General features: G+C 43.5%; 5 protein-coding genes and 1 pseudogene across 11 annotated transcripts; 3 read left to right on the forward strand and 3 right to left on the reverse strand.

Moving 5' to 3' along the window:
- Positions 1-607: 607 nt before the first annotated feature.
- On the reverse strand, positions 608-235,969 carry RTN1 (reticulon 1). Of its 2 annotated transcripts, none has more exons than XM_033952062.1 (9): positions 235,708-235,969; positions 149,110-149,880; positions 137,032-137,823; positions 41,105-41,312; positions 31,519-31,657; positions 28,144-28,213; positions 14,601-14,647; positions 14,407-14,465; positions 608-1,620 (listed from the first exon to the last, which is right to left on the reverse strand). In XM_033952062.1, the coding sequence occupies exons 2-9, from the start codon at positions 149,834-149,836 to the stop codon at positions 1,578-1,580; spliced, it is 2,085 nt and encodes a 694-aa protein (XP_033807953.1). In that variant the 5' UTR covers positions 149,837-149,880; positions 235,708-235,969; the 3' UTR covers positions 608-1,577. The 2 variants fall into 2 exon arrangements, with proteins under 2 accessions (XP_033807953.1, XP_033807952.1); XM_033952061.1 differs by lacking the exon at positions 235,708-235,969 and adding an exon at positions 234,781-235,161.
- A 185-nt stretch (positions 235,970-236,154) lies between these two features.
- LRRC9 (leucine rich repeat containing 9) lies at positions 236,155-820,452 on the forward strand. Of its 3 annotated transcripts, XM_033952892.1 has the most exons (36): positions 236,155-236,396; positions 238,336-238,529; positions 253,124-253,192; positions 283,048-283,266; positions 326,626-326,766; positions 332,567-332,630; positions 342,503-342,573; positions 348,310-348,492; positions 364,666-364,821; positions 376,724-376,941; positions 380,101-380,232; positions 385,129-385,305; positions 387,322-387,354; positions 469,366-469,483; positions 469,586-469,718; positions 478,672-478,812; positions 505,662-505,783; positions 545,721-545,930; positions 558,072-558,191; positions 574,407-574,595; positions 574,922-575,047; positions 575,719-575,859; positions 616,896-617,073; positions 640,255-640,475; positions 648,575-648,697; positions 672,145-672,272; positions 679,181-679,289; positions 695,890-696,029; positions 697,931-698,067; positions 711,295-711,512; positions 734,742-734,810; positions 741,595-741,720; positions 753,639-753,819; positions 771,932-772,127; positions 793,164-793,309; positions 819,096-820,452. In XM_033952892.1, the coding sequence occupies exons 3-35, from the start codon at positions 253,145-253,147 to the stop codon at positions 793,306-793,308; spliced, it is 4,713 nt and encodes a 1,570-aa protein (XP_033808783.1). In that variant the 5' UTR covers positions 236,155-236,396; positions 238,336-238,529; positions 253,124-253,144; the 3' UTR covers position 793,309; positions 819,096-820,452. The 3 variants fall into 3 exon arrangements, with proteins under 3 accessions (XP_033808783.1, XP_033808784.1, XP_033808785.1); XM_033952893.1 differs by lacking the exon at positions 793,164-793,309; XM_033952894.1 differs by lacking the exon at positions 741,595-741,720.
- Positions 820,453-845,063: 24,611 nt separating this feature from the next.
- Positions 845,064-863,983, forward strand: LOC117364247 (annotated as a pseudogene).
- Positions 863,984-878,245: 14,262 nt separating this feature from the next.
- DHRS7 (dehydrogenase/reductase 7) lies at positions 878,246-918,402 on the reverse strand. 2 transcript variants are annotated; one of them, XM_033950791.1, is made up of 7 exons: positions 918,291-918,402; positions 912,611-912,763; positions 911,161-911,267; positions 907,477-907,716; positions 905,046-905,168; positions 898,467-898,679; positions 878,246-878,557 (listed from the first exon to the last, which is right to left on the reverse strand). In XM_033950791.1, the coding sequence occupies exons 2-7, from the start codon at positions 912,678-912,680 to the stop codon at positions 878,504-878,506; spliced, it is 807 nt and encodes a 268-aa protein (XP_033806682.1). In that variant the 5' UTR covers positions 912,681-912,763; positions 918,291-918,402; the 3' UTR covers positions 878,246-878,503. The 2 variants fall into 2 exon arrangements, with proteins under 2 accessions (XP_033806682.1, XP_033806680.1); XM_033950789.1 differs by lacking the exon at positions 918,291-918,402 and adding an exon at positions 917,291-917,792.
- A 7,537-nt stretch (positions 918,403-925,939) lies between these two features.
- On the forward strand, positions 925,940-1,015,590 carry PCNX4 (pecanex 4). Of its 3 annotated transcripts, none has more exons than XM_033952491.1 (12): positions 925,940-926,066; positions 932,385-932,503; positions 948,812-949,555; positions 951,370-951,546; positions 951,645-952,153; positions 953,206-953,312; positions 953,456-953,578; positions 958,475-958,838; positions 974,831-974,934; positions 990,852-991,900; positions 998,146-998,332; positions 1,014,828-1,015,590. In XM_033952491.1, exons 3-12 carry the CDS (start codon positions 948,861-948,863, stop codon positions 1,015,077-1,015,079), a joined length of 3,567 nt encoding a protein of 1,188 aa, XP_033808382.1. In that variant the 5' UTR covers positions 925,940-926,066; positions 932,385-932,503; positions 948,812-948,860; the 3' UTR covers positions 1,015,080-1,015,590. The 3 variants fall into 3 exon arrangements, with proteins under 3 accessions (XP_033808382.1, XP_033808384.1, XP_033808383.1); XM_033952492.1 differs by lacking the exon at positions 925,940-926,066 and adding an exon at positions 926,351-926,537; XM_033952493.1 differs by lacking the exon at positions 932,385-932,503 and having other exon boundaries at positions 925,970-926,066.
- Positions 1,015,591-1,017,304: 1,714 nt separating this feature from the next.
- On the reverse strand, positions 1,017,305-1,019,014 carry LOC117363921 (ligand of Numb protein X 2-like). The gene has a single exon (XM_033952499.1). The coding sequence runs from the start codon at positions 1,018,665-1,018,667 to the stop codon at positions 1,017,552-1,017,554; it is 1,116 nt and encodes a 371-aa protein (XP_033808390.1). The 5' UTR covers positions 1,018,668-1,019,014; the 3' UTR covers positions 1,017,305-1,017,551.
- Positions 1,019,015-1,035,029: the final 16,015 nt, after the last annotated feature.

Genomic DNA, 1,035,029 nt, shown 5'->3' on the forward strand with positions numbered 1-1,035,029 from the left:
TACAGCTTTGAGCACGTGTGCAAGTAACTGGTTTGTTTAGGTTTTCTCTTTCCTTCAGCTGTGGAGGCGTTAATATTTTTTTTGTTTGGACCTCCTTTTTTCTTCTTTCTCCTCTTTGGATTTTTCATACTTGTCCTCCTTTCACTGTTTCTTCCACCTAAAAACATAAGCCATATGGTCTTTATCTGCCTTAATTTTTCTGTCCAGTCTGCTCAACTATGCCATCCACTATCCCCTCCTCTCCCTTAGAGATCCAACAGACTTTTCTCAAGCTGACTTGAATTCAGGTACATTCTAAATAAAGTTGGACCAGTTTTCAAGCAGGAGCCTCTCCTACTTGCTTAAATCGCTTTGACTATGAGGTCCATTATTCCTGTTTCACAAAGTTAGTAAATTTTTGCCTTTACGCATACATTTACTGCAATCATGAAAGTACATCTTCAGTTTAGAATCAGGCTTCAATAAACAGTCCAGTTATATCGGGTCTGAAAGCAGCCCCTTGGTTTATAATATTTAGTTTTATTTCAATAGGTATACAATTTTTTATCCCTCAACTGACCATTACATATGCTTGAAATGTTAATGCAAAAATAACAACACAGTGTGGCACTAAGAAGTTTCATTTATTTCCATTGTTTTATACTCATTGAGCTATACAGCCACTCAGCTAAAAGATAAGTACAATCTTTCTGTTTGTGCCAATTTATGCTGCAGAAATTGTACAGGGAAAGAAACAAGAATACAGATTCTGAAAGGCCACCTGACAAGTCCTCCATGCATACTGTTAGATGCAGTAAGCAATTATAGCAGCGTAGGTTGTTTTGGTGGGAGCAGCTACATTATCATTTGTTGATGCAAACAAAAAAAAAGAACATTTTATATTTAGTAACATTAATTTTGCATTCAGTATCAAGTACATAAGTGCAAATATTTAGAGTTCATAATTGTTAGGAACTACACAGCATATTATATAAATTGTAATAAATTTAATAAGCTGGAAGCCTCCAGTGACCGTGTATGTGTATATCATCCTTATCAATCCCTTCCAACAAGAGTACTGCAATATTAGTTATACAAAACTGCTTACTAGAAGTACTTGACACTGTTTTTACTTGTGTTGAAAAACACTAAAACATTATTAATCTACAGTTCTACATAGTTAATAAAGATAAACCCAATCACCTAGTGACATAGAAGCAATTTGTAACTATTGCGTCAGTGCACCAAGCATGAAAGCCCTAAACACATTAAAAAGTTATAGGACTATTACCAAGATTAGTAAGAAAAACATTGAAAAAAGGAGAAATATTACTTAGGCTCCCAACATCATGCACTTTATAAGTAACACAAAAAACCACATCTAGTACACTTTTTTCTGTTCACCATACTTTAGTGCTTGACACAAGTGATTGCAAATATTTATAAGAGGATGAAAACGGCACAAAAATAGCTGCTTCAGTGTTTCACTGTCTGCTTCTAATATTTGAAAATAATGGTGCTGTGATGTTGCTACAACATGTAAGTACAGAGCTGATTCTACTCCAGGGTTCCCAGAATTTGCCAGTTGTTTTTCTTGTTTACTCTGTCCTTCGTTTTGCACCAGGGATTTTCGCCTGAATCCTAGAGATAAAACAAGAATTGTGAGTTCTGCATCACATTAACATGTGGAGGGGAATTTTTGATATGATATTTTAAGGCCCCCTTTTATGAAACTGTGTTAGGCTTTTTTATTGACGGCCGCAGTTGTATTAACTCTGACGCTCATAGGAAGACTATGAGCGTGGGAGATTTTACAGCAGCGGCCAGCAATAAAAAAAGTCTAACAGGGCTTAATAAAAGGGGGGGGGGTGTAAGTTTGAATTGAGACATTTTGCTGAAAATGTCTGAAATCAAGCTCTAGCACACAGCCATAATCAAAAACATCTAAATTTCTGGTTTGATTATAGTTTTGAGCTAGATGGTTTCAGGCTTAACACCTTTGGAAAAAATAAAGCATCCAGGAAAAAAGTAGAAAAACAATCCAAAGGGAGCCAAGTCTAGCAGTATTTCTAGTGAACTGGCCACAAAGACATCCCAACAGTGCAGCAGGGCAGCCTAGTGCTCACTACAGTGGACTTCACAGAGAGGGACCCAGGTAAAAATCCCAACACCTATTTATTAAGGGCTAGATTCACTAAGCAAACCGATCGTGTAACAATCGGTTTGCGACCCCTTTGCGACCTGATTTTACTCCGGCCTGATTCTCTTACCTCTCTGCCAATCCGATTCCAATCCGCGCATGCAAATGAGGGGAACGGTATGCAAAGTAGGCAGGGACGTGATTCACAAAACAAATTTTGTGATCCGACTGGGCTGGCCAATCTAAGAAGCTTTCAACTAGTTTACCTATGGATAGTTTCAACATTTTGATACCCACCAGACAGGACTTAACAAACTGCTAGATGCACTAAAGTCAGCAATCGTCGCTAAACCTGTTTTGACAGCTTTAGCGAAGATTGCTTTTACTGACCTGATTCACAAAATGACTCACTGGGTGTTTTCCCCTCCATTGCCCATATTCCAATCCGGCCATGCAAATTAGCCAAGCGATTGATGCACTAACATTGCTTGGCTATACAAAAAAAACCCTCCAGGGGTTTTAGCAATCAGAAAAAAACAACAGGTCTGCCTGGTTTTGTTTTTTTTTTTCTTTTTCAATGGCACAGATATTTTGCATGTGTTACACGTGCAAAATATCTGTCCCATAAAAAAAAAAGGTCCGCTACCGCTTATAACAGCTCTTCCTGATGACCCCTGATGAACGCAGCACTGGGTTCCTCCCCCCATGAAAGAAAATTGGCAGAAGGGATGCCCATTCCCTCCTACCATGCTGACCCCCCATGAGAGAAAATTGGCAGGAAGGATGCCCACTCCCTCCTGCCAACGGAGGCCCCCCTGAACCATCCCCTACCCTCCCCCCTTACCCCTCCAAAAAAAAGGCAGGAGGGATGCCCACTCCCTCCTGTCACCGGATGCTCCTACGAACCCAACTCCCACTCCTCAAGCCCCCCATTTACCTTTTGTAGACATTGGAAGCTGGAGGCCCTCCAGTCGAAAATAATGGGCCTTCCCCTCCCAAGTGCACCATGTGATGCATGGGTAAAAGCCTAAGGCCCTAATTGGCCTAGATGCCTAAGGCGTCTGAGCCAATCAGGGCCTTAGGCTCCTCCCTCTATATCCCATGTGATGCACATGGAGGGGCCTAAGATCTGATGTCTGAGCAAATCAGGACCTTAGGCCTCTCCCCATGCATCACATGAGATACAGAGTGAAGAGCCTAAGGCCCTGATTGGCTCAGGCATCTGAGTCAATCTGGGCTTTAGGCTCTCCCCATGCATCACATGGTGCACCGGGGAGGGTTATGCCCGCACCAACAGATCATGTTCATGCAATGACTGCACAAGCCTTCCCCCCCCCCCCATCAATTCTGACATCGGAGAGGAAGTTCCGGGACAGCCAATCACTGCCTGGTTGGCCCGGCCAGTCATGGCTGGCCTGGAACTTCCTCTCCGTCAGAATTGACATGGGGGGGGGGGGGGGGGGGAAGGCTTGTGCAGTCACTGCACGAAGATGATCTGTTAGTGCTGCGGTGGCTTGGGCATAGCTTCAGGACGCTCTTTCTGAAAATGGGACATTTCAGCGTCCCAAAGCTGTATGTGGGGACAACGGGACAGGCGAGCTAAAAACGGGACGGACCCGTTCAAAATGGGATGTATGGTCACATTATATATGCAGGAATCTAAGTCTGAATTGAAGTGTCTTCAGATACTTCAAAACGTGGCAGCTGAGGTGCTATGTCAAACCAAATGCAGTGACCATATTACACCACTGCTCATGAAGTTACACTGATTACCTTTTGAATTCCAAATACAATTTAAGTTTCTTTGTGGACTCACAAAGCACTCACTACTGGTATATTCTAGCTTCTATGGCAATCCCTAGACCAGTGGTCTTCATTAATTTTTAAGTTCGGCCGATTTGGATTCTAATAGGGAGTGTGTGATGCAGTGGTTAGAGCCACAGCCTCAGCATCATGAGGGTTCAAATCCTACACTGCTCCTTGTGACTCTGGGCAAGTCACTTAATCCCCCATTGCCCCAGGTACATAAGATAGAGTGTGGATAGGGAAAAATACTTGAGTACCTGAATGTAAACCACTTAGGCTATTGGTGGCATATAAATACTTTAATAAATAAATAATGAGCTAAAGGAGAGCAGACAAATATCTTACCTATGGAACCACGTCAATACTGACCAGTGTCATAGTAAGGGGGGATGGGGGATGGACCACCCCAGGTGCTGTCTTGGTGGGGGGGGGAGGTGCTGGCACCTCTCTCCCCCTTGTACCTCTTTAACTCCTCACCAACACGACAGTATCTCCAACCTGCTGCCCATGCCGGCTTCGGCTCTCCCTCTGAAGCTGCTTCCTGATTGCAGGACCAGGAAGTAGCATCAGAGGGAGAGTCGAGACTGGTGTGGGCAGCAGGTTGAAGATGCTGCTCATGCAGAGGTACAAGGTGAAGGAAAGGAGCAGGGGGGCGCCACCGCCTCAGACACCTCCTACCCTCACTACACCATTGCTACTGACCAGTGTGTGTGTCAATGACATCCATCCCCACAGCCCACCTTTAAACTTCTTTAGGGTGTACCCCCAATGATTGTAAGCATTTCCAAATGCATTGTCTTTTGAGTATTCAGAAATGCCACATCTTTCAAGCATGCAGTCCTGCCCTCCATCTGTTTTTCTCTTTCTGTCCTGAGTCTTGGTAGAGAGGCAGAGTAGTAGAAAAAAAACCCAGAAAGACGGGCCACCATACAGGTCTCTGGGGGGCCACTATTGGCCCCCAGGCCTTGCATTGAAGAACACTGCCCTAGACTATCAAGGGCATATTGGAAATCTACCAGAAAGAGCACTTTTTATTTCTTAGCTCCTTTTTTATGCAATGCCCTTCCTTTGGCCCTTCAATCTGAGTCATCCTTTAATAAATTTAAGGCTAACATAAAAACACATTTTTAAAATCCTTACTTTTGGGAATTTACTGGGACAGGAGAAATGGTGAGAGGAGTCGTTTGCTCTAGCGCAGGGCCGCCATCAGAAATTTCTGGGCCCCTTACTGAGCAATCCTAATGGGCCCCCCATGCACCCCTTCCCCCCCCTGACCCCCCCTTCTTCCATGGGCCGAATACACACATACTTTTCTCTGTCGCCTCACTTTTTGACCAAAAGATTTGTAAGCCTGCAACCACGTCAAGGTAGACTCTTTCAGCAGCTCCCCTCCCTCCCCCTTACCTTTGTGTCCAAGTCAAAATGATCTACCAACAATAAAATTTTAAAAACACAAAGCACGCTGTACGCAGAGAAAATGTTAATTATCATTTATATTCCGCGGGTTTTCATAGAGGTCAAGGCAGATGACTTTATGCAATGTCACCTCAGTAACAACTATATAAAAATAGACAAATATTCCCCCTCCCTTTTTACTAAACCGCGATAGCGGTTTTTAGCGCAGGGACCTGTGCTGAATGCCCCACGCTGCTCTTGAAGCTCATAGGCTCCCTGCGCTAAAAAACGCTATTGCGGTTTAGTAAAAGGGGGCCATAGTGCAAAATATAGACAGCATATATAAATTCTCAAAACGGACACATTTTGATCACTAAATTGAAAATAAAATCATTTTCCTACCTTTGGTAATTTCATCAGTCTCTGGTTGCATTTTATTCTTCTGACTGTGCATCCAATATTTCTTCTCTTCTTTCAGCCTCCTGTATGCTTCCTCTCCTCCAGACCTCATTCCCTCCCCAAACTTTTTCTTTGTTTCACCCTGCCCCCCCTTCTTTCTTTTTCTCTCTCTCCATACCCCCTTTCATTCTGTATGTCTGTCTTTCTCTCTCTCTCCATGCCCCATTTTTCTTTGTTTCACCCAGCCCCCTTTCTTTTCTTTTTTTTTTCTGGCTCCCTGTCCCCCCCCTTTCTTTCTTTCTCCTTGCCCTCCCCTATGCCACCACCATTGGGAAAATGCTGCCACCGCCACTGGGGAATAGGCTGCCACTGCCGCTATCGGGAACAGGCTGGCGCCGAGTTTGCCCTGCTTCTCTTCCCTGCGGGGTCGACCAACTCTCGCCACTCGACGTCAATTCTAACGTCGGAGAGGACGTTCTGGGCCAGCCAGGCAGCGATTGGCTGGCCCAGAACGTCCTCTCCGACGTCAGAATTGACACGGGTGGCGAGAGTTGGTCGGCCCCACAGGGAAAAGTAGGGAGAACTTGGCACCGGCCTGTTCCCAATGGCGGCGGTGGCACTCAAGTGGCTAAAGAGATGCAATTTGCCAGCCTAGGGAGAACACTGGAGGGTACCCAGCTGTGCACCCCCTTGGGGCGTAAACCCGGGGCAGACCGCCTCCACCCCCACCTTGGTATGCCACTGTCTGTACCTCACTCCCTCCCTATGACCAAAAATTCTCCTTTCTTCTATTCCCCATGTACACAACCATCTCTTTCCCTCCCTTCCTCTCTCCCAAGTTCATGCGTTCTGTGTCCAAAAACCCATTCCCTCCCCCACCTCAGCATCTATTTCCCTCCCTTCCTCTCTCCCAAGTCCATGCCTTCTGTGTCCAAAAACCCATTCCCTCCCCCACCTCAGCATCTCTTTCCCTCTCTTTCTCTCCCAAGTCCATGCCTTCTGTGTCCAAAAACCCATTTCATCTCCCACCTCAGCATCTCTTTCCCTCCCTTCCTCTCTCCCAAGTCCATGCCTTCTGTGTCCAAAAACCCATTCCCTCCCCCACCTTAGCATCTCTTTCCCTCCCTTCCTCTCTCCCAAGTTCATGCCTTGTGTCCAAAATGCACTCCCTCCCCCTTTTGCCTCCCAGCCCATCTTAGCAACTTTCTCAGCAAAATGTAGCTCGAGCCGCGTAGGCTTGTCTTCTATTTCCTGCCTGTCCCGCCGCGCACACATAGCCGACCAGAAGTCTTCCCCGACTTCAGCGCTGATGTCGGGGAAGACTTCCGATCGGCTGTGTGAGCTGCAGGGCAGTCGGAGTAGAAGACGAGCCTCGCGGCTCTAGTTATATTTAACCCCGCGGGTCCCCCATCGTCCCCGTTCAGCTCTCTCTCCTGTGCACCCCCTTGGGGCGTGCACCCGGGGAGCACCTCCCCCCTTAGGTACGCTACTGGCCCAAGCCCCCTGTCAGCTCCGGGCCCCTGAATGCAGGACTGGTAGTACTGCCCTGATGGCGGCCCTGCTCTAGCGTACCAAGGATGGGGTGGTGGGGATGGTGTGCAAAGGGTGCAGGTGTGTGGGTACATGAAGTGGTTGCAGGGCCATGGTTCACATGCATGTGGCTGTTGGCTCTGCCAGCCCCCACCCCCTGTGATGTCAGTTTCATTTTCTGGGGCAGGGGATCTGCAAAGCCAGTGGCCATATGCATGTGGATTGCGGCTCCGTAATTGCTCCACGCAGCCTCCCCCCACTGCTCGGAGGAGGGGGTGTTCAAGCCAGAGGAGGGGGTGCTCCACCTTGATGGCTGCCAAACCAAGTACACCACTGTTTACACTTAAGTATGCTACAATGTTACTTGAGTGTTTGTATGTTTCTCTGGAATGATTGATATCTGTCCTTTATTTTACAGAGTTCTTTTCTGACCAATTAATTTTTTTTCTTGTAAATTATGCTAATTGGCTTTGTAAATATGGGCAAGCTCAACAAATGTAGTTTATAACTTTGTAAACTAAATTAAGGGTTCTTTCCATTAAAGGGCAATTAGCACTTAGGGCCATATTCTATAAGAACATAAGAACATAAGAAGTGCCATCTCCGGAACAGACCCTGGGTCCATCAAGTCCGGCGATCCGCACACGCGGAGGCCCCGCCAGGTGAACCCTGGCATAGTATTAGTCCCCATACTCTAAGCTTCTCATAAGAGATGCGCATCTAGTTTAACCTTACCTATGTTCTATGTTACCTTAGGCCACTTATAAGGAGATGTACATTAGAGAATGACACGGGGAGCGATCCCCGCAGGGAGCCGCAGCGTGGCTGCGGCTTGGCTGCGGGTTATGGAGACTCCATAGCCAAATCGCCACAGACACGGGGACAAAAGTTTTCACCGCCCGCAAAAACGGTAAAAAGATTTGTTCCCGCAGGCAAATGTACCCCCTTCTATGTACCGCTATTTACCTTGTCTTCACCGTGTGTCTTTGGTTCGGGACCGGGTGTCAGATTTTTTCCGGCGGCCATGTTTATCTCCGCCATGTGGTCTGTCTCCTCCAACTCTCTACCCGACTTGCACGTTGCCACATTGACTCCGCCCCCTAATATACAGGCTCTTCATTGGTCAGTTCTTTTTGCTCGATTGGATTCACTTTTCACTCATTTCACTGGGAGGAGCTGAAAGCCTGAAAACTTCGTCAGGTACAAGTAAGTGTTCTCCCCGGCTGATTTAGATGACCGCCCAGCTAATCCTGCTCCTTCCCGGCTGACTCGCCGCCGAAAATTTTTTTTGACGCCTGCCTTTTTTTTTTTTTTTGCCAGCATGCTTTTACTTGCTTCGGGCCTTTCTTGTTGTCGGATCCTGCCTACTTTCTGTTTCCGCGAAGGCAGGACCCGGCAGCGAGGAAGGCCCGAAGCAAGTAAAAGCAGCAAGTTGTAAACTTCCCTCCGGGGCTCTATCGTGTGCGTGCCGGCTTCCCTTCTCTCTCCCCCCCCCCCCCCCCGCCCGGGACGCTACTTCTGGTTTCGGAGGGAAGAGAAGGGAAACCAGCACGCACACAATAGAGCCCCGGAGGGAAGCTTACAACTTGCTGCTTTTACTTGCTTCGGGCCTTCCTCGCTGCCAGGTCCTGCCTTCGCGGAAACAGAAAGTAGGCAGGATCCGGCAACGAGGAAGGCCCGAAGCAAGTAAAAGCAGCAAGTGTAGTGGTATACCATTTGAGAAAAAAAAAACGCACGGACATCGGACCTGATTCTGCTTGCTCTTTTTAAAGCTCCGATCCAAGCAACCTTGGTGCTTATTGTGGTCAGCCAGGAAGAATGAAATCAAAAAAGTTCAAGTTTAGTCAAGCTGTGATTTGAACTTTATAGGCTTTTTTTTTTTTCATCCTTTAACTGGCAGGCAGAAGAATGCTCCATTTATTAATCTTGCAAAGTCTGATACAGGAAAAGCTAGAAGTGCATCAGGATTTAAGGAGCTTGGGGTGTGCAAATCTACTTAATGCAGAGATTACAGTAAAACAAAATCACTTTTCTATTTCACTGCAGCTCTATGAGGTTCTTTTGCCCTTAGCTATAGTCAAATGATGGATAGGAATATGTTTATTTCATTTAAGTTAAGGGAAAACAATATTTTTTCTGAGTATCCTTTAAATAATAGTTCACAAATTAATTCAGCCTGTTTTAAGGCTGAGTTTTGTTTTTCACATTATTGCTTCTGTTTTTATAATCCTTAAAAAAAATAAGGGGCAATTCTCCAAGTGGGTTCTTCCTCGTAGGCACCCTGAGACTGTACAGGGAACGCCTATTCTATAGCAGTGAATGGGCTCCCAGGTTCCATTACAGAATGGTAGCATATAGCCTTAGATTCAGGCACCTTACAGTTAAAGCAGCCATAGAGCTGACGTAACTAAGCATGTCCACTTGTGGGAGAAATTATTTTATTTTCAGTTTAGTGATCAAAATGTGTCTGTTTTGAGAATTTATATCTGCTGTCTATATTCTGCACAATGGCCCCCTTTTACTAAATCGCAATAGCGGTTTTTAGCACAGGGAGCCTATGAGCATCGAAAGCAGTGCAGGGCATTCAGCGCATCTTCCTGCGCTAAAAACCGCTATTGCGATTTAGTAAAAGGGGAGGGGGTATATTTGTCTATTTTTGTATAGTTGTTCCTGAGGTGACATTTCATAAAATCATCTGCCTTGACCTCTTTGAAAACCTGCGGAATATATATGGGGTGGGGGAAGATTAGTGATAGAAAAATTGTATGAAAAATGACTATTTTCAATTTAGTGATCAAAATGTGTCAGTTTTGAGAATTTATATCAGTTATCTATATTTTGCATTATATTTGTCTATTTTTCTATAGTTGTTTCTGAAGTGACATTGCATATTTTAGTCATCTGTCTTGACCTCTTTGAAAAATGAAACAAATATTAATTAATATTTTCTCTGCATACAGTGTGCTTTGTGTTTCTTTTAATTTTGTGGTTACCATAATGAATTAATATTATATACAGTAGTGTACATGAAAAATGAATGGAAGAAATTGCATTACAATTAGTACTATTTACTATTATGATGGGGATGGGGGTCAGGGGTGTGCATTCCAGCTACCAGCACATCTTCAGAGAGGGCATTCTCTATTGCAGGAAGGACTGTGGAAGAAAGGAGAACTAGACTGAATCCAGAGATTGTGGATGATTTGTTGTTCATCCACGGGTTAAAAAATAAGGACAATTAAAAGTACAGGTTGTGTTTTGTTTTTGTATAGTTAACTAACTTGTAAAGTTGTAAAGAATGTTTCCTTTATACGTTAATAAAGTATATAAAATCATACCTGTTTGAGGCTTTTATGCATGCTGCGGTGACGGTGACGGGGCGGTGAATGGGATGGAAGTGGCGGTGACGGGGTGGTGAAAGGGATGGCGGTGACGGTGACGGGGCGGTGCAGAGGATAGTCGGCCGGGGACGGGGCGGTGACGGGGCCAAATTTTTTCCCCGTGTCATTCTCTAATGTATATCTAACTTACCTTTAAACCCTGAAACGGTGGATTCCGCAATTATCTCCTCCGGGAGATAATTGCGGAATCCACCACAAATGGTGCTGTAAGTTAGGTGGGGTAGATGCCCTGCGGCTGCCTAACTTAATTGTTTTAATTGGCACAGTAATTGACCATGTCATTTAAAACTGATTAAAAACTCATTTAAAAAAAAGTAGGCACCGAGAGGCGTCTACATAGACTCTGAAATTGCGTCTATAGAGATGCTTAACTGTGCCTTATGACTAAGTGGGCATGGTTGGGGGCATCTGTACGATTCACTAAAGAACTTTGGTGTCTGCAATGTAGGCTGTTTTCTGGTAGATGCCATTAGCCACAATTATACATGATTGACAGCCATTTTTGTACATTAAAATTTTATAAACTAAGCCCTATCGAATCGCTATTTACTTATGTGGATGTTATTTTTATTTTGCTTGAAGTTGACCATAATTGGATTAATTTTACAGCCAACATAAATTCTTGCTTATCCAAATTACAGTTGTGGTCATCTCTGGTTCAAATGAAATTAAATACAACAAAAACAAAATCGCTTTGGTTTGGTCCAGAAATCGCAAGCCTTCCTTCATCTAGAGTAGGGATGTCAAAGTCCCTCCTTGAGGGCCGCAATCCAGTCGGGTTTTCAGGATTTCCTCAATGAATATGCATGAGATCTATTTGCATGCACTGCTTTCATTGTATGCTAATAGATCTCATGCATATTCATTGGGAAAATCCTGAAAACCCGACTGGATTGCGGCCCTTGAGGAGGGACTTTGACACCCCTGATCTAGAGCGTTGGGAATCTTTTTAGACTCCTCCCTCTCTTTCCACTGTTAGGTAAACCATCTGATTAAGAAATGTTTCTTCAGTTTGCGTACACTGAAAAGTGTCCGTCACCTGTTTTATCAACATCATTTTGCAATTTTGGTCCAATCCATCATTTTAGCACAACTGGACTATTGTAACTCCATTTATGTGGGTTTGAGCAAAGGAAATTAAAAAAAGACTCCAGTTAATTCAAAATACTGATGCAAGATTGATATTTGTAAAACAAAGTATGACCATGTGTCACCTATGTTAAGGAATTACACTGGCTTGCTTTTTAATTGAGAGTTAAGTTTAAATGTGCCTGAATAGTTTTAAAAATCTTACCTGGCATCTTTGATTCATTGGTCTTCAAGTTGCAGAACTATCCATGTATTTAAACTTTCTTTCCCCACCGTAAAATGTGCCAGATCTATCAGTAAAATTGTTCATTCCTTTCCCTATTTGCTGAGGCAGCATGGGTGGATACTTGGGTAGTGGATCCCTGCCAACAAAGCTACATTGTAAATGAAGTGGGGATATGGGGTAGAGTTGAGAGGAAATATGTGGCCTCCTCAGTACACCCCAGGTCCCCTAAAATGGACTTCTGGCTACACTCCTACAACTTCCTAACATTTTTCCCCCACCCTTAATCCACTCCTGTTGCCATCCATGTTTTAGGGTCCTCATTTTAAGCATTTAGTTAGGGTTGGTCCTACCTCTAGCAGACCAAATGTTCACCTAGTGTACACAATTTGGGAAGTGACAGCATTGCAGGCCAAGGTTTGCTTCCTCCCCTCCTCTGTTGCTACTGACACTACCATAGCCCTACCTCAGCATGGGTGCCTATGTAGATGCCTCTGGTGGCCTGTGAGTCTCTTACTTTATGGCCATTTGGCAGATATCCAAGGGTAGAGTTATGGCAGGAAATGAGATACTGGTAAAAAAAAATAGAAGCTGAGCAGCAACAAGAGTAGTCACCTGGATCTATTGTCTATAATTTATGGATCTATAATCAACAGGCTCCAAGAAAGAAGGAGATTTTTTTGACAAGACAAAAAAGAGTGCAGCAAAGGGCATTCACTTTTTTTGAGAAAGGAAAAAAGTAACTTGAACGGTGTCAGTGATATGATGCAATAACAGAACAGTAGGTGAGGTTCTCAGTATCCACACCTGCACGAGATTGTGGGACTCCTGTAATCTGTTAATCTCCTATTCATTTCCTCTTTATGATATTTTTGCAGTGAACTCAGTCTCATTGTCTTCCTTCCCATACAAGACTCTTCCCTTTCACCTATTTCTTCTTCTTTTTTCTTTTTTTTTTGTAATTCTGGTCTGTGGTAACATGACTCAATGGCCAGGGCTGATGCTTTCAGGAACACACAGTCACATACAATGGTTGTAAGTAATAGCTTTATTACATTCAAAATAAGGACTTTGCACATCTGCTTTCTCCACAGGCTGGACACTTTGAACAACAATCCAGCTAAGGCAAGTGTACTTGGAATGCGCTGACCTCAATGTAAAAACTCTGTACAATTTTCCAGGGACTCCAGCTTGTCAAATATTATCTGGAATATTTTTTTTATCAAGCAACTTGAATAAATTCATGTAAACCATTTTGAGCTCCTCTGGGAGAACGGTATATGAAATTGAATAAATGAATTAATAAATAAACTTCTACATGACTTCGTGTGTGATCTCTGTGGCCAAAGCAGAGCCTACTACTGAAAAGGCTGCATACAACATTTCAGACTTGCTAATCGTGACTTCTCATCTCACTGTCCCTCTTCGGAAGTTTGCATACCAGATACAAAAGCAGGGGCTGCTCCAAAGGCATTGCTATTACTGCTACACACCTTCCAAAATTGAAAGATGCATTTATCAAGGCCATTTATAGACTAGGTAATGGGGCATCAGGACCTAGGAGCTAGTGGCTTCAACATCCATTAATCCCCACAGCATCACGTGACCTTATTTCAATCTTACTAAATTTTAAAATAGTTCAATGTAGCTGACAAACTCTCACAGTTAGGAGCATAAACCCTTTGGCTATCATTCTCAATATTTTTATCCAACAAGAGTAGGTCAATTAAGGCATCAGAGCTCATCCTTGGTTTGAAAAATCACCATATATTGCTCTGTATATCTGTTGCAGCCACTTGGCAAAGGTGCACATTAAGATACAGGTTAAAGAACATTCTATTTGTTTAGAGTCTGCTTTACAGAATACTAACTCAAATGGCTGAAAATGTACATATATGAAAATGTCAACACTTATATCAACCCTATAGCTGGTGCAGATGCCGATACCTAAATGTTAGCAGTTACACGTGTAAATGAAAGACTTCTATAATTTATGCATGTACCTGTGTGTTCCGCCCAAGCTCCACTCAAATTCTGTCCAAGCACATGCATACCAGCAAATCTTATGCCACAAAATCACAGTACATACTTTTCTGCTAGTTGATATTTTATAAGGCTATTTATGTCCATATGTATATGACTAGAATACCACCATTTCTTCCATTCATTCCATTCTTCCATTCACTGTTCCCTCTAAAATGAGCAGCAGTCCTTCTCCTATAGTCCTGTCAGTGGAGGGCACTGTTTTACTATCACATTTTCAATAGTGAGAGACAGGCAAGCTCTGTTGAAATCCAAACAACCTCTCGGTCCCTAGTGATAGAAGACACAATATTGAAGTACCACCCCTTACAGGTAGTAATAGTTGAAGAATTGGCACCCTGCTTAGAGGGAACTGTGCTCCCCCATTGTATACTGAAAATATATTTTACTGCTGTACTCACTTTGCCATAACAGTATTCATATGGGTCCTCACAAGTCCCAAATATTGGTCAATCTGTGTCTGAAAGAAAGACATAAAGAAAGGCAATATAGTAAGAATTTAATTACTTATAATAAGGTTCTGTCAATTTAAAGGAAAGAAGATCATATTTGATAGTACATTTTAATTCCTGGTAATGGATTTCATATGACCCACCTGATATTTGTCATAAACAGCAGGCAGAGAAAACATGGAGACGACAACTGAAGGGGGGGAAAAAAAAATCATATAATTACTTTTTCGAATAGTAAAATGCTATGCAGGTACAAGGTCAATTTCCCCAAATTTCATAAATGGTGTCTAAAGTGAAGTGCATAATTGCACTACTTACAGAATAGGGTCAGGTACATCCATAAAATAAGTAGGTAGCTGGCACTTAATTGAAGATACTCATAACAAGCACAAATTGGAATTACAGTAAAACAGATGATGTACTTACCCTGGTAAGTTCTTTTCCAGTATATAGGTGAGACATTCTAGACAGTAGGGTTATTTCCCCATAGCTGTGTGCTGCTGCAGAAGGAATCCACTCCAGATTTTTTCACTCTGCCTCTGTTGTACTTCACTGGACTCTCTAACTCCACCTTCAGTTAGTACCCAAGCACGTAGAGCCACCCAATACTTGTGAAGCAGAGGCACCTTTAGCAACAGGTTTAAACAAATTGTTCTGCTCAAACAGTAACTAAACAGTATCATTAACCGCCAACACAAGCTTCAAAGGAGCTCAGAAAAAACTCCCCAATAAATTGAAATATATATACAAATTCTTCCCAGCCCTCAAAGGCTGACAGGCATCCAAGAAACAGCCTGAAGAAGCATAAACAGACTGAAAACTGTAAGCAGGCGCAGGAAGGACAGGACGAGAGTCTAGAATGTCTCACCTATCTACTGGAATAGAGATTACCAGGGTAAGAACATAATCTCTTTTTCCAGTGCAATATCGTGTTTTCCCAAAAATAAGTCAGTCTTATATTTAGTTTTGATCCAAAAAAATGCATAGGGCTTATTTTCGGGGGATGTCTTATTTTTTCATGTACAATGATTATCTCTCCCTACCTCTCCTCCACCCCAATTCTTCCTCTTTCCTTTCTCTCCCCCATATATGCAGCATATTTCCTCCACGCTCACCCATCCCCTTGAGCCTTCCCTCTGCAGTATCTTTCTATCCCTCCCTCCTATCTCCCCATGCAGCACAATCCTTGAGCAGCATTTTTCTAGCCCTCCCTCCCATCCCCCATGCAACAGAACCCTTGCACAGCATCTTTCCATCCCTCCCTCCCATGCCCCATGCAGCAGAACCCTTGAGCAGCATCTTTCTATCCCTCCCTCCCTCACATTCCCACCACACAGCAGAAGCCCGCCAACCCTCCCACCGCCAGACCAACATACCTCCCTCCAAACAGCAGCATTGGCAGCACTCTAAGCAGGTTGCTTCAGGGTCTTCTCCCACCGGGGTCTTCCTTGTACCATGTCGCTGATGACATCATCAGTGATACAGCAGCAGGAAGGACCTAGTGAGAGAAGACCATGAAGCAGCCTGTTTAGAGTGCTGCCAACCTGTTAGGTATGTTAGCTAGATTGTGAGCCCACCGGGACAGATAGGGAAAATGCTTGAGTACCTGATTGTAAAACCGCTTAGATAACCTTGATAGGCGGTATATAAAATCCTAATAAACCATGAAGCAGCCTGTTTAGAGTGCTGCCAACCTGCTGTTTGGAGGGAGGTACATGTCAGTTTAACAGTGGGAGGGTTGGCGGGGTTTGGATAGGAGGGAGAGAAGGAAAGATGCTGCATAGGGGAGTGGGCGGGTCAGCGGGGTTCAGCATTGCTGCCGGTGAATCCAGGGATGGAGTAGGGGAGTGTCGGGGACATTCATGAGGGGCTTCAGGGGTCGATGTAACTAGGGCTTATTTTGGGGGGTTGGGCTTATATTAAGTCCTACCCCAAAAATCATGCTAGGGCTTATTTTTGGGATAGGTCTTATTTTCGGGGAAACATGGTAGGTACGCCACTAGCTGACACTGCTGTGCCACAGGATAGAAGCAGGACATAGCTCTAGCAATTTTCTGATAACCCTCCAGAGAGTGAAACTGCTCCGAGACCAGAACTCTCATATCAGGGTGCCAGGGAAAGGTAGTTGATTGCGAGCACACCCCACATAGTGTGACAGGGATTTGGCTAGCCCTACTAGAAACAGGGAGAAAGTCCCTGTAAGCCCCATTAAAAACCCTCTTACCAGGTACAGGAAACATCCTGAACAGTGTAAAAATCCTGAGCACAACTTTAGAAAGGAGTCAGTCCCTTTAAGAGTGTCCAGAGTTCAGGCTGACATTGAGAAGGCAGGGCCCTTTAAGAGTTTGTCTATCCCTGCTAGGAGGGGGCGTGGCTGGTTACCAAGGCTCCCATTTACTGAGCTTTCCTCCTCAGAGAAAGGGGAGAAACAGCTGGAACAAGCAGCTGAACGTAAGCTGGGAAGGAAGCCAGTCCTTCTAGCTGAACCAGGGCCAGCACAAGGCAGTTTCTCTGAGGACTGGGAGATGGAGGAACTGGAAGCCAGCCATACCAAACCAGTCTCAGAAGCCCAGCCTGAGGACTATGATATGGAGTGCCAAGAGGACTATGTTTTGCCTGACTGAGAAAAACAGTTGATGGACTGAGAGTAGGCTGTTAAGCCAAGCAGTTTTTCCTCACTGGAGTTTTGCATTTTTGGCCTTTTGTTTTAAAACCTGTCAGAGTATTATGCTGGGGCATTGCAGGGTTCTAGCTACCCCAGGAACTGTAGAAACCAGAAGCTGAAAGTTGAGTTTTGAGTTTTATTTTTTGAGCAGTTTGTGCACTGCTCTGAGTTGTGCTTGGGAGTGAAGAAGTAAAACCTGAGCCTGTCTTTTGGGAGGTCAGCAACACCTGTGGTGTACAGGCCTATCTCCTCCCAGCCTGTTAGGGATTTGGCTCTACCCAACAGGGCCAGAGCCAGAGCCAGGGAGAGTGTTTTTCAAAGGAGAAGTGTTTGGCTAATGCACTGTTTTGATAGGCCCAAGAGTGAGGCCAGAAGGAAAAGTTTTGGACTTTTGTTTGTGGACTGGACTGAGTCTAAAGCACGGCTTGTGCTAAGGTGGAACTTGCTTGTTTCCTACTAAGAATGAACTGAATTCATAGAAGCCTTTTTCTTTTTGTTCGTGCCATTTCTGCAATTGTGTTTGAAGTTTGTTTACCATTAAAGTGTTTTGCCTTATTCAACCAGGGAAATCTCAGTGTGCAATTCTTGGGAGGCACTGAATGCTGTGTTCCACCACCTTTATTCAAACTCTGGGACTGGGATTCCGAGGGGCAACTAGGCCTAGCCAGGATCTTGTCCCACAATAGCTAGGAGGAAGAAGTGAACAAAGCCAGCTGAGAGACTAAATTAAATTCCTGCAAAGACTCAGAAATAAGGTCCAGAAGAGCTGCAAACTTAAATAAGTGCAGGACAGTAGGATTATCCACAGGATCCAAGACACCAGAGGGATCTGGAGATCCAGCACACAGCCTCTGATCTTCCCACTCTGGGAAGCGCTGTACCTGCAAACAAGGAATCAGTAAGGAAAACATCAGCATCTGGGTACCCCAGATTAGGATTTGTTAGCACAAAAGCCACAGCAGGCTGAGGTGATGATGTGCCCAAAGGTACCATGCCACTAAGAGATGCCATGGAGACAGATTGACTGCTCAGGGGGAGAAAACTTGTTCTGAAACTCTAACCAAAAAAATTAATAAATTAAAAAAAGTGTCCAGCTTCTGGGGGGTATTGTCACCTTTAGATGACTTGCATTTGCATTTTTTAGGCTATGGAGGGTCCACAGCCTGGCTGATAGAAGTACCAGCCGTGCCAAACCCAGAAAACAATGAGGGCCATCCCGCTGGGCTAGCTGATTATTTAGTCACCTGCTTCAGCAGGAGAGAAACTAAGCTGGACGCTGTAGCCTCCCCCCCCTAGCTGCGCCACAAGGCACATGGTGCAAGGATGCTCTAAAAGCACTAAATTTGCACAATCCTGGCAAGCATCCACATGAGGAGAGCCTAAGGACTCCATCCCGGTAGGTTTCCAGGTAAAATTTGCAGTTTTTAAGAAGCAGAGAACTTTAGAAAAAAAGATCGCTAAAAATCCAAGATGGCTGCCATAAAAAAATTCACACCAAAATTGCAATATTTATCACACTTCCCAAATGGATGCGCACTAGGACGGGCGGAGGCACGACGACACAGTTGGCACCCTGTGAGATACTGCTGAGTCTCCTAAGTATGCCTAACAGCCTGCTCTCAACCCTTGATTAAAATTAGGTGAGATCACCTCAGGGACGGCCCTGCGCTCCAGAGAAAACTATGCAGGCTGGCTAACAGGTACCCAGAGGGATCGGCCTGTCAGCTACAGACCGAAGTCTGTGAATTCTCAAGCAGGCAGAGCTTCAGAATCGCTCTAAGCACTAAATTACCCAAAAAAGGGACAAAATTACATTGAGTTAAAAATAATAAAATGGGGAGAGCAGAACAAACACTCTTGCAGGCACGCATGCAGAAGGAAAGAACTGAAGGTGGAACTAGAGAGCCCAGTGAAGTACAACAGAGGCAGTGAGAAAAATCCAGAGTAAATTCCTTCTACAGCAGCACGTGGCTATAAGGAAATAACCCTACTGTCTAGAACAGGGGTGTCCAACCTGCGGTCCAAGGGCTGCATGAGGCCCTGTGAAGTATTTTGTTCGGTCCCGGTCGAGGGTGATGCAGTGTTTTCCTCTGCTGCCCTTGGGTGTTTACGGTCTTGCTGGCTCTCTCCTCTGTCTTGCTGCAGTGTCTGCGCAATTGTGCGGCCCCAGAAACATTTTTTTTTTTGCCAATGCGGCCCACGGAAGCCATAAGGTTGGACACCCCTGGTCTAGAATGTCTGGCCTATTGCACTGGAAATTATATTTATGTTGATTAAATTTGATATACTGCTTAGTTTATTCAGAATAGAGCAGTTTACAAAGTAATAGGAAAGCCTGACTCATCCACGGAAGATATACACATACATACCAGTCTTTCAGGTTATCATTTCATTAAGAGCTCCTTTTACAAAGCCGCATTAGCGATTTAACATGCGTAATAGCGCATGCTAATTTGCCAGCCGCGCTAGCCGCTACCACCTCCTCTTGAGCAGGCAGTAGTTTTTCAGCTAGCGCAGGGGTTAGCTTGCGCTAAAAATGTGCGTGCGATAAAGCCGCTAATGTGGCTTCATAAAAGGAGCCCTAAATGTGTCTCGTAGATTCACTAAAAATTAATTTTAATATAATTATTTGTTGTCAAATGCCTCAGTAAACAGAAACAAGCTGTTGCACATGACTTACATCCCTATTCTGTAAACTGAATGCCTATCTGCAAGGAGCATTAACATGGGAGGGGAAAGCATTGTTACTCACCTGTAGCGGATGTTCTCCAAGGACATCAGATAGATACTCTGACATGTGGGTGACATCATCCATGGAGCCCGGCATGGACATGTACCAAAGTGTACAGTCACTTTAAGAAAACTTTAGCACCATCCATACTATCCATGCGTCTGTGCATTCCAGCCTGTCGGTGCACAGGACCCTCAGTTTTGTTCAAAAACTAGGTCATCTTGGGGAGGTGGGAGGGTTATGGAGGGTTATGAGCGTATCTGCCTTCTGTCATTGGAGAACACCTACTACAGGTGAGTAACTATGCTTTCTCCAAGGACAAGCGGGCATTATAGTCTCACAGGTGGGACTTCTAAGCTACCAGCCTCATGGATCTAAAAAGAGGATTACATATTACTATCGTGAGGCTGATGAAAGTCCTGAGGTTGGAGGGAAGACAACTTCTAAGATGAAAATAAATTTTTAAGAACAGCCTAACCAAATTGAGTGTCTCTTCTAGAATGAGAAGTAAAAGTATGAATTGAGGACCAAGTAGCTGTTTTTAATTATAAAGTTATAAGTATTTATGAGCATGGAGCACTAAGTAAAACACTAAAATATGTTGACAATTTCTGGAATTTACAGGTGTGACTGTTGTTACCAATGATATGAAAACTGAGATTGTGAATGAATCAAACTTAAGTGTATACATTAAAAAAATACAGTTATCTGCACATTGCATTGGAAACTCAGCCATGAGGCCTTGTAATACATAGATTTAGCTAGTTCACAGATTGGCATTCCCTGTCTAAATTGCTGATTCTACATTTCAGCTAATGCTAGGAAGTTCAGAAGGTTGATTTGGTTGATTTTGTGACTCTTAAGAGACATAAATTTATGTACCATTGTTCACATACATCTATGGGATAAGGTTCTCAGAGGAACAGGGAATTTGGGTGTTTTACAGAGAATCTGTTTCTTATAGATTAGAAAATACAATACTACTTTGAGGAAGTAGGGCTTTGTAATTGACATGATTGATACTTGGAAAGGTCAAAGATCAAACTGATTTAAGAAGAAAAGTGAAACACTGCCACCTGCTGGGTTTAAAAAACTTAACAAAATGGACTTTAATGTTAATATGACGTAAAGCATTTTTGGAAAGGAAGTCATGTGATCAACTGTGCCATTGTATTCTAAAGCATGATAATTATTAGAAATTATGTCACTTAGGGTATAAATCTGTTTGCCTTATTTTCTCTCTTTGAAGAGCACTGAAATTTTGAGGGCTTGCTTTTCCCAGACTGTGGAAGCTCTGTCAATAAACCATTTGTTTTTACATGGCTTTTCCTCGTCTGTTATTTAAATTCACAGAACAGAGTCTCTAGCCCAATGATGTGGGAAAGAGAATCCTTCTGACAATTCTTTTGGCCTCGATGATCAAGTCTCCAGCCACTAGAAGACGAATTGTGGAGGAAGTGACTTGATGAGCTAGACTGGGTGAAGAGACTTTGATGAACCAGTCATCCAAGAATGGGAGCACATGAAATCTATGAGTTTGTAAGGTCACAGCTACCACTACGAGACATTTGGTAAAGACTCTTGGGGCAGAGGTTAGGCCAAAAGGAAGTACCTGACATTGATAATTCCCACTCAGAAATGAAAATACTTGCGATGGGCTGGTAGTATGGGTGTAAGCTTCTTTGAGGTCTAGAGAGCAAAGTCAATCATGCTGTTCCAGAAGGGGTAACAAAGTTCCCAGAGAGACCATGCAAAACTTCTCCTTCACCAAGTATTTGTTGAGAGTTCGGAGATTTCAAATGGGTTGGAGACCTCCAGTTCTTTCAGTATCAGGAAATATCTGGCATAAAAACTCCTGCTTCTCTGCTTGGGAGGTACTAACTGGATCACATGCAGATAAAAGGAAGAATGAAAGCTCTTGTTGAAGAAGAGATTTCTATGGAAGTTGAAAGAAGAATCTCTCCTGCTGACACCCCCGAACCCCTGAAAGTGTGCCAGTAGGAACAATGTCTAATCTCTCCTGCCAGACACCCCTCTCCCCGAACCTCCATAAGTTCACCGGCAGGAGAAATGCCAAATCTCTCCTGCCGGACACCCCCCCTGAACCCCCAAAGGTTCGCCAGCAGGAGTCATAGCCTGAAAAGAACAGTTTTAATTTCTTTGTTAATTTGTGGCTCAAAAGTAAGGTTAATATTTAAAATAAATATTAAAACTGAAGAGGATTTCTCAACTTGTAAAGATAGACCTGAAGTTAACATTAAAGACTGAGGAATTGATCTAAATCAGGGGTGCCCATCGATCGCAATCTACCGGTCGATCGCAAAGGCAACACGAGTCGACCGTCGCTAAGCTAATTAAGGCAGCCTGCACAGCAAACTTAGCAGGCTTCCGTTGGCCTCCATAGCACATTTCCTCTGCCACGGTCCTTCCCCTCCTCTGACGTCAGGGGCAAGACCGCGGCAGAGGCAACGTGCTTTGGAGGCCAATGGCAGCCTGCTTCGGAGGCCAACGGCAGCCTGCTAGGTTTGCTCAGCAGGCTGCCGTAATTATCTCAGCGGTGGTCACAGCGCGGAAGACAATCTCTCACTGAGTGCAGCAAGTGGCTTGGAGGTAAGGCCCCACCCTTCACGAGGGCCCTGGCGGGCCGCTGGATCTGGACATCATGGGGAAGAGAGAGAGGACCTTGAGACAGCTGGGCGCTCACCGACGCTAGGGAGAGCCATATTGGGCATGGTCATTTAAAAAGGTATGACGGGGTGGGGGTGGGCTGTTTAAAAAAAAAAAGTATCTTCGCTGCATAAGATGCACCAACATTTCCACCCACTTTTGGGTAGAAAAAAAGTGCATCTTATGGAGCAAAAAAATACGGTACCTGGAAATTCAATCCAGAACCCGAACATGGCCTAGCATTGAGTTTACGGATATAATACAGGCAGAACTGATTGATGCTGGCTGAATATCAGGCCTATTTTTGTGCTGATATTTCAGGAGATTTACTACTTGATTGTATTTTCTTGGGATCTACTCTTGGTATCCCATTAAGAACTGGGCCTCAAGATTTTGTGACAAGATGTTTTGTTCTGAAATATAAGTGGAAATTAATCATGCATATTCTATATTAGTTAATACCTTGAATTTGAAATGGAGAACTTCTGACCTAGTATGGTGTTTCCCTGAAAATAAGAACTAACCCAAAAATAAGTCCTAGCATGATTTTCGGGGTAAGTCTTAATATAAGCCCTACCCCAAAAATAAGCCCTAATCCCTGAATTCACTGGCATCAGCACTTCCCCTGCCCCCCCTGCCGCGCAGCCCAACTGCCGAACCCCTGCTGACCCTCCATCATTCCCTCCCATCCGAACCCCGCCGACAGCGAGCCATAAATATCTTCCTCCAGAGCAGCGCCAGGCCAGCAGCACTCTAAACAGGTTGTTTCGCGGCCTTCTCCCTGGGGAATTCCCTCTGCCGCATCACTGATGATGTCATCAGTAACGCGGCACATGGAAGGTGCCAGCGAGAAGGCTGCGAAGCAGCTTTTTTAGAGTGCTGCTGGCCCGACACTGCTCTGGAGGAAGATATTTATGGCTCGCGGTCGGCGGTGTTCAGAAGGGAGGAAAGGATGGAGGATCAGCGGGGGTTCAGCTGCGCAGCGGAGGCAGGGGGCAGAGGCTCAAGGGTTCTGCTGCACAAGGGATGGGAGAGAGGAAGGGAAGGACTTAGTCAACCTGCAGGGATAATCGAAGGTTTTACGAGACTTCCTGAATAGAACTTATACGTTGTGACTTAGACAATATAAAAATGTTCATGTTTATTAAGATTTGATATATCGCTCCAGCATGTCACTGACCTAAGCGGTTTACAATTGATAAGGTTAACAAATTTAAAATAATAGACACATTAAAACTTCCCTCTCTGTCCCAGTTGGGCTCAAAATCTAAACTAACCCCCTCTTCTATTAAACTGCGCTAGCAGTTTGTAGCGCAGAGAGCTGCGCTGAATGGCCCGTGCTGTTCCCAACACTCATAGGAACTCTCTAAGCTAAAAACTGCTATCGCAGTTTCGTAGAAGAGGGGGTAAGTGCCTTGGAAAATAGATTAGGAAAAAAAAAAAGAGAAAGAAAAAGAATCCCCAGAAAAAGTATAGGATATAATTATAAGGAACCCAGTATATAAAGAAAAAAAATGTCATAAGAATAGAATAACAAAATAAAGCATCTGAGAAAGTGACCCAATTGTTACAAAATGAAAAGTAAAAGGTAAAAGAAAAAAACAATTTCAGTAAGAATCAAATCAAACAAAGCAGTCCGAAGCAAGACAGTTGAGGTGGAGAAAAGGCAGGATTCAAAGAGTCCTGCCAGCAGCATCAGGATTTCCAAATACAGGGGAGTAGCACACCATACCAGACACTGGCAAGAAGGACTCCGGTCAGGGCCAACTGAAGGCAGCAGAGAGCGGGACACAGACTCCCAGAGCTAATCTTCACCCAAACATCTTCCAGCTCCTCCAAGATATGCTAGACATCATCATCGGGTCGCTCCACAGCACCCCACCAGGCACCAACAGCTGGGGAGTCGAAGGAGGCAACGAAGGGTGCACCCACCCCAAAACATCCGGCCATTCAACATCCAGGCAGGCCCTGCCAACCAAAAGCGATCCATCGATGTCACCAGTGGGCTGCAGCACTTCAACCAGGCCCTGGTAGACAGGAGTGCAATCCCACAAAAACGAGACAGCAGCAGGGGAAAAGTGGCCAAAATCAAGAGCCGCTCCTGGCACACCGCACAGGTCCACAACCATCAAAGCCCGAAAGCATCAAAGCAGGCCGGTAAGTAAGTAAGTAAGTAAGATCGAACTATTCTGCCATTAAAAAGATAAAATAAGGATCGATCAAAATCAAAATCAAAACTAGAAGAATAAAACAAAATCAAATAATAAAAATAGAGCAAAAAATAGAGCAAAAATGGGACATCCCCCCCCCCCAATAAAAGAAAGCAAAACAAAACAAAAATGATAAAAGGATGGCAGGAGGCACCACAACGGACAACCTAGCCTGCCGCCATCTTGGATAATTAGGCAAAACCAGGTATAAGTACCCAAAAGGTATCCAAAGTGACCAGATAACTACTGCAGAGACAAAGTAAAGACCCCCACACACTCCCCCAGTGTTCACTGACCCCCTCACCCCCCTCCGCAAAAATCAGAATAAAAACATACATACCTATCTCTAGAACATCAACACCTAGTATAGGAAAGTCTAGTAGAGTTGCACACAGCTCTCTTAAATAGCCTGGGGGTGGGCTAGTGAACCATAGAGGGGGTGGGCTAGTGAACCATAGAGAGGATGACCCAGGCTCATAAGCTACTCTAACCACTACATTCATGGTGAAAAATGTGAGCCCACCAAACCCCCCCATCCCTACTGTACTGTCATATAGGTGCCACAAGGGCTATTGGGGTTGTAGACAGGTGGGTATAGTGGGTTTTGGGGGGCTCACCATATCCTATAAGGGAGTTCTGGTGAGATGTTTATGTGGCACACTTTTTGTAAAGTTCACAGCTGTGCCCTGTAAAGTGCCCCACTACTCTGTTGCCATGTCTGGGTGGCCAGTCCATCACAATTATGCCCACTTCCATGTCCAAATGATCTTGTTCTGGGCGTTTGGGACTTAAGACGAAATTTTGGTCATAAATGTGGTATAAAGATAGACGTACTTGGCAGTATGGATGATCAATGTCCTGGAAGTTCAGATAAATCATTTCCGAAAAAAAAAAAAAATTCTAGATGTATTTTTCGAGAATGGACATTTTACCATTGCCGACTTTGGGCGTCTAGCACCATATGTCCGAATCAGACTTAGATGTGTCTTTTTATTATGCTCCTCCATGTGTCTATATTTCAGACAATTAGGTTCTTTGGAAGGGTAAGAAAAATTTAGTTTATCAATGCTGCTTTTACATCGTGAAATGAAATTCTAGGTACAGTGTTAAGTGAGTTCAATTTTGAAATGCATGGGGGTCAATTTGATTTATTTTTTCTGTATACCACTTGAGTGATAATATAGGGCTATGGACCTGTGTTTTTCTTTATGCTTTCAGTAAATTTCTTCAAAAAGGTGGTAAATACCACTAAATAAATACAATTTTCAGTGAATTAACCAGAAAGGAGAAGCTTCTGCCTCATTAAATTGCATTGGGTAGTCCAGGAGCTGATAATCAACTGCCCTTAACCAGATGATGCTACTGAATATTAGCTCTACCACCAGTGACACTTGTTGGTGGAGAGTTATGTGGGCACAAGTGATATTCAGTGCCAGTTTCTGCACAGCTAAGTGGGCATATAGGATCACACAAAACACAATATAGTAGTTCATGGTAACTATGATCAAAAGTTCACTGCATACACGTTGCCAAACAGCTCATTAACATGTAAAGTTCAAAAAAATGGAGAAACAGAGGAGTAGGAGCTTGTTATTTTGGGATCACACAAAAGCCATGAATACTAGCCATCCTCTATAATAAAACTCTAAACGCTCATGCGCGCTTAGGGTTTTGTGATCCCTGCCACCGTGCTGTGTGCCTCCGTGCTGAATTTGATTTGTGGTGCGTGGGGTAGCTTGCGGCGCTTGGGGTGGCTTGCAACGGCTTGCGGCGCATGGAGAGATTTGAGCGGCGGTATGACTCCTGTGCTGCCACTGCCGACGCCTCTTCTCACCCCTGGACCAGCAAACTCTGCTGCCGCGGGGCATTTGCTAGGCCGGCCCACTTTGATAATGCAAGGTGGGCTGGCCTAGCAAAAGCCCCGAGGCTGCCCAGGCTAGTGGATGCTGGGCAGGGGGAGCAGGAAAAGGAAAAGGGGTACTACTGGACAGGCAGATCAGGGAAGAGGTGCTGCTAGACAGTGGGGAGGTGAAACGAAGGGAGAAGGGCTGCTGCTAGACAGGGGGAGCAGGGAAGGGTAGGGAGGTAAAAGGAAGGGAGAAGGCCTACTGCTGGACAGGGGGATCAGGTAAGAGGTGATGCTGGACATGGGGAGGTAAAAGGAAGGGAGAAGGCTTACTGCTGTACAGGGGAAGCAGTGAAAGGGTGCTGCTGGACAGGGGGGAGGTAAAACGAAGGGAGAAGGGCTGCTGCTGGACAGGGGGAGCAGGGAAGGGGTGCTGCTGTACACAGGGGAGGTAAAGGAAGGGAGAAGGGCTACTGCTGAACAGGGGGAGCAGGCAAGGGGTGGTGGTGGACAGCTGAGGAAAGAGAAAGAAAGAAAGAGGCCAAGGGGCGAGAGACAGAAAGAAAGACAGACAGACAGAAAGCGGCCAAGGAGAGAGAAAGAAAGAAAGACAGACAGAAAGCAGTGAAGGAGAGAGAGAGAAAGAAAGAAAGACACACATCTATTCTAGCATCCGTTAATGTAACGGGCTTAAAGACTAGTACCTATATAACTTCCAGGTGCTATCAAAGATCCAGATATTCAATGCTAATGCAAATTTCCAAGTTTATTTGTTATTTATATACTGCCTATCAATAGAGGTTGTCTAAGCAGTTTTTACATTCAGGTATTCAAGCATTTTCCACTATCTTTCCTGGTGGGCTCACAATCTACCTATTTGGGACAATGGATGGTTGAATGATTTGCCCAGGGACACAAGGAGCAGCACTGGGCTTGAACCTACAACCTCAGGGTGCTGAGGCTACAGTTATAACCACTAAGCCATGCCTCCCTCCAGTGCTTGGATGAGGCCTGACACTATATATCTAAGTCTAAGTTAGTTGATGGCAGTCAGAATTTGTAGAAATTTTGACCGCCACTGGCTCAGTATTGACTGGACGCTTTCTTTTTTTCCAAAGGAAAGGATCCTGACAATTAGTGTTAGCTTAGGTGCAGGGCACACATCCCTCTTTCCTTGCCGATTGTTTCTGCCTATAATCTAATCTAATCTTTCATTTGTGAGTTGCACAAATTTATAATGTGTTATTTTAGCAGCTGGATGATGCCATGGGATCCCAACGAAAAAGGACAGTTTTCAGGGATTTTTGCTTATAGACTAAAACCCAAATCTTCCTATAAGGGTGGTTTTATCTGGTTTTTCTGATTATATATAGCTATATAGGTTTTAAGTATGTAGTTCTCAACTAAGGATATAATTCTAAGCCAGCTATTCTGAAGCTCTGCTTTAAAATAGATAAATAGTGCAGTGTATAAGTATTTGGCTTGTATGTTTTTCTAAATAGATTTCACAATACTGAATCTTTTTTTAGTGCTACTTAGAGGAAGCATAAAAAGTAAATATTCTTACCCATTATGAGCAGCGTCAAACCATTGAAGAGTGCTCCTACATAAGTCAGTAGCCACATTAGTACTGCAAACTAAAAGAAAGAAAGAATACCATTGAAGCAATCATGTATATTTTTTTCATTTGGAACAACTCTTAAAGCCAAGGTTCAGATCCAATACCATGAGCATTCATTCATAGCTATTCTTGGATTTCCCCTAATATATACCCTTCTCATCTCACTAAGCCCAGTCACTGTAGTAATCATCCATGATCATAAGGCACCCATTAGGACTCCTTTCAGAACCCTGCAATTTTGGGTTTTAAATCAAAGATTAGGTGTCATCATGCTGCAATGACCAAGACACCCTCCTCTCTCTGTAGTATCCTTATGCCTGGCTGACCAAGCTCATCCAGACCAAAACATCAACAGGTCACCTAGATAAGATCACCTAAATAAGATTTTAGACAGTACTGTGGAGGAACCTGCTGTCTTTCTTATGGGTGTCAGTCTCTTTCAGTCGGCGTCTCTTCGCCATCGCGAGCAGATGAGTGGAATTTTCTACTTAAAACTTTTTGAGCTCTAAAGAGACTTACACCCATAAGAAAGACTTGTGTCTTTTGAAATTTCTGTTTGGCTTCCTGAAGAAATAATGAAACGTGGCATGTCAAGTCCAAAGAACATTATTTAATAGATAAGTGATGTTCATTTTTTTGATGCTTAGCACAATAGTAACCTACTGTTCATCTGAAGGTACAGCAATGATTGGGTGGTGAGGTTTTTTGGGGAAATCTTTACCCTTTTTCCTCCATGTCTCCGAGCACAACCTTCTGATTAGAAAAACTATATGAAAATAAGTTTAACTAACTTTTTGACTTAAATATAAAAATCTTTATATGAAAACGTGTTGTGTAGTATATTCTATGTGATTTTTTTCACGTTTTCCTTTTGGATTGTTTTTCCTCCGTATTTTGTTTTTGAGTTAAAGATGGATGTATGGCAGAAAGTGAAGGAGAGAAAAACAGCAAATGGATAAGGTGGCCCTGAATACACTGTTAAGAGCACAGATAGAAGGAAGTGTAGCCAGAGACTGGGGAAAGAAGGCTTGAAACCCAAAATCACCAGACAACAAAGGTAGAGGGAATGATTTTATTTTCAATTTAGTGATTGAATTGGGTCAGTTTTAAGAAATTACATCTGCTGTCTATATTTTGCACTGTTCAGGAAGAAATGCATTTGTTTCTTTTTCTCTGGGGGTTGTATTGCATGCACAATCTTGCATCTTAGGGTTTTGTTTGTATATACTGTATTAGTTCTTTTAGTTTGTGGTCCTGTATAGGGGTTATTTGTGTTCATCATGTGTGACCAAAGCCAGGCGTTCTGGTAGGAAGAATGTTGAGAAGCATACAGTGTACTTTGTGTAGTTTAGTTTTGTGGTTAACCATTATGTATTGTTAATAAGATTATATTGTGTATACCATATATACTCGAATATAAACTGGGATTTTTGGGACAAAAAATTGGCCTAAAAAGTGGGGTCCCGGTTTGTATTTGGGCCAATGCCCTCTCCCAGAATTTTTTAGGCCGCCACCAGGCTCTGCCCCACTCCTCCTCCCTGCCCTATCATACCTCTGCCGATCCCTGGTGGAGGTGCAGTGGGCAGGAGCAAGCTTTCCAAACTCCTGCTCTCCTGCTAACCGGCTGCACGGATCCAGTTTCTTCAGCTGAGCAACACGAGCAGTTTCCTTACTGGCTCCTGTGAATTCAATTTGCGGGAGCCAGTAAGGAAGCTGTTCAGTGCCGAGAAGCAGCGCCAAATCGCACTGCTGCTCATGCTGCTCAGCTGAAGAAACTGGATCTGCGCAGCTGGTTAGGAGCGGGGCAGGAGTTTGGAAAGCTTGCTCCTGCCCGCTGCACCTCCACCAGGGATTGGCAGAGGTATGAAGATACAGCAGTGAGGGGGGACAGAGGGCAGAGCCTGGGAGGGAGAGTGCAGAGTCTGACACGGGAAGGAAGGAAGGGTGCTGGGTGCAGAGCCTGACAGTGGAGGGAAGGAAGGAAGGGGGATGGGTGCAGTGCCTGACAGGGGAGGGATGGAGGGAAGGGGGCTATGTGCAGAGCTTGGCAGGGAGGGGGCTGGGAGAGCCTGACAGGGCAGGACACTTGAATATTAAGTCGCCCGACTTATATTCGAGTCAACCATTTTTCCTCCTTTTGGGGGGAAAAGGGAGTCTCGACTTATATTCAGATTGACTTACATTCGAGTATATATGAAAAATGAATGGAAAAAATGGTATTACAATTAGTACTATTATAGGGGGCGGGGTCTGGGGCGGAGCTTGGGTGGGGTCAGGGGCAGAGCTTGCGGGCACCCCTAAACAAAAAAGCGTTTCACTACCTATGAGTGTATGCATAGAATAAAAGTCTCCAGAATCCCCTTTTAGGGTCTGAGAAGAATGTGACCCCCATCTTACATTATCTATACTCATGGTTTACTGTTAATGATTTTTAATTGAAATATAGCCCTGATGCTGCATAAGACCAAAACAGGGCCATGTTACTTTTTTTCTGTTTGTGATCAGTTTATTGTTTACTTAAGGCTCCTTTTACAAAACCACAGCAGAGGTTTCTACCATGGGCTGGAGAGAAAATGCTCCAATGTTCATAGGAATTCTATGAGAGTCGGAGCATTTATCTCACCAGCCCATGGGAAAAGCCTTTACTGTGGATTTGTAAAAGCCATCATAAATAAATTGCTATTATTATTATTATTATTATCCATATAACAGTTTTGGGTTTGTCTTTGTTTTGTGATACCATCTCTTCATTCGTTTGTTAGTTCACTGGTACCTCATGCCTCTATTTTGTCTTTGGTTTATGGGATAATGACTTCCTATAATCTGTATTTTTGTCAAAGGTGGAGTTTATCAGCCCACAATTTATAAATCACAGAATACTTTACAAGATTATTTTCTTCATTTAAACTCAGATTCTGGATAGGAGGTTTTATTACTACGATCACAGATTGACTGATTTATTTGGATTTATATCCCGTCTTCCCAGAGGAGCTCAGAACAGGTTACAAGTTCACATACATAATAAAACATAACAGAGTATAGTGATGTAGAGCATGACAATACATTTTAGATCATGACATGATAATGATTTCAGCCTACTCTATAGGAATTGCCTAGGTGATACACAGTTTCCCTAAAGTTAGATAATACTACCATGTCTTATCCAGATGTAAAGTTAAGTTATACTAAACTATCATACAATAATATATTTTATAAAACTAGTAGAAAAGAAGCATTTGATTTGGGCCATTTGGACTTCATACTTTTGATAAGGAAAAAAAATTAAATACTGAGCATTGTGAAATTTTAAAACAACCATACTTTCAATGAATCCACCAGGTCTTGGACAAGGAAGAGTCTCCTCAACTCTCTGACAGTGCTGTTCACATACTGCTGGATGCACTCTGTATATTTCTGAATTTGGTCTTGGGAAAAAGAAACTTCCATTTCAAGGTAAGCTCTGTAAAAATAAACATTTTTATAAGCTCACAGAAGATAGGCATGCTTGCACTTAGTTGTATTCATCTACTAATATAAATCACCCCAGTTTTATGCTTTAATTTTCTGCTGATTAGCATTCCATGGATGGGAAGGGATCAGGCACGATTCTCTAACTGGCACGTATGGCATGGGCACCGGTTAGAGAATCGAGTCGGTTAGGCGGGGTTGGGCGTCTGTCCCTTTGGGCAGACGCGATTCTGTATAGGAGCCAGTGTGTGATTCTTAGGCGGCTGCAGAAACAGGAATCCTAAACAGAATTTCCCCCTATATGTATACAAGTGGAGGAGGCCTTACCTACTCCAGTTCTATTCAGGCTCCTATTTACTAATGCTTGCTGCACAATCCCCCTGATTCTGTAAAGGTCACCCAAATTAGTCAATTAGGTGCTAACAATCTATTTTTCTTTCAAACTATACAGTTCTTTCTTAAATGGTCCAAATCATTATTTATACTTAGAGCATTGAATCCACAAATTATATATCTTCACTCTAAGTTAAAACACATTTTCATATACAGTAATTCAATTCTCTGTGCTTTTATATAAATCTTCATATACCAGAGACCTCAGAAACACCACTCCACCGCCTAACATGATTTTTCTAAGCGGAGAGATTTAGGTGTTAAATCCTCATAGGTCTAGGTAATTATATTTTTCTTATTTTTTCATCAATTATATTTTATAAATAGTTTTAAAATATGTTTTTTTTACTTATCTCAATACTTGTAGATCTTTTAATGCTTATGAACAGTTTAAGCGGCTGGACCCAGTTAGAGAATTGAGCTGGTTAGGCAGGGATGAGCATCTGTCCCTTTGGGCAGATGCGATTCTTAGGCGGCTGCCAATCTATTTTTGGCATTAACATGCATTTAATTGGCAGTTATTAGGAGCCTTCCACCAGTGGTGTAACAAGGGTAGGAGGTACCCGGGGCAGTGGCACCCCCTGCACCCTCCTCTCTACCCCCTGCTCCTTCTGCACCAACCCCCACCCCCACCCCATTCTTTCTGTGCCAACCTTCATCCCCTGCTCCTTCTGTGTCCCCATGCCACACTCGTGCCTTCTCACCCCTGTACCTTTTAAAATCTTCACCAGTGCAAGCAGATCCTCCGGCCTGCTGCTCATGCTGGCTTTCCCTCTGACGTGGAAGTGATTTCAGAGGGAGCCAAGCTGGCTCGAGCAACAGGCTAGAGTAGTTGCTCGCACTGACAAAGATTTTAAAGAGGTATGGGGGGGAAGGGAGGGTGCGAGCATGGCATGGGGGGAGAGCTGCTGGCACCTCCACCGGTCCACCTCCCCGCCCCCCCACTTACTATGCCGCTGCACTCCGCTCTGTTCTATAACAGGTGCACCTAAATTTCATGGTGTGCAGCTTCAAAGCAGGCCTGATTATAGGAGGAATAATACAACCAGCAAATCAATGAAAATGTTTTTGATTGATCTGCTTGTTGTTTTATTTCTGCTGGTTGGTAGATCTTTCCATCTTGTTGCTGACTAAATGTGACTATGGGAAGGACATGAGTGGGTCAGAGGTGTTCCCAGAATTTAGGTATAATGTTATAGAATAATTTATTTGCTTGCCTAGCTACCATCAGTTAGGCACCAGCATTTACACCAGCCTTTGGCAGGCGTAAGTGCTTACACCCAAAGTTAGGTACAACATGTGAGATAAGCTAACATTCTATAAAGGACGCTCCATGAAGAGCACCCTTTATAGAATATTAGCTTAGTACGGATCATCCCAGCATCTAACTTAGGGTACCATTGTCTGAATCTAGCTCTATCTGGCATTTGCAGCAGAAATGCTATTATTACATATTAAAGGGGAAAGCTATCAACATGGGGTTCAGCTTGGAGAAGAGATGGCTCAGGGGAGACACGATACTGAGTGGACTGGAAAGGGCAGATGTGAATCGCTTGTTTACGCTTTCCAAAAATACTAGGATAAAGGGACATGCAATGAAGTTAGTTTATTTTTATTTGATATACCGCATTTCTTAACAACTGTAGTCAAATCAAGGCGGTTAACAAAAATATATGTATATGGAAGTGGGAAGGGGTGGGGATTATATCTTTTTGTTATATGATATGGTAGATTTTCAAGTGATATTGTATTCTAATTGTTTGATATTTACTGTACACTTGTTGTGAATTATAAAATGAATAAAGAATTAAAAAAAAAAAAGGCGGTTAAAGTTAAAAACTAAGTAGCAGATTTAAAACAAACTGAAGAAAATATTTATTCACACAACATGTAATTAAACTCTGGAATTCATTGCTGGAGAATGTGGTGAAAGCTATTAGCTTAGCAGGGTTTACAAAAGGTTTGGATTACTTTCCTAAAACAAAAGTCCATAGATCATTATTAAGATAGCTTGGGGAAATCTACTGCTTTTTCCTAGGATAAGCATTATAAAAATCTGTTTTGCTACTTGGCATCTTGCCAAGTACTTGGGACCTGGGTTGACCAATGTTAGAAAGAGGATACTGGACTTGATGGACCTTTGGTCTGTCCTAGTATGGCAATACTTTGTTCTTATGTAAGATGTGTTATTTTACTAATATTAACTACATCAAAAAATTAATTGAATGTACTGTTGGTAAGTATTGTTGGAAACACCATTCATACTAACAAAACGGAGATGTGTAAATTATAAGAAACATGTAGAGCAAAACAGACCTCAATACTGTGGCTCTTGGGTCCATAAGGCACCCGTTGGAGCCTGTATCATCATGGGTCTGTAAAAAAAAACTCCATAAAACGTAAATAGTAATCATTCACACTAATTATTTTAATCTTTTTCTTTTCAGTATATGTTGGTTAATTTCAAGGATCCACAACAATGGACTTGGAAATTCTGATAGCTACAAAAGTGCACAAGGCATGTAAATGAATGCCATAAAATAGAATGGAAACACTAAATTAATTATTAAGCACCATCCCAGAGCAGAACAAATCACATCACTTATTTCATAAAGTTTAAAAAAATGGAACAGGCTCCAACGACCATTTCTCAATCTTCTCCCAACAGGGGTCCTGCCTGTTTCACTGCCTTAATGTGGAGTCAAATGAGGAAAGGAGAGAGAGACTCAGGGATGGTGTAAGGGAGGGAGAGATGTCAGATTTGGGAGATGGATGAGAAGGACAGAGGGGCTACAAGGGGGACAGGGAGAGATAGACTAGGGAGGATGGAGGGATCAGGAGAGAGAGAGATGGCCTTGGGGAACGACGGAGGGGACAGGAAAGGGAAAGATGGCAAAAGGGGTACAACAGGGTCAGAGAGAGATGGTAGAGGGTGTGAAAGAGGGAAAGGGAGAGATGGAAATGGTAGGACCGCTGCTGCTTTGGGGCACTGAGGGAGGAGGGGTTGATACGTCAGGACCGCTGCTACCGCCTCAGGTAATTAATGGGGGTCCAGGAGGCCAGATGGAGGGCCATGGATGGGTTCAGGGTCAAGGTATAGGTGGGGCTATTCTAGCACCCGTAACTATAACAAATGTAATGGGCGGGGGGGCGCTAGCGTGCCGCGTCGGTGATGGCTGCCTGAACGCGCGGCTCCGACACGAGGCTTCCTGAAAGTCTCAAAACGGCTTGTCTAATCACAGCAATTAAATAAAATTATTCACCTGCAGCTGCAACAAAGGTATGGCGTCTACCAAGGGGGGAAAACGCAAAAGTTTGGAGCCGGTTTCTCCTTCAAAACCGCCGCTCAAGCTCGACGATGTCACTGCGGCCTCACTGCTTGAAGAACTGCGTGCACTCCGCTCCCTAATGGCCGACAACAAAACAGTGACGGACGAGATTCTCGCCGAAATCTCCACTTTCAAGTCCGAAATCGCTGATCTTAATTCGAGACTTGACACAGCTGAATCGAAAATAGCAGTGAATGCTGAAAACATTAAAACTATCCAGCGTCAGAATAAACGTATCACACAACTGGAGACTGATCTGGAAGATTATGGTAATCGCTCCAGATGGAGTAATTTCCGTATCCTTGGCCTTCCAGAGGCACGGGAGGGGAGAAATATGATTCAATTCCTGGAAGAAACTTTGCCTAAATTGCTAACTTTGAATTTCAAGCAGGCATTTGAGATAGAAAGAGCACATCGTGTACCTACTCAGCAGCCTGCTCACCCAGACAAATATCCAAGACCAGTGATTGTGTAGTTACTTCGATATAACCAAGTGATTGAAATCATGCAACAAGCAAGATTACAGGCTCCTATCAAATTTGAAAGCCATACACTGCTATTCGTCCCAGATCTTTGCAAGCAAACTGCGAAAGCGAGGAAAAAACTCCTGGAATACCGGCCTAAACTTAAACAACTCGGGGCGAAATTCGGAATGATGTACCCTGCAAAAATGAGAGTAACATTGAATAACTGCACCAAGGACTTCACCAGACCGGATGAGCTTGCTGACTACCTTGAAAAATTGTCTCCAAGTCCTATTGACAATACTTGATAAGTATACTAACTCAGGTGTAATGGTTTCATATGCAGCTGATATGACCTGAACTGAACCATAAGTTCTAGATTTGGTTCTGTTTTATAACTGTGGTAGACTTGTTGTTAATATTCTCAATATGTTTCTTTCGTGTTTGGGGTTGCGTGAGCTTTCGCCACGTGCTCACTAACCCATGTTTAACTGCCATTCATGTTTAATGAGTTACCATTTTACTGCATCTTTTGTATTTTTTCTTCACTCTTTTCAGATGACAATCTTCATGCTTTTTGTCGCATGTTTGAAATGTGTGCTTACCTATATGAAACTGCTTTTTTCATGCCAATTCAATTTATATTGTACTTATGCCTTTACACTGTTTAACACTTAATGCTAAGGGACTTAATAATCCTATAAAGAAAAAAAAGATCTTCAACTACGTCTCAAAATTTCAAGCGGATATAGTCTGTATTCAGGAATCTCACTTAAATGAATTAGAAGCTAAAAAATGCCATCTTGCTTGGGCTTTTCCAGTTCTATATTCTCCGGCCCTGGGAAAAAAGAACGGGGTTCTGATGTTCATCAGGAAAAGGCAGGACATTACTATTCAGTCACATATTACAGATTCGCAAGGAAGATGGATACAGGTATGCTTAGATGTTGCTGGCATAAAATTGATGATATTAAATGTTTATGGTCCTAATTTAGACGATCCCACTTTTTTCACTGACATAGCAGAATTAATAAATGACAATAGAGATAGACATTGTATTATTGGAGGAGACTTTAATGTCATACAGGACCCACTGAAAGACAGAAAGTCCTCAATTTCTTACAAGAAATCCAAAAATTGGTTTGCACTACAAGATATTATTACTCAGTTTAAATTAGTGGATGCTTGGAGAATTACCCATCTGGATGATCGTGACTTTACTTTTTATTCAGCACCACACAACTCATATTCTAGATTGGATTTCTACTTAGTCAGTCAATCTTTAGTTCAATATATCAGGTCCTCAACAATAAAGGAAATTAGTGTGTCAGACCATGCCCTGGTTCAGCTCCAATTTAACTCATTTGGTAAATATTCATTGTCAGGACAATGGAGACTTAATAATTCTCTTTTGCAAGAGGAAGATTTTCAATTATATATCAAATCAGCTATTGACGAATACTTCATCAATAACTCTCCTAGCGATTCCAGATGGCCTATAGTTTGGGATGCTTTTAAAGCATACATCAGAGGCATGATTATATCATATGCCGCCTCAAAAAAGAAGAAGGAGATGCATGAACTGATGGATCTTGAGACTGAAATTAAAATATTAGAAAGAGAACACTGTGCTGACCCTTCTAACATGACTAAATTGGTGCATTTAAGGGCCAAGCGTTTCTCCTACAATATCATATTGAGCAAGACGGCGGCCAATCAAATATTTTCACAACATGCTAATTATTATACTGATTCCAACAAATGTGGTCATAGCTTAGCCAATTATTTAAAGGGCAGAGGGGATAAAACGAATATAGCTGCACTTAGACTGGATGATGATAGTTTAACAACAGATCCTAAGGATATCCTGCCAACCTTTCAGAGTTATTATAGTAGCCTTTACGCATCAGAATTGGACCATTCGGGGAATCTAGAGGGCTTCCTTACTGACTTGCCACATGCCACCTTAGATGACTCAGAGAATACCAAATTGAGTGAGCCTGTCACACCCACTGAATTGTGCGAAGTAATTAAGTCCATGGCGAAATCTAAAACCCCCGGTCCTGATGGTCTAACAAATGAGTTTTACTCAGTTTTTCATGAACAATTGGTACCTCACTTGATTGAATACTTTAACTATTTGGTTACAACTAAAGATGTGGCTGGTACCTTTACTGAGGCTACAATAATCGTTTTACCTAAGCCTAATAGGGATCCTTTGAAAGTAACTAATTACAGACCACTCTCAAAGATTAACTCTGATGCAAAAATATATGCTAAACTGTTGGCTACTAGATTACAATTTGTGTTGCCTAAGCTTATTGCGATGGATCAAAATGGATTTATGATTAATAGATTCTCAAATGATAACACACGAACTTTCCTAAATGTTATTCTCAAAGCTAAGGAAATAGAAGAGCCCCTGGTCGCTATGAGTTTGGATGCGGAAAAGGCCTTTGATAGGATTGAATGGTCTTATCTATTTCGAATACTTGAATGGTTTGGCTTCTCATCACATTTCATCGCCATGCTTCGTGTATTATATACCTCTCCTCACACACGGATTTATATTAATGGCCTATTCTCGTCTTCGTTTAAACCAGAAAGGGGTACTAGACAGGGATGTCCTTTATCCCCTCTGCTGTTTAATTTGGCTTTGGAGCCTTTACTTATAGCCTTGAGATCTGATACTAACATCAAAGGTATCTGCATTGGTGAAAAAGAAATCAAACTATCTGCTTATGCAGACGATGTTTTACTGTACATTTCTGTGGATTCTATCTCACCTGCTCTGCAAATTATTGATTGCTACTCCTCAATATCAGGTTACAAACTGAACCTTACAAAAACAGAGGTGATGGCATTGAACGCTCCTCAGGCGCTCACAAAGATTCAACAGTTGGGTCTACATTGGGCTGGAAGAAAACTAAAATACTTAGGTGTTCTATTTGCACCATCTATAGAAGAAATACTTCAACTCAACACAGAACATTTGATGGAAGTAGTATCCAAAATGACGACTAGATGGTCGCCACTTCGGTTATCTTGGTGGGGGAGGTTAGAGACCATCAAGATGATGATCTCACCTGTGATCAACTATACATTGAGTATGATACCAATATATCTTAACAAGTCTACCTACAAAATGATTGAGTCCGTACTCACTAAGTTTTTGTGGAACAACTCTTCTCCGCGTATCAGTCTTCAGAAGTTAAAAAGGGATAAATTAGATGGAGGCGTCCGTTTTCCTAGCTTCTATGAGTATCATTCAGCCATGATGTTGAGACATTGCACTAATTGGATTCGTGAATCTACAGATGATGATCTTCCTGCATGGGTTATTCTAGAATCTGAAACAGTTGATTCAACAGACCTACTCCACTCTACATTCACACGTCCTGACCTTGGTAAGCAAAACAATCCAGTTTCTTCTTCAACTTTGGCACGTAAAGAGACGGACAAACTGCTGAAAACAAAATGTAAAGACACTACCTACATTTACCTTTGGAACAACCCCAAAATAGTCATTCAGAACAAAACAATTAATTGGATCTCTTGGAAAAGAGCGGGAATTGCTTTTATTGCACATCTATATTGTGATACTTCTTGGATTCCATTTGAGTCTTTAAGTAAAACTTATAACTTACCTTCTACACATTACTACAGATGGTTGCAAATTCGACATGCTATTGCAGCGGGTTATGAATTGAAATCACTCAAACAAATCACACCCTCTATTTGGAAGCTTTATGATTTGATGAAACTTAAGCAGAAGGGTCATGCAGCTGCTTGGTACACATTACTTATTAATCTCAAATTTAATAATGATTTGGCATTATGCGATACATGGGCAAATGATACTGGTGTCACTATTGCGAGGAAAAACTGGCCACAGTTGTGGAGGGACACATACACTACGTTACATTCTGCAGCTATTACTCAATCTATGTTTTTTATGATGCACAGGGCATTTTGGACTCCCCATAAGCTTTCTAAGTTGCCCAATTCTGAGATCAATTGCTGCTGGTCCTGCAAATCAGAAGTTGGTAAATTAGATCATATGATCTTTCATTGTCCCCCAGTTCATATTTTTTGGTTACGAGTCTGGAAATCCATAACTGAGATTATTGATATTCAAGAACAATTAACCCTAGCTGTAGTGATTTATGGTGCATATGGGTTAACAAAGATTATTCCAGGCCCAAAAGCTAAATTGCTTAGATGTTTAATTATGATTGCGTTGAAACTAATATTCACTAATTGGAAAAATCCAGATAACTTATCGCATGCTCTATGGTGGCATAACATTTGTTTAACTATGAGATACGAACGTAGTTTTGCTATTAAACATGACAGTGTTTCTAAGCATGACAATATCTGGCAACCTCTGTTGGATTACTGTGATAGAATACTTAAGAGCACATGATTTCGGATGTGTTTGTACTCTATGCTTTTATTTTTTGGATAATTGTTAGACTACACACTGTAGATTGATTGTCATCTAGTGTTCAATTTTTCTCTTTTCTTTTCTCTCTTATGGCTCATTACATTTTTACAGTCTCTGCAAATATTTGTATTACTGTTTATTCATAAAACCAATAAAAAACATTGAACTTAAAAAAACAAAACAAATGTAATGGGCTAAAATACTAGTCTATATATAATAGACATCATAATAGTGAAAAGCTGCTTTTCTGAATTACTCAAATCTAGAGATTCAGATTTCTCATATTATGCCATTATATGAAAGGTACTCGGGGCCAGATTCTGCAACTGGTGGCAGTATTGGCCAGCGCCTCCAAAACTGGTGCCAATCACCGGTGCCGGTTGCAGAATTGTGGCCAGGTGAAATATAAGCACCAGAAATGTAGGCCAGGGTTTTGAAGACCTACATATCTGGCACCTATGTTTGACATGAATCACGTCTACAGAGGCCTACTGGCGCCTAAGGTCATTTTCAGTATTAACCACATCTCTTTCAACCTTAGGTGTCAGCAGGTGCCTCTGTAAATGAGAGTCCGGTACCGCCTATCTTTTTTTTTTCAAGGTGATTTTAATTGCTTTTAAACAATGTGGTCAATTACCGCATTGCTTAAAGGCAATTAAAACAATTAAGTTAGTTAGCGGTAGAGTGCCACCACCGCTTATCTTCTGGCACCGCTTCCAGAATCAGGGCCTCAGAACCTCCTATTTAGTGTCTTGTACACACTTGGTAGTGCTATAAAAATTATAATAATAATAATAACTACTTACTTAAATGGATGCCCTTCATCTGTTTTCTGCACAGCCTGTAGAACTGACTTGTAGATTCTGAAACTGATGGTGGCTGAGAGAGCAGCAAGAGCAAGATAGGCAATGACACTGACGACGCTAAACTGCGTCAATGAGAAGAGGAGCAAGAGAACACTTCCAAAAACAATCCCTGTCTGCTTTATGTCACGCCAGTATAACAGGTCAACAGCTGTGGGCAGAGAAAAAGAAACAAAATTAATACAGCTCAAAGCTTCAGACAAAAAAAATAGCTATATAGAAAAATGAAAGCATAGGGATTGATATTTGGCACAAGTTAACTAGGTAGGATTGGTTAACTCACACTGAAGTCCTGCCCAGAATTTAGAAGCACTTAACCAGCAAAAAGGCCGTCCTATCTTTATCTGGGCATTGCTAAGAATGCTGACTGCTTGGATGTCCAAAAATGTTGTTTTTGTGCATTGTCATGTGGATGTCTTTATATTTGAGAATGGCCAAAAAAATAGACTTACTATGAACCAAAACGTCTACATAGGTCATTCTTAAAAAAAAAAAAAAAAAAAAAGACAGCTGTCTTGTTTTGAGAATGGCCATTTTCTCTACTGGATTTCTGGGCGTCTTTCTCAAAACGTCCAAACTCAGACTTAGACATCCTATCAAAAATTTCCCTCCTTTTCAAATTGTGGTGCAGAGTTTGTTGTTGTCAAAGTTAGATTATTGCAACACTTTGCATGCTAACCTGTGAGAGAGCCAGAGGAGATCCTCTAGTTATAGGGCTAAAGGAAAAGGCCTAGTAAGCAAAAAGGCCAAGCAAAAATGGATTCTATGCACACAAGATGGATTTTGTGAAACTTTAGCTCTGTCAGCTATACCACTGAACTACCGATAGCATCAAAGCAGCAGATGAGGAAATTTCCAAGCAAATGCTGGGGACATTTCTACAGAGAGACGCTGGCCATCAGATAAAGACCAAGAGCAGCACTTAAAGTAATGTTGTGCCATGGACAATGGAAAGTCAGTGAAACAGGGCGGTGACTGATAAAATAACTGATGTCCTGAATACATGATGTCTTGCATGTACTCACTGACCACAGCCCCAGGAAGAGGAGGAAGGGGGCTTCTGAGAAAGGTGGAGTTCTTGTCCAAAGGGCCTTATGGTCATCCCCAAGGACAAGCTCATCCCCAAGCTGTTAAGGCAGATAAGACTTAACGTATGGGGAGGGTGTCGGGGGTGGGGTCGTGGGGACGGTGAGTGGGGGAGGGTTCGGGGGGGGGCTGCGTGCTGGGATCCCTCCTGCCCTAATCATGTCTGGGGGGGGGGGAGAGTTAGAATATATAGCACTGAATGATGAGATAGATATAATAGGCATCTCGGAGACCTGGTGGAAGGAGGACAATCAATGGGACACTGTGTTACCTGGGTACAAATTATATTGCAAGGATAGAGTAGATCAAATTGGAAGGGAGTTGCACTATATGTTAAAGAGAGAATTGAATCAAATCAAAATAAACATTTTGCATGGCATAGATAGCAGTGTGAAATAATTATGGATAGAAATTCCATATGTGAAGGGAAGGTATATAAAGGTTGGGTTATACTACTGTCCTCTGGGACAAAATGAATAGACAGATGAAGAAATGTTTTCAGAGATTAGGAAAGCTGGAGAAATGGGCAACACTATAATAATGGGTGATTTCAATTACCAAAGAAAAAGCAAAAATTATGCTTGACACAGTAATGATCACTCCACTGACCACCATGTAGTACCATGTAGGGTGAGAAAGAAACGTAGTATTTTGCAATAAGCTAAACACAGCATATAAATTTGTGGAGAAAAAAACCTCAGTTAATGCTTCATGGGCTTAAAAAAACTCCACAACAGTGTTTACTACAGTTCTATCACAATGTCCATATAGTATTTCATTCACAGGATTAGTCAGCATCAAAATCAAAAAGCAAACGTTATAGTGTATTAACACTAAGCACTGTTGAAACTAAGCAGGAAAAACTTATCCGTATTTTCATTCAGGCACAACGCTATTGCTTGTTTCTTCCACACACCAATACCCCAGATTTCAATTACCCTGACATTGACTGGTTAAATGTTACATTGGGGAGTGCTAGGGAGGTAAAATTCCTAGATGCTATTTTAGATTTGGTCCTTAGTGGAATTCAAGACATAGTATTAACTGTGTTGGGTCCTCTGGGAAACAGTGATCATAACATGATCAAATTTGAGCTGATACCAGGAGTAAAGTCGCAAAAGAAATCTACTGTAGGGGCATTTAATTTTCAAAAGGGCAACTATGATAAAATGAGGTAAATGGTTAAAAATAAGTTAAAAGAATCTGTAGCAAAGGTTAGGACTGTAAACCAGGCATGGATGTTATTTAAAAATACCGTCGTGGAAGTCCAGACCAGATGTATTCCACGTATCAGCAAAGGTGGAAAAAAGAGGAAACGAGAGCCGGCGTGGTTAAAAGGTGAAGTGAAACAGGCTATTAGAGCCAAAAAAACATCCTTTAAAGAATGAAAAAAAAGATCCAAATGAAGAAAATAAAAAGAAACACAAGTACTGGCAAGTTAGATGCAAAGCATTGATAAAGGCAGGTAAGAAAGAATATGAAGAGAAACTTGCAAAAGAGGCAAAAGTAATAGAAATTTTTTTAGGTACATCAGAAACAGAAAACCTGTGAGAGAATATGTGGGACCTTTGGATGATCAAGGAGTGAAAGGGACGCTCAAGGAGGATAAGGCCATAGCGGAAAGACTGAATGAATTATTTGCTTCAGTCTTTATGGAAGAAAATGTAAGAGATCTACCTGAACCGGAAATGGTTTTCAAAGGTGGTGATGCGGAGGAACTGAAAAAAATCTCGGTGAATCTGGAAGATGTACTGATCCATATCATAAGAATATAAGAATTGCCACTGTTGGGTCAGATCAGTGGTCCATCATACCCAGCAGTCCGCTCACGCGGCGGCCCTTGGTCAAAGACCAGTGTTCTAACTGAGACTAGCCCTATATGCGTACGTTCTGGTTCAGCAGGAACTTGTCTAACTTTGTCTTGAATCCCTGGAGGGTGTTTTCCCATACAACAGACTCCGGGAGAGCGTTCCAGTTTTCTACCACTCTCTGAGTGAAGAAGAACTTTTTTACATTCGTACGGAATCCATCCCCTTTCAATTTTAGAGAGTGCCCTCTCGTTCTCCCTACCCTGTCCTTATCTACTAAGTCTATTCCCTTCAGTACCTTGAATGTTTCAATCATGTCCCCTCTCAATCTCCTCTGCTGGAGGGAGAAGAGGCCCAGTTTCTCTAATCTTTTGCTGTATGGCAAGTCCTCCCGCCCCTTAACCATCTTAGTCGCTCTTTTCTGCACCCTTTCGAGTAGTACCATGTCCTTCTTCATGTTCGGCGACCAGTGCTGGACGCAGTACTTCAGGTGAGGGCGCACCATGGCCTGGTACAGCGGTATGATAACCTTCTCCGATCTGTTCATGATCCCCTTCTTTATCATTCCTAGCATTCTGTTTGCCCTTTTTGCTGCCGCCGCACATTGCGTGGACGGCTTCATCGACTTGTCTATCATAACTCCCAAATCTCTTTCCTGGGAGGTCTCTCCAAGTACCGCCCCGGACTTCCTGTATTTGTGCATGAGATTTTTGTTACCTACATGCATCACTTTATACTTATCCACGTTGAACCTCATCTGCCATGTTGATGCCCATTCCTCGAGCCTGAATATGTCATGTTGCAGATCTTCGCAATCCCCCTGTGTCTTCACTACTCTGAATAACTTTGTTTCATCCGCAAATTTAATCACATCACTCATCATACCAATGTCTAGATCATTTATAAAGATGTTGAAGAGCACGGGTCTAAGCACCGAGCCCTGCCGCACCCCACTGGTGACCATTTACCCCCACTCTCTGTTTTTAATCCACGTGAGTATTTCACCCTCGATTCCATATATCACGGGCCGTATCGAGGTGGAACATGATATCTTTTTTCTTAAAGGACCCACGGCCACAAGAGGGCATCCGCTGAAAATCAGGGGCGGGAAATTTCATGGCGACACCAGGAAGTATTTCTTCACCGAAAGGGTGGTTGATCATTGCCTTCCACTGCAGGCAATTGAGGCCAGCAGCGTGCCAAATTTTAAGAAAATATGGGATAGGCATGTGGGATCTCTTAGGTGAAGAAGTTAGGGAGGTGGGTCATTAGAGTGGGCAGACTTGATGTGCCGTGGCCCTTTTCTGCCATCATTTTCTATGTTTCTATGTAACCTTGTCAAACGCCTTCTGAAAATCCAGATATACAATGTCGACCGGGTCGCTCTTATCTATCTGTTTACTCCCTCAAAGAAGTGCAGCAAGTTCGTCAAACACGATCTGCCTTTGCTAAAACCGTGCTGACTGGTCCTCATCAGTCCATGTCCATCAAGGTGATCAATGATGCGGTCCTTTATCAGCGACTCTACCATCTTTCCCAGTACCGAGGTCAGACTCATCGGTCTGTAGTTTCCCGGATCTCCCCTCAAACCTTTCTTGAAGATCGGCGTAACATTTGCCACCTTCCAGTCTTCTGGAATCTTTCCCGATTTGATCGACAGATTGGCTATTAGCTGAAGCAGTTCAGCTAAGGTCCCTTTCAGTTCCTTGATGACCTTCACCATGACTGGATGGTATACATCCAAGGGTATTAAAAGAACTCAAAAATGAAATTGCTGACTTGCTGTTAGTAATCTGTAACCTGTCGCTAAAATCATCTGTAGTACCTGAAGATTGGAGGGTGGCCAATTTTACACCGATATTTAAAAAGGGCTCCAGGGAAGATCTGGGAAATTACAGACTGGTAAGCCTCACTTTGGTGCCAGGCAAAATGGCAGAAGCAATTATAAAAAATAAAATTGTGGAACACGTAGACAAGCATGATTTAATGAGATGGAGTTAACATGGGTTCAGCCGAGGGAGATCTTGCCTCACATATTTGCTTGACTTCATTGAAGGTGTGAATAAACATGTGGATAAAGGTGAGCCGGTTGATATAGTATATCTAGATTTTCAGAAAGCTTTTGATAAAGCTCCTCATGAGAGGCTCCTGAGAAAATTAAAGTGTCATGGGATAGGTGGCAAAATTCAGTTGTGGATTAGGAATTGGTTATCGGTTAGAAAACAGAGGGTAGGGTTAAATGGTCATTTTTATCAATGGAGGAGAGTAAACAGTGGAGTGCCGCAGGGGACTGTACTGGGATGGTGCTATTTAACTTATTTATAAATGATCTGGAAATTGGAATGATGAGTGAGGTGATTAAATTTACAGATGACACTAAACTGTTTAAAGTTGTTAAAACACAAGCAGATTGTGAAAAATTGCAGGCGGACCTTAGGAAATTGGAAGACTGGGCATCCAAATGGCAGATGAAAATTGATGTTGACATATGCAAAGTGATGCACATTGGGAAGAATAACCTGAATCACAGTTACCGGATGCTAGGGTCCACCTTGAGGATTAGCGCCCAAGAAAAGGATCTGGGTGTCATCGTAGACAATACGATGAAATCTTCTGCCCAATGTGCGGCAGCGGCCAAAAAAGCAAATAGGATGCTAGGAATTATTATAAAAAGGATGGTTAACAAGACTAAGAATGTTATAATGCCCCTGTATCGCTCCATGGTGCGACCATATTACATTTTCGCTCAGCAAATTGTATTTCTATACTATTGCCTCCTGAGGTCTCTGATCTCTGTATTTCCTCTGAATATCTACTTATTGTATTTCGCTGAATGTCCAGCACTCTTGATTGTAAACCGCCTAGAAGTTGCAAGATTGTGGCGGTATAGAAGAATAAAGTTATTATTATTATTATTATTATCTGGAGTACTGCGTTCAATTCTGGTCTCCTTATCTCAAGAAAGATATAGTGGTGCTAGAAAAGGTTCAAAGAAGAGCAACCAAGATGGTAAAGGGGATGGAACTCCTCTCGTATGAGGAAAGACTAAAATGTTTAGGGCTCTTCAGCTGGAAAAGAGACGGCTGAGGGGAGATATGATTGAAGTATACAAAATCCTGAGTGGAGTAGAAAGGGTACAAGTGGATAGATTTTTCACTCCGTCAAAAATTACGAAGACTGGGGGACACTCAATGAAATTACAGGGAAATACATCTAAAACCAATTGGAGGAAATTTTTTTTTCACTCATAGAATAGTTAAGGTCTGGAATGCGTTGCCAGAGGATGTGGTAAGAGCGGTTAGTGTAGCTGGTTTTAAGAAAGGTGGCGAGGGACCACATCCGCCTTTCTCTAGTCCTCTGGAACCACTCCCACAAATCAGCAGATGTTTCATAATTTAAAACTAGCTTGTGGTGATGCAACCAATCCTTAAATAAAGATAATTGTTTAGGTTTTTAATAGCTCTAGTCTGGTTTTTGGATATATACATCAGAGAAAGAAATTCAATTGGGTAGACTGAATGGGCCGACTTGCTTTACCTTTCATTATTTGCAATACTAAAAAATTAGAAAAGTTTATATTCATCAGTTAATTTATCCACCAATAAAAAATGAATAACAACTATCAGCCTGATTTAATAAGGGTATTTCCCAAAAGCAAATAATGGGAAGAAGCTTTTGACAGGATTCATGGAGGGGAATAATCAAAAGAAATGTCTAAGTCCGTTTTGGCCTAAGTTGCAAGTCATTCAAAGTCAGACACAGGAAAAGGTCCATTTTCGAAAAATACGTCCAGCATATTTTTTTTTCAAAAATAGTCCAACTGTACGTCCAGTCATCTGATCGCCCAGACCGCTAAGTCGTCCATATTTATACTCAATTTTCGACCAAAAATTCATCCAACTCACAAACGCCTAGACAAAGATCTTTTGGGTGTGGGAGGGGCCAGAAAAGTGATGGACTGAACACCCAGACATGGCACCAGAGTAGTGGGGTACCTTACAGGGCACTGATGTGAACTTCACAAAAAGGGTCCCACATATATCTCACTACAGCTCCCTTATAGGTCATGGTGAGCCCTCCAAACACTCCCAGAATCTACTAGACCCACCTATCTACCACCCCAATAGCCCATATGGCTACAGGAGCTACTTATATGGCAGTACAAAAGGGTTTTGGGGGTGGACATTTTTCACCATGAATGCAGTGATTAGAGTGGCTTATAGGCCTGGGTCCTCCTCTCCATGGTTCACTAACCCACCCCCAAGACCACGTAAGCCACCTCTGTGCAGCTCTACTAGGCTTTCCTATGCCAGGCTGCCAGGTGCTGATGTTCTGGAGGCAGATATGTAAAGTTGTTATCACAGTTTTTATGGGGGTGTGGGGGGGGGGCAGTGATAACTGGAGCAGTGTGTGGGGGTCTGTACTTTGTGTCTACAGTGCTTATCTGGCCACTTTGGATACCTTTTGTGGACTCAGACCTGTTTTAGATGGCCTAAGTCACCATGTCAAAGTTCTGTCTTGGCAGAGTTGTAACACTTTCGGTTATACATGCAGTACAACTAAGTCTAGGACGGCCTATGTCCAGCCCTAATCCCACCCTCGACACTCCTACTAACACGCCCCTTTTAGCTCTGGTCGTTCAGCAGCACTGTGAAGGCCTAGGTCGTTATTAAACATGTCTAAAACCCAGTTCGATTATCGGCACTTGCACGACTTGTCTTTTAGATCGTCCCAGTGCCGATTTAGGCCGGTTTTTAGATGTTTTTCTGGATCGATTATGAGCCTCATATTATATTTACCCTAGTACACAAAATTCTTTAAATGATGAGGCATAGTGGCTCGTGGCCAGCAGGGGGTGCTTTTTATGGGACGATAATGGAATGGATGTCGGAGCATGATAGTGCAGTATTTTTGTGGAGTTTTTCTACAAAAGCGCCAGTTTTTCGTATGATTCTGGGTAATTCTAGTTAGACAAACATCTGTGTCAGCTAGGGACACGCCCAGTGGAAACGTATGAAAAACGGGTGAATGATTACATGGAATCCAGTTTGGGTTCTCTGGGTGTACTATATCTGTCCTGTCTTCGGACACCATCTTGGGCCAGTGACTGGTTTTCTGTCTTCTTTGTCCTCTCTGAGTTTTTCCCGCTCCCAGCAGCGTGGGGTTAATTAACACCAGATGTGCTTGCTTTAGACTGGTAGAGAAGGATAGCGTGTCCCCAAACTGAATTGGATGTAGTTTTGAATGAAAATTATGATTTATTGAATGTATGGAGGCTTGGCCAAGCAAAGTATAAATGATTATGTGTGACTGTGTTGAACCTCATAGGGTTTGAAAAACATAAAATATATTTGTCTAGGAAAATCCTAAGGCAGCATCTGGAAGTAATTAGAGTCAGTCTCAAGAATAGGAAGGGGGGGCATTGGAAGCCCACGCTTCAGGGAGAGGAGAGGGGGACTTGCCCCTCCTCCTCCTCCAGAGTAAGGTTTCTGTGTAAGGCTATGCAGTTTGAACCTGTCAGCTTAGGAAGAGAGTTTTTCCTTTAGGGCTGAGAATTTTTCAGCACCATGTTAATAATTATAGATTCTCTTGCATAATGTTATAATGTTACTTTAGAAATCAAAAGTAAGTTTCTAAAACTGCCTAACTTGGAAACATGGAGGAATGTTTCCTTTGTCTAAACTTTTAAGACCACCTCTTTGGTGAATTGTCATTCGTTGTTATACTGATGATGTCACTGAGCTAAAAGTTATATAATAGAATGAAATGAGATATGAAAACGAGACCGTTGTGAGAAGGCCAGCCTTTGGCCACAATAACGATCTCCCATTAGCGCAACGTTAAGCAATGATGCTGGATTCTTTTGATCTAATAATGGAAAAATAGAAACAATAATTCAATAAATCTTGGTTATAATTTTTAAAACCTTGCGCTGGTGTCATTTTGCATGTATAATTATTTTCAAACCTGAAGCTTTCACAAAGGCGTCAATGACCCTTGCTCAATGAATAACTCTGTTGTGATAAAGTTGAAGCGAACGGAGTCCGTTTCTTGGTCCCAAAACCGCCCTGCCCACCCTGTCGCCTGGGTGCAGATATCCGGATGCATTCCCCTTAGAAAGAAAGGATACGCAGACAGTGTCCTAAAGAGATTGCCTAATCTTTTATTAGTTTACATCCAATTTTTATACTTTTTTGAGCATGGGTCAGTGGTATTAGCAGATGACATAAGTACAAACCATATCTGGTGACAGGATACATAGGCTTCAAAGAAGTAATCAACACAAGAAAACGGGGGTGGGGGTGGGTGAGTGAGCAGGATATGTGCTTTATTGTCTAAAAAAGTGTTAAAGCTTTCCTTAGCTCTCTCAATCGGTACATGGCAGTGGGGGGTTGAACCTCCATTGTCTCAAACAGCTAACTTCGTTAACAAGATTAAATGGCCTTTTCCCAGAACATCAAGAGAACAAACACACACACTGTCTGTGTTTAAGCACCTCCAGCACAGACAGAGACAGAAGACTTATCCTTTCAAATGTGTCCTTTCAAAAGTGAGATCAGCATTATTTTAAACACATTGCATTTTAAAGAGCTCATTTCAGCTGTTTTACTCTTTAAACATTTCATTAAATATATATGAACTTAGAAGCTCTGCGGTGCTGACCCATGAATACTTGATTTATATTTATTAAAAGGGCAGTGTTATTAGTGAAACATAAATACACTAATTAGAACCAGCTCTGCACTGGTACTACTTCATATTTCTTTGACAGAGACATGATTTAAAAGCAAAAATGACAAATTACAGTCAGACGTACATTTGAATATTATTTATGCCATTGAACTCACATGCTAAAACTGTCTTATTCTTCTTGTAATAATTTTAATGAACAGTTTAAAAGTGATTTTTGCTTAAGAGAAACCCAAAATTTGTATTGGAAGAGGACCCCAGGTAACCCACTTTAGGATCCTACGGAGCTGAGAAAAGACTATATTTCCTAGGCTGTTGTCCTTAGCCATACTTCCAATCAATGATGCAAGCACCGTGGCCACATATGCTCAGTTCTCATGCGTGAACTGAGAATGTATGGAGGGTGTCAGCATTGGCAGCTAGGGATCTCTACCAGCTATAAAGATGGGGTGGCCTCAGCCCAAAGAGTGTAGGGCCCTGTCACCCGGGCCTACTTGTTATATGTTACTGCCTGCAAGGAGAATAAGTGTTTTATCTAATGCCAGACTGATAGAGAACTTTTGAGCCTGAACTGGTAGGTCTGCTACAGACCAGACCTGTATTGTGTTTGCACTAAAATCATCTTTATGTTGAACCTCAACTGCCAGTCTAAGAAGAAAAACAGAGTTACTATATGTAGAGTTACCAGATTTTTGGGAACGAGTAAATTAAACTGCCTAAATATTTAACTTGGACACTGTTTGGCTAAGCTTACTAAATGCCTTTTGTTGTGTAACCCTGAAGAAGGTGTGGTGCTTGGGGGCACCTACAAGAACTTTAAAGAACTGTTTTTGGATTTTGTGGGGGGTTTCTTCCCTCTGGGACTGCTCTGTGTCTTCTGTGGTGGGTTTGAGAGCATATTATTCACAAATTGTGATCACACAGAGCACACTCCCTGGCCAGCAAGTCGGATGCTGGGGCCTAGTGCCATAGCACTAGCACAGGCTGAGGTAGTGATATCAGCCCAAAAGACTGTTTTTAAAATATTGAAAGTTTTGAATCATTAATCTGCTGGAGAACCAGCAGTAGCTTTGAAAAGCCTGAATTATAAGTTTTTGAACTTGATTATGTTTCCAATTCTGAGGGACCCAAGGAAAAGGGTTTCCAAGAACTTTATTGGCTGGCACTAATCAAGAGACTGTTTAGAACTACAGTTTGTTTGCTTTGGACTATACTTTATATTTTTGAACATCCTGACAAGATTGATTTTCTTTCCTCCAATGTGGAACTTTTGAACTTTAGGCAAGCAGGCTGGTTTGAATGTATTTCTTTTGTTTGGTGAATAAACTCAGACCTTGCTTGATGTAATATACTTACCTGGTATTGTGGTGTTCTCTTTTGGTGGCCTTTTTTCTTTCCTTGTGCAGCCCGTAGCGGCTCGCAAGAGTTTTCCTTTTGTTGCTGGTGCCCTAGGACCCATTGCCCTGAGGCTGCAAGTGACAGGACATGTCCTCGAAAAGGAGCACAAGTTCAAGGAAATCTGGACATCTGGTAACCCTAACTGTATGTCTGTGTTGACCCTAACTACATGAATAAAGGATTTGTTTTACTACCTTTAAACTATGATTTGACTGTGTTTAAAGCCCCGAACTCCTAACATTTGTTCACACTATCACATGCCACCTAGATCAAAAAGTGGCAGAATTGAAAAATCAAGTTTTCAATGTAGCCCTGAAATTTTTATAGTTAGATTCTGTTCTTAAATCTGAATGAAGGTTTTTCCACAGCAATGATACAAAAATGATGATTGTCAAGTTTCTTTCAGTTTACCTTCATCGAGATTAGATATGCAAAATAGACCTAGTTGAAAAGCTCTAATTGGATGAATGAAAATATGAGCGATTAAAAGTGACACTAAATAATAAAGAAGACCAGTGTAAAATATTTGATGCATTAGAATGAGAATTTTAAATTGAATTCTAGATGAAAGTGGAAGCCAAGATTATGTCTTAAATAGGGGAGTTACATGATCATATTAAAAAAACATTGAATAGCATTGTTCTGCCAAATTTTGAATAACCTGTAGTTGTTTTATTAAGGAGATATTAATGCCACAGAAAAAAAAGATTTGCTATAATTGATTCTATTTAATATTAAAGAATGAATCAGATTAGTTTTCCCATCCTATTTCCTGCTTCTTTCCCCTCTTTCTCTTCTTCCTCTTTGCTTTTTCTTCCTGTTCCAGTTTTCTCTCTTTTCACTGTTTCTCCTTCTTTCTCTCCTTTACTTCCCTTCTCTCTTCCATTTTTCCCCTTCCCTCTACATTGATTCTCTGGGTTTATCCACTCTTCTCCAATCAAGAGTCCTTTCATCCCTTATCCCCCACCATCCTTGGTCCTCTCACATAAACTCCTGCCTGGATCTTTTCTCCCTATTCATCTATCTTGTGTGTCCTCTTCTTCCTCCCTTACCCTCATCCATATGCCCAGTCCAGAACCAGTGTTAACTATCACAGGGGCCCTCAAGTCTGCCTCAAGCTGAAGGAGGCACAGCTTGCAAGGGGGCGTTGGGGCCCCCCCACCTCCAGTTTCTGCCCTGGGCCTCTGCTTATCTAACACCAGTCCTCTTCTTCTATTCATAGTGCTCTCTGTCTCACTCATTGTGCATTCTACCTTCCCCTCCATTCAATAAATGCCCAGTCCTATCTCCCTCCATCCTGGTCCTCTTTATTCTGTCATCCTAATTTCTCTTTCTAGTTCCTTCTAGTCCCATGCTACTTTCTCTCCTTCTGTCTCGCAAGTCTAGTCAATAGACAGTAGAGGCATATAGATATCTTCCATATATTAAACGCAGCTATCCAGATAGTTAGCAGCACTGAATATATGTTGACTATGGTGATCACCACTGGTTCTATGGATAACAGCAATATTCAGCCACTATCTACATAATTTTATAAATTTGCATGAACAATTACATTCTTAGAGTACAAATTTGTGCCAGTAAATTATAGAATACTGTTGGTTACGTACATAACAATTGTGTAATTAGCTCGTAATTAGTATCACTATAATTGTTAAGTGGTACTAATTGGTACTAATTTTCAGTTACACATGTAACTGTCTTTGGTTGATATTCTACAAACTGTGCACTCAAAACCATAGTGCACAACTGCAACTACAAGGGGTGTGGACCTGGGAGTGGCATGGGCATGTCAGAGACATGCCAAACTTTTATGCATGCAGGTTAGAGCAGTGGTTCCCAATCCTGTCCTGGAGGACCACCAGGCAATTCAGGTTTTCAGGCTAGCCCTAATGAGTATGCATGAGAGAGATTTGCATATAATGGAAGTGACAGGCATGCATATCTGCTCCATGCATATTCATTAGGGCTAGCCAGAAAACCCAATTGGCCTGGTGGTCCTCCAGGACAGGGTTGGGTTAGAGAATACTATCAGTTATATCAGACACTGAGCTAGCGTAAGAACTTGTGTCTAAGTTAGGCTTATAACTGTGGGCTTATGCTAGTATTCTATAACAGTAATTATACACATAATTGCTGATAAAGAATTAATGCTTAGTGTGCAGAATCCTGGCATCCTACCTTTAGGCAGTAGTGTGGAGTAACATTTATAGCAGGGGATTCAGTAGATGAGCTAAACCAGAGGTGACCAATCTCAGCCTTCACCAAGTCAGGTTTTTAGGATTTCTACAATTAATATGCACTAAATCTATTTATATACAATGGAAACAGTGTATGCTAATTTCATGCATACTCATTGGGGAAACCTGACTAGATTGAGGCTCTCGAGGGCTAAGGTTGGACATTCTTGTGCTAAATATATCCTCAAATCTCCGGACTTGATGGCTTCTAGATTTCTAAAAAGGACAAATCTGCGCACATAAAGGCCGCAAAAGATAAGATGGCACCTAACTTTCCTCAAAAACTGGATGGTTCTTCGTCTACTTTAAAAGATGAAATTACTGTAGCTGTGGTGGGAGATTTGGACTCTCGTTTTCAATTACTCATGGAACAACTCACCTCTCTCTATGGAGTATGTTTTGATATTGCTAAACGTACCAGTGAGCTGGAGGTGCGAGTCTTGGATCTGGAGGACTTATCTCAAACTTCTCAATCTGAGATTGCACAACTGCAGAAACAGGTGCGAAATGCCATGGAAAAGATTGATGATCTGGATAATAAATTACGGTGAGACAATCTTCGCTTCGTGATATTTCTGGAAACTCTTTCAGATGCCCAGCTCCTGTTGGTCTTGGAGGACTGGTTAACTGAACATTTTCCTCCATCCGTGGATGGTAGACCATACCGGATTGAACGTGCTCACTGCTTGGGTCGGAGGCGTGAAGGGGGAGTTAGGCCTCGACCAGTCATCGCGAAGTTCACAGCTACAAGCAGAAAGCGGAGATTTTACATCGCTCTAAGAAGAAATGTGCAGATCTTCATTATGAAAATTTGTCCATTCAGATCTTCCAGGACTACTCCCAGGCACTGTCTGATCATTGCTGGGCTTATCATGAAGTTTGTACCAATCTGGTGGAATGCAAGATGTGCTTCATGCTTCTCTATCCATTGCTTTGGCTGTCTTGTTATTGCGGGATTGGTTTCTCATGCGTTGCACTTTCTGGCCACACTATTTGTGTGGTTTGAGTGCCCGCTTAGAGGCAGCCAATTTGACTTAGGATCTTTACCTTGGACTTCCATTAGTGCTTATTTTGTATTACTGTTCTGTACACTTATTGTGAGGGAGATCTGGGGGGGGGGTCCTCTCTTTGGCTACTCACGTGGTTTCTCCATTTTTTTCTTACAGTGCTTCGGGGCCGCTGGAAAAGATTCGGGGTTTGGTAGAGAGAGGTTTGGAGGGTGGGGGGTAGAATCTTTCGGGTTTGGGGATGGGTGGGTATGGTGGGAATGTAGGGGATGGTATGGTTCTGCATCTGTGGGGCTATATCCTGTGTCACACTTATTAGGTTTGGTTGCTGAACTGATGGATACTCGTGGTAAAGGCTGGGCACCCGGGTATTCTTTAGATTCATTGTACTTTGATCTTTTCTGTATCTGGGATGATTGGGGCTAAATCTCCTTCGTCGCTGAGAGTGGTGACCTGGAATGTGTTGGGTGTGAATTCTCCCATTAAACGGGCTAAATTACTATCTTACTTGAGTCGACAGGAGGTGGACATAGATTGTATACGAGAGACCAAATTGTCTGATGTGGAACATATGAATCTAAAAACTGGATGAATGGAAGAGGTTACTTGCATGAAAGATGGGGTGGCAGTACTTATTAGCAAACGTCTACAGTCCCAAACTAAACTGCTTGGCAAAGATACTTATGGCCGCTTTGTGCTCCTGCAGGTGAATCTGAGTGCATTCAATTTTAATCTACTAGTAGTGTATGCACCCTACCTATGAGCATGCCTTCTTTCAATACCTGGTTAAGACTGCTTTGGGATCAAATGCAGGCCCCTGATCTTGGCAGGGGATTTGAATCAAGTGCTTGATCCTTCCATAGACAGGTCTTCCCCAGGTCATCAGCCTTCAAATTATCATAAGGTGGAACCATATGATAGAGGCACGAGTACTAGTGCTGCCTGATTCAGGAAAAAAATTTCGATTCGATTCAGCCTATTGAATCAGTTTTTCGATTCAATTTTCCTGCCCAATTGGGTGGTTTTTTCCAAACATCCTGGTGGGTTTATTTTATAGCCTCTTCACCCCCTTTGCCCTCTCCTACCCACACTGATCCTGTGGTGTAAACAAAATAAAAAAACAAAAAAGACTTTTCCACTCTCTATTAAATCCTAGCTCACATTTGCGGTCCAACATCATCTCTGGAAGGATACACATTTCAAATCTGACATATTGTAATCACAAAACAGAAAATAAATTATTTTTCCTACCTTTTGTTGTCTGGTCATTTTTCAAATCTTGTTGGTCCCATGTTGGTCTGGTTGTCTTCTGATCAGGCTCTCCTTCTTTCTTTTTCTCTGTGCTAACCATCCATCTTCCATCACTGTCCTCCCCTTCTCTTTCCTCCCTCGGAGGTCTGGCATCTTTCCTTTTTTTCATTTCCATCCCCCCGCAGCTGCAGCGATGGACCCCACCATCCATAGATCCACCATCTCTCCTTTTCTCATCTACCCTTTTATCTAGCATCTCTCTTCTGTGTCCCTGTTCCTATGCTCCCTCCATGCCCAGCATCTTATCTCTCCCCATATCCAGCTTCTTCTTTTTCTCTTCCTTACCTCCTGTATCCCCTTCCCCAGGTACAGGCTTTCTCCTACTATCGCTCCTGTCATCCTGCACCTTGCCCATCTACTTTGGAGCAGTATCTGTCCCTCTTGTACCCCTCCCCTTGTGGTCTTGCATTTCTCTCTCACTCTCTCCATTAGTCCAGCACCTCTCCTCTGCTTTCCTTCCCCTCTTTTGGTTTGGTCTCTCTCTTCCCTTCACACCCCAGGTCTGGCATCTCCCCTCCCCTCTCTTACTCCTTCCTCCTCATCTCTCTGCACAGGCCTGCTTCCCCACCACCAAAGGAACTCTTCCTCCTCCTCCCTCAGCACAGGCCTGCCTTCCTGCCCTGAAGGCCTGCTCCCCGCCACGAAGACCTGTTCCCCACCACGAAGGCTTGCTCCCCTCACGAAGGCACTTTCTCTCTTCCTCCCCGTGCGAAGGCCTGCTCCCTCCACGAAGGCCTGCTCCCCCCTCCCCCACTGCAAAGGCACATTTCTCCTCCTCCCGGCCGCGAAGGCCTGCTCTCCCCCGCCGTGAATCAACGCCTGCTCCCCCCGCAAGCCTGCACCTTCCCCACTCTTACCTCCTTAACGCTAATAGGGCAGCTTGCAGGCTCGCTGGTGTTATAGCGATCCCTGCAGCTGCCCGTGGTCCTCAGCGGCACGTTCTCTCTGCTGCGATCCTGCCCCTGGCTCCTTTCTACCAGGTATGACAGCTGCTGGATTTCTGGTGGATATGAGGGGAAACATTTCCTATTTGTATCAGATCCTTACTGATGGAGTACTCTACCTACGCTTTTCCAGTTGCGCACCGCTCATGGTTGGAGTAGACTGGAGTGGATGTATTTTCTTATCTCCAACTTAGACACTATGTGAATTCTTTGCCTTCCTCAGCGCTGCTTGCTACCACATATGAAACTCTGTCCGATGTTTATTGGTTAGATGCCTAGTTGATGGTACCCCTTAAATATTTTCACCATTCCATGTTGGACATTTCTCCTTCTTTAGATTATGCTAAGGTAGCTCAGGCTTGGAATACTGAATTGAAGATTAAGTTGCAGGGACATCATATACATCGTTTCCTGAAATTACTTCATGGCCTTTTGCCTGACATTTCAGATTTTTGAAATGGGCTATAAATTTCTTTGTAGGTTGTACATAGCTCCTTGGTGCGCTTATAGAGCAACACTCATCTCTGTGGGCTCTTGCCTGAAGTGTGGTTACCCTAAAGCTACCCTATCACACATGTTTTGGGACTGTCCCCTGGTGCGAATTTTCTGGTCTATCTTCTCCAGGGTTGGCTGTATGTGGCAAACCAGATGGCACTGTAACAGTTATAGTCTGTTTTGGCTTTTTGACCTTCAATTTCTTATACCTAGAGGCCTTAAGGGTTTTCTTTGGGCGATTCTCTCAGCCTTGAAGATTCTTCTTTTTCTTTGGGTAGGTCCCCTGGCGCTCACATATGCTACACCTCCTAACTATGGAAACCATGCATCTGTCTGAATGGGATACTAAACAGGGACGAGTGATGCTTACTATTTGGCAGCCCTTTTTGGATACCTTAACTCCACATGCACGCAGCTGTATCTTACTTGGTTGCCCCTGACTTGAGCTTTTGTTGGTTTTTTCCCTCACATTTCTGGGATGGGGGAGAGAGGATGGGTGTAGGGATGGATAGTTACTTAACTTGTTGACCTTTGTGACACTGTCTTTGCTGTTTGTTTTGTTGTATATAGCAGCTTTGTTTCTGTGCTGCATTATTGTACTTGATTGTATTTTCTTGAAAATTTTAATAAATATGATTGGAAAAAAACCCCCATTACAATACATACCCTTAACCAAGGTTAATGTGCTCACTGTTTGTACTGAACAATATCACATCTTAGTCTCCTTTAGAGAGTCATCTAAAACATTTGCTACTTCTCTTTCTGACTTCTACCGTGTTTCCCCCAAAATAAGAGTGTCTTATATTAATTTTAGGCCCAAAAAATGCAGTAGGTCATATTTTTGGGGTAAGTACATGATCATCTCTCCCTTCCTCTTCTTCCTCTTTCCTTTTTCTCCCCCACATGTGCAAGATCTTTTCTTCCCTCCCTCCCATCCCTCGTGCAGCAGGACCCTTGCCCAGCCTTCCCTTTCCTCCCTCCCATCCCTTATGCAGCAGGATCCTTACCCAGCTTCTATCCTTCCCTCCCTCCCATCCCTCGTGCAGCAGGACCCTTACCCAGCTTATATCCTTCCTTCCTTCCCTCCCATCCCTCATGCAGCAGGACCCTTGCCCAGCTTTCCTTCCCTCCCATCCCTTGTGCAGCAGAACCTTTCAGCAAGCACTCCCCAAGCACCTGCCCCCGCAGCTGAACCCCCATCCTTCCCTCCTTTCCATCCGAACCACGCCAACCGCAAGCGAGCGCTACATACCTCCCTAAGCAGCATTGGGCCGGCAGCACTCTAAACAGGCTGCTTTGGCTTTGTCCGTCCGTGAATTCATTCTGCCTTGTTACTGATGATGTCATCAATAACGTGGCAGAAAATCCTACTAGGGCTTATTTTTGGGCTTATATTGATGTGAAGAAAACTTCTATATCACTACCACCTTTCCAAAATCTGTCAGCAGAATCTCACACCTCAGTCACATGCAAAACACAGACCAACCCTCACCTACTACAAAATAATGGACCAAAAATTAGAAATTGTCCTATAGAGTGGCATCAGCTCTTTCTTTCCCTACCCCATCCCCCCCCCCATAACCTGGCATCAATGATTAGTATTATAAATCACACAGATCTAGGGTGCTGTATCAAACATTAAAAAAAAAATAAGAATAAGGAATCAGGAGATGAAGCTGCTGGTGCTTTCCAAAGAAATCTGAGTGTGTCCTTCAAAAGCACAAAAACTTGAGGAAAGCCCTTACCACAGTTTAACATATGGTGCTGGGGATGAGAATTCTAAATAATACTGTTTAAGCTGAAAGAGCTTTAGAAAACTCCTAAAATAGAAACCAGAATTTGGAAAGTAAGAGGAGGATTCTGAGCTCCTTTTGTCAAATGAGATTGCAGGTCAGTTTTGCCTAGCTAATAGCCTCTCTCCAAGTATGTTCCGGTACCTATAGTGCTGAGTTTGAACTTGGGAGAAGCAGCACCAGGGACATCATAATACACTGGCAAGAAAATTAAAAAGAAATTCAGACTACTTGCAGTGCCCCAGTGCCCTGTGCACCAGAGCTGAGAAAGCACACAGGAGTTAATCCATCTGCTGCTGCAGGAGTCTACCTTGGACCTGCTGGGAGGCAGGGAGGACCCTCCCCTGGTGCCCAATTATGCTGCTGCATTCGGTACATTGCAAGCTTAAAACATGGTACTGATGTCCTTCTATTGCTGACAGAGGTGAAACCAATAGCATGTTTATGAGTTAAGTCATTGTTGCTAAGGAAAAGTACTAACGAAGTAAAATTAATAGAAAACCATGTGACTTGAATAGAACCAGTAGGATATTGTTGAAATTTGCAATTTGTAAATGGATTGAAATTGGAAGATGTATGTTTAATAATGAATTAATTGATATCATTATCCCAATAAAATGGCCAGTTACCTGTATTTGAGAAGTATTTCTGACATCCCATTATTCAGAGGAGGTCAGAAATTCTTCTCAAGGCCTTGAATGTTAATTACACTTTTGTGTTGGAATTCTTTGATCTCTTCTAACATTGAACTAGTGTCTTGCTATAAATCACATCTCTTCTCTCTGAAATATATTTAAGATTAGAAATATGTCACATCTCTTACATACATGCAACGGAAGAAAATATCATATAATCACTATAGTACAGCGGTCTCAAACACGTGGCCTGCGGGCCTCATGTGGCTCTACAGGTTTTATTTGCGGCCCGCGGTCTGGAGGCTATCATTCTCTTCCTTTTGGAGCAGCAGCCGGCTTGTTCGCTCAAAGCCGCAGGTTGGCAGCTCCTTGCGCTATCCACTCCTGCATCGGAAGCCTCTCTGATGTCACAACATCAGAGAGGCTTCAGACGCAGGCGCGGATCTCGCAAGGAGCCGCCACCCGCGGCTTTGAAAGAACGAGCCGGCCAGACACACTGCTGCTCCAGTGGCATACCTGGGGGGGGCGGTCCACTGTTCTCTTCCCTGCAGGGCCGACCAACTCTGGCGGCCCGACATCAATTCTGACATTGAGAGGACGTTCTGGCTAGCCAATCGCTGCCTGGCTGCCCGGAACGTCCTTTCCGACTTTAGAATTGACATCGGGCAGCGAGAGTTGGTCGGCCCCGTGCAGAAGAGAAGCAGGGAAATGGCCTGTTCCCGATAGCGGCAGCAGCAGCAGCCTATTCTGCGGCGGCGGTGGCATGGGGGAGGGCAGGAAAGAAGGAAGAAAGAAAGAAAGAAGGTGGGGTGGGGACAGGGAGCCAGAAAAAAAAGCAAAAAATGGGGCACGGAGGAAGGAAGAAAGAAGGAGGGGGGACAGGGAACCAGAAACAAAGCAAAAAATGGGGCACGGAATCAGAGAAAGACAGACAGAGAAAGAAAGTAAAAGTTGGGGGAGGGAATGAGGTCTGGAGGAGAGGAAGCATACAGGAGGCTGAAAGAAGGGAAGAAGTATTGGATGCACAGTCAGAAGAATAAAGTGCAACCAGAGACTGATGAAATTACCAAACAAAGGTAGGAAAATGATTTTATTTTCAATTTAGTGATTGAAATGTGCCAGTTTTGAGAAAGAAAAGATATTGAACTTTAAATGTGAGTGCTGCAGAAAAAAATAGAGTACTTGGAGGGCCGCAGAAAAAATAGTTAATGTCTTATTAAAGAAATGACAATTTTGCATGAGGTAAAACTCTTTATAGTATATATATCTTTCCTTTTAACTGTTAAAGGAAAGTTTTATAAACTATAAAGAGTTTTACCTCATGCAGAATTGTCATTTCTTTAATAAGGCATTAACTATTTTTTCTGCGGCCCTCCAGGTACCTACAAATCCAAAATGTGGCCCCGCAAAGGGTTTGAGTTTGAGACCACTGCTATAGTACAATCACAAATTATAGGGTGAGAGATACTTATACAAGTCTCAGAAAGCAGAGAAAAAAAAGTCTGACAGATTGCCTGTATCCTAAACACTGCAGAACAGATAGAAAAGACAGAACAAGGAAGAAAAAGTATATCACACACTCACAATAGAGGGATAATCTAAAAACATTTGAAAGACTTGTAAGAATAGAGCAGACTGGGAAAATAAATATTCAAATCAGTATATAAAGTAGGAATAAGCAAGGATAGGAAAGAGAGATCTCCTTCAATGTTTCAGGCCCAAGGACATACACAGGCATAAAGAAATAAGGCCCTCACAGTGAAGATGAGAGAGATAGAAAATACAGGACTGGGAAAAATTATATGAAGGTAGATGCACATTACTTACAACATAGTTCTATCATGACAGTTGTTGGGCAAAATAAACTCAACCAAATACCCATCATTTTGGCAAATCTAGGCCACATGCCCAGGAAATAGCTATCTGATGGGACAAAAATATAACTAAGGATCTTGGGTCTATTCATACCAGAACCCAATTTAAAAAATGGGCTATGCTAAGAAACCAGGATGAGTAAAGACAGTCAGATTAAACAGGCATCAAAAAAAATAAAACAGGACAGAACCAAACCATAGGCACTAACTACTTAGATGGGATAGATATAGAGCATAGGAAAACTTTGATGTGATATTCAGTACTCTGTATCCAAAGGCTTTGTCCTTTCTTATCTAAAAGCTTCTAAAGGCCTCTAATTCTAAAGGCACATCTTAATTCCCTGTCTCTTTCTACACTGCTTAATAACTAATAACCTTTATTCTCTTTAACCTCTGCAAATGCCCAAACAATGTATTTCAAAAACAGTTCTGTACTTTTACACAATCACGGATGTACTTTTCTGGGGTGAGGCCCTCTGCACTTAGTCTCTATTGGCCGTTCCCTCCTCTGATCAACTCCACACCCAGGAGATCACACTCAGTGCTTAATACAGTGAGGATATCAAGCACTATGGTGGAAAAAGCAAAAGGAACAAAAAAAAACAACAACTCCAAAACAAAACCAGAACAAAAACAGGCGCAAGGAAAATAGAACAGTTCAAAAAGAATAAGGTCTGCAAGTCTAGTTAGCAGACATCGTAGTAGACAATTACTATGAATATTTCCATACACTTCCTTTGGTGCCTCAGCCTGCCAGGCTTAATGTATATGTGAAAAATATCAAAGTAAAAATTAAAAATTATGATTGCTTATACTATGTTTCCCCAAAAATAAGACCTACCGTATTTTTCGCTCCATAAGATGCACATGACCATAAGATGCACCCTAAATTTACAGGAGGAAAACAAGAAAAAAAACCCATTCTGAACCAAATTCTCCCTGCCAGGCTCTGTACCCAACCCCACACTCCTTGCCAAGCTCTGAACCCTGTCCCCCCTCCCTGCCAGGCTCTGTACCTTGTCCTACCTCTGGTGGTGTAGTGGTAGGCCGGGACAGGGGACAGGGAACAGGGCAAGCAGGGACAGGGCAGGCATGCCTAGTGGCTGGCAGGCATGTAGGAACAGGGCACAGGACAGCCAGGCCACAGGACAGCCAGGCCTAGTGGCTGGCAGGCAGGTAGGGACAAAGCAGAGGGTATAGATCCAAGATGGCCTCGAGTGGCTGAAGTTGGGAAGCGTCTCTCAAGTGTTCGGTAGAAATTAGAATTTTATCTTACTTGCTCAGTTTCGATTGAGAGTTTCCTCATGCCTAAGAGGAGAGGGAGAAGTGCCGCTGGAGCCTTGCGGCGCTCTGAAAATCCTTCTCCTCTCACTATCGAGCAGCTCTTTCTTCAGAGGGAGTCAATAACTTCAGGGAATCGCCAGCAGGACTCAGCGGCACAGAGTGACGCCGCAAGAATTCCTGGGCTAGAAGTCACGCTGAGCCCTGAAGCAAGAGACACTCCCCCCCCCAACTGCAGCGTATCTGCTCGCCGCGGGAACCAGGTGCATCCAGCGAGGCAGTCCCTGTAACCTAGGAGGCTTGTTCATCTGCGAGCTATGGTACGGATTTACCAAAAGACTTTTTGAGTCTGGAGAGTGAAACTACGGCTGGAACATCGAAGAAGAGGGAGGCACAACAGGACAAAAAAACTACAAACCTGGGAGGTGAGATTTCCTTTTTTTACGGTTGAAAAACCCACTGAAATCACAATGGAGTCTCTCTGGGACTTAGTTGTTAAATTAGGAAACTCATTGAATCCACAAATTAAAGTGCTGGAAATGAAAATTGACAAACAGGAACAAGAACTGAATGTATTACAATTAGAAATGACCTCAGTTAAAACTATGTCTCAAAAAAATGAATCCAAAATAACAGGGGTCAAACGAGTACAAGAAATGTGATCAAAGATAGTATGAATATTAGGCGGAAACTGGAAATGGTTGAAAATGGCCATCGTGACAACAATTTGCGGTTCCTAAATTTCCCTAGGGTTCCTTCTATGTCCCCCAGGGAAATGTTAAAGAAATATTTCCTGGAGATTTTTTCAGTTTCAGAAGAATTAATTCCACTCTTTACACAAGTATTCTATTTGCCTGTTAGAAAATTGGACCAGCAATTGACTAATGAGGGACAACAGGAACCACAATTGGATGTTACTACACTATTGGAAACTTCAATAAGTGAATTGGTTATACTGGCAATATTGTTGGTGACTGTTGCGTTGGCACCAGATAAGAACTGGATAAAGAAGATGTTCTTTAAAAATGGAACCAAAGAGTTTCAGGGTCAGAAAGTACAGATCTTTCCAGATGTTACCAAAGAGACTCAAAAACGGAGAAAGCAGTTCTTGTTATTAAAATCTGGAGTAATTTCAGTGGGGGGAAAATTTTTTTCTTAGATTTCCTTGTAAATGTATTGTTCATTATGGTTCAGATAAATATATTTTCTTTGATTCGATACACCTAACAAAGTTTGTAGCTTTGAAACGTCTTGAGAAAGGTGAAATAATGGAAGTAACAACTGAGATACATAGTTAATTTCTCCCTGCAACTTTAGTCACTTAGATTTTCTTAAGATCATATTGATTTTCCTAGATTGCTATTGTCAATCTTGAAGTCTTGGATCATAACAATAATAATTGTGGACTATAGATTGCTTCTTTAAGGAGAATATGTTAATATTTCTCATACTGTATTTTTTCTTTCATTTCCTTTTAGTTCTTAATTACAATCTTACTGTACAAGACGCTTGGGAATATTGTAAAAATTTATAAATACATTTTTTAAAAAAGGGACAAAGCAGGCAGGGACAGGGAACAAGGCAGGCAGGCCTAGTGGCTGGCATGAAGGTAGGAACAGGGCAGGCCGGCCTAGTGGCAAGCAGGCAGTGGCAGCCCCCCGTATCTTTTTACTTTTTAAAATCCCAGCAGGGTCCTCCGTACCTTTTTGTACTCTCCTCCATACCCCCCCTCCCATGTACTATTTTTACTTTTTTACGATCCCGGCAGGGTCCCCCATGCCTTTTTGTACTCCTCCCCCGTATTCCCCCTTTACTATTTTTACTTTTTTAAATCCTGTCAGGGCCCACCATACCTTTTTGTACTCCCCCCTTTACCATTTTTACTTTTTTAAAATCCCAGCATGACCCCCCGGTACCTTTTTGTACTCCCCCCGGTACCTTTTTGTACTCCTGTTGCTTCCCTTAATGGACGGCTGTGGCAGCAAGAGGCAGAGTGGTGAACAAGGCAGGTGTGAGTTTTTCACATGCCTGCCTGGTTCCGTGCCGTTAGCAACCATTCAGGCAGTGGCGCAGGACCAGGCAGGCACGCGTAAAGCTTGTGCCTGCCATGTTTGCTACTCTGCCTCTCGCTGCCACAGCCGTCCAGCGGGGGAAGTGCTGGGAATTTTGTAAACCATTTTGATATAAAACGGTATAGAAATTTTTAAAATAAATTAAAATAAGTTAATCTTGTATGCCATGTCTAATACATTGTCTGAAGAATTATTTGTAAAGGATACCAAGCATGTTATAGCAACAGTGACACTTGAACTAAAGATAATAATGTAAAAGGAAATAACCTTTACTAATCTAAGCTGTTTCATAATACGTAGGTGTCTTTCTACAAAATTTATTCAATTTTCTATACTGTTCTCCCAAAGGAGCTCAGTACAAATTACATTAATTTATTCAGGTTCTTAAACATTTCCTTGTCTGTCCCAGTAGGTTCACAATCTGTCTAATGTACCTGGGGCAACGGGGCAAACCTTGCCAAATCAAAAACTTCACCTCACTATATAAGAAGAGGAAATCAAAAAATTTTATCAGCTAAATCTCAAAACTGAGATAAGCCAAAACATTCACATCTGATATGCTGTATGCCTTTAACACTTGCTGTGCTCTGTCATCTTCTAATCTTTTCAGAAGTAAGACAAACTAGTGGCATCTGATAGTCCATTCATTTATTTTCCTTTAATAATGCAGAATTACTAGCATGCCCCGACGGGACCCGTTTCGCCCAAATAGGGCTTCCTCAAGGGTTCACAGTAGGTGCTCTGCATAATACAAAAGAATTTTTTAAAATACAACATATCTTGATTTTTGATTTTTTACAAAATATCAATTTATATAGTGAGGTGAAGTTTTTGATTTGTCAAGGTTTGGATAACCTCACTTTCATCTTCATACAACACTGAGTGATTACTGCTTTTAGGAAGATGACCACTGCAACGGGGCAAACCCAGACCAAAGGAAGAGTAGTGAAAACAAGTCGTAACTTTCTTCAACTGAGGATACAAGTTCTAATTACATATTACATCAAATTACATCAAAACCATACTATTCAAAAAATTCATCCCAATTTCCTAACCCCACTCTTCTCCCCCCTCTCCCCCTCTTAGGATCCTCCCTTCAAAATGTGATTTAGACCTAACGCCTTTAACTGTATTCCTCTTCCTGAAAACGTCCAGCTATCGTTTTGATGTATTAGGCCCAATGTCTTTAATTGTATTCCTCTTCCTGGAAATGTCCAGTTATCTTTTTGTTGTAATCCGCTTAGAACTGCAAGGTACAGGCGGAATAGAAGTCATTAATGTAATGTAATGTAATATTACCTATCATCTGCCTTTTTGCAAATGCCCGTTAAACAGGATGCCCTAATTAGAAAGTGGGGGTGTCACAATGGCAAAAGGAGAGAATATACAAAAGAAATAAGGGTGTCAGTAGAAGCGATTGTTTTTAGAGGGCTTTCCAGATTATTTTATAACAGAATCTCTCCCTTATTGAAGGAAGACAGATTAGATAGAGCCTGTTGATTAAAATAGGCTGGTGCAGACAGCTTTTGATAAGAAACTGCCAGCATACTATGGCAGCAGTATGGGAATTTAGTATTGTATATCAGAAAATATGCATTGTTTCATCTTACACTCATCTATTCCATACAGCTATGGTATTCCAAAATACAGGTGGTGTTACATTTTAACCCTTTATTTTGTATTGTTGCTCATAAACACCATGGGGCTCATAATCGAAACAGAAAAACATCTAAAAACCTGTCTAAATCGGCACTTGGACGATCAGTAACAAAAAACGTCCAAGTGCCGATAATCGAACGGGGTTTTAGACGTATTTAAAAACGACTTAGGCCTTCACCGTGCTGCTGAACGACCAGAGCTAAAAGGGGCATTTTAGGAGGACTGGTGAGGGCAGGATTTGGGCGGGAAGTGAGCCATCCTAGACTTAGGGGTCCTTTTATCAAGGCATGGTAGGGGTTTAACGTGTGGAATACCGCGCGCTAAACCGCCTGCCAAGCTAGTCGCTAATGCCTCCATTGATGAGGCGTATTTTGGCTTGCCGCGGAGGTTAGCACGTGATGAAATGTCTGATGCGCTAACCCCCGTAGCGCACCTTGATAAAAGGAGCCCTTAGTCATACTGCATGTATAACCGAAGGTTTTACAACACTGCCTAGACGGAACTTGGACGTTGTGACTTAGGCCTTCTAAAACCAGGTCTAAGTCCACAAAAGGTATCCAAAGTGACTAGATAAGCACTGCAGACACAAAGAACAGACCCCCACATACAGCCCATGACCACTGACCCCCCCATAAAAAAACGTAATAACAATTTTACATATCTGCCTCCAGAACATCAGCACCTGGCAGTCTGGCATAGGAAAGCCTAGTAGAGCTGCACAGAGGTGGCTTAAGTGGTCTTGGGGGTGGGTTAGTGAACCATGGAGAGGAGGACCCAGGCCCATAAGTCACTCTAATAACTGCATTCATGGAGAAACATGTGCACCCCCCAAAACTCCCCCAAACCCTTTTGTACTGCCATATAAGTGGCTCCTGCAGCCATAAGGGCTATTGGGGTGGGTCTAGTAGGTTCTGGGGGTGTTTTGGGGGCCTCACCATGACCTATAAGGGAGCTGTTGTGAGATGTTTGTGGCACCCTTTTTGTGAAGTCCACAGCAGTGCCCTGTAAGGTGCCCCACTACTCTGTTGTCATGTCTGGTTGTTCAGTCCATCACTTTTCTGGCCCCTCCCAAGTCCAAAAGGTCTTTTTCTAGGTGTTTTTGACTTGGATGAATTTTTGGACGAAAATGGGGTATAAAGATAGACGACTTAGCGGTCTGGATGATCAGACGGCTGGACGTACACTTGGACGATTTAAAAAAAAAAAAAAAATATGCTGGATGTATTTTTTGAAAATGGTCATTTTCCCATGTCAGACTTTGGATGACTTGTGAGTTAGGCCAAAATGGACTTAGATGTTTCTTTTGATTATGCCCCTCCATGTGTTTTCTATGGCTCTTATGGGAAATCTGCCCAGGGTCAGAAAGAGCAGTGTGCTGAGGTGCAACAGAGTCCAGGAACCTGAAGCACTACTGATGTACTGGGTGGATAAGTTACATTTTCAGCGACCAAAATATTTCTGTGGCCCTTGGAAAATTAAAATACCCCTGCTCTCCTTACAGTGACTTTCATGGGAGCAAATTAACAGAACTAACCCAACTTGGTGTAGTTCATTGCTTAGAAAGGGAAAAGGAAAACTCAAATCCTGATTTATTGTGGCTCAGATGCAGGGTAATATATTTACTGAAAGATATTTTCTTCTACGTATCTCAACATCATAAAATCACAAAAGATCATAAGGATAGTAGCAAAGATGTTATACACTCTTCATTAAATGAACACACATTCTTATGAAGAGCCCACAAAAAATCTCTGAGGTATTTAAAAGAAACCCCCAGCTCATTGGAAAACTGTTCTTACTCAAATCTACTAAAAATTCTGTAAACCACTTGAGGGTTACTCCTTCTATTACATTCAGGAAAACACTGGAAATAAAAATTAGAATATATTAGATAACACAGGGGTTAATCACTGAAAAAGTTAACAAGTTCCTAAAAGACCTAGTCAGTGAGGTAATGCTGTTATCTTCCATTTCAATTAGGTTTGTTAATACTAACTGTGTCAGGAAGGGAAGAGGAAGTAAAAATAAATTAAAAGTTATTTCCCATTTGCACCTAACACATTAAATGAAAAAGACAGCATCAAACCTAAGCCAGCTTGACTACATTTACAGATTATTTCATTAAGACTTAATAATGAGAGAAAAAGAGTGCATCTTCAAGTACGTTAAAATATGGAACTACATTTCCCAGAATTCTCAAGCACTAACATACATAGATGCTCACTTCCTCTCTAACAGATTAATGAGAAAGATACACAGTTTAGAACTAAAAATATCTTATACACAGTTATACATAGATACAATTCTAAATTCTGACATATAATCCTGTTGAATTACAGTTCACCAAAGCCTAGCATTAGTTTAGACTTTAATGCCTGTCAGCAGGGAAACTTTGTTTTTCTAACTTTCAGTGGTGATAAGAAAGAAAAATGTAACAATTAAAGATGAGTATTCAAAAATATTGTCATTACCATGGAATTTTAACCCTGGACACGTCCATTAGCATTCACTATAGTGCACTAATCAGCCACATTCCTTTATATGTTTTCTTCGGTTGCACCATGTCATACACAAAAAGAACCTCCTAGTACTGACAACGGTATAAGTGAAGAGAGCCTTAGTATGTACCTTCTTTTTTTTTTTCTAATCATAGTGCGCATGCTCAAGGCCTTCTGGTCTCGCTCTATCCGAGATTCTGAATCTGAGAATCTCGGATAGAGCGAGACCAGAAGGCTTTGAGCATGCGCAAATGCTCAAAGCCCAGTCCAGCCCAGCACAGGCAACAGGGAGGATCTCCGTCACACCGCCCAGCCCAGAAGAGGGAGGATCTTCGGGCACCGGCACCAGCATGTCCTATGCGTTCGTGCTGGTGCCGGTGCCCAATCGGGGTAAGGGATTTTGTTTCGGTGCTCAGGGGGGATGTAGAATCGTGGGGTGGGAGGAACACGACGTGAGCGGGGGGGATGCCGGATCGCTGGAGGGGGGGATGCCGGATCGCGGGGGATGGTGCTCATAAATAGAGTCAAAACTTGGTTTCCAAGGCGCCGATTTTGCGAATGTTTTGCTCGTCTTGCAAAACACTCGCAAACTGGTGCACTTGTAAACCGAGGTTTGACTGTACAGGGAACTGTCCATTTTATTGGGATAATGACATCAATTAATTCATTATTAAACATACATAATTGGTACATCTTCCAATTACAATCAACTTACAAATTGCATACTTCAACAATATTCTATTGGTTCTATTCAAGTCACATGGTTTCCTGTTAATTTTACTTCAGTAGTACTTTTCCTTAGCAACAATGATGTAACTCATAAACATGCTATTGGTTTCACCTCTATCAGCAATAGGAGGACATAGAAACATAGAAAGATGACGGCAGAAAAGGGCTATAGCCCATCAAGTCTGCCCACTCTACTGACCCACCCCGATAAGTCTAGATGCTAGTGATTCGTGCTATGTAGGGATCCCACGTACATGTCCCATTTACTTTTAAAGTCAAGCACGCCGGTGGCCTCGACCACCTGCACCGGAAGCTTATTCCAGTGATCTACCACCCTTTCCGTGAAAAAATACTTCCTGGTGTCACTATTAAACTTTCCTCCTCTGAGTTTAAGCGGATGCCCTCTTGTGGTCGAGGGTCCCCTGGGCAAGAGGAAGACATCTTCCACCTCGACCCGTCCTGTGATGTATTTAAATGTCTCAATCATGTCCCCTCTCTCCCTGCGTTCCTCTAGAGTGTAGAGCCGCAGTCTGCTCAGTCTCTCTTCGTATGAGAGACCCTTGAACCCCAAGATCATCCTAGTGGCCATCCGCTGAACCGATTCGATTCTAATCACGTCTTTACGGTAATGTGGCCTCCAGAACTGCACACAGTACTCCAGATGAGGTCTCACCATGGTCCTGTACAGCGGCATTATGACTTCTGGTTTCCGACTGACGAAACTTCTTTTGATACATCCCATCATTTGCCTTGCCTTGGATGTGGCCTTCTCTACCTGCTTGGCAGCCTTCATGTCTGCACTGATGATTACTCCCAAATCTCGTTCTGCTGAGGTCGTGGCTAATGTTTCTCCATTTAGGGTGTAAGTTCTGCACGGATTTCTGCTACCGAGGTGCATGACCTTACATTTCATAGCATTGAAGCCTAGCTGCCATGTCGAGGACCAGTTTTCCAATGTACAAAGGTCCTGTGTCATACTATCCTGTAAAAAGCTTTCACTTACTATGTTGCACAGTTTTGCATCGTCGGCGAATAACGTTGCTTTACCCTGTAGCCCTCGTGTCAAGTCCCTTATGAATATGTTAAAAAGGAGAGGACCCAGGACCGAGCCCTGCGGCACTCCGCTGGTCACCTCTGATGTTTCAGAAAGGGTACCATTGACCATCACCCTCTGAAGTCTACCACTCAGCCAATCATTGACCCATGCAGTTATCGTCTCGCCCAACCCCATTGATTTCATCTTATTTAGTAGCCTGCGGTGTGGGACGCTGTCAAAAGCTTTGCTGAAATCCAAGTATACTATGTCCAGAGACTCTCCTGAGTCCAACTTTTCTGTTACCCAATCAAAGAAGCTGATGAGGTTGGATTGACACGACCTACCCTTAGTGAATCCATGTTGATTAGGATCCCTAAGATTTCCCTCATCCAAGATCGTGTCCAACTTACGTTTAATTAGTGTTTCCATGATTTTACATACTATCGATGTGAGACTCACTGGTCGGTAATTCGCAGCCTCTGCCCTGCAACCCTTTTTATGCAGAGGAACAACATTCGCTGTTTTCCAATCCTGGGGGACCCTCCCCTTCTTTAGGGAGAGATTGAAGAGCATGGCTAATGGTTCCGCCAGGACCTCGCACAGCTCTCTGAGCACTCTTGGGTGCAATTCGTCTGGACCCATAGCTTTGCTCACCTGGAGTCTTGACAATTCGCTGTAGACATCAGCTGGTGTGAACTCAAAATTCTGAAATCGGTCTTCCGCGCTTGACATTGCTTCCAGATGTGGCCCTTGCCCTGGTGCCTCGCAGGTAAAAACCGAGCAGAAGTATTCATTTAGTAGTTTGGCTTTATCGGAATCTGTTTCCGCGTAATTCCCGTCTGGTGTTTTGAGGCGTGTTATTCCATTTGTGTTTTTTTTCCTGTCGCTAATGTACCTGAAGAAGGATTTGTCCCCTTTCTTAATGTTCTTTGCTAGAGTTTCTTCCACCGCAAGCTTGGCCTCCCTGACTGCTGTTTTGACTGCTGCAGACCTGGCCTTATATTCAATGTTAGCTTCACTTGTTCCCGTACGTTTGTATGAAAGAAATGCTCTTTTTTTCTCCTTGACGAGGTGCGAGACCTCTTCAGTGAACCATCGGGGTTTTTTGTTTCTTTGTTGTTTATGTACCAATTTTATGTAGCGGATAGTTGCCTCGTGTAGGATCAATTTCAGGTTTGACTACATGGCTTCCACATTATCAGTTGCCTTTTGATCCTGCAGCGTCTGCTGGACGAAATCTCCCATACGTGCGAAATCAGTGCCCCGGAAATTGAGTACCCTCGTTTTGGTTTGTGATTTAGGGAAACCTTTCCTGAGGTTGAACCATACCATGTTGTGGTCACTGGTAGCTAGCGTTTCTCCCACTGAGACCTCCGAGACACTCTCGCCGTTTGTAAGTATGAGGTCTAGGATGGCCTCGGCCCTAGTGGGCTCTAGTACCATTTGTTTGAGCTGTACTCCCATCATGGACGTCAAAATCCTCCTGCTACCACAAGTTGTTGCTGAGAGTGTGTTCCAGTCTACATCGGGCATGTTGAAGTCCCCTAGCAGAACAGTGTCCCCCCGTAGAGTAATATTTTCAATGTCTTCAATCAATTCATTATCCTTGTCCTCTGTTTGTCTTGGAGGTCTGTATACCACACCAAGGTACAAGCACTTTTCTCCACCTCTGGCTAGGTTGACCCAGATGGATTCCCCGGTGTACTTAACATCTGTGATCCTGGTTATCCTGATGTTCTCTTTGATGTAAATTGCTACCCCTCCTCCTAGCTTACCCTTCCTGTCTTGTCGAAGCAGGTTGTATCCTGGTATAGTTGTATCCCACCCATGGGAGTCCGTGAACCATGTTTCTGATATTGCCACCACATCTAGGTTGGCATTCACAATTTCTGTTTCCAGTTCTAGAAATTTATTCCCTAAACTATGTGCGTTGACATACATAGCTCTCCACTCTGTGTGTTTATTACACCTTTGTACAGAGATTCCTATCTGACTCAGAGTGTTTCCTAGTGAACCTTTAGCAGTGAGGGTACTTACCTCGGACTTAGAAGCGCAGTTTTGGTTCACCACATCAGGATTGTTTCTTACTGCACTGGTATATAAGTGGGTACCCTCCCCCGACTTACCTAGTTTAAAGCCCTCCGAAGTAGGACTGAAAAAGCTGGGGCTGTTCTCCCTGGAAAAGCGGAGACTTAGAGGAGACATGATAGAAACCTTCAAGATCCTGAAGGGTATAGAAAAAGTAGACAGGGACAGATTTTTCAGATTACGGGGGACCACAAGTACAAGGGGGCACTCGGAAAAATTAAAAGGAGACAGGTTTAAAACAAATGCCAGAAAGTTCTTTTTCACCCAGAGGGTGGTGGACACATGGAACGCGCTTCCGGAGGCTGTGAAAGGCCGGAGCACGTTACAAGGCTTCAAAGAAGGTTTGGATAGGTTCCTAGAGGATAAAGGAATTGAAGGGTACAGATAAGAGTAGCGGTAGGTTATAGGGATAGTCTGGGACCATTGCTCAGGCAATGGGCCTGATGGGCCGCCGCGGGAGCGGAACGCTGGGCGAGATGGACCTCTGGTCTGCCTCAGCGGAGGCAACTTCTTATGTTCTTATGTTCTTACCTCTGCTGGTCAGGTGAAGTCCGTCTGGTCCCTGGAGTCCCTGTAGTGCCTCTCCATGATGTAGGAATCCGAAGTTCATTTCTCGGCACCATCGTTGTAGCCATTCGTTTGTCTTCAGGATGCGTTCGTCTCTGTCCCTTCCCTTGCCCCTAACAGGAAGAATAGAGGAGAATACTACCTGTGATCCTGTCTGCTTCAGCTTTTCTCCCAGAGCTCCGAAGTCTCTAGCTATGTCCTCCGGCACATTCCTGGCAGTGTCATTAGTTCCGACGTGGATGAGCAGCATGGGAAAGTGGTCCCGGGGGCTGAGAAGTCTATCAAGTCTGGCGGTCACGTCCCGTATTCTGGCTGGCCTTGTAGACATGCTCTATTCTATTGCAGAATAGTTTACAGAAACTTTCTCATTTGCTAGTCACATGATTTCCCCTCTCTTCAAGCAACAAATATGTTAGTGTGACTTTTAGCCTATTATGGCTCTAGCATCTTGTTCCAGACATTAAACCAAAATATTTTGTTCTATTAAGGAAAAATATGTACTCTGCGTGCTGTGCTGTCTTTGCTGTGTCACAAGTTTCTGAGGGATTTCTATTATACATCTTTTATATAATATTAGTGTCTTTTAAGGTCTTAACAAAAATTGTATCTAATACATATTAGTTATGGGGCCCCCTTATATGCTACATAATACAATTATCACCATCAGCTCAAGCAAGGAGTGATCAAAAAGCAGCCTGAGTACTTATAGCCAGTCACTAGTTTGAGTAAAGAAGGCAGACAGGATTAACATGAACAGAGAGCTGAGGAAATATTCCAGGCTCATCCTGCTGTGCTGTACCAGGACCGATCCTCCACAATGCTAGGGATCTGGAGAGATCCCAGGTGTCAGAGATCTGTGCAACTAGAAGCAAGTTATCTACAGTTCCTGCCAAAGAGATCCCCAGTGCCCCCGGGTTTGAGCAACACAAACCCTGCAACTCCACAGAGTCCTCCTGGCGGGAGATCCTTGGTACCAGGGTGCTTTATTCCCCCAATATTTCCACTAAAAATCATCTCTTGCTGGAGTGATGCTGAGTGCCATGAGACTCTTTCATGTTGCAAAGATCCTTAGTGGCACTCTGGGGGCTCAGTTAGTCCCCACTTAAAATGCCTGCCTATATTTTCAGAGGTTTTTGGAAGCACTTTATCTCTGGGTAAAGAAGATGTATGATAGGGGCTTTTAGTCACCACTGGTTGTACTGCATTCAAACTTCAGTGCTTACCAGATACCTGTAGCATTCTTTCATGCTTCTTATTTTTAAGGGCAGACAACCCATGGGGACTGTAACTGACCTCAGACTAACTAAGGATAGGGACACAAACAATCACCATTTACCTCAAAATGCGCCCTAAATTGGACATTCAAGGGTCTTATGGGACACTGCAAGGCCACCCACACATCATACATACATCCACAGTCTGAAAAAAAGAAGACACAGAAAAAAAGTGGAGAAAAAGCCTCAGTTAAGCTTCATATAGCTAAAAAAAACTCCACTTATGTGTCTTCACTATATCAAAAACAATAGTGAAAAAATGAGGCACAATAGCAGCCCCCCAAAAAACACCTCACATCCAGCATACCAAAATCTCACTTACAAACATTGTGGGAAAAAGATTGCAGTCCAGAGGCACAGTCAGAAATATTGCAACTTGAGCAAGGAAAAAGGAAAAACTTAGCTGTCCACGAAGTCCCAGCTATCTCCAATCAGGCTTACTCCCAAGCCTCACTAACCGGGCCTCTGTTTTAAATATACTACTTAGTAGCTTCATCTCATTCCCCCTGGTCTTAGTATTTCTGGAAAGAGTAAACAAGCAATTCAGATCTACCTTTTCCATTCCACTCAGTATTTTATAGACCTTTATCATATCACCCCTGAGTCGTCTCTTCTCCATGTAAAGAGCTCTGATTGCTTTAGCCTTCCCTCATAGGGAAGTTGTCCTATCCCTTTTATCATTTTCATCACCCTTCTTGAGGATGTAGCACTGTCGCTCAAATAGCAGGAAATGGCTAACCTTTAAGTCTGGAGAGTGTGCAGGGAGCATTTGTTGGTATGTGCAAACACAAAAGAAATATATGTAGCAAACAGATAGGGGGGACTGTTTCCTGATGAATTGGGTTAAATTTAGGTTTCTCCCATTCTTAAAGATCAGAAGGTATCAATTGCCACTAAATCTAATTATAGACCCATAGCAAGCATTCCTTTGTTTACTAAATTACTGGAAGGTTTAGTTAATTTAGAATTAGTAAGTTATTTGGATAAATTTAATATCCTTAATGACCATCAGTCGGGATTTAGAAGAGGATATAGTATGGAGACCGTCTTAACTTCAATGCTTGATTATCTTCATGGTCTATTTAGCAAAGGCACTAGTGCCTTAATTCTTCAGCTAGATTTTAGTAGTACCTTTGATCTAGTAGATCATGAAATATTGTTGAGTTGATTAGACACAATAGGACTATCAGGAAGGGTCCGGAACTGGTTTCAAGGTTTGTTTGTGTTTTAAGAAAAGATCTTATCAAGTGATTTGTGACTGTAACTATTCTCATTAAAGAGCAACCCATCTGGTGTGCCCCAAGGTTCTCCGCTATCGCCTACCTTATTCAACATCTACATTTCCCCTTTAAAATTTTATATATACGCAGATAACATTTCTATTTTAATCCCTCTAAATAATTTTACCACTGAAATTTTAAACCAGATATCTTCTATTATGACTCAGATAGAACAGTGGACAATTAATTTCAAACTGAAACTCAATACGGAAAAGACCAAACTTTTCTTGGCTAGTCCCAACGACAAAATAACAAACTCATTGCTTCATCTTAATGGTCATGACTCCCCGATTATTAAATCTATCAAAATTCTGGGAGTTACACTAGACCGACATTTAACCCTAGCAGAATACACAAACTTAGCGGTACAAAAATGCTTTTTTACATTGTAGAAATTAAGAACCATAAAAAAATATTTTGATCCTTTATCGTTCAGACTATTGGTGCAGGCATTAGTTTTATCTATTTTAGACTATTGTAACATCATCTATTTTGGAGTACCCGAAAAATTCTAAGGAAATTAAGGATAATTCAGATTACAGCTGTTCGATTAATTTTTGATTTAAAAAGAACAGCCATATTAGTCCATATTATTGTTTACTTCATTGGCTGCCTTTGGAGGCAAGAGTATTATTCAAATTTTCCTGTATCTGCTTTAAGCTGATAGCGGAATTGTCTCCAGCTTACCTTTTTCCTCATTTTGTGTTGCATAGACCATCAAGAGAAACTAGAAACTTCTATTTATTTGCTTATCCAAAAATTAATGGGTGTAGATATAAGACCTTCGTAGATAGGACCCTAGCATTTCAAGCTGGTAGGCAACAATCTTGGTTAGGTAAATGTATTCAGCAAGCTATGTTATCCTATTGCTGTTTTTGGAAATTTATTAAGACTACTTTGTTCGATAAGTTTATTACTTAGTGAGTGTTATTATTGAAATTCTATTTTATAAATATTTGTATTTTTTTACTGTATTATTGTATTTCGCTGATTGTCCAGCTCTTTTTAGTGTAAACCGCCCAGAACTTTTGGTTATGGCGGTATAAAAGAATAAAGTTATTATTATTATGAAAGAAAAATTAGGAAAAAGAGAAAAAATATGAGTCTTCATTGGACCATTAATGGAATGCAGGTTACAAAAGTTGAATTAAAAATATAATTAAAATCTACAGTTAGAGAAACTTAAAATTTTGCCTTTCAACCAAACTACTTCTTGCCACCTCCCTTTATTTCCTGGGAATGTTGGCTGAGCCCAAGCTTTCTATCTTTGTTCTTTGTTGTTTCCCCTTTGCTATCATAACATTTTATTTTTATATAGTAATTGAGGGAGTCTTTCCAAAATTTACAGTAAGATGGGCTTTGAAATGGAAAGGCATGGATATGAGTGTTATGAAAAATTTTAGACCAATTTCGATAGTACCATATATAGGTAAAAGTTTGGAGAAAATTGTTTTGCCTCAGATGATTTTGTGCAGGAAACTGGTTGCTTAACCAATTTGGTTTTCGGAAAGCTCATAGTGCAGAGCTATTACTGACATCACTATTGCACACCTTACGTTTGGGATTGGATCAACATGTAACTTTTTGCTTAATATTTTTAGATATATCAGGAGCTTTTGACTCAGTGGATTTCCAGAAATTGCTGTTGAGACTGAAAGATCTAGGGGCTGGTAGTACTGTCCTTATATGGCTTAATTTGTATTTGATAAGATCTTGAGTAAATTTCAGGTGAGGAGTGGAGTTCCTCAGGGATCGGCGCTTTCAGCGTTATTATTCAATATTTATATGGCCACAATTGGTCAGTTGTTCTAATCTTTAGGGGTTGAATACCACATATATGTGGATATCATCTTCTTCCCAATGTGTGTATGGGGATATGGATTGGAGAAATTGATGAGTAATTATATGAGTGAAATTACTGGATGGATGGAAAGGCAAGGTTTGCTATTGAAAAGACAGAGGTAGAAAAGGTAGAGGTAATGTTTGTGGGGAAATCTGACCTGGTGAATTGGCCAAAAACATTAAAAGCGTTAGACGAGGTATTGCCAGTGAGGGAGTCAATGACAGTCCTGGGAGTAAAACTGGACCCAAGACTTACAGTGAGCTGTCAAGTATGTTTTGCGCAGATACATTTATGGTATCGCTTAAAACCAATGCTGTCACCAGTTGACTTTCGTGCTGTTGTACAAGCAATGATTTTGTCGCAGCTGGACTACTGCAATAATACTAATGCACTGACAGCACAAGCCTGAGTAAACAGCTTTAAGCTAATTAGTTGGTGTTTTCTACTATGAATTTCATATATTAATTACTATAGCTAACCGAAGAGCTAAGAGTTAATTAAAAGCCAGTAATAAAAATGAAATAATATTTAATAAAAAATTTTTAAATGTGAAAAAACAAATCAGATGATGAATTTATGCCGTGAATGATACACACAGCCGATGGAAATATCATAAGGCTGGTGGTGGCATACTGACAAAACTGCTTTTAGACTGAACAATAAGATATTTGATATTATTTTGAGGGGCTGCCTTAGAGGATATTCATATTTATCACTGCAGCACAGAAGTGATCATTTGGGCTAGTTATTTATACATCAATTTCTATATGGCACGGTCCCTGAATTTTTTTAAGAGTTTGATGTCTGGTCATTGATACAAGATCATTGCGTTCCGAAAGTTCAGCACTGTTGAAAACAAAGGCCAATCCTAAATATGTGGAAAAGAATGCTATGACCTTTTCATGTACAGGAGTAAAGTTGTGGAATAGCCTTGTTGGCCAAATTCGAAAATGTAGTGACAGGAGTTCATTCAGGAAATTGTTGATGCATTTCTTTGAGCATTGACCTTTTGTAAGCATTGAATCTTTCTGCTTTTGCTCCTAATTGTTCTGATCTGTTTTAATATCTTATGTATGTAATCTTTTTGTAAACTGTTTTGGAATAAAACGGTATAGAAATTTAAAAAATAAATAAAATAAATTTAGTTAGAGTTTAGAGTTAAAAGCCTTGTTTATTTGCTATTTTCTTCTTAATAATTATATACAATTGTATTATTTGACGTGTGCATACTTTGGGGCCCCAGCATGTGTGTGAGTTTAGAAATATTATGAGCAACTTTTAAACAGGGTTGTGTAATAAAGAAAAGGGGGCTCATACTCGAAACGGAAATACATCTAAAATCTGGCCTAAATCCGAACTTGGACGATCATTAAGACAAGTCGTCCAAGTGCCAACAATCGAAATGGGTTTTAGATATATTTAAAGATGACTTAGGCCTTTTCAGTGCTGCTGTACGCCCAGAGCTAAAAGGGGTGTGTTAAGTGGAGTGGTAAGGGAGGGATTTGGGCAGGATGTGGGCTGAGCTACATTTAGTTGTACTGCAAGTATAACCGAAAGTTTAACAATAAACTGTAAGAAATGCCTTTTTTAGAATGGAAGTGTTTTTGACCAATTCTGTGAAGTTTGAGAAATGACATCACATAGTCATTTAACAGTATATAAGAAGATGAAAAGCCAGAATAAACTGAGAACTCTGGACAGAGAGTTACATGATTTGAAACTCTGTGAGATTTCTCCTCTATACAACTATATTATTATGGGATTTTTATTAAAACTCTGCATTTGTAATTAATTGGCTTTTGATAGATATTGAATAAATATTTTTGATTGGAAATACATAAATTTGTTTAAATTCTTGATTTTAGATACCTTTGCTGGGCAGGGTTGCAGCCTCCCCAGGTCATTCTCTGTACCTTTTCTAATTCTGCTACATCTTTTTTGAGATACGGCGACCAGAATTGCATACAGTATTCAAGGTGTAGCTGTACCATAGAGCAGTGTTCTTCAACCTTTTTACACCCGTGGACCGGCAGAAAAAAAATAATTATTTTGTGGACCGGCAAACTACTAGGACTAAAATTTAAAAACCCCGTTTCTGCCCCATCTCCGCGAGCTCGGTCCCCACAAATCATCTGATCCCATCCACACAAGCCTCAGTTATGATTTTATATTGAATGTATTTTATTAAAGTATAAAAAGAAACAATATTCTGTAGAATTGTCATTTTATAAATACAAATAATTCAGAGCAAGGATCAACAAAACCCCTGTCTCCCCTCCCCTTCACATATATCCCCTCTACTATCAAGAAACCTGAACAAGCCAAATTATTACAGAATGCTACACAGAAATATCATGCTAACAGAATACTGAAGTCACACATGACAGGAATAGTTTTAGGGGAGTGCAACTAGGGCAACTGCCCCCTGGTCAGAGAGCGCCCTAAGCCAGCTGGAAGCTAAAGAAGCACTGCCTGGGTTTTGCAGTCCCCAGTTATGTCTAACACCAGCTCTAGCAGGATATATAATTCAAATCTGATATATTCTAATCTCAAAATAGAAATAAAATTATTTTTTTCTACTTTTTGTCGTCTCTGGTTTCTGCTTTCAATCTTCTTTTCACTCTCTTCCTTCCAGCGTCTGCCCTCTCTGTCTCTTCAATCCAGCATCTGCCCCTTCTATCCACTGTCTGTCCTCTCCCCCTTCCATATGGTATCTGTCTTCTTTCTATGCCCCTCTCCCCTTTCCATCCAGCTTGTGCCCCCTCTCTCCTTTTTACATGATTTATTCCAGCTTCACTGCTCTCTTCATTTTTATCTCTCCTACACCAGAGCTATCATCGTTGTCCCTCTCTGCTTATTTTTCTGCTGACTCCTTCCTATTATCAATCTCTCTACTTTCTCATGCCTTTGTCTCCCCTTCCCCTCCTCTAATCTCTCTGCCAGCTGTTTCCTTCCTTTTTTCATTCTCCCTTCCCTCCTCCTCCTATCCAGCAGTAACTCTCTTCCCTTCCTCCCCTACCAGCAGCATCTCTCCTTCTCCCTCTCCAGTAGCAGCTGTCCCTTTTTTTCCTTGCCCAGCAGCTTCCCAGATTCCTTTCCCTCATCCCCTCCCAGAAGCATCTCTCCTTCTCCTTCTCCCTCTCCCTCTCCAGTAGCAGCTGTCCCTTTTTTTTCCCTTGCCCAGCAGCTTCTGATAGTGGCTTTCTCCCCTGCCAGCAGCTCTTCTTACTTCCCAGCGCAGCGATTCACGAAAGCAGCCTCGGGTCCTTTGTTGGGTCGCGCCTCTGAGGAAAGAGGAAGTTGCATCATCAGAGGCAGCCGCGACTCAGCAAAAGCCCCGAGGCTGCCTTCATGAATCGCTGCGCTGGGAAGTAAAGAAGAGCTGCAGAGAGGGGAGAAAGCCACTGTCGGAGGCTCCCCAAGATCTCTCCGGCCCAGCGCATGCTTCAGATGTTGATCTTGCCGGCCCTGCGCGGACCGGCAGGAAGTTGAAGTGAGTCAATCTTGCCGGCCCTGCACGGACCGGCAAAAATTTCCTGCGGACCGACACCGGTCCATGGACCGGCGGTTGAAGAACTGTAACATAGAGCAATACAAAGCAGTGGCGTACCTAGCATATGTGAAACCCGGGGCCCATAATTTTTTGGCACCCCCCCTCCCATCTGTATGGAAAACATGATTTTTAGTAACAAGCCACCCGTCACACATGAGTACCTAGGAAAAGGCAGCATCTTACATACTGCAGTGAGCAGTACAACATCAATACACCCATTGTAAAACTAAACAAGCCAGACTAGTACAGATCAATCTTGCACCATCAATCCTAACAGAAAAACATGTCTTTCAAACACACAGAACACAGAAAACACCTTTGCCTAGTATGGAATATGTCATCACAAACTAACCCCTCCCCCTTTTACAAAACTGTAGTGTGGATTTTAGCCACTGTGGTAACAGCTCTGACGTTCATAGAATTCTGAGCATCAGAGTTGCTACCACCACGGCTGGCGCTAAAAAACGCTCCACAGTTTTGTAAAAGGGGGGATAAAATAGAAATACATAGACAAAGGTTAAATTGAACCAGCAAGAAGCTGGACTCTGCATACAATGCAACACCACAGAAACAGTGACACATGTCTCCTAAAGCAATAAATAAATAGAAAATTTTTGTTCTACCTTTGTCTTCTCTGGTTTCTGCTTTCCTCATCTTCTTGTTACTCTCTTCCTTCCATCCACTGTCTGCCATCTCTCTGCCCCTATATGGCATCTTCTCTCCTTCTATGCCCCTTCCAGAAACTGTATGCCTCCCCCTTCCATCTCTCCTTTCACCCCCATTGGTCTGGCATCTCTTTCCTCTTCTTCCCTCTCCCACACCTCTCTTCTGCAATCCTTTTCTTCCCTCATTTTCCTTTTCAATTTATTTTCTGCATCCATCTAGATTACGTTTTTACTACCCTCTCATCAATTTCCTTTTTTACTGTCTACCTACAGCTCGCCACCTCTTTTCCTCACCCCCTCCAGTATTTCCCTAACTCAATCCTTTTCCCCCCATCATGTGCCCTCCTTTTATTTATCCCCTTCTTCCATCAAACCTCCCTGCCCTGTGACCGGCGATGTCTAAACTGCCTTCTTACAGCAGCCGGAGCATTGTAGTTGCATATAGATGCCATAAAGGTCGTCTCTGATGCAACTTCCGGTTGCGTCAGAGATGACCTTTACGGCAGTCACACGCAGCTTAAAGGCGCCAGCTGCTCTAAGAAGGCAATTTAGACTCGCGGCCTCGAAGGTAAGAGGCAGGGAGGGAGAAAGAGAGCTGTTTCAAGACTATTTACCGCTAAATTGTCCGGACCTGGCCGGCTGTGCACCCCTCCTAAGGCTGCATCTGGGGCAGACTGCCCCCCCCCTTGGTACGCCACTGATACAAAGGCATTATAACATTTTCATCTTTGTTTTCCATTCCTTTCCTAATAATTCCTAGCATTCTATTTGCTTTCTTAGCTGCCACTACACATTGAGCTGAGGGTTTCAACACATCCTCAACAATGACACCTAGATCCTTTTCCTGGGCAATGACTCCTAATGTGGAACCCTGCATCATGTAGCTATAGTTCAGGTTCCTGTTTCCCATATGCATCACTTTGTACTTCCTCAAATTAAACGGGCCAATCAGGGCCTTAGGCCCCTCCCACTGCATCCCAAGATGCAATGGGAGGGGGTAGGCCTGTCACTCTCAGCACACGGCCCTGTAGGCAGGAGGGAGTAGGCTTCCCTTCTGCTGATTCTGCATCGGAAGGTACAGGGGTGTTGGGTGATGTGGGAGGGTGTTGTCTCATGTTAGGTGATGTAGGGGGGATGTTGCCTCAGGTCAGTGGTGTTGGATGATGTGGAGGGGTGTTGCCTCATGTCGGGGTGTTGGGTGATGGGGGTCCGGGGATGTTAGGGAGGTCAGGGGAGGGGTATAGGGCTCCAGCTGATCCTGGCAGAGGGAATCCCCTTCAGCTGAGCCAGCAGGAATCCCTGAAACCAGCTAAGCTGATGGGGATTTCCCTGCCACGATCAGACAAGGTAGTTGGGTATGTCTACAAAACTTGGTTTTGTGCGTTTTTTACATGGACATTTTTATTTTTGAAAATGGCCAAAAAAGGCAGACGTCCTAAGGACCAAAACTTATACCTAGGTCATTTTCAAAAATAAGAGATAGACATCTGGCAGCTTTGAAAATGGACATCTTTTCTCCTGGGTTTTTGGACATCCTGCCCAAAACATCCAAATTCAGACCTATACGTCCTATCAAAAATGCTCCTTCAAGTCCAATGATTTTCTACTTTTTCCAATCTCTATTTTTCTGTCGGAACAAAAACAATGGAAAATCACTGGAGTAAATGTATAGCACTCCATGGAGAGTGCCCCAACTTTGTTGGTTGGGCTGAAACTTTTCAGTGGCCCCCTATATATATATATATATATATATATTTTTTTTTATTATTATTTTTTTTCACACCCATTATGTTTACAGCTCATGCCTGTTAAAATATGCTCAATTCAGCATTTAAAAATTTCTCATAATGATAACTAAACAGTCCCTGCTCGAAAGAGCTTACAATCTAAAACAGCCAAGACAAACAGGATGTCATGGATACAGTTAAGGGGAATAGTTAATCAGCTGGCTGGGTTGGAGGGCAGAGGAGTAGGGTTAAGGATTGAAAGCTTTATCAAAATATGGGTTTTCAATCTGCTTTTAAACAAGGGAAGGGAAGAAGCTTGACGAACAACCTCAGTAATTTATTCCAGGCATAGGGGGCAGCTAGATAAAAGGAATGAAGTCTGGAATTGGCAGTGAAGGAGAAGGGTAATGCTAAGAGCGACTTATCTGAGGAATGGAGTTCTCTGGGAGGTGTATAAGGAGAGAGAAGCGAGGAGAGTTATTGAGGGGCAACAGAATGAACACACTTGTAGGTCAGCAATAAGATCTTGAACTATATGTGATAGCAGATAGGGAGCCAGTGAAGAGACTTAAGGAGAGGAGTGACATGAGCGTAGTGAGGTTGGTAGAAGAGGAGTTTCAAGTTTATTTAAAATTTATTATACTGCCCACTCGAGCCTTTTAGGCGGTGTACAAAAATGCCATAACAATATACCAGAGTTTTGCAAAGATTGCAAGGGGGAGAGGCAACACTGCGGGATACCAGTTAGAAGTAGATTGCAATAATCTAAGCATGAGGTTACAAGAGCTTGGACAAGGATCTAGGTAGTGTGCTCAGAGAGGAAGGGGTGAATTTTGGTGATATTGAAGAGATAGAAGTGACAGGTCTTAGCAGCTTGTTGGATGTGCACAGAAAATGAGGTCAGAATCGAAGATCACTCCTAGGTTGCGAGCTTAGGAGACTGGAACAATGACAGTATTATTTACAGAGATGGAGAAAGGAGGAGGAGGAGACAAGGGTTTAGGAGGAAAGAGGAGCAGCTCAGAATTGGACATATTTAGTTTCAGATGACAGCAGGACATCCAGGCAGCAATGTCAGCCAAACAAGCAGAGACTTTTTCTTGGACTTTAGGTTAAATTTTTTCTGCATGGGAGATCAGGGCACCGAGGGAAGAGATGTAGAGAGAGAGAAGAGAGAAGAGAAAAGGTCCTAAGAAAGAACCCTGGGGTACACCAACTGCTAGTGGGGTAGCAGCAGAAGAGGACCCAACACATACACTAAAGATGCATTGGGAAAGGTAGGAAGCAAACCAGGAGAGGACAGATTCACGGAATCTAAACGAGAACAGCGTATCAAGGAGTAAGCTGTGATTAGCAGTATCAAAGGCAGCAGACAGGTCAAAAAGGATAAGGATAGAGTAAAGGCCCTTAGATCAGGCCATGAACAAGTCAATGCAGACCTTAGTGAAGGCACTCTGTGGAGTGTTGGGGTGAAAACCAGATTGTAGAGGATCAAGAATCTGTCGAGTTGAAGGGAAGTCCAAGCAGCAACAGAGAATAGCACGTTGGAGTATCTTGGATAGGAATGGAAGAAAGGATAGTTGGACAGGCAAGGGGTCCAGTGAGGGTTTTTTGAGAAGCAGCTTAATCATCGCATGTTTGAAGGCAGCAGGGACAGTTGTAGTAGAAACAGATAGACAATATGGCATATGGGAGGGATAACAATATGTGAGATGGGGTCGAGGGGTGGGAATAGCGTCTGAGGGGCATGTAGTAGGCTTGGCTGAAGACAGAAGTAGTGCAGTTTCTTCCTCTCTGATTTCAAAGAAGGGAGAAAAGTCAGCAGTAGTTGATGGAAGGATAAGAGGGCGAGACCAGACAGGAGAAGCTTCTTGAGCTGTTTGAGTGAAGGATGAAGGAGAGGTGCGAGATTGAAGTTCAAGAGAGTGGATGGGGGATAGGGGAGAAGGATGTGAATTTGTAGTGAATTCAAGGGCCATCTTGTCATGAAAATAATCAACCTTAATCTGAGGAGAGAAGGAGGGGTCGGAAGTGGGGGAGCTTTGAGGAGGGAGTTAAGCGTGGCAAAGAGACAACTGAAATGAATCTCTATGTAGTATTAAGTTATAAAATATATTCTAGATTCCATCCATTTAAAGCTAAGCTTATGCCATGTTAATTTTTAGGAGCTTGGCTCTAATTAAATATACAGTACATATATTTAGCAGAAATTATGCAGCAAATCTATTTGTTTACTTTTATAAAATGACTTTTTTTTCTGACAAACACATTGGCCCGAATTCTCGAACTGGCACTAATATTGGCGGCCACCTTAAAAGCAGCTGCTGATTGTGTGTCAATCATGCATCTGCGCCAGTTTTGGAATTGCATCGAAACAAAAGGCACCAGAAATGTAGGCCAGGGTTTTCTGGGCCTACATTTCTGGTGCTTATCTTCTTGAGAATTGCGCCTACATAGGTGCTTTAAACCGCCTAATGCCACTTCCGACATTGGCCTCGACTACTTTGGCATTCAGCAGCCTAAAGTGTCTACGTAGGCGCAATTCCATTGCCGATTTTCTAGGTGCCATTTGGGTGGCATTTTTAATGGAGGTATGGGCGCCTACCGACGCCTAGAAAATTGGAATTGGTTTGAGAATCCAAGCCATTACATATAAAGCTTAATTACTACGACTGACAAAAGGTTTTCAAAATAACAACAAGCAATAGCTTTGAAAAGGAGAATGGATTAAAAATATCTCTCTATGTAGGTTTTGCTCACCAGGAACTCAAAAGATTTTCCTGAAATTTTTTCCAGAAGAAGAATTGTTAGTAAATTAGTGATGGGATGCAACAGCTAAGATGCCCAGGTCTTTTAATCAGATTATTTCAGATGCCATGCAGATCTTAAAAAGAGATGTATCATATGCACCTTACCAAAAATATGACTATACCAAAAATATGACTCTGTAACATATAACTTTAAGATGTCAACCAACTTACCTCCCAATATTTTTTAAAGCTATTAAGAAAAGACCTAGTACCAGATAAAAATCAAGACTGAATAGTCCAGATCCAAAGCTATTTATTTTGTGCATAACTGCTCACAAGCCACAAATGACTGTCAGTCTTACAACAAGACAAAGGATGAAAGGTATTAGGAAAAATAAAAATGGCCGAAAAGCCATGTAAGACAAACGGAAAGGCAGCCACACCCAGAGCTAATATGGACCACTTCAAAACAAATTTGTTATTAAGAAAGGCAATGGTTCTATTAAGCAGTTACTCTGGTGATCAAAGAATCATCACTTTTATTTCACCTCTTACACAATGGTTTTTGGTTTTTTTTAACAGTAAAGGAATCTTTTTTTTTTTTTTAATTAAAAGACATTACATAAAACAGGCAACATGTAAAGGTACAGTCAGTGACAGTGTTGCAGAATCCTCCCAGCTATTGCCTCGTCTGGGATTTTTCTTTGTGCTGTCAGCAAAGATCTTGCAATGGGTGTGTCTGTCTTCTAAAAGGATGCGTGTTGACTTTCCAAAATAATAGACTGGTGCTTCATTTCAGAACCACCAAATAGAAGGAAAGCTTTAATCTGCTCGTGATCTTTCATTAGTAGGGGTAAAAAGAGAACTGGGGAACAGCAACGGCAGCTATTGAAAAGATTAAACAAAGACTTTGCAACGATCTTTTGGAATGATGTTCAGTATCATTGCCAAAAAAATAAACAAACAGAAAAACATGTTAAGAGCTGAGACTAAAGAACGCTAAGCAAAATAAAGATACTTCCAAAGAAAAGCTTCAGACAAAAACACATGCAGAGGCCCCACAGGTGAATACACAAAATGGATGGATGGATCCTGTTTTGACACAGCGCCTGTCTCCGTTTTTGCTTGCATGCAGGACTAAAATATATAGAATACCCTGACACTTCCAGCTGCTCCACAGGCAGTCCATCTTGGTAGAATCAGCACTGTCCTGCATCGTGGAGGGACAGAGTTTGGAATCACTGGTGCTTTCTTCTGAGGCAGTGTGTGATCACTCAGGCATTCCCAAGTATGAATAGGTTAGTGGGTATCACTGCTGCTTACTTGCACTGGCAACAGACTGATGTTGTAAGCAGAACAAGAGGGAGAGGTGGGGGGAGAAGGGAGGAAGCGCTGCAGTCTACATTGCAGCAAATCAGCACAGTGATGAGTGCGTAGGGAGTAGGCTCCTGTGGAAAGGGATGCACTGGTACCTTTCAAATTAAAAGTTGTAACCTGGCAGCTTATTACACTAAAGCCTCTGGAATGGTGAATTAATAATGAAAGATAAAACAGCAGCAACTCCCACCCCTTTCTGCAGCCTCCTCCCAAAAAAGTAGAAAGCTTTTGCATGAGCTTATGTGGCTTTGCCTCCTTTAACGTTCTGGAAATTTCTTTAATTGTTAAGAAATTCAGTGTTTTCATTTGGCACATCATTTCTGCATTAAAGATGCAATATTATTTTCAGATGGAATATGATATATGTGTGCAACTTTCTGGGGCATCCTATTGACTTCTCTGATTCTCAAATTACTGTTTTGATTCTAGCTACTTTATTACTGCAAATTAAGGCTAGTATATTTTATTTTTTTATCCCATTCTTTTATTTTAACAAATCATGCTGTATTTATTAATGCACTTCTATGTGTTTGTACATTTCTATACATTGCTTTGACCAACAAATTAAATAAAGTCATAAAAACCTGCATTTAATTGCAAAATTGTCTCTAGCAGAAGTATACTAAGTTATAAAGTACTTATGGCCAATTAAGAACAATCTTCACAATGGAGCTGTAAATAATCCCTTCCATGGCACAATATTTTACAAGTGCACTGAGGTAACAAACACAAGAGGCCTGACTGACACAGCTGACATCACAAGTAATACCAACCAATCAAATGCAACCGTGTATGAGGTCATTTCTGTCCTCTTTCATACAAATATTTTAAAGGATTTGCAATGTTATATTATTTGTATTTTTATTTTATTTATGAGAACTTCCTTGACTACATTTTGAGCTCAAAATATTTTTAAAAATGCACATGATAATTTAAACAAATAAACTGATGTAGAGCCAATAAGGTTGTTTGTCACTTCTAAGTCTGACATACTAGTCATAGTATGGAAGGCATAGCCCTCTTGGAAATACAGGTGATTGCACTGTGACATGAGTATCTTATCTTATCTCTGATCCACTTACAAAGTGGCTACACATTTCTATAACAAAGCAATGAATCCACAAGCTGAGACATGTGCTGATGTTTGTTTGCTAAGTGCAAATGAGTTTTGCAATGTCTTTTATTGAAAGGCACATAGGTAACATACATACAAACACCGTACGTAACACAAGCAAAATTCTCAAAGCATTTGCCTAGAATTTTATGACACCTGTTCTTTCAATACTCTGCTCAGTATTTGGTTTGCAAGTGGCAAACAGTCTTACATATTCCTCCAATTAGACAGTTGTATCTCCTTATCTATTTTTTAAATCAAACTGTACACTGCACTTTACTACATTCATCTATAAAAAGTAATGATGGGTTTGTAGATGGATATGAGTATTGGTTGGAGAGTAATTTCAGAAGCATGCACTGTACGTTTATTTCATGTTGTTATGCTTTACACGATTAACAAAATTTTGGATGAAAAATAAAACAAAAAAATCCAAACTATCTTTTCCTCAAACGCTGTTCCAGTTTTATGAGTCTTTGCACATTTGGCTCTAAAATAACAGGTGACTAGAGGCCCACAAATCACGAACCCATGAGGATTTTCAATATATAAACATTTTGTAACCTTTTATTTTTGACTTGCCAGATTCTTTCAGTTAGAAGCAGGACTGGGTCTAGCACCATGAACCTTCATTCACTGGGGGTTCCCCCCACCTTTCTTCTTTAACACTTCTGCTGGGGTCTGTGAACTGGGACATAATTTGGAGCCACGCATAGAGCTCTAACTCTAGCCACTAGGTGCCACCACTGCATGCCAATTATGACTCCCCTCCCATCACAGGTCAGGTTTATTTATAAAATGTACTGTATATACTGCTTTTACAGACCAATGGACCTGTGCAGTATGCGCAGCACTGGAGGACCTGACTACTGCAAAGCGTTGTCACAGAGCCACAAGGCCAGCCTATGAACTGCTTTTTAAATTTTATGACTGACCCCAGGTCTGTGATTCCAGCTGTATATTTAGATTCCTTCATCCCAGAATGCTGGCAGATCAAGTGTTCCAAAGTGAAAAGAAGTGCCAGCCAAAGCCAGACGTAAATGAAATACAAAAACTTCAGGGATGCTAAAAGGCCTCTAATAGTAGGAAAATAGCCACCATGGATTTAACTAACAGTATATGAAACACAATAGAAGGAAAACACAAGAAAGTGGAGGGATGGATCTCTTCCTGAGTTAATGATTAAGGATATACAGTATTTGGGGTGTATGCTTAATGTAGTAGTCTCCAACATATAGCTCCAGGGCCTCATGTGGCCCCTAAGGTCCTCCATGTTGGCCCTCAAACAGTTGGCTGAAATGTTTTTCAAATCTTGGAAATGCATTAATTTCAATCTTGCCCATTTAATATAGTAATTGCAAACAATCTCTTAAATGTGTTATTCAAGCATTCCATTTATGGAATTTGTTAATGTTGACAATCCAAAATAAAGTGAGTTTTTAAAATACATCCTTGAAGTGTTGTAGAATCAATATGAGACAAGCAGTCTGAACAAGCAGGTTAAGGCAGTTTACAAAATGAGTAGTATGTGTAAGCTTGAAATCTTCTGTTGGCCCTAAGAGGTTTTCCATATTTACACTGCGGCCCTTTACATGAAAAAGTTGGAGGCCACTGGTTTAATGGGTTCATTTTAATTGAATGTAATATCATTTATGTGCTTTATAGTATAAAACGTGGTGCGCAGCCTGATTGCTGGAAGGGTGCTATAGAATCAGACAGAAAACAGATATGGGGTAGGCTATCTTAGATAAATCCATCAGGATCCATTAGGGGGTACTGGCATGAAGAATAAAGCACAGAGACCCTTTAAGAGCTAAGTATCCATGTAAGAGTAGGCAAAGTTGCAGTCAATGGCTCCTTCCCCCTTTGGATTAATTTAATTGCTGTATTTGGCTCTTTAATTGAGCATACTAAAATAAGATTTCAGGTAGAGCAGCCAGAAGCATTTCTTGAGATGAATTCATGCATGTCTCTATCATTCTGTCTTTGTCTAGTTCAAATGACAAAAGTCATACATTAAAGCCAACCTTGTGGAAGAACTTCAGAGTCACAAAATGCATCACAATATAAAGAAGGGGGGTTCTATCACTTTTAAACTGGGTCTTCACATACTCTGATACAGCAGAATCTGGAATAGTCTGTACTGTTACCATGGCAACAAAATCAGGGCAGCACAATGGCTCATCGCGCCCAACTCTGACTGCTGCCCACAGCTTTCGTTTGCAAAATAATTTCTTCTGCCATAATTCCTATACATCTGTTATTAGTAAAACGAGAAACGGAAGGCAAGGAGGTGACATCAGCTGCATACCACCAATCCAATTCCTATAAATTGTGTAAATCTTGTATTGTATAAGAATGCCATTCTATAGCAGATTTAGGAGAAGCCTGGAGAAAATATGCCCCCAGATTCTATAAAGGTCGCCCCTAAGTTGGGCATGCAAATTTGGATGTGGATCACAGATCCGAGTGAAAACTAGTTAATGAGCCGTTAACAATCAGCAATTGAAAAGCTTATTTCCAAAACCTGGACCTACAGGGTTTTGGAAATAAGCCCTTCAGTTAGTGTTAATTACAGTGGCATAGCTAAGGGTGCATCTGGGTGGGCTCAGGCCCACTCATTCTTGATTGAAGCCCACCCAAGGTATGTGAGCAGTGGCCGCTTTTCTTCCCTCTCTCTCACATCTGGATCCAGCATTTGTCCTGCTTGCCAGCCCATCACCCAATAACTTCCCCCTCTCTCTAAATTTCCCCATTCCCAGTGTACCTAATCACCCCTGCAGGTGGAAGCAGCTACATACATCCGCTGCCTGCACCAGCTCCGCAGAATTCTCTCTGCCATGCCACACCCTCACTGATATCACTTCCTGTTTTCTCTCTGGCAAGACGTAGCAGAGGGAAGCCTGCAGAGCCAGCATAAGTAGCAGATGCACATCACTGCTGCCGCCCAGGAGCTGAGGAACACTTCGAGGGAGAGTTGCCTTTGCTAGAAAATTATTCTTCAGATTAAAACAATTAAAAGCAATTAGATGAGCTCTGAGTCAGGTTAGTTTCAGAACAGTAGCACAAGTGGTCCTGCTCCCTTTCTTAGGCTATTGCAATTCCTTGTATAGCGTTAGGTATTACTGAAAAAGAATATGGCTGTCAGACTAATCTAACAGTGTAGCAAATTCGAGAGAGTTACCCCACTCCTGAGGGAATTACATGTATGGTCCATAAAGCCATTTATGGGGAGAATTCAAAGGGACTAATTTTGGACATCACTGTTACAACCTCCTTCTTCAACTCGAGATCGACACAACACTTTAAACTAGCTTTCCCTTCACCTTTGTTTGTACACTGAAAGAAGCTATATGAATCTACTTTCGCATTCCAAGGCCCCAAAATATGGAATGGCCTCTCAAAACACCTGTGTGAACCAGACACATATTACAACTTCAGGAGAATACTAAAGACTCACCTCTTCTCTTCAGACATACAACACAGGCCAATAAATAAAAAAAATTATTTCTTTGTGTCTTGGGTTTTTGAATTGTTCCTGGGGTTATTTGGGGAGCTGATTCAGAAAATTATATTGGATAGACCACCTCAGCTCTAGTTTCTTAGATATAGTTATGGAATAGTAGATATGCTTTTGGGATAGTAGAGCCAAACATGAACACTGAACAAAAAAGATTGGACTCCAAGGGAATATATGGTGGTTGGAGGACTAAATTGTAATCAATGAACTTTTGGTAGCACGAGATACAATCATACTGCCACCACTATATGTAAAGTTTCAAGTTTAGTTTCAAGTTTATTAAAAGATTTTTTAAACCACTTAATCAGGTTTCTAAGCGGTGTACAATAAAATTACATAAAAACATATTAAAACTGGGGATACTGGATAAAATCCAAGTGTCATAATAAAGCACAGATAAGATGTATGGACCTACTTCAAACAATGGCAGAGGCATAAAAAGTCTCACAGCATATCCAGAAAATTGGTTTGATTATCAGCACTTGGACGACCTGTCTTTTAGGTCTGTGCAGACAGAAAATGTTACCCAAGCAGAGGGAGCAGTGCCATGTACAAGCTGTCTTCAACTTGAATCCCTCATGAAGGTAGTAAATGAACTGAGAGAAGAGGTGGCAAGACTGAGAAGCATCCATGAGAATGAGAGGTACATCGATGAAATACTTCATGGAGGCATCAAAGATTTCCAGGAGTGTGGAAGAAGAGGCTGTGTTACATGATGTATCAAAGATTTCAAGCAGTGGGGAAGAAGAGGCCGTACTGAGAGAGGAAAGTTAGACTCAGATTACAGGACCCTGCAGAATTGATACTGTGACTCCTACTGTCCTTGAACTGAAGAATCAATATGCAGCCCTGGAAGTGGAGGAGATGAGAGCATGCCAGGGAGAGACAGGACCAAAGCTCAAAATCCCCAAAATTGCTAGATCAGAGACCACTAGGAGGCATAAGGTAGTGGTAGTTGGTGATTCCCTTCTGAAGGGTACAGAGGTAACCATCTGCAGACAAGAAATGATGGCCCAGGAGGTATGCTTTCTGCCTGAAGCCAAAATCCAAGATGTTACGGAGAGTTTGCCGAGACTCATCAAGCCTAATGACTATTATCCAATGCTGCTCATCCATGTTGGCACTAATGATGCTGTTAGGTACCTCTCTGAACATATCAAACGTAGCTCTTGGAGAGAAAGTGAAACAGTCAGGTGTGCAGGTGGTATTCTCTTCAATCCTCCCTGTTGAGGCCCAGGCAGAGAAGCTCGCATCCTGGAGATAAATGCGTGGCTCTGTGGATGGTGTTGTCAAGAATGTTTTGGCTTCCTGAACCATGGGATGATTTTCCAAGGGCTGCTGAGCAGGGATGGTGTGCATCTATCAAAGAAGGGAAGAAGTGTCTTCAGCAGCAGTCTGGCTAACCTGCTGAAGAGGGCTTTAAACTAGAATTATTGGGGCAGGGTGATCAAAGCATCCAGGTAAGTATAAGCCTTTAGGTAAGTGAATCATTGAATACCTCTACACAAAAGGGAAAAAAGGACAACGTCTGGAAAGCTGAATATAATAATGCTCAAAGTATGGCAAACAAGGTTCTGGGGGATCTAGAGGATGAGTTGGATTTAGTGTGTATCTCATACATGTGGTTCATGGTGAATCATGACTAGGATATAGTTATACCGGGCTACAATCTGCTCAGGAAAGGCAAGGTAGGAAGAAAAGGCGTTATATATTAAATATCATATTAAAGCAAGATTTGCAAGGTAAGGAAGAGGAATTATGGGTCAATCTGGAAAGAGAGAATGGAAAATGTATTTACTTTGGTGTGATATATGAGGGGCGTTCTATAATTTATCTACCTCAGTAGGAAAAAAAAAAGTTTTGCTTATTTTTCAATATAGTCCCCTGATAGCTCCACACACTTCATTCACTTTTTCTGCAATAACTTTAATTTCTTTGAAAAGTTCTTCTGTTTGACCTTCAAACTATGACATCCAGCTTCCTTGATATCTTCATCATTTGAAAACTGCTGTCCATGGAGAGATTTCTTCAAAACTCGAAACAGCACAGTTACTTCCTGTAACAGGTGTTATCCAGGGACAGCAGGCAGATATTCTCTACATGTGGGTGACATCACCGACGGAGCCCCCTAGCGGACGTTTTCGCAAGCAGACTTGCTTGAAGAGCTTCAAGCTTGCAATTGGCCCACACATGTACACGTGTCCCTCCCGCCCGATCTAGGGCATGCGTCTCCTCAGTGTGGCCTCAGTTCAGATAGCAAGCAAAGAAGCCAACCACGGGGAGGTGGATGGGTTGCGAGAATATCTGCCTGCTGTCCCTGGATAACACCTGTTACGGTAAGTAATTGTGCTTTATCCCAGGACAAGCAGGCAGCATATTCTCTACAGTGGGAGACCTCCAAGCTAACCAGAATGGGATGGAGGGAAAGTTGGCAATTTAGGAGAACAGATTTTGCAAAACGGACTGGCCAAAATGGCCATCACGCCTGGAGAAAGCATCCAGACAGTAGTGCGAGGTAAACATATAAACTGAGGACCAAGTGGCAGCTTTACAGATTTCCTCAATGGGAGTGGAGCGGAGGAAAGCAACAGACGCCGCCATCGCTCTGACCTTGTGGCCTGTGACTCAACTCGGCAGGGAGAGACCAGCATGAGTGTAACAGAAAGAAATACAAACCAACCAGTTAGAAATGGTCTGCTTAGAAACAGAGCGACCCAAGCGATTAGGATCGAAAGAGAGGAACAGCTGGGGAGCAGAACGATGAGGAGCGGTGCGCTTCAAGTAGAAGGCCAGCGCACGCTTACAATCAAGAGAATGCAGAGCCACTTCTCCAGGGTGAGAATAGGGCTTCGATAAAAACACAGGAAGAACGATGGATTGGTTGATATGAAACTCAGAAACAACCTTAGGCAAGAACTTAGGATGGGTACGGAGAACCACCTTATCATGATGGAAGACAGTGAAAGGTGGATCCGCAACCAAGGCTTGAAGCTCACTGACCCGACAGGCAGAAGTAAGAGCAATAAGAAACACAACCTTCCAAGTAAGAAACTTCAAGTGAGCCCGCATAAGCGGATCGAATGGGGGTTTCATCAAATGAGCAAGGACCACGTTAAGATCCCAAACCTCAGGAGGAGGTTTAAGGGGCGGATGAAAGTGGAAAAGGCCTTTCATGAAGCGGGAAACCACAGGATGAACAGAGATAGGCTTCCCATCAATTGGCTGATGAAAAGCAGCAATGGCATTGAGGTGGACTCGAACCGAAGAGGACTTGAGTCCAGCGCCAGACAAGTGTAAAAGATAATCCAGGACAGCAGATAATGGGGCAGACAGCGGCTCCTGCTGTCGAGTAGCACACCAGGAAGCATAGCGAGTCCACTTCTGATGGTAACATTGGCGAGTGGACTCCTTCCAAGATGCCTCCAGGACGTCCAGCACAGGTCGTGAGAACTGGAATGAGGGCATTAAGTCTCGAGGAACCAAGCCGTCAAGTGCAGAGACAGTAGGTTGGGATGAAGAAGAGAACCTCGACTCTGGGTAAGCAGAGAAGGAAAAACAAGCAGAAGAAGAGGCTCCCTGGAACTGAGTTGCAAAAGAAGGGAGAACCACGGCTGCCGGGGCCACCAAGGAGCTATCAGAATCATGGTGGCATGCGAGGACTTGAGTCTGATGAGAGTTTTCAGAATCGGAGGGAACGCATACAGAAACAGGTTTCTTCAATCCAACAGGAAAGCATCTGCCTCGAGTCTGTGAGGGGTGTAAACCCTGGAGCAGAAGCGGGGCAACTTGTGATTGAGGGGGGACGCGAACAGATCGACGTCCGGAGTCCCCCAACGAGCAAACACCTGACGCAGGGTCAAGGAATGGATGGACCACTCGTGAGGTTGCAGAAGACGACTCAACTTGTCCGCCAGACAATTGTGCTGGCTCTGAATGTAGACCGCTCAAAGGAATATGTTGCGGTGGATGGCCCAATCCCAGAGCTGCATTGCCTCCTGGAACAGGGACTGGGACCTCGTTCCCCCTTGTTTGTTGATATAATACATAGCGACCTGGTTGTCCGTGTGGACCAGCACCACCCGGTCGCGAAGCAGGTGACAAAAAGCTTTCAGGGCGAGGAAAATCGCTCGAAGCTCCAGCAGGTTAATGTGACAAAGGCGGTCAGCACTTGACCAAAGACCCTGAGTGCGAAGACCGTCCAGATAAGCCCCCCAAGCATAGGTTGATGAATCTGTCGTGAAGACCTTCTGCGGAGGAGAAGCATGAAACAGAAAACCTCTGGAAAGATTGGAAGAGAGCATCCACCAATGGAGAGACTGCTTCAACAAAGGAGTCACAATGAGTCGAGAGACAGGATCCCGATCCTGGTTCCATTGGGACGCTAGAGTCCATTGAGGAATACGGAGGTGAAGTCTGGCAAAAGGAATCACGTGAACCGTGGAGGCCATGTGACCTAGGAGGACCATCATGAGCCGAGCCGGGGCTGAGGACAGATGGGCAACCCTCCGGCATAAGTGAACAAGGGCCTCCTGCCAAGGCCAAGGCAAGAAGGAGCGGAGACGAGCCGTGTCCAGGACCGCTCCAATAAATTCCAGACTGGGATGGGCAGAGCAGAGACTTGGGAAAGTTTACCTCGAAGCCGAGGCTCTGAAGAAGCAAGATGGTTTGATTCGTCGCTCGCAGCATTTCCCGGATGATAGAAAGCACCCAACTATTGGTGGTAAGACTTTCCCAGTGGGCATAGAAATGATGGAAACAACCCCTGATGGGAAGGGGGAAGGCTCCAGGAGGAAGGGAGTCCGAAGGCTCAGACCGGAATTATCAAAAAGACGGCCCAGTCTTTGCCGGAGCTGGCGGCTGGGCCTTAGTTTGACGCTGCTGCTGTTGCTGTGGCTGTTTCATAGGAGGCTGAGAGAAGGCAGGAGTAGATTTCTGTGGGTACCTCCGGAGCGGAATTTTGTATTGCCGAGCCGGAGGGGTTTTCGGTTTAAGTTTCACCAGGGAGGCGAAGGACCATTCGTGGTCCGAGAGGCGCTTGGTGGCTGCTTCGATGGAATCATCGAAGAGCTCATGACCCGCACACGGGAGATTGGCAAGACGATCCTATAGATTCGGATCCATATCCACAATCCGGAGCCAAGCGAGGCGACGCGACGCATGGTGATCGCAAAGGCCGTGACCCTCAATGACAACTAGAAGGCGTCGTAGGTCGCCTGAAACATATAAAGGCGGAGCTGGGAGAAGGTCTCCTCGAGGAGACTAAACTCCTGATGCCGAGAATCCGGCACAGCTTCCTGGAATTAGTGGAGGGCATCCACACAGAACCGGAGGTAGGATGTGAAGATAAAATTATAGTTGAGGACACAATTCGCCATCATTGAGTTTTGATAAAGACGGTAACCAAATTTGTCCATTGTACGGCCCTCCCGGCCCGACTCAACCACCAAGGATTGGTGAGAAAGCTGAGAACTTTCAAACCCCTTAACCGGGATCGTCCAGTAATGGGACTCCAACTTGGAAGGAATGGCTGGGACCAGTGTTCCCGCTAAGGTGCGCTGGCCTGCGCTCGCGCACAAAATATTACATCGCAGCGCAAAGTTTCTCTTCACAGCGCACACACGCGTCGCAAAGGTAAGGGGAGGTAAGGTAAGGGGACGCATTGGGGGGATTGCACTTCCCCACAATTGCCATGCTTCGGTTCCTCTTCTTCCTTCCTTCCTCCCCCCCCCCCGCGGGACCCTGCGGCACCATCAACTCTTACTCCCTCTAATGTCGGCCCTGCAGCTCCAGACTTCCTCGCACCTTCTCCCCTCCCCCTTTGGATCGCTATTATTTTAAATGTTATAGCCGCGGAGCTGTATCCATCAGTGGAGATGTCTAACCTCGGCCTGCCCCGGAACTCTTACTGCAACAGTGACTTCCTGTTCCTGCCTAGACGGGTGGCTGCTGCAGTAAGAGTTCCGGGGCAGGCCGAGGTTAGACATCTCCACTGATGGATACAGCTCCGCGGCTATAACATTTAAAATAATAGCGATCCAAAGGGGGAGGGGAGAAGGTGCGAGGAAGTCTGGAGCTGCAGGGCCGACATTAGAGGGAGTAAGAGTTGATGGTGCCGCAGGGTCCCGCGGGGGGAGGGGGGAGGAAGGAAGGAAGAAGAGGAACCGAAGCATGGCAATTGTGGGGAAGTGCAGAGCTGCAGGGAAGAGTGTTGCGGTACCCAGCTGGAGGGAGAAGGAAGATGAGGGAGGGAATTAAAGGAGATGCCAGGGCTTGGAGCATAGGAGGAAGGTATGCCAGTCTAAGGGAAAAGGAAGGGGGAGATGTGAGAGCATGGAGGGGGAGCGAAAGATGGAAGAAAAGGAAAGGAGAGAGATGCCAGAGAATCAGGGAAGGGGAGATACCAGACTATGAGGAGAGGTGTGGGAGAGGGAAGGCGAGGAGAGAGATGCCAGACCAATGGGGTGAAAGGAGAGATGGAAGGGGGAGGCATACAGTTTCTGGAAGGGGCATAGAAGGAGAGAAGATGCCATATAGGGGAAGAGAGACGGCAGACAGTGAATGGAAGGAAGAGAGTTACAAGAAGATGAGGAAAGGAGAAACCACAGAAGACAAAGGTAGAAAAAAATTTCTATTTATTTATTGCTTTAGGAGACATGTGTCACTGTTTCTGTGAAGCATTGTATGCAGAGTCCAGCTTTTTGCTGGTTCAATTTAACCTTTGTCTATGTATTTTTATTTTATCCCCCCTTTTACAAAACTGTGAAGCGTTTTTAGCACCAGCCTTGGTGGTAGCAGCTCTGATGCTCAGAATTTTATGAGCATCAGAGCTGTTACCTCCGTAGCTAAAATCCACACTACAGTTTTGTAAAAGAGGGAGGGGTTAGTTTGTGATTACATATTCCTTACTAGGCGAAGGTGTTTTCTGTGTTCTGTGTGTTCGAAAGACATGGTTTTCTGTTAGGATTGACGGTGTAGGATTGATCTGTGCTGGTCTGGCTTGTTTAGTTTTACAATGGGTGTATTGATGTACTGCTCACTGCAATATGTAAGATGCTGCCTTTTCCTAGGTACTCATGTGTGACGTGTGGTTTGTTACTAAAAATCATGTTTTTCTTACAGATGGGGGGGGGGTGCCAAAAAATGATGGGCCCCGGATGTTACATATGCTAGGTACGCCACTGTATGTAAAGATACCAGAAAGCTGGCGTAGCAAAAACTTCTAAGTTTTGAGTATTTAACCCTCCCACAATCTCACGGGCACTCGTTTCAAGTTTATTGAGATTTTGATTTAAACGCAATATCAAATATTTTCAATGCGTATAACAAAAATAAATTTGGGGAAATAAATAAAACCATTTGAACCAGTGTTCCCGCTAAGCTGCGCTGGCGTGCGCTGGCGCACAAAATATTACATCGCAGCGCACACGTTTCTCGTCACAGCGCACGATCGGAAGAGGCGTACGGCAGATGGCAGGGCGGCGAGAGGAGAATCGGGCGAGTTGGCTCATAACTTGCTGGCGCCCGATATTTTTGGCTCACGGTGAAAAAAGTTTGCTCACAACACCCGCCCGCTTAGAGGGAACACTGGCTGGGACCACATATGGGGTCTCCAGGTTCCGGAGAAAAGTCTGCCGGAGAACCTGGTGCAAAGGCAATCGTAGCGCCTCACGGGGCGGATGATCAACACCCATTTTGGCCAGGTATTCCTGAGTATAACGGGACTCAGACTGGAGATCCATGTTCAAAGCCCTACCCATGTCATAGATGAAACGAGTAAAGTAGGAGTTTCGAGAAGAAGACACATCCTCCTGAGGAGACCCCGAGCGAGATCTGGGGGCAGCTGAGAAAGAGGGAGAAATTTCCTTCGAATAGTAAGCCGGTGCCTCGGAAAGTGTTTGGGGGGCGTCGAGGAACAACCCCGTGCACGATGGACCGGGGAAGACCCCGTGGTCCGAGGAAATAGCTGGCAAAGCCTCGGAGAAGATGGGGCAAAGGAAAATTCCTCCACCGGTTTCGAAGAAGACCCCTTAGAGGCTGGCAGCCGCCTCGATGGGGAACACACACTAGTCCAACTCGAGGACAAGCGTGTGGCTGGAAGGTTTCGCAGTTGGGGACCTGCCCCAAAGGGGCGGGGAAGACCGGGACTTTTTAGGAGGGGCATGTCACAACATAGCAGCGGGGGAAAAACAGGCCCCTGGCCTGGACCCCAGAAAAGTCACAGGTGACTCGGGGGATGAAGAATCACTCAAGGGAACCCAGCGAGTCTTGCGGGCATGGCCTCGAGATACGAGGGGACGCTTAGGCTGGTCAGACCGAGAATGGGTCGAGACCGAGGTCAGAGGCGTCGAAGTCGGGACCAGTTGGCTCACCACCGAGGAAAGCTGCATGGTAAGTATAGCCTTAAGCATGTCCTTGAACATAGGCACTGAGATCAAAGGTGGTTGGGTATTAGGTGCAGCAGTGCATTCCTTCGGGGGCGACCTTGAGGAAGAGTATTCTCTACATGAGGAGGCATGCTTAGAGTGATGTCTCGAAGACACCGACGAGGCGGCACTGACATGAGACTCGGAGGTAGGCTTCTTTGCTGGCACACCTGAGGAGGAAAGAGGAGACTTACCCGAGGCCAGAGTAGCAGGAGGAGCCAAGGCCGGAGCCTTCGAGGCCGAGGACTTTGAGGCTGAGGCAGCCAACGAGGGAGCCAAGGCCGAGCTCGATGCCTATCCTGCAGGGTACATGAGGCCAAAGAGTTGGAGAATCTTGGCCACCCTCCTACGAAGAGCCCGCGGTTGGAAAGTTGCACAACGGGAACACGACTCAGCACGGTGCTCTGCACCCAGGCACTCCACACACCAATGATGAGGGTCGGTGATGGAGATAACCCAGTTGCACTTAGTACAGTTTTTTTTTTTGAAAAGTATATTTTATTGATTTTTCAAAATAAAACACAAACTTCCTGAATGTAAGTGTACAATTGAAAGAAATGAGCACCAGAACACTGCTCTTCTTCACCTGACATTCAGTGAATTCTCCCCCCACCGCCCCGCCCTCCCCTCCCCCCCAACCTACCCAAACTTCAGCAAAACATAAAATCCATTCCAGTATGGTCTCCTCTATAAGCTCAAACATTCAACAATTTACTACGAGCTCTAGGCATCAGTGTATCACAGAATGGTGTCCAACGAGAACAAAATAATCTGCCTTGTTCAGAATCCAAAGAAGAAAAGCACAATCTCTCCATAGAAGCTTGATGAATCATCAAGGTTCTCCACCGGGATAGTGTCGGAGATTCCACAGAGATCCAGCAATGTAAGACTGCCTTCTTCCCAAGCAACACCGCTCTGGCCAAAAAGCTGCGGAAGCCCTTCGGAGCAGACAAAGGAATATAAGTCAAAGTAAACAACATCACCGGGTTCAGTGCAAATTTGTAATTCCACATTGCTTGAATATGAGTACCAAGCCGCTGCCAAAAGGTAAAAATCCTAGGGCAAGTCCAAAACTGGTGACCCAAGGTAGATGGAGAGTGTGCACATTTAAGGCATTGGTCAGAAGTGCACATTTTTGCCCTAAATTGATATGAAGTAGATCTGTAGAGCAGATGGTGAAATTTGTATTCCATTTCAAACAGAGTCACACTATGAGTCACTCGAGCCGCCCGAAACGTGCCCCTATGGATCATGAAGGAGGTCTCCTCACAGGAAAGTGCAATAGACTCATAAGAGGGCTCACCTAATTGTTCCTGAAGGTGACGATGATGAAATCACAATGGGATCTGAACTTGTGCTGTTAAACTCAACGCTTCTGAGAGGGACTCCATACAGCTGTCAGTGATGGCGTTGCGGGGCAAAGAAGTCACATATGAAGACAGTTGAAGGTAAGACAACCAGTCAGTGGGCTGCCTGCCGTTATCACGTCGCAGCTCCTCGAACGTCTTCAGAGCCCCCGAGGAATGCACTAATTGAAACACATATTGATTAGGTTGTAATGTCCACACAGCAGAGGACACCGAATCCAGGCCCGCTGTAAAGGCGCCATTACCTCGGAGAGGCAGATAAGGAGTCGCCGTGAAGGAGATATGAAGTTGTTTACATAGTATCTTCCATAAACGTCGTAAAGGCATCAAAAATAGGTCCCTTGCAGAAGAAGTTTTCCGTGGTAAATGAGGAACATGGAGTAGGTAGCTAAAATGATATGGAGAACAAAGTAATAGTTCCTGAGAAGTTGCCGAGAAATGTTCAGTGCCCCTGAACCAGTCATTGAGATGACACATTTGACACGCCCAAGATAACATGCCGAGGCTACGAAGACCAAAACCACCACGGTCTCTAGGGCGTGCCAGTCCAGACAAAGATATTCGTGCTCTCTTTCCATTCCACAGGAAGCGTTGTAGGCTTCTACCAAGTTGCTTTTCATGTCGTGCACTTAATAAAACAGGAATCATTTGAAATATATAAAGCCATTGAGGCACCAAAACCATATTATACAATGCTATTTTACCCAGTAATGAGAGTGGATAAACCCTCCAGTTCTCTAACCTTTGAACAGAAGTAAGAACCAGAGGGTCTATGTTAAGTTTGTACAGTTCAGCAGGATCAGGTGTTATAATGATACCCAAATATGTAAGGTGACCCGAAGCCCAGACCAGGGGAAAAACACCCTGCCGTTGCGTCTGGACCTCCACAGTCAAAGGCAATACCATAGATTTTGATTTGTTCAACTGCATGCCCGAATACATACTAAATTCATCCAACAGTTCCAGGGCCCTAGGGAGTGATGTTGCAGGAGATCCCAATGTTAATAAAAGGTCATCGGCATAAGCCAGTACTCGTAAATGGGAGTCCCCCTCTGGTAACCCTATCAGGATGTCATCCCGTAGTATAGTGCGCAGAAAGGGGTCTAGGTATAGTAAGAAAAGAAGTGGAGAAAGCGGACTTCCTTGCCTCGTCCCACTTGCTATCTGAAAGACAGTGGAACGCGTACCATTAACCAAAATACAAGCCGTGGGATCTTTATATAGCAAGTGTAGCATGTCTAGGAACCACCCATCGAAGCCCATATATGTTAGTACATTAAAAAGGTACTCCCAATTAACTTGGTCAAAAGCCTTAGCTGCGTCCAAGCCCACCAATATCCCCTGATATGCAGAGTCTTTGGAACGTTGTAATGAGGTAAGTAGTCTGCGAACATTGAGAACTGAGTGACGATGTTGTACGAAGCCTACTTGTTCCGGAACTATCAAGCGGGGCAATAAAGTTGCAAGTCTATTAGCCAATATTTTGTCCAATATTTTAATATCCACATTAATTAGGGATATCGGTCGGTAAGATTCAATGTCCATCTCCAGTTTACCCGGTTTAGGTATTAAAGTTATGAAGGCCTGATTTGCCCCCTGGGGAAAGGAGCCACCCTCTAAAGCAGCGTTATAGTAGGCCTCCAGAGGTCCACAGAGAGATGGAAAAAGAAGTTTGTAGAACTCTGGGGAAAAACCATCTGGGCCCGGTGATGTACCCCCTTTAAGCTGTTTAACCGCTCCCTGTAACTCCTTGCCCTGGATGGGACGATTCAGCATGAAACGATCAGGTGAGGTTAGTCTGGGTACCCCTGCATCCGACAGATAATCCTCCACCTCTGGACCCCCCCGGCCATCTCTGGATGCGTAAAAATCTTTATAGTACTGGAGAAATCTATCCACTATGTCCGGCGTTGTAGTAAGTTCTCTACCTGAACTAAGAAGAATGCGAGAAATGTGACGATTGGGACGTTTAGGTTTAGTCAAGTTAGCCAGTAGACGCCCTGCTCTGTTCCCAAATCTGTAAAATTTAAACCTGCAATAATGAAAATAGTGTTGAGTGCGTTCATGCAATAAAGTATTTAGGGCATGCTGGGATGCCGCCAATGCCTCCTGCGACTGTTGGGATGGATGTGCAATATGAGCCCTCTTTAGACGTTTATACTCGTCCTCCAAATGTAGAATTCGCCGAGAAAGCCGAAGTCTGTGTGCACTAACATAAGAAATAATGTCTCCCCGAAGCACGGATTTAGCCGCTTCACAAAATAATAACGGTTGAACCTGATGCTGAGAATTGAAGGTAACATAATTGTCCCATTTCTGAGTTAGATATTTCTGAAAATGCAAGTTTCTAAATAAATAGGACGGGAACCTCCAAGTTCCCCCATGTACTGGATCGGTACCAGTCAGTATGTCAAGCCAAATGGGGCAATGATCAGACACAGAAAGAGGACCCACTTCTGAAGCCTGTATGTTAGGTAAATATGCTGACGATGTCAATATGTAATCTATGCGGGAAAAGGTATGATGTGCACGAGATTGATGTGTAAAATCCCGGTCGGTAGGGTGTAACAGACGCCATGGATCAATAAGGTCTAATGTATCACATAGATATGGTATACCCTTAGTAAGACCGAATGACTGAGAAGAACCCGGGCCCATTCTATCCATGCTAGGGTCCAGTACCTGATTAAAATCACCCAAAAGTATCAAAGGGTTATTAGGGTCCCGGACGCCAAGCCCTGCAAATGCGGTAAAAAATGTATGATCATATTGGTTAGGTGCATAAATCATAAGCAAGTTAAGTGTAGAGCCTGACATTTTAACCTTACATAATAAAGTCCTCCCCAAAGTATCGTGATAGATTTGTTCTACTGTTCCCGGAAATCCCTTTCTCACCAACAAAACCACACCTGCCTTCCCATTAGTGGAGGAAGAATAACAAACCTGTCCCACCCAGCCTCGCAGAAGTTTAGCATGTTCAGCATCTGAGAGCCTGGTCTCCTGAAGACAGGCCAAGTCAGCTTTATGGTGCTGGAGACGCTGTAAGATTTTACTGCGCTTTATTGGAGAGGTAATCCCACATACATTCCAGGACAAAATGCGAACTGTTTTAGTATTCACAAGAAATCAAGCAGAATGTACATTTCACAATACCTCTTCCCATATCCCCCGGTTCCCAGCCATACCAGAGGGACAATGCAGGCAACCAAAGCAGTAAAGCTAAACAGAAGATTGTATATGGAACACTCTCAGAGACCACACTGGAAGGAAAAACATGAAAGAAAACAGATAATACCAAATTCACATCTACAAATCCCCCTTGCCCTCCATCCCTACCCACCCCATCCCGTTCCCCCATACTCCCCCTTATCCCATCTATTCCCCAACCTTCTGGAATCTGTACTGACCCAAAACCCTCCAGGTTTTAGGAAAGCAGATCACATCTTAGAGGCTATCAGAGCCCTGCCTTCTGTAATCATTGTATAATATATGCACAATAAAACTTATAACTCTCAATCTAAAATGTAGAGACCCCCAATACCAGGCATACAAGAACTGATAATCATGTTAGTCAAGTAGCTCCAGAAGTGAAATCCGGACGGTTAATAAATTCTCCAGCTGAGTCCGCAGAATCAAATGTATGCCACTTTCCATTATGATGTATTTTGAGGATTGCAGGGTAGAGAAACATAAACCTCCGCTTTTGGTCCACAAGTTTAGAGCAGAGAGGATGGAAAATCTTGCGTTTTTCAGTCAGTGCTGCAGAGTAATCTTGACCTATGCGTACAGGTAATGTTTCATATGTCAGAGGCTCCCTTTTAGTGTGAAATGCCCGCAGCAGTTCTACTTTGTGTCTATAATTGTGGAGTTTACCAATTACAACTCTGGGTCTCTGATCTGTTCCCGAGCGAGGCCCCACTCTGTGTACACGCTCAAATCGCGCAGGGCCCAGGGAGGACGGCATAGGAAGCTCACTTGCCAGCCACGATTCCACCACTGAAAGAAGCACCGAATCAGATATTGTCTCAGGTAAGCCGATGAAACGCAGGTTTCCCCAACGAGACCTGTTTTCCAAATCTTCAATTTTTTCTTGGCAAAAACGGAGCTGTGTAGATAAGGTGGACACCGTGGTATCCCGCGCTGTGGCCCCGTCCTCCACTGCTGAAACCCGACCCTCTAGCTCAGTCACTCGCTTCGCGTTGTCCTCTAAGAGGGATTCGAGTTTAGTTAGTTGTGAGGAAATCATTTCCATTCGCGGCCCCAACGCTTGCAAAATTACCTGTTGCAGCTCCATAATCATTTCAGGGGTAAAAGCAGGTGCCGGTGTGTCTACTCGAGGTGCGGCCGCCATTTTGTCTTCGCTGGGCCGCACCTTCTCCCGATCTTTTTTCCCCAATTTAGTAGCCATTTGAGACGCCGAAGGTGAAAGGAACCTGTCCATACAAGGAGCACGTTTTTCGCAGTTGCGGGTGTCAAGAATTTTTCATGCCGATTAGCAAATTTATGCCGGATGAAGCGCAGGGCTCCAGAGCCGAACGGAAACACAGCCGCTCAGCTCACAGCATCACGTGATCCCCTTAATACAGTTTTTAAACCCGGAACGAGGCCGGGACATAAGAAGAAAATACGGCTGCGGCCCCGCAAGGCCAGGCGGCCAGAGTAAGACCGGGAACCCGGTCAAAAATATATGAACTGAAAAAAAAAGAAAGGAAAACAAAGACGCGGGCACAGCGACTCAACTGAAACTAACCAAACAAGCCGCGGTGCAAGAGGAACAACGATATCGCGCGAAGCAAGGGAGCAGTGTTTCTGGCTCCGCAGAAAACAGGGAACTGAGGCCACGCACGCATGCGTGGGCCAATCACAAGCTTGAAGGTCTTCAAGCAAGATTGCTTGCGAAAACGTCCGCTAGGGGGCTCCGTCGGTCACGTCACACACATGTAGAGAATATGCTGCCTGCTTGTTCTGGGATAAAGGAAATAATCCAAGGGAGCCAGGTCAGGACTTTAAGATAGATGGTTCAGATGCTGAAACCCACATTCTCAGATTGCAGCCTGTGATTGTCATGACATGTGCACCAGCGCATTGTCATGAAAAAGCAGCACATCTCCTATGATTTTTCTTCGTCTTTTCTCCCTGGTTGGTGCCTAGGCAATCAGTTATAGGCCCCTCCCAGGGCATATCAGGGTAAACCGGGAAGGGGAAGGCTCGACATTTTGATGAGGCAGGCCTGCCAGCAGGAGGGAATAGGCATTCCTCCTGCTGATGTTCCATAAAAAATACAACGGAGGTGTATGGGGATATCAGGTTTGGGGGAGAGGTCTCTCCTTGGAGAAGTAGTGGGGAGGATCGGTCAGTGGGTTAGTGGGAGAGAGAGAGATCTCCCTGCACTAAATGCTCTTATGAGCGTCAGAGTAGCATCGCAGCATTTAGCACTACAAGCTGCAAGAGAAACCTCTAAAGTGGCTTAATAAAAGGGGGTTATATTTGCTAGGGGGCCTTGTTGCTTCTAATATTAAATGCTTCTACTTACTAATAATTTGAGACATTAATACGGGCATGTGAAATTTATATTTGTTGTGCTAGTTTTTCATAATTTTATTCTACAATAATTGAAATGGGTCAGTATTTATTTTTTTAAGCAAATGTAAATGTAAAAGATTCAGAAAGCTACAGTATTGGTGGAAAACAATACTTTTACAGTAAATATTTGGTGTTAGCATTTTTCATGTTTTTGTTTTGAGAAATAATTGCACTGATTGGGGAAAAAGCAGAATCTCTGTAGGAAAGCACAGTGCATGAAATAAGCCATCTAGAAATGTTTGCCTATGTGGGAGCTGGTACAGGGAAAAGAATTAATTGAACCAGCCTTTAGAGAAGCCTACAAGGTACATTTTTAACAAAACAATTTTAGCATTTCTGATTGTGTTTGTATGAGTTCAGGTTGTCTGGCTATTTGCCCAATCCAACTCAATTTCTACATATGTAGACACAGACAAAATACAGAAACACAGATGTACTAGGATTGCAAACAATTCCATGAGGCAAGCTTTCTTCACCCTCTCCACCTGCTACCATATAGCCCCGCTGAATCGCCTCTTAGTAATTTAGTTTGCATTTGTTTCTTTCTTATGTACTTCTTTTTTTCTATTAGAGTCCCATAATTTGACATTTAATGGTATTATATTCATCTTATTTTTCTTTCAAAAAACAATGGAATGCATGAGAATATCTCCATTTTAACTGCTCTTCCCCCTCCCCTCCACATCAGAGATGTATACAGAGACATGCATGCACCCCCAACCCCTGCTGCCACACCTCTTTCTCTGCTGAACTTGGTTTTAGTGGTTTAGATGTGCATTTCTTTTTTTTTTTTTTTTGCTATAAATTAGAGAATGACATGGGGACAAATTTTTTCCCCATCTCCGCAAGAACTCTTTTTCCCATCCCAGCAAGTTCTTTTCTTGTCCCTACCCCACTCCTGCAAGTTCCGTTCTTATCTGCACAAGCCTCAAACACTTTAAAATCATAAGTGTTTGTGGCTTGTGTGGTTAAGGTAGAGCTTACAGGAATGGGGCAGGGACAGGGATAGCGACAAAACTCGCAGGGATGGGATGGGATTGAGTTAGTTCCTGCGAGGACAGGGACAAATTTGTTCCCATGTCATTCTCTACTATAAATTATACAGTCAAACCTGACTGAAACATTTAACTTTCTTAATTGTGACCGTCTATGGGAAAATCTAGTGACTGAACCACAGAATTTACTACTGGTTGCTTTGTGTTAGTCTCCTAGTGGAAGAGAAACACATCAACCCTGTTGCCTTGGGACATTGGTACCCTGTGGTTAAAACTGTAAAACCAGTCCTTTTAAAACTTTTGACAATAACATCAGGGAGGGTATTTACCGGAGGTGTGTTAAAGCAACTAAAGCATGTTATGAGGAGTATTCATTAATTTATCTACCTCTGTAGGAAAGAAGAGTTAAAAAAAAAAAAAATTTGTTTAATTTTTCAAAATAGTAGCCGGATAGCTCCATACACTTCATCCATTTTTCCTGCAATTAATTTAATCCCTTTGAAAATAATTATTCTGTCTGACCTTCAAACCAGGATGTCACAGCTTCCTTGACATCTTCATTATTTGAAAACTGCTATCCATGGAGAGATTTATTCAAAACTCAGAATAGGAAATAATCCGAGGAAGCCAAGTTAGGACTGCAGGGTGCATGATTCAGCTCGATAAATCTGGAAGATATACTAAGCCAAATCGACATGTTAAAAAGGGATATATCACCTGGACCGGATGGTATACATCCCAGGGTACTAAAAGAACTCAAACACAAAATTGCTGACCTGCTGTTAGTTATCTATAACCTATGTGATATACAGGCCTCCTTCACAGATGGAAGAAGTGGACAGAAATTTAATAGTAGACATTCATAATATATCTAAAAAAGGGAAAGTTTTCCTAATAGGTAATTTTAACATGCCGGATGTTGATTGGGGTATCCCAATTGCAGAGTCTCTAGAAGTAGGGAGATCCTGGATTTTTTACAAGGAAAACTGTTCCAGCAGTTGGTAATGAAACCCAGGCAGGATGGGGTCATACTGGACTATATATATATATATATATATATATATATATATATATCAGTGGGTAGTGCATGCTCTGGTTGTGGGTACCTGACCCAAAGAGCTAGTGGTGCCCAGAGACTGTGTGTGAGTGAGACCTGGGTTACATATGGACAAAATGGGAAGCCTCTACTCTAGCAATATTGCAATATTACCACTAGAGGTTTCTGCAGCCATTTTGATGACCCAGATTTGAAATGAGAGTGAGTGGACACAGCCCACTAGACACCAGGGTCTACTGGTAAGCTCAGGGATTAGTTTGGGGAGCTGCAGGGTGAGTGGACGTTAGCCCAAGGTCTACTTTGAAAGCTTTTCCTCCTTCCTTTATCAGAAGATTAGGTAGGAAGAAAGCCCATAAATTGGAAGATGAGATTTCTTAATATGGTGAGAATCTTCATTATGTAACAGGACATTCAAATTTATGAGGTTTTACTTCATTCTGGGATTAAGGTCCCATGGAGCCAGAGCTTCAGTTACAACAGATTCTCTATGGGATGAGAGTCTAAGGAATAGGAAGGAGCACATGAGGAAAGAACATAAGAACATAAGAAGTTGCCTCCGCTGGGTCAGACCAGGGGTCCATTGCGCCCAGCAGTCCGCTCCCGCGGCGGCCCATCAGGTCCGTGACCTGTAAGTGATCCTTTGGCTAAAACCTTACAATCCTCATTATTCTTCTATCTATACCCTTTTATGAACCAATCTCTACCTCTATCTATATCCCTCAATCACCATATCCTTCAGGAACTTGTCCAATCTCACTTTGAATCCCCTTAATGTACTCTGTCCTATCACAGCTTCCAGAAGCACATTCCAGGTGTCCACCACCCTCGGAGTGAAGAAACATTTCCTAGCATTGGTTCTAAACCTGTCCCCTTTCAATTTCTCCAAGTGCCCCCTTGTTCTTGTAGTTCCCAATAGGCTGAAGAATCTGTCCCTTTCCACCTTCTCTATGCCCTTCATGATCTTGTAAGTCTCTATCATGTCTCCTCTGAGTCTCCGCTTTTCCAGGGTGATGAGCCCCAGCCTTTCTAGCCTCTCAGCGTATGAAAGGTTTTCCATACCTTTTATCATTCTTGTCGCTCTTCTCTGAACCCTCTCAAGTATCTCCATGTCCTTCTTTAGGTACGGTGACCAATATTGGACATAGTATTCCAGATGCGGTCGCACCATCGCGCGATACAGTGGCGTGATGACTTCCTTCGTTCTGGTTGCAATACCCTTCTTAATAATACCCAACATTCTGTTTGCCTTCTTTGAGGCTGCTGCGCATTGTGCCGTTGACTTCATTGTTGTGTCCACCAGCACACCCAAGTCTTTTTCAAGGTTACTTCCGTCTAGTACTAATCCCCCCCATTTGGTAGCTGAACATCGGGTTCTTTTTCCCTATGTGCATGACCTTGCATTTCCCTACATTGAAGCTCATCTGCCATTTATTCGCCCACTCCTCCAGTTTGTTCAGGTCCCTTTGTAGGTCCTCACATTCTTCCACAGTTCTAACCCTGCTACAGAGTTTAGTGTCATCCACAAATTTTATAACTTCACATTTCGTCCCCGTTTCTAGGTCATTAATAAATACATTGAACAGCAGCGGTCTGAGTACTGACCCCTGCGGAACTCCGCTCATGACCCTCCTCCAATATGAGTAGTGGCCCTTCACTCCAACCCTTTGCTTCCTGCCTGCCAACCATGTTTAACCCATCTGTGTATGTCCCCTTCCACCCCGTGGTTCCACAGCTTCCTAAGTAGCCGCTCATGGGGTACCTTGTCAAAGGCCTTTTGGAAGTCGAGATAAATGATGTCTATGGGTTCCCCTTTGTCCATCTGGCTTGAGAAGAGGAGACTGCGTGGGGATATGATCGAGACCTTCAAAATACTGAAAGGAATCGACAAAATAGAGCAGAGATTATTTACATTGTCCAATTTGACACGGACAAGAGGACATGAAATGAAGCTAAGGGGGGACAAGTTCAGGACTAATATCAGGAAGTTCTGCTTCACACAGAGAGTGGTTGACATCTGGAATACTCTCCCAGGAGAGATTATTGCAGAATCGACAGTCCTAGGCTTCAAAAGCAAACTAGATGCATATCTCCTTGAGAGAGGCATATAAAGATATGGTTGGCTATAAAATAAGCCAGGTGTATACCTGGCAGGGCCTCCGCGTGTGCGGATCGCCGGACTTGATGGACCGAAGGTCTGATCCGGAGATGGCGCTTCTTATGTTCTTATGTTCTTAACCCCACAAAGAAGTGCAGTAAGTTTGTTAGGCACGATCTTCCTTTGCAGAAGCCATGTTGGCTCTCTTTCATTAGTCCATTTCTTTCAATGTGCTCACAGATACTGTCCTTTATCAGTGCTTCTACCATCTTGCCCGGAACCGATGTCAAACTTACCAGCCTGTAGTTTCCCGGGTCATTAAAAACAATCTGAGTTACTAATATATAGGAAAATATACCAGCTGGCCAATATTGAACCCTTGGCAGTCAGAGAATTTAAAGGCACTGACAGATATTTAACACTGGGCCTAATCTGGGCACTGCCATTTTATATCTGGGTCATAGGCAGCCATTGGAAGTTATCTGTGTTCCTGCCCCTATTCAAACTGGTGTCTGGATAACTGGCCAGATACAGTTAAGACAGCCTTTTTGTTGTCTTAACTTTACCTGGGCACTTCCTGGTTAGTGGACTGAAAATCATCATTAAACTGGTGAGGCCTGCTCTGCCTCACTCTACCCTCATAATTTATTATATATTTATTATTATTTTAAAAATTTCTATACCATTTTATTCCAAAATGGTTTACAATAAAATTATAGACATATAATATTGAAACAGGTCAGAACAGATAAAAACAAAAGCATAACATAAAAACATAACATAAGAATTGCCATCAAGCCCAGTGTCCTGTTTCCAACAGTGGCCAACCCAGGTGTCAAGTACCTAGCTAGATCCTAAGTAGTAAAACAGATTTTATGCTGCTTATCCTAAGAATAAGCAGTAGATTTCTCTAACCTATCTCAATAATAATAATAATAATAATTTTATTTCTTATATATCGCCCAACCAGAAGATCCAGGCGGTTCACAGCAAGAGAACCGAGGCATATCAGTGAAGATACAAGATACAGTAGAAATCGGTAGGATTCAATGCTATACAATACAATAAAATACAACATGATACAATGTAGAGTGAAGGAAAGCGAAGTCATCGCATAAATTCACCAAACAGATAGGTTTTCAGTGATTTTCTTAACTCAAAGTAGGATTGGGAGTGGGCAATCAGAGAACACATCCAAGAGTTCATTATCCCCGCTTGAAAGGCTAGAGTTTTGTCTAAAAAACTTTTATAATGGCAGGCTTTCGGAGTAGGGTACATGAACATGCCCGAGTTTCTTGTGTTCTTGCTTGATGTGAAAGGATTTAATTGGAAAGATAAGTATGATGGTAGTAATCCAAAAATAGCTTTATAACAGAAGCAGCTGAATTGAAAAATGACTATCTTCAAAAGGGGTTATATGGTCAAACTTTTTCAGTCCAAAGATCAAACGTACAGCAGCGTTTTGAACCAGGTGAAGTCTTTGTAGTGTTTTCTTGGTTGACCCTAGATATGTGATATTACAATAATCTAAGGTGGATAGGATGGTGGATTGAACTAGTATCCTAAAAGACACCATGTCAAAATATTTTTTTACAGTTCTTAGTTTCCATAAAATAGTGAAGCATTTTTTATTCAGTTGGTCTGTGTGTTTCTTGAATGTTAGGTGTCGGTCTATAGTTACTCCCAGGATTTTGATATAACTTGCTATTTCAAATTTTTGGCCATTAAGTTTGATGGAAGTTTCTCTGAATTTATCATTAGGACTAGCTCGGAAGATCTTAGTTTTCTCAGGGTTGAGTTTCAGTTTTGACTGCAACATCCATGGTTCTATTTTTTCCAGGATATTTAAGATTAGGTTGTTTAGTTCTGTTGAGAATGATTAGAGTAGTATTAGTATAGTGATATCATCAGTGTATATGTAGAATGCCACATTTAGACTTTGTAGTAAATTAGCCAAAGGGACTAAGTATATGTTGAATAGTGTTGGTGAGAGTGGAGAGCCTTGCAGGACTCTGCAGGAGTTTGTCCATAGAGAAGAGTATTTAGCTGCACTATCTAATATAATAAAATGCTAGGCCGCGCATGCGCACTCAAAAGTCGTGTTCCCTGATCTTTCGCGAAAATACGACTGCGCATGCGCGGCCCCGGCTGCGGCGGCGGCTTTCAAATTAAAAAAAAAAGTTACACAGCTGTGGTGGCCTTCCTCACCCCCGGCTCTCACTGTGCATGGTACCGGCTCCTCTCTCGAACTGCACCAGGATCATAGAAACATAGAAACATAGAAAGGTGACGGCAGAAAAGGGCTACAGTCCATCAAGTCTGCCCACTCTACTGACCCACCCCATTAAGTCTGAGTGCTGCTCGACCCACGTAGGGATCCCACGTGGATGTCCCATTTATTCTTAAAGTCGAGCACGCTTGTGGCCGTGATTACCTGCACTGGAAGTTTGTTCCAGTGATCTACCACTCTTTCTGTGAAGAAATACTTCCTGATGTCACCACTAAATTTCCCTCCTCTGAGTTTGAGTGGGTGCCCCCTTGTGACTGAGGGTCCCTTGGGAAGGAATATATCGTTTTCCACCTCGGCACGACCTGTGACGTACTTAAAAGTCTCAATCATGTCACCCCTTTCCCTGCGCTCCTCTAGAGAGTAGAGCTGCAATTTGCCCAGTCTTTCCTCGTATGAGAGACCCTTGAGTCCAGAGACCTTCCTAGTGGCCATTCGCTTGACCGACTCAGCTCGAAGCACATCTTTACAGTAATGTGGCCTCCAGAATTGCACACAGTACTCCAGATGAGGTCTCACCATGGTTCTATACAGTGGCATTATGACTTCAGGTTTGCGGCTGACGAAGCTTCTATTGATACATCCCATCATTTGCTTTGCCTTGGATGAGGCCTTCTCCACTTGTTTGGCAGCCTTCATGTCTGCACTGATGATCACTCCCAAGTCCTGTTTTTCTGAAGTCCTAGCTAGTGTTTCTCCATTCAAGGTGTATGTTCTGCATGGATTTCTGCTGCCGAGATGCATGACCTTACACTTCTTAGCGTTGAAGCCCAGCTGCCATGTCGTGGACCAGTTTTCCAACTTGATCAGATCCTGCGTCATACCATCCGTGGGATTGCTTCCACCCACTATATTACACAGTTTGGCGTCGTCGGCGAACAGCGCTACTATACCCTGAAGCCCTCGGGTCAAGTCCCTTATGAATATGTTAAAAAGGGATGGTCCCAGGGCTGAGCCCTGCGGCACTCCACTAGTCACCTCCGATGTCTCAGAGAGGGTGCCATTGACCACCACTTTCTGAAGTCTTCCACTCAGCCAATCGTTGACCCACGACGTTAGTTTCTCACCTAACCCCATCGATTTCATCTTGTTTAATAGTCTACGGTGTGGGACACTATCAAAAGCTTTACTGAAATCCAAGTATACTATGTCCAGAGACTCTCCCGAGTCCAGCTTTCCTGTCACCCAATCAAAGAAGCTGATGAGATTGGACTGGCATGACCTGCCCCTAGTGAATCCATGTTGACAGGGATCCCTCAGATTCCCCTCATCCAATATCGTGTTTAATTTCCCTTTAAGTAGAGTTTCCATGAGTTTACACACTATTGATGTGAGACTTACTGGTCTGTAATTCGCGGCCTCCCTCTGCAACCCTTTTTGTGCAGAGGAACCACGTTGGCAGTTTTCCAGTCCAGGGGGACTCTCCCCGTATTTAGCGAGAGATTGAAGAGTATTGCTAACGGTTCCGCCAAAACATCGTATAGCTCTCTGAGCACTCTTGGGTGCAGATTATCCGGTCCCATGGCTTTGTTCACCTTGAGTCTTGACAGTTCTTTGTAAACATCAGCTGGTGTGAACTCAAACTTCTGAAATGGATCTTCCATGCTCTGCTCTGCTGCTAGCCGAGGCCCGTGCCCTGGTGCCTCGCAGGTAAAGACTGAACAGAAGTAATCATTCAGTAGTTTGGCTTTATCGGAATCTGTTTCTACATAATTCCCGTCTGGTGTTCTAAGGTGTACTATCCCGTTTGCATTCTTTTTCCTGTCGCTAATGTATCTGAAGAAGGATTTGTCCCCTTTCTTAATGTTCTTCGCTAGAGTTTCTTCCATACGAATTTTGGCCTCCCTGACTGCTGTTTTGACCACTGCAGACTTTTTCCTGTATTCAATATTTGCTTCTTTTCCCCCCTTGCGTTTGTATGAGAGAAATGCTCTTTTCTTCTCCTTGACGAGGCACGATACCTCATCTGTGAACCATTGGGGTTTCTTTTTTCTTTGTTGTTTGGTTACCGATTTTATGTAGCGGATAGTTGCCTCATGAATGATCGATTTCAAGGTTGACCACATAGCCTCCACATTAGTAGTTACTTCTTGAACCTCCAGCGTCTGATAGATGAAATCTCCCATGCGTGCGAAGTCAGTGCCCCAGAAATTGAGTACCCTTGTTTTTGTTTGTGATCTAGGGAAGCCTTTCTTAAGGTTAAACCATACCATGTTATGGTCACTGGTGGCTAGCGTCTCTCCCACCGAGACCTCTGAGACGCTTTCCCCATTCGTAAGTACCAGGTCCAGGATGGCCTGGGCCCTAGTGGGCTCTAGTACCATTTGTTTGAGCCGTACTCCCTTCATGGACATTAATATCCTCCTGCTAAAATAAGTTGTCGCTGATAGTGTGTTCCAGTTTACATCAGGCATGTTGAAATCTCCTAATAGTACAGCCTCCCCCCGTAAGGTGATATTCTCAATGTCTTCAATTAATTCTGCGTCCTTGTCCTCTGATTGTCTTGGAGGTCTGTATATCACACCAAGGTACAGGCATTTTTCTCCGCCTCTGGCCAGGTTTACCCAGATAGATTCCCCAGTATACTTGACATCCGTGATCCTGGTTGTCTTAATGTTCTCTTTGATGTATAGTGCTACCCCACCTCCTAACTTACCCTCTCTGTCTTGTCGAATCAGGTTGTACCCTGGTATAGTTATATCCCACCCATGAGAGTCTGTGAACCATGTTTCGGATATTGCTACTATGTCTAAATCTGCATTAACTATTTCTGTTTCTAGTTGTAGAAATTTATTCCCTAGGCTGTGTGCGTTAACATACATAGCTCTCCACTCTTTCTGTTTACTAACCTCCTGTAGTGAGCCCCCCATTTGAGTCAAGGTGTCTTCTAGCGATTCTTTTGCAATAAGGGTACTTACCTCAGACTTAGAAGCGTAGTGTTGGTTCTCCACATCAGGATTGTTACTTACTGCTCCGGTGTAAAAGTGGCTACCCACCCCCGACTTACCTAGATTTGCTCTGCCGCGTCTCTGATGATGTCATCAGGGAACGTGCCAGAGTAAATCAGGGCAGTAGAAGAACCCGAAGCAGCGTGTGAAGACTGCTGCACAGGCTGCTTGAATCGCCGAGTTCCTAATCGGGTACGCAGGAAGGGAAGGGGGGCGGCAAGGACTCTATCCGAGTAAATAAAAAACTCTGGGGAGAACGGCAGAGACCGGCCCTGTACTAACTCCCGTGGACAGGGGGAGCAGGAAGAAGTGATGATGGACAGGGGGGGGAAAGGAAGGGAGGCCTATTGTTGGACAGGGGGAGCAGGAAGAGGTGCTGATGGACAGGGGGGGGAAATGAAGGGAGGCCTACTGCTGGACAGAGGGAGCAGGAAGAGGTGCTGTGGACAGGGGGGAGGTAAAACAAAGGGAGAAGGGCTGCTGCTGGATAAGGGGAGCAGTGAAGGGGAGCTGGTGGACAGGGGGAAAAAATGAAGGGAGGCCTAATGCTGGACAGGGGGAGCAGGAAGAGATGCTGATGGACCGGGGCGGGGTGAAATGAAGGGAGACCTACTGCTGGACAGAGGGAGCAGGGAGAGGTGATGATGGACAGGGGGGGAAAGGAAGGGATGCCTATTGTTGGACAGGGGGAGCAGGAAGAGGTACTGATGGACAGGGGGGAGGTAAAACAAAGGGAAAAGGGCTGTTGCTGGATAAGGGGAGCAGTGAAGGGGTGGTGGTGGACACAGGGGAGGTAAAAAGAAGGGAGAATGGACAGGAAAAAGTGGCTAAGGAGACAGAAAGAGAAAGAAATAAAGACAGACACACACATATATTCTAGCACCCGAGGGAGGAAAATGCTGCACAGGGAAGTAGGGAGGGGGGAAATGCTGATGCACAAGGAAATGAAGGGGGAGGGAATGCTGATATGGCTACTGTACAGGAAAGTGGACAAGGGGAGATAAATGCTGCATAGGGGGCAGAAAGAGAGAAAAATAGAAAGAAAGACAAATAATAGGAGGGAGGGAGACAGAAAGAAAAGACACAAAGGCAGGGAGTGAGACAGAAAGAAAGACAGACATAACATATATTCTAGCACCCGTTAATGTAACGGGCTTAAAGACTAGTATGTTTGATAAGATCTGTTTCTCAGGAAACCTTGGAACCATTTGTGTACATTACCTGTAATTCCAATTGAATTCAAGCAGCCCATCATTAGATCATGATCTACCAGATCGAAGGCGCTGCTCAGGTCCAGTTGGAGGATCAGGGCACTGGTACCTAAGCAAAGTTGATTAATTAGTGAAGCTAGTACAGTTTCTGTACTGTAACTGAACGGAATCCGGATTGGGAATTGTGCAGGATATTAAATTTTTGTAAGTATTTGACCAGTTCGTCATTTGCTAATCCTTCAAATATTTTAGTGAATAACAGAATACAGTACTGGTCTGTAATTATTAGCGCATGTAATGGAGTCCTTAGGTGTGACTATGATTTGTCCTAGTTCCTGCCCAAATCGTCCTTCATGCAGTTTGGAAAGTTACCCATTTGAAGGGGCCTATGGACTTCTCTTTTAGGAAATTATCCAAGCCTGTTTTAAACCCCGCTAAGCTAATTGATTTCACCACATTCTCCGGCAATGAATTCCAGAGTTTAATTACACATTATGTTAAAGAAATGTTTTCTCCGGTTTGTTTGCAATCTATTTTGATATTGCACAGCGGACAGAGAATCTAGAAGATTAAGGCCTAAATTCTGTAACCAGCGCCTAACGATAGGCACCTATTTTGGAGGCGCCCACCTAGATAGGCACCTATCTGAATTGAACAAGCTCAATTAAGCTTTTTAATCAGCACTAATTGACACTTAGGCACCTATCTATATAAAGCGATTCTGCAATAAGGCACCTATAAAAATTTAGGCAGCCTTCAAAAAAATTAGGTGCTATGCACCTTAGGCATGGGCATGGCTACATGTTAGGCGCATTATTGCAGAATCGCTTTATATAGATAAGTGCCTAACTTTTAGTTGTGCCTAAAACTGGCCTATTTGTTGGGTGCCTCCAAAATAGGTGCCGCTCGGCGTGATTTATTAAACAGCACCCAATTTTACTTGAATTGTACTGAACAGTGCCTAACTTTTGGGTGCTTCTTATAGAATTTGCCCCTAAGTGCTGATAAATATGTCATCTGGTGAGGCCAGTGGGATCTAACTGGGTTGGAGAAAACTGTGATAACACAATTAGAGTCACACATAAATGATAGCTGATTTTTAAACCAGGAGTACACAAACTTGTTCACAAATGCTGCAAATAGGCCTGCTTTTAAGAGGAACTAAATATGCAAATTAAGATAGTGCTTTACAAAAAATATATGCAAAATGTCTAAAGAATATTAAAGAAACCTGAGAAGTTCCAAATGCAGCCCTTGCAGACTGATTTCATGCAGACGTTTTAAATTTTTCTGGTTATTCACAGTAAAAAGATAGGTGCACATTTTGATAATTACCACTAGATGGCAACATCAACAGCATTAAATGGACAGGCATATCACAGAAACAGATATCGGGGAAAATAAAGTCTTGAGATAGAGACACACAGGCAAACTCACCTGGTAAGAATAGGGTTATCAGTTGTTCTGGAAAACCCAGACATGTCCTCTTTTAAAGGACTGTCCGGAGCCTGAACAGACTTTCCAAAACCTGACAGTTTGTCTGGGTTTTGGAAAGCCTTGACAAGCTCCGCTGCATCTGGAGGGTCTCTGAGCATGTGCAGATGATGTCACACACATCCACGCATCCTCAAGGCCCTCTAGACATAGCCCAGAGGTCAGTGAAGAAGAGACAAAGCTTTCTGGGAGAAGGGGTGGGGGTGGGGGTGAGGGCTGGGGTGGAACAGGGCAGGGCCATGTGTCTGTATTTTTGCATCTCAAAATGTAGTAACCCTAGGTAAGAAGCTATCTGGCATAAGGATGAAGCCCAGTTATGAGCATAAGAGAAAGAACACCTTACTATCATAAAACTCAGGGCCAACCAATTGGCTCAATGGCAGTACGGTGTGCTGTCAGGTAAAATTTTAGCTCCTGAGCCAGACCTGAGTCCTTGGCCCAGCTAAGGGTACTGTAGAGCAGGCTTGTCCAACCTTTTTCTATCAGGGATCACATTTTATATTTGTAACATTTAGAGGGCCAAAACATGTCCCATTATATTTTGCCATATGCTTTGTCAAATAGTGGCAAAAAACAGTAATGTGTCATGCCCTCCCACGCAGTGTTCCCTCTAAGCGGGCGGGTGTTGTGAGCAAACTTTTTTCACCGTGAGCCAAAAATATCGGGCGCCAGCAAGTTATGAGCCAACTCGCCCGATTCTCCTCTCGCCGCCCTGCCATCTGCCGTACGCCTCTTCCGATCGTGCGCTGTGACGAGAAACGTGTGCGCTGCGATGTAATATTTTGTGCGCCAGCGCACGCCAGCGCAGCTTAGCGGGAACACTGGTTCAAATGGTTTTATTTATTTCCCCAAATTTATTTTTGTTATACGCATTGAAAATATTTGATATTGCGTTTAAATCAAAATCTCAATAAACTTGAAACGAGTGCCCGTGAGATTGTGGGAGGGTTAAATACTCAAAACTTAGAAGTTTTTGCTACGCCAGCTTTCTGGTATCTTTACATACAGTGGCGTACCTAGCATATGTAACATCCGGGGCCCATCATTTTTTGGCACCCCCCCCCCATCTGTAAGAAAAACATGATTTTTAGTAACAAACCACACGTCACACATGAGTACCTAGGAAAAGGCAGCATCTTACATATTGCAGTGAGCAGTACATCAATACACCCATTGTAAAACTAAACAAGCCAGACCAGCACAGATCAATCCTACACCGTCAATCCTAACAGAAAACCATGTCTTTCGAACACACAGAACACAGAAAACACCTTCGCCTAGTAAGGAATATGTAATCACAAACTAACCCCTCCCTCTTTTACAAAACTGTAGTGTGGATTTTAGCTACGGAGGTAACAGCTCTGATGCTCATAAAATTCTGAGCATCAGAGCTGCTACCACCAAGGCTGGTGCTAAAAACGCTTCACAGTTTTGTAAAAGGGGGGATAAAATAAAAATACATAGACAAAGGTTAAATTGAACCAGCTGGACTCTGCATACAATGCTTCACAGAAACAGTGACACATGTCTCCTAAAGCAATAAATAAATAGAAATTTTTTTCTACCTTTGTCTTCTGTGGTTTCTCCTTTCCTCATCTTCTTGTAACTCTCTTCCTTCCATCCACTGTCTGCCGTCTCTCTTCCCCTATATGGCATCTTCTCTCCTTCTATGCCCCTTCCAGAAACTGTATGCCTCCCCCTTCCATCTCTCCTTTCACCCCATTGGTCTGGCATCTCTCTCCTCGCCTTCCCTCTCCCACACCTCTCCTCATAGTCTGGTATCTCCCCTTCCCTGATTCTCTGGCATCTCTCTCCTTTCCTTTTCTTCCATCTTTCGCTCCCCCTCCATGCTCTCACATCTCCCCCTTCCTTTTCCCTTAGACTGGCATACCTTCCTCCTACGCTCCAAGCCCTGGCATCTCCTTTAATTCCCTCCCTCATCTTCCTTCTCCCTCCAGCTGGGTACCGCAACACTCTTCCCTGCAGCTCTGCACTTCCCCACAATTGCCATGCTTCGGTTCCTCTTCTTCCTTCCTTCCTCCCCCCCCCCCGCGGGACCCTGCGGCACCATCAACTCTTACTCCCTCTAATGTCGGCCCTGCAGCTCCAGACTTCCTCGCACCTTCTCCCCTCCCCCTTTGGATCGCTATTATTTAAAATGTTATAGCCGCGGAGCTGTATCCATCAGTGGAGATGTCTAACCTCGGCCTGCCCCGGAACTCTTACTGCAACAGTGACTTCCTGTTCCTGCCTAGACGGGCGGCTGCTGCAGTAAGAGTTCCGGGGCAGGCCGAGGTTAGACATCTCCACTGATGGATACAGCTCCGCGGCTATAACATTTAAAATAATAGCGATACAAAGGGGGAGGGGAGAAGGTGCGAGGAAGTCTGGAGCTGCAGGGCCGACATTAGAGGGAGTAAGAGTTGATGGTGCCGCAGGGTCCCGCGGGGGGGGGGGGGAGGAAGGAAGGAAGAAGAGGAACCGAAGCATGGCAATTGTGGGGAAGTGCAATCCCCCCAATGCGTCCCCTTACCTTACCGACGCGTGTGTGCGCTGTGAAGAGAAACTTTGCGCTGCGATGTAATATTTTGTGCGTGAGCGCAGGCCAACGCAGCTTAGCGGGAACACTGCTCCCACGTAGTCTCTTTCATCCTGTTTACTTGCTCTCCCTCATATACCTGGAGGGGTACCTGGGCTTTACCAAGTCTCTTTCCCCTCACCTGGCTTCAGTTGCAGAACAATGGGCTTCCTGCTTTCCCAACATGACTTGGCTTTCTGCAAGTCTGAGCTGTATGGTGCTGGAAGTTACATTACATTACATTACATTAGTGATTTTTATTCCGCTTGTACCTTGCGGTTCAAAGCGGATTACATAAGAAGAAAGCTGGACATTTCCAGGAGGGTACATGACATTGGAGAAACAGATTGAGGGTAAGACTTAATAACAGAATGAGTGTAGACTTAGTAATATTGGAAGTTCAGGTTGGTCTCTTAGTTTGAAGTTTCAAGAGACATGAAACCATGAGACCATCCAAACTTATGGCACTGCTCAGCTCAAACTTACAGAGATCTAAGTCAAAGTTCAAAACGTCCTAATCCAGACCATTTGGACATGAGAAGACTGGCCACATGTAATGGACATAGACATGTCAATACGGCAGTGGGGCACCTTAGAGGGAACTGCTGTGAACTTCACATAAAGGGTGTCAGAAGTACATCTCACCGTAACTCCCTTCTAATGTATAGTGAGCCCTCCCAAACTCCCCCAAAACATACTATACCCACCTGTCTAAACCCTCCAGTGGTCATCTCGTTGGTTTGGGTACCTTTTTGGCACTGAGACGCTTTTAAAACAGGTCTAGCTCAAAGGGCCAAATTCTGTAAAGGATGTCTAAAAGTCAGGCATCTTTTAAACATCCAGAAGCACAATGCTGAGCGCGATTCTATAATGCACAAATGCACCTAGTTGGCAGATTATCACTAAAAAAATAGGAACATGTGCTGGGGTTCCTGACCATACTAGGGATTTAAACCCATCACCTTGGGAAGATGGAAGAAGTGCCTTTAACCATTGAGCCACAGGAGGTTTCTTTTAAGTAGGGGTTCCTGCCATGTGAGATGATACCTTAGGTCGGAGATCATAGCCATCTCTGGGAAAAAATAAGTTTCCCTCTGTATCCTGGAAATGACAGTGTGCAAATGTAAATGGCAAAGTCCACAACCCATGAGACCAAAAAAAAAGCTATTAAGGTACCGGAGGAGGGGGGATGTTTGTGGGGATTTGAACACATGACCTATGGAAGATGGAAGAAGTTCCTTTAATCACTGAGCTATAGGAGCTTTTGTTTAGGCTGGGATTCCTATTATTTTTTAGTAACATTCTGCCATCTAGGTGCATATTGATGATGCCATAATGTCGTCAAGATTGTGCATCACACATGTCCACTTACTCTGAATCACAGCTATTGTGAGTAGGGATTCTCTTCTTATTTTCTTAGCCTTTTGGGAATGAGGTTTAGTATGCTATATATATTTCATGTGCTTTGCAAGGCCACGGACCTACATCTCACAGATCAGGGAAAACAGAAGCACGCAGTTGAGTGCGCATGCGCGGCTAGCGTTTTATTATATAGGATGGAAAGAGTAATTGCTATGCAAAAAGGGATTTATAATAATTTTATAAAGATCTGGGGGCCATTGGAAAAATATTTTAATGAGTAGACATCATTTTCCTTGGATAATATATGTACACACTGGGGGGAGGGGGGTTGTTTTAGAAGTATACACTCATTAAGTATTCATAACATGTTTATGATAAGTTGCAAAATTTAAGGAAGGGTGGGAGGGAAGAGATATATGTTTTTCTGATGATATTAGAAAGAATTTCAAGTGTTATATAGGAGTTATAAATGATGTATTGTGTGATTTAAAATGAATAAAGAAATTAAAAAAAAGAAAATGTTTAGTGTGTTGTGAGCAGTTGGTGCATTGAGTATCAACTTCCCCTGATGCAGCCAGGATTGCTGGCGAAATAAGATTCTTGTTGGGAGATTTTGAAAAACGTGAGCTGAAGAGTTTAATGGTTGTAAAGAACGCTCTGAGAAGCGTGCCAATGGCAACATTGATCTTCGGGGAACATTTGAAGATTTCAACGGACAGCTAAGTTTTGGTTTTGGATTTTTGATAGTGTGCACACTAGTGGGATGTTCCCTTGTGAGATTTGATGGGTATTTTATCAGCGGAGGCTTTTTATGCCTGTGATAGTATTTTAGCAGCTTGTCACAATGTTAGTTTTTGAGGCTTTTTCTCCACTATTGTTGTAAAAATATATCACATACTCCATAGTGATTTCCCACTTGTTGGCATAGTAACTTTTAATAATATTGGTGTAGCACCTGAACATGCCCATGGTAAAGCATTTTTAGCTGTGGTAAGCATGCATTAGTGCTCACCACAGCTTAATAAAAGAACCCCTATGTTAAGCATGTAATTGTCAGCCCCGCCTATGATCTGCCCATGTGAACACTCATTTGACAATTACGTGCTCTAGCATTTCAGTGCATAATTTCAGAAGAGCCATTAACCCCCAAATTCTGTATATAGTGCCATATGTTGCACGTACAAATTGGTGTGCACAGCTAATTTGTGCAGACAACAGCAGACAACATAATTGTTTAACAAGACCAACAGGCATCAATAATTGGCAATTAATACCTCATAACTGATGCTAATTGGCACTAATTAGAAATTATGTGCACAACTTGGAAGGCAAATTCTATAAAGTGTGCGAGTCAGTTCTAGTTTACAAATCTCAAAAAGGGGCCCTGGTCAAGGGAGGAGCATGGTTAGATCGTGGGCATTCCTAAAAGTTAATTTCCTGTAGAGAACTCAGGGATATTAATTATAAGAACAAAAGTCAGAAAGAAGTTTGGATACAACAAAACAAACTGACCTCTATGGAGTAGCCTGTCTATAAAGGGTGATCAAAAATATGTAGAATGCTCAGAGACATGAAACTCCGAAGGGAAGGCTAGAAAACCTCCCTGTTGTAAGAGTTCACCTTCCAGTCATTGCAACTTCATAAAACATTGATCACAATTCAAGACTTGGTGAATAACTTAAAATTATTTCAAAGTCCTTTTAGTAGTTCAAAAAATGATAGGAATAATATCTTCTCTTCTTATAACAACATGCAATCATCACTGCGTGTATAGAGTAGTAATACTTCCACTTAGCTTATAAATAGGGTTTATGGGGTCCCAACATGGCCCCGTTTCGATCCCTACTTCAGGAGACCCGATTGTACCTATTCAAAAAAGTTCCTAAGTGCTGTTAATTGTAATACTTGGTAACTTCGTGACGTGCAATCACCTCGCTGCTGGATAACTAAGTTGATTCTAAATGTTCCAACTGGAACATTTAACTAAGTTGATTCTAAATGTTCCAACTTAGTTATCCAGCAGCAAGGTGATTGCACGTCACGAAGTTACCAAGTATTACAATCAACAGCACTTAGGAACTTTTTGTTGTATTCCTAAAAGTTAAGCACACTAGTATAGTGTTTATCCCATGTTTATCCTGATCTGCAAACAACTCAGGCTCACATATATTAGACCTGATTTTTATTGGCCTAAATGGGTGTACCTAAATGTTAGTGTTGCATACGGATGCTAAGCGCGATTCTATATATGGCGTGTGCCTTTAACAGAATCAAAATAAGCGCCATTCCCTGTTAAGATCTTTTCCAGTAGATAGACCATATGGTTATTTCCCTTTACCCGCATGGACTGCAGAAGAGAACCATTCCAGGTTTCCACTCCGCCTCTAGAGTACTTCATAGGCTAGCTTAGCTCCTCCCATCAGTCAGTATCCAATCATGAAAGGACACTTACATCCATGAAGTAGAGGCACCTTAACAACAGGCTAAACATTGTTCTGCTTAAAACAACTAAATAGCACCCGTAACTGCCAACATAGGCTTTAAAAGAGCTCAGGAACTATTCCCAGAATAAGGTGACCTGACAGGCTATACGCTGGCGGCGAAGACGGGAAACTGACAAGGTTAACGGTCAGTCTAGAAGAAGTATGCAGGCAGATTGATAGCCTTAAGAGTGACAAATCCCCGGGACCGGATGGCATCCATCTGAGGGTCATTAAGGAACTGAAAGGGACTATAGCTGAACTGCTTCAACTAATAGCCAATCTGTCGATCAGATCGGTAGGGATTCCGAAGACTGGAAGGTGGCGAATGTTACACCGATTTTCATAAAAGGTTCGAGGGGAGATCCAGGAAACTACAGACTGGTGAGTCTGACCTCAGTACCGGGAAAGATGGTAGAGGCGCTGAAAAAGGACCGCATCATTTATCACCTTGACGGACAAAATCTGATGAGGACCAGTCAGCACGGCTTCAGCAAAGGACGATCTTGCTTGATGAATTTGCTGCACTTCTTCGAGGGGGTAAATAGACAGATAGACAAGGGTGACCCGGTCGACATTGTATATCTGGATTTTCAGAAGATGTTCGACAAGGTTCCGCATGAACAATTACTTCGGAAAATTGCGAGCCATGGAATTGAGGGTGAAATACTCATGTGGATTAAAAACTGGCTAGCGGATAGAAAACAGAGAGTGGGGGTAAATGGACAATACTCAGACTGGAAGAACGTCACCAGTGGGGTTCTTCAGGGCTCGGTACTTGGACCCGTGCTTTTCAATATATTCATAAACGATCTGGAAATGGGTACGAGTGAGGTGATTAAATTTGCAGACAATACGAAGTTCTTCAGGGTAGTGAAAACGCAGGGGGATTGTGAAGATCTACAACGCGACATAACCACGCTTGAGAAATGGGCAGTGACATGGCAAATGAGATTCAACATGGTAAGTGTAAGGTAATGCATGTCAGTATCAAAAATCCCATACACGAATACAAGATGTCCGGGGCGGTACTTGGAGAGACCCCCCAGGAAAGAGACCTGGGAGTACTGATCGACAAGTCAATGAAGCCATCTGCGCAATGCGCAGCAGCGGCGAAAAGGGCGAACAGAATGCTAGGAATGATTAAGAAGGGGATCATGAACAGATCGGAGAAGGTTATCATGCCGCTATACCGGGCTATGGTACGCCCTCACCTGGAATACTGGGTCTAGCACTGGTCGCCGTACATGAAGAAGGACATGGTACTACTTGAAGTGTCCAGAGAAGAGCGACTAAAATGGTTAGGGGTTAGAGGAGTTGCCATATAGCGAGAGATTAGGGAAGCTGGGCCTGTTCTCCCTTGAAGCGAGGAGACTAAGAGGAGACATGATCGAAACATTCAAGATAACGAAGGGGATAGACTTAGTAGATAAAGACAGGTTGTTCACCCTCTCCAAGGTAGAGAGAACGAGAGGGCACTCTCTGAAGTTAAAAGGGGATAGATTCCATACGAACGTAAGGAAGTTCTTCTTTACCCAGAGAGTGGTGGAGAACTGGAATGCTCTCCCGGAACCTGTTATAAGGGAAAACGCGCTCCAGGGATTCAAGACAAGGTTGGACAAGTTCCTGCTGAACCGGAACGAACGCAAGTGGGGCTGGTCTCGGTTAGGGCACAGGTCATTGACCTGGGGGCTGCTGCGTGAGCGGACTGCTGGGCGTGATGGACCACTGGTCTGACCCAGCAGCGGCAATTCTTATGTTCTTATGTACAACTACCTCCCAGCCCCTAAGGGCTGACCGGTCTCCACAAAACAAGATGGTAACAGTGAAAGAGACTGAAATGTGACAATGAAGTCTGAAATCTGAATCTGAAAACTGATAGCAGGCATAGCAAGGACAGGGCAGGGAGTCTAGAATGTCTCACTAATCTACTGGAAAAGATCTTACCAGGGTTAAGTATATAATCTCCTTTTCCAGTGCAATAGGTGAGACATTATAGACCAGTGGTCTCAAACTCGCGGCCCGGGAGCCACATGCGGCCCACCAGGCACTATTTTGAGGCCCTCGGTATATTTATCATAATCACAAAAGTAAAATAAAATAGTTTCTTGATCATATGTCTCTTCAGCTATAAATTACAATATTATTATTAAGATTTATAAACTATAAAGAGTTTTACCTCATGCAAAATTTTAATTTCTTTAATAAGACATTAACTATTTTTTTCTGAGGCCCTCCAAATACCTACAAATTCAAAATGTGGCCCTGCAAAGGGTTTGAGTTTGAGACCACTGTTATAGACCATAAGGATGTACAAAAACAGTTCCCCAGAGAGTCAGGGTTGGATTGCTGCGCTGGCCTTCAAGACCGAGGACCCAAAAGCCGAGTCCCGTCTGGCAGCAACATCCACTCTGTAAAATTTGGCAAACGTGTGAAGAGATGAGCATGTTGCCATCCTGCAAATCTACTCAGGAGAAACAGATTACACTTCTGCTCACGAAGAAGCCACACCCCTAGTAGAATGCATCTTAACAGACACTTGAGATCCCAAAATGTAAGTGGAGGAAATGGCCCTATGGATCCACTGGGAGATTGTGGCCTTAGAAGCGGGAGTACTTCGCTTAATTGATTGCATCAGCACAAAGAGATGGTAAGAAAGAGGAAAATCATTAGTGACCTCCAGGTAACGCAGCAGAACTCTGCGCACGTCCAACCTTTTCAGGAGACGATCTTGATGTTTGGAACCTGTTGGCTGAAAAACAGGTAAACACACCTCCTGATTGACATGGAACGCTGATACCACCTTAGGCAAAAAAGAAGGAACGGTCCGAAGCAAAACTTCCGTCTCTGAAATTCGAAGGAAAGGGTCTCTACAAGACAACACCTGCAGCTCGAAAACCCTACAGGCATAAGTATGGTGACCAGAAAAATAGTCTTGATCATAAGATCCAGAAGCAAGGCATCATGAAGAGGCTCAAAAAGAGCTTTGGCAAGGCCTAACAAAACCTCATTAAGGTCCCAGGCCAGGAACAGATTCTAACGACAGCTGGACCCGAAGAGCCCCTTTCAAAAAATGAGCAACATCTAGATGCGATGCCAACGAGGCCCAGCTATCCCAAGATCAGAAACAAGATAGATCGGCCACCTGGAGTCCTAAGAACGTCACAGTGAAGCCCTTATCCAGACCAGCCTGGAGAAAGGCAAGGACCTGCGACACAGGAGCCAAAAAAGATCTACTTGATCCTGGATACATTAATGTTTGAAGGTGCTTCACTCCTTAGCTTAGGCGGACACTGTGGAAGAAGTCTTAGATTTGAGAAGCCTAGCAATCACAAACTCCAAATAGCCTTTACGTTCTAAGGCTGCAAGCTCAAGAGCCAAGCCATAAGAGCAAAGCAACCTGAATCTTCTATGGCCACTGGGCCCTGCATAAGAAGGTACATGGAGGCACTCAGGCGCAGACTGCATCCTAATCACAATCGCACCAGGGTCTGCACGGCCAGTTGGGAGCCACTAGAATGAAGAACCCTGCCTATCATTGGTCAGGGTGGGAAGACGTAGAGAAGAACATCTAGAGGCCACGGCTGTAGGAGGGCATCAATCCCTGCACTTCCGGGCTCGAATCTTCAGTTGAAGAAGCGTGGTGCTTTCTTGTTTTATGCCGTGGCCATGAAATTGAGGCGGAGTTGACCCCCAACATTGCACAATCTTCTGAACGCCTGAGGCAACAGGGTCCACTTGCCGGGATCCAGACTCTGACGACTTAGGAGGGCCACTTGAACATTGTCCACTCCGGCCACATGGGACGCCGTCAATACCAGGAGATGACGTTCAGCCCAAAGGAACAGAAGCCGAGCCTCCTGAGCCAAAGTAGAGCCCTTGGTCCCTCCCTGTCGATTAACATAGGACACTGCTGTCACACTGTTGTAAAAAACTCGAACAGCTTGCCCCTCCAGATGAGTCTGCAATGCTCTTAGAGCCAGCTGAATGGCTCTTAGTTCCAGCCTGTTGATAGACCACTTCCTCTGCAACGGGGTCCAACAACCCTGAAGTGGACGATGATCACAGTGAACCCCGCAGGCTGGCATCCGTGGTTACCACAATCCAGAAGGCAATCTGCAACGGGATGCCCATGAAGAGCGACTGCGGGTGAAGCCACCAGGCAATGCATGTGGCATGTGGTTCAGCTAGTATTAGGATCCAATTTTGATACTCCGATTTTTGTCTATAAAAGGGCTAAAAATTTGGGAGAGCTTATAAAACCTTATAGGTACCAGAATGATCACATGCAAAGAGGCCACTTTATCTGTGGCCAGTGTCAATGGTGTGAATTCGCCCTGATAGGGGAAAGTTGGGTACACCCTCAATCAGGTAAAACTTACCAGGCTAAGACTAGAACTGATTGCAAATCCACCCATGTTATATACATGATTATATGCCCCTGTCCCAAAATATATGTAGGGCGGACCACCAGGTCCATGAATATTAGATTGAATGAGCACAAATCCCGGGTGAATACGGGATCTGAAACTGCCCCTTCGGTTCGCCACTGGTCTTTGTTCAAGCATAAAATCACTGACCTTAGATGATGTATAATTGATACAGTTCATGTCGGGTGGGAGGGAGGTAACATTGAGCACAATTTAAATATTAAAGAACTTCGCTGGATGTTCAAACTGAACACTGTGAGTCCTCATGGGCTTAATCTAACGAGTGACTGGATGATTTCAGCAATTTGATATAGTATACGCTCCGGTTTTAATTTCATTCATTTGTCTATTTCTTACATTTGATTGGTTGTTTCTTTGACACGTCATGGGGTAGTTGCTTCATTAATTCTGCCCAGAACGCCGCGGCCATATTGCAGTCCCGGCGAACACTTTATGGATTTAGCTAATGCTAAGTTTCTGAACTACTCTGGTAAGCCAGTAAATTTAATTTCTGCTTCACTTTCTTAGACCTATGGGGAGAATTAATATATTTTGTTTATTTTCAGCATTCTCTTTCCCCGAACCTGATGAAAGAGTGAAACGCGTCTTCTCCTTCCCCGACCCTGATGAAAGAGTGAAATGCCTCGGTGGGGACTGAGGCAGAGCTTTTCTAAGCTAAGTGACATTTTTACATTACATTTGGTAGTTAAGATTATTTATCTTAATATGAGCACTGGCACTTTATAAAATGACTATAAACAGAGACGACTAGAGATTTTAGCACATCCAAATGAAAGTATTGGTTTATTTATTGGAAAAGTCACACCGTATAAGGTTCACATGAGGACGGCTACCACACTATTAATTTGTGTGGCATTCTGAGGAACATGGTGTGAAAGGTTATAACATCGGTGGTGGTAACTAAGTGTTGATGAGTTAATCCATTTGAAGTTTTTGTGCATTATTGGAGATTGTGAGATGCATTTCCAAAGCATCTCAGCTACCAAGGAGCCCAACACCTGCAAGTAGTCCCCACGCTGAAGGAGCAGACTTCTTCAACAGAGCTGAAATCTGCGCACACTGTCTGTGAGGTTCGGGCAGGTAAATGTGACCCTCTACCGTACTGAACAGATTTCCCAGGTATTCTAGGGATTGCGTGGACATCAGGTAGTCCAGAAGTCGACGATCCAGCCCATGGATTCCCCGGAGCACCCTTTCCACCGTAGAATGCCCCTCTTCCAAAGAGGGCGATCTGATCAACCAGTCATCCAGATACGGTTGAACTTGCAATCCCATCTTCCTCAGATGAGCTGCTACCACCACCATCACTTTGGTGAACGCCTGGGGTGCCATAGCCAGGCCAAAAGGCACAGCTGAAAACTAATAATGCTGACCCAGCACATGAAACCTTAGAAATATGCGGTGAGCTGGAAAAATGGAGATGCGCAGGTATGCTTCTGTAAGATCTAAGGAGGCTAGAAACCCCCCCCCCCGACACTGCCGCAATGACCGACTTCATGGTCTCCATCCGGAACTGAGGAATCTTGAGGGCTGCATTCATATGTTTCAAATCTAGAACAGGTCTCCAAGCTTCTGACCCTTTTTTTGGCACGATAAAGTAAACCGAGTATCTGCCTGAGCCCGAAAAATTGCTGGGCACTGGCTCTATTGCTCGAATATCCAGCAAGCACTGAACTATAGCTTGGACTCTGCATGCTTTTTCCTGACCCCCTGCAGGAGAAGTCACGAACCAATCGGACAGGGGTTGGTCGAATTTCAGCTTGTAGCCTAATCAAATAATTTCCAAGACCCACTGATCTGTTGTAATGCGCATCCAGACAGACAGAAAAACTCAGATAGCCGACCCCTTATCTTTAGAGGGTCACCCGGCTTTCTGGCATCATTGTGTCTTGCTGGCAGGTCGCACAGGATGGGCAGCAGCAGGCTGGGAATGTCCATAGCCTGCATATTGACCTCTGAAGCTCCGTAAAGATCTCTGCGACGAGGAGGGAGAAAACAGTTTGTAGTCCCGAAAGGTTCTTCTGGAGCTACGAAAAGTAGAACACCCAGGCTCCTTAGGTCTGGCCCGACTATCCGGCAGAGACTTAGGTCCATCACAGCGTCCATGAGATCATCCAACCATTTGCCAAACAATAACTGCCCCTTAAAAAGCAGACGAGCCAGGGTTGCCCTGGAGGTGGAATCTCCAGCCCACTGCTGAACCCAGAGCATTCGGCGGGCCGGTATCGAATAGGCTGAGACCTTTGCCATTACTCTCATAAGGTCATAAGCCATCCGTCAAGTAGTCCGTCACAGCCATAAGAAGCTGAAGAGGAGGATCTACTGCCTCAGTCTCGAGCGAATGCGGCTGAGCCATACAGGCACAAGCCACAAATGGCATAGCTAATTTAGGTGTCAAAGCTGCTGTGGCTGTCTCAAAAATTTTCCTGAGGAGCACATCCACCCGGCGATCCTGCATATCTTTTAACACAACGCCCCTATCACTAGGTAGCAAAGTGCGCCAGGTCACCAAGGAATCCACCATGGGTTGTCCCAGCAGCCGCTGACACCCCGACCAGAGCATTCTGCAAGGAACCTTCCGGAGAATCAAACTGTTCTGTGCCTAAAAAACTCAAATCCAGATGCCAGGGAAAAATGGCATATTCGGTGCACGTACTGCGGAGCCATGGAGAAGAAGTGGAAGGAGGGGGCTTGTCATCCAAGCCCAATTCCTGTAAAGATTCAGCAATCAAGTCAGGGAGTGCCGCAATGTTAAACAAGCGCACCACAGCCGGGTCTTCTCCCTAAGGGATCCACAGATCCAGTGTCCTAATCCAGATCCTCCATTCCGAGGAATAAATGATCAGCGAGGTCTGGATCCGCCACTGTTGTCTCCTGAACAGACTTTGAAACAGCCGGGGTGGTCTGAGAAACTGATGTCTCCGAAGAAGAAATACCGTGTTGTGCGACAGTGCAGGGGCAACAGATGTACATTCAGCAGCTGGACCACTTGATTGAAACTCGGATCATAAAAATTTCAAGAACTCCAAGAAGGCATCTGGACCCTGGGGCATAGAGGCACCCTTAAATGACTCCCACTGGTGCTTCTTAGGCTGCGGAGAATCCGTCTCGTGGCGGACAGACAAAGCTGCAGGACCAAGCCCCAAAAATAAATGCGACCACCCCAATGGGCTAGCTGAGCGTATAATCACATGCTTCTGTGAAGGGGAGGCTGAACCAGTAGTTACTGCCCCCCCCCCAACTGTGCCACGTGCTACATGGCGCAAAATGCTCTAAATGTGGCAATTTTTTTCCCCAAATATGGCATGAATCCACACAAGGAGACCCTAAGGACTTCTCCATTCCAGCAGTTTTCCTGTCAAAATTTTGAATTTTACAGAAGTAGGGAAAAATTGAAAATGGCCGAATTTACTTCAAAACCGTGCCAAAAATGACATTTCTGAAACTTTATAAATTAAAAAAAATAATAAATTTCAGGTGGGGGAACATAGAGGAACACTAGGAAACCTTCAAAATCCCTCAAAATTAACTTTAAAAAGATCAGTTTTGGAGCTTATCAACTCCTGTACTCAGTTACCAGAGAGACACAGACAGCCTGCTGCAGCTTCCAGCCTTTTCAATGGCTGGTTTAGAATTCATTGCCACACTGCTGGAAATTCATCTTTCAAGCTGATCTTTGAGCTGCTAGTCAAACACCCCTGTTTGACTATGCCTCCACCCCTGTGGACTACCGGATCCGCATCTGTGAGTGGAGGCGTGAAAAATGCAGCCAGCACGCTCGAGAACACCGCTGAGCCCCCTAAGCATGTTACACAGTCTGTGCTTGACACCCCTTTCCCCCCCCTCCCCCCCCCGCTGAACATGGAATGAGACTAAGTCAGGGACGGCCCTGAACTCCAAGGAAGACTAAGCAGACTGGCTATCAGGTACCCCCAAAGGGATCAGGCTATCAGCTACAGACCAAAGTCTGTGAATTCTCAAGCAGGCAGCCTGTTAAAATTGCTTTAAAATGCAAAAGAACCATGAAAGTAAATGAAACTTCACCGAATTAAAAATAATAGATGTGGGAGAGCAGAATTCTAACACCCACAGCCATGCATGCAGAAGAGAAATATTGATGGGAGGAGCTAAGCTAGCCTGTGAAGTACTCTAGAGGCGGAGTGGAAAACCTGGAATGTTTCTCTTCTGCAGTCCATGTGGGTAAAGGGAAATAACCCGATTGTCTAAGCTATTGCACTGGAAATAGCATATGGCCCTATTCATAAATGCTAGTATTTTATACATCTAAGCACGCAAAGGCCTTTATAAAATGAGAGGGATAGAATGTAATTTTCAAAGAAAGCTTGTATGTGTAAGGTCTACAGACTTTATCAATTTTCAAAGAAAAAATTATCTTTGAAAAATTACTTAGAGGTACACCAAAATCTGCACCTATTAAAATTACACTCATACTTTTGGAAATCCAAGTAACTGCACCTTATCCCAAACCCACCACTGGGAACATCTCCTCAATATGCACACATGAATATATACGTAGTTATGTGTGCTATTTCTATGGATTACAACCCTATACCTAGAGATCTCTTTGAAAATTGCCCCATATTTCTACAATATAATGCAGACATCAAGCAAATGTGGAAACACCCCATATGCTGCCTTCAAGAAATTAAACTGTTCCCCAATACCAGCACTGTTTATAGATCCTGTTAAAAAAAATACCGTATTTTTTGCTCCATAAGATGCACTTTTTTTCCACTCAAAAGTGGGTGGAAATCTCAGTGTGTCTTATGAAACAAAGGTACAAATTTTGTTATCCCGCCACACCACCTTTTTAGACCTACCCGCCCGCTGCCGGTGCCACCGTACCACATTTAAAAAAACAAAACAAAAAAAACAACCCCCCCCTGCCTTCTGCCACCGCACCAAATTTTTAAAAAATGTACCCCCCCCCCCCCGTTCGTTGTCCCCCCTCATCGTTGTCCCCCCTTTTTAACCTGGTGGTCCAGCGTGTATCCTTCGCTGGCTTGGGGCTTCCTACCATTAGACATGCCCACCACTAGATGTGCCCTGTACCCTGTCCCAGCCTACCACCAGAGGGGGGATAGGGTACACAATTTGGTTCAGAATTTTTTTTCTTGGCTTTTCCTTCTCTAGAGGTGGGTGCGTCTTATGGAGCGAAAAATATGGTACTTTACTAGTAAGCAACCAGAAATATTTGACCTTACCTTTTTTCTTATTTAAAAATGGCAGTAAAGGTGACGTGACAGGAATTTGTCTCCCAAAGCTTTTTGCATTTTGTATATTTTGATTACAAACTGTTGCATCTATTGGTTGCTTCTGAGTCTCTGCTTTCTTTACTTCTTGAGGACTTTCTTCTGGCTTAAGTGCAAAACTTAGTCCCGGTGTAGCAAAAGAACATTTCAGATATGCAGCTGAATCTGCAAGATTTTCCTTGTTCATCTTGCTTTCTATTAGGTTGCTTACTTCAATTTCTGAGGCATTGACATGTTCACACCTCGAACCATTCTCTTCCTCTATTATGTCCATAATCATTGGCTTCATTACAGGAGAATCCTGCTCTCTCTTTGGACTTTCCTCTGAGGCTGATGAGCCATCACATGACTCTATGATGAGTTCGCTGTCAAGTTCGGCTTCACGCTCTTCCCGTAAGATGCTGTACTGTATAGAGGGGGATGCAGGAGAAGGAGGAGGTCCTCCAATATGACTAAAAGTCATGTAGGTAGAATGCATTGCCTCTTCTGCAGCAAATTGATCCTCTGACACCAGTTCTATCTCAGAATCTCCAGATTCTGCACTGCTGACTTCATTGTCTAAGACTGACGGTACTGATGGAGGCCCGGGCACACTTTTCAGCTCTTGCTTCTCTGCATAAAGACCAGGCAATTGCTGGTTCTCAGAAGTTTCAAAGGAAAAACCTTTTGCTACCTCCTTTGCTTTAATGGCACTGAGAAGTTCATCTTCGGAGATACTGTATTTATTTTCAGAGCCAGATGGTTCTGTAATCCCACAGTAAGGCAGACACAAAAAGAGAAAGAGAGCATGTTTAAAATAAAGTTAAAAGTGTTTTTAAAATTTATACATGATACATCTTTAATATGGGCACTCCCTGTGGCTTTATGCAAGTCACTTGCCCTCCATTGCCTCAAAGTATAAACTTTTACCAAACTGCAGTAAAAAGGGCCTTAGCACATCCTTATGCAGGTCTTTCCATTTTTACTGCATGGATAAAATCACCACTTTCTATTTTTTTAAATTAATTTCCATGCGCTAATTTTCCCATTATCATGTGGCCATTAGTGCATGGGCCCCTACTGTCATCTATTGCCCAGCCTTGGATTAGAGGATTGGGGGATATAGAGCAAAATGTATACGAGCATTTCGTATACTCGAATATAAACTAATCTGACTATAAACCAAGGTATCTTCCCCCCCCCCCAAAAGGGATGAAGGAAGGTTGACTCAAATATAAACTGAGGTTAGAAATTTGGGTTATCATAGTGAGCCACTCTATAAAGACTGCTCACCCTCCCTCCCCATCAACAACCTCATAAATCACTAAACATAATAAAAATATCTGTGTATACCAAAGTTAACATATTCACAACAAGGCCCCTACACAGGAAAACACAACTACAAGCAACCACAAACTTAAATGTAGACAAAAATCAAACTTAAACCTCAAGAAGTCATACACTGTATGCAATTAAACACCAGAGAAAGAGAATCAATTCACTTTGGAAAATAAAAAGAAAGCAGTGTAAATTTATTGTAAAACTGCATTTTCTGTTCATGAAATTAAAAATAAAATTCTTTTTTTTCTACCTTTGTTGTCTGGCCATTTTATTTATATTTATCCCAGTTTCTGCTTTTTTCTATCTTTTCTTAATTTTCTTTCCGAGGTCTTCAATATATCTGCCTCTTCTCTCCTTCCTGTCTTCTTCACTTCCTCTCCTACATCCATCTCAGACTTTAACCTTTTCCTTTCAGTTTTCCTCCATTTATTTTTCTGCAACTTTGCTTCTTACAGCTTTCCATCTCCCTCATCCTATTATTCTCCAGTTTTTTGTTTGTTGGCTAACTCTCCCCTCTCTCCCCTTCCAGCATCTTCTTTCTCTCTCTTTCCCCCCTCTAATTTCACTCTTCTAAACAGTATCTCCTCTTTTGTCCCCTTCATCCAGCATATCCTCTTCCCTCCACCTCATCTCTCTCTCCACCTTCATCCAAGATCTATCACCCTTTGCCTCTTCCAACACTACCTACCTGGGGGTGGGGGGTCTATCTGTGGGGAATGAAGCCATGGATCAGAGGCAGGCCTGACATTTAAGGCAGGCAGCTGATTCCTCCCAGCAGGGGCCCTAGCGGTTGCCCATGCTGTTTGCCGGCTGCTAGGAGAAGGGGGGAGTGAGGATTCAGTGGCACATCCTGATTGCAATCAGCCCAGACTCGTTAAACAAGCTGGCAATAATGAAACCAGAAGCTGCGGAGGCCTTCCCTCTTGCAAGTTGCTGTAGGCTCTGCCCCCTTCAGAGGGAGGTGGGATCAAGACCGGCAGAGCCTATAGCAACTTGGCAAGAGGGAAGGCCCCATGGCTACTGGCTTCATTATTGCCAGCCGGTTTAGCAGGACTGGAATTGGGACCTAAGACAGAGCTGATAGCAATCAGGATGTGCCACTGACTCCTCACTTCCCCCTCCTCCCAGTGGCTGACAAACAGCATGGATGACTGCTGTGACCACCACTGGGACGAATCAGCTGTATGCCTCACATTTTGGGCCTGCCCCTGACTCATGATTCCATTCTCCATAGCTAGATCTCCAGGTAGGTTTAAATTTTAATAATTTTTAAACCAGTTACAGAAGAGCTCATGCAAAGACTTGACTAAAACCGAGACCCATTTTTGGGCCATTTTTTGGCCCCCAAATCTCAGTTTATATTAGAGCAGTGGTTCCCAAACCTGTCCTGGGGGCTCCCCAGCCAATCAGGTTTTCAGGATATCCAGAATAAATATTCATGAGAGAGATTTGCAAGCAGTGGAGGCAGTGCATGCAAATCTCTCATTAATATTTATTGTGGATATCCTGAAAACCTGACTGACTGGGGAGCCCCCAGGACAAGTTTGGGAACCACAGTATTAGAGTATATACGGTAGATGGGACTTGGGGACTTTGGGGGGCAAGTATAAAAGGGATGGTGCTCAGGGAAAGAGGGGAGTGGAAAGAGCAGAAAAAGGTTTAGACTGGGGAGACAGAACAGCAGAATGGGACTCAGGGAAAAAACAGGGACTTAGTGATTAAGTGGGGTGGGGGTGGGGGGATCAGAGCAAGGAACTGGAGATGGGAGAAACTGAATGGGAATATGGATCTAGCAACTGGTAGCTATGAGTGGAGGTGAGTTGGATATATTGGCAGTAAGGGTATGAGATGGGGCTGAGATTATCTAATATAATCTGGCATTTCTGTCACGCTATGACCAAATGGATTCAAGGTGACTTACAATTTGAGATTATAGTTTGCCAAAATAGTATATTACAATAAGTAAAATAGGATTCAATTCTATAGAGAGATGGTGACTTACTGTTTGAAATTATGAGTGTTTAAGACAATACATTCCAATAAATAAAGGGGAATGCAGTTCTATAGAGGGTTAGGAATTGTCTTTAATTTCATATGAAATGTGAGGTAGTTTAATTCATGTCTGATGGATGAAGTGTGGAAAGAGGTTGAGATACGGTGTGAATGAAATAGAGGATTGGAAAGAGGCAGTGAAAAACGGAAGAGGTTACTGTGGAGGCATATGAGAGAGGAAAAGGAAGGTGAAGGGTGGAAAGGGAGAATTGGCAGCCACCATGGAAGAAGGCAGCAGCTGCAGTGGAGTCCTCAAGGCAAATCCATGTTTCAGTTAGAGCAAGAAGATAGAGGGACTGGAAGATACCAAGTAATAAAGCATGCACCGCTAGCCTTAAAGACCACCACATTCTTAATTTGTGAAACTATATTTTAAAATGATTCCGGCTGCATACCACCACAGCTCAGTGAATGGCTATGTCCATCCATATGCATTTGTGGAAACGGAGGGTCACTCCTCTGGCTGCCTGGCTGGGCTCTTCAGTTATCCAGCTACCTGACTAGAAAAACAATGAAAATGTTATGAAGTTAAATTACAGGTGATATGCCCCTGTTTCAGTTAACAATAACACAATAAGGCAGACCTAGTCACATCAAGGTTCATTCGGAGGAAGCTCAGGGACATAAACTTTACTCACGGCCCACATACAAAATCGTGTAAATGAAATCAATGTAAAGGGTGCTCTCAGTGTGAACCATCAGCGATAGGAGTCCAGCTCCGACACTTCACTTCTAGGTCGAGGCGGTAAGCCCCCACCCGCACACCATCATAGAGCACCCAGGGTGTGCTAGAAATCAAAACAAACTTCCACCAATTAAACCAATAAATAAACCAGTGAATAAATCAATATAAATCAAACAATGTAACCTGAGCGACCCCCAAACGAACCCTGCCAGCCAGACCCCCCAAAAAATGCAACCAAAAATAAAAAAATCACCATACAAAAAATAAATAATGAATGAAATACTTATCTGAGAAAGAATATCACAAGCTACAACGCAAAAAAACTGCGCCAGGAGAGGACAGTCATAAGCCGTGTGGTCACTGCGACATGTGTGCTCTATCCCTGTCTATTTCCTGCTGGCAACATCCCCGGACCCAGCGCACTTATCAACTCAGATCTCAAACTTCATGTGATTCTGAATGGGTAGTTTATGTCATCATCTGCCCTTGTGCTTTGTGTTACGTTGGGTGGACCAGCAGAAGGATCAGAACCAGATTGCAGGAACACAGGAGTCGGATCCGTACTGAAACCCATTCTGCTCCCCTTGTACCTCATTGTGTGGAACTCGGGCATCGGTTCACTGACCTATCTTGGTTTGTGCTTGAGCAAGACCCTTGGGATTTCAGGGGGGATAGACAGTTTCATTTGAACCTCCGGGAACAATATTGGATTTTCCAATTACAATCTGTTCATCCCAACGGTCTCAATGAAAGTGTAGAATGGAATACCATTATCTAAATGGTTGTCTGTGGTTTTAGGTTTTAAGCGGTTGCTTTCTGTAGTTTGGGCTTTATGGCTTGGTTCCAGGCACGGGTTTTAGGCTTCTCTGGGCTGCTGTGTGAAAGTGGGTTGTATCTTTGTATCTTTGTGTGATTGGTTGGTATATGCATGACGTTGCTCTCTGATCTGCTTTTAGGCATGAGTGCCGTACCGCCCGGGCACCCCGCCCTCCAGCCGAACTCAGCGTTTTTGTTTCCGTCAGGGGACAGGTTCCTGAAGAAGGGCTCCTCCCCGAAACCAGCGCGGTTGAACCTCCTCTCCTGGCGCGGTTTTTTTTTTTTTTTTTTGTGTTGTAGCTTGTGATATTCTTTCTCATATAAGTATTTCATTCATTATTTATTTTTTGTATGGTGATTTTTTTATTTTTGGTTGCATTTTTTGGGGGGTCTGGCTGGCAGGGTTCATTTGGGGGTCGCTCAGGTTACATTGTTTGATTTATATTGATTTATTCACTGGTTTATTTATTGGTTTAATTGGTAGAAGTTTGTTTTGATTTCTAGCACACCCTGGGTGCTCTATGATGGTGTGCGGGTGGGGGCTTACCGCCTCGACCTAGAAGTGAAGTGTCGGAGCTGGACTCCTATTGCTGATGGTTCACACTGAGAGCACCCTTTACATTGATTTCATTTACACGATTTTGTATGTGGGCCGCGAGTAAAGTTTATGTCCCTGAGCATCCTCCAAATGAATCTTGATGTGACTAGGTCTGCCTTATTGTGTTATTGCTAATTTAGGGTTTTTGGCAGTATTGGAGTGTAGTTTTTGTGTTTAAGTTGTCCTGTTTCAGTTAAAACAGAATTAGCATCTATAAAATTCAATTGTTCTCTGTCTGTCTGTCTCTCTCTCTGGGCAACCTTTCATCCATTTATGGGTGTTCTTTGTATCAAAGCAGCCCTGGCATATTGCCTAGCACTTGAAAATGCTCTGCTTGCTACAAATATAATTGAAATATTGTATTCTTTTGCAGAGTTTAACAGCTTTCTATACCCATACTGCAATTTTAGTAAATATTCTAATATCTATTGGTGCAAGATAAACTTGGTAATGATTGTTAATAACTAATGAAGTTAAGTGGTTCAGTCTTGCAAAATGTACATTGAAATATGCAACAATATAAATCAGAGCCACACAATCCTAGTCCTCTGGCTTGAATTTCAAAATATTCACAACGAGCATTTGTTATACATATGATCTAAAAGCCAGGTTCATTTAGATAGCTTGGTGTGTGTAAAATCAGACTCATATGAAACACTCAAGAATTAGGGCTGGGCATCTGTGAATACACAAAATGTGAAAAATTTTATGCACTCAGCAGCAGTGTTGACTACACGAATGCTTTTTATTAAAAAAAAATTATGGCGGCTTTATATGGACCATTTGATTTGCAAGATGGCCAAATTTGTATATCCAGAAAGGGGGCCTAATTTGGAACAGAGGTGGCCTAGGCAGTAGAATAGAGTGAGCCAATAGGGTCATGGCACCAATATCTTTCCCAAACAGAGCATTACCAACTAGAGATCTTGCAAGCAGAGCCAGAGATTGGTCTGTTTGGGCCCTCCAACCAAAAAGGCATTCTGCTCCCCTGCTGTAGAATGGATAAGAGTGAACTGATTTTTCATCCTTTCAAAAAGTACAAAAACCAGGGGACACTCAATGAAATTACATAGAAATACTTTTAAAACAAATAGGAGGAAATATCTTTTCACTGAAAGAATAGTTAAGCTCTGGAACTTATTGCCAGAGGATGTGGTTACAGCAGTTAGCATAGCTGAATTTAAAAAAAAAAAAAGGTTTGGACAAGTTTCTGACAGAAAAATCAATAGTCTGCTATTGAGACAGACCGGGGGAAGCCATTGCTTGCCCTGGGATCAGTAGCATGGAATGTTGCTATTATTTGGGTTTCTGCAAGGTACTGTGACTTGGATTGGTAACTATTGGAAATAGGAAACTGGACTAGATGGACCCACTGGTCTGACCCAGTATGGCTATTCTTATGTTCTTATGCCCCTAGGTGGGCCAAAGGTTCAGCAACAATATTCAATCTCTGAATGTACATTTATATATCCAAGTGCCAATAGGCAACTAGAAGGTTTAATTTTTAATATACGACTTCTGGTTTAAATGCAACATTGAAACAGCACCACTGAAAAGGCATATAAACTAAGCATCCAAGCTATATGCTTACAGCAAGATAGCTAGGAGTCAGTAACTTTTCCAAGCCTTTTTTTAACCATTTTGCAATACAAGCAGTAAGCAATAACAAAGTAGCATGGACAACATTTAAAGCACAGTTACTGTACTGTAGTCCAGTAAAGCCATCACCTGATTGAGGTTATTAAATGTTATCCAGGGACAGCAGGCAGATATTCTCACAGATGGGTGTCATCATCCACAGAGCCTGGTACAGATAGTGCTAAAGTGTACTGTCGCTAAGCTTTTAGCAAAGCTTCAAGACTGCCTGACACTCGCAAGGTCATCATTTCTATATCCAAGTGAAGAAGCCAAATAGGGGAGGTGGGCAGGCTGTGAGAATATCTATCTGCTGTCCCTGGATAACACCTGTTACAGGTAAGTAACTGTGCTTTATCCCAGGACAAGCAGGCAGCATATTTTCACAGATGGGACTCCCTAACTTAACTGAAAGGGATGGAGAGTTGGCCTCTAAATACAGAATAAATGGTGCAGTACCACTGAATAAACTCAAGATATACCATCTGATGGAAGGAGAAAGAAATTGGTGAACTAGTACAAAAAAGTATTCAATAAGAGTAAAAGACAAATACTGTAGTCCAGTAAAGTCATCACCTGATTGAGGTTATTAAATGTTACCCGACCTTATAGTAGTAGCCGAATATAGAGAATGACATGGGGACAAATTTTTCCCCGTCCCCACGGGAACTAATTTGCCCATTCAGTCCCAGTGAGTTCTTTTCCTGTCCCTGCCCCATTCCTACAAGCTCTATCCTCATCTGCACTTGAAAATCATAAGTGTTTGAGGCTTGTGCAGTTAAGGCAGTGCTTACAGGAATGGGGCAAGGACAGGGATAGCGACAAAACAGAGAAATTTAGTTCCTGCGGGGACAGGAACAAATTTGACCCTGTGTCATTCTCTAGCCGAATACAAACAAAGGAGGGTTAAATGTTATGAAGACCCAGGTAAAAGCCCAGATTCTGTATAGGACGCCCGGGAGGGGCATGCTATACAGAATCGGGCCTACACTAACCCCGATTCTGTAACCGGTGTCCATGTTACAGACGCCGGTTACAGAATTGGGTTAGAGTAGACATGACCGCTCCACTTATCGCGGCAAGGGATCTCCCTGCCGCGATAAGTATAGCGGCTGCCTGTCCGATTGCCGGCAGGTGGGTGCCCAACCCCTTCTGCCGGAAGACGCCCCCCCCCCCGACACTACTGATCGCCGACAGGAGGGTGCCCAACCCCTTGTGCCAGAGGACACCCCCCTTTGGACCCCCCCACGCTAACATCCCTACCCCCGCGCTAACACCCATCGATGGCCATCCCTAACCTCCCCCACAACTACCCTCTAATTGTTGGCCAGACGAACGGTCTTGCTACCATCCAGCCAGCAGGCCCGCCTCGTCGAAATGAGGTGGGCTCGCTCCTTTCCGGCCAAACCCCGCTAAACCTAAGGCCTGATTGGCCCAAGCTTTAGGCGCCTGGACCAATGAGGATATAGACTTAGTGGGGTTGGGCGGACCTGCTATGCCTAAGGCTTAATTGGTCCAGGCTTCTAGAGCCGGGACCAATCTCCGCCCATCTCCGCCCAATAAGGCCAATAAGACCAATCAGGCCTTAGGCTTAGCGGGGATGGGCCGGGAAGAGGTGGACCTGCCTCATTTCGACGAGGCAGGCCTGCCAGCTGGACAGTAGCAAAACCCAGCCGGCCAACAATTAGAGGTTAGTTGTGGGGGAGGTTAGTTAGGGGAAGGTTAGGGGTGGCCATCGATGGGTGTTAGTGTGGGGGGAGGGGCATTAGCATGGGGGGGTCCGAATGGGGGGAGTCCTCTGGCAGGAAAGGTTGGGCACCCTTCTGCCAGCGATCGGTAGTGTCGGGGGGGGGGGTTGGCGTTCTGGCAGGAGGGGTTGGGCACCCTCCTGCCGGTGATCGGAAGTGTCGGGGGAGGGCGGCGTTCTGGCAGGAGGGGTTGGGCACCCTCCTGCCGGTGATCGGGAGTGTTGGGGGGGTGGCGTTCCAGCCCTCCTTCCAGCAATCGGACAGGTGGCCGCGGCCGCTATACTTATGCGGCAGAGAGATCCCTTGCTGCGATAAGTATAGCGGCCGCATCTACTTACAATGTAGGCCAGCATTTTGCTTGCCTACATTGTAAGCTTCTCTTCCTCTACTAGGGAGACACATAGGGCCGCCTAGATTCGCCTAAGCCCCTTAGGCGAGCTTAGGCAGTCTTGCGGGCTTCCCTAGGCTCCCAGAGGCAGTTTCAATACAGGCAGCCTGCCTGGGGAACATTTTTTTTTTAAAACAAGCAGCCCAATTGGCTGATTAGACAGCTGTAGGACGCCTACAGCTGCCTAAAATCGGGACGCACTTTGCAGAATCAGGGCCAAAATGTCTAGTTTGGGTTCTAGAATGTGGGATGTTTAAGGATGAAAAGGAAACAACAGGATATGAGAAGCCCTGCTTGGCTTAGGTCAGGGGTGCCCAAAATGTCGATCACGATCTACTGGTCGATCGCAAAGCAACGCCAGTAGATTGCAGAGCCATTGTTCTCCCTAGCATTCTCCCCTGGTCACTGTCTCACCTTTAAAGTAATTACGGCAGCCTGCAGAGCAAACCTAGCAGGCTGCCATCAGCCTCTGTAGCATGTTCCCTCTGCAGCGGTCCCGCTCCTGACGTCAGAGCAAGTGTGGGACCATGGCAGAGGGAACGTGCTACAGATGCCGACGGCAGCCTGCTACATTCGCTCTGCAGGCTGCCGTAATTATTTTCAACTGCGGTAGTTAACAGCTGGAATAGGGTACCCGAGGTACAGGCCTATTAGAGATAGTAGTCATTTGTTACTAGTTTAATTTCATTTTTTTAAGCCCTGGAATATCAGGAGTATTTCCAGGCAGAAAAAAAATACAGTGGAGAAAAACTACCACAGACAGGAAGAAGTCTTGAAGACCAGGAGGAAACTGAGGGTCAAGTAAAAGTTCTGCTGAAAACCTGTCGATGCCCTCGGTAAGGCTGAAGGCAGAAAAATGTCAATAGGCCCGAAATTAGAAACAGGTAAAAAGTTTTGATATGAAGTAACATCGTATAGACAATAACTTAAAAAAAGGAAACAGCAGTAAAAATAAGGAAAAAATTGAAGCGGGAAGGCAAACTTGACTGGACGAAGTCCAGATATGTCTTCTTTACTCTGCGGAAAACAAAAAACTGACGACCTCGTGAGCAGACATTGGATGGGAAGGCATTTGCGCAGGCATAGTGCGGGCATTCTTGAAGCTTTGCTAAAAGCTTAAAGTGATAGTTTACTTTAGTACTCTCCGTACCGGGCTCTGTGGATGACATCACCCTTCAGTGAGAATATACTGCCGCTTGACCTGAGATAATGAAGAATTTTTCCTGCTTGTGTGCCTTGAAAGAATCTCTTAGCGACAGAGCTATATAGAGCTAATATTCCATGGGATATGTCCTTCCATATGCAAAAATGAAATGCATGTTTTACATAACTGTGAAATATTGCAAAGTGAGGCAAAAGAAACAATTTATACTCTAGATCAGTGTTTTTCAACCTTTTTTGGGCAAAGGCACACTTGTTTCATGAAAAAAATCACGAGGCACACCACCATTAGAAAATGTTAAAAAATTTAACTCTCTGCCTATATTGACTATATATAAAGTAATTCTCTTGAATAGGAATCAAATAAACACAAAGAAAGTATTTTATAATTACTTTATTACGAAATAAAAATTATAAAATACTTTATTCAGTGCGAAACCTGGGCCTGTTTGGCTGAACACAAAGCTGATATTCTGGCTGGAATCGAAGAAAGACACACACGTAGCTCTTCGTCAACAGCTCTCAGTTTCTCTCTGTATTTGGATTTTATAGCATACAAAAATAGACAAATATACCCTCCATCCTTTTTATTAAACCACAATAGCAGTTTTTAGCGCAGGGAGCTGCGCTGAATGCCCAGCGCTGCTCTTGACGCTCATAGGCTCCCTGCGCTAAAAACCACTATTGCGGTTTAGTAAAAGGTGACCATATTGTAAAATATAGACAGCAGATATAAATTCAGAACTGTGCATAGTAAGTGAAGGGAAGTTTTCATCTCTGGGAATTTACCCAGTTAACTATTAAGTTATTTGGGCAAATTCCTTTGAAAACTGTGGTAATACTGCCTCCACTTTGCTAAATTTAAAATAAAATCATTTTTCCTACCTTGTCTGGTGATTTCTGGTTGCACTTTCTTCTTCTGACTGTGCATCCAATCTTTCTTCCCTTCTATCAGCCTGTATGCTTTCTCTCCTCCACACCTCATTCCCTCCCCCAACTTTTTCTTCCTCTCTCCCTGACCTTTCTTTCTTTTTTTCTGTTTCTCTTCTTTCCTTCTGTTTCCCTGCCTGCCCCCTTTCTTTCTTTCTCCCTGCCGTTCCCCAAGCCACTGCCACTGCCGCTGCCATCGGGGAACAGGCCCCACCAATGGATAACAGGCCCCAAAGCCGACGCCGACGCATGCTCTCCCTGACGTCAATTCTACAATCGGAAAGGAAGTTCCGCCCAGCCAGGCAGCGATTGGCTGGCCCGAACTTCCTCTCCGACTGTAGAATTGACGTCGGGGAGAAGAAGACTTATCGGCGAGCTACTGGCGCCCCTGCCTCGGGCCCCCTGTCAGCTCCGGGCCCGGCGGCCCTGCGGCACACCAGGCAACATCTCGCGGCACACTAGTGTGCCGCGGAACAGCGGTTGAAAAACACTGCTCTAGATACAGAATTTAAATCAAAATATTCTACTTAGGGAAGGGGAAAGTGGGTATGGGTAAAAATTTGGGGGGAGAGATAAGTTGTAGAAAAACAATGTTATCTGATAACGTCTTATTTGGAATTATTAATGGATAACACTTGTCAATAAACATAAGAATATAAAAAAGCAAAAGCAAGAATATTATAGTTAACAATTTTACCTGTGCCACTTGATGGAGGTGTCAAAGATTCTGGGCTGTCATCCTCTGGCTCTGATACTGTAACTGTCGGAACTACATCAGGGCCTGGTTTTAAGCCTTGAGTATTCATAGATTTCTCCTGGAAATAAGGTTCTTTTGAGGTTTCGGACTCAGTAAGAGAAATCTTTACTGGTGCTTCTTTGCTTTCTCTCATTGATGAGGTGGTATATAGTCCTGCTTCATTAAATGGCTCTTCCACGTAGGGTACAGAAGATAGATCTGTAGAAAATTTGTGATCTCTGACTTCCCCAGATTCCTTATCAAAGGGAATTTCTATATTTGATGGTTCTGGGTATTTATCCATAAAGCTCGTTCTCTTATCTTCTTGGTTTACGCCTGAAGTATCATGATGTGTTATCGCTTCTGGCCTGCTTATGTCAATGTATTTATAGGTTTCTACTCTCTCTTGTTCTGGAGGGCAGGCTAATGTTTTATTCACTTCAGTGGACTCTGCAGGTGTCATCTCTATTCCAGAATCCGAGCTAAACAAGCTATGAGATTCAAACACTGAGACATCTTGAGGCAAGCACACTGCTATGTTGAATTCTTCCACATTGCCTGTGCTATTTACATTGTTAGTTTCTTCCTTCAGAATTCCTGTGAAATATGTAGAATCCCGTGGAGGTGGATAATGGTCATCTGAAATCAATGAGGTATAAAATGTTCCTTCTCCTCCTCCTACTGGCATTCGAGTAGAATTTTGATCAGTGATATAAGAGGCAGCTGCATAATCTAAAAATATATGAAGACAAACAAAAAATAGATAAGTATTTCTAATTTTATTATGCATACAAGAAGCTGCAGATGGCTTTGGTAAGATAAGGTGAATGAGTTAAGCTGCTGGTCATTCTTTGCTGGTGACAAAGACAACCTTATTATTACAGGTTTAAAGGAAAGCTTTTTGAGGGCAATTTTATAACATGATGCATAGGTTAATAAGGTAGGAAGTGTCTGTTTTTAGCCCATGTTATAATAACACGGAGGGGCATTTTAGAAAGGATGCCCAACTCTGAATGTGGACATCCAAGTCAGTACATCACAAATGGAAGTCCATCTCGCATATATTTTAAAATAGGAAATAGCTTGTTCTAAACTAAATGCAAGATGGACATCCATATGCAAGAAACATCCAGCAGGCCCAAAAAAAGGGGACATGGCTATTTGTGGCAGCAGAGAAACATCTATATTATAAAATGGTCACATAGATACCCATGCTGAGGAATAGTCTAATAGTTAAAGCAACTAGCTGAGAGCCAGAGCAAAGATCCAGAGGTTGCCAGCTCAAGTGCCACAGCAGCTTTTTGTACTTTCTGACTCTTCTTTTTTTTTAATTGTGAACACTCCAGGGACAGAAAAACACCTACTGTGCCTTCCTTTATATTCAATATAGAACTGCTTAATCAGAGCATCTTTCTGTAACCCAGACATGCCAAGTACCAGGTCTAAATACAGACATCCATCTTTTTAGATTTGAATGTTCCTTCCCTTCTGTAATTTGAATTTGATGTCCATATTTTGGGCCTTCTCTAGTCCTGCCCAGACCACGTCCCCTTGCCATATTGATGTACTGGAGTGTTAGACTTCCATAACCTACCTTTGTAAAATTTGGATTTGGACATCCATGCAATATGGACATTATCAAAAAAGGCATCACTACCAGAACGAAGGAAGTTATCCTGCCGCTGTATCGGGCGATGGTGCACCCGCATCTGGAGTACTGTGTTCAATACTGGTCGCCGTACCTTACGAAGGATATGGCGATACTCGAGAGGGACCAGAGAAGAGCAATAAAAATGATCAAGGACATGGAAAACCTTTCATATGATGAGAGGCTAAAGAAGCTGGGGCTCTTTTCCCTGGAAAAGCGGAGGCTTAGAGGGGACATGGTAGAAACTTACAAGATCATGAAGGGTATAGAGAAAGTAGAGAGGGACAGATTCTTCAGACTTGCAGGGGCAACAAAAACAAGAGGGCACTCAAAAAAATTGAAGGGAGACAGATTCAGAACAAATGCTAGGAAGTTCTTCTTCACTCAGAGAGTGGTGGACACCTGGAATGCGCTTCCAGAGGAGGTGGTAGAGCAGAGTATGATTTTGGGTTTCAAAAAGGGATTGGACGAGTTCCTGAAGGAAAAGGGGATTGAAGGGTACAATTAGAGGGATACTATATAGGACAATGTTAAGTAAAAGATCACTTACAGATCATTGACCTGGGGGGCCGCCACGGGAGCGGACTGCTGGGCACGATGGACCTACGATCTGACTCAGCAGAGGCAATGCTTATGTGCTTATTGGAGGAGTAGTGTAATGGTTAGTATTACTATTTATTATTTCTATAGCGTTGAAAAGGCGTACGCAGTGCTGTATATATTAACATACAATAAATAGACAATCCCTGCTCAGAAGAGCTTACAATCTAATTTAGACAGGACATTACAGGGTTGGGGAGATTATGGTAGAGGAAATGATGCAGTAGGTATAGGTATCTGACAGCAGTGAGTAGGAGTTAAGAGTTGAAAGCAGTTTCAAAAAAGTGGGCCTTTAGCTTGGATTTGAAAACTGCCAGGGATGGAACATGATGAATTGATTCAGGCAGCCTGTTCCAGGCATACAGTGCTGCAACAGTGAGCTACTATCTTGCAGAACTGGTTTTGATTCCCACTATAGCTCATTTCTGATACTGCCCTAGGTACAATGGGACAGACAGGGAAAAATACTCGAGTACCTGAATAAATTCATATAAACCATTCTGAGCTCCCCTGGTAGAATGGTATAGAAAACTGAATAAATAAATAAAAACACCTTAGATTATGAGTCCCACTAGTGACAGAGAAAGTGCCTTGCATAGCAATGCATAAATCTAGTAGTGTTATGAGTAGAAACAATCTTTAGTACAGTTTATAAAACAGGATCCTAGCAAAAATTGGCCTAGATTGAAGGCATGGACATTATACCTGCTCAAGATTTTATTTTTATTGGAAGCTTCTATACTGCTACTAATGACAGGGGAGTCAATTCAGAGTGGTTTGCATGAGCTTCAGTAATGGTGTTACAGCGCATGAGTTATTATTCATGAGTTCACCCTTTCATGTTCCACATGGGCAGTAGCCTGCTATTCCCCCTAATCGTTTCTTTATTTGTTAAAGTGTTTTGTGAAGAGTATCGTCTTTATTCTTTTCTTGAACTTTTTGGTGTCCTTTTCTAGTTTTAATTCTCTCTGAAGGGAGTTCCACCACATTGGGGCCATCACCAAGAACATTCTTTTCCTGATGCTTTTGTATTTGATGTCTCTGAAAGAGGGTATTTCCAGGAAGTATTCTAGGCTCAAGCTTAGGGCACGAGTTGGTTTATGGTTGTTGATTCTGTTTGCTAGGTATTGCGGTTCTGAAATATGAATAATTTTGTGTGTCAGCAACATGATCTTGAATTTCACCCTGCTTTCAATCGGGAGCCAGTTAACTCTTTCAGTAATGGGGTAGCTTATATTTCATTAGATATGTTCCTAAATTGCATTCTGCTCAAACTCCACTCCTAAGCACAAGTACATCCTGGCTTGCAGTGTGCATATTTTATGCATGACTTGATTTTATGGGAGCCAATTTATGTACATACATCAGTGTTTTGTGCATCTAAAAGGGGAAGTTATCAGGACTTGGCACCCCGGCTTTATGATAAGCTATACTGTAGAAAAGCACTTTGGGAAGGCGGTGTTGGTGGAGAATGAGTTTTGGGCTTGGGTTGAGTGCATACAAGGAGAGGCCGCAGAGTGGGGGGAGCGGGTGAGTAAATACAAATCACGTATTGTTGTACTTTTGGTTTTTTTTACGACCTTGTTGTGCTTTTGATCTGTTATGTTTGTTTGCTGGTTGTACAACAATAAAAAACGATTTACACTACTGTAGAAAAGCATTAGCGTCTTATCTATGTTATTTGAATGTTCTGATGTATGCTTATTAGGTGTCTCACAAGTATTATGCTAACATTGTATTACATATCTCTCTTATCTGAATTTCAGTGCCAAGTATATTTGTTTCATTATAGTCCTATTGTTTGATTTTGAATTTGCCTCATTCATTGTATTTGTTTATATATGGTCTTTTTACTATTATTATGCTGTTAACAAAATTGTAAATCTTATGTTGAATTTTACTGCTGTATACTCCCTTGGGTGAATCTCTTCATAAAGGCGGTTAATAAATAAATAAAATGGTCTACTGTTAAGTCAGGTTATTTTAGAACAGGGTCTTTTTGTATATATAGAGCCCGATCTCCATGCATGGCCAGGAGAAGCAATTTTATGCAGCAATGTGGTAGGAAGAAAAAAAAATATCAGGGGTACAAAATTCCAGAAGCCAGAATGAAAGTCGGTGCCATGACAACCTGGCACCTGGGAATTGTTGAGCCCTACTGTTAGGTCCTGCTAGGGGTGGAGGACCCTTTGGGAGTTGGGTGATTGGATTGAGGGTGGGGATGTGATTAAGAGGGGTGAGTGGGGAAAAGGTCTGACAGCCAGTCTCTAGCCCAGAAACAATGAAAGAAGAGAAGGCTGGGACATCAAGTAAGGCCAAAGCAGAGAAGCTCGCATCCTGGAGATGAATGCCTGGCTCTGTGGATGGTGTAGTTGAGAGCGTTTTGGCTTCCTGGACCATGGAATGATTTTCCAAGGGCTACTAAGAAGGGATGGTGTGCCTCTATCAAAGAAAGGAAGACTTGTCTTCAGAAGTAGACTGGCTATCCTACTGAAGAGGGCTTTGAACTAGAATCGTTGGGGTAGGGTGATCAAAGCCCTCAGGTGAATATAAGCCCTCAGGTAAGTGAATCACTAAATAACTCTAAACAAATAGGAAAAGGGGGCAATGTATGGAAAGCAGTATATACTAATGCTCGAAGTATGGGGAAAAAGGTTCTGAATCTAGAGGCTGTGATAGTAGAATAGGCTGAGTTGGATTTAGTGGCACTCACAGAGACATGGTTCATGGAGAATCATGATTGGGATATAGTTATACCGGGCTATAATCTAGTTAGGAAAGAGTGTGGGAAGAAAAGAAGGGGGGAAGTAGCATTATATGTTAAAGATCATATTAAAGCCACACAATTACAAGATTTGCAGGGTAAGGAAGAAACAGTTTGGGTCAGTCTGGAAAGAGGGAATGGAAAATGTATTTACATTGATGTGATATACAGGCCAACTTCACATACACAAGAAGTGGACAGAGATTTAATAGTAGACATTCAGAATATAGTTGTAAAGGAGGAAGTATTACTAATAAATGATTTTAGCGTGCCAGATATTGATTGGGGTATCCACATTACAGGGTTTTCTTGAAATGGGGAGATCCTGGATTTTCTACAAGAACTGTTCCAGCAGCTGGTAATGGAACCTATATGGGATGGGGTCATACTGGTCTTAATGCTTACAAACGGGAAAAGTGTTTCTGATCATTTGGCATCCAGTGATCACTGTATGGTATGGTTTAATATTAAGATAGGTGTAGAGAGGGCTCATTCAAAAATAAAGGTTCTAGACGTTTAAAAAAACACTAACTTTGTTTTCAAACTGACAGCATTGCTAGAAGTTATTACGGATTCCCTGCGGGAGTTAAATCTGAAAGCTCCACAGACCTCAGTCACACAGTGCTCTTTTATGAGCAGCTCTAATACTCAGTCTGCATTTTTTCCAGTGTATCCTAACATTACTTTGCTAGTCAGGGGGCAATGGGAGACCCTGGAGGGTTTCTTGCAGGTTGCTAGGATGATGTCAACCTGCTGTATCCCATGGCTCAAATTTTGGCAGCTGTTTATTCAGCATAAAGTAGATTTCTTGGTAGCACAGGTTACCAAGTGTTCTTCCCTGCCTAGTGAGGGAGGTTTCATTTTAAAGGATGAACAGGAACGCAAGGTAGATGTCCTCAAAATACAGTTCAAGTCCTTGGCCTTGGGAATCAAGGTGGCTGCAGCGGCCTTGTTCATGGCACATGCTTGCCATACCAGAATGCGTCGGACTCCTTCGTTGGATGATGATGTTTATCCCCATCTGGTATGGCAGGGGTTGACTATGTAGCAGATGCTCTATATGATATAATTAGCATCACGAGCAAGGTTTCTGCTTATGCCATCTCCACTCTAGAATGCTCTGGATCAGGCACTGGGTGGGAGATTCAGCTTCTGAAGCAACACTCCCTTTCAAGCAAGGCTCCCTTTCAAGGGGCAAATGCTGTTTGATAAGGAATTAGACAACCTTATGGTTAGTGTGGCAGATTGTTGCCCTAAGCTTTGCCAGACAGCAGACCATGAGTCTTTAGATGGTCAGGTCGAGCTAATTTTCTAGGCTCTCAGCGATAGTCATTCTAGGCTCTTAGTAGTCATTCTCAGCAAACGACCCTGTAGGCAGGAGGGAGTGGGCTTCCCTCCTGCCGATTTGTCTTTGGAAGGTATGGGGGGTCTGGGGATGTGGGAGGGGGGGTACAGAAATGTTGGGGGATGTGGGGGAAGGTCCGGAGATGTTGAGGGAGGTCCAAGGATGTTGGAGGTCCAGAAATGTTGGGGGATATGGGGGATGTCAGGGAGATGTTGGGGGAGGTCAGGGTGATGTCAGTTGATCCTGGCGGGGGAATTCCCATCAGCTGAGCAGGCAGGAATCCCCACAACTGGCTCAACTGATGGGGATTCCTCTACCACGATCAGCTAATGAAAAGTCCTCAATGTACTGTTTCCTCCTCCCCCCCTCATCTCTGGGTGATGGGAGGGGGTCGTGACCACTGCAGGAGTAAGGGGGAGTCATGTGTTAAACTCTCCAGTGGTCATCTTGTCAGTTTGATCACCTTTGGGGCATTTAAACCTATTTTACTTTGGTTTAAGCACAAGCATTTAAGTTCCACCTAGGATGTCCTGGAAAAGCTTTGATTATTGCTTCAGGACATCCAGGTGGAAGCCCGCCCGATTTCCACCCATAACACACCTCTCAACATGCCCCTTTGAGCTCTGGATGCACAGCAGCTTAGAAGTGCTGCTGAACTTCCAGAAAGTTTCTTTTGATTACTGGCACTTGGACGTCCCTGCTATTGGGACATCCAAGTGTGACTTAGGCAGATTTTTGGACATTTTATAGTTTTGATTATGCCCCTCTAAGCTAGTATTCTGTAAAGAGCACTCAGTGCATAACACCCTTTACAAAATGCTAGCTTAGCGTGGATCTTAACACCACCTAATTTTGGCTACCATTTACTGAATCTGGTCCACACTGAACATAAGAACATAAGAATTGCCGCTGCTGGGTCAGACCAGTGGTCCATCATGCCCAGCAGTCCACTCACACGGCGGCCCTCTGGTCAAAGACCAGTGCCCTAACTGAGACTAGCCCTACCAGCGAATGTTCTTGTTCAGCAGGAACTGTCTAACTTTGTCTTGAATCCCTGGAGGGTGTTTTCCCCTATGACAGATTCCGGAAGAGCGTTCCAGTTTTCTACCACTCTCTGGGTAAAGAAGAACTTCCTTACGTTTGTACGGAATCCATCCCCTTTCAATTTTAGAGAGTGTCCTCTTGTTCTCCCTACCTTGGAGAGAGTGAAAAAAACCTGTCTTTATATGCTATCCCCTTCAGTATCTTGAATATTTCGATCATGTCCCCTCTCAATCTCCTCTGTTTGAGGGAGAAGAGGCCAAGTAGCTCTAATCTTTCGCTGTACTGCAGCTCCTCCAACCCCTTAACCTTCTTAGTCGCTCTTCTCTGGACCCTTTCGAGCAGTACTGTGTCCTTCTTCATGTATGGCAACCAGTGCTGTATGCAGTACTCCAGGTGAGGTCACACCATGGCCCGGTACAGCGGCATGATAACCTTTTCCGATCTGTTCGTGATCCCCTTCTTTATCATTCCTAGCATTCTGTTCGCCTTTTTCGCTGCCGCCACACATTGCATGAATGGCTTCATCGACTTGTCAATCAGAACTCCCAAGTCCCTTTCCTGGGAGGTCTCTCCAAGTACCGCCCCAGACATTCTATATTCTTGCATGAGATTTGTGTTACCAACATGCATCACTTTACACTTATCCACGTTGAACCTCATCAGCCATGGCGATACCCATTTCTCAAGTCTGATTATGTCACATTGCAGATCTTCGCAATCTCCCTGCATCTTCACTACTCTGAATAACTTTGTATCATCCGCAAATTTAATCACCTCGCTCGTCGTACCTATGTCCAGATTGTTTATAAAGATATTGAAGAGCATGGGTCCATGCACTGAGCCCTGCGGCACCCCACTGGTGACACTCTTCCAGTCCGAGTATTGTCCATTTACCTCCCACTCTGTTTCCTAAGCTCCATCCAGTTTTTAATCCACGTGAGTATTTCACCCTCGATTCCATGGCTCGCAATTTTCCGAAGTAGTCGTTCGTGCAGAACCTTGTCAAACGCCTTCTAAAAGTCCAGATATACAATGTCGACCAGGTCGCCCTTGTCTAAATGCCTGTTTACTCCCTCGAAGAAGTGCAGCAAGTTTGTCAAACAAGACCTGCCTTTGCTGAAACCGTGCTGGCTAGTCCTCATCAGACCGTGCCTGTCAAGGTAATCAATGATGCGGTCCTTTATCAGCGCCTTTACCATCTTTCCCGGTACCGAGGTCAGCCTCACCAGTCTGTAGTTTCCCGGGTCTCCCCTCAAATCTTGTTTGAAGATCGGCGTAAACATTTGCCACCTTCCAGTCCTCCAGAATCTTTCCCGATTCGATTGACAGATTGGCTATTAGTTGAAACAGTTCAGCTATGGTCCCTTTCAGTTCCTTGATGACCCTCGGATGGATGCCATCCGGTCCTGGGGATTTATCGCTCTTAAGCCTATGAATCTGCATGCATACCTCTTCTAGGCTGACTGTTAACCCTGTCAATTTCCCTTTTCACTCCCAGCCTGATGATTCCGGTATGCTGTGTATATCCTATTCAGTAAATACAGACGCAAAAAACGTGTTCAGTTTGTCGGCGATTGCTTTGTCCTCCTTTAGTGCTCCCTTTATTCCTTGGTCATCCAACGGTCCCACCGCTTCCTTCGTGGGTCGTTTCCCTTTAATATATCGAAAGAACGGCTTGAAGTTTTTTGCCTCCTTGGCTATTTTTTCCTCTGCTTACTAGTTGGCATTATTTTTTCCACTGCTTACTAGTTGGCATTATCAGGTCAATTTTCATTAAAACATCTGGGAGAAAGTCTAATTCAGATGTTTCAAATTATTCCTATGTTCAGTTGATTTATATGTATAAGCCCAAACAATTTTATGAGAGCCTACATGACAGTGTGAAATACTGTTCTACATAGTCAAATTCCTTATAGGCACATACATTTCTATGCATATACTTTTGTCAAATTCCTTCATATTTCATAGGGCAGAGAAAAACATATTTTATATGATGCATTTTTTCCACCCCCAAAAAGGGTGGTGGTCCAGTGCGGTCTCCTGCCTTTCTGTTGCAGAGTGGCACACAATGCAGGAGCGTGATCTTTGCGCTTTCTGCCTGGTCCTGCACCACTCCGTGATTGGCTGAGGTCAGTTCTCACGACCTCAGCCAATCACAGAGAGGCGCAAAACCAGACAGGAACTTCAAAGGTCACGCTCCTGTGTTGTGCGCCACTCTGCAACAGAAAGGCAGCCATCCATCAGGAGGCCGTGCCCGTTAATAAAGGTACCAGGGGACTGCGGGCTTCCCAGCACCAGACACACCTACGTGTAGAAGAGGAAAAACTGTCTTATGGCCAGATGCATCTTATAGACCAAAAAATACGGTACTTGTCTCCTTTTGCGCAACTTATGAAATAATGATACATATTTATACAGAACTCAGCGAACCAAAAGAATTCATTGGAGGTTAAAAAAGTATATCACTCTCGAACAACCTGCTTCAAGTCTCCTAATCAACACAAAAAAGCGCTTATATAAAACTTTCAAAAAAACAATATAAATATATTGAAATGTTTATTTGCACAGGGTGGTCAAATCAGTTATGGGGAGGAGACTCGAAAAAATTATAAGAATCCATCAGGGTTTTTCCCACAGAATTGTGCACCCTAAAAAGCACACTGTAGGTTTTACCCCTTCACATCATTCATGTCCACCCTGCAAATGCATTTTAACTACATCAAAAAACGCTTTTCTGTGGGGAAATTTCAAATATATATATATATATATATATATATATATATATATATATATATTGTGACAGGGAAGCTCCTGTCACCAGTTTAAACCCGGCTTTAAACCCTGCCATGCAAAGGGCTGCCCCTATTCCTAAGCCCAGGAAGCTGCCCAGTAACCCTGTTCATATTACAAAGAGCCAACAGGCAGGGCAAGGCAGAGAGAGAAGGGCAGAAATCACAATATCTGGTTTAGGGCACTATAATCCCTTTTATAACTCCTTGGGCAGTTCTCCAGTAAAGCCTCTGGTAAAGAAAACTAGCCCAGGAAGGGTTAAGGAAAGGGGCGGAGCTGACAGGCAAGACGAACCCAGAGGGAGAGTGGGAACGAGCCTGCAGCATAAAATCAACACAGCTGGGAACACTCAGAGGAACTCAGGAACTGCTAGAGAGAGACGTGCCGTGCAGAGCAGGAAGGGGCCAGCTAGGAGTTCTCTTTCCCAGTACAGGGCTAAGGAACCGGCTGTCCTACAGCCCTCCCGAACTAACAAACTTCTGGCTCCTAGGCAGAAGCTCAAGGGAGGAGAAAGGCTTACAGAGCAGGGCTGGCCAGTAGCTGCCCCTGAAGGGAATTCCTATCCAGCCTCAGAGAGCGGAGAGTCCCTAATGGAGATAGAGGGAGAGGTCTCTGAAGGCAGCGAAATGGATTGCAGTCTAGCAGCCTGGGATCTCCTATCTAATCACAGTCAATGAAGTATGAATGGGGGAGGGGAATGAAAGTTAACGTCTTTCTGTGCAGCGTTCTTTCTCCCTTAGGCAGGACTGTAAGAAAGTGTGAATGAGTCAATTAGAGCCCGAGAGAGAGGCCTTGCAGAGAGAGTGAAGGAGGTGGGAACCCTAATTAACTTCCCCGAAGAGCCTGAACGGGAATTCAGTGACCTGACATTAGATAACCCTGAATAGGGGACCTTTTGGGAGGGGACTTACACCAGTCAGAAAAGGGTGGATGGTTCCCCAGCCCCTACCCGGGAGCATAAGGGTAGTGGGGGCATTGTACTTCAGGGGTGTCAGGTGGGAAAAGCTTCCTGAAGTATCCACAGGCACAATTAGTAAAACTGAAGAGAAAAACGTTTTTGTTTATTTTGGCTTATCTGCCTGAGCAACAGGCTGGACTGTATTATAGAAAAGAAGCATTGCTGATGTAGTGTTTGTTTTAAGTCCACTCAGCCAAGAGGGACTTCTGGAGCCCCAGTGCCTTGAACTGGGGATCATAAAGAGGAAAATTTGAACTTTACCAAAAGGGCAGTGTATGCTGATTATTCTACTGAAATTATCCAGCGGGAGTCCTCCAGGGAGCGCTCCGTCCTACGCCTGGGGCGGGAGCCGGGTTGCTAGCGCTAGGCTTATCCCTGGTCCCGCCACAATATATATATATCACAATAAAACACCCATTTGGTGATCTTAAAATCCTTATTGGTTCTTAAATCAAGTAAGAGAGAAAGTTATGCTTATCTTTAAAATCACACATTTCAATTGCAGCAGGAAGTGCGCAGTAATCACAGAGTTCAGCAACTGGCTACCATCCCCGGAAGAAGGCCTATTCAGGCTGAAATGCCCTTGATAAAAGAGGGTGTCGGGTGTTCAATTAAAACACGTACCAATGTTGGACTGGGCAAATTTTGCCATCTAGATAAATGTTGCTGTTTCTCTCTACCTCAGATAGTTTTTAGCTAATTTATAGATAAACTAGTCTTTAAGCCTGTTACATTAGCGGGTGCTAGAACATGTGTGTGTGTCTGTCTTTTTTTCTTTCTCTCTCCTTGGCTGCTTTCTGTCTTTCTTTCTGTCTCTCTTTCTCCTTGGCTGCTATGTCTTTTTCTTTCTGTTTCTCTCTTTCCGCCGCTGTCCACCCCCCCCCCCCTTGCCTATTCCCCCTGTCCAGCAGTGGCACTTCTCCCTTCCTTTTACCTCCCCAGTGTCCAGTAGCAACCCTTTCCTGCTCCCCCTGTCCAGCAGTAGGCCTTCTACCTTCCTTTTACCTCCCTCCCTGTCCAGCAGCACCCCTCCCTGCTCCCCCTGTCCTATAGCACCTCTTGCCTGCTCCCCCTGTCCAGCAGTAGGCCTTCTCCCTTCCTTTTACCTCCCCCCTGTCCAGCAGTACCTCTTACTTGATCCCTCAGTCCAGCAGTAGGCCTTCTCCTTTCCCTGCTCCCCTTGTCCAGCATCCACTAGCTCGAGCAGCTTCGGGGCTTTTGCTAGAACGACCCACTTTGCATTATTGAAGTGGGCTGGCCTGGCAAATGTCCCACGGCTGCTGCGTTTGCTGGTCCGGGGGTGAGAAGAGGTGTCCCAACAGTGGCAGTGCAGGAGTCAAACCACCACCACCGTTCAAGCTGCCCCACACACCTCCAAGCGAATTCAGCACAGAGAAAAACATCACGGCAGAAGGGATCACAACCTCCTAAGTGCGCATGTGCGCTTAGGGTTTTATTATAGAGGATAAACAAAAGCTTAAATTAAATTAATTATTTAAGGATGGGAAGGAGGTTTGATGTAGATGATTATTTGGGATTTACCATTCAGGATGAGGACCTGAAATAACATATATGTTATAAGAGGTTCCATGCTCTAAGGCTTTTTGCCCAGTTATGATACTTCAACCTCATAGTTGATATAGTACTTAGAAGAGCTTTTTTGAGTATTGGGCTGCTGTCTTAACAGCTTGATCAGGATGTTATATATTTGTGTGATGATATACATGCAGGCTATAGACATTGATTTGTTTTGAAAACTCCAAATGTATCTTTATTATCCACAAAGACCCCCTCCTTTTTGATACAGAAATACTATATTGTGGGTTGGATATAGTTAAAAGTGATCCGTTCTACCATCTCTATCTTTAAAAGCTTGACAGGAACCATTTATCCTTCCTGTAAATGGGGTGCCAAAACTGATTGCTCTATAGAGTATCCCATTTTGTGTCCTTCATCGGGGCAAACTCAGGCGCAAAGTCCGCTTCTGCTGTGAAAAACCCTTGTGGATTCTTATAATTTTTTCATGAGTCTCCCCATAACTGATTTGACCACCCTATGCAAATAAGCATTTCAACATATTTATATTGTTTGTTTGTTTTTTAAACAGTTTGACCAAGATGATAAAGGGGATAGAACTCTCTTATGAAGAAAGACTAATGAGGTTAGGGCTCTTCAGCATGGAAAAGAGATGGATGAGCAGAGATATGATCGACATCTACAAAATTCTGAGTGGTATATAATGGGTACAAGTGGATCGATTTTTTACTCCATCAAAAATTACAAAGGCTAGGGGACACTCAATGAAGTTACAGGGAAAGACATTAATTACTTTTAAAACCAATAGGAGAAATTATTTTTTTCACTCAGAGAGAATAGTTAAGTTCTGGAACGTGTTGCTAGAGATTGTGGTAAGACCAGTTAATGTAGCTGGTTTTAAGAAAGATTTGGACAATTTCCTGAATATTCTCCTATTGAGACAGGGATGGGGAAAAACCACTGCTTGCCCTGGATTGGTAGTATGAAATGTTGCTACTATTTGGGTTTTTGCTATGTACTAGTGACTTGGATTGGCCACTATGAAGATGGGCTACTGGGCTAGATGGACTATTGGTCTGACCCAGTAAGACTATTCTTATGTTCATTGGCTGATCAGCTAAACTGAGTGGCTAGATAGATGCGTATAAATAGCAGGCCTATCTTTGGCCACTATGACTTAGCCAGCCAATGAATATCAGCTTAACTTGCTATGTTGAAAGCAGCTAAAAATAGACCAGAAATTCAATGATAGTTGCCAGATATGGCCTGCCATGAAATTTCTGGGCTCAATGCTGACCGCGGGAGTCAGTCCGGCTAACTCTCAGAGTCTGAATATCAGCCCCTGAGGGTTTAACTCAGCCAAATTTGTGACAGAAAACTGTATTTTACTTTAAAGCAATTAATAGCTCTATAATGTTTTGGTCAGAGGCCAATAAATTAGCATTATTAGCATGTTTGCACATTTATGTATAAACATATTAATCCAAGTTTTATTTAAAATTTGATAAAACGCTTATAAAAAAATTTCTAAGCGATTTACAATTAAAAGAACCAGGGTAAAAACACTTAAGTCATACAAGACCAAAACAAGACAGTCACTGACAGGAACAAAAGGAAGGAGGGTAGAACTACAGTTGTAATAGAAAAGTAACATTAAGTGGGTAAACACATAAGGGAGGGTAGAATGGTAGCCTAAAAAAGCTAGGTTATCACTGTGGAAATATTATTTTAATTTTATGGATCTGATGTTTGCCAATCTTGCAGCATAAGGCTAAAAATGGGGGGAAATGTTGCTGATATTGAGATGACCATCGGCAGTGGTTCAAATGGTCCAATATTGCAGAGTTTGGACTATATAGGTGAAACTATTGGACTTGTATAATACCATCTTAATTTAAATAAGAGTATCTTTTGATAATTCATGGCAGATGAGATTACAGTAGAGCAGATGAAAACAAGCTACTGAAGGGTTAATGGACTTTTCTGTTAGTTAAGAAAAGAGGAAAATAAGATCAATACAGATCTCAAAAGAGGTGTCTGAAAAGACAAAAACTAAAGGATTAGTATTTATAAAGTTACAAGGAGTTACAAAGGAAGGCGGACAAGAGCAAGGAATCAGGGACAATAGTTCAGGAGAACAAAGGCATAAAGGAGAAAAAAGCTACAACATGAGAGAAAGGGGAAGACCTTTTTAGAACAGCAGTGAAAGGAGATAATGTAGGTGTGGGGCTCTGAGGGAAGAATGTGTGCAGAAAAACAGAGAAGCATGAGATATATGGAGTATATAAGTAAAAAAATAGACTGAGCAAAGTAATAACTTTTAGCTAATAGCTTGAGGTATTTGAACAAGCACTATAGGTATTTTCAATCACTATATTGAAAATAAAATCATTTTACCTACCGGCGATCCTCTGCAGGCTGCTGTAATTAGCTTTAAAGATGAGACCGGGAGGTCAGGGGGGAAGCCAAAGGATGCTAGAGAGAAGGGGGAAACATGCAGGCCTTTGGCGAATCGGGAAGATCTGGCGCTGTACTGCGTAGGGAAATCAGCTGGCAGGCGCCTCTCTTCTCCTCAGTATGCCGCGGCACACTTGGAATCTCAGGAGGCACACAGACCCTCGGGCTACTTCTGCTGAGTCCCCTATCCCCTGTACTTCTAGTGAGTCTTTAGCATCCTTGCCAGATTTTAAAACTCTATTTCTTTCTAGGAATTGGTATAGTTGTAGCACAGGCTGTGGATGGGAAGACTGGATGGGCCATTTGTCCTTTATCTGCCCTCATGTTTCTCAGTTTCCTTGTGATCCTGGGCAAGTCACTAAAAACCCTCATTTGTCCAGGTACTATAGTTAGATTGTAAACCCGCTGGGACAGATTGAAAAATAATCAGGTACTTTAAATAATTTCCCTGTGTATTGTAAACCACCTTGATATCTGCAGAGGAAAGGTGGTATATCAAATAAACATAACATACCATGGAGACAGTGCAGACTCTTATCTATTTCTTATTCATTGTGGATATCCTGAAAACCTAATGGGACTATCTAGTCCTCTTGGATTGGGCTGAGAAGCACTGCATAAATTTAGGGAAGGAAATCTTTAGTGTGGGCAGACTAGATGGGCTATGGCCCTTTTCTGCCGTCATTTTTTATGTTTCTAGAGAACAGAATAAAATTCCAATACACATGTTGCATTTTACTGTACTATTGGAGGGTCTGAGAAGGCAATTGAAGACATGGGGGATCAATTTCGAAGCACTTAGACACACAAAGTACCGTAGGTTTCTATGGTATTTTGTGTGTCTAAGTACTTTGAAAATAAGCCTCATGGCTTCTCAAAAAGGTTTATGGAATGAATGAGGTTTGAGGAATGAATGAGAGCCGGGGAAAGGGATTGGGATTGGATGGGAATGATTGTTGGGGAAAACTGTTTGTGATTTACAAGGAGAAACACTCTTTTTCATGGCCAGTTAAGTACTGAACATCAGCATTTAACCAGTCAAGTGTTGACTCACCCCTCCCCAATAGCTTTAAATACTAACCTGTCATTTTCAGCGGCCCTAACCAATTAAGTGCCACTGAAAATAATCAGTTAACTCATAAAAAGCGCTTTAATTTAACAGGAGCCATTTCTGGCCAGTTGAATCATTTTGAATGTTGACCTAAGAGTTACAGAATACTTGTATTTTTGTGTGTAACTCCCCTTATGTGAGTACCAGTATTTACACAAGGTTTTGGCTGACATACTTGAGTACCTGAATGTAAACCGCTTAGGTTATAAGCAATGTATAAATTTAAATAAATGCATGCACCTAAAATTAGGTGTGAAGTGCATGCTAAACTAATTTTTTGTAAAGGTTGTTCCGCACAGAGCGCCCTTTGCAGAATACTGTCAGCACGTTTCATCCTGGTGCCTAACTTTGCCAGTTCAGTACTCCACTTTGCCGGTTGTTTTTTGTTTTTCCTTGTATTCATTGGAGTTTGAGGTTTTTGTTTGCTTTGGCCTAACTTTGAATGCCATTTATTGAATCCCCCCTTCATCATGCTTCCAATCTGCTCTCTGATTTTCTTTATGAGCAGTAGAGAATATTTGCCTTTCCTCTAATTTTTCCCTTCACAGAACATCACCAAATGATCATGGGTCCTGTATAGCTGGTTAAGTGCTGGAAGGGAAGACTTTCCCAAAACTACCAGCTTTCTTGGGTGCATATAGTGATTATCACATTCTTTATGCACAAAACAAATTTGGCTGTGAAATCTATAAAAATCAATACAAAATTGTAGTGAATTTGACAGGTGATTAACCTAGAGCCCATGTTGTTATATTTAAATCATTTTTATTGATTTACAAAGAGTAACAATGCAAAATACACAACACAGATGCAAATAACTCCAAGGAAACAGCAATCACCAACCCACCCAGTCCTGCCCCCCCCCACCCTCCCTCCCCCGGGAACAGCAGTAACTATAAGTATCACAAATAACAGCTCTATTAAGTAGTGTAGGGAAAAAACAAAATCAAATCAGTACCAAATTTTTCCTCTAATATAAGACGTCAATGTAACACTAAAAGGAGTCCAACATTGTGCAAAAAGGTGACCTGCACGAGTGTCTAAATCAGGAATATCTTGGCATTCCAGCAATACTTGTTGTATCATAAGAGCTCTCCATTGAGATATGGTAGGTGGGTGTGGAGAAAGCCAACAAGCCAAAATACTCTTTCTGACAAACAGAATGGCCTTTCGAAGAAAAGCCTTACAGCCCAGCTTTATGGGATGCAAGCGGGTGGTCATTGTAAAGAGAAAACTGGGATGTAAGCACCAAGTACAGTCCCATAGGCTTGCCACATGAGCAAAAGGTTGTGTCCAGAACTGAGAAATATGAGAGCAGGTGCAAAACATGTGACCTATACCAAGTTTTGCTTGTCAGTTTTGAGAATTTATAACTGCTGTGTATATTGTGTGTATATGAAAAATGAATGGAAAAAATTGCATTACAATTAGTAAAGGGGATGGGATCTGGGGCAGAGCTTAGGTGGGCCTAGGGAGGTCTGTGCTTGGGATACTCAGTTGATATTTGTTAGACTTAGGGGATACTTAGCTTGAAGTAGTTGAGAAACACTGCTGTAGGCAATTAGCTGGCACCAGTGCCTCTCCTTCTCTCCAGCCCTCTTCCCTGCTGGAACCACCTCCTGGCATCTCAGGGCCCATCTGGAGGGCCTCTGCACATGCGCGGACATCAACACAACGCAACTTCTGGGTGCGTCAAGCCATGGCCATTACCTTTAGTGTGCCCCGTCTCGAGAAAGTTTGAGAGACACTGATCTATTGTATTACCCTATGATTCCTTTTATAAACTCCCTGTAGAAGTCCACTCTTTTCCACCAGCAGTGTTTCATGACAGGCAAAGGGTTAGAGAAAGTGGTGGAACCAGCAGAACTGGTGAGCTCCAGGCACAACAGCCAGGGGTGGGGAATAAGTATACAGAGAGGAAGGTCATATAGAAGTAGAAGAATATGTGTCTGATTTAAGTGACCAAGAATATGCTATGGAATGGAGTGCTGAACAAGAACAGAGCATTTGACTGAGTTAGTTTTATAAGAAGCATAACTGTTTTTTATTTTAAAAAGATGATCCTGAGGATTAAGGAATTGCAATAAAAATGTGAGTGAATGGAAAAGAAGTGGGTAAAGCACTTGAATGTGGCAGTCAGGTTCTGTTTTTAAAAGACTAAGATGTAATCAGAGCCTTTAAAAGCCCAAAGTTTTCCTTTACTTGAGATAGTGGACACTAGGGAACCCTGGGTGGGATCAGGATCACTAGATCATTGCATGGGTGGTTCAGTTCCCACACATACTGGCCCCAGATTGAGAGATAGGACAGTATTGTGAAGATTGTTTAGGAATTCAGGGCAAGTAATATTGGAGAAGTATGTGACCAGTGCTTTATAGTTCCTGCCTAGCCCTGCCTGCTAGCAAAATAGCTGGGACAAAGGTTCCTGTTTTAAGGGCTGCCAGAACTATAATAAGATAGCAGACAGAGTGTGTCCAGCTCACAAGTACATTTGAATTGCTGTGGAATACAATAGTGAACTTTTAAGGGGATTTATTTATTTAAAAAATTTATATACTGCCTATGATCTAAGCGATTTTGAAAAAATAAACATACATAATTATAAACACAAAACTTAAAATTAACAAACTTCCATTCACTCCTACCTAAAATTACAAACTTCATTCACTCTCAAAAACCAATTCACAGCCTAGAAAATCATACAGTCTATTTATAACACAGATGATCAAAAACACTCTGCTCGTGGACTCCAAAGATTAAAATTACATTACATTACATTACATTACTGGCTTATATTCCGCCTGTACCTTGCAGTTCTAAGCGGTCAATACAGAAACTACTTTTTCCATAAGGAAAAATCCACCGTGAGCTAGATTGAGCTTTGTTGAGTCCTTGCTGATATTTCCATAATAAAGAGCTTTCGTTATTGTTGTCTTATGCGTCTGCTTGGCGTTTCCTACTCCTTTTTGCTGTCTTGGTGGTTTTCCGTGGGATTCCTTCGGTTTTCTATATTTGCTTATGAGCAAATTTAAAACAACTTCAGACTAGATAACTATTAGATTTCATAATAGCTGCCAATAAAATGTCAAGAATACATGGTTACTTAAAAATTGATAATGAATAATTTGGTCAGCAAAGTCAAGCTGCTATTTACACAAACTGAACATGAAATATCAAAATGCAACAAAAAGTATTATAGATGGCAAACTCCCCTCTCCAGAAAAGCCTTTGATACAAATGTTCTATCTATTTAGGGGCTATCACCAAAGATTTTCTCCTATTTCATCTCTGGGAGGAAAAACCTGAATAGAGAGGGCTCTTTGTATCAAGATAGATTTAGCAAAAATTGGCATCTCATCTATCATCTAAGACAAGGAGTATGCCAGAGGATCAAAATCTGTCATACTTAATTTCTGCTTATAAAAGAAAAGCTGACAAAAGAAAACAAAGAATGCAAGATTGATGTTTCTTCCCAACAAGATTATAGAATTGATATTTGAGTACCATGGTAGTGAGATACCTTTACTGGCAGAGAAACTGGAGTTGTTGTTTTTTTTTAAATCTTAGGGTTTGTGGACTCCTTCAGTTTTCTATATTTACTTAATCCAATGCTTTAGTTCACTAATCTAATGCTTTAGTTTAGCTATATAAAACAACCAAGATATGTGTTCATGTTAATATGACAAGATTAACACAAAACCCCAAATATGATATCATGAGAGTTAATTCCTTTACTAAAAAAAGAAAACTGGACTTAAAATGCTAAAACACTGCACAACAATTTTTTGGTTAAGTCTTGATTCCTGAAAAGTTTTTGGTGATTATGACAGGTACCAACTTGGTATGCTCAAATATGGTTTTGGTTTTACTGCATCACGTAAGAACTATGAGAAATAGACATTTTTATGTTTACTGACAATAAAATATATAGTCAAGTTTACGTTTCGCACAAGCGACTAAATGAAACAGAATTAAAAGTGTTTTGCTCCCGAGTTTCTTTTATATTCAGTGTCTGGTGCATCACGTTGTAGCATCCAACAATAGTCGGCAAGCATTGACGGATTCCAATTGCCCTGGTATCGTTTCTCCATCGTAGCTATGTCTTGATGAAACCTTTCACCGTGCTCGTCACTCACAGCACCGAGATTTGCGGGGAAGAAGTCCAAGTGTGAATGGAGGAAATGAATCTTGAGTGACATATTGCACTTCATTCTCTTGTATGCTTTGAGAAGTTTGTCTACCAGCTGAATGTAGTTTGGGGCTCTGTAATTGCCCAGAAAATTGTCAACAACGTCTTTCAAGGCTTTCCAGCCAATTTTTTCCGGCCCAACTAACAGATCTTCAAATCGCTTGTCACTCATAACATGTCTGATCTGGGGGCCAACAAAAATACCCTCTTTGATCTTGGCATCAGTTATTCTTGGGAACATCTGTCTTAAATAACGAAAACCTTCCCCTTCCTTGTTCATTGCTTTCACAAAATTCTTCATGAGTCCCAGTTTAATGTGAAGAGGAGGCAAAAATATCTTTGTCGGGTCAACAAGCGATTCATGTGCTACATTTTTCTGTCCTGGAACTAACTTTTTACGGAGTGGCCAGTTCTTTCTAGAATAGTGCGACTCTCTGTCTCGGCTGTCCCATTCGCAGATGAAACAGCAGTACTTTGTATAGCCAAGCTGCAGTCCTAGTAACAGAGCAACGACTTTGAGGTCTCCACAGATATTCCAGTTATACCTGGTATACTGGACATACTTTAGTAACATTTCCATATTCTCATATGTTTCTTTCATATGTGCTGCATAGCCAACAGGTACTGAAGGATAAACGTTGCCATTGTGCAACAGAACAGCTTTCAGGCTTAACATTGACGAATCAATGAAAAGACGCCACTCTTCCGGGTTGTGATCACAACCAAAGACCGAGAACAATCCTTCAATGTCACAACAGAAACAGAGACTGTCGACTTGTGCAAAAAATTTGGTTATATCATGATGCCGGTCTCGAAACACAGAAATTTTCGTACCTGGTGATAGCAAACACCATTCCTGCAGTCTCGAACCTAGCAGCTCAGCTTTTGCTTTTGACAGACCCAAATCTCTGACCAAATCGTTCAATTCGGACTGTGTTATCAGATGTGGATCGCCTGATGAGGATGGTTCAAAATCCGGGTCAATGTCACTGTTAGAACCCTGCACTGCAGTTTCTTCATCTGGTTCGTCTAAGGTCCAATCCTCTGGTGGTTTCGGAACTGGAAGACTGTCATCATGTGGCATGGGTCTCATTGCTGAAGGCAGATTAGGATATTCAATTGACTTCTTGTTTTTGGCAGAGAAACCAGACACATTAGTCAAACAGAAATAACAGTCCGTCACATGGTCTTTCTGTTCTCGCCATATCATCGGAACAGCAAATGGCATCGTCTTTCGAGTACCTCTGAGCCAGGCTCTCAGACTAACAGCACATGTCGCACAGCAAATGTGAGGCGCCCATTGCTTGTCTTGATCACCTATTTTGCAGCCAAAATACAGATGATAGGCTTTCTTTACAAGGGCAGTCATCGAACGTCTCTGAGGCGTAAGTGTATATTCCCCACAGATATAGCAGAATGTGTCGCGGCTGTTACGACACCGACGAGACATATTGCCCGACACCAAAACGTCTATAGCATCAAGCTTACTTACTGTTATATTGCTACAGCTACTATACTACTATACTTTACTATACTGATACTATATACACACACGGACTATCTATATTAACCAAATGAGCAGGATCGGTGTATGGAAGCCACCATTATAGCATGGTGAGACAGCGCAAGCTCGTTCAGACCTGCCCAGACATGCCCAGGATGTCATCTTCCATAAAACAGCTTCCAACCTGGCTAGATTTTATGCATGGACATACCCAGGCGGCACAAACCGTTGTTGATAAGACACTTATGGGAGAAAAAATTGTTTGCATCCAAATATAAGAAAAAATCACGACAAAATTGAAGATTTCTCTGAAATGGTACGTGATGGGTAATTTTTGATGTAATATTCATGATCAGCACCCAAAATTCTATAAGAAACACCCAGCAGTGTTCAGGAAGCAAAAACTTTGTTGTGCAGTGAAATCCACAGCGTCAGTATTACAAAACAAAATTATCTGCATCACAGTTCAGCACGTGCATTCATTTTCTGAGCTACTCGAACAGCAAGTGAATCCAGACAGTGTTGTTGAAGCAGGAGGACCAAATTAATATGCTGGTGTTTGGAAATAATGATTCCAGTGTCTGAAAGCTGTTATGTTTGCAAAGATTACATAGAAGATCTGTTTTTGCAAGTAAAACCCAAAGCAAATAGGAGGAACTATGCCCAGTGATTAAGAAAGCCAGTATTATGGTATCTATAATTGATTAATCAGATATACAATACCCATTTATTTCAAACTGCAAGGAAGCAATTAGACTACACAGCAGTCTCCAGTACATTACTTGGCTTAGATGCTACCATTAGTTCATTTAGGCAATTCTAACTTTAGACCACTGAGTCAACAAATAACTGATAACTTTCCCTCTAAGCAATTTTATTTTTCCATTTATCTCTTCAAATATGAGGTGTATATAATATTATATATGAAATATATGGTTGAGGAAAACTCACTTAAGAAGTTAAGTGACTTATTTCCTTGATATCAAATGTCTGTATGCAAGTGCCAGAAGCCTAAGAAAAGATGGGAGAGTCAGATATAGAAACATAGAACATAGAAACATAGAAGATGACGGCAGAAAAGGGCTTCAGCCCATCAAGTCTGCCCACTCTGCTTACCCACCTCCTGTCTAAGCCCTAATGATCCAGTTTCCTTATCTTGACCCTCGTAGGGATCCCATATAGGTATCCCATTTATTCTTAAAGTCTGGCACGCTGTTTGCCTCGATCACCTGTTCTGGAAGCTTGTTCCAATGATCAACCACTCTCTCTGTGAAGAAATACTTTCTGGTGTCGCCATGAAATTTTCCGCCCCTGAGTTTGAGCGGGTGCCCTCTTGTGGCCGAGGGTCCTCTGAGAAAGAAAATATCATCTTCTACTTTGACACGTCCCGTGAGGTACTTAAATGTTTCGATCATGTCTCCCCTCTCCCTTCGTTCCTCGAGTGTAGAGCTGCAATTTGTTCATTCTCTCTTCGTACGAGAGACCCTTGAGCCCTGAGATCATCCTGGTGGCCATCCGCTGAACCGTTTCAATTCTGCGCACATCTTTACTGTAATGTGGCCTCCAGAATTGCACACAGTATTCCAGATGAGGTCTCACCATGGCCCTGTACAACGGCATTATAACATCAGGCTTTAGGCTGATGTAACTTCTATTGATACAACCCAATATCTGCCTTGCCTTAGATGAAGTCTTCTCCACTTGATTGGCAGTTTTCATGTCTGCACTGATGATTATTCCTAAATCTCGTTCTGCTGAAGTCCTAGTTAAAGTTTCTCCGTTCAAGAAGTACGTACTGCATGGATTTCCGCTTCCGAGGTGCATGACCTTATATTTCTTAGCATTGAAGCCTAGCTGCCATGTTGAGGAACAACTTTCCAATGTAAGCAGGTCCTGCGCCATATAATTCTGTAAACTGCATTCACTTACTATATTACATAGTTTGGCGTCATTGGCAAATAGTGTTATTTTACCTTGAAGCCCTTGAGTCAGATCCCCTATGAATATGTTGAAAAGGAGTGGACCCAGGACTGAGCCCTGCGGTACTCCACTGGTCACCTCTGATGTTTTAGAGAGGGTACCATTAACCACCATCCTCTGAAGTCTGCCACTCAGCCAATCTTTGACCCATGCAGTTAGTGTCTCTCCTAACCCCATCGATTTCATCTTGCTTAGCAGCCTGCTGTGTGGGATGCTGTCAAAAGCTTTACTGAAGTCCAGGTACACGACGTCCATAGACTCTCCCAAGTCCAACTTTCTTGTTACCCAGTCAAAGAAGCTGATGAGATTGGATTGGCAGGACCTGCCCTTGTTGAATCCATGCTGACTGGGATCCCGAAGATTCCCTTCATTCAAGATCGTGACCAATTTGCTTTTAATTAGTGTTTCCATGAGTTTGCACACTATTGATGTGAGACTCACCGGTCTATAATTTGTAGCCTCTGCCCTGCAACCCTTTTTATGCAGAGGAACGACATTAGCTAATTTCCAGTCCAGGGGAACTTTCCCCTTACTTAGGGAGAGATTGAATAGCACAGCCAACGGTTTTGCCAGGACCTTGCTCAATTCTCTGAGCACTCTTGGGTGCAAATTGTCTGGTCTTATGGCTTTGTTCACCTTGAGTCTTGCCAGTTCATTGTAAACTTCACCTGGTGTGAACTCAAAATTCTGAAACGGGTCTTCTGTGCTTTGTGCTGCCTTCAACTGCGGCCCGTGTCCCTGAGCAGAAGTATTCATTCAGTAGTTCGGCTTTATCGGAATCTGCTTCTACGTAACGTCCGTCCAGTCTTCTAAGGCGTACTATCCCTTACCCTGATTTCAATTACCCTGATATTGACTGGGTAAATGTAACATCATGGCATGCTAGGGAGATAAAATTCCTTGATGAAATCAAGGACTTCTTTATGGAGCAGCTGGCTCAGGAATTGACAACAGGCGAAGCAATTCTAGACCTAGTTCTTAGTAGAGCGCATGAATTGGTGAGGGAGGTAAAGGTGCTGGGGCTGCTTGATAACAGTGATCATAACAGAAAGTAGAAGAATCTGACTGAAAATAATTGTAAACAGCACAAAGAATGACAAGTCAAATGCAAGGCGCTAATAAGGAAGGCAAAGAGAGACCTTGAAAAGAAGTTTGTGCTGGAAGCAAAAACACACAGTAAAATTTTTTTTAAGGTATATTAAAGCAAGAAGCCGGGAACAGAATCAGTTGGATCACTTGATAACCAAGGGATAAAAGGGGCTTTCATGTAAGATAAGGATATAGCAGTGAAATTAAATTAATTATTTGCTTTGGTCTTCACCAAGGAAGATGGGACAGATGGGAGAGTTACCAGTGCCAGAAATGGTATTCAATTCTAATGAAACAGAGAAACTAAAATAAATCTCAGCAACACTGGATGATGTAATGGGTCAATTTGATAAATTGAACAGTAGCAAATCACCTGGACTAAATGGTATACATCCAAGAGTGCTGATAGAATTGAAAAGTGATCTTGCGGAGTTATTGTTAGTAATTTGTAATTTTTCTTTAAAATCCAGCATAGCATTGGAAGACTGGAGGGTGGCCAACATGATGCCAATTTTTAAAGAGAATTCAGACATAATCTGGGAAATTATAGACCAGTAAGTCTGATGTTGGTGCCAGGCAAAATAGTAGAGACTATTATAAAGAATAAATGATAGAACATTCTGTGGCCACCAGGCCCTCGCCTAGGCTGAGAGTGCCTGAGTGACCCATCAAGAAGGAGACAGTCCCCACAGGCAAATTATCAAACAGAAAAGTCCAAAAGAAAGCCAGGCAATTAGTGATAAACACAAATGCAGTGCATTCAACCTTTGTCAGAATATTGTCCAGGGTTCTTTATTCCACAATAGTAAAACAAAATAAAAAACAAAACAGAATGGCAAACAAGAAACAATAAGAAAACTCCAGGTGAAAATTCTGGACAGCAAATCAGGATGTGGAGTGACGATGTTCCTAAATGGACTTTATTTGAAAGTATCAAAGTTCCAAAGGTACACTAAAATCATCCACATAAATTAATTCCATCCACATAAAAGCCTTAAAGGACCTAGTCCGCTTTAAATCTAGTGCATTAATGTACATTGATGTTTTCCCAAAACATCAATTGTAACAGAAAATGTTCAGGAGGCCCTCTCTCTCTCTCTCAGCTCTCTCTCAGTTCTCCTGCCCCAGCTTCTGAGCTGGGGCAGGAGAACTGCCAAGTTTGTCACCAAGTTTCACATAACATTCAAATATTCCCATCCGAGATCTTGACAAACTTCTCCCACAATAGTACAGTTCTCAGTTCCTGGGCTTTACTGCACTCAAACAGAAACAATGAAGTTCAAACAAAAAACAAAACATTCCTTCAGCAAACAAACTGAGAAAGCATCAGCAATAGTCCTTTATGAAATTACAGCTAAAGGGCCCTGCCAGGGGCCTACCATTGGACCTCAGCAAATGTGAGCATAGGTAGCAAAAAGACAAAAAAAAAAAAAAAAATCAAAAACCTCTTGCAAAATAAGTCACATGCTGTACATAAGAACATAAGAAGTTGCCTCCGCTGATGCAGACCAGAGGTCCATCTTGCCCAGTGATCCGCACCCGCGGCAGCCCATCAGGCCTAATTGCCTGAACAGTGTCCTTGACTGATTATGTAACTGCCTCTAATCCTATCCCTATAACCTACCTCTACTCCTATCTGTACCCCTCAATCCCTTTGTCCTCCAGGTACCTATCCAAACCTTCTTTGAAGCCCTGTAGCGTGCTCCTGCTTATCACATCCTCCGGTAGCGCGTTCCATGTATCCACCACCCTCTGGGTGAAAAAGAACTTCCTGGCGTTTGTTCTAAAACTTCCCCCTTTCAATTTGTGGTTCTCCATAATTTAAAAAATCTGTCCCTGTCTTCATGATCTTGAAGGTTTCTATCATGTCCCCTCTAAGTCTCCGCTTTTCCAGGGAGAAAAGCCCCAGCTTTTTCAGTCTGTCAGTGTATGAGAGGTCCTCCATACCCTTTATTAGCTTAGTTGCTCTTCTCTGGACTCTCTCAAGTACCGCCATGTCCTTCTTGAGGTACGGCGACCAGTACTGGACACACCACCAAAAATACAAAGAAGCATTAAAAAATAGTTCAGTTCAGAGCAGTAGTTAGCTATGAAAACTCCCCACAAACAAACACAGTTTTAGAGCTCAGTGGGCCTTACAGGCACCATCTATTCCCATTGCTTCAGGTCCTAGAAATACCTGTTCACAAACCTCCATTTCTTCCACTTGAGGTATGGCCTCAGCTTCCTGGTCTGGAGCTAAATTAACCACTTCCATAAGCTCTAGATCAGTGGTCTCAAACTCAAACCCTTTGCGGGGCCACATTTTGGATTTGTAGGTACTTGGAGGGCCGCAGAAAAAAATAGTTTATGCCTTATTAAAGAAATGACAATTTTGCATGAGGTAAAACTCTTTATAGTTTATAAAACTTTCCTTTAACAGTTAAAAGGAAAGATATATAAACTATAAAGAGTTTTACCTCATGCAAAATTATCATTTCTTTAATAAGACATTAACTATTTTTTCCAAGTACTCTATTTTTTTCTGCAGCACTCACATTTAAAGTTCAATATCTTTTCTTTCTCAAAACTGGCACATTTCAATCACTAAATTGAAAATAAAATCATTTTCCTACCTTTGTTTGGTAATTTCATCAGTCTCTGGTTGCACTTTATTCTTCTGACTGTGCATCCAATACTTCTTCCCTTCTTTCAGGCTCCTGTATGCTTCCTCTCCTCCAGACCTCATTCCCTCCCCCAACTTTTTCTTTCTTTCTCCGTCTGTCTTTCTCTGATTCCGTGCGCCATTTTTTGCTTTTTTTCTGGGTCCCTGTCCCCATCCCACCTTCTTTCTTTCTTCCTTCCTTCCTTCCTGCCCTCCCCCATGCCACCGCCGCCGGGGAATAGGCTGCTGCTGCTGCTATCGGGAACAGGCCATCTCCCTGCTTCTCTTCTGCACAGGGCCGACCAACTCTCGCTGCCCGATGTCAATTCTAATGTCGGAAAGGATGTTCCGGGCAGCCAGGCAGCGATTGGCTAGCCAGAACGTCCTCTCGACGTCAGAATTGACATCGGGCCGCCAGAGTTGGTCGGCCCTGCAGGGAAGAGAACAGTGGACCGCCCCCCCCCCCCTTGGTACGCCACTGGAGCAGCAGCGTGTCTGGCCGGCTCGTTCGTTCAAAGCTGCGGGTGGTGGCTCAATGCGAGATCCGCGCCTGCGTCTGAAGCCTCTCTGATGTTGTGACATCAGAGAGGCTTCCGATGCAGGAGTGGATAGCGCAAGGAGCCGCCAACCCGCGGCTTTGAGCGAACGAGCCGGCTGCTGCTCCAAAAGGATGAGAATGATGGCCTCTAGACCATGGGCCGCAAATAAAACCTGGAGAGCCACATGCGGCCCATGGGCCGCGTGTTTGAGACCGCTGCTCTAGATTATTAAGTTGCTCTGGTCTGGCTGGCTTCTCAGCACTGGAGAGAGGACCCTTTCCCTCTCTAACTCTGGAGAGAAAGCTGCTGGCTTTTCATTGTGAGAGCCCAGCCCTGCTCTCAGTGTGCCTGCACTGCTCTGAGGCTCTCTTGGGCTCCCCCTGTGGATGGTCGGGTAAATGCAGGGTTTTCTCATAGGGGCATTTTGCCTAAACCTAATATTCACAGGTTTGGAGACAAACCTTGCAGAGCTGGGCTGAGTTTCCATCTCTTCAGCTTCTGAATAGTCAGAAAGAAACAGGGAACCTAGGCTGCTGGGCTTTACGTGGCTTGGGAATAGCTTTTCTAGCCTTAGTCCTGCCTCTCCTGGGGTTTTTCCCTGTGAACATGTCAGGCACGAAGCCTGGCTGGTCACATTATACATAAGCACTGACTAATGAGAGAAAGCCAACCTCACCAATCTACTGCATTTATTTGAAGGGTGAATGAACATATGGATAAAGGTGAGCCAGTTGATATTGTGTATTTGTATTTTCAAAAGGCATTTGACAAAGTATCTCATGAAAGACTTCGGAGGAAAATAAAATGTCATAACTGGTTGAAGCAAACCAAAAAAGGAGTGTGGAAGGGACACAGTCAACTAACTTCAAGGACAATCAATTTATTTTAAATATATAAATAGCTAAAACATATACAAGAAATGATGAAAGCCTAACAGAGAATCTTTTAATCCTTTTTGTACTGGACCCCAACAAGGTCCGTGTTTCAGTTTGAAAAGCCTTCCTCAGGGGTATATGAATGAAGCCCAGTAGATGACATCAAAGTACAGGTTATAAAACCATAAAGTAATGCTCTCGATACTACACAGTCAGAAGCCTGCTACTCAACATAGTTCCAATAAAAAAAACGCTGCAAGATTCTGCATGAGCTGAATAGGATACAATAATTGGTTAAAAGACAGAAAACAGAGAGTAGGTTTAAATGGTCAATATTCTCAAAGGAGAAAGGTAAATAGTGGGGTTCTCCAGGGGTCTATGCTGGGATCACTGCTTTTTAACATATTTATCAGTGATCTACAGATGAGAATAACTAGTGAGATAATTAAATTTGCTGATGACACAAAGTTGTTCAAAGTTGTTAAATTGCAAGAGGATTGTGAAAAATAGTAAGAGAACCCTGTGAGACTGGGTGTCAAAATGGCAGATGACTTTTTATGTGAGCAAGTGCAAAATGATGCACATGGGAAAGAGGAACATGAACTATAGCTATGTGATGCAGGGTTCCACGTTAGTAGTCACTACCCAGAAAAAGGATCTAGAAGTCATCACTGAGGATACACTGAAACCCTCAGTTCAATGTGTGGCAGTGGCTAAGAAAGCAAATAGAATATTAGGAATGATCAGGAAAAGAATAAAAAACAAAGATAAAAATGTTATGCCCTTGTATCACTCTATGGTACGGCCACACCTCGAATCCTATGTGCAATTCCGGTTGCTATATCTCAAGATATAGTGGAATTAGAAAAGGTAAAGAGAAGGATGATGAAAATGATAAAGGATGGGACGATTTCCCTATGAGGAAAGGCTAAAGCGGCTAGGGCTATTCAGTTTGGAAAAGAGACGGTTCAAGAGTGATATGACAGAGGTCTATGGAAAGGGTAGATGTGAATCTATTGTTTATTCTTTCCAAAACTACTAGGACTAGTGGGCATGCGATGAAGCTACTAAGTAGTAGATTTAAAACAAACTGGAGAAAATATTTCTTCACATCTGGAAATTGTTGCCAGAGAATGTGGTAAAATCAGTTAACTTAACAGGATTTTAAAAAGGTTTGGATAATTTAAGTCCATAGGCTATTATTGAGATGGTTTGGGAAAATCCACTGCTTATTCCTAGGATAAGCAGTACAAAATCTGTTTTACTACTTGGGATCTAGCTAGGTTCTTAGGACCTGGGTTGGCCACTGTTGGAAACAGGACACTGGGCTTTATGGACCTTCACTCTGTCCCAGTATGGCAATTCATTTGGTCTTATGTTAAACCAATCCTAGACCGGTGTGGGAGAGAACACATGCTGGGTTGTGAGGAGAGAGGGACTGGCACGGGAGGGAAGACATGTTGGGCTGTGAAGAGAGTGGGATCAGCGCGGGAGGGAAGACATGCTGGGCTGTGAGGAGAGAGAGAGAGAATGAAGGGAGAGAGGTTGGACCGGGAATGGTGTGGAGGAAGAGGGGAACAGATACTTAAAGGGAGAACTGTTGGAAAGAGAAAGGGAGAAATGGTGGACCTGGGGCGAGGGAGGGAGGCAGGCAGACAGGGGGAAAGATGGGATGGGGCAGTTGGGAAGAGAAAGGGAGATAAGTTGGATATGGGGATGGGAGAGAGAAATGTTAGGTCTTGGGTGGAAGGGATAGAGAGATGAAGCATCTCTTTTTTTTCCTTCCATCTCATTGTTCAGCATCAAGGGGGGAGGGGAAAAGAACAACAGAAAAGAGAGGGAGCAAAATGTTGGACTAAGGGGAGAGAAGAGGAGAGGTGTGATAATGGGGAGTAGATTGAAGGAAATAGGAGGCTGGGAAAGGAGTGAGATGGGAAATGGTAGAGCTAGGGACTGAGAGGAGATGGAGAATTGAGAGGTAGCTGATATTTTAAAAAGAAGGGTGAGAAAGAGGGCAAGATTTGAGTGGCCAGAGGTGAAAAAAGAAAAAAAAAAAAGTTAAGAAAGTTGAATGGGAAAAATCAATATGTTGGAGACAGGCATAAGGAGAGAATGGAACGAGAAGAGAAAAATTGGACAGCAGACACTGGAAAGAAAACTAGAAGACAGACAAAAAGCAGAAAGAGAAACTGAGACCAAGATGATGGAAAAGCAAAATGACCAGACAACAAAAGATAGAAAAAATAATTTTATTTTCAATCTTGTGATTACAATATGTCAGATTTGAAATATGTATCCTGTCAGAGCTGGTGTTAGACAGCAAGTGTGAACTAGGACCTAAAAGAGAGAGGAAAGACAATTTTGCATCAATAAATACACTGATGTACCTTATTGCTTACTGATATGACAGTGTTTCCTACTGACATATTATGTGCGGGTAATGGAGCTCAATTCCATGAATGAGCATAAGCTGAGCTTTTTGTTTGTTTTGTTCAAATTTATGGCTAGCTCATGAGACAAAATCCATTAAGCAATCACTTGATTGGTGTCCACAATCTGTTTGTTACCCTCCCCCTTGAATGGAAGGAACAACATCAAATCAATCTGCATACATCCTAAGTTTCAAGATCAGCTTATGTGATCAATTAGCAGCTGTTAAGTATAGGTTAACAAGAACTATAGACAAGATAGATCCCTGTGGTGCCCCTATGCGTCCCAAACCAATTGGATACACTACTGACTCCTATCCAACAAACAGGAGCAGAACCATTTCCATACCTTCCCACAATCCCAATCACCTTCAACTAAAACAATAAGATTGAATGTACAATACTATCAAAGTGATAGATAGATAGAGAGAGAGAGAGAGAGAGATCCAAAGCCATCAACCACTCATCAAATATAGAAACCAACAATGTATCAGTATTAAATTCTTTATGAAACCCACATTAATACTGATGAAGCACAGCACTATCATCAAGCAAAATTATAAATTGGTCTATAATTCCCAGGATCCTTCATAGTTAAAGTATTATAAAAATAAAATAGAGTGACTACCTATAACACAGTAGAAGACTCCCCTCTTTTAAAGAGACATAAACAATCATTACCAACGGTTCTAATAATACTTATTTTACAGTTTTAATAGCCCAAATGGAACAAGGGTCAAGAATGCAGGTAGAACTTAACACCCTTTGCAAAAAAAAAACCAAACTATTTCTTGCTGCTGCTCAACTGAGGAGAATTATTCCCATAGATTTCCAACTGACTCACCAACACCAGCCAGGTCACAATGTTCTTGATTCATTGTTATTACAGACTCTGCTTGCCCTGCCTAGACCAAATCACCAGGGTTTCATATGCTATTGGTAGAATACTCCCTCCATCAGGTTCCTGAAATAACTCCCTTAGCTGACTACTGTCCATCTCAGTCCTCAATGAAATTGCTAGTTTCCATTCATCTTCTGTTAAACTTTGATCACATAATAAAAGTAGCTTTAAACAAATGCTCATCCACTTGGGACCAAGTCTCTGCTATATTCTTTCCAGTTTACTATGATCAAACTTTGCATTGATATACTGCTGTAGATGGTAGCCCCTTTCCTTGAGCACTCCTTAAAAGTGCCACCTCTCCTATAACTGTCTCAGAAGCACTATTCCAGTTCTCAAACATTCCACAGATCAAATCACTTCTTGCAATGGCTTATTACAAATCATGTCTAAATGAGAAATGTATATGTATTTTAGGTGAACCCCACCAGAGGCCCCAGAACAAGACCAATTGCCTTGCCCAGTCTAAGAATATCCATCAAGTAAAGCACAGTTACTTATGCAATACAGGTGTTATCCTGGGACAGCAGGCAGATATTTTCACATGTGGGTGACGTCATCCACGGAGCCCTGATACGGACAGTGAAAAGTGAAGTATCACTTTAAGCTTTAGCAAGTTTTTAGACTGACCACACCGTACATGCGCAAGTGCTTTCCCGCCCGAAGCCAGCTCACGTGGTCATCAGTTTATGCCCAAGTGAAGAAGCTAACTTGGGGAGGTAGGCGGGTTGTGAGAATATCTGCCTGCTGTCCCAGGATAACATCTGTTACAGTACAAGTAACTGTGCTTTATCCTTAGACAAGCAGGTAGCATATTCTCACGTGGCAATTCCTAGCTTCAATAAAAGGGATGTAGGGAGAGTTGGGTTCCAAGAAACTCAGAAAGATTCAAGTTGCCGTGCAAAAAACTAGACCTAATAGCCGATATGAGAGCGTGGAGGCAAGGGAAGGAACCTAATGGAAAAAAGAATAGAACTCCATGCCCTATTAGAGGTAAACAGAAGATTCCGAGAAAATCTATATGCACGGAGGTTGGAAAATAATAAACAACCTCCTAGAGTCAGTTGAATCTAAATGTAGGCGATGGAGATGCCAAAAAGATTCAAAAACCAAATAAGAGAGGACTACTGACTAATGTACCTATATGGAATTGCCGACTCAACGAACAGTTGAAACCAATCCTATCCCTGAGTAGATACAAATGAAAAGGGAAAGGAATTTCGTAATCAAACAAAGCATGATTTTCATGAAAAGAATTGATTTAGAGAATAAAAAGTAGAAACTATTATAGAAAAGCCGATACTATGGAGTATAAAACTAAAATGACATAGTGACTTACTGTGTAGAAAAACAACCTCTCAATAAAAATATTTGTATTATTAATCTGTTACATCTCACGAAGGCTGAAAAAGTACTTTAATAAGCCTTAAAATGAGAAAATCAGTACAAACAGCTAGAGGATGCATATTATCAAAATAATATGCCAGTAAGCATGAAATACCCACAAAGATTAAACAAGGAAAGTGTGAAGGGATTTGTTTAATATTCTTGTAACAACCAAAAGTTAGTTTAATGTTCTTGATTGTGATTTGTTATTTCTTTTTTTTTAAGTATCCTGAAAAGGAGCTCAGTAAGGATAGAATATCACTAAAAATGGGATCTGAACCCATGAAAATATATTTCTAGTAGGAAAGTACCATAGTTGAACTTTTAAAAACTACTATCCTCTGATAATGGCTCGTTAGAAACTTGGGAATAAAAATATATAAAATTGTTTCAAAGTAAAATAAGAAACTAGCCATGATAGATGTAGCCCCTAGTATAAGCGCCATATGCAACAGGAGCACTTAAGGTGACAGGAAAACCAAAGTAACGAACCTATGTCATTGAACCCCTGTACACAATTACTTCAATATATAAGAAGAAACACGGGTAACCTGAATTTAGCCACACGTGTTATCCCAAAATATCAAATAAATTACTCCTGAGCCAGTGGCATCAACTGAAAATAGGGAGATACCTTACAGTTAAGTATGACCCAACTAATGAAAAAAGGCAAAGTGTCTGCTGAGTTAAGGTGCTGAATAGAATCCTCTTAGGAAGCAATAGAGAAAGTTCTAGAAAAATGGTCACCAACATCAGAAAATATGAGAGGAAATGGTAACTTCAATGATTTCTCGTGAGGAGAAAACCTCAATGTTATCTCGTGAGGAAAACCTTAAAGTTTTCTCTTTTTTTTTTTCATGAGGAGAAAACCAAAATAAGGAGAAATAAAACTGCTGGACAGAAGCATAATGCCAAAGGACCAGCAAAAACCAACATAAACTCAGAATAAAATCTTGTTTGTGGATGAAAAGAACACCACGATATTGCTACAGAAATATAGAAGCACAAAGGCAGGAAAAGTCAAACAGACCAACTACTCTCCTCCATAGCAGCCCCTAACTCCTTCTCTCTTAATAAAAACAAGAAGTAAAATAACTCTGCTAGACCATTAAGAAATGGTTGTAACAGAAGATGTGAGGTCATCAATAAATAAAAGTTTTTTGGTTTTCTTTTTAAAGGCCTCTGAATCACTGAAAATGATTCCAATGGTGAATCAAGATTACAGACTTTCGGTAACACCATGGAGGAGTTCTGACACATGGAGGAATTCTGAGTCTTAAGTGACTGTTTTATGTTAGCGGGAATGCCGGTAAAAAGGAGGTGACCTAGAAACAGTCTAGAGGTCACAACATACAACATGTTAGACAAAATCCCAGCATACTGCAGAGAAATGTAACAAATAGAATAGTAATACAATGAAAAAAAGATCAATGTAAAACCAAAGGACCTGTGACAAAGGTGCGGTTTGATTTCAGCATTGGAACAATACTCAATGGTACTATGATATACTATTAAAACTTGCATACGCTAAATTGCACCCAAGTATATTCAGTTTCTCTGGCTAAAAAGCAATTGCTTACCATAACAGTGTGCAGTCAGGGTCTTCAGGGGATTTGCCCAACCTCCAAAAGGCCCTGGGGACACTGCTCTGAATTTGATTGGTTGAACAGGCAACAGGCAGATGCTGCTCAGCCAGTCAAATTCAGATTAGTACTGTCAGGGCCTTCAGGGGGTTCAGAGAATCTCCAGCTCAAGGCCAATGGCATAGTAAGGGGGGCAGTGCAGATCGCCAAGGGTGTTGTCTTGGTGGGGGGCGCAGGCACCTCTCCACCCCCCTATGCCACGCTTGCAGCCTCCCTTCCCCACCCCTGTACCTCTTTAAAATCTTCGCCAGCGTGAGCAACTACTCTAGCCTATAGCACCGGCCTGGTTCCCTCTGAAATCTCTTCCGGGTCTCGGGGCCAGGAAGTGACATCAGAGGGAAAGCCAGCACAAGCAGCAGGCTGCAGAAGCTGCTCGCACTGGTGAAGATTTAAAAAGGTATGGGGTTGGGAAAGGAGGGCGCAAATATGGCAGGGAAGGAGCGGGGGGGGGGGGTTGACACAGAAGGAGGGGACCAGAGAAGAGGGTGCAGGAGGGCACCACCGCCCCAGGCACCTTCTACCCTTGCTAAGCCGCTGCTCAAGAGCCCTCCTTTTTTATGCAATTTGACTGGTTCAGCAGGCTGCGTATTCAACAAATCAAACTGCATCAAGCAAAAAGTAAACAAAAATTAAAAAAGCAGAGCTTTAGATTTGGGGTTTCACTGAATCCCATGAAAGCCTTCACTGCACGCAACTGATTGTCTATATGCAAAGAGTGAATGCACAAATTTACACCATTTTTGGAGCAGATTTATAATGCATGTGTGAATTTGTCCACTATTAGGGCTAGTTTTGAGAGCCTATTTCAGAAAGGTACATAGGAACCTGTATTTCCTCTAGAAAATAGTTTTAAAGTAGATTCCATTTGCACTTTTCCTGTATATCTCCTACTATAACATTGCCCCTAATATGACTTATACAGTATTTCTGGCAAAACTATTCCCTTCCTTGACTAGATGCAGCTGATCCTCTGGAGCAGCAGGGCATCAATAATGCTTATAAATAATTGATTGAATTTCTGAGTCTGGACTTGCCTTTATGTACTGTATGCAAAAAGCTATTCTCAAGTAAGCAAGCTTAAGATACAAAGCAAAACTGCTGTGAAGAAACTCAGGTAGATTCTATAAATAGCTGCATTTAAAAACTGCATCTTCTCAAACACTTTACTGCTCCAAGAAGACTGGCACTGTAGTATTTACAAGAGATGCATGATGAATGTATTCACAGTAATACAAAGAATAGTTACAGATGATTCACTGATATAACTACTTAGCAAAAAAAAGTATACCAATCAGATTTGGTTTTTAGGTTATATCATATATTATGGAGAGTTAATCTGTCTGTCCTTCCAGCCAGCTGAGAAAGTAGGAGATACAAATGGAGGAAGGGAGTGAGGGAAGGAGCTGACTGAAATCCATCCCCCCCTCCAAATTTTAAACCCCAGTGATCTAAGTTCACTTCTCTCCCTGCCTCCCACAGATGCATTCACATTTTCCCTCAGTGCTTATTCACTTTTCCCTGCACTCAGTGAGTTCTCTAACACTCATAATACTCATCTACTTTCTCACTGCTCTACCACTTATAACCTCATCTATGCACTCAATCACTCAGCACTTCTAACAGTTGTAACCCTTCCCCATTTACTCATCAAACCATCTTTTATTTATAACACACAATTCATTTACTGTCTTATTCAACTCACTTTATCACTTATATCCCCCGTATACACCTACCTACTCATCCACTCACTTAGGAACAAAACTCTCCCACCACACCACCCATAACTCCTTACATAGTCACTTGGCCTCACTGCCATAAAGACCAGTGGTTCCTGGGGAACCGCCGGTCAGTCAGGTTTTCAGGATATCACTTGTAAATATGCAAGAGTCAGATTTGCATGCTTGTCACTTGCCTCATGCATATTCTAACTGGCTGGTGGTTACCCAGAACAGGTTTGAGAACCACTGACAGACTCCTCTCCCCCCTTTTCCTTATCTACTTAGACTTTCCTGCACACTTGTAAGCCCAATATCCACTCAGCCCCCTCAGACTAAATCATAATCCCTGACGGGCAAATTCTCAAATTGGCGCTGTTAGTTAGGTGGCAGTAGGCTTAATCATTTTAATTGGTTCAATCGGCACAGTAATTGATTGTGCCAATTAAAATGTTGTTTTAAAAAAGTGGAGGCCCCCATAGGTGCCTCCAAAATTGGCAACTTTGTCCCAACTAAAGAGATACCTAAGGGTGCCCACAGCCACTGTAGGTGTGGTTAACGCCAGAAGTGGCCTTAGGCGCCTCTGTAGACATGATTCTCATGGAAGATAGAAACCGTAAATGAATGCCTTTAAAATACTAGCCTACATTTCCGGCACCTACCTTTCATGTAGCCACAATTCTCCACTGGTGCTGTTGTGTGATTGACATGTAATCATGGCCTTTTTGTAGGCGACTATCGATAATAGCACCATTTGCAGAATCCGGCCGTGTTCAGTCAGCCCTACTCATTTATCATTTCTTCTACTCACCCATACAGTCTTTTCATGTACTTACTCAATCAGTCCCACTAACCAATAATACCCCATTCATTCAATCACCACTGCTACTCATAATCACCTCAGTCACTCACTCATTTAGTGTTCCTACCTATCTTAAATGCTCAGTCCACTCAATGAATGGACACACATGCATATACACTAACCCAGGGGTGGGCAACCCGCGGCCTGATGATGAATTTTATGCAGCCCACAAGCAGATCCCCCCTCTTCCTTCCACTCTCACGAGACCAAAGAAAAGTATTTGGCCCACTTCAGTACCACCAATCAACATGGAGGAGCCTTGGCACCACAAGCATGAAAGCCCTGCTGGTTTTGCCCTCTCTAAAGCATTCCATACACATTGCATATGCATTAGTGGGGGCAGGACTAGCAGGGCTTTCATGAAGGTGACGCCAAGGCTGCTCCCTGCTGACATTAATTGCTGGCACTGAGCTGAGCCAGGTACTTTTCTTCAATCCCATGGGCCCAGAAAGGAGAGGGAGATACACTGTGCACTGTTGCTTCAAATCATGGTAAAGCCTGGGCTTTCATATTTCCTTGGTTTTAGGCAAGTGGTTAGTGATGGTTAGTGCAATGCTCTATGAACTTAGTGGAACAGTGTTTGATTCTCACTGCAGCTCCTTAAGACTCTTAGGCAAGTCACTTAACCCTCCATTATCACAAGTAGAAAATAAGTACCTGTATATAATATGCAAACCACTTTGTTTCTAATTACAGAAAGGTGATATATCAAATCCCATCCCCCTTTCCTCTTTTATCACTGGATGTTCATTCAAAGCAAAGGTGTGGAATGCAGGCTCACAGTTACAAGTTTCTGGTGCTATTATTCTTTGGAACACTTTGTCATTTTGAATTTAATGCAGGGATGACCCAAAATATGCTTTAATTTTTGCTGATGATTTTATGTTGAAGAAGAAAGATTTTGGAAACCATGGGGGTGGGTAAAGGAGATAGGGAAAAAGAGAAATTAGGGAGATGATACATAGGTGAAATAATTTTGTGTGTATGTATTTTAGGTTGCCCACTCCTACCCTACCCACAAACTCCATTAGCAAAATAAGCCCTTGTGCAATGCTTGGCGCATGTACTTTTAAACTTGTTTGTGAATCAATCTAATACATTTTTAGTTATATTTTACTTATGCGGTCTTTACATGTCTTGTGAATTAACAAAAATTGCCCTTAGATAATTAACTGGCAGGGTTTATGCAAATGTATTTCAGCCAGTTTAATCTTCTTCCTCTGCATGGTTTCTTTCTACTCAAAGCAGACCCATTGCTTTAGAGTCACTCACTTGTCTCCCTATGCTGTAGGTTCACTTTCTATGCTGTATGTGCTACTGCTGGAAAGAAAAGGTGAAAAGATCAACAGCTATGCCAAAGTGTCCCGCAACTAAAGCCTGAATGATTGCTGATTCCTCAACACATCTGCAATAAGGATGTCTGCAATGGTTTCAGGTGGGTACCAGCCAAGATAGCCGCATGAGAGAAAGCTCCTGGCTACTCTCACCGAAAAGCTTGTTTACAATGGTCACCGATGCAACTTTCTTTAATTGAATAGTGTCTACTTATTGGTGATGAAGTTACCATCTCGCCTTGATTAGCAGAGGAGCCCAAAATTTGGGTCTCTCGGGCTTTGCCCATACACCAGAAGTATGGCCTCCTGCACGAGATGCCATGGATGAGCCTACCGAGGTGCAGCCCACGTTGCCGTTGCCTTGTGCCTCGAAGTCTGTGGCCCCCCTCCACTGCTGAAGCCTCTACAAGAGACATGTCAAACTCTGGCCCGCAGGCCAAATCTGGCCCACAGTGTAGTAAAATTTGGCCCGCCAGACAATTTCAACTTTCCACTTAAGCTGATTCACCAGTACAAGCGCTGCATCAGAACTTTCCACTTAAGCTAGCCCACCGGTACAAGCGCCTGCAGAAGATCGCTGGTAAGCTGTGGCAATTCTTGCAGGCTGTCGTAGCCTCAGCAGAACATTCAATCTGCCGCGGTCCTGTACGTCAAAGGAGGGGCGGGTCCGTGGCAGAGGGAACATGCTGTGGAGGCCGACTCTAAAGCCTTTGCTGGGAGTATTGGATTCTGCACTCACTTTTCTCATAGTGCCTGCAGCAGAGGACCTATGCTAGATCCACTTCATTTTCTTTAAGAGGCAGATTTCAAGCTGCTCATGAAGCCTCATGGTACAATCGGTAGGTCACTTGCCTACTGCACCTAGCATAGGTTAAATACCACACTGAGATTTCTGTCAGATAGCTGGTCTTTGGCCAACTCAGCCATCCATCCACTTTCAGTTGGTGGGTGGGTGGATAAAGATGGCCAAGAAAGACAATGGCAAACCACCCACTAACAGTCTGCTAAGAAACCAGTGGAATTATATTGAGAGGTCCGGCATGGAGGGAGGGAAGGAAAAGAGGGCCAAATCTCGGGCCAAAAGGAAAGATGCCAGACCTCCTGGGCAGGGAAGGGAAATGGAAGGGAAGAAGAAAGAAGGAGACCCTGACAAGCAAGTTATCAGAAGACAACCAGAGTCTGGGACCACAACATGATTTGAATAATGACCAGACAACAAAAGGTAGAAAAATAATTTTATTTTCTGTTTTGTGATTACAATATGTCAGATTTGAAATGTGTATCCTGCCAGAGCTGGTGTTGACAGCAAGCGTGAACTAGGACCTAAAAGAGAGAGGAAAAGTCTTTTTTATTTATTTTGTTTATATCACTGAGCCGGCGAGGGGTTGGAGAGGTTGTAACCCTATTTTTCTACTAAGACTAAGGGATCTTTTTATTAAGGTGCGCATTTAGCACGTGCTAAATCAGTTAGCGTGCCTTAATAAAAGGACCCCTAAGTATCTTAATAACAAATTTGGCCCGCGACTTAGCCTATGTTTTAGATTTCGGCCCCTTATGTGATTGAGTTTGACACCCCTGCCATAGGAGCCAACTTTTCAAAATGATTGGGGGTGCTCAAAGGCTCTGCCCCAGACCCCGCCCCCCATAATGTAGTTTAATTTTGTGGTTAACCATTATGTATTGTTAATAAGATTATATTGTGTGTATATATGAAAAATGAATGGAAAAAATGGCATTAATTGTAATGCCTTTTTTTCCATTCATTTTTCATATAGAGTGGAACCTTGGTTTACGAGCATAATTCATTCCAGAAGCATGCTCGTAAACCAATTTACTTGTATATCAAAGCGAGTTTCCCCATAGGAAGTAAGGGAAACTCGCTTGATACGTTCCCACTCACCCCCACCCCCCAAGGCCAGCGTCGCTGCTCCACCCCCCCACCCCCTGAGAACCGGCATTGCTTCCCCCCCCCTCCCCGCTCGAACCGACACTGCCTGCCCGAACAGCATTCAGTTTTACCCCATCTGGCACCGGCACGCAGCCCACAGGACGTGCTGGTGAAAGAAATTCCTGCCTCTTGCCTGGGCCTTGAGCATCTGCACATGCTCAAGGCCTTCTGGTTCTCGCTCTCTCCGAGACACCAGAGACATGGAGCGAAAATAATTTCTTCCTTAACAGTACAAAATATAGACAGCAGATATAAATTCTTAAATCTGACACATTTCAATCACTAAATTGAGAATAACATCATTTTCCCTACCTTTGTTGTCTGGTGATTTTATTTTTCTAATCATTTTTTTCCCAGGCTCTGCTTGTACTTCCTTCTGTCTGTGCTCTTAACTGTGTTTCCAGGGCCTTCTTCACTTTCTGCCCTAGCATTCATCGGCATTAACTTTCAACATTCAACATTCTTCTATTTTTCTGCTTTCTTCTCAAAATCTATCTACTTTTCCATGTCTTAACTTCCATTCCCATCTATTCATGTGTACCATCTCCTCCCTCTTTCTTCTCCCCTATTCCCATCTATCCATAAGAAGCATTTCTTCTCTCTCTCTTTCCTTCCACACCCATCGCTGTGCACCATCTCCTCCCTCTCTCTCCCCTTCCACACCCATCGCTGTGCATCATCTCCTCCCTCTCTCTCCCCTTCCACACCCATTGCTGTGCACTATCTCCTCCCTCTCTCTCCCCTTCCCCTCCATCACTGTGCACCATCTCCTCCCTCTCTCTCCTTCTCCTGTGGTCTGACATCTGTCTTCCCCCTCCCCCCAACTCCTATGGTCTGGCATCTCTCTCTCCTTCCCTCACCATTCCTGTGGTCAACATCTCTCTCCATCCCTTCCCCCCTTCCTGTGGTCTGGCATCTCTCTCCTTCCCACAGTCTGGCATCTCTCTCTCCCTCCTTCCATCACCCTTCTCTGGAATATGACACCTCTCACTTTCTTGAGTCATCTCTCTGAGTCATCTCTTCTCCCTCTTAGTGTAACATTTTCCCTCCCTCCCTTCCTCCTTTCTGCCCCTTGAAGTCCAACATCTTCCCTCCCTGCCAATCTGCATTTCCCTCTGCTCTCATCTCTCTCTGCCCCCACTCCCACCCATGGGCTTTCTTAAAACAGCTCTAGGGGGCCCCGCGGTCCAGGCATCTCTTCCCTTTCTGTCTGTCCATCTCCCTCCCTTCCCTTCCCTTTCCAAGTCTCCTTTCAAAGTTGAAATCATCTTTTCCAGAGGGCCCCAGTGCAGCAGCCACTCTCACAGGCTGCTGGTGCTGTCCCGAAGCTTTCCCTCTGCCATGATCTGGTCAGGTAGAAAACAAGTTGTGTCTGGCATCTCTGTCTCCTTCCCTACCCTCCAAGCCCTGGCATCTCTCCTTCCCCTCCATAGTCTGGCATCTCCTTTCCTTTCTTCCTTCCCTCTCCCTTCCCTGATCTTCCTTCTTCCTCCCTCTCCCTAGTCAGGTAAGCAATGCTCCCCTTGCTCCCTCTCTATGTCACCCCCTCTCCGGTCAGCAGCACAGAATTCAGAACTCACTGCTCTTGCTGGTATCTTGCCTTCCTCTCTGCCGGGTCCTGCCTACTTCCTGTTTCTGTGAAGGCAGAACCTGGCAGAGAGGAAAGCCCAAAGCTGACAAGAGCAGCAAATTATGAATGCTCCCCCCCCCCCCACGCCTTGGTATGCCACTGGCAGCACACAGAAAGCTTCAAGGCAGTGCCGGCAGTCTGTTAGAATGGCTGCTGTGCTGGAGCTGTCTGAAAAAGAAGATTTTGATTTTGAAAGCAGACCAGAAAGGTGAGAGGGAGGGAGGGTGCAAGAAGGACAGAAGAGGAAGAGATGCCCGGATCGCACACCCTGGTCACATGAATGTCAGCCCAGGTTTACATTGCTAGCTGTCGCATTTTCTGTTGGCTTAACCAAAGTCAGCTGAGGCCTATGGGAGATTATATCATTCATATCTGATCTTGGGTGATGTCAGTGCAGATAGACCATCAGCCTCAGAATGTCTAAATTACATCTAAAGCAGTGGTCTGAAACTCAAACCCTTTGCAGGGCCACATTTTGGATTTGTAGGTACGTGGAGGGCAGCAGAAAAAAATAGTTAATTTCTTATTAAAGAAATGACAATTTTGCATGAAGTAAAACTCTTTATAGTTTATAAATCTTTCCTTTAACAGTTAAAGGAAAGATTTATAAACTATAAAGTTTTACCTCAGAATACGCGAAGGCAGGAGTCCCAGCATATGTGACAGCTGCAGGAAGTTGCAAGTCAGTTGACGCCAACACTGGAGCCTCTCTGCCTGCGAGATCACGCTGGCGTAGGCTGACTTACAACTGCCTACTGCCGTCCTGTATGCCGGGACTCCTGCCTTCGCGTATTCTACATGAAGGCAGGAGTCCCGGCATACGCGATGGTAGCAGGAAGTTGCAAGTCAGCTGACGCCGGCGCCTCTCTTCCTGCCCAGAGTGCGAGATCAGGTACAAGACCGGGGGCTGCAAAATAGCACCCAGGGGTGCCGCAAGTTTCAGACTGCTGATCTAAAGTATCACTGATTAAAAATAACAAAAGACCTTGGCACAGTTCTGAGGTTCAAAAGATGTGTTAAGATGTGTTAATGTCTGTGCTTACAGTAGCCCCAGCTGCATGGTCTGGCACAGATAGTTATAGTTAATCAGAAACCACTGTCAGACTGATACTGGAAATTAACAGCAACTCCAGTCTCTCTGCCCCACACACCTTATTTACCATTATTTCAAACAGTTTACAAAAGATAGGGGTACTTAACATCAATGGATTCTATTTTTAGAATGAGTCTCAAACTCATAAATATGGTAGGTTAAAATCCTTACTCTCTCTATGAACTCTTGCTCATCTCCGTCTTCTCACAGACACAGCCTCTCACCTATCCAGACACACCTTAATGCAGGTAAACTGTCCTCTCTCTCACACACACACAGAAAATCCACTCTATATTTGTAAAGCTTATTTCTATTTCTATCTGTATATATTGTAACACTGCCGGTGCCGCTTTATACAATGGCCCCGGTCAGCGCCCAGAATAACCGGCGTCTCATGTGCTTCCAGTAGAAGTTGGAAGTCCTGCTGGTTTCTCAGTCACTCAAGAAATATAAAAGAGTCAGGAACAAAGAAGTTCAAAAGCAAAAAAATAAAGTCTTAATTTATTGACTTCACAAAATCCTGCACAGGTTTTAATCCATTTACTCCATGGACAAAAGCAAACAGGAACAAAAAAACTGGGTTGTTAAAACAAACACCCCCACACCTTCTTTCCAAGTATCACAGGTGAGTAGTTCCTTATACTGTAATAGATCAGTCTTAATGAGTCTGCCTTAGCAAGCAGGCAAGAATAAAGTTATAACACTTCCTTTCAGGAATGAAAGTGTTGCGCCCAGGCCTGGATTGAGGCAGGCCTGGCCCCCAACCAACTCAGCAGTAGTTGGTGGGGGAGGGGAGTAGCAGAATCCACTAATTTAAATCTGTGTTTAAACAGAATGCCACAAATGGCCCCACAATCCCTCCCAAGGATCTTGTGTGGATTCTCCCCAAACTATCACCCCTGACTAAAGTCTCAAATTGCAGTTTCCCTTAAGGTTCAAAGGCAAACACAAAACCAAAATTGTTCAGCAAAATAAACTGGGTTAAAGTTTTCCACTTCAGGCACCATGCAGTGAGCCCAGCACTGCTCACTGGATTCACACAGGTGCAAACGAGTTCCAATAAACAAACTCAAACAGTTCACAAACTAAAGCACAACCAAGCAAAACCATTGTACTTAGCTTTCCTCCATAGCACAAGGTTCTGTATCCATGCTATAGTCCCCAAATTCCATGGACTCTGGTTCAGCTAACTGGTTGGCTTCAGAGACAGGGGCTGCATCAAGCATTTCAACATCTAGGCAAGGCTGAGGTTCAGTAGAGCTATCCTGACAACCTCCTTCCTGGGCTGACCCAGAGCAGACTGCCTGCTTCCTCCTTAGTGCTGCCTCCAGAGCACTGAGGCGACCACGCCCCGTTCTCTGAGGGGGCAGGGCAACCTGAAGCTTCTGCTTAGGTTTCACAGTGCTTCTCATTAAGCCCTGCAGCTGTGTGTTAGCTGAGCTAGTGTCATTGTGTTGGGGCTGTTCCAGGCTGTTCCCCTCAGAATCCTCACCTCCCCAGGGTTTTGTAGACTGGGTTTTAAATGGGAATGCAGAGCTTTCCTTCTTACTGGAGTCAAGCCTGTCACACTGGCCCTCTTTAAGGCTAGGGTAGGTTTAGACAAAGCCTTACCTGGCACAAGCCGAGCTTTAGGGCTGGGGTTGTGTCAATATGTATGCTTGATGTATCTTTCTAAACATTGCCTTCCTGTAATATTAAGCTTATATATATTCTTTATGCAACCACTCTTGGCTGTCCTTGTCATTAATTTCACTTCCTACTGAACCTTCTATGAGGGCATTGAACCCAGGACCTGGCAGATTGTAAGGCTGCCACCTTATATCATTGGGGGCTTGTCTGCTGCAACATCACCCCTCCAAAACCTTACATTTTGGGGGCTAATCCTTACAGTGAAGTCCTAAAAATACTGGGGGTGTTTGGGCAGCCATAGAACTGGCGCATATGGGGATACCAATTTTCAAGAGCCATTTATGCAATTTGTTTGGGTGAAAGCATTCTTCAGAATGTTCTAACCTCAGCCATTGTCAGGTCAGATTTTCGGAATTTCTCCATTGAATATTTATTTATAAAATTTATATGCTGCTTTAGATCAAAGCGGTGTACAAAATAAACATGCAAATAGCATAACAGATTATACACATGTCAAAACAGAATACAGCCAGCACTGCAGGATTATCTAGATTGAAAGCACAGTTACTTACCGTAACAGGTGTTATCCAGGGACAGCAGGCAGATATTCCCACACATGGGTGACGTCACCGACGGAGCCCCGCAGCGGACAGCCTCGAAAGCATCTTGCTTGAAGATCTCGAGCTTTCGATTGCTGCATCGCGCATGCGCGCGTGCCTTCCCGCCCAAACTAGGGGGCGCATCTCCTGAGAGGATCCTCAGTTCAGATACCAAGCTAAGAAGCCAACCAGGGGAGGTGGGAGGGTTGTGGGAATATCTGCCTGCTGTCCCTGGATAACACCTGTTACGGTAAGTAACTGTGCTTTATCCCAGGACAAGCAGGCAGCATATTCCCACACATGGGTGACCTCCAAGCTAAATCAAAAGGGAGGAGGGAAGTTGGCAATTTAAGAAAAAAGATTCTGTAACACAGATTGGCCAAAATGGCCATCCCTCCTGGATAAAGTATCCAGACAATAATGAGAAGTAAAAGTATGAACCGAGGACCAAGTGGCAGCTTTACAAATTTCCTCAATAGGAGTTGATCTGAGGAAAGCAACCGAAGCCGCCATAGCCCTGACTTTATGGCCCGTTACTCGACTCTGTAGAGGAAGACCAGCCTGAGCATAACAGAAAGAAATACACGCAGCCAACCAGTTGGAGATAGTACGCTTCGAAACGGGATGACCCAATCTATTTGGATCAAAAGAAATAAAAAGTTGAGGAGAACTTCTGTGAGGTTGAGTACGTTGAAGATAGAAAGCCAACGTACGTTTACAATCCAAAGTATGCAAAGCCGCCTCACCAGGGTGAGAATGTGGCTTAGGAAAAAATACGGGTAGAACAATAGACTGATTGATATGAAAATCAGAAACTACCTTAGGTAAGAATTTGGGATGTGTACGGAGTACCACCTTGTCATGGTGAAAAACAGTAAAAGGTGGATCCGAAACCAAAGCTTGTAACTCACTAACTCGACGAGCTGAAGTGAGAGCAATCAAGAAAACAGTTTTCCAAGTAAGATATCGAAAATGAGCCAAGTCAATAGGTTCAAAAGGAGGTTTCATCAGTTGAGCCAAGACCACATTAAGATCCCATACCACAGGGGGAGGTTTGATCGGTGGATGGAGATTAAAAAGACCTTTCATAAAACGAGAAACTAGAGGATGTGCCGAGAGTGATTTCCCCTCTAAAGGCTGATGAAAAGCAGCAATTGCACTAAGATGAACTCTAATAGATGTGGATTGGAGACCCGACTGGGATAGATGAAGTAAATAATCCAAAACAGAAGCCAAAGAAGAAGAAGTTGGCTGAAGATTATGAGTGGAACACCAAGAAGAAAATCTGGTCCACTTTTGACTATAACATTGACGAGTTGACGGTTTTCTGGAAGCCAGAAAAACATCCTGAACAGACTGAGAAAATTCAGCAGAATCCATCAGGTGGAAAGGAACCATGCTGTCAAATGAAGAGACTGCAGGTTTGGATGAAGTAAGGATCCCTGACTCTGAGTGAGCAGAGAAGGAAAAACTGGCAGAAGAAGAGGTTCCTTGATGCTGAGTTGCAGAAGAAGAGAGAACCAATGTTGTCGGGGCCACCGAGGAGCTATGAGAATCATTGTGGCATGATCCGACTTCAATTTGACAAGAGTTTTGAGAATCAGAGGAAAAGGAGGAAAGGCGTAAAGGAACTGATTCCTCCAGTCTAGTAGAAACGCATCCGCCTCGAGACGAAGAGGGGAGAAGATGCGGGAACAAAACAGAGGAAGTTTGAAGTTGTTGGGTGACGCAAAAAGATCCACCCGAGGAGTCCCCCATCGGTTGAATACTTGACGAAGTGTGGGGGAGTTGATCGTCCATTCGTGAGGTTGAAGCAGACGACTCAATTTGTCTGCAAGGCAATTCTGAATACCCTGAATATAAACGGCTCGAAGAAAGATGTTGTGTGAAATCGCCCAATGCCACAACTTCAGAGCTTCCTGACACAGAGGATGGGAACCCGTTCCCCCCTGTTTGTTGACATAATACATTGCTACTTGATTGTCCGTCCGAACAAGGACTACTTGGTCGTGAAGGATGTGAAGAAAAGCTTTGAGAGCCAGAAATATCGCTCTGAGTTCCAACAGATTGATATGACATCGACGATCTGTGGCCGTCCATAATCCTTGCGTACGGAGACCATCTACGTGGGCTCCCCATGCGTACTCGGACGAATCTGTTGTGAGAACTTTCTGATGAGGAAGATGGTGAAACAGCAAACCTCTGGAAAGATTTGAAGAGAGCATCCACCAGCGGAGAGACTTCTTTAAAGAAGGCGTCACCGTTATATGGCGAGAAGGAGGATCTAGAGCTTGCTGCCATTGGGATGCCAGAGTCCACTGAGGGATGCGAAGATGTAGTCTTGCTAAAGGAGTCACATGTACTGTAGATGCCATGTGACCGAGAAGGACCATCATTTGACGCGCTCTGATAGTTGATAGGGAAGTTACATGATGACAAAGGTTTAAGAGAGTATTCTGTCGATTGAGAGGAAGAAAAGCTCTCATGCGGATGGAATCCAACACCGCCCCAATAAATTGAATCGATTGAGTTGGAACTAAGTGAGATTTTGGGAAGTTGATATGAAACCCCAGACTTTGAAGAAAAGAAATAGTCTGAAGGGTCGCTTGCGTAACCCCTGAACGAGAAGGGGCTTTTATAAGCCAATCGTCGAGGTAAGGAAAAACTTGCAATCCCTGGGCTCGAAGAGCCGCGGCTACCACAACCAGACACTTGGTGAAGACCCGAGGAGAGGTTGCTAGGCCAAATGGAAGAACCTTGTATTGAAGGTGAAGGTTCCCCACCTTGAACCTGAGATATTTGCGAAAATTTGGATGAATAGGAATGTGAGTATAAGCCTCTTTGAGATCCAGTGAGCACATCCAATCCCCTTGATCCATGAGGGAGTACAGGATCGGGAGAGAAAGCATGCAAAATTTTTCTTTGACTAGAAATTTGTTGAGAGCTCGTAGATCCAGAATGGGTCGCAAATCCCCCGTCTTCTTTGGAACCAGGAAATATCTGGAATAAAACCCCTGGTTGCGTTCGGGAGGAGGAATTTCCTCCACTGCTCGAAGGTGAAGAAGAGCTCGAGCCTCCCGAAGAAGAAGAGGGAGTTGCGAGGAACTGGAAAGACACTCTCTTGGAGGGTGATCTGGAGGCACCTGAAGCAGGCGCAGAGAGTATCCCTCTCGGATGATCGTAAGGACCCAAAGGTCCGATGTAATGGTTTCCCAGACAGATGAAAAAAGGGAAAGACGACCTCCGATTGGTAGGGAGGAATTTGGATGCAAAGAGGTTGGAATGCTCATCACTGGACCGTCAAAAAGACGGAGCTGTTTTGGTTGGAGCAGGTGTCTGAGGCTTTTGAGGACGTTGTTGTTGTGGCCGTCTAGGTGGAGGCCTAGAAAAAGCCGGTGTGGACTTCATGGGGTAACGACGAGCTGGAGGTCTGTAAGCTCTAGTCAGAGAAGGTTTTGGTTTCGGACGAATCAAAGAGGCGAAGGAACGCTCATGCTCAGAAAGCCTTTTAGTAGCTGCTTCAATAGAGTCATCAAAGAGCTCAGAACCTTGACACGGCAGGTTTGCTAAACGATCTTGTAAGTTGGGATCCATATCTACAATCCTGAGCCATGCAAGACGTCTCATAGCCACTGCAAATGCCGAGACTCTGGAGGATAGCTCAAAAGCATCATAAGATGCTTGCAACATGAATAGACGTAACTGAGACAGAGATTGAATAATGTTTTTATATTCAGAAAGGCGTTCTTTGGGCCAGTCTGGGCAAAAAGATGACAACTGCTTCAAAAAATGATTAAAATATGAAGTAAAGACATAGTTATAATTCAAAATTCTATTTGTCATCATAGAATTTTGATAAAGTCTGCGCCCAAACTTGTCCATAGTACGCCCTTCGCGTCCTGGTGGAACTGTTGCAGACACCTTAGATGGGTGAGCCTTCTTCAGGGAAGATTCCACCACTAGGGATTGATGAGAAAGTTGGGATTTCTCAAACCCTTTACATGGAACAGTACGATACCTAGACTCCAGCTTCGATGGAATAGCTGTCACAGAATAAGGAGTCTCCATGTTACGTAGAAACGTCTGCTTCAGCACCGGTGTCATGGGTAGACGTAAAGTCTCCTTAGGAGGATGAGAAAGTTCCATATCCGCAAGGTATTCAGGCGTGTATTTTGAATCAGAATGTAAATCAATATTAAGAGCCTGTCCCATGTCGAAGACAAATTTAGCAAAAGAAGCAGACTTCGAGGTCGAGGCTTCCTCAGGAGAAAGAGAACGAGAACGATGTGTCACTGAAAAAGATGGAGAAGCCTCGCGTGAATACTGAGATAGAGGCTCAGATTCAAGATGTAAAGTGATGGAAGATGTTCCACTGCCTGTCAGAGGAGGAGTGGCTGAATGTTTCCGCTTAAGGCTCCGAGTCGGAGAAGTGCGCGGAGTACGAGGTTTAGTAAGAGGAGATTTTTCTCGAGACAAATGCCTCGAAGGTGGTGTCCTCGACCTCGAATGCCTCGACGATATTGAAGAGGCAATGGTAGTATGAGCTTTAGAAGTAATATCAGAATGCTTCGAGCTCTTTGTAGAGGTAAGCTTCGAAGATCGAGACCTGTGCTTCGATCGAGGTAATGCTTGTTTAGCTCCATGTTCAGACGAGGAGTCTGACGAGGAAACCCTGGATCGAGACCTGCGACGAGGAGATCGCCGAGAGGGTGCCGATTTATGCTCAGGCTGGTGTTGCGCAGACAGAGTCGAGACCGGTACCAACTGAGCCACTATTGAGGAAATTTGCGTAGTCAGAATTGACTTCAGCATATCCTCAAACATGGGGACGGAGACCAAAGGACTCGGAGTCACAGGAGGTCTCGTGCGTTCCAAGGAGGGCGACCTCGATCGAGAGTATTCCCTGGACTTGGAAGCACGTTTTGAAGGTCTGGAAGACGGAGTCAAACCTGGGGCCCCAGGCTGAATGGAGGTAGACTCTGTCGGCTTCTTAGAGATGGTACCTGAAAAGGAAGCAGGAGACTTACCCCCCAATCCAGGCTTCGAGGACATCGTCGAGGCCTTCGAGGCCGAGGACCCGGAGGTCTTCGAGGCCGAGGCCTGTCGAGGAGGCGAGGTCGAGGTTTTAGTACTCGAGGTTGGTCCCGGAGTCGAGGATTTAACAGATGCCTCGACCGAGGCCACAGCTTTTTCAGGCTCCATACGAGGAAAAAGCTCCAAAAATCTGTCGCAGCGACGTTTAAAAGCACGAGGTTGAAGAGTGAGGCAGCGAATACAATCTTCGGGGCGATGAGTCGACCCAAGACAGATCATACACCGACTATGTGGATCAGTGATGGAAATAGTTCTACCACACTGATAACACCTTTTAAACCCGGTAACAGGCCGGGACATAGATAGGACAAAGTCCGTGTCGAGAACGGAGAAGAGAGGCCTAGGCCTCAATCTTCTAACCCGACGCTAAAGAAAAACCAAAAGATGTATCTTTTTTTTTTTTTTTTTTAAATAAAATATAAGTAGAAATAGAATTACGAACACAGCGACCGAAAACAATAAAGAGTACTCAGCCGCGGTGAAGAGAAGGCACAACGCTACGGGAACCAAGTCGACAAGTCTTCTCGGCTCCGCGGAAAACGTTGAACTGAGGATCCTCTCAGGAGATGCGCCCCCTAGTTTGGGCGGGAAGGCACGCGCGCATGCGCGATGCAGCAATCGAAAGCTCGAGATCTTCAAGCAAGATGCTTTCGAGGCTGTCCGCTGCGGGGCTCCGTCGGTGACGTCACCCATGTGTGGGAATATGCTGCCTGCTTGTCCTGGGATAATACCTATTTAGTCTTACAAGTCCCATTCAAATAACACATAAATTAACTGAAATCAGATTACAATAGGGTAAAATAAAAAAGCAGTCTTATATAAGAACTAGCTGAAATCAAGCCAATCCCAACATGTTATAGAAATGCATCTACAAACAGCTTAGTTTTCAGGATTTCCCCAAAGAATATGTATGAGATCTGTTTGCATTTAATGGAGGCAGTGCATGTAAATAAATCTCATGCATATTCATTGGGGAAATCCTGAAACTCTGACTGGATTATGGCCCTCAAGGATCAAGGCTGGATGCCGCTATTACAAATGCACTTAAAATATGAATGTATTTACTTTTGGAGATCTATTGCAAAGCCTGTGGAAATAAGTACCTGAGGACGCTGAACAAAAATTAATGGTTTTGAAATCCTCCTCTCTTCAATAATTTGTTTCACAGAACATCCCTTGCTTTGGGCATTGCTGAGTCCTGAAAATACTTAACTTGTTGCAGCCCCAAGAAAAAGAGGGGTGGGGAGAGCATGTGTTTCTAGATCTCAGGAGATCAAGCACACAGTCTCTTAAAAAAAATAGTCCTCACACAACAGATTGTTCCAAATCAAAATTAATTTTACTGAAGACAAATATTGGTAAACTGCTATACGAACAGCCAGCGAGCAACACAAGGAAAGAAGCATTTAATATTTATTTATCATGTTCCATTTAAAATAGCTTGCTCTACAAAAGAAAAGGTGGTATACAAAAGCTAAAAGTTAGAGAGTCAAAAGAAATTCAGGAGTTGTTACTGCATTCATAAGCTGGTCACTTCCCTTTGGACCCATTCCCCCCCTAAGTCCCCCTTCCCCCTGCTTCCTTTTTTTTTTTTTTTAACTTTACTTTTCCAAAGAATGTTGTTATCTTTATTACTAGTGTGTTCTCTTATGACTATTTTGTTTTGCATCCTTTGTAAGCAGCAGTGTTTTCTTGGAAAGGATCCACAGGCACAGCCCAAAATTTCCTGTAGTTCTGTAACCCTTGTAAAGGCTGCAAAATACAGTCCTTATGGAATCACTGGCTCCTTGCAGAACTGTCTGCTTGAGGTAGTAAGGGCATTTAAAATATACATAGAATCCCAGAAAGGAAAACACGCATAAAATTAAGATTAAAGAGGCAGGGAAAACAATTAGGTTGGCAAAATAAACAAAAGAATAGATAGCTACAAGTAGCAATACTTTTTTCAACCATGTCAGTGAAAAGAGAAGGGCAAAACTGGGACTGTTAGTTAGGATGGCATGTTTGAGATTTGAGGGTAGGTCAGCTAATTATGTTTGGGGACATGTATGTATAGGGGATGCATGGTATCTGTGGGGGAGCTGAGTGGTGGGGGTAGCTGCACATGGGGTCCTAAATGATGGCTATACTTTAAAGGTGCAGAAGATATGTAGACATAGGTGGGGGTTCTCAGGGCAGGGAGGTAGGGAGAGAGAAAGTATGCTGGGTTTTGTGAGGCCCTGTGCTGTGGATATTTTGTGGGCCCCGGGTTTATGCCTATTAGACGTTTCCCATGGCAGTATCCTAGCCTGTGCTGTTGACAGTGGTCTATCCAATGAGTGTGGGTAAGGGGGTATGAGTGGGTATTTGTTTGAGGGGTCAGGGATGCTGTGAGAGCCCTCTGTGTACTTCATCACTCTTTTCTTTGTAAAATGCTTGCGTGGTATAGGGGTTAGGTCTGAGGTACAGCACTACATGGGTAGGGGGAGTTCAATACCCACTGTTAATGTTTGTGGGAATGGCTTTTGTCTTTTCCCCCAGCTGCTGCAAGGAGCTATGAGTGCATGGCAGCCCTAGCTTTTTGGATGGCTGGCTGCTGGTGGGTAAATGCCTTCCTCCCCTCTCCCAAGCCAAACCATTTCATTTCATTGTTTGGGTTCTGAGAATTGGGGGCACACTAAAGGGAGGGTCGCTGTGCACTGAGGACCTGATGGGGGACAGGAAGAGAGAGAGAGAGAGAGCAGAATTAGAAAAGGTACAGAGAAGGGTGACAAAAATGATAAAGGGGATAAGAAAATTCCTATGAGGAAAGGCTAAAGTGGCTAGAGCTCTTCAGCCTAAAGAGAGGGCTCAGGGGAGCTGATAGAGGTCTATAAAATACTGAGTGGAGTGGAATAGGTAGATGTGAATTGCTTGTTTACATAAGCCATTATTAAAATGGTCTTGGGGAAATCCACTGCTTATTTATAGGATAAGCAGCATAAAATCTGTTTTACTCTTTGGAATTTTGCCTGGTACTTGGGACCTGGGTTGCCTACTACTGGAAACAGGATATTGGGCTTGATGGACCTTCGGTCTGCCTCCTTTTTATTGCTGCTGTAAAGAATCCCCATAACATAATGCTCCCACCACCATGCTTTACTGTAGGAACAGTGTTACAAGGGAGACTGAGTTGCTGTGTTTCTTTTATGCCACAGATATTGTTTAGAGTCAAGACCAAGAAGTTCTAGTTTGGTCCCAACACCATCACAAAATTTCTCCTGTATATATGCAATATCCCCAAAGTGTTTCTTTGTAAATGCTAATTAACACATCATTTGACTTGTTGCCACTTTTCCATACAGGCCAGGCTTTGGAGTAACCCTGAAACTCTGAGGGCCAGGTTCTCAAAACTTAAGGTTCCAGACTGTTCAGCCTGCATGCATTTTAGCGGCGGATTATCAAAATGGCTTATTGCAGTCTTTAGTAAGCTTTCTACAAGTTTCTGACACTGCCATGCAAATGGGCTCTTGAATATTGAGACAAGCACTCCGGTGGATTGTTAAGTCATTTTCCAAGAGCAGCATCTGCTTTTGGTGACAAAAATCTGTGACTGGTCCAGGGTTTCTGATAGTGCCAGCACTGATAAAAGTGCATCTTGTGGCGTGTGTTTTGACTGTAGCTAATGAAAAAAAAAAAAAAAAGTTACATGATTTTCATAAATTATAGTCTTTTTTTGTGTGTGGGGGAGTGGTAAAAGCATGTATTATAGCTCCTCTCAGCAGCAGGAGAGATGCCCACTCTTTCCCACCACAAGCACCCCCTCCCTGGCAGCAGGAAAGATACCCTCCTCCCCCCACAGGCCTGCTGGCACCAGAGAGGGGCTTAAGGCCCCTCCAGGCTTACAGGGAATAAGGCCAACATTCCCATTCTTATTCCTAAGGGTCACCCAACTCCCAAAGGAACTTCTTGTCTTCTGAGCTCTAAGTGCTGGGAGCTGTTCTTTTCAGCACCAAAAACCACTCAGGATGAGTGGACAGCTCCCAGCAGCACTTGCAGTTTTATGCACATTAGCTCTCCTCTCAGGCTCAATGAGCTCCACTGCTCAGGCTCCCTCTACTGGCCAGTGGCAGGTACTCTACCCTGTCACAGCAACTCGAACACGTGTATAAAGGCAGCTTTCAACAAGTGCGTATAAGACATGCATTTATTACACACCTTTAGTGCACTGCTCGAGACGTGTGCTTGTGAGATTTTTTTTCCCATCACTATATTGCACCTCCCCTCCCTTCCACTCCATTTAATAGCACTGGCACATCTATGATTGATATAATATTTACTGGTGGTTCTCCACCCCACCTATCCACCCATGCCTCTTTCCATGGACTATTCTGCGCATGTGCCAATTGCTATCACCAGCAACTGATCTCATTTAAATTTATCGAATCTCTGCGAACCTCGCATGGTTCTTTGAGAATGGCTCATCTTTTTTGAATTGTTAGATTTGCAGCGACTCATTAGATTTTACCAGCGATAATATAGAATCCAATCCTATGTCTGTAGCTACTGCTCCCACCTCCCCTGCAGCCCATTGGTCAGACATTCCTAAAGAAGCTTAACCAGCCAATAGGCTGCAGGGAAAAGCAGCTGCAGAAAAAAGCAGGATTAACAGCAGACAAAACAGCAGAGCTCAGTGTAGATAAGGAGTTGAGGAGCCAAGGGAAAACATATTGGAAATCTATATATATAAAATCGGAGGTATGTATGTGTGTGTGTATGTGCCGCGATCACGCAAAAACGGCTTCACCGATTTGAACGAAACTTGGTATGCAGATCCCTCACTACCTGGGGTGATATGTTCTGGGGGTCTCGCGGCCCACCTGCACACGTGGGCGGAGCTACAAACAGAAAATCAGATTTCACCCATTCATGTCAATGGAAAAAATGTAAAAAGCTGCCATTCTCACAGTAATTCAAAAACAGCTTCACCGATTTGAACGAAACTTGGTATGCAGATCCCTCACTACCTGGGGTGATATGTTCTGGGGGTCTCGCGGCCCACCTGCACACGTGGGCGGAGCTACAAACAGAAAATCAGATTTCACCCATTCATGTCAATGGAAAAAAATGTAAAAAGCTGCCATTCTCACAGTAATTCAAAAACGGCTTCACCGATTTGAACGAAACTTGGTATGCAGATCCCTCACTACCTGAGGTGATATGTTCTGGGGGTCTCTCGGCCCACAACTCTATGTTGCTTGCTCAAGGGTGGGTTCACCCAAGAATTTATATGTTCTTGCTCCTGGAGGTGAAACTAAAAATGTTGTTTATAATCACGTTTTGCGTTAGTTGTATTGTATTCATTTTGTCAAATATTTCACATTATAATTTGAATATTGTACTTTTTATTAAGCTGTAAAAAAATAATTTCATTCACCACTATAAAGTATCTTTATTTGAATCCATTTACAGTGTTATTGCTATAATTAAATACCCGTGCAACGCCGGGACATCAGCTAGTGTAAAATAAAGAACAGAGTTGAAGTAAAAGCAAGATTGTGTCTGTAGTTCTGTTGATACTGCTCCCACCTTCCCTTGCAGGCCGTTGGTCAACTATAAACAACCCATTCCTGTTACCACAACAACATAAAAACTACAACACTGCAGTTGAATAGCTACACAAGAGAACCCGAACAACAACTCCATTATAATCACTCACCCCACTTTCCCAAGCAAAGCTTGGTCTTCCAGGTACTTTTAAATTACAATACGCTTCTCCCTCCGTATTCGCTGTTTCAGCATTCACGGTTTTGATTATTCACGTTTTTTAGCATGCTGGCTCCCCCCCCCCCCCCAAATTATATCAGCTTGCATAGAGAAATCGTTGCTTCCAAGCATTTACAGAGAAAATCGCCGATTTCTAGCACTTTATTCACCGTGTTTTGCCTCTCCTTCAGAACAGGCCAGGTCTCCCACCATGTTATTCGCGGTTTCACCATATTTAATAGAAAACAGTGAATAACATATGAAAAAGTTATTTACAGTTTTTCTGTATTTGCAGTTCTGTTAATCCCCTATCACAGCGAATACGGAGGGAGAAGTGTAGTTGGGAATTGATGTGACATGTGCCTAAAGGAAGAATGTATTATATCAATTTGTGTTTGCTACAATCAGAAGCATATTTACAGTAAGTTGCTTCTACAGAACTTTAGCTAGCTGGCTGGCATATCAAACGGTTCAATCAGAGAGACTCCTTTAATTAAATGTTTGTCTCCAAGATCCTTTCAGCTGTTGCAAGTCTCTCTGGAGACGTCAAGGAATCCTGTGAAGAAGGCACTACAGAATAGGAGAGTTCCTGTGCTCGTCTTGTTAGTGCATGCCTGCAGAAGTCATCATGGGCACTGCATTGTAAAACAAATCCCCATTTTGAGGGGGATGTCTGCAGAGACAGCTTTGTTGGTAGGCACTGAATGAAATGTATTGGACAGTTATAGAACAGTTTACTTTAGTCTTGTCCTTATCAGGCTGTGATTACAGGCTCCTTCCAGCCACCAAAAGTGTTTTTCTTGGATGTTGTTGTCAGCAATCAGCTCAGTCATGGGTATGAAATACAGACAAGTCTGTGAACCTTATCTGGAATGCCTGGACTGCCTTCTGCTCATGAAAATCTTATACAAAACATGTGCTCTAACATCTCTTGCTGGGCTGGATTTACCATTAATCAAAGTAAGCATGTGCCTAGGAACACCTGTTCCTCATGGAGGGGCCAATTTTCAAAGCTGGATGATAAAGACCACAATGCAGAAGCCCACATTGCAACAACACTACAAAAAAATAGTTCAGGGGTGTGTTGAAGGAATCAGTGTGCAAATGATATGCAAGTTTAATTTGCAGTAGTAAACCAAAAGCAGGGGGAGGAACTTGGTAGGCACATACATACAAAGATTTTGCAGTAAGCACGGTCCTGGTGCACACGCCCAGACAAAACCAGAAGTACAAGCACATATCAGCACTGTTCTTCTGTGCCTTTACATATGAGCCTTTCAAAAATTGTTTGCACTTAAAATTTTGAAAGGCTCATATTTTTAAGTGCAAAACAACAGGCACTAATGTGTGCATTCACATTGGGTTTTGCTCAGACACACACACTTGCTTGTTTCTCACTTTCAAGCGCTTAAAACCTGCATAAGCTTCCTTCCACTTGCAAAAGAGGACAAAATCCACAGTTTAATGTGACAAACTGACAAGAATTCTTCTTCTGAAAATCTTCAATGCTACCCCTGAGCTGGCAGTATGTTTTAGGTGTTACAGGTCATCATTTATTTCTGCACATTGCTTTCAATGGAAGTAAAATTTAGATGTCTCATTCTAGGGTTACCATATTTGTGAAGTCAAAAAAGGGGACACATGATCTGTCCCGTCCCACCCCTCCCCATCCAACCCTGGCTCCTTCCCATCCTGCCCCCATCCAAGCCCCATCCCTGGGTGTTTTCTTTTTCTAATAGTAGTACATCAAATGCTGAATAAATAAATACAACAGAAAGATAGGTTAGGTGCAGGCCTGCCTATTTCATCCCATTATAGCAACTGTTCAATTACTTCACTAGCTGCTGGTTGTGTCAGTTCTTAAAGGGCCAGAGACAGGAAAAGCCATTATGATGGATCACAAGAAAAATACCCAAGAAACCAAATATGCACAGAAGGAATTGAAACCCCCCCCCCCAAACCTGCTCCCACAAGTAATCTGAAGTGCAAACAAAAAAAGATAGCGTCTCAGAGCTACCTAAAAACCTAGCAGTTTCTTCTTAACCCCATCAGGATATTCCAATCCTGCAAAAGGAACAGGTTCCATTTCTTTCATTGCCTCAATGAACTGCAAAATCCTTTTGAATATGAGCTTTTACATCCCCCTGCATATATGAGGTGGGAATCACCAGAATCTTACCCTATGCTCATATACTAGTTCTTCTCTGTGAAGTTGAAGAAGAACCATCAGCCCCTTAGAACCATAGGGAATTGTGTGGAAACAGAAAATCCCCTAGCATATGAGGGGGAATTAGCATGCTCTTCAGCACAAGAAAGTTTCCCATCCAAACTTTCTCAGGAAAAGTAAATAAATAAGTCCCCAAGCACGTGGGTGCCTTCACTCCCCCCCCCCCCCCCCCCACTGTACCTCTATCTCTTCACTGGCACAAGCAGCAACTCCAACCTTATGCTCGTACCAGTGTCAGCTCTCCCTCTGATGTTACTTCCAGGCCCAGGAAGTGACATCAGATGGAGAGTCGACACCGATGTGTGCAGCGAGTTGATGATGTTGCTCGCACCGGGAAAGTTAAAAGAGGTACGCCCCAAGTGCCTCTGACCCTTGCTACACTACTGGGCAGAATTCAACATAAAACTTACAATTTTATTAACAGCATATCAGTAGTAAAAACAACAACAACAAATATAAACAAAAATCTCACTTCCTTCTAGACAGGCTCTGAATTTGCAAGGGGTCCTTCCTTCAACTGTATCAAACTGCAACATTCAGACAGACCTTGGGAAGCAGCAATTACAGGATTTTATGTGAACACTGGGTCTGTAAGCCCAGCATCCATAATGTGACCATTTATTTTTTTCATCAAAACGGGACATCTATTAATATTCAGTCCCGCCCCCAATCCCGTCCTAGCCCCACCCCCAGCCCCGCCCCCAATTTCTTCCATTCATTTTCTTGTACACACAATATCTTATTAATTCATAATGGTAAACATAAAATATTTTTAAAAAACCCACAATGCACACTGTACGCAGAGAAAATATTAATTATCATTTACGAGTTTCAGGGTTTTTTCAAAGATGTCAAGGCAGATTACTTTAAAATATGCAATGTCACCTCAGTAACTATAGAAAAATAGACAAATATAGTGCAAAATATAGACAGCAGATATAAATTCTCAAAACAGACACATTTTGATCACTAAATTGATAATAAAATCATTTTTCCTACCTTTGTTATCTGGTGATTTCATGAGTCTCTGGTTGCACTTCCTTCTGACTGTGCATTTTTCTTTCTTTCTTTTGCATTCAACATTTCTTTCAGAATCCAGTCCCATCCCCTTTGGGTCCAGGTCTCTCTCTCTTTTCCCTCTGTTACCCTCCCCAGATTCAGTGTCAGTTCTCCTTTCTACCTTTGTTCCAGGTTTCCCTCTCTCTCCCCCTCTGTTTGAACCTCCCAAAGTCCTGCAACTGCCTCCTGTCTTTCCACTTTCGTCAAAGCCTTTTTCTCTGTAGTCTTTCTAATGTGCTTACAACCCCCCTTTCTCTCCTTCTTTCCTTCCTCCCTCCCAGCAGATTTTATCATATCTCTCTCCTCCTTTTTTCCCCTCGGATCTAGTATCTGTCTCCTTCCTCTTTTCCTCCTCCCAGGTCTGGTATCTGTCTCCTCTCCTTCCCCCCTGCTCTGGCAACTCTCTCTCCACTCCCTTCCTCCTGTTCTTCCTTCTCAATTTATTTTCTGCCTCTCTCTAAATTCTTTTTTACTATTCAGTCCTCAATTTCCCTCTTTCACTGTGTCTACCTATAGCTTGCCACCTCTTTCCCTCACCCCTTCCAGTAACTAACTCTATCCTCTTCCCTCAATCCTGCATGTGCCCTTTTTTCTTTTTCCTCCCCACTTCCTTCCAGTGTCTGCTCCCCCTGTCCCTCACACTTCCATTCAGTGGCTGTCCCTCCTCTCCTCCACACTTCCATTCAGTGTCTGTTTCCCTCTCTCTATCCCTTCCATCTACTGTTCACTCTCTATCTCGCCCCGTCCATTCACTGCCCTCTGTGCTCTTTCCATCCAGTGTCCGCCCTCTCTCTTCCATATGGCATCTTCCCTCTTTCTATGCTCCTTCCATAAACTATCTATACCATGCCCCTTCTCTCCTTTGTACATGATTGATTTCAACTCTGTCACCTTATCTCTGTCACCACCCCCTCCCCTATGCTCTGGCATCACTCTCTTCTCCTTTCTTTCCTTCCCCCATGGTCTGGCATCATCCCTTCCCTGATTCCCGGCATCTCTCTCCTTTCCTTTTCTTCCATCTCTCCTTCCCCCTCCATGCTCTGACATCTCCTCCTTCCTTTTCCCTTGGTCTGGCATACCTTCCTCCTTCCCTCCAAGCCCAGGCATTTCCTTTCATTCCCTCCCTCATCTTCCTTCAACACTCTCCCCAATTCTCTCCCCCTCTGCTACCTTTCCTCCTTGTCATCCAAGGCCTGGTGTCCTGAACTTCATCGGGCAGCAGCAGCATTCACAATTCACTGCTGTTGCCAGCTTCAGGCCTTTCTCTCTGTCGGGTCCTGTCTTCATGAAAACAGGAAGTAGGCAGGACCCGGCAGAGAGGAAGGCCTGAAGCCGGCAACAGCAGCGAATTGTAAATGCTGCCCGAAGAAGGTAATGGAGCACCGAGGCAGACCGCTTCTCCCCCCTCCCAGCCAAACCTCCGCTGACCCTCCTATCTCTCCCTCCCGACCCTCCCAGCAAGTTGACAACCTCCCTCCAGTAGCATCGGCAGCCGTAGCAAGCTAAATAGGCTGCTTCGCGGCTTTCTCCTGCCCGCGAATCCCTCTGCTGCGTCACCAATGACATCATCAGTGATGCTTCGCCGGCAGGAGAAAGCCGCGAAACAGCCTGTTTAGCTTGCTGCGGCTGCCGACGCTACTGGAAGGAGGTTGTCAACTCGCTGGGAGGGTCGGGAGGGAGAGATAGGAGGGTCAGCGGGGCCTGAATCCAGGCTGCGATCCCCTGTCCTGTTATCCCCACTCACAGCTTTGGACGTCCTCTCTGAAAAGGTGACATTTCGGGCGTCCCGAAGTGTGAGTGGGGACAACGGGACAGGGGATGTGAAAAAGGGACTGTCCCATTCAAAACGGGACGTATGGTCACCTTAAGCATCCAGTAACACAGGGGTAGGGAACTTCGGTCCTCGAGAGCCGTATTCCAGTCAGGTTTTCAGGATTTCCCCAATGAATATGCATGAGATCTATTTGCATGATCTGCTTTCAATGCATATTCAATGAGGAAATCCTGAACACCCGACTGGAATACAGCTCTCGAGGACCGGTGTTCCCTACCCCTGCATTAACAGATCTTACAGTGGTTCCACCCCCATTTCAGAGTTTCCTTTTCAATCAAGAAACCCAAATGGTAGGAGGGGGGAAAAGGCAAAGTGAAGCCTCTAAATGTAAGCTAGATTCATTGTCCCCAAGTTTACTTTCAACCTGCTGCCACTGTTGCCCTCTTCCAAGTCGCAATACTAAGGAGAGCTGATGTGTGCAGGAGAATGGAGAAGACAAAATATGGGAAAAAGATGGCAAATCTAACCTCCTATGCCATACAAAGTTTGGAGCTTCTGAGAAGAACTTCTACCACTATCGCCCTAAAGGTGCATGCGCTACAAATCCATCCGTGCTCAATCTACCTATATTTTCGTTAATTCAACTTCCTATATGTCACTACAATGCTGTTTACAGTGGTATGAATTTAACTCTAAGGGCTAGATTCACTAAGCCCACCGATCAAGTCCCGACCACTTAGCGACCTGATTTTCCTCTGTCCCAATTCACTAACCTCTGTCCCGATCATCCTCCGATCCGCGCATGCAAATGAGGGGGAACGGCATTCAAATGTAGGCAGGCAGCGATTCACAAAAAAAATGAGGGACACCGACTGGGCTGAACGATCAAAAATAAGCGACTGTTGAGGACCAGTCACTCAGGTCCTTTCCGACTGCCCTGCCTTCTGCCCCGTGGTTTTAACCCGCAGGTTTAAAGTGGGTTAAAACCACAGGCTCAAAAGTGAAGTTAAAAGAAAAAAAATTGCTGCTTTTGTAAGCACAGACCATCTACAGCCAAAGAAGATGGTCTGCGCATGCTTCAGGATAGCTCGCTAACGATCCGTGTGTTCGGAGGGGGGCATTCCTCTGATCGCCCCCATTTAAATACTGACCTGTTGTGGATCAGTCAGCCTGCCGCTGATCGGCCACGGATTGGGCACGGATCGGCAGGTTAGTGAATCTCGCCCTAAGTCTCCTGTTTGATGGTAGGGTCAGTGATGTAAGCATGCTCCACCAAGTACTGTGAGAAACAAGTATCACTGTTTCTATAAAGAGTTCACTTTATTGGGATGAGAGGAGGACCTTTCCCTCTTTCTTATGTTTGGCAAGTTGATAACCAATAGTGTTTGAAAACTCTTGGTTCCTAGAGTTTTGGGGGGCTGAATGTGGTCCTGACAATTGATAGCAATGGATCATACTTGAGAGAATGAGATCTTTGCAGCCTGCTTAGTCACCATGGAGCATTCATTTCTTCTGTTCTTTGCATAATGCAAACTGAGATGTGTAGTGTAGCACTCATTCTGTCTTTCTTTAAATGTTACTTATTAACTACATCCCCAACTGAACTAGCTGTCCAAAGAGATATATAACAATTGAAATAAAACCATCTTAAAGAGTTGTATATATTTATTATCTCTTGTGATACAAGTAATGTGGTGCTAACTTTAACACTGCCATTGAGGTATTAGTGACTGCATGTTACCTCTTCTGATTCCCCAGGTAGTGTGATGACAGTCAGTAGTGTGGAATGGGTTTGGCTTCCTGCTTATGGATATGCTGTTATGACAGTCCAAGTATGCTTACTGTGGTTTCCTGCATCTATGAGGGTCTGATATGGAGTGGAATATGTAGAAGCTTATAAAGATAAGGGTGAAATGCTTAATAAATATTTCTATTCACATAGCTGTAGTGCCAGGAGCGGGACCACTGAAGACAAACACAAATAGGGCTAGAGGCATAAGAGCCAACTTTTCAAAATGATTGGGAGTGCTTAAAAGCCCCACCCCAGACCCTGCTTAAGCTTCACCCTCGAACCCGCTCCCGTAATAATAGTACTAATAGTAATGCCATTTTTCCATTAATTTTTCATATATACACACACAATATAATCTTATTAAAAATACATAATGGTTAGCCACAAAATAAAACTACACGGTATGCTTCTCAACATTCATTCCTACCAGAACACATGGTCACACATGCAGAACACAGATAAGCACTATGCAAATACAGGACCACAAAACTAAAAGTCCTAATATACGCAAATGAAACCCTAATATGTGTGCATGCAGTAAACACCAGAGAAATAGAAACAAAATATAGACAGTGCAAAATATAGACACCAGACATAAATTCTCAAAACCAACATATTTCAATAATTAAATTGGAAAAAAAAATCATTTTCCTTCCTTTGTTGTCTGGTGATTTTATTTTTCTACACATCTTTTCCCAGACTCTAGTTGTACTTCCTTCTGTCTGTGCCCTTAACTCTGTTTCTAGGACCTTATCATCGATTTGCTGTTTTTTTCTCCTTCACTTTCTGCAAATCCATCTTTGGCATTAACTTTTAATATTCAGCTTTCTTCAATTTTTCTTCTTTCTTCTCAAGTTTATCTACTATTTCATGTCTTCCCATCTATCCACATGCATCATCTCCTCCTTCTCTCTGCCCTTCTCCTCCTCTTCCCTCCATCCATGTGTACCATCTTCCCTCTCTTTCTTCTCCCCTATTCCCATCTTTTCTTAAATAGCATTTTTCCAACTCTGTTGTGGCAGAGGGAAAACTTTGGAGCACTGCTGGTAGCTTGTGAGAATGACTGCTGTGCCCAGGGCCCCTCTGAAAAAGAAGATTCCTAGAACCCCCCCCCCCCTTCTCCCTTAAGAAGCAATGACATCTTTAATGCTTAGATAAGCACATTTTAGAAAATTACTATGGGCAAGTTTTCCATATACAAAAGGAGTTGAAGTCAAAGGTCTAGTGTACCAACTCCACAGCATTGTTGGCAGCCCCAACATATCACTTTTCAACCCCAGATTAATAACAAGAAGAACTCAACAGCTCAATCATTTTCATATTTTAGTGAAAAGTGGTATGTTGGTACAACTGAGCCTATCTTGCTCTTTCTCTGAGGACAGGATTCCCATCCTCACCCTTTAGAGACACATCAAGATGAACTCAAGGGCCAGATAACAACTACCATCCTCAAAAAAACAAGAAGAGCTGCAGTTCCATCCACAAAATTATACCTGCCTACTTCACACTCCTTTCTCTCTGCCCATCAATTTTTCTCTGTGTTTTCCTGTTTCCCACATTTATCTCTATTCTCCTGTCCTTTTTTACAAATGTAGATTCATCAAAATATAACCCAAAAAGAAAGATGTAACAATATATCAAAAAAGAAAAATCCTTCTTGGATAACAGTGAAAATAGCAGAAGCCAATATCGAGAATCTGTACAACCAAATTAATAATGAAGTGAGGGAAGAGTCCTCAGTTAACACAACTATGCACTAGTAACACAAAGTGCAAGTTGTCACTGTTAATACCCACATGGGGTTAGATAGTTAACATCCCCGGACTCACTCCCTGTAATACAATTTACCAGGGCCGCCATCAGAAATTTCTGGGCCCCTTACTGAGCAATCCTATTGGGCCCCCCACGTACCCCTTCCCCCCCCCCCCCCGACGCCCCCCCTTCTTCCATGGGCCGAATACACACATACTTTTCTGCTAATGCTCCACCTAAGCCAGTCCCGTAAAATCTTCTCCCGTCCATTGGGTGATTTGGCATAGAGGAGATATTCATAAAAAGAACGTCCGTCAAGATCTTTACTCATAGACTGTGCCATTTGCTTTAAATCATCTTCCATCATTAATCCAAATTGCACAATTCTTAATCTTTCTTTGTCCTGAATGGCATCTGGCCACATTGCTGGATCCTTCCAGTCAACAAATTTATGAGCAGGCGCGGAGAACGCATTTTTAAACAAATGTAGTTTATCCTTGTACTCCTTATGTAATTTTAATCATCTATGGATATGTTTGTATGTTTATTGTTCAAATGGTTTTATTTATTTCCCCAAATTTATTTTTGTTATACGCATTGAAAATATTTGATATTGCGTTTAAATCAAAATCTCAATAAACTTGAAACTTGAAAAGAGTGCCCGTGAGATTGTGGGAGGGTTAAATACTCAAAACTTAGAAGAATAACAATTTACTTAAAGTTATTGCTACACCAGCTTTCTGGTATCTTTACATACAGTGGCGTACGTAGCATATGTAACACCCGGGGCCCATCATTTTTTGGCACCCCCCCCCCCCATCTGTAAGAAAAACATGATTTTTAGTAACAAACCACACGTCACACATGAGTACCTAGGAAAAGGCAGCATCTTGCATATTGCAGTGAGCAGTACAACATCAATACACCCATTGTAAAACTAAACAAGCCAGACCAGCACAGATCAATCCTACACCGTCAATCCTAAAAGAAAACCATGTCTTTCGAACACAGAAAACACCTTCGCCTAGTATGGAATATGTCATCACAAACTAAACCCTCACTCTTTTACAAAACTGTAGTGTGGATTTTAGCCACAGTGGTAACAGCCCTGACGCTCATAAAATTCTGAGCATCAGAGCTGCTACCACCACGGCTGGCGCTAAAAAACGCTTCACAGTTTTGTAAAAGGGGGGATAAAATAGAAATACACAGTTTCAACGCTCTAGCTCAGAGGTGCCCAAACTTTTTGAGCTTGTGAGCTACTTTAAAATGACCAAGTCAAAATGATCTACCAACAATAAAATTAAAAAACACAAAGCACACTATACGCTGAGAAAATGTTAATTATCATTCCTATTCTGGGTTTTTTTCAAAGAGGTCAAGGCAGATGACTCTATGCATTGTCACCTCAGTAACAACCATACAAAAATAGACAAATATACCCTCCATCCTTTTTATTAAACCACAATAGCAGTTTTTAGCGCAGGGAGCTGCGCTGAATGCCCAGCGCTGCTCTTGATGCTCATAGGCTCCCTGCGCTAAAAACCACTATTGCGGTTTAGTAAAAGGGGACCATATTGTAAAATATAGACAGCAGATATAAATTCAGAACTGTGCATAGTAAGTTAAGGGAAGTTTTCATCTCTGGGAATTTACCCAGTTAACTATTAAGTTATTTGGGCAAATTCCTTTGAAAACTGTGGTAATACTGCCTCCACTTTGCTAAATTTAAAATAAAATCATTTTTCCTACCTTGTCTGGTGATTTCATGAGTCTCTGGTTGCACTTTCTTCTTCTGACTGTGCATCCAATCTTTCTTCCCTTCTATCAGCCTGTATGCTTTCTCTCCTCCACACCTCATTCCCTCCCCCAACTTTTTCTTCCTCTCTCCCTGACCTTTCTTTCTTTTTTTTCTGTTTCTCTTCTTTCCTTCTGTTTCCCTGCCTGCCCCCTTTCTTTCTTTCTCCCTGCCGTTCCCCAAGCCACTGCCATTGCCGCTGCCATCGGGGAACAGGACCCACCAATGGATAACAGGCCCCAAAGCCGACGCAGACGCATGCTCTCCCTGCTTCGGGCTGATCAGTCTTCCTCTCCCCGACGTCAATTCTGCTGTCGGAGAGGAAGTTCCGCCCAGCCAGGCAGCGATTGGCTGGCCCAAACTTCCTCTCCAAGTGCAGAATTGACGTCGGGGAGAGGAAGACTGATCGGCCCGATAGATTAGATCGCCAAGACAAAGTGAGTCCTGGGTGATCGACTCACTTTGCCTTGGCGAGCTACTGGCGCCCCTGCCTTAGAACACTGCCTAGGACCCTGGGGGAGCCCGGGCCCCCTGTCAGCTCCGGGCCCCTGAATGCAGGACTGGTAGTACTGCCCTGATGGCGGCCCTGCAATTTACAGTGCACAAACGTGACTCAGTGAAAAAGAATGTGAAAAAATCTGGAAAAAAACACACTCGAGCTTGGCTAATGCTATTCAGCACTATTCAGCGTGCATAGTTCATATCAAGCCTGAAGTGAAGGAGATCAACAAGATTTTAAGCTGGACATCATAAACACAATGTAACGTGGTACATCTGTTCTCTCCCTTTTCCCATACTTTCCTCTCCAATTTTGCTATCCCCAAAAGCTCCCTTCTTTATCCCACCTCTTCCTCTCCCTACCACCATCACTTCTCTCTTTTACCCACTTATCTCAACCCCAGAGCAATTTTTTTGTTGCTAACCCAGCGCTGAGGTAGAGTGAAAAACTGGAATATGGCTGCAGTCCAGATAGAACTGAATCTCCTGACTTGACTGTATAGCCCAGGGTTTGGAAGAGGCAGAAGACAGCTTTTTAATTGTGGGGGGATAGCACAGAGCTATAATCCTGAGGAAGCCAGATGAATGGAAGATTAGATTATCACCTTCTATAATCTTCTTTCTGTTAGTTCCTGAAGGATTTATTAGCTAGGTGTTCAATCCCTTCCTGCAATTCAGGAGTTGCAGAAATCCAAACACTTTTCTGAGCACATGCTCCTCCCACCTTAGAGAGTTAGAGCCCCCAGGAGTTCAGTCTCAAAGCCAAGCAGCATACCTGAACAAATCCATGACAGGGAAGGGGATACTGGGGAAGCTCCCCAGCAAATAAACAATTTGTGAATTGGTCTGCTCTGCAAAACATGAAAATAAGTAATAAACAGGCACAAAAGCAACAGAGAAAGACATTGAAGAACAATGTAGAACTAACCTGCTGTGTGCAACGAGCACCCACATAAGACAGCCTTTAGTAATTCATACTCACAGAAGTGGAAAACTACCCACAGGACCCGTCAACTGGCTGGAAGATCCTGAAGCCTAGAAGGAGAATAAGCAAGGCAGAAAGCAGGCGATTCAGAACAAGTGAGAGGGTGGCCGTATTGAGTCTTCCAGGGACTAACAAAGAAGATTATTGAAGGTGAAAACCTAATCTTCCATTCTATTATGTCCCTTCCAGTTTCAGTATGCTAGGTGACATACCAAAGCAAAGGCAGCGTCTAGGGAGGGATAGAAGAGCCTGCCCACAAAACTGAAGTCCCAAGAGTGGCATCAGAGTGAGCTACCATATCCACCTAGAAAAAAACGGGTAAAGGTAAGAAAAGAGGACCAAGGAACCTTCCTGCAAATTTCATCTGGAGAAAATGCACATGAAGCATCAAAAGTTCTAGTGGAGTGACCTGAAAGGAAACCGGTGGCATCATGCTGTGGGTGACATAAGCCGCAGAAATGGCCATATGAATCCATCGGGCGGTCGAGGCCATAGATACCAGCCAACTACACTGAGGCAGACCAATCAAGACAAAGAGGATATCACATAGCCGAAAATCATTAGTCCTCTCCAAAAGTGAAACAAGATTCTCTTGATGTCCAGCTTGCATAAGATTTCATCCTTTCGCTCTGAGCCTGTGGAATGAAACGCAGGCAAACGAACCTCCTGAAAAGCAGAAATTACCATGGAAGAAAGGAAGGTACAGTACAGAGAACAACTGTAGGTTATTGAACAAGATGAGTTAGTTGGGACTAGGCGAGACATTGACTGCATGGGTTGGAGACTGGCTCAGTGGCAGACTTCAGAGGGTAGTGGTAAATGGTACACACTCCGAAACGTCAGAAGTGATAAGTGGAGTGCCGCAGGGCTCCGTCTTGGGCCCAATCCTATTTAATATCTTTGTACAGGACCTGCCTCAGGGACTTCGAGGTAAAATTGCATTATTTGCCGATGACGCTAAACTGTGCACCGTGCCCGACACTATGACACAGGACCTACTTTTACTGGAACAATGGTCTACAATTTGGCAACTGAGTTTTAATGCCAAAAAGTGTAAGGTTATGCACCTTGGCAGTAGGAACCCATGCAGAACTTACACCCTGAATGGTGAGACCTTAACTAGAACTATGGCAGAACGGGACCTAGGAGTAATCATTAGTGAAGATATGAATGAAGACTGCCAATCAAGTGGAGAAAGCTTCATCCAAGGCTAGACAAATGCTGGGTTGCATTCGAAGAAGTTTTGTCAGCCGAAAGCTTGAAGTTGTAATGCTGTTGTACAGGTTCATGGTGAGACCTCATCTGGAATATTGTGTTCAATTCTGGAGTAGAGAATTGCGCGGGGACAGAAATCCCACCCATCCCTGCCTGTCCCCGTCAGGATCCTCTCCATCCCCACCAGGATCCTCTCCGTCCCCACCCATCCCTGTCAGGATCCTCTCCGTCCCTACCCATCCCCGCAAGGAATTACCTCCATCCCCGCCCATCCCCATAAAAAGCAGCAATTACTTCTGACAGGATCATCAATTTCACAGTTTCTTTTGTGTTTGGGCTGCTGTTTTCCTTGTGGAATCTCTTTGGTGGAACCCTTTTTTGTTTTCTGTTCAGGTAATTAACTTATAACCCCCCCCCCCTTTTACTAAGGCTGATGTGTCCATTATATTATATTGACGAACCCTGCTTCCAAAGCCTTCCATCCCCGTGGGAGTCCCATTGGCTAGAAGGGTGTCCCCGTGGGAGTCCCGTGGGCCAGAGGGGGGTCCCCGTGGGAGTCCCATGGGTTAGGGGGGATTCCTGCAGGACCCCCGTGGGACCCACAGGATTCTCACGATCCCCGTTCCCGTGCAGACCTCTATTCTGGAGGCCACATTATCAAAAGGATGTGCTTAGAATGGAGTCGGTTCAGCGAATGGCCACCAGGATGGTCTCAGGACTCAAGGATCTCTCATATGAAGAACATCTAGGTAAGTTGCAGCTATACTCTCTTGAAGAATGCAGAGAGAAGGGAGACATGATAGAGACGTTCAAATATGTTACTGGCCGTATTGAGGTGGAAGAAGACATCATTTTCCTTACAGGACCTAGGGCAACAAGAGGGCATCCGTTAAAAATCAAGGGTAGGAGATTCCATGGAGACATTAGGAAGTATTTCTTCACTGAAAGGGTGGTTGATCATTGGAATGATCTTCCACTTCAGGTAACTGAGGCCAGCAACATGCTCGATTTTAAGAAAAAATTGGATAAATATATGGGTTCACTTCGAGGAAGTGCTTAGAGGGGAGGGTTCTTCGAGTGGGCAGACTTGTTGGGCCGATGGCCCTTTTCTGCCATCATATTCTATGTTTCTATGTAACTCTGGCATCTGTAATATGGAGAAAGGTTCTCTGCACAAAAGATTTCGAAGCACTGAAATACGCCTTGCCGAGACAAAGATGACCAGAAAGACAGTTTGAGCATAAGATCTAGAAGAGTAGCAGCCTTCAGTGGCTCAAACGGGGCTTCTACAAGGCCTTGTAGGGAAAGGATGACACAAAGGAGGCCGCAAACAAAGTGCCCCTCTCAGAAACCTGGTCACATCAAGATGAACAGGAAGCAAACTAGAACCCCTGTGTGCCCTGAAGCATGAAAAGCCTGCTACCGGAACTTTAAAGGAAGCCACCGCTAAACCCTTATCTAAGCCTTCCTCAAGAAAAACCAGAACTACCAAAATGGGAGCCAGCTCAGGCTCCACCTGGTCCTTAGCACACCACTGTTGGGAAACCTTCCAGGCTGAGGCATAAGAAGTCATAGTTTAGGGTTTCTTGGACTTCAAGAGTGTCGAGAAGACGTCCTCTGAATAATTGTGCCTCATCAACACTGAGAACTCAAGAGCCATGCTGGAAGACCAAAGCACTGTGAGTCTCCATGGGAACTGAACCCTGACCGAGAAGGTTGCGAGGAAGAAGGAATTTGAGCTTCCTGTCCCACTGAAGACTAGCAAGATGCACAAACCACAGATGATGAGGCCAGTCTAGAGCAACTAGAATCACAAAGATGGGATGCATCGCTATCCAGTGGATGACCCAACCTGTGGAGAAAAGCTGCTACAAGTACCATAACCTTGGTGAAAGTGCGGAGAGCTGTTGCAACTCCAAATGGAAGAGCCACAAACTGGAAATGCTGCTGCAGAACATTGAAAATGCAGAAACCTGAATGCTCCGGAAATATGGAGGTAAGCATCCGTGAGATCTAAGGATGCTAGAAACTGCCAAGGGGAGACAGCAACAATGACTGTGCGCACTGTTTCCATTAGGAAATGAGGAATCCGCAGAAAGCGATTGACCAACTAGAGATCCAGAACGGGCCTCCAGTCCTCTGAGCCATTCTTTGGCACAATGAAGTATAAAGAGTATCTGCTATAGGCCAATTCATGTTCTGGAATGGGTTCTAATGCTCAGATGTCCAAGAGATGATGCAAAGTAGTGTGGATCTTTGACTCCTTTTCCAGCCGACTTGCCAGCGAGTCCAGAAACAAATCCGGAGACAGGTAAAAGAAATGTATCTTGTGCCCCTCCCGAATGATGTCCAGCACCCATTTATCCGAGAACATGCGAGTCCACTCCTGAGAAAACTGAGAAAGGTAGCCCTCTGGAGGGCTGTTTAGGAGCAGTAGCTGCTAGGGATCTGGATACCCAAGGATGTCTAGAATTGTAAGTGTTGTAACAGGAATTGTATCCCTGGGAGTAACTCTGGGAGGAAGAGCCCAAGGATCCCTGATGAAAATGGCGAGAGGGATGAAAATTATTACCGTCCCCTCCCAAAGTTTAGCAAGACATGTTAACAGGGAGAAACCTAGGGCGGCAATTAGCAACACCAGTCAAAAGGTCATCCAGACCATTCCCAAAAGGAAGCTGACCCTTGAAAGGAAGCCTGTTTAAAGTAGCCTTGGAGGCAGCATTCCCAGCCCAAGCACAGAGATCCAAAGAGGCCAGCACACAGTGGTAAGAACTCAAATGACATCATAAAGGGTGTCCGTCATATAATCCACACTGGCCATCACGAGCTGGGGACAGGCATCCATTTCCGCAGAGGGCACTCTGCACAATCTTGTGTGACAGGCACATGCTGCAAAGGAGGCTGCCGCCACTTCGATGCATGAAGAAGCCACTTCAAAAAGGTCTTTTTAAAAAAAATATAATATCCACTCTGCGATCCTGGGAGTCCTTAAACAGGTACCCTATGCCATGGCAGAATCCACCTTAAGTTGCTCAAAAATCTGCTGAAAATCACAGTGGTGTACCTAGGGTATGTGGCACCTGGGGCCCATAATTTTTTGACACCCCCCCCATGTAAAAAAATATTTTTTGTAATAACCATGAAACTGAATAAATGGTCATAATAGAAACAGGCAGTGAAAATTTTCATTTATTGAACCTCATATATGTAACCATTATTCCAAACATATCATAACATAACATAAATTATGTCTGAATTGTCATGACATCAGAAGTACATATGGAGTAGTTGCAGGTGATGCTTGGGACAGTTCTGATTGTGTTAGTTCGGTTTTATGTGTTTTTGAATAGAAGGGTTTTTATTTCTTTTTTGAAGATTTTGTAGTTTGTGGTCGAGGTCAATAGGTTGTAAAGTTGGGGGTCGAGTGTTGCAGCTCAAATGGCTAGGAGGTTGTCGAACTGTTTTTTTTCTTTTGACGTTTTTGGTTGGAGGGTGTGTGAATGGTGCGTGAGTTCTCCTATGTCTGGTTGAGGTGGACTGAATTATTTAGCTGAAGAAATTAGTTACCCCCCCCCCCCATTCCACACACATTAATTCTCTTCCATTTTTGTTCCCATTATAAAAAACACTGATAAGTTCTCAGAAAAAAATACATTAAAATAAGAAGTGAAAACAAAGGCCCCTACAGATGAGAACATAACATAAGAATAGCCTAACTGGGTCAGACCAATGGTCCATCATGCCCAATAACTCATTCTCATGGAAGCCAATCCAGGTCACTAGTACCTGGTCAAAACCCAAAGAGTAGCAACATTCCATGCTACCGATCCAGGGCAAGCAGACACTTCCCCCATGTCTTAATAACAGACCATGGACTTTTCCTACAGGAATTTGTCCAAACCTTTCTTAAAACCAGCTACGCTATCTGCTTTTACCATAACTTCTGGCCACTTCATTTTTAAGCTGAGATCTTTCCTTCTAAACAGAGACTTTGCTAGATGTCAAATACAGCACAAGGTAACTTCACACGGACTTAGCTGTGCAGGAAATGTGAATCTCCTCATACATCCACCATATAGTGCAAAAATGTGCAAAGGTCTGGTTTTTTATTTCGATCACTACATAGACTAATGCCACACAAGCAGCGCTGTTACAAACATATTCTGTAGGTCAGTGCTAAGGTTAACAAAGTTTCCTTCCTTGGACCAGGAGATACTGACAAACCACTGGAAGAGATCCCAAAACAACTACCCAGGAACAACACCCAAAGACCCACTCAGTGTGTGAACCAGTTGAGTGGAGTGGACTAACTGGGGGGTTGAAATGGGCCCGGAGTTTGCTCAGCAGAATTTCCCAGATCATCTCTTCCTCTCAACACATTGACATGCTGCCGCCACCACCACTAGGAACACCTCACTGGGTAGGCCAGCAATGCTATAAACTTTATAAAACACATTATTATATTTTCTTATAAAGCACATATTTTAACTGAACTCTCTGACATCCTCAGCCTTTCCATTCACAAAAATAGAAGGAAGAAAAGTTCCCATTTCCTGCAGTCTCATGTCCCCGGCCTATACAATATTTTCTTCTGCAGAGTGCAGACCCTTCAAAACTCTGACCAAATCTTAATTTCACTTGCATTATAAAGTACTGAGGATGCCATCTCTCCCCAATCCCAGGTCCTAAAGTCTAAGACAGTAGCGCAAATTAGTGCTGCCAGATTCAGGAAAAAAAATTTCGATTCGATTCAGCCTATTGAATTGGTTTATCGATTCGATTTTCCTGCCCAATTGGGTGTTTTTTTTCAAACATCCTGGTGGGTTTATTTTATAGCTTTTTCACCCCCCCCCCCTTTGGCTTCTCCTAACCACACTGGCGCTGTGGTGTAAATAAAATAAAGAAACAAAAGGACTTTTCCTCTCTCTGTTAAATCCTAGCTCACGTTTGCGGTCTAACACCAGCTCTGGCAGGATACACATTTCAAATCTGACATATTGTAATCACAAAACAGAAAATAAAATTAGTTTTTCTACCTTTTTGTTGTCTGGTTATTTTTCAAATCTTGTTGGTCCAAGGCTCTGGTTGTCTTCTGATAACTTGCTTGCCAGGGTCTCCTTCTTTCTTCTTTCTCTGTGCTAACCATCCATCTGCCATCTCTGTCCTCCCCTTCCGTTTCCCTTCCCTCCCCCGGATGTCTGGCATCTTTCCTTTTTTTTGTCTCCCTCCACAGATCCACCTTTTCTTAACTACCCTTTCATCCAGCAGCTTTCCCTCCTTCCCCACCACCCCAGGGTCCACCATCTCTCCCTTTCTTTTCCCAACTACCCTCCTAACCAGTATCTCTATCCCCCCCCTCCACACCATCCCTTGTGTCCAACTTCTCTCCCTTTCTGTTCCTTCCCTCCCTAAAACCCATGTCCATCATCTCTCTCTCTCTCTCTCCTCTATTTTCAGACCCATTATTTCTTCCCACCCAAAGTCCGGCATATGCACGTCTCTTTGAACCCCTCCCTCTTCCCTCCGTGTACTTCTACACCAAGGCCCCCCCCTCCCCTGAAGGCCTGTCCCCCCCTTAAAGGTCTGCATCCCACCCCTGAAGGCCTGTCCCCCCCTTGAAGGCCTGCCTGCCTGCTCCCCTTGAAGGCCTGCCCCCCTGAAGGCCTGTCCCCCCCCTCGAAGGCCTACACCCCCCTCGAAGGCCTGACCCCCTTGAAGGCCTGCACCCCCCTCGAAGGCCTGTCCCCCCTTTGAAGGCCTGCCTGCCTGTCCCCCTCTTGAAGGCCCATCCCCCCCTTGAAGACCTGTGCCCTCTCTGGAAGGCCTGTCCCCCCCTAAGGCCTGCAACCCCCCCCCCGACGGCCTGTCACCCCCCCCCGAAGGCCTGCCTGTCCCCCTTGAAGGCCTGTCCCCCCCAAAGGCCTGCACCCCCGAAGGACTGTCCTCACCCCTTGAAGGCCTGCCTGCCTGTCTCCCCCTGAAGGCCTGTCCCCTCCCTTGAAGGCCTGCACCCCCCTGAAGACCTGCTTCCCCCCGAAGGCCTACACCCCCCTCGAAGGCCTGTCCCCCCTTGAAGGCCTGCCTGCCTGTTCCCCTTGAAGGCCTGCCCCCCCTGAAGGCCTGTCCCCCCCTTGAAGGCTTGCACCCCCCCAAAGGCCTGCCCCCCTTGAAGGCCTGCACCCCCCCAAAGGCCTACACCCCCCTCGAAGGCCTGTCCCCCCCCTTGAAGGCCTGCCTGCCTGTCCCCCCCTTGAAGGCCCTTCCCCCCCTTGAAGGCCTGTGCCCTTCCTGGAAGGCCTGTCCCTCCCCTAAGGCCTGCACCCCCCCCCCCCAAAGGCCTGTTGCACCCCCCCGAAGGCCTGTCTGTCCCCCCCCGAAGGTCTGTACCCCCCCTTGAAGGCCTGCCTGCCTGTCCCCCCCTTGAAGGCCTGTCCCCCCCCCTAAAGCCTGCACCCCCCCAACAGCCTGTCACCCCCCCCGAAGGCCTGCCTGTCCCCCTGAAGGCCTGTCCCCCTGAAGGCCTGTCTCCCCCCCCTCCACAAGGTTTTGCCCCACCCTGAAGGCCTGCTACCCCCCCATGCCCACTACCTCGAAGGACCGCTCGGCCCCACCACCACCACGAAGCACTGCTTATTCCCCCGGCCTCCCCGCTTCATTTCCCTGGGGAAACAGCCTGCAGCAAGATCGCGCGATGCCAGCGATCTTTGCTTGCTTTGGCTGTTTCCTCCGCCGCGGTCCCGCCCCTCCTCTGACGTCAGAGGAGGGGCAGGACCATGGCGGAGGAAACAGCCGAAGCAGGCAAAGATCGCTGGCATCACGATCTTGCTGCAGGCTGTTTCCAGACGCAACACCCGGCGCAGGGGGGGGGGGAACCGGACCGGGAGCACCCCCTCAGGGCTTGGCACCCGGGGCGGACCGCCCCCCACGCCCCCCCCCCCTTGGTACGCCCTGGAAAATCAGGAACCAGTGAATAAAGCTTAAATTGTATCCCATGTACTGACTAAATGTATCTTTATTGTAAACCGCTTTGAACTTCATGGTATAGCGATATATAAGAAATAAATAATAATAATAATATAGTTTGAGAGGGCGAGAAAGAGCAACCTGGGCGTCCTATTGTTCTACAACAAAACCAGCACAGTGAAGTACACCAGAGGCAGACTGAAAAATCTGGAGTGGATTCCTTCTGCAGCATGAGGGTATAGGGAAATAACCCAGCTGTCTAGAATGTCTCACCTATTACACTGGAAATATTTTTGAGCATGTGAGTAGTGTGCACACATTTGTAACTTGCCATGGGACATTTCAGCAAGCCCCACGGTGTGCACTCATTAGTGCTTACCATGGCTTGGTAAAAGGGCCCCTTTGTCTTCTTCCACTTCTGTTTCTCATCTTTTCTGTCTTATGTTACCATACAACAAGGAATATCAACTTATCAATCACCCTTAAAAACTAATAGAAAAGCCCAGTCAGTCAATAAAGGAAAGCCTGGTATCTCTGCTATCTGCACAGTTACTCTGAGCTAAGGTCTCCTCTGCTGACAGTTCTGACCTCCCCAAAAGCAGTGCAGGCCGATTTCTCTCTGTAAAGCTCATGTACCACAATACCGTAGTTTCCTCTGCAGCATGGTTGCTTTGTGCTGTTGACACACATAAAGATAAAGGCAGTTTGTATAGTTAGGTAATGTTTCTCAGCTCTTTGCATCTGGGTCACTTTGTACCATGAACAGTAGGCATATTAATGTGTCTGCCTGTGCATATATATATTTAGACAACATTACCTCATGACACAAACTGCTACAGTATAGATAAATAGGTGTTATACAGCCAAAACCAGAAATTATTTCTTCATATCCTATTTGCTCCCCATGCAGTAGCTGTTTTCTGTATGTCACATAACATCAACATATACATATACATATATTCATATTTGAAAAGAGGCAGAAAAATGTAATGAGTTGAAAGCTGAAATAGAATAAGTACTGTATATCTTAAAATATTAATATAAAATCTTAAGGCGCATTTATGGCAAATCAAGATTGCATACTTAATAAATGATTTATCAGTTTTAATAATCAGCATAATATTCAAATGCAAATAATAATTTTTCAGTATGTCCCTTGAGCACTGACTCAGATTCTTCTACCAAGTTGAATGATACTCTTTCACTGTGCATAAGCACTACAAAATTACATTTCCATTGTCAGCAAATAAACTTCCTAGGATTCTATAAAATCCATATATTTATTTGTTTATAAATTATGGGTTCTTTTACTAAGATGCACTTAAGAAATGGGCTTGGTGTACTTTAACGTGGGACTTTCTGTGGGCTAACCCCATTTCTAATGTATCCTTAAAATAAGGCTTTTTTTTTTTTTTTACCTTTTTGCAGGTCCTGTGTTAAGTCTGCATTATCGAATCAGGACTCAATTCTGTATGAAAACTGCTACTGATAAAAAGTGCTAAACACTATTCTATAAATAATGTTCAGAATATTTGGCACCAGGAAACACATTCAAATTTGGGGGCGAGGATTTATACCATCTAAAACCTAGTGTAAATTCTCATGCCTAAATTAGGCGCAGATCTTCCTTATTCTGTAAAACTGCATGCAAATTCCAGGAATGCCCCTGATCCACCCATGTGCCTCCCATGACTGCACCCCCTTTTTAGATCTGTGCATAAAATTTATGCTCGTATCCCAATGACTAAAGATGCATGAGCAAATTTAAGTTAATGCCAATTATTACCAATAACTGAACTTTAGTGCCCAATTATCAGGGGTAATTGGCTTGTTTATCAATGGAAGATTAGGTTTCTACATTCGATAATCTTTTTCTGTTAATCCATGTAGGATTCCATACACTAGGGAGCTAATAATCAAAAGAAAAATATGTCTAAAAACCCGCTCAAGTCGACACTTGGATTAGATTGTAAGCTCTTCTGAGCAGGGACTATCTATTGCATGTAAAAATGTACACTGCTGTGTATGCCTTTTCAGTGCTATAGAAATAATAAATAGTAGTAGACATAAAAAAACAGGTCATCCAAGTGCCGATAATCAAAGACTTTTTAGGCCTCTGAATGCCGCTGTGCGCCCAGAGCTGAAAGGGGTGTTTTTGAAGGAGTGGTGAGGGCGGGACATGGGCTTACCTAGACATAGGGCCTGTTTTACAAAGCTGCGCTAGCAGCTGCCGTGTGGCAACAGCCCCAAAGCCCATAGAGATTTAAAGGGCTTCAAGGCTGTTGCTGCGCAGCTTTGTAAAACAGGCCCTTAGTTGTATTGCAGGGATAATCAAAAGTTTTATGAGGCTGCATGGACGGAACTTATACGTTGTGACTTAGAAAATATAAAACCAGATCTAAGGGCCAGATTCTGTACTGTATAGGTTGGGTTGCCACTGAACTGATTGATGGTTAGATTCCACGAAGGGAAAGGAAGACACAAGGGAAATCGTAAACAAAGTGCCCCTTTTATAGCAACTCTCCCTTTAAGAAAATGTCCGAATACAATATTGATTTGTGGAGTGGTGTGGGCCTCAGCCCCACCACTCCACCGCCAATTAGAAACTTATAGTGGGAAGCATTACGTGGACCTTCATCATTGGCCAATAAATACACTTTTATCTATATAAATATTTACTTTTCTTCTCACTTCTTTTGTCTTAATTTAAATTTTACATAAGAATATTAATAGTTCAAACTTTCGCTTTAAAGCTATTTATATTTTATAACTGAAATGACCCGGAAGAGGATGACCCGACATGTTTCACACACCCGTGCTTTTTCAAGGGTCTCTCTATAAATAGAGGGAAAAAAACATTCAAATAACTCATAGTACTTATCCCCCCTCTATAATTCACCTAACAGTTCTTTTGTATTGAAATCTTAAATTACAGCCTTACCACAGCCGCTTCCGTCATCCGACTCAGTGCTGACTTAAAGAGTTAGATGGTGGCGGCGTTTCTCTATACCCTTTAAATAACTCTTCATGATATAGTTACCTCCCCCTGCCTCCTACTGGATCCCCATTCAACCAATCAATGACACCCATTCTATCTCCCCATTCAAACCCTTTGGTTCCATAGTATCGAGTTGGTAAATATAACGCCGTTCCCTTTCATTCAAAATATTTTCAATATTCCCACCTTCCCTCCCTTGTTTCACACTATCAATGATATGCCATTGTATATCATCCACTTTATGACCTTTAGAAACCCAGTGTGAACCAAAGGGGCTTGCAGATGTAAATTAACCAAACGGGACTTGTGTTCTGTCAACCTGATTTTAACTGGTCTATTTGTGTGCCCGATATAAAGTAAATTGCACAGGCATACAATCGCATATACCATATGACTGGTATTACAGTCAGTGGAATCCCTAGATTTTAAAACAACACTTCTGGAACCCTCCATTGGGCCCCCTCAACGGTTTTACTGCACCATTGGCACCTACCACATTTTACATGATGCCCCCAACCATCCGCTCCCTCACTCCAAATTTTTGGAAATTAAATTTTTGACCCAGAGTAATCCCCCTAGAGAATGCTATCCTCGGGAACTCCTACAATTCTTTCATAACTGCTACCATCTGGTTGGTCGCTTGGGAGTAGGGGAGCACACGTTAAACGTTCCCCCTCCACCCTTGGAACTGTTTTATTTAATAAAAGATCTCTTTGGGCATACTTTGTCCATAAAAAAGCTTGTTTGATAGCTTTACTAGGGTAACCCCTAACTGCAAAATGTTGTGTTAAAGCTTGCGCCTGGATTTTAAATTCACCCATAGCTGAGCAGACCTGGCACACTCTTAGGAACTGGATGATAGGCAAATTAAAACATAATTTATAGGGATGGAAGCTACTAAAATGAAGCAGGGTATTGCGTGCTACTGGTTTCCTAAATAAGGAAGTAAAAATTCCCCCATTCATCAACGATATCCTGGTGTCCATCAGTCAAGAAGTGTTTCCTCATATCTGGAGACATAAGCCTCCTCAAGTACGGCGGGCAATTTTATTTCAAGCAAATCAGAAGGGAGGGATGGGAGCAGGGCCGGATTAATGAATAGGCCCAATAGGCACGTGCCTAGGGCCTGAAACTGTGAAGCAGGACCGCTGAAGGAGGACTACTCACCTTGCCATTTTTTTTTTTAAAACAGCAACGGCCCCCCCAGCAATAATGGCAATGGCCTCCCCCCCCACATCAATGGCAACGGGCCCCCCCCATCGATGGCAACGCGGACGGATCTGTTACAGGAAGGTCCCGCAATGACTGCGTCTGCCGGTCCATCCCCCTCCAACGTCACTTACTTGCTCCGGAAGAAGTGAACTCGGAGGGGGATGGACTGGCAGACACAGTCATCACGGAACCTTCTTGTAACAGATCCAGCCGCGTTGCCATTTCGATTATGTACATCTAATGTGCAAACTGATAGCACTAAGGTGCCAAAGGTTGGTCCTGTATCATAAAATCTGGAATAGTTATGTTTTTTCCTCAACATCGCAGCTGTAAAACTGTGGGCTGTTGTATTGCTGATGTGGGCGGGGCTGGGGTGGTGAAGGGTGGGGAGCATTGTGTTTGTGGTGGGGGAGGAGGGGGGTACAAGCTCAAGGTTCTCTCATTGGCGTTCTAGTTTTTCTGTATGTTTTGTATTAAGAGGGAAGAAGTGAGGGCTTTAGGGAGGATCTGGGTGGGTTGTTGGGAATGTTTGGTTCGTAATTTGAAAAATTTAAATAAAAAAGATTTTACAAAAAAAAGAGCCATTCGATAAGACCAACGCGCCATGGGTTCTCCATGAGCACCGGTCCCTGACTGAGAAGAGATTGATGAAGAGGGAGCCAAAGTATCCCGTCCCACTGAAGACGGACAAGATCCACATACCATGGGTGATGAGGTCAGACCAGAGCTACTAGAAACACCATGCCAGGATGCATTGATATCCAGAGGCCATGGAGGGAACACATACAGGAGCTCATAAGCTGGCCAGGGCTGAACCAAGGTGTCCAGCTCTATGCTTCCACACTGTTTGTCAACTGAAAAAGCACCTGGCCTTCAAGTTCTATGCTGAAAACATCAAGTCCATCTGGGGCCAACCCCAGCGCTGTACAATCAGAAGGAACGCCTTCTGCAAGAGGAATTATTCTCCCGGGTCCAGGAGCTGTTGGCTGAGAAGTCCGCCTGAACGCTGTCGACTCCGGTCACATGGGCCACTGAGAGAGACAGTGGATGTGCTTCAAGTTTTATTTAAGGGAGCGCTTCTTGTGCCCCCATGATGACTTAAGTACGCCACCACCGTGGCGTTGTCGGAGAATACTCGCACCGATTTCCTTTCAGAAGGGGCTGGAGAGTGAGTACCACCAGCCGAAGAACCCAGATCTCCCGATGATTGATTGACCAGTTTTTCTGATGAGGAGTCCCCTGCTCATGAATAGAGTAGTCCCTGTAGTGAGCACCCCAACCCGACAGGTAGCATCTGTCATAAGAGTCATCCACTCTGAAATCTGAAGAAGCTTGCCCTGGCAGAGAGCACCCCCCCTGAAGCCACCAGATCAAGCTGCTGTTTGCTGGCTCCATCCAGGGGAGTGGCATCTGAAGGGGATGATGCTGCAGAGACTACTGAGCGAGGAGTGTGTGGCGCAGTGGTTAAAGCTACAGCCTCAGCACCCTGGGGTAGTGGGCTCAAACCCATGATGCTCCTTGTGATCCTGGGAAAGTCACTTAATTCAATAAAAAGTCACTTAATCCCCCACAGCTCCAGGTACATTAGATAGATTGTGAGTCCACCAGGACAGACAGGGAAAAATGCTTGAGTACCTGAATAAACTCATGTAAACCATTCTGAGCTCTCCTGGGAGAATGGTATAGAAACTTGAATGAATAAATAAAGGGCACATGTGCGCTCTGGCCCAGGGGACCACCTCCAAGGGAGATGCCATTGACCCCAGAACCTGCAGATAATGCCAGGCCATGGAAGCCGGATGGTCCAAGACATCTCTGATCTATTGTTGAAGTTTCTGTCAGTGTACCTCAGAAAGAAATACACGACCCTGTCTGTCAAAGAGAAGGCCCATATACTCCAGGGACTGGGAGGGTGTCAAGTGGCTCTTCCTGAAGTTGCCAATGCCTGCAGCAGAGACACCACCGTCTCTACCACACTGATGAGACAGAGCCCTGGAGCAACCAGTTGTCCACGAAAGGATGAACGTGGACCCTCTGCCGGAGGAGAAAGCCGCCACAACTACCATCACTTTGGTGAAATGCGGGGCGCTGGCGCAAGGCCAAAGGGAAGAGCTGCGAACTGAAAATGCTGATGTAGAACATGGAAAACACAGAAACCTGCGATGTTCCAGGTAGATTGAAATATGGAGGTAAGCCTTTGTGAGATCCAAGGACGCCAGAAACTCTCCTGGAAAGACAGCAGCTATCACTGTGTGCACTGTTTCCAAACCTCCGAACCTTTCTGTGGCACAATGAAGTATAAAGAGTATCTGCCGATTCATGTTCTGGAATGGGTTTCATCATTCCAATGTCTAAGAGACGTTGCAGAGTATTGCGGACCCTGGACTCCTTTTCCTGCTGACGTGCCAGAGTCCAGAAACAAATCCAGAGGCAGGCAAAAGAGTTGTGCCCCTCCCGAATGACGGCCAGCACCCATCGGCTAGTGTGCCTTAGTAAAAGACCCCCATAATTAAAATCATTACAAAAACAGACTATGACACACATGAATTATCACAGATTGCTCAGTCATCATAATGTTCTTCCTAAACCCAGCATACCCACAATTAAGAGTTTGCATTAAGGCCTACAACTGTAACTTCAAGCTTCCAAAAGTAATAGATAAGTGGGGACCTGATTTATTGTATGAGGAAAGACTAAAAAGGTTAGGGCTCTTCAGCTTGGAAAAGAGACAGCTGAGGGGAGATTTGATTGAAATCTACAAAATCCTGAGTGAAGTAGAATGGGTACAAGTGAATCGATTTTTCACTCCGTCAAAGATTACAAAGACTAGGGGATACTCAATGAATTTACAGGGAAATACTTATAAAACCAATAGGAGGAAAATTAAGCTCTGGAATGCTTTGCCAGAGGATGTGGTAAGAGCGGATAGCGTAGCTGGTTTTAAGAAAGGTTTGGACAATTTCCTGGAGGAAAAGTCCATATGTCTGTTATTGAGAAAGACATGGAGGAAGCCATTACTTGCCCTGGATTGGTAGCATGGAATGTTGCTACTCTTTGGGTTTTGGCCAGGTACTAGTGACCTGGAATGGCCACTATGAGAACGGGCTACTGGGCTTGATGGACCATTGGTCTGACCCAGTAAGGCTATTCTTATCTGATATGCAGCCTGGAACACAACGTTAAAGAGATATGTACTGCAGTGATTAGAGCTACAGCCTCAGCACCCTGAGCTTGTGGGTTCAAATCCCATGCTGCTCCTTGTGACCTTGGGCAAGTCACATAATCCCCCATTGCCCCAGGTATATTAGATAGAGTGTGGGCCCACCAGGACAGATAGGGAAAATACTTGAGTACCTGAATGCAAATCACTTAGGCTATAAGTGGTATATAAATAAATAAATAAAAAGCAATAAACATGAGGTTGTGGGTTCAGTCTCAGTTCTGTTCCCTGTGACCCTGGGAAAGCATTTACCCCTCCATTGCTCCAAGTACCACAGTTAGATTGTGAGCCTTTGGGAACATATAGGGGAAAATGCTCAGTACTATATTACTATTCAATGTAAACTGCTTAAAATATAAGCAGTATATAAAATTAAAAAAAATTATTTGTCTTCACTTGTCTTTTCATAATGAATGTATTAAGATTAACATCAATATGGTACATTTTTTTTTTTGGGGGGGGAGGCAAACCATATAGAGGCAATCTAAAAACACATATGTTTTACTGCACACAGTGGATCTTCCACAAACAATTTTTCTTGCGGATAGAAATGACCCAGCTGCATGAAGTCAATCTTGTTAAGGGTTAAATATCCCAGCCTTGGTGTTGGGACAATTGAATAGGGTAAGGCTGCACAATAACTGCGGATGCCGTGTCGGACAACGGGTGATGTTAAGAAAGGCAGCCCCTTCCAAACAGCAACTTCTTATTCAGGCTGGAGATTGAACGGGAAGAAGCTGTTTCCATGACCAGGAAACGAGGAATGAGACGCAGGACGTCAGGAAAAAAAAGAAACGAGTTCCAATAAGTGGCAGAACTTCAGTCATCTGCATAAGATTATAGGACTGCTAACTACTGTAAATTATAGTCCTAACTTCTTAAACAAAGAAATTCCTTGGAAACGCCAACCAGGCAACTTGGCCGTAAGGAGAGGGCGGGTTCCCTCCTAATGGTTTTCGATGGAACAAGGATGATTTATGCCTTGAGCTCTTCAGAAAGAAACGAATAAGCATTTCTAAACTCTTTTAATACAGCAGACAGTACTTGAGCGCCTTCCGCTTCCCTGTCTTTCTCTTTACCTGAAGATGTAGTCTCCATGGTAACGGGCGGGTGCTGGGGCTGCTGGTCCTTGCTCGGCTGGAACGCGAGCAGCTGCGCCCCGTCTCCCCAGCTACGGTCTGCGGAGCTCGAGCCACCAGCTGCTGCCGCTATTGAGTGTAAGCCAGCCTCCTCTTCGCTGGCCCCAGACGCACCGCTGCTCACAAAGCGCTCTGCTAACGACTCTGCTCCCAAGCTAGACTGATTCTCGGAATTAGCAGACATGCTGAGAGGTTTGCAAATATTTTAGGCGAGGCTCCTGGCAGCTAAACCGAGCGGATGCTGCAGTATCTGCGAAAGCTTTACTCCACTAGAGCATTACGCAGGTGAAAATGGCTTGTTTAGTTTCGGTATTTCAACCCTGACGTCATCCGATAGCTGGCTTATCACAGTCAGGGATTTAGGATGGAGAGTTCACGCCGTTTAACTGTTTGGGATCCTCCAGTGTCTGGGGGAACCAAATCAATGTAAAGAGAAAAATAGTTTAAGCTGTAGCATATTTGCATGGTAAACTTGTTACTTGCTTATGTTAATATGCTACAGTAAGTAACACGTTTAAATGGTTAATCTTCCAGCTAAAGCACGCATTGGTTTTTCTGTGAACAAAGGGGTCGGTATAAAGTATTGCATTTATTAGTCAAGACTTTTCTAAATGTCTCCCTTTTCCTAATTATATTAGCATGATTTTTAAGCTTTAGACTTAGAGTATCGTTAGCAAGTGTTGTAGTCTGAAGAAGAAATGAGTTGAAGGGCTACTGCAGATGTCATAGTAATGTACTTTAGAAATGACCTGACTTCCAGATCTTTATAGAAAATGAAATACATTAACAACATTCAAAATAAAAATTAGGAATTGTATTGCAATCTATAAATAATTCTCATTTTTTCCAGTTCTTTCTTTAATTTACCTTATAAGCATCTGTTCAGTCAGAATCGATCATCTCGTGCTAGCCTTTGAAGTTCGTTGACAGCAAAGCAGGTTTATAAAACATTTTATTAGCTCATCTTGTTTTTGTTACAGAAAATCTGAGTCCTCCACAGAGAGCTCCATCGGATTAGCTGACAGAATGTAGCAGCTTTCTGAGAAATCGTTTACTCTTCCAAAGTTACTCTGTAGAGTGGCGAATGTTTGTGTAACAAAAATTATACCTGCCCAATCAAATGTCACGCAGCTCACTGTGCTTGACCTGATCTTAATGTCGAGAAGTCAACATGAAGTAATGAAAGGCCTCGGCTGGGGTTTACCAATAACAATCCTCTCTATGTTAGAGGAAAGCTCTATTATTGGCTGTAGAGACAACACGGGACAGGTAACCAGGCAACCAACCAGGCAACTAACTTAGTGGGCAACCGTTGCCTTGCAGTTCGGTCGCATCTGAACGTGGGTCTGGAAGCTGCAGCGCTGGCGCCGATTCTTTCGTTTGCAGTACGAGGAAATCCTGGAGAGTAACAACTGCTGCTGATGGTTCCGACCCAGAGGACACCATTTCTTCCCACACACAAACGCATGCACATATACACACAATACCCTGCTCCGCACCAGCTCCATCTTTCCCCCTTAGGCTTTGCGGTTCCCAGCGGCCGAAGCTAATGCAAGGTAAGTATTGAGGCCAGGGCCGGTGCAAAAGGTATTGGGCGCCCTAGGCGAACTTTCAGCCCTACTTGTCCCCTTCCAAAATTTACGTTCAGACCACTAATCTACATCCCCTCTCCCACACCCAGACATCATGCTTTTAGTTTAAAATATTTATGTGTATAACATACACACATATGAAAAGGGAATTTTCCCCAAAATAATTGCCCATCCTTCCTGCAAGTAAAGGTATGCATTGCTGGTGAGTGTCAAGCTTCTTGTTTTGCTTTGACTGGTGCTGCCCTAGGTGACCAGGGAGCGTTGCCTGATGGTTGGATTGGGGTGGTCTTGTTTTGCATGTGCGTTTTGCTTCCTCTTCCATAATACTACAGAGATGGAAAAAGAGACTGTTGTCTGGCCTATGGGGCATGGATAAGGGGCTGCTTTCTCCAGCAGTGGACACTTGAACTTTGACCTTATCCCCTATGTATGTGGGGTTGTTTTTTGGGGCTGAAATGTGTAATAGAAGAAAATTGTTTTGCTACTCATTAGTGCTGCCTGATTCAGGAAAATTTTCAATTTGATTTGATTCAGCCTATTGAATCAATTATTTGATTCGATTTTCCTGCCCAATTGGGTGTTGTTGTTTTTTGGTTTTGTTTTTTTCAAACATCCTGGTGGGTTTATTTTATAAAGAAAAATGGGGAGACCCAATGATCCACAGTGAAAACAATCCACCGATAAAAACAAAAACTGTGGATACAGATGTTCTAGAGATAATTTATTAAACACTGACATATAAAACCATGAAAATTCAATTAAAAAAGTACAATGATAAAAAATACTGTGATAAAAATCCAACTGGACCCTACACGGTCCGTGTTTCGGCGAACACGCCTTCCTCAGGGGTCCATTTTATAGCCTCTTAACCCTCTTTGCCCTATCCTACCCACACTGGCGCTGGAAATTATGTCCTAGCAAATATCCTTGGAAGTTCAAGCTACTCTTTGAGGAGGGACCAAACCCTAGAGTTATCTTGAGTTGACACGAAGGGCAATATTCAAAGATTGTGATATGATTGTTCTATGTGAATTTTTCATTTTGCCCATGTGCTTTTTCTTCTCAAAGAGCACATATTTTTGGAGAGGTGTTATTTTGGGGTTTTGATGAAAAGATTGGAATATACAGTACGTATCTTCTATAAATATTTCAAGCGAGATTAAGAACACAGGAGCAAGATTTCAACTTTCTTCACCATTTTAAAGAAGCAGAAAAAGGGGGATTAAGTAAAAACTGATTACTATACTAAATTGGGATCTAATCTACTGCTGCAGCTCCTTTCATTTTGTCCTTATTAGCAGGACGCAAAATCCCAATCAAATGGGAAGATTTTTCCAAGAACAGTGGAAACACACGTACCATTGCTTAGATACTCCCACAATGCGCATAGCTGCAGATTATCAAGCAACTGTGTAGCTGCCTCTCCTCCGACCATTTTTCCCCCAAGCACTTGCAGGTGCCGTTAGAATCCACGTGCCCAAAACATGCCGGCCCAAACCAACCAATCCAATCCTAGTGGGGCGGGGCACGCTTCCAGAAAGGTCATAGCCTCCTTCAAACTTGCCAATCCGAGTCCTGTTGGGTGGGGTATGAGGCCGAAAATGACGAGACCCCTTGAAACTAGCCAATCCGAGTCTGGCGTTCAGACGTGCATCTGGAAATGCTGACGTTCTTCCCTTCCAAAAGCCTCAGGCTTTGATTAAACTGGGTGGCTAGGGGGGAAGCCGGAGGACACTGCAGCACTTCCTGACTGATCCTTCCTCCTCACTAGTGCTGCCCGATTCACGATTCGAATTGGTTCACCGATTCGAATCAGGTGAATCGATTTGAATTGGTTCGTTTTTGTAAAAAAACGGACTTACCGATTCATCCCGATTAAAGTTCATTCTTTTTTCACTGCCAGCTGCCAGACTCGTTCCCATCTAAAGTAACTTCCAGTTTTGCAAAACCAGAAGTTACATCAGAAGAAACAAAAGGACGTGGGAGCGTCGAGGGGGAGCGAGCAGACCTTGTACAGCAGACCAGTCGGAAGCAAAGGGTATTTTTTGGCTGTCTCCGCATTTCTCCTCTCTTCCCTGCGATTCCACATCCAGTCGAGTAAGTAACTGAACCGACAGGGAGGGCTGAGAATTGGCAGGTGGTGCTCAGAATCAGCAGCGTGGGCTGAGAATCGGCATGGGGTGCTCAGAATCAGCAGGGGGTGCTCAGAATCGGCAGGGGGGGGCAGAGAATCGGCAGGGAGTGCTCAGAATCAGCAGGGGGGGGCTGAGAATCAGCAGGGAGTGCTCAGAATCCGCAGGGGGGCTGAGAATCGGCAGGTGGGCTGAGAATGGCAGGGGGGCTGAGAATCAGCAGGGAGTGATCAGAATCGGCAGGGGGGCTGGTGGGGGCTGGGGATGGAAGCTGAAATCGGCAGGGGCTGGGGATGGAAGCTGAGATTCAGCAGGGGGACTGCTGAGTCTTGGGGGCTGGAAGCTGAAATCGGCAGGGGGGCTAGTGAGTCTTGGGGACTGGGGGTAGAAGCTGAAATCGGCAGAGGGGCTGGGGATGGAAGCTGGGAATTGGAAGGGGGGCTGGTGAGTCTGGGGGGCTGGGGATGGAAGCCAGCAAGAGGTAGCGCTGCTGCTCCTGCTTTAGGAGACCTGAAGGCACGGGGAGGAGGAAGTCAGACAGCCCTACTATTCATCTCCCTCCTTGCTGTATCTATCAGTACCTTGCCGATGTTGGTTTCTGTATTGTATTTGAAAGGTTGTGTATTAAATAACTCAAAATAAAATACAATTCACCAGTGCTACTCTTTATTTCACCCTAAAATCGGTGGTAATTTATTTGAGGATTTTTTATTATCATTGTTTCTTGATTTTATTTGTTTTAGTATTTATAGACCACTTATAGCCTAAGTGGTTTACATTCATCATGTACTCCAGTATTTCTCCCTATCTGTCCTGGTGGGCTCACAATCTAATGTATCTGGGGTAATGGAGTGTTAGTGACTTTGCCAAGGGTCACAAGGAGCAGTGCTGGGCTTGAACCTGCAACATCAAGGTGTTGAGGCTGCATCCCTAACCACAAGGTCACTCCACTCCACTGCTGTGCTTCTTATTTTTCTTTGTAGGACTGTATGAGGGTTAATGGAAAAGTAATGCCTCCACCTCCATAACTTTTGTTTAAATGAAGATATTTTCATTAATTAAAAAAAGCCAAAAATAATGATTGAAACTTGCTTTTTATTATATATACTAGCTGATGCCCCGGCGTTGCACGGGTATTTAATTATAGCAATAACACTGTAAATGGATTCAAATAAAGATACTTTATAGTGGTGAATGAAATTATTTTTTTACAGCTTAATAAAAAGTACAATATTCAAATTATAATGTGAAATATTTGACAAAATGAATACAATACAACTAATGCAAAACGTGATTATAAACAACATTTTTAGTTTCACCTCCAGGAGCAAGAACATATAAATTCTTGGGTGAACCCACCCTTGAGCAAGCAACATAGAGTTGTGGGCCGAGAGACCCCCAGAACATATCACCCCAGGTAGTGAGGGATCTGCATACCAAGTTTCGTTCAAATCGGTCAAGCCGTTTTTGAATTACTGTGAGAATGGCAGCTTTTTACATTTTTTCCATTGACATGAATGGGTGAAATCTGATTTTCTGTTTGTAGCTCCGCCCACGTGTGTAGGTGGGCCGCGAGACCCCCAGAACATATCATCCCAGGTAGTGAGGGATCTGCATACCAAGTTTCGTTCAAATCGGTCAAGCCGTTTTTGCGTGATCGTGGCACATACACATACACATACATACCTCCGATTTTATATATATAGATTTACATTTCTATATAGTTGCCACATATTTCTGCCACTGATGGACATGTTTTTGAAAGCTGTCATGAAAGAACGACAAATCTTATCTCTCCAAGTCTTTTCCGTCTCTCAAAGTTTTAGTGTAACATTTTGAGTGATCCTCTGATTGAGTCCTTTTATGAATTCTCAACCTTTCATGTATGAGTCTCATCCATTGCTGTCATGTGTCTTCCGCTTCATTTTTGATCACACAAAATCAGTGCTTCCTGGTCCACAATCTATACTTTTTTTTGTCAAGTGACACACAGTATTCACATGGTTTGTGGTTTATTATGCATACTACTACTACTACTATTATTGTTTCCAGATGTACGCAGCATATACTATACCACTTATTCTGACAGGCAGGTCCAAGTGGCTTACATAGTCATCACCATAAACAATCTGTTTGCAGCAGTGAATTTCAATGGGAAGGACTCCTTCAACAGTCAGAAATTCTATCATGGCACATTGCTCACTGCATGCTTCCATTTCACAAGCAATAGCAAAAATAGTCTCTTCACACACACACTTCTCGCCAACTGAGGTGAAGGAAGAGATTTCATAGAACATGTGTAGTGTATCTGTGTTCCATCTGTTGATGAATTATTGAGGTGGAGGGATTACTTTTCATTTAACCCTTGTATTTTATTGATTATAATTGTATACTCTTTTGAAAGATTGTGTGCAGCTGTTACCATTCCACCATCTTCAAAAAAAATTTCCGATTCCACTGGTGGATCATGCAATGTGTTAATAATTTGCATCAGGGATCCTTAACCTCTTTTGCCCTCTGCACCCCTTTCACTGATCAATGAAGTCCTTGAATCCCCTTCCTAAACCATGTGTCTACTAGTGACTACTGACAGCAGTGCTAACTGGTAACATGTTGAAAAAAATTACAGTAGTACACAGTTACACTATCAATAATCAATAATCCTATATAACAGTGGTTCCCAACCCTGTCCTGGAGGACTCCCAGGCCAGTCAGGTTTTCAGGATAGTCCTAATGAATATGCATGGAGCAGATATGCCTGCCTGGCACCTCTATTATATGCAGATCTCTCTCATGCATATTCATTAGTGCCATCCTGAAAACCTGAGTGGCCTGGGGGTCATCCAGGACAGGGTTGGGAACCACTGCTATATAATAAAACCCTAGCTGCGCATGCGCACTCTTCCCTTCGTGTTCCGTGATCGCTGATCTGTGATCAGTCTGTGGCGACAGGAGTGCGCATGCGCGCATATATCGCTCCCTCTCTCTGTGGCCGCCAGGACTGGCCTGCAGCGCTGGACTCCCTGCTCTCCACCTCCTCAAGCAAAAATTAAAAGCTGCGGTGTCGGCTTCTCTCACGAGCCGCATCAGCGTCGGAGAAGGTTTCCGACGCTGGTGGGGATCGTGAGAGGAGCCGCGGCGGCACTTTTAAACTTTAAAAAAAAACTTTGGCCGCAGCAGGCCAGCCCGTGGGAAGGGAAGGGGGGCCGACAAAGAAAAGGACTCCAGCCACAGGAACGCAATAAGGGAAGGGAGGGGCATGGATCAGGCTAGACCGCGGGAAGGGAAGGGGGAGGCCAGATCGCGGTAAGAGAAGGAAAGGGAGGTTGGGGGAAAATGCTGCTACTGCTGCACAGGGACCTGGAGGGGAAGGGAAATACCGCTGCTGCTTCAGCACAGGTAAGTGGAGGGGGGGGGGGAAGGAGGGAAATGCTGTTGCTGCTGCACAGGGAAGTGAGGTGGAAATGCTGCTGCACAGGAAAAAGGAGGGAAAGAATGACAGACAGACAGTGGGAGTGAGGGAGACAAAGAAAGGAAGAAAGACACAGGGGCAGGGAGAGGCACAGAGAGACAGACAGAGAGAGAGAGAGAGAGACAGCGGGAGGGAGAGAGACAGAAAGACAGACAGAGATATATTCTAGCACCCATTAATGTAACGGGCTTAATGACTAGTTGTCCTAATAACTGCCTTCACTCTATCTAGAAAGTTTCTGTAAATTGCTTCAGGTTTCAGGATCATTCTCTGCACTCTGTTTGACCTTGTTGGGTGCAGGTACCACTGTTAAAAAAAGACCTGGTTTAGATGTATCAAAGACAGTGAGGATGGACCACTGAAGCCATGGCCTGACCATGTTTAACCCTGCATTTTATTCACTGCTAGGGAGATTGGTTGGAGAAGCAGGGTTAGAATTTTACTCCTGGTAGAGTTCTGTGCATCACCTGCGCACCATCTTAAAACAACTAATGTTAGTTTTTAAATGCTTCCACGGCATGACCCCCGACTACATAGTGAGGAAGCTTGCAATCTACCACCCTCGGCGACCTCTCCGATCTCAACTTGAACTCAGGTTATGTAACCTTCTTGCAAATTGCCTTCACCTGGAAACGGCCCGGAAGTGATCATACTCCTACAGCATACCTAAACTAGGGAACCAACTCCCCCCCTGCCATCAGGGCAATTGACAACCTACTCCCTTTCCGAAAGGCATTGAAGATACTACTATTCACGAACCAGCATGCTCTTGGTCTGAAACTTTAACACCTGTAACACGGGACACCTGAGACTTCTGTCAACTAATACTTATTCTCTTATCTACTGTAGCTATGCTAGTATCATCTTAGATTCTATATAGCTTGTGTGCTTTTAAATTTACCGTAGCATATGTGTTTGTTATTGATACCTGTCTTAAATTATCTTAGTATGTGTGTTATTCATCCTGAAGACTTTTGTGTATGTATCTTTGTAACCCATTCTGGGCTCCTGGGAGGACAGTCTCTAAAACTAACTAACCCCCTCCTTTGCAAAGCTGCGCTAGCGTTTTTAGCGCCAGCCATGGCGGTAAGAACTCAGATGCTCATAGAATTCCTGTGAGCATCGGAGATCTTACTGCCGTGGCCAGCACTAAAAACTGCAATATGGGTTTGTAAAAGGGGGGTTAAATAAATAAACAAAAAATTCAAAATTCTGCTCAAAACAAAAATCCAAATTCTGCAAGTTTATTTGACAACATTTAAATAATATTTTTGCTCATTATTATCCAGAATTTCAGTACAATTCAGTATTTTCATTAAATTATACTAGAAAGAATAAACAGCCTTCAAGTTTTTCTCATTCTGACTTTCTTCTAGCAGCACACCTTTGTGAAAGCCCACTTTAGTTTTGGTTGATTTGTTTTCATAGTACTTCACTTTGCCTTTATGTTGTTGAAAAATGTTTCTGAAAGCTGACATATTTCAATAAATTCAGAATAAAAAATATTTTCTATCTTTTGTAGTCTGAGCAGTTTATTTTTCCATTCATTTAGGTTTCAGAGTCCCTTTTTTTGCTTTTCTTTGTTTTTTCTTAACTGTCTTCCCAGGATCACCTATTAATTTTACATTTTGTCCCTATCTGTCCTATCCAGCATCTCTCCTCCCTATCTCTATTCTGAACTTCTCCTCTCTGTGACCCTCTCCATTCCCCTGCATCCATCATCTCTCTGCCACAGTGGCGTACCTAGGGTATGTGGCACCCGGGGGCCCATCATTTTTTGACACCCCCCCCATGTAAAAAAATATTTTTTGTAATGACCATGAAACGGAATAAATGGTCAGAATAGAAACAGGCAGTGAAAATTTTCTTATATTCCAAACATAACATAACATAAATTATGTCTGAATTGTCATGACATCAGAAGTACATATGGAGTAGTTGCAGGTGATGCTTGGGACAGTTCTGATTGTGTTAGTTCGGTTTTATGTGTTTTTTGAATACAAGGATTTTTATTTCTTTTTGATGGTTTTGCAGTCTGTGGTCGATGTCAATTGGTTGTAGAGTTGGGGGTCGAGTGTTGCAGCTCGAATGGCTAGGAGGTTGTCGAACAGTTTTTTTCTTTTGACGTTTTTGGTTGGAGGGTGTGTGAATGGTGCGTGAGTTCTCCTATGTCTGTTTGAAGTGGATTGAATTATTTAGCTGAAGAAATTAGTTACCCCCTCATCCCACACACATTAATTCTCTTCCATTTTTGTTCCCATTATAAAAAACACTGATAAGTTCCCAGAAAAAAAATACATTAAAATAAGAAGTGAAAACAAAGGCCCCTACAGATGAGAACATAACATAAGAATAGCCTAACTGGGTCAGATCAATGGTCCATCATGCCCAGTAGCCCATTCTCATGGTAGCCAATCCAGGACACTAATACCTGATCAAAACCCAAAGAGTAGCAACATTCCATGCTACCGATCCAGGGCAAGCAGACACTTCCCCCATGTCTTAATAATAGATTATGGACTTTTCCTCCAGGAATTTGTCCAAATCTTTCTTAAAACCAGCTACACTATCTGCTTTTACCATAACTTCTGGCCACTTCATTTTTAAGTTTAGATCTTTCCTTTCAAACAGAGACCTTGCTAGATGTCAAATACAGCACAAGGTAACTTCACATGGACTTAGCTGTGCAGGAAATGTGAATCTCCTCATACACCCACCATATAGTGCAAAAATGTGCAAAGGTCTGTTTTTTTCCTTCGATCACTACATAGCCTAATGCCACACAAGCAGCGCTGTTACAAACATATTCTGTAGGTCAATGCTAAGGATAACAAAGTTTCCTTCCTTGGACCAGAAGGAGATACTGATAAACCACTGGAAGAGATCCCAAAACAACACCCAAAGACCCACTCAGTGTGGAGTGGACTAACTGGGGGGTGGAAATGGGCCCAGAGTTTGCTCAGCAGAATTTCCCAGACCACCTCTTCCTCTCAACACATTGACTCGCTGCCACCACCACCACTAGGAACACCTCACTGGATAGGCCAGCTATGCTATAAACTTTATAAAACACATTATTATATTTTCTTATAAAGCACATATTTTAACTGAACTCTCTGACATCCTCAGCCTTTCCATTCACAAAAATAGAAGGAAGAAAAGTTCCCATTTCCTGCTGTCTCATGTCCCCAGCCTATACAATATTTTTTTTCTGCAGACCCTTCAAAAGTCTGACCAAATCCTCGTTTCACTTGCATTATAAAGTACTGAGGATGCCATCTCTCCCCAATCCCAGGTCCTAAAGTCTAAGACAGTAGCGCAAACTAATGCTGCCAGATTCAGGAAAAAAATTTTTGATTCGATTCAGCCTATTGAATTGGTTTTTCAATTCGATTTTCCTGCCCAGTTGGGTGATTTGTTTTCAAAACTCCTGGTGGGTTTTATAGCTTTTTCACCCCCTTTGGCTTCTCCTAACCACACTGGCGCTGTGGTGTAAATAAAATAAAGAAACAAAAAGGACTTTTCCTCTCTCTGTTAAATCCTAGCTCACGTTTGCAGTCCAACACCAGCTCTGGCAGGATACACATTTCAAATCTGACATATTATAATCACAAAACAGAAAATAAAATTAATTTTTCTACCTTTTGTTGTCTGGTTATATTTCAAATCTTGTTGGTCCAAGGCTCTGGTTTTCTTCTGATAACTTGCTTGCCAGGGTCTCCTTCTTTCTGCATGCTAACCATCCATCTGCCAACTCTGCCCTCCCTTTCCATTTCCCTTCCCTCCCCAGGAAGTCTGGTATCTTTCCTTTTTTTCATCTCCCTCCACAGATCCACCTTTTCTTAACTACCCTTTCATCCGGCATCTCTCCCTCCTTCCCCACCACCCCAGAGTCCACCATCTCTCCCTTTCTTTTCCCAATTACCCTCCTATCCAGTATCTCTATCCCTCCTCCACACCATCCCTTGTGTCCAATTTCTCTCCCTTTCTGTTCCTTCTCTCCCTAAATCCCATGGTCCATCATCTCTCTCCCTCTCCTCTATTTTCAGACCCATTATTTCTTCCTCCCCCCCCCCACAAAGTTTGGCATATGCACGTCTCTTTGAACACCCCCTTCCCTCTGTGTACTTCTAAACCAGGGTCCCCCCAAAGGCCTGACCCCCCTTAAAGGTCTGCCTGTCCCCCCTTGAAGGCCTGCACCTCCCTTGTAGGCCTGTCCCCCCTTGAAGGCCTGTCCCCCCACTTGTAGGCCTGTCCCCCCCCTTGAAGGCCTGCCTGTCCCCCCCTTGAAGGTCTGCACCCCCCCTGAAGGCCTGTCACCACCCCCTTGTAGGCCTGTCTCCCCCTTGTAGGCCTGCACCCCCCGAAAGCCTGTCCCCCCCTTGAAGACCTGCACCCCCTTGAAGGTCTGCACCCCCCTCCCAAAGGCCTGCACCCCCCCGAAGGCCTGCACCCCCTTTGAAGGCCTGTCCCACCCCCTTGTAGGCCTGTCCCCCCCTGAAGGCCTGCCTGCCTGTCCCCCCTTGAAGGCCTGCACCCCCTTGAAGGTCTGCAACCCCCCCCGAAGGCCTGCACCCCCACGAAGGCCTGTCCCCCCCTTGAAAGCCTGCACCCCCTTGAAGGTCTGTACCCCCCCGAAGGCCTGCACCCCCCTTGAAGGCCTGTCCCACCCCCTTGTAGGCCTGTCCCCCCCCCTTGAAGGCCTGCCTACCTGTCCCCCCTTGAAAGTCTGTCCCCCCCTTGAAGGCCTGTCCCCCCCTTGAAGGCCTGCACCCCCCCCCGAAGGCCTGCACCCCCCCGAAGGCCTGTCCCCCCCTTGAAGGCCTGTCCCACCCCCTTGTAGGCCTGCCCCATCCCCTTGTAGACCTGTCCCCCCCCCTTGAAGGCCTGCCTGCTTCCCCTTGAAGGCCTGCCTGCCCCCCCTTGAAGGCCTGTCCCTCCCCCTTGAAGGTCTGCACACCCCCCCGAAGGCCTGTCCCCCCCCTTGAAGGCCTGCCTCCCCCCTTGAAGGCCTGCCTGTCCCTCCCCTTGAAGGCCTGTCCCCCCTTGAAGGCCTGCTTGCCTGCCTGTCACCCCCCTTCCCCTTGAAAGCCTGCCTGCCTGCCCGCCCGCCCCACCCCGAAGGACCGCTCGCCCCCCTGGCCTCCCCGCACCACCTATGAAGCAGCACTACCTATGCTTCCGGCCTTGCCGTTCAGTCCCCCCACCACCACCCCCGAAGGACCGCTCGTCCCACTGACCTTCCTGCACTACCTATGAAGCAGCCACAGCAGGATCGCAACGTCAGCGATCCCTGCGCTGCTTAGGCGCTGCTTCCTGCGCCGCGGTCCCGCCCCTCCTCTGACATCAGAGGAGGGGCGGGACCGCGGCGCAGGAAGCAGCACCCAAGCAGTTCAGGGATCGCTGACATCGCGATCCTGCTGCGGGCTGCTTCACAGGTGGTGCAGGAAGGTCAGTGGGGCGAGCGGTCCTTCGGGGGTGGGGGGGGACTGAACGGCAAGGCAAGGAGCACCCACTCAGGGCTGGCACCTGGGGCGGACCGCCCCTCCCGCCCCCCTCTTGGTACGCCACTGCTCTGCCATCACCCCTTTTCAAGCAATGTCCCTGTGTGTAGCAGTCCTTATATGCCCCTGTCTCAGTGCACTCTCCCCATTAAGTATTCTCCATGTCTGCCCATCTTCATGTCCAGCATTGCTTCAAAGTCTCCATCTAGGAACTCTTCTCTCTGTTTCTGTGCCTCTCACTATGCAGGATCTTCCACCCATGAGCCAGCCTCTCTCCCCTCATCTGCATCTCTCACTCATCCCCCTTCCAAGCCAGAATCTCTATCTCCCCCCCAGCACTCCCAGCCAACATCTCATGTTATCTCCCTGAGCCATTACCTCTGTTCCCAGCCAGCATCTCTCATTGTCTCTCCCCAGCCAGCATTTATAACATAACATAACATCGTACTTATAAACCGCGCAACGCGATTAACAAAAGATTAATAATAAAATGACATAAGAAACATATAAATTAATTCACCAGGTACTTTGAAAAAAGGTAAGTTTTCAATTGAGTTCTAAAATGTTTGTAAGAACAAGTGCTACTCAACAAAGGTTGAAATTCCTTATCGTAGGAAGCAGACTGGGATGCTAATGTATGATCCAAAGATGCAACCCTCAACAGATGCAAAAAGAAACAAAGCATGTGATCCTCTTCTATGTTTATAAGAAGCTATAAGGAATCTGTCAGTTATATAAACCAGAGCAATACCATACATGACTTTATAACAAAGACAACCCAACTTAAACAAAACGCGATCCTCCACCGGAAGCCAGTGCAACTCGCAACAGAAACATGGTCATATTTCTTCAAACCATAAATCAATTTCACTGCCATATTCTGAATTAATCTAAGTTTAGCCATTTCTTTCTTGGTGCATGTTAAATAGACTATATTACAATAGTCAAGAAGACTCAACAACAATGATTGAACTAGAAGTTTGAAAGCAGAAAACTCATAATGTATAATAACCCTTTTGTACCACAGCATCTATTTGCTTTTTCATGGTCAGATGTTGATCAATAACAACTCCCAGTATTTTAATCGTCGGACAATACAAAGTTATTCAGAGTAGTGAAGACACAGTGAGATTGCGAAGATCTGCAACGTGACATAATCAAGCTCGAGAAATGGGCATCAACATGGCAAATGAGGTTCAACGTGGATAAGTGTAAAGTAATGCATGTCAGTAACAAAAATCTCATATACGAATACAGGATGTCTGGGGCGGTACTTGGAGAAACCTCCCAGGAAAGAGACTTGGGAGTTCTGATCGACAAGTCAATTAAGCCGTCCATGCAGTGTGTGGTGGCGGCGGCGAAAAGGGCGAACAGAATGCTAAGAATGATTAAGAAAGGGATCATGAACAGATCGGAGAAAGTTATCATGCCGCTGTACTGGGCCATGGTGCACCCTCACCTGGAGTACTGCGTCCAGCACTGTCGTCATACATGAAGAAGGACACGGTACTGCTCGAAAGGGTCCAGGGAAGAGCAACTAAAATGGTTAAGGGGCTGGAGGAGTTGCCGTACAGTGAGAGATTGGAGAAACTGGGCCTCTTCTCACTTGAAAAGAGGAGACTGAGAGGGGACATGATCGAAACATTCAAAATATTGAAGGGAATAGATTTAGCATATAAAGACAGATTGTTCACCCTCTCCAAGGTAGGGAGAACAAGAGGGCACTCTCTAAAGTTGAAAGGGGATAGATTCCGTACAAACCCAGAGAGTGGTAGAAAACTGGAACGCTCTTCCGGAGTCTGTTACAGGGGAAAACACCCTCTAGGGATTCAGAATAAAGTTGGACAAGTTTCTGCTAAACTGGAACGTACGCAGGTGAGGCTGGACTCATTTAGAGCACTGGTCTTTGACCTGGGAGCCGCCGTGTGAGTGGACAGGTGGGCTCGATGGACTGGGATTGTGGTAGAGGGAAGCCATGCAGAGCCAACGCAGGCTGCTCAAAGTTGTTGGTAGCGATTTGGAGAGGGAGTACACCCTAATACCAAATTCTGTGCAGACCTCAGGCAATTATGTGTCCCTGGGGAATTCTGCAAAAATTCTGCATTGCGCAGTAGCACAGAATTACTCCAGGAGTAGAATTTGATTTGTTTGTATTAAGCTGCTTTTGTGTAGGTGCCTGCATGGGTTTCCAGTAACGTAGCACAGCTTCCTCTTGTTTAACTAGAGTCATAATAGTGGAAATGATGATAAAGAAGGTTTCAAAAAAGCATTTTCTCAAGGATAAATACAATTTGGAACATAAAGAGAGATGATGGTAATGTTGTTTATCTGTCAACCCAGTTTCCTAAACATTTTCAGGGAACAAAATATCTGGTTGCTAGGTCCCTTATGGAAACCAAAAAATGATGGTTAATACTGAAAAAGAGTATTACCTTTTTTGATCAAGAAGAGAGCATTCTAATAAGCAGGAAGCTAGAGCTAGAGGAAGAGAGGTAAAATGTTGGCCCTATGGAAACTCTTCTATGATTTAAGAAAAGGAGGAGAAGCAACAGAACCCCCAGGAAATTCCTTTCATGTAGCATAAGAAGTGCTGGTACAGGAATCATTTACCTTGCTCCTATCTCCATACCTTGACAGAGAGAGAAGAAGTCTAAGGGGTTGATGCATTAAGTTTTGCATTATAGTCATGCATTAATGCCTACTACATGGTTTTCTAATGCCAACATAGAAACATGATGACAGATAAAGGCCAAATGGCCCATCCAGTCTGCCCATCCACAGTAAACATAATATCTTCCTCTCTCTAAGAGATTCCACTTACCTATCCCAGGCTTTCTTGAAATCAGACACAGTCTCTGTCTCCATCACCTCTACCGGGAGACTGTTCCACGCATCTACCACCCTTTCTGTAAAAACTATTTCCTTAGATTATTCCTGAACCTATCACCTCTTAATTTCATCCTATGCCATCTCATTCCAGAGCTTCCTTTCAAATAAGAGACTCAACTCATGCGCATCTATATCATGTAGGTATTTAAACATCTCTATCATACTGTATATGATTTAATCTTCAGTCATCTAGACTTTCATTTCAGTTCTGTTCTACCCTCCATAGTACGGAGGGTAGAACAGAACCCTCTATATTTTTGTTCCCAGTTTCATCTTTCAATATTAGTCTATTCAATGGGAGCCACCCTTTCATTTTGTTTTTCCCTTTCACTTCCTATCTTCTCAAGCTGGGAAACAAATGGCTTTGTGGGACTCTTCATATGCCATTCCTATATGTGCCACTTTCTGTTCCCCTTTCTACTTTTTCTCCTTGAGTCCTTGTAGTGTCTCCTTCACTTATACTCAAAACTCACCTGCCGTTCTGAGGTGGTCTCCTTCTTTAGAGCCTCCCTGCATTTTAGAGCCTCCCTGCATTTGTTGCCGTTTCCACTTTCTGAGGACAGTTGCATGCCTCTTATTCTCATTTATTTTCCTTCTCTTGCTCTGCCTGCTCGAATTGGACAATATATCTACTTTTTGGGCGGAGACCTACATATTTGTGTTTTATTTAGAGGCCAGCTCTCCCTCTATCATAAAGTAGAGCATGTTACATGTGAGAATATGCTGCCTGCTTGTCCTGGAATAAAGCACAGTTACTTACCCTAACAGGTGTTATCCAGGGAGAGCAGGCAGATATTCTCACATCCCACCCACAATCCCTGGTTGGCTTCTTTACTTGGGCATAGAACTGACAACCTTGTGAGCCGGTGTCCAGCGGGAAGGCACTTGCGCATGCGTGTTGTGAGCAGTCTTAAAGCTTTCTAAAGCTTAAAGTGACAGTACATTTTGATACTGTCTGTACCGGGCTCCATGGATGATGCCACCCACATGTAAGAATATCTGCCTTCTATCCCCAGATAATACCTGTTACGTTAAGTAACTATGGGGTCCTTTTACTAAGGTGCGCAAATCAATTTAGCACGCACTAAATGCTAAGGCGCCCATTATATTCTGTGGGGGTCTTAGCATATGCTAAGCTTTAGCACACGCTAAATCGGTTTGCATGCCTTAGTAAAAGGACTCCTATGCTATTTCAATTGCCTCAAACAGACTGTTACATATGGCAGAAGCAGAGCCCATCTTGATGAGTAAAGAAGGTGGAAAAGAAAGCTTGGTGACACTTCCTCTGATCTATGACTTGCACACTTTCATCGAACAAGTTCCACTGCTTAGCCTACACGTCAAAAGCTCAGAATTGGGCTTGGTGAGACCAAGATGTCTGATCAAGTTATTGAGGTCTTTTTGGTTTGGATAGTATGAATTTTTCTCTTCAGCTTCACCACTCATATTGTAAACTGGATCTACAACATCTCCCTCACTCTGAAGAAAGCTGCTCTCTCTCTCTCTCTCTCTGGGGATCTGGGTGTGGGGATCTCAGGACAATGTGGCAAAGGGGCACTGGAATAGCAAAATTCATGGCTTTTCCCTTCTATACCATCCAATTGAACAGAATGAAATTTGTCGTAATAAAAACAATACATTTATTTCACATATAACTAATATATACAAGTTATCACAACATATTTCATTTCATATATGATATATTTTCAAATAACAATGCATTTTTAAAAATTTAATAATAATAATAATAACAACAGCTTATATACCGCAGGACCGTGAAGTTCTATGCAGTTTACAAAGATTAAAAGAAAGGTACAAATAGATTGAACTTAACAGGGTGGAAATTAGAGATTAACAGCTCAAGGGATCAGTTATTGAGGAGAAAGAGTTGTACGGGTCAACTGCCTAGATATTTCAGGAACAGATATGTTTTTAGGCGTTTCCTGAATTCCCCATAAGTAGTAGGCATAAGCAATTGTTCTAGATCTTTATTTAAATATTTTTAAAAATGAAACAGTCTAAGAAATTGTATAGCAGAAAATTCCACCATCCTAGTTTCCAAGTTTATTAATATATTTGATAAATCGCTTATTTGAATTACTAAGCGATGTACATAGTCAAAATATAATATAGTAAAAAGAAACAAAGAATTTAACAATACATTTTCATATAAAACAGACATGAATCAGGAGGGAAGGAGTAAAAATTACAATTTTCAGTTTATGGTAGAAAGTGGAAAAAAACAATAGGGTAGGGGTAGTGAGAAACAATATTGTCTTACCTTCCAGAGTTTTTTGGCAATGCTTGCATATGAAGTGAGGTGCCTAAAGTTTGTCTTGACCCCCAACAAGCATGCCAAAAAATGCCTTGTAGATGCTTCTATGGAGTACTTTTTCCCTATTGTCTTGCTAAATTAGCCACATACATAGCAAAGTGCATCTTCCTGATGTTTGCGCCTTAGTAAAAGGGCTCCCAAGTTTACTCAGCTTGGAATCAATCTGCAATGTTCTGCAAAAAAGGTAAATTTTAAATGATCAATGTCTTGTTCACAAAAGCAAAGTTTGAGGGGAATGGGCCATTTTCTATGCTTTTGTAGCATAGGCAATTAAGAAAGAACTTGTACTTACAAATATTTATATTTCTTATTGGCAATATGCAGTATAAAATATCAACTTCTGTCATTGTTCTTATCAGATTTTGTAGCATGTTTAGAAGATGACGCGAAGTGAAAACCAGAATACAGAAGAAATAATTAAAGAACTGGTAAGTTTCACTTCTAGAAATTATGATATTGGGCCTGATTTACTAAACTCAATATTCAAAAGATTTGTCTGGGAATCTTTAGGACAAACTGAATTTTCCTTCCTCCCCTCTGTCACTGCATAGATGTACTTGGTTTGAGCATCATTTGGGGCATTTCAGGGGCCTGGCTTTACATTTGTCAGATAGAGCTGAATATCAGCCCTATCTGACTTGATCAAGTAAGATAGGCTACACAATTTGTCTAAAGTTAACTAGAAAAACTGATTTGATTAACTTTTGATAAGTTTATTCACAGCTCAACTTAAGTAAATTTCCAGTGCAATAGATGAGTCATTCTAGACATGTGGGTTATTTCCCCATGGCCGCGAGCCATCTGCAGAAGGAATCCACTCTGGATTTTTTTATCTGACCCTCCACTACTTGACTGGGAACTCTACTGCCACTTGTAGTTTTTCCGTTTTGCATGCAAGCCTGAAGGAGTGTTTCTTTTCTGCTCTCCTTTCTTATTTTCTTCGGTGTTTTTCAATCTTTTTCGGGGATTTCTTTGTGCTCAGAGTATTTTCTTGTGCTCTGCCTGCTTAGAGAAGAAGCAGACTGACCGGCCGATCTCTTGTAGTAACTGTTGGCCAGCCTGCATTTGTTTCTTTGGAGCTTGGGGCTGTCCTCACTTTTTCCTCACCTACTGTTTATCAGAGGTTTGAGCGCAGGCTGTTAGGCACCTTTAGGAGGCTCAGCGGTGTCTCACAGGGTGCCAGCTGTGTTTTTTGCCTCCATCCTTCCCTTAACGCATCCGTTGGTCCGCAAGAGTGGAAGTATGGTCATACACCATATCTGACTGGCAGCCCGAAGATCAGTGTCAAAGAGGTATTCCCAGCATAAGACAGTGATTCTCTGATTCCAGCTACTCTAAGTGAGTAAGGCTGGCACAGCCTGGGAGGTGAATCAGGGGAGGTCTAAATTTCAAGGTTTTAGAGGTTTTTACATGTCCCCCTGTGTTCCCCCACCTAAAAAATCCTACAATTACAGTTTTGAACTTTGCTAACTTAAAATATTGAGATTTTAGCATGAATTTCTTTCTTTTTTTTGTGTGTGAATTTCTTAGCAGTGGCCATCTTGGATTTGAGGGTTCTTTATGTTCAAAAGAATTCCTGCACTTCCAGAACTGCAATTTTTGCCACAAAACATACTGTGATGGAGTCCTTGGGCTCTTCTGCTTTAAATCGTTGCCAGGATTGCGCAAATTTAGCACTTCCAGAGTGACCTTGCGCCATGTGCCACGTGGCGCGGCTGGGAGAAGCAACAGCATCATGCTTAACTTCTCCTCTGCCTAAGCAGGTGACAAATAAGGCGGCTAGCCTGTTGGGACAGCCATTTATTTTTTTAGGGCTCGGTAAGGCTGAATGTTCCACACGAAAGAACATGGATGCCCCACAGCCCAAGAAACGCAAGGCCAAGTCATCTAAGGGTGACTCTACTCCTCAGGGACAGGAGGCTTTCTCAGTGAGTTTAATAAATATTTATGGAATGTCTTTCAAGATAGCCATGCTTCTCCTGCACAATCCTGCTCCACCTCGGACTTGTCTCTCAGCGTTTTTGCCTCTTTAGGCATGTCCTCTTCTCAGTCTGTTCTGAGTTAGCTGACCCTGATTTGGACAATACTGATGATGGTGATCAGTTTGCGGACCCCTTGTTTTCAGGGGACGCTCTTCCCATGGTGGGGGACTTGGGACAGTATGCCAGATCTTTGTATCCTTCTGTGTCTTTCGAACCTAGGGACGATCTCATGGTTCTGCGTTTATTTAAGTGTATTGCTTTGCCTGATCTCATCTCGGGCACTCTACATGAGTTAAATTTAGTCACTTAATCGCCTTCTACCTCCTCTTCTCCCCTTTGTGGAATACGAGTTCAATCTTCGCTTTTCCCTGGCATCTAGATATGAGCATTTTGATCTCAGAGCAATGGGACTATCCAGAATGCGCTCTCAAGGTGACGAGAGCTATGTCTCATCTCGACCCTATGCAGCAGGAGTGCCAGCAGCTTTTTAAGTCAGCCTAAAGTGGACTCTTTGGTTGTGCAGGTGACTTAAGTGCACCTCCCTTCCCAGTGCGGGTGGTGTGGTGCTCAAAGACATGTAGGACCGCCATGTGAATGTGGTTCTCAGGAAATTCTTTGAGGCAGTGGCTTTGGGAGTCAAAGCTTCCTCAGCAGCATCCTTTTTCATGCGCACTTGCTTGTCCCGGCTGCATACTCTGGAAGGTAAGGTTGTGGAGCCTCCTCCTCAGCGTCTTTTAGCTGGAGTAGATTATGTTTCTGATGCTCTGTATGACATAGAAACATGTGGGCAGATAAACTAAACTAAGCTAAACTAAAACTTCAGTTTATATACCGCATCCTCTCCACGTAAGTGGAGCTTGGCACGGTTTACAAGAACATTTAATTCTATTTTCCCCCCTTACTCTTCCATTCTATATATAAGCTCATGTAAACCTTTTCCTTTCTCTTCTTATATATTATAAGAAGAGAAAGGAAAAGGTTTACATGAGCTTATATATAGAATGGAAGAGTAAGGGGGGAAAATAGAATTACATGTTAGAGAAGAGCCAAGTTTTCAGTTGCTTGCAGAATAGTTGGAGAGAGCCCAGGTTCCGCAACGGGATAGTAAGGTCATTCCAGAGACCTGTGATTTTGAAGACAAGAGATTTTCCCAGTTTACCTGCATAGAGAATACCGCGTAGAGAAGGAAAGGATAGTTTATATCTTTGGGCGGGTCTGGTGGAGTCAGGACTCGAGGAGTTAAAGGATAGTGGGATTAGGGGAGGAAGGATGCCATGAATGATCTTAAAAGCCAGGCAGGAGCATTTGAAATGGATTCTGGAAATCACTGGGAGCCAGTGAAGATTGGACAGGAGTGGGGAGACATGGTCAGATTTGCGTTTTGCAAAGATTAACTTGGCTGCAGTATTCTGGATAAGCTGGAGTCTTTGAAGACTTTTTTTGTTAGACATAAGTAAATGGCATTGTAGTAGTCAAGTTTGGAGAGGATGATGGATTGGACGAGGACGAAATGGCCCATTTAGTCTGCCCATCCTCAGTAACCATTATCTCTTTCCCTCTCTGACAGATCCCACGTGCCTATCCCAAGCCTTCTAGAATTCAGACACAGTCTCTGTCTCCACCATCTATAACAGGAGACTGTTCCACACATCTACCACCCTTTCTGTAAAAAAGTATTTCCTTAGATTACTTCCTTAGATTACCTTTTAACTTCATTCTATGCCCTCTTATTCCAGAGCTTCCTTTCAATTGAAAGAGACTTGACTCATGCACAGGTATTTAAACGTCTCTATCATATCTCACCTCTCCTTCCTTTCTTCTAAAGTATACATATTGAGATCTTTAAGTCTGTCCCTATACGCCTTATGACGAAGATCACACACCATCCTTCCTCTGGACCGACTCCATCCTTTTTATATCTTTATGAAGATGCGGTCTCCAGAATTGTACACGATATTCTAAATGAGGTCTCACCAGAGTCTTATACAGGGGCATCAATACCTCCTTTTTCCTACTGGCCATACCTCTTTCTATGCACCCTAGCATTCTAGCTCAATGCCTAGCACAGATGCTCAAGGCCCAGCCCAGGCAAGAGGCAGGATCTTCGGGTACCGACACCAGCATGTCCTGTGGGTTGGTGGTACATGCCAGGGCCAGATCGGGATAAGGGCTTCTCTTTGGGTGGGCGGGGGATGGTGGTTTACGCCGGGGGGGAGTGATGCCGGTTTGCGGGCAGGGGGGGAGGTGATGCCAGTTCTCTGGGGGGGGGGGGCTCACAAATCGAGTCAATGCTCGATTTGCGAGGCATGATTTGCTCAAGTGTTTTGCTCGTCTTGCAAAACACTCGCAAACCGAAGTTTGACTGTATGTCCAAGACTAAGCTGCTCCTCTTTCCTCCTAAACCCTCTGTTTCTCCTCCTCCTTTCTCCATCTCTGTAAATAATACTGTCATTGTTCAAGTCTCCTCTGCTCGCAACCTTGGAGTCATCCTCGATTCTGACCTCTCATTTTACATTACATTACATTAGTGATTTCTATTCCTCCTTTAATTGTTATGATCTTAATACATAAGGTTATAAAAGAGCATTTTCTAATTATCTAAGGAGAGGATTGGTAAAGCCGGTAGAGATTGGGACTTTATTGGTAAAGTTATATTGGTTTTATGTATTTTTTGAAGAGTAAGGTTTTTGTTTCTTTTTTGAAAGTTTTGTAGTCTGTGGTTGAAGTCAGCAGATTGGTGACTTCATTTTCTATGTATATCTAACAAGCCGCTAAGACCTGTCGCTTCTATCTCTTCAGTATCACCAAACTTCGCCCCTTCCTCTCTGAGCACACTACCCAGACCCTTGTCCAAGCTCTCGTAACCTCACGCTTGGATTACTGCAATCTACTTCTAACTGGTATCCCTCAGTTTTGCCTCTCCCCCTTGCAATCTGTGCAAAACTCTGCTGCACGACTCATCTTCTACCAACCTCGCTGCGCTCATGTCACCCCTCTCCTTCACTGGCTCCCTATCTGTCATCGCATACAGTTCAAGATCTTATTGCTGACCTACAAGTGTGTTCAATCTGCTGCCCCCTCAATATATCTCCTTGCTTCTCTTTCCTTATATACCTCCCAGAGAACTCTGTTCCTCAGATAAGTCACTCTTAACGTTACCCTTCTCCTCCACTGCCAATTCCAGACTTCATTCCTTTCATCTAGCTGCCTCCTATGCCTGGAATAAATTACCCGAGTTTGTCAGTCAAGCCCCTTCCCTTCCTTTGTTTAAAAGCAGACTGAAAATCCACCTTTTTTATATAGCTTTCAATCCTTAACCCTACTCCTCTGCCCTCCAACCCAGCCAGCTGATTAACTGTTTGCCTTAACTGTATCCATGACATCTTGTTTGTCTGTCTTGCCTGTTCAGATTATAAGCTCTTTTGAGCAGAGACTGTTTTCTTACTCTTTGTGACTCTGTACAGCTCTGCGTGCATCTAGAAATAATTAATAGTAGTAGTAGTAGTTTCTTCGGGTTTTTGCAGCCCAAATGCATGACCTTGCATTTCTTAGCATTAAATTTTAGCTGCTAAATTTCAGACCATTCTTCAAGCTTCGCTAGATCTTTCTTCATGTTATTTACTCCATCTCGGGTGTCTATTGCAGATTTTGGTATTATCCGCAAAGAGGCAAATGTTACCTGACAGCCTTTCAGCAAGAACAGAACTTTGAGGTAGAGAATGACACGGTGGCGGTTTACCCGCGGCCACCGCATTTTAGCCGCGGGTCACCGCCGAAAACGGGGAAGAAAACTAGCAGTCGCTGTGGCGACAGGGACAAGGCCATTCACCGCCCGCGGGGCGGTGAATGGGTCTTGTCCCCGCAGTGAGGCATGAAGGATCGCGCGGTCCCCGCAGCTCACACCCGCCTGCCCAATCGATTCTAGTGTTTAGCCAGCTCTCTCCCTTCTCCTCACCTTAGTTTGTAGATTTTCTTTTTCGGCGACCCGCACGCTATCAAAGAGCCGCTGCTGCTCAGTTTCGATCTTCTGCTCTGACGCAACCGGAAACAGGAAGTTGCAGCAGAGCAGAAGATTGAACACTGAGCAGCCGCGCATGTGCGGCTCTTTGGGAAAGCGTGCAGGTCGCTGAAAAAGAAAGCCTGCAAATTAAGGTGAGGAGAAGGGAGAGAGCTGGCTAAACACTAGGATCGATTGGGCAGGCGGGTGGGGGCTGCGAGGACCGTGCGATCACCCGTGTTCCCGGCTCAGACTGTAAGGAGGGAGTGAAAGGGAAAAGGATTCTGGGCCAAGGTGATGAAAACGGAAAGAAAAACCCACAGCAGGAAAGAAAGGGAAGGACAGGCAGGTGAGCCAGATGCTAGAAGCAGGGGGGGGGGGAAGAAAGAGGGAAAAAAGCTAGATGGGGTTGAAAAGAAGAGACACACTGGTATGGAAGAGGAAGATAGGGGAAATCTGGACACAGGAAGGTAACAGAAAGAGGGGAAATTATGTGCATGGGGCATAGGGACAGAGACAAAAAGGGGACATGCCATGGGGATGGTATATGGACACAGGGGGGGGCAATGGCAGATACATAGGGGAGATATTAGAAAAGTATATAAAATCGTACCCGTTTGAGGCTTTTATGTATGCAGCGGTGACGGGGCGGTGAATGGGGTTGCAGTGGCGGTGACGGGGCAGTGAATGGGGTGGCAGTGGCGGTGACGGGGCGGTGAAGGGAATGGCGGTGACGGGGCGGTGCAGAGGATGGTGAGACGGGGACGGGGCGGTGACGGGGACCAATTTTTTCACCGTGTCATTCTCTACTTTGAGGCACACCACTAGTAATATCCCTTTCCTCCGAGAGATTTCTATTGACCACTACCCTCTGTCGTCTTCCACTTAACTAGTTCCTGACCCAGCCTGTCACTTTGGGACCCATCCCAAGAACACTCCGTTTATTTATTAGATGTCTGTGTGGTACATTGTCAAAGGCTTTGCTAAAATCAAAATACAACACATGGGAATCCTTTACATTTGTCTTGGTGGGGGAGAGTGCAAACTGTTAAAATGATGATCTTGCCTGTGGTTTGTTACCAAATGGGTATGGTACCAATTTTTTTTCAGGGATCCATTTATAAAAGAATAAATAGTATTCTTACAAAATTTATTTGGCTGGGGAAAATTGCTAGAATTGCTTTAGTGTCTTTGCAAAAGCCAATTGTGAAGGGAGGGGTGAATTGTCCCAATTTTTATAGGTATCATCAATCCTATATTATGCGCCAAGGTATGTATTGGGTCCTCCCAGAGCTCATTGAAAATATTCCAGATTGGATATGGTTAGAATGGCGACTCATGTTTCCTCTGTGACTAAACCATGTTCTTAATATCAAGATGCCTAGAATATATAAAGAAAACAAAATATTAGTAGATACATGGAATCCCTTAAGATTTGTGAATAATTTAACTCCTATTCCAATACATAAATCAACAAATCAAACTTTATGGCTTAACTTCAAGATTCAAATTGGCGGATATAAGATCATCTGGAAGCATTTGGTGATAGCAGATATACATGTTCTAGAACAGTGGTTCCCAACCCTGTCCTGGAGGACCACCAGGCCAATCGGGTTTTCAGGATAGCCCTAATGAATATGCATGGAGTAGATTTGCATGCCTGGTACTTCCATTATATGCAAATCTCTCTCATGCAAATTCATTAGGGCTAGCCTGAAAACCCGATTGGCCTCCTGGTCCTCCAGGACATGATTGGGAACCACTGTTCTAGAAGATGTTATATCTAGTGGTAAGCTGCTTGAGTTTTCACAGTTGCAACATAAATTTGGTCTTGCTAAATCACAAAGTTTTAGATGATTGCAACTGAAGCAAGCCATTCAGGCGGGGTTCCCTGAATGGAAAAAAATCTTAATAATCAATATAGTTTGGAGTTCTTATGCTTTCAGATGGACTTCCTGGGACATCAGGCCGCACAGTGGTATAAATTGATATCTGGATTTATGAATAAAAAACCAAAGACTGGTCTTCAGGACATTTGGAGCATTGAGATCAAGCATCAAATTACTGCGTCTCAATGGCCACAAATTTGGACTTGGAGGATGAGATGTACAGTGTCTGCATCTATGAGACAAACTTGGATTTTTCTGTTATATAGACAATTTTGGACCCCTGTTCGATTACAAAAATTAGATAGCTCTAAGTCTAATAGATGTTGGCACTGTAATCTCGAAGCTGGGACTTTATTTATTTACTAGCTTTATAGCCCGTTACATTAATGGGTGCTAGAATATATGTGTGTGTCTGTCTTTATTTCTTTCTCTCTCTATCTCCTTAGCCGCTTTTTCCTGACCATTCTCCCTTCTTTTTACCTCCCCTGTGTTTACCACCACCCCTTATCCCCTTATCCAGCAGCAGCCCTTCTCTCTTTGTTTTACCTCCCCCCTGTCCATCAGCACCTCTTCCTGCTCCCCCTGTCCAGCAGTAAGCCTCCCTTCATTTCCCCCCCCTGTGTCCATCATCACCTCTTCCTGTTCCCCTGTCCAGCAATAAGCCTCCCTTCCTTTTTTCCCCCCTGTCCATCATCACCTCTTCCTGCTCGCATTTCCCTCCCCCTCCAGGTCCCTGTGCAGCAGTAGCAGCATTGCCTGCTCCTTTTGGCCCCTCCGCCTTCCATTCCCGCGGTCTAGCCTGCTCCAAGGGCCCTCCCCCCTTCCCTTATTGTGTTCCCCGCAGGCAGGCCCAGCTTCTCCCTGCACATTACCTTTTTTAATTCTGTTGCTCTTCCTCACATGGCTGCCTGCCTGGTCCCATTGAGTGGCGAGCGGCTGAAATCTTTTTTGTTGGCGCTTCCCTGCCCTGTGTTTGTTTTGGTGTTTGTCTCTTGGGCTGATGTATGTGGATTTTTTTTTTTCTGTGTCTCTCTCTCCTTTTATTTTTTTTTCTTTCAATCTTTCTCTATTGCTCCTTGTCTTTAAGGGTTTTTTTTTCCTGTGTGTGTCTCTCTCTGTTTGTATATGGAGGTGTCATATGTCACCTATTTTTTTTTTTTTTGTAATAACTGAAGTTTCACAGAGTAAGTTTTTTTTTATTTTTAATGTATATTACCAGCATTTCTTCCCTCTCCATTTCCCTCCCCCCACACTACTTTCCTGTGCTGCAGTAGCATTCCCCCTACCCCCCCCCCCTTTCCCTTCCTGCGGTCTGGTTGGCTCCCTTAGTCCCTTTCCGGCCCCACCCTTCCCTTCCTGCGGTCCCGACAAACCTGCTACACCAGCAGCGTCTGCAGCATTGTACACATGCTGCTTCGGGGCCTTCTACTGCCCTGATTCGCTCTGCTTCTGTGCCAGAGTAAATCAGGGCAGTAGAAGGCCCCAAAGCAGCGTGTGTACAGTGCTGCTGGAGTCGGGACCGCGGGAAGGGTTCGAGAGAGTAGCTGAACAGATCACCGGCAGTCAATGAAGGGCTGCTGTCCTCGGGGGCAGAGCACGCTAAACAGGCTGGTTCGCGGCTTTCTTCAGCCGTTGAGTCTCTATGTCGCGTCATTGATGACATCATTAGTGACGTGGCAGAGGGACTCAACTGCAGGAGAAAGTCGCGAAGCAGCCTGTTTAACGTGCAGCGACTGGCAACGCTGGAAGGAGGTTTGTACTGGTATGTGCAGAAGCGATATGTCTTTCCCCCTCCAGTATCTGTGCAGCACTTTGCGGCGCATCCTCCCATCCTGAGTCGGCCACAGCGCTCGAGTCTGTTTCTTGCTTTGTCTAGCCGCCGCATACGCACTCTGGCCACGGACCTACAGATCACGGATCAGGGATTACAGATCACGCAGGTCTGAGTGCGCATGTGCGGCTAGCGTTTTATTATATAGGATTTTTTAAAATCTTTATTCATTTTACATCTTACAACAAGTGTAACAATAGATGAGTCATTCTAGACATGTGGCCGGGTTAGGCCCAAGTGCCTAAGGCCCCGCCCACAGGAGGGGCCTAAGGCTCCCGGGCCTATTCTGATTGGCCCAGGCACCTCAGGGCCCAACTGTGGGTGGGGTTTCTGCCGCCTGGGCCAATCCGGCCCCATTCTGGACCCGCTGGCCTGCCAGACGGGCGGGCTTGGCACCGTTAAAGGAAGGGGTGGGGGTGGGGGGTCATGGGGTCGGCCTGGGGAGTTGCGGGTCAGCGAGGGGGTCCGATTGGGGGTTCTGGGGGGCGGTTGTTGGGGGAGAGGGGTTGTGTCGAGGGCAGGAGGGCCTGGGATCCCTCCTGCCCATATTGTAGTGGTGGATGGGGGATAGGGGGTCGCCGGGGCCAGGAGAGCTTGGGCTCCCTCATGGCCCAATCCAGTCGGGGGGGGGGGGTCGCCGGGGCCAGGAGAGCTTGGGCTCTCTCCTGGCCCGTTGTGTCGGAGGGAGGGTCGCCGGGGCCAGGAGGGCTTGGGCTCCCTCTTGGCCATATCGAGTCAGGGGGGGTGGCACGATCACCGGGGCAAGAGGGCTTGGGTTCCCTCTTGCCCCGATATCGTCGGGGGTGCCGCGGCTGCCTGATGTCATTGGGGGGGTCGCGGTTCGATGGGGCAAGAGGGCTTGAGCTCCCTCTTGCCCCGATGTCATTGGGGGGGGGGGGGGTCGCGGTTCGACAGGGCAGGAGGGCTTGGGCAGCCTCCTGCCTGGATCGTTGTGGGGGGTGGGGATTCTGTAACCAGAATTGTGTTGTTTTTAACAGACACCGGTTACAGAATCCAGCTTTTAGACGAAGGACTGGCTCCTCCTTCGCCTAAAAGCCCTTATGTTGGACATTTGGGGCTTAGGCGTTTTTTTGGTTCATTATGGGCAAAAAGTGTAGACGTCGTGGGATGTACTTGTAGACATAGTGGTGATCTGGGTGTTTAGTAGAGGCAGGCCATAATCAAAACAAGGACGTTTATTTTGGTTATGGATACTTTCCCTGCTTCTGCTTTGAACGTTTAAGGACTTAGGTCAAAAGGGGACTTAGACGATTTTTTTGATTATGCCCCTCCACGTGTTCACAAAGCTCGTATACAATATTCTTTATTATTGATCTAAATATTTAATAAAATTATAAAATCCCTCTTCCCATCCCTTCCTTCTTATTACATTTACAATGGAAAAATGGTATTTACTCATTACAATATCTTGTCAATGGACCCCAGATTTTATTAAAATTATTATAGTTCCCTCTTTGTATAGCAATTGCTCTTTCCATTTGATAGATGTGACTTAATGAATTCCACCAGAAGCAATAATTGAGTCTATCAAACTGGAGTCCAAAAAGCTCTATGTAAGAGAAAAAACCAAGTTTGTCTCATAGATGTGGAGACTGTAGATTAGAGAATGACACGGGGAAAAAATCTGTCCCCGTCACCGGCCCACCATCCTCTGCACCGCCCCGTCACCGCCGATCCCTTCACCGCCCCGTCACCGTCACCGCCATCCCTTTCACCGCCCCGTCACCGCCACTGCCATCCCATTCACCACCCCGTCACCGTCCACGCTGCATCCATATAAGCCTTAGTACTGTAATATTTAGCTTATTCCTTTCTTATAAATCAAAGTTCCTGCTGTTGAACTAGAGAAAGAGATGTTCAGCTGGCAGGGCTTTGTTTATAAATTTTTATCAACACAACTAATATACTATTTTATCCTAAAGCAAAAAATAAATAAATAAATATAATTTTTTTTTCTATCTTTGTTGTCTGGTTTCTGCTTTCCACATCTTCTCATTGAATTCCTTCCATCCACTGTGTGTCTTCTCTCTGCGTCTTCCATTTGCTGTTATTGTGCCTCTCCCTTAACCCCCCACCCATCTTCTTCCCTCCGCTCCCGCATAGTCTGGCATCTGTCTTCTTCCCACTCTGTCTTCCACATTTCCCTTGGGGGTCTGTTCCTCTCCACCCTCCTTCAATGTATGTTCTATTCCTTTCCACCACCACCCTTCCCTCCCTCCTTTACCATCTGTTCCTTTCTACTACCCTTCAGCTCCTCTCGCGTGGCCTATCTACCTTCCTTCCTCTTATTTTCATGGCACGTTACAATGTAATTTGTGCAAGCCACTGGAGCCTGCAAGCTCGGTCCCTGTCCCATCCCCACAAACCATCTCGCTTCTGTGCTCCTATTTTCTCCATTTCTAATATCTCCCCTATGTATCTGTCATTGCCCCCTCCCCCCTGTGTCCATATACCATCCCCATGGCATGTCCCCTTTATGTCTCTGTCCCTATGCCCCATGCACATAATTTCCCCTCTTTCTGTTACCTTCCTGTGTCCAGATTTCCCCTATCTTCCTCTTCCATACCAGTGTGTCTCTTCTTTTCAACCCCATGTAGCTTTTTTCCCTCTTTCTTCCCCCCCCCCCCCTGCTTCTAGCATCTGGCTCACCTGCCAGTCCTTCCCTTTCTTTCCTGCTGTGGGTTTTTCTTTCCGACTTCATCCCCTTGGCCCAGAATCCTTTTTCCTTTCACTCCCTCCTTCCAATTTGAGCCGGGAACACTAGCGATCGCACGGTCCCCGCGGCCACTACCTGCCTGCCCGGTCGATCCTGGTGTTTGGCCGGCTCTCTCCCTTCTCCTCACCTTGGTTTGTGGGTTTTCTTTTTCGGCAACCTGCGCGCTTTCCCAGGGAGCCGCACACGCGCGGCTGCTCAGTGTTCGATCTTCTGCTCTGCTGCAACTTCCTGTTTCCGGTTGCGTCAGAGCAGAAGATCGAGGCTGAGCAGCAGCGGGTGTGCGCGGCTCTCTGGTAGCGTGCGGGTCGCCGAGGAGGAGGATCTGCGGACTGGGGTGAGGAGAGGGGAGAGAGCTGGCTGGACACTGGAATCGATTGGGCGGGCGGGTGTGAGCTGCGGGGACCGCGCGATCCTTCATGCCTCACTGCGGGGGACAAGACCATTCACCGCCCCGCGGGCGGTGAATGGCCTTGTCCCCGTCGCCGCAGCGACTGCTAGTTTTCTTCCCCGTTTTCGGCGGGTGACCCGCGGCTAAAATGCGGTGGCCGCGGGTAAACCGCCACCGTGTCATTCTCTACTGTAGATCTCATTCTCCAAGACCAAATCCATGGCCATTGAGATGCAGTAATCTGATGCTTAATCTCAGTGCTCCAAATATCTCTAAGACTATTTTTAGGCTTCTTTTTAACTAATCCACTTATCAATTTATACCACTGTGCGGCCTGGTGACCCAGAACGTCCACCTGAAAGCATAAGAACTCCAAACTATAATGATTGTTAAGGGTTTTCCATTCAGGGAACCCTGCCTGAATGGCCTGCTTCAATTGCAACCGTCTAAAACTTTGCGATTTATTAAGGCCATATTTATATTGCAATTCTGAAAATTCAAGCAGTTTACCATTTGAAATAACATTTTCCAAAATACGTATCCCTGCTGTCATCCAATGCTTCCAGATGACCTTAAATCCGCCAATTTGAATCCTGGAGTTTAGCCATATAATCTGATTTGTTGACTTTTGTATTGGATCAGATGTTAAATTATTAATATATCGTAATGTTTCCCATGTTTCCATTAATATTCTGTTTTCTTTATACAATCTAGGCATTTTAATACTAAGAACATGACATAATCGTAGAGGAAACATGAGTCGCCATTCCAACCATAACCAGTCTGGGATATTATCTAGGAGTTCTAGGAGGACCCAATACCTACCCTGGCGCAAAATATAGGCTTGATGATACCTATAAAAATTTGGAAAATTTACCCCACCCTCTTTAATTTATTTTTGTAAAGATACTTGGGCGATTCTAGGAGTTTTACCTAGCCAAACAAATTTGGTAAGAATACTGTTTAACTTTTTATAAAAGGACCCTCTAAAAAATACTGGTAACATACTCATTTGATAACAAACCACAGGCAATATCATCATCTTAATCATTTGAACTTTCCCCCACCAAGAAAGATGTAAAGGGTTCCATTGCTCGCACATTTCTGTTACCTTCTGCAACAAAGATTTTTCATTTTCTTTCATTGTGTCTTCCAGCGTATTTTTAATCCAAATTCCTAAATATTTTAATCCATCTTCCTTCCATATAAAAGAAAATGAATCAAACAAGCCTTTTGTGCAATGCACATTTAGTGGAAGAACTTCTGATTTACTCCAATTTATTTTATAACCTGAGAATTTTCCAAATTTTTCTGTCAATTCAAGTATGCATGGAATGGTCTTTTCAGGATTTCTCAAATGTATTTCCTTTACTTGTTGGATAGCTAATAACAAGGGTTCTAATACAATATCAAACAACAAAGGAGACAGGGGACAGCCTTGTCTAACTCCCCTCTGCAAACTAAAACGTTCAGAAAAAAATTATTATTTATATATAATCTAGCTGTAGAGGAGCTATACAATGTTTGAATTATTCATATAAATACTGACCCCATTCCAAACCATTCCATAGATTGATACATGAAGGTCCATTCCATCCGATCAAAGGCCTTTTCTGCATCCAAGGACACAGAAAAAGCCAGATCATTCATGGCTTTTGTTAAGTTCAACATATGAAGAGCCAATCTGGTGTTATTAGATGAATGTCTCTTAGCAACAAACCCAGTTTGGTGCTTATCAATAATGAAAGGGAGAGCCTTGGCTAAGCGTAAAGCTAATATTTTAGCTAAAAGTTTTCCATCTATATTAATTAATGAAATAGGCCTGTAGTTTGAAACCAATGTGGGATCTTTATTTGGCTTTGGCAAAACTATAGTTAATGACTCTGCCATAGTACCCATAATACAACTTTTAGTTAGTTGAGTCTGATATAAATTTAATAAATGTGGTTACAGAGTATTTTGAAATGCTTTATAAAACTCTACTGTGAAACCATCACCACCTGGAGCGGATCCAACTCTAAGAGACTTCAATGCTGTTTTTAATTCATTTAATGATATAGGCTCTTCTAAACTTCTTTTAATATGATCAGGAATCTTCGGTCCAGTAATTAATCTCAAAAATTCTAATCCATCCCTTTCTCTATTATCATAAGGCTCGGAAGAATATAAGTCTTTATAAAAATTTAGAAATTGATTTAAAATATTACCAATTTGAGTATGTGTATTCCCTTTTTCATTCTTAATTGCAATAATTTTTGTTCTCTTCTTTGCTTTAAGATAATTTGCCAATAATCTTCCCGCCTTATTTGAATTTCCATAATACAGAGTTTGTTGGGAAAACAAATCCTTCTTTACCAATTTTGAGAATAATTCATTATATTTACCTTTTGCTTTTAATAGAGCCTGTAGAGTACCATGCTCCCATTTATTAATCAATTTAGATTCTAAAAGTTTAATTTCTTTTTCCAAATTAGAAAATTGCTTTTTAAATTGTTTTCTAATATAAGCAGAATATGAAATAATATTACCTCTTATGGTAACCTTAAAGGCATCCCATAAATTTTCCATGGAGACTTCTTCTGATATATTAAAGTGAAAAAATTCATTCATTTTTAATTGAAATTCTTCAAGGAACTTTGTATCCGCAAGCAATGTATTATCAAATCTCCATACAGATCTGCTATTTTCTTGTTCATCTAATTGAAGTTCAATCCATATACCAGACAAAATAATTGGATCTATGGATGCTTTTATCACCTGCTGAACTATTTGAGTTGAGACAAAAAAGCTGGGACTTTAGAACATCTATTATTATTCTATTGTCCATTCATTTTGGCTTTCTGGAAATCAATATGGGGCCAAATAAATTGTCTATTAGAGAATCCGGTGGCACTATCATATGATACTATTTTATTTGGCATGTCAATGAAGGTAAAGAGTCAAATATCCTCAAATAATAATAAGCTCTTACTAATTATGACTGGAGTCGCCATTCAACAAATTACATTTAATTGGAAGAATTGGAGCAGATTGAATTACAATTTCTGGTGAAATTCTTTGTGTCATATATATAAAATGGAAAGAACGATAGCCACACAGGACATTTTAATAAATTTCAGGATGTTTGGGGGTCATTGGCAGAATATTGTAATGAGTAGATATCATTTTTCCCTCAATAATACAATTGAAAATGAGGAGTTAGGGATGGGGGGATTCTTATTCTTCATTAAATATTTGGATAAATAGAAAAGAATATATTGTATAATATAAGTGAATGCATATGAAATGGTAGGGATGGGAGGGTGGATAAATTTTATTTATTTAAGAGGACTGTAATAGAAAATCAAGTGATGTTTTTAAGTTCAAATGTTATTTCCTGATACACTTGTTATAAGTTGTAAAAATGAATAAAGATTAAAAAAAAAAAAAAGAAATACAACACATTTAGTGCACTCCCTCTATTCAGTTCTCTGGTCACCCATTCAAAAAAATGTATTAGATTTGTCTGACAAGACCTACCTCTAGTGAATCCATGTTGCCTCTGGTCTTGTAATCCACCAGATTCCAGAAACTTCACCATTCTCTGTTTTAAAAGCTTACCACAGAAGTCAGATTTACTGGCCTTTAATTCTCTACTTCTTGCTTACTTCAACTTTTGTGTAGAGGGACCAATCTGCCTTTCTTCAGTCCTCCGGTACCACTTCCAACTCTAGGGAATCATTGAAAAGGTCAGTCAACGGAGTCACTAGAACTTCCCTAAGTTCCTTCAATACCCTCGGATGTATACCATCTGGCACCATCGCTTTGTTTACCTTTAATTTAGCTAGCTCCTCATGAACACAACCCTCTGAAAATCAATCAGGGTCTACTACTCCACCATCCCTATTCACATTTGTCTTCTGCAGTCCCACTCCCGGATCTTCAGCTGTGAACAAAGAACAGAAATATTTGTTAAGCAATTCAGCCTTTTTTTTATCAGCTTCTACATATTCCTCCCCTTCACTTTTGAGTCTCACAATGCCACTTTTGTACTTCTTCCTATCACTGATATATCTAAAAAATGTTTTGTCTCGAACAAAGTGGTCTTAATTAATTTCCAAAAACTGCAATAGGATAACATAGCTTGTTGAATACATTTACCTAACCAAGATTATTGCCTACCAGTTTGAAATGCTAGAGTCTTATCTAAGAAGGTCTTATATCAACACCCATTAATTTTTGGATAAGCAAATAAGTAGAAGTTTCTAGTTTCTCTTGATGGTCTATACAACACAAAATGAGGAAAAAGGTAAGCTGGAGACAATCCCACTATCAGCTTAAAGCAGATACAGGAAAATTTGAATAATACTCTTGCCTCCAAAGGCAGCCAAAGAAGTAAACGATAATAAGGACTATTATGGTCGTTCTTTCTTAAACCAAAAATGAATTGAACAGCTGTATTCTGAATTTCCTTAGAATTTTTTTTGGGTGCTCCTAAATAGATGATGTTCCTAAATATATGGAGGAGCATAATCGAAAGGGACGTCTAAGTCGCAAGTTGTCTAAGTCGCAAGTCGTCCAAAGTAAAAAAACAGCCTAGGACACATTTTCGAAAAATACGTCCAAAATTTTTTTTGTTTTGTAAATTGTCTAACTAAAGAAAGTCCTGCTGATCTGATCGTCCAAGTCACTAAATCGTCCATCTTTTATACCACATTTCAAGACTCAGACACAGGAGGGAATGACCGCACAGCAAACAAGGGAGACAACATTGGAGCAGTTAAGGATAACGTGAAAGAAACAGTAGGGACAGCAAAGAGTAGAAAGTCCAAAAAGGTAACACGAAGAGAACTCAAATGTATGTATACGAATGCTAGAAGTCTAGGAAACAAAATGGGGGAACTAGAGACAATAGCAAGACATGATAAGTTGGAAATCATTGCCATAACAGAAACATGGTGGAATGAAGAAAACAAATGGGACACCGTACTACAGGGATACAAACTATATAGAAGAGATCGAGTAGGGCAGAAAGGTGGAGGTATTGCCCTATATGTTCAGGAAGGAATAGAATCTGTTGAAGTGGCTACGACGGAAACGAAAGAGAAGCTAGAGTCCCTCTGGGTCAAGATTCCTGGCCAAAACAGCGCAGACACGAAAATTGGCCTTTACTATCGTCCCCCAGGACAGGCGGAGGAAACTGACTCAGAAATGATAGAGGAAATCAAACAAGAATGCAAGACGGGCAATGTAATAATATTGGGAGACTTCAATTTTCCGAGGATAGACTGGAAACTAGGAACCTCCAACTGCGGCAAGGAGGCCAAGTTCCTGGAGGTGCTAGGGGATTGCTTCCTGGAACAAATGGTAAAAGAGCCGACAAGAGGCAACGCCACCCTGGACTTGGTACTAAATGGCCTCACGGGACCGACAAAAGAAGTAGAAGTTACGGTACCGCTGGGGACGAGCGATCACAATGTGATCAACTTTAAGCTTGACATCGGGAATAGAAAACGTGCCAAAACCTTAACCAAAACCTTTAACTTTAAAAAGGGCAAATACGATCGCATGAGAGCCATGGTGAAACAACGACTCAAGAAAAAGGTGGACAAACTTGAAACGGTAGACCAGGCATGGTCCCTACTGAAAAATACTATCACAGAAGCACAAAATCTCCACATTCCAAGGATCTCCAAAGAGGGGAGAACAAAAGGTAAGGGAGAACCGGCATGGCTTACCAGACAGGTGAGGGTAGCCATAAAAGAAAAGAAGGACTCTTTCAAAAAATGGAAACACATGAAAACAATCGAAGCATGGAAAATACATAAAGATGATCAAAAGAAATGTCACAAGGCGGTGAGGGATGCCAAAAAGGACTATGAGGAAAAAATAGCGCAAGAAGCCAAAAACTTCAAACCCTTCTTTAGATACGTGAAAGGGAAAAAACCCGCAAAAGAGGCGGTGGGACCCCTGGACGACCAGGGAAGAAAAGGGTACATCAAGGAAGATAAACAAATTGCTGACAAACTAAATTCCTTCTTTGCGTCCGTCTTTACGGAGGAGGATACCGCTAAAATACCAGAAGCAGTGAAAGTGTTTAGTGGAGTAATAGAAGACAGCCTCACCACAGTTGAAGTGGAGTTGGACCAGATATACTACCAGATCGACAAACTTAAAAGTGACAAATCCCCTGGACCGGATGGAATTCACCCGAGAGTTTTAAAGGAATTGAAGGTTGAAATCGGAGAGCTATTGCAAAAACTTGCCAATCTGACAATCAGAACTGGACAGATACCAGAGGACTGGAAGATAGCGAATGTCACGCCAATTTTCAAAAAAGGATCGAGAGGGGAACCGGGCAACTACAGACCTGTGAGTCTTACGTCTGTCCCTGGAAAGATGATTGAAGCACTGATCAAGGATAGCATAGTCCGGCACCTAGATACACACGACTTGATGAAACCCAGTCAACATGGGTTCAGGAAAGGGAAATCATGTTTAACGAATTTACTTCAATTTTTCGAGACCGTGAACAAGCAAATTGATAGTGGAATGCCGGTGGACATAATATATTTGGACTTCCAGAAAGCATTCGACAAAGTTCCACATGAAAGGCTTCTCAGGAAACTACAAAGCCATGGAATAGAGGGAGATATACAAAGGTGGATAGGCAAATGGTTGGAAAACAGAAAGCAGAGAGTGGGCATAAATGGGAAGTTCTCAGACTGGGAGAAAGTGACTAGTGGTGTGCCCCAGGGCTCAGTGCTTGGGCCAATCCTATTTAATATTTATATCAATGACCTGGAAGACGGAATATCCAGTGAGATCATTAAGTTTGCAGACGACACAAAGCTATGCCGGGCAATCAGATCGCAGGAGGATAGCGAGGAACTCCAAAGCGACTTGTATCAGTTAGAGAAATGGGCAGAGCAATGGCAGATGAAGTTCAACGTGGAGAAATGCAAAGTAATGCATTTAGGTAGTAAGAATAAGGAATACGAGTATAGAATGTCAGGCGCAACTCTGGGTAAGAGCGAACAAGAAAAGGACCTGGGTGTACTGATAGATAGGACCCTGAAGCCATCGGCACAATGCGCGGCAGCGGCAAAGAAAGCAAACAGAATGTTAGGCATGATAAAGAAAGGAATCACGAGTAGATCGGAGAAAGTCATAATGCCGCTTTATAGAGCAATGGTCAGACCACACTTGGAATACTGTGTCCAACATTGGTCTCCCAACCTAAAGAAGGATATAAAACTGTTGGAGAGGGTGCAGAGACGAGCAACGAAGTTAATAAGAGGTATGGAGAACTTGGAATATGAGGAACGACTCAAGAAACTGGGACTGTTCTCCCTTGAGAAGAGGAGGCTGCGAGGGGACATGATCGAGACGTTCAAAATGCTGAAAGGCATCGATAAAATAGAGCAGGAAAATAAATTATTTACATTGTCCAACGCGACACGGACAAGAGGACATGGTTTGAAGCTAAGGGGGGACAAGTCCAGGACAAATGTCAGGAAGTACTGTTTTACGCAGCGAGTGGTAGACGCCTGGAATGCTCTCCCAAAGGAGGTTATTAAGGAATCCACTGTGCTGGGATTCAAAGGCAAATTAGATACACATCTCCTTATGAGAGGCATAGAGGGATATGGGTGACTAAAACTACATCAGGTGTATACCTGACTGGGCCTCCGCGTGTGCGGATCGCCGGACTCGATGGACCATGGGTCTGATCCGGAGATGGCAGTTCTTATGTTCTTATGTTCTTATGTTCATCCACCTTTTCATCCAAGTCAAAAACGCCTAGAAAAGCCCTGTTGGATGTGGGAGGGGTCTGCAAAGTTATGGCCTGAACACCCAGACATGGCACCTAAATAGTGGGGTACCTTACAGGGCACTGCTATGAACTTCACAAAAAGGGTGCCATGTCATCATCTCACTACAGCTTCCCAAACCACCTCCAGAATCCCCTAGACCGTTGGTTCCCAACCCTGTCCTGGAGAACCACCAGGCCAATCGGGTTTTCAGGATAGCCCTAATGAATATGCATGGAGGAGATTTGCATGCCTGTCACTTCCATTATATGCAAATCTCTCTCATGCATATTCATTAGGGATATCTTGAAAACTCGACTGGCCTGATGGTCCTCCAGGACAGGGTTGGGAACCACTGCCCTAGACCCACTTATCTATCACCCCAATAGCCCTTAAGGCTGCAGGAGCCACTTATATGGCAGTAAAAAAGGGTTTTGAAGGTGTATAAGGGAGTGCACATGTTTAAGTATCAATGCAGTGATTACAGGGGCTTATGGGCATGGGTCCTCCTCTCCTTGGGTCCCTAACCCACCCCCAAGATGGCTTAAGCCGCCTCTGTGCTGGATGACTAGGCTTTCCTATGCCTGGTTGCCAGGTGATGATGGTCTGGAGGCTGAAATTTAAAGGTGTGATTATGATTTTTATGGGGTTGGGGGGGGTCGGTGATCACTGGGTAGTGTGTGTGGGGTCTGTATTATGTGTTTGCAGTACTTATCTGGTGACTTTAGGTGGGTTTTTGTGACTTAAACCATGTTTTAAATGGTCTAAGTCAGTGGTTCCCAACCCTGTCCTGGAGAACCACCAGGCCAATCGGGTTTTCAGGATAGCCCTAATGAATATGCATGGAGGAGATTTGTATGCCTGTCACTTCCATTATATGCAAATCTCTCTCATGCATATTCATTAAGGCTAGCCTGAAAATACAATTGGCCTGGTAGTCCTCCAGGACAGGGTTGGAAACCACTGGTCTAAGTCACAATATCCAAGTTTCGTCTATGCTGGGCTGTATGTTATACATGCTGTACGACTAAGTCTAAGCCGACCCACGTCCTGCCGAACTCCTGCCCTCGACACTCCTCCTGAAACACCCCGTTTAGCTTTGGTCGTTCAGCGGCACTATGAAGTCCTAGGTCATTTAGAAATATGTCCAAAACCCGTTTTCATTATCGGCACTTGGATGCATTTTGACAATGTTCATCCAAGTGCTGACTTAGGCCAGTTTTTGGACGTTTTTCTCTTTCGATTATGAGCCCCATGGCATTTTGGTTGAGGATGGGCTGAGGAGGTCTTCAGTGGCTGGAGGCTGTAAAGGGCTTAAGTGAGCTTTAACAGAGACTTCAGTAGTTGGAACCCAAGCACAGTACCGGGTAAAGCTTTGGATTTTTGCCCAGAAATAGCTAAGAAGAAAAAAAAATTAAATTGAATCAGGTTGGGCAGACTGGATGGCCCATTCAGGTCTTTATCTACTGTTATCTACTATGTTACTATGTGAGGCAAGATCAGGGCCGCCATCAGAAATTTCTGGGCCCCTTACTGAGCAATCCTATTGGGTCCCCCATGCACCCCTTCCCCCTCCCCCCTCCCTCCTCTTCTTCCATGGGCCGAATACACACATACTTTTCTCTGTCGCCGCTCTCTTTGACCAAAAGATTTGTAAGCCTGCAACCACGTCAAGGTAGACTCTTTCAGCAGGGCCCTAACCTAACCTAAACTAATCTATACCTTTCTATTCTAAACTAACATATGTCTAATACTGAACTAATAACAAACTAACAAACATCTGCATAATAAATAACTAATAAATAATAGTGCTAGTAGCTATAATTCACTTTTGAATGTAAAATCTCAGTTAAGGATTTCTTTTGACCTTTGTAGGCCAGAAGTAGATCACAATTGCACAATATTTTTTGTAACAAGTATTAAATGTGTTTTTATAAATACTGTAAGCTTAATAAATATATCAGAAAAAACTACACATCTGAGCGCATATCTAAACATACACATCTGAGCGCATATCTGAACATACAGATCTGACTGTATAAGTGAGCGCATATCTAAACATACACATCTGAGCGCATATCTGAACATAAACATCTATATGATCCCATCCTCCTCAGCTTGCCTATAGCTGCATCATGCATGTTAAAAATGTACGATATGTTGATATGTGCACCTTCCTTCCTTCCCATCCATCCTCCTCAGCCTGTCCTTACACATCCACAGCTGCATGTTAATGATGATGTATATGTTATGATGATAAATAAGTGCATATGAGCACATCATTAACATGCAGCTCTGGATGAATATATAATGATGTTATGAGTGTGTACCTCTTCCTTCCCATCCTCCTCAGCATGTCACATACAGCATGTTACATTACACAGACTTTGGTGTATGTGACATGCTAAGGAGGATGGTAAGGAAGAGGTGCACACTCATAACATCATTATATATTCATGAATCAATCTGATAATCATCACCACCAGGCTGTGTGTGTTATGGGATGGAGGAAGAAAGGTGCATGGGATGGAGGAAGAAAGGTGCATGTTTAAATTCATCACTGCCTTACTAGTTCTGCAGCTCCTCGTGCTGCTTCTCTCGTCCTGTCCTCCTAGAGACGTGGTGACGTCATCCGGCCAATCCGCTCTCGCAGATTCAGTGGCAGGCAAGCGATGTGTCTCCTGATTGGCTAGGCACCCTAAGCCCAAGCCAATCGGAGTGGAGACAGGGCGGGCCTTGGTGAAGGAGTCAGGAGACAAGAGGCACGCACCTAGTATATCGCCGGCTGCGGTCGCGGGCAAGGTAGACGGATCCACTTTTGTCCGGAAGGGTGCTATCAGGGGACAAAAAAAGTATGACAGCAGTGTTTATTGTTTATTGTTGTGCACAGCAGAAGCATAATACAGGAATTTGTGCTATGGTGGCCTAGGACCCTGGGGTAGAGAGTTGCGCGGGGACAGAAATCCCACCCGTCCCTGCCAAAGTCCCACCCGTCCCCATCCGTCCCCGTGAGGACTCCCACCCATCCCCACCCGTCCCCGCGAGGAATCCCTCCGTCCCCACCCGTCCCCATGAGGAATCCCCTCCATCCCCGCCCATCCCCGTGAGGAATCCCCTCCATCCCCGCCCGTCCCTATAAACTACAGAAATAGTTATTTCATTTAATTATGCTACTGAATTAAAGGCTCTGGTAGAAACCCATTTAAAAATAAGCAAAAAGACTTTATTAATTTGGAAATATTAATTGGGAAGAATACATACTTTGTAAACGGGTTTCTACCAGAGCCTCTAATGTTTATAAATTTTTATCAACACAACTAATATACTACTTTATCCTGAAGCAAAAAAAAAAAAAATAATAATTTTTTTTCTACCTTTGTTGCCTGGTTTCTGCTTTCCTCATGTTCTCATTTAATTCCTTCCATCCACTGTCTCTCTTCTTTCTGCTTCTTCCATTTGCTCTGTTACTGTGCCTTTCCCTTTCTCCCCCCTCCCAAATTGGTCTGGCACCCATCTTCTTCCCTCCGCTCCCCCCATAATCTGGCATCTCTGTCTTCTTCCCTGCCACTGTCTTCTCCCCACTCTCTCTTCCCCATTTCCTTTCAGCATCCTTCTCCCCCCTCTGTCTTCCCCATGTGCTTTCAGCGTCCTTCTCCACCCCTTTGTCTTCCCCATATCCTTTCAGGGTCCTTCTCCCCCCTCTGTCTTCCCCATGTGCTTTCAGCGTCCTTCTCCCCCCCTGTCTTCCCCATGCCCTTTCAGCGTCCTTCTCCCCCCATCTTCCCATGTCCTTTCAACGTCCTTCTCCACCCCTTTGTCTTCCCCATGTCCTTTCAGGGTCCTTCTCCCCCCTCTGTCTTCTCCATGTGCTTTCAGCATCCTTCTCCCCCCCTCCCGTCTTCCCCATGTCCTATCAGCATCCTTCTCCACCCCTTTGTCTTCCCCATGTCCTTTCAGCGTCCTTCTCCACCCCTCTGTCTTCCCCATGTGCTTTCAGCGTCCTTCTCCCCCCTCCCGTCTTCCCATGTCCTTTCAGCGTCCTTCTCCACCCCTCTGTCTTCCCATGTCCTTTCAGCGTCCTTCTCCACCCTTTTGTCTTCCCCAGTGCTTTCAGCGGCCTTCTCCCCCCTCAGTTTTACCCATTTCCCTTAAGCGTCTTTTCTTCTCCACTCCACCTTTCCTCCCTTTCTCCCTCCCTGCCCCTTACCTTTGTGGCGCTTCTCCACCCGACCGACAACAGAACAGGCCCGGTCGGACAAACCTCACTGCCCTGTAGCCGCGAATCTAAATTACCTTCTTACAGCAACTGGAGTATTGAAGCTGCTGTAAGAAGGTAATTTAGATTCACTGCTACAGGGCAGGGAGGTTTGTCGGCCGGGCCTGTTGTCGGTCAGTCGGGGGAAGCGCCACAAGGCTAAGGGGACCTGACCGGCTGTGCACACTCCCCCCCATGGCTGCACCCGGGGCGGACCGCCCCCCCCCCCCCCCCCCTTCGGTACACGACTGCCTTTTCCCTATCTGCCCTGCCGCAAGCAGCCGACCGGAAGTCTTCCCGATGTCAGCGCTGACATCGGAGGAAGGGAGGGCTTTGCTTAAGCCCTCCCTCCGACGTCAGCGCTGACATCGGGAAGACTTCCGTTCGGCTGTGTGCTGCGGCAGGGCAGGTAAGGAGAAGGAGAAGAGACTATGCTTGCGACCCTGGGGGAGCCCGGGCCCCCTGTCAGCTCCGGGCCCCTGAATGCAGGACTGGTAGTACTGCCCTGATGGCGGCCCTGGGCAAGATCTCCCTCGACTGAACCCATGCTGACTCTATCTCATTAAATCATGTTTATCTATGTGTTCCACAATTTTATTTTTTATAATTGTTTCCACCATTTTGCCCGATACTGAAGTCAGGCTTACCAGATCTCTCCTGGAATCTTTTTAAAAAATCGGAGTAATATTGGCCACCCTCCAATCTTCAGGTTCTACAGATTATTTTAGCAACAGGTTACAGATCACTAACAGCAGGTCAGCAAGTTCATGTTTGAGTTCCTTTAGTATAAGATCATAAGAATCAGTTCAGATGATTTATCACTTTTTAACTTGTCGATTTGGCATAGTACAACTTCCAGATTCACAGAGATTTCTTTCAGTTCCTCCCTTGAATACCATTTCCAGTTCTGGTAGATCTCTTACATCTTCTTTCTTAAAGATCGAAGCAAAAAATTCATTCAGTCTCTCTGCTATGGCATTATCCTTCCTGAGTGCCCCTTTTGCTCCTTGATCAGCCAATGGTTCCACGGATTCCCTCACTAGTTTTCTATTTCTGATGTACCTAAAGAAATTGTTATGAGTTTTTTGCACATTGGCACGTTGCTTTTCATATTTCTTAGCTTAGCTTAGCTTTTGGATCATTTGTTCGTGTTGGCAGGGGCTGCCCCTAAAGACCAACAATCCTCAAAAGCATCCATTTCCAGATGGATCTCTATGGCCATTTCTTCAGTCAGTATCAGAAATTAAAACCACCTATATCTGTGAAGGCACAGTCCACTTGAAGCATTGTTTCCATATGGGCGGAATCTTCGGCTGAAGAAATCTGTAGAGAGGCCACTTGGTCCTCTCTCCATAGGTTCATGAAGTTTTACAGGTTGGATGTGGTGGCCAAACAGGACTCCGCATTCAGATCATCCATTCTGTTAGCAGGTTAATTTTTCCTGCCCTAAACTCGAGGGAATACTTTGATATATCCCGTAGGTTTAGGAATAGAATGTCACACTAGAAGGAAAAATTAGGTTATAGTATTACTTTGCTAATCTTCTTTCTTGTAGACAGGCACTATATTACTGAAGCCTGCTCTGTCAGATGTTCATTTGCCTTCTTACTGCCTTGAATGTGCTGGAGCATCTGGACATTTTGTTTCTTTCCTTTATCCAGTTTTAACAAGGGTAGAGGATGCAACTGCCATGTTGATGAATCTATGGGGCATCTGTACAATCTCCCACACTCAGGTTGGTGGTGACTTGTTTGTTTTCACCTTATTATGTATTGCAAATGGTTAAGTTTTGTTTTATCAGTTATATGTTACGGATATGAGCAAAACTGATATGTTTCTCAGGGTGAGTCCCTGTAATCTTCCCTATTATATTTCCTCTCCAGGGCTGACCATCTGCTTTTGTACAAACTGAGGAAATGACAGGGAGATGGGAGTCAGAGCAAAAGAGGGTAATGCTAATGAGGCTCTCTATAAGAATAATCGCAAGAAGGGATTGACTACTCACAGGTTCAGGAATAGAGTGTCTGTCTATTAGAAAGATTAGCGAGGTATTAAAGTATGGTTTTGGGAATTAAAGTATGATTTTTATTTAACCCACATTAATATGTACACAGATTGATTAACAATTTTAATTCTGATTAAATAAATATTACAAACTTACAATCTCTGTGTTTCAGTAAGATGTTATATTTAATGTTTCCAACACAGTCATTACCACATATTTGCCTAGCTCACCCCTTTTGTTTGAATGGACTTAGATTTTGCTAGCTGTTGTCAGGCGACAGAAAGTCTGATTTACTATTACTATTACTATTGTGTTTCCCCGAAAATAAGACACTGTCTTATATTAATTTTGGGCCCAAAAAGGCATTAGGTCTTATTTTCGGGGTAGGTCTTATTTTTTTTCATGTACAATGATGATCTCTCCTTTCCTCTCCACCACTCTAATTCTTCCTATTTCCATTCCCCCATATAACATCTTTCCTTCCCTCTCACCCATCCCTTTGTGCAGTATCTTTCTATCCCTCCCTCCCATCTCCCTGTGCAGCAGAACCTTTGCAACTTCTATTCCTCCCCTTGTGCAGCAGATCCCTTGCAGCTTCTATCCCTCCCTCCCATCCCTTGTGCAGCAGAACTCTTGAAGCTCTTATCCCTCCCTTCCTCCCATCCTCCGTGCAGCATCTTTCTATCCCTCCCATCCCCCCTGCTCCCTCTGGACCCTGACCCTTTCATCTCTCCCTCCCATGTTAACCTCGAACGCGAGACCGAAATACCTGGGAACAAACAGCAGTGTCGGCAGCACAGGCTACATCTCGGCCTTCTCACACCCGGGCATTCCTCTGTTGCATCACTGATGATGTCATCAGTAACGTGGCATGAAAAGGCCGCGATGTAGCCTGAGCTGCCAATGCTGCCATTTGTTCCCAGTTATTTCGGTCTCGCGGTTGGGGTTCAGATGGGAGAGAGAGATGGAAGGGTCAGCGGGGGGCGGGGAAGGGGCGCATAGGGGGGAAGTGCTGCTGCTGGCAACTAGGGCTTATTTTTGGTAGTAGGGCTTATATTAAGACCTACCCCCAAAATCATGCAAGGGCTTATTTTGGGGTAAGTATTATTTTTGGGGAAACACGTACTACTACTCATCATTTCTATAGCACTAATTTAAAAACATTAAAAAAAAAAATTTCACATTTCTGATGTTAGCTCACTTTGAATAGAAATCTCTCACCTTTTCCCAGGGAGAGATCCTTGCTCCCCTCTCACCCCACCCCCCTTTGGTGAGAGATCTTTCTCCATGGCACATCTTTCAAGTCCTTTTGCTGGGCTGATGACCACCTTCATTAACATATTCAAATTCACTCATTTACTCAACATACTCATTCACTTTCACTCTCTCTCTCTAGCTAATGTCCAGGAAATCCCATATTTATACAGGATTTATTTTTATTTATTCAATTTTCTATACCGTTCTCCCAGGAGAGCTCAGAACAGTTTTACATGGGTTTATTCAGGTACTCAAGCATTTTTCCCTGTCTGTCCCAGTGGGCTCACAATCTATCTAATGTATCTGGGGCAATGGGGGGATTAAGTGATTTGTCCAGGGTCACAAGGAGCAGCGTGGGTTTGAACCCACAACCCCAGGGTGTTGAGGCTGCAGCTTTAACCACTGCGCCACACTCTCCTCAGGGGACACTTGTATGTAGTACAAACACTGTAGTGCAGTGACAATCACTGCACTACAGCGTTTGTTTATACTACATACAAGTGTCCCCTGAGGAAGGCGCTATTTAGTAGCGCCAAAACAGGGATCCTTGTTGGGACTCTTTTAACATTTGTACAATTTAATAAAGACCCATTTTTGGTTGATCGAGACAGCTACCTTGTCTTTGTGTACCTTCATTGGTGGGCATAATTGAGCTGGGTTGTCATGTCCTTGGGCTGTACCCTGGTCACCTAATGCATTATGATTCTTCTGTTCCATTATCTCACCGAGAGTAAACCATCAAGCTCCATCTTGCAGTGATCTTTGGTACACCAGCTTAAATCAGTAATGCTGACAGCTTAAATTCTGTAAAATACAAAGCTATTAAGTAAACTGGGGGGGATCCCCCCTCACACACCCTGTTGGAGCTCTTTAAAATATACTTTTACAGCGGCGCGCTTGAGTCTTGTGCTCAATTGTCTGCTCTCAAATGTCAGCGTGGCTTTGTCCCGCGCGCTTATGACTGTGAACCAGTCTGAACAGCTGGGAAACAAAGCCTAATTTAAACTAACCTAACTTCCCTTATAGTTACAGGCCCAAAGCCACCTCAAAACTAATCATAAGAAGACTACCAGTAGTTATTTTACATTTAACCCCAGTTATTAGTATCTAGGTCTCATTACATAAAATGGGACTTGGGCTAAACTAACATGAACTAGTGGTAAAATAATGTCTTAATACTAGCCTACATTCATAGCTATGTACCCAAATGTCAAACATGTTAATTATAAAACAAACACTCAAGCTAAAAGTTTGCCCCTGCTTCACAGTCTCCCTAAAATATCCTACCTAGACTCACACTCCTTATCATCAAAATGCTTCCATGTTGGTCCATGTTTTGGTAGGTGGTGAAAAATATGCATGCATTTCAAATTTTATATTGGCAATACCTAATTACTTTAAAAACTATGAATGTTGACATTTAAGCCTATACTAAGGCAGGCAAAAGTGTCAGCTGACTGCTTGTTTGGAGCATTAGTACTACTACCACTTATCACTTAAATAGCACTGAAAGGCATATTAAGCATTGCACATTTTAACATTTATAGACTCGGAAGAGCTTACAATCTATCTTAGACAGACAGACATGATATATAAGGTTGGGGATGCATGATTTTTCCTTATTTTTCAGCATGTGTATATTTTATATGTTTTCATAAAATAACAAAAATATATTTTAATATATTTTATCGGACTCTGAGTTCTCATTGCTGTACCAAATAGTATAGTATCATATGAGAGTCCTACATGATTTTCTAGTAATTCATTAATTTTATATTTAGAAACATGATAGCAGATAAAGGCTAAATAGCCCATCTAGTCTGCCCATCAGCAGTAACCATTATCTCTTTCTATCTCTGAGACATCCCACATGCCTGTCCCAGGCCCTCTTGTATTCAGACACAGTCTCTGTTTCCACCACCTCTTCTGGGAGACTGTTCCACGCATCTACCACTCTTTCTGTAAAAAAGTATTTCCTTAGAATAGAAACATTGACAGTGGTTGGTTGGTTTGTTTGTTTGTTTTTTGGTGGAGGGGGTATATTTGATTCAGTTTTTATTTATAACTCAGAAATAGGGCTTAGATTATTTAAAATTCTGACAAGACACAGGTGGTGATCAGAATATAATTCTTATGTATTTACTTCTAGTGTTTGTGCAATGGTTTGTCTTATGAGAAAATTGATGAAGATGGAGAAGAAACAGTGGTACTGGAAATGTTTTTCTCAGGGTATCCCAGAATGGAAGGACTGTCATACTTCCCAAATCTAACTGTTCTCACTCTGGTTGGACAAAGCATTCAGAAGATTAGTGGCTTAGAATCTTGTCCGCTACTCAAAGAGCTTTGGATTGCTGAATGCCAGTTAACAGTAAGTCTTCAATAATGTATTTTGACTAACTTATTAGTTAATGATGTTATTCCGCCACTTATTTCTGTCAAATGGTATGATCAGTGACACTCAGAAAAGCACACAGACAATATAAAAGCATAAACAATAACCCTTTAATATTTATATGAATATAAGAATAAAATAGCATCACCGTAATCCCAAGCAATGACCAGCAACGACCAGCCTTCACAATTGGAAATCCCTGCAATTGATAGGTGGGTGGACACGGGAGACTATCCCTTTAGACGTCTTGGATTCTAATGTTAGGGGCAGAATTCCGTTCTTATATAGGATGAAAACTGCTGAGTTCATAGTAAAAACAGCTGGTCCTGCAGTAACCAGCGTTCTTTATTTACGATTCAGGCACACCCGGTCCTGGTCTTTTGTTCTTTGTTTTGGCAATACCCAGGTCAAGGAGGTCAAGATAGCAGATACTTGTTGCGGAAACCAGCTTCCCATCTGGTTTTACTGTCCTTTTGATGTTGTTTGGGCAACCCCCAGGTCAGGTCAAGGAGGTCAAGATAGCAGATAAGCAGACTTGTGGATACATGTCAGTAGTATGCTGAGTTTCAGTTACCCCCCTGGCCATAGGCATAACAGTCCACCCCTGGTCCTCAAGTCTGCACCTCCGAATAAGAAGTCATCCGAATAGAGGGAGAGAGTGTTCGTTTGTATACACAATAGGTAAACCCACAATTAAGAAATGTTAACCTAAGGATAGTTAAACAAAAATATAGAGTAAGGGATGAAGAGTAAAAGCCTCCCACCAATGGTGTGCAGTGGTAGCTTCAATGTGATCTGCCACAGAATGCAAGTTAGCATTGCAAAATTCAGTATCTATAGGATTGCTATATTTTGCATGGCTTTCTTTATAGATGGCAATAAAATAATTGGAGTAAGTACATCGGCAAAAGAAAAATTAATATTCACATTTGATACTGAAAAGGGAGCTTGAATAGCATGAATCACAAGTTTAACAGTACTGCTAGCAACACAAACATTTTTATGTGATATTTCTTGTATAAAGGTATAACCTTGCGGTGGAATGATCCATTGGCACAAATTGTAGATATGTTGTAAAGAACATGGTTAAAAGGACACATTGTTTCATTTCAAAATTACACCATTTTCTATCTAAGGGTACAGAATGTGATGTGGTTTTAAATCAATGAGGTAAAGTTAATTCTTTGTGGTAAAAAAACAAAATACAGTTATCATTGACGACATGTAACATTAACTGATCATATCGTAGTGTTAGTTCATGATTATGTACAGTATTTGGCACCTATTCACCTTCCCATCTAAATACATCTGCTACTCTGGAGCCAAAATATGTTTGTTTGCCAGCCAGTATTTCAGAAACAATAGTATTTACTATACCTCAGGTTCTACATTTAGGTAAAATGGGAAAATTAATTTTCCATTCATAAATTATTTCCTTATGTTCTAAACCTGGTATTCTTGCATTCCCTAATATGTCTTGCTAATTAGGCATTTTACTTGAAAGTATCACGTATAGGGAATCATGGAAATTAATAATATTATTAATATTATATTTGTGCTCTTACTCATGGCTTACATACATTTTATTAATGCTTCATATTCATCATCGATCACTGCAGTTATCTGGTATCCCGTTTTTCTTAGCAGCTTTGGTTAGGGTCTGGCTATGCTCCAGTTTCAATAGGCTTGCTATGCCACTCACATGCCTTCACTCACGTAAGAGTCAAGTGCACCACCCCCAGAGACCAGCCCTAATGTGAAGTGGCAGGATATAGGCTCACTTCTATTCCCAAATCAGTGCCACATAATAGCGTCATGGCACGGCACTTTATGTCTGGTTGCATGTCATCATCTTCTCGATCTGGTGAAATTTTCTCTTAACCCAGCATGTTAGCCAAATCATAAGAATAAGAGAGCAGAGCTGACCAATTCTATCACAAAGGGATGAAAGTCTATATGGAATAACATTTCCCAGTACGTGATTTTCCAAGGAAAATATTTCATCATGACTGTTTAGCTTCAATGCTTTAGTTACAATAAACACCCCTAGAGATAAAAGAGAAGATAAGAAAAAGAAAAAGAAGAAAAACCACTTTATGTACAGAATGTGATAACATGTGACACCATATTGGTGTGTAAGGTAGTATTTGTTTGAGATAAGAGAAACAACACTAATGCACTTAAAGGTATTCTGTAGGACATTCAGAAAATACACCTTTTTATATTCTGGACATAATTATTATGTCACTTAAGAGAGACCATAAACACGTACTGATGGTAATACCAAAATAACTTATGTTAGAGATGTGCACTGCACTGTTTATACCTGGTAAGTTAAATAAAGAGAGACCATTTTTTTATTTTATTTAGCAAATATCAAATACCAATGAGCACCATTTTACCAGGTATAAAGCTTTCTAATTTTTTCTCTTCAGATATCCTCTTATAATATAACCCCTAACTAAATTATAATTGGGCTGTATGAGCCATAGCATAAAATCATTGTGAGCATGGTTTTCATAAGAAACTTTCTTGTATGTGGGGGAATCTTTTTTGAAAAGGGATATGGTACCATTTGGACTAATAGAAGGGGTGGAAAAACTCTGGAAATGGCCAATGTGCGATGTTTATTGGGGTACCCCATAAGCTAAAACACACAACACATAACAGAAACAGAGAAACACAGAGCTCCGGCATGCTTTCTTCCATCGGCAATGATTCAGGGTTGAATTTAATCTGTAAATAAGCACACTATTTAATCAAAAGAGTCATAAACAAATTTGGTATCCATTGGATTCCCACTATCAGGTCACAGTGCTGGAAGTATTTTAAATATGGCACAGTGAAATTGGTTCTAATGACCATGTCTGGATGCTAAGCTTCTAAAAGAAAGAGAGATAGAAACTTAAGTTAATTGCTCTATAGTTTTGCTGGTCTCTTCTTTCATTTCCAAGCTCTGTCACACAATCATAAGAGAATGCAAGCAGGGACGTTTTAATCTATAAAACATACAAGAGAGGTTTACGTGCAGGTACAGTGGTTCACAATGTTAGAGTTTGAGGTAAAAGACACATTTGCAAAATCACTTGGAGTACAACTTCCTTATACTATCTAACAAAACTTTATACATTATAAAGGTCACTTAGCAATATTTCTACTCTTTTATTGTCCAACCTACCCCATATGTCACCCCAGATGTGAAATATGTTGCCTCCAGAATCCGAAAAGGCCCAAGTTTGTTTGTTTTTTTCCTTTGGGGAGAAGGGAAGTTTACAATCTTCTGTTTAACTTTCTCTATCACCTCTCGGTATCCTTTTGCCCACTTAGTCAATATAGTGTGATAGTTCTACTCCTGCATGTAAGGTATAATTCTGATATAATCTTGTATAGAAGGTGGGACTATGTAAGTATTTTTGTGTAGTCTGGTAGATGTATATTGCCTCCCTTGCCAAGTGAATGCAAATTGTTCTGGACATTGCTCCACTATAGGAATAGTAAAAATGCATTGGTTCATGTTTACAATTTTAGTGGAGATCGGTACTATTATTGGTTTGGATAATTTCCCCACCACTACTGATCTCATAGGAATGTCTGGCAATTTACCAAAACTATAGATTCCATCGGAAAGCTGTAATGTTAACCCTTTTAGGATATCTAGCCCTATTATATTTTAAGGAATCTCATTGATCAATACAGTATATTCCCAAATTGGTAATTGTCCAATTTTAAAATCTGTAATTTTTTTTTTTTCTTCCCGCTTGTATAATTTTCCCCCCAATCCTGATATTTATATTCCTCCACCCCAGTGTCCACTACAGCTTGTACCTTTTGCTCCCCAGATTTCCACTAAATATTTATCTCTACATGCGGACGCTGTTCTAATTTGGTCCAGGCAAACACTGAAGCTTGGCATTCACATCATTGATCCTCCCAACAATTCCACCCTTTTAAATCAGGATAAAGAATGGAAGCAGTTTCCTCAGGGGGAGCCGTTGGCACCAAAATATCCTCCCTCTCTCCTTTGTTCACTTGTGCTTGAGACATAGATTTCTTTCCCAGTCCTCTACTTTTGTACATTTCCCATAATGTCCCTATATCTTTCCCATCTATTTCTTCCCTCTTTACACCATCTTTTATTAATGCCAAAAAACATATTCCTTCCGAGACACCCGATTAGCCCTGTTTGAATTGGATTGCCCTTTACTCTTTTTATCAAAAGTATTTTGAGGTCCCCATCCCCCCGATCTCCTAACTGTCGGACCGCTTCTAAGGCTTCCAAAATAGTCCTGTCTATTTGATTGATCAACAAAGTTATCATTACCTGTTTGTATGCCGGTGCAGCATACTTGATATTTTATTTCTCATGGACACTGTAAAAGGTAATGACATATATGTGTCAGCGTGACCTATTACTAAGGCTACCTTCATAGCCTCCTCCTTAATTCTCATTTGAGCATCTTTTAATGTATACCAAATTTTATCATTTGAGGGCCAATCAGATTCAAGTGGATATCGCCTCGTGACACCCCTACTAATTATCTCTAATAAAGACCATTGGGCATATTTTGCAGGATAAGGATCCTCCCGCAACGCATTTTGTACTGCTACTTCTTGACTAATTTGAACAAATTTAGGGGCATCTGTGGCATCCAACATAATCCCTGCTGCGCCCAGCTCCTGCACCCGAATTACCCATTGTATTAGTGGTTCCCCAGGCTGCTGTGTAAAGCGTGCCATCGTATCCATGACTTCCTGTGGAGTAACATCCTCCATAACATTATTTATCCCAGGACAAGCAGGCAGGTATTCTCACTAGTGGGTGATGTCATCAGACAGAGCCCCGGTACGGACGTCTCACAAGCACGTGTTGCTTGTAGAAACTTAAAAGTTTCTAGATGCCCGCACCGCGCATGCGCCGGTGCCTTCCCGCCCGGAGATCCGGGCGTGTCTCCTCAGTTCTTTTCTTTCCGCGGAGCTGAGAAGTTCAACTTCATCATGCGCTAGCTGAATTCAGTTAAATTTGCCTTCCTTGTCCGCGTTTTCGCTTTCTTTTAATTACAGTTAACAGTAACATTTCTTTTTCAGTTAAAAAAAAAAAAAAAAAAAGGATTATTTCCTCCGGCGGGTCGAACGGGCCGGCCACGTGGCTCAGGCCCACAGGCTTCGACCTCGCGGCGGAGATTTTCCGGCCTATGCCCCGGCCAATCACCGGGTTTAAAAAGTGCAGCAAGTGCCAACGCGCGATTTCACTCACGGACCCTCACCGGCGCTGTTTGCAGTGTTTGGGTCCTGACCACATTCCGAAATCGTGCAGGCCTTGCTCTACCCTTACGGCACGCTCATTCAAACGGCGTTGCCTATTGTGGGAATCGATGTTCAAGATGGACGCAGCTAAGGATCCTTCAGCCTCCACTTCATCTGATACCTCCCCGGTTCGGGCGAAACCGGTATCGACCCCTCCTGCATCGAGTGTGGTGAAACCGGCATCGTTCATCCCGACAACATCCACGAGCTCGACGTCGGTGCCTGCCCCGGTCTCCTCGGTTCAGGTACCTCTTCCTTCCACCAGTACCACCAGTGGTCATCAAAGTGCCGAATAGCTACTAAGCAGAAGCACTCGACCTCGAAGGAGCGCGATGACCGTGCAGGAGGACCCCCTTTCGGTGCGGATCCCTCCTTATCGGCTTCGCTACGGTCCATGCTGGAAGCTCAATTCGTTGAGCTCATGCAGACCATCGGACCCGGGCTCATCGCTGCCATACAGGGTGACCTCCCCGGTACCGGTCCAAAGGGGTGGTCCGCCCCCTCCCCCTCCTCCACGCCGTTCGACCCTCGAAAACCGACGAGGACGAACGGGGAGGGCGGCGATGCCATGCGGCAAGCCTCGCTTACCGATATGCCGCCATTAGAGCCCATTACGCCTCCGCGCCAACATGGGACCAGACCTCCGATCGATACTCAAAGCCCTGGGCATAGTCAGGAAGAGTTCTTCCGTACTCCTTACCAGACTTGGGTAGCATCGCAAGAATCCGCATCGCAACCCCAGTTGCGATCCACCGCTTCCAGCCCTATCCACCACTTGGGGGCCTCGGGAGACCATGCGATGCACAGACGATCCCGATCCCCGTCCCGCCACCGAGACGGGCACCGATCAAGACACTCATCCTGGCACTCTTCACGCCATTCGGAGGTGTCACCGCAGAAAAAACTGCAACCTATAGGGATACTCCTCATCAGAGGGTGTCCCCTCCGGAGGGACCGGAGTACGAGGAGACACCCGTACCCGATTCTCCTTGCCACTCCCCGATGTCCATGGATCCGGAGGCCTCTTCCTCCTCCAGCCCGTCCCACAGACCGACGCTGGCGGATCAATTGTCTTTCTCATCATTCCTCCGACAAATGGCGGATGATCTGGATGTGACCCTTGACACGGGCTCCCGATACTCCAAAGAGTATCTGGACACCATGCATTTACCTAACCCTCCAACGGAGTCGCTTCGGCTCCCCCTGCATAAATTGCTGGATCAGACCTTCATGCAGTGTTTCGAAACACCGTACTCCATACCGGCGATTCCCCGCAAACTCGATGCTCGATACCGCATCGTGCACCATAAAGGGTTTGAGGGCCCTCAACTCTCCCACCAATCCCTACTGGTCGAGTCCTCTCTTAAACGCTCTCATCCCTCTCAGGTCTACGCCTCTGTACCGCCGGGCCGAGAGGGAGAACGATGGACAAATTTGGTAGAAAATTCTATCAAAACTCCATGATGGCTTCACGGTGCTGAACTACAATTTCTTTTTCTCTTCCTATCTGGAGTTCTTCTTGCCGGTGCTCCGCAAGTTCACTCCGTTCATAGACTACCCAAGCTCGATTCGAGTTCGAGGAAGTGGTAGCCTCCCTCTCCCAATTACGCCTCAGCTGATGCAATCCTCATTCGATGCATTCGAACTCTCGGCACGTGCTGCCGCAAGCGCGGTAGCCATGCGTCGCCTGGCATGGCTCCGTACAATCGATATGGATCCCAACCTCCAAGACAGACTCGCCAACGTACCATGTGCGGGAGCTGACCTGTTCGATGAGTCTATCGAAACTGTTACCAAGAAGCTGTCGGATCACGAAAAATCTTTTCAATCCATCCTGCGGCCCAAACCCAAACCTCAACAGTCTCGACCCTTCCAGGCCACCCCTGATTTACCAGCGGCGTTACATGCCCAGACAAACGCCTGCTGCGAGACAACCTGCGAAGAGACAACCTCCCCAGAAGTCTCAGCAAAAACCTCAGCCACCGGCTGCACCTAAGGCTCCCCAGCCCTTTTGACTCCCCTCCTGGGAGCATAACCGACACCGTTCTGCACCCCTCAGCCTCTCCCATAGGGGCCGCCTCCATCTTTTTTACCATCGATGGGAGGCCATAACCACGGACCTATGGGTCCTTACCATCATAAGAGAAGGATACTCTCTTCACTTCCATCGGGTCCCCCGGACCATCCTCCAAGAGAGTATCCTTCAAGCTCGATACAGACCGCCCTTCTTCTTCAGGAAGTCCAAACCTTACTTCAGCTTCGGGCTGTCGAGCCGGTCCCGTCAGACCAATTGAACCGAGGGTTTTACTCCCGTACTTCCTCGTCCCGAATAAAACGGGCGACCTGCGACCCCATTTTAGACCTTTGGGGCCCTCAACAAGTTTACTGGTCAAAGAGAAGTTTCGCATGTTGACTTTGGCTTCTCTATAACCCCCTCCTCGAGCAGAACGACTGGTTATGCTCCCTGGAATCTCAAGGAGGCCTACACTCACATCCCCATTCACCCGGCCATCCCGAAAGTTCCTCAGATTTCGGGTGGGAAATCTGCACACCTACAGTATCGAGTGCTACCATTTGGCCTCTCTTCGTCCCCCAGAGTCTTCACAAAGTGCCTGGTGGTAGTGCCGCGGCACTCCGAGACAGGGGTCTACAGGTGTTCCCATACCTCGACGACTGGCTCATCAAGGCCCCGTCAGCCCCAGAGGTCACTTCGGCGGCGGTCCTTGGCTACAACCTACTTCCTCCAGAATTTGGGCTTCGAGATCAACTTTTCCAAAGTCTCATCTACAACCCACCCAGTCCCTCCCCTTCATCGGAGCGGTCCTGGACACCACTCGACTCCGAGCATTCCTGCCTCTGCAACGCATGGAGTCTCTTCTTCATCTCTGCCAGTCGGTGTCTACTCGCCAAACCCTACCGGCGAGACAACTGATGGTGCTCCTGGGCCATATGGCCTCCACAGTACATGTGACACCCTTTGCCAGACTCCATCTCAGGATCCCCCAGTGGGACCCTGGCATCACAGTGGGAATCAGACGTCCGATCCACTAACCAAACACATCTTAGTCACACCTGCTCTTCGGCAGTCTCTACTTTGGTGGATGACCTCTTCGAATCTATCCAGAGGTTTGCTGTTGCACTCTCCCCCCCATCAGAAAGTTCTCACAACCGATTCGTCGAACTATGCATGGGGGGCCCACCTGGATGGTCTCCGCACCCAAGGATTCTGGACCAGTGCGGAAAGACTACATCAAATCAATCTACTGGAGCTCAGAGCCATCTTCAATGCGCTCCAAGCTTTCCAACACCTACTTCACGACATGGTGATCCTCATTCGCACAGACAATCAGGGCCGCCATGTATTATATCAACAAGCAAGGAGGCACGGGCTCGGCCCTCCTTTGCCAGGAAGCTCTACGAGTCTGGGACTGGGCGGTGCGCCACAACGCCTTCCTCAGAGCTGTATACATGCAGGGGGAGAACAACGTCTTAGCAGACAAACTAAGTCGTCTGCTACAACCGCACGAATGGACTCTCCATTCCAGCCCCCTTCACCAAATCTTCACACAATGGGGGACGCCTCAGATAGACCTCTTTGCGGCTCCCCACAACTCCAAACTGCCTCAGTTTTGCTCCAGGATCTACACTCCTCATCGCCTCGAGGCAGATGCTTTTCTACTGAACTGGGGGAAACGATTTCTATATGCGTTCCCACCATTCCCGCTGATTCAGAAGACTCTGGTCAAGCTGAAACTCGAACAGGCCACCATGATTCTAATAGCTCCTCGGTGGCCCAGACAACCTTGGTTCTCCCTCCTACTTCAACTCAGCAGCAGGGAAACCAGTACCACTTCCAGTGTTTCCTTCACTACTTACTCAACATCAAGGATCACTGCTTTCATCCCAACCTGCAGTCTCTCCACCTGACAGCTTTGTTCCTCTCAACGTAACCCCTCACCAATTCTCACAAGAAGTGAGGGAGGTCTTGGAAGCTTCAGGAAGCCCGCCACTCGACAATGCTACTCCCAGAAATGGACTAGATTCTCCTCATGGTGTGTTTCTAAATCAAAGGAACCTCAGCGAGCTTCCTTATCCTCCGTGCTGGACTATCTCCTACACCTATCTCAATCTGGGCTCAAGTCTACATCCATACGAGTCCACCTGAGCGCTATTGCGGCGTTCCCACCAGCCCCTACAAGGGAAACCCCTCTCGGCCCATCCGGTTGTCGCCAGATTTATGAAAGGACTCTTCCATGTTAACCCTCCTCTCAAACCACCCCCAGTAGTTTGGGACCTCAATGTAGTCCTTTCCCGTCTCATGAAGCCCCCGTTTGAACCACTCAACAGGGCCCCTCTTAAGTATCTCACCTGGAAAGTGCTTTTTCTTGTACGCCCTTACGTCCTCTCGCAGAGTCAGCGAACTCCTAGGCATTGATGGCGGACCCACCATTCACAGTATTCCATCATGACAAGGTGGTCCTCCGCACTCACCCGAAATTCCTGCCTAAGGTGGTCTCCGAATTTCATCTCAACCAATCCATTGTACTTCCAGTATTCTTCCCTAAGCCCCATTCTCACCACTGGAGAATCGGCCCTTCACACTCTAGACTGTAAACGTGCTTTGGCTTTCTACCTGGATCGCACCAAGCCACACAGAACCACTCCTCAACTTTTTGTCTCCTTCGATCCTAATAAGTTGGGAAGACCCGTATCAAAGCGCACCATCTCTAATTGGATTGGCGGCTTGCATCTCTTTCTGCTATGCCCAGGCTGGATTATCACTTCCTTGTAAGGTCAACAGCCCATAAGGTCAGAGCAATGGCAGCCTCAGTAGCATTCCTCAGATCAACACCAATCGAGGAAATTTGTAAGGCTGCCACCTGGTCCTCGGTTCACACATTCACCTCACATTATTGTCTGGATACTCTCTCCAGACGGGATGGACAGTTTGGCCAAACAGTATTGAAAAATTTATTCTCTTAAGTCGCCAACTCCCCCTCCATCCCACTGAGGTTAGCTTGGAGGTCACCCACTAGTGAGAATACCTGCCTGCTTGTCCTGGGATAAAGCAATGTTACTTACCGTAACAGTTGTTATCCAGGGACAGCAGGCAGCTATTCTCACGTCCCACCCACCTCCCCTGGTGTGGCTTCTCAGGCTAGCTACCTGAACTGAGGAGACACGCCCGGATCTCCGGGCGGGAAGGCACCGGCGCATGCGCGGTGCGGGCATCTAGAAACTTTTAAGTTTCTACAAGCAACACGTGCTTGTGAGACGTCCGTACCGGGGCTCTGTCTGATGACATCACCCACTATTGAGAATAGCTGCCTGCTGTCCCTGGATAACAACTGTTACGGTAAGTAACATTGCTTTATCCCAGGACAAGCAGGCATGATATTCTCACATGTCACATGTGGGTGACATCATCTACGGAGCCCCCAGCGCGGACAGCTTTTCAAGCAAACTTGATTGAAGTTTCAAGTTTGCTACACTGCACCCACGCATGTGCATGCCTTCTTGCCCACTAGAGGGCGCATCCTCACCTCGTGGTCCTCAGTTCAGTTTTTTTCCGCGGAGCCAGAAGCCCTGTGGAAATTGAGCTCCTATTTTTCTGCCTTCTGACACCGCGTCTGGGTTATTTAGCTCGGTCGCTGTGCTTTATTTGTTGTTTTTCCTTCTTAGTCCGTCGTTTATCGTCGGAAAAAAAAAAAAAAAGTTTTATTTCTCCGTTCGGCTCCGGGGGCTCCCGGGAGCCACGGCTGCGGGACGTCGTTCGTTCCCGGCCCCTTTTCATTTTCATGTCCCGTCCCTTGACGGGCTTTAAAAAATGCACCCGGTGTGATCGGTTGCTGTCAATTACCGATCCGCACCGGTGGTGCTTGATTTGCTTAGGTCTGGAGCACCCTACTGACTCCTGTGAGAGGTGCTCCACTTTTCAATCCAGAGCGCTCCGCCGACGCCGTGCCCGGATGGCGGAGCTCTTCTCTGTGGACCCCGCGGCGGGTAAGGCCTCGACGTCGGCTTCGGCCCCGGCCTCGACCTCGGCCTCGGGTCCCTCGACCTCGCCGCGACCCTCGACTTCCTCGAAGCCTGCCGCCTCGACCAAGCCTGCCTCGGGTAAGTCCTTGCTTCCGTCTTCGACTCCAGGGTCAGCGAAGAAGCCATCCTCGGGCTCCTCAACAACGGGGGGGTCGTCTTCGGCCCCGCCCCGAGTGTCAAAGTCTGGTGCCCTGAGGGAATACTCGAGACCGAGGTCGCCCTCCAGGGAGCACCCCCCGGCCCCAGACCTACCGGCCATGATGGGGATTCCGGCCTTCCAGGACTTGCTCCGAGCCCTCATTACCTCGGAGCTGTCCGGGGCCCTTGAACACCTGCATCAGGCCTCGGCCTCGACTGCTCCGGCCTCGACTGCCCCGGCGTCGGCGGCCTCAGTCTTGGTGCCCTCGGCTTCGGCCCCCAGGTTGCTTCCAACCTCGACCCCGACCTTGCCCTCGACCTCGGTTGACCAGCCTGAGAGAAGTGTACGGCCTCGGGACAAGGTGCGTCGGGTTAGGAGGATCTCTTCCACGTCCTCTTCCTCGAGATCCTCCTGGGGATCCTCGCCCTCGGGTCGGCCTCGGGTGAGGCGTCGGCCGAGGAAGCCCAAGCGTTCTCGGGGTTCTCCTCGGAGACGCGGTCGCTCCTCGCCGAGCGGAGGTGAGACGTTGCGTGTCTCGGAGCTCCGCCTTGACAATCCGAGGCTTTTCCGGTCCTCCGTTGGACGGGGTTCGAGAGACTCCTCACCGAGACGGAGGGGGCGTGCCTCGGTGCCTCGTACCCCGGGGACTTCCCCCAAGGGCTCCTCGGGGCATAGGCGGTCCCCAACCCCTTCGAGGTCGCTGGGTGTGGCCTCTTGGGGATCGGGATCTGGTAGGGAGCCTCGGTATTCCCGCGAGGCTTCCCCCTTCTGCTCGGCGGGAAGGACTTTCCGTACTCCTTCCCCGCCTTCCAGGCCCTCTTCCTTCTCGAACTTCGTGCAGGATATGGCACGTGCTTTGGACCTGGACTTACTTGCTGGGTCTCAGTATACGAAGGAGTTTTTGGAGGAGCAAGACTTGCCCAATCCTCCGAGAGAAACTCCTCGTCTGCCTCTCAATAAGGTCCTTCACCAGACCTTCCTGAGAAATCTGGACTCCCCTCTTACAGTCACAGCGGTGCCGTCTAAGATGGAGTCCAAGTACCGGACCATCCCATGTAAGGGCTTCGAGAAAGCACAACTGTCTCACCAGTCGTTGCTCGTGGAGTCGGCGCTCAAGAAGTCGCAGCCCTCCAAGGTCTCGGCGGCAGTCCCGCCCGGACGGGAAGGGCGGACCCTGGACAAGTTTGGTCGTCGCCTCTATTCCAATTCGTTGATGGCTACCAGGTTTTCTCAATTATGCCTTTACGTTTTCCTCCTATCTTCGAAGCATGGTCAGAAGACTTGCCTCGCTATCAAGGGGTCATGCCGGATTCCCATAAGGAGGGTTTTGCCACGTTCATGTCCAACCTCTCTCAGTTGCGTCTGTACCTGTTCCACACAGTTTACGACGCATTTGAATTGGACTCGAGGGTATCCGCCTTTGCAGTGGCAATGCGCCGGCTGGCATGGCTCCGTACACTTGATATGGACCCTAACTTGCAGGAACGTCTGGCCAATCTACCCTGTGTTGGCTCAGAATTATTTGATGAGTCCCTGGAGGCGGTAACCAAACGTTTGTCGGAACAGGAGCGCTCCCTTGCCTCCTTGGTCCGTCCTAAACCTCGGGCCCCGCCGCAGAAACCATTCAGGCCTCCCCCGAGAAGATACCCGCAGAAGTCCACACCGGTCTTCTCTAGGCCCCCGCCGAGGCGCCCGCCGCAACAGGGGAGAGGAGCCCAACAAAAACCTCAGGCGCCGGGGGCGTCCAAGCCGGCGCCGTCTTTTTGACGTGATGTGCAGATGGGGGCGGGCCCCCTCCGCACTCTCGCCGGACCCCCTTCCTATCGGGGGTCGGCTCCGGGCCTTTTATCCGGCCTGGACCGGGATCACATCAGATGCTTGGGTGCTCCGGATTATCTCCGAGGGCTACTCTCTAAAATTTCTCAGCTACGCCGCCGGATCATCCGCCGGGAGCTTGCCCATGCGACCGGACCCAGCTTCCTCTTCTCCTCGCGGAAGCCAGGGCCTTGATGAGCCTTCGGGCGGTGGAACCTGTACCCCCCGACCAGCGGGGGCGGGGGTTTTACTCCCGTTACTTTTTGGTCCCAAAGAAGACCGGGGACTTACGCCCCATTTTAGACCTCAGAAAGCTCAACAAATTCCTGTCCGGGGAGAAGTTCCGTATGTTATCGCTTCCGGTTTTGTACCCTCTGTTGGAGGAAGGGGACTGGATGTGCTCCCTAGACTTGAAGGAAGCATATACTCATGTTCCGGTGCATCCCGCCTTCCGCAAATTCCTACGGTTTCAGGTGGGGGAGTTGCACCTCCAATATCGGGTCCTCCCCTTCAGACTGGCTTCGTTCCCCTCGAGTCATTCACGAAGTGTATGGTGGTAGTCGCTGCAGGCCCTGCGATCTCGGGGGCTACAGGTCTTTCCCTACCTGACGATTGGCTGATCAAGGCCCTGACCATGGAGGGGGTTATCTCAGCGACCCGACAGACTATCATCTTCCTTCAACGTCTGGGGTATCGAAGTGAACTTCCCCAAGTCTCAGTTGTGCCCGGCTCAATCCCTTCATTTATCGGAGCCGTGCTGGACACGGTATCGCCTCCGTTCGTTCCTCCCTCCTCCTCGGTTGGAGGCTCTGCTTCGGTTGAGTCGCCAGGTTTCTCTGCTGCCCGCAGTAACGGCTCAGCGCATGATGATGCTTCTGGGCCACATGGCATCGACGGTCCACGTACCACTCCTCCGTTTCGCCCGGTTGCATCTGAGGCTTCCTCAGTGGACTTGGCCTCTCAGTGGCGACAGGATTGCGATCCAGTCTCTTGTCCGATAACGGTGACTCCTTCTTTGAGACGCTCGCATCCGTTGGTGGACAAACTCTTCCAATCTTTCAGGGGGTTTGCTCTTTCTCGTTCCTCCGCAAGGTCCTGACCACGGACTCCTCGGAGTATGCGTGGGGGGCTCATCTCGACGGTCTGCGGACCCAGGGGTCTATGGTCGGCAGAGGACCGCCTTTGTGCACATCAATGTGTTGGAGCTTCGTGCCATTTTTCTGGCGGCTCGGGCGTTCTGCCACCTGCTCCACGATCAGGTAGTCCTCGTGCGAACGGACAACCAGGTGGCAATGTATTATGTGAACAAATAAGGGGGAACGGGTTCTTGGCCCCTGTGCCGGGAAGCCCTGCGCCTTTGGGAATGGGCGGTTTCCCAGAACATCTTCCTACGTGCGGTTTACATCCAGGGAGAGAAGAATTGCCTAGCGGACAAACTCAGTCGTCTTCTCCAGCCGCACGAGTGGTCGTTGAACTCCCGAGTTCTGCGCGAGGTCTTTGACCGCTGGGGGACGCCTCAGGTGGATCTGTTTGCCTCACCAGAGACCCGCAAACTGCCTCTTTATTGTTCACGGGATGTACTCCCCAGACCGTCTCGAGGCCGATGCCTTTTCTTCTCGACTGGGGAGGGAGGTTCCTTTATGCGTTTCCTCTCCTTTTCCTCTGATCTTGAGGACGCTGGTGCATCATCAAATCGACCAGAGCCACTATGATTCTCATTGCGCCTCGTTGGCCTCGTCAACATTGGTTCTCCCTACTCCTTCAACTCAGTGTCAGGGAGCCTCTGCTTCTGCCTGTTTTTCCCTCTCTGCCTGTTTTTCTGTCTCAGAGTCGGGGTTCGCTGTTGCATCCCAATCTTCAGTCTTTACATCTGACCGCTTGGTTCCTTTCCCTTTGACTTCGATTCCTATTTCTCAGTCTGTGAGGGAGGTTCTGGAAGCCTCGCGTAAGGTCTCGACTAGGCTTTGCTATTCCCAGAAGTGGACCAGATTTTCATCTTGGTGTTCCTCGAACCGTTTGGACCCGAGTTCGGTCCCAGTGTCTTCGGTGCTGGAATATTTGTTGCATCTGTCTAAGTCTGGACTGAAGATGACTTCCATTCGGGTGCATCTCAGTGCCATTGCGGCCTTTCATCGCCCTCTAGAGGGTCGATCTCTTTCTCTTCATCCTCTGGTTGCGCGTTTCATGAAGGGTCTCGTGAATGTTCATCCTCCTCTGAAACCTCCTCCTGTTGTTTGGGATCTTAATGTAGTCCTAGCTCAACTGATGAAGCCTCCTTTTGAGCCTATCGACAAATCTCTCTTAAGTTTCTCACTTGGAAGGTGGTCTTTTTGATTGCGCTCACGTCCGCTCGTCGGATTAGTGAGCTGCAGGCTTTGGTTGCGGATCCACCTTTTACGGTGTTTCATCATGACAAGGTGGTTCTTCGCACTCCATCCTAAATTTTTGCCTAAGGTTGTGTCTGATTTCCACCTCAATCAGTCCATTGTTCTTCCGGTGTTCTTCCTGAAGCCCCACTCCCATCCTGGTGAGGCGGCACTTCACACGCTTGACTGTAAGAGGGCGTTGGCATATTTATCTCCAACGTACCAAGGTCTCATTGGAAGGTTCCTCAATTGTTTTTGTCCTTTGATCCTAATCGATTGGGACATCCTGTTTCCAAGCGCACCTTGTCCAACTGGTTGGCTGCTTGTATTTCTTTTTGCTACGCTCAGGTTGGTCTTCCGCTCCATGGTCAAGTCACGGGGCATAAGGTCCGGGCTATGGCAGCTTCTGTTGCTTTCCTCCGGTCTACTCCTGTGGAGGACATATGCAAGGCTGCCACTTGGTCTTCGGTTCATACATTCACCTCCCACTACTGTCTGGACACGTTGTCCAGAAGTGACGGCCGGTTTGGCCAGTCGGTGTTACGTAACCTGTTTTCCTAAATTGCCATCCTCCCATCTGCCCTTTTTTGGTTGGCTTGGAGGTCACCCACATGTGAGAATATCATGCCTGCTTGTACTGGGATAAAGCACAGTTACTTACCGTAACAGGTGTTATCCAGGGACAGCAGGCATATATTCTCACAACCCGCCCACCCTCTCCCGGGGATGGCTTCTTTGCTGGTTATGGAACTGAGGACCACGAGGTGGGGATGCGCCCTCTAGTGGGCAAGAAGGCATGCACATGCGTGGTGCAGTGTAGCAAACTTGAAACTTCAATCAAGTTTGCTTGGAAAGCTGTCCACGCTGGGGCTCCGTAGATGACGTCACCCACATGTGAGAATATATGCCTGCTGTCCCTGGATAACACCTGTTACGGTATGTAACTGTGCCTTTCTAGTCAGATTTTCTCCTGTCTTGCTAGATTTCCCTGTAATCTTTGTCTCCTCACAGGCTTTGCTTCTAAACCTTTCTGCCTGTTCTCCTTCAACACATATATCCTCCTCACTGTTATTAGAATTTGAATTCCCAAATATCCCCATCCCGTTTGTTTGAGTTCCAATCATCCGGCAGATGATAAATTAAGATTTTAACTTTTCTGTAACTCACTTTCCGCCTCCGTTTCTTGTATTTATATCGTGCACATCGCACAGCTGCCTTTTCTGTTACATTTTGATAGGTGTCTACCTTATCCATTAACTACTTATTCTGACATTGTAGCATTTTTAATGGCATGCTGTTGATTACACCTATTTCTTTTCCAGCTCTACCTAATTTCAATTGTAATTCATGTTTAGCTTCATGCAAATTCCTCCAGTCTGACAAAATCATCCTTCCTTGTCTAGAAATTCCTTCTTGCTCTTCTCCTTTTGAGATTTTCACCTTTTGTAAGGAGGCACATAAATTCATGTGGATCCCCACTTCCAAAAGTACAGGATTCACATAATCCTGCTTCTACAGACCACTCAGTGGCCATTAAATTTACCTATACTGTCATTCCAATCCGGAATGGAGAGATTGGGGAGCCTGCTTCCTCAACCCCTTGTTTTCTAGTTAGCTTTTCTGACCACATTGATCACCCCACTTCTGGTACCAATATGTTCCGCCACTTATTTCTGTCAAATGGGATGATCAGTGACACTCAGAAAAGCACACAGACAATATAAAAGCATAAACAATAACCCTTTAATATATATATTTATATGAATATAAGAATAAATAGCATCACCGTAATCCCAGGCAACGACCAGCAACGACCAGCCTTAACAATTGGGAATCCCTGCAATTGATAGGTGGGTGGACACGGGAGACTATCCCTTTAGACGTCTTGGATTCTAATGTTAGGGGCAGAATTCCGTTCTTATATAGGATGAAAACTGCTGAGTTCATAGTAAAAACAGCTGGTCCTGCAGTAACCAGCGTTCTTTATTTACGATTCAGGCACCCCCGGTCCTGGTCTTTTGTTCTTTGTTTTGGCAACACCCAGGTCAAGGAGATCAAGATAGCAGATACTTGTTGCAGAAACCAGCTTCCCATCTGGTTTTTCTGTCTTTTTGATGTTGTTTGGGCAACCCCCAGGTCAAGGAGGTCAAGATAGCAGATACTTGTTGCGGAAACCAGCTTCCCATCTGGTTTTACTGTTCTTTTGATGTTGTTTGGGCAACCCCCAGGTCAGGTCAAGGAGGTCAAGATAGCAGATAAGCAGACTTGTGGATTACATGTCAGTAGGTATGCTGAGTTTCAGTTACCCCCCCCTGGCCATAGGCATAACAGATGTTTTGTTTAAATTTTAAATAATCTAGTGATTTACTTAAAATAATTTGGTTTTCGCAATCAGATGTAAATGGATCAGTCTAGCAGTCTAATATATTATGTACATGTCTATCAAGCTATTTAGCTTATATCTGAACAGCAGTTGTGATCACCAGAGTTAGGATTACCAGATTTCCTGATAGGAAAATCCAGACCCATGGCTTCGCCCCCCAGGCCTGCCCAGTTCTGCCCACATCACGCTCATCCCTGCCCCCAGCCCCACCCCCCTTAACCTGTGCATGCATGGATCCACGCATGCATGGATGCAACATCCACGCATGCATGGATGCAACACGATGACGTTGTGCACATGTGATGACGTGTGTGTGCGTTTGATATCACCATGTTCCATCTGCAAGTTCATGGATGCCGTCCTGATGTCGGAAGCTTTTCAAAACTTAGACAAAGTGCCGGGTTTTGAAAAGTCATCTGGACATGTCTGGGGAAATCTGGACATCTTTTAACCCTAACCAGAGTAAAACTGTGATTATCCTTCTATTGTGACTAGACGCTTCTCAGTTTCTCTGATATAGTAAATAAAATTGTTAACAGAACTAGGAATGAAATTTAGTGGATTGATATTCAAGATTCAAGGTTGCATTTATTTGATTAAGTGCTTAGGAACAAATCATCAAAACGGGTACTTTCAAACCATAAAGTAGGAAAAAGGAAAAATTACAATTCAAAAAGAAAGAAATATAAGTAGAGAACATTCTGTTACGTCCCTTCCGGATTCCATATGCTAGGTGTTCAGTCCCAACCCGCAGTCTGGGAGTTGCAGAAATGTACAACTTTTCTGAGCACATGATCCATTCCCTTAGCTTGAGAATCAGTAAACATATCCAGTTACAATTTCTGCAAGCAATCCGTGTAGAAGTCTTTTTCAGTTGCTCTGCTTCTTTTAATTTTTTCACTTTAAAGTTCGTTTCTCGTGGCTTCAGTGCCTTGAGACCCCTTCCTGGTGGTCCCCTGTCAAAGGACTGCTGCTTCACAGAGAAACTCTGGTGGATCTGTGGAGCCAGCCTTCTGTGTGCCACCATTTCTAGACTTGGGGTCCCTTCCTCTGGGAGTCTGCTTACCGGTGACCTTGTCACGGGTTTCAAGTTCAGGCTATATGTGTCTGGAGTGAAACCCATCTGAGTTTCAAGGCTCAGGCCCTGACCGCGTGGACGAGGATCCATGGGGGCGGAGATCGTAATCATTTTCTGGATGGTTGGCATAAGAACATAAGAACATAAGCAGTGCCTCCGCTGGGTCAGACCATAGGTCCATCCTGCCCAGCAGTCCGCTCCCGCGGCGGCCCAAACAGGTCACGACCTGTCTAAATCACCAGAAGGGGCCCCCATGCCTCCTTGGTTTCCTAATTGAGTCCTATCTTCCTATCAAAGTCCTAGCCCTCCGGTCTTGCACCTGCACGACCTGGTTGGGTTTCTACATTTATTTTCTGGTTAGCTTTCTCAGTATCCCACGATCCAAAGATTTCAAGTCTCGATCCATTTGGAACTGTTGCTGAGGCAAAAAATCCTTTTCCTCCATTCAAATGCTGTTTACAGCTTCTAACAGTCCGGCACTGCAGACTGTGAATAAATCTCCATTATATCCTTGGGAACTTCAGGGTGGCTTATAAAACTATTTTAAAATCATTTTTCGCAGTTTCTGAGAGAAGGGTTCAGGTCCCCTACCTCCCCAGATTCCAAATCGCTCTTTTATTTTCGGATTTTGTTTATTTTTGCTGTTTTTGGCACAAATTCGTGACGGCAGCCATCTTGGACTTTAAAATCAATCTTTTTTTCTAACTTTTATTTTTGCCTCAAAAACCCCTCGATTTCACACAAAATCATTTGGGATGCTCTCCCAACCTCCTAATCTGTTGAATGTGGACATTGATTGTGCCGGATCGGCGCCGGATCAGTGATTGTGTACCATGTGCTGTAGCCCTGGGGGAGGGGGCAGGCGCTTCGGACTTTGCCTCCTCTGACTAATCTTGGGCTGGGGAGCCGGCCTGGATCTATGCCTTCTGAAGAAAATCTCGCTCAGAGGCCATTCTGGAGTCTGGTGCAAAACGCCTGCATTCTGAGTCTAGGGACTCTTTTGGTGCAGCGCTTGTACCTCATCTGAGCCTTGTCATGGTTGTGGATTGTTCCTTTTCACCAGTTTTTATTTGGCTCCTCTGAAAGGCGTATTCCTCAGACTTGTTTGACACAGCCAGCGGATGCGGCTGGGGTTTTTTCGGTCTGTTGCGCATGTGGCGAAGCTTCCTGTTTGGGAGCCCTCTTGTCTGACTGCCAGATTGCAGTAGTTGTCATGCAGATATTATGATTCTTCTGTCTCCTGCCACTGTCTTTATTTGGGATCGGGCTGATGCTTTTGCTGAGATTGGTCTCCTTAGCCACCCTGAGCATCCGGATTTGGGGTGCTGACCCTTCTTCGCAGATTTTTAAGCAGGCTTCTGTCTGCCTCTTTATGGATGATGTTCTGAAAGATCTCCATTTGGATTCGCCACCTTTCATTTCTCAAGCTTCGGTCCTGGACTGGTCTATGCCCTTTTTTCCACAGGTTTGAAAAGCTTGAGGTCGATTCCGCTGTGGTGCAGGTTATCCAACGCACATCTCTCCTTAGTGATGGAGGAGTGAGGCTTAAGGACTCTCAGTATTGCAGGTAGTTGTTGTGTTACAAAACATTTTCTAGCGGCATCTTCAGGTAGCAGATTGGTGATGGCCACTTCCTTTATGGCGCGTGCCTGTCATTCCAGCCTGTGCAATGCATCCTCTGTGGAGGCGCATGCCTGTCCTCCGCTGGTGATGATTGGTGTGATTAGGTGCCGGGCACCCTTTATGATCTCTTTGGAGTTCTTAGTACATTCTCTGCTGGTGCAGTGTCTGCGCACTAGACTCTTTGGATCCATCTTTGGACTGAGGATGAAACATAGAAACATAGAAAGATGACGGCAGAAAAGGGCTATAACCCATCAAGTCTGCCCATTCTACTGTCCCATCCCATTAAGTCAGAGTGCTGCTCGACTCACGTAGAGATCCCACTGGATGTCCCATATATTCTTAAAGTCGAGCACGCTAGTGGCCTTGATCACCTGCACCGGTAGTTTGTTCCAGTGATCCACCACCCTTTCTGTAAAGAAATACTTCCTGGTGTCACCACCAAATCTCCCTCCTCTGAGTTTGAGCGGGTGCCCCCTTGTGACTTAAGATCCCCTTAGGAAAGAATATGTCGTTTTCCACCTCGACACGACCCGTGACGTACTTAAATGTCTCAATCATGTCACCCCTCTCCCTGCGCTCCTCTAGAGAGTAGAGCTGCAACTTGCCCAGTCTTTCCTCGTATGAGAGACCCTTGAGTCCGGAGACCATCCTAGTGGCCATTCGCTGGACTGACTCAACTCGAAGTACATCTTTACGGTAATGTGGCCTCCAGAATTGCACACAGTACTCCAGATGAGGTCTCACCATGGTTCTGTACAGTGGCATTATGACTTCAGGTTTACGGCTGATGAAGCTTCTATTGATACATCCCATCATCCGCCTTGCCTTGGATGAGGCCTTCTCTACCTGTTTGGCAGCCTTCATGTCTGCACTGATGATTACTCCCAAGTCCGAGCTAGTGTTTCTCCATTCAAGGTGTATGTTCTGCATGGATTTCTGCTGCCGAGATGCATCACCTTACACTTCTTTGCGTTGAAGCCCAGCTGCCATGTTGAGGACCAGTTTTCCAACTTGATCAGATCCTGCGCCATACCATCCGTGAGATCACTTTCACCTACTATATTACACAGTTTGGCGTCGTAGGCAAACAGCGCTATTTTTCCCTGAAGCCCTCGGGTCAAGTCCCTTATGAATATGTTAAAAAGGGATGGTCCCAGGACTAAGCCCTGCGGCACTCCGCTAGTCACCTCCGATGTCTCAGAGAGGGTGCCATTGACCACCACTTTCTGAAGTCTTCCACTTAGCCAATCGTTGACCCATGCAGTTAGTTTCTCACCTAACCCCATCGATTTCATCTTGTTTAATAGTCTACGGTGTGGGACACTGTCAAAAGCTTTACTGAAATCCAAGTATACTATGTCCAGAGACTCTCCCGAGTCTAGCTTTCCTGTCACCCAATCAAAGAAGCTGATGAGATTGGACTGGCATGATCTGCCCCTAGTGAATCCATGTTGACAGGGATCCCTCAGATTCCCCTCATCCAATATCGTGTCTAATTTCCCTTTAAGTAGAGTTTCCATTAGTTTACACACTATTGATGTGAGACTTACTGGTCTGTAATTCGCAGCCTCCGCTCTGCAACCCTTTTTGTGCAGAGGAACAACATTGGCAGTTTTCCAGTCCAGGGGGACCCTCCCCATACTTAGGGAGAGATTGAAGAGCATGGCTAACGGTTCCGCCAAAATATCGCATAGCTCTCTGAGCACTCTTGGGTGCAGATTGTCCAGTCCCATGGCTTTGTTCACCTTGAGTCTTGACAGTTCTCTGTAAACATCAGCTGGTGTGAACTCAAACTCCTGAAATGGGTCATCCATGCTTTGCTTTGCATCCAGCCGAGGCCCGTGCCCTGGTGCCTCGCAGGTAAAGACTGAATAGAAGTAATCATTCAGTAGTTTGGCTTTATCGGAGTCAGTTTCCACATAATTCCCGTCTGGCGTTCTAAGGCGTACTATCCCGTTTGTGTTCTTTTTTCCTGTCGCTAACGTATCTGAAGAAGGATTTGTCCCCTTTCTTGATGTTCTTCGCTAGAGTTTCTTCCATACGAAGTTTGGCCTCCCTGACTGCTGTTTTGACCGCTGCAGACTTTGTCCTGTATTCAATGTTTGCTTCTTTTTCCCCCATGCGTTTGTATGATAGAAATGCTCTTTTCTTCTCCTTGACGAGGTATGATACCTCATCTGTGAACCATTGGGGTTTCCTTTTTCTTTGTTGTTTGGTTACCGAATGTAGCTGATAGTTGCCTCATGAAGGATCGATTTCAAGGTTGTCCACATAGCTTCCACATTATCAGTTACTTCTTGAACCTGCAGCGTCTGGTAGACGAAATCTCCCATGCGTGCAAAGTCCGTGCCCCTGAAATTGAGTACCCTTGTTTTTGTTTGTGATCTAGGGAAGCCTTTCTTAAGGTTAAACCATACCATGTTATGGTCACTGGTGGCTAGCGTCTCTCCCACCGAGACGTCCGAGACGCTTTCCCCATTCGTAAGTACCAGGTCCAGGATGGCCTGGGCCCTAGTGGGCTCTAGTACCATTTGTTTGAGCCGTACTCCCTTCATGGACGTTAATATCCTCCTGCTATCACAAGCTGTCGCTGATAGTGTGTTCCAGTCTACATCAGGCATGTTGAAGTCTCCTAATAGAACAGCCTCCCCCGGTAAGGTGATATTCTCAATGTCTTCAATTAATTCTGTGTCCTTTTCCTCCGATTGTCTCGGAGGTCTATATACCACACCAAGGTACAGGCATTTTTCTCCACCTCTGGCCAAGTTTACCCAGATGGATTCCCCAGTATACTTGACATCTGTGATCCTGGTTGTCTTAATGTTCTCTTTGATATAAAGTGCTACCCCACCACCTAACTTACCCTCTCTATCTTGTCTAATCTTTTATCCTGGTATGGTTATATCCCACCCATGAGAGTCTGTGAACCATGTTTCGGATATTGCTGCTATGTCTATGTCTGCATTAACTATTTCTGTTTCTAGTTCTAGAAATTTATTCCCTAGGCTGTGTGCGTTAACATACATAGCTCTCCACTCTTTCTGTTTGCTAAGCTCCTGTTGTGAGCCACCCATTTGAGTAAAATTGTCTCCTAGCGATTCGTTCGCAGTAAGGGTACTTACCTCAGACCTAGAAGCGTAATGTTGGTTCGCTACATCAGGATGCTGCCTCAAGGGCCAGTTTCTTATTGATATAAACTTAAGGTTTAGATTAGATTAGATTAGATATAGGTCTGGATGACCTCTAAACAGGTGTTGTCGAGCGCCGCCCTAAGTCACTCCCAGTGCACAAGTTTCACTGGACGTTGGGAAGGGGTCATAGTACTCTTCGTTCCCCCTGCAGGTGTCGTCAGAGATGTCGTCCCAGAAACATTCCCAGGGCATTTACAACAGTTCCCATTCCAGGCATCCTCAGGTTCCTGTGCAGTTTTGTCAGGAGTGGCCTCAACTTTTATCGGACACTTGTTAGTCCTCCTTTTCCCATCTCCGGCTTGGTTTCTAGACTCTGGCAAGTCGACCGGAACAGAGTCCAGGGTCCACGATACTCTGCAATGCCTGCTAGACATCGGGATGCTGGAACATGTTCCAGAACACGAATAAGGGCTTAGGCAGATACTCTTTATAATTCATCGTGCCAGAAAAGCTCGGAGAATTGGAGACCCATTCTGGGTCTAAAATCGGTCACCCGTTTCTTGTGAATTCCCTTTTTCTGAATGGACAACGGAGTACACAGTAATAGCTGCTGTTTCTCCAAGAAGTTTCTAATATCCTTGGATCTCACAGAGGCTTACCTCGATATTACAATCTGCCCAGAGCATCGCAGATTTCTTCATTTCCATGTTCTGCAACAGCATTTCCAATTCGCAGCTCTGCCCCTTGGTCTCATGATGGTTCCCACACTTTTGTCGAAGTGATGGTATCTGTGGCAGTTTTCTGCCAGTAGGAGGTCCAAGTCCATGCTTCCTGGGACATCTGGTGATCTGGGCTCCATCTCTGGTATACAGAAGTGCGGTGGAGATGATAGTGTTTCTGCTGCAGGCGTTGGAAAGTTCAGGAAGAGACACTTGGCATCCTACCAATCCCTGGAGTTTCTGGGGCTTGTCTTCATCAACAGATCAGAATTCTCCTGGACTGTTGGCTCACTCGGCCTGGTTTTATCTGCATGTTCTGGGGTCTCGGGCAGCCTCCTTGGAAGTGAACCCCTTGGCCAGAGTGCCCATGCACCCTTAACAGGAGTCCCTCCTATCATGGTGGTCTCCACAGAGTTTTCCCTTTCAGATCCAGCTCCCCTGGATGGTGCCAGCTAGCAGCAACTTGAGATGGTGGCTTCAGGGAAAGATTCTTGGCCAGATCTGGCTTCTTCAGATTTCTAAGTAGATGGCTCTTAGGACAGATGGCAGTCTGTTGGATTGCGGGCTCACTGTGGGGCCCGCTTCATTTACGGGCAGTGGGCTCCTGGTCCGAAACTTTGGTTGATCAATTGTTTTGAGCTTCAGGCAATTTGACTGGTGCTACTCTCTCTCCAGCCTCTTCTGAAAGGACCAGAAATGCAAGTTTTTTCAATGCCACAGTGGTGGCGTACATGCATCACAACGGAGCTTTAGTGCTCTCTATCGTGGGCCAGAAAGATTATCGGCATTCCACTGGGCGGAAGCACATCTTCTGTTTTTCTTGGTGGCCCATGGGGCTGGAGTTGACAATGTTCAGGCAGACTTACTCGGCCGAAGGTTCATGGTCCCTCTTGCAGGAGGCATCCATCTGATCTTACAGAGCTGGGATTAGCTTCAGAGAGAACTCAAAGGCCATGTCCTTTCTCGGTCAACAAACAGCAAGGAAGCTAAGTCCGGATTTCTTTGTTTGGCCCTGGCTAGCTCATGAGTTCCTGTATGATGTTCCCTCTGGTTATTCGGGTCATCCACCAGATAGCGACGCATCCCGGCCTGGTGGTTCTAGTGGCTCTGGATTGGCCTTGCCGCCCATGGTATGGAGATTTTGTACGTCTTCAGGACAAGCAGGCAGCTTATTCTCATGAATGGGTGATGTCACCGATGGAGCCCCGGTACAGACCATTTTAAAAGTGCATTGCCACTTTAAATTCTTAGAAAGTTTGTGATAGCCTGAACCGCGCATGCGTTAGTGCCTTCCTGCCCGACGTAGGACACGCGGTCCCTCAGTTTCCGTGGAGCTAAGAAGACATGTTTTATCCCAGGACAAGCAGGCAGCATATTCTCACATGTGGGTGATGTCATCCACGGAGCCCCGATGCAGACAGCTTTTCAAGCAAACTTGATTGAAGATTTCAAGTTTGCTAGTGCTGCACCACGCATGTGTGTGCCTTCCTGATCCACTAGAGGGCGCATCCCCTCCTCATGATCTTCAGTTCTTAGTTTTCCGCGGAGCCAGAAAGCCCTGTCTCTCTTCTCTGCGTTCTTATAAGTGCCTTTCTAGCACCGCGGCTTCTTTATTTTGTTAGGGAGTCGCTGTGCGTTTGTTGATTGATCGTGTATTTCTTTGTTTCAAAAAAAAAAGGACTTTTTATTGTGTTTCTGCTGGTTCCACCGGCAGGCCCTTCTTGGGCCTCAGCCATGCGGCTAGGCCTCATTTGGCTGCAGCTGTATTTTCTTCTTCCCTGGCCTCTCTCTGGGCTCACCTCGTGTGAGCAGGATGGCCAGGACCAGTTTTCCTTCGTTGGAATCGGACTGAGTAGCTTCGATCCCCGGTAAGTCTTCTTTCTTTCTTTCTGTTCTTCTAGCTGTGTTATCTCGGTAATGCCACTGGCTGAGTCTCAGGCATTCCAGGCATCGAGTGCAGTCGTGCCTGCCTCTATGAGACCTTTGAAGCATGCCTCCTTTCATGGGAATACTCATCTCGAGGTTGCCCTTTATGGAGCGCACTGCTGCACCTTTCTTACCAGTTTCATTGGTACGGTGCCGACTTCTGCCTCGACGTCGACTGGGGCTTCGTGCCTCGACGTCGACTGGGGCTTCGTGCCTCGACGTCGACTGAGGCTTCGTACGTCGACTGAGGCTTCGTGCCTCGCCGTCGACTGGGGCTTCGTGCCTCGCCGTCGACTGGGGCTTCGTGCCTCGCCGTCGACTGGGGCTTCGTGCCTCGCCGTCCACTGGGGCTTCGTGCCTCGCCGTCCACTGAGGCTTCGTGCCTCGACGTCGACTGAGGCTTCGTGCCTCGATGTCCACTGAGGCTTCGTGCCTCGACGTCCACTGAGGCTTGGTGCCTCGACGTCCACTGAGGCTTGGTGCCTCGACGTCCACTGAGGCTTGGTGCCTCGTCGACTGAGGCTTGGTGCCTCTACGTCGACTGGGCTTGGTGCCTCGATGTTGACTGGGGCTTCGTGCCTCGATGTCGACTGGGGCTTCGTACCTCGACTGAGGCTTTGTGCCTCGACCTCGATTGGGGTTTTGTGCCTCGACGTCGACTCCGGCTTTGTGCCTCGATGTCATTTGAGGCTTTGTGCCTCGACGTCGTTTGAGGCTTTGTGCCTCGACGTCGACTGGGGCTTTGTGCCTCGACGTCGACTGGGGCTTTGTGCCTCGACGTCGACTGTGGCTTTGGGCCTCGACGTCGACTGTGGCTTGGTGCCTCGACGTCGACTGTGGCTTGGTGCCTCATCGCCGCCTGAGGCCCTGTGCCTCGACGTAGGAGGCGGCTGGGTGCCTTGACGTCGTCTAAGGCTTTGTGCTTCGACTTTCTGCCTCGATGTCGACTGGGGCTTGGTGTCTCGATGTTGACTGAGGCTGGGTGTCTTGATGTCGACGGATGCTTTGTACCTTCGACGTCGGCTGTGGCCGTGTGCTCCGCGTCACTTGACGCTTGTGCTTCGACGGCGCCTGAGGCTTGTGCCTCAACGTCGACTGAGGCTGGGGGCCTCATTGTCGGCTGGAGATCTGTGCCTTGTCGTTGCCGAGGCTTCGTGTCTCGCCGTCGACTGGAGCTTTGTGACTTGACGTCGCTTGGGGCTTTGCCCTTTGGTTGGCGGTGGCCTTGTGTCTCGATGTCGACTGTGGCTTGGTGCCGCAACGTCGCTGGGGGCTTTATATCTCGGCAGCGGCTGAGGCTTTGGGCCTCGGCGTTGACTACGGGTTTGAGCCCCGTTATCGACGGGGGCTTAGTGTCTCGACGTCGTCTGGGGCTCTGTGCCTCGGCGTCTCCGGCTCCTGTTCGAAAGGGTTCCCCGCTTTCTCTTCGGTTCATTCCGGGCAGCCGTGACGGAATCTTGTAGTATGGAGTTTGGTTGCCTGGAGGAGACTCTCTCCCTGCTCCGGCTCTATTGCTCCTGCCATGTGTTATCTCGCTTGGCGCAGAGTGTGGCTGAGGATCCGAACCTCCAGGATCGTCTCGCCACTTTTACTTGTGTGAGTTCTGCGCTTCTTGAGGCCTCTCTTGCGGTGGCCACTAGCCGCCTCTCAGAACGCGACCGGTCCTTTGCCTATCGGGACGCCTTCAGCTGAATCCCGTCTGCCTTGGTGGTTTGGACTCCTTCTCCGGAGGGGCCCTCCGGATACCTTTCTTGTGTTCTCGGCCTCCTTCGCAGCAGCCGCAATAGCTGCAGCAGCGCCGGGTTATAGTCCAGTCGCCGGCTTCGGCGACTCCTGGCCGTCTTTTTGACTATTCTCGCATAGCCTCTGGGCTGCTCTCCTTCTGGGATTCCTCCCCTCCCTTCGGGAGGGGTGTCTCCATGTCTACGCACCGGGAGTATAGCCTCGCTTCTGTCGGTTGGGCATTCCCATCCTCCCATCTGCGTATGGTCCAGGCCCTTCGTGACCTGCACTAGTTCTAGTCCGGGAGTGGTTCAGACTCTGCCCGCCCCAGTCTCGGGAGTCCGTCGGGGCGGACCTGGACCCAGTTTGTCTGCGCTCCTTCTTGTCTCGGCCTCAGGGAGTGGCCCTTGTTTGTTTATGCCGGAAGGTGGCCCCTCTGTCCTCGGTCCGCCTCCGGTCTTTTCTGCCTCGGCAGGCCGCCTGTCTGCGCTTGAGTCAGCTGGTGTCTCCGCAGTCTTCGGCCTCGGCCGAGCTGATGTTGATCCTTTTAGGATCATGGGTCTCCAAGGTTCATGTCCCGATGTTCGCCTGGTTTCATCTTCGTGTTCCCCGCTGGACCCGAGCATCTCAGTGGTGGCAGGATCGGGATCCCGCTTCCAAGCACATTGTGGTGCCTCCCTCCTTGACACGCTTGTTTCGTTGGTGTGCCACCTCTTCGGATCCCCGCATCAGAAGGTTCTGCCGATGGACTCCTCGGCATAGGCTTAGGGGTGCACCTCGACGGCCTTCGGACTCAGGGTCTTTGGTCGGGTGCGGGCCGTCGCAGCCGCATCAATCTGCTGGAGCTCCGGGCCATTTATAATGCCGGGGTGGATTTTCGTTATTGGTTGCAAGATTGCGGGGTCCTGGTCACTGTTCCCTCTAAGCTGAGCAGGAGTCCTCCACCCACAGTCTCACCAATAGAGGGTGCTGTTTTACTGTCACATTTTTCAATTGTGAGGGACAGGCAAGTTCTGCAGGACTCCAGGGAACATACCTGTCCTTAGCGACTGAAAATATTCCACCCCCTAGTGGTAGCAATGCAGCTGGAGGGACGGGATGTCGGGACGCCCTGGTGCGTCCCGACATCCCGGTGGCGATGTATTCTGTGACCAAGCCAGGGTGTACAGGTTCCCTGTTACTTTGCAGGGGAGCCCTTCGTCATTGGCAGGGGGCGTTACACCACTCCTTATTTCTTTGGGCGGTGTATTTCCGGGGCGAGCAGCATTGTCTGGTGGACACGTTGAGTCGCTCTTCTCAGCCGCATGAATGGTCGCTCCATTCTCAGACTCTGCGGCATGTGGTTGTTTGGTGGGGAACCCCACAGGTAGTTCTGTTCGCTTCGCCCCTCACTCACTGGTTGCCTCGATATTGCTCGAGGATGTTCTCCCGGGTTCGCATCGAGGTGGATGCTTTCCTTCTCGATTGGATGGGCAGGTTCCTCTATGCGTTCCCTCCCTTTACTCTGATTCTCAGATCTTTGATGCACCTCCTGTCGGGCTGCGTCACCATGATCTTGCTGGCTTCTCTGTGGCCCTGACAGCTGTGGTTCTCCCTGCTCCTTCAGCGTGTCAGGGAGCCTCTGCTTCTACCTATGTTCCCTTCTCTGCTGTCTCAGTGTTGAGGTTTCTGTTGCCTCCCAATCTGCAGTCTCTACACTTATCAGCTTGGTTCCTCGCAACGTGCCTCCCTCCTTCTGTTTCTCTCAGTCGGTGGGGATATTCTCGAGGCTTCTCGTATGGGCTCCACTCGGCAATGCTTTTCCCAGAAATGCTCCTGATTTGCTGCGTGGTGTGCTGAGCACTGCATGGATCCACTCTCTGCCTCCTTCCCTTCAGTGCTGGATTTTCTGTTCCACTTGTCTCGGTCTGGTCTCAAATCGACATCTATCCGAGTCCACCTCTGTGCAATTGCTGCCTTTCCTTGGCCGCTGGATGGGAAGCTGCTCTCCGTCCATCCGACGGTTTCCCGCTTTCTGAAGGGTCTCTTCAATGTTCATCCTCCGCTCAAGCCCCCTCCGGTGGTTTGGGATCTTAGGGTGGTCCTGGCTCAATTGGTGAAACCTCCGTTTGAACCCATTGATAACGCTCTTTTGATCTGTTTCACCTGGCGGGTGGTATTCCTGGTTGGTCTCACGTCTGTTCGTAGAGTCCGTGAGCTGCAACCTCTGGTTGCGGACCCGTCTTCTGCTGTATTTTATCAGGACGCAGTGGTCCTGCGTACTCATTACAAGTTCTTGCCCAAGAAGGTTTCGGACTTTCATCTCAATCGTTCCATTGTTCTTCCGGTCTTTTTTCCGAAGCCCCACTCTCATCCTGGCGTGGTGGCGCTTCATACGATTGACTGTAAGAGGGTGTTGGCTTTTTATCTTCAACGCACTCAGTCTCATCGGACGGTTCCTCAATTGTTTTTGTCCTTCGACCCTACTTGGGTGGGATGCCCTGTTTCCCAGCGCACCTCGTCCAACTGGTTGGCTGCTGGTTTGCTACGCTCAGGCTGGTCTCGCGCTGCATGGTCGAGTCCCGGGACATAGAGTCCGAGCGATGGCGGCTTCTGTAGCTTTCCTCAGGTCAACGCCTATTGAGGAGATTTGCAAGGCTGCCACTTGGTCTTCGGTTCATTCTTTCACCTCCCACTACTGTCTGGATACTCTGTCCAGGAGCGACGGCCGGTTTGGCCAGTCGGTTTTGCGTAATCTGTTTTCTTGAATTGCCAACTTCCCTCCGTCCCTTTTTGGTTAGCTTGGAGGTCACCCACATGTGAGAATATGCTGCCTGCTTGTCCTGGGATAAAGCACAGTTACTTACCGTAACAGGTGTTATCCAGGGACAGCAGGCAGATATTCTCACAACCCGCCCGCCTCCCCAAGGTTGGCTTCTTTGCTAGCTATCTAAACTGAAGACCATGAGGAGGGGATGTGCCCTCTAGTGGATCAGGAAGGCACACACATGCGTGGTGCAGCACTAGTAAACTTGAAATCTTCAATCAAGTTTGCTTGAAAAGCTGTCCGCATCGGGGCTCCGTGGATGACGTCACCCACATGTGAGAATATCTGCCTGCTGTCCCTGGATAACACCTGTTACGGTAAGTAACTGTGCTTTTTCAACGGCCGTTGAAATCTTTTTTTCCGCTGCCTTCCCGCTCACGCGGCTTTCTGACTTTTCACTCAGTTTTTGTTTTATTTTGTTTCTTTATTCTTTTTTCTAAAAAATAAATTTTTTTTAACTTTTTCTCTTTCATGGGTTCGGCCCGGCGGGGCCTGTTCCAACTCCACAGCCTTGGACTTTGATTTATTTTTTTAAATTAAATCTTTATTCATTTTCAAACTTTCATCAAGTGTACAGGCATTAAATAAACAACATTGAAGTACAGCACTTGCAACTCTTATTACAGTATCTAATAATATGTATAATTATAATAAACCCTCATCCCACCCCCCCTACCCATTATTCTTTTCTGAGACAAACAATAAAATGTGACCCTCCCCCCTCCCAGCATTAGATGGTGTATCTTTCAATAGATTAAAAAAATGGCATTTAATCATTACAATAATTTGTTAATGGCTCCCAAATTGGACTTTGATTTAGCTGAGGCTATGTTCCCTTCAATATCCCATCCGCAAACGGGTTTTAAAAAGTACAGACGCTGTGCTCGCCCCATTTCTATAACTGATCCGCACCGCTGGTGTCTCCAATGCTTGGAGCCTGAGCACCGCCCTGAAACCTGTTCCCGTTGTTCGTCCCTCCAGAAGCGGACTCTCAAAAACCGTCTGATACAACAGCGCCTCCTCTTCGGTGTCGCGATGGAAGGTGATTCGACACCGATGCCAAAGTCAGCGGCATCGACAAAATCGATACTGCCCTAAGCGACATCGGTGGAGCCATCTTCGGTGTCGCATGTTCCAGTGGGTAAGCCGGCTAAGAAGCCTTCCCCTCACCCCTTCAGGTCCTCAGGTCAAAGCGACAGTGAGCCAAATCCTGCCGTCCTTGAGAAGACCCAAGAAACGCTCTGCTCCAATATCGGTGAGTGCCTTGACATCGGTCTCCTCATCGCCGGAGCGTAGAGCTGCACTGAAGGTACCGGCAAAAAACTCAGCGGTACCAGTGCTTTCTCTTAAGCAGAAGATTAAAGAATTGCTGCAGGAGGAATTAAGAGAGCAGTTGCAACTGCTGCTACCAACCATGTCGACACCGACTCCTCCGGTGCCAGTCAGGTCTGAGCCCTCGATACTGGCAGTACCTTTACAGGAGTCTCCATCGGTACTGCCTCATCTCACTAAGGAACCGGTACCTGTCAGTAGCCGATGCTGATCATCTTCACAGACATCTCCTGAGACGGTGTCAGTAAGATCAGGAAAGGCTCTGAAGAAAATGAAACATCTCGAACCAGCATTCATAGACAGACTTCTGATTCCATATGATCCCCCGAGAGCCCTTAGATCAACTTCTCAACATATCCTTAATGTTCCTTCGTTGAGGATAATTGGTACTCGTCGTACCTTTATATTTTCAGTGACTGCACCAATGATCTGGAATTCTCTTCCTATATATCTAAGATCTGAACAAAACCTGTAGAAGTTTAAAAGCAGTTTAAAATGTTTTCTTTTTAAAGACGCCTTTAATTGAATATTTGTTATAAGACCAGCAACTTTTACGTGCCCCCCTCCCTATTGTGTTCCCCTTTTATGTACCTTCTCTATATAAAAATTGTAGTTCTACCCCCCTTCCTATTGTTTCTTAACGACTTAAGAAGTCATGTACGTCAAGTTAGTCAACATTGTTTGTCCTCCTGTAACTTCTTAGATTTTTAATCTTATTGTAAAATGCTTTGTACCTTAGGATAAGCGTTTAATCAAATATTCAAATAAACTTAAACTTAAAACTTCGACACCCAGTGCTCAGCACCGGCGCTGAACAATTCAAGATTCAGATCTCTGGGGGGATTCTGAGGAGGAACACTTTCTATCTGAAGAAGACAGTTCTTCAGAAAATGAATCTCATCTCCCATCTTCTCAAGAGCTTGCTGTCATATCTGAGAAATCATCTTTTTTCCAGATTTCTAAGGGAGATGTCTATCTATTCACTTAGAAGCTGACTCTAAGAAATCTAAGGAGTTTTTAGATGCCTTAGATTATGACCAACCACTTAAGGTGCTTCTTAAACTTCCCCTCCATGACATCTTACGGGAGACTTTTTACAAAAACTTAGAAACTTCTCTCACCATCCCTGTGGCTCCTCGCAAGCTGGATTCACTGTATAGGGTTTTTCCCATTCCAGGGTTTGACAAGCGTCATCTCCCCCATGAATCCCTCCTGGTAGAGTCAACCCTGAAGAAATCTGTAGGGGCTAGCATGTATGCCTCTGTACCCCCTGGCAGAGAGGGTAAGGCAATGGACTGCTTTAGCAAAAGACTGTTCCAGAAAGCTATGTTGGCCAACCGGTTTGGCAACTATGCTTTTCATTTTTCTTTTTATCTAAAGTATTTAGTCAACTAAGTTGCCACATTTCAAAAATATTTGCCTGACCGTAAACTACCTGCTTTTCAGCATTTCATCTCTGACTTACTTCAGCTTCATAAGCACATGGTCCGCTCTGTTTATGATACTTTTGAACTCACCTCACGTTCTGCAGCTATGTCAGTGGTTATGTGGTGTCTGGCCTGGCTTAGAGTGTCGGAGCTAGACGTCAACCGTCAGGATAGGTTGGCTAATGCACCTTGTCTGGGGGAAGAACTTTTTGGTGCATCTATGGATAAACTACCCAGAAGTTATTGGCCCATGAGACTAGGTGGGACACTCTGGTAAAGCCCAAAAAGAAGCCTCCACCTTCTTGTCCTTTCAAACAACAATTCTCCTATCAGAGACGGTTTGCTGCAAAACCTATGGTCCCAGCTCAGTCTCAACCCAGGAGACAATGCCAACCACAACAACAACCATGTCAACAACAGAAACAACAGGCCATGCCTCAAAAATCTACACAGCCTTTTTGACGTGTTTCTTTGGAGCATAGTCAATGTCACCATTCTACAGACTTTGCCTCAACCATCTTCAATTTTTCATAGCTCACTGGGAGCTCATAGCATCAGACCTCTGGGTGCTTACCATCATTCGTCAGGGTTACATTTTCAATTTTCACACCCTGCCTCCAGACAATCTTCCAAGAGAGTCTGTTTTGGACCCTGCACAGTCCTCCCTTTTTCTTCAGGAGGTACAATCCCTTCTTCTGCTGAATGTCATCAAGGAAGTTCCCCTCAACCAGCAGAATCAGGGTTTTTACTCCCATTACTTCTTAGTTCCCAAGAAGACGGGAGGACTGAGACCCATCCTGGATCTCAGAGCTCTCAACAAATTTCTTGTCAAGGAGAAATTCTGGATGCTTTCCCACTCCCTGCTTTATCCTCTCCTCAATCAGAACGACTGGCTATGCTCCCTAGATCTCAAGGAAGCCTAGACACATATCCCAATTCATCTGGCTTACAGAAAGTATCTTTGTTTCCAAATCAATCACTGTCATTACCAATACAAGGTACTTCCCTTCGGCCTGGCATCTTCTCCCAGAGTCTTCACGAAGTGCCTGATTGTAGTGGCCGCATCTCTCCGATCACACGGCCTTCAAGTCTTTCCCTACCTGGACGACTGGTTGATCAAGGCTATATCTTCTCAGGAAGTGGTTCAAGCAACATCTCAGACCATTTCTTGTTTTCAGGTTCTAGGATTCTAAGTCAACTTCCCCAAATCACATCTCATTCCAACTCAATGTCTGCATTTCATTAGGGCAGTCCTAGACACCACTCTCATGAGAGCGTTTTTTCTTCCAGATCGCCTTCAGGCTCTCATCTGCCTTTAATAGCAATTGCTTCCTCTGCAATCCATTTTTGCCAGACACATGATGGTTCTACTGGGCCACATGGCTTCCACTGTCCATGTCACACCGCTGGCAAGGCTTCATCTTCGCACTCCTCAGTGGATCCATGCCTCTCAATGGTCTCAAGCGACGGATCGTCTCTCACAACATACTGGATATCTGTGACATCATCTCTTCTGCAGTCGCTTCGATGGTGGATGACCTCTTCCAATCTATGCAGAGGTTTCCTTTTTCATTTGCCCCCTCATCACAAGGTCATCACAACAGGCACTTCCCCTTATGCCTGGGGATCACATATGGACTGCGGAGACTTAGAGGGGACATGATAGAAACTTATAAGATCATGAAGGGTATGGAGAAGGTAGAGAGGGACAGATTCTTCAGACTAGCGGGGGCAACAAAGACAAGAGGGCATTCGCAAAAATTGAAAGGAGACAGATTCAAAACAAATGCTAGGAAGTTCCCAAGAGCTTGATGTAGATATCATGTTAAAATTTTGGCATGATGAATCAGAAAAAAATTTTAATACTATGACACCTTTTAAAAGCAAAATAATCTCTTATAAGTAGGATGCCCCTTGGTATAGTTCTTATCATTGCTAACTTAAACACTTTTGTAAAAGTTGGAGAAAAAATAGAAAAAAGTGATTCAGAAACAGATAAGATTACTTGGAGACGAAAGTTAAAAGAATACAATCAGGAAATAAATAAATCTAGAAAACTTTATTGTGGTAACAAAATTAATACCGCAAAAGATCAGAACAACAAAGTTTTGTTTTCCCTCTGGAAATCTGTTACTAATGAAGCTGAATGATGCAACAGTGCCCAAAAAACCATCAGCAGACACTTTGGCAGTTTTTTCAAAGATAAAATCATGACTATAATCTCTACTTTTTCTAATTCGCTTGAATCATTTTCTTTTGACTTCGAACAACTTTCTGACAGTATTCCAGCAAACAGGCATTGGTCCCAATTCAGTTCAGTTACAGAAAATCAAATAACTGACCTTTGTATCAAACTTAGAAAGAAAAAAAATGTCTGCTTGATCCTTTTCCTACCTATCTTTTCTGCAATATTCCTGCTTCTGTAGTCTCATGGTTAACTGCTTTAATTAACCTTTTACTTTTCAAGGCTCACTTTTCCACAGATATGGGACACATTGTGCTTTCACCTTTATTTAAAACCTCAAAGTTGGATCCTACTGTTTCAGCTCATTATCGCCCAATAGCAAACATACCAATATTAACCAAAATGATTGAGCTTATTGTCTCTCGCCAACTTTCAGAATATTTGGATGAATTTTCAATATTACTTCCTTGTAAGCATGGGCTTCGTTCAAATTTTTGCACCGAAACACTGCGCTGGTTTCATTGTTGGCGAAAGTTCAGGGTTTATTATCTCAGGGATATTATGCCATCTTTCTTCAATTTGATTTATCGGCAGCTTTTGATATGGTTAACCATGGTCTTCTTATTCAGCTGTTAGCTGGTATTGGTTTAGATAAAAAAGTGCTGCACTGATTCATAGATTTTTTTAACATTAAGATCGTATGAGGTATACAACGAGGGCAAATTTTATTCTCCTTGGACCTCTAGTTGTGGGGTTCCACAGGGTTCACCATTATCTCCTATTTTGTTCAATATATATATATATATATGACTACATTATAGTACCTAAAATTACTTCCAACAGAGTCAATTTATACATACACAGATGATATTTTAATCTTGCTTGAAACTGATCCTTCTTTGAATGATCTTACAACTAATGTTAACTCCTGCATCTTAAGGATTCAGGATTGGGCATCGTTAGTCTGCATGAAATTAAACACCATAAAAACAAAACTTTTATGGTTTGGTCCTAAATTGGAACTGCTGCCCTCTACAGTATTGTTATCCTCAGGTATTCCATTTCAAATTGAGTTTACATCTAAAATCCCGGGTTTTTTTCTGGACTCTACACTTTCTTTTTCATCCCAAGTAAGTAATGTAACAAAATAATGTTTCTTTAATCTTAAGATGTTTAGATGGGTTCACAATTTGTTTTTCCAGCATCATTTTGCAGTGTTGGTTCAGGCAATTATTTTGTCACAACTGGATTATGCCAATTCACTTTTTGTCTGAATAAATGCAACCTGAAAAGACCGCAACTCATTCAAAACATCCAAATATCAATCAGCCCTAACGATCTTACAAAACTAGATAAAGCTTTAGACAACTGAATAGCAGCAGACGTAACCGATGCTGAACGATCAAATTAGGGTTGAATGGTGGCATTAAAGTCTCCCCCAAGAATCAACTTTCCCCAGATGAAGCTCTGCACAATAGGAAGCAAAGAGACATAAAATTTATCTTGACGATCATTGGGAGCATAAATCGAAGCAACTGTAACTTCCTCCTGATCAATTAACATATGCAATAATAAATATCTACCCTCACGATCACATTTAATATGGAAAAGTTGCACTTGTAAAGAAGAATGAAATAAATTGCTACACCACTTTTCTTAACATCCAAAGAGTTAGAGGCAAAATACTGCACTGAAACCCGGGGATAAGCTAAAAGTCGCCTATATCGTTTAAGCAAGTGGGTCTCCTGTAACAATACTATGTGAGGTTGAACCCTCTGCAACTCCTGAAAAAGGGAGTGATGTTTATATGGGGAGTTCAAGCCCTTGACATTGTAAGATAAACTTTTAAATCAGCACTCATAACAACAGAAATAAAAAAATAGATCACCTAAAATAAATTCCCAAAAATTGGTGCACTCATCCAAGCCATTACCCCACATTATCCAACCCTTCCACCGATCCATCCAAAGAAACCTATCATACACACACAACACACAATCATACCAAATATACCCAACCCAGTCACTATCAAAAAACATATCGCCCCTGCCCCCCCCCCCCCCCACCTCTCTGGGAAGAGGAGTACAAAACGGGACCTTACGAGGTCCTGAGTCAACATGCCAAACACAGTCACTGAATTACTCCCCCAAACATCTCCATCGGAAAAGCAAAAAGGAAACAGCTAATGCAGTCTAATCCCAACACTATGCATGAAATAACACACATAGAAAATTAGTGCTGCACAAAAAGCCCAAATACTACAGCTGGATTGAACAATACAGGCAACAAGCTCACACTAGTCATTCAGCACCAGTTGATAATACAGTGGCCCATTGTTTATGGTGATTGCCATGCTGTAATTTAGGCCTCGTTATAGGGCCACTGTAGAAGGAGGATGTGCCGCCATCACAAGTCTCAGTTCATGTAGAATTAGCCAGGCCTTATTCAAGACTCTCACATGATGCAGTTTACTGCCTGCCAGGAAGCATAAGGCAAATGGAAAAGCCCAACAATATTTAATGTTGGCTTTAAGCAAAATTTCCAATGCCAGTTTCAAAGCTTTGCGCTGTTGAAGAGTATAAGCTGAGAGATCTTGATAAATAGAAATCTTAGCATCCTGGAAATGCAGATCAGATGTAATATGCGATTTTCCCAATATTTGCTCCTTCTCAACAAAAGACGAGAAGCAGGCAATAATGTCTTGAGGCTTATTATCAGGTGAACGACCCAAGGAGCGATGTGCCCTTTCCAACGCCAATGTAAGAGAGTTTCCATCGGGCCCGAGGAGAGTTCGGCAAATAGTATGCACAATGGTAAGCACATCTTCAGTGGAAGTTCCCTCTGGGACACCGCGGAATCCTCCAATTATTCCGAAAGCATCTGAAAACTTGACTATTCTCAAAAATGTAAATCTCCCTACTCTCTTTATAATCACTAATTCTTATTATGTTTTTCCTTCCTTATATTAAAGTTCTGGTAAACCGTGCTGAGCTCTATCTTTATGGAGAGGATGCGGTATATAAACTTAAGGTATAATTTAGTTTAGGAATCACAAATTATTGCGACATCTGCAGTTCTCAAGATCGTCTAACTTATAGAATAGATTCTCTTATTTCCACGAAAGTTTAGTAGTGCATTCAGTAGTCACAAAAAGCTTGTCATGTTCCTCCAACTTAGCCTCTGCATCCGCCACGCGGCCACCAAGCTCTCTCAAGTCTGCATCCAGGGTCTCCATACACTCCAAAATTTCAGCATGAGAAGATTTAATCTCCTCCTGAATCTCCTGCAAAAGAATCGTCAAGGCTGGAGGCAAAGTCCAATCAACTGAGCCCGTTAGAAAAAGCACATTAACTGAGTGCTTGGAGTCCAAATCCAACTCAGAATCATGGGCCTGAGAAGCATGGCATCTCCGAGTTTTCATTGTCGGCCAGGGCACCAATTTTTCCACCTCCTTACGCACTGAATTCCAGCCTTGCTCATGCTAGCCTGTAAGAGCTATCCAATAGTACCAAAAATTATATGAAAAAGACACTGGATAGTATGGGATTAGACAGTTTTCGATGAAGGGAAACGGGAGCTAAGAGTTAAGCTGCCATTCAGCACCCTGACGTCCTCGGCCAAGCAGTTTTACAGAATTAATTTTCTTCCTAATGGCCAACTCTCCCTCCATCCCATTATATTCAGCTAGGGAGTCCCACATGTGAGAATATGCTGCCTGCTTGTCTGAGGATAAAGCATAGTTATTTACCGTAACAGGTGTTATCCAGAGACAGCAGGCAGATATTCTCACATCCCTCTCACCTCCCCTAGTTGGCTTCTTAGCTTATTTACGGAACTGAGCTCACATTGGAATAGAAAGTACTTGCATATCTGCGGTAGCGGGCAGTTTAGAAGCTTTGGATTTCATAAAATGCCAGTGCACTATTTATTTTACATGCCACGGATGTACACGTGGATGACATCACCCACATGTGAGAATATCTGCCTGCTGTCTCCAGATAACACCTGTTACAGTAAATAATTGTGCTTTCCAATAGATAGGTGTGTCATACTCTTCAGGTTTCTTGTGCTGGTTCTTTTTCTGCTCTTTTGCATTAGCTGTGTTCTGAGATTTGCAATGTATACTGCTTTCCTACCTTGCCGTGTATTTTATCCTTGGATATTGTTTGGCTGTTTTTGCACTGTTTGTGTGTTTGCTTCACAATAAAAATGTTGAAATGAAAAAAAAAAAAAGATAGGTGTGTCATTCTGAACTCCTGCCCTATCCTTCCTATGCCTGCCTACTGTCTCTGTTTCTTCTTCTCCAGGTATGTATCTTGGATGCCAGTCAGCCCTTTGGGTCTTGAAGAATACTGTATATGTTTTTAACAACTAAAGGGGTACTACCTGAGCTCCTTTGATGCTTCTGATGGCTTTTAGTTGTTCATTGATTGTTCATACATTATTATGTTCGAGCAGAACAGTTTCTTGGTTTGGGAAGTTTCCCATTTTCCCTTCACATAATTTTGATGGAGCTCTTGCAGGCTTGGATATTAACTGCAGGTGGCAGTAGAGCTCCCTGTGAAGTAGGAGGGTGACAGAAAAAAATGGAGTGGATTCCTTCTGCATATGGCTTGCGGCCACGGAGAGATAGATAACCCATTTGTCCAGAATGACACACCTATCTACTGGAAAAAGATATTATCAAGGTAAGAATATAATCTCTTTTTATCTGGTAGGCACCTAACTCAGTAGGCACCTACCACTTTGAAATAGGTATCTACCAGAAAGTAGGCATGGTTAGAGGCAGATTCTGTGTGGAATTTAGACATGGTTTGATTTAGGCTTGCTGGTAGGCACCTATGTTAGGCACACTCATTTAGGGCAAGAAAACTCTGGCATAAATGGGAGTGTACCTGCTTAGATGCTGCTAGGTGCCATTCTATAAATGCCACTTAGCAGATGATTGGTCATTGCGCTCAATGGTGCCTATAAGTTAGGTGCTGTTTATAGAATCAAGGTCTTACCACCTATTACTGCGAATCCCTATTTCCACATCTATTGCAGCTCTTTCTCCTGCCCCCATTCACCTTTTTAAAAGTTATTTCTCCTTCCACAGGTCTCTGGCAGCGAGCAGCAATTCCTTAACTGCTTGTGCTGACCCAACAGCCTTCTATCTGATGCAACTTCCTGTTTCTATTCTGGTGGAAAGCATAAGACAGAAGGCTGTGAATTTGGTGCAAGCAGCATGCACAAATAGCTGCTGACTTCCAGAGACTTGTGGAAGGAAAAATGACTTTTAAAAGGTACATGATGGGGGGATGGGGAGAATTGAGAGGAAACAGAAGATTGCTGGGGGTGGGGGCTATGAGAGCTTGTGGAAACCGAGAGGGTTTGTCCCTATGTCATTCTCTAGTTTCAAAGTGTATTAAATGCTGAACTAAAAGTTAAAAGGACTAAGAAATGGGGAAAAATAGAGAAACGTTGAATACACCCCCTCTTTTACTAACCCGCAATAGTGGTTATTAGTGCAGGGAGCCACACTGCTCCCGATGCTCATAGAGTTCCTATGAGCGTCGGAAGCAGTGCAGAGCATTCAGCGTGGTTCCCTGCGCTAATAACCGCTATCATGGGGGATAAATGTTAAAATGTATCACTTTTATTTAGAAATAGAAAGGAGCCCTTATTTGGTAGTGCTGCAATAAAAAAGCCATAATTTTAAAATCATCTTTAAGAAGGGCAAAGCTATATTTTGAAGATGCTAGAATTCTTATGCAAATCTGAATATTGTCCAACCAAAATACCAACAGCAGTGTGAAAACTATTTTGTGGGAGAGGATTTCATGATAAAGCTCAAAAACCAAACCAAAAAATATTTACTGTATACTTCTCTGAACAAAATCTACTTTAAGATACCTAACAATCAATGTTAAAAACATAATCCCATAGCTCTATAGCACTGTTCCAGAATTATCCCCCTTTTACAAAACCGTGATAGTGGTTTTTAGCACAGGCTAGCACACTGGGATGTATCAATAGAAGCTTCGTTAGCCGCAAATCTGAAGTCATAATGCCACTGTACAGAACCATGGTGAGACCTCATCTGGAGTACTGTGTGCAATTCTGGAGGCCACATTACCGTAAAGACGTGCTTAGAGTTGAGTCGGTTCAGTGGATGGCCACTAGGATGATCTCGGGGCTCAAGGGTCTCTCGTACGAAGAAAGACTAAACACATTGCAGCTCTACACTCTAGAGGAACGCAGGGAGAGGGGGGACATGATTGAGACATTTAAATACATCACGGGACGTGCCGAGGTGGAAGAAGACATCTTCTTTCTCAAGGGACCCTCGGTCACAAAACTCAGAGGAGGGAAATTCGATAGTGACGTAAGGAAGTATTTCTTCACAGAAAGGGTTGTAGATCACTGGAACAAGCTTCCAGAGCAGGTGATCAAGGCCACCAGCGTGCTTGACTTTAAGAATAAATGGGATGCCCTAGTAGGATCCTTACGAGGGTCGAGTTAAGGAACTAGGTCTTAATGGGGTGGGTCAGTAGAGTGGGCAGACTTGATGGGCTATAGCCCTTTTCTGCCGTCATCTTTCTATGTTTCTATGTTTCTAAATACTCTGCGCTGCTCCCGACACTCAGAGAGTTCCTATGAGCATCGGGATCAGCGCAGAGCATTCAATGCACTGGCCTATACTAAAAACCACTATCGCAGTTTTATAAAAGGAGATGTATATAAGCCCTGCGGTATGCAATTTTTTACTGTGGTAAGCATGTGTTAGTGCTTACTGAAGCTTTATAAAAGGGTCTTACTGAGTTTTAAATTCAAAGTTTCCCTTAAAACAAAGTGAAAGTAAAACATAAAACTGATGGCAAAATAATTTTTTTAAAAGCATTTTTACTTGAAAAAAAAACCTTTTCCAACATGCAGCAGTACGCGAAACTGAATTGTGCAGCACATTACTTGAGAAGCACTGACTTAAGGATAGCAAAAAATCTGTCCTGTGGTATCTGAACAATTTTCCAAGTAATGCCGCTAAATATTGCCATGATCTGGTTCCTTATCCAAATATTCAGTGCAGATATCCAAATATCAGCCAGTGCTGAATATTTGGATATATGTTTAAAAGTCAACCTGCTTTGCTTAAATATCAATGCAGAGGACTCCAGTTTGGTATAACATCTACTGCAAGACCTAAAAATCAAAAAAGGAAATGCCTTATTAGTTGGAATGGTATTTCATGAATTTATTTTGGGAAATACTTTAATATTAACTTTACTAAAATAAAATTTGTGTTAGATGTTGTGAGGTATGGTAAACTTAAATGAAAATTCTCTTTTTTTATGCAGCAAATTGAAAACATACATTATTGTAGTAATTTGGAAAAACTTTACCTGTATCACAATAAAATTGCTGTGATTGAAAATTTGGAAAGACTAACAAAGTTGGAGGTTATATGGTTAAACAACAACCAAATAGAAGTTATACAGGTGAGCCATTTGTTTTAGAAGTATCAACTAATGCCAAATTATATTTTTTTAATTTATTTATTTAGATTCCTATCCCATTCTCCCGGGAGCTCAGAACGGGTTACAAATGACATTCACCGTAAAATTATAGGACAAAGTTTAAAGGCAGTCGTAGAGAGACAAGAAACTATTGATATTGTGTTCCATATGGATAGAGTTAATTAGCACATCTTGATGTTAATGTAATATTGTGATGGGAGGGATGGGAAGGGAGGATTTTCTATTTAATAAGAATAGTTTAAATATTAGGTTTATTACATAATATTCAAAATATTATAGAATATTAATTTGTAATGAAATGTTATACTTAAAGTGTTATATGAGAATTATTCAAGTGTGTATTTATAAGTTCATATGAGTTTATCTGCTACACTGAATGAATGAAATAAATGAATAAAGAATTTAAAACTGATGTTGAAAACAATCTGACCTTCTCAAGTTTATTTAAAGGAAGGCATTTTAAAGCTATTTCCATGTTTAAATTAGTGCTATTTACATGTGTAGACTGACATACACATGTAAATAAGATTTCAGAAATTCTCTATTTACCAATGAAGATCTATACCATGCAGAGGATTCAAGGGGGCATGGTGAGGATGTGACTTGGGCAAGTCTCCAGAATGGGATTGTATTTCCTATTTCTTGTACAATCCCACTTTATTCCTAGACAATTAAGTTAATTCTGCCTACCCATCAGGACTTTGTAGGAAGCCTCAAATTCCAGAAGCTTCAGCTCCACCCCTCTCACCTCAGTACAGGCCCCTCCTAGATCAATTTTCCTTCCTACAAGCCAGGCTGTAGGAGCTTGTCTTTTCTGCTCGTGTTTTATTTTGTGTAATTTCAGTCTTTGCATTTGCAGTTTTGGTCCTTGTGTTGTGGAGGTTCCTTTCGGGGACAGCTCTGACTGTGGGAGTCCGCAGACCTTTGGAAAGTGTGGGGGGGGGGGTTCACTGCCTGTCAGTACACCCTCAGGACAGCCTGCACATCACATCGGGACTCAGGGACGATTCCCTTGATAGCTTGATCACCCCAGGTTTGTCTGCTAGTGTATAGAATGCAGGCTGCATTCTACACCCTTGGAGGTGCGCCCGGGATCATGGCCAGACTGCGTTCCACTGCCAGGTATCTTTGCGGCATGCCCGAGGGTGGCATGCTGTGGCTGTACAGTCGGTGGGGCAGTCAAAAAAATCAAAGTCCAGCTTGTTGGCTTCCTAAGGCAGATTATCTCTCTGTAAGCTGTTTCAGCTCTCTTTGCAGTGTTTTCCTATTCAGCACATGTCACACTGCGCACAGGCTGACAGCCTCAACCAGCGATGTTTTTTTCGGGGGGGTTTTTTTTGTTTTTTTTTAAGTAGGTTTTGGGTGGTTTCCCTGCATGCCCTCCACTCCTAAAATCCTAAAATTGCTGCTTCAATTGTCAGACCAAAGCCAAAGCCAGCTCCTGCAAAACCTTCTCGACCTCTTCCATCCTTCCAGAGGCGTTATCCTCCAAGGGCGGCTCCTTACAATCAAGCACCCCCCAAGAAACAGCAGCAGCAGAAGCAATAGAAACCTCAGCCTTCTGCTGCACCTAAGGCTGCTCAGCCTTTTTGACTGTCTCAAACAGAGCATAACCTCCATCGTTCTGCCTCTGTCCTCCCTTCCCCCATAGGAGGTCGTCTCCATCATTTATACCACCGATGGAAGACCATTACATCCAACCTCTGGGTGCTGTCAATAATCAGGGAAGGATACTCTTAATTTCTCTCAGATTCCACCAGAGCTTCCTCCAAGAGAGTATCTTTCCAATCCATCCCAGACCGCCCTTCTTCAGGAAGCTCAAGCTCTGCTTCATCTCCGTGCCATCGAGGAAGTTCCTTTGGAACAGCGGTGCAGGGGTTTTTACTCCCATTACTTCCTTGTTCCGAAGAAGATGGGCGATCTGCGACCCATTCTGGATATCAGGGCTGTCAACAAATTTTTGGTCAAAGAAAAATTAAATATGCTGTCCCTGGCGTCCCTTTATCCCCTTCTAGATTAGAACGATTGGTTATGTTCTCTAGATCTCAAGGAGGCTTACACTCATATCCCCATTCATCCGGCCTCCCGTCAGTACCTCAGATTTCGGGTGGGGAATCTGCATTTTCAATACAGAGTGCTACCCTTTGGCCTGGCATCATCTCCCAGAGTGTTCATCAAGTGCCTCGTAGTGGTAGCAGCAACTCTAAGGAACCATGGTTTTCAGGTGTTTACCTACCTAGATGACTGGCTCATCAAAGATTCAACATCTCAGGGGGTTATTCTAGCGACCCAACGGACTACGTGGTTCCTACAAAATTGGGATTTGAAATCAATTTCCACAAATCCCAACTTCAGCCCTCTCAGAATCTACAGTTCATCGGAGCTGTTCTGGACACTATCCAGCTCAGAGCATTCCTTCCTCAACAAAGTCTGGATGCTCTTCTTCAGCTCTCTCTTACAAAGTGTCTTCTCGCTCATCACTCTCAGCGCTTCCTACTTAAAAAAGCTCTCCTCTTCAGGGCAGCTCCGCTTGACTTGGGAGCTGCCCCAACGCGACTGGACGTCAGCAGACACAAGGGAAAGAGTTGGTCGGGTGTGGAAGACCAACTCCACCCCCAATGGCCCTTGCGACGCTTCATACTTAAAAAACTCTCCTCTTCAAGGCAGCTCTGCTTTACTCAGGAGCTGCCCCAACGCGAATGGACATCAGCAGCCGCAAAGGAAGGAGTTAGTCGGGTGTGGAAGACCAACTCCTCCTCCAACGGCCCTTGCGTGGCCTCTTTACCTAAAAGTTTCTCCTCTTCAGGGCAGCTCCGCTTGACTCGGGAGCTGTCCCAACCCGACCAGATTTCAGCAGTTACAAGGGAAGGAGTTGGTCGGGTGTGGGAGACCAGCTCCACCCCCAACGACTCTTGTGACGCTCCTATTCTTTTTTAAAAAAAAACAAAAACAAAACCCTCTCCAACCCAAAGGACCACCTATAACTGCACGCCCAACAACTCCTACCTCCTTTCTTGCACAATGAAACCTAGAACACAAAAACAAACACAAACTATCCTACTGATCATCCTACTCATAACCAACTGGAAAGCAGCAGCAAACAACATCTCCCCAATTCCAATTATTTCAACTACTAACAGAATTCACCACCCAGCCAGGAGAACCACAGTGGACAGGCACATAAATTACCAGACCTATACACACCATCCCAACCTGCAGTCTCTGCACCTGACACCTTTGTACCTCTCAACATAACTCCTCTTCAGTTTTCTCAACCTGTAAGAGACATTTTAGAGGCTTCCAGAAAGCCTACCACTAGACAATGCTACCACCAAAAATGGACTAGATAAGGAGCCTCAGTATTCCTTCTTATCTTCTGTTCTGAATTATCTTTTGCACTTATCCACCTCTGGTCTCAAGTCTACATCTATCCGAGTCCATCTCAGTGCAATTGCTGCTTTCTATCAGCCTATTGAAGGGAAACCCCTCTCTGCTCATCCGGCGGTTTCCAAATTTTTGAAAGGACTTTTCAATATCAAACCTCTCAAACCACCTTCAGTGGTTTGGGATCTCAATGTGGTTCTTATTCAAATGATGAAGCCTCCATTTGAACCAATGTCTACAGCTCATCTGAAATATCTCACTTGGAAAGTGGTGTTTCTCATTGCCCTCACATCTGCTGAAAGAGTCAGTGAGCTGCAAGCTTTAGTTGCTGATCCACCTTTCACTGTGTTCCATCATGACAAGGTGGTCCTTCAAACTCCTCCTAAATTCTTACCTAAAGTGGTTTCAAAATTTCATCTCAACCAATCTATTATTCTTTCCAAAGCCTCATTCTCATCCTGGAAAATCAGCTCTTCATACTCTGGACTGTAAATGTGCTTTGGCCTTCTACTTGGAACACACCAAACCACACAGAACTGCTCCTCAACGTTTTGTCTCCTTCGATCCAAACAAGTTGGGACCTTCAATTTCTATGCATACCATCTCCAACTGGATGGCTGCTTGTATATCTTTCTGCTATGCCCAGGCTGGACAGCATCTACAGAGTCGAGTCACAGCCCACAAAGTCAGAGCAATGGCGGCTTCAGTAGCTTTCCTCAGATCCACTCCTATTGAGGACATTTGTAAAGCTGCCACTTGGTCCTCGGTTCATACATTCACTTCTCATTATTGTCTGGATGTTTTCTCCAGACGGGATGGCCATTTTGGCCAGAGAGTATTACAAAATTCATTCTCCTAAGTTGCCAATGCTTCCACCATCCCATTCTGGTTAGCTTGGAGATCATCCATATCTGAGAATAGGCTGCCCACTTGTCCTGGGATAAAGCACAGATATTTACCTTAACAGTTGTTATCCAGGGACAGCAGGCAGTTATTCTCACAACCCACCCACCTCCCCTGGTTGGCTTCTCTGCTAGCAATCTGAACTGAAGAGACTCGCCCTGTGCTGGCGGGAAGGCACTCGCGCTTGCGTGGTGTGGCAGACTCAAAACTTCTACTTTAATCCAAGCAAGTCTGCTTGCAAGGCTGTCCACATCCGGGCTCTGTGGATGATGTCATCCATATGAGAATAGCTGCCTGCTGTCCCTGGATAACAACTGTTACGGTAAGTAACTGTGCTTTACTTACTGTAACAGGTGTTATCCAGGGACAGCAGGCAACTATTCTCACAACCCACCTACCTCCTCTGGTTGGCTTCTCTGCTAGCTATCTGAACTGAGGAGACACATGCCCTGCGTCGGGCAGGAAGGCACTCGCGCAAGCGCAGTGTGGCAGTCGCAAACTTTCTAAAGTTCTTCAAGCAAGTCTGCTTGCAAAGCTGTCCCCATCCGGGCTCCATGGATGACGTCACCCACATGTTGAGAATAGCTGCCTGCTGTCCCTGGATAACACCTGTTACGGTAAGTAACTGTGCTTTATGATAAGTAACTATGCTTTTCTGACCATCCTTTATAAATGTGCTATCAGAATGGATTTAGCACTTAGGGGGGTTCTTTTATTAAGGTGTGCTAACCAATTTAGGCATGCTAAATGCTATGGGCATCTTAGCATTTAGCGTGCACTAATCTTTAGCACCTGCTAAACTGGTTAGCGCACATTCATAAAAGAACCCCTTAGTTTGGGGGGTCCATAGTTCAGGAAGCTCCTTCTTTTTTTCTTGAAATAATTTTTATTGATAGTGCAGCCAACATTACAAAGAGTTGTATGCTCACAGGCCTTATGCAGAGGAGCCCCTTCTGAAATTGCAGGCAGTGTCCTTATAGCACTGTTTTGTTGTTCAGGTGTCTACTGTTTCATGACCTGTTCCTCTTGTTTTTCATTGTTGTTATTTTGCATTTGTTGATATGAGTAGAATTAACCTACTTGCCAGGGAGTTTCCCCATTCCCCTGTCTTGTTTTTATCCTCTACAGATGTTTCTGGCTGCTTTAAGACTAACTGATGCTTAAAGGGACAGTGTTGAGGTAAGAGGGGAAGGGGTTTAGGTCTCTGAGGTTTGAGGCTCCTACAAAGTTCTGGTGGGTAGATGGAAATAACCCACTGGTCCTGTAATAAAGTGTGGATTTACAAGAAAGAAATTAGCAACTAATGTAATATTTCATTTAACATTTTTGATTGAACAACAGCTATAATAACTTGTGATTTTTCATTCATTCATGGTTGCCTATAAGTGTGAAGGTTAAAAGCAGATTTTCTAATGCAATGGCATAATACATTATGAAGAAAACTATTTAATTCCTTTCTCTGTTAATTTAACAGGGATTGCATACACTGCAAAATATAAAAGATCTGAATCTTGCTGGAAACTTGATAAGCAAAATTGGTAAGTAATGTCTGACCTAAAAGTTTTGCATAATTGTTATCTAAAAGCAAAAGCAAGGAATTTTTTGAAAATTATATCAAATTTGCTAAATGTTTATACCAGACACATGGAGGGGCACAATCAAAAGAAATGTCTAAGTCCATTTTGGGCCTAAGTCGCTAGTCGTCCAAAATCAGCAATGTCTAAAGTCCATTCTTGAAAAATACATCCAAAATATATATTTTTTGAGAATCGTCTAATTATATGTCCATCCATTGATCGTCCAGACCACTAAGTCATCTATCTTTATACCCCATTCTCATCCAAAAATTTGGCCATGTGAAAAACACCTAGAACAAGACCTTTTGGGCATGGGAGGGGCCAGCAAAGTGACGAACTGGACACCCAGACAACATGGCAGCACAGTAGTGGAGCACCTTATTTGGCACTCCTGCGACCTTCACAAAAAGGGTGCCACATAAACATGTCACCACAACTCCCTTATAGGTCATGGGCCCCCCCAAAACACCCCCAAAATCTACCATACCCACCTGTCTACATCCTCAATAGCCCTTATGGCTGCAGGTGGCACCTATATGGCAGTATAGTAGGGTTTGGGGGGTGCACATGTTTCACCATGAATGCAGTGGCTAGAGTGGCTTATGGGCCTGGTCCTCCTCTCTATGGTTCACTAGCCCACCCCCCAGACTACTTGGGCCACCTCTGTGCTGCTCTATTAGGCTTTCCTATGCCAGGTGCTGATGTTCTGGAGGCAGATATGTAAAGTTTTTATTCTGATTTTTATGGTGGTGGGGGGGGGGGGTCCTTGATCACTGGGGGAATGTGTGGGGGGTCTATACTTTGTCTCTACAGTGGATATCTGGTCACTTTGAATACCTTCTGGGCACTTAGACCTGTTTTTACATCGCCTAAGTTGCTACGTATAAGTTCTGTCTAGGCAGCCTCGTTAAACTTTCGGTTATACTTGCAGTACGACTAAGTCAAGATCGGCCCACATCCTGCCCTCACCACTCCTCCTAAATCACCCCTCTTAGCTCTGGGCGTACTGCAGCACCGAAGCAGCCTAAGTCGTTTATAGATACATATAAAACCTGGTTCGATTATCGGCACTTGGATGACTTGTCTTTTAGATTGTCCAAGTGCCAATTTAGGCGGGATTTTAGACGTATTATCATTTCGATTATGAACCCCTTATTATATATCCCTACTGGTCAACAGACTTGCTAAAATATACATTTATCCATAAACTTAAAATAATAACATTACTAGGAAAGAAATGTATATTTTTTTGCCTTCATTCGTTTCTCTAAAGTTAGCAATCACATTGCACCTCAGTTGTAGAAAATCATTTGCTTTCTGTTGTGTTTAGGACAAAGTGTTAAATTCCTAACCTAAATTTTAAGGTTCTTTCCTCTGCTAAATGATATATTTATCAAATCTTCTATAAAAGGAGCCTTTAAACGTTCATTGCCTTAGGTATAAAACTTAAAAACTGTTAAGCCCTTGAACCTTTACTGAAAAAGGTGTGATCTAAATCCTTGCCTTGAGCCCTTGAGAAAGGTGTAGTCTAAATATAAATCCAATACCAGGCAGGCATAATGAAATAATACAAAACATTACAAATTTCAGTCAGGACCTACTGAGCAATTCCAGCATACCATAATAGCAGTAACTTCCACAAGTCACACAACAAGCATCTACTTACCTAGGAAAAGACTATACCACAAACACTGCCATGAGCTCTAGAACATCACTAAACCTGTTGGAAAACTACTTTAAATATGTACCCGGAGTTGTGAAAGAGCAACAGCGGTGCCATCCTGTATTCAGATAAGTTATCTATCTTTTCCTTGTATGTTATTAGCAGGTGGCAGAGACAGTGAACTTATTGTGATGGTCTCTATTATAACTGACTCTGTGATTTTTCACTAGCGTTTGGTTATGGGTCTGAGCGTTCACTTAGAAATCTAGAGTCACTGTGTGACTCTGAAAGTATTTGTTTGTTTATTTATGTGGAAATAAGGTGATTATTTTTTGAATTGGAAAACTAAACAAACCATATTAGAATAAAGCAATCATACAGATCATTCATGCAGACAATGCTAACAGAAAACCAAATTTCTTTGACACATGCAGAACACAGACCTTTATCCAGTATAGAATAAGAATAGAAAAAATTAAATTGAACACTCAAGAAACCAGACTCTTGATTCATTGTAACACCAGAAAAAGAGAAAGCAATGCATGTCCCCCCTGTACTGTGCAAAATACCATCCTGCCTCTACCCCCTCTTTCCTCCCTGCTTCTATAAAGCGTCTGCCCCCTCTCTCCTCCCTACTTCCATAAAGTATCTGCCCCCCTCTCCTCCCTGCTTCCATAAAGCGCCAGCCTGCCCCATCTCTCCTCCCTGCTTCCATCCAGCAACTGCTGCCCCCTCTCTCTCACTCCTGCTTTCATCCATCATTTGCCTGACTTCAGTCCCAGGCAAGATGAATGAGGCACTGATAAAGGACACCATCTGTGAACACATAGAAAAAAATGGACAACTGAAAGCGAGCCAGCATAGCTTCTGCAAGGGAAGATCGTGCCAAACGAACCTACTGCACTTCTTTGAAGGGATAAACAGCCAGATGGTCAAAGGAGAACCCGTAGACATCATCTATCTCGACTTCCAAGAAGCCTTTGACACAGTACCCCATGAGCGGCTTCTTAGGAAGCTGTGGAACCACGGGGTGGAAAGGGGACGTACACAGGTGGATTAAATATTGGTTGGCAGGCAGAAAGCAATGGGTTGGAGTGAAGGGCCACTACTTGGACTGGCGGAAGGTCACGAGCAGTGTTCCCCAGGGGTCAGTGCTCGGACTGCTGCTGTTCAATGTATTTATAAACGACCTAGAAGCGGGGACGAAGTGTGAAGTTATAAAATTTGCGGATGACGCTAAACTCTGCAGCAGGGTTAGAACCATGGAAGAATGTGAAGACCTACAAAGGGACCTAAACAAACTGGAAGAGTGGGCAAGTAAATGGCAAATGCGCTTTAATATAGAGAAATGCAAGGTCATGCATTTAGGAAAAAAAACCCCGATGTTCAGCTACAAAATGGGGGGATCAGTGCTAGGGGATAGTAACCTTGAAAAAGACTTGGGTGTGCTGGTAGATACTACAATAAAATCAACGGCACAATGTGCAGCAGCCTCAAAGAAAGCAAACAGAATGTTGGGTATTATTAGGAAGGGCATTACAACCAGGACGAAGGAAGTCATCATGCCGCTGTATCGTGCGATGGTGCGCCCGCATCTGGAATACTGTGTCCAGTATTGGTCACCGTACCTCAAGAAGGACATGGCGATACTTAAAAGGGTCCAGAGAAGAGCGACGAAAATGATAAAAGGTATGGAAAACCTTTCATACGCAGACAGGTTGGGAAGGCTGGGGCTCTTCTACCTTGAAAAGAGGAGACTCAGAGGAGACATGATAGAGACTTTCAAGATCATGAAAGGCATAGAGAAGGTAGAAAGGGACAGATTCTTAAGATTATTGGGAACCACAAGCACAAGGGGGCACTTTCAGAGAAGCTGAAAGGGGACAATTTTAGAACCAATGCTAGGAAGTTCTTTTTTACACAGAGGGTGGTGGACACCTGGAATGCGCTTCCGGAGGTTGTGATAGGACAGAGTACACTACGGGGGTTCAAAGAAGGATTGGATAAATTCCTGAACGATAGGGGGATTGAGGGATACAGATAAAGGTAAAGATAGGTTTTAGACAGAGTATGGATAGAAGGATAAAAGGGATCAAAGGGCTTAGAGAAGGATCACATTACAGGTCATGGGCCTGATGGGCCGCCGCGGGTGTGGAATGCTGGGCACGATGGACCTCTGGTCTGACCCAGCGGAGGCAACTTCTTATGTTCTTTCCTCCCCACTTCCGTCCAACATCTGCCTCCTCTCTCGCCCCTGCTTTCATCCATCATTTGTCCCTCTCGCTTCCCAACTTCCATTCAGCATGTGTCCTCTCTTTCCTCGAAGGATGCAGAAGATGAAAACGTGAGGCAAACTGGAAACAACCACAACAATCATAACCCTCACTTATTTGGGTCAATTATAGGAAGGCAAGAGAACTTACAAAGCCATTCATCCAGCTTTGGCTCATCTAATTGCCTCCTCTTTAAATGCAGTTTGCTTGACTGTTGCTGTATTTCTTACTATTACTTTTCAAAAATAAATACTAAACAACAGCAATTCTTTTTTTACTTATCCTTTTAATGCAGTGTCTCTAGCATGCCCCGATGGGACCCATTTCGCCCACAAGGGCTTTTTCAAGGGTTCATAAAGGAGCTCTGCATAATACAAAAACATTATTATCAAAAACCAGTTATAATATGCAATGTCTGGGGTCCGGACGGCTTTTCATAACCTGGAACTTTGTCCGGATTTTGAAAAGCTGTGTCGAGCAAGAAGGAAGTCCGCACATGTGCAGTGCAGTGCGATGATGTCATGCGCACGCGAGTGACGTTATCATGTAGCGTCTGTGCGAACTTCCTCCCTGCCAGACAAGAGCAGGCAGCGGGTGACAGGGCTAGGGCAGGCTTCCATCTAGTATGTTTCCCTCTTTCTTCCTACTTCCTCAATATGCCCCTCTATCTTACCTACTTATTTCCAACATGTGCTCCTCTGTCCACCCCATTTCAATCCAGTAAGTGCCTTTGGTCTCTCCACTTCCTTTCAGTGTGCCCTTCTGCCCTTCCCACTTCCTTCTAGTATGTGCACCTATCTTCCCCACTTCCATCCAATTTGCCCCTCTGTCCTCCCCACTTCCTTAAAGCATCTGGCTCCTTCTTCAAACCATGCCGGTTTTAACACAGCTAGTCTACAATAAGACCATTAAAAATGATGAGAAAATCAATAAATACAAAACCTCATGCTCAGCAGATAGCAACAGTATTTACTTTTCTAAAGATAAAGTCCAAAAATGAGCAGTGAAAAACTGCAGCGTTTCAGACTCTAAAGAAAGTTCAAGCAGGAAAAGAAACAAACCAAGATGCTCACTGTGCAAGTCAATCAACTTAGAATATGCCTCAGTGTCTCAGGTCACAGTGAGTACAAGGAGCTGACAGCTTGTGAGAGACGTTGGGAAAAGTTTAAAAAGTGGGGTTTTCTGAGTTTCTGCAATGTTCACCCCTCCTGAAAAATCCTAAAATTGCCATTTTTGGACTTTGGGAAGTGTGAAAAATATCGCATTTTTGGTGCGAATTTGGTGCCAGTGGCCATCTTGGATTTATAGCGATCTTTTGTTCTTCTTCTCCCTGCTTCTTCAAAACTTTGAATTTAGCCTGTAAAATTGCTAGGATGGAGCCCTTAGGGTCTCCTCATGTGAATTTATAACAGGATTGTGCAAATTTAGCGCTTTTAGAGCATTATTGCACCACATGCCACGTGATGCAGCTGGGGGGGGGGTGCTGTAGCAACTGGCTTAGTTTCCCCCCCCCCCCAGCAAGTGATCAGGCACTCAGCTAGTGGGGTGGGGCGGCCTCTATTGCTTTTGGGGCTTGGCATGGCTGGCTCTTCTGTCAGCCTGGCTCCAGACTCTCCGCAGCCTAAGACATGCATATTTAAATCATCTAAGGGTGACTCTATGCCCCAGGAGCATACCTTCTCTAAAATCCTATGGTTTTATACTTTGACAAACCCACAGCGGGCTCTGACCTTGTCCCAGGGATTAGTGAAAGTAAAGCACGGTCCCTGGTCAGAAGAGCTGACCAAGTTAAAAGTAAGGAATTAGAGTGGGCTGACTATCCCTCAAAACCTGAATCAGGTAATGAAAGGCAGAAGTATAATGTTCCACAGCAGTATGTGCCTCCCAGGTTTAAAAGCAGTAGAAAACCTCGTAGGGTTTATTATGACAGGAATTGGAGACATGTTCCTTTAAGGAAATCTCTACACTGGTTACCCAAGCCTCTTTCCCAGGAGAGAAGGGTGAGGGTTGGGTCCATTTAACCTGAGAGCTCTGAGAGCAAAGTTGAGGGAGAACTGGCAAGACAGACTGCAGGAGTACAGACCTGAGGTAAGGTTAGAACCAAACAGGAAGTGGAAGGGAGGAGTCATTCCCTTCACACAGGCAGCAAACAGGATGTGGAAATAACTGAGGAACTGCCAGGCTTGAGCTCAGACTCTGTGCCTATTTCAATAGAGGATTTGATGGATATTTCTAACTCTTTTGGGGGAATACATGCTGGTTCAGAAGGTATGGATATCAGTCCTTAATTCAGTAGTGTCGGCAAGCTATCAAATGAAGCTTTGCCTTGCTAGCAATATGTTTGTTTTCCTGTATGAAGTGAACTAATCCCACTCCTGACACCACTTGTCACACCCCCACCAGCTCCTGCCTAGGTTGCAGGCAGCCTTAATGGTGACTTTCTGATGCCTTGGAATGGCTTCCCTAGGAAGAGGGAAGACTCTCTTCAGGAACATATGACTTAGGCAGTGTTTCAACTAGTCAGAATGCCACTCGTGGAAAAATAGAAACTCAGGCCAGTGTAATGATTTCAAACAAAAATCAGACTTTATTGTTGGTCTCTTAATAAGCTGGTATGAATCTTTCCAAACAGAAACAGATATCCAGTGACAACAGGCAATTGTTGCAGGTTCAAAATGAAAGCGAAATTATTCTTTTTAAAATCCAAATACAAACACTTGCCCTCCTGGTTGTCCATCCTCCCTGCCTCGAACCTTAGAATTGTGCTGTCTAGCTTTATCTAGGCTCCCTTCTGGCCTTCTTTCAGATGCTTCTTGGTTGGATTTGATGCTCTAGGCCAGTGTTCTTCAACCACCGGTCCACAGAAATTTTCTGCCGGTCCACAGGGCCAGCATGTGCATCAGGCCCAAAACAGTGTTCTTCAACCGCCGGTCCACGGTGCGATCAATGCGGCGTTATCTTCGAGCCAGTTCCCTCTTCCTAACTGATTCAGTGCAAAAAGCCATGGGCAGCGGCTCCTACGAGCATCCTGCGCTTGAACCGGAAGCCTTCTCTTTGACGTTGCAATGTCAGAGGGAAGGCTTCCAGATGAGGCACGGGACGCGCAAGGTGCAATTAGTACTATTATGGGGGCGGGGTCTGGGGTGGAGGTTGGGTAGAGATGGGCGGGGTCTGACCCACAACTTAGCCCAGTGTTCTTCAACCGCCGGTCCACAGACCGATGCCGGTCCACAGAATAATTATTTTATTTCTGCCGGTCCATAGGTGTAAAAAGGTTGAAAAACACTGCTCTAGGCCATTGTTTTGGCTTTTCATGTTGTGCGGACAGTGCGTTTGCCTGTCTTTCTGCCAACAGGTTCCTTGACTCAGGACCACCTGTTGTAGCCTCTGGATGTGCGCAGGGTTCTCCTGCATGGATGGGAGGTCACTCATGAATTTTGCTTCTCTGGGCATCTGTTTGTGCTGACTCATTCGATTTAGCAGGGTGCTCCCGCTTCTAGGGCCATGATATCCAGATGGATCCATATGGTCATTTTGTCAGCCTACCTTCTTTCTGAGAAGCAGTTCCCTTTTTCCGGCAAGGCGCTTTCTACCAGGAGTGTGGCTTCTTCATGGTCCGAAGCTGGGCATGTTCCTCCTGAGGAGATTTGCAGGGCAACAACATGTTCTTTTCTCCCTACATTTCCAAATTTTGCAGAGTGGATGTTGCTGCAAGGCAGGACTCAGCAAGCCCACCCTGGCTGTTTGGGGGGACTGCTTTTTTACATCCCTATTGTCTAGAACAGTGGTTCCCAACCCTATCCTGGAGGACCACCAGCCAGTTGGGTTTTCGGAACAGCCCTAATGAATATGCATGAGAGAGATTTGCATATAATGGAGGTGTCAGGCATGCAAATCTGCCCCATACATATTCATTAGGGTTTTCCTGAAAACCTGACTGGCTGATGGTCCTCCAAGACAGGGTTGGGAACCACTGTTCTAGAATGTCTCACATATTGCACTGGAAAAAGAGATTATCAAGTTTCAAGTTTATTTAAAAATTTGATTTGATCACAGTATCATAATCCAATGCAATTATCAAATAATAATATAGTCACAATAAAAATTTTAAAACATAAAAGCCACACAATTGTGAAAACTATGACACTATGGTAAGCTCTTTTTCAGTAGCTAGGTGAGACATTCTAGACTCCCTGCCCTGACTTTTCTGCACCTGTTTACAGTTTCAGTCTGTTTATGCTTCTCCAAGCTGCTCCTTGGAGGCCTCTCAGCCCTTATATGTTCATTTTCTTGGGGAGTTGTGCTGCGCTCCTTTGGAGCCTGTGTTGACAATTAATGGTACTGTTTCCTTACTTTCAGCAGAACACTTGGTTTAGCCTGTTATTACAAGTGCCTCTACTTCACTTAGGGAGGCCAGTCGGTGCTTGGGTACTGACTGTAGAGGGTGTTAAACCGATCAATGAAGTACTACATTACATTGTATTACATTACATTAGTGATTTTTATTCCGCCATTACCTTGCAGTTCAAGGCAGATTACATAAGAAGTTATCTGGACATTTCCAGACATGTTATAGAGCAGAGTGGGTTGCTTCAGGGGATTAAAATGCTTCCTGTGGTGTTAGTTTGTCTTAATTGATTTCTTGAATAGTAGGGTTTTTATTTCTTTTCTGAAAGTTTTGTAGTCTGGGGTCGTGATCAGTAGGTTGGAGAGTTGGTGGTCTAGTTTTGCTGCCTGTGTGGCCAATAGGCCATTGTACAGTTTTTTGTGTTTGACACCTCTGATTGGAGGGTGCGTGAATGGTGTCTGGATTCTCCTATGTCTGGTTGTGGAGTGAAAAATGAGGAGTGGATTCCTTCTCAGAGCATGTGAGTATGAGGAAATAACTATTGTTTAGAATGTTGCATTACATTACATTAGTGATTTTTATTCGGCCATTACCTTGCGGTTCAAGGCGGATTACAGAAAAGGATTTCTGGACATGTCCAGAGGTGTTACAGAGTAGAGCGGGTTGCTTCAGAGGATTGAAATGTTTCATACAGTGTTAGTCTTCATGGATTTCTTGAATAGCAGGGTTTTTATTTATTTTCTGAAAGTTTTGTAGTCTGGGGTCGCAATTAGTAGATTAGAGAGTTGGTGGTCTAGTTTTGCTGCCTGTGTGGCTAGAAGGCCATACAGTTTTTTCCGTTTGATGATTCTGATTGGAGGGTATTTGAATGGTGTCTGGGTTCTCCTGTGTCTGGTTGTGGTGGTTTGGATTAGGCGGTTGTTCAAGTAGGCTGGGCTGTCACCATTTATGGATTTAAATAGTAGACAGTAGAATTTAAATAGTATTCTTGCTTGAATTGGGAGCCAGTGTGAGTCAAGGTATGCCTTGCTATTTGGCAGACTGTTAGTTAATGGGAGGGACAGCTATTAAGTACTATAACCAAAAGATTTGTCTAAGTCTCCAGCTGCTGGCCATGGTGAGCTATTACCCATCAGTGAAGGCTGTATCGGTCTGGAGAGTCTAAAAGAAAGAAAATTAGCTGGTAAGAACCCAATTACTCCATTTTGAATTAGTTGTAATTGCCTAGTTCTATTTTATGCTTTGGGCAAATTGTTTTTTTTCATTATGCCTTAAGTAAACTGCAAGGCCTACTTCTTATTAAGAACATAACATAAGAAGTTGCCTCCGCTGAGGCAGACCAGAGGTCCATCTTGCCCGCGGCGGCCCATCAGGCCCACTGCCTGAACAGTGGTCCCTGACTATTTCTATAATTACCTCTTGCTCCTATCCCTATAACCTACCTCTACTCCTATTAGAGATGTGTGCTTATGTTCAGTGCACATCCCTAATGCATAGCTTATTACATTTGTTTGTCTCTTATTATGTTTTGTCTTCTCTTTTCTTATAGGGAATTGCTTAGATCCTAATGAACAAATTGAAAGATTAAACCTCTCTGGCAATAGATTGTGTTCCTTCAAGGTATGTATGAATATGATTTTCCTTCATTTTTTAAAATAAAATAGATTCTACATATGTTATTCAATTTGTGATATTAGTGGAGCTTATAGCTAAGCATCTACCAAAATAGCAGTTAATATTAGCAGAAAATTTCTTGGCTGAGAATTTTGCTGAGATGGCATTATAATACTGTGAATGAAAACAGGAATACATTTTCTATTAAATTGTATTTGCCTTCTTTGTTACATCAGGAGTAGCTTCATTGTGTTTAGGATGAAATGATATTTGAGAAAAAGAGAAATTTAGCAATGTATCTACTAAATTGCAGATGCTTAACGTGAATTTGAAATCATGTTAACAGTATGACAGCATAACAGTTAATGCAGCATGTTTATTGCTAATGTGTGCTGACAAACACCTAATGCAGAAATTTTTATTGGAGGCACTTAATAGACTGGGAATGGGTAAGGAGTGTGCTTTGAAGTTTACTTGAGGATCAGTATTAATTGCTATGCATGCCACGCATTAATTGCTAATGCAACAGATAACAGAGAGTAGGTAACACCTACAGAGATGTAGTTAATGCTCAATCACCATCGTTGCAATTGATGACTCCTCTGAGGTGTTCATCGACATCAAGGTCCCCAATGCCTTGACACCCAACGCAGCCAGCACCTAATGTACCCTTGCCAACATTGGTACCGGTGCTATCACTGCAAGAACAGTTTCAAGCGCTGTTACAGCAAGAGCTAGCTGGGATACTGCAGTCACATCCCGTGCAAACTATTGCATCAATTCTCCCAGCCTCAGCCCAGTCCGAGCACTGCCCACGCAGTCCATTCTGGCATCGTCCTCGTATTCCACAATGTCGAGGATCTGCATCGAAGAGACACACAGCATATGCATCACCTTCTAGGGAGCAGAGCACATCAACTTCACCTCGATGCTCTTCATCCCACTTTCGGTGCTCTCCTCAATGTTCCACTTCCAGAAGAATTGACATTGAGGAATATGACTCAGATCTGTTTGTCTGTCTTGATTGTTTAGATTGTAAGCTCATTCAAGCAGGGACTGTCCCCTTTGTTACTCTGTACAGTTCTGCGTACGTCTGGTAGTACTCTAGAAATAATAATAGTAGTAGTAGTAGATCTGTTACCATGCTCTTCCAGTGACTATCCAGACCTCTGCTGATGCATCTTTTGAGATACCATTGGAATCCTTCCCCACCTCCTCCTCGATGCAGGTCTCCTCCTGAAAGTCTATCTTTTACAAACTATATCAGATAGATAGGAAAGTATTTCCTATAAAGCATGGAGTCAGAAGCAGAGCCTCAAGCAGAACTCATGGAGGCCTCAGACTACAAGAAGTGGTATAAAAGTACCACTTCATAACCTCATGAAGGAAGCCTTGACAGTATGGATAACATGAGGAAGGACCTAGCGAAGCTTGAAGAATAGTCTGAAATTTGGCAGCTAACATTTAATGCTAAGAAATGCAAGGTCATGCATTTGGGCTGCAAAACCTGAGGGAACAGTAGAGTTTGGGGGGGGGGGGGTGAAGAAATTTTGTGCACAAAAGAGGAGCAGGACTTGGGCATGATAGTACAGTGGTGCCTCACACAACGAACTTAATTCGTTCCAGGAGCAAGTTTGTTATGCGAAAAGTTCGTTATGTGAAACGCGTTTTCCCATAACAATACATGTTAAAAAAAATAATTCGTTCTGTAGCATAAAATATGCTAAGGTGACATAAAAAAAGATAAATTTTTGGTTACTATTTTTATTTAGATACATCTAAAAACATAATTGTTTTTTAAAACAACACACATTTTTTAAATTTAAAGACAGACTAAGTAGAGTCTAATTTTACAGTGAGAGAGGGCAGAGTCTCAGCGGCAAAAACTGGGACTTAACTGTTCATTTTTTTTTTTTTCTACCGTGTTTCCCCGATGATAAGGCAGGGCCATCAAATAAGACAGCCCCCCCCCCTTTTTAGAAAAAAATGTAAAATAAGGCACCCCCCCCGCAAATAAGCCACCCACCGATACCTGCGCTTACCCGAATCGGGTGGTACGGTGGGTGACTCCGTGTGGTCCCTGGCACCCCCGACACGATTGGGGCAAGAGGGAGCTCAAGCCCTCTTGCCCCCCCGACTCCCCGACACGATCGGGGCAAGAGGGAGCTCAAGCCCTCTTGCCCCCCCGACTCCCCGACACGATCGGGGCAAAAGGGAGCTCAAGCCCTCTTGCCCCCCCGACTCCCCGACACGATCGGGGCAAAAGGGAGCCCAAGCCCTCTTGCCCCGCCGATTCCCCAACTCCCCGACAATATCGGGCCAGGAGGGAGCCCAAGTCCTCCTGGCCACGGCGACCCCCTAACCCCACCCTGCACTACATTACGGGCAGGAGGGATCCCAGGCCCTCCTGCCCTCGACGCAAACCCCCCCTCCCCCCAACGACCGCCCCCCCCAAGAACCTCCGACCGCCCCCCCAGCTGACCCGCGACCCCCCTGGCCGACCCCCACGACACCCCCAACCCCCTTCCCCGTACCCATTTATGATCATCCAAGTGCCGACTTAGGCCAGTTTTCGGATGTTTTCTCTTTCAATTATAAGCCCCATAGGGTTTTACCTCCATCAGTGCCTTTTAATAGCACCAAGCGACCCACTTCTCTTTCTCAGACCTCCATTCTCTTTTCCTTGCTCTGCCTTTTTTGTTTTCTTTGGGCTGCTTCATGGTATCCCCTCTCCTCCCTTCCCCCACTCCTGGGACAAGGTATCAGCTTTAGTGTGACTGTCGCTATGTGAAGGAGTTTCCAGTTGGGGGGTGGCAATGTCCTATATACTCCTTCACAATGTGATGACCTTAAGATGGCCAAACAGGCTGAAACAACAGGAAAAGCTAGAAGGGTGCTTGGGTACATAGGGAGAGGAATGGCCAGTAGGAAAAATGCAGTATTGATGCCCCTCTATAAGACTCTTGTGAAACCTCATTTATTTATTTAAAAATTCTTTTAACCCACTCAGGGCAGGATTAATTTTTCGAGGGCCTCTAGGCACCCAAGTACGCTGGGCCCTCCTGGCTCAACATCTCTCCCTCCCTCTTTTTCACCACCCAGAACTCAAATCTCTCTCCCTTCCTTTTGCCTCTGAACCCAACATCTCTCCCTTCCTCAATATCTTCCTTCTACCACCCCAGCCTAACATCTCTACCTCCCTTTTGCCCCAAGTCCAACATATCTCCCTCCCTTCCACTTCCCTTTAGTTCAACATCTCTCTATCCTTTCACATCTCTATCCAATATATCTTCCCTTCTTCTGCCCAAGCCCAATATTTTTCCCTCATTCTTTCTTCTGCCCCCCTGAGCTCCACATCTCTCCCTTCCAGAAAAAGGACAGTAAAACCTGGATGTCTCAATCCATCCTTCTTTTCTGGAGCTATATGGTAACTGTATCCCTCCTTCCCTTTCATCTCTCCAGGGTCCAACATATCTCCCTCCCTTACATACTACATCACTCTCTTCCTCTAGACAACATGAGAAGTGAAGGTAAACTGGGAAGGCAAGAAGGGGAAGGGAAATAATGCTGCACTGGGTCAGGGAGTGAGGGGGATGGAAGAAGAGATGCTACAAGCGGTTAGGTATGCTGTGAGCCACAGTAGAGTAGGCAACAAGCTATTATGAAAACATGTTGTTTGGCTGTAGGAAATTCAGATTGGTTTTCTTTTATTTGCTGACTGCCTTTGCTTGGCCTAATATATAGAGCTGCCTTTGATCCACTGTTCCCTCTAAGTTGGGCAGGAGTCCTCCAGGTGCATTGCTGCCAGTAGATGGTGGTATTCAATATTGTGTACCAGAGACAGACAGATTACCTGGAGTCCTGCACAGCTTGCCTGTCCCTTACTTTTGAAAATGTAATAGTGAAACAGCACCTCTCATTGGCAGGACTATAAGTGGCAGGGAGGAGAAGAGAAGAGAGGAAACCTGTGATCAGGGCACTGTTCCCTTAAGTCCATGTCTCTGGCTTGCATAATGTGGAGGCTATGTGAATGTTGGTGTTCTGAATACCAGTGAAATTTCCCCTTTGCTAGGCATTTTTTCCATAAGATATCTGCATGGTTTTTCCTGTTGCATATAGCATTCTGGACCCCTGTTCGTTTACAAAAATTGGATTGCTCTAGGTCTAATAGATGTTGGCATTGTAACCTTGATGCTGGAACTTTAGACCACTTGTTGTTTTATTGTCCATTCATTACAAATTTTGGGATCTCTATTTGGGATCAAATAAATCATTTAATGGAAAATTATGTAACATTATACGACACAATTTTATTTGACATGCTGATGAGAGCTAAGCCTCAAATATCTGCTATTAATAATAAGCTTTTGATGATATTGACAGGAGTTGCCATTCAACAAATAACGTATAATTGGAAAGATTGTACAAGGTTGAATTATTGTTTCTGGTGGAATTCAGTATGTCATGTGTTTAAAATGGAAAGAGCGTTGGCAGTTCAAAAAGGTTACTATAATAATTTTAAGGATGTGTGGGGGCCATTTTTAAATTATTCTAATGAATAATTTACACTTTTCCCAATTTTAATTCTTACATGTGGATCGGGGGGGGGGGGGGGTTGGATTTCTATTAATAATATATATGAATGATAAGATATATTCATGTGGTATATTTTGTATGTATATGGAAGTGGGAGGGGGTGGGGGTTATATCTTTATGTTGTATGATATGGTAGATTTTCAAGTGATATTGTATTCTAATTGTTTGATATTTACTGTACACTTGTGAATTATAAAATGAATAAAGAATTTAAAAAAAAAAAGATATCTGCAGGATAATGATTTTTTTGCTGCAGTTTAATAAAGCACTGCACAATTTATGACTTGGCTAAGCAATGCAGCCCTTGTCACATTGGTTATTTAGGGGACCTTGTCTTCCTCTACTCTATAGGAAATTCCTTATGTACATCCCATTTGTCTGGACTGGTCTAGCAGGATGAAAAGAAAGAAATAAGAAACTTACTCACTGCCCTGGAAGACTGCAACTTAGGGCTCCTTTTACAAAGGTGCGCTAGCGGTTTTAGCGCGTGCTAAAATGCCACATACGCTAGCCACTACCACTTCCTTTTAAGCAGTTTTTTGGCTAGCGCACGCTAATCGTGTGCTTGCGCTAAAAACGCTAGCGTTCCTTCGTAAAAGGAGCCCTTAGTGATTTCCTGGGACTTGGTCTGCTTTCTGACTACACTAGGAGTTTTAAAGATATATCTGTATAAGTCTTGTTTAGTTTTGCTAAGATACCCAAAGGAGTTTAGACAAAACAAAACAACAACCCCACACACAGAGAAGAATAGTTCCTTTTCTACTTTGACATTAACATATTAAAGGATTCCAGCCTGTATCAGCCTTTATACAGATGATGTCGCAGGAACAGTTCAGCTTCTTTTTCTCCATCTGCTGGTAGGAGTACATAACCTGTTTGTCTGGACTGGTCTAGCAAGACTCAAAGAAAAGGATTTTTAACAGGTAAGAATAAACTTCTAGTGGTAAGCTGGGATAGGATTTTGTATCCCTAATTAAGGGAATATATGTGTACAATATTGTAATTATGTTAGATGTACAACCAGGTTTTATTATTGATGCAAAATATTTTACTGTGTTATGGTTATTAATAGGATTTTTTTCATCAGAAGCTTATTTTGAAAAGGTTTTGGAGTAACATTTTGATTCACTGCATCCATTATTTTAGGAACTGACAAATTTAGCTCGGCTACCTCATTTAAAGGATTTGGGTCTCGGGGATCCTCAATATAGTCCTAATCCTGTCTGTCTTCTCTGTAATTATGCCATACATGTGCTGTTTCATATGCCTGAGCTGCAAAGACTTGATACATATGATGTGACTCATAGACAGGTCAAGGATCTAGCAGAAGTAAGTAAAGTTTTATCCATAATTCTTTTTTGTATATGTGAATAGCCTTCTCCCATGCCTGAATAAGAAGTTCTTCAACTGTACGTCTGATGTTTCTGACTAATTCAAATCAAAGCTGAGGCACCATAGACCTCCTGTGACAGCTCTGATTTTTTTTTCAATTTTAATTTATTCACCACTGTAAGCTTTTATACTGCAGTGACAACCATTCAGCTGAAAATCTTACCGTCTCTTTTACAAAGCTGCACTAGTGGCTGCGCTGCGCTAACTGCCCTGAAGCCCATAGAGATTTAAAGGGCTTCGGGGCTGTTGCCATGCAGCAGCCGCTAGCGCGGCTTTGTAAAAGAGGTCGTTAGTCTATAGTTCCCTTTTGGAGTCTGAATCATGTATGTTTATGTTTATTAAAAACTTTCTATACCACATAACAGCCTAAGAAAGAATCCGAGCGGTGTACAATATAATACATATTCAATAAGAAAGGAACTCCATTTAAAAATAGGATAGAAAAGAGTAAAAGCAAAAATTATTTTTTCCTTTTTTTTTTCTATTTTTCCAAATCTTTATTCATTTTCATTTCTTACATCCTTTTAAAAATCGCAATCAACATCTCCATCATAATAACAATGCAAATAAAAACAGTAAATCTTAATAAACTATAATTAATACATACAGTTAAAAATGTATCCACATCAAAAATTAATCATTATATTAGTACAAAGTGCATATTACAGATTACAGTCCCAAACTCAATTTATACACCCTTGAACCATCTATAAGATGATGTCATTAAAAAATTTAAGATTGACTCTTGGGGATTTAAACTATATCTGCAATGAACTAGCAAGATGGCAAAGTTTATTGTTTGTAACAGCTTTTCTCAAAGGACAGCTGGATATCAGTGCTGACATGAATGGATACAGAGAAAAATGAAGGCAGGTAAAGATCATATGGCCAATCCATCTGCCCATCTTTGCCCTTTCTCTCCCTTAGAGATTGGACAGTGGATAGTATCTGGATCATAACAATGACTAAAGTTTCCAGAGTTTTTCTTAAAAGCTCCATTAAGCAATGCCGAATGACTCACAACATGATGGTCACATGGGGACACCTCTTTTTCAGTTCAACGTACTGGCCAGGTCCTATACAGACATGTGAAAAAATTAGGTCACCCCATTAAATATTCAGTTCTTTCTTAATAAATGTTCACATATCAATGTCAAATCTTTTTTTTATTTATCTCTGGAAAAGAAAGTGATGTAATTGCAGGTAAACAACAAAATTTTCCTTGATTTATTCATGAAACAAAAGATATCCACAAAAATGGGTATTCTATTTGAGGAATAAATTAGGACACTCTATACCCTAATAGCTAGTGTTACCTCCTTTGGCTGAAATAACTGCAATGAGACACTTCTTGTAGCCATCTACCAGTCTCTGACATCAGTCTGAGGAAAGTTTGGCAGGTAAAACAACAAAATTTTCCCTGATTTACTCATAAAACAAAAGAAATCCACAAAAATGTGTATTCTAACTGAGGAATAAATTAGGACATTCTACACCCTAATAGCTAGTGTTATCCCCTTTGGCTGAAATAACTGCAATGAGACGCTTCTTGTAGCCATGTACCAGTCTCTGACATCGGTTTCAGGAACATTTGGTCCACCCCTCAATACAGAATTCTTTCAGCTGTGAGATATTTGAGGGGTTTCTTGCATGTACAGCCCATTTCAATCACCTCACAGCATCTCAATGTGATTAAGATCAGGGCTTTGACTCTGCCACTCCAGGACTCTCCACTTCTTAGTTTTCAGCCAGTCCTTGGTAGATTTACTGGTATATTTTGGTTCATTGGCGTGTTGCAGGGTCCAGTTCCACTTCAGCTTGAATTTTCTTACAGATGGTCTCACATGTTCCTCAAGCACCCTCTGATACACGGTAGAATTCATGGTGGATTCTATGATGGTGAGCTGGCCAGTTCCTGCTGCAGCAAAGCATCCCCAAACCATGACACTTCTACCTCTATGCTTCACAGTTGGTATGAGGTTCTTTTCCTGGAATGCTGTATTTGGTGTATGCCAAGCATATCCTCTTTTCTGGTGTCCAAATAATTCAATTTTAGACTCATTTGTCCATAGAACACGATTCCAGAAGTCCTGGTGTTTGTCTAGGTTCTCTCTGGCAAACTTCAGTCTGGCCTTGATGTTTCTCTTAGAGAGCAAAGGTTTCCTCCTTGCACACCTCTCATGCAAATTAAATTTGTGCAGTCTCTTTCTGATTGTAGAAGCTTGCACTTTCACATCAACAGTAGCAAGAGCCGGCTATAGGTCCCATGATGACATTTTAGGGGTTTTGGAGATTTCTTTTAGCATCTTGCGGTCTGCGCTGGAGATCAACTCCCGCTATACTTAAGAGAGGAGAAGAACTTGGAAAAGTTTAAGAGCAAACTTAAGAGTTTTCTTTTTAAAGATGCATTCAATATTTAATTGAAATGTTAACTGCTCTTTTGTTTGTTTGTTTTTTAAACTTACCTATTTAGTAGTCTTTCCATTCTTCTTGTGCTTAACCTTTAATTGTTGACTCTTTCCTTTCTAAGATTGTATTTCTTTCCTGCCTTCCCTACTGTGTCATGTATTGCGTTAATTAGTTTTTTTAAAATTATTTTTTGAAAACTTATCCCTTTATTAATTTTGTATGTCTACTCAATGTATATTTTAAATATGTATTTTGTTGATTTGTATATCGCTTAGAATTTGGAATAGGCGATTAATCAAATAATAAATAAACTTGAAACTTGGACGGCCAGACCTGGGCGTGTTGGCAGTTGTTTGGAAAGTCCTCCACTTGTATATATACTATTTTCCATACCGTGGAATGGTTAATGTCAAATTCTTTTGAGATCTTTTTTAAATTCCCTTCCAAACTTATAAGCTGCTACAATCTTCTTTCTGAAAGCCTCAGACAGCTCTTTTGAGATCACCATGGTGTTCACTCTCACCACAGCAGTAAGTAATGAGCACACCAAACTAAATGTCTGATGTTTAAGTAGGGCAAACTTCCTTCAAAATGCTGAGTAGCTGTGTTCTAATTATGTGCACATGATGTGATAAACCTGTGTGTGATTTGAGCCACTTTAAGTGGGAGGATATGTGGGGGTGTCCTAATTTATTCCTCAGTTATAATACACATTTTTGTGGATATCTTTTGTTTCATGAGTAAATTAAGGAAAATGTTTGTTGTTTACCTGCAATTACATCACTTTTCCATCACACCAAAAAGCCTGAATTATCTTTCTAGAAACCAGAGGAATGTGAGACAATTGAAGGCCCATTTTACATAGAACATTGAGGTGGGAATTGAGATGTCCTGGTCAGGACATTCACAATTCTCCTAGTATTTTTCAAAAGGCTTTTCCAACTGCAGAGCCATTTGTAAAATACAATAATATGATGTCAGAGTGGAGGGAGAGAAGAAGGGAGAGGGTTCTATTAGCCTGTGTTCATGTTTCTGCATGACTCAGGACAGGTGTAAAAGCCAACACTGAAATTTTTCAGTCTATACTTATATTCCCCTTATAAAATAGGGAATACGGTATTGATTTTTGGCCTGTCCAAGCCATGCTCCCTTGAAATTTTTAACCTCCAAATGTAAAAGCTGCTTTTTGAAATCACAATTTACATGTGATCTACAGTTGTAGATGCCACTATTTAAACATGGAGATGCATTGAAAATAAGGACGTTCTCTAACATGTTGAGGGAACCAAATGCTACTCCTCAAGATCTAGGCAGTGTGAGTTAATGATGATGGTGAGATGGAGTATTCTTCAGCCTGGTGCACTAGATAGATTTCTTCCTTCTCTCAATGAAAATATTTTTTTTTTTAAAAAGTGTGCTTGGGCAGGCAAAGTATATAGGTAAATCTGTTGAGAGGCAAATATGCACATGTTCCCAAGTAACATTGTCTACTTGGGAATACCTAAAAAAATGTGAGAAACCTGAGAATAGTTCAAAATACGGCCATCCGTCTAATATATTCGGACTAAAGAAGAGCGATCATGTTAGTCCATTCTACAAACTCCTTCATTGGTTACCAATTGAAGCACGAATTCTATTCAAATTCTCCTGCCTCTGCTATAAACTAATCTGGGGACTGGCCCCCAGCTACCTACTACCTCACTTCGAATTCCACTCCTCTATTAGGCCTACCAGAAACCGTAACCTCTTTACCTACCGTAACCTCTTTAGGTAGCAGGAGGCTCTTAACCTCCATAAAGGGAGCACGTCTCAAACAAATGGTAACGGAGCCCACTTAGGCCCAGGCGATCCTCGACCTGGTACTCACCAACGGGGAAAGCGTTTCAGAGGTCTCAGTAGGAGATACGCTAGCCTCCAGCGACCACAATATAGTATGGTTCAACCTTAGGAAAGGCTTCCCTAGATCAAACACGAAAACAAAGGTACTCAATTTCCGGGGCACAGACTTCGCACGCATGGGAGTTTTCGTCCATCAGACGCTGCAGGACCAAGCGGAGACCGATGATGTAGAAGCTAAGTGGTTAACACTGAAATCAACCATACATGAAGCAACTAGCCGCTTCATAAAATCAGTAAATAAACGACAAAGAAACAATAAACCCCAATGGTTCACCGCGGAGATCTCGCACCTCATTAAGGAGAAGAAAAAAGCATTTCTCTCCTACAAGCGCACGGAGAAAAGAGAGGCAAAAGTAGAATATAGGACCAGGTCTACAGCGGTCAAAATGGCAGTTAGGGAGGCAAAACTTCGAGTGGAAGAAATTCTGGCAAAAAACATTAAAAAGGGGGACAAATCCTTCCACAGGCGGGATAGTACGCCTTAGAAGACCGGACGGAAGTTACGTGGAAGCAGATTCCGATAAAGCCGAACTACTGAATGAATACTTCTGCTCAGTCTTCACCTGTGAGGCACCGGGACACGGTCCCCAGTTGAAGGCAACACAAAGCACAGAAGACCCGTTTCAGAATTTTGAGTTCACACCAGGTGAAGTTTACAATGAACTGGCAAGACTCAAGGTGAACAAAGCCATGGGACCAGACAATTTGCACCCAAGAATGCTCAGAGAATTGAGCGATGTCCTGGCGAAACCGTTGGCTGAGCTATTCAATCTCTCCCTAAGTAAGGGGAAAGTTCCCCTGGACTGGAAATTAGCTAATGTCGTTCCTCTGCATAAAAAGGGTTGCAGGGCAGAGGCTGCGAATTATAGACCGGTGAGTCTCACATCAATAGTGTGCAAACTCATGGAAACACTAATTAAAAGCAAATTGGACATGATCTTGAATGAAGGGAATCTTCGGGATCCCAGTCAGCATGGATTCACCAAGGGTAAGTCCTGCCAATCCAATCTCATCAGCTTCTTTGACTGGGTAACAAGAAAGTTGGACTTGGGAGAGTCTTTGGACGTCGTGTACCTGGACTTCAGGAAAGCTTTTGACAGTGTCCCACACCGCAGGCTGCTAAGCAAGATGGAATCGATGGGGTTAGGAGAGACACTAACTGCATGGGTCAATGATTGGCTGAGTGGCAGACTTCAGAGGGTGGTGGTTAATGGTACCCTCTCTAAAACATCGGAGGTGACCAGTGGAGTGCCACAGGGCTCGGTCCTGGGTCCACTCCTTTTCAACATATTCATAGGGGATCTGACTCAAGGGCTTCAAGGTAAAATAACACTATTCGCCGATGACGCCAAACTATGTAATATAGTAAGTGAATGCAGTTTACAGAATTATATGGCGCAGGACCTGCTTACATTGTAAAGTTGGTCCTCAACCTGGCAGCTAGGCTTCAATGCTAAGAAATGTAAGGTCATGCACCTCGGAAGCGGAAATCCATGCATGACGTACTTCTTGAACGGAGAAACTTTAACTAGGACTTCAGCAGAACGAGATTTAGGAGTAATCATCAGTGCAGACATGAAAACTGCCAATCAAGTGGAGAAGGCTTCATCTTTTTTTTTCTTTTTTTTTATTATTTTTTATTTATAATTATACAGTCTTCTTTTACAAGAATTAATTCTTGTTACATTGAATACAGGGAAGAAAATTTTAACACAATATTACTTTTACAACAATCATCATAATGATAAACCCCTTCTTAGACCACAATAAACAAGGGGTGACCAAAACTAAAATTTGAGAGAAATTTAGAGGAATAGTACAAAGAAGAAAGGCATAATGTATCATGCGCCCATTACTGTTGTTATCCCTTAATCTTTAATGATCTGCTTAACATCTAGAAATTCCTTCAGATGGTTAGGAGAGAAAAAAACATATTTAACACCTAAGTACCTAACCAGACATTTGCAGGGATACACCAATAAGAATGTTGCTCCAATATTTATAGTCTGTTGTCGCATTGCAAGAAATTCTTTCCTCCTTTCTTGTGTAGTCTTAGCTACATCAGGATATATCCAAATTTTCCGACCCCCAAACAATTTTTGGGAATTTTTGAAAAACAATTTCATAATCATATTCACATCCTGTTCAAAAACAAATGATACTAATAATGTTGCTCTGTCCATTTCAGATGTTATCGTTTGTTCCAATAAAGCCGTCACATTTGCAAAATCTATCACATTCGTCTCTCCTTCTCTTACTTTCCCAATCTCATTTCCATTTGCCTTTCCATTTCCATCAGTCATCTTTTTATTTGGTAGGTAATAAATTTTATTAATTGGAGGAATACAGTTAGAAGAAATTTCCAAATTCTCAATGAAGTATCTTTTCAACAAATCTATAGGTAACATTCCTGAAGTTTGAGGAAAATTTAGAAAGCGGAGGTTCAAACGCCTATTAAAATTTTCAAATTGTTCTAGTTTCTTATGAATGGTGGAGCTATCTGTAATTGAAGCCAATTTGAATTGTTGCAATTGTTGTATATCCACCTGCATTTGCTTGGCTTGGCCTGTATATTCTAACTTCATAGATTCAACTGACCCAGTCAATAATTCCAATTTTTAGAAGGCTTCATCTAAGGCAAGGCAGATATTGGGTTGTATCAATAGAAGTTTCGTCAGCCGAAAGCCTGAAGTCATAATGCCGTTGTACAGGGCCATGGTGAGAGCTCATCTGGAGTACTGTGTGCGATTCTGGAGGCCACATTACAGTAAAGATGTGCGCAGAATTGAATCGGTTCAGCAGACGGCCACCAGGATGATCTCGGGGCTCAAGGGTCTCTCGTACGAAGAGAGACTGAACAAATTGCAGCTCTACACTCTTGAGGAACGTAGGAAGAGGGGAGACATGATCGAAATATTTAAGTACCTCACGGGACGTGTCGAAGTGGAAGATGATATTTTCTTTCTCAAGGGACCCTCGGCCACAAGAGGGCACCCGCTCAAACTCAGGGGCGGAAATTTCATGGTGACACCAGAAAGTATTTCTTCACAGAGAGAGTGGTTGATCATTGGAACAAGCTTCCAGTGCAGGTGATCGAGGCAGACAGCGTGCCAGACTTTAAGAATAAATGTGGGATCCCTACGAGGGTCAAGATAAGGAAATTGGGTCATTAGGGCATAGACAGGGGGTGGGTAAGCAGAGTGAGCAGACTTGATGGGCTGTAGCCCTTTTCTGCCGTCATCTTCTATGTTTCTATGTTTCTACCTACCCAAATATCATAGGCTGTAGATATCGCACCTTCTTTGATAGAACTTTCAAATTCCAAGCAGGTAGACTGCAAACTTGGACAGGCTACTTCACTGATGCCGCCAGAGAATCATATAGTATCTTTAGGAAAGAACTAAAAACCACCTTGTTTAAGAAATTTACAGCCTAACCAGACTTCTCCCCTAAAATCGGAGCCTCCTCCCATCCCAAGGAGTCCGTCTACCCTCTTCTGCCAAAATTTCTATCTTTAATTGTTACCAGTTTTTCCCACTGGTGCCCGTCCTTCGTTCAAATGTAACAAGTTAACAACTTACTTCTCATCAACATCTTATGTTATCTTTTTCACCTTCGCAGTCTTGCACCTTTGTAACTCAAAGCGCAATCTCCTTTCTCTTCTCCTACTTATGCTCTGAATATCGTCGACTGTATAATGCTACTCATTGTGAAACCGTGTAATACACAGACCCTGTAACTCTCCTGTTACTATCACTAGATGTTCAATGCTATACTCTGTAATTCGCTGTCTGTACAGTTTCTCTTCATTGTAAACCGCCTAGAAGTCGCAAGATTGTGGCGGTATATAAGAATAAAGTTATTATTATTATTATTATTAAAATAGCCTTTCCAAAAGCTCCCACACAGAGTTACACTTTCTCCAAGACAGTAGCTGGTATACTGTATATGCAAGTATTTTTTTTAGTACAGTACAATCTCGATTATCTGACCTTTGCTAATCTGACTATTTGGCATATATGACAGACCCCCTCAGTGATATCATCATGTTGCCATTAAGAAGTGTGCAGTGTATGTTTCCATTTCTGGCGTAGTACAGAGGGAAGTTTTGCACCTGAATTTGTTTTGGACTCGGGACCCTACTTTTACTGCAAAACAGCACCTTTGTGACCCTGGAACACTGTAATTTGACTGGCAGATGCTGTCTCTTTGGTTTCCGAGTCATCTGTGTATGCTCTGAGGGTCCCATGATAGATCCTGAGCTCCCTGCCACAAACACTGCTTTTATTGATAAGATTCTGGAGCACAGTTTTCTTCTGGAACATTTTTAATATGTAATACACTACAGTACTATATTTTCAGTTCAAATGTTTTTATTAAGGGTTATAATGAAAACAACAAGGAAAAGCAGAAAGAATGCATCTTTGACAGGATGTTCATGGTAATAACAATACATACATGATACAACTACAACAAATGTATGAATTTTGGTTAACAGTTACATGGATAGGGGTATGCAGCACCTAGAATCCAAAAAGTAATGAATGATACTCCAGTAATTAAGACTTATTATCAGACTCATTGCAATATTTAAGTAAAGGAGACCAAATGTTATTGTATTTGCAAAGGGAAGCAGATCGTTCAGCCAACGCTTTTTCATATTTGCTAATCAGACATAGATTATTCCACCAGGTATGATAGTAAATCTTCGACAGATCTTTCCAGCAATATAGGACGTTTTGAATAGCTAGAGACAACATAATGGTTAATAATTTACCTTCATAGAGGTCGAGAGAGGTGTGAACACCATGTGATTTCAAAATGATAACCTTATATGTGAGTGGCTCATGCAGGTCTAACACTGAACTTATTATGTCCCAGACTGTCTCCCAATATAGTGTCAGATGCTTACATGTAAATAAGAGATGATTTAGAGTACCAGGGTGAGCTGAGCAAGATCAGCAACATGTGGAATTTGTCGAGTCTATCTTATTAGCTAGTATGGGAGTCCATATTGCTCTGTGTAATACATAATACATAGATTGCAATAAATATGCCGATCTGATGGACTTAAACATTTGTAGCCATATAGCAGACCAATCAATGGCGTCCGATGGTAAATTCAGATCTTCGTTCCATTTGAAGACTGTGCTCGTGGGGATGCGAAAATATGCTTTTTGCAGCCATTTGTACCAGAGAGATGCTTTATTATTCCATATAGAGAACTTACTCAATAGTGACTCTAAGCTTGGCCGAGGGGTCAAGGTGAGAGCATCAGGAATAGTTTTCTTGATACAGTGTGTTAACTGGATCCAGTGAAATTGTTGACTGTTAGGAAGTTTCCATTTCCGAGTCAGGTCCTGAAATGTCATCCAGTGGTCACCCTGCATCAGATTTTGTATCGTGTGTATGCCACTTTGTTGCCATACTCGCCAGGTGACAGGAGAGCCTTGAATTTTGAATCTAGCATTGTTCCAAATGGGAATAAGTTTAGATTTGTCCCAGCTGACTTCTAGTTGAGAATCAACCCTCTTCAAGGCAGACATGTAAGAAGCAATTATGGGATCTGCTTTGTCGGCCTGGGATAATTGCGCGACTCCCCATATTTAAGTTGTTCCAGGGTATGTCAAGATGGTGTTTCACCAAGCTGTGGTATCGAGTAGCATTGGGCCCACTGCCGGACTAAAAAAGCGCTATGATATTGAGAGAAATCTGGGAAGTTGACACCCCCACAAGATCTGTCTGCCTTCAGTTTAAGTAGTGCTATTCGTGGATGCTTTTTGTTCCATAGAAAGTTTGAAAGGGTGGAGTTGATACTTTTGTAAAAAGATGCTGGAAGATAAAATGGAAGCATACAGTACTGTATTTTAATTCTTCCCCTTCAGATTTGTAGAAGATCACTTCTGAAGTGACCAGTCAAAAGTGGAAAAAGATTGTGTGTCTATACAGCATAAACTTGGTGCTTTAAAAAGAATTGACAAAGTGAATCCATCCAAGAAATTGCAACAGAACTAGGAGTAGGGAAAGTAACAGTCATTCATTGGAAAAGGCAACATAGTGAGCTGGAAAAATGGGTTTCCCCTTTTTCATTTTTGGTCTGCATATTTCTAGTCTCCTATTCTTGGTCTTCCTGTGTATTTGAAGTGAGGGATTCTGTTAATATGTAGATTTGAGTAGAAAATTCTAGCAGTCTGATGTGACCTTTTTTCCCATCCAGGGGTATATTAGTATTCTAGAACATTAAAGAACTTTATAATTGCCATATTCAGACAGGCGCCTGGTTGAACTCGGCACATAAAGTTAGGACAGCTTTTTTCTGGACACTAGCATTGAATATCTGGGTCTCTCAAACTGAGGAATACTATAACTTTCGATAGCCTACTTGGCATCAACCTCCATAGAAGAAGTTTACAGAGCTGCAGCATGGTCTTCAGGCCACAAATTTGCATCCCACTACTGTTTGAAACAGGACTCATGACATGACAGTTGGTTTGGTCAGACATTCCTTCAGAATGTGACTCCACCCAGTGGTATAGTGAGGGAGGTAGTGGTGCCTAGCATCGCTGTGCCTTGCGTCCCTCTACTCTTTACTACTGCACTGTGCGCCCCGCCCCCTCATACCTCTTGAAATGTTTGCTGGCGCACGCAGCATTTTCCACCTGCTGTTTGTGCTGGCCTCGGCTTCCTTAAGACATCATGTCCTGGTCCTAAAACCAGGAAGTGATGTCAGAATGGAGCCGAGACTGGTACAAGCAGCAGATGGAAAATGCTGCTCATACCAGCAAACATTTCAAGAGGTATGCGGGGGCGGAAAGGAGGAGAGACGCCAGTGCCCCCCTTACAACGCTACTGACTCCACCCTGCTAGGCCAATTTCTTTCAGTTCCAGAATGCCTTAAAATAGTCAAATAAATAGTTAATTGTAACTAATTTCAGGCTTATGTTGAACCAGCCTGCTAAGGGCCATATTATTGTTCCCTCTTTTTAGTTAAAGCCAGCCTGATAGCTAGAGATTCCCAAATGTAAGAATCTTATCCTTGTCCGTGGAGAAAATAAGACTACTTACCTTTAGCAAGTGTTTTCCGAGTACAGCAGGATAAATATTCCTACATACTTGCCCTCCTCCCCTTGGAGCTGAATTCTTTACACTAGAAACTAGACTGACTAGACCAGGGGTAGGCAATTCCATGATAGATCCTTGAGAGCCGGAGCCAGGTCAGGTTTTCAGGTAGAGAATGACATGGTGGCGGTTTACCCGCGGCTACTGCGTTTAGCCGCGGGTAACCCGCCAAAAATGGGGAATGAAAATTAGCAGCCTCTGCGGGGACGGAGACAAGGCCATCACCGTCCCGTGGAGCGGTGAATGGTCTTGTCACCGCAGTGAGACATAAAGGATTGTGCGGTCCCCGCAGCCCCCACCCGCTCACCCGCACGCTGGCTCGATCGTTTAACCAGCTTCCTCTCTCCACCTCACCTTAGTTTGCCGGCTTTTTTTTTTCGGCGACCGGAACGCTTTCAAAAGAGCCGCGCACGCGCAGCTGCTCAGTATTCAATCTTCTGCTCTGACCCAACCGGAAACAGGAAGTTGCAGCAGAGCAGAAGATTGAACTTTGAGCAGCCGTGCATGCGCGGCTCTTTGAAAGCGTGCCGGTCGCCGAAAAAGAAAACTGGCAAACTAAGGAGAGCTGGAGAGCAGTAGCATACCAAGGGGGGGGGGGCGGGAGGGGCAAAAAAGGTAATGGCGCCAGGCCTTGGAGCACCGAGGCAGACCGCTTCTCCCCCCTCCTAGCCGAACCCCCGCTGACCCTCCTATCTCTCCCCCCCCAAGTGAACCTTTCCGACCCTCCCAGCGAAAGCAGCAAACCTCCCTCCAGTAGCGTCGGCTTTCTCCTCCCTCTGCCGCATCACTGATGATGTCATCAGTGACGCGGCAGAGGGAGGAGAAAGCCGCGAAGGAGGTTTGCTGCTCTCGCTGGGAGGGTCGGAAAGGTTCACGGGGGGAGATAGGAGGGTCAGCGGGGGTTCGGCAGGGAGGGGGGAGAAGCGGTCTGCCTCGGTGCTCCATTACCTTCTTCGGGCAGCAGCAGCGTTTACAATTCACTGCTGTTGCCGGCTTCAGGCCTTGTTCTCTGCCGGGTCCTGCCTACTTCCTGTTTTCATGAAGACAGGACCCGACAGAGAGGAAGGCCTGAAGCGGGCAACAGCAGTGAATTGTGAATGCTGCTGCTGCCTGATGAAGTTCAGGACATCAGGACATCGGGGAAGGAGCAGGGAGAAATCGGCTGCTGGCTTGGGGGTGAGGGTAGGGAAAGAATCGTGGAAGTGGAGAAACTGGCACGATGGCTTTGTGGGGGCTAGGGGGAGAGAGAAAGAAAGGAAAAAATAAAGAAGGGGCCAGAGGGAGAGAGAAAGAAAGGCAGAAAGAAAGAGGGGGACCAAGGGGAGAGAGAAAGAAAGGCAGAAATAAAGAGGGGGTCAAGAGGGAGAGAAAGAAAGGCAGAAAGAAAGAGGAGGGCCAGGGAGAGAGAGAAATAAAGAGGGAGGCCAGGGGAAGAGAGAAAGAAAAACAGAAATAAAGAGGGGGGACAGAGGGAGAGATAAAGAAAGGCAGGAATAAAGAGGGGGTCAAGGGGTAGAGAAAGAAAGGCAGAAAGAAAGAGGAGGGCCAGGGGGAGAGAGAAATAAAGAGGGAGGCCAGGGGGAGAGAGAAAAAGGCAGAAATAAAGAGGGGGGCCAGGGGGAGAGAGAAAGAAAGGCAGAAATAAAGAGGGGAGCCAGGGGGAGAGAGAAAGAAAGAGGGGGGAGGGCAGGAGAAGAAAGAAAGAAGAACCAGAAGAAGGACCAGAGACTCATGAAATCACCAGACAAAAAGGTAGGAAAAATGATTTTATTTTCAACTTAGTGATCAAAATGTGTCCTTTTTGAGAATTTATATCTGCTGTCTATATTTTGCACTATGGCCCCCTTTTACTAAAACGCAATAGCGGTTTTTAGCGCAGGGAGCCTATGAGCGTCGAGAGCAGCGTGGGGCATTCAGCGCAGCTCCCTGCGCTAAAAACCGCTATCGCAGTTTAGTAAAAAGGGAGGGGGAATATTTGTCTATTTTTGTATAGTTTTTACTGAGGTGACATTGCATAAAGTCATCTGCCTTGACCTCTTTGAAAACCCGCGGAATATAAATGATAATTAACATTTTCTCTGCGTACAGCGTGCTTTGTGTTTTTAAAATTTTATTGTTGGTAGATCATTTTGACTTGGCCACAAAGGTAAGGGGGAGGGAGGGAGGGAGGGGAGCTGCTGAAAGACATCTAGTAATCCTTGCAGGCTTGACTGTGCAGGGAATTATTTTTGTAAAATCATGTTTTGTTATATGACTGGCATTATCTAGACTTTAATTTCTATGAATGAATAGAATGAAAATGATATAAAATTACTTGCTTGCGGGGACCGCGTGTTCCAGCTCACACAAGGAGGGAGGGGGTGAAAGGGAAAAAGTTTCTTTTCCTTGGAAATAGATTCTGAAGTGACCTCATCAAAGAAGACCAGCACCAAATGTACAAGAAATCCCTTAAACAATGTCAAAAGAGCCCAAAATAGAAAACTGCTACTGCCTTGAGACTCCATTATTGAAGGAATCAACTTGAAATCACAGAAGAGACAGGAAAAGGTTAAATGCCTCATGGAATCCTCAGGTACAAAACACAAACCATATTGTGAATGAAATCAGAGCAGACAGTAAGAATTATAAAATTGATGTCATTATCCATCTGGAAATAAAGGCGTACTAGAAATAATGCCTCAGCAATACAATTTTCAGAAGTTCTATTTGCTCATGGTAAGGAAGAAGAGAGACTGCTAGTGATGGTGGGGGGACTGATAGAAGATATGAAAGAAGGGTGGTAGAAAGGAACAGATGGTAAAGGAGGGAGGGAAGGGTGATGGTGGAAAGGAATAGAACAGACATTGAAAGAGGGTAGAGAGGAACAGACCCTGAAAGGAAATGTGGAAGGCAGAGTGGGGAGAAGACGCTGGAAGGGAAGAAGACAGATGCCAGACTATGGGGGAGCGGAGGGAAGAAGATGGGTGCTAGACGGGGACGGTGACGGGGCGGTGAATGGGATGGTAGTGGCGGTGACGGGGCGGTGAAAGGGATGGCGGTGATGGTGACGGGGCGGTGAAGGGAACGGCGGTGACGGGGCGGTGCAGAGGATGGTAGGCCGGGGACGGTGCAGTGACGGGGACAGATTTTTTCCCCGTCATTCTCTATTTTCAGGATATCCACAATGAATATGTATGAGATGGATTTGCATGCACTGCCTCCTTGAGATGCAAATCTATCTCATGCATATTTATTGTGGATATCCTGAAAACCTGACCTGGCTCCGGCTCTCAAGGACTGGAATTGCCTACCCCTGGACTAGACCATTCAGGTCTTTATCTGCCATCTTCAGCAGCAGAGAGGAAGGCAAATGCATGTGTGGAGCAATGTCCCAAAACATTATAGTCTAAGAGCTGGTGAGCGTTCATGCTTGGGCTCCATCAGATGCCACCCAAATATAAGAATACTAGTCTTTAAGCCTGTTACATTTACGGGTGCTAGAATAGATGTGAACATAAGAATTGCCATCTCCGGATCAGACCCTGGGTCCATCAAGTCCGGTGATCCGCACACGCGGAGGCCCCACCAGGTGTACCCTGGCCTAGTTTTAGTCCCCATATCACCGTATGCTTCTCAAGGGAGATGTGCATTTAACTTACCCTTACCCGTATCACTCTATGCCACTCTTAAGGAGATGTGCATCTAGTTTATCCTTAAATCCTAGAACAGTGGATTCTGCAATTACTTCCTTTGGGAAGTATGTCTGTCTTTCTTTCTTTCTCTCTCTCTCCTTGGCCGCTTTCTGTCTGTCTGTCTCTCTTTCTGTCTGTCTCTCTCTCTCCTTGGCCGCTGTCTGTCTGTCTTTCTATTTTTGCTGTCTCTCTCCTTAGTCACTGTCTGTCTGTCTTTTTTTCTGTGTGTCTCTCCTTGTCCACTGTCTGGTTTGTTTTTTTTCTTTCAATCTCTCTCCCTGGCCCCCTGTCCTGTGTGTGTCTTTCACTCCCACCTAGCCGTCTTTCAATGTGTGTGTCTCTATTTCTGTCAGTCTGTCAATGTCCCGTCTGTTTATTTTTCTTTCAATCTTTCTCCCTGGCCCCCTGTCCTTCTGTGTGTGTTTTTTACTCCCACCTACCTGTCTTTCAGTGTTTCAGTCTGTCAATGTCCCGTCTGTTTTTGTTTTTTTTTTCTTTCAATCTCTCCCCCTGTCAATTATCGTGCCCCATCCTACCTTTTTTTTATCACGTGTTGTGTTGGGAAGGGCAGCCAGCTGCTGGATTAGGTTAAACCACCACTCAAAGCAAATCGTCATGCGCGCACGCGCCGAATGTGCACATGCACCTCATGCTTTACAATTTCTCTGCCGGCCATGGAGCTACAGATGCACGGAGCCACGAAGAAGTGCGCATGCGTGCTAAGGGTATTATTATATAGGATTTATTCTGCTCTCCATGGAGAACCCCTGCTATAGGTAAATAGCCTTCTTTTTATAATTTAAAATAGTATAGTTGTGTATTGACATAAGTATTTTCAATACTGCCACAAAAATTTAATCCACAAAGTATAACTGTAGTAGATTTAATAGTTTGATATATAACATTTAAATATTTCTTATTGTTGATAATAATATGAAAATAATGCATTATTAGCATTGTACATTATATTTAAAATTACTCACCTAATGGGTTCCTCTTATATTATTGCCAGTCTACAGTAATGAAAAAAATAATGTATTACAACATGCGTGTGAAGACAGTTTATAGACAGCTAAATGAGATGCTTGAAAAACTCAAAGAAGAAAAGTGCAAATTACTAAAAGTGCCAGAAAAGTGTATAAAAATCCTCACTTTTACTGCAAAACATGTGAGTGCCAATATTTTCAAGAATTTGATATGTTTGCGGTTAATTTTTCAGACATGAAATGGGAATTATTCTTGTTGAGATATTTTGCCAGATGTATGATTTGATGTATAACTACTAACTTAGGAGCCTTTTTTCAAATCTGTGGTAGCGATGCTGCTGCAGTAAATGTGCCAAAGCCCATTCAACTCCTATGGGTTCCAGTGCATTTACCACAGCAGCATCATTACCATGGCTTTGTAAAAGGGGCCCTTAAAGTACAATAAATTAGCTTTAAAACTTTTTAAAAATTTTATCTGTTTTGTATTTGTCTTCATTTTTTAGCCAAGGATTCTCCTTATTTATTTTGTTTTATATCCCATTCTCCCCAACGAGCTCAGAATGGGTTACAGGTTAACATACATAATTTGTAGACAAATGGGTTAAAGGTTAACATACATAATATATAGACAAAATAGATTACAATTTGCCATATTTACAATACAGTATATTTATCCTAAATTTGACATACACAGATGATCTATGTTATCTTATGTTTTCTTGAATTTTGTTACTGTTTTTGCCTCCACCATTCCATCTGAAGATCTTTGTATGCATATATTGTGTTTAATATGAAGAAGTATCTGCTGATGTTGTTCCTGAGTTATCATTTCTTTAGTAATACAGTATGATCTCCTGGAACTTCTTTTCCACTAGAATTTCTCCTTTCTCCGTAAAACATTTTACTCTGTTTCAGCTCAGAATGCTACAGATCCCACTGAAATTAAAACATTTATCTTTTGGCTATTTAAAGGACAACTGTATAGAATCTAGGTATGAGCATCCAGGTATTCCAGATCCTGCATCGGTTCGAGATGACTCTTTCTGAAATTGATCACCCATCTCACTTGCTGCAGCAACTTTACCAACTGATGAACAGCTTGACGCCCCCTTGGACAGCGAGGGAGCCCTGATCAACCAGTTGTCGGATACGGATGAACCAGGACCCACAGAGTGCAAAGATGCCGTCGCCAATCCAAAGGGCATTGCCGCAAACTGAAAATGTTGCCTCAAGACATGGAACCATAGATACTTCCGGTGTTCAGGGAAAATGGGAATATGAAGATAAGCCTCCATCCAGGGAGGCTAGGAACTCCCTTGGCGCCACTGATGCTATCACTAAACGCACTGTCTCCATGCAGAAGCGAGGCACTTTCAGCATCACATTGACCGTCTTGAGGTCCAGAATCAATCTCCTGTCTTGGTGTATTTAGATTTTAGCAAAGCCTTTGACAGTGTTCCACACAGACTTCTAATAAATAAACTTAGTGCCCTTGGGATGGGTCCCAAAATGACAGGCTGGGTCAAGAACTGGTTGAGTGGAAGGCGACAGAGGGTAGTGATCAATGGAGATCACTCTGAGGAAAGGGATGTTACCAGTGGTGTGCCTCAAGGTTCTGTTCTTAAGCCTGTTCTTTTTAACATTTTTATAAATTATATTGCCGAAGGGTTGTCGGGTAAGATTTGCCTCTTTGCAGATGATACCAAAATCTTCACTAGAGTAGACACGCTGGATGGTGTGAATAACATGAAGAAAGACCTGGTGAAGCTTGAAGAATAGTCTAAAATTTGGTAACTAAAATTTAATTCTAAGAAATGCAAGGTCATACATTTGGGCTGCAAAAACCCGAAGGAACTGTACAGTTTAGTGGGTGAAGAACTTATGTGCATAACAGAAGAGTGGGACTTGGGTGTGATTGTATGTGATGATCTTAAGGTGGCCAAACAGGTTGAAAAGGTGATGGCAAAAGCTAGAAGGATGCTAGGTTGCATAGGGAGAGATATGGCCAGTAGGAAAAAGGAGGTATTGATGCCTCTGTATAAGACTCTGGTGAGACCTCATTTAGAATATTGTGTACAATTCTGGAGGCCACACCTTCAAAAATATATAAAAAGGATGGAGTCGGTCCAGAGGAAGGCTACTAAAATGCTATGTGGTCTTCATCATAAGGCTTATGGGGACAAACTTAAAGATCTAAACATAAGAACAAAAGCAGTGCCTCCGCCGGGTCAGACCATAGGTCCATCCTGCCCGGCAGTCCGCTCCCGCGGCGGCCCAAACAGGTCATGACCTGTCTGAATCACCAGAAGGGGCTCCCTTGCCACCTTGGTTTCTCATTGAAGTCCTATCTTCCCATCGAAGTCCTAACCCTCCGGTCTTGCACATGCACGACCTGGTTGGGTTTCTATACTTATTACCTGGTTAGCTTTCTATACTTGTGTTACATCCCAGCTCCTCCCTCAGTATCCCACGATCCCTTTATCCCTCAGGAATCCGTCCAATCCCTGTTTGAATCCCTGTACCGTACTCTGCCTGATCACTTCCTCCGGTAGCGCATTCCAAATGTCCACGACCCTTTGGGTGAAAAAAAACTTCCTTGCATTTGTTTTGAACCTATCTCCCTTCAGTTTCTCCGAATGCCCCCTCGTACTTGTTGTCCCCTTCAATCTGAAGAATCTGTCCCTATCCACCCTCTCTATGCCCCTCATGATCTTGAAGGTCTCTATCATATCTCCCCTGAGCCTCCTTTTTTCCAGAGAGAAGAGCCCCAGCCTATACAACCTCTCGGCGTATGGGCAGTGTTCCAGCCCTTTTACCAGTTTCGTTGCTCTCCTTTGGACTCTCTCAAGTACCGCCATGTCCCTCTTGAGGTGCGGCGACCAATACTGAACGCAGTATTCCAGATGTGGACGCACCATCGCTCGATACAATGGCATGATGACTTCCCGCGTCCTGGTTGTTATGCCCCTCTTTATGATGCCCAGCATCCTGTTGGCTTTTTTCGAGGCTGCTGCGCACTGTGCAGATGGCTTCAGTGATGCATCCACCAGCACACCCAAGTCTCTCTCAAGTCTGCTGTCTCCCAACAATGCCCCCCCCCCCAATTTGTAGTTGAACAACGGGTTCTTTTTCCCTATATGCATGACTTTGCATTTTTCCATTTAAAGCACATTTGCCATTTGTTTGCCCATTCTTCCAGCTTGTCCAGGTCCCTTTGCAGGTCCTCACACTCCTCCCTGGACCTAACTCTGCCGCACAGTTTGGTATCGTCTGCAAATTTTATAACCTCGCACGTTGCCTCTTTTTCCAGGTCATTGATAAATATGTTGAAGAGTAACAGCCCCAGCACCGATCCCTGTGGCACACCGCTTGTGACTCCCCGCCAGTCAGAATATTGGCCCTTCACTCCGACCCTCTGCAGTCTACCCGACAACCAGTGCTTGATCCATCTGTGCACATCCCCTCCCACCCCGTGGTTCCACAGCTTCCTAAGCAGCCTTTCATGTGGCACCTTGTCGAAAGCCTTTTGAAAATCGAGGTAAATGATGTCTATGGGTTCCCCATTGTCCACCCGACTGCTTATTCCCTCAAAGAAGTACAGAAGGTTCGTTAGGCACGACCTTCCCTTACAGAATCCGTGCTGGCATGTTCTCAGTAGGCCATTCCTCTCGATTTGCTCGCAAATGCCGTCCTTGATCATCTCAATCTGTTTACTTTGGAGGAAAGGCGGGAGAGGGGAGATATGATAGAGACGTTTAAATACCTATGTAATGTAAATGCGCATGAGTCGTGTCTCTTTCATTTGAAAGAAAACTCTACAATTAGAGGGCATTGGATGAAATTAAGAGGTGATAAGCTCCGGAGTAATCTAAGGAAATATTTTTTTACAGAAAGGGTGGTAGATGCATGGAACAGTCTCACAGAAGAGATGGGGGGACAGAGACTATGTCTGAATTCAAAAGGGCCTGGGATAGGCACGTGGGATCTCTCGGAGAGAGAGAGAGATAGATAATGGTTACTGCGGATGGGCAGACTAGATGGACCATTTGGCCTTTATCTGCCATAATGTTTCTAAGTTTACGTATCATGGTTGCTCCGAGAACACTGGACTCATTCTTATCCAGGGTCTGATGGTCCACATCACTTGTTACTGCTGGAATCAACCCTTAACAAATATTCTAGTTCGTCAGTTTTTTCCTCAGTGCCTCTAGGACATCAAGGCTGTGCTTTGGTCAAATTTGGACATTGCTTTTATCTAAATTCTTTGCTGGTGACCAGAATCTTTTCTTACACTATTTGTCTAAAGCAAATGATAAGGAAATTGCCTGACTTTGATCAGTATATTCCTTCAGAGCACCTTCTAGAAGGCAGATATATATCAAGTTCAGCCTATGATGCTTTCAAGAGGTCATCTAGACCTTCTGCAGTGTCGGGGACTATGAGATGCCTAGTATAGCTAACAATCTCTCGTACCATTGTGGCAACCATGCACATCTTATCACAATATGAAAGGCCTTGGAATGCTTTGAATAGCACAAAGTTTACTTCCTGTTCATATCAGGGGTGATATACTTTTACATCCTGGCTGCTGCCACAAAATTAGCAAAACCAACAGCCTTTTTTCATGTGCCTCTGAAAAGCAAAACTCTTTTCTCTGACTTTTCCTCAATCAGTCTGAGGTGTCTACAACTTTAATTTCTGATGACACCTGTGGATTCTTAAAGTTATCAACGACATATACTGCTTTATTTCATCACTATACCTCATTTTAAAATGAGACCTCGTCAACCCTCTGCAGATGCCCTTCTCCTTTCACAAATGCTGGCTGTGTTTCGTTCCACAGGGGTCCCCATTGCTTTTCAATGTTTACATGTCATCACTAGGTGCGCAATTGTCCCAAGTAGGGATAACATTTTTCAGTTACACAGACGACTTCACGATCATTATCCCATTCACTACCTCTCTCTCTGAAGTCACTCCTATGGCAACAGAAGTACTAAATGTGATGGAACAATGGATGACTGAATTTAGACTGAAGCTTAACTCAGAAAAAACAAAATTCTTCGTAGCCTTTCCACACCCACTTGACACTAAAACGTCGCTGCGCATCAACAAACTTAGTTACCCTATCCAATCTGCTATGAAGGTATTGGGAGTAATACTAGACCAGGGCCTAACCATGAAAGACCAGGTGGACTCTGGTCAGAAAGGGTTTTTTTTACTCTCTGGAAGCTTCGGTCCATTAGAGCATATTTTGATGCTTCATCATTCAGAATTATGGTACAATCCCTTATACTAAGCCAATTTGACTATTGTAATATCGCCTATCTGGCAATTACCCAGAAGAACTTGCAGCAACTACACCTGGTGCAAAATGAGGCGGTCAGGCTGATTTTGGGGCTGAAGAAGTTCGATCATGTAGCTCCTTCCTACCGACTCCTGCATTGGCTGCCCGTGGAGGCATGTGTGAAGTTTAAGTTTGGATGTTTCTACTTTAAGGTACTTTTCGGCCTAGCCCCCAGATATATAACTGACCTTTTCTCTTTCTCAACCAATCAACACATGAGAAGCTCAAACTTGAATTTTGTTTCCCCACCAATCAGAGGATGTAAATTTAAAAGACATCTTCAACATCTCTTCTCATATCAGGCAGCATTATGGGATAAAGATCTGAAACAATTACTCATGCTTGTGAATACTTATGGGGAATTTAGGAAACACCTAAAAACATATCTGTTCCTAAAGTAAGTAGGCAGCTGCACTACACAATCTCTCCCCACAATAACTGACCGCTAAACTTTAACTCTGTTAGTTCTACTTAATCTGTAACATTTCTTAATCATTGTAAACCGCATAGAACTTCACGGTCCTGTGGTATATAAACTGTTGTTATTATTATTATTATTACATGCCATAGGGGCAGTATTCCCTTCTCAGAATCATCAGGGATTCTAGATGAACGGTCTGCATCCACCTTACCTCTTAGATCTTTAACTGCAGTTACAGATAAACCTTCCACATTTTCAATGCAGAGTTTTGCCCTTCAGCCTGGTCTCTTTCCCAAGGGAGTTTATTAATTGCCGGGTAGTATTGCCAGGAACTTTAACAACTCACAGCACTACAGTCAACATTTAGAGTTTGAAGTCAGCTTTTCGAAATCCCTCTCAACCACTGTACTTCATAGGGACCCTGCTTGACACGATTCGACTCAGGACGTTCCTATCTCAGCAAAGACTCAGCAAAGTTCCCTTTTGCAAGTCTATCATCTATAATCCATATCAGTCAGTCCAGTGATGATCTTATTAGGTCACCTGGCATCTACAGTGCATATTACCCCCTTCATGATCATCTCAGAACAGTTCAGTGGTCCCTGGTGTCTCAATGGTCTCAAGTTCTTGATCCATTCTTTCAGAAGATTGCAGTCACATCCTCAGTCTCTTCAATGGTGGATAAATTCATCAAATCTTTCCAAATGGCTGCTATTTCAAATACCTCCACATCAGAAAGTTTTGACCACAGACTCATCCATATATGCTTGGGGAGCTTTCCTGGCTGGTCTCAGAACACAGGTCACTAGTCTGCTCAACTCACTTGGAACTTGGAGCGATTCAGAATGCTCTAAAGACTTTTCAGCAGTATATCCAGTCCTGTCCCCCTTGTTCGCACCGACAATCAAGTTGCAAGGTATTACATAGAGAATCAAGGAGGGATGGAATCTCTGGCTCTCTGTCATGAAGCTGAGGAGATTTGAAAATTGGGCAATTGCACGAAACATTTTCTTCAAAGCTGTCTATGTTCAAGGAGCACAAAATATACTTGCCGATAAGCTCGGCAGATAGCTTCGGCTCCACGAGTGGACACTCCACTCTAAGGTCTTACATCAGGTATTTTCTCAATGGGGAACTTCTTGGTTAGACCTATTTATGTCCCCCCACAATCACAAACTGCCTCAATTCTGTTCCATCATTGTCTAGAGGCAGATGCTTTTCTTCTGAATGATATTGAGGGACAAGTTCCTATATCCATTTCCTCCAGTTCCTCTTGTACTTAAAATGCTGATCCCGCTCACTCAAGATTCAGCCACCATGATCCTCGTAGCTCCTTGGTGGCCTAGACAACCGTGGTTCTCCTTTCTACTTTAGCTTACAGTCAAAGATCCAATAATCCTGCAGATCAGATCTTTCGGTCTCTTATCCCTCAGATTGCTACCTTTCAGCTTGACCTCAACAGATGCTGATCTCTCTGATCCTGGCATTTTAGCTGCATCCAGAAAACCTTCCACGCGGCAGTGCTACCAACAGAGGTGGACATGGTTTTCAACATGGTGTGATCTTCAGCATCTTGATGTTTCATCCTCCTCCATATCTTCAGTGTTGGAATATCTTCTTCACTTATCCAGCTCAGGTTTTAACACCACTTCAGTCAGATTCCACCTGAGTACTATCAGTGCTTTCCAAGTTCAGGTCAACAATAAATCTCTGGCTGCGCATCCTCTTGTTTCCAGATTTTATGGCAGGCCTTTTCAATATCAAACCAACTTTTAAACTGCCTTCGGTGGTTTGAGATCTTACTATTGTTTTCACTAGCTGGATGTAGCCTCCATTTGAACCAATGTCTTCTGCTCATTTTAAATATCTCACTTTGACAATGATATTCTTAATTTCCAGCACTTCTGCATGTCGCATGAGTGAGCTTCAGATATTGGTGTGAGACCCACTTTTTACGGTATTCAACCATGTTAAGGTAGTCCTATGCACCCATCCTAAATTCTTGAGCTGAAATTAAAAACTAGACAAAAAATGAGATTGTTGAGGAATAGTAGCTGGAAAGCAATGACCACAAATGCCTGAGGTTTAAGTAACAAAAAACAGGATCTGCAAGCCCTGATGTTAGAGGCAGACTTGGATATTGTTGCTATCACTGAGACATGGTTCAGTGAACCCCATGGATACGATGCCAACATACCAGGCTATATTCTCTTCAGGAAGGGCAGAGTTGGTAGAAAAGGTGGAGGAGTAGTTCTTTATGTAAAGACAGATATCCAAGTGACTGAAATGCAGGGCACCTGGGGAAAGGAAGAAGCGTTATGGATTGTTTTGAAAAGAGAAGATGGAACTTCTATCCACTTGGGTGGTGTCTACAGACCTCCAACTCAATTGCAGCAAATTGACAAGGATCTGATTACAGATATACAAAAGTTGGGAAAGAAAGGGGAGGTGCTATTACTGGGTGATTTCAACCTGCCAGATGTGGACTGGAAAGTTCTGTCTGTGGAATCGGAAAGAAGTAGGGAGATAGATCATGGATGCCTTTCAAGGAGCTCTGCTCAGACAAATGGTAATGGAACCCACGAGGGACAAAGTGATACTGGATCTGGTGCTCACAAATTGTGAAAGTGTCTCTAATGTATGAGTGAGGGCCCACCTAGGAAGTAGCAATCATCATATGGTTTGGTTCGATATAGCAGCTAAAGTGGAAGATAGCCACACAAAACTCAAAGACCTGGATTTCAAACATGCAGACTTTAGCAGCATGGGGGAGTACCTGAAGAAAGAGATGATTGGATGGGAAAACATTAGGGAAGTAGAAAAACAGTGGTCCAAGTTGGAAGGTGCAATAAAAAGAGCTACTGACCTTTATGTGAAGAAAATAAATAAAAATAAGAGAAAAAGGAAACCAATATGGCGAAAAAAATAAAGGTAAAAGAATTGGCATTTGTGAAATATAAAAAAAACTCAAGAAGAGGAGTACAGAAAAGAATATCAAATGAAACTGAAAGAAGTCCAGAGAGAGATATATCTGGCAAAAAAATTTCAGGTATATTAGTGAAAGGAGGAAAACAAAATATGGAATTACGAGACTGAAAGAAGGTACAAACTGCTATGTGGAGAGTGATGAGGAAAAAGCAAATGTGCTAAACAAATACTTCTGTTTGGTGTTCACAGAAGAAAAACATGGAGAAGGTCTGCGATTGGTCAGCAAAGTTACACCTGAGAATGGAATGGATACTGCACCGTTCACAGAAGAAAGCGTTTGTGAACAACTTGAAAAATTGAAGGTGGATAAAGCTATGGAACCGTACGGGATCCATCCCAGGATATTGAGGGAGCTCCGAGAGGTTCTGGCGCGTCCTCTTAAAGATTTGTTCAATATATCTTCAGAGACGGGAGAGATTCCGCGGGACTGGAGAAGAGCGGATGTGGTCTCTCTTCTCAAAAGTGATTGCAGAGATGAAGTGGGAAATTACAGACCGGTAAACCTCACTTCGGTTATTGGAAAAATAATGGAAACTTTGCTGAAGGAAAGGATAGTGTAATTCTTAAAATATAATGGATTACAAGATCCATGGCAACATGGATTTACTAAAGATAAATTATGCCAAACAAATCTGATTGAATTCTTTGACTTGGTAGCCAGAGAATTGGATCAAGGATGTGCGCTAGATGTAATTTACTTAGATTTCAGCAAAGCCTTTGACACGGTTCCTCATAGGAGGCTCTTAAACAAACTCCATGGGCTGAAGTTAGGGCCCAAAGTCTTGAACTGGATTAGAAGCTGGTTGATGAACAGATACCAGAGGGTGGTGGTTAATGGAATTCACTCGGAGGAGGGAAAGGTGAGTAGTGGAGTGCCTCGGAGATCGGTGCTGGGACCGATTCTGTTTAATATGTTTGTGAGCGACATTGCTGAAGGGATAGAAGGTAAGGTTGGCCTTTTTGCGGATGATACAAAGATTTGTACCAGAGTGGACACCCCGGAGGGAGTGGAAAACATGAAAAAGGATCAGCAAAAGTTAGAAGAATGGTGTAACGTCTGGTATCTAAAATTCAATGGTGGCAACTAAAATTCAATGTGAAGAAGTGCAGAGTGATGCATTTAGGGGGTAGAAATCCAAGGGAACCATATGTGAGGCTGATAAGCACTGACGGAGAGAGGGACCTTGGGGTGGTTGTATCTGAGGATCTAAACACATCTAAACAGTGTGTTAAGGTGGTGGCTGTAGCCAGAAGGATGCTAGGCTGTATAGAAAGAGGAATAACCAGCAGATGAAGGGAGGTGTTGATGCCCTTATATAGGTCATTGGTGAGGCCACACTTGGAGTATTGTGTTCAGTTTTGAAGGTCATATCTGGTGAAGGATATAAAAAGACTTAAAGCAGTCCAGAAGAGGGCCACAAAAATGGTAAGGGGTTTGAACCAAAAGAAGTATGAGAAGATACTTGAAAACCTAAATATGTATACTCTGGAGGAGAGGAGAGATAGGGAACATAAGATACAGACTTTTAAATACTTGAAAGGTATTAATATAGAGCCAGATCTTTTCCAGAGAAGAGAAAATGGTAGAACTAGAGGACATAATTTGTGTTTGCAGGGAGGAAGACTCAGGAATAATGTTAGGAAATTATTTTTCATGTAGAGGGTGGTAGATGCCTAGAATGCCCACCTGAGGTAAGTGATGGAGAGGAAAACGGTGATGGAATCAAAAAAAGAGTGGGATAAACATAGAGGATCTCTAATTAGAAAATGAAGGATGTAAATTAAAGAACTAAGGCCGGTATTGGACAGACTTACATAGTCTGTGTCCCATATGTGGTGATTTAGTGTAGGATGGGCTGGGAGGGGGCATCAATGGGAACTCCACTAACTTGAAACATGAGGATGTTACTGGACAGACTTTATGGTAGATATCCTGCAAACAGGATGGTTGAATAGGCTGGAGTGAGCTTGGCAGCTTCAGCAATTGCAACGTAGTACAATACTTTACAGTCTATGACCCAGAAATCTTGCACTGAAGCTTGACTTTTGAAGATCACACTAACTCTCAGGTTAAAAAAATGTTTTTTTCACTTTATGGAAACTTCGTACCATTAAACACTATTTTGATTTCTTCTCTTTTCGACTGCTGGTTCAATTTTTGATCTTGAGTATTTTAGACTATTGCAATATCATATACTTTGGATCCTTTAAGAAAACCATCAAACGATTGAGAATCGTTTCAGAATACTGCAGTCCGTCTCATCTACGGTCTGAAGAAATCGGACTATGTAAGCCCATATTACAAAAACTACACTGGCTGCCCATGGAAGCAAGGGTTATTTTTAAGTTTGCTTGCCTTTGCTTCAAAACCATAACAGGTTAATCCCCAATCTATCTATCCCATCATTTCGAATTTCCAGGCACAACTTGTACACGTAGTGCCTACTTGTTCACCTTTCCATCCTTAAAGGGCTGTATTTACAAGAGATTCCTTGATAGAACCTCCCGTAGTTGGCTTCTTCACTTGGGCATAGAACTGACAACCTCACGAGCCTACATTGGGTGGGAAGACACTCGCGCATACATGGTGTGGGCAGTCTCAAAGCTTTGTTAAATGCTTAAAGAGACAGTACACTTTAACATGGTTTGTACCGGGCTCCATGAATTATGTCACTCAGTGGCGTAGCGAGGGTGAGAAGTGCCTGGGGTGGTGGTGCCCCTCCCCCACCCTCTTCTCTGCCCCTCTCCCCACCTCCACACACTCCTTACCCTTGTCCTTTCCTGTTGCGCACGTGCCGCTTCCCTTCCCCTATACTTCTGTAACATTCCTGGTGCAAGCAGAAACCACAAAGCTGCTGTCATGCCAGCATCGGCTCTTTCTCTGACATCACTTCTTAGGCGTGGGTCCAGGAAGTGGAGTCAGAGGAAGAAACGACACTGGTGTGACAGCAGGTTTGGGGTAGCTGCTCTTGCTAAGAATGTTACAAAGGTATGGGGGAAGGGAGCAGTGTGTGTGTGGCAGGAGAGAGTGGGGGGGGGAGGCAGAGAGGTGGATGGGTGCCTGCACCCTCACCAAGACAGTGCCCGGGGTGAACTGCCCTCTTCCCCCCTTACTATGCCACTGCTGTCACACATCTGTGAGAATATCTGCTTGCTGTCTGTGGATAACACCTGTTACAGGTAAGTAATTGTGCTTTACTGCAATTTCCATTTCATATAGTGGGGCCTGTTTACTAATAATATGTGTTAACAGTATAGTGTGAACTAATGAAGTAGTGCACCTTAATAAGGTTTCAGTGCTGCCATTTCAATTAATCTTTTTCAACAGATAGAACGTGAGTTGACAAAATTACAGGTATCAGACAAGATTCGGAGAAAGATATGTAATGCCAATGGATGTCATCAGCGTACCACTGAAATAGGATCATCTGAAATCAGCAAAAAGCTTGAAGATGCAACTGAAGATTTAAGTATTGGGCAACAGTTTTGCCATAAGCTTCAAACCCTGAAGGAAAGAATAACTTTCTGGACCAAGCAGCTAGATGGGTAGGTTAAGTAAACTGTCAAAATATCATCATGCCAAACTGTATACAGTGGAATTGTCTCTAATGGAATCCAGTAATGATTTGTTTGATGAGGCTCTCTTTGTAACACTATTACTGAATAGTTACTACATCAAAAAGTATAGGAACAAATAAGGAAATAATGTATAGATCATTCTTTCTTTATTGGATTATCTCAAAGAATCTTTTAGTCAAGCTACATCAGACAAATGGAAGGTAATTCTACAATTGGCCAACTATTTCAGGTGCAAAGAACCTGCCTACTTTGAGCCTATTCTATAACACTTGATGATTGGTGCTTACATACGTGACACTGCACATTAGGGTGTGTCAATTTTGAAGATGTCATAATTTTAAAAAGCACTAGTGAAAAAATGGTACAATTTCATGTGGAAAATCAAATAACTAGGTTTAAATTTTGTATAATATATTATTTATCTAACTGCAATTTCTAGGAAATTATTCAACAATACACAAATTACTAAAATATGCTTAAGGGCTCCTTTTATCAAGCCATGCTAGCGGGGTGAGCGCGTGCGACTTTTAATCACGCGCTAACCCCCGCGCTGGCCAAAAAACTACCGCCTGCTCAAGGCAGGCGTTAGCGGCTAGCGCGGCCGGTGGTTTAATGCACGATATTATGCATGTTAAACCGCTTGCACGGCTTGATAAAAGGAGCCCTAAGTGTTTTGATAATAGTTCTTATGTTTGCATTGCATACTAATGCCTTTTGTGCCTCATTTATCAATTTATCTTACTTATTTATCGATATTGACACTAATACATTAGTTTCATTTTCTCATTTATAGGTTTTCAATATAGCATTGTCATAACAATAATCTAATATTGAAAATGTCCAAAAGAAAAACAAAACTGTAAGTTTGGACTCATTTACATCAGTGTTCTTCAACCGCCGGTCCGCAGACCGGTGTCAGACTGCAGAAATTTTCTGCCAGTCCATGCAAGGCCGGTGAGATTGGTGCGCAGAAATTTCCTGCCAATCCATGCCTCAATTATCAATTTATCTTACTTATTTACCGATATTGACTAATACATTAGTTTCATTTTTCTCATTTATAGGTTTTCAATATAGCATTGTAATAGCAATAATCTAATATTGACAATGTCCAAAAGAAAAACAAAACTGTAAGTCAGTGTTCTTCAACTGCCGGTCCGCAGAAATTTCCTGCTGGTCTGTGCAGGGCCGGCGAGATCGGTGTGGAGAAATTTCCTGTCGATCCATTAAGGGCTGATGAGATCAGTGTGCAGAAATTTATTGCCGGTCCATGCTGGGCCGATGAGATCAGTGTGCAGAAATTTCCTGCCTGTCTGTGCAGGGCCAGCGAGATCATGGGGGGCCCAATGAGCTCCAACGTTTTCCAGCCTCTGACAGTGGCTTCTTCCCAGCAGCTCTCAGTACTTGCCTGCAGCAGTGATTCACTTAGGCAGCCTTGGGCCTTTTGCTGAGTCATAGCCCGCTTTTGATGATGCAACTTCCTCTTTCCTCAGAGGCAGATGTGACCCATCAAAGGACCCAAAGCTGCCTGTACTAGTCTGGCTTGTTTAGTTTTACAGTGGGTGTATTGATGTTGTACTGCTCACTGCAGTATGTAAGATGCTGCCTTTTCCTAGGTACTCGTGTGAAGTGTGGCTTGTTACTAAAAATCATGTTTTTCATACAGATGGGGGGGTGCCAAAAAATGATGGGCCCCGGGTGTCACATATGCTAGGTTCGCCACTGTAAAATACATATCTTAAAACATCTTCATGACATTAAGAATGTATACAACAAAATATCCCTGTAAATGTATTTTGCATCTTCAAGATAAAGATTATGTGTTTTGGGAACCTTCCCAATTAGAACTTTTTCTTAAAGGAAGGAAACAAGACTAATTACTAGCTTTCTTTAGTGGGGGGTTTATATAAATACCTAAGAGGTATATAGGTTACTGAAGGGGGGTAAGTCTGTTCTTTTTCTTCCTCCCTCCATACCTATTTTGTATTTCCTGTTAAGTTTATATGAATAATGAGATGTCTTCTTCCATTCGTGGGCTAGATGGATATGTGCCTAAGGGCGTAAAATTTGGTTTTTGGACAGTGTATAATTTCTTTATAATCCATATCTTATTATGTTTTGAATGAATGTAATAATGTTGAAAATACTCAAGAAAAAAAAAAGAATGTATACAACATATTAATAATGCACTGTAAAATATGAGTGTACTGTGTACATAAGAGATAACATATAAGGTATAAAAGACCATGTTTCTAATAATATATTATGTCTGGGCAAAAGAAACGCCACATTTAGATAAATGGAATACAGTATAGTCAACATCTCTTCCTCTTCTTTTTCATCATGTGCCTTATTTGCAGTTTAATAAGTTTCCTGAAGTAGTTATCTAATGGCATACAAATTATTGCTGTGTTATAAAGTGTGTGCTGTCAGAAAACACAGTGCACACTGCTGTGGTATTATACATGAGCGGGGACTGGTTCACACACTGAAAGGTTAAAAACCTAACAAAACAATGAGAAACAATGAAACAAGTCAAGGGATCCTTTTACTAATCTGCAATAAGTACTAATGCATGCTTGCTGCAGTAAAAAAAAAAAAAAAAAGGCCTAACCACAGAGTATGCTTAGACATCTCATAGTAATTTTGTAATTGATGCTGGGGGCAGCTCAGCAGTAATTAGGCAGGTTCTGTGCTAATTGGTTAGTGCAGCTACATTGCTGGAAGCTAACCAATTAGCACATGATCATTGTGTGAGCCCTTACCACTTACAAAATAGATGGCAATAAGGGCTCTTAGGCCAATGGCCACACACTAATGGGAAAATTAACGTGTCTATTAATTTAAAAAAAAAAATAATAATAAAAATAGAAAAAGCAACTATTTTACTATTTCATGAAAAATGGCCTTAGTATGCAGGATTGACCTGTGTAAGAATGCACTAATGCTACTTTTTATTGCAATTTGGTAAAATGGCTCCCAAATATTTTTTCATACGTTTAACTACTGTATGTGTATGTCTCCAGGTTTTAACAGAGATGTCAAAATATTTATATGGTTATATATATATATATATATATATAATTTAAATAATTTAACTTTTTCCTTTGCATATTCTTTTAACAGAATTGACATATTATACCAGGAAGAAGTTAAAAGAAAGCTGGAAAGTAAAGATCTGATAGTCCAGTTTCTTTTGACTGAGTTGGAAACAGTGGGAAACATTCGTTTTGAAGAAGGTTGTCCATCAGATACTTGGTAAAACTATTCCTTTTTTATATTTTTAAGTTAGCAAGATAAAGAAGTTAACAAAAATGAGATAAAATGGTATTTTAAACTTAAGTCACCTCAAGGCTATAATACTCTTAGAACATTCAGTTATGTAAATATATAAAACCTGTTTTTAAATTATTGGAGTTTCCCTGACTTACAAAATATGATGTCCTCATCTGTATCACATTCTGTTATGTTATCATGATAATTCTTTAAGCACCATTTTAAGCTAATTTGATTTGAGTCTTGTTTAAATGACTGTGATGCCATTGAACCCAGATAAACCTTATGCAAATACAGGACCACAAACTAAAAGATCTAATATACACAAATGAAACCCTAAGATGCCAGACTCTGCATGCAGAACAACACTGGAGAAATAGAAAGAAATGTATTTCTTTCTGAGCAGTGCAAAATATAGACAGATGTAAATTCTGAAAACTGACACATTTCAATCACTAAATTGAAAATAAAATCACTTTTCCTATCTTTGTTGTGTGGTGAATTAATTTTTCTAATCATCATTTCCTAATCTCTGGTTGCGCTTCTTTCTGTCTGTGTTCTTAACTCTGTTTCCAGGGTTGTCTTATCCATTTGCTGTTTTTCTCTCCTTCACTTTCTGCCCTACATCCATCTTTCAAAATAGAACAAAACACAAAAGACTCCCCTCTCCCCTCAAGTGAACTGTAGTTTAAAATCCCCGGTCTGTTTGGATCAAACCTACATCCATCTTTGGCATTAATTTTTAACATTCAACTTTCTTTCATTTTTCTGCTTCCTCCTCAAATCTATCCACTTTTCCATGTCTTCCTTTCTAGCCATACACACTATCTGCTCCCTCTCTCTGCCCTTCCTTACCATCCATATGTGCCATCTCTAGGTCTAGGTGTCATCATAGACAATACGCTGAAACCTTTTGCCCAGTGTGTAGCAGCAAACAAAATGATAGGAATTTTTAGAAAAGAAATGGTAAATAAGACTAAAAATATTATAATACCTATGTATTACTCCATGGTTTGACCTTGCTTTCAGTTCTGGTTGTCATATCTCAAAAAGATATAGCAGAATTAGAAAAGGTTCAAAGAACAGCCAAGATGATAAAGGGGATAGAACCTATCTCGTATGAGAAAAGACTATGGTTGGGGCTCTTCAACTTGATAAAGAGACAGCTATGATTGAAGTCTACAAAATCCTGAGTGGTGTAGAACGGTTACAAGTGAATTGATTTTTACTCCATCAAAAATTACGAAAACTAGGGGAAATTTGATGAAATTACAGAGAAATACTTTTAAAACCAATAGGAGGAAATATTTTTTCAATCACAGAATAGTTAAGATTTGCGTCGTGATGCCAGAGGATATGTTAACAGTTAATGTAGATGAGTTTAAAACAGGTTTGGACAAGTTTCTGGAGACTACTATTGAGATAGACATGGGGGAAACCAGTGCTTGCCCTGGGATCGGTAGCATGGACTGTTGCTTCTAAACTAAACTAAAGCTTAATTTTATAGACCGAGTCATCAACCAAGAGGAGCTCGACTCGGTTTACAATAATGTAAAACATAATGCATAAATTTGACAAGAAAAAGTAGTATTTTGTTTTTTTACCAGGTACTTGTGACAAGGATTGGCAACTGTGGAAACAAGATACTGGGCTAGATGGACCATTGGTTTGACCCAGTATGGCCATTCTAATGTTCTAAGAGAGATCTTTTTACAAAGCTGTGGTAAAAAAGTGGTATTAGCAAGTCCTTATGTGGATCTATCCCACATGCTAAGACCATAAAATGGATGATTTTAATTGCTATTGTTGTCACTAGTATGTAGCCATTTTGAATAACTGCGTAAGTAAAGTACTTGCTGCCATCCATTGTGTAAGGGCTCATGTGGTATTCCCGCACTAACCATTTGGGGGCAAATTCAATAAACGGTGTCCTCATTGTAGGTGGTGATAAGCGTCCTACTGCTGTGTAACCAGCCAGTCGGGATGCACATTTAAAAAAACACCCCGAGGCAGGCTGCCTACATTGAAAGTATCTTTGCGAGCCTAGGAAGGCATGTAGGGCCACCTAAGCTTGCCCAAGGCTAGGTGTGGGCATGGTTTCGCCCAGAAGTGCTCTTAGGTGAGCTTAGCCAGCCCTAGGCATCTCCCTAGGGCTACAATAGGCGTCTCAAATGTAGGCCAGCAAAATGCTGGTCTACATTTCAAATAGACACGGCCTTTGAACTGATCGCAGCGAGGGAATCTCCTGGCTGCGATCGGTTTAGCAACCACAGCAGGGAACCCATCCCACCATGAAGCCCAATCCCTCCTGCCGCAAACCCCGAAATAATCCCTGGCAGGAGAGATGCCCAGACCCTCCTACCGGAACCCCTCCATGCCCAAATGTCCACAGCAGGAGGAGTGCCCAGGACCAGGAAGCCAGAAGGATTCTTAGATGTATAGAAGCTGGATGGAGAATGACTCTGCTAAAATTGGAGCTGATATGCCAGGTGAGAAGGAACACTGAAAGTAAATGGGAGAGTGGGGAAATGGATATAAGTTTTAAGTAGGGCAGTGTTAGGGGATGGCAACCAGGGCCGCCCAAAACTAAAGGAGGCATAACCCATACATTCACTATTCATTACCCTATCCCCCCCCAGATCAGGCCAATCGCCACCAACACGTTCAGGAACTTCAGGCTATTGACCTCAGAGCCCTCTCCACTACTGTCTCATCCCTCTCCTCAACTACTATATCACACAAGACTGTTAACGAAGCCATCCTCTCTTATACAATTCTCTCTTCTCTTAATAATACCATTCTCTCCTCTATTATAATACCATTCTCTCCTCTACTTCTGCATGGGATCTGGCTAATCGGAGTCCTAGGCCACTCCCAGTGCATCCCACAATGCACTGGGAGAGGCTTAAAATTCCGGTTGGTCCTAGTGCCTAAGGCCCTTCCCATAGGAGGGTCCTTAAAACCAGGGCCAATCAGGGCCTTAGGCCACTCCCCGGTGCATTCCATGATGCACCGGGAAGGGGAAGGCCCTCCATTCAGTGAGTGCGGGCCTGCCGGCCGTAGGAGTAAGCATTTCTCCAGCAAGCCAACTAAAAAAGGTACTTTTGGGATCCGGTTGGGCGGGTTTCCGGCAGGAGGGACTGAGCATCTCTCCTGCCAGTGGATGTCTTGGGGGGAGGGGGTTCCTGCTGGAGGATGTCTCGGGTGGGTGGGTGGAGTTTCTGGCAGGAAGGTCTGGGCATCCCTCCTGCTGGTGGATGTCTCGAGTGGGTGAGTGGGTTTCCGGCAGGAGGGACTAGGCATCCCTCCTGCCGGTAGATGTCTTGGGGGGGGCGGCGGCAGGAGGAATTGGGCACTGCTACTGCCGTAGACATTTGGGGGTGGAGGGGGGCAGCTTCAGAGATTCCAGCAGGAGGGACTGGGCATCTCTCCTGCTGGTAGTCTTCGCGTGGAGGACGGGTTCTCTGCCACAGCCGCTAAACTCATCGTGGCATGGAGATTCCCTTGCCGCGATCAGCTCAACAGGACAGATGTGATTCTATATGGGACGCCCTGTGTGATTCTCAAAAGCCGCTTAGGTAGCTTCTGAGACCGGGTGTCCTATACAGAATCCGGCCCTTAGTGCACAATAATGCAGCTGCACTAAGTAGGAATGCCCGCTTTTGATCCCAGACAAGTCACCTCCCAAAAAATGTATACAGGATGAGGCAAAAAAGCAACACCCTAGATCGGTGGTCCTCAAACCCCACACCTCTAGGAAATGTTTGATTGTTTGCTCCCCCTACAAAAGTGATACTGCATTTGAAGATGAAGTCTAATTTCTAATTTTTGAACCACAGATAGAACCAGATACAGTACTGCAGGTGAACAAATTGAACTAAAAACAAAAAAGCAAGCTTTTAACTCAGTGCATAAAATGCAAATTTAAATTGAGCAATTAGATTCTAATTGTAAAAGGTAAAATCAATCTCATCATCTATAATAAAACCCTAAATGCGCATGCGATGGTGGTGGCGGTTTATGCATCCCAGCAAGCGCAGCAGCCGCGGAGCATTTGCTAGGCTGGCCCACTTCGATAATGCAAGGTGGGCCGGCCTAGCAAAAGCCCCGAGGCTGCCCAGGCTAGCAGACGCTGGACAGGAGGAGCAGGGAAAGGAGAAGGCCTACTGCTGGGCAGGGGGATCAGGTAAGAAGTGTTGCTGGACAGGGGAGAGGTAAAAGGAAGGGCGAAGGGCTGCTGCTGGACAGGGGGAGCAGTGAAGGGGTGCCGCTGGACTGGGGGAGGTAAAACGAAGGAAGAAGGGCTGCTGCTGGACATGAGGAGCAGGGAAGGGGTTATGCTGGACATGGGGGAAGTAAAAGGAAGGGAGATGGGCTACTGCTGGACAGGGGGAGCAGGCAAGGGGTGGTGGTGGACAGCCGAGGAAAAAAAGACAGACAGAAAGCGGCCAAGGAGAGAGAGAGAAAGAAAGACAGACACACACATCTATTCTAGCACGCGTTAATGTAACGGGCTTAAAGACTAGTTTGTGAGCATAAAATTCAATGACTTCTTTGCTCCTGCTTCTCATTCATGATTCTGTCAAAAGCATGGAACAGTCTTGCTGACCACAATCTGCAGATCTGCCTGTGGATTTAAGTGATTCTCAAATTTTCTCTTATTTTGTAAAAGAACTGAATTCATAGTCACACAAGTGACAAGCAGTTACTTACTTTAGTTATTCATTTTTCAACACATATTCAAATAAAAGACCATTGTGCCCACAGAAATGGCTTTCATACTTGCCCCCTTAAGAAAAAGTATTACCTTGTAGAATTATGTATTTGAACAGTACATTGCAGTTTCTTCAGTTTTCCTTATTTGCCATTTCCTCACAGGTATAATTCCTGTTATGACTTAATTCTGTCACGTTTTTGTGCCTGGGATTTCAAAATGTATGGTGTCACAGGTGTCAAAATAAAACGCATATCCAAAGTAAATAATCGAATTCTGAGACAGAAGTTTGAGGAAGCATTTCAAGCATTTTTTGATCAAGAAGAAATAAATATGCCAGAGTAAGTAATAATAATAATAACCGTTTATTTATATACCGCAAAGCCATGAAGTTCTTATTTATCTTGAAAGTAATATTGATAGTTTTCAATATCATTCTTTTAAGTTTAGGGCTTCTCTTATCAGGATGGGGTAATTTATAAAAATAAAATGCTCAACACCTGAATTAAAACCCCTTTTACTAAATTGCACTAAGAGATGGGCTTACTTAGCATGTTCTTACCTGGGATTTTTCCGTGTGCTAAGCCCATTTCAAGCACAGCTGTAAATCTGGCATTTTTCTATTGTATCTTGTTCAGGCTACGTGCTAATGTTAGTATTAACACATAACCATTTAAAAACATAATGTGGGAGCCCTTACTGCCTCCTGTTTAGGAGACTCTAAAGGCTCCTGCTTTATTGATGCGTTAAATCAGTTTGCATGGTAGTAATGTCAGTGTGCTAGCTGACTAGTGCCCCTGAAAAGCCCTTTCCCCCCAAAATACAAAAAAGTAAAATACCATATGCATAGCATACACAGAGAGCAAAACTAATGCAAAATGCTTTTGCATATCCTACATTAGGCCAATTTGCTGCATTAGGCATATGCTAGCACTTAATTCAGCTTAGTAAAAGGGTCCCAAAGGCCTAGATTCACTAACCTTCCTTTCTGTGTCCTATCCGTGGGCAATTGCAGGCAGGCCGACGAATTCACTAAAGGCCAGCATGCAAATGGGGGTGATTGTTAGCACGCCCCCCACCGACCACACGGATCGCTGGAGAGCGATCCTTGAGCATGCGCAGACTTACTTTACTTTTTTTTAATTTTGCGAGCCCGTGGTTTTAACTCGCTTTAAACCCGCGGGTTAAAACCACGTGCTCGCACTGCAGGGAAGGGCAGGCGAGTCGGGGCTGAGCAGGGCAAAAGAGTCAGAGCTGAGCAGGGCAGGAGATTTGGAGCTGAGCAGGACTGGAGAGTCGGGGCTGAGCAGGGCAAGAGAGTCGGGGCTGAGCAGGGCAGGAGAGTCGGGGCTCAGCAGGGCAAGAGAGTCAAGGCTGAGCAGGGCAGGAGAGTCGGGGCTGAGCAGGGCAGGAGAGTCGGGGCTGAACAGGGCAGGAGAGTCGGGGCTGAACAGGGCAGGAAAGTCGGGGCTGAGCGGGGCAAGAGAATTGGGACTGAACAGGGCAGGAGAGTTGGGGCTGAGCAGGGCAGGCGTGTTGTGTTCTGAAACACGCCGTAGTGCAGCCCCGCTTTAAACCCGTGAGCTCGCACTACAGGGAAGGTGGCAGAGATCCAGAGTTGGGGCAGCAGAGATCAGTCTTGGCGGCAGAGAGCAGGGGGAAGTTTGGATTTCAGGGCTGCGGGGTGAGAGTAGGGTGGAGATTCGGGGCAGAGCACAGGGCAGCAAAGCAGGAGAAGTCGGGGCTGAAAGGCAGGAGAAATCGACAGAGAGCAGGAAAGGTCGTGAGCGACTGGTCCCCACCAGTCGCTTCTTTTTTGATCGGCCAGCCCAGTCGGTGTTGCTGAAAAAGTTTAGTGAATCGCGTCCTTCCTGCTTTGCATGCCGCTTACCCTCATTTGCGTGCATGGATTGGAATCAGATCGGCCGCGAGGTTAGTGATCGGTACACGATTGGTTTGCTTAGTGAATCTAGCCCTTAGTCTCTAAATTTGAACTTAGCATTTAAATTATCATCTAAAAATGTTTTTAAAATGCAGTTCCTTACATTTAGGGCTGCTATTTCTTTTTCTAAATTTAGAACCCAGAGGTTAATTCTATAAAATATCTGCTAATATTTACATGCTGATTATGTGAATAATGATTATAATAATAATACATAAAGGCATATGTATGCACATAACTGTGTAAATGCCAGAAACCTATCTACCTGTATGTGCACATTTACAAAATAGCACTTATCTTAGCTCATATTTTTCAGGTAGGTGTACACATAGCTAGTCTGGGTGGGTTGTAAGCAGGACTCACAATTATGCATGTGACTTATAGAACACTATCTATGTATTTTTTTTCTTTTCAGAGGGAGTTCAGAGAAAAGAGGAAACTTCACTGGGTAAGTGAGTAATACTTTTCTGGAAGATTTGGTGACTTCAAGCTTGAGATAGAAAATAATTTGTAGGATTATTGATAAAATTCTATTTTAATTTCATTAAACAAAGCAAATAGTAGCTTGCTTAAATAGTTTACATATCCCTGCAGTATGACTAAGTCTAGGTCAGCCCATATCCTACCCACCTCCCACCCTAACCACTCGTCCAAAAATGCCCCTTTGAGCGCTGGGTGCACAGCAAGATTTAGAGGCCTAAAAAGTCTCTGGATACTTCTAAAAACTAATTTTGATTATTGGCGTTTGCACGAACTGTCTTTTAGGTCTTTTATAGGATTGATGTGGCGGCCAAGCAGGATCCTTCTTTTGGTTTCTCTGTTTTGGCAGTAGGCTCATCAATCCCACCCTAACTCTCCAGGATTGCTCTATTACGTCCCACTAGTCCAGGAATAGAGTGGGATTGTACAAGAACAAAAGATTAGGTTCTTACCTTTGCTAATTAATCTTCTTTCTTGTAAATCTACACTCTGTTCCTGGAACCTGCCCTGAGATTTCCTGATTTGCCGATTGTCTGCCTTTACAAGTACTAGTAAGTTGGATTTCTGTTTTCTGACCAGCCTCTATAAGAGTGCCATTAAATTGGGTTAGCAGTTAGTTTGAGGGATCACTAGTTCAGGCACCCCCTTCTGACAGTGCAGGCTATTTCTCCTTATAACACTGTTTTTTTGTCGTTCGGGTTCCTAATGTTTAATGATCTGTTTCAATTGTTGCAGTTTGTTCTAAATTTCTTGTTATGAGCAGATTAGACTTATTTGTCAGGGAGTGTCCCCGTACCCCTCTTTTTTGCCTTTGTCCTCTGTAGATGTTGCTGGCTGGTTTGTCACAGACTGGATTCCTGGGGGGCAGTCCTGAGGCAAGAGAGGAGGGGATCAAGACTCTGTGTAATGAGGCTTCCTAAAAGCTCTGGCGAGTATGGGAAAATAACCCACTAGTAATGGAATAGAATGTGGAAATCTCTGTGAAACCTACCGGCCTTCATGAGCTTAACACTGTCGTATCTGTCACTGTTGTGTCTGTCGAATGGATCATCACTGCCACTGGATAAATAATTGTGCTGGAGAAATAAACCAAAAATATTTCATAAAGTTCCTTTTCTATACAAGAGTTAAGGTCAAATGGAAGAAGCATGAACTATATATCCCAGGGTGCAATGAGAATGAAAAACTAGGTCACTTGACAGCTCCAAAGGTTAGACAGCTGAATAGCTGGCGTTTATTTGCTCAAGTTAAAGGCTCGATGAGAAGCTGCAAGGCTTGACTGAATCTCCAGCAACTTTGAGAAACTATAGAAAAAGAAAATAATACCATTTTTCAAGAACGAAATATGATTAAGAATATGAGTCTGGATTCAGATGAAATGAAAATTAGTTCAAAGACGGTGTGAACTTAAGAATTCAAAATGATATCTGACTGGAAAATAAGAATAATTCTTTTTTTTTAATATTCTTTATTCATTTTTAAAACATATACAATAAGTGAAATACAGAGTAAATTATTCACTTTACAATATAGACATCACTTAAAATGTTTCAAATATTCATGCTTATTAAATACCCTCCCCTCCCCCCATCAAAACCTTTCCAACAATTTTTCCAACCTTATTTACCTCCCATCTCTCCCCCCTCCCTGGATGTGCATATTATCTAATAACAAACCATAACTATAGAGATTCTACAAAGGACGTCAATGGGCCCCAAATTAATTTAAAATTTTCATTATTCCCTAATATAGCAGCATTCATTTTCTCATATTTATACATTAGATATAAACTTGTCCACCAAAATGTCAAGTTGAGACAATCCCAGTTTTTCTAGTTTTGTGTAATAGCTGTACTTGTCATAATTAAAAAGAGACGTCTTTTATGTTTATCTAGGGGATCTTTAATATGCAAAATAGTACCACAAATTATTATTTCATAAGTTAAAGGAATCTCAGAATTTAAAATATTATTAATTTTTTCTCAAATTGATTTCCAAAAAAATCAGAATTCTAGGGTAGTAAAACAATAGATGGTCTAATGTTCCTATGTCTAGGTGACAGTGCCAGCATCTATTAGATCTAGAATTATCTAATTTATTCAACCTAACTGGGGTCCAAAAAGAACGATGTAACAGAAAGAACCAAGCTTGTTTCATAGATGCTGACGCTGTACACCTCATCCTCCAAGACCAAATATGTGGCCATCGAGATGCAGAAATATACTGCTTAATCTCAATGCTCCAAATAAGCGTTTTTGGGTTTCTTATTCATAAGTTCAGATATTAATTTATGCCACTTGGCGGCTTGATGCCCTAGCATATCTGCTTGAAAACAGAGGAATTGCAAGCTATAAAAACTTTTAAAATTACGCCATTCAGGGAACCCTTTATGTTTCAGTTGCAACCATTTATAAAATTGAAATTTTGAGATACCAAAAGATTGTTGCAACCGTGAAAAATCAAGCAGTTTTCCATTTCAAATAACATCCTCTAATTTTCTTATGCCTGCTTGCATCCAATCTTTCCATGCAATTTTTGAACCGCCTATTTGTATCTTGGAGTTGAGCCATAGTGATTGACACAAAGATTTCTCTATAGGAATTTCAGTTAATTTATTTATGCATCTCAGGGTCTTCTAGATATCCAAAATAATGTTATTATCTTTAGCATAACTGGGTAGTTTAATGTCAAATATATGAGATAAACACATTGAGGACATAATTTTCCACTCCAAGATTCCACTCTGGATAATGTTCCATGAGATCAGGTAGGATCCAGTACATACCCTGACGCAGAATATAGGCCTGATGATACCTATAAAAATTTGGAAAATTTACCCCTCCCTCCTCAATTGATTTTTGTAAAGATAAAGCTATTCTAGCAGTTATGCCTCTCCAAATAAATTTAATAAGAATACTGTTCAATTTTTTATAAAAATAACTTTGAAAATAAATTGGTAGCATTCCCATTTGATAACATACCACAGGCAAAATCATCATTTTCACTGTTTTAACTCTCCCCCACCAAGATATATGTAATGGATTCCATTGCTCACACATTTCTGTCACCTTTAATAATATTTTTAATTTATTTTTATTGTTTCTTCCAGTGACTTGTAAATCCATATTCCTAAATATTTTATACCCTCTTCTTTCCAAAGAAAAGGGAACTGATCAAACAATCCTTTTTGAGAATGTATATTAAGCGGGAGGACTTCTGATTTATTCCAATTTATTTTATATCCTGAAAACTTTCCAAATCTTTCGATCAAATCCAATAAATGTGGAATAGTAGATTCTGGATTTCTCAAATGAAGCCAACCAGCATAAGGAATACCCTGAATCTCATCTGCTTGTTGAATAGCCAATAATAAAGGTTCCAATACAATATCAAACAACAGATGAGATAAGGGACATCCCTGTCTGACTCCCCTCTCCAGACGAAAACCATCCGAAAAGGAATTATTTATATACAATCTGGCCATAGGGGAGTTATACAAAGCTTTGATCATTTGTATAAATCCAAAGCCCACTCCAAACCAATCCATTGCTTGGTACATAAAAGTCCATTCTACACGATCAAATGCCTTTTCTGCATCCAAAGATACAGAAAAGGCAGGATCTTCCATGGATTTTGTTAATGTCAACACATGAAGAGCCAATCTAGTGTTATGTGAAGAATGTCTATGAGCAACGAATCCTGTTTGATGCATATCTATAATGTAAGGGAGAGCCTTAGCCAAACGCAGGGCCAATAACTTAGCAAACTGTTTTCCATCAAAATTTATCAAAGATATTGGCCTGTTGTTTGAAACCAATACAGGATCTTTATTTGGCTTCAACAAAACTATAGTCAAAGATTCTGCCATAGTACCTGAAATGCAGCCTTTACTCAGTTGAACCTGATATAAATTTAACAAATAAGGCAGTAATATATTTTGAAATGATTTATAAAACTCCACAGTGTATCCTTCCCCTCCTGGAGCGGATCCAAATCTAAGGGACTTCAATGCTGTCTGAATCTCCTTTAATGTATTAGGTGCATCAAGAGATCCTTTTATATGCTCGGGAACTTTAGGACCCTTAATTAAATTCAAAAATTCTAAACCATCAAGTTCTTTATTTGAATAAAGCTCAGAAGAATACAAAGTCTTATAATATATCAAAAAATTGTTTTAAAATATTATCAATTTTAGAATGAGTAACCCCATTTTTGTCTGTAATAGCCACAATCTTTACTTTTCATTTTTTTGCTTTTAAATAATTAGCCAGTAATCTTCCTGCTTTATTCGAGTTTACATAATACAAAGCCTGTTGATTGAATAATTCCTTCCTGGCCCATTTAGAAGAAATCTCATTATATTTGTATTTAACTTTTAAGAGGGACTGAAATGTATCTTGTTCCCATATTACTGTTAATTTTGCTTCTAATTCTTTAATCTTTTCCTCCAATTCAGAAAAATCTTTTTTAGATTGAGTATTAACATGAGCCAAATATGAAATTATATACCCTCTCATGGTAGCTTTAAAAGCATCCCATAAAGTTCCCAATGAGATCTCATCTGAGGAGTTTAATTGAAAATATTCCTCCATTTTTATATTAAATTCTTCTATAAATTTTGTATCTTCAAGCAATGTATTATTAACCCTCCAAACAGGTCTTTTTCCATCTTGTTCCTCCAATTCAAGTTCAATCCATACTCCACTATGATCTGATAAAATAATTGGATCTATGGTAGCTGTTTTGACCTGTTGTACTAGATTATCTGAAACAAAAATATAATCAATCCTAGAAAATGATTTTATGAACATGTGAACAAAAAGAAAATTCCCGAGCATTAAAGTGTAAAATTCTCCAGATGTCTTTCAGTCCACAAACTTGAATCAAATTATCCAATCCTAATGATTTTATCTACTTGTTTTTTTATCCAATAAAGGGTCCACAACAGCATTAAAATCTCCCGCCACTACTAAATTAGCTGTAGCCAGAGGTAGAAGAATATGTTGGAGTATTTGAAGAATTCAATTTGATTCGAATTAGGACCATAAACTTTAAAAAGCGTCAGAGTATCCTTGCCTGAATTCATTTTCACATGTACCCACCTACCCATAGGATCAGCTGAAATCAAGTTAAATGATGCATTACATTTTTTATTTACTAATATAACAACCCCCCCCTTCTTCCCTATAGCAGGAGCATAAAAACATTCTTTTACCCAACCTCCTTCTAACTTTTTAGATTCTATATCCGACAAATGGGTCTCTTGAATATAATAAATATCCACATTTTATTTTTTAAGAAAATTAAGAGAGGCATAATAAAAAAATACGTCTAAGTCCCCTTTTGGCCTAAGGCCTTAAACTTTGAAAATAGAAGCAGGGAAAATGTCCATTATAAAAAAAACGTCCAAAAGGAGTTTTTTTTTTATAATGGCCTGCCTCTACGTACAGCTGTTTAAACACCCAGAACACCACTATGTCTAAACGTATAACATATAATCAACCTAAAAAAAGCCTAAGTCCCAAACGTCCAAAACAAGGGCTTTTAGGCGAAGGAGGAGCCAGTCCTTCGCCTAAAAGCTGGATTCTGTAACCGGTGTCTGTCAAACACAACACCGGTTACAGAATCCACCCCTCCCCCCCCCCCCCCCGACGACATCGGGCCAAGAGGGAGCCCAAGCCCTCTTGCCCCGCAATCCCCAAAACACCCCCAATGACATCGGGGCAAGAGGGCTTGGGCTCCCTCTTGCCCCGTGATCCCCAACCCCCCCAACGACATCGGGGCAAGAGGGAGCCCAAGCCCTCTTGCCCCAGAGGCACCCCGACTACATTTGGGGCAAGAGGGAGCCCAAGCCCTCCTGACCCGTGATCCCCAACCCCCCCCCCCCCAACATCGGGGCAAGAGGGAGGGGGGTCACAGGTCAGCAGGGGGCCGATTGGGTATTCGGGGGTGGTCGTTGTGGGGGTTGCATCGAGGGCAGGAGGGCCTGGGATCCTCCTGCCCATATTGTAGTGGGGGGTGGGAGAGGGGGAGAGATTGCCGAGCCAGGAGGGCTTGAACTACCTCCTGGCCCCAACGGATTCGGCCCAGGGGGGTTTGGGGATCGCAGGGCAGGAGGGCTTGGGCTCCCTCCTGCCCCGATAGTGTCGGGGAGGTCGGAGGTTCTGCGGGGCAAGAGGACTTGGGCTCTCTCGTGCCCCGATGTCTTCAGAGGGTTTGGGGATCGTGGAGCAGGAGGGCTTGGGCTCTCTCTTGCCCCGAACGTAGTCGGGGTGCCGCTGGGGCAAGAGGGTTTGGGCTCCCTCTTGCCCTGAACATAGTCGGGGTGCTGCTGGCCAGGAGGGCTTGGGCTCCCTCCTGCCCTGATCGTTGGGGGGGGAAAGGGTGGATCGTGGCAGGGGAGATGAGCCATCTCTCCTGCCGCGATCATTGCTGTAGGGGGTAGGCAGGTTGCTGGGGCCGCTGATCTGATCGCAGCAGCCACGATCAGCTCAGCGGCCCCTTTTCGGCACTTGTACCTGCTTTGACTTGGTCTAAGTCAAAACGTATAAGTGCCGACTAGGCAACCTGCCTAAAGTTTTGGTTATACCTGTTGTTCACTTAGGTGTAGGTCGGCCCACCTCCCGCCCACCGCCCGCCCTTTCCCCACCTCTAAAAACGCCTCTTTTCTCTCTGTGCATTTAGAGGCAGGGGAAAGGCCTAAGCTGGTTTTAGATACGTCTAAAACCAGCTTTGATTATGGGTACTTGGATGATCAGGCTTTTTGATCGTCCAAGTAGCCATTTACCAAGTACCCATTTAGGCCACTTTTTAGACTTTTTTTTAATTTTTATTATGAACCCCTAAGTGTTTTTTTCCTTTTTATGGGGTGATTAAGGCCATTGACGTTTAATGTAAATATTTTCATATACATTTTAAAATTATAATTAAAAGTTCTCTTTTCATGTTACAATTTATAAAATAACCCATGCACATCCAGGGCCCCCCTCCCTACATCCCTCCCTTTATCCTCCCCCCACCCCCTTAAATAATACGAATACAGTGGTGCCTCACACAACGAACTTAATCCGTTCCAGGAGCAAGTTTGTTATGTGAAACGTTCGTTGTGTGAAACGCGTTTTCCCATAAGAATACATTTAAAACACAATAATTCGTTCTGCAGCCCTGTTTTCCCATAAGAATACATTTAAAACACAATAATTCGTTCTGCAGCCCTACATTTCCCTCCCTCCACCTCACCTTGTATGCGGAGTCTGCCGGCCCTCTCCCTCACCCAGCCGCACGCTTCCAGAAAGCTGTGCACGCGCAGCTGCTGGAGTTGGTCAATGTTCTACTCTCCTGCAACTTCCGGTTTCCGGTTGCGTCAGAGGAGAAGATTGAGCAACAGAGCATGCGCGCGTGCGCTGCTCCCTGAAAGCGTGCGGCTGGCCGAGAAAGAGGGCCGGAGAACTCGGCATCCAGGGTAAGGTGGAGGGAGATGATGGAACAGTATTTCATGGTACAGTATTACTATTTGTTAAAAAGGAAATAATCTTTTGATGTTTTCTGGATTTTTTTTCGTTAGCTTAAACATGGCTTAACTTGCTGTAAATGGGTCAGGTCTCGTAAGATAGGACCAGAGAATCGGGTCTGGGTAAAACCAGGATTTGCAGGATCTCCAGGATCCTCATGGACTTGTATTGAGATCCTGGTAATATTGCAGGATTTCACGAATTTTCCAGGACCCTGGTCCACCTTAACAGCAGACCTCCTCTTTTTTTGATTGCCACAGCTGCTGCTCTGCATTTACTGGAGTCCCCTACACGCCGTCTTCTCCTTCTCTGCATGGGTGCTGCTGTTCCCGGCTTCGGCGAGAGTAGTTCCGCCCCCCCCCCCGGGCCCCTCGGGCGACTTCGTTGTGTGAAACGAAGTTCGTTGTGGGGAGCACGACAAAAAGTTCGTTGTGCGCAGCGTTCGCTGTGCGAGGCGTCCGTTATGCGAGGCACCACTGTACTTGAAAGTGCTTATCAAGAATAGCAATTAACCTCCCCAGGCATATAAAATAAGCATATTAGAAAATTGTAGATTTTCTCCACATTATTACCATATATATTTAAAACAAAACAACTTAACAGTATCCTATATAATAAAACCTTATCTTTTCATGCGCTTTTAAAACTGCGTGATCCCTGCCGCTGTGATTTCTGATCCGTGGCCGTGTTCCATTTTAGAATGCAGCGGCAGGGATCACTAGCCACTCCTCTCCTCCCGCTCTTACTCACCAATCACTGGAGGAAGCGCAGGCAAGCTCTCTCCCTGCCCGCGTCCTCGCCGACCTGATTGGTGCTGGCAGCGGCTGCCAGGAGAAAGGTTTCGTGGAGCGCCGCCGCCCGCCAACACCTTCACAGTCTCCTGAGCCGCGTCCTCACCACCCCGATTGCCGGCGCTCAGGGTGAAACTGTTTCCGACGTCTTCACGCTTCCGGCGCATGCAGGCATGTTGGTGGTGGCGAAGGAGGGTGTCGTGCAACGCAGGCGGGGATCAGAAAGGGTAAGGGAGCCGGCAAGAAACGAGTTAGCGGGGATTGGGCTGGGAGGGGAGAGAAGTGGTCTGCCTCAGGTGCTTCAAGGCCTGGCTTCTTCGGGCAGCAGCAGCGTTTATAATTCACTGCTGTTGCCGGCTTCAGGCCTTCCTCTGGCGGGTCCTGCCTACTTTCTGTTTTCATGAAGACCCGACCCGACAGAGAGGAAGACCTGAAGCCAGCAACAGCAATGAATTGTGAATGTGCTGCTGCCCGATGAAGTTCACAGAGGAAAGGGAGCAGAGGGGGAGAGAATGGCTTGGAGGGAAGAAGAGATGGTAGGGCATGGAGGGAAGGAGAAATGTATGCCAGACCAAGGGAAAAGAAAGGGGGAAAGGAAGGAGGAGATGCCATATGGAACAGAGAGAGAGAGGGTGAACACTGGATGGAAAGAGAAGAGAGGGCAGTGAATGGAAGGGGCAAGACAGAGGGTGAACAGTAGATAGAAGGGGTAGAGAGAGGGAGACAGACACTGAATGGAAGTGTGGGGGAGAGGAGGGACAGCCGCTGAATGGAAGTCTGAGGGACAGGGAGAGCAGATGTTGGAAGGAAGTGGAGAGGAGAAAGAAAAAAGGGCACATGCAGGAATGAGGGAAGAGGATAGAATTAGAAATAAAGATAGACAGACAGGGGGCCAGGGAGAGACAGATAGAAAGAATGACAGACAGACAGCATCCAAGGAGAGAGAGACAAATTTAAAAAAACCCAGACAGACAGACATGTACTCTAGCACCCGTTAATGTAACGGGCTTAAACACTAGTTGTTAAATAAATTGAAATGAAAAGATCTTAGTCTAGTACATCTATATAAGATCTAAGATCTAAACAAGGAAGAATATCATATCTAATATAATAAAATGGTAAGCCGCGCATGCACACTTCCTATGCGTTCGTCCGTTTTCCGTGAGCTGTAGCTAGGAAGTGCGCATGCATGGCTTACGGTCTGACCTCATGCGAGGCAAGACAAGTGCGCGCATGCGTGACCTTCCCTGCTCTCCACCTGCGGAGCGGCGGCTGCCGGCCACTAGCACCCCCTGCCTTCTCCGTCGCCTCCTGGCTCCAGCAGCGTAGACAGCAGTAGAAACACGCTGCTTCGCGCCCTTCTCTGACATCATCGGAGACAGACGCGGCAGAGGAAATCACCACTAGAAGGCCGTGAAGTAGCGTGTTTAAAGTGCTGCCTACGCGGCTGGAGCCCCCAGGTTTGTCGGCGGTGGGAGGGTCAGGTGGGAAGGCCTGAGAGTGAGCGTGCGCGCACAGGGAGGAGACGGGGAGAGACGCGCTGGACTGGCAGGGGGTTGGAGAAGCGGAAGAGGAGAGACCAGTCTCCGAATGCATGTGAAGAGAGGGGGGCTCTTGGAGTGTGAGGCCAGCGAAAGACATGTGACACTCCCCCTGTGCTTCCCTCCCCCTTCTCCCCCGCAGAACAACTTCCGAGGGAAAACACAGTGCGATTCATTCAGTTCAGTAGATGTAACCTGCTGGACTTGGCTGATGCAGCATAAACACCAACCTCACCTTCTCCTCAAATTGACAGGGCTCATTCCCTACCCAATTACCTCCCTTCACACTCATCTAGTATGCTTCCGACCCAGACTCCTCCCCTCCTCCCACTACACATTTATTACTCGCCAATGTCTTAGCAAACTCACTAATCATTCCTTACTGCCTCTCCCACTAATTAATGTTCCCACTAACCCAATTCCATTCCTCTCTCCATCTGATTCACACTCTCCCAATCCCTCCATCCACACTTATTTTCCAACCACTACTCCTGATCAGACACTCTCTCTCAGTCTGACCCAGATTCTCTACTGCCCTGGCTCCATGTGACACACACACTTCAAAACTGTTTCCCATCCTCGACTGCTGTGACATTCACTCAATTGCTCTTTCCTTCCACTGCTCTGACAGACATAAGAACATAAGAACATAAGCAGTGCCTCCGCCGGGTCAGACCATAGGTCCATCCTGCCCAGCAGTCCGCTCCCGCGGCGGCCCAAACAGGTCACGACCTGTCCAAATCACCAGAAGGGGCCCCCATGCCACCTTGGTTTCCTATTGCGTCCTATCTTCCCATCAAAGTCCTAGCCCTCCGGTCTTGCACATGCACGACCTGGTCGGGTTTCTATACTTATTTTCTGGTTAGCTTTCTCAGTATCCCACGATCCCTTTATCCCTCAGGAATCCGTCCAGTCTCTGTTTGAATCCTTGTACCGTACTCTGCCCAATCACGTCCTCCGGTAGCGCATTCCAAGTGTCCACGACCCTTTGGGTGAAAAAAAACTTCCTTGCATTCGTTTTGAACCTATCTCCCTTCAGTTTCTCCGAATGCCCCCTCGTACCTGTTGTCCCCTTCAGCCTGAAGAATCTGTCCCTATCCACCCTCTCTATGCCCCTCATGATCTTGAAGGTCTCTATCATATCACCCCTGAGCCTCCTTTTTTCCAGAGAGAAGAGCCCCAGCCTATCCAACCTCTCGGCATATGGGCAGTGTTCCAGCCCTCTTACCAGTTTCGTTGCTCTCCTTTGGACTCTCTCGAGTACCGCCATGTCCTTCTTGAGGTACGGCGACCAATATTGAACGCAATATTCCAGATGCGGACGCACCATCGCTCGATACAGTGGCAAGATGACTTCCCTCGTCCTGGTTGTTATGCCCCTTTTTATGATGCCCAGCATCCTGTTGGCACCAAAACTATTTTCCTCCTCCCATCCAATTCATTTGTTTCCCAACTTCTCCCTCAGTGACCACTTTCAAAACTCTACCCTCACCCATAAGCATCCTTTTTTTTACTGTATCTCCCCAACTGCCCTGCTCCCATTCCACCCCCAATCTGGCACACTTACTCACCCGACTGCCACCTTTCCTAGGATTCAGCACACTCAATTCCAAGCCACTTCATTCCTCCTCACGGATCTGACACAACTGCACAGGGAAATGAAGGGGGAGGGAATGCTGATGTGGCTACTGCACAGGGAAGTGGAGGGGGGAGAGAAATGCTGCTGCATAGGGGGCAGGGAGAGAGACAGATAGAAAGAAAGGCAGATAGTGAGAGGGAGGGAGACAGAAAGAAAAGAAGAAAGGGGCAGGGGCAGGGTAATGGGTAAATGGGTCTAAGTAATTAAATTTAGTGTATAAGGTTCATCTATTTGAATTGATAAATATGGTATATTGCAATTTTGTAAAAGTTTATGATAATAATATTTGTTATTTAGGGGGTATTAAGTTAAATTTGAGTTCGCAGACTTATATAGGATTTGACATTAACTTAAGTGATATGGGGTGTTATATTATTGAAAACATATTCTTACTTAAAATTATATTCTTTATTAGTTGTAATTAATTATTCATAAGTAAACAGAAAGTTTAACTAATTATTCAATATTCAGAGATAACAACTTTTATATTTTTATTTTTAAAACTAGTCTTATAGCCCGTTACATTAATGGGTGCTAGAATGTGTGTCTGTCTTTATTTCTTTCTTTCTCTCTCTCTCCTTAGCCGCTTTCTTTCTTTCTGTCTTTCTTTTCCTTGGCTATCCACCACAATGCCTTGCCTGCTCCCCCTGTCCATTCTGCCTTCTTTTTACCTCCCCTGTGTCCACCACCACCCCTTCACTGCTCCCCTTATCCAGCAGCAGCCCTTCTCCCTTTGTTTTATCTCCCCCCTGCTAGAATATATATCTGTCTGTCTTTCTTTCTGTCTCTCTCTCCCACTGTCTTTCTTTCTTTCTGTGCAGCACCTGTCTATCATTACTCCCAGAATTTTGAGCGAGGGCTGTATTGGGTATTTGATTGCATTTGCCACCAATCCAGTTAAGGTTGGTTCTTTGTCTTTTTTTAGCAGTAGGAATTTGGTTTTATTCGTGTTCAGCTTCAGTTTGTGGTTAGTCATCCATGTTTCTACAGTTTCCAATGTTGTTTTCAGGCATCCTGATGAGTTGGGGTCTTGAATGTTGAAGGGGAGAAGGATTGTTATGTCATCTGCGTAGCTGAATGATACTATATTTAGGGTGTCTAGGGTTGTGCCCAAGGAGGATACGAAGAGGTTGAATAGTATGGGCGATAATGGAGATCCTTGCGGTACTCCGCTGGGGTTTGACCAAGGGTCCGATATGAGATCTTTTGACTTTACTCTATAAGTTCTAGTTTTAAGGAATCCTTGGAACCAGTTGAGCACCCTACCCGAGATCCCTATGGTGTCTAGTATCTGGAGTAGTATGGAGTGGTCTACTAGGTTGAAAGCTGCTGAAAGATCTAGTTGGATGATTAGTATCCTGTTTCCTTTACTGAGGTGCTATCGGGCTATATCCATTAGAGATACGAGTAGTGTCTCTGTGCTGTGGTTTTTTCTGAATCCTGATTGTGATGGATGTAGTATGTTGTGGTCTTCTAGGTAGTTGGAGAGATATTGTGCTACAAGACCTTCTATTAGTTTGACGTATAACGGGATTGAGGCGATGGGTCTGTAGTTGGCTGGGTTATTAATTGTGGCTTTGAGGTCTTTCGGTATGGGGGTGATTATTATCTCGCCTAGTTCTGATGGGAACTGACCATCAGTGAGCATGGATTGTAACCATTTCATGAGGCTGGCTTTGAACTTGATGGATGCAGTTGTTAGCAGGTATGATGGGCAGTTATTCAGATCACATGATGTTTGACTGTATTTGTTGCAGAGTCGGTTCATGTCAGTCCATTGTACTTTAGTCCAAGTTCTGTCTGCTAATATGGCTTCATCCATTGTTGGATTTAATATAATCTCATCGAGGATGGTTAATGATTTGTTGAAGGTGGTTCTGATAGTGGTGATTTTGTGCTTGAAGTAGTCTGCTAATTGGTGGGCTGAGGGAGATTGGTTTCCTTGGGTGGCTAGGAAAGGTTTAGTGTCAGTGAGTTTTCTTACAAGATTGAAAAGTACTTTTGAGTCTGGTGTTTCAGTGCCAATTAGTTTGGAGTAGTAGGCTTTCCGTTTTTCCTTTAATTTGATTTTATACTGTTTGATTTGGTTTCTCCATGCTGTTTTAGTTTGGTCTTGTTTCTGTTTTTTCCATATTCTTTCAAGGTGTCTACAATGCCTTTTTAAATGGAGTAGTTCGGAGTCGAACCATTTGTTTGAGGGTCTACAGATTTTGTTTTTAGTTTTTATTGGGGCTAGCTCGTTCATTGTAGATTCATTTAGTTTACGCCAGTGAGTTACGAATTCTTTGGGGTTGATGTGGTCGATTGCGAGGTCTGTAGTGTCCCAAAAGGTAGTGTGATTGATTTTCTGTCGTGTATTGAAGAGTGTTTTTTGGGGTGCGGGTTTGTGGTTGTTTTGAGCCCAGTTTAAAGTGAAGGTGTATTTGTAGTGGTCTGACCAGAGAGAGGGGTGCCAGGCACCGTTGGATATGTGGATGTTTTGTGTGTCGAGGTTAGGGGACGCGAATGCTGCAATGTCAAGTTGGTGGCCTTTTTCGTGTGTGGGTTCGGAGTTAAGGATCTGGTAAGATAGTGTATTGAGATATGAAAGTATTCCCTCTACTTGGTTGGAGGAGTGGTCTTCTAGATGGAGATTTATGTCTCCGAGGAGTAAGTTATGTGTGGAAGTTAGTGAGTTCTGGAAAATGAATTCCTCGAGTTCTTGTTTTGAGGAGTTCCATTTTCCTGGCGTGACATAGCAGAGAAGACAAGTCAGGTTTCCTGTGAGTGTGTTATCGGAGAGTTGACAGGCTAGAAGGTCCAGATGAGGGGATGAGTGCTTGGCTAGGACTTTTAGGTTGAGGTTGTTTTTTACTAGGATGGCTAGCCCTCCCCCTCGTTTGTTTTCTCGACAGACTAGCTCTAGTTTATATCCTTTTGGGCAGAATTCTATTATGCTTGGGTCAGAGTCCGATGTGAGCCAAGTTTCAGCTAAGAATAGGCAGCCTAGTTGTTCTTTAGTCAGCCAATCTTTGATTAGTTCCACCTTCGGACTGATTGATCTTATGTTCATGTATGCGCATTCTATTGGTGCGAATTTTGTGAGGGAGATGGGGTACTGATTGAGTTGAGGAAGATTCTTGGAGGTGTCTGGTGTTTTTGAGTGTTTGTCTTGGGCTTTGGCGGAGGTCGTTTACCCCAGATAGTAGGAATGCTTTCTTGGCTGGAGAATGGACATGGTATCAGAGTTCTAGGGGTGTGGAGTTTCCTAGCTGGTTGGGTTTGTCTGTAGGATGTTATCAGGATTGGGATAGAGTATGTATGGTATCCTGCTGTTTTCCAGTTGGATATGAGAAGGGAGAGCAACAGGAGGACAAGCATGATTTTAGGTGGGCGTGTTGCCATTGTTGATGAGTAAAGGTGCTGGGGAGTTGGTTGCTGGGTAAGCGATTTGTTTGATCTGACAGTGTTTTTTATCTCTTGGCTGTGACCTTTGCCGTTACGGGAGAACCGGTGAGCTGTCTGTTTCCTGTTTGCTTCACTGCCGACGCTTCACGAAGGCGCACAATAAGGCGCATGCGCCTTTGTCGCGCGCCTTCGTCAGCGCGCCAAACGGCTGCGCGCCGTGGGCGATTCAAATTTAAAGATCTGTCCCCCGCTGGTCAAGGGAGAGGGGCGGAGCAGAGCTCCCACGCAGTCCTCATTTTCAAGCTTAAATATTATAATATATAGAAAATCATAAATTATTCAACATTTGCTATAAATTTATAAGATTAGGATTTACTATTAAGCATAAACAATTAATTATTTGAGAAATCCTATATAATAAAAGGTTAGCCGCGCATGCGCACTCCTATTTGGATGCTTCCGTGATCAGTAGGTCTGTGGTCGCAGGAGTGCGCATGTGCGCTTATACGTCACCAGCCCCGATCGTCTCCACAAGTCGGGACCGCAGCTATCCGCCGATCTCCGGTCCTCCAGTGGGGGGGGGGGGGGTCTGGGAGGAGAGGGATCGCGGCTGCTCAGCGCCCCCACTGAGGAGACCAGCAACTTTCCGCTACCCGGGACCCGAGTCCTTTGCTGCCCCCCTTCCCTTCCCATGGGCCCGACTGGCGATTTAAGCAGCTTGTGCAGCAGTCTTCACACGCTGCTTCGGGCCCTTCTACTGCCCTGATTTGCTCTGCAGCGTCTCTGATGATGTCATCAGGGACGTGCCAGAGTAAATCAGGGCAGTAGAAGGACCCGAAGCAGCGTGTGAAGACTGCTGCACACGCTGCTGCAATCGCCTTGTGTAGTCGGGCCCGCGGAAAGGGAAGGGGGGCGGCAAAGGACTCGGGACCGCGTTTGTAGTCGGGACCGCGGGAAGGGAAAGGGGGGTAGAGGAAACGCTAATGCTGCTGCACAGGGAACTGGTGTGGGGGGAGGAAAATGGAGGAGGAGGGAATGCTGCTTTGGACAGAGACAGACAGAGGGAGGAAGGGAGACAGAAAGAAAAAAAGAAAGACACAGGGGCAGGTGCACAGGGAATTGGTGTGGGGGGAGGGAAATGGAAGGGGAGGGAATGCTACTTTGGACAGACAGACAGAGGGTGGAAGGGAGACAGAAAGAAAAGAAGACACACACAGGGGCAGGGAGATACACAGAAAGACAGACAGACAAAGGGGGCCAGGGACAGAGACAGACAGAAAGAAAGACAGCAGGAGTTGCGTCAGGAAGGGTGCAGGATGCAGCAGAAGGAACTTTTCCAATGAATGCAACTGGGCGGCTGTCGGGAACCTCTGATCAGGGGCAGAGCAAGGTAAGTGTATCATAGGGATAAGAAGGAGGAGGGGGGGGAGAAAAAGGAAAGGATCCCTACTGCTGGACAGGGGGAGAAGGAAAGAGGTGCTGATGGACAGGGGGGTGAAGAAAAAGGAATGGAGGCCTAATGTTGGACAGGGGGAGAAGGAAAGAGGTGCTGCTGGACAGGGGGGAGGTAAAACAAAGGGAGAAGGGCTGCTGCTGCATAAGGAGAGCAGTGAAGGAGTGGTGGTGAACACAGGGGAGGTAAAAGGAAGGGAGAATGGACAGGGGGAGCAGGCAAGGGGTGGTGATGGACAGCCAAGGAAAAAGAAAGACAGAAAGAAAGAAAGCGGCTAAGGAGAGAGAGAGAAAGAAATAAAGACATACACACACACATATATTCTAGCACCCGTTAATGTAACGGGCTATAAGACTAGTGAAGAAATGAAGAAACCTAAACAGCGAAGAAAAAATTGTAGATATAAACGTTGTAAATAGTTATAGTAGGGATTCATTCACACCAAAAAAATAATAACAAGTACCGGACAGTTGACAAAATCATAAATAAACGGAGAAAAATAAACCTCAATTGTGGGTCGCCGGGACTACACAAGTACCCTAAGCTCCCCACCTCATCACGGGTTTATAAAAAAACTCCGTACAATTATAAGTTACTTTCACACTTCAACATCTCTTTAGAGGAATAATATTCAAAAATTCTCAAAGGATTTGAATTTCAACGTCCATAAGTTTTCTATAATTAGGTGAAACAGTCCCAAACTCACTATATTTATGGCAATTAGCTTCAGCTGTAGACAAATTCAAAACCGGATTTAATAGCGTGGCTGTAAAACCTGCATGATAGCATATATAAGAGAGTTAAACACTCATCTGAAGGTAGAATCTTCGTCCCGATAGAAAAGATCTTCTATTTCGCCTGAAAGCAGGCTACTTCAGGGGATCCATTTAAACAAGGTTATCTCCACGCTCTCAGCTGCATAGCGGGAGGCTCCGTTTTCTCCGTTTATTTATGATTTTGTCAACTGTCCGGTACTTGTTATTATTTTTTTGGTGTGAATGAATCCCTACTATAACTATTTACAACGTTTATATCTACAATTTTTTCTTCACGGAATACGATTGTACCTTTATTATATTTAGTTGAAACCTAAACAGCACCATCTATTTTCCTCTAACCATTTTATACAATTGGATCTTCCTTTTTAAATGCATTAAGCTCAATAAAAATGAAATTGAATAGTATAACATATGGCCCTAGTTTTCTTTGTTTAAGTAAAATAATTCATGCTAATGACTAGCAGCTAAACTACTACAGCCGCTGCCTTTCTTGATAGTCCACACCCTCACCAGCTTCTATTTTGTGTCTTTCTAAATTCTACTAAACAATTATAACATCTCAATGTTATAAATACACCGTCATCAATTTCAGTAGTAGATAACTCTCCATCAGCTGCGGAACCTGAGCTCCCTTCAGTTATTCCGCAAAAAGCTGAAAACCTGGCTTTTCAGCAAATTGTAGCTCTATCCTTCCCCCCTTTCTCTCCCCCCTTCTACACATAAGTTCATGTAATCCTTTTTCTTCTTCTCTACCCACTATTTTAAGTTCTTGTAAACCGTGTCGAGCTCCATTCTCATGGAGATGATGCGGTATATAAACTTAAGGTTTAGATTAGATTAGATTAGATCCTCATCTATATTATGATAAAGCAAGAAATATAAGCAAGTCAAAAAACGGAACTTCTTTGTCAGTGAGTCTAACTCCACCTCCGTACCAATCACGCATCAGCTTACAGTTAGTGCAAATCCAATTGGTGCAGAACTAACTTAGTTTCATTATATTAACTTGTCTTACTTTTGTTTGTATCTTATTTTAATAATCCAATGTTTTTATTGAATACATACTTTAAATCCCAATTATATAGATTATATAGATAAGGGGAAATGCTTAATCTAGCCGAATATTATGTGGCTATAGATTATTTGTACTCCTAAGCATAGTAACAACATAATGTTATTGCTGGAAGTATAAAATAAGGCGGGATCAAATAGAACTATCCAATCAGAATACCACACATGAAAGATCCAATTTCCATTCTGATGTTCTAATGTTCAGCTGTTAAATTGTAAAACATTTAACCCTTTCATATCTAGATGACACTGTTTAAAAGATACCCTTCTCCACTTTTTTTTTAAAAAGTCCATTCTGCAATTCTCAATGTCCGACGATCCCCGAGTCTTTATGTTTCAATCCAGTATTAATAAAACTTTTAAAATGAGAGGAAGCCAAACAATCCAGCTTATCACGACTTCTCGTTTGAATTGAATAAATGATTCTTATTCCATTGGTGTACCTTCTTGTGCGATATAATCTTTTAACTTGGTTGGATCATCAAAATATAGAGTTTTATTTTGATAAGTTACCTGCATGACAGCTGGGAAAAAAAGACCGTACTGGGCACCTAGCTGTTTTAATTGGGGCCGTAGTTGGAGAAATAGTTTCCTGGTGTCAGCAGTTCTTTTTGCGAAATCCAGGACCATTAAAATCTTCACATCTTTATAATTTAAGTTATTATTCTGTTTTGCAAATTGGAGGATCTCAAATGCTTTTTGGAATCGTAAGACAGAAAATATCAAGGGCCTCGGACCAGTGAATCCGTTATTCTGTTTTGTTGGGATAAGAATAATTCAATGTGAATTTTACTGGCCGATAGAAGTTAACAAACCTCTTATAGAAAGATTCAGAAAGACGTATGAACATCATCCGCATTATCTGAATGACTTGGTAAAAGCTCAGAAGAAATATTCTGTACAGTGTTTTCAGTACAGGCCTGATTTCTAGAAAGAGTTTGAAAGAACTCCTTCTAACTTCCTGTTGAAGATAACTAGTTTCTGTATTCTTTACAAAAAGTTTTAACCCTTTTTGTTTCTGTGACTTAAATATTGTCTACTGCAGTAGGATTAGTAGTGATTTCAGAATCTTGTATACTGGGAGCTTCTAGTGGAAATAGGAAGGCCAAAGTCCAATGTCTCTATGATGCTGCAAACAGTTTATTGCTTCTAACAGATGAAATGATAGCAGTGTACAGTGTCTTTAGAACTGATTCAGATTGGCTGATAAAAGAAAAGGAAAATCAGAACGGCAAAGTGCAGATTACATTTTTAATATTGCTAGATAGGTTTCAAGATGCTTGGTATAATCTGATTTATGGTATATATAATAGATGTATTAAAAGAGTTATAGAGTACAGAATAAGAAGATTTTAATAAGATTGAAAAGATCTTGGAAATTATAATTAATCTCTCAATTGAGCATGAGTCTCTGCAGGAACGTATATTGGATGCACCTCGAGGCACAGAGGATTTCTATTGTACTGTTATAAGATTAAACAGTAACTAGACACAGGAATATATATAAAGGGAAAGGTTAAAGATTTTGATTTTATTTTGATAAGTATACCGGTTGATGGTTATAATGATATACTGAATTGAAAAGTAAAACATTAAATAGAGATAAGTTCAAAAAGATATTATAAGGTTAATTAGTTATGTAATTGAGATATTTTAAATTGAATTACATATTCAAGGGGCGCTGGTAAATATATAATATGTTTAACAACACAAGGGAATTAAGTTCATATGATAATTTATATGTTTGAGATTATATTGGAAATTTGCAAAATTTTATTTTAAATATGAGTATTGTATTATACTCAGAATTATCTAATATAATAAAATGGTAGGACGCACATGCGCACTAAAAAAATCGTGTTCCCTGAGCTGTCGCGGTTTTTTTAGTGCGCATGCACGGGTTGTACATCACCAGTCAATCGCCTCCACAGACCGGACCGCAGCCAGACGGACCGCGGGAAGGGAAAGGGGGAGGGGAGGAGGGCTTCGAGGGAGCCGGCTGTCGGAGGAGGGCAGACGCGGGCCCAGGAGCAAGTCCAGCTGTACAATCCTGTCCCTTAAGCCGCGGCGGCGGCTTTGAAAACGGCTCCCTTAGTTACCGCGGGAAGGGAAAGGGGGGGGAGGAGGGCTTCGAGGGAGCCGGCTGTCAGAGGAGGGCAGACGCGGGCCCAGGAGCAAGTCCAGCTGTACAATCCTGTCCCTTAAGCCGCGGCGGCGGCTTTGAAAACGGCTCCCTTAGTTACCGCGGGAAGGGAAAGGGGGGGGGGAGGGCTTCGAGGGAGCCGGCTGTCGGAGGAGGGCAGACACGGGCCCAGGAGCAAGTCTAGCTGTACAATCCTGTCCCTTAAGCCGCGGCGGCGGCTTTGAAAACGGCTACCTTAGTTCTTTGTTCGATGTTTTTTTAAAGTTTAACGCTGCCGCCGTGGCTCCTCTCACGATCCCGGCCTGTGTCAGAGAAGGCTTCCGACACAGGCGGGATCGTGAGAGGAGCCGCGTCGGCATCTTTAAACTTAAAAAAAAAAAAAAAATCCAGCAAATAACTAAGGGAGCCGTTTTATCTGCATGCTGCTACGAAGGAACAGGTGAAGGGGAGGGAAATGCTGATGCTGATGCACAGGGAGCAGGCAGGCATGGCAGGCAAACAGGGGGAGAGGGAAAGGGGCTGCTTTGGGGGTAGGGGTGTGCTGGGGGCACACAGCAATCATGGGCAGGGGATCACAGAGCAGGCAGGCATGGCTCAAGAAGGGGAGAGGGAAAGGGGGCTGCTTTGAGGTGAGGGGTTTGCTGGGCCAGCAGCAATCATAGGGGGGAAACAGAAGGGGGCCACGGAGCAGGCAGGCATGGCACAAAAGGGGGCAGGGGCATTGGAAAACGGGGCTGTTTTGGGGGGAAGGGTGTGCTGGGGGCACACACCAAGAGATAGGCAGGCATGGCGCAATGGAGAAATACAGGCAGGCAGGGCACAAGGCAGAGACACAGAAAGAATGACAGACAGACAGCATCCAAGCACAGAGAGAGAAAGGAAAAAAAAAACAGTCTACTCTAGCACCCGTTGGACAGGGGGAGAAGGAAACAGGTGCTGCTGGACAGGGGGGAGGTAAAACAAAGGGAGAAGGGCTGCTGCTGCATAAGGAGAGCAGTGAAGGGGTGGTGGTGGACACAGGGGAGGTAAAAGGAAGGGAAAATGGACAGGGGGAGCAGGCAAGGGGTGGTGATGGACAGCCAAGGAAAAAGAAAGGCAGAAAGAAAAAAAGCGACTAAGGAGAGAGAGAGAAAGAAATAAAGACAGACACACACACATATGTTCTAGCACCCGTTAATGTAACGGGCTTAAAGACTAGTAATATTATAATATCTATTGTGATTTTATAGTATGAATAGCATTTTAAAGATGTAATGTTTTGTGTAGATGCTTAAACTAGTATCTTGAAAGAATTATATATAATTTATGATTAATTTTGAAATAATTGGATAGCTTATGATAATTAATATTAAGATTAATTAATTTTGCCTGTAAGGAGTTTCTCGTCACCTGGTCTCACATGTGCATTTCCAAGTTCTTACAATTAATTGGTGAGAGATGGGGAGGTGTGGGAGGGAGATATGGGGAAATGGGATTAAGAGAGCTGAAGGATTTTATTTCAGGTGATAATTTTGGGGAAAATGAATATTTATTGAACAGTCATTATAATTTGAATTATTGGATGATATGGATTTTAAAATATTTTCATTAAATGTTAATGGCCTCAACCATCCGATTAAGAGAAAAAAAAACACTATTATTTTTAAAACAACAGAATGCGGATATTTGCTATATCCAAGAGACTCATTTGTCTGCTATAGAGTCTAAAAAATTAGAGAAAGATTGGGTAAAGCATTGTTTTTTGCCCCTACTGTTGGAAAGAAGGCTGGAGTAGCTATTTTAGTAAATAAGAAATGTACTGCATTATTTAAATTGGCTGCTTCAGACCCTTTAGGAAGATGGGTACATGTAGACATGAGCATGGGAAATACTACGATGGCGCTCTTCAATGTATATGCCCCTAATTTGAACCAAAATGAATTTTTCAAGACTCTACAACAACTGGTATTACCACTGGCTGCTTCTAATTTAATATTGGCTGGGGACTTTAATGCTATTATGGATCCTTTGATGGATAAAAAAACCTATTAGAATTATGAAATCATTAGGACTAGATAATTTTGCACAGTCTTGTGATTTGAAGGATATATGGCAATTTTTATGGCAAATACTTCATTTTGATGGTCGGGAATTTTCTTTTTGCTCTCATGTTCATAAATCCTTTTCAAGAATAGATTACATTTTTGTTTCAAATCAATTAATACAACAAATAATGCAAGCCTCCATAGATCCAATTATTTTATCTAATCATGTGGGTTGAACAAAAAATTGTTGTTGTTGTTTTTTTTAATTCTTTATTCATTTTTAAGCTTTCATCAAGTGTACAAAATTCATATTAACAATATTAAATAGACCACTTGAACATCTTATCAGTATACTTTATAAACATAAAAGCAACCCTCCCCCCACCCTCCCTCTAAGCCCATTATTAATAGAAACCCTCCCCCTCCCAACATTAAGTGGTGTATAATTAATAGAAAAATGGCTCTTTTAAAAGCTAATTGTAAATATAATGAGATTTCTTCTAAACTGGTAAAGATTTATTTTCTCAATAAGCTTTGTATTATGGAAAATCAAATAAGGCGGGAAGATTATTGGCAAATTATCTTAAAGCAAAAAAAGGAAGACAAAAATAATTGCCATTAAAGATGAAAAAGGTGATACTTACACTCAAGTTGAACCTATTTTAAATCAATTTTTAAAATTTTATAAAGCTCTTTATTCTTCTGAGCCTTATTTAGATAAAGAAAAAGATGGTATACAGTTTTTAAAAATATTAGAGGGACCTAAAGTTCCTGAGCATATAAAAGGAAGTTTAAAGAGCCTATATCACTAAAAGAATTGCAAACAGCGTTGAAGTCCCTTAGAGTTGGATCCACTCCAGGTGGTGATGGTTTCACTGTAGAGTTTTATAAATCGTTTCAAAATACTTTATTGCCTTATTTGCTAAATTTATATCAGACTCAACTAAATAAAGGTTGTATTACAGGCATTATTGCTGAATCTTTAACTATAGTTTTGCCAAAGCCAAATAAAGATCCCACATTGGAAGGTCACGTGATGCTGTGAGCTGAACGGCTGTGTTTCCGTTCGGCTCCGGAGCCCTGCGCTTCATACCGCCTAAATTTTGACCGTCGGCACGAACGATTCTGACCCCCCTTGACAACGGACGGAGCGCTCCTTGTATGGACAAGTTTCTCACCCATTCGGCGTCTCCAATGGCTTCAAAATCGACAAAGAAAGACCGGGAGAAGGTGCGGCCCAGCGAAGAAAAAATGGCGGCAGCACCTCGAGGGGACGCTCCGGTGGCGGCGTTCACGCCCGATATGATAGCGGAGTTGCAGCAGGTCATATTACAAGCTTTGGGGCCACAAATGGAATCAATCTCCACTAAGCTTACCAAACTGGAATCTTTAATGGAGGACAATGCCAAGCGCGTGACAGAGCTGGAGGGGCGGGTTTCAGCAGTGGAGGACGGGGCAACGGCGAGGGACGCTGCGGTGTCCACCCTGACCACACAGCTTCGAGTTTGCCATGACAAAATTGAAGATTTGGAAAACAGGTCTCGTCGGGGGAACCTGCGTTTCATAGGTTTGCCGGAGACCATAGCAGATGCGGTGCTTTTGTCGGTGGTGGAATCATGGCTGGCAAGCGAGCTTCCTATGCCGTCCTCCCTGGGCCCAGCTCGTTTTGAGCGTGTACACAGAGTGGGGCCTCGTCCAGGAAAAGATCAGAGACCCAGAGTTGTAATTGGTAAACTTCACAATTACAGACATAAAGTAGAGCTGCTGCGGGCATTTCGCTCCAAAAAAGAGCCTCTGACATATGAAACTTTACCAGTACGTATAGGTCAGGATTACTCTGCAGCACTGACCGAAAAGCGTAAGATCTTCCATCCTCTCTGCTCTAAACTTGTGGAACAAAAACAGAGGTTTATGTTTCTTTATCCAGCAGTCCTCAAAATATTTCATAATGGAAAGTGGCATGTATTTGATTCTGCAGATTTGGCGGGAGAGTTTATTAACTGTTCTGACTTCCCTTCGGGAGCCACTTGACTAACATGACTAGCTGTTGCTGTACAACTGGTATTGGGGGTCTCTCCTTTATGTTATGAGTTGACGGTTATGAAGTGCATTTATTTTACCAAGAATATAGAAGGCAGGGTTCTGATAGCCTCTTAGATGTGATCTGCTTTCCTGGAACCTGGAGGGTTTTAGGTCAGTGCAGTTTCTAGACGGTTGGGGATTGGGGGGGGGGTAAGGGAAGACAAAGGGGAGGGGGGTGGGTTAGGTAGGGACGGAAGGATTGGGGGATTTGCAGAGGTGATATTGGGATCATCTATATTCTTTTATGTTTTTCCTTCCAGTGTATTCTCTAAGAGTGTTACAAATACATCCTTCTGTTTGGCATTACTACCTAGTTTACAGACTAATTCTCTCCGGTGTGGCTGGGAGCCGGGGGGAATGGGTAGAAGGAATTGTGCAATGTATAATCTGAATGTTTTCACGCGAGTTCTAACTCTTTTCGCATTATATCCTGGAATGTTTGTGGGATTACCTCTCCTGTAAAGCGCAGTAAAATTCTGCAGCGTCTCCGGCATCACAAAGCTGATTTGGCCTGTCTTCAGGAGACCAGACTTTCGGATGCTGAACACGCCAAGCTCCTGCGCAGTTGGGTGGGACAGGTTTGTTATTCCTCCTCCTCTTTTGGGAAGGCGGGTGTGGTTCTGTTAGTTAGAAGGGGATTTCCGGGGAAAGTAGAACAAATTTACCAGGATACTGTGGGGAGGATACTACTATGTAAGGTTACCATGTCAGGTTCTACATTTAACTTGCTCATGATTTATGCTCCCAATCAATATGATCACACATTTTTTACCACAGTGGCGGGGCTCGGTATTCGGGACCCTAATAACCCTTTGATACTTTTGGGTGATTTTAATCAGGTACTAGACCCTAGCGTTGATAGAACGGGTCCGGGTCCATCTCAATCCATTGGACCTACTAAGGGTATACCCTATTTATGTGATACTTTAGATCTTATTGATCCTTGGCGTACGTTGCACCCAACAGACCGGGATTATACACATCAATCTCGCGCACACCACACATTCTCTCGCATAGATTACATATTGACATCGTCTGGTTATCTACCAAAAATACAGGCTTCGGAGGTGGGTCCTCTTTCTGTGTCTGACCACTGTCCTATTTGGCTTGACATATTGACTGGGGTTGACTCAGTGCCTGGGGGAACTTGGAGGTTTCCGTCCTATTTATTCAAAAATATACATTTTCAGAAATATCTTACACAGAAATGGGACGACTACCTGGCCTTCAATTCTCAACATCAGGAACAACCGTTATTATTTTGGGAGGCGGCTAAATCCGTGCTTAGGGGGGATATTATTTCTTACGTTAGTGCACACAGGAAACGACTCTCTCAGGGAATCTTACATTTGGAGAGTGAATACAAACGTCTAAAGAGGGCTCATATAGCATATCCGTCTCAGCGGTCGCAGGAGGCTTTGGCGGCGTCACAGCATGCTTTAAATACTTTATTACATGAACGCACTCAACATTATTTTCATTATTGCAGGTTTAAATTTTACAGATTCGGGAATAGAGCAGGGCGTTTGTTATCAACTCTGACCAAACCCAGTCGTCCAAATCGTCACATTTCACGTATTCTACTTAGTTCGGGTAGGGAACTTACTACCACACCCGATATTGTGGATAGCTTTTTCCAGCACTACAAAGATTTTTATGCCTCTGGAGAAGGTCGGGGGGGGCCAGCAGTGGAGGACTATTTGATGGATGCAGGGGTGCCCAGATTAACATCTCCAGAACGTTTACAACTGAATCGTCCCATTCAGGGTAAGGAGTTACAGAGAGCGGTGAAACAGCTTAAGGGGGGCACGTCACCGGGTCCTGATGGTTTTTCCCCAGAGTTCTATAAACTTCTCTTTCCCTCTCTTTGCGGACCTCTGGAGGCATACTATATCACTGCTTTGGAAGGTGGCTCTTTCCCACAGGGGTCCAATCAAGCCTTTATAACTTTAATACCTAAGCCGGGCAAACCTGAGACGGATGTTGAATCATACAGACCAATATCTTTAATCAATGTGGATATCAAGATATTAGACAAAATATTAGCTAATAGACTGGCCCCATTGTTGTCTAGACTGATAGTTCCGGAACAAGTTGGTTTCGTACAACATCGTCACTCAGTTCTTAACGTTCGCAGATTACTCACAGCAATACAGTGTTCCAAAGACTCGGCTGCTCCGGGTATATTGGTGGGATTGGATGCAGCCAAGGCCTTTGATCAGGTTGATTGGGAGTACCTTTTTAATGTGTTAACATACATGGGCTTTGACGGGTGGTTCCTAGATATGATTCATTTGTTATATAAGGATCCCACGGCTTGTGTTTTGGTTAATGGTACACGTTCCCCAATATTCCCAATAGCACGTGGGACGAGACAGGGTAGCCCGCTATCCCCACTCCTTTTCTTATTGTATTTAGACCCCTTCCTGCGTACTATAATGCAGGATGACATATTAATAGGTCTACCGGAAGGGGATTCCCATCTACGAGTCCTAGCTTATGCTGATGACCTTTTACTAACATTGGGATCTCCTGAGACTTCTCTCCCTAGGGCCCTAGAGTTGTTGGATGAATTCAGTATGTACTCGGGAATGATGTTAAACAAATCAAAATCCATGGTACTGCCTTTGACCTTGGAGGTGCGGATGCAGTGGCAGGGTACATTTCCCCTTGTTTGGGCGTCGGATCACCACATATTTGGGCATTCTTATCTCACCTGATCCTGCAGAATTGTATACACTTAACATAAACCCTCTGGTTACTACCACGGTTCAAAAACTTGAGAACTGGAGGGTTTATCCACTCTCTTTAACGGGTAAAATAGCATTGTATAATATGGTTCTGGTGCCTCAATGGCTCTATGTATTTCAAATGATCCCTGTTTTATTGACTGCTCGGCATGAAAAACAACTTGGGAGAAGCTTACAACGCTTTCTGTGGAATGGGAAGAGAGCACGAATTACATTATCTGGATTGGCACGTCCAAGAGACCGTGGTGGTTTTGGTCTCCGTAGTCTCCGCCTGCTGTCATGGGCGTGTCAGATGAGACACCTGAATGACTGGTTTAGGGGTACAAGCTATTTTTCGGCAACCTCTCAGGAACTATTACTTTGTTCCCCATATCATTTTAGTTATCTACTTCATGTATCTCATTTGCCACGGAAATCTAATTCTGCAAGAGACTTGTTTTTAATGCCTCTACGACGCCTATGGAAAATACTATGCCAGCAACTACATATTTCTTTCAAGGTGACTCCTTACTTGCTTCTGCGTGGCAATGGTGCTTTTACGGCGGGATTGAACCCGGTGTCCTCCACGGTATGGAACTCCCAACCTAATCAATATGTGTTTCAACTGGTCCATTCTTCAGGTGCCCTGAGGACGTTTGAGGAATTGCAGCGTGATAATGGTTGGCGATCCGCTGATTGGCTTTCTTACCTTCAACTATCCTCATATGTGACTTCGTTGCCACGTGAGGCTATCACCGACCGCTGTATGGAGTCCCTTTCAGAAGCGTTGAGTTTAACGGCTCAAGTACAGATTCCATTACGATTTCATCATCGTCACCTTCAGGAACAATTGGGCGAGCCCCCTTATGATACCATTGCTCTTAAATGGACACAGGAACTCTCCTGCGAGGTGACTTCCTGCATGATACGTAGGGGCACCCTTCGGGCGGCTCGGGTGACACATAGCATGACACTGTTTGAAATGGATTACAAATTTCTACATCGGCTCTACAGATCTACCTCCTACCAGTTTCGTGCAAAAATTTGTACGTCTGACAACTGCCTTAAATGTTCTCACTCTCCATCTACATTGGGACATCAGTTCTGGACATGTCCTAGGATTTTTACCTTTTGGCAACAGCTTTGTGCTCATATTCAAGCCATATGGAATTACAAATTTACATGGACTCCGGTGATGTTGTTTACATTGAATCAACTTCCTTTGTCTGCACCGAAGGGATTTCGTAGTTTCCTGTCTAGAGCGGTGTTATTGGGGAAGAAGGCAATATTGCTCTACTGGATCTCTGCAGCGCCTCCGACCCTGTCTCAATGGAGAACATTGATGATTCATCAAGCCTCTATGGAGAGACTTTGCTTTACTTCATTGGACTCTATGCAGGGCAAATTATTTTGCACGCGCTGGACACACTTTTGCGACACCTTAACACATAGAGCTCGCAGCAAATTATTGAACATCTGAGTTTATTGTGGGGAATACACTGGAATGGATTTTGAGTTTTTCTTATGGTTTGGTTCAGGTTGTGGGAAGGGGGGTGGGGGGGGTTTCAGATGACAGGTGAAGTTGTGAAGTGTACTGGTACTCATTCTTTCCCATGTACACCTTGTATTCTGACTGTTTGTACATTATGCTGAAAATGCAATAAAATATAATATGGAAAAAAAAAAAAAAAGATCCCACATTGGTTTCAAATTACAGGCCTATTTCTTTAATTAATGTAGATGGAAAACTTCTGGCTAAACTTTTGGCTTTATGCTTAGCTAAGGCTCTCCCTTATATTATTGGTATGCACCAAGCAGGATTCGTTGCTCAAAGACATTCTTCTAATAATACCAGAATGGCCTTTCATATGATATATCTAACAAAAGCCATGAAAGATACGGCCTTTTCTGTATCTTTAGATGCAGAGAAAGCCTTTGATCGAGTAGAATGGACCTTCATGTATCAGGCTATCAAATGGTTTGGAATAGGTTTGGGATTTATACAAATGATTCAAACCTTGTATATTTCCCCTGCTGCTAGATTATATATTAATAATAACTTTTCAGAACGCTTTAATTTACAGAGGGGGGTTAGACAGGGTTGTCCCTTGTCTCCTTTGCTTTTTGATATTGTATTGGAACCCTTGTTGCTAGCTATTCAACAAGTGAAAGAGATCCAGGGTATTCCTTATTCAGAACGTGAATATTGTCACCAATACTCCTCAGCGCAGAGCTATCGTGTGACAAACACTGGGATTCTGGCGTGCCCCTCTAACCAGGGGTATCTTCAGGACTTTTCAGTTGGCCTTAGGCGACTGCCTAGGCCTGGGAGAGACAAGGTAAGTATGGGTTTTCAAAACACCACCAGTCAAACCACGTTCTTCAAGCAAGAATAAGATGTTTATTCTGACTTCAGCGGTCCAAACAGTGTAATACAAAGCACAGACACTGTAGTATTTCATCCAAACATAAAGTCATTTGCAAAAAAAGAAAATAAGAAAATACAAAAAGTAAAAAATCCCTATATGGGTTTGTTTTGTCAAGGATCTTGTACTTTGTTTCAATCCTGTATTTTCAATGATATCCTAAACATGCTTTACATTTCTTCTCAGCAATATTTGTCAGAGGCATGAAACAGATACTTTCAGCAGTCAGGCAAAGTACAGAACAAAACCTTGCTACAGGCAATATCATATATCTTATCAGGCAGTAAGCCTCAGCACAGCCTTGCAAAAACCCAAGCGTTTCTTCAGCTATCTCATGGCAGGCAAAAACAGCTGTGAAAGATTAGCTAATTAGCTTCCAAGGAACGGTAGCCACAGCAGGATTTCCACAATTCAGAAATAAACTCATTCATTACACTCTCAGGCTCTCTAGCCCAAACTTTACTTTAAGTAAATCCAGTGGCAGCATTCAGGTAAGTATTATACTTAAACCAAAAATAATATAGCCTAAAACACATAGAAATTCTTCAGGCTTTTTCTCACACAGAAAGAAAGCATGAGAGGAAAAAAAAAACCCACCAACTGTTTCCCAGGTACTCACTCTCTCTCTTTCTTATTCAATGTCCATGGATTCTGCCTGGCTTTCTCTCACAGGACCAGCGGTTTGTACCTCCATGCTTTCCACACCATTAGGAAACTGGAAGTTTGAGGTGGGGAGGATTTCTTCCACCTCCTGCATAGGCCAATCTGGAACTTCTGGCTCTGCTGCCTGGCTCCACGGCTCCTGTATTGCCTTGGGCTGTGGGAGTGACTCACCCTGGTCACTCGCTCCTCTCCCTGCTGCTTGCATCAGTCTGCTCTTAAGCATCTCAGAGCCAATCCCCTTCAGCCTGTAGCGGGGGATGGGCTTTGGTTCCAAAGCAGCCTTTCTCTGCCTGGGTTTACTTGGTGCAGCTAAATTCCTTGTAGCTTCTCTATCTGCCCTATAGCCTGACGGCTGCTGTTGACAGTCTGCCTGTCTCTATCCAATACCACTATTATTCTGAATATAGGGGCAAGAGGGGTCCAGCCCTCAAGTTGTCCGCCAGAATCAACCTGGTCAGCTCTTCTGCACCGGATCTTACCAGGGGCAAAACTAGAGCTGGTGCTGGGTTTGTCACAATATAAAGTCTCTGCTTATGCAGATGATATACTGCTTCATTTGAGAAATCCTGAAACAACCATTCTATGTTTACTTGAATTGCTAGAGAAATTTGGAAAATTTTCAGGATAAATTGGAGCAAATCAAAAATTAATGTGCATTGTGCAAAAGGTTTATTTGACTTGTTTCCCTTTATGTGGAAAGAAGATGGAATAAAGTATTTAGGCATTTGGATAAAAAAATACGCTGGAAGAAACAATGAAGGTGAATGAAAAATCTTTATTACTGAAGGTAACAGAAATGTGTGAGCAATGGAATCCTTTACATTTATCTTGGTGGCGAAGAGTGGAAACAGTTAAAATGATGATCTTGCCTGTGGTTTGTTACCAAATGGGTATGATACCAGTTTTTTTCAGGGGTCTTTCTACAAAAAGTTGAATAGTATTCTTACAAAATTTATTTGGCTGGGTAAAATTGCTAGAATTGCTTTAGTGTCTTTACAACGACCAATTGTGGAGGGAGGGGTAAATTTTCCCAATTTTTATAGGTATCACTAATCCTATATTATGCGCCAAGGTATGTATTGGGTCCTCCCAGAGCCCATTGAAAATATTCCAGATTGGATATGGTTGGAATGGCTACTCATGTTTCCTCTGCGACTAAATCATGTTCTTAGTATCAAAATGCCTAGGATATATAAAGAAAACAGAATATTAGTAGATACATGGAAAACCTTAATATATATGAATAACCTAACATCTATTCCAATACATAAATCAGCAAATCAGACTATATGGCTTAACTCCAAGATTCAAATTGGCAGATTTAAGATCATCTGGAAGCATTGGGTAATGGCAATTATACGTACTTTAGAGGATGTTATATCTAATGGTAAGCTGCTTGACTTTTCACAGTTGCAACATAAATTTGGTCTTAATAAATCACAGAGTTTTAGATGGTTGCAACTGAAGCAGGCCATTCAGGCGGGGTTCCCTGAATGGAAAAATCATAATAATCAATATAGTTTGGAGTTCTTATGCTTTCAAGCGGACTTCTTGGGACACCAGGCTGCACAGTGGTATAAATTGATATCTGGATTTATGAATAAAAAACCAAAAACTGGTCTTCTGGACATTTGGAGTATTGAGATTAAGCATCAAATTACTGCATCTCAATGGCCACGAATTTGGTCTTGGAGGATGAGATGTACAGTATCTGCATCTATGAGACAAACTTGGTTTTTTTCTGTTACATAGAGCATTTTGGACCCCTGTTCGTTTACAAAAATTAGATCGCTCTAAGTCTAATAGATGTTGGCATTGTCATCTTGAAACTGGGACTTTAGATCATCTATTATTCTATTGTCCATTTATTTTGGCTTTTTGGAAATCAATATAGGGCCAAATAAATAGGTTATTAGAAAATCCGGTGGCTTTAACATATTTTATTTGGCATGTCAATGAGAGTGAAGAGTCAGATTTCTTTTAAAAAAAAAATAAGCTTTTACTTATTATGACAGGAGTTGCCATTCAACAGATTACATTTAATTGGAAAAATTGGAGCAGATTAAATTACAGTTTTTGGTGGAATTCTTTATGTCATCTATATAAAATGGAAAGAATATTAGCCACACAGAAAGGATATTTTAGTAAATTTTGAGATGTTTGGGGACCATTATTAGATTATTGTAATGAGTAGTTAACATTTTCCCTTAATAATACAATTGAAATGATGGGATAAGGAGGGGGGGGTTTCTGATTCTTTATTAAATGTCTGGATTAATAGGAAAGATTATATTGTATAATATATGTGAATGCATATGATATGGGAGGGATAGGAGGGAGGGGGTTATAATTTCATTATTTTAAGTTGATTGTAATAGAATATCAAGTGATGTTTTTAAGTTGAAATGTTATTTCTTGATACACTTGTTGTAAGATGAAAATATGAATAAAGATTAAAAAAAAAAAAAAAGAATGTGGATACAAGAAAGATAAGCAAAGGTAGGAACCTAATCTTTCTTTCCCTAGCACTCTCTGATGTAAAATTTATCCACTCAATATTGGGGCAACTGAAATCATCAAAGTCCAAAACCATCAACTCTCTTCTAACCTCAGAGAAAAGAAAGCCCACCTAACAGAATAATGGAGAAAAAAGACTTCTTGCTGTTTGGGAGATCTGACTGTGTTTGTACCTACCACATGAGAAGAAAGTCCTGCCTTGTTGGTTCATGATAGTGGAGTTTTTTTTCTTGACATATAATGATTGAGCTTATTAAATTACAGCTGTTAGTTGTTTTGTTATACTCCTTTGTTTTGTTATACTCCTTTTTCTCCCATATTCTGTTAGGTGGCCTTTCTTTTCTTTGTGGTTAAAAGAGAGTTGACAGTTTTGGACTGTGATAGTTTCTTCAATTCTACCTTGTGTTCCTAAGTGCCTATTGGTAACTGAAATCACCCATTATTATACTATTGTCCAATTTGCCAACTTTCCTAATCTTTGTAAACATTTCATCTGTCTGCTCATTCTGTTCTGGGGATGGTAATACAGCCCTACTTGGTTATTCCTTCCCTTCACACATGGAATTTCTATTCATATGGATTCCGTGCTGCTGTCTATGTCATGCAGAATGTTTATTTTGTTTGATTCAGTTCCCTCTTTGACATATAGCTCAAACATCCTCCAATTTGATCTATTATATCATTGGAATATAATTTGTGCCCTGATAACACAGTGTCCCATTGATTGTCCTCCTTTTACCAGGTCTCTGAGATTTCTATTATATATACCTCTTCGTTTAGTGCTATATAGCACACTGGAGTGTATGTTTTGATGTGTGTTTGTTTTTTCTGTGCATTTTGTTATGTATGTATGTTTGTTCTCCGCTATGGATAAAGGCGGAATATAAACAATAAACTCTATACTCTAACTCCCCCATCTTATTTTTTAGGCTTCTAGCATTTGTATAAAGATACTTCAAATTGTATTGTGGTTTGTTTGTTTTTTTTGCATTTACAGGCTACTTAGAATTTGAATCTGCTTTCCTCTTAAACACTCCTGGCTTTCTTTCATCGCTCTATTTGGATTCCCTAAATGTCCTGTTTTAATAGTATCCTTTAAGGATACTCCATACTGAACCATCAGCTCCTGAGTGACTGTCGGCTTTTCCACCCATCTTAGTACCAGCATCTTGGTTCCATCCTGGTTAAGGTGGAGTCCATCCTTTCAGAATAGGCTCCCCCTTTCCCAGAATGTTGCCCAGTTCCTAAGAAATCTAAATCCCTCATCCCTGCACCATCATCTCAACCATGCATTGAGAGTTCAGAGCTCTGCCTCCTCTAAGGCAGCATAAGAGCTGCCAGACTGAAGGTGGATCTTTCTACAATGTCCCTGTTCATCTTCTCTATGTACTTTTCTGTCTCTCTCATCACTTCCAAGTTTGTTACTCTATTCTCAAGAGAACAGACTCGTTCTCTGAGAGCTAGGAGCTCTTTACATTTACACATATAATCTCTTGCTAACTAGGAGATAATCATACATGTGACACTTAGTGCAAAAGACTGGATAGCACTCCTCTCACTGATGGACTACTGACTGCATCTTAATATTATTGAGCTGTTTAACTAAACCTTGTTAAGGTGCTAGGAATATTAGACTAGTAATGTCAGGAAATTCTTTTTCACGGAGAGGGTGGTGGATGCCTTGAATGCTCTCCCGAGGGAGATGGTGAAGAGGAAAACTATGATGGAATTTAAAAAAGCGTGGATTGAACACAGAGGATCGCTAATTAGAATATGAATGAGCAAACTTTCACAGTCTGAATCCAGAAAGGAGATGGTTTGGATAGGCTGGAGTGAGCTTCACTGGCAACTCCAGTACTGGTAGACTTCTAAGGTCTATGGCCCAAAATTAACAAAGAAAAAATGCATTTTAATTTAATCATGAAGTTGTAATCCACAGGGCAGACTGGATGGATCATTCAAATCTTTATCAGTTGTCATTTACTATGTTACTTTATAAAGAGCCTTAGAATTATATTGTGTGCTTGATTCTTAGCAAGTAATGAAATGTAATAAGAGTCTGTAATGAATATTCTGTTATCCTATTTAGAATAATTGACTATAAGTGAAGAAATATGCTAGGGGTGGGCGGGAATGAAAACTCTGCTTTCCCTTTCATTTGCTCTGGCAACCTGTAGGTACTAAGTTACTGTTCGGAGATGAAAATCCCTTTTAGCTAAGGTTAGGAGAATTTTCTTGGGGAGGAAGCCAATCTCAGTGGTGGAACCATTTAGGGTAGAGGTTGGGACTTGATATATTGCCTCTCTTCGGTTACAATCAAAGTGGTTTACATATTATATACAAATTCTTATTTTGTACCTGGGGCAATGGAGGGTTAAGTGACTTGCCCAGAGTCACAAGGAGCTGCAGCAGGAATTGAACACAGTTCTCCAAGTTCTCAGGCTGCTGAACTAGCCACTAGGCTACTCCTTTATTTTTGTTTTCCCCTAGATAGGATTATATAACTCTTAGTAGGTGGGAGGCATATGGTATAACTGGAGTGGGCAATTCTTTTCCAGTGGGATTTTGCACACTTTCCAGCAGTTGAGGGAGAGATATTTACATACACCTACATATGTGTCTTATGCTGCAGAACAAACTAAGAGCACCCCACCTGTGTGGTCCTCTTACCCCCTTTGAAGAAAGTGTAGAAGTAGGTGTTGCATGGAGAAAGTTGTTCTCCAGACTGTAAGGGGGAGAATCTTTGAAATTTAAATATCAGTTGCAGTGGGAGTGGGATATAGGGATACAACTGTCTGAGCAAGAATGGTCTTATGTACATCAAAACACATATACAATATTTATTTCAGCTAACTTAATAGAGAAAGGAATTATGTTTTTGTACCTTGGTACCTGCCTACTAATGACAGGATGTCTAAATTTGAAAAAGGACTCTAATTTATGTTAGAGGGAGTGTGGTGTGGTGGGAATGCCCAAAGATTTAAGTTTTTTGGATGGAGTGGCCATGTTTGGAATTTCTTAGATCCCTTAGTTCTATTATTACAGGCAAAGCTTTTGGGATCCACACTCTGTCAGGCAAAAGCTATTTTTAGTGCAATAAGTGTGTCATTCTGGATGAGCGGATAATATCTCAGTGCTTGCAAGCCTTGCAGAAGGCTCCAGTTTTTTAATCCCTCCTCCTTCACCAGAGGGCTCTGCTGCCCCCTTCAAATTTTCCTTCTGAATGTGAGCCAGAAGGAGTCTTTGTGATCTGCTTTGCTTATTTCTTTATTTTTGTCAGTCTTTTCAATCTCTTTTGTGGTTTTTCACTTGATTTTGGTGCTAAGAGCTCCCCTAGTTGAGGGTCCAGCTCTACCTGCATAGAGGAGAAGCAGACTGAGGTCTGCAGCTGACAAATTGATTCCTTGTTGTACCTGTTGGCCAGCCTACAGAAACCTTTAGGAGCTCGGGGTTCATTCCCCTTGAAGCACTGCTTGCCTACTGCATTGCAGGAGCTTGAGCGCAGGCTGTTAGGCATTCATAGGTTGCTAAAGAGGTTTTGCAGAGTTCCGGCTACATTTCGCCTCCCTCCCCCTTTTTTTTCATGTCTGCGGATCCATGGGGATTGGAGGCTCAGTCAGACACCGGTCAGACAGGCAGCCTGATGATTCAGTGCTGGAAAGACATTCCATTTGAGGCAGTGATTTATTTTCCCAGATCCAGCTACCTTTGAAGCTGAGGCAGGTTTCAGCACATTGCCCACACCGGTCACAGTGAGTAAGGCTATACAGCCTATGAGGAAGATTGAGGGGGGGGGGGAAGGTTTGTAAATCTTATTTTAAAGGTTTCTGTCTGTTCCTTTAGGTTCCCCCGCTTCTAAAGTCCTAAAATATCTAGGTTTTTTCCTTTTGTTTAAGCATTTTGGAGCCATTTTTTGGCATCAAAATACTGTCACGATGGCCATCTCTCTTTTTTTTTAAAGTTCTCTAGAAGCTTCAAGTCACCTCATTTTGCCTCAAAACTGGCAGGGATAAAATCCTCAGGTTCTTTTAATCCTAATTAATGCCAGGTTTGCACTGGATGAGTGCACCTACTCCTTCACCCCCATTTACTCCTGTTTGTCCACCTGAGACTGTTTCCATTAAAGGAACAATCCAGGTGGACAAAATGTCTGCTAACTCTCAGGCATCTTATCAGGTATAACCTAATGTTGCCAGTATGGGTTTGGTAGCAGTAGTTTGTCCAAATTTGTCTAAATATTTGGACGAACCTGAAAATATTACTTTGAAAATCATTTGTCTTCAGTTTTGGATTACCTGTTCTATTTGTCTCAATCAGGCCTCAAATCCACATCCATTCGAATCCACCTCAGTGCAATTGCTACTTTTCATCAGCCTATCGAAGGGAAACCTCTTTCTGCTCATCCTGTGGTTTCCAGATTTATGAAAGGTCTTTTCAATATCAAACCACCTCTCAAACCTCCTCCAGGGTTTGGGATCTCAATGTTGTTTTTGCTCAATTGATGAAGCCTCCTTTTAAACCAATGGCTTCGGCTCATCTTAAATATCTCACTTGGGAAGTGGTTTTTCTCATTGCTCTCAAGTCTGCACACAGGGTCAGTGAGCTACAAGCTTTAGTTGCAGACCCACCTTTCACAGTATTCCATCATGACAAGGTGGCCCTCCGTTCTCATCCTAAATTCTTACCTACAGTGATTTCAGAATTTCATCTTAACCAATCCATTGTACTTCCAGTGTTTTTTCCAAAGCCTCATTCTTATCCTGGAGAAACAGCTCTTCATACTCTGGAATGTAAGCGTGCTTTGGCTTTCTACTTGCAACGCACTCAACCATACAGATCTGCTCCTCAACTTTTTGTCTCCTTTGATCCAAACAAGTTGAGACATCTGATTTCCAAGCGCACCATCTCCAACTGTTCTTTCTGCTATGCTCAGACTGGACTGCATCTACAGAGTCGAGTCACAGCCCACAAAGTCAGAACCATGGCGGCATCAGTGGCTTTCCTCAGATCTACTCCTATTGAGGAAATCTGCAAAGCTGCCACTTGGTCCTCGGTTCATACATTCACTTCTCATTATTGTCTGGATACTTTTTCCAGATAGGATGGCCATTTCAGCCAGGCAATATTACAAAATTTATTCTCCTAAGTTGCCAACACTGCCACCATCCCTTGCTGGTTAGCTTGGAGGTCACCCATATGAGAATAGGCTACCTGCTTGTCCTGGGATAAAGCACAGTTACTTACCGTAACAGGTGTTATCCAAGGACAGCAGGCAGCTATTCTCACAACCCACCCACCTCCCCTGGTTGGCTTCTCTGCTAGCTATCTGAATTGAGGAGACATGCGCCCTGCACTGGACGAGAAGGCACTCGCGTATGCGCGGTGCAGCAGTCGTGAACTTTCTAAAGTTCTACAAGCAAGTCTACTTGCGAGGCTGTCTTCATCCAGGCTTCGTGGATGACATCACCCATATTTGAGAATAGCTGCCTGCTGTCCCTGAATAACACCTGTTACGGTAAGTAACTGTGCTTTCATGGCTGTTCCGGATCCAGAAGGGAAGCATTTGCATGGGATATAATAGCTTGGGTAGAAAAACCAAATTAATGCTATTCTCCCAAAAAGCAACAGGGGCAGATCCCCCCAGCGGCTGCAGAAGTCTTGAAAACTCTATCTTTTCAACTATATTTCTCTGGTACACTCGCCCCCAATCAGCATGTAATAACACACCCAGGTATTTTAGATCTGAAGTGGCCCAGCGGAGAGGGAAAGCCGGAAAAACACTGGGGGCACAAGGACAAGTAACCAGGATCGCCTCTGATTTCCCAAAGTTGATCGTGAGGCCCGAAAAGGCTCCCAAGGTATGAATCAGAGAGATAATCTGCGGTAGATGGGTGGTGGCGTCTCTGATGAATAAGAGCATATCTAGCGAACATTGCTATGCATCACTTCCTTTCCCCCCACCACTATACCAGCGAGATCTGGAGAACTATGAATTTTTCGGCGAGAGCCTCCACCAACAAAATAAACAGCAAGGGGGGCAAGGGACAGCCCTGCTGTGTGCCCTGATAAAGCGAGAAGGACTGCATCCTATCCCTGTTAAATAATATTTATGCTGTTGATTTCATGTATAGGAAGGTGACCCACTGATGGAAAGGGTCCACTATTCCAAATTGTTGCAATACCCAAAATAGATAGTCCCAAGTGACTTTGTTGAAAGCCTTTTCGGCATCGAGGCTTGCCAATAGATCATCTCCCCCTCACCCCCCTGCCTTCCCTCAATGCCACCAAAGCCATCAAAATGTTGGCTAATTTAAATCGTCCCGGTACAAAACCCACCTGGTCACCATGGATTAGTGATGGAATCACCCGACTCAGCCGCTGAGCCAGAATAGATGTTAAGATTTTCATATCTTGGTTGAGAAGGGAGATATGTGCCAACCAGCTCCAAATCTTTGTCAGGTTTGGGTAGAACCACCACGGATGCATGACATTGTTCCGGTAAATGCCATCGCTGCCAATGCGGGCCCCACCTGAAATTTCAAGATCTTGTAAAATTCTGGCCTCATGCTATCAGGTCCTGGAGCTTTGGCCAATTTGAACTTCCCAATAGCCCACTACACTTCCTCAACCTTAATACAGGCATTTAGGGCTTCCAACCCCTCTGGTGTTATCTGAGGTAGTGTTACGTCCTGAAAAAAGGCATCCTGGCACCGTACAACGTAAGGGCCTTTGCTATACAATTCTGTATAATACTGTATGAATTGGTCATTGATACGCTGCGCCTGTGTGAGTGGGGTTCTATCTGCTGCACGTAGTTTACCAATACGAGAGAATTTTCTGCTCGGCCGCACCATATTGGCTAGGAGTTTTCCAGCTTTATTTCCCCAATAATGCAAATTATATTTGTAGACTTGGATATGGGAGAGGACTCCGTATGATAAAAGGGTATCAATTTGTATGCGGAGCACTAAGTAGATAGTCCTATCGCCCCCATGAGACCCAGTCTGAAAGGTCGGCCTGCTCGCTTGTAGCTTGGAGGTCAAATCCACAAGCTCTGCCTCATGTTTCTTGTGTTTACGAGTAGTATACGCAATGATTTTGCCCTGCAGAAAAGCCTTTGTGGCCTCCCAGTAGATCGTGAGAGAAACTCCTCCCCCCCTCCACCATTGTTAAATGTATCATATTCCATCCAGGCTTCAGCTAGATAAGATTTAAACTCCCCATCCATATAGAGAGTGGGGTTAAGACGTCAAGAACAATGGGAGGGATCCGCAAGCCAGTGCATCCTGACTGCAATGGCAGAATGATCCGTAAAGACTGTATCTAGGATGGATGACCTTTCAACCTGCCCCACCATAGAAGCTGGTGTTAAAATGTAATCAATAGAAGAGAAGCTAGTTTGAACCTGCGAGTGAAGTTTAGTCTCCATCCCCTGGGTGACAAGTGCACCAGGCATCTACAAGATCCAATTCGCACATGAGAAAATTGACCCCTTTATAATCATGCCCCACTTGGCGGTTTACAGTCAATGCTAGGGTTACTAACCATGTTAAAGTTTCCCGCCAAATAATCTGGTAATTGGGGAAAATCAAAATATTCCCCAATAGCTTTGAGAAAAAGGAATGAGAATATACATCGGGGGCATAAATGTTGCACAAGAAAGTATTGCGGCCTTGCAATACCCCAGCAAGGAGCACATACCTGTCCTCTGGGTCTGATATTATTTTGTGGGCTTCGAAAGCCATGGCTTTATGAATCAGGATGTCTACACCCCGTTGGCGTGAGTTGTATGAAGCGTAGGCTAGCTCTTCCACCCAATCCCTCTGGAGTTTCCTATGCTCCGCTGCTATGAGATTCCTGCAGAAAAGCAACCTGAGCACGTTCCCTTTTTAAGTAGGAGAGGACCTTAGTCCTTTTGACTGGGGAGTTTATGCCTGCAACATCCAGAGTGAGGAATACAAGATCAGCCAGGGTCTAGTTGTATGTAAGCACCAAATGACGAGAAATAAACATCAGAAAGAAAGTCCCATGAGACCCCCCAGCTAGGCCCCACCAGGCAGCAACACTGCAGAGGGAGAAAAACCCACCATAGAGGAGGCCCACCCTTAAACACCCTGCACAACATGCATGCACTCCATCCGCCAGCCATAACCTGATTCCAAACAACATGCACTCCTCCCAACCTCAACTTCTCACCCCCAACCAGACCCAAAGGCACACCAGCCCCCCATTTCCCCACCCACCCCAAATACCACCCTGCCATTGATATGCGCCAATTAAACACGCATTGTCGCTGCAGAAACACTGAAGAAGCACTGGGCACTAAAGAAAATCACAGATTCACCACTACATAGTGGCAAAAAAAAGAGGTTTAAAGCAGGGGAGGTACGTAGCTCAGGCAGTAAGCCACTGTTCTGCTATGCCTCACCACGTGACTCCTAACTTAGAACAGACTGAAAAATGAATATTCCTATCAGTGAGCAGGGATAGGAAGGAGAGATTTCCCTTAGTATCTCAGGCCCAAGAACATACACAAGCATAAAGAGATAAGGCCCTCACAGTGAACAAGAGAGAGATAGAAAATACAGGGCTAGAAAAAATTAGATGAAGGCAGATGCACATTACCGAAAGGAAGTTTTGTGAGATCTAGCATGACATTTGTTGGGCAAAATAAACTCAACCAAATACCCATCATTTTGGAAATCTAGTCCACATGCCCAGGAAACAGTTATATGATGGAACAAAAATCTAACTAAGGACCTTGGGCCTATCTATACCAGGACCCAATTAAAAGAATGGCCTATATGCCAAGAAACATGATGAATAAAGAAAGTCAGGCACAAAAAGATAATATAGGACGGAACCAAAACATAGGCACCATTTAGATGGGAAAACTTAGATGTTATATTCAGTACGCTGCATCCAAAAGCTGTGTCCTTTCTTAGTTTTCTGTACCCGCAAGTTTCTAAAGGCCTCTATTTCTAAAGGCACATCTTAATTCTCTGTCTCTTTCTACATTGCTTAATAACTAATAACCTTTATTCTCCTTAGCCTCAAGGTTCCTGGAAATGCCCAAGCAATGTATTTCCTAAACAGTTCTGTACTTTTCTTAAGACACAATCAAGGATGTACTTTTCTAGTGTGAGGTCCTCTACACTTAGGCCCTGATTCTGTAAAACACATCTATAGTTAGGCGTCCTTTGTAGAATTGTGCTCAGCGGCATTCAGCATTATTTAGACCCTAACTTTTTTTTAGACGCCTAACTTTTCAGGTTTAGGTGAGATTTAGATGTCCAATGTCCTTAATGTTATAATATTTTATTATGTTATTAGAATGGTAATTTTATACTGTTTTCATTATAATTGTAATACAGTCAGTTGGATCTGTTTAATACTTTTATTTATTTCTCTTCCATCAGACAGAGTTACTGGGATTCAAACCAGCAACATTAGGGCAGAAGGCTGTAGGTTTAACCAGTGTACTACAGAGTGAGTTACAAAACTAGGTCTTATAGGCATTGTAAGGAAGTCTACTTTTGAGCATAGATTAAGCTTCATATAGACCTGAGTTCTAAGGACAGAACTTAGACACAATTTGGACATGCTTAATGCGATCTGCTAAATAGCTCTCTGGGTTTTTATTTTTGCTTTATTAAGCTCAAAATACATTTAATATTTCACCAAATGAACAGGGTACATCAATACAAAGTTATTGCTTGCAAGACCTATTTTTCTAGGCACAGTAATGGTATTTGCTAATCCAAAATACAGCGGTCTGTTTAATTTTCAGATTAAAAAAACAGGAACATGTCAGCTCTTACTACCTGTCAGCTGCACTGGTTGCCAATGGAAGCAAGAGTACTTTTCAAATTTGCTTGTATTTGCTATAAGATGTTATTTGAATTAGCTCCGCTATTTCTCCTCTCTCATTTTGAATGGTATTGTTCAACTAGGCCTACTTGGCGTACTGTTTATATACTTTTCCTAATCCCCAAAATTGCCGCTATAAAAATATTTTGATCGATCTTTGGCTTATCAAACAGGTAAAGTTCAAGTATGGTTAGTTGATCTGATTCAACAATCTGCATCTTATTACACCTTTAGAAAATTGGTTAAGACCTATTTGTTAAAAAAATTTGTTACTTGATTGATGACTATGTCATAGTTTCTTATTGTATTTTTCACTATTGAAATATTGTACTGCTTTTCTGTGTGCTTTGTATTATCACTGGAATGTCCAGTCCTCTTTATTCTGTGAACCGCCTAGAACTTTTGGGGTATTGGCAGTATAGAAAAATAAAGTTATTATTATTATTAATTAGAGAAAAGATCCATTAACTGAAGCACAGCACATTAAAAAAAACAGCTTTATGTTTTTTGCTAAAAAAGCTACCCTTTTTTTCTTATTAAAGATTGCTCCAATGAGGTCATTCTTGAAACAGGTGGATTCAGCAAATAAAGCACATGACAAAAATATATAGATTGCATACATACGGTAACTTCATTTGGAAAAAGTTAAAAACAGAAAAAAACAGATACAGCATGGCTTCTACTTCATTGCAAATGGAGGTTTGCAGCTGCACAATGGTGGCCTCACTGTGAGATCATCAAGGTGCACCTGCAAGGTAGAATGCCACAATTAAAATATGTGTTGGGGGAGCTGGTTGGGATTTGAACCCATGATCTCTGGAAGAGGAGCACAGGGCTTTTACTTATTGAGCTAGAGCTACTTGCAGGCAGGTGTCTCTGACTGCCCTGTAATATGATAGCTTAGCAGATCCATATCAGTGGTGATAAGAAAGAAAAATGTAACAATTTAAGATGAGTACTCAAAAATATTGTCATTGCCATGGAATTTTTATCCATTAGCATTCCTTATGTTTACTTTGGTTACACAGTGTCAGACTGGGCTGTGAGTACTGATGACAGAAACCTCAATCTCTTTTTTTTTGTTTTTCTAATTACAATGGTTTTGCAAAACTGTCCAGCACGTAAAGCTTAAATCTCTCTAGCCATGTCTTGTTAGCATTCAGACTGTAGAAAACAAACAACGAAGGTGACTTATAGATGTTCAATTTCCTTTATATGCAATGACACGACATGATTGTGTTTCGGCCCCAATGGGCCTGTTTCAGGAATCTAAAAACATGTACAATAATTATATACACGAATATTAAAAAAATGCTCATACACATCTATAAAACAATACAAACAAAGTCATAAAAACAATAAATGTACCATATACAGTATATACTCTTTAACCTCAATCGTAAAAAACTTTTAGGCACATAAAGTAGATATAAATATCTCTAGGTCAGTGTCTCTCAAACTTTCCAAAGCCGGGGCACACTAAAGATAGTGGCCACGGTTTGAGGCACCCAGAAGTGTGCAGACGTCGCCGTGATGACATCACGCATATGCATGACATCATGACGTCAACGTTCACGCGTGTGCAGAGGCCCTTCAGATGGGCCCTGAGACGCCAGTTGGGGGTGTCAGTAGAGAAGAGGGCCGGAAAGAAGGAGAGGCACTGGCGCCAGCTGATTGCCTGCAGCAATGTTTCTCAACTACTTCAGGCTAAGTACACCCTAAGTCTAACAAATATCAACTGAGTACCCCAATCACAGACCTCCCTAGGCCCACCGAAGCTCTGCCCCAGATCACATCCCCTTTACTAATTGTAATTCAATTTTTTCCATTCATTTTTCATATACACCCAATATACACAGCAGATATAAATTCTCAAAACTGACACATTTCAATCACTACATTGAAAATAAAATCATTTTACCTACCGGCAATCCTCTGCAGGCTGCTGTAATTAGCTTTAAAGGTGAGACCGGGAAGCCAGGGGAAAAGCCAGAGGATGCTAGAGAGAAGGGGGAAAGATGCAGGCCTTCGGTGAATCGGGCAGCACTGGTGCTGTACTGCATAGGGAAGTCAGCTGGCAGGCGCCTCTCTTCCTCCTCAGTGTACCGTGGCACACTTGGAATCTTAGGAGGCACACAGTTTGAGATACACTGACTTAAACCATTGAAGAGCGAGACCAGTGCCATCAAGAGATGGGCATGAGACTCTAACATCACCCCGATCGGTCAAAGCCATACTAACCCCGTGGCTTTTCTTAATATATCCTTAAACTTCAGTTGCTCATAATATATCCTGCAGCCGTTCCTTATCATGCTGCTTCACAAAAAAACCTACAGGCCCGTGGTCTTACCTGAATTTGTTGACGTTCTCAGAGATAGATCCGAATCACGACACCAAACTGTTTTGTCTAAATAACTATGTGGACAGGCTATATACCTCTCAGCTCTTATTTCTCTCAGCAGAGATCAGAGAAAATAAATCTAACACAAGAATGTGATTAAAATAGTCATGCAGCTCAATTCTTCATTCAAAGGTCCAAGCTCAGAAGCGATGGTTTTGATACTCTGGTGCAACTAGCCTCATGTATGTCTTTCCTCCCTGGCCCATTCTAAGCCAAGACTTTCAGCAGATCGAGGTCCATCTGGGCCGTTGTATACAGCTCTGCTGTGTCTTCACTAGAGTAGCGGCTTCGGTTGTGTGTCCATCCTGGCCTACTCAAGCAGGGTCTGGTCTTTGTTTTGTCTTCTGGCTTGGCTCTTGAGCATGCAGCCTTGGTCTGCAAGGGCTCTTCTGCTGTGGTCTTTGGTGCGCTCAGGATCACGCAGAGCTATATTCCAATCCACTTTTGATGGTGCTGACTTTTCTCCAGGCTGGTCTTGATCAAGGCCTCTCTGCGGCATCCATTCAGGTTCAAGTGGCTGGGCTCTCTTCTTTTCATGCCCAGGGTCATTCTTCATTTTTAGCATCTCACCCTGATGTCAGATTTCTGACATGGGCTTTTTGCATTGGACCACCGATTTATCTACTGTTCCCTTTCTGGGACCTCACCCTGAAGCTGTTTAGTCTATCCAAGACTTCCTTTGAGCCCTTTCAGGATGCTTCCCTCTTGGCTTTGATGCTCCAGACTGTTGTTCTGATTGCTGTTCCGTTAGCAAACCGTGTCTCCGGACTCCAGGCTCTTTCTTGAAATGAACCATTCCTCTGAATCTCAGAGACTGGGTTTTCCTTGTGCATAGTTCCTTTCTTCCTGGCGAAGATGGTTTCGGCTTTCCATGTTGATCATGAAGTGCATGTGCCTGTTTCTCAGCCTTCTGGTTCAAAGACACAGGATTGTGTTTTGAGGATCCTGGATATGCACAGAGTGCTTCTTCGCAATTTGTGTTTGTCTTTCTGATCATTTGTTTCTGTGGACTTCTTCTGTCCAGTGGGGGTGCTCCAGCTGCTAAGGTCTTGATTTCCAGATGGATCCGTGAGGCCCTTTCATCAGCCGCCATACTTTCTGGGAAAGTCTCTTGTTTCCATCCAGATGCATTCTTCTAGATTTGTGTGGTTTTTTCATGGGCCGAAGCTAGAACTATCTCCCCTGAGATTTGCATGATGGCAATGTGGTCCTTTGTATACCCTTTGCCCTGTTTTGCAAAGTGCATGTAGAGGCGAGACAGGACTCTGCCTTTGGGGTCCTCAGTCTTGAAGGTTGGCGCAGTCAGCCACCCTGTCTTTTTGGAGACTGCTTTTGTATGTCCCACTTGTCTAGAATATCTTACCTATTGCACTGGAAAAAAAGAGATTATGTACTTACCCTAGTAAGCTCTTTTCTAGTAGATAGGTGAGACATTCTAGACTTCCTGCATCTGATTATTATCTCAGCTTGTTTCATGCATCTCCAAGTTGTACCTTGGATAGCAGTCAGCACTTGAAGGTTGGGGAGTATACTGTATTTATGTTCCTCTTTTCAGCGGGAGTAATTTTTGAGCTCCCTTGAGGTTTTGCTGCCTGTTTGCAGCTGATATTCTCATGTTACTCTTTTGAGAAGAACAGTTATTGATGACCTTGATTGGTATGAGTGTCTCTTCTTCACATTGGTTTGTTGGGCCTTGGTGCTTGGGTACTAACTTTAGGTAGAGCTAAGGAGCTCAGTGACGTACAGAAGAGGCACAGAGAAAAATCTGAACTTCTCTAGAATGTCTTACCTATCTACTTGAAAAGAGCTTACCAGGGTAAGTAAATAATCTATTTATCTTCAGGATCTCTCAGTAGCACATGTAGCGGGAATGGACAATCTCCAAGCCATTTTCCTCAGCAGACAAACACTGAATTTGAGTGAGTGGACATTGTTTACAACAGTTTTCCAAGTCATTGTTCGTCACTGGGGTCAACCAGTGTGCGTTCTGATAATGACAGCAAGACATAAGAAGGTGTCCAGATTCTTTGAGGTTCAACGTGGATAAGTGTAAGGTGATGCATGTCGGTAACAAAAATCTCACACACGAATACAAGATGTCCGGGATGGTACTTGGAGAGACCCCCCAGGAAAGAGACTTGGGAGTACTAGTTGAGAAGTCAATGAAGCTGTCTGCACAATGCGCGGTAGCGGTGAAAAGGGCGAACAGAATGCTAGGAATGATTAAGAAGGGGATCACGAACAGATCGGAGAAGGTTATCATGCCTCTGTACCAGGCCATGGTATGCCCTCACCTGGAATACTGCGTCCAGCACTGGTCGCCGTACATGAAGAAACATACAGTACTACTCAAAAGGGTCCAGAGAAGAGTGACTAAAATGGTTAAGGGGCTGGAGGAGTTGCCGTACAATGAGAGATTAGAGAAACTGGGCCTCTTCTCCCTTGAAAAGAGGAGACTGAGAGGGGACATGATTGAGACATTCAAGATAGTGAAGGAAATAGACTTAGTAAATAAGGACAGGTTGTTCACCCTCTCCAAGGTGGGGAGAACGAGAGGGTACTCTCTAAAGTTAAAAGGGGATAGATTTCGTACAAACGTAAGGAAGTTCTTCTTCACCCAGAGAGTGGTGGAGAACTGGAATGCTCTTCCGGAGTCTGTTATAGGGGAAAACACCCTCCAGGGATTCAAGACAAGGCTAGCCAAGTTTCAGCTGAACTGGAATGTACGCAGGTGAGGCTGGTCTCAGTTAGGGCACTGGTCTTTGACCTGGGGGCCGCCGTGTGAGCAGACTGTTGGGCGCGATGGACCACTGGTCTGACCCAGCAGCGGCAATTGTTTGCAGGAGAAATAGAAGATAGCCTCACCACAGTTGAAGTGGACTTAGACCAGATATACTATCAGATCGACAAACTTAAAAGTGACAAATCCCCTGGACCGGATGGAATTCACCCGAGAGTCTTAAAGGAATTGAAGGTTGAAATCGGAGAGTTATTGCAAAAACTTGCAAACCTGACAATCAGAACTGGACAGATACCGGACGACTGGAGGATAGCGAACGTCACGCCAATTTTTAAAAAAGGATCGAGAGGGGAACCGGGCAACTATAGGCCTGTGAGTCTTACGTCTGTCCCCGGCAAGATGGTTGAAGCACTGATCAAAGATAGCATAGTCCGGCACTTGGACGCACACGACTTGATGAAACCCAGTCAACATGGATTCAGGAAAGGGAAATCATGTTTGACGAATTTACTCCAATTTTTTGAGACCGTGAACGAGCAAATTGATAGTGGGAAGCCAGTGGACATAATATACTTGGACTTCCAGAAAGCGTTCGACAAAGTTCCACACGAAAGACTTCTCAGGAAACTACAAAGCCATGGCATAGAGGGAGATATACAAAGATGGATAGGAAAATGGCTGGAAAACCGAAAGCAGAGAGTGGGCATAAATGGGAAGTTTCAAGTTTCAAGTTCTCCGACTGGGAGAAAGTGACTAGTGGTGTACCCCAGGGCTCGGTACTTGGGCCGATCCTTTTTAATGTTTATATCAATGACCTGGAGGAAGGAACATCCAGTGAGATCATCAAGTTTGCAGACGATACAAAACTGTGCCGGGCAATAAGATCGCAGGAGGATAGAGAGGAACTCCAGAGCGACTTGTGTCGGTTAGAAACATGGGCGGAGAAATGGCAGATGAAGTTCAATGTGGAGAAATGCAAGGTAATGCATTTAGGCAATAAGAATAAGGAATACGAGTATACAATGTCAGGTGCAACTCTGGGGAAGAGTGAACAAGAAAAGGACCTGGGTGTACTGATAGATAGGACCCTGAAGCCGTCGGCACAATGCGCGGCAGCGGCAAAGAAGGCAAATAGAATGTTGGGCATGATAAAGAAAGGAATCTCGAGTAGATCGGAGAAAGTTATAATGCCGCTTTATAGGGCAATGGTCAGACCGCACTTGGAATACTGCGTTCAACATTGGTCTCCCTACCTAAAGAAGGATATAAAACTGCTGGAGAGGGTGCAGAGACGAGCAACAAAACTGGTGAAGGGTATGGAGAAACTGGAATACGAGGATAGACTTATAACACTAGGATTGTTCTCACTTGAGAAAAGGAGACTGCGTGGGGATATGATCGAGACCTTCAAAATACTGAAAGGAATCGACAAAATAGAGCAGAGAAGATTATTTACATTGTCCAATTTGACACGGACTAGAGGACATGAAATGAAGCTAAGGGGGGACAGATTCAGGACTAATGTCAGGAAGTTCTGCTTCACTCAGAGAGTGGTTGACACCTGGAATGCCCTCCCAGAGGAGATTATTGCGGAATCGACCGTCCTAGGCTTCAAGAGCAAACTAGATGCATATCTCCTTAAGAGAGGCATATAAAGATATGGTGGACTATAAATTACGCCAGGTGTACACCTGGCAGGGCCTCCGCGTGTGCGGATCGCCGGACTTGATGGACCGAAGGTCTGATCCGGAGATGGCAGTTCTTATGTTCTTATGTTAATTCTTATGTTCTTATGTTCCTCCAGGCTGGCCTTGACAAGGGACTTATAGTGCCATCCCTTAGAGGCAAAGTAGCTAGACTCTCTTGTTTTAGGGCTCTTGACCGTAGAGCTACATTGGCTTCTCATCCAGACATAGCTAGATTCCAAAAGAAAGTACTGCGTCTCAGGCCCCTTGTTAATCTCCATTCCTCTCATGGGACCTTAACGTGGTTTTGCAGAGTCTCAGCTAAGTTCCATATGAGCCGCTGAAGGAAGCATCTTTGAAGGACCTCACACTCAAGATGTTTTTTTTTTGTGGCCATTTACCTCATCAAGGATTTTGGAGCTACAGGCCCTTTCTTGCAGAGAACCTTTCCTTAAATTCACTGATGCTGTAGTTTCTTTGCTCACCATCCCATTTTTTTTTTTTAACCAAAGGTTGTTTCGGCATTCCATATCAATCAGGAAGTCAGATTGCTGGTGTTCCTGTTCACAGGTTCCAAGAAGAAGGACCGGATTTTGAAGAAGTTGGTTGTTAAAAGAGTGCTTCTCTGATATCTTGAGGTCACCAACGAGTTCCAATTCTCTGAACAACTCATTGTGCTTACAAATTCAGCTAGGTGCAGTGCACTGACTTCCAAAGCCACAATTTCCAGATGGGTCCGTAGGGCCATTTCATCTGCATATACTGCTAGTGGGAAACATGCGCTAGTTTCTGTAATGGTGCATTCGACTAGAAGCATGGCTGCTTCATAGACAAAACTCGGGTGGTCTCCCCCAAGGAGGTTTGTAGGGCAGCAACTTGGTCCACTCTACACACATTTTCCAAGTTTTACAGGATGGATGTAGCAGCAAGATTGGACACCATCTTTGGGTCCTCAGTGTTACGGGCCAGTCTACAGCCTATACTATTGCTATAACACTTTGGTGGTTAGATTTGTGCCACATAAATGTTTCTGATTAGATTGTTTGATGACAATGTTTAATCTGTTTATGGTGACTTCAGAGCAGAACGAAGTTGTTATTTGGGGAGTTTCCACATATCCCTCCTTCACATGTCTTTCTCTACGGGGTTATTGCCTGCTTTGGGGCAAACTGAAGGAGGCAGCAGAGCCCTCTGATAAAGAAGGAAGGATTCAAAAACTGAAGTGGATTCCTTCTGCACAGCTTGTAAGCACTGGGATATTGCCCACTCTTTCAGAATGACACACCTATCCACTAGAAAAGATATTAGCAAGGTAAGAACCTAATCTATTTATTTCATTTCGTTGCAATATTAGCAAGGTAAGACCCTAATCTATTTATTTCACTGCATTGCAATACTGCATAGAAAATTGTCTAGGTGCTAGAAAACTGCATGTATCCTTTAGCTGGAGGAGTTAAAACACAACTTGGAGCAGATATTTTACCTTCGTAAATTTATTACACAAAACAGGAGAGGGTGGAGTGCTTTGAAAAAAATCTGGAAACCTTTTGTTGATTTGTACTCTCGGGGGTAGCTATGAGGGTGTACCTGTATACTCCTATTGCATAAGATCATGGCTGTATTGTAGCGGGGTGCCCAGATTTTGCTATTTATATTTGGCATTTAGAGTATTAACCGTTTAATTGTGCCAGATTTATATATCTTTCTCTGCCTCAAGATTGGGTTTGGTTTTTTTGGTATACCTGAGGATGGGGGGAGGAGGGATTTAGGGGGATCAGGAGTTTTTTTCTTCAACTAAAAAATATTTTCTGAGTTCTATATGTATTGTTGGACAGTTGCATTGAACTTGTATGCTCAGAATTTAAAATTTTCAATAAAAAAAGTACAGTTTAAAGAAAGTTTTACACCTGTTCATGCATACTTGAAGGTGTGGGCATTTATACCAGCTATAGGGCTGGTAAAAATGGTCCCATCTAGTTATACATATGGGCTTTTATCCTGTTGATTGTGCCATCTTTTACATATAGCACCATTATTTCACTGTTTAATTCCCCTTTCATTTCAATATAATTTGTACCCTGGTGTCACAGTCTCCCATTGATTGTCCTCCTTCTACCAGAGATGCCTATTATATCTATGTTGTCATTTGAGTGATAATTCTATAAAGAGTTGCTTATTTTTAGGTGGAAAAAAAGCATGATCTAACTTTCTTTATAAAAGAGGCTTAAAATAGGTACTAACGTCAGTGCCTATTGTTGATGCCCTGTTATATAATTACTCCCATTAAAGGCAATTCTATAACTGGGCATCCCCATATAAACGGCCCTTTTACGCATAATTGTACAGCAGTGGTCCTCAATCATGTCCTGGAGGACCACCAGCCAGTCAGATTTTCAGGATAGCCCTAATGAATATGCATGAGAGAGATTTGCATAAAATGGAGGTGACAGACATACAAATCTGCTCCATGTATATTCATTAGGGCTATCCTGAAAATCTGACTGGCTGGTGGTCCTCCAAGACAGGGTTGGGGACCACTGTTGTATAGAATGCACACTTAAGTACATACCCAAAGTGTCAGCAGGGCATCTAAGCGCTAATCTGTACCATCATGCATCAGTGGCATAGCACATAAATGCAATGGGGCGTAAACATGGGCTTGATCAAGGTTCCTACTTATACACATAACTTACAGAATACTTTAAGTTATCCATGGCCATGTCATATTTATGTGGCTGCAGTTATTCCACATCTATGGCTAATGTAATTGGCACTTAAATCTAAGGTGCACTGATACTGGGTTATGTTAGCATTCTATAACAGAATCATTTACCCAGATACCGTTATAGAAAAGGCTCTCTCCATGTGGCATCAGGGCACAACTCCCTCAATCTCCTTTTGTAAATCATATTTCATTTCTGCAGTGTAGAAGCCTGATTCCTGGTCTGGTGCTTACTACTAGGCACTCATACAGAGCCTAGATCTTCCAATCTGACTATTGTATTTCAATCTGCAGTGTTTCCTGCTGATTTATTCTCAACTTGGGCCTTTCAAGTGATGTAGATCTGCCCGATCTATCAGCCCCTCAACATGAGGATCTCCTACTAGAGGCAGCAAGTGTTAATTCTGATCTTGCACCTTTATTCTTATGATTCATGATACAGCATTAAGAAAAGGGCCATCTAAAAGGTAGGCCTCTGTTGTAGTTATAATATCTCCCCAACTTGCGTCCAAAACACAATGTTTAGCCGTTTGAAAAAGAAAAAAAATCAAGGAGAGAAAAGGAGATTGGTGTTTTGAACTTTCAAAAGTTTTTTAACTGATTCAGACTCTTATCGTGTTTTATAGGTTTTCTAAGTGATTATACCTTTTTGGACTCTTCATTATTTTTGGACAAAGGTGCTGGTTGATGTGTATGTTGGGAGGAGGGTGAAGGTTGAACTGCTTTGATATTTCCTGATGATATGACAATATAACAATCAAAGAAATAAAGTGAGATGAGGTGATCCTGAATTTGGGGTAAGAAGAGATGAGGTGATGCTGGTAGGATAAGGGGAAGAAAGATGAGGCAATGCTGAGTATTGGGTGAGTTAGAGCACAGTTCTTCAACCGCCGGTCCGCGGACCGGTGTCGGTCCGCAGGAAATTTTTGCCGGTCCGCGCAGGGCCGGCAAGATTGACTCACTTCAACTTCCTGCCGGTCCGCGCAGGGCCGGCAAGATCAACATGTGAAGCGTGCGCTGGGCCGGAGAGATCTTGGGGAGCCTCCGACAGTGGCTTTCTCCCCTCTCTGCAGCTCTCCTTTACTTCCCAGCGCAGCAATTCACGAAGGCAGCCTCGGGGCTTTTGCTGAGTCGCGGCTGCCTCTGATGATGCAACTTCCTCTTTCCTCAGAGGCGGCGCGACCCAACAAAGGACCCGAGGCTGCCTTCGTGAATCGCTGCGCTGGGAAGTAAGAAGAGCTGCTGGGAGGGGAGAAAAGTGTTCCCTCTAAGGTGAGCGCATGAGCGATCGCTCACTATTTTCAGTGGCGTCGCTCATGCTTCTTCTGGTGTCGCTCACTCGAGCGGAGGTGAGAGGAAGCGGCGGCGGTGGCGGTCTGCCCTGATCGCCTAAGATGCAGCAGCGGCGGCTCCTTTCATGATCCCCGTAATCAGTGGCGTATTAAGTGGGGGGCGGTCCGCCCCTTGTTCTCCCCCCCTTCGGATCGCTATTATTTTAAATGTTATAGCGGCGGCGCTGTATCCATCAGTGGAGACGTCTAACGCCCCGGAACTCTTACTGCAACAGTGACTTCCTGTTCCTGCCTAGACGGGCGGCTGCTGCAGTAAGAGTTCCGGGGCAGGCCGAGGTTAGACGTCTCCACTGATGGATACAGCGCCGCCGCTATAACATTTAAAATAATAGCGATCGGGGGGGGGGGGTGGAGTCCGGAGCTGCAGGGCCGGCGTTAGAGGGAGTAAGAGCTGATGGTGCCGCAGGGTCCCGTGGGGGGAGGGAGAAAGGAAGAAGAGGAACCGAAGCATGGCAATTTTGGGAGAGCAGGTGTGGGGAAGTCCAGAGCTGCAGGGGAGAGTGTTGCGGTACCCAGCTGGAGGGAGAAGGAAGATGAGGGAGGGAATGAAAGGAGATGCCAGGGCTTGGAGGGAAGGAGGAAGGTATGCCAGACTAAGGGAAAAGGAAGGGGGAGATGTGAGAGCATGGAGGGGGAGCGAAAGATGGAAGAAAAGGAAAGGCCAGAGAATCAGGGAAGAGAAGATACCAGACTATGGGGTGCAAAGGAAAGAAAGGAGAAGAGAGAGATGCCAGAGCATAGGGGATGGGGTGGTGACAGAGAAAAAAATGGAGAGGTGGCAGAGCTGGCTGGCTTTGGGGGTGGGCAAAATCTGGAAGACAGTGGGGGGACATAAGAAAGAGACAGAGAGGGCAGACGCTGGAAGGAAGAGAGTGAAAAGAAGATTGAAAGCAGAAACTAGAGACGACAAAAGGTAGAAAAAAATAATTTTATTTCTATTTTGTGATTAGAATATATCAGATTTGAAATATATATCCTGCTAGAGCTGGTGTTAGACATAACTGGGGACTGCAAAGCCCAGGCAGTGCTTCTTTAGCTTCCAACTGGCTTATGGCGCTCTCTGACCAGGGGGCAGTTGCCCTAGTTGCACTCCCCTAAAACTATTCCTGTCATGTGTTACTTCAGTATTCTGTTAGCATGATATTTCTGTGTAGCATTCTGTAATAATTTGGCTTGTTCAGTTTTCTTGATAGTAGAGGGCATATATGTGAAGGGGAGGGGAGACAGGGGTTTTGTTGATCCTGCTCTGAATTATTTGTAAAATGACAATTGTACAGAATATTGCTTCTTTTTATACTTTAATAAAATACATTCAATATAAAATCATAACTGAGGCTTGTGTGGATGGGATCAGATGATTTGTGGGGACCGACTCGTGGAGATGGGGCGGAAACGGGGTTTTTAAATTTTAGTCCTAGTAGTTTGCCGGTCCACAAAATAATTCTTTTTTTTCTGCCGGTCCACGGGTGTAAAAAGGTTGAAGAACACTGAGTTAGAGGATATAGAAAGACAGGAAAATGGCGAGGGGGGAGGGAGAATGCCAGATAATTGGGGAGAAAGAACAAGAGGCACAAAACAAAAGGAAATGACCACAAATTATCAACAGAGAAGAAAATCCAGAGAAAACAAACAAAAAAAAAATTCTGTGGAGAAAGAGCAAGACAATACCAGATAGTGGCAGAAGAGAGACAAAGGGGCAATATTGGATAGGAAGAGAGAGAGAAAAGAGGTTTGGATGGGTTGATGAGAGAGGAGAGGAGATGCATATCTGGGGGCAGAGAGAGAGAGAGGAGATTCTGCATGGCTGGGAGAGAGACACAGAGAGGAGATGCTGCATAGCTGGGAGGCAAGAGACATGGAAAAAAGATGACTAGATGATGCATGTCTGTGTTTGTGGGTGGGGGGGGGAGGAATGAGAGACACACATACAGAGGAGATGTGCATGGCTGGGGAGAGAAATGCACACACACAGGAGATGCTGCATGGTTGGGGGAGAGAGACACACAGTGCATGACTTGGGAAGAAACACACACATATACAGGAGATACTGCATGGCTGAACTAGAGAGAAACACACACACATGAGATGCTGTAAGGCTTGGGGAGAGACACATGCATAGAGAAGATGCATGGATGGGGGAGAAAGAGAGAGAGGCTAGATGGTTGGGGAAGGAGAAGCAGACAGACAGAGAGAGAGAGAGAGGAGAAATGCCATATAGAAGATCCTGGCAAGAGAATGAAGAAACACCAGAGACTTGAGCCAGTCCAATTAAAGAAATAAAATAGGTAGAAAAAATAATTTTAGAATATATATTTACCAGAGATGATCAAAGCTTAGGAGTACTCCGTTCAAATTTGTTCAACTTAGGGGTTGAATTGAAGAAGTTGGGAAACGCTGATATAAGACATCAAAACAGCCACAACAAGCAAGCAAAATGATTTATAATCCCCGTTATATTTTATCATCCGTTGACAAAAAAAACTCATACTGAATGCTCTAACAGAAGTTTTTCTCAGTGTGTAAAGTGAAGAAAAACATAATTGTTTTTTCCAAGTATTATAAAATATTTACAAGGGAATTACAAAAAAAAAATAAAGGGTAGTTCCTAAAGCTAGTGACTCCTGGTTTCATGACAATAAAGATTTTCCATGTAAGAAATATGTTAAGCCTCTGAATACAAAACAGTGCAGTGGTCTGAGAAGCAGAAGAACTGGGTTCAATTCCTACTGCAGATCCTTGTGACTCTGGACAAGCCAATTAACCTTCAGTTGCCCCAGATACAAACAAGTACTTGTATATAATATGTAAATCACTTTGATTGTAACAAAGAAAGGTGATATATGAAATCCCATCCTTTTTAAAAGGACACAACCAGTGTAGCTCACTTAACTATTTTATCAACAGAAGATTCAAGAAATTGTATCAATGGCATTCTGTTTGTCTTGTTTGTTTAGATTGTAAGCTCTTTCAATCAGGGACTGTCTTCTTTGTAATTCTGTACAGTGCTGCATAAGTCTGGTAGCACTATAGAAATAATTAATAGTAGTAGTAGTGCTAGTAGAAACTCAATTAAATATAATGTACTATCTGCTATTATTCAATCAAAATCATCCTCCTTTGCCTCAATCTTGGCAACATAGTCAAATCTGAAATTAAGGGCTCCTTTTACAAAGGTACGCTAGGGCCTTAATGCGTGGAATAGTGCGCACTAGCCACTACCGCCTCCTCTTGAGCGGGCAGTAGTTTTTCAGCTAGCACACACTATAGCACACGCTAATCCGGTGTGTGCCCTAAAAACGCTGGCGCAACTTTGTAAAAGGAGCCCTAAATCTCCCTGAGGATAAAACAGAACATCCTTCAAATATTTCTTAAAGAGGTGATATGTCACCTCTAATTATAGCCCTCCTTTATTAAGCTGCAGTAGAGGTATCTACCAAGGCCAGGGTTGCTAAATGCTCTAATGCTGCTCCGATGTTCATAGGAATTCTATGAGTGTCAAAGCAGCATCGGAACCACAGTAGAAACCTCTATCTCAGCTTAGTGTTATTTGTTGAAAATAGAAAACTGATTCTTTCCTTTCTCATTTATGGTATTATTTTCCTTTTTCTGAACTTTTAAAATATAAACCACTTAGATTTGTATTTAAAGTAAAGTGGTATATCAAAAGGTAATAAAGGATATATATAGTGAGTGCTAGAAAAATTCCCTGAATGGAAAAATCTTAATAATTATCATAGCCTGGAATTCTTATGCTTTCAGATGGATTCTATGGGTCATAGGGCCGCACAGTGGTATAAATTAATATCTGGATTTGTAAATAAAAAACCAAAAAGCGGTCTTAGAGACATTTGGAGCATTGAGATTAAGCATCAAATTAATGCATCTCAATGACCACGACTTTGGTCTTGGAGGTTAAGATGTACAGTGTCAGCATCTATGAGACAAACATGGTTTTTTCTTTTGCATAGAGCTTTTTGGACCCCTGTTCGTTTACAAAAAATAGATAGCTCTAAGTCTAATAGATGTTGGCACTGTCATCTTGAAGCTGGGACATTAGATCATCTTTTATTCTATTGTCCATATTATTATTTTGGAAATCAATTTGGCCTCAAATAAATAGGATGTCGGAAAATCCGGTAGCCTTGACATATGATACTATTTTATTTGGAACGGCAATGAGAGCAAAGAGTCAAATCTCGTCAAATAACAACAAACTTTTATTTATTTTGACTGGAGTAGCAATTCAGCAAATAACATACAATTGGAAAATTTATGACAGATTAAATTATAACTTTTGGTAGAATTCTGTGTGCCATATATATAAAATGGAACGTACAATAGCAACACAAAAAGGATATTTTGGTAAATTTCAGAAGATCTGGGGACCATTAACAGATTTTTGTAATGAATGATAACTTTTTCCCAAGGTAAGATATTTGATTGGAGGGGAATGGGTAGGTATTATTTTTATTTATCTCATAATTATATGAATATATCAGTAATTTCATTGTACTTGTATGTAATTCTGTGACGGGAGGGGATGGGATAGGAGGGTTTTCTATTCAATAATAATAGTTTAAATATTAGGTGTATTACATAATATTCAAAATATTATAGAATATTAATTTGTAATGAAATGTATTTAACGTGTTATATGAGAGTTAATCAAGTGTGTATTTATAAGTTCATATGATTTTATCTACTACACTTGTTGTAATATGCAAAAATGAATAAAGAATTCAAAAACGAAAAAAAGAGAAAAACTTATATCTATATACAGTACAATTTTTTTTGTGCCTGTGTGTGTATGTATATACTAGTGCTACCCGTTTTACGATTTGAATCAATTCACCGATTCACTTTGGATGAATTGATTTGAATCGATTTAAAAACAAACAAAAAAAAAATCGGCCTCCCGATTCGGTGACTGACCTTCCCCCTTGCCCCCTAAAGCAGGAGCAGAGTCAGTGTCTCTTCTCTGATACTGGAATGAATGAAAAGTATTCCTCTGACCTGAAAATACCTAGGGGAGTTAATCCTGAGCCCAGAGATAGAACCAGTTAAGAGAGTGGAGTTCTATTTCCCAAACTAACTAAGGCCACTATCAGAAAACTTCTCACAGTCATGATGCTATCTGCAGAGCTCAGATGAAGACTCACATGTTGGTCTATATGTGCCTCTTAGGCATGTCTCCCACATAAGGTTACTAGATATCTGGGAAAACTCAGACATGTCCTCTTTTTAGAGGAATGTCTGGGTGCCCAGAGAGAATTCCAAAACCCAGCTTTTGGAAGCTCCTGAGCTTGGGGCTGCATCTATAGGGCATCTGTACATGCGCGGATGATATCACATGTAAGCATGGATGATTGTGATGTCATCACATCGACACATGCGCAGACACCCTCCAGACAGGGCCATGAGCTCGGGGAAGGAGATGCAAGGTTTATTTGGGGGCAGGACTGGGAGTGGAATGCGGCGGGGCCATGTGTCCTCTGTTTTTTAAAGAGGAAATCTGGTAACCCTACTCCCACAGCAGCATCCTGGCGTATGAAGCTGATACCGTGTTTCCCCGATGATAAGGCAGGGCCATCAAATAAGACAGCCCCCCCTTTTTAGAACAAATTGTAAAATAAGGCACCCCCCCCCCCGCAAATAAGCCACCCACCGATACCTGCGCTTACCCGAATCGGGTGGTACGGTGGGTGACTCCGTGTGGTCCCTCCGTCTACCGTGGGGGTCGGCAACCCGCGGCTCCAGAGCCGCATGCAGCTCTTTTCCACCTTTGCCGTGGCTCCGGTAGTGTGTCACGCAGGTATGCAACTTACAAGTCCGGCGTCGCGGCGGGAAATAGCCATGCTGAGCAGTGAGCTCAGCACGAACACAGATGAAAGCCTTGCTTGCTGATTGGTCCGGCGGCCGTGCCGCCGGACCAATCAGCAAGCAAGGCTCATCTGTGTAGTGCTGAGCTCACTGCTCAGCATGGCTATTTCCCGCCGCGACGCTGGACTTGTAAGGTGCACGCCTGAAAAAGAAATCATCCTGGCCGGGGTCGGTGTCATGCTCCGGAGATCTACAGCCTTCCTATCTCCCTCTCCCTTCTACCTGCTTCCGGCCACATCCCCTGCTCCGCGGCTCTCTTCGGCAACTCAGCAGCAGCGATCGACACAAGCTTCTGACGTCGGGGCCTACCCTCTGCGAGTCCCGCTTGTTTCAACTTCCTTTTTCCACAAAGGCGGGACTCGTAGAGGGAAGGCCTCGATGTCGGTAGCTTGTCTTGATCACCGCTGCTGACAAGTTGCTGAAGAGAGCCGCGGAGCAGGGGGGTGTTGCCAGGTGCAGGTAGAAGGGAGAGGGCCAGATGCAGGACTCGTGGGTGAGGGAGCAGAAGAGAGAGGGGAGGGAAACAAAAGGAAATATTTCATACTGGGCTGGGCCGGAGTGGAGGGAGGGTGGAAAGATTCTAGCTACAGGGTGCAGTAACAAAGGAAAAGGGGGGGAAAGCTGAAAATGGAGATAGTGACACAAAGAAGAGAAAGGGTAAGCAGGACCTACTGAATAAGGATAGAGATACAGAGGGGACATGAAGAGGAGGTGAAATAGAGACATAGAAGTAATGCTGAAAAAGTGGGGGGGGGGGATAAAGACATTGAAAGGGTAAATAAGGCATCCCCCCGAAAATAACTGGTAACTTGGAGTCGGATGACAGCGGCACCCTTGGGAGACCCTTGAAAAAAACACTTGGTTGTGAAACATGTCGGGTCTGACTCCCTGGGTTTTTGGCTGAGATAAGTACCGGTATTATCTACCATTTTAAAACATATATTATGACACTCAAGAAGTGAAGAGTTTTTGAAATATTTATTTATTCAAAGATTTTTTGATACATAGAAAAAATAAATAAAAAAGAGTTAAAATTAGGGGAAAAACATCATGCAAAATTGACTGCCAATGATGAAGCACCACAATCAGCTTCCCGCTTTTTGAATTATTACAAGCGGTGGAGTGGTGGGGCTGAGGCGTCTGTTTTTGAATACAACATATTAAATTGATGAAATTAAACACAATCCAGACAACGTTGATATTTATTCATGCTACTCGACTGGATTTAACCATTTTTGTTGAATTTTTGCCATAAGGTTTGTCAGCTTTAGAATGGGACATTAAATGGCACAGTATATGATGAATTACAATGGGACATTTAATGGTACGGTATATTATTGATTACAGTAGAAGGGGACAATGAATGGATCAGATTAATCAGAAGGGGACAATGATTGTCACAGAGTGATCAGAACTGGACATGAATGGCACATGATTGATCTGAAGGGGACAGGAATGGCACATGAGGATCAGAAGGGGTTACTAAAATGGTCCCCCCCCTGAAGTTTTAAGTCCTCCCCCCACTCGGATACCTCAATGCCATATCTTTTTTTTACCCTTAGACATGAGCACAAAAAGGAAAAGCTACACGATGGAGTACAAGATGGGAATTGTGGAAGAATCTTGGGGCCAAACTCTTCCTGCTTTCTGCAAGGAAAAGATGTTGAATATCCGAATGGTCCGCAAGTGGCGAGCAGAGTATGGTAAACTCATGGAACAAGTGGAAAATGGAAGAGGTACCCAACGCAAGAGTGGATCAGGTCGCCAAGCAACATTTCCAGAGCTGGAAGATCTGATCTGTGAATGGGTTGTTGACAGGAGAGCAAAGGCCTTGGTTGTGAATAGGGCTCAGATTCAAGAATATGCGCTTGCAATAGCACCACAGTTTGACATCCCGGAAAACTTCAAAGCATCAAAACAATGGTTGGATAATTTCCTTCAGCGAAACGAACTGTCTTTAAGAAGATCCACAACATTGTTTAGGCTGGAAGATGCTCAAGTTATTAAGAGAGCACTTGCATTCAAGTCCTTTATTGATGATATTGATTTCTCAAAATACAATCTTTCCAACATGATTGCTATGGATGAAACTGCAGTGTTTATGGGCCAATCATCTCAAACAACAATTGAACAGCGGGGTGCCTCCTCAGTGTACATTCCCTCCACTGCTTATGAAAGTGCACGTGTTACCTGTATTTTGGCAATTCGTCTGGATGGCACCAAAGTCACACCTCTAATCATTTCTAAGGGCAAGAAGGAAAAGATTGAACGTGTTTCAGGAATGTTTGTTCTTGAAACTGAAAAAGCCTGGGCCACACAAGCAGTCATAAGAAAATGGGTCAATTTAATGCTGCCACTTGTTATGCGAGGGAGCCAAAGAGGTCTGCTAGTCTGGGATGCAGCCAGCACTCATCGTGCTAAAGATATGAAGTCATTTCTTCATGAAAGAAAAATAGATCAAGTAATGATTCCCGCAGGAATGACGGCCTATCTCCAGACTTTGGATATTGCAATCAACAAGCCATTCAAGGACAATCTGCGCATGGAAATTAACGACTACATTGAAAATAGAATGGAGAGAAATCTGCGTGGAAACTTTGTGAAGCCTAAACTGCAAGAGGTTGTGACTTGGGTGAAGAATTCATGGGAGAAAATCACTGACAGTTGCATTGAACATGCGCTACGAGCAGGCTACCTTGATAAGAAGTACTCCTTTAAGGACAGTGCTGTTGCTAAACATGAGAGATTTGGTCACCAGATTCTAAAAGAAATCGAGTCAGAAGTAATTAACCTGGAAATTCAGAGTGGGGTTTGTTACGATGATGTTCCAGAAGATGATGACTTGGTTGTCATTGAATAAATGTGTAAATGTACCGTACTATATAAACTTTTATCTGGAGGAATAAATGACTATACTCTGTGATGAAAATCTATAGTAATTTAAATAATCACAGCTTTTATATAAGAATAAATCATACATAGATAGTATCCTTATTAAGAATGTGAAGTGCTCAGACCTTATAACCTGTGTTATTAGTGTTATCACCAAAACGAGGTTAACAAGGGGACCATCATTGCCTTCACTGTCCCCTGACCACCTGTAGTATATAGACAAAAAACTCTTAGCGTACTTTGTTGTTAATGTATGACCTAGGTTTCGTCTCTTCGTCAGGGAGGGACATTAGTGCGATTACTGGCTCACTAGGACTGGACCAGACCAAAGTAATGGAAGAATTCTTCCATTACTTTGGTCCGGTCCAGTCCTAGTGAGCCAGTAATCGCACTAATGTCCCTCCCTGACGAAGAGACGAAACCTAGGTCATACATTAACAACAAAGTACGCTAAGAGATTTTTGTCTATATACTACAGGTGGTCAGGGGACAGTGAAGGCAATGATGGTCCCCTTGTTAACCTCGTTTTGGTGATAACACTAATAACACAGGTTATAAGGTCTGAGCACTTCACATTCTTAATAAGGATACTATCTATGTATGATTTATTCTTATATAAAAGCTGTGATTATTTAAATTACTAATGTACCGTACTATGCCATAGATTGTTGTATGGAAACAATAACACCGTTACAAGTTATGGATGCTCAATTTGTCTGGTTATGCTGGTTTGTAATGACAACTACCGTTATTACCATTATACTGTACCATATACAGGTAATAAAATTCTGTTTTTTTTTCAACAATAACTGTTTACTGTAGTCTTCTTCATGGGTAAATAAGGCATCCCCCGAAAATAAGCCCTAGAGCATATTTTGGCCTTCCGAAAAAAATAAGACAGTGTCTTACCATCGGGGAAACAGGGTAGTGGTCTATCCAATGAGTATGGGTTAGAGGGTGTGAACAGGTGTCTGTTGGAGGGGCAAGGGATGCTGTGAGGGCCCTCTGTGGCCATTGTGCTATCCTTCAGTGCTCTCCTGTTTGTCAGATGTGTGTATGTTGTAGGAGTTAGGGCTGTGGTACAGCAATGCAAGGGTGGGGGGTTCAAGACCCACTGCTGGTGTCTGTGGGGACTGCTTTTGTTTTCCCCCCCAGCTGCTACATGGTGGTAGATATGAGTGTGTGGCATACTGTGCGCTTTTGGATTGCTGGCTGCTGGTGGGAAATGGACGGGGAGCCAATGAAGTGACTTGAGGAAAGGGGTAATCTCTTCTTTCTCCTCTCACCCTCTTTCCTTCTCTCTTCTCTCACCCTCTCCTCTCTATCTCTTGTTGCTTTCTGTCTCTCCTTTACCTCCATTAGCTCTCTCCCTCTATAACACCTAACTCCCACAAAGAAATATTTCTCAATGTGTAGTGTTACATATTCAGCACATCACAGGAACATTGTATTGCTACCATGGTATCGTCTTAACTTTATTGCTGATGTAATCCCTACCCAGTCATACAGTGGACATTTTTCATGGGGTATTTTTGACGCCTGGTGACTTTTATCAGCAAACAGTGATTTCCTAGACATCTTGGTGATTTTCAAAACATGTCATTCATTTTAAGCCTATTTTTGATTATTACTGTTCGATTTTTTATGTCTTCTGGACAAAGTCTAATTTTGGATTTGGACATCATATCGAAAATGCTCCAATATATCTTTTTTTGAGATGCGGTGATCAGATTTGCACACAGTATTTGAGGTGCGGTCACACCATGGAGTTATATAAAAGCATTATAACATTCTCATTTTTGTTTTCCATTCCTTTCCTGAAACTTCCTAACATTCTGTTTGCTTTCTTAGCTGTCGCTGCACACTGAGCAGAGGTTTTCAACATCTCATCAATGATGACACCTTTATCCTTTTCTTGGGCAGTGATTCCTAATATGGAGCCTTGCATTGCATAGCCTTTGTTCCGGTTCCTCTTTCCCACATATATCACTTTGTACTTGCTCACATTAAATCTCATCTGCCATTTTGATGCCCAGTCTCACAATGTCTTTGGAATGTTTCACAATCCTTTTGCAATTTTAATGACTTTGAACAACTTAATGTCATCAGCAAATTTAATTACCTCACTAGTAATTCTCATCTCTAGATCATTGATAAATATGCTAAAAAGTAGCAGTCCCAGCACAAAGCCCTGGGGAACCCACTATCTACCCTTCTCCATTGAGAATACTGATTGTTTATCTCTACTTTCTGTTTTCTGTCTTTTTTAACCAGTTCTTAATCCAGGCTCAGGAGTAATCTAAGGAGATACTTTTTTACAGAAAGGGTAATAGATGTGTGGGTCAGTCTTCCGGTAGAGATGGTGGAGATAGCGACTGTGTCAGATTTCCAGGGATAGGCACCTGGGATCTCTTAGAGAGAGGAAGAGATGATGGTTACTGCGGATTTGCAGACTGGATGAGTCATTTGACCTTTATCTGCCATCATATTTATGTTTCTATGTTTCTAATTTCCTCAGGAGTCATTTATAAGGTACTTTGTCAAATGCTTTTTGAATTTTAATCTTTATAATTGATAATTGTCCCTACCAGTTTGCTGGCATCAACATCAGGCTCACCAGTCTATAATCTCCTGGATCATCTATGAAACCCTTTAAAAAAATTGTCCTATATTGGCCACCCTCCAATATTCTGGTACCATATTTGATTTAAAAAATAAATTACATACAATAGCTCTGCAAGTACTCTGGGATATGTATAAGGTGACCATACATCCCATTTTCAATGGGACAGTCCCGTTTTTAGACCGACCGTCCCGTTGTCCCGACCCACCGCTTCGGGACACCGAAATGTCCCATTTTCAGGAACAGCGTCCCGAAGCTGTGTGCGGGGACACCAGGACAGGCGATCACTTTCCCTCCCTGCCGTGTCGATTCAAACCCTGAGTCGCCGCCGCTGCTTCTTGCCTTCTTCCCGATATCAATTTTGACGTTGGAGAGGGTTTGGGCCAGCCAGGCAGCGATTGGCTGGCCCGGAATTTCTTCTCCGATGTCAAAATTGACGTCAGGAAGAAGGCAAGAAGCAGAGGCAGCGGCCCAGGATTTGAATCGGCGTGGCAGAGAGGCAGACTGGCAGGCAGCGGCGGTACACGGATGGACGGTGGGAGGGAGGGGTTGAATCAGGCACTGGAGGGAGGGAAGGAGGTAGGCAGGCAGGCTGGCTTCGGGGGAGGGACAAAGGTAAGGGAAGACATAGGAAGGAGGCACTGGGGGCACCAAGGACACAGGACAGGCACTGGGGGGGCACTATGGACAAGGGAAGGAGGCTCTGGGGGAACTAGGGACACAGGACAGGCACTGGGGACATTATGGACATGGGAAGGAGGCACTGGGGGCACTAAGGACACAGGACAGGCACTGGGGGCACAAGGACATGGGAAGGAGGCATTGGGGGCACTAGGGACACAGGACAGAGGCACTGAGGGCACAAGGAGGCATTGGGGGCACTATGGACAAGGGAAGGAGGCACTGGGGCACTATGGACATGGGAAGGAGGCACTGGGGGCACTAAGGACACAGGACAGGCACTGGGGGCACTATGGACAAGGGAAGGAGGCACTGGGGTCACTAAGGACACAGGACAGAGGCACTATGGACATGGGAAGGAGGTACTGGAGGCACTAAGGACACAGGAAAGGCACTGGGGGCACTATGGACATGGGAAGGAGGCACTGGGGGCACTAAAGACATAGGACAGGCACTGGGGGCACTCTGGACAAGGAAAGGAGGCACTGGGGACACCAGGGACACAGGACAGAGGCACTGGGGGCACTATGGACATGGGAAGGAGGCACTGAGGGGCACTAAGGACACAGGACAGAGACACTGGGGGCACTAAGGACACAGGACAGAGACACTGGGGGCACTAAGGACACAGGACAGAGGCACTGGGGGGCACTATGGACATGGGAAGGAGGCACTGGGGGCACTAAGGACATAGGAAGGAAGCAGGGAGGGAATAGAAAGGGACAATTGTTGGGCCTGGATGCAGAAAGAAAGAAATGAAAGAAAGGATACACAGTCAGAAGGAAACACAACCAGAAACTCATGAAATCACCAGACAGCAAAGGTAGGAAAAATTATTTTATTTTCAATTTAGTGATCAAAACGTGTCAGTTTCAAGAATTTATATCTGGTGTCTATATTTTGCACTATATTTGTCTATTTTTCTATAGTTACTGAGGTGACATTGCATATTTTAAAGTCATTTGCCTTGACATCTTTGAAAACCCTCCAAATATAAATGATAATTAACATTTTCTCTGCGTATAGTGTGCTTTGTAGTTTTTTTTAATTTTAAGGTTACCATTATGAATTAATATGAAGATATTATGTGAACATGAAAAATGAATGGAAGAAATTGGGGGCAGGGCTAGGATGGGATTGGGGCGGGGCGGGACTGACAATTAATAGACATCTCCTTTTGATGAAAAAAATAAATGGTCACGTTAGATATGTACCAACTCTTTATTTTACACTATTACATCTTCCAGGTTTACAGAGATTTGTTTCATTTCTTCTGACTCATCAGCATTGAATACTATTTCTAGCACTGGTGAATCTCATTAATAATCACTGTACAGTAACTGTAATTCTGTTACAAAATTATTCTGCTTGGATTTCATCCACTCTTCTAGCAGTGATAACAGGTACAAAAAAAGCACTTTTATGATGGATGTTAGGGGATCTGATGTGGGCAGATGAGGTTCGGGGCCCAAGAGCTCAGCAAAGACGTATTTTGCCTCGCTCAGCACATCACATGACTCCCTCACTGGTGTTTCTTAATGCAGAGCTTGCTATGAAAAAATACTTACACTGGCGAAACAAGATTCTTGTTGGGAGATTATAAAATACTTATGCTGATAATTTGAGCTGAAAGAGTGAAGTTAAACACTGAGAAGCATAGTGGTGTCAGCATTGATCTGATGTTCTTTTGTGAGTTATGAAAGGTATTTTATGAGTGGAGTTTTTTATGCCTGTAATAGTATTAAAGCAGCTTGTCACAATGTTAGTGAAATGTGCTGCATATTGTTTGAGGCTTTTTCTCCACTGTTCTTGAAAATACCATATACTCCTCAGTGTTCTCCCACTGTAAAAAGTAAAAAGAATTGAGATGGAACTAGAACCAGTGAAGGTAACTCATGAAAAAAGGCACCCCAAAGCACAAATAAAAAAGCTTAAACCAGAAAATTATTGCTTCTAGGGGCGTCCATCATCAGAGGGATTAAACTGGGAACACAGGACAAGGAGCCCAAAATAGTGAAATGCCTTCTAGGATCCTCGACTACCAGGAACACCAGGCAAATATTAATTATAATTATGGAAGAAAAAAAGGATTCAAACCCTGATGATGTTATCCACCTCGGATCAAATGACCTAGCCAACAATACCCCACTTGGAGTGCAGAAATCTTTTTGGGAACTGGGGGAGGGGATAAAACCTTTTGTAAAGTCTAGTTTTTTTTGGAAGTTTAGCCTACTTATGAAAAGGGAGAGGAAAGATTACAAAATACAGAGAACTTCAATAGGTGGCTCAAAGCCTGGTGTCATCAAGAAGGCTTTAGGTACATAGGAGGAGGATGGGGGTAATACAAAGAAAAACAAGAGACTATATTATATAATGGGCTGCACCTTACTATGGCAAGAAAAGAATCGTATCTGACAAATTCAGGCAATATGTTTCTAGGCATTTAAACTAGAAGGTATGCAGGTAATTTCTGGTGGCTAACCTCAGCAAAAGACAAGATATGATTGTACTAAAGACAGCAATGAAAACATTTATTACCAATTAATTTCATAGCAATGCAACAGGAAACAAGATGAAACTAAAAACTATACTTAAAATGAGATTGCCACAGAATGGTATCTGGAAAGCAATGACTACAAACACTCACAATGTAAGCAACAAAAATCAGGATCTGCAAGCCCTGATGTTATAAGCAGACTTGGATATTGTTGCATGGTTCAGTGATTGCCATGAATGGAACAAAAACATACTGAGCTAGAATCTTTTTAGAAAGGATAGAGATGGTCAAAAAGGTGGAGGAGTAACTCTCTGTGTGAAGAACAATATCAAAGCGACTGAAATGCAGGGAACCTGGGGTAAAGGAAGAAGCAATATGGATTTATTTGAAAAGAGAAGATGGAACTGCTATCTACATGGGTGTTGTCTACAGACCTCCAACTCAGTCACAGCAAATTGATAAAGATCTGGTTGCAGATATCCAAAAATTGGGAAAGAAAGGGGAGGTGCTATTGCTGGGCAATTTCAACCTGCTGGATGCGGACTGGAAAGTTCCATCTGCAGAATCAGAAAGAAGTAGAGAGATCATGGATGCCTTGCAAGGGGCTATGCTCAGACAAATGGTCACAGAACCCATGAAGGAAAAAACAATATTGGATATGGTGCTCACAAATAGGAGAAAGTGTCTCTAATATCTGAGTGGGTGTCCAGTTGGGAAGTAATGATCATCAAACAGTTTGGTTTGATATAACATCTAAAGTGGAGGGCTGCCACACAAAACTCAAACGTCCTGGATTTCAAATGTGCAGACTTTAGTAGCATGGGGGAATATCTGAAGAAAGAGCTGATAGGATGGGAGAACATAAGAGAAGTGGGAAAACAGTGGCTCAAGCTGAAAGGAGCAATAAAAATGGCGACTGACCTTTATGTGAGGAAAATAAATAAAAACAAGAGAAAAAGGAAACCAATATGATTCTCCAAATTAGTGGCTGAAAAAATAAAGGCAAAAGAGTTGGCGTTCGTGAAATATAAAAAAAACTCAAGAAGAGGAGTACAGAAAGGAATACCAGTTGAAACTGAAAGAAACCAAGAGAGACTCGTCTGGCGAAAGCATAAATGGAAAAGAAAATGACTAGAAATATAAAAAAGTGTGACAATTCGTGAAAGGGGGATATTAGTGAAAGGAGAAAGACAAAAAATAGAATTGCGAGACTGAAAGAAGCTATGTAGAGAGTGTTAAGGAAAAAGCAAATGTGCTAACCAAATACTTATGCTCTATGTTAACAGAAAAAAATGCCATAGAAGCACTGTGATTGGCTGGCACTGTTATATGTGAGAGTGGAGTGGATCCCGCACCATTCTTGGAAGAAAGTGTTTATGAACAACTTGAAAAATTTAAGGTGGTCAAAGCCATGGGACTGGATGGGATCCATCCCAGGATAATGAAGGAGCTCAGAGAGGTTCTGGCAGGTCCTCTTAAAGATTTAGGAGAGATTCTGTAGGACTGGAGAAGAACAGATATGGTCCCTCTTCATAAAAGTGGTCAAAGAACTGAAGCAGGAATCTAGAGACTGGTAAACCTCACTTAGGTTATTGGAAAAATAATAGAAGTGTTGCTGAAGGAAAAGATAATGAATTTCTTAGAATCTAATAAATTTCAAGATCGGAGGCAACATGGCTTTACTTAGGTAAATCATGCCAAATGAATCTGATTGAATTCTTTGACTGAGCAACTAAAGAATTGGATCAAGGATGTGCGCTAAATGTAATTTACTTAGATTTCAGCAAAGCCTTTGAGATGGTTCCTCATAGGAGGCTCTTGAATAAACTTGACAGGCTAGAGTTAGTGCCCAAAGTGGTGATCTGGATTAGAAACTGGTTGATAGATGCCAGAGGGTGGTGATTAATGGAATTCACTCGGAGGAGGAAAAGGAAAATAGTGGAGTTCCTCAAGGATCGGTGCTAAGGCAATATGTTTGTTAGTGACAGTTCTGAAGAGTTAGAAGGTAAGGTTTGCCTTTTTGCGAATGATACTAAGATTTGTAACAGTGGATACCCTGGAGGGAGTGGAAGACATGAAAAAGGATCTGCAAAAGTTAGAAAGAATGGTCTAATGTCTGGCAACTAAAATTCAGTGCAAGGAAGTGCAGATTGATGCATTTGGGTAGTAGAAATTTGAGTGAGAAGTTTGTGCTGGGAGGTGAGAGGCTAATATAGATGGATGGGGAGAGGGACTTGGGGGTGAGAATGTCTGAGGATCTGAAGGCAATAAAATTGTATGATAAGGCAATAGCTGTAGCCAGAAGGATGTTAAGCTGTATAGAAAAAGGAGTAACCAGCAGAAAAAGGGAGGTGTTGAAACCCCTGTACAAATCATTGGTGAAGCCACAATTGGAGCATTGTGTTCAGTTTTGGAGGCTTTATCTAGCGAAGGATATAAGAAAGCTTGAAGCGGTTCAAAGGAAGGCGCCAAAAATGCTAAAAGGTCTGTGCCAAAAGAAGTATGAGAAGAGACTGGAAGACCAGAATACTGCTCTGGAGGAGAGGAGTGACAGGAGAGAGATAATAATTGATGTTTAAATACTTGTAAATATTAATATAAGACCAATCCTTTTCCAGAGAAGGGAAAATGGTAAAATTAGAGGGCATAAATTGAGTTGTGGGGAGGTAGTCTTAGGAATAATGTTAGGAAATTATGAAGAGGGTTATAGATGCCTGGAATGCCCTCCCGAGGGAGGTGGTGGAAAGGAAAATGGTGACGGCAGTGGCGTACCTAGGGTATGTGGCACCCGAGGCCCATCATTTTTTGACAACCCCCCATCTATATGAAAAATATGATTTTTAGTAACAATCCACATATCGCACAACAAGAGTGTACCTAGGAAAAGGCAGCATCTTAAACACTGCAGTGAGCACTAGAACACCAACACATACATTGTAAAACTAAACAAGCCAGATCCCGCACAGTCAATTGATCCTGTAGTCAATGCCAACTGAAAACTATGTTCTTTTCTTACACACAGAACAGAGATACATCCTCTCCCAATATGGAATAATCACAAACTAAAAATAGAAATATGTAGACAAAAGTTAAACTGAACCGCCAAGAAACCAGACCCTGGATACAATGCAACACTACAAAAACAGTAACACATGTCCTCTAATACAGTGCAAAATATAAAGACAGTAGATGTAAATTTGAAAAACTGATACATAACAATCACCATTTTACAAATTAACAAATAAAAATAAAACAAATAATGAGAAATAAAAAAATACCATTTTATTGGACTAATCCCCGTAAACTCGGTCCCCATCCCCGCAAACCACCTGATTCCATCCACACAAGCCTTGAATTGTTTATATTAAAGTATAAAAAGAAACAATATTCTGTATAATTGTCAATTTATAAATCAGCGTCTTCTCCCCACTCTCTCTTCCCCATTTCCCTTCAGCGTCCTCAGCCCACTCTCTCTCCACTTTCCTTCAGTGCACGCACATAAAAACAAGCAAGTAATTTTATATCATTTTCATTCTATTCATTCATAGAAATTAAAGTCTAAATAATGCCAGTCACATAACAAAACATGATTTTACAAAAATAATTCTCTGCACAGTCAAGCCTGCAAGGATTACTAGATGTCTTTCAGCAGCTCCCCTCCCTCCCTCCCCCTTACCTTTGTGGCCAAGTCAAAATGATCTACCAACAATAAAATTTTAAAAACACAAAGCACGCTGTATGCAGATAAAATGTTAATTATCATTTATATTCCGCAGGTTTTCAAAGAGGTCAAGGCAGATGACTTTATGCAATGTCACCTCAGTAACAAATATACAAAAATAGACAAATATTCCCCCTCCCTTTTTACTAAACCGCGATAGTGGTTTTTAGCGCAGGGAGCTGCGCTGAATGCCCCACACTGCTCTCGACGCTCATAGGTTCCCTGCGCTAAAAACGCTATTGCGGTTTAGTAAAAGGGGGCCATAGTGCAAAATATAGACAGCATATATAAATTCTCAAAACAGACACATTTTGATCACTAAATTGAAAATAAAATCATTTTTCCTACCTTTGGTAATTTCATCAGTCTCTGGTTGCATTTTATTCTTCTGACTGTGCATCCAATATTTCTTTCCTTCTTTCAGCCTCCTGTATGCTTCCTCTCCTCCAGACCTCATTTCCTCCCCAAACTTTTTCTTTGTTTCACCCTGCCCCTTTCTTTTTCTTTCTCTCCATACCCCCTTTCTTTCTGTATGTCTGTTTTTCTCTCTCTCCGTGCCCCATTTCTTTCTTTGTTTCACCTTGCCCCCTTCTCTTTTTCTCTCTCCATACCCCCTTTCGTTCTGTATGTCTGCCTTTCTCTCTCTCTCCGCGTCCCATTTTTCTTAGTTTCACCCTGCCCCCTTTCTTTCTTTCTTTCTGGCTCCCTGTCCCCCTCTTTCTTTCTTTCTCCCTGCCCTCCCCTATGCCACCATCATTGGGAAAATGCTTCCAACGCCACTGGAGAATAGGCTGCCACTGCCGCCATCGGCAACAGGCTGGCGCCGAGTTCGCCCTGCTTCTCTTCCCCACAGGGCCGACCAACTCTCGCCACCCGACGTCAATTCTAACGTCGGAGAGGACGTTCTGGGCCAGCCAGGCAGCGATTGGCTGGCCGACGTCAGAATTGATGCGGGTAGCGAGAGTTGGTCGGCCCCACAGGGAAAAGCAGGGAGAACTCGGCGCTGGCCTTTTCCCGATGGTGGCGGTGGCACTCAAGTGGCTAAAGAGACGCAGTTTGCCGGCCTAGGGAGAACACTTGAGGGTGGCCAGCTGTGCACCCCCTTGGGGTGTAAACCCGGGGCGGACCGCCCCCACCCCCACCCCACCCCACTCCCACCTTGGTATGCCACTGTCTGTACCTCCCTCCCTCCCTATGACCAAAAATTCTCCTTTCTTCTATTCCCCGTGTACACAACCATCTCTTTCCCTCCCTTCCTCTCTCCCAAGTCCATGCCTTCTGTGTCCAAAAACCCATTCCTTCCCCCACCTCAGCATCTCTTTCCCTCCCTTCCTCTCTCCCAAGTTCATGCCTTCTGTGTCCAAAAACCCATTCCATCCCCCACCTCAGCATCACTTTCCCTCCCTTCCTCTCTCCCAAGTTCATGCCTTGTGTCCAAAACGCACTCCCTTCCCCCTTTTGTGTTCCGCGTTTGCCTCCCAGCCCATCTTAGCAACTTTCTCAGCAAAACGTAGCTCGAGCCGCGAGGCTTGTCTTCTATTCCTGCCTGTCCTGCTGCGCATTCATAGCTGACTGGAAGTCTTCCGCGACGTCAGCGCTTAAGCCCTCCCTCCGACGTCAGCGCTGACATCGGGGAAGACTTCCGATCAGCTATATGTGAGCGGCAGGGCAGGTAGGAGCAGAAGACGAGCCTCGCGGCTCGAGTTATATTTAACCCCGCGGGTTAAATATAACTCGAGTTATATTTAACCCCGATCAGCTTTCTCTCCTGTGCACCCCTTTGGGGCGTGCACCCGGGACGTACCTCCCCCCCCTAGGTACACTACTGGTTGACGGCATTCAAAAAAGTGTGGGACAGACACAGAAGACCTCTAATTAGAAAACGAATGTGATATATTGAAGAACTAATGCTGATACTGGGCAGACTTGCACAGTCTGTGCTCTGTATAAGGCAATTTGGTATAGGATGGGCTAGGTAGGACATTAACTTGGAATATGAGGATGTTGCTCCTACTGATTAAAACTGCTCAGCTGTGGATTCAACAGGAGACATCGAATTACCAGGCAGAGTTGCAGTTGCTACGGTTAGAGGAGTCATTCGAGTTGAAATATAAAGAATTGAAGGAAAGGGGGGATAAATTTAGGAATGATTTAAGACAACAGATATCAGCAAGATTTGCGTGATTATTCCACTGGATATGTACGTATATGGCAATTGTACTGAGTATAACCACTTGTATCTTTTACACACATATATCAATCTACACATGTAAAAGCTGCTATTTACTTGTGACAATGCTTTCAAAATATGAGTCATATTGTCTTGAGTTCCAAATGTCCTTGATGAGAGTGCATTTCAGTGCTCTCTGCCTATCATGCTCTAGTTAATAGCTTTCTGACTGCTTGGTAATCCATCATTTGGCATTTCAAGAAGTGCTTCTTCATATCATACCACCCTTGCAGAAACCACGTTCCATGTGATCTTTAGCTTGTTTTAACTTCCTTTATGAAGCTGCCATTTGAACCACTGAAGTCCACTTATCCAAAACACCTTACATAAAAATGCTTTTTTTTGTACCTGTTATCACTGCAAGAAGAGTGAATGAAACCTAGGCATTGATAATCTGTTACCATAACACATAATTTCATCAAAACAAAGTAATTCTATGCACTGATCCCAAGTTTTCAGCTAAAGTAGTAGTAGTAGTAGTAGCAGCAGCAGCAGCAGCAGCACATTTCCGTATCAATGATAAAATAGTGCTTCTTACATTATGTCCAGAATGCCATAAGAATCTAATCCTCAACGGGCTGAATGGACCTGCCAAGGAAGTGGAAGTAGTGGGACCATTAGGAAACAATGATCACAACTTGATCCAGTTCAAAGTGGAAATAGGAGTGCCAAAGGGGAAGAGAACCATTGCAACAACGTTTAACTTCAAGAAAGGGAACTATGATGCCATGAGACAAATGGTGAAGAAGAAACTCAGGAACAGCTCCAGGAAAGCACAGACGGTGGAGCATGCCTGGTCCTTATTCAAAAACACGGTAAACAAAGCACAAAACCTATATATATCCAGATTTAGGAAAGGGTGCAAAAAGAATCAAGCAAAAGACCCGGCATGGATTACCAATGAAGTCAAGAATGTGATAGGGAACAAGAAAAAATCATTCCGGAAGTGGAAAAAGGATAAAACTGAGGAAAATTGGAAAGAGCACACAGGAAGCATCAAAAAGAATGTCATCGCGTGGTCAGAAAAGCAAAAAAAGAGTATGAAGAGAGACTTGCTAGGGAAGCACGGAATTTTAAACCATTCTTCCGATATGTGAAAGGAAAACAGCCGGCGAGGGAGAAGGTGGGACCCCTCTGGATGAGGGAGACAGGAAGGGAGTGGTGAAGGAGGAAGAAGAGGTGGCAGACAGACTAAACACGTTCTTTTCATCGGTCTTCACAAAGGAGGACACATCCAACGTGCCGGAACCGGAAAAAATCTTCAAGGGGGATCAGGAGGAAAAATTATCATGCATGGAGGTAAGCCTCGAAGACATACTCAAACAGATAGATAGATTAAAAACTGACAAATCTCCGGGCCCAGATGGAATCCACCCGAGAATACTGAAAGAGCTCAGAGACGAAATGGCGGAGTTGCTGCAGCAAATTTGCAACCTATCCTTGAAAACAGGGGTAATTCCAGAGGACTGGAAGATAGCGAATGTTACACCTATCTTTAAAAAAGGATTAAGAGATGACCCGGGGAACTACAGACCAGTGAGCTTAACCTCAGTTCCGGGAAAGATGGTCGAATCATTGATCAAGGTCAGTATCAATGAGCATATAGAAAGAAATAATCTGATGAGAACAAGCCAGCATGGTTTCTGTAAAGGAAGATTATGCCAAACAAGCCTTCTTTGAGGGGATAAGCAAACAATTGGACAAAAGTGACCCCATAGGCATCATATATCTGGACTTCCAAAAAGCCTTCGACAAGGTACCCCATGAGCGCCTACTAAGAAATTGTGAAACCACAGGGTGGAAGGGGAAGTGCACAGATGGATCAAAAATTGGCTGGCAGACAGGAAACAGAGGGTAGGAGTAAAGGGACACTACTCAGACTGGAAAGGGGTCGAGTGGCATCCCGCAGGGGTCAGTATTTGGACCGCTGCTGTTCAATATATTCATAAATGACCTGGAGTCAGGGTCGAAGTGCGAAGTTATAAAATTCATGGACGACACAAAACTCTCCAATAGGGTTAAATCTGTGGAGGAATGCAAAGAACTACAAAGGGACCTGAACAAACTGAGTGACTGGGCAAACAAATGGCAGATGATCTTCAATGTAGAGAAATGTAAAGTTTTGCTCATAGGGAAAGGAAACCCGATGTATAACTACACGATGGGGGGGATGGTACTGGGAAAAGGCAAACTGGAAAAGGACTTGGGGGGGTTTTAGTAGATAAAACAATGAAGTCGGCGGCACAATGCGCAGCGGCCTCAAAGAAGGCGAATAGAATGTTGGGCATTATCAAAAAACGAAGGAAGTTGGGCATTATCAAAGAACGAAGGAAGTTATCCTTCCACTGTATCGGGTGATGGTGCGCCCGCATCTGGAGTACTGCATTCAATACTGGTCGATGTACCTTAAGAAGGATATGGCGATACTTGAGAGGGTCCAGAGAAGAGCAACAAGGATAATAAAAGGCATGGAAAACCTTTCATATGCTGAAAGGCTAGAGAAGTTGGGGCTCTTTTCCCTGGAAAAGTGGATACTTAGAGGGGACATGATAGAAACTTGTAAGATCATGAAGGGTATGGAGAAGGTAGAGAGGGACAGATTCTTCAGACTAGTGGGGGCAACAAAAACAAGAAATTGAAAGGAGACAGATTCAAAACAAATGCTAGGAAGTTCTTCTTCACTCAGAGGGTGGCGGGCACCTGGAATGCGCTGCCAGAGGAGTTTGTAGGGCAGAGTACGATTTTGGGTTTCAAAATGGGATTAGATGATTTCCTGAAGAAAAAGGGGATTGAAGGGTATAGTTAGAGGGTTACCATACAGGATATTAAATGATTAGGGAATAGAATGTTTTAGGTATAAGATCACTAACAGGTCATGGACCTGGGGGGGCCGCCACGGGAGCAGACTGCTGGGCATGATGGACCCATGGTCTGACTCGGCAGAGGCCATGCTTATGTTCTTATGTACATGAACAAGCCCTCTGCACTCTTGACTATAAATGAGTATACTACTTTAAAAGAACTGAGTCAATCTAGAAGTCTCCTTTGACCCCAACAGAATTGGCATACCAGTCATTAAAAGAACTCTTGGAAATTTGGCTAGCATCCTGCATCATTATGAAAAAAAACCTGTTACTCCTGTGAACGCTAAAGTCTCATTAAATTAGTTTCACTGTAGCTAAAATCTGCTTCACTAAATACATTTTCCTTATATCATGCTTTTTACCTTGCATTGCTGCTTGGATGGGTCCATAATTAAAGAAGTACAATACAATTTTTATTTGCATACCACCAATACCTCCTTGAAGTTCACAGCAGTTTATATAAATAATTATGGTGATACAAATTAAAAATTGATGTACCTTTGGTCAAATTGTGCTGACTAATCTGTATGATTTAACAACTCTTGCTTTTGTAATTTAGGAAATTAAACACATGAACAATCCTAAATTTGCGAGCTGCCCACTTGTGTGCCTTACTCAGTCCTGTTTGTCAATGTGAAAAGCATTTTTTTCTTATCTATAAGGTATTTTCTTTAGAAAGCAGAATTGATTAAGTACAAGTCCTTCCTCCCTCTCCGAGAGTTTCATAGGTGTTTTGAGCTTTGGAACTAATGAAGAGCCAAGACCACTGTACCTGGGAAGAGCTGCTAATGCTCAGAACTTTATACTAAGTTCTGACCACTGGGAGAACTGTTACAGTAACTTGCAGTAGTGTGACCTTGTTGTGTTGTCTATAGGAAAATAACTGTTGCAGGTAAGCAACAGTTGTTTTTTTCTCTTTTTAGTTGGGGGAGCATTCTTAGCTAAGGAGTTCCACTTGTGTGGCTGATTGAGCCTGCTGATCAATGGAGAAAACTAATGGGTCAGTACTGAAAAGCACTTTTCTGAATAATAGCATCTGCTATCCGGATAAATACCACTGATCAGGATATTCAGCAGTGCTATCCAGATAGTGCCTCTGAATATCCTTACAGATTGCCTTAGCACTATGTTGGCAGTTCTATAAGTAGGTATTTCCATTTAGGTCCTTAAGTGCCCAGGTTTTGTTGTAGAATACTAGTGTAGCATAATATTGGCATTAGTATGGGTATCTAAATGTAGATGGGAAGCATACAGTATTCTGTAGTTGCAAAAGTGAGAGCCTCTTCATCTCCTGCCTATGCTTCACTATCCCTCTTGCAAATATGTACTGTACTATGTAAGTTACGTAGATATTTGTGAATTTAGGATTTAGGTGCCCTGAAGCACTCATACGGATAAGTGCATACATACCCGGATAAGTGCAGGTATTTTAGACATTTACATATGAAAGGATGGCTTAAGTGTAGGCGCCTAGATTATAGATTTGCCCTTCATGAGAACAGTGCTAGGGCAGAGCATGGGTGGAATCAGGGTGGTCCTACAACTTATCCAGATAGTGGCAGTATTCAGTCCACCATCCGGATACTTGTGTGGATAATTTAACACAAATTGAAAAGCTGTTCCTGAGTTATATGGATAAGTTATTGCTACTATCTGTATAAGTTCTGGTGCTGACTGCCTTTTCTAGGTATTGAGCACCAGCCACCATCGGGATAGTGGCACTGAATATCCAAATATTTTTTGATCACAGCAACCAACATTTTAATGGTGCAATGGGTGTTCTCCGTAGACAGCAGCAGTCACATATTCTCCTCCCCTTCCTCTTTTAGAATTATTTAAGAATGCCATTTCAACATTGTTCATGGCGACTTTAAGCTATTACAGAGGTCTGAGAGGGCCTGTGCAGTAGCAACTAATTGAGAAAGTCTAGGCATATCAAGAAAACCTTTTAGGATTTTTTTAAGCTTTCAAAAAATTGCTTCACATTAGCATCATTAAATAATGCCAGCCACTTGTATGGCTCATTATTCTGTCGTCTATACAAAACACTCATTTCCGGTATGCAGCTTACAGCTAGAGTAACTAGTGTGCACAATTCTTAGCATGTGCTAACACCTTTAACATGTTATTTCACTAGGTCCCATTTTATACAATGGGACCTAGTTTACTAATACTGCTTGTTAGTGATGTTAGCACATGTTAACACAATGTAATGTAATGTAATGTAATTTATTTCTTATATACCGCTACATCCGTTAGGTTCTAAGCGGTTTACAGAAAATATACATTAAGATTAGAAATAAGAAAGGTACTTGAAAAATTCCCTTACTGTCCCGAAGGCTCACAATCTAACTAAAGTACCTGGAGGGTAATAGAGAAGTGAAAAGTAGAGTTAGAGGAAAAATAAAAATAAAATAAACATTTTAACAAGACAGCATTGATCTAAATACTTTGGAAGGTAGAAGAGAGGAGAGAAAGGAATAGAAGCAGAAGGGGGAGCCGTTGAACAGTAGAATTCTGGAGAAATTTAAATGATAGAAATAGAACAAAACAAAGACAAAAGGCAAAACAATAGATAAGATTAAAGATAAATCATAAGCTGGAAAGAAAAATAAAATAAAACTTTGTCTTCAATCCACGGTTTCAGCGTCAGTGATGAAGTGGAGCAAGTAAGTTTAGGAGGAGCGATTGACGTTTCCAGAAAGGGCTTCTTCAGGGAAGAGACTTGGCAGACAGTCCCAGGATGCCTATGTCTTCTCCCCTGCGATGTTCTCCCATCCATGCATTCCCTCCCAGACACACTGCCCGTGCCCCAGCCGCTCCAAGGAGGCTGCCCCAGATGAGGCCCACGTTGAATGCAGGATTCTCTCCTCTGCGGGAAAGCCGCCCGGAGCCGACAGTCGATCTTCTTAGCGGATTGCATGGGGGGAAGAGTTCACACTCTTGGTAGGATCGGGTCTGTGTGCTCTCGGTGGTTGTGGCTGGTCTCGTTGCTGCTTAGGTGTAAAAGCAGTTGATCTCCACTGCTGCTGATATTTAAAAGCAGGCAGATTGATCTCTCCAATGGACTGCAGGGGGAGGAGTTCACACTCCTGGCAGGATCGGGTCTGTGGGCTCTTGGTGGTTGCGGTAGGTCTCGCTGCTGCTTGTATGTAAAAGCAGTTGTTTTTCTACTGCTGCTAATATTTAAAGCAGGTAGATTGATCTCTTAAACGGGATATAGAGGGAGGAGCTCACATGCCTGGTTGGATTGGGGCAAGGGCTCCTATTATAGGCAGCTGGTCTTGCTGCTACTTAGGTGTTAAAGCAGTTGATCTTCCTAGCGGACTGCAGGAGGTGTGGAGCTCACACTCCTGTCATGATCTGGTCTATGGGCTCTTGGTAGTTGCGGTTGGTCCCAATGCTGCTTAGGTGTAAAAGCAGTTGTTCTCCCACTGCTGCTGATATTTAAAAGCAGGTAGATTGATCTATCCAATGGAATGCTGGGGGAAGATCTTATATGTCTGGCTGGATCGTGGCAAAGGGTTCCCGGTAGTGGCGGCTGGTCCTATTGCTGCTTATGTGTAAAAACAGTTGATCTTCTTATCGAATTGTAGGGGGGGCGGATCTCACATTCCTGGCAGGTTCGGGTCTGTGGGTTCTTGGTGGTTGCGGATGGACCCGCTGCTGCTTAGGTGTAAAAGCAGTTGTTTTCCCAATGCTGCTGATATTTAAAAGCAGGCAGATTGATCTTTCCATCAAATTGTATGGTGAAGAGCATACACGTCTGGCTGGATTGGGACAAAAGCTCTCGATCGTGGCGGCTGGTCTTGGTGCTGCTTAGGTGTAAAATCAGTTGATCTCCTACTTCTGATAATATTTAAAAGCAAGCATATTGATTTTTCCAACGGAATGCTGGGGGAAGAGCTTACTTGTCTGGCTGGATCAGGGCAAAGGGTTCTCAGTAGTGGTGGCTGGTCCTGTTGCTGCTTGGGTGTAAAAAACAGTTGATCTTCCTAGTGGACTGCAGGGGGAGGTGGAGCTCACACTCTTGGCTGGATCGGGTCTGTGTGCTCTTGGTAGTTGCGGATAGTTCCGATGCTGCTGAGGTGTAAAAGCAGTTGATTTCCCACTGTTGCTGATATTTAAAAGCAGGTAGATTGATCTCTCCAATGGACTGCAGAGGGAGGAGCTCACATGCCTGGCTGGATCGGGGCAAAGGGCTCTTGGTAGTGGTGGCTGGTCCTGCTGCTGCTTAGGTGTAAAAGCAGTTGATTTTCCTAGCGAACTGCAGGGAGAGTGGAGCTCATATTTTTGCAGGACCGGGACTGTGGGTTTTTGGTGGGTTGGTCCCGTTGCTGCTTAGGTGTAAAAGCAATTGATCTCCCACTGCTGCTGATATTTAAAAGCAGGCAGATTGTCCAGGGAGAGGAGCTCTGCACTCAAACTGCCATCCTCCTCGCCTCCAAGTTCCGGAATAGCACAATAGCACACAGTTACCTATGCAGCAATGAGTACACTACAATGTGCTATCATTAGTTTACCAGACATTGTATCAATTGGTTCCTTTCTGGTTTGAAACTCTGTGGGAAGTCTATAGGCCGCTAAACAGTCTTGAGATCAGAAGGTGGCATGAAACTAATAGCAAGAATGGAAGAGGGAGTGAAGTACGTGACCACAAAATCAAGAATGTTTTCCATTGCAGGGGTGGCCCTTTGGAATAAGTTGCTAGGACACCTGAGACTATACTCTGACTGTTTCAGTTTCAAAAAACTGTTAAAAACCAAGTTGTTTGTAGATGCTATTACAACCTAAGACATGCGTGCATTCTATGATACCAGGACCCTCTGTAGTGCCTGTTGAAGTTCATAACGAGCAGTTCTATAATTATTTATGTAATGAAGACTGTATGTTGAGAGTGAGTTGAAATTTGTTAGGCATTAAAATGTACTTACAAATGTTATTTTAATGGAAACTGTTTAGAGTATAGGCGGTATATAAATTTTTTAAATAAATAAATACCTAATCTGTTAGTTTTCTATTTAATAAGAAAAATATTTATGTGTTTTTGAAATTTTTATTTTAAGAACCTACCGCAGGATGTTGGAATACCTTTTCTATGTATTTGACCCAAAAGTACCAGTTGGGAATAAAGAACTTCTTCAAGTGCTTGAGGATGGTTTCAAGGAAAGTGGAAAGGGCAAGGTAACCTGACATTTTAAAAACCCAATGTTTTAATAGCTCACATTTACTAGGATATACAGTGGGAATATTTAACTTATTAAATATATTATTTTATCTTTGCAGCAATATGATTGTGGTGATGCTGTTATGCTTTCTAATAGTTTAAGCCTTTGTGAAGTTCCCAGAATAGAATATTTGCAACAACAAGAAAAGATTAAGGAAAAAGACAAACGTGATCCTGAATCCTATAGATATGGTAATGTAATATTAAAGAAACTTTTAAATATCACTGAATGTTACCGTTCCATCTGTATACAGTAGGTTAAAACTGATTTATATGCTTTAAAATCACTTTTGCTGAATAAAAGATTGCCAGGACAGTCTATCACTGAATATATACTATATTTTTATTTGGCTTCTATTCTTCACTGTATATAAACCTTCAATTAGTAGAATTAATGAGCATGGAAATTTCAAAGATATACTTGAATGGTAGACAATTACAAGTTGGGTAAATATTAAATAAAATATGCCTTTTACTTGATGTTGAGAAGCTCCTTACTTGAATGCTATATCAAATTATAATACAGTAATCTCATTTCTTGTAAAGACTGTTCTAGTGCAATGTATATAGTGGTTCGACTGTTCTAGTGCAATGTGTCTAGTGGTCCTAAAATGATAAGGTTCTGTATCCCAACTCACAAGTTGCTTGCAGAAAACTGTCAATCATGTTTTCAACTCCACCTTCTTCCCAGGGAGCTCCTATCCACTCAGTTTGTTTTCTGCAGGTAAATTGCTCAGAAGTGCTTCTGATCTGATCTGCAGTTTTATTATTTTTTCTCAGTGTTCATTTGGAAGCTTGGTGCCCAGAGGTTCCCTCTGCCTGGGAAAAGATGCAGACCCACGCCACAGAGGTCTGCTGATAGCAGGATTAGCCCTTAGGGCAGGGGTGTCAAAGTCCCTCCTCGAGGGCCGCAATCCAGTCAGGTTTTCAGGATTTCCCCCAATGAATATGCATGAGATCTATTTGCATGCACTGCTTTCATTGTATGCTAATAGATCTCATGCATATTCATTGGGGAAATTCTGAAAACCCAACTGGATTGCAGCCCTCGAGGAGGGACTTTGACACACCTGCCTTAGGGACACCTAGCTAGCCAGCCTGCTTGCATAGCTGCTCACCACTCTGATATAGTCAGGAGTTTGAGCACAGGCTGTTTGGTTTCTTCTGGGCTTGTGGTACCCCCCCCCCCCTCTTTGCACGGTTTTCTGGGGATTGAGGCTCAGTACGTCCTTGGTCCGATTGGTAGCCAGAAGAGAAGGTTCATCCAACGTATCTGTAAGGTAGAGTTCTTTATTTGTTCCAGCTGAAATCATATGCTGAGGCAGGTAGGCAGGCAGGCAGGCACCACATGGCACAGTGAGAAAGGTTATTATAGCCTATGGGGAAAATTGGGCTGTCGATTTTTTAGATGGTCTGGTCTCAGATTGATGCAGACTGCTTGGTCCTGGACATTGTCCGGGAGGGGTACAAAATCGAGTTCTGTGCCCCCTACCAGACTGCCTTGTGGATTCTCTGGCTGACTAGCTGGAGAGAGCCCTTAAAGTTTGGGCTATGGTACAAAGGCTACTGGCTCTTCTGGCCATAGAGCTGGTCACAGATGCAGACTTGGGCTTGAGCAAATACTCCTTATATTTCATCATGTCAAAGAAAGGCTAAGACAACTGGAGGCTTATTCTAGACCTCAAGTCAGTCAATGTGGCACTGAATGTACTGCACTTCTGCACAGATACTGTTCGGTTGGTCGTAGCGGCAGTGGAACCATGGGGAATTTCTCACCTCCTTTGATCTGACGGAGGCCTGTCTTCATGTTCCCATCTTCCCGGCCTACAGGAGGTACCTGTAATTTCATGTGCATGAGCAGCATTTCCAGTTCTCTGCTCTCCTATTTGGCCTGGCCATGCTTTTACCAAGGTGATGGTGGTGGTGGCAGTGCACCTTTTCAAAAACTGGGATTCAGGTGCACCCATATTTGGATGATTGGCTAACAAGAGCTCTGTCCAAAGAGGAAGGTGAGCTGGCAGTTTCGAGAGTGGTGCAACTCCTCCAAGAGTTGGGCTGGATAGTCAGCTTCAAGAAGAGTTAGTTGGAACCAACTCAGCACTTGGGAGTACCTGGGAGTCTTGTTTGACATAGCCCTTGGCTAAGTGTTTCTTCCAGAGTCATGCAGACTGAAGCTCCAGAAGCAGATTTTGGAGCTACTATAGAGGCCGGTTCCCACAGCATTGCAGGTCCTGGGGTCAATGGCAGTGACCACAGAGGTGATTCCTTGGGCCAGGACACATATGAGACCCCTCCAATAATCTCTCCTCTCTTCACTGGTCCCCTCAGACGGACTCACTTCAACAGCTGCTTCCCTGGCTACCTCCAGCAAAGAGCAGCCTATGGTGGTGGCTGAGGTCAGCTTCCCTTTCCAGTGGCATGTATCTTCACATCTCCTCCTGGGAGATACTAACAACTGATGCTAGCCTTTACAGTTGGGGGGGGGGGTCATTGGAACAGACACTCAGTCTAGGGTGTTGGACTTCGGCTCAGCAGAAATGGTCCATAAATCGCCTGGAGTTCAGAGCCTTTCGGCTAGTGCTTCAGGCACCAGAGAAATCTTTGGAAGGTAAAGCAGTCAAAGTCTTCTTGGACAATGTGACAGCGGTAGCATTTGTCAACAGTCAAGGAGACACCAAGAGCGCCCAGTTATGCCTAGAAACTCAACTCCTCTTCCACTTGCAGGCTATCTTGGCTGCACACGTAGCAGGAGTAGAAAATGTGCAGACTCTCAATCCGGGGGAATGATCACTGTCTCCACAAGGGTTTGACACCATAGTTTGGCAGTGGAGGCCTCTAAAGATGGATCTGATGACCTCACCGGTGAATACCAAGATGCCTCATTTTTACAGTCGAAGATATGAACTGAGAAGCGACGGATTGGATGCATTAGTTCAACCATGGCCGCAGACAGAGCTCTTGTACCATGTTTCTTCCATGGCCTCTGCTTGGTCAAGTCATTCGCAATATTGCAAACCATCCAGGATTGGTGGTCCTAGTAGTGCCCGATTGGCCTCGCAGACCATGATATGTGGACCTGGTCCATCTCCAGAGGGTTGAAGGCCTCAGACTCTTGGTCCAAGTGGAACTTCTCACTCAGGGACTTAAGGTATGGTTCTTGAGCGGATGGCCCTAATGAGCAAGGGTAATTCAGATGTGGTCATCACCACATTGCTTAGAGATAAGAAGTCATTGACAGTGGCAGCCTGTGCTAAAGCCTGAAAGTCCTTTCACCAGTGGTATGCGGAGAAGGATGTAGAGCCTTCACGAGATTAGATTTCGGTAGTCCTGGACTTCTTGCAGGAGGGGCTTCAGAAAGGGCTGTCAGTAGGATCCCTAAAAGTACAGATAGCAGGCCTTTCCTGTTTCCAAGCTCAGGAGGAAAGAGGCTTCTTGGCTTCTTACTTAGATGTCACCCAGTTCATTAAAAAGGCTCTGCGGTTGTGCCCTCTGGTGTATTCCTCTTTCCCTATCTGGAAACTTGACATCATTTTGCAAAGTCTCAATACAGCTGGAGACTTCCCTTTTGGGTATGGAAACAAAGGCAGAAGGATTGGAATCATTATGGGTTAAATTACCAGGAAGGAATGATTTTGATATAAAATTGGGACTGTACTATCGTCCACCTGGACAAATGGAAGCAAATGACAAAGAACTGGCAGCAGAATTGAGGCGGGAATGCAAAAACGGAAACGTGATGGTAATAGGGGATTTTAACTACCCCGGGATAGACTGGCGTATTGGAAACTCGAACTGTGCGAGGGAAACAGAATTCCTAGAGGCTGTGAGGGACTGCTTTATGGAACAGCTCGTCAAGGAACCAATGAGAGGGATTGCCACTCTTGACCTAATCCTCAACGGGCCAGGGGGACCTGCAAAGGAAGTGGAAGTAGTAGGACCACTATGAAACAGCGATCACAACATGATCCAATACAAATTAGAAGTAGGAACATCAAAAGGGAAGAGAACCACAGTGATAACGCTCAACTTCAAGAAAGGGAACTATGATGCTATGAGAGTAATGGTGAGAAATAAACTCAGAAACAACTCATGGAAAACAGAGACCGTAGAGCAAGCCTGGTCCCTATTCAAGGGCACGGTGCAAGAAGCACAACATATGCACATCCCCAGATTTAGAAAAGGGTGCAAAAAAAACGAACAAAAGACCCAGTATGGATAACCAATGAAGTGAAGAAAGCGATAGGAGACAAGAAAAAATCGTTCCGGAAATGGCAAAAGGACCAAACTGGGGAAAACTGGAAGGAACACAGGAAATGCCAAAAAGAATGTCATCGAGTGGTTAGGAGAGCGAAAAGGGAATACGAAGAAGACTGGCCAGGGAGGCAAAAAATTTCAAATCGTTCTTCAAATACGTTAAAGTAAGCAACCGGCGAGGGAGGAAGTAGGACTGTTGGATGATGGAGATAGAAAGGGAGTGATAAAGGAGGAAAAAGAGGTAGCTAATAAATTAAACAAGTTCTTCTCGTCAGTCTTCACAAGAGAGGACACATCCAGTGTACCAGAACCCGAAGAGATCTTCAATGGAGACCAAGAAGAAAAACTGTCGACAATAGAGGTGAGCCATGAGGATGTCCTCCAACAGATAGATAGATTGAAAAGCGACAAATCACCAGACCCGGATGGAATACACCCAAGGGTACTAAAAGAATAAGAAACGAAATAGCGGAAATACTCCAACGAGTTTGCAACCTATCCTTGAAAACTGTCGAGATCCCGGAGGACTGGAAGATAGCAAATGTTACACCTATCTTTAAAAAGGGATCGAGAGGTGACCCGGGAAACTACAGGCCGGTAAGTTTGACATCGATTCCGGGCAAGATGGTAAAAGCACTGATAAAGGACAGCATCTGTGAGCACATTGAAAAAAATGGACTAATGAAAGCGAGCCAACATGGCTTCTGCAAAGGAAGATCGTGCCAAACAAACTTACTGCACTTTTTTGAGGGGGTAAACAGCCAGATGGACAAAGGGGAACCCAAAGACATCATTTATCTTGACTTCCAAAAAGCCTTTGACAAGATACCCCATGAGCGGCTTCTTAGGAAGCTGTGGAACCACGGGTGGAAGGGGATGTACACAGATGCATCACCAGTGGGGTGCTGCAGGGCTCGGTGCTCTTCAACATATTTATAAATGATATGGACATAGGTACGACAAGTGAGGTGATTAAATTTGCGAACGATACGAAGTTATTCAGAATAGTGAAGACGCAGGGGAATTGCAAAGATCTGCAATGTGACATAATCAGGCTTGAGGAATGGGCATTGACATGGCAGATGAGGTTCAATGTGGACAAGTGTAAAGTGATGCATGTTGGTAACAATGCACGAATACAGGATGTCCGGGGCGGCACTTGGAGAGACCTCCCAGGAAAAGAACTTGGGAGTTCTGATCGACAAGTTGATGAAACCGTCCGCACAATTGGCGGCGGCGGCGAAAAGAGCAAACAGAATGCTAGGAATGATAAAGAAGGGGATCATGAACAGAACGGAGAAGGTTATCATGCCGCTGTACCGGGCCATGGTGCACCCTCACCTGGAGTACTATGTCCAGCACTGGTCGCCATACATGAAGAAAGACACGGTACTACTCGAAAGGGTCCAGAGAAGAGCGACGAAGATGGTTAAGGGGTTGAAGGAGCTGCCGTACAGCGAAAGAATAGAGAAACTGGGCCTCTTCTCCCTCGAACAGAGGAGATTGAGAGGGCACATGCTTGAAACATTCAAGGTACTGAAAGGGATAGACTTAGTAGATAAGGACAGGTTGTTCACCCTCTCCAAGGTAAAGAGAATGAGAGGACACTCTCTAAATTTAAAAGGGGATAGATTCTGTACAAACGTAAGAAAGTTCTTCTTCACCCAGAGAGTGGTAGAAAACTGGAATGCTCTTCCAGAATCTGTCATAGAGGAAAACACTCTCCAGGGATTCAAGACAAAGTTTTCCAAGTTCCTGCTAAATAAGGACGTACACTGGTAGGGCTAGTCTCAGGGCACTGGTCTTTGACCAGAGGGGCGCTACCATGAGCGGACTGCTGGACCACTGGTCTGACCCAGCAACAGCAATTCTTATGTTCTTAAATCTAAATAATCTAAAAACCTAAAAAAGGCAAATAATTTTGTTTAAATCTTGTTTAAATAGTTGCCAAAAAACACAGGATCCCAATGCACCAATTTTCTCATAAGAATGCTAAACCAAAAAGATGCATCTTAACTGTTGATCTGAATTTTACAAAGGACGAATCAAAAATGTTATGTTTTATAATTGTTTCCACTATTTTACCTAGCACTGAACTCAAGTTTACCAGTTTGTAATTTCCCGATCTCCTCTGGAATCTTTTTAAAAAATCAACATAACATTGGCCACCTTCCAAACTTCAGGTACTACAGATGACTTCAGTGACAGGTTACAGATCACTAACAGCAAATCAGTAATTTCATGTTTGAATTCTTTCAGTACCCTGGGATGTATACCATCCGGTACAGGTGATTTATTACTCTTTAACTTGTCAATTTGGCTTGGTGCATCTTACAGGTTCATCGAGATTTCTTTCAGTTCCACCGTATCATCACCCATGAAAACCATTTCTGGTTCAGGTAGATCTCTTACATCTTCTTCCATAAAGACTGAAGCAAAGAAATAATTCATGGCCTTATCATCCCTGAGTGCCCCTTTTGCACCTTGATCATCCAACAGTTCCATGGATTCCCTCACTGGTTTTCTGCTTCTGATATACCTATAAAAAATGGTTACTATGAGGTTTTGCCTCTTTTGCAAATTTCTCTTCAAATTAATGCTTTGCATCTAACTTGCCAGTGCTTATGTCTCATTTTATTTTCTTCATTTGGATCCTTTTTCCATTCTTTAAAGGATGTATTTTTTGGCTCTAAAGCCAAAAAAGCAGAAGACAGGCAAAACCCCATCCTGTGAATGGGATTAGCCTGCCTTAGAATCAGTCTGGATTTAAAGAATCCTCTGTCTGAGGAGCTGAGAGGATATTTATTGTGGCACCGCCGTTGCCGCTTTACACAATGGCCCCGGTCAGCGCCCAGAACAGCCGACGTCCTACGTGCTTCCAGTAGAGGCTGGAAGTCCTGCTGGTTACTCAATCATTCAGGAAACATCAAAGAGTCAGGAACCAAGATGTTCAAACAAAAAATAAAGTCTTAATTTATTGACTTCACAAAACCTTGCAAAGCAACAAACCAAAACAAGGGAAAACCAGGGTCCAACTCTCTGCAGTGAAAGACAATCCAGAGCAATCAAACCAAAAAAAAACTGCAGGTGAATGTACACGATGAAGGCAGTCTTTATTGTGACAAATAAATCTTTTGAATAAAAACCTTTTACCAGGTAAGGGACCCAACACGGTCCGTGTTTCGGACTAACCTTCGTCAGGGGTCCAATAGTTGACGCGCTGAAAAGACCGCCGGAGTGAGTGGGTCCCTTACCTGGTAAAAGGTTTTTATTCAAAAGATTTATTTGTCACAATAAAGACTGCCTTCATCGTGTACATTCACCTGCAGTTTTTTTTTGGTTTGATTGTTCACAAAACCTTGAACAGGTTTTAGTCCATTCATTCCATGAACCAAAAAAACCCCAAATAGGAACAAAAACTGGGTTGCAAAAAACAAACACCCCACACTTCCCGTTCAGGATCACAGGTAAGTAGTTCCTTAATTTGCCATAAATCAATCCTAATGTGTCTGCCTTAATAAGCAAGCAGAAATAAGGTAATGACACTTTCTTTGCAAAATGAAAGCCTTGCACCCAGGCCTTGATTGAAGCAGACCTGGTCCCAACCAACTCAGCAGTAGTTGGTGGGGGAGGGGAGTAGCCGAATCCACTAATTTAAACTCTGTATTAAACAGAATGCCAAAAAGGCCCCACAATCCCTCCCAAGAATCTTATGTGGATTCTCCCCACAATCTAACACCCCTTTGCACAAAGTCCAAATTACTGGTTTCCCTTAAAGTTCAAAGGCAAACACAAAAAACAAAATTATTCAGTAAAATAAACTGAGTTAAAAGTTTTCAACTTCAGGCACCTTGCAGTGAGCCCAGCACTGCTCACTGGCTTCACACAGGTGCTAACAGGTTCCAAAAACCAAACTAAAAGTTCAACAACTTAAGCACAACAAACACAGGCATTGCACTTAACTTTCCTCCATGGCACAAGGTTCTGTATCCATGCAAGAGTCCCCAAATTCCATGGACTCCGGTTCAGCTAACTGGTTGGCCTCAGAGACAGGGGCTGCTTCCAGCATTTCAACATCCAGGCAATGCTGAGGTTCAGGAGAGCTATCCTGACAACCTCCTTCCTGGGCTGACCCAGGGCAGACTGACTGCTTCCTCCTCAGTGCTGCCTCAAGAGCACTGAGGCGACCACGCCCTGTTCTCTGAGGGGGCAGAGCAACCTGCCTAGGTTTCCTAGTGTTTCTCATTAAACCCTGCAGCTGTGTGTTAGCTGAGCTAGTATAATCAGGCTGAGGAGTTTCAAAGGGGAATGCAGAGTTTTCCTTATTACTGGAGTCTAGCCTGTCACACTGGTTGGCCCTCTTTAAGGCCAGGCTAGGTTTAGGCAGAGCCTTCCCTGGCACAAGCCGAGCTTTAGGGCTAGGGTTGTAACATTATAAAATATATATAGAATGCATAGGAGAATCTGAAGATCATACAGTCTAGGTTATTTTCTTCCTGATAGCAGGACATGTGGGTAGCTATAAGCTCTATATATGGTTACTGTTGGCTGCACAAGTTTGATTACTATGTTTGTTACAGAGCAGAACAGAATTGTAGTGTCGGGTATTTTTCCCAGTTTCCCTCCAGTTCCCTCCTTCCAGTTATGTCATTTATTTCTGTGCTACTTGATTGCTTTTGTATGAACTGAGGAGGTAGGAGCAGCTCCCTGGAAGGATGCAAACATTCGTGACAGTTTTCTGCTAGCAACTTGCAAGTTGGAATATAAAACCCTGTTGTTTCAGGACCACTAGACACATCTACAAGAAAGAAGATTACCAAGGTATGAACCTAATCTTTTTTTAGATTTATCATGCTTTTATTTCAATTGATTTAATCTTTTTTCAATTTAGGAAAGGTGATAATTGCAAAAGTTTTTCTTGGACATAGTATTCAAGCTTGTGGAAAAGAGCCTATCAGACAAATTGACTACCTTACAGCTAATTCAGTTTTCAGACCTCGAAAAACTAAAAGTAGTATGTGTGTCAACAATGGTAAGTAAATCTTTCGTTTATTTTTTTGAGTTATATAGAATATTCATTGATTATTTGTTCTGTTTATCCTTAAATGTGCATTTGAACTGCATTTTTATTGGTCTAACTTTAAACATCTGTGGCTAGCTTTCAAGAGTTATTCTATGTTCATTGGTTCTGTGAAGAAACAGTTGTACTAGATTTAAATTAGGTCTTAGGCTGCCTGCATATACCATTATATCAGTAATATAAACCACATTATCCATAGACAAGCAGGCACTATATTCTCACATGTGGGTGACGTCATCCATGGAGCCCCGGTACGGACAGTGAAAAGTGTAGTATCACTTTAAGCTTTAGCAGGCTTTTAGACTGCCCACACCATGCATGCGTGAGTGCCTTCAGGCCTGATGCCAGCTCACAAGGTGGTCAGTTTTTCGTTTTCTGCGAAGTGAAGAAGACTTATCTCTTGCTACTCCATCAAGTTGCCTTCCCATTTATTTTTTATAAATCTTTTTCAAGTATTTCAAGTTTCTTTCTGTTCTACAACCTTTTTTTTTTTTTAAACAAGCAAAGAGAAAAGTAGAATGGAAAAGAAATTTTACACTTTCTTCAGGCTTCTTTCAATGTTTAGTGACCTTCACACAAATTTACATCTTTACTTCCTCCTTGATCATCGATGGATTTTTGGCCTTGTTTCTACTCCACCCCAGCTTATCCTCTCCGACTGTATCTGATTCCGGGGCTATAGATTAGAAGAAGAAGACAACATCAAAAATTATCTTCTCTCAATTCTTTATTTTAACATACAGGTCTGGAGTCAGACTTCCAGCGACTGGGACTTGCTGATACTGGTAGACATCAATACCTTTGTCTACTTGCTTCAGTGGCATATTAGCATCGAGTCTATTTGATGCATGCTTTCTGTAACCAATGTCTCAACCACAGATGAATCGCAGTGGACAGTGCGCTGCCAATTAAGCATCTAATCCATTTGATGCATGGCTTTCTGGGCAATATAGGTTGTCATTTCTGAAGCGCATTGCCTTTTTAGGCACTCACGCTTCAACGCCTTTGGCACCGTCGATACCACTTGATATTATATGGTCATGGTGCCTCCTCATCTTCGATGAACATTGATACAGATTGTGTAACTTTCAATACCACTTAATGATATATGGTGTTGGTGCCTCCTCTTTATGCGGAACTGATCCATCTAACAACGGTACCTTCTCCAGGCCTTCTTGCATTGTAGCATTGATGATCATTGAGCTTTAATGCAGTATTTTCTTGCAGTAGCAAATTTTTCTTCAGTACTGCGGTGTCTAAACTGATGGTACCTGTCCTGGATCCAAGAATTTGGCTGTATATTGTCGAAAAATACTTCCACATCAACACTGGTGCTCTCCTGTGCAGGTTGTGTCTCCTATTGGGCGTGCATCCTCTTTGAGGTCTCCCACCCCTCGACAACCTGCGGCACCGTTTATACCCGCTCAGTCTCAGGTATTGGTGCAGGATATTTGTTCCAGGTTCGCTGACTTTATCTTAGGACAAGCAGACAGTATATTCTCACATGTGGGTGATGTCATCCACAGAGCCTGGTACAAACAGTGAAAAGTGCACTGGCACTTTAAGAAATCCAAAGCTTTCAGACTGCCTGCTACCACACATGTGCAAGTGCTTTCCACCTGATGAGGGCTCGCGGTACCTCAGTTCTTCATTTTCCATGGAGCGAAAATGTTGAGTTTCTGTTAGCCTCATGTATTTTCTGCGTGCCTTCCCTGCGAGTACTTTTTTCTTCATTTATTCTTCGGTCCTTTTTTATTTTAATTTCGTAACAAAAAAAAGAATATATTTTCTTTTCCCTTAGTTTTTTTCTCCCTTTTTCCTCTTGAGGTTGGGGATCGACCATTATATTTGACAGTTTTTCTATTGTCTTTTAAAATTGAGTTTCATTTAGCCGATCAAGTTCCTGTCCATGTCGAAACTGCTGACGGGATTTAAGTAGTGCTGTCAGTGTCAGCGATATATTTCTTAGCTGGTGTATTCAGTGTTTGGGGCCTGAACACTGCGTAGATTCCTGTATTCTTTGTTCCACTCTTCAAAAGCATTCACTTAAACCTTGGAAGATTCAACAGGAGAAATTGTTCGGTCCTAGCATGCCTGATAAATCTTTGTCGTCGGTACCATCAATTTCTGCATTGGCTTTAGCGTTGATATCGGAATCCGGGAAACCTGTTAAGAAGCTATCTACTTCCAAACCAGCATTGCAGGCCTCCTCGGCATCGAGTCCCTCAATTCAGGCCAAGTCTCCACATCGATGCTCTCCTTTTGTATCGGAGTTATCTTTCATGGGGCATGCATCTTCTTTGAGGTCTCCAACTCCTAGACGACCTGCAGAACCATTGATACCGTCTCAGGTATCGGTATAGGATGTTCGAGCCCAGGTCGATGACTTCTTGTGCAGAGAGTTTAGTAGTATATTTAAATTAATCTTCGTGCCAGTGTCAGCACTGACCTTATTGGTACCAACCCAACCTGAATGTAGTTCTCATGGGGCACAGAATACCTCTTCGAAGACTGCTTCTAAACTTCATTCTACTTCGCATCAACGTTCTCTGAGTCATCGTCGATGTTCATCTATAGAGCATCGGTCTGTTTCTAGAGGACATCGACACTCTTGATCCAAGCGTCAGCGATCATCGTCTTCAGAACATCAAAGTATCAATACACCTAAACACAGAGATTCTGCTTCAAGGCATCGACATTCTTCATCTCATTGAGATTCTGCATCGATGCATTAGAGATCATTTTTGGACCATCGGGACAATTCATCAAAACATCGATGTTCTTTATCTAAAAACGTCAATGTTTTCATACAAAGTACTCTTCTTTGAAGCATTCATTGAGGTACCAGCATTCTTTTTCATCAATATCATCAGCTTGGTAATGACATAAAGAATCCATGAATTTAGATCAGGACTAGGACTTAATGTCAAATCAAAGTGGTTCAGAGTGGTGGTGGGGGCAGATGTATCAGCTCCTGAATCTTATGGAATACTTTCTGAACCATCTCCCCCACCACCTAGGAGAAGATCTCCTCCGGAAAGTCTCTCTTTTACCAAGTACATCAGACAATTGGGAAAAGATCTTCCGATAAAATTAGAAGCAGATATAGAGCCTAGAGCTGAATTGTTGAATGTTTTAGATTATGATGACAAAACAAAGAGAAATCCAACAGGTCTGCAGTGAAGGTGAACACAATAAACAAAAGAAGGACTGCAGAATGGAATGTACAAGGTTCAGGAATGTTTATTAAAAGTCTATGGGCTCCTTTTATCAAGCAACGCTAGCGGTTTAATGTGCGTAATACCACGCGCTAAACCGCTGGCTGCGCTAGCCGCTAACGCCTCCCTTGAGCAGGCGGTAGTTTTTGGGCCAGTGCCGGGGTTAACGTGTGATGAAAAGTTGCACGCTTTAACACTGCTAGCGCGGCTTGATTAAAGGAGCCCTATATAAAATTGTAATCCAAAGTAGTGACTGACATATACATGGAGTACGGACTCAACACGGTCCGTGTTTTGGAGAAATACTCCTTCCTCAGGGGTCCGAAATGTCCAATGTGTCACAATGTAGTCATGTGGTGCACAGCATAGGTGTTAAAAATAACTAAAATGTTTGAGTTGAAGGCGAAACTTCTTCTGGGCAAATGCAGTGTGTTTGCCCGGAAGAAGTTTCAACTTTGACTCACACACATTTAGTATTTTTAACACCTATGTTGTGCATAATCTAGATCCACCATCAGAATCATTCTAAATGACCCGGAGATCATAAAAAATTTTTTTTTCTTAATTGATGACCTTGTGTGATCTCTGGCTATAACCATTTCCTAATAGTCTAGCAGGGTAATTTTATTTCTTGCTTTTACCTAGAAAAAAAGAGTTCGGGGCTGCTGCGTAGGAGCAGAGTGGTTGGTCTGTTTGACTTTTTTCTACCATTATGCTTCTATATTTCTGTAGGAAATATTGTAGTATGCATTTCGTATGGCATAGATGGCCTGTTTTTAGATGCTGTTTCTACTTTGTATTCCAGCACTATGCCTCAATTGTTAGTTAATGGCTGCGTATCTTCTGATATCATGCTGCACCGAGGTACTGGACAGGGCTGTCCATTTCCCCCCCCTTCTCTATGTTTTATTCCTTGATCCTTTATTGAGAGAAATACATGTGAACCCTAAGATTGAAGGGGTTAGGCTTGGAGGCTGTGAATTTAAGATATCAGCTTTTACTGATGACCTTATGGTCCATATTACCAACCCGGTCCAATCTTTGCAGATATTGTTTATTTATTTTTATTTTATTGGTGGAAAGTTTTGTGGAATATGGTGATTTATCCTAGGACAAGCAGGCAGTATATTCTCACGTGTGGGTGACATCATCCATGGAGCCTGGTATGGATAGTGCAAAAGTATACTGTCACTTTAAACTTTTTGAAAGTCTCAAGACTGCCCATACCATGCATATGCTGGTGCCTTCCCAAGAATATCTGCCTACTGTTCTCGGATAACACCTAATACAGGGTAAGTAACCGTGCTTTTTCTGGGTACAAATTAGATTGACTTAAATCTGAAGCCCTTTCTTCAACCACTACAGATAAGGCTTGGTGTGGGGAGATGCTTTTCCCTTATGGTGGACGGATGCATCATTTCGGTACTTTGGCATTATCCTTTCTACATCAATTTCTTCTGTTTACTCTTTAAATGTTTCAAGGTTGTTGCGACTTACAAAACATTGACTAGAAGACCACGTGATGTGCTGAGTCGAGCAGGACGCGCTCTGCTTGAGCTCCGGGACCCCGGGTTCCTTTTCACTCTGCCTACCTCTTCTCCTGCCGCTTTTGATGCATTGAGTCCGAGACCTTAGTTCTGGTGATGCATGGATAAATTTTTGATGTCTGGTACCCTGACTATGAGCGGCAAATCGACTCTCACCGCCAGAGATCGAGAGCTGAGAGCCCTGCGAACGGACCCCAAGATGGCGGTGGCGGACTTGGGTTCCGCGCTCCCTTTGTCGGAAGATCATATTGCGACATTGTCTGCTTCGGTGGTGCAGGCTTCGGACTCTCGCTTCGAGCAGTTATCTGGTCAGCTAACTTCTCTTGAATCTCTCCTGATGGAAACCATCCGCCGCACTGCTGAATTGGAGTCGCGAGTGGCACACGTGGAGACCGCGCACTCCGCCTCAGCAGCCGACTTTGCGTCTCTAAAAGAACAGATCTTGCGCCAGGTGGACAAAATTGAAGATCTGGAGAACTGATTGAGGCGGGACAACCTGCATCTGGTCGGTCTCCCGGAGGCAGTGCCGGATTCTCGCCTGCTTTCCACCCTAGAGGCCTGGCTTCAGGCGGAGTTGCCGCTCCCTGCCGGTATGGGGCCTTTGAGGCTGGATCGAGCTCACTGCCTTGGAAGGCACGCCGACGATCCTGCTAGAGCTCGTGTTACCATCTTTAAAGTTCATAATTCGGCTCACAAGGCGGAACTCATGCGACACTATAGGCAAAAACATAACACTCTTGCCTATGAAGGGGTTCCCATCCACATGTTTCAAGACTACTCCCCTGCACTACAGGAGCGACGGCGCTGTTTTTCCCATGTGTACTCTGCTCTCTATGACAGAAAACAGCGTTTCCAACTGCTCTACCCCGCGCTGTTGAAGATTTGGACAGCCACCGGATGGAAGAGCTACACCTCGGCGGAAGATGCCCAAGCTTATCTGGATGCCCTTCCGGGGGAGTCTGGCCCTTCTTCAGCCCCCTGATGTTCAGGGCTTTGTTTCTGCTGATCTCTCGTGGTTTCACTCCTTTGGATGGCTTCTTGGCCCTTAGTTGGTCTTTGGCTCCCTGGCGAGAGCTGTTTCTTCCTTCCCTGTGACTGGTTGGGAGCCGGGGAGTTGCTGTGTGACCTAGTGTCAGCGGTCCTTTTGGATACTGTCCCCTTGTTGCTTGGCGATTTGGTGGAGTGTGGACTTCCTTCGCCTCCTGGAGCCTTTACTGGACTGACTTGCTCAGGGATTTATTGTTTTGGAGTGTCTGTGGTGTGCTTGTGGGTCTTTTGGTTGAGTTGGGGGGTGTTTTCTGGGAAAGTATTGCTGGGGGTTTGCTCCTCTTGGGGGGAGGGCTTCATTCCTGGCGTACCTGATGTTCCCTTTGTGTGTCTGAAGTGGTTTTGGCCTTTACGGTCCTGGGTTTGTATGCTTGGCTCGTGTGTGTGTGTAGCTTTTGGGGGAGGCCTGTGCTGAGGGTCTCAGGATGGAGTTTGACTGGGCTTCCTGGTGGGCTCCACTGCTCTCTGGAGGTTCCGGGAGATGCTGAGCTTTAGTCTCCCTTTTTTGTTCTGCTTTAGTTGAGATTCTGGGCTCACTTGACTGGGTCGTTGGCTGAGTGAGTGGTGTGTTTGGTTTGTGGCGTGGGTGCGGTAGAGTTTTTGTTTTCTGCATGCTTCTGATAATGTGTGTTTGGGATGGGTGGGGTTGGGGGGCCCGGGGGCCCTGTTCACATCATAGCGTGGCTCCCTCTCTGTTCCATGTTTGTGGGATGGGATGTATGCCTGTGTTTGGGTTTTGGGGGGGATTGATTGGGGAGGGTGTGGGTGGTATTTGGGTGGGAGCGGGTTGGGTTTTTGGGGGTGGGGGGTTCTCCTTCAGTATGGGGGTTCAGTTTCTTGGGATTTTGCTTTGCTTTTGTTTGATGTTTCAGGCTGTACCATATGTTGGGCAACTCTGCTCTGGGGGATGGCTGGGCTCCTGGGGTGGTATTTTACTTTTTCTTCTTTCTTCACTGCTTCTCCTCTTTCCTGATTTTCTGCCCAGAGTACTCCATTTAGACTTACCTCTTGGAATGTTGGGGGCATTACTTCACCGGTCAAGCGGTCCAAAATCTTAGCTGCTTTGCAGCGTTATCATTCGGATATTGCTGACTGATGCAGAACATCTGAAGTTGGGCTGTTCCTGGGTGGGGGAAGTATATTTTGCCTCTTCTCAGGGCCGACATGGGGACATTGCTGTGTTGGTTCGTAAATCCTTTCCTCTTAGTGTGCAGATTCTTGATAAGGCTGTTGATGGTAGATCTTTGCTTCTGCGTTTGACCTTGGGGGATCAATCCTACCTTTTACTTGTGGTCTACGGCCCTAACACGTCGGAATCAGCTTTTATGCAAAGGTTGACTCGTCTTTGTTCTTGTTTTTCTGGGGATCCACTTATCATATTGGGGGACTTTAATTTGGTTATGGATCCCACTTTGGACAAATCTGGCTTCCCTACTGCCTCTCTGGGGCTAAGGGTCATCTCCTTACTGATTTTTGTGATACTCTTTCAGTGGTGGACCCTTGACGTCTTTTTCATCCTGAAGTTCGTGACTATACTCACCTTTCTCGGGCCCTTAATACCTGGTATCGGATAGACCATATTTTTCTCTCTTCAACTCTATTTTCTTCGGTTATCTCGGCCGAGATTGGTCCCCTGAATATTTCTGACCATACCCCTATTTGGGTAGATGTTCATCTGGATGCTGGGTATCTCAGGGCGCCCTTCTGGCGCTTTCCGTTCTATCTTGCTCAAGATAAAGAATTTCAAACCTTTTTGCAGGCCCAATGGGAGGACTATGCTAATAATAATGCACCACATATGGATGATCCTATTTTGTTTTGGGAGGCTGCTAAGACTGTGATTCGGGGACATATCATATATTTCTTGAGCGCTCGTAACAAACGTATCCACAGCTGTATCATTACCTTAGAACGGGCCTTACGTGTAGCTAAGCGGTTTTTTCATTTGAATCCCTCAAGGGAGGCTCGAGAACGTTACTTGTCTACTCAAGAAGCTCTTAATTCGCTACTTCATTCTCGTTCTCAAAAATGGGCGGCTTACTATAACCATCGCTTCCAACGTTTTGGAAACAAGCCTGGGCGCCTTATGGCACGTTTGGTGAGGGTTGAGACCTGCAAGAAACCGATCTTGTCTCTTCGGGCCCCGGGTGGGGGTACAGTGACTAATCTGGCGGACATCTCTGCTGTCCTTTTTGATTTTTTTCATCAATTATATGAGGCGCCCGCTGCGGTCTCTCCGGATTTGCTGACTGACTATCTTACGTCTTTGGGCCTTCCTCTTCTGTCGGAAGCTGTAGTGTTGTCTCTTAATAGACCGTTTAGGGCAGCGGAATTGGAGTCCGCTATCAAAGCTCTTCGCTCAGGTAAGGCCCTGGGTCCGGATGGCTTTTCGAGCGACTTCTATTGCCTTCTTTCTTCCCATATCTGTGGTCCCTTGCTGGCTTACTTCAATACTGCTATTGCTCAGGGCTCGTTTCCGCGCTATGCTAACGAGGCCCTTATCACTTTATTACTGAAGCCTGGTAAGGAGACCGATGACCCGGGTTCTTATCGTCCTATCTCTTTGATCAACGTAGATCTCAAGCTCCTCTCTCGCATGTTGACCGATCGCCTCGCTCCGCATCTTCCTACGCTTATTCATGAGGACCAGGTTGGGTTTGTCCGCAGACGTCAATCGGTTTGTAATGTGCGTAAAGTTCTCTTTGCTTTAGCCCATTGTCAATCCCACCGCATTCCAGCTTTGTTTGTCAGTCTGGATGCCTCTACAGCATTTGATAGTGTCCTCTGGTCTTTTTTGTTTCGCTCCTTGGAACATGTCGGCTTGGGTGGCTTTTATCTTGATGCAGTGCGTTCTCTCTATTGTAATCCGAGGGCTTCTCTTTTGATTAATGGGACCCAAACGGATTCCTTCCCCATATTTCAGGGTACTCGGCAGGGCTGACCCCTTTCCCCCTTACTTTTTCTAATTTCACTGGAATCGTTGCTCTGCACTCTTAAGGGGTTTGCTGCTGTACAGGGCCTTAGTGTCGCTGGGTAAAGTTAAAGACTCTAGCATTTGCAGATGATTTGTTCTTGATCCTCACCAGGCCTGAGGACTCCTTGCCAACGGTGTTGGATCTTATTTCTGAATTTGGCTTTTATTCTAGTCTTTCTCTTAATCTGGATAAGTCCTTTGCTTTGCCTTCATCCCCTGAATTGCGCAAAACGTGGAGAGGTGTATTTCCCCTTCGTTGGGCTGATTCTGCCTTGAAATATTTAGGAGTCCTCCTTCTTTTCGACTTATCTACTCTGTATCGTTTGAATGTGGAGCCTTTGTTCCAGGCCCTTCAGAACAAACTGCAGCTTTGGGGAACTCTCCCCTTTTCGCTTTTGGGTCGTGTGCATCTGTATAATATGCTCATTGTCCCATGCTGGTTATATGTTTTTCAGGTCCTTCCTCTTTATCTGACTGCTCGGGATGAACACCGATTGGAATGTTTGGTTCAACAATTTTTTTGGATGGGGAAGCTGCCCCGCCTGCCTTATAAACGGGCGGCAGCTCCGTGGTACAAGGGCAGACTGGGTTTGTTGAACCTTCGTTATCTGGCTGTTGGATGTGGTATGCGCCACATCAATGATTTTTTCAGGGGGACTTCTGTATTCACTAATACTTTTTTGGAACTTTCTTGTTTTCATCTTACTCACTTTAGTGCTTATCTTCACTCCATTCCTTCCCCTTTGCCTGAGTCTCTCTCTAAAAAGGTGCTCCATTGTCCTTTGCGGAAGGTTTGGCACTGGGTCTGTAAATTTCACTCTCTCTCTGTTTCTGTAACTCCTTTTCTGCCTATTCATTTCAATCATTCCTTTTTACCTGGGCTTGATGGGTTGAGTTTTGCTCGGTGGGAAACAAGGGGCATTCATTATGTGTTTCACTTGGTTGATGATGATGGGAAAATTAAGTCCTATGCATGGCTGCGAGATGAATTTGGTCTCCCGCCCTCTGACTACTTTGCCTATATGCAAGTTCACCATTACCTTTCTTCTTTACCCTTTAATTCTTTGCAGGCTTCTTGCCAAGAGCTGTTGTCCACGGCATTTACCATTGGTTCCCAACTTTCTGTTCCCCTTAAATTCCATCATCGCCATTTGAAGGATGAGTCCCCCATGTTTGATTACACTGCCTTAGGGGAGGCTTGGGCCCGTGACCTTGCAGTTGAATTGCCTGATTATGTGTTTCTGAGGTTGTTCGTAGGTTGCCTGCCTTTCGAAAATATACTACTTTTTTGGAGCAACGCTATAAGTTGATCTTCCGCTTATATATTTCTCCTAGGAGGGCGTGTGTCTCTGGTTTTCGTGAGACTGCTGATTGTCTCCACTGCCAGGCTCCTGATGTGGGCCTGGGTCATATGTTTTGGACTTGCCCTCACATTCAGACTTTTTGGAATGCAGTTTTTGTATTTATGGAGCCTATTTGGAACATCACGATTCAACGCTCACCTTTGTTCTTGTTTGGAGCTGTTCCCCATTATTACCCTCGTACAAAGGGGGTGGCTGCTTTCCTTAAGTGGACTGTCCTCATTGCCCTGAAATGTATTTTGTTGAAATGGCTGGAGGGCGATGCACCAGATTACTCCATTTGGCGTTGCCGGATGATTACCGGTACTCTCTTGATGTGGGAGCGGCGAGATGTACAGGACTTTTCCTCTCTCCCGGGCCGTACATTTCAACGTGTTTGGGAACCATTTTGGACTACTTTGACTCCTGTGGCTCGCAGCCGTTTGCTCAACTGTTGATTCTGTGTTTTTGTTACATTTGTAGTACCTGGTATGCCTGTTTCTCTGATAATTTTCTTTATGCTATTGTTGTATTTCGGAGGAGGACCCAAGGGGGGTTGTTCTGGGGGTGTTGGGTTGGGGTGGGGCGGTTTGGAGGGGGATGGGGTGGGATTTTGGTTTTGTAATATCAAAACGTTGAGCATGTCTGAAGTTTGCTTTGTATCTTTGCTGTTTTTCATGAGCTCAATAAAATATATTTGAACACAAAACATTGACTAACTAATTGGTCCTTTTTGCCCTTATCACTTTTGGGAAGAATTAACATAATAAAAATGAGATTATGCCCAAGGTGGCTATATGCCATTGAAACCCTACCTCTTTTTCTATGGTGCTCAGATGTGCATGAGCGGACTGCTGGGCACGATGGACCATTGGTCTGACCTAACAGCGGCAATTCTTATGTTCTTAAATGGCCACTCTGTCTAATTTTTTCTCTATATTTCAACGCTTTTCTGCAGGATAGTGCTGCCTTATTACAGCAGCCTTCCCCTTCTCCTTACAATCTGCAGTTTCAAGACCAGCAATGCCCTGAATGTGTAGACCACCCTACTAGCCCAAATGTGTATGTTCCTGCAACTGACTCAGTCCACCAAGACCAAGACTCCTCACACCTCTATTTGTGATTCTCCACTGTGCACTGCCAATTTGTCTCCAAGGTGGTTTCAGCCTGCAGATTCCCCTTTCCAACAAGACCCTACTTCTCACACGGATACACCTCAGCTCGTGGAACAAGGAAAATAATATTCTTATCCTAAATTTTAACAAAAAGTATCCACTTTACTTAGTCTTAACCAAGCTTCTGCAAAACCAGGAAAGAAGGATTTTCAAGCAATTCTTCAGTCCTGCAAAGCTCCTTCGAAAGAGTTTATAACTTTACCAGTCTACCAAGTGTTACAAGTTTTTCAGCTTGAAAACTGGCAAAAGCCATATTCTGTTTCTACAGCATCTAGACGTTTAGAATAGAAATAAAAATGCAAAAAGCGCCTGGGCATGATCTTACCCAATTGCAACACAATTCTTTGGTTTCTGAATCAGCTATTAAAAAGGCTAAAGCATTAAAAAAACAATACCACACTCTACCAGTTAAAGACTATCGTTTACTGGATTCTCTGGGGCAAAAGGTCTACCAAGGCGCAATGCTAGCGTCCAAAGAAATAGCTCATCAGCTTCAGATCCTTCATTTTCATCACTCCATTTTACAACAACTGGAGACAGCCTCACTGGATGAATTCTCTACTCTACACATTGCCCTTCAGGAATCAACATACCATCTTATCAAAACTAACTATGATACTTATGATATGATGTCTCGTACTACAGCCATAGCAATTGCATCTCGTACAACATGGCTTAAAGCATCAGACATCAGGGAAGATCTCCATAATAGATTGGCAGATGCTTCCTCCTTAGGACATAGGGCTCCTTTTACTAAGGTGTGTTAGCGTTTTTAGTGTGCCCTGAAGATTAGCGCGCGCAAACCCTGCACTAAATGAAAAATACTAATGCAAGCTCTATGGAGGCATTAGCATCTAGCATGCGCGGCATTGTAGTGCTAGCGCACCTTAGTAAAAGGAGCCCTAAGTCTTTTCAGTGAGAAAGTCAAGGATATAGTATCGCAACTCAAAGAAGATTCTTCAACTATACATGAGCTTTCAGCTTTCTCTTCAGATCAATCTCAGCAATTTTGCCATCCCTCTCTCTCATCCTATCGTAGAGCCCACCACCAGCAATTCTTCCAGCAGTACTATCCACGTAGATGCTTTGTTCCTTACAATAGACCTGCTTTACACAGATCACAAGGTTCTTCTTATCAGCAAAAGTCACGTTCAAAGGATAGAAAACAATCAGCTACATCCCAGCTTCTTCCACTTAAGCCTAATCCTGGTTTTTGACCAGTTACCAGGGGGGAGGGGCGGCTAACTAAATTTTTCTCAGCATGGCAGCGAATTACAAAGGACAAATGGGTCCTAACCATCTCAAGCGTACTCCCTCAACTTCCTCTCTCACTATCCAACCACCCATCCTCCTCCACCGTCCATCACGCCTCCTCAACACATTCCACAACTTTCAGAGGAGATATCTCTTCTTTTTCAATCCAGTACCATCGAAGAAGTACAACACTATCAAACAAATCTAGGGTTCTGTTCCAGATTTTTTCTGATCCCAAAGAAGACTCAGGGCCTCCGTTCTATTCTTGACCTTCGCCCACTAAATGCCTACCTTGAAAGAGAAAAGTTCAGAATGATTTCCCTTCTAGCCATTCTACCGCTCCTCAGAAAAAATGTCTGGTTAGCTGCCCTGGACTTCAAGGATGCCTACACCCACAGCCCTATTCATCACACTCACTGGAAATTCCTTTGTTTCAAATTCCTCAACAACCACTATCAATACAAGGTCTTGTCTTTTGGCCTTTCTTCAGCGCCTCAGGTCTTCACAAAGTGTCTAGCTGTAGTAGCTGCCTATCTGCAGAGGCACAATCATGCAATGTTTCCTTACCTAGACGACTGGCTTCTCATAGTGCATTCCGAGGAACTGTTGCGACACATGATCCAATTCATGGTGCAAACCTTGCAAGTTCTCAGTTTTCTCATCAACTTCAAAAAGTCACAACTCATACCAGTTTGCTTCCTCTTATATATTGAAGCAGACATCAACACTATTACAGTGAAGGCTTATCTACTAGAAGATCGACATCAGACCATCATCAGGTTGGTCTCCCATCTCAGGCAGTCATCTTGCACCACAGCAAGAAACATCTTATGCCTCCTGGGTCATATGGCTGTATCTCTATCGCTGGTGCCCCATGCAAGACTCCACATGCATCCTCTCCAAGTTGCACTGGAATCAGCATGTACAACCACTTTCGAAAAACATTCCCCTTCCAGCGTACATCAAATCTTCAGTTCTATGGTGGACTCAATCCATTTCCCTAAAAGAGGGCTGCCCACTCGAACCTCTTCCTCCTCAACTCACCATCACTACGGATGCTTCTACCAAGGGCAGGAGAGCACATTTGGACCAAATTCATACTCAAGGTCAATGGACATTAGCAGAGACACGTCTTCACACAAACCCCTTAGAACTTCGAGCAATCTACTATGCTCTTTAAGCTTTCAGTTCTTGGATTCGCAATCATCAGATTCTAATTCCAACAGATAATCAAGTTGCGATGTTCTATGTGAACAAACAAGGGGGATCTGGATCCCTCTTCCTTTGCAGAGAAGCTTACCGTCTCGGGACCTTTGTGCTATCTCTTCACATAGACTTGCATGCAATTAACATTCCAGGAGAAGACAGTATCATTGCAGATTCACTCAGCAGGAAACTCGACCCACACGAGTGGACTTTAAGCCTAGTTGCACGTCATCTGTTCCAGCTTTGGGGAACCCCGCTGATAGACTTGTTTGCTACTCAAGAAAATGCACAATGCCAAAGATTTTGTTCTATATGCCCAGCTCTACAGGCCATCACAAGAGGTGCATTTTCCATTCCATGGAGCCGTCTATTTATGCCTTCCCTCCAGTTCCTCTCATTTCCAGGGTCCTTCAGAAGGCCCTAAAGGACAGAGTTCACTTAATCCTCATTGCTCCCTGTTGGCCCAGACAGATGTGGTATCCACTACTCCAGGACCTTCTCAGTGCTCCGCCACTTCCTTTGGGTCATCTTTCTTCTCTATTTTCACAACACAATGAGCATCTGCTACATCCCAACCTTCACAGCCTCAACCTCACAGTGTGGAAATTGAGACCTCCATCTTAGACAGTATTCCAGTCTCCCAATTCGTAAAGACTGTACTTCTAGCAGCCAGTCATCCTTAACTAGAAAGTCTTACCAATCCAAATGGAAATACTTCTCAATTTGGGCACATTCTCAATCTCAGGATCCTCTTCAATGTTCGATCCCTTCCCTTTTAACCTACTTATTGCACTTATCTGACTGGCAGATTTCACCTTGCAGCGATTTCAGCATATCATCCTCATGCTGATGGTAAACCTATTTCTCAACATTCCTTGGTTTCTTGCTTTCTAAGAGGTCTTTCCAACTTTAGACCTCCGCTGAGAGACCCTCCCCCTAGCAAAGGCCCCAAGGCTGCCTGATGAAACCAAGGCTAAACTACTGCTAGTGGCATAATTAAAAGTACACAGTGAGCTGCTGTTAGGCGAGAGAGAGGAGAGGTATTGCTAGACAGGGAAGGGATAAGGGGTACTGCTGAACATGGGGAGTAGGGAAGGGGGAAGTGGGTGCTGGACAGGGGGAGGAGGGAAGGGAGAAATGGTAATGCTGGACAGGGGAGGAGGGAAGGGAGAAGTGCTACTGCTGGACGGGGGAGCAGGGAAGGGAGAAGTGGTACTGCTGGACAGGGGAGGAGGGAAGGGAGAAGTGGTACTGCTGGACAGGGAGGAAGAAAGGGAGAAGGGGTACTGCTGGACAGGGGAGGAGGGAAGGGAAAAGGGGTACTGCTGGACATGGGGAGCAGGGAAGAGAGAAGTGGTATTGCTGGATGGGGGAGGAGGGAAGGGAGAAGTGGTAATGCTGGACGGGGAGGAGGGAAGGGAGAAGTGGTAATGCTGGATGGGGGAGGAGGGAAGGGAGAAGGGGTACTGTTGGATAGGGGAGAGGAAGGAAGAGAGAAGGGGTACTGCTGGACGGGAGGAATGGAGAAGGGGTAATGCTGAACATGGGGAGCAGGGAAGGGAGAAGTGGATGCTGGATGGGAAGGAGGGAAGGGAGAAATGGTAATGCTGGACAGGGGAGGAGGGAAGGGAGAAGGGGTACTGCTGGATAGGGGAAAGGAAGGAAGAGAGAAGGGGTACTGCTGGACGGGAGGAAGGAAGGGAGAAGGGGTAATGCTGAACATGGGGAGCAGGGAAGGGAGAAGTGGGTGCTGGATGGGGGAGGAGGGAAGGGAGAAATGGTAATGCTGTACAGGGCAGGAGGGAAGGGAGAAGGTACTGCTGGACATGGGGAGCAGGGAAGGGAGAAGTACTGCTGGACAGGGGAGGAGGGAAGGGAGAGGTGGTACTGTTGGATGGGGAGAAGGGAAGGGAGAAGTGGTACTGCTGGACGGGGGAGGAGGGAAGGGAGAAGTGGTATAGCTGGATAGGGGGGAGAAGGGGTACTGCTGGACATAGGGAGCAGGGAAGGGAGAAGTGGTAATTCTGGACAGAGGGGAGGAGGGAAAGGAGAAGGGGTACTGCTGAATATGGGGAAGAAGGAAGGGAGAAGGGTTACTGCTGGAAAGGAGGGGAGGAGGGAAGGGAGAAGGTATAATGCTGGATGGGGGAGGAGGGAAGGGAGAAGGGGTACTGCTGGACAGAGGGAGGAGAGAAGGGGTACTGCTGGATAGTGGGGAGGTAAAAGGAAGGGAGAAGAGGTGCTGCTGGACCTGGAAGAAAGGGAGGGAAAGGAAAGGTGCTACACACTGGAGGAGAGGGTAAGATGGTGCATGGGAAGGAGGGATGCCACTCGAGGGAAGAGGCAAGGACAAAGAAAAAGCGTGCAGGAGGCAGAAAGTGTTGAACTCATAGAGAGGGTGAGATGGGGAGGACAGAAAGGATGGAAGGAGAAATGTTACACTCTGGGAAAGGGGGAGAGGGTAGAGAGTGAAAAGTTGGGCTCAGGGAGGGAGAGAGAGAGAGATGTTGGTTGGGGGAGGGAAGGAAGACCAGAGGAGAAACATGCAGGAGGAAGAGAGAAAAAATGTTGAACTGGTGGAAAGGAGGGAGAAATGTTGGACTGGGAGGGGCCAAAAAGGAGGAAGGGAAAGAGAAATGTTACACTGGGGGGAAGGGGGGAGGAGAGATCACTAAAGGAAGGGAGAGATATTAGATCAGGGAATGGAAGGGAAGGAGGGGAATCTGGTAGTGCTATAGAAATAATAATTAGTAGTAGTAGTAGTAGTAGTAGAGAGAGAGCTGCCAGATTATGGGAAGGAGAGGAGAGAGATGTCAGACCACTGGGGGGGGGGGGGGAAGGAGTGAAGGAGAGATGTCAGACCATGGAAATAAGGAGGGAAGGAGAGAGAGATAGGAAGGGAAAGTAAAACATGGAAAAGTAGATTTTGAGAAAAAAGCAGAAAAATGGAAATATTGAATGTTAAGTTAATGCCAAAGATGGATGCAAGGCAGAAAGTGAAGACGGAGAGAAAAACAATTAATGGATAAGAAGGCCCTGGAAACATAGTTAAAAGCACAGAAAAATAAAGTCACCAGACAACAAAGGTAGGGAAAATGATTTTATTTTCAATATAGTGTTTGAAATGTGTCAGTTTTGAGAATTTATATCTGCTGTGTATATTGTGTGCATATAGCACAGTTACTTACCGTAACAGTTGTTATCCAGGGACAGCAGGCAGATATTCCCACACATGGGTGACGTCACCGACGGAGCCCCGCAGCGGACAGCCTCGAAAGCAAACTTGCTTGAAGATCTCGAACTTTCGAGCACTGCACCGCGCCTGCGCGCGTGCCTTCCCGCCCGAACTAGGGGGCGCATCTCCTGAGAGGATCCTCAGTTCAGATACCTAGCCAAGAAGCCAACCAGGGGAGGTGGGAGGGTTGTGGGAATATCTGCCTGCTGTCCCTGGATAACAACTGTTACGGTAAGTAACTGTGCTTTATCCCAGGACAAGCAGGCAGCATATTCCCACACATGGGTGACCTCCAAGCTAAATAGAAAGGGATGGAGGGAAGTTGGCATATTACGAAAAAAGATTTTGCAAAACAGATTGGCCAAAATGGCCATCCCTCCTGGATAAGGTATCCAGACAATAATGAGAGGTGAAAGTATGAACCGAGGACCAAGTGGCAGCCTTGCAGATTTCCTCAATAGGAGTTGATCGGAGGAAAGCTACAGACGCCGCCATAGCTCTAACTTTGTGGCCCGTCACTCGACCTTGCAAGGAAAGACCAGCCTGAGAATAGCAGAATGAAATGCAAGCAGCCATCCAGTTGGAGATTGTGCGTTTTGATATAGGACGTCCCAACCTGTTCGGATCAAAAGATATGAAAAGTTGAGGAGATGTTCTGTGAAGTTGAGTGCGTTGAAGGTAGAAAGCCAAAGCACGTTTACAGTCCAATGTATGAAGAGCCGCCTCTCCTGGATGAGAATGAGGCTTTGGAAAAAATACAGGCAGAACAATAGACTGATTGATATGAAATTCTGAAACAACTTTAGGTAAGAATTTAGGATGAGTACGTAGAACAACCTTGTCATGGTGAAAAACTGTGAAAGGTGGATCAGCCACTAGCGCTTGTAACTCACTGACACGTCGAGCAGAAGTGAGGGCGATCAGGAAAACAGTTTTCCAAGTGAGATACTTGAGATGAGCTTTGTCAAGTGGTTCAAAAGGAGATTTCATAAGTTGAGCTAAAACAACATTGAGATCCCAAACCACAGGAGGTGGTTTAATAGGAGGATGGAGATTGAGAAGTCCTTTCATAAAACGAGAAATCATAGGATGTGCAGAAAGGGATTTTCCATCCAAAGGCTGATGAAAAGCAGCTATAGCACTAAGGTGGACTCGGATAGATGTAGTCTGAAGTCCAGATTGTGATAAATGAAGTAAATAGTCCAGAATTGATGTCAAGGAAGCAGATTTGGGAAGTAAATTACGTGTAGAACACCAAGCAGAGAATCTTGTCCACTTTTGACCATAACATTGTCTAGTTGATGGTTTTCTGGAAGCAAGTAAAATATCTTGAACAGACGGAGAAAATTGAGAAAAGTCTGTTATATAGAAAGGTACCAAGCTGTCAAATGTAGAGACTGTAGATTGGGATGAAGCAAAGATCCTTGATTCTGCGTGAGTAGAGAAGGAAATATTGGAAGAAGTAGAGGCTCCCTGGTGCTGAGTTGAAGTAGAAGGGAGAACCAAGGTTGCCTGGGCCACCGAGGAGCTATCAGAATCATGGTGGCCCGGTCTGATTTCAACTTGACTAGAGTCTTGAGAATCAGAGGAAACGGAGGAAAAGCATAAAGGAATTGATTCCTCCAGTCCAGTAGAAACGCATCCGCTTCGAGACGCTGAGGAGTATAGATGCGGGAGCAAAATTGAGGCAGTTTGAAGTTGAGAGGTGACGCAAACAGATCTATCTGTGGAGTCCCCCAACGAGCAAAAATTTGGCGAAGAGTAGGAGAATTGATTGTCCATTCGTGAGGTTGTAGAAGACGACTCAATTTGTCCGCCAAACAATTTTGTTGACCCTGAATATAAACCGCTCTGAGGAAGATGTTGTGAAGAATCGCCCAATGCCACAATTTCAGAGCTTCTTGACAGAGGGAGTGAGATCCCGTCCCTCCCTGCTTGTTGACATAATACATGGCTACTTGGTTGTCGGTACGTACTAGAATCACCATGTCGTGAAGTAGATGCTGAAAAGCTTTGAGAGCATAGAATATCGCTCTGAGTTCCAACAGATTTATAGGACACCGCCGGTCCGCTTGGGTCCAGAGCCCTTGAGTGCAAAGACCGTCCACATGAGCTCCCCATGCATACATTGACGAGTCGGTTGTGAGGACCTTCTGATGAGGAAGAGGATAAAACAGTAAACCTCTTGAAAGATTCAAAGAGAGCATCCACCAGCGGAGAGACTTCTTTAATGAAGGCGTGATGGAAATTAGTCGAGTTGGTGGATCCACTGATTGTTGCCATTGAGATGCCAGTGTCCATTGAGGAATGCGAAGGTGAAGTCTGGCAAAAGGAACCACATGAACTGTAGAAGCCATGTGACCAAGCAGAACCATCATTTTCCTTGCTGGAACAGAGGAAAGTTGGCAGAATTGTTGAGACAGTTGAAGGAGTGCATCCTGACGTGGTTGTGGAAGATATGCTCTCAGATTGATAGTGTCCAGAGTAGCTCCTATGAACTGGAGGGACTGAGAAGGAGTCAGCTGAGATTTGGGAAAATTGATGTGAAATCCCAAACTTTGCAGAAAAAGAATAGTCTGTTGGGTCGCTGCAATAACCTCTGAAAAAGAGGGAGCCTTGATGAGCCAGTCGTCTAGGTATGGAAATACTTGAAGACCCTGGTTGCGAAGAGCTGCAGCTACAACCACTAGGCATTTGGTGAAAACTCTGGGGGAAGAAGCCAGTCCGAAGGGGAGAACTCTGTACTGAAGATGAAGATTTCCTACCTGGAATCTGAGATACTTGCGAAAGTCTGGATGAATAGGGATATGAGTATAGGCCTCTTTGAGATCGAGAGAGCACATCCAATCCCCTTGATCCATCAAGGAATATAGAGTTGGCAGAGTGAGCATTCGAAATTTCTCTTTGACTAGATATTTGTTGAGAGCTCTGAGATCCAAAATCGGTCGCAAATCCCCCGTCTTTTTGGGAACTAGAAAATAACGGGAATAAAATCCCAAGTTCCTTTGTGGAAGAGGAACTTCCTCCACTGCTCGCAGGAGAAGAAGAGCTCGAGCTTCTTGAAGCAAAAGGGGAAAATGCGACTGATTTGAAAGACACTCTCTTGGATGGCGATCTGGAGGTGCCTGAAGGAGTCGAAGAGAGTATCCCTCTCGTATGATGGTAAGTACCCCGAGGTCTGAAGTAATGAGCTCCCATTGGTGATAAAAAGTGGACAGGCGACCTCCTATGGGGAGAGGAGAATTTGGAAACAGAGAAATTTGAATGCTCAGGTCGAGATTGTCAAAAAGACTGAGCAGGCTTGGTGGCAGCAGGAGTCTGAGATTTTTGTTGCCTTTGTTGTGGAGGAGGCCGACGAGCAGGAGGTCTAGAAAAAGCAGGAGTTGTTTTCTGCGGATAGCGACGTGGAGTTTGTTTGAAACCTCTAGTTGGTACAGGTTTAGGTTTTGGACGAATGAGGGAAGCAAAAGAGCGCTCATGTTCTGAAAGACGCTTTGTAGCTGCCTCAATAGAGTCATCGAATAATTCATTTCCTTGACAAGGAAGATTAGCCAATCTATCTTGAAGGTTAGGATCCATGTCCACTATCCGTAACCATGCTAATCTACGCATGGCTACTGCAAATGCCGACACTCTAGACGAGAGTTCAAAGGCATCATAGGAAGCTTGTAGCATGAAAAGTCTCAACTGAGAAAGAGTCTTAAGGATATTTTTAAATTCTGATAGACGATTGGTAGAGATGTCCGGGTAAAATGAAGATAGAATCTTTAAAAAATGGTTGAAGTAGGACGTAAATATGTAATTATAATTAAGAACTCTATTTGCCATCATAGAGTTCTGGTATAAACGACGTCCAAACTTATCCATGGTACGGCCTTCCCTACCAGGAGGAACCGAAGCATAGATTTTGGAGGGATGTGCTTTCTTCAATGATGATTCTACAACTAAAGATTGATGAGAAAGTTGAGACTTTTCATACCCTTTACAGGGGACCGTTCTATAACGAGATTCTAATTTGGATGGGATAGCAGTGATAGAATAAGGAGTTTCCATATTGCGAGTGAAGGTCTGCTGTAGAACAGGAGTCATAGGTAATCTGAGAGACTCTTTTGGAGGATGGGGAAGCTCCATATCCGCTAAGTACTCAGGAGTATATTTTGAGTCTGAATGAAGGTCTATCTTGAGAGCTTGGCCCATGTCAAAGATAAATTTGGCAAAAGAAACTGATTTTGGATCAGATGTTTCCTCAGGAGAACCACTGCGTGATTTATGTTGGACTGAATAGGATGGAGAAGCCTCTCTAGAATATGGTGAAAGGTCTGATTCCAAACGCAGAGTAACCGAAGAAGCTGCACTGTGAGTTGGAGTAAGAGAATGCTTTCTTTTCAAACTCCTGGAAGGAGAAGTAGCAGGTGTACGAGTTACAGAATGAGTCGAGGTATGTGTAGGACTGTCTCGACGGACTGGCTTCGACGGTGTTCTGGATCGAGAAGGGCTTCGAGTCGAGGCTCGTCGAGATCCATGCTTCGACTTTGACTTCGAAGAACAAGGTAAAGAAGCCTCGGTATCCAAATTCGAAGACTCCCTCCGAAGCTTAGAAGGAACAGGTCTTGAATGCTTCGATCGATGCTTCGGAGGAGGTGAGCCCGGAGAAGAATCTGATGAAGAAATGTTCTTCGGTGTCCGGGAACGGCCTCGGGAGACTGGAAGCTCTGGTTGAGTAACAGGCTGATCAGTCCGAGGCAAGGTCGAGGACGGGACCAATTGAGCTACCAAGGAGGAAATCTGAGTTGTGAGTATAGATTTCAACATGTCCTCTAGCATCGGCACCGAGACAGAAGATTCTGACCTCGTAGGTGCAGCAGTACGCTCCGAAGAGGGCGACCTCGAAGGTGAGTATTCCCTTATCTTGGAGGTACGCTTCGAAGGAGGACGTGCCGAGGACTCTGGTGGCTTCTTGGATACGGCACCTGAAAGGGAACTCGGAGACTTACCCCCCGTAGAAGACTTCGTGGATGGCGTCGTCTTCGAGGCAACCGAGGCAGAATAGGTCGAGGCCTTCGAGACCGAAACTCCAGCCGGAGTCTGGGTCGAGGCCTTCGAGACCACAGGTGTCGAGGTCGTCGGAGTCGAAGCCTTCGAGACCGGAGCAGCCGCTACGGTCGAGGCCGGATCCGAAGATTGCTCCATGCCAAAAAGTTGAAAAAATTGAGCACAACGTCGTCGAAAGGCCCGTGGAGTAAGGGTGAAGCAGCGATGACAATCTTCTGGAGAATGAGAAGAACCCAGGCACTGTAAACAACGGCAGTGGGGATCGGTGACAGAAATCACCCGATTACACTGTCGACAACGTTTAAACCCGGTAAGAGGCCGGGACATGGAAAAAATAAAGTCCGTGTCGAACGAAGGAGCCTAGGCCTAGGCCCAAAGCTCGACGGCCGAACAAAAAAAGAAAAACAATATATTTCTTTTTTTTTTTTTTTATGAAAAGAAAAAGAAAGGAATAAAAAAACAAGCACAGCGACCGACTTTAAGAAAGAAACAGCCGCGGTGATGAGAAGGCAATTGCTGCAGAGAAAGAGAACGTGTCTTCTTGTCTCCGCGGAATTAAACGAACTGAGGATCCTCTCAGGAGATGCGCCCCCTAGTTCGGGCGGGAAGGCACGCGCGCAGGCGCGGTGCAGTGCTCGAAAGTTCGAGATCTTCAAGCAAGTTTGCTTTCGAGGCTGTCCGCTGCGGGGCTCCGTCGGTGACGTCACCCATGTGTGGGAATATCTGCCTGCTTGTCCTGGGATAAGAAAAATTAATGGAAAAAATTGCATTACAATTAGTAAAGGGGTGGAATCTGGGGAAGAGCTTGGGTGGGTCTAGGGTGGAGTTTGGGAGGTCTGTGGTTGGGGGTACTTAGTTGATATTTGTTAGACTTCCCTGCTGGCACGCCCTACTGGCATTTCAGGGCCTTTCTGGAAAGCCTCTGCGCATGCGTGGATATCTAGGTGATGTCACATATGCACGTGATGTCACCTCGGCAATGTCCGCGCACTTCTGGGTATCTTGAGCTGTGGCCACTACCTTTAGTGTGCCCCAGCTCAAGAAAGTTTGAGACACACTGCTATAAAGGAATGTAGTGTGCTTAGGGGTTGGTTTATTTTTAATAGAATATTAGTATAATCTTATATAATAAAGAGCTAGTCGCGCATGCGCAGTCCTATTTGCGTGTTCCGTGCGTGTAGGTCTGTGGCCGAAGGAGTGCGCATGCGCGCTAATACGTCACCAACCGATCGCCTCCACAGGCCGGACCGCAGCCAGACAGACCGCGGGAAGGGGAAGGGAAAGGGGAAGGGAGGGCTTCGAGGGAGCCGGCTGTCGGCGGAGGGCAGACGCGGGCCCAGGAGCAAGTCCAGCTGTCCCATCCTGTCCCTTAAACTCCCTGACTGCCTAAGTTATTTTCATTTGAAATCTGCCGCTGCAGCTCGTCTCTCATCTTCCGACATAACATAAGTGCAGCTCATGAGAGGAGCTGCGGGGCGGCTTTGAAAATGGCTCCCTTAGTTCTTCGCTGCATTTTTTTTTTAAGTTTAAAGCTGCCGCCGCGGCTCCTCTCACAATCCCGGCCTGTGTCAGAGAAGGCTTCCGACGCAGGCCGGATCGTGAGAGGAGGAACAGGTGATGGGGAGGGAAATGCTGATGCACAGGGAGCAGGCAGGCATGCAGGGGGAGAGGGAAAGGGGCTGCTTTGGGGTGAGGGGTTTGATGGGCCAGACAGCAATCATAGGGGGGAAACAGAAGGGGGCCACGGAGCAGGCAGGCATGGCACAAAAGGGGGCAGGGGCATTGGGAAACGGGGCTGCTTTGGGGGGAAAGGTGTGCTGGGGGCGCACACCAATCATGGCGGGGAAGAGAAGCAATAGCAAAAACCCAGAATCCCAAAGAGTAACACGAATCCAGAATTCCAAAGAGTAACAAGAATCCAGAATCCCAAAGAGTAGCAAAAACCCAGAATCCCAAAGAGTAACACGAATCCAGAATCCCAAAGAGTAACACGAATCCAGAATTCCAAAGAGTAACAAGAATCCAGAATCCCAAAGAGTAGCAAAAACCCAGAATCCCAAAGAGTAACACAAATCTAGAATTCCAAAGAGTAACAAGAATACAGAATCCCAAATAGTAGCAAAAACCCAGAATCCCAAAGAGTAACACGAATCCAGAATTCCAAAGAGTAACAAGAATCCAGAATCCCAAAGAGTAGCAAAAACCCAGAATCCCAAAGAGTAGCAAAAACCCAGAATCCCAGAGAGATAGGCAGGCATGGCACAAAAGGGGGCAGGGGCATTGGAAAACAGGGCTGCTTTGGGGGGAAGGGTGTGCTGGGGGCACACACCAATCATGGCGGGGAAGAGAAGGGGGCTACAGAGAGATAGGCAGGCAGGGAGCAAGGCAGAGACACAGAAAGAAAGAATGACAGACAGACAGACAGCATCCAAGCACAGAGAGAGAAAGGAAAAAAAAAAGTTGTCTACTCTAGCACCCGTTGGACAGGGGGAGAACGAAAGAGATGCTGATGGACAGGGGGGGTGAAGAAAAAGGAACGGAGGACTAATGTTGGACAGGGGGAGAAGGAAAGAGGTGCTGCTGGACAGGGGGGAGGTAAAACAAAGGGAGAAGGGCTGCTGCTGCATAAGGACAGCAGTGAAGGGGTGGTGGTGGACACAGGGGAGGTAAAAGGAAGGGAAAATGGACAGGGGGAGCAGGCAAGGGGTGGTGATGGACAGCCAAGGAAAAAGAAAGGCAGAAAGAAAAAAAGCGGTTAAGGACAGAGAGAGAAAGAAATAAAGACAGACACACACACATATGTTCTAGCACCCGTTAATGTAATGGGCTTAAACACTAGTCAAATATAAATGTGCCTAAAAACCATAGAATAGTGTAAATGCTTTTGCCAAAATGTCATTGATATGCAAATAGTATGCATATATGTTTGACCCCCCCCCCCCCATCCGAGCTCCACCCATGTGTAAACCTCAATTGCAAATACATGCTGTGTAAGTTAAGCAGGTATTGCAGAACAGTACTTAGACAGACTTTGGCCATTTACATACATATGTGTCACATATATGTTCATAAATGCCATTCTTTTAAATATTTAAAAATGTGATGCTGGCATTGTGGTTTAGAAGCTGGGACATTAGACCATTTAATATTTTTCTGTTCCTATATAAACGCCTTTTGGAAGTTAATTTGGTCCCAAATTAATTCATTGTTAGAAAATCATGTTGCCCTTTCATACGATACTATATTATTTGGTACATCTATGAGATTCAAAAGCCCAAATTCTGCAAATAATAATAAATTTTTATTAATATTGACAGGGGTTGCCATTCAGCAGATTACTGGAAATTGGAAAGATTACACTAAACTTAATTATAGTTTTTGGTGGAATTCAGTATGTCATATTTATAAAATGGAGACGGATTCATAGAGGTCATGTGATGTGTTGAGCCGAGCAGGACGTGCCTAGTTCGTGCTCCTGGGCCCTGCGATCCTCCCCGCCTCACATTGCCTTTTTCGCCTACTGCTGTTACTTTCCAGGGCTTGGTTCAGTGCATGGACCGGTTCGTCCACCCCACTAGCCCTGCGATGAGCGGACAGACCTCCCGCAGGGATAAAGAAAAGGAACCGCGGCCTTCCAAATCGGACTCCAAGATGGCGATGGCGGACTCGAGGTCCGTACTGCCTCTTTCTGAAGCTCACATCGAGGCGCTTTCAGCTTCAGTGGTCCGCGCGCTGGATTCGCGCTTTGAGAGCCTGTCTGGCCAGTTTACATCTCTGGAGTCCCTGCTTACCGAGACCATGAGGCGCACAGGGGAGCTTGAGTCGAGGGTGGCCCTGGTAGAAGAAGCGCACACCTCTTCGGCGGCTGACCTCCTCTCTCTCAAGGACCAAGTGCAGCGCTAAGCAGAGAAACTCGAAGACCTGGAAAACCGATCACGGAGGGATAACATCAAGCTGATTGGTTTTCCGGAGACTGTACCTGACCCTCGCCTTCTGCCTACCCTTGAAGCCTGGCTTAATGCGGAGTTTTATTGATAAAGATTTCAAAGTTTATCATTGAAACTTAGTCTGCCATTATTCAGGTCTGACACAGACCATTTAACTTTTTTCAGGAAAGCTATCTTCATGGCTCAGTCAGCACTATTGCTTTTCTAACTGATTCTCTGAAGAAGTACTAACGAAAAAGGTCCGTCAGAGTCAGTTATTGTGCCACTAAGATAAGTGGTTTCTATGTTTTATGAATTTTTTGATAGTAAAAACAGAGTCAATTTCAATGATAAACTTTGAAATCTTTATCTATTTATAATAAAACTGTTATTTTTGCACAGAATTACCATTTTGCACAGAACTTTTTATATGACCTCATACAACTTTATTATTAACTTTGACAATCACATTAACTTTATTTATACAAAATTATAAAATCTATTGAAAACTTTTTTAAAATATCAATTATAGCACTTAATGAATTATTGCATTCATATAAAAAGGATGGAGGCGGACCAATGATTGAAAACATAATATTGCGTTTGTCAATAGCCTTTGGCTGTTATGAGATGTAGCAATACGGTCTGAGGTTTTGCCTTCTTCCATTTATGATCTATCAGTGCAATTGAATTGACAAAGTAAATTTTTGTTTCATTCCACTTTCTTTGTGTATTTGATATTTAGTTGTGGAATTACTGCTTTTTTGTTTTGAGTTTTTAGTAGCTCCACATGGATTCACATTGGAATATTTTTTTTTTTTTTGTAGAAACAATATATTGTAAGGAACATACAAACTGTGACTGCAGTCTTCGACATTGTGAGTGGTTTGTGTTTGATCATGAGCTTGTCTTGCCAGAGTACATCATTGAATTTGAGTATATTACATTGGTAAGGTTAATATTAATCCTTAGTAATAATGCATATGATTTGTAACTGAGATTTATGAGGGCATTCTTTAGTAATCCATCTAATTGCACATATGGGAAGTAAATCTAGAAAGGCTTTCCACATAAAAATGAAGTTTTATTCATAGAAAGAACTATTTCTAAAGCAATGTGCATATTTTTAAATGTTTTTTGAGTGTCTGTTCTGGGGGTGGACCTGGGCAGAATTTAGCATTTGAATATATACCCTCTCATTCTATAACAGGTCACCTAAAGTTAGGCATCAGTATATGTGCTTAAGTTATGGAATATTAGTACTTATGTTTGTAACTGTTACAGTTATGCATATGTGCTAGTTGGGCGCTGTGTGGTATTCTATAACTAGCATGTAAATTCAAGGGAGCATTCAGAGTTGCATGAGCATATCCAACAATTAAGCACGTGGAGGGACATAATCAAAAAAAGCATCTAAGTCCCCTTTTGGCCTAAGTCCTTAAACGTTCAACGCAGAAGCAGGGAGCGTGTCCATAACCAAAACAAACGTCCTTGTTTTGATTATGGCCTTCCTCTGCCTAAACGCCTAATCTCCACTATGTCTACAAGTACACCTACATGACGTCTACACATTTTAGCCTTAATGAAACAAAAAAATGCCTAAGCCCCAAAGGTCCGACAGAAGGGCTTTTAGGCGAAGGAGGAGCCAGTCCTTCGCCTAAAAGCTGGATTCTGTAACCGGTGTCTGTCAAAAACAACAGAATCCCCCCCCCCCCCCACAACCATCCAGGCAGGAGGGTGCCCAAGTCCTCCTGCCATGTCGAACCGCAACCAACCCCCCTCCCGACAACATCGGGGCAAGAGGGAGCTCAAGCCCTCTTGCCCCGGCCAACCGCGGCACCCCCGACGATATCGGGGTAAGAGGAAGCACAAGCCCTCTTGCCCCGCCGACTCCCTGACGATATCGGGGCAAGAGGGAGCCCAAGCCCTCTTGCCCTGCCGATTAACATCGGGCCAGGAGAGAGCTCAAGCTCTCCTGGCCCCAGCGACCCCCCCCCCCCCAAATCACTTGGGCCAGGAGAGAGCCCAAGCCCTCCTGGCCCAGGCGACCACACCCCCCCACGACTCATTCGGGCCAGGAGGGAGCCCAAGCTCTCCTGGCCCCGGCTACCCCCTACCCCCACCCCACACTACATTACGGGCAGGAGGGGTCCCAGGCCTTCCTGCCCTCGACGCAACCCCCCTCCCCCCAATGACCACCCCCCCGAACCCCTGATCACCCCCCCAGCCGACGCGCTACCCCCCCCCCCGGCCGACCCCACGACCCCCCACCCCCCTTCCCTGTACCTTTTTTTAAGTTGGCCAAACAAACGGGAGCCAATCCCGCTTGTCCGGCAGGCAGCCAACGGCAGAATGGGGCCGGATTGGCCCAGCCGTCCCAAAGCCCCGCCCACAGAATAGGCCCGGGAGCCTTAGGCCCCTCCTGGGGGCAGGGCCTGAGTCACATGTGCCGGGTTCCATGCAACATTTGCCCTCTCTTTGCCCCTTCTACCCAGCTTCTGCCCTCTCTCTCTACCACTTCCATCTACTGCCTACACTCTCTCTACCCCTTACATCTACTGTCCACCCTCTCTCTCTTCCATATGGCATCTTCCTTCTTTCTATGTCCCTTCTGGGTCAGCCTCAAGAGGCAATTTCTGTGCTGAATGATGGTCTAAATCCTGATTGGGAATCACGGAATAGGTGAATCATTTAGAAGGCGGTTCATTAGTTGGGATTAAACTAGTCTTTCCATTAGTTTTATGAAGAGGGGAGTTAGGGCAATGGGTCTGTAGTTATCAATCTGAGTGATTGGTTTCTTCACAACTTTCAGAATAGGTCTGATGATGATGTATAGAAGGAGGGGAGGGAGGGAAGGTGATGGGGAGAATGAATGAACGGCAGTTAAATTGATTTATAATGCCCCAAAATACGACCATGTAACCCCATTACTAATAGATTCCCACTGGCTACCAGTCAGCCATCGGATCACCTTTAAAATTTTACTCTTAGTACATAAAACCCTATCCTCTAATGAACCACAATTTATTTCAAGAATGCTTATCCCTCATAACATCTACCGTTCTCTCCGCTCTATGTCGCAAAACCTTTTAACTGTCCCCTCCCTGAAAATTATAGGCATTAGAAGACACGATATGTTTTCTGTGATGGCCCCACAACTGTGGAACGCTTTACCACAGTACATTAGAGAAGAAAAGCACATAACTTCATTCAAAAAAACATTAAAAACCTATCTTTTGAAAGATGCGTTCAATATCTAACATTGAGGCATACTATATGAATCTTCAATTCTTATTCTGTTACCCTTCCTCTTGTTTTTCCCTTTTATTGTTCTCTCTTTTTAACTAAAAAATTTTGTAATTTCTCTCCGCTATCTCCACGCTGCATGTTTGTCCTAGATTAAAAGAGGTGTATTACCATGTTAGTTTTTCACAACCTATGTTTTTATATAACTGTACATCGCTTAGTTAACTGAATAAGCGATTAATCAAATATTAATGAAACTTGAACTTGATGTGGCCTCTTTCTTTGGGAAACTCCCCTTTATTTAGCATGTCTACTAGACATGTGTAGAAATCAGCTAGAAACTTGAATGCAGCCTTAGACATGGAGGGCAGGCATCAATGGGAGAGTAGGCATGCACATATTTTTTGAATACTTGGTGAAATTGTGTCCAATTTAGTTGATTGAATGAGCTCCATGTCATGTTGGCATGGACTGTGTTTTCCATCATATTTACTGGATTGATGTAGACAGTGGGATCACCAGATCTACCGTGCATTGACCCTCGGCCAACCAGGGTGTACCTGCAGACCTATTTTCCGTAAGTAAGCTGCCACAACCACCATCACCTCGATGAATGTATGGGAAGCCGTTACTAGCCCAAAAGGTAGAGCTGAGAACTGGTAAGGCTGATCTAATACATGAAACTGCATTACTTCCAGTGAGCCAGAAAGCACAGTTACTTACCATAACAGTTGTTATCCAGGGACAGCAGGCAGCTATTCTCACATGTGAGAGACATCATCCACGGAGCCTGGATGTGAACAGCCTTGCAAGCAGACTTGCTTGGAGAAATGTAGAAGTTTTGAGTCTGCTGCACTGCGTTTGTGCGAGTGCCTTTCCACCCAGCACAGAGCGAGTCTCCTCAGTTCAGATAGCTAGCAGAGAAGCCAACCAGGGGAGGTGGGTGGGTTGTGAGAATAGCTACCTGCTCTCCCTGGATATCAACTGTTACGGTAAGTAAGTGTGCTTTATCCCAGGATAAGCAGGCAGTCTATTCACACATGTGGGTGACCTCTAAGCTAACCAGAATGGGATGGTGGGAGCGTTTGCAGCTTAGGAGAATAAATTTTGTAATACTCTCTGGCCAAAATGGCCATCACGTCTGGAGAAAACATCAAGACAATAGTGAGAGGTGAAAGTATGAACCGAGGACCAGGTGGCAGCTTTGCAAATGTCTTCAATAGGAGTGGATCTGAGGAAAGCTAGTGAAGCCGCCATGACTCTGACTTTGTGGGCTGTGACCCGACTCTGTAGATGCAGTCCAGCCTGGGCATATCAGAAAGAGATACAAACAGCCATCCAGTTGGAGATGGTAAACTTAGAGATTGGATGTCCCAACTTGTTTGGATCGAAGGAGACAAAAAGTTGAGGAGCAGTTCTGTGTGGTTTGCTGCATTCCAAGTAGAAGGCCAAAGCATGTTTACAGTCCAGAGTATGACGAGCTGATTCTCCAGGATGAGAATGAGGTCTTGGAAAAAACAGTGGAAGTACAATAGATTGGTTAAGATGAAATTCTGAAACCACTTTAGGCAAGAATTTAGGATGAGTACAGAGTACTACCTTATCATGATGGAAAACTGTGAAAGGTGGATCAGCAACTAATGCTTGCAGCTCACTGACTCTTCGAGCAGATGTGAAGGCAATGATAAATACCACTTTCCAAGTGAGATACTTCAGATGAGCCGTAGAATTTGGTTCAAATGGAGGCTTCATCAATTGAGCAAGAACAACATTGAGATCCCAAACCACTGGAGGTGGTTTGAGAGGAGGTTTGACATTGAAAAATCCTTTCATAAATTTGGAAACTACCGGATGAGCAGAGAGAGGTTTCCCTTCAATAGGCTGATGAAAAACAGCAATTGCACTGAGATGGACTCGAATGGATGTAGACTTGAGGCTAGAGGTAGATAAGTGCAAAAGGTAATCCAAGACGGAAAACAAGGAGGTATCACGAGGCTCCATGTCATGAGAGATGCACCATGTAGAAAATCTAGTCCATTTTTGGTGGTAGCATTGTCTAGTAGTAGGCTTTCTGGAAGCCTCTAAACTGTCTCTTACAGGTTGAGAAAACGGAAGAGGAGTTATGTTTAGAGGTACCAAGCTGTCAGGTGCAGAGACTGCAGGTTGGGATGAAGTAGAGATCTTTGACTCTGTATAAGCAGAGACGGAAAAACTGGTAGAAGGTATGGCTCACTGCTGCTGAGTTGAAGTAGAAGGGAGTACCAAGGTTGTCCCCGCCACTGAGAAGTTATCAGAATCATGATGGCATGATTGTTCTTCAACTTGACAAGAGTTATGAGAATGAGAGGGAATGCATACAGGAAGAGATTTGTCCATTCCAATAGAAAAGCATCTGCCTCGAGGCGATGAGAACATATCCTGGAGCAGAACTGAAGCAGTTTGTGGGGTTCATAGACAAAACTGCGGAAGACAAAGGCGCGTGCTGACAACTGAGTGCAGCGCGGAGGCACGCGCCGAAGAAAATAACTGTTTTTAGGGGCTCCGACAGGGGTGTGGGGGGAGAACCCCCCCACTTTACTTTATACAGATCGCGCCGCGTTGTGGGGGGGTTTGGGGGGTTGTAACCCCCCACATTTTACTGTAAACTTTTTCCCTGTTTTTAGGGAAAAAGTGAAGTTTTCAGTAAAATGTGGGGGGTTACAACCCCCCAAATCCCCCACAACGCGGCGCGATCTGTATAAAGTAAAGTGGGGGGGGTTCCCCCCCCCACACCCCCGTCGGAGCCCCTAAAAACTGCTATTTTCTTTGGCGCGTGCCTCCACGCTGCGCTCAGTTGTCGGCGCGTGCCTTTGTCTTCTGCGGTTTTGACCTGACACCGTTTGTGGTTCTGGGGAGATGCAAAGAGATCTATCTGAGGAGTTCCCCACTGATAAAATATGTGATGAAGAGGCGATGAATTGAGAGTCCATTCGTGAGGTTGTAGAAGACGACTCAATTTGTCCGCCAAACAATTTTTCGCCCCTTGGATGTAAACAGTTTTCAGGAAGGTACTGTGGCGGATTGCCCAGTCCCAAACCTTCAGAGCTGCCTGATAAAGGGAGCGAGATCCCATTCCTCCCTGCTTGTTGACATAGTACATGGCGACTTGGTTGTCCGTTCGAATGAGGACTACCTGGTCGTGAAGAAGATGTTGAAAAGCTTTGAGAGCATTGAAGATCGCTCTGAGTTCCAACAGATTGATATGACACTGACGATCCATGCTGGACCAGTGGTCTTGAGTACGGAGACCGTCAAGGTGAGCCCCCCAAGCATAGGTCGAAGAATCTGTCGTGAGGACCTTCTGATGAGGGGGTGTCTGAAACAGTAATCCTCTGGAGAGTTTGGAAGAGAGCATCCACCAGTGGAGAGACTGTCTCAAGGAAGGAGTGAATTTGATGTGTTGAGAGAGTGGATTGCAAGCCTGTGTCCACTGAGATGCCAGGATCTACTGAGGAATTCTGAGGGGAAGTTTGGCAAAAGGAGTCATGTGTACTGTGGAGGCCATGTGACCTAGTAGTACCATCATGTGTCTTATTGAGAGTGAAGAGAGAGAAGACACTTTGTGACAGAGCTGAAGAAGAGCATCCAGACGTTGTTGAGGAAGGAATGCTCTGAGTTGGATAGTGTCCAGAACAGCTCCAATGAACTGTAGATTCTGAGATGGCTGAAGTTGGGAATGTTGATTTCAAATCCCAAGCTTTGTAGGAACCACGTAGTCTGTTGGGTCGCTACAATAACCCCCTGAGATGTTGAATCTTTGATGAGCCAGTCATATAAGTAGGGAAATACCTGAAGACTATGGTTCCTTAGAGCTGCTGCCACCACTACAAGACACTTGGTGAACACTCTGGGAGATGATGCCAGGCCAAAGGGTAGCACTCTGTATTGAAAATGCAGATTCCCCACCTGAAATCTGAGGTACTGATGGTAGGCCGGATGAATGGGAATGTGAGTGTAAGCCTCCTTGAGATCTAGAGAACATAACCAATTGTTCTGATCTAGAAGGAGATAAAGAGATGCCAGGGACAGCATGCAAAATTTTTCTTTGACTAAAAATTTGTTGAGAGCCCTGAGATCCAGAATGGGCCACAGATTCCCCATCATCTTTGGAACTAGGAAGTAACGGGAGTTAAAAACCCCTGCTCTGCTGTTCCAATGATACTTCCTTGATGGCACAGAGATGAAGCAGAGCTTCCTGAAAAAGAAGGGCAGTCTGGGATGGATTGGAAGGATACTCTCTTGGAAGAAGCTGTGGTGGAATCTGAATGAAATGAAGAGAGTATCCTTCCCTGATTATGAACAACACCCACAGGTCGGATGTAATGGTTTCCCATCGATGGTAAAAATGATGGATATGACCTCCTATGGGGGGAAGGGAGGACAGAGGCAGAACGATGGAGGTTATACTCTGTGTGAGACAGTCAAAAAGGCTGAGCAGCCTTAGGTGCAGCAGAAGGTTGAGGTTTCTGTTGCTTCTGCTTTTGTTTCTTGGCAGGTGCTCGAGTATAAGGAGCCGCCCTTGGAGGATAACGCCTCTGGAAGGCTTTGCAGGAGCTGGCTTAAGCTTTGATCTGACAATTGAAGCAAAAGATTTTTCATGCTCAAACAACTTCTTGGTGGCGGCCTCTATGGATTCATCAAAGAGGTCATTGCCTTCACAAGGAATATTAGCCAGACGATCCTGAAGATTAGGGTCCATATCAATGGTGCGAAGTCAGGCCAGGTGACGCATCGCTACTGAGAAAGCAGTGACCCTGGAAGAAAGTTCAAAGGCATCGTAAGATGACTGGAGAAGATGTAGTCTGGGTTGCACCAAGGTAGCACCAAGCTCCAGAAACTCCAAATGTCTATGTTCATCCAAGTTCTTCATAAAACTTGGAAGATGGTCAGTCAAAAATTTCAAATAAGTTGTGAAGATGAAATTGTAATTTAGGACCCTAGAGGCCATCATGGAATTCTGTTAAAGGCTACAGCCAAACTTGTCCATGGTGTTGCCCTCTCTTCCAGGAGGTACTGTGGCATATACTCTGGAAGGATGGGTCCTCTTTAATGAAGATTCCACAAGAAGGGATTGGTGAGATAACTGTGAATTCTCAAATACCTTGCAATGTAGTGTTCTATACCTCGATTCCAATTTACCTGGAACAGCAGGTATAGCATAAGGAGTCTAAATTTATTTTGAAAATTTGAGACAAAAGCCTATTAAGAGGAAGCTTGAGGGACTCTGCAGGTGGCTGAGGCAGATGCATTTCCTCTAAATACTCCTTAGAATATTTAGAACCAGCATCCAATTTAATTTCCAGGTCGTCAGCCATTTGACAAAGAAAGGAGGAAAAAGATAATTGATTTGCTAGAGCCTGGCCTTGAGAAGGACTCGATGACCTCGAGGCACCTCGAGTGGAGAAGGAAGGCAAAGCCGCTCTAGAGTACTGGTAACCCAAGGAATACACTGAGGAGGCATTAGAATCAGCTGACTCCTCGGGGTCTGGAAGTGGAGACCTCGATCGAGGGGTTGGAGGCCTCAAAAGCTGGAAGGTCTGGATGGAGGCCTGGACGAGGAAGGCTTTTCTGCGGAAGAAGACCTGTGCCTCGATGAATGCCTCGATGAGGGCTTCGATATAAGATGAGAGTGCTGCCTGGAAGAAGGTCTCGGTTGAGATTGAGGAGAGGTCACCCTATGCCTGGAGATGGGCAATGCTGATGGTGAATGAATAGGGCTAGAAGCTGTAGATCGAAAGCCCATAGACTCAGTGGTTTGGATCGAAGAATCTCGAAGCTCTCCCAAAGACTTGGCTCCTTGTATGGAGTGTGAGGATCCCTGTCGAGGCACTCGCAAAGACTCGACTCCTTGCATAGAGTGCAAAGATTCCAATCGAGACACTCGCAAAGATTCGACTCCTTGCATAGATTGTGTAGACTTGATCTCACGGGAGACTGATAATTTAGGAGCCACACTAGCTCGTAAAGGAATCTCTTCACAGATATGGAGGGCTATGTATGTTAATGCACACAGCTTGGGCAATAAAATTCTAGCATTAGAGACTGAGATAACAGACGCCGATCTTGACGTGGTAGCGATATCCGAAACCTGGTTCACGGAATCGCATGGGTGGGATATGGTTATACCAGGGTACAACCTACTTCGTTGCGACCGAGAGGGTAAATTGGGAGGAGGAGTAGCACTATACACTAAGGAATGCATCAAAACCACCAGAATCACAGATGTTAGATACACCGGGGAATCCCTCTGGGTGAACCTGGCCAGAGGGAATGAAAAATGCCTATATCTTGGAGTGATATATAGACCTCCCAGGCAACAGGAGGACAAAGACATGGAATTAATCGAGGACATAGAGAACATCACACTGCGCGGGGACACAGTAATGCTAGGAGACTTCAACATGCCAGATGCAGACTGGAACACACTCTCTGCGACTACGGGTAGCAGCAAAAGAATATTAACCTCCATAAAGGGTGCACGTCTCAAGCAATTGGTATTGGAGCCCACCAGGGACCAGGCGTTACTTGACCTAGTTCTCACCAACGGAGATAGCGTCAAGGAAGTCTCAGTAGGAGACACACTGGCCTCCAGCGACCATAATATGGTATGGCTCAACCTCAAGAAAGGTTTCCCTAAGACAAACACAGCAACAAGGATTCTCAACTTTAGAGGCACAGACTTCAACCGTATGGGAGATTTTGTCCATCAGGAGCTACATAAACAAGCAATATCTGACAATATGGAGGATATGTGGTCGTCTCTGAAGTCCATCCTACACGAAGCAACAGACCGATACATAAAGACAGTAAGTAAACGTAGGAGAAACAAAAGACCCCAATGGTTCAGTAAAGAAATTTCAGACCTAGTTAAACAGAAAAAAGACGCATTTATCGCCTACAAACATTTAGGCAGAGAGGGGGCGAAAGAGGACTATCTAGACAGATCTAAAGCTGTCAAAACAGCAGTCAGAGAAGCCAAACTCCGAATGGAGGAAGAGCTAGCACGGAAAATTAAGAAAGGGGATAAATCTTTCTTCAGCTATATTAGTGACAGGAAAAGAAACAAAGATGGGATAGTACGCCTGAAGCAATCGGACTGTAACTTTGCGGAATCAGATTCTGAGAAGGCAGAACTACTAAACAAATACTTCTGTTCAGTGTTCACCTGCGAAGCACCGGGAGCTGGTCCACAACTGCAGACGGGAGATAACCAGAAAGACCCGTTTCAAGATTTCGAATTTACGCCCAGTAGCGTCTATGGCGAACTATCAAGACTCAAAGTAAACAAAGCCATGGGGCCGGATAACCTACACCCCAGAATGCTCAGGGAGTTAAGGGAAGTCTGTTCTTTTCAATCTTTCCCTAAGCACAGGAAGGGTCCCCTTGGACTGGAAAACCGCCAACGTAATCCCACTCCACAAAAAGGGCTGCAGGACAGAGACAGCAAACTACAGACCAGTGAGTCTCACGTCTATAGTGTGTAAACTCATGGAAACACTGATCAAACAGAATCTTGACACAATCCTAGACGAAGAAAAACTGCGTGATCCACACCAACACGGGTTCACCCAGGGTAGATCCTGCCAATCTAATCTGATTAGCTTTTTTGACTGGGTTACTAGACAACTGGATGCCGGAGAGTCACTGGACGTGGTATATTTGGACTTCAGTAAAGCATTTGATAGCGTCCCTCATCGAAGATTACTGAACAAGCTGAAATCGATAGGATTAGGAGACACTCTAACTACATGGGTTGGGGATTGGCTGAGCGGTAGAATTCAGAAGGTGGTGGTGAACGGTACCCCATCCGAAGCATCGGACGTGATCAGTGGAGTGCCGCAGGGCTCGGTCCTGGGCCCGATTCTATTTAACTTATTCATAAGAGACATGACACAAGGACTTAGAGGAAGGGTATCACTGTTCGCCGACGACGCTAAACTTTGCAACATAGTAGGCAAAAGCTTATTACCTGATAATATGGCACACGACCTACTGCTGCTGGAACAATGGTCAACTACTTGGCAGCTAGGCTTCAATGCTAAAAAATGTAAGATAATGCATCTGGGTAAGAGAAACCCACGTAGAACTTATGTACTAAATGGTGAGACCTTGGTTAGGACCACGGCGGAACGTGACCTAGGGGTGATCATTAGTGAGGACATGAAGGTTGCCAATCAAGTGGAGAAGGCTTCCTCCAGGGCAAGACAAATGATGGGGTGTATCCGCAGAGGTTTCGTCAGCAGGAGACCTGAAGTTATGATGCCGTTGTACAGAGCCATGGTGAGGCCTCACTTGGAGTACTGTGTTCAGTTTTGGAGACCACACGACCGAAAGGACGTGCTGAGGATCGAGTCGGTTCAGCGAACGGCCACCAGGATGGTCTTGGGGCTCAAGGATCTCACGTATGAAGAAAGACTAAAAAAATTGTGGCTGTACTCACTTGAGGAAAGAAGAGAACGGGGAGATATGATTGAAACATATAAGTACATCACGGGACGCATCGAGTCAGAGGATGATATCTTCTGGCTCATGGGACCCTCGACCACCAGAGGGCATCCGCTGAAAATCAGGGGAGGGAAGTTTCATGGCAACTCCAGGAAGTACTTCTTCACCGAAAGAGTGGTGGATCATTGGAACAGACTCCCACTCCAGGTGATAAAGGCCAACAGTGTGACGGATTTCAAGAAAAAATGGGATACTCACGTGGGATCTTTAAGGGAGTAAATTCAGGGGAGACTTGGTGGGCTATAACCTTTTCTGCCGCTTTTTTCTATGTTTCTATGAGGCGGGCATGTATTTGGTCAGTAACTGAACAAATTGCTGCTCTAATGTGGTCTGGAGAGAAGACTGCAATTGTGGATCCGAGTCTGAAACTGGACCACTTACTGAGGCTATAGGCTCCGAGGTGGTAGTAGAAGCATGCTTTGGCTTGGACTGCTGATGCTTGGATAACTTGAGGATCACCTCAAGAACCTTCTGCTTAGATATCTGACCTGAGGAAAGCTCAGGGAAGATAAAGCAGGTGCACTCGAGGCCAAAGACGATCCAAACGAGGAAGGTCTGATGAGACTCGAGGTCGGAGTCGTCGAAGAAGGAGGACCCCCAGCTGAAGTCTGGACCAAGTCAGGACCCGAGGTCGAGGGTGTAGCCGAAGAGTCCATCCTGAACAGCTTTTCCACTTGAACTCGATGACGTTTAAGGGCTCGAGATTGAAGGAGTAGCACAGTGTGGGCACGACTTCGGACTATGGTCAGGACCGAGACACTTAAGACACCAGCGGTGTGGGTCCGTGAGGGAAATCGCATGCTGGCACTGGCTACACTTTTTGAAGCCTGTTGCTCTCCAGGACATAGAAGAGAAGATAGCTGCTGCGAAGTCAAAGCCTGCAGGCTGCGGGCGAGCGACCTGTCCCTCCAGTCAGTCGATGAAAAAATAAAAGTCTTTTTTTTTTTAACAGAAAATAAAGAAATGAAACACAGCGATTCGCAAAAGAACTTAAGACAAACCGCGGTGAAGAGAAGGCATGAAGCAACGAAGTTTCACGAAGACTGTCAAAGAGAGACTTCTTGGCTCCGTGGAAACAGAACTGAGGAGACTCGCCCTGTGCTGGGCGGGAAGGCACTCGCGCATGCACGGTGTGGAAGACTCAAAACTTCTACATTTCTCCAAGCAAGTCTGCTTGTAAGGCTGTCCACATCCGGGCTCCGTGGATGACGTCACCCACATGTGAGAATAGGCTGTCTGCTTGTCCTGGGATAAATATTGGAATGGGCCCATGAGATCCATAGAGGTGAGGAACTCTCCCGGGGCCTCTACTGCAATGAACGATTGCACTATCTCCATGTGAAAGCATGAAACCCGGAGAGCCAAATTGACGTGCTGAAGATCCAGAATAGACCTCCAATCTTCGGAGCCTTTCTTTGGCACTATAAAGTATATAGAGTATCTGCCTAAGCCTGAGAGTTCAGGTGGCACCAACTCTATAGCTTGAATATCCAGCAAGCTTGAATAGTGGTTTGAACCTTGAGCACCTTGTCTGGGAGAGTCCACAAACAATCCATCAGGGGTTGGGCAAATTCCAGCTTGTAGCCTGACCAAATAATGTCCATGACCCATTGGTCGGATGAAATGCAAGCCCAGGTGGGCAGGAATGCTGTAAGTCTGCCCCCTATCTGGAGAGAGGCATCCCCTGGCCTGGCATCATTGCGCCCTTTAGGCAGAGGGCTCAGAACGGGAGGAAGAGGGCTGGGATCGCCTGTAGCCGGCATACCGGTGCCAGGAGCCCTGGGAAAATCTTTGCAATGTGGCATTTGCATAAAGGCAGGATTGCCGGGAGCCACGAAAATTACATAGTAACATAGTAGATGACGGCAGATAAAGACCCGAATGGTCCATCCAGTCTGCCCAACCTGATTCAATTTAAATTTTTTTTTTTTTTTTTCTTTTTCTTCTTAGCTATATCTGGGCAAGAATCCAAAGCTTTACCCGGTACTGTGCTTGGGTTCCAACTGCCGAAATCTCTGTTAAGACTTACTCCAGCCCATGTACACCCTCCCAGCCATTGAAGCCCTCCCCAGCCCATCCTCCACCAAACGGCCATACACAGACACAGACCGTGCAAGTCTGCCCAGGACTGGCCTAGTTCAATATTTAATATTATTTTCTGATTCTAAATCTTCTGTGTTCATCCCACGCTTGTTTGAACTCAGTCACAGTTTTACTCTCCACCACCTCTCTCGGGAGCACATTCCAAGCATCCACTACCCTCTCCATAAAGTAGAATTTCCTAACATTGCCCCTGAATCTACCACCCCTCAACCTTAAATTATGTCCTCTGGTTTTACCATTTTCCTTTCTCTGGAAAAGATTTTGTTCTACGTTAATACCCTTTAAGTATTTGAACGTCTGAATCATATCTCCCCTGTCTCTCCTTTCCTCTAGGGTATACATATTCAGGGCTTCCAGTCTCTCCTCATACGTCTTCTGACGCAAGCCTCCTATCATTTTCGTCGCCCTCCTCTGGACCGCCTCAAGTCTTCTTACGTCTTTCGCCAGATACGGTCTCCAAAACTGAACACAATACTCCAAATGGGGCCTCACCAATGACCTGTACAGGGGCATCAACACCTTCTTCCTTCTACTGACTACGCCTCTCTTTATACAGCCCAGAATCCTTCTGGCAGCAGCCACTGCCTTGTCACACTGTTTTTTCGCTTTTAGATCTTCAGACACTATAACCCCAAGGTCCCTGTCCCCGTCCGTGTATATCAGCTTTTCTCCTCCCAGCATATACGGTTCCTTCCTATTATTAATCCCCAAATGCATTACTCTGCATTTCTTTGCATTGAATTTTAGTTGCCAGGCATTAGACCATTCCTCTAACTTTTGCAGATCCTTTTTCATATTTTCCACTCCCTCTTCGGTGTCTACTCTGTTACAAATCTTGGTATCTGCAAAAAGGCACACTATTCCTTCTAACCCTTCAGCAATGTCACTCACAAACATATTGAACAGGATTGGCCCCAGCACCGAACCCTGAGGGATTCCACTAGTCACCTTTCCTTCCTTCGAGCGACTTCCATTAACCACCACCCTCTGGCGTCTGTCCGACAGCCAGTTTCTGACCCAGTTCACCACTTTGGGTCCTAACTTCAGCCCTTCAAGTTTGTTCAACAGCCTCCTATGAGGAACTGTATCAAAGGCTTTGCTGAAATCCAAGTAAATTACATCTAGCATATGTCCTCGATCCAGCTCTCTGGTCACCCAATCAAAAAATTAAATCAGGTTCGTTTGGCACGATTTACCTTTTGTAAAGCCATGTTGCCTCGGATCCTGTAACCCATTAGATTCAAGGAAGAACACTATCCTTTCTTTCAGCAGCACTTCCATTATTTTTCCAACAACTGAAGTGAGGCTCACCGGCCTGTAGTTTCCTGCTTCATCCCTGTGACCACTTTTATGAATAGGGACCACATTCTCTCTCCTCCAATCCCCAGGAATCACTCCCGTCTCCAGAGATTTGTTGAACAAGTCTTTAATAGGACTCGCCAGAACCTCTCTGAGCTCCCTTAGTATCCTGGGATGGATCCCGTCTGGTCCCATCGCTTTGTCCACCTTCAGTTTTTCAAGTTGCTCATAAACACCCTCCTCCGTGAAAGGCGCAGAATCTACTCCATTTTCTCGTGTAACTTTGCCAGACAATCTCGGTCCTTCTCCAGGATTTTCTTCTGTGAACACAGAACAGAAGTATTTGTTTAGTACATTTGCTTTCTCCTCATCACTCTCCACATATTGGTTCCCAGCATCTTTTAGCCTAGGAATTCCATTTTTAATCTTCCTCCTTTCACTAATATATCTGAAAAAAATTATATCTCCTTTTTTTACATTTTTAGCCATTTGTTCTTCCACCTGTGCCTTCGCCAAACGTATCTCTCTCTTGGCTTCTTTCAGTTTCACCCTGTAGTCCTTTCTGCTCTCCTCTTCTTGGGGGTTTTTATATTTCATGAACGCCAACTCTTTCGCCTTTATTTTCTCAGCCACTAGGTTGGAGAACCATATCGGCTTCCTTTTTCTCTTGTTTTTATTGATTTTCTTCACATAAATTAGAGTTACAAGAATCTTTAGAGGGCCTGGCAGGGTCTTAGGGCGACAGTCTATCACAGAATTCATGAGGTCGTCCAGGCCCTTGCCAAACAATAACTAGCCCTTAAAGGGAAGTCTAGCCAAAGTAGTCTTGGAAGTGGAATCCTGCGGGCAGAAATGCAGTACACTAACAGTTTTACCAAAACCTGCATAAGGTCACACAATGTGTCAGCAACAGAATCTGACTCAGCCAAAAGAAGTTGAGGAGGAGGATCCACAGTCTTACTCTCCAGCTTGCACAGTCGAGACAGACAGACGCGTATGAGAAAGGACGCTGTGAAGCAGCTTTTAAGCCTAAAGCAGCTGCATCAAAGAATCTCCTGAGGACCACATCCACATGGTAGTTCTGCATATCTTTAAGCACCACACCACCTTCACTGAGTAGAGAGGTGTGCTTAGTCACCTGCGCAACCACAGAATCCACCATAGACTTACCCAGAAGCTGCTGGCACTCCTGTGCCAGAGGATACAAGAGAGACATGGCTCTTGCTTTCATAAGAGTACCTTCCGGAGAGTCATACTGCTCTGAGATTAGAACGCTCATATCAGGGTGTCAGGGGAAGGAAGCAGACTGCAAGCGCACACCACAAAGTATGGAGGAAGAAGTGGATGGATCTGGCTGAGTGATTAATTCAACTCTTGGAAAGACTCCAAAATAAGATCTGGCAAAGCTGCAGACTGAAATAAACGCAGAACAGTGGGATCTTTCCCGTGTTCCAAAATCCTAGAGGGATCCACAGATCCGGCACACAGTCCCTGGACCCCTGTCCTGAGAAGCGCTGCACCTGTAAATAAGGGTTCAACTAGATGGTCATCAGCATAAGGATCTCCCACATCAGGAACAGGCAGCGTAAAAACAACGGCTGACTGAGATGAGGACATACCCATAGAAGCAACATCACTGAGAGACGCATTGGAGGCGGAGCGTGACTGCAAAGGGGAAGAACGCCAGTTTTGAAACTCATTCCACAAATGTTTCATAAATTCTGAGAAAGCCACTTGTCTAGAATGTCTCACCTATCTTTTGGAAAAGAGCTTATTCCAGGACAAGCAGGCAGCATATTCTCCACATGTGGGTGACGTCATCTACGGAACCCTGATCGGACACTCTCGCAAGCAAACTTGCTTGAAGAACTTCAAGCTTGTGAGAGTACTGCGCATGCACGTGTGCCTTCCTGCTCAAGCTAGGGGCGCGTCTCCTCAACGTGGCCTCAGTTCTTCGTTTTCCGTGGAGCCAGAAGCCCAGTTCCTCTGTTCTGTGAGATCGGAGTGCCTCTTGCACCGTGGCTTGCTTCGTTTTTTTTGTTTTCGGGTGAGTCTCTGTGTGGCGCGTTTTAAAAAAAATACATTTATTTCGACTTCCTTGTTGACCCGGGACTCTGGGTCCCACTTGGCCGGTGAACCTCACACGGCTGCGGCATCGCTCGAGTCCTATGTCGCAGCCAATTTCGGGTTTCAAGAAGTACACTCAGTGCGGTCAGGTGATCTCTATCACTGACCCCCACTATTGGTTCATTGAGTGCCTCAGGGCCGACCATCACTTGGACTCCTGCCCGTGTTGTGCTACTCTCCAACCGCGGGCACTTCGAAGGAGAAGGGCAAGGATCCTCGAGTTGTTTGGCAAGGATCCTGCGGTGGGAACGGCCTTGGCCTCGACTCCGGCCCTGAAGGCTTCGACTTCATTGAAGTCGCCTTCGTCTGCCAAACCTTCGGCGGCTGCCCCGATGAAACCTGTGACTTCAGGTAAGTCTTCTCATCCTCCCTCAGGTTCCCTGGTGAAGAAGCCTACCCCAGGGTCTCAGGGGGTACGGTGGCCCATGCCCAGTCAAGACCTCCTTCAAAGCATGTCTCCACTCTACGGGAATACTCTTCCTCGAGGTCACCCTCGTTGGAGCGCACTGCTGCACCTGCTCGACCTGATCCGATGGTCTTGGTGCCAATGTTCGAGGACATGCTAAAGGCCATCCTGCAGACGCAGATCTCCTTGGTCCTGAGCCAACTTGCCCCGGCTTCGACCTCGTCCTTGGCTGGCCAGCCTGAGCGCCTGCTCGACACCCCTCGCGGGCGGTATCTACGGCTTTCCTCTAGTGGGTCATCCCCTGCTGCTACCAGGCTCGGGTCCCCGCCCCGTGCGCCTCGATCGAAGCATCTCTCTGAATCCGATCCTTCTTCGAGGCTTCCGCCCTCAAAGCGCTCGAGGGACTCGCCTCCTTGGGGCAGATCTCCTGCCCCGCGTTCTTCAAGGTACTTCATGGAGCTGGTGCGGTCTGCCCGCACCTTGCGCTCTCATCAGCGGTCCTCCCCATCAGTCTCCACGGGTCGGGGTGGTCCGGGGTCAAGGACTCCTCCTTCGAGGCCCACGGGGAAGTTGGCTTCCCCCATGGTTCCTCATACTCTGGGCTCTTCTCCCAGTGGAGGGCGCCATGGAGGTTTTTCTGCCTCTCCGGGACCTCGGAGCCGGGCATCTTCTCTGCCCTTCTCTCAGGACTCGGATATGCCTGCTCTTTATTCCAGGGAAGCGTCCCCGTCCTTTTTGGCAGCTCGACACTCCGGATCCTCCTCGCCTCACGAGACCCCTTCTTTGTCTCAGCCCTCTTCTTCCCGGACGAGCCCCCAAAATGTAAGGATTGTAGTGGTCCCCACAATGTTAGGTTGTAGGGGTTATGTGAGGCGCCCTTACAAACACCAGGTCCCGAGTTCAATACCGTCACCAAAGATTCACCAGGAAGTAGACTCAAATAAGAAGCACAGCCAGAGGTGATTGCATAAAGAATATATTATAGAAATAGGCTTACAGAAAAGTAAGATTCATAAAAGTTACAATTAAGCATTAAAATTAATTAGAGATATAAGTTTTACAATTACAGAGACTGCTTCTGTGTTCTTGTGAATGAGAGAGAGCACACAAAGAAAGAGAAAGAGAGAAATAGGGAGGTGGGGAGGGTGATGTCCCAAGCTTCAGAGCAAGAGAGCAAGAAGAACAAGAGGAGCCAGAGGAGTAAGAGGGCAAGAGGAGAAAGACGAGGGGGGTGATGTTGCGAGGGGGCTTTTATAGTTTGGAAACTTATTCTAAATATAGAATCTATTGAGCTTCAATAGAAGTTAAGCATCCCCATCCTTAGTAAACTTGTGCTAGACAGGAAAAGAATAGACGGAAGTCAAATGTAATTTCCAGTATGCCTCTAACTATAGTTTCTGATTAACCTTAGTTATCTGTGCACATGGACCCATTGTATATCCTAAGCTGTCCATCCTAAGCATCAGACATCTTCTTAACACCTCTTAGAGCACCTTTTTACTGCCAGGTCCTCTAAGCACTGATTGAATTAGGGTTATTTGAAACAGTCTGCCTGGATGCTTACTGTATGTGATCTATCTGCATCAACATCACAGAGTCAGGTTGATATAATTTCCTATAGGCCTTTGCTGACATTGGTTAGGGCAACCAAAAATGCTGCTTGGTAGCAATAGCTTTGCTGACAATGGGTAGGACTCTTCAGCTGGATCTCCAGTCTGAATCCCGGTACACCAAGGAATACCTGGATGAGTTGGACCTCCCTCATCCCCTGAAGGAGTCTTTGCAGCTTCCTCTCACTCAGGTTCTAAGACAAACCTTTCTCCATAATCTGGAAGCGCCTTATGCCATCCTGGCCATCCCTTCCAAAATGGAATCTCTGTACCACATGGTACCATGCAAGGGTTTCGAGAAGGCGCAGCTCTCCCATCAGTCCCTAGTTGTGGAGTCCTCACTGAAGAAGTCCAACCCCTCCAGAGACTATGCTGCCGTCCCCCCGGGCAGAGAGGGCTGGACGATGGACAAGTTCGGTCGCCACCTTTATCAAAACTCAATGATGGCGAACCGCGTCCTTAAATACAATTTTATGTTCACTTTTTACCTCAAGCACTGCCTGAAGGTTCTGCAGTCTTTCCTTCCTGACATTCCCTCCCGCCGTCAGCAGGCGCTCAGTCACCTTTTGGAGACATTGTCCAGTCTCCATCTCTATATGCTGCAGGACGCGTACGATGCCTTCGAGTTGTCGTCTCGGGTCACGGCCTTTGCGGTGGCGATGCGTCGCTTGGCTTGGCTGTGCCTGGTGGACATGGACCCCAATTTGCAGGATCACTTGGCGAATCTTCCCTGTGTGGGAAACGAGCTCTTCGATGACTCGATCGAAGCAGCCATGAAACGCTTCTCGGAACATGAGAGATCTTTTGCCTCCCTGGTGCGTCCTAAGGCGAAAGCTAGGCAGTATAAGCTTCCTCCCTGGCACTATATGCAGAAATCCACTCCTCCTCTGTCTCGTCTGCCTCCTCGGTGCCCTCAGCAGCAGCGTCCTGCCAAGTCTCAGCTGCCTGTGGCGGCGAAACCGATGCCGTCTTTTTGACAATTACGGCCTGGACACTCTGGTGTCCTGCGTCCAGCGGCCGTCCCCCCTTCCCATCGAGGGTCGGCTTCATCTTTTATACCATTATTGGGAGATGCTGACAACCGACTCCTGGGTCCTCTCCATAATTCAAGAGGGGTACTCTCTTCGCTTTCAGCATGTGCCTCCGGCCCAGTCCATCCGGGAGTTTCCTTCCTATGGGGCGCATCTTCCCCTCCTGCTTCAGGAGGCCAGGGCTCTTCTCTGCCTTCGGGCGGTTGAGGAGGTTCCAGAGCATCAAAGGAACTTAGAATTTTACTCCCGGTTTTTCCTGGTCCCCAAGAAGACCGGGGACTTGCATCCCATTCTTGACCTTCGGGCTCTCAACAAATGCCTGGTCAAGGAGAAGTTTTGCATGCTCACTCTTCGACATTGTACCCCCTCATGGACGAGGGGGATTGGCATTGTTCCCTGGATCAGAAAGAGGCCTACACGCACATCCTGATTCATCCAGCCTCTCGTCAATTCTTTCGGGTGGCGAATCTCCATTTGCAGTACCATGTTCTCCCCTTCGGCCTTGCGCCTTCTCCGAGGGTGTTCATGAAGTGTCTGGTGGTGGTTGCCACAGCCCTGTGGACACACGGACTCCAGGTTTTCCCGTACCTGGACGACTGGCTGATCAAGGAGTCATCTCGTTCGGAGGTTGTCTTAGCTATCCGATGGACTATTCTATTCTCCAAAGTCTGGGCTTCGAGGTAAACTTTCCGAAGTCCCAGTTGTGTCCGTCCCAATCTCTCTAGTTCATTGGAGCGGTGTTGGATACTCGTCTGCGTTCGTTCCTGTCTCGTCCTTGTCTGGAGTTCATCATCCGCCTTTGTCGGCAGGTCTCCCTCCTTTTGACCATCTCGGCCAAAAGCATGATGATACTGCTGGGGAACATGGCCTCCACCGTGCATGTGACACCTTATGCCAGACTTCATCTTCGCGTTCCGCAGTGGACCCTGGCCTCGCAGTGGCATCAGGATCGTAATCTGGTCTCTGCCGGGATCAGAGTGACTCCTTCCTTGAAGTGATCTCTCCGCTGGTGGATGCGCTGTTCCAATCTTTCCAGAGGTTTTCTGTTTCACACTCCTCCGGCGCAGAAGGTCTTGAAGACTGACTCATTCACCTACGCGTGGGAAGCTCACCTCGATGGCCTCCGGATGTAGGGGCCTTGGTCCAGCGGGGAGCGGCTCTGTCACATCAGTCTGTTGGAGCTTTGAGCCATTTTCAACGTTCTCAAAGCCTTTCTTCATCTGCTTCGCGATCACGTGGTCCTTGTCCGGATGGACAACCAGATGGCCATGTATTATGTCAACAAACAAGGAGGTACAGGTTCCCTATCTCTTTGCCAGGAAGCTCTGAAGATTTGGGAATGAGCGATCCGCCACATCTTTCTCAGAGCAATGTACATTCAGGGCCAGCAGAACTGCTTGGCTGACGGGCTCAGTTGCCTGCTGCAACCTCACGAATGGTATCTCAGTTCTTGGGTTCTGCGCCAGGTGTTCGCTCGGTGGGGGACCCCACAGGTGGATCTATTTGCTTCCCCCCTGAACCACAAATTGCCTTGATACTGTTCCAGGATCTATTCTCCACATTGTCTCAAGGCGGATGCGTTTCTCCTGGACTGGCCGGGCCTGTTTCTCTATGCATTCCCTCCCTTTCCTCTGATCCGGAAGACTCTAGTCACGCTCAATTCTGTGCATGCCACCATGATTCTAATAGCTCCTCGGTGGCCCAGGCAACCCTGGTTATCCCTGCTTCTTCAACTCAGTACCACGGAGCCTCTCCTTCTCCTGGTTTTTCCTTCTCTGCTTTCTCAGAGTTGGGGTTCTCTTCTGCATCCCAACCTGCAGTTCCTGCATTTGACAGCTTGGTTTCTCATCATCTGACTGCCTCTTTCCAGTTCTCTCAATCTGTTCAGGATGTTCTCGTGGCGTCTCGACAGTGTTATTCTCAGAAGTGGACCAGGTTTTCCTCTTGATGTTCGTCGCTGAGCCTGGAGCCACGGTCTGCCTCCTTGCCTTCAGTGCTGGATTATCTGCTGCACTTGTCCCAGTCTGGTCTCAAATCCACTTCTATTCGAGTCCACCTCAGTGCCATCGTGGCTTTTCATCGGCTGCTTGAGGGGAAACCGCTCTCGGTTCATCCAGTGGTTTCCCGGTTTATGAAGGGCCTTTTCAATGTTCATCCTCCCCTCAAACCTCCTCCCATGGTTTGGGATCTTAATGTGGTCCTTGCTCAGTTGATGAAGGCTCAACTGAAGTATCTCACTTGGAAAGTGGTGTTTCTTATTGCGTTCCCGTCTGCTCGCAGGGTCAGTGAGCTGCAAGCTTTGGTTGCGGATCCACCTTTCACCGTCTTTCATCATGATAAGGTGGTTCTCTGCACCCATCCTAAGTTCTTGCCTGAGGTGGTTTCGGATTTTCATCTCAACCAATCCATTGTTCTTCCTGTGTTTTTTCCTAAGCCCCATTCTCATCCTGGAGAGGTGGCTCTTCACACTCTTGACTGTAAGAAGGCGTTGGCTTTCTATCTGCAACGCACTCAGACTCATCGGTCTGCTCCTCAACTCTTCGTCTCTTTCGATCTGAATCAGTTGGAGCGTCCCGTATCCAAACGCACCTTGTCCAACTGGGTGGCTGAGTGTATGTCTTTCTGCTACGCTCAGACTGGTCTCCCGCTGCAGGGTCACGGGGCATAAAGTCAGAGCGATGGCGGCATCTGTTGCTTTCCTCAGGTCCACGCCTATTGAGGAGGTCTGCAAGGCTGCCATTTGGTCCTCGATTCATACCTTCACCTTGCACTACTGTCTGGATACTTTCTCCAGGCGAGACGGCCAGTTTGACCATTCTGTGTTGCGTAATCTGTTCTCCTAAATTGCCAACTTTCCCTCCTCCCTTGTTTGGTTAGCTTGGAGGTCACCCACATGTGGAGAATATGCTGCCTGCTTGTCCTGGGATAAAGCACAGCTACTTACCCTAACAGGTGTTATCCAGGGACAGCAGGCAGATATTCTCACAACCCACCCACCTCCCCGGGGTTGACTTCTTTGCTAGCTATCTGAACTGAGGCTACGTTGAGGAGATGAGCCCCCTAGCTTGAGCGGGAAGGCACACGTGCATGCGCAGTACTCTCACAAGCTTGAAGTTCTTCAAGCAAGTTTGCTTGCGAGAGTGTCCGATCGGGGCTCCTTAGATGATGTCACCCACATGTGGAGAATATCTGCCTGCTGTCCCTGGATAACACTTGTTACGGTAAGTAACTGTGCTTTACCAGGGTAAGTAAACATAGAAACATAGAAATAGACGGCAGATAAGGGCCCACGGCCCATCTAGTCTGCCCACCTTAATGTCCCTCCCCTACCTTTGCCCTGTGAATAGATCCCATGTGCCGATCCCATTTGGCCTTAAAATCAGGCACGCTGCTGGCCTCAATCACCTGAGTGGAAGACTATTCCAGCGATCAACCACTCTTTCAGTGAAAAAGAATTTCCTGGTGTCACCTCGTAGTTTCCCGCCCCTGATTTTCAACGGATGCCCTCTTGTTGTCGTGGGACCCTTGAAAAAGAAGATATCTTCCTCCGCCTCGATGCGGCCCGTAAGATACTTGAACGTCTCGATCATGTCCCCCCTCTCTCTGCGCTCCTCGAGCGAGTATAGTTGTAATTTGTCAAGCCGTTTTTCGTATGGTAGATCCTTGAGTCCCGAGACCATCCGGGTGGCCATTCTTTGCACCGACTCCAGTCTCAGCACATCCTTGCGATAATGCGGCCTCCAGAATTGCACACAGTATTCCAGGTGGGGCCTCACCATGGATCTATACAATAGCATAATGACTTCCGCCTTACGACTGACGAAACCCCTTCGTATGCAGCCCATGATTTGTCTTGCCTTGGACGAAGCCTGCTCCACTTGATTGGCAGACTTCATGTCCTCACTAACCCCCAAGTCTCGTTCTGCTACCGTTTTTGCTAGGATCTCGCCATTAAGGGTATAAGACTTGCATGGATTCTGGCTGCCCAGGTGCATAACTTTGCATTTTTTGGCATTGAAGTTGAGTTGCCATGTCCTAGACCATCGCTCCAGTAGGAGTAGGTCGTGCATCATGTTGTCGGGCACTGAATCTTCGTCTGTTGTGCATTTGCCCACTACATTACTCAGTTTGGCGTCATCGGCGAATAATGTTATTTTACCTCGAAGCCTTTCTGCCAAGTCTCTTATAAAGATGTTGAATAGGATTGGGCCCAAGACTGAGCCCTGTGGTACTCCACTAATCACCTCCGTCATTTCGGAGGGGGTGCCGTTCACCACCACCCTTTGGAGCCTACCTCCAAGCCAGCTCCCAACCCATTTCGTCAATGTGTTACCTAATCCTATAGAACTCATCTTGCTCAGTAACCTGCGGTGTGGTACGTTATCGAATGCTTTGCTAAAGTCCAGGTACACGATGTCCAGGGACTCCCCAATATCCAGCTTCCCCGTTACCCAGTCAAAGAAGCTGATCAGGTTGGATTGGCAGGATCTCCCCTTAGTAAATCCATGTTGTCGGGGATCCCGTAGATTCTCCTCATCCAGGATCTTATCTAATTGGTGTTTGATTAGAGTTTCCATTAGTTTGCTCACTATCGATGTTAGACTCACTGGTCTGTAGTTTGCTGTCTCCATCTTTGAGCCTTTCTTGTGGAGTGGAATGACGTTAGCCGTCCTCCAGTCCAACGGGACGCTGCCTGTACTAAGGGAGAGGTTGAAGAGCGCGGACAGTACATAATCTCTTTTTCATCAGATAAGCTGTGAAGTGCCAGGAATACTGCCATAGCAGCCAAAAGGAGTGTCTACCTGCACTTTGTCAGGAGACATGGGTGAATGATCATTGGAGCAATAGGACAGTGCTTGAGGGCCCATAGCTGAATTGGACTCATTCTCTCCTAGCTTCCTTCTAATTTAATCACTTTTGATAGGTAGTTAGGGGCCCATGACCCTTATTGTTTGAGGACATAAATTGCTGTCAGTCCATCCCTGACAAGAGGGAAGATCAGCTATGCTTTAGTGCAGGCACTCTAGCTGCATTGGAAGCATTTGTCTGTCTCCATTGTCAGCTATATTGGGTCATCCCAACCAGGGCTCCATGCTGCTTTTATGGCAAGGTATGTCACAGATGAAAACCACTTTCTAGAATAAGATACTGGTATCAGACAGTGGCGTACCAAGGAGGGGGAACGGTCCGCCCTGGGTGCAAGCCATGAGGGGGGTGCTCCTGGCCTTAGAGTCATGACCCAGGAACTTCCCTTCTCATGGCCCGACCCCAAGGCTTTCGCTTACCTGACTGCAGCAGAAAGCAACCTGCAGAAAGGATTGCGGGTACTTTAGCGATCCTTGCAGGTTGCCATAGGCCTCCAGAGTTGTCGTCCCTCTGCCACGGTCCCGCCCCTCCTCTGATGTCAGGGGGGAGGTACAGTCCTTCGGGGGGTGCAGTCCTTCAGGGGGACAGACCTTCGGGGGGGAGGTGCAGTCCTTCGGGGGTACAGGCCTTCAGGGGGGACAGACCTCCAGAGGAGGGGGTCCTGGTGTAGAAGTACATGGAGGGAGGGAGGGAAGGAAGGGAGGGTTCAAAGATACGTGCATATGCCGGATTTTGGGGATGGAAGAAATAATGGGTCTAAAAACAGAGGAGTGGGAGAAAGATGGTGGATAATTGGATTTAGGGAGGGAAGGAACAGAAAGGGAGAAAAGTTGGACACAAGGGATAGTGTGGAAGGGGGATAGAGATACTGGATAGGAGGATAGTTGGGAAGAGAAAGGGAGAGATGGTGGACCCCATGGTGGTGGGGAAGGAGGAAGAGATGCTGGATTAAAGGGTAGTTTAGAAAAGGTGAATCTGTGGATGGAAACGAAAAAAAGGAAAGATTCTAGACCTCCGGGGGAGGGAAGGGAAACGGAAGTGGAGGACAGAGATGGCAGATGGATGGTTAGCACGGAGAAAGAAGAAAGAAGGAGACCCTGGCAAGCAAGACAACCAGAGCCAGGGACCAACAAGATTTGAATATTTACCAGACAACAAAAGGTAGAAAAAATAATTTTATTTTCTGTTTTGTGATTACAATATGTCAGATTTGAAAAGTGTATCCTGCCAGAGCTGGTGTTAGACCGCAAACGTGAGCTAGGATTTAACAGAGAGAGGAAAAATCCTTTTTGTTTCTTTATTTTGTTTACACCACAGTGCTAGTGTGGTTAGGAGAAGCCAAAGGGGGTGAAAAAGCTATAAAATAAACCCACTAAAATGTTTGAAAAAACACCCAATTGGGCAGGAAAATCGAATCGAATCGAAAAACCAATTCAATAGGCTGAATCGAATCAATTTATTTTCCCCTGAATCGGGCAGCTCTAGTTTGCGCTACTGTCTTAGACTTTAGGACCTGCGAATGGGGAGAGATGGCATCCTCAGTACTTTATAATGCAAGTGAAACGAGGATTTGGTCAGACTTTTGAAGGGATCTGCAGAAGAAAAATATTGTATAGGCCGGGGACATGAGACAGCAGGAAATGGGAACTTTTCTTCCTTCTGTTTTTGTGAATGGCAAGGCTGAGGATGTCAGAGAGAGTTCAGTTAAAATATGTGCTTTATAAGAAAATATAATAATGTGTTTTATAAAGTTTATAAGCATTGCTGGCCTACCCAGTGAGGTGTTCCTAGTGGTGGTGGTGGTGGTGGCGACAGCATGTCAATGTGTTGAGAGGAAGAGGTGTTATGGGAAATTCTGCTGAGCAAACTCCGGGCCATTTCCATCCCCCCCAGTTAATCCATTCCACTCAACTGGTTCACACACTGAGTGGGTCTTTGGGTGTTGTGCCTGGGTAGTTGTTTTGGGATCTCTTCCAGTGGTTTGTCAGTATCTCCTTGTGGTCCAAGGAAGGAAACTTTGTTAACCTTAGCATTGACCTTCAGAATATGTTTGTAACAGCGCTGCTTGTGTGGCATTAGGCTATGTAGTGATCGAAAGAAAAAAACAGACCTTTGCACATTTTTGCACTATATGGTGGGTGTATGAGGAGATCCACATTTCCTGCACAGCTAAGTCCGTGTGAAGTTACCTTGTTCTGTATTTGACATCTAGCAAGGTCTCTGTTTGGAAGGAAAGATCTAAGCTTAAAAATGAAGTGGCCAGAAGTTGTGGTAAAAGCAGATAGCGTAACTGGTTTTAAGAAAAGTTTGGACAAATTCCTGGAGGAAAAGTCCATAGTTTGTTATTAAGACATGGGAGAAGCATCTGCTTGGAAGCATGGAATAAGAACATAAGAAGTTGCCTCCACTGGTCATGTTCTGTATTTGACATCTAGCAAGGTCTCTGTTTGGAAGGAAAGATCTAAGCTTAAAAATGAAGTGGCCAGAAGTTGTGGTAAAAGCAGATAGCGAAACTGGTTTTAAGAAAAGTTTGGACAAATTCCTGGAGGAAAAGTCCATAGTTTGTTATTAAGACATGGGAGAAGCATCTGCTTGGAAGCATGGAATAAGAACATAAGAAGTTGCCTCCACTGGTCAGACCAGAGGTCCATCGCGCCCAGCGGTCCGCTCCCGCAGCGGCCCATCAGGCCCAAGTGGTCCCTGACTATTCCTATAACCTACCGTTACTTCTATCTATACTCCTCAATTCCCTTATCCTTTAGGAATCTATCTAAACCTTCCTTTGGGTTTTAACTCTTTGGGTTTTAGCCTGGTACTAGTGACCTGGATTGGCTACCATGAGAATGGACTACTGGGCATGATGGACCATTGGTCTGACCCAGTTAGGCTATTCTTATGTTATGTTCTCATCTGTAGGGGCCTTTGTTTTCACTTATTTTAATGTATTTTTTCTGGGAACTTATCAGTGTTTTTTATAATGGGAACAAAAATGGAAGAGAATTAATGTGTGTGGAATGGGGGGGGGTAACTATTTTTTTCAGCTAAATAAGTTTACTTTGGTGTTCAGAAGCCAGGCCATTAAAAATGGATATACTAACAGTATAGGATCCCTAGAACAGAGGTTCCCAAACTTTTTAATGTCTCCTTTTTTTTCACCTATCTTCCTCTTTCTTTCACCCTCCCAGTATCCACTTTCCTCACATATTCTTAAGATAAGCCATGCTGTCAAGCCAAGTTCCTTGGGCAGTCTGCATCACAAGTAGCTGGCAAATACCAAAAAGTAGATCATATTTTTCACAGTTGATCTGAAACAATGTGATGGCTTTTACTGGTCTTTTCATTCATTCAGCCATCTCCGTTCTGTTCTCTATACTCTCTCTCTTGTTTGTTCTCCTCTGCTTGGGCTATCGGTCCCAATCCTAACTCTTTAAACTCTTACCCCACTGGTTCAAATTGCCACCTTTCCAATCTTATTCCTATTCTTCCTCTCTTTCTCATGTACCTTGTGAAAAGTCTTTTGTCTCCAACAAGTTTGCCTACATTCATCTTTCTCTCTCATACTTACCAACTCCCAGAACAATGAACTACTCCTACTAAAAAGACAATGCAGTCAACTAGAAAGAAAATGGAGGAAAAACAGTCAAGATTCCACAACCATGATAAAACAATACAAAACACAGACCTAAGACTGGTCTACTCACTGAAGAAATTCGACCACATCACAGAGGCATACCACGACTCACATTGGCTCCCAATACAAGCGAGAATACACTTCAAATTTTCCTGCCTACTATTTAAAGCAATAAACGGAGACAGCCCAGCCTATTGGAACAATCGACTAGTTCAAACTACCTCAACCAGACATGGGAGAACTCACACACCATTCACACACCCTCCAACCAAAAACATCAAATGAAAAAAACTGTACGACAACCTCCTAGCCACTCGAGCAGCAACACTCGACCCCCAACTCTACAACCTATTGACCTCGACCACAGACTACAAAACCTTCAAAAAAAGAAATAAAAACCCTTCTATTAAAAAAACACATAAAACCGAACTAACTCAATCAGAAATATCCCAAGCATCACCTGCAACTACTCATATGTACTTCTAATGTCATGACAATTCAGACATAATTTATGTTATGTTATGTTTGGAATAATGGTTACATATATGAGGTTCAATAAAAGAACATTTTCACTGCCTGTTTCTATTCTGTTTATTCCGTTTCAAGGTTATTATAAAAAATATTTTTTTACATGGGTGGGGGGGGTGTCAAAAAATGATGGGCCCCGGGTGCCACATACCCTAGGTACGCCACTGGTATTAGATCAATGGCATTCAGTTTTTCTTCTGAGTGTGCTGCCTTGGCAACAAGCCGAGTCTCAAGAGTGATGATGATATGACAATGTAATTTCTGTTTGTTGGAATAAAATGATACATTTAGGGGCCCTATTACTAAAGAGCAATAGCACACAGGAAGATCTCACATTGGAATGCACTAAGCCCAGAATTTATTGCACTTTAGTAAAAAGACCCCTCAGTTTCTTCATTAACTGTATGTAGTTTATCCCAGGACAAGTAGGCAGCATATTCTCACACATGGGTGACTTCACCGACGGAGCCCAGTATGGACACTTTAAAAGTATATAGCCACTTTAAGTCTTTAGAAAGTTCGCGATAGCCCGCACTGTGCATGCATGAGTGCCTTCCCGTCCGATGTAGGTACTCGGTCTCTTAGTTTCCACGGAGCTAAGAAGTTGCGTTTCAACGGCCATTAAAATTTTCTCTTATCACTGCCTTCCTGCTCTCGTGGTTTTGTAATAATTTCTTTTTTCCATTCGCGGGCTCGTTGCCTGGCAAAGCCTCTTAGCCACCTCAATCATCGATTTTAATTTAGCGAGGCGGTCTTCCTGTCCAAGTCACGCCCGCTGACGGGTTTTAAAAAATGCGGTTGCTGTGCTAGGGCTATTTGTGTCACTGACCCTCACCGCTGGTGTCTCCAGTGTTTGGGGCCCAAACACCATCCTGAAACTTGCACGCGCTGCTTTTCCTTACAGAAGAGGACTTTGAAAATTTGTCTTCTGCAGCAGAAACAGTTCTTCGGTGCCGCCATGGAAGGTGAGCCCACTTCAACTGTAATGCCGACTGCGCCAACCAAAACAACACCGAGATCTTCGGTGCCGGCAGATCCACCAACGCTGACTCCAGTGTCACAGTATACCATCTCTTTGGGTAAGCCGGCTGAGAAGACTTCCACTTCCCCCTCCAGGATGCAGGTCCTAGCTGCATTGAGCCAAGTCATGCCGACCTCACGAAAGTCCCGTAAGCGCACGGCTACGATCCAGGTGAGTGCCTCTTCATCAGCCTCCTCATCTCTGGACCGTGTTGCCGCACCATTGGTACCAGCGAAAAAGCCAATGGTGCCGGTGCTCTCCCTCAAGCAAAAAATAGACATCTTGCTTAGGGAGGAATTAGAGGAGCATTTTCAATTGTTGGTGCCAACCCAGCTTGTACTTCTGTTGACACTGACTCTCTTGGTGCGGGTCTAGTCTGAGCTGCTCACGGCGCAGACTACACCAGTCTCGGATGCTCCACTAGTGCGGATGTCCTCGAGAAGGGAGTTGAGCATTGAACCATTCCTCCTCTTAAGGAGTTCTTGAGAGTTCACTCCAGCAAGGTTGGGTAAGTTCTAACATAAATCTAAACATACTGAGACCTCGACACCGATCCGCCGGCACGATTCCCAACATAAATCTTTCTCTATCTGAGATTGATTTATTGGGAGATTCTGAACCGGAGCCACCATCCACCACTGAGGAGGACTCTTCTGCTTCAGGTTTACCTCATTGCTCTCCAACTAGAGCCTCTTCTCCTTCTGAGAAACTCTCCTTCTCCAAATTTCTCCACAAGATGGGCAAGGATTTGGACATTTCCTTGGAAGCAGACTCTAAATATATATATAGAATATTTGGAGACCTTAGATTATGATCTGCCTCCTCTTCATGCCATCTTATGAGAGACTTTTTTCAAGAATTTAGATACTCTTTCCATACCAGAGGCTCCCAAGAAATTGGAGTCACTGTACAAGGTGGTGCCTTTTCCAGGCTTTGACAACTGCCACATGAGTCACTAGTGGTGGAATCCACTTTGAAAAAGTCTTCTGGGGCCAGTGTCTATGCTACCGTTCCTCCTGGCAGAGAGGGCCGGACAATGGACAAATTCTGTAGATGACTTTACCATAAGAACATAAGAATAGCCTTACTGGGTCAGACCAATGGTCCATCAAGCCCAGTAGCCCATTCTCAAGGTGGCCAATCCAGGTCACTAGTACCTGGCCAAAACCCAAGGGGTAGCAATATTCCATGCTACCGATACAGGGCAAGCAGTTACTTCCCCCATGTCTTTCTCAATAACATACTATGGGCTTTTCCTCCAGGAACTTGTCCAAACCTTTCTTAAAACCAGCTATACTATCCGCTCAAACCACATCCTCTGGCAATGTGTTCCAGAGCTTAACTATTCTCATAGTGAAAAAAAATTTCCTCCAATTGGTTTTAATAGTATTTCCCTGTAACTTCATCGAGTGTCCCCTAGTCATTGTAATTTTTGACCGAGTGAAAAATCGATCCACTTGTACCTGTTCTACTCCACTCAGGATTTTGTAGACTTCAGTCATATTTCCCCTCAGCCTTCTCTTTTCCAAGCTGAAAAGCCCTAACCATTTTAATCTTTCCTAATACGAGACGAGTTCCATCCCCTTTAACATCTTTGTCACTCTTCTTTGAACCTTTTCCAGCACCACTATATATTTCTTGAGATAAGGAGATCAGAACTGAACACAAATCTCCAGATGAGGTTGCACCATGGAGCGATACAGGGGCATTATAACATTCTTAGTCTTGTTAACCATCCCTTTAAATAATTCCTACCATCCTATTTGCTTTTTTTGGCTGCCGCCACACATTGGGTGGAAGATTTCATCATATTTTCTACGATGACACCCAGATTCTTTTCTTGAGCGCTAATCACTAAGGTGGACCCTAGCATCTGGTAACTGTGATTCAGGTTATTCTTCCCAATGTGCATCACTTTGCATTTGTCCACATTAAATTTCATCTGCCATTTGGATGCCCAGTCTTCCAGTTTCCTAAGGAACGCCTGCAATGTTTCACAATCCGCATGCATTTTAACAACTTTGAACAGTTTAGTGTCATCTGCAAATTTAATTACCTCGCTCGTCGTTCCAATTTCCAGATCATTTATAAATAAGTTAAATAGCACCGGTCCCAGTACAGATCCCTGCAACACTCAACTGTTTACTCTCCTGCAATGAGAAAAATGACCATTTAACCCTACCCTCTATCTGATAACCAGTTCCTAATCCACAACTAAACTTTGCCACCTATCCCATGACAGTTTAATTTTCTAAGGAGCCTCTCGTGAGGAACTTTATCAAAAGCTTTCTGAAAATCTAGATATACTATATCAACTGGCTACCTTTATCCACATGTTTATTCACACCTTCAAAGAAGTCAAGCAAATTTGTGAGGCAAGATGTGAGGCAAGATCTCCTTCGGCTGAACCCATGCTAACTCCATCTCATTAAATCTTGCTTGACTACGTGTTCCACAATTTTATTTTATATAATCATTTCTACCATTTTGCTTAGCACCAAAGTGAGGCTTATCGGTCTGTAATTTCCCGGATCTCCCCTGGAGCCCTTTTTAAATATCGGCTTAAAATTGGCCACCCTCCAATCTTCAGGTACTACAGATGATTTTAGCGACAGGTTACAGATTACTAACAGCAGGTCAGCAATTTCATTTTTGAGTTATTTTAATACCCTGGGATGTATACCATCCAATCCTGGTGATTTATCACTTTTTAGCTTGTCGATTTGGCTCAGTACATCTTCCAGATTCACCGAGATTTTTTTCAGTTCCTCCGCATCATCACCCTTGAAAACCATTTCCAGTTCAGGTAGATCTCTTACATCTTCTTCCGTAAAGACTGAAGCAAAGAATTCATTCAGTCCTTCCGCTATGGCCTTATCCTCCTTGAGCACCCCTTTCGCTCCTTGATCATCCAACGATCCCACAGATTCCCTCACAGGTTTTCTGCTTCTGATGTACCTTAAAAAATTTCTGAGTTTTTGCCTCTTTTGCAAGTTTTTCTTCATATTCTTTCTTAGCTGTTTTTATCAATGTTTTGCATCTAACTTGCCAATGCTTGTGTTTCTTCTTATTTTCTTCATTTGGATCTTTTTTCCATTCTTTAAAGAATGTTTTTTTTGGCTCTGATAGCCTCTTTCACTTCACTTTGTAATCACGCTGGCTCTCGTTTCCTCTTCTTTCCACCTTTGCTGATACGTGGAATACATCTAGTCTAGGCTTCCATGACGGTATTTTTAAATAACATCTATGCCGAGCAGGAAATTACAATTTTTATTTTTCCTGCTATCTGAAGCATCTGGTCAAGCAATTTTCTTCTTTCCAGAAATATATTCCTGCACGTAATACCAAGCCTTTTCAAAATCTTGTCTCCACTGTACTTCAACTTCGCCAATATATGTAAGGTCCACCAATGACACGTTTGAGCTCACCTCTCGGGCAGCAGCCATGTCGGTGGCTATGCGAAGTCTTTCGTGGTTATGTGTCTCCGACCTAGACAACCACCAGGATCAGCTGGCCAATGCTCCGTGTCTAGGTGATGAACTTTATGGTGACTCTACTGACACTGATACACAAAAAATTTCTGCCCATGAGACCAGATGGGACATGTTGGTGAAACCTTAAAAGAAGCCTCAGGCCCCTCGACCATTCAAGCCTGCTTCTTCTTACCAACAAAGGTTTGCTGCTAAGGCTGCTGCTCCTGCTTCTCCTTCACCTAGAAGGCAAAAGCAACAACCACATCAATAACCCAAACAACTGGCTGCTCCGCAAAAACCTACATGACCTTTTTGACCTGTTCCTTCTGAGCATAGCCACAGTTACCATCCTAGAAACATAGAAACATAGAAAGATGTCAGCAGAAAAGGGCTATAGCCCATCAAGTCTGCCCACTCTACTGTCCCACCCCATTAAGTCAGAGTGCTGCTCGACCCACGTAGAGATCCCACCTGGATGTCCCATTTATTCTTAAAATCGAGCACACTAGTGGCCTTGATCACCTGCACCGGTAGTTTGTTCCAGTGATCCACCACCCTTTCTGTAAAGAAATACTTCCTGGTGTCACCACCAAATCTCCCTCCTCTGAGTTTGAGCGGGTGCCCCCTTGTGACTGAAGGTCCCTTAGGAAAGAATATGTCGTTTTCCACCTCGACACGACCTGTGACATACTTAAATGTCTCAATCATGTCACCCCTCTCCCTGCGCTCCTCTAGAGAGTAGAGCTGCAATTTGCCCAGTCTTTCCTCGTATGAGAGACCCTTTAGTCCGGAGACCATCCTAGTGGCCATTCGCTGGACTGACTCAGCTCGAAGTACATCTTTACAGTAATGTGGCCTCCAGAATTGCACACAGTACTCCAGATGAGGTCTCACCATGGCTCTGTACAGTGGCATCATGAATTCAGGTTTACGGCTGACGAAGCTTCTATTCATACATCCCATCATTCGCCTTGCCTTGGATGAGGCCTTCTCTACTTGTTTGGCAGCCTTCATGTCTGCACTGATGATTACTCCCAAGTCCCGTTCTTCTGAGGTCATAACTAGTGTTTCTCCATTCAAGGTGTATGTTCTGCATGGATTTCTGCTGCCGAGATGCATCACCTTACACTTCTTTGCGTTGAAGCCCAGCTGCCATGTTGAGGACCAGTTTTCCAACTTGATCAGATCCTGCGCCATACCATCCGTGAGATCGCTTTCACCTACTATATTACACAGTTTGGCGTCGTCGGCAAACAGCGCTACTTTTCCCTGAAGCCCTCGGGTCAAGTCCCTTATGAATATGTTAAAAAGGAATGGTCCCAGGACTGAGCCCTGCGGCACTCCGCTAGTCATCTCCGATGTCTTAGAGAGGGTGCCATTGACCACCACCCTCTGAAGTCTTCCACTCAGCCAATCATTGACCCATGCCATTAGTTTCTCACCTAACCCCATCGATTTCATCTTGTTTAATAGTCTACGGTGTGGGACACTGTCAAACGCTTTACTGAAATCCAAGTACACTATGTCCAGAGACTCTCCCGAGTCTAGCTTTCCTGTCACCCAGTTAAAGAAGCTGATAAGATTGGATTGGCATAACCTGCCCCTAGTGAATCCATGTTGACAGGGATCCCTCAGATTCCCCTCATCCAATATTGTGTCTAATTTCCCTTTAAGTAGAGTTTCCATGAGTTTACACACTATTGATGTGAGACTTACTGGTCTGTAATTCGCAGCCTCCGCTCTGCAACCCTTTTTGTGCAGAGGAACAACATTGGCAGTTTTCCAGTCCAGGGGGACTCTCCCCGTACTTAGGGAGAGATTGAAGAGCATGGCTAACGGTTCCGCCAAAACATCGCATAGCTCTCTAAGCACTCTTGGGTGCAGATTGTCCGGGCCCATGGCTTTGTTCACCTTGAGTCTTGACAGTTCTCTGTAAACATCAGCTGGTGTGAACTCAAACTTCTGAAATGGTCATCCAGGCTTTGCTTTGTATCCAGCCGAGGCCTGTGCCCTGGTGCCTCGCAGGTACTTTCTCTTCCTCAGCCAATAGGGGAGCGGCTTCAGTATTACATCAATCGTTGGGAGCTCAACACCTCTGATCATCATTCGTTAGGGTTACGTCCTTCACTTCCACACCCTTCCTCCGGATCATCCTCCAAGAGAGAGTCTGCTTCAAACCCTGCACAGTCCTCTCTTCTCTAGGAGGTTCAATCCCTTCTTCTTCTCAATGCCATCGAGGATGTTCCTCTCTCTCTTTTTTTTTTTATTTATTTATTTATAAGTTTTCACATTAATTAACAAGCATATCATCTTGTACAGAAAGTGTAATTAAGATAACATAGTATTGAAATTACCATCCAAAAAATAATTCAAATTATAATAGGAAATTATTTCTCTACTTAATCACACACTAGTCCTCAATTATTAGGATCCATGATTAGGAAATAGGAGTGATTGAACCATCTAATAATTAACAAGAAAGCTCACTATCTGATGCTGAAACAGAGCTAAATTATTACTCGGACTTAGATATTATTCCATTTCAAGGCGCTTATTGGAGAGGAAAATCGTCAACTGAGCCGGTTCAAAAAACACATATTTTAAAGTACGATATCTCACTACACATTTACAAGGATATCTGAGGAAAAATAAACCACCAATTTGAGTCACACCCGGTTTCAATAATAGAAATTCCCTTCTTCTCTTTTGAGTCTCCCTAGAGACATCAGGAAAAATTTGAATATGGAAACCCAGGAAGTCTCTGGATCTATTTTTAAAGAAAAGTTTAAGGATCCAATCTTTGTCTGGAGCCAAAGCCACAGACAATAAGAGAGTGGCTGAAATAGCCACTTCTCTATCTGATTGTTCCAATAAAGCGGAAACGTCCAGGGAAAGTTCCTGAGGTTTTCCAACACCTTCTTTCTTCTGAGAATCCTGAGTCTTTGTAGGTAGATAATACACTCTTAACAAAGGTGGTAAAGAGTTCTCAGGAATTTTAAGTATTTCCAGAAAGTAACGCTTTATCATTTCACTTGGGGAAATTGACGGAACCCTTGGAAAATTAATTAAACGTAAATTATTAATCCGGCTATTGTTTTCAAGTACTTCCAATTTTCTCCTTATAATCAAATTATCCTTTACAAGTAGATCCTGATGGCTTCCAATCATTTTTATATCCTTCTTTTCTTCTTGCATATCTGATTTCAATATTTTAATATCCTCTTTCAAAGTTTTTATTTCTTCTTTCTGGTCTTTCAATTCTTTATCTAAATTTTTAATTTGGGGATTCAAGGAATTCCCCAATGCCAATACTAATTCCCAAAGTGAATCTAGTGTAACTTCTGGGGGCTTAACTGGAGCAAAAGGAACTATTAGTGTAGTATAAGCAGGCTCAGGTGATTGGTTTACCTCCCCAGTGCCTTGTTCCTCCATAGCAGAAGATGATCCGGTCGCTGGTTTTTCCAAAAGAAGCAAGTCCTTTTGAGCCATATCCTGCAGCAAGCCCTCCGATTCACTGGCCTCTCGAGGGGAGAATACTGCCTCTTCGGACATACTCTCCTCTCGTAGTGAGCTGGCTCCCAGCGGCAACGGCTGGAGGGGAGGCGTCCTGTCGTCGGGGCTCAGAGTGACGTCTAGCCCGTGGGTTTCTGCCGAGGCACTCCTCTCTGCCGGCACTCTCAACGAGCGATTCCCCGAAGCAGCTGGCTCCGTTTGCAGGCGTCTGAAAATGTCCTCGATTGTAGGAACTGTGGGCACTAATCACTGGGAGGCACCACCAACGCTTCTGCCCCGTCTTTTCGGCATCGTTGAAGGATAAGAGAAAAACACTCTCAGACGATCTGGCAGCATTCAGATAGCGGCAGCCATCTTGGATCCAGCACCCACCCGATGTTCCTCTCTCTTAACACAACCAGAGATTCTACTCCCGCTATTTCTTAGTTCCAAAGAAGATGGGATGACTGCGACCCATTCTGGATCTCAGAGATCTCAACAAATATCTCGTCAAGGATAAATTCCGAATGCTCTCTCTCACCCTTCTCTATCCCCTATTGGCTCAGAACAAATGGCCATGCTCTCTGGATCTCAAGGAAGCCTATACTCATATACCAATCAATGTGGCTTCCAGAAAATACCTCTGCTTTCAAGTGAAACAGCGCCATTGCCAATACAAGGTACTTCCGTTTGGCCTGGCATCTTCTCCCAGGGTCTTCACAATGTGCTTGATTGTGGTAGTGGCAGCCCTCCGATCCCACAGTCTTCAGGTTTTTCCTTATCTGGACAACTGGTTTATCAAGGCTTCATCATCTCAGGAAGTGGCTCTGACGACAACTCATACTATCTCTTTCCTTCAAGCCTTGGGCTTTGAAATCAATTTCCCCAAGTCGCCAATGCACCCGACTCAACATCTCCAGTTCATCGGGGCTATTCTTGATACAACTCTCATGAGGGCATTTCTTCCTCCAGATTGCCTAACCGCTCTGCTTCATTTCTGCCAGCAGATGTTTCATCTCCACACAATATATGCGAGGCGCATGATGGTTCTGCTAGGCCATATGGCTTCTATAGTTCATGTGACACCACTTGTCAGACTGCATCTTCGCACTTCTCAGTGGGCCCTCGCTTCTTAGTGGTCTCAGGTGACAGATCGGCTCTCACAGCATATCTCTGTAACCTCATCTCTTCAACAGTCGCTCCACTAGTAGATGACCTCCTCCAATCTATCCAGAGGTCTGCTTTTCCACTTACCTCCTTATCAAAAGTTGCTCACGACGGATGCTTCCCTGTACACTTGGAGGACGCACATGAACGGTCTTCAAATGCAAGGCCATTGGACTGCCACAGAGCGCAAATTTTACATCAATTTGCTCGAACTCAGATTGATATACTATGCACTGAAAGCTTTCCAACATCTTATAAGTAATCAAGTCCTCATCCTCCACAACGAACAATCAAGTAGCAATGTACTACATAACCAAGCAAGGAGTCACAGGCTCTCTTCCACTTTGTCAGGAGGCTCAAAAGATCTGGCTTTGGGCGATGGCCCGCAACCTTTTCCTGAGGGCAGTTTACATTCAAGATGAGCAGAATTCCTTGGCAGACAACCTCAGAAGAATTCTTCAGCCTCACGAATGGACTCTCAACTCGACAGCTCTCCAATCCGTCTTTGCACAGTGGGGCACTCCGCAAGTGGTCTTGTATGCAGCTCCCCACAATCATAGGTTGCCCCAGTTCTGCTCTAGACTTTACTCTCCTCACCATCTGGAAGCAGATGCGTTTCTACTGGATTGGACGCAAATGTTTCTGAATGCGTTTCCTCCCACTCCTCTCATCTTGAAAACTATTTTCAAACTCAAGCAGAAGTCAACAACCATGATACTCATAGCGCCTCGGTGGCCCAGACAACATTGGTTCTCCCTTATACTTCAACTCAGCACCTTCCAATTTTAACTTCTCTGCTTACTCAGAATCAAGGAGCTCTTCTTCATCCCAATCTGCAATCGTTACACCTGACAGCTTGGTATCTCTCGGGCTGAACTCAGCTGAGTTACATCTCTCTCAGCCTGTCTGCAGTATTATCGACGCCTCCAGGAAACCAGCCACTCAACAGTGTTATCAACAAAAGTGGACTCGGTTTTCTTCCTGGTGTCTTCTGCATCATCATGATTCTGCTTCCTTGTCAGTTAATCTTGTCTTGGATTATTTACTTCACCTTTAGGACTCTGGACTCAAATCAGCATCTATTAGAGTCCATCTTAGTGCTATTACTGCTTTCCATCTTCCAGTCGAGGGTAAACCTCTAACAGCTCATCCTATGGTCTCCAGATTCATGAAGGGACTTTTCAATGTAAAACCATCTCTCAAACCTCCTCCAGTGGTCTGGAACCTTAATGTGGTTCTTTCCAGGTTAATGATGCCACCAATTGAACCAATGGCTATAGCTCATCTCAAGTTTCTTACCTGGAAAGTTGTTTTTCTTAATCTCTCTCACTTCAGTTCGGAGAGTCAGTGAGTTAAAAGCATTGGTGGCAGATCCTCCTTTCAGTTTTCCTCCATGACAAAGTGATTCTACACTCTCATCCAAAGTTTCTACTGAAAGTTGTTACTGATTTTCATCTCAGTCAATCGATTGTTTTTCCAGTTTTCTTTCCTAAGCCTCATTCTTTTGCAGGAGAAACGGCGCTTCACACTCTGGACTGTAAATGTGCTTTGGCCTACTATATCGACAGGACATAGAACATCTCGCCAACTATTCATCTCATTTGATCCTAACAAATTAGGGCATCCTGTTTCCAAGAGAACGATTTCCAACTGGTTGGCGGCCTGTATCTTATTCTGTTATGCTCAGACTGGACTGCAACTGGAGAGTCATGTCACAGCTCACAAGGTCCGAGCTATGGCAGCTTCTGTAGCTTTCCTTAGATCTACTTCTATTGAGGAAATCTGTAAAGCTGCCACCTAGTCCTCGGTTCATACCTTAACCTCTCATTATTGCCTGGAAATTTTTTCCAGACGGGATGGACATTTCGGCCAGTCAGTTTTGCAAAATTTATTTTCTTAAAGGCCAACTCTCCCTCCACTCCATCCCATCCTAGTTAGCTTGGAGGTCACCCATGTGTGAGAATATGCCGACTGCTTGTCCTGGGATAAAGCACAGCTACTTACCATAACAAGTGTTATCCAAGGACATCAGGCAGATATTCTCACAACCCACCCACCTCTCCTGGTTGGCTTCTTAGCTGACTTATCTGAACTGAGGGATGGCGCGCCTACGTCGGGCGGGTGGGAAGGCACTCGCGCATGGCACGGTGTGGGCTATAGCAAACTTTCTAAAGACTTAAAGTGGCGATATGCTTTTAAAGTGTTTGTACCGGGGCTCCATCAGTGACGTCACCCATGTGTGAGAATATTTGCCTACTGTCCATGGATAACACCTGTTATAGTAATTAACTGTGCTTTCTGAGCCTCATAAAAAAAAACTAATATTAAATAACTTTACTTAGGGAAAGGGTCAATCCCAATGTTCTACAATGAGCATTTATGAAGAAGAAAACAAAAATAAGACAGAAGCATCAATACTATCACTCGACTTAAAACTTGATGAAGAAATTATAAACATGAAGCCTGTTCTCAAGCCCAGACCAAAAATTATCAGCCTAGATGAGAAGACAGTGCTCTCAGTTGCAAAGGCTCGTATTTCCAGTGATGTAGTGGTAAGTACTGACTCACCCCCTTTTACTAAACCGCAGTACAGGTCTCTACCATGGCCCAGAGCACAGAGAATGCTCTGGTGCTCATAGAATTCCTATGAGCGTTGGAACAGCAACACAACATTTACCATCTTGGGCCGTGGTAGAAATCTCTACTACGGCTTAGTAAAAGAGGGCCTTTATTCCTTATGATTTTAATAAAATTTAAATATCCAAGATTATTAGAGATCATTGAAGTTTGATGAGTCATTCACTTTAATGTTTATTTTAGAAGTATAATGTTTTGTAAGGAAATCATTATAAGTTTAACATGCAGTCCTATTTGGTCATTTATCTATGCGGGCACTGAATATTGCCAGCACCTGTATACAGTTCATTTCCACTATTCAGGGCAGTATGGTTTCCAAAAATCTTAGTAAACCTCAAATAACAAAACAATTCATCTATGGAAAAATAGAAGTTAGATTCCAGCCATGCATGTGGTTTCTTAAATCCGCAGAAAGAGAATAATGGATCTTATAGGAAAAATAGGGTTAGGTTCCTGCATAGGACAACACTTGACAAAAACCATAAAGAACATTCAGAATGATGCAAACATTTTTTTATTTGCAGTACTGCTTGGTGACCATTTTCAAAAGCAAAGGCCGATTTTTCAATGCACAGGTCCAAAAATACAGCAGTGCAAATAGCAGTCGCAATTTGTGCACATGTAGTTACACAAAATTGTGAATATTAGGCACATAAATAGCAAGAAAGCACTGTAGCGACCAGTTCTTCAACCTTTGCTCCAGAACACCCCTTTCTGTTGCAAAGACATAGGATTCTGTACTGAAGCTGTTATAATCCTATAGTCATGAACTTTGCAGAAGGGTGCTGTTCATTTCAACTCCTTCCATTCACCAGTGGAGAATATTTCCCTCTTCAGTTTTTCCTTCTGTAAGCAAACTTAGATGGTGATTTGCTCTGCTTTCTTTTTATCTTTGGGTATTTTAGCCATCGGTTCTTTTCTCCTGCGTGGCTTCGGTGCTTGGAGGTCCCCTTCTTGGGCTTACTCCACTGGGAAAAGGACACCGTTCTATGAAATTGTGTCAAAAAAAGCACTGTAACAGAAATCTTGTGTTTAATTGCAACCATAAAATGATTTGTCTATAAATGTTTTGGTAGGTTGCCAAAAGAACACCAAGCTTCAGATGTACTTCCCTTTAATGTATTGTTGAGTTACCAAACATGTTTGGAATGTATACTATCGGCATTAGCTGTAACTAATGGTTAGACCAGGTTGAGAATCAATGAAGCAAAGGCTCAAATCTAAATGATGCTGCTTAAGATTGTGAACAGGTCACTTAATCCTCCACTGCTTTAGGTACATATTTAGCTCTGGAGCTGTTAGTTCTTGTTGCACTGGATTGGTCGAGGCATCTGTGGTATGCAAATCTGGTTTGTCTAAAAAGGAACCAGGATCTAAGACTACCCTGTCATCTGGGGTAATCTCATAGGGCCCAATCACCCTGGAGGATCCAGAGCAGTTTGATTTTACAGCATGGCTCTTGAGCGCACAGCCTTAGCGCGCAAAGGCTATTTTGAAGTGGTTATTGTCACTGTCCTAAGGTCCATGAAGCAAACAACATTGGCCACCTGTATGAAGGCCTGGAGGTGCTTCCAGGGCTGATATGCACAGAAGAGTGAGAACCTGATCACAGCTCCAATTTCTTTGGTTCTTGCATTCCTTCAAGAGGGGCTTGTAAAAGGACTGGCGGTTGGCTCTCTCAAAGTACAGATAGCAGGTCTTTCGTGCTTCAGACCCCAAATTAATAAAAGGACATTGACCTCTCACCCAGATGTGTCCAGATTTTTGAAGAGAGCATTACATCTGCATCCTCTTGTAAGTCAACCATTTCCAACTTGGAGTCTTAATCTTATTCTGCAGGCTCTCACTAAAGCTTTGTATGAGCTTTTGGAGAAGGCGTAAATGATGGACCTGAGAGTCAATCACTATCCTTCTTTTTCCAAGAGAGAATAAACAAACTTCGTTCTAACCTGGACTCTGAGGTCAAACTGATAACAGTTGCTCATCTCAACCCAACAGTCCAAAATTAAACTAGGACTTCAACCCTAAGTCGTTTTGAGACAGTCTCTCACAAAGACCTTGATGCAATTGTAGATTCCTTACATCCTTCAAACTGCATCTTAGACCCGTATCCCTCTACAGTCTTAAAATCTATCAAAGATACATTTTTAAAATTAATTCTACCACTGATAAATGAATCCCTAGAATCAGGGATAGTGCCCTTACGTTGGAAATCCGCAATGGTCCGTCCAACCTTAAAGAAACCCACATTAGACCTGGACCTACCCACCAACTTCAGACCTGTCAAATCTACCTTTCTAATCAAAGATCTTAGAAAAAGCAGTTCTTATCCAGACGCAAGACTTCGTTAAAAGACAGAAAAGTTTTTCCGTCTACTCAGGGTTCCCTACTAGACCAATGGTCTCAAACTCACGGCCCGATGGCCACATGCAGCCCGCCAGGTACTATTTTGAGGCCCTCAGTATTTTTATCATAATCACAAAAGTAAAATAATACCGTTTCTTGATCATATGTCTCTTTAGCTAGAAATGGCAATATTATTATTAAGACTTAGGTAAAAGGAAAGATTTATGAACTATAAAGAGTTTTACTTCATGCAAAATTGTTATTTCTTTAATAAGACATTAACTATTTTTTCTGAGGCCCTCCAAGTACCTACAAATCCAAAATGTGGCCCTGCAAAGGGTTTGAGTTTGAGACCACTGTACTAGACCTAATAGACAAATGCTGGAAATTTATCGCTAAAAGAGAGGATGTATTTCTAGTCTTACTAGACCTTAGCACTGCATTTGACACCCTCAATCACCACCTCCTACTATCCAGACTTGCTGACATTGGAATTTGTGACATGGCCTTGAAATGGTTCTCCAACTTCCTGGACCATAGAACACAAAGTGTGCTACTAAGATCGAAACCTCCAAACCCACACACCTAAAGTATGGCATACCTCAAGTATGGTGCCTTATTGTCCCCTCTGCTCTTTAATCTATACATCAGAGCAATGATCAATATTGCTTTCATATATAAGATCAGGATCCACTCATTCGCAGATGACATATAGCTATATCTACCACTGAGCCCAAATCGAGATTCTCAGCTAAAAACTCTGCAAAACTATCTGGATGAAATCAAAAGCTGGATGACTATAAATAAGCTTAAACTAAATTCTTCCAAAACCAAACCCTATGAATACACAGGGGCAACCGCCCGTACCCCAGACCCTCCTCCTGGGATAACACCACTTTGACTGCTACCTTATCACATTCCATCTCACAAGCACTGCCACAAAATGTTTTTTCCTCAATGTTTTTTTCTGAGTTGCCTCTGTGCCTGTTTATTGCCTGTTAATATTTTGCAGAGCAAATCAGTTCAAGAATTACTTATGTTACTGGCTATCTTCCCCCGTACCCCCTTGTCATAGATTTATTCAGTTATGTTGCTTGGCTTTTGAATTTAACTGGATATGTTTGCTAGCTCTCAGGCTAAGAGGGTGGAGCATGTGCTCAGAAAAGTTTGTGGATTTCTGCAGCTCCTGGATTGACTCAGGGACTAACAGAAAGAAGATTATCAAAGGTATAAACCTATGCAACATCTCCTCCCTCCCCTTCCCAGGCATTCAGGATCTCCTTTGTCTTCCTCCATCCTTCTCTTTTACCCCATCACCCAACATTGCCCTATCTTTCTCTCTCTCCCCTCTTTCCTCACCTTAAAGCATTAACCCTCTGTCTCTTTCCCCCTTTAATTGTTCTGTCTCTCTCTTTCCTCCTTCCCCTCCCCCACATCTAATATCATTAACGTGACCATTTATTTTTCATCAAAAGGGGACATCTATTAATTGTCAATCCCGCCCCAATCCTACCCTAGCTCCGCCCCAATCCTGCCCTGGCCCCATCCCCAATCCCACCTCCAATTTCTTCCATTCATTTTTCATGTACACATATCTTATTAATTCATAATGGTAACCATAAATTTTAAAAAACTACAAAGCACACTATAAGCAGAGAAAATGTTAATTATCATTTATATTTGGGGGGTTTTCAAAGATGTCAAGGCAAATGACTTTAAAATATGCAATGTCACCTCCTATCTCCTTCCCTCCCTGCCGTGCAAAAAAAAAAAAAAAAAAGCCTCCCTCCTTCCTTTCCCCCGGTCTGCTGCTATTTTACCACCCTGCTGCTGCTATTGCTAAAGCCAACACGAAGTCTTCTTTCCGACGTCAATTCTGACGTCGGAGAGGACATTCTGGGCCAGCCAGGCAGTGATTGAAACTCACTATTTTCAGTCTCTTGAGAGGGAAAAGTTAAACATAAAATCTAAAATTACCTTTAAAAAAATTTACATGAACTTGCTGTACTTCTTTGAGGGAATAAACAGCCAGATGGATAAAGGGGAATCCATAGACATCATTTACCTTGACTTCCAAAAAGCCTTCGACAAGGTACCCCACGAACGGCTGCTTAAGAAGCTGTGGAACCACGGGGTGCAAGGGGATATCCACCGATGGATCAAACACTGGCTGGCAGGCAGGAAACAAAGGGTTGGAGTAAAGGGCCATTACTCAGAATGGCAATGGGTCACGAGTGGAGTCCCACAGGGGTCGGTGCTGGGACCGCTCATGTTCAATATATTTATTAACGACTTGGAGACAGGGACGAATTGTGAGGTTATTAAATTTGCGGACGACACCAAACTCTACAGCAAGGTTAGAACCAAGGAAGACTGAAGACCTGCAAAGGGACTTAACGAGATTGGAAGACTGGGCAAGAAAATGGCAAATGAGTTTTAACACTGAGAAATGCAAAGTCATGCATGTATGGAAAAAGAACCCGATGTTCAACTATAAAATGGGGGGATCATTGCTGGGGGTGAGCAAACTTGAAAGAGACCTGGGGGTGATGGTGGACACAACATTGAAAGCATCAGCACAGTGTGCGACAGCCTCAAAGAAAGCGAACAGAATGTTGGGTATCATCAAAAAGGGTATCACGACCAGGATGAAGGAAGTCATTTGCCGCTGTATCGGGCATGGTACGCCCACATCTGGAGTACTGTGTCCAGTACTGGTCGCCGTACCTCAAAAAGGACATGGCAGTACTTGAGGGAGTCCAGAGAAGAGCGACAAAGCTGATAAAAGGTATGGAAAACTTCTCATACGCTGACAGATTGGAAATGCTGGGGCTATTCTCCCTGGAAAAGCGGAGACTTCGAGGAGACATGATAGAAACTTTCAAAATCATGAAGGGCATAGAGAAGGTAGACAGGGACAAATTCTTCAGGCTGTGGGGAGCCACAAGTACAAGGGGCCACTCGGAGAAATTGAAAAAGGACAGGTTTAGAACAAATGCTAGGAAGTTCTTTTTCACTCAGAGGGTGGTGGACACATGGAACGCGCTCCCGGAGGCTGTGATAGGCCAGAGCACGCTACAGGGGTTCAAGGAGGGTCTAGATAGGTTCCTAAAAGAAAAGGGGATTGAGGGTTACAGATAGAAGTATAGGTAGGTTATAGGAATAGTAGAGAAACCACTTCACAGGTCATGGACCTGATGGGCCGCCGAGGGAGCGGACCGCTGGGCACGATGGATCTCTGGTCTGACCCAGTGGAGGCAACTTCCTATGTTCTTATGTTCTTATTATTACAGTTCTAAAAGATATATATCCAAATAACTTTAACATAAAATCCCAAATCCTTTCAAAAGATTTTTCTCACAGATTTCAAATGTAAATTTTCTCACAGGACTCCGTTGTTTATTTTACACAGCCGTTGGGTACCAGCGCTTCTTTTTTCTCCTTTTGAGATTCAGTTTTGATCAACAGCAAACCTACTTCCTAACTTAAAGAAATCAAAGGGAGCAAAACCCTAACACCCTGAAAAATATGTTTGTTGCTTTAATTTTCTCTAACTACCCATAGAAAAGAAAAAATAATTGAAATTCCCTAACTTTTCCAACCCTGATTATTTTAAACTATTCTCAAACAAACCCCAGACCAACCTGTCTTTCAAACTGAACTCTTCCCAACTCTTTTTTCTCTCTCTGGCAGTTTTAGAATCCTGACCTGCCCTGCTCACTGCTACGTGATCTCATCAGACCTGATGCAGACATAAACATTCCAGAATTCTCACTCTCAGGCAGGCAAATACAGCATTAAATTACCCAGCTAACAAACAAAACTTTTCACTTAAAAATAAAAACTTCTATCAGATCTTCTGCCCTATAAACTATAACATATTTCAAACTTATTTTTTGTAACCCATGGTTACACTCGCCCTTGCTAAAAAGAAAAAAAAAATTTGTCTTTAGACAAAATTTTTTTTTTTTTTTACATCTACAATTTTTTTAAATTATCAGTATTCTAACCTTAAATAAAACATTTTATCATACGCAAAATCTCACAAACTTATTATAACAGATACCTATTTCCTTTATAAATTTTCCATAAATAACCCCCAAACTATCCTTTGGGATCAGAGCCTTTTCGGAACTTCCATAATGCAGTTCTTCTTTCTTCTGAGCCCATCTCCTTCACCATTTGTTTATTTTCTCTATTTTATAGTATCCCATTGACTGTTTTGACTTGCTTATGCATCTGTTTTAAACAAGTCACAACAGACTCTTCTTCCTCTTCTTATAATTGTAATTCTGTTTCTCACAGTTTCTTTTACTTGATCTTTTTAAATATCTTGAAAGAATCTCCAGTCGGGACTCTATATAACTTGGTTTATCAAATTTCCTCCATTTTACCGTTTGTTTACTCCTACTTGTTTCACATGATAAACCCAACTTTCTTTTAATTTTCAGATCAGGAACTATCTTTATATATGTTTTGAATATCCTGGTTTTATCTGGTATATCTTTCGTCTTTCGTCGTTCCCTTTTAATCAGAATTGACTTTTTCCTCCTTGAGCTTCCATTTAGCACAATTTTCTTCAATATATACTCTTTGCTTTCTTCAAGGTTTTTCTCTTTCTCAGAGTATTCTTTATCGACTTTTTCAGAGTATTCATCCAGCTCAGCGCCTTGCTCAAAATCTCTGTGTTTCTCACACTCTTCAATAGGAGACATTTTCTCTTCAACAGGCAACATCGTGACTTCCCTGGGCAAAATCAAGAGAGTTAGGACTGAATATGCTCTGGACAGAAAAATCAAGACGGGTTCCCCTATAACAGCGGTCTCAAACATGCGGCCCATGGGCCGCATGTGGCTCTCCAGGTTTTATTTGCGGCCCGCGGTCTGGACATAGAAACATAGAAGATGATGGCAGATAAGGGCCATAGCCCATCAGGTCTGCCCACTCTACTGACCCACCCCCAAGTCTACTATCCTAGGGATCCCACTCCTGGTGACAGGTTCCCTTGGCTTAACCCTCTAAGGGATCCCACATGGGCATCCCATTTGCTCTTAAATTCTTGCACGCTGTTTGCCTCGATCACCTGCACCAGGAGCTCGTTCCAAGGATCAACCACTCTCTCGGTGAAGAAATATTTTCTGGTGTCGCCATGAAATTTCCCGCCCCTGAGTTTGAGCGGATGCCCTCTTGTGGCTGAGGGTCCTTTGAGAAAGAGAATTTCTTCTTCCATCTTGATACGGCCGGTAATATACTTAAACGTCTCGATCATGTCTCCTCTCTCCCTACGTTCCTCGAGTGAGTACAGCCGCAAATTTTTCAGCTTTTCCTCGTACGATAGATCCTTGAGCCCCGAGACCATCCTGGTGGCCATCCGTTGCACCGACTCTACTTTCAGCACATCTTTTCGGTAGTGTGGCCTCCAGAATTGCACACAGTATTCCAAATGAGGTCTCACCATGGTTCTGTATAATGGCATTATGACTTCAGGCTTCTGGCTGACGAAACTCCTGCGGATGCAACCTAACAACTGTCTTACCTTAGATGAAGCCTTCTCCACATGATCAGCAGTTTTCTTGTCTGCGCTGATGATCACTCCCAAGTCTCGTTCTGTTGAAGTTCTAGCTAAGGTCTCACCATTCAAGGTAAGTTCTGCACGGATTTATGCTACCGAGGTGCATGATCTTGCATTTCTTAGCGTTGAAGCCCACCTGCCAGGTCGAGGACCAAAGCTCCAACAAATGTAGGTCCTGTGTCATACTATTGGGTGAATTGCCATCTCTCACTATATTGCATAGTTTGGCGTCGTCAGCGAATAATGTTATCTTACCTTGAAGCCCCTGAGTTAGGTCCCCTATGAATATGTTGAAAAGGAGCGGACCCAAGACTGAGCCCTGCGGTACTCCACTGGTCACTTCCGATGTTTTAGAGAGGGTACCGTTAACTACCACCCTCTGAAGTCTGCCACTCAGCCAGTCATTGACCCATGTAGTTAGTGTTTCTCCCAGCCCCATTGATTTCATCTTGCTCAACAGCCTGCGATGCGGGACACTATCGAAAGCTTTGCTGAAGTCTAGGTATACGACGTCCACGGATTCTCCCAAGTCTAGTTGTTTTGTTACCCAGTCAAAGAAGCTGATGAGATTGGATTGGCAGGACCTACCCTTGGTAAATCCGTGTTGACTGGGATCCCGTAGATTCCCCTCATCCAAGATTGCGTCTAAGATTGGAGCAGCAGCGTGTCTGGCCGGCTCGTTCCGTTCAAAGCCGCGGGTTGGCGGCTCCTTGCGCTATCCACTCCTGCATCGGAAGCCTCTCTGATGTCACAACATCAGAGAGGCTTCAGACGCAGGCACGGATCTCACAAGGAGCCATCACCCGCAGCTTTGAACAGAACGAGCCGGCCAGACACGCTGCTGCTCCAGTGGCGTACCAAGGGGGGGCGGTCCACTGTTTTTCCTAAAGTGCAGCTCACGGCTCGTCTAGAGCAGTGGTGCCCAACCTACTTCCCTCCCCTTCTCACCGCTGCCATCGGGGAACAGGCCGGCACCGTGTTCTTTGATCTCCCTGCGGGGCCGACCAACTCTCGCTGCCCAACATCAATTCTGACTTCGAGAAGACGTTCTGGCTAGCCAATCGCTGCCTGGCTGCCCGGAACATTCTTTCCAACGTTAGAATTGACGTCGGGCGGCGAGAGTTGGTCGGCCCCGTGGAGAAGAGAAGCAGGGAGATCTCGGCCCGTTCCCGATGGCGGCAGCAGCCTATTCTCCGGTGGCAGTGGCATGGAGGAGGGCAGGAAGGAAGAAAGAAAGAAGGGGGGGGACAGGGAGCCAGAAACAAAGCAAAAAATGGGACACGGAATCAGAGAAAGACACACATAGAGAAAGAAAGAAAAAGTTGGGGGAGGGAATGAGGTCTGGAGGAGAGGAAGCATACAGGAGGCTGAAAGAAGGGAAGAAATATTGGATGCACAGTCAGGAGAATAAAGTGCAACCAGAGACTGATGAAATTACCAAACAAAGGTAGGAAAATGATTTTATTTTCAATTTAGTGATTGAAATGTGCCAGTTTTGAGAAAGAAAAGATATTGAACTTTAAATGTGAGTGCTGCAGAAAAAAATAGAGTACTTGGAGGGCCGCAGAAAAAATAGTTAATGTCTTATTAAAGAAATGACAATTTTGCATGAGGTAAAACTCTTTATAGTTTATATATCTTTCCTTTTAACTGTTAAAGGAAAGTTTTATAAACTATAAAGAGTTTAACCTCATGCAAAATTGTCATTTCTTTAATAAGACATTAACTATTTTTTCTGCGGCCCTCCAAGTACCTTCAAATCCAAAATGTGGCCCCGCAAAGGGTTTGAGTTTGACACCACTGCCCTATAACATCACCTTTCCCAAGGTAGTGGAAACCTGAAGTGGTGGGGGCAGGAGCAGGATGCACATTTCTCAAAGCTGACATATTACAATTAATATATTCATATAAAAATACTTTTTTTTGCTACTTTCTTGTTTAAGTATTGCTTTGGTTCTAGTGTCTCCTGCTTTTCTGGGTTTTATTTTTTTTTCTTAATTCTCGCCAGGTACTCCTGTGTGATTGACTCTTCTTCTCTTTGTCCTGCATACATCTGTTCTGAGTTTCCTCTCCATCCTGTCCACTGTTTTCTCTCTGTATCCCTGTCCTTGTCCCTAATGTCACCCTCCCCATGTTCAGTATCTCTTCTCTATGTTCCTATCTTAGTCTATTAAGTATCCCCCTCTATGTCCCTATCCCATCCCTTGTGTCCAGTATTGCCCCTGTATGGCCCTGTCCCATGGCCAGCATCCCTTCTATGTCCTTGTCCCTTCCAATATCCTGCTTCTCTCTTCTTTTCTTCCTTTCTCTGTCTCCCCACCAGCCAATTCAGCATCTCTCCATCCTCCATTCCACATTCCTGGGTCTAGTATCTTTCCCTTGCTGTCTCCCCTCCCCTTGTCCTTCCCCACCCTCCCCTGCCCTGTACCAGTTCTCCACATGGAACAGCAGGTCACAGGAGAGAGAGCACTGAAAGCTCTCTCTGACTTATGGAGCCTGTCTTCTGCTGTGCATGTGAAATTGCATCAGAGGGGCGGGACATGGTAAAGGAAAGACTCTGCCAGCCAGAGAGACAGCTTTCAGTGCTCTCTCTGCTGTGACCTGCTGCAAAGGATGGAGAACCAGCAAGGAAAGCTGGTGTGATGCCAGACCCAGTAGGGAAGGTGAGAGGAAGAAAATGCAACTTCAAGTAGAATACTATACTGGGCATTCAAGAATGAGCACCTATAGCACTGAGTGCCAAAAACAGTTGTAATTCTCAGTATTTTGTCAGACTGTGTGCAAATTATAGGAACCTCCAGACTCACCCAGGTACCTCCCATAGACACATCCCCTTTTGGGTTATATGCTGTGGGATTTGGGTGCACATTGTTAGAACAGTATGTTGGTGATGATTACTGCCAATTACGTAGCACTCAATAATTGGTACTAATTGGCTCATTAGCTAATTTAGTTGGGTGCACATCTATGATCAACACCATATATAAAATTTGGGGGAATGTGCGCACATGCATGCAGAAATGATGAAAATCTGCATAAGCTCCATTCTATAAATGTGCCCAGGTCTTATATAGCATGTATTTGACAGGTGGGCATACACATGGCTGAGATCTGGGTGAGGTGTGGGCGGGATTCAAACTTGTGCACATAACTTACAATGGGCTAGATTCACAAAGCAAACCGATCGTGTACCGATCAGTTTGCAATCACTTTGCGACCCCGCTCCCATTCACTAACCTTACTCCCAATCCAATTCCTGCCCGATCTGATCTACGCATACAAATGAGGGGGAATTGCATGCAAATATAGGAAGGAAGCGATTTACAAAATAAAACTTCAGGAACACCGACTGGGCTGGCCGATCAAAAGAAGCAACTGCTGGGGACCAGTCGCTCACCGCCTTTCCGACTGTCCTCTCTACTCTCTGCCTGAAATCTCAGCCCTGCAGCCCTGATACTATCCAAAAAGCGCCCAGCTCTCTGCCGCTCTCCTCTCTTTCGTCATGCTGCCCTGCTTTCTTCTCCCCTTGCCTGTCTTTCAGTGCTTATTGGGCAAGTTGACATGTCATCTCTGCTCCTCCTGGCTCTACCGCCTTCCCTGCAGTACGAGCCCCCGGGTTTAAAGCGGGGCTGCACGCCGCAGTGCAGCCCTTCTTTAAACCCGCGGGCTCGCACTGCAGGGAAGGTGGCAGAGAGCAGGAGAGTCTGGGTAGCAAGAACAAGACTTGGAAGGGGAGAGCAGGAGAGTCGGCGCACATCAAATAAAAGTTAAAAAAAGTAGTGGATGGACGAATCTAGACGCATGTACAGACCATCTACAGATGGTCTGCGCATGCATCAGGATCAAAGATCTACGATCCGTGCTGGCAGATGGGGGCATTCCTCTGATCGCCCCCATCTGCATATTAGAGTTTAGGGAATTCATTGGACCTGTCCAGATTGGGTCCGATCAGGCAGGTTCGTGAATCTAGCCCAATATTCTATAAGTTATGTGCAGATCTCTGGCTATTAGGTGTGATGATTTATACCAGCTCTGTGCATTTGCAAATATACAGCCCTAGATTTTTGCTTGTATAGATATCTAATTGCTATATTCAGTTAGATTTTGCTTATCTTGTTTTTAACAATATTTATTGCAGGTCCTGAACTTACATGGAAATAGCCTGACTAAACTGAAGGATATAGCCAGGTTTACAGGGCTTCGAAAGCTTATTATCAGCTTTAATGAGTTTTCTAGTTTAGAGGATGTGTCTTATTTGGTAAGACTAATTTTTATTCTACTTTCTAAAGGGAGGGAGATTTCTGGAATTACTCTGCCTTGTATGCCTTTGTGTATATTGGCCTTGCACTAATAACGTTCCCATTCCTATTCACACCAAGTTTTCCAGGACATATGAAGATTCTACAAAGGGTATTTTTACTTCATATATTCTACACCAGGGCTGCCCAATACGTCAATCGTGATCTACCGGTCAACTGCAAAGGCAACGCGAGTCAATCGCGGAGCCCTGCCTTTCAAAATAAACTCTACCGCGCAACATAAAAACAAGTGAAACGTGAGCCACTGAATACACTACAGTATAGGTCGGTATATATATATAAATATATGTTTAGCATTTTTATTGTTGGTAGATCATTTTGACTTGGTCATTTTAAAAGTAGCTCGCCAAAAAAGTGTGGGCACTCCTGTTCTACACCAATAGCTTAACTGTGTGTAAGTTATCTTGGTAGCTACTTGGATATTTGCCTATGTAAAAGTAATGTAAAAGTAAAATGTAATGTTAAAAGAAAGTAGGCTTGGTGTCCCCAAAGTATACATAGCTGCCCCTCATCAAAGGTTTCTCATTTATGTGATGTTGATTGCTCTTCTTATATGAGTAACCCCTAGCAAATCTTGCAGTTTCATGTATATTCTGAATTTTCATGTACAACTAGTGTTATCAACACATAAAGCCAGAAATTTGTATCACTTTTTTATCCTAGGACAAGCAGGCAGAATATTTTCACATGTAGATGACATCATCCATGGAGCCCGGTATGGACAGTGGTAAAAGTGTATTGCCACTTTAAATCTTTTAGAAAGTTCACGACTGCCCGCACCACGCATAAATGAGTGCCTTCCCGCCTGATGCCGGCTTGCGGTACCTCGGTTCTTAATTTTCTGTGGAACAAAGAAGTGCTTTTTTTCTGGACTCTGTCCAGTGTGCATTGCCTTCCAGTCAATGTACTTCTTTTGACTATTTTGCCACCTTTATTCTATTTCTTATTTTACTATCTTCTTTTTTGCTCTGTTTAAAAAATTAAAAATTTTAAAATATTTCTGTTTTACCTCAGTCCCTCGATTTTTTTGCCTTTGCAGGTTTTTCTCTTCTTTGTCACCATTGAGTTTAACCTTGCTGCCAAGTTTTTCCCATCCATGTCGAAACCATTGAGTGGTTTTAAGAAGTGCTGTCGGTGTCAGCGCCCTAGCTCAATCACTGACTTGCAGAGTTGGTGTTTGCAGTGTTTGGTCCCTGAACATTATGTAGACAGACACCTGTATGTATTATTCCACCTTACAAAAATGCTCATTGAAGGCTTGTCACATCCAACTGTTTGGCTCGACAATAGACTCTGGAGAAAGATCGGAGCCTTTGGTACTAGCAGCACCTGCATCAACATCAGACATCATTCCAGCATCGGGGAAGCCTGCTAAGAAGCCATCTTCTTCCCAGCAAGCATTGCAGGCCTCTATAGCATCGAATCCCTTGATGCAGGTCAAATGTCGACACCAGCGCTCTCCTTCAGTGCAGGCTATGTCTCCTTCAGGGCGTGCATCCTCATCGAGGTCGCCCATCCCTCAATGCCCTGCCTCACCGATGGTACTGGCTGTTGAGGGTACCAGTGCAAATCTTCAGGGAATAACTCATTGAGTTTTTCCAAAGGGAGATTGGTGACATGTTCAAATTGCACTCGACACCGGTGCTTACATTGACTCCCTCGAGGCCACATGGTACCGATTCCAGGTCTACACTGCAACACCAATCTACTTCCTATCGGCACTCTTCCAGTAGACATCGACGCTGTCCTTCGAGGCATCGCTCCTCCTCCTGGAAGAGTCAATGTTTTTCATCAAGGCTTCGACGCTCTCCATCATAGCACCGATGTTCTTCATCAAAACACCAATGCTCTTCATCAGAGAATAGATGCTCTACATCAAAGTATCATCGTTCTCCATCACGTCAATTGTATGCTTCAAGATACAAAAGATCATCGCATCATTCCTCTTCCTCATCTTCATTGGATTGGTACCGATGACATCGAGGAAGTTTTTCTCACCAATCACCAGAAGCTCATGAAGTTGTCTCTGATCTCTCTCATTACCATACTGACTCTGAATGTGAACCTACTTTATCTGCTCCTGAATCTTATGGTATTCCTTCAGATCTGTCTCCACCTCTTCCTAGAAGGTTTCCTCCTGAAGGACTTTACTTTACTAGATATATTAGACAGTTGGGAAATGCTCTCCCTGTCAAATTAGAAGCTGATTCTGAGTCCAGAGCAGAGCTCCTTGATGCCTTGGATTTCGATGAGCCTCCTAAGGAACTTCATAAGTTGCCTTTACATGGTCTTCTCAAAGAGGCGCTCTTTAAAAATTGGGAGACTCCTCTTTCAGTTACTATAGCTCCACGAAAGATTGATTCACTCTACAGAATAATACCCTGTCCTGATTTTGACAAACTGCAACTTCAACATCAATCTTTGCTTGTGGAATCAACCTTTAAAAAATCCTCCAGCTCCAGGGTTTATGCCTCTGCACCACCAGGACATGAGGGTCATACTATGGACAAATTTGGTTGCTGTATTTACCCAAAACTCTATTAGCTAACAGAGTTCTTAATTACAACTTCTATATGTCTTTTTACCTAAAACATCTTGCAAAGAAGATAGCTGATTTTGAACAATGTATTCCATCAGACCGTCTTGAAGATTTTCAACAGACTACTCACAGTATCCTTCAAACAAGAAAATAAATGGTACGAACGGCATTTGATGCATTCAAACTAACATCTAAAGCATCTGCCATGTCTGTTGCCATGAGATGTCTTCCTTGACTACGAGTTTCAGACATAGATATTAACTTTCAAGATCGCTTAGCTAACATCCCATATCTTGGTGAGGAGCTCTATGACGACAGGATAGAGGCGGCTACTCAAAAACTCACTCAGCATGAGTAGAATTGGAACTCTTTAAAACAGATCTAAGTCTAACAGTCAACAATCTAAGCCTGCTGCAAAATCTACTTCTTATTCATACATGAGAAAGTATCCAGCCACATCCTCTTCTACAAAGCCTCCACCACAGAAGAGACAAAAACAATAAAGGCCTCAGAAATCCCAGTCTTTGGCTCCTCAAAAGCATAGCCAACATTCCTCTTTCTCAGCCTCTTCCCATACCCATCAGAGGTTGACTCATCCACATTGGCACTAATGAAACTGCCAGGTACCCCTGCAAATGTATCAAAAGTGACTTTGTGGCTCTGGGAGAGAAAGTGAAGCAGTCAGGTGCGCAGATGGTATTCTTGTCCATTCTCCCTGTCGAGGGTAAGGTCCAGGTCAGAGAAGTACGCATCCTGGAGATGAAAGCGTGGCTACGTGGATGGTATTGTCGAGTGGGTTTTGGCTTCCTGGAAAATGGGATGATTTTCCAAGGGCTGCTGAGCAGGGATGGTATCTATCTATCAAAGAAGGGAAGAAGTGTCTTCGGCGGCAGGCTGGCTAATCTACTGAAGAGGACTTTAAACTAGAAGTGATGGGGCAGGGTGATCAAAGTCCCTGGGTGAGTAAAAGCCCTCAGGTAAGTTAATCACTTAATACCTCTACAGGGATCACCTCTATCACCAACACTATTCAACATTTACATCTCATCCCTAGGACACTTACTACAAAAGCTAAACTTAAACTACTACATATATGCAGATAACATTTCCATTTTAATCCCATTGAACAGCATAACAAACGAGACCTCAGAATACATTTCTCATATTATGACTGAAATAGAACACTGGACAATCAATTTCAAACTGAAACTAAACACAGAAAAAACTAAAGTCTTCCTTGCAAGCCCAATGGACAAAATTACCAAAACAACGTTACATATAAAAGATCACGACTACCCGATTACCAAAACAATAAAAATACTGGGAGTCACATTAGACACACATTTGACAATGGTTGAACACACGAATTCAGTGGTTAAAAAATGTTTCCTGACATTAAATTAAAGACCATCAAAAAAATACTTCGACCCATTATCATTTAGACTACTAGTGCAATCACTAGTACTTTCTACACTGGATTATTGCAACATCATTTATATGGGTATACCCAAAAAAACAGGAATAGTTCATAACACAGCAGTCTGCTTGATATTTGGATTGAAAAAAAGTGACCATGTCAGCTCCTATTACAGACTACTGCACTGGCTGCCAGTTGAAGCACGAATAATATTCAAATTCTCTTGCATATGCTTCAAGCTAGTATGGGGACTAGCCCCTACATACTTGTTATCACACTTCGTATTATACAGTCCCACGAGGCAAACCAGAAATTGCAATCTATTCGCATATCCAAACATTACTGGCTGTAAATACAAAACCTTCCTGGATAGAACTTTTATGTAACAAGCAAACAAACAACAACACTGGCTGGACAACTACATAAATGGAGCTAGACTGACCTACATCAGGTTTTAGAAAAACCATAAAAACTGTCTTATTCGACAGATATGTCACCTAAGCATCAACTACACCAAACACTATTTCCAATTCTATTTTCCTAATATGTCCCCCCCTGATAAATTCTAAACAAACTGTATTATGTAATTTTGCCACTCTATCTAAAAGGACCCCTCAGAAATTCTAAACAAACTGCATATTATAATTGCTGCTTTTTAAAATTCTGTAACTGTAATATTGTAATTGCTGCATTTTAAGATTCTGTATACTGTAATTTCACTAATTATCTGCATATTGTAACTCGCTGATTGTCCAGCTCTCTTCAGTTGTAAACCGCCTAGAAGTCATGCGATTATGGTGGTATAGAAGAATAAAGTTATTATTATTATTATTACTTGAATGGGAAAAGGGGACATTGTCTGGAAAGCAGTATATACTAATGCTCGAAGTATGGGAAACAAGATTCTGGATCTAGAAGCTGTGATGCAAGAAGATTTTGGATATAATGGCGATCACAGAGACATGGTTTACGGAGAACCATGACTGGGATGTAGTTATACCGGGCTATAACCTATTCAGGAAACACAGGGTAGAAAGAAAAGGAGGGGGAGTAGCGTTATATTTTAAAGATCATATTAAAGCCACACAATTGCAGGATCTGCAGGGCAAGGAAGAGGCACTGTGGATCAATATGGAAAGAAGGAATGGTAAATATATTTACATTGATGTGTTATTCAGGCCTCTTTAACAGATGGAAGAAGTGGATAGAGATTTAACAGTAGTCATTCAGAATATATCTAAAAAGGGGAAGTTTTACTAATAGATGATTTAAACATACCAGATATTAATTGGGGTATCCCTATTGTGGGGTTTTCGTGAAGTAGGGAGATCCTGGATTCTCTACAAGGAGAGAACTGTTCCAGCAGTTGGTAATCGAACCCAGGCGGGATGGGGTCATACTGGACTTAGTGCTTACAAATGGGGAAAGTGTTTCTGATGTTACAATGGGTTATTATCTGGCAACCAGTGATCACTGCATGGTACACTTTAATATTAAATGGGTTCTAGACTTTTTAAAAAAAAATTAACTTTGTTTGGATCATCAAGGAAGAATACCATGGCTGCCACAATAAAAGAGTTAGGAGACAAAATAAAGGACCTGGAAAACAGGCCCAGATGGAACAACTTACTGCTAGTGGGCCTGCCTGAGTCTGTGCTGGATCGGGATCTTCTAGCATTTTTGGAACAATGGATAACCTCCTCTTTACAACTTACTGAGTCATAAGGCCAGTTTCAGATTGAGAGAACCCACAATCTGGGTCAGGGTCATGAACACTCGGAATGCCCTAGAGTGGTAATTTTTAAAGTTTTAAATTGTTGCTACAATCTTACAAGCTCTGCAGAAGGGGACATCATTAATCTAAAAGATTTTGACAGTCTTATATTTTCAGGACTATTCTCTCAAGATGTGTAAAATGCATATGCAATTCACTCTGCTTTACCCAGTATGCCTTAAGATCACACATGAAGGGGCACAGTTTTTTGTTGAGTGTGTGGTGCAGTGGTTAAAGCTACAGCCTCAGCACCCTGGGGTTGTGAGTTCAAATCCATGCTGCTCCTTGTGACCCTGGGGAAGTCACTTAATCCCCCCATTGCCTCGGGTACATTAGATAGATTGTGAGCCCACCAGGACAGACAGGGAAAATGCTTGAGTACCTGAATAAATTAATGTAAACCATTCTGAGCTCCCTTGAGAGAACGGTATAGAAAATTGAATAAATAAATAAATGATGCAGCTACAGCGACTATATTCACGGATGGCCTATACCTCATAAACACTGCCAACACCCCTTGACTCTTAACGATGGCTACTGGTATCAGCAGTAAGGAGTAGTGTTGCCAAATTCAGGAAAAAAATTTTGATTCGATTCGATTCGATTCAGCCTATTGAATTGATTATTCGATTCGATTTTCTTGCCCAATTAGGTGTTTTTTTCAAACATCCTGGTGGGTTTATTTTATAGCCTCTTCACCCCCTTTGCCTTCTCCTAACCACACTGGCACTGTGATGTAAACAAAATAAACAAACAAAAAAGACTTTTCCTTTCTGTTAAATCCTAGCTCACGTTTGCAGTCTATCACCAGCTCTGGCAAGATACATGTTTCAAATCTGACATATTGTAATCACTAAACAGAAAATAAAATTAGTTTTTCTATCTTTTGTTGTCTAGTCATTATTCAAATCTTATTGGTTCAAGGCTCTGGTTGTCTTCTGATAACTTGCTTGCCAGGGTCTCCTTCTTTCTCCGTGCTAACCATCCATATGCCATCTATGTCCTCCCCTTCCATTTCCCTTCCCTCCCCAGGAGGTCTGACATCTTTCCTTTTTTTCGTCTCCCTCCACAGATCCACCTTTTCTTAACTACCCTTTCATCCAGCATCTCTCCCTCCTTCCCCACCACCCCAGGATCCACCATCTCTCCCTTTATTTTCCCAACTACCCTCCTATCCAGTATCTCTATCCCCCCCACACCATCCCTTGTGTCCAACTTCTCTCCCTTTATGTTCCTTCCCTCCCTAAATCCCATTGTCCATCATCTCTCTCCCTCTCTTCTATTTTCAGACCCATTATTTCTCCCCCCCCCCCAAAGTCCAGCATATGCACGTCTCTTTGAACCCCCCTTCCCTCCCTCCCTCGGTGTATTTCTACACCAGGGCCCCCCTCCCCTGAAGGCTTGCACCTCTCCCTGAAGGCCTGCACCCACCCCTAAAGGCCTGCCTGTTCTCCTTGAAGGCCTGTTTTTCCCTTGAAGGCCTATCCCCCCTAAAGGTCTGCATCCCACCCCTGAAGGCCTGCCTGTCCCCCTAAAGGCCTGCCCCCCCTTGAAGGCCTGTCCCCCCTTTTGAAGGCCTGCATTCCCCCTGAAGGCCTGTCTCCCCCCCTTAAAGGTCTGCATTCCACCCCTGAAGGCCTGCCTGCCTATCTCCCCTGAAGGCTTGTCCCACCCGGAAGGACTGCTCTCACCCCCCCCCCCCCCGGAAGGCCTGTATGTTCCCCCTGGCCTCCCACTGGTGTCCGGCTTCCCCCTTGGCCTCCCCGCGGTGCTAGCGATTTTGCAAACTGCTTCGGAGCTGTTTCCTCTGCCGCAGTCCCGCCCCTCCTCTGATGTCAGAGGCAGGATCGCGGCGGAGGAAACAGCTCTGAAGCAGTTTGCAAAGATCGCTAGCACCGTGATCTTGTCTGAAGGCTGCTCCTATAAGGTAAACGATGCAGGGAGGCCAGGAGGGGGAAGCCGGACACCAGGGGGGTGGAAACCGGACTCCAAGGTGGAAGCCGGACAGCAGCACATCCCACCTGACCCTCCCCACTTGCCCTCTAAAGCAGGTGTGGCAGCGGCTGGCCAGCAAGAGCAGCACTGCCGCTCCTGCTTTAGAGGGCGAGGGGGGGAGGGTCAGCCGAATCAGGAAGCTGATTTTTTTTTTTTTTAATCGATTCGAATTGATTCACCCAAAATGAATCGGTGAACCGATTTGAATTGTGAATCGGGCAGCACTAGTAAGGAGTGATAATACTTGGCAATGACTGGGACACCTAATTACTTCATTGTGTGAAGTTATTTGAAGATTCAGGTATTGGGTGACTATAGATTTTTTTACCATATGCCTGGCACAGCTGTGGTTTATAATTTTGAGTGACATTATGGTGTACTGTAAAATAAATGCTTCTTATGAACATAACAAGGACTTTATAGCCTCTATCGGGACCCTTGGCAGATGACACTTGAGGCCCCTTCAGTAATTTATAGCCATATGTATACAATGGTTATGCATCACTTGGTTTTCCTTTTGTTTTTATTATTTTGATGGAACATTAATTACAATATTGGATGTAAATAGCTGGGAAGGTGGTATGCTCTGCTGAGGTTGTCCTTTGTTTTGGGTTTTAACCTTTCAGAGGTCACTACTACTGGCTTGATATGAGAGGGACTCTCGAATCACCAAAGAAATAGAGCAGATGATTGCTCTTGTACTAAGGACAAGGGGATTTTTTTTGGGGGGGGGAGTTTAATTATAGGAGTTTCTAGATGGAGGCAGGAAGGATGGGTGGAGCTCCAAGATGCTGGTGGGTTCTTAGATACATGGGGATGGGAGGAAGCGCACATTGTATCCTGTATGATTTCCAAATTTACAATAGGGAGGATGGTGGGTGGGATATCTTCACAGTTTGCAGAATTTAAAATGATCTTGTCTGATCTGGTCTAAAAGTGAGGGTCTAAATGCCTTTTAATGTTATCATATGGAATGTATTCATTCTCCAATTAAAAGGCAAAAAGTATTGCAATTATTGAACAGTAGACATGATTTTAAAGCTTTTTTTTCAAGAGACACATTTAACTGCTTCAGAGCATGCTAAATTTTGCCACTGCTGGGTGGGAACTTACTTTGAGTCACTAGCCCAAAATAAGAAAGCAGGGTATTTATCTTGATATGCAAAGGCATACATGTGGTTACACATAAAATCATGCAAGATCCATTAGACAGATATGTCATTGTTTCTGTGACTTTGGAATCTCAGCCCTTTATACTTTGTAACATTTACACCCCTAATAGTCCTGGGAAGGCATTTAGACATCTATATTCCTTGGGAGAGGGTTCCCTATTGGTCGAGGGATTTTAATGAGGTGCATAACCCAGCTCTAGATAGATCTTATCCCACGAGTTGGGAGCTTTAGAGACAGGGAAGAGGAGTTCCTTATCTATTCTCATCTTTGAGAGGTGGATGTGGGGCCTACCATGCATCTACTGACCAAGACTTTTCTCATCTGTCCAAAGCCCACTCCACCATGTCTAGGATAAATTATCTCTTAATTTCTAGGGGGCTATTTTCTGCTGTAGTATTCACATCGACTGGGCCCAGTGAGATTTCAGATCATGCTTGGGTGAAACTAGTTTTTGGACCACTCAAATTCCAATTTAAGGAGTCCACATTGGAGATTTCTGAGTCTTTATACAAAGTGATTTTTTTTATTTGTTGGCTTCAAAATGAAAAAAATTATAGAGACGTGAATCAGTCTCATATATCAGATCCTGAGTTCATCTGGGAGGCATCTAAGGCTGAATTATGAGGTGAGATATTATAATATACTTGCTTCTAGAAAAAAAGCCTGTCGTGAAATTCATAGATTAGAAAAACTGGTCTCCACCTTATGTCAGCAATATGGTAAATTTATTTATTTATTTAAAACATTTATAATCCGCTTTAAACCAAAGTGACTCACAATAAACACACACAATATGGAATGCATCACATTTCCATAACAATCTTAAACAATAAACATTGATCCAATAAAAACATAGAAGGCAGAGAAGAATACTAAGCATCATGTCTTGTCAAGAAAAATGCTTGTACAAAATTCAATAATTTCCTGAACTGCAATAAATTTTCACAGAATCTCAAAATTCCTGAAACGGCATTCTACAAACCAGGCCCAGCAATGGAGAAACAGGATTTCCTTGTATTTACGTATCTTACTCTGTTCCTTTTATATGTATCAAGCAACATATAATCTGGCAATGTATCATAAATTCCCTGCTGCTGTTGGAGGCTGAACAGGCATTAAGCATGAAGCTCTATCAGAAGGCTAAAAAATCTTTTACATATAAATATCAGCTCTATAAATTTGCAAATAAAAGTAATTGTCTAATGGCTAAATGATAGGGCAACAATCAAGCCCCACTTGCATTGCTACTCTAACCTAATGCCTTAGGGATTGGGATGCTAACTTTTCTGGGTATATTCCATTATATAATGCAAGATTTACAAATTTGGTAACCAAGTTTTTTTTTTAAAAGAAACCCCACATCTCAAGGGGTAAACTATCCAATATATACAGTAGACAAATGTTCAAACTACAAGATTTTGTTTTGAAAGTTGTTTGTTTTTTTAAAAAAAGAAAAGAATGAATACTGTTGTTAAGTAACCACAGAGAATTCTATCCTGGGTCTATCTGCAGAGATATCTTCAACAGGGTATTCTACCAATGCATCAATATCTATGTAGTCAAGCTATTTATAGCCAAACCTTCTGCATTTGATTTTGCCTTAGGAGGGATGGCTAAAACTTTCCGTTGAAACTAAAGAATTAAAAATTCTAAGCAAACATTTTGATGAATTGCTAGATCCTTATTATGAAAAACCTCTGCAACACCAACCTTGTTTCCAGTGCAATAGGTGAGACATTCTAGACAACAGGGTTATTTCCCCATACTCGCATGGACTGCAGGAGGAATCCACTCTGAATTTTTCACTCTGCCTCCAGTTTACTTCACACATCATCTTAGCACTCTCTAGGAGTCTTTCCTTCTGCATGGCTGCTGCTGTATGTGTCCTGTTCTCCTCATTTTTATTATTTTACTTCAACATAGTTTTGTCCCCTTTGCGGGTATTTTTGCGACTTCAGCAATTTGGAGGCTCTGCCTGCTTGTGAATTCACAGACTTTAGCCTGTAGCTGACATGCCGATCCCTTTTGTACCTGTTGGTCAGTCTGCATATTAATCTTTGGCGCTCAGGGCTATCCTTGAAGTTGTCTCATAGTCCGCTAGCGGGGATCGAACGCAGACTGTTAGGTACGCTTAGAGGGCTCAACAGTGTCCCACAGCGTGCCAGCTGAGTTTTCGCGCCTCCGCCCATCCTGGTACTCATCCGGTGGTCCACAGGGATGGTGGCAGTAAATTCTAGCCGGCTACTGACTCAGAGCTGGAAGAAGGTGCAGCCCAGTGTCACTGGTAACAGTGAGTACAGCAAAGCTGACAGGCTGTCACAGCGATTTTGAAAAGTTAATTTTGAGGGGTTTTCTGTGTTTGCCAGTGTCCCCTATGTTTCCCCACCTGATATCACCATTTTTTTATTTTGGGTGAAGTGTTAATTTTAGTGCATTTTGGGCGTGAATTTGGTGCAATGGCCATCTTGGATTTTTAGCAATCTTTTATTCAAGCAATTGGGCAATGGGGGCAGCCCAGCTTTGACCTCATGGCCACAGAAAGGAACAAGAAGACACAACGTTTCTTCAGTTACAGATCTGAGCCCAGAAACAAGAGGCTTGATGCTCTAGTGCAACCATGGCCTCCGGGAGTTCTCTGTTTCTTTCCTCCTTGGCCAATGATCAGCCGAGTCCTTCGGTGGATTGCATCTCATCCCAAGTGTGTCATCCTGGTGGCGCCTGATTGGCCTCAAAGACCGTGGTACGCAGAACTGCTGTGGCTGCACATGGGATGCAGTCTCAATCTGAGCGGACTTTCTCAGAGTCCGGTGGCCATGGAAGATCCAGGTCGCTTCGCGCTTATGGCATGGCTCTTGAGCATGCTGCCCAAGGACATAAAGGCTATTCAGATCCGGTAGTTGATACGCTTCTCAGAGCTAAGAAGGTGTCGGCCTATTCTAAGGCATGGAAGACCTTCCAGCATTGGTGTATCCAAGACCAGGTGGATCCTTATTCGGCTCCAGTCACGCAGATTCTCACTTTTCTTCAGGCTGGTTTGGATAAAGGCCTCACTGTGGCATCTCTGCGGATTCAGGTGGCTGGACTATTCTGTTTTAGATCCTGGGACAGTTGGGTCTCTTTGGTGCCGCATTCGGATGTTGCTCAATTTTTGAAGGGGGCTCTTCGGGTCCAGCCACCCATTAAGAATCCTTTCCCAGCTTGGGACCTTAATTTGGTGTTATCAGGTCTTGCTGAAGCTCCCTTTGAGCCTCTTGGGGATGCCTCTCTCTTGAATTTAACTCTCAAGACTGTTTTTCTTGTAGCCTTCACCTCTGCCCGTAGAGTTTCTGAACTGCAGGCATTGTCTTGTAGAGACCCTTTTTTTCTGTATTTCGGAGGCGGGGGTTTGTTTGCGGACAGTTCCTTCCTTTTTGCCAAAGGTTGTTTCAGCTTTTCATGTCAATCAGGAAATGTGTTTGCCTGCTTTTCAGCTGACAGGTTCTCCTCAGGATCGCCTGCTGAAGAAAATGGACATGTACATGGTGCTCCTACATTATTTGGAGGTCACTAACGAGTTTCGGATCTCTGACCATCTGTTTGTGCTGACTCATTCAGTTAAGTGGGGTGCTCCTTCTTCTAAGGCAGTGGTCTCAAACTCAGACCCTTTGCAGGGCCACATTTTGGATTTGTAGGTACTTGGAGGGCCTCAGAAAAAAATAGTTAATGTCTTATTAAAAAAATGACAATTTTGCACGAGGTAAAACTCTTTATAGTTTATAAATCTTTCTTTTTGGCTAAGTCTTAATAATAATATTGTATTTATAGCTAAAGAGACATATGATCAAGAAACTTTTATTTTACCTTTGTGATTATGATAAACATACCAACGGCCTCAAAATAGTACCTGGCGGGCCGCATGTGGCCCCCGGGCCGCAAGTTTGAGACCACTGTTCTAAGGCCACGATATCCATGTGGATTCATAAGGCCATTTCGTCAGCTTTTATTCTGGCAGAGAAACAATCTCCTATTTCTGTCAGGGCACATTCTACCAAGAGTGTGACTTCATCGTGGCCGAAGCACGAGCTGTTCTTCCTGAGAGGTTTGCAGGGTGGCCACGTGGTCTTTTCTTCACACATTTGCCAAGTTCTACAGAGTGGATGTTGCTACCATACAGGACTTGGCATTTGGGTCCTCGGTCTTAAGGGCTGGCGCAGCAAGCCCACCCTAGCTATTTTAAGGGGGGACTGCTTTTGTACGTCCCTGTTGTCTAGAATGTCTCACCTATTGCACTGGAAAAATAGATTACAGTCAAACCTTGTTTTACGAGTGCCGCAGTTTGCGAGTGTTTTGCAATCGTGACTCACAAACCGAGCATTGACTTGATTTGCGAGTTCCCCCGCCTGCTAACCGGGTTGCAGTAAAAGAAAAATAAACATATATTTAAACATATCATTTAAAATTTAAAAATGATGGGTTAGACCGAAAGACTTACAGACTAATCAATACACAAGGAATGGAGGGATAGAACTACAATTCAATGTTTTAAAGTACAGAAAAGAACCATAGATGGAAAGAACATTAGGGAGGGAGGAAGAGTGAAAAATCTGGAGTGGATTACTTCTGCAGTCTATGCGAGTATGGGAAAATAACCCTGTAGTCTAGAATGTCTCATCTATCTACTGGAAAAAGCTTACCAGAGTAAGTACATAATCTCTTTTTATATCTTTACCTCCTGCCTCCACTTAATATAGATTTATTTGCTCTGATTCTTTCTCCAGATCTTTCTAATTCCCTAACATTCTTTTTTTTAATTCTCAAAGTTTCAGAATACCATGGATTTTTCCTGTTTTTCAACTGTACCTCCTTAAAGGAAACCATCTCTTCTATAATATCTATTATTAACTTATTCCAGGACTTAATCATCTCATCCACATTAGGTCCTTTAGGTTCTAGGTTATCGACTACTCTTTGCCAGAACTGTTCTGAAGGAAATTTCTAACATCTTAGCATACTGTTAATTTTTTAAGAACATAAGAATTTCCATACTGGGACAGACCGAAGGACTGTCAAGCCCAGTATCCTGTTTCCAACAGCAGCCAACCCAGGTTCAAAATACCTAGCTAGATCACAAGTATGTTTTTTATCCTAGGAATAAGCAATGGATTTCCCTAATCCATCTCAATAATGGCCTATGAACTTCTCTTTTAGGACTGTTCCTATCACCCTTTCCTGGTAATTTCAAATAAAAATAATCTGACCAGAAAATTAGTTTCCATTTTTGATGATCAATTAAAGAAAAGCTTAAATCTTTAGAAGTAAAGGCAAAAAAAATGTAAAGTATGTCTTCAATTATGTGTTGGCTGATTAGAAAGTAATCAAAAAAGAATATACATTGGAATTATTTGAGCCTTCTTCATGTACATTTACGTCCCCTAGGACAATCACATTAGAAAAAATTGTTATATATTAAGATATCATATTGAATAATTTATAATTTACTATACTCTAGTTCCCCAGAGTTTTATAAATCAACAAAACACCCACCCCATTACAAACATCCAAATCTTTCATATGACATATCATAAATTCTGGTGCAATGTGTCTAGGAGTCTTGACTATAGATGAACTCTCATACTCGCAAGTTGATTGCAAAAGGATGAAATTTATATTCTTTGTATGCACCTCCTTCTCCAGTGGCTGTAGTGCCCCCCCCTTCAGTTTTTCCTTCTGCTATCAAGTTGAGAAGGTGTAATTCTGATCTGTTCTGATAACATTCTTTTTCTTTTTTTTCTCCAAATTCAAAGTTTGTTTTTGCTGGAGAGCTGGCAAGGCAGCCCTCTGGGTTCTTGTCCAGCCAGCCTGCATTGAGATTTGTGGAGCTCGGGGTCCATTCCCCTTGAAGCTAGCTTCAACACAGGCTATTTGGCCCTTTCATTAGTCCAGCAGGGCTTAATGGGTGCCAGCAGCATGGACTTCTCTCCGTGCTTGTAAGTGGATCCTTGGCAGTTGAGGCCTCAGTTTGGCTTTAGTCTGACTGGGAGCCCAAAAATTCTAGCTTGTGGACTCAGTCTGGAGGATTGAGGCAGTGTCATCTCCATTTCCAGCTTCTATAAGAAGAGATTTGTAGAGCAGCCACATGGTTCACTCTCTATACATTTACAAAGTTTTACAGGATGGATGTGGCTGCACAAGAAGATTCTACTTTTGGGTCCTTGGTTTTTAGGGTAGGCTCATCTGTCCTACCCTAGTCTCAAGAGACTGCTTTGGTACATAATCTGCACTAGAATGGAAGATTAGGTTCTTACCTTGATAATCTTCTTTCTGGTACATGTGTGGAGTCCTGATGCCCTGCCCTGTGAGTTTGAATTCACTTATTTATTGCCTAGAATAGACAGTATGTCCACAGCTGGAGAGCTTCTCCTGCCAGTCTGATATGAAGAGTAAAATATCAAATGTAAAACCCACCCAAAATATGACAAGTCTTTACAGAGCTTCCTAAATGTTAGTGCTGGTTGTACTTGGACATGTGGGAGGTTCGTTCCACCTGGAGTTTTGTTATGTGTTAATTATCTTGTTCCAATTTTGTTTTACAGAACAGAATAGAAATGTGTTATCAGGGATGTTTCCCGTATCCCTCCTTATTTCGTATGTTGTAGTGATTAATTGCTTTGGTACAAACTGAAGGGGGCACTGCAATCACTGGAAAAGGAGGTGGAGGTAAAAAATGTAAATTTCATCCTTCTGCAATCAACTCATGAATATGGGAGATCATCTATAGTCAGGACTCCAAGACACATCTACCAGAAAGAAGATTATCAAAGAGCTTAATCTTCTGTTTCAATCCCCGATCAACAAAATTATCTACAAATTGGATCAAATAAAAATATTTATATAACAGAGCCAAACCCCTACCATTTCTATCATTCCTAATGTTTTTGCACATTTGTCTATTCAGTTTCATACTAGTTTAATTCTGGATTATCTAAATTTTCACTTGAAGGATACAGAAGATCTTAATGCGGATCAGTTTAAAACAGTAGGTTTTGAATTATTAAATCAAGAACCTATACATTAAAGTGGTCATTTACTTGATATACTTATGTTATTAACATGTGTTTTATTAACAATTCCTGTAATGTGGAAGGGCATTTTCAATATGACATCCAAATCTGATTTTGGATCTTTTGGCTCTGGTTATGGCGCCTGACAACTACATTATATTGTGGCTAAATATTTTTATGAAATCATTTGCTAATTTTTGTATATCCGTGTTTTAGTCTAATTTAGAATATCTAGATGCGAGTCATAATCGTGTAATAACCCTGGAAGGTTTTAAAAACTTGGCAAAGCTGAAATACTTAGACTTAAGCTGGAATCAGCTGAAAAAGACTAAAGAAATAAATACATTATGCAAACACGCTTCACAACTTTTAACTCTCCACCTTGGAAACAACCCATGGCAGAAGGTACTGTGGTTTTCAGATTAATTTTGTTATAGTATCCAGTCTAGCCTTCTGTCATAGACAGAAAATAACAAAAGGCTATAAAATTATATAATTTGGCCCATCATTTATATTTCTGTACTTAAATGGATTCTTTTTCTTCCAAAAATGTGTTTTCATTTCTGTGATGTCTTAAAGTAATTCTAAAGCAATAGAGTTGTGCACTTATACATTCTGTTGCTGAATTTCATTGGTCAATATACTTTTTTAAAATGATGTTTGATGTGTCCTTGATCTTTAAAGTGAACCTGCTTAAAATATGTATTAAGATAACTGTTAATTTTTCCAAGCCAGCCTCGGTGCACTTCACAGCTATTAGCCGTTTAAGGACTCTTACCCATTTGGATGGTATTGTTGTAACTGAAGAAGTTGTTGCTGAAGCTCTACGTTTTACTACTGGAGCAAAGATTACTCAGGTTAATGTTTTACTTTTTACTAACAGTACAATAAAAGTCAAGAGAGACGTCTTTTCAACTAATGATAGAGTCTTTATTCAACCAATGATAGTCTTTGCTCAAAAAAAGCTGTCTTATGATGATGCTCATCACAAATGATCTGCCAATTTTGGTATTATACAAAGTATTAAAAGCAGCAATAGGGGGCAGCTCAGTGTTAGTAGTGCTGTGCATCATTATGCAGAAAGGTAAAGGGGATGGGATTTGATATACTGCTTTTTCTATATGGTTTATACAATCAAATCAGTTTACATATATTAGACAGGCATCTATTTTGTACCTAGGGCAATGAAGTGTTAAGTGACTTGCCCAGAGTCACAAGAGCTGAAGTGTAAATTGAACTAACAACCTCAGGGTGCTGAGGCAGCTGCTCTAACCACTAGACCATTCCTTTACCCAAATTTAATTCCTAGCTTAGGTTTTCTTGTTCCTGAGATGGCCAGGGCTGGGGTTCATAGGTGTAGTTTACCTTCTTACTTTGTGGGCAAAGGGCAAAGAAGTCACATTGACAGTGTGAAGAGGAAAATCAATTGAGCATTAGCATTGGCAACATTTTCAGGGAGGGGGCATTGCCCTCCCCAAACTATGTCTACGCTGCAGATGATTCTTTAATCATTTTTTCCTATTGTTAGATGTCCCTGTTACTCCATGCCAGAACTGATAAAGAGAGACCCCATACTCTTAGTTTGTTGTCATCTGCCCAAATTTTGAGTCAGACTAGCAAGAGCAAACTGGATATAAATTCTGAATTCGATCCTAAATGTTATTCTCTGGTAAGACCAAATTTAATTTTATAATTTTCACTTTACATTTAGTTCTGTCTATGCACCATTACACTTCTCCCTCCGTATTCGCTGTGATAGGGGATTAACAGAACCGCAAATTCAGAAAAAATGCAAATAACTCTTTCATATGTTATTCGCTGTTTTCTATTAAAAACCATCGTGAATATGGTGAAACCACTAATAACATGGTGGGAGATCTGGCCTGTTCCTGAAGGAGAGGCAAAACACGGTGAAGAAAGTGCTGGGAATTAGCGATTTTCTCTGTAAACGTTTGGAATCAGCGATTTCTCTATGCAAGCTGGTGTAATTTGGGGGAAGGAGCCAGCAAGCTAAAAAATGTGAATAATCGAAACTGCGATTACTGAAACCGCGAATTCGGAGGGAGAAGTGTATAGTATCTTTCTGTCAATGCAACATTACAGTATCTTGTTTATGGTATTTGAGATATGTATTTTATTGGTTGATAAATGTAGTTTATAATAATAATTTATTTTTATATACCACCTAACCAGCAGTTCATAGCGGTTTACACATTAGGTACTCAGCATACAATATAATAATAACATCATACATAATAAAATTCTAAGTAGCTAATACAAGCATTAAAACTAATGAATAAGAAAAACACAATATGAACTAAAATAAGTAGAGATAAAAAGATTAAAAGTACATTATAACTACATGATAATATGAAAATCAGTAATATATATTATACTAGTCTTATAGCCCGTTACATTAACGGGTGCTAGAATATATGTGAGTGTGTGTCTCTTTATTTCTTTCTCTCTCTCTCCATAGCCACTTTCTTTCTTTTTGTCTTTCTTTTTCCTTGGCTGTCCATCACCACCCCTTGCCTACTCCCCCTGTCCATTCTCCCTTCCTTTTACCTCCCCTATGTCCACCACCACCCCTTCACAGCTCTCCTTATGCAGCAGCAGCCCTTCTCCCTTTGTTTTACCTCCCCCCTGTCTAGCAGCACCTCTTTCCTTCTCCCCCTGTCCAACTTTAGGCCTCCATTCCTTTTTCTTCACACCCCCCTGTCCATCAGCACCTCTTTCCTTTTCCCCCTGTCCAGCAGTAGGCGTCCCTTCCTTTTTCTCCCCCCTCCTCCTTCTTATCCCTATGATACACTTACCTTGCTCTGCCTCTGATCAGAGGTTCCCAACAGCCGCCTAGTTGCACCCATTGGAAAAGTTCCCTCTGCCGCATCCGGCACCCCTCCTGACGTGACTCCCGCTGTCTTTCTTTCTGTCTGTCTCTGTCCCTGGCCCCCTTTGTCTGTCTGTCTTTCTGTGTATCTCCCTGCCCCTGTGTCTTTCTTCTTTTCTTTCTGTCTCCCTTTCTCCTTCTGTCTGTCTGTCCGAAGCAGCATTCCCTCCCCCTCCATTTCCCTCCCCCCACACCAGTTCCCTGTGCACCTGCCCCTGTGTCTTTCTTCTTTACTTTCTGTCTCCCTTCCTCCCTCTGTCTGTCTGTCCAAAGCAGCATTCCCTCCCCCTCCATTTCCCTCCCCCAACACCAGTTCCCTGTGCACCTGCCCCTGTGTCTTTCTTCTTTTCTTTCTGTCTCCCTTCCTCCCTCTGTCTGTCTGTCCAAAACAGCATTCCCTCCCCCTCCATTTCCCTCCTCCCACACCAGTTCCCTATGCACCTGCCCCTGTGTCTTTCTTCTTTTCTTTCTGTCTCTCTTCCTCCCTCTGTCTGTCTGTCCAAAGCAGCATTCCCTCCCCCTTCCATCACCCTCCCCCCACACCAGTTCTCTGTCCAGCAGCATTAGCGTTTCCTCTACCCCCCTTTCCCGCGGGCCCGACTACACATGGCGATTCAAGCAGCGTGTGCAGCAGTCTTCACATGCTGCTATGGGTCCTTCTACTGCCCTGATTTACTCTGGCACGTCCGGAGCAAATCAGGGCAGTAGAAGGGCCCGAAGCAGCGTGTGAAGACTGCTGCACACGCTGCTTAAATCGCCAGTCGGGCCCGCGGAAAGGGAAGGGGGGGGCGGCAAATGACTTGGGTCCCGGGCAGCGGAAAGTTGCTGGGCTCCTCGGTGGGGGCGCTGAGCGGCCGCGATCCCTGTCCTCCCAGACCCCCCCCCCCCCCCCCACCGCTGGAGGAACGGAGATTGGCGGCTACAGCCGCTGGCTTCGGCGTCTTCTATCCACTGCGGCCAACCCTAGTGGAAACAGAAAGTAGTCAGAGAGGGCGGGCCGCAGTGGACAGAAGACGGCAAAGCCAGCGTTAGCACGGTGCAGCGGTTTTCTCTTCATTTAAAGGCGGGTGAGCCAGCGAGAAGGAGGAGGTGGTGGTTTTGGCGGTGAGTGAGGGCAGGAGGGGGGAGTCGCCGGCTGTGCTATGCTTTCCCGATCTGGCCGCCACATAGGCACTGTGACCACGGACCTACGGATCACAGATCAGGAATCACAGATCACGCAGGTCTGAGTCGCATACGCGGCTAGCATTTTATTATATAGGATTATTTAAATAAGTGGGTTTTAAGATCTTTTTGAAATTGATAGTAAGAAATGGAGAAACAAGAAGATTCAAGCATGAATCCATTAATCCTGTTTGGAATGCTAAGGTCCTATCCTAATGAGCAAAACAACTGTAACAGGCCAAGGTGAAGCCAAGCCTTCCTGCTCTTCCTATAGATTCAGGGAAACAATTGTCAAATGTTCCTTTAAATTAATTTATCTACACAAAAGTAAAGAAAAATTCTGAAAGCAAAATAATGTGCAAAATGACAAAAGGAATCCATAACATTAGGTCTAATTGTATTTGTTTATTGGAATTTTGATATTTGACTGAAAATAAAGTAATAGTTATTTCAGTGCTTAGGGCCAAGCTAAATCTGTTAGCCCCACAAAAAATGCAGTGCAATTATGGCAGCTTGAAATTCTCTTGAGTTTTGCATTGGACATGTGGGTTAGTAAGTTGGGATATTCAAGTTGGGACATCCAAAATAGTTTACAAATAGTTTTACTGAATGTGGAGCCTTTAGTTAAATATGTATAAGGATGTTCAGTAATGCATATTTATTTGGCAACATGTACAGTGGGAACAGTCATTTTTCAAAAATCCATGCAAAAAAATCAGCTTCACTCATGAAGAGGAGGTAATTCTATAACTGAGTGCTTCCATATATTGTATGTGCCCCAAGGCCACACAATAGGAGCCTATTCTATTACAGAAACTGAGTGCCCAGGTTCTGTTGTAGAATACAAGCATAACTTACCATTGATACCTAACATTTTCTGTAGACATCTGGAGTTACAGCAGCTATAGAGCTGGTATAAATGAGGATGACGGAAACTCATAATTTACAGCATTATGTTATTTGTGGCCTTATATTCTGTCAAATCCTCCTAGGTGAAGTTCAAGGCAAGTTACAACAGTAATTAATGCAGCATGAGATTTACATACCATAATTTAAGTAGTCATAGGCACCGGAACGGGGGGAGTCACAGGGGCCATAGCCTCCCCAAAAATTTGATCCCTGGTGGTCCAGGGGAGCAGGGCCAGGACCGAGTTTTCCACGCTCCTGCCCGCTGCTAACTCGGTCAGTGACAGCTGATTTCTTTTGGCGCTGAGCGGCAACCAGCAGGAGCGTGCTTTGGCGCTGCCTGCTTGGTGCTCAATGGCTTTTTGGATTGGCTTCCACAAATTCTTGTGATTTGCAAAAGTTTGCAGGAGCCAGTCAAAGAAGTCGCTGATCGCTGAGCAAGCAGCGCCAAAAGGTGCTCCTGCTGGTTGCTGTTCAGCAGCAGAAGAAATCAGCTTTACACCAACCGGGAAGAGGTAGGAGTATGGGGCAGGGTGCACTGCAAAGCCTGGGAGAGAAAGGGCTGGGTGCAGAGTCTGACAAGGGTTGGGAGGGAATGGAGATTGGTGCAGAGACTGACAATGGAGGAAGGAAGGAAGGTGGCTGGTTGAAGAGCCTGATGGGTTGGGAGGGAAGGGAGCTGGGTTCAGAGTCTGATGTGAGGGAGGGAAGGAAGGAAGGGGGCTGAGTGAAGAGCCAGACAGGGGTTGGGAGGGAAGGGGACTGGGTGCAGAGTCTGACAGGGGAGGGATGGAAGGAAGGAAGGGGGCTGGGTGAAGAGCCTGACAGGGGAGGGAGGAAAGAGGGCTGGGTGCAGGGCCTGACAAGGGAAGGAGGGAGGGGGCTGGATGCAGAGCCTGGCAGGGAGAGGCTGGGTGCAGGGGTTAAGGAGTTGGGAAGGCAGGGAGGACAGATGCTCAGGGGGTTGGGAAAGACAGATACTGCATGTACTGGGAGAGGGTTGGGAAGGACAAATGCATGTGCTGGGGAGGTAGGAAAGGAGGAAAAGAGAGATGCTGCACAGGCAGAGTAGTGGGAAAGGAGAGAAATAATTGCTGCTGGTGGGGGAGGGATAAAGAACTGAGAATTGTTGAACATAGGTGTGTGGCGTGAGAGGGAAAGAGAGATGATGTATGTGGGGAAAGAAAGAGGGAGAACTGTTGGACATAATAGTGGTGGAGAGGAGGGAGGGAGAAATGTTACACTGGGAGGGAGGAGAGATGACCCAAAGAAGGGAGAGATGTCAAACCACGAATGGTAAGGAGAGAGAGAGATGCCAGGGAAGGAGGAGAGAGACAGATGCCAGACCGCAGAAAGGAGAGGAGAGAGATGTTAGACCTCGGGAAGAGGGAGGGAAGAAGAGAGAGATGCCAGACCATGGGAGAGGAGAGAGATTCCAGGCTATGGGAAGGAGAAGAGAAAGATGCCAGACCATATGAGGGGGGAAGGGGGAAGACAGAGATGTCTGACCATGGGAGAGGGTTGAGATGGTGCATAGGGATGGAGGGGAAGGGGAGACAGAGGGAGGAAATGGTGTACAGAGATGGGTGCAACAGGGAAGAGATAAGAAGAAATGTCTTATGGATAGATGGGAGTAGGGGAAAAGAAAGAGGGAGAAGATGCTACACATGGATAGATAGGAAGGGAAGGCATGGAAAAATAGATTTTGAGAAGAAAGCAGAAAAATGGAAGAAAGTTGAATGCTAAAAGTTAATGCTAAAGACATGGATGTATGGCAGAAAGGTAAGGAGAGAAAAACAGCAAATGGATAAGGTGGCCCTGGATACACAGTTAAGAGCACGGGCAGAAACTGGGAAAGATGGTTTGAAAACCAAAATCACCAGGCAACAAAGGTGTGGGAAATGATTTTATTTTCAATTTAGTGATTGAATTGTGTCAGTTTTGAGAAATTACATCTGCTGTCTATATTTTGCGCTATTCAGGAAGAAATGCATTTTTTCTATTCCTCTGGGGGTTGTACTGCATGTAGAGTCTTGCATCTTAGAGTTTTGTTTGTATATATTAGTACTTTTAGTTTGTGGTCCTATATTTGCATATGGGTTATCTGTGTTCTGCATGTGTGACCAAGGCCAGGTGTTCTGGTAGGAATGAATGTTGAGAAAATACAGTATGCTTTGCATAATTTAATTTTGTGGTTAACCATTATGTATTGTTAATAAGATTATATTGTTTGGAGGGGCGTGGCTTAACGCGAACACAAATGGACGTGTGATCGCGACGCTCCTCTTCAACTAGGCAACAGTTAAAAAAAAAAAATTATCCCCTTATTGCCGATTTCGGCGAAAAACAATTGTAATTAAAGCTGAAATTGTGGCAGATCGTTTTTACCCTCCTCCGCTGAAACTGAGACACGTCCTGAGAGAGGGGAGCCAAAAAGTAAGATCGCCGGTTTTTTCTCTCAGCGCTGGAACGGCGAGGCATCAGGGGCAGTTAACTGACAGAGCTTGAAGAATACTATGAGAAAGACTTGTACCGCCGATGCTAGAACAGAACCCTGAAGGAGGAGAGCCAAAAAAAAAAAAAAAAAGGGGAGATCTGTTTCTCTTTTGTAGGTTTTTATCTCTGGACAAGTTGCTGACGGTGTGACTGACAGAGATTTACAGTCTTCTCTGTGCTGGAGCGGCGCGGTATCAAGGATAAGTTGCTGATGGTGTGAGTGACAGAGGTATACAGGATTTTGAAGATCACTGTGGAGAAAAACTTGTGCCGCCAAAACTGAAACAAAACCCTAAGGAAAGAGAGCCAAAAAAAAAAAAAAGATCTGATATTTCCTCACTGGTTTTTTTTTCTGAGCTGGTGTAGCAAGATATCAAAGACAAACTACTGAGTATTGTGGCTGACAGAAGTCTTTGAGTCTCCTAACGACTGTGAAGAAAATAAAATCCACGAAAAAGAAGAGCAAGAGCATGGCAAGTACCCGACAAAATAAAAATGAAATTAGTATGTCAGCAAAAAGGCAGAAGCAGGATCAAATTACACCAAGTAAGGTCCCGCTTCCTGCTGAAGAAACAGATACACTTAGCAAAGCAGAAGTTATGGAGGAACTGAGACAAATTAAGCAAATGCTTAAAGAAACTGTGAGTAATATGGCCGAAATGAAGGAAGAAATACTAAATATCCATAGACAGATGGAAATAAATAATAAAAGAACAACTGACTTAGAAACTAAAATGGAGGCTATGGAATGTGAAGGAAATAGATGTAAAAATGACAGTTTGGAACTGATTCAATTAAAAAATCAGCTGGAAGATTATGAAAACCGAGGAAGAAGAAAGAATATAAAACTTTTTGGAATGCAGGAAAATTTGGAAGGGAAAAATGCCATACAATTTTTAGAAAATTTAATTCCCAAAATACTACAATTGGATTTCAAACAACCATTAGAAATAGAAAGAGCGCACAGGATCCCAGTAAAAAATATGGAAAATCAAGGCAGACCAAGACCATTAATATTTAAAATGCTAAGATATCAGCAAGCAATAGAAATCTTAAACGCTGCCAAGAAAGACAAAAATTTAAATTACAAAGGATCCAAAATATGGTTTTTGCCGGATTTTGCTAAAAACACAGCAAATAAAAGAAAGAGATTATTAGACTTGAGACCTCAATTAAAAGAAAAGGGATATAAATACGGATTATATTACCCAGCAAAAATGAGGGTATCTTCTGGAGATAAATCTTTGTATTTTGAAGATCCAGAAAAGTTAAAAACCTTTCTTTCAAAATCAGAACCTATGTCATTTTAACATAATGGAAGTTGAAATGATTAAAAAATAACAAGACTGATTTTGATGACATTGTGGGGGGAAAAAAAAAAATTTAATAAAAAACTGTGAGACTTTGGAATACTGAAGAAAGAAGAACAGGAAATAAAGAACAGGAAAATAAAATGAACTAAAGAAAAAGACAATAAAAATATAAAAGAAGAAATAGACAAGAAAGATAGACTGGAAACTTAAGAGACTAAACTTAGAAGAGTAAATATATGGATGGCTGGAGTAAAGAGTGAACAGAAAGAAATAAAAAATTGAATAAAAAATAAAAAAAAAGTATATTAAAAAAAAAAAATTTAAAAAAAATATATGAAGATATGTATATTTATTTTTAGATATTAAAAGGATGATAAGAATTGATTGAATAGAATGTACAAGATATAGGAAAAATAACATTACTATATTAAATATATGTTTATGATTGAATTTTATGATATAAACTAAAATATTGGGGAAATATAAATTAAAGATTGATGAGTGGATAAAGATACATTAATGAAATGTTAAGAATAAAATATGATTAAAGATATCAAAGGTTAATATAGATAGATAGGATTTTATGTTTAAAAAGAAGATATATTAAGATACACTGTGAAATATTAATGAATTTATTTTAAGAAAGGATAAAGGGGATATTAATTAAATATTTGTTGCCTAGAGGGGAGGGGGATGTTCGGGTTGCTGTTCCAATGAGTGTCCTTAAGCAGTCATTACATTGGGTGGGAAAGGGAGGGAAAAAGATGGGATATACTAGAATGATTAAGGAAAAGGTTAATAAGGGATTGGATACTATAGGGGTTAAAATGTGTGTCATTAAGAAAAATTTCTTAGATCTTAAATATAAAGGAAGGAAGGAAAAAGAATATGATGAGAATTATAAAATATACAATGTCTTTTAAGATATATTCTATTAATGTCAATGGCCTGAATCATGTAATCAAAAGGAAAAAGGTATTAACATTTTTAAAAAAGCAAAACGCGGATGTTTACTGTCTGCAGGAGACCCATCTTAATATAAAAGAATCACAGAAATTAACGGGTGGGTGGGTAAAGGAATGTTTTTTTGCTCCAGCAGAGGGTAAAAAAGCAGGGGTAGCAATTCTTATAAATAAAAAATGTATGGCCAAGTTTAAAGTAATAAATTCAGATCCACATGGAAGATGGATACATATTGATATAAGTATGGGAAATAATGCCCTGACATTGTTTAATATATATGCCCCTAATTCAAATCAATCAGAATTCTTTAAAAAGTTACAGAATATGTTGTTACCACTGGCTGCTTCTAATTTAGTGGTGGCTGGAGATTTTAATGCTGTAATGGATCCATTATTGGATAAAAAACCAGGTAAAAGCATAAAATCTTTAGGATTAGATAATTTGGCTCAATCATGTGATTTAAAGGATATATGGCGTATTCTTCATTTTAATGATCGGGAATTTTCATTTTGTTCACAGGTTCATAAATCATTTTCAAGAATAGATTATATTTTTGTTTCAACAAATAAGGTGCAACAGGTTATTGAGGCTTCCATAGATCCTATTATTATTTCAGATCATGCGGGAGTATGGATAGAATTACAATTGGATCAATTGGAAAAGGGTAGACCTCTTTGGAGATTTGATAATGCATTGCTTGTGGATGACAAATTTTTGGAAAATTTTAAAACACAAATTAATGATTTCTTTCAAATGAATTTAGTGGAGGATACAGAATGTATGGGATGCATTTAAAGCAACTATGAGAGGTAATATTATATCATATTCAGCTTTTATTAGGAAACAGACTAAAATGCAATATATAGAATTAGAAAAAGAAATTAAAATATTAGAAGCTAAATTGGTAAGTAAATGGGAAAATGAGACATTACAAGCTATTTTGAAAGCAAAAGGCAAATATAATGAATTAACTTCAAAAATGATAAAAAGAGATTTGTTTTCCAAACAAGCAATGTATTATGGAAGTTCTAATAAGGCGGGAAGATTATTGGCAAATTATCTTAAAGCAAAAAAAAGAAGAACTAATATAAATGGGATAAAAGATGATAATGGTATAATAACAAATCAAACAAATATAATTTTAAAACAATTTCTAAAATTTTATAAAGACCTGTATTCTTCCAAGCCTTGTTTGGAGAGACAAAAAGATGGTAAAAATTTTTTAGATTCTATTATTGGACCTAAGATTCCTGATCATATAAAACGGAGTTTAGATGAACCTATATCAATAAAAGAATTAGAAACAGCATTGAGATCTCTTAGAGTTGGATCCGCTCCAGGTGGTGATGGTTATACAGTAGAATTTTATAAAACATTTCAAAATGTTCTATCCCCATATCTACTAAATTTATATCAGACACAACTTATAAAAGGTGATATTAAAGGTACTATGGCTGAATCAATAATAATTGTTTTGCCTAAGCCAAATAAAGATCCAACTTTGGTTTCAAACTACAGGCCTATATCTTTAATAAATGTGGATAATAAACTTTTGGCGAAAATTTTGGCTTTGAGATTAGCCAAAGCTCTCCCATATATTATAGACACGCATCAGACGGGTTTCGTTGCTAAAAGACACTCCTCTAATAACTCTAGATTATTGTTTCATATGTTAAATTTATCAAAAAAAATGGATGAACCGGCTTTTACAGTTTCCTTGGATGCAGAAAAAGCGTTTGATAGGGTAGAATGGAATTTTATGTATCAGGCTTTAGAATGGTTTGGTATAGGTTCTGGATTTATACAAATGGTAAAAACATTGTATAGCTTCCCGATTGCAAGATTAAATATTAATAATATGATATCAGATGGTTTTCAATTGCGGAGGGGAGTTAGACAAGGTTGTCCTTTATCTCCTTTGTTATTTGATGTTGTATTAGAACCCTTATTATTAGCAATACAGCAAGCAAAGGGGATACAAGGTATTCCATATTCTGATATGGAATATAAAATTTCGGCTTATGCGGATGATATTTTGCTTTATTTGAGGAATCCAGAGTCTACCTTATCTTCTCTATTGGAATTAATTGATATGTTTGGCAAATTTTCAGGTTATAAAATTAATTGGAATAAATCTGAAATTATACCTTTAAATGTTCATTGTGTAAAAGGACTATTCGACGCTTTTCCGTTCATATGGAAAGAAGAAGGATTTAAATATCTTGGCATTCAAGTTAAAAATACAATTGAAGATACCGTAAAAGAGAATGAAAAATTTGTATTAAAAAAAGTTACGGAGTTGTGCGAGCAATGGAACCCTTTACATATTTCTTGGTGGGGGAGAGTTCAAACAATTAAAATGATGATGTTGCCTGTAGTTTGCTACCAAATGAGTATGATACCTATTTATTTTCAGGGGTCCTTTTATAAAAAGCTTAATAGCATTTTAACAAAATTTCTTTGGCTTGGTAAAACACCTAGAATAGCTTTAGTAACTTTGCAAAAATCAATTAAGGAGGGAGGGGTAAATTTTCCAAATTTTTATAGGTACCATCAAGCCTATATTCTACGTCAGGGTATGTATTGGATCCTCCCAGAACTTATAGATAATGCACCAGATTGGTTGTATTTGGAATGGCGCCTTATGTTTCCCCTAAATTTAGTTCATCTTCCAAGTATTAACATACCTAGAAGATACAGAGAAAATAAAATATTAATGGATACTTGGAAAACATTGAGGTTTATAAGTAAATTAACACCTATCCCAATAAACAAATCAACTAATCAATCTCTATGGATAAACTCCAAGATCAAAATTGGCGGAGCTCAAATCCTTTGGAAGAACTGGATTATTGCAGGCATTAGATCTCTAGACGATGTTATTTCAGAAGGTAAACTGCTGGAATTTTCACAATTGCAACATAGATTTGGTCTTAGTAAAACACAAATTTTTAAATGGTTGCAATTGAAGCAGGCCATTCAGGTTGGGTTCCCTGAATGGAAAACATTGAATAATCAATATAGTTTAAAGTTCTTATGTTTTCAAGCAGACTTCCTAGGACATCAAGCCGCAATGTGGTATAAATTAATATCTGAATATTTGAATAAAAAACCAAAAAATGGTCTAAGAGATATTTGGAGCATTGAGATTAAGCATCAAATTAATGCATCTCAATGGCCACTAATTTGGTCTTGGAGAATGAGATGTACAGTGTCAGCATCTATGAGACAAACTTGGTTCTTTTTATTACATAGAGCTTTTTGGACCCCTACACGTTTACAAAAATTAGATAGCTCTAAGTCTAATAAATGCTGGCACTGTAATCTTGAACCAGGGACGTTAGATCACTTACTGTATCATTGTCCCTACATTAAAAGTTTTTGGAATGCAATTTGGCCACAAATTAATAAATTGATGGAAAATCATATAGCAATATCATATGATACAGTATTATTTGGAATGATGATAAGAAAAAAAAGTCAAATTTCACCAGAAAATAACAAGCTTTTATTAATCATGACAGGGGTTGCCATTCAGCATATAACCAACAATTGGAAGAATTATAATAACCTAAATTATACATTTTGGTGGAATACAATATGTCATATATTCAAAATGGAAAGAGCAATAGCAATACAAAGAGTGACATATACTAAATTTATAAAAATATGGGGGCCATTGACAAAATATTGCAATGAATAAATAGTAAGATTTCTCTTCTTCTTTTCTTCTTTTCAATATCTTCTTTGTGACACACATGAAGGGGAGGGTAGTGAAAATAATTTTTATATAATATGATATAATATGATATAAAATATGTAATGTATGATTGAAAAGTACTAGAAGGGTGGGGGGAGGGAGAGGGGATAAAAATATATTTAAAATATGATGTATTAGATATAAAAGTGATATTGTGTATTCATCAATTGTATTTTAATATTTTGTACACTTTATGTAAAATTTGAAAATGAATAAAAATTATAAATCGAAAAAAAAAAAAGATTATATTGTTTGTATATATGAAAAATGAATAGAAAAAATTGTATTACAATTACAGTAGTACTATTATGGAGGCGGGGGTCTGGGGCGGAGATTGTGGGCACCCCCAAACAAAAAAGCGTTCCACTGCTTATATAAGTAGTAACAATAATCAATCAATGTAATAACAGTGATCAGTGTAACAGTAGACAATGGACAATCCGTATAGCAGCAACAGCGATCAGTGAAACAGTAATATCGGTCAATTCAACATAATAGTATAGTATTAATTGTTACTATACAGGTATAAATGAGTATTGTGGGGTTCAGGTTTGCTCCTAGCATAGATTTCTAGTGTGGTGAATTGGTGTGTGTGGTATGTTCATTTCATAATTATATGTAAGTCAAGTTTAGGTTGGGCTAGGTTCCTGGCCAGGATTTTTGGAAAAGCCATGTTTTAGGGATTTGTGGAATAGAGTGTATGAGGAGATAGTGTGAATCTCTGTAGATAGTGTATTCCACATTTTTGCAGCTCGGTATTTAAAGGAGTTGCTTTGTTGCCTTTTATGTTTTATTCCTTTCAGAGATGGAAAGGATAGTATCAGATGGGTAGTATTACATTGTTTAGTCAATTTTCCTAGTAGTTCAGTATATCTAGGGAAACTATCAGGGACTCGCCATATAGAGCCTTGAGCGCTAGGCAGCATATCATTGAATTCAATTTGTTTGTCAACTGGGAGCCAATGAAGTACTATCAGTAGTGATGTGACATAATCAAATCTCGATTTGTAGAATATGAGTTCTGTATTAATTGGAGTTTTTCTTTTCTTTTTTTTTGTAGCTCTGACATTATTTATTTATTTATTTAAAAATTTATATACCGCATACAACTATCCATATCACATACATAAAATCTTGTTTCCCTGAAGTTACCACATATAACACAGACATATCTAAACAACATCATTAGTAGTGCATTGCAGTAGTCTAGTATTGACAGAATTATTGATTGGACAAAAAGAATCTTATAGCATTGGCAGAGGAAATAGGGTCTGATCCTTTTCAGTTGTTGTGGCATATGACTTTCGGACTATGTTGTTGATGTGGTTTTCAAATGTCAGTGAGTTATATAGGTGATTCCCAGGACCCTGGTGGATTTCTTGAGATTGAGGTTGACTCCATCAGTCAGTGTGGTGGAGGAAGGGATCAGGTGCTCCTTTAGTTCAAACCATAGTAGTTTGGTTTTCTGGCATTTCGTTTAAGATGGTATTTTGCTGCCCATTCTTGTATTTTATTTAGGACTTGGGATAGTTTGGTAGTGAGGTTAATTGGATTCAGATCTATGGGGATTAGCAGAAGCATATCTGCATATTAGAATAGCCAAGGTCTAGTTTAATTGAGTTAAGAGTGGCCAGGGAAGATATTATACAGTATGGGTGAGATGAGTGATCCTTGAGGGTCCAGTAGTCAGCGTAGATTTCATCCTTCAGAACTCTGTATCAGCTGGTTCAGGATCTGCCCATCAGAGGATACAATGTCTTCTTGCACCACAAATGTCTCCAGGGGCTTCTGCCCAAGAGGAAAGGGTTAGGACAGTTGTTATAGTGGTAGATTCGATCACTAGGCATGTAGAAAGCTGGCTAGCTGGTGGTTATTTGCCTACATTGTACGAAGGTGGCAGATCTCACATGTCACCTAAGATTTTAGACTGTGCTGGGGAGGAACCTGCTGTCTTGATATATGTGGTACCAATGACATTGGGAACTGTGATAGGGAGGTTCTGGAAGCCAAATTTAGGTTCCTAGGTAAAAAGTTAAAATCCAGAACCTTCAGGGTAGCATTTTCAGAAAATGCTCAAAAGACAGGCAGAGCTCCAGAGTCTCAATGTGTGGATGAGGCGATGATACAGGGAGGAGGGTTTTAGATTTGTTAGGAACTGGGCAACATACTAGGGAAGGAGGAGCCTATTCTGCAAAGATGTGGAACCAGGCTGCTGGCATCAAAATTTAAAAAGGAGATAGAGTAGCTTTTAAACTAGAAACTCGGGAAGGCCGACATTCGCTCAAGGTATCTTTAAAAGATATCATCATAAAAGGGAATACAGAGCATCCTGATAGCAAGATTGCAATACAGGCCATTGTAGATCAGGTTTCCTTAAATACAGAACAGGCTGATTTTAAAGATTGCAAATTATCCATGCCAACTGCTGAGCAATTTGTAAATACGAGGACTTTTCAAAAAGTATCAGAACTTAATTTTTCTTGCATAAACAAATAAAGCTAGGGAGGCATGGTTTGGTGCACATATGTAGACAACCCTAATGCGCAGGCTTGAATTTTTTCACACCTACAGAAGTTGTTAGTCGCCGGCAGACCGCCGATGAGTGAGGAAATCTAAGTGAGCACCATCAGATTTTCGTTTTTGACAAAATGACAGAGAAAGTTGAACAACGCTACTGCATTAAATTTTGTGTAAAGCTTGGTGATTCCCAAGTGGAAACAATCTGCAAGATTCAACAAGCCTTCAGGAACGAAGCAATGGGCACCGCACAGATAAAGGAGTGGTACAACCGCTTTAGAGTTGGCCACACATCAGTGGAGAGTGAAGCACAGTCTGGTAGGCCCTCAACATCCAGAAATGAGATCGTCATTGACCAATTGAAGACCCTGGTGATGCAGGATCATCAAATCACAATCAGAGAACTTGCAGACGAGGCGATCATTAGCATTAGATCTGTTCATTCCATTTTGACTGAGGATTTGAGCTTCAGGATTTCAGCAAAGTTCATGCCAAAGCAGCTAACGATCGAGCAGAAGCAACTCCATTTGGAGATCGCAATTGCACAGGACATGCTGGAGATGTGAACAGTGATCCCAACTTCCTCAGCACAGTGATCACTGGCGATGAGTCCTGGGTTTATGGGTACAACCCAGAAACCAAGTTGATGTCATCACAATGGAAGCATTCAACATCCCCGAGGCCAAAAAAGCAAGTCAGGTCCGCAGCAATGTCAAAGTCATGCTGACCGTCTTCTTTGATTCCAGTGGTGTGGTTCATCATGAGTACGCACCATCCGGCACAACCATCACCAAGGGGTACTACCAAGAGGTTCTGCGTCGCCTTCGTAATGCTGTGAGATGTAAACAGCTAGACCTGTGGGAAGTGGGCAATTGGCAGCTCCATCACGATAATGCACTTTCCCATTCTTCACATTTGATATGGAGTTTCCTGGCCAAACACAACACACCTGTGATTCATCAGGCTCTCTATTCTCCCGACATGGCTCCGTGTGACTTCTGGCTTTTCCCCAAGCTGAAAATGCCCCTGAAAGGGACCAGATTTCAATCAAGAGAAGACATCATGCATAATGCGATGGACTAGTTACGAGCAATCTGAAAAGAGGCGTTCCAGCGCTGATTCCGACAGTGGCAGAAATGTTGGAAGAAGTGTGTGGCAGCCCAAGGGGACTACTTTGAAGGAGATTAGCATAAGATTGTTGTATCTGAATATGAGCAATTTTTATGAATAATGGTGTGATACTTTTTGAATAGCCCTCATATAAATATGAAAAACCTTGTTTGAAATGTCTGTAAGCAAATGATAGAAGCCTAAGAAACAAGATGGGAAAGTTTGAATATAGTGCACTAAATGAAAACATAGATATAATAGGCATATCTGAGATCTGGTGGAAGGAAGATAGCCAATGGTACACTCATAGTGGAATACAAATTATATTGCCATGATAACATGGATCGAATTGGTGGAGGTATAGTGTTATATGTTAAGGAGGGCCTTGAATTGAATGGACTGAAAATTCTACAGGAGCAGAAACACACTTTGGTATCCTTATGGGCAGAAGTTCCATGTGCAAAGTGAAAAGGATAGAGATAGGAGTATACTACCATCCGCCTGGTTATAAGAAATTAGGGAGGCTAACAATTTTCATAACACAATAGTAATGGGTGATTTCAGGATGCCCACATGGGCAAGCAGCCTATTTTGGCTATGCGCTCTCCTGGGGGCACAGTCGTCTCGCGCACCACTGATATAGCCCGTGTTCTGCGGAACTACTTTGCTTTACAATATGAGGCTGGCCCTCCCCCGCCAGCAGACATGGTCAATGACTATCTAACTTCCTCGGGGATGCCGCGTTTGCCGGTGGCAGCGGTTCAGCAGCTGAATCAGTCTTTGCAGACATCTGAGCTGCAGCAAGCTTTCGGGGCGGGTAAGACTGGTACTGCTCCTGGCCCCAATGGCTTTTCTGGGGAATTTTATCGGATCCTAGTGACACAACTTTGTGGTCCCCTGCTTGCTTATTATAATGAGACCGTGCGGTGCGGTTCTTTCCCGCGTTTTTCTAATGAAGCCTCAATAGCTCTTCTTCTTAAGCCTGGTAAGGCCGCTGATCTCCCAGGTTCCTACTGACCTATTTCCCTAATCAACGTGGATCTCAAGCTTTTTTCCCATATTCTGGTAAATAGATTTCTGCCGTATATCCCCACATTGATACATGGCAACCAGGTGGGCTTTGTTCCGGGGCGACAATCGGTGTTGAATGTGCATAAGATCTTACTCGCTCTGGCTCATGCTCAACATGTGGCGGTCCCCACCTTGTTCGTGAGCTTGGATGCATTCCATTTCCCCTCCTTCCCCACTTCATCTGGTGCTTCAGGTGTTTGGTTTACCCTTACGACGGGTCTGGACATGGGTGTGCCGGTTTCATGGCATCAGTGCCCAAGAGTCCCCCTTTCTGCCTATTAGATTTAATAGACACTTTTTGCTTGGTATGGGGTCTCGCGGTTCACTCACTGGGAAGCAATGGGGTTGACTTATCTGTTTCATAAGCCCTTTGCACAGCTCTGTCGGGACTATGGCCTGACGGGTATAGATCAGTTTGCATATTTGCAGATTCACCAAATGCCGGTCTCCCTCAGATTTCATCTTCGCTATTTGAAGGATGAGACCCCATTGCCTGACTATGCCAGATACCAGACCTCCTGGGTCCAAGATCTTCATGTAGTATTGCCTGATGATATTATTTTCACTGCTGTAACTAGACTGCCTGCTCTTAGGAAATATTTATATTTTTTTGAAATGCAATACAAATTGTTATTTTGGCTTTATGTTTCGACCAGGTGGACGTATAGAGCAAAGTTTTGCCCCTTCGCAGTTTGTGACAAATGTGGATATTTGGAAGCTACTCTTGGCCATATGTTTTGGTCTTGTCCTGCAGTTCAGGCCTTTTGGACTGGCCTGTTCGCATTTATTGGACGCATTTGGAGGATGACTGTCCATATATCACCTGAACTTCGTTTTAGAGTCCCTCCTCCCCATCACCCTCGACAGCCTGGCACGAGGACTTTCCTTCGGTGGTCCATTCTGTCTGCTCTCAAATGTATTCTACTACAATGGTTGGAGCCAGAAGCTCCTGCCTGTGCTTTCCTTGTGGAGGATCCAGATGATTACTTTACTTGCTTGGGAATGTCGGAGTGTCCTGGACCTCTCTTCTGCCTGTGGTCATTGCTTTATGGCCACCTGGGAACCTTTCTGGAATACTATGACTCCTGTGGCCAGGAGTCGGATTTTGAATTGCTGATTGGGTGGTTCTCCATATTAGTGCTTCCCCTCTGTTTTACTGTTTTTAGTATACTGCAATTGTTGGTAATTTGTAATTTTTCTCTAAAATTCAGCATAGTACTGGAAGTTGGCCAATGTTTCTCTTTGTTTATATTGTATTTTAATTGGCGCATTGTTTTGGCGTTTTTTGTACACCACCTAGAAGGCTTGATTGGGCGGTATAAGAAATTTTAAATAAACTTGAAACATGTGGCACAGAGGGTTCCAGAGGTGATCCGGGAAATTATAGACTGGTGAGTCTGACGTTGGTACCAGGCAAAATGTTAGAAACTGTTATAAAGAAACAAAAATGACAGAACATATACATAAGCATGGATTAATGCAGTGTCTCTCAAACTGTGTGCCATGGCACAGTAGTGTGCCCTGAAGAGTTTCTAGGTGTGCCACGAGAGATTCCAGAATTTTACTTTTTTTTTTTTAAATTCCCTTCATAAGTATACACTAGAATAGATGACATGTACTTTAGGTACGCAAGAGTCTGTCAACATTATGAACATCTGTGTGTTTAAGGATACAACCACCCAGACAAGCATCATTCTTTGACATGATTGATCCTTGAAAATTAATGACAAGTAATTTTATTTTTTTCTGCAGTGGTTATCCTAACTTGAGCAACAAAGCAATCAAGGCGTTGTTACTGTTTGGATCTTCTTATCTTTGCGAACTTGGATTTTAAGCTCTGACTGAAATTAAATAAAAAAAGAGAATGACTGCAGATGGTGGATGATAAAATGCATGTTTGCCTGTCGACTATTGAGCCGCGCTTTGAGTTCATATGCACTCAAAAACAAGCACATTCATCGCATTGATTAGCAATTCTATTCTATCTACTTTAGTTTCACCGTTGTTACAATTATCCATACATATCTTAAAGAACTTTAAATAAATAACTCTCAAATTTAATTTTTTGTTAGTTTTGCAATTTTATAATTTCAGTTATAATGTGCCATAAAAGATATTTGCTCTGTTTAGTGTGCCAAAGCTAAAAAAAATTTTGAGAGACATTGGATTAATGAGAGACAGTCATCATGGATTTAGTCAAGGAAAATCTTGCCTCACCAATCTACTGCATTTTTTGAAAGGATGAATGAACATGTGGATAAAGGTGAGCCGCTTGATATCGTGTATTTAGATTTTCAAAGGTCATTTGACAAAGTACCTTATGAAAGACTTCTGAGAAAATTAGAATGTCATGGGATAGGAGGTAAGGTCCTATTATGGATGAAAGACAAAAACAGAGAGTAGGTTTAAATGGTCAATATTCTCAGTGGAGAAGGGTAAATAGTGGGGGTTCCCCAGGGGTCTATGCTGAGACCGCTGCTTTTTAACATAATTTAGCAATGATCTAGAGATGGGAATAACTAGTAAGATAATTAAATATGCTGATAACACAAAGTTGGTCAAAGTTTTTAAATCACAAGAGGTTTGTGAAAAATTGCAAGAGGACATTGTGAGATTGGGAGACTGTGCGTCCAAATAACAGATGACATTTAATGTGAACAAGTGCAAAGTGATATATGTGGAAAAGAGGAACCCGAATTATAGCTATGTGATGCAGGGTTCCAATTTAGGAGTCACTGCCCAGGAAAAGGATTTAGGTGTCATCATTCATACATTGAAACCCTCCACTCAGTGTGTGGCAGCAGCTAAGAAAGAAATAGAATGTTAGGGATTATCAGAATGGAAATCAAAGATGAAAATGTTATATTGCCCTTATATCGCTCTATGGTACAGCCACACCTCGAACACTATGTGCAATTCTGGTTGCTGTATCTCAAAAAAGATGTAGCAGGATTAGAAAAAGTACAGAGAAGGGTGACAAAAATGATAAAAGGGATAGAATAATTTCCCTATAAGGAAAGGCGCACCTAATGCTCTTCAGCTTGGAGAACAGATAGCTCTGGGGTGATATGATAGAGGTCTATAAAATATTGAGGGGAGTGGAAAGGGTAGATGTGAATCATTTCTTTACTATTTTCATAAATACTAGGACTAGAGGGCATGCGATAAAGCTATTAAATAGTGGATTTTAAACAGAATGGAGAAAATATTTCTTCACACAACGTGTAATTAAATTCTGGAATTCATTCCCAGAGAATGTGGTGAAATCAGTTAGCTTGGTATTGTTTTAAAAAAAAGTTTGGATAATTTCCTAAAAGAGAAGTCCATAAGCCATTGAGATGGCTTTGGGAAATCCACAGCTTATTCCTAGGATAAGCAGCATAAAATCTATTTTACAACTTAGAATCTAACTAGGTACTTGGGACCTGAGTTGGCTGCTGTTGGAAACAAGATGTTTGATTGATGGACTTTCAGTCTGTCCCAGTATGGCAGTTCTTATGTTCTTAAGAATGCCATTCATTATCCTCAGAATTAGATAAGTTAGCTCATTTATAATTAAAGTGAGTGTATTCTTATTGGAAAAGAAAATGATATACTACTGATATTAAAAATAAAAAACAAACAAACAAAAAACAGCATTGTGCAGTTTAGAAAAATATAGAAGTATCGTGAAAAATTGCAAAAGGACCTTGTGAGACTGGAAGACTGGACTTCAAAATGGTAGATGACGTTTAATGTGAGCAAATGCAAAGTGATGCATGTAGGAAAGAGGAACCCGAACTATATTTACATGATGCAGGGTTCCGCATTAGGAATCACAGCCCTGGAGAAGGATCTAGGTGTCATCGTTGAGGATATGTTGAAACCCTCAACTCAGTGTGCATCAATGTTAAGACAGCAAATTGAATGTTAAGAATTATTAGGCATGGAATGGAAAACAAAGATGAAAATGTTATAATGCCTTTGTATTGCGCTATGGTGAAGCCGCACCTCAAATACTATATGCAATTTTGGTCACCACATCTCAAAAAATATGTGGAGGGTCATTTTTTAAAAAGACGTCTAAGCCTGACTTGGACATTTCCCACTAAAAGTCACAGAAACGTCTAGACCACTAGGACATCTAACTTTATTTGCCATTTTGACCAAGTTAGAAACATCCAAATCAGCAACATTTAGATGTAGGAGGGGCCACCATTCTAATAGACTGGCCACATAAACATGCCAACAGAGCAATGGGGCATTTTGTAGAGCACTGCTGTGAACTTCACATAAAGTGTGCCAGATATTCATCTCACCATATACCCCTTATAATTTATGGTGAGCCCTACAAAACTCCCCTAAAACCTACTATACCCACCTGTCTTCTACCCCAATGGCCCTTATGGCTGCAGGTGGCACCTATATGGCAGTATAGTAGAGTTTTGGTGGTTTTGATGGACTCATACTTAACACAATAGATGTTGTAGTTAGAGTGGCTTATGGGTCTGGCTCCTCCTTTCTATGGTTCACTAGCCCACCCACCTGGCTACTTAAGATACCTGTGTGATGTTGTACTAGAATTTCCCATTCTAGATGTTGCTGCTCCAGCGACAGGTATATACTGTTTCATTCAGAGTTTTGGAGAATGGGAGGGGGTTAGTGACCATTGGGGAAGTATGGGGGGTCATTACTTAATCCCTCCAGTGGTCAGTTTAGGTACCTTATTGGCACTTAGACTCTTTTAAAAAGAGGTCTAGCCTAAACTCACGGCAGCTATTCATCATGGGTAGGAGCGTAGGAAGATTGTTCCTGCCCGAGTTCACCAAGGGGCTACCAGGGAATTGAAAGGTATGCAGGGGAGGCAGGAGGGAGGTAAAAGTTGTCACAGTCAGCTGGGACAGGAAGCAGGAGGGATCCCTCCTGTTCCGGCCCACCGCTGGACTACCAGGTGGAGGCCTGCAAGGCATCGGAAGGGAGGGAGAGAGAGGGAACAGGGCAAGGAGCGAGGGGGAACAGAGTGCAGAGCCTGGCAGGAAGGGAGAGAGGGAGTGGGGGAGAAAAGTTTACCTTGGTTTATATTCAGGTCATCTTATATTCAAGTATATATGGTATATTCTTATGTTCTAGGTGTAGGTCAATTTGGAATGAGAACAATAGATATAAGATGAAGAAAAGCAGCAAATGCTTATTAGCAAAAAAAAAATAAAAAAATCTTGTTTTACTACTATGATCAGATTTTAGGGTTTTAACCACTGGTTCTTACTTTCTAATTTCCTTCTGCTTTTATTGTATTTCAAATGTATTTTAAATGTGTAAACCGCATAGAACTTCATGGTTTTGCGGTATATAAATAAACTGTTATTATTATTATTATTATTATTATTATTATGATAGAGAAAAAATAAAGCTAAAGAGATATTTTATGTTGGAAAACTTTTGAGTTCTTTTTACTTAGGTGCTCTGATGGATTTAGCACATGCTAAATGCTAACAAGCCCATAGAAATAAAATGGGCTTCTTAGCATTAAGTGTGTGCTAATTGTTAGGTAGAGTGCCAGTACTATCTGAATCTACAGCAGATGAGATAGGTAGGCTGACTCATTTTTTAAATAAAATTGAGAAATCAAATGGCAATTTTCTTCATAAATGACAAGTTAGAGGAAAAAATTAATACAGAAGCTGAGGAAGTTGGGAGAATTATTTTTGAATCTTTTTCTTTGATATCCTTTAATTGGATGAAACAATTGACGAGGTCCTTGAATGAGATCCTTTTGCTGCTTAAATCCAATCCCTTCTACCTTTTATTTTGCCAGATCTGATCTGATAAGCTTCTTGATTGGGTGATGGATTTGTTAAATGGATATTTTTAGGAGGGGGTGGTTACTCCAAGTTAAAGCCAGGGCATCAGAGTTGGAGTCGGAAGTAATTTTGGGTAAAGTTGGAATCAGAGTCAGGGTCAGTAAACATATACCAACTCCGACTCCAACTTCAAAATAAAATCTTACAACATAATAATATTTGGTAAATTTATCATTTAAGTATATTTTCATCCTGGATAGAAAGTTATATTTATCAGAACTGTAGATCCAGAGCAAAAAATGTAAAGCCTAATAATACCAGTTGAAGTCAGACAGTAGAAATACAGTCAAACCTTGGTTTGCGAGTAACCCATTTTGTGAGTGTTTTGCAATACGAGCAAAACATTCTCGCAAATCTTGTCTCGCAAACTGAGTGTTGACTCGATTTGTGAGCACCCCCCCCCCCTCCCGAGAACTGGCATCGCTCCCCCCCTTGCTCACATAAGTCCCACCCGTGCGAACCGGCACCCCCTGCCCGAACAACTTCAAACTTACCCCCCTTATCTGGCACCGGCACGCAGCCCACAGGACGTACCAGTGCCGCTTGAAGAAGTTCCTGCCTCTGCTGGCCTTGAGCATGCATTTGTGCATGCTCAAGGCCATCTAGTTCTCCCTCTCGCCGGTTCGAGTAGGGGGAGCGATGCCGGTTCTCGGGGGGGTGGAGCAGCGCTGCTGGTCTCGGGGGTGGGAACGTATCAAGCGAGTATCCCTTAGTTCCTATGGGGAAACTCGCTTTGATATACGAATATTTTGGTTTACGAGCATGCTTCTGGAACGAATTATGCTCGTAAACCAAGGTTCCACTGTATAGAGGAATCAGAGTCAGATTTGAAGGATTGGAATAAAAAAATAAGAATAGCCTTACTGGTTCAGACCAATAGTCCATTTAGCCCAGTAGCCCATCTTCATGGTGGCCAATCCAAGTCACTAGTACCTGGCAAAAATCCAAATAGTAGAAACATTCCATGCCACCATTCCAGGATAAAAGCAGTGGCTTCCCCCTTTTCTGTCTCAGTAACAAACTAAGGACTTTTCTTCTAGGAAATTATCCAAACCTTTCTTAAAACCAGCCACATTAACTGCTCTTACCACAACCTCTGGCAATGCGTTCCAGAGCTTAACTATTCTCTGAGTGAAAAAAATTTCCTCCAATTAGTTTTAAAAGTATTTCCCTGTAACATCAAGGCCCGGATTCTGTATAGGACACCCGGAACAGGTGTCCTATACAGAATCGGGCCTACACCTGTCTAAAATGAACCCAATTCTGTAACCGACATCCATGTTACAGACACTGGTTACAGAACTGGGTTACTGAAGACGTGGCCGTTATACTTATCGTGCAAAAGATCTCCCTGCCACGATAAGTATACGGTCACAAGTCCCCTCCTTGAACAATCGCGGCGACAGGAGGGTGCCCAACCCCTCCTGCCCGAAGACCCCATACGAATGATCGCGGTGGCAGGAGGGAGCCCAACCCCTCCTGCCCGAAGACCCCCTTTACAATCGCGGTGGCAGAAGGGAGCCCAACTTCTCCTGCCCGAGGGCCCCCCCCATGAACGATTGCAGTGGCAGGAGGGTGCCCAACCCCCTCCTGCTGGAAGGCCTCCCAACCCCAGACCCCCCTGCTAACACCCCATACACACTAACACCCCCCCCGGACCCCCCTCACTAACATCCCACCCTCCTTAAATTTGCTGCCAGAAGGATCCCCCGCTAACACCCCACTACACACTAACACTCCCCAGGATCCCCCCCCCCCAAACTAACCAAAATGTTGGCCGGGAATGCACCGGGGAGGGGCCTAAGGGTGCGTTTCCTACCCCGTCATGTGGAGAGGTTCCGTGGGCGGGAGGTTATAGTCAGCGTCTGGCTGACTGGCAGTCTGAAGATTTTCAAGTCTGGTCATTTGAGGCAGAAACTCCTTTCCTCCATTCAGCTACAGTGTACATTGCTGGCAGGCAGGCACTTCAGAGACTGAGAGTACACCTCCATTATTTCCTATGGAAACTTCGGGGGTGTTCTGTAGAACTCTGTAAAGCTCATTTTTGAGAATTTCTGAGGGTAGGGTTCAGGTCTCCCACCTCTCCAAACCCCAAATTGCTATTTTTTTACTTTTGAAAAGTGTTTATTTTTAGCATTTGTGGCATGAATTTTCTGGTAGTAGCCATCTTGATTTCTGCCTTAATACTAAACTAAATTAAACCTTAGGTTTGTATACCGCGCCATCTCCACAAGCATAGAGCTCGGCACGGTTTACAGGGTTAGGTTGAAAAGGAGCTACAATGAAGGGTTATAGGAAAGGAGCTAGGAAGATAAAGAGGGACAGGGTACCAAAGAGCGGGAGGTGTTAGATTTTTGAAAAGAGCCAAGTTTTCAGGTGTTTGCAGAAGGATTGGAGGGAGCTTGAAATTCTGAGCGGGGATGTGAGGTTGTTCCAGAGTTCTGTGGTTTGTTGAAAATCAATTGGAATGGACTCCTCAGCCCCTAATCTGTCAACTACATGTACAGATTGTGCCAGATTGGAACTGGACCAGCGTCCATGTGTCACAGCATGCTGGGGGAGGGGGCGGGAGCTTCGGGCTTCTCCTCTGGGTTCTCCAGGGCTGGTGTGGTGGCCTGGGTCTGTAATATGGGCAAAAAGTCTCATCCAGGGGCCATTCTGTACATTGGCACCAAACGTCTGCATACAGAGTCTGCGGACTCCTTTGGTGCAGCATGGACGCCTCTGCAGGGCCTTGGGGTGTGAATTTTCCACGGATTTTATTTGGCTCCTCTAAAAAGCATATACTTCGGACCCAGCTACTTTGAAGCCTTCTCATCTGGCTATGACTGATCAGGACTGCATTAGTTGTCCTTTAAGCCAGTCACTCCAGTACCAGAGGTCCTTGTGCAGGAGCCTTCTCATCTGGCTATGTCTGATCTGGACTGCATTAGTTGTCATATGGATATGATGCCTATCCTCTCTTCTGACATTATTTCTACTTTGAATCCTGCTGATATCCTTGTCGGGACTAGTCAACACGATATCTCGGATCCTCCAGATTTGTGTGAGGACCCCACCATCCGCAGACTTTTTAAGTCTGTCTCTGTCCACCATTTTATTGCTGATGCCTTGAAAGAGTTTAAATTGGACTCCCAACCTTCTACGTTACAGTGTTCGGTCATGGACCATTCTAATGTGCTGTCCTCTTATTTCCGCCCTACTTAGAAACATAGAAAAAAGCAGCAGAAAAGGGCTATAGCCCACCAAGTCTGCCCATTCCAAGTATCCCCTCCCCTGAATTTACTCCCTTAAAGATCCCACGTGAGTATTCCATTTTCTCTTAAAATCTGTCACGCTGCTGGCCTTTATCAGCTTATTGATCTGGTGATGGAGCAGTGAGATACCTCGGAAAGCTCTTTCTGGCTCTCTCAAGCTATGGCTAGCCTTTATCCACTGGCTCCTGGTTTTCAGCAGCTTTTTGAGCATCCTAAGGTGGATTCAGCCATGGTGCAGGTTATCAGGTGCACTGCCCTCCCTAGCGGTGGAAGTGTAATGCTTAAAAATTCCCAAGTTCGCAGAGTGAACATTATCTTGAAAATGCTTTTTGAGATGGCTTCTTCAGGTATCAAGGCTGCAGCAGCAGCCTCCTTTGCAGCACATGCTTGTCATATGAGATTGCACCGAGTACCCTCTGTGGAGGAGGATGCCTGTACCCAACTAGTGATGGAAGGTGTGGATTATGTGGCGGATTCCCTTTATGATCTCATCAGATTCTCAGTAAGGTCTCAGCTTATGCTGTGTCAGCATGCCAGACTCCTTGGATCTGTCATTGGGCTGGGGACTCTGCCTCCAAGGGCACTTTAAGTAGACTTCCTTTCAAGGGTCAGCTTCTTTTTGGGAAAGGTCTAGATGACTTATGGCCAGTGTTGCTGATCACAACCCTATGTCTCTCCCTGTGAACAAGTCTCATCGGACTTTGGGAGGGGTCCACAGTATTTTTCATCCCTCTTACAGATTTTGTTGGGGATCCTTCAGCTCTTCCACCCAGGGATACTTGCCCCCTTACAATAATTCAAATTCCAGATATCCTCAAACGTCCAGCTCCCATTCTGCTGCTGCCCCCAAAAGCCCAAATAATGGCAGAAGTCAGGCAGGGCTTCCTTATATCGGGGGCCAACTCTCTGTTATACCAGGAGTGGGCTCGAATATTCTCAGATCAATGGATGTTGGACATCATCCAAGAGGGGAACAAGATAGATTTCTGTTCCCTCCCTTCAGATCTGTTTCTGGACTCTCCGGCAGGTTGGCCGGAGAAGGAGTCAGAAGTCTGCACTACTCTGCAGCGTCTCTTGGACATCTGAGCGGTAGAGCCCATTCCAGACGTCAAATCGGGCTTTGGCAGATACTCCTTATACTTCATCATGCCAAAGAAAAGTTTGGAAGCTGGGGTCACATGATACAGCCTGCCTGAGCAGATACGTGTGAGGAGAGCTCTGATCCCACACGTCTCAAATCAGCATTTTTATCTGCCTTTCTGCATCCCCTCGGGGCACATTCTTGACTCGGTGTAAGGGAAGAGTCTTTGCTTCTACTGGGAGCCCTTTGTACTGCACAGACACGCCAGGTATGCCTATAAAATCGGCACGAATACCCAAGGATAAGCCCTCCTCAACCTCCTCCAAGATGGCGGCAGACCATACAACATTCATGATCCCGGCTGGAGACTGTATCACAGACATCACAAAATCTGTCTCGGCTGCCCTAGCAGACCAGTTAAACAAAATCCAATCGGCAGTTGACGAGATGAATAAGAAGTTTGACTCACACAGCTGATGGCTAGCTGAGGTGGAGCAGCGGGTGTTCGACCAGGAGGACACATGCACGGGCCTGGCGCCACAGATGTATGAACTACAGAAGCAGTCTTCCGACCTTGCCGAAAAACTGGAGGAATATGAAAACCATAACAGGCGTAATAATCTTCAGATAGTGGGGCTGCCAGAACAGGTGACTGACCAGGACCTGTATAAAATTTTTAGCCAGTGGCTCCCTGAACAGCTGGGCCAGGTGGCTGGCGAGGCCGCTTCACCTGCGAGCGGGCTCACCACATTGGAGCACGACCATCGAGAGAGGGGCGAGCGCGCACGACCATTGCACACTGTGTCAACTGGAGAGAAAAGGAGCTTCTCCTTAAAACGTTTCGGAAGGCGGGAGCCCTGGAGTACGATGGCTCTAAAGTTCTGGTCTTCAATGACTATTTCACACGAGTAACAGCGCAGCGCAAACTGATGTCTCCATTCTTCACAACAAAGGCATCCAATTTGCCTTAGTTTACCCGGCGAAATTGAGAATCTGGCATGGGGGCAAAACTGTTAATTTGGCCACAATGGAGGAGGCCTGAGTTTTTGTTGAGTGTCTCCCTATCTAACTTCCAACGCACCTGCTCTGCCATGCTGATGAGTACTTTTCGCTTGAGCATGGCTTTCTTTCCTTGCAGACCCAGAGACTTCTTGTCTGATCTGGGAGCCCCCGAGAGGCTTGTTTGCCTGCTGTTGCCTGGGGGGCCCCCCTCGGGTCTGATACCTACCTTCCTGGGCTGCTATTACCATCGCTGCGGAGCTCGTGCCCACCTTCCTTTTTTTATTATAAATTTAATACTTAACAATAGATGATATCAAAGAAAAAGGTTTCTTATACAAAGTTTTAAATACTTAAATGACACAAAACAATCTTTTTCAAGCCCACAATATTGGGGAGACATGCTGCTTTTCTTCCACATATATAAAGGAAAACAAAGAAATGGGTTGAATTCATGTGAATCCTAATCATTCCCTACTATATGGGACTCTGACATCCTACCATTTTCTCAGTAATGAATCATTAAAGACAAAAAAGGAAAAAGAAAACTCACTTCTGTTCTCGAGCTAACAAAAATTGTTGCAATTGAATGGGATCCCAAAAGACATATTCAATGTCTTGTATCTTAACAAGACATTTGCATGGAAATTTTAAATAAAAAGATGCCTCAAGAGCTAGAACTCTTATTCTTAATTTCAAAAATTCTTTCCTTCTTAATTGCGTAGCTCTTGAGACATCAGGAAAAATTCTAACCAAATCTCCACAAAATTTGGTCAGCCTATTTTTAAAGTAAAGTTTCATTATCAGCATTTTATCTGTCTCACTCATGCATGTTATTACCATGGTGGACCTACTCTGGATAACATCCTGAGTATCTTCCAAAAACTCTGTCAAATTTATTTCATCTGTTACCAGGTGGTCCACCTCCTGGTCAGATTTCTTTTTCTTTTGCGGAATATAATAACAATTATTTATTGGGAAATTTTCCACATTGGATAATCCCAATATTTCTTTAAAATATTTCCTTAACAATATTTCTGAAGATAACAAATGAGTCACTGGGAAATTAACCAAGCGGAGATTCCTCACTCTATGCATATTTTCCAACATTTCCAGTTTGGAATGTAACACCGTAGAATTCTTAACAGCAGATACTGAGACAGCTTGCAATGTATTACTTTCAGTTTCAACCACTCCTAATCTTTTATCCAAACAACTTAAATTAGAATCCATATTCTCAAACTTTTGAGCCACAGAATATGAATAGTCCAACGTTTGTTTCACTGATTCTCTGAGAAACTCTTCAACTCTAGAGATACCTAACCACAAATCTTTAAGGGTAATATCTTGTTTTTCCACTGCTTGTGGTTGCTCCTCTACTACACCTGTAAATTCAAGTGGTTTAGGTATTTCAGTAAAAGCCAATTTATTTGTCTGAGTAGATGATACCACAAAACCAGTAGAAGTAGCGGGAGTTATATTCCCACTACCACCAGATATTGGATAAAGAGGGGGTGTCCTTTTGAGGGGACTCAACGATGCTCCGGATGTGGGAGAATTCGAATCAAGTAAAGTTTGTACTGGAGTTTCTATAGGAAATGTCGAAAGCTCTTAGGCTTGATTTTTCTTTTACCCATAATATCAAATTTAAAGTTTATACAACCTGAACTCCCGCTCCCCGGCTCCACGTTGCTCCAAGGGGCACGCCCCTTCGGCCACGCCCTGTGGCTGCGGCCATGGCAGCAGGCTCAAATTTAAGGCATATCAAAGGCAGGGAGGACAGACCCGATGACGTCAGGGGTCCGTCTTCCAAAGTGCCTGTTCGATTACAACTCTGGGCTCTGCTGCTACTGCGGGCAACACGGGGCAGCGTCAAAGTTCTCCTCCAGCGTCCAAAACAAAAGGCAAGTAGCTCCCAGTCTCTCTGCAGCAGCAGGCTCAAATTTAAGGCAAATCAAAGGCAGGGAGGACGGACCCGATGACGTCAGGGGTCCGTCTTCCAAAGTGCCTGCCCGATTACAACTCCGAGCTCTGCTGCTACTGCGGGCAACACGGGGCAGAGTCAAAGTTCTCCTCCAGCGTCCAAAACAAAAGGCAAGTAGCTCCCAGTCTCTCCGCGGCAGCAGGCTCAAATTTAAGGCAAATCAAAGGCAGGGAGGACGGACCCAATGACGTCAGGGGCAATGTTCCCTCTAAGCTGAGCACATGAGCGATTGCTCACTATTTTCATTGGCGTCGCTCATAATTTTTCTCGTGTCGCTCACTATTTTAAGTTGAAAGATGCAGCGGCGGCTCTTCTCAAGATCCCCGACTGCATTGTACTTCCAATGCAGGTGGAGATCGTGAGAGGAGCCGCTGCCACATCTTCAGTGGCTTACTAAGAGGGGGGAGGTCCGCCCCGGGTGCAGCCTTAGGGGGGGGTGCACATCCGGCCAGGTCCGGAAAATGATCGATCGCCAAGGCAAAGTGAGTCGATCGCGGAGCCCATCCCGGACCTGGCCGGCTGTGCACCCCCCTAAGGCTGCCGTCGGAGAGGAAGTTCGGGCCAGCCAATCGCTGCCTGGCTGGGCGGAACTTACTCTCCGACGGCAGAATTGACGTTGGGGGAATGCTGGTCGGCCCAACGGTGGGAAGCAGAGAGAGCTTGGGCAGCCATGGCGGTGGCTTTGAACACTGACCCCAGGGCTCAGCTCTTAATTAATGGGGGGCTCACGAAGGCTTTTGGATTCCTCTTAGCTATTGAGCCATTAAGATCCAGCAAGCGGAAACTATATGAGGGATCCAAGTGGGGGGAACGGAATGCAAGATAAGTTTGTTCGCAGATGATATCCTGCATTACTTGGCCAAGTTGATTCTCATTTACATAGGGCCTTGGAGGTGGTTCATAACTTTGGTGCTCTATCTGTTTTGCAGGTCAATTGCAGTAAATCAGAGCTATTTCTTTTATCGGGGGGGGGGGCCCCCGAAACCGTGGCATGCTTTATTACATATTCCTCCTTCAACTAAACCTATGCGCTATTTGGGCATCTACCTGAGCACCGATAAGGCCACATTCTACAATGCTAATGTCAAACGTCCCCTCGAGTCTATTGGGAGATTGTGTCGGGCATGGCAGGAGCTTCTGCTGGGGCTTTTGGGGAGGGTGGCTTTGATAAAAATGGTCATGGTTCCTAAGTTGTTATACCCCCTGCACACTATGCCCCTTTGGCTTAGTCGCTGGGATGAAAGACAGTTCAAAATGGTTATTTCTTGGTTTATTTGGAGATCACGGACATCCCGGATCAGTCTCGCTAAACTCACCCTGGATAAAGATCTGGGAGGCCTGCATGTTTCAGATATCCGGTTATATAATGTAGCAGCGCTTATGCGCTGGATTCATGAGGGTTATACTGGTAGTGCCCAATACTCTCCCCCGGGATGGCTGGAGGGCTGGAGTCATCCTTTTCAGTTTCTTAACCTACTCCATTCCCAATCAGACTCTACTCGTCACTATCAGACCTATTTCCAGTTTCTGCAGCCCCTATGACTAGCTTGGAGATGGTGGAGGCTTAGACAGGGCCTGAGCCCTGGGGTGTCTCCTTTTCTGAGTGTTGAGGGTAATTCCCAATTCACTCTGGGCTGGAGTCAGTCGGTATTCAGGGATTGGACGACCAGGGGATGTGTGGCCATGGAACACTTGTTGGAAATCTCTGCAGATTTCCCCTCCTTTCAACAGGTCCGGGATGCCTGGGGCTTACCTCATTGTTATCTGTTCTATTTCCAACTCCGGCACTACTTGGAAGCTGAGCACCGGGGACACGAAGGGGCCTGAGTTAATGGGCAGCTAGAAATACTGCCTTCTCGGCTACCCCCGGTCTTGCTCAACATTCTGTCTCATTAGTATAGGCTGTTGAAGTCCTCTCTCTCTTTGTCGGTCCTTACACCTCTACGGGTACAATGGGAACAGGATCTTGGGTGCAGCATCTCAGAGCAGTAGTTCTTGGCCTGTTTTCAGACCTTATACTCCTTTACTAAGTCTGCTGATTATCAGGACCTCCAGTATAGGGTCCTACATAGAACTTATTTTACCAGACAGCGAGATATACACTTGGGACTTTGGAACAGCGACTTCTGCGTTAAGTGTAAATGTCTGGCTGGTACTTACCTTCATTCTTTCCTCGAGTGCCCCAAATTGTGCATTTGTAGGAAGGTCTTATCCCTTTTGGAACGGGTAGTGCGGCACCCCGTTACTTGGGATTATGGGACCCTTCTGTTGGGCTTTCAGGCTCCCCTTCAGGACCAGGGCTTTAAGATCCCCTATTGCCGTTTCTTCTATAATGCCATCCTCTTGGTTAAGAAAATGATTTTGACCTACTGGATGTCAGAGGATGTGCCCCTGTGGAAGAGTAGACTTCGGGAGCAGCCCAAGTTGAGATTCGATCATATGCTGGTCTCCGCAGCTGGCCAAGCAGCATTATGTCACCCTGTGGGAGCAGCTGAGGAATTTGGTGCCTTTTTGGAGGGATGGAAGGCTGTTCCCGCCTTCATCTTCTGCTTGATATTGGTCTAAGGTCGGGTCTTGTTGATTCTTTGGTACCTTGAGGATGGGGGGATTTGAGATTCATGTAGGTGCACATGTTAAGGTGTTTGGTGTGGCTAAGAGTGTGTGTATGGCGGTGTGCAGATTGCATGGCAGTCTAGGGGTATTTACACAAAATGGTGGAAAAGCACTCTACTTGATGTCTCAGATTCTTTCTTTTCCTACATTTTATGCTACTTGCCAGGAGCGGTGCCCAGTCTTTTCTATTTTGTTATAATGTACTTCAGGACTTCCTGGCTAGGGGACTCTATATTGTGCGGGTCTCACTCCTTTGTTGCAATTTCTCTGTATATGGCTGTTTTTGTACTTTATTGCATTTTTTACACTGTTCGGTTGTGATCTTTTTCCCTTTAAATAAACATAAGTTAAAAAAAAAAAAAGAAAGGTTTGGAGGACTGGAGACCCATTCTGGATCTCAAGTCGGTCAATCATTTCTTGCAGATTTCTCATTTCCACATGGAAACTGTGCGCAGTCATAGATGATGTCTCTCCCAGGGAGTTTCTAGCATCTTTGGATCTCACAGAGGCTTACCTCCATATTCCAATCTACCCGGAGCATCGCAGATTTCTTTATTTCCATGTTCTACAACAGCATTTCCATCCAGGTCCATCCTTACTTGGATGACTGATTGATCTGGGCTTGATAAGAGTGCGAGCGAGCGGTGGAGACGATGGAGTCTGCTACAATGCTTGGGTTGGATTGTCAACTTTAAGAAGAGCCAGTTGGCGCTGTCGCAGACCTTGGAGTATCTGGGCCTTCTCTTTGACACTGCAGGGCTGTGTGTTTCTTCCCTAGTCATGCAGACTGAAACTTAAGAAACAAATCAGAGATCTCTTGGGTCTTCTGGATCCCACAGCCTGGCATTATTTGCAGGTGCTGAGGCCCATAGCGGCCTCCCTGTAGGCGGTCCCCTGGCCCAGAATGCACATGCACCCTCTTCAGGAGTCCTTCCTTTCTCAGTCTCTGTAGCATCATCCTCTTCAGAAGCTGCTCCCCTAGATGGAACCAGCTCGCAGTAGTCTATGCTGGTGGCTTCAGGGGGAGGCTCTCCACAAGAGCAAGCCTCTTCGGATCACAGAATGGATCACTCTCATGATGGATGCCAGCTTGTTGGGCTGAGGTGCTCACTGTGGGTATTGCTCCATTTGGGGGCAGTGAACTCCACATCAGAAGCATTGGTTGATAAATTATGTGGAACTTTGGGCTATTTGGCTGGCGTTACTCGCTCTCCAGCCCACTATGGAAGGGAAAGCAGTGCAAGTGTTATCCAACAACGCCACAGCAGTAGCGTATGTGAATTGTCAAGGGGGCATAAGAAGCACTTTGTTGGGCCAAGATGCTTGCATGCTGTTTTGCTGGGTAGAGTTATATTTTCTGTCTCTATCTGCGGCGTATGTGTCCAGAGTTGACAACATACAAACAGATGTCCTCAGTCATCAAGTCCTGGACTCAGGAGAATGGTCCCTCTCGTGAAGAGCATAAGAATATCCTTACTAGGTCAGACCAATGGTCCATCAAACCCAGTAGCCCGTTCTCACGGTAGCCAATCTAGGTCATTAGTACCTGGCCAAAACCCAAGGAGTAGCAATATTCCATGCTACCGATACAGAGCAAGCAGTGGCTTCCCCCATGTCTTTCTCAATAACAGACTATGGACTTTTCCTCCAGGAACTTGTCCAAACTTTTCTTAAAACCAGCTGCGCTATCCACTCTTACCACATCCTCTGGCAACGCGTTCGAGAGCTTAACTATTCTCTGAGTGGAAAAAAATTTCCTCCTATTGGTTTTAAAAAAGTATTTCCCTGTAACTTCATCGAGTGTCCCCCTAGTCTTTGTAATTTTTGGCAGAGTGAAAAATCAATCCACTTTTACCCTTTCACTCAGTATTTTGTAGACTTCAATCATATCTCCCCTCAGCCGTCTCTTTTCCAAGCTGAAGAGACTTAATCGTTTTAGTCTTTCCTCATATGAAAGGAGTTCCATCCCCTTTACCCTCTTGGCCGCTCTTCTTTGAATCTTTTCTAGTGCCATTATATCTTTCTTGAGATAAGGAGACCAAAATTGAATGCAATACTCCAGATGAGGTCGCACCAGGAGCATTATAGCATTCTTAGTCTTGTTAACCATCCCTTTTTTAAATAATTCCTAGCATCCTGTTTGCTTTTTTGGCTGTCGCCGCACATTGGGCGGAAAGTTTCATCGTATTGTCTATGATGATACCCAGACCCTTTTCTTGGGCGCTAATCCCCAAAGTGGACCCTAGCATCCGGTAACTGTGATTCAGGTTATTCTCCCAATGTGCATCACTTTACATTTGTTCACATTATCGTGCGGCGCTGGAGCCATTCACTGATGGATTTGATGACTTAATGGATTTGATGACTTCATCCAAGGTCAGGCGCTTCTTCAGTCGAAGAACAGAGCGGGTAAGTTTAGGTCTGGACACCTTGGTTTAGCCCATCTCTGATCAGCCTTTAGTTGTTCGTTTCATGAGAGGCTTTTGATGAAACCTTTCAAGCTCCTCACTGTGTCATGTGATCTCAACACTGTCCTTTCCCAGCCTATGGAATCTCATGAAAGCCATGTGAAGTATTTGATATGGAAAATTCTACTTTTGGAGGCAGTCACTTCAGCCTGCAGGGCCAGTAAGCTTCAAACCCTAGTAGTTGATCCAACTTAGAGAAAGTATCACCATAACAGAGTAATTTTGTGCTTATATCCTAAGTTCCCTCCTAAGATAGTGTCAGAATCCCATCTTAATTAGTCAATTGTCTGCCAACATTTTTCCCAAAGCCCCATGCCTATCCTGGTGAAAGCGTACTACATACTTTGGACTGCAAGAAAACTTTGGCCTTCAGAATCTATTTGGGGGTTCAGAATCCTGCTCCTGAGTAAAACAGCAAGGGGTGATACAAAAAAGTACTTCTGAATCCTTGAATAAAACTGGTAAAGTACTAACTTCCTATTTAAAAGGTAGCAAGCAGAAGGAACAGATCTTAACAATAATTGATGAGCATGGTAACAGCTTTAACAAACCAAAAGATACTGTAGAGTAGAACAATATGTAAAATGTTATAAAGCACTCTATACATCTGGAAACCCTTTTGAAAATTTGGCTAGAGACGATTTTCTATCTAATATATGATTACCAAAAACTATACCTGAAGATTGTCTTCAATTAGATTCTGATATCACAAATCAGGAAATTGTTAAGTCAATGTCTGAATTACAAAAGGGCAAAACACCTGCCGACCATAGAATTCTGTGATGCTTTTAAAAACTTATTAGTTCAGTACCTTGTTAAAGTCTATACAGAAATGCTATCTTCTGAAGCAGTAATTGGCACCATATCAGAGGCTGTCATGATAGTGCTACCCAAATCAGTTCGCAGTTCTACAGAATTGTCTAATTATAGTCCATTATCTCTTATAAACATAAATGGAAAGATATATGCAAAAATTATTTCCAATAGATTATCAAGATGAATACCCAGATTAATTCAAACTGACCAAACAGTATTTATTAGCAATAGTCATTCTTCTAACAGTGTTAGACTCTGTCTTCATTTAAAGCAGATATTCAAACAGCTTAATAAGCCAGCTTTCTCGGTTTCTAAGGTCACAACAATAACCAGTGTCAGCACATAGGGTTACATTGCCATTGTACAATATAAACAGGTATGTGCAGGCTCATACTTGATTTTGTGCTGCTTTGAACCTGTCAATATTATATATGTTTATCTTTGTAAAATTGATTTTTATACTACAAGCACCCATTGCATAAAAATCCATTCTGTTACATCTACTTCGGAATTCGTACGTATGGTGATCAATCCATTTCTGTAAACTGGACTTGCAGAAGTGAGACTACTTACAACTTTGAGCACCTCTTATTTAGAGTCAGAGCACAGTGCACCCTTTAGTTTTTCTTCTGCAAGCAAACTATGCAGAAAGGTGTTTCTGATCTGATCTGTTCTGCTTTGATTTTTTTCTTTTTCTCATTCAAAGTTCATTTACTGAGGCTTTTGTGCCTGGAGACCTTATTGTTGGGGATTCTCTGCCTGGGAAAGGACACAGTTTCTGCTGAGCTGGACTGCAGCTCTGCAGGGCAAGCCTTCGGGTGAACCTGGAGATCCAGCCTGCTGTGTGTCTTCTGGGTTCAGGGTCCATTCCCCTGGGAGCCAGTTCACATTTTGAGTTTCTCAGTGGCTTGAGCGCAGACTGTGGGCACCCTGTGTAAGAACCCTTGGGGTATCAGGGCGCTGGCTGCGCATTTGCCCACCACCATCGCACTTTGAGTTTCTGTGGGGGTGGAGGTTGGGGTCGGTCTGATTGGAAACCCAAAGATCTCTTGATTTGGAGGTTTTCTTGGAAGTATATGAAGCAGAAAGTCCTTTCCTTCTTTCCAGCTTCACAGAAAAGCTACGGGCAGGCACCAGCCACAGAACTGAGTACAGCCCCATTGATTCCTATGGGAAAATTGAAGTGGGTGAAAAAGTCTCATTTTTAAGGATTTAAGGGTTATGATTCAGGTCCTCCACCTCCAAAACCCCTTTTTCAGTGCTTTTGAATTTTTAAATAAGCCTCCATGGGCCGTTTTTGGTGCGATTTTACTGGCAGCTTCCATCTTGGATTTCAATCGATCTTTTTTTAAAAAAGCCTCTATCTGCCTCAAACATCCCCCCCCCCCCTCCCAATTTGGATTCAGATCATCTAGGATGGAATCCTCAGGGGGTGAGGATGAGATTTTATGTTGAATTTGTGCTGCATGTCCGGCGGAGAACAATCTGTGTGCTGCGTGCCATAGTGCATGTGAGGGAGGGACAGAAGCCTTGAGCATAGCCCCATCCTTGTCCTCCAGGGCTGGTAAATCACTATGGGTCTGTGAAATGGGCAAAAAATGTCACCCAGGACTCTTGTGATGAAGTGAATGGTCGTGGCATCTGGGGACCCCACAAGAGCCCAGTCGGAGGATCTGCAGGCTTCATTTCCTTCTCCTACATTAGGCTTATCCCTGGAGTTTGTGAATCTCGTGGAGAACCTTCCTTACGTGGGCAGGATAGGTGGCACAGCCATTGACCCAGAGAGTGTCATCCCCCCACCGCGGTGTCTGCTTCTCTTTTAAGCAAGCCAGACCCTAGCTCCAGTGATCTTTCAGAGCAGGATTGGAGGTCAGACCCCATGCCGCCTTTGTCCCAGGACTCTGATGCCGTCCTAGATGACTCTGGTTTTCTTGTTGGATTCGGTAATCATGAGGCTTTCCTGGTTCTGGATTTAGCTTAGTTCTTCTGGTCTAAATCGGGGCGGTGAAGTCATGTCCCTGATTTAGACCACAAGAACTAAGCTAAGTATTAGCTAACTTAAAGTATATTATACTAAAAATGATTATTTATTAAACTATCTAATGATTTAACTAATTAAAATTTACCTATTTAAAATTTAATAAATTTATTTAAAAAATACTCTTTGATCCGATGAAGATTGAACACTTAAAGCTTAGAGTAATGAAATCATTTAAACTCTGAGTGGTGTTGCTGAGGATCTTCTAAACCAGTGGTCTCAAACTCAAACCCTTTGCAGGGCCATATTTTGGATTTGTAGGTACTTGGAGGGCCTCAGAAAAAAATAGTTAATATCTTATTAAAGAAATGACAATTTTGCATGAGGTAAAACGCTTTATAGTTTATAAATCTTTCCTTTTGTCTAAGTCTTAATAATAATATTGTCATTTATAGCTAAAGAGACATATGATCAAGAAACTGTTTTATTTTACTTTTGTGATTATTATAAACATACCGAGGACCACAAAATAGTACCTGGCGGGCCGCATGTGGCCCCCAGACCGCGAGTTTGAGACCACTGTTCTAAACTGAATAAGGGTGTTATCTCATAGGGTTTATAAAGTTTCTATTCCCTATTATTTGTGGCTCCTACTACTTGGCATTACATTCAGGTGTTGGGCTCCATGGCAGCCACTCTAGAGGTTGTCTGCTGGGCCAGGGCTCACATGCGGCCTCTCCAGGACTCTCTTTTGTCTCGATATTCTCTGCAGAAGCATCCTATGCATATGCAGCTCCCTTGGACAGGGACTGCAAATATCAGCCTGCACTGGTGGCTTCAGAATGCATCCTTGTTGAAGGGCATGCTTCTCCGGATCTCGGAAAGGATGACTCTGATGGCCAATGCCAGCCTCTTTGGCTGGGGAGCTCATTGCAGGGACTGCTTGAATCAAGGCCAGTGGACTTCCCATCAGAAGAAGAGGTCCATAAACTGGCTGGAACTCTAGAGCTCTAGAGAGCATCTTGGAGGGAAAGGCTGTAAGAGTGTTCTCTGACACCACGATGGTGGCATATGTGAACACAGGGAGGCACCAGAAGTACTCTCTTACACCTAGAAGCTCAGATGCTCTTTTTGTAGGCAGAAGCCCACCTTCAGACTCTTTCCATAGCCCCTGTGGCCTGAGTGGAAAATGTTCAGGTCGACTTTCTAAGTTGGTAGTACCTGGATCCAGGGGAATGGTCGCTGTCCCACCAGGCCAACACTGGGGCCAACCCATGATGGATTTGATAGCTTCTGCCAAGAACTTGAAAGTCAAATGCTTCTTCAGTCGAACAGAAGATCCAGAAAGCTTGGGTTGGATGCGTTGGTCCAACCCTCCTGCGCAACAGTCTCCTTTACCTCTTCCTACCTTGGCCCATGGTAGGCCAGGTCATCTGCAGGATTGCAACTCATCCAGGCCTAGTGATCCTGATAGCTCCTGACTGGCCTCGCTGGCCGTGATATGTGGATCTAGTATGGCTTCAGCAATACAGGAGCCTCAAGCTGCCTCTTCATCATGGACTCCTCAGTCAGGGGTAAGTCCCCATGGAGAACCCATAGTGCTTTGGTCTTACGGCATGACTGTTGAGTACACGGCCCTGGTTTGCAAGGGATATTCAGATTTGGTTATTGCCACACTGCTCTAGGCTAAGAAACCTACTATGATGGCCTATGCAAAAGCCTGGAAGGCTTTTTAGCAATGGTGTGCAAGGGACCAGGTAGAGCCGCTCTAAGCTCCAATTCCAATCATCCTGGCTTTCTTTCAGACCATGCTGGAGAAAGGCCTTGCTGTGGCTTCCCTTAAGGTGCAAGTGGCCGGACTTTCTTGCTTTCTGACTCAAAATTGCAAGGATTCGTTGACGATTCATCCAGATGTGACCAGATTCCTCCTCCATGGAGCGCTCCGGTTAAGGCCTTCACTGTGGTGTCCATTTCCATCTTGGAACCTTAATGTTGTTCTGAAGGGCCAAATTAAGGCCCCATATGACCCACACAAGGATGCTTCCCTTTTGGATCTCCCTGTTAAAGACTGTGTTCCTGGTGGCAATTGTTTCGGCACAGCACATCTTGAAAATGAAGGCTCTCTCCTGTAGGGAGCCCTTCCTCAGGATCACTGACAGGGGTGTCACTGTTCCCTCATTTCTTCCAAAGATGGTATCGGATTTCTACATAAACAAGGAGGTTTCCTGCCTGCTTTTCTATCTTCATGATCTGACAAACAGGATAGAGTATTGAAGAAGCTGGATGTGCACAGAGTTTTGCTTCAGTACTTGGACAAGACCAATGTTTTCCGTTTATCAGACCCCCTGTTTGTACTCACCAGTGACTCCCGTCGGAGCAGGATGGCATGCAAGGCCTCTATAGCTAGGTCGATTCACATGGCCATTTCTTCAGCGTACATTGTCTGTGGAAAACAGCCGCCAGTTTCTCTCAAAGAGCATTCAACTAGGAGTGTCATGTCTTCCTGGAAGGAGTCTCAGGCAGTTCCTCATGCAGAGATTTGTCAAGCAGCTACTTGGCCTACTCTGCATACTTTTTCTACATTTTACAGAGTAGATGTGGCAGCTCGTGAGTTCACCACTTTTGGGTCCTCGGTCTTGCAGGAAGGCTCTTCTTTCCCTCCCTAGATGTCTGCCACTGCTTTGATACATCACCATACGTTTGGACTCCGGAATAGATGTAAAAAAATGAAAGAATAGGTTTTTACCTAGAGAATCTTCTTTTTGTTAATCTACTATGGAGTCCGTATGACCCGCCCTCTGTATATTCTGTTTCACCTGCTTTCTGCCTCAGATGTTTCTGTTTTCCAGGCATGTACTTCTTCTTCTGTCAGCCAGATGGCTATGCACAAAGAAATCCGGTATGAGTAAATGTATTCCTCAGCCAGTGGCTCCCTTATTGTTTGTGCCAGTTGCACACAGCAGGTTGTTTCTCTATGGTTGTTTTTCAATTGCTATGTTATGTTGTTCTTATTCTTGTTTTCTAAGTTATAGAGCAGAACAGAATTGTATGAGGAAGGTTCACTGTACCCCTCCTTCTTTGTATTCTATTCCAATGTAGCTCGATTGCTTTGGGACATAACTGGAGGGTGCACTATGTTCCACCTCTATATGGGAGGTGCTCAAAGCTGTAAGTATTCTCACTTCTGAAAATCCAGTTTGGGGGAATAGATTGATCACCATACATACAGACTCAATAGTAGATTAACAGAAAGACGATTATCCAGGTAAGAACCTAATCTTTCATTTCTCCTGCATTTTAGAACAGGCTCTATTAGCGTATTCTGTTCTCAAATACTGGTCAAACTTAAGACACATTGACCTGCACATTTCAATTCCCTGCTTCTAGGACCTGTCTAAAATAGGGCTTCTCACCAAGATCAATTAGCATACTATATATTTTCCTTTTAAATAAAATAATAGTTATGATTTTGCTTGCAGATTACTTCCTTAACTTTGGATGGCCAAAAACTTTACAAAATTGCCAATTTAGAAAGGTTGGAGCATTTACAATGGGCTTCATTCAACAACAATAATATCAGCAAAATTGAAGGGCTGGAACATTGCTTTAATCTAGAAGAACTCTCTTTTGATGAAAATTGCATTTCAAAATTAGAAGGTAAGAACAGAAGGTGTGGAAATTTAGTTTCAAATCTTGAATATGATGGAGAATGCCAACATCAAGAGGTCAATATTCAAAGTCATTTATCCAATTAACTGGTTAAATGGTTTATTTTAGAAACTGCTGACCAGTTACATTTTGGGCAAGTCAACCAAAATGTAATTGGTTAAAAGGTTCTGATGAGTATAATTAACTGGATAGCACTGATATTAAGTACTATTCAGCTAACTAAAAAACTGCATGTTGAACCACTTAAATATCAGGTCTAAGTTAAAAGGATAAATATACGTGGTTAACTGTAAACTGTAATATTCAGCTGCATCAATATTCAACCACATAACTAGTAAAGTCTATGCCACTGAATATTATTGGATAAAGTTAAAGAGAAGGGTGTCACTGCTTGTTATGCTTTCAACTAGAATCCTAACATAACATTTGTGACAGCCACTGTTTAACTTAAATGTAATTTGGACATTGAAAGTTATGACTGTCTTGTGGTCTAATGAGGATTTCATTTGCTAATGCTATTGGAGGATTTTGTTTATTTTCTGCTGTGAAGTTTGATATATTCTTTTTTCCTTATCTGAGTTTCTTAAGCAAGTGTATACTTGTGAATTGAAGTTTTTGACATTATAAATAGATTATTAAAAAAAGAAAAAAAAGTTATGGTCTATTTATTTTAAAAATTTATAACCAGCTACGGTACATCTGACAGTTCTGTGCAGGGTACAATAAAATATACATAAAAAACATACAACCACAAGACTTCATACAAAAAAAGAAATAATTTGAACTGTAAAACATTTTAACATAAAGCCTACTGATAAAAATGCTCAAATAAAATTGTTTTTAGACATTTTCTAAATTGCAAAAGCTCAGGCAGATATCTAACTTCTAAAAGCAATGTATTGCACAATGTTACACCTATTAGGGCTTTTAACATCCCAATACCAGCACATTGTGTGCTCCTTTTATCAAACCGCGGTAGAGCATTTTATTGCAGGCCAGCGAGGTAAATACTCCGACACTCATTCAGTTCCTATTCCAACAGCAAGGACGTGGACCATGTTTTGCCTAGGCAACAGGCTGTATCAGGGGCAACTGAAACAAAAATAAAAATAACTAATAATAAAACATACAAAAAAAAAAGATTGTGAAATAAAATCAAAATCATAAATACAATCATGTGAAATATTCAGTTCTATCTTAAGAAATATTCACATATCAATATCAAATCTTTTTTTATTTATCTCTGGAAAAGAAAGTGATGTAACTGCAGGTAAACAACCAAAATTTTCCTTGATTTACTCATGAAACAAAAGATATCCACAAAAATGTGTATTCTAACTGAGGAATAAATTAGGACACCCTACACCCTAATAGCTAGTGTTACCCCCTTTGACTGAAATAACTGTAGTGAGATGCTTCTTGTAGCCATCTACCAGTCTCTGACATTGGTCTGAGGAAAGTTTGGCCCACATCAATGCAGAATTCTTTCAGCTGTGAGATGTTTCTTTCAAATCACCCTACAACATCTCAATGGGATCAGGGCTTTGACTTGGCCACTCCAGGACTCGCCCTTTCTTAGTTTTCAGCCAGTCCTTGGTGGATTTACTGGTGTTTTGGGTCATTGTTGTGTTGCAGGGTCCAGTTCCGCTTCAGCCTTAATTTTCTTACAGATGGTCTCACATGTTTTTCAAGCAGTAGAATTCATGGTGGATTCTATGAGGTGAGCTGGCCAGGTCCTGCTGAAGCAAAGCATCTCCAAACCATGACACTTCCACCTCCATGCTTCACAGTTGGTATAAGGTTGTTTTCCTGGAATGTTGTATTTGGTGTACGCCCAACAAATCCTCTTTTCTGGTGTCCAGATAATTCAGTTTTAAACTCTTCTGTCCATAGAACACTATTCCAGAAGTCCTGGGTGTTTGTCCAGGTTCTCTCTGGCAAACTTCAGCATGGCCTTGATGTTTCTCTTTGAGAGCAAAGGTTTCCTCCTTGCACACCTCCCATGCAAGTTAAATTTGTGCAGTCTCTTTCTGATTGCAGAGGCTTGCACTTTCACATCAACAGTAGCAAGAGCCTGCTGTAGGTCCTGTAATGCAAACTGCTAGATTTTTTCACCAAATCTAGATAGGAAATGGAGCAGTAGAAGAATTGATCGTGAAATTATATGTGAAATGGGGGAGGAAGTGACATCATCGTGGCTCATGGCAGCCTAGAGGGATGGCTCCCTGGCCCCAATGCTGTTTATGCTGTTTTAATTATGCCTCCGAGCTCCTGCATTTGCAAACGAGCTTCTGTCCCATGGGGATTCTGCAGGGAGTACAATGATGGCTATGAGAAAACAAACAAACTGAAATTAAAGCCTTCTCGTTGCCGCTTTCGAGTGGGCCATCTAAATCTATGGCCAAAATGGTGCCGGAGTATCCTGAGGCTGCGATGAACCTGCTGCCCAAGACCGTTCTGCTGAGCTTCCACCAAGAAATGCGCGGCTGGTTCCAGGAGCTAAAAAATGAGGTCTCGGTGGTCCGTGCAGACATCAATGGAGCCATAGCAGATCTGAAGCGCGATGTTGGCGATATTGGCAGCCGACTGGGGGAAACTGTAAATGTTGTGGAAACCCATAGTGTTGAATTAACCCAGTTGAAGGGCCGAATTGCAACACTGGAGGACCAAGCAGAAATCACCACCCTAAAAATGGAATACCTGGAGAATCGCTCCAGGCGCTGCAATCTTTGATTCAGGCGAGTGCCAGATACTGTGTCAGATTCACGCTTCATGGAGGTGATTGTCCACATTTGCATCAGGGCCCTCGAGGCCGCTAGCTCTCCAGTGGAAGTGAGGAAATCTTTGCTCGATCGAGCTCATCGAATTGTGGGACCCTGTGATGTTGTGGCCTGCTTTCACTGGTATGTGGACAAGGAACATGTGCTGCGTGCAGTGCGGCATAGTGGAGGAACAGTCAAATGGGAGGATGCAGACATTGATATGTACCCAGATGTGGTACCTGCAATCTTGGCCAGTTGTCGCACGTATCGGGAATGCACGCGGATTCTTCAGGAGCGGAATATCTGGTATCTTTGGCTGTACCCTTTTGGGCTGGCTTTCACCCATGCTGGCAAGAACTACTCTGTGGTGACTGTGGCAGATGTTCAGGCCCGCCTGGTGGAGGCAGGGATGCTTTCAGCCTCGGAGTTGGCTCTGCTCCCTACTATCAAACCTGTGCGGGGCCTGGGTTGGCAAAAAGTGGCTAGGTCTGCAGCAGCCCGATGCCCCTTGGACGCTGCAATGTCCTCACAGTAGTTCTTTGGGATCTTTGCATATGTGGGACATTTTTGTGGTGGTTCTTGGGACTATATGGTTATTTCTTGTGGGGACTGATGTGAGAGGATTCTTTTGTCCTTGCATGGGGGGTCCCTTTGAGGCTGTTTCTCTACACTTCCTGTAACATGGTTTCCAGGTGTTTCGGTGGCTGGACCGTGTGGGGTGTGGGTGGGATGGAGGGAGGGGGGTCTTGGGGTGGTTAGGTGGGGAGTGACTGAGTGTTTTTGAGTATGAACGTCTGGGAGTGTGGACGCGGGCTGTGTATTCAGTGGGTGTGAGTATGTGTGTCTAGCGATTTATGTGTGGCTGATTGGAGAGCGCAGATTGTTTTGGAAAGTGGTACTCTCTTAGGTAACTATGATTAAGCATACTTTATCTTATACTGTCCGTGGACTGAACATCCTGCAAAAGCGGCGTCTGTTAAGGAATTGAATTGTTGCAAAATAGCAGTGGGGTTTATTCAAGAAACTCATTTTCAATCCCACTATGAGAAGTTGCTCTCCCATAAATGTTATCCTCATGTTTTTCCCTCCTCTAATAGAGTTCGTAAAAATACACAGGGAGTGGGCATTCTTATTCATAAAAACATCCAAGTTACTTTGAGAGAGGTGGTTCAGGATACAGAGGGGTGATACATTCTTATTAAAGTGCCCAATACTGGTCCGGGGACTTTCTTTACCCTGTTGTAACGCTTGCTGTTGGCGGGGATTTTAACCTTACCTGCTATCCTCAGGAGGATAACTCTAATTCCATAATTCATTATGCAAGAGGTGACAGTTGGGATTTCCTCCTTTTTCTCTGGTGGCAAGATTTGGTGGATATCTGACGATATCTCCATCCCAGCGAACGGGACTATACTTTTTATTCGTCTTTGCATAATTCGTATACCTGAATAGATATGTGGTTGACACCTCGAGACACTCTGCCGCGGGTCTTAGGATCTCTCATTGAACCTAGAGTATGGTCTGATCACACTCCTCTCTCTTTGGAGTTGAAAGTGGGCCTGGATAGGGGTGGCTGTAGTATGTGGCGCCTGAACGATTTCCTGCTGCGAGATCCGACTATCTTGTCATTGTTGGAGGCCAATGTTAAAGATTTCTTTGCCTTTAATGATACGGGAGAAGTTAGTACGAGTGTACTTGGGAAAGCTTCAAGGCCACTCTGCGGTTGTTGTATCTCTCGGGGGTCTTATCGCAACCAATGACTGGTCTCTCGACGGGTGGTACGGTTGGAGCATAATAATAAACAAGCCCTTATAAGAACATAAGAACATAAGAAGTTGCCTCTGCTAGGTCAGACCAGAGGTCCATCGCGCCCAGCAGTCCGCTCCCACAGCGGCCCATCAGGTCCAGGACCTGCAAGGTGGTTGGCGTCTAAACCCTTTCAGTCCCCTTATCCTTCTATGTAAGCCCTCTTTCGTAACCTATCTGTACCTCTATCTGTATCCCTCACCCCCCGTGTCCTTCAGGAATTTATCCAATCCTTCTTTGAAGCCCGTTAGGGTACTCTGTCCTATTACAACCTCAGGAAGCGCATTCCAGGTGTCCACAACCCTCTGAGTGAAAAAGAACTTCCTAGCATTGGTTCTAAACGTGTCCCCTTTCAATTTCTCCGAGTGCCCCCTTGTAGGCTGAAGAATCTGTTCCTTTCTACCTTCTCTATACCTTTCATTATCTTTTTGAAGGTCTCTATCATGTCTCCTCTGAGTCTCCGCTTTTCCAGGGAGAAGAGCCCCAGCCTTTCTAACCTGTCTGCGTAAGAAAGGTTCTCCATCCCTTTTACCATTTTCGTCGCTCTCCTCTGAACCCTCTCCAGTATTGCCATGTCCCTCTTGAGGTACGGTGACCAAAACTGGGTGGCGTGGCATTGGCGGCGTGTTGTCGAGATTTGCAAGAGCTTCATTTGGAAGGCATGGTTTGGGCCCTACAGCGGCGGCGGCGGCAACAGTTCTTTGAGTGGGGAGGTCATGCGAGCCGTTTGTTGGCTTTGCAGCTTCGGCAGACCCAGGCTTGTCACATCATCACTAGGGTTAAGGATGCAATGGGACAACTTCAATCAGAGGAAGCTGCTATTGATCGGGCCTTTTTGTCTTTCTATCAGACTTTGTACATCCCTGAGACTGAGGCTTTTGAGGTGGAGATATTTTTCTCGGGGGTCTACATGCCTCGACTGGCGGAGATAGATGTGAATTGGCTTTCTTTTCCCATCCAGCCTGAGGAGGTTTTGGAAGCTCCCGGTGTCGACAGTTTTTCGCCCTTATTCTATTAAAAAAATTGAGCCTTATATTGTGGAACCGCTTACACATTTGTTTAATTCCTTTTTGGAGGCGGAGCATTTGCCGTACTCTTTTCATCAAGCAGCAGTCTCCCTCCTCCTTAAACCAGGCCAGGATCCCCTCCTTTGCGGTTCCTATAGACCTATATCATTGCTGGGGGTCGATTATAAGCTGTTTACTTGCATTTTGGCAGTTCGTTTGCAACGTTTTATGCCTGACCTCATCCATGGCGATCAGTGTGGATTCATCTCTGGGAGACACCCCGGCGACAATATTCACAAGGTGTTGGACCTTATTGGGGTGGCCCATCAGTATTCTATTCCATCGGTTCTGCTCTTGGTTGACGCCGAGAAAGCCTTCGATAGGGTTTTCTGCCCTTTTATGCAGGCTGTCTTTCGGCGGGTGGGGATCTCGGGGAATTTCTTACATTGGTTGTCATTGTTGTACACTGACCCGGAGGCCTGCTTATGAGTCAATGTAAGGTATACGGCCCCTTTTTTGGTCCGACATGGAACCCGACAAGGATGTCCTTTGTCGCCCCTGATCTTTGCCTTAGTGATGGCTGAAGCTATTGGCACTAATGTTGATATCAGGGGGATTGCAGTGGGTGCGCAGGAGCATAAGATCTCGCTTTATGCAGATGATATTCTATTTATGTTGGCTCGTCCACATCAGTCTTTGACGGAAGTGCTTCGGGTTATGGAATAGTATGGTGCTGTAATGGGATTTAAAATTAATGTAACTAAATCTGAGTTTCTTAATGTGTCTCTTCCCAATCTTTCAGTAGATGATTTGCGTAGAGCTTTTTCGTTTCACTGGGCAGCTAAGTCGATCCAGTACCTTGGGGTTCATATTTCACGGACTCTAGCTGACCTTTTTCACCTCAATTATCCACCTTTGTAGCTGACTGTCTTTGCTGATCTCGACCGCTGGGAAGGCTTATGATTATCTTGGCTGGGCCGGATAAATGCTCTGCGAATGAATGTGTTGCCCCGTTTTTTGTATCTGTTCTTCTGCATGCCTCTCTCAGTTCCTAAACTGTTCTAGATTGGACACACAAACCGCCTAGGGTGCGGAGGGAGCGAATGTACTGGGATAGGTTCCATGGGGGTATGGGTGTTCCTGATTTCCATAATTATTACTATGCTGTCTAATTACAGGTGTTATTTCACTGGGCTTTCCTGTCCCGGCATTGGTTTTCCTTAGAACAAGCCCTTCAGCCCACTTTTCCGCTTGCGGCTTTGCCATGGCTTTCTCTTGACACTATTCAGGACCTACAGAAGGGGGCCCCATATGGGATGGCATGCACCTTGCAGATTTGGGTACATGTTAAGCGGGGTTGGATCCTGCGGCAGCTTTACTTTTATGCTACTCCAATTCGATTTGTCGCTGGGTTTTTCCCAGCAAGAGATACGGAAATATTCTGACGCTGGGAATGGGAGGGACTCCATGTGCTGGGTCAGTTGGTCCTTGGGGGAAAATTGGTCCCCTTTGCTGCTTTACAGAATATATATGACCTCCCAGCGATGGACTTCTTTGCTTATATTCAGCTTCGTGATTTTTTGAGACAAAAGGTGCTTCCTGAGTGGGAGGGGGCGGAGTCTGCCTTTCTTCAGGTATTTCGGTTAGGATCTGGGGTGGGCCTCATTTCTCGCTTATATAAAGCTCTCTTATATACTCGCCCCCAGGTTAGATCTTATGAACACAAATGGGAAGCCCTGTTGGGGACCCTAGACTTCCAGCAGTGGGAGCAGCTTTATGGTGCATTGCTTCGGGTCTCCTTGGCCTCACCATTGATTGAACAGGGATATAAGATGTTATTCCAATGGTATGTATTTAAAATACATTTTCACAAGAAAAATATAAAATGTCAGGTGGAACATGAACAGCACAGCTTAGGTTTGGATGTAATGTGCAATAAAAAAAATAGAGGAAAAAGCCTCAGACTAGGACCCTTCCACCTCCACAAAGGTGGTTAACAGGTGGTTAAGCGTTAACCTCATTGGCAAAAAACCTCCGTTGCACTCCAGAAAGTGAAAACCTTAAACAGAGCTGTTAGTGCTGAATGATAGGAGAAATAACTTTCAACTTATCTTCTGTTGATCGGTACACCAACGGTGGCAGGCGTTTCACAAGTCTGCTGCCTCATGGTGTAACGTATCCGATCAAGCTAGAGCCAAAACAAAAATAAAAAACTTTTGTCATTAAACTAGACTCCTGCCCTCCTTCAAAAAGTTAAATAAAACCAGCATGACATACCTTCAATCGGGACGCCAAAACGCATCTCCTGCATTAAAAGATGACTGCACCGGGTTTAAGAACTCCCGGTATGATGTCATCATAACCGGAAGTGACAGCACGGCAAGATAAGGACGCTGCTATGTATATATGATTCGATTTGCTGACAAACTATAACTGACTGACAAATCATTCAGATGGGATATAGATAAACCTGGATGTGATAAAAATATATCTATGGAGTGCAACATTTAAAACTCACTTTATCGTCTTATTTAATCATGTGAAAAATCGCTATTCCATCACCACGCATATATACACGAGGCTCCTATTAACCTCTATTGTCAAATTCCTATTTTTTATTTTATATGTATATTTTTATTTTATGTTGATTTTTGAAGTTTTTTTGTTATTCTTATTTTTATTTTTGCATCCTTATTAGAGGTTCCTCATATCCAGGTTATCACATATTCCCATCCTCTCACATCAGACTAATATCCTTCAATAGAATGCATTCCACTCTAGTTTCAAATTCAACCCCTCTGGTTCTTCACTGTTTAATTTGTGAATCCATAACTGTTCGGCCCGCAGGAGCCACTGAGGTCTGTTCATACAATCCTCACTAATATGGTCGCTCACGCAGCACCGTAAATCTGTAAATGCATAGTCAAACTCCAATGTGTAACTAAAGGGCTTGCAGTCTATTGTTCCATATACAGCTTTTGTGTTCTGTAACCTGTGTTCTAAAGAGGCGTGTGGTTTGGCCCACATAAATCTTGGGACAAGGACATATAAAGACATAGACCACGAATGTAGATGTACATGAAGTTACATGTTTTAGACTAAAAGTGTGGAACTTAGCTTCAAACAACAATTAAGTTCCACACTTATAATGTTCAAAGAATATTTATGATATTTAAAATATTTATTGTTTTAACACGATAAGATTTTGCATTAAGGTTGGTGAGTGGTGATTGACCAGTGATTGATAAATGAATCCCCCGAATGGATCAGCTTAGGCTGCCCTATAGTGAGTTGGGGAATGAATTTCTGAGGTCTCACCACAAATGAGTTTTATATTTTGAATTAAAGCTCAGCCTTACCATTCTTTTCAGTATTGATTAATGAATTATTTATGATCTTTGGCAATAGTTATTTCACCACTCATTTTTGCTGTTTATCATTTTTTATTTTTCAGTGGGTTTTTTTGTCTTTTTTGACTTAGTAAACCCAACAGGGTATTTATTTGTGAAACATCCCAGGATCTCTCTGAAATGTGAATTAACATGTAGAAGCACTCCTAATCAATAATAGTGCCTAAAACACCCAAATGTGAGTAAATTAAAGTAAGTGAGATTCAAAATTCTTCCACCGCTACAATCCTATACTGAATATGGTTATTCAGCATTCAATATAATAAAATAGTCATGCCATTTTTAGTTGTGTAAATGTGACCAAAATCAAAAATATCTGGAAAATTTCAAGACAAAAATATAGTACTTATTTTGAATGATATATCAGATACTATGTGCTCCTTTTACGAAGGCGTGTTAGCAGTTTAACGAGCGTAATAGTGCACGCTAAACTGCCGGCCATGCTATCCGCTACCGCCTCCTCTTGAGCAGGTGATAGTTTTCCGGCTAGCGCGTGATTAAAAGTCGCGTGCGATAAAGCCGCTAACACGGCTTCGTAAAAGGAGCCCTATGTCCCAATAATTCTGCGTGCTGTTTGAGTTCGACAGGGCTCCATTTCAAAAGAAAAAACCCCTTCCTCAGGAACTATAGCACTGCTTATCGTTGCCTGTAATCCAGTCCAGCAATTAATGAAACACAAATGCTAGAATAAAGATGGCCCTGTGATGACATTTTAGGGTTTTGGGAGACTTCTTTTAGCAGCTTGTGGTCTGCTCTGGGGGGGTCAACTTGCTTGGATGGCCAGACCTGGGCATGTTGGCAAAGTCCTCCACTTGTATACTATTTTCCAGACTGTGGAATGGCTAATGTCAAATTCTTTCAAGATCTTTTTAAATCCCTTGCTAGACTTATAATCAGTTACTAGATTTATAATCTTCTTTCTGAAGGCCTCAGACAGCTCTTTTGATCTCACCATGGTAGTCATTCTCACCACAGCAGTCATGAGCAACCAAACTAAGGGCTCCTTAGAACATATGAACTGCCATCTCCGGATCAGACCATCGATCCATCAAGTCTGGCGATCCGCACACGCAGAGGCCCAGCCAGGTGTACACCTGTCGTAATTCTAGTCACCCATATCCATCTATGCCTCTCGTAAGGAGATGTGCATCTAGTTTGCTTTTAAATCCGGGAACAGTGGATTCCACAATAACCTCCTCTGGGAGAGCATTCCGGGTATCCACCACTCGTTGCATGAAACAGAACTTCCTGATATTTGTCCTGGACTTGTCCCCCCTTAGCTTCAGTCCATGTCCTCTTGTCCGTGTTACATTGGTCATTGTAAATAACTTTCATGCTCTATTTTGTCGATTCCTTTCAGTATTTTGAAAATCTCGATCATATCCCCTCGCAGTCTCCTCTTCTCAAGGGAGAACAATCCCAGTCTCTTCAGTCGTTCCTTGTATTCCAAGTTCTCCATACCTTTTATTAGCTTCGTTGCTCATCTCTGCACCTTCTCCAGCAGTTTTATATCTTTCTTTAGGTTGGGAGACCAATGTTGGACACAGTATTTCAAGTGTGGTCTGACCAGTGCTCTATAAAGAGGCATTATAACTTTCTCCGATCTACTCGTGATTCCCTTCTTTATCATGCCTAACATTCTATTTGCTTTCTTTGCCGCTGCTGCACGTTGTGCCGACGGCTTCAGGGTCCTATCTATCAGTACACCCAGATCCTTTTCCTGTTCACTCTTACCCAGAGTTGCACCTGACATTCTATTCTTGTGTTCCTTGTTCTTTCTACCTAAATGCATTACTTTGCACTTTTCCACATTAAACTTCATCTACCATTTTTCCGCCTATTTCTTTAACTGACATAAGTCACTCTGGTATTCTGCGCTATCCTTCTGCGATCTGATTACCCAGCATAGCTTTGTGTCGTCTGCAAACTTGATGATCTTACGAAGGTGCTAGCATTTTTAGCGCATGCACCGGATTAGCACGCGCTAGCTGAAAAACTATTGCCTGCTCAAGAGGAGGCAGTAGTGGCTAGCGCGGATGGCATTTTAGTGCGCGCTATTCCACGCATTAAGGCCCTAATGCACCTTCGTAAAAGGAGCCCTAAATGTCTGAGGTTTAAGTAGGGCAAACTTTCAAAATGCTGAGTAACAATGTTCTAATCATGTGCACCTGATGTGATACACCTGGGTGTGATATAAGTGGGAGGATACGTAGAGGTGTCCTATTTATTCCTCAGAATACACATTTTTGTTGATATCTTTAGTTTCATGTGTAAATCACGGAAAAATGTTGTTGTTTACGTTCAATTACATCACTTTCTTTTGCAGAGATAAATAAATAAATAAAAAGATTTGACATGGATATGTGAACATTTCTTAAGAAAGAACTAATTACATGGGGTGTCCTAATTTTTTCATATGACTGTATATAAAAATGCAACATATTTACAGGAAATCAGTCACTTAAAAAGAACAGCAAAAAATTCAAACCATTTAAAAAGAAAACATAATGAATTACAAACTATCTACAAATATATCAAAAACTAGTCTTTAAGCCAGTTACATTAATGGGTGCTAGAATAGATGTGTCTGTCTGTCTGTGTTTCTTTCTCTCTCTCTCCTTGGCCACTGTCTGTGTCCTTCTGTCTTCCCCCCCCCCCCCCCCCAAGCAAAACTGTCTGCACCCAGCACACCCCTCCACCCAAAGCAGCCCCCTTTCCCTAACTGTCTCTCCATGGCCCCTTCTGTCTTCCCCCCACAGCAAAAGCTGTCTGTCCCCAGCACACTTCCCCCCCCAAAAGCAGCCCCCTTTCCCTCTCACTGTCTCTCCATGACCCCTTCTGTCTTCCCTTAGTGCCCCCAGCGCCGCCTTCCATGTCCTTAATGTCCCATTCAATGTCCTTAGTGCCCTCAGTGCCTATATCCTTAGTGCCCTCAGTGCCTCCTTCCCGTGTACTTAGTGCCCTTTCCCATGTCCTTAGTGCCCCCAGTGCCTCCTTCCAATGCCCCCCTCAATGCCTTTTAGACTTTGTTCCACCCACAGCCTCCCCCCAAAGCCAGCCTGCCTGCCTCCCATCCCCCTGTGCAGTAGAACCTTTCATTTCTACCCCCCCATTCTCCCATACAGTAGAATTCGCCATTTGCAACATATTTCTATCTACCCCCCGCCCCCCCATGCCACTACCGCTGCCATGCAGCCGACCCCACTGACCCTCCCATCGTGAGACGAACACAAACCTCCGGCCTGCAGCAGCTCCACAGCGAAAATCAAATCAGTAGAAGGCTGGAAGCAGAATGTTTAGAGTGCTGTGGAGCTGCTGCAGGCCGGAGGTTTGTGTTCATGTGGCGGTGGGAGGGTTGGATGGTAGGTTCAACCCGTCGGGCCGAATGTTAGCCATGTAGACAGCAAGGTTCGGACGCGCACCGCCAAGCGTTTTCATCGACCCGGGGTTTCGGCGCCATCGACGGAGGGAAAGAGGCGCAAGACGCGAGCCGCTTCATCTTGTTTCTTCGGCAGCCGGCTCCTCCCCCGGAGCGACTCCAACCTCTACCGGGCCCTCCAGTAGCTCACACTCGCAAATCCATGCTCTCCCAGCAGGGAATTTTGAAAGCTGCGGCGCGAGGTGGAGAGCAGGGAGGCTATGGTGACGTAAAACCCGCGCATGCACAATCGTTTATCCGCGACAGATCAGGGAACACAATTTTTTTAGTGCGCATGCGCGGCCTATCATTTTATTATATTAGATATGGTCATATGGGGCTCCTTTTACAAAGGCGTACTAGAGGTTTTATGCGCACTAGCCACTACTGCCTCCTCTTAAGCAAGTGGTAGTTTTTCAGGTAGTGCACGCTAATCCAGTGCGTGCGCTAAAAACGCTAGCACACGTATGTAAAAGGAGCCCATAGTTAAACAACTATGCAGTAATTTAAACATATAATTAGTTCTCAAAGAGAAAGCTAAGATCAAAAGATTCAAGTCATTGTAATATGTATGGAATTACAAAAGATCATTTACATACAAGAGCAGTAATAAATAAAAACAAAACATATAACTTACAAATTACAAATTTTGTAATAGTATATCAACTAACCTAATTCAAAAATAATGAACAGAATAAAAAAGCAAATTAGTGACTCAACAAGCGGTCTTCAGATCAGTGTGAAGGTGGCAGCATCCCATCAGCAAACATCCCCATTTTACAAAGTTGTGCAGCAATGGCACTGAAGACCATTAATTTCCAATGGGCTTTGGTGCAATTACTATGGGCTGCCGCAGTAATTGGCTTAGTAAAAGAAGGCCACTAATATGCTTTTATATATGTTCGCATTCAGGAACAGGGAGCAAAATGTTTTTAATTAAGAGCATAAAAAATAATTATAATTTTAAAAAACTATATAAAAAAAAATCAAATCAATAACTACAAATCAATAACTAAAGGCCCCCATTTACAAAGTGTTTTAACCACTTTGTAACCTCCTTAAGAGCCTCAGTATTGTCTACCATCTCTATATCAATGACATCCATTTCCTGGTTAAAATTAAACATAACATTGAGGAAACAATTATCAAGTTACAATCACACCTGCAATTGATAGAATACAGTACTGGCTACATGACAATTTCATGAAACTGAATGTCACCAAAACCTCCATCCTACTATCTGATCACCCTTCTCCTGATATACTAAGATCCCTTAGGAACAACAATTTCCTTATTGCAATAGTTGATAAAATGCGCAATCTTGGAATGATTCTTGACTCCAGCGCCTCCATGAAATACCAAATCTCCAGGGTAGTTTCCATGGTTTTCCATAAATTGAAAGTTATCAGACATTTACTTGAGGTTCTATCCTTCCCCAACTTTCGCTCAATAGTTCATGCCCTCATTTTTCTCTGCTTTGACTACTGTAACAGTCTTTTAGTAGGAATCTCGAAGCAGCATCTAAGAGCCCTGCAAGTTTCCCAAAATGCCACTATATGTATCATCACCAAAACAGTGAAACATGCCCATATAATCTCAGCTCTTATCTCACTCCACTGGCTTCCAATAGAACAGAGAATCATCTTCAAGCTTCTATGCCTGACCTACAAAGCTCTCCACAACTTAGCCCCCCACCCCCACCTCACTCCACATTGTTACAATACCAGCCTACTAGGACACTGCATTCCTTAAACAATCTTCTTCTTCTGGAAGTACCGTCCTCACGACTAGTTTGACTGGAAACTTACAGAACATCTTTGTTCAGTATTGTTGGACCAAAACTCTGCAATACTTTGCCCACAACACTTCATATAATCTCCAGCTTCAGATCTTTTAAAAAGGAGCTTAAAACCATTCTATTCTTGCGTGCCTAAGGAGGCTCCCCAAGGGTATCCTCCTGATAACCACCTTGGGCTGATTCCTGCATTGTAAATTTCACTGACTGTCCATTGTCTATTGTCGCAAATTAATGCTATGCATCCATTATAATCTGCCTAGAACTTTGGATAGTGTGGAATAGAAATGGGCTGGATTGGGCTTTGAACATTTGCGCATGCTCAAAGCCTTCTGGTCTCGCTCTCTCTGAGATTCTCAGATTCAGAATCTCAGAGAGAGTGAGACCAGAAGGCCTTGAGCATGCGCAAATGCTCAAGGCCCAGTCCAGCCCAGCACAAGCAACAGGGAGGATCTCCTTTGACGCACCGCCCAGCCCAGAAGAGGGAGAATCTTCGGGCACTGGCACTGGCATGTCCTATGTGTTGGTGCTGATACCGGTGCCCAATCGGGGTAAGGGATTTTGTTTCGGTGCTTGGGGGGGGATGTAGAATCGCGGAGGAGGGGGGGCGATGTGAGCGGGTGGGAGGATGCTGGTTCGCAGAGGGGGATGCCGGATAGCGGGAGGGGGGTATGAAGCAGCATCGGTGGCCTCAAGGGGGGGGAATGGAGCAGCGCTGGTAGCCTCGGGGATGGGACGAGGTGGAACGGATCAAAGCGAGTTTCCCTTACTTCCTATGGGAAAACTCGCTTTGATATACGAGCAATTTGGTTTACGAGCATACTTCTGGAACAAAATATGCTCATAAACCAAGGTTCCACTGTACAGTGGCGTACCTAGCATATGTGACACCCGGGGCCCATCATTTTTTGGCACCCCCCCCTATCTGTACGAAAAACATGATTTTTAGTAACAAGCCACATGTCACACATGAGTACCTAGGAAAAGGCAGCATCATACATATGCAGTGAGCAGTACAACATCAATACACCCATTGTAAAACTAAACAAGCCAGACTAGTACAGATCAATCCTACACCGTCAATCCTAACAGAAAACCATGTCTTTCGAACACACAGAACACAGAAAATACCTTTGCCTAGTATGGAATATGTCATCACAAACTAACCCCTCCCTCTTTTACAGAACTGTAGTGTGGATTTTAGCCACGGTGGTAACAGCTCTGACGCTCATAGAATTCTGAGCATCACAGTTGCTACCACCACGGCTGGCGCTAAAAAATGCTCCACAGTTTTGTAAAAGGGGAGATAAAATAGAAATACATAGACAAAGGTTAAATTGAACCAGCAAGAAGCTGGACTCTGCATACAATGCAACACCACAGAAACAGTGACACATGTCTCCTAAAGCAACAAATAAATAGAAAATTTTTGTTATGCCTTTGTCTTCTCTGGTTTCTGCTTTCCTCATCTTCTTGTTACTCTCTTCCTTCCATCCACTGTCTGCCATCTCTCTGCCCCTATATGGCATCTTCTCTCCTTCTATGCCCCTTCCAGAAACTGTATGCCTCCCCCTTCCATTTCTCCTTTCACCCCCATTGGTCTGGCATCTCTCTCCTCTCCTTCTCTCTCCCACACCTCTCTTCTGCAATCCCTTTCTTCCCTCATTTTCCTTTTCAATTTATTTTCTGCATCCATCTAGATTACGTTCTTACTACCCTCTCATCAATTTCCTTTTTTACTGTCTACCTACAGCTTGCCACCTCTTTCCCTCACCCCCTCCAGTATTTCCCTCTCAGTCCTTTTCCCCCATCATGTGCCCTCTTTTTATTTATCCCCTCCTTCCATCCTCTTCCCTCTTCTCTTTCTCCCTTCTCTCCACTTCCATCATCTGCCCCTTCTCCCCACTTCCATCATCTGCCCCTTCTCTCTCTTTCCTCCCACTTCCATCATCTGCCCTCTTCTCTCTCCCCCTTCTCTCCACTTCCATCATCTGCCCCTTCTCTCTCTTTCCCCCACTTCCATCATCTGCCCTCTTCTCTCTCCCCACTTCCATCATCTGCCCCTTCTCCCCACTTCCATCATCTACCCTCTTCTCTCTCCACACTTCCATCATCTGCCCCTTCTCCCCACTTCCATCATCTGCCCCTTCTCTCTCTTTCCCCCACTTCCATCATCTGTCCCCTTCTCTCAATCTCTCCATCCACCATAGACCCATCTTTCTCCCTCACTTTTCCTATTTTGGCAACAAGATCGGCAAGGCTCCCCCCCTCCGTGACGGCACTCAGCGGCATAGGCGCCCCCCCCGCCCCGCGACAGCACTCAAGTTTGGCCTCCTTCTCCCAGCATCAGCAGAACTTCAGGTCGGCAACAGGTGCTCAGTCAAAAGCTTCCCCTGACTGAACTGCCTGGGTGGAAACAGGAAGCTGAGTCAGGGGAAGCTGTTGACCGAGCACCTGTTGCCGATCTGAAGTTCTGCTAATGCCGGGAGAAGGAGGCCGAACTTGAGTGCTGTCGCGGGGCAGGGGAGGCACCGATGCCATTGAGTGCCATCACGGAGGGGAGGGAGGGCGCCGATGCCATTGAGTGCCATCGCAGCCCAGGAATTTTCCGGACCTGTCCGGCTGTGCACCCCCCCTAAAGCTGCACCCGGGGAGGATCTCCCCCCCCCCTTGGTACACCACTGCCACTGTATATCTTTTCTGAGATATGGCAACCAGAATTGCACACAATATTTGAGGTGCGGCTGTACCATAGAGCAATACAATTCTATAAAAGGTAATCACCATATATAAAATCACAACACCCCTACATGTGACTGACTTTTAGGTGTACCCATTTAGACCAATGAAAACCAGTCTTAAATACCTGTGCAAATCAGGCGTATTCTGTAAGAGTGCACCTAACTTTTAGGAACACCCGTGCTCCTTCTCTGGCTATGCCCCCTTTTGAGATTCACACACAAGAACCATACGTGCACCACTTTATAGAATGCACTTAGAATGTTGTGTGCATAACTTGTAATTAGTGCCAGTATTGATTATTTGGTGTTATCAGCACTGATTACTTGTTAAATAATTAAGATGCTCTTGCAACTTGGGTCACATAATCTGGACCTCAATGTGACTAGTTACACTGATCAATGCTCATTTTGGTGCCTCAAATGTTAGACCTGTTTCTGGGTATATTTGACCTTCTTTCCAAAAATGGCACCTGTTTACTATCAGCTCTAGTTTTTGAGATACAGAACATTTGCCATATACCACTCTTCACTCTGCTCGCCCTTTAAAAAAATCAGGATGTTTTAATGTACTGTTTAAATTAATATCTTTTAAGTATGAAGGAAACATATTAAAAATTAAAAGTGTTCAATATGAAAATCTACTTATTTCATTCCAAAAGCACATGTTTATGATACATAGTTTTCAGTCATTCTACACACAAGAAGCTCCTTTTGTAAGACTTGAGAGTGGGATCTGCCAGGACAATCCTGCATAAGATTCCAACAATAGCCTGCCATCATGTGTACATCCCATCTTCATTGCTTGGACCTGTCACACCAGACTGCGATGGCAGCCCTCTGTGGAAGAGGATGCCTGCTCCCAGCTTGTCCTGGAGAGGGTTGATTACATGACAGACGCCTTATACAGTCTTATCAGGGCCATGAGCAAGGTGTTGGCTTATGTTGTCTTGGTTCACAGAATGCCCTGGATCAGGCCATGGAAGGGCGACTCAGTCTCCAAAGCGACCTTAAGCATGCTGCCCTTTTAAGGGACAGATGCCTTTTGGTAAGTGCCTTGATGACCTTATGGCCATTGTGGCAAATTGCTGCCCTAAGTCTCTGCCAGAATGTAGACCTCGCTGGCCTTCAGGTGGGAGTAGAAGCAATTTTCATATCTCCTTTTATTCTAGACAGTATAACCAGGGGGTCCTTTGTCCAGAGGTCCTTCCAGGGTTATAGACAGCGATTCAGCGGTTCCAGATGCCAGCAGTCCTCAGAGGCTCAGATCGGTCCTCCCTCCAAGAATCCCCAATGACACCAGGTTGGTGGCTGTGCCTCTGCATATTGGGGGGCGGCTGTCAGTGTTTCGAGGAGAGTGGAAGAAAATTTAATTGGCCAATGGGCATTGGGTATCATCCAAGTGGGTTACAAAATTGAGTTTTATTGCCCTCCTCTGGATTTGTTCCTTGACTCTCTGGCCAAATGGCCGGAAAAGCAGGCCAAAGTAAGGGTCATACTTCAAAGACTTCTGGACATTCGGGCCATAGAGCCTGTTCCCAATGAAGATTCAGGCACAGACAGATACTTCAGATACTTCATCTTGCCCAAGAAAGGCACAGAAGCCTAGAGGCTGTGACAAATCTAGCGCTCTCCCTAGCTTTGACACAGGGTTGGAGAAGGTTGGTAGTCCCCGAGGCAAGAGAGCTGGTCAGGTTGGCTCTGCAAAGTATGAAATGCTGACTTCACTTGGACTATCCCGGGAGCCAAGAAACTACAGCTCCCAGAAGGCCAGGCTCAGCACAGGAAGCTGTCACTGAGACAGGCACAGCTGCAGAGAGATTTATCTCCCTTCCCCCTCTTCAGAGCAGGGAGGGGCGAATTAGAGGAGGTTAAAGCAGAGCAGCTGAGACACAGAGAGGAGGAGGAGCCGAGGAGGCTTCAGGGTGAGCTTGGTGGAGAACACTCTCCTCCTCAACTGAATGCTAATGAGCTGAACCAAGACTGGGACATGGTGGACGTCTCAGGAGTGCTTGAGGCTGGAACGGAGAGACAGTTGGCCAGCTGTGAACCAATGGATATTGGTGTGTCTCCTATGCCTAGGGAATGCTTAGAGGCAATGGACAAGGCCTGAACAAAGGTGGGAAATGAATGACTTCTTGGTTTTTTTCTCACCAGTTTTTTTTTGTTGTGAGTTCTGCTTAATGGTTTGAATGAAAGTGTTTGTATGCCAAACGCTGGGGGAGAATAGAAAAGCTATCCTCAAAACACTGATAATTGAACTGTGAAATTCCACTGCAGCACGGATCATTTGTTTGTTCCCTCTCAGCTCCGCTGGGGAGTAATTAAGGGAGATAACGTTTCTCTGAAACAGCCAGCACAGGGGAGCTTCTTTAAGGAGAGTTCCTTTTCTGCAGTCACTCTGTGGCAGGGCTGCAAAGTTAACTGTGTTCTTTTGACCTGGTTTTTTTTTTTCCTTTCTGCTTTTGTAAAAGCTTTATTTGACCTGGAGAAAGAACTGTGGTTAGTGCCATACTTGTCACACAATTGGCTGGTGAAGAGGACTATATTACAAAGATTAGAGTCCAGCCTTAAAGGTTTATTGTGCATTTTATTTTTGTTTTGGACATTTAGAGTCAGACTGGTATGCACAAAGCCAGTGTGGTTAACTTAACCCAAAGTTTATGTTTCTTTCAAACCTATGTGAGAATTATTACAGGACGCTAAGAGCAATTGTACAGAACAATCCAGAACCACAGGAATAAACTCAATTTGATTATTCTGCTATCCTGGATTTTGAGGTGTGTGAGTTTCTTTTCCCTTGCCTGTTTTCTTTTGGTAATGTCAGGGAATCTGATATTATACCTTAGGCAGACGCCTAAGAAGGCCTGAAGGGTACTCTGGTTAAAAGGGTACATGTATGGACAGGGACAGTCACAGTGTTCCAGCTCGCTGCCATGAACAGGAGCTGGGTAGGTGTGACAAGGCTCATCTTAGATCTCAAGGCTATGAATGTCTTTCTGAGGGTTCCTCATTTTTACATGGAAACGGCCCGGTCAGTCATCGCGGCTGTGGCTCCTGAAATATTTCTGGCCTCCCTGGACCTCATGGAGGCATATCTGCATATTTCTGTCTTTCCAGGCCACAGAAAATATTTGAGGTTTCATATATTTCAGCAGCATTTTCAGATTGCAGCCCTTTTCTGTTTGGATTGGCGACAGCCCCCTGAACTTTCACCAAGGTTATGGTGGTGGTTGCAGCTCATCTCCAGAAGTTAGGGATCCAGGTACATCTCTACCTAGACAATTGGTTGATCAGAGCCCCATCCAGGCAGGAGTGCAAGATGGCAGTGCAACATGTGTTGGAATTTCTCCAGTGGTTGGGCCGGATTGTCAACTTCAAGAAAAGCCATCTGGAATTGACCCAGACTTTGAAGTATCTGGGAGTCTTTTTGACATGGCTAGGGGACACATTTTTCTTCCTGAACTATTCAGACAGAAGCTGTGATGACAGCTCCTGACTCTCTTAGCAATGCAGATTCCCACTGCATGGCATTATCTTCAGGTGCTGGACTCCATGGAAAGTGGTCCCCTGAGCCAAGGGCACACATGCATCCTCTCCAAGACTCTCTTCTGTCTCAGTGTTTTCCACAGAGGCATTCACTTTAGATGCAGCTCCCATGGACAGGGACAGAAGAAAGAGCAGCTGAGCTTACACTAGTGGCTTCAGGAGACCTCCTTGTCAGAGGGCATGCCTCCCCGAATATTGGAGTGGGTGACTCATGACCGATGTCAGTTTTTTCAGCCGGGAAGCTCATCATGGGGACTGCTTCATTCAGGGCCAATGGACTCACCATCAGAAGAGGTGGTCCATAAATCATCTGGAGCTCAGGGCCATCTGGCTGTGCTTGAAGACACTGGAAAAGGTCATCGAGGGCAAAATTGTGTGTTCTTTGACAATGCCACAGTAGTGGTATATCTGAACAGACAAGGAGGCACCAGAAGTGCCCCCTGATGCCTAGAGGCTCAGCTGCTCTTCCAGTGGGTGGAAGCCCACCTTCAGGCTTTTCAATCTACAGGCTCAGATGAGCAGGATAGAATTTTGAGGAAGCTTGATGTATGGAGAGCTTTGCTCTAGTACTTGGAAAGGACCGATGACTTTTGCCTTTCCTACCATCTGTTTGTGCTTACCAGCCAGTCCCGATGTGGCAGGCTGACATCCAAGGCCTCTATTGCTAGATGGATTCACGTTGACATCTCTTCAGCATATGTTGCCTGTGGTAAACAGCTGCTGGTCACTCTCAAGGTGCATTCCACCAGGGGTGTCGCCTCTTCATGGGTGGAGTCTCAGGCAATTTTTCCAGCAGAGCTTTGTAGAGCAGCTACCTGGCCTACTCTGCATACTTTTTTCAGATTTTACAAAGTGGATGTGGTGGCTCAAGAGGATACCACTTTTGGGTCCTCAGTCACCATACTTACGGACTCCTGAGTGGATGTAACAAAATGAAAGATTAGGTTCTTACCTGGATAATCTTCTTTCTGATAATCCTCTCAGAAGTCCGTACAGCCTGCCCTCAGTATACACTGTTTTGCCTGCTTTTCTGCCTCTGATGTTTCTAGATTCCATGCCTGGAGCTCTTCTGTCAGTCAGATGACTTTATGTGAAGAAATTCTGTATATGTAAGTATATTCTTCAGCCTCTGGCTGTTAGTGCTAGTTACGCTCAGCAGGTTGGTTCTCTTAAGGTTGTTTTATATAAATTCATTGTTGTTCTAATTCTTGTTTCTAAGTTACAGAGCAGAACAAAGTTGTCTAATGTATGCCAGGTCATTCCCTGTTTCCCTCCTTTGTTTTCTGTTCCAGTGGAACTTGATTGCTTTGGCATGTAACTGAAAGGGGACTCTGGGCTTCACCTCCATGAAGGAGGTGCTCAAAGGTGTAAGTATTCATACTTCTGCAAGGCCAGTTTGGGGGAACAGATTGATCACTTTACATACGGACTCCTGAGAGAATTAACAGAAAGAAGATTATCCAGGTAAGAACCTTATCTTTCATTCTGTAAAGTATGCCTATAAAATCATTCTTAGCGCAGAACTAGTAAGCACCTAAATTGTAGGTGCACTTTATAGAATCCAGCCCTAAGTGTCCAGTAGAGATTGACACGGGAACAAATTTTTCCCCATCCCCGCAAGAACTCATTTTCCTGTCCTGTCCCCGCAAGTTCTTTTCCAGTCCCTGCCCCATTCCTGCAAGCTCCATCCTCATCTACACAAACACTTTTAAAATAATAAGTGTTCGAGACTTGTTAGGATAATAATAATAATAATTTTATTCTTATATACCGCCATACCCGGAGAGTTCTAGGTGGTTTACATCAGTTACAGTAGTATCTGAGTTGACACGCAGATTTACAAACAGTTTGAACAATTTTAAACAATTTATCAGCAATACACAATTTATCAGATAAAAACAAATGTTAAAGCAGGGTTTACAGCATTTTATCATGAATTTATCCGATATAAATAGTTTATCGGATATAAGTAGTGTTAATCGAACTTTACAGAGGATGACTGGCGGAGGGGAGATAGGGGAGAGGGGAGCAATTAAGGGGAGGAGAAGAGCGGGGGCGGGTGGGGGGGCGTGTAGTAATGTAAGCGGGGGGGGTGTTGTTAGGGGTCTTGTTTGCCGAATAGGTAGGTTTTGAGTGATTTTCTGAAGCCGAGGTAAGTGGGGGCCTCAAGTATCATTTGTGCAAGCCATGGGGTGAGCTTAGCTGCTTGGAAGGCATAGCTTACAGGAAAGGGGCAGATTCAGCAGCAAAACTCACTGGGACAGGACGGGAAAATTGAGTTCCTGTGGGTACGGGAAAAAATTTGGCCCTGTGTCATTCTCTAGTGTCCAGCGTTGCCATCCAAATTTTTCTCTATAATCTCCTATATATACTCATAAGTCCATCTTTGATGTGCCACAGTCAGGTATTTAAACTTAGCTAAGTACTTTTACCTCTATCCATGACCATGGAAATGCCCCTGGAAAAAACCATGGTTTTCAGAGGAGCCAATTTAGCCATGTTGTTGCAAAAGATAGGAAGGGAATCCCTTTGAAAATTGCTCTCTCTCATCCCAAGCCTAAGATTTTGTCTTCTAAAAATATTCAAACTTCTCTGTCCATCACTTGTCAAGTTTGAATGGGATTCTATGTAAACTGCTTTATCCTTTCTTTTGTATTGACTGTTTCTCTGTTTATTTTCTCTAGGAATTTCAAAGCTGACAAAACTGGTACGCCTCAGTGTGAATAATAATCAGCTTACTGATCTGGATCAACAAGTTATTGATAACCTGTCTCATCTTCATTTTCTCTCTGCTGAGAACAACAGCATCAGTTCAATGGCTGGTTTACAAAAGGCTTACTCCCTAATAGAACTTTATTTAAGTAACAACAAAATTAGTACTAATCAAGAGATCTATCATTTAAAGGTAAATCTTTTAAAAAATAAATAAATTTTAGATTCACACAATTGGTCCAGTAGCAGCTTTGTACACTACTGCATCAGAAATCCAGATTCTAGTGCAACAGACACATTATTCCTAAACCTTTGAGTAATCAATCCATTCCCATGAGAATTCTTGTAGAGAGCCTCATTACCATTTTTTTTGCTCTGTTTCCCATCTCTCTGGGCTATCCTCCATTTCCCTGTTGTCTCTGTACAAGCGAGATGGTAGGAGCTTGTCTTTTTTACTCATGTTTATTTTTCTTTTAAATTTGGTTTTTACATACCATTTGTGAGGCTTTTCAGTGCTGCAGAGAATCCCTGTCAAGCAACATCTCTGGCTGCGGGAGAGCGCAGACTCTCAGGTCACAGATATGTGCATCCAAGGAGCAGACTGCCTTGCACTGCATCAACTTAACTAACAATCTGGGAGCTCAGGGACCGGTTCCTTGGGAGCAAAGCTCACCCCAGGTTCTGTCTGCAGTGGTCTTGAGCGCAGGTTCATTGGGTCAGTGGTGGTTTTTCCAGGATTGACTGCTTGTCTCCTCCAGACTGTGCATGCAAGATTTCAATGGCGGTTTAGATCTCCGGACAGTATATGGGGCCAAGAGGCAGTCTGAAGAGACAAGCAGTCCAGACTCCAGGCTTGTTTGAGGCAGAGGTATTCTCTGTAAGCTGTCTGCAGTTTTACTACAAGCAGCTCCCAGCACACAGCATGGCATAGTGAATAACAGGCCGATAGTCTCTAATACAGAATCGTGGGGTCTTTAAAAGTAGAATTTTTGGGATTCTGAGGTTAGAGCCAGGGTCCCCCATCTCCAAAATCTCAAAATTGGACCCTAGCTTAAATCACACAGGCTGTTTTTGGCGCTAAAATTGCTGCTGCTGTGCCCATCTTGGATTTCCAAATTTGAAAATAAAAGCTTCTGCCTCAAAATACCTCAATTTTAAATAAAAACAGGTGTAATAGAAACATAGAGTATGACGGCAGAAAAGGGCCGACGGCCCCAACAAGTCTGCCCACTCAAGAACCAACCCTCCCTCAAGAATCCATCTTTTAAGCATTCCTCTGGAGCGACCCCACCTGTGTGTCCCATCGTCCCTTGAAGTCGAGCGTGTTACTGGCCTCGACTACCTGATGTGGAAGACCATTCCATTGATCAATTACCCTTTCGGTGAAGAAGTATTTCCTGGTGTCCCCATGAAATCTTCCCCCCCTGAGTTTTAGCGAATGCCCTCTTGTCGTCGTGGGACCGGTAAAAATAAAGATTTCTTCCTCCATCTCAATGCAGCCTGTGATATATTTGAATGTTTCTATCATGTCCCCCTTTCTCTGCGCTCTTCAAGAGAATATAAGCGCAGCCTGCTCAGACGCTCTTCATATGGGAGATCTTTAAGTCCTGAGACCATCCTAGTGGCCATTCGCTGAATCGACTCCATTCTCTTCACATCTTTTTGATAATGTGGCCTCCAAAACAGAACACAGTACTCCAGGTGAGGTCTCACCATGGATCTGTATAACGGCAGTATGACTTCAGGCTTTCAGCTAATGAAGCTCCTTCTGATGCAACCCAGCATTTGTCTAGCCTTTGTTGAAGCTTTCTCCACCTGATTGGCAGCTTTCATATCTTCCCGGATGATTACTCCCAAGTCCCGTTCTGCTACAGTTCTTGTTAGGTTTTCACCATTCAGGGTGTATGTTCTGCATGGATTTCCGCTACCAAGGTGCATTACCTTACATTTTTTGGCATTAAAATTCTGTTGCCAAGTACTGGACAATTGTTCAAGTAAACAAATGCTCCTATCTGAGGTGAATTATATATCGGATGCTGTGTATATCATCAGAGTTATGAGCAAGGTGTCAGTCTGTGCTGTCTCCGCCTCATGGATGCTCTGGATTAGCCCCTCCCCCCCCCTCACACACACATAGGCTGTCGGCCTTTTGGTTGGTCTGGGCTCAGATAGGCGCAGACAGCTGGGTCCTAGAAGTTGTTTGAAAAGGTTACAAAATCAAGTTTGGTGACTCCCTTCCAGATCTCTTTGTAGATTCTCCAGCTGGCTGGCCGGAGAGAGTCCTCAGAGTCCGGGCATCAGTACAAAGGCTACTGGATATCCATGACATAGAGCTGGTACTGAACAAAGAATCAGGCTCAGGCAAATACTCCATAAGTTTATTTTTATTTTAAAAATTTGATATGCTTGTTGGCTAAGTAATGTTGGGAGGGGGGGAAGGGCTCAATTACAATTCCCTTTGTTGATGGGTAATTGGCGGCAAGGAGATCTTGGGATACCAAATCTCAAGCTTTACAATTTAGCTTGCTTTCTTTGACATCTTGGGGACTGGTATAATTCTACTGATCATTACTCGCCGTTGTCGATGGAATCCGCTTGGTGTACCCCGTATCATGTGCTGTATGTTCTGCACGCTAAGCCAGGGAGGCTTCCTTCTGATATCCTCATATCAGTTTGATACAAGCTGCTAGGAGAGTATGGAAAGATCTGGTTCAGTGGGGCAGTTTTGATTATCGGACTAGTTGTCTTTTGCCGATGGTGGTTTTGGATTGGGATCAGATAGCCCTGTTTTTCATGATTGGGGGGTTCAAGCCATGGAATTGCTTAGACATGTTCTTACGGCAGATGGCAATCTACATCCTTTGGATGCTATTACCAGTTCAGAGCCGGAACTATGTTTATGTTTATTTAAGATTTGATATATCGCTCCTGCATTTTACTGACATAAGCGGTTTACAATGTACCAAACTAAAATGAAATTAGGTACTGAAAAAAAACCTACCCTATCTGTTCTGAATAGTGCTGCCCGATTCACGATTCGAATCGGTTCACCGATTCACTTCGGGTGAATCGATTCGAATTGATTTAAAACAACAACAACAAAAAAATTGGCTTCCCAATTCGGCTGACCGACCCCCCTCATCCCCTAAAGCAGGAGCGGCAGCGCTGCTCTTGCTGGCCGGACGCTGTTGCACCTGCTTTAGAGGGCGAGGGGGGAGGGTCAGTTGAGAAGTGTTGGTGTCCATCTTCCGTCCCTGGCCCTCCCGCAACGTTTACCTTATAGGAGCAGCCTGCAGAGAAGATTGTGGTGCTAGCAATCTTTGCAAACTGCTTCAGAGCTGTTTCCTCCAATGCGATCCTGCCTCTGATGTCAGAGGAGGGGTGGGACCTCGTCAGAGGAAACAGCTCCGAAGCAGTTTGCAAAGATCACTAGCACCGCAGTCTTCTCTACAGGCTGCTCCTATAAGGTAAACAATGCGGGGAGGCCAGGGGGAAGCCGGACACCAGTGGGAGCCAGGGGGAACACACAGGCCTTCTGGGGAGGTCATGGTCGGGATGGGGGTGGGTCAGGCCTTCAGGGGGGACAGGCATGCCTTCAGGGGGGATGCAGGCCTTGAAGGGGGGAACAGGCCTTCAAGGATGGTGGCACAGGCCTTCAGGGGGGACAGGCAGGCCTTCATGGGTGGGATGCAGGCCTTCAAGGGGGGACAGGCCTTCAGTGATGGTGGCACAGGCCTTCAGGGGGAACAGACCTTCAGGGGAAGGGGGCCCTGGTGTAGAAGTACACGGAGGGAGGGAGGGAGGGAGGGAAGGGGGGGTTCAAAGAGACGTGCATATGCCGGACTTTTGGGGGGAAGAAATAATGGGTCTAAAAATAGAGGAGAGGGAGAAAGATAATGGACAATGGAATTTAGGGAGAGAAGGAACAGAAAGGGAGGTAAGTTAGACACAAGGGATGGTGTGAAGGGGGGGATAGAGATACTGGATAGGAGGGTAGTTGGGAAAAGAAAGGGAGAGATGGTGGACCCTGGGGTGGTGGGGAAGGAGGGAGAGATGCTGGATTAAAGGGTAGTTAAGAAAAGGTAAATCTGTGGAGGGAGACGAAAAAAAAGGAAAGATGCCAGAACTCCGGGGGAGGGAAGGAAAATGGAAGGGGAGGACAGAGATGGCAGATGGATGGTTAGCACGGAGAAAGAAGAAAGAAGGAGACCCTGGTGAGCAAGACAACCAGTGCCTGGGACCAACAAGATTTGAATATTTACCAGACAACAAAAGGTAGAAAAAATAAATTTATTTTCTGTTTTGTGATTACAATGTGTCAGATTTGAAAAGTGTATCCTGCCAGAGCTGGTGTTAGACCGCAAACGTGAACTAGGATTTAACAGAGAGAGGAAAAGTCCTTTTTTGTTTGTTTATTTTGTTTACACCACAGCGCCAGTGTGGTGTAAACAAGGGTACCACTTCACAGTTGATAAGTAACATTAAGATTTTAGGGGTTATCTTTGATGATAAACTAACCTATCATAATCACATTAGTAATATTGTTAAATCCACCTTTTACAGACTTCGTCAAATCCGTTCAGTATCTAAATTTCTATGTCCAAAATCTCTTAACATTCTGATTCACTCCTAGGTTATTTCAAAAATCGATTATTGCAATGGCCTACTCAAGGGAATAGCCCAAAATGAAATTAGACATTTACAGATCATTCAAAATACTTCAATTAAACTTATAATGAAAGCCAAGAAATTTTATCACGTCACTCCCCTTCTTAAGAAAGCGCACTGGCTCCCAGTCGCGCATCTTATACAGTATAAAGTTAAGTCTGCATACCTTTAAGTCTCTGTTATATAAAACTCCGACTTTCATTTACAAATCATTGATTACTGAGGTCTAATGATCAACATTTATTAGTTATTCCCTCACTTAAAATTATTAATACACGGCGGCATTTTATTTTTTTTCTGTTACGGCTCCTCAAACATGGAACGCCCTTCCCATTTACTTAAGAGGAGAAAACAATTTAGATAAATTTAAGAGCAAACTAAATTTATAGCCTCTTCAAGTTTATTGTATATTTGATTAATTGCTTACTCAAATTTCTAAGCGATGAACATATCATTAAAATTACATACAATTAAGGGGGCAGCAAAACAAGCAAAAACTAAACATACGTAACGAGTTAAAGACTAATATTACAAACATGTAAAAATGAGAGGAAAGGATGGGTAGATAAATAAAAATTGCTGATAGAAAAGAAGACAGTTATGGTAAAAAACAATAGGGAGGGAATAAGCAATGAACCTTAGCAAGGTTATGGAAATGAAATGAAATGAAACTCTTTTAGTCAAGCTTTTTTAAGTATCAAAAGCATCCTTGAAAAGAAAGCTTATAAACCCACCAGGATGTTTGAAAAAAACACCCAATTGGGCAGGAAAATTGAATCGAAAAACCAATTCAATAGGCTGAATCGAATCGAAATTTTTTTTCCTGAATCGGGCAGCACTAGTCCCGAAGGCTCACAATCTAGCTAAAGTACCTGATAAACTAAAAATAAGTAACAACAGCATATAATACATTGAATCTTGCGGCCTCTTTTACAAAGCCGCGTAGCAACAGCCCTGAAGCCCTTTAAATATCTATGGGCTTCGGGGCCATTATCACAGTACAGCCACTAGTGCAGCTTTGTAAAAGAGGCTGTTGGTGTTTTATATAGAATTTACGCCGATGATATCCAATTTTTTTTCCCGGTAGAGGAAAATTTTGGTATGGCAGTATCGCGATTGCAGTCGATAGTAATAGTAATTAACGAGCGTAATGTGCATCAGGAGGTCACTTGGCACTGATGTTCCAGTTTCCCTTGATTTGCTGGGCGAGACTGTCGGTAGTGCAGGAGGTGAAATAGTTGGGTGTTCTTGTCAATTTGGGGCTTACATTTAAGAGTCTGGTACAGGCAGTTGTACGATAAGTGTTCTTTCAACTTCATCTGGTGAATGGACTTCTTAGACCATATTTGTCAATCCATCTGTTCAAATTAGTTCTACAGTCAATAGTTCTTTCGGTTCTTGACTACTGTAATTTGGTATTCCTGGGGGTACAGATGTTGGCATAGTGTGCTCTCCAGGTGGCCCAGAATTCAGTTATCAGGACCTTGTTTAGGCTGGGGTGACGTGAGCACTTGACAAAATACTATGTGAGCTTGTATTGGTTGAAGCTGATGGCTAGGATCCACTTCAAACTAATACTAAACGCTTACATGTGCTTGCATAATCTGGCTCCTAAACATCTTGTTGAGAGTATTCTGCCACATGTTCCACCTCACCCACTTCGATGTGCAGAACAATTGGAGTTACAAATTCCATCTGTGAAGCAGTTGAAACAGATGGTGTCAAGGGATAGTATATTCTATTATATAGGGCCAAGGGAATGGAATAAGGTCCCCGCAGAATATACAGAACTTTAAAAAACTGTTGAACGGCATCTTTTTTTCTAGACGAAATTCAAGGGGTGAAATTATGTTATTAAGGAAAAGGAGAAGATTATAGTAAGGTGCTGGTCGCCTATGTATTTTTATGGTTTGTATTTTTTGCATTGAAGTGTGGGAGTATTTATTGCTGATGTATGTATTTTGTGAAGTAATGTTATGATTTTGTATGTCAGTTTGTAACCCGCCCTGGGTAAGGGCGGGATATATATGAATAAACAAACAAACAAACAATAGTCCATGCTAGGGAGTGCGCTTCGGTGTGATCTGCTAAAATAGACACTTATCCATTCTTCATTTCCTCCAGTTTCAGTGCTTTCATCTTCAAAGTCCTGGATTGTCCATCCATTCACCTTTTTATTAGAGCATTTTGGAGTTCCCCATTTTTAACAATATATTCTTTTGGAAGTCACTTCAGTTCCAGGGTTTCCCTTGTACAAGTTTTCCATTAGAGGTATATTCTTCATTTCATAGGTACTACTCTGGGACAAATGCTTTGTTTTCCCTTCTTTTGTTTTGTGGATGACTTCTGTTTTTTCTCCCTTGGGAAGCTGTACCTGCTGGTAAAGCTGATAGGTCCTGGGAACATAATGGAACACAATGGGAGGGTTTCTCACTTTCTGGAAAATTGAACTTCTTCTTACAACTACTATGTCCTTGAAAACAGAAAGGAATGATATCTAACCTTCTACAGCAGGGCTGCCCAAGTCCAGTCCTCGAGATCTACTGGCAGGCCAGGTTTTCAGCATATCCATAATGAATATGCCTGAGAAAGATTTGCCTGCACTGCCTTCTTGGTATGCAAATTTCTCTCATGCTATCTATTGTGGATATCCTGAAAACCTGGCCTGCCAGTAGATCTCGAGGACCGGACTTGGGCAGCCCTCTTCTATAGTATGGTAAGATGCCTTGTCAAGCCATTGGAATTTTTATCCTGAAAATTTGTCATCAAAGATGAACTTGTGACTACTCTTCCTATTAATTCTAGCAGAATAGGAATATTGTCTTCCATTTCCACTTTCAACAGGCATTGTTGCTGTTTTTGAGAAATGCAAGTTTTCCTTTTGGTAATCCTTAATCGTTTCTAGTCATAGATATTTAAGAAGTGCTTTGCTAAATCTATAGGTTCTGGATTAGTCTGATCTACAGTTGATGCTGAGGAAGAAGAAATTAGATCTTACTTGCTAATTTTTTTTTTTCTTTTTGTCCCAGTCCAGAATCCCAAATCCCACACTAGCATATCTGTTTTCTAACTCTGTTCTTTTCCAAAAGCTTATACTCTATCAGGTTCCTTCTCCTGTTCAAATTTTTCTAGCAGTTTCACCTTTCCTTATTGTTTATGCTCACTAAATTGGCATGAGTATTTCAAATACAATAACTTATGTGGAAGTGAAACATCTAAAACATTGCTTTCTCTGTTAAAATATTGAATATCTAAGGCTGCATTGCACTCTTAAGGGGGAATCACATGGGACTATTTTGTTTTTCTGTCTTCATCTTCTGGCCAATAAATGTAACCCACAGGTTCTGAACTAATATGTGGGCTGAAAGGAAATAAAATTAGCAGGTAAGATCTAATTTCTCCTTTCCTGGTGAAGTTGGGGGAGGGAGTTATGCTGATTGAGTTAGACAGGAGAGATACCATTGTATCCCATCATTTGTGATGCACTTTGCAGCTAGAATAATGTGTATTTGTATCTTATCATGATGTAGCAAAATATGGTCAAGATTGAAGAATGTTAGAGATCAAGAACAAGAAAGATCAAGAAAGAACTAACCTATCAATTATAAATGTCTTATTTATTAGAATTTAAATAATCTCGTTATCTTGGACTTGTATGGAAATCTAATACAAAAGAAAAAAGGAAACTATCGGATGTTTGTAATTTTCCATCTCCCAGCTTTGAAGGCTCTTGATGGGGATGCAATAGTAAGTCTCTAAAATTTCATTTTCAGTCTTTTTTCATCAGTAGCCCCTATCTCCTCTCAGCAAATATGCACATGTATAAACCTGTAGGATGTAGGTACCATGCTCTTTTGAAACCCTGAAGGTGGACAATAAGGGCCGGATTCTGTATAGGATGCCCGGTCTCAGAAGCCGCCTAAGTCGCTTTTGAGAATCGCACATGGACATCCTATATAGAATCGTGCCTAAGCCCACCTAACACCATGATTCTCTAACAGTGCAGAAGTCCATGTCACATGCGCTGGTTAGAGAATTGGGTTGCCGCTGAGCTGATCGTGGCAAGGGAATCTCCTGCCGTGATCAGTTTAGCGGCCACAGCAGAGAACCTGTCCTCCCCACAAAGACTACCAGCAAGAGGGATGTCCAGTCCCTCCTGCAGGAACCTCCGAAGCTGCCCCCCCAAATGTCCATGGCAGGAGGAGTGCCCAGTTCCTCCTGCCACCATCCCTAAAGACATCCACCATCTGGAGGGATGCCCAGTCCCTCCTGTTGACCCCCCCACCCCTGAGACATCCCCTGGCAGGAAGGACACCCGGTCCCTCCTACTAGATCCCCCCCCCCCCGTGTCATCCTTCCGCACCCGACTTTATCCCCCCAAAGCCCACCCGGACTCCATAAGTACCTTTTTAGTTGGCTATCCAGAGGGATGCTTGATGCTTACTCCCTCCGGCAGGCTTGCCTTCACTGAATTGCAGGCCTTCCCCTTCCCGGTGTATTGTGGGATGCACCAGGGAGGGGCCTGACGCCCTGATTGGGCCAACCAGAATCTTAGGCCTGTCTCCTAGTGCATTCTGGAATGCACTGGGAGTGGCCTAGGATTCCGATTGGTCAGATCCCTTAGGTCGCAACTATTTGAAAAGTAGGCCAGCACTTTGCTGGCCTATATTTTAGGCGCCTATCATGGCCTTAGGGAGATGCCTAGGGCTGCCTAAGCTCACCTAAGACTACTTCCAGGTGAAACCACACCCATGCCTTACCTTGGGCAAGCTTAGGCGGCCCTTTGCGCCTCCCTAGGCTTGCGAAGACGCCTACAATGTAGGCAGCCTGCCTCGGGTGTTGGTTTTTTTTTTTTTTAAAATCTGCGTCCCGATTAGCTGGTTATATACAGTGAAATGAGGCCTACCGTCACCTACAATCAGGATGCCATTTATAGAATTTGCCCCTAAGAGCATGTATATATGTAAATTGCTTTAAATGTATAATCACAAAAGGGTGGTATACAAGTCTCATTCTCTTTCCCTATTCTACAGTATAATGGAACCTAGGCTTAACCTACATTTAGATGCTTTCAGTTACACTAGTCATAGATCTAGCATACGTGTGGGTACCTAAAAGTGACAATGATGCATGTTATCTTACAGTATTCTGTAAGCTATCCTGGGCTAAGCAGGCAACATGTTCTCACGTGGGTGACATCATCCATGGAGCCCGGTACGGACAGTGGTAAAGTGTACTGTTACTTTAAAAATTTTTGCAAAGTCTCAAGACTGCCTGTACTGCACATGTGCCAGTGCCTTCCCACCTGATGTTGGCTCGTGGGATCATCAATTCTGTTTTCCGTGGAGCTACGAAGCTGTATTATTTTGGAGTACTTCCAAAAGTGCATCAAACTACTATTTTCCACTTTACCACTTATATTTTTAAAAATTTTTCATTCGGTTAATATTTTCTTTTTTGTTCCCTATTGACATTTTTGCATTTTTTCAAAGGTCTAAGGACCCTCTTGTGCCTGTTTCAGGCTGAGAGCATCGAGCTGTTTTCAGGTTAACATCTACTCAACCTCCCCGGACCATAGATCTTGTGTTAATAGGTTTTCTTTCTGTCATAACCTTCAAGTGGCTTTAAGTGGTGCACTCAGTACAACAGGACATTTTGTTACGTCCCTTCTGGATTCCATACGCTAGATGTTCAGTCCCAACCCACAGTACAGGAGTTGCAGAAATCCACAACTTTTCTGAGCACTTGCTCCACTCCTTTAGCCTGAGAGCTTGTAAACATATCCAGTTACAATTTCTACATACAAACAGTCAGTGCAGAAGTCTTTTGCAGTGGCTCTGCTTCTATCTCTTATTTTTTTTGCTTAAAGTTTGTTTCTCGGTGACTTCAGTACCTTGGGCCCCTTCCCGATGGTCCCCTGTCAGAGGACAGGATATAGTCCCATGGTGCTGGACTGATGCTTCACAGAAAAGCTCTGGTGGATCTGTGGAGCCAGCCTGCTGTGTACCACCATTTATAGACCCAAGGTCCCTTCCCCTGTGAGTTTGCTTGCCGGTGACCTTGTCACTGGTTTAAAGCACGGGCTGTATGCATCTGGAGCAAAACCCACCGAGATTTCAAGGCGCAGGCTGCCTTTCCCAACCCTGACCGTGTGGACGAGGATCCGTGGGGTTGGAGGTCATAATCGGTGTCTGACTGGCAGTCAGAAAATCTCAAGTCTTGACCCATTTGGAGCTGTTTCTGAGGCAGAAAATCCTTTTCCTCCACTCTAATGCTGTTTATAACTTCTGACATTCTGGCACTGCATAACTGTGAGTAAACCTCCATCATCTCCTATGGGAACTTCGGAAGTGGCTTGTAAAACAATTTTGAAGTCGTTTTTCAGTTTCTGAGGGTAGGGTTCAGGTCTCCCACCTCTCCAGACTCTACATCACTATTTTTTAATTTTTGATTTTTGGCGCAAATTCATGATGGCCATCTTGGATTTGATATTGAACTGTATTTTCTTTTATTTCTGCCTTAAAAACCCCTCAATTTAACACAGAATTGTTTGGGATGGACTCCCCAACCCCTAATCTGTTGAATGTAGACATTGATTACGCTGGATTGGCACCGGATCAGCGATTGTGTACTGTGTACCATAGCTCACTGGGGGAGAAGGCGGGAGCTTCAGACATCACCTCCTCTGAGTAATCTTGGGCTGGGGAGTCAGCCTGGGTCTGTGCCTTCCGAAGAAAATCTCGCCCAGAGATTGTCCTGGAGTCTGGCGCAAAACGCCTGCATTCTGAGTCTATGTACTCTTTTGGCATGGAGCATGTCCCTCAACGGAGTCCTACCTTGTTTGCAGAGTGGGCCTTGTCACCAAATTTTATTTAGCTCCTCTAAAAGGCGTATTCCTCAGGTGCTACTTGTTTGACACAGCCAGCAGGCGTGTCAGGGCTTTTTCAGTCTTTTGCAAAGCTTCCTGTTCAGGAATCCTCTCATCTGACTATGCCAGACCTCGATTGCAGTAGTTGCCATCCAGATATTATGATTCTTCTGTCTCCTGCCACTATCTTTATTTTGGAACCAGCTGATGCCTTTGCTAAGACTGGTCTCTTCGGCCGCCCTGAGCATCCAGATTTGGGTGCTGATCCTTTTTCGCAGATTTTAAGCAGGCTTCTATCCGCCTCTTTTACGGATGATGGTCTGAAAGAACTTCATTTGGATTTTGCACCTTTCATTTCTCAGGCTTCGGTTCTGGACTGTTCTCCTGTGCCCTTTTTTCCATTCAATCCACATCTCCTTGGTCTGGTTTCAGAACAATGTGATACCCTTGAAAGCTCTTTCCAACCTTCTAAAGCTATGTCTATGCTTTATCACCTGGATCTTGATATTTGGTAGGTTTGAACAGCCTGAGGTAGATTCTGCCATGTTGTTGGCTATCCAACGCACAGCCCACCCTAGTGACGGAGGAGTGAGGTTTAAGAACTCTCAGGATTGCAGGGTGGATATTATGTTACAAAACATTATTTTCTAGCGGTATCTTCAGGTAACCAAGTGGCAGTGGCCACTTCCTTTATGGTGTGCGCCTGTCATTCCGACCTGTGGAGGTACATGCCTGTCCTTTGTTGGTGTGTATTAGGGGCCAGGTATCCATTTATGATCTCATTTGAGTTCTTTCTACTGGTGCCGTGTCTGCACGCTGGACTCTTTGGATCCATCTTTGGACTGGGGATGCTGCCTCAAGAGCGGATATCATTTCAAGGGCCATCTTCTTATTGGTATAGGTCTGGATGACCTCTACAAAGGTGTTGCTGAGTGTCGCCTTAAGTCGCTCCCTGTGACCATGTTTCGCTGGATGTCAGGATGGGGTCGTAGTACTCTTCGTTCCTCCTGCAGGTGTCGTCAGCAATACACTGGTTTTTCCTCCCAGAGACGTTCCCAGATCTACGCCCATGTTACTATGGTTCCAGTTCCAGGCGTCATTAGGTTCCTATGCAGTGGCTGTGCCTAAAAAGCCCCAATGATGCCGGGGTTGGGTGTGGCTTCTTCATCGAGGCTGACTTCTCAGTTTTGTCAGGTGTGGACTTATCGGACACTAGTTAGTCCTCCTTTGCTTGCCTCTGGCTTGGTTTTTGGACTCCAGCAAGTTGACTGGAATGGAGTCTAGGGTCCGCGACACTCACTGAAGGTTAAGACAGCTATAATATGAGAAATCTTGTGAGTCCACACCAGGAGCATTGAGGATATGCTCTGATTCTAATGCCGAGCAAAGACCTTCTTCAGTGTTGAAGCCAGTACCAGGTCCAACACCTCGCTCAACCTTGGCATCATCGCTGATACCACCATCTGGGGAATCTAGTAAAAAGGCTAAGAAGTACAAGCCTGATTCCCCCTCCAAGCATGCACTGACACCTCAGCATGAATTGGCATCGCCTCAGGCATCTATACCATCGACGCATGCCAAGTGTCTACGCACTGAGATGAGGTCTCCATCTCTTCAACTGGTGTCTCCTCATAGGCATGCCTCATCGTTGAAGTCACCAATGGCTCAACACCCAGTACGTACTGCACCATCTGAACCGATAACTACCTTGGTACCGGTGCCATCTTTACAGGACCAAATTAAAGAACTAGTGCAGAGGAAGTTGGTTGGCATATTATAATAACAGGCAGCACAAACCTTGACTCAGTCGGTGCCATCCAGGTCTCAGCAGAGCTCTGGCACCGAAGGCCAGATCTCTTACTCCCCATCAACGTCACTCAAGATCTAGGAGGGCTACATCATCTTGACGTCAAAGTTCTTCCCGCTCCAGGTGTTCTTCTGATTGGCACCACAGATCATAGAGAAGTACTTCCTGATGCTCTCCTCCACCTCAACATCCTCCTCAATGTCCATCTTGCCATTTTCCATCCCCGAAGCAGGATATTGAAGAATATGACTGATGTTTCTCACTGTTACTCTTTGGAGTGTCCAAAGCTCTCTGCTGAGGAGTCTTATGGTTTATCATCAGACCCATTTCCTCTGCTTCTTTACAGGAGATCACTACCAGAGAGCCTTTCTTTTACTAATTTCAAATGGGGCAAGCTCTACCAGTTAAGATGGAGTCAGAGTCTAAACCTAGAGCAGAACTCTTTGATGCATTAGATTATGAGCAAGCATCTAAGGACTGCTTAAAGCTTCCTTTTCAAAATCTAATGAAGGATAGATACCATGTTTAAAAATTGGGAGGCCTCTCTTGGTTCCTATGGCTCCACGCAAACTGGTCACATTATACAGGATCCAATCATACCCAGGTTTTGACAAACCACAATTACAGTACCAGTCGTTACTTGTAGAGTCTGCTTTTAAAAGGACTAGCAGCAGATCAAGAAACTATGCTAGTACTCCTCCAGGCAGAGAAGGAAAAACTTTAGACAAATTTGGTAGGAGATTGTTCCAGAATACCATGTTAACCAGTTGGATTCTTAGTTACAACATCTAGAAGACCTTTTATATGAAATCTTTAGCTCAGACATTACAAGTAATACATATCTCATGACCAATTAAACATCTTTAACATGTTAGCAGTGACCTGCTGGAAACTAGAAAGTATATGGCTCATTCAGTCATTGATGCTTTTGACATCACCTCTTGAGCATTAGCATTGTCCATGAGACAAGCATGGCTTAGAGTTTCTGACCTAGATGCCAGTGTGCAAGAGTGCTTGGCCAGGATTCCATGCTTGGGAGATGAGCTCTTTGGGGAAAAGATAGAGGAGGCAACCGAGATCACCAGATGTGAGCAGTCCATATCTACTCTTTCTGCTGCAAAATTATCCAAGCCTCAACCAAGTGCTTTTATAACCTAAAGCTCTCCTATTCTTATAGATGTCAGTATGTACCATCATCTACATCCTCTAGGGCTAATCAAACACATTCTAGGCCACAGAAGACTCAATCGCAAACTCAACAAAAATCTCAGCAGTCTTTTTTACTAACTTCTCGAGAGTTTAGCCAGTATAATAGCCCATTCCTCAATCTCTTTTCATTGAAAGCCTTCTTACATACGTACATCAATGTTAGACCCTCATAAAAACAGACAAGTGTGTCCTAAAAGTAATGAGACAAGGTTATGTACTCCAACTATACAAAAACACCTCCAAATCATCCTCCAAAGAGAGTCTCTTTTCAATTCCAGTCAGACCTTCTTCACCAAAAGCTCTTAGCCCTCCTCCAGCTCAACACCATCAAGCAAGTTCCTCTGCTTGAAAGGGGCCGAGGGTTTTACTCCAAGTATTTCCTCATACTGAAAAAGACAGGAGGTCTCTGTCCAATCTTGGACCTCCATGCTCTCAACAAATATTTGGTGAAGGAGAAGTTTCACATGGTCTCTCTGGAAACCCTATTACCACTATTGGAGAATGCCTGACTATGCTCTCTAGATCTCAAAGAAGCCTACACACACATTCCCATTATGCCACTCCATAAGTGGGAGCTCGCCACTTCCAGTATAAAGTGCTATCATTTGGTCTGGCCTCAGCACCCGAGTATTCACAAAATACTTGGTGGTAGTAGCTGCAACCCTCTGCTCTTGCGTCTTTCATATATTCCCTTATTTAGATGACTAGTTGATCAAGGCCCCAACATCTCAACAAGCTCACCAGGCCATGAACGCAACAGTTCAATTGTTAGAACTTCTGGGATTTGCAGTCAATGACAAGAATCTCTTCTCCAACCCAATCAAAATTCTAGAATTCATCGAGGCGCTTCTAAACACAACTCAAACTCAAGCTTTTCTACCACAACAGAAGCTTAACAATCTAATTCATATCTTCTTAAAGGTCCCCACTCTGCAAAGCATCACTGTCAGCCCAGCCTTACTTTGCTACCTATCAGCATTTTCTGTTGGCCTTACCAATGTCAGCAAAGGCCTATGGGAGATCATATCAGTTATATCTAACCTTAGGATATGTCAGTGCAGACAGCCTCAGAATGTCTAAATTACATCTAAAGTAAAAGTAACAAAAGACCTTGGTACAGCTGTGCTAATGTCTGGTGCTTAAGATGGACAGCTTAAGATAGACAGTAGCTGCATAGTTAATTAGAAACCATTGTCTAGAGCAGGGGTGTCAAAGTCCCTCCTCGAGGGCCGGAATCCAGTCGGGTTTTCTGGATTTCCCCAATGAATATGCATTGAAAGCAGTGCATGCAAATAGATCTCATGCAGATTCATTGGGGAAATCCTGAAAACCCGACTGGATTCTGGCCCTCGAGGACCGACTTTGACACCTGTGGTCTAGAGTGATACTGGAAATAAACAGCAACTCCAGTCTCCCGTCCCTCTGTTTCAAACATTTTAGAAGAGATAGGGGTACTTAACATCAATAGATTCTATTTTTAGAACAGGTCTTAAACCTATAAATGTGAGGTGAAATCTTTTTTCTCTCTCTCTCTTTCCTCTGGCTCATTTCCTTGGCTTCTCACAGACACACATTAATGCAGGTAAACTATCTTCTCTCTCACACACACACACCAGCAGTCTCTGAATGTACTCTGTATTTGTAAAGCTTATTCCTATTTCTTTCTGTAACCCAGCATATGCTTGATGTATCTTTCTAAATATTGCCTTTCTGTAATATTAAGCCTATTTCTGAACATTATATTCTTTATGCAATCACTCTTGGCTGTCCTTGTCATTAATTTCACTTCCTATTGAACCTTCTATGAGGGTATTGAACCCGGGACTGGCAGAGTGTAAGGCCACCACATTATATCATTGGGCGCTTGTTTGCTTCAACATTGCCTCTCCAAAACCTTACATTTTGGGTGGGGGTGCATGCTTACAATCACCATACGTCAAATGATGCATCTTCTAGGTCACATGACATCTACAGATCACACAGCTCCATTTGTCCATCTACCCCTTCAAGAGCCTCAGACAAGCTGAGCAGACTTCTGCAGTCTAACGAGTGGTTGCCCATCTCAGTTGTCCTACATTAAATATTCAACAATTGGGGAACCCCACATATGGATCTCTTTGCTTCCGTCCCACAATCACAAACTCTATCCAGAATCTACACTCCCAATCACTTGGAGTCCATTGCCTTTTTCCTAGACTGGACAGAACTTCCTATAGGCTTTCCCTCCCGTACCTACTCTGTTCAAACTATGCCAAGAACAGGCTACTATGTTACTCATTACACCTCGATGGCCGAGACAACCATGGTTTCCTCTTTTTCTTCAGTTCAGTGTCCAGGAACCCATCATGCTGCAAATCCTTTCTAACACTGCTGACACAGAACAAAGAATCTCTTCTCCAGCCTGATCTACGTTCGTTAGCTCTCACTGCGTGGTATCTTTCTCCCACTGAGTAGATGCTGTTAAGTTTCAAGTTTATTAATTTTTGATATCCTACAAATCATGGAACAGCTAACTAGCTTAATTAAAATAAATGCAAATATTTTTTTTAAAAAAATTGAATTAAAAAATAAAAGCATTAAAGCAGGGGTGCCCACACTTTATGGGCTTGCGAGCTACTTTTATAATGACTAAGTCAAAATGATCAACCAACAATAAAATTTAAAAAAAACACAAAGCACACTGAAAGGCAGAGAAAATGTTAATTATTCATATTCCGGGTTTTTTCAAAGAGGTCACGGTAGATGACTATGCAATGTCACCTCAGTAACAAAATACAAAAATAGACAAATACACCCCCTCCCTTTTTACTAAACCACAATAGTAGGTTTTAGCACAGGGAGTTATGCTGAATGCCTCGTGCTGCTCTCAATGCTCATAGGCTCCCTGCGCTAAAAAACGCTATTGCGGTTTAGTAAAAGGGAGCCATAGTGCAAAATATAGACAGCAGATATACATTCTCAAAACCGACACATTTTGATCACTAAATTGAAAATAAAATCATTTTTCATACCTTTGCTGTTTGGTGATTTCATGAGTCTCTGGTTGCACTTTCTTCTTCTGACTGTGCATCCAATCTTTCTTCCTTTCTTTCAGCCTCCTGTATGTTTCCTCTCCTCCAGACCTCATTCTCTCCCCCAACTTTTTCTTTCTGTCTCCCTGTCTGCCCCCTTTCTTTCTTTCTCCGTGCCCTCCCCCAATCCACTCGGTTTGCTGCCACCGCCATCGGGGAACAGCCGTCCCAAGCTTTCCCTGCAGAAGCGTTGCGCTGACCAGCATTCCGCTCCCTGATGTCAATTCTGACGTAGGAGAGGAAGTTCCGGGTCAACAAGGCATTTCTCCTCATTCCATCCAGCCTGAGCCCCATCTCTCCTTGATCCAGCATTTCCCTTCTGTGTCTGTCAGAATTACTATTCCACCTATTTTCCAGCATCACCCTTCTTTGTGTCCATCTCACCTATATCCCTATCTCACCACTTTTTCAGAATCTTCATTTGTCTCTGTCCTTGTCTTTACCCCATGTTCACCATTTGCCCTTTCAATGTCTTTATCTCCCCCCCACACACTTTTTCAGCATTACTTCTATGTCTCTATTTCACCTCCTCTTCATGTTCCCTCTGTATCTCTATCCTTATTCAGTAGGTCCTGCTTACTCTTTCTCTTCTTTATGTCACTATCTCCATTTTCAGCTTTCCCCCCTTTTCCTTTGTTAATGCACCCTGTAGCCAGAATCTTTCCACCCACCCTCCACTCCGGCCCAGCCCAGTATGAAATATTTCCTTTTGTTTCCCTCCCCTCTCTCTCTCTTTCTTCTGCTCCCTCACCCACGAGTCCTGCATCTGGCCCTCTCCCTTCTACCTGCACCTGGCAAACCCCCCCTGCTCTGCGGCTCTCTTAAGCAACTCGTCAGCAGCAGTGATCAAGACAAGCTGCCGACATAGAGGCCTTCCCTCTACGAGTCCCGCCTTTGTGGAAAAAGGAAGTTGAAACAAGCGGGACTCGCAGAGGGTAGGCCCCGACGTCAGAAGCTTGTGTCATCGCTGCTACTGAGTTACCGAAGAGAGCCGCGGAGCAGGGGGTGTGGCCGGAAGCAGGTAGAAGGGAGAGGGCTGCTGGAAGAGGTAGAAGTTCCGGAGTATGACACCGACCTGGACCAGGATGATTTTGTTTTCAGGCTGTTGCTGCTGCCGCCACCACGCCCCCCCCCCCCCCCCGAAATGACAAAAAACAGCCTAATGCCCGGCGTCGGCGTCTTTGACGTCGGGGAGAGGAAGGCTGATAGGCCCGGTAGATCGGGACGGCAACACGAGTCTATCACAGAGCCCGGGATGGGCTCTGTGATCGACTCACGTTGCCTTCCTGAGCTACCGGTCAATCGCGATCGACGCGTTGGGCACCCCTGCATTAAAGCAACAAAATAATTATAAAACAATATATATACAGGAGGATAAGGGAAAAATACAATTTATGATAGAAAAGTATAGGGGAAAGATAACATATGAGGTATAGGGATAGTACAGAAAATAGAAGCTGATGCTTATAGAAAAGCATCAAAAAGTAGAAAAGTTTTGAGATCTTTCTTAAAAATTTGTAGAGAAGTCTGAAGTTACTAGGAAGAGTGTTCATAATTCTGAACCCTGAATGGAGAATATTGAGTTACGAATTTAATCAAGAAATATTTCTCTAAAAGTAGAAACTACTAAGCGATTGTGATTTAGGGATCTTAGAGTTCAAGATGGAGTGTAGGATGTCATAAATTTACTGAGAAATTATGGTGTGTCTGTGGAGCGAATTTTGAACATTAATAAGAGAATTTTGTATGTAATTTGATGTGATATTGGTAGCCAGTGTGCCAATTTAAGTAAGGGTGTTACATGATCATATTTTACTCTTTGTACCAGTATCAGCTGTCATTGAAACTTCCATAAAACTTTCTATCCAGCGATGTTAACGTTTCAAGTGGACTCGCTTCAAAATCTGATGTATTCAACATTCTCTGCAACCAGAAACATCTCCTCTGCCATTGGTACTACTACTTATCACTTATATAGCGTTGTAAGACGTACTGTGACGGGGCCAGGGGTAAGCCTAGCGCTGGCAACCCAGCTCCTGCCCCAGGCACAAGTTTTAGCGCTCTCTGGAAAACCACTCTGGAATAAACACACCAATAATTGCTAGTTCCAAGTTTTATTATCCAGTTCAATTGCACTGGTTCTAAAGCAGCCACACCAGCTGATGAGGCTTGGAAAAGATTTATCACAAACAAAAGTTCTCTTTTCCAGCAAGTCTGTGCTTCAATCAGGAAAGAAAAAAAAAAACACCAAAACCATTTCCTTTTAAACAGGATTTCTCTTTCTCATAGTTCTGCTGCCAGGCTTTGCACAGTTCTGGGCAGCACTGGTTTTCAGAATCCAAATACAAGAGTTTAGCTCCACTCTCTTTAAGCTTGGCCCAATTATGGTTTTGCACCTTCTGTTTCTTCAGGAAGTTCTCCCTACCTGACCACCTGAATTATAAATACCCCTGCTACCCTCTTTATTTCTGGGCAGGGGCTGGGAACCATCCACCCTTGTTTTAATGGTCTAAGATTCCCCTCTCAAAAGTTCCCATTATCAGGGATGTGCAATGTCAGGTCACTGAATCCATTCTGGGCATTATTTCTCCTTTTAAAGGTTAGTTAGCATTACCCATCCCCCCACTCACTATGCTTTGCTTGCATACAGGGATTCTGGTTTAATTTCTGCTACTAACCAATCCTCACATTCACACATCAAACTCTTATTCACTATACAGCCCTCCTAAGGACAGAAATGTTTCCTTTAAGTACTTTAGACCAGTGTTTTTCAACCTTTTTACACCTATGGACCGGCAGAAATAAAAGAATTATTCTGTGGACCAACGGTTGAAGAACACTGGGCTAAGTAGTGGACCAGACCCCGCCCATCTCTACCCAATCTCCACCCCAGATCCCACCCCCATAATAGTACTAATTGTAACACAATTTTTTCCATTCATTTTTCACAGATACACAATATAATCTTATTAACAATACATAACGGTTAACCACAAAATTAAACTACACAAGGCACACTGACAGCAGATGTAAATTCTCAAAATTGACATAATTCAATCACTAAATTCAAAAATAAAATCATTCCCCCTATCTTTGTTGTCTTCCTTCCTCCATGCTATGCCTTACCTTCTGGCCTGCTCCTGCCTGGCCATTTTATGCCGCCCCTGGTATTATCTTCAGGCCGGCTCCCTCTTCCTCACTGAGGCAGTGCACAATGCTGCGGGCAGCAGCTCCTTGTGTGTCCCGTGCCTCATCTGGAAGCCTTCCCTCTGACGTTGTAACATCAGAGAGAAGGCTTCCGGTTCAGGCACAGGACACATGTAGGAGCCGCTGCCCGTGGCTTTGTGCACTGAATCAGTGAGGAAGAGGGAGCTCGCTCTAAGATAACGCAGCATCAATCGCACCGTGGACCAGCATTTGAAGAACACTGTTTTGGGCCTGATGCACGTGCTGGCCCTGTGGACCGGCAGGAAATTTCTGTGGACCATTTTTATAGTACAAACTTTCATTCCCTTCCCCCACACAGTACCTTACTCACTCGTGCTGCATTCAGACCTATAGTCTATTGCTTCAGGGCTGCAATCCATTTCATTTCCCTCAGAGATATCTCCCTCTACCTCCATAAGAGATTCCTCGCTGAAGCTGGATACAGGCTATCCTCTGAAGCAGCATTTGGCAAGCCCTACTTATGGAGCTTTTCTCTTCCAATTAGCTTCTGCTTGGAAAGCAAAGTTTTGTTAGTATGGAAGTGCTGTGGGACAGGGAGTTTCTTAGCAGAAGGCAGTAAGACAGAGCTCCTAGCCTTCAGTTCCCTGTTCTGTGAGGAACATCCTTCCCTCCCGGTTCCTGATTGCTTGTGGGTGTTCTCAGATGGCCTTGATTTATTCTGCTGTGCAACCTTCACTGGAGCTCTAGCCACATTCTGCCTGTCAGCTCCACCTCTTTCCTTAACCCTTACTGTGTCAGAATGCCTGACCAGAGGTTTAGCTAGAGAATTAACAGATGATTTATAAAAGGGATTATAGTGACTTGGAACAGGTATTCTGTTCTTCTCTGCCATCCCTTCTCTGTTCCGCCCTGCCTGTCTGATCTTAGCACTGGGAACAGGATTAATGGGCAGCTTCCTTGGCTTAGGAATAGGCACATTTTCTTTAGTGGCAGGGTTTAAAGCAGGTTTTGAACCTGTGACAGGAGCTTCCCTATGCAGCGATGTACATTTTGACATTTATAAATGGTCCCTGCTCAGAAGAGCTTACAGTCTAACTTGGACAGACAGACATGACATATAGGGTTGGGGATGCAGAAATTAGGAGTCAAAAGCACTCTTGAAGAGGTGGCCTTTTAACTGGGCTTTGAACACTGCCAGAGATGGAGCTTGCCGTAGGGATTCGGGCAGCTTGTTCCAAGCATGTGGCGCATAGCAAGGTATAAGGAACAGAGTCTGGAGTATCCGAATATCTCTTGCATCTTTCCAACTTCAGTCAGAATTCAACTCAGTGCTATTTATGTTTTTCATGCTCCTCTTGACAAAAGGCCATTATGGGCTCCTTATACGAAGGTACGCTAGCTTTTTTAGCGCACGCACCAGATTAGCACGCGCTAGCCGAAAAACTACCGCCCGCTCAAGAGAAGGCGGTAGCAGCTAGCGCACGCTATTCCGCACGTTAAGGCCCTAATGCGCCTTCGTAAAAAGAGCCCTATATGTACATCCCTTAATCTCCAGATTCATGAAAGGCCATCTTTAAACCAAGCCACTAATCAAGACTCCTCTAGTAGTTTGGAATATTAATGTTTATGTTATTTATTTAATTTTTTATACTGTTCTCCCGAGGTTAGCTCAGAACTGGCATTTTTCCCTTTCTGTCCTGGTGGACTCACAATCTCTCTAATTTACCTGGGGAATGGGAGGATTAAGTGACTTGCCCAGAATCACTAGGAGCTGCATGAGTTTGAACCCACAACCTCAGGTTGCTGAGACTGTAGCTTTAACCACTGTGCCATGCTCACCCCTGAGATCATCAATATGCACCTAGATGACAGAATACCACTAAAAAATAATAGGAACCCTTGTCTAAACAAAAGCTCCTGTGGCCCAGTGGTTAAAGGCACTTCTTCCATCTTCCACAGGTCATGGGTTCAAATCCATACAACCCACATAGTACCTTAGCAGCTTCTATTTGGTTTAATAAGAGAGTATGGATTGGGTCTTTGCCATTTACATTAGCATTCTGCCCTGTCCAGAGTAGAGAGTTGCACCTGGACAGAAATCCCATCCATCCCCACCTGTCTCTGCCAGAATCCCCTCCGTCCCCACGAGGAATCCCCTCTGTCTCTGCCAATTCCCACAAGGAATCTCTTCCATCCCCCCATAAAGTTATTTGTTCCCATAAAAAACAATTACATCTGACAGTTTTGATTTTTTTTATGTCTTAATTTATTTAAACCAACAATAAAATACAATATAAACAAATAATAGTGAACAGAAATAAGAGATGCATACATCACCGGAAAGAATTAGAATAGACATTAGGTCATGTGACGGTAGGGTCGACCAAAACTGGAAACCCCAAAACAAACTCAGCAAGTACTTCATTTTGTACTAAATACAATTGGTAGCATAACCATGAGAGGGGGCTGGGCCTCCCACTTTCAGCTTAGTCCCCCTCAAAATGAACATCTCCATTGCTGTAGATGGTGGGACATTTTGTTTTTCCATCATCTTGGTCTCAGTTTCTGCTTTTGTCTGTCTTCTAATTCTCTTTCCTGGCCTAAGGAATCCCGGTTCCATCCCCATGGGAGTCTTGTGAGCCTGGGGGGGGGGGGATTCCCACGGAATTCCCACAATCCTCATTCCCGTATAGACCTCTAGTCCAGAGGGAAACTTATTTTTACCCTGAGATGGTTTATGATGTCCTAAGGTATCATCTCACATGGCAGGAACCCATCCCTAAAAGAAAGCAACTGTGGCCCAGTAGTTAAAGGCACTGCTTCCAACTTCTAAAGATCATAAGTTCAAATCTTATTTTTTTAGTGGCATTCTGCCATCTAGGTGCATATTGATGATGTCACAATGATATCAAGATTGTGCATCAGACATGTCCACTTGCTCTGAAGCACAGCCATTGTGAGTAGTGTATCTCTTTTTATTTTCTTAACCTGTGCTTAAGGCCCCGCCCACAGGAGGAGCCTAAGGCTCCCGGACCTATTCTGGTTGGCCCAGGTGCCTCAGGCCCCACCTGTGGGCAGGGTTTGAACCGCCTGGGCCAATCCGGCCCCATTCTGGAGCTGGCTGGCCTGCCAGACGGGTGGGCTTGGCACCCGTCCGTCTGGCCAACGTTTTCAAGGTATGGGGGGTGGGATTGGGGGTGAGTGGGTCGTGGGGTCGGCGGGGGGGGTCGCAGGTCGGTGGGGGGCAAATCGGAGGTTCAGGGGGAGTGGTCGTGGGGGGTCGATTCAAGGGCAGGAGGGCCTGGGATCCCTCCTCTTATTTTAGTGGGGGTGGGGGTAGGGATCCACCTGGGCAGGAGGGGTTGTGCTCCCTCCTGCCCGATCTTGTAGGGAGTGGGGGTCACATGGCCAGGAGGGCTTGGGCTCCCTCCTGCCCTGATTGTTGGGGGGGGGAGGAAGGGTGGATCGCAGCAGGGGAGATGAGCCATCTCTCCTGCTGCGATCATTGCTGTAGGGGTAGGCAGGTTGCTGGGGCCGCTGAGCTGATCGCAGCAGCCACGATCAGCTCAGTTGCCTCTTTTCGGCACTTATACCTGTTTTGACTTGGTCTAAGTCAAAACGTATAAGTGCCAACTAGGCAACCTGCCTAAAGTTTTGGTTATACCTGCTGCATAGGAGAGTCACGTGATGCTGTGAGCCGGTGAGCAGCTAGCCTTGCCAGCTCCGGAACCTCGCCCTTCCTTTTTGTCGCTAACAGGAATTACAGCGATCTTTGCCTTCCGTTTTTCAGCTGCTCTGGTGGGACACTATATGGACAAATTTTTGGCCAAAAATCAGCTAACTATGTCGTCTAAATCAGCGAAAAAGGAGAAGGGTAAGCCTGGAGAGGAGAAAATGGCGGAGTCCTCGTGTGGTGTGCTCAGGCAATTTGCTACGGAGACGCTGATGGAACTTAAACAACTTATTGCTCAGGCTTTAACGCCAAGTATGGAGCAGTTATCGGCTCAACTTACTAAATTGGAATCCCTCATGGAAGATCAGTCGACGAGGGTTACTGTTTTGTAGGAGCACGTCTCCACAGTGGAAGATGAGGCCCGAGCTGTGAACACTGAAGTGTCTCAATTGAAAGTTCAGCTCGGCCAACAGCAGGCCAAACTGGAGGACCTGGAGAACAGGTCCCACAGGGGCAACTTGCGCTTTATGGGATTTCCTGAAACTATTGCTGATTCTGTTCTCCTCTCCGTGGTGGAATCCTGCCTAGCCAGCAAATTGCCTATGCCTGCTTCCCTGGGCCCGGCCTGTTTTGAATGCATCCACAGAGTGGGGCCTCGCAATGGAAAGGATCAGAGGTCCAGGGTCGTGATTGGTAAACTTCATAATTATAGGCATAAAGTGGAGATTCTCCGGGAATTTTGGCTAAAGAGGGACGCTTTGCAGTTTGATTCCGTTCCCATTCGGATCGGGCAGGATTATTCTGCTGCTTTGACTGATAAGAGAAAAGTATTTTATCCACTATGCAAGAAGCTAGCGGACCTCAAATGCTGTTTCTTATTTTTATACCCGGCTATTTTGAAGATCCAACTGGATGGTAAATGGCACGTGTTTGACTCAGACACCCTGGCTAGAGAGTTCATTAACAGATTGGAGGCTCCTAGGTCGCCTCCACCTTGAGCCTAGCTGACTGAGGAGTCGCTGTAGTGGATTGGATTTTCTTGATGTACACAATGTTTATGCTGTGTTCTCACACTGTTCAAATTTGTGTTTAAGGGAGGGCTGGGTTCCGATGGCACTAGAGACGTGCTCCGCCTTCCGGTATCCAAGGGGTTGTTGGATGGCCTTTTGCCTTTGGGGAGGATGTTTGGGACCAGGGGGTATGGGGGTGGGGTAGGGTTGTGTAGGAGATGGAAGGGGGTTTGCGTGAAGGGACTTGTGCATTTCTTGATTTGTCTTCCAGAGTGAATGGGTACTGTATGTTTGGATGGATGGGGAACAGTTGTACTTATTTTGCATACTATGGTTGTATTTAAGCTGTTTGTTTTTCTTGGAAAATCTCAATAAATATAGTTAAACATACCTACTGCATGCCTAGGTCTGGGTCGGCCCACCTCCCGCCCACCGCCCGCCCTTTCCCCTCCTCTAAACACGCCTCTTTTCTCTCTGTGCGTTTAGAGGCAGGGGAAAGGCCTAAGCTGGTTTTAGATACGTCTAAAACCAGCTTTGATTATGGGTACTTGGACAATCAGACTTTTTGATCGTCCAAGAAGCCATTTAGGCCACTTTTTAGACTTTTTTAAAATTATTATGAGCCCCTTAGCACCCTGACATTGGTTCAAATCTCCCACTGTTCCTTGTGACCCTGGGCAACTGGAATGAAAAGAAATATGATAAAGGAGCCACATAGGATATAAATAGTATATTAATAATTAAAAGATAAATTAAATATAATAGTGGTGCCATTCTTTTACTGCAGACAATTTTAATGTAAAAAACCAGCATAAAATCGCCATTCTAACGACATCATAACGCTAACACATGATAATGTTACATAGACGTTATGAAGACGTCTATGTAACACCTAAAAGGTGATTCTGTAAAGGACATCTAACAATATAGATTAACTTAGATTTGCTCAGCACTGCTGAGCACGATTCTCTCTACTGCATCTATGCATTATAAAATCACGCTCAGCATTCTACTGCTCGATATCTAAACAACACCTAAATTTTAGACGTCCTAAACAGAATGTGGCCCTCAACATGCTCTTGCTTATTATCTGGATCGGTCAAAACCTCACAGAAAATCTACTCAGCTGTTCTAGTTATTTGATCCAAACAGACTTAGGGCTCCAGTCACCAAGAGGACAATTTTCACTTGGCTGGCGAACTGTATCTCTTTTTTGCTATGCTCAGGCTGGGCTGCCATTGGAAGTTCATATCAAAACACATATCAGAGCAATGGCAATTTCAGTAGCTCATCTACATTTCACTCCCATTGAGAACATCTGTAATATAGCTACTTGGTCCTCAGTTCATACTTTAACATCCCATTACTGTTTAGCGAATCTTTCCAGAAGGGATAGTTGGTTCAGCCAATGAGCAAAGTTACCTTTTAACCCAGCCCAAGGATGCTCTGAAATGATTGTACAAATATTTCCAATTAAATATGTTTATTAAAAATAACAGAGTAATCTTGTTTCAAAAAGCATTTGTACAAGGAGACACGTCTAAGTCTGAGGAATGGTCTCATACACCATCCTGCCTTCTTTACCTATATACCTAATATGATGACATTTTTCCTTCCTTCATATAATTGGTCAAACATATTTTCTACCATATAAGGCATACAATATGTATGCATGTACTTCTTGTACATGCATACATATTGGGGGAGTGGCTTTCCCCTCACAGAGGAATTCCTGAATTAACATTCTGATACTAACTTAAATCACTAATAAAAAAAAGAAAAACAGAAAAAACAGTTCTAATATTACAATATACTTACAAAGAAAAAATAGTCATGCACACAGCCTTAAATTCTCCCTCTTCTGTGGTCCTAAGATCCAACCTGCGTCTCTCACATGTAACAGCATGAAGCTATCTGACATCTTGTAGTTCTTTGTTCCAACAGTGAGAAGGGGAGTAGCTAAACAACTTTAAAAGAAGTCTAACTTTTTCTGTGTAAGTCACCTAATACAGTTTGAGGTAGATATGTTTTAAGCTAAAGAAAGTCAGAAGTCAGAAGGAAATTCCTACATATTTAAGTACTAACATTTTAATAGAAATGTAGTACATTCATATATATTCATTTATATATGTATACACACATATGGATCTAATTAGGGTCTCTGTAATGTTAGTCTCCAAAAGAAGGCCCCTTGGAATATGAGTCTCTATAGCAACAAGGTCAGAGGCCAATGTATGTCTGCCAGCAGGTTCCTTGAGTATATCTCAGCGACAACTTGTGATAGCAGGAGGATATTGACGTCCATGAAGGGAGTACGGCTCAAACAAATGGTACTAGAGCCCACCAGGGCCCAGGCCATCCTGGACCTGGTACTTACGAACGGGGAAAGCGTCTCGGAGGTCTCGGTGGGAGAAACGCTAGCCACCAGTGATCATAACATGGTATGGTTTAACCTTAAGAAAGGCTTCCCTAGATCACAAACAAAAACAAGGGTACTCAATTTCCGGGGCACTGACTTCGCAAGCATGGGAGATTTCGTCCATCAGAAGCTGCAGGTTCAAGAAGTAACTGATAATGTGGAAGCTATGTGGTCAACCTTGAAATCGACTCTTCACGAGGCAACTATCCGCTACATAAACAACAAAGGTAAAAGAAACCCCAATGGTTCACTGATGAGGTCTTGTACCTCGTCAAGGAGAAGAAAAGAGCATTTCTCTCATACAAACGCACCGGGGAAAAGGAAGCAAACATTGAATACAGGACAAAGTCTACAGCGGTCAAAACAGCAGTCAGGGAGGCCAAGCTTCAAATGGAAGAAACTCTAGTGAAGAACATTAAGAAAGGGGACAAATCCTTCTTCAGGTACATTAGCAACAGAAAAAAGAACACAAACGGGATAACATGCCTTAGAACGCCAGACGGGGATTATGTGGAAACAGACTCCGATAAAGCCAAACTACTGAATGATTACTTCTGCTCAGTCTTTACCTGTGAGGCACCAGGGCACGGGCCATGGCTGGAAACAAAGCAAAGCATGGAAGACCCATTTCAGAATTTTGAGTTCACAACTGCTGATGTTTACAGAGAACTGTCAAGACTCAAGGTGAACAAAGCCATGGGACCGGACAATTTGCACCCAAGAGTGCTCAGAGAGCTATGCGATGTTCTGGCAAAACCGTTTGCCATGCTCTTCAATCTCTCCCTAAGTACGGGGAGAGTCCCCCTGGACTGGAAAACAGCTAACGTCGTTCCTCTGCACAAAAAGGGTTGCAGAGCAGAGCCTGCGAATTACAGACCGGTGAGTCTCACATCAATAGTGTGTAAACTCATGGAAACTCTACTTAAAGGTAAATTAGACACGATATTGGATGAGGAGAATCTAAGGGATCCCTGCCAACATGGATTCACTAAGGGCAGGTCATGCCAATCCAATCTTATCAGCTTCTTTGATTGGGTGACAGGAAAGCTAGACTCGGGAGAGTCTCTGGACATAGTGTATTTGGATTTCAGTAAAGCTTTTGACAGTGTCCCACACCGTAGACTATTAAACAAGATGAAATCGATGGGGTTAGGTGAGAAACTAACTGCATGGGTCAATGATTGGCTGAGTGGAAGACTTCAGAGGGTGATGGTCAACGGCACCCTCTCTGAGACTTCGGAGGTGACCAGCGGAGTGCCGCAGGGCTCAGTCCTGGGACCATCCCTTTTCAACATATTCATAAGGGACTTGACCCGAGGGCTTCAGGGTAAAGTAGCACTGTTTGCCGACGATGCCAAACTGTGTAATACAGTAAGCGAAAGCAATCTCAAGGATAGCATGATGCATGATCTGATCACGTTGGAAAACTGGTCCTCAATATGGCAGCTGGGCTTCAACGCTAAGAAATGTAAGGTCATGCATCTCGGCAGCAGAAATCCATGCAGAACATACACCTTGAATGGAGAAACACTAGCTAGGACTTCAGAAGAACGGGACTTGGGAGTAATCATCAGTGCAGACATGAAGGCTGCCAAACAAGTAGAGAAGGCCTCATCCAAGGCAAGGCAAATGATGGGATGTATCAATAGAAGCTTCGTTAGCCGCAAACCTGAAGTCATTATGCCACTTTACAGAACCATGGTGAGACCTCATCTGGAATACTGTGTGCAATTCTGGAGGCCACATTACCGTAAAGATGTGCTTCGAGCTGAGTCAGTCCAGCGGATGGCCACTAGGATGGTCTCCGGACTCAAGGGTCTCTCATACGAAGAAAGACTGGGCAAATTGCAGCTCTATACTCTAGAAGAACGCAGGGAAAGGGGTGACATGATAGAGACATTTAAGTACGTCACAGGTCGTGTCGAGGTGGAAAATGACATATTCTTTCCCAAGGGACCCTCGGTCACAAGGGGGCACCCGCTCAAACTTAGAGGAGGGAAATTTAGTGGTGACACCAGGAAGTATTTCTTCACAGAAAGGGTGGTGGATCAGTGGAACAAACTTCCGGAGCAGGTGATCAGAGCCACCAGCGTGCTCGACTTTAAGAATAAATGGGACATCCACGTGGGATCCCTGCGAGGGTCGAGTTAAGGAGCTGGGTCATTAGCACTCGGGCTTAATGGGGTGGGTCAGTAGAGTGGGCAGACTTGGTGGGCTGTAGCCCTTTTCTGCCGTCATCTTTCTATGTTCTATGTTTCTATGATCTCCTGGACCAAGCTGGACAATGGGTCTCTAAGAAAACTAAGGACATCTGGTCTGGATTTTTCCTAACCTACACTGCAGAACAACAGAGCTAATGCCCCCAAATGGATTCCTAATCTTTGCCTGTTTCCCCTCAGAGCAAGAAGCACATGTTCTTTCATATCAATTTAAATTCCGCTTATTTGTTTATCTATTTTTGTATTCTTTTTATCCAATTTTGTTTTTTTAGCCACTTACAATTCTTTCTTACTTGTTCTGGGATGTGGCCTTATCTTATCAATCTTCCCTAGACAGTGAATCCTTTGAACAGTAGTAAGAAAGTTTAGTGACTGTTTATTATTTCATGTTTACACATATCACCAAATAACTGTCCATCTTAGTAGGCCTGCCACACCCCGGCTTACTTGAGCCAAAGGGCCACGTCCTTACCAAGCAGTTCTGCAAAGTTTTTTTCTCTACATAAAGCCAACTTTCCTCCATCCTATTTGGTTTCAGCTAGTGGGTCCCACATGTGAAAATATGCTGCTTGCTTGTCCTATAAAGCACAGTTGCTTACCTTTAACAGGTGTTATCTGAGGACAGCAGGCAGATATTCTCACAACCCTCCCACCTCCCTTAGTTGGCTTTTTAGCTTTCTCTCACAAGCCTACATCGGGCGGGAAGATACCGGCATCTGTGCAGTATGAGCACTTTTGAGACTTTCAACATTTTTTTAAATGACAGTATACTTTTGCACTGTCTGTACTGGGCTCTGTGGATGACATCACCCACATGTGAGAATATCTGCCTGTTGTCCTCAGATAACACCTATTACAGATAAATAACTGTGCTTTATTTACATAAGTAGGAGACATGCCTATGCACCACCCTTGCTCTGCCTCTGTATATGCCCCCCTTGCAAATGCACTATGTAAGTTAAGTAGATAGTGCCAGGACAGAGTCAGAGCAGAGAAAGAGCATTTTGCCTAACCATATGTACAGTGGTGATATCCAGCTACACTCCATGTAGTTAAGCAAAAAATCTGTTCTAAATGAATCTAATTAGTTTGTCCATATAGCAGCTGAATATCATGCTTTTTATATAGCTGTTTGTGATCAGGAATATACGCATATAATTCAGCTGCTGATTAGGCATGAAGCAACACTGAATATACATTTTTTTTTACATTTCAGTGTTTATAAAAACTTGCTACTTTATGTGCTGTCTAGTATCTCTTCTAGCATTTTAGTATGATATATACTAAACTCTTTATGTTGACCTTTAAAGTGATCCATTATAAGATTCCTTGGTATTTGACACAAGTGATGATACTTTATCAGCCTCTTAGATCTTTACGGTCAGAGGGAATTATGTGATTATCAATAAATGAGTTTTTACATGCGCATTATGAAAATACAAGAGCATCTGTAATCTCAATAACAGGAATAATTTGACAGGACCATAAAGATTTCTTTCTGATATTCAGAAATTTAAGAAGGTATTGAAAACAACTCTATTCATAGAGGCTTTTAATTGAATGTACAGTTATATTTTTATGAGTAGATGGAACTTTGTTTTACTTGTTTGTATTATTTGTTGATTATGTTTGAATTTGGAAATCACTTAGGTTTAATCAGGTTAGTTTTTTTTTTTTAAAATAAATAAATATACTTTTTTTTTAAAGAAAGTAGAGCAGAATACCTAACTTTTTAAATATTGTTGTCAAGGATTCATTAGAGATTGAGAATGCTAAAGATGTATTTGGTGGCAGACTTACATCTGATATGATTGTGGAAAATTGTGGAAAAAGCTTCCTTGAAATTGAAGAGTTGAACTGGAAAGAGTCTAACATCAGGTACAGTATCATATCTCATTTTAATGTCTTGTAGTAGTAGTTTAAATCTGCAATATGCTCACTGTTATTATACCCAGAGTATCAGTGGCATTATTTGATTCTCTTAAGACAAGAACATAAGAATAGCCTTACTGGGTCAGACCAAAGGTCCATCAAGTTTTAAGTTTATTAGGTTTTTATATACCGCCTATCAGATTTTAAGCGTTACCTGATTGTAAGCGTTTTTTACAATCAGGTACTCAAGCATTTTTCCTATCTGTCCCAGTGGGCTCACAATCTATCTAATGTACCTGGGGCTATGGAGGACTGAATGACTTGCCCAGGGTCACAAAGATCAGCGCGGGATTTGAACCCACAACCCCAGGGTGCTGAGGCTGTAGCTCCAACCACTGCACCATGCACTCCTCCAATCCCAGTAGCCCATTCTCACGGTGGCCAATCCAGGTCACTAATACCTGGCCAAAACCCAAGGAATAGCAATATTCCATGCTACTGAACCTGGCAAACAGTGGCTTCCCCCATGTCTTTCTCAATAACAGTGCAAACTAAAGGTTGACCCTTAGTACTCCACAGAAATGAAAATCTGACAAAACCAAAAACACTGTGGAGAAGATGATGTTCAAGATACAGGCTTTATTAAAAGTACAGTTCAATAATCCACATGAGAAATTCCCAGGACCCAAATCATTGGCTTTCGAGGATTTCTCAACCGCGCAGTTTCATGTAGAGTAGTTTTTAGCTTTTTATCCATGAGTCTTTGTATCAGGACCCCTAGGGACCCCTGAGGAAGACAGTTTTGTCGAAACACAGACTGTGTTGGGTCCAAGTCCCCAATGATTTGGGTCCTAGGCATTTCTTATATGGATTATTGAACTGTATTTTAATAAAACCTGCATCTTGAACATCATCTTCTCCACAAGGTTTTTGGGTTTTTCTCAATAACAAACTATGGACTTTTCTTCCAGGAACTTGTCCAAACCTTTCTTAAAACCAGCTACCAGTGAGACTCATATATCAACCTGAATTTTGATGGGAAAGTCAGTTGGTCACAAATTTGAATTTTGGTGGGAAAATCAGTTGGTCTCTTATTTTTTGTTCTCTCAGGGTTTCTGCAGCTGGCATTGTACTTGTTGTAGGTTTTTGGGTCTTGCTGCATTTTGTCAGGTAGAAAATCAGTTTGAAGGGGCACTGTCTATTAAAATAGATGCATGCACACATCACACAGTCATTTTGCTATTAATATTAGATTTGTTGCTGAAAGTAATAGTGCAGGGGTGCCCACACTTTTTTGGCTTCCGAGCTACTTTTAAAATGACCAAGTCAAAATGATCTACCAACAATAACATTTTTAAAAAACACAAAGCACACTGTATTCAGAGAAAATGTTAATTATCATTTATATTCGGGGGTTTTCAAAGAGGTCAAGGCAGATGACTTTAAAATATGCAATGTCTCCTCAGTATCAACTTTACAAAAATAGACAAATATACCCCTCCCCTTTTACTAAACTGCGATAGAAGTTTTTAGCACAGGGAGCTATGCTGAATGCCCCGCACTGCCACGACGCTCATTGACTCCCTGCACTAAAAACCGCTATTGCAGTTTAGTAAAAGGGGGCCATAGTGCAAAATATAGACAGCAGATATAAATTTGAACACATTTTGATCACTAAATTTAAAATAAAATCATTTTTCCTACCTTTGTGGTCTGGTGATTTCATGAGTCTCTGGTTGCACTTCCTTCTTCTGACTGTAAATCCAATATTTCTTTCTTTCTGCTTTTCTTTCTTTGTGCCTCCTGCATGCTTCCTCTCCTCCAGACCTCATTCCATTCCCCAACCAACATCTCTCTCTTTCCCTCCATAAGTCCAACTTTTTCTTCTTCCCTGCCCCCTCTCCTTTCTCACGCTCTCTCTCTCTCTCTCCCTGCTCCCCCTTTCTTTCTTTCTTTATGTCTTTCTTTCTCTCTCCTTGCTCCCCTACCTTTCTTTCTTTCTGTCTGTCTGTCTTTCTATCTCCCTGCCCCCCTTTCTTTCTTTGTCTGTCTTTCTCTCTCCCTGCCACCCTAAGCCATCGCCACCGATTTCTCCCTGCTTTTCTGACGCCAGGCCAGGCGAGTACAAGTGCCGGGCCCACAAGCCTCCCCCTCCCTCCCCCCCTCCCCCCGACGTCAATTCTGGCCCAAACTTCCTCTCCAACGTCAGAATTGACATCATGGGGGGAAGGCTGTGGACCTGGGCTTCACGATTGACTCGAGTTGCCTTTGCAATCTACTGGTCGATCGCGATTGACCTTTTGGGCACCCCTATAATATTGTGATAACTCAGACTTTAGGACACCCAGGCATATCACACCAGTCATAGGAAGCGGAACACTTTGTTTTTTGAGGGGGCCTAAAAGCTCTGCCCTAGAGCTTGCCCCCATAATAATAATAGTACTAATTGTAATACTATTTTTTCCATTAATTTTTCATATATGCATACAATATAATCTTATTAACAACACATAATGGTTAACCACAAAATTAAACTACACCAAAGCACACTATGCTTCTCAACATTCATTCCTACCAGAACACCTGGCCTTGGTCACACATGCAGAACATAGATAACCCCTATGCAAATACAGAACCACAAACTAAAAGTACTAATATACACAATCAAAATGCTAAGATGCCAGACTCTACAGTACATGCAATATAACACCAGAGAAATAAAAATACTGTAAATTAATTTTTTCCTGAACAGTACAAAATATAAACATCAGATATAAATTCTCAAAACTGACACATTTTAAACACTAATAGGTCGTTTTACTAAGGTGCGCTAACTGATTTAGCATACGCTAATCGATTTAGTGCGTGCTAAACACTAATGCGTCCATACAATATAATGGACGCATTAGCGGTTAGCGCACGCTAAATAGATTACTACTAAATTGGCTAGTGCAACTTAGTAAAACATGGGGTAAACTGAAAATAACATATTCCCTACCTTTGTTTTCTGGTGATTTTATTTTTCTAATCATCTTTTTCCAGTCTCTGATTGCACTTCCTTCTGTCTGTGCTCTTAACTCTTTTTCCAGGGCCTTCTTATCCAATTGCTGTTTTTCTCTCCTTCACTTTCCCCCCTCTTATGGTCTGACATATTTTCTGTTCTCCTTCCCACAGTTCTCCCATGGTCTGGTATCTCTCTCTCCTTCTCTTCTCCTTCCCATATTCTAACATATCTCTCCTTTTCTACCTACCTTTCTGCAGTCTGGCATCTCTCTCCTCTCCTTCCCACAGTCTGACATATCTCTCCCCTTCTTCCCTTCTATTCCCTAGTCTGGCATCTCTCTCCTTTCCCTTTCACTGGTCATGACATCTCTCTCTTCCTCCTTCCATCACCCTTCTCCAGAATCTGACATCTCTCCCTTCCTTGAGTCATCTCTCCTCCCTCCAAGTCCAACATCCCTTCCTCTTTCTGCCCCTCCCCCCAATCCAACATTTCTCCCTCATCCCCTGGCTTCTAATCTTTTGTCTCTCCCCACCAGCCCCATACCCAACATTTCTCTTTCTATCATCCCTCTCCAACACCATGCTGCATCTCTTCCTCCCTTCCCTCCACTACCATGTTCAACATTCCTCCATCTTGCATTCCTTTCCATCTATCCCACCATTCCCTCTCCACCACAACATCCTATATTTTTCCCTCCCTACTCTCCACAACTTTCGTGTCCAGCAATTTTTCTTCTTTCATGACTTGGGAGTTGAGAGGTCCTGCGCATGCTTCTACAGGATGGTGGCTGGATTGAATCGGGAGCCAGGAGGCGCTGGCGGACGGCAAAGGCATCGGCTGAAGCGGGAGGGCAGTTGCAAGGGGACCCCAAGGGAAGGAAGCCACCCTGCTGAAAGGGCTGCAGCACCCACAGGCAGGTACACACCCCTGGGCCATCATAGCAAACTTTGGTTGTAGAACGAATCTTCTGAGTTTGTATTATGGCCTATGGGGAACTTTGCTTTGATATACGAGTGCTTTGGCTTACAAGCATGCTTCTGGAACGAATTATGCTCGTAAATCAAGGTACCACTGTATATTCAAATTAGTAAAACATTAACAATAGAAGATGATAAATTTCAAGATAATACATTTTTAAACAAGAATGTCTTTCAAAGTTAACAGTATATTGACCTACTGATCTTGGAGATCATTCCATATTAAAGGAGCCTGATTAAAGAGGGATGCCTTCCATTGAACAAATGATCTAATTGTCTTCAGTGAGGGAAATTGAAGATAGACCTGCTTCCATGGTCTTCCTGCTAGTAATGAAATCAGTCCCACTAAATAATATGGCACCTAGCCATATAGAATATTAAAAATCATAATACAAACCTTAAAATAAATCCTTGCATTTACTAGCAACCAATGTAATTTAAAAATGAAAAAAATTACGCTCACTGCAGTGTTCTGCACAGTTTGTAATCTTTTCAACAATCTTTTAGCACATCCTAAATAAACAATATTACAGTAGTGTAGCTGAGAAAGAATAAGCGATTAAACCACAAGTGCAAAAAATAACTTATCAAAATATTTCTGAACTACCTATAATTTACGTAAAAGAAAAAATGATTTTTTACTAACCAGATTAACTTGATGTTCCAAGCTCAAAGAATTATTTAATTGAATACCCAAAACTCTAGTTTGCTTATCAAAAGTGTAATTACTTTGGCCAAAGTGTGATAAAAGATCTGATCTAGCCAGATCCTGTGTGCCTAGGCAAAGAAATTTAGTTTTGTCTATATTTATCTTCAACTTATGGGTTGTAACCCATTTCTCTTCAATATCAAACATCAACTTTAATGCAGACCAATCAGTAACTGAACAGCTGAAAACCTAAGAAAATAATGGTTGCAAATTCTGAGGCTTTTTCTTACCCCATTTAAAAAAATAAAATAGAGAATGACATGGTGGTTGTTACACGCAGCTAGCCACCTGCCGAAACGGTGGGAGAAAAAAAGTGGTCGCCGCAGGTATGGGGACAAGGCCATTCATTGCCCTATGGAGCGGTGAAAGGCCTTGTCTCTGCAGTTAAGGGAGGGAACACGTGCGGTCAACAATGCACGGTCCAGCAGCCCCCTCCCTTCTTCCTATTGCCGCCTTCCAAGCATCTCCCTCCCTCCCTTCCTTCTCCTTACCTTCATTGGCGATTTTTAATTTTCACTCAACAAGCAGCTGGAGCCTTGAAGTTGCATGTCCTGCCAGAAAGTTCTCCTCTGACGCAACTGGCTGCTTGTTGAGCAAAAATTAAAAATCACCAGCGAAGGTAAGGAAAAGGGAGGGAAGTAAGGAGATCCCGGACCGCAGCAAGCGGGAGGGGGCTGCTGGACCATGAGAAGGGTGCTGTATGGGGTGGAGAGAGGTGGATGGAGAGGAACAGACACTGAAGGGAAATGGGGAAGAGAGAGTGGGGAGAAGATGGAAATAGGGAAGAGAGAGTGGGGAGAAGACACTGAAGGAAAGTGGGTAGGAGAGAGTAGAAAAGAGAGATACCAGATCTGAGGGGAGGAAAGGAGGAGAGAGATGCTAAAATCCACCTGGGGAAGGGAAGGAACGATGGAAGGGAAGAAGACAGAGATGCCAAACTACGGGGGGAGGAGAGGGAAGAAGATGGGTGCCAGACCAATTGGGGAGGGGGTGGAGGGAGAGATGGAAGGGAGAGGCACAGTAACAGAGCATATGGAAGAGGCAGAGAGAAGGCAAACAGTGGATGGAAGGAATTGAATGAGGAAAGCAGAAACCAGACAACCAAGGTACAAAAAAAAATTCTATTTATTTTCTTTTTGCTTTAGGATAAAGTAGTATATTAGTTGTGTTGATAAACATTTATAAACAAAGCCCTGCCAGCTGAAGATCTCTTTCTCTAGTTCGGCAGCTAGAACTTTAATTTATAAAATGACAATTGTACAGAATATTGTTTCTTTTTACACTTTAATAAAATAAGTGCAGTATAAAACTATTTCAGGCTTGTGTGGATGTGTTCAGATCCACGGGGACGGGGATCGAGCTTGCGGGGACAGGATAGGGACAGGGCGGAGATGGGAACAAATTTTTTTCCCCATGTCATTCTCTATAATTAAAGTTAACAATGGAAGAGTATTTTCCTGGTTTAAAAGTTCAGCCAGGTATTTTGTATTTTGTTTGCAGTGGATCTATTTTATTTACAGTAGATATTGTGGTCTTTGGGGCTTAGATATATTTTTGATTTTGCAGTATATCAAATAAAGTTGATAATAATGATGATTTAATTCCACTGTCCTTTAATAATTGAGTGATTTCACATTTCTATGATTGCCATTGTATTCAAACCTTCTTTCATGACGTTGAGCAATAGTGAACATAGCTTTGCATATGCTGACTTTTTTCCATTTCTATATGTGTTAAATGTTTTAATTACCTGGGTGCTCTGCCCACTTAATTTTAATTACCTAGTTTAAAATCCTGTTCAGTAGTTTGCCCTATTCAAGTAGCAGATACCATCCCATAATTCATAAACCCCTCTCCCCTTTTTACAAAACTGTAGTGCAGTTTTTAGCACCGGCCACAGCGGCAACAGCTCTGATGCTCAAAGAATTCCTATGAGTTTCAGAGCTGTTACCGCCATGGCCAGCACTAAAAACTGTGTGGGAGGGGGATAGTTAATGAACTCTTTTCAACACCATCTTTGCAGCCTGAATGTGACTTTCTCTGTCCTGGTCTTTATTATTGACTCGGAAAATTGAGAATATACCTAGCTGCTTCATCCTCTCAGAACAATGAAGTCCTTGTTAATATGTTCTATATGATACCTTTTATTTATATAACTATCCTGTTTCTTTATTTGCCTAAGAGGTACTGCAGTCATAATTGAAATTACTTTTACTTGATTTAGAAATGTGGATCTTACACCAGTAGATCAGTTCAGAAATGTGCAAATTGTGAATTTGGAAAACAACAGTCTTACCTCTTTCAGTGGTTTAATCTTCCTGCCTAATGTGAAGGTATGCTTCCTTTTTGTTTTGGGTTGTTTGTGTGTGTGGGGGGGGGGGGTTGGGGGAGGTCCCAGTAGTTCTCTCCTGTTTATATTTGGGTCTTCAGTTCAATCACTACAGGGACTTAAATGTGGCACCATGATCCTTCTTTAACAGCTTTTTGGGAATTTTTCCCCTATTTTTATATTTTCTCCCAACTCAGCTCAAGCATTCCTCAGCCAATTTTATGCACCAAAATTACTTCTGGAACTCTACAATCACAGTCTTAAAACCAGCCACTTGGTGCCATTGTTGTATAGTGATTAGGACTCTTTACCTTCAGGGGCTGCATTCTTTGTAGCATTTTTAGCTCTACTTAGCTCAGAGGGTGGAAACCTGTTCCAGGCGCTCTGCATGATGCTTTACCAATCAGCTACAAAGCAATCAGACCTACCCCTCAGGATATTCTGAAAAATGTTTGTTTACATTTAAAGTATGTAATTTGATTGCTTTTCTAATTTTGTAAAAAGCTGGAACAAATAGAGGATGAAAATAAAACGAGATTAAGTTCTTACCTTGCTAATATCTTTTCTAGTAGACAGGTGTATCATTCTGGACAGTGGGATATTCTCCACATGCTCGTGAACCATGCAGAAGAAATCCACTCCAGGTTTTCAATTCCTCCTCCTCCTACTGAGAGCTCTGTTGCCCCCTTCAGTTTGTACCAAGGCAGGTGATAAACCTATATAGAAACACAAAAGAAGGAGGGGTACAGGGAGGCTCCTCAAAATACAGTGCTTTTCTGCTCTGAAAATATAACAAACGTTAAATATTGCAATGAAACAATCCAAACTTCAGAATAACCATACTAATCAGAAACATTTATGGAGTTCAAACATTCCCCAATGTGCTTTAACAATACATTATTCTTCACACCCTTGAGAGCTGACTGACATCAAAATTTTTGTTTTGACTTGAACTGTCTGATTGAGACATTAGGCAGGCGGTGAAATAGCTGACAGGGTGAGGCTCCATAATCACACATCTATCTACTGGAAAAGATATTATTAGCAAGGTAAGAACCTAATCTCTTTTTCTAGTGCAATAGGTATGACATTCTGGACAGTAGGGATGAACAAAAACAATCCCCAAAATCTAGGGTGGGATTTCTGTGTATGCTCATAACACTGAAGATCCAAATACTGTATCCTCCTGTGCTTCCATGGCCACTTTATAGAACTTGGAAAACACGCAGTGTGGACCAGGTCGCTGCTCTACAAATCTTCTTGGTGATTGCTTGCTGCAAGCAATATATGCTGATGAGATGGCCATGCAAATCCATTTTGAAATGGTAGCCTTGGACACAGGTCTACCACATCTAGCCTGACTGGTGAGCACAAACAGATGGTCAGACAGAACTCAGTAACCTCTAGATACCGTAAGATGACTCTCCTCACATTCAGCTTTCTTAGAGTCTGAACATAAGAACATAGGAACATAAGAACATAAGCAATGCCTCTGCTGGGTCAGACCTGAGGTCCATCGCACCCAGCAGTCCGCTCACGTGGCGGCCCAACAGGTCCAGGACCTGTGTAGTAGACCTCTATCTATACCCTTCTATCCCCTTTTCCAGCAGAAAATTGTCCAATCCTTTCTTAAACCCCAAAACTGTACTCTGCCCTATGAAGCGCATTCCAGGTGTCCACCACATGTTGGGTAAAGAAGAACTTCCTAGCATTCGTTCTGAATCTGTCCCCTTTCAACTTTTCCGAATGCCCTCTTGTTTTTTTATTTTCTGAAAGTTTGAAGAATCTGTCCCTCTCTACTCTCTCTATGCCCTTCATGATCTTGTAAGTCTCTATCATATCCCCTCTAAGTCTCCTCTTCTCCAGGGAAAAGAGACCCAGGTTCTCTAATCTCTCAGCGTATGAGAGGCTTTCCATCCCCTTAATCAGTCGTGTCGCTCTCCTCTGAACTCTCTCGAGTAACGCCATATCCTTCTTAAGGTACGGTGACCAATACTGGACGCAGTATTCAAGATGCGGACGCTGATCCTTTTTCTTTGATGGTAAGGTCCATCATGGACTCCTCTTGAATAAACTCACACAGAGCATGACTAAGGCTGTGAAGAACCATGTTAAGGTTCAATGATGGAAATGGATGCTTTTCCGGTGGTCTGAGTCTTAGTGCCCCTTTTAGGAATCTGGCTATGTCTGGATGAGAAGCTAAGGGAGCTTTGCATTCTCAGGCTCTGCTCCATAATAATGACTGTGGACAAAGTCATCAATTCATACTGCTACGGGAATCCAGAGTCCATGGGAGTGTCATTTGAAGGGAGTCGGATTGTGGGGACCACCAAAATAGCAGTGTCTCTGGAGAGGACTCATTTGAGCCTTCACCTAAGGACCCTCATCTATAGTGACTATCATAAAGACTAGCACTTGGAGGTAGTGCAATTCCAATGGAGCTGGCTTTTTCATCATGTCTGAAATCTGAATGCTAAACTTGGAAGATAGGCATAGTCTTCCACTGTGTTGAATAAAACTCCCAGGTATTCCAGTAATTGGGATGGAACCAGTTGGCTCTTTTGAAAATTTGCAATCCAGTTTAGGCTCTGTAAGACCTGGACCACTTGAGTCACTGCCTGCTCTCCTTCAAAGAGTAACAAAGTTCTTATCAGCCAGTCGTCCAGGGAGCACAGAGAACTGATAATGTCTCTCGAGCACATGGAATCGCAGGAACCTCTGGTGCTCCTGAAACATGGGAATGTGTAAGTAGGTTTCCATCATGTCTAGGGAAGCTAGAAATTCCCCCAGAGCTACTGCTGTGATTATTTATTACACTGTCTCAATGTGAAAACATGGAATCTTCTGGGCCTCATTGATATGTATGAGATCTAGGATGAGTCTCTAATTTTCTGAGCCTTTCTTGGGCACTATGAAGTGTATGGTGTATAAGCCCTAGCCCAATTCTTCTGGCCTGAATTTCTGCAAGTTTCTGTACTGTTGCTAAGATTCTACATGCCTTTTCTGAGTGACCCACTGGGAGTCCACAAACCAGTCTGTTAAGTCAGTGTTCTTCAACCTTTTTACACCTATGGACCAGCGGAAATAAAATAGTTATTTTGTGGACCGGCAAACTACTAGGACTGAAATTTTAAAACCCCTTTTCGCCCCGTCTCCATGAGCTTGGTCCCCGCAAATCATCTGATCCCATCCGCACAAGCCTCAGTTATGATTTTATATTGAATTTATTTTATTAAAGTATAAAAAGAAACAATATTCTGTACAATTGTCATTTTATAAATACAAATAATACAGAGCAAGGATCAACAAAACCCCTGTCTCCCCTCCCCTTCGCATATTTCCCCTCTACTATCAAGAAAACTGAATAATCCAAATTATTACAGAATGCTACACAGAAATATCATGCTAACAAAATACCGCAGTCACACATGACAGAAATAGTGTTAGGGGAGTGCAACTAGGGCAACTGCCCCATGGTCAGAGAGAGCCCTAAGCCAGCTGGAAGCTAAAAAAGCACTGCTTGGGCTTTGCAGTCCCCAGTTATGTCTAACACCAGCTCTAGCAGGATATATATTTCAAATCTGATATATTCTAATCACAAAATAGAAATAAAATTTTTTTCTACCTTTTGTCGTCTCTGGTTTCTCCTTTCATCTTCTTTTCACTCTTTTCCTTCCAGCGTCTGCCCTCTCTGTCTCTTCAATCCAGCATCTGCCTCTTCCATCCACAGTCTGCCCTCTCCCCCTTCCATATGGTATCTATCTTCTTTCTATGCCCCTCTCCCCTTTCCATCCAGCCTGTGCCCCCTCTCTCCTTTTTTCATGATTCATTCCAGCTTCACTGCTCTCCATTTTTCTCTCCTACACCAGATCTAGCATCTTTGTCCCTCTCTATTTCTCTGCTGACACCCTTACCATCATCAATCTCTCTACTTTCTCATTCCTGTCTCTCCCCTTCCCCTCCTCTAATCTCCCTGCCAGCTGTTTCCTTTCTTTTGTCCTTCTCCCTTCCCTTCTCCCCCTGTCCAGCAGTAACTCTATTCCCTTCCCTTTCCCTCCTCCCCTCCCAGCAGCATCTCTCCTTCTCCTTCCCTCCAGGTCCAGTAGCAGCTGTCCCTTTTTTTCCCTTGCCCAGCAGCTTCCCAGCCTCCAACAGTGGCTTTCTCCCCTCCCAGCAGCTCTCCTTCCTTGCCAGTGCAGCGATTCACTAAGGCAGCTTCGGGTCCTTTGATGGGTCGCGCCGCCTATGAGGAAAGAGGAAGTTGCATTATCAGAGGCGGCTGCGACTCAGCAAAAGCCCCAAGGCTGCCTTAGTCAATCAATGCACTGTTAAATACGTAGAGCTGCTGGGAAGGGAGAAAACCACTGTCGGAGGCTCACCATGATCTCACCGGCCCTGTGCGGACCAGCAGGAAATTACATCTCATCGATCTCACCTGCCCTGTGCGGACCGGCAGAAATTTTCTACGGACCGGCGGTTGAAGAACAGTGTGTTAAGGGATGGGCAAACTTGAGCTTGTATCCTCCATGAATGATCTCATTAACCAGCAGTCTAATGAGATCTGCTCCCACACCTCTGCAAATGCAGGGGAAGGCTTTGACCCTGGCGTCATTGGTCTTACTTGGAGGTTGAAGTGGGATGAGAACTGGAGGCTTGGCGTCACCTAAGCCCTGTGAATCTCTACTATGATCCCTGATAGGAACTCTGAGCTGAAACTCCTCCTGAATATTGTCGAAAGCGCCTTAAATTACAAACATTAGACCACCCAGAACCTCTAGAGGCTCATGATCTTCTGTCAAAGATTTAGGCTGGCGATCTGCCATGCTGACCATCAGATCGTCCAGACCCTTTCTGAACATCTGTCCTATGAAAGAGAGTCTTCTGAGGGTAGCCTTGGAGGTAGAATCTTCCGCCCACTGCCTGATCGAGAGCATTCGGTGGGCTGAAATAGATTAAGCCAAGACTTTGCTTATGACTTTGATGATTTTGTAGAGAGTGTTGGCCACATAAACCACCCCTGCTAGCATAAGTTAAGGCAAAGGCTCATCCTCTGCCAGGATGAGGCCATGAATCTTGGACAAGCGTGTGCCACAAACAAGGCTGCTGCAGCTGCATTGATTCCTAAAGCCAAAGCTTCAAACTGCCTTTTTAACACCACATCCACTCTGCAATCCTGCATATCTCAGCTGCAGGCTAAGCCAAGCCCTGTCACTGCAGAAAAGCCCAGTAGCAATACCACACAGATTGAACACAAAGCTCATTTGCCCTTATAGGAGAAGCCTGGGAATCAGCAGATAATTCCAAAGCCCATAAAACCTAGCAAGAAGAAAGCACAGATTGGGGGTGGGGTGGAAATGGCTACACCTGATAATACAGAAAGGAAAACATTAGCAAAGGCAAGCAGTCTGATCAAGGCTCAGCCAATCTGAGCCCTAGTAGATCTGCAGGTGTAGGTAAAATGAGAGACATGACAGCACTAGGAGAGACAGCTAACAGCAACGCAGGCTCAACTAGCAAGCAGAGGGAGATTCCTATCTCAGCACTGAAGCCTAAGAGCAGAAGACCTTTGTCCTCAGTAGGTCAAGCCATAAGCTGGAGGAGAGCTGATCTAGGAAAGCTAGCTGCAAACCTTTGCAAACCCAGGTTGCCAGAGAGGGCATACCAGGAGCCAATCCAAGCAGAAAGAGAAGAGGTAGACCTTGTTTCTGTAACTGGAGAGAATGTTAATGAGCCAGATGGGGATGTGTGTATGAGTGGTGAGGAATCTGATTTAATCAGCTTGCCAGATACTGAAGAAATGCAGTGGGAACAGGAGACTGTAATCTAAAGCTTGCTTATGTCAGTAGTAAGAATTCTGCTTTAGAATTACTGATAAAGCAAAGACATTTTCAAAACATTTCAGTTTCAAGCCATAGAAACTACTGTGGGAGAAGGAAACTCATTTCTCCTTAATTAAAGCATAAGTTCAGCCATGGTAAGCCAGGAGTTTAAAGCAGGCTGTGAACTGTTTGTACAAAGCTATGGCTGAGGTGTGTTTAAAGACCACATAAAGAATCCAGAATTACTAGAGTTGCTTATAAAGAACCCAGGAAAGAACTCATATTTGTGAAGCTATATTCTGTTACATCCCTTCCAGATTCCATACGCTAGGTGTTCAATCCCAACCAAGGAGTTGCAGAAATCCACAAACTTTTCTGAGCACATGCTTCACCCTCTTAGCCTGAGAGCTAGCATAAGAACATAAGAATTGCCGCTGCTGGGTCAGACCAGTGGTCCATTGTGCCCAGCAGTCCACTCATGTGGTGGCCTTCTAGTCAAAGACCAGTGCCCTAACTGAGACTAGCCCTACCTGTGTACATTCTGGTTCAGCAGGAACTTGTCTAACTTATCCAAACATATCCAGTTACAATTTCTGCAATCCATGCAGAAGTCTTTGCAGTTGCTCTGCTTCTTTTTCTTATTTTTTTCACTTAAGTTAATTTCTCAGTGGCTTCAGTGCCTTGAGACCCCTTCTAGGTGGTCCCCTGTTTGAGGAAAGGATGTAGTCATGTGGTGACGGACTGCTGCTTCACAGAGAAACTCTGGTGAATCTCTGGTGTCAGCCTGCTGTGTGCCACCATTTTTAGACTCAGGGTCCCTTCCCCTGGTAGTCAGCTTGCCGGTGACCTTATCATGCTTCTAGAGTAAAACCCACCCGGGTTTGAAGGCACAGGCTGCCTTTCCTGCCCCCAACTGCATGGATGAGGATCCATGGGGGTGGAGGTCATAGTTGGTGTCTGACCGGTTGACAGTCTAAAGATTTCAAATCTGGATCCATCTAGAGCTGTTTCTGAGGTAGAAAATCATTTTCCTCCATTCTAATGCTGCTGCCAGTCTGGCACTGCAAAACTATGAGTAAACCTCCATTATCTCCTATGGGAACTTTGGGGGTGGCTTGTAAAACAATTTTAAAAACATTCTTCACAGTTTCGAAGGGTAGGGTTCATGTCCTTCACCTCCCCAGACCCCACATCACTATTTTTTATTTTCAGTTTTGATAATGTTGCTGTTTTTGGCACAAAATCTTGACTTGCAGGCATCTTGGATTTTAAAATTGATCTTTTTTTTCTAACTTTTATTTCTGCCTCAAAAACCCCTCAATTTGACACAAAATCATTTGGGATGGACTCCCCAGCCCTTAATATGCTGACTATGGACATTGATTGTGCCGGATCTGCGATTGTGTACCGCATACCATAGCGTGCTGGGAGAGGGGGCAGGAGCTTCTGACTTTGCCTCCGAGTAATCTTGGGCTGGGGAGCCGGCCTGAAGAAAATCTTCTGAAGAAAATCTCGCCCAGAGATCGTCCTGGAGTCTGGCACAAGACGCCTGCATTCCATGTCTGGGGACTCTTATGGCATGTAGCTCAACAGAGCCCTGCCATGGTTGCGGAGTGGGCCTTTTCACTGGATTTTATTCAGCTCCTCTAAAAGGCATATTCCTCAGACCCCGCTCATTTGACGCAGCAAGCAGGTGCATTGGGCTTTTTCGGGAGCCCTCTCATCTGGCTGTGCCAGACCTCGATTACAATAGTTGCCATGCAGATATTATGATTTTACTGTCTCCTGTCACTGTCTTTATTTTGGATTCGGCTGATGTCTTTGCTGAGACTGGTCGCATTGGCTGCCCTGAACGTCTTGATTTGGGTGCTAATATAAGACCATAAGAATTGCCGCTGCTGGGTCAGACCAGTGGTTCATCATACCCAGCAGTCCGCTCACACGGCGGCCCTCTGGCGGCCTTCTTCACAGATTTTTAAGCAGGCTTCTGTCCATCTCTTTACGGATGATATTCTGAAAGAGCTCCTTTTGGATTCTCTATCTTTCATTTCTCAGGCTTTGGTCCTGGACTGTTATCCTATACCCTTTTTTCCATTCAGTCCACAGCTCCTTGGTCTGGTTTCAGAACAATGTGGTACCCCGGAAAGCTCTTTCCGACCTTATAAAGCTATGTCTATTAGTGCTGCCCGATTCAGGGAAAAACAATTTTGATTCGATTCGATTCAGCCTATTAAATTGGTTTTTCGATTCGATTTTCCTGCCCAATTGGGTGTTTTTTTCAAACATCTTGGTGGGTTTATTTTATAGCTTTTTCACCCCCTTTGGCTTCTAACCACACTGGCGCTGTAGTGTAAACAAAATAAAGAAACAAAAATGACTTTTCCTCTTTCTGTTAAATCCTAGCTCACGTTTGCGGTCTAACACCAGCTCTGACAGGATACACTTTTCAAATCTGACATATTGTAATCACAGACCCAAACCCCATATTGTAATCACAGACCCAAACCCCAACTTCATACCAAGTTGGAATAACTTCAGCATCCAGGTTCTAAACGACCTGGCTCCACTGAAACCCTGCAAGAAAAAACACCGCTCATCTGCCAACTGGTTTCATGCCAACCTTCTAGCTCTGAAACGAGAAGTGCGCAAACTAGAAAGAATTTGGTGCAAATCCAGCACAGACACTGACAGATATTCCTGGCGCATAAAAGTTATTGAATACAAAAGAATGATCAAAGAGAAACACTCCAAATATTGCGCCCAATCAATCAATATCCCATCCCTGAACAGCAATAAACTCTTCAGACTAGTCAACTCCTTATTTGACATCAACTCATATAAAAGCTCCCCCACAGACCTTCCACCCTCCCCAACAAACCTAGCCAACTACTTCGCCAAAAAAATTCATAACTTAAAAACCTCTCTTGCAACAACAAACACCAACCCACTAACCAACCTACCTGCCCCAAACAATGAAGATTCAACCGCCGACATGACTTGGGAATCGCTTTGAAAACCCAGATTGGAACCTATTTCTCGAGCTATACTCTAAATATTCCAAATCCAACTGCCTACTAGATAACTGCCCACCCTCCATCATGAAAATAGCTCCCCCCCTTCAAAGTGGAGCTCTTCAACTGGGTCACTCTCTGCCTGTCCACCGGCTACTTCCCGCTGGAACTAGGCCACATCCTCATATCTCCAACTATCAAAAACCCCAAAGAACCACAGCCACCAACTACAGACCCATTGCCAACATACCCTTCTTCCTCAAAATCATGGAAGGCCTTGTCAACCGGGACCTCATGTCATACCTCGAGAAGTTCGACATCCTTCATGACTCCCAGTCTGGATTCCGCACTAACTACAGCACAGAAACTGTCCTAGCGTCACTAACAGACTACCTCCTCCAACTACTCTCCCAGGGAAACAGCGCTCTGCTACTCCAGTTCGACCTCAGTAGTGCCTTTGACCTGGTAGACCATGACATTCTGCTTAGTTGCCTCGATTCTATAGGCATTTCTGGACAGGTACTAATTTGGCTCACAGGCTTCCTAAAAAACCGCACCTACCGAGTCCACAATGAGGGAACCTACTCCCATACCTGGGCCAATCCCTGTGGAGTTTCTCAAGGCTCCCCCCTATCACCTTCCCTATTCAATATCTACATGGCTTCACTGGGACACATGCTATCTGCCCGAAAGCTGAAATCCTATATTTATGCAGATGACATTACAGTTGTCATCCCCATCTCCTCACTGTCACAAGAAACAGAACAGCACATCTCTTCAGTACTCACCATGGTCGAACACTGGACCACCCGGTTCAAACTAAAACTAAATCCAGAAAAGACTAAATTCTTCCTTGCAAGTCCCAACCACAAATTAACTACCACCACCCTACAACTCAACGGTCTAACCTACCCTATCAACCCCACCATCAAAATCCTTGGAGTCATCCTAGACCGCTGCCTGACCTTCGAAGACCACACCAACGCTCAGTTCAAAAAATGCTTTTACACCCGCTGGAAACTCCGTACCATCAAACATTACTTTGACTTCCCCTCCTTCAGACTGCTGGTCCAATCCCTAATCTTAAGCACCCTGGATTACTGTAATATCATATATTTGGGCTCCTACAAGAAAACCATCAAACGTCTGAGACTCATTCAAAACACCGCCGTCCGCCTAATCTATGGCCTCAAAAAGTCAGACCATATCAGCCCTTACTACAGAAAACTTCACTGGTTGCCAATAGAAGCGAGAGTCATCTTCAAATTCGCCTGCCTCTGCTTCAAAACCTTAACTGGCTTGTCCCCGATATATCTTTCTCACCACTTTGCGTTCCCAGGCACCAATCGAACGAGCAATGCTTACCCATCCCCAAAGGGATGCACTCTCTTATTCCAAGCTGGCAGATGGACAGATTGCCTGACCACCCTCATTTCATCTGCCCCATCTTACTCATCCTTCAGGAAATCTCTCAAATCTTACCTCTATGATAAATTTTGCGAACCCCTCCCCCCCAAATAACCAAACTCTACCAGAATAACCAGAATGTAATTATCTTTGCATAGTAATCCATTTCAACCACATTATACAGTCTCTTGCATCGTATCCTGTTCTATAGTCTCTCGCACTGTATTTTCACTGTATAAATATATCCGCTGTATATGTTCAGGCTCTTGCATTGTAAATCTGCTTTGTATCTTCGCTATATAAACACCCATGCTGACTATGTACAATCCCCTGCTTTGTAAACTGCTCTCAACTGCATAGTACATTCCCTCGCATTGTATCTTCGCTGTGTATGTACAGTCTCTTGCATTGTAAACCGCTCTGAACTGTTTGTGGTATTGCGGTATACAAAAATAAAGTTATTATTATTAAAACAGAAAATAAAATTATTTTTTCTACCTTTTGTTGTCTGGTTAATATTCAGATCTTGTTGGTCCCAGGCTCTGGTTGTCTTGCTTGCTAGGGTCTCCTTCTTTCTTCTTTCTCCGTGCTAACCATCCATCTGCCATCTCTGTCCTCCCCTTCCATTTCTCTTCCCTCCCCCGGAGGTCTGGCATCTTTCCTTTTTTGTCTCCATCCACAGATCCACCTTTTCTCAAATACCCTTTCATCCAGCATCTCTCCCTCCTTCCCCACCACCCCAGGGTCCACCATCTCTTCCTTTCTCTTCCCAACTACCTCCTATCCAGTATCTCTATCCCCCTCCACACCATCCCTTATGTCCAACTTCTCTCCCTTTCTGTTCCTTCCCTCCCTAAATCTCATTGTCCATCATCTCTCTCCCTCTCCTCTATTTTCAGACCCATTATTTCTTCCCTCCCAAAGTCCGGCATATGCACGTCACTTTGAACCCCCCCTTTCCTCCCTCCCTCCCTCCCTCCGTGTACTTCTACACCAGGGCCCCCCTCCCCTGAAGGGCTGTCCCCCCCAAAGGCCTGCACCTCCCCCTGAAGGCCGGCACCCCACCCCTGAAGGCCTGCCTGTCCCCCCTGAAGGCATGTGTCACCATCCCTGAAGGCCTGCTTCCTCCTTGAAGGCTTTCCCTCCCTTAAAGGCCTGCATCCTACCTCTGAAGGCCTACCTGTCCCCCCTTGAAAGCCTGTCCTCCCCCTTTGAAGGCCTACATCCCCCCCGAAGGCCTGCCTGTCTGCCTGCCCCCCCTTGAAGGTCTGTCCCCCCTGAAGGCCTGTCCCCCCTTGAAGGCCTGCATCCCCCCGAAGGCATGCCTGCTGCCTGTCTCCCCTGAAGGCCTGCACCTCTCCCTGAAGGCCTGTCCCTTCTTGAAGGCCTGCATCCTCCCCAAAGGCCTGCCTGCCTGCCCCCCCTCTTGAAGGTCTGTCCCCCCTGAAACCAGCACCTCCCTCTGAAACCTGCACCTCCCCTTCCCTTTCCCCCATTAAAGGCCTGCCTGCCTGTTCCCCCATCCCGAAGGACTGCTCACATTCCCCCCCCCCCCACGGAAGGCCTGCATGTTCCCCCTAGCCTCCCCTGGTGTCTGGCTTCCCCCCAGGCCTCCCCGCACCGTTTACCTGTGAGGAACAGCCTGCAGATAAGATCACTATGCTAGCGATCTTTCCACTGCTTCGGAGCTGTTTCCTCTGCCGCGGTCCCACCCCTCCTCTGATGTCAGAGGCAGGATCATGGAGGAAACAGCTCCGAAGCAGTGGAAAGATCGCTAGCATCGCGATCTTATCTGCAGGCTGTTCCTCACAGGTAAACGGTGCAGGGAGGCCGGGGGGGGGGAAGCCAAACGCCAGGGGGGTAGAAATGGATGCCAGGGGGGAGAACCGGCCACCAGGGGGGGAACCCGACAGCAGCACTTCCCACTGACCCTCCCCCCTCGCCCTCCAAAGTAGGTGCGGCAGCGGCCGGCCAGCAAGAGCAGCGCTGCTGCTCCTGCTTTAGGGAGTGAGGGGAGAGGGTCATCCGAATCAGGAACTAATTTTTTTTTTGTTTCGAATCGATTTGAATCGATTCACCCAAAGTGAATCGGTGAATTGATTCGAATCATGAATCGGGCAGCACTAATGTCTATGCTTTATCATCTGGATCCTGATTTTTGGCAGGTTTGAACAGCCTGGGGTAGATTCTGCCGTGGTGCAGGTTATCCAGTGCGCAGCCCTCTCTAATGATGGAGGAGTGAGGTTTAAGGACTCTCAGGATCGCAGAGTGGAAATTATGTTACAAAAACATTCTTTTATAGTGGCATCTTCCGGTAGCCAAGCGACGGTGGCCACTTTATGGCGTGCACCTATCACTCCGGCCAGCACAATGCATCTTCTGTGGAGGTGCATGCCTGTCCTCCACTGATGAAGGTAGGTGTGGATTAGGTGCCAGGCGCCCTTTATGTTCTCATTTGAGTTCTTAGTACATTCTTTGCTGGTGCAGTGTCTGTGCGCAGGATTCTTTGGATCCAGTCTTTGCACTAGGGATGCTGCCTCAAAGATCACCTTAAGCAGACAGATGTCTTTTCAAGGGCCAGCTTCTTATTGGTATAGGTCTGGATGACATCTACACATGTGTTACCGAGCACCGCCCTAAGTCGCTCACTGTGAACAAGTTTCACTGGATGTCGGGAAAGGATCATAGTACTCTTCATTCCTCTTGCAGGTATCATCAGGGATACACAGGTTTTCCTCCCAAAGACGTTCCCAGATCTATGCCCGTGTTACTATGGTTCCAATTCCAGGTGTCATTAGTTTCCTGTGCAGTGGCTGTGACTAAAAAGCCCAGATAACACCAGGAGTTGGGTGTGGCTTCTTCATCTTGAAGGCTGACTTCTCGGTTTTGTCAGGAGTGGACTCAACTTTCATCGGACACTAGTTAATCCACCTGAGCCCGCCTCAGGTTTGGTTTCTGGACTCTGGCAAGTCTACCGGAACGGAGTCCAAGATCTGCGATACTCTGCAACGCCTCTTAGACATCGGGATGATGGAACCTGTTCCAGAACATGAATAGGGGCTTAGGCAGATACTCCTTACACTTCATCGGGCCAGAAAGGCTCAAAGGATTGGAGACCCATTCTGGATCTAAAGTCAGTCACCCACTTCATGCAAATTCCTTTTTTCTGAAAGGTAATGGAGTACACGGTGATAGCTGCTGTCTCTCCAGGAGAGTTTCTAGTGGTCTTGGATCTCTCAGAGCTACCTCCGTATTACCTTCTACCCAGAACATCGCAGGTTTTTGCATTTCCATGTTCTGCAACAGCATTTCCAGTTCGCAGCTCTGACCTTTGGCTTCGCAATTGCACCTGCACTTTAATCAAAGTGATAGTTGTGGTGACCTTCTGCCAGCAGAAGGTCCAAGTTCACCCTTCCTGGGACAGCTGGTTGATCCGAGTTCCATCTCGTCGTATGTACAAAGTGCAGTGGAGACGTTAGTGTCTTTGCTGCAGGCATTGACAAGTTCAGGAAGAGACACTTGGCATCCTCCCAGTCCTTGGAGTTTCTGGGGCTTCTTTTTATCTGCAGACAGGGTCATGTATGTCTTCTCAAGACACATAGACAGAACCTTCAACAAAAGGTCAGAGTTCTCCTGGAACTTACCCTGGTTTATGGGGTCTCGGGCAGCCTGCTTGGAGGCGATCCCCTGGGCCAGAGCGCCCATGTGCCTTTTACAGGAGTCCCTCCTATCTCAATGGTCTCCACAGAGTTTTCCCCTTCAGATGCCATTCCCCTTGTTAGTGCCAGCTAGCAACAACTTGAGCTGGTGGCTTCAGGGGGAGGCTGTCTGCCAGGGATGGCTTCCGGATTTCCGAGTGGATAACTCTTAGGACAGATGCCAGCCTGTTAGGTTGCGGGCTCACTGCGGGGCCCACTCTATTCATGGGCAGTGGACTCATGGTCTGAAATGTTGGTTGACCAATTGTCTGAAGCTTTGGGCAATTCGGCTGTCGCTACTTGCTCTCCAGCCCCTTCTGAAAGGACTAGTGGTGCATGTTTCTCTGCTACGTCCTGCCCCTGCTCTGACATCAGGGGCAGGATCGCGGTAGAGAGAACGTGCCGCTGAGGACGACGGGCAGCTGCAGGGATTGCTGTAACACCAGTGATCCTGCAGGCTTAGCCTTAAAGTAAGGCTAAGGGTATTAGCCTTAAAGTAAGAGCGGGGAAGATGCAGGCTTGCGGGGAGAGCATGCGTTCGCGGCAGGGAGCAGGCCTTCGCAGCGGGGAGGAGGAGGAAGAGTGCCTGTGCGGTGGGGGGAGCAGGCCTTCACAGTGTGGAGGAGGAAGAGTGCCTTCACAGCAGGGGGGGCAGGCCTTTGTGGGAGGAGCAGACCTTCACGGCAGGGGGGGCAGGCCTGTGCAGGGGGAGGAGGAGGAAGAGTGCCTTCGCAGTGGGGAGGCAGGCCTATGCAGAGGGAGGAGGAGGAAGGAGTAAGATAGGGGAGGGGAGATGCCAGACCCATAGGAGGGGCCTTATACAAACTGGGCCAATCAGAACCTCAGGCCCCTCCCCAGATGCATCGGGAAGGGGCCTAAGGCTCTGATTGGCCTGGAAGCCCCATAGGAGGGGCATTAAGTATCCGGGCCAATTAGAGCCTTAGGCCCCTTCTCGGTACATCTGAAGAGGGACCTGAGACTCTGATTGGCCCAGGTTGTTTAAGACCCCTCTCATAGGAGTGGCTTATACAACCTGGGCCAGTCAGAGCCCTAAGCTCCTCCCGAGTGCATCCCAGGTTGCACCAGGAAGGGGAAGGTTCATTTTGAAAGAGGCGTGCCACCTGTCCGGAGGGAGAAGTCATCTCTCCGGTCAGCCATCTAATTAAAGGTATGGAGGAGAGGGGTCGGAGGCCGGGGTTGGGGGGTGTTGTGATGCAGCAGGAGAGAATAGGCATCTCTCCCACTACTGGAGGGGGGGGGGGGGTTGCCCAGAGAAAACTACCTCAGAGATTTGCACTTGCTTTTTATTTGGTAACTTTTTCATGAAAAATATCTTGAATATTTTTGAAATTGGCAACTAGTAAAAATTTATTTTGATGCAGTGTCCTTAGTATTCAAAAGGCACTCATTTTGATAGCTGACATTAATTTTTCACTTTATTAAAGGCTCCTTTTACAAAGCTACAGTAGAGATTTCTACCATGGGCCGGCAAGGGATGCAAGAGGGAAGTATGTGCAAGAAAGTAACATGATGCAAACTCAAGTGTATATATACAAACGCAAGGTGATTAAATTTGTAGACGATACGAAGTTATTCAGAGTAGTGAAGATACAGGAGGATTGCAATGACCTGCAACAGGACATAAACACACTCGAGAAATGGGCTGCGACATGTCAAATGAAGTTTAATGTGGATAAGTGTAAGGTGATGCATGTTGGTAAAAAAAATCTTGTACACGAATATGGGATGTCTAGTGCAGTGCTCAGAGAGAACCCCCCCCCCCCCCATGAAAGAGACTTGGGAGTACTGGTTGACAAGTCAATGCGCAGCGGTGGCGAAAAGGGCGAACAGAATGCTTGGAATGATTAAGAAGGGGATCACGAACAGATCGGAGAAGGTTATCATGCCGCTGTACTGGTGTGACCCCCACCTGGAATACTGCGTCCAGCACTGGTCGCCATACTTGAAGAAGGACACGGTACTACTCGAAAGGGTCCAGAGAAGAGCAACTAAAATGGTTAAGGAACTGGAGGAGTTGTCGTACAATGAGAGATTAGAGAAACTGGGCCTCTTCTCCCTTGAAAAGAGGAGACTGAGAGGGAACATGATTGAAATGTTCAAGATAATGAAGGGAATAGACATAGTAGATAAAGACAGGTTGTTCACCCTCTCCAAGGTAGGGAGAACGAGAGGGCACTCTCTAAAGTTAAAAGGGGATAGATTCCGTACAAACATAAGGAAGTTCTTTTTCACCCATAGGGCTCTTCCAGAGGCTGTCATAGGGGAAAACACCCTCTAGGGATTCAAGACAAAGTTAGACAAGTTCCTGCTAGACCAGAATGTACGCAGGTAAGGCTAGACCCAGTTAGGGCTTTGGTCCTTGACCCAAGGGCCGCCATGGGAGCAGACTGCTGGGGACAATGGACCACTGGTCTGACCCAGCAGTGGCATTTCTTATGTTCTCATAAGAATTCTATGAACATTTACCTCAATGGCCCGCAATAAAAACCTTTACCACAGCTTTAGAATAGCCAGTGTAAATGTTTATCTCATTTATAACTCCTTCACTATACTCTCTAGTCCAGGTCTGAAAGTACTCAATCTAGAATGAAATGAAACACTTTGCTTTGTAAATGTATGTGGTTTTTTTATGCCCATTGTTTCTGTAGATACTGAACCTGAATTATAATCACATTGAATCAATACTACCCAGGCAGAAGTCTCAGAATCACTTAACAAATAAACAGATACTGCATCAGAAAGTGACTTCCAGTGGCTATGGACAGCAAACAGTTTCAAAAACAAGCAGGTACCATAATAATTGTAGCTATAATTCAATATGATGTTTGAGGCCCAGATTCTGGAAACGGTGCTTTTATTGGCTTGTGCCTTAAAAAACAGTGTCAGCCACATGTCAGTCAAGTATAGGCGCCGTTACCAGAATCATGCCTTATGTCAAATAGGCACCGTTAACGTAGGCCAGTGTTTTAAAGACCTACATTACCAGTGCCTAAGTTTGCGGATAATCACACCTAATGGCACCTAAGGTTATTTCCAGGCATAACCATTCCTACTTTGCCCTTAGATGCCATAACATAGTCACGATTCCAGCACCTATTAGGGTAGGCACTTGTCAGCGCCTAGGCAGTTTCCAATGCGAGGCCGCTCTGCTGAGGCACTTGTTGGCAGTGCTGGTCCTTTGCCTCCCCTTTCAGCACAGCCTCATCCCAGACTGCCTCCCACTCTTCTATAATGCTGCAGCCCTTAATTGAACAAACAGCAGAGCCACAGCTGATGCAGAGTATTGAATGTCCTAAACAAATTTTCTGATGCAAGTCTACCCTACCTCTATTTTTCTGATTTATAGGATTAATTTAGGATATCCAATACTCTATACTAGCTCTGTCTCCTAATCTTCCCTCAAGAAAACATTTAGATACTACATTGGGGGGGGGGGAGGGGGAGCAATAAAACAATTGCCATGTTAACTCTTGCTTTATTTAGTGGCAGGGACAACTTTTTGAGGTCTTTTTCTCTTAATTACTAAGAGTAGTTTGAATTTTTTTGGGGGGGAAGGAGGGGGGGATTTTTATTATAGTAAGTCAATGCTGAAAGACAGTTGGGAGATCATACTGTGGGGAGAGGGAATGGATGCAGGGTGAAGGGAATAAAGTCTGGTGGAGAATGTGAGGAAGGAAACACAGAACAGATACTGGGGACAGGGTTGACAAAATAATTAACACTAAAAAGTCATTACTAAGGCTTGTAACCACCGAGTAAAGCTATTGGAGCACTAGAGTAAGGCTTGGAACCAGTGGGAGAGGCTATTGGAGCACCAGAATGAGGTTTGGAATTCACACAAACAGAACAACAGGGGACTGGTACAGCCGAAAGCTCATGCCTCAGCATAGCAGCCCCCCACAGAGTGGTGTAGCAAGGGTGACAAGCACCTGGGGCGGTGGCGTCCCTCCTCCACCCTCTACTCCACCCCCACTTCCACATTTTCCTTCCCCACCCCTCCTGCTGCGTGCACACCACCTCCCATATCCCTTACCTCTAACATTCCTGGCGCGAGCAAGAGCCCCCAAGCTGCTGTCGCGCCATTGTTGGATCGTCCTCTGATGTCACTTCCTAGGCACAGGTCCAGGAAGCAACGTCAGAAGAAGAGCCGAAGCTGGTGCAGGAGGGTGGAGGACAGGTGCCTATACCCTCACCAAGATAAAACCCAGGGTGGACTGCCTTTCCCCCCCTCTTACTACACCACTGCCCGTGCATATTTCTTCTCATCATTGCAGCAGCACCTGGACAAAATAAAAAATAAAGCCACCTGAATGTTTAATTGGAGCCCTCAAAAAGAGGACATGTCTGGGGAAATCCAGTCATCTGGTAACCCTAAGTAAATATGGATTGCTGCTGTTGTTGATGCCCTCTAGAAGTTTGAAAGTATACCTGTGGGGGCATTTGAGGGGGAAGTTGCTGGACCATGGGTGAGTGGGCGAGGGAAGAGAAAGTAAGAGAAGCCAGACTGGGATTTTGGCATCCTTTATCACTGGTGCCCTAAGCCAGTGCTCACCTGGCCCATAGATTGGGCAGGCTCTACTTCTGTGTTCACAAAGATATTTTACCAAACAGATATTTGGATTTCTGTATACTGGTAAACATCTATGTAAGTAATACTTCCAGAATTCTATACATGTTTAATCTTTTTAGGGATGTGGGAATTATTGAAATTCTGTCTCCAGTAATGGAGAGCTTAGAAGAGCTTCATCTGGGCTACAATGGAATAAATAATTTACCTCAACTACAACTGAGCAGACTAAAACATTTAAAATCCCTATTTTTAGAGGGTGAGTATAACAAAACTCTAATGTGACATTTTAAATATACAGTAAACTCTCAGTTAACTAGCACCCATGGGGATTGATAGATGCCGGATAAATGTAGTTTCTGGTTGCTTGAGAGTTACTATTAAAAATAGGCCTAACTAATACTATACCCCATACTATGCCATACCATTAGCTGTTCCAGACAAACTATTGGACATGTGGTAGGCAAAGTGTGGGCATACTCAGGTGTGGCGTGGCAAGTTTACACTTAAATTTTCACCAGAAATTGATTTTATTTTCATTTTTATGTAAAGTATTACAGTATTTCTTAGATTTTTTTTTTTTTTTGCTGTTTTCTTGAGAATTCTGATTGCTTGAGTTCTGGTTATCAGAGAGTCTATTGTATATTAAAAATGTACAAACACTTATTTTGTGTATGTTTCTTCTAAATGGAAGACATGGTTATTAATGTGTGTTAAGGGATGCCACAAATTTTGCCAAATAACAGAAATCATGCTTTATCATAGGACAAGCAAGCAGTATATTCTCACATGTGGATGACATCATCCATGGAGCCCTGTATGGACTATTTTTCACCTTCCCGCTTATATTTTTTTTCACGTAATATTTTCTTTTTTGTTCCCGATTTAAATTTTTCATTTTTTCTAAAGCCTGATTTTTTTGGACCTTCGGACTCTCGTGCACCTGTTTCAGGCTGGGAGCATTTGTTTAAATCTTTATTGATTTTCCAAAGTTAACAAAAATGCAGTACAGTATCTACACAAACATCAATCATATATGCATTTATAATCAATCAAAATCCCCACAACAAAAAAAACCCACCTTGCAAGAGAATGAAACCATGACAGAAATATCCCTCTCCCACCCTCCCTCCCCCTGGATGTATTTGCAATATACCAACAGGATCAAAGGAAAAAACAATTACAACGCATCCATATATAATATAAGTTTTTTGTTTTTTTTAATTACATCGCTTTTTTATGTGCAACGCTTAGAATTTGTGATAGGCGTTTTATCAAAATTTTTAATAAACTTGAAACTTTTAATAAACTTGATCATTGTCGATACCATCATCTGGGGTTCCTAGCAAAAAGGCTAAGAAGCATAAGCATGATTTCTCTTCCAAGCATGCACTAATACCTCAGCAAATATACATCAGCATCGTCTCAGACGTCTACACCATCAGCACATGCCAAGCATCAATGTACCAAGATGAGGACCCCATCTTTTCAACTAGTGTCTTATATGTGTGCCTCATCATCAAGGTCACCAACGCTTCAACACCCAGTATGTACTGCACCATCTGTACCAATGAATACCACGGTACAGGTGCAATCTTTACGTGACCAGATTAAAGAACTGGTGCAGGTTAGAGCTTCCCAATTCATCGATTCACTTGGGTTGAATTGATTCAAATCGATTCAATCTGGGGAAAAATTGGCCTCACTGAGTCATTGCTGGCCCAGCATCGTCATGGTCCAGAAACATCTCCACAATGGCAGGCTTCACAACACGCTGCTCTTGCTGGTGTTGGGCCTTCCTCTCTGCAGGGTCCTGCTTTTGCGGAAACAGAAAGTAGGCGGAACCTAGACGAAAACCTAGACTGCCTCTTCCTCACAGAAATCTGGCTAACATCGGACACAGACCCAAGAATTACAGAAGTCTGCCCAAAAGGATACAAAATTACAGTGACCTGCAGAGAGAAAAAAAGAGGAGGTGGATTAGCGATCTTACTCAAAGACTCCCTAACCTTAAACATATTGGAAAAAACTTCCACCCCTTACATGGACCTTTTAGCATGTCAAATCTCTTCCACCGCACTGAAAAACTCACTAAATTGCATGCTCTGTTATATAACACCAGGAAATTGGGCCATGATTAGATCCGAATTTGAAAACTTCATATACCAAAACTCTCTTACAGAAACACACAATCTTATCCTAGGAGACCTAAACCTTCATCTTGAAGACCATTCATCCAAGCCAGTAGACAATCTACTTTATTTCCTCAATGCCCTATCCTTCCAAATTTTAAACCCACAAACTACTCATGAGAAAGGACACCAACTGGACATTGCAGCCTTCATGACCCATCAAACATCTACTTCAGAAATTCAAACGTCTAATGGAACCTGGTCGCCATCCCTCTGGTTAGACCACTACACTTACACCTTCAACATCATCTGGACCAAAAACAAATCCAAACCAATATCCAAAATAGTAACCTACACATCACGCAAACGCATCGAGCCCGCCATTTTCTGGTCAAAAGTAGACGAAACAATCCAAGAAGATAACCCCAAAGACTTCATTTCACACTGGGGCTATTTGAGCAACAACATTCTTAATGAACAAGCCCCACTTCGAACCAAAACCAGAACATGCAGACGATCAGACCAATGGTTCGACGAAGAATTACTCCTACTCAAGAGACAATGTAGACGTCTGGAAAGAAAATGAAGAAAATCCAACCAAGATCACACGAAAACCGCCTGGAAAAAAATTAGCAAACTATACAAACTTCTATTAAAAGAAAAGAGAAAAAACATTACACCAACCTAATAGGCACGGAAACCCAAGACACCAAAAAACTATTCCAAATATTAAAAGATCTAACTAACACCATACCCTATTTGACCACTAACAATAACTCCTCCCCTTCAGCCTCCCTCCTAGCTGAACACTTCAAGAATAAAATTACAAACACCAGAGCTACTCTCATTAGTAACCCAACCCACCTACTCGAAGTCACAATACTCCCCACAGAAAATGAATCTTGTGCTGCAGACAGATCTTGGTCCCAATTCCCTAAGATACATTGGACCGAATTCAACAAACTCTACAATAAGTACAGCTACACATCATGTGAACTCAACCACTCCCCGCCATATCTCCTGTCATCAGCGAGCACTAAGTTCCGTACCTTACTCCTACACTGGATACAAACCATGTTCACAGATGGCATTTTCCCGAATGACCTCAGCGAAATCATCATCACCCCAATCTTAAAAGACCCAAAAGGACCAACAGACCTCTCATCCAACTACAGACCAATAGCCTCAATACCTCTATATATCAAACTAACAGAAGGATTAGTAGCCAAATTCCTCACCAACTATCTCGAGGACCATAACTTACTTCATCCCACGCAATCCGGCTTCAGAACTAACTTCAGCACAGAGACACTACTAGGCTCCCTTATCGACACAGCAAGACAACACCTCAGCATTGGAAAAAAAATGCTGCTCATACAGTTGGACCTGACGGCGGCATTTGACCTGGTAGACCATAACATCCTACTGCAAATCTTGGACTCAATAGGCATCTCAGATAAAGTATACTCATGGTTTGAAGGTTTCTTAAAATCCAGAACATACAAAATAAAATCAGACAAAGAAAAATCCAAACCTTGGTCCAACCCCTGCGGCGTTCCACAAGGGTCCCCACTGTCCCCTACTCTCTTCAACCTATATACGGCCTCTCTTGGCGTTTACCTGAACAAACAAGGCCTATCCTCTTATAGCTATGCTGATGACATCACCATCCTCATTCCTTTCGACCAACCAATGCTCTTAATGTCAGACACACTACAAGGAACTCTAGCTACAGTTACGACTTGGATGGAAGACCACAAACTGAAACTCAACCCAGACAAAACTAAATTCATCCTCCTAGAAAATAACAAATTCCCAACCATAACCAACTTAGAAATCAACTCTATTAACTACCCTTTGCAAACCACCCTAAAACTTCTAGGTATGACTATTGACAGAGGCTGCATCATGCAACCACAAATTAACAAAACAATACAGAAATCTTTCGCAGTTATGAGAAACCTTAGACAAGTCCGAAAATTCTTCGAAAAAACACAATTTCAGCTCCTAGTACAATCTCTAATCCTAAGTATCCTAGACTATTGCCACATCCTCTACCTCCCCTGCCCTGCAATAATAATTAAACAACTACAGACAATTCAGAATACAGCTCTGAGACTCATCTATTCATTGAAAAAACATGATCACATTACTGAGGCATTCATCAATTCTCATTGGCTTCCAATCCAGGAAAGAATACAATTTAAATTCTACTGTATACTATTTAAAACTATAAATGGAGACAGCCCAACCTACCTAAACGACCGCCTCATCCAAACCACCTCTACCAGGCATAGAAAAACACACACCCCATTCACTTACCCCCCAATCAAAGAAGTAAAACGGAAAAAACTATACAACGGACTACTGGCCACTCAGGCAGCGAAGATAGACAACCAAGTCTCCAACCTATTGACAACAACCCCAGACTACAAGATGTTCAGAAAGGAAATAAAAACTATACTCTGCAAGAAATCCCTTAATAAAGCTTAATACCATGATAAAGCTTAACCCCCCTCTTACCTTCCCCTCCCTAACCCCAGATCCTACTTTTCTCTCTCTTGGAAACCTTCTCTGATCTAACATTGTAACCCTTTTTCCATAACTCTTTTTGTAATCCGCTTTGAACCAAAAGGTAATGGCGGAATAGAAATCTGTAATGTAATGTAATGTAATGTAACCTGGTAGAGAGGAAGGCCTGACGCCAGCAAGAGCAGTGAGTTATGAATGATGTGTGTGTGTGTTTGGGGGGGGGGTGACAAAGAAAGAGAGCAAGTGAGGGACAGAGGGGAGGGGGAAGGGAAGAGAATAGAGGGAGTTATCAAAACTCAGGGGGCATGGATGGAGGGTGCCAAATATCGGGAGGGAGAGGAAAAATATGCCTTACTACAGAGCAGGCAGAGAAGGAGATGGCCTGGAGACAAGAGAGAGATTATATTAGACATTGGGGAAGAGTGGGAGAAGCTGAAGTCAAGGAGTGAGGAAAAAAAGAGCAATGCTGGGACAGGGGAGCTGGAAAAGAGAGAGAGAAATGAGGAGAGAAGATTGGTAAAGTTGATAAATTAACAAATGGAAAGAAAAAAGAGAGAGATGCTTGCCTTGGGATGAGAGGTATAGGAGGAGAAAAGGAACAGAGGGAGAAAAGCTGGACATAAGGAGAGGCAGGGCATAGGGGGAGGGATGGGGACACAGTGGATGGAAGAGGCAGATTGAGGGCAGATATATGAAAGGGAGAGAGGGGACAGATGCTGGGTGGAAAAAAAGAGAGTGAAGAGAATGATTAAAGCAGAAACGACAAAAGATAGAAAAAAAAATTTATGTTCCTTTATTGTAGCCATATTGATAAATGTTTTAAAAGAGAAAATGGAAATAAAGTAATCTTTTTATTAGACTAATTTTAATACATTTACACCAGGGAGGGGCCTAAGGACTTAATTGGCCCAGACATTTAAGGCCCCTCCCATAGGCACCTGGGCCAACCGGAATCTTAGGCCTCTCTCCCAGTGCATTCTGGGATGCACTGGGTGTAGCCTAAGATTCTGAATGGTCAGATCCCTTAGGCCACCTCCCGTGGGAGTAGCCTAAGATCTGGCCAATCAGAGTCTTAGGCCACTCCCAGTGCATCCCTTCTTCTGGGGTCTGTTCTGTAAAAATCACAAGGAATAGAAATGCCAGAGTGCATCCAAAATACTGTGTGATAAGAGTCGGAACGCAGCCAACACGGTCTAAGATCAGCAATTTGCAGCATGGTGGGTTCCCATACATTGAACTGAAGAAGGAGAGAGAACCATGGTTGTCTCCGCCATTGAGGTGTAATGAGTACCACAGTAGCCTGTTCTTGGCATAGTTTGAACAGAATCTTTCGGAGTAGAGGTACTGGAGGGAAAGCATATAAGAATTTGTCTGTCCAGTCTAGGAGAAAAGTATTGAACTCCAAGTGATTGGGAGTGCAGAAGACTGGAAGTTTGTGATTGTGAAGAGAAGCAAAGAGATCCACTTGTGGGGTCCCCCAATTGTTGAATATTTGACGTAGGCAGCTAAGTTGAGCGACCACTCGTGAGGCTGCAGAAGTCTGCTCAGCTTGTCTACTAAGATGTTCTGTTTTCCTGCAAGATAAACTGCTTTGAGAAATATGCTGTGAGAAATCACCCAGGAACAAATTTTAATTGATTCTTGGCAAAGTTGGCAAGACCCAATGCCTCCTTGTTCATGTAATACATGGCGTCTTGATTGTCCATTCGAATGAGTACTACTTGATTGAGGAGGCAAAATGAACATAAAATTATATGCAACATATATTAAAATAAAAGAAATGGGGGGGGGGGGTTTATAGTACTGACAAAATGTACGTGATTAATAGGGAAGTACACCAGGGAGTTAAAATACATTGAGATGAAAATAAAATGAAGGGGGAAAAACAAGAAGGGAGGAGAATTGCTTCTTAGGAAGGCATTTAATTGGTCATCAGTTATGTATTGCTCATAATGAGATAACTTTTCATCTAAGGATTTCTTATACAAGGTCATATAGAAATTGTAACTAAGAACCCTACTGGTTAACATGGTATTCTGGAATAATCTACCAAATTTTTCTAAGGTTCTTCCTTCTCTGCTTGGAGGAGTGTTAGCATAGTTTCTTGAACTGATAGCCTTTTTTAAGGCAGACTCCAAAAGTAATGACTGGTCCAACGATTTGTCAAAACTTGGGTACGATTGGACCCTGTATAATGTGTCCAGTTTGCATGGAACCACAGGAACCAAAAGAAGGATCTCCTAATTTTTGAACATAGTATCCTTCATTATTATGAAAAGGAAGCTTTAAGCAGTCATTAGGTGCTTGCTCATAATCTAATGCATCAAAGAGTTCTGCTCTAGGTTTGGACTATGACTCCATCTTAACTGGTAGACCTTGCCTCCTCTGATGAAATTAGTAAAAGAGAGGCTCTATGGCAGTGATCTCCTGCAAGGAGGTGGAAAAGTTGGGTCTGATGATATACCATAAGACTCTTCAACAGGAATGATGACACAAATCAGAATCATAGTCCTCGATATCCTGCCTCAGGGATGGGGAACGTTGAAAGTATCAAGGTGTATGTTGAGGTGGAGAAGAGTGTCAACTATGATGTCGAAGAGAGCATAGGAAGGATGTGTAAGAGGGATGCCCAGTCCCTTCTTCCGGAACCCTCAAAGCCTCCCCAGCCCTAAATGTCCATGGCAGGAAAAGTGCCAAGTTCCTCCTGCCACCACCACCCTGAGACATCCTCCGGCAGGAGGGATGCCCAGTCCCTCCTGCCGGAACCCCACCCCCACCCCCTAGAGACATTTCCTGGCAGGAGGAATGCTCAGTACCTCCTGTCATCTCTAAATTTCATCTGAACCTGTCTATAGTTCTTCATGTCTTCTTCCCAAGACCACATTCTCACCCTGCCAGGGAATGTCTCTAGGTGGTGGTAGGGTTCTGGCAGGAGGGACTGGGCATCCCTCCTGCAGGGGGGTAGCAGCAAGAGGAATTGGGCACTCCTCCTGCCATGGTTTCGGCAGGACGGATTGGGCATCCCTCCTACCGGGGGATGTCTTGGGGGGGACAGGTTCCCTGCCACAGCTGCTAAACTGATCACAGCAGGGAGATTCCCTTGTCACGATCAGCTCAGCAGCAACGCGATTCTCTAACCAGCGCCTGTGAATGTAAACGTGCTCTTGCTTATTATCTAGATCGGACAAAAACTCACAGAAAATCCACTCAGCTGTTCTTGTTATTTGATCCTAACAGACTTGGAGCTCCAGTTACCAAGAGGATAATGTCCACATATGGCTTGCGGACTGTATCTCTTTTTGCTATGCTCGGGCTGGTCTGCCGCTGGAACATTGTGTCACAGCCATGTGGAGGTAGTCCTCTGGAAACCCTTTGATGCAGCTGCTTTAGGCATCAAAGGTGCTTCAGCAACAACATCCTTTTTCACATGCACCTGTCTGGGCTGCACACTGGAGAGTGAGATTGTGGTTCCTCTTCCTCAACTTCTTTTTGGCTGGGACAGATTATATCACTGATGCCTTGTATAATCTTATGTGAGTTTTGGCAAAGGTGTCTGCGTATTCCATTTCTTTTCGCAGAATGCTCTGGATCAGACATTGGTTTGGTGATTCCACTTCCAAGGCTACTTTGGCTAGACTTCCCTTTCAGGGTCAGTTATGGTTTGGCAAAGGTCTGGACTAGAGAATGACATAGTGACTGTTACCAGCAACTAGCCACGGGTAATCCACAGGAATGGGGGAAAAAAAAACTGGTTGCGACATGGAGCAGTGAATGGCCTTGTCCCCACAGTAAAGTATGTGCCGCAAGTTGCCTCCCTTCGCACCCCTCCCAGGCAGCAGCCCTTCTCATGATCGCGTATCCAGCAGCCCCCTCTTGTAATCGTGGGTGCAGCAGCATCCCCTCTTGTGAGTCCAGCAGCCCCCCTCCCTCTTTATTGTGGGTCCAATAGTCCCCCCACCCTCACTCCCTTGCAATGGCGGGCGGCAAAAAAAAATCCCCAACAACAAACCCATGAGTGTCCTAGGTTGGCCCCTTCGCATCTCCTGGGATGGGCCTACTAGTCTTTTAGAAGCTTCCTGCATGCAGGGCTGCTCTGACCGGAACCTTCTTGCTGCCGAGTCCCTCCTTCTGATGTAACTTCCGTCGGAAGTTACATTGGAAGGAGGGACTCGGCAGCAAGAAGAGAAGGGAGCTGAAGGGAAGGAAGACAGTTGCTGGATCTGGTCTAGGGGGAAGGGAAGCAGGTGCTGGGCCCTTTTGGTGGGTGCAATTGAGCTGGAAGGGAGAGATGCCAGACCTGCACCTGGGTACTGAAGGAAGGGGATAGAGGTGTTGAACCTATGGGAAGGGGGCTAGAGGGAAGGGAGAGAGGTGTAGGACCTGCAGGGAAGAAGAGAGAGAAGAAAAGGGAAGGAGAAAAGCTGAACCAAGGGGATGAAGGAAGAGTGAGTGAAATATTGAACATAGTGGATGGAGGGAAAAAAGAGAGAGTATGAGAGACACATTGATGTAAGGGAGTAAGAGAGGGGAGAAGCTGGACACAGGGAGATATACAAAAAGAGGGGAGATAGTGAGCATGGATGGGAGCATAGGAACAGAGACAAAAAGGGGAATTCAGCATCTGCATGGGGGTGGTATATAGACACAGAGAAGTAATGCTTAACATGGGAGAGTATATGGACACAGAGAAGATGGTTAGACATGGGGGAGAATAAGAACGCAGAAGGAAGATGCTGGATAGGGGTGAGAATAGAGATATAGAGGAGTGATACTGTACACAGGAGGAGAGGACCATAAATGGTGAGATGATGAAGGCAGGGAGATGGGCACAGGGGAAATACTAGAAAGGGAAGAATAGGAGACAGAGAAGGGAGATGCTTGCTGAGCATGGGGGAAAACCATACACAGAGATGGAAGATGAATAGTGAGCATGGAGAAAGAAGATATGTCAAATAGTCAAGAGACCCTGGCAAGTGAGTTAAGAATAGACAGATGGAAACAGAAACTAGAGCCTGAGACCAATGTGATGTGAAGAATAAAATGACCAGACAACAAAATGTAGAAAAAAAAATTATGTTTTGTGATTAGAATATACAGTGGTACCTTGGATTACGAGCATAATCCATTCCAGGAGCATGCTCGTAATCCAAAATGCTCGTTTATCAAAGCGAGTTTCCCTATAGGAAATAATGGAAACTCGCTTTGATGCGTTCCCCCCCCTCCCCCCCTGAGAACTTGCTCCCCTTGAAGGCCCCCCCCCCTGTGATCTGGCACCCCCTGCACCCCCCCCCCCCGACATGATCCGGCACCCCCCCCCCCGCCGCTTCTTACCCTCATCTGGGCACCCCGAAGATCGGCCTCCTCGTCTGCTGGGCCTTGAGCATCTGAGCATGCTCAAGGCCTGCGAGTTCACATTCTGGATCCTGTCTATCAATGCGCAGCGGCGGCAAAGAAAGCTAACACGATGTTAGGCATGATAAAGAAGGGAATCACGAGTAGATCAAGGGAGGTCATCATGCCGCTTTATAGAGCAATGGTCAGACCACTCTTGGAATACTGTATCCAACACTGGTCTCCATACCTGAAGAAGGATATAACACTGCTGGAGAAGGTGCAGAGGCGAGCGACGAAGCTAGTAAAAGGTATGGAGAACTTGAGCTACAAAGATCACCTCAGAAAACTGGGATTATTCACCCTCGAGAAGAGAAGACTGAGAGGGGATCTGATAGGGACTTTTAAAATACTAAAAGGAATCGACAAAATGGAGCAAGCTCACTCACCAACAGGGGGAAAGGATGGTGAGCAAGAAACAACGTTATTCACATTGTCAAATGTGACTCAGACTCGGACAAGAGGTCATGGACTGAAGCTGAGAGGGGACACGGCCAGGAAAGTTCTGCTTCACACAGCGAGTGGTGTACGCCTGGAACTCTCTCCCGGAAGAGGTGGTGGAAGAAACCACCATTCTAGGATTTAAGGAAAAATTGGATGCACATCTTCTTGTAGGACGCATTGAGGGATACGATGACTAAGGTATTCGCCAGGGTATGCCTGGCTGAGCCTCTGCGTGTGCGGATCACCGGACTAGATGGACCCCAGGTCTGATCCGGTGCAGGCATTTCTTATGTTCTTAAATTATCCCTGTCAACCTCTAAGCAGCTTGTAGATGCAGGGGAGAAAAAAAAACAATTTGACGTATCTTTAGAGCACAAAATGAAGAGGTATAATAGGACTTAGTTGAAGAAGAAAAATCAATGGAAAACTGTTACTAGGTTACAAATTATATTGCAATGATAGAGCACATCAGATTGGAGGGAGGGAGGTTGCACTGTATGTTAAACAGGGAACTGAGTCAAACAAAATAAACATTCTGCATGAAACGTATAGCAGCATGAAATCCTTATGGATAGAAATTGTGTGTGTGAAGGGAAAGATTATACTGATAGAACTATACTACCATTTGCCAGGACAGAAAGACAGATAAAAGATAATTTGTTATATGATTTCAATTACTCCAAAATTAACTGGATAATTGTCATATCTGGGAGTGCTAAAATTTCCTAGATGTAATAAATGAATGCTTCTTGAAGCAACTGATCCAGGAACTGTCAAGAACATAAGAATTCCCATACTGGGACAGACCAAAGGTCCATCAAGCCCATTATCCTGTTTATAACAGTGACCAACCCAGGTCCCAAGTACCTAGCTAGATCCCAAGTAGTAAAGTATTTTATGCTGCTTATCCTAGGAATAAGCAGTGCATTTCCCCAAGCCATCTCAATAATGGCCCATATACTTGACTTTTAGAAAATTATTCACACCTTTTTTAAATCCTACTAAGCTGACAGATTTTGCCACATTCTCCAGAAATTGCATGTTGTGTGAAGAAATATTTTCTCCGGTTTGTTCTAAATCTATTACATAGTAGCTTCATCACATGCCCCCTAGTACTAGTATTTTTGTAAAGAGTAAACAAGTGATTCACTGCTACCCTTTCCTCTCCACTCAGTATTTTATAGACCTCTGTCATATCATTCCTGACAAAGTCTTCATGAAAGACTTCTAAAGAAATTAGAAAGCAATGGGATAGGAGGTAATGTCCTATTATGTATTAAGAACTGGTTGAAAGACAGAAAACAGAGTAGGTTTAAATGGTCAATATTCTGAGTGGAAAAGGGTAAATAGTGGGGTACCCCAGGGGTCTGTGCTGGGAATGCTGCTTTTTAACATATTTATTGATAATCTAGAGATAGAAATAACTAGTGAGATTATTAAATTTGCTAATGACACAATGTTGTTCAAAGTTGTTAAATCGCAAGAGGATTGTAAAAAATTGCAAGAGGATATTTAATGTGAGCAAGTGCAAAGTGATGCATGGGGGAAAGAGGAACCCGAACTATAGTTATGTGATGCTGGGTTCTATGTTAGGAATCACTGCCCAGGAAAAGGATCTAGGTGTCATTGTGGGATCTTTTAGAGAGAGAAAGAGATAATGGTTACTGTGAATGGGCAGACAAGATGGGCCATTTGATATTTGATATGTTGGGCCATTTGATATGTTGTTGAAATCCTCAGCTCAATGTGCTTTGGCAGCTAAGAAACCAAATAGAATGTTAGGAATTATCAGGAAAGGAATGGAAACCAAAGATGAAAATATTATAATGTCCTTGTTTTGCTCTATGGTATGGCCAAACCTTGGATACTGTGTACAATTCTGGTTACCGTATCTCAAAAAAGATGTAGCGGAATTTGAAAAGATACAGAGAAGAGCGATGAAAATGATAAAAGGGATGAGACAACTTCTCTATGAGGAAAGGCTAAAGTGGCTAGGACTCCAGCTTGGAGAAGAGATGGCTCAAGGATGATATGATAGATGTCTATAAAATACTAAGGGGAGTGGAAAGGGTAGATGTGAATCACTTGTTCACTCTTTCCAAAAATACTAGGACTAGGACTAAATAATAGATTTAGAACAAACTGGAGAAAATATTTCTTCATACAATATGTAATAGGAGTGTGTGGTGCAGTGGTTGGATCTACAGCCTCAGCACCCTGGGGTTGTGGGTTCAAACCCCGCACTGCTCCTTGTGACCCTGGGCAAGTCACTTAATCCTCCATAGCCCCAGGTACGTTAGATAGATTGTGAGCCCACCGGGACAGAGAGGGAAAATGCTTGAGTACCTGATTGTAAAAAACCGCTTAGATAACCTTGATAGGCGGTATATAAAATCCTAATAAACTTGAAACTTGTAATTAAACTCTGGAATTTGTTGCTGGAGAATGTGGTGAAATCAGTAAGCTTAGCATGGTTTAAAAAATGTTTGGATAGTTTCCTAAAAGAGAAGTTCATGGGCCATTATTGAGATGGCTTGGGGAAAATCCACAGCTTATTCCTAGGATAAGCAGCATAACATCTGTTTTACTGTTTGGAATCTAGCTAAGTACTTGGGACCTGGGTTAGCCATTGTTTGAAAGAGAATTCTGGGCTTGATGAAACTTTGGTCTGTCCCAGTATGGCAATTCTTATGTTAATCTGGATTGGTCTGGAGGGGGACAAGAACAGAAAATTTGTAGAAAAAACTGTTAGCCTTTTGCTGTTAGACTAATCGATAAAGAAAAGTAGTCATTTTTATTCCTTTATAGAATATGATCCTACCAGGCACCCTCTGGGTGCCTCTTTATAGGTACATACATAGTCATAGAATTACTTCCATCATGGCTAGATGTTTATAAGAAAAAATGCTGATTCAAGGAAAAATGTTTAAACTGCATTTATTTCAAGTACTATATCTGATTTTTTTATTTTGGTCTTCTCCTCTTAGGTAATGAAATCACTCAAATTGATGGACTCGAAAGTTTATATTGTTTGCAAGAACTTGTATTGGATCACAACCGCATTAAAGTTATTAATGAATCTTCCTTTGTCAAACAAAGCTGCCTTTTGGAGCTTCATTTAGAGGAAAACAGAATACGAGAGTTAAATAATCTGCAACCTTTGATAAAGCTGAAAAAACTATTTATTGGGTATAATAAAATCCAGGTACTTTATTATGAATCATTTGTATTAAATACATTTAAATTACTGTATCACATTTTAGCAAGCATTGGGTTGTCTATTTTCTTTTTGAGCAGGGACATGCACTGCTTTACAATTTCACTGTCAGGTCCACTATGGTACTGTAATAGAAAATGCTGAGCAAATTGAAAACTAGCTGCATATACTTCCAGTCTCTTTACATCTACTTAAACACTAGTGGTAACAACTGGAAAGAACAGGCCAGGGAATAAGCTGATAAGGCCACTGCACTTTTCAAAAATAACATTAGTCAGTGGTCTTCATTGCAAGGCCCATGAGCCAATGGCAGCCCACATAGACCTTCTGGGCAACTCGCGCACCTATGCAAAATCCTCCCCCCCCCCCCCCTCAGTAAGATCTAGTGCTTCCTCACCGTTCTCATTCCTAGTAGCACTGCTCTAACACTTCGGCCTGCTGGCAGCGTGAGTGAAATAAACACATTGCCTTTGGCGACCTGGAAGCTTTTGATCGGCTACTGCTTCCTGTCCCCGCATAGGCAGGAAACAGGAGCAGAGAGAAAGCTTCCGAGATATCAAAGGCAGCATGTTTACTTTACTCATGCTGCCACCATCCTGAAGAGTTACAGCAATGCCACTGGGAAGAACGGTGAACAAACACTGGATCCTGTGTGGAGGAGGGAATGGAATAGCATAGGGAGGGTAAGAGAGATGCTGGACTGCAAGGATGGAGAGGAAAGGGAAGGAAATATGTTAGACCTCCAGGGGCAGTAAGGGAAGGAGCAGATAGAGATGCTAGACCACAGGAAAGGGGGAAGGGAAGGAGAGATGTGTCAGATCAGGAAAAGGAAGAAAGAGAGAGGAATTCCAGACTAAAGCAGAGTGATGGGAAGTGAAAGACAGAGAGGTGAAAGGAAGGAGGGGAGATAGGACAGAGGACGGTATTGGGGTTCAAGAGGGGATTAGATGATTTCTTGAAGAAAAAGGGGATAGAAGGGTATAGATAGAGGATTACTATACAGGTCCTGGACCTGATGGGCCGCCGCGTGAGTGGGCTGCTAGGCATGATGGACCTCTGGTCTGACCCAGCAGAGGCACTGCTTATGTTCTTATCTTCTTATTTTCATATGGCTCTTCTGCATCTGTGGACGATTTGGGATCCTTGACATGGTCTGGTAGTCAGCAGGCAGGAGTGGCAGCAGATCATTGTGATGACCCCTCAAGTGTATCACCTTTCAAATCAGCTTCCATTTTCCATGTCATTTCTGACATCCTCTCTACATTGAAGCTTGATACCCAGCAACCCTCCACCAGTGCAGTGCTCTTTAGTCACTGACCAGTGATGTCTTGTAGGAAACAGCCCCCTATCTGTATTGTAGTACATTAAACGAGGTGTAGAGGCTTCCTGGGCAGAGTCCCAGGCTGTTTCGCCTGATGAAATTTATAGAGCAGCTACTTGGGCTACTCTTTACACTTTTACAAAGTTCTACTGAGTGGATGAGGCGGCTCGAGAGGATGCCACATTTGGGTCCTCAGTTCTGCAATCAGGCTCATCTGTCCCTCCCTAGACATCCGACACTGCTTTGGCATGTTAGCTATAGTACAGGTTCCTGTGTATATGTAGCATAACAAAAGATTAGGTTCTTACTTGGATAATAATGTTTCTGTTAATATACACAGGAGTCTGTACTGCCCACCCTGTGCAGTCTTTTGATTCGGCCAATTTTTGCCTCGGACGTTGCTAGCGTTCTTCTCAGGACCTCTTCTACTGTATCTAAGATTAAGCAGAGACATTGCTACAGGAACAGGGGGTTTCCTATTCCCTTTGGAGGGTTTCTCTAGCCCCTACTAGTACCATTTTTCAGGTTGGTTCCTAGCTACTCGTATGCATAATTTATTGTTCAATGTTTGCCTGTTAAATGTTTATTGATCATTGTTCTATTTTCTAAGTTTCAAAGCAGAACAGAATATGGTTTGTTGCCGGGGAAGCTCCTCGTGCCCCTCCTTCTCTTTTCTTCTGTTTCAGTAGAGTTTGATTGCTTTGGTATCAACTGAAGAGGGAGCTGTTTTCCACTGCAGAAGGGGAGGATTTCAAGATCTTAAAGTAACACCCTTCTGCAATTCATGGCTAACGGGAATCAACAGCTATAATACAGACTCCTGTGTACTGTATATTAACAGACACAAGATTATCCAGGTAAGGACCTAATCTTTCTTTACCATACCTTCCAGCAACTCGTTCCAGAGCATAATTATTCTTTGCATGGAACTACATTTCTTCCTGTTTATTTTAAAGGAATTTCCACTAACTTCATTGAGTGTTCTTAGTCTTCATAATTTTTGAAAGAGTAGAAAAATCGATTCACTTTTACCTGCTTAATAACACTCAGGATTTGGTAAACCAATCATATCTCCCCTCAGCTATCTCTTTTCCAAACTGAAGATCCCTAAGATCTTTAGCCTTTCCTCATATGAGAGGAGTTCCATCCACTTTATCATTTTGGTTGCTTTACTTTGAACCTTTTCTAATCCTCTATAATAAAATCCTAAGTGCGCATGCACACTTACAATGCCGTGATCCCTGTCATCATGATGTGTGCTTCTGTGCAGCACATGCACACTGCCTGCCTGCTGCCGCACATGCGCACTGCCTGCCTTCTGCCCTGATCTCTGATGCCAGCTGACTTCCTGCGCTGCTGCAGGACCAGCAAACGCAGCAGCCGCGGTTTCATCTTGCAGCCGCGGGGCATTTGCTAGGCCGCACCACTTCAATAATGCGAGGTGGGTCGGCCTAGCAGAAGCTCCGAGGCTGCCCAGGCTAGTGGATCCTGGACAGGGAGAGCAGGAAAAGGAGAAGTGGTACTACTGGACAGGGGGAGCAGGAAAGGAGTGCTGCTGGACAGGGGGGGGGAGGTAAAAGGAAAGGAGAAGGCCTGCTGCTGGACAGGGGGGAGGTATAAAGAAGGGAGAAGGCCTGCTGCTGGACAGGGGGAGCAGTGAAGGGGTGCTGCTGGATAGGTATTGATGGACAGGGGGAGTAGGGAAGAGGTGCTGCTGGACAAGGGGGAGGTTAAACGAAGGGAGAAGAGCTACTGCTGGACAGGGGGAGCAGGCAAGGGGTGGTGGACAGCTGAGGAAAGAGAGAGACAAAGAAAGAAAAACAGACAGACAGCGGCCAAAGAGAGAGAGAGGAAGACACACACATCTATTCTAGCACCCGTTAATGTAACAGGCTTAAAGACTAGTTATGCTATATCTTTTTTGAGATACAGTGACCAGAACTGAACATAAAACTCAAGGTGAGGTTGCACCATTGCATGATACAGAGGCATTATAATATTATTGATCTTATAAAAACATTATGGCAGATAAAGGCCAAATGACCCATCTAGTCTGCCCATCCACAGCATCCACTATCTCCTCCTCTCCATAAGAGATCCCACATGCCTGTTCCACACTTTCTTGAATTCAGACAGTCTTTGTTTCCACCACCTCTACTGGGAGACTATTCCATGCATCTACCACCGTTTCTGTAAAAAAGTATTTCCTTAGATTACACTGGAGCCTATCACCTCTTAGCTTCATCTCATGCCATCTCATCCTGGAGTTTCATTTCAATTGAAAGAGACTGGCTTCATGCCTATTTATGCTACATAGATATTTAAATGTCTCTATTATATTTCCCCTCTTCCGCCTTTCCTCCAAAGTATACATATTAAGATCTTTAAGTCTGTCCCCATACACCTTATGACAAAGAACACCGACCATTTTAGTAACCCTCCTCTGGACTGATTCCATCCTGTTTATATCCAAAAAGGTAGGGCAGCAGTCATGGGAATGGCCTTTGCTATCTGGATCATTCGGAGTCTTAGGCCACTCCCAGGGCATTCCAAGATGCACCTGGAAGGAGGCTTAAGGCCCTGATTTTATATCTTTTTGAAGGTACAGTCTCCAGTATTGTATACAATATTTTAAATGAAGTCTCGCCAGAGTCTTATACAAGGGCATCAATACCTCCTTTTTCCTATTAGCCTCTCTAAAGATGGCCAAAGCTATTTCTTGCAGGTATGTCATGCATCCCTTTCCTCCATGCAATCTTCATTGCCCATTGCCCTCTGTCACCTTCCACTCAAACAGTTCCACACCTAGCAGTGCTTCCCGACTTACAATTCAAATTGATTCACCGATTCACTTTGGGTGAATCGATTCGTGGTTTTTGGGGTTTTGTTTTGTTTGTTTTTTTTAAATCAGCCTTGCCAATTCGGTGGGGTCAGTCAGGAAGTGCATGAGACTATGCCAATAGTTTTCAGTGCAAGACCCGTGCACCTGTCCGGAGCTCTATTCCACCCCCCACGGGATCCGGTTCTTACTTACCCTGCTAGCTCCCCAACAGCACTGCACGTGTTCACCATCGAGGCCATGAGCAGCGTTACAAGCACGCTGCCTTCATGAGTCCCATAAGCTTTTCCTCTGTTACAGCGGCCAACCATGGAGAAGGCTGCATTTTGAGTGTTAGGGCAGGGTTTGGTTTCCTGGCACGGTTTACGCGCTGTGGAAGTTGGTATTTGTGTGCTGTGCAGAGCGAGGAGCAGGTTCGGGTAGGGCGGAACAGCAGCTAATGGAGAGATCAGTGTTCCACTGACAACTGTCATAGGGTCAGAATGCATGAAAGACTTACCATGTTGTGCATCTTTGGAAAAATTCTCACCTATGCAAGGACAGGAAACTGTAGCTGGGTCATAGGTTTCCAGAGCCGCTGAAGGCATCATGTTTGCTTCACTTGTGCTGCTTGCGCGACCCCAAGAGTGAAAGCGCAGCGAGCAAGTAGAGGATCCCGCAGGAGATGGGAGAATAGAGTTCTGGACGGGTGAGCATGCCCAGATGAGTGGGACAGGCTGGAGGGAGAGAGATTGACCAGTGGGGAGCTAGTCAGAGAAACTGCTAGAGTTTGGTTGGGGGAAGAGGAAATGTTAAAAAGAGACAGCAAGAGAAACTAGTAAGAACATGACGGGAACAAAGAGCAGAATACTGGGTAAAAATCTGGATCTTTTGCTTCCTTGAAGATGATGAAGGATCCAACTGGGAGAGAGGTGGTGAATAATGGGATTTAGGGAGAGAAGGAACAGAAAGGTAGAGAAGTTGGACACAATGGATGGTGTGGAGAGGGGGTGGGGGATAGAGATACTGGATAGGAGGGTAGTTGGGAAGAGAAAGGGAGAGCTGGTGGACCCTGGGGTGGTGGGGAAGAAGGAAGAGATGCTGGATGAAAGGGTAGTTGAGAAGAGATGGTGGATCTGGGGATGGTGGGGTCTAGCGCTGCAGCTGCGGGGATGGAGATGAAAAAAGGAAAGATGCCAGACCTCCATGGGAGGGAAGGGGAGGACAGAGATTGAAGATGGATGGTTAGCACGGAGAAAAAAAAAAGAAGGAGACCCTGGCCAGCGAGTTATCGGAAGACAACCAGAGCTTGGGACCAACATGATTTCAATAATGACCAGACAACAAAAGGTAGAAATAATTTTATTTTCTGTTTTGTGATTACAATATGTCAGATTTGAAATGTGTATCCTGCCATGGCTGGTGTTAGACAGCGAGTGTAAACTAGGATTTAACAGAGAGAGGAAAAGTCTTTTTTGTTTGTTTATTTTGTTTACATCACAGTGCCAGTGTGGTTAGGAGAAGACAAAGGGGGTGAAGAGGCTATAAAAGGGGTGAAGAGGCTATAAAATAAACCCACCAGGATGTCTGAGAAAAAAAAAACCAAAAACCCAATTGGGTAGGAAAATCGAATTGAAAAATCAATTCAATAGACTGAATTGAATCGAAATTTTTTTCCTGAATCGGGCAGCACTGACACCTAGTCTGTTACTTTGGGGCCCATACCAAGGGCACTCAGTTTATTTATTAGATGCTTGTGTGGAAAATTGTCAAAGGTTTTGCTAAAATCTAAATACACCACATCAGTGGCGTACTAAGGGGGGGGCAGCCTTAGGGGGGGTACACAGCCGGCCAGGTCCCCTTACCTTCGTGGCGCTTTTCCCCCCGCCCGCCCACCCGCCCGATCAACCAACCAACCGACAACAGGCCCGGTCCGACAAATCTCCCTGCCCTATGGCCGCGAGTCTAAATTACCTTCTTACAGCAGCTGGAGCATTGAAGCTGCATGTGGCTGCTGTAAATGTCATCTCTGACGCAACCGGAAGTTGTATCAGAGACGACCTGTATGGCAGCCATATGCAACTACAATGCTCCGGCTGCTGTAAGAAGGTAATTTAGACTCGCGGCCACAGGGCAGGGAAGTTTGTCAGACCAGGCCTGTTGTTTGGCGGGCAGGCGGGCGGGGTGGGGGGGAAGCACCACGAAGGTAAGGGGCAGAGAGGGAGAAAGGGAGGAAAGGTGGAGTGGAGAGGAAAAGACGCTTAAGGGAAATGGTAAAAACAGAGGAGAGAGAAGGATGCTGAAAGCACATGGGGAAGACAGGGGGGAGAAGGACGCTGAAAGGACATGGGGAAGAAAGAGGGGGGAGAAGGATGTTGAAAGCACATGGGGAAGACAGAGGGGGGATAAGGACACTGAAAGCACATGGGGAAGACAGAGGGGGGAGAAGGACGCTGAAAGGACATGGGGAAGAAAGAGGGGGGAGAAGGATGCTGAAAGCACACGGGGAAGACAGAGGGGGAGAAGGACGCTGACAGGACATGGGGAAGACGGGGGGAGAAGGACGCTGAAAGGAAATGGGGAAGAGAGAGTGGGGAGAAGATGCTGAAGGGAAATGGGGAAGAGAGAGTGGGGAAAAGACGCTGAAGGGAAATGGGGAAGAGAGAGTGGGGAGAAGACGCTGGCAAGGAAGAAGACAGAGATGCCAGACTATGGGGGGAGTGGAGGGAAGAATATGGGTGCCCGACCAATTTGGAAGGGGGAGAAAGGGAGAGGCACAGTAACAGAGCAAATAGAAGACGCAGAGAGAAGAGAGACAGTGGATGGAAGGAATTGATTGAGAACATGAGGAAAGCAGAAACCAGGCAACAAAGGTAGAAAAAAAATTATATTTCTTTTTTTTTTTTTTTTTGCTTCAGGATAAAGTAGTATATTAATTGTGTTGATAAAAATTTATAAACAAAGCCCTGCCAGCTGAACACCTCTTTCTCCAGTTCAGCAGCCAGAACTTTGATTTATAAGGAAGGAATAAGCTAAATATTGCAGTACTGAGGCTGGCATGGATGCTGCGGGGATGGTGACGGGGCGGTGAATGGGATGGCGGTAAAGGGGACGGTGAAGTGACGGGGACAGATTTTTTCCCCGTGTTATTCTCTAGTGCTCACATCAAAATCTTCCCTCTGACTCAACTTCCTATTTACGCTTTTGACTGAGCACCGCGTTGCCAATCTGAAGTTCTATTGATGCCAGGGGTAGAAGGAGGCCCGTTGCCGATCTTAAGTGTCATTGCGCTGGGGGGGGGGAGGTTGCAGACTTTGTTGCTAAAATTGGAAAGGTGAGGAAAGGAGAAAGATGGGCCTGTGGTGGATGGAGAGATTGAGAGAAGGGGACAGATGATGGAAGTGGGGAGAAAGGGGAGAGAGAAGAGGACAGATGATGGAAGTAGGGAGAAGGGGCAGATGATGGAAGTTGGGAGAGAGAAGAGGGCAGATGATGGGGGAAAAGGATTGAGTTAGGGAAATACTGGAGGGGGTAAGGAAAAGAGGTGGCGAGCTGTAGGTAGACAGTAAAAAAGGAAATTGATGAGAGGGTAGTAAGAACGTAATCTAGATGGATGCAGAAAATAAATTCAAAAGGAAAATGAGGGAAGAAAGGGATTGCAGAAGAGAGGTGTGGGAGAGGGAAGGAGAGGAGAGAGATGCCAGACCAATTGGAGTGAAAGGAGAGATGAAAGGGGGAGGCATACAGTTTCTGGAAGGGGCATAGAAGGAGAGAAGATGCCATATAGGGAGGGGCAGAGAGATGGCAGACAGTGGATGGAAGGAAGACAGTAACAAGAAGATGAGGAAAGCAGAAACCAGAGAAGACAAAGGTAGAACAAAAATTTTCTATTTATTTATTGCTTTAGGAGACATGTGTCACTGTTTCTATGGTGTTGCATTTTATGCAGAGTCCAGCTTCTTGCTGGTTCAATTTAACCTTTGTCTATGTATTTCTATTTTATCCCCCCTTTTACAAAACTGTGGAGCATTTTTTAGCGCCAGCCGTGGTGGTAGCAGCTCTGATGCTCAGAATTCTATGAGCATCAGAGCTGTTACCACTCTGGCTAAAATCCACACTACAGTTTTGTAAAAGGGGGAGGGGTTAGTTTGTGATGACATATTCCATACTAGGCAAAGGTGTTTTCTGTGTTCTGTGTGTTCGAAAGACATGGTTTTGTGTTAGGATTGACGGTGTAGGATTGATCTGTACTAGTCTGGCTTGATTAGTTTTACAATGGGTGTATTGATGTACTGCTCACTGCAATATGTAAGATGCTGTCTTTTCCTAGGTACTCATGTGTGACGTGTGGCTTGTTACTAAAAATCATCTTTTTCGTACAGATGGGGGAGGGATGCCAAAAAATGATGGGCCCCGGGTGTCACATATGCTAGGTACGCCACTGCACCACATCTAGATCTTTCTCTCTATATAGTTCTCTGGTCACCTCAGTCAAAGAAATTGTTCAGATTTGTCTGACAAGGTCTGCATCTAGTGAATCCATGTTGCCTTGGGTCCTGTAATCCACTGGATTCCAGATATGTCATTATTCTCGGTCTTAAAAGTGTTTCTATTAATTTACTTACCACAGAAGTCAAACTAACCGGCTTGTAGTTCCCTATTCCTTCTTTACCTCCACTTTTGTGGAGAGGGACCACATCTGCCCTTCTCCAGTCCTCCGATACCACTCCCAGTTCTAGAGAAGTATTGAAAAGGTTAGCTAGCGGAGCTGCCAGAACTTCTCTAAATTCCTTCAGTACTCTTGAATGTACACCATCTAGCCCCATTGCTTTGTTCACTTTTAGTTTAGCTAGTTCTTTATAAACACAATCCTCTGAAAATTGATCAGAGTCTATAACACCTCCAGCCCTATTTGTGCTTGTCTTCTGGGGTCCCACTCTCGGCACTTCAGCTGTGAACACAGAACAGAAATATTTTTATCCCAGGACAAGCAGGCAGCATATTCTCAACAGGTGGGTGACGTCACCGACGAAGCCCCGCAGCGGACAGACTCGCAAGCAGACTTGCTTGAAGATCTTTGTAAGAGCTTACAAGTGCTGCACTGCGCATGCGCGAGTGACTTCCCACTTAAGTCAGGGTGCGCGTTTCCTGTGAGGTACCTCAGTTCAACATTTTCCGCAGAGCCGAGAAGTCCTCTTCACTTCAGCTCTGCAGCTACTTCATTGCCTTCTCGTACCGCGGTTTTGTTATTTTTCTCAGTCACTGTGCCGGCGTGTCTTTCTCGTTTTCTTTAAAAAAAAAAAAAGTTTTTTTATTGTTTCTTTTTGGCCAGCGGCCTTTCGGCCTAGGCCTGGCTGCTGAACCTCATTCTTTCGTCAGTCTTTATTTTTTCTATGTCCCGGCCTCTTACTGGTTTCAAAAAGTGTAGCCAGTGCGGCAAGGTTATTTCTCTCACTGAACCTCATCATCAGTGTATTGTTTGCCTGGGTTCTGAACATTGCCCCGACGCTTGTTCGCGCTGTGCTGCCCTTCAACCTCGAGCCCTTCGCAGACGCCGTGCTAAACTACTTCAACTATTTGGCACTATAGAGCAGTCTGCTGAGAGGGTCTTGACCTCGGCTTTGGGGACGGCCTTGACTTCCAAGACCTCGACCCCGACACCCGTGGTTTCCTCGACCAAGGCCTCAACCTCGACAACTTCGGTCTCGAAGGCCTCGCCTGTAGTCCCTTCTAAATCTTCATCTGTGGGTAAGTCTCCTGTTTCTCCTTCAGGTACCCTTCCTAAGAAGCCTTCAGAGTCTCAGGCATCCCAGGCCGTGCCTACGGTCCTGCCAGCCTCTTCGAGACCTCCAGCTAAGCGTGCCTCCAAACATAGAGAATACTCAACCTCGAGGTCGCCCTCTTTGGAGCACACTGCTGCACCTTCGAGACCTGATCCCTTCGTCTTGGTGCCTGTGTTCGAGGACATTTTGAAAGCCATTCTGACAACTCAGATTTCCTCGGTCATGGCTCATCTCCTCCCGGCCTCGACCCTGCTTCCTACAAGCCAGCCTGAGCCTCCTGTTGAAGCACCTCGAGGCAAGCCTCAGAAGTCTCGTCACTTATCATCCAGTGACTCCTCGCCTCCTCCTGGGACACGGTCTCCTGAACATCGCTCGAGGCATTCGAGGCATCTTGCTTCCAAGCGAAGTCAGGAGTCTTTTCTTAAGCAGAAGACCTCTCCTCCTCCGGATACTGAGACTTCTCTGCCTCGTTTATCAAAGGCTGTCGAGACTTCTTCAAAACCTAAACATAGGTCTCGCAAAGCTTTCATATCGGCTGCTTTTCCTCGAAGTCCATCCAGGTCGAAGACTCCTCCATCGAGACCGCTTCCGAGGGAGCCTTCTCCTCCTGCCTCAATCCACTCTGTTCCTCGGACCCTGGTGACTTCGCCATCAAGGCTTCTTAAGCGCAAGCATTCTCTGACTCCTCCCGTCATAGGTAGTGGAGCTTCTTCGGTGACTATGCGGCTGGATTCTGAGCCTCTTTCTCAATATTCCAGAGAGGCTTCTCCTTCCTATTCGGTGGCTCCTAAGTCTCGCCCTCCTTCTCCTGAGGGTTCTTCTGCCTCGAAATCTGCCTCATTTGCAAAATTTGTCATTGACATGGGGAAAGCTCTTCAGCTGGATCTCCACTCTGATTCCAAGTACATTCCTGAGTACTTGGCCGACATGGAGTTGCCTCATCCACCCAAGGAGACCTTGAGGCTTCCTATGACTCCTGTTTTAAGGCAAACTTTTTTCAGGAATATGGAAACTCCTTATTCCATTACAGTCATTCCATCTAAGCTGGAACCAAGGTATCGCACCGTACCTTGTAAGGGATTTGAGAAATCTCAATTGTCTCACCAGTCCTTGGTTGTGAAATCTTCATTAAAGAAAGCTCAATCTTCTAAGCTCTATGCTGCGGTCCCTCTTGATGGGAAACCCCTGTCTGCCCATCCTGTGGTTTCCTGCTTCATGAAAGGACTTTTTAATGTACATCCACTGCTCAAACCACCTCCAGTGGTCTGGGATCTCAATATTGTCCTGGCTCAATTGATGAAGTCTCCAATTGAACTAATTGATAAGGCTCATCTCAAGTATCTTATTTGGAAAGTGGTTTTTCTGATTGCCCTCACGTCTGCTCGAAGAGTCAGTGAGTTGCAAGCCTTGGTTGTAGATTCACTTTTCACAGTTTTCCACCATGACAAAGTGGTCCTCCGTACTCATCCAAAATTCTTGCCTAGTTGTTTCTGAATTTCCCATCTTCCAGTATTTTTTCCAAAGTCTCATTCTCACCCTGGAGAAGTGGCACTCCATACTTTGGACTGTAAACGTGCCTTGGCTTTCTACTTGCAATGCACTCAACCTCACAGAACAGCCCCGCAAATTTTCATCTCCTTCAATCCAAATAAGTTGGGGCATCCTGTCTCGAAGCGAACCATATCCAATTGGATGGCTACTTGCATCTCTTTCTGCTATGCAGGGTCGAGTCACGGGCCACAGAGATAGAGTTATGGCGGCGTCTGTAGCTTTCCTCAGATCAACTCCTATTGAGGAAATCTGCAAGGCTGCCACTTGGGCCTCAGTTCATACATTCACCTCTCATTACTGTCTGGATACTTTCTCCAGAAGGGATGGCCATTTTGGCCAGTCTGTTATACAAAATCTCTTTTCTTAAATTGCCAACTCTCCCTCCATCCTATTATGCTTAGCTTGTCCTGGGATAAAGCACAGTTACTTACCATAACAGTTGTTATCCAGGGACAGCAGGCAGATATTCTCACAACCCCTGATTGGCTTCTTAGCTATCTATCTGAACTGAGGTACCTCACAGGAGACGCATGCCCTAACTCGGGTAGGAAGGCACTCGCGCATGCGCAGTTCAGCACTCGTAAGCTCATACAAAGATCTTCAAGCAAATCTGCTTGCGAGGCTGTCCGATGCGGGGTTCCATCGGTGACGTCACCCACCTGTTGAGAATATCCCTGGATAACAACTGTTACGGTAAGTAACTGTGTTATTCAGCAATTCAGCCTTATCTTTAGCAGCTTCTATATATTTCTCCCCCTTCACCTTTGAGTCTCACAAAGCCACTTGTACCCCCTCACCCAATGTTCCCTCTAAGATGTGCAGCTGCATGGTTGTGCACCTCTTTTTACCTCCCTGCACAGCAGTTTTGGACTGCCGCACACCCAAGCAACACTTTCCTACCTCCAAACGAGCAGCAGCAGCAAAACAGCCTGCCTTACTTTACTGCGAGGCTGAACCAGCAGTATCTTTATGCTCAGTGGCCAGTTTTGCCCCAGAACCGGAAGAGGACATCAGAGGAGCTGTGCTTACTGAGGCTGCGAATGTGGCCCCACAGGAGAGTGAGGTAGGCTGTTTTGCCACTGCTGCTGCTCATTTGAAGGAGAAACAGCAGTGGCCAGAATGAAGGTAGGTCAGCAGTGGTCAGGAGGAAGGTAGGGAAGTGCTGTTCTTGGTGCATGGAAGAAACAGCAGCAAGTAGGTTGTCAAGTGGGTAGAAGAGACAGGTGGGAGATGTGATCAAGTTTCAAGTTTATTTTACTTTGATAAATCGCTTAATTTAGGTTTTACTAAGCGAGTTACAGTATATAAAAAATAACATATTTTGACATAATGTTTAAAAAGTTTAAACAAGGGTTATGTTTTAAACAGTAATTATAACTGACAGACATACAGGTACATTAGGTAAAAAAAGGTATAACTACAATTTAAAAAAACAACACATTAGGAGGGGGAGGGAAAAATATAAGAGGTGAAGTAAAAAATTTGATGAACATAATTTATAGATTGAAGACATCTTTAAATAAGAAGCTTTTTAAATTCCTTTTAAGTTGGCTCAGATTGTTTTCCTCTCTTAATTGTAGAGGTAAAGTATTCCAAAGTTGTGGAGCTATTACCGAAAACATATCTTGTCGACGGGTTCCAATAATTTTCAAGGAAGGAAGTACTAAGAGTTTTTGGCTAGTTGACCAAAGGGAGCGCGATGTGTTATATGGAATAAGTACTTTACTAATAAATTGGGGTTCATTAGTGTCAAGGGTTTTGAATGTTAACAATAAAATTTTAAAAGTGATGAGGTGGTTGATAGGGAGCCAGTGTGATTTAATCAGAAAAGGAGTAACATGGTCATATTTTTTACCATTATGAATAAGTTTAACAGCAGTGTTTTGGATGATTTGTAAATGTTTCTTTTCCTTTTGTGTAATATTTATTAGTAATGAATTACAATAGTCGAGTTTGGCAATGATTAAAGAGTGGATTAGATGAAAGGGGGGAGGATGAAAGGGGGGAGGAAATAGAGAAGAGCTGATGCTGTATGGAAGGAGGAGATAGAGACACAAGGAGATACTGATGGAAAGGGAGAGAGGGGACAGATGCTTTAAAGAAGGGGGAGACAGGGCAGATACTGGATGGAAGAGGGGAGAGAAAAAGGGTAGATAGTGTGGGAATCAGGAGATGATGGAAAGGCAAGAGGAGCTAAATGCTATATGGAAGTGGGGGAGAGACAGAGAGGTGGCCAATGCTAGATGGAAGGGGAGACAGATAGGAGGAGGAAGGGGAGGGGGTTAGGCAGACTTTATTAGATGCATGTGTTAGACACATGTATTAGACGCATATGTTAAACGCATGAGTGATTGTTATACACATGTATTAGATGCATGCATGACTTAGGTTGGGTGAGCTAACTCCCCCAACACAACCACTACTATCAGTTACTGGCTACATCTTAAGAGCAAAAACAATCTGTTTGCTATCAACTAAACAACCTAGAAATTGGGAGTGTTAAGGAAACTAATATAGCTATTGTGACAGGAAGAGACATATTACCCGACTGATTTTATTGATCTATCTAATAAGCAGTAGCATCAAAGATGTTAACTCACTCTATCCACAATTACATTCAGTCCATTACCCTTATCTATCAATCAAGCACATAATTAACCCACAAGAAGACAGGGTAAATCATATTAACGAAATCTCAAATAAAGGAAGACATCAACGAACCCTTAAAAAAAGAATAAGGGAAGTAAAGCCTATCAGAACCACTACTCCTACCAAGCTTATCACATGCGCCTCAGTTCCTTGTGCATATCTTAATACTAGATCTGTCAGGAATAAAGCTTTCCTAATTAAAGATTGGATCATCAGCAAGCAAATAGCCTGTTTTTTCTAACCGAAACATGGCTATTGTCTGAAGAAGACCCAATAATAATTGATCATAGAAACATAGAAACATAGAAAGTGACGGCAGAAAAAGGCCGAGGCCCATCGAGTCTGCCCACACCGCTGACCCACCCCCCCTATTTAATCACTCTCTGATGACCTTTCCCTCCTAGAGATCCGACATGAGCATCCCATCTGTTCTTAAAATCCGACACGCTGCTGGCCTCGATCACCTGCACTGGGAGCTTGTTCCAGCTGTCAACCACTCTTTCGGTGAAGAAGTATTTCCTGGTGTCGCCATGAAACTTCCCGCCCTTTATTTTCAGCGGGTGTCCTCTTGTGGCGGAGGGTCCTTTAAGAAGGAAAATATCATCTTCTCCCTCGATACGACCAGTGACATACTTAAACGTCTCAATCATGTCTCCTCTCTCCCTGCGTTCTTCGAGAGAGTATAGCTGCAATTCGTTCAGTCTTTCTTCGTATGATAGATCTTTAAGCCCCGAGACCATCCTGGTGGCCATCCGCTGTACCGACTCGACTCTCAGTACATCTTTACGGTAATGTGGCCTCCAGAATTGTACGCAGTACTCCAGATGAGGCCTCACCATGGTTCTGTACAAGGGCATTAGGACGTCGGGCTTCCGACTAACAAAGCTTCTCCGGATACAACCCAACATTTGCCTAGCCCTGGATGAGGCCTTCTCCACTTGATTGGCCGTTTTCATGTCTTCACTGATGATCACCCCCAAATCCCGTTCTGCTGTAGTCCTTGCTAAGGTTTTACCATTTAATGTGTACGTTTTGCACGGATTATTGTTGCCCAGGTGCATGACCTTGCATTTGTTAGCGTTGAAGCTAAGCTGCCAGGTCGAGGACCAATGTTCCAATAAAACCAGGTCTTGCGTCATGCTGTCGGACAGACTGCCGTTACCCACAATGTTACATAGTTTGGCATCATCGGCGAATAATGCTATTTTACCTTGAAGCCCCTGAGTCATGTCTCTTACGAATATGTTGAAATCTTAAAATTTTAAAATCCTTACACTAAACCATGAGGGTAGAAAAGGGGGAGGATTAGCAATTATTCTTAAGGAAGGATTTGAGTTTGAACTATTGGATTCCAAAATGACCAATCAGTTAGAAATATTAGCCTGTAAAATTAGCAATAAGGAACTAGAAGAATCCCTATCTTGCATATTATTCTATGTCCCACCGAAAAGCTGGCCAAAAGCCAAAGAGTACTTTTGTGAATTTGTTCTACATAATTCAATTATTCCTTCCTATAATATCATCGGACAATCTACACCCCAGGGTGCTCAGTGAGCTGCGTGATGTCCTGGCAGAACCGCTATCAGGACTCTTCAATCTCTCCCTAAGTTCGGGGAGAGTCCCCATAGACTGGAAAACAGCTAACGTCGTTCCACTGCACAAAAAGAGTTGCAGGGCAGAGGCTGCAAACTACAGACCGGTGAGTCTCACATCAATAGTATGCAAACTCATGGAAACACTAATCAAACGTAAATTAGATGCAATCTTGGATGAGGAGAATCTACGGGATCCCAGTCAACATGGATTCACCAAGGGTAGGTCCTGCCAGTCCAATCTCATCAGCTTCTTTGACTGGGTAACAAAACAGTTAGACTTGGGAGAATCCGTGGACATCGTATACCAAGACTTCAGCAAAACTTTCGATAGTGTCCCGCATCGCAGGCTGTTGAGCAAGATGAAATCAATGGGGCTGGGAGAAACACTAACTACATGGGTCAGTGACTGGCTGAGTGGCAGACTTCAGAGGGTGGTAGTTAACGGTACCCTCTCTAAAACATCGGAGGTGACCAGTGGAGTACCGCAGGGCTCAGTCTTGGACCCGCTCCTTTTCAACATATTCATAGGTGACCTAACTCAGGGGCTTCAAGGTAAGGTAACGTTATTCGCTGCTGATGCCAAACTATGCAATATAGTGAGAGATGGCAATTCACCCGATAGTATGACACAGGACCTACATTTGTTGGAGCTTTGGTCCTCGACCTGGCAGCTGGGCTTCAATGCTAAGAAATGCAAGATCATGCACCTCGGCAGCAGAAATCCGTGCAGAACTTACACCTTGAATGGTAAGACCTTAGCTAGAACTTCAACAGAACGAGATTTGGGAGTGATCATCAGCGCAGACATGAAAACTGCTGATTATGTGGAAAAGGCTTCATCTAAGGCAAGACAGTTTTTAGATTGCATCCGCAGGAGTTTCAGCCAGAAGCCTGAAGTCATAATGCCATTATACAGAACCATGGTGAGGCTTCATTTGGAATACTGTGTGCAATTCTAGAGGCCACACTACCGAAAATATGTGCTGAGAGTAGAGTCGGTGCAACGGATGGCCACCAGGATGGTCTCAGGGCTCAAGGATCTATCGTACGAGGAAAGGCTGAAAAATTTGTGGCTGTACTCACTCGAGGAACGTAGGGAGAGAGGAGACATGATCGAGACGTTTAAGTATATTACCGGCCGTATCGAGATGGAAGAAGAGATTCTCTTTCTCAAAGGACCCTCAGCCACAAGAGGGCATCCGCTCAAACTCAGGGGCGGGAAATTTCATGGTGACACCAGGAAATATTTCTTCACCAATAGAGAGGTTGATCCTTGGAACGAGCTCCCGGTGCAGGTGATCGAGGCAAACAGCGTGCAAGAATTTAAGAGCAAATGGGATGCCCATGTGGGATCCCTTAGAGGGTTAAGCCAAGGGAACCTGTCACCAGGAGTGGGATCCCTAGGATAGTAGACTTGGGGGTGGGTCAGTAGAGTGGGCAGACCTGATGGGCTATGGCCCTTATCTGCCGTCATCTTCTATGTTTCTGTTTCTATCGCAGGTGACATAAACATACACCTAGATGAAGAGGACAATCCAGATACGAAAGACTTTAAAAACTTTTTCGCTCTACTCAATTACAATCTCCCTTTACCCACACAAACACATGAAAAAGGTCATCACTTAGATGTGGTAGCTATGTCCAGAAAGGAAATTTTAGACCCTGCCGTCTCTCTACCTGATTGCACCTGGAGTCACGATATCTGGTCTGACCATTTTACTTATTATTTCAAGTTAATATGGACTCATTTAAAATCCAAAACACATCCAAGGATAAAAAGAGAACATCACACAAGGGGTTATATCAATCCAGAGGAATATTGGTCACAATATGAACTACAAGCGGAGATAGGAGAAGGAGTCGATTTCTGGGATCACTGGATGAAAACTAGCACATCGATTTTAGATAAAATTGCCCTTAAACGAAATAGCAAAAGCTGCGCAAATAAATATAACAAATGGTTTGACACCGAACTTCTAAAAATGAAACAACTAGTAAGACGACTGGAAAGAATTTGGAAAAAAACAGGAGAATTGTTAGACCGTAAAAACTGGAGATCTAACATAAAAATCTACAAACAACTGATCCTTCCATTGAGAAAAATGGCCATTTAGTCCTACCATCTGTTTTCTGTCCAATAACCAATTCCTAATCCACAAAAGAACATTGTTTCCTATGCCATGATTCTTTAATTTTCTCAGGAGTGTCTCATGAGGAACTTTGTTGAATGGTTTCTGAAAATCTACTACCAAAAAATTCAGCTAATAATATCTCCACCTCACACCATAAAACTCAGGATAGAAGGAGACAAAAAAATAAAAATAAATTAGATATAAATCTATTTCACTCAATCTTAATAAATAATTGTGAATAGGAAAAAGACTTCAGTATCAGGGACTTAAGAAGCAGTTATAAAGCTTCCACCGGTGTCCCCCGAGCTGACAACTCCAATAAAGACTAATTATAGCCCAAGTGAGTTCGCCTGATACATCATAATGTCTCTAACTATGAAATAGTGAAGCAAAAAAATCAAAGCAAACACTAATGTGTGAAAAAATGTGAAAATATCAAACGCATTCATCTCCCTCTCTTACGAGTAAAGTCCTCAGAGTTCAGTATGATGCAACTAGTCAAAAATATCCAAGCACAATGTGACAATGTAAAAAATCCATGTATGAAAGTTCAACACAAGAAAGTTTCACACTTATCTGTGCGTGAAGGAAAGTCTGTGATATACCCTGCCTTTATGGAGTGAGGTGTCCTCCTCTCTCCATATTTATTAGCCAAATTTTTTGGTAGTCTTTTTAGTTTTTCAGCAGTTTTAGGTTTTCTTTTTGGCTTCTGAAAATCTAGACATACTATGGGCTCTTTTTACTAAGGTGCGCTAGCGTTTTTAGCGCGTGCAAACCAAGCGCTAAATGAAAAATACTAACGCAAGTTCTATGGAGATGTTAGTGTTTAGCGCGCAGGGCACTGTAGCACGTGCTAAAACTGCTAGCGCACCTTAATAAAAGGAGCCCTATGTCATCCACTTGTTTATTCACCTTTCAAAAAATGAAGTAAGTTGGTGATGCAAGACATCCCTTGGCTGAACCCATGCTGACTTTGACCCATTAGGTCAAGTTTGTCTACATATTCCATAATTTTATTCTTTTTAATAGTTTCCACTATCTTGACTGGAACTGAAGTCAGGCTTACCGGTCTGTAATTTCCTGGATTACCCATGGAACCCTGTTTAAAATACGGCATCATATTAGCCACCTCTAATCTTCAGATACTATGGACAATTTTAACTGGCTAACAGCAGATCAGATTTATCACTCTTGAACTTGTCAATTTGGCTCAGTACATCTTCCAGGTTCACTGAGATTTCTTTGAGTTCCTCTGTGTAGTCTCCCTTGAAAACCATTTCTGGTTTAGTTAGATCTCTTCATCTTCTTCTGTAAAGACTGTGGCAAGTCTGGCACTGCTTCCAACTTGCCCCATGGTAAAAGCAGGGAGAACAATATTTCAGGTGGTAGTAAATTCTATCAGAGGAATTTCCCTAGCTATGAGGCTGCCTATCCCAGTACAGAAACCTTAGAGGCCATCTCTGTGCAGAATGAGATAAGCAGCTCTGCAAAAGGAGCCTATTCCAGGCAAAGAAGAAAACCTTTTAAAACTGCCTTTAAGCAGCATATGTTCCCTGACTGCTATTTTCATCTTGGCCAAAGGAGGAGCCAAAGGCAGTACTGGCCCATTCCCATACCTCAGAGCCTGGGGCATGGCATGCCACAATATAAGCCAGAGCCTCAGACAGGGAAGGAGGAGGCTCAGGAAGGTGAATGGAAACCAGCCCAGCAGAAGGTGGCACAGGAGCAGACCAGAAGGTGGAACAGAGCTCAGCCCAGGTCCAGTCCTGGTGAGGAGTTGATGGAACTGGAGGAAACCGGACTGCCCACTCAGTCCACTTGGCCTACTCTTGAGGAATGCATGGAAGTGTGTGAAGCAGTACCTGTACAAGGTGAGCTGAATGAAGATATGGACATTAGATGAATGAACCCTGCTTATTGGGGGTTTTTTTCTTTCTTGGAGAAGGGATTCTTTTTCCTGTTTGCTTGCCTTATTGCAAAGAAATGGTGCAGTAAACATTTATTGCTCTCACCTGAGAAGAATCAGCTTGAACTGTGTTTTGTTTCATGTATGTTGGAGGTTTTTTTCTTCTTTTTGGCTGGGACTAATTGAAAGACTTTACTGAACTGTGAAATTTATGCTGCACCTTACACACTGTGTGGAGTTAACTAAGCAATACCTATGTAGCAGTGCTGATAAATGAATCTGCGAAGTGGTGTTTGTGTTTGGAACTTACTCAAGGTTATTTTTCTCCTCTCTTTTGAGCCTCCTGATATCCTGGAAACAAGGCCTAAGCAGAGTCTGGGCGTGACATCTAACCGGGCTGAAGGAAGCCAAAGATCCACTGAATGCAAGCAGTCAGCCATTATCTATACATACCTATTGTTTTATGTTTGTTTCAAGTGCTGCATTATTTTACTCTTGTGCATTGCATGTTTTCTGTTTTACCTTTTTGCCCTGTTTTGAGATTGCTTTTGTCTTGCCTGAAAACTTGTTTGTTTTGCAAAGACTGCATAATAAAAGTCTACTTTTGCTTTCAACAATTAAAACCTTGCCTTAGTGACTTCTGTGAGCTTTTCTGGGTGGTCTGTAAAGGTGCTTTGGCAAACCTTATTAGCCAGCACTGCCTGTAGGGCCTTCTCCCTGTTGAGAGGCAGGCCTAGTATTCAGTGCCGCCTGGTGGTGGGTCACCGCATTGTTCTTAGCGGGGACGGCTGGGCAACAAGATGGAAGCAAAAAATTCATTTAGAGGTGCATTTTCAAAGCACTTAGACCAGGGGTAGGCAACGAGGGCCGGAATCCAGGTGGATTTTTAGGATTTCCCCAATGAATATGCTTGAGATCCATTTGCATACAATGGGAGGCAGTGCATGCAAATAGATCTCATGCATATTCACTGTGGAAATCCTGAAGATCCGACTGGATTCCGGCCCTCGTTGCCCACCCCTGACTTAGTACCATAGAAACCTGTGTACTTTGTATGTCTAATCACTTTGAAAATGAGATCCATAGTCTCTCCATTATGGCATTGTCATATGAGTGTCCTTTTTGCTCCTTTATGATCTAATGTTCCAACGGATTCCCTCACCGGCTTTCTGGTTCTGATATCCCTAAAAAAGTTGTTACTGTGAGTTTTTACTCTGTTGCTCTTCGTATACTTTTCTAGCCTTCTTTATTAATCTAAACTAAAACTTAATTTTATAGACCAGGTCATCAACCAGAAGGAGCTCGACTCGGTTAACAGTAATGTAATACATAATGCATAAACATAACAGAGGAAAAAATAAACTAAGCTGGTTAGTTTCCAAAGTGTTTAGCAAACAAGAATGTTTTCAGTGCTTTCCAGAATAGAGTGAAGGGACCTAAACTTCTTAGAGCAAGTGGTAAAGCATTCCAGAATTCTGTTAGTTTAAAAGCGAAAGAATGACTAAATCTCCTGAAAGTTCTGTTTTTACCATTAAGGGAAGGAAATGTAAGTTTTAATTTTTGAGAACTTCTGGCGAGATGAGATATATGCACATTCCAGTCAAAAGGAATCAAAGTAGTGAAGATGCCAAATAAGATCATAAATGCAATACAATCAAACCTTGACAAAATGATTGAACCAATACAGAGAAATGTTGCTGATGAAAGAATGCTCACAGAACACGGAGGCTGAAAAAAACACTTTTAACAAGCAAATTTAGTTGATCATTAAATGTAAGTGAAGAATCAATGACAATACCCAATATTAGTGAGGAAAACTCAATTTTCAAAGATTCTCCTGAATCTAAGATCACAACAGAAGGGAGAGAGTCTAACTATGGGCCAAGTCATAAAAGCTTACCCCCCTCTTCTACGAAACTGTGCTAATGGTTTTTTAGCGCAGAGAACCGTGCTGAATGGCCCGTGCTGCTCCCGATGCTCATTGAGTTACTGTGAGCGTCGGGAGCAGCACAGGCCATTCAGCGCAGCTCTCTGTTCCAAAAACCACTAGTGCGGTTTCATAGAACAGGCAATTAGTCTTGGCAGCATTTAATTTCATCTGGACCATCATCGCCCAGGACTGAAGTTTGGCAATGCAGTGGTTAATATTGGGTATCAGATTAGCAAGATGTGGGTCAACCTCAAGTAATATAAAAATATCATTAGCATAAGTTAGTAAAGTTTCTCGAGTATTCAAATCGTAGTGTATCAATGTACTCATGTAGATGTTGAATAAGATTGGCGACAATGGAGAGCCCTGGGGAACACCACAAAGGGCTCTCCACAATTTTGAGTTGGAACCTCCCATATTGACTGAATAAGAGCGGGAGGATAGAAATTCATCAAACCAATCTAAAAGAAGAATGCTATCTTACTTCAGTTCGATCTGTTTGCAGCTTTTGATGTAGTTAATCACAATATTCTGCATTACCTGCTTTCAGAAATTGGCCTTGATCAAGTTTGATCAAGGCCAATTTCTGAAAGCAGGTAATGCAGAATATTGTGATTAACTACATCAAAAGCTGCAAACAGATCGAACTGAAGTAAGATAGCATTCTTCTCACTGGACTGTAACTGTTCAATCTTAGAAAGGAGAGAAACCAGAAGAGTTTCTGTACTGAAATTCAGGCAAAACCCATTAATGCTTTGCATCTAACTTGTCAATGCTTATGTTGCTGCTTATTTTTTTTCATTTGGGTTCTAAAAGCCTCTTTCACTGCACCTTTTAGCCATGCTAGCTGTTTGCTCTTCTTTCCAGGAACAGCAATTAATAAGATTACCTGAAAGTGATCTTGAGGAATAAGGTAGTTATTTATTGTGTCCCTCATATGTACAGGATGTCCAATGATGAGTGAGAAGGATAATTGGTGAATCTATAAGCTAGGAGGCAAAATCTATCTAAACCAGGAGATTATATTGTAGCAACCAGAGATACATATATAAAAGCAATGTTTGCAAACCAGTAGTTTTTATCTAAACCAAGAAACTAAAAAATACATACCACCAGGCATACCACCGCAGCACTATCCAATTAGTATTGGGGCAGAGCCAGGAGCTACCTGGGTGCCATTAATTTTCAGCAACAGTATGCAGCTAGTAACCAGGTTAATTTAGGACAACAAAAAGGGTAACTCCTGGCAGCCACCCAAGACTTGGATATTCAGCACCAGTACTCAGATGGTGGCCGACATTGAATATTCAGTTCTCATTCAGCTGATGGCAGCTAGCATTTTTTAAAAATGCTGATCTCCATTAGCTGAATAATGACCAGCTTTTTTGTGTGAACGTATTTGAAAATAGATATACCATACCTACTGTATATGTATTGTATGCAGAAGTAATTCTGAATTTCACAGACTTTAGTAAGTAAGCACAAAATGTTGCACGATTGAGTTGTAGATGACTTGTTGATTTTATTAACAGGAAATGTCAGAAGTGGAAAAACTTGAAGCATTTCCAACTCTTAAAGAAATTTCTGTATTTGGAAATCCAGTGAGTATATTAGGTTCTTTTGAAAATGTTAAAGAATGTTTAATATTGTAATTTCAAAAGGCTTTTTCCATCAACAAACAAGATGGAGTCAGACAAACATCTGGGTGACATTACACATCACTGGGACAGAACAGTTCTCTTTGAGCTTAGATAGTGCATTGCTCTTCTCACATACTATGATCTTCTCAGTACCTCAGTTTTTATCCCACTGATGAACAGACTTGAAAACAAAGCTCTCTCTTTTTTTCCTGAAGTTTTCCCCACTTTGTCTCCAAAATAAATAAATAAATAAATATTATACATAGATATATTGATTGATTTCCCTTTTTCAGTTTTGTCCTATCAGTAATATGAGAGGAACATCCAGAACGTTAGTCCTTACTTGTTTGCATAGCTTTTCTAGGCACCAACCATGATTCAACAGGGTGTCAGCAGTGTACTATTATGGTTCCCCGTACAACAAGATGCAGTCCTTCCTCTTCTCAAAGGTTTCATCAAGGGTCTTGACTCCTAACCAACCAGAATGAAGAAAGAACTTTCTTTACGCAGAAGTTGACTGACTCTGCCCTTATTAATTCCCGCAGGGTTCCCCATTGTCTCCTACATTGTTCAATCTTTATCTTGCTCCCCTCGGGTTCTGAATTTCTTCTCTGGGGTAAAATTATATAGCTATGCGGATGACATTACCATACTGATACCTATAACAACTCTTACAAAGGACACCCTGTCATTTATTTAATCAATCCTTGAGGTTGTTGAACTATGAATGAAAGATTTCAGGTTAAAGTTTAATCCAGATAAATCAAAATTTTTTTCGCTTCTCCATCCGATACGATCAAAGACGACTCAATAAGACTGAATGGCACAACCTAGTCTATCCTGCCAATTGTAAAAATCTTGGGAATATAATTTGATCATAAACTCTCTTTTGATTTCCACATTAACATTAGGAAATCTTATTTCTTACTCTGGAAACTAAGAACAATTACCCTATTTTTCTCTCCATAAGATGCACCTCACCATAAGACACACCCCAGATTTAGAGAAGGAAAACAAAAAAAACCCCATTCTGAACAAAATTGTATACTAATATATACCAGACACCTTTAAATTCCGTCTCAGCCCCCCCAATCAGTCATCACTTTTATATACCCCCCAGCACCGTTAAATTCAATCCCACTCTCCCCCCCCCCCCCCGGCAGTACTTTTAAATGTTGGAGGTTGGTGGATGGCTGCCTGCTGCTTGTCGGGGACTGTGGCGCACCAAGCGCGCTAATGCCTGGACCCGGACACTTCCCTAATTGGGCCGGTCACTGGTGCTTCGCAGAGCTGCTGCCTGCTGATTACCGGCAAGTCAGGGCCAGCGGCACACATGTGCGCTGCTTTGTGGGCAGGCACCCCTTCTGAATGGTTGCTTCAGTTCAGGCAGCAGCTCTGTGAAGCACCAGCGACTGGCCCAATTAGGGAAGTGTCCGGGCCCAGGCATTAGCACACTTGTGTGCTGCGGGCCCCGACAAGCAGCAGGCAGCCGTCCACCCACCTTCAACATTTAAAGGTACCACCGGGTTTTATTGGAGGGGGGTTTGTATATTCGCTTCATAAGACGCACCCTTATTTCCACCCACTTTTTGGGGGGGAAAATTATGAGCAAAAAATATGGTAAGTCGTATTTTGACTTTTTCTCATTTAGATTGCTGGTTCAATCTCTTGTTCTCAGTACATTGGATTATTGTAATGTGTTCTATCTTTCAATATCCAAGAAAAATCTAAAAAGGTTGCAGATTATCCAGAATACTGCTGTGCGTTTGATTTTTAGACTGAAACGATCCGATCACGTGACACAGTATTATCATAAACTGCACTAGTTGCCAATAGAGGCAAGAGTAATTTTTAAATTCCGTTATCTGTTTCAAGGCTCTCAGTGGGTTATTACCCAGTTATCTCATGGATCATTTTATATTTGTCAATAGAAAGCATCTACGTGATCTTTGGCTCTTTGATTTTCCTTCTGTGAAAGGATGTGTGTATAAACACTTCTTTAGTAATATCTTAGCATATCAGGCAGCATTATGGGATAAACAAATTAGTATTTACCTTTCTATCTCTACTTCTTATTTGGCATTTAGAAAATTTATGAAGACTGATCTATTTGGTAAATATTTTAATTAATTGTGTTTATAGCGTGTATACTTATATTTTAATTTTTGTTAACTGCACAGAACCACGAAATAGCTGCAATATATAAGAAATTTTGTTATGTTATGTTTACTTGAAGCATAAGTTCTTGCACAATGGATCCCAAGGTCCAGTCACAAAGGAGCAAGACTGGTAATAGGATAGAAGAGCTCCAACCGAAAAGAGGAGAAAAGTGGGGTCTGCGTGAACAGGATATCTCTTGTTTGAGGAAGGCGATATTCCTCTGTATACATGCTTGATATTTTACTATATTGTTTCTTGCTATTTGCACGCTGGAAGCCTTCTGCGAAAGGGCCTCTGGTGGATTTTTGTATTTGTTCACTCCTTAATAAAGATTATTTCTCCCCCCCCCCCCAAAAAAAAAAAAAAAAAAAAGAACTCCTTGAAGATTACTAAGGGCCAGATTCACTAAATGCACCGATCGTGTCCTGACCAGTTTGCGATCGTTCTCCAACCCCAACCCGATTCACTAACCTTGTGTCCGATCAATCTCCCACCCGATCCAATCCGCCCATGCAAATGAGGGGAAATGGCATGCATAAGTAGGAAGCCATCGATTCACTAAACAGAAGAAGAAACACCGATTGGGTTTGCCGATCCAAAATGAAGCGACTGCTGACGACCGGTCGCTTACTGTCCTTGCTGACTTTCCTGCTCTTTGCCGCTCTGAAATCCCAGTATCGATACAAAACAACCATCAAAAGAAAACTGTACATTACTCACTTTTTATATATTCTTCAAAAAGCGCAGTGCGAGCTCGTGATTTTAACCCACAGGTTTAAAGCATGTTCTGTTCCACAATCTGGCTGCACAAAAATTGAAATCATAAATAACCTAGTAACATAGTAGATGATGGCAGATAAAGACCCGAATGGTCCATCCAGTCTGCCCAACCTGATTCAATTTAAATTTTTTAAATTTTTTTTCTTCTTAGCTATTTCTGGGCAAGAATCCAAAGCTCTACCCAGTACTGTGCTTGGGTTCCAACTGCCGAAATCTCCGTCAAAACCTACTCCAGCCCATCTACACCCTCCCAGCCACTGAAGCCCTCTCCAGCCTGTCCTCCCCCAAACGGCCATATACAGACACAGACCGTGCAAGTCTGCCCAGTACTGGCCTTAGTTCAATATTTAATATTATTTTCTGATCCTAGATCCTCTGTGTTCATCCCACGCTTCTTTGAACTCATGTGCTGCAGCCTGTAGTAATGTAGGGTCAGCAAGTAAACTGCAGCCCCTCCCTCCCCCTTTATTTTGAGCTTGCTTGTGTGAAGAGCAAGCTGTGACAAACCTATGGCCAACTTTGTCCCTGTGATTGTCCCTGTGATCAGGAGAGCTATCCAGGTTAAAAGCAATGAGATAGAAATGGCTGACTACCTCTCAGACAGTGAGGTAGAGCAGGAAGGGTATGGGCCTAAAATTATTTAGCAGAAAGTGCCATACCAGTATAAAGATCCCAGAAAGTCTACTAGGACTTTTACTGAGAAGTGGAGACTTGGTCCTGCAGGGTATTCACACTATCTTCAGCCTAGGAGAAACCAGCGTTATTTCCCTAGGGATTTTCAGCCCAACCCCCCTCCTAGGAGAGAGTGGTGGGACTATGACGCTTAAAAGCAGAGCCCTGAATCACAATAAGGGGGAGACAGGGGAAGCAAAGCAGAGGCATCAACAGGAGCATGCCCAAGAAGGTGAGGGGAGGTGGTAATGGCTGAGGACTTACCTAGTCTGGGTCCAGCAACTGAGAGCTTATTGGAAGCTGAGGCTATGGACACACATTCTCACGTATTGGTGATGTCACCGACGGAGCCCCAGTATGGACCACTTTAAAAGTGCATTGCCACGTTAAGACTTTAGAAAGTTCACGATAGCCCGAACCACGCATGCACGAGTGCCTTCTCGCCCGACGTAGGGCACGCAGTCCCTCAGTTTCTTAGTTTCCACGGAGCTATGAAGTCATGTTTTTCAACGGTTGTTGAAATCTTTTTTTCTGCTGCCTTCCCGCTCTCGCGGATCTATGACTTTTTAGTCAGTTTTGTCTTTCTTTTATTTGTTTAGTACTTTTTAGTTAAAAAAAGTAAAAAATTTTATTTTCTCCCTTTTGCAGGTTCGGCCCGGCAGGGCCTGTTCAACCACCTTGGCCTCCGATTTTAATTTGGCTAAGGCCCTCTTCCCTTCAATGTCCTGCCCACAGACGGGTTTCAAAAAGTGTGGACGTTGTGCTTGCCCCATTTCTGTGACCGACCCGCATCGCTGGTGTCTCCAGTGCTTGGGGCCCGAGCACCATCCCAAAACCTGTTCCTGCTGTTCATTGCTGCAGAAGAGGACTTTTAAAATTTTTGAAATACCACTTACTATTCTGTAAACCACTTGCATCCCATGTACTGACTATACGTATCTTAATTGTAAACCGTTTGTATCCCATGTACTGTCAAAATGTATCTTTATTGTAAACCGCTTCGAACTTCACGGTATAGCGGTATATAAGAAATAAATTATTAATTATTATTATTCCAGTGGCTCTTCATAAGTTGGACTCTTTGTATAGGGTGGTCCCTATTACAGGGTTTGATAAACCCCAACTTCCACACGAGTCTCTCCTGGTAGAATCTATCTTAAAGAAATCCTTGGGGGCTAGTGTGTATGCCTCTATACCTCCTGGCAGAAAGGGTAAGACCATGGACCGGTTTGGCAAAAGGCTATATCAGAATGCTATGTTAGCCAACCGGTCTGGTAACTACACTTTTCATTTTTCCCTCTACATGAAGCATTTGGTCAAGCAAATTGCCACGTTCCAAAAATACCTAACAGAACGTAAGGTCCCTGCTTTCCAACATTTCATGGTTGACCTGCTGTAGCTCCAAATGTATATGGTTCGTTCAATCTATGACACCTTTGAACTCACTTCTCAGGCTGCAGCAATGTCAGTTACCATGAGACGTCTGGCCTGGCTTCGAGTTTCTGAGTTGGACGTCAATCATCAGGACAGATTGGCTAATGCTCCTTGTCTGGGGGGATGAGCTTTTTGGTGCCTCCACGGACCCAGAAGTTGCTACGCATAAGACCTGATAGGACATTCTGGTGAAGCCCAAAAAGAAACCTCTGCCTTCACATCCTTTCAGACAACAATCTTCATATCAGAGAAGATTTACTGCAAAGTCTGTGGTCCCTGCCCCAACTCAGACCATTTATTTTCTTCAGATACTAGAATTCAAAGTCAACTTCCCCAAATCACATCTCATCCTGACACAGCATCTACAGTTCATTGGAGCAATCCTTCAGGCTCTGATCCGCCTTTGTCAGCAACTGCTTCCTCTTCAATCCATCTCAGCAAGGCACATGATGGTTCTTCTAGGCCACATGGCTTCCACTGTCCATGTGACACTACTGGCAAAGCTAAATCTTCGCACTCCAGTAAGGATGCCTCTTAGTACCGAGCAGTAGCGCCAAATCACGCTCCTGCTTGTGTCGCTCAGTGGCCAAAGGAACTCGCGGCAGCCGGTTAGCAGCAAGGCAGGAACTTGGAAAGTTCGCTCCTGCCCGCTGCACCTCCACTGCGGATCGCCAAGATGAGGTACTGTATGAGGTTAGGCCAGGGAGGGAGGCGGGGGCAGAGCCTGGCGGTGGCGGCCTTAAAAAAAAATTCTGGGAGGGGGCATTGACCCGAATATAAACTGGGACCCTCATTATAGGGCCAATTTTTTGGCCCAAAAATCCCGGTTTATATTCAAGTATAGATGGTAATCAGTCAATTGTTTTATCAGTGTTTTTTCCTAAGCCTCATTCTCATGCTGGAGAAACCGCTTTACATACTTTGGACTGTAAACGGGCTTTGGCCTATTACATTGACCGGATAAAGCACATCGAACATTTCCCCAATTGTTCATCTCTTTTGACCCAAACAAGTTGTGGCATCCTGTTTCCAAGAGAATGATTTCCAACTGGCTGGCTGCCTGCATCTCGTTCTGTTATGCTCAGACTGAACTGGCACTGGAGAGTCGTGTCACAGCCCACAAAATTAGAGCTATGGCAGCTTCTGTTGCTTTCCTCAGATCTACTCCCATTGAGGAAATCTGTAAAGCTGCTACCTGGTCCTCAGTTCATACCTTCACTTCTCACTACTGTCTGGAGTCTTTCTCCAGACGGGATGGGCACTTCGGCCAATCTGTATTACAAAATTTATTTTCCTAAAGCAAACACTACCACCATCCCATTTCTGTTAGCTTGGAGGTCACCCATACATGAGAATATGCTGCCTGCTTGTCCTGGGATAAATCACAGTTACTTACTGTAACAAGTGTTATCCAGGGTCAGCAGGCAGATATTCTCACAACCCACCCACCTCCCTGGGTTGGCTTCTTAGCTGGCTTATCTTAACTGAGGGACCGCGCGTCCTATGTCGGGCAGGAAGGTACTCGCACATGCGCAGTTCGGGCTATTGCGAACTTTCTAAAATCTTAAAGTGGCGATGCACTTTTAAAGTGGTCTGTACTGGGGCTTCGTCGGTGATGTCATTCATACATGAGAATATCTGCCTGCTGTCCCTGGATAACACCTGTTATTTTAAGTAACTGTGCTTTCTGTTTCTTCAGATTTCTCGTAAAATGTACTATCGTCCATTGCTGGTGTCCCGATTACCCAGGCTGCAGGTATTAGATGGAACTTCAGTAAGCATTGAGGAAAGGTCAAGAGCTGAGCTTCATTTCGCAGAGCAGCAAGTACATAAATTTAACTAACATTTTTCACATTAAATTTCATTTTGGAACATAACACAAGGAAAAGTTAAAACTGTTGAAAGGATTCCCAAATGTGAATAAATATCTCTTTCCTCAATATATTTTGTGTACTATAATGTTCTAAATTGCATTTAATTTTGCTGTCTTTCTTTTTGGAGCAAATGAATTTACAAATAATCTCACAAAATTATATTTGTACTTATATCATGTCCTTCTATTTTAATTTATTGTGAATGCAGTTTAAGAGCAGCCGGATCATGTCATAGTGCTGGTTTTATGTCTTAACTGAAAATGGAGAAATAAAGTTTAACAAATAAATTATAGGGGATAACTTATATATATATTGCATTAACTTAATATATTTTTGACCAGCTTATGAAAGTTATCACTAACATGATCATTTTTTTTTCATCAAAATAGGTCATCTACTGATTTTCAGTCCCGCCCCCAATCCTACCCTAGCCCCGCCCCCAATTTCTTCCATTCATTTTTCATGTACACACAATATCTTATTAATTCATAATGGTAACCATAAATTTTTTAAAAAACACAAAGCACACTGTATGCAGAGAAAATGTTTATTATCATTTATATACGGGGGGGTTCCAAGAGGTCAAGACAGATGACTTTAAAATATGCAATATCACCTCAATAACAACTATAGAAAAATAGGCAAATATAGTGGAAACTATAGACAGCAGATATAAATTCTCAAAACTGACACATTTTGATCACTAAATTGAAAATAAAATCATTTTTCCTACCTTTGTTGTCTGGTGAATCTCTGGTTGCACTTCCTTCTAACTGTGTATCCTTTCTTTCATTCTTTCTCTCTCCCTGCCCCCCCCCCCTTTCTTTCTCTTTCATTTGTGGTTGATGCTGTCATTCCATATCCAGTGGAAGTTATTTCATACTAGTCAGGTTTTTGGGAGATGATTAAGTTTGCCTGGATTCAGTATGTCAGCATTCTCGTTTCCCTCTGGGTGTTTTAAAGAATAAAAATATTTGTGTTTCAAAAGCTTTCTAGAAACAATATATTACTGAGGCTAGAGAATGACAATAAGACAAGAAAATTAGAACCCACTGCATTTTCGCTAAAACCACAATGACAGAACCTCTTATTAAAATCTAAACACGTGGAGGGGCATAATTTAAAAAAAAAAGTCTAAATCCCCTTTTGGCCTAAGGCCTTAAACGTTGAAAGTAGAAGCAGGGAAAATGTCCATTATAAAAAAAAAGTCCAAAAGGAGTTTTTTTTTATAATGGCCTGCCTCTACGTTCAGCTGTTTAAACGCCCAGACCACCGCTATGTCTAAACTTATATCATCAACCTAAAAAAAGCCTAAGCCCCAAACGTCCAAAACAAGGGCTTTTAGGCAAAGGAGGAGCCAGTCCTTCACCTAAAAGCTGGATTCTGTAACCGGTATCTGTCAAAAACAAAACAGGTTACAGAATCCACCCCCCATTCCCAACGTTCGGGCCAGGAGAGAGCCCAAGCCCTCCTGGCCTCGCCGACAATGATCGGGGCAAGAGGGAGCCCAAGCCCTTTTGCCCCAGCGGCACCCCAATTACATTCGGGACAGGAGGGAGCCCAAGCCCTCCTGCCCGCGATCCCCAATACCCCCCCCCCCCGAGTCTGATGGGGCCCAAGCCCTCCTGGCCACGCGACCCCCACCCCCTACAAGATCGGGCAGGTGGAGCCCCCTACTCCCCACCCCCACTAAAATATGGGCAGGAGGAATCCCAGGCCCTCCTGCCCTCGAATTAACCCCCCCCCACGACTGCCCCCCTGAACCCCTGATCGCCCCCCCCGCCAACCCACGACCCTCCCCCCGCCGACCCCATGACCCCCACACCCCCAATCCCACCCCCATACCTTGAAAACGTTGGCCGGATGGATGGGTGCCAAGCCCGCCCGTCCGGCAGGCCAGCCGGCTTCGGAATGGGGCAGAATTGGCCCAGGCGGCTCAAACCCAGCCCTCAAATCAAAACGTATAAGTGCCGACTAAGCAACCTGCCTACAGTTTTGGTTATACCTGCTGCACGCCTAGGTCTAGGTCAGCTCACCTCCCGCCCTTTCCCCTCCTCTAAAAACACCTCTTTTCTCTCTGCGTTTAGAGGCAGGGGAAAGGCCTAAGCTGGTTTTAGATACGTCTAAAACCAGCTTTGATTATGGGTACTTGGACGATCAGGCTTTTTGATCGTCCAAGTAGCCATTTAGGACACTTTTTAGACGTTTTGGTGTTTTTTTTTTTATTAGGAGCCCCATAGTCAAGAAAGCAACTTCTTTTTGGTATCAGTCACCACTAAATCTTTGTAAGCTTGTTTAACACTGGTGCTGTTTGTACAAAGACACTAGCGGAACTGGTGATAATGGCATTGTTGTTAATACCTGATTTCTATCTCCCTGCCCCCCCCCTTCTTTCTTTCTGTCTTTCTTTCTCTCTCCCTGCCCCCTCAGCCACCGCCGCCTCCCTGCTCCCCACCAAGCCACCGCTGCAACACTCCCCTAACTTTTTCTTTCTTTCTCTCTCCCTGCCTCCCCTCACGCCACCACTGCCACAGACAATTTCTCCCTGCTTCCCCGATGCAGCAACAGAGCCAGGCCAGGCGAGTGCAGCAACTGCACAATGGCCGGCCCAGAAGCCTTCCCCCAATGTCAATTCTGACGTTGGAGAGGAAGTTCCAGGCCAGCCAATTGCTGTCTGGCTGGCCCGAAACTTCCTCTTTTGTGCATTCGCTGTACTCGCCTTGGTGGACATGACAATGAAGCCGTCGGCGCAGTGTGCAGCGGCCGCTAAGAGAGCGAATAGAATGCTTGGTATAATCAAAAAGGGTATTACAGCCAGAACGAAAGAAGTTATCCTGCCGTTGTATCGGGCGATGGTGCGCCCGCATTTGGAGTACTGCTTCCAATATTGGTCGCCGTATCTTAAGAAGGATATGGCGTTAGTCGAGAGGGTTCAAAGGAGAGCAACACGTCTGATAATAGGTATGGAAAACCTGTCATATTCTGAGAGATTGGAGAAGCTGGGTCTCTTTTCCCTGGAGAAGAGGAGACTTAGAGGGAATATGATAGAGACTTACAAGATCATGAAGGGCATAGAGAGTAGACAGGGACAGATTCTTCAAACTTTCGCAAAATAAAAGAACAAGAGGGCACTCGGAAAAGTTAAAAGGGGACAGATTCAAAACGAACGCTAGGAAGTTCTTCTTTACCCAACGTGTGGTGGACACCTGGAATGCGCTTCCAGAGGACGTTATAAGGCAGAGTACGGTACTGGGGTTCAAGAAAGGATTGGACAAATTCCTACTGGAAATGGGGATAGAGGGGTATAGATAGAAGATTACTGCACAGGTCCTGGACTTGTTGGGCCGCCGCGTGAGCGGACTGCTGGGCACGATGGACCTCGGGTCTGACCCAGCAGAGGCATTTCTTATGTTCTTATGTTCTTATGTTCTTAGCCCTGTTGCTGTGTCAGCGGTGGGGAAGCAGGGAGAGAGCCCATGCTCCACGATCGCCTGTTCCGTTGTCCCCACGCACAGCTTTGGGACGCTGTCTCTGAAAATGGGACATTTCGGCATTCCAAAGCTATTCATGGGGACAACGGGACATGGGATCTAAAAATGGGACAGTCCCGTTCAAAACGGGATGTATGGTCACATTAATTATCACCCATCAATGATTCAATGCAAAATAACTTAAGCATGAAGTTGCAGGTAAATTCCAGGTTACATTAAAATCAGAGCATGATTAAGTCACAAGCAAACTAGGCACATGCCTAGGGCCAGATGTTTAGGAGGCACCCTCTCAGATGTGCTAAGTCAATGGCTAACAGAAAGAAGAGCCAGGAGATAGAAAGGGGTGCAGGAGCAGAGGGGAAAACACTGCTATCCACAGAGGTCTCTGTTCTTCTTACCACCTGTTAATTGTCCTCCAGTCAGCAGCTCTGCTTACCTGCTGCTTCTTTCTCTGTCGGTTTTCCTCTACAGTCAGAACCACATGGAGCTCCTTTTGTGGGAATATGGATGGATTTATATTACGTTGGGGGCCTAACACACTTGTTTGCCTAGGGCTTAACAAAGAGTTAATCTTGCCCTGATTACAACACCTTTGAAAACAAACACCACCCATGATCCCTATAAAGTTGATTTTGCTAAAGCAGTAGCATCAGAACTATTTATACTCAAGACAGTCTTAACAGATGAGGCAAATCTCTTTCAATTTAATGTGTGTAGCCCCTTTCCTCCTATAGTACCTGGTGGCTGTTTATATGCATAGGAGGCAGACCAGAAGAACACTATCGGGTAAAAGGAGAGTAAATAAGACAAATAGAAATTTCCCCTTTACCAGTATATTTAGGATTCTGGAACACTGATCCCCTGAGCTATATGCACAGAAGTAGCCAACTGCTTAGAGAAATTATCTGGCAACTCCCACAAAATTAATAACCAGAGAGAGACAAACTATTTCTCCCTACTCCCAACTGCTTCCTTTCCCTTCTTCCAACAACTGCTTTCTGAGCTCTGCACACTGAAAAGGAGGAGTCCAGACAGTGTGCATGACAGGCTCCACCCTTGCCATGACATCAGAGGCCTGTTTATTGAATCTCTATACCCAGACAGATGCAGTGAACACAGAGACAGGAATCCCCCTTCACTGCTCTTTGAAAGATGCAGTGAGCATGGGAATCCCACTCCTCACATGCATATGAAGCCAGTCTCTTTCAGTTGAAAGGAAACTGGAATGAGGGCACATAGGATGAAGGTGAAAGGGGTTAAATTCAGAAATAACCTCAGAAAATAATTTTTCATGGATAGGGTAGTGAATGTTTGGAATGGTCTCCCGATGAAGGTGGTGAAGACAAAAACAATCTCAATTCAGGAAAGCTTGTGATAAGTACGTTGGATCTCTAAGTGAGAAGCAAGGATAATAGATGGCATGAATAGATTGGCCATATGGTCTTTATCTGCCTTCATATTCTATATTTATATGGGTATTATGGGTATGAATTTTATATCAAGAATTGTGCAGGAAATATGCTGTCTGCTCAAATATGCATAGAAACATAATGGCAGGTAAAGGCTCATCTAGTCTGCCCATCCACAGTAACCATTATCTCTTTCTTGTGCAATCCCTCTGGAGGCTGAACTCGAGGGTTCTTGTATGTCTGGTAGCTTCTGCTGCAGGGCTACTAAAACTTGATCCCTCCCATTTGGGCTACCTGCCCGGGAGTTTCCTGTCATGCTCTGTTTTGTACCTGCAGCTTCTCTGCATGGTTGAAATCAGTCTCTTCTGCTCGTGATTTGTTTTCAATTCCTAGTCTTTTATTTATTTCACAGGTTTGCCCACGTGCTGCGGATCAACTCTGTGCGAGTGATCCTTCGGCAGGAGATCGCAGACATTTTAAATTTTGTCTGCTTCTGGAGGGTACTCTGTAAGCTTAAACTGCAGTAAGCCCTCTGGACAGCCTGCAGATTGGATCGGGTCTCTGGAATCGGAAGCCATCTCTTCCCTGGTTCGTCCGCAAAGGGGTAGAGTGCAGGCTGCTGTGGTTCCGTGGAGGTACGCTGGGATCAGAACCGCATCGCATGTCTTCCCTGATTTCTCTGAGGGGTCCTGGTGGTCATGATCTGAGGTGACGTGCGGCCATTTTCGCGGCCTATGTGGCAGAGGGGAAGAAGCTTCCCTTTAGGGTGAAGGCTCACTCTACCAGCAGAATGGCTTCCTCATGGGCTGAATCTCATGCAGTCTCGCCCGAGGAGATTTGTCAGGGAGCCATGTGGGCTTCCCTTCATACCTTTTCCAGGTTTTACTGCCTTTATGTGGTGGCTAAGGGTGATACAGCCTTTGGCGCTTCTGTTCTCGCAGTGGGCTCATCGGGCCCCCCTTGAGATTTGGGACTGCTTTGTTATGTCCCTCAAGTTCAGCCTCCAGAGAGATTGTACAACAATGAAAGATTAGGTTTCTTACCTCTGTTAATCTTCCTTCTTGTAAATCTCCTCTGGAGGCTTAACTCCCACCCATCTGTTTTGTCTGGTAAGTAGAAAATGACACGGGGACCGTTTACCGCAGTAAACTGCAGGTCACTGCAGTAAATCCGCAGGAATGGAGACATTTGCAACTGGTTTACCGCAAGAATGGGGACAAGACCTTTCACTGCCCCACGGGAATGGGGACAAGATCTTTTACCGCCCCATGGGAGCGGTGAAAAGTCTTACTCCTGTGTTTAAAAAAATTGTTCCCGTGTCAAACTCGGCATCTTTTCCCCAGCTCCTCTTACGCCTATTTTACCTTCAGGAGCCAGCCATGCCATAATGAAGACAGAAGGAACCTAAAACCAAAGCCCGAGACCAATGTGATTTGAAGAATAAAATTACCAAACAACAAAAAGGAAAAAAATCAATTTATTTTATATTTTGTGATTAGAATATTTCAGATTTGAAATATGTATCCTGCTAGAGCTGGTATTAGACATAACTGGGGACCACAAAGTCCAGGCTGTGCTTCTTTAGATTCCAGCTGGCTTAGGACTCTCTCTCTGACCAGGGAGCAGTTGCCCTAGTTGCACTCCCCTAACATTATTCTTGCCATGTGTGACTAAAGTATTCTGTTAGCTTGATTTTTCTATGTAGCATTCTGTAGTAATTTGGTTTGTTCAGTTTTCACAATAGTGAAGGTGATATTTGTGAAAGGGAGGGGAGATGGGTTTTGTTGAACCTTGCTCTGTTTTATTTATGTTTATAAAATGACAATTGTCAGAGGAGAAGCTTCCGTCCACACACACGTGACTTCAGGGCAGCACAGGCAGGCTTTGCCGGCATCAGTTTATTTTCTAAAGCGCCGCAAAAGTAAGGGGGAGGGAGGGAGATAGATTTGGCTGGAGGGAAGGGGCCACGCGCGTGATCAGTGACTGCGTGCCTTCCCTCCCTTAAGTTTCTTTATGCCTCGAAGGTAAGGGAGGGAGATTGTCGGGCCGCTGAAGGGCGGTGAGGTGGCGAGAAGGAAGGTTGGATGCTGTGGGGATGGAGCAGTGAAGGGGACGGTGGGGACGGGGACGGGGCGGTGAAGGGGACGGCGGGTTCGGGGACGGGATGTTTAAGGGGATGGCAGGGACGGGGTGGTGAAGGGGATAGTGGTCCGGTGACGGGGCAGTGATGGGGACAGATTCTTTCTCCGTGCTATTCTCTACTGGTAAGCTGCATTTCTGTCTTTGACAGGCCTCACTAAGAATTACATGCATATTTCCCTTTGTAAGGTTTAAGGGTTGGTGGGGTTCCTGGGGGGGTGCCACATCTGATCGTCCTCCTATGTTTTGCAGTTTTATAATGTTTAGATTATGGGTTTGATTACAGTTGGCTTTTTTTGGCCGTAGATTTTAGTGTAATAATTTCTTGAACAGAATTGACTGGTAGTGGGAGTTCCCACACCCTCTCTTTCTTTTCTTCTGTTTCCTGTTGTCTTAGATCTACCTGGCTTTTCTAGTAACTGGTCATGACAGGAAACTCCCAGGCAGGTATCCCAAAGGGGAGGAATAAAGTTTTAGTAGCCCTGCAGCAGAAGCTACCAGACATATAAGAACTCTTGAGTTCAGCCTCTAGAGGAGATTTTCAAAAAGGAAGATGTAGCAGAGGTAAGAAACCTAATCTTTCATTCTCTCTCTGAGAGATCCCACCATGCCTATCCCAGGCACTCTTGAATTCAGACACAGACTCTGTCTTCACCACCTTTTTCAGGAGACTGTTCCACGCATCTACCACCCTTTCTGTAAAAAAAGTATTTTAGATTACTCTGGAGCCTATAACCTCTTAACTTCATCCTATGCCCTCTCATTGCAGAGTTTCCTTTCAAATGAAAGAGACTCGACTCATGCACATTAACATTTTAAAGAGATTTGTTTATCGATGAGAAACTGATAGTCCAGTGGAGCAATTTAACAGTATTGGAACAGGCTATTTTGGGGCCTGAGGCAAGCTGGAAAAATGCATTCTGTGACTAATACTTCAATTTATCCTCCCTCCCTTACATACCTCCTCTTCTATGAAACTGCCCTAGCAGTTTCTAGCGCAGGGAGCCACGCTGAATGGTTCACGCTGCTCCCGACGCTCATAGGAACTCAGTGAGCGTCGGGAGCAGCGCGGGCCATTCAGCGCAGCTTTCTGTGCTAAAAAACGCTAGCACGGTTTTGTAGAAGATGGGGATAGTGTGAAATGCTCCTATGAATCTGTTTCAGGGGACTACACTCTTTCCGAGAGAGTCTATATTTAATCAATTTTCACAGCAAACAAGTTGGTCCAAAAATGGTTAAGGCAATTTATTATAGTACAATACTAAATCTCTGCAGACCACTAAAATCAAAGAAGGCATGTCTAAAATAAAAAAAAACTCACCAGGTCTGTTAGTCCTAGTTCAATCAGCCACTTGCAGCACTTTCTAGGGCTCTCTCTAGGCCTCAGGTTTCTCTTCAGGACTATCTCAATTTGCAGTCCCTAATCCACTCAAACAACAACAAAAAAAGAAAATTTGATGGGTTGCAGCTAGGGTTACCACATTTTCAGGAAAACCTGGACAAGTCCTCTATTTAGAGGACTGTTCAGGTGCTTGGAGGGGTTTCCAAAACCCGGCATTTTGTCTGGGTTCGTGGACTTCGATGCGATGATGTCATGCACATAATGTCATCATGTCGACATCCGCACATGTGTATAGGCCCTCCAGACCTTGGGAAAGGAGACAGGAGGTTCATCTGGAGACGAGGCTGGGGACAAAATGGGGTGGAGGTGGAGCAGGGAGTAGCTAGGGGGTGGAGCCAGGTATCATCTTTTTTTAAAGACGAAATCTGGCAACCCTAATTGCAGCTCTCTTAACTGTCAGATGCCAAGGTTCCTTTTCCAACAAATAAGTAATTAACAACTTGTGGCCTGTCAGTCTTTAGTAATATCAGCATGCAAGTGTTTCACCCCTCCCCCACCCCTTTCAGACTTTTCCCAGCGTCTGTCTGGGAGATTTGGAAATTAAAAGTTGCTTATACAGTGCCAGTTTCTCTAAACTCAAAGTTCTTGTGACTTCAGCTGCTATTAGAGAACAAATAAAACAGGTAAGTAATTTCACTTTACCGGTAAGTAATTATCTTTTCATATTTCTCCTTTTGAAGCTATTATACAGTGTGACTAGCCCTTTAAATCAGGATTCTGTTTGGATGAAATTCACTGTATAAATACAGAAGTAAATATTTAGTAGTCCTTTTACTAAGGTGTGGTAGCCATTGTGCTAAATGCTAACACACGCGAATGCGTCCATAGGAAATGGGTGCTAATATTTAGCGCGTGCTAAAACAGCTAGCGCACCTTAGTAAAAGGACCCCTAAGTGGTGGGCTATTGCATAACTTTAAATAGATAATACTGTATATCCATTTAAAGTTATAGAGATTTTCAGTGACACTATCTGTACGGATGGCACCATTGGAAATCTATATATAATTTTAAATGACCATCTCATCTATTTAAAGTTATACTCACTATTTTACATGTTTGTACTTAAATGCATAAGTAAGCCATTCAGCAGTTCATCAAACTTAGTCTTATTCTTTCATGGTTTTTTATTTGATGACTTAACTATTGCAAACTGAGTTGAGCTTTCCTTGAATGATGATTCGGTATATAAAGTCAAGCATTAGATTAGATTAGAACATTGATACTGTTGACTCCTTTTACTAAGCTGCGGTAGAAAGTGATCTTACCATGCCCATATGCAAGGTCTTTTCATGTACAAAGGCTATTTTACTGCTGCCAGAAAATGTCCTAAAGGTAACCTCTTCTTCCTCAAATCAGAAATCTGATTTCTAATCTGAGGAAGAAGGGGTTACCGTTGAAAGCTAATCATAAACTACAATAAGGTAGTCCAATAAAAAAGGTATTATATTTTTTCCTTTGTTTTTGTTTTATTTCTACATATTACCTTATAGAGTAGACTAAAATGGCCACCACACCTTTTTACCCATTTGCCAAATTAATGACTGACATTAACGCACAGCCATTATTAAAAATTAGCATGTGAGCCCTTACCAACACCTATTTATAGGCATTAAGGGCCTGATTCTACAAAAGATGCCTAAAGTTAGACATCTAGATCGGCTCACCTAGCCGATCTAGTCACTTAATTTTTCATTTGGCTCAATTAGTGCTGTTAATTGAAAAGCACCTTTTTAAAAAAAAATTCTTTATTCATTTTTCCATCTTACAACAAGTGCACAATACTACATCATATTAACAGTTACATATCACTTGATATTCATACAATTATGATTTTATATACATGAATTTATTGCCCCCCACCATACATCCCACAATTAATTTAATTCAAAATATCATTTATACATTATATTTCAATCTATTAATCAGACCTTTAAAAGAACTATTTACCCTCCCCCATATGTAAATGTACTTTCATTAGGAAAATGATGTCTATTCATTGCAATAATTTGTTAATGGCCCCCAAATCATTTTAAAATTATTATAATTCCCTTTTTTGTATGGCAATTGATCTTTCCATTTTATAAATATGACATAATGAATTCCACCAAAAAGCACCATTAAAAACCAGTTAAAAAAATTAATTTGCTGATAGGTGCATAACATGATAGGCACCATCAACTTCAACGTAGGCACCTACATGGAAAGTAGGTTTAGTTAGGAGCAGAGTTTAAGCATGGATTGTTTTAGGCAAAGAAAACCCTGATCTAATATACCAGCACCTAAGTTGTGCACACCATTAACTCAATTTAAACACCATTAGGCACAATTCTACAAGCAATGCCTAACTTTGATTAATATGCAATAGGTGCTGTTTCCCAAGTCCTATGGGCTCATACTCTAATCTTGCACTAATCTGTTAACTGATTAGCACAGAAATGCCTACTGTCCACTCCCAGACACACACCCTCTGCACAAAAACACGTGCACATTGGGCTTTTACCACAAGACAATTCAGCACATCCGCAGTAAGCCCTTTTTATCTGTAGTAAGTATGTGCTAGTGCTTATTACAGCTTAGTAAAAGGAACCCTGAATGAATAACTTTTATACTGTCATTGATCCCCCCAAACCATGTAGCTCTTTACTGATTTAAACATCCAAAGAAGTGTGTAAAATGCAATGGATTAAAAAAGAGAAATACTTATGCAGTTGGTGCCACTACTGACTGCATAAGTGCTTATTTTATTTAAAGATTATTCCCCTTCCCCCCCTTTTTTTTTTTTTTTTTTTGCAAAGCCATGCTAGCAGCTGCAGCAGTCCATGCTAAATGGCTTAATAAAAGAGGTCCTATATTCATTGTTCAATCACAAAATAATTGTGACAAAGGAAATAGCAAACAAAATCATGATAAGAAAATAGGGAGAAAAATCCACAATTTGAATATTGACCTCACAAGTAAAATTATTATAATGTTTTGGTAATATGGCTATATAAATCAAGTAGAATATGAATAATTGCAAAAAAATTGTTCTTTTGTTTGTTTAATTTTTAATTATTGTGTTTGTTTATGATTCTCTGTAGCTCTGACCGTTTTGCCTTATATTTTACTTTGTTTTATGTTGACTACTTTGCACATTAAGCAAAAAAATAAAACTTAACACTTTTATTAAGTCACGGCCCAAAGTGCTAAATGCTCCAACGTTCATAGAATTCCTAAGAGCGTCGGAGCAATTAGTGCCCCAGGCTGCGGTAGAAACCTTTACCACAGTTTAGTAAAAGGAAGGTTAATATTTTATAATTATTGGCATTCTTATGCAGAATTTTCACTGAAAGTTAAGCTTAGTAAAAGTTAAGTTTTGGTCTTTTGCATCTGTGTTCAGAAACCTATAAAGGTGACTTGGATAGTTTTGTTTTCCTTTATTATATAGACCTTACTTGTTACAAACCCTGCTTATGATGTGATACTACCTGGCTCATCTTCAGTCCTGACAAAGCAAAGTTCCTTACGGGTAACAAATATGACACTTTCTGGAGGAATGAGCACATGCCTTGGACCTGATCACGTCTCCTACATTGTAGAGGACACGCTATCAAATGATTTGAACAAGTGTAAGCATATACTCTGTATTACTTTTCTTAATGATAATTTATTTTATTCCACTTTATAATCATATTCTTATTTTATTCTAAATATTCACATATTTGATGTTCTGTTTCTTTTCATGAGTCAGAATCTGAAAGTACTGTCATTTGAGGGGTCAATCCAGCTTCATATGGGAGTGATTAACTAGATCGTTCTCTAAAGGTAGCCACACCAGTGACTAATGTATCAATACACAACATTTTAGAAAACCTACAAAGCTTTTCCTAGGCATGCATTTGATTTCTTAATACCGTATTTTTCGCTCCATAAGACCTGTAGAGGAGGAAAAACCAAGAAAAAAAATTTTGAACCAAATGGTATGCTCTGTACTCTGTCCCCCCTCTGGTAGTCTAGTGGTAGGCCGGGACAGGGTATAGGGCACGTCTAGAGGTGGGCATGTCTAATGGTAGACACACATAGTGGCAGCCAGCCTACCCAAAACCAGCCCGCCCCCCAACCTCCCCCATACCTTTTTAAATCATCCCCCTGTACTTTTAAATCATCCCCCCAGTATTTTTAAATCAATCATCCCCCCCAGTACTTTTAGATCATTCCCCCCAGTATTTTTAGATCAATCATCCCCTCCCAGTACTTTTAGATAATCCCCCCAGTATTTTTAGATTATCCCCCCCCCAGTATTTTAAAATCATCCCCCTATACCTGGTGGTCCAGCGTGTGTCCCTCCCTCATTAGCGGCGCACAGGTCAGGAGCGCGGACGTCAGCAGCAAGCTTTCCGCGCTCCCGATTGGGCCCACGCTATTTTATAAGTCCGCACTCTTGAACTGTGCGCCGCTAGTGAGGGAGGGATACACGCTGGATCACCAGGGACTGCAGCGACGATGACAAAGGAGGAGGAGGCAGCAAAGGGCGGGTAGCTGTTTTAAAAGGTGCAGCTACGGTGGCGGCAGCGATGACGGCGGGCAGGTAGGTGGTTGGGTGGGTGTTTTAACCGGTATGGCAGCAGGGAGTTTTAAAATGGTGCGGCTAAGGCAGGCGGGTAGGTGTTTAAAATGGGGCGGCAGCGGTGTGGGGGGGGTTCCAAAATTGTATCTTCGCTCCATAAGATTCACCGAGATTTCCACCCACTTTTGGGTAGAAAAAAAGTGCATCTTATGGAGCGAAAAATACGGTAATTCACCACACAAAAGTCTCCACATTGGCTGCATTTCTGTTCCTATAGTAGCACAATCTTCTCTTTTCTTCATAACTTAGGCCTCTTCAGCGGGTCAGCTTGCCTTTCAGCCCTGTAGACCTCCCAGGCAGAATTTTTTGTGTGACATTACAATTATCATTCCCATAACTTCACTGATGCAAGAGACAGAACTCACCTCATCTGTCCTTACCAAGGTAGAACAATGGACTACGCAATTTAAATTAAAACTGAACTCAGAAAAAAACCAAGATTTTCTTGGCAAGTCCTAATTACAAGATCCTGAATACCTCTTTGAGATTAAACAGGCAGTGGCGTACCTAGGGTATGTGGCACCCAGGGCCCATCATTTTTTGACACCTCCCTCATTTAAAAAAATATTTTTTGTAATAACCACGAAACGGAATAAATGGTCAGAATAGAAACAGGCAGTGAAAATGTTCTTTTATTGAACCTCATATATGTAACCATTATTCCAAACATAACATAACATAAATTATGTCTGAATTGTCATGACATTAGAAGTACATATGGAGTAGTTGCAGGTGATGCTTGGGACATTTCTGATTGAGTTAGTTCGGTTTTATGTGTTTTTTGAATAGAAGGGTTTTTATTTCTTTTTTGAAGGTTTTGTAGTCTGTGGTCGAGGTCAATAGATTGTAGAGTTGGAGGTCGAGAGTTGCAGCTTGAGTGGCTAGGAGGTTGTCGTACAGTTTTTTTCTTTTGACGTTTTTGGTTGGAGGGTGTGTGAATGGTGTGTGGGTTCTCCTATGTCTGGTTGAGGTGGATTGAACTAGTCGATTGTTCCAATAGGCTGGGCTGTCTCCGTTTATTGCTTTAAATAGTAGGCAGGAAAATTTGAAATGTATTCTCGCTTGTATTGGGAGCCAATGTGAGTCGTGGTATTCCTCTGTGACGTGGTCGAATTTCTTCAGTGAGTAGACCAGTCTTAGGTCTGTGTTTTGTGTTGTTTGTAGTTGTTTTATCATAGTTGTGGAATCTTGACTGTTTTTCCTCCATTTTCTTTCTAGTTGTCTGCATTGTCTTTTTAGTAGGAGTAATTCATTGCTCTGGGAATTGGTAAGTATGAGAGAGAAAGATGAATGTAGGCAAACTTGTTTGAGATAAAAGACTTTTTACAAGGTACATGAGAAAGAGAGGAGGAATAGGAATAAGATTGGAAAGGTGGCAATTTGAACCAGTGGGGTAAGAGTTTAAAGAGTTAGGATTGGGACCGATAGCCCAAGCAGAGAACAAACAAGAGAGAGAATATGGAGAACAGAACGGAGATGGCTGAGTGAAAAGACCAGTAAAAGCCAACACATTGTTTCAGATCAACTGTGAAAAATATGATCTACGCTTTGGTATTTGCCAGCTACTTGGCTTGACATAGCATGGCTTATCTTAAGAACATGTGAGGAAAGTGGATACTGGGAGGGGTGAAAGAAAGAAGAAGATAACTAAAAAAAAGGAGACATTAAAAAGTTTGGGAACCTCTATTCTAGGGATCCTATACTGTTAGTATATCCATTTTTAATGGCCTGGCATCTGAACACCAAAGTAAACTTATTTAGCTGAAGAAATTAGTTACCCCCAATTCCCCACACAAATGAAAACATAACATAAGAATAGCCTAACTGGGTCAGACCAATGGTCCATCATGCCCAGTAGCCCATTCTCATGGTGGCCAATCCAAGTCACTAGTACCTAGTCAAAACCCAAAGAGTAGCAACATTCCATGCTATCAGTCCAAGGCAAGCAGATGCTTCCCCCATGTCTTAATAACAGACTATGGACTTTTCCTCCAGTAATTTTTCCAAACCTTTCTTAAAACCAGCTACGCTATCTGCTTTTACCATAACTTCTGGCCACTTCATTTTTAAGCTTAGATCTTTCCTTCCAAACAGAGACCTTGCTAGATGTCAAATACAGAACAAGGTAACTTCACATGGACTTAGCTATGCAGGAATTGTGAATCTCCTCATACACCCACCATATAGTGCAAAGGTCTGTTGTTTTTTTTTCTTTCGATCACTACATAGCCTAATGCCACACAAGCAGCGCTGTTACAAACATATTCTGAAGATCAACAAAGTTTCCTTTCTTGGACTACAAGGAGATACTGACAAACCACTGGAAGAGATCCCAAAACAACTACCCAGGCACAACACCCAAATACCCACTCAGTCTGTGAACCAGTTGAGTGGAGTGGATTAACTGGGGGTGGAAATGGGCCCGGAGTTTGCTCAGCAGAATTTCCCAGACCACCTCTTCCTCTCAACATATTGACATGCTGCCACCACCACCACCACTAGGAACACCTCACCGGGTAGACCAGCAATGCTTATAACCTTTATAAAACACATTATTATATTTTCTTATAAAGCACATATTTTAACTGAACTCTCTGACATCCTCAGCCTTGCCATTCACAAAAATAGAAGGAAAAAAAGTTCCCATTTCCTGCTGTCTCATGTCCCCTGCCTATACAATATTTTTCTTCTGCAGACCCTTCAAAAGTCTGACCAAATCCTCATTTCACTTGCATTATAAAGTACTGAGGATGCCATCTCTCCCCATTCCCAGATCCTAAAGTCTAAGACAGTAGCGCAAACTAGTGCTGCCTGATTCAGGAAAAAAAATTTTGATTTGATTCAGCCTATTGAATTGGTTTTTTGATTCGATTTTCCTGCCCAATTGGGTGTTTTTTTCAAACATCCTGGTGGATGTTTATAGCTTTTTCTCCCCCTTTGGCTTCTCCTAACCACACTGGCACTGGCAGAGGGATGACAACTCCGGAGGCCTATGGCAACCTGCAAGGATCGCTAAAGTACCCGCGATCCTTTCTGCAGGTTGCTTTCTGCTGCAGTCAGGTAAGCAAAAGCCTTGGGGTCGGGCCATGAGAAGGGAAGTTCCCGGGCCATGACTCCAAGTTCGGGAGCACCCCCCCTCATGGCTTGAACCCGGGGCGGACTTCCCCCCCTGCCACCCCCCACCCCCTCTTGGTACACCCAATTAATTCTACTATCAAAATCCTTGGAGTCATCCTGGACAGATGCTTGACTTTCGAAGACCACACTAATGCTCAGGTTAAAAAATGTTTTTTTATCTTATGGAAACTTCGTACCATTAAACACTTTTTTGACTTCCTCTCTTTCTGACTGCTGGTTCAATCTCTGATATTAAGCATCTTAGATTACTACAATATTATATACTTGGGATCCTTTAAGAAAATCATCAAACGATTGAGAGTCATTCAGAATGCTGCCATCCGTCTCATTTATAGTCTCAAAAAATCAGATCATGTAAGCCCGTATTACAAAAAACTACACGGGCTGCCGGTGGAAGCAAGAGTCATTTTCAAGTTTGCCTGCCTCTGCTTCAAAACCAGAACAGGTTCATCCTCAGTCTACCTGTCACACCATTTTGAATTTCCAGGCACCACTTGCACACGTAATGCCTACCTGTTTGCTTTTCCATCCTTGAAGGGCTGTATCTACAAGAGATTCCTTGATAGACCATTATCATTCCAAGCAGGCAAATGGAATAAATGTTTAACCAACTTCATTTCAAATGCACCCTCCTACCAAACCTTCAGGAAATCAATTAAAACCTATCTCTTTGATAAATTTCTCTGGCTCCTTTCCTGTCTTGCTGTATCTTTGAAATGCTTCTGGATAAATCCTGACTACTCTTGGCATGCTAATAAAATTTGAATGTCTTTTTCTTATTTTTGGAACATCTCTATCTGTATACAGTCTCTTCCTCTATAAACAGCTCTGAACTGCTTGTGGTATTGCGGTATACAAAAATAAAGTTATTATTATTATTAATAAACACATGTACAGTACTCAACAATTTTTCTTATGCTCAGTGTAGGGTTACCAGATTTTCTATAACAAAAATCCGGACACCTGGCCCCACCCCCAGGCCACACAGTTCCGCACGGCCCCGTTCCGCCCCCAGCCCTACCCCCTCAACTTGTTCGCTTGTCGGGAGGGCATCTGTGCATGCACTGGTGTGATCTTATATGCATGCATGTATGTGTGTGACATTACCATGTTCATCAACGCATGCGCAGATGCTGTCCCGACATCACTGCTAGCTGGAAGCTTTTCAAAACCCGGACAAAGTGCTGGGTTTTGAAAAGCTGTCCAAACCCCCGGACATGTCCTTGAAAAGGAGGATATGTCCAGGGAAATCCGGAAGTCTGGTAACCCTAACTCAGTGAGATAGTGTTGAATGACCCTGGTTGGCATCTATTATGTAAAAGTTTTGTCTGATATTGCTTTCTGTCTTTTCCTCAGTATGGTAGACAAAAAAACCATCAACATCTAGAAATGCCCTCTCTGGAACTGGAATATGTTCATATTGGATTTGCACTGTATTTTCAGGCCTGTTTGGATGTGCAGCATAAAAATGTCATTTGCAGCAACAACAGCATTCACAAAAAACAGCTCTAGAAAATTGTGGACCCTTCCATCTCTCTACCTGACGGTACCTAGTGCCACCATATCTGGTCTGACCATTTTACTTATTATTTCAAGCTAAACTGGACTCATTTAAAATCCAAAACACAACCAAGGATAAAAAGAGAGCATCACACAAGGGGGTCCTATCAATCCAGAGGAATATTGGTCACAATATGAACTACAAGCAGAGATAGGAGAAGGGGCCAATTTTTGGGATCACTGGATGAAAACTAGCACATCCATTTTAGTTAAAATTGCCCCTAAACGAAACAGCAAAAGCTGCTCGAATAAATATAACAAATGGTTTGACACCGAACTTCTAAAAATGAAACATCTAGTCAGACGACTAGAAAGAATTTGGAAAAAAACGAAAATTGACAGACTGGAACAATTGGAGATCCAACATAAAAATATATAAACAACTGATTAAAAAAAAAAACGTAAAGCATTTTACTTTTCCATAATCGACCTATCTAATACTAGCTCAAAAGGTATCAATACAAAAGAGCTGTTCAACCTGGTTATGAATTTATTTCACACCACACACCACACTCAACTCGTGCATAATATCAAACTACCTTCAGCAAATGATTTAGCACAGCATTTTGATTCAAAAATTAAAAACCTAAGAATTAACTGTTTGACAAATGACACATATGAACATCAAATAACCAATATACAAGGAAATGCTATTCCAGCTGACATGATTTGGAGTTCCTTTCAAGATTTAGAATGGAATAAATATATCAAATTATATAACAAGTATTCAAAATCATATTGTGTTTTGGACTCATGTCCCCCAGAAATTATGAATGCAGCTCCATTAGACTTTAAATTATCTTTGCTGAATTATTTAACCATTAATCTAAAAAATGGAAAATTCCTCACTAACAATGGCCACATAATAATAACCCCAATACCCAAAAATAGCAAAGAATCTTCAGCACTAGTCACCAATTACAGACCAGTAGCATTAATTCCATTTATTGTAAAACTCATGGAAGGATTGGTACATACCCAATTAATGGAATATCTCAATCAATTCTCTCTCTTACATGAAACTCAATCTGGTTTTAGACCTTTGTTCAGCACCGAGACAGTAATTGCGGCTATCTTGGATAACTTACGCCTCCTGTTCAGTAAGGGACTTAACACCCTGATCATGCAATTCGATATGAGCTCTGCGTTTGACTTAGTAGGCCATGGGAAACTGCTACAATGCTTAGATGTAATTGGTATCAGAGAAGAGGTGCTAGACTGGTTTTGAGGTTTCCTGATGTCTCACACTTATCAAGTACGTTTCAATTACGATCTCTCTGATACTGGAACAATCCATCCAGGGCCGGATTTAGATGAAAAGAGGCCCTAGGCTATTCCACTTATGAGGCCCTTTCACTTCCCATTTTTAAGTTTGTAAATTACATGAGAGATTATAAAATACATCATTACTGTGATATATATCAATATGTTAAATGAAACATGTTGTTATTAGTACTAACCTTTATAAAAAATGTGACACGGATCTTGAGGCCCTAGGCTGAAGCCTAGTTAGCCTATAGGAAAATCCGGTCCTGAATCTATCTGGTGTGCCGCAAGGGTCACCACTATCCCCATTGCTTTTCAATGTCTACATGTCTTCATTAGGTGCGCAGTTGTCCCAGCTGGGGTTAAAATTATTTAGCTACGCAGATGACTTCACGATCATTATCCCATTCACTAACTCTCTCTCGGAAGTCACTCCCGAAGCAACAGAAGTACTAAATTTGATGGAGCAATGGATGACAGAATTCAGACAGAAACTTAACTCAGAAAAAACAAAATTTTTTGTTGCTTCGCCACACCTGCTTGATACATCAATGCATCAATAAACTCAGTTATCCTATTCAATCTACGATGAAGATACTGGGTGTAACACTGGACCAGAGCCTAACTATGAAAGACCAGGTGGACTCCATAATCAGAAAGGGTTTCTTCACTCTCTGGGAGCTTTGATCCATTAGAGTATATTTTGATGTGTCATCATTCAGAATTCTGGTACAATCCCTCATACTGAGCCAACTTGATTACTGTAACATCGCCTACTTGGCAATTTCCCTAAAGAATACACGGCGACTACAATTAGTGCAAAATACAGCGATCAGACTGATCCTCGGGTTGAAGAAGTTCGACCATGTTACACCTTCCTTCTGACTTCTGCACTGGCTGCTGATGGAGGCACGTGTGAAGTTCAAGTTTGGTTGCTTTTGTTACAAGGTACTATTCGGTCTAGCCCCTAAATACATAACTGACCTTTTCTGTTTCTCAGCCAACAGACATAAGAGAAGCTCACACTTAAATTTTGTTTCCCCACCGGTTAGAGGATGTAAATTCAAAAGACATCATCAACATCTTCTCTCACACCAGGCAGCCTTATGGGGTACAGATCTAGAACAATTGCTTACGTCTACTACTTATGGGGAATTTAGAAAACGCCTAAAAACATATCTTCCTAAAGTACTTAGGCAACTAACCTCATCCCACAATAACTGATCCCTAGAGTTGTTAATCACTAGTTTCTAACTTTGCTAATTCCACTCAACTTGTAGCATCTTTCTATCAATGTTAACCAGCAGAACATTGCTAAATCCATTCAAACTGTAACATCTTCTAATTATTGTAAACCGCATAGAACTTCACGATCCTGCGGTATATAAACTGTTATATTATATTATATTATATTTCCCTCCATTGCCATGGTAGAGCTGGGTTTACTCCTCAACAGTTGGGGGCCTTGTTTTTTGTTTCTGGTTTTATTGTTTTCTTATTTTACTGTCATTATTATTCTTATGATGTAGGTTCATTGAGTTATTTGCACATGGTGCGCTTTGTTTAAGATTGGGCTATGCAGGGGAGGGGGGAGTGCTGGGTGGTTTGAGTGTTGGGAGCAGGGCTGCCGAGAGAAATTCCAGGCCCTGGTACAAAGATTTTTTGAGATGACATGTTTAAGACCGGTACCTGAAATGAAATATAGAACATAGAAATTTGCTGTATTGCTATCGATAATTTTGTTAGTGGTTCTTTTTTTAAAAAAAAATTTATTATAATTTGAATATTACAATATCCAATAAGACAAAAGAAAAAAAAGGAAATATCCAAAACAGTGCAGAATCAATCATACATACAGAAATCCTTTTTAAGCCCACTAGATGGGGAGACATGATACAATTTTAAACAAAAAAATTTAGGAAAAGATAAAGAAATAATTCTCATTTCACCCTAGTGAACCTTGAATCATTCCTCACTTAATAGGAGATTCTAATTGCTCCTCTTATTTCCTCAGAAATGAAACTTAAAAGAAAATTTAAACTCATTTCTGTTCTCTAGCAACTAAAAATTGTTGTAATTGTATAGGATCCCAAAAAACATATTCCAATTTTGTAAGTGGTTCTAAAGTTAAGACAATATTACAATTGTCTTTCTGCTAATCATCAAGTTGTTTATAGTCTCAAATCTCTCGATAACGTAGACAAAAAGACACACGATGTCAGTGTGTCCTTTATGCTACAATTACAGCATTTACAGGGAACTTTACCTGTGGAATTATATCTTCCTTTTATGTCCTATAAAGTCTTCTTTGCAGTCCACGATGAATCAGCATGCTCGTGTCCCGTTTTCTTCTTCCTCCTGGGATTCGGTGGGCAAGCAAGGAGGAGTAATCCCAGCAATAAGTTTGAGCTAGGAATGAACACACGAGAACACTCGTTGATAGTCACTTTCACAAGTTTTTGTTCGTTGAATCTTGAATGAACCGTATTATGTCACTCTAAAGTATTTTATCATTGTCATGGCCTACTATTGCTTTGCGCTCACTCAACACTTCGCGATCTTGTATGCGAAAGTTCTCATGCCGTTCTTTGTCTTAGTTTGTAAGAACATCTCCTTCTCGAAACAATGACACGTTTCAGTTTTCGTGATATTTCTTGAGCTTCATTGGGCCTCCTGTAGTTTCATAGGCTCTGGAGCGATGTACCGGCTGCACCCCCTCTCCTCAGGCCTGGTTCGGAGTCCTGAGTTGTGGGGAAGGAGTGCTGGATGCCAGGGGACGTTCAAACAGGGGGTGGGGAGGAGAGTTGGGTGGGGGTTTGTGGTGCATTTGGTTGTGGATGTATGTGTGGGTGTTGGCAGCATCTGTTCAGGGAGGGAGGGTCAAAGACAGATGGGAGTTGAGTCTGGGGAGGTGTTGGAATGGGTCCTCTGTGGTCGCATGGTTGTATGTGGGCGTATGGGGGTATGTGTGTGTTCAGGGGATGGGAGGGATAGTTGTCCAATTGGAGGCTGGCTGGCCATTCTAGAGACTGTTTGTGATTTGGTTCATTAATTTAGGGTACAGGCCTGGCTGAGGGGCTTGTATCCTTTTGGGTATCTTGGAACCTACTTATGCTCCTTTACCTCTTTCATTAAAGGATTATGGTTAAATTGCAGATAGCCATTTTTAATGTAGATGGCATCCATTCACCTATAAAACGTAAGAAAATTCTCTCCTGGCTTAAGAAACAGCATGTTGATATAGCTTATTTACAGGAGACCCATCTTACTTCTACTGAACATGAGAAGTTATGGAGGGAATGGGTGGGTGAGGTGGGTTATTCCGCATACAACGGGAGGCAGAGAGGGGTGGTGATCTTAGTGCATAAACAGCTCCCTCTGTGCATTCACAAAGTGATACAGGATAAGGAGAGGTGTTACATCGTTATGTTAGATGAACTGGGGGTTTCATCTGTTACTATGCAATGTGTATGCCCCCAATGTCTACAATCACAAATTTTTTTTCTGGTTTATTGGGATTATCATACAATACCCCACATCAGCTTTTGCTGAGTGGTGATTTTAATATTACTGCCAATCCTGGTATGGACTGCTCCCAGCCAGGTGGGTACCTAGGCACCATGCACAGAAATCTCGACAGATGCCCTCCGATGCGTGGGAGAGAGGCCAGAGGCCTGGCATCAGAACTGCTTCTTCGGGGGAGCGGGAAGATGTCGGTTTGATGACTGTTGATGGGATGGGCCTCCAAAGCGTAGTCTGGAAGAAGAATTGAATCTTTGCCCCCAGCTGGAGGCCCAGCATACTGATGTGAACGCCTGAAGGGACACAAATTAAAACACCCCAAACTCCTAGAGGGACGAGGTCTGCTACCCAGTAAAACCTTAGGCTTATGGTCCTGAACACTCACCATGAGGTCATCCAGACCTTGGCCAAACAGGAGTTGTCCTTTGAATGGTAACCTGCTCAGAGTGGCTTTAGAGGAGGAATCCCCAGACCACAGGCATATCCACAGCATTCTCCTGGCAGACATTGAATAAGCGCCCAACTTGGCGAATACCTTCATCATGTCATATAGTGCGTGCACCAGATGACCTGCGTCGGAAATCAGAAAATCTCTCCAGAATTGTACACAGTATTCTAAATGAGGTCTCACCAAAGTCTTATACAGGGCATAAGCAGTATAAGCTTCCACACACACCTTCTACCTTCCCTCTGGAGCTGCCTTCTTATAATTATTTTTGAGAACTGAGATGGGCTCCTGGGTATCACTATTGAATGGGAAATTCTGTGCATGCCTGGAAAAAGTTTTCTTGGCTTTTCTAGTCCTTTCTAGCAATGCTCAATTTTAGTACATAGTTGATGACATCACCCACTTGCTGTTCCCAGAGAACACTTATCAGGTAAGCAACTATAGATTTCTAGGAAATTCTTTTTATGTAAACAGAAAATGTGCTGTTTGAAAATTACCTTTTTTATTTAGAAAAACATTTATCTAATTAAAAAGTCAATTAAACTGAAAATATTCCAATGGGTTTTTAAAGTAATCAGAGATATTAGCATACCACCTATTTCCTTTACATTACTACTAAGATGCTCACAACAGTAGTAGGGAGTCATTTTCAGGGATGTTCACAATTTAGGTTGGCAATTTTTATCCAACAGTAAGGAAATTTCATGTGAATTTTGGAATATAGTAGTTGTTCTTCATAAAGATCATTTACAAATAAATTTCTACATGTAAAACAGTGTTATATGTGTGGAAAAGGCCTGTTACAAAATTGTTCAAACAATATGTGAGCAAACTTACATGCATAAGTTTGCCTGGTGTTTGAAGCAGAACTTGCACTTTTTTGCAAACTTTTAAAAATTCTATTCCATTATTCTATTCTAGTCTTATTTATTTATATTCCGCACTATTCTCACAATAAATTGTAGGCAGATAACAACAATTAGAAAAATATTGTGTACATACAAAATTATTCATTTAACAATCATTAAAAATAAAAAGATTTTAACCATTTTCCCAAAGTATAAGAAGAAGAAACTTACCCCCTGTTTTACTAAGGTGCGCTAACCAATTAGCATGCGCTAATCAAATTAGCGCACACTAACGCGTCCATAGACCAACATGCACACGTTAGCATTTAGCGCGCGCTAATCGGTTAGCACACCTTAATGCAGTTGGAAGATCATTCCAAAGCTATGTTCCTATAAACTCAAAAGATTTGTTCATCAAAGATTTCAAACAACCATATGAACGTATAGAATAGCTAAGCCTCAATGACTGTTTATACCAGGAGGTATGTTTATTGGGAAAGTTATATACTTCATTAAATCTTCTGGTTCCTTCTCTGCAACAATTTATATATAAGTATAACCAATTTAAAATTTACTCACTTCTCAATCTTCAACCAATGTAATTGATTCAGAAGAGGAGTAACCCGGTCATATTTCTTTGCTCTAAAAATCAAATGCACAGCCGTATTTTGAAGCAATTGCAGCCTATTTTTTAAATTCAATGTAACATCACAATATAAAGAATTACAGTAATCCAACTGAGGCAGTACGATAGCTCTTACCACAATTTGAAAACTCTCTAAAGATAAAACAGAACATACTGCCCGTAATTGGCGCAAACAAAAAAGACTTTTTCACCAATCCATTTATTTGATTCTCAAATGTCAAACCACAAGTCAAAATAATCCCCCAAAACCCTAGATTTTCTTCTATTGTAAGAATTTCTCCAGTACTCAGTACTATTTTCTGACCAATAAACCTACTTGGATTACCAAAACAAACTAATTTAAGGGTCCTTTTACTAAGGCACACTAGTGCGTCTTAACGTGTGCTAAAAATTAGCACATGCTAATGCATGATAACACGTCCATTATATTCTATGGATGCGTTAGCACGTGTTAGCATTTAGCGCATGCTAAGACGCATTAGCGTGCCTTAGTAAAAGGACCCCTAACTTTTTGATTATTAAGCTGTAAGAAATTATTGGCTGCCCAATTATCCACTAATTGCTTCCTGGAACAACTTGTCAAGGAAAATACAAGAGGAAATGCAATTCTGGACTTAATTCTAAATGGACTGCGAGGACCAGCACAAGGTGTAGAAGTAGAAGGGACGCTGGGAAACAGCGATCACAACATGATCCGCTTCAACCTGGACACAGGGGTGAAACATCGGTCCAGAATGACGGCCAAGTTACTGAACTTCTGAAAAGGGAATTATGAAGGGATGAGACTCATGGTGGGGAAGAAGATTAAGAATAGGATAAGCACTGTAAAAACGCTAGAGCAAGCTTGGTCCCTTTTTAAGGACACAGTCACCGAGGCAAAAAATCTATATATACCACATATCAACAAGGGATCCAAGAGGAAAAATAACAAGGAACCGGTGTGGCTCACTGTAGAGGTGAAGTAAGCGATCATTGACAAGAAAACATCATTTAAGGAATGGAAAAGGTCAAGAACGGATGAAAACTAGAATAAGCACAAACAACATCAATGCAGGTGGTATAAGGCGGTAAAAGGGGCCAAAAGAGACTACGAGGAAAACATAGCCAAGGAGGTGAAAAACTTCAAGCCGTTTTTTAAAATATATTAAGGGGAAACGATCTGCGAAGGAAACAGTGTGACCGTTGGATGACCATGGAATAAAGGGACAAAGCTAAAGGAGGACAAAGCAATCACTGACAAACTGAACACATTTTTTGTGTCTGTATTTACCGAAGAGGATATACACAGCATACAGAAACCCATCAGGCTATATGCTGGAAATGAAGATAGGAAACTGACAAGGTTGACAGTCAGTCTAGAAGAGGTATGCAGGCAGATCGATAGGCTTAAGAGCAATAAATCCCTGTGACCAGATGGCATCCATCTGAGGGTCATCAAGGAACTGAAAAGGACTATAGCTGAACTGCTTCAACTAATAGCCAATCTGTCAATCAAATCGGGAAAGATTCCGGAAGACTGGAAGGTGGCAAATGTTATGCCGATCTTCAAAAAAGGTTCGAGGGGAGATCCGGGAAACTACAGACCGGTGAGTCTGACCTCGGTACCAGGAAAGATGGTAGAGGCGCTGATAAAGGACTGCATCATTGATCACCTTGACGGACAAGGTCTGATGAGGACCAGCCACCATGGTTTCAGCAAAGGCAGTTCTTGTTAGATGAACTTGCTGCACTTCTTTGAGGCAGATATACAAGAGCGACCCAATCGACATTGTATATCTGGATTTTCAGAAGGCGTTTGACAAGGTTCCACATGAATGACTACTTCGGAAAATTGTGAGCCATGGAGTCAAGGGTGAAATACTCACGTGGATTAAAAATTGGCTGGCGGGTAGGAAACAGAGTGAGGGTAAATGGAAAATACTCGGACTGGAAGAGCGTCACCAGTGGGGTGCCACAGGGCTCGGTGCTTGGACCCGTGTTCTTCAACATATTTATAAATGATCTGGATATTGGTACCACGAGTGAGGTGATTAAATTTATGGACAATATGAAGTTATTCAGAGTAGTGAAGACACAGGGGGATTGCGAAGATCTGCAACGTGACATAATCAAGCTTGAGAAATGGGCATCGACATTACAAATGAAGTTCAACGTGGATAAGTGTAAAGTGATGCATGTCAGTAACAAAAATTTCATGCACGAATACAGGATGTCCGGGACGGTACTTGGAGAAACCTTCCAGGAAAGAGACTTGGGAGTTCTGATCGACAAGTCGATGAAGTTGTCCACGCAATGTGCGGTGGCGGCGAAAAGGACAAACAGAATGCTAGGTATGATAAAGAAGGGGATCACGATCAGATCGGAGAAGGTTATCATGCCGCTGTACCGGGCGATGGTACGCCCTCTCCTGGAGTACTGCGTCCAGCACTGGTCACCATAAATAAAGAAGGATATGGTACTACTCAAAAGGGTCCAGAGTAGAGCAACTAAAATGGTTAAGGGGCTGGAGGAGTTGCCGTACAGTGAGAGATTGGAGAAACTGGGCCTCTTTTCCCTTTAAAAGAGGAGACTGAGAGGGGACATGATCGAAACCTTCAAAATACTGAAGGGAATAGACTTAGCAGATAAAGACAGTTTATTCACCCTCTCCAAGGTAGGGAGAATGAGAGGGCACTCTCTAAAGTTAAAGTTGAAAGGGGATAGATTACGTACAAACGTAAAGAAGTTCTTCTTCACCCAGAGAGTGGTAGAAAACTGGAACACTCTTCCGGAGTCTGTTATAGGGGAAAACACCCTCCAGGGATTCAAGACAAAGTTGGACAAGTTCCTGCTAAACTGGAACATACGCAGGTGAGGCTGGACTCATTTAGAGCACTGGTCTTTGATCTAGGGGCCACCACGTGATCGGACTGCTGGGCACGATGGACCACTGGTCTGACCCAGCAGCAGCAATTCTTATGTTCTTATCTATAATAATAATAAAATGCTAGCCGCGCATGCGCACTCTCGCCGCGTGTTCCCTGAGATCTGATCTGTCACACTGTGCTGGCGAGAGTGCGCATGCGCGTACTACGTCACCAGCCGACGATCGCCTCCACAAGCCCGCTCCCAGCCAGCCGACGATCGCCTCCACAAGCCGGGACTGGGGCACAAAGAGCACCTCCTGCCCCCCCCCTCTCCGGGTCGAACCGAGAAATGGAGCAGGGCCGCCCTCCGCAACAGACCAGAGGAGTCCGAGTCCTTTGCCACCCCCCCTTCCCTTCCCTTCCCGCGGACCCGACTACGAACCTGGCGATTCAAGCAGCGTGTGCAGCAGTCTTCACACGCTGCTTCAGGCCCTTCTACTGCCCTGATTTGCTCTGCCGTGTCTCTGATGTCATCAGGGACGTGCCAGAGTAAATCAGGGCAGTAGAAGGACCCGAAGCAGCATGTGAAGACTGCTGCACACGCTGCTGGAATCACCAGGTTCGTAGTCGGGCCCGCGTGAAGTGAAGGGGGGCGGCAAGGACTCTCTATCCGAGTAAAGAACAAATGGCAGAGACTGGGCCTGTACTAACTCCCGTGGACAGGGGGAGTAAGAAGAGGTGCTGATGGACAGGGGGGGGGGAAATGTAGGGAGGCCTGCTGTTGGACAGGGGGAGCAGGAAGAGGTGCTGATGGACGGGGGGGGGGAATGAAGGGAGGCCTACTCCTGGACAGAGGGAGCAGGAAGAGGTGCTGATGGACAGGAGGGGAAAAAAGGAAGGGAGGCCTGCTGGACAGGGGGAGCAGGAAGAGGTGCTGATGGACGGGGGGAGGAAATGAAGAGAGGCCTACTGCTGGACAGGGGGAGCAGGAAGAGGTGCTGATGGACAGGGGGGAGGTAAAACAAAGGGAGATGGGCTGCTGCTGGATAAGGGGAGCAGTGAAGGGGTGGTGGTGGACACAGGGGAGGTAAAAAGAAGGGAGAATGGACAGGGGGAGCACGCAAGGGATGGTGGTGGACAGCCAAAAGAAAGAAAGACAGAAATACAGAAAGCAGCTAAGGAGACAGAGAGAGAAAGAAATAAAGACAGACACACACATATATTCTAGCACCCGTTAATGTAACGGGCTATAAAGCTAGTGTAATATAATTACTTTTTGAATAAATCTCAAAACCTCCTCCAGATTATTCAATACTGGATTTAAGATAAAAATATCATCAGCATAAAATAAAATAAAAATGTCTCCATTTGTCAACCGTTCACCCAAAGAGCTCATATACAAATTAAAAAGCAAAGGAGACACATGTGACCCTGAGGAACACCACAATTTGCACTCCAATACTCTGAATTTAAATTAATTCCTTTAACATAATACCTTCTTGTCCTTAAAATACTTGAACACCAGTTCAACACCTTTCCACCCAATCCAAGAGCACTCAATCTACATAGCATAACATTATGATCTCTTGAATCAAACGCTGCAGATATATCAAACTGAAGCAAAAATGTCTGTTTTCTAAAATTCAAGCATCCACATGCAATTTTATCTGGAAAAATTGTGTGAGATGTAAATATAACGATATAGTTTTCCTAGGATCATTTTAAAATCAAAATACCCTCTTGCTTTCATTTTGGAAATCTGAAACATTTCACCTAGAAAAAGATATGCAGGTTTAGGGGTTGTTGTTTTTTTTTAGTTCCAGCACTAATTGGCTATATTTTCTTGCAAGTATTCTGTTTTTAGTGGTTCTCTTGTCACATTCATCATAAATTTTGTAAATACAAATTTCATAGTAGGTTAAAAGTAATAGCAAAAAAGTGAAATGAACAATTGAGCAATTAATTTGCAGCTGTTTGATATGATTTAGAGGTACCATAAATAGAGATCTGAACCAATTCTGACATGTTCAGGCCCTCAATATGTATTTCACTTATATGTGTGAGATGAACCAAGTAAAAGCAATAAAACTATCAACAATTTTAATCTATGCCTCATTTGTCCCATAGGTCCCCTTTTACAAAGCCACGGTACAGGTTTCTACTGTACTGTACTGTACTGTACTGTGGGCCAGTGAGTTAAATACTCCAGTGCTCATAGGAATCCTATGCATTAGATACTAATGTGCCTAACAGCTAAAAATGGGGTACCACACAACCTGCTCAAGCATCCTGAAGTGTGTGTATACTAACCACATGCTAAAAAATATTAATTTTTTAATAGGCGGAGAGTAGGCATTCTTGTGGTAACCGGATAGTTTATATACATTACCACCTACAAGAAGGATTGCAGTAAGTGTTCAAACAGTAATTTTTTTAAAATGGCAATGCACTAATTGCAACATTAGCACATGGCCATTAATACAAAAAACAGAAACTAGCCATTTTATGGCTGCAGTAAAAATGGCCTTAGTGTGCAGGAAAGACCCACATAAGGATGCACAAAGGCCACTTTTTGTTGCAGCTTAGTAAAAAGACCCCAAAGATAACAGCAAAGAAGTCTTCTAGAGTGGGGCAGCTAGAAGACAGAAGAGAATGCTTCTTGTCTTGCAGCTGTTCTTGTCTTGCAGCTGTTCCTCTTCTGGGAGGTGAGATGGAATGAAGGCCATAGAGAAATGAAGGGGAAAGGGAAGATGATATATCATAATTTGCAGCCTTGTATAAAATTCTTGTATGAATCTTATGTTTATGGAGAGAGTAATGGAATGAATCTTTTAATTCAGATAAAAAATCTAAACCCCAAATTATGGGTTTGGTGAATAGTTCTCGAAGTATTCATGGAGAAATAGCCTTCAGACAGCTTAAAGGAGGAACAAGTAATTCTGCAACACATTTGACACATCCGAATACCTTCTCTCGAACTATATATATGTTGCCAAGTGCCCAGCTGTATGCAAACAACCAAGAATCTGAGAGCAGGTGAGAATTTTGGTGATAACAAATAGAAAAAAAAAAAAGTGTTCTTATTATTAATTCTGTAGGTTCATTATTTCTAGCCCTTTCCTTTACAAAAGTGTAAATTTTAAATGTTGATTCAGTATATATCATTTTCTCTTCCTTTTCTTGACAAAATTATTAATAAGGTTAAAAGTCAGTTTTGCATAGGACATGTGAATAGGAATTGTGACATCCAGATCAGAACATTCACAATCCTTTGAGAATTGCCAGCATGTCCAGTGCCAACATCTACAGTATTTCAGAAAGAAACATTTTAAAGAAAAAAGCAGCATTATGAAGGGCGTTACACGTATAAATGTCTGAAAATATATTTGTAGATGCCATATTTCACAGAACTACACATGTAAGAGGAGTCAATTAAGAAGCCTTCTGCTGTGGGTCAGCCGGGGTGGCCCCACAGTCCGGGCAAACCAAGCTAACTCCAGCGATGAAGAGCCCTCTCTCCTACTCTATCAGCTGTGCATCGGCAATTTATTCCCTTCAATTTATTTCCCCAACCACTTTTATTGCATCAGGGACAAGCTGACCTTCATTTTGGTACCTTCCAAGTACCAGCTTTGGCGGTATGCCCGCTCATATCTCGAAGATAAGTAAGATGCCGGGAGGCCATGCTGCTCCAGTTAAGATGGTGACTCCAGTGACCCCGATTGCCTCGACATGCAGAACTATGATAACGCTACAAGCAGAGGCGATCGCCGAACTAAAGAACCACCTTGTGGTGATTCTGGGCGACTGTCTCAACCAACTCCAGACCTTGGTGGACGGGATTAAAGACAATATAGAAAGGCAGGCTACCCGACTCCAGCAGGTGGAGGACTGAGTTTCCACCCATGAGGACCAAGTGGTGGAACTGGCAGCGACTGTTCGGGCTTTAGAGGGCAAGTGCAGACGTTTGGAAGATCAGGCAGAAGACATTGCAAACCAGAGTCGCCGTAATAACATCTGCCTGATCGGGGTACGGGAGTCGTTGACAGAGAAAGACTTGTGGGAGCTGGTCACCATGTGGTTTCCTAAGAAGCTAGGCATGGTGCCGGCAGGCTCCCCTCTGTTAGAATGAATGCACCAGATGGGAGTATGGCGAGAGGGGGACCGTTGGCTGAGGCCTGTGATTATGCGTTTGTTGAATTATGCTGAAATCAAGCAATAATGCAATGATTCTATACACCAATTGTTTCATAGGGTATGTGCCTATAGCAACCTGTCAGAATATTTGCAATTTTTCAACTATTGCCTCCACAACCCTTTTTCCAAAACCTTATAAAGATCCTCAGCGGCACCACTTAGGGCTCAATTTGTCTCATTGCCCTAAGCTTTATGTGTCAGATCATCATCGGATCCAATTTTAAACTTCTTAGTCTTATTTATGCCCTTAATTTTGGCTTTTGCTTTACTTATATTTACTACTTTAGTATAATTTGAAGCAAATACTTAGCTTAAATCATGTGGCCTCTGCCTAGGGATTTCAATGCCGACATGTTTCGCTTGCACAGCTTTCTCAAGGCTTAACCCCTAACTACTATACCACCAATAACTGCAACCACTAAATCCTCAGAAATTGTAACTATTCTGACACAAGGAATTATGCTGAAAAGCATAGGCTGTTAACCCTCTATAAGTCCAAAAGGGAGATTTTGTATGACAGACATAGGATTCTCCTGTTCCAATATTACTCGGCTCAAGTATCGGAGCATAGGAGGGCAATGGCTCCCTACTGCACTCATCTTTACCAGCCCAAGATTTCCTTCACTTTGCAGTTTCCAGCTAAGGTCCGGGTGTCCCATGAGAATAGGGCGCTGTTTTTCACCAAACCGGAGGAGTTCTGTGCATTTCTGGAAGGCCTGCCTGGCTGATCGATAGGAGGTGCTCCTCGGGCGCTGGGGTGGCTGCTTGGCACATGTATGCTTGGCTGGTTGCTAGCTTTTGAACACTTAGGATGGGCGGTTTGCGGGGATCACGTGATGCTGAGCTAGAGAGCAGATGCGTGAGTCTCGAGCTCCTAGGCCCCGCTCTCCTCATCGGCATTTAGGCTGCTTGTTTATTGCCCTTTTGCGCTTCCTTTCATTTGTTTTCAGTAGCTCATCAGCTGCCCCTTTTGGATTCCAGCTTCCGCTGGGCTATGGCAACTAAAGCGGTGCGCAAAGATCGAGAGAAGGCTAAACCCGCGGAGCCCAAGATGGCGGATGGGGCTGGATCGGAGAGCCCTGGCGGGAGTTTGGCTTGGCTACCGGAGGTTGTAGCGGAGGTGAAAGCGCGATCAAATCCTCCCTAGATCAAAGCCTCCAAACCATAGCAGATAAACTGGAGATTATGGACGGGTGCCTGGAATCATTGACAAGGGAATTTACTGCTTGCTGCCAGCGCGTATCAGCGCTGGAAGACACTGTCTCTCACGTGACCACTGCGCAGCAGGAGATGCAGACCAGGCTCCGGGCCTTGGAGAACAAGCTGGATGACGCCGAAAACCGCTCCCGCCGTGGCAACCTCAGGCTGGTGGGCTTGCCGGAGTCTGTCTCCGTGCCTGAACTCCGGGGGTTCCTGGAACATTGGATCGTGGAGACCTTGGATTTACGTTTTGAGGCAGGTCCTGTGCGCATTGAACGCGCCCATCGACTGGGGCCCCAGTGTGCTCCTCAGGAGAAGCCGCGAGTGGTGATTTTTAAGCTCTTAAATTATGTGCATAAGATGGAAATCCTGCGCACCATCCCATCAAAGGGGCCTCTTAAATTTGAGAACCACACTGTTCTATGTTCTCAGAATGGGCAATTTGCACGGAGGGCATGGTATTTGTACATTATCATAATAATAATAATTTATTTTTTATATACCGCTGTATAATTGTATTTTTTGTATACCAAAAGTTCGAAGCGGTTCACAACAAAGGGAAAAAATACATACAGTCAGTATAAATAGAATACATATTAAAACAATCAATAAAATGGAATGCATCAGTTAAAAAGCAAGGAGAAGTTAAACAGTACCACAACTAAGATGTAAACATGTCAACCAGGCGTGTCTTTAGTGATTTTCTAAAATCAGAATAAGAAGTAGCCTCTAATATAGGTTTTCCAAGCCATGTATTCAATTTAGCGGCCTGGAATGAGAAAATTCTGTCAAAAAACTTCTTATACTGACATGATTTTAGAGAAGGATAATTAAATAGATGTATTCTACGTCTACTCTTATTAGAATAGTTCAAAGGAAAATGAGAAGCAAGATAATCTGGTAGCATCCCCAAAACTGCTTTGTAACACATACTTGAAAACTTGAACAGAACTCTGGACTCTACTGGCAACCAGTGAAGTTTTTGATAAAAGGGGGTAATATGCTCCCATTTTTTTTTTGTCCAAAAATGAGGCCAACTACAGTGTTCTGAATCAGTCTCAGTTTTTTGAATATTTTTTTGTAAGCCCTTAAATATATAATATTACAATAATCTAAAATACTCAAAATGGATGTCTGCACCAGAAGCGATGTTGCTAGTATTATTATATACACTTTTGGCTGCCTTGGACGGTGGGGTGCTCTGCCTGCTTTGAGACCTGTGAGCAGCCTTGAGGAGGGGCCTACTGCCAGGGGCATGTTCGCTTCAAATTCCTTTTCTGTTTTGTACTTTTTCTTTTATGCTCTATCCACCTATTTTATGGAAGGCGCCGAGACTGTTCTTTTGGGCTGGCCGTGTCCCCTGGCTGCTTTCCTGGCTTGGTGGAAATGGGATCCTTTTCTTTTTCATTTCTGTTTTCTTTTATTCCTATTTTTATGACGCCTCATCCCCTATCCTTTATATTAGGACCAATGACTGGTACTGTGCATCTGGGGGAGTATGGGGATTGTGGGCCCAAGGGGATTATTGAACAGGGATGGATTTTATTGGAGTGGGGGGATAGGCTGGGGGAATGCTGGAGGTAGCCTTGATGTTGGGTGGGGGGGGTAGGTTCTTCCTTTTCTTAATGTTGTGATCTTGATTGGTGGGTTTCAAGTGCTCTTGTGTTTTACTATTGGTATGTTTAGGTGTGTGAACCTTGACCCCTGACAGAACACTTTTTATTTTTCTTACTTTTTAGGATTCTACCATTTGAGGGGACGATTGTTATATTTCTGATGGGGGGGAGAGGGGGGAATGGAGAGGTTTGAGTGTAAGGGATACCGGGTTGAGATGGGGAAGTGGAGGGCCTAGGGGGGCTTCCAGGGGAGAGGGGGGTTGGATGGGGAGGGGAGACTGTATGTGGTGTGTATGAGTGTAGGTCTGAGTGTTTTGGGGATTCTGTTGTGGGAAGGGGGAGGGACTGCTGGCAAAAGAGGGACCAGAGGGGAACCTGTGGTTGAGTATTTGGCTAGGACTAGGCTGTCTAGGGATGGACCTAGCTGGAGGTCTGTCCGCCAGTTGACACTTTATTATTTTCGCCCGGGACGATCTGGTGGCTTTTCCTACTTAGTAGTTATGGTTAATCTGAAGATGGCTACATTTAATGTAGATGGTATACACTTACCAGTAAAACGGAAGAAGGTTTTATTGTGACTTAAACAACACTATATAGATATAGCGTACCTCCAGGAGACTCACCTCACTGCACTTGAACTTGACAAACTGCGAAGAGACTGAATGGGTGAGGTTAGCTACTCCACTTACAACAGCAGACAGTGGGGGTAGCCATACTAGTACATAAGCAGCTGCCGCTGACCATTCAGGATAAAGAAGGCCGCTATGTCCTCTTACTTGGGGAACTGTGGGGATCCAATCTGTTATTCTGTAATCTTTATGCACCATTGTCTACAGTCATAGGTTCTGGGCTCTTGGGTACAATTACTCAGTATCCCACTTATCAGTTGGTTTTGGGAGGGGATTTTAACATCACAGCGGACCCTAGTCTGGATTGCTTGCCAGCTAAGCCAGTACCCCACAACAATGATCAGAGGGGGTAAATTTCTTGTGTCAAAATTTGGAGGTGGTGGATGCCTGGCGAGTTCTTCATCAATTTGATAAGGAATTCACCTTTTATTCTAACCCCCATAAATTATATACTAGGCTGGATTATCTTCTAGCTTCACGGTCCCTTTTCTCTCAGGTGGAACTAGTAACCATAGAGGACACTTCCATCTCTGATCATTCTGTGGTGGTCTTAACACTGGGGATTGCGAGTCAGATTGGGGAGCATTCCTGGAGATTTCCCCCTGCCCTTTATCATGATAAGGAATTTCATGCAGTATTGCGGGTTCATTTTGCAATATGTGGCCACCAAGCGTAAGAAACAGGGGGCAGCATTGCTCTTCTCTTTGACTGAACTGGCTGTTCTGAGATGGCTCCATAAAGCCCGGTTGGCAGAGCCTGAGATCCAACAAATTAAGGCTATCCATTCCCAAATTAATGACATCCTCGATCAGAAAGCAAGGCAGGATATATTTTTTCAGAAATTTAAACTTTATCAGTGGGGCAGCAAAACGGGTAAACTACTATTTATTTATTTATTCGATTTTTTTAGCCCATCCTCCCAAAAGAGCCCAGAACGAGTTACAATGAATATATTGGTGCATTAAAATTATAAGTAAGATAGGTACTTAGAAATTCCCTTACTGTCCCGAAGGCTCACAATCTAACTAAAGTACCAGGAAAAATGACAATTAGAAGAGTAATAAAGAAAGAAAATAGAGATAGAGGAGAAAAATAAGAAAATAAACATACTAATAAGATTACAATGATCTAAAGGAATTTGAAAGGTTAAAAAGAGAGGAGATAAGAATAGATGCAGAGGGAGAACCGTTGAAGTAATAGAATTCTGGGGAAATTTAAATGAAATTTGAATGATAAAATAAAACAAAACAAGTGGTAAAACAATAAGTGAGATTAAAAAAATATATCATAAACTAAAAAGAAGTGAAAATAAAATCAAAACAATCAAAACTGAAGTCCAGCTTGAACGGGCCCCCGAGCCAACCGTTGGTCCGATGGCCGGACTGCAGCCCTCCTCCGTCGGCTCTCCCCTGCTGGAGTGCAGTCTATAGGATTTACTGCAAGTGCACTTCTTCATATTGCAATTGTGCAACAGCTTTCAAGATCCTGATGGAGAGAGGTGAGCCCATCCACGTTCACGGTGTTAATGTCGGCTCCCTGCGCGAGCAACTTCTTCACCTCCTCTGTGTCCCCGCTGGAACAGGCCGCCAGAAACACCGCGTCGTCTTCAAAGCGGACCCGAGAGCGCTTCTGTCGGAGGGACGGCGACGGTACCACATTCAGCTCGGTCTCGGAGCCCTGCCAGCGCCTCAGCCGCTCGGCCCGCCGGAACCTGGCCGCCTCGGCCCGACTGGTTCCTAGGTCCTGCTCCGTCATGACAGCCACCCTCCCGCTCTACTAGCGAACTTAGTGAGGCCCCACCGAAAAAAACAGGTCGTAAAGATTTTAAAAACCAACATGGGGATCTGTGTTACATCGGAAGCTCAGATCAGGGAGCAATTTGTTGATTTTTATAGAAAGTAATATGCTCACTGGGATTTTTCCCTGGAGGACAGGGATGCCTTTTTTCAGTGGCTTCCCTTTCTGAAGCTTACTTTGGAACATGCTGAACTATTAAATGCCTCTATATTGTTGGATGAGATTTGTGTGGGGATAAAGAAATTGAAGCTTGCCAAATCTCTGGGACCTGATGGGTTTGGCCCTGAATATTATAAGCTTTTGTCTGACCTGCATGATTACTTTCAGTTTTGTCCTCTCCACATCACTTGCCTAGGAATAACTTTGCCCATATCACATTGCTTCCGAAACCAGGGAAGGACCCTACTCGGATTGGCTCTTATAGGCCAAAATCATTATTGAATCAAGATGCTAAGCTGTTGGCTTCTATCTTAGTCATTCGATTGAATCATTTTTTGACGATTCTAATAGGGAATGATCAGGTGGGATTTGTCCCAGGTAGATATGCCTCCATGAACCTCCTTAAGGTGCTCATGGTTATTCATGATTGTAGAGGAATCTTGCCGACCTTGATATGGAGGCCTTCGATAGTATTTCCTGGCAGTATTTATTTTGGGCCCTTTCGGAATTTGGCTTGAACGGGACTTTTCTCCAGTGGATTACGGGCTTATATACCAAATCGTGGGCTATACTCATTATTAATGGAGGCCTGTCTGAACCCTTTGAACTCTGTAGATGCACTCAATAGGGGTGTCCCTTGTCACCCCTCTTGTTTTTGCTAGCCATTGATTGAGCCATTGGCTGTAAAGATCCGTACCAGCAATGAATTATGGGGAATACAGGTCAGGGGCGCTGCGTGCCATTTTACCCTGTTTGCCGATGATATTTTGCTTTTTTTTAGATCAGGCTGCCATCCATCTGCCACGAGCTCTGCATCTGGTTCAGGACTTTGGTCTTATATCGGGTCTCCAAGTAAACTGTGAGAAGTCAGAGTTGTTACTCTTGGCAGGGCCCAGCTGGGAGAGGTGGCATGATACTCTCTCTATCCCGCCAGTACGTAAGCCCATGTGATACCTGGGCATCTATCTCCACACTGACCCTCAGGTCATGTATGCCAGTAATATTTTAGCCAATATTGAGAAAATTCAAACCTTGTGTGAAGCCTGGAGGGCCTTCCGTTGACTCTTGGGTCGGGCAGTGCTGGTTAAAATGATATTGCTACCTAAATTATTATATCCTCTCCAGATGGTGCCCTTCTGGCTGCTGAGGCGGGATGAATGTAAGGTTCGCTCTATTTTTACTGTGTTCCTTTGGAGGCATAGGTCGGTGCGGGTTAGTTATCATAAGCTGATATTTGCAAAATGTGAGGGCGGGCTTGGGCTGCCGGATTTAAGAGCTAACAATGTGGCGGTGCTCCTCCGATTTATATATGAAGGGGTGACAGGTTCCACTAGATTTTCTCTACCGGGATGGCTGCGGACTGGTGTGCTCCCTATACTTTTTTGAATCTTTTGCATTCCCCCTGGGGTTCTGGGGGTGCTTCTCTTTCAAAACTTCAATTTCTGCAACCTTTTTGTGCTGCGTGGAGGTGGTGAAGGACCCAGGGGAGAACCTCCTTGGCGTCCCCTTTTTGCAACTGCAGGGTAACCCCAATTTTCTCCCGGGATTCGGCTCCACAGTGTTCAAGGGGTGGGCATCTCAGGGGGCAGATAAGATTTATGACATGGTGGATAGGGATCTTGGAGCCTTTCCATCATTTTCTTGCTTTCAGGAACGGTAGGAGATCCCGCGTAATCAATTTTTTGCATATCTGCAAGCGCGCCATTATTATGAGACCTTGCAAAGGCAGTATGGGAGCCAGTGGAACCAGGGGCCTGAGGATGCCCACTTAGTCCAGGTTCGGACTTCTGTAAATTCTCTTTCATTATGGTATGGGATAGTTTGTACCTTAATATCTAAGGAGCACGTAAATATCCTTCGGTAACAGTGGAATAGGGACCTTTCTGCTCATTATATTACTGAGGACTTTTTGACTTTCTTTCGCGCCGTGAATGAGTATGTGAAATCAGCAGCATTGCAGGAAACCCAGTTTAAACTTTTACATAGGGCATATATCACTAAAGAGAAGGGTGCCCCCGCCTGAAATTATGGGATGACGAGTTGTGTAGTAAATGTAAACGGGCCCTGAGCACACTTTTGCATTCCTTCGCGGAGTGTCCCACCTTTACATTGTTGAATTGTTCCTTTACGCAGCTCCTGCTGGTAATACAGCAGACTTTGAAGTGGGATTTTAAAACCTTATTATTGGGAGACCAGACTTTATTGGAGGAGCAGGGCCTGACTATGCCGCAGCAATATTTCTTTTAAATGGCACTGCTCACAGTGAAGAAAACTATTTTACAATATTGGATGCAGGATGAGGTCATTCCTGTGGAGAGCTGGATTCACCAAATGTCTGCTGTTGGTCATTTTGAGCTCTGTTACTATAAATATGCCATGATTCCTGATGTCCTGGCCTACATAGCCTTGTGGAAAGCGTATTTCCATCTTCCTCTGGTCTCTCGAGTAGGGGTGAGTGATTGGGGGAATGTCTGATTAATGTGTGACTGGCGGGTGAGGGTTGGTATGAGTGTGTGATGTTCTCCTTGGCGGTAGTGTGCTGAGGAGACTTGCGGTTACACAATAAAGGTGAAAAGTGGGGTCTGAGTGACTGGTATGTTCTTGTTTGAGGCTAGTGACACTTTTCGGCATCATGAATGCTCTGATGTTTATATCATTGTGTTGTTCACTACTGTTTGCATATTTGTTCCCTTCTGGTAAGGGCTGTTTGCTTCTCTGTTTTTGTTTACCATTGACTTCTCAATAAAAATATTTACAAAAAAAAGAACAAGTACCTCCACAGGAGATGGGATGAGGGTTCTACTCAAAATATTTTCTCATACCAAAGAAATCAGAAGGGCTGCACTCAATTCTACACCTCCGTTCTCTCAACAGATACTTAGTGAAGGATAAATTTTGCATGATCTCTCTGGGAACCCTATTACCACTACTAGAAAAACAATGATTGGCTCTACTCTCTAGAACTCAAGGAAGCCTACACACTAGGGTTGTTCAAAAAAATTAATTAACACATTTCACTTGTTCACAAGGTTAATTTTATTCCTTTATATAAAAATGAAAAACACACAAAATTTTACTTAAAAGGAAGTTTTAAGGGTCGCCCCCACATTGCTGTTTGTTTAAACTACCACTAAATTAACAGTATATTGTAATTCTTATGCACTCAGCAAATAATCAATGGTCTATGACTTAAGAGCTGCCTTTGATGACTGACCACTAGCTGAAGAACAAATTGCTTCTGTTCTTCATCTTTTGTCAAATATTGTATTTTCTAACAAGGTTTATCTCTCATTCTGCTGCATCATTAACAACAATCAGCTTAGATGCCTGATTCCAAAGTTCCTTGAAAACTAGATTGTCGGTCCACTCTGTGGGATGTTTCTTCAGGAATATTTTCACTTTTGTTGATCCTTCTTCAATCAACAGATAAAAAAAAATGACTGTTTTCTGTGTTACAAGATAAGTTCCATTTCATCTGTATGCATGAGACATCTTGGAATGTCTGGCAATGGTGGATGCTGTAAGTTTTGCACTGTTCGTAGCTTTGTTACTGGTGCGATTCTGTCATTAAAAAAAGCCAAGTGCTACTAGGAGCTCGGACAGAAACCAGAGATGTCTTGAAATGGCTGTGAGCGCCTTGTTTGCAATAATTTTATTTGTGTAGTTTCTTCTGCTTCCTAATGTCTATGCATTGTCGGTATCCTGGCTCGATCCCATACTGCCTTCACTGACTCACATGCCAACTTATAGCTTTCCAGTAAAGGTTTTCCTTCATTATAGTGATGAAAATTGATCACTCATAGAACATCCAATCCACGTGGCAGTCTAGCAGTTGACAGCTGACAGACTGACTTTCAAAGGAGCCAGTTTTTGGGTGCAGATCGCAAACTAGAAAACACCATACAAGCTAATTATGTACAATCACCTACATATACAACACACAAGAAAACAGTGCATGCTGGGGTGACCTCCTAAATATTGTCTAATCAAACTGAAATTTGACACATGAGTAAGACATACCAAATGTACAAAAATAAGCCTTGTGGAGACAAGATTTAACAAGGTTGATTTTTTTTGCATACTACCATGGACCACCCTGCTACACAGAAACAAACAGCAGAGACTATTGCCCACTGATGACAGAAAGGATATTTGAGGAAACCAAGGGGTCCTTTTACTAAGGCGTGCTAGCCGTTACAGCATGCGCTAAACTCTAACATGTCCATAAAATATAATGGATGCGTTAGCATGTAGCACGTGCTAATATTTAGCATGTGTTAAAAAGGCTAGCGCGCCTTAGTAAATGGACCCCCAAATGTTCAATATAAAAGTCTTTATTCAATAAAGTGACTCAACACGAGCTGTGTTTTGGCTGCAAGGTGACTGCCTCAGGAGTCTAAAAACATGCAAATAAATAATTATAAATATATAAAAACAGCAATAAATTCATAAATACTCAAAATATTTATAAAATATCAAATAGTGTCTACTTTACATAAATAATCAAAGCTAGAGAACAATAAGCTTATATATATATATATATATATATATATATATATTGTGACAGGGAAGCTCCTGTCACGGTCCAAAGGACTGCCAGACCTGTCCAGAATACAGCCCTTAACCCTGCAAGCACTGGCAGGGAGCATGGACAGCCTGCTCAGCCAGAAAGAAAAGAGAAAAAGCAGGTTGTATCACAACCCAAAAGTCAGGGGGGGGGGGGAGGGCACGGAACACTAACTATTTCCCCTATTACTCCTTTCCTCAAGCCCAGAAACATGAAACCAACCTGGGAGGGAATGGAGTCAGCCCTCGTGGTGTACAGGCTAGGCAGCCTCAAATAGGAATCAGGCAGAGAAATCAGGGAAGCTCAGCTGGCTCTAATTGGGAGAGCCCAGCAACACACAGAGAGTGCAGCTTCCATGGAGTTCCTAATCCCCAGCCACGAATGTTTGCAGGAAGCTAGCCCAGCAGGAGGGGAAGTGTAATCCCCATGAGGTATGGTACCTTGCCCAGCAAGTCTTGGGAGGAGGGCCCGGGAGGTTACCCTCAGGGAGAAAATATTTTAAGAGAGCTGGCAGGCAGACAAAGAGGGGGATGGGAGTAACAACCTGAAATAAACGTCTGGAGAGACAGTCCTGATTCCCTGGATGCTGAATGGGAGATGAGTAGTATTCCCGAGGAGAGTGGGTTTGATGAGAGCATGGATATAGGAGGGAATGAAGTATGAAAGTTCTATCCTGTCCCATATGCCAGCCAGTCCTGGTTATTTAAAACCCTGAGCTAAAGCAGGGCTATAAGCAAGGCAGAAACAGCTCGGCCCAATTAAGGAAAATATTTATCTAAAGTTTGTTTTGCCATTCTGCCATGAGAACTGAACCCAAAGGAAGATAGGGGCATAAGTTGGGTGGGTCTGAAGACCTTAAAAAAAGGGAGGCTTGCCCCACACAGCTTGACAGGCAGAGCTGTGCATGCCCTTTGAGGGGACAGCGTGGTAAAGGGAGAAACAAGAAAAGAAAAGTTAATAGTTTTGTTCCTCTTAGACTGAAGCATTATGTGAGAAATCCGAGAGCCAGCACGGGACGTGCCAGGCTGTATGTGAGGAGGAACGGTGGCTAGGTGATGCCAGCCATCCCCAAGAAGGAGAATAGGGGTCAGTAAAGGAACTGGGGACACATTTGATCTTTCTGTTTTGAATATGACTCTTTTCTGTTGACAAGAACTGTTTGGTTTCTGACCCTAAAGCCCAGTGCAGGTTGCCTGGACGAAAGTACATGTAATTGCATCAGTGAACTCTGGGGAGTAATTATCTGTCTGAACATTTTCTTTTGGGGCATTAATAAACTTGGATAAGTTTTCTTGAAAATCCGTTGTCCAGGTTTTTCCTTCAACCAGCCACATAAAAGGCTCTACAAGAATCTTACCTGGAGTCTGAGCCAGGCCTTCCTGTGTAATATATATAATATCAAATGAAAATAGCGTATATAAAAAGATATCCATATTAATAAACAGATATAGAAGATGTAACTAACATATATCAAAATACCATATTGTGCATTAATGTGCAATGAATATCAAATGGTCTCAATATAAAAGGAATTCGTTGCTGGAGAATGTGGTGGAATCAGTTAGCTTTGTGGGGTTTAAAAAAGGTTTGGATAAATTCCTAAAATGAAAGACCATAGGCCATTATTGAGATGGCTTGGGGAAATCCACTGCTTATTCTTAGGATAAGCAGCATAAAATCTGTTTTATTACTTGGGCTCTAGCTAAGGGCTCCTTTTATCAAGGTGCGGTAGGTGATTAACGCGTGGAATTCCATGCGTTCAACCGCCTGCTGTGCTAACGCCTCCATTGACAAGGCGTTAGTTTTTTGGCATGCTGCAGGGGTTAGCACGTGATGAAATGTCCGATGCGCTAACCCCTTAGCGCACCTTGATTAAAGGAGCCCTAAGTACTTGGGACCTGGGTTAGCCACTGTTGGAAACAGGATACTGGGCTTGATGGCAATTCTTAAGATATAAAAAAGGGAATTAAGTTCATATGATAATTTATATATTTGAGATTATATTGGAAATTTGCCAAATTTTATTTTAAATATGAGTTTAGTATTGTATTATACTCAGAATTATAATAACATCTATTGTGATTTTATAGTATGAATAGCATTTTAAAGATATAACGTTTTGTGTAGATGCATAAACTAGTATCTTGAAATAATTATATATAATTTATGCTTAATATTGAAATAATTGGATAGCTTATGATATAATATTAAGATTAATTTTGCCTGTAAGGAGTTTCTCATCACCTGATCTCACATGTGCGTTTCCAATTTCTCACAATTAATTGGGGAGGGATGGGGAGGGGTGGGAGGGAGATATGGGGAAATGGGATTAAGGGAGCTGAGGGATTTTATTTCAGGTGATAATTTTGGGGAAAATGAATATTTATTGAACACTCATTACAATTTGAATTATTGGATGATATTGTTACATTTTATATAAAATATAATGGATTTTAAAATATTTTCATTAAATGTTAATGGCCTCAACCATCCAATTAAGAGAAAAAAACACTATTATTTTTAAAACAACAGAATTCGGATATTTGCTATATCCAAGAGACTCATTTGTCTGCTATAGAGTCTAAATAATTAGAGAGAGATTGGGTAAAGCATTGTTTTTTTTTGCCCCTGCTGTTGGAAAGAAGGCTGGAGTAGCTATTTTAGTAAATAAGAAATGTACTGCATTATTTAAATTGGCTGCTTCAGATCCTTTAGGAAGATGGGTACATGTACACATGAGCATGGGAAATACTATAATGGCGCTCTTCAATGTATATGCCCCTAATTCGAACCAAAATGAATTTTTCAAGACTCTACAACAACTGGTATTACCACTGGCTGCTTCTAATTTAATAGTGGCTGGGACTTTAATGCTGTTATGGATCCTTTGATGGATAAAAAACCTATTAGAATTATGAAATCATTAGGACTAGATAATTTTGCACAGTCTTGTGACTTGAAGGATATATGGGGAATACTTCATTTTGATGGTCGGAAATTTTCTTTTTGCTCTCATATTCATAAATCCTTTTCAAGAATAGATTACATTTTTGTTTCAAATCAATTAGTACAACAAATAACGCAAGCCTCCACAGATCCAATTATTTTATCTGATCATGGAGGGGTGTGGGTTGAACTAAAAATTGTTGATCAGGATAATAGTAGACCAATATGGAGATTTGATTATATATTGCTTGTGGAACCAAAATTTTGTGAAGATTTTACATTAAAAATTAAAGAATATTTCCAAATTAATATTACAGAAAAAATCTCTATGGAAATTTTATGGGATGCTTTTAAGGCAACCATAAGAGGTCAAATTATCTCATTTTCGGCATATCTTAAGAAACAGGTCAAAAGTCAATTTTCAGATCTGGAGCAAGAAATTAAGCTTTTAGAGTCAAAATTGATTGATAAATGGGATTATTCTACTTTAAAGGCTCTTTTAAAAGCTAAATGTAAATATAATGAGATTTCTTCTAAATTGGTAAGAAAGATTTATTTTCTCAACAAGCTTTGTATTATGGACATTCAAATAAGGCGGGAAGATTATTGGCAAATTACCTTAAAGCAAAAAAAAAAAAGGAAGACAAAAATAATTGCCATTAAAGATGAAAAAGGTGATACTTACACTCAAGTTGAACCTATTTTAAAACAATTTTAAAATTTTATAAAGCTCTTTATTCTTCTGAGCCTTATTTAGATAAAGGAAAAGATGGTTGAGTTTTAAAAAATATTAGAGGGTCCTAAAGTTCCTGAGCATATAAAAGGAAGTTTAGAAGAGCCTCTATCATAAGAACATAAGCAATGCCTCCGCTGGGTCAGACCTGAGGTCCATCTTGCCCAGCAGTACGCTCATGCGGCGGGTCAACAGGTCCAGGACCTGTGCAGTAATCCTCTATCTATACCCCTCTATCCCCTTTTCCTGCAGGAAATTGTCCAATCCTTTCTTGAACCCCAGTACCGTACTCTGCCCTATTACGCCCTCTGGAAGCGCATTCCAGGTGTCCACCACACATTGGGTAAAGAAGAACCTCCTAGCATTCGTTTTGAATCTGTCCCCTTTCAACTTTTCCGAGTGCCCTCTTGTTCTTTTATTTTTCAAAAATTTGAAGAATCTGTCCCTCTCCACTCTCTCTATGCCCTTCATGATCTTGTAAGTCTCTATCATATCACCTCTAAGTCTCCTCTTCTTCAGGGAAGAGTTCCAGTTTCTCCAATCTCTCAGCGTATGAAAGGTTTTCCATACCTTTTATCCGTTGTGTCGCTCTCCTCTGAACCCTCTCGAGTAACGCCATATCCTTCTTAAGGTACGGTGACCAATATTGGACGCAGTACTCCAGATGCGGACGCACTATCACCCGATACACTAAAAGAATTGCAAACAGCGTTGAAGTCCCTTAGAGTTGGATCCGCTCCAGGTGGTGATGGTTTCACGGTAGAGTTTTATAAATCGTTTTAAAATACTTCATTGCCTTATCTGCTAAATTTATATCAGACTCAACTAAATAAAGGTTGTATTACAGGCACTATGGCTGAATCTTTAACTATAGTTTTGCCAAAGCCAAATAAAGATCCCACATTGGTTTCAAATTACAGGCCTATTTCTTTAATTAATGTAGATGGAAAACTTCTGGTTAAACTTTTGGCTTTACGCTTAGTTAAGGCTCTCCCTTATATTATTGGTATGCACCAAGTAGGATTCATTGCTCAAAGACATTCTTCTAATAATACCAGATTGGCCTTTCATATGTTATCCTATATAATAAAAGGCTAACTCGCGCATGCGCACTCCTATTTGTGTGCTTCCATGATCTGTAGATCCGTGGCCGCATGAGTGCGCATGCGTGAGTCCCCAGCCTTCTTCCCAGCACCTACCTTGGCTGTCAGCAGCGGCGCCTCATCTCCTGTGGGGATTTGATGTGTGCTGTGTCCGTCCGTGGCCACGGCTTGAGGCGTATGCGCCACTTAGGTGCATCGGGCGACAGGAGCGGCGCTGGCAGCGGATGGCGGGAGGAGGGCCCATGGTCCTGCCGCCACTGCCGCTCCTGTTCACAGCGGCCTGCACGTCGCCGACTCCCACCCTTCCCGCAACAACCGCTACCGCTCCTGTTCAAAGCGGCCTGCTGAGGTTCGCGGCCGGCTGTAACGAACCTTGCAGGCCGCTCTCCACATGGTAGCACGTTCCCTCTGATGCGATCGCGTCAGAGGGAACATGCTACCGAGTTGGAGAGCGGCCTGCGAGGTTCGTTACAGCCGGCCGCGAACCTTGCAGGCCGCTTTGAACAGGAGCGGTAGCGGTTGTTGCGGGAAGGGGGGGAGTTTTAACAGGATTAGAATTTTAACAGGAGGAGTCGCCGAAAAAAAACCTTCAGCCGCAGCAGGCCAGCACACGGGAAGGGAAGGAGGAGGGGCCGAACGGAGCAGGGCAGCTCACGGTAAGAGAAGGGAATGGGGGTTGGGGAAAATGGTTCTACTACTCAGCAGGGACCTGGAGGGGAAGGGAAATACCGCTGCTGCTTCTGCAAAGGAAAGTGGTGGGAGGGAGAGAAGGGAATGGGGGGGGTGGGGGGGAAATGCTGCTACTTCTTCACAGGGATCTGGAGGGGAAGGGAAATATCACTGCTGCTTCTGCAAAAGAAAGTGGGGGGGAGAGAAGGGAATGGGGGTGGGGGAAAATGCTGCTACTGCTTCAGCAGGGACCTGGAGGGGAAGGGAAATACTGCTGCTGCTTCTGCAAAGGAAAGTGGTGGGGGGAAGAGAAGGGAATGGGGGTGGGTGGGGGAAAATGCTGCTACTACTTCACAGGGATCTGGAGGGGAAGGGAAATATCACTGCTGCTTCTGCAAAGGAAAGTGGGGGGGGGGGAGACACAGAAAGAAATACAGACAGACAAAGGAGGCAAGGGAGAGAGACAGACAGAAATAAAGACAGACAGGGGACCAGAGAGAGACAGAAAGAAAGACAGACAGACAAAGGGTGCCAGGGAGAAAGAGACAAAAATTGCAGGAGGGAGAGAGACAGAAAGAAAGGAAGAAAGAGACAGAAGCAGGGAGAGAGACATAAATAAAGAAAGACAGACAGCCATATATTCTAGCACCCGTTAATATAACGGGCTTAAACACTAGTATCTAATAAAAGCCTTGAAAAATCTGGCCTTTTCTGTATCCTTAGATGCAGAGAAAGCCTTTGATCGAGTAGAATGGATCTTCATGTATCAGGCTATGGAATGGTTTGGAATAGATTTGGGATTTATACAAATGATTCAAACCTTGTATAGTTCCCCTGCTGCTAGATTTTATATTAATAATAACTTTTCAGAACACTTTAATTTACAGAGGGGGGTTAGACAAGGTTGTCACTTGTCTCCTTTGCTTTTTGATATTGTATTGGAACCCTTGTTGCTAGCTATTCAACAAGTGAAGGAGATCCAGGGTATTCCTTATTCAGAACGTAAATATAAAGTCTCTGCTTATGCAGATGATATACTGCTTCATTTGAGAAATCCTGAAACCATTCCATTTTTACTTGAATTGATAGAGAAATTTGGGAAAATTTCAGGATATAAGATAAATTGAAGCAAATCAGAAATTCTTCCACTTAATGTGCATTATACAAAAGGTTTATTTGACTCATTTCCCTTTATGTGGAAAGAAGGTGGAATAAAGTATTTAGGCATTTGGATAAAAAAAATACGCTGAAAGAAAAAATGAAGGTGAATGAAAAATCTTTATTACTGAGGGTAACAGAAATGTGTGAGCAATGGAATCTTTTAATTTATCTTGGTGGGGGAGAGTACAAACTATTAAAATGATGATCTTGCCTGTGGTTTGTTACCAAATGGGTATGATACCAGTTTTTTTTTCAGGAGTCTGTCTACAAAATGTTAAATAGTATTCTTACAAAATTTATTTGGCTGGGTAAAATTGCTAGAATTGCTTTACTGTCTTTACAGAGACCAATTGTGGAGGGAGTGGTAAATTTTCCCAATTTTTATAGGAATCATCAATCCTATATTATGCACCAAGGTATGTATTAAGTCCTCCCAGAGCCCATTGAAAATATTCCAGATTGGATATGGTTGGAATAGCGACTCATGTTTCCTCTGTGACTAAACCATGTTCTTAGTATCAAGATGCCTAGGATATATAAAGAAAACAGAATATTCTTAGAAACATGGAAAACCTTAAGATATGTGAATAATCTAACACCTATCCCAATACATAAATCAACAGATCAGACTATATGGCTTAACTCCAAGATTCAAATTGGCGGATTTAAGATCATCTGGAAGTATTGGGTAATGGCAGGTATATGTACTTTAGAGGATGTTATATCTAATGGTAAGCTGCTTGACTTTTCACAGTTGCAACATAAATTTGGTCTTAATAAATTACAGAGTTATAGATGGTTGCAACTGAAGCAGGCCATTCAGGCGGGGTTCCCTGAATGGAAAAATATTAATAATCAATATAGTTTGGAGTTCTTATGCTTTCAGGTGGACTTCTTGGGACACCAGGCCGCACAGTGGTATAAATTGATATCTGGATTTATGAATAAAAAAACAAAAACTGGTCTTCGGGACATTTGGAATATTGAGATTAAGCATCAAATTACTGCATCTCGATGGCCACGAATTTGGTCTTGGAGGATGAGATGGAGAGTATCTGCATCTATGAGACAAACTTGTTTTTTTCTGTTACATAGAGCATTTTGGACCCCTGTTCGTTTACAAAAATTAGATTGCTCTAAGTCTAATAGTTTTTGGCATTGTCATCTTGAAGCTGGGAGTTTAGATCATCTATTATTCTATTGTCCATTTATTTTAGCTTTTTGGAAATCAATATGGGGCCAAATAAATAGTTATTAGAAAATCCGGTGGCTTTAAACATATGATCCTATTTTATTTGGCATGTCAATGAGAGTGAAGAGTAAGATTTCTTCAAAAAACAATAAGCTTTTACTTATTATGACAGGAGTTGCCATTCAACAGATTACATTTAATTGGAAAAATTGGAGCAGATTAAATTACAGTTTTTGGTGGAATTCTTTATGTCATCTTTATAAAATGGAAAGAACATTAGCTACACAGAAAGGATATTTTAGTAAATTTCGAGATGTTTAGGGACCATTAACAGATTATTGTAATGAGTAGTTAACATTTTCCCTTAATAATACAATTGAAATGATGGGATAGGGATGGGGGTTTTTTGATTCTTTATTAAATGTTTCGATTAATAGGAAAGATCATATTGTATAATATATGTGAATGCATATGATATGGGAGGGATAGGAGAGAGCGGGTTATAATTTCATTAATTTAAATTGATTGTAATAGAATATCAAGTGATGATTTTAAGTTCAAATGTTATTTCTTGATACACTTGTTGTAAGATGAAAAAATGAATAAAGATTTTTTTAAAAAAAGAAAAAGATATAAAAAAGGATCTGCTAAGATATTAATTCTTAAGTTAACTGTAATAGCATAATGAATGAACCACAGTAAATAGGGAAAGCATGTAATGGGAACTTATATAACTGGGCATGCTGTCCACAAGTAATATAAACAAAAACTAGAAAATATAATTAAAACATACCACATCACTCTTGATAGTGTAATAATAATTATTATACTGAATGTTGCCATACAAAACAGAATTGAACTTAAAAAGTAATTGACTCAATATTTACAAGCAAAAGAAAGTGCTTGTATAAAAATGTGTTTACAAAGTCCAAATAGCTGAGTTGAGAGGCAATAAATTCCCTCAGCGCTGACTGGCAAGGGAAGACACTCAAAAGAAAAGAAAATAAACTCAAGCAGGAGTAAAGTGCTCAAACTAGCAATTAAATGCATATAAAAATATATATATTCTAGTAGGTTTTCAGAATCCAAACAACTGAATTAAACAGCAAAAGATTTACTCAACAGACCCCAAGCAGGAGAAAACATCCAGATTAGCTGTGCAATCGAAAAGAACTTAAAAGGGATCTTTCTTTTCTTGTGTGCTGTGCTGTTGCAAGGTTTATGTAATTAAACTGTAAACCTAAATGAAAAAGAGCCATTCATTTGAATAGTGACTAAATTGCTCTACAAACTACTAATCACAAAGCAGGCAGGCGAAAAGTACTTGAGCTTGAAATGCAAAAAAATATTTTTTAAAAACTTTTTTAATTTTAATTTATTTTAATTTAAATTTTTTTTATTTTATTTATAATTTTATTTATTTATATTTAATTGTATTTATTTATACATATATATATATATATATTTTTTTTTTTTTTATTTAATTTTTTTTTTTTTTATTTATTTATAACTTTTCATTATTACATACCAAGTAAAACACTTGTACAGAAAGTGAGGTAGTAGGAATACAACTTCATAAAGTGTCACATTACACCTTAATACAATTATAAAAGAAATAAGAAAATTATTTTTATAAACTAACTCAAGTCCTCAACTTGTGATTCCAAGATTACACATAGGCGAAAAGATAAAGGGGAAAATATAACAATATAGCAAGATAAGCTACAGATAGTACTGAGGTAGGAGCAGCTTCATTAACTATTGAGCACTTGCTCAATAGTTAATTTTTTAAAAAACTTACTGAGGGTTTTAGAAGGATAACTTCTTTCTTTTAGACGAGAATATAAATATTTACTTTGTCTCATATTCAATAGCATTAGAACATATTCTTTAATATTTGAAGAACTGAGACATAGGAAGATTATGTTTTAATGGTAAGGGATGATTACTAGAAAACTCAAGAAATGTATTTCTATCTGTGGGTTTTCTAAAAATAGTGGTTTCAAATGTTTCCAAACCCTTTAGTTCCTTACCTTCCAAAACCCTCAGAGATGCATATAAAAGAGCAAAATATTTAAACAGAGATTTGTTGTTTGCCCCTAGAGGCAAATCCTCAAAGAAAGACATCGGAGGGAAAGCTTCTGGGTCGGCCACGTGCAGCGTACAAGAGCTGCTGCCTGCGTCCCTGCAAAGAATAACTGCGGCTGAAGGCAGGAAAGAGCAGTCCACCTGGAAAGAGGACTCTTGAGGTAACTGGGATCCCCAGCTGACCCAGAAGGTTTTCCTCCAACATCAGCTCTGACATTGGAGGGAAGCCTTCTAGGTCAGCTTTGGCAGGAGGGGGCATTCAGCTGGAGGGCAGGAAGGAGGCCTGTTTACAAATGGGATCCCCGGAAGTAGCAAACAACAATGGATATACATTGAGGAGGAAGGGTGGGAGACCTGCGCAGTGCTGCGTACCCCCCACAAGCAGCTCGCATACCCCTAGGAGTACGCATACCGCATGTTGAGAAGTTCTAGTTTACATCACAGCTTGGGGGGAGGAGAAGAGTGAAGATCTGACTGGGAGCCCTGCCGGCTCAGCATTGCACTCTAGGGGGAGGAGTCAAGAGCAGGACAATGACGACGACAACATGGCCACCGGAACTTTGAGGGTGCTTCCAACTGTGGGGACAAAGCTTTTCACCTTTCTCAAGGGTGCTGAAAAGTTTTGTTCCTGTGTCTGTGGTGAGTCAGGCTTTGGCATCTCTATAGCCACAGGCAAACTGCAGCCCGCCACAGCTTGCCACGGTGTTTGTTCACTGTGTCATTTTCTAAGTGGAAATAAAACCTGGATGTCTCAATCTGTCCTCCTTTTTCTGGAGCCTTATGGTAACCCTACCTGGGATCCCTGTGTTTTCAGTACAAAAAGAAGTGCATATCTGTTTTTATTTCTTTAATGTCGTACTTGCTGAGTTTAATTTCTTGGGGGTTTCCAATTCAGTTTCTGTTTCTATTTGTGATTCCTTGTTCTGTATTTGGTAAAGGTCTATTTTTATTTTGTATGTGGAGAAGTCATTAAAAATTGTTTTATGTGTGGTAGTAATGGCATTGGGGAAATCAGGAGAAGGGGGCAGCCTCACAGACCCTCCCTCCTCCCCTTTGGATGACTCTGCAGAATCTAGCTAAGGGAACCTCAGGAAGGAAGAGAGTAAGGGGTATATAGGACCAGTTGGCAGTGGCACATGCCCAGGGGAGGCCCCAAAGGCTTCTTCCGAGCTCTAGGAGAGCACTTTTTTGGGCTTGATGGATGCCGTCACCAAGGTGTGGCTGACTTATCCTGCTCTCCATGGAGAACCCCTTTACAGGTAAGTAACTTCATTGTATTCACCATCCTTTTATTCCAGTACCTGCAATGATCTGTTGGATCCCAGGACATTGATACAGCCATGATCTTTTAGGGTCCCCCATCTGCCAGCCTTTCTAAAAAGGCTTTCACATCCTCCACCTTCTCATAGCACAGAGTCTGACCGCCATGACTGAATTTCAGCTTGGCAGGATATAGAAGAGAAAATCTTATGTTTGTCAAATAGCACTGTGCAAATTGGTAAAAAGGCCCTGTGCTATCCCTGTACCATTACATAAGAACATAAGAATTGCCGTTGCTGGGTCAGACCAATGGTCCATCATGCTGTGACAAATCTACTGTAGACCCGAGGTTTATCACAGGAAAATATAGGAAAACATACAAACCCTGGTGCAGAAGGGCAGACCAGGTCAGAGCCAATGACAGTAATTTAGCTGACTACATTATGTGCAGTGAAGATGAGACTGAGACAGAACAGGAAAGCTTTGCCTTACCTAAGGCAGTGCCAAAACAGAGCAGAAAATCTCTGCCCTGCTATTATCCAGTTCCTGTAAAGCAGAAAACAGACAGACAGTTTTCCCTCAGAGAAGCGTCCCAGGCTGAGGAAGGAAAGCCCTTCCCCCCCACTGAAGCCAAGGGTGTGTGGTTTTTTTTCCTCAGCTTAAAGTGAGGCTCTGCAGAGAGCAGAGGAGGGCAGGACAGGAGGAGAGACAGGAAGCTCAGGACGGGACTGAGCTTACCCCAGATCAGGCAGGCAGCCCTGACTGGGAAATGAAAGATGAGCAAGGTAAAGGAAACCTTCCTTCAGGAGTCTGTTCCTAAGAGCTGAGTGAGGGTATGATATGGGAAGACAGCAATGCTATAGCTGAGATTTGGCCAGAACAAATAGAAGTGGCTTGAAACAAACGTGAATCTATTGGTTGTTTTCCATGGCTGTTTTTTTCCTCTGGTAAGCAGACTGTGTGGGCTACCAGAGAGGTTAATTTTGGACTGTAAAGTTTTCTGCATTCTTCCTCTATGCTCTAAGCCAGGGGTGTCCAACCTGCGGCCCCGTGAAGTATTTTGTGCAGCTCCGGTCAAGGGCGATGCAGTGTTTTCCTCTTCTGCCCCTCAGTGTTTACTGTCCTGCCGGCTCCCTCCTCTGTCTTGCTGCAGCGTTTGCGCATTTGTGTTGCCCCAGAAACATTTTTTCGGTCAGTGCGGCCCAGGGAAGTCAAAAGGTTGGACACCCCTGCTCTAAGCAAAGGAACAGTATCCTTCACTGTACAAAACAAGTGACTAAATTAAACCAAACGCTGAGCAGGAAACTCAGCCTGTTTGTTTCTCTGATTCACTATTAACAGATCTCCATGTGAGAACCCCAGTAGTTACTATAGCAACCTGTTAATTGCATTTAGCCTGCCTGCTTCTCAAAAACGTATTGAGAATCTCTGAGTGTAAAACTGCTATGTTTTCTCTGAATGATATAAAGTTGTGTGTGCCTTGCTAAGGAATCTGCTTCCCAGAAGTATAAATGATTCTGTCTCTTTCTCATGGCTGCCTGTACCAGCAGCCCAGTAGTGCTGGCTCATTAATTACTGCCATAAACTTCCCTCCTGCAGCTCAGGAATGGGGAGCTGCTTATTTCAGCTATTGTACAATAGTAAAGCATTTAACTAAAAGATTGTATTATTTTTGCCTGCATAAAGTATGCCTAGCCTTAGACTCTGGTGAAGAGGACTGTATATAATGTGCCTAATAAAGTCCAGAGCTGACAATTGAGTTAAAGTTTGTTTTGAGGAACTGTTTCTTTTAGTTATATTTTCATGCTCATATTAAAACCTGTGATGGACTAGGATTTTGAGGCCAGTGGCCAAATAAAGTTTATGATTTTCATCAAGGCCATTCTGACTACATGGTGTTCTTTAAAGGAACCTTGGAGATAAGCTAAGATAGGCAGTCTGCTCCCGCGGCAGCCCTTAGGTCAAAGACCAGTGCCCTAACTGAGTCTAGTCTTACCTGCTTACGTTCTGATTTAGCAGAAACTTGTGTAACTTTGTCTTTGTTATAAGGGTGTTTTCCCCTATAACAGACTCCGAAAGAGCGTTCCAGTTTTCCACCACTCTTTGGGTGAAGAAGAACTTCCTTATGTTTCTCTAATCTCTCACTGTACGCCAACTCTTCCAGCTCCTTAACCATTTTTGTCACTCTTCTCTGGACCCTTTCCAATAGTACTGTGTCCTTCTTCAAGTTTGGCGAACAGTGCTGGATGCAGTATTCCAGGTGGGGTTGTACTATGGCCCAGTACAGCGGCATGATAACCACCTCCGATCTGTTCATGATCGCCTTCTTAATCATTCCTAGCATTCTGTTCGTCCTTTTTGCCTTTGCCGCACATTGCGCAGATGGTTTCATCGACTTGTCGACCAGTACTCCCAAGTCTCTTTCCTGGGGGTCTCTCTGAGTACTGCACCGGACATCCTGTATTCGTGTATAAGATTTTTGTTACCGACATGCATCATCTTACACTTATCCATGTTAAACTTCATTTGCCATGTCGCGGCCCATTTCTCAAGTGTGTTTATGTCACATTGCAGGTCTTCACAATCCTTCTGTGTCTTCACTACTCTGAATAACTTTGTATCGTCTGCAGATTTAATCACCTCACTTGTACCAATTTCCAGGTCATTTATAAATATGTTGAAGAGCACGGGTCCAAGCACCGAACCCTGTGGCACTCCACTCGTGATGCTTTTCCAGCCTGAGTATTGTCCATTTACCCCCACTCTCTGTTTCCTATCCGCCAACCAGTTTTTAATCCAAGTGAGTATTTCACCCTCAATTCCATGGCTCGCAATTTTTTGAAGTAGTCATTCATGCAAGACCTTGTCGAGCACCTTCTGAAAATCCAGATATACAATGTCGACCGGTTCACGCTTGTCTATCTGCCTGCTAACTTCCTCGAAGTAGTGCAGCAAGTTCATCAAACAAGATCTTCCTTTGCTGAAGCCGTGCTGGCTGATCCTCATCAGATTGTGTCCGTCAAGGTAGTTAATGATGCGGTCATTTATCAGCGCCTCTACCATCTTTCCCAGAATGGAGGTCAGACTCACCGGTCTGTAGTTTCCCGGATCTCCCCTCGAACCTTTCTTGAAGATAGGCATAACATTCGCCACTTTCCAGTCTTCTGGAATCCTTCTCAATCTGATCGACAGATTGGTTATTAGTTGAAGCAGTTCAGTTATAACCCTTTTCAGTTCCTTGATTACCCTCGGATGAATGTCATCTGATCCAGAGCAGTTTACAGGTGTTACAAGTCAGTTTTTTCCCTGAGCTCCTGGAGGATCATTTGTTTATGTGTAAAATTCAGCACCCAAAATATCGCCACGAGGTCTCGATGTGCCCTCTCTTCTGGGCCCCAGCCAATGTGTTCTTTCTATGCGCAGAGCGCCCAGTTTCTCCTCCATCAGCAAGGTACATGGTAGCCAGTCCTCCAGAAAGTCACACACAGGGTGATTTACATTGTATCAAACTTTTGGAAAGTCGAATTATATTTTTCTTTTCATAAGCATATGATTCAAATTTATGATACATGCTCAAAGAATTCCACCAAAAGGTGTAGTTTAGTAATGAAGAGGACTTCCAATTTTTCAAGATGTGCATAAGGGCAGTCACAAACATTGCATCAATGAGTTTAGGAGGACAGTTCGACTGTGTAAAACAAGGATGTTGAGATCGGAGAATTATAATGTCAAAGGAAATTTCTTCTGAACAATTGGTAATAGACTTTATGGTGTCCCAAATGCACGTCCAAAAGGAACGAACTTGAGCACAGTGGAAAAGCATGTGATCAAGAGTCCCAGCTTCTTTCATACAATTCCAACATATAGAGTCTTGTTTTAGGTTAGCTTTCCACATCCGAAAGGGTGTCCATACCGCATTCCACATAATGAAGAACATTGATTGTGAGACTCTGGATGATAAAAGAGGTCGGTTTGTCGAGGACCAAAAGAGTTCCCAGTCAACATCAGAAAGAGGTTGTCAGCATAGATTCCCAATGTTTCATGGAATGAGAGGAAAATGTAAAAGAGTGATCTCTTAGAATACTATAAAAGAGAGATATCGTTTTACCTTTTGATATAGCCAATGTGGACCAGTGATACAAAGTGTGAATGGATGTCATATAATCAAAGCGTATAGACATAGAAGATAACATCTCAGTAAGAGAAAGCCACTGTGAGTAAGCAGAAGAAGACAACGAGTAAGTAGAGCAAATTGTGACAAAGGGAACAAACGAAGTGAGAGTGGTTATCTGATGGAGAAACCACAAACCAGCCCGCTGCCACCTCTTCCATGAAAGAGATTTACTATTGATTTGGATTTTGGGGTTATTCCAAATGGACAAGAGTGGACTGTCTTTAATTGAAATCTCTGCGATTTTTGAACCACAGTCTCCATAGAATTCATCATCAAACAGAGTTTCTAGTTTGAGCAGTTGTGTGAATTTAGAAAATGTAATGAACACTTGTTTATCCCAGGACAAGCAGGCATGATATACATGTACTCACATATGGGTGACGTCATTCCATGGAGCCCCAGCACAAACAACTGCCAAAGTGCACCCGAACTGCTAAAGACTTTAGAAAATGCGCAATTGTCTGAGATCGGAGGAGGCAGAAGTCGGGCTGAGGAGAGAGGCATAAGGCAGGAAAGAGGAGACACAAGGAGGCAGAAGGGAAGGAGCAGGAGAGGAGGCAGAGGGTGAGGGGCTGTGGCGAGAGGTAGCTCCGCCCACCCCCTGACATCCCCCGCAGCAGAACCGGAGCTCCCCCTTAAAAGGGGAGGGGCTAATGGATCGCAATCAGCTTGTCTGAGATTGGGGCAGGCAGAAGTCAGGCCGAGGAGAGAGGCAGAAGGCAGGAAAGAGGAGATACGAGGAGGCAGAAGGGAAGGAGTAGGAGTGGAGGCAGAGGGTGAGGGGCTGCGGCAAGAGGTAACTCTGCCCACCCCTGACATCACTCGCAGCAGAACCAGAGCTCCCCCTTAAAAAGGGAGGGGCTAACGGCGCTCAGCTGTTCGGCGCGCATCAAAGGCGCTCGCCTTAGCGAGAGCATCTTTGCAAAGGGCCTTAAGAATGGCCAAGTCATCAGAATGACATCTAGGAGGTAGCAAGGTAAGTACAAAGTTAACACAACTTAACTAAAAAGCTAGAAGGCAGACCAATTAGCACATAGCAAGTGTCAGATAGCACCCTGCACATATCTAGCTAGCAACAAATAGCACCCAATAGAGACCACATAGACAGCACCACTAGACAGGCTCAACAGACACAGCCAGGAATCGCATAAACAGAATTGCATAGACAGACAGCTAGTGCGCAGTTAACAACAGAAAGCATCCAGCAGAGTCACATAGCCAGCAATAGCTAGTGCGCAGTTAGCAACAGTCAGCCAGCAACAGACAACTAGTGCGTAGTTAGCAACAGACAGTGCCCAGCATAAACAGACAGCTAGTGTATAGCAGGGTCACATAGCCAGCAACAGCTAGTGCGTAGTTAACAACAGACCACCAAGACAAACAGCACCCGGCAGGAACACACAGCCAGACCACCAAAGACAAGATCACAAATGGCAGGGAAGATCAGAAGCACCAAGACTGCAATCAAAATCAGCGCTCAGGCCACCGAAGAGATCCAGTTGAGGACCACTGTCTCCGTGCAGACTGAAGAGGATCCCCCCCCAATGGATGACGGAGGTCTCTGTGCAGACCGAAGCTGAACCCAAGCTGAAGACTTCTGTCTCTGTGCAGACAGAAGAGGACACCCAGCAACAGCCCAATGGAGACATCCTGCAAGAACTGACAAGTCTGAGGGAAGAAGTGCGGTGGCTAAGAAATATCCAGGAGAGTGAAGCATTCATCGATGAAGTCCTCCAAGAACTGTCTCAAGTCTCCGAGCAAGTGCACGAGACACCCGAACCAACCAGACTTGCAGCATTTGAAGTAACGACTGGGGTACAAGAAGAGACTCGAGATGATGACACCTGGCAACTAGTCACCTCTGCAAGCAAATACAGAAGACAGTCCTCGTTATCTTCATGCAAGCACAGCAACCTCACGACACCGCAAATCACCCTGAGCAACAGATTTCAGCTCCTACAAGAAAGACCCACCAGCGGAACTCAGGAGGATATTCAGGAGGACATCCAAGAGTGTACTCTTGAAACCCAGCAGACGACCCCAACTCAAGAAGCAACGAATCAGCACCCCCCCAAGAAGCGCAGAGTGGTTGTCATTGGGGACTTTCTGCCATGGGGTACCAAGGGACAAGTATGTAGACCAGTCCTGCAATCAAGAGAGGTCTGCTGTCTACCAGGAGCCAGGATCCGGGATGTGACTACCTGCGTAGGAAAAATAATCAAGCCCCAAGACCACTACCCGATGCTCCTCATCCATGTTGAGACACACGACACCACCAGGAACTCACCAGAGAAGATACTGGAAGACTTTAGAGCCCTGGATGAGAAGCTGAAGCAGATGGAAGTGCTCCATCCTACCAGTAAGAGACAAGGGGAGAGCTAGAGAACAATGGGTCCAGAGGACGAACGAATGTCTACGGGGATGGTGCAAAGAAATGAACTTTGGCTTCCTGGACCACGGAGAGACACTTCAGGGACTGCAGGGACCAGACGAACTACACCTAACCAGAAGAGGGAAGAACGTCCTGGGAATACGCCTGGCTCGCCTGCTCCGGAAGGCTTTAAACTAGGTGAGCAGGGGGAGGGGACCCACTCTCACACTAGTAGGGTAAGTAACTCCATCTTGGAGCCTGAGGTAAGTAATCACGCGAATACTGAAGGGGACAGAGGCAATACCAAAGGAAACAAGGCATGATAGAGGGGGACAAAACATCTTGCATCAATACTGAGGGAGAAAGTGCGAGAGACAGAGACTCCATCTTGGAATATGAGTTAAGTAATTGCGTCAATATAGAAGGAGACAGAGGGAGAGACGGAAACTCCATCTTAGAGTCTAAGATAATTAATCACGTGAATACCGAAGGGGATAGAGGCAGGACAAAGGGGGACAAATTATCTCAGACAGATAACACTTCATGCAAACAGAAAGAATGGACCGCCATGTATGCTAATGCCCAAAGCTTGGGCAATAAAATTCTGGAACTAGAAACAGAAATGAGAAACGCTGACCTTGATGTGGTGGCGTTATCAGAAACATGGTTCTCGGAGTCCCACAGATGGTATATGGTCATACCAGGATATAACTTACTCCGTCACAACAGAGAAGGTAAATCAGGAGGTGGAGTAGCTCTAGACATTAGAGAGGACATCAAAGTTACTAAAATCACAGACATCAAGTATACGGGAGAATCTCTCTGGGTGAACTTTGCCAGGGGCAATAACAAACATAGAAACATAGAAGATGACGGCAGAAAAGGGCTACAGCACATCAAGTCTGCCCACTCTGCTTACCCACCCCCTGTCTATGCCCTAATGACCCAGTTTCCTTATCTTGACCCTCATAGGGATCCCACTGGGTATCCCATTTATTCTTAAAGTCTGGCACGCTGTCTGCCTCGATCACCTGCACTGGAAGCTTGTTCCAATGATCAACCACTCTCTCTGTGAAGAAATACTTTCTGGTGTCGCCATGAAATTTTCCACCCCTGAGTTTGAGCAGGTGCCCTCTTGTGGCCGAGGGTCCCTTGAGAAAGAAAATATCATCTTCCACTTCGACACGTCCCGTGAGGTACTTAAATGTTTCGATCATGTCTCCCCTTTCCCTACGTTCCTCAAGAGTGTAGAGCTACAATTTGTTCAGTCTCTTCGTACGAGAGACCCTTGAGCCCCGAGATCATCCTGGTGGCCTTCCGCTGAACCGATTCAATTCTGCGCACATCTTTACTGTAATGTGGCCTCCAGAATTGCACACAGTACTCCAGATGAGGTCTCACCATGGCCCTGTACAACGGCATTATAACTTCAGGCTTTCGGCTGACGAAACTTCTATTGATACAACCCAATATCTGCCTTGCCTTAGATGAAGCCTTCTCCACTTGATTGGCAGTTTTCATGTCTGCACTGATGATTACTCCTAAATCTCGTTCTGCTGAAGTCCTAGTTAAAGTTTCTCCGTTCAAGAAGTACGTCCTGCATGGATTTCCGCTTCCGAGGTGCATGACCTTACATTTCTTAGCATTGAAGCCTAGCTGCCAGGTTGAGGACCAACTTTCCAATGTAAGCAGGTCCTGCGCCATATAATTCTGTAAATTGCATTCACTTACTATATTACATAGTTTGGCGTCATCGGCGAATAGTGTTATTTTACCTTGAAGCCCTTGAGTCAGATCCCCTATGAATATGTTGAAAAGGAGTGGACCCAGGACCGAGCCCTGCGGCACTCCACTGGTCACCTCCAATTTTTAGAGAGGGTACCATTAACCACCACCCTCTGAAGTCTGCCACTCAGCCAATCATTGACCCATGCAGTTAGTGTCTCTCCTAACCCCATCAATTCCATCTTGCTTAGCAGCCTGCGGTGTGGGACACTGTCAAAAGCTTTACTGAAGTCCAGGTACATGACGTCCAAAGACTCTCCCAAGTCCAACTTTCTTGTTACCCAGTCAAAGAAGCTGATGAGATTGGATTGGCAGGACCTACCCTTGGTGAATCCATGCTGACTGGGATCCCGAAGATTCCCTTCATTCAAGATCGTGTCCAATTTGCTTTTAATTAGTGTTTCCATGAGTTTGCACACTATTGATGTGAGACTCACCGGTCTATAATTCGCAGCCTCTGCCCTGCAACCCTTTTTATGCAGAGGAACGACATTAGCTAATTTCCAGTCCAGGGGAACTTTCCCCTTACTTAGGGAGAGATTGAATAGCTCAGCCAACGGTTTCGCCAGGACATCGCTCAATTCTCTGAGCACTCTTGGGTGCAAATTGTCTGGTCCCATGGCTTTGTTCACCTTGAGTCTTGCCAGTTCACTGTTAACTTCACCTGGTGTGAACTCAAAATTCTGAAACGGGTCTTCTGTGCTTTGTGTTGCCTTCAACTGCGGACCGTGTCCCAGTGCCTCACAGGTGAAGACTGAGCAGAAGTATTCATTCAGTAGTTCGGCTTTATCGGAATCTGCTTCGACGTAACTTCCGTCCGGTCTTCTAAGGCGTACTATCCCGCCTGTGTTCCTTTTTCTGTCACTAATATACCTGAAGAAGGATTTGTCCCCCTTTTTAATGTTTTTTGCCAGAATTTCTTCCACTCGAAATTTTGCCTCCCTAACTGCCATTTTGACTGCTGTAGACCTGGTCCTATATTCTACCTTTGCCTCTCTTTTCTCCGTGCGCTTGTAGGAGAGAAACACTTTTTTCTTCTCCTTAATGAGGTGCGAGATCTCCGCGGTGAACCATTGGGGTTTATTGTTTCTTTGTATCTTGGAGTTGTGTACAGACCACCAAGACAAAAGGACGATGTAGACAAAGAACTAATTGAAGACATTGAGACCATCACACTGCGAGGAGACACAGTGCTGTTGGGAGATTTCAATATGCCTGATGCCTGATGTGGACTGGAACAAATTTTCCACTACAACCAGGGGCAGCAAGAGGCTACTAACCTCCATACGAGGAGCACACCTCAAACAGATGGTATTAGAACCTATCAGGGATAAGGCGATCCTGGACCTGCTACTCACCAACGGGGACAGTGTCACAGAGGTGTCAGTAGGAGAAGCTTTGGTCTCCAGCGACCATAACATGGTGTGGTTCTACCTGAAGAAAGGAATCACTAGGTCAAATACATCGACTAAGGTCCTAAACTTTAAAGGAGCTAACTTTCAGTGCATGGGAGACTATGTCTACAAAGAGCTGTAAAACCAAAGTGCGACGGACAGTGTGGAGGTACTATGGTCGGCTATGAAATCAACCCTGCAAGAAGCAACCAACAAATACATAAAGATTGTGAGCAAACAGTGCAGAAAAAAACAGACCACAGTGGTTCTCTGAGGAGATCTCAGAACTAGTAAAGCAAAAGAAAAAGCATTCGTAAAATACAAACAATCACAACGACCGGAAGCTAAAGAAAACTATCTGACGAAATCTGAAAATGTTAAAACGGCAGTCAGGGAGGCCAAACTCCGGATGGAAGAAAGTATAGCAAGACAGGTTAAAAAAGGGGATAAATCCTTTTTTAAGTACTTAAGTGACAGGAAAAAATACACCAGCGGTATTGTGCGCCTAAAGAAACCTGACGATAATTTCATAGACTCGGACGCAGACAAAGCAGAACTACTCAATAACTACTTCTGCTCGGTCTTCACTTGCGAAGCGCCAGAATCTGGACCTCAGCTACAGACAAAGGGGTGCTCGGAGGACCCATTCCAGGACCTTGAATTTACCGCGAGCAATGTCTACCATGAGCTATCAAAGCTAAAAGTAAACAAAGCTATGGGCCCGGATAGTCTATACCCCAGAGTACTTCGGGAATTGAGAGATGTCCTGGCAGAACCATTAGCTGAGCTTTTCAACCTTTCCCTACGCAAGGGAAAAGTCCCCTTGGACTGGAAAACTGCCAACGTTATTCCGCTCTAAAAAAGGGATGCAAGGCAGAGGCTGAAAATTACAGATCGGTGAGTCTCACATCAATAGTGCGTAAACTCATGGAAACATTGATAAAAAACAGATTGGATGCGATTCTGGATGACAAAAGATTAAGGGATCCATGCCAGCATGGCTTTACAAAGGGAAGGTCTTGTCAGTCCAATCTGATAAGCTTCTTTGACTGGGTAACAAAAAAACTGGATGGGGGAGAGTCCCTGGACATCGTGTATTTGGACTTCAGTAAGGCTTTCAGTAAGGCTTTTGATAGTGTCCCACACCGTAGATTATTGAACAAGATGAATGCAATAGGCCTAGGAGAAACACTGACTGCATGGGTGGAAGACTGGCTTAGCGGCAGACTTCAAAGGGTGATGGTAAACGGTATTCCCTCAAAAACATCAGAAGTGACTAGTGGAGTACCGCAGGGCTCAGTCTTGGGCCCGATACTATTTAATATCTTTGTAAGGGATCTGCCTCAGGGACTTCGTGGCAAAATTACATTATTTGCCGATGACGCTAAACTATGCAACATTGTGGGCAGCACAGCAAAACCAGACAGTGCAACTACATCTGACACTATGAAACAGGACCTGCTTTTACTGGAACAATGGTCCAGAACTTGGCAACTGAATTTTAATGCCAAAAAATGTAAGGTGATGCACCTTGGTAGCAGAAATCCATGCAGAACATACACCTTAAATGGTGAAAACTTAACAAGAACTGTAGCAGAACGGGACTTGGGAGTAATCATCCGGGAAGACATGAAAGCTGCCAATCAGGTGGAGAAAGCTTCAGCAAAGGCTAGACAAATGCTGGGTTGCATCAGAAGGAGCTTTATCAGCCGAAAGCCTGAAGTTATACTACCGTTATACAGATCCATGGTGAGACCTCACCTGGAGTACTGTGTTCAGTTTTGGAAGCCATATTATCTAAAGGACGTGAAGAGAATGGAGTCGATTCAGCGAATGGCCACTAGGATGGTCTCAGGACTTAAAAATCTCCCATATGAAGAACGTCTGAGCAGTCTGCACTTATATTCTCTCGAAGAGTGCAGAGAAAGAGGGGACATGATAGAAACATTCAAATACATCACGGGCCGCATTGAGGTGGAGGAAGAAACTTTTTTCTTACCAGTCCCACGGTGACAAGAGGACATCCGCTAAAGCTCAGAAGGGGAAGATTTCATGGGGACACCAGGAAATACTTCTTCACCGAAAGGGTAATTGATTGATGGAATGGTCTTCCAAGTCAGATAGTCGAGGCCAGCAACACGCTCGACTTCAAGGGATGATGGGACAGACAGGTGGGGTCACTCCAGAGGAATGCTTAATAGATGAGAGGGAGGGAGGGTTCTTGGGTGGGCAGACTTGTTGGGCCGTCGACCCTTTTCTGCCGTCATACTCTATGTTTCTAATTGACAGCACCGCACATGCGCGAGTGCCCCTCCGTTGACGTACCCAGCGTGATTCCCTAGTTTGTTTTTTTTCTGCTCAGCCGAAAAGTTATTTTTTCTAAACGTCTGAGCCATAGCTGTGCCCTTCTGCTTTCGCATGTATTTTTTTCTTTAAATTATGCCATTTTTTATTTTCTGCTTACTAATGTTTATATTTTAAAAAAAGGATCATTTAATTTTATTTTCTTTGTTGTTGCCTTCAGGCAATCACTTAAGCAAGGCCTGTTAACGGCTCAGCCATTTAATTTCGTTTCTATTCCTGTCCTTGTTTGGGCAAAGCCTGTTAAAAGGTACAGCCTTTGAATTTGGTTTAGCTAGGGCCGTGTTCCCCTCCTTATCCTGACCACTGATGGGCTTTAAGAAGTGTGGTAGTTGTCAGTGGGCAATTTCAATTACTGATCCACACAACTGGTACATACAGTGCTTCGATCCCCAGCACTGCATCAACACTTGTGCCTGTTGCTCAACATTTCAAAAACACACCATCAAGAGCCGGCTTCTGCAACAGCAGAAAGTGTTCAGTGTACACATAGAGGAGGATTTAGCATTGCTGATGACAACACCAAAGACATCAGCTTCCGTGTCTACAGTTGCTCCAAAGGCATCGACATGGAGAGCAATATAAGAACATAAGAATTGACGCTGCTGGGTCAGACCAGTGGTCCATCGTACCCAGCAGTCCGCTCACGCAGCGGCCCTCTGGTCAAAGACCAGCACCCTAACTGAGACTAGCCCTACCTGAGTACGTTCCAGTTCAGCAGAAACTTGTCTAACTTTGTCTTGAATCCCTTGAGGGTGTTTTCCCCTATGACAGACTCTGAAAGAGTGTTCCAATTTTCTACCACTCTCTGGGTGAAGAAGAACTTCCTTATTGTAACTCTCTCCTCAACGGTCTCCCCCAAAAAGAAATCAGACGCCTACAACTAATACAAAACACAGCAATAAAACTCATCTACAAAAAAGGCAAATTTGATCATGTCACTCCTCTTCTCAAAGAGGCTCATTGGCTCCCCGTTAACCACCGTATCACCTATAAAATCATTCTACTCACCTTCAAAATAAAACACTCTCACCAATCCTTATTTCTCGATAAACTTCTTATTCCCCAATGCTCCCCTCGTACTCTAAGGTCAACCGACCAAAAACTTCTCTTCATTCCCTCTATAAAAGACTTTTACTATACTCGGAAAACAAATTTCGCAGTAACTGCTCCAACATTGTGGAACTCTTTACCACAGCAACTCCGTGACGACCTTCATCTAGACAAATTTAAGATAAACCTAAAGACTTTTTTATTTTGTGACGCCTTTGGCTAAGTTTAGACTTACCTTAACTTTTTCATTTTTTTTTTTCTCTTTTCTTTCTACTTCTCTCTTTCTCATTCTACTCTCTATCTCTTTTTTTTTTCTATTTTTTTTTACTTCTCATTCTAATCTCAACCAACCGCTTTCATAAAGCGACCCATCCTATATGTTCTTTCCCCTTCCCCACTGTCTCCAGTTCTTCTTCAATATGTAACTTTTCCCTTCCCTTTACCCTCACTTTCAAGTTTGTCCAGTCTACGTTATTTATGTACACATATTTATTTTTAATACCTAATATTTTATCTTATTTTTATCTTGTTTTAGATATATTGTAAACCGTCCAGATATTTGTTTGATGGTCGGTATATTAAAAAACCAATAAACTTGAAACTTACGTTCATACGGAATTTATCCTCTTTCAATTTTAGAAAGTACCCTCTCGTTCTCCCTACCTTGGAGAGGGTGAACAACCTGTCCTTATCTAAGTCTATTCCCTTCAGTACCTTAAATGTTTTGATCATGTCCCCTCTCAATCTCCTCTGTTTGAGGGAGAAAAGGCCCAGTTTCTCTAATCTTTCACTGTAGGGCAACTCCTCCAGCCCCTTAACCATCTTAGTCGCTCTTCTCTGGACCCTTTCGAGTAGTACTGTGTTCTTCATGTACGGAAGCTCCAAGACTAACTCCAATGTCCGACGTGATCCTTTCTTTAGATAAACCAACTAAGGAGCTACCTTCAAAGTCAGGGGCACTGGTCACTCAGGTATCAAGCCAAATGCTGACCAAGTGTAAGCCCCTACGGCTCCTCTCTAAGACAAGAGGTATATCATCATCATCATCCTCTTCAGAGAGAGTTGTGACACATATGGTACCAGTTTCCAAGCCAAAGGTATAAGTGTCATCTTTCAAACAAAAACTCGATGCTCTAATCTGAGCTGAGTTTGGACACCAGTTTGGAATGACTTCTCCAGTATCAGTCCAACCTGAGCACCCAACAATGCGAGATGTGGGCACTATCATCCCCTCTCGACGCAGATCCCCATCAAGGTTTTCATCAAAGGAAAAATCAGCGAAGTATTCATCTAGACATACATCGACAGAGAGAAACATTGATCAAGAGAAAAAATGACATCGAGAGAGATGCATCGATCACCTTCGATAGACATGCATCGATCATCATCAAGACGGTCATCAAGATGTTAATTGAGAGAAAAGTATTGATCGGGGGAAGGTTCATTGAGGGAAAGGTATCATAGTAACATCTACACCCTCCCAGCCATTGAAGCCCTCCCCAGCCCATCCTCCCCCAAACAGCCATATACAGACACAGACCATACAAGTTTGCCCAGTACTGGCCTTAGTTCAATATTTACTATTATTTTCTGATTCTAGATCCTGTGTGTTCATCCCTCACTTCTTTGAATTCTGTCACCATTTTCCTCTCCACCACCTCTCTCGGGAGCGCATTCCAGGCATCCACCACCCTCTCTGTAAAGTAGAATTTCCTAACATTGCTCTTGAATCTACCACCCCTCAACCTCAAATTATGTCCTCTGGTTTTACCATTTTCCTTTCTCTGGAAAAGATTTTGTTCTACATTAATACCCTTCAAGTATTTGAACATCTGAATCATATCTCCCCTGTCCCTCCTTTCCTCTAGGGTGTACATATTGTGGCACCGCCGGTGCCGGCTTGTACGATGGCTCCGGTCAGCGCCCAGAATAGCCTGCGCTCCACGTGCTTCCAGAAGATGCTGGAAGTCCTGCTGGTTTCTTATTCAATAAAGAAGCACAAACTGGTCAGGAACAATAAAGTTCAAAATAAAATAAAGTCCCAATTTATTGAGTTCACTAACCCTGAACAGGGTTTAGTTCATTCTTTCCATGAACAAAAGCAAAACATGAAAGAATAACTGGGCTGCAAAAACAAACAACCTACACCTTCCTTACAGGTATAACAGGTGAGTAGTTCCTTAGTCTGTAATAGTCCAGCCTTAATAAATCTGCCTTTAGCAAGCTGGCAGGAATAAGGCAATAGCCCTTTCTTTGAAGAGAAAAAGAGCTGCATTCAGGCCTGGATTGAAGCAGGCCTGGCCCCAACCAACTTAGACGTAGTTGGTGGGGGAGGGGAGTAGCTGAATCCACTAATTCAAAATCTGTGTTTAAACAGCATGCCGCAAATGGCCCCACAATCCCTCCCAGGATCTTGTGTGGATTCTCCCCAAACTATCACCCCTATACAGAGTCCATATTACAGACTCACTCAACCTCAAAAGGTACACACAAAGAAAAACTTTCAAACAAAATAAACCTGGTTTTTGAGGCTTCCAGGTTTAGGCACCTCTGCAGCATGAGCCCAGCACTGCTCACCGGTTCCAAACAGGTGCATACAGTTTTCAAAATCCCAAAAGTCCACAAACTAAGCACAGCAAAAAGATAAAGGTATTGCACTTAGCTTTCATCCATTGCAGTTGCTTCTGAATCCATGGCAGTGTCCATAAATTCCATGGCCTCTGGGTTGGCTGGCTGGCTGGCTTCAGAGACAGGGGTAACATCTGCCATCTCCACATCCTGATTCTGAGAGGGTTCAGGAGCCCAGTCCCTTGAGCCTCCTTCCTGAGCTGCCCCAGGACAGACTGATTTGTTTCTCCTGAGCTGAGCCTCTAAAGCCCTAAGCTGGACACGGCCTAACCTACAGGGGGGAGGGACGATCTGTAGCTTCTGCTGGGCTTTCTGATTAGCCCTAATTGGGCTCAGCAGTTGTGCCTTGGCTGTGTTGTGAGCCTGCCTCCTAGGCTGTTCTTTTATCAAAGGCACCTCCTGCTGCACCGGGCTATTCCCACTCTCATCTTTCCCTCCCCAGTCCTCTTGTTGTAGGGCACCCTTGCCAATGACTGAGCTCTGGGAACTGTTTGTAGGAGGGCTGCTGTACTGGTCTGCTCTCCTAACAGTCAGGGGTTTTTGTCCCTTCTCTGGCACAAACCTCACTCTGGTGTCGGGTTTGTGACAATATTCAGGGCTTCCAGCCTCTCCTCATACATCTTCTGGCGCAAGCCTCCTATCATTTTCGTCGCCCTCCTCTTGACCGCTTCAAGTCTTCTTGCATCCTTCACCAGATACTGTCTCCAAAACTGAACACAATACTCCAAGTGGGGCCTCACCAACGTATCAATGGAAGGTCATGTTTCACGTTTTACATCGAGGTGTAGTCATTCACCACACGACTGCCATGCATCTATACATTCTCCTCATTACTATTCAACCAAACACCATTCTTCTTCTTCATATTGCTCCTCAAAATCTGGAAAGCATACAAAGAAAAGAAAACATGTATCTGACTCATCCCCTTCTTCAGATCATCATAAACAGAAGCATCCTTTGAGGTCACCTTCATTACATCAAGATTCTGACCTTCAGCTTCATACAGATATGGAAATATCTCATTCATCACCACTAATTTCAGGTTCACCTCATAAATCTTCATTCAGAGATCCTTCTCCTATTGAGAAACTATCTTTCACACGTTTCATCAAGCAATTGGGTCAAGAATTATCTGTTAAATTAGAAGCAGATATAAAGTATTCTCAAGAGTTCTTGGAGACTATGGATTATGACCAACCTCCTAAAGAATCATTAAAGCTACCTTTATATACAGTTTTAAAGGATACATTATATAAAAACTGGGAGTCACCTTTTTCAATTCCTGTAGCTCCACGGAAGTTAGATTCTATGTATAGAATAACTCCAATTCCAGGATTTGATAAATGTCAACTCTCTCATCAGTCCTTGACAGTGGAGTATACCCTTAAAAAGTATACGCCTTCAAAGGTATATGCGACAGTTCCACCAGGAAGAAACTTACATTTCCTTCCATTAGGGGTAAAAATAGAATTTTCAAGAGATTCAGCCACTCTTTCATTTTCAAATTAACTGAGCTCTAGAATGAGTTACCGCTTTCACTTAGAAATCTAGGCCCCTTCGTTTTATTTCAGAAAGCTCTAAAAACTTTCTTGTTTACTAAACACTTTGGAAATTAAGCCATTCTAGATTACATTCTTCTATATTTATGTACTATACTTACATTATTGTAAACCGAGTTGAGCACCTTTTGGTTGAAGACTTAGTCTATAAAATTAAGTTTTAGTTTAGTTTAAGAGAAGGGCGAACCATGGACAAGTTTGGTAAATACCTTTATCAAAATTTCATGTTATTGAATAATTATAGGTTTTATTTCACTTGCTATATGAAGCATTTACTAAAACAGTTGAAGTAGTTATCAATACTTGAAACACATATTCCATCAGGCCAAAGAAGTTTCAACGTATTTTCACTAATCTCTTCCAGTTATGTCAATATATGGTCCAATTAGCATATAAGAACATAAGAATTGCCGCTACTGGGTCAGACCAGTGGTCCATCGTGCCCAGCAGTCTGCTAACCTCCAGAGCCTCTGCTATGGCAATGGCAATGAGAAGATTAGCCTGGTTAAGAGTGTCAGATATGGATGCTAATTTACAAGATCATTTAGCAAACATACCATGTTTAGGAGATTAATTATTTGGTGAATCCATGAAATCAGCTACACGAAAACTTAGTGATCATGAAAAGTATTGGAATACTTTACAGAGGTGTAAATCCAAACCATCTTCCTCTCATTCTTATAAAATACCACCTCCTTTTCAGAGGACATTTCCTTCAAAACCCCCTGTCTCTGTGAAACAGCAACAAAGGAGGCCTAAGCAGCAACAACATTCACAAAAGCCTCAAACATCTGCACCATCAATGTTAACACAGTCTTTTTGACAACTTAATAGAGAGCATAGTCACAGTTTAAATTTCCCCATCTTCTCTTCTCCCCATAGGCGGTCATCTTCAATATTATTACCATCGTTGGGAATTGATCACTGCCAATCAATGGGTTTTACAAATCATTCGAGAAGGTTATTTCCTTCATTTCAAAACCATTCCTTCAGACCATCCTCCGAGGAAGGCCTCTCATCTTCAGGAAATCAAAGATCTGCTACTTCTCAATGCTATCGAAGAAGTTCCTTTAAATCAAAGGAACAAAGGGTATTACTCTCACTATTTTCTTATCCCGAAGAAGACAGGAGGTATTCGATCTATTTTGGATGTCAGAGGACTCAACAAATTTCTCATCAAGGAAAAATTTTGAATGCTGTCCCTAGCAACCTTATATCCTCTCTTAGATCACAACAATTGGCTAAGCTTTCTAGATCTAAAAGAAGCTTACACTCATATATCCATTCATCCCACATCAATAAATTATCTCAGATTTCAAATAAATCATCATCAAATAAATTATCAGTACAAGGTACTCCCTTTCAGTCTCGCATCATCTTCAAGGGTCTTTACCAAATGCCTCGTCGTTATAGCAGCAACCTTAAGGGCTCAAGGCCTTCAAGTTCCCTTACCTAGATGATTGGCTTATCAAGGAGCCGTCTCTACAAGCTGTCATATTAGCAACTCAACATACAATACTTTTTCTCCAAAGCATGGGTTTCAAAATAAACTTCTCAAAATCAAATCTACAACCATTGCAAATTCTCCAGTTTATAGGAGCTCGACTGGAAACGATACAAATGAGAGCTTTTCTTCCTCAGCAGCGTCAAGAGACTTTAAGGCAATTTTGTCATCAAACTTCTCAGTTATCAACTATATCAGCCAGAAACATGATAGTTCTTCTCTGTCACATGGCCTCTACACTCTTTGCAAGACTTCATCTATGCACCCCTCAATGGACTTTGGCTATGCAGTGGTCTCAAGCGTGCGATTCTTTTTCATACCACATTTCTATGACATCATCTCTAAAAAAAATTGCTTCAGTGGTGGATGAACTCTTCCAATCTTTCAAAAGGTTTGCTGTTTCACATTCCACCACATCGAAAAGTTCTCACAACAGATGCATCGACTTATGCTTTGGGAGCACATTTAGGAAGTCTCCACACCCAGGGTCGCTGGCCTCACTCAAAACGCAAATGTCAAATCAATTTTTGGAACTCAAAGCGATTTACAAAGCTCTTAAAGTTTTCCAGCATCTTCTATATGCTTAGGTCATCTTTGCTCGAACAGACAATCAGGTGGCAATGTATTATATAAACAAAGCAAGGAGGAACAGGCTCTTTTCTTTGTCAAGAAGCACAAAAAATATGGACTTGGGCTATTGCTTAAAAGGTTTTCTTGAGAGCGATTTACATTCAAGGGGAAAAAATTTTATGGCAGACAGACTCAGTTGAATGCTTCAACCTCATGAATGGACTCTAAACTCAAAAGCTCTTCGACTCATCTTCTCCAAATGGGGGATTCCGCAAATAGATTTATTTGTGTCTCCACTCAACCACAAACTACCCCGTTTTTGATCAAAACTCCATTCTCCTAATCGCGTAGAAACGGATGCCTTCCTATTAGACTGGACCCACAAATTTCTCTATGCGTTTCCACCCATTCCTCTCATTCTCGAGACACTTGTCAAACTCAGAAGAGAGTCAGCCACCATGATTCTAATTGCTCCTTGGTGGCAAAGACTACATTGGTTTCCTCCACTTCTCCGTTTGTCAACCAAGAATCCAATAACTTTTCCAATTTTTCCTTCTCTCTTTACTTGGAGACAAGGAACTCTTCTACATCCAAACCTTCGCTCCTTACACCTGACAGCTTGGTTTCTCTCAGTCTGAATTCACTGGATTTACCTATTTCACAACCTGTAAGAATTATTTTGGAAGCTTCAAGAAAACCATCCATGTTAGAGTGTTACATGCATAAGTGGGCAAGATTTTCTACTTGGTGTATTTGTAATAAACTTATTCCAATTTCATCTTCAATTTCTTCAATATTGGATTACCTCCTGCACTTATCTAATTCTGGTCTTAAAACCACATCTAATAGAGTCCACATAAGTGCAATAAATGTTTTTCATCAACCTGTGGATGGAAACCCTATATCTACTTATCCTTTAATTTCTAGATTTATTTAAAGGACTTCTTAATCTTAAACCACCTTTAAAACCACCTCCAGTGGTTTGGGATCTTAATATAGTTCTGGCAAAATTAATGAAACCACTTTTTAAACCGATGTCAACTGTTCATCTCAAATTTCTTATTTGGAAAGTAGTTTTTCTCATTTCTCTAACTTCTGCATGCAGGGTTAATGAATTACAAGCCTTGGTGGCTGATTCACCATTCACAGTTTTTCATCATGACAAGGTAGTACTTCGTACTCATCCAAAGTTCCTACTAAAGGTTGTTACTGAATGTCATCTCAATTAATCAGTAGTTCTCCCTGTATTTTTTTCCTAAACCTTATTCTCATGATGCAGAAAGGTCTCTTCATACCTTGGACTGTAAGCGAGCATTAGTTTACTATTTGGATGGAACAAAACCTCATAGAGTATCTTCTCAACCTTTTGTTGCCTATGATCCAAATAGATTGGGTCATCATGTTTCCAAAAGAACAATCTCCAATTGGGTAGCTGCTTTCATTTCATTTTGTTATGCTCAGGCTGGACTGCAATTGGGAAGTCGTATCACAGCTCATAAAGTTCGAGCTATGGCTACTTTTAATAGCTTTTTTGCGTTCAACTCCAATTGAAGAAATTTGTAGGGCTGCCACTTGGTCTTCAGTATATACTTTTACTTCTCATTATTGTTTGGAATCATATTCCAGACAAGATGGGCATTTCGGCCAAAAAGTATTACAAACTTTATTTTCTTAAAATATGCCAAGACTCCCTCGATCCCATTCAAGCTTGGAGGTTACCCATATGTGAGTATATCATGCCTGCTTGATCTGGGATAAAGCACAGTTACTTACCATAACAGGGACAGCAGGCAGATATTCTCACAACCCACCTCCCCTAGTTGGCTTCTTAGCTGGTATATTGAGCTGGGGAATTATATGGGCTAAGTCGACAGAGGGGCACTAGCACATGTGTGGGCAATCATTTGTGCATTTTCTAAAGTCTTTAGAAGTGTGGGTGCACTTTGGCAGTTATCCGTGCCAGGGCTCTGTGGAATGACATCACCCATATGTGAGAATATCTGCCTGCTATCCCTGGATAACACCTGTTACGGTAAATAACTGTGCTTTACTGTAACATAAATGCTATGAACTACAAGGTTCCTGGTGAGTCCTTGACAGAGAAAGCAAAACTGAACACAGCAATCACACAACTTAATCCTTAAGTTTCTACTATTTAAACTCAGTATAACTACATTATTTCTTTATTGAAGAAGAGAAAATAACTCTTGAAAGCTCATCAAATATACAATATATTGTTAGCCCAATAAAATGGTATCACCTACAACTTGATTGTTGACTTTTATTTGCCAAACAAAGAGAAAATCTGTCTAGGAGGAAAGGCCTGCAGGAAACACAGAGCAGAGTGATTTAAAATTGGGCAAAGCAAAGTCACAACCAAATTACTTTGAGAAGGCTTCTGCCAATCCAGCAGAAAACCTTAAAAAATGGTGTTCTGAAGCTAACAGTTTTGATTTTGCCATTGAGCTGCTTAAGACACAAATAACTGTTTCACAGTGGGAACAGAAATCTGATAATGTGTTAGATGCTGCTGACAGAGATGAGCCAGCTGAAATTGAATTCCATTAGGAAGTACTCAAGGAGATGGCAGAAAATAGTTTCCCTGGGGAATCGGGCAGTAGAATTTATGCATGACCCTGAATAGTGAGTTCCTGTGCTGTTGGGACTTCATTACAGAGTTTCATGAAAACCCATAACCCAAGTGCAAGAATTCTAGGAAAGGATTGATGATCTCTGGTTCTCATTTGAGCAGCCAGTCTATTCTTCATATAGTCAGAATACCAAGAGGTAACTTTAAAATAATCCTGGAACCTAGAAGTTAAAATAATTTTAAAAATATCCTGCTTTGTCACCTTCTGATTACCAATCCACCTCTCCTTGTTTCTCCTCGTCACTCTTTCAGCCCCATCCCTACCCCTACCTCCCCCCCTAGACCAGACATGTCAAACTCTGGCCCACGTGTAATAAAATTTGGTCCACCAGACAATTACAAATTTGCACTTAAGCTGGCTTGTCAGCAGATATTTTTTTTATCCAATCAACATTAGCTGTAGGTTCACGAGGCTTCCTGGTCTCACATTAAAGCAGTCTGCAGAGGATCGCTGGTTAGCTGTAGCGATTCTAGCAAGCTGCCCTAGTCTCAGCAGCATATTTCCTCTGCTGTGGTCCCATTTGTCAGAGGAGGGGCGGGACCGCGGTAGAGGGAACGTACTGCGGAGGCCAAAGGCAGCCTACTAGGTTCACTACAGCTGACCGGCAATCCTCTGTAGGCTGCTTTAATATGAGACTGGGAAGCGGGGATGGAGGGAGGGAAGGAACAGAGGGCCAAATCTTGGGCCAAAAGGAAAGATGCCAGACCTCCAGGGAAGGGAAGGGAAACAGAAGAAAAGGGAAGAAAAAAGGAGATCCTAGCAAGCGAGTTATCAGAAGACAACCAGAGCCTGGGACCACAACATGATTTGAATAATGACCAGACAACAAAAGGTATAAAAAATAATTGTATTTTCTGTTTTGTTATTACAATATGTCAGTTTTGAAATGTGTATCCTGCAAGAGCTGGTGTCAGACAGCAGGCATGAACTAGGATCTAGAAGAGAGAGGGAAAGTTTTTTTTATTTATTTTGTTTACATTTCAGAGCCGGCATGGGGTTGGAGAGGTTGTAATCCTATACTTCTACTAAGACTAAGAGGTCCTTTTATTAAGGTGCACATTTAGCGCGCACTAAATCGGTTAGCGTACCTTAATAAAAGGACCCCTAAGTATCTTAATAAAAAATTTGGCCCGCGACTTAGATTTTAAATTTCGGCTCCTTATGTGATTGAGTTTGACACCCCTGCTCTAGACTGTCATTGAAATGATTTTCATGTCTCACTATATATATTTTGCTGACCACTGCCAACATTACACCAAGAAATTCAATGCCAGGCCATATGCAGGCCCTAACATTGGATTTCTGTGATTAGGGAGCTGATTATAAATAAATAAATAAGTGGGATATTCATCACTTAACCGACTATAAACTGCATAAAAATAGGACTGTGCTTTATGCAGTCCTATTTTTGCAGTTATTGTAACCAGTTAAGTGCTAAATATCATCACTTAACCAGCTGAGTGCCTTCGCCCTAGAACACCTCCAAAATAGCTGGTTTTGGCTTAAGTGCTTACCAAGCATTTTCAGTAGCACTCTTGGCGCCTCTTCTGGTCCTTTAAATCATTTGAATATTGGGCCCTTTGATTTTGTCAAATTTTACTCATAACTGACCTGAAGAAAGTTTGTCAAAAAATGATTTTTAGTCCAGTAATAAAGGAATCACTTTATTTTCCTTTTTCTGTTATGTTTTATTTCTATGTATTACCTTTAAACTGAACACAGCAACCACACAACTTAATCCTTAAGTTTCTACTATTTAAACTCAGTGTAACTGCATTATTTCTTCACTGAAGAAGAGAAAATAATTCTTGAAAGCTCATCAAATATACAGTATATTATTAGTCCAATAAAACAGTATCGCCTACAACTTGATTGTTGACTCTTATTTGCCAAAGGACCAAAAAAAAGGCAAGAGAGATGTCCTTCCAAACAATATTTATTCTTTAAAATACATTCTTACTTTGGATCCAGTCCCAACATGGATCCAGTTTTTGGCATAAAAATATGCCTTCTTCAGGGGACACTTAGGGCTCCTTATACGAAGGCGCCTTAACACGCGGAATAGCGCGCGCTAGCTGCTACTGCCTCCTTTTGAGCAGGTGGTAGATTTTCGGCTAGCGCGCACTAATCCGGTGCATGCGCTAAAACACTTAGTGCACCTTCGTAAAAGGAGCCTTTAATGCTGCAGCACATATGGCGCAAAATTATGATATCAGTGAGTTAAGCAGAAGCGATTAAAACAATGCTGGTCATCAATGAGGATTTTGAAAAAAATCCTTGTTGGTAACCAGCACTGTTTTTATCGCTTGTGCTTAACTCACTGATACCATAATTTTGAGCCATATGTGCTGCAGCATTAAGTGTACCCTGAAGAAGGCATATTTGTATGCCGAAACCTGGATCCATGTTGGGACTACATGTATTTTAAAGAATAAATACTGTTTGGAAGAACATCTCTCCTGTCTTTTCTTTTTTGGTCCTTGACTCTTATTTGCCACATATCCAAGTTTTACTCTAAAATGTGTACAATAAATAGCAAAACAAAGTTTAATGTAGCTGCCAAAATATTGCTATAATTGAGGGTGTCTGCTGTAAAAAGTAAATCATAAGTCTGACTAAAATATTTCTTATTTACAGGATACCAAACAATGGCAATTATAGGCCAAACTGAATGAAAAAGAAGAAAAGGCGATGATGGATTATATATATTCTTTTTACATTTAGAATGGGGTCAGTCTAAAAATGTGACTAAAATTGACCTTTTAAAGCACAAGATAATTTATACAAGAGAACCACAGAGGTTTGAATAATTCATGTATGCTTAGTGCTCAATTACAGTAAATTAATTTGTTAGCTAATCACGTTTCCCAAGGTAATGAAACATAGTTACCACTATATATACTGTCAACAGTTGGGGCTAGCTGACATTTTGATGAATTTTTTGTTCTCCCATTTTGGTGGATATCCAAATTTAATTCAGTAGAAAACCATCATCATTTGTTGGATATTACTTATAAACAAGAGCTAATTTTTGGATCATCATTATTCAAACATGCAGAGCTTCTAAGTATTTTTTTTTTTTTTGGGGGGGGGGTTGAGATGTTTTGGACAGTGATCCAAAGTAAGAATTGAGCAGCTTGCCTTGATAATGTCTGATCACAATTCAATAAAAGCATGATTGACAAAACATGTGATTGTAACTCAATGTTTTTGAATCATGATACCTGCAATTCAGAAATCATCTCATCTCTAGTGATTTTATCTTGTAGGTAAGAGAGAAATAAAACACAGTTATGTTCTAATTAAAAAGATGCCAATGTTGTTCAATGTGAATCATATCAACTGAATGAATGTGGGGCATACAAGCTCATTCACACAGAGAATTCATTTTCAAAGTTGCATAGACATATTAGTAATAGAAGGAAATTGCTCATCTAAATTAATATGCCTTTTACAGAAGGGCAAACAATTTCAGACTCACCATGCTGTTATTTAATTATGCTACACTGTTGCATATAAAACTTCATTATTTGTTTTCCCTAATTGTACAATGTGACCTAACTAATGATGTGCTACCAATTTATTATCAAGTGAATCTTGCTAGCTCTTCTCCATTTGATGAGACTATTTCATAAAATAATTCAATAAGGTACTAGGAGGAGCATCTTCCAGTACATCCCTGGATCTAGCACTCTGGTTATTGTACCTTACATTAACACAGCTGAAAAAGGATGTAAGATGTAAAACAAATCTGTTATAAAGATTTGTAATAGATTGATGTAGAGAAAATAATGCTTATGCATTTTATATTTTGGATTCATTTTAAAATGAACAATATACATGTAATAATTGAATATTGTGCACATTTTTTTTCTTTATACAAATACTAAAATACTGTTTAAAAATTATCTTTTTAGTAGTTTGTCATTCTAATTACTTATTTTTTATGTCTGCACCTATATAATAGTAAAACATTAAAATATATTGAAAGCTATATACATTTTCTCTTGCTTTTTAGTGGATGTACTTTTCTTTTTGAAGTAGAGGTATTTTAATGTTCTGCAGTTCATCTTACAGCCAGACGATGTCTTTCTTGTACTATGGGTCACATACACTAGCAATTCAAAACATTAGTTGTACATGACATTTCTGTTCTTATTGTGAAATATTTGAAACAAAATCTTTCTTTGTGCATTTAAAACTGCTTGATACCAGGTGAAAGACTGAAATAATTGTTAAGTGCAAGACTATAGTGAGGGTATTTTTTCTTTAATATAAGATGTGCTATTCTGGGTCATAATATAGTTCCATCAAGCCCAGCATCTTGCCTCTGACAATAGCCAAACTAAGTAACAAGTACCCAGCAGGATCACAAGGAGTAGATCCATTTTTCATTGCTCACATCTAGAGATAAGCAGTGGTTTTCCCAAGCCTACATGGTTAATAATGGTTCATGTACTTGTCCTCCAAGAATTTCTCCAGCTATGCTAAATCCAGCTATGTTAATTGCCTTGACCACATGTTTGAGCAATAAATTCCACAGCTTAATTATACATTGAAAGAAAAATACTTTCTCCAAAATTTTGGTTAAAATAGCTGTGTTAGTATTGCTTTTGAAAGCAATTCAAAAAATATAGAAACAGAAAAAAATAAAGGCAGAAAAAGCATATGGCCCATTCATGCCATCTGCTATCCCTTCCTTTTCTTTAGAGCAGGGGTGTCCAATGTCGGTCCTCGAGGGCTGCAATCCAGTCTGGTTTTCAGGATTTCCCCAATGAATATGCATTGAAAGCAGTGCATGCACATAGATCTCATGCATATTCATTGGGAAATCCTGAAAACCCGACTGGATTGCGGCCCTCGAGGACCGACATTGGACACCCCTGCTTTAGAGATCCTCTGCTTGTCTCAACCTTTCCTAATTCAGATACAGTCTTTGTCTCCACTAGAGTTGTGCATGGGGATGGGGACAACAGGAAACCCATAGTAATCCATGGTGTTGGTAACAAAACAATCTACCTTAGGGGTTAGTACCTAAGAAAAAGATCTAGGTGTCATCATAGACAATACACTGAAACCTTCTTCCCAATGTGCAGTGGGGGCCAAAATAAACAGAATGCTAGGAATTATTAGAAAAGGGATGGTAAATAAGATCAAGAATATTATAATACCTCTGTATCACTCCATGGTGCGATCTCACCTTGAATACTGTGTTCAGTTCTGGTCGCTGTATCTCAAAAAAGATATAGCAGAATTAGAAATGGTTCAAAGTAGAGCAGGGGAGTCAAAGTCCCTCCTTGAGGGCCGCAATCCAGTCGGGTTTTCAGGATTTCCCCAATGAATATGTATGAGATCTATTAGCATACAATGAAAGCAGTGCATGCAAATAGATCTCATGTATATTCATTGGGGAAATCCTTAAAACTTGACTGGATTGCGGCCCTCAAGGAGGGACTTTGACACCCCTGAAGTAGAGAGACCAGAATGATAAAGGGGATGGAACTCCTGTCAAATGAGGAAATGTTAAAGTGGCTAAAGCTCTTCCTTCAGCTTGGAGAAGAGACAGCTCAGGGGTGATATGATAGAGGTCTATAAAATACTGAGTGGAGAGGAAAGGGTAGATTTGAATCTCTTGTTCACTCTTTCCAAAAATAATAAGACTAGGGGGCAGGCAATGAAGCTACTAAGTAGTAGATTTAAAACAAACTGGAGAAAACATTTTTTCACACAACATGCAATTAAACTCTAGAATTCGTTGCCAGAGAATGTGGTAAAATCAGTTAGCTTAGCGGGGTTTTAAAAAGACTTGGATAATTTCCTAAAAGAGAAGTCCAGAGGCCATTTTTGAGAAGGAAGAAGGTGTTGATGCCCCTGTACAGATCATTGGTGAGGCCCCACTTGGAGTACTGTGTTCAGTTTTGGAGACCGTATCTAGCGAAGGACATAAGACTTGAAGCGGTCCAGAGGAGGGCAATGAAAATGATAGATTTGTGCCAGAAGATGTATGAGGAGAGACTGGAAGCCCTGAATATGTATACCCTAGAGCAGGGGTAGATCATTCCAATCCTCGAGAGCCGGAGCCAGGTCAGGTTTTCAGGATAGATTTGCATCTCAAGGAGGCAGTACGTGCAAATCCATCTCATACATATTCATTGTGGATATCCTGAAAACCTGACCTGGCTCCATCTCTCGAGGACTGGAATTGCTTACCCCTGCCCTAGAGGAAAGGAGGGACAGGGGAGATATGATTCAGATGTGCAAATACTTAAAAGGTATTAACGTAGAACAAAATCTTTTCCAGAGAAAGGAAAATGGTAAAACCAGAGGACATAATTTGAGGTTGAGGAGTGGTAGATTCAAGATCAATATAAGGAAATTCTACTTTACGGAGAGGGTGGTGGATGCCTGGAATGCACTCCCAAGAGAGGTGGTGGAGAGGAAAACAGTGACGGAGTTCAAAGAAGCATGGGATGAACACAGAGGATCTAGAATCAGAAAATAATAATAAATATTGAAGAACTAAGGCCAGTACTGGGCAGACTGGCACTGTATGTATCTGTATATGGCCTTTTGGTTGAGGATGGGCTGTGAAGGGCTTTAATGGCTGGGAGGGTGTAGATGAGCTGGAGTGAGCTTTGACGGAGACTTCAGCAGTTGGAACCCAAGCACAGTACTGGGTAGAGCTTTGGATTCTTGCCCAGAAATAGCTAAGTAGAAAAAAAAAAGTAAAATTGAATCAGGTTGCGCAGATTGGATGGACCATTCGGGTCTTTATCTGCCGTCATCTACTATGTTATATGGCTTGGGGAAATCCACTGCTTATTCCTAGGATAAGCAGCATAAAATCTGCTAAAATAAAATAAAACTACTTGGCGTCATCTTTGATAGAGAGCTTACTTTCCATGACCACATAAGTTCAGTCGTAAAAATTTGCTTCTTTAAACTTTGCATTATTCGATCTCTTAGTTCTATCTTGGATACCGACTCAATCAATATTCTGATTCATTCCCTAGTTATTTCCCATTTAGACTATTGTAATTCTCTTCTCAACGGACTACCCCAAAAAGAACTACGACGATTACAATTAATACAAAACACAGCAATAAAACTTATCTACAAAAAAGTTAAATTCGAGCATGTCACTCCTCTTCTTAAAGAGGCTCATTGGCTCCCTATCACCCACCGCATCATCTACAAAATTATCCTACTCTCCTTTAAAATCAAACTCTCTCACCAACCTTCATTTCTCGATAAACTCCTAATACCACAATGTTCCCCTCGCACTTTAAGATCAACGGACCAAAAACTTCTTTTTATTCCATCCTTAAAAGAATTCTATTATACCCGGAAAACCAACTTTGCAGTAACTGTACCCACACTATGGAACTCTCTACCACAATATCTTCGCGACGAACAACATCTAGTCAAATTCAAGACTAGCCTTAAGACTTTCTTATTGCAGGACGCTTTCGATTGTACTTAGATCCTAATATTCCTTCCTTTTTTTTTTTTTTTTTTTTTCTCTTCTCGAGCAAGTATCTGCTTCAACAATGCGCCCCTACCCTTCTCGTTCTATCCCTACCCCACTTTCTCCTTTCATCTAAATTATGTAACTTTTCCCCTTCCTTCCCTTTCTGCCCTCACCTTCTAGTTTGTCTAGTCTTTGTCATTTATGTTCACTTCATACATTTTTACGCACCTACTACTATTTCTTATATTTTTTTTTTCTTAACAAATTTTAATCTGCCTCTTTAAAATTTTATTGTTAACCGGCCAGACATTTGTTTGATGGTCGGGATATTAAAAACTAATAAACTTGGAAACTTTTACTACTTGGGATCTACCTAGGTACTTGGGACCTGGGTTGGCCACTGTTGGAAACATGATACTGGGCTTGATGGACCTTTGGTCTGTCCAGGTATGGCAGTTCTTATATTAATTTTCCTTCCCTCCCTTCCCCCAGTAGTCTAGCATTTCTCTTTCTCCTCACAAAGTAGTCATTTCCTCTCTCCCCCACTTATTCATCATTTTCCCTTCCCTATCCCTATCCTAATGATCCAGCTTTACTCCTTTCCTCTGCCTCCCTTGTCTAGCATTTTTCCTTCACCAATGGTCCAGCATTTCTCCTTCTCTCCCCACCCCCTCCAGTGGTCAAGTACTTCTCTTTCTTCTCCTCCCAATGGTCCAATATTTCTCCTTCCCCTTCTATGGTGTAGCTCATTTCTCCTGCCCCCTCTCATGCTCTAGCATTTCTCCTCCCTCCTTCTTTCTCTCTCCCCCTCTGTAGTCCAGCTTTTCTCCACTCCTCCCATGGACTAGCATTTCTCCTTTCCCTCTACCTCCCAATGGATTAGCATTTCTCCTTTCCCCCTCCCTCCCTGTGGACCAGCATTTCTCCTAAGCCCCCTCCAATGGACTAGTTTTTCTCCTACTTCCCCCTCTCCATAGACTAGCATTTTTCTGTCTTCCCTTCCTCTCCCCTTAATGGAGCAGCATTTTTCCATCTCACCCCCCCCCCCCCATGGACCAGCATGTCTCCTTCTCCCTAACCCAATCTATCATCTTCCCTTGCCTTTAACTCTCCCATGTGTACCTTTTTAAAAGTTTTTTTTTGCTGCTGGATTGTGCCCACCACAGAATCTTCTCTAATGCTTCCTGCTTCTGCAGTAACAGGATGGTGCATCAGAGAGAAGGCTCTGAGGTTGATGAGAACAGCATATCCAGTTTGTCCTGCATACTGGAGCCCTTAGTAAAAGTTATGCATGACCAAGCTCAAAAAATAGAATGCAGTATCTGAGAGGCAAAATAAGAATAATGGACATGGAAATCTGTCCATAGGTTATCATGATGTGTCTTCTAACAGATGATGTTGCTCTCTATTACTATTTTAATTACTTATTATTTCATGCCTATTTTAGGTGAATTTAAATATTATGTAAACTGAAGGTTGTTGCCCTAGGGCAGTATATCAAATTTTAATAAACTTGAAACTCTGGGCATAATTTGCCCTAATAATCAACTTATGGGGATATCTCCTACCGGAAAAATACTGGATCAAATCATGAACTTATGAATCTGTAGAACAAATGTTTCTTAGTCTCAAGAACTAGCCAATTGGTAATGATGCTTCAATGACTGAGGATGATAGCTGTCATTTCCGCAATGATATTCCACATGCACTGCAGCACTGTTCTCGGAAGATAACGTTGGACTTGAGATCCCATCACAGTCTAAGCCCTTTCAAGTACTATTTGGAGACAAGCTCTCAGCCATCCAGAAAGCATATTTGGAATAACTGGTGGATATCTTTTCCAGTATCCCAGGCCAGACACATCTCCATGTACAGGTTTTGCTTAACATAGGGGGTAGGAAGGACATCCTATAGATGAACTTAGATGCAAAATGAATAAAATACTAGATTGTTGGTTCAGCATTGCCTTGATAATGAGTGTGACTGTTGGGCAGACTGAATGGACCACACAGGTCTGTATTTGCCAACATTTACTATGTTACTATGCTTATTAAAATCTTTATCCCAGGACAAGCAAGTAGCACATTCTCACGTATGGGTGACGTCACCGATGGAGCCCCGGTATGGACCACTTCAAAAGTGCATCGCCACTTTAAGTGTTTAGAAAGTTCACGATAGCCTGCACCGCACATGCACGAGTGCCTTCCTGCCCAATGTAGGTGTGCGATCCCTTCAGTTTCTTAGTTTCTGCGGAGCTAAGAAGTTGCGTTTCAACGGCCATTGAAAATTTTTTCTATTTTGCTGCCTTCCCGCTCTCATGGTTTCTCACTTTTCAGTCACTTTATTTGTTTTTTCTTTAAAAAAAGAAACAAATTTTGTTTTTTCTCTCTCGCAGGTTCGGCCTGGTAGGGCCTGTTGTACCACCTTGGCCTCTGATTTTGATCTTGCCAAGGCAATCATCCAGTTGATGTCATGCCCGCAGACGGGATTTAAATAGTGCGGTCGCTGTGCTTGGCCCATATTCGTAACTGATCCACATCGCTGGTGTCTCCAGTGTTTGGTACCAGAGCACCGTCTGGAAACTTGTACCTAGTGTTCTTCTCTTCAGAAGAGGGCATTGAAAAATTGCCTTCTGCAACAGAAACTTCTCTTCGGTGCCACTATGGAGGGGAAGCCGACATCACTACCGACTTTGACGGTGCCGACCAAGACGACACAGCACACTTCAACACCAATAAAAACATCTCTGGTGTTACAAACTTCTATAAGCCGGCTAAGAAGTTTTTTCCTACCATTTCTGGGACTCAGGTCAAGAAGGCATTGAGCCAAGTCATGCCAACCTTAAAAAAGTCTCGTAAGCGCCCAGTCCTGATCTCGGTGAGTGCCTCCTCATCGCCGGACCAGAGTGGAGCACAATTTGCTAAGGGAGGAATTGGGTGAGCATTTTCAAATGCTAGTACCAACCCAACTCTTGGCCATGTCGACACCACCTGTCTAAGCGGCACCGGCTCTCCGGGTAATGGTTCAGTCTGAGCAAATAGTGACACTGCACCTCAACTTGATGCTCCACCGGTGCGGAGACCATCGACACAGGTGGTCCACGGCACCAGTCATCTTCCACACAGACATCTAGAGAGGTGACTCCATTGTAGTCCTGGAAGGCTTCTTGTAAGATGAAACATGTTGAACCTTCAACACCGAGTCTTCGACACCGACCTCATTCCATTGAGGACTCAGACTTATTTGGAGACTTGGATCAGGAACCACTCATGTCTGATGATGAGAATTCAGCCAGTTCAGATTCACCTCAGCGTCCTCAGCCAGCAGTTTCTTCTGAAAGATCATCTTTTTCCAGATTTCTTAGGAAGATGTCTGAAGATCTTTCCATTCCACTGGAGGTGGACTCCGTATAGCAAACAATTCTTGGAGGCATTGGACTATGATCAGCCACCAAAAGAGCTGCTGAAGCTCCCTCTACATGACATTTTGTGTGAGACTTTTTATAAAAATCTGGAGCCTCTACTTTCCATTCCTGTGGCTCCTAGAAAGCTTGACTCATTATACAGAGTGGTTCCTGTCTCTGGGTTTGATAAATCTCAGCTTCTTCATGAGTCTCTGGGTTTGATAAATCTCAGCTTCTTCATGAATCGACCTTGAAGAAGTCTGCAGGGGCTAGGGTTTACGCTTCTCTACCACCAAGCAGAGAAGGTAAAACAATGGACAAATTTGGTAAATGCCTTTACCAAAATGCTATGTTGGCGAACCAAGTTGGAAACTATAACTTCTATTTTTCATTCTACCTGAAACATTTGGTTAAGCAGTTTTCATCTTTTCAAAAATATATTCCCTCACGAAAAACTCCACCAAAATCGTATTGCTTCAGTTTTACAATGAGGAATTATATGGTTCGTTCCACCTTTGACACGTTCGAGCTTACCTCATGAGCGGCAGCCATGTCGGTGGCTTTGAGACCCCTTGCCTGGCTCCGTATCTCTAAACTTGATGTAAATCACCAAGATCATTTGGCTTAATGCTCCGTGTCTAGGGGATGAACTTTTTGGACCATCCATGGATACTGCTACCCAAAAATTGTCCGCCCTTGAGACCAGGTGGTTCACTTTGGTCAAGCCTAAGAAAAAGCCTCCACCTCCTCATGCTTTCAGGCCTACTTCATCTTATCAATGCATATTTTCTGCTAAGCCTGCTACTCCTGCTCCCTCTCAGCCTAGGAAGCAAAAGCAGCAACCATGTCAACAACCTAAACAGGCTGCTCAACAAAAATCTGTACAGCCTTTTTGACGTGTCTCTCCAGGGCATAGCCACAGTTCCCATTTTCCACCCATTGCCTCAGCCAATCAGAGGACGGCTTCAACATTACATCACTCGTTGGGAGCTCATCACTACAGATCTCTGGGTGTTGACCATCATTCATCAGGGTTACATTCTCTATTTTCACACCCTGCCTCGGGATCATCCTCCAAGAGAATCTGTTTTGGACCCTGTGCAGTTCTTTCTCCTACAGGAGGTTCAATCTCTTCTTCTTCTGAATGCCATCGAGGCAGTTCCTCTCCCTCAGCAGGGCCAGGGATTCTACTCCCATTACTCAATCCCCAAGAAGACGGGAGGACTGCGACCCATTCTGGATCTCAGAGATCTCAACAAATTTCTAGTCAAGGATAAATTCCAGATGCTCTCTCTAGCCCTTCTGGATCCCCTTCTGGATCAGAATGACTGGCTTTGCTCTCTGGACCTCAAGGAAGCCTATACTAGTGCTGCCCGATTCAGGAAAAAAAAAATTTTGATTCGATTCGATTCAGCCTACTGAATTGGTTTTTCGATTCGATTCAATTTTCCTGCCCAATTGGGTGTTTTTTTCAAACATCCTGGTGGGTTTATTTTATAGCCTCTTCACCCCTTTTATAGCCTCTTCACTCCCTTTGCCTTCTCCTAACCACACTGGCGCTATGGTGTAAACAAAATAAACAAACAAAAAAGACTTTTCCTCTCTCTCTTAAATCCTAGCTCACATTTGTGGTCTAACACCAGCTCTGGAAGGATACACGTTTCAAATCTGACATATTGTAATCACAAAATGGAAAATAAAATTAGTTTTTCTACCTTTTGTTGTCTGGTTATTATTCAAATCTTGTTGGTCCCAGGCTCTGGTTGTCTTCTGATAACTTGCTTGCCAGGGTCTCCTTCTTTCTTTTTTCTCCGTTCTAACCATCCATCTGCCATCTCTGTCCTCCCCTTCCGTTTCTTTTCCTTTTCCGTTTCCCCGGAGGTCTGGCATCTTTCCTTTTTTTTCGTCTCCATCCACAGATCCACCTTTTCTTAACTACCCTTTCATCCAGCATCTCTCCCTCCTTCCCCACCACCCCAGGGTCCACCATCTCTCCCTTTCTTTTCCCAACTAACCTCCTATCCAGTATCTCTATCCCCCCCTTCCACACCATCCCTTGTGTCCAACTTCTCTCCCTTTCTGTTCCTTCCCTCCCTAAATCCCATTGTCCATCATCTCTCTCCCTCTATTTTTAGACCCATTATTTCTTCCCCCCAAAGTCCAGCATATGCACTTTTCTTTGAACCCCCCTTCCTTCCCTCTGTGTACTTCTACACCAGGGCCTCCCTCTCCTGAAGGTCTGCACCTCCCTCTGAAGGCCTGTACCCCCATCCCTGAAGGCCTGTACCCCCTTGAAGGCCTGCCTAACCCCCTGAAGGCCTATGCCACCATCCCTGGCCTGTCCCCCCTTTGAAGACCTGTCCCCCCTTTGAAGGCCTGTCCTGCCCCTTGAAGGCCTGTCCCCCCTGAACGCTTGTCCCTCCCTTGGCCTGTTCCCCCTGAAGGCCTGCCTGTCCCCCCTGAAGGCCTGTGCCACCATCCCTGGCCTGTCCCCCCTTTGAAGACCTGTCCCCCCTTTGAAGGCTTGTCCCCCCTTGAAGGCCTGCCTGTCCCCCCTTACAGGCTTGTCCCCCCCTTGAAGGCCTGTCCCCCCTTAAAGGTCTGCACCCCCCCTTAAAGGCCTGCACCCCCCTTAAAGGCCTACACCCCCCCCTTAAAGGCCTGTCCCACCCCCTGAAGGACTGCCCCCCCCCCCCGGGAAGGCCTCCGTGTTCCCTCTGGCCTCCCCGCAGCGTTTACCTTATAGCTGCAGCCTGCAATGAAGATCGCAGATATAGCATCTTTACTAAATGCTTTCAGCTCTTTCCTCTGCTGCGGTCCCACCCCTCCTCTGACGTCAGAGGCAGGATCGGGCGGAGGAAAGAGCTGAAAGCACTTAGTAAAGATGCTGTAACCACGATCTTCATTGCAGGCTGCAGCTATAAGGTAAACGCTATGGGGAGGCCAGAGGGAACATGGAGGCCTTCCCGGGGGGGGCAGTCCTTCAGGGGGTGCGATTCGATGCGATGTCCTTCGGAAAGGCCAGGGGGAAGCCGACAGCAGCACTTCCCGACTGACTCTCCCTCCTGCTCTCTAAAGCAGATGCGGCAGCGGCTGGCCAGCAAGAGCAGCGCTGCCGCTCCTGCTTTAGGGGGTGAGTGGGGAGGGTCCAAATCAGGAAGCCGATTTTTAAAAAATTTAAATCGATTCGAATCGATTCATTCGAAGTGAATCGGTGAACCGATTCAAATCGTGAATCGGGCAGCACTTGCCTATACCCACATTCCAATCCATGTGGCTTCACACAAATATCTTCGCCTTGTCACACTCCCGGTACCGGCTCCTCATCTGGGCTACCGGATAGTGTGCAAAATAATAGTCCCGGTCGTGCCTTCATAAAGTTGAAAGGTCCTGCTGGCTGCAATAATGCAAATGACACAGTTAAAGTCAGGAAAACCAAGTGTTCATAATGAAAACAAAACTTTTAATTATGCAGTACCACTGGCTGAGCAATACTGCCAGAACTCAGGAATTCGTTTCACACAAACTTGTGCACAAAACCACAAAAGAAAAATGATCTGGCCAAAAGGACAGACCTTCACCTTACTCTCAGGTAAGTATAAAACAGTTGCACTCTGCTTTCTATTATGGCTGAATAGTCCTGGCTTCACAGTTCAAAACTAAATACCACCATACTAGGTGCAAACATTTCACAGTCCTTATATTAGTCCTTCCAAGGAGTTCCTCGGTTTCAGTCCATTCCACTGGATTTGCTTGGCTTATAATAGGCTTCCCACACCAACTCTATAAGCAGGGGGGAGGGGTGTAGCTGAGTCCACAATATTCAGAATTGCCAAAACTGGCCCCACGATCCCAACCCAAAAGATCTTCAGGAGACTCACCCCACACTTCCCTCAATTAGCCTCACAGTCTCACAAAAGCAGGAACAAAAAGACAAAAACAAGCTCACAGAAAAGTCCCAAAAACAAAGGTGCTGATATTCAGCAGTGAGACATGCACTGCTCACACTTGTCAGCAAAAAAGCCCCAATCAAGTTATCATAAAAAAGGATTCAGCAAATGCAATCAAACAGTAGAAAAACCACTTAACTCTCATCCATGTAAACTTCAGTCGGTTCAAAGGAGGTGTCCATGTCTTTTACTGTTTGTAGGCTGGTTGGCTGGCTTGCCTCAGGAAAAGCTTCAACTTCTTCCATCTCAACCTCATTATCCTGCTCAACTTCAAGAGGGCTGGCTCTGGTGACCTCTCTCTTCCCCAGCTCAGGACTCACTGACTTAAACCCCCTGGGCTCTGATACTTTAGCTCTAAACAGGACACGCCCTGACCTGTGTGGGGGAAGGGCAAACTGCTGCTTCTGTTGGGCTTTCTCCTGAGCCTTAATTAGCTTCAGCAGCTGAGCACTTCCAGAGTTAGGCTGACTTCTGGGCTGTTCCTTTCTACAGGCAGTCTCAGGCTCTTCTAAGCTGTTCCTATAGAAACATAGAAACATAGAAAGATGACGGCAGAAAAGGGCTATAGCCCATCAAGTCTGCCCACTCTACTGACCCACCCCATTAAGTCTGAGTACTAATGACCTAGTTCCTTAACTCGACCCTCGTAAGGATCCTACTAGGGCATCCCATTTATTCTTAAAGTCAATAACGCTGGTGGCCTTGATCACCTGCTCTGGAAGCTTGTTCCAGTGATCTACAACCCTTTCTGTGAAGAAATACTTCCTTATGTCACTATCGAATTTCCCTCCTCTGAGTTTGAATGGATGCCCCCTTGTGACCGAGGGTCCCCTGAGAAAGAAGATGTCTTCTTCCACCTCGACACGTCCCGTGATGTATTTAAATGTCTCAATCATGTCCCCCCTCTCCCTGCGCTCCTCTAGAGTGTAGAGCTGCAATTTGTTTAGTCTTTCTTCGTACGAGAGACCCTTGAGCCCCGAGATCATCCTAGTGGCCATCCGCTGAACCGACTCAACTCTAAGCACGTCTTTACGGTAATGTGGCCTCCAGAATTGCACACAGTACTCCAGATGAGGTCTCACCATGGTTCTGTACAGTGGCATTATGACTTCAGATTTGCGGCTAACGAAGCTTCTATTGATACATCCCATAAGTTGCCTTGCTTTGGATGAGGCCTTCTCTACTTGTTTGGCGGCCTTCATGTCTGCACTGATGATTATTCCCAAGTCTCTTTCTTCTGAAGTCCTAGCTAGTGTTTCTCCATTTAAGGTGTAAGGTTTGCATGGATTTCTGCTACCGAGATGCATAACCTTACATTTCTTAGCGTTGAAGCCCAGCTGCCATGTCGAGGACCAGTTTTCCAACGTAAGCAGATCCTGCGTCATACTATCCTGCAGATTGCTTTCACTTACTATATTACATAGTTTGGCGTCAACAGCGAATAGAGTTACTTTATCCTGAAGCCCTTGGGTCAAGTCTCTTATGAATATGTTAAAAAGGAGTGGACCCAGGACCGAGCCCTGTGGCACTCCGCTGGTCACCTCCGATGTCTCAGAGAGGGTGCCGTTGACCACCACCCTCTGACGTCTTCCACTCAGCCAATCTTTGACCCATGCAATTAGTGTCTCACCTAACCCCATTGATTTCATCTTGTTTAATAGTCTACAGTGTGGGACGCTGTCGAAAGCTTTACTGAAATCTAAGTACACTATGTCCAGAGACTCTCCCGAGTCCAGCTTTCCTGTTACCCAATCAAAGAAGCTGATAAGATTGGATTGGCATGACCTACCCCTAGTGAATCCATGTTGACTAGGATCCCTTAGATTCCCCTCATCCAAAATCGTGTCTAATTTACATTTAAGTAGTGTTTCCATGAGTTTACACACTATTGATGTGAGACTCACTGGTCTGTAATTTGCAGCCTCTGCTCTGCAACCCTTTTTGTGCAGAGGAACGACGTTAGCTGTTTTCCAGTCCAGGGGGACTCTCCCTGTACTCAGGGAGAGATTGAAGAGCATGGTTAATGGTTCCGCCAGGACATCGCACAGCTCCCTGAGTACTCGTGGGTGCAATTTGTCTGGTCCCATGGCTTTGTTTACCTTGAGTCTTGACAGTTCGCTGTAAACATCAGCTGGTGAGAATCCAAAATTCTGAAATGGGTCTTCCTTGCTTGGCTTTGCTTCCAGCTGTGGCCCGTGTCCAGGTGCCTCGCAGGTAAAGACTGAGCAGAAGTAATCGTTCAGTAGTTTGGCTTTTTCGGAATCTGTTTCCACATAATTCCCATCTGCTGTTCTAAGACGTACTATCCCGTTTGTGTTCTTCTGCCTGTCACTAATATACCTGAAGAAGGATTTGTCCCCTTTCTTAATGTTCTTTGCTAGAGTTTCTTCCACTTGAAGTTTGGCCTCCCTGACTGCTGTTTTGACCGCTACAGACCTTGTCTTGTATTCAATTTTAGCTTCTTTCTCCCCGGTGCGTTTGTATGAAAGAAATGCTCTTTTCTTGTCCTTGACTAGGTGTGAGATCTCATCAGTGAACCAACGGGGTTTCTTCTTTCTTTGTTGTTTATTTACCGATTTTATGTAGCGGATAGTTGCTTCGTGTAGTGTCCTTTTCAGTGTTGACCACATAGCTTCCACATCATCCGTTGTTTCTTGAGCCTGTAGCGTCTGATGGACGAAATCACCCATGCTTGCGAAGTCAGTGCCCCGGAAATTGAGTACCTTCGTTTTTGTTTGTGATCTAGGGAAGCCCTTTCTAAGGTTGAACCATACCATGTTATGGTCACTGGTTGCCAGCGTTTCTCCCACCAAGACTTCCGTGACGCTTTCCCCGTTCATAAGTATCAGGTCCAGGATGGCCTGGGCCCTAGTGGGCTCTAGTACCATTTGTTTGAGCTGTACTCCCTTCATGGATGTTAATATCCTCTTGCTACTACAAGTTGTTGCTGAGAATGTGTTCCAGTCTACATCAGGCATGTTGAATTCCCCTAACAGGACAACGTCCCCCCGTAAGGTGATATTCTCAATGTCTTCAATTAATTCTTTGTCTTTGTCCTCCGATTGTCTTGGAGGTCTGTATACCACACCGAGGTATAGGCATTTCTCTCCGCCTCTGGCCAGGTTTACCCAGATGGATTCCCCAGTGTACTTGACATCTGTGATCCTAGTTGTCTTGATGTTCTCTTTGATGTAAAGTGCTACCCCACCTCCCAACTTACCCTCTCTATCTTGGCGAAGCAGGTTATATCCTGGTATAGTTATATCCCACCCATGAGAGTCAGTGAACCATGTTTCGGATATTGCTACCACGTCTAGGTCTGCATTTACTATTTCTGTTTCTAGTTCTAGAAATTTATTCCCTAGGCTGTGTGCATTTACATACATAGCTCTCCACTCTTTGTGTCTAAACTCCTTTAGAGAGTTACCCATCTGAATTAGAGTGTCTCCTAGCGAATCTTTTGCAGCAAGGGTACTTACCTCTGACTTAGAAGTGGAGTTTTGGTTCACCTTATCAGGATTGTTACTTACTGCTCCGGTATATAAATGGGTACCCTCCCCCAACTTACCTAGTTTAAAGCCCTTCGAAGCAGGCGGGCTACTCGGTGTCCGAAGACGTTCTTACCTCTGTTGGTCAGGTGGAGTCCGTCTGATCCCTGGAGTCCCTGTAGTGCCTCCCCATGATTCAGGAATCCGAAGTTCATTTCCCAGCACCATCGTTGTAGCCACTCATTTGTCTTCAGAATACGTTCGTCCCTGTCTCTTCCCTTGCCCCTAACAGGAAGAATTGAAGAGAATACTACCTGTGCTCCTGTCTGCTTCAGCCTCTCCCCCAGAGCTCCGAAGTCTCTAGCTATGCCCTCCAGAGTGTTCTTGGCAGTGTCATTCGTTCCGACGTGGATGAGCAGCATTGGTAAGTGATCCTTGGGCCTGAGAAGCCTATCAAGACAGGCTGTCACATCTGTGTTCCCCCCTCCTCCCTGAGCTCCTGCACCTGAGCAGACTTCCTAGGCTCAGAGTCTGAGGATTTGTGGGTAGCAGAACTAGCACACTGATCTGCTCTTTTCAGCTGTATGCTGGGACTTTGTGGCTTTCTATCCAGAACAAGCCTAGCTTTAGGGCTGAGGTTGTGACAGCTTTCAGGTCAATCAGTGCCATTACCAATACAAAGTCCTTCCTTTCGGCCTGGCATCGTCTTTCAGGGTGTTCACAAAGTGTCTGAGTGTAGTGGCTGCATCTCTTCATTCGCACGGTCTGCAAGTCTTTCCTTATCTGGATGACTGATCAAAGCTGTCTCATCTCAGGAAGTGCTCCTTGACACTTCTCGGATCATCTCCTTCCTTCAGGCACTGGGATTCGTAGTCAGCTTTCCCAAATCCCACCTACTTCTGACTCAGCGTCTCCAGTTTATAGGGACGATCCTGCATACTACTCTAATTAGGGCATTTCTTCCTCCAGATCGCATGAGCATTCTTGTTTGCCTCTGTCAGCAGATGTTTCAAATTTAATCTATCTTGGCGAGGCGCATGATGGTTCTTCTAGGCCACATGGCATCCACAGTGCATGTGACCCTTAGCAAGGCTACATCGTCGCACTCCTCAATGGGTCCTTGCTTCTCAGTGGTCTCAAGCAACAGATCGTCTCTTCAAACATATTTCTGTGACATCATCTCTTCTGCAGTCGCTTCAATGGTAGTTGACATTTTCCAATCTCTCCAGAGGTCTCCTATTCTATTTTCCCCCACATCAACAGGTACTAATGATGGACACGTGCTGGGGGGCCCACCTGGATGGTCTTCAGACCCAGGGTCTTTGGTTTACCAGGAAGTGGAAATTTCACATAAATCTCCTAGAGCTCAGAGCGATGTATTATGCCTTCAAGGCTTTTCACCATCGCCTATGCCCTCATGTCCTCCTCCTTCACACAATCAAGTAGTGATGTACTACATAAACAAGCAAGGAGGCACGGGCTCTCTCCTGTTATGTCAGGAAGCCCCAAAAATTTGGACTTCGGCGATTGCTCGCAACCTTTTCTTGAAGGCTGAATACATTTAAGAGGAGAATTCCCTAGCAGACAACCTCAGCAGAATTCTTCAGCCTCACGAATGGACTCTCAGCTCTGCAGCTCTCCGTCCCATCTTTTCTCAATAGGGCGCTCCACAAGTGGACTTATTTGCGACCCCCACAATCATAAGTTGCCCCAGTTTTGCTCCAGACTTTACTCTCCTCACCATCTGGAGGCTGATGCATTTCTGTTGGATTGGACGGGCCTGTTTCTGTCTGCATTCCCTCTAACTCCTCTCAAGTTGAAGTCTCTTTTCAAACTCAAGCGCAAGGCAGCCACCATGATTCTCATTGCTCCTTGGCCCAGACAACATTGGTTCTCCCTTCTACTTCAACTCAGCTCCAGGGAGCCAATACCTCTACCAATTTTTCCTCCTCTGCTTGCTCAGAATCAAGGATCTCTTCTACACCCCAATCTGCAATTGTTACACTTCACAGCTTGGTTTCTTTTGGGCTGAATCCTTCTGAATTACATCTCTCTCAACCTGTTCGACATATTATTGACGCCTCCAGGAAACCAGCCATTCAACAATGTTATCATCAAAAGTGGACTAGGTTTTCTCCTTCATCATCACGATCCAATTTCCTTGTCAGTGGACTTGGTGTTGGATTATCTTCTTTATCTGTCTGACTCTGGACTCAAATCTACATCTATCAGTCCATCTCAGTACTATTACAGCTTTTCACATGCCAGTTGAGGGGAAACCTCTTACTGCTCATCCATTGGTCTCCAGATTCATGAAAGGACTTTTTTCAATGTTAAACCACCTCTCAAACCCCCTCCTGTAATCTGGGACCTTAATGTAGTTCTTTACAGGTTGATGAAGCCACCATTTAAACCAATGGCCACAGCTCATATCAAGTTTCTCACCTGGAAAGCGTTTTTTCTCATTGCACATACCTCTGGCAGGAGGGTCAGTGAGTTACAAGCCTTGGTGGCAGATCCACCCTTTCCATGGGAAACTGCTACAATGCTTAGATGCAATTGGTATCAGAGAAGAGGTGCTAGACTGGTTTCGAGGTTTCCTTATGTTCCACACCTATCAAGTATGTTTAAATTACGATCTCTCTGATACCTGGAGCAATCCATCTGGTGTGCCGCAGGGGTCACCATTATCCCCATTGCTTTTCAATGTTTGCATGTCATCATTAGGTGCGCAATTGACCCAGCTGGGGATAAAATTATTTATTTACGCAGATGACTTCACGATCATAATCCCATTTGCTAACTCTCTCTCGGAAGTTACTCCCAAGGCAACAGAAGTACTAAATTTGATGGAGCAATGGATGACTGAATTCAGACTGAAACTTAATTCAGGAAAAAAAAAAAAATTCTATAGCTTTGTCACACCCACTTGATACCAAAACATCACTATGCATCAATAAACTTAGTTATCCTATTCAATCCACTATAAAGGTATTGGGTGTAACACTGAACCAGAGCTTAACCATGAAAAACCAGGTGGATTCCATAATCAAAAAGGGTTTTTTCACTCTCTGGAAGCTTCGGTCCATTAGAGCATATTTTGATGTGTCATCATTCAGAATTCTAGTACAATCCACTGAGTCAACTTGATTACTATAATATCGCCTATTTGGCAATTTCCCAAAAGAATATGCGGCGACTACAACTGGTACAAAATGCAGCGGTCAAACTGATTTTCGGGTTGAAGAAGTTTGACCATGTAACACCTTCCTACCGACTTCTGTACTGGCTGCCGATGGAGGCGCGTGTAAAGTTTAAGTTTGGTTGTTTTTGCTTTAAGATACTATTCGGTCTAGCCCCTAAATATATCTAACCTTTTCTCTTTCTCAGCCAACAGACATAAAATAAGCTCACACTTGAATTTTGTTTCCCCTCCGGTTAGAGGATGCAAATTTAAAAGACATCATCAACATCTTTTCTCACATCAGGCAGCATTATGGGGTAAAGATCTGGAACAATTGATTATGCCTACTACTTATGGAAAATTTAGGAAACGCCTAAAAATATATCTGTTCCTGAAATATCTAGGCAACTAACTTGCACAATCTTATTCTACAATAACTGATCCCTAGAAATGTTAATCACCACCTTTAACTTTGTTAATTCCACTCAATTTGTAGCATCTTTTAACCATTGTAAACTGCATAGAACTTCACGGTCCTGCGGTATATAAACTGCTGTTGTTATTATTATTCACAGTTTTTTACCATGATAAAGTGGTTCTACGCACACATCCTAAGTTTCTACCGAAAGTTGTTACGGAGTTTCATCTCAATCAGTTAATTGTTCTCCAAGTTTTTTTCCCTAAGCCTCATTCTCATGCAGGAGAAACCGTGCTACATTCTTTGGCCTATTACATCGACCGGACAAAGTTGCATAGAACATCTCCTCAACTTTTTATCTCTTTTGACCCAAACATGTTGGGTCATCCTGTTTCCAAAAGAACGATTTCCAACTGGTTGGCTGCCTGTATATCATTCTGCTATGCTCAGACTGGACTGCCACTGGAGAGTTGTGTCACAGCCCACAAAATCCGAGCGATGGCAGCTTCTGTGGCTTTCCTCAGATCTACTCATATTGAGGGCATTTGTAAAGCTGTCACCTCAACCTTAGTTCATACCTTTACCTCGCATTATTGTCTGCAGTCTTTCTCCAGATGGGATGGCCACTTCAACCAATCAGTATTACAAAATCTGTTTTCTTAAAGGCCAACACTCCCACCATCCCATTCTAGTTAGCTTGGAGGTCACCCATATGTGAGAATATGCTGTCTGCTTGTCCTGGGATAAAGCACAGTTACTTACCATAACTGGTGTTATCCAGGAACAGCAGGCAGATATTCTCACAACCCACCCACTTCCCCAGGTTGGCTTCTTAGCTGGCTTATCTTAACTGAAGGGACCGTGCACCTACGTTGGGCGGGAAGGCACTCGCGGATGTGTGATGCGGGCTATCGCGAACTTTCCAAACACTTAAAGTGGTGATACACTTTTGAAGTGGTCTGTACCACGGCTTCATCGGTGACATCACCCATACATGAGAATATTTGCCTGCAGTCCCTGGATAACACCTGTTACGGTAAGTAACTGTACTTTCTATACCGCCTATAAAGCCAAAAAGGATCAAAGTGGTTTACATCATAACTATCATATCTAACTGAGACTAGCCCGACCTGCGTACATTCTGGTTCAGCAGGAACTTGTCTAACTTTGTGTTGAATCTCTGGAGGGTTGTAGGAAAAGCCCTGGAGCGTCAGAGGAAAAACCCCAAGCAGTCAGAGGAAAAGCCCTGGAGCGTCAGAGGAAAAGCCCCAAGCAGCATGTAGGTAGCACTACTGCTGCAAAATTAATTAAAGAACCGCTGGCAGAGGCCAGGAGGAGAGAGGAGCGCTGTCAGTTGCAATATTAAATGTAAGGAACTGCTGATGTGGGAGAGGAAAACTCTGGGCTGACAAGAGAAAGCCTGTATTTAGCATTGCCCTGTTTGCTCCATCCCCAATGCTGACCCTGGGTGGGCCTACGCCGTGCCTCTCTAGCTCTCCCCCTCATGTCTGAAGAGAGAGGCGGGAGGAGGGAATTGTCCTAGGGGCACATAATCTTCTTGAGCCAGCTCTGACTGTAGGCTGGGGATTCTATGACTTCCCCAAAGGCCCTAAGGACATGTCCTTTTTACTTACATACTGCAATCAAACTCAGAATAGTGCTATCAGGGCCTTCTGGAGGACTCAGTGACTGCCCAGCCGTACAGCCATGCTTTTGTTGTTTACTTTATGCTTGATGCAGTTTGATTGGTTGAGCAGGCAGCCCATTCAATCAATCAAACTGCACCAAGCAAAAAGTATACAAAAATAGCATGTTACAGCTGGGTATTCACTGAAGTCCCTGGCTGCATGCCACTGCAATCACATCAATCTCATGTGTGATACAAGAAAATTTCAGAAAAAAATAAACTGAAGAAATATTATCTCCACATTGATTCACAAAATATTAATAACAACTGTTTGGTTGAAATAACCATATGGACAGGCTACCTGCCCCCTAAATTTACATATATTCCTCAGTTCTTTATTTTATTTCTGGGAAGATCAGAGAAAGAAATCCACACAAAAGTGTAGGTAATAGTCAAAGCTTTGAGAAGCAATTCTGCATCCCCAAAATAATGGGACGTCAGAAAGATTTAGCCACTACAGGTGACTGACCATTTTATTGACATCATTAATTAATTCATTATTAAACATATGTAGTTGGTGCATCGTCCAATTACAATCCATTTACAAATTGCAATATTCTATTGGTTACTTCATTCCTTAGCAACAATGAATTAACTCATCACAAGTTTATTAAAATTTGATAAAACGCTAATCATAAATACTGTGTTTGACAATAAAAATAAAAATGGGGAACAATCAACAGACTTAAGACACAACTTTACTTACATGAAAACAACAGGAAAGTGGGGAGAAATACAATTTTAAAAGGAGAGAGTACAATTAATGTTAAAAACAAAAGGAAAATAGGCAAAATCATATTGATGTTGAATATGAGTAAAAACAGAATGTGGCAAGAAAGGAGCCAGAGATTGATTAGCAATCATAAACATCTTTAAATAAGAATTTTTTAAGGTTTGCTCCGCCCTTAAATATGATGGTAATGAATTCCATATTGTAGGGGCTAAAGTTGCAAATGAAGAGGCCCTACAGGTACTAATGATTTTTAGGGATGGGACATGAAGAAGGTGCTGTGATGCGGATCTTAAAGTGCTCAGAGGTTCATGAGGAATTAGATACTTATGAATAAAAAAAAGGTTCTTTGGAGTTTAGCGGTATATAAGAAATAAATTACATTACATTACATTACATTCATAGTTTTAAAGGAGATTAAGGCAATTTTATAGGTTATTCGGTGGTGAATTGGTAACCAATGTGCATTTTTTAACAGGGGAGTGACGTGATCAAATTTTTTCTTTTTCGTTATAATTTTCAATGCACATGCTATTGTCTTACCTCTGTCAGCCATAGAGGGAAGTGGACTGAGGTCACGCTGACCCTTGCTCTCTATTGCAAATATGTCGTTTACAGAAACAATCACATTATTTTCTATAAACTACTAGCTCATCAATATTTGCCCTAACTATGTAAGTGGAAGAAAACTATGTTCTCATAAACAGACATGCTATTCTCTTTAACCCTCTAAACAAACACTGGAAAAGACAATATGTTTTCAAGAAACCCTTTCATTTGCTAAACAATAGTTTCAAGCTTCAAGTTTTATTTTAATTTGATGAGTCGCTTAATTTAATTTTTACTAAATGAATTACAACATAGAAAAAAAATAACATTTATTTTAACATAATACTTAAAAATTTTAAAACAATAGTTAAGACCAACAGACATATAGACCAACCGAGATACTAGGTAAAAAAAAGGGCAGAACTACAATTCAATATTTTTAGGGTACAGAAGAGAACCATAAATGGGAAAAAACATTAGGAGGGGAAAGGTGAAAACCTGGAAGGTAATGTAAAATTTTTTGAACATAATTTATAGATTAAAAGCGCCTTTAAAAAGAAAGCTTTTTAAATTACTTTTAAAATGACTCAAATTATTTTACTCTCTCAATTGCTGAGGTAAAGTGTTCCAAAATTGTGGAGCCATCACTGAGAACATATCTTGTTGTCGAGTTCCAATAAATTTCAGGGAGGGAACTACTAAGAGTTTTTGGTTAGTAGACCGAAGGGAACGCGATGTACTATAAGGAATAAGTGCTTTATTGATAAATTGGGGTTCGTTAGTATCAAGGGTTTTGAATACTACTAATAAAATTTTAAAAGTGATGCGGTGATTAATGGGAAGCCAGTGAGATTTGATCAGAAAAGGAGTAATGTGATCATATTTTTTATGATTATGAATAAGTTTAACAGCGGTGTTCTGGATGATTTGTAATCGTAATAATCAAGTTTTGCAATAATAAAAGAATGAATTAGTATATTTAAATATTTTGGCTCTAGAAACTTAAGAGATTGACCGGATCATTCGTAATCTGTAAAAGCAGTTAGTTTCGCTAGGAATGGAATGTTGGCTATTGGACGATAATTTGAGGGGTCCTCAAGGCTGGATTTATAGTCTTTTATTATTGGCAGAATTGTGGCAGTTTTCTATGCGGAAGGTAATAGACCAGAGGTAAGGCTATTTAATATAAGGGGATGTATGAAAGGGCCAAAACAGAAACGGAGGGATAGACTCTGAACAAGAGCCCTTTAGATTAACTCTTTGAAAAGGCACTCAATGTCAGCTAATGAAGGAAGATTAAAAGTAGAGCATTTGGCAAAGGGTAGTTGGCAGTTGGTAGGGGTACTAATAGGATCACTGGATGAAGTATGATCAAATTTATTTTGTATCTCACAGATCTTTTTACAAAAATAATTTGCGAGATTTTGGGCAGTTGGGCCGCTCTTAAGATTAATGTCTTGTTTTTGAGGGATAGGAGCAATAGATTTTAGAATAGAGTAGAGAATTGAGGGGTTTTTTGCTTTTAGAATTTTGGTAGAATAGTAGTTTCTTTTAGCATAATTAATTTTAGTCGTATAATAAGATGCATGTTCTTTATAAATGGTTTATCTTGGAACCTTGTGGAAAATTTAATCCTGGAGGTCAGGCCAGACTCCTGCTTGGTTTTGATTTATTGCTATCCATCCTTTCTTTAAGATACTAGCATTTTTTCTGTTACGGCCCCTACCATCTGGAACTCAGCACCAAATTATATAAGAGAAATTACATCCCTTGATAAATTTAAAAGTAACTTGAAGGCCTTGAAGACGCTTTTGGTATATAATAGTCCTTCTAAGGATGGTAATGGAAATCTGTTCCTTGCCATTTTTTAAATCATTTTAGCCTATTTTACAAAATACTAGACTATTGATTTTATTGTTCCCCTTCCTTTTGTTTTGGTCCTTCTCCCCCTCTTTCTCTTTATACAAATTGTATTTCTGCCCTTTTTCATCCTGTATCGGTAAGTTAAGGTTTGTCAGTGTGTTTGATTGTTTGTAGCATTATTTGTAATTTGCTTTTAACGTATGCTCTTTTTATACTTAGTTTTTATATTATGTAAAACCACTTTGAATTTTGATAAGGCGGTATATCAAATTTTCAAATAAACCTGAAACCTGCACACTCTTGCTAATGCAGCTACAGTGGGATAAAATAACTGATCAATCAATAAACAGGATGTGAAAGATTTGGTCTCCAGCAAAGCTTCTCTCAAATATACAGTGTACACCAAAATGTCAAAATATCCCAATATCAGAATTAAATCACAATACAAAACAAATAACCCTGTCAATGTGCAATGGTGCAGTAACACTACCAATCATACTAATTGTTAATATCAGCAATCTCTATGATTATGAAAGAAATTGCTTCTCTTACAGTAGGCTCTCACAAGCAGGCAGGTGAATATCTTCTGTCCAGGATCACAAGTATTTATGCTTATAATATATCACTGTTATCTGATTGGTAGCATTATTATGCCTTTGCACTTTTTGCATTGTTAACACTGCATACTTCTACTATTAATGATTTCTATAGTGCTTCCAGACGTACACAGTGCTCTACAGAGTCAAAAAGAAGAAGAAAACAGCTGCTCGAAAGAGCTTACAATCTAGGCAGACAAACGGGATGTCATGGATACAGTTCAGGAGAATGGTTAATCTGCTGGCTGGGTTGGTAGGCAGTGGGGTGTAGGGTTATGGATTGAACGCTATATCATAAAGGTGGGTTTTCAGTCTGCTTTTAAAGTTTCAAGTTTTTATTAAAATTTGATTCTGTCGCGTATCAAACTTCTAAGCGAGTTTACAAATAAAATGTAAAGGGAAAAAGTAAAAATGCCAATAATAATACAAATATTATAAAAAGAAGATAAAACAACTTTAACTAAATGGCATACTTGTCCTAACTTGAGACACTTAACCAGTTAGCAGTCTGATTATTACTCCTAACTGGTTAAATACCAGCACGCAGGATACATACAAGCTATGCTCATAGACCACACTGTCACTAACTGATGGATAATGATGATATTCAGTGACACTGTCCGATTAGATGCTGCTAAATCTGAGCAGACAGGCAGGCACAAATGATGTGGCAGGTCATTTTTGATATGATGACTAAATCTGAGTTAAGACGTTTTGCAGAACACACACAAAAATCCAGTACCAAATATGCCCATTTTCAAAACTTCTAGCTTGATTTTTTTTTTTTTTTTTTTTCAAAAATGGATGTTTGTGCTCTCTATGCCCATCTTTTTTTAACCATTTTTGAAAACAAAACAAAACAAAACAAAAAACCATCCAAATGAAAAATGCACAAAACAAACCATGGGATGTAGAAAGGGCCAGCATTTATAGCAGACTGGCCACACAGACATCTCAGCAGAGCAGTGGGACACATTATGGAGCACTGCAGGGAACTTCACATAAAAGGTCCCAGGTACCCACTATAACCCCCTTGTGGTGAGCCCTTCAAAACCCATCCAAAACCTAGCGGATCCAACTGTACACCACACCAATAGCCCTTATGCCTGCAGGGGGCCGTTCAAAAAGTATCAGACCTTAATTTTTCTTGCGTAAACAAATAAAGCTAGGGAGGTGTGGTTTGGTGCACTTATGTAGGCAATCCTAATGCGCATGCTTGAATTTTTTTTCCACCTACAGAAGCTGTCAGTTGCTGGCAGACTGTCGATGAGTGAGGAAGTGTAAGTGAGCGCCATCCGATTTTCGTTTTGACAAAATGACAGAAAAAGTTGAACAACGCTACTGCATTAAATTTTGTGTAAAGCTTGGCAATTCCCAAGTGGAAACAATCCACAAGATTCAAAAGGCCTTCAGGGACGAAGCAATGGATACCACACAGATAAAGGAATAGTACAACCACTTCAGAGATGGCCGCACATCAGTGGAGAGTGAAGCACGTTTTGGTAGGCCCTCAACATCCAGAAATGAGATCGTCATTGACCAAGTGAGTACCCTGGTGATGCAGGATCGTCAAATCACGATCAGAGAACTTGCAGACGAGGCGAGCATCAGCGTTGGATATGTTCATTTCATTTTGACTGAAGATTTGGGCTTCAGGAGAATTTCAGTGAAGTTCTTGCCAAAGCTGCTAATGATTGAGCAGAAGCAACTCCGTTTGGAGATCGCACAAGACATGCTGGAGACTGTGAACAGTGATCCCAACTTCCTCAGCACAGTGATCACTAGCGATGAGTCCTGGGTTTATGGGTACGACCCAGAAACCAAGTTGATGTCATCACAATGGAAGCATTCAACATCCCCGAGGCCAAAAAAAGCAAGGCAGGTCTGCAGCAATGTCAAAGTCATGCTGACTGTCTTCTTTGACTCCAGTGGTGTGGTTTATCACGAGTACGCACCACACGGCACAACCATCACCAAGTGGTACTACCAAGAGGTTCTGCGTCACCTTCATAATGATGTGAGACGCAAACAGCTGGACCTGTGGGAAGTGGGCAATTGGCAGCTCCTTCACAATAACGCACCTGCCCATTCTTCACATTTGATACGGAGATTCCTGGCCAAACACAACACACCTGTGATTCCTCAGACTCCTTACTCTCTCAAAATGGCTCAAAATGACTTCTGGCTTTTCCCCAAGCTGAAAATGCCCCTGAAAGGGACCAGATTTCAGTCAAGAAAAGATATCATGCAGAATGCGACGGACCAGTTGCGAGCAATCTCAAAAGAGGTGTTCCAGCGGTGCTTCCGACAGTGGCAGAACTGTTGGAAGAAGTGTGTGGCAGCCCAAGGGGACTACTTTGAAGGAGATTAGTATAAGATCATTGTATCTGAATTTGAGTATTTTTTTATGAATAAAGGTCTGATACTTTTTGAACAGCCCTCGTATGTAGGTACAGCGGGATCTGACTAGATTTTGGAAGGCTCACATATTCTACCATAAGCGTAGTAGTTAGAATGGGATATGGACCAGAGTCCACATCTCTATGTTCGTCTATACTGCCAACTAGGCTACCTGAGGAACCTTCTTACTTCTCTACTAGGGTTGGCCATAACAACTAAAGCTCTCATACAGGCTGGTATGTACTGTTTCATTCACATCTTCAGGAGGAGGGAGTCAGTGGTCACTGGGGTAGTGTGGGGAGGTCATGTTTACATCCTTCCAGTAGTCGCATGGTCAGTTTGGGCACCTTTTTGGCAATTATTCATTATGAAAACAGGCATTCAAATTATGCCCTGGACATATTCTTAAATGTTTGATTATGGTAGAAAAGCGTCCACATCCATAAGCCCACCCTAGTCTCAATCAAACCATACCTCCAACACCACCACCCCTTGCGATTTAGACAAACTACTGATCAGCAGCAGAGATATCAGTCTAGAATACTGTAGGTTTTGAAATAGTGAATTGAAACAGTTTGACAAGACAAACAGCCATCTGCCCCTTTAGGCCTCTTTTTGGATGGTTTTCTTTTTTGAAAATGAGCTTCTTAATCTGGCAGAAGGCTTTTCTGCCTGGTTAAATCCATTCTTAAGGGGATACCCAAAATGATTCTATTTTTCCTATACTGAATAAACTGAAGTTCTTGTAGCACTCAGGGGCATAATTCAAATTTTTTTTTTCCTTTCTTGGTGTTTTTGTTTTTTGCAGTAATAAAATTAGGATTTTTTAATGTAGGTACAGAATGGGAAAAATATTCCTTTATTATTTAAGCCCCATCTACCATGCAAAAATATAAGATTACGATTGTTCCAACCAATAGCACAATCAAGTGCCAGGTTCTGACCTGGAACCTTTAGACCTGCAGCAAATGACTTTTTCCCCCTGTTGTACCTGGAGTGGGAGGTGGAGGCTACTCTTGGCTCGGATATCAGATGACGTAATGATATATATATTAGAAAACCAATACTGTGCCAGATGATACAGAAAGCTACAAAGAAAAAGAAAGGATCAGCTACAATAAAATAAAAGGAAAAGCAGTTAAACAATTATTCAGAATATCAATTCAGCCTAGCTAAGCAGAAGTCAGTTATATTGAAAAGCAAACCCTGTACTGCATGTAGTGGCACCAGAAGAATACAATGCAGCTTTCCATGAAGGTAAATGGCTCTTTAAAATCATATTTTCTTTCTCATTTTCACTGCCAGTCTTGGAGTTAGTGCTCTATTTTTTCACCTTCTGTTCATGGTCACCATCAGAGATTCTTCTGAAAAGATGCTCCGTTTATCATTTTTGCAAGCTGTTCACTGTTTTATGTCTTTTACATATGAAAAAGGCAAGTTTGTAGAATATTATTTTTTTTACTTCATTGTCTTTACTATTTTTATTTGGAATGAACCTGAATGTCAATCTCAATTGCCCATACAAAGAAACATAAAAAGGGAAAGAAAAGCAGGTAACAAAACTATACTTGAAGAATAAACCAGGAATGCACTATTTTCCAATTCCATTTTGTGTCAGCATAGCCCATTGTTCAGCAAACAAATCCTAGGCAGGACTGTTTGTATTTGTTCAAAAGCAATGTACTTTTTTTTTTTTATTGCTCTCGAATCCACAGCTGTTCTAAATGCTTTGAAAATAAGGGAACTAAACTACTGTAGCCAGGGTGGGCAAACTACATTCAACTAAATTTATATTTATTGATTTTTGCCCTGACAGTTACAGAAAATTCATTTTGTAGAAGGCAAAAATAATTTTCTCCCATTTTCCAGAACCAAGTTTGAACATTTATTTACCAAGGAACAGAGCGTGCATAAAAAAATAAACCTGAATGAAATACAAGGTCGGCTTTGCTCAACTATACCTGCTGTGCCTGTGTTTTGTCTGCTGCGTCTTATCAAAAAGCCTGTCAGCCTGGAGACAGAGGGGAGAAAGTTTCTGGAGCACACAGACTCCTTCAGCAAAGACGGGAACACCACAATTGGCAAAACTGGGCTTGGAAAAATTAAAAACAAACAAACCAAAAACCCCCCAAAGAAAAGATAGCAAAAATAAGCTGAATAAAATTGTAAATTATAGCTGTCATACCTAACCTACGCATAATGAACTGGTATAAAATGCTAGCAGAAAGGGAAAGATTTTTATTAAACTAAATAAATACTCATTCTATATTGCAGATTTTTATTTAGTCTCCTTCAAAGCTTATAATAACCTTATAATAGCCACAGTAGACAAAATTGCCAAGTTCTTTACAAGACAATCTTCTAGGATCTAGCTCGTCAGTAAAAGACAATCTTGCCTTTCACTTCTGCAGTAATAGGAAGATTTCAAGCAATATCTTTTGATTGGAGTTGGCTTGAAAATGACTTAGCTGGGGGCCTTATTTTAAATGCAACAAGACTGAAACATAAAGTGCAATTTCCCATGCAGTCTGTAGAAAGAATGAGGCACTTGTCCCAGTTCTCTTAATTGTCTCTGATTGCTGTTTGTGCTGCCCAGTCACTTCTCCATCTTCAAAATCACCTTCAAGGGTTCCAGCACTTTCAGACTGCACTGTTTTTAATCAAGAAGGGCTAAACAGCAAATCATTTGACCATTACTGCAGCAGGGGTCTTTATCAGACTTTAAATTATGTTTATCTAATTGACCTTAAAGAGTATTTTGAACAACAAGGTGCAGAGAACATCTAGGTGCCCAGTCTGACAGTCAATATTTTGTTCCACTGGTTGCTGCAACATTTATTCTTATAGAAACCGGCATTCATTTTCTCTAAAATAAAAATACACATATTTTGCCTAAACCATTTCCACTCATATTACCTTATTATATGTAGCAGTACAACATTTAAAGAGGTTTCTCATCTGCATCACATTTTATTCTTTAATTAAAATTTTTTTTCTATATTTTATGAACATTGTTCCTGAGTTTTGCAGCACCTAGAGAAGCACAATATTTCCCTTTCAAAAGAAAAAATCCAGTCCGTCATTTATTAGCCGTATGTTAAACAGCTGTGCACTACATAATGTTCCTCTGAAGGATAAGTAAAACAACAGAATTCTAGTTGCCATAGAATATTTTAGGATAAATGCTGCACTTTTGAGCCTTGTTCACAGTATACACAGGGAAAGATTATGCAAAAAGTCAGCCAAAGTGTGTATAATAGCCAAAATAAGAACTGACTGTACTGAAAACTAGTGCACAGAGTGGAAAGGATTTATTACTTTTATTACTTTTACTAGTTCTCAGAGAGTGATTTTTTGAATCAATTATGCAATGACTAGACGGTAAACTCTTACCCCAAGAGAGGGTTGTCACTCTCTCTTCAGAGTTTCACTTTTCTGAGCATATTCTTTATAAATCCTTTCCACTCTCTGTGCACTAGTTTTCAGTACAGTCAGTTCTTATTTTGGCACTTTTGAGCCTTGCATTTTTTTACTCAGAGTATGGGACCTATAATGTGCTCTTGATACATTAGACCTAATACAGATGCAAAACAAAAAGATAAATAATACAAAGATATTATTTACTACTTTTAGGAACTTATAACTTCTATTCATTTGTTCTAAAACATATGAACAGCATAGATACATGTTATGCCCCAGCATATTACTGATAATTTTGTTTACTAATATGTATTCTCAAGTCTGCTGACCTGAACTCCTGACCCCCAAAGAAAAGTAATACCAGATGGTCTCTACAATAACCTTGCTTATTTGAGATCCTGACCTCTTTGATCTGACTTCCTTGACCACACCAAAAGGATAAGTAAAGACAGATGGCCTCTGTAACACCTTCTTGATAGCATCAAAGAGACAGTGCAACACCTATCCTGACTTCCTTTATTTGAGTGACAACTGGATAGCATCAAAGAGACAATAAACTGCAACACCTCCTTGCTTATTTGAGATCCTAACCTCCTTGATCTTCAAAGGGACAGTGAAACCAGTCTCATGGGAAAACAATTACTGCCGTCTGACATCCTGACCTGGGTGTTGTCAAAACACAGAACAAAAGAGCAGGACTAATTGTAACAGCAGGACCAGCTGTTTATGCTTTTACTATGAACTCCGCAGTGTGCATCCTATATAAGACCGGGATTCTGACCCTGACAGTAGAATCCATGACATTTGGCCACGTCTCACGGGACAGTCCTTTGGTCTATCCATCTATCTATTGCAGGGGTTCCCAATAGTGAGGATGGTCTGGGGTCAAGGTGAGGATAATTTATATTTAATTCTTATATGTGTATAATAAAGTGTTATTGTTTATGCTTTATATTGTCTGTGTGCTTTTCTGAGTATCACTGATCATCCCACTTGTCAGAAATTAGTGGCGGAACAATACAAAAGCACAACTTTGTCAAATTTATGCTAGTTGGTTGAAAAAGAGGAAATCTTAAGTTTGAGATGCATTACTTCATTACTGGTGTGGATATCGGCAGAGGGAACAATAGCACAGAAAAAAAACAACGAGCATATACAGTTTGGACCTTAATTTCCTTTATGTATCTAGCTCCGGAAGATGCAGTACTAAACTTAAAACAAGCTACTATGAAGTAACATTCTTTGCTATAAAGCCCTTCAAAACAAAACAACTTTATTGGTATGCTGTAACATAGTAACATAGTAGATGACGGCAGATAACGACCTGAATGGTCCATCCAATCTACCCAACCTCATTCAATTTAAATTTTTTTAATTTTTTCTTCTTAGCTATTTCTGGGCAAGAATCCAAAGCTCTGTGATACAGTATTCTCAATTTTGGTAAAAATGCCTAGAAGAGATAGATGTTACAGTATAGCAATTTGAAAATCAGCTGCCTAGAACTAAAGATTCATATTGCTATGATAATAGTGCGATGTTTCATTTGGAAAAAAAGTTGTTCCTTAATTTGGGGGCTGGTACACACTCAAAACTCTTTCTTCCATTCCTGGATCATTATAAAATCACCACCTAAATGCCTTAACAGCTGGATGTGGACTGGCCCTTCTATCATGCCCCCCCCAACTTACTCCTTCATTTATTTTTTTATTTAAAAAACTTACATCCCACAGTTTTATGCAGTTTACAACAAAACATACATAATAAAATTACAACAAACACATAGTATACAATTACATCACACTTACAAAACTAAAACCCACTATCAATTGCAAACACAAAAAAATTAAATATCATATATAAATTAAAATATCTATAAATGCTCTAAATGCTCTCTCTTCAAATTACAAAACCTACCCAGCTAAATACCGTACAGTACTATGATACTTAAATTGAGATATCTATGAGTACTCTCTCAAATAAAAATGTTTTTACACCCTTTCTGAACTGTGAAATACTAGCAGCCTGCTTGATCTCAACAGGTAACGAATTCCATAACAGTACACCTTGAATGGTCACCATTGACTGGTGAAGTCTAGCTAATGTCACCACATTCATTGACTGAAGGTCCAGCTGAATCTGATTCGCAGATTGCAAGTCTCACTGCTGCTGGTAAAAAGAAACTAGCGAACTCAACACTGTCAGATTCTTATCATTCACTTCTTTAAATATCAAAGTGTCTTAAACTCAATCCGTGGGGCAACTGGCAACCAATGTACGTTAAGTGAAATCATAGTTATAAGATCATGTATAGAAATACAGTAAAACCTTGGATTGCAAGTAACTTGGTTTGCAAGTGTTTTGCAAGACAAGCAAAACATTTTATTAAATTTTAACTTGATATACAAGCAATGTCTTGCAATACAAGTAGATACAGTGTACACACATCACAACTGAGCCAATGATTCTTCTCTCTCTGACACTGCAAGAGTGTAGTAACTGTTCTAAACAAGCAAAGTCTTACAATACAAGTACATACAGTATACATGCGTCACATCATCACAACTGAGCCAATGGTTCTTCTCGCTGATGCTTTGGGAATATAGTGACTGTTCTAAATGAGGAGGTCTTGCAATACAAGTATTAAAGTTGTATTAAAGATTTTGGGTTGTGGAACATATCATCTGAGTTTCCATTATTTCCTATGGGGAAATTTGCTTTGATATACAAGTGCTTTGGATTAGAAGCATGCTTCTGGAACGAATTATGCTCGCAAACCAAGGTCTAACTGTATATACAATAATCCATGCAGCAGCATTTTGTGCAATTTGTAAAGCATGAATCACATACTTGGGTAATCCAAGATAAAGAGAATTACAATAGTCAAACACTGGGGTCAACAACATACTGACACAGTATGAAAATTATCCATCATGAGATAGTCTCTTAACCTTCGTAATAATACTCGTTTGACATCAGAATTATTGACCTGACACATTCTAGGTGGGTGTAAATCCAGGCCACAGCTTTATTGAGCAGAAACAATTCTACATATTTCACAATTAACCCCCCCCATCCCCCGGAGCTACAACATGGACCTCAATGCTGTTTTGCGTCACCTGATACAGCTCAGCGGGCTTTAAGATCCAATATCGTTCTTCACCCAATGAACACATAACGTTATAGCTCTGAGATACCGTGAGCTGCAATGATTACCCACTCTGAATTCTGGTCTTATCTCAAGAAAGATATAGCAGCACTAGAAAAGGTTCAAAGAAGAGCAACCAAGATGATAAAGGGGATGGAAAAGAGACGGTTGAGGGGAAATATGATTGAAGTCCACAAAATCCTGAGTGGAGTACAATGGGTACAAGTGGATCGATTTTTCACTCCGTCAAAAATTGCAAAGACTAGGAAACACTCAATGAAGTTACAGACTGCATGGGAAACACTCAATGGCGTTAATTCTTAAAACCAATAGGAAGAAATATTTTTTAATTTGGAGAATAGTTAAGCTCTGGAACACATTGCCAGAGGTTGTGGTAAGAGTGGATAGCGCAGCTAATTTTAAGAAAGGTTTGGACAATTTCCTGGTGGAAAAGTCCATAGTCCGCTATTGAGAAAGATATGGGGAAAGCCGCTGCTTGCCCTGTATGGGTAACATGGAATATTGCTACTCCTTGGGTTTTGGCCAGGTACTAGTGACCTGCATTGGCCACCATGAGAATGGGCTACTGGGCTTGTTGGCCATTGGTCTGACCCAGTAAGGCTAGTCTTATGTTCTTATAAACCCCTCTATTACTGTCTTCACGCCAGCTACGGTGGGTGGGTGGATGACGATTTGCCTATTTCAAGTTCAATTTATTTTATATACCGCAATTATAAAACCAAGGTTAAAATCTATGCAGTTTGCAATAAAACATTATTTTAAAAAAAATAAAAATAAGAAGGGGGTACAGGAACAGAAACAAATTAAAAAATTCCAAGTCCAAGTTATTTGATAAATTGCAAATATAAAACCGATGGAAGGAGGAAAAGACTTGTGCCCTGGAAGTTGTCCTATAAATACCCTCCTAACCAGCCCCTCCCCCCCAAAAAAAAGACTGCCTTGACCTATCCTGACCCTCATCTTCAGTGGAAAACTCAGTTTTAAAACTGTTCCCCCATCGATCTTGTGGTATGCAGCCTATGCCTGCTAGGTCTGTCCCCAGAGCAGTGCACAGTTCAAGAGCAGACACTACACTAACAGCCCCATTTAAACCCCAAACTGACAGGTTTGATGACTTTCCTTCTTTGACCTATAGAGAGAGCGGGGGAGCAGAGTTGCAGGTTTCCCTTCCCCCACACAGCCCTAGGTTAGTTCCTAGGAAACCTTTTTCACCTGAGTGTTTGGGGCATGGCTGCAGACTGTTAAACCAGAGAACTGAGCTGCTGGGGAGACAAAGGGAGAAACAGAAGGAGAAGGAGAAGCTGAAGAGACAGTTAGAGGACTGGCAGCGGCGCTCAGGGTTGAGAGCTCTGAAAGACAGCGAGCATATGGAAAGCATGGACCTGACTGAGGCTGGAGTGGAACTGCCTCTCTACATGCCTGAAGATCCTCAGGACATGGAGCTGGAGCCAGAGCCATATGCTAAGCTACAGAATGGAGTCCTGCCCATGGAGGTTTGCTGTTTCAGAGGCAAGTAGCTGAAACTGCCTAAGTGAGTAACTGGAACCTTGCTTATCCAAGCTACTTCAAAGTTTTCTTGTTGGTAACCCTGAAGTAGCTGGGAACTGTGAAAGACTTATTTTGAATTTTGTATTTTTCGGTTTCCCCTGGGTGGGGGAAGGACTGTTCCAGTCCCAGGCAGTGGGGTTTGCCCCGCGTTTTCTGTGGTGAAATTGAGGGCCTATTATTGGCAAAGTTATTACCACGTGGAGCACACGTCAGCTGCTGGGAGGGCCAGTGCCGTAGCACTGGCACAGGCTGAAGATATCAGCACAAGAGACTATTTTTGCTTTGAAGCTTTACAAGTTATTGGACTATTAATTGGCTGGACAGCCAGCAACAGATTTGGGGAAGATTTGCCTTATGTGTTTGGAACTGTATCTAACCAACATTCACCCAGAGACTGTTTAACTGCATATTTTGAGTGTTTTTGGGACTATTCTTGAAAATTGAACATCCTGACAAGTTTGTGGTTTTCTTTTGAAGCTGATTAATGTGGAAACAAGCAAGCTGGCTTGAGTATTTTTAATTTGAAGAATAAACCCAGTTATTTCCTGAAGATTACTTACCTGGTGTGGTGGTGTTCCCTTCTGTTAACATTTCTTTTTTTCTTCCTTGTGCTGCCCGCAGCGGCTCACAAGAGTTTTCCCTTGCCACCGGTGTCCTAGGACCCCTTGCCCTAAGGCTGCCGGTGACAATCTTCTACTTCCTGCCCCCTCCTCCGCTCAGCCCCTTATCTCCTGCAGCCTGTGCCCTTCCCCCTCCTCCTTCCTAGACTTCCAGGCTCAGAAGAAGATTCTCAAAACTCACTGGTAAAATCTGTCAAGTCAATGTAGTAGCCATAGTGGGAGCGATTTTTATTTTATGGGTGATTCTCAGCAAATAACATGCAAATTATATGCACACTATTTGTGAGGAAAATTGCCGGTAAAGAGCATGAGGAACTGGCGCTTGCTCAAAAGAGCAATCACTATGCACAACTTTGTCAAAGCTGCTCTTCTTGCCCTGATCAACTGACCGACAGGGAGAGCAGCAGAGGGAAATGTTCCCTCCCCTCCTGCCAACACCCCCTGACAACCAAACTCCCGACATCTCCGGCAGCAGAAGGGATACCCACTTCCACCCGCAGCCACTGTCGCCCACCCCCCAACAACATCCCTGTACCTTTAGCATGAAGGCTACTCCCTCCGACCAGTTGGCCTGTCTCTTCAAAATGGCAGGCCATCCTTTTCCCAGTGCATCCTGGGATGCACTGGGGAGGGGCCTAAGTCTCTGATTGGCCCAAGTGCCTAAGGCTGACCAGTAGCACAGCAAGATAAAATAAAGTCTTTATGAACCACAACACTGAAAAACAACAGAATGCCCATTGCTAGTCAGCTTTTGTATTGTTGCCAGTATATTGCAGACCAATGTCTTTTTTTCTCGCTTTTGTTGTAAGGCAATATGTCTTTTTATCCTTGGAGGTATATTTTGTTTTAGTGAAGATGTAATCCAAGACATGCTGCCAAAGGAACCCTTTTGTAAGGACTAAGAGATAAGTCAGCTATAAAATTGAGTAGGTAGGGGGGATGGTGAGAAACAAGCTACATGCTTCCACTCTCTTACTGCCCCTTTTACAAAGCTGCAGTAAACGTACCAAAACCCACAGGAATTGGATGGGCTTCGGTGCATTTACCGCAGCAGCATTACTACCACAGCTTTGTAAAATGGACCCTTAGCGTACTGTAGATCAAAGAGAATACCAAGGGGACCACCACAGCTTCAGAAAGCTCCTAAGATGTTCTATGAGACAGTGGGAAGCTATTCTAAACAAATGTTCACTAGATTTAATGATAATAATAAATCAAACATCTACAAAAAGAACAGAAAAAATCATTAAAGACTTGGACAAAAAATTTCAATTCCTTAAGGAAAATGATGTTTCCTTTAATGTATTATGCGAAGATTATAACAAATTGGAATAATTTAGAAAAGAGGTCAAACAGAATAAATTTGACAAGTTGAAGTGAGATGAATTTGATTACAGATATGGATCTGTTTATCCTTGGCAGGAAGGAAAAAAGTATAGATTTAACAGACAGGTTTCTTTTAATAATAATAGTCCTATAAGATTAGAAAAGGAAACAGGGGGAATCCTGACCATAAGAGAAAGAAAAAAAATACTTGAAGAGATTCCTAGATAATGAAAAGAATCTACAGAGGTTATTGTATTGCCATGAAGAAGATTGAAAGGGCCAGCCAGGGAACCAAAAGGCAACAGACTTCTCGTGATTTACGATAAGCCAACAACAATCTCTCAATCACTAAGCAATAGAATCAAGGCAGAGTTGCAGATATAAAGGGCCAGATTCTATAAACGGCACCTAACTTGTGAGGCACCTAGAAAAACAGCACCTACCGCATGTCAAAGTAAGGCACCGTTTGTAAAATTAACTGAGTCAGGGTTTTCTTGGCTTAAAATACCGGTGCCTATGGTAGGCATTTAGCTGTGGGCACCTTTTATGCAATCAGGATGAAATGTCAGGATTCACTGAATCAGCAAAATATAGAGGGCTCATTAAAAAGTCTAAAGAAAACTGGTGATAGGATAAACCCTTGTGACACACTCTACAAAAGGGTTTTCGTAGTTGAAGTAGCGGTAGAAGTAACAATTTTACATTTTTTTTTTTAACGTATGTTTATTAACAGTGAAAAATACACCACCCAACAGGGCGCAATGGCAAACAACAATGACTCAAAAGTGGTCCAATACAAGTGATAAGAACAGAAAAAACATATATCTAGCCCCCCCAGAGCATCCCCATCAATAATACAAAAGAGCTAGTGAAGAGAAGAAAATGGGGGCATCTAAGGTAGGGGCAGAGAATGACATAAGAAGAATAAAAACCGTATATCATGAACAGTGACCTTTCACCTTTTTGTAGTATACAAATGACCCAAAAGAACCACGCATGACTCGCATCACCTCACACACACAACTCCATCCACACCGCTCAGCAGAACACACATCCCCCCAGTCACCCCAAACCTCCCCTCCCCACCCTCCCCCCATCCCCAGGGCACCAAAAAAAAACAACAAAGAAGAAAGAAAGAAACATAGCAGAGGCACAATATAGATAACGCATAAGAGCACTGCCCAAGTACCAGTCCCCTGTCCTGCTCTCAAGATGGCACCAAATCCCTCAGTCTCTCCCACAGACCGACGCAGTGCTGCTTAAGCACACTCGAAGACCTTGCATAAGACTGAATTTCAAACTGAGCCACTTCCCGGAGTCTACTCTGCCATTGGGGTATTGGAGGCGAGTCCACCGACATCCAATAAGTCAAAATCAATTTCTTCACTAGGAGAATAGCATTATAGAAGAATCGACAATGGGGGATAGTAAAACCCTGATCCTGGAGGGAAGCCTGCAGACCCAGGAGGAGGAACCCGTAGTCCCATTCAACAGTGCGTTGCACAGCGCGCTCCAGTAGGGGGAGAACCTCCTGCCAGATGCTCAGTTGGGGTCATTCCAAAAAGGAGTGTAGGTACGTACCAACCCGGCCCTTGCATTTAACACAGGAATCGCTGCCCCAGAGCCCCAGGCACGCCCCTCTCTGCGCAGTAAAGTAGGCTCGGTGAAGGATCTTGAACTGAAGCTCCTGGAAATCAGCGGATTTAGTGTACGAGTATAGAGTGCTAAAACAGGCCAAAAATTGGGACTCAGAAATGCTCTGTCCCAAATCCCGTTCCCATGAAGAGCGCACAGGGGTAAGGATCGATAGGGAAAGAGACGATTTAAGAACTCGGTACCAGTGAGCGAGAGAGTTAGCCATCGGTGGGGTGGCCGAAAAAAGAGTATCCAAACGTCCCTTAACCCAAACCCCTTCTCTGCCTCTACGCTCAACGTCCCAGTAATGACGAAGTTGAAAGTAGGAGAATAAGTAACAAGAAGGAAGGCCCCACGTGTCTCGCGTTTGCTGGAAGGAGGGGAAACCCTCGGAGGACAAGTCAAGCAAGTGCTCCATGGCCACACAACCCCGAGCTGCCCAATTCCGGAATACTGACCTGCCCCAGCCCGGGAGGAACCGAGAATTGCCCTCCAGGCATAGAAAGAGGGACACCTCCGACGGCAGCTGTTGTCTGCGCCGCCACCAGCGCCACGCCAACCGGAACGGGCACAGAAAACGAAAGCAGACCCAGTACCGCCTCCCGGGGTCCTCCTGGTGATGAAGCATGTTCCAAAAGTGAAAAGGGCTGCCAACCAGCCCTGGGGAGAGTAATGAAAACACACAGTGTAACCCCTCATGAATCCAACGGAGGAGAGATGCAACATTGTAGAGCCGGATATCTGGGACATTAAGACCACCCAAACATTTGTCCAAAGTGAGCTTGAGCATCGCTATCCGAGGAGCTCGAGATCTCCAAATAAAACGGGAAACAGCCGACTTAAAAGCAAGTTCATCGCGCCGGCTAAGCCAAAGTGGCATAGTCTGCAAAGGGTACAGAAGTTTCGGAACCAGAACCATCTTTATCAAAGCTACCCTTCCCAAAATGCCCAACGGCAGCTCCTGCCAAGCCTGGCACAACTTTCCAATGGTCTCGAGAGGACGCCTAACATTGGCATTAGAAAGAGTAGGTAAGTCAGTACTGAGGTATATTCCCAAATAGCGCATCGGTTTTTTCGTTGGGGCAATAGGCAACACAGCATGCCAAGGCTCCACCGGACCCCCGGCCAACAGTAAGAGTTCCGACTTACTAAGTTAACTTGTAAACCGGACAGGGCGCCAAAAGCTCGTATCACTTCCAAAGCTCTGGGCAGGTGCAAAGTAACCTGATCCATGTAAAGTAAGATATCGTCAGCGAAGAGGCTGATTTTGCACTCCTGACCCCTCACCGCAATGCCCTGAATAGTCTCATCCTGCCGAATTTTAGCTGCCAGGGGCTCGATAGCCAAAAGAAAAAGAAGGGGGGAGAGAGGGCAATCCTGTACAATTTTACATTTTTGATCCTTCAAAAAATAGATTAAAACCAATGAAGAACAGTACCTGACAGACCAAGTGAAGAGAGGTAGAAAAGCAACGGCAAATGGTCAATAATATTGAAGGAAGCCAACTAATCTAGGGACACTGCAAGAGCAATGTAAATTTGGTCCAATTTAGAACGTATTTCACCAAGAACTGTCGTTGAGATGGTCTCAGTACAACATCCAGGTCTAAAGCCAGACTAATATGGATAGAAAGCTAATATCTTATCTACAAATTGATTACGTTGGGAAAAGACAACCTTCTCTACAATCTTAGGAAACAAATTAGATGCAGGATAGTGGGAAAGAATGGAAGGGTCAAGAAAGGGTTTTTTTCCCCAAAAAAATAGGCTGATAAAACTGCTAACTTCCATTGAGGGGGAAGACAACCAGAGATGAGACTAAGATTCATCTGAGATAGAACCAGAGAGAACAACTCAAGATTTAGGGCTCCTTTTACTAAGTTGCACTAGTGTTTTTAGCACATGCAGGATATTATTGCACGCTACGCGGCTAGAACTAATGCCAGCTCAATGCTGGCGTTAAGGTCTAGCGCGCGTGACAATTCAGTGTGCACTATTCCGCACGTTAATGCCCTAATGCAGCTTAAAGGAGCCCTTAGTCTTGGTCAACTAGGATGAGGGAGGTGGATCTAAAAAACAAATCACCTTGGTGATACCAGGGTTTGGGCTTGGAAGAACCATAATGAAATAGAAGAAAAGACAATCAATCTTTGAGGTGATAAATCAGATAGAGAAGTCTAGGTTACAAAAGAATCTTGTAACGTGGCAATCTTAGAATAGGATAGGTTGGGGAGGGCTTTGACAGGAACTCCAGCAATTTGGAACATGAGGACAGTGCTGGGCAGACTTTCATGGTCTGAATGACAAGATGGTTTAGAAAGGCTGGAGTGAGCTTCGATGGCAACTCCAGTAGTTGGAACATATGAATAGTACTGGGTAGACTTCTAAAGTCCATAGGCCAGAAATAACAGAAAAAAGACAATTTAATTTAAACATGAATTTGTAATGCATGTAAATATAGGGCAGACTGGATGGAGTGTTCAGTCATATATATATTATTATGTTAAGTTGAAGTTGGTTGCAATTCTTGGTGTCTTTACTACAACAGTCTACTGATCATCTGATGAACAATTTTACATTGGGGTGACTGTACACCAGATAGTCTTTAGATAAGAAGTCTGCTTGTCTGGCCCCAAGACTGAAGAGTTCCCACATATTTGATGTTATTGCTAGAGAATGGCACAGGGACAAATATGTCCCCTTCCCCATAGGATATATCCCCAGTATTGGTTTTCCCCGTGAGGTTTGTCACTGTCCCATTCCTGTAAGCTCTGCCTTAACTGCACAAGCCTCAAACACCTATGATTTTAAAGTGTTTGAGACTTGTGCAGATGAGGATGGAGCTTGCAGGAATGGGGCAGGAACAGGAAAATTAGTTCCTGAGGGAACGGGGGAAAATTTGTCCCTGTGTCATTCTCTAGTTCTTGTATCAGGTCTTGAAGATAAGAATATAAGAACATAAAAACTGCCATACTGGGACAGACTGAAGGTCCATCAAGCCCAGTATCCTGTTTCCAACACTGGCCAACCAAGGTCCCAAGTATCTAGTTAGATCCCAACTAGTAAAACAGATTTTATGCTACTTATCTTAGGAATAAGCAGTGGATTTCCCCAATCCATATCAATAATGGCCTATGGACTTCTTTTTTAGGAAATTATCCAAGCCTTTTTTAAACCCCGCTAAGCTGATTTCACCACATTCTCCAGCAATGAATTCCAGAGTTTAATTACATGCTGTGTAAAGAAATATTTCCTCCAGTTTGTTTTAAATCTACTACTTAGTAGCTTCATCACATGCCCCCTAGTCCTAGTATTTTTGGAAAGAGTGAACAAGCGGTTCACTTCTACCCTTTCCACTCACTCAGTATTTTATAGTCCTCTGTCACATCACCTCTGTGCCGTCTCTTCTCCAAGCTGAAGATCCCTAGCCGCTTTAGCCTCTCCTCATAGGGAAATCATCCCAAACCTTTTATCATTTTCGTCACTATCAGATGATAAATTGTTAGAACAAAAGGACAACTGCAGAAGGGGACTGGCCTTGAAAGTAAAGAAGTACAAAAAAAGAGGCTAGAGAGATGTCTAAACCAACCAAAAGTTACATTTATTAAAGTCATAAATTATAAAATAGATATCGTCCTAGGTCTCAAAAAGACCATATGAAATCCCAAAAGTGGAATCCCAGGAAAGTCCCAACCAGGATCCAGATTTCAGCAACTAGAGTCACGTTCCTTAGGGGACAATACGTAAACTGTAATTAGATGGAACACTACAGAATATAAACATCAAAACATAAGCAAAAAATATATTGTTAAGACAAAAATGGCACACCAAAAAATAGTCTAACATTAAAAGTAATAGCACAAATAAACCAATAACATTATTAGAACATGACCATTCAAATATAAATAATCAAAATCCCTTTATAAATGATGCATACATCAATAAAACACAAAGGCGCATCTAAAATAACATTAACATTAAAAATAGGACCACCATTTGTAAACTACGTCTGGATTGTATGCAGCTGTAGGCATCCTACAGCTGTCTAATCAACCAATTGGAACTCATGGTTTAAAAAAAAAAAAAATGCTCCCCAGGCAGGACGCCTATATTGAAGGCACCTCCAGGAGCCTAGGGAGGCCAGCGGCCCTACGCGTCTCCCTAGTAGAGTGGGAGATGCGTACAATTTAAGTAGATGCGGCCGCTATACTTAATTGGCCCATGGGCCCTAGGCTCCTGTGGGTTGGGCGAGGGAGGGGCGGACCCGTCTCATTTGGATGGAGGCGGGCCTTCCAGCCTGCCGGTTGCAAGGACCCATCTGGCCAGCCAACTTGCTCGGTGAGCCCCGAGGGGGGTTTCCAGGGAGGGGGGATCTGGGGAAGGGAGGTTGGGGCATTTCATTGGGAGTTCAGGGACGGGGTGGGGTCATTGAGGGGGGTCCGGCAGGAGGGATTGGGCACCCTCCTGCTGGCGATCTTTGAGAAAGGGTAGATGGTCATCGGGCAGAAGGGGTTGGGCTCCCTCCTGCCGCAATCATATGTGGGGGGTGTCATCAGGTAGGAGAGGTTGAGATCCCTCCTGCTGCGATCGTATGTGGGGAGATGGGTGTCATCGGGCAGGAGGGGTTGGGCTCCCTCCTGCCGTGATTGTATGGGGGTGGAGGGGGACTGGCAGCCACGGCCACCATATCACAGCAAGGAGATCCCTTGCCATGATAAGTATAGCGGCCACGTCTACAGTAACCCGGTTCTGTAACCGGCGTCTGTAACATGGACATTGGTTACAAAATTGGGTTTATTTTGGGTGGGCCTAGGCCCAATTCTGTATAGGATGCCCTTCCCGGCTCTTTAAAACAAAACATATGGGCCAAAGATAAATGAAAAACTGGTCAAATTGGGCTACATATTCAAACTATTCTACCACGTGCTCAAAGCTAAAACCATGCTTAAAAAATTACCGTTCTTTACTACGGTGCCTTATGCTGACTATGCACATAAACATGTGAGACTTAGAGAAAAATGGCAACCATGAGCCAGAGTGCTTATCAAAGTGGATGCAATCAGCAAATCTGTTATAAGCTGGAGAGACAAAAAAGTGTGTAAAAATACATTAATCTAAGGGCTAAACACTGAAAACTGCCTACCGTATAGGTGTCTCTGGTTTGGAAGTGCTTGCGCAATACAACTCATTCAAAGACATAAGAACATATGAACTGCCGCTGCTGGGTCAGACCAGTGGTCCATCATGCCCAGCAGTCCGCTCCCGCGGTGGCCCCTAGGTCAAAGACCAGTGCCCTAACTGAGACCAACCCTACCTGCGTATTAGTGCTGCCTGATTTCCGATTCAATTCAAATCTCATTAAAAAAAAAAAAAAAAATTGGCCTGACCAATTCGGAAGTGCTACAGCCAGGCGGGAGGTGGGGCCACAGGACGAGCCTAGCACACCATCCTGGTTGCCCAAAGATAAGCTGCTGGTCAGCCTGCAGGCCAACAACAACTTGGTGCTGCAGGGCTGTTTGTCCATCGGGCTGCAACTGGTGCTGGAGTACCTGTACACTGCCAAAGTGACCCTATCACTGGACAATGTGGAGGAGGTCCTGTCTGTGAGCAAGTTCCTGCACATCCTGCAGGTGACCCACCTCTGCATGCATTTCCTCAACAAACAGATCTCGGTGCAGAACCACAAGCAGGTGTGTAAGATCGCCGCCTTGCATGGCCTGGAGACCAAGAAGCTGGACAACAAGTACATGGTGGAGGACATGCTGCTGCTCAACTTCAATGAGCTGCACGCCCTGCTCGACTTGCTGCCGTCGCCTTTCGAGTCCGAGTTAGCTCTTCCAGATGTCCGTGTTCTGGCTGGAGCACGAGCGTGAGACACGCATGCAGCACGCGCCAGATCTTATGAAGCGCTTCTGCTTTGCCCTCATGCCAGCGCCTGAGCTCGTGGAGCATGTCTAGTCAGTCGACTTCATGCGCTCCGACCTCATCTTTCAGAAGCTGCTACTCGACATCATGAACTACCATCTCATGCCCTTCAGGCAGCACTGCCGCCAGAGCCTGGCTAGCAGGTAAGGGGAGGGGGGGGGGTTTACATCCAGAATGTGCCTATGTGTACGGTATGTGCACAGTGCAGTCTTATGTGTATAGAATCAGCACTGCCCTCGTGTGTATGTGTGTGCAGTCTGTGTATACAGACTGCATACAGTCACTCTCATGAGTATATAGTTTGGGGTCATGTTTGTATTACCAGCACTGTTGTCTGGTTTGTACAGTACATGCACACTACAGATCTGTGTGTTCCTGTATGGTACATGCATGTGTGTGTATGCAATCAGTACTAACCCGTGTATATAATGTGTTAAGTGTAGAAAAGATACATAAGTGCTATACCAAAGGTCTTCAGTGAGTAGGGGGCCAATGTTTACATTTGTTCTGCCACCCCCCAACACACACATTTACACATAGGTATCAACTCTGACCCCCCCCCAGCCTACTTCCCAAATGGTCTAATAATCCCAGTTTGACAGCAGTACAGTCAGCTGGCAGTGCAGTGAGCCTAGTGTTTCTCTAACCTGCTCTTCCTGTTGCTGGTGCCTAGTTCACAGTTCCCATTTGATTACAACGTCAGATTTGAAATGTGTATCCTGCCAGAGCTGGTGTAAGACCGCGAATGTGAGCTAGGATTTAATAGACAGGAAAAATCTTGTTTGTTTGTTAATTTTGTTTATACCACAGTGCCAGTGTGGGTAGGAGAGGGCAAAGGGGGTGAAGAGGCTATAAAATAAACCCACCAGGATGTTTGAAAAAAACCCCCAAAAAAACAAAACACCCAATTGGGCAGGAAAATTGAATCGAATCAAAAACCAATTCAATAGGCTGAATCGAATCAAAATTATTTTTTCCTGAATCAGGCAGCACTACTGCGTACATTCCAGTTCAGCAGGAACTCGTCTTTGTCTTGAATCCCTGGAGGGTGTTTTCCCCTATAACAGCATCCGAAAGAGCATTCCAGTTTTCCACCACTCTCTGGGTGAAAAAGAATTTCCTTACGTTTGTACGGAATCTATCACCTTTTAACTTTAGAGAGTGCCCTCTTATTCTCCCTACCTTGGAGAGGGTGAACATCATGTCTTTATCTACTAAGTCATTATCTTGAACGTTTCAATCATGTCCCTTCTCAATCTCCAAACCAAGCGGTTTCTCTTTCATTTATGCGTAGTGACAGGCTTGGCTTCAAGTTCTTCTATCATTGGTATCTCACTCCAGTCCGATTGCAAAAAATGTTTCCCCATAGTTCTAGCCTATGTTGGAGGTCTTGCATTATCAAAAGAACCTTTCCTCACCTATGGTGGGAGTGCCCCAAGACACAATCTTATTGGGTTGAAATTACGTGCTGTTTGAACTCTATCCTGGATGCTTCCTACCCCATGTCTGTGAATTTTTGTCTTCTTCACCAGCGACCCTTTGGGATGCCATCACCAGTGCACAAATTTGCTACTCAGCTTCTTGTGGCAGCTAAGTTGACATTAGCACGGTGGTGGAAGCAGTCCACCATTCCTCCTTTGAACATGGTGTTGATTAAATTGGATTACCTTTGTTTAATGTCTAAATTGACAGCTTTTCGCCATGGGTACTTTGCTAGTTTCCATAAGTTTTGGGATGCATACTTGACATGGTGCACAGTATAATAATTTTGCTTTTGTATTGGTATTCTTCCTTTCCTTCTTGTGCTTTTCTCCCAGGTGCAAGGAGGGGGGGGGGGGGGGGAGGTGCATATCATTTTTAGATGTCTATTTCTGAAATACTGCGCATTGCTGATTTGGGTTGGGAAGTATATCTTCACTGGCATTGTTTGCACCATTTATGCACTGTTGATTTTGTATTATTGCATTTCTTTAAATAAAATCTTTTTTTTAAAAAAGAAATACCTACAAGCAAAACCTCGCTGTACAACTGTTTTGCAGTCACACAGAGAAGACATCCAGAAGCTGAGAATTTACAGCTTCCAGCACTAAGACAGTCAGACATCCTGTGTTGTATGAGGACACATATGTCTTATCCCTGAAAACATCCAGTTTGCTGTGCAACACAGTTAAAACCTTGGAAGATTCCATTTATTACCAAGTACCGTAGAAGCCTTCTTTAAGGATGCTGCCAATCACAGAAGGTGAGAGGAACCATATTTCCTATGGGTCTGGGGCATAGTTAGCTTTCTGTCCTTAGGATAAATTGGATTCTCAGGTCCTTCATCAGCAAACCTAATATACTTACTGCTATTGTAATCTTCTCAAGAAATCACTGTAGCTGAGGTAACAGAATATCTCTACACTAGTCTGTCTTTCTTTCTCTCTCTCTCTCCTTGGCTGCTTTCTGTCTCTCTCTCTCTTCGGCTGTCCACCACCCCTTGCCTGCTCCCCCTATCCAGCAGTAGCACTTTCTTTCTGTCTCTCTCTCTCTTTGGCTGCTGTCCATCTTTGTTTACTTCTTTCTGTCTCTCTCTCTCTCCTTGGCTGCTGTCCGTCTTTGTTTACTTCTTTCTCTCTCTCTCTTTGGCCCCTGTGTCTGTCTTTCTTTCTGTTTGTCTCTCTACTTGGCCACTTTTTGTCTGTCTTTCTTTATTTTTGTCTCTCTCCTTGGCCGCTGTCTGTCATTCTTTCTGTCTCTCTCCCTCCCGCTATCTTTCTATCTCTCTCCCTCCCAGTGTCTTTCTTTCTTTCTGTCTCTCTCCCTGCCCCTATCTGTCTTTCAGTCTGTCTCTCTGCCTGGTCCCCTGTCTTTCTTTCTGTCTGTCTCTCTCCCTGGCCCCCTTTGTCTGTCTTTCTCCCCCCATCCCCCTCCCCCACTTCCCTGTGCAGCAGCAGCATTTTCCTGCTCCTTCACTTCCCTATATTTACATCCTGTAATTCTTACCAGCATGAGAGGACTCATTCATTCGACTAAACACCTCTTCTGACAGCCGGATGCCTCGCAGCACCCACACCCTGTCTGCCTTGTCCAGGCCGAAGGACACCCTCCTGCCATTGCTCTCGCCGCCACTTATTACCGCCACACCGCAGGAGACAAACCGCCGCGTTAAGCGCCGCACACCCTGCAAACCGCCGCAGCGCCACAAATCAAACATGGCCACAGAGGCACAAATCATGGAGGCAGGGATCATGCCGTTATAAGTGTGCATGCGCGCTTAGGGTTTTATTATAGAAGATATATAATGTCTATATGTGTAATCTTTCTTCTTACAAAAGGTCTATTTTTGTAAGCTTGCTTGCCATATTATTATTATTACACATATCTAACAATAATTGATATATACTGTATATATTTACCTTGGAAATTTCTTCATATATACAGACCCCATCTGAACATCTAGAACCTAACATTGACGAGATCAGAGTAATTACTAATTTGAGTGATTGTCCGACTCCATATATAGCCACAAGATGCTACAGCAGTTAACAGAGAAACTTAAAATAGAGATGTCAGCAATAGCACAAAGATAACTTTTTTTAAAATTTTGATGAACAGTACTGTAAACAAATTAAGGGAACAGCTATGGCTAATCTATATGTAGCCAAATTTGAATAAATTAATCTTGGAGACCAATTCAAAGAGAACATACTATGGCTGTGGGAAATCGATGAGTATTTCTGATCTGGAAGGAAAGTACAGATGAGCTTTTAGCATTTTACAAGTGGTTAAACACCAAACATTCTCATTTGAAGTTTCAAATCAATTATCATACTAAAGAAATACATGATTAAATTGTCTAAAAAAAGGGTATCATGATAGTCTTTTACATATGAGTATTTATCCTAAGGCTACCGATGTCAACAAATATCTTCATTATACTAATTGTCATCACAGAGCTCTGGGAAAAAAATAAATAAATTTACCCTACAGTCAATTTTTAATGATAAAAAGGATTTGCAGCTGTACAAATAGTAGGTTCTTTGAAAGGGGTTACCTTAAAGAATGCATGAAAGTTGGTTTCCATAAGACTGAACAAATGATGAGGGAATCATTGCTTAGACCTATCAGTAAAAATAAAAAGGAGAGCATTGTTTGTACTTTACGTTTTAATCATATGTCTGACATTGTAACCATTTTGAAAAAGAAAAAAAAGCGCCACTGGTGTGGGTAGGTTTGGGCTGGCTCAATCTGTTCTCTTTTTTTTCTAAAGCCATATGGTAACCCTTGGCCAGGGGCTCAGGGAAGACAGAGCCACACAGTAGTTGCAGATGAAGGAAAATAACATTTATTAGTTGTTAATTCAGGGGTCCTATTCCATCCATAGGTAGGAAAAAAAAAAGCAACATAAAACTAGTCCATAAATGTACACCATGTTCTCACTCCTAGAGGGCCGGGTGTACCTTTATTGTCAACACAGCAGCACAATTTTATCTGTCCCTGGCCTGGTTCCTCAATGTTGTGTGTTGTATCTAGCAATTACTCAGGTCAAAAGCACAAAATCAAAGTTTCAAGTGGAGCTTAACCTACCTGACCGCAGCACTTGCGGTTCAGACATAGGTGGTGGAGGCATTCTGTATGTTATAGGGTGGCACTGTTTCCCTCTGGACCCATTTAATCTAGCTAAGACCTTTGTTTATATACTTCCTGAACCATATCTTCCCGATTCCACCCCTCCTTTATCGTTTCCCCCTGGGCAGGATTAGGTTTTAAGTGGGTGTGCTATCAAGGGAGAGGGAGAGCAGCATCTACACTCCATCATCAGCATATAGAACAATGTATAGAATATTTTTCTTACAAAAGAGATAAGAATATCAAAAATATAGCTCCTTCTGCTCTTCCAAATATTAGTTCAACTGCAATTACTTAATCTTGGGTCATATCCACGTGGTTCTTTTTCTGTCTTTCAGGTCAATATACTGTAAATGTTAAAGAATTCACAGATCCTAGTGCAATTTACAAACTATGATACTTTTCCAGTTACAAGACAGAACAGGTGATATAAGCAGGTCTATGTCCCTGTAATCTTATGAATGTAGGGAAAACTAAGAGGCCCTTATACCAAGTGCTGGTGTGTTTACAACAAAATCTGGCTTACCATAGGGCATGCTGAGGTGTCATGTGCACTATGCAGGGGTGTGGCGGGGCGAGCCCCCCTGAAATTGTGCTGCAGAACTGAGAGAATGTCCCTCCTTGAACTTCACTGTGGACAATATGGGGTTTGGCGTGGAGGAGCCCTTTACTTCTAAATTTTGGGACTAGCTCCTAGATTCAGTAAAAAGTTTTTCAAGGACCATTTTAAATATACTGTTCTTCAAAAGTGCAATCTTTCAAGCTATCAATCTTTCTTTTTTTTTTTTTTAGGGCGTTTATACTGGGAGAATGATTGGGCACCCTGGAAGAGTCAAATTGCACAGAATTTGTGGGTCATTTAGTACTTTAACTGGATTTCTTCAACAATCCAGGCTCTGTTTGTTGATTAGTCGGTTAGAGGTTGCAAACTAAAAAAACACCATGAACACCTTCTCTCACATCAAGCAGCATTATGGGGTAAAGATCTAGAACAACTGCTCTCGCCCACCACTTACGAGGTATTCAGGAAGCGCCTCAAAACTCAACTGTTCTTGAAATATCTAGACAGTTGATCTGCTCCTCTCTTTCCCCTCTTCAACGGTTCTCTTGTCCCATCCCCCTCTTGTTGACCAATCCCCTAACTTCTCTCAACTTGTACTTCATTAATCTTTTGTAAACCGCATAGAACTTAACGGTACTGCGGTAAATAAACTATTATTATTATTATTATTAATAAGACAGCTGGATTTTAAGACAAAAACCTGGGGTTGCTTTCTCTTCACAGAGAATAAATAGGAAAAGCTCCATTTTCGTAGAGTTTAAAACAAAGGCACATGGAGTGGTTCAGAGGAATAAATTGGATAGCCTAGTGGTGGATTGGCTGCTTGTACAGTCAAGTTTCTTAAAATGACTGGATGAGCTTGTGTACTATAGTGTTCCTCGTCATCATTCGTGGCATACAAAAGCTCCCAAGACAGATTTGCCCACTGAGCTCTGACAGCTTCTGCATTTAGCTTCCCAACCTGAACCAACAATTCCTGAAGGGCAATCTTAAGCCTCAATATTGTACATTCACTGCACTAGGTTTTCTACTTTATCTGCAGAAGCTTTTTTGTGTGTGTGTATTGAATAATTAATTTTGTATAAAAATTCGACACGTGACTTGCCTAGTGGAGCAGGATGCAACTCAATGTGAAAACTCTTTTGTAAAAAAATAGGTTAACTTGTTTGACCAAAATGTGTAAATGAATACACAATATACAATAATTATGAATACACAATATACAATAATTTTTAAAGTTGACAAGTTTTTATTTGAAAATTTCTCTCTTCATTTTACCATCTCGGTCAATAATAAAGCATACAATAAACATATCAACAATTTGCCCATAATAACCTTCCAAAATTCCCTTCCTCCCTCACCCTACCAGATGACAAGTTTTTAAATAAATTGATATTGATTTTCAATTATGGTTGAGTTAGTTTTATTTGATATACTGCTCTTCCTTAAAAACAATAAAGCGGCGTACAATATAAAAAAATTTGAAATTAAAACTGATCAGAAAGAATGTCAATATCAAGTTTGAGTGAAGGAAAAAAAATACAGTATCACCAGTAAGAGCAGAAAACTCATTCAAATAGAGAGCAGAAAAAAAGAGAAAATGCTATATTTTAATGTAGCATACAGTTTTGTTTGTTAATGTCCGTATCTATAATTTCTCTAAGAAAAGAAGTAGAGAAAATGTTTACAAGCATGACATGATTCTGAAAGAAAATTATAAACCAAAAGGACAGTACTTAATCTATACATTATTTACATTTCTGTGATAATACTTTCTACAATAAAACTTCAATACTAACTAGCTAGGGCTCTCTTCCCTCCTGACTTAGGTTTGAATACACTAAAGATACCGACTGGATTGCTGTTGGCCGATTCTGGACGAGCGGTCGATGAACTACCAAGTTTGCATGCAAATCCAACAGATCAATTGCTCAGTGAGCGATTGACACATGCACAGAGCCCTAACAGCAGTCAGAGGGGAAGCAGCCTCTGTCACTGCTGTTAGGGCTTCTTTCTTTTTAATGGGACAGATGTTGTGTGTGCGTTACACACACATAATCTGCCCCATTAAAAAAAGGAAAAAAGCCCCCCCCCCTTCTAATGGCCCCTCCCCAACGACTCCCCACAAACCACAACTGCCCCATGGCAGCGAAAATGGCAGGAGGGATGCCTACTCCCTCCTGCTTTGCTGAATACCCGATACCATGCCCCCACCCAGTCCTGGACCCCTGTACCACTGACCCCCTCCCCCAACCATCCCACCCCTCTCCTCTTCCTCCTGGAAAAAAGGCAGGAGGGACGCCCAATTCTTCCCTGAACCCCTCCCCCATACCTTTGTTAAAAAACATTGGGAACTGGAGGGAATGCAGTCCCTTCAGCTCCAAATTCCACACATCGTAAATGATGGGCCTTCCCTCTCCAGTGCACCATGTGATGCATGGGGAGGAGCCTAAGGCCCCCCCAGGGCCTTAAACTCCTCCCTCTGTATCTCATGTGATGCACAAGCAGGGCATAAGATCTGACATCTGTGTAACACGAGCAAAATTTGTGCCATTGAAAAAAAAACCAACAACCAGGTAGACCTGTCAGTAAGTTACAGACAAGTTTAGACCAGTCGTTTTTTCTGATCCAAAAAAAGTTTTCTAAAAATGGGGTTTTAGCAAATAGCCAATTGATTTTAGTGCATCAATTGCTTGGCTACTTTGCATGGGGTTTTCGCTAATTTGCTTGGCCAGATCAGAAAATGGGCGATCAAGGGGAAAAACCCATACGGTGCGCTGTTTTGCGCATCTTGTCGGTAAAAGTGATCGTTCCTAAAACTGTGAAAACAGGTTTAGCGATGATCGCTGACTTTAGTGCATCTAGCCGTTGGAGCCAAAACAAAGACCATTGCATGTCTAATCATTTTAGATCAATAAAGTATCTTTGGAAGAATCTTTCATTATCGAGACTTGATTCTGTGAATATAGCCTCAGTTGATGTGTGTTGTTCCAGCCGTATTGCCACTAACAGAGCTGGGGCTTCCTCCTTTCCCCAATCCATGACTGCTGCCTTCAGCATATCAGTGCCAGTCCTGCTCTTCTGGTGAGCAGTGTCCTGCCCCAGGGCTCAAATCCTCTTCCTCCACCTGCCAAAAATAAGTGCACTTTCCACCAAACTAGTCCTCGTTCAATATCAATTTTTGCTGCTGTCCTTTAACATTCTGTGAATACCTGCTATTAGAAAAGACTAAAGTGTAAAACCTATTTTACAGGCCAAAAAATGCCCCTTATGCAATTGTACAGTTATATACAGGTGCAGGTATGTGTGCACATAAACAAAATTATATATAATTATACATGCACATTGGATAGAGTTCTTGTGTATAGTGGTGACAGAGCTGTGATACTTGAGTACATGCCCCCATTTCTAATACACGATCAATTAACAAAGCACAGCGACTCCCTAACAAAATAAAGAAGCCGCGGTGCCAGAAAGGCACTTAGAAGAACGCAGAGAAGATAGACAGGGCTTTCTGGCTCAGCGGAAAACTAAGAACTGAGGACCATGAGGAGGGTATGCACCCTCTAGTGGATCATGAAGGCACACACATGCGTGTGTGCACTAGCAAACTTGAAATCTTCAATCAAGTTTGCTTGAAAAGCTGTCCGCGTCGGGGCTCCGTGGATGACGTCACCCACATGTGAGAATATGCTGCCTACTTGTCCTGGGATAAACAAAATTATATATAATTATACATGCACATTGGATAGAGTTCTTGTGTATAGTGGTGACAGAGCTGTGATACTTGAGTACATGCCCCCATTTCTACCTTTTTCAGAGCAGGTGTAAAATTTATATATGTGAACTAGTGTGTTAGGACTTATTTTGGGTAGTTATCTTATAAAAAGCAACAAAGGTGCCTATGTGCCTTTATAAAATTGGTACCTACAGATATTTACACAGGATAGGCCAGAAGTAGGTAATTCTTGAAATGGCGCTGTAAGTTAGGCAGCGGTAGGCACCCTACCTCTGCCTAACTTAATTGGTTTTCTATCAGCGCAGTAATTGACCACATCATTTAAAACCAATTTAAACCTCTTAAAAAATGTAGGCCTACAAAAAGGGCACCAGAATCACGTCTACAAGTTTTGGCCAGAAATGACCTCGGATGCCTCTGTAGACACTATTCACGTTGAGCATAGAGCTGTTAATGTAGGTCTTCAAAATGGTGGCCTATATTACCAGCGCCTATGTTTAACGGTAGCTGCAATTCTAGTAACAGTGCTTACGCGTGTTTGCAGGTGTTGGCCGATATGGGCACCGCCTCCAAAATCCAGCCCACGGTATTTATTCATTATTTATTTTTATTGTACAGGTGTCACAAATAACACTTGTGTAAAGTTTTTGAATCAGTTACATTATTTTGCTCTTTTTTTTTTTTTTTTTTAATCATTTAGTAGTGTATTATACCTATTCAATACCTGTACAATAAAAAGAAATAAAGAATATCTTATACCAGTTGTCTCAAATTCGCGGCCCACCAGCTACTATTTTGAGGCCCTCGGTATGTTTATCATAATCACAAAAGTAAAATAAAACAGTTTCTCGATCATAGGTTTCTCTAGCAATAAATTAGAGAATGACACGGAGAAAAAAATCTGTCCCTGTCACCGCAAGCTCGGTCCCTGCCCCGTCCCCACAAACCATCTGATCCCATTCACACAAGCCTCAAATAGTTTATACTGAACTTATTTTATTAAAGTATTAAAAAAAACAATATTCTGTACAATTGTCATTTTATAAATCAAAGTTCTGGCTGCTGAACTAGAGAAAGATGTTGAGCTGGCAGGGCTTTGTTTATAAATGTTTATCAACACAACTAATATACTACTTTATTCAAAAGCAAAAAAAAAAAAAAGAATTTTTTTTTTCTGCCTTTGTTGTCTGGTTTCTGCTTTCCTCATCCTCTCCTCATTCACTTAATACCATCCATTATCTGCTTTTTCTTTCCCTTCCATCTCTCCTTCCATCCCCCATCCCAATTAGTCTGGCACCCATCTTCTTCCTTTCGCTCCCCTCCATAGTCTGGCATCTGTCTTCTTCCTTTCCATTTTTCCTTCCCTTCCCCAGGTGGTTTTTAGCATCTCCTCCCATTTCCCTTCAATATCTTCACCCCACTCTCCACTTCTCTTGCCCATTTCCCTTCAGCATCTTCCCCTCTCTCTCTCTCTTGCCCATTTCCCTTCAGTGTCTTCTCCCCACTCTCCACTTCTCTTCCCAATTTCCCTTCAGGGTCTTCAGCCCACTCTCTCTTCCCTATTTCTTTCAGCGTCTTCAGCCCACTCTCTCTTCCCCATTTCCCTTCAGCGTCTGTTCCTTTCCCCACCTCTCTCTCCACTTCCCTTCACTGTGTGTGGTCCAGCAGACCCCCCCATTGCCGGAGGACTTCCCTCCCTCCCTCCCAATTGCTGAGGGCATCTCCCTCCCTCCCTTCCCCTTGGTGATTTTCTGGGCTTTTTTCATTTCCCAGCTGCCCGAGCCAGCTTTCATTAAGTCGCGTGTGGCTGCCGAAACTTCTCCTCTGACACAACTTCCTCCTAAGAGGAGAAGTTTCGGCAGCCATATGCGACTTGATGAAAGCCAGCTCTGGCAGCTGAGAGATGAAAAAAGCCCAGAAAATCACAGTGAGGGAGGGAGATGTCCGATTGGTGACTGTGCGCGTTCCAGACCTTAACTGTGGAGACAAGGCCGTTCACCGCTCCACGGGGCGGTAAACGGCCTTGTTCCTGTACCCATGGTGATGATGACTTTCTCCCACCGTTTCAGCGGGCTAGCCACGGGTAACAGCCACCGTGTCATTCTCTACTATAAATTACAAACCCAGCTCTGTAACAACCCACATCTACACCTCGGACAGATGGATCTCAAAGGCACCGCCAAATACAACAAACAACATCTCTAAACTCACAGGCCACTGCAAATATAACCTGAATTACCATCACATTCTCTGACAAAAGAGAAAATGCAGATAAGATGCATTATAAGATCACACTGACAGGATAACTGCAAAAACCTGAACATAGAACCCACTAAGACTACTACTAGCCCTCTGTAGAAAGACAGCAGAGACCAAGGGAACCTCAACTGATTTAACAGACATATTGACTTCAGGAGGACACATTTTGAATATGGAAAAGAAAAGAAACCAGACATAAGAACAGCCAAACTGGGTTAAATCAGTGGTCTATCTAACCCAGTATCCTGTCTTCACAGTGACCAATCCAGGTCACAAGTACCTGGCAAAACCCAAACAGTAACAACATTCCATGCTACTGATCTGGGTTCCCCTATGTCTGTCTCAATAGTAGTCTATGGACTTTTCTTCCAGAAACCTGTCCAAACCTTTTTTAAAAGCAGCTATGTTAACCGCTCTTATCACATCCTCTGGCAATGTGTTCCACAGCTATCTATTATATGAGTGAAAAAATATTTCCTCCTATTGGTTTTAAAAGTATTTCCCTGTAACTTCGAGTGTCCCCATGTCTTACATTTTTGATGGACTAAAAAACTGATCCACTTGTACCCCCTTCTACTCCACTCAGGATTTTGTAGACTTCAATCATATCTCCCCTCAGCTGTCTCTTTTCCAAGCCCTAACCTTTTTAGTCTTTCCTCATACAAGGAGTTCAATCCCCTTTATCATCTTGGCTGCTCTTCTTTGAAACTTTTCTAATTCCACTATATCTTTTTTGAAATACAATGACCAGAAATGAACACAATACTCAATGTCTGGTTGTACCATTGCATTATAACATTCCCTTGTCTAATAATTCCTTCAATGCTAAAAAATGTAAAGTAATGCACCTGGGTAAAAGAAATCCGTGCAGATCTTACTCACTAAATGGTGAGATCTTAGCTAGAACCACGGCAGAACGCGATTTAGGAGTAATCATTAGTGATGACTTGAAATCTGTCAATCAAGTGGAAAAGGCTTCTTCCAAGGCAAGGCAAATGATGGGTTGTATACGTAGAGGTTTTGTCAGCAGGAGACCTGAAGTCTTAATGCCGTTGTACAAATCCATGGTGAGATCTCATTTGGAGTATTGTGTTCAATTCTGGAGACCACACTACCGGAAAGATGTGCTGAGAATTGAATCAGTTCAGCGAATGGCCACCAGGATGGTCTCAGGTCTCAAGGATCTCCCGTATGAAGAAAGGCTAAATGAATTGCAGCTGTACTCACTTGAGGAACAAAGAGAGAGAGGAGACATGATTGAGACGTTTAAATATATCACAGGTCATATCGAGGTGGAAGATGATATTTTCTACCTTATAGGCCCCTCATCTACCAGAGGGCATCCGCTGAAAATCAGGGGAGCTAAATTTCATGGTGATTCCAGAAAGTATTTCTTCACCGAAAGAGTGGTCGATCACTGGAACGAACTCCCTCTGCAGGTGATCGAGGCCAACAGCGTGTCAGAATTTAAGAGAGAATGGGATAGTCACGTGGGGTCTCTAAGGGTGTAAAGCCAGGGGGGGAGGTGGGTCATTAGAGTGGGAAGACTTGATGGGCTATGGCCCTTTTCTGCCGTCATTTTCTATGTTTCTATATTCCCAGAGATATTAAGACAATTCTTCTGACAAACTCCCTGAATTTAGCCTAACAGCAAGAGAGAGGAGATCTCACAGTAGGCTTTCCACCTGTAATGTGTACATAATGAAAAATAAAATGGCAGACCACAACTCAGATTCTAGTAGGAAAAAGACAGAACTGAAAGGCACATCATGAGCAACTAAGCAAAGATGGTGCCTCAAATTGTAGATTTTTTTTCTTTCAAAACTGTTTATTCAAAAAATTGCAGATTTTTAACGAAAACTTTAAGAATGAGTGCACCAAAAGTTTAATAATGGAATCTGCATATATCGTTGCACCAAAATCTCTCTACAGCATAGAAGGGAATCTTCTCCAAACTAAGCATACCAGCCTGCAGTGATGAACTTGGAAAACTGAAAACTGCTAATTTCAGTGAGTGCAGCACATTAGATATTTAATCTTTGTTTATTTCAAACAGAAAAAAAAAGATATACAGTGGTACCTCGGTTTACGAGTGCACCGGTTTGCGAGTGTTTTGCAAGACGAGCAAAACATTCGCAAATTTGGTGCTTCGTAAACCGAGCTTGCCTCGCTGTACAAGCGCCCCCCCCCCCGGTGAACCGCACCCCCCCCCCCCCCCCCCGCGATCCGGCACCCTCCCGCTGCCACCTGAGATCCCCCAACCCACCCGAACCCTCTTCTTACTTCCAGTGTAGCCTCAGCATCGGCACCAGCATGTTCTGTGCCCGAAAATCTGCTTCCTGTGCCGGGCCTTGAGCATGCGCGCATGCTCAAGGCCCGGCACAGGAAGCAGATTTTCGGGCACAGGACATGCTGATGCTGGCGATGCCGATGCGGAGGCTACACTGGAAGTAAGAAGAGGGTTCGGGTGGGTTGGGGGATCTCAGGTGGCAGCAGGGGGGGGTGCCCAAAGGCGGCGGCGGGGGGGGGGGGGGGGTGCCGGATCGCAAGGGTGAGGGTGCCCGTTCGCAGGGGGGATGGGGAGCAGCGCTGCTGGCCTCGGGGGGAAAGGTTTGGGGTGGGAACATATCAAAGCAAGTTTCCCTTACTTCCTATGGGGAAACTTGCTTTGATATACGAGCATTTTGGATTACGAGCATGCTCCTGGAATGGATTATGCTCGTAATCCAAGGTACCACTGTACCTCGTACTTGCTACTTGTAGAGTGCAAGTCTCATACTGCAGTACTTCAGGTGGCAGTGGGAGAGGAGGGAATGGGATGCAGCACCAGTACCACAGAGTCTAGCCATATAGCTCCAGTAAACTCTTCATACCCTACTAGTTTGCAACCAAAGGACTGGACTGGAGGAAGTCTCAGATTAGCAGCACCTCAAACCCCTCTTTTTACTTCATTTGAACATTAATAAATTGTTTTAAAGTATTTGGTTGGCTTTGCTTCACTGGTCCCACTGTTTGCTTTTCTCTTCTTTACCCTTTAGTGAATCATAAAGCTACTTTTTTTCTCTCCATCCGCTGGTCAACCAGACATAACCCACAGGCTCTAGCCTAGTCTGTTATAAGGGACAAAGAAGCAGAGTTACAGAAAACTGTTCTTAGTAGTCAGACATGGACCGAGAGTATGTTAACTTAAACAATCTCAAAATTAGTCCAAGAGTATCTACCACTGAAATTCTGACCATTAGAGGCAAAGAGAATACATTTTTATTGTTTCATGCAACATATGAGCAATTGTGTCAAATCATTAATTACATCAAATCTGCACTTTCAAAATTTTTCAGTCTTTGAATGAATCATTTATCACTTAAGAGTTTACAGATGCTAGAAGATGACATTATAGGCAAAGAATTCTAAATGTAACTTGCTTTTTTTTAAATTTCATTTTCCATTGCTGTCTCTTATCAGTCCAGTTATATCTAGAAAGATTCAAGCACTGGCACTATGAAGTCTTTGTCGTCTTTGTCTTCTTTTTATGTAAATAAGAATCTGCATCCTGCAAAGTTAAAAATTCAAAATGGGATTATTTCAAACATTTTTGAATGTTGTTATATCAAAACTACAAATAATTAAACTTGTTTTCTTTAAATCTTTATGTAGAAGCCACCCAGAAGTAAAAATCCACAGAAAGATGAGAAATTGAAAAAAAAAACCAAACCAAAACCAAAACAACCACTCATGAACCTGCCACTAACTCTGCAACAAAATAAGTTCCATTTAACATTTAATTTTAGCTTCCTTTTCCATGATAAAGAACGAAAGATTAGGTTCTTACTTTTGTCATATAAAATAGGGGTAAACATTTGACTAATAAAATCTTCATAAGTTTATACAACATTCTGGGAAATACCAGGCTTATTTTCATTGAACATCCTCATATCTATATGATGCATCTTGAAAATATACTAGGCTATTTTAACTTCAATTAGAAGTATCATCTGCAATTTTTTTTCTTACTGATTTTTACAGACCTACATCAGTAGCCTAGTCACAGGTGGGTCGGGGTCTAACTAAAATTGGTGCTCCCCTTGTATGGCCAGCAGGGTTCCTAAAAAAATCATCTTGGCTGTGGCAGTGTCAAGAGAGAGCGCGAGTGAGTGTGTGTGGAATTGGAACATGCTAGGGGGCCAGTGGAAGCATCTTCAGGACACTGCTGCTGGCTGTCCAGGTTGCAAGAGTTCCAACCAAGTGGTATTCTTTGGTTGGTAGGGCTTGGAAGATCCCACTAACTCACATATTTCTCTTTTTAGTTTTGGGGGTCCAAGAGGAAGGTGGGGGTTGAGATGAAATTTCATGGCCATTGACTTTGGGCTCAAGCCTACCCTAAATTAACTGTCTAGCTACATCACTTCTTTAGACATAGAGAAACATTTTCTCTTAACTTGAGACAATATCTCTTATTTTGATGGATGCTCTTTAGACTGATAACCCTTCAAGACTTCTCTACTTAATGGCGCAGTCATCTTTTTCCCCAAAATCTTATCCTTAGCTTCAATGCTTCTACAGAATATATGAGTCCATATGTCCCCAACTGAATTAGATCAGTAACCTGAATTATATTTGTAAGTATTCTTTTTTGAAGAAATATGTCCAGCTGAACCAGATCCATGTGTGGTGATTAGGGGTGACAAGTGCCATGTCCAAAAAATGGTTTTGACACCTGTAAGGGACCAAGGACAAACTCCAACACATACACACACAGAGGTCTTAGAGCCTGTCTTTCATCCCTCACAATTATCTCCGATACAAGCCGAGTACCCAAAAGAAAGCATTCATACTACACCTTGCATAGTCATGCACTTCTCTTTATTCAGATGAGTTATACACACACTCAAAGAAAGGGAAGTAGAAATGAACAATTTACACTCACTAAGACATTACCGACAGATCTTTCAGGAAAATTATTATAATTCACAAACAGAAACAGACAGAAGGGAGAGAGATCTGTACACTCCTGGCCGAGCATCATCATCTTAGGCCAGAGAATACAGTTCTCTAACACAGAATTCCTGTTTCGGATGAATGTTAGACCCCCCCACTAACACTTGGAGTTTTACTTTTATATGTTTCTTCAGTAGAGAAAGAGATGCATATTCATTAGCTTTGACTCTTACATGAGCATAGCCAAATTCTGGATTGCTAGTTCTCATGTTACTAATGGGACTTTCTTTATTTGTAAGTCACTGATTTATAGATCACTTCTACATGGTTACTCATATCTGAATGGCACAGGGGCCTTTTTTACTATTTCCATGACCCTATCATGAGATCTGCCCTATCTGTTAAAGAAACAGCGAACAGAATGATTTTACAAAAAAGGCGTCTAGATAATATTTATTGCAGTCTAAGGTTGAGAGAGAGGTCACGTGATGCATTGAGCCGCGGCAGACACACGCCGCCTGAGCTCCCGGGCCCCGAGTCCAAATTCGCCCTGTTGCTAGGGAGCCGCAGAAAGCCAGAGACCCGCGATTTGCAGCGTTGAAAGCCCCTGCTGCATGGAGAAATTTTTATCCTCTCCCGCGCCGCTGATGTCGACCCGCCTGCACAAGAAGGACCGCGAACGCCAGCAGTGCAGCGGGGACAAAATGGAGCCGGGCTCCCACGCACCGGCAATCCAACAGCTAGCGCCTGAGGCGCTGACGGCACTTACACAGGCGGTCACAGTTGCCCTGCAGCCCAGTCTTGATAAACTTTCTGCACAACTTCTCAATATGGAACATCTGCTAACAGAGACGACTGCCAGAACTACAGTACTAGAGACCAGAGTATCCGGTATAGAAGATACACAGACCACCCAGGCAGCTACTCTACTGGAATTACAAACCCTGACCCAGAAGCAAGCAGAGCGCTTGGAGGACCTGGAAAATCGTTCACGTAGGTCCAATTTGCGCTTCCTGGGTATCCCGGAAACAGTAGCGGGCCCAAAGCTACTCCGAACCTTGGAAGTATGGCTCACAAACACCTTTTCTCTACCTGAGGACTTGGGACCTATCCGGCTTGAAAGGGCACACCGACTGGGCAGGGAACAGGCCCGAGAGGCCCGACCCAGAATGGTCATAGCCAAACTATTGAATTACAACCACAAACTGGAAATCTTGCGCAAATATAAACAACTCCGGGAGACCCTACAATTTGAAGAATCGGAGGTCCGCATCTTCCAGGATTACTCAGCGGCCCTCACAGAGCGCAGGAAGCAATTATATCCGATATGTGCCTCCTTGGCTGAGAAAAAAGTACGCTTCCTGTTCTTGTACCCAGCCGTCCTGCGAATTCACCATCTGGGACAATGGCATGTTTTTGACGTGGCTGCGGAAACGACGCTATACGTGAATACCCACGTGCTTACCCAGTCTGATTTGACCTGATGGAGAGGGCTAAATTCTATGCTCACTTTAGCTAGTACACATGATTTGAGTTGATGTTTATACAACTGTTATGTTCTGCTTGTTCATGGGATAGTGTGTTGTGGATACGTTATCCTCTCTAAGTTTTCCTAGCACTGGGCTAACAATGTATAATAATTCTTGTTGCACTGATGGGACTCGGGGCCTGGAGTGGCATTGCTTTGTGACCTTTCACATCTCTGGGACCACCCGAGGGCGGACCCCTAGTTGTGATTTCCAAACCATGCGACAGGGGGATAGGCAGGGAAGGGAGGGGGAGGGGGGAGGGGATCGAAAGGGGGGGGAGTCCTTTGCTATTATATTACTATAGATATAATATAGAGACGAAAGAGAGTGAAGATTTTGAAGTTACTGCGAGATTCTTGCCAGATAACACACTTACTCTATTGAGGGCACTCGGGCGGGTCCTGAGTGCTTTCTGGCTGCCCTGGGTATGGCTGGGAACCTGGGGCGGTTTCTTTCCTCACACTTTACAGTATTGGTTGTTATTCGCCCCTCTCACACAGCATAGCTAATACTCTGAGAATTACCTCCTGGAATGTGTCTGGCATTACCTCACCTGTTAAACGCACCAAAATTCTAACACAGTTAAAACGTAATAAAGTAGATATAGCCTGTCTACAAGAAACCCGATTGACCGAGCTAAAGCATCGGAAGTTGAGGAGGTCCTGGGTGGGCGCAGTGTATGCAGCCTCTTCTCCACAAAAGTGAGCAGGGGTGGCGATACTGATTCACAAGTCTTTACCATATACAGCGAGAGTGATTGATGCCGACACACAGGGTAGATATGTATTGCTACAGATGACGGTAGGAACATACTCTTTCTACCTTTTGAATATTTATGCTCCTAATACTTACGCTCACGCCTTCTTTGAAGGTATCACGGCATTGCTTTTAGAACGCATTACTGATCCGGTCTATTTAGCTGGAGATTTTAATCAAGTTCTAGACCCGACATATGACTGCTCTGGGCCGGGACAAAGCGTAGGCTCCTCCCAAACTAGAGGCATACTCTACCTCTGTGCCACTTTGGATCTGGTTGACCCCTGGAGGCTCTTACACCCTACAGAACGGGATTATATTCATCGCTCCAGGGCGCATAACACTCAATCTCGAATAGATTACATTCTTACTACACGAAGGGCATTTCACAATGTGGACACGGCGGTTATAGGTCCTGCAGTTATTTCTGATCACGCAATGATTTGGATTGACGTGAACCTGGGCTTTGGCATTCGGGGACCCGTACGCTGGCGCTTCCCTAGTTATTTGTATTCAGATGACCATTTTAAATCTTATTTAACAACTAAATGGGAAGATTTTTTGACCTTTAATGGTCAACACTGTACCGATCCGACGCTGTTTTGGAGCACAGCTAAGGTTGTGCTCAGGGGGGATTGTATAGCATATGTGATAGCGCGGAATCGCCGGTTATCTCGGGGCATCCTTAGGCTAGAAAAAGAATTGGCCTCTGCTAAACACCATTATACACACTTTCCTTCACGAGCTTCTAGGGAACGCCTGATTTCTGTGGAGGCGACCCTTAATTCCTATATCCATGAACGTACGGTTAAAATGCTTCTGTATCAAAAATACCACTACCATCGCTATGGTAATCGTGCGGGGAAATTATTAGCTCGGTTAACAACACAGGCTCGAGGTCATCGCTATGTAATGGGTCTGAAGGATGATAGGGGGCATTTACAGCACTCCACAGCACACATTGCTCAGATTTTTACGGCACATTTCCAGAGGATCTATGGGCGCCAGGACTCGGGAGCTGCCCCACTCATTAGGGATTATTTGGCAGATTCCGGCTTAATGCCGCTCTCTGACCCTGATGTAGAATTTCTTAATGCAGCCATCACTCCTAAAGAATTGTCACATGCTATTAAACTACAAAGAAATTTCTCGGCTCCGGGGCCGGATGGCTTTACCGCAGAATTTTATAAACTTTTAGCGGAGCAGCTGAGTCCCTTCCTTAGGGACTATTATTCGCAGGTTACGCGGGATGAACATTTTCCCACAGAGGCGAATGAGGCTTTGATTACTTTGATTTTGAAGCCAGGTAAAGGACAGCACTGCTCCTGAGTCCTATCGACCCATCTCTTTATTAAATGTGGACATAAAAATTTTCTCCAAAATATTGGCTGATAGATTAGCCACTCTTCTCCCGAACGTTATCGCGTCGTCACAGGTGGGCTTTGTAAAGGGTAGGCAGGCGGTCCATAACGTTCGAAAGGCACTCTTGTCCTTGGCCCATACTCAATCTCAGGATGTCCCGATGCTCTTACTCAGCTTGGATGCAGCGCAAGCTTTTGACCAAGTTAATTGGACATTTCTCTTTGAAATACTGCACTTTATGGGAATTTCGGGCTGGTTCGCTACAGCGTTACGCACGTTATACTCGACGCCGCGGGTGAGACTGCTTGTTAATGACACTATCACTGACCCAATATTAATTGAAAGAAGCACACGGCAGGGATGTCCTTTGTCCCCCCTGTTATTTTTATTGTACTTGGAACCCTTTCTGCGCACTGTAACTCAGGATCCTGATATAGTAGGGGTGGATTTCGGGGATCATTCATTAAAGGTGTTAGCCTTTGCAGATGACATCTTGTTTATGCTAACTAACCCTTCTCACTCTATTCGACACCTTCTACAATCCCTTAACGAATTTAGATTTTATTCAGGCTTCACCTTAAATTATCAAAAATCTGTTGCTTTAGCTAGTCCGGTAACACTGCAACAGACCTGGAGGGGCCCTTTCCCTTTCACATGGGCTGAGCACTCGATTCGATACTTGGGGGTTTGGATCCCCCGAGACCTCCAGACTCTTTATGACTGTAATATTTCCCCACTACTCCATGACACTTTACGGGACTTACAAAACTGGTCTACTTTCCCGCTCACAGTAGCAGGACGGGTGGCTCTTTATAATATGGTGCTCTTTCCCAAATGGTTGTATCGTTTTCAGGTCCTGCCCCTGCTCTTATCCTATTCTCATAAAGCCCGGTTAATTAAAGGATTACAACATTTTCTTTGGGGAGGTAAGCGACCCCGCATGCAATTTCTTAGAATGTGCTTACCTAGGGATAGAGGGGGTTATGGCTTATTAAATGTACATTGGTATGCTATTGCTTGTCAGATGAGACACATTAATGATTGGTTTAGGGGGACGTCTGACTTTACTGCGACATCATTGGAGTTGTCTTTGTTGGCTCCGTATCATGTGAGTTATTTCTTGCATGTGGCGGACCCACGGCTTCGTCCTTTGGTGGCCCGGTACCCGATATTTGCACCGGCTAGACGAGCCTGGAAGTGGGTTTGCAAAATTGCTAGATTGTCTTCTGAGGTTTCATTATACTTACCCATCCAAGTCAATGGAGCCTTTCAGCCTGGACTGCAAAATACCGCCTTCCAGAGGTGGGGTGTGAAGGGACTTCAATACCTATTACACTTATTCTCCGAGGAGGGGAGACTGGCAACTTTTGCTGACTTATGTCGGACATTTACTTTAACACCCAATGATTTTTTTGCATACTACCAAATCCGACATTATGTTCAATCTCTTCCAGCGCACCATCTTGAGGAAGATAACAGGGAGGCTCTTTCAGAACTCTTTAGCCTTTCTGCACAACAGCGGATTCCGCTTCGCTTTCACATAGTGGGGATCCGGGATGGACACTCTGGCACTAATTTGGCCATCTTAGCGGCAACATGGGCTGAGGACTTGCACTGCACGCTAACGGCCCAACAGCTACAGAGGACGCTGAAAAACATTCTGAAGGTGTCTCCTAATATTGTCCATTGGGAAATGCAGTTAAAACTTGTTTTGAGGCTCTATATCCCGCCGGAACGAGCAGCCCGGATGGGGATTACTACAATTCACTCTTGCCCGAAATGTGCACAAGCTCATGCTTCATTGGGGCATATGCTTTGGAAATGTCCCAAAATTCAACAGTTCTGGCGACATTTAGGGCATTATATTACGCAGCTTTGGGGGAGGCGTTGGCTCCCACAACCGAAAGCTTTATTTGGACTTTATAATATAGCTGCGCCCAAACCCAAAGGAATGTCAGCTTTTGTCACTAGAGTGCTTTTGATGGGCAAGAAGGCAATTCTTACTAACTGGTTGTCCCGTGATCCCCCTTCCTACGCTCAATGGAGAGCATTGATGATTGTTCATGCGACGCTGGAGCGGCGACTGGTGGGGGATTTAGATCGTGGACTGGGCCGCAAATTCTGTCAGACCTGGGAATGCTTCTGGCAGGACCTCACACCATATGCTCACAGTAGACTCTTGAATTGTTAGGACTATTTTACACTCTCAGTCCTGGTAGTGGCATTGGACTTTTGGGGGGGGGGGGGGGAAGGGAGGGATGGGAGGGGGTGAAGTAGCACTGTTATTCTCTGGATTTGTATGCAACTTCTATTTGTACATTCTGGTTGAAATAATAATAAAAATCATTTGACTATAAGGTTGAGAGAGACAGAGAATCATAGGAGGGAAAAAATGTATTAATCAGAACAAAAAAGAATGAAATGACTATCTTTTAGCATTTGTCAAGATCATCTTAGAAACATGATGGCAGTTAAAGGCCAAATGGCCCATCCAGTTTACCCATCTGCAGAAACCATTATCTCTTTCTCTAAGAGATCCCACGTGACCATACCAAGCTTTCTTGAAATCAGACAGTCTCTGTTTCCACCACCTCTACCGGAAGATTGTTCCAAACGTCTACTATCCTTTCTGTAAAAAAGTATTTCTTTAGATTACTCCTCTTAACTTCATCCTATGCCGTCTCATTCCAGAGCTTCCTTTGAAATGAAAGACTCAACTCATGCACATTTACATCACGTAGGTATTTAAACTTCTCTATCATAATTCCCCTCTCTCGCCTTTCCTTCAAAGTATACAGATTGAGATCTTTAAGTCTGTCCCCATACACCTTATCACAAAGACCACACACCATTTTAGTAGCCTTCCTCTGGCCCTACTCCATCCTTTTTATATCTTTTTGAAGGTGCGGCCTCCAGAATTATACACAATATTCTAAATGAGGTCTCACCTCAGTCTTATACAGGGGCATCAATACCTCCTCTATCTCAGTACCTTTTCTAATTCTGCTCTATCTTTTTTGAGATATGGGTGACTAGAATTGCACACAGTATTTGAGGAGTGGCCAAACTATGGAGCGATACAAAGGCATAACAATCTCATCTTTGTTTTCCATTCCTCATAATTCCTAACATTCTATTTGCTTTCTTAGCCAATATTGCACACTAAGCTGAGGGTTTCAATGCATCACTAATGATAACACAGAGATCCAAAATTCTGCTAGCCTCAGAAATTCAGTATTTTTCTATCTCTACTTGCTAGTCAATGGACATATCATAACCTATAAGTTCTGGAATAGCAGGCAAGATGACAATAACAAGAATCAGGGCTGCGAAGTCTGAAGCAATTTTTGGCCTGTGGAGTCGGTGAAAATCTGCCGACTCCAATTCAAGACTCCTAATAGAGTTAAATTGTATGCCATGCAAATATTATAATGTTTAAATTTCTTATTTCACAGATAATAATTTGATTAACTCATTTGTTTCAGGATATGATTCACTTTTAGAATATATTTTGATATCAAGTTCTTTAATGATTACAAAATGTAATATATTTTATATTAGTGAAAGTGACACCTAGAGAATGACATGAAGATAAAGTTTGTCCCCATCCCGTCTGTGAGCTCTGTTCACAACCGTGCCCCCATGTAGATATATAAAGGAGTCAGGTTGGAGTAGAAATGGCGATACCATAAATAAAGGAGTCGGAGTCAGAATGAATGTCTTTCCTCTCTGTTTATTCAGATACCAATCAATAAAAATCGAAAGGAAAAGACTGTCATCAGAGATGTAAAAAGGAAAATGAAGACCAGATGGGCAAGAAGTTGAAAGTGGATTGGAGACCCTGAAAGAGAGAAGAAAAGACAGAGGAAAGAGAAGACTGGGACAAACATGAATAAAATGGTCAGAAAACAAAGGTAGAATAAAGATTTGTTTTTTTTATTCTCTGGTGTTGCACTGAAATCAGAGTAGGGCTTCTTGTGGCTGCAGTTTATTTTTGTTCTACACATTTGCCTTAAGTTTGTAGTCAATTCTGTACTTCACAAGGATTTCTCTGGGTTCAGAGTATGTGACTGAGGTCAGATATTCTGTAGTGTGGAGTTTTTATTTAAAGATCTGTGGCAATCCAGTTTGCTCAGTTTTCTAACATATGTACTGATGTTCTATGTCCTAGTACAATATTTATGTTTATTAAAAAAAACAAAACAAAACCCCAAACTTGATATACAGCTTACATTTAGTAAGATCATGTGACAGCTCCGCTAATAAACGCACAATGGTTGAAAATTGCACACAGAACATACAAAATTTTACTCCTCACATTCAAAACATGATCCTACTATACCCCACAATTTATAAATAGACTTCTCATTCCATATGTCCCCTCAAAATCTCTCTGGTCAAATAATCAAAATTTACTAGTAATACCAACACTACATCAAATTGTTTATGATACATGTTCATCGATCTTCTCAATAACTGCCCCACAACTTTGGAATTCTATGCCAACCCACCTCCGGGAGGAATCAGTACTAGATCAATTCAAAACTAACTTAAAGACATTCTTATTCAAAGACGCATTCAACCTATCAACCCATGCTAAGGGGCACCAAGGGACCAATATGCAGGCCTAATTTGCAGTCAAGAGAGGTCTGCTGTCTCCCTGGAGCCAAGATCCAGGATATTACCACTAACCTAGACAAAATTCTAAAACCTAATGATCATTTTCCCATGTTTCTCATCCATGTAGGCACAAACGACACTGCGAGAAATACCACAGAGAACATACCCAGAGATTTTGGAGCGCTGGGAAAGAAGTTGAAGCAGATAGGAGCACAGGTGGTCTTTTCATCAATTCTTCCAGTAAGAAACAAAGGCAGAGCTAGAGAAGAGCGTATTCAACGGACTAACGAATGGCTCCGAGAATGGTGCAGAGAAATGAACTTTGGATTCCTAAACCATGGCGAGACGCTCCAGGGACTACAAGGACCAGATGGACTCCACCTAACCAGAAGAGGTAGAAACGTATTTGGACATCGATTGGCCCGCCTACTCCATAGGGCTTTAAACTAGGTAAGTTGGGGGAGGGTACATACTTATATCCCAGAGCAGTAAGAAACCACCCTGAGGAGGCAAGTCGCACTCACACTACCAAGTCTAAGGTAAGTACCAATGACATCCACATTAATTCAGGGAGAAATATCACTGATAATTTAGGAGCCACACTAACTCATAAAGTAAACTCTTCACAGAAATGGAGGGCCATGTATGTTAATGCGCACAGCTTGGGCAATAAGATTCTAGAATTAGAGACTGAAATAACAAATGCCGATCTTGACGTGATAGCGATATCTGAAACCTGGTTCACGGAATCGCATGGGTGGGATATGGTTATACCAGGGTACAACCTACTTCGCTGCGACCGAGTGGGTAAATTGGGAGGAGGAGTAGCGCTATACACTAAGGAAAGCATCAAAACCACCAGAATCACAGATGTTAGATACACTGGGGAATCCCTCTGGGTGAACCTGGCCAGAGGGAATGAAAGATGCCTATACCTTGGTGCGATATATAGACCTCCCAGGCAACAGGAGGACAAAGACATGGAATTAATCGAGGACTTAGAGAATATCACACTGCGCGGGGACTCTGTAATGCTAGGAGACTTCAACATGCCAGATGCAGATTGGGACACACTCTCCGCGACTACGGGTAGCACCAGAAGAATATTAAACTCCATAAAGGGCGCACGTCTCAAGCAATTGGTATTGGAACCCACCAGGGACAAGGCGTTACTAGACCTGGTTCTCACCAACGGAGATAGCGTCACGGAAGTCTCAGTAGGAGAAACACTGGCCTCCAGCGACCATAATATGGTTTGGCTCAACCTCAAGAAAGGATTCCCGAAAACAAACACAGCAACAAGGGTTCTCAACTTTAGAGGCACAGACTTCAACCGCATGGGAGATTTCGTCCATGAGGAGCTACATAAACAAGCAAAAACTGATAATGTGGAGGATATGTGGTCGTCTCTGAAGTCCATACTACACGAAGCAACAGACCGATACATAAAGACTGTAAGTAAACGCAGGAGAAACAAAAGACCCCAATGGTTCAGTAAAGAAATTTCAGACCTAGTTAAACAGAAAAGAGACGCTTTTATCGCCTACAAACATTTAGGCAGAGAGGGGGCAAAAGAGGACTATCTAGACAGATCTAAAGCTGTCAAAACAGCAGTCAGAGAGGCCAAACTCCGAATGGAGGAAGAGCTAGCACGGAAAATTAAGAAAGGGGATAAATCTTTCTTCAGCTATATTAGCAACAGAAAAAGAAACAAAGATGGGATAGTACGCCTGAAGCAATCGGACGGTAACTTTGCAGAATCAGACTCTGTGAAGGCAGAATTACTAAACCAATACTTCTGTTCAGTTTTCACCCGCGAAACGCCGGGAGCTGGTCCACAGCTGCAGACGGGAGATAACCGGAAAGACCCGTTTCAAGATTTCGAATTTACGCCCAGTAGTGTCTACGGCGAACTTTCAAGACTCAAAGTAAACAAAGCCATGGGACCAGATAACCTACACCCCAGAATGCTCAGGGAGTTAAGGGAAGTCCTGGCAGAACCATTATCTGTTCTTTTCAATCTTTCCCTAAGCACAGGAAGGGTCCCATTAGACTGGAAAACAGCCAACGTAATCCCACTCCACAAAAAGGGCTGCAGGACAGAGACAGCAAACTACAGACCAGTGAGTCTCACGTCTATAGTGTGTAAACTCATGGAAACACTGATCAAACAGAATATTGACACAATCCTAGATGAAGAAAAACTGCGTGATCCACACCAACACGGGTTCACCCGGGGTAGATCCTGCCAATCTAATCTGATTAGCTTTTTTGACAAGGTTACCAGACAACTGGACGCCGGAGAATCACTGGACGTGGTATACTTGGACTTCAGTAAAGCATTTGATAGCGTCCCTCATCGAAGATTACTGAACAAGCTGAAATCGATGGGATTAGGAGACATTCTAACTACATGGGTTGGGGATTGGCTGAGCGGTAGACTTCAGAAGGTGGTGGTAAACGGTACCCCATCCAAAGCATCGGACGTGATCAGTGGAGTGCCGCAGGGATCGGTCCTGGGTCCGATCCTATTCAATTTATTCATAAGAGATATGACGAAAGGACTTAGAGGAAGGGTATCACTGTTCGCCGACGATGCCAAACTTTGTAACATAGTAGGCAGATGCTTATTACCTGATAATATGACACACGACCTACTGCTGCTGGAACAATGGTCAAAAACTTGGCAGCTAGGCTTCAATGCTAAAAAATGCAAGATAATGCACTTGGGCAGGAGAAACCCCCGTAGAACTTATGTACTAAATGGTGAGACCTTGGTTAGAACTACGGCGGAACGCGATCTAGGAGTGATCATTAGCGAGGATATGAAGGTTGCCAATCAAGTGGAGAAGGCTTCCTCCAGGGCAAGACAAATGATGGGGTGTATCCGTAGAGGTTTCGTCAGCAGGAGACCTGAGGTTATGATGCCGTTGTACAGAGCCATGGTGAGGCCTCACTTAGAGTACTGTGTTCAGTTTTGGAGCCCACACGACCGAAAGGACGTGCTGAGGATCGAGTCGGTTCAGCGAACGGCCACCAGGATGGTCATGGGGCTCAAGGATCTCACGTATGAAGAAAGACTAAAGAAGTTGCGGCTGTACTCACTTGAGGAAAGAAGAGAACGGGGAGATATGATTGAAACGTATAAGTACATCACGGGACGCATCGAGTCAGAAGATGATCTCTTCTGGCTCATGGGACCCTCAACCACCAGAGGGCATCCGCTGAAAATCAGGGGAGGGAAGTTTCATGGCGATCCCAGGAAGTACTTCTTCACCGAAAGAGTGGTGGATCATTGGAACAGACTCCCACCCCAGGTGATAAAGGCCAGTAGCGTAACGGATTTTAAGAAAAAATGGGATACTCACGTGGGATCTTTAAGGGAGTAAATTCAGGTGGGGGATACTTGGAATGGGCAGACTTGGTGGGCTATAGCCCTTTTCTGCCGCTTTTTCTATGTTTATATGTTTCTATCAATAATATCAATAATAATAAAATGTTAAGCGCGCATGCGCATTCGTGCCGCGTGTTCCCTGTTCTGTCGCGACAGCACGAGTGTGCTTGCGTGCTTATACGTCACAGTCTCCTTTTTTTCCAGCCCGGCTTGCTGAGAGGGAGAGCGGCGCTGGCACCGGGGAGGGGTGGGGGACGCCAGTTCAGCTCGGCCGCTCTGTCTCTGCCATCTCAGCAGCCCCCGAAGCTCCTCACCAGCCTGTCCCGCTCCCTCGAGAAGGGCTCCCGATGGCGGCACTGCTGCTGGTGGCGCTGCTCCTGCTGCTGTGCACGAGCGATGCGCCGGAGCTGGACCCGCCTGTCGGCAGCGGATCGACCATATGGTGAACGGCAGACAGAGGTGAGAATGGATTGATGGGAGATGCTGGACTGTTGGGGGGATAGACAGAGGGGAGATTCTGCTCTGATAGGGGTTGGGGAAAGGAAGGGAGGCCTACTGCTGCACAAGGGGAGCAGGAAGACGTGCTGATGGATGGGGGGGTAAGGAAGGGAGGCCTACTGCTGGACAGGGAGAGCAGGAAGAGGTGCTAATGGACAGGGGGGAAAAAGGAAGGAAGGCCTACTGCTGGACAGGGGAATCAGGAAGAGGAGCTGATGGACAAGGGGTGGGGGGGAAAGGAAGGAAGGGAGGCCTACTGCTGGACAGGGAGAGCAAGAAGAGGTGCTGATGGATAGGGGGGGAAAAAAAGAAAAGGAAGCCTACTGATGGACAGGGGGAGCACAAAGAGGTGCTGATGGATGGGGGGGGGAAGGAAGGGAGGCGTACTGCTGGACAGGGGGAGCAGGAAGAGGTGCTGATGGACAGGGGGGAGGTAAAACAAGGGAGAAGGGCTGCTGCTGGATAAGGGGAGGTAAAAGGAAGGGAGAATGGACAGGGGGAGCATGCAAGGGGTGGTGATGGTCAGCCAAAACCAAGAAAGACAGAAATACAGAAAGCGGCTAAGGAGACAGAGAGAGAAAAAAATAAAGACAAACACACACATATATTCTAGCACCCGTTAATGAAACGGGCTATAAAAGCTAGTAATATATAATATCCTTGATAACACACAGATGTATTCTTTCCCTCCCTAACATACTTTCCATTTACGTTCTCTCTATCCTATCTACCATTGTATTTCTACCCCCTAACCTAACGTTTGACAATGTATGTCTAACCATGTCTGTCCTTATGAATCATATGTAAAACCCTAATTTTATATTTAACATTGTACGCCGCTTAGAAATTTAGATAAGCGGGATAACAAATGATAAACTTTAAACTTGTTTACAATAAAATGGTGCTGCCTTTTCCTAAGTAGGATCCTAGTTGTGTTACTTCTGTTAATCAATGCTGTTATGGTATAAATCAATTTGCTCTATAGGTCCTGAGCAATTTTCGTAGGGTTTGTATTACAGGTTCTTCACAATATGTCTGTTATAGGAGAGAGTTTCTATTGCTGTTACTGAGATTCCCTGGAGGACTGTCTGTACAAAAAAAAAACACCTTTTATTTTGGAGTAATGTCAAATTTCTGTTCTACATCCATTGTTGGGAGAGGGGCCATATATTTTTCTCTATGCAAAATATATGTTTACATTAACAGCATGATGGTTTGGTGTGCAGTGTCAGGGTTCATTATTTTTTATATTAAGATTTCCAGGCTACAATATTAAGATGACAAACGCAACCAGTGATTACAAGTTTTTTAAAAAATATATAACTAAGTATTAGAATATGTGGCAGTGTTTGGATCTCAAAACACAGGGGAAACAAATCCACAAAAGATAGAACAATGAAAACAAGTGGAATGTCCAATAAGCAAAGGTGCAACAAATAAAGATGTCTTTCAACTCATCTGGACAATCAGGTTATTCTTTATTCTTCCAAAAATACTCGACCCGACATGTACATGTTTCGGCCCTACGGCCTGCGTCAGGAGTCTTAAAGATCTTTGGATGTAAATAACCTCTGGTATGGACCACTCTAGAAAACTGTATTTCTCAGAACGCCGTCGTGTAAATGCTGGCTGTAAAGAAAATTTACAGCCAGCATTTACACGACGGCGTTCTGAGAAATACAGTTTTCTAGAGTGGTCCATACCAGAGGTTATTTACATCCAAAGATCTTTAAGACTCCTGACGCAGGCCGTAGGGCCGAAACATGTACATGTCGGGTCGAGTATTTTTGGAAGAATAAAGAATAACCTGATTGTCCAGATGAGTTGAAAGACATCTTTATTTGTTGCACCTTTGCTTATTGGACATTCCACTTGTTTTCAGTGTTTGGATCTGCCATGGCCTGGCTCCAAGTTAATTATTATTTGGAATAATTCTGATGTTAGAATACAGGATAGCACAGTTAGTTGCTCTAGTTGGCAGGACAAGGGGATTTAGTTTGTTCACTAGCTTCTTCAGGGGGGGAATGCAAATGTTTTCATAAGTTGGAGTCAAAACTTTTATCAGTAGTTGTAGGTCAGGCACTGTCTGCAGGGTTCAGGTTTGGCTGTGCAGGCAGTTGGTGGGGCTTAAGGACTGAAGGGCTTCTTATGTTGAACTGGCTGGGGTGCCCAAGGCTTCTGCAGTGTATAATAAGGTTACATCTCAGAGCATTGCCAGAGGATGTGGTAACAGGTTTGGACAAAGTTCCTGAAGGAAAAGTCGAAAGTCTGCTATTCAGACACTGCTTGACCTGGGATCAGCAGCATGGAATGTTGCTACTATCTGGAGTTTTGCCAGGTACTTGTGACCTGGATTGGCCACTGTGGAAACAGAATAGTGGGCCAGATGGACGATTGATATGACCCAGTTATGGCTATTCTTATTATAGCGGGTCTGGATTCTGTCCAATCTTATATGGAATCCAAATTATTTCCATATAGAATTTGTGAAATATTGCTATTAATTTACACTGGTAGTATTTTCTGGATGACTGAAACCAGTCGAGGGATTCTTTCTGCATCAACGTTTGGGACTTAGTGTCTTTTATGGTTTATTTGAAGGTATAGGGATGAATAAAATGTCACTAAAATAAATTAAAAGTGCACCTTAGTTAAGATGCAAGGGGTGTGCCAAACATCTGCTCTGCATTTAATATAGAGGGCAGACACTTACCACATGGGCACCTCATTACATGCACTGATAGATAGCACAGGCTCCCATGCTATCTGCTAATGCATGTTATATGGTACCGTGTCAATGTAAAAAAAACAAACCCAAAACACCCTACCCGATGTGAGCAATCCCCTGACCTTTCCTCCTCTCAAAGGCCAGATACCTAATCCCTTTCCCCCTTGATCTTACAGAATGGAACAATTCAGCACATCCATCTCAAGATGATTCATCGAAGCCTCACTGAAATGGCTGCTCTGAATCATCCCATTCCATGACATGATGTAACTTCATCTACTTCACAGATCTGGGCGACAGCCAGGATCTGCCACCAATACCCATCGACATCCCCAGTAATACCAGAACCAGAGCATCCGTCTCTCCACGTTTCACCCCGACACCTCCCTGTGCACATGCTCTGTCTCTCTCCCAGCGGTTTATTGCTGTCCTCCACTTCTGCCATCACTGCTCCTCACTACTCCGACACACACTGCAATATTGTTGGTGTAGATTAAGATTTGAATGGGGGGGTGGGGGGGAGTGCTTGAGGAAGAGATGCTGAATCATTGGCAGGGAGGAGAGGGTGAATGTAGAAATTTGGGAGGGGGAGGGCATGTGTGAGCTTGTTCATCACAGGAAGTTTCCTGGGTTGATTCATCGCTGAAATGGCCACAGCCATGAAGAATCGTCCTAGACCCTGATCCGATTCCCAATTCACAGGTCACCCCAAGCAGCAGCACCACCACCACAAAAGTAACCCCTCACCACCTAGTAACCCAGTGGCCTAGTAACCCAATAGCCCCCCCAAATGCTGAATCATCCCTGCTTGAGGGAAAGGTGCCAGATCACAGACAGAGAGGAGAGGATGAGGGTAGAAGAGGTGGGGGGGTTTGAGCATGTTCCTCACAGGATGTTTCCTGGGCCAATTCAGCGCTCAAATGGCCATGCTGAACTGGTCGCAATGAAATGGACATGATGAATCGTCCGAGACCTTGATCTGATCCCCCCCCCACTCACAGGTCACCCCCAGTAGCAACACCACAAAAATAACCCCTCACCACCTAGTAGCCCGGATGATTTTAGATGGGAGCAGTCCCTGTGTGCTCTCATCCCAGTACTGCCCTAGGTTTGAAATGGTAGCAATGATTTTGGCAGCAGTCTCATTGCCTACCATTAGGGGGCCATCACTGCCATTTTGAACCCAGGGCAGCAACAGGACAGGAGCCAAGGAGACCCCTTTGTTAAGTCCTGGGGAGGGGGGAGCAAGAGTTGTGTCTTTGGGTGTGAGTAAGGGGTTCTCCCTAAAGCTGCATTATACCACTGGGTAGCAGAGGGCGCTAACCCAAAAGGGGATGAACTACATGTTCCAGAATGCAACGAGCTCTGCAGCTCAGAACTAAGCCACAAGAAGGGAAGTAATGCAACTCTGCTGAGACAGAGAGGCAGGACTCGGTCAGTAAGGAGGATCTATGCCATAGCCTGGAAAGAGAGCGAGAGCTCCCTGAGGAAGAGACTTCTCCGAGCAGAGAAGTCTCAGAGAAAGAAGACTTCCCTATCAGTGAGCTGAATCCTTGGGAAGGAAGAGACACTGTCAACAGCTGCTGATTGGCTTGCTGAGTGGGTGGCTAAAGTAAACCACCATTTGCTGAATAAACTGTATGGCATAAGAACATAAGAATTGCTGCTGCTGGGTCAGACCAGTAGTCCATCGTGCCCAGCAATCTGCTCATACGGCGGCCCCAGGTCAAAGACCAGTGCTCTAAATGAAGTCCAGCCTCACCTGCGTACGTTCCAGTTTAGCAGGAACTTGTCAAACTTTGTTTTGAATCCCTGGAGAGTGTTTTCCCCTATAACAGACTCCGGAAGAGCGTTCCAGTTTTCTACCACTCTCTGGGTGAAGAAGAACTTTAGAGAGTGCTCTCTCGTTCTCTCTACCTTGGAGAGGGTAAACAATCTGTCTTTATCTACTAAGTCTATTCCCTTCATTTTCTTGAATGTTTCGATCATGTCCCCTCTCAGTCTCCTTTTTTCAAGGGAGAAGAGGCCCAGTTTCTCTATCTCTCACTGTATGGCAACTCCTCCAGCCCCTTAACCATTTTAGTCGCTCTTATCTGGACCCTTTCGAGTAGTACCGTGTCCTTCTTCATGTATGGCGACCAGTGGTGGACGCAGTACTCCAGGTGACTGCGTACCATGGCCTGGTACAGTGGCATGATAACCTTCTCCGATCTGTTCGTGATCCCCTTATCATTCCTAGCATTCTGTTTGCCCTTTCCGCCGCACATTGAACGGACTGCTTCATTGACCTGTCGATCAGAACTCCCAAGTCTCTTTCCTGGGAGGTCTATCCAAGTACCGCCCCGGACATCCTGTATTTGTGCATGAAATTTTTGTTACCGACATGCATCACTTTACACTTATCCACTTTGAACCTCATTTGCCATGTCGACGCTTATTTCTCGAGCTTGATTATGTCACATTGCAGATCTTTGCAATCCCCCTGTATCTTCACTACTCTGAATAACTTTGTATCGTCTGCAAATTTAATCACCTCACTCGTCATACCATTGTCCAGATTGTTTATAAAGATGTTGAAGAGCACTGAACCAAGCACTGAGCCCTGCGGCATCCCACTGGTGACGTTATTCCAGTCCGAGTATTGTCCATTTACCCCCAACTCTCTGTTTCCTATGCTCCAGCCAGTTTTTAATCCACGTGAATATTTCACCCTCGATTCCATGGCTCGCAATTTTCCAAAGTAGTCATTCATGTGGAACCTTGTTGAACACCTTCTGAAAAAGCAGATATACAATGTTGACTGAGTTGCCCTTTATCTGCCTGTTTTGGTGCATGACAAAACCTGAATACCATAATAGCTGGACTAAGTACATGATTATAAGAGACTCAGTCTGTGGAAATATTGAAGCCCTTGTGTTGAACTAAGAGTTTACTTTAAACTCTGAGCCTGTGAAGGAACAAGACTCAGAGCTCTATACAAATAAAAGCTTTTTGTTGCTCCTTCTAAAGTGGTTATGCTGCAAGTATCTGTGTGAATGTGCATAGGTTTCCAGGAAAACCCTGATTGGACTCTGCCACATTGGGTTACTGCTGTACAGATTATATTTAATGCTAGCAAGCAGCTAGCATGGGTTTGAGTTGTTTTTGTGTTTTTTCTAACTGTTAAAAAACAGTAGCCCTTACTTTAAGTCTGTGTTAAAGGCTATTGTAAAGAGGGCTCCTAACACATTTGTCTTTTTTCCTGGTAAAATTAGTAAATATATTATTATTCAAAATACATCACATTTCCCTACTATTGGGTCCTAAGTGTATAAACTTACACCTTTCCATTAAAAATAACTATGACAAAATTTACAAAACTGTTTCCAAAGTATCCATTTCTAGAAAAAGCCATTTCCTTAGAATCTATATTTATCAAAGGTATACTTTTCCTGTAGCAGAGCAGGCTGGCACCATTTTAGATTCCACAGTAGTACTGTTCTGAATGTACAGTATACGTCAGCATACTTATTCCGTATCACAAGCAAGTAAAGTAAAAGGAATTTTGGTACCATGGTAGGAGACTATGCAGTTCTCATACATATAGAGGCATTTTTTTTAAAAAAGGTTTCACCAATTCATGATATCCAATACATACCATTCCGCTTTTAAAATTCTGAATTCTTCTTTTAGCAATTTTATTTGTTAGCCACAAAGCCCACGTAGGAGCATACTGCCAAATATAGCAAAATGTTATGAAGGGCTGCTCAGCAATCCATGTTTCATTCAAATCATTTACCAAGCTAACTAACATCAGCCGAACACAGCGAGACGTAGACATTTTATGGGACTGATCTGTATATTCAGGAGTCTGAGGAAAGAAAAAAAGATCATCTTTACAGTAGTTAGATCATGACATCACAAGTATATAAATAGCTACAGTACATACATCAAATACAGTCAAGTATTTACACTGGCAATAATTTTCAAATATATTCTAGAGGAAATTTATTGATATACTCTAATAAAAGGACCCTAAAGAAACAAAAAAATGTTTTTGGCCCACCAGAAATAGCTTAGGTAATAGTTTTCTCCAACTCGTATCTTCTTAGAACAAATGAATAACCATACTGGGTCAGACAAATAGTCTATCTAATCCAGGACCAGATGCACTAAAGCAGTGTCTCTCAAACTTTCTCAAGCCGGGGCACACTAAAAGGTAGTGGCCACGGCTTGAGGCACCCAAAAGTGCTCGGATGTCGCTGTGATAACATCACGCATATGCGTGACATCACGTTGACATCCACGCATGTACAGAGGCCCTCCAGATGGGCCCTGAGATACTAGTAGGGGGTGCCAGCAGGGAAAAGAGCTGGAGAGAAGGTGAGGCACTGGCACTAGCTGATTGCCTACAGCAGTGTTTCTCATCTACTTCAAGCTAAGTACCCCCTAAGTCTAACAAATATCAACTGAAACCTCCCTAGGCCCACCTAAGCTCTGCCACAGATCCCATCCCCTTTACTAACTGTAATGCAATTTTTTCCATTCATTTTTCATATACTGTACACACACAATATTACACAGCAGGTATAAATTCTCAAAATTGACACATTTCAAACACAATATTGAAAATAAAATCATTTTACCTACTGGTGATCCTCTGGAGGCCGCTAAACCAGTTTGACTAGTTTAGCGACCGATCAAATTTGCTGACCCGATGCACAAAATGGTTCGGTTCATAGACAAGTCGGCGAAAGACAAAGGTGCGCGCCGACAACTGAGCGCAAGACGGAGGCGCGCGCCAAAGAAAATTACAGTTTTTAGGGGCTCTGACGGGGGGTTTTGTTGGGGAGCCCCCCCAGTTTACTTAATAGAGATCGCGCCGGCGTTGTGGAGGGTTTGGGGGGTTGTAACCCTCCACATTTTACTGTAAACTTAACTTTTTCCCTAAAAACAGGGAAAAAGTGAAGTTTTCAGTAAAATGTGGGGGTTACAACATCCCACACCCCCACAACGCGGCGCGATCTCTATTAAGAAAAGTGGGGGGGTTCCCCCCCACACGCCTCCCTGTCGGAGCCCTAAAAACAGTAATTTTGTGTGGCGCGCACCTCCACGCTGCGCTCAATTGTCTGCGCGCGCCTTTGTCCCGGCGCGCTTTTGACCTGACACCAAATGGTTCACCACATGGTTTTCCGTGCAGTTGTATATTCTCCAAATTCTAGCATGCCAATGAAGTCATTAATATTAAAACCATCCATCTGATCGATGGCCTAACACTGCATGCCAGAATCGGATTGGTACTACTAGACCTGTTGGTAACTGTTACCTACCGGTCTGACTGGTGGTTTTTTTTTTTTTTCATTTTTCTCTATGGGCACAGATATTACATAATAACTGGCCCATAAAAAAAAAAAAAAAGTTGTGCCATGCTTCCCCTCCCCGCTAATGACCTGCCCTGGAGCCAAAATAGCGGCAAGAGGGATGCCCAATCCCTCCTGCTACTGCGAACACCCCCTCTCCCCCGTGCCAGCCAAACCTCCAATTCCCAAACAATAAAATTTGACAGGAGGAATGCCCACACCACTCCTTCCTGCCACTAGATGCCCCTCACACCCCCCAAATTTCCACCATAACTGTTCACGAGGTAGACTGCAAGAGGGATGCCCAGTCCCTCCTGCTCACAGGCCTGCCACCCTAAAATGGTGGGCCTTTCCCTTCCAGGTGCATCCTAGGAGGCACGGGGAGGGGGAGAGGTCTAATGCTCTGACGCCTAATGCCCCTTGGGTCATAAGGTGAAAATTTTTTTCATGGAAAAATGTTAGCACCGTGTAATTTGCATTCAAAGAAATATCATGGGATGAAAATACCCTAGTATGGCTAAGAAGAAATCATGGGACAAAGAAAAGATGTCCTTGCAACATCCTCTAGGGCAGTGTTTCTCAAACTGTGTGCCTCCTGAGATTCCAACTATGCCACGGCACACTGAGGAGGAAGAGAGGCGCCTGCCGACTTCCCCACAGACCAGATTATGATTCCATAATGGAAAGGGCTGACATACTGGAGGGCAAAGACGTAAGGCTCCTTTCAAAAATCTGAATCCAGAAACAATCGGATGGGATGCCAACATGCGCCTGCTGAACTGTGTTTGAAGCAGGAAAGTCCAGCTCTCTGTACCTTGAGAGAGCCAACCGTCGGGCCTTTCTTCAAACTTTCTTGCAAAAGTCCAGCACCACCAAAACCAGTACGGTCACCAAGTCCAAGCATTTTTGCTCATTCCAATTCTGGAAACACTTCCAGGCTTTGGTATAGGCCGCTAATGTGGACTACTTCTTAGACCTCAGAAACGTGGCAATAAGTCCAGGTGAATAGCCTTTGTGTCCCAAGGCTTTGTGGTCAAGAGCTATGCCATAAGACTCCAGATCCTCTAGGGCAAAGCACTCCGGATCCTGTAGGGCAGTGGTCTCAAACTCAAATCCTTTGCAGGGCCACATTCTGGATTTGTAGGTACTTAGAGGGCCTCAGAAAAAACAGTTAATGCCTTATTAAAGAAATGACAGTTTTGCATGAGGTAAAACTCTTTATAGTTTATAAATCTTTTCTTTTGGCTAAGTCTTAATAATATTTTAATTTATAGCTAAAGAGACATATGATTAACTGTTTTATTTTACTTGTGATTATGATAAACATACCGAGAGCCTCAAAACCGTACCTGGCGGGCTGCATGTGGCTCCTGGGCTGCAAGTTTGAGACCACTGCTCTAGGGCGATGGGACCCTTTGAGAGAATCTTAAGAGCCTCATCCTTCTGCAGATGTACTAAGTCTGTGTATCTTGGTCACCTCAGCCAATCTGGAGCTACCAGGATCACTCGACCTGGGTGTGTTTTGACCTGTCGAAGTACTTCCTGTCATTGGCTATGGGGAAAACATATATAGGAGCTCCTCCGCAGGGCAGGCTTGTTCAGCCAAGTATTTCCATGCTCAAACCTTCAGTGTCGAAGAAACAAGATGCCTTTTTGTTAGATGATGAGACCTTGAGGTCGAACGTTAGATGCCCCCAGCACTTGACTATGCTGTCGAAGGCCCTAAAAGAGAGAGATCACTCCCCTGGATCCAAGGTTTGCTGACTTAAGAAATCCACCTGCATATTCTCCATTCTGGCTACATGAGCCGCCAAGATGGCCAAGAGATGGGCTCCCACCCATCAAAAGAGCAGGCGAGCTTTCAAGTTCAGCAGTCCACTCCTAGTGTTTCCTTGCCTGTTTACCTAGGTTACTACGGTTGTGTTGTCTGAGAAGACAGACTGCCTTTCCTTCCAGGGCACTGCCAAGGGCCCATAGAGCTAACCCTATCACTCAGTTCCAAGCAGTTGATCAACCAAATCCTCTGAGATGGGGACCACTGCCCTTGCAGCAGATATCCCTCACAATGAGCTCCTCAGCCAAACAGAATGGTATCCATCATCAGAACTGTCCACTGGGAGATGCATGGCGGCATTCCCCTGGTCAAGGAATGTGGCTCCAGCCACCAGTCCAGGCTGCTCCATGCCTTGCCTGACCACTGCAGCAGAAGGTCCAGGGTGTCCGATTGCAGAAACCACCTTCAAAAGGAGAGACTCCTGAAGAGTTGCAAGTGTGCTCTTACCCAAGGCATCACATCTATTTGGGCTACCTTGGATCCCAGCAGTTGAAGCCAAGGCATCACATCTATTTGGGCTACCTTGGATCCCAGCAGTTGAAGATACTGTCAAACAATTGGGGCCGGTAGGCCGCAAATCTCTCAAATTTGTCTCACGAGCTTTATTTTGCATGCTTCCAAGAGGAAGATCCTGCTCTTTGCAGTGTCGAATTGGATTCCTAGATATTCCAGGGACTGAGTCAGGATCAAGCGACTCTTCCTGAAGTTGACTACCTAGCCCAATATCCGTATGCACTTGATCCACTGCTGTCGCTCCCTCATCTCTCGCGGGAGCTCTTATGAGCCATCGCACAGATTTCCATGATTGCAGAATAAAGTTGCACACCAACATTACTGAATTTCACCACTGTGGTTTGTTTGCTTCTGCTTGGACTGTGGAGTTTTTTTTCCTGGTTTTCACCTTGGTAAAGGTTTGTGGTGCTGTTGCGACCAAATGGAAGAGCAGAAAATTGAAAATGCTTGTCCAGAATATGGAACCTCAAGAAATTTCTGTGAGCTGGAAAGATGGGAATATGCAAGTATGCCTCTGTTAGATCTAGAGAGGCAAAGTATTCCCCTAGCATGACCGATACAATGACAGACTGTACCATTTCCATGTGGAAGTGGGGAATCTTGAGGGCTGCACTGACTGACTTTAAATCCAGAAACGGTCCCCGGTCTTCCGATTCTCTTTTGGGCATGATATATATTGAGTATATGGGAGATCACGATGCTGTAGGCTGAGGCAGACGTGTGCTGCCTGAGCTCCCGGGCCCCGAGTCACCCTTTACTTTATAAAGCTGCCCTGCACCGTGCACGAGCTTGCCGGGAGGTAGTTCGCTTCTCTCCCTCGACGAATGGACAGATTTCTTTCCTCCCCGGCGCCACAGATAGCCACATGCAACACAAAAAAAAGACCACGATCAGTAGCCCACGGGGACGGACAAAATGGCATCGGGAGCACCAGCTGCGGTCAGCCTGCTCGCTCCTGAGGCACTGCGGGACATCACATTGGTGGTGCAGCCCGGCATCGATCGCCTCTCTGAACAACTACAGTGGCTGGAAAATATGATAGCGGACACTAACCGCCACACCACTGAAGTAGAGGCCCGCATATCTAAACTGGAAGACACTCAGGGGGCACAAGATAACACCCTGCAAAACCTGCAGGATCTCACACGCGCCCACGCAGATCAGCTTGAGGATTTGGAAAATCGTTCCTGCAGGTCAAATCTCTGTTTTTTTAAGTTCTTTCCTGAATGTTTTGTAGTTGGACGTCATAGTCAGCAGATTGGAGAGGTGGCAGTCTAGTTTCGCTGCTCTGGTGGCTAATAGTTCGTCATATATTTTTTTGCTTTGTATATCTTTGATTGCATGCGCCTGTGGACTACAGACCTCAGCCCTGAGAGTCTGTATCTTCTCACAGCCAGGGTGACCGGGATCCTCTGCAGAACTGAAAGCCTCTGACCGGATAATAAAACCCCCAAAATAATAAAAATTTAAACTCGAGCTGAACAGACAGGCTCTCTACTCTTCGCTTGTTAGAGTAAGACTGAGGGGGTGGATCTTATCCCAGAGTGATGGGAGATGGAGTATTAAAACTAAACAGTGGGTTCTCTACAACCCTCATGGCTAATGAGGGTTTAACCTGCTGGTCAAGACCACCAGTCTTGTTGCACAAGAAAGGGAAAATGCCTAAGAGTACCTGATTACTATTCAATGTATTATAAACTGCTTTGGGTGAATCTCTTTAAGAAAAGGTGGTTAAATAAATCCCAGTAAATAAATAGATAAAGCAAAATCCTTGGTGCATAATTACCTAACTTACTTTGACAACCCAAAATCGTTTATTACTGAGGCCAAACATCAAACACTGGGTTCATTATCGAGTGGGGTAGTCTCTGTCCCAACACGATCAAATCAGGATGGAGTCTTCCAAGTCGTGCCTGTTATGGAAGAATAGTGCCGAGGGAATGGTGTTAAGCTTGACATGGAGCCTGATGTTTGACATTTTTCCATGCCGATGAACAATCTGGGATTGTCAAACCAAGCTAAATACAAGTTCTCTAACTTTAATTATGCACAAACGATTTTGCTCAGTAATTTGAAAAAGAAGATAATTTATTAGCTTGGATTTTATTTGAATTTTAATAATTCAAAATTGAGTTTCAGGGAATTTAATGAATTAGCCCAAGTTTGGCTCATTAGCATTTCTGATGGCCCATCATCCACTTACATATTTTTACTAGTTTGTTTTTTGTTTTTTTTCTATTGTAAAAATAAGGGAAACACAATCCTAATTTAATACATCTTTCCTTAATAAACAAGATGGAACAAATAATACATCTTGAACTGTAATTAGACAGCAACATGTGAAAGATGTAGATTTTTGAAAGGCACAAACTAGCAAAAAATTTGTAATGACAGATGGCTATTCGGTTTAAAAACGTAAAACGCATGGGACTAAAATCACACCCATGCACAAATATCATGAAATGGAGCTTCTGTATGTAATGTCTGGATATAGAAAAAAAAAAAACCCCAAAACTTTAAATCTCTTTACCTTTGCTACATTCTCAGCGAATGCATTGTGTACAATCTGTGACTGGACTGGTCCAGGACAAATGTTGATAATGGCTATTCCTGGATAGTCAGTCAATTCAGTCCGCACACTGTCAAAAAACCCCTAAAACAAAAAAAAAAAAAAAAAGATATTTATTAACATTTAATTTCCTTCTTAAAATAAAATTTATCTTTAAAAAATGTTTATGAGTTTATGCATATTCTGTTCATACTTCATCCCTTCTATAAGCTTCTCTTCAAATCATTTCCCCAACCAACATTCCTTAATTCTCATGATTTCCCATATCAAGATCTCATTACCCCACCATACCCACCCTTTTCCATACTCAGACTATCCTTACCCACATGTTCTATCCTTTGCCTACTATCATTCTCCATCCTCTCTTAAGTATATAATCTCTTTATCCCCACCCTGTGCTGCATCCCACATTATACTACCCTACCTCCTCCCAAATTACTGCCTCACGTTGCTTTTACATTCTGCCTACCTCAGTACTGATGCCTCTTTATTGAAAATTTTTTTCATTTAGAACATAAGCAACTAGGCTTAATAAACTGCTGTCTTGATTTATCCTAGTGATGCCTGAAAGTCAGTAAGGTCTATCAGGTGACAGGTAATCTTGAATCTCTTTTATAAAGAGTTATAAGAATTTCAAGTTTCATGTTTCTACTGTTGGAATGACAGTCTAATAAATGGAAAGATTTTTGGAATCAATAAACAAAAAGAAGAATATAGTCTCCATGTAGAAGACAATATGTAAGGAGAATGAGGTAAATCATTAGATGAAGAACCAATCCAATACCAGAGTGTCTTTAATCAAAAATCATTAGTCAGAAGTAGAGAATGACACGGTGGCTGTTACCCACGCCAAAACGGTGAGGAAAAACCTGTGTCCACCATGGCTACAGGGACAAGGCCATACACCAACCCGTGGAGTGGTGAATGGCCTTGTCCCCGCAGTTAAGGGAGGGAACGCGCGGGTCACCTATCGTGCTCCCTCCCTCCTTACTGCCACCACCGAGTTGAAACAGCTCCCTTTCTCCTTCCCTGCCCCTTACCTTCGTGGCTGCGAGTCTAAATTACCTTCTTACAGCAACCAGAGCGTTGAAGCTGCATGTGGCTGCCGTAAAGGTAACCTCTGATGCAACCCTATTTGTTATAACCCAACCCTTCTATCTCCATTTTCTCTCTACAATGTAACTTTACCCACCCTTCCCCTTTTGCCCTCACTATCTAGTTTGTCATGTTAAAGTCTTTAATGTTCACTACGTATTTTAATTTTTTTTTTATAATTTTTTAATTACTTGTACCATTTCTTTTAGAAAATATTTTTTAAACATTATGTAAACCGGCTAGATATTTGCTTGATGGTCGGTATATTAAAATTCTAATAAACTTGATATTAGAGTATATACGTTAATTACAAGACTCAGTCCATCGGCTGTATTTTCCATCTACAAAAAGGTACACTCGCCAACAAAAATCCATGACACAGATATAACCTCAATGGACTCAAATTGACCGTGTGTGATGACCTATGGCGGTAATAGTACCAGACTGTAGTCTAAAAGAAAAACAGTTCAATTCCACATCAGCATAGGACTACAGTCTGGTACTATTACAGTACCTCCATAAGTCATCACACTATCATAGAAACATAGTAAATGATGGCAGATAAAGACCTGAACGGTCCATCCAGTTTTGGGTCAGATTTTCTAAACAGTGTGGTTTTTGCCGCACTAGTAGGCACCCAAGTTCAGTGAAAACCCCCATTTAAATGACGTTTTAAACTCATTGTCAAGGAACCTATCGGCACCTCCATGGACGTTTTATAGCACTTAACACCGCTGTAGATGTGGCCAATGCCAGAAGTAGTGTTAGATGCCATAAAGCGCCTAGAGAGGCATGATTCACATCAAAGTTAAGTGCCGGAAATGTAGGCCCAAAAAACCTTGGCCTACATTTCTGGTGTCTATCTTTGCTGGCGATGCGATTCTCTAACCAGCGCCATTATGTGATTGACAAGATTGATGACTGCTGACAACGGTGCCGGTTAGAGAATTTGGGCCTTTGTGACTTCTGATGCAGGCACTATTGCTGAAACATGGCCATGACAAGTCCATCAAGTTTATCTCTGTGTCATGGACTTTGACGAGTATATCCTTTATAGATGGATGTAGATTTCTTTTATTAAAAAGATACTATGGTACTGGATTGGTTCTTTATCGTCTGGTGATTTACCTCACATTCCTTACATAGAAGATATTTGGAACACCATACACCACTACTGAGGAAATATACACGCTTTCAAGTTCGTCCACTTTATATTCATGCTTGTTTATAAAGTAAAAACAACTATGGACAAAATCATTACTATAAGCTTAACTAGTAAGAGTATGAACAATCTTACCAGAAGAGCATGTTTGCTTGCAGAATATCCAGAAGAGAGACAAGCGCCAATAAATCCCACCACACTGTTTACCGTGACAATTTTCCCTTGGTTTTTTTCAATCATGTGATGCAAGACATATTTGGTTAAAGAGATTGTACCCAAGAAATTGAGTTCCATTAAAGACTTATAGACATCCAAATCCGTGTCCACAAATAGGGAGCGCTGGGAGCGGCCACTGTTGTTCACCAGAATGTCGATCTTTGGAAAAAAAAAATAAAACCTTTTCATAATTTTTTTTTTTTTTAAATTGTTGGTAATCATTGTTATGATTACCACAGCCTTTTATAGCTAGGGCAGGTTAAGCCTTGTTTCACGTATAGTACCACTGACTTCTGAACTGAAAATCTGTGACCTTAACTTGTTGGAAAATGGGGGCTAAATTTAACAATAAAGGAGTAGGTTAAACTATTTTGAAAAACTAAAAAAGACCCCACCTAGCAGCAACAAAAGCATTTAATTGCTTAACAACTCCTCTGCTGTGGTGAGATTAGTCTCACAACTCATTCCTTGATTAGCTCCTCAGACACAAGAGATGACGTACAATTTAGCATTTCTGCTGCTACTTCCAGGAGTGAAAAAGAGAAGTGAGACTATGAATGTGGGAGGAAGAGCTAAAGGAGGAGTAGAAAAGAGCGACTATCCTCTAAATGGAGGAAGTGAGAAGGGGAGAACTACCCATTAGAAAGAAAGAGGGTGCGAGAAGAGTGGAAAAGTGAAGGGAGGAAAGTTGCAAGGGGTAAGAGAGTTAAGAGGCAATGTAAAGGGATGGGATAGTGGAAGGAATGAAAGGAAGGGGAAGGCTGGGTCTGTGAAAGGGGAGGAGGGGAAGTATGTAGAAACAGAACTGGGGAGGGATGAGAGAGAATGGGAAAGTTGAGTAGGGCTATGAGAAAGAAGGGATGGATGCCAGGAGTTCAGTGATATGGAAGACATGTTAGAAGGTATGAGAGCTGGGGAGAGGTGAAGACAGGTGGTGAAAATGTTGAACTAGTGAGTAAGTAAAAACCAGACTAGGAGGCTAGGAAGGGGCGATAGTAGTAGATTAAAAGTTAGTACTATACTATACAGGTCCTATATTACATGAAATTACATTACATTTGAGATTTCTATTCCGCCATTACCTTGCGGTTCAAGGCGGATTACAAAAGAATTATAGATGGTGAGTTACAATGGAAGAATATTTGTCATTTCTAGAGGAGTCCAGTAGATTTAGTGTGGCGGGAAGATGGAGGAAGGACGGTAGGTGTGATGTTAGGACTGTTTCAAGAATTTCTTAAAGAGTATAGTTTTTATATCCCACAATTTTCAACAAGGATTCAATGCAGCCAACAAAAGACTTTGTACAGCATTACAATTGAATGAGGCGAGAAAGCTCAGTAAAGATGTGATGGCCAGAGTTATCTTATCTTATAAGGAAAAGAGATAGGTCTTTCTTCTGGAAGCAGAAGTATGATGTGATCTGTTGCAGAGAAGTAGGGCATTTATTCCAAATGTATGGGGCTTTGAATTCAAAGGTGGACTCACTGTAAAAAATTTGAACTCATTGTTCAATCGTATTGTCCAGTCTATATTGTGTATGTAAATTTGTAACCCATTCTGGGCTCTTATAGGAGGACGGATGGATAAATAAATACATTTTGGCAGACTTGTTGGGGGGGGGAAGGGAAAGGAATCTTGAACCTTTGCATTAATCTTAAGTTGAGTAAGGAGGGTGTGAACTTGATGTTTGCAATGAGCATATGCTTTGTGGGTCATGCAGGTGACTTTTTCCATTTTGTTGGTTCTGGAATGTCTGTAGTTTTTTGAGCTTGGGAGAGAGAGATACAGTAGTCCAGGTAAGACAGTAGAATTGCTTGGCTGATCATACTGCAATTGTTTTGGGTTAGGACTGACCTGATTGTTGTTGTCTCAGCCTGAAGAAGAATTGTCTCGTTATTGCACTGATCTAGTCTTTATAGGTTAAGAAGAGTCTAGGATGACGCCCAGTACTTTGGCGCTATTTTCTCTTTGCAGCTTCTGTCCTGAAGTTAGTTCAAATTCTGTGCATGATAGTGAGTTGAAGTCACCGAACCAAAGAATCTTGGTCTTGTTTAGTTTAAGGTAGTTCTTTTGTGTCCAGCCACTTAGATGAAAATTCAAGATGGCCACCAAGACAGTGTTTTGGTGCCAAAAATGGCTTCAAAATGCCTCTGGGCTGACCAAAAACTTCAAAAATAGGATTTTAGAGGAGGGGGGACCAAAGACCTAACTGTAGGAACAGTCAAAACCCAATTTTTCACATAGGCTGGGGAAATGATGCAGCCTGCTCCAGTCCTTTAAGGGGTAGCTGGATCTGGAGGGTTTCTGTGCCTCAAGCTGCTACCAGCTGCCAAACCAAGATCTTCAGGCTGCCAGTCGGACCTTAGTCAGACTGATCCTCTACCCTTCCTGAACCACAACCCAACGCAGGAAAAAAAAAAGGGGGGGGGGAAGACAATCTCAGACGGAACCCTGGGTGTCCTGAAGGAACACTATTCATGCTTAACAGTCTGTGCTTCAGCAACTGATCAAGTCAAGAAAGCAAACAAGTGCTGAGGGTGCAGAACCCTGAGCTCCACAAATCTTCAGCAGGTTGGCTGTACACTTAAAACATCTACTCCTCTTCAAGCAGGAAGAGCAGTCCCTTCAAACCGAGATCTCCGACACTGTGAAAAAAAATCTACAAAAAGCCAAAAAAGCGAAAGAGACACCGCAAAACAATAAAAAAAATAACAGTGCAGATCAGAGAAGCACCTTCATGCTTGCTTACAAAAGGAAGAAATGAAGTGGGCAGCAGAGACTGTGAAGGAGGAGTTGAAAAGCCGTAATTGATATCTTCTGCAATATGTTCGCAACCACAGATAGACAACCCTATGGTTCAGCATACTATCTCTATTGTGCTGGAATTCTAATTTTTACTTTCAGAGAAGACAGCGATACAAACTGTTGACATTGATTGCCTAGGATCTCTCCTACCCAGCCTTTGCTCTTTTCTTACATTGTTTCTCCACAGAGTTTCTTGTAACTAAGGATATAATTGTATAAGACAGTTCTCCTCTTTAGATACTGCTCAATATTTGGCTACCATGGGGAAAGCCACTGCTTGCCCTTTATTGGTAGCATGGAATATTGCTACACCTTGGGTTCTGGCCAGGTACTAGTGACCTGGATTGGCCACTGTACGAACGGGCTACTGGACTTGATGGACCACTGGTCTGACCCAGTAAGGCTATTCTTATGTTCTTATCCTAGCTCTGAGGTTCTGTAAAAGCCTCCATGTTACAACTGCCTATTGTTTTAGTGCAAAGTACCACTTTCTCATGTTTTGTTCATTTGGCCGGCTTTTCTAGATTCAAAGTTTCAAGAGCAAAAGACTACCTACTTATCTGTAAAGTGTTGCATAGATCTGATAGAATTATACAAAATAATAATGACATTTTCTGTACTATTACCAAGCATTATTTAAAAGGTCAATCGTGAACCCTTCTAAACAAACATGGCAAATTTCTGGTCAGTGAAAAAGATGAAGCTTAGCTATCAATTATTTTCTGATGCAAGGAGAAAGCCTTAAAGACTGTAGTTCTCCTCTTCTTCTTCCTCCCACTCACTCCCATTACCACTTACTCTTCCAAAATGCTGAAGAACTGTTTTGGTTGCACCTTCATGGGACTCCAAATCACACAGGTCAAGAGGCAGAACAAGGACATCATTTTCTTGCAAATTATTGTTCTCTGTAAATTTTAAAGGAACACACTCACATTTTAAAAAATGACTACCAGTGCAAAAAGCACTACAAAAAGCAAATCACATAGCTGCAAAGGCCTCAGCCCCAGGTAACTGAAAACCAATTAAAAACACATAGGTTTTGAGGAAAAAACCTGCAACTAATTCAAAATACGGCCAAATTCATACATAACAGCAAAAAAATATGACTGCGCCACCCCATTACTCCGCGAAGCTCACTGGTTACCGATATCGCATTAAACAACATACAAGATACTCCTACTCACTTTCAAAATCAAGTACACCCACTCCCTAGCCTGCCTAGATAAATATCTTGTCCCTTATGCTACTTCACAAACTTTTAAGATCTACTAACCAGAATTTACCAACTATTCGCTCCAGTAAGGAGCTATTCTATACTCGCATTACTATATTTTCCATTACAGTCCCTACCCTCTGGAACGCTCTCCCGTTCGACATTCGACTTGAAGAATCCCTCAATAAATTTAAGAGCAAACTCAAAACATTCTTATTCAGGGACGCATATCAAATATGAGATAGGTGGAATTAGCAGGGGATATGATCCTAAGTACTGTGATGAATGAGAACCGCTTTTAAGAAGCAACACCTCCTCCTTTGTTTTTTCCCCTCCCACCTTCCTTTTAAAATTTATTTTTATCTCTATGTATTTCACACAACCCCTACCCCAGAACCTCTCGTACCAAAATTGTCTATGTTTTATCAGTCCCTTATGTTATATTTATGAAATGTTCCCCTTTTTTAAAAAAATTGTTTTTTCCTTTTAAATTGAACCTTAATTAATGGTCGGTAAATCAAATACAGAATAAACTTGGAAACTTGGATAAGTTAGGTGCTGGCAGGCGAGATCTAGGATCCTAACTTTTGGCAGTTTTTTCCCAGCCCTATGTGGAAAGAGGCGGCACTTTCCAAATACTGGAACCACCACACATCTATGAACCAGTGCACATGCACAACCTAGGGAAAAGAGTGCCATCTTTCCACATAGTATGGACTATTATCGAAACTGACAAGAAAACAACTCGTCAAAAATACCATCTCCATTGTAATATTTAAAGCAAAATGACACAAACTGGCTTTTCAGTTATAAGCTCTTGCAACTCCTTGAATTTTGTACTAAAGCTTTTGCTGTGCCAATATTTTTTTACAAGGTATTTATTTATTAACTGCCTTTTCATGAAAAGATTCACCCAAAACAGTTGTGCCTTTAACACACTATCATCTATCTGGTAAATAAAGTGGTTCCTGTAATGAAAACTAGATATTAAAACGGAACAGGACATTGAAGCGACTGTGGTCAAATTATGCATACCAAGACATTTCTTTTTAACTCTTTGAAGTTCAGTCTTTCTTCTTGCTGACAGAACAAGTAGGGCTCCCATATTCACAAGCTGATAAGCTAACTCCTCTCCGATTCCACTCGAGGCTCCAGTCACCCAGACCACCTTACCAGGCAGCTGACTTTCTGTTAGAAGTCAAATTGGAAAGTTTTAAACAAATGCAAGGGATGACATACCTTTCTCAGCTAATAAACTGCAGCTACTGTATCATGAGTGAACTCGGAGGCCTATGTAAATAAAATGGTAAACAAATATTCAGTGAGCTTTCACAAGATTATGATTACCTGATTTTGTATAGCATTGGATGGTTAAAAAGTGAAAACTATGCAAGTTTCAAATATTTACCTATGCCACAGTACTCTGCTATTCATGGTTATAAAGAGTTTTCCAATGCATGGATTTATGTTAATACCTTTAGGATAAAGTTATTGAATTGAATATCTACTGATGGCTAATATGATGCTTTCTAAAATGCCTACAATATGATTTTATGCCACTGCTTGCCCTGTATCGGTAGCATGGAATATTGCTACTCCTTGGGTTTTGGCCAGGTACTAGTTATCTGGATTGGCCACCGTGAGAACGGGCTACTGGGCTTGCTGGACCATTGGTCTGACCCAGTAAGGCTTTTCTTATGTTCTATCCTAAATGAACCCCTGAGCAGACTAAACCCCCTTCTCAAAAAACAAACACCCACAACCACACACTTGACGTTTTTACCAAACCATGGGGATCTCCCAACTTCTCTGCACTCTCCTCAATCCAGAATCCCAATCTCTCTATCCTATCATCTGATTGTACTAGCCACTTAGTTAATTACTGCAGTATTGTTAACTGCTTTGACAGCTGTTTGCTTTAGCGGTATATCAAATTCTTAATAAAATTTGAAACTTGAAGACATGACTTTCAAACTTGCAGCTCTCACTTACTCCTCCACGTTCCTCGATATTTATTATCTTACCACATCTTTGTTATGAGGAAACAAAGAGGAAAAATAAGGGGGATCCAATGATTACTCTTCCTGCTACTCAAACAACGATGACACAGAGGCACACTTGCTGTGCAGAGTAATTACATTTTTGATGTGTAAACTAGAGTTTTGGGCATTCAATTAGATAATTTATTGAGCTTGGAGTATTAATTTAATCTGGTTAGTAAAAAATAATTTTTTTAAGGTAGTTTCAAAATATTTTGAGAAGTCAGTTTTTGCACTTGTGGTTCAATCGCTTATTCTTTCCCAGATAAGACTACTGTAATATTGTTTATTTAGGATGTGTTAAAGAATTGTTGAAAAAATTACAAACTGTGCAGAATACTGCAATGAGGGTAATTTTTCTTCCATCTCTAAATATGATAGAATTATACCATATTTAATTAAATTACATTGGTTGCCAGTAAACACAAGGATTTATTTTAGGGATTTTAGGGAAAGTAAATTGGGACTTGTACACTGCCTTTTTGCAGTTTTACAATCACACTCAAAGTGGTTTACATACAGGTACTTCAAGCAATTTCCCTATCTATCCTGGTGGGTTTACAATCTATCTAATGTGCCTGGGGAAGTGGAGGATTAAGTGACTTGCCCAGGGTCACAACTTCAGGGTGCTGAGGCTATAGCTCTAACCACTATTCCACACTCTCCTCCAAATTTTAAGATTCTGCAAGGGAAGATCGTGCCTGACAAACTTATTGCACTTCTTCAAAGGAATTAACAAACGGATGGACAAAGGGGACCCCATAGACATCGTATACTTAGACTTCAAAAAAGCCTTTGACAAGGTACCCCATGAATGCCTACTTTGGAAACTGAAAAACCATGGGGTGGAAGGAGAAGTACACAGATGGATCAAGAATTGGTTGGCAGGTAGGAAGCAGAGGGTAGGAGTGAAGGGCCACTACTCGGACTGAAGGAGGGTCACGAGTGGTGTTCCGCAGGGGTCGGTACTTGGACCGCTGCTATTCAATGTATTTATAAATGATCTAGAAAAAGGGACGAAGTGCGAAGTAATAAAATTTGCAGACGACACCAAACTATTTAATGGGGCTAGGACTATGGAAGACTGCGAAGATTTACAAAGGGACCTGAACAAACTAGGGGAGTGGGCGACGAGATGGCAGATGAAGTTTAATGTAGAAAAATGTAAAGTCTTGCACGTAGGAAACAGAAACCCGAGGTACAGCTACACGATGGGAGGGCTGTCATTGAGTGAGAGTACCCAAGAAAGGGACTTGGGGGTAATAGTGGACAAGACAATGAAGCCGTCGGCACAGTGCGCAGCGGCTGCTAAGAAAGTGAATAGAATGCTAGGTATAATCAAGAAGGGTATTACAACCAGAACGAAAGAAGTTATCCTGCCGTTGTATCGGGCGATGGTGCGCCCACATCTGGAGTACTGCGTCCATTATTGGTCGCCGTACCTAAAGAAGGATATGATGATACTTAAGAGGGTTCAGAAGAGAGCGACACGCTTGATAAAAGGTATGGAAAACCTTTCATATGCTGAAAGATTGGAGAACCTGGGGCTCTTTTCCCTGGAAAAGCGGAGACTTAGAGGGGACATGATAGAGACTTACAAGATCATGAAGGGCATAGAGAAAGTGGAGAGGGACAGATTCTTCAAACTTTCAAGAACTACAAGAATGAGAGGGCATTTGGAAAAATTAAGAGGGGACAGATTCAGAACCAATGCTAGGAAGTTCTTCTTTACCCAGAGGGTGGTGGACACCTGGAATGTGCTTCCAGAGAGTGTGATATGACAGAGTACAGTATTGGGGTTCAAGAATGGATTAGATAATTTCCTGAAGGAAAAGGGGATAGAAGGGTATAGATAGAGGATTACTACACAGGTCCTGAATCTTATGGGCTGCCGCGTGAGCGGACTGCTGGGCATGATGGACCTCTGGTCTGATCCAGAGGCATTACTTATGTTCTTATTTCTATTATGATTTTTAATATTCTATATGGCTTTCTAGCCACACAAGCAGCAAAACTAGACTACCAACTCTCCAATTTACTGATCACAACCCCAGACTACAAAACTCTTCATCCATGCATCCTCTCTTCAGTTCCCCTTTCCTCTTCTCCATCCATGTGCATTTCCTCCTCTTTCTTCCCTTCCTCTCCATCCCATAGGAAGCATATCCCTTCTCCTCCATCCATGTCCAGCATTTCCTCATACCCATCCATCCAACCAGCCTAACCAACTCTCTCCGTTTCCCCACATCGCTCCTTCTCCTTCTCTTCTTCTAACTTTCCTCCTTCTGCCACCCTACCACTGTCTGACCCAGCACCTGGAGCTCACTTAGGACCCGACACCGGCGCTAACTTCAACAAAGAGCCTTCACGTCTATGCGCTCGGGAAGGCCCCGTCGGCTCCACCCACTTTGACAAGTTTGTCAGAGGGGCCTCATGAGAGAATAGACTCGAAGGCTCTGTGTTAATTAAGCTAGCACCAATGCTGAGTCTTCTATAGACTCTGGACTCCCTGACAGGTAGCGGGAGGGTGGAAGAAGACAGAGGGCTCTTTGTCCATTGAGTTAGCTTGGTGCTGCCCAGACTGTGGGGTCACCCCGGCTGACTCTGAAAGCTTCCATCTGACATCAGCTCTGACATCAGAGGGAAGCCTTCCGGGTCAGTTTTGGCTTGAGGGAGGCATCTGCTGGAGAAAGGAAGGGGGGTGGGAGACCCATGCCGTGTACCTCCCCCAAACGGCTTGTGTACAGTAGGGTCTCTTTTTTTTTTCTAATTAGGAAAGAAGAAGTGGCTAGACACCAGAGACCCATGAGGAAAGCAATCTGGGGTAAGATAGTCAGGTTGGAGGAACAGAAGGATGCTGCTAGACGCCCGTTGCTCTCAACCAAACCTCTATACTCGCCCAGACCTAGCAAACAATTACCATACACAATGTGCATCAGAAACTTCTTTTTTTGTTTGGAAACAGAATAAGTTAATGACCCCATTATTATGGATTTTAATGTGGTAAAATTTTCTGTGCAAAGTTCCAACCTAGTTAGACTTTAACCATTTCTGCATTGCTCGGCCAGTAAACCTGCAAGTAAAACTAGGTTAAACCCATAGTAATGTCGAGCTTCCATTGTTTAGAGCAGTGGTTCCCAACCCTGCCCTGGAGGACCACCAGGCCAATCGGGTTTTCAGGATAGTCCTAATGAATATGAATGGAGCAGATTTGCAAGCCTGTCACTTCCATTATATGCAAATCGCTCTCATGCATATTCATTGAGGCTAGCCTGAAAACCCGATTGGCCTAGTGGCCCTCCAGGACAGGGTTGGGAACCACTGGTTTAGAGGATGATCCGGTATATAAACCAAAAGATTAGATTAGTAAAGCTTTTTGAATGGGCCTTTTCTGTTGAAGCCTGTTTCTGATATCAGAGGCCAGCTGTATGCCAGGTCTCCTACTCAACTTACTTTCTCTAGGGTTGCCACACAAACTTCCTCTTAACCAGTAACTGGATCAACACTGCCCAAATAAGCTATTTTATTAAAGTTATATAAAATACATGTGTACATTATCTTTGACAGCTTCTAACCTAAGAACCCTGTGATAAACTACTACAAAAATAACAAACACACAACTGCATAATAATGCAAAACACAAAGCCACTTGCAGTTTTGCAAACTCTTTCTTCACCTGGTTTCTTTCCAAACGACTCCGCCCAGAGCAAAGTCAGATCTCCATCGGCTCTGACCAACCGGATGAACTGCACGGCTAAATAGAACAGAACACACCCGCCAAGAAGCAGAAGAAAGCAGGACACATCCATGACGAAAGCGCGAACTTTTGGAGAAGACGAAAATAAACTCTAGCAGCACAAAAGCCTAACACAACTTCGCCCCCAAACCAGGAAGCAGGCAGTCTTGTTGACGCGCACTAAGATGATGTCACGACGTAGTGTGACGCAGCACCGCCCTTCGTAAACCTTGCATTGGCTACTGTAGAAGTAGAGGAGAGCACAGTGGCAGATAAAAGCTTGTGGGTGGGGCTGCGTTACTGTTGAGCAACTAGCGAAGACTTCAATGTTACGCTTCCAATTATTTTTTGAATAAAGTAGCCCTTGGTTGGTATTTTAGGTCACTCGGTACCTTTTCTGGATAAGGAGCAGCCAAATTCTGGATTAACTTTTTGTAGATGTATTTCTGAAGTGATGTCAGCCACACCTGAATGAGTCGCCCTGTACTTATTCTGCCCTTTTAACTTTTCCTTTTAATTAGGCACTACTGTTTAATTGAAAGGTAACTGAATAATAGAGCAGTTTCTAACTTCCTAACAGAAAGACTTGCAAAAATGTACTCTGTAGAGATATTTTTTCTAGTAAATAATCTCAAACATAAACAAATATAATTCTACTTTGCTTACTAGTTTTTATTAAGAGATTTCTAAGCTCTTTTAGAGACTATACTGTACTTTAAACTAATGTTAAAACATTAAACAGAGGCTTTCTTCCCCTACAATCTGTGCTCTAAACTGATGTTATCTTATGCTCTGAAATGCAACCTAAAATACTAATCTAGATTAAAACACTTTTTATATAGCATTTTGAGACTTTAAAGACTAGGTTATGGACATTGACTTTGCTATAAAAAAAAAAAGAGAGTAATTAATTGAAAAAGAAAAATATGATATAACCTACTGAAGCCCAAGGTTCTCACTTGGCATATCTTCAGGACAAGACTATTCTTCCACTTAGCAGATACTCACAGAGCCCTTAACCTAGCTAGCCCACGGCCTTTTTGTAATTTTACAACCACACTCAAAGTGGTTTACATACAGGTACTTCAAGCATTTTCCCTATCTGTCCCAGTGGCCTACAATCTATCTAGTGTACCTGGGGCAGTGGAGGATTATGGGGTCCTTTTTCTAAGGCGCACTAGCTGATTTTGCACACACTAAACGCTAATGCGTCCATTATAGTCTATGGACGCGTTAGCATTTAGTGCACGCAAAATCAGCTAGCTCCTTAAAGGACCCCTAAGTGACTTGCTCAGGCTCACAAGGAGCAGCACAGGGTGCTGAGGTTGTAGCTCTAATCACTAGTCACACTCTCCTCAGGCAGACATAAATATATTAGGCTTGTAAAAGTTAACAAATACAAATGGAAAGTAATTTTACAAGAGAGCTAATTTAAAGTTAACAACCCACACTTGCATTTTAGAAAGACAAAGTATGTGTTTAGCTCCTTTTGTACAAAGGGTTCCTATGATCATCGAACGCCAACATTTTTAAACAAGCTCCTATGATTATCCACAGCACACAAAGCTACACCTGATTCAAGTGCAATTATGTGTGAATACTGATGCAGGCAGGGATGGCCCTATAATGAGGCAAAGTGAGGCGCACTTTCACCAGCTCTCCTTCCAGCCCCCTACTGAAATGTGGCCAGCAGCATTATAGAAACACTGCCCTGCCGCCAGCTCTGGAGTCTTCTCAGTATTGTGTCCTGCCCCTGAGGAAGAAGGAAGTTACGTCAGAGAGTGGGATGAAGTGCCAAGAAGATTCCAGAGCCGGTGGCAGGGCAGGGGGGTGCTCCAATGACTCCTCTGAGGGCCAGCGTCAAGAACTTCTTCCCAGCAGCAGTGTTCACAACTTGCTGCTCTTGTCGGCATTGAGCCTTCCTCTCTGCTGGGAGATGCCTTTGTGAAAACAGGAAGTAGGCAGGACCCAACAGAGAGGAAGCCCTGATGCCAGCAAGAGAAGTGAATTGTGAACATTTTGGAGGGTGACAAAGAAAGGGGGAGATAAATGCTGCACCCAATTGGGAGAGGGAGAAGGAAGACTAGGGAAAGGAAAGGAGACGAAAGAGAGATGCCAGACCATGGGAAAGGAAAGGAGATACCAGGTCATTGAGGGGGAAATGCCAGGGCATGGGGGAGGGAATGGAAGGTGACAGAGATGCCAGATCAGGGAGAAAGTAGGGAGGGAGGGAAAGGGAGGAGATACCAGAGTATGAAGGGGAGGGAGAGATGGAAGGAGAGGAGAGAGATGCCAGGGCATGGGGGTAAGGAACAGAAGGAGACCGAGATGCCAGAGCATGGAGGGAGAGATGGAAGGAGAAGAGAGGAATGAGATCTCAGGGCATGGGAGAAGGGAAGCAGATGCCAGACCATGGGGTGAGTTGGGGTGGGAAGAAGGGAGAGATACCACAGCATGGATGAGGAGTGAACACAGAGAAAGAGGGCGGATGCTGGATGGAATAGAGTGTGAAGAGAAGATGAGAAAAGCAGAAACCAGAGATGTCAAAAGGTAGTAAATTTTTTTTGTTGTTGTTGCTTTAAAGTAGTGTAGCTGTATTGATAAAAAAGAAAATATGGAAATAAGGTAATCTTTTTATTGGACTAATTTTAATACATTTGTTACTAACTTTTGGACACCAAAATCCCCTTCCTCAGGCAGCGGTGTACCAAAGTGTGTGTGTGTGTGTGGTGGGGGGAGCAGTTCACTCCAGGTGCAGCTCTTAGAGGGTGCTCCTCTAGTCTCTTTTTATATGCAGGAGTGTTAAAAAATTATCCGCCCCGGGTGTCACTAGGTGTAGGGGTTGGAGGGAGAGGACAAAGATGGTAAACAAACCAAAGAGGAGGCTCCTCCTCCTCACAGGTTAAACATTTCTAATCCTCCTCCCCTGGCTCACCTTTCCAAACTTCCCTGGATCACTAGCAGTGGCGAGTGTGGAACACTGGTCAGAAACAGGCTGCCTTAACTGCTGCTGTTGCTACTGATCCAGGCAAATTTGGAAGATGGGGAGTGGGGGACACTGGTCCCATTGTGGAGGGGAGGGAGCTGTTCTAGATCTGGATAGGCTATAGAGAGAGAAGGAGCTGTGTTAGATCTGGATAGGGTATAGGGAGAGGAGCTAGGGGGACATGAGGATGTGCTGGACCTTTTTAGTAGAGAATGACACGATGACTGTTTCCTGCAGGTAGCCATGGGTAACCCCCAGGAACAGGGGAAGAAATTGACTGGTTGCTGCGGGTGTGAGGACAAAGCCATTCACTGCCCCGTAGAGCAGTGAATGGCCTTATTCCTACAGTAAACGATCTGCCGCGAGTTGCCTCCCTTCCCACCCATCCCGTTCAGCAATCGCTGGTGAGTGGGTACAGCAGCAACCCTCCCCCCCTTTGCAAGTCCAGCAGCCCCCTCCCTACCTTTTGTGAATCCAACAGCCTTTGCACCCTCCCTCCCTGTCTCCTGAACACCGGCAGCAAAAAACAAACTCAATAAACCCATGACTCTCCTGGTCGGCCCTTTCGCGTCTCCCGGGGCAGGTCTATCAGTCAGTAGGAAGCTTCCTGCACGCAACGCTGCTCCGGTAACCTTCTTGCCGCTGAGTCCCCCCTTCCAATGTAACTTCCTGTTTCACCCCTACCAAGCATAGGGGGATAGCAGAGGGACCCAATAGTTGAAGGCGGTCTGCTGATACCTGAATTCATATCAAGCCACATTGAGCAATTCAAAGGATCAGGGCAGTGTATCACAAACTGTGTGCTCCCTGAGATTTCAGGTGTGCCGCAGCACATGGGGGAGGAGAGGTGCCAGCGCCAGCTGACTGCCTACAGGATATGCCTCTCACAATGAGGCCTATCCTGTAGGCAATCAGCCGGCACCGGCGCCTCTCCTTCTCTCCAGCCCTCTTTGCTGCTGGCACCACCCCATGTTTCTAACTAATTTTAAAGCTATGTTATAAATTGGATGTTCCTATTTTTGACATGATATTGCCTTGGTTAAATAAAGTATTTAAACTTAAAAAGCTGCGTCACTGAAATCGAATCAAAATATTTCCCCCTGAATCGGACTACTGGGGGATGAAGGGAGAGGATAGACGTGTTGAACTCATGGGAAGGGTGTTAGAGGGAAGGGAGAAAGATGCAGGACCTGCAAGGAGGAAGAGAGAGAAGGAAAGGGAAAGAGAAAAGCTGAACCAAGGGGATGGAAGAGTGAGTGAAATATTAAAAACACAGCGGAGGGAGGAAAGAGAGAGTATGAGACACACTGTTGTAAGGGAATAAGAAAGGGGAGAAGAATACATGAAGATATATAAAAAGAGGGGAGATGGTGGGCAAGGTTGGGAGCATAGGGACAAAAAGTAGACTGCTGTATGGGGGCGGTATATGGACACAGAGGGGTAATGCTAGACATAGCAAGGTATTTGGACACAGAGAGAAGATGGCTAGACATGGGAGAGAATAAGAACGCAGAAGATGCTGGATAGGGGGGATATAGAGAAGTAAGAACATAAGAACTGCCATCTCTGGATTAGACCTTTGGTCCATCAAGCTGGCAATCCGCACATGTGGAGGCCAAGCCAGGTGTACACCTGGCGTAATTTTAGTCACCCATATCCCTCTATGCCTCTCGTAAGGAGATGTGCATCTAGTTTGCTTTTAAATCCTAGAACAGTGGATTCCGCAATAACCTCCTCTGGGAGAGCATTCCAGATGTCCACCACTCGTTGCGTGAAGCAGAACTTCCTGATATTTGTCCTGGACTTGTCCCCCCTTAGCTTCAGTCCATGTCCTCTTATCCGTGTCACATTGGACATTGTAAATAATTTTTTTTCCTGCTCTATTTTGTCGATTCCATTCAGTATTTTGAAAGTCTCGATCATATCCCCTCGCAGTCTCCTTTTCTCAAGGGAGAACAATCCCAGTCTCTTAAGTCATTCTTCAAATTCAAAGTTCTCCTTACCTTTTATTAGCTTCATTGCTCGTCTCTGCACCCTCTCCAGCAATTTTATATCCTTCTTTAGGTTAGGAGACCAATGTTGGACACAGTATTCCAAGTGTGGTCTGACCATTGTTCTATAAAGCGGCATTATAACTTTATCTGATGTACTCGTGATTCCTTTCTTTATCATGCCTAACATTCTATTTGCTTTCTTTGCCGCTACCGTGCATTGTGCCGACGGTTTCAGGGTCCTATCTATCAGTACACTCAGGTCCTTTTCTTGTTCACTCTTACTCAGAGTTGCACCTGACATTCTATACTCGTGTTCCTTGTTCTTTCTGCCTAAATGCATTACTTAGCACTTTTCCACATTAAACTTCATCTGCCATTTCTCCGCCCATTTCTCTAACTGACACAAGTCACTCTGGAGTTCCTCACTATCCTTCTGCGATCTGATTGCCCGGCATAGCTTTGTGTCGTCTGCAAACTTGATGATCTCACTGGATGTTCCTTCTTCTAGGTTGTTGGGCAGACTGGATGGACAATTCGGGTCTTTATCTGCCGTTATCTACTATGTTACTATGTTAGGTCATTGATGAAAATATTAAATAAGATGGGCCCAAGTACTGAGCCCTGGGGCACACCGCTAGTCACTTTCTCCCAGTCTGAGAACTTCCCATTTATGCCCACTCACTGCTTTTTGTTCTCCAGCCATTTGCCTATCCATCTTAGTATATTTCCCTCTTTTCCATGGCTTTGTAGTTTCCTGAGAAGTCTTTCATGTGGAACCTTGTCAAATGCTTTCTGGAAGTCCAAGTATATTATGTCCACCGGTTCTCCACTATCAATTTGTTTGTTCACGGTCTCAAAAAATTGAAGTAAATTCATCAAACATGATTTCCCTTTCCTGAGTGATACTGTATACAGGGAGAAGGGGTCATAGAATAGAGAGATGATGAAGGCAGGAAGATAGGCACAGGGGAAATACTAGAAAGGGACTTATAGGAGACATACAGAAGGGAGACGCTGAACATGGGGAACAATACATACAGAGAGATAGAAGATGGATGGTAAGTTAGGAGACAGAAGAAATGTGAAATGGTCAGGAGACTCTGGTGAGTTAAGAGAAGACAAAAGAAAACAGAGACCAGCATCTGAGACCAACAAGAATAAAATGACGAGGCAATGAAAAGGTAGAAAAATTAATTTTATTTTCTATTTTGTGATTATAATATATCAGATTTGAAATATATATCCTGCTAGATCTGGTGTTAGACATAACTGGGGACTGCAAAGCCCAGGCTGTGCTTCTTTAGCTTTCAGCTGGCTTAGGGCTTTCTCTGACTAGGGGGTAGTTGCCCTAGTTGCACTCCCCTAACACTATTCCTACCATGTATGACTGAAGTATTCTGTTAGCTTGATTTTTCTATGTAGCATTCTGTAGTAATTTGACTTCAATTTTCTCGATAGTGGAGGGATATTTGTGAGGGGGAGGAGAGGGGAGACAGGAGTTTTATTGATCCTTGCTCTTTATTATTTGTGATTTATAAAATGACAATTGTACAGAATATTGTTTCTTTTTATACTTTAATAAAATAAGTTCACTATAAAGTCATAACTATTCGAGATTTGTGCAATGAGATCAGAATACAATTTGTGCAATGAGATCAGATGGTTTGCGGGGATGGGGTGGGAACAAATTTTTCCCCCGCATCATTCTCTACTTCTTAAGCAGGGTATAGGGATGTGCTGGATCTTGTTTGGGGGAAGATGAGGATGTGCTGAACCTGGTTGAGGGGTATGGAGATATGTTGGACCTAGCGGGGGGGGGGGGGGGAGGGAGGGAGGAGGGTGGTAAAGGGATGTGTTGGACCTTATTTGTGGGGGAAGATGGGGCAATGGTAGGCATTTTGAAATTCATTTAAAAACATAGTTTAAACGGCTTTTTATTTTTTTTTTAACTGAGCTTGGGCATCTACTGCCGTCTAACAAATTAGCGCCTCTTAATAGAATCCAGGCCTTAGTGCCACTGGATATCTCTGTAATCAGCTTTTAGCCAGTGTTTTATAATATCGACTCCCATATAACTAATTTTATTATGGTGTATTAAACTGAGATTCTCTTTTACTTCTTATTGAGCATCTTGCATCTCCTTTGTGTTTTTGCAAAAAAGCAAGTTAAAGTACAGTATATGCGGATAGAAACACTGACACATAGTTATTTGAGTTTATTTTATTTATTTATATAGCACATGTATCCTAAGTGGTTTTTACATTCAGGTACTTTATCATATTTCCCTATCTGTCCCGGTGGGCTCAAACTCTATCTAGTGTACCTGGGGCAATGGGGGGATTAAGGGCTAGATTCAATAACCTGCCCGATCGTGTCCGATCCGCGACAGGACAACAAATTCACAATGGGTCAGCATGCAAATGGGGATGATTGGAGGAATACCCCCCCCCCCCCCACGATCGCTAGTGAGCGATCCTGAAGCATGCGCAGGCCATCTTCTTTGTCTGTAGATGGTCTCCGCATGCTTACAGAGCTGCTTTTTTTTCTTTCTTTTTTTAACTTTTTCGTCGTGAGCCTGTGGTTTTAACCCGCTTTAAACCTGCAGGTTAAAACCATAGGCTCACACTGCAGGGGAAGGGTTAGTGAATTGGGTTGGGGTCGCAAACCGATCGGTACACGATTGGTAAGCTTAGTGAATCTAGCCCTAAGTGACTTGCCCAGGGTCACAAGGAGCAGCGAGGGATTTGAACCCATAACCTTAGGGTGCTGAGGTTCTAACTCTAACCACTGTGCCACACTCTCCCAGGACTTATTGTTTTGCTTTGTTGATACCCTCTAAGAAGCTGCTTCCCTAGACAGCTAGTCAGTCTTGCCTAGTAGTTGGGGCAGCCCTTTCTCCACCCTCATTTTGGATGCGGGGGGGGGGGGGGGGGAGGGGGGGAGATGACGACTCATCGCTCGCAATAGGCAGCAGCAGATTGCCTTGAGCTGTTCCTGAATGCAGGCGCAAACTTACATTATAACAAGATGGTTTGAAAAGCTTGGTAAAAAAGCAAGTTAAACAAGGTACTCTCTATTGAGGGTTATACCTTAGTTCAGAGTCTCCAGATTTAACATATTGTAGGAAAAATAATTTACAAAAAAATTATAAACTCGCTGGACTAAGCGTAAAGCCATCAATGAAGACTACATTGTTTAACTTGTCTTTTTATCAAACTTTTCAAACCACCCTCGTAAAATATTCAGGTATACAACTGCATCCAAATGCACACCTCGGGATCACAGACTTCTTAAAAATAATACAGGTGTAACACATGCCTTATATCTAAATTCACAGAACTTGATAAAAGTCCTTCCCAAATGTAGAACACGCCTGAACAGACAGAAGAACGTTTAAGGAAATTATATTTAAAGTGAGTTAAAAGGGAAAATCCTTTTTTCAAGCCACAAGACCTTGCCTTCATAGCAGATTCAAAGGCAGTAAGTTTGAGGACGTACAATGCTTGTACAAGTCCATGAAAACGTCAGTGCCATACAGGAAGACCTTCCTAAAGATGCTTCACCGGCTCGCGACGTTTTCTTTCTCCGGAGTGACTCCCGCCATCGCTCCCGCGACTTCCTGTTTCCGGCGGAGCGGGACGCGGCTGAGGGAACGACGTTGCGTCAGAGGTATCTGGACGCCGGAGAAGGAAAGCCGTGGTGCCAATCACCGGCGACCTGGAAGATAAGTTCGAAGGTAGGACGGGGCTTGGGGAGTTTGAGAATGAGGGATAGGCGCTTTGCCCGTGGGAGGGGAGGGGAGGGGAGATGAGGGGCCCCCCGTCCGCCTGAGAAGGCAGTCAAATATCTCTATGTTCTATCACGCTTAATGCGTTACAGGCTAGATTTGAGAGGCAAGGCAGAGCCGAGCAGGGCCTGGTTAGGAGTGCGGTGAGGGGTGGACGGGTGGGGCACAAACAGCGTCAGAGAGCTGAAGACGCTTGAAAAGGAACCCCCCCCCCAAACGGCAATCCATTCCTGTGCAAACAGCATACGGATGGGTTGTGTACCCCAACTGGCGAGTTGGATTTGAGAAGGCATCAATCATTTTTCCTCAGCTCCGCCTCCTTTCTTCCTGAGTAGTGCTCTCTCTCTTCAGTCTGAACTTCTACATGAGTGCTGAGAAGATGGCTTTTTCTCTGCTTTGCACTAGATTTGTTATTTTTTGGTATTTATGGGATTGATTTTTTTTTTGTTTTTTTTTTTTGTTTCCCTGTGCTAAGTAGTTCTGGGACAGCTTTGGCTGGGAGAAGGATCAGATGGGATCTGAAACCAGGAGGATCACACTTTTTTTTAAAGAGTACCTACCTGACTGGTCTACTGTAACACATGGAGCTCAGGAATAGCTTCCCTGGGAGTGGTGCTCACCCCTGCCGAGTTAGGCACTACAAAATGATGCGGGGGGAAAAAATGTGTCCCAGCTCGGTCCCCATCCCCTCCCACATGAGCTCGGTCCCTGCCCCATCTCGCAAACCATCTGATCCCATCCGCACAAGCCTTGAGTAGTTATGATTTTATACTGAACTTATTTTATTAAAGTATAAAAAGAAACAATATTCAATACAATTGTCATTTTATAAATACAAATAATACACCGCAAGGATCAATAAAACTCCTGTGCCCCCTCCCCTTCACAAATATCTCCTCCACTATCGAGAAAACTGAATAAGCCAAATTATTACAGAATGCTACACAAAAATCATGCTAACAGAATACAGCAGTTTCGCATGACAAGAATAGTGTCAGTAGGGCAACTACCCCCTGGTTAGAGAGAAGCAAAGCCAGCTGGAAGCTGAGCCCCAAGTTATGTTTAACACCAGCTCTAGCAGGATACATATTTAAAATCTGATATATTCTAATCACAAAATAGAAAATAAAATTTTCTATCTTTTCTTGTCTTATTATTTTATCATGTTGGTCTCAGATACTGGTCTCTGTTTTCTTTTGTGTTCTCTTAATCCACTTGCCAGGGTCTCCTGACCATCTGACATTTCTTCTTTCTCCATGCTCACCATCCATAGAAACATAGAAAAAGACGGCAGATAAGGGCCGCGGCTCATCTAGTCTGCCCACCCTAATGACCCTCCCCTATTTAGCTCTGTGCAGAGATCCCACGTGACGATCCCATTTCTTCTTAAAATCAGGCACGCTGCTTGCCTCGAGCACCTGAAGTGAAAGTATATTCCAGCGATCAACCACTCTTTCGGTGAAAAAATATTTCCTGGTGTCGCCGTGCAATTTCCCCCCCCTGATTTTCCATGGATGTCCTCTTGTTGCCGTCGGACCTTTGAAAAAGAAGATATCTTCTTCTACCACGATACGGCCCGTGAGGTATTTGAACGTCTCGATCATGTCTCCCCTCTCTCTGCGTTCCTCGAGTGAGTATAGCCGTATGTATTGTTCCACATGTTCAGCATCTCCCTTCTCTATGTCTCCGATCTGTCCCTTTCTAGTTTTTCCCCTGTACCCATCTCCCTGCCTTCATCTCACCATTCTATGATCCCTCCCCCTGTGTACAGGGAGTGGGGAAAAAGAGAGAGATCCAGGGTATATCTTTCCCACTCCCTCTACTGCCACATCCAACATTTCTCCCTCTCATCTGCTGGATCATATACAGCAATTTTCACCACTGCCCACCAGCCCCATGCCCAGCGTTTCTCCTATCACCCCTCTCCAGCACTGTGTCCCACCTCTCCCTCCATCTCTATGTCCAACATTCCTCTTCCTTGCATTCCCTTCAATCTGTCCCTCTGTTCCTTCTCCACCACCATATCCAGCATTTCTCCCTCTCATCCTTCTCTTCCCCATACATCGCTACCTCACTCTTCTCTCGCTGTCTATGCCCAACAATTGTCCTCTTTCTTCTTCTCCACATGTGCACCATATCTTTCATTCTCACTCACACACTAATGCCCAACAATTATCTCTTTCTATTCCCTCCCTCCCTCCTATGTCCCAAGTTAGTGCCCTCTTCCTCCCTTCCTTGTGTCCCAGGTTCATGCCCCCTCCCTTCCTTCTGTGTCCCAAGTTTGTTCCCCCTCACTGCCTTTGTCCTAAATTTGTGCCCCTCCCATGTCCCAATGCTCCTTTGTCCCACGTTCATATCCCCCCTCTCTTATTTGGTCCCTGCAGGGACGTGGGCAGTGGCATTTGCATGCTTCACGTGTCTGCCCTGCAAGCTTTCCCTCTGATGTCAGCTCTGATGTCAGAGGGAAGGCTTCTGGGTCAGCCACGTGCACCTTGCAAGAGCCACTGCCTATGTCCCTGCAAAGAACAAGTTCGGCTGAAGGCAGGAAAGAACAGCCCACCTGGAAGGAATACTGTTGAGGTGACTGGGATCCCCGGCTGATTTCCTTTTTCTTTAGGAAAGCCCTTTACTTCAGTCTGGGTCAGATTCTTCTGGGGCTTTATTCCTACTTCACAGCAAGCTTCTAGGCATAGAAGATTGCTTTCTGCTTTTGAGCAGAACCGTTGACTTCCCCAGCTCATTCTCTTGCCATTTCTTGAACGACTATGGTGGAGGCTGCTATGCTTTGGTGTTTGGAGAGCTACTTCAGCCAGAGTTGCCTCTCCCCAGTGAGCCTTTACTTCTGATTTGTTTGATGGTGGCAACACATGGTGCTTTGGGCTAATGGCTGGAGCAGCTGTTAGGGGAGCAAGAGGACATTTTTTGTTTCCCCCCTCCCCTCCCTATGTTAGTACTCCACTTATGTGAGAGGGTGTGTGAGCCTTTACCTTTTTTCCCCCAAGTATGGGGAGGGGGAAATACAAAAGGATTAATTTCTAGCACTTCAACACCTTCCAAGGTTTCCTTCTCTTTGGCAGAGGAAAGCAGTACCGTAGTTTATTGTTTTATTTCACTTTGTGGTGTTTGACATCTTAAAGAGGGTGCCTCGAGTCTGGCTTCTTCAGATTTCACCAGCTTGGAGTGACAGCACATAGAGTGGTGCTAGGTGGGTTTCATCTTGACTGTTTTGACTGTTGGCACCTCTGAGGGAGGACATAGAGTTCTAAATTGTTTGGATTTCCTTGGTAACCATTCTTGGTCCCTTCAGCTTGTGCTACACTTGGGGGCTGCAAATTTGGTAGGGGAGGGGGGAGATGGAACTTTTCAGATTAGGCTATTCTGTGCATTAGCTTGGTAATATTTTTAGGCTGTTCTCTAGACCCTGACATTTTACATGTATGGAGTGCTTTAGGGAGCAGTTCTATTTCAAGATCATTAGATGATTACAACCCTCTACCTTCTTCGTGAGTGTCAGTATCTCTGACTGGAGCAGTATTCTGTATTACACCTCAGGTCATACTTTTGGGTGATGGCGGCCTTGAATTCATCTTTTCTGAGAACCTTGAGTATGTATTTTCTCCTTTTGATTTTAAGTGATATCCTTATCCTAAGCACTTTTTTCTTGCTGTTTTCTCCTGATAGTTGCACATAAGAGTTTCCATGCTTGGACGGTCCAAACGTCCACCAAATTTGGTATCCTGTTCTCCATAGTGATCAACTCAGGTCACAAGTACACTTGGCTAGATACCCAGGACTATTTTATGCAACTTATCCTTCTTAGGAATAGGCAGTGCGTTTTCCAAGTCCATTTTGATAAGGGATTAAACCTGAGTTTTCATGTCTGCAGGGAGTGTTGTCTCTCTTTCTCCCCTTCTCTTAGGGGCGTTTAGCCAGCTATTCCCAGATATTCGGCAATTCTTTTATCATTATTGAGTTCAGTTTACGTGCATTGGCATTCTTCTCAGAGGGAGAATTCTCTAGCTTAGGTTATTCAGATGCATGGTTTTTTATGTCTTATTTCATGCAGTACAGGTTTATGCTGTGGTCTGCATTTCTGGAGTACCTTAGCTTCTCATAGCGAGGCCAGTTGGTGGTATCATCCTAGGGGGCTACAATGTGGCAAAACATTTCAACAGGGTCGGATTGCTACCTTTATTCTTTCTGCTTCGTGGTGACATTATTTTTGCGGCATGGTAGTGGTCAGCGTTTTGTAGCATGAGACGATAGGCACTCTTTAAGTGACACGGTGACTGGCATTTTTGTGCGGCATGGTGTGCTTCAATGTGTGTGCAGCTTGATCTTGCCTCTCTTCTACACTGCCTTCTCTTATCATGTTATACTATGCCAGTTCCACTTTCTTCTGCTCTATGACAGCAGTTAGTATGGAAGTCTGTCAACCTTCTCTTTTTCTACACCTTATTAGTGTCCTCATGAACTGTACTATTTCCACCCTCGCACTGGTTAGCAGCTTATGAGGGGGAACTATGGCCTCCCAAGGGAAGCATACTGCAGACCCTTGCTTCCCTCAGCTCCTATTGATTCGTATAGAAACATAGAACCATTTCTCCTCTTGTGTGTAGTTTCCACTGCTTTTCTCTGGTACAGAGCCATGGCCTTCCTTGGTTATTTCCTAACGGCATCTTCTTGACCTAAGTTAGAACAGTATCAGCCCCTACAATGAAGTTACAACTTTCTCCTCTTCTGGGTGTTTGCCAAATCTTCTTTTTTACACAGCAGTTCTGCCATTTTCTGAATTAAATCTTTCTCTTTATGGTGGTTCCTATTTTCTCAGGACTTTCCCTGATGTTCCGCTCACAGTTTTCTATTGCCTGTGCCATGTTCCAGCATAAGAACATAAGAATAGCCTTACTGGATCAGCACAATGGTCCATCAAGCCCAGTAGCCCGTTTTCACAGTGGCCAATCCAGGTCACTTGTATCTGGCTAAACCCAAGCAGTAGCAATATTCCATGCTACCGATCCAGGGCAAGCAGTGGCTTCCCCCATGTCTTTCTCAATAACAGACTATGGACTTTTCCTCCAGGAAATTGTCCAAACCTTTCTTAAAACCAGCTATGCTATTTGCTCTTACCACAATATCTGGCAATACATTCCAGAGCTTAACTATTCTTTGAGTAAAAAAAAATTTCCTCCTATTGGTTTTGAAAGTATTTCCTTGTAACTTGGAGTGTCCCCTAGTCTTTGTATATTTTGACGGAGTGAAAAATCGATCCACCTTGTACCTGTTCTACTCTACCCCAGGATTTTGTAGACTTCAATCATATCTCCCCTCAGCCAGTAACTGTTATTTGGGTTATAATTCCCATTGTACATCATTTTGCATTTGTACACATTAAATTTCATCTGCCCTTTGGACACCCAGTCTTCCAATTTCCTAATGTCTGCTTGCAATTTTTCACAATCTGCGTGTGTTTTAACAATTTAGTGTCATCTGCAATTTAATCACCTCACTCGTCATTCCAATATCTGGATCATTGGAACAACAACCTCCCCAATGACTCCCTGATGCCCATTCCCTCCTGCCCCCAGAGTCCTCCCCCCCTGACAATCCCTTGCACCCTCCGTACCTTTAAGCCAAAGGCTGTCAGGAGGGATGCCTACTCCCTCTAGCTGGCAGGCCCACCTCTTCAAAATGGTGGGCCTTAGGCGCCTGGGCCATTCAAAGTCTTAGGTCACTCCCCGGTGCATCCCAGAATGGAAGGGGAAGGTTTGCCTGTTTGAAGAGGCAGGCCTGCTAGCCGGAGGGAGTAGGCATTTCTCCTGCTGGCCTTTGTCTTAAAGGTTTGGGGGTTATGGGGGGGGGTTGTCGGATGGGAGGACCTTGGCAGTAGGAGGGAGTGGGCATCCCTTCTGCTGTCCTTCAATTTAAAGTTGCGGGGGACTGTTGAGAGGGCAGGAGGAAGTAGGCATCCCTCCTGCCAAATAGGAGGGTGGATCGGTGGGAGGGAGGGTGGATCGGTGGGAGGGAGGGTCTTTTTTAATTGAGGGGAGGTGTCTGAGCTGTCAAGCCTTTCTTTTTTGCCTGTGCCTGAGCCAATCGGTGCTCAGTGCCTGCTGGAAAATTTTGCCCTTAAATGTAGAACAGTGAGGTTAGGGAATCACCTGGCGATGATAGAGAATCGCCCAGGGTGCTTATTTAAATATTAATGAGGCCATTTTATTTCCATTTTAATATTAATGACCTTGTTGTACTACATTTGCATTGCAGAGTCGGAGTCTGCTAGGAAGCTCAGAAAAGACCAAGGTGAACCATTCTGATAATTCACAGTAAAATACTGGCATGCTAAACTAGCTGGAACCGGTTTAGCAACCATCGTTAAGGGCACGGTAAGTTTTGAGAATCCTGCCCTCAAGTGTTTCCAGGAGGAGTCATTTGGAATTAATGAGCTGTAGGTAACAAGTGATTGTAGAAGACAGACTTCTTGGAGACAAGAAAGAGGTCTTTGAAAACCTGTTTAACCACAGGGAGCCATTATCCCATAGCAACAGGTATTGTCGTGCTTCACTGTTGTTAGTAGACAATACTCATAGCAACTAGTAAGAAAGCTATTCAGTTCAGCCACTAGGTTTTATAGTAGACTTTACAATAAAAAATGAAATGCACCTCTGAATCATTAAAAGTCCAGTAGGGCTGGAAGGTGGCAGCACTCTCTTCCTGAGATCTACCTTAACAGATTTAGGGACTCTGTTTGTGATAGTCAGGCTTACACTTTGGAACAAACTCCCATAAGACTTGCCTATAGAACCCTCATAAGTTCAAAGCTCTATCGAAGACCTATTTTTTTGCATGAAGTATGATGGTTATCTAGTTATTTTTGTCCCTCTACATCCCTCAGGTCTACTGGTGGTGGGTGCAGCAACAGATTGACTCTCTCTATCTTTACATTACATTAGTAATGTCTATTCTGCCAATGCCTTGCGGTTCAAGGCAGATTACATCAAATTTATCAAGAATTACATAAAGTTTACAGGAATAGCATAAGCGATGTCATAATAGTTACTTAAGAAGTACCAAAGAGTTGTCGAGATCTTAAGGTGATAAATGTTGGGTAATTAGAAGCATTTTAGAATTTGTTGGGTAGTTAGAAGCAAATTAGAGTGTATTAAGGGTTTAGAGAGGGTAGGTGGGGTTTGGGTAGGGACTGGTCGTGCTAGATGGGTTTTATGTATTTTTTGAAGAGTATGGTTTTAGTATCTTTCTTGAAGGTTTTGTAGTCTGTGGTCAATAACAACAGAATGGTGATTTGTCTGTCCAGTTTAGCTGCTTTGGAGGCTATTAGGTTGTCATATAGTTTTTTTTCATTTGACATTTTTGGATGATGGGTGTGTGAATAGTGAGTGGATTCTCCTGTGCCTGGTTGAAGAGGATTGAGTTAGTTGGTTATTCCAGTAGGTTGGGCTTTCTCCGTTAATAGCCTTGAAAAGTAGGCAGTAGAATTTGAAGTGTACTCTTGCTTGTATTGGAAGCCAGTGTGAATCTTATGTCATTTGTAACTCTTTTCTGATTTTATTTTTCTTTTCTATTCTTCCAGTTTAGTGTTTCTCAACTCGGTCCTGGAGTACTCCCTTGCCAGTCAGGTTTTTAGGATATCCATAATGAATATGCATAAACTTGATTTGCATACACTGCCTCCATTATATGCTAATTTATTTCATTCATATCATTGTGGATATCCTGGTGAGCCACTCTACAAAAAACTTGGGAGCATCTATTACTTTTTTCTAGGCTAAGCAGCATAAAATCTGTTTTATTTTTTGGGGATATTCCCAGATAACTGTGATCTAGATTGGCCACTGCTGGAAACTCTTATGTTCTTAATTAAGAGAGTAGGCAACAAGATCTGATGTCCCTTTCCATGTGTACTAGGAGTATAAAAGATATAAATTCAATAATTATAACCACTGATTTACATTGAGGGATGATTACCTAAGAGTAAACAATTAATAAAATTTAAACATTGGAAAAAATACCAATCAAATATCTTGCTGTACATCATAGCAGTTTCCTGGGAAACAATAGGAAAATTGGGTTGTTTTGATAGTCATTCAGCATTTCACAGCACATGACCTCTTAAGTTTGGACTTCTTTTAAAGATTTTGTTTTAAAGTTTAATGGATGCTACCCCACTTCCTCTTTGTCCTTCTACTAACAAGGAAGTTCCTTTTAATTATAAACCATTCTAGCATTTACACAGGCATGGAATTAGAAATTAAATATTCCCCTCCCCAGCCAGCATCATGCTTACCGAAGAAACTTGCTGCTGAACATGAGCATGCTTATCTTCCATATAGGCCCCCTCTGTGATGAACCTTAATGCTGCTATCCTCCATGCACACAAATCCCCACTGCCACCTCAACCACTCTCCTCCATGCACGCCCCCCTTTTTGACATCTTGCTTACCATTAGTACTAGAAACCTGCTGCCGCCGTCAATGCTGTATTCTGATCCAGTGCGAAGCCTTGAGCACATGCTCAAAGCCTGCCAGCTTCCACCTCCTCAGATTCTCAGAGAAGGTGGGAGCAAGCAGGCCTTGAGCATGCACAGATGCTCGAGGTCCTGCACCAGATCAGAATACAGCATTGACGGTGGCAGCAGGTTTTCAGTAATAATGGTAAGTGTGATGCATGGAGGAGGGAGGCGACTGGGGGTTGTGTGCATTGAGGATACTGACAACCAAGGTTCATCACAGGGGTATGTATGGAAGATAACCATACAAGTATATTAGGCACTTAGATATATCTTTATAAGGCCAAAAAAATCTAAGAATCATCAAAAACTAAGCCTCAATTAGAGTTACTACATTCGTTTATGACCTCAGCAGTACAAACTGTGAGAAAGACTTCATTCACAGTATAACTTGCACTAAAGTCTTCATTGGTCAAGTTTTTTATCTCAAATCTTATTAATTAATTTATTTTTATTTAGTTTTCAAAATAACTTAAGAGATAATACTCATCTCATTATCAGAGCATAGCAGGGGTTCTTCACCGACATAGGCTATGTTTCGCCATACAAGGCTTTGTCAAGGTAATCCCCTGATAGAGAAGAGAAATATATCGTAATTAGTAGAAATATTTTTACCAGCACCTCATAGGGTAGCGTTTCTAACCCATATAAAGTAAAGGAAGATAAAAACTAGGTTATATCTCACAGCCATAACTTATTAAATACCTTTCTTATGCCAGCGAATGTGGAATCGGCATAAGAAAGGTATTTAATAAGTTATGGCTGTGAGCTATAACCTAGTTTTTATCTTCCTTTACTTTATATGGGTTAGAAACGCTACCCTATGAGGTGCTGGTAAAAATATTTCTACTAATTACGATATATTTCTCTTCTCTATCAGGGGATTACCTTGACAAAGCCTTGTATGGCGAAACATAGCCTATGTCGGTGAAGAACCCCTGCTATGCTCTGATAATGAGATGAGTATTATCTCTTAAGTTATTTTGAAAACTAAATAAAAATAAATTAATTAATAAGATTTGAGATAAAAAACTTGACCAATGAAGACTTTAGTGCAAGTTATACTGTGAATGAAGTCTTTCTCACAGTTTGTACTGCTGAGGTCATAAACGAATGTAGTAACTCTAATTGAGGCTTAGTTTTTGATGATTCTTGGAAGATAACCATGCCATTGTTCAGGGGGAGGAGGGAACACATCGTCCTATTGAAGATTATAGCCCTGGTGGTCATTGGGAGTTGAATGGAGGACAGCCGTGCCATTGGTCGGGTAGTGACTCAAATATAACCTGAGACCCCCATTTTTGGGCCAGTTTTTTGGCCCCAAAATCTCAGTTTATATTCAAGTATATATGGTATGTGTATTCTTATACAAATCTTGTCTATGACTAGGAGAGCAGAGAATAGGAAGTGGACAGTCTGAAAGCAGCAGTTGTATAACTGCAGTGTTTCAGAATATAAAAATTTTTGTGCTGCAGCTGTTGAAACATCTTTTATAGAAATGCATTGGGCCATATTTATAGAGAGCTCTGGAACACCCATCTAATCTGGTACCTTTTTACATGTTTTCCCCTCATGACAAATTTTGTTCTATTAAATTTTTGGAGCTATTTTTCACCAGACAAGTATATATTCTCGACCCCTTATATATTTTTCCAACATTTGTTGAATTGAAAAGAATAACACATGGAGGGGGCATAATTAAAAAAAAACGTCTAAGTCCCCTTTTGGCCTAAGTCACTAGACGCTGAAAATAGGCAGCAGAGAAATGTCCATTCTCAAAAAAAAGTCCAAAATGAGTTTTTTTTGAGAATGGCCTACCTCCACGTTCAGCAGTCTACTTGCTCAGTCTGCCACTACGCCCGACCAAAAAATTGCCCAAGTCCCAAATGCCCAAGACTAGACCTTTTAGGCGAAGGAGGGGCCAGTCCTTCACCTAAAAGCAGGATTCTGTAACTGGCATCTGTCAAAAACAATGCTGGTTACAGAATCCTGTAACTGTCCCCCCCTCAATCGCAGCAGGAGAGATGCCTAATTTCTCCTGCCGCAATCGCGATCTCCCCCTCCGATGCCCGACAAAGGGAGTTACTGGCAGGAGGGCTTGGGATCCCTCCTGCTGAAATCGGGGAGTGGGGAGGGGTGGCAGAGGCAGGGACAGGTTGCCTGGGCTGCCGTGATCAGCTTAGCGGCCCGATTCGGAACTCATACCTGTTTTTGGGGGGGTTACTGGCAGGAGGGCTTGGGCTCCCTCCTGCCACGATTGGGTTGTTTGGGGGGAGGTCAGCAGGAGGGCTTGGGATCCCTCCTGCCGAAATTGGGGGTGGGGGATGGCGGAGGCAGGGACAGGTTGCCTTGGCTGCCGTGATCAGCTCAACGGCCCGATTCAGAATAGAGAATGACACGGTGGCGGTTACCCGCGGCTAGCCGCGTTTAGCTGCGGGTAAACCGCCAAAACGGGGAAGAAAAAATAGTGGCCTCTGCGGGACGGGGACAGTGCCATTCACCGCCCCGTGGAATGGTGAATGGACTTGTCCCCGCAGTGAGGCAATCAGATTGCGCGGTCCCCGCCATCTCCCTCACTCCACCTCACCTTTGAATTGGAAGAGCACCGCCAGTTAAATTTCTGCCGGTCTGCGCGAAGAAAAAAAAAAAGCCTCTCATTTTCTCCTGCTCCTTCTGCCATGCTGCAGCTACTAAAGCCGACAGGAAGTCTATCCGACGTCAATCACTGCCTGGCTGGCCCAGAACGTCCTCTCCAACTTCAGAATTGAGTCGGAAAGAAGACTTCCGGCTTTAGCAGCTGCAGCATGGCGGTAAGAGAAGGGGAAAAGGACGGAGGCTTTTTTTTTTTTTTGAGCGGCAGGGAGGCAGCAGGCTGGCTTTGGCTAGGGAGGGAGAAAAGTAGACAGGCACAGGCAGGCTTCGGGGGTGGGGGTGGGACAAAGTGTGGAAGGCAATGAGAGGGACATAGGAAGGAGGCACTAGGGGCACTAAAGACATGGGAAGGAGGCACTGGGGGCACTAAAGACAGGAAGGGGCACTAAGGACATGGGAAGGAGGCACTGGGGGCACTAAAGACAGGAAGGGGCACTAAGGACATGGGAAGGTGGCACTGGGGGCACTAAAGACATGGGAAGGAGGCACTGGGGGCACTAAAGACAGGAAGGGGCACTAAGGACATGGGAAGGAGGCACTGGGGGCACTAAAGACAGGAAGGGGCACTAAGGACATGGGAAGGAGGCACTGGGGGCACTAAAGACGGGAAGGGGCACTAAGGACATGGGAAGGAGGCACTGGGGGCACTAAAGACATGGGAAGGAGGCACCGGGGGCACTAAGGACAGAGGGAGGGAATAGAAAGGGACAATTCTTGGGCCTGAGTGCAGAAAGAAAGGATACACAGACAGAAGGAAACGCAACCAGAGACTCATGAAATCAATCACCAGACAGCAAAGGTAGGAAAAATGATTTATTTTCAATTTAGTGATCAAAATGTGTCAGTTTTGAGAATATATATCTGCTGTCTATATTTTGCACTATATTTGTCTATTTTTCTATAGTTACTGAGGTGACTGAGCTTGTGGAGATGGGGCGGAAACAGGGTTTTAAAATTTTATTCCTAGTAGTTTGCCGGTCCACAAAATAATTATTTTATTTCTGCCAGTCCACGGGTGTAAAAAGGTTGAAAACCACTGATGTAGAGTATGCCGGCTTTCTTTTTCGCCAAGCCGCGCTCGCGTTGATCAATCTTCTCCTCTCTTGCAACTTCCTGTTTCCGGTTGCGTCAGAGGAGAATATTGAACAAATGAGCACCCGCACATGCGGCTGGGCAAAAAAGAAAGCCGGCATACTCTACATCTAAGGTGAGATGGAGGGAGGGAGATGGCGGAACACTGCTTTTGGTCGGGTGTCTGCTGTTTTTGTATCACTGCCTGCCTGCGCTCACGTTCCAGATTCTCCTGCATTTTTAGTGTGTACAATTGACCTGATTTGAGCTATAGGTGAACATGGGGGACACGTCATTGAAAGGGAGGACAAGTTAATTGATTTATTTTATGTTCGGTTTTTACTACAGGGCAGAGGCATTGAAACAGATTCTCAGTGCAGTAGTAGTAGTGGCAGAACTCTCTTCTGTCTTCATGGTGTTTCGCAGTACTGAGGCTTATATGGATGCTGCGGAGACGGTGACGGGGTGGTGAATGGGATGGCAGTGGCGGTGACGGGGCGGTGAAAGGGATGGCGGTGACAGTGACGGGGCGGTGAAAGGGAACGGCGGTGATGAGGCGGTGCAGAGGATGGTGGGCCGGGAACGGTGCAGTGATGGGGACAGATTTTTTCCCCGTGTCATTCTCTAATTCAGAACTTATACATGTTTTGGTGGGGGTTACCGGCAGGAGGGCTTGGGATCCCTCCTGCCGCGATTGGGTTATTTGAGGGGTTGTCAGCAGGAGGGCTTGGGATCCCTCCTGCTGAAATCGGGGGGGGGGGGGGGGGGGGGGGGGGGTGGCTGGAGGCAGAGACAGGTTGCCTGGGCTGCTGTGATTAGCTCAGCGGCCCGATTCGGAATTTATACCTGTTTTGACTTGGTCTAAGTCAAAACATATAAATTCCGTCTGGCAACCTGTCAAAACTTTTTGGTTATGGCTTCCAGACAGTCTAGGTCGGTCCATCTCCCACCTTTTCCACTCCTCCAAAAATGCCCTTTATCCCAGGACAAGCGGGCAGCATATTTTTGACTGATGGGTGACGGCACCGACGGAGCCCCGGTACGGACACTTTTAGAGTGATTGCACTCTAAGAACATGGAAAGTTCTAGAGGCCGCACCGCGCATGCGCGAGTGCCTTCCCGCCCGACACAGGCGCGCGGTCCCCAGTTTCTTAGTTTCCGCGGAGCTAAGAAGACGCGTTTTTCAACGGCCGTTGAAAATTTTTCTCCACGCCTTCCCGCTCGCGAAAACCCCTTTGGCTCTATTGCCTCTTTTCTTTTATTTTTGTAAAAAAAAAAAAAAAAAAACAACTTTGCTTTTTTCTTCATTTTTGGTTTTTCCCCGGCAGAGCCTTCTGCCACCATCGAGGCCTCGACCTTCGATTTAGCGGAAGCCGTTTTTCCTTTCATGCCCCCTCAGCCAGGGTTCAAAAAGTGCCAGCGGTGTGCACGGCCTATCTCCCTTACGGACCCGCACAACTGGTGTCTACAGTGCCTGGGTCCGGAGCATCAGGCGTCCACCTGCACCCGCTGTGCCACATTGAAAAAACGTACTTTAAAGAATCGTGAAATTCAACAACGATTACTTTTCGGTACCGAGATGTCCGATCCCGCGACATCGGCACCGGTATCGGCTCCGGTACAGTTGGCACCTACATCATCGACACCGCGTGACACCGCGCCGGCGTCGCAACACCCAGGTAAGCCGGCTAAGAAGCCTTCCCCGCTGGAGCGTCCTCCGGTCTCGATTGCAGCGAGTCCAGTCCTGCCGACCGTGAGGCGCCAGCGGAAGCGCTCCGTCCCTATTGAGGTGAGTCCCTCGACATCGGGCTCCTCATCTCCGGGGTGTAGAGCGGCACCGCAGGTACCGCAAAAGAAAAAGGCGGTACCGGTGCCTTCATTAGATGATCGCATAGCGGCCATCCTCCAAGTGCAGCTTAAGGAGCAATTACAACAGCTCCTTCCAGCTATCTTGGTTCCGAATCTCCCGGTGCCGGTCCGTACTGAGCCACCGGTACCGGCAGTGGAACAGCCTGTATTGTCTGCATCTACTGTTTCGGTACCGGTGCACTCGGCCTCATCGGTATCGATGCCACTCCTCGCACCGGAGCCGACATCCCACCACCAGTCGGTACAAACTTCGGCACTGATGCGACCGGTGACTTCTCCCGGTACCGCATTGATGAGGTCGGGTAAGTCACTGCGCAACTTGGACACTGCTCGACACTTGGAACCATCCACCCCTGAGTCTCGGGACCGTAGTTCCCATATTAGGGACCCTGATCTGTGGGGTGATTCCGAAGAACCTTTTCTATCAGAGGGTGAGTGTTCTTCGGATGGGGATGATCCTGTTGTTCCTGACCCATCCTCCAAGCATGACTCTTTGTCTTTTTCTTCCTTTTTAAAAGACATGTGTGAGTCTCTTTCTATTCCTTTGGAGGCTGAGTCTAAAAAGTCTAAAGCCTTTCTTGATGCCCTTGACTTCGACCAGCCTCCAAAGGAATTTTTGAAACTCCCTCTCCATGACATCCTGAGGGAAACATTTTACAAAAATCTAGAGACTCCTCTTACTGTTCCGGGAGCTCCCCGCAAATTGGACTCTCTATACAAAGTCATCCCTATTCCAGGGTTTGACAAACCCCAGCTTCCACATGAGTCCCTTCTTGTGGAATCTACACTTAAAAAGTCATCAGGAGCTAGTGTTTATGCTTCTGTCCCTCCTGGCAGAGAAGGTAAAGCCATGGATAAATTTGGTAAGCGTCTTTACCAGAATGCAATGCTCGCCAATAGATCTGGCAACTATGCTTTTCATTTTTCATTCTATTTAAAGCATCTCCTTACCACCATGGCTTCTTTTGAGCAGTACCTTCCTGAGCGAAAACGACTGGCGTTTCGCCAATGTTCTTCTTCACTTTTCCAGCTGAGAAAATTTATGGTAAGATCTATATACGATACTTTTGAACTTACCTCTAGAGCAACAGCTATGTCTGTGGCCATGCGCCGCCTTGCCTGGCTGAGGGTATCCGAGCTTGATGTCAACCATCAAGACCGGTTGGCTAATGCACCGTGCTTAGGGGATGAGCTGTTTGGAGAGTCTATGGACTCAACTACCCAAAAGCTCTCCGCCCATGAAACACGCTGGGATACTCTCCTCAAGACAAAAAAGAAACCACCACCGGCACGGCCTTTCAGACAACAATCGGCCTACCAACGCCGTTATGTAGCTCGTCCTCTGCAGTCAGCTCCACAACAAGCTAGAAGGCAGCGTCAGCAGCAACGGCAGACACCTAGACCACAACAGCAACAGCCTGCCAAGCCGCCTCCTCAACAGAAATCCACGCAGCCCTTTTGACTTACTTCTCCAGGGCATAGCCAGCGTTCAACCATCTTCCCTGCAACCTCAACCTATAGGAGGTCGTCTTTCCTTTTTCCTCAGCCGGTGGGAAGTTATCACTTCGGACCAATGGGTCCTCAACATCATCCACCACGGCTACTCTCTCAACTTTCAGAACCTCCCGGTCCCAAATCTACCAAAAGAGTCTGCTTTGAACTCTCCTCAGTCTTCCCTCCTTCTTCAGGAGGTTCAATCCCTCCTCCTTCTGAACGCTATAGAGGAAGTTCCTCCAGATCAAAAGGGGCAGGGATTCTACTCCCGTTACATTCTGGTCCCCAAAAAGACAGGAGACCTCAGACCGATTCTAGATCTTCGCGATCTCAACAAATGCTTGGTCAAAGAGAAATTCAAAATGCTATCTTTAGCCACGCTTTATCCTCTTCTCAATCAAAACGAATGGCTATGCTCCCTCGATCTCAAAGAGGCATACACTCACATACCGGTCAATCTGACTTCCAGACAGTACCTCCGCTTCATGATCAACCATTGTCATTACCAATACAAGGTACTACCCTTCGGTCTTGCCTCCTCTCCAAGAGTATTCACCAAGTGTCTGATTGTGGTAGCTGCCTTTCTACGCTCTCACCACCTTCAAGTCTTTCCTTACTTGGACGATTGGTTAATCAAGGCCGATTCATCTCAGTCAGTGCTCCTGGCCACCAACCAAACCATCCTGTTTCTACAACTTCTGGGGTTCGAGATCAATCTTCCCAAATCTCATCTCATCCCCATTCAAAGACTTCAATTCATTGGAGCAGTGCTGGACACAGTCCTCATGAGAGCATTTCTACCGGCCAACCATCTTCAGACTATCCAATTTCTCTCTCAGCAGGTACTTCTTCAGAGTTCCATCTCTGCCAAACAGATGATGATACTCTTGGGTCACATGGCCTCCACAGTTCATGTCACACCCCTCGCACGTCTTCACCTGCGCACTCCTCAATGGACCCTTGCTACCCAGTGGTCCCAAGCGACGGATCCTTGCTCACGACACATATCAGTGACATCATCTCTTCGTCAGTCTCTACAATGGTGGTTGATATCCTCAAATCTCTCCAGAGGTCTTCTGCTCCATCTACCTCCTCATCAACTAGTCATCACCACCGACGCATCCCCTTATGCCTGGGGAGCTCATTTGAACGAGTTTCAAACTCAAGGCCTTTGGACAGCCCAGGAAAAGAAGCATCACATCAATTTCCTGGAACTCAGAGCGATGTTTTACGCCCTCAAGGCCTTCCAACACCTTCTCTTTCCTCAAGTCCTCCTGCTGTGCACAGACAATCAGTTTGCGATGTACTACATCAACAAACAGAGGCTCTCGCCTCTTGTGTCAGGAATCCCAGAAAATCTGGACTTGGGCCACAGCTTGCAGCCTATTCCTGAAGGCGATCTACATCCAAGGAGAGCAGAATTCATTAGCGGACAAGCTCAGCAGAATTCTCCAACCTCACGAATGGACTCTCGATCCTTCAACCCTACAGTCCATCTTCGATCAATGGGGCACTCCTCAAGTGGACCTCTATGCAGCTCCTCACAATCACCAACTGCCCCAATTCTGCTCCAGAATCTATACTCCTCACCGTCTGGCAGCGGATCCATTTCTTCTGAATTGGTCCAATCTATTCCTGTATGCTTTTCCTCCTCTGCCGCTCATGCTGCGGACCTTGTTCAAACTCAAGAAGGAACGAGCCACCATGATTCTGATTGCTCCACGATGGCCCAGACAACATTGGTTCTCCCTTCTTCTTCAACTCAGTTCCAGAGAGCCTTTGCTACTTCCTCTATTTCCTTCTCTGCTTTCGCAGCATCAGGAGACCCTCCTGCATCCCAACCTTCAATCTCTACACCTGACAGCTTGGTATCTCTCGGGCTGACTTCAAACAACTCTCTTCTCTCTCAGCCCGTTCGTTCTATTCTGGATGCTTCCAGGAAACCCGCCACTCTGCAGTGTTATCATCAGAAGTGGACAAGGTTTTCTTCTTGGTGTCTTCTTCATCATCATAATCCTACATCTCTTCCAGTGGAGACCTTGTTGGATTATCTGCTTTCTCTGTCTGACTCTGGCCTCAAATCTACCTCCATCAGAGTCCATCTCAGTGCTATCGCTGCTTTTCATGAGCCAGTCCATGGGAAACTCCTTACAGCTCATCCCCTGGTCTCCAGATTCATGCGAGGTCTTTTCAATGTTAAACCACCCCTTAAAGCACCTCCTGTGATCTGGGATCTTAATGTGGTTCTCTCCGCTTTGATGAAGCTCCCGTTTGAACCTTTGGCGACTGCCACCTTCAAGTTTCTCACTTGGAAGGTACTTTTTCTTATTGCTCTTACCTCTGCCAGGAGGGTCAGTGAGCTACATGCACTAGTTGCAGATCCACCTTTTACGGTCTTTCATCATGACAAGGTGGTTCTGCGTACACATCCAAAGTTTCTCCCTAAGGTTGTCTCTGAATTCCATTTCAACCAATCCATTGTTCTGCCTGTCTTCTTTCCGAAACCTCATTCTCATTCTGGGGAACAGGCTCTACATACTTTGGATTGTAAGCGGGCTTTAGCTTACTATTTGGATCGTACTAAGCCCCACAGATCAGCGCCACAACTCTTTTTGTCCTTTGATCCTAATAAATTGGGTCATCCTGTTTCTAAACGTACGCTGTCGAATTGGTTGGCAGCGTGCATTTCTTTCTGCTCTGCTCAGTCCGGACTGACACTGGGAGGTTCCGTCACGGCCCATAGAGTTAGAGCTATGGCAGCATCTGTAGCTTTCCTCCGTTCTACACCTATTGAGGAAATCTGCAAGGCTGCCACTTGGTCCTCAGTTCATACTTTTACATCACATTATTGTCTGGATGCATTTTCCAGACGGGATGGTCACTTCGACCAATCTGTTTTGCAAAATTTATTTTCATAATGGCCAACCTTCCCTGCCTGCTTGTCCTGGGATAAAGCACAGTTACTTACCGTAACAGGTGTTATCCAGGGACAGCAGGCAGATATTCTTGCATCCCACCCACCTCCCCGGGTTGGCTTCTTAGCTGGCTTATCATAACTGGGGACCGCGCGCCTGTGTCGGGCGGGAAGGCACTCGCGCATGCGCGGTGCGGCCTCTAGAACTTTCCAAGTTCTTAGAGTGCAATCACTCTAAAAGTGTCCGTACCGGGGCTCCGTCGGTGCCGTCACCCATCAGTCAAGAATATCTGCCTGCTGTCCCTGGATAACACCTGTTACGGTAAGTAACTGTGCTTTTTCGCTCTGGGCATTCAGAGGCAGGGTAAAGGCCTAAGCTGGTTTTAGATATGTCTAAAACCAACTTTGATTATCGGTACTTGGACGATCTGTCTTTTTGATCATCCAAGTACTGATTTAGGCCACTTTTTGAATTTTTTTTTTTTTGGGGTGGGGGGGTTATGATCCCCTATGTGATTAGAGAAAATGGAAATTAGTTGAAATAAATTTTGATTTTAACCTTTAGCGGATTTTCTGCTGCTTAGCAAAAAGCTAAATCAAGCTAGAGGCTGTGTGGTAGTTATTCTACCCATGCGTAGCACCTCCTAAAGGAGGCATGTGGCTGACAGAAAATACTATTTCTAGTTCAATATGAATGTCAGTCTTGAACCATTGGATTTGTGCACCTTCATCCATGGGGTGTGTGTTTAGAGAGCTTCATTTGCATTTTTACGCTCCACCTCCCTTCTCGCTTGGCTGTCCTGTACTCCTCAGTTGTTCTCTCTGTATGCGAGGTGATAGAAGCCTGTCTGTTCTGCTCATGTTTATTTCTTTATTTTTCATGGTTTTTTTAAAATCTTCCAGTCAAGAGGCTTTTTGGTGCTGCAGAGGCTCCTGGTCTCAGGACATCTCTGGCTGTGGGAGAACACAGACTTTTAGTCAGAAGTCTGTAGTCAAGGGGCTGACTGCTTGGCAGTGCACCCATTTGGCCAGCTTGCACTGATAATTTGGGAGCTCGGTCACCGATCCCTTGGGAGCAGCTCCATGGCGGTTCTCCAGGATTGGGGCTAACTGCGTTTCCTCCCCAGGCACACGCACGAGTCCAGTGAGGAGTTGAGGTCTCAGTTCTGCTGGAGGGACTGAGAGGCAATCGGAAGAAGGAAGCAGTACTGTTTCCAGGCTTGCCTGAGATAGAGGTTCTCCCCTTCAGCTGGCTGCAGTGTCAGCCTATGCAGTTCCCAACACAAAGCATGGCACAGTGAGTAGAGATCTGATGGCCCACACAACAAAATCAGGGGGGGGGGGCTCTTCAAAAAAGTGTTTTTAGTGCCAAAATTACTGCTATGGTGGCCATCTTGAATATCCCGATTTTTGAATAAAAGCTTCTTATCTTCTTCAATACATGTCAATTTTGCTCAAAATCAGGTTAGATGAAAATTGCCTACAGTTGATATTATTTTGATTTTGCTTCCTTTACATTACTGATAAGTGTATTCTTCGGACCCAGCTCGTTGGATGCAGCCAAAGGGGGCGTCGGTTTCTTTTAAACTAGTTGCGCCAGTGGCAGAGGTCCCTTTTCAGGAGTCCTCTCATTCGGTTATGGCTGAGCTCGATTGCATTGTGCCATACAGATATTATGCTGCTTTTATTTTGGATCCAGCTGATACCCTTGCTTTAACTGGTCAACACAGTTTTCCTGAGAGTTCGGATTGGTGAGGACCCATCCATCAGCAGGCCTTTTCATCATGGCTTTGTCCACCATTTTATTGCTAGGGTTCTGCAAGAGCAAAAAAAAAAAATAAATTATTTTTTTTCCATCCATCCACAGCTTCTTGGTCTGGTTACAGGACAATAGGATGCCTCTGTTGCTCTTTCCGGCTCTCTCAAGCTATGTCTATGCTTTCTTTGCTGACTCCTGCTTTTCAGAAGTTTTGAGCACTATAGATTCTGCAGTGGCGCAAGATACCCAGCATATGGACCGCCCTAGTGTTGGAGTAGTGTTTAAGGACTCCACTCGCACAGTGGTGGTTTTCTTTATATATTTTTAAAAAAATTTAGAAGTGATTTCTTTTGGTTACCAGGCGGTGGCAGCCTCCTTTGTGCCTGTCATGCGAGATTGCGCAGGGTGCTCTCTGTGGAAGTAGAGTTCTGTGCCCAGCTAGTGCTAGACGGTGTGGATTATGTGGTGGATGTCCTTTCTGATCTCATTCGAGTTCTTGATGCTTTTGCAATGTCTGCATGCTGGCCTCTTTGGTTAAGTCCTTTGGCTGGGGACGCTACTTCCAAAGCCACTTTAAACAGACTTCCTTTCAAGGGTCAGTTTCTTTTTGGGACAGGTCTGGATGACCTCAGGGCTGGTGTTGCTGATCACTGCCCTAAGTCTCTCACTGTGCACAAGTCTCACCAGACTTTGGAAGGGGATGGTAGTAATTTTCATCCCTCATGCCGTTTTCATTAGAGATCCTCTGGCTTTTACTCCAAGAAATATTCCCAGGGATGCTGTCCCCATGATAACTCTTCCATTCCAGCCATCCTCAGACATCCGGATCCCGGGCAGCTATTGCTCCTAAACAGCCCTCCAGAGGGCCACCTTGCTCAGTTTTACTAGGAGTGGACTCGCCTGTCCTCGGATAAATGGGTGCTGAACAGCATTCTGGAGAGGCATATGATTGTTTTCTTTTGCCTGCCTCCAGCTTGTTTTTGGACTCGCAGGTTGGCCAGACAAGGAGTCAAAGGTGCACGTTACTTTGTAGCGTCTCTTGGTACCTGTACCTGTTCCTGAACACAAATTGGGCTTCGGCAGATACTTTTTATACTTCATCATGCCAAAGTACGGCTCAGTGGACTGGAGGTCCATTCTGGATCTCAAGTTGGTCACTCGATTCCTGCAAATTGATTATATTATTGGTAGCTTTGTGAACAGAAGCTAGATTGGAGGCCCCAGAAGATATTTGCAAGGCAGTGACTTGATTGTCCCTGTATTCCTTTGTCAAACAATATAAGATTGTTGTTTGGACCAGAATTGACAGCATTCTTGAGATAGTCTTCTCTTCTCCCAGCCCAAGAGATAGAGCATCTTTTCGGTTACAGCCCCCCAAATCTGGAACTTACTTCCCATCTATCTACGAGAGGAAACCTCATTAGAAAGATTTAAATGTTCATTGAAGAACTTTCTCTTTAGAGATGCCTTTGCAGACTAATGTCAGTTGATCAGCAGTCAAACTCAGGATTTTTAACTCTGCCCTCTTTCTTTTTAATTAATTATTTTTCTTTCTTTATTTTTTTCCCTTTCCTGATGTTATTACCTTACATGTTTTCTATCCTATTAAGAATTGTAGTTCCTCCTTTCTCCTTTTGTTATTGGTTAGTTATTATTATTATTATTTTTTTTTGTTATGTCTTATATATGTGATTTTATTTATCATTTTGTATCCTCTATTTTTTAACTTGTAAATTGTTTAGAACTATTGATAAGCGTTCAATCAAATTTTAATAAAACTTGAAACTTGACTGGTCTAGCAGCCAAATAAGGAAGGTAAAATTTGGGCTTAATTTCCTTTTCTTGATTTCTGCTAGACCAGTCTAGGACACACTCTAAAAGATCGAGGATTTCAGGAGATCTCATGTCTTATACTATTTGGTATGTATTTAGTTCTGCAGAGGCTCCTTAAAGAGTGGTTGTTCTGTTACAAATGTGTTTTTGTGTTTTGAATATTATTCAGGTTTTTTTTCTTAGGGGTTCTCCTTTGCCTCTGGCATTAGCATTTTTAGCTGCACCACTCCTTATGTCACTGGAATCTTCAGAATTTCTGCTTCCATCTGCTAGTAAGAGGACAGAACCCATAAGTCCTGATTAGGAAATCAATGAAAAAAAATTATCAGGTAAGTCCAAATTTCCCCATTCAAAATAAGCAGCATAGGGCACAGGCTTTTTGGCCATATTGCTATATGTGTAAAGAATTATGTATGACATACCCTTTTGAATCTACTATAGAACATTCATCTTGCAACATTGATTCATGCTTTTGATTGTGACCTTTGTGAAATCTTTGAGCAGAGAAGATAAATTGTAATTTTGTAAATTATGTTTAAGGGAGAATGTGATTTTATGTTTTTTTTCTTTGACAGGTGTAGCTGTCCTATATGAAGGATGAGATTACCCTAGCAATTCCGAGTAATGAGAATGGGTCCAGATGTTCCTTTGCTAAATGATTACAAACAAGAATTTGTTTGGAAGCGTTTCCCTCAGACTGTTTTTGGAGGTCCCAGATTCAAATTGGGATACTGTGCCCCTCCCTATATATACATTAATCAGATAATCCTTTTCCTGACACCATGGGTATTAGGAGGTGTAGGAACTCTTTTGTATCAACTAAAAATTCTGGAGGATTATTACACAGCAGTACTTTCTGGATGTTTAATGCTTCTCGCTGCATTTATTATCCAGTTGATAAGTTTGTATGCAAAATGGAAAACTGTGACTGTAGAGAGACTTCAGCATCAAAATACCCTGACAGATGAAGATGAGTATGAATTTACAAACTGTTTTAGCTCAGAGACCATTAAATTTATAATTCCAGGCAAGAAATTTATTGCCAACATTTTCTTTCATTCTGTTCTTGCTGGGGTGCTTTGTGGGCTCGGAACATGGTACTTATTACCAAACAGAATAACCTCACTTTACAGTAATATTGGTGGAACTATTATTATCTTTGTTTTTGGATGGGTAACTATATGCATTGGTGAATATTCATTAATTATAAATACAGCTACAGAGACTGCTACATTCCAAGCACAAGATACTTATGAAATTACAGCTCTAATGAGACCTCTCTATATTTTTGCACTTATTACAGTGGATCTTGCAAACAGGTATCTTTTTACTTTCATAATGTATTTGAGATTCTTACATATAAGGTTTCTTGATTGGAGGAGAGGAGAGGTGGTGTAACCTTTTAAAATGTTTCCACCCTGACTGCAATGCCAGAACTAGTTACTTTAGAGACAACTCTTGACTGCCATGGTCGCTTTCTAGTCAGAACACATTTTAGGCAATGCCTTTTGATCTTCAGATTATTTTATAACAGCCTATCAGATCTTTTTACAAAAATGCACTACCGAGTAGTGCATGCTAAATGCCCAAGCCGCCTGCTCTATTCTTATGGGCAGCTCAGCATTTGGTGTAAGCTGCTTGGCAGAGCAGCTTTGTAAAAGGACCTGTATATCTTCTAGGTGAATTTCCAGTTTGCGGTACACAGATGTTACAGATCTGTAGATCAGCCTACAGTATCTAGATGTAGTTCATATTTCGTATGATAGTATTTATAAAGCCCCAATAATATATAACTTCTGTTGCAGAAACACAGAAGTCCATACCTGAGCTGTTGAGTCCCATTTCCCACAAACTGCAGAAGGATATTTCTTTAAGAACTTGAGGACTCCTCCCCTTCTACAGTGGAGCACAGCACCCCCCCCCTCAGTTATTCCTTCTTCAAGCAAACTCAGAAGGTGTGTTTGGCTTGGCTCTGCTTTTTCTTTATTATTTTCATTTTTTTTCCCCCGCTGGACTTGTTTTGATTCACCTGGTTTCTGCCTCAGACATTGCCAGTGTCCATCGCAGACCTGTGCTATTTTATATAAGATAAGGAATAGATGTGTGTCAGGTATTGGAGGCCCCCTTTTTCTCTCCCCTCCTGGGGGGTCCCATAACTCCTGCTTGTTACCCTTAGCAGGTTGGATTTGAGTTACTCCTGAGAGTGTTTGTTGTTCTCTGTTTAATTGGTAAATGTTTACTGATCATTGTTCTGTTTTCTAAGTTTCAGAGCAGAGCATGATGTGTTTCTTGCTGGGGAAGTTCCCAAAGCCTCTCCTTCTCTTGGCTTATGTATTAGTGGAGTTCAGTTGCTTTAGTACCAACTGAGGGGGGTGCTGTGCTCCACTGCAGAAGGGGAGGAGTCCTCAAGTTCTTAAAAAGATATTCTTCTGCAGTTCGTGGGAAATGGGAATCAACAGCTCTGGTACAGACTCTCGTGTATCCAAAGAGAACGCAGATTACCGAGGTGAGAACCTAATCTGTCGATAGTATAGCTATAAGTTCTTTAAAGCACTTAAGGTTCTTTTTACTAAGCTGAGATAAAAAGTGGCCTTAGTGTACACTTACATAGGTCTTTTCTGCATGGTGCAGGCTATTTTTTTTTTTTTACTGCTATTGCTTTTTTTAGTGCAGCCATTTTTTTAGATTACTATGTGAGCTCTTGCTACCACCCATTGTGTGGATGGTAAGGGCTCATACGGTATTGCAATATAGGTAGTGCAGGAACACTCATTCTGCCCATGACATGCTCCCTCAAAAACTAGAAAAATTATTTAACATGTGATTATCATGTGCAGCTTTCTGAGTTACCGCAGGACGCCTGAGCATGTCTTGCAATACTCTGGGGTGGTTTTTTTTTTGTTGTTGTGTTGGGAGTGCTTTATTGCCTAAAGTTGCTTGCTAAAAGGATCCCATAATGATTTTTGAGCTGAGAGGGATCAAGCCGTTTTATCAAGGACAAAGTAGTGGTAATGCAATTCCAAGATTCTTATCCATGATTAAATGTACTAATAGGACACCCTCTATTTTGTCTGATAAAAGCACTTAATGCAAATGACCCCATAATTTCTTACTTAAACTTTGTTTTCCACAGGTTTGTCAACACACCAGCTCTAAAATGTACAAATCAGGTTTTGCACATTGTATTTCTTTTTTTGCCATTTTTGTGGGCGGTGGGAATCCTACCTCCAATTGATGCACTTTTCCTATGGGGAATAGAACAAACCTTGGAATTTGGCCTAGGAGGTTCTCCAATGTCAAGCCACATAAGGTGAATGCCATTATGAGTTCTTTGCTTTTAATATATATTTATATTTATAATCTTTCGTGATTACTTATGCATTTGTTTTAAAAATATTTTTCCTACAGGTTGTGTCTAATGTTCCTTGTATCTGCTGGAACAGCTGTGGCATCTTACTTCATTCCCAGCACTGTTGGTGTGGTCCTATTCATGACTGGCTTTGGATTCATACTGAGTCTTAATCTAACAGAGATTGGCCTTGCATTCCAGCATTGCTTCAACAGGCAGTTAGCTGTTATTATGGCCAAGCATAGACCCGGTGGTCTTGGATGGAAGTTTGGATGGAGAGAATCTGTCATATATTTTATCATATTGGTTCTAGCTCTTACTGAAGCTAGCCTGCTGCATTTCTATCTATCAACATTTCTTAAAACCAGCCTTCAGGCTATTGTTAGTTATACTCTTATAATATTGCTAGGACTTACATGGACTTTAAAAGAAATTCAGGGTGCCTATATATTTGGAATCTTTCGAAATCCTTTCTACCCCAAGGATATAAGAACTGTGAATGTATTTATGGAGAAGCATAGACGACTGTTGAAAGTTGGTGTTGCGAGAAGAATTTTGATAACTATAGGTAAGGTGCTCTTCCAAAAAAAATCTGTAAAAGTGTATTTTGCAAAGAAAATCAAAGTCAATGTTTAAAGTATAAGATGTTTTTCAAGATTAATTATATTGGATAACAGAAAACTAGTACTTTTTGAGTTTGTATTATTTTTAAATTATGTACCAAATCTCCAATTTATCTTAAAAATTTTAAAACTAGCTATAATGATTTTTTTATCCCAGGACAAGCAAGCAGCATATTGTCACATGTGGATGACATCATTCACAGAGCCCAGTACGGACAGTTCAAAAGTGCACTGTCACTTTAACTTCCTAGAAATCTTGAGACAGCCTGTACTGTGCATGCATGAGTACCTTCCTGCCTGGCGTTGGTTCGCGGGACCATCAGTTCTTAGTTTTCTGAGAACCTAAGAAAATGTGTTTTTTGGAGCTCATTCCAAAGTGCTTTTTTTTCTTAATTTTTGTGCCTTCCCATTTTACTTTCTTCATATTTAGTTCTTTTGTTTCCTTTGAAAATTTTCAAATTTCTTTCTTCTGGGGCTAGGCTCCTGTGTTCCCTCTCAAGCCGGAGTTCCTGCGGGGTGCATCAATCTTTTTTCAGACTCATTTTCATGCAACCCTCGATAAAAATTGAGTTCTTTGATTTAGCTTCAATGGTGTTCCCGTCCATGTCAAAGCCTTCTACCAGCTTCAAGAGGTGTATTCAGTGCAACAGGACCATTTCAATCACTGACCCACACAGCTGTTTCCAGTGCCTTGGTCCTGAGCACCGAGTTGACTTTCTCTCGCTGTTGAAGCTGCAGAAGCACTCCTTGAAGGTTCAATGTTTACATCAGAAGTTATTCGGGTCTGTTCAGACTTCTGCGATGTCAACTGCATCAGATATTGATAAAACTGCATCAACATCGACACCAGTGTTCACCCTCGCCGGGCGGGAAGGCAATCGCATATGGGCGGTACGGACCGTCTCAAGAATATCTGTCTGCTCTCCCTGGATAACACTTGTTACAGGTAATTATGCTATTTCATTTTATTTGTTTACCAAATATATTTTTATTGCAGTGTGTCCATTGGCTATGGTAGCATATCTTTCATTAGACAGTTCATTGAATTCATCAAATCTCCACTCTCTATCAATGTGCATTGGATTCACAAGAGCATTTAGAATGGTAATGTATACTATATATTTATTCTGTTTTCTTTGGTGGTGGTAGGGGTTGAATATGGATAGAAACCTAAATTTAACGTCTTCTTTTGACATGACATATTTTGGAGGTTGACTCTTGGCTACTCTGATCATTTTGTTTTTCAGATCTGGCAAAATACAGAAAATGCTCTAATAGATATGGGTGTTGTATCAATAGTGCAGCTGTTGGTATTGGATACAAAGTTGTGGTGGAACATAAGCCTCAATACAGGAATCCGTCTTTTACTGGTAAACAATTCTTGGTCATTTTTACAATATCTGATAAGAATGTAGACTTATTGCAACATGGTCACATCAGGTTTAATGCTTAGTAATTAATTCAATAAATGTTTTAATCAACTGCTTTCCTGGGGATGTCTTTTTCCCCTTTGGAGTCCCTTGTTTCATCTTACCCCATAATTACTTATTCTAGTGCAATAGGCACCATCATTCTGGAACACTTAGGTTGTGTATCTCTGGTCATGAGATCCTTTGTAGAGAGACTCATTTGCATTTTTTCTGCTCCGCTTCCTATTCCTCTGGGCTGTCCTGTAATATCTTAGATTTACTCTCTACACGCAAGATAGTAGGAGCCATTCTGTTTTGCTCGTATTGATTTTAAATTTAATTTTGGGGTTTTTCTTCTAGCCATAAGGCTTTTTGTTGCTGCAGAGGGGCTACCACTAAAATCCTGTTCCCTGAATTTTTTGATCCCTTATTTAGCTCCCACAGGCTGCTTTTAACACTAAAATTGCTGCCATGGTGGCCAATTGGATATCCCAATTTTAAAATAAAAACTTCTATCTGCCTCAAAACACCTCGAGTTGGACCAAAATCGGTCTAGATCAGTGGTCTCAAGCACACTGCCCCCCAGAGACTATTTTGCGGCCCGAGATCTGTCCTCTCCACTTTACAAGTTTTCTGATTGTGGAGAGGACAATTGCGTACAGACCGCGACTGCGGCTCGCCTAAAGCAGGGGTCCCCAATCTGCTTCCCTTCCCGTCTCACTGCCCTCCCCAAGCCACCGCAATCGGGGAACAGGCCAGTGCTGAGATTTTAGCTCTCCCTGCTTATCTTCCCCAGCTCGGAACGACCAATTCTCGCCACCTGATGTCAATTCTAATGTCGGGGAGGAAGTTCTGGGCCAACCAATCGCTGCTTGGCTGGCCTGGAACTTCCTCTCTGACGTTAGAATTGACGTTGGGTGGTGAGAATTGGTCGGCCCCGCGCTGGGGAAGATAAGCAGGGAGAGCTAAGACCTCAGCGTTGGCCTGTTCCCCGATTGCAGCAGTGGCGGCCTGTTCCCCAATGGTGGTGACTTGGAGGAGGGCAGGGAGAAATAAAGAAAGAAAGGGGGGGGACAGGGAGACAGAAAGAAAGAAGGGAGACGGGACACAGACAGAAAAGGGCATGGAGAGAGAAAGCCAGAAAGAAAGGACGGGCATGGAGAAAGAAAAAAAGAAAGAAAGGGGGCATGGAGAGAGAGAGAGAGAAAGAAAGAAGGGGGCAGGGTGAAAGAAATAAAAAGTTGGGGGAGGGAAGGTGACAGATGCCAGACCAGGGGAAAGGAAGGAAGGAAGGAGGGAGGGAGAGAAAGGAAAGAAAGAGATGTCAGACCATGGAAATAGGTACGGAAGAAGAGAGAGATAGAAGGGAAGGTAAAACATGGAAATGTAGATTTTGAAAAGAAAGCAGAAAAATTGAATATTAAGTTAATGCCAAAGATGGATGCAAGGCAGAAAGTGAAGATGGAGAGAAAAACAGTCAAAGGACAAGAAGGCCTTGGAAAAAGTTAAAAGCACAGAAAAATAAAGTCACCAGCCAACAAAGGTAGGGAAAATGATTTTATTTTCAATATGGTGATTGAAATGTGTCAGTTTTGAGAAAGGAAAGAAATTAAACTTTAAATGTGAGGGCTGCAGAAAAAATAGGGTACTTGGAGGGCCGCAGAAAAAATAGTTAATGACAATTTTGCATAAGGTAAAACTCTTTATAGTTTATAAATCTTTCCTTTAACTGTTAAAGGAAAGATTTATAAACTATAAAGAGTTTTACCTCATGCAAAGTTGTCATTTCTTTAATAAGACATTAACTATTTTTTCTGCGGCCCTCCAAGTACCTACAAATCCAAAATGCGGCCCCACTAAAGGTTTGAGTTTGAGATCACTGGTCTAGATGGATTCCTCAGGCTAGGACACTAATGATTCATGCCATACTTGCAATGGATAGCCGGCTGAGGACCATTTTGTGTTCCATGTGTCATGCAGCACATGAGGGGGATGGGGGGTGGGAGCCACCGACAGCCTCCTTTAGTCCCTCTGGAGATATGAAGTCTCTTTTGGATTGAGTTCCAGGTCATAAATCCTGGCTAGAGCTGGGAACTGGTGAAAGGGCGTCCTAGGTGAAGTGCAGACGCAAGTCTACCGTGAAACCCCAGAGTGGTTCGCAGGAGCACCTGCCAGAGCCTTCTGGGTGTCCTGGTCCAGCTTTTGCTCCAGAATTTATAAGCATGTTGTATGAAGTTTACCTAAATTACAGTAGTCTCAGTGACCTCTCGGGTCATGACAGTGGTAGCACCAGGTGTTAGTCCCTCTAAGGACACATTTTCCCCATGGCAGAGCTATGTGCAAGACGTGAGAGTACAGTCAGAAGAGGACTGGGATGAAGTGATTTCGGTATCCATGCCTTTACTGTCCCAGTCAGGGACTTCAGTATTTGGAGACTTGGAATTGTGTCTTGGAGAGTCAGGTTCCAGCCAGGTGGCAGCCCTGGATCTCGGAGAGGAACTGACTGTGTGCAAGCTGTTCAAGCCATCAGCGCTTTTGGAGATTATTACTGAGTTTCTCCAAGAATTAGAGACTTCTCAGACCTCTACTCCCAGTGCTTGCTTATGAGCAGCACCAGGGCTCAGATCACATGCTTTCCCTCCCATTTGGACATTACTACGATGCTCACAGATCATTGGGAGGTCCCGGAAGGGCCCCTTCGGGTGGCTTAGGTCATGACAAAACTTCACCGGTGGATGCTGAATTTCACCAGCTGTTCAGTCTACCAAAGGTGGATTCCCTGGTGACACAGGTTACAAAGTGTACCTCACTCCCCAGTGAAGGGGGAGTGGTGTTGAGGGATACACAGGACCGCAGGCTGGATTTTGGCTTTAAGAGGCAATTTGAGGCAGAAGCAGCAGTAACATATGTTGCACGGGCTTACCAGTCAAAGTTATGTTGTGCTCCGGGAACAGATGCCAACGCATATCTCCATTTTCTTATGTCAGGAATGGATTATGTGCAGTCTATTCAGGGTCTTGAGCAATGTTTCTGCATATGCTGTTTCTGCCTGTAGAGTCTTCTGAATCAGACAGTGGGTGGGAGATTCATCCTCGAAAGCTATGCTGAGCAAATTGCCATTTAAGGGTCAATTGCTTTTTTTTTAAAGGGCTGTGCGATCGTATGGCTAGTGTGCAAGATCGAAAACCAAAGGCTTTACCTGTCAGAAGACCAAGGGCCCCTAGTGGGTCAGATCGAGCTAATTTTTGTGGCTTTCAGCACTTTTGCCAGTACTTGGGAGGAACTTCAAACCAGAGATCTTTCAAGGCTCATATTTGGGGGTGCTAAGCATCCCCAATCCTTTGGATTCTGCCAGACAGCAGCCTCCAAGAAACAGTTCTGATGCAAGATCAGAAGCTGTACCTCCAAGGATAGGAGGGAGTTCACCAACTGGGAGGTGTAGGCGAAGATTATATTAGACCGCTGGGTATTGGAAATTATTCAGGAGGGGTACAAACTCAAGTTCTTTCGTTACCTTCCAGATCTCTTTCTGGATTCTCCAGAGAAGGCGGCCCAAGTCCGAGCCACAGTACAGATGCTATTAGATCTAGCAGGCATAGAAGTCCTGGATGAAGAATCAGGCTCAGGCAGATACACCTTATATTTTATCGTATCCAAATGACACTCAAAAGACTGGAGGCCGATCCTAGATCTGAAGTCGGTAAATGTAGCTCTCACGATAGTGCATTTCTGCATGGAAACAGTAAGGTCAGTTGTTGCTTCTGTGGTGCCAGGTGAATTTCTTGCCTTGCTGGACTTGGCAGAGGCCTATTTGCATATCCCCATTTTCCTGGATCACAGGAGGTTCTGTGAGTTCCTATGAGCGTTGGGAGCAGCACAAGGCATTCAGCGTGGCTCCCGGCACTAAAACTGCTAGCGCAGTTTAATAAAAGGAGGCCTGTCAATTACTCACCTTGTTTAGACAGTTCAGCCCTAGTTATGCTTCAATCAGCATCCATCCAAAATTTCGAAAGTAACATCATATTCCATCTCAATAGATCCATTGTGCTTTCCATCTTTTTTTCCCTAAGCAGAATTCCTGCAGCATGGAGGCAGTTCTCCCTACAATGGACTGCAAGCTAGCTTTGTCTTACTTTATGTATATTGAATAGCATAGTACAAAAATGTTTCAAAGCTCTATGAAATTTGTCTTGAATAAACCCAATATACAGTCAAGCCTCTATCAGCTTTGATAGGAACAGATTGCAATAGCTGACATTTGCACAGATTTTTCTGAATTTCTAGAGTGATCTGTGTGATTGCATGATTCTACTTATAGAGAAACCCATTACATGTAAACAAATTTGGTGATTCCCTCACCTTCAGAGAAACCAATCATATACATGCTCTCTCTTCTGAATCTGAGCTATTTGTTTAATGCCAAGGATAGGGCATGCCACACAGCTATGGGAAATACAGCACATATTCAGAAGAGATGTCTCTGAGAAGAAAGCTCTGGAAATGTGTTTTCATGTTTTGTTATGGTTGATGACAAGACATCACTTATTAATGATGGTCCTTTTTTCCCCCTATGTAGGCAACTATGCTTTCCTGCCATAAAAATGAATATGATTATATAATAAGATTTATTTGGAAAATATTATTTAGTGTTTGTATGTAATGTCCAATGTCCTCAGACTTCAAGAATGAAACATTAGAAAGAGGATTTTTTAATACTAACAAAAAGCTTTATTTAAAATTTTTTTGCTGTATTGCCAGTCTTAGTAATGACCAAATCAAGGTGATTTACAGTTAAAGTACAAAACTTACTGAATGATGTAAAACTAAATCGCATGTTTTTGGTATTAATCTCTACAGGTTGCTATAATGCGGGATAGACTGTGTCAGTTTATCTTGAAACTACAGTTTGCAGTAACTGTTCTTGTGACATCTTGGACAGAGAAGAAACAACGCAGGAACTCTACCTCCAGCCTAATTACACTCAATGTTGTTTTCTTCCCCTTTGTGCTGACTGTTATCATCTTTTCTGCAATACTGTCTTCTCCTTTACTTGCACTCTTCACTCTTCCGGTGTTTCTGGTAGGGTTTCCCCGACCAAGCCGTAGCTGGCCTGGAGCAGTTGGTGCGACAGCCTGCGTTTGTCCAGATACAGTTTACTACCGGCAAATGGCACCATGTCTAGCTGCTGCATTGCAATCTGCATTTGCAACAGGAAGCCTAGGTATGTACGACTCAGCAGCTATTCAGAAAGCTACAAATGAAAAAGTTCCCTAATGCATTACAATCTTATGCACATGATATTTGAAGATTAAATAATCATTTTTAATAAATGTATCAGCTTATCACCTGTCATAAAACCTGTATTGGAGGCACTTGCTGAGAGACACCAGATTTCTGTTTCAATTAATGAGATTGTTTCTACAACCACCAAATGGGGTTGTAGAAAAAAAAAAAGTTACTAATGGTAGTTTAAACCTTTGGAATATGCATCTTTGTAACTCAGGTCCCAGTTACCTACTAGTTACTGTTGGAGAAATTAGATATTCAGGAAGAATGAATGAATGCTGACTTGGCTCATACCATTGCAACTGTGAATTAGCAGTGCACTGAGATTCAGCACAAAGTGTTCTAATGCGTTAAAGAGAGAGAACCTTTAAGGCAGTAAACTAAATGGATGTAAATGACATGCTATTAAAAAAGGGGGAAAAGGTGTGCTGTCAGAAAAATCTGTGCAACACCATTTCAGTAATGTAGCAGAGGTATGATGAATGAGATGTCATACTTCTGTCGGTGCACATGTGAGGATTTGTTCACACACTGACAGGAAAGGAGACAAACATAGTTTAAAAAAATTATTGGTAGTCCAGGTAGGCTCCTAGACTATCAAACTCCTTCCCTGAGCCTTTCCACTAACTATCTTGAGATCATTTGGAGGCTTGACGCCTAGAGTCATCCTGATGGATCACTAAGGTTCAAGTACTTCCATTTTGGAAGATGGTTTATGTTTATTGAGAGTTTCTATACCACTACTAATGACTGGGGAATCAATTCAGAGAGGTTTACTTGGGCTTCTGCAAAGGTGTTATGCTACATGAGCTACTGTAGAGATGTTACCATACAGAGTTATAAAGAGCTTCTGTGAGGTGTTACAATACATGGGCTCTATACTGAAATATATGGAGCTCTGTGGTGGTTACAATAGAGTTATTAATATTGGCATGATTATTCTATAATTATCCTACTTATGTTACTGCCACATTGATCATCCTACTTAAATGCACATATTTATATCAAATCAATTGTCCTACGTATATACACATATAAACTAAGGGGTCCTTTTACTAAGGCACGCTAGCCGTTTTAGCGCGTGCTAAATGCTAACGCATCCATTATATTCTATGTACGCGTTAGTGTTTAGCGCGCGCTAAAACGGCTAGCGCACCTTACTAAAAGAAGGGGTAAGTTTACTATTGCAGCTAAATACACTATATTTAAACACCTCCTAAGGAGGTTGGCCATTTTAACTAGCTATAGTCTATTTACACACATCCCTGAAAGTTCTAGTTTCCTCTCTGTCAACTTCATAGTTTCAGTTGAAGTAGTATGAGAAAAGGATAATCATGAAGGTGGCATGAAGCGAGGTGAAGGTTGCTTTTGCTTCCTGATACAAGGTTGATTGAGGGATTGGCAGGAGACCTATTACACGCCCCCCCACAAAAAAAACCCCAAATCCCTGCATCTTTCCTCCAGCCCTGATCTTCTGTAAAGATTCAGCACTATAAAGGGAGTGCACCCTAACTATCCTTTGGTGTTGTGGTTTTACTTCTGATTATTCCATACTAAAATTCTTCTAGATTGGGGGTGAGATTAATAAGGGAAATTGGGAGTAAACTGCTGGACCATAAAATAGCACAAGTTATTAAATTAGCTTATGTTCTTTAATGGAGACTAGAAAATAAAGTTTTAGATAGCGATATCAGCTCGAGAAAGACAATTGCCATTACATATATGTGCATCCTCCTGGGGACATCCTCATTCCTTTTAAAATTGTGTTTCAAGTTTCAAGTGTATTTAAAATTTCTTATACCGCCTTACCATACCTTCAAGGCGGTGTACAAAAAATACTAAAATGATGTATCACAATAAGTTAACAAAACAATTAAATACAAAACTGGGAGATAGATAATTTTTAGTAACATGGAGAAACTGGAATAAAGGGAAGGAGGGTTGGAACCAGTGTTCCCTCTAAGCGGGCGGGTGTTGTGAGCAAACTTTTTTCACTGTGAGCTAAAAATATCGGGCGCCAGCAAGTTATGAGCCAAATAAATATGTTGCTTTCTACCACAGAACTTCCTTACGTTTGTATGGAATCTATCCCCTTTCAACTTTAGAGAGTGCCCTCTCGTTCTCCCTGCCTTAGCTACTAAGTCTATTCCCTTCAGTACCTTGAATATTTCTATCATGTCCCCTCTCAATCTCCTCTGCTCAAGGGAGAAGAGGCCCAGTTTCTCTAATCTTTCACTGTACGGCAACTCCTCCAGCCCCTTAACCATTTTAGTTGCTCTTCTCTGGATCCTTTCGAGTAGTACCGTGTCCTTCTTAAAGTACCAGTGCTGGACGCAGTACTCCAGGTGAGGGCGTACCATGGCCCGGTACAGCAGCATGATAACCTTCTCTGTCTCTTCAGTCCAGCATCTGCCCCTTCCATTCACTGTCTGTCTTTCCCTGCCATCTCTCCTCCTGCCCCCCCCCCCACCCCCCAATTTGGTCTAGCATCCATCATCTTCCTTCTGTTCCCCTCATGGTCTGGCATCTCTATCCTTCCCTCCCCCCTGTGGTTTTTAGCATATCTCTCTTCTCATTTCCTCCACTCAGATCTGATCATTCTCTGCTCTCTCTTCCCTTTTCTTCTCTGGTCTTCCTTCTCTATTTTCTGCCTCCATCTAAATTAAATTCTTTCTTACTATTTAGTCCCGTTTCCCTCTTTTCACTGTGTCTACACACAGCTTGTCACCCCTTTCCCTCACCCCTCCATTATCTTACTATTTTCTTCCCCCTTTATTTATCTCCTCCTTCCATCCAGTATGTGTTCTTTCCCCACTTCCATTCAGCATCTGCTCTCCCTTCTCAACTGACATCCATCTGCCTTCTGCTCTCTCTCCCTTCTTCTCACTTCCATCATCTGTCCCCTTCTCTCTCTCTCTCATCTCCTCCATTCCATCATCTGCCCCTTCTCTCTCTCTCTCTCTCTCTCTCCCCCCCCCCAACTTCCATCATCTGCCCCCCTTCCCCTCACCTTTGTGGGTCACTTTCTTTCCCCTGAGGGTGGCTCATGTCACAGGGGAAGCTTTGGCCGAGCAGAACCGCTTGATTGACAGTGGAACTTACTTGATTGATGTCGATGCTGGGGCCCGTTGCCGTTTGAAGGAAAAAAAAAAAGGTGGAAAAAAGGAACCTGTAAAGGCGAGAGGAAGGGAAACCTCCAGGACAGCTGCTTTTTGCCCTCCTTCAGCGGCCCAAGAGTTCAGACCAGCAGCGGCAGCTCTGTATGCTTTTAACTTCGGCACAGAGCTGCCCCTAATCAATAGTTTAGCGCGGTTTCATGAGGCAGCCTCGGGGCCTTTGATAGCCGGCCCGCTTCGATGATGCGATGTGGGCCGGCCTAGCAAAGGCCCCGAGGCTGCCTTATGAAACCGCGCTAAACTATTGATTAGGGGCAGCTCTGTGCCGAAGTTAAAAGCATACACAGCTGCCGCTGCTGGTCTGGAGGTGCGGAGACAAGGCAGGAGGCAAACGCGGTGGAAGGCAGGAGTCCCGGCGAAGGCAGGAGTCCCGGCACAGCGACTGCAACAGGAAGTTGCAAGTCAGCTGACGCCGGCCTTTCGTTGCGGCGGGGACCGAATCCTTCGCGGACCGGCAAGATTTTGTTTGCGGACCGGCGGTTGAAGAACTGTGCTCTACACTGTGTGCGCTGTGACGAGAAACTTGTGCGCTGCGAGGTAATATTTTGAGCGCCAGCGCACCCCAGCGCAGCTTAGCGGGAACACTGGTTTGGAACTACAATTGATAGAGAGAAAAAGAACATTTATGGGAAGAACAAAAGGAAGGGAAACTAAAGGTAAAAAACCTTTCCAGAAACTGGATCATCCTTAAAAGGGCAGTTTATGTGTCAAATGCATCGAGAAATAAGAATGTCTTTAACTTTGTTTTAAAATTGGCAAGTCTAGTTTCGCGTAAGTGGTTTGGAATACTGTTCCAAAGCGAAGGGGCGCTAACGGAGAAAATTGTAGTCCTCATTGTATTGATATACGTCAACGAGGGAATAGTTAAAAGGTTATGGACTGCAGATCTTAAAGAACTAGTTTGGTTGTATGGAATAAGTAAATTGTTAATAAATTCAGGTTGGTTATTTGCTCTGGTTTTAAAAGTGAGTAATAGTATTTTATAAGTGATCCTATGTTCTTTAGGAAGCCAGTGAGCTTTCTGTAAAAGGGGAGTGATGTGATCATATTTTTTTGCGTTAAATATGATTTTTACTGCGGTATTTTGTATTATTTGAAGTCTTCTTATTTCCTTTTTTGTAATGCCTTTGAGGAGAGCGTTACAGTAATCTATACATGATATTACAAGTGAGTGAATTAGGATGTTCAAAGAAGAGGGTTCTAACAATTTTGCTAGAGCTTTAATCATACGTAATCAGTGAAAACAACGTTGAACGATAGAGCTAATATGTAAGTGATAAGAGAGTTTGCTATTGAAAGTCACTCCCAACAATTTTAGAGAAGAAATCACTTTCATAGGAAAATTTTTAAGTGTTAGTGAAGATTGAAGAGAAAGGCCTTCTTTAACCGGAAAGAGCATTAGTTTTGACTTGTACGTCAAGCCAGGCGTTGATCTTTTCTAATTTTTGGTTGATGAGAGTAATTTCGTTGGAGTTATTTAAGTCTATTGTATGAACTAATTGGACATCATCCACATAAGCGAATGTTGTGAAACCAATCGATTGGTCTAAGGTGCTAGAAAGATATTGAATAGCAGGGGAATCGAGCCTTGTGGAATACCACATGCAGTTGGGGGTCAGAAATTGACGAGTTAAAGATGACCTTGGAACTCCTATCAGAAAAGAAGGAGGAGAACCAGTTGAGAACTTGATCTGAGATACCGATGTCATGTAAACGTGCAAGTAGTAGTTTATGATCTATGGTATCGAAAGCTGATGAGAGATCCAATGAAATAAATATTATCGACTGATGGTGATCAAGATGACAGAGGATTTTGGTGGTCAGTCCAATAAGTGAAAGTTCAGCGGAGTGCTGTTGACGGAATCCAGTCTGATTAGGGTGTAACACCTTAGTTTGTTCAATGAAGTCTGAGATTTATCTGAAAACAATTTTTTCAGTGAGTTTTGCTAAAAATGAAATATTTGCAATGGGATTCTAGAACTTGGACACGCAAGCAAATGGTCGGGTAATAGCTGAGCTCCAGACCAGACAAGCTAATACTTCATACATACAACTCCAAAAATTTAATTTTTACTGGAAAAAACGATAGATAAGAAGAAAATGGCATCGGGCAAACAAAATAAAACCGATATAGGAGCCGGAGGAGCAGGAACAAGCAGTAACAAAAGATCAAAGCCAGAGCCAGGGACACCATCAAGAGTACCATTGCCTTCAGAAGATCAAGATATGATGGCAGAAATAAAACAAATAAAGGACATAGTACTGGAAATCAAAAAACAACTACAAAAGGCAATTGATGATGTTGCCATATTAACAAAAAGAGTTGATCTAATAGACAACAAAATGACACACTTGGAGGAAAGATCGGAAGACGTACATGCTGAGGTTATACAAAACAAACAAGCATGGAAAGAAATGGAAATATTAAAGAAAGATCTGGAAGACTGTGTAAATAGAGAAAAAAGAAATAATTTAAGAATTATTGGGATGCCGGAAGGAGTGGAAAAAAATGATCCCATAAATTTCTTACAACAATTCCTCCCAAAGATACTGCCTATAAAATCCAAGATGCCTCTTGAAATAGAGAGAGCACACAGAATACCGGGACAAAAAACAACCACACAAAAAGGACCAAGAACTTTTATTTTTAAATTACTAAGATATCAACATGTAGTTGAAATATGCCAGCTAGCTAAAGAAAACAAAAATCTAAGATGTCAAGATGCACGGATACATATTGTACCAGACTTTGCTAGAGAAACTGCCCAGAAAAGAAAACAACTTCTTGATTTAAGACCCCAACTACGAACACTAGGGGCAAGATATGGACTTCTCTACCCAGCAATAATGAAGGTAACATTAGGAAATAAAACACAAAATTTTACAGATCCTAAAAAATTAGCAGAATACCTTGACACATACGAACAACCAATGACTTCTTAAAAGAAAATTGGAATTATTTTAAAATATTTCAATGAGACTAAAAAGATATCAAAAACTTTTCACTTTGATTTATTCCATTATAAATTATAAATTAATTTCACTACAAAAAATTTATACTTTAAAAATACACCGTTTAGAATGCTGGAACTTTCAAATTACTTTAAAAAACAACACAGAATACAAACAAGAGCATGGAACAAGCTCAAAAAGAATGCAAACACGTCAATAGCCAAATGACGTGGGGGGGAAAAAAAAAAATTGACTTACCTAGAGAATTCTAAGTATATGCAGACCAGAAGAATGAAATGGGACAGCCTTTTGAAAGATGTTTGGTATCATCACTTCGTGCTCTCAGGGAGAAGTGAAAAAGAAAGAAAGGAAAGAGAAAACACTGAAAGTGCTGCAGTCGCTGAGTAAAAGGAAAAGAAACTGCGCATAAGCAGGAAGTCTCCTCTTGCTGAGAAGCGCACCGGAAATGAAGAAGAAAGACTGATTCTACGTACTGCGTCTACGGAAAGACAAAAGGAAACTAAAAAAAAAAAAAACCTCAAAGGAAGTTTAAAATAACACGTGGAAGGAAAAATACAGATAAGAAATAACTCTTATAAAAAAGAAAACGCACCACTTCACTTGATTCACGATAAAAAATCGAAAAAACTGACAACAGAGAACTGACCATAAACTGAGCTGTTCTTGCTCACTCAAAGCACCAGGAATGAGAAATGTGGACCAGGATAAAGCTAGGACAACAACTACTGAGAAGAGGACCGGTTTCTGCCTTGCTTTCCAGACCAGTACCTCTCCGGTGCTTGCAGATGCAGATTGGAGACAGAGCAGAACTCAGCAAAGTCTTTACACAGAGTGATATTGAAACTTTTTCTAAGTTAACAGGGGACAGCAACCCCTTGCATCCAGATAAAGAATATGCAAAAACCAAAGTATTTAAAAAGACGATTATTCATGATGTCTTAATCAACGGGCTTATATCAGCAGTGTTGGGTACTAAAATGCCTGGAAAGAGGTGTATATTAGTGTCTCAGGAAATCCAGTTCTTAACCCCTTTGTATACAGGAGAGGAAATGTAGGTTGCAGCAGAGGTAAAAACTCTGAAGAGGTCCATGGCTCATATCTCAGTCTCATGCACTATGAGAAGAATAGGAAGATGGTTGTGCAGGGTTTGGTTAAAGTAGTCCTGCCAAAATACAAGGGCTCCTGAGAACTGAGCATGGTACAAGTATCTGTCTAAAATGGACCTCAAGTGATGTAAATAAGTTCAGCTTTTTAGAATTCTGATATAATAAATGCTTAGTTCTACAACTAATAGGTGGATGAAAAAATAAAAACCTAGCAATACACCAAAAAAAAAAAAAAGCTAAGCTCAGAGCAAAATATGATACAAGTTATATATTTAAAAAGAGGGTAGACATCACTACAAATTAAGATAAAAGGACGAAGGTCATCTTTAAAATTATGGAGAGATGGCAGCCCTCATAGTCATGACTCTCTTATATTTATTTTTGGCTCACTTTAAAAATGCTGCATTGGAGATAAAACATAAATGAGCAAATTATTGTTATCTTATAAAAAGACCTGATATTTAAATTTTTTGTATTACTATGAAAGTAATCATTACTGCTTACTGCTGATCAATTGGTTAGAAATCGATACATTGAAAGGCTATTTATTTTCAAGATATTACAACAAGATATTGATAAAGTCCACCTCCACCTATAATATATACAATTGTAAAAAAAAAAAAAAACCTATTTAGAATCTGATGGAGGTTACTTTGATAAATATAAATGTTGTGATCTCTTCTATGATAGAAATGCAATGTGTGACACCCCAAGAAATTCAGCCCAAAAGGTTGCTATAATTTAAATAATATAGTAATATACAACCATATTTAGACCTTCAAGAAAAGACATTCATATATGAGAGATTGTAATGTTGTCTCTAGGTGAAAATATTGCTTTGTAGATATAACATAGTAAAATTAAGATAATATTTCTTTATGGGGAAAAAAAAAAAAAAAAAAAATAGAGAACTATATATTAAAAAAAAAAAAGAAATTGGAAATCAAATATACTCATTAGATAAGATAGATAAAAGTAAAGGGAGGTTGTCAAATATAGGCAATTCCTTATATACTAAAGAAATAAAAGAATATATAGAATTTTGAAAGTAAATATAAAAGAAAACAAAGATATAAAATTATAAACTAATTCAGTAAATGAAATGATAAGATATGTTATTAATATGGAGTAATAATTATAAAATTATAATATTTTAGCTTATAATGGAGTAATGTCAGACCTGATCTATTTTGCGTTTCCAAGTGATCGTATATATATGGGGTGGGAAGGGAGGGAAAGGGAGGGTATTAAATTTTAAGGGTACGGGCAAAATAGGAAATTCTTCAAACTATCTTATATATATGGGAAAATAAAGTTTATTAAAAACACTGAAGATGGGATTGTTATATTACAAATTACAATAATATATAATGGATCTTAAGATAATCTCTTTAAATGTTAATGGTCTCATTCAACCGATTAAAAGAAAAAAGGCATTATTATTTTTAAAAAGACAAAACGCTGATATATGCTGCATACAAGAGACCCATTTGTCAAATAATGAATCCATAAAGCTAAAAGGTAATTGGGTCAAACAATGTTTCTTTTCTGCAGCAATAGGAAAAAAAGCTGGTGTTGCTATATTAATAAATAAAAAATGTACTGCTTCATTTAAATTTAAGGCAGCTGATCCTCTTGGAAGATGGATATATGTAGAAATGGACATGGGAAATACCACCATGACGCTCTTTCGCCCCTAATTCGAATCAAAATGAATTTTTTAAAACTCTACAACAATTAATTCTTCCACTGGCTACTTCAAATTTAATAGTAGCAGGAGATTTCAATGCTGTGATGGATCCATTGATGGATAAAAATCCGAGAAGATTTATAAAATCATTAGGACTTGATAATTTGGTACAATCTTGTGATTTAAAAGATATTTGGCGCATACTTCATTTTGATGGTCGAGAATTTTCGTTTTGTTCACAAGTCCATAACTCTTTTTCTAGAATAGATTATATTTTTGTTTCTAATCAATTAGTACATCAAGTCACACAGGCTATCATTGATCCAATTATATTATCAGATCATGGTGGAGTGTGGATTGAAATTAAAATAATAGATCAAAATAGAAATAAACCTATATGGAAATTAAATAATACACTGCTTGCAGATACTGACTTTTGTACAAATCTTATGGAAAAAATGGAAGAATATTTTCAAATTAATGATATAGAAGAAATTTCCATAGAGACTTTATGGGATGCTTTTAAAGCATACATTAGAGGACAAATTATTTCTTATTCAGCAATGCAAATAAAAAAAGAAAAAAAACAATTTACAGAATTAGAAAAACTAATAAAGTCTCTAGAATCAAAATTAATTGAAAAATGGGATTATTTGACACAACAAGAATTGTTAAAAACTAAAGGTAAATATAATGAAATTTCTTCAAAAATCATTAGAAAAGATTTATTTGTACAACAAGCTCTGTATTATGGAAATTCAAATAAAGCGGGAAGAATGCTAGCAAATTATCTCAAAGCAAAAAAAACAAACAAAAATAATTGCAATTCAAAATGAGAATAGAGAAATGTTATCTCACAATGATCACATAATGAAACAATTTTTGAAATTCTATAAAAAATTGTATTCTTCCGAGCCTTATTCAGAAAAGGAAAAAGATGGTTTAGAATTTCTAAAGTTAATAAAAGGACCGAAAATTCCTGAACATATAAAACGAAGTTTAGAAGAACCAATATCCTTAAAAGAATTAGATACAACATTGAAGTCCCTTAGGGTTGGATCCGCTCCAGGTGGAGATGGTTATACAGTAGAGTTTTATAAATCATTTCAAAACATTACAATGCCCTATTTATTAAAATTATATCAGACACAACTAAATAAAGGTTATATCACAGGTACTATGGCTGAATCAATAACTATAGTTTTACCTAAGCCAAATAAAGATCCCACTTTGGTTTCAAATTATAGACCTATTTCTTTAATAAATGTAGATGGAAAAATTTTGACCAAGGCATTAGCATTAAGATTGGCTAAAGCTCTCCCTTTCATTATTGATATGCATCAGACAGGTTTTGTTGCTCAAAGACATTCATCTCATAATACTAGATTGGCACATCACATGTTATATTTGACAAAATCCATTAATGACCCAACATTCTCTATTTCATTAGACGCTGAAAAAGCTTTTGATAGAGTGGAATGGACCTTCATGTTTCAGGCAATGGAATGGTTTGGTATAGGATCCGGTTTTATACAAATAATAAAAGCATTGTATAACTTCCCTGTTGCTAGATTATACATCAATAATAATATTTCAGAAAAATTTATTTTGCAAAGGGGAGTTAGACAAGGATGCCCACTATCTCCACTGCTTTTTGATATCGTTTTAGAACCCTTGTTATTAGCTATAGAACAAACAAGAGAGATACAGGGTATTCCACATTCAGATAGAGAATATAAATTATCAGCATATGCTGATGATATTTTACTTTATTTGAGAAATCCGGAAACAACCATTCCAAATTTGCTTGAATTGATTGAAAAATTTGGAAAATTTTCAGGATATAAAATAAACTGGAATAAATCAGAAATACTTCCACTCAATGTACATTGTACAAAAAGTCTATTTGATTCATTTTCTTTTATTTGGAAAGAAGAAGGAATAAAATACTTAGGAATTTGGATTACAAAAACTGTAGATGAGACAATGAAAATTAATGAAAAAAATATATTACAAAAAGTGTCAGAAATGTGTGAGCAATGGAATCCTCTGTGCATATCCTGGTGGGGGAGAATACAAACTGTAAAAATGATGATATTACCAGTAGTTTGTTACCAAATGGGTATGATACCAATTTTTTTTCAGGGGTCATTTTATAAAAAACTGGATAAGATGTTAACAAAATTTATTTGGCTTGGAAAAATCCCCAGAATTGCTCTAGTATCATTACAAAGACCAATTGCGGAGGGAGGGGTAAATTTTCCAAATTTTTATAGGTACCATCAAGCCTATATTATGCGTCAGGGTATGTATTGGATCCTCCCAGAACCCATTGAACATATACCAGATTGGTTCTGGTTAGAATGGAGATTAATGTTTCCTTTACGTCTAAGTCATGTTATCAGTATTCAAATGCCAAGGTTATATAAGGATCACAAAATATTGGTTGATACTTGGAAAACTATAAGATATATAAGTAATCTAACTCCTATTCCAATAACTAAATCAACGACTCAAACAATATGGCTCAATCCAAAGATCAAAGTTGGCGGTTTTAAAATTATCTGGAAACATTGGATGATTGCTGGAATTCGGATTTTAGAAGATGTAATAAATAAAGGTAAACTGCTTGAATTTTCACAATTGCAAAATAAATTCGGTTTGAATAAATCACAATATTTCAGATGGATGCAATTGAAGCAGGCCATTCAGGTAGGGTTCCCTGAATGGAAAAATCTTAATAATTATCATAATATAGAATTCTTATGTTTTCAGATAGATTCCATGGGTCACCAAGCCGCAAGGTGGTATAAATTAATATCTGAATTTGTATATAAAAAGAAAAAAAATGGTCTTAGAGATATTTGGAGCATTGAGATTAAGCATCAGATCAATGCATCTCAATGGCCACGACTTTGGTCTTGGAGGATAAGATGTACACTGTCAGCATCTATGAGACAAACTTGGTTTTTTATTTTACATAGAGCTTTATGGACCCCTACACGTTTACATAGAATTGATAGCTCTAAGTCTAATAGATGCTGGCATTGTCATCTTGAAGCAGGGACATTAGATCATCTTTTATTCTATTGTCCATTCATATTAACATTTTGGAAATCAATTTGGCCCCAAATCAATAGGATGTTAGAAAATCCTGTAGCCTTGACATACGATACAATTCTATTTGGTACTGCAATGAGATCTCAAAGTCAAATTTCATCAAATAACAACAAACTTTTATTTATAATGACTGGAATAGCAGTACAACAAATTACACACAATTGGAAAAATTGTGACAGATTGAACTATAATTTTTGGTGGAACTCAGTTTGCCATATATATAAAATGGAACATACATTTGCAACACAAAAAGGATATATGGATAAATTCAAAAAGATTTGGGGACCATTAACAAAATATTGTAATAATTGAATTTTATTTTCCCATAATAAGAAAATAGTTAAAGAAGAAAGGGAGGGAGGGGATATGGGAGGGGGATTTATACTCTTTATTATAAATTATAAATAAAATATTATTAATAGATGGTATTCTTACATGAAAACAATGTAATAAAGGGAGGGGAAAAAGGTTAATAATTTAAAAAATAATTGATAAAATCATTACAATATATATGTTGTATAACTTTATAAGAAAAATAATTACAGTTATATGATATATAAAATCATAAGAAATATAAGATAAGAAATGTTATGTATAAAATACATTATAGAAATATCAAGTGTATTATTAAGATAATTGTATGAAAATTTATGACACTTGTTGTTAAATGAAAAAAAATCAATAAAAAAACTTAAACAGAAATATTTGCAATGGGATGATAGTTAGAAACATCAAGCGGACTGTTGAGCTAGCTGGCAGTCAGTACCCTATGATATACTCAAAAGAGTTACACCAGGGTTCCTAACCTTTTTGTATGACCACTAGATGGAAGAGCCTTGTTGTAAAATGCGCTACTGTTTGCATTTTGGTGATCTCTTGGTTATACGCATGTAAGGGAATATTCACTCCGTTTATAAACTAAAACTTAATTTTATATACCTGGTCTTCAACCAAAGGAAGCTCGATGCAGTTAACAATAAGTTAAAAGATAAGCTAAAGTACAAGAGAATTAGTTATCAAAATGTTTAGCAAATAAAAAGTTTTTAAAGATTTACGAAAAGATTGGAAGGAGCTGTGACACCTCAAAATTAGAGGAAGTTCATTCCATAATTGGGGAAATTTAAACGCCAGAGGAATGCTAAAATTCTCAACTCCTTGAATTCCTTTCCTAGAAGGGAGAGAAAGTTTAAATTGATGAGTACCTCTCGCATATGAAAATCTATAAACATTCCTTAGAAGAGGAACAAGTGGAACAAAAATATCATATAAACTTTTAATAATAATACATAAACATTTAAACTGGATTCTGAGATAAACCGGGAGCCAATGGAGACTCAAAAGCAAAGGAGTCACATGGTGGTCGAATTTACTTTTTCCGTAAATTAACTTTGCAGCGGTATCCTGAATCAATTGTCTTTGAAGGCAGTTCTTTGTGATGCCGAGATAAATGGCATTACAGTAATCTAGCTGAGATAGTATAATTGAGCAAAATATTATGATGCAGTACATCAAACGCCGCGGACAAATCAAACTGAAGCAAAATAGAACATTTATTTTGCAGTCGTAATTGTTGGATTTTAGAAAAAAGAGAGATCAATAAGGTTTCGGTACTAAAATTAGAACGAAATCAAAATTGAAAAGGTTGAAGTAGTAAAAATTTCTCCAGATAATTAGTAAGTTGACCAGTTAATTAGATGTTGTTAGCTTGAAATTAGCTTGAAAATGTGCCATCGGCTGCTTTTGAGTCATAGAAAATCTTTAGAACTCCTGAGCATTGGAACCAGCAGTCAGGTTCCAACATGCAAAAAGGGAAGAACACGGCTTTTTAACTAGATTCTAGGGTAAATCTGAAGTTAGGACCCAAAGTGGTGAACTGAGTTAGAAACTGGTTGTCGAACAGACACCAGAGGGTGGTGGTTAATGGAAGTCACTCGGAGGAAGGAAAGGTGAGTAGTGGAGTCCCTCGGGGTTCGGTGCTGGGGCCGATCCTGATCAATATGTTTGTGAGTGACATTGCTGAAGGGTTAGAAGGAAAAGTGTGCCTTTTTGCAGATGATACCAAGATTTGTAAGAGTAAACACTGAAGAGGGAGTGGAAAATATGAAAAAAGATTTGCAAAAGTTAGAGGAATGGTCTAATATCTAGCAATTAAAATTCAATGCAAAGAAATGTAGAGTAATGCATTTGGGGATTAATAATCGGAAGGAACCGTATATGCTGGGAGGTGAGAAGCTGATATGCATGGACAGGGAGCGGGACCTTGGGGTGATAGTGTCCGAAGATCTAAAGGCGAAAAAACAGTGTGACAAGGCGGTAGCTGCTGCTAGAAGGATTCTGGGCTGTATAAAGAGAGGCGTAGCCAGTGGAAGGAAGAAGATGTTGATGCCCCTGTACAGGTCATTGGTGAGGCCCCACTTGGCGTATTGTGTTCAGTTTTGGAGACCGTATCTGGCAAAGGACGTAAGAAGACTTGAAGCGATCCAGAGGAGGGCGACGAAAATAATAGGAGGCTTGCGCCAGAAGACGTATGAGGAGAGACTGGAAGCTTTGAATATGTATACCCTAGTGGAAAGGAGGGACATGATTCAGACGTTGAAATACTTGAAGGATGTTAACGTAGAACAAAATCTTTTCCAGAGAAAGGAAAATGGTAAAACCAGAGGACATAATTTAAGGTTGAGGGGTGGTAGATTCAAGAGCAATATTAGGAAATTCTACTTTACGGGGAGGGTGGTGGATGCCTGTAATGCGCTCCTGAGAGAGGTGATGAAGAAGAAAACGGTGACGGAGTTCAAAGAAGCGTGGGATGAACACAGAGAATCTAGAATCAGAAAATATTAAATATTGAACTAAGGCTAGTACTGGGCAGACTTGCATGGTCTATATATGGCCGTTTGGGGGAGGATGGGCTGGAGAGGGCTTCAATGGCTGGGAGGATGTAGATGGGCTGGAGTAGGTTTTGACGGAGATTTTGGCAGTTGGAACCCAAGCACAGTACCGGGTAGAGCTTTGGATTCTTGCCCAGAAATAGCTAAGAAATTTAAAAAATTTAAATTGAATCAGGTTGGGCAGACTGGATGGACCATTCGGGTCTTTATCTGCCGTCATTTACTATGTTATGTTACTATGTTGCTTAGGTTATTCTCAAATACAGGGGTATAGTTACCACAGAGTGAGTCTGGCAAATTGCCCAGAGCTGCTTAGTGGTAGGGGCAACTGGCAGTTGAACCCTATCCTCTCAGTATCTCTCTCTCCCTCTTCCCCTTTGGGTCTGGCATCTCTTTGCCCCCACCACCTCTCAGTCCTCAAAATGTATGGCAGGTTGCAGGCAGAGGCAACAATGAAAACAACCTGTTTCTGGCCAGCCCTCCAGGGACTTATTCTCTGTGCATCCCACCCACATGAAGTCACATCAGAGGCAGAAAACTGAGAAGAAAAAGTTTGGATGTGTCTGTAGTACTATTATTTTTATATTAGATCTACCTAACACTATTACAAATTGACCCTCTGGATCTTTTTGGTGGTGGTCTTTTAGTATGGATACCTATCTCTTTGCTTTACATGTTGTTTGAGAAGATGGATCCACTTAAGACTATCTCAGAAAGGAAACATCAGGGTAATCCCAACAGTAGGTCTGAGTATATTAAAATATGACCTCTGCAAGAATATGGACAGTTATAATTTTTAAGGTTCTCAATTTGTGCCTGTTTAATTATAGAAGCAGTATATAAGAAATGTAAATAAATAATACACCATAGCTACATGGAACCTGTGGGGTGTGTGTGAAATTGGAGATAAGATTTCAAGTGAGAAAAGAAAGGATAGCATGAGGAAAACAAATTCTTCTCTCTTCTCTATATAGGTCTCCTTTCATCTGGTTCGCACTATTTATGCCGCTTTCAGGATCGTCTGATGTGGATACATGTGTTAGAAAGAGGCTTCACATATTGCTGCATTAATATTAAGGTGAAAGATTACTAAAAATATTTGTCTTGTTTTTCAGTGGCGTACCGGGGGGGGGGGGGGGATGGAGGGAGGGCAGTCTGCCTTGGGTGCATTCTCTAAAGGGGTGCATAGCTGGCCCCCCGGGTCCGGAACCTCCTGCTCTACTCTGCTGCTTTCCTGAGCCAGTAGCAGTGGCAGTAAACTTTAAATTCAGTCATCGCAGGACCTTCCTGCAACATCCCGTGGCTGCCGGTCCACCCTCTCCAACGTCACTTCCTTGTTCCAGAGCAGAGCCGGCAGCATGGGGAGATGCAGCAAGGTCCCGCGATAACTACATTTAAATTTACAGCCGCTGCTGCTGGTTTGAGAAGCGTACAGTGGCGGTGGAAAGGTGAGGGGGCAAGATACTGGATGGCATTATGGTGGAGGGCAATGTTTCCTCTAAGCTGCACAGGTGCGCAGCCTCGCACTTCTATTCAGAACCCAAGTCTTGGCTGCCGCACACCAAAAGTAGCGCTTTCTGCCTCCCTGCCACCAGGATGTATCTTGGAGAGGGATCCATCTCTGCAGCTCTTTCATCCTTCAGGCAGCCAGCAGCATGAATGAACACACACTACCTTTGGTGGCTCAGAAGCTTTCTTTCTGCTACTGTTTCCTGTCACCTGTTACCTCATAGGCGGGAAGCAGAAGCAGAGGGAAACTTAAGGGCTGCCAAGGCAGCATGTTCATTCACGCTGCTGGCTGCCCGAAGGATGAAAGAGCAGCTGTCTTACCAGATCCCATGGAGAGGATGAATGTGTGTGTGTGGGGAGGGGGGGCATTTGAGAAATGCTGGACCAAGAGAATGGAGAGGGAAAAAGAGATGCCAGACCTCTGGGGAAGGGAAGGGGAGGACAGCCAGACCATGGAAGACAATAGGAGGAGGAAAGAGAAGGAGAGAAGAGGAGAAAAGGAGGGAGAGAGATGGACTACTGGAGGAAGAGGGAAAGAGAGAGAGATTCCAGACTAGGGTAGAGAGAAAGAAGGAAGTAAAGGAGAGAAATACTAGATCACAAGGAGGGAGAAAGGGAAGGAGTGAGATGGACTACTGGAGGGGGAGGGAAGGAGAGAGAGATGCCAGATTAGGGAAGGAGGGGAGAGTGATTGAGGCCAGACTGGAGGAAGGAGAGGAGAAAATGTCAGACCACTAGAAGGGGGAGAGAGAGGGAGGAGATGTTGCACAGGGATGAGAGGGGTGGAGAAGGAAGGAGAGATGGAAAAAAATGATATTTAAGAAATGAAGGAGATAGGGGAGAAGAAAGAAAGGGAATATAGTACACATGGATGGAGAGGAGGGGAAGGGCAGAGAGGGAGGAGATGGTGCACATGGATAGATGGGAAGGGAAGATATGGAATAGTAGATAGAATTGAGAAGGAAGAAGAAAAATTGAAGTAAGTTGAATATTGAAAGATAATGCCAAAGATGGATGTAGCTACGTTAAAGAAGCTTACAGGGACATGTATAAATACTAGTCAGTAAAGTAATTGTGATGATAAGTGAGAAACTGACGATGATAATAAATACCAGTGGGGAGAGAGCAAATGCTGTCTGGAAAATGCTCAGAAAAAGTGAAACTCTGAAGGGGGTGAATACCTCCCTTTGGTACAAGAGTTTACCATCCAATCATTGCATTTACTTTGTAAAACATCACTCTGACCATTGGTAAAAAAACTTCAATTGTTTAAATAAAGTTGCATAATCGACAAAAATGTTCAAAATTGTCATACATAGGAAAATCTCTTGCTCAATGAAAGAAAAAATACCATGCACTTATCTGTGCAGACTTTGAAGTTTGTGAATGTAAGGGCTCTGGGGTCTCAACGTGGCCCCGTTTCGATGAACTGCTTCAGGAGACCCAATACTACACTCTTGTATTATCTTTCCAAGAGATGATCTGAAAATAACAACAGATATTTTTATCAGACACAGCGCAAACAAATCACTCATATGATGCGTTGTGAACAATCTGTACTGCTCGTCGGCAGCCTAGGAGCAAGGAGAAAGCACTGAAAAAGACTCACGTACCGTTTGCCAAAACTGAAAATTCCAAACGACGGAGACCGCTTGCCTCCTCACCAACTTTATACTACAGTGAGGAGGAGGGGTGACCTCCGACGGAACGTGATGACGTCAGAAAAACAATGACGTCAAAAGGTTAAAGTCATAAATGGATCACTGTCATTATAAATAAAGAGCTGTTGGGAAAAAAACTGTTGGAAAAAAAACTGTTGGAAAAGACAGTTAGAAAAAACAAACAAACCTCAAGAAAAATCACAGATAAGCCACCCATTCAATCTCATTGTTTAGTCCATTGGGGTGGAGCGTGTTTAACTCAAAGATCCACTTCTGTTCCTTATGCCAGAGAAGTTTAGATATATCACCCCCTCAGAGAGTGATGTTTTACAAAGTAAATGCAATGATTGGATGGTAAACTCTTGTACCAAAGGGAGGTATTCACCCCCTTCAGAGTTTCACTTTTTCTGAGCATTTTCCAGACAGCATTTGCTCTCTCCCCACTGGTATTTATTATCATAGTCAGTTTCTCACTTATCATCAAAGATGGATGTAGGGCAGAAAGTGAAGAAGAGAGAAACAACAAATTGATAAGAAGGCCTTGGAAATAGAGTTAAGGGTACAGACAGAAGGAAGTGCAACCTGAGACTGGGAAAACATGTAGAAAAATAAAATCACCAAACAACAAAGGTAGGAAAAATGATTTTATTTTGAACTTAATAATTTAAATATGTTGATTTTGAGAATTTACATCTGCTGTCTATGCATTTGTTTCTATTTCTCTGGTGTTGTACTGCATGCATGCAGAGTGTGGCATTAGGATTTTGTTTGTGTATATTAGGACTTTTAATTTGTGTTCCTGTATTTGCATAGGGTTGATCTGTGTTCTGCATGTGTGATCAAGGCCATATGTTCTGGTAGGAATGAATGACGAGAAACGTTATTGGTGTCATGGCACAAAGTAGGAACATATTTGTCGACTCTCCTGCACCCCTTTTGGACTCAAAATGGCCCTCGCTTTATGGAAGCAGGGAGAAGAGAGGGGGCAGACGCTTTATGGACGTGGGGAGGAGAGGGGGCAGAGGCAGGCTTTTTTATCGCCAGCTGTGATGATATTAGCTCCGATGCTCATAGGAATTCTATGAGCACCAGAGCTTTTACTGCCACAGCCATCAATGAAAAAGCCTAACACTGCTTCTTAAAACAGGGGGGTGGTGGTGGTGGTTATGAAGCCGCGTTTATCACTGTCCACAGTGCTCCAATGCTCATAGAATTCATATGAGGGTTAGAGCTTTTACCGCTGTGGCCTGCAATAAAAATCCCTAACACAGCTTCATAAAAGGGGGGGGTGTTTGTTAAATTGTAAAGTGATGATCGCTATTTCTCTGTTTTTTTTTCAAATTTACATCTGTTATCTTTATATTTTACACAATATTAGGGGACATGCATCACTGTTTCTATTTCTGTGGTGTTGTATTGTATGCATAGTCTAGCTTCTTGGTGGTTCAGTTTAACTTTTGTCTACATATTTCTATTTTATCCTCCTCCCGACCCACCCCATTTTACAAAACTGTAGCATGGTTTTGGTAACAGCTCTGACGCTCATAGGAATTCTATGAGTATCAAAGCTTTTACACCGTGGCCTTTGCTAAAAAAGCACTACAATTTTGTAAAAGGGAGGGGGGGGTAGTTTGTGATTCCATACTGGGCAACGGTGTGTTCTGTGTGTACGAAAGACATGGTTCTCTGTTAGCATTGACTGTGCAGGATCAATCTGTACTAGTTTGGCTTGTTTAGTTTTACAATGGGTGTATTGATGATCTACTGCTCACTGCAGTATATAAGATGCTGCCTTTTCCTAGGTGCATTCTTGTTGTGCGATATGTGGATTGTTATTAAAAATCATGTTTTTCATATAGATGAGGGGGGTGTTAAAAAATGATGGGCTCCTGGTGTCACTTATGCTAGGTATGCCACTATTGTTTTTCAAGATGGAAATAAGGCATATTGATTAAATTCTGCTGTAACACCACAGAAAGATACTTCCAGTGCAATAGGTGAGACATTATAGACCAGTGCCCCCATGACTGCATGCCATCTGCAGAAGGAATCCAGTTCAGATTTTTCTCTGTGCCTCTTCTGTACTTCGCTGTGCTCCTTAGCTCCACCGACAGTTTGTTCCTTCTGCACGTGTGCCAGTAGGAGTGTGTTCGTTCTGCTCTCCATATTTTATTAAGTGTTTTTAATCCTTTTTTTCCTCGGGATTCTTGTGCTCAGCGCTTCTTTCACTTTGCCTGCATTGGAGAACATACAAACTTCTGTCAGTAGCTGACAGGCCAATCCCAGTAGGTACCTGTTAGCCAGTCTGCTTAGTTTCTTTGGAACTCGGGGCCATCCCTGAAGTGGTGTCACCTGCTGTTAAGCAGGAGTCGAGCACAGGCTGTTAGGCGCCCTTAGGAGGCTCGGCGGTGTCTTGCAGGGTGCCAGCTGCATTTTCTCACCTCTGCCCGTTCTGATGCGTGTCCGTTGGTCTGCAGGGGTGGAGTGCAGTCAGGCATAAGGTCTGACTGGCAGCCCGAAGATCAGCTTTGCAGAGCCATTCCCAGCATGAGGCAATAATTCTCTAATTCAGCTACTGTAAGAGAGCTGAGGCAGGCTGCAGCACATATCCACAAACAGGTCACAGTGAGTATAGGTTGTTACAGCCCTGAGAAGGATTGAGGGAATTCTGAAAAGTGGGGTTTTCAAGGTTTTCCTATGTCCCCTGTGTTCCCCCACCTGAAAAATCCTAAAATCACCATTTTTTAACTTTCCTAAGTGTAGAAAATATTGCGATTTTGGTGTGAATTTCACAACAGAGGCCATCTTGAATTTTTAACGATCATTTTCTCAAAAGCTCCCTGATTCTGCAAAACTGCAATTTTTGCTTCAAATCTTATTGGGATGAAGTCCTTAGGCTCTCCTAATGTGAATTCTTGCCAGGATTAGGCGTTTCAGGAGTGTTCTTGTGCCACATGCCCTGTGGCGCAGCCAGGAGGGGCAGCAGCACAGAGCTTTAACCTCTCTCCTGGTCAAGCAGGTGACAAATGCTTGGCAAGCCTGATGGGGCAGCCTTCTTTATGGGACACGGCATGGCGTATGGTTACCTGTGCACAACTGCGGTCCATCCACAGCCTCTGAAGCATAGGTCAGTTATCTGAGGGTGACTATGTGCCCCAGGAGCCGGAGACTTTCTCAGAAGTTCTGGGACAGTTGTAAAAAAGAAACAAACAACTTTTCATAGCAGACATTGTTTCCCTGCACAGTCCCGCTCCACATCCTCTGTCTCTCCCAGTGGCGTTGCTTCTCTGGGCATGTCCTTGTCTCAGTCAGCCGTTATTTCTAATCTGCCTGATCCTGGTCTTTATGCTGATGTCAAGCTTGCTGACCCCTTTTTTGAGGTGTAGCACTTCCAAGGACAGGGGACCAGGAATGTATGCTGGATCTTTGGATCCTTCATAGGCTCTATGATCTGGGGATGATCCTACAGTTCTCCATCTTCTTATTCATCCTGGCTTTCTGGTGCACACTTGCAGTCTCCCACCTTTTCCTGGCACCCTGATCTGACCATTTTAATGTCAGCACAGTTTGACTATCTGCAAGGTGTTCTTAAGTTAGCAAGGACCATGTCTAGCTTTTCTCTAACATATAACATCTCTTCCTCTGTTCCATCCCCTCTTTATATATCCCCTTGTAAATCTTTCTCCTCTCTCTTCCTATATTTTTTAGCTTTGTAAACCGTGTCGAGCTCCACTCCCATGGAGATGATGCGGTATATAAACTTAAGGTTTAGTTTAGTTTAGTTTACACTCTAGCACTGGAGTACCCGCAGATTCTGTATCAGCCTAGAGTGGATTTTTTGGTTATGCAGGTGCCTGACTGCACCTCTCTACCCAGGAAAAGTGTTGTGGTGCTTACAGATATGCAAGACTGCCATGTGGACGTTGTCCTCCAGAGGCTTTTTGATGCAGCTGCTTTGGGCTTTCAGGCTGCTTTAGTGGCATCTGTTTTTTCACACCCCTATCTGTCTCGCCTGCACACCCTGGAGAATGAGGCTGTAGATTCTCCTCCTCAACTTCTTTTGGCTGGGTCAGATTTTGTGACTGCCGCTTTATATGCCTTATGCGGGTTTTGGCGTTTTTCCATTTCTTCCCGCAGAATGCTCTGGATTAGACAATGGGCTGGTGATTCCACTTCCAAAGGTTTCGTTGGCAAGAATTCCCTTCAGAGCAGTTGTTGTTTGGCAAGGGCATGGTCGACCTCATGGATTCTGTGGTGTTGAGTTGCCCTAAGACCTGATAGCAGACCCAGATCCTTTAAGGGTTCTGGTTGCTCTAATTTTCGTGGCTCCAGGCATTTCCACTCGTATTCCAGTGCCACATCTCAGACTAGAGCTCCCGGCAGCGATACTCCAGCTACAGACATGCCCAGCCATCTGGATCCCATCCTACGCCCCCTGCCAAGAAGATGCACTGTGCTAAGCTTGGGGACCCTCCCTCTACTGATCAGGGGCAGGCTGTCAGTGTTCCTGCTGGCTTGGGTTTGTATTACGTCTGACCTGTGGGTTCTGGACTTTATTTGATCGGGCTGCAATTGAAATTCACCTGGCCTCTGATCCATTGGTTCGTGGAATCTCCCACAGGTTACCCGGAGAAGGTGCTCTAAATACAGACCACTGTACAGCGCTTGCTGGATATTCAAGTTCCAGAGTGGGTGCCGTCCAATTTGTTGGGCTCCGGCAGATATTCCATATGTTTTATCGTGCCAGTGAATGGCTTCAACGGCTGTAGGCCTATTCTGGAGCTGCAGCATGTATGTGAGGCTCTCAAGATTACATGCTGTCACCTGGAAACAGTGCAATCCCTTGCCTCTATGGATTCATGGAAGCATGCTTTCACACTCTGATCTTTCCAGCTCACTGCAGTTACTTGCGGTCCCATATCTTGCAAAAACATTGCCAGCTTTTGGCTTTGTCCTTTGGATTAGCAACGACTCCTCATGCCTTCGCGGAGGTGATGGTGTCATAGAGGCTTACGTATGTACTCTTGGTCTGCAAGTACTCCTGTCTTGGTCAACTGGCTAGTCAGAGCTCCCTTGTTGGCCGAGGGTCGATGCACAGTGGATCAGATGATCCAGATGCTAGAGGATCTAAGTTGGATTGTGCATTACAGATAGGGCAGTCTCTCCTCAAACAGTCTTGAAATACTTGGGTATCTTAAAATACCTCTTCGACAAAGCTGCAGGCTGCTTCTATCTTCCAGGGACATGCGGACTGATTCTGCATTCCAGATTTCTTCCCTTCTCCAGCTCCTTCAGTCTGGGACTATCTTCAGGTCCTGGGATCTTTGGCTACCACTTTGGATGTGGTTCCTGGGCGAGAGTGCATATTCATCCTTTCCAGCTTGTCTTACTCTTTCACTAGGCTCTGCACTGGGGTGTGTTACAGACCAGTCTTCCCTGGACTCTGGAGGCTTGAACCACGACTCAAGCAAATGGTATTGGAGCCCACTAGGGACCAGATGATACTAGACCTGGTACTCACCAACGGAGATAGCGTCTCGGATGTCTCAGTTGGAGATACACTGGCCTCCAGCGACCATAATATGGTATGGCTTAACCTCAAGAAAGGTTTCTCAAGGTCAAACACAGCAACGAGGGTTCTCAACTTTAGAGGCACAGACTTTGACCGCATGGGAGATTTTGTCCATCAGGAGTTGCATAAACAAGCACAACCTAACAATGTGGAGGATATGTGCTCGACTCTGAAGTCCACCCTACATGAAGCAACAAACTGCTACATAAGAACAGTAAGTAAGCGCAGAAGGAACAAAAGACCCCAATGGTACAGTGCAGAAATTTTGGACCTCGTTAAAAAGAAAAAAGAAGCATTTATCACCTACAAACATTTAGGAAAACGAGAGGCGAAAAAAGACTATCTGGACAGATCTAAAGCTGTCAAAATAGCAGTCAGAGAGGCCAAACTCCGAATGGAAGAAGATCTAGAACGGATCATTAAGAAAGGGGATAAATCCTTCTTCAGCTATATTAGTCACAGGAAAAGAAACAAAGATGGGATAGAACGCCTGAAGCAATCGGACGGTAACCTTGTAGAATCAGATTCTGCCAAGGCAGAATTACTAAACGAATACTTCTGTTCAGTCTTCACCTGTGAAGCGCCGGGAACTGGTTCACAGCTTCAGACGGGAGACAACCAGAAGGACCCGTTTCAAGACTTCTAGTTTACGCCAAGTAGCGTCTACTACGAACTATCAAGACTCAAAGTAAACAAAGCCATGGGACCGGACAACCTACATCCCAGAGTGCTCAGGGAATTGAGTGAAGTCCTGGCAGAACCATTATCTGTTCTTTTCAATCTTTCCCTACGCACAGGAAGAGTCCCCTTGGACTGGAAAACCGCCAACATTATCCCACTCCACAAAAAGGGCTGCAGGACAGAGACGGCAAACTACAGACCAGTGAGTCTCACGTCTATATTGTGCAAGCTCATGGAAACACTGATCAAACTAAATCTTGACACAATCCTAGACGAGGAAAACCTACGTGATCCCCACCAGCACGGATTCACCCAGGGCAGATCCTGCCAATCTAACCTAATTAGCTTTTTTGACTGGGTTACTAGACAACCAGATGCCAGAGAGTCACTGGATGTAGTATATTTAGACTTCAGTAAAGCTTTTGATAGCGTCCCACACCGAAGGTTATTGAACAAGCTGAAATTGATAGGATTAGGGGACACTCTAACTACATGGGTTGAGGATTGGCTGAGTGATAGACGTCAGAGGGTGGTGGTAAACGGTACCCCATCCAAAACGTCAGGCGTGATCAGTGGAGTGCCGCAGGGCTCGGTCTTGGACCCGATTCTATTCAACTTATTCATAAGAGATATGACCCAAGGACTTAGAGGAAGGGTATCACTGTTCGCCGACGATGCCAAACTTTGCAACATAGTAGGTAAAAGCATTTTGCCTGATAATATGACGCAGGATCTACTGCTGCTGGAACGGTGGTCAGCAACATGGCAGCTAGGCTTCAATGCTAAAAAGTGTAAGGTAATGCACCTGGGTAAGAGAAACCCGCACAGAACTTACATACTAAATGGTGAGACCTTGGCCAGGACCACGACGGAACGTGATCTAGGGGTGATCATTAGTGATGACATGAAGGCTGCAAATCAAGTGGAGAAGGCTTCTTCCAGGGTTGTATCCGTAGAGGTTTTGTCAGCAGGAGATCTGAAGTCATGATGCCGCTATACAGGTCCATGTTGAGGCCTCATTTGGAATATTGTGTTCAATTCTGGAAACCACACTACCGGAAGGATGTGCTGAGAATCGAGTCGGTTCAACGAATGGCCACTAGGATGGTCTTGGGGCTCAAGGATCTCACGTATGAAGAAAGACTGAATAAACTGCGGCTGTACTCACTTGAGGAACGAAGAGATAGGGGAGACATGATTGAAACGTTTAAGTACATCATGGGCCTTATCGAGTCGGAAGAAGATATCTTCTACCTCATGGGACCCTCGACCACCAGAGGACATCCGCTGAAAATCAGGGGAGGGAAGTTCCATATCGACTCCAGAAAATACTTCTTCACCGAAAGAGTGGTGGATCATTGGAACAAACTCCCACTGCAGGTGATTGAGGCCAGCAGCATGTCAGATTTTAAGAGAAAATGGGATATTCACATGGGATCCCTAAGGGAGTGAAATCAGGGGGGCGGGTATTTGGAATGGGCAGACTTGGTGGGCTATAGCCCTTTTCTGCCGTCTTTTTCTTTGTTTCTAACTTGGTCGTTTTGCCCACAATCGCTATGCAAGGACATACCTCTGCAGATCACATCTGGGGTTGTGGTGCTGACAGATGCTAGTCTTCAGGGCTGGGGAGCCCGCTGCACTCAATGTCCCATTCAGGGATATTGGACGCCCTCTCAGTGGAACTGGTTGCTCAACCAGGTTGAAGCTCAGAGCCTGGTTCTAGTACTGTGGCAGAAGTCTCTGGTGGGCCAAGCGGTCAGAGTCTTTTCCGACTCTGCAACAGCAGTAGCCTATTTCAATTGCCCAGGAGGTGCCAGCAGCAAATTCTCTGGCTCAGTTGACCCACTTTCTCTTTCTGTGGACAGAGGGCCGCCTCCGTGTGCTCATAGCAGCGCATGTGGCGGGAATCGTCATTGCTTAGGCTGACTTCCTCAGCAGACATCTCTTGGTTTAGGGCGAATGGGTGCTGGCCCCAGCGGAGTGCCAAGCCCTTGTTCGAGGCTGGGTTTAGTCTCGCTTCGACCTCATGGCCTTGGCACAATATGTGCAAGCAGCTCGATTCTTCAGTTTTCTGAGCTTGGAAGAGAGGGTTTCAATGCAGCCGTGGCCTCAGGAAATCCTTGTGTATGCCTTTCCTGCCTGGCCCATGATAGGCTGAGTCTTTTGGCGGGTCATGGACCTTCCAGGCTGTGTTGTTCTGATGGCTCCAGACTGGTCTTGCAGGCTATGATACGCAGATCTGATGTGTCTTCGCTAGGGTCAAGGCCTTCTGTGGAGCATACATCTGACCTACTTCTGCAGGTTCAGTCTGCAAGGAGGACTTGGATTGCTTTGCTCTTACGGCATAGATCTTGAGCATGCAGCTTTAGACCACAAGGGCTAGTCTGATGTGGTCCTTGGCACTCTTCTCTTGTCTAAGAAGTCAATTGCTATATCTGCTTCTGCTATGGCATGGCAGACTTTCCAGCATTGGTGCACTCAAGACTAAGCGGAGCCATATTCCACTCCACTTTCGGTGGTACTGGCCTTTCTCCAAGCTGATCTTGATCAAGGCCTCTCCGCAGCGTTCTTTTGGGTCCAAGTGGCTGGGCTCTATTGTTTTCATGCCTGGAGTCGTCCTTCATCTTTGGTGTCTCGCCCTGACATTGCCAGATTTCTGACAGGGACTCTTTGCATTGGACCACCGATTTATCTACCATTCCCCTTCTGGGACCTCATCCTGGTGCTGTATAATCTTTCCAAGACTTTCTTCGAGCCCTTTCGGGATGCTTCCCTCTTGGCCTTGATGCTCCAGCCATTTTTTTCTGATAGCTGTTCCTTCAGTGAGCCATAATTTCTGGACTCCAGGCCTTTTCTTGCAATGAACTCAGAGACTGGGATTTCCTTACGCATGGTTTCTTTCTTCCTGCTTTCCATGTTGATCAAGTAGTATGTGTGCCTGTTTCTCAGCCTACTGGTTCAAACACTAAGGATTGTGTTTTGAGGGATCCTGGATATATATGCACAATGTGCTTATTTGCTATTTGGTGATCACAAATGGGTTTGTCTTTCTGACCATTTGTTTGGGTTGACTTATTCTATCCAGCGTGGCACTCCCGCTGCTAAGGCCTCAATTTCCAGATGGATCCATGAAGCCCTTTAGTCAATCTACATGCTTTCTGGGACACAGTCTCCTGTTTCCGTCCAGGCACATTCTTCTAGATGTGTGGCTTTGTGGGCCAAAGCTAGAGGTGTCTCCCTTAGGGAGATTTGCACAGCAGCAACATGGTCCTCTATTTACCCATTTGTCCACCCTGGTTTTTTTGGGACTGCTTTTGTACGTTCCACTGGTCTAGAATGTCTCACCTAATGCACTGGAAAAAGAGATTATGTACTTACTGGTAAGCTCTTTTCCAGTAGATAGGTGAGACATTCTAGACTCCTGCCCTGTCCATCCTGCGCCTGATTCTTATCTCAGTTTGTTTCATGCATCTCCAAGTTGTACCTTGGATAACAGTCCTTGGGGGCTGGGAAGTATACGGTATCTATGTTCCTCTTTTAGACGGGAGTAGTTTCTGAGTTCCCTTGAGGTTTTGCTGGCTGTTTTCAGCTGATATTTTCATGTTACTCCTTTGAGCAGAACAGTTTATGACCTTGATTGGTCTGGGTGTCTCTATTTCACATTGACTTGGTGACCCTTGGTGCTTGGGTTCTAACTGTAGGTGAAGCTAAGGAGCTCAGTGAAGTAAAGAAGAGGCACAGAGTAAAATTTGAACTGGAATCCTTCTGCAGATGGCACACAACCATGGGAACATTACCCATTGGTCTAGAATACTGGAAAAGAGCTTAGGGTAAGTACATAATCTTTTTTTCAGCAAAGGTGGATTTTTTTTTTTTTTAAATCTAAGAGCTGAATTTGAGAGAGGTTGATGGGCCCACAGCTTCTGCTACAGATGATAATGAATGATGAGCTAAAAATGTCAGATGACAACAAAACCATTTCAAGCATTCAGATAAGCAGGGAACAGATGGTGAGGTATTTGACACAGGCAATGAATGTTTAGTTAGATCTGTGCTAATGCAAAGTAAATGTCAGCATTTACCCTCTGGTGAAATCCACTACTTGCATTTAAGTTTAGTAACACACAAAATGATTTTGCCTACCAAAAAATAGCATACTGAACAGATAGGCTACACAGGACTGTAACTTTTTACTAACTAAGAGAGAGAAGGATTTGTACTTTATTATGAAGTTCATTTATCTCATAAATACAGGGGAGGTAGAAGGAACATTTTGGCTATACAGTTTTGTCTAAAAGCCAGGATAAAAAAGAAGACACATATATGGATATAGTTTTACATCAAGAAGCCGGATCAAAATAAGATACAAAAGTAGGTGATGGCATCACTAGCACTGGAATGGAGCAACTCTCCCAAAGCTCTGAATTTAGTTTAAAGTTCTAAGTATACACAGCCTTTCCTACAAACGTTTTTCCTCAGTTTTGTTCCTTCCACTCTACTGGGTAGACACATAAACAAGCTTTACCAATAACATTTATTACAAAGGGGGGAGGGGTGGTGAAAAGTTCTCAGCCCAACCAAGAAGGGAATGATATGGAGCCATGAAACTTACAAGTTATTCCACGTACTTATTCACCCCTAAGTTCAACACGCTGGCACATTGTGTGAAGTTTCTGTAACCCTTCCAAAAAATACTCTGGTCACTGAAATACTTCTCTGCTGCTGCAATCACCTCTGAATCACTTGAAAATTGTTGCCCTTTCAAACTCTTTTTAAGGTCTGGAAACAGAAAACAGTCAGATGGAGCAAGATCTGGTGAGTAGGGTGGATGGTTTATACACTGAAACTCCAACTCCATCAAAACGTCCATTGTTATGCCAGCCTTGTGAACAGGTGCATTGTTTTGTAAAAAGAGAACCCCTTTCCACAGCTTCCCTCTCCTTTTTTCTTTCAAAGCTTCCTTGAATCAGCACAGCAAGTTACAGTATTCTGCATTAACTGTTTGGCCCCTTGGAAGATAAGTCATTACAACACCTTCCTGATCTCAAAACACTGTGGCCATGACCTTTCCTGCTGACTTGGGTCTTGAATTTCCTTGGCCTTGGAGAACCTGAGTGCTGTCATTGCATAGACTGTTATTTTGTCTCTGGATCATAGTGGTGTAACCGTGTTTCATCAACAATAACTAGTCATTCCAAAAAGTTGGCACCAGCTCGCTGAAAATGCTGCAAAATCAACTTGGAAATGTTCACTCAATGTCATTTCTCGTCAGCATTCAAATATTTGGGCACTTACTTGGCTGACAGCTTCTGCATACCCAGTTTCTTGTAGATTATACACCCAACATATTCCCTGGATATCTATAGTGTCTCAAAAATTGTTTTAGCCGATATTCGCCGATTTGCCAAAATCAGGTCATGGACATGGTCAACAATTTCAGGAGTTGACACCGTTTGAGGCCTCCCAGACCTTGCTGCATCTTCGGTCTCAAAATCTCCATGCTGAAGGATTGCACACCACTTCTTCACTTTGGAGTATGATGAGCATTTGTTACTCAATGTTTGCATTATACAGTACATTAATACATTTCCTTTGGAGTTTTCTTCTGCAGGAATAGGAACTTCATGATGGCTCGGAGTTCCACACTTGAAAATTCTAAATGAAAATTCCAGAATTTGTTGATATGATTCAATCAGTGATCTGAAACAATGTCAAAACATGGCATTATAAGTCTGCAAAATGTCATTTTGCAAAATATACCATATTTTTTGCTCCATAAGACGCATTTTTTCCACCCCCAAAAAAGGGGGTGGAAATAAGGATGCATCTTATGGAGCAAATACTACAAACCCCCCCCCCGGTACCTTATTGTACTCCCGGCACTTCCCCTGCTGGACAGCTGCGGCAGCGAAAGGCAGAGTGGTGAACAAGGCAGGCGCGAGAAGCTCGTGCCTGCCTTGTTCACCTCGCTGCCGCAGCCATCCAGCAGGGGAAGTGCCAGGAGTACAAAAAGGTCGCTGTCACAGCCGTCCAGTGAGGGAAGCGCCGGGAGTAGAAAAAAGTACCGGGGGAGGGGGGGAGGAGTACAAAAGGTAGGGGGGACCCTGCCGGGATTTAAAAAAAATAAAAATGTTAAAGGGGGGAGAACAAAAAGGTACAGGGAGCCCTGCCGGAATTTTAAAAAGGTAAAAATAGTACATGGGGGGGGGGCTGGAGGGGTTAGTATGGAGAGAAGTCTAAAAATGTACGGAGGGCCCTGCGTGATTTTAAAAAGTAGAAAAGGTACAGTGGGGGCCCCCCTGCCTATCTTGTGCCCTGCTTGCCAGCTACTAGCTCTGCCTGCCTGCCCTGTCCCTACCTGCCTGCCAGTCACTAGGCCTGCCTGCCCTTTGCCCTGCCCCGGCCTACCACTAGACCACCAGAGGGGGGGACAGGGTACAGATCCTGGCAGGGAGGGGGGACAGGGTTCAGAGCTTGGCAAGGAGTGTGGGGTTGGGTACAGAGCCTAGCAGGGAGAATTTGGTTCAGAATGTTTTTTTTTCTTGTTTTCCTCCTCTAAATTATGGTCATGTGTGTCTTATGGAGCAAATAATACGGTAATAGCATTTTTTTCAGCTAAATGGCAAAATAACACTCAAAATTTAGGAAGTTGGTTGGGCTGAGAACTTTTCATCAACCCCTCGTATTTTCTTATTTTATCATTTTTTCTTAAACATCAAAAAAGTTTTATGCTTTTAATACTTTGGTACTGTGACTGAATTGCCTTTACTAGAAGGTCATCTTTTCACCTCTGCCTTCTCCTCATCTACCTTGAGAACCTAAACTTCCTAATTTTTTTCTGCTCTGGTTGTAAGGGACCCTATCATCCCTTGGAAAACTATACTGCATGCTCAGGATTGCACATCTATCATTGGAACACCTTTGTGACTTTATTTTCCTTGGAAGAAGTATGTCAGATGGGTTTTTTTGTTTGTTTGTTTTTTAGCATTAAATAGGAGGAAATATTTTTTCACTTATTAAATACTTGGGACTTGTTGCTAGAGGATGTGGTAACAGCAGTTAGTGTAGCTCAGGCTTGCCAACCTTTTACTATCAGGGGCCACATTTCATATTTTGTAATATTTAGAGGGCCAAAACATGCACCATTGTATTTTGCCATATGCTTTGTCAAATAGTGGCAAAATACAAATGTGTCATCCCCTCCCAACTAGAAGAAGGTCTGGTCCAGCTGTGCAGTCACACCCGCCTGGCCCTTCCCTTCCTCTACTTGCAGCGAGCGTCCCTTCCTCTACTTACAGCGACCAGTAGCAGCAGCGGCTGTGGGGGGGGGGGGGGGGGGGGTTGGGTATTCGCTCCATAGAACGCTCCTTTTTTTCCACCCACTTTTTTTGGGGGAAAAAAGTGCGTCTTATGGAGCGAAAAATACAGTAAATGATTTTGTTCTAGAAGGGAAGGATTAATAGGATAAAGTATACCTTAAAATTATGTGGTAGCTAAATATAATGCTCAGTAGCTTAGCATAGGACATTAAAAGCATAATAAGTAGACTTAAAATTTATTTTTCTATTTTAGGGATTAGAATTACAGGAGACATCATGCCATACTGCTGAAGCCCACAGAGTTGATGAAGTCTTTGAAATGGCCTTTGAACAAGATCACATAAAATCATTTTCTCTCAACCACCATTTTGGAAATATTTTAACACCTTGTGCTGTGCTTCCAGTGAGACTGTATTCAGATGCCAGGAATATTTTGTCTGGAATAATTGATTGTCATGAAAACTTACAACAGTTTAAAGATGATTTTATTAAAGTTCTTCTATGGATACTTGTACAGTATTGTTATAAAAAGTCAAAAGCACATGAAAAACTTAATGAAATGGCAGAAACCAAAGAAAACCAAGTTGTCCTGTCTCAAATACACCAGGCAAAAGATAGAAAGGATTCCATGAGATCATTTGAGACTGCAAAGGGCACAGACAGTCTTAATGTAGATGTACTGGAAGAGTGGTCTGATGATGAAGATCTGTTTGACTTTGAGTTCAACAAACAAAAAAGAGCAAAAGAAACAGGGCAGTTGACAACCAAATCTTTGTTCATTCCAGGAACTGTAGAAACATACAGCATAGGTGGTGATTCAGCAAAGGAGGCATTTTCAGATCACCTGTTTAGTACTATTGAATTTGGGTTTCCTGCTAGTGACAGAGGAGAACAAAACAGATCTATGAATCTTCCAGTGGTAGAATTTAGCTGCTCATATTCAAAACTACTCAGCATACCAGAGGACTGGAGATCAGGACCACTGGCCACTACCAGAATAAATGATATGAAACAGATGTTTCCTGAAGACTGGTACCATTTTATTTTAAGTCAGCTAGATTTCCTTCATTTGAAAGAAAAACCCTCAAATTTGCATGAAGAAGTAATAAAAGACAATGGCTTAAAAGATCTATATGCACAAGGAGTACTGTTGTCTTATTTCAGTATATTCGGAGCAGACCGTGTGGTTCCTGGTCCTAATTACATATACAGAGCATACTCTGGTGGCTTTCCATGGTCAATTGGTTTGGACTGGCTGACAGGAAAACCAGAGCTCTTTCAACTTGCACTGAAAGCATTCAGGTAAAAACTCATTTATAAACTTTCAAATAAGCTACAGTAATCTTAAAAAAAAGATAGTCATAAATATTTTTAATATGTAGCGATGAAAGTGGCATCTCAACCTTACCAAATGCATGTCAGATTGAAGGTGGAGTGTTGCTGGGATGTATGTTTCTATGTAATATTATATTAGTCCAGGACAAGCAGGCAGCATATTCTCACATGTGAACATGTGTCAATTTAAGAATTCAAAGACTGTCTGTACTGCACATGGGTGCTTTCCCACCAGCATGCGGGACTACCAGTTCTTTGTTTCCTGCGGACTGGAGGAGCCATCTTTTGGTTTTCTCTTCACATGCTTTTCAGCATGTTTTGTATGCGTTTTTAACATATGTATTTTATACATGCTTATTTTCTGCGTGTATTAGTTGTGTATGTTTTGTACCTTCCCATATTAAATTTACTTTCTTTTATTTGCCAGTATTACTGAAAGCAGTGCTTTCAGACTGTCGCCTTCCTGAGGAACCTCGTGTCGGCGGTTTTTCTCTCGGGGTTGTTACTCTTCTGATATAATTGGAATCACAGAAACATGGTGGTCTGAGGACAACAAATGGGACGTAGTACTACCAGGTTATAAACTCTATAGGAAAGACAGGACATGTAAGAAGGGAGGAGGAATAGCGCTATACATAAAGGACTCCATTCACTCGACCAGGATGGATACGGCAACAAGGGCAGAAGGTTTGGAATCGCTATGGGTTAAGTTACCAGGAAGAAAGGGAACCGACACAAAATTGGGACTTTATTATCGCCCACCTGGACAGCCAGAAACAAGTGACAATGACCTAGAAGCAGAATTGAGGCAGGAATGCAAAAGCGGAAGGGTGACGGTTATGGGAGACTTCAACCACCCTGGGATAGACTGGAGCATTGGACACTCCAGCAGCGCGAGGGAAACAAAGTTCCTGGAGGCTGTGAGGGATTGCTTCTTGGAGCAGCTGGTCCAGGAACCGACACGAGGAGATACCACTCTTGACCTAATCCTCAACGGTCTAGGGGGCCCCGCAAAGGAGGTGGTAGTAGTAAGGCCACTAGGAAACAGTGATCACAACATGATCCAGTACAAACTAGAAATGGGAACATCAAAAGTGAAGAGAACCACAGCGATGGCACTCAACTTCAGAAAAGGGAACTACGAAGCTATGAGGAAAATGGTGAGACATAAACTCAGAAACAGCTCACGGAAGATGGAGACCGTAGAGAAAGCCTGGTCCCTACTCAAGAACACGGTGCAAAAAGCACAAAACATGTACATCCCCAGGTTTAGGAAAGGGCGCAAACAGAACCAAACAAAAAACAAGGTGTGGATAACAAAGGAAGTGAAGAAGGCGATAAGTGACAAGAGATCATCATTCAGAAAATGGAAAAAGGACCAAACTCAGGAAAACCGGAAGGAACACAAAAAACACCAGAAAGAGTGCCACCGAGTGGTTAGGGAAGCAAAAAGAGAATACGAAGAGAAGCTGGCTGGGGAGGCGAGAAACTTCAAACCGTTCTTTAGGTACGTGAAGGGGAGGCAACCGGCAAGGGAGGAAGTGGGACCATTGGATGATGGAACCAGAAAGGGAGTGGTAAGAGAGGAAAAAGAGGTAGCAGACAGGTTAAACAAGTTTTTCTCGTCGGTCTTCACGAGCGAGGACACATCCAATGTACCAGAACCTGAGGAGATTATAAGTGGGGATCTAGATGAAAAGCTGGAGCAAATAGAAGTAAGCCATGAGGACGTCCTACGACAGATAGATAGATTAAAAAGCGACAAATCACCGGGCCCGGATGGAATCCACCCAAGGGTACTAAAAGAACTGAGAAAGGAAATAGCGGAAACACTCCAACAAATATGTAATCTATCATTGAAAACTGGGGAGATCCCGGAGGACTGGAAAATAGCAAATGTCACGCCTATCTTTAAGAAAGGATCAAGAGGAGACCCGGGAAACTACAGGCCGGTGAGCTTGACTTCGGTTCCGGGTAAGATGATGGAAGCACTTATTAAGGACAGCATCTGCGAGCACATGGAAAAAAATGGGCAGCTGAGGGAGAGCCAACATGGCTTCTGCAAGGGAAGGTCTTGCCTCACAAACTTACTACATTTCTTTGAGGGAATAAACAGCCAGATAGACAAAGGGGAACCCATAGACATAATTTACCTCGACTTCCAAAAAGCTTTCGACAAGGTACCCCACGAACGGCTGCTTAGGAAGCTGTGGAACCACGGAGTGGAGGGGGATGTATACCGATGGATTAAACACTGGTTGGCGGGCAGAAAACAGAGGGTTGGAGTGAAGGGCCAATACTCAGACTGGCAACGGGTCACGAGCGGAGTTCCGCAGGGGTCGGTGTTGGGACCGCTCCTGTTCAATATATTTATAGACGATCTGGAGACAGGGACGAAATGTGAGGTTATCAAATTTGCAGATGACACCAAACTCTGCAGCAGGGTTAGAACCACGGAAGACTGTGAAAACCTGCAAAGGGACCTAACGAAGCTGGAAGAGTGGGCCAAAAAGTGGCAGATGCGTTTTAATATAGAGAAATGCAAGGTCATGCATGTTGGGAAAAAGAACCCGATGTTCAGCTATACAATGGGGGGAACACTGCTAGAGGTAAGTACCCTTGAAAGAGACCTGGGTGTGCTGGTGGATACAACAATGAAAGCATCAGCACAATGCGCGACAGCCTCAAAGAAAGCAAACAGAATGCTGGGTATCATCAAGAAGGGTATCACGACCAGGACAAAGGAAGTCATCATGCCACTGTACCGTGCAATGGTGCGCCCGCATTTGGAGTACTGTGTCCAGTATTGGTCGCCGTACCTCAAGAAGGACATAGCATTGCTTGAGGGGGTCCAGAGAAGAGCGACGAAAATAGTAAGAGGTATGGAAAACCTTTCATATGCCGACAGGCTAGAACAGCTGGGGCTGTTCTCCCTGGAAAAGAGGAGACTTAGAGGAGACATGATACAAACTTTCAAGATCCTGAAAGGCATAGATAAGGTAGACAGGGACAGATTCTTCAGACTGTGGGGAACAACAAGTACAAGGGGGCACTCGGAGAAACTGAAAGGGGATAGGTTTAGAACCAATGCCAGGAAGTTCTTCTTCACCCAGAGAGTGGTGGACACATGGAACGCACTCCCGGAGGTAGTGGTGGGGCAGAAGACACTACAGGGATTCAAAGAAAGTTTGGATAAATTCTTGAAGGAAAAGGGGATTGAGGGATACAGATAGAAGTAAGGATAGGTTTTTTTAGGGCAGGGAACACTTGACAGGTCATGGACCTGATGGGCCGCCGCGGGTGCGGACCGCTGGGTGCGATGGACCTCTGGTCTGATCCCGGTGGAGGCAACTTCTTATGTTCTTATGATAATTTTTATACTTTCAGGTTGGTTGTTGAAGCGGCTTCGAGGATAGGCAACTCTGATGCTTGAGGTTCCTCTTCACAGCCTTACTCCAGGGCCATCGACTTCAACGTCCAGCTCTACCTCAGCTACTTTGCCATTGGGGGAGCCTCCCTCTTCACCTGTGACAAACATGCACATACTCTATTTTTAGGAAAAGGTTAAAGACTCACCATTTCTCGTTGAACCCATAACATAAACTCAGAACTCTAACCACCTAACGTTCATTCAGTGTTCATGTCCTCTGATCAATGATCTTATTGTAAACCGCATTGAATCCTAGTCAAAACTTGTGATACAGAAGAAAAATGTATATATGGTATAAGAGGGCTATGAAACACATGTACTATTCCCCCTCCAATGCTTCTACACTCCTCCCTCAATATTTGCGGGGGTTAGGGGCAGAGCCGGCCCTTGAATAACTTTTGGGCCGACTCTGATCCGCCTCCCTCCCGGCATCTCGGATCTTACCTAGTGATCTAGCGGTCCTTCGGGGCAGGAGCGATCTTCCTACGCTCCTGCCCCATGCAGATCACTGATCCAAAATGGCTGCTGTGAGTTCCCGTAGTCTCTTGAGACTATGACGGGAACTCACGGCAGCATTGGAAGATCGCTTCTGCCCCGTAAGATCGCTAGATCACCAGGTAAGGTCTGGGTAGGTCAGGGAGGTGGGGGTGATTCCGGTTGTAGGGAATTGTGAGTCCTAAAACCGTGAATCAGGAAGGGGAAGTGTACAATGCAAGCATTTTCTCCAAAGCAGTAATGCCTCTGCACACGCGCATTCTGTGCCGGCTACCTCAAAGGCCCCAGTTCCAGTGTGCAGCAACAAGCGCAATTTGTGCCATCTACTGTTCAAGTGCTCTCTCTACAGCAGCAAGTGCATTCTGTGCATTCAACTGCACAGACACTCAACTTCCAGTAAAAGGCATATGTACTGACTACTGTACAGGCCCCTGCTCTCCAAGATCATCTGAATATGTTGCTGTGGAATGGACTAGCCTGGCTACTGCAGTCACACGCCTTGCTAAGTCCTGTCAATGTGCCCCTAGCCTCGACTGAAGTTGAGCAAGGTAAATGAGATATCGCAGACTGCCACTGTCAGACTCCTGTATGTGCGTTATGTACGCTTAATAAAAGTGTTGATAATATGCGCCTTATCACCTGCTTTTAGGGCCACATCATTATTGGGGGTGGGGTGGAGTGTATTGTCTGATGAAACTCCTCTCAACGGTCTTCATAGCATCCACGTTGACCCTCCCACACCCCCTGAGGTTGCATCTCTTCTTTTAGACATAGCACAGTCGGACATCCTGCTAGACAATCCCCTTCTTAATCCCACCACTGTTCCAGGTCTATGGGGCACTATGATGAGGGTTATGATTCTAAGTTGCTCCTTCCTTTTTCTAGCAGGCTGACTACAACAATGAATTCTCTGCTAGCAGTCTTTAAAATTCACTTTCACTGCCTGTTCAGACTCTACCCCCTGCCAGTCCATCCTTTTACCAAGTTTTATTAGGCAAATGGGACAGGATCTTCCTATTAAGATGAAGTCTGAAATAGAACCTACTGCAGAATATAGAGAGGCCCAAATACTGCATGAAGGTTCCTCTACTCAACCTTATGAATGATGCCTTGCTCAAAAGCTGGTGGTCCCCCCCCCCCCCTTGTATACTAGTAGCTCCAAAGAGGTTGGATTCCCTTTACAAACTTCAGTCTGCCTCTGGGTTCAACAAACTACAGCTGCCACACCAATCACTAGTAGTAAAATCCTTCTTAAAGAAAGCACACAGCTTTTGAGCCCATGTTAGTGCTCCACTGGTAGCGAAGGCAGTACACTAGCTAGGTTTGGTTGCAAGATGTTCCAGGGCTCCATGCTTAATCCTGAATTACACTTGCTATGTCCTTCTAGATGAAGTCTCCTGCAGAAGATGTCCAGTTATGACAACTAGATATCCTCTAAACATCTCTCAACATCGGTATCTCAGACATAATCTCTTCAAAACCAGGAAATACATGGCTTGCTCTACATATGATGCATTTGATGTAGCCTCTCCCACCTCTGTGGTGTCAATCACGACTCGCATACAAGTTTGGCTCAGAATCTCAGATCTAGATGTCAATGTTCAAGATTGTCTTTCCAACCTATCCTGCACATGTGATGACTTGTTTAGTGACCATATTGAGGAGGCCACTCAAAGATAAAGACAATACCGACTGTATAACCACTCTTTTCTCCTCTAAAGCAACAGTCTCAGCAGCCTAAGCGATTTTCAAGCCTCTATAGGATAGAATTGAGAGCCACTGCTATAATATTTGCCTTTCGTAGTGCAAATATAACAAGGTACTAGTTGACATGCCCCAAAATTTAAGGTCTCTTGTAGGTTCTGATTTGGGACTTCTGAGTGGAGCTTGGTAAATGCTGATTCTATGCAGGGATCAGCAAGGGTTTGCAAAACTGTTAACAGGATTCCTCTTGCAGGTTAACCTTCAAAACTGCAACAGAATTGTTTAAACTTAAAGGGATTTGCTCCTTCAAAGGAGTGTATAATGCTGTAATGCCTACTTCTGCTTTAAAAATCATAGTATGAACAATTAACTAATTATAGTGAGTTTTTGTTGCTCATGTTAAATTCAGTAGCAACCTATGACTTCACTGTTTCTAGCATTTTGGTCTTCAAAGTGCTAGATTGGAGTGCATGATAATAAAATGGTTACTGGAAGTTTTGTCTCAAATGTTTCATTACTAAAATTGAAGATGTAGAAGCTTTCAACAGTGTAATTTATTGTTACAAATATGTGTTTCTTTTAGATACTCCTTAAAATTAATGGTTGATAAAGCAAGCTTGGGTCCTGTAGAAGATTTCAAAGAGTTGCTTAAGTATTTGGAAGACTATGAGAATGACTGGTACATTGGTTTGGTATCAGATGTTGAATGGCAGCAAGCAGTTTTGCAAGAAAGGCCATATCTTTTTTCCTTGGGGCATAATCACAAAATGGTAAGAAAACATTGAAACTTAAATTTATCTAAGCAGTTTTTTCAGTTACTGTGGACCTGTTAGCAGGACTTATCTGCATAGGAGCAGCTCTTATGCAAATAAGTCTTCTTACTGAGTCATATCTGGATTTAAGGGGCAATTACCCAGATAGTGCACTGAAAATTCAATCAGACCATCTCACCACTAGCTAGGTTATCCAAAGTGGCATCTGGGCAGACCTGGCAGTTATACAGATGGTTACCCAGTTAGTAGACTGAATATTGTTGCTAATTGGGTAAGTTAGGACAGCAAACACAATGTCCTATCTGGGTAGCCAATCAAGTACCAGTCTGAATATCATCAGTATCTGTGAAAGTGCTAGAAACCGCATTATCCCTGGATATGTACAGTAGTGCCAATATCTGGGTATGAAAAGCACGTGGTGGCTAGCATTTACAGGCTGATAGTAATGCGTTTGCTAGTAACATGGCATTTACAGGCTGATAGTAACGTGATTTATTTCCACATATTCATCTTCAAACATGAAATAATTTCTTTTTAATACCAGAGTTGTGGGAGTTAAGAGGAATGCAGGGGTGATTCTTGGGATCCACACCCTACTGTGAAAAATATCCTCTAGAATAGCCAACACTTTGTCTACTGGGATCATAGTATATAGAGAAGTTATATCAAGTGTTACCAACCAATCCTGATTGGTAACATTGTCAACATCACTTAAAATGTTAAGCATATGGGTAGAGTCTTCAATGAAAGAGACTGCTTCTTTGGCTATTTGTTGAAGAAAAAGGTCCACAAATTTTGACAGGGGCTCTAAGATCAAATTCTGCATAGTCACTATGGGGCGACCAGGAGGACTATCAATATTTTTATGTATTTTTAGGAGAAATTGTATTAGAGGTGTCCGTGGATACTGTTCCAATAGACAAGAAGCCTCTTTTGATGTTATGATTTTTTCTTTTAAGGCTTTAGTGATAATATCTTTAATTTCAATTTGTAAATCATTTGTTGGATCAATGAATAATAATAACATAATAATAACAGTTTATATACCGCAGGACCTTGAAGTTCTATGCGATTTACATAGATTAAAAGATGGTACAAATTGATTGAACTTAACAGAGGTGAAAGATAGTGATTAACAGCTCAAGAGAACAGATATTGCCTAGAAACAGATATGTGTAGACATTGGTAAACGTTGGTAGAATTCAGGTTTATTTAATTGAGAGTATGCTTCACAAGTTTGAATAACTATTGCTCCACCTTTATCAGCACGAGTAATAATAAGATTGGAATCTTGACGCAGGGTTTGAAGAGCTTTCCATTGACCAGAGGACATATTCGATTTAAACGGTTGCACTTTTTTTTCTACAGACTCAAGGTCTCTTAGTACTAGGTCCCTAAATGTTTCAATATGATGATTTAGATGTTACTACAGACCTGTCAGAACTAAACACATGATCTTGAAAAAAGATTTTTAATTGAAGTTTTCTCAAAAATCTATATATTTCTTGACGGGTCTGGAAAGAGTCATAATAGGGAGTTGGTACAAAGCCTAGGCCTAAATTGAGAACTTCATGTTGTTGTTGAGTTAGCTGAAAAGAAGTAGTATTTATTATTGATGATTCTATTGTTGTTCAGAACGGGTGTTCGGGCGATTGTTGTATTGTCCGTGTCCTTGAAACCCCACCCGAGAGGAGCCTCTGTTTCGATTTCTACCCTGTTATTGTCGAGTCCCCTGGCCTCCTTGTTGATATGTATTACTCTGCACACTACTATCACTCCCTGAGTCCGTGGTGGTTGTATCATCTTGAAATGGTTGTTTATAAGTGATCTTATTGTCTTTATGTTTGAAGGTCCATGTATAAATACGATTCTGATTATAATCCTCTTCATCACGTTTCAGTTTCTTAATCTTGGATAGCTTTATCGATTCACAAAATGTATCTAATCATTGTTGAGTATCTTCTTTTAATTTTGGAAACTGGTCAGTTGCTGTATTTTGTTGGATTGCTTCTTCTAACTCTGCTATTTCAAGTTCAAGGTGGAAATAGGAATACTGAAAGGAAAGAGAACCATAGCGACAACTTTTAACTTCAATAAGGGAAACTACGAAGCAATGAGAGGAATGGTAAAGAAGAAACTTAGGAACACTTCCAAAAAATGGCATACGGTAGAACATGCCTGGTCCTTTTTCAAGAATACAGTGAGCGAGGCGCAAAATCTGTATATCCCCAAATTCAGAAAAGGGTGCAACAAGAGTCGAACAAAAGACCCGGCGTGGATAACTAAAATAGTGAAGGAAGCGATAGGCAATAAGAAAAACTCATTCAGAAAATGGAAGAAGGACAAATCTGAGGGAAACTGGAAAGATCACAGAAAGTATCAAAAAGAATGTCATCGTGTGGTTCGAAAAGCCAAAAAAGAGTATGAAGAGAGGCTAGCCAGGGAAGCACGAAATTTCAAGCCGTTCTTTAGATATATTAAAGGGAAACAGCCGGCTAGGGAAGAGGTGGGACCACTGGACGACGGAGACCGGAAGGGAGCGGTGAAGGAAGAGAAAGAGGTCGCAGAAAGACTTAACATGTTCTTTTCATTGGTATTTACAAGCGAAGACACAACCAACATACCGGAACCTGAACAAATCTTCAAGGGAAATCAAGCACAAAAGTTAACATCCATGGAAGTGAGCCTTGATGAGGTGCGCAGGCAGATAGAAAAACTAAAAACTGACAAATCGCCGGGTCCGGATGGAATCCATCCAAGGGTTCTGAAGGAACTAAAGGAGGAAATAGCAGAACTACTGCAGCAAATTTGCAACCTATCTCTGAAAACAGGTGTGATTCCGGAGGATTGGAAGATAGCCAACGTAACGCCCATCTTTAAAAAGGGATCAAGAGGGGACCCGGGAAACTACAGACCGGTGAGTCTGACCTCGGTTCCGGGGAAAATGGCGGAAGCACTGATAAAAGAAAACATCGATAAACATTTTGAAAGAAACGAACTTCTGAAAACCAGCCAACATGGTTTCTGCAGGGGAAGATCGTGCCTGACTAACTTACTGCACTTCTTCGAAGGAATTAACAAACAAATGGACAGAGGAGACCCCATAGACATCATATACCTAGATTTCCAGAAAGCCTTTGACAAGGTGCCTCATGAACGTCTACTCCGGAAACTGAAGAACCATGGGGTGGACGGAGACGTGCATAGATGGATCAGAAACTGGTTAGAAGGTAGGAAACAGAGGGTAGGGGTGAAGGGCCACTACTCAGACTGGAGAAAGGTCACGAGTGGTGTTCCGCAGGGCTCGGTGCTCGGGCCACTGCTTTTTAACATATTCATAAATGATCTAGAAACAGGGATGAAGTGTGAGATAATAAAATTTGCGGACGACACCAAACTATTTAGTAGAGCTCGGACAAAGGAGGACTGCGAAGAATTGCAAAGAGACTTGGACAAACTAGGGGAATGGGCAGAGAGATGGCAGATGAAATTCAATGTTGGGAAGTGTAAAGTATTGCATGTGGGAAGCAAAAACTTGAGGTATAATTATGTGATGGGAGGGAAGTTTTTGAATGAGAGTGCACAAGAAAGGGACTTGGGAGTGATGGTGAACATGACAATGAAGCCGACAGCACAGTGCGTAGCTGCCGCTAAGAGAGCGAATAGAATGCTAGGTATAATCAAGAAAGGTATTACAACCAGAACGAAAGAAGTTATCCTGCCGCTGTATCGGGCAATGGTGCGTCCACATCTTGAGTACTGCGTCCAGTATTGGTCACCGTACCTTAAAAAGGATATGGCATTGCTCGAGAGAGTTCAGAGGAGAGCAACACGACTGATTAAGGGGATGGAAAGCCTTTCATATGCTGAGAGATTGGAAAAACTGGGACTCTTTTCCCTAGAAAAGAGAAGATTAAGAGGGGATATGATAGAGACTTACAAGATCATGAAGGGCATAGAGAGAGTAGAGAGGGACAGATTCTTCAAACTTTCAGAAAATAAAAAAACAAGAGGGCATTCGAAAAAGTTGAAAGGAGGCAAATTCAAAACTAATGCGAGGAAGTTCTTCTTTACACAACGTGTGGTGGACACCTGGAATACAATTCCAGAGGAAGTTATAGGGCAGAGTACAGTACTGGGGTTTAAGAAAGGTTTGGACAAATTCCTGCTGGAAAAGGGGATAGAGGGGTATAGATAGAAATTTACTGCACAGGTCCTGGACCTGTTGGGCCGCCGCGTGAGCGGACTGCTGGGCGCGATGGACCTCGGGTCTGACCCAGCGGAGGCATTTCTTATGTTCTTATGTTCTTATTTTTACTTTATGCTCACTCTCTATATTAGTTATATGGTCAATGATTAGGAGCATGAGGTCCATGCTACATTTGTTTAGTATGGCTATCCATTTATCCACAAATGATTGATCAGTTCTAAACAGTGTAGGTCCTTTTTGTATTCATAGGCTCCGAGGGGTCATCTTCATTTTCACATACTGGGCTAATGTGTTACCATGTAGCTCTGCTCGTATCAATTGTTTCACCTTCATCTCCAATTCTCCCAATTGGGCCCTTGAACCTTTACATAATCAGTTAATATTGGTCTCTGAATCAGTGTATCCTGCTGCTATGCCATTGTTCCTCTATGCTATAGCGATATTGCTTTATCGCTCCAATAAATTGGAGACATCTAATGGGGTCTCTCGTAGATTTTCATTCCCAGATGTTTGTTGATCTGTTCTCTGTGATAAATAGTAAACTCTTACAAGGGGAGGCATAGATTGTTCTGGTATATCCAAAATTTCTCTAAAGTACCTTTTTACCATCTCTATTGGGGTTTCCATGGGTATCTTAGGAAAATTTAATAAACGTAAATTATTGACTCTACCCAATTTTTCCAAAACTTCCACTTTTTTCCTTAGAAAGGTATTATCCATTATCAGGGCTTTTTGAATTTTTTACCCCAAGGTCACTTCCATGGAAAATTTTAATAAATCAGTTTTAAGTGTCATAGTATCTTGTTTTAAGTTAGAAAGTTATTTTGCTTGTTCATTCAATCTCTCTCCTTGTTTGTTAATTTGTGGCACAATTGAGTTCCCAAGTTTTACTACCAAGTCCCATAGTGCATCTAGAGCAGTGGTCTCAAACTCAAACCCTTTGTGGGGCCACATTTTGGATTTGTAGGTACTTGGAGGGCCGCAGAAAAAAATAGTTAATGCCTTATTAAAGAAATGACAATTTTGCATGCGGTAAAACTCTTTATTATTTATAAAACTTTCCTTTAACAGTTAAAAGGAAAGATATAAGACTTTAAAGAGTTTTACCTTATGCAAAATTGTCATTTCTTTAATAAGACATTAACTATTTTTTCTGCGGCCCTCCAAGTACTCTATTTTATCCCAGGACAAGCAGGCAGCATATTCTTGACTGATGGGTGACGGCACCGACGGAGCCCCGGTACGGACAATTTTAGAGTGATTGCACTCTAAGAACTTGGAAAGTTCTGGTAGGCCGCACCGCGCACGCGCGAGTGCCTTCCCGCCCGACAGAGGCGCGCGGTCCCCAGTTTCTTAGTTTCCGCGGAGCTAAGAAGACGCGTTTTTCAACGGCTGTTGAAATTTTTTCTACTTGCCTTCCCGCTCGCGTAAACCTTTTTGGCTCTATTGCCTTTTTTCTTTTGATTCATTTTTGTAAAAAAAAAAAAAAAAATTTTTACTTTTTTCTTCATTTTTAGTTTTTCCCCGGCGGGGCCTTCTGCCACCATCGAGGCCTCGGCCTTCGATTTGGCTGAAGCCGTTTTTACTTTCATGCCCCCTCAGCCAGGGTTTAAAAAGTGCCAGCGGTGTGCTCGGCCTATATCTCTCACGGACCCACACAACTGGTGCCTACAGTGTTTGGGTCCTGAGCATCAGGCTTCCACCTGCACCCGCTGTGCTACCTTAAAAAGCATCCTCCGGTCTCGAGTGCAGCAAGCCCAATCCTGCCGACTGTGAGGCGCCAGCGGAAGCGCTCCGCCCCTATTGAGGTGAGTCCCTCGACATCGGGCTCCTCATCTCCGGGACGTCGAGCGGCACCGCAGGTACCGCAAAAGAAAAAGGCGGTACCGGTGCCATCCCTGGATGATCGCATTGCGGCCATCCTCCAAGTGCAGCTCAAGGAGCAATTACAACATCTCCTTCCAGCTATCTTGGCACCGAACCTTCTGGTGCCGGTCCGCACTGAGCCGCCGGTACCGATAGTGGAACAGCCTGTGCTGTCTGCATCCACTGTTTCGGTACCGCTTCACTCGACCTCCTCGGTATCGATGCCAGTCCTTGCACCGGAGCCGAGAGCTCAACATCAGTCGGTACAGACTTCGGCACCGGTGCCAACGATTACATCCCCTGGTTCCATATCGATGAGGTCGGGTAAGTCGGTGCGCAAAACCCGCCACTTAGAACCATCTACCCCAGAGTCTCGGGACCGTACTTCCCATGTCAGGGATCCTGATCTGTGGGGAGATTCAGAGGAACCCTTTCTCTCTGAGGGTGAATGTTCCTCAGATGAGGATGATTCTGCTGTACCTGACTCATCCTCTAGGCATGACACTACATCTTTCTCGTCTTTTTTGAAAGACATGTGTGACTCTCTGTCTATTCCTTTGGAGGCTGAGTCCAAAAAGTCTAAAGCCTTTTTAGATGCCCTTGACTTTGACCAACCCCCAAAGGAATTTTTGAAGCTCCCTCTTCACGACATCTTGAGGGAGACTTTCTACAAGAATCTAGAGACTCCCTTAACGATCCCAGGTGCTCCACGTAAATTAGATTCTTTATACAAAGTAATTCCCATTCCTGGATTCGACAAGCCTCAGCTTCCACACGAGTCTCTTTTGAACTTTCATTTTTGGTGGGAAACAGTATGCCTTTATTATCGATATGAAGCTAATTTAGCTGAAAGATCTGGGAATATGGCCTCCTTTGTAGATGTGTGGGGTCCTTTAGAGGGTTTTGTTAAGCAATGTGTGTGACTGTATGAATGACCTGCCAGACAAATAGGAGGGAGGTGGTGGTGGTGGGGGTTTGGGTAAGGGAGGGATGGGTAGATAAGATATTGATGTGTTTTTGCAAGGATTTTCTTAATGTATGTATACATATGTTATAATCTATTTGTGAATTACATTATTCTGTAAGATGTTAAAATTTAATAAAGATTGAACTAAAAAAAAAAAAAAAGCTCGGTGGTGGTGAGAGCTTTGGTTCTCTTCCTGGAGAAAATGGGCAAGAGAAAGGGAACGGCAAAAGCTTGAGTCCTGGCAGCTAGCCAAGTACCACCAATGAAACAAACCACCTTGAAGGGATTTAGAATGCTGACTGGAACTGTGTCGGTTGTCTCTTCTGAGCAAGCGCAGTACATGAAAGAAATATGTGCGAGCCGTGCTAGCAGTAACGGGATCTCGCTGAGTCCCGAAAGCAGAGCGGCCCTCCTGTAACCTGGAAAGAGTCTGCTGGATGGAGAGTACCAGCGTGGGAGCTAGGAAGGAACTAAAGTTTCTCTGTCGCTGTCTGGGAACCTCTGTCTAATAGCTTTCCTCCTCACAGTCAGGTGTGTTGTTGAGGGTATTCACTCCACAGCCATTGGATCCAACTGCAACTGTGAGTGGGGCATGTGGGGGGAAAGAACCTTTTGAGAGTTGTGCAGGTGTGAGAAGTAAGAAGCCACCCATTATAACCTTAGAGACTTAAATTCCTCTTTTCTGAGAAGAGTGGACAAAATGGAGGGTGAAATGAAAAATGTTTCTGAACAAATTGCTTCTCAGTCCCAGGGCTTAGTTCAACAACTAGAGAAAGTAACATCTTTGGAGCAAATGTGGAGGAGGTACAGAATCTGGGAGCAGCTTTGATGAAAGATAAAACCTTAACCCATTGAAAGATTGAATACTTGTAAAATCAATTAAGAAGGAATACCTTGAGATTCTTAAATTTTCACGTCCCCTCTGATTTAAGTGGTGGACTTGGTGAAGTGATATTTGAAGGAGGTCCTTAAGATTCTGGATGAGGCACTTCCACCGATAGTAAGAGCTCAATATTTTTCTGGGAAAGGAACAGGAGGTGTCGGAACCTCAGGAAGACCAGATCAGGTGGTAAACTTAACTGACTTTCTGGAATCATCTCTCGAAATAGTTACCCAGAGATTGACTCTAATTATAACATTTGCTTTAGAGCTGGATCGCAATAATATTTTGCGTTTGTATTTCAGTAATATGAATCAACAGTTTATGGGTTCAAATATACGTATATTTCCTGATTTATCTAGAGACACATAGAAGAGGCATCAATCATTCTTGGCCTATCGACCGAGAGTGATTGCTTTGGGAGCCAATTTTGTATTAAAATTTCCTTGTATTTGCCTTATTTTGTTGGAGGGTGTAACTTACTTTCTTTGACCCTAAACAGCTAGCAGATTTTTTTGAGCTAAAGAGGAGATCAGGGTGGTTGTATGATATTCCCATGGAGTTGGGGGGAAAAATCTTGCCGTTCTCGGGCTGAGACAATGATATAGGAAAGCCTCCTGGAAATGTTTTTCTTTTTTCTTCTTTATTACTTATTTCTTGGATCTTATTTCTGATAATTTGTGGACTATATTAACATAATTTTTTTCCGGATATTTTGATTCTTTTTTCATTTCTGTAATTTCACTATCATGGTTATTTGAAGTGATTGTAAATTTGAAACATTAGAAAAAAAAAAAAAGATGATGTAATAACCAGTTCACCTGTTGTCCTAAGTAGGATAATTGACTATTTAAATTAAGACTATAAGTAAAGTAAATGAGCTAGAGGTGGATGGGTGGGAGGGAGGGAATGTAGACTAAGCCAGACACTGCTCGCCAGAGACTCTCTCTAGCAGAAAGTTCAAGTTTAAAAATATAACAGGCTTTTATTTTATGGAAACTAGCTAAGTAAAGCTTGATATTTTAAGATCTAAAACTATCTTTATAAAGGAATGTACAGTGTAGTTTTTATCCCCCAAATTAGCAAAGCTCAGAGCAAAATAAAGTATATTTACCCAGAGAAATATCCCATCTCCTCTTCTCTCCTCAAGATATGTCCTCTCCTTTTCTTTCAGAGAGAAATATGTCCTCTGCTCCTCTCCTCTCTTTCTCTATATTTCTTTTGAACTGTCGCTCACTTAAGTCAAAAATCTCTGTGATGTTTGATTTGGGCTTCCAACACCATGGTTCCCTTTTCTTTCTCACAGAAGTATGGCTTTGCTCTGGCAGAAAGTCTTTACTTACCCAATGCCGTCCACAAGATTATGTAACTTACTCAGTCCCTTGCTGTACTAACAAAAGGGGAGGAGTTCTTCCTCTGTTGCCACCTTCTAACATATCTCCGATATCTCTGGGGAACTTCTACCCTTCCCTGATACTTTGCTGCTCTGTTTAAACATCATCCTTATTGTTTATTTTTTCTTAATCTACTTTCCTTCTTCTGATTCTGCCCTTCAGGACTCTTTTCATCAATGTATATCTGATGCTGTCATTCACTTTCCCAAACTTAATATTCTGGGTGACTTTAATGTTCATTGTTTTAATCCTCTTGGGTCTTTTGAAAGACTTAGGCTTTTTTTTTCCTCCAATCTCAACCTAACCCAGTTTGTTCCTGTTCCTACTCATGAAGTTGGTAAAACTCTTGACTTAATACTGACCTGTTCTTCTGATCCTTTCTTTCTTCAAGATCAAAGTTTCTGCTTATTCTATCTCCAACCATAGAATGCTTTGGATCAGGCAATGGACAGGAGATTTGGCTTCTAAAGCCACCTTGAGCAGGCTTCCCTTCAAAGGCCAAATGCTCTTTAGTAAGAGATTGGACAATTTTATGGCCAGTGTGGCAGATCGTCGCCCTAAGCCCTTCCAGACAGCAAACTATGTGCCCTGAGGGGGTCAGGTCATGGAAAATTTTGTGGTTCTTGGCAGTTTCATCAGTACTCATGAGATTATCTCAGGGCTCTTAATAGAGGTTTGGAATCTTCAGGCAACTTCAGCCCTTCGATTCTCACACCAAAGCAATCTCCAAGAAGTCCCAATGAAAGTCAGTAGCCATACCTCCGCATATAGGAGGGTAGTTGTCAGATTATTGGAAGACTTGGGTACAAATTTGCTTGGACCGCTGGGTTCTGAACATCATTTGAGAGAGATACAAGCTCAAAATTATTTTGTCCTTTGGTGGACTTGTTTGTGGACTCACTCACCGGATGGCCAGTGACATCGGTCAGGTTCCTAGCAATGGTGAAATGGCTTTTTAGATATTCAAGACATATGGCCCATACCAACTAAAGAATCGGGCTTGGCTAGATACTCTATACGTATGTATATACTTCATAGTGCCAATGAAAGACTCGGACAACTGGAGATTTATCCTAGATCTGAAGTCAGTCAATGCAGCACTAAAAGTGGCCTGGTTCCACATGGAAACCAGTCGTTTGATCATTGCGGCAGTGACGCTGGGGGAGTTTATAGTCTCTTTGGATTTGACGGAAGCCTATTTACTTTCCAGATCACAGGAAATTTGTGAGAATCCATGTAATGGGAAGACATTTCCAGTTTTCAGCACTTCCATTTGATGTGGCAACAGAGCTTTGCACTTACCAAGGTTGTGACAAACCTAGCACCAGCACTAGTTTTGCCCCTAATAGGATCCAGTGCAGAAGAGCTGACCAGGTTAATTCTGGTGACCAACTTGAGGCTGACCTCCCTTGCCCATATGACCAGAGCAATGGTGATCTGGATCAGGGGCAGGCAGACTGACAACAGCAGCATTCTGTGCATAAGTCAGCAAGGGCAGCCAAAGATAAAATAGTTGAGCCTAGGAAACCCAGGCAGAACAAACAAGGAAAGCCTGCAGTAGCACCAGGCTGAAGGGGATTGACTGTGGACTGATTAAAAGCAGGCTGAAGGTAAGCAGCGGAGGGAGGAGCGAGTAACGAGGGTGAGTCACTTCAGCAGCCCAAGGCAGTGCCAGAGCTTGGGGATCAAGCAGCAGAGGGAGAGTTTTCAGATTGGCCGATGCAGGAGGTGGAAGAAAGCCTCCCCACTTCTGACTTCCAGATTCCTGAAGGTGTAGAAGGAATGGAAGTGCAAGATGCTGGCCCTATGCCAGATAGCCAGGCAGAACTCATGGACACAAACTGAGAGTCAGTGAGTAGCTGGAAAGCAGATGGTGTTTTTCCTTTCTAAGCCAGAAAAGCTTTATGTATTTTTGCTGCCTTTTGAGTTAATTATTATTTTGGGTACAAGAAGTGTACTTACCTGCAGGTGGATAGCTTGTTTTCCTAAAGGGGAAGTTTGTGGCTAAAGAGCTTGGGAACAGTATGAATAGGTTTTCTTTTTTTCTCTGTTTGAAAACCTTACTGTGACTGCCGTTTGCTGGTAGTATAATCACCTAATCTCCCACAGCTGCAGGGCCTTCCCAAGAGGTAGCTGCAGAGACAGTGGGCTCTTTGCAAGGCTGTGCTGTGGCTTGCTGCCTAACAGAGTATCTAACCTTGGCTGTTATAAGAGGTTGTTTTGAACCTTATATGAATGCTGAAAATCTATGTTTCCTACCTCTGGGATAAATACTGCTGAGAGGAAGTTTGGATTATGTTTTGAATACCACTATAAATTAATTGCTGAATCAGAGTGCAAGAACTCAGGCAAGACAATCTGTATGTGATTTTTGCTTTTGTACCTATATTTTTCCTTTGCAACTGAATTTGTTTTGAGTGAAATGCTACAGATATTTGCCTTGGTGTTATACCTTTTGGACCGCTAAGGTCAGAATAAATCCATTATTCTTTCTTGAAGAACTTGGTCTGAGTTGTGGTGACTTGAAACCAGTACTTACCTTGTTTTCTCCCAGGCCTAGGCAGTTTCCTAGGGCCCATCAAAAGTCCCGAAGATACCCTTGGTCACAGAGGACACGCCAGAACAGAAGGTTTGTCACAGTGTAGCTCCACTCTGAGGAGTGTTTGTGACAAGTTGATGATCATGATAGTTGCGTATCTCCGCAAGGCAGGGATCCAGAGCTCTATCTTTGTCTGATGGAGAAAAAGCAGTGGCACAAGTACAGCTGTTGCAGGACCTGGGTTGGATTAACAATTTCTGGAAAAGCCACCTGGAGCTGGCCCAGTCCCTGGAGTTCTTGGGAATCTATTTCAGCTCAGCAGAGGGCCTTGTATTTCTTCCTGAGCTATGCCAAGTGAAGTTCACTCGCCAGATGTCAGACCTCTTGGTGATTCCTGCTCCTATAATAATAATTATTTTATTTTTGTATACTGCCACACCACAAAGTCCTAGGCAGTTCACATGTAGAAGAACTGTACAATCAGTTAGTGAAATACAATTGACTTAAAAATACATTAAAATCATACTAAAAAGAACAATTTAAAATAATAGTTTACAATTTACCAATCAAGATTGAAACATCAGTTTACAAATTTATCAAACAGATCAGTTTTCAACAGCTTCCTAAAATACATATAAGAATAAGCTTGAGAATTAATGGTACATAGCCAAGAATTCATTTTGCCTGCCTGAAATGCGAATAGTTTGTCAAAGAATCTCTTATATCGGCAAGATTTTATGGTTGGATAAACAAATAGATAGTGTCCTTGAGTGATCCTATTAGGTTTATGTCGTTCAAAACATGAGGACAGACCAAACAAAGCCTTAAAACAAATACAACCAAACTTAAACAGTACTCTTGCTTCAAAAAGCAACCAATGCAAATGTTGATAAAATGGAGTGACATGGTCATGTTTTTTCAGGCCAAAAATCAAATGAACTGCTGTATTCTGAATAAGTTTTAATCTTTTTAGAAGTTTTTTTGTGAGATCCCAAATATATTATGTTGCAATAGTCCAGAACAGACAGAATGGAAGATTGTACTAGTAACCTAAAAGATACACTGTCAAAATTTTTTTTTATAGTTCAAAGTTTCCACAAAATTGAAAAACAATTTTTGGTCAATAGATTTGTATAGTCATCCAAGGTTAGGTGGCGATCCAAAATAACTCCAGTTGAAGTACCTTTTCATTAATATTATCAGAAGGACTAGCCAAAATTTTTTTTGATTTTTCAGGGTTAAATTTAAGGGCTCCTTTTATCAAGGTGCGCTACGGGGATTAACGCGTCAGACATTTCATCATGCACTAACCCCTGCGGCAAGCCAAAATACTAATGCCTCGTCAATGGAGGCATTAGCGACTAGCGCGGCAGGCGGTTTAATGTGTGGTATTCCGTGCGTTAAACCCCTACCGCGTCTTGATAAAAGGACCCCTAAGTTTGGCCCTGATTGTCCATTGCTCAATAGTAATATCATCTGCATAGATGAAGAACTTAACTCTCAAACTATGCAGTAGTCTTCCTAGCAGAGCTAAATAAATGTTAAATAAGGTGGGGGATAATGGAGAACCTTGTGGTACCTCACAGGAATTACTCCGTGAAGAACAGTTTTTCTCACTAAATACTTGATAACATCTATTTCGTAAAAAACCCTCAAATGAATGGTGGGAGATCATTTCATGTTTTTGGTGCTAAAAAGAATTAAGCAGATTTTCTAGTAGACTCGTAGTGTGTAAAACGAGGGGCCAGAGAACCAGCTGGTTTGCATCAAATGACTTCAAGTGATAGGAAGGTGTGTAAAAGACAACTGAACAAGAAAGATACTGTGGTTGACCAGAATGAAGAGATTTGCGCGTTAGGCACAGAATTTTAAAAGGATAATGATACTGAACAGGCAACCAGTGTACATAAAGAAAAAGTGGAGTTAACTTGCACAAGAAAGGAAACATAAAGCTGTGTTTTGTAATGTCTGTGAAGATGGTATTGCAGTAGTCAATTTTTGAAATAAGAGCATGGATAAGAGTATGGAGGGATTTGAAATCATGAAAAGGGTGTACTGAGTGTAGTAGATGCAGAGAATAGAACCCTAAATGGATGGTGGCTGTAATGTGTTCCTCGAATGATAATTGTGAGTCTAAAATGACCCATAAGTAACAGAAGGAAAATGATGTCCGTATTGGTCAGTCAAATAGAAATGGGGGTAATGGAAGGCGGACACAATAATTCAGTGAATCAGCAGACCACTCACTGTCTTGTCTGGGTTAAGAACTAATAAGTTTTCAGAAAGCCATGAAGAGACAGTAGCCAGGCAGGTCGGTAGTGGATTTAAATTGGGCTGGAAAGAGGAACAAGGATAGACCAGTAAGATGTCATCCGCATAGATGAAAAATTTTATATTGAAATTAGATTAACGTGGCTAGCAGACTAATGAAGATGTTAAATAAGAGGAGGGACAATAATGACCCCTGGGGAACTCCACAGACAAGGTGTGGCTTTTGGAGACAGATTGGTGGTAAGAGACAGAATATGTGCGACTTGATAGGGAAGATGAAAACCATGACCAGACTTCCACAAATCCTGATTTCAGCCAAGCAAGATAAGAGTAATTGGTAGTCAACCAAATCTAAGGTTGCTGATAAATCCAATGATATAAACAATATGATTCTGTTAGCATCAAGAGTAGTGTGGAGGTCGCTTATAAAAGTGATGACAACAATTTCAGTGCTGTGAGATGAGCAAAATCCAGATTGATAGGGGTACAAAACTAATGACTGCTCAGTGTGAGAAGTAAGTTGTTGGAAGATGAATTTCTCGAGAATCTTGGAAATGAAATTGAGATTTGAGACAAAGCAGTAGTTGACCCGGAGATTAACATCCAAGGACGTTTTTTATTAGAAGGGGAGTAATAACTGCACTTTCTAGAAGGATGGAAATATTCCCGAAGATAGGCTTTCTGTGATTATGGACAAAATAAAAGGTAGGAGACATTGTGAACTGGATTTAAGCCAGGAAACGGGAAGCAGATCAAGCAAATAAAAAGTTGTCTTCATGTGGTTGAGAATAAGAGAAAGTGAGGCCAAAGATGCTAGATAAATATAGATTATCAACAGAAGAATTATGGTTTACAACCGCTTGGGGATAAACTGAGGAGCTGCTGCACAGCCCAACGAGAAAGGAAGCAGAGCTGAAAAAAGGTAGATGAAGTCTTTCTACACAACTTGTGGTTAAAGGAGAATAACCCACTGGTCAAGAAAGACTCATGTGGCTTTCTACTAGAAAGATTATTAAGGTAAGAACCTAATTTTTCCTTTCAAGTATTTTGAAGACTCTTATAATCACAACTTTTTGAATATTTCTAACTGTTGTTTCACATTGAAACTTTATCAGATTTTATACAGTTCACAGAAAAAAATACTTCTTTAAATATCTTGAATTTATATTTTTTCACTAGCAGAATGCTAAAAATGTACACAGGTGTAAAGACTTGTTAGCAGATCTTAATTGGAAGGTATCTTCCCTTTTGCTTGTTCAGTCATTCCCTCAGCTAATACTAATTGCTAAATGACCCTTCTTCAGATCTGTGCCTAAACTGTCTTAAAATCCAACTATACACCTAACTTTGACTGTATCATAGAAACATAGAACATGACGGCAGAAAAGGGCCACTGCCCATCTAGTCTGCCCACACTAATGGCCCACTCCCTAACTACCTCCATGAAGAGATCCCACATGCCAATCCCATCTTTTCTTAAAATCTGGCATGCTGCTGGCCTCAATTACCTGTTGTTGAAGATTATTCCAGCGATCAACTACCCTTTCAGTGAAGAAATATTTTCTGGTGTCGTCATGAAATTTCCCACCCCTGATTTTCAACGGATGCCCTCTTGTTGCTGTGGGTCCTTTAAGGAAAAAGAGATCCTCTTCCACCTCGATACGGCCTGTGACATATTTGAACGTCCCACAATAAACACCCAAGTTGTAAGCTAACTGAAAAAAATTCAAATTTGTTTTAAATCTGTTATGAGGTACTGTCAATTAAGTGTCCCTAATCCTAGTACTGCTTAAGAATGGAAAACAACCACTTCACACCACTCATGATTTTATACACTATCATATCCCTTTCTCCAAATGTTTACTCTTCATATAGGAGGAATTCCATTATACATTTGCTGCTGTAATGGTTATTTAAAATTAGGACTAAAAATTGCACTCTGGTACCCAAGATTTTTGCTAACAAATGGTAGTTTTGGCTATGTTATTTCAGAAAACAGCATATTTTTTGCTACCTTGTTACAACAGTGCTCTCTGTAAGCTTGAACCACATAGTGCATGAAGCTAGAGAACACTCAAGGTTTCAAGTCTTACAAAAAGACCAGCCTAAATTTCCTACATGACATGGCTCAAGTTTATAGAAAGCATAGTTATAGTGGACAAGCAGAAACTGTGCTGCAGAACTGAGAGAATGTCCCTCCTTGAACTTCACTGTGGACAATATGGAGTTTGGCGTGGAGGAGCCCTTTACTTCTAAATTTTGGGACTAGCTCCTAGATTCAGTAAAAAGTTTTTCAAGGACCATTTTAAATATACTGTTCTTCAAAAGTGCAATCTTTCAAGCTATCAATCTTTCTTTTTTTTAGGGCGTTTACACTGGGAGAATGCTTACCCTTCAGGAATTGTTGGTTCAGGTTGGGAAGCTAAATGCAGAAGCTGTCAGAGCTCAGTGGGCAAATCTGTCTTGGGAGCTTTTGTATGCCACGAATGATGATGAGGAACGCTATAGTACACAAGCTCATCCAGTCATTTTAAGAAACCTGACTGTACAAGCAGCCAATCCACCACTAGGCTATCCAATTTATTCCTCTGAACCACTCCATGTGCCTTTGTTTTAAACTCTACGAAAATGGAGCTTTTCCTATTTATTCTCTGTGAAGAGAAAGCAACCCCAGGTTTTTGGTCATGTCTTAAAATCCAGCTGTCTTATCTGATGCTATGAAAAAAATATCATCATCATGCTGTCTGAGTTTGTTTTTAATCAACAAACAGAGCCTGGATTGTTGAAGACATCCAGTTAAAGTACTAAATGACCCACAAATTCTGTGCAATTTGACTCTTCCAGGGTGCCCAATCTTAAGCCTCAATACTGTACATTCACTGCAATATGTTTTTTACTTTATCTAAACAGAAGCTTTTTTTGTGTGTGTGTGTATTGAATAATTAATTTGTATAAAAATTTGACAAGTGACTTGCCTAGTGGAGCAGGATGCAACTCAATGTGAAAACTCTTTTGTATAAAAACAATAGGTTAACTTGTTTGACCAAAATGTATAAATGAATATTTATATACAATAATTTTTAAAGTTGACAAGTTTTTAAATAAATTATTTGATTTTTTTTATTATGGTTAAGATTTTGATATACTGCTATTCCTTCAAACTAATAACAAAACAGTTGTACAATATCAAAACAAAATTAAAACTGATCAGAAGGGAAAAACAATACAGTATCACTAAAAGCAGAAAACATTAAAATACAAGACAGAAAAAAAAAGAAAATGCTATTTCCACTGCAATAGGTTAGACATTCTAGACCAGTGGTTCCCAACCCTGTCCTGGAGGAACACCAGGCCAATCGGGTTTTCAGGCTAGCCCTAATGAATATGCATGAAGCAAATTTGCATGCCTATCACTTCCATCATATGCAAATCTCTCTCATGCATATTCATTAGGGCTAGCCTGAAAACCCGATTGGCCTGGTGTTCCTCCAGGACAGGGTTGGGAATCACTGTTCTAGACAAGTGGGTTATCAACTACTGCCATATGCAGAAGAAATCCAGTCTGGATTTTTTTTTCTGTAACTCTCCTCTACTTCACTGTAGTTTTTCCCTTCTGCACGTGTGCATAAAGGAGTGTTTCTGTTTTGTCCTCCCTTTTTTCTTATTTTATTCAATGTTTTTGTCCCTTTTTTCAGGATTTCTTTGTGCTTGGAGAACACACAGACTTCAGCCTGCAGCTGACAGGCCGATCCCATTAGGTAACTCTTAGCCAGCCTTAATTGATTTCTTAGGAGCTTGGGGCCGTCCCTGCGTTTTTCCTCCTCCTGCCGAACAGAGGTTCGAATGTAGGCTATTAGACATACCTAGGAAACTCAGCGGTGTCTCGCAGGGTGCCAGCTGCCTTTTTTGCCTCCGCCCTTTCCTGAGCACATTTGTCGGTCCGCAAAGGTGGAGGCATGGTGAGACACCGTGACTGACTGGCAGCCAGAAGATCAGCATCAAAGAGGCATTCCCAGCATGAGTTTCAAGTTTATTAAAAATTTGTTATACCACCAAATCAAACTTCTTGGTGGTTTATAATACATTAAAAGGGTATAACATAAAATGATAATTATCAAGACTAAAAACATACAGTAAAACCAGCAAATTAGTAACAACATAAACAAAATTATTAAAAGGAATTAAGGTAGAAATACATAATTGATAGGAAAGAATAGTGAAGGGGAATCACAATAGGGAGGGGGGACGTACATTCTTTCAAAAAGAAAAAGAATCAAAATTCAATTACTGAATAAAAAATAAAAAGAGATCGTCCTTACAAGGACGGTTAAAGTCCAAAGGCATCTTTAAACAAGAATGCTTTTAATTTGGACTTAAAATAAATTAAGGAGGTAGCTTTTCTTAAATGGCTTGGAGTGGAGTTCCAAAGAGATGGGGCAGTAACTGAGAAAATATAAGCACATAAAGTGTTAAAGATGGAATAGAAAGCATGTTCTGAGAGACTGATCGAAGACTTCTTTGAGGGGAATATGGAATCAGTAGTCTGTTGATGAAGTCAGGTTGATTGGTTTCAAGGGTTTTAAAGGTTAATAACAGAATTTTATATGTGATTCTGTGTTTGATAGGTAACCAATGGGCTTTGATCAGCAAGAAAACACCCTCCAGGGATTCAAGACAAAGTTAGACAAGTTCCTGCTAAATAAGGACATATGCTAGTAGGGCTAGTTTCAGTTAGGGCACTGGTCTTTGACCAGAGGGCCGCCGCATGAGGGGACTGCTGGGTATGATGGACCACTGGTCTGACCCAGCAACAGCAATTCTTATGTTCTTATGGGTTAAGATTGAGAATGAAGAGCAGTTTGTCTCAGTTCACTCCTTTGGTCTGGCCATACAATCGGGTCGATATGCATGCACTACGACAGTCTCTGCAGGCTTCCTGATGTAGTCTTTGGCATTACACGAGGCTTCCAGGCCACGAGACCACCACCAGAGTGACTCTGTTTCTTTGTTCCTTTGTTAGCTCTGCGTTGCTCATGCCAGTAGCAGATACACCATTCACAGCTGCTATTTCATCTCCGCACTTCAGCCTTCAATCAAAGAATGCAGGTGTTGCGTGTACGATAGTTTTAATGAAGAAGGGCTGATGCCCTTTGCTTTCCTCAAAGCTTCCCACGATGCTGAAGCCCCAGCTTTCCCGGCTGCTTTTCTGCAAGGTAATGTCTCGGCAGTAGTGCAGGGAGCTGGGGAGTGCAAGCCACATAACCCAGAGTGGTAACCACACCAAGTCATGCTCTCTGGCCGTGTCAGGGGGAGCTTCTGGGGGATTCAAGGGACCATCTGCTGCAAAAAGCTCCAGTGCTTTTAGCACCACCGCATGAGAGGCTGCATTAGACTTCAGTGCCGAAACTGCCTCCGCGTAAGTGAGATGGGTCAGATCAACCCCATTAATGCTCAAGAGCACGTCTCCTTTCTTGATCCGGCCATCCCGAAGAAGGCATCCAATGGGCTGCACACTGGACACATAAATGGGGAGCTTGCTTCTACTGTCCCTTCCTCCTCCGATAGTTATTCCCAAGGACTCACGGGGCTCCTTTTTTATGGTCACAATCTTTTCTTGGCACAAGGGCCCCACCGACAGTTCCCTGTGGAAGGCTGCTTTCTGTCGACAATGATGCTGGATGGGCCTCTTCCGCTGATGTACAGGGCTTCCGCTGTTGCTGCTGTTATTAGATGTACTCCCATCCTTGGACGTTTCTGGCAGCTGAGTCCCAGCCTGTCTCATCACCACAAAGTTAACTCTGGCCTTGCTGGACTGAATTATGTGGGCAGCAGTCTCGGGTGTGCCCTGGCGCACATCCTGCCCATTGATGGAGAGAACCTTATCGTTGCATTTCAGCTTCCCATCCTTGGAAGCCAACCCGCCATCCAGCAGGTCCAGAACGAAGATGCCAGCCTCCTCCGTCTTTCGGATCAGTTTGATGCCCAAGGGCTCTGAACGGTCTCTCTTCAGCAGGGCAATGTGGATGACTTCTTTGCAGGGGCTGGCATTAGTAGTGCTGCCGTTTGTGGTATCACTCCGAGCAGCTCTGCTGGAGAAACCCTTCTCCTGCAGTACCGTGAGGCGCAACACAGAGCATGGGTGACGCAGCAGGGAAACAGCATGGCTATGGGTAACGTTGCTGACATTAATTCCATTTATCTCCATTATATGATCTCCGGTGCTATTTTTCCATCTATAGCAACAACAGAATCCCAAATTTTTCTTACATGAGCTATAATTTTAACCGATGTATTCTGGATTATCTGTAAACATCTTATTTCTTTTTTAGTTATCCCTTTGTATAAGACATTACTGTAATCCAGGCATGAGATCACGAGTGAATAGATTAAAATATTTAATGAAGATGAGTCAAGCAATTTAGATAATGAGCGTATCATACGTAATCGGTGGAAGCATTTCTTTACCACCGAACTAATTTGGTCGTGAAAGGATAGTTTTCCATCAAGGATAATGCCCAGCAATTTAAGACATGGAATGATTTGTACCAGGGAGGAATCAAGTTTGATTGAACTAAACAAAGATAGTCCATCTTTGAAAGGGAAAATCATTGCTTTTGTTTTGTCAATGTTTAAAGCTAGCCTATTCGTACTCAACCAGTTCCTTATCTGCTCTAATTTCTGATTTACGGCTGTTATGTCCTCTGGTTTGTCCAGGTCTATGGGATGAATTATTTGGATGTTGTCAGCATATGCGAACAAAGTGAGTCCAATAAACTGTCCTAGGGTCAGTAGAGGGGCCAGAAAAATAGTAAAGAGGATAAGAATGAACCTGGAGGAAGTGATTCTCTGATTCCATCTACTTTAAGAGGGCTGAGGCAGGCTGCAGCTCATTACCAGCACAAGTTACAGTGAGTAAGGCTGTCATAGCCTGAGGGGGGGAGTCTGATTTTGGCAGTTGAATATTTCTGCATGTCCCTCTGTGTTTCCCCACTTGAAAAATCCTAAAATTGCCATTTTTGTGACTTCCTAAATGTAAAAAATATTGTGATTTTGGCACAAATTTCTTGACAGTGGTCATCTTGGATTTTTAGCAATCTTTTTTTCAAAAGTTACCTGCATTCCCAAAACTGCAATTTTTGCCTCAAAACTTGTTGGGATTGAGTCTTTGGGCTCTCCTATGGTGAATTATTGCCAGGATTGCACAATTTAGTCTTCAGGAGTGTCCTTGCGCCACGTGTTGTGTAGCACAACCAGGAGAGATGGCAACATAAAGCTTAGCCTCTCCCCTGATTAAGCAGGTGACAAAATGCTTGGCCAGTCCATTGGGGCAGCCTTATCTTTTTTCAGGGCTTAACAGGGTTTAAGGTTCCGTGCAAACAGACGCAGATCTTCTGCAGTCCAAGAAATGCAAGGTGAAGTCATCTAAGGGTGATTCTGCATCCCAGAGTCCAGAGGCTTTCATAGATTTCATGAAATATCTGTGGAATATGTTTCAGAACAGCTGTTCTTCGTCTTCGCATTCCCACTGCACCTTAGACTTGTCTGTTCCTGACATTGCTTCTTTGGGCACTGCCTCATCACAGTCTGCTGCTGAGTTTACTGACTGTGATTTGGGCAATGATAATTATCAGCTTGCGGACCCCTTGTTTTCAGGCGCTCTGCTTCCCATGGCAGGGGATCTAGGGCTGTATGCCAGATCTTCAGATCCTTCAAAGGCTGTAGAACCAGGGGATAATCCCACGCTTCTGGGTTTATTTAAGTCTGTGGCTTTGCCACACCTCATTTCAGAGGCTCTGCAGGAGTTGAATTTAGTCACTCAGCCAGTTCCGTTCACTTCCTCTTTGTGGCTATTTGGTATGCACTTGCAGTCTTCCTCCTTTCCCTGGCATCCTGATATGAGCATTCTGATCTCAGAGCAGTGAGATATAAGAACATAAGAATAGTCTTACTGGGTCAGACCAGTGGTCCATCTAGCCCAGTATCCTGTCTTCACGGAGGACAATCCAAGTCACAAGTACCTGACAAAAACCCAAATAGTAGCAGCATTCCCTGCCACTGTCCCAAGTCTGTCTCAACAGCAGACTATGGACTTTTCCTCCAGAAACTTGTACAACCTTTATTAAAATCAGCTACATTAACTGCTCTTACCACATTCTCTGGCAACGCGTTACAGAGCTTAACTATTCTCTGAGTGAAAAAATATTTCCTCCTATTGGCTTTAGAAGTATCACTCTGCAACTTCGAGTGTCCCCTAGTCTTTGTAAATCTTGATACAGAAAAAAAAAATCTATCCACTTGTACCCGATTTATACCACTCAGGATTTTGTAGACTTCAATCATATCTCCCTTCAACTGCTTCTTTTCCAAGCTGAAGAGCCCTAACCTCTTTAGTCTTTCCTCTTATGAGAGGAGTTCTATCCCCTTTATCATCTTGGTCTCTTCTATGAACCTTTTCTAGTGCCACTATATCTTTTTTTTTAGATAAGGAAACCAGAACTGAACACAATACTCAAGGTGAGATCGCACTATTGACCGATACAGAGGCACTATAATATTCTTAGTCTTGTTAACCATCCCTTTTCTAATAATTCCTAGCATCCTATTTACCTTCTTGGCTGCCACTGAACACTGGGCGGAAGGATTCAGCATATTCTCTACAATGACACCCAGATCCTTTTCTTGAGCGCTGACCGCCAAAGTGGTCCCTAGCATCCGATAACTATGATTTAGATTATTCTTCCCAATGTGCATAACTTTGCATTTTTCCACATTGAAAGTCATCTGCCATTTATATGCTCAGTCTTCCAATTTCCTAAGGTCTTCCTTCAGTTTTTCACAGTCCGCATGCGTTTTAACAACTTTGAACAGTTTAGTGTCATCTGTAAATTTAATCACCTCGCTCGTAGTTCCATTTTCCAGCTCATTTATAAATAAGTTAAATAGTACCGGTCCCAGCACAGATCCCTGTGTCATAGCACTATTTACCCTCCTCCACTGAGAAAAATGGCCATTGAACCCTACCCTTGTTTTCTGTCCAATAACCAGTTCTTAATCTGTACTTGAACATTGCCTCCTATCCCATGACTCTTTAATTTTCGCAGGAGCTTTCATGAGGAACTTTGTCAAAAGCCTTCTGGAAATCTAGATACACTACACTCCAGAGGATGCTCTTAGGGTTGCAAAAACCATGTCTTATCTCTATCTGATGGCGCAGGAGTTCCAGCAGCAGCTTGTTCAGCCTAAAGTGTGCACTCCTAAGTAATGCAGATGACTAAGTGCACCTCCCTTCCCAGTGAGAGTGGGGTAGTGCTCAAGATCATGTAAGACCGTAGGGTGGATGTAGTCCTCAGGAGACTTGCAAACATTGGCTTTAAGCATAAAGGCTGCTTTGACAACGTCCTTTGTTGCACACGCTTGTCTGTCTCGACTATACACCCTGAAAAGTGAGTGAGGCTGTGGAGCCCCCTCCTCAGCTTCTTGTGGCTGGAGGGGATTTTGTTGCAGATGCTTATATGACCTTATGCAGGTCCTGGGTAAAGTCTCAGTGTAGAGAATGATACGGGGACAATTTTTCCCCCGTCCCCATGGGAGCTCATTTTCCCATCCCAGCAAGTTCTTTTCCTGTTCCTGCCCCATTCATGCAAACTCTGCCCTCATCTGCACAAGCCTCAAACACTTTAAATCATAAGTGTTTGAGGCTTGTGTGGTTAAGGCAGAGCTTACAGGTATGGGGCAGGGGCAGGGGCAGGCACAGTGACAACGACAACACTCACAGGGACGGGTTGGGGAAATTGAGTTCCTACAGGGACGTGGACATATTTGTCCCCATGTCTTTCTCTATCTCAGCATATTTGACTTCTGCTTGTAGAATGCTCTGTATTTGACAGTGGGCTGGTGATTCCACCTCTAAGGCTACTCTAGCTAGACTTCCCTTTAAAAGGTAGTTCTTGTTTGGCAAGGGCATGAACAATCTCATGAATTCGGTGGTGGACCATAGTCCTAAAACATAACATAACAATAGATTTCTAGACCGCATAACCATAAGTTCAATATGGTTAACAAAAGATTATGTTAGGGAGATCCATATTGTACTATGAAGAATGCCAGGAGATCTAATTAGTCAAAAATTTTGAGAATAGAAAAGTTTTCAGCAGTTTTCTAAAATGTTCATAAGAGCTGGAACTAAATAGCAGGGATCAAAAATCTTTATCGTAATAAGCAGCTTGATATGAAAGAGTGTGCTCGTGATATTTCTTACTTCCCTGATAGCAGACCCTGATCTTCTATTGACTCCGAATGCTCTAATTTTCGTGGCTTAAGGCATTCCCGCCCATATTCCAATGCCATGTCTCAAAGATTTTTGCAGGGCTAAAGGCAGCGGTTCTCTGGCTCCAGGAGTACCCAGCCTTCAACCTCCCATTCAGCTCCATCTGCCAAAAAGGCGCAATAACACCAGGCCGAGGGATGTCCCTCTTCAAATAGGGGGCAAGCTCTCAACATTCCTGCAGGCCTGGGAACACATTTCGTCCAACCAGTGGGTTCTGGACATTATTTAGTCAACCTATAAGCTGGAATTTGCCTGGCCTCTAATGGATTGGTTTGTGGATTCCTGCAGGGTGCCCGGACAAAGCAGTGTAAGAGTTCAATTGTACAAAGATTATTGGATATTCAAGCTATAGAGCTGGTGGCGCCCAACCTCTCAGGCTTGGGCAGATACTCCATATACTTTATTGTGCCAAAGAAAGGCTCTGACAATTGGAGGCCTATTCTGGATACGCACGTGAATGATGCTCTCAGATTTCTATACTTTTGTATAGAGACAGTAAGGTCTGTCATAGCAGTGGTGGCTCCGAGAGAGTTCCTTGCCTCTCTAAAAACTTACTTGCATATTCATGTTTTGGAAAATCATTATTAATTATTGGATCTGCCCTTCAACCTCATGATGGCTCCTCGGACCTTCACTAAAGTGCTGATAGTTGTGGCAGCTCACTTGAGGAAAGTGAGTTTGCAAGTGCACCCATACTTGGACGACTGGCTGATCAGAGCTCCCATGTTTGCCAAGGATTAGTGCACTGTGGATCAGGTGATCCAGATACTGGAAGATCTTGGTTGAATTGTGAATTACAGAAAGAGCAGTTTGTTGCCCACGCAATCCTTGGAGTATCTGGGTGTTATATTTATAAATCTTTCCTTTAACAGTTAAAGGAAAGATTTATAAACTATAAAGAGTTTTACCTCATGCAAAATTGTCATTTCTTTAATAAGACATTAACTATTTTTTCTGCGGCCCTCCAAGTACCTACAAATCCAAAATGTGGCCCTGTAAATGGTTTGAGTTTGAGACCACTGCCTTATTGGGATCTGAACGTGCTGCTGTCTGGCCTTACCAAAGCTCCATTTGAGCCTCTGAGAGATGTTTCCTTCTTGGACATGACGCTCAAGACTGTTTTTCTGATCACCATTACTTTAGCGAGATGCATCTCAGAACTCCAGGCTTTCTTGTTGAGAGTCCTTCCTGAGGATCTCAGATACTGGGATTTCCCTGTGCATGGGTCCTTACTTTCTGCCGAAGGTAGTTTTGGCTTTCTATGTTAATTAGGAGATGCGTTTACCTGTTTTTCAGCCTTCTGGATCAAAGTCGCAGGATCGCATCTTGAGAAAATTGGATGTGTGCAGAGTCCTTCTACACTATCTGTAGGTCACTAACAAGTTTTGTCTTTCTGACCCATCTGTGCTCATTCTTCTAAGTGGGGTGCTCATTCTTCCAAGTGGGGTGCTCTCACTTTCAAAGCCACTATTTCCAGGTGGATCCGAAAGGCCATTTTGTCAGCCTATATTCTTTCCGGGAACAGACTCCCGTTCTGTAAAGGCGTATTCTACCAGAGGTGTGGCTTCTTCGTGGGCTGAAGCTAGAGCAATCTCTCCAGAGATTTGCAGGGCAGCAACATGGTCTAATTTGCACATGTTCGCTAAATTTTACCGAGTGGATGTGGCCGCAAGACAGACTCTGCCTTCAGGTTCTTGGTCTTAAAGGACGGTGCAGTCAGCCCATCCTAGCCCTTTGGGACTGCTTTTGTACATCCCAATTGTCAATGTCTTACCTGTTGCACTGGAAAAAGAGATTATGTTCTTACCTTGATAATCTTTTCCAGTAGATAGGTGAGACTAGAGAATGACACAGGGACAAATTTTTCCCCGTCCCCGCAGAAACTCATTTTCCCATCCCATCCTGGCAAGTTCTTTTCCTGTATCTGCCCCATTCCTGCACACTCTGTCCTCATCTGCACAAGGCTCAAGCACATTAAAATCATAAGTGTTCAAGGCTTGTGTGGTTAAGACAGCTTACAGGAATTGGACAGTGACAAAACTCGTGGGGACAGGACAGAGAAATTGAGTTCCTGCGGGGATGGGGAAACATTTGTCCCCACGTCATTCTATAGGTGAGACATTCTAGACTCCCACCCTTCCTTCCTGTGTCTGCCTACTGTCTCATTTTGTTTCTGCTTCTACAAGTTATTCTTGGATACCAGTCAACCCATCGGGGTTTTGAAGAATCCTGTATATACAGTATGTTTATGTGCATGCAGGGGTCGTTCCTGAGCTCTGATGCCTTTGTTAGTTGGTTTGGAGTTGATGTTCTCATGTTTCTTTGTTGAGCAGAACAGTTTGGGAATGTTCCATTGGAGTCTCTACTTCATGTACTGTCATTGGAGCTGTTTGTGCTTTGGTACTAACTACAGGTGGAGTTAGAGCTAACAGTGAAGTAGAGGAGGGTCACAGAAAAAAAACAGACTGGATTCCTTCTGTATATGCCATGTTGCCATTGGGAAATAACCCACTTGTCTAGAATGTCTCACCTATCTATTAGAAGATATTATCAAGGTAAAAACATAATCTCTTTATTTTAATGTAGTATACAGTTTTGTTTGTGTATGTCTACGTGTATAATTTCTCTAAGAAAAGGGGTACAGAAAATGTTTACAAGTGTGACAACATGATTATGAAAGAAAATTATAAACCAAAATGCCAGTACTTAAGCTGTACTGTACATTATTTACATTGGTGTGCTGTTGGGACTTGTTTTGGGTAGTTATCATATAAAATGCAACATAGGTGCCTATGTCCCTTTATAAAATTGGTACCTAAGGATATTTCATATAGGCAAAGTTACCCCTGTATCATATACCATTTCTTCAAAGACTGTGCAACGATTCTGAATGTAGTTGCTATCTAGTATTCAGAGAGCTGCTTTGAATTGGCAGCAAAACTTTTAACAGGTCAGTTATGCCCCTAGGAGTGTGTGTCAGGGTCCATGAAAAATGATCATCTTACCTCATAGTTTTTTTTCCTTTAGTCCTACCAGCCCAACCCGGAACTTGTGGGTTAATGTCCATTGTCCAGCAGATTGCAACAAATAAAATACAGTTCTTTATGAATTGTCCTTAAATGTATTATGCAGCCAAAGAACACTCTATTTAAATGACTGAACAAGAGAGTTCATAAGTAGAGACCAAAAGAGTAGTGAGCAATAAAAGACCTGGTTTAAAAAAGTCCAAGAGCAGCAGAAGATGAAAAGAAAACCCCAGTATGGTGTATAAATGTAGATTTATTGGATAACCACATGAAACAACATAGCCATGTTTCAGCAATGCTTCAGGGGTATAAATTAAATTTCCCATAAAACAAGATTTGTTAAGTACCAATGAAAAGGTAGACACTAGTTACTAGTCTGTTGTGTGAGTTAACCTATAGCTCAATAGTTACAAATCTTTTACATGTCATTCTAGCATTTCAGTTTTCATCTGATGCTCCTGGAACTTTTTTTAAAATCAGATATTTGTGTTGGTCACTTCTCACATACCGTATTTTTCACTCCATAAGACGCACCCTAGATTTAGAGGAGGAAAAAAACTATTCTGAATCAAATTCTCCCTGCCAGGCTCTGCACCCAACCCCACACTCCTTACCAGGCTCTGCATCCTGTCCCCCCCCCTCTGGTGGTAGGCCGGGACAGGGCACAGGGTGGACAGGGCACAGAGCAGGCAGGCATTTCCCATACCCCCAGTACCTTAAATCATCCCCCCATATATCCCCAGTACCTTTTTTAATCAATCATACCCCCCTTGTACCTTTAAAATCATACCCCCCCCAGTGCCTTATTTTATTTTTTTTTTTGTTTAAACTGTGTACCTTTTTTAATTCTTTCCTTCCTCCCTCAACAGCTCCTTACTATTTCTGGGCAGCAGGTGCATGAGTCAGGAGCACGGACATCAGGACCAAGCTTTACATGCTCCCGCTTGGGCCTGCGCTGCTTTCCGAATGGCTGCCGGCAGTTCTCGCGAGTCCCACGCTCCTAACTCATGCGCCTGCTGCCTGGAAATAGTAAGGAGCTGTCGAGGGAGGGATATACACTGGACCACCAAGCTGCTTGAAAAAGGTACGGCAGTGGCAGGTGGGGGTTGTTTTAAAAAGGTGGTCCAGCAGCATTTTTTAAAAGGTGCTGCGGCGTGGCATTTTACAAGGTGGTGCGGCTGGTGCGCGGGGGTGGGAGGGTGTTTTACAGCTGAAAAGGGGGGCGGTGTTTAAAAAGGTGGTGTGGCTGGGGGGATGTGTTTTGCAGCTGTATGGGGAATACAAATTTTGCATCTTCACTTCATAAGACGCACCGAGATTTCCACCCACTTTTGGGTGGAAAAAAAGGTACATCTTATGGAGCGAAAAATACGGTATATAGTACAGAAAATTTATTACAACAATACATTACCCAATCCAGAAGGCAATATTGCTATCAACTGGCCCTCTGATGCAGTCAATTAATACAGTCAACCAAGGGAAACAGGAACTATCATACTGTACTGACATAACATATAGTGATAAGGAACTATTGCAATTAAATATACACAGCAGCCATTGAATACTGGAGAACTTTTTCATAGTAATCACAACACTTAATTAATTATAGTATTTAAAGGGACAGAGGCTCCAATGATTGTAACTAGAGAATGGTGGCGGTTTACCCGCGGCCACTGCATTTTAGCCGCGGGTCACCCGCCGAAAACGGGGAAGAAAACTAGCAGTCGCTGCGGCGACGGGGACAAGGCCATTCACCGCCCGCGGGACGGTGAATGGTCTTGTCCCCGCAGTGAGGCATGAAGGATCGCGCGGTCCCCGCAGCTCACACCCACCTGCCCAATCGATTCTAGTGTTTAGCCAGCTCTCTCCCTTCTCCTCACCTTAGTTTGTAGATTTTCTTTTTCGGCGACCCGCACGCTATCAGAGAGCCGCGCACGCGCGGCTGCTCAGTGTTCAATCTTCTGCTCTGCTGCAACTTCCTGTTTCCGGTTGCGTCAGAGCAGAAGATTGAACACTGAGCAGCCGCGCGTGCGGGGCTCTCTGATAGCGTGCGGGTCGCCGAAAAAGAAAATCTACAAACTAAGGTGAGGAGAAGGGAGAGAGCTGGCTAAACACTAGAATCGATTGGGCAGGCGGGTGTGAGCTGCGGGGACCGTGCGATCGCTAGTGTTCCCGGTTCAAATTGGAAGGAGGGAGTGAAAGGGAAAAGGATTCTGGGCCAAGGGGATGAAGTCGGAAAGAAAAACCCACAGCAGGAAAGAAAGGGAAGGACTGGCAGGTGAGCCAGATGCTAGAAGCAGGGGGGGGGGGGAAGAAAGAGGGAAAAAAGCTAGATGGGGTTGAAAAGAAGAGACACACTGGTATGGAAGAGGAAGATAGAGGAAATCTGGACACAGGAAGGTAACAGAAAGAGGGGAAATTATGTGCATGGGGCATAGGGACAGAGACATAAAGGGGACATGCCATGGGGATGGTATATGGACACAGGGGGGGCAATGACAGATACATAGGGGAGATATTAGAAATTGAGAAAATAGGAGCACAGAAGCGAGATGGTTTGTGGGGATGGGACAGGGACCGAGCTTGCAGGCTCCAGTGGCTTGCACAAATTACATTGTAACGTGCCATGAAAATAAGAGGGAGGAAGGTAGATAGATAAGCCACGTGAGAGGAGCTGAAGGGTAGTAGAAAGGAACAGATGGTAAAGGAGGGAGGGAAGGGTGGTGGTGGAAAGGAATAGGACAGACATTGAAGGAGGGTGGAGAGGAACAGACCCCGAAGGGAAATGTGGAAGACAGAGTGGGAAGAAGACAGATGCCAGACTATGCGGGAGCGGAGGGAAGAAGATGGGTGCTAGACCAATTGGGGGGGGGGGGTTAAGGGAGAGGCACAGTAACAGCAAATGGAAGACGCAGAGAGAAGACACACAGTGGATGGAAGGAATTCAATGAGAAGATGTGGAAAGCAGAAACCAGACAACAAAGGTAGAAAAAAAAATTATATTTATTTATTTATTTTTTGCTTTAGGATAAAATAGTATATTAGTTGTGTTGATAAAAATTTATAAACAAAGCCCTGCCAGCTGAACATCTCTTTCTCTAGTTCAGCAGCAGGAACTTTGATTTATAAGAAAGGAATAAGCTAAATATTACAGTACTAAGGCTTATATGGATGCAACGGTGACGGGGCGGTGAATGGGATGGCAGTGGCGGTGACGGGGCGGTGAAAGGGATGGCAGTGACGGTGACGGGGCGGTGAAGGGAACGGCGGTGATGGGGCGGTGCAGAGGATGGTGGGCCGGTGACGGGGACAGATTTTTTCCCCGTGTCATTCTCTAATTGTAACCACAACACTGCATTTGTCAAATAGCCATTGGCTGTTCATGGGACGTAGCAGTATGGTCTCAGGTTTCGCCTTCTTCCATAATTATTTATCAGTGCAGTTTAATTGATAAATTTAATCTTTGTTGTGTTCCACTTTTGTTGTATATTTGAACTTGTAAAAGAAACAGAATGAACTGTGTAATGAGAATACAAAGATAACACAGGCTATCAACAACAAAAAAAACATTTTGGGTGCCTTGAGTTTTTTGACTTGTTCCTGGGGGTTATTTGGGGCGCTGATTCAAAAATTGCATTGGATAGAATGCATCAGCTCTAGTTTCTTAGATATGGTTGAATTGATTAATTTTTTACCGCTTTTTAAAAGATTTCTTCTGCAGAATTAGGATGTTATAAGAAGCTTTCTTTTTTGAATGGGAAATTTATGTATTTAAAAATTACCCACATTTTTTTGTGTATAATAATGACCTTTGTTTCACAACTATTCATCTACTTCCTTTCCTATAAAGCACACTAGCATAAAAATGTAAAGCTCAAATGACAAAATTGCCTTTGTTCTATTATATTACATAATTATGTGCAAAAGGTTTAGATGGTAAACATGGTTTCCTTAGACTCCATAAATTTGTATGTCAAAGACCCACTTTTCATAGCACCAATGAATGAAATCAAATCATGTGCCTGGTCTTCATCTTTTCTTGTGAAAAATTTTCTTGGCAACAAAACTGCTTGAGTACCTGAATAAATACATGTAAACCATTCTGAGCTCCATTGGGAGAACGGTATAGAAAATTGAATAAATAAATAAACAAGAAGGCAGACAACTACACACAATTAGTAGAGGATATGCTCTTCATTTCAACAGGCTTGACCGTAACATGAGTGTTAAAGTCCATTATCTGCACAGTCACTTAAATTGCTTTCTAGAGAAATTTGGTGACTTAAGCAAAGAGGAAGGTGAAAGATTTCACCAAAACATAAAAACAATGGAAGCCAGATACCAAGGAAGATGGGATGCACACAATATGGCAGACTATTGTTTGAATCTTATGTGGGATTGTCTTGGCAGATCCCACTCTCGGAAGTCTTACAAAAGGAGCTTCTTGTCAAATGACCGGAAAATTTGTACCATAAACTTGTGCTTTTAACTTAAAGGAAAGATTTATAAACTGTAAAGAGTTTTACCTCATGCAAAATTGTCATTTCTTTAATAAGACACTAACTATTTTTTCTGCGGCCCTCAAAGTTAAAGTTTAACATCTTTCCTTTTCTTTTGAATTAACAAAAGATTATAGCAGTTATAATAACAGGCATCTGCAACCGCCTTCAGATCTCACCTCTTCCAGCACTTGGCACAAGCTGCGCTGCCTCCAACCATTGCTCCAATGGTTACCTTACATTCTGGAACATTGCCTGCTCTCTGTAACCTCATGCAAGCGCTTTCCTGCATCTGCATGTGATAGGACTTCACCTCACAATCGCGTACAGACACAGGAAAGCGCTTGCGTGAGGTTACAGCGACAGACCGAGGGCCTTAAAATAGTACCTGGCAGGCCGTGAGTTTGAGACCGCTGGTTTAGATTGTAAGCTCTTTTGAGCAGAAACCATCTTCTCTGAGACTGTACAGCACTGCGTATGTCTAGTAGCGCTACAAAAATAATTAATAGTAAAATGTTTTTTTGTTGTATCTTCCACAGAAATTGGCCGATTCTTAAGAAATTTGGTGTGTTGTGTTTTCAATGAAGTTGATATAAAATGTAAATATTTCCCACCACCCCAACACTACCTTCTGAAAATGAATTGTGAACTAGAGAATGACACGGGGGAAAAAAATCTGTTGCTGTCATTGCCCCATCCCCGGACCACTGTCCCCTTCACCGCCCCGTCCCTGCAGCATCCACCCTTCCCTCTCCCCACCTCACCGCCCTTCAGCGGTCCGAGAATCTCCCCCCTCCCCCTTACCTTCACAGCACATTAGTAAAGAAACTTAAGGGAGGGAAAGAGCTCAGTCATCGATTGCGCGAGGCCCCCTCCCTACCTAACTACGTCCAAATCTATCTCCCTCCCTCCCCTTACCTTCACAGTGCTTTCGTAAAAAACTTACAGAAGCCGGCGAAGCCTGCCTACCTGCAGTTGCATGTGTGGGCGGAAGCTTCTCCTCTGACGCAACTTCCGGTTGCGTCAGAGGAGAAGCTTCTGCCCACATACATGCTAGCCGTGGGTAACTGCCACTGTGTCATTCTCTATTGTGAACTAAATAAAAGCACATCAGAAAGTTTTATGGTGTATCTTGCAGAAAAATGTAAAGTGTAAATGTAATGTTTCAATTAAGCAGATATTGGAAAGCACTTCCTTTGCACGAAGGTATGTCCTCAGCCTTGGCTGCTACTGATCTAAACTTATCTATGGACTCGGCCCAAAACAGAGATGAAGCATTGTTTAAGGTCTTCGATGTCAGATATCACTGTCTGATAGATATGTTCTTATATCAGCCCCCAGATCCAGTATTCAACTGGGTTTAGATCTAGTGAATTTGCAGGCCAGAGATCTGGACTAATGAAGTCTGGGGTCTCCAAATGTAGCAGTTCTACGGTGTCCTTTGCCCAGTGTGTTGGGCATTGTCCAGTTGGAAGATAAAGTAGCCTTCCCGACATGCGACGGACCACTGGCAACAGCTTCTGTGTCAAGAGGACGTCCGGGTAGTACACGCTGTTGATCTTAATCCCAGGATCGATGAACAGATCTATGAATCCGAATTTCGAGATTGTGACAGAGACCATGACTGATTGGCTGAAGGTTGGGCGGGTCTGTAGTAGGTGTTTGGCATTAACCTCATGCTTCAGTGTTGTTGAAGGCACGTACAGGCGATCATTCTGTGCGTTAATCAGTGGAGCATACTATAATTAAGGAAGAAACTAAGGATTTTAACACTGATGTTGTTATCCATCTGGGAACAAATGACCTGGCCAACAACTCCACACTTGCAGCACAGAAAGCTTTTCGGGAGCTTGGTGAGGGCGTGAAACCTTTTGTAAAGACTTTAACTTTTTCTGAAATACTGCCTGCATATGGAAAAGGAGAGCAAAGAGTGAAAAACACAGAGGACTTTAATAGATGGCTCAGAGCCTGGTGTCATCAAGAAGGCTTCAGGTACATAGGTGGATGGGGAAATACATGGAAGGACAAGAAGCTATATTGCACTGATGGGCTACATATTACTACAGCAGGAAAAAGAAACCTTTGCAGAGAAATTTAGACAATATTTTTCTAGGCATTTAAACTAGAAGGTGGGGGTGGTGTATGTACGAAGGACAATTATAGAGACCACCCCCGGCAAAAGAAAAGATGTGATAGTAGTAAAGGCTGCAACATAAGCAATATCAGCAACTCATTTCTTAGTATTGCAACGGAAAGTGAAACGACACAAAAATCCATACGAAAAAGGAGATTATGGCTGAAAAATAGCTGGAAAGCGATGACCACAAATGCTCACAGTCTAAGCAACAAAGTTCATGATCTGCAAGCCCTGATATTAGAGGCAGATCTAGATATTGTTGCTATCACAGAGGCATAGTTCAGTGAATCACATGGATGGGATGCAAACATACCGGGATATAATCTTTTTAGGAAGGACAGAGATGGTCATTAAGGTGGAGGAATAGCTCTCTATGTAAAGATCAATATCCAAGCGACCGAAATGCAAGGGACCTGGGGAGAGGTAGAAGCGATATGGATTGCTCTGAAAAGAGAAGATGGAACTTCTATCTACGTGGGTGTAGTCTACTGACCTCCGACTCAATCGCAGCAAATTGATAAGGATCTGATTGTGGATATCCAAAAGTTTGGAAGGAAAGAGGAGGTTCTGCTGTTGGGAGATTTCAACCTGCCGGATGCGGACTGGAATGTTCCGTCTGCGGAATCGGAAAGAAGTAGGGAGATTGTGGATGCCTTTCAAGAGGCTCTGCTTAGACAAATGGTGACGGAACCCACAAGGGAAAAAGCGATATTGGATCTGGTCCTCACAAATGGAGAGAGTATCTCTAATGTTCGAGTAGGTGCTCACCTGGGTAGTAGCGATCATCAAACGGTTTGGTTTGATATAACGGCTAAAGTGGAGAGCGGCCGCACGATACTTAAAGTCCTAGATTTCAAACGTACGGACTTTAATGCAATGGGAAAGTACCTGAAGAAAGAGCTGTTAGGATGGGAGGACATAAGAGAAGTGGAAAGACAGTGGTCTAAGCTGAAAGGAGCGATAAAAATGGCTACGGACCTTTATGTGAAGAAAATCAATAAAAACAAGAGAAAAAGGAAGCCGATATGGTTCTCCAACCTAGTAGCTGAGAAAATAAAGGCGAAAGAGTTGGCGTTCATGAAATATAAAAAAACCCAAGAAGAGGAGAGCAGAAAGGACTACAGGATGAAACTGAAAGAAGCCAAGAGAGAGATACGTTTGGCGAAGGCACAGGCGGAAGAACAAATGGCTAAAAATGTAAAAAAGGGAGATAAAAATTTTTTCAGATATATTAGTGAAAGGAGGAAGATAAAAAATGGAATTGCTAGGCTAAAAGATGCTGGGAACAAATATGTGGAGAGTGATGAGGAGAAAGCAAATGTGCTAAACAAATACTTCTGTTCTGTGTTCACAGAAGAAAATCCTGGAGAAGGACCGAGATTGTCTGGCAAAGTTACACGAGAAAATGGAGTAGATTCTGCGCCGTTCACGGAGGAGGGTGTTTATGAGCAACTTGAAAAACTGAAGGTGGACAAAGCGATGGGACCAGACGGGATCCATCCCAGGATACTAAGGGAGCTCAGAGAGGTTCTGGCGAGTCCTATTAAAGACTTGTTCAACAAATCTCTGGAGACGGGAGTGATTCCTGGGGATTGGAGGAGAGCGGATGTGGTCCCTATTCATAAAAGTGGTCACAGGGATGAAGCAGGAAACTACAGGCCGGTGAGCCTCACTTCAGTTGTTGGAAAAATAATGGAAGTGTTGCTGAAAGAAAGGATAGTGTATTTCCTTGAATCTAATGGGTTACAGGATCCGAGGCAACATGGCTTTACAAAAGGTAAATCGTGCCAAACGAACCTGATTGAATTTTTTGATTGGGTGACCAGAGAGCTGGATCGAGGACATATGCTAGATGTAATTTACTTGGATTTCAGCAAAGCCTTTGATACAGTTCCTCATAGGAGGCTGTTGAAAAAACTTGAAGGGCTGAAGTTAGGACCCAAAGTGGTGAACTGGGTCAGAAACTGGCTGTCGGACAGACGCCAGAGGGTGGTGGTTAATGGAAGTCGCTCGAAGGAAGGAAAGGTAACTAGTGGAGTCCCTCAGGGTTCGGTTCTGGGGCCAATCCTGTTCAATATGTATGTAAGTGACATTGCTGAAGGGTTAGAAGGAAAAGTGTGCCTTTTTGCAGATGATACTAAGATTTGTAACAGAGTAGACACCGAAGAGGGAGTGGAAAATATGAAAAAGGATCTGCAAAAGTTAGAGGAATGGTCTAATGCCTGGCAACTAAAATTCAATGCAAAGAAATGCAGAGTAATGCATTTGGGGATTAATAATAGGAAGGAACCGTATATGCTGGGAGGAGAGAAGCTGATATGCACGGACGGGGAGAGGGACCTTGGGGTGATAGTGTCCAAAGATCTAAAGGCGAAAAAATAGTGTGACAAGGCAGTGGCTGCTGCCAGAAGGATTCTGGGCTGTATAAAGAGAGGCGTAGTCAGTAGAAGGAAGAAGGTGTTGATGCCCCTGTACAGGTCATTGGTGAGGCCCCACTTGGAGTATTGTGTTCAGTTTTGGAGACCGTATCTGGCGAAAGACGTAAGAAGACTTGAGGCGGTCCAGAGGAGGGCGACGA

The sequence above is a fragment of the Geotrypetes seraphini genome, chromosome 7 (assembly GCF_902459505.1).
Source record: "Geotrypetes seraphini chromosome 7, aGeoSer1.1, whole genome shotgun sequence".
Lineage (NCBI taxonomy): Eukaryota > Metazoa > Chordata > Amphibia > Gymnophiona > Dermophiidae > Geotrypetes > Geotrypetes seraphini.

Excerpts from the sequence above, each read along its gene's own strand:
- DHRS7 (XM_033950789.1), bottom strand. The coding sequence starts at position 917,423 with ATGGATGTGTCCTGCTTTCTTCTGCTTCTTGGCGGGTGTGTTCTGTTC. Across the intron at positions 911,268-912,610 it reads AGTTAAAAAGAAATGTCTTG|AGAACAATAATTTGCAAGAA; the intron begins GTATGCATAATT and ends TAAAATTTACAG. Across the intron at positions 907,717-911,160 it reads TTCTTCAGCATTTTGGAAGA|ATCGACATTCTGGTGAACAA; the intron begins GTAAGTGGTAAT and ends TTTTTTCCAAAG.
- PCNX4 (XM_033952491.1), top strand. The coding sequence starts at position 948,861 with ATGAGAATGGGTCCAGATGTTCCTTTGCTAAATGATTACAAACAAGAA. Across the intron at positions 949,556-951,369 it reads ACAGTGGATCTTGCAAACAG|GTTTGTCAACACACCAGCTC; the intron begins GTATCTTTTTAC and ends TGTTTTCCACAG. Across the intron at positions 991,901-998,145 it reads CTTGCACTGAAAGCATTCAG|ATACTCCTTAAAATTAATGG; the intron begins GTAAAAACTCAT and ends TGTTTCTTTTAG.
- RTN1 (XM_033952061.1), bottom strand. The coding sequence starts at position 235,024 with ATGTCTGCTAATTCCGAGAATCAGTCTAGCTTGGGAGCAGAGTCGTTA. Across the intron at positions 41,313-137,031 it reads ATTTTTAAATAAGAAAAAAG|CTGTTGACCTGTTATACTGG; the intron begins GTAAGGTCAAAT and ends CTCTGCCCACAG. Across the intron at positions 14,648-28,143 it reads TTTGACGCTGCTCATAATGG|TTGTCGTCTCCATGTTTTCT; the intron begins GTAAGAATATTT and ends CCCCCCCTTCAG.
- LRRC9 (XM_033952892.1), top strand. The coding sequence starts at position 253,145 with ATGACGCGAAGTGAAAACCAGAATACAGAAGAAATAATTAAAGAACTG. Across the intron at positions 478,813-505,661 it reads TAGTATGTGTGTCAACAATG|AAACAATATATTGTAAGGAA; the intron begins GTAAGTAAATCT and ends TTTTTTTTGTAG. Across the intron at positions 648,698-672,144 it reads CTCTTGATGGGGATGCAATA|GATTCATTAGAGATTGAGAA; the intron begins GTAAGTCTCTAA and ends ATTGTTGTCAAG.
- LOC117363921 (XM_033952499.1), bottom strand. The coding sequence starts at position 1,018,667 with ATGGAGATAAATGGAATTAATGTCAGCAACGTTACCCATAGCCATGCT.